Consider the following 1,153,433-nt stretch of genomic DNA (forward strand, 5'->3'; position numbering starts at 1 on the left):
ACTTCCCACCTTAGAGACACGAGATTTGCATCCTGAAATCTCTTTCTTGCAAAAATGTCCAATTAGCATCCTAGCATTACAGAAAAGAAATGCTTTTTTTCCAGATCTCAAATTCCATACAACTTTAGTCAAGAAATCATGTATGCTTTTTTTCACACACACACACACTGTATTTTATTTTTACAAGAGATAAATCAACTGACACCAAGCATTGTAAATGGATGAGCACAACAAAAGCAACAATGATTGCAATTACCAAACACGAAACACACTCATACTGTGTCATAATATTGACATTCAGTCCAGTAATCCTCCACTGTAACAGCTCCTTTACTTTGCAGTGAAAGACATCATGTATTTTTAAATTATCAGCACTCACCTGAGGTCTTTAAAAATCAACAAAAACATAATTTTGTGTTCTCTTTCATTTATTCTGGTTCTAAGTGGTCATTTCTAAACGAAAGTATTTAAGTATGTTAACGTCATCTTATAACATCATATTTCCAATGACTACCATGTCTCCAAAGATGAAATATGAGGAACTCACAATTAGGCTCTACAAAGTTTTACTCTCTGAATCTGTATGACCCTTCTGCTGAACTCCACACTGTTCATTATTCTGTGAGAATATTCTTTTTCTTGTATGGCCATCTCACGTGCTCTTTCATTTCATGAAGTTTTTTCCTACAGTTTTATGCCTAGTTTACTTCTGAGAAAATGCATTATTTCAGAGTGATATTTATAGACACAAAGACTTCTCTATAATTCCCTCAGAGTTTCAAGAACTCCTTCTTTTTTTTTTTTAATACCTAGATTTTGAAGCTCTCCACAAAGCATTACTAAACTTGCATTTACATAAGTATCTACATATTAATCACACATTAATGCATTTACAATTGTATTATGATTTATTGCTAATTTTGGAGCATAAATGTAGCTGTCTTATTTACCACCCTCTTGGAAATCACTTTAATATTTGCACTTAGGACTTGAAAGAGAATGGATAAATAAAAACCGGAAGAATATGCAAATACATTTTATATATTTCTCATAAAATTAGGTGATTATCTAACCTTTATCCAGAAAAAAAGAAGAGCCCAGATACTCGGCAGGCATGATACTCGAGAATGTGTGGTCTTCCAGCAGGAAAACATGCAGTAATCCATGTGGCAGAGTTTACCTGTGACCAGCTGGGATTAGTGACCTATGCATTCTTTACATGCAACATATCAGGAGTGGAAAAAGGGAATTTGTCAGTTGTGTCAATAAGTATAATGAAGATTTGTAGCAGGTCATGCTCATATATTCAACACAGGTAAAATCAAAAATTTGCTCAATTCTGGTAGATCTAAGTCTATATCTGTTACCTTGTCTTTAACGAGGAAATGTCAGAACTGACTTACAAAAAAAGTATTTTGTTTGTTTGTTTTAATTAGAGTCATGGTGAGTAAGACGTAGCTCAGAACAGCTAATGTGACTTAGTGATTCTCTCATCAGGAAATACAGTTTCTACTTCCCTGTTTATTCTCCACACCCTGTAGTAAGCAAAGTTTCAATGAAAGATAAATCTACAGGGCGAAAAGAAAAGAAAACTTACATGTGTGGATAAGATCATTTTGACAGGTTTTACCACGTATGTCAGTGTTTCTGGGGATGGACACAAGCCAGAGCTCCCTACTCTGACATTTTCACTGATGACATTCCCCATGATCCTCAATTTGAAAGTGGATAAAAATGTTTTCTATGTTTTCTTCTTTAAGAAATTAAATAAGGAATGCTTTCTAGACATGATCCTCTAATGATTTTCAGTCAGTGGTCATCAACGGAGGAAAAGCACAGAATCTCATCCCCACAGAAGGGTGACATTCAGTCAGGTAAGAAAATTCTCCCCGAAATCAGAGCTTCATCTTTAACATGCAATCAAAGGCTTTCACAGGTTCTTCATCACTCTGCACTCAGCCCTACCATAAGGGATTGGCTCTGAGAATCTCACATCAGATGACTGACAAACATGTCATAGTACACTGATCTGGTACCAGATCCTGCCTCTCTTAATGATCTCCTGCAGGGACATTGGAATATTCTAGGATATTTCCTGGAGTCCTCTATTCTACACAGGTACACTTCCAAGTAGAAACAGAAGCTTGGGTTCTCACTGGGACCCCTGCTCTGTCCAACCAACCTCTCTAGAAATATGATGTTCTAATCTCTCCTGATTAGAACATTTCAAGGTCTCTCCCTGTGCTAATTTAGTAAAGAGAAAAGAGAAACAAGAAAGAGCAAACTATGCAGGGAGCAATATATAAGATTCCTTTACTTAATGTATTTACCTGATATACCCAAATATTGAGAAATATAGATTCATTTCATAATGGTCAAGAAAAGAGGAGGAGGAACCTCCATGCCAACAGTATATATAAAATGGAATCAATATTGCATAAGCTCCAGCTTAAGCTTAGCTACGAGGTACTAACTCTTCTCATAAAGAAGCAATAGTTCTCCATCATTTGAAGCACACTGAGGACTCAGACAGCTGGACACTGAGGGTGCAGTCTCCTCACTCGAATTCTGTACCTGCATCACAGAGCCATGAAATATTCCCAAAGAATTATTAAGGATGAGGGGGGGAGCCGAAATGAAAACGATGAACCCATAGTCTGTCCTACCATCTGTTCTGCTGGATATTACCACCATCTTGGCCCAATATGACCTTCCCACTTCTCTCTGGGCCTCCCTACTTTCCACCTCCATCCTCTCATTATATCTTACCTACACTTGGGAACGATTCTAGTTGTTCCACTTATCTTTATCAACAAGTAATCCAAATAGCAACTGTGTATATAACTCCTTAGAAACCTCAGGTCTGACTCAGTAATAATACATGACCTTCGAAGTCCACAGTTTTCCTAATTCTTTTTATTTTTTTTTCTAATTTCCATGTACTTACACTCTTAAGACCTCCACTGTTCTCAGGTTCGTCTTCCTTGCAAAATCTGTCAACCTAGACATAGACTTAAGTACCAACCTCTAATTATCTCCTAGGGAATCCAGTTTTTAAAAAAGCCTCAGCAAGCCTTATGGACTTTATTAAAGACTCTTTAAGATAACCCATGGGAGATAGCAGTGCACCCATAGATATCTATTTAATACACCCTCAGAGTAATTTTTTTTTAATAAAGATTCTTCTGGCCAATGAAGACTCTCAGTTCTTCTTCTTCAACATATGCAGGGTCTCACCCTTCTGATTACTCTCTGCTCTATCCCAGGTCCACTCCCTTTCCTGATATTACATTCTTTCCCAATTGTGTATGTTGGTAAAATCAAATAACATAAAATATAACATGTTAATTATTATAAAGTGCACCATTCAGTGATATTAAATACATTCATATTATTGGGCAATCAACATCACCATTTATCTTTCTAATACTTTTCTACGTTTTAAAACTGTAACTCTGTATCCTTTAAACATAACTTTCCTTCTTGTTCCATAACAACCTGAAAAGAATCATTACCCTCCCAATTTCTATGGTTTTGACTACACTAAGTACCCCATATAATTGAAATAAGTAGTTGTATTGTTATGACTCACTAAAAGTCACAAAAATGGCATTTTTGGTAGCTCAATTTCCTCAAGATTCATCCATGTTGTAGCATATTCCTAGATCTTTTCCTTCTTAAGGCTGAATAATATTGTATTATATGGGTATACCACACTTTGCTTATCCAGGAACTAGTGGATGAACACTTAGGTTGCTTTCATATTTTAGCTACTCTGATTATTACTGCTCTAAACACTGGAGTACAAATATTTCTTTAAGACCCTGATTTCAATTCCTTTGGGTATACCTCATAGTAAAATTCTTGGATCATGTAGTAATTCTTTTTTTCAATATGTGAAAAATTGCCATACTCTTTTGCAAAGTAGCTGTATCATTCTACATTCCCACTGACATAGCACAATGGTTCCAACTCCCTCGCATCCTCACCAATACTTGTTTTCTGCTTGTGTATGTGTGTGTGTGCTTGTGTGTGTATGCATGCACACAAATATATAAACATGCATTTAGTGATATGGAGCATCTATTCAAGTGCTTAGTCATTTGTACATCTTTTTGAAGAACCATCTACTCAAGTCTTTTATCCATTTTTGAATCAGGGTGTTTGCTTTTTGTTGAGGTGTAGGAGTTCTCTGTATATTCTGAATAGACATCTCTTGTCAGATACATGGCTTTCAAATATTTTCTCCCATCTTGTGGGTTGCCATTTTATTCTGTTTACATTTCTTTGATACACATTTTTTTTTAATTATGTACTGCAAATTGTTAATTTTTTTCTCAGCTGTACCTTTGTTGTTCCTTCGTTTCATATTGAGGAAAACACTGCCAATCCAATGTCATGAAGCCCTTGTCCTGTGTCTTCTTCTAAGACTTTTTATTTTATTAGGTCTTATAGTTAGTTTCTTGATACGTTTTCATTAATTTTTGCATATGATGTTAGGTAAGGGTCCATCTTCCTACTTTGCATGTTGACAACATGACTTCTCAGCACCATTTGTTGAAAATACTATCCTTTCTACTTTGAAAAGTCTTGGCAACTTGTCAAGAATCATTTGGCCATATATCAGGGTTTATTTCTGGGTGTTCTATTCTATTCTGTTGGTCTTGAATAAGGGAGAAAATAGTATAACCTATCCAGGTTGATGAAGAACATAAAGAAAGACCAGGACTGAGAATTAGGAGGGCAATATAAAACAGCAGGGAGTAAAAGACAGTGTGAGAGAAGATCTTGTATTTGCGAGTTCATGGAAATAGGATCATGCTAAAACCACTAAACGCCTGACTTTGAACAATACGGTAAATGTGCTAGCAAGAAAAGTAACACTTACCCATCTCTGGGAAATATAGTATGGGCATAAAGATAAACTACACACAAATATAGTAAACAGGGAAGGGTTTTCATGGTGTGAAAATATTGTGGGATTTGAAATACAATTTACTTCTGTTCTACCATTGTCTCTAAAATTTATCAAAGTGTGTATACAAGCAATTCCAATTCTGGTAATGTGCTTGACAGGTTTATATATGAACTTCAGCAGACCAGTAAATGTACATTCATAGTAGGACTGTTCCCTAAACCAAAAAACAAAACTCAAAAACTGGAAAGACTAGAGTTCACTTTGTCAACACACATAAAGATGCAATGATGGTTAACGGTCCGAAAACAGAAGGTGTGAGCATGGGTGTAAGAGGTTAATTGCCAGGCTGGGGTGGGGTGCAGAGTTTGAGGGTAACACAGGTCGAAAAGGCTTTTGTCCTATCCTTGATTTTTGAGGTATGGAAATTCACAGGTCACTACCTTCATTTCAAACTGAATGAATGCACTATTCAATTTCTTTAAACAGGCGAAGTAAACATGAGTGATAATAAATTTCAAACTGTCGCTAATCAAATAAGATACTAAGAAAGCTTAAATAATATGATTAAGAATGAAGTGGACAGATTGTCCAAGATGGTAGCATTCAAAGACCCGGAGCTTGCTGCCTCTCATGGGCACACCAAAGTCACAACTGTTTACAGATCAGCAATTGATGAAACAGGCCGGGACCTACCGTAAAAGATGTTTTACAGCTAAAGATATAAGGAAGGCACCTCGACAAGACAGGAAAGAAGGGCAAAATCTCAATAGAGTCAAGACCCATACCACCAGGTGGGTGGCCCACAAATGTGAGAATAATTACAATTTCAGAGGTGCTCCCAGGTAGCAAGGGGTATGAAGCCAACATCAGGCTCCCAAGCCCAGGGATCCTGTTCTGGAAAGAAGAGTTCCTAGAAAGTTGGGCTTTGAAGACCAGTAGTGCTTATTTTCCAGAGAGCCAGAGGGTTGTGGGAAATAGAGATTCCACTCTTAAAAGATGCTCACAAAATCCCACATGATCCGAGAATCAGAACAGAAGCAGTCATTTGAAAGGATCCCGGGTCACACCTACCTCCTGATCTTGGAGAGTCTCCCAGAGAGGCAAGAGGCAACTACAGCACAGCCTCAGGGACAGAGACACTGGCAGCAGCCATTCGGGGGAGCTCCTTCTACCTCGTGGACACTGGTACCAGCAAGCATAATTTGAGAATCCTCCCTCTATCTTTTTAGCCTCAGGACCTAGCCCTACCCATTTCCACCAGACTAGAGACACAAGTACTAGGATGCTGCAGGCCAAGCAACTAACTGAGCAGGGGCATAGCGCCACCCACCGGCAAACAGGCTGCCTTCAGACCCTCTCAATGCACAGCTGCCCCTGGACATGGGCCCAGCCACCAAAAGCCCCAGGACCAGCCTCCACACCTCAGTGGACAGGCACCAGCCCCAGAGTCTCTGGCCCCTCTGACAAGTGAGCCTACTCTGGCCTTGGAGTCAGCCTCACCATTGGCAGGTGATAACTGCACAGGGACTGGATGGAGCTTGGACCTACCCAACAGCAAACCTGCTCTAGCATTGGGATCAGCCTCATACACCAACAGGCACACACCAGCTCCAGGAATACCACAGCCCAGCAGCCTGTGTGACCAGAACACTCACTTGCAGGCCAGAAGCAGCCATGGACTCAGCTGGGTCCTGACCCTGCCCATCAGAATGCCAACACAAGATTAGGGACACCCCAGACCCTGCAGATAGCTGTGTCAGGAACAGTGATCCAACACCAACTCTGCGACTCCTGGGCCCTGCAGCCAGAATTCAGGACCTGTCTCTTCCTCCCAGTAGCTAGAATAACCCCAGGACCAGTGACTGGGCACTAGCCCTGATTATCACCTGGACTGCAGTTCTACCCATAAGTGAACCAGCACTAGATTTGGTGTCCCCCAGAGTTGTGCAGCCAGCTGCCTTATGATTTAGTCTCACCAAGCAGCACAGACAGCCTCCATACAAGGCAGAGCCTGGCAAACAAGCAGTCTGGGGACAGCCAAGCCTACCAGACCACCCACAGTAGTCAGCCCACCACAACAGAAGAGCCCAAGCAGCCCACATAGGGGGTACACCTAGAACATATAGTTCTAGTGACCAGGGGACACTGGGTTGCTGGGACACATAGGACCTCTCCTACAAAAGGCCACTTCTCCAAGGTCAGGAAATGTAACGAATCTACTACATACATAGCAATAAAAACAGCAAGTTAAGAAAAATGAGGTGACACAGAAACACGATCCAAATGAAGGAACAAGATAAGAACTCAGAAGAAGATCTAAGTGAAGTGGAGGTAGCCAATCTACTCAAGAAAGAGTTCAAGGTAATGACGGTAAAGATGATCAGAGAACTCAGGAGAAGAATGGACGACCAGAGCAAGAAGTTAGAAGTTTTTTAAAAAGAGTTAGACCATTAAAGAACAACAAAACAGAGATGACGAATGCAATAACTGAAATGAAAAATACACTAAAAGGAAACTACGGTAGACTAAATGATACAGAGGAATGAATCAGAAAACTGAAGGACAGAGTACTGGCAATCACTGAAGATGAACGGTAAAACAATAGATTAAAAGGACATGAGGAAAGTTGAACAGACTTGTGAAATAACATCAAGTGTACTAATACTTGCATTATACTGGTCCCAGAAGCAAAAAGGAAAGAGAAAGCGGTGTAGAACAAACCTGAAGACATATGAGCTGAAAAGTTCCTTAATCTGGGAAAGAAAACAGACATCCAAGTCCAGTAAACACAGTAAGGCCAAAACAGGATCAACCCAAAGAGGACTACACCAAGACTCATTGTAATTAAAATGGAAAAAATAATAAAGATAAAAAGACACTATTAAAAGGAGCAAAGGAAAAGCAACAAGTTACAAACATGGGAAATTGCATAAAGTTATCTGCTGACTTTTCTCGATAACCTCTGCATGCCAGAAGGGAGTGGCATGGTATATTTAAAGTCATGAAAGGGAAAAGCCGATAACCTAAAATACTCTACCTAGCGAGGCTCTCCTTCAGATTTGATGGTGATATCTAAAGTTTTACAGAGAAGCAAAACTAAAAGAGCTCAGCATCGCCAAACCAGCTTTATGAGAAATCTTAAAGGGGCTTTTCTAAGTGAAACAGAAATGGTCACGACTGAAACATAAAAATTAGGAAAGGAAACTTACTAAAGGAAAAAGCTCATTTGCTAAGGTAAATATTCAACAAAGGTAGTAAATCAACCATGTACACAGCTAATAGGACGGATGAAAGAAAACAGTAATAAAATCTATATTCACAATAAGAAGTTAAGGGACACACAAACAAGTAGATGTAAAATATAAGGTCAAATTCAGCAACTGTGGGGGAGGAGAGTAACAATGCAGGGTTGGTAGTTTCCAAGTGAAATTAAGAGCTCAGCAACTTAAATAATCACACACACACACACACACACAAACACAAATACACAAAACTGAAAGAAATCCAAACATAATATTAAAGATAGTCCTCACATCACAGATGAAGGGAATAAAAGGGGAAGAAAGGAACACTGAAGAAATTAAAGAGGGATTCCAAAAATACCAAAGACAAATGAAAACGAACACACAATGATCCAAAATCTATGGGACAGAGCCAACACAGTTCACGGGGGGAAGTTATAATGATACAAGCTTATTCTTAGGAATCAAGAAAAATATCAAATAAACAACATAACATTACACCTGAAGGAATTAGAAAAAGAAGAAAAAAAAAACCTCAAAGCTGTCAGAAAGAAAAATTAAGAAAACAACACCATATGCAATCACATCAAAAAGAATAAGATACCTACGAATAAACACACCTAAGCAGGTAAAAGACATGTGCGCAGAAATCTATCAGCCATTGGTGAAAGAAGTTGAAGACAACACAAAATGATGGTAAAATATAGCATGTGCATAGACTGGAAGAATTAATACTCTTAAAATAACCATACTACCAAAGACAATCTACAGATTTAATGCAATCCCTATCAGAATACCAAAGCATTTGCACAGAACTTGAAAAAGTAATTTTAAAATTTGTATAGAAACACAAAGATCCCAAATAGCCAAACAATCTTGAGAAAGAACAGAGCTGGAGGCATCACGCACCTTGACTTCAGACTATACTGCAAAGTGACAGTAATCAGAGAGAATCGTACCGGAGCAAAAACAGACACAAAGATCACTGGAAGAGAACAGAGATCCCAGAAATAAGCCCACACACTTATATTTAATTGATTTATGACAAAGCAGGCAATATGGAGAAAAAACTGTCTCTTCAATAAGTGGTACTGGGAAAACTGGACAGCTAGATGGAGAAGAATAAAATTAGATTATTTTAGCACAGCATATATAAAATAAATGCAAAACTGAATAACCACCTAAATGTAGGACCAGAAACCATAAAACCCCTAGAGGAAAGTATACAACATTCTTCAACATAAATGATAGCAACAGTTTTAGGTTCAGTCTACTAAGGCAAATGAAACAAAAGCAAAAATAAACAAATGGGACTTCACTAAACTTAAAAGATTTTGCACAGCAAAGGAAACCAAAGACAAAATGAAAAGACAACCTGCTGAAGGAGACACAATATTTGCACATGATAAGAGGTTAACACCAAAAAGATGACCAAGCAAGGGTTCATATCTAAACTACAGAAACAGCACATACAACTCAATATCAAAAGAACACCCAAAATCTTTTTTAAAAAAATGAGAAGACCTAAATAGACATTTTTCCAAGGAAAAAATACAGATAGACAGCCAGAACTCACAAAGATGCTAAACATAGCTAATCGGCAGTAAAATGCAAATCAAAACTACGAGATATATCACCTCAGTCTTGTCAGAAAGGCTGTCATCAAAAAGATCACAAATAACAAAGGTTAGTGAGGATGTGGAGAAAGGGAAACTCTTGTACACTCTTGATGTGAATGTGAAGTAGTGCAGCTACTGTGGAAGGCAGAATGGAGGTTCCACAAAAAACTAAAAATAGAACTACCATAATATCCAGCAATTTCACTGTTGGGTATATCAGAAGAAAACAAAAACACTATTTCAAAAAAATAACTGCACCCCAATGTTCATAACAGTGTTATTTGCCATAGCCAAGATATAGAGTCAAAATAAGTGTTCATCAATAGCTTAGTGGATAAAAAAGATTTTTTATGATGACCAGCAAAAAATGAAATTTTGCCATTTGCAAGAACATGGATGGACTTGGAGGGTATTATGCTTAGTAAAATAAGCCGCAGAGAAAACAAGCATGGTATGTTATGAGAAAAAAAGCATGGTATGTTATGAGAAAACAAGCATGGTATGTTATCACTTACACGTGGCATCTAAAAATTTGAATACAACACAAACAACAACAACAAAAAAAACAGACTCACAGATTAAAGAACAGACTAGTGGTTACCAGCAGGGAGAGATAGGGTAGAGGAGCAAAATAGTGGTAGGAGATTTTGAGGTACAATCCACTATGTATAAAATCAATAATCTACAGTGGTGTACTGTATAGCATGGGGAATATAGCCACTCTTTTATAATATCTATAAATGGAGAAGAACCTAAACATTTATGAATCACTGTTGTACCTCTGAAACTAATATAATAATGTAAATTAACTATAGATCAATAAAATATAAAGTAAGAAACAATAAAGGGGAGACAGATTATTAGATAGAAATCAATTAAATAAACACAAGTTTTGGAAATCAAGGAATTGAAAAACAAAACGGAAGACACAACATTGGCATTTAACGTGTACAAATCTATTCATTTAAAAGAAACTATTTAAGTGGTAAAAAAATGGTACCCATTCTCACAATTTTGTATATCTAGGATAAATTATTATCTACAAAAATATGTTACAAATATTCACTCAAAAAGAAAGAGAAAATTTGGATAAACCCATTTTAGTATACAAATTTAATATCAAAGTCTCTATGTAAAATTGATTTGAATAAGTTCTGTTAGCCACTTCTAGTTTCTTTGTGATGTAAAATCTTTTAAAGCATAAAAATCAGCCTTTCTACATTATTCCATTAGACATATATAGAAGTTAAAAGAAATGAGAAGACAGAACAATCAACCAGGAAGGTGAATTTACTGAGACACAGTCATTCTTTCTCCCTCCTCCTTTTCTTTTCCTCCTTTTCCAGGTCTCTTTCGGTTCCAATCAAGAGAAGTCTTGAGAGTTCTGAGAATATTTCTTTGACGGCTTCAAATCACCATACCTACATCCTCTGACACAACTACACACACGGGAACAAAAATAAACCTCTGTTATCTACTCATGTAGGAGGGATTCATGCAAAATAAACTCCTACATGGAGACCAACAGGTGAGTTTCCTACTTGTTCTTTATAATGTCCTTCCATTATAGTAAATCTCACACATTATGAGGAAGAAACGGTTATGTGAGCATTTCCTTGAAGTCAAAAAACTTGCATTCATTTCAAGTACCTGGTGATCATAGGGTACAGCCAGGGAAGGTGTCATCCCCCTTGGGGGGAGGGGCAGTGAATGGGCTCCCACACCCATGAACCTCCTGATGTACAGATTCTGGAAAAACAAAGGGCGGTCACACTGCTGTCAGCCTGTCAGGCTGTCGGGTCACTGGGCAACCCGACCAGCCTGGAAGTGCCCATCAGTTGCTGAAAGCAAAACTCTGTCCCCCCTGTGAAGCCAGGCAATTTGGGTCAGAGAGTCAGAGGAGACCGGTAATCAACTCCTCCTCTCTGCTCACCTCCTTGGGGTTACAGCAACCCCATCTCCAAACCCAAATCTGACCCTGGAGTGCCAAACTGGGAGTGGCAGGTGGGCTCTGCCTGTGCTTCAGTGTCCTCTGGGGGTTGTCTGCTCTAAAGCCAAACTCTCAGCCCTTCCTCCCCCTCCTTCCCTAATCCTGGGGGCTGCCTTGGTCTCCTGCAGCTGCTGGCCTGAATTCATTCTTCTTTTTTCTCCAATTACAATGAAGTGTCTTACAGAGGTTTGGAATCTCTTGAAGAAGGAAGATCTTTTAGCCAATACACCTTAACCGTGAGAAGTTGGTTTCAAGAATGAACCTGAAATGCTGTATTTTTCTCCTGATGATTCCAAGGAGAGACAGCCCAAGTTTTCTAAATCATAAGAAAAACCAAGGTAGGTAAATATGATATTCTGAGCCAGAGATGAAAAAGCAGTTTTTAGCACCCCCTTCTCATGTCATATGACCAGGACTTAAATCAATCAACTGCCACTGGTTTTTAAATCACATGACCCAACTTTAAATCAATCAGCTGCTTCCCTGTAACTCACGTGACTTGGCTTTGAATAGTAAGAAATGCAGAGGTATAAAAAGGATGTTCTGAACAATAAATGGAAAAACAACATTTTAGAAAGTTTTTTTCTTTTCGAATGGACCATTCATTGCCTACAGAATAAAGGATTCTCTTGTGGATTTCTTGAACTGTAAACACATACATTGTCTGCGTTGGCTTGATTGACTTAGATTTTGGGGTTTTTTTGTTGTTGTTGTTAACATCTTTATTGGAGTATAATTGCTTTACCTTTTTGTGTTAGCTTCTGCTGTATAACAAAGTGAATCAACTATTCGTATACATATATTCCCATATCCTCTCCCTCTTGTGTCTCCCTCCCACCCTCCCTATCCCACCCCTCTAGGTGGTCACAAAGCACTGAGCTGATCTCCCTGTGCTATATGCAGCTGCTTCCCAATAGGTATCTATTTCACCTTTGGTAGTGTATATATGTCCATGCCACTCTCTCACTTCATCCCAGCTTACCCTTGTCCTTCCCTGTGTCCTCAAGTCCATTCTCTACATCTACATCTTTATTCCTCTGCAGCGACTCCTGCTAGGGATGGACACTTCCTTTTATGCTCAGGGAAATCCCCTAGTTTGAATATGATTTGAGTTTGATCCTGTGAAACCATCAGAACTTCCCACCAGAGATAAATGAGGCGATTCTGGCCTTTATTAGTATGCACGATGAACACGGGTGTCCTGGCTGTACTTGCTAACCCTCCTATTTACCCACCTATTTTTATCCACCTTCCTCCCTGTGAGTACCTTTGACCAACCCTGAGCTCAGACTCCTGACCTATTCCAGTGACTTTGTCAGTCTTTCTTTAAAAATGGACAGGTAATAAAATGAATTTAACCTAGAAGCAGCAGCTCAGTAAGGGAAATAAAATCATCAGAAGTTATCTAATCACAGCCACAGCCATCCAGGGCTCTGTCTTATCTCCTGGGTCATAAGAATGGTACCTTCCTAAACTTGAAGGACATCCAATCAAATAAGCAAAAGTGTTGCTCACCTCTGGCTCTTGGAGGGATTGCTAGGCAGTCTACCCAGTGTATACTAACTGCAAAACACTGTCATGGTTTTGAAACACCTATGATCCAGGAAAGCTTTTTGGGGTGCATGGGGAAGGTTTCTTTTTGACATCAAGCAAAAAATAAATCACCAAGCTCTTTGAGCACAGGGGTTCTTAAGAGGGCAGTAGAAGGAAGGAATGGGCAGAAAAGACGATCTCCAATGAAGTTAAGGACATTTTTCCAAAAGAGTAGGATTTAGTCTCAGTTTAAGGAGAACACTTTTAAATAGCTGGAACAGCTCCAAACTGCAGTTTAGGGAACGAGTGCTTCAAAAGAACAGTGCTTTAAAAGTCCTGGCAAGGCAGCAAGAGGATGAAGAGTTGGTTTTGCATAGTTTTGAACACAGGAGTAAAGAAGCAGAGGCATCTCTGACTAAAAGGCCCTGAGATCCTATGGCATCAATGCGTCAGTTGCAGGGGCAGGGGTGTGGGGGGCGATATTTCTCTCTCAATGTCTCCCAGGGCAGCCACCCCTCCCTACCCTAACCCCCAGTCCCTTCACCCTTCCTCCCTCCACTGTTGGGTCCCCAGGGACAGCACTTCTTACGCTGGAGTGCTCAGGCACCATTTCTGCAGTCTGGATTCTTCCTGGAGCCTGGCAAGTTCTGGGACAGGAAGACAGGTCTGCAAGCCCGCTGCGGTGCAGTCGGACCTGGAGGCCTGGAGAGGAACTGGAGCCCTGAAGCCCACCCACGTCCTTGAAGCCAAGGGAGGAACACATCCTCCTAACAGTACTTCTCAGGGGTCAGCGTGCTCCCCACCCGACGGTGATCCATACTCACTTGAGGCAGCAAGCACTGCGTCTAACTGGCCCCCTCGATTCCGCCTTAAGGGTCCTCGCACGTGTGTGATAGCGCAGGCCCCGGATCTCTTTAGTCAGCTGAGGCCAGTGCTGCCGGGATCCCTCCAGTCCCATCCCCCAGCCCCTCCCTCTCGGACTCTATGTAATAGAAGAAAGAGCACAGAGGAATAGGCTGAATCAAGGGATCTGGGAGCCTGGGTATGAGTTTGAAGACCGAGAACCTAAGGCGCAATTACATATTATTGGAAACTCTTGTGGGGTGTGTGAGGGGTAGCTTAGGAGGCTGAGAGGCTGAGTCGACCTGGTGAGTCCAGCCCCAGGACACCACACAGCCCCGCCCCCCTTTCCCTGCCATCAGACAAGGGTGCCGCAACTCCAGCTGGGACTCTGCACTCCCCCCCCACACCCCCGATGCTCCAGAAGAGCAGGTGGCCCCCCTCTGAGGGCAGGGGCAAGACCACCGACCAAGTCCCCCTGCACTAAGGCGCTGCTGGAAGCTCTTCCTGAATAGCATTGTTGGCTTGGATAGAACCCGTGCACCGCCAAATTTGGTCTCGTCCTGCAGCTGAGGGACACAGGCTTTAAGTCAGCTGCCTTGGCTTTAAATCAATCAGTCCCCCCTTTAAGTCAGGTGACCTGATTTTAAATCACTGTGTGCCCCTCAAGCCTGCAACTTCAAAAGTTGGGAACTTCACTTTGATCCCAGCACCTCACACAGCTGAATGCACACTGTAGTCAACCCCAACCCTGGCTTAGAGGCAGGATATAAGGTAAGGGGATGGGCATGCACACATGGTGATGAGGGTGTACTTCATGTACCAGAAGGGTCCAGGTACTCTGGGCACAGCAAGCAGTGCACGATACAGCAGCTCCCTGGCAAAGCTGGTGATGCACAGGGGGAGCAGGCACACCCAGGCATGCAGAGGCTCCAGGGCGGGAGCTGGGGCACAACCAGCCACGAGGGTGTGAAAGCGGAGGATCTGAGCCTTCTTGAGAAAGGCAGACACAGAGGATGGATGAGAAGCAAAGATGGATGAGAAGCAAAGACCAGATGAAACATGGATTTGAAAAACACACTCTGCTCTTGAAATTGGGGTGAGGGGCACTCCAGATTTGAGTCTTCTTACTCCCCAGTAGCTAGTGCTTTGGCATTTGCCCAATTACTTATAAAATGTGACTGATAATATCTAACCCATAGAATACAGCATTTGGAGTGGTTTTGCGTGTTTATGTTTCTATAGTGGAATAATCTTTTCTACAAGAAAAATGTACACAATCTGAAATAAATTAAAACCCCTTTTTAAAAAGTACTATATCGGACTTCCCTGGTGGCACATTGGTTAAGAATCTGCCTGCCAAGGCAGGGGACATGGGTTCGAGCCCTGGTCAGGGAAGATCCCACATGCCGCAGAGCAGCTAAGCCCATGCACCACAACTACTGAGCCTGCAGGCCACAACTACTGAAGCCCGCGCGCCCAGAGCCGGTGCTCCACAACAAGTGCAGCAAGAGAAGCCACCGCAATGAGAAGCCCACGCACCACAACAAAGAGTAGCCCCCGCTTGCCGCAACTAGAGAAAGCCTGTGCATAACAACGAATACACAACGCAGCCAAAAACAAATTAATTAGTTAGCTATTTTAAAAGAGTACTATATTCTTCTGTACAACTTCTCTGGGAAGAACAGAGAGATGGTGTAGGAGAGTGAGAAAGACCAATATTTAGTGCACATCTCTCATGCAGGTGCTCTGCTGGCTCAGATAGATTTATCCTCACTTTACAAAGGAGGAAATAATCTCAGAGAGGTTTAGTAATTTTCCCAAAGCCAAACAGCTATTGAGTGGCAGAACCAGGATCTGAACCAAGTCTGTTACCTTCAAAGCCTAAGTCCTCATGACAACAAAACTCAATTAATATTTACATTTATCGAATTACATCGCAACCTGGGGAGTTCTTGGCACAATCCTGAATAAGAGTGAGAAAGAAAGAAATAGCATTGTTCCTATAGTCAACCAAAATTTTTGGAGCAGCTGCTAGATGCCTGGCCCTTTTTGGGGTTCAGCAGTGATCAAGGCAGGAAGAGTCCTGCTTTCATGACCCATGTAGTGGGGAGGAGAGACGGGTGCAACTTGGGTGAGGGATTTCACCTTGCTGGGCCTCTGTTTTCTCATCTGGAAAATGGGATGGGTGTTTCTCATTTTCTGGGATTGTCCCACCCTCATATTCTCTGATTCCATAAGAAGCATTTGTTTTCCTGTTTCTATAAAATTCAGTCAGGCCACGAGCTGTGATGAATGTCGTTAGCTGCTCCCCAAATCACTCTATTTCCACCCATTTCCTGTGATCAGGTCTTTCCCCCAACATGACTCACAATCAATCAACTCACAGAAGCTAAGGGGCACCCAGCAGAAGAATTCCAACCCTGGCTTCTCAGGAGCTCTGCGGTCTACCTGGGCAGGTAAACTTCATGCACCTGGCACAAGGTGGCCATCCCTGGTTTCACATCAACATGATCTCAGGCACAAACCTCCTTGTTTTTCCATTTTGTCTTTAAGTTACTTGCTGAAACAACTGCACAAATATGACAAAGATATAAAATCAGGCATCTTCTGCCCCCAGTGCCTACTAATAAATGATTTTCTGCCACTTTAATGATAAAGATAGAACATTTGAACATTCTGCTGCCCTTATTATTTGTCAATTTTGTTGATATTTCTATTGAATACATCTTTCAATATTTTAACAATGGAACATTTATTTAGGTTGTTCCAGACCCAGCCTTTAATGGTAAAGGTTTTGTTGTTATATTTCTATTATGTTTCCTTTAAAAATCATTATCCTATTAAAATGGATTAAGTGAATTCTATACGCATTTATCGTACGATATTGATGAAATTGATACATAAAGGGCAGTAGTACAAGTTGATTGGACTTGAGAACCTCTATTAGCACAGTTAAGTATAAATATTATCTATATGTAAACCAAAGTACATGCCGAGATTCTTCTACTCTTTTTCACTGTCTGCCCCTCAAACCTGTGAGAAATGGAATATTTCTTGCCATATCAGTAAACAAAGGATGTCACAGACATCAGCACTTGCAGCCCTCCAGTGTGAGCCGGCAGGCCCTGAGGAACTCAGGATATGCAAATACAGAATGCAGGACCCAGAGAGCTGAGGTGCATATCAAAGGAAGGATTTCAGTGAGCCCAGACGCTTGCAACTTCCCATACAAAGAAAAGCATTCCATTCCTCACCTTGGGAGAGCTGGTTTTCCTTAGTTAACAGTCACCTTTTGATGTTCCCGATTACCTGCGCCATTCCACTCCCCTGTCCCCTCCCCCCTGTACTTTAGCTCAGGGAGGAAGGAGCGCAGAGAGACTCGGCTGAACAAGGGGCCTGCAAGCCTGGGGATGCGTTTTCAGCCGCTTTCCCTGCAGTCAGGAGGAGGGGCGCTGACGCTCCAACTGGACCCTGCGCCTCCCTTGCCCCGTTTCCCCTCAGGAAGCTCAGGCCGACCCCCCTCCCCACACCCACCAGGCCCCGCAAGCCAGGCCAAGGGCAGGGGCGAGAGGAGGGACCGAAGTTCCCCGGGACCAGACGCTGGGGGCCGCTCTTTCTGCCCAGCAGCGGCGGGTGGCAGCGAACCCCTGCCCCTCAGAAGCTGGTCTTGCGCTGACGCCCGGGCACCGCACCAGGAGGAGGGTCGGTGCCCACTTACCTGGCCCGCCGTCCCCACGACTGTCGCGGCTTCGCCCGCCGGGGCCCCTCCAGAGCCGGCAACCTCACTGAGGCCGCCCTCCCCTCGGGCTCCAGGGCAGTTCCGTGATGGCGGAGGGAAGAGACCCCGAGCCGGGAGTTCCAGCTCTGCGGAAATGCGGGCTCCGTTCTGGGCGCAGGGGGTGGGACGGCTCTGCCCAGAGGCCTTCCGGGAGGGAGGGGGACGCTGGGGGAGGGAGCCGCCAGGAGCGTACGGCCTCAACGGGGGTCCTGGAGGGGTGGCCCGGCCCGGGGTCCACGCCCACTGTGACCGCAGCCCAGGCCTTTTTCCTGGAATCCTACACACAAAAGTTAGAAAGATACACGGTCTATAGTAAATATTCACAAATGATTGTTGTTGCTGTGTTTACTATTCTATTAAAGGTGTAAAATCCATAAAACACTTTAAGTTCAACATTAAATATGAATTTTTACCTTTCTAATTATGTCTCTGATATTCACAATTGTGGTTAATGAATCAGAGACTGTGGCATCACCAGTTAAAAATGAGCTTGAGAAAAAAATAGAACTCAGGCCCACCGGACCTACTGAATCACGATCTGCACTTTTACAATCTCCCCAGTGTACTTGTGTACCCATGAATAGTTGAAAGGTACATTTCTACCTCGACATGTCTTTTCTGTCTGAGAAATACACACATTTTATCCAGTTTGATATAAATAAAACACTCAAAAATGCATATGCCTGTGTTGAAACCATCATTTTATCATTTTTCCAGACAAGTATAGTCTCTATACTGGATTTGTGGATCACATGCCATACTCTTTCTTGTAGTTAGAAATAAGGTAGAGAAAGTTACTTTGTAAAAAAATAAAAAATATATGTATATATATATATGTATATATATTAGGGGATAATTGAAGACAGTCTTCTAAATTAAAACCAGTTCTCTTAACTTGCTGTTTTCTTCTTGGGTCATATTATGAACTCTTCCCGTGGCCACATGGCATGTGTACGTTTAATTTCAGGGGCTGCTGGCATTCCAGGATGTGGCCATAGATTTCTCTCAAGAGGAGTGAGAATGACTGGACCAAAATCAATGGGAATTGTACAGGGATGTGATTTTAGAGAAGTATAGGAACCTGCTCTCCTTGGGTGAGGATACCTTCCTTCCAGAATTCCTTATCCAACCACAGGGTTTAGAGTCCTTCATTTGTAGAATGTCTCCTGGAATCTTCTGCTTCATACAATAGGGTTTCAGTTTGCAACGTTTCAGGAAAGATTGGGAGTTTGTGGATATAATTTATCTTATTCTTTTAAAATTGCAGCCTCCCTTTTAATATACTTTGTAACTGCTTGGGATGTGTCTATATGAACTGTGTACTATATGCTTCTGTTATAGTCCTTACAATATTTTTTGTCTTATTTTCTGTAACAAATTTCCATGGATTCTTTGGGCTTAAGGTATACTAAAAGGGAGACTGCAATTCTGGGACTTCCCTGGTGATGCAGTGGTTAAGAATTCTCTTGCCAATGCAGGGGACCCAGTTCGATCCCCGGTCCGGGAAGATCCCACGTGCCACGGAGCAACTAAGCCAGTGGGCCACAACTACTGAGCCTGCGCACCACAACTACTGAAGCCGGCGTGCCTTGAGCCCGTGCGCCATTTATTTTTCGGAGAATAAAACCGCCTCTGAGTGATTAAAATTTAGACCAACTAGTCAAAATCCTTTATCACCTGTTCTTTTAAACCACTGATCAACGGAACAAGTTTTACTAGGGATAACAGTGTGATTGTATTCTGGAGTTCATATGGGCAATGTGGTTTATGACCTTGATGCTGGATCACGACATTTCAATGGTATAACTGCTATTAATTGTCTGTTTGTTCAACGATTAAAGTCTCACGTGATCTGAGTTCAGACTGGAGTCATCCTGGTTGGTTTCTATCTATTGCAGATTTCTTCCAGTATGAAAGGACAAGAGCAATTCGGCTTACTTTACAAAATGTCTTCAAACTAAATGATGATATAATCTACATTCAATTAATTTATACATACCCTACTGTAGAACAGAGTTTGTTACGGTGGCAGAGCCCGGTAATTATGTAAAACTGAAACCTTTATCTGCAGTGGTTCAAGTCCTCTTCCTAAGAATATGTTTATAATCAACATTCTTTCACAAATTACCCAATTTAATTCACCATAGCATTCCTCATATTAACTAAATGGAGAATCCTAGGCTATATACAAATCCAGAAAGGGCCAAAAATCATCAGCCCCCATGGATTATTACAACCCATTGCTGAGGCATTCAAATTACTTATTAAAGAACCACTATGTCCATCAACATCATCAATTTATATATTATTGCCCCAATGCTAGCCTTAACCCTGGCTCTCACAACATGAATTCCTCTTCCCATATCTTATCCACTAATTAATATAAATGTAGGCATACTATTTATATTAGCCATATCACACCTAGCCATCTATTCCATCCTCAGATCTGGATGAGCTTCACGTTCAAAATACTCACTCACTGGAGCTCTAGGGACAGTAGCACAGACAATCTCATATGAAGTAATGTAACAGTTATTCTATTCTCAGTCTTACTGATAAATGGATCATTTACACTTTCAACAGTAATTATTACACAAGAACACCTATGACTAATTTTCTCCTGACCCCTACCCAGAATTTGATTATCTCCACAGTAGCAGAAATCCAATGAAGCCCCACTTGATTTAACAGAAGTAGAATCAAAACCTGTATATGTCTTCAGTGTAGAAAATGTAGCAGGCCCATTCACCCCGTCCTTCCTAGAGAATATGTCAATTTCCCTATAATAAACATTTCCACAACAATCTATTTTTAGGAGCATTCAACAGTCCCTAGGCGCCAGAATTATATACAGCCCAAGTCATCATTAAAATACATCTAAAAATCTCCTTTCTATGAATTTGAGCATCTTACCCACAATTTTGATATGATCAACATATACAACTCTTATAAAAAGTTTTTTTACTACTAACATTAGCCCTATGTATATGAGAGTTTCCTCTACCTGTCATCATACCAGGCAACCCACAGCAAACTTAAGAAATATGTCTGACAAAACAGTTACTTTGATAGAGTAACTCATAGAGGTTTCAATGCTCTTATTCCTGGAATTGAATTCTTCCAAAGAATTTTACATTCTCCATGCTACCACATGACACCACATGCTATATAGTAAGGCTCTCTAAGTAAGCTTCAGGCCCATACCCACAAAATGTTTTTGTATATCCTTCCTGTGCTAATAAACTCTCATTGTTTTTTACTATCATTCTACTGACCATTATCTCAGGAAATATAATTGTATAACAAGCTCACACTGGTTAATGGTATCCCCATTTTAATAAAAAACATGAACCCATAAGCTACAGAAGCATCCAACAAATATTTCCGAAAACAATCCACCACATCAATACTACTTATAATGGCTATTATCATTAATCTAATATACTCTGGTCAAAGAACACAATGAATAACAAAAATCTTTAATCCAGCAGCATCCACCCTCATGACAATCGCCCCTTGTCACAAAAATAGGACTTTCCCCATTTCACTTCTGAGTGCCTGAAGTCACACAAGGCATCCCATGAACAGCAGACCTGATGCTATCAACATCACAAAATTGCACCCCTATCAGTTTTATACCACATGTCACCATCCATCAACCTAAATAAACTATTAATCATAGTGATATTATAAATCATAGCTGGAGGCTGAGGCAGACTTCGCCATACTCACCTGGAAAAAATTACAGCCTCCTCATCAATTGCCCATATAGGATGAATAACAGCTATTATAATGTATATTCAGATTATAACAATCCTAAACATACTAATTTATATCATAACAACACTATCTTCTTCTTATTTATGCCCAGATCATGTACAAGAGTATCATTGTCACACACATGTGATAAAACACCTCCCATCACAATCCTTTTCCTCACCATTATAGTATCATTAGGACATCACCCATCACTATCAAGGTTTTTAACCAAATGAATAATTATCCAAGAGATAACAAAAATGACATCATTCTCCCAACACTAATAGCCATCATAGCAGTCCTCAGCATATATTTCTACTTGCAGCTAACATACTCCACATCAATAACTATATTCCCTTCATTAAACAACACAAAGACAAAACAATTTGAACATACAAAGAAATAACCTTCCTATCATTACCAATCCTAATACCCACACGATTACTACACACAACACCCATTCTATTGGTGCTGGACTAGGAATTTAGGTTAGTTCAGACCAAGAGCTTTCAAAACCCTAAACGAGTAAAATTTACTTAATTCCTAAAAATAAGGATTGCAAGACTTTATTCTACATCAATTGAATGTAAAGCAAACATTGTATTTAAGCCAAATTTTTACGAGATTGATGAGTTTTAACCCCAGGAAACTTTAGTTAACAGGCAAATCCTCTAGTCAACTGGCTTCAGTCTACTTCTCCTTCATTTGAGAAAGAAAAAGAGAAAAAAAGGCAGGAAAATCACCGGCAGAATTGAAGCTGCTTCTCTGAAGTTACAATTCACTTAGTTGATTCACCACAGGGTTTGCAAGAAAGAGGGCTCAATCTCTGTCTTTAGATTTAGAGTCTAATGCTAACTCAGTCATTTTACCTCTGTTCATACACTGCTGATTATTTTCAACAAATCACAAAGATATCGGCATTTTATATTTACTATTTGGTGCTTGAGCTGGAGTAGCAGGCAGCACCTTAAGTATATTAATCCAGGCTGAGCTATGCTGACCTGGAGCGCTACTTGGAGATGCCCAAACCTGTAAGGTAGTCATAACAGTCCCTGCACTTGTAATAATTTTCTTTATAGTTGTACCCATTATGATTGCAGGCTTTGAAAACTGACTTGGACCACTAATAACTCGGACACCTGAAGTAGCATTTCCCCCAATAAATCATATAAACTTTTGACTACTTCCCCCATCATTCTTACTCCTACTCATATCACCAGTAGTAGAAGCTGGTTCTGGTACCAGTGGAACCGTGTATTCAGCTCTAGCCTGCAATCTGGCCCATGCAGGAGCCTCTGTCGACCTAACTGTTTTCTCCTTACATTTAGCAGGTGTCTCTTCAATTCTTGGTATTATTACTTTTATTACTATAGTCTTTAATACAAAACCAGCAGTCATATCTCAATACCAAACACCAGTATTTGTTTAATCTTTCCCAACTATAGCCATATTACTATAATTACCACTCTCAGTCCGAGCAGCCAGAATTGCCATATTGTTAAGAGATAGAAATCTAAACACTACTTTCTTTGACCCTGCAGGAGGGGACTGAATCCTATACCAACACCTATTTTGACTCTTTGCTCACCCTGAAGTCTGTATTCATGGCCTACCAGGGTTTGTTGTAAACTCACATATCATTACATACTATTTAGGACAAAAATTGCCTTTCAGCTAATTGGGATTAGTATGAGTCATGTTCACTGGTTTTTTAGGATTTCTCTTGTGGGCCCATCATATGTTTACCATAGGGATAGCTGTCAACTCAGGAGCATACTTTGCATCAGCTACCGTAATTACTTCTATCCCTACAGGAGTAAAAGCATCTAGCTGATTAGCAACTCTTTATTTAATTTTTCTTTTTCTTTTCTTTTTTTTTGGCTGCGTTGGGTCTTGTTTGCTGCACGTGGGCTTTCTCTGGTTGCGTTGAGCGGCAGCTACTCTTCGTGCGGTGTGCGGCCTTTTCATTGCAGTGGCTTCTCTTGTTGCAGAGCACAGCCTCTAGGCGCGTGGGCTACAGTAGTTGTGGCTTGTGGGCTCTAGAGGGCAGCTCAGTAGTTGTGGTGCATGGGCTTTTTGCTCCGCGGCATGTGGAATCTTCCCAGACGAGGGCTCAAACCCGTGTCCGCTGCATTGGCAGGCGAATTCTTAACCACTGCATCACCAGGGAAGTCCCTGGTTAGCAACTGTTCACGGAAGTAATATTATATGACCTCCCACTATATTATGAGTTTTAGGCTTTAGTTTTTCTTTCTACAGTAGGTGGTTTGACAGGAATCATCTTAGCCAACTCATCGCAGACATTGTCCTCCAGGATACATACTATGTAGTAGCACACTTCCATGACCTAATGTCCATGGGAGCAGTCTTCACTATTATAGGAGGCTTCCTACACTGATTCCCACTATTCTCAGGTTATACAGTTAACTCAGCATGAGCAAAAATTCACTTCACAAGTATATTTGTAGTAGTAAATATGACTTCCTGCAGCACTTTCGTGGCCTCTCAGGGATGTCACTACGTTAGTCTGAGTACCCTGAGGCACACACAACATGAAATATTTTGTCTTTAGGCTCATTCATCTCAGTAGCAGCAGTAATGCTAATAATCTTCATACTTTGAAAAGCATTTGCGTCTAAACGAGAAGTCTTAGCAGCGGAAACTGCTACTCCTAACCTAGAATGGTTACACGAATGTCCTTCACCATATCCTATGTTTCAAGATCCTACCTATGTAAATGTAAAATAAGGAAGGACTCAAGTCCTTTTCAACCAGTTTCAAGCCAACACCATAACAATTATGTCTTTCTCAATAAATGAGATAAAAGTAAAAAGTGATGTAGCTTTGTCAAAGTTAAATCATAGGCTAAAATCCTGTATATCACTAAGGCATATCAATTTCATCTAGGCTCTCAAGATACAACATCACCGATTATGGAAGAACTTTTACATTTTCATCATCACACATGAATAGTGATTTTTAAAATAAGTTCTCTAGTCCTCTATATCATTTCACTAATATTGACATCTAAACTAACTCACTTGCATACAATAGATGCACAGGTAGAGAAAATGTGAACAATTTACTAGCCACTATTGTACTCTTAATTGCCCTATCATCATTGTGAATCCTTTACATGACACATGAAATGAATAACTCTTCCCAAAGCATAAAAAACTATGGGTCAGTAATGATACTGAAGCTACAAATACACAGATTATGAAGATTTAAATGTTGACTCCTCTGAAATCCCCACATCAGAGCTAAAACCAGGAGAATAATGACTAATAGAAGTCAACAACCGAATAGTTAGAGATAGCCATTGAATATTAGTTTCATCTGAAATTGTTGTACACTCCTGAGTTGTTCCTTCTCAGACCTAAAAAGAGCTGCTATCCCAGGACGCCTAACTTAAAGAATCCTAGTACCAACAGGACCAGGCCTATGTTGTGGACAAGAGAGCTCGTTTTCCTGAGTTCAAAGACAGGACAGAGGGATATGGCTGAGATATGGGGGTGATTCTGGAGCCCATGTGGATGCACTCTCCAAGCTCCAGGATAGGAATGGGGCCTCTAGGGTCCCAGGCCACCCACCACACCCTCCCGAGCAGGATGTGCACAACATTCCCTGTCAGTGATGAGGCAGCCCTAGCACTTGTCACGCCCCGATGTTGTGTCCTATGTGGGCCCCATGCTCTTGGGATCACATCCCACACTCTGCAGGTCCATGCCACAGGGTCCTTCGTGCCTCAGGAGTACAGACCACACAACAAGCAGTTCCCTCCCCAACCAGCAGGAGGAGGGGAGGAGAGCAGGGGCACCAGGGGAGTCTCACTCAGACAACAACACCCCAGGGGTGCCAGTGGGGACAGTGATGATGCAGATGAGGCACAGACCAAGAGATGGGACCAGAGGACCCAACAGGCAGCTGGTCAGGTCCTGGCATCTGCACCCCGGACACCTTTGTCCCTCATACACCCCCTTCCTCATACACCCTCTCCTTAAATGCAGAATCTTCAGATGCAAACAGGCAGAGCTTCAGACTGAAAGTCAGCTCTTCCAAAATGACCCATCAGCAAACACTGCAGGATTCCACTCCAGTGGGTGCCCTGGAGTGGACAACTCAGTGACTGAAGTGGATATCGGTGCCAGGGGCAGTGGGAGGGAATGGGAAGTGAGACTTTCATGGTTGTGGAATTTTCGTTTTGCCAGATGAAAAGTTCTAGGGGTGGGGGTGATGGCTCCACGAGAAAGTGAATATATCTGATGCCTCAGAAACGTGCACTTAAAATGGTGATGATGGTAAAGGGTATGTGATGTGTGTGTTTTTTTGTTTTTTTGTGATGTGTGTTTTATTTCACTTAAAATAAATTCTTAAAATAATGTCTTGTTAATTGAGATTCCATTTCGACTCCCCTTCATCACAAATGTCAGAGGCCCTGACACAGTCCCCTACCTTAGGGGCCATCACGGTACCCTCACAGAGCACGTGGGAGACCATTCTTGGGGGGGGGCTAGTCTGTGCTCACCTGACCTCTGTCCAGGGGGACCCAGGCAGTGGTGACCCCCATAGATTAGACATATGATATGCTATGATATTAATATGATACCACCAAGTGTTGTCACTCACCAGAACACAGAGCAGCAACCCACTCAAACATGTCTGACCTCATATGATTGTGACAAGATGAAGAGAAGAAAAGGAACCACAGGTTAATCAGGGCAACACCCTTAATGCAGAGGTTGGAAATCTCAAAGGGGACAGGACACACTGCAGGCAAAGAGCGCATATGCGGTCTCCCCGTACTTGTGATCCTGACCCATGCATGTGTGGTGAGACCCACACAGTCCCCGCACCCTATACCTGGGGTCACACATCCACACTCACCAGGGTGACCCACCTCCCCATACCCCTCCACCTGGGTCACATGTCCACAGTCCCAGGGTGACCTCACCTCCCCAGACCCTGCACCTGGGGTCACACGTCCCCTTGGTCAGGACACCATGGCTCTGCAGGGGGCTCCCCCAATGTGGAAACAAGCTGGGTCCCTGGGACCTCCTGGGATGGGAAAAAGTGTCAGGTGGGTCTCCTTTCCCCACACTTGTCCCACAGGAGTCCTCCTCTTCTCACTTTGGTTCTGTGTGATTTTAACTGTTTTTAAAGCTTTCAGGCTAGAGTTGAACACACGACCTTGGCGCTGGCAGGCTCAGTCCTTTCTCGTCTCACTTACATGTTGAGAAAACTCACAGGACAGCAGGGCTGAAAGCCGAGGGGCAGCTCTGGACTCTGCTGAGTAGGGACGGTAGACTGGAAGGAGTGCTCAGCAGCAGCCTCAGCTGTTACCCATCGGCCTTTTGCCCAATCTGCGTGCCCTGCAATCAATTCACCAGCTAAACCTGCCTATCGGGCTTTTGCCCAATCTGCGTGCCCTGCAATCAATTCACCAGCTAAACCTGCCTCCCTATGCACCATGCACGTGCTGGTAAATTGGAATTATTGCCAGGTAGCCTCCTTGAGGATTCTCCACGAGCCCCAGGGAAGGTGAACCTTGCAGGGATTAAGACTAAGGCCCCGACCATAGCACTGACCCTTGGGAGGACCAGGTCACCACACTCAGAGGAGAGGCTGTTACGTAGACAAACCCACCTCAGCTCCAGACCCCAGACATCTAAGCACTGACATTCAGATGCAGGCATGGAGCTTCCCAGTACTGAGGCCAGGCCGGGTCTCTACCCAGGTCCCCATAGTCCTAGCGTACACAGAACATGGTCAGGTCTAAATCTTCTTATTATAGACAACACATGGTCAGCTCTAAACATATTCGGTAGACAAGACATGCAGAGGTCTAAATCTACCATGTAGACAGAACTTGATCATGTTTAAACTAGCTTAGGGCTGATCTCATAGGACGTACAGATCACACACATGGGTCTCTCATCTTTGGACACCCACATCAGGAAACTGAACAAAATCTTTGTCATTAAACATTTCAACAGGCAAAACGGAAATGTTCCCAATTTCTCTGGCCACCTGATGGTCAGGATCCATGGGTGAGCCACGAACTTCTTAGAGTGCAGCCCAGTCTGCTGCCAAGACAGACAAGAAGTGGCCTGATTCCAGCCTCCCAGGCTTCCAGAAGGAGGTGATCACACTGGAAGCCCAGGCAGGAGAGTCCTGCATGGTCCGGGCCGGGAGATCCGGTCTGTCCATTCGGCTGGCCGATTCCGGGCGTGGCGCTCAGGGCTGCTGAGAACCCTACACTCAGGTCCTGCTTCCCTGCAGCGTGTGCGTGTGCGTGTGTGTGTGTGTGTGTAGAGGGGGCGGTGGCTGACGGCTCCCATGGTTCCCGTCCCAGGCACCGCGCTGTGTTCCAGGGGAGGCACGGGGAGATGTAGGGGCACAGAAGCCGTTGGAGAGGAGAACCTACCGCGGAACTCCTTGCACGCTGGCTCGCCCCACCTGGGGACCCGCCTGCCCATCGTGGGACACATGTCACACCCCAGCCCCCCACCCCCGAGGACAGGGTGCCTGATCTTTCAACAGCACAGGGTCTCACATGAAGGAGACCCAGTGGGGACTGTCACCACCCCCCCACTCCTAATACTGTGTTTGGGGAGAATGAACCCCCTTGACTGGGCGATGGGACCCTGTGAGGAAAGAGGTGGCGGCCCCATCCAAGTCGGGGCCTGGCTGAGAGATGGAAACACAGGAGCCAAGGGCAGGGCCTGGAGGCCAGGCCAACAGGAGGGGCACCCCCATACTTGGCCGGGCTCCCCAACTGTGACATTGTTGCTTTAGGGGACCTGGGGCAGGTGACTGAATGTAATGGGGGTCTAAACTGGACCCTGAATGGTGTTTAAAGAAGGTGTGAAAGAAGTTACTGAGACGGTGACAGTCATTGGAGGAGAGACTCTGTGTCAGGACATCCTGCTCCATCCATTTAAATCCCTGAGATCTGTGACCTTTACGTGGCTACGCAGGATTGTTGGAGCAGCTGCGTGCGGATATATCTGGGGCACAATTCAGTCTGCAACCAACTTGCAAGTGCAAGTGGTTCCAGCAAACACACAGGTGTGCGCACAGGCAGGCACAGGACACACACAAACATATGCACGTGCACAGCACAAATATATTCACACACTAGCATATGAACACACATGCACGCATATGCCCATGGACACACTAACATGTGCAAGTGCACATACCTGTGCACATTCACAGCATATGTATGCAAACAGGCACATGCACAAGCATAGCACACACACAGGGAATAAAGTGAATCCGTAAAGTATTAATTCCTGAACACAAGTGAAGCTGACATGTATTTTTCCCTTTTCTTAGCTTTGATGTTTTTCACAATACAAAGTTTAAGAAAAAAGTTAATGGCAAATGACTTTTGATTCATAGGACTTTCTGACATTATTCCACAAATATTATGACAGGAGAAATGAATGTAGATATTACATGTGTCCACTAATGGATGAATGGAGAAGAAAAACACAGTCCATCAATACAAGGGAATGTTATTCAGCCTAAAAAGGAAGGCAATTCTGACACGGGCTGCAGCAGGGATGAACCTTGAGGGCATTATGCTCAGTGATGTAAGCTAGACACAAAAAACAAACAGTGCTTGATCCACTCATACAAGACCCCTAGAGCAGTCGGAAACATAGAGACATAAAGTAGGATGTTGAGTGCCAGAGGCTGAGGGAGGGACAATGGGGAGTGAGTGTTTAATGGGGACTGTTTCAATTCTGCAAGATGAAAAAGTTCTGGAGGACGATGGCGGTCAGGTTTGCACAACAGTGCGAATTACTTCTTGACCCTGAAATGTGCACTTAAAAATGGTTAAGATAGTAAATTTTATGTTATGTGTATTTGACCACAATTTTAAAAACTTTTTAAAAAACAACAGGAAATAGTCCATGAATACCACAAGATGCACAACTTCACTAACAACCGAGGGATTAAAGCCATAAGAAAAATACTGTGCATACACCTACCAGAATGGCAGACATGAAAGACATAGTATCAAATATCAGCAGGATGTGGAGCAATGGAAAGCCTGGTACGCAGCGGGGGGGATGCAACCACTTCTGAAACAATCGGGCCTCAGATAGCGAAGTCCGTGCACACAGACCCACAGTGCTCCTCCCAGTTGAACACAAACCCACCAGCCCTGCACCAGGACACACGGACATGGACTCTGCAGCCACAGGAGCCAAACCTGAAAGAACTTGAAGGCCATCACAAGCGGATGCAGAAATGAATCATGCACGCTCCTATGAAGGAATATTCCACAGCAATGGAGTACATTTTGTTTAAAGGTAGTAAAACTATAAAAATTATTAAAAAAAAACTATATTCACAAGATGAAAGAATCTATAATTCTGGCACCTAGGGATTGTCAAATGCTCCTAAAAATAGATTGTTGTGGAAATGTTTATTATAGGGAAATTGACATATTCTCTAGGAAGGACGGGGTGAATGGGCCTGCTACATTTTTTACATTGAAGACATATACAGGTTTTGATTCTACTTCTGTTAAATCAAGTGGGGCTTCATTGGATTTCTGCTACTGCGGAGATAATCAAATTCTGGGTAGGGGTCAGGAGAAAATTAGTCATAGGTGTTCTTGTGTAATAATTACTGTTGAAAGTGTAAATGATCCATTTATCAGTAAGACTGAGAATAGAATAACTGTTACATTACTTCATATGAGATTGTCTGTGCTACTGTCCCTAGAGCTCCAGTGAGTGAGTATTTTGAACGTGAAGCTCATCCAGATCTGAGGATGGAATAGATGGCTAGGTGTGATATGGCTAATATAAATAGTATGCCTACATTTATATTAATTAGTGGATAAGATATGGGAAGAGGAATTCATGTTGTGAGAGCCAGGGTTAAGGCTAGCATTGGGGCAATAATATATAAATTGATGATGTTGATGGACATAGTGGTTCTTTAATAAGTAATTTGAATGCCTCAGCAATGGGTTGTAATAATCCATGGGGGCTGATGATTCTTGGCCCTTTCTGGATTTGTATATAGCCTAGGATTCTCCATTTAGTTAATATGAGGAATGCTATGGTGAATTAAATTGGGTAATTTGTGAAAGAATGTTGATTATAAACATATTCTTAGGAAGAGGACTTGAACCACTGCAGATAAAGGTTTCAGTTTTACATAATTACCGGGCTCTGCCACCGTAACAAACTCTGTTCTACAGTAGGGTATGTATAAATTAATTGAATATAGATTATATCATCATTTAGTTTGAAGACATTTTGTAAAGTAAGCCGAATTGCTCTTGTCCTTTCATACTGGAAGAAATCTGCAATAGACAGAAACCAACCAGGATGACTCCAGTCTGAACTCAGATCACGTGAGACTTTAATCGTTGAACAAACAGACAATTAATAGCAGTTATACCATTGAAATGTCGTGATCCAGCATCAAGGTCATAAACCACATTGCCCATATGAACTCCAGAATACAATCACACTGTTATCCCTAGTAAAACTTGTTCCGTTGATCAGTGGTTTAAAAGAACAGGTGATAAAGGATTTTGACTAGTTGGTCTAAATTTTAATCACTCAGAGGCGGTTTTATTCTCCAAAAAATAAATGGCGCACGGGCTCAAGGCACGCCGGCTTCAGTAGTTGTGGTGCGCAGGCTCAGTAGTTGTGGCCCACTGGCTTAGTTGCTCCGTGGCACGTGGGATCTTCCCGGACCGGGGATCGAACCGGGTCCCCTGCATTGGCAGGTGAATTCTTAACCACTGCATCACCAGGGAAGTCCCAGAATTGCAGTCTCCCTTTTAGTATACCTTAAGCCCAAAGAATCCATGGAAAATTGTTACAGAAAATAAGGCAAAAAAATATTGTAAGGACTATAACAGAAGCATATAGTACACAGTTCATATAGACACATCCCAAGCAGTTACAAAGTATATTAAAAGGGAGGCTGCAATTTTAAAAGAATAAGATAAATTATACCCACAAACTCCCAATCTTTCCTGAAACGTTGCAATCTGAAACCCTATTGTAGGAAGCAGAAGATTCCAGGAGACATTCTACAAATGAAGGACTCTAAACCCTGTGGTTGGATAAGGAATTCTGGAAGGAAGGTATCCTCACCCAAGGAGAGCAGGTTCCTATACTTCTCTAAAATCACATCCCTGTACAATTCCCATTGATTTTGGTCCAGTCATTCTCACTCCTCTTGAGAGAAATCTATGGCCACATCCTGGAATGTCAGCAGCCCCTGAAATTAAAAGTACACATGCCATGTGGCCACGGGAAGAGTTCATAATGTGACCCAAGAAGAAAACAGCAAGTTAAGAGAACTGGTTTTAATTTAGAAGACTGTCTTCAATTATCCACTATATATATATATATATATATATATATATATATATATATATATATATATATATATATATATATATTTACAAAGTAACTTTCTCTACCTTATTTCTAACTACAAGAAAAGAGTATGGCACGTGATCCACAAAACCAGTGTAGAGACTATACTTATCTTGAAAAGAAATGATAAAATGATGGTTTCAACAAAGGCATATGCATTTTTGAGTGTGTTATTTATATCAAACTGGATAAAATGTGTGTATTTCTCAGACAGAAAAGACATGTCGAGGTAGAAATGTACCTTTCAACTATTCATGGGTACACAAGTACACTGGGGAGATTGTAAAAGTGCAGATCGTGATTCAGTAGGTCTGGTGGGCCTGAGTTCTATTTTTTTCTCAAGCTCATTTTTAACTGGTGATGCCACAGTCTCTGATTCATTAATCACAGTTGGGAATAGCAGAGACATAATTAGAAAGGTAAAAATTCATATTTAACTTTGAACTTAAAGTGTTTTATGGATTTTACACCTTTAATAGAACAGTAAGCACAGCAGCAACAATCATTTGTGAATATTTACTATAGACTGTGTATCTTTCTTTTTTGTGTAGGATTCGAGGAAAAAGGCCTGGGCTGCAGCCACAGTGGGCGGGGCCCGCAGGCCGGGTCGCCCCTCCAGGACCCCCGGAAGGGCTCCTGGCGGCTGCAGGCGGCTCCTCCCCTGGTGCCGCCCTCACTCCCGGAAGGCCTGGGGGCAGAGCGGTCCCACCTCCTCGCCCAGAACGGAGCCCACGTTTCCGCAGAGCTGGAACTCCCGGTTCGGTGTCTCTTCCCTCCGCCGTCACTGAAGTGCCCCGGAGCCCGAGGGGAGGGCGGCCTCACTGAGGCTGCCGGCTCTGGAGGGGCCCTGGCAGCTGAAGCCACGACAGTCCTGGGGACCGCAGGCCAGGTAAGTGGGCGCCGACCCTCCTCCTGGTCCGGTGCCCGGGCGTCAGCACAAGACCAGCTTCTGAGGGGCAGGCGTTCGCTGCCACCCGCCGCTGCTGTGCAGAAAGAGCGGCCCCCTGCGTCTGGTCCCGGGGAACTTCAGTCCCTCCTCTCGCCCCTGCCCTCGGCCTGGCTCGCAGGGCCTGGTGGGCATGGGGAGTGGGTCGGCCTGAGCGTCCTGAGGGGAAACGGGGCAAGGGAGGCCCAGGGTCCGGTTGGAGCGTCAGCGCCCCTCCTCCTGACTGCGGGGAAAGCGGCTGAAAACGCATCCCCAGGCTCGCAGGCCCCTTGTTCAGCCGAGTCTCTCTGCGCTCCTTCCTCCCTGAGCTAAAGTACTGGGGGGAGGGGACAGGGGAGGGGAATGGCGCAGGTAATGGGGAACATCAAAAGGTGATTGTTAACTAAGGAAAACCAGCTCTCCCAAGGTGAGGAATGTAGCGCTTTTCTTTGTATGGGAAGATGCAAGCGTCTGGGCTCACTGAAATCCTTCCTTTGATATGCACCTCAGCTCTCTGGGTCCTGCATTCTGTATTTGCATATCCTGAGTTCCTCAGGGCCTGCCGGCTCACACTGGAGGGCTGCAAGTGCTGATGTCTGTGACATCCTTTTTTTAACTGATATGGCAAGAAATATTCCATTTCTCACAGGCTTGAGGGGCAGAGAGTGAAAAAGAGTAGGAGACTCTCACTCAGCATGTAATTTGGCTTATAAATATATATATATATAATATTCATATTTAAGTGTGCTAATGGAGGCTCTCAATTCCAATCAATTTGTACTACTGCCCTCTATGTATTAATTTCATCAATATCATATGATACTTGCCTATAAAATTGATGTAATCCATTTAAACAAGATAATTATTTTTAAAGGAAACATAATAGAAATATAACAACAAAACCCTTACCACCAAAGGCTATGTGTGGAACAACCTAAATACATGTTCCATTGTTAAAATATTGAAAGATGTATTCAGTAGAAATATCAACAAAATGAAAAATAATAAGGGCAGCGGAATGCTGAAATGTTGTATCTTTATCATTAAAGTGGCAGAAAATCATTTAGTAGGCACTGAGGGCAGAGGATGCCTGATTTTATATCTTTTTCATATTTGTGCAGTTGTTTCAGCAAGTAACTTAAAGACAAAATGGAAAAACAAGGAGGTTTGTGCCTGAGATCATGTTGATGTGAAACCAGGGATGGCCACCTTGTGCCAGGTGCGTGAAGTTTACCTGGCCAGGTAGACCGCAGAGCTCCTGAGAAGCCAGGGTTGGAATTCTTCTGCTGGGTGCCCCTTAGCTTCTGTGACTTGACTGATTGTGAGTCATGTTGGGGGAAAGACCTGATCACAGGAAATGGGTGGAAATAGAGTGATTTGGGGAGCAGCTAATGACATTCATCACAGCTCATGGCCTGATTGAATTTTAAAGAAACAGGAAAACAGATGCTTCTTATGGAATCAGAGAATATGAGGGCGGGACAATCCCAGAAAATGAGAAACACCCATCCCATTTTCCAGATGAGAAAACAGAGGCCCAGCAAGGTGAAATCCCTCACCCAAGTTGCACCTGTCTCTCCTCCCCACTACATGGTTCATGAAAGCAGGACTCTTCCTGCCTTGATCACTGCTGAACTCCAAACAGGGCCAGGCATCTAGCAGCTGCTTCAAAAATTTTGGTTGGGCTTCCCTGGTGGTGCGGTGGTTGAGAATCTGCCTGCCAATGCAGGGGACGCGGGTTCGAGCCCTGGTCTGGGAAGATCCCACATGCCGCGGAGCAACTCGGCCTGTGAGCCACAATTACTGAGCCTGCGTGTATGGAGCCTGTGCTTGGCAACGAGAGGCCACGATAGTGAGAGGTCCGCGCACCGCGATGAAGAGTGGCCCCCGCTTGCCACAACTAGAGAAAGCCCTCGCACAGAAACGAAGACCCAACACAGCCATACATACATACATACATACATAAATAAAAAGAATGTAAGCAGACAAGAATAGCATTAAAAAAAATTTGGTTGACTGGATGAACAACGCTATTTCTTTCTTTCTCACTCTTATTCAGGACTGTGCCAAGAACTCCCCAGGTTGCAATGTAATTCGATAAATGTAAATATTAATTGAGTTTTGGTGTGATGAGGGCTTAGGCTTTGAAGGTTACAGACTTGGTTCAGATCCTGGTTCTGCCACTCAATAGCTGTTTGGCTTTGGGAAAATTACTAAACCTCTCTGAGCTTACTTCCTCCTTTGTAAAGTGGGGATAAAACTATCTGAGCCAGCAGAGCACCTGCATCAGGGATGTGCACTAAGTATTGGTCTTTCTCACTCTCCCACTCCTTCCCTCTGTTCTTCGCCAAGAAGATGTATAGAAGGATATAGTAGTTTTAAAAAAAATTAATTTAATTATTTTTGGCTGCGTTTGGTCTTCGTTGCTGCGTGTGGGCTTTCTCTAGTTGCAGGGAGCGGGGGTTATTGTTTGTTGCGGTGCGTGGGCTTCTCATTGCGGTGGATTCTCTTGTTGCGCTTGTTGTGGAGCACCAGCTTTAGGCGCGCAGGCTTCAGTAGTTGTGGCCTCCAGGCTCAGTAGTTGTGGCGCATGGGCTTAGCTGCTCCGCAGCATTTGGGATCTTCCCTGACCAGGACTCGAGCCCAGGTCCCCTGCCTTGGCAGGCAGATTCTTAACCACTGCGCCACCAGGGAAGTCCGATACGGTACTTTTTAAAAAGGGGTTTTAATTTATTTCAGAAAATATACATTTTTCTTGTAGAAAAGTTTATTCCCCTATAGAAACATAAACACGCAAACCACTCCAAATGCTGTATTCTATGGGTTAGATATTATCAGTCACATTTTATAAGTAATTGGGCAAATGCCAAAGCACTAGCTACTGGGGAGTAAGAAGACTCAAATCTGGGGTGCCCCCCACCCCAATTTCAAGAGCATGGTGTGTTTTTCAAATCCATGTTTCATCTGGTCTTTGTTTCTCATCCATATTCTGTGTCTGCCTTTCACCAGAAGGCTCAGATCCTCCGCTTTCACACCCTCCCGGCTGGCTGTGCCCCAGCTCCCGCCCTGGAACCTCTGCATGCCTGGGTGTGCCTGCTCCCCCTGTGCATCACCAGCTTTGCCAGGGAGCTGCTGTATCGTGCACTGCTTGCTGTGCCCAGAGTACCTGGACCCTTCTGGTACATGAAGTACACCCTCATCACCATGTGTGCACGCCCATCCCCTTACCTTATATCCTGCCTCTAAGCCAGGGTTGGGGGTGACTACAGTGTGCATTCAGCTGTGTGAGGTGCTGGGATCAAAGTGAAGTTCCCAACTTTTGAAGTTGCAGGCTTGAGGGGCACACAGTGATTTAAAATCAGGTCACCTGACTTAAAGGGGGGACTGATTGATTTAAAGCCAAGGCAGCTGACTTAAAGCCTGTGTCCCTCAGCTGCAGGACGAGACCAGCTTTGGCGGTACCTGGGTTCGCTCCAAGCCAGGACTGCTATTCAGGAAGAGCTTCCAGTAGTGCCTTAGTGCAGGGGGACTTGGTCCGTGGTCTTGCCCCTGCCCTCAGAGGGGGGCCACCTGCTCTTCTGGAGAATCAGGGAGGGGGAAGTGCAGAGTACCAGCTGGAGTTGCGTCACCCTTGTCTGATGGCAAGGAAAGGGGGGCGGGGCTGTGTGGTGTCCTGGGGCTGGACTCACCAGGTCGACTCAGCCTCTCAGCCCCCTAACCTCCCCTCACACACCCCACAAGAGTTTTCAGTAATATGTAATTGCGCCTTAGGTTCTCGGTCTTCAAACTCATACCCAGGCTCCCAGATCCCTTGATTCAGCCTATTCCTCTGTGCTCTTTCTTCTATTACATAGAGTCCGAGAGGGAGGGGCTGGGGGATGGGACTGGAGGGATCCCGGCAGCACTGGCCTCAGCTGACTAAAGAGATCCGGGGCCTGCGCTATCACACACGTGCGAGGACCCTTAAGGCGGAATCGAGGGGGCCAGTTAGACGCAGTGCTTGCTGCCTCAAGTGAGTATGGATCACCGTCGGGTGGGGAGCACGCTGACCCCTGAGAAGTACTGTTAGGAGGATGTGTTCCTCCCTCGGCTTCAAGGACGTGGGTGGGCTTCAGGGCTCCAGTTCCTCTCCAGGCCTCCAGGTCCGACTGCACCGCAGCGGGCTTGCAGACCTGTCTTCCTGTCCCAGAACTTGCCAGGCTCCAGGAAGAATCCAGACTGCAGAAATGGTGCCTGAGCACTCCAGCGTAAGAAGTGCTGTCCCTGGGGACCCAACAGTGGAGGGAGGAAGGGTGAAGGGACTGGGGGTTAGGGTAGGGAGGGGTGGCTGCCCTGGGAGACATTGAGAGAGAAATATCGCCCCCCACACCCCTGCCCCTGCAACTGACCCATTGATGCCATAGGATCTCAGGGCCTTTTAGTCAGAGATGCCTCTGCTTCTTTACTCCTGTGTTCAAAACTATGCAAAACCAACTCTTCATCCTCTTGCTGCCTTGCCAGGACTTTTAAAGCACTGTTCTTTTGAAGCACTCGTTCCCTAAACTGCAGTTTGGAGCTGTCCCAGCTATTTAAAAGTGTTCTCCTTAAACTGAGACTAAATCCTACTCTTTTGGAAAAATGTCCTTAACTTCATTGGAGATCGTCTTTTCTGCCCATTCCTTCCTTCTACTGCCCTCTTAAGAACCCCTGTGCTCAAAGAGCTTGGTGATTTATTTTTTGCTTGATGTCTAAAAGAAACCTTCCCCATGCACCCCAAAAAGCTTTCCTGGATCATAGGTGTTTCAAAACCATGACAGTGTTTTGCAGTTAGTATACACTGGGTAGACTGCCTAGCAATCCCTCCAAGAGCCAGAGGTGAGCAACACTTTTGCTTATTTGATTGGATGTCCTTCAAGTTTAGGAAGGTACCATTCTTATGACCCAGGAGATAAGACAGAGCCCTGGATGGCTGTGGCTGTGATTAGATAACTTCTGATGATCTTATTTCCCTTACTGAGCTGCTGCTTCTAGGTTAATTTCATTTCATTACCTGTCCATTTTTAAAGAAAGACTGACAAAGTCACTGGAATAGGTCAGGAGTCTGAGCTCAGGGTTGGTCAAAGGTACTCACAGGGAGGAAGGTGGATAAAAATAGGTGGGTAAATAGGAGGGTTGGCAAGTATAGCCAGGACACCCGTGTTCATCGTGCATACTAATAAAGGCCAGAATCGCCTCATTTATCTCTGGTGGGAAGTTCTGATGGTTTCACAGGATCAAACTCAAATCATATTCAAACTAGGGGATTTCCCTGAGCATAAAAGGAAGTGTCCATCCCTAGCAGGAGTCGCTGCAGAGGAATAAAGACGTAGATGTAGAGAATGGACTTAAGGACACAGGGAGGGGCAAGGGTAAGTTGGGATGAAGTGAGAGAGTGGCATGGACATATATACACTACCAAAGGTGAAATAGATAGATATTGGGAAGCAGCTGCATATAGCACAGGGAGATCAGCTCAGTGCTTTGTGACCACCTAGAAGGGTGGGTTAGGGAAGGTGGGAGGGAGACACAAGAGGGAGAGGATATGGGAATATATGTATACGAATAGTTGATTCACTTTGTTATACAGCAGAAGCTAAGACAACAAGGTAAAGTAATTATACTCCAAGAAATATGTTAACAATAGCAACAGCATAAAAACCAAAATCTAAGTCAATCAAGCCAACGGAGACATTGTATGTGTTTACAGTTCAAGATATCCACAAGAGAATCCTTATTCTGTAGGCAATGAATGGTCCATTCGAAAAGAAAAAAACTTTCTAAAATGTTGTTTTTCCATTTATTGTTCAGAACATCCTTTTTATACCTCTGAATTTCTTACTATTCAAAGCCAAGTCACGTGAGTTACAGGGAAGCAGCTGATTGATTTAAAGTTGGGTCATGTGATTTAAAAACCAGTGGCAGTTGATTGATTTAAATCCCAGTTAAATGACATGAGGAAGGGGTGCTAGAAACTGCTTTTTCATCTCTGGCTCAGAATATCATATTTACCTTGGTTCTTCTTATGATTTAGAAAACCTGTGCTGTCTCTCCTTGGAATCATCAGGAGAAAAATACAGTATTTCAGGTTCATTCTTGATACCAACTTCTCACAGTTAAGGTGTATTGACTAAAAGATCTTCCTTTTTCAAGAGATTCCAAACTTCTGTAAGACACTTCATTGTAATTGGAGAAAAAAGAAGAATGAAATCAGGCCAGCAGCTGCAGGAGACCAAGGCAGCCCCCATGATTAGGGAAGGAGAAGGAAGGGCTGAGAGTTGGCTTTAGAGCAGACAACCTCCAGAGGGTGCTGAAGCACGGGCAGAGCCCACCTTCCACTCCCAGTTTGGCACTCCAGGGTCAGATTTGGGTTTGGAGATGGGGTTGCTGTAACCCCAAGGAGGTGAGCAGAGAGGAGGAGTTGATTACCTCTGATTATCCTCTGACTCTCTGATTTGATTATCCTCTGACTCTCTGGCCCAAATTGCCTGACGTCACAGGGGGGGGACAGAGTTTTGCTTTCAGCAACTGATGGGACACTTCCAGGCTGCTCAGGTCGCCCAGCGGCCCGACAGCCTGACAGGCTGACTGCGGTATGATCGCCCTTCTTTTCTCCAGAATCTGTACATCAGGAGGTGCATGGGTGTGGGAGCCCATTCACCGTCACCCCCCACCCCCAGGGCGGATGGCACCTTCCCTGGCTGTACCCTATGATCACCAGGTGCTTGAAATGAATGCAAGATTTTTGACTTCAAGGAAAAGCTCACGTAACCACTTCTGCCTCATAATGTGTGGGATTTACTATAATGGAAGGACATTATAAAGAACAGGTAGAAAACTCACCTGTTGATCTCCATGTAGGAGTTAATTTTGCATGAATCCCTCCTACATGAGTAGATAGCAGAGGTTTATTTTTGTTCCCGTGTGTGTAGTTGTGTGAGTTTCTGTAGTTTAGATATGAACCCTTGCTTGGTCATCTTTTTGGTGTTAACCTCTTATCATGTGCAAATATTGTGTCTCCTTCAGCAGGTTGTCTTTTCATTTTGTCTTTGGTTTCCTTTGCTGTGCAAAATCTTTTAAGTTTAGTGAAGTCCCATTTGTTTATTTTTGCTTTTGTTTCATTTGCCTTAGTAGACTGAACCTAAAACTGTTGCTATCATTTATGTTGAAGAATGTTGTATACTTTCCTCTAGGGGTTTTATGGTTTCTGGTCCTACATTTAGGTGGTTATTCAGTTTTGCATTTATTTTATATATGCTGTGCTAAAATAATCTAATTTTATTCTTCTCCATCTAGCTGTCCAGTTTTCCCAGTACCACTTATTGAAGAGACAGTTTTTTCTCCATATTGCCTGCTTTGTCATAAATCAATTAAATATAAGTGTGTGGGCTTATTTCTGGGATCTCTGTTCTCTTCCAGTGATCTTTGTGTCTGTTTTTGCTCCGGTACGATTCTCTCTGATTACTGTCACTTTGCAGTATAGTCTGAAGTCAAGGTGCGTGATGCCTCCAGCTCTGTTCTTTCTCAAGATTGTTTGGCTTTTTGGGGTCTTTGTGTTTCTATACAAATTTTAAAATTACTTTTTCAAGTTCTGTGCAAATGCTTTGGTATTCTGATAGGGATTGCATTAAATCTGTAGATTGTCTTTGGTAGTATGGTTATTTTAAGAGTATTAGTTCTTCCAGTCTATGCACATGCTATGTTTTTCCATCTTTTTGTGTTGTCTTCAACTTCTTTCACCAATGGCTGATAGATTTCTGAGCACATGTCTTTTACCTGCTTAGGTGTGTTTATTCGTAGGTATCTTATTCTTTTTGATGTGATTGCATATGGTATACTTTTCTTAATTTTTCTTTCTGATAGCTTTGGGTGTTTTTTTTCTTCTTTTTCTAATTCCTTCAGGTGTAATGTTAGGTTGTTTATTTGATATTTTTCTTGTTTCCTAAGAATAAGCTTGTGTCACTATAACTTCCCCCGTGATCTGCATTGGCCATGTCCCATAGATTTTGGATCATTGTGTGTTCATTTTCATTTGTCTTGGGTATTTTTAGAATGCCTCTTTAATTTCTTCAGTGTTCCTTTCTTCCCCTTTTATTCCCTTCATCTGTGATGTGAGGACTATCTTTAATATTATGTTTGGATTTCTTTCAGTTTTGTGTATTTGTGTGTGTGTGTGTGTGTGATTATTTAAGTTGCTGAGCTCTTAATTTCACATGGACACTGCCAACCCTGCATTGTTACTCTCCTCCCTCACAGTTACTGAATTTGACCTTATATTTTACATCTACTTGTTTGTGTGTGCCTTAACTTCTTATTGTGAATATAGATGACTTTATTACCGTTTTCTTTCATCCTTTCTATTAGCTGTGTACATGGTTGATTTACTACCTTTGTTGAATATTTGCCTTAACCAATGAGCTTTTTCCTTTAGTAAGTTTCCTTTCCTAATTTTTATGTTTCAGTCGTGGCCTTTTCTTTTTCACTTAGAAAAGCCCCTTTAAGATTTCTCATAAAGCTGGTTTGGTGATGCTGAGCTCTTTTAGTTTTGTTTCTCTGTAAAACTTTAGATATCACCATCAAATCTGAAGAAGAGCCTTGCTGGGTAGAGTATTTTTGGTTATCGGCTTTTCCCTTTCATGACTTTAAATATACCATGCCACTCCCTTCTGGCATGCAGAGGTTATCCTGAAAAGTCAGCTGTTAACTTTATGCAAGTTCCGATGTTTGTAACTTGTTGCTTTTCCTTTGCTCCTTTTAATAGTGTCTTTTTATCTTTATTTTTTTGCCATTTTAATTATAGTGAGTCTTGGTGTGGTCCTCTTTGGGTTGATCCTGTTTTGGCCTTACTGTGTTTACTGGACTTGGATGTCTGTTTTCTTTCCCAGATTAAGGAACTTTTCAGCTCATATGTCTTCAGGTTTGTTCTACACCGCTTTCTCTTTCCTTTTTGCTTCTGGGACCAGTATAATGCAAATATTAGTACACTTGATGTTATTTCACAAGTCTGTTCAACTTTCCTCATGTCCTTTTAATCTATTGTTTTACCGTTCGTCTTCAGTGATTGCCAGTACTCTGTCCTTCAGTTTTCTGATTCATTCCTCTGTATCATTTAGTCTACCGTAGTTTCCTTTTAGTGTATTTTTCATTTCAGTTATTGCATTCGTCATCTCTGTTTTGTTGTTCTTTAATGGTCTAACTCTTTTTAAAAAACTTCTAATTTCTTGCTCTGGTCGTCCATTCTTCTCCTGAGTTCTCTGATCATCTTTACCGTCATTACCTTGAACTCTTTCTTGAGTAGATTGGCTATCTCCACTTCACTTAGATCTTCTTCTGAGTTCTTATCTTGTTCCTTCATTTGGATCGTGTTTCTGTGTCACCTCATTTTTCTTAACTTGCTGTTTTTATTGCTATGTATGTAGTAGATTCGTTACATTTCCTGACCTTGGAGAAGTGGCCTTTTGTAGGAGAGGTCCTATGTGTCCCAGCAACCCAGTGTCACCTGGTCACTAGAACTATATGTTCTAGGTGTACCCCCTATGTGGGCTGCTTGGGCTCTTCTGTTGTGGTGGGCTGACTACTGTGGGTGGTCTGGTAGGCTTGGCTGTCCCCAGACTGCTTGTTTGCGAGGCTCTGCCTCGTATGGAGGCTGTCTGTGCTGCTTGGTGAGACTAAATCATAAGGCAGCTGGCTGCACAACTCTGGGGGACACCAAATCTAGTGCTGGTTCACTTATGGGTAGAACTGCAGTCCAGGTGATAATCAGGGCTAGTGCCCAGTCACTGGTCCTGGGGCTATTCTAGCTACTGGGAGGAAGAGACAGGTCCTGAGTTCTGGCTGCAGGGCCCAGGAGTCGCAGAGTTGGTGTTGGATCACTGTTCCTGACACAGCTATCTGCAGGGTCTGGGGTGTCCCTAATCTTGTGTTGGCATTCTGATGGGCAGGGTCAGGACCCAGCTGAGTCCATGGCTGCTTCTGGCCTGCAAGTGAGTGTTCTGGTCACACAGGCTGCTGGGCTGTGGTATTCCTGGAGCTGGTGTGTGCCTGTTGGTGTCTGAGGCTGATCCCAATGCTAGAGCAGGTTTGCTGTTGGGTAGGTCCAAGCTCCATCCAGTCCCTGGGCAGTTATCACCTGCCAATGGTGAGGCTGACTCCAAGGCCAGAGTAGGCTCACTTGTCAGAGGGGCCAGGGACTCTGGGGCTGGTGCCTGTCCACTGAGGTGTGGAGGCTGGTCCTGGGGCTTTTGGTGGCTGGGCCCATGTCCAGGGGCAGCTGTGCATTGAGAGGGTCTGAAGGCAGCCTGTTTGCCGGTGGGTGGTGCTATGCCCCTGCTCAGTTAGTTGCTTGGCCTGCAGCATCCTAGTACTTGTGTCTCTAGTCTGGTGGAAATGGGTAGGGCTAGGTCCTGAGGCTAAAAAGATAGAGGGAGGATTCTCAAATTATGCTTGCTGGTACCAGTGTCCACGAGGTAGAAGGAGCTCCCCCGAATGGCTGCTGCCAGTGTCTCTGTCCCTGAGGCTGTGCTGTAGTTGCCTCTTGCCTCTCTGGGAGACTCTCCAAGATCAGGAGGTAGGTGTGACCCGGGATCCTTTCAAATGACTGCTTCTGTTCTGATTCTCGGATCATGTGGGATTTTGTGAGCATCTTTTAAGAGTGGAATCTCTATTTCCCACAACCCTCTGGCTCTCTGGAAAATAAGCACTACTGGTCTTCAAAGCCCAACTTTCTAGGAACTCTTCTTTCCAGAACAGGATCCCTGGGCTTGGGAGCCTGATGTTGGCTTCATACCCCTTGCTACCTGGGAGCACCTCTGAAATTGTAATTATTCTCACATTTGTGGGCCACCCACCTGGTGGTATGGGTCTTGACTCTATTGAGATTTTGCCCTTCTTTCCTGTCTTGTCGAGGTGCCTTCCTTATATCTTTAGCTGTAAAACATCTTTTACGGTAGGTCCCGGCCTGTTTCATCAATTGCTGATCTGTAAACAGTTGTGACTTTGGTGTGCCCATGAGAGGCAGCAAGCTCCGGGTCTTTGAATGCTACCATCTTGGACAATCTGTCCACTTCATTCTTAATCATATTATTTAAGCTTTCTTAGTATCTTATTTGATTAGCGACAGTTTGAAATTTATTATCACTCATGTTTACTTCGCCTGTTTAAAGAAATTGAATAGTGCATTCATTCAGTTTGAAATGAAGGTAGTGACCTGTGAATTTCCATACCTCAAAAATCAAGGATAGGACAAAAGCCTTTTCGACCTGTGTTACCCTCAAACTCTGCACCCCACCCCAGCCTGGCAATTAACCTCTTACACCCATGCTCACACCTTCTGTTTTCGGACCGTTAACCATCATTGCATCTTTATGTGTGTTGACAAAGTGAACTCTAGTCTTTCCAGTTTTTGAGTTTTGTTTTTTGGTTTAGGGAACAGTCCTACTATGAATGTACATTTACTGGTCTGCTGAAGTTCATATATAAACCTGTCAAGCACATTACCAGAATTGGAATTGCTTGTATACACACTTTGATAAATTTTAGAGACAATGGTAGAACAGAAGTAAATTGTATTTCAAATCCCACAATATTTTCACACCATGAAAACCCTTCCCTGTTTACTATATTTGTGTGTAGTTTATCTTTATGCCCATACTATATTTCCCAGAGATGGGTAAGTGTTACTTTTCTTGCTAGCACATTTACCGTATTGTTCAAAGTCAGGCGTTTAGTGGTTTTAGCATGATCCTATTTCCATGAACTCGCAAATACAAGATCTTCTCTCACACTGTCTTTTACTCCCTGCTGTTTTATATTGCCCTCCTAATTCTCAGTCCTGGTCTTTCTTTATGTTCTTCATCAACCTGGATAGGTTATACTATTTTCTCCCTTATTCAAGACCAACAGAATAGAATAGAACACCCAGAAATAAACCCTGATATATGGCCAAATGATTTTTGACAAGTTGCCAAGACTTTTCAAAGTAGAAAGGATAGTATTTTCAACAAATGGTGCTGAGAAGTCATGTTGTCAACATGCAAAGTAGGAAGATGGACCCTTACCTAACATCATATGCAAAAATTAATGAAAACGTATCAAGAAACTAAATATAAGACCTAATAAAATAAAAAGTCTTAGAAGAAGACACAGGACAAGGGCTTCATGACATTGGATTGGCAGTGTTTTCCTCAATATGAAACGAAGGAACAACAAAGGTACAGCTGAGAAAAAAATTAACAATTTGCAGTACATAATTAAAAAAAAATGTGTATCAAAGAAATGTAAACAGAATAAAATGGCAACCCACAAGATGGGAGAAAATATTTGAAAGCCATGTATCTGACAAGAGATGTCTATTCAGAATATACAGAGAACTCCTACACCTCAACAAAAAGCAAACACCCTGATTCAAAAATGGATAAAAGACTTGAGTAGATGGTTCTTCAAAAAGATGTACAAATGACTAAGCACTTGAATAGATGCTCCATATCACTAAATGCATGTTTATATATTTGTGTGCATGCATACACACACAAGCACACACACACATACACAAGCAGAAAACAAGTATTGGTGAGGATGTGAGGGAGTTGGAACCATTGTGCTATGTCAGTGGGAATGTAGAATGATACAGCTGCTTTGCAAAAGAGTATGGCAATTTTTCAGATATTGAAAAATAGAATTACTACATGATCCAAGAATTTTACTATGAGGAATACCCAAAGGAATTGAAATCAGGGTCTTAAAGAAATATTTGTACTCCAGTGTTTAGAGCAGTAATAATCAGAGTAGCTAAAATATGAAAGCAACCTAAGTGTTCATCCACTAGTTCCTGGATAAGCAAAGTGTGGTATACCCATATAATACAATATTATTCAGCCTTAAGAAGGAAAAGATCTAGAAATATGCTACAACATGGATGAATCTTGAGGAAATTGAGCTACCAAAAATGCCATTTTTGTGACTTTTAGTGAGTCATAACAATACAACTACTTATTTCAATTATATGGGGTACTTAGTGTAGTCAAAACCATAGAAATTGGGAGGGTAATGATGCTTTTCAGGTGGTTATGGAACAGAAAGGAAAGTTATGTTTAAAGGATACAGAGTTAAAGTTTTAAAATGAAGAAAAGAATTAGAAAGATAAATGGTGATGTTGATCGCCCAATAATATGAACGTATTTAATATCACTGAACGGTGCACTTTATAATAATTAACATGTTATATTTTATGTTATTTGATTTTACCAACATACACAATTGGGAAAGAATGTAATATCAGGAAAGGGAGTGGACCTGGGATAGAGCAGAGAGTAATCAGAAGGGTGAGACACTGCATATGTTGAAGAAGAAGAACTGAGAGTCTTCATTGGCCAGAAGAGTCTTTATAAAAAAAAATTACTCTGAGGGTGTATTAAATAGATATCTATGGGTGCACTGCTATCTCCCATGGGTTATCTTAAAGAGTCTTTAATAAAGTCCATAAGGCTTGCTGAGGCTTTTTTAAAAACTGGATTCCCTAGGAGATAATTAGAGGTTGGTACTTAAGTCTATGTCTAGGTTGACAGATTTTGCAGGGAAGGCGAACCTGAGAACAGTGGAGGTCTTAAGAGTGTAAGTACATGGAAATTAGAAAAAAAAAATAAAAGGAATTAGGAAAACTGTGGACTTCGAAGGTCATGTATTATTACTGAGTCAGACCTGAGGTTTCTAAGGAGTTATATACACAGTTGCTATTTGGATTACTTGTTGATAAAGATAAGTGGAACAACTGGAATCGTTCCCAAGTGTAGGTAAGATATAATGAGAGGATGGAGGTGGAAAGTAGGGAGGCCCAGAGAGAAGTGGGAAGGTCATATTGGGCCAAGATGGTGGTAATATCCAGCAGAACAGATGGTAGGACAGACTATGGGTTCATCGTTTTCATTTCGGCTCCCCCCCTCATCCTTAATAATTCTTTGGGAATATTTCATGGCTCTGTGATGCAGGTACAGAATTCGAGTGAGGAGACTACACCCTCAGTGTCCAGCTGTCTGAGTCCTCAGTGTGCTTCAAATGATGGAGAACTATTGCTTCTTTATGAGAAGAGTTAGTACCTCGTAGCTAAGCTTAAGCTGGAGCTTATGCAATATTGATCCCATTTTATATATACTGTTGGCATGGAGGTTCCTCCTCCTCTTTTCTTGACCATTATGAAATGAATCTATATTTCTTAATATTTGGGTATATCAGATAAATACATTAAGTAAAGGAATCTTATATATTGCTCCCTGCATAGTTTGCTCTTTCTTGTTTCTCTTTTCTCTTTACTAAATTAGCACGGGGAGAGACCTTGAAATGTTCTAATCAGGAGAGATTAGAACATCATATTTCTAGAGAGGTTGGTTGGACAGAGCAGGGGTCCCAGTGAGAATCCAAGCTTCTGTTTCTACTTGGAAGTGTACCTGTGTAGAATAGAGGGCTCCAGGAAATATCCTAGAATATTCCAATGTCCCTGCGGGAGATCATTAAGAGAGGCAGGATCTGGTACCAGATCAGTGTCCTATGACATGTTTGTCAGTCATCTGATGTGAGATTCTCAGAGCCAATCCCTTATGGTAGGGCTGAGTGCAGAGTGATGAAGAACCTGTGAAAGCCTTTGATTGCATGTTAAAGATGAAGCTCTGATTTCGGGGAGAATTTTCTTACCTGACTGAATGTCACCCTTCTGTGGGGATGAGATTCTGTGCTTTTCCTCCGTTGATGACCACTGACTGAAAATCATTAGAGGATCATGTCTAGAAAGCATTCCTTATTTAATTTCTTAAAGAAGAAAACATAGAAAACATTTTTATCCACTTTCAAATTGAGGATCATGGGGAATGTCATCAGTGAAAATGTCAGAGTAGGGAGCTCTGGCTTGTGTCCATCCCCAGAAACACTGACATACGTGGTAAAGCCTGTCAAAATGATCTTATCCACACATGTAAGTTTATTTTTCTTTTCACCCTGTAGATTTATCTTTCATTGAAACTTTACTGACTACAGGGTGTGGAGAATAAACAGGGAAGTAGAAACTGTATTTCCTGATGAGAGAATCACTAAGTCACATTAGCTGTTCTGAGCTACGTCTTACTCACCGTGACTCTAATTAAAACAAACAAACAAACAACACACTTTTTTTCTTTTTGGTGAGTCAGTTATGACATTTCCTCGTTAAAGACATGGTAACAGATATAGACTTAGATTTATCAGAATTGAGCAAAATTTTGATTGTACCTGTGTTGAATATATGAGCATGACCTGCTACAAAACTTCATTATACTTATTGCCACAACTGACAAATTTCCTTTTTCCACTCCTGATATGTTGCATGTAAGGAATGCATAGGTCACTAACCCCAGCTGGTCACAGGTAAACTCTGCCACATGGATTACTGCCTGTTTTTCTGCTAGAAGACCATACATTCTCGAGTATCATGCCTGCAGAGTATCTGGGCTCTTCTTTTTTCTGGATAAAGTTTAGATAATCACCTAATTTTATGAGAAATATATAAATTGTATCTGCATATTCTTCAGGTTTTTATTTATCCATTCTCTTTCAAGTCCTAAATGCAAATATTAAAGTGATTTCCAAGAGGGTGGTAAATAGGACAGCTACGTTTATGCTCCAAAATTAACAATAAATCATAATACAATTGTAAATGCATTAATGTGTGATTAATATGTAGATACTTATGTAAATGCAAGTTTAGTAATGCTTTGTGGAGAGCTTCAGAATCTAGGTATTAAAAAAAAAAAAGAAGGAGTTCTTGAAACTCTGAGGGAATTATAGAGAAGTCTTTGTGTCTATAAATATCACTCTGAAATAATGCATTTTCTCAGAAATAAAGTAGGCATAAAACTGTAGGAAAAAACTTCATGAAATGAAAAAGCATGTGAGATGGCCATACAAGAAAAAGAATATTCTCACAGAATAATGAACAGTGTGGAGTTCAGCAGAAAGGTAATACAGATTCAGAGAGTAAAACTTCGGAGAGCCTAATTATGAGTTCCTCATATTTCATCTTTGGAGAGACGGTAGTCATTTGAAATATGATGTTATAAGATGACGTTAAGATACTTAAATACTTTCATTTAGAAATGACCACTTATACCAGAATAAATGAAAGAGAACACAAAATTATGTTTTTTTTGATTTTTTAAAGACCTCAGGTGAGTGCTGATAATATAAAAATACATGATGTCTTTCACTGCAAAGTAAAGGAGCTGTTACAGTGAAGGATTACTGGACTGAATGTCAATATTATGACACAGTATGAGTGTGCTTCGTGTTTGGTAATTGCAATCATTGTTGCTTTTGTTGTGCTCATCCATTTACAATGCTTGGTGTCAGTTGATTTATCTCTTGTAAAAATAAAATACAGTGTGTGTGTGAAAAAAATACATGATGTCTTGACTAAAGTTGTATGGAATTTGAGATCTGGAAAAAAGGCAATTTCTTTTCTGTAATGCTAGGATGCTAATTGGACATTTTTGCAAGAAAGAGATTTCAGGATGCAAATCTCGTGTCTCTAAGGTTGGAAGTCAGCTCATGGTGGAACATTCTATTAAAATTGTATAAGTGGAGAAATATTTCTTTGGAAGGAAGAGGTCGGTCACGAATTCCTTTTTAATAAAGTTAGTGGTTTATAGTATACCGAATGAGCAAAATGGCTATTTCTGAACTTTAGAGAAAATTAATATAGTTTTTCTGCATTTATATTATGAGGCTGATATAAAGTATCATAAATTCTTTATTTTGAAAAACAATGTAATCAATTTGACATAATTCATATATATTGAACCTGTGGTACACACACACAATAAATCTTACATTCTAAAATTTTTTTGCACTAAAGAAATATCTTCAAGTGTAGTTGATTTACAATGGTGTGGGTTTTTAAAATACATGTTTATTGGAGTATAATTGCTTTATAACATTGTATTAGTTTCTGCTTTACAACAAAGTGAATCAGCTATATGTATACATATATTCCCCATATCCCCCCCTCTTGAGCCTCCCTCCCACACTCCCTGTCCCACCCCTCTGGGGGACATAAAGCACCGAGCTGATCTCCCTGTGTTATGAGGCAGCTTACCACTAGCTATTTTACATTTGGTAGTGTATATATGTCAGTGCTACTCTCTCACTACGTCCCTGTCTCCCCTTCCCCCTGTGTCCTTAAGTCCGTTCTCTACATCTGTGTCTTTATTCCTGCCCTGTCACTAGATTCGTCAGTACCACTTTTCTAGATTCCATATATATGTGTTAGCGTATGGTATTTGTTTTTCTCTTTCTGACTTACTTCACTCTGTATGACAGACTCTAGGTCCAACCACCTCACTACAAATAACTCAATTTTGTTCCTTTTTATGGCTGAGTAATACTCCATTGTGTATATGTGCCACGTCTTCTTTATATATTCATCTGTCGATGGACATTTAGGTTGCATCTATGTCCTGGCTATTGTAAATAGTGCTACAGTGAATATTGTGGTACATGTGTCTTTTTGAATTATGGTTTTCTCCGGGTATATGCCCAGTAGTGGAATGCTGGGTCATATGGTAGTTCTGTTTTTAGCTTTTAAGGAACCTCCATACTGTTCTCCATAATGGCTGTATCAGTGTACATTCCCACCAACAGTGGAGGAGGGTTTCCTTTTCTCCACACTCTATCCAGCCTTTATGCATTGTTTTATTAATTTCTTTTTTTTTAAACTTTAAAAAAAATTTTTATATTTATTTTTGGCTGTGTTGGGTCTTCATTTCTGTGCGATGGCTTTCTCTAGATGCGGCAAGCGGGGGCCACTCTTCATTGCGGTGCACGGGCCTCTTCACTATCGTGGCCTCTCTTGTTGCAGAGCACAGGCTCCAGACGTGCAGGCTCAGTAGTTGTGGCTCACGGGCCTAGTTGCTCCACGGCGTGTGGGATCTTCCCAGGCCAGGGCTCGAACCCGTGTCCCCTGCATTGGCAGGCAGATTCTCAACCACTGCGCCACCAGGGAAGCCCTCCTTCATTTCTTTTTCATTTATTTCTGATTTCATCTTTATGATTTCTTTCCTTCTGCTAACTTTGGGGGTTTTTTAAATTATTCATTCTTTAATTGCTTTAGGTGTAAGTTTAGGTCGTTTATTTGAGATTTTTCTTTTTTCTTGAGGTAGGATTGTATTGCTATAAACTTCCCTCTTAGAACTGCTTTTGCTGCATCCCTTAGATTTTGGGTCATTGTGTTTTCATTGTCAGTTGTTTCTAGGTATTTTTTTATTTCCTCTTTGATTTCTTCAGTGATGTCTTGGTTATTAAGTAGTGTATTGTTTAGCGTGCATGTGTTTGTATTTTTTTTACAGATTTTTTCCTGTAATTCATATCTAGTCTGATAGCGTTGTGGTCGGAAAAGATACATGATATGATTTCAATTTTCTTAAATTTACCAAGGCTTGATTTGTGACCCAAGAGAAGATCTATCCTGGAGGATGTTCCATGCGCACTTGAGAAGAAAGTGTATTCTGTTTTTTTTGGATGGAATGTCGTATAAATATCAATTAAGTCCATCTTGTTTAATGTATCATTTAAAGCTTGTGTTTCCTTATTTATTTTCCTTTTGGATGAATTGTCCATTGGTGAAAGGAGGTGTTAAAGTCCCCCACTATGATTGTGTTACTGTCAATTTCCCCTTTTGGGGCTGTTAGCATTTGCCTTATGTATTGAGGTGCTCCTTTGTTGGGTGCATAAATATTTACAATTGTTATATCTTCTTTGTGGATTGATCCCTTCATCATTATGTAGTGTCCTTCTTTGTTTCTTGTAATAGTCTTTATTTTAAAGTCTATTTTGTCTGATATGAGAATTGCTACTCCAACTTTCTTTTGATTTCCATTTGCATGGAATATGTTTTTCCATCAACACACTTTCAGTATGTATGTGTCCCTAGGTCTGAAGTGGGTCTCTTGTAGACAGCATATGTACGGGTCTTGTTTTTGTGTCTATTCAGCCAGTCTATGTCTTTTGGTTGGAGCATTTAATCCATTTCATTTAAGGTAATTATCGATATGTATTTTCCTATTACCATTTTCTTCATTGTTTTGGGTTTGTTATTGTAAGTCTTTTCCTTCTCTTGTGGTTCCTGCCTAGAGAAGTTCCTTTAGCGTTTTTTGTAAAGCTGGTTTGGTGGTGCTGCATTCTCTTAGCTTTTGCTTGTCTGTAAAGGTTTTAATTTCTCCGTCAAATCTGAATGAGATCCTTGCTGGGTAGAGTAATCTTGGTTGTAGGTTTTTTTCCCTTTCATCACTTTAAATATGCACAAAGATGCCCAAAGTGTATGCTCAGCAGTCCCTCAGAGTCGACAGCCTTTCTATTGTGATCTATTTATGATTTATTTCTTAAATGACTAATGAGGCTTAGTCAGATTTTTCTGACAGCTTTGGGTCTTCAGCTTTCTGCTTTCATCATTTGTCCTTAATAGCAAAATCTAGATTTAAAGTGTTTTAGTTTTCTATTCACTTATACATAGTTATATAGATAAAAGATGTCAACATCCCATACAAATGCACCCTTCCCTACTTCTACCCTCAATATTTTGTGGAGATTTCTGTCTTTATGCAGAGAGTGTATTTGGAGGGGGTGGGGGGAGGGGGTTCCCCTGTTTAAATAAAATTGCATTTAGTATAAACCCAAATCAATACTTTATACCATTAGTACCACCAATATGCCACTCAGGCTGTCCTAAAAGCATCCCCAAAGCAGTTCCTGTGGGAAACAGAAAACAGGCTGTTTGCAGTTCATGAAGAACACCCCAATACTATTCCATTGTATTTTATGTCAAAAAAAGCATGATCTCTATCAATTTGAGACATCATGTTTTAGAAAATTTGGATATAAGATGCATTTTTTCCCTTTCCTAGCTAACCTAAATTAATAGCAAAAGTAATCATTTACTGAGCACCTACTGTGTTACACAAATTATTTATAATCTTTATAACACACTTACAATGTAGGCATTATAATTGCCATTTTTAAAATGAGGAAATTGAAACTCAGAAATACAATATAATCTGAGCAGAGTTACACAGCTATTGAATGGCAGAGCTAGTATTTAAACCTGTCTCGTCATGTTCCAAAGTCTATGTCTGTATTAAGATAGGAAGACTATAACTTTCTGATACTCAATACACCTAAAAAAGTGAAATTTAGAGAATGTGAAAATTCCCCCCATATCAGAAAACTAGTCTAAGTTTTAAAAGAAGTATCATGAGCAGAATCAGGCAATTAAGTAAGAGTACTATTCAAGTACACAAATCACTGTGATCATTGGAGAACATGTTACTGTCACATGAAAGGCAATGAGAGAAGAATAGTATTTACAGCGGTGGGAGAAAATTTCTATGTCTTTATGCTTCTTTGCCTTTTAAAATGTTAATCTCATAATGATAAAACTAAAGGAACAATAGGTTTTGTTTCCAAAAGCTGCTAATAATGATATGTTCACTATACCATAGGCTGTTTAGGCCAGTGTGTTTGTGCATTACTTGTTTATTTATGTATATACTTAATTTTTAAAATGTCTTTTATTATAAATATGATATACCTTCGTTGTTACATATTCAAGCCATAGAGAAAGGCATAGAATCGTTTTTCGTTATATTCTTCCAGATTTTATTATTTTTTCACTTCCTTTTCCTTTCCTCCCTTTATTTGAGGTTGTTATTTATGGAAAGGCTGGCCCAAAGCTTGAAGTTTCTAATGACTCTATTAAGCTTCTACCATCCCACTTCCTGCTTCCAAGTGGCAACCACTTTGAATTTTTCAACTTGATCTTTTGGTGTTTACCTCTGTGTCTCCATGTAACATGTTTATACATGTTTCTACTTCCTGTATTTTCTAATTGAAATTACCTTTTGACTTCCCATTTTTGGAAGATGAGGATTTATATCTTTTCACAATCCCTTCTCAACCCCCACTACACACACACACACACACACACACACACACACACACACACACATTCTTTCAACTTGGTAAGAGTGAAATTTTGGTTTTGTTTTTTAGGACTGAATCCAGTATACTATGATCACTTTTTCTTGTACATTTTGTTTAACTTTGAGCTAATATTTTCTCTCTTTCATATTCTATCAACTTTATATGTACTCTTCACTAACTCAACTCCAAAGCCTCCTTCTGTTGTATAATAAACTTCTTATTATATCCAAACACATTAGGTCTTCTCCGAATTTTCTCTTCTTACTAAAAAATAACTTTCCTGGAAACTTCTAAGCTGCTACAACCTGGACTCGTTCCTCTCTGTGCCCACCTTTGGTCCTGGACACACTTCACTATCATTTTAATTCCCTTCACCTGTCTCTTTTGTAGGATCTCCTATTTCCTGGGTTCCATCTCTTGTTGGGGAAGAAGGGAGTGTTTGTTTGTTTACTTCCTGTTTGGGTGGAGTATATCTTCCAGCATATTCCTAATAAAGAGATGCATGTGAAACATTTTTTGAGAATTTACATATGTGAATATTCCCTTATTCTATCATCTTTCTACTTAATAGTTTGGCAAAGTATAGAACACTAGATTGGAAACTGGCGTCTCACAAAATTTTGAAGGTATTTCTCAGCTGTCTTCTAGGCCCAAATGTGACTGAAATCATTCAAATTCTTATCTTTTCTTTGAAACCTGGTTGTCTCTCTCTCTCTTTCTCTCTCACCTTGTCAATATTCCTCTATTTCACAGGTATATACTTTGATGGGCTCTGTTTCCTTCCATTATGTTAGGCACTCTGTGTGTAAATCCCTTTTGAGTGCAAACTTATATTCTCCAGATCTGCTAATCTTTTGAAAATTATTTTATTCATGACTTTATCCTTTCTATGGACTTTTTTCTCTTTTTGGAAATTTCTATCAGATCTCTTGGACTGTTTCCTTTCTTTTTCCCCCTCACTGTTTCCTATTTATTTGCTTCTTTACCCTAGTTTATGCGAGAATTGTTGACTTCATATTCTAAATCTTGTGAATTTTTCTTTTCTGCTCTAATAGTTTCAATTTTCAAAATATCTCTATTAGTTCTTTGAATGTTACTTTTTCAAAGCATCCATTTTAGTTTATGAATGCAATATCTTATGGCTCTGAGGATACTTATGCTATTTTAATAATGTTTTTCTTCTCTCGACTTAATTCATATTTTCTTTTTCTTTTTTTTTTCTACCTGTTTTGTTGCTTGCCTGTTTGCTCATAGTTAAGAGTGGTACATTGGAAACCTAAATGGAAACTCTGAGAGCAGATGAATTTCTTAAACTGTGGTCTTCATGTAGAGTGATCAGGCGGGGACATTTCCTTGTGGAAATCCTGATGTTGGCGTATTTAGAGCTTTCCTCTGGGGCTGCTCAAATTCCCAAGCAAAGTCGTCCTCTGTCCTGCTTGGAGGGAATCCTCCTGGTTGCTACTTCGGGAATTTGTTTTTTCCCCAGCTTGCTAACACACATCCAATTTTGTGATTTATTATTAAAATTACATTCTCTTGGGACTTCCCTGGTGGTCCAGTGGCTAAGACTCTGTGCTCTCAATGCAGGGGGCCCAGGTTCGATCCCTAGTCAGGGAATTAGATACCACATGCCAAAACTCAGAGTTCACATGCCGCAACTAACAGATCCCTCATGTCACAACTAAGACCTGTCACAGCCCAATAAATAAATAAATATTTTAAAAAATAATAAATAAAATTACATTCTCTCACTTGAACACAATTTATGTGAAGGAACTAGGATGACTAGGAGGCAGAGGTGTCATGCACTTAAAAATTATCTCAGCGGAATTTTTCTTTTCAGTGATGTCCTTAATACTTTACTGTTTGTGAGGGCCTGTTACAAAAGCAAACTCTTGGAGTTAACAAAAGTGTGTATAAGGTATGGGATTATGAAGTTGAGGTCAGCTGATAGAGAAAATTGAACCAGGTGGCATTAGCACCACAATTCAGGGTTATATTTTTTCTGTAAACTACAGCACCAAAAACTTAATTGGCTAAATCAAGTTGTCCTTCCTCATAGAGTTCACAGTCTATAATGTTGAAAGCTATTTTGGTGAGTGTTATGTTGCAATTTACAATAAAAAGTATATATTCAGTCTTCAAACCCTGCTCCTGCCACAAATCTCCTAAAAGTCTTGGAATTTCCTAAGTGATAAGGACAACAAAGGTGTGTTTTTATGTTAATGAGGTGACTTTTGGAAAGAACCTAAGGATGGGGGCTGGTTGCTAGCTGAGTCAAAGATTTGATTAGAATGTTGGAACTTTCACTTTCCTCCCCACCCCTGAACTTCCAGCCTCAGGGGAGGGGACAGGGCTGGAGACTGAGTTCAGCCAGCAGTGTTGTAATCAGACATGCCTTTCAGGAAGCCTCCATAAAAACTCAAAAGGAGGGGTTCCAAGAACTTCCGAGTTGGTGAACACGTGGAGATTTGGGGAGTCACACCCAAAGAGGGCAAGGAAGCTCCATACCCTTTCTCATACCTTACCCTAGGCATCTCTTTTATCTGGCTACTTCTGAGTCATATTCTTTTATAATAAACCAGCAATCAGTTAAGTAAATGTTTCTCTGAGCTCTGTGAGCCACTCAAGCAAATTAACCCCAAACCAAGGAGGGTCGCTGGAATTGCTGATCTATAGTCAATCAGTCAGAAGCACAGGTGATAACCTGGACTTGCGATTCACATCTGAAGTGTGTGTGTGTGTGTGTGTGTGTGTGTGTGTGTGTTTGTAAGGAGGTGGGTGGCAGTGGAGGGCCATGTGGTCTGGTAGGACTGAGCCCATAACCTATGGAATCTGATGCTGTTTCCAAGTATATAGTGTTAGAATTGAGTTGAACTGTAGGACACCCTGTTGGCGTCCAGAAAACTTCTTGGTGGTGGGAAACACCCTCCCTCCACACATTAGAAATGGGGTGTTCAGAGGACCAAAGAGTGAGTTTCCAAAATAATTGAGATCGGTTCAAAAGTGACACTGAGATGCGTGTGCACAGACACACAAATCCTTCACTGTGTTCATGAAATTCACTTTTATTTAATAGAGTAGGAAGTTTGTCAGTGTGTGGGGGGAAGAAAAAAAATACAAACCTCATTAAGTAGAAGTAAATAAACTCATATTGAACATTTTTGCCATTTTAGAATCAGACAACAATCTGTGACTTCAGATATTGAATAAAAATGTAGTACGTGTGCTGGTAAATTTAAGAGGCCCCCTACAGATGACTTTAAAATTATAAAATTACCTAATTTTATTTCCAAGTCAAAATCTAGAATAACTTTATGAATATCACCAACTAATTCATGGCTTCTTGGGATAGATCCTCAACCACATGACAACTTCTGATAACTGGAATATTACTTTTATGTGTCAGTTCAAATTCCTGGGAAAGTGGATCGGTTTGGTCTAGCTAATCTTAATGAGCCTGTCCACCGAGTTCACTGGTTGCCTGCCACCTTTGGATCTGCTGCCCATTAGTCACATGCCCACACCTGAGCAATGAACTCTGGAGGAAGGACAACTGGAGATGGGCTGCACGTCATGGTCACTAGGCAAGAAGGAATTGTCTGAAGGAAAACTTTTACCTGGAAGGGAAATATCATCATTTCCTCCCTAGCTTTAAGATTCAATGTTTTTCCATTGCTTTTTAAAAAAAAAATTTATTAGAGTATACTTGATTTACAATGTTGTGTCAGTCTCTGCTGTACAACAAAGTGAATCATATATATATATATATATATATATATATATATATATATATATATATATATATATATATGCTCTTTTTTAGATCCTTTTCCCATATAGGTCATTACAGAGTACTGAGTAGAGTTTCCTGTGCTATACAGTAGGTCCTTATTAGCTATCTATTTTATATATAGTAGTCTGTATATGTCAATCCCAATCTCCCAATTTATCCCTCCCTCCCATCCTCCCTGGTAACTGTAAGATTGTTTTCTACATCTGTGACTCTCTTTCTGTTTTGTACCATGATTTTAGATTCCACATATAAGCAATATCATATAATATTTGTCTTTCTCTGACTTAGTTCACTCAGTATGACAATCTCTAGGTCCATCATGTTACTATTTTTTGTCATTCTTTTTTATGCCTCAGTAATATTCCATTATATATATATGTATACACACACACACACACACACACATATCATGTCTTTTTTATCCATTCATCTGTTGACGGACATTTAGGTTGCTTCCATTTCCTGGCTATGGTAAATAGTGCTGCAATGAACATTTGGGTGCGTGTATCTTTTTCAAATTATGGTCTTCTCTGGATATATGCCTGGGAGTAGGATTGCTAGAACTTATGGTAGCTCTAAAAACAATTAATGCTGGAGACGGTGTGGAGAAAAGGGAACCCTTGTACACTGTTGGTGGGCATGTAAGTTGGTACAGCCACTATGGAGAACAATATGGAGGTTCCTTAAAAACAAACAAAACCTGCGGGGCGGTGGTGGTGGTGGTGTGATGAATTGGACGATTGGGATTGACATGTATACACTGATGTGTATAAAATGGATGACTAATTAAAACAACAACAACAACAAAAACTACTAAAAATAGAGCTTCCATTGCTTTTAGGATCGATCCTACAAAGGCTGATGTGACTGGGCCCCTGCCTCGCCTCTTCTCTCATTACTCTCCGCTCTTTCTCTCTGCTGCAGCCATGCTGACTTTGCAGTTTCTCAAATCACCCTTGTTTCCATGTTGCCCCACAACATTTGCCTAGGCTTTTCCCTTTGCCCACCTAATAATCACCCTTTAGATCTCATTTCAAATTACATTCTCAGTGTCTTTGAAGAAGTCCACAGAACAACTTACTTCTGAAAATTAGAGCTGCCAATTAAATTCCATTTTGTTATGGAACTAATTGTGTGAGTCTGTTGATCGGGGTTCAGGACACACTAACCCAAAATACGACACCGTGGCATACTGAATATTTTAAGCTGAAGGAATTTGAGAAAGAGCATATGTAGAAAGGACTCTCTGACCTTCCCCTGCAGGAGATCATAAGACCCTTATGTGAGGGGTGCCTTTTCTATACCCAGAGAAAATGTTCATCCTCATCTCCAAGACGTCAAGAGGAATTAGACTGAAAAGGCTTTGCTATTTCCCCTAATTTACCGCACTAAACTCATACCCCTTTTTGTCCTATCATATTTTCCATGACTTTCTACTCTTCTTCCAACCAAACAGAAACACTCTCAGGTTTAACCACTTCTTCAGGTCTTCATTTTCTAATGAAGCTTCCGGTGTCACGTGAAACTTACAATAAACGAATTTGTATGCTTTTCTCTTGTCAATCTGTCTTTTGTTAGAGGGGTCTCTGTCAAGAACTTAGAAGAGTAGAGGAAACAGCTCTTTTTCTTCCCTACTTCAGTAACCAGGTAAGAGGCTATCAAGGTAGTCAAAAAAGAGGAAGTCTCTAGATGGTGAGAAGGGTCACACTGTGTTGAGTAGTGATTAGCAAGCAGAGAAGAGTTAGTAGCAGGGGAGTAGTACTACTCTCAGAAGTCACCTCTCTCATCTCTGAAGTCTCCTCACATTTGCTACTTAGGCAGTGAATTGTTCCCATAGTATTTTTTTCTTCTCCTTATCTGAGATGCTCATTGAAGACCACATTTATAAGATACAACTTAATCAATATATGTGGATGGCTTGGTGCATTATACTTGGAAAGTTTTTAATTATTATTGAGTAATAAGTAAGCTTTGTTGAAGCCTTGTCTTTCCTTTTTTTTAGTGTTTGTAATATACTTTGATTTGATTGGATTTTTTACTGAAGTATAGTTAATTCACAATGTTGTGCTAGTTTCAGGTATACAGGAGAGTGATCCATTTTTATATATACATATGTTAAGATTAAGTTTTATATATATTATATAATATATATATATTCTTTTTCAGATTCTTTTCCATTATAGGTTATTACAAGATATTGAGTATAGTTCCCTGTGCTATACAGTAGTTGCCTTTTCATGTTCTTATTAGGTTTCATCTTCCTGCATTTTACTTTTTAAGATGCATTTTTTTTAAACGGGAAACTTTTTTCTGATTATGTTAGTCTATGGACTATCATGGTTCTCTAAATTCAGAAATATATATTAGTAAATGTTCCCTTCCTCATCCCTACATTCATGGGTAATCTCCTGCTAATTATTAGCACGGTGAAGTAAATTAAGGAAGCTATTATTGGGTGTATATGTTAATAGGGTGATAATTGGATACCAGTGGGTAAGAATTAAGTAGGAAATGTCAAGGTGAGTTCAGAGACGTTTCATTAAAGAAAAAAATAGGAAAATGCTGAGGAGCTTACAATCAATTGCTTATTTTACACCAAATGGCTTTTTAAAATTATGGTCACAAAAAGTGGATAAGCAGTAAAATGTACATTTGAGCTGATACAAATTGTCAGAAGAGAAATAAATATCGACACGTCTCACATTTGAGGTAGATTAGATAAATGTTTGATTTTTGAACATTCATTTCAAACAACAAAATTGAAATAACCTAAAATTTTCATGAAAGCTGTGTGGACATTCTAAATCAGTTATGCCATCATTTTGAAAATGGTCAAGATGGGAAGGGGAGGTAGGAAGATGGGATTCCACGTAAAATTCATCCGAAATATTTTTCTAAGAAGGTTTGAACAACACACTTAGGATTTCAGGGATGCCCATTCTGCGTATAACGTATCTATCTGCAAACATGTTACGGCAAGCATCACTTGGCTGACACACCTGCCCACTGTCCTACCTACAGCGAGCTGTCTGAGATGTCATGGGAGTTGCCTCTAACCAGGACCTGATACCCAATGCCCTGACAACGCTACTTTTTCAAAGCTTGAACTGCGACTCTTCACTTGGCTCCACAGGCCCAGGGCAACTTGAACACCTGGCAAGACAGTAAGTTGGCAGATTCCTGCCTCTGAAAGATATGCAATTTTCAAGTGAGAGTTGCATTTCTCAATTTTACTTTTCTGTTTAGGGATTAGTTTGCTTATTTGTTCACTTATTCATTCACACATTTACATTTATCGACCAATATTTGTACAATTATGTTTTGTTTCCTCACTTAAATAAATAATTTTTTTCTCTGTGATGACTAAGGAACAAGCTGGTAAATGGTTGTTTGCTTTACAGTCATTTTGCCACAAGGTCGTGGTATAACTCTTTGAAGTTAAAAAAAAACTTGCAAAAAGTGTAATTTCAAGATTTATAAAAACATAACTCATGAGAACGGCTTATTTTTGTTTCATAGTTTAATTTCTCTACAGCTTTAATAATTGTAGAAATTAGATTTCTATTGCAAATGAATTTTTCTTAAATGATATATAAATTATAAGAATTGAAATCACTCTCATAATGATGATGATATGCAGTTATCACAGCTAACATTATCTAAGGCCTTATTTTGTGCCAGGCACTGTGCGAGGTGTTTTACGTACAGTGAGTCAGTGCTCGCTGTCCTATCATTACTTAAATACAGTCACTGCTACCCTCTTTGCAGATAAGAGGACCAACACTTATATTAACAGGGATTCTTATTTATCTGGTCTTTTAATACTGTGTCTTATGTTAGGTTTTATAGTTGAATTAGAGCTATGTTTCCTGAGTTAGCAGGACAGTAATCTCCAGGGGGTACATTTTTCCATAAGTAATTTTTGCAGAGTCCTAACCTGAAGATTCTAATTCCAAGGGTCTGGAATTGGGACCTAGTAAACTGTACTTTGAACAAATGTCCCTTATGATTCTTACTGTTAAACAAGTTTAAAAACTATTGATTGATAGTTGTCTTTGAGTTTCACTGCTCTGCTTAAAAGATGCTTAAAATCACCTATTTCCAGCACTGCATCCTTTACCTCAAGATTTTAAAATCAAGATTATAAAATTACAATAATGTTTCATTCAGGCTCTTCAATACTATTTTCACCCTGATTTTGAGGATTTGGGCAAGTCATGTATTATAAAGAGGTGAATTCTTTTGTATTTTATTGTAAAAAAAAAAAGTGATATGTAAAGAAAGTATTTTGTGCTCTGTTACAAATATCCCAGTGAAATTCATACTACACAATGTAGTAAAAACAGATATAAAATGCTTTATCAGTTTAAAAGTACTGAAAATTCTGATTTGTATTTTAGGGATGAATATAAACTATTAATTCAAATATGATATGGCAATATTGAGTTAGTAAAATCTCTTATAACATAACTGATCCCAACTTTTTTAAAAGCATGTAATATTTTGCCTCACCAGCTTTACACTGCTGAAGTTTATAAATGAACAAAGTACTGAAATCCAGTGACAACAGCTAGCAAAACATTTTCCTTTAAATCTAAAGTATTTATAGTGCTCTGTGTATTTAGATCTCTCTTCTCCTAGATATTAGGTATCCGTATTAGGTATCAGTATTTTCTTTTTTGCATTTTTTCAAAACAATTTAATTGTCTGCTCTTCAGTCATTTTACCACAAGGTGGTGGTATAACCTTCTGTCTTAGATTCCTTGACACTCCCAAAACCTTCTAACTGGATTAAAATTGCTTAGAGAAAAATATCCCATTACCTTTGTAACTATTTTAACAAAGTTTAAGAGGTTTAATTAATTATTATGTGTTGCCAATGCACCTATAATTTATACCAATTTGACAAGTGATATTTTCTTAAAATGATAAAGAAAACCTAATGTTTTAAAACTCTTGTGTGCTATACCAAGAGATGACACTAATCACCAGAAAAACTTAAGCTAATTCTGGAACTAGCCAACATTAATGGAGATACTAAAATGGGAGTAGTAGGATGAGGTCTCTGAATGTTTTTCATTGCCTTGAACTTTACTTTTAGAACTTGGTAGCTTATCTATTTCATGTTTATTCTAAAACTGGATTTTTCAAAATTAATTTTTTCAATTCTTTTTTGTATTACTAGTAGCAGCCTTAATCCTAAGTGCCCCGTACTGAAACATTTATATAAGTTACTGTGGTAGATATTTGAGTGTACCTTTCAGATGTGGTCTGCAGACAGCCTCTAGCTATCAGCTCCTTCTGTCTCAGCTGCAGAGAACCACCTATGTGGAGGTTAGGCCCTTCCCAGGGCAGCCCACTTCTACTGACTGAGCAAAGTGGCAGTATAAAGACCTGGCCATTTGGGCTCTATGCAGAATTTTTTTATTGAGATATAAATGACATATAACATTGTATTAGTTTTAGTCATACGGTATAATTATCTGATACATGTTTATATTGCGAAATGATTACCGTGAGTTTAGTTAACATCCATTACAGCACATAATAACAATTTTTTTCCTTGTGACGAGAACTTTTAAGATCTACTCTCTTAGCAACTTTTAAATATACAAAACTGTATTGTTAACTGTAGTCACCATGCTGTATATTACATTCCCAGGACTTATTTATCTTACAACTGGAAGTTTGTACCTTTGCACCACCTTGACTCATTTCTCCCATTTTCCCACACACCCCCCTACCCCACACACACACCTGCTTCTGGTAATCACAAATCTGTTCTCTGTATCCATGAGTTTGTTTTTTTAAATTTTAACTTATTTTTTAAGATTCCACATATAAGTGACATTATAAGTATTTGTCTTTCTCTGACTGTGTTATTTCACTTACCCTCCATATCCATCCATGTTGCCACAGATGGCAGGATTTCCTTCATTTTTATGGCTGAATAATATCTCGTTGTGTATATACACTATATTTTCTTTATCCATTCATTCATCCATGGACACTTAGTTTGTTTCCATGTCTTGGCTATTGGAAATAATGCTGCAATCTATATGGGGATGCAGGTATCTTTTGGAGACAGTGATTCTGTTTCTGTTAGATAAGTACCCAGAAATGGAATTGCTAGACCATATGGCAGTTCTAATTTTTATTTTTTGAGGAGCCTCCATACTGTTTTCCACAGTGGCTGCACCAATTTACATTCCCACCAACAGTGTACAAGGTTTCCCTTTTCTCTACCTCCTTGCTTACACTTGTTATTTCTTGTCTTTTTGATAATAGCCATTCTAACATGCATGAAGCGATACCTAATTATGGTTTTGATTTGCATTTCCCTGATGATTAGTGATGTTGAGCATCTTTTCATGTGCCTGTTGGCTTTCTGTATGTCTTCTTTGGAAAAACCTCTATTCAGATATTCTGCCCATTTTTAAACTAGATTGTTTCTTGCTTCCTTTTTCTGCTGATTTATATGAGTTTAAATACTTTTTAGATATTTACCCCTTATCAGATACATAATTTGCAAATATTTTCTCCCATTCCATAGGTTGCCTTTTCATTTTGTTGATGGTTTCGTTTGCTGTGCAGAAGTCTTTTAGTTTGATATAGTCCTACTTGTTTATTTTTGCTTTTTTGCCTTTCTGTTTAGTGTCAAATCCAAAAAGTCATTGTCACAACTGATGTCAAGGAGCTTACCTCCTATGTTTTCTTCTAGGAGTTTTAAGGTTTCAGGTCTTCTGTTCAAGTCTTTAATCTATTTTGGGTTAATTTTTGTGTATGGTGTATGATAGGGCTTCATTCTCTTGCATGTGGCTGTCTAGTTTTACCAACACAATTTATTGAAGAGATTATCCATTCTCCATTGTATATTCTTGTCTCCTTTGTTGTAAATTAATTGACCATACATAGGAGAGTTTACTTTTGGACTTTTGATTCTGTTCCATTGACCTATGTTTCCATTTTTGTGCCAGTACCATACTGTTTCAATTACTGTAGCTTTGTGATACGGTTTGAAAACAAGAAGCATGTTACCTCCAGCTTTGTTCTTCTTTCTTAAGATTGCTTTGGCTATTCCAGGTCTTTTGTGGTTTTATATAAATTTTAGGATTATTTATTCTAGTTCTGTGAAAAATGCCATTGGTATTTTGATAGGAATTGCCTTGAATCTGTAAATTGATTTGGATAGTATGGACATTTTAATATCAGTTCTTCCAATCCATGAACCTGGAATATTTTCCCATTTGTTTGTGTCTTCTATTTCTTTCATCAGTGTTTTATAGGCTTCAGTGTACAGATCTTTCACCTCATTGGTTAAGTTTATTCCTAACTATTTTATTCATTTTGATGTAATTGTCAATGGATTGTTTTCTTAATTTCTCTTCATAATAACTTGTTATTAGCGTATAAAAATGCAACTGATTTTTATATATTGATTTGGTATCCTGCAACTTACTGAATTCATTGATTAGTTCTAACTTTTTTTGGTGGAATCTTTAAGGTTTTCTATATGTAATGTCATGTCATCTGCAAATAGAACCAGTTTTACTTCTTCTTTCCTTCCTTCCAAGCCTATACTGAATAAATGTGACAAGAGTGGGCATCCTTGTCTTATTCCTGATCTTAGAGAAAACACTTTATGTTTTTCGCTGTTGAATATGATATTAGCTGCAGGCTTGTCACATATGGCCTTTATTACGTTAACGCATGTTCCCTCTATACCCACCTTTTTGAGTTTTTTCATAAATAAATGTTGAATTTTGTCAAATACTTTTTCTGCGTCTATTAAAATGATCATATGATTCTTATCCTTCATTTTGTTAATGTGGTTTATAACATTGATTTGCAGATAGTGAACCATCCTTGAATCCCTGGAATAAATCCCACTTGATCATGGTGTATGGTCTTTTTAATGTATTGTTGACTTAGTTTGCTAATATTTTGTTCAGAATTTTTGCATCCATCTTCATCAGGGATATTGGCCTGTAAATTTCTTTCCTTGTAGTGTCCTTGTCTGGTTTTGGTATCAGGGTAATGATGGTATCATAGAATGAGTCTGGAAGTGTTGCCTCCTGTTCTCTTTATTAGAAGAGTTTGAGAAAGATTGGTATTAATTTTTCTTTAAATGTTTGGTAGAATTCACCACTGAAGCCACCTGGGTGAGGACTTCTGTTTGTTGGTAGGTTTGATTTTTTTTTTTTAATGTTGTGGCTGACTTGGTTTTTCCCTACATGTTTTTTGGGTTTTGGGTTTTTTTGTTTTAATTTATTTTTTAATTTTGGCTGTGTTGGGTCTTCGTTTCTGTGCGAGGGCTTTCTCCAGTTGTGGCAAGCAGGGGCCACTCTTCATCGTGGTGCGCGGGCCTTTCACTGTCGCGGCTTCTCTTGTTGCGGGGCACAGGCTCCAGACACGCAGGCTCAGTAGTTGTGGCTCACGGGCTTAGTTGCTCCACGGCATGTGGGATCTTCCCAGACCAGGGCTCAAGCCTGTGTCCCCTGCATTGGCAGGCAGATTCTCGACCACTGCGCCACCAGGGAAGCCCAGGTTTGATTATTGATTCAATCTCCTTACTAATAATTGGTCTGTTCAGATTTTCTGTTAATTCGTGATTCAGTCTTGGTACGTTCTATGTTTCTAGAAATTTATCCATTTCTTGTAGATAGTCCAATTTGTTAGCATATAATTTTCATAGTAGTCTCTTATGATCCTTTGTATTTCTGAGGTATCAATTGTAACATCTCCTCTTTCATTTCTGATTTTATTTATTTGAGTCTTCTCTCTTCTGTTCTTAATGAGTCTGGCTAATGATCTATTTTGTTTATCTTATCAAAGAACCAGCTCTCAGTTTCACTGATCTTTTCTGTTGTCTCTTTAGTCTTGATTTCATTTATTTCTACTCTGACCTTCGTTACTTTCTTCCTTCTACCAACTTTTGTCTTAGTTTCTCCTTTTTCTAGTTCCTTGAGGTACAAAGTTAGGTTGTTTAGTATTTTCTTTTTTCTTCATGTAGGGGTTTATCCTTATGAATTTCCCTCTTAAAACTGCTACTACTGTATCCAATAAGTTTTGGTATATTGTATTTCCATTTTCATTTGTCTCAAGATTTTTTTTAATTTCTTTTCAACCCACTGGTTGTTCAGTGGCATGCTATTTAATCTCCACATATTTGTGAATTTTCCAGTTTTCTTCTTGTAATTGATTTCTAGTTTCACACCACTGTTGTTGGAAAAGATACTTGATATGATTTCAATCGTCTTAGATTTAAGATGTGTTTTATGGTCTAATACATGATCTATACTGGAGAATGTTCCATGTGTAAATGAGAAGTATGTGTATTCTATTGCTTTTGAATGGAATGTTGTGTAAACGTATGTTAAGTCCATCTGGTCTAACATATTATTTAAGTCTAATGTTTCCTTGTTGATTTTCTGTTTGATATTCTATATCTATCCATTGACGAAAGTGGGGTGTTGAAGTCCCTTACTATTACTGTTATTGCTGTCTTTTTTTCCCTTTTGTGTCATTAATATTATACATTTAGGTGCTCCTTTTTGGGGTGCATAAATATTTACAAATGTTACATTCTCTTGTTGGATTGACTGCTTTATAATTATATAATGACCTTCTTTGTCTCTTATTACAATCTTTGTCTTAAAGTCTATCTTGTATTTTATATTACCTCAGCTTTCTTTTGGTTTCCGTTTGCATGGAATGCCTTTTTGCATCCCTTCACTTTCAGTCTGTATGTGTCCTTAAAACTGAAGTGACTCTCTCACTTAAGGCAGAATATATAAATTGGGTCCTGTCCATTGACCTTTTATAAGTCCCAATGAGGTCCATTTATCATAGAATAATATATTTAATAATATAAATGCAATTCACCATTAGCATTGTTATGAAGAATAAGAAATATCAAAACAATTCCTATATTTATTTGGCTATTGTTATTCAAGGAAGTGATTTTTTAAAAAGAAAAGTCTGATCAAATAACTTATTGTTAAACTCTAGAAGGAAACAAGTGAAGAAGTCACTTCTCCATTCACTGTTCTCTCCTTTGCTCACTGTGCTCCAGCCACACTGCCTTTCTTGCAAGCTTTCTAACACGCTGGAGACACTATCCTTGAACTTTTGTTCTGGAGGTTTCTTCTGTGGGTCTAGATGTGGTCAATCCAGGTTGCATCACAGCCCCTGAATGAATTTTGTAAGAATTTCTCTCCCTCTCACTGTCTTTGTATCTCTTTTTTCTTTTCTAATTTATTTTTATAATGGGGTATAGCTGATTTTCAATGCTGTGTTTCTTCCTTCTGTACATCCACTTGATTCACTTACAGAGAGACATCAATCAATTCCTTTTCAGATTCTTACCAGTCTTCTATATTCTATTCTGGTGACGAAAGTGTGCTCACTAAAGTGCTTTGAGCTATAGAGTAGGTCTTGTCGATTACCTATTTGGGCTATGGAACGGTATCTATGCTAATTTCAACCTCCTGGTTTATGCCTCACACCACCCCAGCTTTCCCCTTTAGCAGCCATAAGTGTGTTTTCTAAATGTGTGACGCTGTTTCTGTTTTGAAATTTAGTTCATGTGTAGCCATTTTTAGATTTCACCTATAAGTGATATCTTATGATAAGTCTCTTTTACTGTCTGACCTATATCACTTAGAATGATCATACCTAAGCCCACCCGAGTTGCTGCAACTGGCCTTCTTTCATTCATGTCATGGCTGAGAAATATTCCATTTTACCTAAGTACCGCACCTCCTTAATCCATTTTTTCCTTCCAAGGTCATTTACATTGTATGCCAGTCGAGGCTCTTGTAAACAGAGCAGCCCTAAATTTTGGGGTGCCTCTGTTTTGTTCATTTTTAATTTTCCCAATTTATACGCCCATGAGTGGAAGTGCCCTATGCTCTCTAGCTGTGTTTTTCAGATGTTTTGGGAAACACCATACACTTCCCCAGAGTGGCGGTTGGCAATTTACATCCCGCCCATCAGCGTAACAAGGCTCCCTTTTCTCTCTGGCCTGTCCTGCATTTCTGGTTTTTACACTTTTTCAGGATGGCCCTTTTGACCGATGGGAAGTGAGACATTTTTGTAGTGCTGATTTGCATTTCCCGCTTGCTTGGTTGGCCAAAAAGGGCGTATGCGTTTTTTCCTGAATTCAGGAAAAAACGCATACGCCCTTTTTGGCCAAGTGCATCATTGTTGACGTTTTGCCGCATTTCATGTGCTTTAAAGGTGAGTCGAATCTACCTCCTGAAATCTGTTTCCTGCAGTTCTGCCTTACTTTCAAATCCTCTTCGTTGCCTTCCCTCAATATATTTTTGGACGATAGTTATCATTTATAACTCTGCAGGTTTGTGAATTGCAGTGCCCCTGAGCTCCATTTTTCAACTCGCTTTTTTGGAAGCTGGCCGCAAAACCGCAGGATTGCTTCAGGCCCTATTCTGGTTCCGAGGAGCAGGCTGAGCCTGTGGTTAATTCTTCTTCCTGATGGCAAATTAGATTGACCTGTGCCGGTCTGAACACCTAGAGCTAGTCTCTCATTGGTTGCCCCTCTTCCCGTTCATCCTCAGGACAAATTGCAAACTGTACGAAAGAGGAGGTTAAAGGTGCTGATTCTCCAAGTGGGGAGATTGTTAGGAAAGTGGCTGGAATGGCGAACCCGAGCACCAGGAGATGAGAAATGAGGTGCGTTTTAGAAACCTTTCCCGATCACACGGTGTCCCATCCTCTGGGTTTCCCATGCATGTTTTCTCTGTAGGAAGATTCCCTTGAACCTGGAGATTTGGGACCCATGCAATGGGTCCCACGCAGTATTACTTTAAAGGGTCTGCATTTGCTCCCCCAACCTCACCAATCCTCTCAGCCCCTAGAGTGTCCACCCTTATGTCACATCCAGCTGTGGGTCTAGATATGGTCAGTCCAGGTTGCATCACAGCCCCTGAACGAATTTTGTAAGAATTTCTCTCTCTTTCACTATCTTTGTTTTTTTTTTTTGTAACTTATTTTTATAGAAGGGTTTAGCTGATTTTCACTGCTGTGTTTATGCTGCTTTACGCCCACTTGATTCACTTACAGGGAGATATCAATATATAGGTTTTAAGATTCTTACTAGTCAGATATATTCTTGGGCGGTAAATAGGGGGTGTTGAGTCCAGTTCACTGAGCAAGGAGTAGGTCTTGTCTGTTACATATTTAGTTTATGGAATGGTATCTGTGCTAATTTCAAACCCTTGTTTTATGCATCACCCCACCTCACCTTTCCCGTTAAGCAGCCATAGTGTGTTTTCTAAATGTGTGACTCTGTTCTGTTTTGTAATTCAGTTCTTGTGAAGCGATTTTTACATTCCCTCTATAAGTGATATCTTATGATAATTGTCTTTTTCTGTGTGACTTATTTCACTTAAAATCATCGTACCTAAATCCACTCATCATGCTGCTACTAGCCTTATGACATTGATTTCATGGCTGAGTGATATTCCATTGTACATAAGTACCACAGCTTCTTTATCCATTTTTCTCTTTCCTGGGATATTTAAGTTGTAGTGAAGTGGAGATTCTTGTAAAAAGAGCAGCCCTAAACTTTGGGGTGCCTGTGTCTTGTTGATTTGAAGTTTTCCCAATTTATATGCCCATGAGTGGAAGTGTCCTATGCTCTCTAGCTGTGTTTTGTAGATGTTTTGGGAAACACCATACAATTCTCCAGAGTGGCCGTTGGGAATTTACATCCCGCCCATCAGCATAACAAGGTTCCCATTTCTCCCTGGCCTGTCCTGCATTTCTGGTTTTTACACTTTTTTAGGATGGCCCTTTTGACTGCTGAGAAGTGAGACTTCTTAGTAGTGCTGATTTGCATTTCCTGCTTCTGCAGAATGTGGGATGTTCCCGAACCAGGGATCGAACCTGTGTCCCCTGTATTGGCAGGCGGATTCTTAACCACGGTGCCACCAGGCAAGCCCCCATGTAAATTATTACAGAGCGTTCAGTAGACCTCCCTTGTTATATGGTGGTTCTTTTTGACACATGTGTTTAATGTGTATTTGTATACGTATGGTAAACCTAATCTTAATGTACCCATTCCTCCCACCTTTCCTTTGAGATAACCGTGGTTTGTTTTCTAAGTCTGTGAGAGTCTTTCTCTGTGGAAGTATGTTCATATGTGTCAGTTGTTAGGTAACACCTAGAAGTGATATCACAGGATATTTGTCGTCTGCTGTCCGACTTACCTCATATTCTGTGATTATCTCTAGGCTCATCTAAGGTCCTGCAAAGAGCAGTGTTTCATTCTTTTCCATGGCGAATATTCCACCGTGTCCATGGACCACTTCTTCTTTTTACATTCACCTGTTGATGGGCATTTTGGTTACTTCCAAGTCTTGGCTATGCTAAATATTGATGCAGTGCAGGATTGCCAGCCCGTGTCTTTGGGATTCTGGTCTTCTCAGGGGTTAGGCCCAGCAGTGGGCCTACTAGATCATATGGTAGTTCAATTTTTACCTTTCAACGCACCTCCATTCTGTTCTCACTACTGGCTGTTACCAGTTTACATCCACCAGCAACCAGAGGGTACACGGATCTCTAAAGCCCCTTCAGGATTTATTGTTTGTAGACTTTTTACTGATGGCATTTTGAGTGTTGCATGGTGATACCTTTTTGTAGTTTCAATTTGCATGCATCTAATAATTCCCGATATTGAGCTTTTATCTACGTCCGTTTTCCTTTTCTTTTCTCTTAAGTGAAACACAGAAACTTACCTCTTTAAATTGTTTCCTTGAAAATTGTGCCATGTTCTGAATTCCTGTGGCCATTACCTGTACCAGGATATTTTTTGAGGGCAGGTGTCATTTACAGCCCTGTAGTAATTGTGAATATTACATGACCATTAGCTCTGGATTTAAAGCTGCTGTTGCAGGAAACGGCCACAAGGAGGCAGCATTTCTATATTCCCAACTCTGGTTACTAGAGCAACATAGCCTTCCTGGAAGTCCTGTTTGTAGGTTGTAAAGTAGAGTGGAATGTGCCAGGACAAACCCCCAAAAACGATGTCTACTTATTTGTTGTTGGTATTCTTAGTTAAATTTTCATTTTTCTCAGAGCAAATTTGATTGCAATATTGTGTTTGCTCTAGGTGTACAGAGTCTCTTTCATTGATACATATATCTTTTCATGTTTGGATGCCGTTCCATATAGGTTATTACAGAATGTTGTGTAGACCTCTCTTGGTATTCGGTATGTCTTTGATGATTATATATTTTATAAGTATTAGCATATGTCTGTTGAACCCAATATCCTCCGTTATACATTCCTCACACCTTTCCATTTGGTTAACCACAAGCTTGTTTTCTGAACACGTGAGTGTCCTTCTCTGTGGAAATAGGTTCATTCCTATCAATTTTTAGATAACACCTATATGTGATATCATAGGATATGTGTCTCTCACTTTCTGACTTACTTCAAGTTGTGTGATTATCTGTAGCCTCATCTATGGTGCTGCAAACGGCACTGTTTCATTATTTTCTGTGTCTAATATTGCATTGTGTACATGGACCACTTTTTCATCCATTCATCTGATGATGGACATTTTTGTGGCTTCCATGTCTTGGTTATTGTAAATACTGCTGCAATACACGATTTTCCATCCCGTGTTTTTTGGTTCTGGCTTTCACAGGTTACAGGCCCAATAGTGGGCCTTCTGGATCATATGGTGACTCAATTTTTACCTTCCAACGCACTGCCATTCTGTTCCTATTATTGGCTGTTACCAGTTTACATCCCACTTAGACCAAGAGGTTACGCTATTCTCCACAACTTCTTCAACACCTATTGTTTGTTGACTTTTTGCTGATGGTCATTCTAACTGGTGTGAGGTGATACCTTTGTGTAGATTGGATTTCAATGAGTCTAATAATTCCTGATGTTTTGTGTTTATGAATGTCGTTTTCATTTTTTTTAAGATTGAGCTAAACTTACAACTTCATATTGCCTTCTTGAAAAATTTGCCGCGTTTGGATTTTTTTGGCCATTCCCTACCCCAGGACATTTTTTGAGGGCATGAGTCATTTATAGCCCTGCAGTCCTTGTGAATATTAGTGACTATTAGCAGTAGATTTAAAGCTGCTGTTTGAGGAAATGGCCTTAGGGTGCCAACATTTATACGTTGCCAACTCTGCTTGCTAGGGAAACAGAACCTTTCTGCAAGTTGTGCTTTTAGGTTGCAGATTAGAGTGGAATGTGCCAGGATAAAACCCCATAAATTTTAGCTTCCTTAATCCTTGTTTAAGTTGTAGTTTTGATCAGAGCAAATTTGATTGAAAAATGCCTTTTGTTCAAGGTGTACAGAATCTTGTTCATTTACACATATGCATACATCTATTGATCTTTGGGTCTTTTTCCATGTAGGTTATTACAGAGTGTTGAGTAGACCACTCTTGGTATTCCATAGGTCTTTGGGATTATATATTTTATATGTATTAGTATATGTGTGTTAACCCCAATATCCTAATTTATCCATTCCTCACATCTTTTCTTTGGATTAACCATAAGTTTGTCTTCTCAATCTGAGATTGTCTTTCTCTATGGAAATATGTTCATTTTTATGAATTTTCAGATAACATAAGTGATATCATAGGACATTTGTCTTTCGCATTCTGACTTACTTAAGGTTGTGTGAGTATCTCTAGGCTCATCTGTAGTGCTGCATATACCATTCTTTTATTTTTTTTCGTGACTGATATTCCACTCTGACCATATACCACTTATTCTTTGTCCATTCATCTGTTTGTGGACCTTATTTTTGCTTCCATGTCTTGACTATTTCAATATTGCTGCAGTGCACATTTGCCTGCCTCTGTCTTTCTGATTCTGGTGGTCTTAGGTTTTAGGCCCAAAAGGTGCCCTGCCGCATCATATGGTAGCTCAATGTTTACCTTTTAAAGCAGCTCCATTCAGTTTTCGTTAGTGCTGTTACCACTTCACATCCCACCAGCAGCCAGAAGGTACACAGTTCTCTAAAACAGCTTCAGCATTTATAGTTTGTAGACTTTTTGCTGATGGTCATTTGACTGGTGTGAGCTGAAACCCTTTTGGAGGTTGGATTTGCATGTGGCCAGTAATTCCTTGTACTGAGCTTTAGGCATGTCCTTTTTTTTGTTATCCTTTTTTTTAAAGAGTGAGTCCAACGTTCCTCTTCATATTGACTGTTCGAAAAATTTGTCATGTGCTGAATTTTATTGCCTATTCCCTACCCCAGGGCATGTTTTGAGGGTGTGTGTCATTTACAGCCCTGCAGTCCTTTTGACTATTAAGCAACCATTAGCACTGGGTTTAAAGCTGCTGTTATGGGAAACAGCCACAAGGCGGCAGCATTATTACGTTCTCAACTCTTGTTACTAGGGCAACAGAGTCTTCCTGGAGGTAGTGTTCCGAGGTTGTAAATTAGAGTTGAATGTGCTGGGACAAGCCCCCAGTAGTTCATGTCTCCTTACTTAAGTTTGTTTTTTAAATTTAATTTCTATTTCTTATCGGAGTATATGTGATTAGAGTGTTGTGATTGTCTGACTGTACAGAATCTGCTCAATGATTCATACATGTATCTGTTCAACTTCGGATCCTTTTACTATGTATGTTATTACAGGATATTGAGTAGACCTGCCTTGGTATTTGGTAAGTGTTTTGTCATTATATATTTTCTATGTATTGGTGATTATATAATTCATATAGTTTATATGTTATATGTTTATATACATTTAACATACATTAGTATATGTATGTTAGCCAAATTATCCTAATTTATCCATCCTCCTACCTTTCATTTTGGTTAAGCATTAGTTTGTTTTATAAGTCTGTGAGTGTCTTTTTCTGTGGAAATATATTCAATGGTAACAATCTTAGGATAACATGTATAAATGATATCATAGGATATTTGTCATTCCCTTTTGACTTACTTAACCTAATATGATTATTTCTAGGATCATCTGTAGTCCTGAAAAAGGCATTGTTCATTTCTTTCCCGAGGCTACTATTCCATTCTGTCCGTATACCACTTCTTCTTTGTCCATTCATCTGTTAATAGACCATTTTTTTGCTTCCATGTCTTGGCTATAACAATATTGTTGCAGTGCACATTTGCCTCCCTCTGTCTTTCCGATTCTGGTGGTCTTAGGATATAGGCCCAAAAGGTGCCCTGCCACGTCATATGGTAACTCAATGTTTACCTTTTAAAGCAGCTCCATTCAGTTTTCGTTAGTGCTGTTACCACTTTACATCCCACCAGCAGCTAGAAGGATGAGAGGTCTCTAAAACCCCTTCAGCATTTATAGTTTGTAGACTTTTTGCTGATGGTCATTTGACTGGTGTGAGCTGAAACCTTTTTGAATTTGAATTTGCATGTGGCTAATAATTCCTTATACTGAGCTTTAGGAATGTCTTTTTTTTTCTTTTCCTTTTTTTTTTAAAGAGTGAGTACAACTTTCCTCTTCATATTGAATGTTTGAAAAATTTGTCATGTGCTGAATTTTCTTGCCTATTCCCTACCCCATGGCATTTTTTGAAGGCCTGTGTCATTTAGAGCCCTGCAGTCCTCGTAACTATTAAGCAACCATTAGCACTGGGTTTAAAGCTGCTGTTATGGGAAACAGCCACAAGGCGGCAGCATTATTACGTTCTCAACCCTTGTTACTAGGGCAACAGAGTCTTCCTGGAGGTAGTGTTCCGAGGTTGTAAATTAGAGTTGAATGTGCTGGGACAAGCCCCCAGTAGTTCATGTCTCCTTAGTTAAGTTTGTTTTTTAAATTTAATTTCTATGTCTTATCGGATTATATGTGATTAGAGTCTTGTGATTGTCTGGCTTTACAGAATCTGCTCAATGATTCATACATATATCTGTTCATCTTTGGATCCTTTTACTATGTATGTTATTACAGGATATTGAGTAGACCTGCCTTGGTATTTGGTAAGTGTTTTGTCATTATATATTTTGTATGTATTGGTGATTATATAATTCATATAGTTTATATGTGATATGTTTATATACATTTAACATTCATTAGTATATGTATGTTAGCCAAATTATCCTAATTTATCCATCCTCCCACCTTTCATTTTGGTTAAGCATTAGTTTGTTTTATAAGTCTGTGAGTGTCTTTTTCTGTGGAAATATATTCAATGGTAGCAATCTTAGGATAACATGTATAAATGATATCATAGGATATTTGTCATTCCCTTTTGACTTACTTAACCTAATATGATTATTTCTAGGATCATCTGTAGTCCTGAAAAAGGCCTTGTTCATTTTTTTCCCGAGGCTACTATTCCATTCTGTCCGTATACCACTTCTTCTTTGTCCATTCATCTGTTAATAGACCATTTTTTTGCTTCCATGTCTTGGCTGTATCAATATTGTTGCAGTGCACATTTGCCTCCCTCTGTCTTTCCGATTCTGGTGGTCTAAGGTTATAGGCCCAAAAGGTGCCCTGCCACGTCATATGGTAGCTCAATGTTTACCTTTTAAAGCAGCTGCATTCAGTTTTCGTTAGTGCTGTTACCACTTCACATCCCACCAGCAGCTAGAAGGATGAGAGGTCTCTAAAACCCCTTCAGCATTTATAATTTGTAGACTTTTTGCTGATGGTCATTTGAGCGGTGTGAGCTGATACCTTGTTGGAGGATGGACTTGCATGTGGCTAATAATTCGTTATACTGAGCTGTAGGCATGTCGTTTTTTATTTCCTTTTTTTTTAAAGAGTGAGTACAACATCCCTCTTCATATTGACTTCTTGAAAAATTAGTCATGTGTTGAATTTTCTTGCCTATTCCCTAGCCCAGGGTATTTTTTGAGGGCAGGTGTCATTTAGAGCCCTGCAGTCCTTGTGACTATTAAGCAACCATTAGCACTGGGTTTAAAGCTGTTGTTGTGGGAAACAGCCACAAGGCGGCAGCAATATTACGTTCTGAACTCTTGTTACTAGGGCAACAGAGTCTTCCTGGAGGTAGTGTTCCAAGGTTGTAAATTAGTGTTGAATGTGCTGGGACAAGCCCCCTAAGTTTATGTCTCCTTACTTCTGTTTGTTTTTTAAATTTAATTTCTATTTCTTATCAGAGTAAATTTGATTAGAGTGTTGTGATTGTCTGGCTGCACGGAATCTGCTCAATGACTCATACATATGTCTGTTCATCTTTGGATCCTGTCACCATGTATGTTATTACAGAATATTGAGTAGACCTCCCTTGGTATTATGTAGGTGTTTTGTCATTATATGTTTTATATGTTTTGGTGATTATATAATTCATATAGTTTATATGTTATATGTTTATATACATTAGTATATGTATATTAGCCGCAGAGTCCTAATATATCCATCCTCCCACCTTTCATTTTGGCTAACCATTAGTTTCTTTTATAAGTCTGTGTGTGTCTGTTTCTGTGGAAATATGTTCATTGGTAGCAATCTTAGGATAACATGTATACATGATATCATAGGATATTTGTCATTCCTCTTGACTTACTTAACCTAATATGATTATTTCTAGGCTCATCTGTAGTCCTGAAAATGGCATTGTTCATTTTTTTCCCGAGGCTACTGTTCCATTCGTTATGTATACCACTTCTTCTTTGTCCATTTATCTGTTGATAGATATTTTTTTGCTTCCATGTCTTGGCTACTGTAAATACTGCTGTAATACACGATTTTCCGTCCCGTGTCTTTTTCATTCTGGCTTTCACAGGTTACAGGCCCAATAGTGGGCCTTCCGGATCATATGGTGACTCAATTTTTACCTTTCAACGCACTGCCATTCTGTTCCTATTATTGGCTGTTACCCCTTTACATTCCACTTAGACTGAGAGGTTACGCTATTCTCCACAACTTCTTCAACATCTATTTTTTTTTCACTTTTTCCTGATGGTCATTCTGACACGTGTGAGGTGATATCTTTGTGTAGAATGGATTTGCATGTGTATCATATTTCCTGATGTTTTGCGTTTATCAATGTCCTTTTCAATTTTTTTAAGATTGAGCAAAACATACAACTTCTAAATGCCTTCTTGAAAAATTTGCCACGTTTGGATTTTTTTGGCCATTCCTTACCCCAGGACATTTTTTGAGGGCATGAGTCATTTACAGCCCTGCAGTCCTTGTGAATATTAGTGACCATTAGCAGGAGATTTAAAGATGCTGTTTGAGGAAACGACCTTAGGATGGCAACATTTCTACGTTGCTAACGCTGCTTGCTAGGGAAACAGGACCTTGCTGCAAGTTGTGCTTTTAGGTTGCAAATTAGAGTGGAATGTGCCAGGACAAACCCCCATAAGTTTTAGCCACCTTAATTCTTGTTTGTGTCTTTAAGTTGTAGTTTTTATCAGAGCAAATTTGATTGAAAAATGTCTTTTTTTCTAGGTGTACAGAATCTTGTTCATTTACACACACATATATATATCTATTGATCCTTGGGTCCTTTTCCATGTAGGTTATTACAGAGTGTTGAATAGCTCACTCTTGGTATTCCATAGGTCTTTGGGGATTAAATATTTTATATGTATTAGTATATGAGTGTAAACCCCAATATCCTAATTTATCCATCCCTGACACCTTTTCTTTGGCTTAACCATAAGTTTGTCTTCTCAATCTGAGATTGCCTTTCTCAATGGAAATATGTTCATTTTTTATGAATTTTCAAATAACATAAGTGATATCATAGGGCATTTGTCTTTCGCATTCTGACTTACTTCACGTTGTGTGATTATATCTAGGCTTCTCTGTGGTGCTGCATATGCCATTCTTTTATTTTTTTTCGTGACTGATATTCCATTCTGTCCATATACCACTTCTTCTTTGTCCATTCATCTGTTTATGAACCTTTTTTTTGCTTCCATGTCTTGGCTATTTCAATATTGCTGCAGTGCACTTTTGCCTGCCTCTGTCTTTCCAATTCTGGTGGTCTTAGGTTATAGGCCCAAAAGGTGCCCTGCCGCATCATATGATAGCTCAATGTTTACCTTTTCAAGCAGCTCCATTCAGTTTTCGTTAGTGCTGTTACCACTTTGCATCCCAACGGCAGCTAGAAGGTACACGTTTCTCTAAAACCCCTTCAGCATTTATAGTTTGTAGACTTTTTGCTGATGGTCATGACTGGTGTGAGCTGAAACCTTTTTGAATTTGAATTTGCATGTGGCTAAAAATTCCTTATTCTGAGCTTTAGGTATGTCCTTTTTTTTCTTTTCCTTTTTTTTAAAGAGTGAGTACAACTTCCCTCCTCTTATTGACTTCTTGAAAAATTTCTCAGGTGTTGAATTTTCTTGCCTATTCTCTAAACCAGGGCATTTTTGAGGGCGTGTGTCATTTACAGCCCTGCAGTCCTTGTGACTATATAAGCAACCATTGGCACTGGGTTTAAAGCTGCTGTTGTGGGAAACAGCCACAAGGCGGCAGCATTATTACGTTCTCAACTCTTGTTATTTGGGCAACAGAGTCTTCCTGGAGGTAGGGTTCCGAGGTTGTAAATTAGAGTGGAATGTGCTGGGACAAGCCCCCAGAAGTTTATGTCCCCTTACGTATGTTTCTTTTTTAAATTTAATTTCTATTTCTTATCAGAGAAAATTTGATTAGAGTGTTTTTATTGTCTGGCTGTACAGAATCTGCTCAATGATTCATACATATGTCTCTTCATCTTCGGATCCTGTTACCAAGTATGTGTTTACAAAATGTATATTTTAAAGGTATTGGTAATTATATAATTCATATAGTTTATCTGTTATATGTTTATATACATTTAACATACTTTAGTATATGTATGTTAACCCCATAGTCCTAATTTACCCATCGTCCCACCTTTCATTTTGGCTAACCATTAGTTTATTTGATAAGTCTGTGAGTGTCTTTTTCTGTGGAAATATGTTCATTGGTAGCAATCTTAGGATAACGTGTATAAATGATATCATAGGATATTTGTCATACCGTTTTGACTTACTTAACCTTATATGATTATTTCTAGGCTCAAATGTAGTCCTGAAAACGGCATTGTTCATTTTTTTCCCGAGGCTACTATGCCATTCTGTCCGTATACCACTTCTTCTTTGTCCATTCATCTGTTTATGGACCTTTTTTTTGCTTCCATGTCTTGGCTATTTCAATATTGCTGCAGTGCTCATTTGCCTGCCTGTGTCTTTCCGATTCTGGTGGTCTTAGGTTATAGGCCCAAAAGGTGCCCTGCCGCATCATTTGGTAGCTCAATTTTTACCTTTTCAAGCAGCTCCATTCAGTTTGCGTTAGTGCTGTTGCCACTTTACATCCCACCAGCAGCTTGAAGGTACACAGTTCTCTAAGACCCCTTCAGCATTTATCGTTTCTGGACATTTTGCTGATGGTCATGACTGGTGTGAGCTGAAACCTTTTTGAATTTGAATTTGCATGTGGCTAATAATTCCTTATACTGAGCTTTAGGCATGTCCTGTTTTTTCTTTTCCTTTTTTTTAAAGAGTGAGTACAACTTCCCTCCTCTTATTGACTTCTTGAAAAATTTCTCATATGTTGAATTGTCTTCCCTATTCCCTACGCCAGGGCATATTTTGAGGGCGTGTGTCATTTATAGCCCTGCAGTCCTTGTGACTATATAGGCAACCATTGGCACTGGGTTTAAAGCTGCTGTTGTGGGAAACAGCCACAAGGCGGCAGCATTATTACGTTCTCAACTCTTGTTACTTGGGCAACAGAGTCTTCCTGGAGGTAGGGTTCCGAGGTTGTAAATTAGAGTGGAATGTGCTGGGACAAGCCCCCAGAAGTTTATGTCCCCTTACTTATGTTTCTTTTGTAAATTTAATTTCTATTTCTTATCGGAGTAAATTTGATTAGAGTGTTTTGATTGTCTGGCTGTACAGAATCTGCTCAATGATTCATACTTATGTCTGTTCACCTTTGGACCCTGTTACCATGTATGTGATTACAGAACGTATATTTTAAAGGTATTGGTGATTATATAATTCATATAGATTATCTGTTATATGTTTATATACATTTAACATACATTAGTATATGTATGTTAACCCCATAGTCCTAATTTACCCATCCTCCCACGTTTCATTTTGGCTAACCATTAGTTTATTTGACAAGTCTGTGAGTATCTTTTTCTGTGGAAATATGTTCATTGGTAGCAATCTTAGGATAACGTGTATAAATGATATCATAGGATATTTGTCATACTTTTTTGACTTACTTAACCTTATATGATTATTTCTCGGCTCAACTGTAGTCGTGAAAACGGCATTGTTCATTATCTTCCCGAGGCTCCTATTCCATTTGGTCCGTATACCACTTCGTCTTTGTCCATTCATCTGGTTATGGACCTTTTTTCTGCTTCCATGTCTTGGCTATTTCACTATTCTTGCAGTGCACATTTGCCTGCCTCTGTCTTTCCGATTCTGGTGGTCTTAGGTTATAGACCCAAAAGGTGCCCTGCCGCATCATATGGTAGCTCAATTTTTACCTTTTCAAGCAGCTCCATTCAGTTTTCGTTAGTGTTCTTACCACTTTATATCCCACCAGCAGCTAGAAGGTACACAGTTCTCTAAGACCCCTTCAGCATTTATAGTTTGTAGACATTTTGCTGATGGTCATGAGTGGTGTGAGCTGAAACCTTTTTGAATTTGAATTTGCATGTGGCTAATAATTCCTTATTCTGAGCTTTAGGCATGTCCTTTTTTTTCTTTTCCTTTTTTTTAAAGAGTGAGTACAACTTCCCTCGTCTTATTGACTTCTTGAAAAATTTCTCAGGTGTTGAATTTTCTTGCCTATTCTCTGAACCAGGGCATTTTTGAGGGCGTGTGTCATTTACAGCCCTGCAGTCCTTGTGACTATATAAGCAACCATTGGCACTGGGTTTAAAGCTGCTGTTGTGGGAAACAGCCACAAGGCGGCAGCATTATTACGTTCTCAACTCTTGTTACTAGGGCAACAGACTCTTCCTGGAGGTAGTGTTCCAAGGTTGTAAATTAGAGTGGAATGTGCTGGGACAAGCCCCAAGAAGTTTATGTCTCCTTACTTATGTTTGTTTTTTAAACTTAATTTCTGTTTCTTATCAGAGTAAATTTGATTAGATTGTTTTGATTGTCTGGCTGTACAGAATCTGCTCAATGATTCATACATATGTCTCTTCATCTTTGGATCCTGTTACCAAGTATGTGTTTACAAAATGTATATTTTAAAGGTATTGGTGATTATATAATTCATATAGTTTATATGTTATATGTTTATATAAATTTAACATACATTAGTATATGTATGTTAACCCCATAGTCCTAATTTACCCATCGTCCCACCTTTCATTTTGGCTAACCATTAGTTTATTTGATAAGTCTGTGAGTGTCTTTTTCTGTGGAAATATGTTCATTGGTAGCAATCTTAAGAAAACTTGTATAAATGATATCATAGGATATTTGTCATACCCTTTTCACTTTCTTAATGTTATTTGATTATTTCTAGCTCAACTGTAGTCTTGAAAACGGCATTGTTCATTTTTTTCACGACGCTACTATTCCATTCTGTCCATATACCACTTCGTCTTTGTCCATTCATCTGTTTATGGACTTTTTTTTTCCTTCCATATCTTGGCTATTTCAATATTGCTGCAATGCATATTTGCCTGCATCTGTCTTTCTGATTCTGGTGGTCTTAGGTTATAGGCCCAAAAGGTGCCCTGCCACATCATATGGTAGCTCAATTTTTACCTTTTCAATCAGCTTCATTCACTTTGCGTTAGTGCTGTTGCCACTTTACATCCCACCAGCAGCTAGAAGGTACACAGTTCTCCAAAACCCCTTCAGCATTTATCGTTTGTAGACGTTTTGCTGATGGTCATGACTGGTGTGAGCTAAAACCTTTTTGAATTTGAATTTGCATGTGGCTAATAATTCCTTATACTGAGCTTTAGGCATGTCCTTTTTTTTCTTTTCCTTTCTTTTAAAGAGTGAGTACAACTTCCCTCCTCTTATTGACTTTTTGAAAAATTTCTCATATGTTGAATTTTCTTACCTATTCCCTACGCCAGGGCATGTTTTGAGGGCGTGTGTCATTTACAGCCCTGCAGTCTTTGTGACTATATAAGCAACCATTGACACTGGGTTTAAAGCTGCTGTTGTGGGAAACAGCCACTAGGCGGCAGCATTATTACGTTCTCAACTCTTGTTACTAGTTCAAAAGTTTCTTCCTGGAAGTAGTGTTCCAAGGTTGTAAATTAGAGTGGAATGTGCTGGGACAAGCCCTCAGAAGTTTATGTCACCTTACTTATGTTTGTTTTTTAAATTTAATTTCTATTTCTTATCGGAGTAAATTTGATTAGAGTGTTGTGGTTTTCTGGCTGTACAGAATCTGCTCAATGATTCATACATATGTCTGTTCATTTTCGGATTCTGTTACTATGTATGTTATTACAGAATGTTGAATAGACCTCCCTTGGTATTTGGTAGGTGTTTTGTCTTTATATATTTTATATGTATTGGTGGGTATATAATTCATATAGTTTATATGTTATTTGTTTATATACATTTAACATACATTAGTATATCTATGTTAGCCCCATAGTCCTAATTTATCGATCTTCCCACCTTTCATTTTGGCTAACCATTTGTTTGTTTTTTAAGTCTGTGAGTGTCTTTTTCTGTGGAAATATGTTCATTGGTAGCAACCTTAGGCTAATATGTATACATGATATCATAGGATATTTGTCATTCCCTCGTGACTTACTTAAGCTAATATGATTATTTCTAGGCTCATGTGTAGTCCTGAAATCGGCATTGTTCATTTTTTTCCCGAGGCTACTCCTCCATTCGGTATGTGTACCACTTCTTCTGTGTCCATTTATCTGTTGATAGACATTTTCTTTGCTTCCATATCTTGGCTATTGTAAATACTGCTACAGTACATGATTTTCCATCCCGTGTCTTTTTGATTCTCACTTTCACAGGTTAAAGGCCCAATAGTGGGCCTTCCTGATCATATGGTGACTCAATTTTTACCTTTAAACGCGCTGTCATTCTGTTCCTATTATTGGCCATTATCAGTTTACATCCCACTTAGACCGAGAGGGTACGCTATTCTCCACAACATCTTCAGCATCTATTGTTTGTTGACTTTTTGCTAATGGTCATTCTGACTGGTTTGAGGTGATAACTTTGTGTAGATTGGATTTGCATGCGTCTAATAATTCCTGATGTTTTGCGTTTATCAATGTGCTTTTCATTTTTTTTTAAGATAGAGCTAATGTTACAACTTCAAATTGCCTTCTTGAAAAATTTGATGCGTTTGGAATTTTTGGCCTTTCCCTACCCCAGGACATTTTTAGAGGGCATGAGTCATTTACAGCCCTGCAGTCCTTGTGAATATTACTGACCATTAGCAGTAGATTTAAAGCTGCTGTTTGAGGAAACGGCCTTAGTGTGGCAGCATTTCTACATTGCCAACTCTGCTTGCTAGGGAAACAGAACCTTTGTGCAAGTTGTGCTTTTAGGTTGCAGATTAGAGTGGAATGTGCCAGGACAAACCCCCATAAGTTTTAGCCTCCGTAATTCTTGTTTGTGTCTTTAAGTTGTAGTTTTTATCAGAGCAAATTTCATTGAAAAATGTCTCTTTTTCTAGGGTACAGAATCTTGTTTATTTACATATATACATATATCTATTGATCTTTGGGTCCTTTTCCATGTAGGTTGTTATAGAGTGTTAAGTAGACCACTTTTGGTATTCCATAGGTCTTTGGGGATTATATATTTTATATGTATTAATATATGTGTGTTAACCCCAATATCCTAATTTATCCATTCCTCACACCTTTTCTTTGGCTTAACCATAAGTTTGTCTTCTCAATCTGAGATTGCCTTTCTCTAGGAAATATGTTCATTTTTATGAATTTTCAGATAACATAAGGGACATCATAGGGCATTTGTCTTTCACATTCTGACTTACTTCACGTTGTGGGATTATCTCTAGGCTCATCTGTGGTGCTGCATATGCCATTCTTTAATTTTTTTTGTGACTGATATTCCAATCTGTCCATATAACACTTCTTCTTTGTCCATTCATCTGATTATGGACCTTTTTTTTGCTTCCATGTCTTGGCAATTTCAATATTGCTGCAGTGCCATTTGCCTGCCTCTGTCTTTCCGATTCTTGTGGTCTTAGGTTATAAGCCCAAAAGGTGCCCTTCCGCATCATATGGTAGTCAATTTGTACCTATAAAAGCAGCTCCATTCAGTTTTCATTAGTGCTGTTACCACTTTACATTCCACCAGCAGCTAGAAGGTACAGAGCTCTCTAAAAGCCCTTCAGCATTTATAGTTTGTAGACTTTTTGCTGATGGTTATTTGACTGGTGTGAACTGAAACCTTTTTGGAAGTTGGATTTGCATGTGGTTAATAATTCCTTATACTGAGCTTTAGGCATGTCCTTTTTTTTCTTTTCCTTTTTTATTTAAATAGTGACTATAACTTCCCTCTTCATATTGACTTCTTGAAACGTTTGTCATTTGTTGAATTTTCTTGCCTATTCCCTTCCCCAGGGCATTTTTTGAGGGAAGGTGTCATTTACAGCCCTGCAGTCCTTGTGACTATTAAGCAACCATTAGCACTTGGTTTAAAGCTGCTGTTGTGGGAAACAGCTACAAGGCGGCAACATTATTACATGCTCAACTCTTGTTACTGGGGCAACAGAGTCTTCTTGGAGGTAGTGTTCCAAGGTTGTAAATTACACTGGAATGTGCTGGGATGAGCCCCCAGAAGTTTATGTCTCCTTACTTCTGTTTGTTTTTTAAATTTAATTTATATTTCTTATTGGAGTAAATTTGATTAGAGTGTTTTGATTGTCTGGCTGTACAGAATCTGCTCAATGATTCATAGGCATGTCTGTTCATCTTCGGATCCTGTTACCATGTATGTTATTACAGAATGTTGAGTAGACCTCCCTTGGTATTTGGTAGGTGTTTTGTCATTATAAATTTTATATGTATTGGTGACTATATAATTCATATAGTTTATATACATTCAACATACATTAGTATATGTATGTTAGCCCCATAGTCCTAATTTATCCATCCTCCCACCTTTCATTTTGGCTAACCATTAGTTTGTTTTATAAGTCTGTGAGTGTCTTTCTCTGTGGAAATATATTCATTGGTAGCAATCGTAGAATAACATGTATACCTGATATCATAGGATATTTGTCATTCCCTCTTGACTTACTTAACCTAATATGATTATTTTTAGGCTCATCTGTAGTCCTGAAAATGGCATTGTTCTTTTTTTTCCCTAGGCTACTATTCCATTCTGTCCATATACTACTTTTTCTTTGTACTTTCAACTGTTTATGGACCTTTTTTTTGCTTCCATGTCTTGGCTATTTCAATATTGCTGCAGTGCACATTTGCCTGTCTCTGTCTTTCCGATTCTGGTGGTCTTAGGTTATAGGCCCAAAAGGTTCCCTGCCGCATCATATTGTAGATCAATTTTTACCTTTTAAATCAGCTCCATTCTGTTTTCTTTAGTGCTGTTACCACTTTACATTCCACCAGCAGCTAGAAGGTACAGAGTTCTCTAAAAGCCCTTCAGCATTTATAGTGTGTAGACTTTTTGCTGATGGTCATTTGACTGGTTTGAGCTGAAACTTTTTTCACGTTAGATTTGCATGTGGTTAATAATTCCTTATACTGAGCTTTAGGCATGTCCTTTTTTTTCTAAAAACTGACTACAACTTCCCTCTTTATATTGACTTCTTGAAAAATTTGTCATGTGTAGAATTTTCTTGCTTATTCCCTACCCCAGGGCATTTTTTGAGGACAGGTGTCATTTATAGCCCTGCAGTCCTTGTGACTAGTAAGCAACCATTAGCACTTGTTTTAAAGCTGCTGTTATGGGAAACAGCCACAAGGCGGCAGCATTATTACATTCTTAACTCTTGTTACTAGGGCAACAGAGTCTTCCTGGAGGTAGTGTTACAAAGTTGTAAATTAGAGTGGAATGTGCTGAGACAAGCCCACAGAAGTTTATGTCTTCTTACTTATGTTTGTTTTTTTAATTTAATTTCTATTTCTTATCGGCGTAAATTTGATTAGAGTGTTGTGGTTTTCTGGCTGTACAGAATATGCTCAATGATTCATACATATGTCTGTTCATCTTCGGATCCTGTTACCTTGTATGTTATTACAGAATGTTGAGTAGACCTCCCTTGGTATTTGGTAGGTGTTTTGTCATTATATATTTTATATGTATTGGTGACTATATAATTCATATAGTTTATATGTTATATGTTTATATACATTTAACATACTTTAGTATATGTATGTTAGCCCCATAGTCCTAATTTATCCATCCTCCCACCTTTCATTTTGGCTAACCATTAGTTTGTTTTGTAAATCTGTGATTGTCTTTTTCTGTGGAAATATGTTCATTGGTAGCAATCTTAGGATAACATGTATACATGATATCATAGGATATTTGTCATTCCCTCTTGACTTACTTAAGCTAATATGATTATTTCTAGGCTCATGTGTAGTCCTGAAATCGGCATTGTTCATTTTTTTCCCGAGGCTACTCTTCCATTCGGTATTTGTACCACTTCTTCTTTGTCCATTTATCTGTTGATGGACATTTTGTTTGCTTCCATGTTTTGGCTATTGTAAGTACTGCTGCAATATACGGTTTTCCATCCCGTGCCTTTTTGATTCTGGCTTTCACAGGTGACAGGCCCAATAGTGGGCCTTCCAGATCATATGGTGACTCAATTTTTACCTTTAAACGCACTGCCGTCCTGTTCCTATTATTTGGCCATTACCAGTTTACATCCCACTTAGACCGAGAGTTTACGCTTTTCTCCACAACTGCTTCAGCACCTATTGTTTGTTGACATTTTTTTTCACACACACACAGTGTAATTTATTTTTACAAGAGATAAATAGACTGACACTAAGCATTGTACATGGATGACCACAACAAAAGCAACAATGATTGCAGTTACCAAACCTGAAAGACACTCATACTATGTCATAATATTGACATTCAGTCCAGTAATCCTCCACTGTAACAGCTCCTTTACTTTGCAGTGAAAATTGATTTGTATATTCTTTGCCTCTGAGTCCTTGTGGGATTTTTTTTTAAATTCAGACAGAAAGTCACAAAAATTATACTCATCCTCATCAGTTCACTCAGTCCCATGTAATTAATTTTTGTTTTCATCTTGATCTTTCGTTAGCACTTTTTTGAGTTCATCAGTTTTTCATTAGAGTTCTGAAAATGCTTATTCATTCAGTTCAGCAGTGCAGTCAGTTACCAGAAACTTGTACTTGTCAGAGTCTTTTACATGAATTTCTTAAAGATGAAACCCTTTAATAGGAACATATTTGCCAAAGCATCAGAGTACACCCAGAACTGTCTGTAAATGAGAAAAGACTTAAAAATGACCACAGTTAAAGATTTGATGAAAGTTCATAATAATGCAGTTGACAAGAAAATTAGTTATTTCTGAGATATACATTTTAAAGTAATAACTAGGATTATTACTTATAACATTATACCAGAACATATAAGATTTTTAGAAATTTCATGTAATGTCTGAAACATTTATATTAACATATTTCCATACATATTTCCATACAAATACAAATATAAGATTTTTAGAAATTTCATGTAATGTCTGAAACATTTATATTAACCTATTTCCATACAAATAACCCAATGAAAGTTTAGTATTAGTTGTTTTGTTTGTTTGTTTTTTTATACTGCAGGTTCTTATTAGGCATCAATTTTATACACATCAGTGTATACATGTCAATCCCAATCGCCCAATTCAGCACACCACCATCCCCACCCCACCGCAGTTTTCCCCCCTTGGTGTCCATATGTCCATTCTCTACATCTGTGTCTCAACTTCTGCCCTGCAAACCGGCTCATCTGTACCATTTTTCTGGGTTCCACATACATGCATTAATATACGATATTTGTTTTTCTCTTTGTGACTTACTTCACTCTGTATGACAGTCTCTAGATCCATCCACTTCTCAACAAATGACTCAATTTCGTTCCTTTTTATGGCTGAGTAATATTCCATTGTATATATGTACCACAACTTCTTTATCCATTCGTCTGTTGATGGGCATTTAGGTTGCTTCCATGACCTGGCTATTGTAAATAGTGCTGCAATGAACATTCGGGTGCATGTGTCTTTTTGAATTACGGTTTTCTCTGGGTATATGCTCAGTAGTGGGATTGCTGGGTCATATGGTAATTCTATTTTTAGTTTTTTAAGGAACCTCCATATTGTTCTCCATAGTGGCTGTATCAATTTACATTCCCACCAACAGTGCAAGAGGGTTCCCTTTTCTCCACACCCTCTCCAGCATTTGTTGTTTGTAGATTTTCTGATGATGCCCATTCTAACAGGAGTGAGGTGATACCTCATTGTAGTTTTGATTTGCATTTCTCTAATAATTAGCGATGTTGAGCATCTTTTCATGTGCTTCGTGGCCGTCTGTATGTCTTCTTTGGAGAAATGTCTACTTAGGTCTTCTGCCCATTTTTGGATTGGGGTGTTTGTTTCTTTAATATTGAGCTGAATGAGCTGTTTATATATTTTGGAGATTAATCCTTTGTCCGTTGATTCGTTTGCAAATATTTTCTCCCATTCCGAGGGTTGTCTTTTCGTCTTGTTTATGGTTTCCTTTGCTGTGCAAAAGCTTTGAGGTTTCATTAGGTCCCATTTGTTTATTTTTGTTTTTATTTCCATTACTCTAGGAGGTGGATCAAAAAAGATCTTGCTGTGATTTATGTCAAAGAGTGTTCTTCCTATGTTTTCCTCTAAGGGTTTTATAGTGTCCAGTCTTATATTTAGGTCTCTAATCCATTTTGAGTTTATTTTTGTGTATGGTGTTAGGGAGTATTCTAATTTCATTCTTTTGCATGTAGCTGTCCAGTTTTCCCAGCACCACTTATTGAAGAGACTGTCTTTTCTCCATTGTATATCTTTGCCTCCTTTGTCATAGATTAGTTGACCATAGGTGTGTGGGTTAATCTGTGGGCTTGCTATCTTGTTCCATTGATCTATGTTTCTGTTTTTGTGCCAGTACCATATTGTCTTGATTACTGTAGCTTTGTAGTATAGTCTGAAGTCAGGGAGTCTGATTCCTCCAGCTCCATTTTTTTCCCTCAAGACTGCTTTGGCTATTCGGGGTCTTTTGTGACTCCATACAAATTTTAAGATGATTTGTTCTAGCTCCGTAAAAAATGCCATTGGTAATTTGATAGGGATTGCGTTGAATCTGTATATTGCTTTGGGTAGTATACTCATTATCACAATGTTGATTCTTCCAATCCAAGAACATGGTATATCTCTCCATCTGTTGGTATCATCTTTAATTTCTTTCATCAGTGTCTTATAGTTTTCTGCATACAGGTCTTTTGTCTCCCTAGGTAGGTTTACTCCTAGGTATTTTATTCTTTTTGTTGCAATGGTAAATGGGAGTGTTTCCATAATTTCTCTTTCAGATTTTTCATCATTAGTGTATAGGAATGCAAGAGATTTCTGTGCATTCATTTTGTATCCTGCAACTTTAGCATATTCATTCATTAGCTCTAGCAGTTTTCTGGTGGCAGTTTTAGGATTCTCTATGTATAGTATCATGTCATCCGCAAACAGTGACAGTTTTACCTCCTCTTTTCCAATTTGTATTCCTTTTATTTCTTTTTCTTCTCTGATTGCCGTGCATAGGACTTCCAGAACTATGTTGAATAATAGCGGTGAGAGTGGACATCCTTGTCTCGTTCCTGATCTTAGAGGAAATGCTTTCAGTTTTTCACCTTTGAGAATGATGTTTGCTGTGGGTTTGTCATATATGGCCTTTATTATGTTGAGGTAGGTTCCCTCTATGCCCACTTTCTGGAGAGTTTTTATCATAAATGGGTGTTGAATTTTGTCAAAAGCTTTTTCTGCATCTATTGAGATGATCATATGGTTTTTATTCTTCAATTTGTTAAGATGGTGTATCACATTGATTGATTTGCGTATATTGACGAATCCTTGCATCCCTGGGATAAATCCCACTTGATCGTGGTGTATGATCCTTTTAATGTGTTGTTGGATTCTGTTTGCTAGTGTTTTGTTGAGGATTTTTGCATCTATATTCATCAGTGATATTGGTCTGTAATTTTCTTTTTTTTAGTGTCTTTGTCTGGTTTTGGTATCAGGGTGATGGTGGCCTCATAGAATGAGTTTGGGAGTGTTCCTTCCTCTGCAATTTTTGGAAGAGTTTGAGAAGGATAGGTCTTAGCTCTTCTCTAAATGTTTGATAGAATTCACCTGTGAAGCCATCTGGTCCTGGACTTTTGTTTGTTGGAAGATTTTTAATCACAGTTTCAATTTCATTACTTGTGATTGGTCTGTTCATATTTTCTGTTTCTTCCTGGTTCAGTCTTGGAAGGTTATACCTTTCTAAAAATGTGTCCATTTCTTCCAGGTTGTCCATTTTATTGGCGTAAAGTTGCTCGTAGTAGTCTCTTAGGATGCTTTGTATTTCTGCGGTGTCTGTTGTAACTTCTCCTTTTTCATTTCTGATTTTATTGATTTGAGTCCTCTCCCTCTTTTTCTTGATGAGTCTGGGCTAATGGCTTATCAATTTTGTTTATCTTCTCAAAGAACCAACTTTTAGTTTTATTGATCTTTGCTATTCTTTTCTTTGTTTCTATTTCATTTATTTCTGCTCTGATCTTTATGATTTCTTTCCTTCTGCTAACTTTGGGTTTTGTTTGTTCTTCTTTCTCTAGTTTCTTTAGGTGTAAGGTTAGATTGTTTACTTGAGATTTTTCTTGTTTCCTGAGATAGGCTTGTATAGCTATCAACTTCCCTCTTAGAACTGCTTTTGCTGCATCCCATAGGTTTTGGGTCGTCGTGTTTTCATTGTCATTTGTCTCTAGGTATTTTTTGATTTCCTCTCTGATTTCTTCAGTGATCTCTTGGTTATTTAGTAACGTATTGTTTAGCCTCCACGTGTTTGTCTGTTTTACGTTTTTTTCCCTGTAATTCATTTCTAATCTCATAGCGTTGTGGTCCGAAAAGATGCTTGACATGATTTCAATTTTCTTAAATTTACTGAGGCTTGATTTGTGACCCAAGATGTGATCTATCCTGGAGAATGTTCCGTGCGCACTTGAGAAGAACGTGTAATCTGCTGGTTTTGGATGGAATGTCCTATATATACCAGTTAAATCTAACTGGTCTGTTGTGTCATTTAAAGCTTCTGTTTCCTTATTCATTTTCATTTTGGATGATCTGTCCATTGGTGTAAGTGAGGTGTTAAAGTCCCCCACTATGATTGTGTTACTGTCGATCTCCTCTTTTATAGCTGTTAGCAGTTGCCTTATGTATTGAGGTGCTCCTATGTTGGGTGCATATATATTTATAATTGTTATATCTTCTTCTTGGATTGATCCCTTGATCATTATGTAGTGTCCTTCCTTGTCTCTTGTAACATTCTTTATTTTAAAGTCTATTTTATCTGATATGAGTATAGCTACTCCAGCTTTCTTTTGATTTCCATTTGCATGGAATATCCTTTTCCATCGCCTCACTTTCAGTCTGTATGTGTCCCTAGGTCTAAAGTGGGTCTCTTGTAGATAGCATATATATGGGTCTTGTTTTTGTATCCATTCAGCCAGTCTATGTCTTTTGGTTGGGGCATTTAATCCATTCACGTTTAAGGTAATTATCGATATGTATGTTCCTATGACCATTTTCTTAATTGTTTTGGGTTTGTTTTTGTAGGTCCTTTTCTTCTCTTGTATTTCCCACTTAGAGAAGTTCCTTTAGCATTTGTTGTAGAGCTGGTTTGGTGGTGCTGAATTCTCGTAGCTTTTGCTTGTCTGTAAAGCTTTTGATTTCTCCATCAAATCTAGATGAGATCCTTGCCGGGTAGAGTAATCTTGGTTGTAGGTTCTTCCCTTTCATCACTTTAAGTATATCATGCCACTCCCTTCTGGCTTGTAGAGTTTCTGCTGAGAAATCAGCTGTTAACCTTATGGGAGTTCCCTTGTATGTTATTTGTCGTTTTTCCCTTGCTGCTTTCAATAATTTTTCTTTGTCTTTAATTTTTGCCACTTTGATTACTATGTGTCTTGGCGTGTTTCTCCTTGGGTTTATCCTGTATGGGACTCTCTGCGCTTCCTGGACTTGGGTGGCTATTTCCTTTCCCATGTTAGGGAAGTTTTCGACTATAATCTCTTCAAATATTTTCTCTGGTCCTTTCTCTCTCTCTTCTCCTTCTGGGACCCCTATAATGCGAATGTTGTTGCATTTAATGTTGTCCCAGAGGTCTCTCAGGCTGTCTTCATTTCTTTTCATTCTTTTTTCTTTATTCTGTTCCGCAGCAGTGAATTCCACCATTCTGTCTTCCAGGTCACTTATCCGTTCTTCTGCCTCAGTTATTCTGCTATTGATTCCTTCTAGCGTAGTTTTCATTTCACTTATTGTATTGGTCATCTCTGTTTGTTTGTTCTTTAATTCTTCTAGGTCTTTGTTAATCATTTCTTGCATCTTCTCAATCTTTGCCTCCATTCTTATTCCGAGGTCCTGGATCATCTTCACTATCATTATTCTGAATTCTTTTTCTGGAAGGTTGCCTATCTCCACTTCATTTAGTTGTTTTTCTGGGGTTTTTTCTTGTTCCTTCATCTGGTACATAGCCCTCTGCCTTTTCATCTTGTCTATCTTTCTGTAACTGTGGTTTTTGGTCCACAGGCTGCAGGATTGTCGTTTTTCTTGTTTCTGCTGTCTGCCCTCTGGTGGTTGAGGCTATCTAAGAGGCTTGATGGGAGGCTCTGGTGGTGGGTAGAGCTGACTGTTGCTGTGGCGGTCAGAGCTCAGTAAAACTTTAATCCACTTGACTGTTGATGGGTGGGGCTGGGTTCCCTCCCTGTTGGTTGTTTTGCCTGAGGCAACCCAACACTGGAGCCTACCTGGGCTCTTTGGTGGGGTTAATGGCAGACTCTGGGAGGGCTTAACATACTAATGTATGTTAAATGTATATAAACATATAACATATAAATGATATGAATTATATATTCACCAATACCTTCAAAATATACATTCTGTAATCACATACATGGTAACAGGATCCGAAGATGAACAGACATATGTATGAATCATTGAGCATATTCTGTACAGCCAGAAAACCACAACACTCTAATCAAATTTACTCCGATAAGAAATAGAAATTAAATTTAAAAAACAAACATAAGTTAGCAGACATAAACTTCTGGGGGCTTGTCCCAGGACATTGCACTCTAATTTACAGGCTCGGAACACTACCTCCAGGAAGACTGTGTTGTCCTAGTAACAAGACTTGAGAACGTAATAATGCTGCCGCCTTGTGGCTGCTTCCCACAACAGTAGCTTTAAACCCAGTGCCAATGGTTGCTTATATAGTCACAAGGACTGCAGGGCTGTAAAAGACACAGGCCCTCAAAAAATGCCCTGGGGTATGGAATTGGCAAGAAAATTCAACACATGAGTAACTTTTCAAGAAGTCAATAAGAGGAGGGAAGTTGTACTCACTCTTTAAAAAAAAAGGAAAAGAAAAAAAAAGGACATGCCTAAAGCTCAGTATAAGGAATTATTAGCCACATGCAAATTCAAATTCAAAAAGGTTTCAGGTGACACCAGTCATGACCATCAGCAAAAAGTCTACAAACTATAAATGCTGAAGGGGTTTTAGAGAATTGTGTACATTCTAGCTGCTGGTGGGATGTAAAGTGGTAACAGCACTAACGCATACTGAATGGAGCTGCTTGAAAAGGTAAAAATTGAGTTACCATATGATGCGGCAGGGCACCTTTTGGGCCTATAACCTAAGACCACCAAAATCGGAAATACAGAGGCAGGCAAATGTGCACTGCAACAATACTGAAATACCCAAGACATGGAAGCAAAAAATGGTCCATAAACAGGTGAATGGACAAAGAAGAAGTGGTATATGGACAGAATGGAAGAGTAGCCTCGGGAAAAAAATGAACAATGCCGTTTTCAGAACTACAGTTGAGACTAGAAATAGTCATATAAGGTTAAGTAAGTCAAAAGGGTGTGACAAATATCCTATGAAATCATTTATACATGTTTTCCTAAGATTACTACCAATGAACATATTTCCACAGAAAAAGACAGTCACAGACTTATCAAAAATACTAACGGTTAGCCAAAATGAAAGGTGGGAGGATGGGTAAATTAGGACTATGGGGTTAACCAACATATACTAATGTATGTTAAATGTATATAAACATATAACATATGAACTATATAAATTATATAATCACCAAACCTTTAAAATATACATTCTGTAATCACATACATAATAACAGGTTCCGAAGATGAACAGATATATGTATGAATCATTGAGCAGATTCTGTACAGCCAATCAAAACACTCTAATTAAATTTACTCCGATAAGAAATAGAAATTAAATTTAAAAAGCAAACATAAGTTAGGAGACATAAACTTCTGGGGGCTTGTCCCAGCACATTCCACTCTAATTTACAACCTTGGAAAACTACCTCCAGGAAGACTCTGTTGCCCTAGTAACAAGAGTTGAGAACGTAATAATGCTGCCGCCTTGTGGCTGTTTCCCACAACAGCAGCTTTAAACCCAGTGCCAAAGGTTGCTTAATAGTCACAAGGACTGAAGGGCTCTAAATGACACCTGCCTTCAAAAAATGCCCTGGGGTAGGGAATAGGCAAAAAAATTCAACACATGAGAAACTTTTCAAGAAGTCAATAAGAGGAGGGAAGTTGTACTCACTCTTTAAAACAAAAGGAAAAGAAAAAAATGACATGCCTAAAGCTCAGTATAAGGAATTATTAGCCACATGCAAATTCAAATTCAAAAAGGTTTCAGGTAACACCAGTCATGACCATCATCAAAAAGTCTACAAACTATAAATGCTGAAGGGGTTTTAGAGGAATGTGTACCTTCTAGCTGCTGGTGGGATGTAAAGAAGTAATACCACTAATGCAAACTGAATGGAGCTGCTTGAAAAGGTAAAAATTGAGTTACCATACGATGCGGCAGGGCACCTTTTGGGACTATAACCTAAGACCACCAGAATCGGAAAGACAGAGGCAGGCAAATGTGCACTGCAACAATACTGAAATAGCCAAGACATGGAAGCAAAAAAAGGTCCATAAACAGATGAATGAACAAAGACGAAAGGGTATACGTACCAAATGGAATAGTAGCCTCTGGAAAAAAATGAACAATGCTGTTTTCAGGACTAGAGTTGAGCCTAGAAATAATCATATAAGGTTAAGTAAGTCAAAAGGGTATGACAAATATCCTATGATATCATTTATACATGTTATCCTAAGATTGCTACCAATGAACATATTTCCACAGAAAAAGACACTCACAGACTTATCATATAAACTAATGGTTAGCCAATATGAAAGGTGGGAGGATGGGTAAATTAGGACTATGGGGTTAACATACATATACTAATGTATGTTAAATGTATATAAACATATAACATATAAATGATATGAATTATATATTCACCAATACCTTCAAAATATACATTCTGTAATCACATACATGGTAACAGGATCCGAAGATGAACAGACATATGTATGAATCATTGAACAGATTCTGTACAGCCAGACAATCAAAACACTCTAATCAAATTTACTCCGATAAAAAATACAAATTAAATTTAAAAAACAAACATAAGTAAGGAGACATAAACTTCTGGGGGCTTGTCCCAGCACATTGCACTCTAATTTACAAGCTCGGAACACTACCTCCAGGAAGACTGTGTTGTCCTAGTAACAAGACTTGAGAACGTAATAATGCTGCCGCCTTGTGGCTGTCTCCCAAAACAGCAGCTTTAAACCCAGTGACAATGGTTGCTTATATAGTCCCAAGGACTGCAGGGCTGTAAATGACACAGGCCCTCAAAAATTGCCCTGGGGTAGGGACTAGGCAAGAAAATCCAACACATGAGAAATTTTTCAAGAAGTCAATAAGAGGAGGGGAGTTGTACTCACTCTTTAAAAAAAAAAAGGAAAAGAAAAATAAGTACATGCCTAAAGCTTAGTATAAGGAATTATTAGCCACATACAAATTCAAATTCAAAAAGGTTTCAGCTCACACCAGTCATTACCATCAGCAAAATGTCTACAAACTATAAATGCTGAAGGGGTTTTAGAGATCTGTGTACCTTCTAGCTGCTGGTGGGTTGTAAAGTGGAAACAGCACTAACGCAAACTGAATCGAGCTGCTTGAAAAGGTAAAAATTGAGCTACCAAATGATGCGGCAGGGCACCTTTTGGGCCTATAACCTAAGACCACCAAAATTGGAAAGACAGAGGCAGGCAAATATGCACTGCAACAATACTGAAATAGCCAAGATATGGAAGCAAAAAAAAGGTCCATAAACAGATGAATGGACAAAGAAGAAGTGGTATACGGACAGAATGGAATAGTAGCCTCGGGAGAAAAATGAACAATGCTGTTTTCAGGACTACAGTTGAGCCTAGAAAAAATCATATAAGGTTAAGTAAGTCAAAAGGGTATGACAAATATCCTATGATATCATTTATACAAGTTTTCTTAAGATTGCTACCAATGAACATATTTCCACAGAAAAAGACACTCACAGACTTATCAAATAAACTAATGGTTAGCCAAAATGAAAGGTGGGGGGATGGGTAAGTTAGGACTATGGGGTTAACATACATATACTAATGTAAGTTAAATGTATATAAACATATAACATATAAACGATATGAATTATATAATCACCAATACATTCAAAATATATATTCTGTGATCACATACATGGTAACAGGATCCGAAGATGAACAGACATATGTATGAATCATTGAGCAGATTCTGTACAGCCAGACAATCAAAACACTCTAATCAAATTTACTCCGATAAGAAATAGAAATTAAATTTAAAAAAAAAACATAAGTTAGGAGACATAAACTTCTGGGGGCTTGTCCCAGCATATTGCACTCTAATTTACAAGCTCAGAACACTACCTCCAGGAAGACTGTGTTGTCCTAGTAACAAGACTTGAGAACGCAATAATGCTGCCGCCTTGTGGCTGCTTCCCACAACAGCACTTTAAACCCAGTGCCAATGATTGCTTATATAGTCACAAGGACTGCAGGGCTGTAAATGACACAAGCCCTCAAAATATGCCCTGGGGTAGGGAATTGGCAAGAACATTCAACACATGAGAAATTTCCAAGAAGTCAATAAGAGGAGGGAAGTTGTACTCACTCTTTAAAAAAAAAAGGAAAAGAAAAAAAAGGACATGCCTAAAGCTTAGTATAAGGAATTATTAGCCACATACAAATTCAAATTCAAAAAGGTTTCAGCTCACACCAGTCATTACCATCAGCAAAATGTCTACAAACTATAAATGCTGAAGGGGTTTTAGAGATCTGTGTACCTTCTAGCTGCTGGTGGGATGTAAAGTGGTAACAGCAGTAACGCAAACTGAATCGAGCTGCTTGAAAAGGTAAAAATTGAGTTACCATATGGTGCGGCAGGGCACCTTTTGGGCCTATAACCTAAGACCACCAGATTCGGAAAGAGAGAGGCAGGCAAATGTGCATTGCAACAATACTGAAATAGCCAAGACATGGAAGCAAAAAAAAAGGTCCATAAACAGATGAATGGACAAAGACGAAGTGGGATACGTACCAAATGGAATAGTAGCCTCGGGAAAAAAATGAACAATGCCGTTTTCAGGACTACAGTTGAGCCTAGAAATAATCATATAAGGTTAAGTAAGTCAAAAGGGTATGACAAATATCCTATGACATCATTTATACATGTTATCCTAAGATTGCTACCAATGAACATATTTCCACAGAAAAAGACACTCACAGACTTATCAAATAAACTAATGGCTAGCCAAAATGAAAGGTGGGAGGATGGGTAAATTAGGACTATGGGGTTAACATACATATACTAATGTATGTTAAATGTATATAAACATATAACATATGAACTATATAAATTATATAATCACCAATACCTTTAAAATATACATTCTGTAATCACATACATGCTAACAGGTTCGAAGATGAACAGACATATGTATGAATCATTGAGCAGATTCTGTACAGCCAGAAAACCACAACACTCTAATCAAATTTACTCCGATAAGAAATAGAAATTAAATTTAAAAGACAAACATGAGTTAGGAGACATAAACTTCTGGGGGCTTGTCCCAGGACATTGCACTCTAATTTACAGGCTCGGAACACTACCTCCAGGAAGACTGTGTTGTCCTAGTAACAAGACTTGAGAACGTAATAATGCTGCCGCCTTGTGGCTGCTTCCCACAACAGTAGCTTTAAACCCAGTGCCAATGGTTGCTTATATAGTCACAAGGACTGCAGGGCTGTAAAAGACACAGGCCCTCAAAAAATGCCCTGGGGTAGGGAATTGGCAAGAAAATTCAACACATGAGAAATTTTCAAGAAGTCAATAAGAGTACGGAAGTTGTACTCACTCTTTAAAAAAAAAGGAAAAGAAAAAAAGGACATGCCTAAAGCTCAGCATAAGGAATTATTAGCCACATGTGTATCCAACCTCCAAAAAGGTTTCAGCTCACACCAGTCATGACCATCAGCAAAAAGTCTACAAACTATAAATGCTGAAAGGGTTTTAGAGAACTGTGTACCTTCTAGCTGCTGTTTGGATGTAAAGTGGTAACAGCAGTAACGCAAACTGAATCGAGCTGCTTGAAAAGGTAAACATTGAGCTACCATATGATGTGGCAGGGCACCTTTTGGGCCTATAACCTAAGACCACCGGATTCGGAAAGACAGAGGCAGGCAAATGTGCACTGCAACAATATTGAAATAGCCAAGACATGGAAGCAAAAAAAAGGTCCATAAACAGATGAATGGACAAAGACGAAATGGTATACGTACCAAATGGAATAGTAGCCTCTGGAAAAAAATGAACAATGCCGTTTTCAGGACTAGAGTTGAGCCTAGAAATAATCATATAAGGTTAAGTAAGTCAAAAGCGTATGACAAATATCCGATGATATCATTTATACATGTTATCCTAAGATTGCTACCAATGAAAATATTTCCACAGAAAAAGACACTGACAGACTTATCAAATAAACTAATGGTTAGCCAAAATGAAAGGTGGGGGGATGGGTAAATTAGGACTATGGGGTTAACATACATATACTAATATAAGTTAAATGTATATAAACATATAACATATAAATGATATGAATTATATAATCACCAATACCTTCAAAATATACATTCTGTAATCACATACATGCTAACAGGTTCCGAAGATGAACAGATATATGTATGAATCATTGAACAGATTCTGTACAGCCAGACAATCAAAACACTCTAATCAAATTTACTCCGATAAAAAATACAAATTAAATTTAAAAAACAAACATAAGTAAGGAGACATAAACTTCTGGGGGCTTGTCCCAGCACATTGCACTCTAATTTACAAGCTCGGAACACTACCTCCAGGAAGACTCTGTTGTCCTAGTAACAAGACTTGAGAACGTAATAATGCTGCCGCCTTGTGGCTGTCTCCCAAAACAGCAGCTTTAAACCCAGTGACAATGGTTGCTTATATAGTCCCAAGGACTGCAGGGCTGTAAATGACACAGGCCCTCAAAAATTGCCCTGGGGTAGGGACTAGGCAAGAAAATCCAACACATGAGAAATTTTTCAAGAAGTCAATAAGAGGAGGGGAGTTGTACTCACTCTTTAAAAAAAAAAAGGAAAAGAAAAAAAAGTACATGCCTAAAGCTTAGTATAAGGAATTATTAGCCACATACAAATTCAAATTCAAAAAGGTTTCAGCTCACACCAGTCATTACCATCAGCAAAATGTCTACAAACTATAAATGCTGAAGGGGTTTTAGAGATCTGTGTACCTTGTAGCTGCTGGTGGGTTGTAAAGTGGAAACAGCACTAACGCAAACTGAATCGAGCTGCTTGAAAAGGTAAAAATTGAGCTACCAAATGATGCGGCAGGGCACCTTTTGGGCCTATAACCTAAGACCACCAAAATTGGAAAGACAGAGGCAGGCAAATATGCACTGCAACAATACTGAAATAGCCAAGATATGGAAGCAAAAAAAAGGTCCATAAACAGATGAATGGACAAAGAAGAAGTGGTATACGGACAGAATGGAATAGTAGCCTCGGGAGAAAAATGAACAATGCTGTTTTCAGGACTACAGTTGAGCCTAGAAAAAATCATATAAGGTTAAGTAAGTCAAAAGGGTATGACAAATATCCTATGATATCATTTATACAAGTTTTCTTAAGATTGCTACCAATGAACATATTTCCACAGAAAAAGACACTCACAGACTTATCAAATAAACTAATGGTTAGCCAAAATGAAAGGTGGGGGGATGGGTAAGTTAGGACTATGGGGTTAACATACATATACTAATGTAAGTTAAATGTATATAAACATATAACATATAAACGATATGAATTATATAATCACCAATACATTCAAAATATATATTCTGTGATCACATACATGGTAACAGGATCCGAAGATGAACAGACATATGTATGAATCATTGAGCAGATTCTGTACAGCCAGACAATCAAAACACTCTAATCAAATTTACTCCGATAAGAAATAGAAATTAAATTTAAAAAAAATCATAAGTTAGGAGACATAAACTTCTGGGGGCTTGTCCCAGCATATTGCACTCTAATTTACAAGCTCAGAACACTACCTCCAGGAAGACTCTGTTCTCCTAGTAACAAGATTTGAGAACGCAATAATGCTGCCGCCTTGTGGCTGCTTCCCACAACAGCACTTTAAACCCAGTGCCAATGATTGCTTATATAGTCACAAGGACTGCAGGGCTGTAAATGACACAAGCCCTCAAAATATGCCCTGGGGTAGGGAATTGGCAAGAACATTCAACACATGAGAAATTTCCAAGAAGTCAATAAGAGGAGGGAAGTTGTACTCACTCTTTAAAAAAAAAAGGAAAAGAAAAAAAAGGACATGCCTAAAGCTTAGTATAAGGAATTATTAGCCACATACAAATTCAAATTCAAAAAGGTTTCAGCTCACACCAGTCATTACCATCAGCAAAATGTCTACAAACTATAAATGCTGAAGGGGTTTTAGAGATCTGTGTACCTTCTAGCTGCTGGTGGGATGTAAAGTGGAAACAGCACTAACGCAAACTGAATCGAGCTGCTTGAAAAGGTAAAAATTGAGCTACCAAATGATGCGGCAGGGCACCTTTTGGGCCTATAACCTAAGAACACCAAAATTGGAGAGACAGAGGCAGGCAAATATGCACTGCAACAATACTGAAATAGCCAAGATATGGAAGCAAAAAAAAGGTCCATAAACAGATGAATGGACAAAGAAGAAGTGGTATACGGACAGAATGGAATAGTAGCCTCGGGAGAAAAATGAACAATGCTGTTTTCAGGACTACAGTTGAGCCTAGAAAAAATCATATAAGGTTAAGTAAGTCAAAAGGGTATGACAAATATCCTATGATATCATTTATACAAGTTTTCTTAAGATTGCTACCAATGAACATATTTCCACAGAAAAAGACACTCACAGACTTATCAAATAAACTAATGGTTAGCCAAAATGAAAGGTGGGGGGATGGGTAAGTTAGGACTATGGGGTTAACATACATATACTAATGTAAGTTAAATGTATATAAACATATAACATATAAACGATATGAATTATATAATCACCAATACCTTCAAAATATATATTCTGTGATCACATACATGGTAACAGGATCCGAAGATGAACAGACATATGTATGAATCATTGAGCAGATTCTGTACAGCCAGACAATCAAAACACTCTAATCAAATTTACTCCGATAAGAAATAGAAATTAAATTTAAAAAAAAAACATAAGTTAGGAGACATAAACTTCTGGGGGCTTGTCCCAGCATATTGCACTCTAATTTACAAGCTCAGAACACTACCTCCAGGAAGACGCTGTTCTCCTAGTAACAAGACTTGAGAACGCAATAATGCTGCCGCCTTGTGGCTGCTTCCCACAACAGCACTTTAAACCCAGTGCCAATGATTGCTTATATAGTCACAAGGACTGCAGGGCTGTAAATGACACAAGCCCTCAAAATATGCCCTGGGGTAGGGAATTGGCAAGAACATTCAACACATGAGAAATTTCCAAGAAGTCAATAAGAGGAGAGAAGTTGTACTCACTCTTTAAAAAAAAAAGGAAAAGAAAAAAAGGACATGCCTAAAGCTCAGTATAAGGAATTATTAGCCACATGCAAATTCAAATTCAAAAAGGTTTCAGGTAACACCACTCATGACCATCATCAAAAAGTCTACAAACTATAAATGCTGAAGGGGTTTTAGAGGAATGTGTACCTTCTAGCTGCTGGTGGGATGTAAAGAAGTAATACCACTAATGCAAACTGAATGGAGCTGCTTGAAAAGGTAAAAATTGAGTTACCATACGATGCGGCAGGGCACCTTTTGGGCCTATAACCTAAGACCACCAGAATCGGAAAGACAGAGGCAGGCAAATGTGCACTGCAACAATACTGAAATAGCCAAGACATGGAAGCAAAAAAAGGTCCATAAACAGATGAATGGACAAAGACGAAATGGTATACGTACCAAATGGAATAGTAGCCTCTGGAAAAAAATGAACAATGCTGTTTTCAGGAGTAGAGTTGAGCCTAGAAATAATCATATAAGGTTAAGTAAGTCAAAAGCGTATGAAATATCCTATGATATCATTTATACATGTTATCCTAAGATTGCTACCAATGAACATATTTCCACAGAAAAAGACACTCACAGACTTATCAAATAAACTAATGGTTAGCCAAAATGAAAGGTGGGAGGATGGGTAAATTAGGACTATGGAGTTAACATACATATACTAATGTATGTTAAATGTATATAAACATATAACATATAAATGATATGAATTATATATTCACCAATACCTTCAAAATATACATTCTGTAATCACATACATGGTAACAGGATCCGAAGATGAACAGACATATGTGTGAATCATTGAGCAGATTCTGTACAGCCAGACAATCAAAACACTCTAATCAAATTTACTCCGATAAGAAAGACAAATTAAATTTAAAAAACAAACATAAGTAAGGAGACATAAACGTCTGGGGGCTTGTCCCAGCACATTGCACTCTAATTTACAAGCTCGGAACACTACCTCCAGGAAGACTCTGTTGTCCTAGTAACAAGACTTGAGAACGTAATAATGCTGCCGCCTTGTGGCTGTCTCCCAAAACAGCAGCTTTAAACCCAGTGACAATGGTTGCTTATATAGTCACAAGGACTGCAGGGCTGTAAATGACACAGGCCCTCAAAAATTGCCCTGGGGTAGGGAATGGGCAAGAAAATCCAACACATGAGAAATTTTTCAAGAAGTCAATAAGAGGAGGGGAGTTGTACTCACTCTTTAAAAAAAAAAGGAAAAGAAAAAAAAGGACATGCCTAAAGCTCAGTATAAGGAATTATTAGCCACATACAAATTCAAATTCAAAAAGGTTTCAGCTCACACCAGTCATTACCATCAGCAAAATGTCTACAAACTATAAATGCTGAAGGGGTTTTAGAGATCTGTGTACCTTCTAGCTGCTGGTGGGATGTAAAGTGGCAACAGCACTAACGCAAACTGAATGGAGCTGCTTGAAAAGGTAAAAATTGAGCTACCATATGATGCGGCAGGGCACCTTTTGGGCCTATAACCTAAGACCACCAGATTCGGAAAGAGAGAGGCAGGCAAATGTGCATTGCAACAATATTGAAATAGCCAAGATATGGAAGCAAAAAAAAGGTCCATAAACAGATGAATGGACAAAGACGAAGTGGGATACGTACCAAATGGAATAGTAGCCTCGGGAAAAAAATGAACAATGCCGTTTTCAGGACTACAGTTGAGCCTAGAAATAATCATATAAGGTTAAGTAAGTCAAAAGGGTATGACAAATATCCTAGGACATCATTTATACATGTTATCCTAAGATTGCTACCAATGAACATATTTCCACAGAAAAAGACACTCACAGACTTATCAAATAAACTAATGGCTAGCCAAAATGAAAGGTGGGAGGATGGGTAAATTAGGACTATGGGGTTAAAATACATATACTAATGTATGTTAAATGTATATAAACATATAACATATGAAATATATAAATTATATAATCACCAATACCTTTAAAATATACATTCTGTAATCACATACATGCTAACAGGTTCGAAGATGAACAGACATATGTATGAATCATTGAGCAGATTCTGTACAGCCAGAAAACCACAACACTCTAATCAAATTTACTCCGATAAGAAATAGAAATTAAATTTAAAAAACAAACATAAGTTAGGAGACATAAACTTCTGGGGGCTTGTCCCAGCACATTGCACTCTAATTTACAAGCTCGGAACACTACCTCCAGGAAGACTGTGTTGTCCTAGTAACAAGACTTGAGAACGTAATAATGCTGCCGCCTTGTGGCTGCTTCCCACAACAGTAGCTTTAAACCCAGTGCCAATGGTTGCTTATATAGTCACAAGGACTGCAGGGCTGTAAAAGACACAGGCCCTCAAAAAATTCCCTGGGGTATGGAATTGGCAAGAAAATTCAACACATGAGAAATTTTCAAGAAGTCAATAAGAGGAGGGAAGTTGTAGTCACTCTTTAAAAAAAAAGGAAAAGAAAAAAAGGACATGCCTAAAGCTCAGCATAAGGAATTATTAGCCACATGCGTATCCAACCTCCAAAAAGGTTTCAGCTCACACCAGTCATGACCATCAGCAAAAAGTCTACAAACTATAAATGCTGAAGGGGTTTTAGAGAACTGTGTACCTTCTAGCTGCTGGGGGGATGTAAAGTGGTAACAGCAGTAACGCAAACTGAATCGAGCTGCTTGAAAAGGTAAACACTGAGCTACCATATGATGCGGCAGGGCACATTTTGGGCCTATAACCTAAGATCACTGGATTCGGAAAGACAGAGGCAGGCAAATGTGCACTGCAACAATATTGAAATAGCCAAGACATGGAAGCAAAAAAAAGGTCCATAAACAGATGAATGGACAAAGACGAAATGGTACACGTACCAAATGGAATAGAAGCCTCTGGAAAAAAATGAACAATGCCGTTTTCAGGACTAGAGTTGAGCCTAGAAATAATCATATAAGGTTAAGTAAGTCAAAAGGGTATGACAAATATCCTATGATATCATTAATACATGTTATCCTAAGATTGCTACCAATGAACATATTTCCACAGAAAAAGACACTCACAGACTTATCAAATAAACTAATGGTTAGCCAAAATGAAAGGTGGGAGGATGGGTAAATTAGGACAATGGGGTTAACATACATATACTAATGTATGTTAAATGTATATAAACATATAATATATAAACTATATAAATAATATAATGACCAATACCTTTAAAATATACATTCTGTAATCACATACATGCTAACAGGTTCCGAAGATGAACAGATATATGTATGAATCATTGAGCAGATTCTGTACAGTCAAACAATAAAAACACTCTAATCAAATTTACTCCGAGAAGAAATAGAAATTAAATTTTAAAAAAAAACATAAGTTAGGAGACATAAACTTCTGGGGGCTTGTCCCAGCATATTGCACTCTAATTTACAAGCTCAGAAACCTACCCCCAGGAAGACTCTGTTCTCCTAGTAACAAGACTTGAGAACGCAATAATGCTGCCGCCTTGTGGCTGCTTCCCACAACAGCACTTTAAACCCAGTGCCAATGATTGCTTATATAGTCACAAGGACTGCAGGGCTGTAAATGACACAAGCCCTCAAAATATGCCCTGGGGTAGGGAATTGGCAAGAACATTCAACACATGAGAAATTTCCAAGAAGTCAATAAGAGGAGGGAAGTTGTACTCACTCTTTAAAAAAAAAAGGAAAAGAAAAAAAAGGACATGCCTAAAGCTTAGTATAAGGAATTATTAGCCACATACAAATTCAAATTCAAAAAGGTTTCAGCTCACACCAGTCATTACCATCAGCAAAATGTCTACAAACTATAAATGCTGAAGGGGTTTTAGAGATCTGTGTACCTTCTAGCTGCTGGTGGGATGTAAAGTGGAAACAGCACTAACGCAAACTGAATCGAGCTGCTTGAAAAGGTAAAAATTGAGCTACCAAATGATGGGGCAGGGCACCTTTTGGGCCTATAACCTAAGACCACCAAAATTGGAAAGACAGAGGCAGGCAAATATGCACTGCAACAATACTGAAATAGCCAAGATATGGAAGCAAAAAAAAGGTCCATAAACAGATGAATGGACAAAGAAGAAGTGGTATACGGACAGAATGGAATAGTAGCCTCGGGAGAAAAATGAACAATGCTGTTTTCAGGACTACAGTTGAGCCTAGAAAAAATCATATAAGGTTAAGTAAGTCAAAAGGGTATGACAAATATCCTATGATATCATTTATACAAGTTTTCTTAAGATTGCTACCAATGAACATATTTCCACAGAAAAAGACACTCACAGACTTATCAAATAAACTAATGTTTAGCCAAAATGAAAGGTGGGGGGATGGGTAAGTTAGGACTATGGGGTTAACACACATATACTAATGTAAGTTAAATGTATATAAACATATAACATATAAACGATATGAATTATATAATCACCAATACCTTCAAAATATATATTCTGTGATCACATACATGGTAACAGGATCCGAAGATGAACAGACATATGTATGAATCATTGAACAGATTCTGTACAGCCAGACAATCAAAACACTCTAATCAAATTTACTCCGATAAAAAATACAAATTAAATTTAAAAAACAAACATAAGTAAGGAGACATAAACTTCTGGGGGCTTGTCCCAGCACATTGCACTCTAATTTAAAAGCTCGGAACACTACCTCCAGGAAGACTCTGTTGTCCTAGTAACAAGACTTGAGAACGTAATAATGCTGCCGCCTTGTGGCTGTCTCCAAAAACAGCACCTTTAAACCCAGTGCCAATGGTTGCTTATATAGTCACAAGGACTGCACGGTTGTAAATGACACCTGCCCTCAAAAAATGCCCTGGGGTAGGGAATAGGCAAGAAAATTCAACACATAAGAAACTTTTCAAGAAATCAATAAGAGGAGGGAAGTTGTACTCACTCATTTTAAAAAAAAGGAAAAGAAAAAATAGGACATGCCTAAAGCTCAGCATAAGGAATTATTAGCCACATGCGTATCCAACCTCCAAAAAGGTTTCAGCTCACACCAGTCATGACCATCAGCAAAAAGTCTACAAACTATAAATGCTGAAGGGGTTTTAGAGAAGTGTGTACCTTCTAGCTGCTGGTGGGATATAAAGTCGTAACAGCACTAATGCAAACTGAATCGAGCTGCTTGAAAACGTAAAAATTGAGCTACCATATGATGCGGCAGGGCACCTTTTGGGCCTATAACCTAAGACCACCAGAATCGGAAAGACAGAGGCAGGCAAATGTGCACTGCAACAATACTGAAATAGCAAAGACATGGAAGCAAAAAAAAAGGTCCATAAACAGATGAATGGACAAAGACGAAGTGGGATACGTACCAAATGGAATAGTAGCCTCGGGAAAAAAATGAACAATGCCGTTTTCAGGACTACAGTTGAGCCTAGAAATAATCATATAAGGTTAAGTAAGTCAAAAGGGTATGACAAATATCCTATGACATCATTTATACATGTTATCCTAAGATTGCTACCAATGAACATATTTCCACAGAAAAAGACACTCACAGACTTATCAAATAAACTAATGGCTAGCCAAAATGAAAGGTGGGAGGATGGGTAAATTAGGACAATGGGGTTAAAATACATATACTAATGTATGTTAAATGTATATAAACATATAACATATGAAATATATAAATTATATAATCACCAATACCTTTAAAATATACATTCTGTAATCACATACATGCTAACAGGTTCGAAGATGAACAGACATATGTATGAATCATTGAGCAGATTCTGTACAGCCAGAAAACCACAACACTCTAATCAAATTTACTCCGATAAGAAATAGAAATTAAATTTAAAAAACAAACATAAGTTAGGAGACATAAACTTCTGGGGGCTTGTCCCAGCACATTGCACTCTAATTTACAAGCTCGGAACACTACCTCCAGGAAGACTGTGTTGTCCTAGTAACAAGACTTGAGAACGTAATTATGCTGCCGCCTTGTGGCTGCTTCCCACAACAGTAGCTTTAAACCCAGTGCCAATGGTTGCTTATATAGTCACAAGGACTGCAGGGCTGTAAAAGACACAGGCCCTCAAAAAATGCCCTGGGGTATGGAATTGGCAAGAAAATTCAACACATGAGAAATTTTCAAGAAGTCAATAAGAGGAGGGAAGTTGTAGTCACTCTTTAAAAAAAAGGAAAAGAAAAAAAGGACATGCCTAAAGCTCAGCATAAGGAATTATTAGCCACATGCGTATCCAACCTCCAAAAAGGTTTCAGCTCACACCAGTCATGACCATCAGCAAAAAGTCTACAAACTATAAATGCTGAAGGGGTTTTAGAGAACTGTGTACCTTCTAGCTGCTGGTGGGATGTAAAGTGGTAACAGCAGTAACGCAAACTGAATCGAGCTGCTTGAAAAGGTAAACATTGAGCTACCATATGATGCGGCAGGGCACATTTTGGGCCTATAACCTAAGACCACCGGAATCGGAAAGACAGAGGCAGGCAAATGTGCACTGCAACAATACTGAAATAGCCAAGATATGGAAGCAAAAAAAAAGGTCCATAAACAGATGAATGGACAAAGACGAAGTGGGATACGTACCAAATGGAATAGTAGCCTCGGGAAAAAAATGAACAATGCCGTTTTCAGGACTACAGTTGAGCCTAGAAATAATCATATAAGGTTAAGTAAGTCAAAAGGGTATGACAAATATCCTATGACATCATTTATACATGTTATCCTAAGATTGCTACCAATGAACATATTTCCACAGAAAAAGACACTCACAGACTTATCAAATAAACTAATGGCTAGCCAAAATGAAAGGTGGGAGGATGGGTAAATTAGGACAATGGGGTTAAAATACATATACTAATGTATGTTAAATGTATATAACCATATAACATATGAAATATATAAATTATATAATCACCAATAACTTTAAAATATACATTCTGTAATCACATACATGCTAACAGGTTCGAAGATGAACAGACATATGTATGAATCATTGAGCAGATTCTGTACAGCCAGAAAACCACAACACTCTAATCAAATTTACTGCGATAAGAAATAGAAATTAAATTTAAAAAACAAACATAAGTTAGGAGACATAAACTTCTGGGGGCTTGTCCCAGCACATTGCACTCTAATTTACAAGCTCGGAACACTACCTCCAGGAAGACTGTGTTGTCCTAGTAACAAGACTTGAGAACGTAATAATGCTGCCGCCTTGTGGCTGCTTCCCACAACAGTAGCTTTAAACCCAGTGCCAATGGTTGCTTATATAGTCACAAGGACTGCAGGGCTGTAAAAGACACAGGCCCTCAAAAAATGCCCTGGGGTATGGAATTGGCAAGAAAATTCAACACATGAGAAATTTTCAAGAAGTCAATAAGAGGAGGGAAGTTGTAGTCACCCTTTAAAAAAAAAGGAAAAGAAAAAAAGGACATGCCTAAAGCTCAGCATAAGGAATTATTAGCCACATGTGTATCCAACCTCCAAAAAGGTTTCAGCTCACACCAGTCATGACCATCAGCAAAAAGTCTACAAACTATAAATGCTGAAGGGGTTTTAGAGAACTGTGTACCTTCTAGCTGCTGGTGGGATGTAAAGTGGTAACAGCAGTAACGCAAACTGAATCGAGCTGCTTGAAAAGGTAAACATTGAGCTACCATATGATGCGGCAGGGCACATTTTGGGCCTATAACCTAAGACAACTGGATTCGGAAAGACAGAGGCAGGCAAATGTGCACTGCAACAATATTGAAATAGCCAAGACATGGAAGCAAAAAAAAGGTCCATAAACAGATGAATGGACAAAGACGAAATGGTACACGTACCAAATGGAATAGAAGCCTCTGGAAAAAAATGAACAATGCCGTTTTCAGGACTAGAGTTGAGCCTAGAAATAATCATATAAGGTTAAGTAAGTCAAAAGGGTATGACAAATATCCTATGATATCATTAATACATGTTATCCTAAGATTGCTACCAATGAACATATTTCCACAGAAAAAGACACTCACAGACTTATCAAATAAACTAATGGTTAGCCAAAATGAAAGGTGGGAGGATGGGTAAATTAGGACAATGGGGTTAACATACATATACTAATGTATGTTAAATGTATATAAACATATAATATATAAACTATATAAATAATATAATTACCAATACCTTTAAAATATACATTCTGTAATCACATACATGCTAACAGGTTCCGAAGATGAACAGATATATGTATGAATCATTGAACAGATTCTGTACAGCCAGACAATCAAAACACTCTAATCAAATTTACTCCGATAAAAAATACAAATTAAATTTAAAAAACAAACATAAGTAAGGAGACATAAACTTCTGGGGGCTTGTCCCAGCACATTGCACTCTAATTTAAAAGCTCGGAACACTACCTCCAGGAAGACTCTGTTGTCCTAGTAACAAGACTTGAGAACGTAATAATGCTGCCGCCTTGTGGCTGTCTCCAAAAACAGCACCTTTAAACCCAGTGCCAATGGTTGCTTATATAGTCACAAGGACTGCACGGTTGTAAATGACACAGGCACTCAAAAAATGCCCTGGGGTAGGGAATAGGCAAGAAAATTCAACACATAAGAAACTTTTCAAGAAATCAATAAGAGGAGGGAAGTTGTACTCACTCATTTTAAAAAAAAGGAAAAGAAAAAATAGGACATGCCTAAAGCTCAGCATAAGGAATTATTAGCCACATGCGTATCCAACCTCCAAAAAGGTTTCAGCTCACACCAGTCATGACCATCAGCAAAAAGTCTACAAACTATAAATGCTGAAGGGGTTTTAGAGAAGTGTGTACCTTCTAGCTGCTGGTGGGATATAAAGTCGTAACAGCACTAATGCAAACTGAATCGAGCTGCTTGAAAACGTAAAAATTGAGCTACCATATGATGCGGCAGGGCACCTTTTGGGCCTATAACCTAAGACCACCAGAATCGGAAAGACAGAGGCAGGCAAATGTGCACTGCAACAATACTGAAATAGCAAAGACATGGAAGCAAAAAAAAAGGTCCATAAACAGATGAATGGACAAAGACGAAGTGGGATACGTACCAAATGGAATAGTAGCCTCGGGAAAAAAATGAACAATGCCGTTTTCAGGACTACAGTTGAGCCTAGAAATAATCATATAAGGTTAAGTAAGTCAAAAGGGTATGACAAATATCCTATGACATCATTTATACATGTTATCCTAAGATTGTTACCAATGAACATATTTCCACAGAAAAAGACACTCACAGACTTATCAAATAAACTAATGGCTAGCCAAAATGAAAGGTGGGAGGATGGGTAAATTAGGACAATGGGGTTAAAATACATATACTAATGTATGTTAAATGTATATAAACATATAACATATGAAATATATAAATAATATAATCACCAATACCTTTAAAATATACATTCTGTAATCACATACATGCTAACAGGTTCGAAGATGAACAGACATATGTATGAATCATTGAGCAGATTCTGTACAGCCAGAAAACCACAACACTCTAATCAAATTTACTCCGATAAGAAATAGAAATTAAATTTAAAAAACAAACATAAGTTAGGAGACATAAACTTCTGGGGGCTTGTCCCAGCACATTGCACTCTAATTTACAAGCTCGGAACACTACCTCCAGGAAGACTGTGTTGTCCTAGTAACAAGACTTGAGAACGTAATAATGCTGCCGCCTTTTGGCTGCTTCCCACAACAGTAGCTTTAAACCCAGTGCCAATGGTTGCTTATATAGTCACAAGGACTGCAGGGCTGTAAAAGACACAGGCCCTCAAAAAATGCCCTGGGGTATGGAATTGGCAAGAAAATTCAACACATGAGTAACTTTTCAAGAAGTCAATAAGAGGAGGGAAGTTGTACTCACTCTTTAAAAAAAAAGGAAAAGAAAAAAAAAGGACATGCCTAAAGCTCAGTATAAGGAATTATTAGCCACATGCAAATTCAAATTCAAAAAGGTTTCAGGTGACACCAGTCATGACCATCAGCAAAAAGTCTACAAACTATAAATGCTGAAGGGGTTTTAGAGAATTGTGTACATTCTACCTGCTGGTGGGATGTAAAGTGGTAACAGCACTAACGCATACTGAATGGAGCTGCTTGAAAAGGTAAAAATTGAGTTACCATATGATGCGGCAGGGCACCTTTTGGGCCTATAACCTAAGACCACCAAAATCGGAAATACAGAGGCAGGCAAATGTGCACTGCAACAATACTGAAATACCCAAGACATGGAAGCAAAAAATGGTCCATAAACAGGTGAATGGACAAAGAAGAAGTGGTATATGGACAGAATGGAAGAGTAGCCTCGGGAAAAAAATGAACAATGCCGTTTTCAGAACTACAGTTGAGACTAGAAATAGTCATATAAGGGTAAGTTAGTCAAAAGGGTATGACAAATATCCTATGATATCATTTATACATGTTATCCTAAGATTGCTACCAATGAACATATTTCCACAAAAAAAGACACTCACAGACTTATCAAATAAACTAATGGTTAGCCAAAATGAAAGGTGGGAGGATGGGTAAATTAGGACTATGGGGTTAACATACATATACTAATGTATGTTAAATGTATATAAACATATAACATATGAACTATATAAAATATATAATCACCAAACCTTTAAAATATACATTCTGTAATCACATACATGATAACAGGTTCCGAAGATGAACAGATATATGTATGAATCATTGAGCAGATTCTGTACAGCCAATCAAAACACTCTAATCAAATTTACTCCGATAAGAAATAGAAATTAAATTTAAAAAGCAAACATAAGTTAGGAGACATAAACTTCTGGGGGCTTGTCCCAGCACATTCCACTCTAATTTACAACCTTGGAAAACTACCTCCAGGAAGACTCTGTTGCCCTAGTAAGAAGAGTGGAGAACGTAATAATGCTGCCGCCTTGTGGCTGTTTCCCACAACAGCAGCTTTAAACCCAGTGCCAAAGGTTGCTTAATAGTCACAAGGACTCAAGGGCTCTAAATGACACCTGCATTCAAAAAATGCCCTGGGGTAGGGAATAGGCAAAAAAATTCAACACATGAGAAACTTTTCAAGAAGTCAATAAGAGGAGGGAAGTTGTACTCACTCTTTAAAACAAAAGGAAAAGAAAAAAATGACATGCCTAAAGCTCAGTATAAGGAATTATTAGCCACATGCAAATTCAAATTCAAAAAGGTTTCAGGTAACACCAGTCATGACCATCATCAAAAAGTCTACAAACTATAAATGCTGAAGGGGTTTTAGAGGAATGTGTACCTTCTAGCTGCTGGTGGGATGTAAAGAAGTAATACCACTAATGCAAACTGAATGGAGCTGCTTCAAAAGGTAAAAATTGAGTTACCATACGATGCGGCAGGGCACCTTTTGGGCCTATAACCTAAGACCACCAGAATCGGAAAGACAGAGGCAGGCAAATGTGCACTGCAACAATACTGAAATAGCCAAGACATGGAAGCAAAAAAAGGTCCATAAACAGATGAATGGACAAAGACGAAGTGGGATACGTACCAAATGGAATAGTAGCCTCGGGAAAAAAATGAACAATGCCGTTTTCAGGACTACAGTTGAGCCTAGAAATAATCATATAAGGTTAAGTAAGTCAAAAGGGTATGACAAATATCCTAGGACATCATTTATACATGTTATCCTAAGATTGCTACCAATGAACATATTTCCACAGAAAAAGACACTCACAGACTTATCAAATAAACTAATTGCTAGCCAAAATGAAAGGTGGGAGGATGGGTAAATTAGGACTATGGGGTTAAAATACATATACTAATGTATGTTAAATGTATATAAACATATAACATATGAAATATATAAATTATATAATCACCAATACCTTTAAAATATACATTCTGTAATCACATACATGCTAACAGGTTCGAAGATGAACAGACATATGTATGAATCATTGAGCAGATTCTGTACAGCCAGACAATCAAAACACTCTAATCAAATTTACTCCGATAAGAAATAGAAATTAAATTTAAAAAACAAACATAAGTTAGGAGACATAAACTTCTGGGGGCTTGTCCCAGCATATTGCACTCTAATTTACAAGCTCAGAACACTACCTCCAGGAAGACTCTGTTCTCCTAGTAACAAGACTTGAGAACGCAATAATGCTGCCGCCTTGTGGCTGCTTCCCACAACAGCACTTTAAACCCAGTGCCAATGATTGCTTATATAGTCACAAGGACTGCAGGGCTGTAAATGACACAAGCCCTCAAAATATGCCCTGGGGTAGGGAATTGGCAAGAACATTCAACACATGAGAAATTTCCAAGAAGTCAATAAGAGGAGGGAAGTTGTACTCACTCTTTAAAAAAAAAAGGAAAAGAAAAAAAAGGACATGCCTAAAGCTTAGTATAAGGAATTATTAGCCACATACAAATTCAAATTCAAAAAGGTTTCAGCTCACACCAGTCATTACCATCAGCAAAATGTCTACAAACTATAAATGCTGAAGGGGTTTTAGAGATCTGTGTACCTTCTAGCTGCTGGTGGGATGTAAAGTGGAAACAGCACTAACGCAAACTGAATCGAGCTGCTTGAAAAGGTAAAAATTGAGCTACCAAATGATGCGGCAGGGCACCTTTTGGGCCTATAACCTAAGAACACCAAAATTGGAAAGACAGAGGCAGGCAAATATGCACTGCAACAATACTGAAATAGCCAAGATATGGAAGCAAAAAAAAGGTCCATAAACAGATGAATGGACAAAGAAGAAGTGTTATACGGACAGAATGGAATAGTAGCCTCGGGAGAAAAATGAACAATGCCATTTTCAGGACTAGAGTTGAGCCTAGAAATAATCATAAAAGGTTAAGTAAGTCAAAAGGGTATGACAAATATCCTATGACATCATTTATACATGTTATCCTAAGATTGCTACCAATGAACATATTTCCACAGAAAAAGACACTCACAGACTTATCATATAAACTAATGGTTAGCCAAAATGAAAGGTGGGAGGATGGGTAAATTAGGACTATGGGGTTAACATACATATACTAATGTATGTTAAATGTATATAAACACATAACATATAAATGATATGAATTATATATTCACCAATACCTTCAAAATATACATTCTGTAATCACATACATGGTAACAGGATCCGAAGATGAACAGACATATGTATGAATCATTGAGCAGATTCTGTACAGCCAGACAATCAAAACACTCTAATCAAATTTACTCCGATAAGAAATAGAAATTAAATTTAAAAAACAAACATAAGTTAGGAGACATAAACTTTTGGGGGCTTGTCCCAGCACATTGCACTCTAATTTACAAGCTCGGAACACTACCTCCAGGAAGACTGTGTTGTCCTAGTAACAAGACTTGAGAACGTAATAATGCTGCCGCCTTGTGGCTGCTTCCCACAACAGTAGCTTTAAACCCAGTGCCAATGGTTGCTTATATAGTCACAAGGACTGCAGGGCTGTAAAAGACACAGGCCCTCAAAAAATACCCTGGTGTAGGGAATTGGCAAGAAAATTCAACACATGAGAAATTTTCAAGAAGTCAATAAGAGTACGGAAGTTGTACTCACTCTTTAAAAAAAAGGAAAAGAAAAAAAGGACATGCCTAAAGCTCAGCATAAGGAATTATTAGCCACATGCGTATCCAACCTCCAAAAAGGTTTCAGCTCACACCAGTCATGACCATCAGCAAAAAGTCTACAAACTATAAATGCTGAAGGGGTTTTAGAGAACTGTGTACCTTCTAGCTGCTGTTTGGATGTAAAGTGGTAACAGCAGTAACGCAAACTGAATCGAGCTGCTTGAAAAGGTAAACACTGAGCTACCATATGATGCGGCAGGGCACCTTTTGGGCCTATAACCTAAGACCACCGGATTCGGAAAGACAGAGGCAGGCAAATGTGCCCTGCAACAATATTGAAATAGCCAAGACATGGAAGCAAAAAAAAGGTCCATAAACAGATGAATGGACAAAGACGAAATGGTATACGTACCAAATGGAATAGTAGCCTCTGGAAAAAAATGAACAATGCCGTTTTCAGGACTAGAGTTGAGCCTAGAAATAATCATATAAGGTTAAGTAAGTCAAAAGGGTATGACAAATATCCTATGATATCATTTATACATGTTATCCTAAGATTGCTACCAATGAACATATTTCCACAGAAAAAGACACTCACAGACTTATCAAATAAACTAATGGTTAGCCAAAATGAAAGGTGGGGGGATGGGTAAATTAGGACTATGGGGTTAACATACATATACTAATATAAGTTAAATGTATATAAACATATAACATATAAATGATATGAATTATATAATCACCAATACCTTCAAAATATACATTCTGTAATCACATACATGGTAACAGGATCCGAAGATGAACAGACATATGTATGAATCATTGAACAGATTCTGTACAGCCAGACAATCAAAACACTCTAATCAAATTTACTCCGATAAAAAATACAAATTAAATTTAAAAAACAAACATAAGTAAGGAGACATAAACTTCTGGGGGCTTGTCCCAGCACATTGCACTCTAATTTAAAAGCTCGGAACACTACCTCCAGGAAGACTCTGTTGTCCTAGTAACAAGACTTGAGAACGTAATAATGCTGCCGCCTTGTGGCTGTCTCCAAAAACAGCACCTTTAAACCCAGTGCCAATGGTTGCTTATATAGTCACAAGGACTGTACGGTTGTAAATGACACAGGCACTCAAAAAATGCCCTGGGGTAGGGAATAGGCAAGAAAATTCAACACATAAGAAACTTTTCAAGAAATCAATAAGAGGAGGGAAGTTGTACTCACTCTTTTTAAAAAAAAGGAAAAGAAAAAATAGGACATGCCTAAAGCTCAGCATAAGGAATTATTAGCCACATGCGTATCCAACCTCCAAAAAGGTTTCAGCTCACACCAGTCATGACCATCAGCAAAATGTCTACAAACTATAAATGCTGAAGGGGTTTTAGAGATCTGTGTACCTTCTAGCTGCTGGTGGGATGTAAAGTGGCAACAGCACTAACGCAAACTGAATGGAGCTGCTTGAAAAGGTAAAAATTGAGCTACCATATGATGCGGTAGGGCACCTTTTGGGCCTATAACCTAAGACCACCAGATTCGGAAAGAGAGAGGCAGGCAAATGTGCATTGCAACAATATTGAAATAGCCAAGACATGGAAGCAAAAAAAAGGTCCATAAACAGATGAATGGAGAAAGACGAAGTGGGATACGTACCAAATGGAATAGTAGCCTCGGGAAAAAAATGAACAATGCCGTTTTCAGGACTACAGTTGAGCCTAGAAATAATCATATAAGGTTAAGTAAGTCAAAAGGGTATGACAAATATCCTAGGACATCATTTATACATGTTATCCTAAGATTGCTACCAATGAACATATTTCCACAGAAAAAGACACTCACAGACTTATCAAATAAACTAATGGCTAGCCAAAATGAAAGGTGGGAGGATGGGTAAATTAGGACTATGGGGTTAAAATACATATACTAATGTATGTTAAATGTATATAAACATATAACATATGAAATATATAAATTATATAATCACCAATACCTTTAAAATATACATTCTGTAATCACATACATGCTAACAGGTTCGAAGATGAACAGACATATGTATGAATCATTGAGCAGATTCTGTACAGCCAGAAAACCACAACACTCTAATCAAATTTACTCCGATAAGAAATAGAAATTAAATTTAAAAAACAAACATAAGTTAGGAGACATAAACTTCTGGGGGCTTGTCCCAGCACATTGCACTCTAATTTACAAGCTCGGAACACTACCTCCAGGAAGACTGTGTTGTCCTAGTAACAAGACTTGAGAACGTAATAATGCTGCCGCCTTGTGGCTGCTTCCCACAACAGTAGCTTTAAACCCAGTGCCAATGGTTGCTTATATAGTCACAAGGACTGCAGGGCTGTAAAAGACACAGGCCCTCAAAAAATGCCCTGGGGTATGGAATTGGCAAGAAAATTCAACACATGAGAAATTTTCAAGAAGTCAATAAGAGGAGGGAAGTTGTAGTCACCCTTTAAAAAAAAAGGAAAAGAAAAAAAGGACATGCCTAAAGCTCAGCATAAGGAATTATTAGCCACATGCGTATCCAACCTCCAAAAAGGTTTCAGCTCACACCAGTCATGACCATCAGCAAAAAGTCTACAAACTATAAATGCTGAAGGGGTTTTAGAGAACTGTGTACCTTCTAGCTGCTGGTGGGATGTAAAGTGGTAACAGCAGTAACGCAAACTGAATCGAGCTGCTTGAAAAGGTAAACATTGAGCTACCATATGATGCGGCAGGGCACATTTGGGGCCTATAACCTAAGACAACTGGATTCGGAAAGACAGAGGCAGGCAAATGTGCACTGCAACAATATTGAAATAGCCAAGACATGGAAGCAAAAAAAAGGTCCATAAACAGATGAATGGACAAAGACGAAATGGTACACGTACCAAATGGAATAGAAGCCTCTGGAAAAAAATGAACAATGCCGTTTTCAGGACTAGAGTTGAGCCTAGAAATAATCATATAAGGTTAAGTAAGTCAAAAGGGTATGACAAATATCCTATGATATCATTAATACATGTTATCCTAAGATTGCTACCAATGAACATATTTCCACAGAAAAAGACACTCACAGACTTATCAAATAAACTAATGGTTAGCCAAAATGAAAGGTGGGAGGATGGGTAAATTAGGACAATGGGGTTAACATACATATACTAATGTATGTTAAATGTATATAAACATATCACATATAAACTATATGCATTATATCATCACCAATAGCTTCAAAAATATACATTCTGTAATCACGTACATGGTAGCAGGATCCGAAGATGAACAGACATATGTATGAATCATTGAGCAGATTCTGTACAGCCAGACAATCAAAACACTCTAAGCAAACTGACTCTTATAAGAAATAGAAATTAAATTTAAAAAGCAAACATAAGTTAGGAGACATAAACTTCTGGGGGCTTGTCCCAGCACATTCCACTCTAATTTACAACCTTGGAAAACTACCTCCAGGAAGACTCTGTTGCCCTAGTAACAAGAGTTGAGAACGTAATAATGCTGCCACCTTGTGGCTGTTTCCCACAACAGCAGCTTTAAACCCAGTGCCAAAGGTTGCTTAATAGTCACAAGGACTGCAGGGCTCTAAATGACACCGGCCCTCAAAGAATGCCCTGGAGTAGGGAATAGGCAAAAAAATTCAACACATGAGTAAATTTTCAAGAAGTCAATAAGAGGAGGGAAGTTGTACTCACTCTTTAAAAAAAAAAGGAAAAGAATAAAAAAGGACATGCCTAAAGCTCAGTATAAGGAATTATTAGCCACATGCAAATTCAAATTCAAAAAGGTTTCAGGTGACACCAGTCATGACCATCAGCAAAAAGTCTACAAACTATAAATGCTGAAGGGGTTTTAGAGCATTGTGTACCTTCTAGCTGCTGGTGGGATGTAAAGTGGAAACAGCACTAACGCAAAATGAATCGAGCTGCTTGAAAAGGTAAAAATTGAGCTACCAAATGATGGGGCAGGGCACCTTTTGGGCCTATAACCTAAGACCACCAAAATTGGAAAGACAGAGGCAGGCAAATATGCACTGCAACAATACTGAAATAGCCAAGATATGGAAGCAAAAAAAAGGTCCATAAACAGATGAATGGACAAAGAAGAAGTGGTATACGGACAGAATGGAATAGTAGCCTCGGGAGAAAAATGAACAATGCTGTTTTCAGGACTACAGTTGAGCCTAGAAAAAATCATATAAGGTTAAGTAAGTCAAAAGGGTATGACAAATATCCTATGATATCATTTATACAAGTTTTCTTAAGATTGCTACCAATGAACATATTTCCACAGAAAAAGACACTCACAGACTTATCAAATAAACTAATGGTTAGCCAAAATGAAAGGTGGGGGGATGGGTAAGTTAGGACTATGGGGTTAACATACATATACTAATGTAAGTTAAATGTATATAAACATATCACATATAAACGATATGAATTATATAATCACCAATACCTTCAAAATATATATTCTGTGATCACATACATGGTAACAGGATCCGAAGATGAACAGACATATGTATGAATCATTGAACAGATTCTGTACAGCCAGACAATCAAAACACTCTAATCAAATTTATTCCGATAAAAAATACAAATTAAATTTAAAAAACAAACATAAGTAAGGAGACATAAACTTCTGGGGGCTTGTCCCAGCACATTGCACTCTAATTTAAAAGCTCGGAACACTACCTCCAGGAAGACTGTGTTGTCCTAGTAACAAGACTTGAGAACGTAATAATGCTGCTGCCTTGTGGCTGCTTCCCACAACAGTAGCTTTAAACCCAGTGCCAATGGTTGCTTATATAGTCACAAGGACTGCAGGGCTGTAAAAGACACAGGCCCTCAAAAAATGCCCTGGGGTATGGAATTGGCAAGAAAATTCAACACATGAGAAATTTTCAAGAAGTCAATAAGAGGAGGGAAGTTGTAGTCACTCTTTAAAAAAAAAGGAAAAGAAAAAAAGGACATGCCTAAAGCTCAGCATAAGGAATTATTAGCCACATGCGTATCCAACCTCCAAAAAGGTTTCAGCTCACACCAGTCATGACCATCAGCAAAAAGTCTACAAACTATAAATGCTGAAGGGGTTTTAGAGAACTGTGTACCTTCTAGCTGCTGGTGGGATGTAAAGTGGTAACAGCAGTAACGCAAACTGAATCGAGCTGCTTGAAAAGGTAAACATTGAGCTACCATATGATGCGGCAGGGCACATTTTGGGCCTATAACCTAAGACAACTGGATTCGGAAAGACAGAGGCAGGCAAATGTGCACTGCAACAATATTGAAATAGCCAAGACATGGAAGCAAAAAAAAGGTCCATAAACAGATGAATGGACAAAGACGAAATGGTACACGTACCAAATGGAATAGAAGCCTCTGGAAAAAAATGAACAATGCCGTTTTCAGGACTAGAGATGAGCCTAGAAATAATCATATAAGGTTAAGTAAGTCAAAAGGGTATGACAAATATCCTATGATATCATTAATACATGTTATCCTAAGATTGCTACCAATGAACATATTTCCACAGAAAAAGACACTCACAGACTTATCAAATAAACTAATGGTTAGCCAAAATGAAAGGTGGGAGGATGGGTAAATTAGGACAATGGGGTTAACATACATATACTAATGTATGTTAAATGTATATAAACATATCACATATAAACTATATGCATTATATCATCACCAATAGCTTCAAAAATATACATTCTGTAATCACGTACATGGTAGCAGGATCCGAAGATGAACAGACATATGTATGAATCATTGAACAGATTCTGTACAGCCAGACAATCAAAACACTCTAAGCAAATTGACTCTGATAAGAAATAGAAATTATATTTAAAAAGCAAACATAAGTTAGGAGACATAAACTTCTGGGGGCTTGTCCCAGCACATTGCACTCTAATTTAAAAGCTCGGAACACTACCTCCAGGAAGACTGTGTTGTCCTAGTAACAAGACTTGAGAACGTAATAATGCTGCTGCCTTGTGGCTGCTTCCCACAACAGTAGCTTTAAACCCAGTGCCAATGGTTGCTTATATAGTCACAAGGACTGCACGGTTGTAAATGACACAGGCACTCAAAAAATGCCCTGGGGTAGGGAATAGGCAAGAAAATTCAACACATAAGAAACTTTTCAAGAAATCAATAAGAGGAGGGAAGTTGTACTCACTCATTTTAAAAAAAAGGAAAAGAAAAAATAGGACATGCCTAAAGCTCAGCATAAGGAATTATTAGCCACATGCGTATCCAACCTCCAAAAAGGTTTCAGCTCACACCAGTCATGACCATCAGCAAAAAGTCTACAAACTATAAATGCTGAAGGGGTTTTAGAGAAGTGTGTACCTTCTAGCTGCTGGTGGGATATAAAGTCGTAACAGCACTAATGCAAACTGAATCGAGCTGCTTGAAAACGTAAAAATTGAGCTACCATATGATGCGGCAGGGCACCTTTTGGGCCTATAACCTAAGACCACCAGAATCGGAAAGACAGAGGCAGGCAAATGTGCACTGCAACAATACTGAAATAGCAAAGACATGGAAGCAAAAAAAAAGGTCCATAAACAGATGAATGGACAAAGACGAAGTGGGATACGTACCAAATGGAATAGTAGCCTCGGGAAAAAAATGAACAATGCCGTTTTCAGGACTACAGTTGAGCCTAGAAATAATCATATAAGGTTAAGTAAGTCAAAAGGGTATGACAAATATCCTATGACATCATTTATACATGTTATCCTAAGATTGCTACCAATGAACATATTTCCACAGAAAAAGACACTCACAGACTTATCAAATAAACTAATGGCTAGCCAAAATGAAAGGTGGGAGGATGGGTAAATTAGGACAATGGGGTTAAAATACATATACTAATGTATGTTAAATGTATATAAACATATAACATATGAAATATATAAATAATATAATCACCAATACCTTTAAAATATACATTCTGTAATCACATACATGCTAACAGGTTCGAAGATGAACAGACATATGTATGAATCATTGAGCAGATTCTGTACAGCCAGAAAACCACAACACTCTAATCAAATTTACTCCAATAAGAAATAGAAATTAAATTTAAAAAACAAACATAAGTTAGGAGACATAAACTTCTGGGGGCTTGTCCCAGCACATTGCACTCTAATTTACAAGCTCGGAACACTACCTCCAGGAAGACTGTGTTGTCCTAGTAACAAGACTTGAGAACGTAATAATGCTGCCGCCTTTTGGCTGCTTCCCACAACAGCAGCTTTAAACCCAGTGCCAAAGGTTGCTTAATAGTCACAAGGACTCAAGGGCTCTAAATGACACCTGCATTCAAAAAATGCCCTGGGGTAGGGAATAGGCAAAAAAATTCAACACATGAGAAACTTTTCAAGAAGTCAATAAGAGGAGGGAAGTTGTACTCACTCTTTAAAACAAAAGGAAAAGAAAAAAATGACATGCCTAAAGCTCAGTATAAGGAATTATTAGCCACATGCAAATTCAAATTCAAAAAGGTTTCAGGTAACACCAGTCATGACCATCATCAAAAAGTCTACAAACTATAAATGCTGAAGGGGTTTTAGAGGAATGTGTACCTTCTAGCTGCTGGTGGGATGTAAAGAAGTAATACCACTAATGCAAACTGAATGGAGCTGCTTCAAAAGGTAAAAATTGAGTTACCATACGATGCGGCAGGGCACCTTTTGGGCCTATAACCTAAGACCACCAGAATCGGAAAGACAGAGGCAGGCAAATGTGCACTGCAACAATACTGAAATAGCCAAGACATGGAAGCAAAAAAAGGTCCATAAACAGATGAATGGACAAAGACGAAGTGGGATACGTACCAAATGGAATAGTAGCCTCGGGAAAAAAATGAACAATGCCGTTTTCAGGACTACAGTTGAGCCTAGAAATAATCATATAAGGTTAAGTAAGTCAAAAGGGTATGACAAATATCCTAGGACATCATTTATACATGTTATCCTAAGATTGCTACCAATGAACATATTTCCACAGAAAAAGACACTCACAGACTTATCAAATAAACTAATTGCTAGCCAAAATGAAAGGTGGGAGGATGGGTAAATTAGGACTATGGGGTTAAAATACATATACTAATGTATGTTAAATGTATATAAACATATAACATATGAAATATATAAATTATATAATCACCAATACCTTTAAAATATACATTCTGTAATCACATACATGCTAACAGGTTCGAAGATGAACAGACATATGTATGAATCATTGAGCAGATTCTGTACAGCCAGAAAACCACAACACTCTAATCAAATTTACTCCGATAAGAAATAGAAATTAAATTTAAAAAACAAACATAAGTTAGGAGACATAAACTTCTGGGGGCTTGTCCCAGCATATTGCACTCTAATTTACAAGCTCAGAACACTACCTCCAGGAAGACTCTGTTCTCCTAGTAACAAGACTTGAGAACGCAATAATGCTGCCGCCTTGTGGCTGCTTCCCACAACAGCACTTTAAACCCAGTGCCAATGATTGCTTATATAGTCACAAGGACTGCAGGGCTGTAAATGACACAAGCCCTCAAAATATGCCCTGGGGTAGGGAATTGGCAAGAACATTCAACACATGAGAAATTTCCAAGAAGTCAATAAGAGGAGGGAAGTTGTACTCACTCTTTAAAAAAAAAAGGAAAAGAAAAAAAAGGACATGCCTAAAGCTTAGTATAAGGAATTATTAGCCACATACAAATTCAAATTCAAAAAGGTTTCAGCTCACACCAGTCATTACCATCAGCAAAATGTCTACAAACTATAAATGCTGAAGGGGATTTAGAGATCTGTGTACCTTCTAGCTGCTGGTGGGATGTAAAGTGGAAACAGCACTAACGCAAACTGAATCGAGCTGCTTGAAAAGGTAAAAATTGAGCTACCAAATGATGCGGCAGGGCACCTTTTGGGCCTATAACCGAAGAACACCAAAATTGGAAAGACAGAGGCAGGCAAATATGCACTGCAACAATACTGAAATAGCCAAGATATGGAAGCAAAAAAAAGGTCCATAAACAGATGAATGGACAAAGAAGAAGTGGTATACAGACAGAATGGAATAGTAGCCTCGGGAGAAAAATGAACAATGCCATTTTCAGGACTAGAGTTGAGCCTAGAAATAATCATATAAGGTTAAGTAAGCCAAAAGGGTATGACAAATATCCTATGACATCATTTATACATGTTATCCTAAGATTGCTACCAATGAACATATTTCCACAGAAAAAGACACTCACAGACTTATCATATAAACTAATGGTTAGCCAAAATGAAAGGTGGGAGGATGGGTAAATTAGGACTATGGGGTTAACATACATATACTAATGTATGTTAAATGTATATAAACATATAACATATAAATGATATGAATTATATATTCACCAATACCTTCAAAATATACATTCTGTAATCACATACATGGTAACAGGATCCGAAGATGAACAGACATATGTATGAATCATTGAGCAGATTCTGTACAGCCAGACAATCAAAACACTCTAATCAAATTTACTCCGATAAGAAATAGAAATTAAATTTAAAAAACAAACATAAGTTAGGAGACATAAACTTTTGGGGGCTTGTCCCAGCACATTGCACTCTAATTTACAAGCTCGGAACACTACCTCCAGGAAGACTGTGTTGTCCTAGTAACAAGACTTGAAAACGTAATAATGCTGCCGCCTTGTGGCTGCTTCCCACAACAGTAGCTTTAAACCCAGTGCCAATGGTTGCTTATATAGTCACAAGGACTGCAGGGCTGTAAAAGACACAGGCCCTCAAAAAATACCCTGGTGTAGGGAATTGGCAAGAAAATTCAACACATGAGAAATTTTCAAGAAGTCAATAAGAGTACGGAAGTTGTACTCACTCTTTAAAAAAAAGGAAAAGAAAAAAAGGACATGCCTAAAGCTCAGCATAAGGAATTATTAGCCACATGCGTATCCAACCTCCAAAAAGGTTTCAGCTCACACCAGTCATGACCATCAGCAAAAAGTCTACAAACTATAAATGCTGAAGGGGTTTTAGAGAACTGTGTACCTTCTAGCTGCTGTTTGGATGTAAAGTGGTAACAGCAGTAACGCAAACTGAATCGAGCTGCTTGAAAAGGTAAACACTGAGCTACCATATGATGCGGCAGGGCACCTTTTGGGCCTATAACCTAAGACCACCGGATTCGGAAAGACAGAGGCAGGCAAATGTGCACTGCAACAATATTGAAATAGCCAAGACATGGAAGCAAAAAAAAGGTCCATAAACAGATGAATGGACAAAGACGAAATGGTATACGTACCAAATGGAATAGTAGCCTCTGGAAAAAAATGAACAATGCCGTTTTCAGGACTAGAGTTGAGCCTAGAAATAATCATATAAGGTTAAGTAAGTCAAAAGGGTATGACAAATATCCTATGATATCATTTATACATGTTATCCTAAGATTGCTACCAATGAACATATTTCCACAGAAAAAGACACTCACAGACTTATCAAATAAACTAATGGTTAGCCAAAATGAAAGGTGGGGGGATGGGTAAATTAGGACTATGGGGTTAACATACATATACTAATATAAGTTAAATGTATATAAACATATAACATATAAATGATATGAATTATATAATCACCAATACCTTCAAAATATACATTCTGTAATCACATACATGGTAACAGGATCCGAAGATGAACAGACATATGTATGAATCATTGAACAGATTCTGTACAGCCAGACAATCAAAACACTCTAATCAAATTTACTCCGATAAAAAATACAAATTAAATTTAAAAAACAAACATAAGTAAGGAGACATAAACTTCTGGGGGCTTGTCCCAGCACATTGCACTCTAATTTAAAAGCTCGGAACACTACCTCCTGGAAGACTGTGTTGTCCTAGTAACAAGACTTGAGAACGTAATAATGCTGCCGCCTTGTGGCTGTCTCCAAAAACAGCACCTTTAAACCCAGTGCCAATGGTTGCTTATATAGTCACAAGGACTGTACGGTTGTAAATGACACAGGCACTCAAAAAATGCCCTGGGGTAGGGAATAGGCAAGAAAATTCAACACATAAGAAACTTTTCAAGAAATCAATAAGAGGAGGGAAGTTGTACTCACTCTTTTTAAAAAAAAGGAAAAGAAAAAATAGGACATGCCTAAAGCTCAGCATAAGGAATTATTAGCCACATGCGTATCCAACCTCCAAAAAGGTTTCAGCTCACACCAGTCATGACCATCAGCAAAATGTCTACAAACTATAAATGCTGAAGGGGTTTTAGAGATCTGTGTACCTTCTAGCTGCTGGTGGGATGTAAAGTGGCAACAGCACTAACGCAAACTGAATGGAGCTGCTTGAAAAGGTAAAAATTGAGCTACCATATGATGCGGCAGGGCACCTTTTGGGCCTATAACCTAAGACCACCAGATTCGGAAAGAGAGAGGCAGGCAAATGTGCATTGCAACAATATTGAAATAGCCAAGTCATGGAAGCAAAAAAAAGGTCCATAAACAGATGAATGGAGAAAGACGAAGTGGGATACGTACCAAATGGAATAGTAGCCTCGGGAAAAAAATGAACAATGCCGTTTTCAGGACTACAGTTGAGCCTAGAAATAATCATATAAGGTTAAGTAAGTCAAAAGGGTATGACAAATATCCTAGGACATCATTTATACATGTTATCCTAAGATTGCTACCAATGAACATATTTCCACAGAAAAAGACACTCACAGACTTATCAAATAAACTAATGGCTAGCCAAAATGAAAGGTGGGAGGATGGGTAAATTAGGACTATGGGGTTAAAATACATATACTAATGTATGTTAAATGTATATAAACATATAACATATGAAATATATAAATTATATAATCACCAATACCTTTAAAATATACATTCTGTAATCACATACATGCTAACAGGTTCGAAGATGAACAGACATATGTATGAATCATTGAGCAGATTCTGTACAGCCAGAAAACCACAACACTCTAATCAAATTTACTCCGATAAGAAATAGAAATTAAATTTAAAAAACAAACATAAGTTAGGAGACATAAACTTCTGGGGGCTTGTCCCAGCACATTGCACTCTAATTTACAAGCTCGGAACACTACCTCCAGGAAGACTGTGTTGTCCTAGTAACAAGACTTGAGAACGTAATAATGCTGCCGCCTTGTGGCTGCTTCCCACAACAGTAGCTTTAAACCCAGTGCCAATGGTTGCTTATATAGTCACAAGGACTGCAGGGCTGTAAAAGACACAGGCCCTCAAAAAATGCCCTGGGGTATGGAATTGGCAAGAAAATTCAACACATGAGAAATTTTCAAGAAGTCAATAAGAGGAGGGAAGTTGTAGTCACTCTTTAAAAAAAAAGGAAAAGAAAAAAAGGACATGCCTAAAGCTCAGCATAAGGAATTATTAGCCACATGCGTATCCAACCTCCAAAAAGGTTTCAGCTCACACCAGTCATGACCATCAGCAAAAAGTCTACAAACTATAAATGCTGAAGGGGTTTTAGAGAACTGTGTACCTTCTAGCTGCTGGTGGGATGTAAAGTGGTAACAGCAGTAACGCAAACTGAATCGAGCTGCTTGAAAAGGTAAACATTGAGCTACCATATGATGCGGCAGGGCACATTTGGGGCCTATAACCTAAGACAACTGGATTCGGAAAGACAGAGGCAGGCAAATGTGCACTGCAACAATATTGAAATAGCCAAGACATGGAAGCAAAAAAAAGGTCCATAAACAGATGAATGGACAAAGACGAAATGGTACACGTACCAAATGGAATAGAAGCCTCTGGAAAAAAATGAACAATGCCGTTTTCAGGACTAGAGTTGAGCCTAGAAATAATCATATAAGGTTAAGTAAGTCAAAAGGGTATGACAAATATCCTATGATATCATTAATACATGTTATCCTAAGATTGCTACCAATGAACATATTTCCACAGAAAAAGACACTCACAGACTTATCAAATAAACTAATGGTTAGCCAAAATGAAAGGTGGGAGGATGGGTAAATTAGGACAATGGGGTTAACATACATATACTAATGTATGTTAAATGTATATAAACATATCACATATAAACTATATGCATTATATCATCACCAATAGCTTCAAAAATATACATTCTGTAATCACGTACATGGTAGCAGGATCCGAAGATGAACAGACATATGTATGAATCATTGAGCAGATTCTGTACAGCCAGACAATCAAAACACTCTAAGCAAACTGACTCTGATAAGAAATAGAAATTAAATTTAAAAAGCAAACATAAGTTAGGAGACATAAACTTCTGGGGGCTTGTCCCAGCACATTCCACTCTAATTTACAACCTTGGAAAACTACCTCCAGGAAGACTCTGTTGCCCTAGTAACAAGAGTTGAGAACGTAATAATGCTGCCACCTTGTGGCTGTTTCCCACAACAGCAGCTTTAAACCCAGTGCCAAAGGTTGCTTAATAGTCACAAGGACTGCAGGGCTCTAAATGACACCGGCCCTCAAAGAATGCCCTGGAGTAGGGAATAGGCAAAAAAATTCAACACATGAGTAAATTTTCAAGAAGTCAATAAGAGGAGGGAAGTTGTACTCACTCTTTAAAAAAAAAAGGAAAAGAATAAAAAAGGACATGCCTAAAGCTCAGTATAAGGAATTATTAGCCACATGCAAATTCAAATTCAAAAAGGTTTCAGGTGACACCAGTCATGACCATCAGCAAAAAGTCTACAAACTATAAATGCTGAAGGGGTTTTAGAGCATTGTGTACCTTCTAGCTGCTGGTGGGATGTAAAGTGGAAACAGCACTAACGCAAAATGAATCGAGCTGCTTGAAAAGGTAAAAATTGAGCTACCAAATGATGGGGCAGGGCACCTTTTGGGCCTATAACCTAAGACCACCAAAATTGGAAAGACAGAGGCAGGCAAATATGCACTGCAACAATACTGAAATAGCCAAGATATGGAAGCAAAAAAAAGGTCCATAAACAGATGAATGGACAAAGAAGAAGTGGTATACGGACAGAATGGAATAGTAGCCTCGGGAGAAAAATGAACAATGCTGTTTTCAGGACTACAGTTGAGCCTAGAAAAAATCATATAAGGTTAAGTAAGTCAAAAGGGTATGACAAATATCCTATGATATCATTTATACAAGTTTTCTTAAGATTGCTACCAATGAACATATTTCCACAGAAAAAGACACTCACAGACTTATCAAATAAACTAATGGTTAGCCAAAATGAAAGGTGGGGGGATGGGTAAGTTAGGACTATGGGGTTAACATACATATACTAATGTAAGTTAAATGTATATAAACATATCACATATAAACGATATGAATTATATAATCACCAATACCTTCAAAATATATATTCTGTGATCACATACATGGTAACAGGATCCGAAGATGAACAGACATATGTATGAATCATTGAACAGATTCTGTACAGCCAGACAATCAAAACACTCTAATCAAATTTACTCCGATAAAAAATACAAATTAAATTTAAAAAACAAACATAAGTAAGGAGACATAAACTTCTGGGGGCTTGTCCCAGCACATTGCACTCTAATTTAAAAGCTCGGAACACTACCTCCAGGAAGACTGTGTTGTCCTAGTAACAAGACTTGAGAACGTAATAATGCTGCTGCCTTGTGGCTGCTTCCCACAACAGTAGCTTTAAACCCAGTGCCAATGGTTGCTTATATAGTCACAAGGACTGCAGGGCTGTAAAAGACACAGGCCCTCAAAAAATGCCCTGGGGTATGGAATTGGCAAGAAAATTCAACACATGAGAAATTTTCAAGAAGTCAATAAGAGGAGGGAAGTTGTAGTCACTCTTTAAAAAAAAAGGAAAAGAAAAAAAGGACATGCCTAAAGCTCAGCATAAGGAATTATTAGCCACATGCGTATCCAACCTCCAAAAAGGTTTCAGCTCACACCAGTCATGACCATCAGCAAAAAGTCTACAAACTATAAATGCTGAAGGGGTTTTAGAGAACTGTGTACCTTCTAGCTGCTGGTGGGATGTAAAGTGGTAACAGCAGTAACGCAAACTGAATCGAGCTGCTTGAAAAGGTAAACATTGAGCTACCATATGATGCGGCAGGGCACATTTTGGGCCTATAACCTAAGACAACTGGATTCGGAAAGACAGAGGCAGGCAAATGTGCACTGCAACAATATTGAAATAGCCAAGACATGGAAGCAAAAAAAAGGTCCATAAACAGATGAATGGACAAAGACGAAATGGTACACGTACCAAATGGAATAGAAGCCTCTGGAAAAAAATGAACAATGCCGTTTTCAGGACTAGAGATGAGCCTAGAAATAATCATATAAGGTTAAGTAAGTCAAAAGGGTATGACAAATATCCTATGATATCATTAATACATGTTATCCTAAGATTGCTACCAATGAACATATTTCCACAGAAAAAGACACTCACAGACTTATCAAATAAACTAATGGTTAGCCAAAATGAAAGGTGGGAGGATGGGTAAATTAGGACAATGGGGTTAACATACATATACTAATGTATGTTAAATGTATATAAACATATCACATATAAACTATATGCATTATATCATCACCAATAGCTTCAAAAATATACATTCTGTAATCACGTACATGGTAGCAGGATCCGAAGATGAACAGACATATGTATGAATCATTGAACAGATTCTGTACAGCCAGACAATCAAAACACTCTAAGCAAATTGACTCTGATAAGAAATAGAAATTATATTTAAAAAGCAAACATAAGTTAGGAGACATAAACTTCTGGGGGCTTGTCCCAGCACATTGCACTCTAATTTAAAAGCTCGGAACACTACCTCCAGGAAGACTGTGTTGTCCTAGTAACAAGACTTGAGAACGTAATAATGCTGCTGCCTTGTGGCTGCTTCCCACAACAGTAGCTTTAAACCCAGTGCCAATGGTTGCTTATATAGTCACAAGGACTGCACGGTTGTAAATGACACAGGCACTCAAAAAATGCCCTGGGGTAGGGAATAGGCAAGAAAATTCAACACATAAGAAACTTTTCAAGAAATCAATAAGAGGAGGGAAGTTGTACTCACTCATTTTAAAAAAAAGGAAAAGAAAAAATAGGACATGCCTAAAGCTCAGCATAAGGAATTATTAGCCACATGCGTATCCAACCTCCAAAAAGGTTTCAGCTCACACCAGTCATGACCATCAGCAAAAAGTCTACAAACTATAAATGCTGAAGGGGTTTTAGAGAAGTGTGTACCTTCTAGCTGCTGGTGGGATATAAAGTCGTAACAGCACTAATGCAAACTGAATCGAGCTGCTTGAAAACGTAAAAATTGAGCTACCATATGATGCGGCAGGGCACCTTTTGGGCCTATAACCTAAGACCACCAGAATCGGAAAGACAGAGGCAGGCAAATGTGCACTGCAACAATACTGAAATAGCAAAGACATGGAAGCAAAAAAAAAGGTCCATAAACAGATGAATGGACAAAGACGAAGTGGGATACGTACCAAATGGAATAGTAGCCTCGGGAAAAAAATGAACAATGCCGTTTTCAGGACTACAGTTGAGCCTAGAAATAATCATATAAGGTTAAGTAAGTCAAAAGGGTATGACAAATATCCTATGACATCATTTATACATGTTATCCTAAGATTGCTACCAATGAACATATTTCCACAGAAAAAGACACTCACAGACTTATCAAATAAACTAATGGCTAGCCAAAATGAAAGGTGGGAGGATGGGTAAATTAGGACAATGGGGTTAAAATACATATACTAATGTATGTTAAATGTATATAAACATATAACATATGAAATATATAAATTATATAATCACCAATACCTTTAAAATATACATTCTGTAATCACATACATGCTAACAGGTTCGAAGATGAACAGACATATGTATGAATCATTGAGCAGATTCTGTACAGCCAGAAAACCACAACACTCTAATCAAATTTACTCCGATAAGAAATAGAAATTAAATTTAAAAAACAAACATAAGTTAGGAGACATAAACTTCTGGGGGCTTGTCCCAGCACATTGCACTCTAATTTACAAGCTCGGAACACTACCTCCAGGAAGACTGTGTTGTCCTAGTAACAAGACTTGAGAACGTAATAATGCTGCCGCCTTTTGGCTGCTTCCCACAACAGTAGCTTTAAACCCAGTGCCAATGGTTGCTTATATAGTCACAAGGACTGCAGGGCTGTAAAAGACACAGGCCCTCAAAAAATGCCCTGGGGTATGGAATTGGCAAGAAAATTCAACACATGAGTAACTTTTCAAGAAGTCAATAAGAGGAGGGAAGTTGTACTCACTCTTTAAAAAAAAAGGAAAAGAAAAAAAAAGGACATGCCTAAAGCTCAGTATAAGGAATTATTAGCCACAGGCAAATTCAAATTCAAAAAGGTTTCAGGTGACACCAGTCATGACCATCAGCAAAAAGTCTACAAACTATAAATGCTGAAGGGGTTTTAGAGAATTGTGTACATTCTACCTGCTGGTGGGATGTAAAGTGGTAACAGCACTAACGCATACTGAATGGAGCTGCTTGAAAAGGTAAAAACTGAGTTACCATATGATGCGGCAGGGCACCTTTTGGGCCTATAACCTAAGACCACCAAAATCGGAAATACAGAGGCAGGCAAATGTGCACTGCAACAATACTGAAATACCCAAGACATGGAAGCAAAAAATGGTCCATAAACAGGTGAATGGACAAAGAAGAAGTGGTATATGGACAGAATGGAAGAGTAGCCTCGGGAAAAAAATGAACAATGCCGTTTTCAGAACTACAGTTGAGACTAGAAATAGTCATATAAGGGTAAGTTAGTCAAAAGGGTATGACAAATATCCTATGATATCATTTATACATGTTATCCTAAGATTGCTACCAATGAACATATTTCCACAAAAAAAGACACTCACAGACTTATCAAATAAACTAATGGTTAGCCAAAATGAAAGGTGGGAGGATGGGTAAATTAGGACTATGGGGTTAACATACATATACTAATGTATGTTAAATGTATATAAACATATAACATATGAACTATATAAAATATATAATCACCAAACCTTTAAAATATACATTCTGTAATCACATACATGATAACAGGTTCCGAAGATGAACAGATATATGTATGAATCATTGAGCAGATTCTGTACAGCCAATCAAAACACTCTAATCAAATTTACTCCGATAAGAAATAGAAATTAAATTTAAAAAGCAAACATAAGTTAGGAGACATAAACTTCTGGGGGCTTGTCCCAGCACATTCCACTCTAATTTACAACCTTGGAAAACTACCTCCAGGAAGACTCTGTTGCCCTAGTAACAAGAGTTGAGAACGTAATAATGCTGCCACCTTGTGGTTGTTTCCCACAACAGCAGCTTTAAACCCAGTGCCAAAGGTTGCTTAATAGTCACAAGGACTGCAGGGCTCTAAATGACACCGGCCCTCAAAGAATGCCCTGGAGTAGGGAATAGGCAAAAAAATTCAACACATGAGTAAATTTTCAAGAAGTCAATAAGAGGAGGGAAGTTGTACTCACTCTTTAAAAAAAAAAGGAAAAGAATAAAAAAGGACATGCCTAAAGCTCAGTATAAGGAATTATTAGCCACATGCAAATTCAAATTCAAAAAGGTTTCAGGTGACACCAGTCATGACCATCAGCAAAAAGTCTACAAACTATAAATGCTGAAGGGGTTTTAGAGCATTGTGTACCTTCTAGCTGCTGGTGGGATGTAAAGTGGAAACAGCACTAACGCAAAATGAATCGAGCTGCTTGAAAAGGTAAAAATTGAGCTACCAAATGATGGGGCAGGGCACCTTTTGGGCCTATAACCTAAGACCACCAAAATTGGAAAGACAGAGGCAGGCAAATATGCACTGCAACAATACTGAAATAGCCAAGATATGGAAGCAAAAAAAAGGTCCATAAACAGATGAATGGACAAAGAAGAAGTGGTATACGGACAGAATGGAATAGTAGCCTCGGGAAAAAATGAACAATGCTGTTTTCAGGACTACAGTTGAGCCTAGAAAAAATCATATAAGGTTAAGTAAGTCAAAAGGGTATGACAAATATCCTATGATATCATTTATACAAGTTTTCTTAAGATTGCTACCAATGAACATATTTCCACAGAAAAAGACACTCACAGACTTATCAAATAAACTAATGGTTAGCCAAAATGAAAGGTGGGGGGATGGGTAAGTTAGGACTATGGGGTTAACATACATATACTAATGTAAGTTAAATGTATATAAACATATCACATATAAACGATATGAATTATATAATCACCAATACCTTCAAAATATATATTCTGTGATCACATACATGGTAACAGGATCCGAAGATCAACAGACATATGTATGAATCATTGAACAGATTCTGTACAGCCAGACAATCAAAACACTCTAATCAAATTTACTCCGATAAAAAATACAAATTAAATTTAAAAAACAAACATAAGTAAGGAGACATAAACTTCTGGGGGCTTGTCCCAGCACATTGCACTCTAATTTAAAAGCTCGGAACACTACCTCCAGGAAGACTGTGTTGTCCTAGTAACAAGACTTGAGAACGTAATAATGCTGCTGCCTTGTGGCTGCTTCCCACAACAGTAGCTTTAAACCCAGTGCCAATGGTTGCTTATATAGTCACAAGGACTGCAGGGCTGTAAAAGACACAGGCCCTCAAAAAATGCCCTGGGGTATGGAATTGGCAAGAAAATTCAACACATGAGAAATTTTCAAGAAGTCAATAAGAGGAGGGAAGTTGTAGTCACTCTTTAAAAAAAAAGGAAAAGAAAAAAAGGACATGCCTAAAGCTCAGCATAAGGAATTATTAGCCACATGCGTATCCAACCTCCAAAAAGGTTTCAGCTCACACCAGTCATGACCATCAGCAAAAAGTCTACAAACTATAAATGCTGAAGGGGTTTTAGAGAACTGTGTACCTTCTAGCTGCTGGTGGGATGTAAAGTGGTAACAGCAGTAACGCAAACTGAATCGAGCTGCTTGAAAAGGTAAACATTGAGCTACCATATGATGCGGCAGGGCACATTTTGGGCCTATAACCTAAGACAACTGGATTCGGAAAGACAGAGGCAGGCAAATGTGCACTGCAACAATATTGAAATAGCCAAGACATGGAAGCAAAAAAAAGGTCCATAAACAGATGAATGGACAAAGACGAAATGGTACACGTACCAAATGGAATAGAAGCCTCTGGAAAAAAATGAACAATGCCGTTTTCAGGACTAGAGATGAGCCTAGAAATAATCATATAAGGTTAAGTAAGTCAAAAGGGTATGACAAATATCCTATGATATCATTAATACATGTTATCCTAAGATTGCTACCAATGAACATATTTCCACAGAAAAAGACACTCACAGACTTATCAAATAAACTAATGGTTAGCCAAAATGAAAGGTGGGAGGATGGGTAAATTAGGACAATGGGGTTAACATACATATACTAATGTATGTTAAATGTATATAAACATATCACATATAAACTATATGCATTATATCATCACCAATAGCTTCAAAAATATACATTCTGTAATCACGTACATGGTAGCAGGATCCGAAGATGAACAGACATATGTATGAATCATTGAACAGATTCTGTACAGCCAGACAATCAAAACACTCTAAGCAAATTGACTCTGATAAGAAATAGAAATTATATTTAAAAAGCAAACATAAGTTAGGAGACATAAACTTCTGGGGGCTTGTCCCAGCACATTGCACTCTAATTTAAAAGCTCGGAACACTACCTCCAGGAAGACTCTGTTGCCCTAGTAACAAGAGTTGAGAACGTAATAATGCTGCCGCCTTGTGGCTGTCTCCAAAAACAGCACCTTTAAACCCAGTGCCAATGGTTACTTATATAGTCACAAGGACTGTACGGTTGTAAATGACACAGGCACTCAAAAAATGCCCTGGGGTAGGGAATAGGCAAGAAAATTCAACACATAAGAAACTTTTCAAGAAATCAATAAGAGGAGGGAAGTTGTACTCACTCTTTTTAAAAAAAAGGAAAAGAAAAAATAGGACATGCCTAAAGCTCAGCATAAGGAATTATTAGCCACATGCATATCCAACCTCCAAAAAGGTTTCAGCTCACACCACTCATGACCATCAGCAAAAAGTCTACAAACTATAAATGCTGAAGGGGTTTTAGAGAAGTGTGTACCTTCTAGCTGCTGGTGGGATATAAAGTCGTAACATCACTAATGCAAACTGAATCGAGCTGCTTGAAAACGTAAAAATTGACCTACCATATGATGCGGCAGGGCACCTTTTCGACCTATAACCTAAGACCACCAGAATCGGAAAGACAGAGGCAGACAAATGTGCACTGCAACAATACTGAAATAGCCAAGATATGGAAGCAAAAAAAAGGTCCATAAACAGATGAATGGACAAAGAAGAAGTGGTATACGGACAGAATGGAATAGTAGCCTCGGGAGAAAAATGAACAATGCTGTTTTCAGGACTACAGTTGAGCCTAGAAAAAATCATATAAGGTTAAGTAAGTCAAAAGGGTATGACAAATATCCTATGATATCATTTATACAAGTTTTCTTAAGATTGCTACCAATGAACATATTTCCACAGAAAAAGACACTCACAGACTTATCAAATAAACTAATGGTTAGCCAAAATGAAAGGTGGGGGGATGGGTAAGTTAGGACTATGGGGTTAACATACATATACTAATGTAAGTTAAATGTATATAAACATATAACATATAAACGATATGAATTATATAATCACCAATACCTTCAAAATATATATTCTGTGATCACATACATGGTAACAGGATCCGAAGATGAACAGACATATGTATGAATCATTGAGCAGATTCTGTACAGCCAGACAATCAAAACACTCTAATGAAATTTACTCCGATAAGAAATAGAAATTAAATTTAAAAAAAAAACATAAGTTAGGAGACATAAACTTCTGGGGGCTTGTCCCAGCATATTGCACTCTAATTTACAAGCTCAGAACACTACCTCCAGGAAGACTCTGTTCTCCTAGTAACAAGACTTGAGAACGCAATAATGCTGCCGCCTTGTGGCTGCTTCCCACAACAGCACTTTAAACCCAGTGCCAATGATTGCTTATATAGTCACAAGGACTGCAGGGCTGTAAATGACACAAGCCCTCAAAATATGCCCTGGGGTAGGGAATTGGCAAGAACATTCAACACATGAGAAATTTCCAAGAAGTCAATAAGAGGAGGGAAGTTGTACTCACTCTTTAAAAAAAAAAGGAAAAGAAAAAAAAGGACATGCCTAAAGCTTAGTATAAGGAATTATGAGCCACATACAAATTCAAATTCAAAAAGGTTTCAGCTCACACCAGTCATTACCATCAGCAAAATGTCTACAAACTATAAATGCTGAAGGGGTTTTAGAGATCTGTGTACCTTCTAGCTGCTGGTGGGATGTAAAGTGGAAACAGCACTAACGCAAACTGAATCGAGCTGCTTGAAAAGGTAAAAATTGAGCTACCAAATGATGGGGCAGGGCACCTTTTGGGCCTATAACCTAAGACCACCAAAATTGGAAAGACAGAGGCAGGCAAATATGCACTGCAACAATACTGAAATAGCCAAGATATGGAAGCAAAAAAAAGGTCCATAAACAGATGAATGGACAAAGAAGAAGTGGTATACGGACAGAATGGAATAGTAGCCTCGGGAGAAAAATGAACAATGCTGTTTTCAGGACTACAGTTGAGCCTAGAAAAAATCATATAAGGTTAAGTAAGTCAAAAGGGTATGACAAATATCCTATGATATCATTTATACAAGTTTTCTTAAGATTGCTACCAATGAACATATTTCCACAGAAAAAGACACTCACAGACTTATCAAATAAACTAATGGTTAGCCAAAATGAAAGGTGGGGGGATGGGTAAGTTAGGACTATGGGGTTAACATACATATACTAATGTAAGTTAAATGTATATAAACATATAACATATAAACGATATGAATTATATAATCACCAATACCTTCAAAATATATATTCTGTGATCACATACATGGTAACAGGATCCGAAGATGAACAGACATATGTATGAATCATTGAACAGATTCTGTACAGCCAGACAATCAAAACACTCTAATCAAATTTACTCCGATAAGAAATACAAATTAAATTTAAAAAACAAACATAAGTAAGGAGACATAAACTTCTGGGGGCTTGTCCCAGCACATTGCACTCTAATTTAAAAGCTCGGAACACTACCTCCAGGAAGACTCTGTTGTCCTAGTAACAAGACTTGAGAACGTAATAATGCTGCCGCCTTGTGGCTGTCTCCAAAAACAGCACCTTTAAACCCAGTGCCAATGGTTGCTTATATAGTCACAAGGACTGCACGGTTGTAAATGACACAGGCACTCAAAAAATGCCCTGGGGTAGGGAATAGGCAAGAAAATTCAACACATAAGAAACTTTTCAAGAAATCAATAAGAGGAGGGAAGTTGTACTCACTCTTTTTAAAAAAAAGGAAAAGAAAAAATAGGACATGCCTAAAGCTCAGCATAAGGAATTATTAGCCACATGCGTATCCAACCTCCAAAAAGGTTTCAGCTCACACCAGTCATGACCATCAGCAAAAAGTCTACAAACTATAAATGCTGAAGGGGTTTTAGAGAAGTGTGTACCTTCTAGCTGCTGGTGGGATATAAAGTCGTAACAGCACTAATGCAAACTGAATCGAGCTGCTTGAAAACGTAAAAATTGAGCTACCATATGATGCGGCAGGGCACCTTTTGGGCCTATAATCTAAGACCACCAGAATCGGAAAGACAGAGGCAGGCAAATGTGCACTGCAACAATACTGAAATAGCAAAGACATGGAAGCAAAAAAAAGGTCCATAAACAGGTGAATGGACAAAGAAGAAGTGGTATATGGACAGAATGGAAGAGTAGCCTCGGGAAAAAAATGAACAATGCCGTCTTCAGGACTAGAGTTGAGACTAGAAATAATCATATAAGGTTAAGTAAGACAAAAGGGTATTACAAATATCCTATGATATTATTTATACAAGTTTTCCTAAGATTGCTACCAATGAACATATTTCCACAGAAAAAGACACTCACAGACTTATCAAATAAACTACTGGTTAGCCAAAATGAAAGGTGGGAGGATGGGTAAATTAGGACTATGGGGTTAACATACATATACTAATGTAAGTTAAATGTATATAAACATATAACATATAAATGATATGAATTATATATTCACCAATACCTTCAAAATATACATTCTGTAATCACATACATGGTAACAGGATCCGAAGATGAACAGACATATGTGTGAATCATTGAGCAGATTCTGTACAGCCAGACAATCAAAACACTCTAATCAAATTTACTCCGATAAGAAAGACAAATTAAATTTAAAAAACAAACATAAGTAAGGAGACATAAACTTCTGGGGGCTTGTCCCAGCACATTGCACTCTAATTTACAAGCTCGGAACACTACCTCCAGGAAGACTCTGTAGTCCTAGTAACAAGGCTTGAGAACGTAATAATGCTGCCGCCTTGTGGCTGTCTCCCAAAACAGCAGCTTTAAACCCAATGACAATGGTTGCTTATATAGTCACAAGGACTGCAGGGCTGTAAATGACACAGGCCCTCAAAAATTGCCCTGGGGTAGGGAATAGGCAAGAAAATCCAACACATGAGAAATTTTTCAAGAAGTCAATAAGAGGAGGGGAGTTGTACTCACTCTTTAAAAAAAAAAAGTAAAAGAAAAAAAAGGACATGCCTAAAGCTTAGTATAAGGAATTATTAGCCACATACAAATTCAAATTCAAAAAGGTTTCAGCTCACACCAGTCATTACCATCAGCAAAATGTCTACAAACTAAAATGCTGAAGGGGTTTTAGAGATCTGTGTACCTTCTAGCTGCTGGTGGGATGTAAAGTGGAAACAGCACTAACGCAAACTGAATCGAGCTGCTTGAAAAGGTAAAAATTGAGCTACCAAATGATGCGGCAGGGCACCTTTTGGGCCTATAACCTAAGACCACCAAAATTGGAAAGACAGAGGCAGGCAAATATGCACTGCAACAATACTGAAATAGCCAAGATATGGAAGCAAAAAAAAGTCCATAAACAGATGAATGGACAAAGAAGAAGTGGTATACGGACAGAATGGAATAGTAGCCTCGGGAGAAAAATGAACAATGCTGTTTTCAGGACTACAGTTGAGCCTAGAAAAAATCATATAAGGTTAAGTAAGTCAAAAGGGTATGACAAATATCCTATGATATCATTTATACAAGTTTTCTTAAGATTGCTACCAATGAACATATTTCCCCAGAAAAAGACACTCACAGACTTATCAAATAAACTAATGGTTAGCCAAAATGAAAGGTGGGGGGATGGGTAAGTTAGGACTATGGGGTTAACATACATATACTAATGTAAGTTAAATGTATATAAACATATAACATATAAACGATATGAATTATATAATCACCAATACCTTCAAAATATATATTCTGTGATCACATACATGGTAACAGGATCCGAAGATGAACAGACATATGTATGAATCATTGAGCAGATTCTGTACAGCCAGACAATCAAAACACTCTAATCAAATTTACTCCGATAAGAAATAGAAATTAAATTTAAAAAAAAAAACATAAGTTAGGAGACATAAACTTCTGGGGGCTTGTCCCAGCATATTGCACTCTAATTTACAAGCTCAGAACACTACCTCCAGTAAGACTCTGTTCTCCTAGTAACAAGACTTGAGAACGCAATAATGCTGCCGCCTTGTGGCTGCTTCCCACAACAGCACTTTAAACCCAGTGCCAATGATTGCTTATATAGTCACAAGGACTGCAGGGCTGTAAATGACACAAGCCCTCAAAATGTGCCCTGGGGTAGGGAATTGGCAAGAACATTCAACACATGAGAAATTTCCAAGAAGTCAATAAGAGGAGGGAAGTTGTACTCACTCTTTAAAAAAAAAAGGAAAAGAAAAAAAAGGACATGCCTAAAGCTTAGTATAAGGAATTATTAGCCACATACAAATTCAAATTCAAAAAGGTTTCAGCTCACACCAGTCATTACCATCAGCAAAATGTCTACAAACTATAAATGCTGAAGGGGTTTTAGAGATCTGTGTACCTTCTAGCTGCTGGTGGGATGTAAAGTGCAAACAGCACTAACGCAAACTGAATCGAGCTGCTTGAAAAGGTAAAAATTGAGCTACCAAATGATGCGGCAGGGCACCTTTTGGGCCTATAACCTAAGAACACCAAAATTGGAAAGACAGAGGCAGGCAAATATGCACTGCAACAATACTGAAATAGCCAAGATATGGAAGCAAAAAAAAGGTCCATAAACAGATGAATGGACAAAGAAGAAGTGGTATACGGACAGAATGGAATAGTAGCCTCGGGAGAAAAATGAACAATGCCATTTTCAGGACTAGAGTTGAGCCTAGAAATAATCATATAAGGTTAAGTAAGTGAAAAGGGTATGACAAATATCCTATGACATCATTTATACATGTTATCCTAAGATTGCTACCAATGAACATATTTCCACAGAAAAAGACACTCACAGACTTATCATATAAACTAATGGTTAGCCAAAATGAAAGGTGGGAGGATGGGTAAATTAGGACTATGGGGTTAACATACATATACTAATGTATGTTAAATGTATATAAACATATAACATATAAATGATATGAATTATATATTCACCAATACCTTCAAAATATACATTCTGTAATCACATACATGGTAACAGGATCCGAAGATGAACAGACATATGTATGAATCATTGAGCAGATTCTGTACAGCCAGACAATCAAAACACTCTAATCAAATTTACTCCGATAAGAAATAGAAATTAAATTTAAAAAACAAACATAAGTTAGGAGACATAAACTTTTGGGGGCTTGTCCCAGCACATTGCACTCTAATTTACAAGCTCGGAACACTACCTCCAGGAAGACTGTGTTGTCCTAGTAACAAGACTTGAGAACGTAATAATGCTGCCGCCTTGTGGCTGCTTCCCACAACAGTAGCTTTAAACCCAGTGCCAATGGTTGCTTATATAGTCACAAGGACTGCAGGGCTGTAAAAGACACAGGCCCTCAAAAAATACCCTGGTGTAGGGAATTGGCAAGAAAATTCAACACATGAGAAATTTTCAAGAAGTCAATAAGAGTACGGAAGTTGTACTCACTCTTTAAAAAAAAGGAAAAGAAAAAAAGGACATGCCTAAAGCTCAGCATAAGGAATTATTAGCCACATGCGTATCCAACCTCCAAAAAGGTTTCAGCTCACACCAGTCATGACCATCAGCAAAAAGTCTACAAACTATAAATGCTGAAGGGGTTTTAGAGAACTGTGTACCTTCTAGCTGCTGTTTGGATGTAAAGTGGTAACAGCAGTAACGCAAACTGAATCGAGCTGCTTGAAAAGGTAAACACTGAGCTACCATATGATGCGGCAGGGCACCTTTTGGGCCTATAACCTAAGACCACCGGATTCGGAAAGACAGAGGCAGGCAAATGTGCACTGCAACAATATTGAAATAGCCAAGACATGGAAGCAAAAAAAAGGTCCATAAACAGATGAATGGACAAAGACGAAATGGTATACGTACCAAATGGAATAGTAGCCTCTGGAAAAAAATGAACAATACCGTTTTCAGGACTAGAGTTGAGCCTAGAAATAATCATATAAGGTTAAGTAAGTCAAAAGGGTATGACAAATATCCTATGATATCATTTATACATGTTATCCTAAGATTGCTACCAATGAACATATTTCCACAGAAAAAGACACTCACAGACTTATCAAATAAACTAATGGTTAGCCAAAATGAAAGGTGGGGGGATGGGTAAATTAGGACTATGGGGTTAACATACATATACTAATATAAGTTAAATGTATATAAACATATAACATATAAATGATATGAATTATATAATCACCAATACCATCAAAATATACATTCTGTAATCACATACATGGTAACAGGATCCGAAGATGAACAGACATATGTATGAATCATTGAACAGATTCTGTACAGCCAGACAATCAAAACACTCTAATCAAATTTACTCCGATAAAAAATACAAATTAAATTTAAAAAACAAACATAAGTAAGGAGACATAAACTTCTGGGGGCTTGTCCCAGCACATTGCACTCTAATTTAAAAGCTCGGAACACTACCTCCAGGAAGACTATGTTGTCCTAGTAACAAGACTTGAGAACGTAATAATGCTGCCGCCTTGTGGCTGTCTCCAAAAACAGCACCTTTAAACCCAGTGCCAATGGTTGCTTATATAGTCACAAGGACTGTACGGTTGTAAATGACACAGGCACTCAAAAAATGCCCTGGGGTAGGGAATAGGCAAGAAAATTCAACACATAAGAAACTTTTCAAGAAATCAATAAGAGGAGGGAAGTTGTACTCACTCTTTTTAAAAAAAAGGAAAAGAAAAAATAGGACATGCCTAAAGCTCAGCATAAGGAATTATTAGCCACATGCGTATCCAACCTCCAAAAAGGTTTCAGCTCACACCAGTCATGACCATCAGCAAAAAGTCTACAAACTATAAATGCTGAAGGGGTTTTAGAGAAGTGTGTACCTTCTAGCTGCTGGTGGGATATAAAGTCGTAACAGCACTAATGCAAACTGAATCGAGCTGCTTGAAAACGTAAAAATTGAGCTACCATATGATGCGGCAGGGCACCTTTTGGGCCTATAACCTAAGACCACCAGATTCGGAAAGAGAGAGGCAGGCAAATGTGCATTGCAACAATATTGAAATAGCCAAGACATGGAAGCAAAAAAAAGGTCCATAAACAGATGAATGGAGAAAGACGAAGTGGGATACGTACCAAATGGAATAGTAGCCTCGGGAAAAAAATGAACAATGCCGTTTTCAGGACTACAGTTGAGCCTAGAAATAATCATATAAGGTTAAGTAAGTCAAAAGGGTATGACAAATATCCTAGGACATCATTTATACATGTTATCCTAAGATTGCTACCAATGAACATATTTCCACAGAAAAAGACACTCACAGACTTATCAAATAAACTAATGGCTAGCCAAAATGAAAGGTGGGAGGATGGGTAAATTAGGACAATGGGGTTAAAATACATATACTAATGTATGTTAAATGTATATAAACATATAACATATGAAATATATAAATTATATAATCACCAATACCTTTAAAATATACATTCTGTAATCACATACATGCTAACAGGTTCGAAGATGAACAGACATATGTATGAATCATTGAGCAGATTCTGTACAGCCAGAAAACCACAACACTCTAATCAAATTTACTCCGATAAGAAATAGAAATTAAATTTAAAAAACAAACATAAGTTAGGAGACATAAACTTCTGGGGGCTTGTCCCAGCACATTGCACTCTAATTTACAAGCTCGGAACACTACCTCCAGGAAGACTGTGTTGTCCTAGTAACAAGACTTGAGAACGTAATAATGCTGCCGCCTTGTGGCTGCTTCCCACAACAGTAGCTTTAAACCCAGTGCCAATGGTTGCTTATATAGTCACAAGGACTGCAGGGCTGTAAAAGACACAGGCCCTCAAAAAATGCCCTGGGGTATGGAATTGGCAAGAAAATTCAACACATGAGAAATTTTCAAGAAGTCAATAAGAGGAGGGAAGTTGTAGTCACTCTTTAAAAAAAAAGGAAAAGAAAAAAAGGACATGCCTAAAGCTCAGCATAAGGAATTATTAGCCACATGCGTATCCAACCTCCAAAAAGGTTTCAGCTCACACCAGTCATGACCATCAGCAAAAAGTCTACAAACTATAAATGCTGAAGGGGTTTTAGAGAACTGTGTACCTTCTAGCTGCTGGTGGGATGTAAAGTGGTAACAGCAGTAACGCAAACTGAATCGAGCTGCTTGAAAAGGTAAACATTGAGCTACCATATGATGCGGCAGGGCACATTTTGGGCCTATAACCTAAGACAACTGGATTCGGAAAGACAGAGGCAGGCAAATGTGCACTGCAACAATATTGAAATAGCCAAGACATGGAAGCAAAAAAAAGGTCCATAAACAGATGAATGGACAAAGACGAAATGGTACACGTACCAAATGGAATAGAAGCCTCTGGAAAAAAATGAACAATGCCGTTTTCAGGACTAGAGTTGAGCCTAGAAATAATCATATAAGGTTAAGTAAGTCAAAAGGGTATGACAAATATCCTATGATATCATTAATCCATGTTATCCTAAGATTGCTACCAATGAACATATTTCCACAGAAAAAGACACTCACAGACTTATCAAATAAACTAATGGTTAGCCAAAATGAAAGGTGGGAGGATGGGTAAATTAGGACAATGGGGTTAACATACATATACTAATGTATATTAAATGTATATAAACATATCACATATAAACTATATGCATTATATCATCACCAATAGCTTCAAAAATATACATTCTGTAATCACGTACATGGTAGCAGGATCCGAAGATGAACAGACATATGTATGAATCATTGAGCAGATTCTGTACAGCCAGACAATCAAAACACTCTAAGCAAACTGACTCTGATAAGAAATAGAAATTAAATTTAAAAAGCAAACATAAGTTAGGAGACATAAACTTCTGGGGGCTTGTCCCAGCACATTCCACTCTAATTTACAACCTTGGAAAACTACCTCCAGGAAGACTCTGTTGCCCTAGTAACAAGAGTTGAGAACGTAATAATGCTGCCACCTTGTGGCTGTTTCCCACAACAGCAGCTTTAAACCCAGTGCCAAAGGTTGCTTAATAGTCACAAGGACTGCAGGGCTCTAAATGACACCGGCCCTCAAAGAATGCCCTGGAGTAGGGAATAGGCAAAAAAATTCAACACATGAGTAAATTTTCAAGAAGTCAATAAGAGGAGGGAAGTTGTACTCACTCTTTAAAAAAAAAAGGAAAAGAATAAAAAAGGACATGCCTAAAGCTCAGTATAAGGAATTATTAGCCACATGCGTATCCAACCTCCAAAAAGGTTTCAGGTGACACCAGTCATGACCATCAGCAAAAAGTCTACAAACTATAAATGCTGAAGGGGTTTTAGAGCATTGTGTACCTTCTAGCTGCTGGTGGGATGTAAAGTGGAAACAGCACTAACGCAAAATGAATCGAGCTGCTTGAAAAGGTAAAAATTGAGCTACCAAATGATGGGGCAGGGCACCTTTTGGGCCTATAACCTAAGACCACCAAAATTGGAAAGACAGAGGCAGGCAAATATGCACTGCAACAATACTGAAATAGCCAAGATATGGAAGCAAAAAAAAGGTCCATAAACAGATGAATGGACAAAGAAGAAGTGGTATACGGACAGAATGGAATAGTAGCCTCGGGAGAAAAATGAACAATGCTGTTTTCAGGACTACAGTTGAGCCTAGAAAAAATCATATAAGGTTAAGTAAGTCAAAAGGGTATGACAAATATCCTATGATATCATTTATACAAGTTTTCTTAAGATTGCTACCAATGAACATATTTCCACAGAAAAAGACACTCACAGACTTATCAAATAAACTAATGGTTAGCCAAAATGAAAGGTGGGGGGATGGGTAAGTTAGGACTATGGGGTTAACATACATATACTAATGTAAGTTAAATGTATATAAACATATCACATATAAACGATATGAATTATATAATCACCAATACCTTCAAAATATATATTCTGTGATCACATACATGGTAACAGGATCCGAAGATGAACAGACATATGTATGAATCATTGAACAGATTCTGTACAGCCAGACAATCAAAACACTCTAATCAAATTTACTCCGATAAAAAATACAAATTAAATTTAAAAAACAAACATAAGTAAGGAGACATAAACTTCTGGGGGCTTGTCCCAGCACATTGCACTCTAATTTAAAAGCTCGGAACACTACCTCCAGGAAGACTGTGTTGTCCTAGTAACAAGACTTGAGAACGTAATAATGCTGCTGCCTTGTGGCTGCTTCCCACAACAGTAGCTTTAAACCCAGTGCCAATGGTTGCTTATATAGTCACAAGGACTGCAGGGCTGTAAAAGACACAGGCCCTCAAAAAATGCCCTGGGGTATGGAATTGGCAAGAAAATTCAACACATGAGAAATTTTCAAGAAGTCAATAAGAGGAGGGAAGTTGTAGTCACTCTTTAAAAAAAAAGGAAAAGAAAAAAAGGACATGCCTAAAGCTCAGCATAAGGAATTATTAGCCACATACAAATTCAAATTCAAAAAGGTTTCAGCTCACACCAGTCATTACCATCAGCAAAATGTCTACAAACTATAAATGCTGAAGGGGTTTTAGAGATCTGTGTACCTTCTAGCTGCTGGTGGGATGTAAAGTGGAAACAGCACTAACGCAAACTGAATCGAGCTGCTTGAAAAGGTAAAAATTGAGCTACCAAATGATGCGGCAGGGCACATTTTGGGCGTATAACCTAAGACCACCAAAATTGGAAAGACAGAGGCAGGCAAATATGCACTGCAACAATACTGAAATAGCCAAGATATGGAAGCAAAAAAAAGGTCCATAAACAGATGAATGGACAAAGAAGAAGTGGTATACGGACAGAATGGAATAGTAGCCTCGGGAGAAAAATGAACAATGCTGTTTTCAGGACTACAGTTGAGCCTAGAAAAAATCATATAAGGTTAAGTAAGTCAAAAGGGTATGACAAATATCCTATGATATCATTTATACAAGTTTTCTTAAGATTGTACCAATGAACATATTTCCACAGAAAAAGACACTCACAGACTTATCAAAGAAACTAATGGTTAGCCAAAATGAAAGGTGGGGGGATGGGTAAGTTAAGACTATGGGGTTAACATACATATACTAATGTAAGTTAAATGTATATAAACATATAACATATAAACGATATGAATTATATAATCACCAATACCTTCAAAATATATATTCTGTAATCACATACTTGATAACAGGTTCCGAAGATGAACAGATATATGTATGAATCATTGAACAGATTCTGTACAGCCAATCAAAACACTCTAATCAAATTTACTCCGATAAGAAATAGAAATTAAATTTAAAAAGCAAACATAAGTTAGGAGACATAAACTTCTGGGGGCTTGTCCCAGCACATTCCACTCTAATTTACAACCTTGGAAAACTACCTCCAGGAAGACTCTGTTGCCCTAGTAACAAGAGTTGAGAACGTAATAATGCTGCCGCCTTGTGGCTGTTTCCCACAACAGCAGCTTTAAACCCAGTGCCAAAGGTTGCTTAATAGTCACAAGGACTGAAGGGCTCTAAATGACACCTGCCTTCAAAAAATGCCCTGGGGTAGGGAATAGGCAAAAAAATTCAACACATGAGAAATTTCCAAGAAGTCAATAAGAGGAGGGAAGTTGTACTCACTCTTTAAAAAAAAAAGGAAAAGAAAAAAAAGGAGATGCCTAAAGCTTAGTATAAGGAATTATTAGCCACATAAAAATTCAAATTCAAAAAGGTTTCAGCTCACACCAGTCATTACCATCAGCAAAATGTCTACAAACTATAAATGCTGAAGGGGTTTTAGAGATCTGTGTACCTTCTAGCTGCTGGTGGGATGTAAAGTGGAAACAGCACTAACGCAAACTGAATCGAGCTGCTTGAAAAGGTAAAAATTGAGCTACCAAATGATGCGGCAGGGCACCTTTTGGGCCTATAACCTAAGACCACCAAAATTGGAAAGACAGAGGCAGGCAAATATGCACTGCAACAATACTGAAATAGCCAAGATATGGAAGCAAAAAAAAGGTCCATAAACAGATGAATGGACAAAGAAGAAGTGGTATACGGACAGAATGTAATAGTAGCCTCGGGAGAAAAATGAACAATGCTGTTTTCAGGACTACAGTTGAGCCTAGAAAAAATCATATAAGGTCAAGTAAGTCAAAAGGGTATGACAAATAGCCTATGATATCATTTATACAAGTTTTCTTAAGATTGCTACCAATGAACATATTTCCACAGAAAAAGACACTCACAGACTTATCAAATAAACTAATGGTTAGTCAAAATGAAAGGTGGGGGGATGGGTAAGTTAGGACTATGGGGTTAACATACATATACTAATGTAAGTTAAATGTATATAAACATATAACATATAAACGATATGAATTATATAATCACCAATACCTTCAAAATATATATTCTGTAATCACATACTTGATAACAGGTTCCGAAGATGAACAGATATATGTATGAATCATTGAGCAGATTCTGTACAGCCAATCAAAACACTCTAATCAAATTTACTCCGATAAGAAATAGAAATTAAATTTAAAAAGCAAACATAAGTTAGGAGACATAAACTTCTGGGGGCTTGTCCCAGCACATTCCACTCTAATTTACAACCTTGGAAAACTACCTCCAGGAAGACTCTGTTGCCCTAGTAACAAGAGTTGAGAACGTAATAATGCTGCCACCTTGTGGCTGTTTCCCACAACAGCAGCTTTAAACCCAGTGCCAAAGGTTGCTTAATAGTCACAAGGACTGCAGGGCTCTAAATGACACCGGCCCTCAAAGAATGCCCTGGAGTAGGGAATAGGCAAAAAAATTCAACACATGAGTAAATTTTCAAGAAGTCAATAAGAGGAGGGAAGTTGTACTCACTCTTTAAAACAAAAGGAAAAGAAAAAAATGACATGCCTAAAGCTCAGTATAAGGAATTATTAGCCACATGCAAATTCAAATTCAAAAAGGTTTCAGGTAACACCACTCATGACCATCATCAAAAAGTCTACAAACTATAAATGCTGAAGGGGTTTTAGAGGAATGTGTACCTTCTAGCTGCTGGTGGGATGTAAAGAAGTAATACCACTAATGCAAACTGAATGGAGCTGCTTGAAAAGGTAAAAATTGAGTTACCATACGATGCGGCAGGGCACCTTTTGGGCCTATAACCTAAGACCACCAGAATCGGAAAGACAGAGGCAGGCAAATGTGCACTGCAACAATACTGAAATAGCCAAGACATGGAAGCAAAAAAAGGTCCATAAACAGATGAATGGACAAAGACGAAATGGTATATGTACCAAATGGAATAGTAGCCTCTGGAAAAAAATGAACAATGCTGTTTTCAGGACTAGAGTTGAGCCTAGAAATAATCATATAAGGTTAAGTAAGTCAAAAGGGTATGACAAATATCCTATGACATCATTTATACATGTTATCCTAAGATTGCTACCAATGAACATATTTCCACAGAAAAAGACACTCACAGACTTATCATATAAACTAAGGGTTAGCCAAAATGAAAGGTGGGAGGATGGGTAAATTAGGACTATGGGGTTAACATACATATACTAATGTATGTTAAATGTATATAAACATATAACATATAAATGATATGAATTATATATTCACCAATACCTTCAAAATATACATTCTGTAATCACATACATGGTAACAGGATCCGAAGATGAACAGACATATGTATGAATCATTGAGCATATTCTGTACAGCCAGAAAACCACAACACTCTAATCAAATTTACTCCGATAAGAAATAGAAATTAAATTTAAAAAACAAACATAAGTTAGGAGACATAAACTTCTGGGGGCTTGTCCCAGGACATTGCACTCTAATTTACAGGCTCGGAACACTACCTCCAGGAAGACTGTGTTGTCCTAGTAACAAGACTTGAGAACGTAATAATGCTGCCGCCTTGTGGCTGCTTCCCACAACAGTAGCTTTAAACCCAGTACCAATGGTTGCTTATATAGTCACAAGGACTGCAGGGCTGTAAAAGACACAGGCCCTCAAAAAATGCCCTGGGGTAGGGAATAGGCAAGGAAATTCAACACATGAGAAATTTTCAAGAAGTCAATAAGAGTACGGAAGTTGTACTCACTCTAAAAAAAAAGGAAAAGAAAAAAAGGACATGCCTAAAGCTCAGCATAAGGAATTATTAGCCACATGCGTATCCAACCTCCAAAAAGGTTTCAGCTCACACCAGTCATGACCATCAGCAAAAGGTCTACAAACTATAAATGCTGAAGGGGTTTTAGAGAACTGTGTACCTTCTAGCTGCTGGTGGGATGTAAAGTGGTAACAGCAGTAACGCAAAATGAATCGAGCTGCTTGAAAAGGTAAACATTGAGCTACCATATGATGCGGCAGGGCACATTTTGGGCCTATAACCTAAAACAACTGGATTCGGAAAGACAGAGGCAGGCAAATGTGCACTGCAACAATATTGAAGTAGCCAAGACATGGAAGCAAAAAAAAGGTCCATAAACAGATGAATGGACAAAGACGAAATGGTACACGTACCAAATGGAATACAAGCCTCTGGAAAAAAATGAACAATGCCGTTTTCAGGACTAGAGTTGAGCCTAGAAATAATCATATAAGGTTAAGTAAGTCAAAAGGGTATGACAGATATCCTATGATATCATTAATACATGTTATCCTAAGATTGCTACCAATGAACATATTTCCACAGAAAAAGACACTCACAGACTTATCAAATAAACTAGTGGTTAGCCAAAATGAAAGGTGGGAGGATGGGTAAATTAGGACAATGGGGTTAACATACATATACTAATGTATGTTAAATGTATATAAACATATCACATATAAACTATATGCATTATATCATCACCAATAGCTTCAAAAATATACATTCTGTAATCACGTACATGGTAGCAGGATCCGAAGATGAACAGACATATGTATGAATCATTGAGCAGATTCTGTACAGCCAGACAATCAAAACACTCTAAGCAAACTGACTCTGATAAGAAATAGAAATTAAATTTAAAAAGCAAACATAAGTTAGGAGACATAAACTTCTGGGGGCTTGTCCCAGCACATTCCACTCTAATTTACAACCTTGGAAAACTACCTCCAGGAAGACTCTGTTGCCCTAGTAACAAGAGTTGAGAACGTAATAATGCTGCCACCTTGTGGCTGTTTCCCACAACAGCAGCTTTAAACCCAGTGCCAAAGGTTGCTTAATAGTCACAAGGACTGCAGGGCTCTAAATGACACCGGCCCTCAAAGAATGCCCTGGAGTAGGGAATAGGCAAAAAAATTCAACACATGAGTAACTTTTCAAGAATTCAATAAGAGGAGGGAAGTTGTACTCACTCTTTAAAAAAAAAGGAAAAGAAAAAAAGGACATGCCTAAAGCTCAGCATAAGGAATTATTAGCCACATGCAAATTCAAATTCAAAAAGGTTTCAGGTGACACCAGTCATGACCATCAGCAAAAAGTCTACAAACTATAAATGCTGAAGGGGTTTTAGAGAATTGTGTACCTTCTAGCTGCTGGTGGGATGTAAAGTGGAAACAGCACTAACGCAAACTGAATCGAGCTGCTTGAAAAGGTAAAACTTGAGCTACCAAATGATGGGGCAGGGCACCTTTTGGGCCTATAACCTAAGACCACCAAAATTGGAAAGACAGAGGCAGGCAAATATGCACTGCAACAATACTGAAATAGCCAAGATATGGAAGCAAAAAAAAGGTCCATAAACAGATGAATGGACAAAGAAGAAGTGGTATACGGACAGAATGGAATAGTAGCCTCGGGAGAAAAATGAACAATGCTGTTTTCAGGACTACAGTTGAGCCTAGAAAAAATCATATAAGGTTAAGTAAGTCAAAAGGGTATGACAAATATTCTATGATATCATTTATACAAGTTTTCTTAAGATTGCTACCAATGAACATATTTCCACAGAAAAAGACACTCACAGACTTATCAAATAAACTAATGGTTAGCCAAAATGAAAGGTGGGGGGATGGGTAAGTTAGGACTATGGGGTTAACATACATATACTAATGTAAGTTAAATGTATATAAACATATAACATATAAACGATATGAATTATATAATCACCAATACCTTCAAAATATATATTCTGTGATCACATACATGGTAACAGGATCCGAAGATGAACAGACATATGTATGAATCATTGAACAGATTCTGTACAGCCAGACAATCAAAACACTCTAATCAAATTTACTCCGATAAAAAATACAAATTAAATTTAAAAAACAAACATAAGTAAGGAGACATAAACTTCTGGGGGCTTGTCCCAGCACATTGCACTCTAATTTAAAAGCTCGGAACACTACCTCCAGGAAGACTCTGTTGTCCTAGTAACAAGACTTGAGAACGTAATAATGCTGCCGCCTTGTGGCTGTCTCCAAAAACAGCACCTTTAAACCCAGTGCCAATGGTTGCTTATATAGTCACAAGGACTGCACGGTTGTAAATGACACAGGCACTCAAAAAATGCCCTGGGGTAGGGAATAGGCAAGAAAATTCAACACATAAGAAACTTTTCAAGAAATCAATAAGAGGAGGGAAGTTGTACTCACTCTTTTTAAAAAAAAGGAAAAGAAAAAATAGGACATGCCTAAAGCTCAGCATAAGGAATTATTAGCCACATGCGTATCCAACCTCCAAAAAGGTTTCAGCTCACACCAGTCATGACCATCAGCAAAAAGTCTACAAACTATAAATGCTGAAGGGGTTTTAGAGAAGTGTGTACCTTCTAGCTGCTGGTGGGATATAAAGTCGTAACAGCACTAATGCAAACTGAATCGAGCTGCTTGAAAACGTAAAAATTGAGCTACCATATGATGCGGCAGGGCACCTTTTGGGCCTATAACCTAAGACCACCAGAATCGGAAAGACAGAGGCAGGCAAATGTGCACTGCAACAATACTGAAATAGCAAAGACATGGAAGCAAAAAAAAGGTCCATAAACAGGTGAATGGACAAAGAAGAAGTGGTATATGGACAGAATGGAAGAGTAGCCTCGGGAAAAAAATGAACAATGCCGTTTTCAGGACTAGAGTTGAGACTAGAAATAATCATATAAGGTTAAGTAAGACAAAAGGGTATTACAAATATCCTATGATATTATTTATACAAGTTTTCCTAAGATTGCTACCAATGAACATATTTCCACAGAAAAAGACACTCACAGACTTATCAAATAAACTAATGGTTAGCCAAAATGAAAGGTGGGAGGATGGGTAAATTAGGACTATGGGGTTAACATACATATACTAATGTAAGTTAAATGTATATAAACATATAACATATAAATGATATGAATTATATATTCACCAATACCTTCAAAATATACATTCTGTAATCACATATATGGTAACAGGATCCGAAGATGAACAGACATATGTGTGAATCATTGAGCAGATTCTGTACAGCCAGACAATCAAAACACTCTAATCAAATTTACTCCGATAAGAAAGACAAATTAAATTTAAAAAACAAACATAAGTAAGGAGACATAAACTTCTGGGGGCTTGTCCCAGCACATTGCACTCTAATTTACAAGCTCGGAACACTACCTCCAGGAAGACTCTGTTGTCCTAGTAACAAGACTTGAGAACGTAATAATGCTGCCGCCTTGTGGCTGTCTCCCAAAACAGCAGCTTTAAACCCAGTGACAATGGTTGCTTATATAGTCACAAGGACTGCAGGGCTGTAAATGACACAGGCCCTCAAAAATTGCCCTGGGGTAGGGAATAGGCAAGAAAATCCAACACATGAGAAATTTTTCAAGAAGTCAATAAGAGGAGGGGAGTTGTACTCACTCTTTAAAAAAAAAAAGGAAAAGAAAAAAAAGGACATGCCAAAAGCTTAGTATAAGGAATTATTAGCCACATACAAATTCAAATTCAAAAAGGTTTCAGCTCACACCAGTCATTACCATCAGCAAAATGTCTACAAACTATAAATGCTGAAGGGGTTTTAGAGATCTGTGTACCTTCTAGCTGCTGGTGGGATGTAAAGTGGCAACAGCAGTAACGCAAACTGAATCGAGCTGCTTGAAAAGGTAAAAATTGAGTTACCATATGGTGCGGCAGGGCACCTTTTGGGCCTATAACCTAAGACCACCAGATTCGGAAAGAGAGAGGCAGGCAAAAGTGCATTGCAACAATATTGAAATAGCCAAGACATGGAAGCAAAAAAAAAGGTCCATAAACAGATGAATGGACAAAGACGAAGTGGGATACGTACCAAATGGAATAGTAGCCTCGGGAAAAAAATGAACAATGCCGTTTTCAGGACTACAGTTGAGCCTAGAAATAATCATATAAGGTTAAGTAAGTCAAAAGGGTATGACAAATATCCTATGACATCATTTATACATGTTATCCTAAGATTGCTACCAATGAACATATTTCCACAGATAAAGACACTCACAGACTTATCAAATAAACTAATGGCTAGCCAAAATGAAAGGTGGGAGGATGGGTAAATTAGGACTATGGGGTTAAAATACATATACTAATGTATGTTAAATGTATATAAACATATAACATATGAAATATATAAATTATATAATCACCAATACCTTTAAAATATACATTCTGTAATCACATACATGCTAACAGGTTCGAAGATGAACAGACATATGTATGAATCATTGAGCAGATTCTGTACAGCCAGAAAACCACAACACTCTAATCAAATTTACTCCGATAAAAAATACAAATTAAATTTAAAAAACAAACATAAGTTAGGAGACATAAACTTCTGGGGGCTTGTCCCAGCACATTGCACTCTAATTTACAAGCTCGGAACACTACCTCCAGGAAGACTGTGTTGTCCTAGTAACAAGACTTGAGAACGTAATAATGCTGCCGCCTTGTGGCTGCTTCCCACAACAGTAGCTTTAAACCCAGTGCCAATGGTTGCTTATATAGTCACAAGGACTGCAGGGCTGTAAAAGACACAGGCCCTCAAAAAATGCCCTGGGGTATGGAATTGGCAAGAAAATTCAACACATGAGAAATTTTCAAGAAGTCAATAAGAGGAGGGAAGTTGTAGTCACTCTTTAAAAAAAAAGGAAAAGAAAAAAAGGACATGCCTAAAGCTCAGCATAAGGAATTATTAGCCACATGCGTATCCAACCTCCAAAAAGGTTTCAGCTCACACCAGTCATGACCATCAGCAAAAAGTCTACAAACTATAAATGCTGAAGGGGTTTTAGAGAACTGTGTACCTTCTAGCTGCTGGTGGGATGTAAAGTGGTAACAGCAGTAACGCAAAATGAATCGAGCTGCTTGAAAAGGTAAACATTGAGCTACCATATGATGCGGCAGGGCACATTTTGGGCCTATAACCTAAGACAACTGGATTCGGAAAGACAGAGGCAGGCAAATGTGCACTGCAACAATATTGAAATAGCCAAGACATGGAAGCAAAAAAAAGGTCCATAAACAGATGAATGGACAAAGACGAAATGGTACACGTACCAAATGGAATACAAGCCTCTGGAAAAAAATGAACAATGCCGTTTTCAGGACTAGAGTTGAGCCTAGAAATAATCATATAAGGTTAAGTAAGTCAAAAGGGTATGACAAATATCCTATGATATCATTAATACATGCTATCCTAAGATTGCTACCAATGAACATATTTCCACAGAAAAAGACACTCACAGACTTATCAAAAAAACTAATGGTTAGCCAAAATGAAAGGTGGGAGGATGGGTAAATTAGGACAATGGGGTTAACATACATATACTAATGTATGTTAAATGTATATAAACATATCACATATAAACTATATGCATTATATCATCACCAATAGCTTCAAAAATATACATTCTGTAATCACGTACATGGTAGCAGGATCCGAAGATGAACAGACATATGTATGAATCATTGAGCAGATTCTGTACAGCCAGACAATCAAAACACTCTAAGCAAACTGACTCTGATAAGAAATAGAAATTAAATTTAAAAAGCAAACATAAGTTAGGAGACATAAACTTCTGGGGGCTTGTCCCAGCACATTCCACTCTAATTTACAACCTTGGAAAACTACCTCCAGGAAGACTCTGTTGCCCTAGTAACAAGAGTTGAGAACGTAATAATGCTGCCACCTTGTGGCTGTTTCCCACAACAGCAGCTTTAAACCCAGTGCCAAAGGTTGCTTAATAGTCACAAGGACTGCAGGGCTCTAAATGACACCGGCCCTCAAAGAATGCCCTGGAGTAGGGAATAGGCAAAAAAATTCAACACATGAGTAACTTTTCAAGAAGTCAATAAGAGGAGGGAAGTTGTACTCACTCTTTAAAAAAAAAAGGAAAAGAATAAAAAAGGACATGCCTAAAGCTTAGTATAAGGAAATATTAGCCACATACAAATTCAAATTCAAAAAGGTTTCAGGTGACACCAGTCATTACCATCAGCAAAATGTCTACAAAGTATAAATGCTGAAGGGGTTTTAGAGATCTGTGTACCTTCTAGCTGCTGGTGGGATGTAAAGTGGAAACAGCACTAACGCAAATTGAATCGAGCTGCTTGAAAAGGTAAAAATTGAGCTACCAAATGATGCGGCAGGGCACCTTTTGGGCCTATAACCTAAGACCACCAAAATTGGAAAGACAGAGGCAGGCAAATATGCACTGCAACAATACTGAAATAGCCAAGATATGGAAGCAAAAAAAAGGTCCATAAACAGATGAATGGACAAAGAAGAAGTGGTATACGGACAGAATGGAATAGTAGCCTCGGGAGAAAAATGAACAATGCTGTTTTCAGGACTACAGTTGAGCCTAGAAAAAATCATATAAGGTTAAGTAAGTCAAAAGGGTATGACAAATATCCTATGATATCATTTATACAAGTTTTCTTAAGATTGCTACCAATGAACATATTTCCACAGAAAAAGACACTCACAGACTTATCAAATAAACTAATGGTTAGCCAAAATGAAAGGTGGGGGGATGGGTAAGTTAGGACTATGGGGTTAACATACATATACTAATGTAAGTTAAATGTATATAAACATATAACATATAAAAGATATGAATTATATAATCACCAATACCTTCAAAATATATATTCTGTAATCACATACTTGATAACAGGTTCCGAAGATGAACAGATATAGGTATGAATCATTGAGCAGATTCTGTACAGCCAATCAAAACACTCTAATCAAATTTACTCCAATAAGAAATAGAAATTAAATTTAAAAAGCAAACATAAGTTAGGAGACATAAACTTCTGGGGGCTTGTCCCAGCACATTCCACTCTAATTTACAACCTTGGAAAACTACCTCCAGGAAGACTCTGTTGCCCTAGTAACAAGAGTTGAGAACGTAATAATGCTGCCGCCTTGTGGCTGTTTCCCACAACAGCAGCTTTAAACCCAGTGCCAAAGGTTGCTTAATAGTCACAAGGACTGAAGGGCTCTAAATGACACCTGCCTTCAAAAAATGCCCTGGGGTAGGGAATAGGCAAAAAAATTCAACACATGAGTAAATATTCAAGAAGTCAATAAGAGGAGGGAAGTTGTACTCACTCTTTAAAACAAAAGGAAAAGAAAAAAATGACATGCCTAAAGCTCAGTATAAGGAATTATTAGCCACATGCAAATTCAAATTCAAAAAGGTTTCAGGTAACACCACTCATGACCATCATCAAAAAGTCTACAAACTATAAATGCTGAAGGGGTTTTAGAGGAATGTGTACCTTCTAGCTGCTGGTGGGATGTAAAGAAGTAATACCACTAATGCAAACTGAATGGAGCTGCTTGAAAAGGTAAAAATTGAGTTACCATACGATGCGGCAGGGCACCTTTTGGGCCTATAACCTAAGACCACAAGAATCGGAAAGACAGAGGCAGGCAAATGTGCACTGCAACAATACTGAAATAGCCAAGACATGGAAGCAAAAAAAGGTCCATAAACAGATGAATGGACAAAGACGAAATGGTATATGTACCAAATGGAATAGTAGCCTCTGGAAAAAAATGAACAATGCTGTTTTCAGGACTAGAGTTGAGCCTAGAAATAATCATATAAGGTTAAGTAAGTCAAAAGGGTATAACAAATATCCTATGACATCATTTATACATGTTATCCTAAGATTGCTAGCAATGAACATATTTCCACAGAAAAAGACACTCACAGACTTATCATATAAACTAAGGGTTAGCCAAAATGAAAGGTGGGAGGATGGGTAAATTAGGACTATGGGGTTAACATACATATACTAATGTATGTTAAATGTATACAAACATATAACATATAAATGATATGAATTATATATTCACCAATACCTTCAAAATATACATTCTGTAATCACATACATGGTAACAGGATCCGAAGATGAACAGACATATGTATGAATCATTGAGCATATTCTGTACAGCCAGAAAACCACAACACTCTAATCAAATTTACTCCGATAAGAAATAGAAATTAAATTTAAAAAACAAACATAAGTTAGGAGACATAAACTTCTGGGGGCTTGTCCCAGGACATTGCACTCTAATTTACAGGCTCGGAACACTACCTCCAGGAAGACTGTGTTGTCCTAGTAACAAGACTTGAGAACGTAATAATGCTGCCGCCTTGTGGCTGCTTCCCACAACAGTAGCTTTAAACCCAGTACCAATGGTTGCTTATATAGTCACAAGGACTGCAGGGCTGTAAAAGACACAGGCCCTCAAAAAATGCCCTGGTGTAGGGAATAGGCAAGGAAATTCAACACGTGAGAAATTTTCAAGAAGTCAATAAGAGTACGGAAGTTGTACTCACTCTAAAAAAAAAGGAAAAGAAAAAAAGGACATGCCTAAAGCTCAGCATAAGGAATTATTAGCCACATGCGTATCCAACCTCCAAAAAGGTTTCAGCTCACACCAGTCATGACCATCAGCAAAAAGTCTACAAACTATAAATGCTGAAGGGGTTTTAGAGAACTGTGTACCTTCTAGCTGCTGGTGGGATGTAAAGTGGTAACAGCAGTAACGCAAAATGAATCGAGCTGCTTGAAAAGGTAAACATTGAGCTACCATATGATGCGGCAGGGCACATTTTGGGCCTATAACCTAAGACAACTGGATTCGGAAAGACAGAGGCAGGCAAATGTGCACTGCAACAATATTGAAATAGCCAAGACATGGAAGCAAAAAAAAGGTCCATAAACAGATGAATGGACAAAGACGAAATGGTACACGTACCAAATGGAATACAAGCCTCTGGAAAAAAATGAACAATGCCGTTTTCAGGACTAGAGTTGAGCCTAGAAATAATCATATAAGGTTAAGTAAGTCAAAAGGGTATGACAAATATCCTATGATATCATTAATACATGTTATCCTAAGATTGCTACCAATGAACATATTTCCACAGAAAAAGACACTCACAGACTTATCAAAAAAACTAATGGTTAGCCAAAATGAAAGGTGGGAGGATGGGTAAATTAGGACAATGGGGTTAACATACATATACTAATGTATGTTAAATGTATATAAACATATCACATATAAACTATATGCATTATATCATCACCAATAGCTTCAAAAATATACATTCTGTAATCACGTACATGGTAGCAGGATCCGAAGATGAACAGACATATGTATGAATCATTGAGCAGATTCTGTACAGCCAGACAATCAAAACACTCTAAGCAAACTGACTCTGATAAGAAATAGAAATTAAATTTAAAAAGCAAACATAAGTTAGGAGACATAAACTTCTGGGGGCTTGTCCCAGCACATTCCACTCTAATTTACAACCTTGGAAAACTACCTCCAGGAAGACTCTGTTGCCCTAGTAACAAGAGTTGAGAACGTAATAATGCTGCCACCTTGTGGCTGTTTCCCACAACAGCAGCTTTAAACCCAGTGCCAAAGGTTGCTTAATAGTCACAAGGACTGCAGGGCTCTAAATGACACCGGCCCTCAAAGAATGCCCTGGAGTAGGGAATAGGCAAAAAAATTCAACACATGAGTAACTTTTCAAGAAGTCAATAAGAGGAGGGAAGTTGTACTCACTCTTTAAAAAAAAAGGAAAAGAATAAAAAAGGACATGCCTAAAGCTCAGTATAAGGAATTATTAGCCACATGCAAATTCAAATTCAAAAAGGTTTCAGGTGACACCAGTCATGACCATCAGCAAAAAGTCTACAAACTATAAATGCTGAAGGGGTTTTAGAGAATTGTGTACCTTCTAGCTGCTGGTGGGACGTAAAGTGGAAACAGCACTAACGCAAACTGAATCGAGCTGCTTGAAAAGGTAAAAATTGAGCTACCAAATGATGGGGCAGGGCACATTTTGGGCCTATAACCTAAGACCACCAAAATTGGAAAGACAGAGGCAGGCAAATATGCACTGCAACAATACTGAAATAGCCAAGATATGGAAGCAAAAAAAAGGTCCATAAACAGATGAATGGACAAAGAAGAAGTGGTATATGGACAGAATGGAAGAGTAGCCTCGGGAAAAAAATGAACAATGCCGTTTTCAGGAGTAGAGTTGAGACTAGAAATAATCATATAAGGTTAAGTAAGACAAAAGGGTATTACAAATATCCTATGATATTATTAATACATGTTATCCTAAGATTGCTACCAATGAACATATTTCCACAGAAAAAGACACTCACAGACTTATCAAATAAACTAATGGTTAGCGAAAATGAAAGGTGGGAGGATGGGTAAATTAGGACTATGGGGTTAACATACATATACTAATGTAAGTTAAATGTATATAAACATATAACATATAAATGATATGAATTATATATTCACCAATACCGTCAAAATATACATTCTGTAATCACATACATGGTAACAGGATCCGAAGATGAACAGACATATGTGTGAATCATTGAGCAGATTCTGTACAGCCAGACAATCAAAACACTCTAATCAAATTTACTCCGATAAGAAAGACAAATTAAATTTAAAAAACAAACATAAGTAAGGAGACATAAACTTCTGGGGGCTTGTCCCAGCACATTGCACTCTAATTTACAAGCTCGGAACACTACCTCCAGGAAGACTCTGTTGTCCTAGTAACAAGACTTGAGAACGTAATAATGCTGCCGCCTTGTGGCTGTCTCCCAAAACAGCAGCTTTAAACCCAATGACAATGGTTGCTTATATAGTCAAAAGGACTGCAGGGCTGTAAATGACACAGGCCCTCAAAAATTGCCCTGGGGTAGGGAATAGGCAAGAAAATCCAACACATGAGAAATTTTTCAAGAAGTCAATAAGAGGAGGGGAGTTGTACTCACTCTTTAAAAAAAAAAGGAAAAAAAAAGAAGGACATGCCTAAAGCTTAGTATAAGGAATTATTAGCCACATACAAATTCAAATTCAAAAACGTTTCAGCTCACACCAGTCATTACCATCAGCAAAATGTCTACAAACTATAAATGCTGAAGGGGTTTTAGAGATCTGTGTACCTTCTAGCTGCTGGTGGGATGTAAAGTGGAAACAGCACTAACGCAAACTGAATCGAGCTGCTTGAAAAGGTAAAAATTGAGCTACCAAATGATGCGGCAGGGCACCTTTTGGGCCTATAACCTAAGACCACCAAAATTGGAAAGACAGAGGCAGGCAAATATGCACTGCAACAATACTGAAATAGCCAAGATATGGAAGCAAAAAAAAGGTCCATAAACAGATGAATGGACAAAGAAGAAGTGGTATATGGACAGAATGGAATAGTAGCCTCGGGAGAAAAATGAACAATGCTGTTTTCAGGACTACAGTTGAGCCTAGAAAAAATCATATAAGGTTAAGTAAGTCAAAAGGGTATGACAAATATCCTATGATATCATTTATACAAGTTTTCTTAAGATTGCTACCAATGAACATATTTCCACAGAAAAAGACACTCACAGACTTATCAAATAAACTAATGGTTAGCCAAAATGAAAGGTGGGGGGATGGGTAAGTTAGGACTATGGGGTTAACATACATATACTAATGTAAGTTAAATGTATATAAACATATAACATATAAACGATATGAATTATATAATCACCAATACCTTCAAAATATATATTCTGTGATCACATACATGGTAACAGGATCCGAAGATGAACAGACATATGTATGAATCATTGAGCAGATTCTGTACAGCCAGATAATCAAAACACTCTAATCAAATTTACTCCGATAAGAAATAGAAATTAAATTTTAAAAAGAAAACATAAGTTAGGAGACATAAACTTCTGGGGGCTTGTCCCAGCATATTGCACTCTAATTTACAAGCTCAGAACACTACCTCCAGTAATACTCTGTTCTCCTAGTAACAAGACTTGAGAACACAATAATGCTGCCGCCTTGAGGCTGCTTCCCACAACAGCACTTTAAACCAAGTGCCAATGATTGCTTATATAGTCACAAGGAGTGCAGGGCTGTAAATGACACAAGCCCTCAAAATATGCCCTGGGGTAGGGAATTGGCAAGAACATTCAACACATGAGAAATTTCCAAGAAGTCAATAAGAGGAGGGAAGTTGTACTCACTCTTTAAAAAAAAAAGGAAAAGAAAAAAAAGGACATGCCTAAAGCTTAGTATAAGGAATTATTAGCCACATACAAATTCAAATTCAAAAAGGTTTCAGCTCACACCAGTCATTACCATCAGCAAAATGTCTACAAACTATAAATGCTGAAGGGGTTTTAGAGATCTGTGTACCTTCTAGCTGCTGGTGGGATGTAAAGTGGAAACAGCACTAACGCAAACTGAATCGAGCTGCTTGAAAAGGTAAAAATTGAGCTACCAAATGATGCGGCAGGGCACCTTTTGGGCCTATAACCTAAGACCACCAAAATTGGAAAGACAGAGGCAGGCAAATATGCACTGCAACAATACTGAAATAGCCAAGATATGGAAGCAAAAAAAAGGTCCATAAACAGATGAATGGACAAAGAAGAAGTGGTATACGGACAGAATGGAATAGTAGCCTTGGGAGAAAAATGAACAATGCTGTTTTCAGGACTACAGTTGAGCCTAGAAAAAATCATATAAGGTTAAGTAAGTCAAAAGGGTATGACAAATATCCTATGATATCATTTATACAAGTTTTCTTAAGATTGCTACCAATGAACATATTTCCACAGAAAAAGACACTCACAGACTTATCAAATAAACTAATGGTTAGCCAAAATGAAAGGTGGGGGGATGGGTAAGTTAGGACTATGGGGTTAACATACATATACTAATGTAAGTTAAATGTATATAAACATATAACATATAAATGATATGAATTATATAATCACCAATACTTTCAAAATATATATTCTGTGATCACATACTTGATAACAGGTTCCGAAGATGAACAGATATATGTATGAATCATTGAGCAGATTCTGTACAGCCAATCAAAACACTCTAATCAAATTTACTCCGATAAGAAATAGAAATTAAATTTAAAAAGCAAACATAAGTTAGGAGACATAAACTTCTGGGGGCTTGTCCCAGCACATTCCACTCTAATTTACAACCTTGGAAAACTACCTCCAGGAAGACTCTGTTGCCCTAGTAACAAGAGTTGAGAACGTAATAATGCTGCCGCCTTGTGGCTGTTTCCCACAACAGCAGCTTTAAACCCAGTGCCAAAGGTTGCTTAATAGTCACAAGGACTGAAGGGCTCTAAATGACACCTGCCTTCAAAAAATGCCCTGGGGTAGGGAATAGGCAAAAAAATTCAACACATGAGAAACTTTTCAAGAAGTCAATAAGAGGAGGGAAGTTGTACTCACTCTTTAAAACAAAAGGAAAAGAAAAAAATGACATGCCTAAAGCTCAGTATAAGGAATTATTAGCCACATGCAAATTCAAATTCAAAAAGGTTTCAGGTAACACCACTCATGACCATCATCAAAAAGTCTACAAACTATAAATGCTGAAGGGGTTTTAGAGGAATGTGTACCTTCTAGCTGCTGGTGGGATGTAAAGAAGTAATACCACTAATGCAAACTGAATGGAGCTGCTTGAAAAGGTAAAAATTGAGTTACCATACGATGCGGCAGGGCACCTTTTGGGCCTATAACCTAAGACCACCAGAATCGGAAAGACAGAGGCAGGCAAATGTGCACTGCAACAATACTGAAATAGCCAAGACATGGAAGCAAAAAAAAGTCCATAAACAGATGAATGGACAAAGACGAAATGGTATACGTACCAAATGGAATTGTAGTCTCTGGAAAAAAATGAACAATGCTGTTTTCAGGAGTAGAGTTGATCCTAGAAATAATCATATATGGTTAAGTAAGTCAAAAGGGTATGAAATATCCTATGATATCATTTATACATGTTATCCTAAGATTGCTACCAATGAACATATTTCCACAGAAAAAGACACTCACAGACTTATCATATAAACTAATGGTTAGCCAAAATGAAAGGTGGGAGGATGGGTAAATTAGGACTATGGGGTTAACATACATATACTAATGTATGTTAAATGTATATAAACATATAACATATAAATGATATGAATTATATATTCACCAATACCTTCAAAATATACATTCTGTAATCACATACATGGTAACAGGATCCGAAGATGAACAGACATATGTATGAATCATTGAGCAGATTCTGTACAGCCAGAAAACCACAACACTCTAATCAAATTTACTCCGATAAGAAATAGAAATTAAATTTAAAAAACAAACATAAGTTAGGAGACATAAACTTCTGGGGGCTTGTCCCAGGACATTGCACTCTAATTTACAGGCTCGGAACACTACCTCCAGGAAGACTGTGTTGTCCTAGTAACAAGACTTGAGAACGTAATAATGCTGCCGCCTTGTGGCTGCTTCCCACAACAGTAGCTTTAAACCCAGTACCAATGGTTGCTTATATAGTCACAAGGACTGCAGGGCTGTAAAAGACACAGGCCCTCAAAAAATGCCCTGGAGTAGGGAATAGGCAAGGAAATTCAACACATGAGAAATTTTCAAGAAGTCAATAAGAGTACGGAAGTTGTACTCACTCTAAAAAAAAAGGAAAAGAAAAAAAGGACATGCCTAAAGCTCAGCATAAGGAATTATTAGCCACATGTGTATCCAACCTCCAAAAAGGTTTCAGCTCACACCAGTCATGACCATCAGCAAAAAGTCTACAAACTATAAATGCTGAAGGGGTTTTAGAGAACTGTGTACCTTCTAGCTGCTGTTTGGATGTAAAGTGGTAACAGCAGTAACGCAAACTGAACTGAGCTGCTTGAAAAGGTAAACATTGAGCTACCATATGATGCGGCAGGGCACCTTTTGGGCCTATAACCTAAGACCACCGGATTCGGAAAGACAGAGGCAGGCAAATGTGCACTGCAACAATATTGAAATACCCAAGACATGGAAGCAAAAAAAAGGTCCATAAACAGATGAAAGGACAAAGACGAAATGGTATACGTACCAAATGGAATAGTAGCCTCTGGAAAAAAATGAACAATGCCGTTTTCAGGACTAGAGTTGAGACTAGAAATAATCATATAAGGTTAAGTAAGTCAAAAGGGTATGACAAATATCCTATGATATCATTTATACATGTTATCCTAAGATTGCTACCAATGAACATATTTCCACTGAAAAAGACACTCACAGACTTATCAAATAAACTAATGGTTAGCCAAAATGAAAGGTGGGGGGATGGGTAAATTAGGACTATGGGGTTAACATACATATACCAATATAAGTTAAATGTATATAAACATATAACATATAAATGATATGAATTATATAATCACCAATACCTTCAAAATATACATTCTGTAATCACATACATGGTAACAGGATCCGAAGATGAACAGACATATGTATGATTCATTGAACAGATTCTGTACAGCCAGACAATCAAAACACTCTAATCAAATTTACTCCGATAAAAAATACAAATTAAATTTAAAAAACAAACATAAGTAAGGAGACATAAACTTCTGGGGGCTTGTCCCAGCACATTGCACTCTAATTTAAAAGCTCGGAACACTACCTCCAGGAAGACTCTGTTGTCCTAGTAACAAGACTTGAGAACGTAATAATGCTGCCGCCTTGTGGCTGTCTCCAAAAACAGCACCTTTAAACCCAGTGCCAATGGTTGCTTATATACTCACAAGGACTGTACGGTTGTAAATGACACAGGCACTCAAAAAATGCCCTGGGGTAGGGAATAGGCAAGAAAATTCAACACATAAGAAACTTTTCAAGAAATCAATAAGAGGAGGGAAGTTGTACTCACTCTTTTTAAAAAAAAGGAAAAGAAAAAATAGGACATGCCTAAAGCTCAGCATAAGGAATTATTAGCCACATGCGTATCCAACCTCCAAAAAGGTTTCAGCTCACACCAGTCATGACCATCAGCAAAAAGTCTACAAACTATAAATGCTGAAGGAGTTTTAGAGAAGTGTGTACCTTCTAGCTGCTGGTGGGATATAAAGTCGTAACATCACTAATGCAAACTGAATCGAGCTGCTTGAAAACGTAAAAATTGAGCTACCATATGATGCGGCAGGGCACCTTTTGGGCCTATAACCTAAGACCACCAGAATCGGAAAGACAGAGGCAGGCAAATGTGCACTGCAACAATACTGAAATAGCCAAGATATGGAAGCAAAAAAAAGGTCCATAAACAGATGAATGGACAAAGAAGAAGTGGTATACGGAGAGAATGGAATAGTAGCCTCGGGAGAAAAATGAACAATGCTGTTTTCAGGACTACAGTTGAGCCTAGAAAAAATCATATAAGTTTAAGTAAGTCAAAAGGGTATGACAAATATCCTATGATATCATTTATACAAGTTTTCTTAAGATTGCTACCAATGAACATATTTCCACAGAAAAAGACACTCACAGACTTATCAAATAAACTAATGGTTAGCCAAAATGAAAGGTGGGGGGATGGGTAAGTTAGGACTATGGGGTTAACATACATATACTAATGTAAGTTAAATGTATATAAACATATAACATATAAACGATATGAATTATATAATCACCAATACCTTCAAAATATATATTCTGTGATCACATACATGGTAACAGGATCCGAAGATGAACAGACATATGTATGAATCATTGAGCAGATTCTGTACAGCCAGACAATCAAAACACTCTAATCAAATTTACTCCGATAAGAAATAGAAATTAAATTAAAAAAAAAACATAAGTTAGGAGACATAAACTTCTGGGGGCTTGTCCCAGCATATTGCACTCTAATTTACAAGCTCAGAACACTACCCCCAGGAAGACTCTGTTCTCCTAGTAACAAGACTTGAGAACGCAATAATGCTGCCGCCTTGTGGCTGCTTCCCACAACAGCACTTTAAACCCAGTGCCAATGATTGCTTATATAGTCACAAGGACTGCAGGGCTGTAAATGACACAAGCCCTCAAAATATGCCCTGGGGTAGGGAATTGGCAAGAACATTCAACACATGAGAAATTTCCAAGAAGTCAATAAGAGGAGGGAAGTTGTACTCACTCTTTAAAAAAAAAAGGAAAAGAAAAAAAGGACATGCCTAAAGCTCAGCATAAGGAATTATTAGCCACATGCGTATCCAACCTCCAAAAAGGTTTCAGCTCACACCAGTCATGACCATCAGCAAAAAGTGTACAAACTATAAATGCTGAAGGGGTTTTAGAGAAGTGTGTACCTTCTAGCTGCTGGTGGGATATAAAGTCGTAACAGCACTAATGCAAACTGAATCGAGCTGCTTGAAAACGTAAAAATTGAGCTACCATATGATGCGGCAGGGCACCTTTTGGGCCTATAACCTAAGACCACCAGACTCGGAAAGACAGAGGCAGGCAAATGTGCACTGCAACAATACTGAAATAGCAAAGACATGGAAGCAAAAAAAAGGTCCATAAACAGGTGAATGGACAAAGAAGAAGTGGTATATGGACAGAATGGAAGAGTAGCCTCGGGAAAAAAATGAACAATGCCGTTTTCAGGACTAGAGTTGAGACTAGAAATAATCATATAAGGTTAAGTAAGACAAAAGGGTATTACAAATATCCTATGATATTATTTATACAAGTTTTCCTAAGATTGCTACCAATGAACATATTTCCACAGAAAAAGACACTCACAGACTTATCAAATAAACTAATGGTTAGCCAAAATGAAAGGTGGGAGGATGGGTAAATTAGGACTATGGGGTTAACATACATATACTAATGTAAGTTAAATGTATATAAACATATAACATATAAATGATATGAATTATATATTCACCAATACCTTCAAAATATACATTCTGTAATCACATACATGGTAACAGGATCCGAAGATGAACAGACATATGTGTGAATCATTGAGCAGATTCTGTACAGCCAGACAATCAAAACACTCTAATCAAATTTACTCCGATAAGAAAGACAAATTAAATTTAAAAAACAAACATAAGTAAGGAGACATAAACTTCTGGGGGCTTGTCCCAGCACATTGCACTCTAATTTAAAAGCTCGGAACACTACCTCCAGGAAGACTCTGTTGTCCTAGTAACAAGACTTGAGAACGTAATAATGCTGCCGCCTTGTGGCTGTCTCCCAAAACAGCAGCTTTAAACCCATTTACAATGGTTGCTTATATAGTCACAAGGACTGCAGGGCTGTAAATGACACAGGCCCTCAAAAATTGCCCTGGGGTAGGGAATAGGCAAGAAAATCCAACACATGAGAAATTTTTCAAGAAGTCAATAAGAGGAGGGGAGTTGTACTCACTCTTTAAAAAAAAAAAAGGAAAAGAAAAAAAAGGACATGCCTAAAGCTTAGTATAAGGAATTATTAGCCACATACAAATTCAAATTCAAAAAGGTTTCAGCTCACACCAGTCATTACCATCAGCAACATGTCTACAAAGTATAAATGCTGAAGGGGTTTTAGAGATCTGTGTACCTTCTAGCTGCTGGTGGGATGTAAAGTGGAAACAGCACTAACGCAAATTGAATCGAGCTGCTTGAAAAGGTAAAAATTGAGCTACCAAATGATGCGGCAGGGCACCTTTTGGGCCTATAACCTAAGACCACCAAAATTGGAAAGACAGAGGCAGGCAAATATGCACTGCAACAATACTGAAATAGCCAAGATATGGAAGCAAAAAAAAGGTCCATAAACAGATGAATGGACAAAGAAGAAGTGGTATACGGACAGAATGGAATAGTAGCCTCGGGAGAAAAATGAACAATGCTGTTTTCAGGACTACAGTTGAGCCTAGAAAAAATCATATAAGGTTAAGTAAGTCAAAAGGGTATGACAAATATCCTATGATATCATTTATACAAGTTTCTTAAGATTGCTACCAATGAACATATTTCCACAGAAAAAGACACTCACAGACTTATCAAATAAACTAATGGTTAGCCAAAATGAAAGGTGGGGGGATGGGTAAGTTAGGACTATGGGGTTAACATACATATACTAATGTAAGTTAAATGTATATAAACATATAACATATAAACGATATGAATTATATAATCACCAATACCTTCAAAATATATATTCTGTAATCACATACTTGATAACAGGTTCCGAAGATGAACAGATATATGTATGAATCATTGAGCAGATTCTGTACAGCCAATCAAAACACTCTAATCAAATTTACTCCGATAAGAAATAGAAATTAAATTTAAAAAGCAAACATAAGTTAGGAGACATAAACTTCTGGGGGCTTGTCCCAGCACATTCCACTCTAATTTACAACCTTGGAAAACTACCTCCAGGAAGACTCTGTTGCCCTAGTAACAAGAGTTGAGAACGTAATAATGCTGCCGCCTTGTGGCTGTTTCCCACAACAGCAGCTTTAAACCCAGTGCCAAAGGTTGCTTAATAGTCACAAGGACTGAAGGGCTCTAAATGACACCTGCCTTCAAAAAATGCCCTGGGGTAGGGAATAGGCAAAAAAATTCAACACATGAGAAACTTTTCAAGAAGTCAATAAGAGGAGGGAAGTGGTACTCACTCTTTAAAACAAAAGGAAAAGAAAAAAATGACATGCCTAAAGCTCAGTATAAGGAATTATTAGCCACATGCAAATTCAAATTCAAAAAGGTTTCAGGTAACACCACTCATGACCATCATCAAAAAGTCTACAAACTATAAATGCTGAAGGGGTTTTAGAGGAATGTGTACCTTCTAGCTGCTGGTGGGATGTAAAGAAGTAATACCACTAATGCAAACTGAATGGAGCTGCTTGAAAAGGTAAAAATTGAGTTACCATACGATGCGGCAGGGCACCTTTTGGGCCTATAACCTAAGACCACCAGAATCGGAAAGACAGAGGCAGGCAAATGTGCACTGCAACAATACTGAAATAGCCAAGACATGGAAGCAAAAAAAGGTCCATAAACAGATGAATGGACAAAGACGAAATGGTATACGTACCAAATGGAATAGTAGCCTCTGGAAAAAAATGAACAATGCTGTTTTCAGGACTAGAGTTGAGCCTAGAAATAATCATATAAGGTTAAGTAAGTCAAAAGGGTATGACAAATATTCTATGATATCATTTATACATGTTATCCTAAGATTGCTACCAATGAACATATTTCCACAGAAAAAGACACTCACAGACTTATCATATAAACTAATGGTTAGCCAAAATGAAAGGTGGGAGGATGGGTAAATTAGGACTATGGGGTTAACATACATATACTAATGTATGTTAAATGTATATAAACATATAACATATAAATGATATGAATTATATATTCACCAATACCTTCAAAATATACATTCTGTAATCACATACATGGTAACAGGTTCAAAGATGAACAGACATATGTATGAATCATTGAGCAGATTCTGTACAGCCAGAAAACCACAACACTCTAATCAAATTTACTCCGATAAGAAATAGAAATTAAATTTAAAAAACAAACATAAGTTAGGAGACATAAACTTCTGGGGGCTTGTCCCAGGACATTGCACTCTAATTTACAGGCTCGGAACACTACCTCCAGGAAGACTGTGTTGTCCTAGTAACAAGACTTGAGAACGTAATAATGCTGCCGCCTTGTGGCTGCTTCCCACAACAGTAGCTTTAAACCCAGTACCAATGGTTGCTTATATAGTCACAAGGACTGCAGGGCTGTAAAAGACACAGGCCCTCAAAAAATGCCCTGGGGTAGGGAATAGGCAAGGAAATTCAACACATGAGAAATTTTCAAGAAGTCAATAAGAGTACGGAAGTTGTACTCACTCTAAAAAAAAAGGAAAAGAAAAAAAGGACATGCCTAAAGCTCAGCATAAGGAATTATTAGCCACATGTGTATCCAACCTCCAAAAAGGTTTCAGCTCACACCAGTCATGACCATCAGCAAAAAGTCTACAAACTATAAATGCTGAAGGGGTTTTAGAGAACTGTGTACCTTCTAGCTGCTGTTTGGATGTAAAGTGGTAACAGCAGTAACGCAAACTGAACTGAGCTGCTTGAAAAGGTAAACATTGAGCTACCATATGATGCGGCAGGGCACCTTTTGGGCCTATAACCTAAGACCACCGGATTCGGAAAGACAGAGGCAGGCAAATGTGCACTGCAACAATATTGAAATAGCCAAGACATGGAAGCAAAAAAAAGGTCCATAAACAGATGAAAGGACAAAGACGAAATGGTATACGTACCAAATGGAATAGTAGCCTCTGGAAAAAAATGAACAATGCCGTTTTCAGGACTAGAGTTGAGACTAGAAATAATCATATAAGGTTAAGTAAGTCAAAAGGGTATGACAAATATCCTATGATATCATTTATACATGTTATCCTAAGATTGCTACCAATGAACATATTTCCACTGAAAAAGACACTCACAGACTTATCAAATAAACTAATGGTTAGCCAAAATGAAAGGTGGGGGGATGGGTAAATTAGGACTATGGGGTTAACATACATATACCAATATAAGTTAAATGTATATAAACATATAACATATAAATGATATGAATTATATAATCACCAATACCTTCAAAATATACATTCTGTAATCACATACATGGTAACAGGATCCGAAGATGAACAGACATATGTATGATTCATTGAACAGATTCTGTACAGCCAGACAATCAAAACACTCTAATCAAATTTACTCCGATAAAAAATACAAATTAAATTTAAAAAACAAACATAAGTAAGGAGACATAAACTTCTGGGGGCTTGTCCCAGCACATTGCACTCTAATTTAAAAGCTCGGAACACTACCTCCAGGAAGACTCTGTTGTCCTAGTAACAAGACTTGAGAACGTAATAATGCTGCCGCCTTGTGGCTGTCTCCAAAAACAGCACCTTTAAACCCAGTGCCAATGGTTGCTTATATACTCACAAGGACTGTACGGTTGTAAATGACACAGGCACTCAAAAAATGCCCTGGGGTAGGGAATAGGCAAGAAAATTCAACACATAAGAAACTTTTCAAGAAATCAATAAGAGGAGGGAAGTTGTACTCACTCTTTTTAAAAAAAAGGAAAAGAAAAAATAGGACATGCCTAAAGCTCAGCATAAGGAATTATTAGCCACATGCGTATCCAACCTCCAAAAAGGTTTCAGCTCACACCAGTCATGACCATCAGCAAAAAGTCTACAAACTATAAATGCTGAAGGGGTTTTAGAGAAGTGTGTACCTTCTAGCTGCTGGTGGGATATAAAGTCGTAACATCACTAATGCAAACTGAATCGAGCTGCTTGAAAACGTAAAAATTGAGCTACCATATGATGCGGCAGGGCACCTTTTGGGCCTATAACCTAAGACCACCAGAATCGGAAAGACAGAGGCAGACAAATGTGCACTGCAGCAATACTGAAATAGCCAAGATATGGAAGCAAAAAAAAGGTCCATAAACAGATGAATGGACAAAGAAGAAGTGGTATACGGAGAGAATGGAATAGTAGCCTCGGGAGAAAAATGAACAATGCTGTTTTCAGGACTACAGTTGAGCCTAGAAAAAATCATATAAGTTTAAGTAAGTCAAAAGGGTATGACAAATATCCTATGATATCATTTATACAAGTTTTCTTAAGATTGCTACCAATGAACATATTTCCACAGAAAAAGACACTCACAGACTTATCAAATAAACTAATGGTTAGCCAAAATGAAAGGTGGGGGGATGGGTAAGTTAGGACTATGGGGTTAACATACATATACTAATGTAAGTTAAATGTATATAAACATATAACATATAAACGATATGAATTATATAATCACCAATACCTTCAAAATATATATTCTGTGATCACATACATGGTAACAGGATCCGAAGATGAACAGACATATGTATGAATCATTGAGCAGATTCTGTACAGCCAGACAATCAAAACACTCTAATCAAATTTACTCCGATAAGAAATAGAAATTAAATTAAAAAAAAAACATAAGTTAGGAGACATAAACTTCTGGGGGCTTGTCCCAGCATATTGCACTCTAATTTACAAGCTCAGAACACTACCCCCAGGAAGACTCTGTTCTCCTAGTAACAAGACTTGAGAACGCAATAATGCTGCCGCCTTGTGGCTGCTTCCCACAACAGCACTTTAAACCCAGTGCCAATGATTGCTTATATAGTCACAAGGACTGCAGGGCTGTAAATGACACAAGCCCTCAAAATATGCCCTGGGGTAGGGAATTGGCAAGAACATTCAACACATGAGAAATTTCCAAGAAGTCAATAAGAGGAGGGAAGTTGTACTCACTCTTTAAAAAAAAAAGGAAAAGAAAAAAAGGACATGCCTAAAGCTCAGCATAAGGAATTATTAGCCACATGCGTATCCAACCTCCAAAAAGGTTTCAGCTCACACCAGTCATGACCATCAGCAAAAAGTGTACAAACTATAAATGCTGAAGGGGTTTTAGAGAAGTGTGTACCTTCTAGCTGCTGGTGGGATATAAAGTCGTAACAGCACTAATGCAAACTGAATCGAGCTGCTTGAAAACGTAAAAATTGAGCTACCATATGATGCGGCAGGGCACCTTTTGGGCCTATAACCTAAGACCACCAGACTCGGAAAGACAGAGGCAGGCAAATGTGCACTGCAACAATACTGAAATAGCAAAGACATGGAAGCAAAAAAAAGGTCCATAAACAGGTGAATGGACAAAGAAGAAGTGGTATATGGACAGAATGGAAGAGTAGCCTCGGGAAAAAAATGAACAATGCCGTTTTCAGGACTAGAGTTGAGACTAGAAATAATCATATAAGGTTAAGTAAGACAAAAGGGTATTACAAATATCCTATGATATTATTTATACAAGTTTTCCTAAGATTGCTACCAATGAACATATTTCCACAGAAAAAGACACTCACAGACTTATCAAATAAACTAATGGTTAGCCAAAATGAAAGGTGGGAGGATGGGTAAATTAGGACTATGGGGTTAACATACATATACTAATGTAAGTTAAATGTATATAAACATATAACATATAAATGATATGAATTATATATTCACCAATACCTTCAAAATATACATTCTGTAATCACATACATGGTAACAGGATCCGAAGATGAACAGACATATGTGTGAATCATTGAGCAGATTCTGTACAGCCAGACAATCAAAACACTCTAATCAAATTTACTCCGATAAGAAAGACAAATTAAATTTAAAAAACAAACATAAGTAAGGAGACATAAACTTCTGGGGGCTTGTCCCAGCACATTGCACTCTAATTTAAAAGCTCGGAACACTACCTCCAGGAAGACTCTGTTGTCCTAGTAACAAGACTTGAGAACGTAATAATGCTGCCGCCTTGTGGCTGTCTCCCAAAACAGCAGCTTTAAACCCATTGACAATGGTTGCTTATATAGTCACAAGGACTGCAGGGCTGTAAATGACACAGGCCCTCAAAAATTGCCCTGGGGTAGGGAATAGGCAAGAAAATCCAACACATGAGAAATTTTTCAAGAAGTCAATAAGAGGAGGGGAGTTGTACTCACTCTTTAAAAAAAAAAAAGGAAAAGAAAAAAAAGGACATGCCTAAAGCTTAGTATAAGGAATTATTAGCCACATACAAATTCAAATTCAAAAAGGTTTCAGCTCACACCAGTCATTACCATCAGCAAAATGTCTACAAACTATAAATGCTGAAGGGGTTTTAGAGATCTGTGTACCTTCTAGCTGCTGGTGGGATGTAAAGTGGAAACAGCACTAACGCAAACTGAATCGAGCTGCTTGAAAAGGTAAAAATTGAGCTACCAAATGATGCGGCAGGGCACCTTTTGGGCCTATAAACTAAGACCACCAAAATTGGAAAGACAGAGGCAGGCAAATATGCACTGCAACAATACTGAAATAGCCAAGATATGGAAGCAAAAAAAAGGTCCATAAACAGATGAATGGACAAAGAAGAAGTGGTATACGGACAGAATGGAATAGTAGCCTCGGGAGAAAAATGAACAATGCTGTTTTCAGGACTATAGTTGAGCCTAGAAAAAATCATATAAGGTTAAGTAAGTCAAAAGGGTATGACAAATATCCTATGATATCATTTATACAAGTTTTCTTAAGATTGCTACCAATGAACATATTTCCACAGAAAAAGACACTCACAGACTTATCAAATAAACTAATGGTTAGCCAAAATGAAAGGTGGGGGGATGGGTAAGTTAGGACTATGGGGTTAACATACATATACTAATGTAAGTTAAATGTATATAAACATATAACATATAAACGATATGAATTATATAATCACCAATACCTTCAAAATATATATTCTGTGATCACATACATGGTAACAGGATCCGAAGATGAACAGACATATGTATGAATCATTGAGCAGATTCTGTACAGCCAGACAATCAAAACACTCTAATCAAATTTACTCCGATAAGAAATAGAAATTAAATTTAAAAAAAAAACATAAGTTAGGAGACATAAACTTCTGGGGGCTTGTCCCAGCATATTGCACTCTAATTTACAAGCTCAGAACACTACCTCCAGGAAGACTCTGTTCTCCTAGTAACAAGACTTGAGAACGCAATAATGCTGCCGCCTTGTGGCTGCTTCCCACAACAGCACTTTAAACCCAGTGCCAATGATTGCTTATATAGTCACAAGGACTGCAGGGCTGTAAATGACACAAGCCCTCAAAATATGCCCTGGGGTAGGGAATTGGCAAGAACATTCAACACATGAGAAATTTCCAAGAAGTCAATAAGAGGAGGGTAGTTGTACTCACTCTTTAAAAAAAAAAGGAAAAGAAAAAAAAGGACATGCCTAAAGCTTAGTATAAGGAAATATTAGCCACATACAAATTCAAATTCAAAAAGGTTTCAGCTCACACCAGTCATTACCATCAGCAAAATGTCTACAAACTATAAATGCTGAAGGGGTTTTAGAGATCTGTGTACCTTCTAGCTGCTGGTGGGATGTAAAGTGGAAACAGCACTAACGCAAACTGAATCGAGCTGCTTGAAAAGGTAAAAATTGAGCTACCAAATGATGGGGCAGGGCACCTTTTGGGCCTATAACCTAAGACCACCAAAATTGGAAAGACAGAGGCAGGCAAATATGCACTGCAACAATACTGAAATAGCCAAGATATGGAAGCAAAAAAAAGGTCCATAAACAGATGAATGGACAAAGAAGAAGTGGTATACGGACAGAATGGAATAGTAGCCTCGGGAGAAAAATGAACAATGCTGTTTTCAGGACTACAGTTGAGCCTAGAAAAAATCATATAAGGTTAAGTAAGTCAAAAGGGTATGACAAATATCCTATGATATCATTTATACAAGTTTTCTTAAGATTGCTACCAATGAACATATTTCCACAGAAAAAGACACTCACAGACTTATCAAATAAACTAATGGTTAGCCAAAATGAAAGGTGGGAGGATGGGTAAATTAGGACTATGGGGTTAACATACATATACTAATGTAAGTTAAATGTATATAAACATATAACATATAAATGATATGAATTATATATTCACCAATACCTTCAAAATATACATTCTGTAATCACATACATGGTAACAGGATCCGAAGATGAACAGACATATGTGTGAATCATTGAGCAGATTCTGTACAGCCAGACAATCAAAACACTCTAATCAAATTTACTCCGATAAGAAAGACAAATTAAATTTAAAAAACAAACATAAGTAAGGAGACATAAACTTCTGGGGGCTTGTCCCAGCACATTGCACTCTAATTTAAAAGCTCGGAACACTACCTCCAGGAAGACTCTGTTGTCCTAGTAACAAGACTTGAGAACGTAATAATGCTGCCGCCTTGTGGCTGTCTCCCAAAACAGCAGCTTTAAACCCATTTACAATGGTTGCTTATATAGTCACAAGGACTGCAGGGCTGTAAATGACACAGGCCCTCAAAAATTGCCCTGGGGTAGGGAATAGGCAAGAAAATCCAACACATGAGAAATTTTTCAAGAAGTCAATAAGAGGAGGGGAGTTGTACTCACTCTTTAAAAAAAAAAAAGGAAAAGAAAAAAAAGGACATGCCTAAAGCTTAGTATAAGGAATTATTAGCCACATACAAATTCAAATTCAAAAAGGTTTCAGCTCACACCAGTCATTACCATCAGCAAAATGTCTACAAAGTATAAATGCTGAAGGGGTTTTAGAGATCTGTGTACCTTCTAGCTGCTGGTGGGATGTAAAGTGGAAACAGCACTAACACAAATTGAATCGAGCTGCTTGAAAAGGTAAAAATTGAGCTACCAAATGATGCGGCAGGGCACCTTTTGGGCCTATAACCTAAGACCACCAAAATTGGAAAGACAGAGGCAGGCAAATATGCACTGCAACAATACTGAAATAGCCAAGATATGGAAGCAAAAAAAAGGTCCATAAACAGATGAATGGACAAAGAAGAAGTGGTATACGGACAGAATGGAATAGTAGCCTCGGGAGAAAAATGAACAATGCTGTTTTCAGGACTACAGTTGAGCCTAGAAAAAATCATATAAGGTTAAGTAAGTCAAAAGGGTATGACAAATATCCTATGATATCATTTATACAAGTTTTCTTAAGATTGCTACCAATGAACATATTTCCACAGAAAAAGACACTCACAGACTTATCAAATAAACTAATGGTTAGCCAAAATGAAAGGTGGGGGGATGGGTAAGTTAGGACTATGGGGTTAACATACATATACTAATGTAAGTTAAATATATATAAACATATAACATATAAACGATATGAATTATATAATCACCAATACCTTCAAAATATATATTCTGTAATCACATACTTGATAACAGGTTCCGAAGATGAACAGATATATGTATGAATCATTGAGCAGATTCTGTACAGCCAATCAAAACACTCTAATCAAATTTACTCCGATAAGAAATAGAAATTAAATTTAAAAAGCAAACATAAGTTAGGAGACATAAACTTCTGGGGGCTTGTCCCAGCACATTCCACTCTAATTTACAACCTTGGAAAACTACCTCCAGGAAGACTCTGTTGCCCTAGTAACAAGAGTTGAGAACGTAATAATGCTGCCGCCTTGTGGCTGTTTCCCACAACAGCAGCTTTAAACCCAGTGCCAAAGGTTGCTTAATAGTCACAAGGACTGAAGGGCTCTAAATGACACCTGCCTTCAAAAAATGCCCTGGGGTAGGGAATAGGCAAAAAAATTCAACACATGAGAAACTTTTCAAGAAGTCAATAAGAGGAGGGAAGTGGTACTCACTCTTTAAAACAAAAGGAAAAGAAAAAAATGACATGCCTAAAGCTCAGTATAAGGAATTATTAGCCACATGCAAATTCAAATTCAAAAAGGTTTCAGGTAACACCACTCATGACCATCATCAAAAAGTCTACAAACTATAAATGCTGAAGGGGTTTTAGAGGAATGTGTACCTTCTAGCTGCTGGTGGGATGTAAAGAAGTAATACCACTAATGCAAACTGAATGGAGCTGCTTGAAAAGGTAAAAATTGAGTTACCATACGATGCGGCAGGGCACCTTTTGGGCCTATAACCTAAGACCACCAGAATCGGAAAGACAGAGGCAGGCAAATGTGCACTGCAACAATACTGAAATAGCCAAGACATGGAAGCAAAAAAAGGTCCATAAACAGATGAATGGACAAAGACGAAATGGTATACGTACCAAATGGAATAGTAGCCTCTGGAAAAAAATGAACAATGCTGTTTTCAGGACTAGAGTTGAGCCTAGAAATAATCATATAAGGTTAAGTAAGTCAAAAGGGTATGACAAATATTCTATGATATCATTTATACATGTTATCCTAAGATTGCTACCAATGAACATATTTCCACAGAAAAAGACACTCACAGACTTATCATATAAACTAATGGTTAGCCAAAATGAAAGGTGGGAGGATGGGTAAATTAGGACTATGGGGTTAACATACATATACTAATGTATGTTAAATGTATATAAACATATAACATATAAATGATATGAATTATATATTCACCAATACCTTCAAAATATACATTCTGTAATCACATACATGGTAACAGGTTCAAAGATGAACAGACATATGTATGAATCATTGAGCAGATTCTGTACAGCCAGAAAACCACAACACTCTAATCAAATTTACTCCGATAAGAAATAGAAATTAAATTTAAAAAACAAACATAAGTTAGGAGACATAAACTTCTGGGGGCTTGTCCCAGGACATTGCACTCTAATTTACAGGCTCGGAACACTACCTCCAGGAAGACTGTGTTGTCCTAGTAACAAGACTTGAGAACGTAATAATGCTGCCGCCTTGTGGCTGCTTCCCACAACAGTAGCTTTAAACCCAGTACCAATGGTTGCTTATATAGTCACAAGGACTGCAGGGCTGTAAAAGACACAGGCCCTCAAAAAATGCCCTGGGGTAGGGAATAGGCAAGGAAATTCAACACATGAGAAATTTTCAAGAAGTCAATAAGAGTACGGAAGTTGTACTCACTCTAAAAAAAAAGGAAAAGAAAAAAAGGACATGCCTAAAGCTCAGCATAAGGAATTATTAGCCACATGTGTATCCAACCTCCAAAAAGGTTTCAGCTCACACCAGTCATGACCATCAGCAAAAAGTCTACAAACTATAAATGCTGAAGGGGTTTTAGAGAACTGTGTACCTTCTAGCTGCTGTTTGGATGTAAAGTGGTAACAGCAGTAACGCAAACTGAACTGAGCTGCTTGAAAAGGTAAACATTGAGCTACCATATGATGCGGCAGGGCACCTTTTGGGCCTATAACCTAAGACCACCGGATTCGGAAAGACAGAGGCAGGCAAATGTGCACTGCAACAATATTGAAATAGCCAAGACATGGAAGCAAAAAAAAGGTCCATAAACAGATGAAAGGACAAAGACGAAATGGTATACGTACCAAATGGAATAGTAGCCTCTGGAAAAAAATGAACAATGCCGTTTTCAGGACTAGAGTTGAGACTAGAAATAATCATATAAGGTTAAGTAAGTCAAAAGGGTATGACAAATATCCTATGATATCATTTATACATGTTATCCTAAGATTGCTACCAATGAACATATTTCCACTGAAAAAGACACTCACAGACTTATCAAATAAACTAATGGTTAGCCAAAATGAAAGGTGGGGGGATGGGTAAATTAGGACTATGGGGTTAACATACATATACCAATATAAGTTAAATGTATATAAACATATAACATATAAATGATATGAATTATATAATCACCAATACCTTCAAAATATACATTCTGTAATCACATACATGGTAACAGGATCCGAAGATGAACAGACATATGTATGATTCATTGAACAGATTCTGTACAGCCAGACAATCAAAACACTCTAATCAAATTTACTCCGATAAAAAATACAAATTAAATTTAAAAAACAAACATAAGTAAGGAGACATAAACTTCTGGGGGCTTGTCCCAGCACATTGCACTCTAATTTAAAAGCTCGGAACACTACCTCCAGGAAGACTCTGTTGTCCTAGTAACAAGACTTGAGAACGTAATAATGCTGCCGCCTTGTGGCTGTCTCCAAAAACAGCACCTTTAAACCCAGTGCCAATGGTTGCTTATATACTCACAAGGACTGTACGGTTGTAAATGACACAGGCACTCAAAAAATGCCCTGGGGTAGGGAATAGGCAAGAAAATTCAACACATAAGAAACTTTTCAAGAAATCAATAAGAGGAGGGAAGTTGTACTCACTCTTTTTAAAAAAAAGGAAAAGAAAAAATAGGACATGCCTAAAGCTCAGCATAAGGAATTATTAGCCACATGCGTATCCAACCTCCAAAAAGGTTTCAGCTCACACCAGTCATGACCATCAGCAAAAAGTCTACAAACTATAAATGCTGAAGGGGTTTTAGAGAAGTGTGTACCTTCTAGCTGCTGGTGGGATATAAAGTCGTAACATCACTAATGCAAACTGAATCGAGCTGCTTGAAAACGTAAAAATTGAGCTACCATATGATGCGGCAGGGCACCTTTTGGGCCTATAACCTAAGACCACCAGAATCGGAAAGACAGAGGCAGGCAAATGTGCACTGCAGCAATACTGAAATAGCCAAGATATGGAAGCAAAAAAAAGGTCCATAAACAGATGAATGGACAAAGAAGAAGTGGTATACGGAGAGAATGGAATAGTAGCCTCGGGAGAAAAATGAACAATGCTGTTTTCAGGACTACAGTTGAGCCTAGAAAAAATCATATAAGTTTAAGTAAGTCAAAAGGGTATGACAAATATCCTATGATATCATTTATACAAGTTTTCTTAAGATTGCTACCAATGAACATATTTCCACAGAAAAAGACACTCACAGACTTATCAAATAAACTAATGGTTAGCCAAAATGAAAGGTGGGGGGATGGGTAAGTTAGGACTATGGGGTTAACATACATATACTAATGTAAGTTAAATGTATATAAACATATAACATATAAACGATATGAATTATATAATCACCAATACCTTCAAAATATATATTCTGTGATCACATACATGGTAACAGGATCCGAAGATGAACAGACATATGTATGAATCATTGAGCAGATTCTGTACAGCCAGACAATCAAAACACTCTAATCAAATTTACTCCGATAAGAAATAGAAATTAAATTAAAAAAAAAACATAAGTTAGGAGACATAAACTTCTGGGGGCTTGTCCCAGCATATTGCACTCTAATTTACAAGCTCAGAACACTACCCCCAGGAAGACTCTGTTCTCCTAGTAACAAGACTTGAGAACGCAATAATGCTGCCGCCTTGTGGCTGCTTCCCACAACAGCACTTTAAACCCAGTGCCAATGATTGCTTATATAGTCACAAGGACTGCAGGGCTGTAAATGACACAAGCCCTCAAAATATGCCCTGGGGTAGGGAATTGGCAAGAACATTCAACACATGAGAAATTTCCAAGAAGTCAATAAGAGGAGGGAAGTTGTACTCACTCTTTAAAAAAAAAAGGAAAAGAAAAAAAGGACATGCCTAAAGCTCAGCATAAGGAATTATTAGCCACATGCGTATCCAACCTCCAAAAAGGTTTCAGCTCACACCAGTCATGACCATCAGCAAAAAGTGTACAAACTATAAATGCTGAAGGGGTTTTAGAGAAGTGTGTACCTTCTAGCTGCTGGTGGGATATAAAGTCGTAACAGCACTAATGCAAACTGAATCGAGCTGCTTGAAAACGTAAAAATTGAGCTACCATATGATGCGGCAGGGCACCTTTTGGGCCTATAACCTAAGACCACCAGACTCGGAAAGACAGAGGCAGGCAAATGTGCACTGCAACAATACTGAAATAGCAAAGACATGGAAGCAAAAAAAAGGTCCATAAACAGGTGAATGGACAAAGAAGAAGTGGTATATGGACAGAATGGAAGAGTAGCCTCGGGAAAAAAATGAACAATGCCGTTTTCAGGACTACAGTTGAGCCTAGAAATAATCATATAAGGTTAAGTAAGTCAAAAGGGTATGACAAATATCCTATGACATCATTTATACATGTTATCCTAAGATTGCTACCAATGAACATATTTCCACAGAAAAAGACACTCACAGACTTATCAAATAAACTAATGGCTAGCCAAAATGAAAGGTGGGAGGATGGGTAAATTAGGACTATGGGGTTAAAATACATATACTAATGTATGTTAAATGTATATAAACATATAACATATGAAATATATAAATTATATAATCACCAATACATTTAAAATATACATTCTGTAATCACATACATGCTAACAGGTTCGAAGATGAACAGACATATGTATGAATCATTGAGCAGATTCTGTACAGCCAGAAAACCACAACACTCTAATCAAATTTACTCCGATAAGAAATAGAAATTAAATTTAAAAAACAAACATAAGTTAGGAGACATAAACTTCTGGGGGCTTGTCCCAGCACATTGCACTCTAATTTACAAGCTCGGAACACTACCTCCAGGAAGACTGTGTTGTCCTAGTAACAAGACTTGAGAACGTAATAATGCTGCCGCCTTGTGGCTGCTTCCCACAACAGTAGCTTTAAACCCAGTGCCAATGGTTGCTTATATAGTCACAAGGACTGCAGGGCTGTAAAAGACACAGGCCCTCAAAAAATGCCCTGGGGTATGGAATTGGCAAGAAAATTCAACACATGAGAAATTTTCAAGAAGTCAATAAGAGGAGGGAAGTTGTAGTCACTCTTTAAAAAAAAAGGAAAAGAAAAAAAGGACATGCCTAAAGCTCAGCATAAGGAATTATTAGCCACATGCGTATCCAACCTCCAAAAAGGTTTCAGCTCACACCAGTCATGACCATCAGCAAAAAGTCTACAAACTATAAATGCTGAAGGGGTTTTAGAGAACTGTGTACCTTCTAGCTGCTGGTGGGATGTAAAGTGGTAACAGCAGTAACGCAAACTGAATCGAGCTGCTTGAAAAGGTAAACATTGAGCTACCATATGATGCGGCAGGGCACATTTTGGGCCTATAACCTAAGACAACTGGATTCGGAAAGACAGAGGCAGGCAAATGTGCACTGCAACAATATTGAAATAGCCAAGACATGGAAGCAAAAAAAAGGTCCATAAACAGATGAATGGACAAAGACGAAATGGTACACGTACCAAATGGAATAGAAGCCTCTGGAAAAAAATGAATAATGCCGTTTTCAGGACTAGAGTTGAGCCTAGAAATAATCATATAAGGTTAAGTAAGTCAAAAGGGTATGACAAATATCCTATGATATCATTAATACATGTTATCCTAAGATTGCTACCAATGAACATATTTCCACAGAAAAAGACACTCACAGACTTATCAAATAAACTAATGGTTAGCCAAAATGAAAGGTGGGAGGATGGGTAAATTAGGACAATGGGGTTAACATACATATACTAATGTATGTTAAATGTATATAAACATATAATATATAAACTATATAAATAATATAATCACCAATACCTTTAAAATATACATTCTGTAATCACATACATGCTAACAGGTTCCGAAGATGAACAGATATATGTATGAATCATTGAACAGATTCTGTACAGCCAGATAATCAAAACACTCTAATCAAATTTACTCCGATAAAAAATACGAATTAAATTTAAAAAACAAACATAAGTAAGGAGACATAAACTTCTGGGGGCTTGTCCCAGCACATTGCACTCTAATTTAAAAGCTCGGAACACTACCTCCAGGAAGACTCTGTTGTCCTAGTAACAAGACTTGAGAACGTAATAATGCTGCCGCCTTGTGGCTGTCTCCAAAAACAGCACCTTTAAACCCAGTGCCAATGGTTGCTTATATAGTCACAAGGACTGCACGGTTGTAAATGACACAGGCACTCAAAAAATGCCCTGGGGTAGGGAATAGGCAAGAAAATTCAACACATAAGAAACTTTTCAAGAAATCAATAAGAGGAGGGAAGTTGTACTCACTCATTTTAAAAAAAAGGAAAAGAAAAAATAGGACATGCCTAAAGCTCAGCATAAGGAATTATTAGCCACATGCGTATCCAACCTCCAAAAAGGTTTCAGCTCACACCAGTCATGACCATCAGCAAAAAGTCTACAAACTATAAATGCTGAAGGGGTTTTAGAGAAGTGTGTACCTTCTAGCTGCTGGTGGGATATAAAGTCGTAACAGCACTAATGCAAACTGAATCGAACTGCTTGAAAACGTAAAAATTGAGCTACCATATGATGCGGAAGGGCACCTTTTGGGCCTATAACCTAAGACCACCAGAATCGGAAAGACAGAGGCAGGCAAATGTGCACTGCAACAATACTGAAATAGCAAAGACATGGAAGCAAAAAAAAAGGTCCATAAACAGATGAATGGACAAAGACGAAGTGGGATACGTACCAAATGGAATAGTAGCCTTGGGAAAAAAATGAACAATGCCGTTTTCAGGACTACAGTTGAGCCTAGAAATGATCATATAAGGTTAAGTAAGTCAAAAGGGTATGACAAATATCCTATGACATCATTTATACATGTTATCCTAAGATTGCTACCAATGAACATATTTCCACAGAAAAAGACACTCACAGACTTATCAAATAAACTAATGGCTAGCCAAAATGAAAGGTGGGAGGATGGGTAAATTAGGACAATGGGGTTAAAATACATATACTAATGTATGTTAAATGTATATAAACATATAACATATGAAATATATAAATAATATAATCACCAATACCTTTAAAATATACATTCTGTAATCACATACATGCTAACAGGTTCGAAGATGAACAGACATATGTATGAATCATTGAGCAGATTCTGTACAGCCAGAAAACCACAACACTCTAATCAAATTTACTCCGATAAGAAATAGAAATTAAATTTAAAAAACAAACATAAGTTAGGAGACATAAACTTCTGGGGGCTTGTCCCAGCACATTGCACTCTAATTTACAAGCTCGGAACACTACCTCCAGGAAGACTGTGTTGTCCTAGTAACAAGACTTGAGAACGTAATAATGCTGCCGCCTTGTGGCTGCTTCCCACAACAGTAGCTTTAAACCCAGTGCCAATGGTTGCTTATATAGTCACAAGGACTGCAGGGCTGTAAAAGACACAGGCCCTCAAAAAATGCCCTGGGATGTGGAATTGGCAAGAAAATTCAACACATGAGTAACTTTTCAAGAAGTCAATAAGAGGAGGGAAGTTGTACTCACTCTTTAAAAAAAAAGGAAAAGAAAAAAAAAGGACATGCCTAAAGCTCAGTATAAGGAATTATTAGCCACATGCAAATTCAAATTCAAAAAGGTTTCAGGTGACACCAGTCATGACCATCAGCAAAAAGTCTACAAACTATAAATGCTGAAGGGGTTTTAGAGAATTGTGTACATTCTAGCTGCTGGTGGGATGTAAAGTGGTAACAGAACTAACGCATACTGAATGGAGCTGCTTGAAAAGGTAAAAATTGAGTTACCATATGGTGCGGCAGGGCACCTTTTGGGCCTATAACCTAAGACCACCAGATTCGGAAAGAGAGAGGCAGGCAAATGTGCATTGCAACAATACTGAAATAGCCAAGACATGGAAGCAAAAAAAAAGGTCCATAAACAGATGAATGGACAAAGACGAAGTGGGATACGTACCAAATGGAATAGTAGCCTCGGGAAAAAAATGAACAATGCCGTTTTCAGGACTACAGTTGAGCCTAGAAATAATCATATAAGGTTAAGTAAGTCAAAAGGGTATGACAAATATCCTATGACATCATTTATACATGTTATCCTAAGATTGCTACCAATGAACATATTTCCACAGAAAAAGACACTCACAGACTTATCAAATAAACTAATGGCTAGCCAAAATGAAAGGTGGGAGGATGGGTAAATTAGGACTATGGGGTTAACATACATATACTAATGTATGTTAAATGTATATAAACATATAACATATGAACTATATAAATTATATAATCACCAATACCTTTAAAATATACATTCTGTAATCACATACATGCTAACAGGTTCGAAGATGAACAGACATATGTATGAATCATTGAGCAGATTCTGTACAGCCAGAAAACCACAACACTCTAATCAAATTTACTCCGATAAGAAATAGAAATTAAATTTAAAAAACAAACATGAGTTAGGAGACATAAACTTCTGGGGGCTTGTCCCAGGACATTGCACTCTAATTTACAGGCTCGGAACACTACCTCCAGGAAGACTGTGTTGTCCTAGTAACAAGACTTGAGAACGTAATAATGCTGCCGCCTTGTGGCTGCTTCCCACAACAGTAGCTTTAAACCCAGTGCCAATGGTTGCTTATATAGTCACAAGGACTGCAGGGCTGTAAAAGACACAGGCCCTCAAAAAATGCCCTGGGGTAGGGAATTCGCAAGAAAATTCAACACATGAGAAATTTTCAAGAAGTCAATAAGAGTACGGAAGTTGTACTCACTCTTTAAAAAAAAAGGAAAAGAAAAAAAGGACATGCCTAAAGCTCAGCATAAGGAATTATTAGCCACATGCGTATCCAACCTCCAAAAAGGTTTCAGCTCACACCAGTCATGACCATCAGCAAAAAGTCTACAAACTATAAATGCTGAAGGGGTTTTAGAGAACTGTGTACCTTCTAGCTGCTGTTTGGATGTAAAGTGGTAACAGCAGTAACGCAAACTGAATCGAGCTGCTTGAAAAGGTAAACATTGAGCTACCATATGATGTGGCAGGGCACCTTTTGGGCCTATAACCTAAGACCACCGGATTCGGAAAGACAGAGGCAGGCAAATGTGCACTGCAACAATATTGAAATAGCCAAGACATGGAAGCAAAAAAAAGGTCCATAAACAGATGTATGGACAAAGACGAAATGGTATACGTACCAAATGGAATAGTAGCCTCTGGAAAAAAATGAACAATGCCGTTTTCAGGACTAGAGTTGAGCCTAGAAATAATCATATAAGGTTAAGTAAGTCAAAAGGGTATGACAAATATCCTATGATATCATTTATACATGTTATCCTAAGATTGCTACCAATGAAAATATTTCCACAGAAAAAGACACTGACAGACTTATCAAATAAACTAATGGTTAGCCAAAATGAAAGGTGGGGGGATGGGTAAATTAGGACTATGGGGTTAACATACATATACTAATATAAGTTAAATGTATATAAACATATAACATATAAATGATATGAATTATATAATCACCAATACCTTCAAAATATACATTCTGTAATCACATACATGCTAACAGGTTCCGAAGATGAACAGATATATGTATGAATCATTGAACAGATTCTGTACAGCCAGACAATCAAAACACTCTAATCAAATTTACTCCGATAAAAAATACAAATTAAATTTAAAAAACAAACATAAGTAAGGAGACATAAACTTCTGGGGGCTTGTCCCAGCACATTGCACTCTAATTTACAAGCTCGGAACACTACCTCCAGGAAGACTCTGTTGTCCTAGTAACAAGACTTGAGAACGTAATAATGCTGCCGCCTTGTGGCTGTCTCCCAAAACAGCAGCTTTAAACCCAGTGACAATGGTTGCTTATATAGTCCCAAGGACTGCAGGGCTGTAAATGACACAGGCCCTCAAAAATTGCCCTGGGGTAGGGACTAGGCAAGAAAATCCAACACATGAGAAATTTTTCAAGAAGTCAATAAGAGGAGGGGAGTTGTACTCACTCTTTAAAAAAAAAAAGGAAAAGAAAAAAAAGTACATGCCTAAAGCTTAGTATAAGGAATTATTAGCCACATACAAATTCAAATTCAAAAAGGTTTCAGCTCACACCAGTCATTACCATCAGCAAAATGTCTACAAACTATAAATGCTGAAGGGGTTTTAGAGATCTGTGTACCTTCTAGCTGCTGGTGGGTTGTAAAGTGGAAACAGCACTAACGCAAACTGAATCGAGCTGCTTGAAAAGGTAAAAATTGAGCTACCAAATGATGCGGCAGGGCACCTTTTGGGCCTATAACCTAAGACCACCAAAATTGGAAAGACAGAGGCAGGCAAATATGCACTGCAACAATACTGAAATAGCCAAGATATGGAAGCAAAAAAAAGGTCCATAAACAGATGAATGGACAAAGAAGAAGTGGTATACGGACAGAATGGAATAGTAGCCTCGGGAGAAAAATGAACAATGCTGTTTTCAGGACTACAGTTGAGCCTAGAAAAAATCATATAAGGTTAAGTAAGTCAAAAGGGTATGACAAATATCCTATGATATCATTTATACAAGTTTTCTTAAGATTGCTACCAATGAACATATTTCCACAGAAAAAGACACTCACAGACTTATCAAATAAACTAATGGTTAGCCAAAATGAAAGGTGGGGGGATGGGTAAGTTAGGACTATGGGGTTAACATACATATACTAATGTAAGTTAAATGTATATAAACATATAACATATAAACGATATGAATTATATAATCACCAATACCTTCAAAATATATATTCTGTGATCACATACATGGTAACAGGATCCGAAGATGAACAGACATATGTATGAATCATTGAGCAGATTCTGTACAGCCAGACAATCAAAACACTCTAATCAAATTTACTCCGATAAGAAATAGAAATTAAATTTAAAAAAAATCATAAGTTAGGAGACATAAACTTCTGGGGGCTTGTCCCAGCATATTGCACTCTAATTTACAAGCTCAGAACACTACCTCCAGGAAGACTCTGTTCTCCTAGTAACAAGATTTGAGAACGCAATAATGCTGCCGCCTTGTGGCTGCTTCCCACAACAGCACTTTAAACCCAGTGCCAATGATTGCTTATATAGTCACAAGGACTGCAGGGCTGTAAATGACACAAGCCCTCAAAATATGCCCTGGGGTAGGGAATTGGCAAGAACATTCAACACATGAGAAATTTCCAAGAAGTCAATAAGAGGAGGGAAGTTGTACTCACTCTTTAAAAAAAAAAGGAAAAGAAAAAAAAGGACATGCCTAAAGCTTAGTATAAGGAATTATTAGCCACATACAAATTCAAATTCAAAAAGGTTTCAGCTCACACCAGTCATTACCATCAGCAAAATGTCTACAAACTATAAATGCTGAAGGGGTTTTAGAGATCTGTGTACCTTCTAGCTGCTGGTGGGATGTAAAGTGGAAACAGCACTAACGCAAACTGAATCGAGCTGCTTGAAAAGGTAAAAATTGAGCTACCAAATGATGCGGCAGGGCACCTTTTGGGCCTATAACCTAAGAACACCAAAATTGGAGAGACAGAGGCAGGCAAATATGCACTGCAACAATACTGAAATAGCCAAGATATGGAAGCAAAAAAAAGGTCCATAAACAGATGAATGGACAAAGAAGAAGTGGTATACGGACAGAATGGAATAGTAGCCTCGGGAGAAAAATGAACAATGCTGTTTTCAGGACTACAGTTGAGCCTAGAAAAAATCATATAAGGTTAAGTAAGTCAAAAGGGTATGACAAATATCCTATGATATCATTTATACAAGTTTTCTTAAGATTGCTACCAATGAACATATTTCCACAGAAAAAGACACTCACAGACTTATCAAATAAACTAATGGTTAGCCAAAATGAAAGGTGGGGGGATGGGTAAGTTAGGACTATGGGGTTAACATACATATACTAATGTAAGTTAAATGTATATAAACATATAACATATAAACGATATGAATTATATAATCACCAATACCTTCAAAATATATATTTTGTGATCACATACATGGTAACAGGATCCGAAGATGAACAGACATATGTATGAATCATTGAGCAGATTCTGTACAGCCAGACAATCAAAACACTCTAATCAAATTTACTCCGATAAGAAATAGAAATTAAATTTAAAAAAAAAACATAAGTTAGGAGACATAAACTTCTGGGGGCTTGTCCCAGCATATTGCACTCTAATTTACAAGCTCAGAACACTACATCCAGGAAGACGCTGTTCTCCTAGTAACAAGACTTGAGAACGCAATAATGCTGCCGCCTTGTGGCTGCTTCCCACAACAGCACTTTAAACCCAGTGCCAATGATTGCTTATATAGTCACAAGGACTGCAGGGCTGTAAATGACACAAGCCCTCAAAATATGCCCTGGGGTAGGGAATTGGCAAGAACATTCAACACATGAGAAATTTCCAAGAAGTCAATAAGAGGAGAGAAGTTGTACTCACTCTTTAAAAAAAAAAGGAAAAGAAAAAAAGGACATGCCTAAAGCTCAGTATAAGGAATTATTAGCCACATGCAAATTCAAATTCAAAAAGGTTTCAGGTAACACCACTCATGACCATCATCAAAAAGTCTACAAACTATAAATGCTGAAGGGGTTTTAGAGGAATGTGTACCTTCTAGCTGCTGGTGGGATGTAAAGAAGTAATACCACTAATGCAAACTGAATGGAGCTGCTTGAAAAGGTAAAAATTGAGTTACCATACGATGCGGCAGGGCACCTTTTGGGCCTATAACCTAAGACCACCAGAATCGGAAAGACAGAGGCAGGCAAATGTGCACTGCAACAATACTGAAATAGCCAAGACATGGAAGCAAAAAAAGGTCCATAAACAGATGAATGGACAAAGACGAAATGGTATACGTACCAAATGGAATAGTAGCCTCTGGAAAAAAATGAACAATGCTGTTTTCAGGAGTAGAGTTGAGCCTAGAAATAATCATATAAGGTTAAGTAAGTCAAAAGCGTATGAAATATCCTATGATATCATTTATACATGTTATCCTAAGATTGCTACCAATGAACATATTTCCACAGAAAAAGACACTCACAGACTTATCAAATAAACTAATGGTTAGCCAAAATGAAAGGTGGGAGGATGGGTAAATTAGGACTATGGAGTTAACATACATATACTAATGTATGTTAAATGTATATAAACATATAACATATAAATGATATGAATTATATATTCACCAATACCTTCAAAATATACATTCTGTAATCACATACATGGTAACAGGATCCGAAGATGAACAGACATATGTGTGAATCATTGAGCAGATTCTGTACAGCCAGACAATCAAAACACTCTAATCAAATTTACTCCGATAAGAAAGACAAATTAAATTTAAAAAACAAACATAAGTAAGGAGACATAAACGTCTGGGGGCTTGTCCCAGCACATTGCACTCTAATTTACAAGCTCGGAACACTACCTCCAGGAAGACTCTGTTGTCCTAGTAACAAGACTTGAGAACGTAATAATGCTGCCGCCTTGTGGCTGTCTCCCAAAACAGCAGCTTTAAACCCAGTGACAATGGTTGCTTATATAGTCACAAGGACTGCAGGGCTGTAAATGACACAGGCCCTCAAAAATTGCCCTGGGGTAGGGAATGGGCAAGAAAATCCAACACATGAGAAATTTTTCAAGAAGTCAATAAGAGGAGGGGAGTTGTACTCACTCTTTAAAAAAAAAAGGAAAAGAAAAAAAAGGACATGCCTAAAGCTCAGTATAAGGAATTATTAGCCACATACAAATTCAAATTCAAAAAGGTTTCAGCTCACACCAGTCATTACCATCAGCAAAATGTCTACAAACTATAAATGCTGAAGGGGTTTTAGAGATCTGTGTACCTTCTAGCTGCTGGTGGGATGTAAAGTGGCAACAGCACTAACGCAAACTGAATGGAGCTGCTTGAAAAGGTAAAAATTGAGCTACCATATGATGCGGCAGGGCACCTTTTGGGCCTATAACCTAAGACCACCAGATTCGGAAAGAGAGAGGCAGGCAAATGTGCATTGCAACAATATTGAAATAGCCAAGATATGGAAGCAAAAAAAAGGTCCATAAACAGATGAATGGACAAAGACGAAGTGGGATACGTACCAAATGGAATAGTAGCCTCGGGAAAAAAATGAACAATGCCGTTTTCAGGACTACAGTTGAGCCTAGAAATAATCATATAAGGTTAAGTAAGTCAAAAGGGTATGACAAATATCCTAGGACATCATTTATACATGTTATCCTAAGATTGCTACCAATGAACATATTTCCACAGAAAAAGACACTCACAGACTTATCAAATAAACTAATGGCTAGCCAAAATGAAAGGTGGGAGGATGGGTAAATTAGGACTATGGGGTTAAAATACATATACTAATGTATGTTAAATGTATATAAACATATAACATATGAAATATATAAATTATATAATCACCCATACCTTTAAAATATACATTCTGTAATCACATACATGCTAACAGGTTCGAAGATGAACAGACATATGTATGAATCATTGAGCAGATTCTGTACAGCCAGAAAACCACAACACTCTAATCAAATTTACTCCGATAAGAAATAGAAATTAAATTTAAAAAACAAACATAAGTTAGGAGACATAAACTTCTGGGGGCTTGTCCCAGCACATTGCACTCTAATTTACAAGCTCGGAACACTACCTCCAGGAAGACTGTGTTGTCCTAGTAACAAGACTTGAGAACGTAATAATGCTGCCGCCTTGTGGCTGCTTCCCACAACAGTAGCTTTAAACCCAGTGCCAATGGTTGCTTATATAGTCACAAGGACTGCAGGGCTGTAAAAGACACAGGCCCTCAAAAAATTCCCTGGGGTATGGAATTGGCAAGAAAATTCAACACATGAGAAATTTTCAAGAAGTCAATAAGAGGAGGGAAGTTGTAGTCACTCTTTAAAAAAAAAGGAAAAGAAAAAAAGGACATGCCTAAAGCTCAGCATAAGGAATTATTAGCCACATGCGTATCCAACCTCCAAAAAGGTTTCAGCTCACACCAGTCATGACCATCAGCAAAAAGTCTACAAACTATAAATGCTGAAGGGGTTTTAGAGAACTGTGTACCTTCTAGCTGCTGGGGGGATGTAAAGTGGTAACAGCAGTAACGCAAACTGAATCGAGCTGCTTGAAAAGGTAAACACTGAGCTACCATATGATGCGGCAGGGCACATTTTGGGCCTATAACCTAAGATCACTGGATTCGGAAAGACAGAGGCAGGCAAATGTGCACTGCAACAATATTGAAATAGCCAAGACATGGAAGCAAAAAAAAGGTCCATAAACAGATGAATGGACAAAGACGAAATGGTACACGTACCAAATGGAATAGAAGCCTCTGGAAAAAAATGAACAATGCCGTTTTCAGGACTAGAGTTGAGCCTAGAAATAATCATATAAGGTTAAGTAAGTCAAAAGGGTATGACAAATATCCTATGATATCATTAATACATGTTATCCTAAGATTGCTACCAATGAACACATTTCCACAGAAAAAGACACTCACAGACTTATCAAATAAACTAATGGTTAGCCAAAATGAAAGGTGGGAGGATGGGTAAATTAGGACAATGGGGTAAACATACATATACTAATGTATGTTAAATGTATATAAACATATAATATATAAACTATATAAATAATATAATCACCAATACCTTTAAAATATACATTCTGTAATCACATACATGCTAACAGGTTCTGAAGATGAACAGATATATGTATGAATCATTGAACAGATTCTGTACAGCCAGACAATCAAAACACTCTAATCAAATTTACTCCGATAAAAAATACAAATTAAGTTTAAAAAACAAACATAAGTAAGGAGACATAAACTTCTGGGGGCTTGTCCCAGCACATTGCTCTCTAATTTAAAAGCTCGGAACACTACCTCCAGGAAGACTCTGTTCTCCTAGTAACAAGACTTGAGAACGCAATAATGCTGCCGCCTTGTGGTTGCTTCCCACAACGGCACTTTAAACCCAGTGCCAATGATTGCTTATATAGTCACAAGGACTGCAGGGCTGTAAATGACACAAGCCCTCAAAATATGCCCTGGGGTAGGGAATTGGCAAGAACATTCAACACATGAGAAATTTCCAAGAAGTCAATAAGAGGAGGGAAGTTGTACTCACTCTTTAAAAAAAAAAGGAAAAGAAAAAAAAGGACATGCCTAAAGCTTAGTATAAGGAAATATTAGCCACATACAAATTCAAATTCAAAAAGGTTTCAGCTCACACCAGTCATTACCATCAGCAAAATGTCTACAAACTATAAATGCTGAAGGGGTTTTAGAGATCTGTGTACCTTCTAGCTGCTGGTGGGATGTAAAGTGGAAACAGCACTAACGCAAACTGAATCGAGCTGCTTGAAAAGGTAAAAATTGAGCTACCAAATGATGGGGCAGGGCACCTTTTGGGCCTATAACCTAAGACCACCAAAACTGGAAAGACAGAGACAGGCAAATATGCACTGCAACAATACTGAAATAGCCAAGATATGGAAGCAAAAAAAAGGTCCATAAACAGATGAATGGACAAAGAAGAAGTGGTATACGGACAGAATGGAATAGTAGCCTCGGGAGAAAAATGAACAATGCTGTTTTCAGGACTACAGTTGAGCCTAGAAAAAATCATATAAGGTTAAGTAAGTCAAAAGGGTATGACAAATATCCTATGATATCATTTATACAAGTTTTCTTAAGATTGCTACCAATGAACATATTTCCACAGAAAAAGACACTCACAGACTTATCAAATAAACTAATGTTTAGCCAAAATGAAAGGTGGGGGGATGGGTAAGTTAGGACTATGGGGTTAACATACATATACTAATGTAAGTTAAATGTATATAAACATATAACATATAAACGATATGAATTATATAATCACCAATACCTTCAAAATATATATTCTGTGATCACATACATGGTAACAGGATCCGAAGATGAACAGACATATGTATGAATCATTGAACAGATTCTGTACAGCCAGACAATCAAAACACTCTAATCAAATTTACTCCGATAAAAAATACAAATTAAATTTAAAAAACAAACATAAATAAGGAGACATAAACTTCTGGGGGCTTGTCCCAGCACATTGCACTCTAATTTAAAAGCTCGGAACACTACCTCCAGGAAGACTCTGTTGTCCTAGTAACAAGACTTGAGAACGTAATAATGCTGCCGCCTTGTGGCTGTCTCCAAAAACAGCACCTTTAAACCCAGTGCCAATGGTTGCTTATATAGTCACAAGGACTGCACGGTTGTAAATGACACAGGCACTCAAAAAATGCCCTGGGGTAGGGAATAGGCAAGAAAATTCAACACATAAGAAACTTTTCAAGAAATCAATAAGAGGAGGGAAGTTGTACTCACTCATTTTAAAAAAAAGGAAAAGAAAAAATAGGACATGCCTAAAGCTCAGCATAAGGAATTATTAGCCACATGCGTATCCAACCTCCAAAAAGGTTTCAGCTCACACCAGTCATGACCATCAGCAAAAAGTCTACAAGCTATAAATGCTGAAGGGGTTTTAGAGAAGTGTGTACCTTCTAGCTGCTGGTGGGATATAAAGTCGTAACAGCACTAATGCAAACTGAATCGAGCTGCTTGAAAACGTAAAAATTGAGCTACCATATGATGCGGCAGGGCATCTTTTGGGCCTATAACCTAAGACCACCAGAATCGGAAAGACAGAGGCAGGCAAATGTGCACTGCAACAATACTGAAATAGCAAAGACATGGAAGCAAAAAAAAAGGTCCATAAACAGATGAATGGACAAAGACGAAGTGGGATACGTACCAAATGGAATAGTAGCCTCGGGAAAAAAATGAACAATGCCGTTTTCAGGACTACAGTTGAGCCTAGAAATAATCATATAAGGTTAAGTAAGTCAAAAGGGTATGACAAATATCCTATGACATCATTTATACATGTTATCCTAAGATTGCTACCAATGAACATATTTCCACAGAAAAAGACACTCACAGACTTATCAAATAAACTAATGGCTAGCCAAAATGAAAGGTGGGAGGATGGGTAAATTAGGACAATGGGGTTAAAATACATATACTAATGTATGTTAAATGTATATAAACATATAACATATGAAATATATAAATTATATAATCACCAATACCTTTAAAATATACATTCTGTAATCACATACATGCTAACAGGTTCGAAGATGAACAGACATATGTATGAATCATTGAGCAGATTCTGTACAGCCAGAAAACCACAACACTCTAATCAAATTTACTCCGATAAGAAATAGAAATTAAATTTAAAAAACAAACATAAGTTAGGAGACATAAACTTCTGGGTGCTTGTCCCAGCACATTGCACTCTAATTTACAAGCTCGGAACACTACCTCCAGGAAGACTGTGTTGTCCTAGTAACAAGACTTGAGAACGTAATAATGCTGCCGCCTTGTGGCTGCTTCCCACAACAGTAGCTTTAAACCCAGTGCCAATGGTTGCTTATATAGTCACAAGGACTGCAGGGCTGTAAAAGACACAGGCCCTCAAAAAATGCCCTGGGGTATGGAATTGGCAAGAAAATTCAACACATGAGAAATTTTCAAGAAGTCAATAAGAGGAGGGAAGTTGTAGTCACTCTTTAAAAAAAAAGGAAAAGAAAAAAAGGACATGCCTAAAGCTCAGCATAAGGAATTATTAGCCACATGCGTATCCAACCTCCAAAAAGGTTTCAGCTCACACCAGTCATGACCATCAGCAAAAAGTCTACAAACTATAAATGCTGAAGGGGTTTTAGAGAACTGTGTACCTTCTAGCTGCTGGTGGGATGTAAAGTGGTAACAGCAGTAACGCAAACTGAATCGAGCTGCTTGAAAAGGTAAACATTGAGCTACCATATGATGCGGCAGGGCACATTTTGGGCCTATAACCTAAGACAACTGGATTCGGAAAGACAGAGGCAGGCAAATGTGCACTGCAACAATATTGAAATAGCCAAGACATGGAAGCAAAAAAAAGGTCCATAAACAGATGAATGGACAAAGACGAAATGGTACACGTACCAAATGGAATAGAAGCCTCTGGAAAAAAATGAACAATGCCGTTTTCAGGACTAGAGTTGAGCCTAGAAATAATCATATAAGGTTAAGTAAGTCAAAAGGGTATGACAAATATCCTATGATATCATTAATACATGTTATCCTAAGATTGCTACCAATGAACATATTTCCACAGAAAAAGACACTCACAGACTTATCAAATAAACTAATGGTTAGCCAAAATGAAAGGTGGGAGGATGGGTAAATTAGGACAATGGGGTTAACATACATATACTAATGTATGTTAAATGTATATAAACATATAATATATAAACTATATAAATAATATAATCACCAATACCTTTAAAATATACATTCTGTAATCACATACATGCTAACAGGTTCCGAAGATGAACAGATATATGTATGAATCATTGAGCAGATTCTGTACAGTCAGAAAACCACAACACTCTAATCAAATTTACTCCGATAAGAAATAGAAATTAAATTTAAAAAACAAACATAAGTTAGGAGACATAAACTTCTGGGGGCTTGTCCCAGCACACTGCACTCTAATTTACAAGCTCGGAACACTACCTCCAGGAAGATTGTGTTGTCCTAGTAACAAGACTTGAGAACGTAATAATGCTGCCGCCTTGTGGCTGCTTCCCACAACAGTAGCTTTAAACCCAGTGCCAATGGTTGCTTATATAGTCACAAGGACTGCAGGGCTGTAAAAGACACAGGCCCTCAAAAAATGCCCTGGGGTATGGAATTGGCAAGAAAATTCAACACATGAGTAACTTTTCAAGAAGTCAATAAGAGGAGGGAAGTTGTACTCACTCTTTAAAAAAAAAGGAAAAGAAAAAAAAAGGACATGCCTAAAGCTCAGTATAAGGAATTATTAGCCACATGCAAATTCAAATTCAAAAAGGTTTCAGGTGACACCAGTCATGACCATCAGCAAAAAGTCTACAAACTATAAATGCTGAAGGGGTTTTAGAGAATTGTGTACATTCTAGCTGCTGGTGGGATGTAAAGTGGTAACAGCACTAACGCATACTGAATGGAGCTGCTTGAAAAGGTAAAAATTGAGTTACCATATGATGCGGCAGGGCACCTTTTGGGCCTATAACCTAAGACCACCAAAATCGGAAATACAGAGGCAGGCAAATGTGCACTGCAACAATACTGAAATACCCAAGACATGGAAGCAAAAAATGGTCCATAAACAGGTGAATGGACAAAGAAGAAGTGGTATATGGACAGAATGGAAGAGTAGCCTCGGGAAAAAAATGAACAATGCCGTTTTCAGAACTACAGTTGAGACTAGAAATAGTCATATAAGGTTAAGTAAGTCAAAAGGGTGTGACAAATATCCTATGAAATCATTTATACATGTTTTCCTAAGATTACTACCAATGAACATATTTCCACAGAAAAAGACAGTCACAGACTTATCAAAAATACTAACGGTTAGCCAAAATGAAAGGTGGGAGGATGGGTAAATTAGGACTATGGGGTTAACCAACATATACTAATGTATGTTAAATGTATATAAACATATAACATATGAACTATATAAATTATATAATCACCAAACCTTTAAAATATACATTCTGTAATCACATACATAATAACAGGTTCCGAAGATGAACAGATATATGTATGAATCATTGAGCAGATTCTGTACAGCCAATCAAAACACTCTAATCAAATTTACTCCGATAAGAAATAGAAATTAAATTTAAAAAGCAAACATAAGTTAGGAGACATAAACTTCTGGGGGCTTGTCCCAGCACATTCCACTCTAATTTACAACCTTGGAAAACTACCTCCAGGAAGACTCTGTTGCCCTAGTAACAAGAGTTGAGAACGTAATAATGCTGCCGCCTTGTGGCTGTTTCCCACAACAGCAGCTTTAAACCCAGTGCCAAAGGTTGCTTAATAGTCACAAGGACTGAAGGGCTCTAAATGACACCTGCCTTCAAAAAATGCCCTGGGGTAGGGAATAGGCAAAAAAATTCAACACATGAGAAACTTTTCAAGAAGTCAATAAGAGGAGGGAAGTTGTACTCACTCTTTAAAACAAAAGGAAAAGAAAAAAATGACATGCCTAAAGCTCAGTATAAGGAATTATTAGCCACATGCAAATTCAAATTCAAAAAGGTTTCAGGTAACACCAGTCATGACCATCATCAAAAAGTCTACAAACTATAAATGCTGAAGGGGTTTTAGAGGAATGTGTACCTTCTAGCTGCTGGTGGGATGTAAAGAAGTAATACCACTAATGAAACTGAATGGAGCTGCTTGAAAAGGTAAAAATTGAGTTACCATACGATGCAGCAGGGCACCTTTTGGGCCTATAACCTAAGACCACCAGAATCGGAAAGACAGAGGCAGGCAAATGTGCACTGCAACAATACTGAAATAGCCAAGACATGGAAGCAAAAAAAGGTCCATAAACAGATGAATGGACAAAGACGAAATGGTATACATACCAAATGGAATAGTAGCCTCTGGAAAACAATGAACAATGCCGTTTTCAGGACTAGAGTTGAGCCTAGAAATAATCATATAAGGTTAAGTAAGTCAAAAGGGTATGACAAATATCCTATGATATCATTTATACATGTTATCCTAAGATTGCTACCAATGAACATATTTCCACAGAAAAAGACACTCACAGACTTATCAAATAAACTAATGGTTAGCCAAAATGAAAGGTGGGGGGATGGGTAAATTAGGACTATGGGGTTAACATACATATACTAATATAAGTTAAATGTATATAAACATATAACATATAAATGATATGAATTATATAATCACCAATACCTTCAAAATATACATTCTGTAATCACATACATGGTAACAGGATCCGAAGATGAACAGACATATGTATGAATCATTGAACAGATTCTGTACAGCCAGACAGTCAAAACACTCTAATCAAATTTACTCCGATAAAAAATACAAATTAAATTTAAAAAACAAACATAAGTAAGGAGACATAAACTTCTGGGGGCTTGTCCCAGCACATTGCACTCTAATTTAAAAGCTCGGAACACTACCTCCAGGAAGACTCTGTTGTCCTAGTAACAAGACTTGAGAACGTAATAATGCTGCCGCCTTGTGGCTGTCTCCAAAAACAGCACCTTTAAACCCAGTGCCAATGGTTGCTTATATAGTCACAAGGACTGTACGGTTGTAAATGACACAGGCACTCAAAAAATGCCCTGGGGCAGGGAATAGGCAAGAAAATTCAACACATAAGAAACTTTTCAAGAAATCAATAAGAGGAGGGAAGTTGTACTCACTCTTTTTAAAAAAAAGGAAAAGAAAAAATAGGACATGCCTAAAGCTCAGCATAAGGAATTATTAGCCATATGCGTATCCAACCTCCAAAAAGGTTTCAGCTCACACCAGTCATGACCATCAGCAAAAAGTCTACAAACTATAAATGCTGAAGGGGTTTTAGAGAAGTGTGTACCTTCTAGCTGCTGGTGGGATATAAAGTTGTAACAGCACTAAAGCAAACTGAATCGAGCTGCTTGAAAACGTAAAAATTGAACTACCATATGATGCGGCAGGGCACCTTTTGGGCCTATAACCTAAGACCACCAGAATCGGAAAGACAGAGGCAGGCAAATGTGCACTGCAACAATACTGAAATAGCAAAGACATGGAAGCAAAAAAAAGGTCCATAAACAGGTGAATGGACAAAGAAGAAGTGGTATATGGACAGAATGGAAGAGTAGCCTCGGGAAAAAAATGAACAATGCCGTTTTCAGGACTAGAGTTGAGACTAGAAATAATCATATAAGGTTAAGTAAGACAAAAGGGTATTACAAATATCCTATGATATCATTTATACAAGTTTTCCTAAGATTGCGACCAATGAACATATTTCCACAGAAAAAGACACTCACAGACTTATCAAATAAACTAATGGTTAGCCAAAATGAAAGGTGGGAGGATGGGTAAATTAGGACTATGGGGTTAACATACATATACTAATATAAGTTAAATGTATATAAACATATAACATATAAATGATATGAATTATATAATCACCAATACCTTCAAAATATACATTCTGTAATCACATACATGGTAACAGGATCCGAAGATGAACAGACATATGTATGAATCATTGAACAGATTCTGTACAGCCAGACAATCAAAACACTCTAATCAAATTTACTCCGATAAAAAATACAAATTAAATTTAAAAAACAAACATAAGTAAGGAGACATAAACTTCTGGGGGCTTGTCCCAGCACATTGCACTCTAATTTACAAGCTCGGAACACTACCTCCAGGAAGACTCTGTTGTCCTAGTAACAAGACTTGAGAACGTAATAATGCTGCCGCCTTGTGGCTGTCTCCCAAAACAGCAGCTTTAAACCCAGTGACAATGGTTGCTTATATAGTCCCAAGGACTGCAGGGCTGTAAATGACACAGGCCCTCAAAAATTGCCCTGGGGTAGGGAATAGGCAAGAAAATCCAACACATGAGAAATTTTTCAAGAAGTCAATAAGAGGAGGGGAGTTGTACTCACTCTTTAAAAAAAAAAAGGAAAAGAAAAAAAAGGACATGCCTAAAGCTTAGTATAAGGAATTATTAGCCACATACAAATTCAAATTCAAAAAGGTTTCAGCTCACACCAGTCATTACCATCAGCAAAATGTCTACAAACTATAAATGCTGAAGGGGTTTTAGAGATCTGTGTACCTTCTAGCTGCTGGTGGGTTGTAAAGTGGAAACAGCACTAACGCAAACTGAATCGAGCTGCTTGAAAAGGTAAAAATTGATCTACCAAATGATGCGGCAGGGCACCTTTTGGGCCTATAACCTAAGACCACCAAAATTGGAAAGACAGAGGCAGGCAAATATGCACTGCAACAATACTGAAATAGCCAAGATATGGAAGCAAAAAAAAGGTCCATAAACAGATGAATGGACAAAGAAGAAGTGGTATACGGACAGAATGGAATAGTAGCCTCGGGAGAAAAATGAACAATGCTGTTTTCAGGACTACAGTTGAGCCTAGAAAAAATCATATAAGGTTAAGTAAGTCAAAAGGGTATGACAAATATCCTATGATATCATTTATACAAGTTTTCTTAAGATTGATACCAATGAACATATTTCCACAGAAAAAGACACTCACAGACTTATCAAATAAACTAATGGTTAGCCAAAATGAAAGGTGGGGGGATGGGTAAGTTCGGACTATGGGGTTAACATACATATACTAATGTAAGTTAAATGTATATAAACATATAACATATAAACGATATGAATTATATAATCACCAATACCTTCAAAATATATATTCTGTGATCACATACATGGTAACAGGATCCGAAGATGAACAGACATATGTATGAATCATTGAGCAGATTCTGTACAGCCAGACAATCAAAACACTCTAATCAAATTTACTCCGATAAGAAATAGAAATTAAATTTAAAAAAAAAACATAAGTTAGGAGACATAAACTTCTGGGGGCTTGTCCCAGCATATTGCACTCTAATTTACAAGCTCAGAACACTACCTCCAGGAAGACTCTGTTCTCCTAGTAACAAGACTTGAGAACGCAATAATGCTGCCGCCTTGTGGCTGCTTCCCACAACAGCACTTTAAACCCAGTGCCAATGATTGCTTATATAGTCACAAGGACTGCAGGGCTGTAAATGACACAAGCCCTCAAAATATGCCCTGGGGTAGGGAATTGGCAAGAACATTCAACACATGAGAAATTTCCAAGAAGTCAATAAGAGGAGGGAAGTTGTACTCACTCTTTAAAAAAAAAAGGAAAAGAAAAAAAAGGACATGCCTAAAGCTTAGTATAAGGAATTATTAGCCACATACAAATTCAAATTCAAAAAGGTTTCAGCTCACACCAGTCATTACCATCAGCAAAATGTCTACAAACTATAAATGCTGAAGGGGTTTTAGAGATCTGTGTACCTTCTAGCTGCTGGTGGGATGTAAAGTGGTAACAGCAGTAACGCAAACTGAATCGAGCTGCTTGAAAAGGTAAAAATTGAGTTACCATATGGTGCGGCAGGGCACCTTTTGGGCCTATAACCTAAGACCACCAGATTCGGAAAGAGAGAGGCAGGCAAATGTGCATTGCAACAATATTGAAATAGCCAAGACATGGAAGCAAAAAAAAAGGTCCATAAACAGATGAATGGACAAAGACGAAGTGGGATACGTACCAAATGGAATAGTAGCCTCGGGAAAAAAATGAACAATGCCGTTTTCAGGACTACAGTTGAGCCTAGAAATAATCATATAAGGTTAAGTAAGTCAAAAGGATATGACAAATATCCTATGACATCATTTATACATGTTATCCTAAGATTGCTACCAATGAACATATTTCCACAGAAAAAGACACTCACAGACTTATCAAATAAACTAATGGCTAGCCAAAATGAAAGGTGGGAGGATGGGTAAATTAGGACTATGGGGTTAACATACATATACTAATGTATGTTAAATGTATATAAACATATAACATATGAACTATATAAATTATATAATCACCAATACCTTTAAAATATACATTCTGTAATCACATACATGCTAACAGGTTCGAAGATGAACAGACATATGTATGAATCATTGAGCAGATTCTGTACAGCCAGAAAACCACAACACTCTAATCAAATTTACTCCGATAAGAAATAGAAATTAAATTTAAAAAACAAACATGAGTTAGGAGACATAAACTTCTGGGGGCTTGTCCCAGGACATTGCACTCTAATTTACAGGCTCGGAACACTACCTCCAGGAAGACTCTGTTCTCCTAGTAACAAGACTTGAGAACGCAATAATGCTGCCGCCTTGTGGCTGCTTCCCACAACAGTAGCTTTAAACCCAGTGCCAATGGTTGCTTATATAGTCACAAGGACTGCAGGGCTGTAAAAGACACAGGCCCTCAAAAAATGCCCTGGGGTAGGGAATTGGCAAGAAAATTCAACACATGAGAAATTTTCAAGAAGTCAATAAGAGTACGGAAGTTGTACTCACTCTTTAAAAAGAAAGGAAAAGAAAAAAAGGACATGCCTAAAGCTCAGCATAAGGAATTATTAGCCACATGCGTATCCAACCTCCAAAAAGGTTTCAGCTCACACCAGTCATGACCATCAGCAAAAAGTCTACAAACTATAAATGCTGAAGGGGTTTTAGAGAACTGTGTACCTTCTCGCTGCTGTTTGGATGTAAAGTGGTAACAGCAGTAACGCAAACTGAATCGAGCTGCTTGAAAAGGTAAACATTGAGCTACCATATGATGTGGCAGGGCACCTTTTGGGCCTATAACCTAAGACCACCGGATTCGGAAAGACAGAGGCAGGCAAATGTGCACTGCAACAATATTGAAATAGCCAAGACATGGAAGCAAAAAAAAGGTCCATAAACAGATGAATGGACAAAGACGAAATGGTATACGTACCAAATGGAATAGTAGCCTCTGGAAAAAAATGAACAATGCCGTTTTCAGAACTAGAGTTGAGCCTAGAAATAATCATATAAGGTTAAGTAAGTCAAAAGGGTATGACAAATATCCTATGATATCATTTATACATGTTATCCTAAGATTGCTACCAATGAAAATATTTCCACAGAAAAAGACACTCACAGACTTATCAAATAAACTAATGGTTAGCCAAAATGAAAGTTGAGGGGATGGGTAAATTAGGACTATGGGGTTAACATACATATACTAATATAAGTTAAATGTATATAAACATATAACATATAAATGATATGAATTATATAATCACCAATACCTTCAAAATATACATTCTGTAATCACATACATGCTAACAGGTTCAGAAGATGAACAGATATATGTATGAATCATTGAACAGATTCTGTACAGCCAGACAATCAAAACACTCTAATCAAATTTACTCCGATAAAAAATACAAATTAAATTTAAAAAACAAACATAAGTAAGGAGACATAAACTTCTGGGGGCTTGTCCCAGCACATTGCACTCTAATTTAAAAGCTCGGAACACTACCTCCAGGAAGACTCTGTTGTCCTAGTAACAAGACTTGAGAACGTAATAATGCTGCCGCCTTGTGGCTGTCTCCAAAAACAGCACCTTTAAACCCAGTGCCAATGGTTGCTTATATAGTCACAAGGACTGCACGGTTGTAAATGACACAGGCACTCAAAAAATGCCCTGGGGTAGGGAATAGGCAAGAAAATTCAACACATAAGAAACTTTTCAAGAAATCAATAAGAGGAGGGAAGTTGTACTCACTCATTTTAAAAAAAAGGAAAAGAAAAAATAGGACATGCCTAAAGCTCAGCATAAGGAATTATTAGCCACATGCGTATCCAACCTCCAAAAAGGTTTCAGCTCACACCAGTCATGACCATCAGCAAAAAGTCTACAAGCTATAAATGCTGAAGGGGTTTTAGAGAAGTGTGTACCTTGTAGCTGCTGGTGGGATATAAAGTCGTAACAGCACTAATGCAAACTGAATCGAGCTGCTTGAAAACGTAAAAATTGAGCTACCATATGATGCGGCAGGGCATCTTTTGGGCCTATAACCTAAGACCACCAGAATCGGAAAGACAGAGGCAGGCAAATGTGCACTGCAACAATACTGAAATAGCAAAGACATGGAAGCAAAAAAAAAGGTCCATAAACAAATGAATGGACAAAGACGAAGTGGGATACGTACCAAATGGAATAGTAGCCTCGGGAAAAAAATGAACAATGCCGTTTTCAGGGCTACAGTTGAGCCTAGAAATAATCATATAAGGTTAAGTAAGTCAAAAGGGTATGACAAATATCCTATGACATCATTTATACATGTTATCCTAAGATTGCTACCAATGAACATATTTCCACAGAAAAAGACATTCACAGACTTATCAAATAAACTAATGGCTAGCCAAAATGAAAGGTGGGAGGATGGGTAAATTAGGACAATGGGGTTAAAATACATATACTAATGTATGTTAAATGTATATAAACATATAACATATGAAATATATAAATTATATAATCACCAATACCTTTAAAATATACATTCTGTAATCACATACATGCTAACAGGTTCGAAGATGAACAGACATATGTATGAATCATTGAGCAGATTCTGTACAGCCAGAAAACCACAACACTCTAATCAAATTTACTCCGATAAGAAATAGAAATTAAATTTAAAAAACAAACATAAGTTAGGAGACATAGACTTCTGGGGGCTTGTCCCAGCACATTGCACTCTAATTTACAAGCTCGGAACACTACCTCCAGGAAGACTGTGTTGTCCTAGTAACAAGACTTGAGAACGTAATAATGCTGCCGCCTTGTGGCTGCTTCCCACAACAGTAGCTTTAAACCCAGTGCCAATGGTTGCTTATATAGTCACAAGGACTGCAGGGCTGTAAAAGACACAGGCCCTCAAAAAATGCCCTGGGGTATTGAATTGGCAAGAAAATTCAACACATGAGAAATTTTCAAGAAGTCAATAAGAGGAGGGAAGTTGTAGTCACTCTTTAAAAAAAAGAAAAAGAAAAAAAGGACATGCCTAAAGCTCAGCATAAGGAATTATTAGCCACATGCGTATCCAACCTCCAAAAAGGTTTCAGCTCACACCAGTCATGACCATCAGCAAAAAGTCTACAAACTATAAATGCTGAAGGGGTTTTAGAGAACTGTGTACCTTCTAGCTGCTGGTGGGATGTAAAGTGGAAACAGCACTAACGCAAACTGCATCGAGCTGCTTGAAAAGGTAAAAATTGAGCTACCAAATGATGCGGCAGGGCACCTTTTGGGCCTATAACCTAAGACCACCAAAATTGGAAAGACAGATGCAGGCAAATATGCACTGCAACAATACTGAAATAGCCAAGATATGGAAGCAAAAAAAAGGTCCATAAACAGATGAATGGACAAAGAAGAAGTGGTATACGGACAGAATGGAATAGTAGCCTCGAGAGAAAAATGAACAATGCTGTTTTCAGGACTACAGTTGAGCCTAGAAAAAATCATATAAGGTTAAGTAAGTCAAAAGGGTATGACAAATATCCTATGATATCATTTATACAAGTTTTCTTAAGATTGCTACCAATGAACATATTTCCACAGAAAAAGACACTCACAGACTTATCAAATAAACTAATGGTTAGCCAAAATGAAAGGTGGGGGGATGGGTAAGTTAGGACTATGGGGTTAACATACATATACTAATGTAAGTTAAATGTATATAAACATATAACATATAAACGATATGAATTATATAATCACCAATACCTTCAAAATATATATTCTGTGATCATATACATGGTAACAGGATCCGAAGATGAACAGACATATGTAAGAATCATTGAGCAGATTCTCTACAGCCAGACAATCAAAACACTCTAATCAAATTTACTCCGATAAGAAATAGAAATTAAATTTAAAAAAAAAACATAAGTTAGGAGACATAAACTTTTGGGGGCTTGTCCCAGCACATTGCACTCTAATTTACAAGCTCAGAACACTACCTCCAGGAAGACTCTGTTCTCCTAGTAACAAGACTTGAGAACGCAATAATGCTGCCGCCTTGTGGCTGCTTCCCACAACAGCACTTTAAACCCAGTGCGAATGATTGCTTATATAGTCACAAGGACTGCAGGGCTGTAAATGACACAAGCCCTCAAAATATGCCCTGGGGTAGGGAATTGGCAAGAACATTCAACACATGAGAAATTTCCAAGAAGTCAATAAGAGGAGGGAAGTTGTACTCACTCTTTAAAAAAAAAAGGAAAAGAAAAAAAGGACATGCCTAAAGCTCAGCATAAGGAATTATTAGCCACATGCGTATCCAACCTCCAAAAAGGTTTCAGCTCACACCAGTCATGACCATCAGCAAAAAGTGTACAAACTATAAATGCTGAAGGGGTTTTAGAGAAGTGTGTACCTTCTAGCTGCTGGTGGGATATAAAGTCGTAACAGCACTAATGCAAACTGAATCGAGCTGCTTGAAAACGTAAAAATTGAGCTACCATATGATGCGGCAGGGCACCTTTTGGGCCTATAACCTAAGACCACCAGACTCGGAAAGACAGAGGCAGGCAAATGTGCACTGCAACAATACTGAAATAGCAAAGACATGGAAGCAAAAAAAAGGTCCATAAACAGGTGAATGGACAAAGAAGAAGTGGTATATGGACAGAATGGAAGAGTAGCCTCGGGAAAAAAATGAACAATGCCGTTTTCAGGACTAGAGTTGAGACTAGAAATAATCATATAAGGTTAAGTAAGACAAAAGGGTATTACAAATATCCTATGATATTATTTATACAAGTTTTCCTAAGATTGCTACCAATGAACATATTTCCACAGAAAAAGACACTCACAGACTTATCAAATAAACTAATGGTTAGCCAAAATGAAAGGTGGGAGGATGGGTAAATTAGGACTATGGGGTTAACATACATATACTAATGTAAGTTAAATGTATATAAACATATAACATATAAATGATATGAATTATATATTCACCAATACCTTCAAAATATACATTCTGTAATCACATACATGGTAACAGGATCCGAAGATGAACAGACATATGTGTGAATCATTGAGCAGATTCTGTACAGCCAGACAATCAAAACACTCTAATCAAATTTACTCCGATAAGAAAGACAAATTAAATTTAAAAAACAAACATAAGTAAGGAGACATAAACTTCTGGGGGCTTGTCCCAGCACATTGCACTCTAATTTAAAAGCTCGGAACACTACCTCCAGGAAGACTCTGTTGTCCTAGTAACAAGACTTGAGAACGTAATAATGCTGCCGCCTTGTGGCTGTCTCCCAAAACAGCAGCTTTAAACCCATTGACAATGGTTGCTTATATAGTCACAAGGACTGCAGGGCTGTAAATGACACAGGCCCTCAAAAATTGCCCTGGGGTAGGGAATAGGCAAGAAAATCCAACACATGAGAAATTTTTCAAGAAGTCAATAAGAGGAGGGGAGTTGTACTCACTCTTTAAAAAAAAAAAAGGAAAAGAAAAAAAAGGACATGCCTAAAGCTTAGTATAAGGAATTATTAGCCACATACAAATTCAAATTCAAAAAGGTTTCAGCTCACACCAGTCATTACCATCAGCAAAATGTCTACAAACTATAAATGCTGAAGGGATTTTAGAGATCTGTGTACCTTCTAGCTGCTGGTGGGATGTAAAGTGGAAACAGCACTAACGCAAACTGAATCGAGCTGCTTGAAAAGGTAAAAATTGAGCTACCAAATGATGCGGCAGGGCACCTTTTGGGCCTATAAACTAAGACCACCAAAATTGGAAAGACAGAGGCAGGCAAATATGCACTGCAACAATACTGAAATAGCCAAGATATGGAAGCAAAAAAAAGGTCCATAAACAGATGAATGGACAAAGAAGAAGTGGTATACGGACAGAATGGAATAGTAGCCTCGGGAGAAAAATGAACAATGCTGTTTTCAGGACTATAGTTGAGCCTAGAAAAAATCATATAAGGTTAAGTAAGTCAAAAGGGTATGACAAATATCCTATGATATCATTTATACAAGTTTTCTTAAGATTGCTACCAATGAACATATTTCCACAGAAAAAGACACTCACAGACTTATCAAATAAACTAATGGTTAGCCAAAATGAAAGGTGGGGGGATGGGTAAGTTAGGACTATGGGGTTAACATACATATACTAATGTAAGTTAAATGTATATAAACATATAACATATAAACGATATGAATTATATAATCACCAATACCTTCAAAATATATATTCTGTGATCACATACATGGTAACAGGATCCGAAGATGAACAGACATATGTATGAATCATTGAGCAGATTCTGTACAGCCAGACAATCAAAACACTCTAATCAAATTTACTCCGATAAGAAATAGAAATTAAATTTAAAAAAAAAACATAAGTTAGGAGACATAAACTTCTGGGGGCTTGTCCCAGCATATTGCACTCTAATTTACAAGCTCAGAACACTACCTCCAGGAAGACTCTGTTCTCCTAGTAACAAGACTTGAGAACGCAATAATGCTGCCGCCTTGCGGCTGCTTCCCACAACAGAACTTTAAACCCAGTTCCAATGATTGCTTATATAGTCACAAGGACTGCAGGGCTGTAAATGACACAAGCCCTCAAAATATGCCCTGGGGTAGGGAATTGGCAAGAACATTCAACACATGAGAAATTTCCAAGAAGTCAATAAGAGGAGGGAAGTTGTACTCAGTCTTTAAAAAAAAAGGAAAAGAAAAAAAAGGACATGCCTAAAGCTTAGTATAAGGAATTATTATCCACATACAAATTCAAATTCAAAAAGGTTTCAGCTCACACCAGTCATTACCATCAGCAAAATGTCTACAAACTATAAATGCTGAAGGGGTTTTAGAGATCTGTGTACCTTCTAGCTGCTGGTGGGATGTAAAGTGGAAACAGCACTAACGCAAACTGAATCGAGCTGCTTGAAAAGGTAAAAATTGAGCTACCAAATGATGCGGCAGGGCACCTTTTGGGCCTATAACCTAAGACCACCAAAATTGGAAAGACAGAGGCAGGCAAATATGCACTGCAACAATACTGAAATAGCCAAGATATGGAAGCAAAAAAAAGGTCCATAAACAGATGAATGGACAAAGAAGAAGTGGTATACGGACAGAATGGAATAGTAGCCTCGGGAAAAAAAGGAACAATGCTGTTTTCAGGACTACAGTTGAGCCTAGAAAAAATCATATAAGGTTAAGTAAGTCAAAAGGGTATGACAAATATCCTATGATATCATTTATACAAGTTTTCTTAAGATTGCTACCAATGAACATATTTCCACAGAAAAAGACACTCACAGACTTATGAAATAAACTAATGGTTAGCCAAAATGAAAGGTGGGGGGATGGGTAAGTTAGGACTATGGGGTTAACATACATATACTAATGTAAGTTAAATGTATATAAACATATAACATATAAACGATATGAATTATACAATCACCAATACCTTCAAAATATATATTCTGTGATCACATACATGGTAACAGGACCCGAAGATGAACAGACATATGTATGAATCATTGAACAGATTCTGTACAGCCAGACAATCAAAACACTCTAATCAAATTTACTCCGATAAAAAATACAAATTAAATTTAAAAAACAAACATAAGTAAGGAGACATAAACTTCTGGGGGCTTGTCCCAGCACATTGCACTCTAATTTAAAAGCTCGGAACACTACCTCCAGGAAGACTCTGTTGTCCTAGTAAGAAGACTTGAGAACGTAATAATGCTGCCGCCTTGTGGCTGTCTCCAAAAACAGCACCTTTAAACCCAGTGCCAATGGTTGCTTATATAGTCACAAGGACTGCACGGTTGTAAATGACACAGGCACTCAAAAAATGCCCTGGGGTAGGGAATAGGCAAGAAAATTCAACACATAAGAAACTTTTCAAGAAATCAATAAGAGGAGGGAAGTTGTACTCACTCTTTTTAAAAAAAAGGAAAAGAAAAATTAGGACATGCCTAAAGCTCAGCATAAGGAATTATTAGCCACATGCGTATCCAACCTCCAAAAAGGTTTCAGCTCACACCAGTCATGACCATCAGCAAAAAGTCTACAAACTATAAATGCTGAAGGGGTTTTAGAGAAGTGTGTACCTTCTAGCTGCTGGTGGGATATAAAGTCGTAACAGCACTAATGCAAACTGAATCGAGCTGCTTGAAAACGTAAAAATTGAGCTACCATATGATGCGGCAGGGCACCTTTTGGGCCTATAACCTAAGACCACCAGAATCGGAAAGACAGAGGCAGGCAAATGTGCACTGCAACAATACTGAAATAGCAAAGACATGGAAGCAAAAAAAAGGTCCATAAACAGGTGAATGGACAAAGAAGAAGTGGTATATGGACAGAATGGAAGAGTAGCCTCGGGAAAAAAATGAACAATGCCGTTTTCAGGACTAGAGTTGAGACTAGAAATAATCATATAAGGTTAAGTAAGACAAAAGGGTATTACAAATATCCTATGATATTATTTATACAAGTTTTCCTAAGATTGCTACCAATGAACATATTTCCACAGAAAAAGACACTCACAGACTTATAAAATAAACTAATGGTTAGCCAAAATGAAAGGTGGGAGGATGGGTAATTTAGGACTATGGGGTTAACATACATATACTAATGTAAGTTAAATGTATATAAACATATAACATATAAATGATATGAATTATATATTCACCAATACCTTCAAAATATACATTCTGTAATCACATACATGGTAACAGGATCCGAAGATGAACAGACATATGTGTGAATCATTGAGCAGATTCTGTACAGCCAGACAATCAAAACACTCTAATCAAATTTACTCCGATAAGAAAGACAAATTAAATTTAAAAAACAAACATAAGTAAGGAGACATAAACTTCTGGGGGCTTGTCCCAGCACATTGCACTCTAATTTACAAGCTCGGAACACTACCTCCAGGAAGACTCTGTTGTCCTAGGAACAAGACTTGAGAACGTAATAATGCTGCCGCCTTGTGGCTGTCTCCCAAAACAGCAGCTTTAATCCCAGTGACAATGGTTGCTTATATAGTCACAAGGACTGAAGGGCTGTAAATGACACAGTCCCTCAAAAATTGCCCTGGGGTAGGGAATAGGCACGAAAATCCAACACATGAGAAATTTTTCAAGAAGTCAATAAGAGGAGGGGAGTTGTACTCACTCTTTAAAAAAAAAAAGGAAAAGAAAAAAAAGGACATGCCTAAAGCTTAGTATAAGGAATTATTAGCCACATACAAATTCAAATTCAAAAAGGTTTCAGCTCACACCAGTCATTACCATCAGCAAAATGTCTACAAACTATAAATGCTGAAGGGGTTTTAGAGATCTGTGTACCTTCTAGCTGCTGGTGGGATGTAAAGTGGAAACAGTACTAACGCAAACTGAATCGAGCTGCTTGAAAAGGTAAAAATTGAGCTACCAAATGATGCGGCAGGGCACCTTTTGGGCCTATAACCTAAGACCACCAAAATTGGAAAGACAGAGGCAGGCAAATATGCACTGCAACAATACTGAAATAGCCAGGATATGGAAGCAAAAAAAAGGTCCATAAACAGATGAATGGACAAAGAAGAAGTGGTATACGGACAGAATGGAATAGTAGCCTCGGGAGAAAAATGAACAATGCTGTTTTCAGGACTACAGTTGAGCCTAGAAAAAATCATATAAGGTTAAGTAAGTCAAAAGGGTATGACAAATATCCTATGATATCATTTATACAAGTTTTCTTAAGATTGCTACCAATGAACATATTTCCACAGAAAAAGACACTCACAGACTTATCAAATAAACTAATGGTTAGCCAAAATGAAAGGTGGGGGGATGGGTAAGGTAGGACTATGGGGTTAACATACATATACTAATGTAAGTTAAATGTATATAAACATATAACATATAAACGATATGAATTATATAATCACCAATACCTTCAAAATATATATTCTGTGATCACATACATGGTAACAGGATCCGAAGATGAACAGACATATGTATGAATCATTGAGCAGATTCTGTACAGCCAGACAATCAAAACACTCTAATCAAATTTACTCCGATAAGAAATAGAAATTAAATTTAAAAAAAAACATAAGTTAGGAGACATAAACTTCTGGGGGCTTGTCCCAGCATATTGCACTCTAATTTACAAGCTCAGAACACTACCTCCAGGAAGACTCTGTTCTCCTAGTAACAAGACTTGAGAACGCAATAATGCTGCCGCCTTGTGACTGCTTCCCACAACAGCACTTTAAACCCAGTGCCAATGATTGCTTACATAGTCACAAGGACTGCAGGGCTGTAAATGACACAAGCCCTCAAAATATGCCCTGGGGTAGGGAATTGGCAAGAACATTCAACACATGAGAAATTTCCAAGAAGTCAATAAGAGGAGGGAAGTTGTACTCACTCTTTAAAAAAAAAAAGGAAAAGAAAAAAAAGGACATGCCTAAAGCTTAGTATAAGGAATTATTAGCCACATACAAATTCAAATTCAAAAAGGTTTCAGCTCACACCAGTCATTACCATCAGCAAAATGTCTACAAACTATAAATGCTGAAGGGGTTTTAGAGATCTGTGTACCTTCTAGCTGCTGGTGGGATGTAAAGTGGAAACAGCACTAACGCAAACTGAATCGAGCTGCTTGAAAAGGTAAAAATTGAGCTACCAAATGATGCGGCAGGGCACCTTTTGGGCCTATAACCTAAGACCACCAAAATTGGAAAGACAGAGGCAGGCAAATATGCACTGCAACAATACTGAAATAGCCAAGATATGGAAGCAAAAAAAAGGTCCATAAACAGATGAATGGACAAAGAAGAAGTGGTATACGGACAGAATGGAATAGTAGCCTTGGGAGAAAAATGAACAATGCTGTTTTCAGGACTACAGTTGAGCCTAGAAAAAATCATATAAGGTTAAGTAAGTCAAAAGGGTATGACAAATATCCTATGATATCATTTATACAAGTTTTCTTAAGATTGCTACCAATGAACATATTTCCACAGAAAAAGACACTCACAGACTTATCAAATAAACTAATGGTTAGCCAAAATGAAAGGTGGGGGGATGGGTAAGTTAGGACTACGGGGTTAACATACATATACTAATGTAAGTTAAATGTATATAAACATATAACATATAAACGATATGAATTATATAATCACCAATACCTTCAAATTATATATTCTGTGATCACATACATGGTAACAGGATCCGAAGATGAACAGACATATGTATGAATCATTGAGCAGATTCTGTACAGCCAGACAATCAAAACACTCTAATCAAATTTACTCCGATAAGAAATAGAAATTAAATTTAAAAAAAAAACATAAGTTAGGAGACATAAACTTCTGGGGGCTTGTCCCAGCATATTGCACTCTAATTTACAAGCTCAGAACACTACCTCCAGGAAGACTCTGTTCTCCTAGTAACAAGACTTCAGAATGCAATAATGCTGCCGCCTTGTGGCTGCTTCCCACAACAGCACTTTAAACCCAGTGCCAATGATTGCTTATATAGTCACAAGGACTGCAGGGCTGTAAATGACACAAGCCCTCAAAATATGCCCTGGGGTAGGGAATTGGCAAGAACATTCAACACATGAGAAATTTCCAAGAAGTCAATAAGAGGAGGGAAGTTGTACTCACTCTTTTTAAAAAAAAGGAAAAGAAAAATTAGGACATGCCTAAAGCTCAGCATAAGGAATTATTAGCCACATGCGTATCCAACCTCCAAAAAGGTTTCAGCTCACACCAGTCATGACCATCAGCAAAAAGTCTACAAACTATAAATGCTGAAGGGGTTTTAGAGAAGTGTGTACCTTCTAGCTGCTGGTGGGATATAAAGTCGTAACAGCACTAATGCAAACTGAATCGAGCTGCTTGAAAACGTAAAAATTGAGCTACCATATGATGCGGCAGGGCACCTTTTGGGCCTATAACCTAAGACCACCAGAATCGGAAAGACAGAGGCAGGCAAATGTGCACTGCAACAATACTGAAATAGCAAAGACATGGAAGCAAAAAAAAAGGTCCATAAACAGATGAATGGACAAAGACGAAGTGGGATACGTACCAAATGGAATAGTAGCCTCGGGAAAAAAATGAACAATGCCGTTTTCAGGACTACAGTTGAGCCTAGAAATAATCATATAAGGTTAAGTAAGTCAAAAGGGTATGACAAATATCCTATGACATCATTTATACATGTTATCCTAAGATTGCTACCAATGAACATATTTCCACAGAAAAAGACACTCACAGACTTATCAAATAAACTAATGGCTAGACAAAATGAAAGGTGGGAGGATGGGTAAATTAGGACAATGGGGTTAAAATACATATACTAATGTATGTTAAATGTATATAAACATATAACATATGAAATATATAAATAATATAATCACCAATACCTTTAAAATATACATTCTGTAATCACATACATGCTAACAGGTTCGAAGATGAACAGACATATGTATGAATCATTGAGCAGATTCTGTACAGCCAGAAAACCACAACACTCTAATCAAATTTACTCCGATAAGAAATAGAAATTAAATTTAAAAAACAAACATAAGTTAGGAGACATAAACTTCTGGGGGCTTGTCCCAGCACATTGCACTCTAATTTACAAGCTCGGAACACTACCTCCAGGAAGACTGTGTTGTCCTAGTAACAAGACTTGAGAACGTAATAATGCTGCCGCCTTGTGGCTGCTTCCCACAACAGTAGCTTTAAACCCAGTGCCAATGGTTGCTTATATAGTCACAAGGACTGCAGGGCTGTAAAAGACACAGGCCCTCAAAAAATGCCCTGGGATGTGGAATTGGCAAGAAAATTCAACACATGAGTAACTTTTCAAGAAGTCAATAAGAGGAGGGAAGTTGTACTCACTCTTTAAAAAAAAAGGAAAAGAAAAAAAAAGGACATGCCTAAAGCTCAGTATAAGGAATTATTAGCCACATGCAAATTCAAATTCAAAAAGGTTTCAGGTGACACCAGTCATGACCATCAGCAAAAAGTCTACAAACTATAAATGCTGAAGGGGTTTTAGAGAATTGTGTACATTCTAGCTGCTGGTGGGATGTAAAGTGGTAACAGAACTAACGCATACTGAATGGAGCTGCTTGAAAAGGTAAAAATTGAGTTACCATATGATGCGGCAGGGCACCTTTTGGGCCTATAACCTAAGACCACCAAAATCGGAAATACAGAGGCAGGCAAATGTGCACTGCAACAATAGTGAAATACCCAAGACATGGAAGCAAAAAATGGTCCATAAACAGGTGAATGGACAAAGAAGAAGTGGTATATGGACAGAATGGAAGAGTAGCCTCGGGAAAAAAATGAACAATGCCGTTTTCAGAACTACAGTTGAGACTAGAAATAGTCATATAAGGGTAAGTAAGTCAAAAGGGTGTGACAAATATCCTATGAAATCATTTATACATGTTTTCCTAAGATTACTACCAATGAACATATTTCCACAGAAAAAGACAGTCACAGACTTATCAAAAATACTAACGGTTAGCCAAAATGAAAGGTGGGAGGATGGGTAAATTAGGACTATGGGGTTAACATACATATACTAATGTATGTTAAATGTATATAAACATATAACATATGAACTATATAAATTATATAATCACCAAACCTTTAAAATATACATTCTGTAATCACATACATAATAACAGGTTCCGAAGATGAACAGATATATGTATGAATCATTGAGCAGATTCTGTACAGCCAATCAAAACACTCTAATCAAATTTACTCCGATAAGAAATAGAAATTAAATTTAAAAAGCAAACATAAGTTAGGAGACATAAACTTCTGGGGGCTTGTCCCAGCACATTCCACTCTAATTTACAACCTTGGAAAACTACCTCTAGGAAGACTCTGTTGCCCTAGTAAGAAGAGGTGAGAACGTAATAATGCTGCCGCCTTGTGGCTGTTTCCCACAACAGCAGCTTTAAACCCAGTGCCAAAGGTTGCTTAATAGTCACAAGGACTGAAGGGCTCTAAATGACACCTGCCTTCAAAAAATGCCCTGGGGTAGGGAATAGGCAAAAAAATTCAACACATGAGAAACTTTTCAAGAAGTCAATAAGAGGAGGGAAGTTGTACTCACTCTTTAAAACAAAAGGAAAAGAAAAAAATGACATGCCTAAAGCTCAGTATAAGGAATTATTAGCCACATGCAAATTCAAATTCAAAAAGGTTTCAGGTAACACCAGTCATGACCATCATCAAAAAGTCTACAAACTATAAATGCTGAAGGGGTTTTAGAGGAATGTGTACCTTCTAGCTGCTGGTGGGATGTAAAGAAGTAATACCACTAATGAAACTGAATGGAGCTGCTTGAAAAGGTAAAAATTGAGTTACCATACGATGCAGCAGGGCACCTTTTGGGCCTATAACCTAAGACCACCAGAATCGGAAAGACAGAGGCAGGCAAATGTGCACTGCAACAATACTGAAATAGCCAAGACATGGAAGCAAAAAAAGGTCCATAAACAGATGAATGGACAAAGACGAAATGGTATACATACCAAATGGAATAGTAGCCTCTGGAAAACAATGAACAATGCCGTTTTCAGGACTAGAGTTGAGCCTAGAAATAATCATATAAGGTTAAGTAAGTCAAAAGGGTATGACAAATATCCTATGATATCATTTATACATGTTATCCTAAGATTGCTACCAATGAACATATTTCCACAGAAAAAGACACTCACAGACTTATCAAATAAACTAATGGTTAGCCAAAATGAAAGGTGGGGGGATGGGTAAATTAGGACTATGGGGTTAACATACATATACTAATATAAGTTAAATGTATATAAACATATAACATATAAATGATATGAATTATATAATCACCAATACCTTCAAAATATACATTCTGTAATCACATACATGGTAACAGGATCCGAAGACAAACAGACATATGTGTGAATCATTGAACAGATTCTGTACAGCCAGACAATCAAAACACTCTAATCAAATTTACTCCGATAAAAAATACAAATTAAATTTAAAAAACAAACATAAGTAAGGAGACATAAACTTCTGGGGGCTTGTCCCAGCACATTGCACTCTAATTTACAAGCTCGGAACACTACCTCCAGGAAGACTGTGTTGTCCTAGTAACAAGACTTGAGAACGTAATAATGCTGCCGCCTTGTGGCTGTCTCCCAAAACAGCAGCTTTAAACCCAGTGACAATGGTTGCTTATATAGTCCCAAGGACTGCAGGGCTGTAAATGACACAGGCCCTCAAAAATTGCCCTGGGGTAGGGACTAGGCAAGAAAATCCAACACATGAGAAATTTTTCAAGAAGTCAATAAGAGGAGGGGAGTTGTACTCACTCTTTAAAAAAAAAAAGGAAAAGAAAAATAAGTACATGCCTAAAGCTTAGTATAAGGAATTATTAGCCACATACAAATTCAAATTCAAAAAGGTTTCAGCTCACACCAGTCATTACCATCAGCAAAATGTCTACAAACTATAAATGCTGAAGGGGTTTTAGAGATCTGTGTACCTTCTAGCTGCTGGTGGGTTGTAAAGTGGAAACAGCACTAACGCAAACTGAATCGAGCTGCTTGAAAAGGTAAAAATTGAGCTACCAAATGATGCGGCAGGGCACCTTTTGGGCCTATAACCTAAGACCACCAAAATTGGAAAGACAGAGGCAGGCAAATATGCACTGCAACAATACTGAAATAGCCAAGATATGGAAGCAAAAAAAAGGTCCATAAACAGATGAATGGACAAAGAAGAAGTGGTATACGGACAGAATGGAATAGTAGCCTCGGGAGAAAAATGAACAATGCTGTTTTCAGGACTACAGTTGAGCCTAGAAAAAATCATATAAGGTTAAGTAAGTCAAAAGGGTATGACAAATATCCTATGATATCATTTATACAAGTTTTCTTAAGATTGCTACCAATGAACATATTTCCACAGAAAAAGACACTCACAGACTTATCAAATAAACTAATGGTTAGCCAAAATGAAAGGTGGGGGGATGGGTAAGGTAGGACTATGGGGTTAACATACATATACTAATGTAAGTTAAATGTATATAAACATATAACATATAAACGATATGAATTATATAATCACCAATACCTTCAAAATATATATTCTGTGATCACATACATGGTAACAGGATCCGAAGATGAACAGACATATGTATGAATCATTGAGCAGATTCTGTACAGCCAGACAATCAAAACACTCTAATCAAATTTACTCCGATAAGAAATAGAAATTAAATTTAAAAAAAAACATAAGTTAGGAGACATAAACTTCTGGGGGCTTGTCCCAGCATATTGCACTCTAATTTACAAGCTCAGAACACTACCTCCAGGAAGACTCTGTTCTCCTAGTAACAAGACTTGAGAACGCAATAATGCTGCCGCCTTGTGACTGCTTCCCACAACAGCACTTTAAACCCAGTGCCAATGATTGCTTACATAGTCACAAGGACTGCAGGGCTGTAAATGACACAAGCCCTCAAAATATGCCCTGGGGTAGGGAATTGGCAAGAACATTCAACACATGAGAAATTTCCAAGAAGTCAATAAGAGGAGGGAAGTTGTACTCACTCTTTAAAAAAAAAAAGGAAAAGAAAAAAAAGGACATGCCTAAAGCTTAGTATAAGGAATTATTAGCCACATACAAATTCAAATTCAAAAAGGTTTCAGCTCACACCAGTCATTACCATCAGCAAAATGTCTACAAACTATAAATGCTGAAGGGGTTTTAGAGATCTGTGTACCTTCTAGCTGCTGGTGGGATGTAAAGTGGAAACAGCACTAACGCAAACTGAATCGAGCTGCTTGAAAAGGTAAAAATTGAGCTACCAAATGATGCGGCAGGGCACCTTTTGGGCCTATAACCTAAGACCACCAAAATTGGAAAGACAGAGGCAGGCAAATATGCACTGCAACAATACTGAAATAGCCAAGATATGGAAGCAAAAAAAAGGTCCATAAACAGATGAATGGACAAAGAAGAAGTGGTATACGGACAGAATGGAATAGTAGCCTTGGGAGAAAAATGAACAATGCTGTTTTCAGGACTACAGTTGAGCCTAGAAAAAATCATATAAGGTTAAGTAAGTCAAAAGGGTATGACAAATATCCTATGATATCATTTATACAAGTTTTCTTAAGATTGCTACCAATGAACATATTTCCACAGAAAAAGACACTCACAGACTTATCAAATAAACTAATGGTTAGCCAAAATGAAAGGTGGGGGGATGGGTAAGTTAGGACTACGGGGTTAACATACATATACTAATGTAAGTTAAATGTATATAAACATATAACATATAAACGATATGAATTATATAATCACCAATACCTTCAAATTATATATTCTGTGATCACATACATGGTAACAGGATCCGAAGATGAACAGACATATGTATGAATCATTGAGCAGATTCTGTACAGCCAGACAATCAAAACACTCTAATCAAATTTACTCCGATAAGAAATAGAAATTAAATTTAAAAAAAAAACATAAGTTAGGAGACATAAACTTCTGGGGGCTTGTCCCAGCATATTGCACTCTAATTTACAAGCTCAGAACACTACCTCCAGGAAGACTCTGTTCTCCTAGTAACAAGACTTCAGAATGCAATAATGCTGCCGCCTTGTGGCTGCTTCCCACAACAGCACTTTAAACCCAGTGCCAATGATTGCTTATATAGTCACAAGGACTGCAGGGCTGTAAATGACACAAGCCCTCAAAATATGCCCTGGGGTAGGGAATTGGCAAGAACATTCAACACATGAGAAATTTCCAAGAAGTCAATAAGAGGAGGGAAGTTGTACTCACTCTTTTTAAAAAAAAGGAAAAGAAAAATTAGGACATGCCTAAAGCTCAGCATAAGGAATTATTAGCCACATGCGTATCCAACCTCCAAAAAGGTTTCAGCTCACACCAGTCATGACCATCAGCAAAAAGTCTACAAACTATAAATGCTGAAGGGGTTTTAGAGAAGTGTGTACCTTCTAGCTGCTGGTGGGATATAAAGTCGTAACAGCACTAATGCAAACTGAATCGAGCTGCTTGAAAACGTAAAAATTGAGCTACCATATGATGCGGCAGGGCACCTTTTGGGCCTATAACCTAAGACCACCAGAATCGGAAAGACAGAGGCAGGCAAATGTGCACTGCAACAATACTGAAATAGCAAAGACATGGAAGCAAAAAAAAAGGTCCATAAACAGATGAATGGACAAAGACGAAGTGGGATACGTACCAAATGGAATAGTAGCCTCGGGAAAAAAATGAACAATGCCGTTTTCAGGACTACAGTTGAGCCTAGAAATAATCATATAAGGTTAAGTAAGTCAAAAGGGTATGACAAATATCCTATGACATCATTTATACATGTTATCCTAAGATTGCTACCAATGAACATATTTCCACAGAAAAAGACACTCACAGACTTATCAAATAAACTAATGGCTAGACAAAATGAAAGGTGGGAGGATGGGTAAATTAGGACAATGGGGTTAAAATACATATACTAATGTATGTTAAATGTATATAAACATATAACATATGAAATATATAAATAATATAATCACCAATACCTTTAAAATATACATTCTGTAATCACATACATGCTAACAGGTTCGAAGATGAACAGACATATGTATGAATCATTGAGCAGATTCTGTACAGCCAGAAAACCACAACACTCTAATCAAATTTACTCCGATAAGAAATAGAAATTAAATTTAAAAAACAAACATAAGTTAGGAGACATAAACTTCTGGGGGCTTGTCCCAGCACATTGCACTCTAATTTACAAGCTCGGAACACTACCTCCAGGAAGACTGTGTTGTCCTAGTAACAAGACTTGAGAACGTAATAATGCTGCCGCCTTGTGGCTGCTTCCCACAACAGTAGCTTTAAACCCAGTGCCAATGGTTGCTTATATAGTCACAAGGACTGCAGGGCTGTAAAAGACACAGGCCCTCAAAAAATGCCCTGGGATGTGGAATTGGCAAGAAAATTCAACACATGAGTAACTTTTCAAGAAGTCAATAAGAGGAGGGAAGTTGTACTCACTCTTTAAAAAAAAAGGAAAAGAAAAAAAAAGGACATGCCTAAAGCTCAGTATAAGGAATTATTAGCCACATGCAAATTCAAATTCAAAAAGGTTTCAGGTGACACCAGTCATGACCATCAGCAAAAAGTCTACAAACTATAAATGCTGAAGGGGTTTTAGAGAATTGTGTACATTCTAGCTGCTGGTGGGATGTAAAGTGGTAACAGAACTAACGCATACTGAATGGAGCTGCTTGAAAAGGTAAAAATTGAGTTACCATATGATGCGGCAGGGCACCTTTTGGGCCTATAACCTAAGACCACCAAAATCGGAAATACAGAGGCAGGCAAATGTGCACTGCAACAATAGTGAAATACCCAAGACATGGAAGCAAAAAATGGTCCATAAACAGGTGAATGGACAAAGAAGAAGTGGTATATGGACAGAATGGAAGAGTAGCCTCGGGAAAAAAATGAACAATGCCGTTTTCAGAACTACAGTTGAGACTAGAAATAGTCATATAAGGGTAAGTAAGTCAAAAGGGTGTGACAAATATCCTATGAAATCATTTATACATGTTTTCCTAAGATTACTACCAATGAACATATTTCCACAGAAAAAGACAGTCACAGACTTATCAAAAATACTAACGGTTAGCCAAAATGAAAGGTGGGAGGATGGGTAAATTAGGACTATGGGGTTAACATACATATACTAATGTATGTTAAATGTATATAAACATATAACATATGAACTATATAAATTATATAATCACCAAACCTTTAAAATATACATTCTGTAATCACATACATAATAACAGGTTCCGAAGATGAACAGATATATGTATGAATCATTGAGCAGATTCTGTACAGCCAATCAAAACACTCTAATCAAATTTACTCCGATAAGAAATAGAAATTAAATTTAAAAAGCAAACATAAGTTAGGAGACATAAACTTCTGGGGGCTTGTCCCAGCACATTCCACTCTAATTTACAACCTTGGAAAACTACCTCTAGGAAGACTCTGTTGCCCTAGTAAGAAGAGGTGAGAACGTAATAATGCTGCCGCCTTGTGGCTGTTTCCCACAACAGCAGCTTTAAACCCAGTGCCAAAGGTTGCTTAATAGTCACAAGGACTGAAGGGCTCTAAATGACACCTGCCTTCAAAAAATGCCCTGGGGTAGGGAATAGGCAAAAAAATTCAACACATGAGAAACTTTTCAAGAAGTCAATAAGAGGAGGGAAGTTGTACTCACTCTTTAAAACAAAAGGAAAAGAAAAAAATGACATGCCTAAAGCTCAGTATAAGGAATTATTAGCCACATGCAAATTCAAATTCAAAAAGGTTTCAGGTAACACCAGTCATGACCATCATCAAAAAGTCTACAAACTATAAATGCTGAAGGGGTTTTAGAGGAATGTGTACCTTCTAGCTGCTGGTGGGATGTAAAGAAGTAATACCACTAATGAAACTGAATGGAGCTGCTTGAAAAGGTAAAAATTGAGTTACCATACGATGCAGCAGGGCACCTTTTGGGCCTATAACCTAAGACCACCAGAATCGGAAAGACAGAGGCAGGCAAATGTGCACTGCAACAATACTGAAATAGCCAAGACATGGAAGCAAAAAAAGGTCCATAAACAGATGAATGGACAAAGACGAAATGGTATACATACCAAATGGAATAGTAGCCTCTGGAAAACAATGAACAATGCCGTTTTCAGGACTAGAGTTGAGCCTAGAAATAATCATATAAGGTTAAGTAAGTCAAAAGGGTATGACAAATATCCTATGATATCATTTATACATGTTATCCTAAGATTGCTACCAATGAACATATTTCCACAGAAAAAGACACTCACAGACTTATCAAATAAACTAATGGTTAGCCAAAATGAAAGGTGGGGGGATGGGTAAATTAGGACTATGGGGTTAACATACATATACTAATATAAGTTAAATGTATATAAACATATAACATATAAATGATATGAATTATATAATCACCAATACCTTCAAAATATACATTCTGTAATCACATACATGGTAACAGGATCCGAAGACAAACAGACATATGTGTGAATCATTGAACAGATTCTGTACAGCCAGACAATCAAAACACTCTAATCAAATTTACTCCGATAAAAAATACAAATTAAATTTAAAAAACAAACATAAGTAAGGAGACATAAACTTCTGGGGGCTTGTCCCAGCACATTGCACTCTAATTTACAAGCTCGGAACACTACCTCCAGGAAGACTGTGTTGTCCTAGTAACAAGACTTGAGAACGTAATAATGCTGCCGCCTTGTGGCTGTCTCCCAAAACAGCAGCTTTAAACCCAGTGACAATGGTTGCTTATATAGTCCCAAGGACTGCAGGGCTGTAAATGACACAGGCCCTCAAAAATTGCCCTGGGGTAGGGACTAGGCAAGAAAATCCAACACATGAGAAATTTTTCAAGAAGTCAATAAGAGGAGGGGAGTTGTACTCACTCTTTAAAAAAAAAAAGGAAAAGAAAAATAAGTACATGCCTAAAGCTTAGTATAAGGAATTATTAGCCACATACAAATTCAAATTCAAAAAGGTTTCAGCTCACACCAGTCATTACCATCAGCAAAATGTCTACAAACTATAAATGCTGAAGGGGTTTTAGAGATCTGTGTACCTTCTAGCTGCTGGTGGGTTGTAAAGTGGAAACAGCACTAACGCAAACTGAATCGAGCTGCTTGAAAAGGTAAAAATTGAGCTACCAAATGATGCGGCAGGGCACCTTTTGGGCCTATAACCTAAGACCACCAAAATTGGAAAGACAGAGGCAGGCAAATATGCACTGCAACAATACTGAAATAGCCAAGATATGGAAGCAAAAAAAAGGTCCATAAACAGATGAATGGACAAAGAAGAAGTGGTATACGGACAGAATGGAATAGTAGCCTCGGGAGAAAAATGAACAATGCTGTTTTCAGGACTACAGTTGAGCCTAGAAAAAATCATATAAGGTTAAGTAAGTCAAAAGGGTATGACAAATATCCTATGATATCATTTATACAAGTTTTCTTAAGATTGCTACCAATGAACATATTTCCACAGAAAAAGACACTCACAGACTTATCAAATAAACTAATGGTTAGCCAAAATGAAAGGTGGGGGGATGGGTAAGTTAGGACTATGGGGTTAACATACATATACTAATGTAAGTTAAATGTATATAAACATATAACATATAAACGATATGAATTATATAATCACCAATACATTCAAAATATATATTCTGTGATCACATACATGGTAACAGGATCCGAAGATGAAAGATGAACAGACATATGTATGAATCATTGAGCAGATTCTGTACAGCCAGACAATCAAAACACTCTAATCAAATTTACTCCGATAAGAAATAGAAATTAAATTTAAAAAAAAAACATAAGTTAGGAGACATAAACTTCTGGGGGCTTGTCCCAGCATATTGCACTCTAATTTACAAGCTCAGAACACTACCTCCAGGAAGACTGTGTTGTCCTAGTAACAAGACTTGAGAACGCAATAATGCTGCCGCCTTGTGGCTGCTTCCCACAACAGCACTTTAAACCCAGTGCCAATGATTGCTTATATAGTCACAAGGACTGCAGGGCTGTAAATGACACAAGCCCTCAAAATATGCCCTGGGGTAGGGAATTGGCAAGAACATTCAACACATGAGAAATTTCCAAGAAGTCAATAAGAGGAGGGAAGTTGTACTCACTCTTTAAAAAAAAAAGGAAAAGAAAAAAAAGGACATGCCTAAAGCTTAGTATAAGGAATTATTAGCCACATACAAATTCAAATTCAAAAAGGTTTCAGCTCACACCAGTCATTACCATCAGCAAAATGTCTACAAACTATAAATGCTGAAGGGGTTTTAGAGATCTGTGTACCTTCTAGCTGCTGGTGGGATGTAAAGTGGTAACAGCAGTAACGCAAACTGAATCGAGCTGCTTGAAAAGGTAAAAATTGAGTTACCATATGGTGCGGCAGGGCACCTTTTGGGCCTATAACCTAAGACCACCAGATTCGGAAAGAGAGAGGCAGGCAAATGTGCATTGCAACAATACTGAAATAGCCAAGACATGGAAGCAAAAAAAAAGGTCCATAAACAGATGAATGGACAAAGACGAAGTGGGATACGTACCAAATGGAATAGTAGCCTCGGGAAAAAAATGAACAATGCCGTTTTCAGGACTACAGTTGAGCCTAGAAATAATCATATAAGGTTAAGTAAGTCAAAAGGGTATGACAAATATCCTATGACATCATTTATACATGTTATCCTAAGATTGCTACCAATGAACATATTTCCACAGAAAAAGACACTCACAGACTTATCAAATAAACTAATGGCTAGCCAAAATGAAAGGTGGGAGGATGGGTAAATTAGGACTATGGGGTTAACATACATATACTAATGTATGTTAAATGTATATAAACATATAACATATGAACTATATAAATTATATAATCACCAATACCTTTAAAATATACATTCTGTAATCACATACATGCTAACAGGTTCGAAGATGAACAGACATATGTATGAATCATTGAGCAGATTCTGTACAGCCAGAAAACCACAACACTCTAATCAAATTTACTCCGATAAGAAATAGAAATTAAATTTAAAAAACAAACATGAGTTAGGAGACATAAACTTCTGGGGGCTTGTCCCAGGACATTGCACTCTAATTTACAGGCTCGGAACACTACCTCTAGGAAGACTGTGTTGTCCTAGTAACAAGACTTGAGAACGTAATAATGCTGCCGCCTTGTGGCTGCTTCCCACAACAGTAGCTTTAAACCCAGTGCCAATGGTTGCTTATATAGTCACAAGGACTGCAGGGCTGTAAAAGACACAGGCCCTCAAAAAATGCCCTGGGGTAGGGAATTGGCAAGAAAATTCAACACATGAGAAATTTTCAAGAAGTCAATAAGAGTACGGAAGTTGTACTCACTCTTTAAAAAAAAAGGAAAAGAAAAAAAGGACATGCCTAAAGCTCAGCATAAGGAATTATTAGCCACATGCGTATCCAACCTCCAAAAAGGTTTCAGCTCACACCAGTCATGACCATCAGCAAAAAGTCTACAAACTATAAATGCTGAAGGGGTTTTAGAGAACTGTGTACCTTCTAGCTGCTGTTTGGATGTAAAGTGGTAACAGCAGTAACGCAAACTGAATCGAGCTGCTTGAAAAGGTAAACATTGAGCTACCATATGATGTGGCAGGGCACCTTTTGGGCCTATAACCTAAGACCACCGGATTCGGAAAGACAGAGGCAGGCAAATGTGCACTGCAACAATATTGAAATAGCCAAGACATGGAAGCAAAAAAAAGGTCCATAAACAGATGAATGAACAAAGACGAAATGGTATACGTACCAAATGGAATAGTAGCCTCTGGAAAAAAATGAACAATGCCGTTTTCAGGACTAGAGTTGAGCCTAGAAATAATCATATAAGGTTAAGTAAGTCAAAAGGGTATGACAAATATCCTATGATATCATTTATACATGTTATCCTAAGATTGCTACCAATGAAAATATTTCCACAGAAAAAGACACTCACAGACTTATCAAATAAACTAATGGTTAGCCAAAATGAAAGGTGGGGGGATGGGTAAATTAGGACTATGGGGTTAACATACATATACTAATATAAGTTAAATGTATATAAACATATAACATATAAATGATATGAATTATATAATCACCAATACCTTCAAAATATACATTCTGTAATCACATACATGCTAACAGGTTCCGAAGATGAACAGATATATGTATGAATCATTGAACAGATTCTGTACAGCCAGACAATCAAAACACTCTAATCAAATTTACTCCGATAAAAAATACAAATTAAATTTAAAAAACAAACATAAGTAAGGAGACATAAACTTCTGGGGGCTTGTCCCAGCACATTGCACTCTAATTTACAAGCTCGGAACACTACCTCCAGGAAGACTCTGTTGTCCTAGTAACAAGACTTGAGAACGTAATAATGCTGCCGCCTTGTGGCTGTCTCCCAAAACAGCAGCTTTAAACCCAGTGACAATGGTTGCTTATATAGTCCCAAGGACTGCAGGGCTGTAAATGACACAGGCCCTCAAAAATTGCCCTGGGGTAGGGACTAGGCAAGAAAATCCAACACATGAGAAATTTTTCAAGAAGTCAATAAGAGGAGGGGAGTTGTACTCACTCTTTAAAAAAAAAAAGGAAAAGAAAAAAAAGTACATGCCTAAAGCTTAGTATAAGGAATTATTAGCCACATACAAATTCAAATTCAAAAAGGTTTCAGCTCACACCAGTCATTACCATCAGCAAAATGTCTACAAACTATAAATGCTGAAGGGGTTTTAGAGATCTGTGTACCTTGTAGCTGCTGGTGGGTTGTAAAGTGGAAACAGCACTAACGCAAACTGAATCGAGCTGCTTGAAAAGGTAAAAATTGAGCTACCAAATGATGCGGCAGGGCACCTTTTGGGCCTATAACCTAAGACCACCAAAATTGGAAAGACAGAGGCAGGCAAATATGCACTGCAACAATACTGAAATAGCCAAGATATGGAAGCAAAAAAAAGGTCCATAAACAGATGAATGGACAAAGAAGAAGTGGTATACGGACAGAATGGAATAGTAGCCTCGGGAGAAAAATGAACAATGCTGTTTTCAGGACTACAGTTGAGCCTAGAAAAAATCATATAAGGTTAAGTAAGTCAAAAGGGTATGACAAATATCCTATGATATCATTTATACAAGTTTTCTTAAGATTGCTACCAATGAACATATTTCCACAGAAAAAGACACTCACAGACTTATCAAATAAACTAATGGTTAGCCAAAATGAAAGGTGGGGGGATGGGTAAGTTAGGACTATGGGGTTAACATACATATACTAATGTAAGTTAAATGTATATAAACATATAACATATAAACGATATGAATTATATAATCACCAATACATTCAAAATATATATTCTGTGATCACATACATGGTAACAGGATCCGAAGATGAACAGACATATGTATGAATCATTGAGCAGATTCTGTACAGCCAGACAATCAAAACACTCTAATCAAATTTACTCCGATAAGAAATAGAAATTAAATTTAAAAAAAATCATAAGTTAGGAGACATAAACTTCTGGGGGCTTGTCCCAGCATATTGCACTCTAATTTACAAGCTCAGAACACTACCTCCAGGAAGACTCTGTTCTCCTAGTAACAAGATTTGAGAACGCAATAATGCTGCCGCCTTGTGGCTGCTTCCCACAACAGCACTTTAAACCCAGTGCCAATGATTGCTTATATAGTCACAAGGACTGCAGGGCTGTAAATGACACAAGCCCTCAAAATATGCCCTGGGGTAGGGAATTGGCAAGAACATTCAACACATGAGAAATTTCCAAGAAGTCAATAAGAGGAGGGAAGTTGTACTCACTCTTTAAAAAAAAAAGGAAAAGAAAAAAAAGGACATGCCTAAAGCTTAGTATAAGGAATTATTAGCCACATACAAATTCAAATTCAAAAAGGTTTCAGCTCACACCAGTCATTACCATCAGCAAAATGTCTACAAACTATAAATGCTGAAGGGGTTTTAGAGATCTGTGTACCTTCTAGCTGCTGGTGGGATGTAAAGTGGAAACAGCACTAACGCAAACTGAATCGAGCTGCTTGAAAAGGTAAAAATTGAGCTACCAAATGATGCGGCAGGGCACCTTTTGGGCCTATAACCTAAGAACACCAAAATTGGAGAGACAGAGGCAGGCAAATATGCACTGCAACAATACTGAAATAGCCAAGATATGGAAGCAAAAAAAAGGTCCATAAACAGATGAATGGACAAAGAAGAAGTGGTATACGGACAGAATGGAATAGTAGCCTCGGGAGAAAAATGAACAATGCTGTTTTCAGGACTACAGTTGAGCCTAGAAAAAATCATATAAGGTTAAGTAAGTCAAAAGGGTATGACAAATATCCTATGATATCATTTATACAAGTTTTCTTAAGATTGCTACCAATGAACATATTTCCACAGAAAAAGACACTCACAGACTTATCAAATAAACTAATGGTTAGCCAAAATGAAAGGTGGGGGGATGGGTAAGTTAGGACTATGGGGTTAACATACATATACTAATGTAAGTTAAATGTATATAAACATATAACATATAAACGATATGAATTATATAATCACCAATACCTTCAAAATATATATTCTGTGATCACATACATGGTAACAGGATCCGAAGATGAACAGACATATGTATGAATCATTGAGCAGATTCTGTACAGCCAGACAATCAAAACACTCTAATCAAATTTACTCCGATAAGAAATAGAAATTAAATTTAAAAAAAAAACATAAGTTAGGAGACATAAACTTCTGGGGGCTTGTCCCAGCATATTGCACTCTAATTTACAAGCTCAGAACACTACATCCAGGAAGACGCTGTTCTCCTAGTAACAAGACTTGAGAACGCAATAATGCTGCCGCCTTGTGGCTGCTTCCCACAACAGCACTTTAAACCCAGTGCCAATGATTGCTTATATAGTCACAAGGACTGCAGGGCTGTAAATGACACAAGCCCTCAAAATATGCCCTGGGGTAGGGAATTGGCAAGAACATTCAACACATGAGAAATTTCCAAGAAGTCAATAAGAGGAGAGAAGTTGTACTCACTCTTTAAAAAAAAAAGGAAAAGAAAAAAAGGACATGCCTAAAGCTCAGTATAAGGAATTATTAGCCACATGCAAATTCAAATTCAAAAAGGTTTCAGGTAACACCACTCATGACCATCATCAAAAAGTCTACAAACTATAAATGCTGAAGGGGTTTTAGAGGAATGTGTACCTTCTAGCTGCTGGTGGGATGTAAAGAAGTAATACCACTAATGCAAACTGAATGGAGCTGCTTGAAAAGGTAAAAATTGAGTTACCATACGATGCGGAAGGGCACCTTTTGGGCCTATAACCTAAGACCACCAGAATCGGAAAGACAGAGGCAGGCAAATGTGCACTGCAACAATACTGAAATAGCCAAGACATGGAAGCAAAAAAAGGTCCATAAACAGATGAATGGACAAAGACGAAATGGTATACGTACCAAATGGAATAGTAGCCTCTGGAAAAAAATGAACAATGCTGTTTTCAGGAGTAGAGTTGAGCCTAGAAATAATCATATAAGGTTAAGTAAGTCAAAAGCGTATGAAATATCCTATGATATCATTTATACATGTTATCCTAAGATTGCTACCAATGAACATATTTCCACAGAAAAAGACACTCACAGACTAATCAAATAAACTAATGGTTAGCCAAAATGAAAGGTGGGAGGATGGGTAAATTAGGACTATGGAGTTAACATACATATACTAATGTATGTTAAATGTATATAAACATATAACATATAAATGATATGAATTATATATTCACCAATACCTTCAAAATATACATTCTGTAATCACATACATGGTAACAGGATCCGAAGATGAACAGACATATGTGTGAATCATTGAGCAGATTCTGTACAGCCAGACAATCAAAACACTCTAATCAAATTTACTCCGATAAGAAAGACAAATTAAATTTAAAAAACAAACATAAGTAAGGAGACATAAACGTCTGGGGGCTTGTCCCAGCACATTGCACTCTAATTTACAAGCTCGGAACACTACCTCCAGGAAGACTCTGTTGTCCTAGTAACAAGACTTGAGAACGTAATAATGCTGCCGCCTTGTGGCTGTCTCCCAAAACAGCAGCTTTAAACCCAGTGACAATGGTTGCTTATATAGTCACAAGGACTGCAGGGCTGTAAATGACACAGGCCCTCAAAAATTGCCCTGGGGTAGGGAATGGGCAAGAAAATCCAACACATGAGAAATTTTTCAAGAAGTCAATAAGAGGAGGGGAGTTGTACTCACTCTTTAAAAAAAAAAGGAAAAGAAAAAAAAGGACATGCCTAAAGCTCAGTATAAGGAATTATTAGCCACATACAAATTCAAATTCAAAAAGGTTTCAGCTCACACCAGTCATTACCATCAGCAAAATGTCTACAAACTATAAATGCTGAAGGGGTTTTAGAGATCTGTGTACCTTCTAGCTGCTGGTGGGATGTAAAGTGGCAACAGCACTAACGCAAACTGAATGGAGCTGCTTGAAAAGGTAAAAATTGAGCTACCATATGATGCGGCAGGGCACCTTTTGGGCCTATAACCTAAGACCACCAGATTCGGAAAGAGAGAGGCAGGCAAATGTGCATTGCAACAATATTGAAATAGCCAAGATATGGAAGCAAAAAAAAGGTCCATAAACAGATGAATGGACAAAGACGAAGTGGGATACGTACCAAATGGAATAGTAGCCTCGGGAAAAAAATGAACAATGCCGTTTTCAGGACTACAGTTGAGCCTAGAAATAATCATATAAGGTTAAGTAAGTCAAAAGGGTATGACAAATATCCTAGGACATCATTTATACATGTTATCCTAAGATTGCTACCAATGAACATATTTCCACAGAAAAAGACACTCACAGACTTATCAAATAAACTAATGGCTAGCCAAAATGAAAGGTGGGAGGATGGGTAAATTAGGACTATGGGGTTAAAATACATATACTAATGTATGTTAAATGTATATAAACATATAACATATGAAATATATAAATTATATAATCACCAATACCTTTAAAATATACATTCTGTAATCACATACATGCTAACAGGTTCGAAGATGAACAGACATATGTATGAATCATTGAGCAGATTCTGTACAGCCAGAAAACCACAACACTCTAATCAAATTTACTCCGATAAGAAATAGAAATTAAATTTAAAAAACAAACATAAGTTAGGAGACATAAACTTCTGGGGGCTTGTCCCAGCACATTGCACTCTAATTTACAAGCTCGGAACACTACCTCCAGGAAGACTGTGTTGTCCTAGTAACAAGACTTGAGAACGTAATAATGCTGCCGCCTTGTGGCTGCTTCCCACAACAGTAGCTTTAAACCCAGTGCCAATGGTTGCTTATATAGTCACAAGGACTGCAGGGCTGTAAAAGACACAGGCCCTCAAAAAATTCCCTGGGGTATGGAATTGGCAAGAAAATTCAACACATGAGAAATTTTCAAGAAGTCAATAAGAGGAGGGAAGTTGTAGTCACTCTTTAAAAAAAAAGGAAAAGAAAAAAAGGACATGCCTAAAGCTCAGCATAAGGAATTATTAGCCACATGCGTATCCAACCTCCAAAAAGGTTTCAGCTCACACCAGTCATGACCATCAGCAAAAAGTCTACAAACTATAAATGCTGAAGGGGTTTTAGAGAACTGTGTACCTTCTAGCTGCTGGGGGGATGTAAAGTGGTAACAGCAGTAACGCAAACTGAATCGAGCTGCTTGAAAAGGTAAACACTGAGCTACCATATGATGCGGCAGGGCACATTTTGGGCCTATAACCTAAGATCACTGGATTCGGAAAGACAGAGGCAGGCAAATGTGCACTGCAACAATATTGAAATAGCCAAGACATGGAAGCAAAAAAAAGGTCCATAAACAGATGAATGGACAAAGACGAAATGGTACACGTACCAAATGGAATAGAAGCCTCTGGAAAAAAATGAACAATGCCGTCCGTTTTCAGGACTAGAGTTGAGCCTAGAAATAATCATATAAGGTTAAGTAAGTCAAAAGGGTATGACAAATATCCTATGATATCATTAATACATGTTATCCTAAGATTGCTACCAATGAACATATTTCCACAGAAAAAGACACTCACAGACTTATCAAATAAACTAATGGTTAGCCAAAATGAAAGGTGGGAGGATGGGTAAATTAGGACAATGGGGTTAACATACATATACTAATGTATGTTAAATGTATATAAACATATAATATATAAACTATATAAATAATATAATCACCAATACCTTTAAAATATACATTCTGTAATCACATACATGCTAACAGGTTCTGAAGATGAACAGATATATGTATGAATCATTGAACAGATTCTGTACAGCCAGACAATCAAAACACTCTAATCAAATTTACTCCGATAAAAAATACAAATTAAGTTTAAAAAACAAACATAAGTAAGGAGACATAAACTTCTGGGGGCTTGTCCCAGCACATTGCTCTCTAATTTAAAAGCTCGGAACACTACCTCCAGGAAGACTCTGTTCTCCTAGTAACAAGACTTGAGAACGCAATAATGCTGCCGCCTTGTGGTTGCTTCCCACAACGGCACTTTAAACCCAGTGCCAATGATTGCTTATATAGTCACAAGGACTGCAGGGCTGTAAATGACACAAGCCCTCAAAATATGCCCTGGGGTAGGGAATTGGCAAGAACATTCAACACATGAGAAATTTCCAAGAAGTCAATAAGAGGAGGGAAGTTGTACTCACTCTTTAAAAAAAAAAGGAAAAGAAAAAAAAGGACATGCCTAAAGCTTAGTATAAGGAAATATTAGCCACATACAAATTCAAATTCAAAAAGGTTTCAGCTCACACCAGTCATTACCATCAGCAAAATGTCTACAAACTATAAATGCTGAAGGGGTTTTAGAGATCTGTGTACCTTCTAGCTGCTGGTGGGATGTAAAGTGGAAACAGCACTAACGCAAACTGAATCGAGCTGCTTGAAAAGGTAAAAATTGAGCTACCAAATGATGGGGCAGGGCACCTTTTGGGCCTATAACCTAAGACCACCAAAACTGGAAAGACAGAGACAGGCAAATATGCACTGCAACAATACTGAAATAGCCAAGATATGGAAGCAAAAAAAAGGTCCATAAAGAGATGAATGGACAAAGAAGAAGAGGTATACGGACAGAATGGAATAGTAGCCTCGGGAGAAAAATGAACAATGCTGTTTTCAGGACTACAGTTGAGCCTAGAAAAAATCATATAAGGTTAAGTAAGTCAAAAGGGTATGACAAATATCCTATGATATCATTTATACAAGTTTTCTTAAGATTGCTACCAATGAACATATTTCCACAGAAAAAGACACTCACAGACTTATCAAATAAACTAATGTTTAGCCAAAATGAAAGGTGGGGGGATGGGTAAGTTAGGACTATGGGGTTAACATACATATACTAATGTAAGTTAAATGTATATAAACATATAACATATAAACGATATGAATTATATAATCACCAATACCTTCAAAATATATATTCTGTGATCACATACATGGTAACAGGATCCGAAGATGAACAGACATATGTATGAATCATTGAACAGATTCTGTACAGCCAGACAATCAAAACACTCTAATCAAATTTACTCCGATAAAAAATACAAATTAAATTTAAAAAACAAACATAAGTAAGGAGACATAAACTTCTGGGGGCTTGTCCCAGCACATTGCACTCTAATTTAAAAGCTCGGAACACTACCTCCAGGAAGACTCTGTTGTCCTAGTAACAAGACTTGAGAACGTAATAATGCTGCCGCCTTGTGGCTGTCTCCAAAAACAGCACCTTTAAACCCAGTGCCAATGGTTGCTTATATAGTCACAAGGACTGCACGGTTGTAAATGACACAGGCACTCAAAAAATGCCCTGGGGTAGGGAATAGGCAAGAAAATTCAACACATAAGAAACTTTTCAAGAAATCAATAAGAGGAGGGAAGTTGTACTCACTCATTTTAAAAAAAAGGAAAAGAAAAAATAGGACATGCCTAAAGCTCAGCATAAGGAATTATTAGCCACATGCGTATCCAACCTCCAAAAAGGTTTCAGCTCACACCAGTCATGACCATCAGCAAAAAGTCTACAAGCTATAAATGCTGAAGGGGTTTTAGAGAAGTGTGTACCTTCTAGCTGCTGGTGGGATATAAAGTCGTAACAGCACTAATGCAAACTGAATCGAGCTGCTTGAAAACGTAAAAATTGAGCTACCATATGATGCGGCAGGGCATCTTTTGGGCCTATAACCTAAGACCACCAGAATCGGAAAGACAGAGGCAGGCAAATGTGCACTGCAACAATACTGAAATAGCAAAGACATGGAAGCAAAAAAAAAGGTCCATAAACAGATGAATGGACAAAGACGAAGTGGGATACGTACCAAATGGAATAGTAGCCTCGGGAAAAAAATGAACAATGCCGTTTTCAGGACTACAGTTGAGCCTAGAAATAATCATATAAGGTTAAGTAAGTCAAAAGGGTATGACAAATATCCTATGACATCATTTATACATGTTATCCTAAGATTGCTACCAATGAACATATTTCCACAGAAAAAGACACTCACAGACTTATCAAATAAACTAATGGCTAGCCAAAATGAAAGGTGGGAGGATGGGTAAATTAGGACAATGGGGTTAAAATACATATACTAATGTATGTTAAATGTATATAAACATATAACATATGAAATATATAAATTATATAATCACCAATACCTTTAAAATATACATTCTGTAATCACATACATGCTAACAGGTTCGAAGATGAACAGACATATGTATGAATCATTGAGCAGATTCTGTACAGCCAGAAAACCACAACACTCTAATCAAATTTACTCCGATAAGAAATAGAAATTAAATTTAAAAAACAAACATAAGTTAGGAGACATAAACTTCTGGGTGCTTGTCCCAGCACATTGCACTCTAATTTACAAGCTCGGAACACTACCTCCAGGAAGACTGTGTTGTCCTAGTAACAAGACTTGAGAACGTAATAATGCTGCCGCCTTGTGGCTGCTTCCCACAACAGTAGCTTTAAACCCAGTGCCAATGGTTGCTTATATAGTCACAAGGACTGCAGGGCTGTAAAAGACACAGGCCCTCAAAAAATGCCCTGGGGTATGGAATTGGCAAGAAAATTCAACACATGAGTAACTTTTCAAGAAGTCAATAAGAGGAGGGAAGTTGTACTCACTCTTTAAAAAAAAAGGAAAAGAAAAAAAAAGGACATGCCTAAAGCTCAGTATAAGGAATTATTAGCCACATGCAAATTCAAATTCAAAAAGGTTTCAGGTGACACCAGTCATGACCATCAGCAAAAAGTCTACAAACTATAAATGCTGAACGGGTTTTAGAGAATTGTGTACATTCTAGCTGCTGGTGGGATGTAAAGTGGTAACAGCACTAACGCATACTGAATGGAGCTGCTTGAAAAGGTAAAAATTGAGTTACCATATGATGCGGCAGGGCACCTTTTGGGCCTATAACCTAAGACCACCAAAATCGGAAATACAGAGGCAGGCAAATGTGCACTGCAACAATACTGAAATACCCAAGACATGGAAGCAAAAAATGGTCCATAAACAGGTGAATGGACAAAGAAGAAGTGGTATATGGACAGAATGGAAGAGTAGCCTCGGGAAAAAAATGAACAATGCCGTTTTCAGGAGTAGAGTTGAGCCTAGAAATAATCATATAAGGTTAAGTAAGTCAAAAGCGTATGAAATATCCTATGATATCATTTATACATGTTATCCTAAGATTGCTACCAATGAACATATTTCCACAGAAAAAGACACTCACAGACTAATCAAATAAACTAATGGTTAGCCAAAATGAAAGGTGGGAGGATGGGTAAATTAGGACTATGGAGTTAACATACATATACTAATGTATGTTAAATGTATATAAACATATAACATATAAATGATATGAATTATATATTCACCAATACCTTCAAAATATACATTCTGTAATCACATACATGGTAACAGGATCCGAAGATGAACAGACATATGTGTGAATCATTGAGCAGATTCTGTACAGCCAGACAATCAAAACACTCTAATCAAATTTACTCCGATAAGAAAGACAAATTAAATTTAAAAAACAAACATAAGTAAGGAGACATAAACGTCTGGGGGCTTGTCCCAGCACATTGCACTCTAATTTACAAGCTCGGAACACTACCTCCAGGAAGACTCTGTTGTCCTAGTAACAAGACTTGAGAACGTAATAATGCTGCCGCCTTGTGGCTGTCTCCCAAAACAGCAGCTTTAAACCCAGTGACAATGGTTGCTTATATAGTCACAAGGACTGCAGGGCTGTAAATGACACAGGCCCTCAAAAATTGCCCTGGGGTAGGGAATGGGCAAGAAAATCCAACACATGAGAAATTTTTCAAGAAGTCAATAAGAGGAGGGGAGTTGTACTCACTCTTTAAAAAAAAAAGGAAAAGAAAAAAAAGGACATGCCTAAAGCTCAGTATAAGGAATTATTAGCCACATACAAATTCAAATTCAAAAAGGTTTCAGCTCACACCAGTCATTACCATCAGCAAAATGTCTACAAACTATAAATGCTGAAGGGGTTTTAGAGATCTGTGTACCTTCTAGCTGCTGGTGGGATGTAAAGTGGCAACAGCACTAACGCAAACTGAATGGAGCTGCTTGAAAAGGTAAAAATTGAGCTACCATATGATGCGGCAGGGCACCTTTTGGGCCTATAACCTAAGACCACCAGATTCGGAAAGAGAGAGGCAGGCAAATGTGCATTGCAACAATATTGAAATAGCCAAGATATGGAAGCAAAAAAAAGGTCCATAAACAGATGAATGGACAAAGACGAAGTGGGATACGTACCAAATGGAATAGTAGCCTCGGGAAAAAAATGAACAATGCCGTTTTCAGGACTACAGTTGAGCCTAGAAATAATCATATAAGGTTAAGTAAGTCAAAAGGGTATGACAAATATCCTAGGACATCATTTATACATGTTATCCTAAGATTGCTACCAATGAACATATTTCCACAGAAAAAGACACTCACAGACTTATCAAATAAACTAATGGCTAGCCAAAATGAAAGGTGGGAGGATGGGTAAATTAGGACTATGGGGTTAAAATACATATACTAATGTATGTTAAATGTATATAAACATATAACATATGAAATATATAAATTATATAATCACCAATACCTTTAAAATATACATTCTGTAATCACATACATGCTAACAGGTTCGAAGATGAACAGACATATGTATGAATCATTGAGCAGATTCTGTACAGCCAGAAAACCACAACACTCTAATCAAATTTACTCCGATAAGAAATAGAAATTAAATTTAAAAAACAAACATAAGTTAGGAGACATAAACTTCTGGGGGCTTGTCCCAGCACATTGCACTCTAATTTACAAGCTCGGAACACTACCTCCAGGAAGACTGTGTTGTCCTAGTAACAAGACTTGAGAACGTAATAATGCTGCCGCCTTGTGGCTGCTTCCCACAACAGTAGCTTTAAACCCAGTGCCAATGGTTGCTTATATAGTCACAAGGACTGCAGGGCTGTAAAAGACACAGGCCCTCAAAAAATTCCCTGGGGTATGGAATTGGCAAGAAAATTCAACACATGAGAAATTTTCAAGAAGTCAATAAGAGGAGGGAAGTTGTAGTCACTCTTTAAAAAAAAAGGAAAAGAAAAAAAGGACATGCCTAAAGCTCAGCATAAGGAATTATTAGCCACATGCGTATCCAACCTCCAAAAAGGTTTCAGCTCACACCAGTCATGACCATCAGCAAAAAGTCTACAAACTATAAATGCTGAAGGGGTTTTAGAGAACTGTGTACCTTCTAGCTGCTGGGGGGATGTAAAGTGGTAACAGCAGTAACGCAAACTGAATCGAGCTGCTTGAAAAGGTAAACACTGAGCTACCATATGATGCGGCAGGGCACATTTTGGGCCTATAACCTAAGATCACTGGATTCGGAAAGACAGAGGCAGGCAAATGTGCACTGCAACAATATTGAAATAGCCAAGACATGGAAGCAAAAAAAAGGTCCATAAACAGATGAATGGACAAAGACGAAATGGTACACGTACCAAATGGAATAGAAGCCTCTGGAAAAAAATGAACAATGCCGTTTTCAGGACTAGAGTTGAGCCTAGAAATAATCATATAAGGTTAAGTAAGTCAAAAGGGTATGACAAATATCCTATGATATCATTAATACATGTTATCCTAAGATTGCTACCAATGAACATATTTCCACAGAAAAAGACACTCACAGACTTATCAAATAAACTAATGGTTAGCCAAAATGAAAGGTGGGAGGATGGGTAAATTAGGACAATGGGGTTAACATACATATACTAATGTATGTTAAATGTATATAAACATATAATATATAAACTATATAAATAATATAATCACCAATACCTTTAAAATATACATTCTGTAATCACATACATGCTAACAGGTTCTGAAGATGAACAGATATATGTATGAATCATTGAACAGATTCTGTACAGCCAGACAATCAAAACACTCTAATCAAATTTACTCCGATAAAAAATACAAATTAAGTTTAAAAAACAAACATAAGTAAGGAGACATAAACTTCTGGGGGCTTGTCCCAGCACATTGCTCTCTAATTTAAAAGCTCGGAACACTACCTCCAGGAAGACTCTGTTCTCCTAGTAACAAGACTTGAGAACGCAATAATGCTGCCGCCTTGTGGTTGCTTCCCACAACGGCACTTTAAACCCAGTGCCAATGATTGCTTATATAGTCACAAGGACTGCAGGGCTGTAAATGACACAAGCCCTCAAAATATGCCCTGGGGTAGGGAATTGGCAAGAACATTCAACACATGAGAAATTTCCAAGAAGTCAATAAGAGGAGGGAAGTTGTACTCACTCTTTAAAAAAAAAAGGAAAAGAAAAAAAAGGACATGCCTAAAGCTTAGTATAAGGAAATATTAGCCACATACAAATTCAAATTCAAAAAGGTTTCAGCTCACACCAGTCATTACCATCAGCAAAATGTCTACAAACTATAAATGCTGAAGGGGTTTTAGAGATCTGTGTACCTTCTAGCTGCTGGTGGGATGTAAAGTGGAAACAGCACTAACGCAAACTGAATCGAGCTGCTTGAAAAGGTAAAAATTGAGCTACCAAATGATGGGGCAGGGCACCTTTTGGGCCTATAACCTAAGACCACCAAAACTGGAAAGACAGAGACAGGCAAATATGCACTGCAACAATACTGAAATAGCCAAGATATGGAAGCAAAAAAAAGGTCCATAAAGAGATGAATGGACAAAGAAGAAGAGGTATACGGACAGAATGGAATAGTAGCCTCGGGAGAAAAATGAACAATGCTGTTTTCAGGACTACAGTTGAGCCTAGAAAAAATCATATAAGGTTAAGTAAGTCAAAAGGGTATGACAAATATCCTATGATATCATTTATACAAGTTTTCTTAAGATTGCTACCAATGAACATATTTCCACAGAAAAAGACACTCACAGACTTATCAAATAAACTAATGTTTAGCCAAAATGAAAGGTGGGGGGATGGGTAAGTTAGGACTATGGGGTTAACATACATATACTAATGTAAGTTAAATGTATATAAACATATAACATATAAACGATATGAATTATATAATCACCAATACCTTCAAAATATATATTCTGTGATCACATACATGGTAACAGGATCCGAAGATGAACAGACATATGTATGAATCATTGAACAGATTCTGTACAGCCAGACAATCAAAACACTCTAATCAAATTTACTCCGATAAAAAATACAAATTAAATTTAAAAAACAAACATAAGTAAGGAGACATAAACTTCTGGGGGCTTGTCCCAGCACATTGCACTCTAATTTAAAAGCTCGGAACACTACCTCCAGGAAGACTCTGTTGTCCTAGTAACAAGACTTGAGAACGTAATAATGCTGCCGCCTTGTGGCTGTCTCCAAAAACAGCACCTTTAAACCCAGTGCCAATGGTTGCTTATATAGTCACAAGGACTGCACGGTTGTAAATGACACAGGCACTCAAAAAATGCCCTGGGGTAGGGAATAGGCAAGAAAATTCAACACATAAGAAACTTTTCAAGAAATCAATAAGAGGAGGGAAGTTGTACTCACTCATTTTAAAAAAAAGGAAAAGAAAAAATAGGACATGCCTAAAGCTCAGCATAAGGAATTATTAGCCACATGCGTATCCAACCTCCAAAAAGGTTTCAGCTCACACCAGTCATGACCATCAGCAAAAAGTCTACAAGCTATAAATGCTGAAGGGGTTTTAGAGAAGTGTGTACCTTCTAGCTGCTGGTGGGATATAAAGTCGTAACAGCACTAATGCAAACTGAATCGAGCTGCTTGAAAACGTAAAAATTGAGCTACCATATGATGCGGCAGGGCATCTTTTGGGCCTATAACCTAAGACCACCAGAATCGGAAAGACAGAGGCAGGCAAATGTGCACTGCAACAATACTGAAATAGCAAAGACATGGAAGCAAAAAAAAAGGTCCATAAACAGATGAATGGACAAAGACGAAGTGGGATACGTACCAAATGGAATAGTAGCCTCGGGAAAAAAATGAACAATGCCGTTTTCAGGACTACAGTTGAGCCTAGAAATAATCATATAAGGTTAAGTAAGTCAAAAGGGTATGACAAATATCCTATGACATCATTTATACATGTTATCCTAAGATTGCTACCAATGAACATATTTCCACAGAAAAAGACACTCACAGACTTATCAAATAAACTAATGGCTAGCCAAAATGAAAGGTGGGAGGATGGGTAAATTAGGACAATGGGGTTAAAATACATATACTAATGTATGTTAAATGTATATAAACATATAACATATGAAATATATAAATTATATAATCACCAATACCTTTAAAATATACATTCTGTAATCACATACATGCTAACAGGTTCGAAGATGAACAGACATATGTATGAATCATTGAGCAGATTCTGTACAGCCAGAAAACCACAACACTCCAATCAAATTTACTCCGATAAGAAATAGAAATTAAATTTAAAAAACAAACATAAGTTAGGAGACATAAACTTCTGGGTGCTTGTCCCAGCACATTGCACTCTAATTTACAAGCTCGGAACACTACCTCCAGGAAGACTGTGTTGTCCTAGTAACAAGACTTGAGAACGTAATAATGCTGCCGCCTTGTGGCTGCTTCCCACAACAGTAGCTTTAAACCCAGTGCCAATGGTTGCTTATATAGTCACAAGGACTGCAGGGCTGTAAAAGACACAGGCCCTCAAAAAATGCCCTGGGGTATGGAATTGGCAAGAAAATTCAACACATGAGTAACTTTTCAAGAAGTCAATAAGAGGAGGGAAGTTGTACTCACTCTTTAAAAAAAAAGGAAAAGAAAAAAAAAGGACATGCCTAAAGCTCAGTATAAGGAATTATTAGCCACATGCAAATTCAAATTCAAAAAGGTTTCAGGTGACACCAGTCATGACCATCAGCAAAAAGTCTACAAACTATAAATGCTGAACGGGTTTTAGAGAATTGTGTACATTCTAGCTGCTGGTGGGATGTAAAGTGGTAACAGCACTAACGCATACTGAATGGAGCTGCTTGAAAAGGTAAAAATTGAGTTACCATATGATGCGGCAGGGCACCTTTTGGGCCTATAACCTAAGACCACCAAAATCGGAAATACAGAGGCAGGCAAATGTGCACTGCAACAATACTGAAATACCCAAGACATGGAAGCAAAAAATGGTCCATAAACAGGTGAATGGACAAAGAAGAAGTGGTATATGGACAGAATGGAAGAGTAGCCTCGGGAAAAAAATGAACAATGCCGTTTTCAGAACTACAGTTGAGACTAGAAATAGTCATATAAGGTTAAGTAAGTCAAAAGGGTGTGACAAATATCCTATGAAATCATTTATACATGTTTTCCTAAGATTACTACCAATGAACATATTTCCACAGAAAAAGACAGTCACAGACTTATCAAAAATACTAACGGTTAGCCAAAATGAAAGGTGGGAGGATGGGTAAATTAGGACTATGGGGTTAACCAACATATACTAATGTATGTTAAATGTATATAAACATATAACATATGAACTATATAAATTATATAATCACCAAACCTTTAAAATATACATTCTGTAATCACATACATAATAACAGGTTCCGAAGATGAACAGATATATGTATGAATCATTGAGCAGATTCTGTACAGCCAATCAAAACACTCTAATCAAATTTACTCCGATAAGAAATAGAAATTAAATTTAAAAAGCAAACATAAGTTAGGAGACATAAACTTCTGGGGGCTTGTCCCAGCACATTCCACTCTAATTTACAACCTTGGAAAACTACCTCCAGGAAGACTCTGTTGCCCTAGTAACAAGAGTTGAGAACGTAATAATGCTGCCGCCTTGTGGCTGTTTCCCACAACAGCAGCTTTAAACCCAGTGCCAAAGGTTGCTTAATAGTCACAAGGACTGAAGGGCTCTAAATGACACCTGCCTTCAAAAAATGCCCTGGGGTAGGGAATAGGCAAAAAAATTCAACACATGAGAAACTTTTCAAGAAGTCAATAAGAGGAGGGAAGTTGTACTCACTCTTTAAAACAAAAGGAAAAGAAAAAAATGACATGCCTAAAGCTCAGTATAAGGAATTATTAGCCACATGCAAATTCAAATTCAAAAAGGTTTCAGGTAACACCAGTCATGACCATCATCAAAAAGTCTACAAACTATAAATGCTGAAGGGGTTTTAGAGGAATGTGTACCTTCTAGCTGCTGGTGGGATGTAAAGAAGTAATACCACTAATGAAACTGAATGGAGCTGCTTGAAAAGGTAAAAATTGAGTTACCATACGATGCAGCAGGGCACCTTTTGGGCCTATAACCTAAGACCACCAGAATCGGAAAGACAGAGGCAGGCAAATGTGCACTGCAACAATACTGAAATAGCCAAGACATGGAAGCAAAAAAAGGTCCATAAACAGATGAATGGACAAAGACGAAATGGTATACATACCAAATGGAATAGTAGCCTCTGGAAAACAATGAACAATGCCGTTTTCAGGACTAGAGTTGAGCCTAGAAATAATCATATAAGGTTAAGTAAGTCAAAAGGGTATGACAAATATCCTATGATATCATTTATACATGTTATCCTAAGATTGCTACCAATGAACATATTTCCACAGAAAAAGACACTCACAGACTTATCAAATAAACTAATGGTTAGCCAAAATGAAAGGTGGGGGGATGGGTAAATTAGGACTATGGGGTTAACATACATATACTAATATAAGTTAAATGTATATAAACATATAACATATAAATGATATGAATTATATAATCACCAATACCTTCAAAATATACATTCTGTAATCACATACATGGTAACAGGATCCGAAGATGAACAGACATATGTATGAATCATTGAACAGATTCTGTACAGCCAGACAGTCAAAACACTCTAATCAAATTTACTCCGATAAAAAATACAAATTAAATTTAAAAAACAAACATAAGTAAGGAGACATAAACTTCTGGGGGCTTGTCCCAGCACATTGCACTCTAATTTAAAAGCTCGGAACACTACCTCCAGGAAGACTCTGTTGTCCTAGTAACAAGACTTGAGAACGTAATAATGCTGCCGCCTTGTGGCTGTCTCCAAAAACAGCACCTTTAAACCCAGTGCCAAAGGTTGCTTATATAGTCACAAGGACTGTACGGTTGTAAATGACACAGGCACTCAAAAAATGCCCTGGGGCAGGGAATAGGCAAGAAAATTCAACACATAAGAAACTTTTCAAGAAATCAATAAGAGGAGGGAAGTTGTACTCACTCTTTTTAAAAAAAAGGAAAAGAAAAAATAGGACATGCCTAAAGCTCAGCATAAGGAATTATTAGCCATATGCGTATCCAACCTCCAAAAAGGTTTCAGCTCACACCAGTCATGACCATCAGCAAAAAGTCTACAAACTATAAATGCTGAAGGGGTTTTAGAGAAGTGTGTACCTTCTAGCTGCTGGTGGGATATAAAGTTGTAACAGCACTAAAGCAAACTGAATCGAGCTGCTTGAAAACGTAAAAATTGAACTACCATATGATGCGGCAGGGCACCTTTTGGGCCTATAACCTAAGACCACCAGAATCGGAAAGACAGAGGCAGGCAAATGTGCACTGCAACAATACTGAAATAGCAAAGACATGGAAGCAAAAAAAAGGTCCATAAACAGGTGAATGGACAAAGAAGAAGTGGTATATGGACAGAATGGAAGAGTAGCCTCGGGAAAAAAATGAACAATGCCGTTTTCAGGACTAGAGTTGAGACTAGAAATAATCATATAAGGTTAAGTAAGACAAAAGGGTATTACAAATATCCTATGATATCATTTATACAAGTTTTCCTAAGATTGCGACCAATGAACATATTTCCACAGAAAAAGACACTCACAGACTTATCAAATAAACTAATGGTTAGCCAAAATGAAAGGTGGGAGGATGGGTAAATTAGGACTATGGGGTTAACATACATATACTAATATAAGTTAAATGTATATAAACATATAACATATAAATGATATGAATTATATAATCACCAATACCTTCAAAATATACATTCTGTAATCACATACATGGTAACAGGATCCGAAGATGAACAGACATATGTATGAATCATTGAACAGATTCTGTACAGCCAGACAATCAAAACACTCTAATCAAATTTACTCCGATAAAAAATACAAATTAAATTTAAAAAACAAACATAAGTAAGGAGACATAAACTTCTGGGGGCTTGTCCCAGCACATTGCACTCTAATTTACAAGCTCGGAACACTACCTCCAGGAAGACTCTGTTGTCCTAGTAACAAGACTTGAGAACGTAATAATGCTGCCGCCTTGTGGCTGTCTCCCAAAACAGCAGCTTTAAACCCAGTGACAATGGTTGCTTATATAGTCCCAAGGACTGCAGGGCTGTAAATGACACAGGCCCTCAAAAATTGCCCTGGGGTAGGGAATAGGCAAGAAAATCCAACACATGAGAAATTTTTCAAGAAGTCAATAAGAGGAGGGGAGTTGTACTCACTCTTTAAAAAAAAAAAGGAAAAGAAAAAAAAGGACATGCCTAAAGCTTAGTATAAGGAATTATTAGCCACATACAAATTCAAATTCAAAAAGGTTTCAGCTCACACCAGTCATTACCATCAGCAAAATGTCTACAAACTATAAATGCTGAAGGGGTTTTAGAGATCTGTGTACCTTCTAGCTGCTGGTGGGTTGTAAAGTGGAAACAGCACTAACGCAAACTGAATCGAGCTGCTTGAAAAGGTAAAAATTGAGCTACCAAATGATGCGGCAGGGCACCTTTTGGGCCTATAACCTAAGACCACCAAAATTGGAAAGACAGAGGCAGGCAAATATGCACTGCAACAATACTGAAATAGCCAAGATATGGAAGCAAAAAAAAGGTCCATAAACAGATGAATGGACAAAGAAGAAGTGGTATACGGACAGAATGGAATAGTAGCCTCGGGAGAAAAATGAACAATGCTGTTTTCAGGACTACAGTTGAGCCTAGAAAAAATCATATAAGGTTAAGTAAGTCAAAAGGGTATGACAAATATCCTATGATATCATTTATACAAGTTTTCTTAAGATTGCTACCAATGAACATATTTCCACAGAAAAAGACACTCACAGACTTATCAAATAAACTAATGGTTAGCCAAAATGAAAGGTGGGGGGATGGGTAAGTTAGGACTATGGGGTTAACATACATATACTAATGTAAGTTAAATGTATATAAACATATAACATATAAACGATATGAATTATATAATCACCAATACCTTCAAAATATATATTCTGTGATCACATACATGGTAACAGGATCCGAAGATGAACAGACATATGTATGAATCATTGAGCAGATTCTGTACAGCCAGACAATCAAAACACTCTAATCAAATTTACTCCGATAAGAAATAGAAATTAAATTTAAAAAAAAAACATAAGTTAGGAGACATAAACTTCTGGGGGCTTGTCCCAGCATATTGCACTCTAATTTACAAGCTCAGAACACTACCTCCAGGAAGACTCTGTTCTCCTAGTAACAAGACTTGAGAACGCAATAATGCTGCCGCCTTGTGGCTGCTTCCCACAACAGCACTTTAAACCCAGTGCCAATGATTGCTTATATAGTCACAAGGACTGCAGGGCTGTAAATGACACAAGCCCTCAAAATATGCCCTGGGGTAGGGAATTGGCAAGAACATTCAACACATGAGAAATTTCCAAGAAGTCAATAAGAGGAGGGAAGTTGTACTCACTCTTTAAAAAAAAAAGGAAAAGAAAAAAAAGGACATGCCTAAAGCTTAGTATAAGGAATTATTAGCCACATACAAATTCAAATTCAAAAAGGTTTCAGCTCACACCAGTCATTACCATCAGCAAAATGTCTACAAACTATAAATGCTGAAGGGGTTTTAGAGATCTGTGTACCTTCTAGCTGCTGGTGGGATGTAAAGTGGTAACAGCAGTAACGCAAACTGAATCGAGCTGCTTGAAAAGGTAAAAATTGAGTTACCATATGGTGCGGCAGGGCACCTTTTGGGCCTATAACCTAAGACCACCAGATTCGGAAAGAGAGAGGCAGGCAAATGTGCATTGCAACAATATTGAAATAGCCAAGACATGGAAGCAAAAAAAAAGGTCCATAAACAGATGAATGGACAAAGACGAAGTGGGATACGTACCAAATGGAATAGTAGCCTCGGGAAAAAAATGAACAATGCCGTTTTCAGGACTACAGTTGAGCCTAGAAATAATCATATAAGGTTAAGTAAGTCAAAAGGATATGACAAATATCCTATGACATCATTTATACATGTTATCCTAAGATTGCTACCAATGAACATATTTCCACAGAAAAAGACACTCACAGACTTATCAAATAAACTAATGGCTAGCCAAAATGAAAGGTGGGAGGATGGGTAAATTAGGACTATGGGGTTAACATACATATACTAATGTATGTTAAATGTATATAAACATATAACATATGAACTATATAAATTATATAATCACCAATACCTTTAAAATATACATTCTGTAATCACATACATGCTAACAGGTTCGAAGATGAACAGACATATGTATGAATCATTGAGCAGATTCTGTACAGCCAGAAAACCACAACACTCTAATCAAATTTACTCCGATAAGAAATAGAAATTAAATTTAAAAAACAAACATGAGTTAGGAGACATAAACTTCTGGGGGCTTGTCCCAGGACATTGCACTCTAATTTACAGGCTCGGAACACTACCTCCAGGAAGACTCTGTTCTCCTAGTAACAAGACTTGAGAACGCAATAATGCTGCCGCCTTGTGGCTGCTTCCCACAACAGTAGCTTTAAACCCAGTGCCAATGGTTGCTTATATAGTCACAAGGACTGCAGGGCTGTAAAAGACACAGGCCCTCAAAAAATGCCCTGGGGTAGGGAATTGGCAAGAAAATTCAACACATGAGAAATTTTCAAGAAGTCAATAAGAGTACGGAAGTTGTACTCACTCTTTAAAAAGAAAGGAAAAGAAAAAAAGGACATGCCTAAAGCTCAGCATAAGGAATTATTAGCCACATGCGTATCCAACCTCCAAAAAGGTTTCAGCTCACACCAGTCATGACCATCAGCAAAAAGTCTACAAACTATAAATGCTGAAGGGGTTTTAGAGAACTGTGTACCTTCTCGCTGCTGTTTGGATGTAAAGTGGTAACAGCAGTAACGCAAACTGAATCGAGCTGCTTGAAAAGGTAAACATTGAGCTACCATATGATGTGGCAGGGCACCTTTTGGGCCTATAACCTAAGACCACCGGATTCGGAAAGACAGAGGCAGGCAAATGTACACTGCAACAATATTGAAATAGCCAAGACATGGAAGCAAAAAAAAGGTCCATAAACAGATGAATGGACAAAGACGAAATGGTATACGTACCAAATGGAATAGTAGCCTCTGGAAAAAAATGAACAATGCCGTTTTCAGGACTAGAGTTGAGCCTAGAAATAATCATATAAGGTTAAGTAAGTCAAAAGGGTATGACAAATATCCTATGATATCATTTATACATGTTATCCTAAGATTGCTACCAATGAAAATATTTCCACAGAAAAAGACACTCACAGACTTATCAAATAAACTAATGGTTAGCCAAAATGAAAGTTGGGGGGATGGGTAAATTAGGACTATGGGGTTAACATACATATACTAATATAAGTTAAATGTATATAAACATATAACATATAAATGATATGAATTATATAATCACCAATACCTTCAAAATATACATTCTGTAATCACATACATGCTAACAGGTTCAGAAGATGAACAGATATATGTATGAATCATTGAACAGATTCTGTACAGCCAGACAATCAAAACACTCTAATCAAATTTACTCCGATAAAAAATACAAATTAAATTTAAAAAACAAACATAAGTAAGGAGACATAAACTTCTGGGGGCTTGTCCCAGCACATTGCACTCTAATTTAAAAGCTCGGAACACTACCTCCAGGAAGACTCTGTTCTCCTAGTAACAAGACTTGAGAACGCAATAATGCTGCCGCCTTGTGGCTGCTTCCCACAACAGCACTTTAAACCCAGTGCCAATGATTGCTTATATAGTCACAAGGACTGCAGGGCTGTAAATGACACAAGCCCTCAAAATATGCCCTGGGGTAGGGAATTCGCAAGAACATTCAACACATGAGAAATTTCCAAGAAGTCAATAAGAGGAGGGAAGTTGTACTCACTCTTTAAAAAAAAAAGGAAAAGAAAAAAAAGGACATGCCTAAAGCTAAGTATAAGGAATTATTAGCCACATACAAATTCAAATTCAAAAAGGTTTCAGCTCACACCAGTCATTACCATCAGCAAAATGTCTACAAACTATAAATGCTGAAGGGGTTTTAGAGATCTGTGTACCTTCTAGCTGCTGGTGGGATGTAAAGTGGAAACAGCACTAACGCAAACTGAATCGAGCTGCTTGAAAAGGTAAAAATTGAGCTACCAAATGATGGGGCAGGGCACCTTTTGGGCCTATAACCTAAGACCACCAAAATTGGAAAGACAGAGTCAGGCAAATATGCACTGCAACAATACTGAAATAGCCAAGATATGGAAGCAAAAAAAAGGTCCATAAACACATGAATGGACAAAGAAGAAGTGGTATAGGGACAGAATGGAATAGTAGCCTCGGGAGAAAAATGAACAATGCTGTTTTCAGGACTACAGTTGAGCCTAGAAAAAAATCATATAAGGTTAAGTAAGTCAAAAGGGTATGACAAATATCCTATGATATCATTTATACAAGTTTTCTTAAGATTGCTACCAATGAACATATTTCCACAGAAAAAGACACTCACAGACTTATCAAATAAACTAATGTTTAGCCAAAATGAAAGGAGGGGGGATGGGTAAGTTAGGACTATGGGGTTAACATACATATACTAATGTAAGTTAAATGTATATAAACATATAACATATAAACGATATGAATTATATAATCACCAATACCTTCAAAATATATATTCTGTGATCACATACATGGTAACAGGATCCGAAGATGAACAGACATATGTATGAATCATTGAACAGATTCTGTACAGCCAGACAATCAAAACACTCTAATCAAATTTACTCCGATAAAAAATACAAATTAAATTTAAAAAACAAACATAAGTAAGGAGACATAAACTTCTGGGGGCTTGTCCCAGCACATTGCACTCTAATTTAAAAGCTCGGAACACTACCTCCAGGAAGACTCTGTTGTCCTAGTAACAAGACTTGAGAACGTAATAATGCTGCCGCCTTGTGGCTGTCTCCAAAAACAGCACCTTTAAACCCAGTGCCAATGGTTGCTTATATAGTCACAAGGACTGCACGGTTGTAAATGACACAGGCACTCAAAAAATGCCCTGGGGTAGGGAATAGGCAAGAAAATTCAACACATAAGAAACTTTTCAAGAAATCAATAAGAGGAGGGAAGTTGTACTCACTCATTTTAAAAAAAAGGAAAAGAAAAAATAGGACATGCCTAAAGCTCAGCATAAGGAATTATTAGCCACATGCGTATCCAACCTCCAAAAAGGTTTCAGCTCACACCAGTCATGACCATCAGCAAAAAGTCTACAAGCTATAAATGCTGAAGGGGTTTTAGAGAAGTGTGTACCTTGTAGCTGCTGGTGGGATATAAAGTCGTAACAGCACTAATGCAAACTGAATCGAGCTGCTTGAAAACGTAAAAATTGAGCTACCATATGATGCGGCAGGGCATCTTTTGGGCCTATAACCTAAGACCACCAGAATCGGAAAGACAGAGGCAGGCAAATGTGCACTGCAACAATACTGAAATAGCAAAGACATGGAAGCAAAAAAAAAGGTCCATAAACAGATGAATGGACAAAGACGAAGTGGGATACGTACCAAATGGAATAGTAGCCTCGGGAAAAAAATGAACAATGCCGTTTTCAGGGCTACAGTTGAGCCTAGAAATAATCATATAAGGTTAAGTAAGTCAAAAGGGTATGACAAATATCCTATGACATCATTTATACATGTTATCCTAAGATTGCTACCAATGAACATATTTCCACAGAAAAAGACACTCACAGACTTATCAAATAAACTAATGGCTAGCCAAAATGAAAGGTGGGAGGATGGGTAAATTAGGACAATGGGGTTAAAATACATATACTAATGTATGTTAAATGTATATAAACATATAACATATGAAATATATAAATTATATAATCACCAATACCTTTAAAATATACATTCTGTAATCACATACATGCTAACAGGTTCGAAGATGAACAGACATATGTATGAATCATTGAGCAGATTCTGTACAGCCAGAAAACCACAACACTCTAATCAAATTTACTCCGATAAGAAATAGAAATTAAATTTAAAAAACAAACATAAGTTAGGAGACATAAACTTCTGGGGGCTTGTCCCAGCACATTGCACTCTAATTTACAAGCTCGGAACACTACCTCCAGGAAGACTGTGTTGTCCTAGTAACAAGACTTGAGAACGTAATAATGCTGCCGCCTTGTGGCTGCTTCCCACAACAGTAGCTTTAAACCCAGTGCCAATGGTTGCTTATATAGTCACAAGGACTGCAGGGCTGTAAAAGACACAGGCCCTCAAAAAATGCCCTGGGGTATTGAATTGGCAAGAAAATTCAACACATGAGAAATTTTCAAGAAGTCAATAAGAGGAGGGAAGTTGTAGTCACTCTTTAAAAAAAAAGAAAAAGAAAAAAAGGACATGCCTAAAGCTCAGCATAAGGAATTATTAGCCACATGCGTATCCAACCTCCAAAAAGGTTTCAGCTCACACCAGTCATGACCATCAGCAAAAAGTCTACAAACTATAAATGCTGAAGGGGTTTTAGAGAACTGTGTACCTTCTAGCTGCTGGTGGGATGTAAAGTGGAAACAGCACTAACGCAAACTGAATCGAGCTGCTTGAAAAGGTAAAAATTGAGCTACCAAATGATGCGGCAGGGCACCTTTTGGGCCTATAACCTAAGACCACCAAAATTGGAAAGACAGATGCAGGCAAATATGCACTGCAACAATACTGAAATAGCCAAGATATGGAAGCAAAAAAAAGGTCCATAAACAGATGAATGGACAAAGAAGAAGTGGTATACGGACAGAATGGAATAGTAGCCTCGGGAGAAAAATGAACAATGCTGTTTTCAGGACTACAGTTGAGCCTAGAAAAAATCATATAAGGTTAAGTAAGTCAAAAGGGTATGACAAATATCCTATGATATCATTTATACAAGTTTTCTTAAGATTGCTACCAATGAACATATTTCCACAGAAAAAGACACTCACAGACTTATCAAATAAACTAATGGTTAGCCAAAATGAAAGGTGGGGGGATGGGTAAGTTAGGACTATGGGGTTAACATACATATACTAATGTAAGTTAAATGTATATAAACATATAACATATAAACGATATGAATTATATAATCACCAATACCTTCAAAATATATATTCTGTGATCATATACATGGTAACAGGATCCGAAGATGAACAGACATATGTAAGAATCATTGAGCAGATTCTCTACAGCCAGACAATCAAAACACTCTAATCAAATTTACTCCGATAAGAAATAGAAATTAAATTTAAAAAAAAAACATAAGTTAGGAGACATAAACTTTTGGGGGCTTGTCCCAGCACATTGCACTCTAATTTACAAGCTCAGAACACTACCTCCAGGAAGACTCTGTTCTCCTAGTAACAAGACTTGAGAACGCAATAATGCTGCCGCCTTGTGGCTGCTTCCCACAACAGCACTTTAAACCCAGTGCGAATGATTGCTTATATAGTCACAAGGACTGCAGGGCTGTAAATGACACAAGCCCTCAAAATATGCCCTGGGGTAGGGAATTGGCAAGAACATTCAACACATGAGAAATTTCCAAGAAGTCAATAAGAGGAGGGAAGTTGTACTCACTCTTTAAAAAAAAAAGGAAAAGAAAAAAAGGACATGCCTAAAGCTCAGCATAAGGAATTATTAGCCACATGCGTATCCAACCTCCAAAAAGGTTTCAGCTCACACCAGTCATGACCATCAGCAAAAAGTCTACAAACTATAAATGCTGAAGGGGTTTTAGAGAAGTGTGTACCTTCTAGCTGCTGGTGGGATATAAAGTCGTAACAGCACTAATGCAAACTGAATCGAGCTGCTTGCAAACGTAAAAATTGAGCTACCATATGATGCGGCAGGGCACCTTTTGGGCCTATAACCTAAGACCACCAGACTCGGAAAGACAGAGGCAGGCAAATGTGCACTGCAACAATACTGAAATAGCAAAGACATGGAAGCAAAAAAAAGGTCCATAAACAGGTGAATGGACAAAGAAGAAGTGGTATATGGACAGAATGGAAGAGTAGCCTCGGGAAAAAAATGAACAATGCCGTTTTCAGGACTAGAGTTGAGACTAGAAATAATCATATAAGGTTAAGTAAGACAAAAGGGTATTACAAATATCCTATGATATTATTTATACAAGTTTTCCTAAGATTGCTACCAATGAACATATTTCCACAGAAAAAGACACTCACAGACTTATCAAATAAACTAATGGTTAGCCAAAATGAAAGGTGGGAGGATGGGTAAATTAGGACTATGGGGTTAACATACATATACTAATGTAAGTTAAATGTATATAAACATATAACATATAAATGATATGAATTATATATTCACCAATACCTTCAAAATATACATTCTGTAATCACATACATGGTAACAGGATCCGAAGATGAACAGACATATGTGTGAATCATTGAGCAGATTCTGTACAGCCAGACAATCAAAACACTCTAATCAAATTTACTCCGATAAGAAAGACAAATTAAATTTAAAAAACAAACATAAGTAAGGAGACATAAACTTCTGGGGGCTTGTCCCAGCACATTGCACTCTAATTTAAAAGCTCGGAACACTACCTCCAGGAAGACTCTGTTGTCCTAGTAACAAGACTTGAGAACGTAATAATGCTGCCGCCTTGTGGCTGTCTCCCAAAACAGCAGCTTTAAACCCATTGACAATGGTTGCTTATATAGTCACAAGGACTGCAGGGCTGTAAATGACACAGGCCCTCAAAAATTGCCCTGGGGTAGGGAATAGGCAAGAAAATCCAACACATGAGAAATTTTTCAAGAAGTCAATAAGAGGAGGGGAGTTGTACTCACTCTTTAAAAAAAAAAAAGGAAAAGAAAAAAAAGGACATGCCTAAAGCTTAGTATAAGGAATTATTAGCCACATACAAATTCAAATTCAAAAAGGTTTCAGCTCACACCAGTCATTACCATCAGCAAAATGTCTACAAACTATAAATGCTGAAGGGATTTTAGAGATCTGTGTACCTTCTAGCTGCTGGTGGGATGTAAAGTGGAAACAGCACTAACGCAAACTGAATCGAGCTGCTTGAAAAGGTAAAAATTGAGCTACCAAATGATGCGGCAGGGCACCTTTTGGGCCTATAAACTAAGACCACCAAAATTGGAAAGACAGAGGCAGGCAAATATGCACTGCAACAATACTGAAATAGCCAAGATATGGAAGCAAAAAAAAGGTCCATAAACAGATGAATGGACAAAGAAGAAGTGGTATACGGACAGAATGGAATAGTAGCCTCGGGAGAAAAATGAACAATGCTGTTTTCAGGACTATAGTTGAGCCTAGAAAAAATCATATAAGGTTAAGTAAGTCAAAAGGGTATGACAAATATCCTATGATATCATTTATACAAGTTTTCTTAAGATTGCTACCAATGAACATATTTCCACAGAAAAAGACACTCACAGACTTATCAAATAAACTAATGGTTAGCCAAAATGAAAGGTGGGGGGATGGGTAAGTTAGGACTATGGGGTTAACATACATATACTAATGTAAGTTAAATGTATATAAACATATAACATATAAACGATATGAATTATATAATCACCAATACCTTCAAAATATATATTCTGTGATCACATACATGGTAACAGGATCCGAAGATGAACAGACATATGTATGAATCATTGAGCAGATTCTGTACAGCCAGACAATCAAAACACTCTAATCAAATTTACTCCGATAAGAAATAGAAATTAAATTTAAAAAAAAAACATAAGTTAGGAGACATAAACTTCTGGGGGCTTGTCCCAGCATATTGCACTCTAATTTACAAGCTCAGAACACTACCTCCAGGAAGACTCTGTTCTCCTAGTAACAAGACTTGAGAACGCAATAATGCTGCCGCCTTGCGGCTGCTTCCCACAACAGCACTTTAAACCCAGTTCCAATGATTGCTTATATAGTCACAAGGACTGCAGGGCTGTAAATGACACAAGCCCTCAAAATATGCCCTGGGGTAGGGAATTGGCAAGAACATTCAACACATGAGAAATTTCCAAGAAGTCAATAAGAGGAGGGAAGTTGTACTCAGTCTTTAAAAAAAAAGGAAAAGAAAAAAAAGGACATGCCTAAAGCTTAGTATAAGGAATTATTATCCACATACAAATTCAAATTCAAAAAGGTTTCAGCTCACACCAGTCATTACCATCAGCAAAATGTCTACAAACTATAAATGCTGAAGGGGTTTTAGAGATCTGTGTACCTTCTAGCTGCTGGTGGGATGTAAAGTGGAAACAGCACTAACGCAAACTGAATCGAGCTGCTTGAAAAGGTAAAAATTGAGCTACCAAATGATGCGGCAGGGCACCTTTTGGGCCTATAACCTAAGACCACCAAAATTGGAAAGACAGAGGCAGGCAAATATGCACTGCAACAATACTGAAATAGCCAAGATATGGAAGCAAAAAAAAGGTCCATAAACAGATGAATGGACAAAGAAGAAGTGGTATACGGACAGAATGGAATAGTAGCCTCGGGAAAAAAAGGAACAATGCTGTTTTCAGGACTACAGTTGAGCCTAGAAAAAATCATATAAGGTTAAGTAAGTCAAAAGGGTATGACAAATATCCTATGATATCATTTATACAAGTTTTCTTAAGATTGCTACCAATGAACATATTTCCACAGAAAAAGACACTCACAGACTTATGAAATAAACTAATGGTTAGCCAAAATGAAAGGTGGGGGGATGGGTAAGTTAGGACTATGGGGTTAACATACATATACTAATGTAAGTTAAATGTATATAAACATATAACATATAAACGATATGAATTATACAATCACCAATACCTTCAAAATATATATTCTGTGATCACATACATGGTAACAGGACCCGAAGATGAACAGACATATGTATGAATCATTGAACAGATTCTGTACAGCCAGACAATCAAAACACTCTAATCAAATTTACTCCGATAAAAAATACAAATTAAATTTAAAAAACAAACATAAGTAAGGAGACATAAACTTCTGGGGGCTTGTCCCAGCACATTGCACTCTAATTTAAAAGCTCGGAACACTACCTCCAGGAAGACTCTGTTGTCCTAGTAACAAGACTTGAGAACGTAATAATGCTGCCGCCTTGTGGCTGTCTCCAAAAACAGCACCTTTAAACCCAGTGCCAATGGTTGCTTATATAGTCACAAGGACTGCACGGTTGTAAATGACACAGGCACTCAAAAAATGCCCTGGGGTAGGGAATAGGCAAGAAAATTCAACACATAAGAAACTTTTCAAGAAATCAATAAGAGGAGGGAAGTTGTACTCACTCTTTTTAAAAAAAAGGAAAAGAAAAATTAGGACATGCCTAAAGCTCAGCATAAGGAATTATTAGCCACATGCGTATCCAACCTCCAAAAAGGTTTCAGCTCACACCAGTCATGACCATCAGCAAAAAGTCTACAAACTATAAATGCTGAAGGGGTTTTAGAGAAGTGTGTACCTTCTAGCTGCTGGTGGGATATAAAGTCGTAACAGCACTAATGCAAACTGAATCGAGCTGCTTGAAAACGTAAAAATTGAGCTACCATATGATGCGGCAGGGCACCTTTTGGGCCTATAACCTAAGACCACCAGAATCGGAAAGACAGAGGCAGGCAAATGTGCACTGCAACAATACTGAAATAGCAAAGACATGGAAGCAAAAAAAAGGTCCATAAACAGGTGAATGGACAAAGAAGAAGTGGTATATGGACAGAATGGAAGAGTAGCCTCGGGAAAAAAATGAACAATGCCGTTTTCAGGACTAGAGTTGAGACTAGAAATAATCATATAAGGTTAAGTAAGACAAAAGGGTATTACAAATATCCTATGATATTATTTATACAAGTTTTCCTAAGATTGCTACCAATGAACATATTTCCACAGAAAAAGACACTCACAGACTTATAAAATAAACTAATGGTTAGCCAAAATGAAAGGTGGGAGGATGGGTAATTTAGGACTATGGGGTTAACATACATATACTAATGTAAGTTAAATGTATATAAACATATAACATATAAATGATATGAATTATATATTCACCAATACCTTCAAAATATACATTCTGTAATCACATACATGGTAACAGGATCCGAAGATGAACAGACATATGTGTGAATCATTGAGCAGATTCTGTACAGCCAGACAATCAAAACACTCTAATCAAATTTACTCCGATAAGAAAGACAAATTAAATTTAAAAAACAAACATAAGTAAGGAGACATAAACTTCTGGGGGCTTGTCCCAGCACATTGCACTCTAATTTACAAGCTCGGAACACTACCTCCAGGAAGACTCTGTTGTCCTAGGAACAAGACTTGAGAACGTAATAATGCTGCCGCCTTGTGGCTGTCTCCCAAAACAGCAGCTTTAATCCCAGTGACAATGGTTGCTTATATAGTCACAAGGACTGAAGGGCTGTAAATGACACAGTCCCTCAAAAATTGCCCTGGGGTAGGGAATAGGCACGAAAATCCAACACATGAGAAATTTTTCAAGAAGTCAATAAGAGGAGGGGAGTTGTACTCACTCTTTAAAAAAAAAAAGGAAAAGAAAAAAAAGGACATGCCTAAAGCTTAGTATAAGGAATTATTAGCCACATACAAATTCAAATTCAAAAAGGTTTCAGCTCACACCAGTCATTACCATCAGCAAAATGTCTACAAACTATAAATGCTGAAGGGGTTTTAGAGATCTGTGTACCTTCTAGCTGCTGGTGGGATGTAAAGTGGAAACAGTACTAACGCAAACTGAATCGAGCTGCTTGAAAAGGTAAAAATTGAGCTACCAAATGATGCGGCAGGGCACCTTTTGGGCCTATAACCTAAGACCACCAAAATTGGAAAGACAGAGGCAGGCAAATATGCACTGCAACAATACTGAAATAGCCAAGATATGGAAGCAAAAAAAAGGTCCATAAACAGATGAATGGACAAAGAAGAAGTGGTATACGGACAGAATGGAATAGTAGCCTCGGGAGAAAAATGAACAATGCTGTTTTCAGGACTACAGTTGAGCCTAGAAAAAATCATATAAGGTTAAGTAAGTCAAAAGGGTATGACAAATATCCTATGATATCATTTATACAAGTTTTCTTAAGATTGCTACCAATGAACATATTTCCACAGAAAAAGACACTCACAGACTTATCAAATAAACTAATGGTTAGCCAAAATGAAAGGTGGGGGGATGGGTAAGTTAGGACTATGGGGTTAACATACATATACTAATGTAAGTTAAATGTATATAAACATATAACATATAAACGATATGAATTATATAATCACCAATACCTTCAAAATATATATTCTGTGATCACATACATGGTAACAGGATCCGAAGATGAACAGACATATGTATGAATCATTGAGCAGATTCTGTACAGCCAGACAATCAAAACACTCTAATCAAATTTACTCCGATAAGAAATAGAAATTAAATTTAAAAAAAAACATAAGTTAGGAGACATAAACTTCTGGGGGCTTGTCCCAGCATATTGCACTCTAATTTACAAGCTCAGAACACTACCTCCAGGAAGACTCTGTTCTCCTAGTAACAAGACTTGAGAACGCAATAATGCTGCCGCCTTGTGACTGCTTCCCACAACAGCACTTTAAACCCAGTGCCAATGATTGCTTACATAGTCACAAGGACTGCAGGGCTGTAAATGACACAAGCCCTCAAAATATGCCCTGGGGTAGGGAATTGGCAAGAACATTCAACACATGAGAAATTTCCAAGAAGTCAATAAGAGGAGGGAAGTTGTACTCACTCTTTAAAAAAAAAAAGGAAAAGAAAAAAAAGGACATGCCTAAAGCTTAGTATAAGGAATTATTAGCCACATACAAATTCAAATTCAAAAAGGTTTCAGCTCACACCAGTCATTACCATCAGCAAAATGTCTACAAACTATAAATGCTGAAGGGGTTTTAGAGATCTGTGTACCTTCTAGCTGCTGGTGGGATGTAAAGTGGAAACAGCACTAACGCAAACTGAATCGAGCTGCTTGAAAAGGTAAAAATTGAGCTACCAAATGATGCGGCAGGGCACCTTTTGGGCCTATAACCTAAGACCACCAAAATTGGAAAGACAGAGGCAGGCAAATATGCACTGCAACAATACTGAAATAGCCAAGATATGGAAGCAAAAAAAAGGTCCATAAACAGATGAATGGACAAAGAAGAAGTGGTATACGGACAGAATGGAATAGTAGCCTTGGGAGAAAAATGAACAATGCTGTTTTCAGGACTACAGTTGAGCCTAGAAAAAATCATATAAGGTTAAGTAAGTCAAAAGGGTATGACAAATATCCTATGATATCATTTATACAAGTTTTCTTAAGATTGCTACCAATGAACATATTTCCACAGAAAAAGACACTCACAGACTTATCAAATAAACTAATGGTTAGCCAAAATGAAAGGTGGGGGGATGGGTAAGTTAGGACTACGGGGTTAACATACATATACTAATGTAAGTTAAATGTATATAAACATATAACATATAAACGATATGAATTATATAATCACCAATACCTTCAAATTATATATTCTGTGATCACATACATGGTAACAGGATCCGAAGATGAACAGACATATGTATGAATCATTGAGCAGATTCTGTACAGCCAGACAATCAAAACACTCTAATCAAATTTACTCCGATAAGAAATAGAAATTAAATTTAAAAAAAAAACATAAGTTAGGAGACATAAACTTCTGGGGGCTTGTCCCAGCATATTGCACTCTAATTTACAAGCTCAGAACACTACCTCCAGGAAGACTCTGTTCTCCTAGTAACAAGACTTCAGAATGCAATAATGCTGCCGCCTTGTGGCTGCTTCCCACAACAGCACTTTAAACCCAGTGCCAATGATTGCTTATATAGTCACAAGGACTGCAGGGCTGTAAATGACACAAGCCCTCAAAATATGCCCTGGGGTAGGGAATTGGCAAGAACATTCAACACATGAGAAATTTCCAAGAAGTCAATAAGAGGAGGGAAGTTGTACTCACTCTTTAAAAAAAAAGGAAAAGAAAAAAAGGACATGCCTAAAGCTCAGCATAAGGAAATATTAGCCACATGCGTATCCAACCTCCAAAAAGGTTTCAGCTCACACCAGTCATGACCATCAGCAAAAAGTCTACAAACTATAAATGCTGAAGGGGTTTTAGAGAAGTGTGTACATTCTAGCTGCTGGTGGGATGTAAAGTGGTAACAGCACTAACGCATACTGAATGGAGCTGCTTGAAAAGGTAAAAATTGAGTTACCATATGATGCGGCAGGGCACCTTTTGGGCCTATAACCTACGACCACCAAAATCGGAAATACAGAGGCAGGCAAATGTGCACTGCAACAATACTGAAATACCCAAGACATGGAAGCAAAAAATGGTCCATAAACAGGTGAATGGACAAAGAAGAAGTGGTATATGGACAGAATGGAAGAGTAGCCTCGGGAAAAAAATGAACAATGCCGTTTTCAGAACTACAGTTGAGACTAGAAATAGTCATATAAGGTTAAGTAAGTCAAAAGGGTGTGACAAATATCCTATGAAATCATTTATACATGTTTTCCTAAGATTACTACCAATGAACATATTTCCACAGAAAAAGACAGTCACAGACTTATCAAAAATACTAACGGTTAGCCAAAATGAAAGGTGGGAGGATGGGTAAATTAGGACTATGGGGTTAACATACATATACTAATGTAAGTTAAATGTATATAAACATATAACAGATAAATGATATGAATTATATAATCACCAATCCCTCCAAAATATACATTCTGTAATCACATACATGGTAAAAGGATCCGCAGATGAACAGACATATGTATGAATCATTGAGCAGATTCTGTACAGCCAGACAATCAAAACACTCTAATCAAATTTACTCCGATAAAAAGTAGAAGTTAAATTTAAAAAACAAACATAAGTAAGGAGACATAAACTTCTGGGGGCTTGTCCCAGCACATTCCACTCTAATTTACAACCTCGGAACACTACCTCCAGGAAGACTCTGCTGCCCTATTAACAAGAGTTGAGAACCTAATAATGCTGCTGCCTTGTGGCTATTTCCCACAACAGCAGCTTTAAACCCAGTGCCAATGGTTGCTTATATTGTCACAAGGACTGCAGGGCTGTAAATGATACAGGCCCTCAAAAAATGGCTTGGGGTAGGGAATAGGCAAGAAAATTCAACACATGAGAAATTTTTCAAGAAGTCAATAAGAGGAGGGAGGTTGTATGCACTCTCTAAAAAAGAAAGGAAAAGAAAAAAAAGGGCATGCCTAAAGCTCAGTAAAGGAAACTATTAGGCACATGCAAATTCAAATTCAATAAGGTTTCAGCTCACACCAGTCATGACCATCAGCAAAAAATCTACAAACTATAAATGCTGAACGGGTTTTAGAGAACTGTGTACCTTCTAGCTGCTGGTGGGATGTAAAGTGGTAACAGCAGTAACGCAAACTGAATCGAGCTGCTTGAAAAGGTAAACATTGAGCTACCATATGATGCGGCAGGGCACATTTTGGGCCTATAACCTAAGATCACTGGATTCGGAAAGACAGAGGCAGGCAAATGTGCACTGCAACAATATTGAAATAGCCAAGACATGGAAGCAAAAAAAAGGTCCATAAACAGATGAATGGACAAAGACGAAATGGTACACGTACCAAATGGAATAGAAGCCTCTGGAAAAAAATGAACAATGCCGTTTTCAGGACTAGAGTTGAGCCCAGAAATAATCATATAAGGTTAAGTAAGTCAAAAGGGTATGACAAATATCCTATGATATCATTAATACATGTTATCCTAAGATTGCTACCAATGAACATATTTCCACAGAAAAAGACACTCACAGACTTATCAAATAAACTAATGGTTAGCCAAAATGAAAGGTGGGAGGATGGGTAAATTAGGACAATGGGGTTAACATACATATACTAATGTATGTTAAATGTATATAAACATATAATATATAAACTATATAAATAATATAATGACCAATACCTTTAAAATATACATTCTGTAATCACATACATGCTAACAGGTTCCGAAGATGAACAGATATATGTATGAATCATTGAGCAGATTCTGTACAGTCAAACAATAAAAACACTCTAATCAAATTTACTCCGAGAAGAAATAGAAATTAAATTTTAAAAAAAAACATAAGTTAGGAGACATAAACTTCTGGGGGCTTGTCCCAGCATATTGCACTCTAATTTACAAGCTCAGAAACCTACCCCCAGGAAGACTCTGTTCTCCTAGTAACAAGACTTGAGAACGCAATAATGCTGCCTCCTTGTGGCTGCTTCCCACAACAGCACTTTAAACCCAGTGCCAATGATTGCTTATATAGTCACAAGGACTGCAGGGCTGTAAATGACACAAGCCCTCAAAATATGCCCTGGGGTAGGGAATTGGCAAGAACATTCAACACATGAGAAATTTCCAAGAAGTCAATAAGAGGAGGGAAGTTGTACTCACTCTTTAAAAAAAAAAGGAAAAGAAAAAAAAGGACATGCCTAAAGCTTAGTATAAGGAATTATTAGCCACATACAAATTCAAATTCAAAAAGGTTTCAGCTCACACCAGTCATTACCATCAGCAAAATGTCTACAAACTATAAATGCTGAAGGGGTTTTAGAGATCTGTGTACCTTCTAGCTGCTGGTGGGATGTAAAGTGGAAACAGCACTAACGCAAACTGAATCGAGCTGCTTGAAAAGGTAAAAATTGAGCTACCAAATGATGGGGCAGGGCACCTTTTGGGCCTATAACCTAAGACCACCAAAATTGGAAAGACAGAGGCAGGCAAATATGCACTGCAACAATACTGAAATAGCCAAGATATGGAAGCAAAAAAAAGGTCCATAAACAGATGAATGGACAAAGAAGAAGTGGTATACGGACAGAATGGAATAGTAGCCTCGGGAGAAAAATGAACAATGCTGTTTTCAGGACTACAGTTGAGCCTAGAAAAAATCATATAAGGTTAAGTAAGTCAAAAGGGTATGACAAATATCCTATGATATCATTTATACAAGTTTTCTTAAGATTGCTACCAATGAACATATTTCCACAGAAAAAGACACTCACAGACTTATCAAATAAACTAATGTTTAGCCAAAATGAAAGGTGGGGGGATGGGTAAGTTAGGACTATGGGGTTAACACACATATACTAATGTAAGTTAAATGTATATAAACATATAACATATAAAGGATATGAATTATATAATCACCAATACCTTCAAAATATATATTCTGTGATCACATACATGGTAACAGGATCCGAAGATGAACAGACATATGTATGAATCATTGAACAGATTCTGTACAGCCAGACAATCAAAACACTCTAATCAAATTTACTCCGATAAAAAATACAAATTAAATTTAAAAAACAAACATAAGTAAGGAGACATAAACTTCTGGGGGCTTGTCCCAGCACATTGCACTCTAATTTAAAAGCTCGGAACACTACCTCCAGGAAGACTCTGTTGTCCTAGTAACAAGACTTGAGAACGTAATAATGCTGCCGCCTTGTGGCTGTCTCCAAAAACAGCACCTTTAAACCCAGTGCCAATGGTTGCTTATATAGTCACAAGGACTGCACGGTTGTAAATGACACCTGCCCTCAAAAAATGCCCTGGGGTAGGGAATAGGCAAGAAAATTCAACACATAAGAAACTTTTCAAGAAATCAATAAGAGGAGGGAAGTTGTACTCACTCATTTTAAAAAAAAGGAAAAGAAAAAATAGGACATGCCTAAAGCTCAGCATAAGGAATTATTAGCCACATGCGTATCCAACCTCCAAAAAGGTTTCAGCTCACACCAGTCATGACCATCAGCAAAAAGTCTACAAAGTATAAATGCTGAAGGGGTTTTAGAGAAGTGTGTACCTTCTAGCTGCTGGTGGGATATAAAGTCGTAACAGCACTGATGCAAACTGAATCGAGCTGCTTGAAAACGTAAAAATTGAGCTACCATATGATGCGGCAGGGCACCTTTTGGGCCTATAACCTAAGACCACCAGAATCGGAAAGACAGAGGCAGGCAAATGTGCACTGCAACAATACTGAAATAGCAAAGACATGGAAGCAAAAAAAAAGGTCCATAAACAGATGAATGGACAAAGACGAAGTGGGATACGTACCAAATGGAATAGTAGCCTCGGGAAAAAAATGAACAATGCCGTTTTCAGGACTACAGTTGAGCCTAGAAATAATCATATAAGGTTAAGTAAGTCAAAAGGGTATGACAAATATCCTATGACATCATTTATACATGTTATCCTAAGATTGCTACCAATGAACATATTTCCACAGAAAAAGACACTCACAGACTTATCAAATAAACTAATGGCTAGCCAAAATGAAAGGTGGGAGGATGGGTAAATTAGGACAATGGGGTTAAAATACATATACTAATGTATGTTAAATGTATATAAACATATAACATATGAAATATATAAATTATATAATCACCAATACCTTTAAAATATACATTCTGTAATCACATACATGCTAACAGGTTCGAAGATGAACAGACATATGTATGAATCATTGAGCAGATTCTGTACAGCCAGAAAACCACAACACTCTAATCAAATTTACTCCGATAAGAAATAGAAATTAAATTTAAAAAACAAACATAAGTTAGGAGACATAAACTTCTGGGGGCTTGTCCCAGCACATTGCACTCTAATTTAAAAGCTCGGAACACTACCTCCAGGAAGACTGTGTTGTCCTAGTAACAAGACTTGAGAACGTAATTATGCTGCCGCCTTGTGGCTGCTTCCCACAACAGTAGCTTTAAACCCAGTGCCAATGGTTGCTTATATAGTCACAAGGACTGCAGGGCTGTAAAAGACACAGGCCCTCAAAAAATGCCCTGGGGTATGGAATTGGCAAGAAAATTCAACACATGAGAAATTTTCAAGAAGTCAATAAGAGGAGGGAAGTTGTAGTCACTCTTTAAAAAAAAGGAAAAGAAAAAAAGGACATGCCTAAAGCTCAGCATAAGGAATTATTAGCCACATGCGTATCCAACCTCCAAAAAGGTTTCAGCTCACACCAGTCATGACCATCAGCAAAAAGTCTACAAACTATAAATGCTGAAGGGGTTTTAGAGAACTGTGTACCTTCTAGCTGCTGGTGGGATGTAAAGTGGTAACAGCAGTAACGCAAACTGAATCGAGCTGCTTGAAAAGGTAAACATTGAGCTACCATATGATGCGGCAGGGCACATTTTGGGCCTATAACCTAAGACCACCGGAATCGGAAAGACAGAGGCAGGCAAATGTGCACTGCAACAATACTGAAATAGCCAAGACATGGAAGCAAAAAAAAAGGTCCATAAACAGATGAATGGACAAAGACGAAGTGGGATACGTACCAAATGGAATAGTAGCCTCGGGAAAAAAATGAACAATGCCGTTTTCAGGACTACAGTTGAGCCTAGAAATAATCATATAAGGTTAAGTAAGTCAAAAGGGTATGACAAATATCCTATGACATCATTTATACATGTTATCCTAAGATTGCTACCAATGAACATATTTCCACAGAAAAAGACACTCACAGACTTATCAAATAAACTAATGGCTAGCCAAAATGAAAGGTGGGAGGATGGGTAAATTAGGACAATGGGGTTAAAATACATATACTAATGTATGTTAAATGTATATAACCATATAACATATGAAATATATAAATTATATAATCACCAATAACTTTAAAATATACATTCTGTAATCACATACATGCTAACAGGTTCGAAGATGAACAGACATATGTATGAATCATTGAGCAGATTCTGTACAGCCAGAAAACCACAACACTCTAATCAAATTTACTCCGATAAGAAATAGAAATTAAATTTAAAAAACAAACATAAGTTAGGAGACATAAACTTCTGGGGGCTTGTCCCAGCACATTGCACTCTAATTTACAAGCTCGGAACACTACCTCCAGGAAGACTGTGTTGTCCTAGTAACAAGACTTGAGAACGTAATAATGCTGCCGCCTTGTGGCTGCTTCCCACAACAGTAGCTTTAAACCCAGTGCCAATGGTTGCTTATATAGTCACAAGGACTGCAGGGCTGTAAAAGACACAGGCCCTCAAAAAATGCCCTGGGGTATGGAATTGGCAAGAAAATTCAACACATGAGAAATTTTCAAGAAGTCAATAAGAGGAGGGAAGTTGTAGTCACCCTTTAAAAAAAAAGGAAAAGAAAAAAAGGACATGCCTAAAGCTCAGCATAAGGAATTATTAGCCACATGTGTATCCAACCTCCAAAAAGGTTTCAGCTCACACCAGTCATGACCATCAGCAAAAAGTCTACAAACTATAAATGCTGAAGGGGTTTTAGAGAACTGTGTACCTTCTAGCTGCTGGTGGGATGTAAAGTGGTAACAGCAGTAACGCAAACTGAATCGAGCTGCTTGAAAAGGTAAACATTGAGCTACCATATGATGCGGCAGGGCACATTTTGGGCCTATAACCTAAGACAACTGGATTCGGAAAGACAGAGGCAGGCAAATGTGCACTGCAACAATACTGAAATACCCAAGACATGGAAGCAAAAAATGGTCCATAAACAGGTGAATGGACAAAGAAGAAGTGGTATATGGACAGAATGGAAGAGTAGCCTCGGGAAAAAAATGAACAATGCCGTTTTCAGAACTACAGTTGAGACTAGAAATAGTCATATAAGGTTAAGTAAGTCAAAAGGGTGTGACAAATATCCTATGAAATCATTTATACATGTTTTCCTAAGATTACTACCAATGAACATATTTCCACAGAAAAAGACAGTCACAGACTTATCAAAAATACTAACGGTTAGCCAAAATGAAAGGTGGGAGGATGGGTAAATTAGGACTATGGGGTTAACCAACATATACTAATGTATGTTAAATGTATATAAACATATAACATATGAACTATATAAATTATATAATCACCAAACCTTTAAAATATACATTCTGTAATCACATACATAATAACAGGTTCCGAAGATGAACAGATATATGTATGAATCATTGAGCAGATTCTGTACAGCCAATCAAAACACTCTAATCAAATTTACTCCGATAAGAAATAGAAATTAAATTTAAAAAGCAAACATAAGTTAGGAGACATAAACTTCTGGGGGCTTGTCCCAGCACATTCCACTCTAATTTACAACCTTGGAAAACTACCTCCAGGAAGACTCTGTTGCCCTAGTAACAAGAGTTGAGAACGTAATAATGCTGCCGCCTTGTGGCTGTTTCCCACAACAGCAGCTTTAAACCCAGTGCCAAAGGTTGCTTAATAGTCACAAGGACTGAAGGGCTCTAAATGACACCTCCCTTCAAAAAATGCCCTGGGGTAGGGAATAGGCAAAAAAATTCAACACATGAGAAACTTTTCAAGAAGTCAATAAGAGGAGGGAAGTTGTACTCACTCTTTAAAACAAAAGGAAAAGAAAAAAATGACATGCCTAAAGCTCAGTATAAGGAATTATTAGCCACATGCAAATTCAAATTCAAAAAGGTTTCAGGTAACACCAGTCATGACCATCATCAAAAAGTCTACAAACTATAAATGCTGAAGGGGTTTTAGAGGAATGTGTACCTTCTAGCTGCTGGTGGGATGTAAAGAAGTAATACCACTAATGAAACTGAATGGAGCTGCTTGAAAAGGTAAAAATTGAGTTACCATACGATGCAGCAGGGCACCTTTTGGGCCTATAACCTAAGACCACCAGAATCGGAAAGACAGAGGCAGGCAAATGTGCACTGCAACAATACTGAAATAGCCAAGACATGGAAGCAAAAAAAGGTCCATAAACAGATGAATGGACAAAGACGAAATGGTATACATACCAAATGGAATAGTAGCCTCTGGAAAACAATGAACAATGCCGTTTTCAGGACTAGAGTTGAGCCTAGAAATAATCATATAAGGTTAAGTAAGTCAAAAGGGTATGACAAATATCCTATGATATCATTTATACATGTTATCCTAAGATTGCTACCAATGAACATATTTCCACAGAAAAAGACACTCACAGACTTATCAAATAAACTAATGGTTAGCCAAAATGAAAGGTGGGGGGATGGGTAAATTAGGACTATGGGGTTAACATACATATACTAATATAAGTTAAATGTATATAAACATATAACATATAAATGATATGAATTATATAATCACCAATACCTTCAAAATATACATTCTGTAATCACATACATGGTAACAGGATCCGAAGATGAACAGACATATGTATGAATCATTGAACAGATTCTGTACAGCCAGACAGTCAAAACACTCTAATCAAATTTACTCCGATAAAAAATACAAATTAAATTTAAAAAACAAACATAAGTAAGGAGACATAAACTTCTGGGGGCTTGTCCCAGCACATTGCACTCTAATTTAAAAGCTCGGAACACTACCTCCAGGAAGACTCTGTTGTCCTAGTAACAAGACTTGAGAACGTAATAATGCTGCCGCCTTGTGGCTGTCTCCAAAAACAGCACCTTTAAACCCAGTGCCAATGGTTGCTTATATAGTCACAAGGACTGTACGGTTGTAAATGACACAGGCACTCAAAAAATGCCCTGGGGCAGGGAATAGGCAAGAAAATTCAACACATAAGAAACTTTTCAAGAAATCAATAAGAGGAGGGAAGTTGTACTCATTCTTTTTAAAAAAAAGGAAAAGAAAAAATAGGACATGCCTAAAGCTCAGCATAAGGAATTATTAGCCATATGCGTATCCAACCTCCAAAAAGGTTTCAGCTCACACCAGTCATGACCATCAGCAAAAAGTCTACAAACTATAAATGCTGAAGGGGTTTTAGAGAAGTGTGTACCTTCTAGCTGCTGGTGGGATATAAAGTTGTAACAGCACTAAAGCAAACTGAATCGAGCTGCTTGAAAACGTAAAAATTGAACTACCATATGATGCGGCAGGGCACCTTTTGGGCCTATAACCTAAGACCACCAGAATCGGAAAGACAGAGGCAGGCAAATGTGCACTGCAACAATACTGAAATAGCAAAGACATGGAAGCAAAAAAAAGGTCCATAAACAGGTGAATGGACAAAGAAGAAGTGGTATATGGACAGAATGGAAGAGTAGCCTCGGGAAAAAAATGAACAATGCCGTTTTCAGGACTAGAGTTGAGACTAGAAATAATCATATAAGGTTAAGTAAGACAAAAGGGTATTACAAATATCCTATGATATCATTTATACAAGTTTTCCTAAGATTGCGACCAATGAACATATTTCCACAGAAAAAGACACTCACAGACTTATCAAATAAACTAATGGTTAGCCAAAATGAAAGGTGGGAGGATGGGTAAATTAGGACTATGGGGTTAACATACATATACTAATATAAGTTAAATGTATATAAACATATAACATATAAATGATATGAATTATATAATCACCAATACCTTCAAAATATACATTCTGTAATCACATACATGGTAACAGGATCCGAAGATGAACAGACATATGTATGAATCATTGAACAGATTCTGTACAGCCAGACAATCAAAACACTCTAATCAAATTTACTCCGATAAAAAATACAAATTAAATTTAAAAAACAAACATAAGTAAGGAGACATAAACTTCTGGGGGCTTGTCCCAGCACATTGCACTCTAATTTACAAGCTCGGAACACTACCTCCAGGAAGACTCTGTTGTCCTAGTAACAAGACTTGAGAACGTAATAATGCTGCCGCCTTGTGGCTGTCTCCCAAAACAGCAGCTTTAAACCCAGTGACAATGGTTGCTTATATAGTCCCAAGGACTGCAGGGCTGTAAATGACACAGGCCCTCAAAAATTGCCCTGGGGTAGGGAATAGGCAAGAAAATCCAACACATGAGAAATTTTTCAAGAAGTCAATAAGAGGAGGGGAGTTGTACTCACTCTTTAAAAAAAAAAAGGAAAAGAAAAAAAAGGACATGCCTAAAGCTTAGTATAAGGAATTATTAGCCACATACAAATTCAAATTCAAAAAGGTTTCAGCTCACACCAGTCATTACCATCAGCAAAATGTCTACAAACTATAAATGCTGAAGGGGTTTTAGAGATCTGTGTACCTTCTAGCTGCTGGTGGGTTGTAAAGTGGAAACAGCACTAACGCAAACTGAATCGAGCTGCTTGAAAAGGTAAAAATTGATCTACCAAATGATGCGGCAGGGCACCTTTTGGGCCTATAACCTAAGACCACCAAAATTGGAAAGACAGAGGCAGGCAAATATGCACTGCAACAATACTGAAATAGCCAAGATATGGAAGCAAAAAAAAGGTCCATAAACAGATGAATGGACAAAGAAGAAGTGGTATACGGACAGAATGGAATAGTAGCCTCGGGAGAAAAATGAACAATGCTGTTTTCAGGACTACAGTTGAGCCTAGAAAAAATCATATAAGGTTAAGTAAGTCAAAAGGGTATGACAAATATCCTATGATATCATTTATACAAGTTTTCTTAAGATTGCTACCAATGAACATATTTCCACAGAAAAAGACACTCACAGACTTATCAAATAAACTAATGGTTAGCCAAAATGAAAGGTGGGGGGATGGGTAAGTTAGGACTATGGGGTTAACATACATATACTAATGTAAGTTAAATGTATATAAACATATAACATATAAACGATATGAATTATATAATCACCAATACCTTCAAAATATATATTCTGTGATCACATACATGGTAACAGGATCCGAAGATGAACAGACATATGTATGAATCATTGAGCAGATTCTGTACAGCCAGACAATCAAAACACTCTAATCAAATTTACTCCGATAAGAAATAGAAATTAAATTTAAAAAAAAAACATAAGTTAGGAGACATAAACTTCTGGGGGCTTGTCCCAGCATATTGCACTCTAATTTACAAGCTCAGAACACTACCTCCAGGAAGACTCTGTTCTCCTAGTAACAAGACTTGAGAACGCAATAATGCTGCCGCCTTGTGGCTGTTTCCCACAACAGCAGCTTTAAACCCAGTGCCAAAGGTTGCTTAATAGTCACAAGGACTGAAGGGCTCTAAATGACACCTGCCTTCAAAAAATGCCCTGGGGTAGGGAATAGGCAAAAAAATTCAACACATGAGAAATTTCCAAGAAGTCAATAAGAGGAGGGAAGTTGTACTCACTCTTTAAAAAAAAAAGGAAAAGAAAAAAAAGGAGATGCCTAAAGCTTAGTATAAGGAATTATTAGCCACATAAAAATTCAAATTCAAAAAGGTTTCAGCTCACACCAGTCATTACCATCAGCAAAATGTCTACAAACTATAAATGCTGAAGGGGTTTTAGAGATCTGTGTACCTTCTAGCTGCTGGTGGGATGTAAAGTGGAAACAGCACTAACGCAAACTGAATCGAGCTGCTTGAAAAGGTAAAAATTGAGCTACCAAATGATGCGGCAGGGCACCTTTTGGGCCTATAACCTAAGACCACCAAAATTGGAAAGACAGAGGCAGGCAAATATGCACTGCAACAATACTGAAATAGCCAAGATATGGAAGCAAAAAAAAGGTCCATAAACAGATGAATGGACAAAGAAGAAGTGGTATACGGACAGAATGTAATAGTAGCCTCGGGAGAAAAATGAACAATGCTGTTTTCAGGACTACAGTTGAGCCTAGAAAAAATCATATAAGGTCAAGTAAGTCAAAAGGGTATGACAAATAGCCTATGATATCATTTATACAAGTTTTCTTAAGATTGCTACCAATGAACATATTTCCACAGAAAAAGACACTCACAGACTTATCAAATAAACTAATGGTTAGTCAAAATGAAAGGTGGGGGGATGGGTAAGTTAGGACTATGGGGTTAACATACATATACTAATGTAAGTTAAATGTATATAAACATATAACATATAAACGATATGAATTATATAATCACCAATACCTTCAAAATATATATTCTGTAATCACATACTTGATAACAGGTTCCGAAGATGAACAGATATATGTATGAATCATTGAGCAGATTCTGTACAGCCAATCAAAACACTCTAATCAAATTTACTCCGATAAGAAATAGAAATTAAATTTAAAAAGCAAACATAAGTTAGGAGACATAAACTTCTGGGGGCTTGTCCCAGCACATTCCACTCTAATTTACAACCTTGGAAAACTACCTCCAGGAAGACTCTGTTGCCCTAGTAACAAGAGTTGAGAACGTAATAATGCTGCCGCCTTGTGGCTGTTTCCCACAACAGCAGCTTTAAACCCAGTGCCAAAGGTTGCTTAATAGTCACAAGGACTGAAGGGCTCTAAATGACACCTGCCTTCAAAAAATGCCCTGGGGTAGGGAATAGGCAAAAAAATTCAACACATGAGAAACTTTTCAAGAAGTCAATAAGAGGAGGGAAGTTGTACTCACTCTTTAAAACAAAAGGAAAAGAAAAAAATGACATGCCTAAAGCTCAGTATAAGGAATTATTAGCCACATGCAAATTCAAATTCAAAAAGGTTTCAGGTAACACCACTCATGACCATCATCAAAAAGTCTACAAACTATAAATGCTGAAGGGGTTTTAGAGGAATGTGTACCTTCTAGCTGCTGGTGGGATGTAAAGAAGTAATACCACTAATGCAAACTGAATGGAGCTGCTTGAAAAGGTAAAAATTGAGTTACCATACGATGCGGCAGGGCACCTTTTGGGCCTATAACCTAAGACCACCAGAATCGGAAAGACAGAGGCAGGCAAATGTGCACTGCAACAATACTGAAATAGCCAAGACATGGAAGCAAAAAAAGGTCCATAAACAGATGAATGGACAAAGACGAAATGGTATATGTACCAAATGGAATAGTAGCCTCTGGAAAAAAATGAACAATGCTGTTTTCAGGACTAGAGTTGAGCCTAGAAATAATCATATAAGGTTAAGTAAGTCAAAAGGGTATGACAAATATCCTATGACATCATTTATACATGTTATCCTAAGATTGCTACCAATGAACATATTTCCACAGAAAAAGACACTCACAGACTTATCATATAAACTAAGGGTTAGCCAAAATGAAAGGTGGGAGGATGGGTAAATTAGGACTATGGGGTTAACATACATATACTAATGTATGTTAAATGTATATAAACATATAACATATAAATGATATGAATTATATATTCACCAATACCTTCAAAATATACATTCTGTAATCACATACATGGTAACAGGATCCGAAGATGAACAGACATATGTATGAATCATTGAGCATATTCTGTACAGCCAGAAAACCACAACACTCTAATCAAATTTACTCCGATAAGAAATAGAAATTAAATTTAAAAAACAAACATAAGTTAGGAGACATAAACTTCTGGGGGCTTGTCCCAGGACATTGCACTCTAATTTACAGGCTCGGAACACTACCTCCAGGAAGACTGTGTTGTCCTAGTAACAAGACTTGAGAACGTAATAATGCTGCCGCCTTGTGGCTGCTTCCCACAACAGTAGCTTTAAACCCAGTACCAATGGTTGCTTATATAGTCACAAGGACTGCAGGGCTGTAAAAGACACAGGCCCTCAAAAAATGCCCTGGGGTAGGGAATAGGCAAGGAAATTCAACACATGAGAAATTTTCAAGAAGTCAATAAGAGTACGGAAGTTGTACTCACTCTAAAAAAAAAGGAAAAGAAAAAAAGGACATGCCTAAAGCTCAGCATAAGGAATTATTAGCCACATGCGTATCCAACCTCCAAAAAGGTTTCAGCTCACACCGGTCATGACCATCAGCAAAAGGTCTACAAACTATAAATGCTGAAGGGGTTTTAGAGAACTGTGTACCTTCTAGCTGCTGGTGGGATGTAAAGTGGTAACAGCAGTAACGCAAAATGAATCGAGCTGCTTGAAAAGGTAAACATTGAGCTACCATATGATGCGGCAGGGCACATTTTGGGCCTATAACCTAAGACAACTGGATTCGGAAAGACAGAGGCAGGCAAATGTGCACTGCAACAATATTGAAGTAGCCAAGACATGGAAGCAAAAAAAAGGTCCATAAACAGATGAATGGACAAAGACGAAATGGTACACGTACCAAATGGAATACAAGCCTCTGGAAAAAAATGAACAATGCCGTTTTCAGGACTAGAGTTGAGCCTAGAAATAATCATATAAGGTTAAGTAAGTCAAAAGGGTATGACAGATATCCTATGATATCATTAATACATGTTATCCTAAGATTGCTACCAATGAACATATTTCCACAGAAAAAGACACTCACAGACTTATCAAATAAACTAGTGGTTAGCCAAAATGAAAGGTGGGAGGATGGGTAAATTAGGACAATGGGGTTAACATACATATACTAATGTATGTTAAATGTATATAAACATATCACATATAAACTATATGCATTATATCATCACCAATAGCTTCAAAAATATACATTCTGTAATCACGTACATGGTAGCAGGATCCGAAGATGAACAGACATATGTATGAATCATTGAGCAGATTCTGTACAGCCAGACAATCAAAACACTCTAAGCAAACTGACTCTGATAAGAAATAGAAATTAAATTTAAAAAGCAAACATAAGTTAGGAGACATAAACTTCTGGGGGCTTGTCCCAGCACATTCCACTCTAATTTACAACCTTGGAAAACTACCTCCAGGAAGACTCTGTTGCCCTAGTAACAAGAGTTGAGAACGTAATAATGCTGCCACCTTGTGGCTGTTTCCCACAACAGCAGCTTTAAACCCAGTGCCAAAGGTTGCTTAATAGTCACAAGGACTGCAGGGCTCTAAATGACACCGGCCCTCAAAGAATGCCCTGGAGTAGGGAATAGGCAAAAAAATTCAACACATGAGTAACTTTTCAAGAATTCAATAAGAGGAGGGAAGTTGTACTCACTCTTTAAAAAAAAAGGAAAAGAAAAAAAGGACATGCCTAAAGCTCAGCATAAGGAATTATTAGCCACATGCAAATTCAAATTCAAAAAGGTTTCAGGTGACACCAGTCATGACCATCAGCAAAAAGTCTACAAACTATAAATGCTGAAGGGGTTTTAGAGAATTGTGTACCTTCTAGCTGCTGGTGGGATGTAAAGTGGAAACAGCACTAACGCAAACTGAATCGAGCTGCTTGAAAAGGTAAAAATTGAGCTACCAAATGATGGGGCAGGGCACCTTTTGGGCCTATAACCTAAGACCACCAAAATTGGAAAGACAGAGGCAGGCAAATATGCACTGCAACAATACTGAAATAGCCAAGATATGGAAGCAAAAAAAAGGTCCATAAACAGATGAATGGACAAAGAAGAAGTGGTATATGGACAGAATGGAATAGTAGCCTCGGGAGAAAAATGAACAATGCTGTTTTCAGGACTACAGTTGAGCCTAGAAAAAATCATATAAGGTTAAGTAAGTCAAAAGGGTATGACAAATATTCTATGATATCATTTATACAAGTTTTCTTAAGATTGCTACCAATGAACATATTTCCACAGAAAAAGACACTCACAGACTTATCAAATAAACTAATGGTTAGCCAAAATGAAAGGTGGGGGGATGGGTAAGTTAGGACTATGGGGTTAACATACATATACTAATGTAAGTTAAATGTATATAAACATATAACATATAAACGATATGAATTATATAATCACCAGTACCTTCAAAATATATATTCTGTGATCACATACATGGTAACAGGATCCGAAGATGAACAGACATATGTATGAATCATTGAGCAGATTCTGTACAGCCAGACAATCAAAACACTCTAATCAAATTTACTCCGATAAGAAATAGAAATTAAATTTAAAAAAAAAACATAAGTTAGGAGACATAAACTTCTGGGGGCTTGTCCCAGCACATTGCACTCTAATTTAAAAGCTCGGAACACTACCTCCAGGAAGACTGTGTTGTCCTAGTAACAAGACTTGAGAACGTAATTATGCTGCCGCCTTGTGGCTGCTTCCCACAACAGTAGCTTTAAACCCAGTGCCAATGGTTGCTTATATAGTCACAAGGACTGCAGGGCTGTAAAAGACACAGGCCCTCAAAAAATGCCCTGGGGTATGGAATTGGCAAGAAAATTCAACACATGAGAAATTTTCAAGAAGTCAATAAGAGGAGGGAAGTTGTAGTCACTCTTTAAAAAAAAGGAAAAGAAAAAAAGGACATGCCTAAAGCTCAGCATAAGGAATTATTAGCCACATGCGTATCCAACCTCCAAAAAGGTTTCAGCTCACACCAGTCATGACCATCAGCAAAAAGTCTACAAACTATAAATGCTGAAGGGGTTTTAGAGAACTGTGTACCTTCTAGCTGCTGGTGGGATGTAAAGTGGTAACAGCAGTAACGCAAACTGAATCGAGCTGCTTGAAAAGGTAAACATTGAGCTACCATATGATGCGGCAGGGCACATTTTGGGCCTATAACCTAAGACCACCGGAATCGGAAAGACAGAGGCAGGCAAATGTGCACTGCAACAATACTGAAATAGCCAAGACATGGAAGCAAAAAAAAAGGTCCATAAACAGATGAATGGACAAAGACGAAGTGGGATACGTACCAAATGGAATAGTAGCCTCGGGAAAAAAATGAACAATGCCGTTTTCAGGACTACAGTTGAGCCTAGAAATAATCATATAAGGTTAAGTAAGTCAAAAGGGTATGACAAATATCCTATGACATCATTTATACATGTTATCCTAAGATTGCTACCAATGAACATATTTCCACAGAAAAAGACACTCACAGACTTATCAAATAAACTAATGGCTAGCCAAAATGAAAGGTGGGAGGATGGGTAAATTAGGACAATGGGGTTAAAATACATATACTAATGTATGTTAAATGTATATAACCATATAACATATGAAATATATAAATTATATAATCACCAATAACTTTAAAATATACATTCTGTAATCACATACATGCTAACAGGTTCGAAGATGAACAGACATATGTATGAATCATTGAGCAGATTCTGTACAGCCAGAAAACCACAACACTCTAATCAAATTTACTCCGATAAGAAATAGAAATTAAATTTAAAAAACAAACATAAGTTAGGAGACATAAACTTCTGGGGGCTTGTCCCAGCACATTGCACTCTAATTTACAAGCTCGGAACACTACCTCCAGGAAGACTGTGTTGTCCTAGTAACAAGACTTGAGAACGTAATAATGCTGCCGCCTTGTGGCTGCTTCCCACAACAGTAGCTTTAAACCCAGTGCCAATGGTTGCTTATATAGTCACAAGGACTGCAGGGCTGTAAAAGACACAGGCCCTCAAAAAATGCCCTGGGGTATGGAATTGGCAAGAAAATTCAACACATGAGAAATTTTCAAGAAGTCAATAAGAGGAGGGAAGTTGTAGTCACCCTTTAAAAAAAAAGGAAAAGAAAAAAAGGACATGCCTAAAGCTCAGCATAAGGAATTATTAGCCACATGTGTATCCAACCTCCAAAAAGGTTTCAGCTCACACCAGTCATGACCATCAGCAAAAAGTCTACAAACTATAAATGCTGAAGGGGTTTTAGAGAACTGTGTACCTTCTAGCTGCTGGTGGGATGTAAAGTGGTAACAGCAGTAACGCAAACTGAATCGAGCTGCTTGAAAAGGTAAACATTGAGCTACCATATGATGCGGCAGGGCACATTTTGGGCCTATAACCTAAGACAACTGGATTCGGAAAGACAGAGGCAGGCAAATGTGCACTGCAACAATACTGAAATACCCAAGACATGGAAGCAAAAAATGGTCCATAAACAGGTGAATGGACAAAGAAGAAGTGGTATATGGACAGAATGGAAGAGTAGCCTCGGGAAAAAAATGAACAATGCCGTTTTCAGAACTACAGTTGAGACTAGAAATAGTCATATAAGGTTAAGTAAGTCAAAAGGGTGTGACAAATATCCTATGAAATCATTTATACATGTTTTCCTAAGATTACTACCAATGAACATATTTCCACAGAAAAAGACAGTCACAGACTTATCAAAAATACTAACGGTTAGCCAAAATGAAAGGTGGGAGGATGGGTAAATTAGGACTATGGGGTTAACCAACATATACTAATGTATGTTAAATGTATATAAACATATAACATATGAACTATATAAATTATATAATCACCAAACCTTTAAAATATACATTCTGTAATCACATACATAATAACAGGTTCCGAAGATGAACAGATATATGTATGAATCATTGAGCAGATTCTGTACAGCCAATCAAAACACTCTAATCAAATTTACTCCGATAAGAAATAGAAATTAAATTTAAAAAGCAAACATAAGTTAGGAGACATAAACTTCTGGGGGCTTGTCCCAGCACATTCCACTCTAATTTACAACCTTGGAAAACTACCTCCAGGAAGACTCTGTTGCCCTAGTAACAAGAGTTGAGAACGTAATAATGCTGCCGCCTTGTGGCTGTTTCCCACAACAGCAGCTTTAAACCCAGTGCCAAAGGTTGCTTAATAGTCACAAGGACTGAAGGGCTCTAAATGACACCTCCCTTCAAAAAATGCCCTGGGGTAGGGAATAGGCAAAAAAATTCAACACATGAGAAACTTTTCAAGAAGTCAATAAGAGGAGGGAAGTTGTACTCACTCTTTAAAACAAAAGGAAAAGAAAAAAATGACATGCCTAAAGCTCAGTATAAGGAATTATTAGCCACATGCAAATTCAAATTCAAAAAGGTTTCAGGTAACACCAGTCATGACCATCATCAAAAAGTCTACAAACTATAAATGCTGAAGGGGTTTTAGAGGAATGTGTACCTTCTAGCTGCTGGTGGGATGTAAAGAAGTAATACCACTAATGAAACTGAATGGAGCTGCTTGAAAAGGTAAAAATTGAGTTACCATACGATGCAGCAGGGCACCTTTTGGGCCTATAACCTAAGACCACCAGAATCGGAAAGACAGAGGCAGGCAAATGTGCACTGCAACAATACTGAAATAGCCAAGACATGGAAGCAAAAAAAGGTCCATAAACAGATGAATGGACAAAGACGAAATGGTATACATACCAAATGGAATAGTAGCCTCTGGAAAACAATGAACAATGCCGTTTTCAGGACTAGAGTTGAGCCTAGAAATAATCATATAAGGTTAAGTAAGTCAAAAGGGTATGACAAATATCCTATGATATCATTTATACATGTTATCCTAAGATTGCTACCAATGAACATATTTCCACAGAAAAAGACACTCACAGACTTATCAAATAAACTAATGGTTAGCCAAAATGAAAGGTGGGGGGATGGGTAAATTAGGACTATGGGGTTAACATACATATACTAATATAAGTTAAATGTATATAAACATATAACATATAAATGATATGAATTATATAATCACCAATACCTTCAAAATATACATTCTGTAATCACATACATGGTAACAGGATCCGAAGATGAACAGACATATGTATGAATCATTGAACAGATTCTGTACAGCCAGACAGTCAAAACACTCTAATCAAATTTACTCCGATAAAAAATACAAATTAAATTTAAAAAACAAACATAAGTAAGGAGACATAAACTTCTGGGGGCTTGTCCCAGCACATTGCACTCTAATTTAAAAGCTCGGAACACTACCTCCAGGAAGACTCTGTTGTCCTAGTAACAAGACTTGAGAACGTAATAATGCTGCCGCCTTGTGGCTGTCTCCAAAAACAGCACCTTTAAACCCAGTGCCAAGGGTTGCTTATATAGTCACAAGGACTGTACGGTTGTAAATGACACAGGCACTCAAAAAATGCCCTGGGGCAGTGAATAGGCAAGAAAATTCAACACATAAGAAACTTTTCAAGAAATCAATAAGAGGAGGGAAGTTGTACTCATTCTTTTTAAAAAAAAGGAAAAGAAAAAATAGGACATGCCTAAAGCTCAGCATAAGGAATTATTAGCCATATGCGTATCCAACCTCCAAAAAGGTTTCAGCTCACACCAGTCATGACCATCAGCAAAAAGTCTACAAACTATAAATGCTGAAGGGGTTTTAGAGAAGTGTGTACCTTCTAGCTGCTGGTGGGATATAAAGTTGTAACAGCACTAAAGCAAACTGAATCGAGCTGCTTGAAAACGTAAAAATTGAACTACCATATGATGCGGCAGGGCACCTTTTGGGCCTATAACCTAAGACCACCAGAATCGGAAAGACAGAGGCAGGCAAATGTGCACTGCAACAATACTGAAATAGCAAAGACATGGAAGCAAAAAAAAGGTCCATAAACAGGTGAATGGACAAAGAAGAAGTGGTATATGGACAGAATGGAAGAGTAGCCTCGGGAAAAAAATGAACAATGCCGTTTTCAGGACTAGAGTTGAGACTAGAAATAATCATATAAGGTTAAGTAAGACAAAAGGGTATTACAAATATCCTATGATATCATTTATACAAGTTTTCCTAAGATTGCGACCAATGAACATATTTCCACAGAAAAAGACACTCACAGACTTATCAAATAAACTAATGGTTAGCCAAAATGAAAGGTGGGAGGATGGGTAAATTAGGACTATGGGGTTAACATACATATACTAATATAAGTTAAATGTATATAAACATATAACATATAAATGATATGAATTATATAATCACCAATACCTTCAAAATATACATTCTGTAATCACATACATGGTAACAGGATCCGAAGATGAACAGACATATGTATGAATCATTGAACAGATTCTGTACAGCCAGACAATCAAAACACTCTAATCAAATTTACTCCGATAAAAAATACAAATTAAATTTAAAAAACAAACATAAGTAAGGAGACATAAACTTCTGGGGGCTTGTCCCAGCACATTGCACTCTAATTTACAAGCTCGGAACACTACCTCCAGGAAGACTCTGTTGTCCTAGTAACAAGACTTGAGAACGTAATAATGCTGCCGCCTTGTGGCTGTCTCCCAAAACAGCAGCTTTAAACCCAGTGACAATGGTTGCTTATATAGTCCCAAGGACTGCAGGGCTGTAAATGACACAGGCCCTCAAAAATTGCCCTGGGGTAGGGAATAGGCAAGAAAATCCAACACATGAGAAATTTTTCAAGAAGTCAATAAGAGGAGGGGAGTTGTACTCACTCTTTAAAAAAAAAAAGGAAAAGAAAAAAAAGGACATGCCTAAAGCTTAGTATAAGGAATTATTAGCCACATACAAATTCAAATTCAAAAAGGTTTCAGCTCACACCAGTCATTACCATCAGCAAAATGTCTACAAACTATAAATGCTGAAGGGGTTTTAGAGATCTGTGTACCTTCTAGCTGCTGGTGGGTTGTAAAGTGGAAACAGCACTAACGCAAACTGAATCGAGCTGCTTGAAAAGGTAAAAATTGATCTACCAAATGATGCGGCAGGGCACCTTTTGGGCCTATAACCTAAGACCACCAAAATTGGAAAGACAGAGGCAGGCAAATATGCACTGCAACAATACTGAAATAGCCAAGATATGGAAGCAAAAAAAAGGTCCATAAACAGATGAATGGACAAAGAAGAAGTGGTATACGGACAGAATGGAATAGTAGCCTCGGGAGAAAAATGAACAATGCTGTTTTCAGGACTACAGTTGAGCCTAGAAAAAATCATATAAGGTTAAGTAAGTCAAAAGGGTATGACAAATATCCTATGATATCATTTATACAAGTTTTCTTAAGATTGCTACCAATGAACATATTTCCACAGAAAAAGACACTCACAGACTTATCAAATAAACTAATGGTTAGCCAAAATGAAAGGTGGGGGGATGGGTAAGTTAGGACTATGGGGTTAACATACATATACTAATGTAAGTTAAATGTATATAAACATATAACATATAAACGATATGAATTATATAATCACCAATACCTTCAAAATATATATTCTGTGATCACATACATGGTAACAGGATCCGAAGATGAACAGACATATGTATGAATCATTGAGCAGATTCTGTACAGCCAGACAATCAAAACACTCTAATCAAATTTACTCCGATAAGAAATAGAAATTAAATTTAAAAAAAAAACATAAGTTAGGAGACATAAACTTCTGGGGGCTTGTCCCAGCATATTGCACTCTAATTTACAAGCTCAGAACACTACCTCCAGGAAGACTCTGTTCTCCTAGTAACAAGACTTGAGAACGCAATAATGCTGCCGCCTTGTGGCTGTTTCCCACAACAGCAGCTTTAAACCCAGTGCCAAAGGTTGCTTAATAGTCACAAGGACTGAAGGGCTCTAAATGACACCTGCCTTCAAAAAATGCCCTGGGGTAGGGAATAGGCAAAAAAATTCAACACATGAGAAATTTCCAAGAAGTCAATAAGAGGAGGGAAGTTGTACTCACTCTTTAAAAAAAAAAGGAAAAGAAAAAAAAGGAGATGCCTAAAGCTTAGTATAAGGAATTATTAGCCACATAAAAATTCAAATTCAAAAAGGTTTCAGCTCACACCAGTCATTACCATCAGCAAAATGTCTACAAACTATAAATGCTGAAGGGGTTTTAGAGATCTGTGTACCTTCTAGCTGCTGGTGGGATGTAAAGTGGAAACAGCACTAACGCAAACTGAATCGAGCTGCTTGAAAAGGTAAAAATTGAGCTACCAAATGATGCGGCAGGGCACCTTTTGGGCCTATAACCTAAGACCACCAAAATTGGAAAGACAGAGGCAGGCAAATATGCACTGCAACAATACTGAAATAGCCAAGATATGGAAGCAAAAAAAAGGTCCATAAACAGATGAATGGACAAAGAAGAAGTGGTATACGGACAGAATGTAATAGTAGCCTCGGGAGAAAAATGAACAATGCTGTTTTCAGGACTACAGTTGAGCCTAGAAAAAATCATATAAGGTCAAGTAAGTCAAAAGGGTATGACAAATAGCCTATGATATCATTTATACAAGTTTTCTTAAGATTGCTACCAATGAACATATTTCCACAGAAAAAGACACTCACAGACTTATCAAATAAACTAATGGTTAGTCAAAATGAAAGGTGGGGGGATGGGTAAGTTAGGACTATGGGGTTAACATACATATACTAATGTAAGTTAAATGTATATAAACATATAACATATAAACGATATGAATTATATAATCACCAATACCTTCAAAATATATATTCTGTAATCACATACTTGATAACAGGTTCCGAAGATGAACAGATATATGTATGAATCATTGAGCAGATTCTGTACAGCCAATCAAAACACTCTAATCAAATTTACTCCGATAAGAAATAGAAATTAAATTTAAAAAGCAAACATAAGTTAGGAGACATAAACTTCTGGGGGCTTGTCCCAGCACATTCCACTCTAATTTACAACCTTGGAAAACTACCTCCAGGAAGACTCTGTTGCCCTAGTAACAAGAGTTGAGAACGTAATAATGCTGCCGCCTTGTGGCTGTTTCCCACAACAGCAGCTTTAAACCCAGTGCCAAAGGTTGCTTAATAGTCACAAGGACTGAAGGGCTCTAAATGACACCTGCCTTCAAAAAATGCCCTGGGGTAGGGAATAGGCAAAAAAATTCAACACATGAGAAACTTTTCAAGAAGTCAATAAGAGGAGGGAAGTTGTACTCACTCTTTAAAACAAAAGGAAAAGAAAAAAATGACATGCCTAAAGCTCAGTATAAGGAATTATTAGCCACATGCAAATTCAAATTCAAAAAGGTTTCAGGTAACACCACTCATGACCATCATCAAAAAGTCTACAAACTATAAATGCTGAAGGGGTTTTAGAGGAATGTGTACCTTCTAGCTGCTGGTGGGATGTAAAGAAGTAATACCACTAATGCAAACTGAATGGAGCTGCTTGAAAAGGTAAAAATTGAGTTACCATACGATGCGGCAGGGCACCTTTTGGGCCTATAACCTAAGACCACCAGAATCGGAAAGACAGAGGCAGGCAAATGTGCACTGCAACAATACTGAAATAGCCAAGACATGGAAGCAAAAAAAGGTCCATAAACAGATGAATGGACAAAGACGAAATGGTATATGTACCAAATGGAATAGTAGCCTCTGGAAAAAAATGAACAATGCTGTTTTCAGGACTAGAGTTGAGCCTAGAAATAATCATATAAGGTTAAGTAAGTCAAAAGGGTATGACAAATATCCTATGACATCATTTATACATGTTATCCTAAGATTGCTACCAATGAACATATTTCCACAGAAAAAGACACTCACAGACTTATCATATAAACTAAGGGTTAGCCAAAATGAAAGGTGGGAGGATGGGTAAATTAGGACTATGGGGTTAACATACATATACTAATGTATGTTAAATGTATATAAACATATAACATATAAATGATATGAATTATATATTCACCAATACCTTCAAAATATACATTCTGTAATCACATACATGGTAACAGGATCCGAAGATGAACAGACATATGTATGAATCATTGAGCATATTCTGTACAGCCAGAAAACCACAACACTCTAATCAAATTTACTCCGATAAGAAATAGAAATTAAATTTAAAAAACAAACATAAGTTAGGAGACATAAACTTCTGGGGGCTTGTCCCAGGACATTGCACTCTAATTTACAGGCTCGGAACACTACCTCCAGGAAGACTGTGTTGTCCTAGTAACAAGACTTGAGAACGTAATAATGCTGCCGCCTTGTGGCTGCTTCCCACAACAGTAGCTTTAAACCCAGTACCAATGGTTGCTTATATAGTCACAAGGACTGCAGGGCTGTAAAAGACACAGGCCCTCAAAAAATGCCCTGGGGTAGGGAATAGGCAAGGAAATTCAACACATGAGAAATTTTCAAGAAGTCAATAAGAGTACGGAAGTTGTACTCACTCTAAAAAAAAAGGAAAAGAAAAAAAGGACATGCCTAAAGCTCAGCATAAGGAATTATTAGCCACATGCGTATCCAACCTCCAAAAAGGTTTCAGCTCACACCGGTCATGACCATCAGCAAAAGGTCTACAAACTATAAATGCTGAAGGGGTTTTAGAGAACTGTGTACCTTCTAGCTGCTGGTGGGATGTAAAGTGGTAACAGCAGTAACGCAAAATGAATCGAGCTGCTTGAAAAGGTAAACATTGAGCTACCATATGATGCGGCAGGGCACATTTTGGGCCTATAACCTAAGACAACTGGATTCGGAAAGACAGAGGCAGGCAAATGTGCACTGCAACAATATTGAAGTAGCCAAGACATGGAAGCAAAAAAAAGGTCCATAAACAGATGAATGGACAAAGACGAAATGGTACACGTACCAAATGGAATACAAGCCTCTGGAAAAAAATGAACAATGCCGTTTTCAGGACTAGAGTTGAGCCTAGAAATAATCATATAAGGTTAAGTAAGTCAAAAGGGTATGACAGATATCCTATGATATCATTAATACATGTTATCCTAAGATTGCTACCAATGAACATATTTCCACAGAAAAAGACACTCACAGACTTATCAAATAAACTAGTGGTTAGCCAAAATGAAAGGTGGGAGGATGGGTAAATTAGGACAATGGGGTTAACATACATATACTAATGTATGTTAAATGTATATAAACATATCACATATAAACTATATGCATTATATCATCACCAATAGCTTCAAAAATATACATTCTGTAATCACGTACATGGTAGCAGGATCCGAAGATGAACAGACATATGTATGAATCATTGAGCAGATTCTGTACAGCCAGACAATCAAAACACTCTAAGCAAACTGACTCTGATAAGAAATAGAAATTAAATTTAAAAAGCAAACATAAGTTAGGAGACATAAACTTCTGGGGGCTTGTCCCAGCACATTCCACTCTAATTTACAACCTTGGAAAACTACCTCCAGGAAGACTCTGTTGCCCTAGTAACAAGAGTTGAGAACGTAATAATGCTGCCACCTTGTGGCTGTTTCCCACAACAGCAGCTTTAAACCCAGTGCCAAAGGTTGCTTAATAGTCACAAGGACTGCAGGGCTCTAAATGACACCGGCCCTCAAAGAATGCCCTGGAGTAGGGAATAGGCAAAAAAATTCAACACATGAGTAACTTTTCAAGAATTCAATAAGAGGAGGGAAGTTGTACTCACTCTTTAAAAAAAAAGGAAAAGAAAAAAAGGACATGCCTAAAGCTCAGCATAAGGAATTATTAGCCACATGCAAATTCAAATTCAAAAAGGTTTCAGGTGACACCAGTCATGACCATCAGCAAAAAGTCTACAAACTATAAATGCTGAAGGGGTTTTAGAGAATTGTGTACCTTCTAGCTGCTGGTGGGATGTAAAGTGGAAACAGCACTAACGCAAACTGAATCGAGCTGCTTGAAAAGGTAAAAATTGAGCTACCAAATGATGGGGCAGGGCACCTTTTGGGCCTATAACCTAAGACCACCAAAATTGGAAAGACAGAGGCAGGCAAATATGCACTGCAACAATACTGAAATAGCCAAGATATGGAAGCAAAAAAAAGGTCCATAAACAGATGAATGGACAAAGAAGAAGTGGTATATGGACAGAATGGAATAGTAGCCTCGGGAGAAAAATGAACAATGCTGTTTTCAGGACTACAGTTGAGCCTAGAAAAAATCATATAAGGTTAAGTAAGTCAAAAGGGTATGACAAATATTCTATGATATCATTTATACAAGTTTTCTTAAGATTGCTACCAATGAACATATTTCCACAGAAAAAGACACTCACAGACTTATCAAATAAACTAATGGTTAGCCAAAATGAAAGGTGGGGGGATGGGTAAGTTAGGACTATGGGGTTAACATACATATACTAATGTAAGTTAAATGTATATAAACATATAACATATAAACGATATGAATTATATAATCACCAATACCTTCAAAATATATATTCTGTGATCACATACATGGTAACAGGATCCGAAGATGAACAGACATATGTATGAATCATTGAACAGATTCTGTACAGCCAGACAATCAAAACACTCTAATCAAATTTACTCCGATAAAAAATACAAATTAAATTTAAAAAACAAACATAAGTAAGGAGACATAAACTTCTGGGGGCTTGTCCCAGCACATTGCACTCTAATTTAAAAGCTCGGAACACTACCTCCAGGAAGACTCTGTTGTCCTAGTAACAAGACTTGAGAACGTAATAATGCTGCCGCCTTGTGGCTGTCTCCAAAAACAGCACCTTTAAACCCAGTGCCAATGGTTGCTTATATAGTCACAAGGACTGCACGGTTGTAAATGACACAGGCACTCAAAAAATGCCCTGGGGTAGGGAATAGGCAAGAAAATTCAACACATAAGAAACTTTTCAAGAAATCAATAAGAGGAGGGAAGTTGTACTCACTCTTTTTAAAAAAAAGGAAAAGAAAAATTAGGACATGCCTAAAGCTCAGCATAAGGAATTATTAGCCACATGCGTATCCAACCTCCAAAAAGGTTTCAGCTCACACCAGTCATGACCATCAGCAAAAAGTCTACAAACTATAAATGCTGAAGGGGTTTTAGAGAAGTGTGTACCTTCTAGCTGCTGGTGGGATATAAAGTCGTAACAGCACTAATGCAAACTGAATCGAACTGCTTGAAAACGTAAAAATTGAGCTACCATATGATGCGGCAGGGCACCTTTTGGGCCTATAACCTAAGACCACCAGAATCGGAAAGACAGAGGCAGGCAAATGTGCACTGCAACAATACTGAAATAGCAAAGACATGGAAGCAAAAAAAAGGTCCATAAACAGGTGAATGGACAAAGAAGAAGTGGTATATGGACAGAATGGAAGAGTAGCCTCGGGAAAAAAATGAACAATGCCGTTTTCAGGACTAGAGTTGAGACTAGAAATAATCATATAAGGTTAAGTAAGACAAAAGGGTATTACAAATATCCTATGATATTATTTATACAAGTTTTCCTAAGATTGCTACCAATGAACATATTTCCACAGAAAAAGACACTCACAGACTTATAAAATAAACTAATGGTTAGCCAAAATGAAAGGTGGGAGGATGGGTAATTTAGGACTATGGGGTTAACATACATATACTAATGTAAGTTAAATGTATATAAACATATAACATATAAATGATATGAATTATATATTCACCAATACCTTCAAAATATACATTCTGTAATCACATACATGGTAACAGGATCCGAAGATGAACAGACATATGTGTGAATCATTGAGCAGATTCTGTACAGCCAGACAATCAAAACACTCTAATCAAATTTACTCCGATAAGAAAGACAAATTAAATTTAAAAAACAAACATAAGTAAGGAGACATAAACTTCTGGGGGCTTGTCCCAGCACATTGCACTCTAATTTACAAGCTCGGAACACTACCTCCAGGAAGACTCTGTTGTCCTAGGAACAAGACTTGAGAACGTAATAATGCTGCCGCCTTGTGGCTGTCTCCCAAAACAGCAGCTTTAATCCCAGTGACAATGGTTGCTTATATAGTCACAAGGACTGAAGGGCTGTAAATGACACAGTCCCTCAAAAATTGCCCTGGGGTAGGGAATAGGCACGAAAATCCAACACATGAGAAATTTTTCAAGAAGTCAATAAGAGGAGGGGAGTTGTACTCACTCTTTAAAAAAAAAAAGGAAAAGAAAAAAAAGGACATGCCTAAAGCTTAGTATAAGGAATTATTAGCCACATACAAATTCAAATTCAAAAAGGTTTCAGCTCACACCAGTCATTACCATCAGCAAAATGTCTACAAACTATAAATGCTGAAGGGGTTTTAGAGATCTGTGTACCTTCTAGCTGCTGGTGGGATGTAAAGTGGAAACAGTACTAACGCAAACTGAATCGAGCTGCTTGAAAAGGTAAAAATTGAGCTACCAAATGATGCGGCAGGGCACCTTTTGGGCCTATAACCTAAGACCACCAAAATTGGAAAGACAGAGGCAGGCAAATATGCACTGCAACAATACTGAAATAGCCAAGATATGGAAGCAAAAAAAAGGTCCATAAACAGATGAATGGACAAAGAAGAAGTGGTATACGGACAGAATGGAATAGTAGCCTCGGGAGAAAAATGAACAATGCTGTTTTCAGGACTACAGTTGAGCCTAGAAAAAATCATATAAGGTTAAGTAAGTCAAAAGGGTATGACAAATATCCTATGATATCATTTATACAAGTTTTCTTAAGATTGCTACCAATGAACATATTTCCACAGAAAAAGACACTCACAGACTTATCAAATAAACTAATGGTTAGCCAAAATGAAAGGTGGGGGGATGGGTAAGTTAGGACTATGGGGTTAACATACATATACTAATGTAAGTTAAATGTATATAAACATATAACATATAAACGATATGAATTATATAATCACCAATACCTTCAAAATATATATTCTGTGATCACATACATGGTAACAGGATCCGAAGATGAACAGACATATGTATGAATCATTGAGCAGATTCTGTACAGCCAGACAATCAAAACACTCTAATCAAATTTACTCCGATAAGAAATAGAAATTAAATTTAAAAAAAAACATAAGTTAGGAGACATAAACTTCTGGGGGCTTGTCCCAGCATATTGCACTCTAATTTACAAGCTCAGAACACTACCTCCAGGAAGACTCTGTTCTCCTAGTAACAAGACTTGAGAACGCAATAATGCTGCCGCCTTGTGACTGCTTCCCACAACAGCACTTTAAACCCAGTGCCAATGATTGCTTACATAGTCACAAGGACGGCAGGGCTGTAAATGACACAAGCCCTCAAAATATGCCCTGGGGTAGGGAATTGGCAAGAACATTCAACACATGAGAAATTTCCAAGAAGTCAATAAGAGGAGGGAAGTTGTACTCACTCTTTAAAAAAAAAAAGGAAAAGAAAAAAAAGGACATGCCTAAAGCTTAGTATAAGGAATTATTAGCCACATACAAATTCAAATTCAAAAAGGTTTCAGCTCACACCAGTCATTACCATCAGCAAAATGTCTACAAACTATAAATGCTGAAGGGGTTTTAGAGATCTGTGTACCTTCTAGCTGCTGGTGGGATGTAAAGTGGAAACAGCACTAACGCAAACTGAATCGAGCTGCTTGAAAAGGTAAAAATTGAGCTACCAAATGATGCGGCAGGGCACCTTTTGGGCCTATAACCTAAGACCACCAAAATTGGAAAGACAGAGGCAGGCAAATATGCACTGCAACAATACTGAAATAGCCAAGATATGGAAGCAAAAAAAAGGTCCATAAACAGATGAATGGACAAAGAAGAAGTGGTATACGGACAGAATGGAATAGTAGCCTTGGGAGAAAAATGAACAATGCTGTTTTCAGGACTACAGTTGAGCCTAGAAAAAATCATATAAGGTTAAGTAAGTCAAAAGGGTATGACAAATATCCTATGATATCATTTATACAAGTTTTCTTAAGATTGCTACCAATGAACATATTTCCACAGAAAAAGACACTCACAGACTTATCAAATAAACTAATGGTTAGCCAAAATGAAAGGTGGGGGGATGGGTAAGTTAGGACTACGGGGTTAACATACATATACTAATGTAAGTTAAATGTATATAAACATATAACATATAAACGATATGAATTATATAATCACCAATACCTTCAAATTATATATTCTGTGATCACATACATGGTAACAGGATCCGAAGATGAACAGACATATGTATGAATCATTGAGCAGATTCTGTACAGCCAGACAATCAAAACACTCTAATCAAATTTACTCCGATAAGAAATAGAAATTAAATTTAAAAAAAAAACATAAGTTAGGAGACATAAACTTCTGGGGGCTTGTCCCAGCATATTGCACTCTAATTTACAAGCTCAGAACACTACCTCCAGGAAGACTCTGTTCTCCCAGTAACAAGACTTCAGAATGCAATAATGCTGCCGCCTTGTGGCTGCTTCCCACAACAGCACTTTAAACCCAGTGCCAATGATTGCTTATATAGTCACAAGGACTGCAGGGCTGTAAATGACACAAGCCCTCAAAATATGCCCTGGGGTAGGGAATTGGCAAGAACATTCAACACATGAGAAATTTCCAAGAAGTCAATAAGAGGAGGGAAGTTGTACTCACTCTTTAAAAAAAAAGGAAAAGAAAAAAAGGACATGCCTAAAGCTCAGCATAAGGAAATATTAGCCACATGCGTATCCAACCTCCAAAAAGGTTTCAGCTCACACCAGTCATGACCATCAGCAAAAAGTCTACAAACTATAAATGCTGAAGGGGTTTTAGAGAAGTGTGTACATTCTAGCTGCTGGTGGGATGTAAAGTGGTAACAGCACTAACGCATACTGAATGGAGCTGCTTGAAAAGGTAAAAATTGAGTTACCATATGATGCGGCAGGGCACCTTTTGGGCCTATAACCTACGACCACCAAAATCGGAAATACAGAGGCAGGCAAATGTGCACTGCAACAATACTGAAATACCCAAGACATGGAAGCAAAAAATGGTCCATAAACAGGTGAATGGACAAAGAAGAAGTCGTATATGGACAGAATGGAAGAGTAGCCTCGGGAAAAAAATGAACAATGCCGTTTTCAGAACTACAGTTGAGACTAGAAATAGTCATATAAGGTTAAGTAAGTCAAAAGGGTGTGACAAATATCCTATGAAATCATTTATACATGTTTTCCTAAGATTACTACCAATGAACATATTTCCACAGAAAAAGACAGTCACAGACTTATCAAAAATACTAACGGTTAGCCAAAATGAAAGGTGGGAGGATGGGTAAATTAGGACTATGGGGTTAACATACATATACTAATGTAAGTTAAATGTATATAAACATATAACAGATAAATGATATGAATTATATAATCACCAATCCCTCCAAAATATACATTCTGTAATCACATACATGGTAAAAGGATCCGCAGATGAACAGACATATGTATGAATCATTGAGCAGATTCTGTACAGCCAGACAATCAAAACACTCTAATCAAATTTACTCCGATAAAAAGTAGAAGTTAAATTTAAAAAACAAACATAAGTAAGGAGACATAAACTTCTGGGGGCTTGTCCCAGCACATTCCACTCTAATTTACAACCTCGGAACACTACCTCCAGGAAGACTCTGCTGCCCTATTAACAAGAGTTGAGAACCTAATAATGCTGCTGCCTTGTGGCTATTTCCCACAACAGCAGCTTTAAACCCAGTGCCAATGGTTGCTTATATTGTCACAAGGACTGCAGGGCTGTAAATGATACAGGCCCTCAAAAAATGGCTTGGGGTAGGGAATAGGCAAGAAAATTCAACACATGAGAAATTTTTCAAGAAGTCAATAAGAGGAGGGAGGTTGTATGCACTCTCTAAAAAAGAAAGGAAAAGAAAAAAAAGGGCATGCCTAAAGCTCAGTAAAGGAAATTATTAGGCACATGCAAATTCAAATTCAATAAGGTTTCAGCTCACACCAGTCATGACCATCAGCAAAAAATCTACAAACTATAAATGCTGAACGGGTTTTAGAGAACTGTGTACCTTCTAGCTGCTGGTGGGATGTAAAGTGGTAACAGCAGTAACGCAAACTGAATCGAGCTGCTTGAAAAGGTAAACATTGAGCTACCATATGATGCGGCAGGGCACATTTTGGGCCTATAACCTAAGATCACTGGATTCGGAAAGACAGAGGCAGGCAAATGTGCACTGCAACAATATTGAAATAGCCAAGACATGGAAGCAAAAAAAAGGTCCATAAACAGATGAATGGACAAAGACGAAATGGTACACGTACCAAATGGAATAGAAGCCTCTGGAAAAAAATGAACAATGCCGTTTTCAGGACTAGAGTTGAGCCCAGAAATAATCATATAAGGTTAAGTAAGTCAAAAGGGTATGACAAATATCCTATGATATCATTAATACATGTTATCCTAAGATTGCTACCAATGAACATATTTCCACAGAAAAAGACACTCACAGACTTATCAAATAAACTAATGGTTAGCCAAAATGAAAGGTGGGAGGATGGGTAAATTAGGACAATGGGGTTAACATACATATACTAATGTATGTTAAATGTATATAAACATATAATATATAAACTATATAAATAATATAATGACCAATACCTTTAAAATATACATTCTGTAATCACATACATGCTAACAGGTTCCGAAGATGAACAGATATATGTATGAATCATTGAGCAGATTCTGTACAGTCAAACAATAAAAACACTCTAATCAAATTTACTCCGAGAAGAAATAGAAATTAAATTTTAAAAAAAAACATAAGTTAGGAGACATAAACTTCTGGGGGCTTGTCCCAGCATATTGCACTCTAATTTACAAGCTCAGAAACCTACCCCCAGGAAGACTCTGTTCTCCTAGTAACAAGACTTGAGAACGCAATAATGCTGCCGCCTTGTGGCTGCTTCCCACAACAGCACTTTAAACCCAGTGCCAATGATTGCTTATATAGTCACAAGGACTGCAGGGCTGTAAATGACACAAGCCCTCAAAATATGCCCTGGGGTAGGGAATTGGCAAGAACATTCAACACATGAGAAATTTCCAAGAAGTCAATAAGAGGAGGGAAGTTGTACTCACTCTTTAAAAAAAAAAGGAAAAGAAAAAAAAGGACATGCCTAAAGCTTAGTATAAGGAATTATTAGCCACATACAAATTCAAATTCAAAAAGGTTTCAGCTCACACCAGTCATTACCATCAGCAAAATGTCTACAAACTATAAATGCTGAAGGGGTTTTAGAGATCTGTGTACCTTCTAGCTGCTGGTGGGATGTAAAGTGGAAACAGCACTAACGCAAACTGAATCGAGCTGCTTGAAAAGGTAAAAATTGAGCTACCAAATGATGGGGCAGGGCACCTTTTGGGCCTATAACCTAAGACCACCAAAATTGGAAAGACAGAGGCAGGCAAATATGCACTGCAACAATACTGAAATAGCCAAGATATGGAAGCAAAAAAAAGGTCCATAAACAGATGAATGGACAAAGAAGAAGTGGTATACGGACAGAATGGAATAGTAGCCTCGGGAGAAAAATGAACAATGCTGTTTTCAGGACTACAGTTGAGCCTAGAAAAAATCATATAAGGTTAAGTAAGTCAAAAGGGTATGACAAATATCCTATGATATCATTTATACAAGTTTTCTTAAGATTGCTACCAATGAACATATTTCCACAGAAAAAGACACTCACAGACTTATCAAATAAACTAATGTTTAGCCAAAATGAAAGGTGGGGGGATGGGTAAGTTAGGACTATGGGGTTAACACACATATACTAATGTAAGTTAAATGTATATAAACATATAACATATAAAGGATATGAATTATATAATCACCAATACCTTCAAAATATATATTCTGTGATCACATACATGGTAACAGGATCCGAAGATGAACAGACATATGTATGAATCATTGAACAGATTCTGTACAGCCAGACAATCAAAACACTCTAATCAAATTTACTCCGATAAAAAATACAAATTAAATTTAAAAAACAAACATAAGTAAGGAGACATAAACTTCTGGGGGCTTGTCCCAGCACATTGCACTCTAATTTAAAAGCTCGGAACACTACCTCCAGGAAGACTCTGTTGTCCTAGTAACAAGACTTGAGAACGTAATAATGCTGCCGCCTTGTGGCTGTCTCCAAAAACAGCACCTTTAAACCCAGTGCCAATGGTTGCTTATATAGTCACAAGGACTGCACGGTTGTAAATGACACCTGCCCTCAAAAAATGCCCTGGGGTAGGGAATAGGCAAGAAAATTCAACACATAAGAAACTTTTCAAGAAATCAATAAGAGGAGGGAAGTTGTACTCACTCATTTTAAAAAAAAGGAAAAGAAAAAATAGGACATGCCTAAAGCTCAGCATAAGGAATTATTAGCCACATGCGTATCCAACCTCCAAAAAGGTTTCAGCTCACACCAGTCATGACCATCAGCAAAAAGTCTACAAACTATAAATGCTGAAGGGGTTTTAGAGAAGTGTGTACCTTCTAGCTGCTGGTGGGATATAAAGTCGTAACAGCACTAATGCAAACTGAATCGAGCTGCTTGAAAACGTAAAAATTGAGCTACCATATGATGCGGCAGGGCACCTTTTGGGCCTATAACCTAAGACCACCAGAATCGGAAAGACAGAGGCAGGCAAATGTGCACTGCAACAATACTGAAATAGCAAAGACATGGAAGCAAAAAAAAAGGTCCATAAACAGATGAATGGACAAAGACGAAGTGGGATACGTACCAAATGGAATAGTAGCCTCGGGAAAAAAATGAACAATGCCGTTTTCAGGACTACAGTTGAGCCTAGAAATAATCATATAAGGTTAAGTAAGTCAAAAGGGTATGACAAATATCCTATGACATCATTTATACATGTTATCCTAAGATTGCTACCAATGAACATATTTCCACAGAAAAAGACACTCACAGACTTATCAAATAAACTAATGGCTAGCCAAAATGAAAGGTGGGAGGATGGGTAAATTAGGACAATGGGGTTAAAATACATATACTAATGTATGTTAAATGTATATAAACATATAACATATGAAATATATAAATTATATAATCACCAATACCTTTAAAATATACATTCTGTAATCACATACATGCTAACAGGTTCGAAGATGAACAGACATATGTATGAATCATTGAGCAGATTCTGTACAGCCAGAAAACCACAACACTCTAATCAAATTTACTCCGATAAGAAATAGAAATTAAATTTAAAAAACAAACATAAGTTAGGAGACATAAACTTCTGGGGGCTTGTCCCAGCACATTGCACTCTAATTTAAAAGCTCGGAACACTACCTCCAGGAAGACTGTGTTGTCCTAGTAACAAGACTTGAGAACGTAATTATGCTGCCGCCTTGTGGCTGCTTCCCACAACAGTAGCTTTAAACCCAGTGCCAATGGTTGCTTATATAGTCACAAGGACTGCAGGGCTGTAAAAGACACAGGCCCTCAAAAAATGCCCTGGGGTATGGAATTGGCAAGAAAATTCAACACATGAGAAATTTTCAAGAAGTCAATAAGAGGAGGGAAGTTGTAGTCACTCTTTAAAAAAAAGGAAAAGAAAAAAAGGACATGCCTAAAGCTCAGCATAAGGAATTATTAGCCACATGCGTATCCAACCTCCAAAAAGGTTTCAGCTCACACCAGTCATGACCATCAGCAAAAAGTCTACAAACTATAAATGCTGAAGGGGTTTTAGAGAACTGTGTACCTTCTAGCTGCTGGTGGGATGTAAAGTGGTAACAGCAGTAACGCAAACTGAATCGAGCTGCTTGAAAAGGTAAACATTGAGCTACCATATGATGCGGCAGGGCACATTTTGGGCCTATAACCTAAGACCACCGGAATCGGAAAGACAGAGGCAGGCAAATGTGCACTGCAACAATACTGAAATAGCCAAGACATGGAAGCAAAAAAAAAGGTCCATAAACAGATGAATGGACAAAGACGAAGTGGGATACGTACCAAATGGAATAGTAGCCTCGGGAAAAAAATGAACAATGCCGTTTTCAGGACTACAGTTGAGCCTAGAAATAATCATATAAGGTTAAGTAAGTCAAAAGGGTATGACAAATATCCTATGACATCATTTATACATGTTATCCTAAGATTGCTACCAATGAACATATTTCCACAGAAAAAGACACTCACAGACTTATCAAATAAACTAATGGCTAGCCAAAATGAAAGGTGGGAGGATGGGTAAATTAGGACAATGGGGTTAAAATACATATACTAATGTATGTTAAATGTATATAACCATATAACATATGAAATATATAAATTATATAATCACCAATAACTTTAAAATATACATTCTGTAATCACATACATGCTAACAGGTTCGAAGATGAACAGACATATGTATGAATCATTGAGCAGATTCTGTACAGCCAGAAAACCACAACACTCTAATCAAATTTACTCCGATAAGAAATAGAAATTAAATTTAAAAAACAAACATAAGTTAGGAGACATAAACTTCTGGGGGCTTGTCCCAGCACATTGCACTCTAATTTACAAGCTCGGAACACTACCTCCAGGAAGACTGTGTTGTCCTAGTAACAAGACTTGAGAACGTAATAATGCTGCCGCCTTGTGGCTGCTTCCCACAACAGTAGCTTTAAACCCAGTGCCAATGGTTGCTTATATAGTCACAAGGACTGCAGGGCTGTAAAAGACACAGGCCCTCAAAAAATGCCCTGGGGTATGGAATTGGCAAGAAAATTCAACACATGAGAAATTTTCAAGAAGTCAATAAGAGGAGGGAAGTTGTAGTCACCCTTTAAAAAAAAAGGAAAAGAAAAAAAGGACATGCCTAAAGCTCAGCATAAGGAATTATTAGCCACATGTGTATCCAACCTCCAAAAAGGTTTCAGCTCACACCAGTCATGACCATCAGCAAAAAGTCTACAAACTATAAATGCTGAAGGGGTTTTAGAGAACTGTGTACCTTCTAGCTGCTGGTGGGATGTAAAGTGGTAACAGCAGTAACGCAAACTGAATCGAGCTGCTTGAAAAGGTAAACATTGAGCTACCATATGATGCGGCAGGGCACATTTTGGGCCTATAACCTAAGACAACTGGATTCGGAAAGACAGAGGCAGGCAAATGTGCACTGCAACAATACTGAAATACCCAAGACATGGAAGCAAAAAATGGTCCATAAACAGGTGAATGGACAAAGAAGAAGTGGTATATGGACAGAATGGAAGAGTAGCCTCGGGAAAAAAATGAACAATGCCGTTTTCAGAACTACAGTTGAGACTAGAAATAGTCATATAAGGTTAAGTAAGTCAAAAGGGTGTGACAAATATCCTATGAAATCATTTATACATGTTTTCCTAAGATTACTACCAATGAACATATTTCCACAGAAAAAGACAGTCACAGACTTATCAAAAATACTAACGGTTAGCCAAAATGAAAGGTGGGAGGATGGGTAAATTAGGACTATGGGGTTAACCAACATATACTAATGTATGTTAAATGTATATAAACATATAACATATGAACTATATAAATTATATAATCACCAAACCTTTAAAATATACATTCTGTAATCACATACATAATAACAGGTTCCGAAGATGAACAGATATATGTATGAATCATTGAGCAGATTCTGTACAGCCAATCAAAACACTCTAATCAAATTTACTCCGATAAGAAATAGAAATTAAATTTAAAAAGCAAACATAAGTTAGGAGACATAAACTTCTGGGGGCTTGTCCCAGCACATTCCACTCTAATTTACAACCTTGGAAAACTACCTCCAGGAAGACTCTGTTGCCCTAGTAACAAGAGTTGAGAACGTAATAATGCTGCCGCCTTGTGGCTGTTTCCCACAACAGCAGCTTTAAACCCAGTGCCAAAGGTTGCTTAATAGTCACAAGGACTGAAGGGCTCTAAATGACACCTCCCTTCAAAAAATGCCCTGGGGTAGGGAATAGGCAAAAAAATTCAACACATGAGAAACTTTTCAAGAAGTCAATAAGAGGAGGGAAGTTGTACTCACTCTTTAAAACAAAAGGAAAAGAAAAAAATGACATGCCTAAAGCTCAGTATAAGGAATTATTAGCCACATGCAAATTCAAATTCAAAAAGGTTTCAGGTAACACCAGTCATGACCATCATCAAAAAGTCTACAAACTATAAATGCTGAAGGGGTTTTAGAGGAATGTGTACCTTCTAGCTGCTGGTGGGATGTAAAGAAGTAATACCACTAATGAAACTGAATGGAGCTGCTTGAAAAGGTAAAAATTGAGTTACCATACGATGCAGCAGGGCACCTTTTGGGCCTATAACCTAAGACCACCAGAATCGGAAAGACAGAGGCAGGCAAATGTGCACTGCAACAATACTGAAATAGCCAAGACATGGAAGCAAAAAAAGGTCCATAAACAGATGAATGGACAAAGACGAAATGGTATACATACCAAATGGAATAGTAGCCTCTGGAAAACAATGAACAATGCCGTTTTCAGGACTAGAGTTGAGCCTAGAAATAATCATATAAGGTTAAGTAAGTCAAAAGGGTATGACAAATATCCTATGATATCATTTATACATGTTATCCTAAGATTGCTACCAATGAACATATTTCCACAGAAAAAGACACTCACAGACTTATCAAATAAACTAATGGTTAGCCAAAATGAAAGGTGGGGGGATGGGTAAATTAGGACTATGGGGTTAACATACATATACTAATATAAGTTAAATGTATATAAACATATAACATATAAATGATATGAATTATATAATCACCAATACCTTCAAAATATACATTCTGTAATCACATACATGGTAACAGGATCCGAAGATGAACAGACATATGTATGAATCATTGAACAGATTCTGTACAGCCAGACAGTCAAAACACTCTAATCAAATTTACTCCGATAAAAAATACAAATTAAATTTAAAAAACAAACATAAGTAAGGAGACATAAACTTCTGGGGGCTTGTCCCAGCACATTGCACTCTAATTTAAAAGCTCGGAACACTACCTCCAGGAAGACTCTGTTGTCCTAGTAACAAGACTTGAGAACGTAATAATGCTGCCGCCTTGTGGCTGTCTCCAAAAACAGCACCTTTAAACCCAGTGCCAATGGTTGCTTATATAGTCACAAGGACTGTACGGTTGTAAATGACACAGGCACTCAAAAAATGCCCTGGGGCAGGGAATAGGCAAGAAAATTCAACACATAAGAAACTTTTCAAGAAATCAATAAGAGGAGGGAAGTTGTACTCATTCTTTTTAAAAAAAAGGAAAAGAAAAAATAGGACATGCCTAAAGCTCAGCATAAGGAATTATTAGCCATATGCGTATCCAACCTCCAAAAAGGTTTCAGCTCACACCAGTCATGACCATCAGCAAAAAGTCTACAAACTATAAATGCTGAAGGGGTTTTAGAGAAGTGTGTACCTTCTAGCTGCTGGTGGGATATAAAGTTGTAACAGCACTAAAGCAAACTGAATCGAGCTGCTTGAAAACGTAAAAATTGAACTACCATATGATGCGGCAGGGCACCTTTTGGGCCTATAACCTAAGACCACCAGAATCGGAAAGACAGAGGCAGGCAAATGTGCACTGCAACAATACTGAAATAGCAAAGACATGGAAGCAAAAAAAAGGTCCATAAACAGGTGAATGGACAAAGAAGAAGTGGTATATGGACAGAATGGAAGAGTAGCCTCGGGAAAAAAATGAACAATGCCGTTTTCAGGACTAGAGTTGAGACTAGAAATAATCATATAAGGTTAAGTAAGACAAAAGGGTATTACAAATATCCTATGATATCATTTATACAAGTTTTCCTAAGATTGCGACCAATGAACATATTTCCACAGAAAAAGACACTCACAGACTTATCAAATAAACTAATGGTTAGCCAAAATGAAAGGTGGGAGGATGGGTAAATTAGGACTATGGGGTTAACATACATATACTAATATAAGTTAAATGTATATAAACATATAACATATAAATGATATGAATTATATAATCACCAATACCTTCAAAATATACATTCTGTAATCACATACATGGTAACAGGATCCGAAGATGAACAGACATATGTATGAATCATTGAACAGATTCTGTACAGCCAGACAATCAAAACACTCTAATCAAATTTACTCCGATAAAAAATACAAATTAAATTTAAAAAACAAACATAAGTAAGGAGACATAAACTTCTGGGGGCTTGTCCCAGCACACTGCACTCTAATTTACAAGCTCGGAACACTACCTCCAGGAAGACTCTGTTGTCCTAGTAACAAGACTTGAGAACGTAATAATGCTGCCGCCTTGTGGCTGTCTCCCAAAACAGCAGCTTTAAACCCAGTGACAATGGTTGCTTATATAGTCCCAAGGACTGCAGGGCTGTAAATGACACAGGCCCTCAAAAATTGCCCTGGGGTAGGGAATAGGCAAGAAAATCCAACACATGAGAAATTTTTCAAGAAGTCAATAAGAGGAGGGGAGTTGTACTCACTCTTTAAAAAAAAAAAGGAAAAGAAAAAAAAGGACATGCCTAAAGCTTAGTATAAGGAATTATTAGCCACATACAAATTCAAATTCAAAAAGGTTTCAGCTCACACCAGTCATTACCATCAGCAAAATGTCTACAAACTATAAATGCTGAAGGGGTTTTAGAGATCTGTGTACCTTCTAGCTGCTGGTGGGTTGTAAAGTGGAAACAGCACTAACGCAAACTGAATCGAGCTGCTTGAAAAGGTAAAAATTGATCTACCAAATGATGCGGCAGGGCACCTTTTGGGCCTATAACCTAAGACCACCAAAATTGGAAAGACAGAGGCAGGCAAATATGCACTGCAACAATACTGAAATAGCCAAGATATGGAAGCAAAAAAAAGGTCCATAAACAGATGAATGGACAAAGAAGAAGTGGTATACGGACAGAATGGAATAGTAGCCTCGGGAGAAAAATGAACAATGCTGTTTTCAGGACTACAGTTGAGCCTAGAAAAAATCATATAAGGTTAAGTAAGTCAAAAGGGTATGACAAATATCCTATGATATCATTTATACAAGTTTTCTTAAGATTGCTACCAATGAACATATTTCCACAGAAAAAGACACTCACAGACTTATCAAATAAACTAATGGTTAGCCAAAATGAAAGGTGGGGGGATGGGTAAGTTAGGACTATGGGGTTAACATACATATACTAATGTAAGTTAAATGTATATAAACATATAACATATAAACGATATGAATTATATAATCACCAATACCTTCAAAATATATATTCTGTGATCACATACATGGTAACAGGATCCGAAGATGAACAGACATATGTATGAATCATTGAGCAGATTCTGTACAGCCAGACAATCAAAACACTCTAATCAAATTTACTCCGATAAGAAATAGAAATTAAATTTAAAAAAAAAACATAAGTTAGGAGACATAAACTTCTGGGGGCTTGTCCCAGCATATTGCACTCTAATTTACAAGCTCAGAACACTACCTCCAGGAAGACTCTGTTCTCCTAGTAACAAGACTTGAGAACGCAATAATGCTGCCGCCTTGTGGCTGTTTCCCACAACAGCAGCTTTAAACCCAGTGCCAAAGGTTGCTTAATAGTCACAAGGACTGAAGGGCTCTAAATGACACCTGCCTTCAAAAAATGCCCTGGGGTAGGGAATAGGCAAAAAAATTCAACACATGAGAAATTTCCAAGAAGTCAATAAGAGGAGGGAAGTTGTACTCACTCTTTAAAAAAAAAAGGAAAAGAAAAAAAAGGAGATGCCTAAAGCTTAGTATAAGGAATTATTAGCCACATAAAAATTCAAATTCAAAAAGGTTTCAGCTCACACCAGTCATTACCATCAGCAAAATGTCTACAAACTATAAATGCTGAAGGGGTTTTAGAGATCTGTGTACCTTCTAGCTGCTGGTGGGATGTAAAGTGGAAACAGCACTAACGCAAACTGAATCGAGCTGCTTGAAAAGGTAAAAATTGAGCTACCAAATGATGCGGCAGGGCACCTTTTGGGCCTATAACCTAAGACCACCAAAATTGGAAAGACAGAGGCAGGCAAATATGCACTGCAACAATACTGAAATAGCCAAGATATGGAAGCAAAAAAAAGGTCCATAAACAGATGAATGGACAAAGAAGAAGTGGTATACGGACAGAATGTAATAGTAGCCTCGGGAGAAAAATGAACAATGCTGTTTTCAGGACTACAGTTGAGCCTAGAAAAAATCATATAAGGTCAAGTAAGTCAAAAGGGTATGACAAATAGCCTATGATATCATTTATACAAGTTTTCTTAAGATTGCTACCAATGAACATATTTCCACAGAAAAAGACACTCACAGACTTATCAAATAAACTAATGGTTAGTCAAAATGAAAGGTGGGGGGATGGGTAAGTTAGGACTATGGGGTTAACATACATATACTAATGTAAGTTAAATGTATATAAACATATAACATATAAACGATATGAATTATATAATCACCAATACCTTCAAAATATATATTCTGTAATCACATACTTGATAACAGGTTCCGAAGATGAACAGATATATGTATGAATCATTGAGCAGATTCTGTACAGCCAATCAAAACACTCTAATCAAATTTACTCCGATAAGAAATAGAAATTAAATTTAAAAAGCAAACATAAGTTAGGAGACATAAACTTCTGGGGGCTTGTCCCAGCACATTCCACTCTAATTTACAACCTTGGAAAACTACCTCCAGGAAGACTCTGTTGCCCTAGTAACAAGAGTTGAGAACGTAATAATGCTGCCGCCTTGTGGCTGTTTCCCACAACAGCAGCTTTAAACCCAGTGCCAAAGGTTGCTTAATAGTCACAAGGACTGAAGGGCTCTAAATGACACCTGCCTTCAAAAAATGCCCTGGGGTAGGGAATAGGCAAAAAAATTCAACACATGAGAAACTTTTCAAGAAGTCAATAAGAGGAGGGAAGTTGTACTCACTCTTTAAAACAAAAGGAAAAGAAAAAAATGACATGCCTAAAGCTCAGTATAAGGAATTATTAGCCACATGCAAATTCAAATTCAAAAAGGTTTCAGGTAACACCACTCATGACCATCATCAAAAAGTCTACAAACTATAAATGCTGAAGGGGTTTTAGAGGAATGTGTACCTTCTAGCTGCTGGTGGGATGTAAAGAAGTAATACCACTAATGCAAACTGAATGGAGCTGCTTGAAAAGGTAAAAATTGAGTTACCATACGATGCGGCAGGGCACCTTTTGGGCCTATAACCTAAGACCACCAGAATCGGAAAGACAGAGGCAGGCAAATGTGCACTGCAACAATACTGAAATAGCCAAGACATGGAAGCAAAAAAAGGTCCATAAACAGATGAATGGACAAAGACGAAATGGTATATGTACCAAATGGAATAGTAGCCTCTGGAAAAAAATGAACAATGCTGTTTTCAGGACTAGAGTTGAGCCTAGAAATAATCATATAAGGTTAAGTAAGTCAAAAGGGTATGACAAATATCCTATGACATCATTTATACAAGTTTTCCTAAGATTGCGACCAATGAACATATTTCCACAGAAAAAGACACTCACAGACTTATCAAATAAACTAATGGTTAGCCAAAATGAAAGGTGGGAGGATGGGTAAATTAGGACTATGGGGTTAACATACATATACTAATATAAGTTAAATGTATATAAACATATAACATATAAATGATATGAATTATATAATCACCAATACCTTCAAAATATACATTCTGTAATCACATACATGGTAACAGGATCCGAAGATGAACAGACATATGTATGAATCATTGAACAGATTCTGTACAGCCAGACAATCAAAACACTCTAATCAAATTTACTCCGATAAAAAATACAAATTAAATTTAAAAAACAAACATAAGTAAGGAGACATAAACTTCTGGGGGCTTGTCCCAGCACACTGCACTCTAATTTACAAGCTCGGAACACTACCTCCAGGAAGACTCTGTTGTCCTAGTAACAAGACTTGAGAACGTAATAATGCTGCCGCCTTGTGGCTGTCTCCCAAAACAGCAGCTTTAAACCCAGTGACAATGGTTGCTTATATAGTCCCAAGGACTGCAGGGCTGTAAATGACACAGGCCCTCAAAAATTGCCCTGGGGTAGGGAATAGGCAAGAAAATCCAACACATGAGAAATTTTTCAAGAAGTCAATAAGAGGAGGGGAGTTGTACTCACTCTTTAAAAAAAAAAAGGAAAAGAAAAAAAAGGACATGCCTAAAGCTTAGTATAAGGAATTATTAGCCACATACAAATTCAAATTCAAAAAGGTTTCAGCTCACACCAGTCATTACCATCAGCAAAATGTCTACAAACTATAAATGCTGAAGGGGTTTTAGAGATCTGTGTACCTTCTAGCTGCTGGTGGGTTGTAAAGTGGAAACAGCACTAACGCAAACTGAATCGAGCTGCTTGAAAAGGTAAAAATTGATCTACCAAATGATGCGGCAGGGCACCTTTTGGGCCTATAACCTAAGACCACCAAAATTGGAAAGACAGAGGCAGGCAAATATGCACTGCAACAATACTGAAATAGCCAAGATATGGAAGCAAAAAAAAGGTCCATAAACAGATGAATGGACAAAGAAGAAGTGGTATACGGACAGAATGGAATAGTAGCCTCGGGAGAAAAATGAACAATGCTGTTTTCAGGACTACAGTTGAGCCTAGAAAAAATCATATAAGGTTAAGTAAGTCAAAAGGGTATGACAAATATCCTATGATATCATTTATACAAGTTTTCTTAAGATTGCTACCAATGAACATATTTCCACAGAAAAAGACACTCACAGACTTATCAAATAAACTAATGGTTAGCCAAAATGAAAGGTGGGGGGATGGGTAAGTTAGGACTATGGGGTTAACATACATATACTAATGTAAGTTAAATGTATATAAACATATAACATATAAACGATATGAATTATATAATCACCAATACCTTCAAAATATATATTCTGTGATCACATACATGGTAACAGGATCCGAAGATGAACAGACATATGTATGAATCATTGAGCAGATTCTGTACAGCCAGACAATCAAAACACTCTAATCAAATTTACTCCGATAAGAAATAGAAATTAAATTTAAAAAAAAAACATAAGTTAGGAGACATAAACTTCTGGGGGCTTGTCCCAGCATATTGCACTCTAATTTACAAGCTCAGAACACTACCTCCAGGAAGACTCTGTTCTCCTAGTAACAAGACTTGAGAACGCAATAATGCTGCCGCCTTGTGGCTGTTTCCCACAACAGCAGCTTTAAACCCAGTGCCAAAGGTTGCTTAATAGTCACAAGGACTGAAGGGCTCTAAATGACACCTGCCTTCAAAAAATGCCCTGGGGTAGGGAATAGGCAAAAAAATTCAACACATGAGAAATTTCCAAGAAGTCAATAAGAGGAGGGAAGTTGTACTCACTCTTTAAAAAAAAAAGGAAAAGAAAAAAAAGGAGATGCCTAAAGCTTAGTATAAGGAATTATTAGCCACATAAAAATTCAAATTCAAAAAGGTTTCAGCTCACACCAGTCATTACCATCAGCAAAATGTCTACAAACTATAAATGCTGAAGGGGTTTTAGAGATCTGTGTACCTTCTAGCTGCTGGTGGGATGTAAAGTGGAAACAGCACTAACGCAAACTGAATCGAGCTGCTTGAAAAGGTAAAAATTGAGCTACCAAATGATGCGGCAGGGCACCTTTTGGGCCTATAACCTAAGACCACCAAAATTGGAAAGACAGAGGCAGGCAAATATGCACTGCAACAATACTGAAATAGCCAAGATATGGAAGCAAAAAAAAGGTCCATAAACAGATGAATGGACAAAGAAGAAGTGGTATACGGACAGAATGTAATAGTAGCCTCGGGAGAAAAATGAACAATGCTGTTTTCAGGACTACAGTTGAGCCTAGAAAAAATCATATAAGGTCAAGTAAGTCAAAAGGGTATGACAAATAGCCTATGATATCATTTATACAAGTTTTCTTAAGATTGCTACCAATGAACATATTTCCACAGAAAAAGACACTCACAGACTTATCAAATAAACTAATGGTTAGTCAAAATGAAAGGTGGGGGGATGGGTAAGTTAGGACTATGGGGTTAACATACATATACTAATGTAAGTTAAATGTATATAAACATATAACATATAAACGATATGAATTATATAATCACCAATACCTTCAAAATATATATTCTGTAATCACATACTTGATAACAGGTTCCGAAGATGAACAGATATATGTATGAATCATTGAGCAGATTCTGTACAGCCAATCAAAACACTCTAATCAAATTTACTCCGATAAGAAATAGAAATTAAATTTAAAAAGCAAACATAAGTTAGGAGACATAAACTTCTGGGGGCTTGTCCCAGCACATTCCACTCTAATTTACAACCTTGGAAAACTACCTCCAGGAAGACTCTGTTGCCCTAGTAACAAGAGTTGAGAACGTAATAATGCTGCCGCCTTGTGGCTGTTTCCCACAACAGCAGCTTTAAACCCAGTGCCAAAGGTTGCTTAATAGTCACAAGGACTGAAGGGCTCTAAATGACACCTGCCTTCAAAAAATGCCCTGGGGTAGGGAATAGGCAAAAAAATTCAACACATGAGAAACTTTTCAAGAAGTCAATAAGAGGAGGGAAGTTGTACTCACTCTTTAAAACAAAAGGAAAAGAAAAAAATGACATGCCTAAAGCTCAGTATAAGGAATTATTAGCCACATGCAAATTCAAATTCAAAAAGGTTTCAGGTAACACCACTCATGACCATCATCAAAAAGTCTACAAACTATAAATGCTGAAGGGGTTTTAGAGGAATGTGTACCTTCTAGCTGCTGGTGGGATGTAAAGAAGTAATACCACTAATGCAAACTGAATGGAGCTGCTTGAAAAGGTAAAAATTGAGTTACCATACGATGCGGCAGGGCACCTTTTGGGCCTATAACCTAAGACCACCAGAATCGGAAAGACAGAGGCAGGCAAATGTGCACTGCAACAATACTGAAATAGCCAAGACATGGAAGCAAAAAAAGGTCCATAAACAGATGAATGGACAAAGACGAAATGGTATATGTACCAAATGGAATAGTAGCCTCTGGAAAAAAATGAACAATGCTGTTTTCAGGACTAGAGTTGAGCCTAGAAATAATCATATAAGGTTAAGTAAGTCAAAAGGGTATGACAAATATCCTATGACATCATTTATACATGTTATCCTAAGATTGCTACCAATGAACATATTTCCACAGAAAAAGACACTCACAGACTTATCATATAAACTAAGGGTTAGCCAAAATGAAAGGTGGGAGGATGGGTAAATTAGGACTATGGGGTTAACATACATATACTAATGTATGTTAAATGTATATAAACATATAACATATAAATGATATGAATTATATATTCACCAATACCTTCAAAATATACATTCTGTAATCACATACATGGTAACAGGATCCGAAGATGAACAGACATATGTATGAATCATTGAGCATATTCTGTACAGCCAGAAAACCACAACACTCTAATCAAATTTACTCCGATAAGAAATAGAAATTAAATTTAAAAAACAAACATAAGTTAGGAGACATAAACTTCTGGGGGCTTGTCCCAGGACATTGCACTCTAATTTACAGGCTCGGAACACTACCTCCAGGAAGACTGTGTTGTCCTAGTAACAAGACTTGAGAACGTAATAATGCTGCCGCCTTGTGGCTGCTTCCCACAACAGTAGCTTTAAACCCAGTACCAATGGTTGCTTATATAGTCACAAGGACTGCAGGGCTGTAAAAGACACAGGCCCTCAAAAAATGCCCTGGGGTAGGGAATAGGCAAGGAAATTCAACACATGAGAAATTTTCAAGAAGTCAATAAGAGTACGGAAGTTGTACTCACTCTAAAAAAAAAGGAAAAGAAAAAAAGGACATGCCTAAAGCTCAGCATAAGGAATTATTAGCCACATGCGTATCCAACCTCCAAAAAGGTTTCAGCTCACACCGGTCATGACCATCAGCAAAAGGTCTACAAACTATAAATGCTGAAGGGGTTTTAGAGAACTGTGTACCTTCTAGCTGCTGGTGGGATGTAAAGTGGTAACAGCAGTAACGCAAAATGAATCGAGCTGCTTGAAAAGGTAAACATTGAGCTACCATATGATGCGGCAGGGCACATTTTGGGCCTATAACCTAAGACAACTGGATTCGGAAAGACAGAGGCAGGCAAATGTGCACTGCAACAATATTGAAGTAGCCAAGACATGGAAGCAAAAAAAAGGTCCATAAACAGATGAATGGACAAAGACGAAATGGTACACGTACCAAATGGAATACAAGCCTCTGGAAAAAAATGAACAATGCCGTTTTCAGGACTAGAGTTGAGCCTAGAAATAATCATATAAGGTTAAGTAAGTCAAAAGGGTATGACAGATATCCTATGATATCATTAATACATGTTATCCTAAGATTGCTACCAATGAACATATTTCCACAGAAAAAGACACTCACAGACTTATCAAATAAACTAGTGGTTAGCCAAAATGAAAGGTGGGAGGATGGGTAAATTAGGACAATGGGGTTAACATACATATACTAATGTATGTTAAATGTATATAAACATATCACATATAAACTATATGCATTATATCATCACCAATAGCTTCAAAAATATACATTCTGTAATCACGTACATGGTAGCAGGATCCGAAGATGAACAGACATATGTATGAATCATTGAGCAGATTCTGTACAGCCAGACAATCAAAACACTCTAAGCAAACTGACTCTGATAAGAAATAGAAATTAAATTTAAAAAGCAAACATAAGTTAGGAGACATAAACTTCTGGGGGCTTGTCCCAGCACATTCCACTCTAATTTACAACCTTGGAAAACTACCTCCAGGAAGACTCTGTTGCCCTAGTAACAAGAGTTGAGAACGTAATAATGCTGCCACCTTGTGGCTGTTTCCCACAACAGCAGCTTTAAACCCAGTGCCAAAGGTTGCTTAATAGTCACAAGGACTGCAGGGCTCTAAATGACACCGGCCCTCAAAGAATGCCCTGGAGTAGGGAATAGGCAAAAAAATTCAACACATGAGTAACTTTTCAAGAATTCAATAAGAGGAGGGAAGTTGTACTCACTCTTTAAAAAAAAAGGAAAAGAAAAAAAGGACATGCCTAAAGCTCAGCATAAGGAATTATTAGCCACATGCAAATTCAAATTCAAAAAGGTTTCAGGTGACACCAGTCATGACCATCAGCAAAAAGTCTACAAACTATAAATGCTGAAGGGGTTTTAGAGAATTGTGTACCTTCTAGCTGCTGGTGGGATGTAAAGTGGAAACAGCACTAACGCAAACTGAATCGAGCTGCTTGAAAAGGTAAAAATTGAGCTACCAAATGATGGGGCAGGGCACCTTTTGGGCCTATAACCTAAGACCACCAAAATTGGAAAGACAGAGGCAGGCAAATATGCACTGCAACAATACTGAAATAGCCAAGATATGGAAGCAAAAAAAAGGTCCATAAACAGATGAATGGACAAAGAAGAAGTGGTATACGGACAGAATGGAATAGTAGCCTCGGGAGAAAAATGAACAATGCTGTTTTCAGGACTACAGTTGAGCCTAGAAAAAATCATATAAGGTTAAGTAAGTCAAAAGGGTATGACAAATATTCTATGATATCATTTATACAAGTTTTCTTAAGATTGCTACCAATGAACATATTTCCACAGAAAAAGACACTCACAGACTTATCAAATAAACTAATGGTTAGCCAAAATGAAAGGTGGGGGGATGGGTAAGTTAGGACTATGGGGTTAACATACATATACTAATGTAAGTTAAATGTATATAAACATATAACATATAAACGATATGAATTATATAATCACCAATACCTTCAAAATATATATTCTGTGATCACATACATGGTAACAGGATCCGAAGATGAACAGACATATGTATGAATCATTGAACAGATTCTGTACAGCCAGACAATCAAAACACTCTAATCAAATTTACTCCGATAAAAAATACAAATTAAATTTAAAAAACAAACATAAGTAAGGAGACATAAACTTCTGGGGGCTTGTCCCAGCACATTGCACTCTAATTTAAAAGCTCGGAACACTACCTCCAGGAAGACTCTGTTGTCCTAGTAACAAGACTTGAGAACGTAATAATGCTGCCGCCTTGTGGCTGTCTCCAAAAACAGCACCTTTAAACCCAGTGCCAATGGTTGCTTATATAGTCACAAGGACTGCACGGTTGTAAATGACACAGGCACTCAAAAAATGCCCTGGGGTAGGGAATAGGCAAGAAAATTCAACACATAAGAAACTTTTCAAGAAATCAATAAGAGGAGGGAAGTTGTACTCACTCTTTTTAAAAAAAAGGAAAAGAAAAAATAGGACATGCCTAAAGCTCAGCATAAGGAATTATTAGCCACATGCGTATCCAACCTCCAAAAAGGTTTCAGCTCACACCAGTCATGACCATCAGCAAAAAGTCTACAAACTATAAATGCTGAAGGGGTTTTAGAGAAGTGTGTACCTTCTAGCTGCTGGTGGGATATAAAGTCGTAACAGCACTAATGCAAACTGAATCGAGCTGCTTGAAAACGTAAAAATTGAGCTACCATATGATGCGGCAGGGCACCTTTTGGGCCTATAACCTAAGACCACCAGAATCGGAAAGACAGAGGCAGGCAAATGTGCACTGCAACAATACTGAAATAGCAAAGACATGGAAGCAAAAAAAAGGTCCATAAACAGGTGAATGGACAAAGAAGAAGTGGTATATGGACAGAATGGAAGAGTAGCCTCGGGAAAAAAATGAACAATGCCGTTTTCAGGACTAGAGTTGAGACTAGAAATAATCATATAAGGTTAAGTAAGACAAAAGGGTATTACAAATATCCTATGATATTATTTATACAAGTTTTCCTAAGATTGCTACCAATGAACATATTTCCACAGAAAAAGACACTCACAGACTTATCAAATAAACTAATGGTTAGCCAAAATGAAAGGTGGGAGGATGGGTAAATTAGGACTATGGGGTTAACATACATATACTAATGTAAGTTAAATGTATATAAACATATAACATATAAATGATATGAATTATATATTCACCAATACCTTCAAAATATACATTCTGTAATCACATACATGGTAACAGGATCCGAAGATGAACAGACATATGTGTGAATCATTGAGCAGATTCTGTACAGCCAGACAATCAAAACACTCTAATCAAATTTACTCCGATAAGAAAGACAAATTAAATTTAAAAAACAAACATAAGTAAGGAGACATAAACTTCTGGGGGCTTGTCCCAGCACATTGCACTCTAATTTACAAGCTCGGAACACTACCTCCAGGAAGACTCTGTTGTCCTAGTAACAAGACTTGAGAACGTAATAATGCTGCCGCCTTGTGGCTGTCTCCCAAAACAGCAGCTTTAAACCCAGTGACAATGGTTGCTTATATAGTCACAAGGACTGCAGGGCTGTAAATGACACAGGCCCTCAAAAATTGCCCTGGGGTAGGGAATAGGCAAGAAAATCCAACACATGAGAAATTTTTCAAGAAGTCAATAAGAGGAGGGGAGTTGTACTCACTCTTTAAAAAAAAAAAGGAAAAGAAAAAAAAGGACATGCCAAAAGCTTAGTATAAGGAATTATTAGCCACATACAAATTCAAATTCAAAAAGGTTTCAGCTCACACCAGTCATTACCATCAGCAAAATGTCTACAAACTATAAATGCTGAAGGGGTTTTAGAGATCTGTGTACCTTCTAGCTGCTGGTGGGATGTAAAGTGGCAACAGCAGTAACGCAAACTGAATCGAGCTGCTTGAAAAGGTAAAAATTGAGTTACCATATGGTGCGGCAGGGCACCTTTTGGGCCTATAACCTAAGACCACCAGATTCGGAAAGAGAGAGGCAGGCAAAAGTGCATTGCAACAATATTGAAATAGCCAAGACATGGAAGCAAAAAAAAAGGTCCATAAACAGATGAATGGACAAAGACGAAGTGGGATACGTACCAAATGGAATAGTAGCCTCGGGAAAAAAATGAACAATGCCGTTTTCAGGACTACAGTTGAGCCTAGAAATAATCATATAAGGTTAAGTAAGTCAAAAGGGTATGACAGATATCCTATGATATCATTAATACATGTTATCCTAAGATTGCTACCAATGAACATATTTCCACAGAAAAAGACACTCACAGACTTATCAAATAAACTAGTGGTTAGCCAAAATGAAAGGTGGGAGGATGGGTAAATTAGGACAATGGGGTTAACATACATATACTAATGTATGTTAAATGTATATAAACATATCACATATAAACTATATGCATTATATCATCACCAATAGCTTCAAAAATATACATTCTGTAATCACGTACATGGTAGCAGGATCCGAAGATGAACAGACATATGTATGAATCATTGAGCAGATTCTGTACAGCCAGACAATCAAAACACTCTAAGCAAACTGACTCTGATAAGAAATAGAAATTAAATTTAAAAAGCAAACATAAGTTAGGAGACATAAACTTCTGGGGGCTTGTCCCAGCACATTCCACTCTAATTTACAACCTTGGAAAACTACCTCCAGGAAGACTCTGTTGCCCTAGTAACAAGAGTTGAGAACGTAATAATGCTGCCACCTTGTGGCTGTTTCCCACAACAGCAGCTTTAAACCCAGTGCCAAAGGTTGCTTAATAGTCACAAGGACTGCAGGGCTCTAAATGACACCGGCCCTCAAAGAATGCCCTGGAGTAGGGAATAGGCAAAAAAATTCAACACATGAGTAACTTTTCAAGAATTCAATAAGAGGAGGGAAGTTGTACTCACTCTTTAAAAAAAAAGGAAAAGAAAAAAAGGACATGCCTAAAGCTCAGCATAAGGAATTATTAGCCACATGCAAATTCAAATTCAAAAAGGTTTCAGGTGACACCAGTCATGACCATCAGCAAAAAGTCTACAAACTATAAATGCTGAAGGGGTTTTAGAGAATTGTGTACCTTCTAGCTGCTGGTGGGATGTAAAGTGGAAACAGCACTAACGCAAACTGAATCGAGCTGCTTGAAAAGGTAAAAATTGAGCTACCAAATGATGGGGCAGGGCACCTTTTGGGCCTATAACCTAAGACCACCAAAATTGGAAAGACAGAGGCAGGCAAATATGCACTGCAACAATACTGAAATAGCCAAGATATGGAAGCAAAAAAAAGGTCCATAAACAGATGAATGGACAAAGAAGAAGTGGTATACGGACAGAATGGAATAGTAGCCTCGGGAGAAAAATGAACAATGCTGTTTTCAGGACTACAGTTGAGCCTAGAAAAAATCATATAAGGTTAAGTAAGTCAAAAGGGTATGACAAATATTCTATGATATCATTTATACAAGTATTCTTAAGATTGCTACCAATGAACATATTTCCACAGAAAAAGACACTCACAGACTTATCAAATAAACTAATGGTTAGCCAAAATGAAAGGTGGGGGGATGGGTAAGTTAGGACTATGGGGTTAACATACATATACTAATGTAAGTTAAATGTATATAAACATATAACATATAAACGATATGAATTATATAATCACCAATACCTTCAAAATATATATTCTGTGATCACATACATGGTAACAGGATCCGAAGATGAACAGACATATGTATGAATCATTGAACAGATTCTGTACAGCCAGACAATCAAAACACTCTAATCAAATTTACTCCGATAAAAAATACAAATTAAATTTAAAAAACAAACATAAGTAAGGAGACATAAACTTCTGGGGGCTTGTCCCAGCACATTGCACTCTAATTTAAAAGCTCGGAACACTACCTCCAGGAAGACTCTGTTGTCCTAGTAACAAGACTTGAGAACGTAATAATGCTGCCGCCTTGTGGCTGTCTCCAAAAACAGCACCTTTAAACCCAGTGCCAATGGTTGCTTATATAGTCACAAGGACTGCACGGTTGTAAATGACACAGGCACTCAAAAAATGCCCTGGGGTAGGGAATAGGCAAGAAAATTCAACACATAAGAAACTTTTCAAGAAATCAATAAGAGGAGGGAAGTTGTACTCACTCTTTTTAAAAAAAAGGAAAAGAAAAAATAGGACATGCCTAAAGCTCAGCATAAGGAATTATTAGCCACATGCGTATCCAACCTCCAAAAAGGTTTCAGCTCACACCAGTCATGACCATCAGCAAAAAGTCTACAAACTATAAATGCTGAAGGGGTTTTAGAGAAGTGTGTACCTTCTAGCTGCTGGTGGGATATAAAGTCGTAACAGCACTAATGCAAACTGAATCGAGCTGCTTGAAAACGTAAAAATTGAGCTACCATATGATGCGGCAGGGCACCTTTTGGGCCGATAACCTAAGACCACCAGAATCGGAAAGACAGAGGCAGGCAAATGTGCACTGCAACAATACTGAAATAGCAAAGACATGGAAGCAAAAAAAAGGTCCATAAACAGGTGAATGGACAAAGAAGAAGTGGTATATGGACAGAATGGAAGAGTAGCCTCGGGAAAAAAATGAACAATGCCGTTTTCAGGACTAGAGTTGAGACTAGAAATAATCATATAAGGTTAAGTAAGACAAAAGGGTATTACAAATATCCTATGATATTATTTATACAAGTTTTCCTAAGATTGCTACCAATGAACATATTTCCACAGAAAAAGACACTCACAGACTTATCAAATAAACTAATGGTTAGCCAAAATGAAAGGTGGGAGGATGGGTAAATTAGGACTATGGGGTTAACATACATATACTAATGTAAGTTAAATGTATATAAACATATAACATATAAATGATATGAATTATATATTCACCAATACCTTCAAAATATACATTCTGTAATCACATACATGGTAACAGGATCCGAAGATGAACAGACATATGTGTGAATCATTGAGCAGATTCTGTACAGCCAGACAATCAAAACACTCTAATCAAATTTACTCCGATAAGAAAGACAAATTAAATTTAAAAAACAAACATAAGTAAGGAGACATAAACTTCTGGGGGCTTGTCCCAGCACATTGCACTCTAATTTACAAGCTCGGAACACTACCTCCAGGAAGACTCTGTTGTCCTAGTAACAAGACTTGAGAACGTAATAATGCTGCCGCCTTGTGGCTGTCTCCCAAAACAGCAGCTTTAAACCCAGTGACAATGGTTGCTTATATAGTCACAAGGACTGCAGGGCTGTAAATGACACAGGCCCTCAAAAATTGCCCTGGGGTAGGGAATAGGCAAGAAAATCCAACACATGAGAAATTTTTCAAGAAGTCAATAAGAGGAGGGGAGTTGTACTCACTCTTTAAAAAAAAAAAGGAAAAGAAAAAAAAGGACATGCCAAAAGCTTAGTATAAGGAATTATTAGCCACATACAAATTCAAATTCAAAAAGGTTTCAGCTCACACCAGTCATTACCATCAGCAAAATGTCTACAAACTATAAATGCTGAAGGGGTTTTAGAGATCTGTGTACCTTCTAGCTGCTGGTGGGATGTAAAGTGGCAACAGCAGTAACGCAAACTGAATCGAGCTGCTTGAAAAGGTAAAAATTGAGTTACCATATGGTGCAGCAGGGCACCTTTTGGGCCTATAACCTAAGACCACCAGATTCGGAAAGAGAGAGGCAGGCAAAAGTGCATTGCAACAATATTGAAATAGCCAAGACATGGAAGCAAAAAAAAAGGTCCATAAACAGATGAATGGACAAAGACGAAGTGGGATACGTACCAAATGGAATAGTAGCCTCGGGAAAAAAATGAACAATGCCGTTTTCAGGACTACAGTTGAGCCTAGAAATAATCATATAAGGTTAAGTAAGTCAAAAGGGTATGACAAATATCCTATGACATCATTTATACATGTTATCCTAAGATTGCTACCAATGAACATATTTCCACAGATAAAGACACTCACAGACTTATCAAATAAACTAATGGCTAGCCAAAATGAAAGGTGGGAGGATGGGTAAATTAGGACTATGGGGTTAAAATACATATACTAATGTATGTTAAATGTATATAAACATATAACATATGAAATATATAAATTATATAATCACCAATACCTTTAAAATATACATTCTGTAATCACATACATGCTAACAGGTTCGAAGATGAACAGACATATGTATGAATCATTGAGCAGATTCTGTACAGCCAGAAAACCACAACACTCTAATCAAATTTACTCCGATAAAAAATACAAATTAAATTTAAAAAACAAACATAAGTTAGGAGACATAAACTTCTGGGGGCTTGTCCCAGCACATTGCACTCTAATTTACAAGCTCGGAACACTACCTCCAGGAAGACTGTGTTGTCCTAGTAACAAGACTTGAGAACGTAATAATGCTGCCGCCTTGTGGCTGCTTCCCACAACAGTAGCTTTAAACCCAGTGCCAATGGTTGCTTATATAGTCACAAGGACTGCAGGGCTGTAAAAGACACAGGCCCTCAAAAAATGCCCTGGGGTATGGAATTGGCAAGAAAATTCAACACATGAGAAATTTTCAAGAAGTCAATAAGAGGAGGGAAGTTGTAGTCACTCTTTAAAAAAAAAGGAAAAGAAAAAAAGGACATGCCTAAAGCTCAGCATAAGGAATTATTAGCCACATGCGTATCCAACCTCCAAAAAGGTTTCAGCTCACACCAGTCATGACCATCAGCAAAAAGTCTACAAACTATAAATGCTGAAGGGGTTTTAGAGAACTGTGTACCTTCTAGCTGCTGGTGGGATGTAAAGTGGTAACAGCAGTAACGCAAAATGAATCGAGCTGCTTGAAAAGGTAAACATTGAGCTACCATATGATGCGGCAGGGCACATTTTGGGCCTATAACCTAAGACAACTGGATTCGGAAAGACAGAGGCAGGCAAATGTGCACTGCAACAATATTGAAATAGCCAAGACATGGAAGCAAAAAAAAGGTCCATAAACAGATGAATGGACAAAGACGAAATGGTACACGTACCAAATGGAATACAAGCCTCTGGAAAAAAATGAACAATGCCGTTTTCAGGACTAGAGTTGAGCCTAGAAATAATCATATAAGGTTAAGTAAGTCAAAAGGGTATGACAAATATCCTATGATATCATTAATACATGCTATCCTAAGATTGCTACCAATGAACATATTTCCACAGAAAAAGACACTCACAGACTTATCAAAAAAACTAATGGTTAGCCAAAATGAAAGGTGGGAGGATGGGTAAATTAGGACAATGGGGTTAACATACATATACTAATGTATGTTAAATGTATATAAACATATCACATATAAACTATATGCATTATATCATCACCAATAGCTTCAAAAATATACATTCTGTAATCACGTACATGGTAGCAGGATCCGAAGATGAACAGACATATGTATGAATCATTGAGCAGATTCTGTACAGCCAGACAATCAAAACACTCTAAGCAAACTGACTCTGATAAGAAATAGAAATTAAATTTAAAAAGCAAACATAAGTTAGGAGACATAAACTTCTGGGGGCTTGTCCCAGCACATTCCACTCTAATTTACAACCTTGGAAAACTACCTCCAGGAAGACTCTGTTGCCCTAGTAACAAGAGTTGAGAACGTAATAATGCTGCCACCTTGTGGCTGTTTCCCACAACAGCAGCTTTAAACCCAGTGCCAAAGGTTGCTTAATAGTCACAAGGACTGCAGGGCTCTAAATGACACCGGCCCTCAAAGAATGCCCTGGAGTAGGGAATAGGCAAAAAAATTCAACACATGAGTAACTTTTCAAGAAGTCAATAAGAGGAGGGAAGTTGTACTCACTCTTTAAAAAAAAAAGGAAAAGAATAAAAAAGGACATGCCTAAAGCTTAGTATAAGGAATTATTAGCCACATACAAATTCAAATTCAAAAAGGTTTCAGGTGACACCAGTCATTACCATCAGCAAAATGTCTACAAAGTATAAATGCTGAAGGGGTTTTAGAGATCTGTGTACCTTCTAGCTGCTGGTGGGATGTAAAGTGGAAACAGCACTAACGCAAATTGAATCGAGCTGCTTGAAAAGGTAAAAATTGAGCTACCAAATGATGCGGCAGGGCACCTTTTGGGCCTATAACCTAAGACCACCAAAATTGGAAAGACAGAGGCAGGCAAATATGCACTGCAACAATACTGAAATAGCCAAGATATGGAAGCAAAAAAAAGGTCCATAAACAGATGAATGGACAAAGAAGAAGTGGTATACGGACAGAATGGAATAGTAGCCTCGGGAGAAAAATGAACAATGCTGTTTTCAGGACTACAGTTGAGCCTAGAAAAAATCATATAAGGTTAAGTAAGTCAAAAGGGTATGACAAATATCCTATGATATCATTTATACAAGTTTTCTTAAGATTGCTACCAATGAACATATTTCCACAGAAAAAGACACTCACAGACTTATCAAATAAACTAATGGTTAGCCAAAATGAAAGGTGGGGGGATGGGTAAGTTAGGACTATGGGGTTAACATACATATACTAATGTAAGTTAAATGTATATACACATATAACATATAAAAGATATGAATTATATAATCACCAATACCTTCAAAATATATATTCTGTAATCACATACTTGATAACAGGTTCCGAAGATGAACAGATATAGGTATGAATCATTGAGCAGATTCTGTACAGCCAATCAAAACACTCTAATCAAATTTACTCCGATAAGAAATAGAAATTAAATTTAAAAAGCAAACATAAGTTAGGAGACATAAACTTCTGGGGGCTTGTCCCAGCACATTCCACTCTAATTTACAACCTTGGAAAACTACCTCCAGGAAGACTCTGTTGCCCTAGTAACAAGAGTTGAGAACGTAATAATGCTGCCGCCTTGTGGCTGTTTCCCACAACAGCAGCTTTAAACCCAGTGCCAAAGGTTGCTTAATAGTCACAAGGACTGAAGGGCTCTAAATGACACCTGCCTTCAAAAAATGCCCTGGGGTAGGGAATAGGCAAAAAAATTCAACACATGAGAAATTTCCAAGAAGTCAATAAGAGGAGGGAAGTTGTACTCACTCTTTAAAAAAAAAAGGAAAAGAAAAAAAAGGAGATGCCTAAAGCTTAGTATAAGGAATTATTAGCCACATACAAATTCAAATTCAAAAAGGTTTCAGCTCACACCAGTCATTACCATCAGCAAAATGTCTACAAACTATAAATGCTGAAGGGGTTTTAGAGATCTGTGTACCTTCTAGCTGCTGGTGGGATGTAAAGTGGAAACAGCACTAACTCAAACTGAATCGAGCTGCTTGAAAAGGTAAAAATTGAGCTACCAAATGATGCGGCAGGGCACCTTTTGGGCCTATAACCTAAGACCACCAAAATTGGAAAGACAGAGGCAGGCAAATATGCACTGCAACAATACTGAAATAGTCAAGATATGGAAGCAAAAAAAAGGTCCATAAACAGATGAATGGACAAAGAAGAAGTGGTATACGGACAGAATGTAATAGTAGCCTCGGGAGAAAAATGAACAATGCTGTTTTCAGGACTACAGTTGAGCCTAGAAAAAATCATATAAGGTCAAGTAAGTCAAAAGGGTATGACAAATATCCTATGATATCATTTATACAAGTTTTCTTAAGATTGCTACCAATGAACATATTTCCACAGAAAAAGACACTCACAGACTTATCAAATAAACTAATGGTTAGTCAAAATGAAAGGTGGGGGGATGGGTAAGTTAGGACTATGGGGTTAACATACATATACTAATGTAAGTTAAATGTATATAAACATATAACATATAAACGATATGAATTATATAATCACCAATACCTTCAAAATATATATTCTGTAATCACATACTTGATAACAGGTTCCGAAGATGAACAGATATATGTATGAATCATTGAGCAGATTCTGTACAGCCAATCAAAACACTCTAATCAAATTTACTCCGATAAGAAATAGAAATTAAATTTAAAAAGCAAACATAAGTTAGGAGACATAAACTTCTGGGGGCTTGTCCCAGCACATTCCACTCTAATTTACAACCTTGGAAAACTACCTCCAGGAAGACTCTGTTGCCCTAGTAACAAGAGTTGAGAACGTAATAATGCTGCCACCTTGTGGCTGTTTCCCACAACAGCAGCTTTAAACCCAGTGCCAACGGTTGCTTAATAGTCACAAGGACTGCAGGGCTCTAAATGACACCGGCCCTCAAAGAATGCCCTGGAGTAGGGAATAGGCAAAAAAATTCAACACATGAGTAAATATTCAAGAAGTCAATAAGAGGAGGGAAGTTGTACTCACTCTTTAAAACAAAAGGAAAAGAAAAAAATGACATGCCTAAAGCTCAGTATAAGGAATTATTAGCCACATGCAAATTCAAATTCAAAAAGGTTTCAGGTAACACCACTCATGACCATCATCAAAAAGTCTACAAACTATAAATGCTGAAGGGGTTTTAGAGATCTGTGTACCTTCTAGCTGCTGGTGGGATGTAAAGTGGAAACAGCACTAACGCAAACTGAATCGAGCTGCTTGAAAAGGTAAAAATTGAGCTACCAAATGATGGGGCAGGGCACATTTTGGGCCTATAACCTAAGACCACCAAAATTGGAAAGACAGAGGCAGGCAAATATGCACTGCAACAATACTGAAATAGCCAAGATATGGAAGCAAAAAAAAGGTCCATAAACAGATGAATGGACAAAGAAGAAGTGGTATATGGACAGAATGGAAGAGTAGCCTCGGGAAAAAAATGAACAATGCCGTTTTCAGGAGTAGAGTTGAGACTAGAAATAATCATATAAGGTTAAGTAAGACAAAAGGGTATTACAAATATCCTATGATATTATTAATACATGTTATCCTAAGATTGCTACCAATGAACATATTTCCACAGAAAAAGACACTCACAGACTTATCAAATAAACTAATGGTTAGCGAAAATGAAAGGTGGGAGGATGGGTAAATTAGGACTATGGGGTTAACATACATATACTAGTGTAAGTTAAATGTATATAAACATATAACATATAAATGATATGAATTATATATTCACCAATACCTTCAAAATATACATTCTGTAATCACATACATGGTAACAGGATCCGAAGATGAACAGACATATGTGTGAATCATTGAGCAGATTCTGTACAGCCAGACAATCAAAACACTCTAATCAAATTTACTCCGATAAGAAAGACAAATTAAATTTAAAAAACAAACATAAGTAAGGAGACATAAACTTCTGGGGGCTTGTCCCAGCACATTGCACTCTAATTTACAAGCTCGGAACACTACCTCCAGGAAGACTCTGTTGTCCTAGTAACAAGACTTGAGAACGTAATAATGCTGCCGCCTTGTGGCTGTCTCCCAAAACAGCAGCTTTAAACCCAATGACAATGGTTGCTTATATAGTCAAAAGGACTGCAGGGCTGTAAATGACACAGGCCCTCAAAAATTGCCCTGGGGTAGGGAATAGGCAAGAAAATCCAACACATGAGAAATTTTTCAAGAAGTCAATAAGAGGAGGGGAGTTGTACTCACTCTTTAAAAAAAAAAGGAAAAAAAAAGAAGGACATGCCTAAAGCTTAGTATAAGGAATTATTAGCCACATACAAATTCAAATTCAAAAACGTTTCAGCTCACACCAGTCATTACCATCAGCAAAATGTCTACAAACTATAAATGCTGAAGGGGTTTTAGAGATCTGTGTACCTTCTAGCTGCTGGTGGGATGTAAAGTGGAAACAGCACTAACGCAAACTGAATCGAGCTGCTTGAAAAGGTAAAAATTGAGCTACCAAATGATGCGGCAGGGCACCTTTTGGGCCTATAACCTAAGACCACCAAAATTGGAAAGACAGAGGCAGGCAAATATGCACTGCAACAATACTGAAATAGCCAAGATATGGAAGCAAAAAAAAGGTCCATAAACAGATGAATGGACAAAGAAGAAGTGGTATATGGACAGAATGGAATAGTAGCCTCGGGAGAAAAATGAACAATGCTGTTTTCAGGACTACAGTTGAGCCTAGAAAAAATCATATAAGGTTAAGTAAGTCAAAAGGGTATGACAAATATCCTATGATATCATTTATACAAGTTTTCTTAAGATTGCTACCAATGAACATATTTCCACAGAAAAAGACACTCACAGACTTATCAAATAAACTAATGGTTAGCCAAAATGAAAGGTGGGGGGATGGGTAAGTTAGGACTATGGGGTTAACATACATATACTAATGTAAGTTAAATGTATATAAACATATAACATATAAACGATATGAATTATATAATCACCAATACCTTCAAAATATATATTCTGTAATCACATACATGCTAACAGGTTCGAAGATGAACAGACATATGTATGAATCATTGAGCAGATTCTGTACAGCCAGAAAACCACAACACTCTAATCAAATTTACTCCGATAAGAAATAGAAATTAAATTTAAAAAAAAAACATAAGTTAGGAGACATAAACTTCTGGGGGCTTGTCCCAGCATATTGCACTCTAATTTACAAGCTCAGAACACTACCTCCAGGAAGACTCTGTTCTCCTAGTAACAAGACTTGAGAACGCAATAATGCTGCCGCCTTGTGGCTGCTTCCCACAACAGTAGCTTTAAACCCAGTGCCAATGGTTGCTTATATAGTCACAAGGACTGCAGGGCTGTAAAAGACACAAGCCCTCAAAATATGCCCTGGGGTAGGGAATTGGCAAGAACATTCAACACATGAGAAATTTCCAAGAAGTCAATAAGAGGAGGGAAGTTGTACTCACTCTTTAAAAAAAAAAGGAAAAGAAAAAAAGGACATGCCTAAAGCTCAGTATAAGGAATTATTAGCCACATGCAAATTCAAATTCAAAAAGGTTTCAGCTCACTCCAGTCATGACCATCAGCAAAAAGTCTACAAACAATAAATGCTGAAGGGGTTTTAGAGAAGTGTGTACCTTCTAGCTGCTGGTGGGATGTAAAGTGGTAACAGCAGTAACGCAAACTGAATCGAGCTGCTTGAAAAGGTAAACATTGAGCTACCATATGATGAGGCAGGGCACATTTTGGGCCTATAACCTAAGACAACTGGATTCGGAAAGACAGAGGCAGGCAAATGTGCACTGCAACAATATTGAAATAGCCAAGACATGGAAGCAAAAAAAAGGTCCATAAACAGATGAATGGACAAAGACGAAATGGTACACGTACCAAATGGAATAGAAGCCTCTGGAAAAAAATGAACAATGCCGTTTTCAGGACTAGAGTTGAGCCTAGAAATAATCATATAAGGTTAAGTAAGTCAAAAGGGTATGACAAATATCCTATGATATCATTAATACATGTTATCCTAAGATTGCTACCAATGAACATATTTCCACAGAAAAGGACACTCACAGACTTATCAAATAAACTAATGGTTAGCCAAAATGAAAGGTGGGAGTATGGGTAAATTAGGACAATGGGGTTAACATACATATACTAATGTATGTTAAATGTATATAAACATATAATATATAAACTATATAAATAATATAATCACCAATACCTTTAAAATATACATTCTGTAATCACATACATGCTAACAGGTTCCGAAGATGAACAGATATATGTATGAATCATTGAACAGATTCTGTAAAGCCAGACAATCAAAACACTCTAATCAAATTTACTCCGATAAAAAATACAAATTAAATTTAAAAAACAAACATAAGTAAGGAGACATAAACTTCTGGGGGCTTGTCCCAGCACATTGCACTCTAATTTAAAAGCTCGGAACACTACCTCCAGGAAGACTCTGTTGTCCTAGTAACAAGACTTGAGAACGTAATAATGCTGCCGCCTTGTGGCTGTCTCCAAAAACAGCACCTTTAAACCTAGTGCCAATGGTTGCTTATATAGTCACAAGGACTGCACGGTTGTAAATGACACAGGCACTCAAAAAATACCCTGGGGTAGGGAATAGGCAAGAAAATTCAACACATAAGAAACTTTTCAAGAAATCAATAAGAGGAGGGAAGTTGTACTCACTCATTTTAAAAAAAAGGAAAAGAAAAAATAGGACATGCCTAAAGCTCAGCATAAGGAATTATTAGCCACATGCGTATCCAACCTCCAAAAAGGTTTCAGCTTACACCAGTCATGTCCATCAGCAAAAAGTCTACAAACTATAAATGCTGAAGGGGTTTTAGAGAAGTGTGTACCTTCTAGCTGCTGGTGGGATATAAAGTCGTAACAGCACTAATGCAACCTGAATCGAGCTGCTTGAAAACGTAAAAATTGAGCTACCATATGATGCGGCAGGGCACCTTTTGGGCCTATAACCTAAGACCACCAGAATCGGAAAGACAGAGGCAGGCAAATGTGCACTGCAACAATACTGAAATAGCAAAGACATGGAAGCAAAAAAAAGGTCCATAAACAGGTGAATGGACAAAGAAGAAGTGGTATATGGACAGAATGGAAGAGTAGCCTCGGGAAAAAAATGAACAATGCCGTTTTCAGGACTAGAGTTGAGACTAGAAATAATCATATAAGGTTAAGTAAGACAAAAGGGTATTACAAATATCCTATGATATTATTTATACAAGTTTTCCTAAGATTGCTACCAATGAACATATTTCCACAGAAAAAGACACTCACAGACTTATCAAATAAACTAATGGTTAGCCAAAATGAAAGGTGGGAGGATGGGTAAATTAGGACTATGGGGTTAACATACATATACTAATGTAAGTTAAATGTATATAAACATATAACATATAAATGATATGAATTATATATTCACCAATACCTTCAAAATATACATTCTGTAATCACATACATGGTAACAGGATCCGAAGATGAACAGACATATGTGTGAATCATTGAGCAGATTCTGTACAGCCAGACAATCAAAACACTCTAATCAAATTTACTCCGATAAGAAAGACAAATTAAATTTAAAAAACAAACATAAGTAAGGAGACATAAACTTCTGGGGGCTTGTCCCAGCACATTGCACTCTAATTTAAAAGCTCGGAACACTACCTCCAGGAAGACTCTGTTGTCCTAGTAACAAGACTTGAGAACGTAATAATGCTGCCGCCTTGTGGCTGTCTCCCAAAACAGCAGCTTTAAACCCATTGACAATGGTTGCTTATATAGTCACAAGGACTGCAGGGCTGTAAATGACACAGGCCCTCAAAAATTGCCCTGGGGTAGGGAATAGGCAAGAAAATCCAACACATGAGAAATTTTTCAAGAAGTCAATAAGAGGAGGGGAGTTGTACTCACTCTTTAAAAAAAAAAAAGGAAAAGAAAAAAAAGGACATGCCTAAAGCTTAGTATAAGGAATTATTAGCCACATACAAATTCAAATTCAAAAAGGTTTCAGCTCACACCAGTCATTACCATCAGCAAAATGTCTACAAAGTATAAATGCTGAAGGGGTTTTAGAGATCTGTGTACCTTCTAGCTGCTGGTGGGATGTAAAGTGGAAACAGCACTAACGCAAATTGAATCGAGCTGCTTGAAAAGGTAAAAATTGAGCTACCAAATGATGCGGCAGGGCACCTTTTGGGCCTATAACCTAAGACCACCAAAATTGGAAAGACAGAGGCAGGCAAATATGCACTGCAACAATACTGAAATAGCCAAGATATGGAAGCAAAAAAAAGGTCCATAAACAGATGAATGGACAAAGAAGAAGTGGTATACGGACAGAATGGAATAGTAGCCTCGGGAGAAAAATGAACAATGCTGTTTTCAGGACTACAGTTGAGCCTAGAAAAAATCATATAAGGTTAAGTAAGTCAAAAGGGTATGACAAATATCCTATGATATCATTTATACAAGTTTTCTTAAGATTGCTACCAATGAACATATTTCCACAGAAAAAGACACTCACAGACTTATCAAATAAACTAATGGTTAGCCAAAATGAAAGGTGGGGGGATGGGTAAGTTAGGACTATGGGGTTAACATACATATACTAATGTAAGTTAAATGTATATAAACATATAACATATAAACGATATGAATTATATAATCACCAATACCTTCAAAATATATATTCTGTAATCACATACTTGATAACAGGTTCCGAAGATGAACAGATATATGTATGAATCATTGAGCAGATTCTGTACAGCCAATCAAAACACTCTAATCAAATTTACTCCGATAAGAAATAGAAATTAAATTTAAAAAGCAAACATAAGTTAGGAGACATAAACTTCTGGGGGCTTGTCCCAGCACATTCCACTCTAATTTACAACCTTGGAAAACTACCTCCAGGAAGACTCTGTTGCCCTAGTAACAAGAGTTGAGAACGTAATAATGCTGCCGCCTTGTGGCTGTTTCCCACAACAGCAGCTTTAAACCCAGTGCCAAAGGTTGCTTAATAGTCACAAGGACTGAAGGGCTCTAAATGACACCTGCCTTCAAAAAATGCCCTGGGGTAGGGAATAGGCAAAAAAATTCAACACATGAGAAACTTTTCAAGAAGTCAATAAGAGGAGGGAAGTGGTACTCACTCTTTAAAACAAAAGGAAAAGAAAAAAATGACATGCCTAAAGCTCAGTATAAGGAATTATTAGCCACATGCAAATTCAAATTCAAAAAGGTTTCAGGTAACACCACTCATGACCATCATCAAAAAGTCTACAAACTATAAATGCTGAAGGGGTTTTAGAGGAATGTGTACCTTCTAGCTGCTGGTGGGATGTAAAGAAGTAATACCACTAATGCAAACTGAATGGAGCTGCTTGAAAAGGTAAAAATTGAGTTACCATACGATGCGGCAGGGCACCTTTTGGGCCTATAACCTAAGACCACCAGAATCGGAAAGACAGAGGCAGGCAAATGTGCACTGCAACAATACTGAAATAGCCAAGACATGGAAGCAAAAAAAGGTCCATAAACAGATGAATGGACAAAGACGAAATGGTATACGTACCAAATGGAATAGTAGCCTCTGGAAAAAAATGAACAATGCTGTTTTCAGGACTACAGTTGAGCCTAGAAATAATCATATAAGGTTAAGTAAGTCAAAAGGGTATGACAAATATTCTATGATATCATTTATACATGTTATCCTAAGATTGCTACCAATGAACATATTTCCACAGAAAAAGACACTCACAGACTTATCATATAAACTAATGGTTAGCCAAAATGAAAGGTGGGAGGATGGGTAAATTAGGACTATGGGGTTAACATACATATACTAATGTATGTTAAATGTATATAAACATATAACATATAAATGATATGAATTATATATTCACCAATACCTTCAAAATATACATTCTGTAATCACATACATGGTAACAGGATCCGAAGATGAACAGACATATGTATGAATCATTGAGCAGATTCTGTACAGCCAGAAAACCACAACACTCTAATCAAATTTACTCCGATAAGAAATAGAAATTAAATTTAAAAAACAAACATAAGTTAGGAGACATAAACTTCTGGGGGCTTGTCCCAGGACATTGCACTCTAATTTACAGGCTCGGAACACTACCTCCAGGAAGACTGTGTTGTCCTAGTAACAAGACTTGAGAACGTAATAATGCTGCCGCCTTGTGGCTGCTTCCCACAACAGTAGCTTTAAACCCAGTACCAATGGTTGCTTATATAGTCACAAGGACTGCAGGGCTGTAAAAGACACAGGCCCTCAAAAAATGCCCTGGTGTAGGGAATAGGCAAGGAAATTCAACACATGAGAAATTTTCAAGAAGTCAATAAGAGTACGGAAGTTGTACTCACTCTAAAAAAAAAGGAAAAGAAAAAAAGGACATGCCTAAAGCTCAGCATAAGGAATTATTAGCCACATGTGTATCCAACCTCCAAAAAGGTTTCAGCTCACACCAGTCATGACCATCAGCAAAAAGTCTACAAACTATAAATGCTGAAGGGGTTTTAGAGAACTGTGTACCTTCTAGCTGCTGTTTGGATGTAAAGTGGTAACAGCAGTAACGCAAACTGAACTGAGCTGCTTGAAAAGGTAAACATTGAGCTACCATATGATGCGGCAGGGCACCTTTTGGGCCTATAACCTAAGACCACCGGATTCGGAAAGACAGAGGCAGGCAAATGTGCACTGCAACAATATTGAAATAGCCAAGACATGGAAGCAAAAAAAAGGTCCATAAACAGATGAAAGGACAAAGACGAAATGGTATACGTACCAAATGGAATAGTAGCCTCTGGAAAAAAATGAACAATGCCGTTTTCAGGACTAGAGTTGAGACTAGAAATAATCATATAAGGTTAAGTAAGTCAAAAGGGTATGACAAATATCCTATGATATCATTTATACATGTTATCCTAAGATTGCTACCAATGAACATATTTCCACTGAAAAAGACACTCACAGACTTATCAAATAAACTAATGGTTAGCCAAAATGAAAGGTGGGGGGATGGGTAAATTAGGACTATGGGGTTAACATACATATACCAATATAAGTTAAATGTATATAAACATATAACATATAAATGATATGAATTATATAATCACCAATACCTTCAAAATATACATTCTGTAATCACATACATGGTAACAGGATCCGAAGATGAACAGACATATGTATGATTCTTTGAACAGATTCTGTACAGCCAGACAATCAAAACACTCTAATCAAATTTACTCCGATAAAAAATACAAATTAAATTTAAAAAACAAACATAAGTAAGGAGACATAAACTTCTGGGGGCTTGTCCCAGCACATTGCACTCTAATTTAAAAGCTCGGAACACTACCTCCAGGAAGACTCTGTTGTCCTAGTAACAAGACTTGAGAACGTAATAATGCTGCCGCCTTGTGGCTGTCTCCAAAAACAGCACCTTTAAACCCAGTGCCAATGGTTGCTTATATACTCACAAGGACTGTACGGTTGTAAATGACACAGGCACTCAAAAAATGCCCTGGGGTAGGGAATAGGCAAGAAAATTCAACACATAAGAAAATTTTCAAGAAATCAATAAGAGGAGGGAAGTTGTACTCACTCTTTTTAAAAAAAAGGAAAAGAAAAAATAGGACATGCCTAAAGCTCAGCATAAGGAATTATTAGCCACATGCGTATCCAACCTCCAAAAAGGTTTCAGCTCACACCAGTCATGACCATCAGCAAAAAGTGTACAAACTATAAATGCTGAAGGAGTTTTAGAGAAGTGTGTACCTTCTAGCTGCTGGTGGGATATAAAGTCGTAACATCACTAATGCAAACTGAATCGAGCTGCTTGAAAACGTAAAAATTGAGCTACCATATGATGCGGCAGGGCACCTTTTGGGCCTATAACCTAAGACCACCAGAATCGGAAAGACAGAGGCAGGCAAATGTGCACTGCAACAATACTGAAATAGCCAAGATATGGAAGCAAAAAAAAGGTCCATAAACAGATGAATGGACAAAGAAGAAGTGGTATACGGAGAGAATGGAATAGTAGCCTCGGGAGAAAAATGAACAATGCTGTTTTCAGGACTACAGTTGAGCCTAGAAAAAATCATATAAGTTTAAGTAAGTCAAAAGGGTATGACAAATATCCTATGATATCATTTATACAAGTTTTCTTAAGATTGCTACCAATGAACATATTTCCACAGAAAAAGACACTCACAGACTTATCAAATAAACTAATGGTTAGCCAAAATGAAAGGTGGGGGGATGGGTAAGTTAGGACTATGGGGTTAACATACATATACTAATGTAAGTTAAATGTATATAAACATATAACATATAAACGATATGAATTATATAATCACCAATACCTTCAAAATATATATTCTGTGATCACATACATGGTAACAGGATCCGAAGATGAACAGACATATGTATGAATCATTGAGCAGATTCTGTACAGCCAGACAATCAAAACACTCTAATCAAATTTACTCCGATAAGAAATAGAAATTAAATTAAAAAAAAAACATAAGTTAGGAGACATAAACTTCTGGGGGCTTGTCCCAGCATATTGCACTCTAATTTACAAGCTCAGAACACTACCCCCAGGAAGACTCTGTTCTCCTAGTAACAAGACTTGAGAACGCAATAATGCTGCCGCCTTGTGGCTGCTTCCCACAACAGCACTTTAAACCCAGTGCCAATGATTGCTTATATAGTCACAAGGACTGCAGGGCTGTAAATGACACAAGCCCTCAAAATATGCCCTGGGGTAGGGAATTGGCAAGAACATTCAACACATGAGAAATTTCCAAGAAGTCAATAAGAGGAGGGAAGTTGTACTCACTCTTTAAAAAAAAAAGGAAAAGAAAAAAAGGACATGCCTAAAGCTCAGCATAAGGAATTATTAGCCACATGCGTATCCAACCTCCAAAAAGGTTTCAGCTCACACCAGTCATGACCATCAGCAAAAAGTGTACAAACTATAAATGCTGAAGGGGTTTTAGAGAAGTGTGTACCTTCTAGCTGCTGGTGGGATATAAAGTCGTAACAGCACTAATGCAAACTGAATCGAGCTGCTTGAAAACGTAAAAATTGAGCTACCATATGATGCGGCAGGGCACCTTTTGGGCCTATAACCTAAGACCACCAGACTCGGAAAGACAGAGGCAGGCAAATGTGCACTGCAACAATACTGAAATAGCAAAGACATGGAAGCAAAAAAAAGGTCCATAAACAGGTGAATGGACAAAGAAGAAGTGGTATATGGACAGAATGGAAGAGTAGCCTCGGGAAAAAAATGAACAATGCCGTTTTCAGGACTAGAGTTGAGACTAGAAATAATCATATAAGGTTAAGTAAGACAAAAGGGTATTACAAATATCCTATGATATTATTTATACAAGTTTTCCTAAGATTGCTACCAATGAACATATTTCCACAGAAAAAGACACTCACAGACTTATCAAATAAACTAATGGTTAGCCAAAATGAAAGGTGGGAGGATGGGTAAATTAGGACTATGGGGTTAACATACATATACTAATGTAAGTTAAATGTATATAAACATATAACATATAAATGATATGAATTATATATTCACCAATACCTTCAAAATATACATTCTGTAATCACATACATGGTAACAGGATCCGAAGATGAACAGACATATGTGTGAATCATTGAGCAGATTCTGTACAGCCAGACAATCAAAACACTCTAATCAAATTTACTCCGATAAGAAAGACAAATTAAATTTAAAAAACAAACATAAGTAAGGAGACATAAACTTCTGGGGGCTTGTCCCAGCACATTGCACTCTAATTTAAAAGCTCGGAACACTACCTCCAGGAAGACTCTGTTGTCCTAGTAACAAGACTTGAGAACGTAATAATGCTGCCGCCTTGTGGCTGTCTCCCAAAACAGCAGCTTTAAACCCATTGACAATGGTTGCTTATATAGTCACAAGGACTGCAGGGCTGTAAATGACACAGGCCCTCAAAAATTGCCCTGGGGTAGGGAATAGGCAAGAAAATCCAACACATGAGAAATTTTTCAAGAAGTCAATAAGAGGAGGGGAGTTGTACTCACTCTTTAAAAAAAAAAAAGGAAAAGAAAAAAAAGGACATGCCTAAAGCTTAGTATAAGGAATTATTAGCCACATACAAATTCAAATTCAAAAAGGTTTCAGCTCACACCAGTCATTACCATCAGCAAAATGTCTACAAAGTATAAATGCTGAAGGGGTTTTAGAGATCTGTGTACCTTCTAGCTGCTGGTGGGATGTAAAGTGGAAACAGCACTAACGCAAATTGAATCGAGCTGCTTGAAAAGGTAAAAATTGAGCTACCAAATGATGCGGCAGGGCACCTTTTGGGCCTATAACCTAAGACCACCAAAATTGGAAAGACAGAGGCAGGCAAATATGCACTGCAACAATACTGAAATAGCCAAGATATGGAAGCAAAAAAAAGGTCCATAAACAGATGAATGGACAAAGAAGAAGTGGTATACGGACAGAATGGAATAGTAGCCTCGGGAGAAAAATGAACAATGCTGTTTTCAGGACTACAGTTGAGCCTAGAAAAAATCATATAAGGTTAAGTAAGTCAAAAGGGTATGACAAATATCCTATGATATCATTTATACAAGTTTTCTTAAGATTGCTACCAATGAACATATTTCCACAGAAAAAGACACTCACAGACTTATCAAATAAACTAATGGTTAGCCAAAATGAAAGGTGGGGGGATGGGTAAGTTAGGACTATGGGGTTAACATACATATACTAATGTAAGTTAAATGTATATAAACATATAACATATAAACGATATGAATTATATAATCACCAATACCTTCAAAATATATATTCTGTAATCACATACTTGATAACAGGTTCCGAAGATGAACAGATATATGTATGAATCATTGAGCAGATTCTGTACAGCCAATCAAAACACTCTAATCAAATTTACTCCGATAAGAAATAGAAATTAAATTTAAAAAGCAAACATAAGTTAGGAGACATAAACTTCTGGGGGCTTGTCCCAGCACATTCCACTCTAATTTACAACCTTGGAAAACTACCTCCAGGAAGACTCTGTTGCCCAAGTAACAAGAGTTGAGAACGTAATAATGCTGCCGCCTTGTGGCTGTTTCCCACAACAGCAGCTTTAAACCCAGTGCCAAAGGTTGCTTAATAGTCACAAGGACTGAAGGGCTCTAAATGACACCTGCCTTCAAAAAATGCCCTGGGGTAGGGAATAGGCAAAAAAATTCAACACATGAGAAACTTTTCAAGAAGTCAATAAGAGGAGGGAAGTGGTACTCACTCTTTAAAACAAAAGGAAAAGAAAAAAATGACATGCCTAAAGCTCAGTATAAGGAATTATTAGCCACATGCAAATTCAAATTCAAAAAGGTTTCAGGTAACACCACTCATGACCATCATCAAAAAGTCTACAAACTATAAATGCTGAAGGGGTTTTAGAGGAATGTGTACCTTCTAGCTGCTGGTGGGATGTAAAGAAGTAATACCACTAATGCAAACTGAATGGAGCTGCTTGAAAAGGTAAAAATTGAGTTACCATACGATGCGGCAGGGCACCTTTTGGGCCTATAACCTAAGACCACCAGAATCGGAAAGACAGAGGCAGGCAAATGTGCACTGCAACAATACTGAAATAGCCAAGACATGGAAGCAAAAAAAGGTCCATAAACAGATGAATGGACAAAGACGAAATGGTATACGTACCAAATGGAATAGTAGCCTCTGGAAAAAAATGAACAATGCTGTTTTCAGGACTAGAGTTGAGCCTAGAAATAATCATATAAGGTTAAGTAAGTCAAAAGGGTATGACAAATATTCTATGATATCATTTATACATGTTATCCTAAGATTGCTACCAATGAACATATTTCCACAGAAAAAGACACTCACAGACTTATCATATAAACTAATGGTTAGCCAAAATGAAAGGTGGGAGGATGGGTAAATTAGGACTATGGGGTTAACATACATATACTAATGTATGTTAAATGTATATAAACATATAACATATAAATGATATGAATTATATATTCACCAATACCTTCAAAATATACATTCTGTAATCACATACATGGTAACAGGTTCAAAGATGAACAGACATATGTATGAATCATTGAGCAGATTCTGTACAGCCAGAAAACCACAACACTCTAATCAAATTTACTCCGATAAGAAATAGAAATTAAATTTAAAAAACAAACATAAGTTAGGAGACATAAACTTCTGGGGGCTTGTCCCAGGACATTGCACTCTAATTTACAGGCTCGGAACACTACCTCCAGGAAGACTGTGTTGTCCTAGTAACAAGACTTGAGAACGTAATAATGCTGCCGCCTTGTGGCTGCTTCCCACAACAGTAGCTTTAAACCCAGTACCAATGGTTGCTTATATAGTCACAAGGACTGCAGGGCTGTAAAAGACACAGGCCCTCAAAAAATGCCCTGGTGTAGGGAATAGGCAAGGAAATTCAACACATGAGAAATTTTCAAGAAGTCAATAAGAGTACGGAAGTTGTACTCACTCTAAAAAAAAAGGAAAAGAAAAAAAGGACATGCCTAAAGCTCAGCATAAGGAATTATTAGCCACATGTGTATCCAACCTCCAAAAAGGTTTCAGCTCACACCAGTCATGACCATCAGCAAAAAGTCTACAAACTATAAATGCTGAAGGGGTTTTAGAGAACTGTGTACCTTCTAGCTGCTGTTTGGATGTAAAGTGGTAACAGCAGTAACGCAAACTGAACTGAGCTGCTTGAAAAGGTAAACATTGAGCTACCATATGATGCGGCAGGGCACCTTTTGGGCCTATAACCTAAGACCACCGGATTCGGAAAGACAGAGGCAGGCAAATGTGCACTGCAACAATATTGAAATAGCCAAGACATGGAAGCAAAAAAAAGGTCCATAAACAGATGAAAGGACAAAGACGAAATGGTATACGTACCAAATGGAATAGTAGCCTCTGGAAAAAAATGAACAATGCCGTTTTCAGGACTAGAGTTGAGACTAGAAATAATCATATAAGGTTAAGTAAGTCAAAAGGGTATGACAAATATCCTATGATATCATTTATACATGTTATCCTAAGATTGCTACCAATGAACATATTTCCACTGAAAAAGACACTCACAGACTTATCAAATAAACTAATGGTTAGCCAAAATGAAAGGTGGGGGGATGGGTAAATTAGGACTATGGGGTTAGCATACATATACCAATATAAGTTAAATGTATATAAACATATAACATATAAATGATATGAATTATATAATCACCAATACCTTCAAAATATACATTCTGTAATCACATACATGGTAACAGGATCCGAAGATGAACAGACATATGTATGATTCATTGAACAGATTCTGTACAGCCAGACAATCAAAACACTCTAATCAAATTTACTCCGATAAAAAATACAAATTAAATTTAAAAAACAAACATAAGTAAGGAGACATAAACTTCTGGGGGCTTGTCCCAGCACATTGCACTCTAATTTAAAAACTCGGAACACTACCTCCAGGAAGACTCTGTTGTCCTAGTAACAAGACTTGAGAACGTAATAATGCTGCCGCCTTGTGGCTGTCTCCAAAAACAGCACCTTTAAACCCAGTGCCAATGGTTGCTTATATACTCACAAGGACTGTACGGTTGTAAATGACACAGGCACTCAAAAAATGCCCTGGGGTAGGGAATAGGCAAGAAAATTCAACACATAAGAAACTTTTCAAGAAATCAATAAGAGGAGGGAAGTTGTACTCACACTTTTTAAAAAAAAGGAAAAGAAAAAATAGGACATGCCTAAAGCTCAGCATAAGGAATTATTAGCCACATGCGTATCCAACCTCCAAAAAGGTTTCAGCTCACACCAGTCATGACCATCAGCAAAAAGTCTACAAACTATAAATGCTGAAGGGGTTTTAGAGAAGTGTGTACCTTCTAGCTGCTGGTGGGATATAAAGTCGTAACAGCACTAATGCAAACTGAATCGAGCTGCTTGAAAACGTAAAAATTGAGCTACCATATGATGCGGCAGGGCACCTTTTGGGCCTATAACCTAAGACCACCAGAATCGGAAAGACAGAGGCAGGCAAATGTGCACTGCAACAATACTGAAATAGCCAAGATATGGAAGCAAAAAAAAGGTCCATAAACAGATGAATGGACAAAGAAGAAGTGGTATACGGAGAGAATGGAATAGTAGCCTCGGGAGAAAAATGAACAATGCTGTTTTCAGGACTACAGTTGAGCCTAGAAAAAATCATATAAGTTTAAGTAAGTCAAAAGGGTATGACAAATATCCTATGATATCATTTATACAAGTTTTCTTAAGATTGCTACCAATGAACATATTTCCACAGAAAAAGACACTCACAGACTTATCAAATAAACTAATGGTTAGCCAAAATGAAAGGTGGGGGGATGGGTAAGTTAGGACTATGGGGTTAACATACATATACTAATGTAAGTTAAATGTATATAAACATATAACATATAAACGATATGAATTATATAATCACCAATACCTTCAAAATATATATTCTGTGATCACATACATGGTAACAGGATCCGAAGATGAACAGACATATGTATGAATCATTGAGCAGATTCTGTACAGCCAGACAATCAAAACACTCTAATCAAATTTACTCCGATAAGAAATAGAAATTAAATTAAAAAAAAAACATAAGTTAGGAGACATAAACTTCTGGGGGCTTGTCCCAGCATATTGCACTCTAATTTACAAGCTCAGAACACTACCCCCAGGAAGACTCTGTTCTCCTAGTAACAAGACTTGAGAACGCAATAATGCTGCCGCCTTGTGGCTGCTTCCCACAACAGCACTTTAAACCCAGTGCCAATGATTGCTTATATAGTCACAAGGACTGCAGGGCTGTAAATGACACAAGCCCTCAAAATATGCCCTGGGGTAGGGAATTGGCAAGAACATTCAACACATGAGAAATTTCCAAGAAGTCAATAAGAGGAGGGAAGTTGTACTCACTCTTTAAAAAAAAAAGGAAAAGAAAAAAAGGACATGCCTAAAGCTCAGCATAAGGAATTATTAGCCACATGCATATCCAACCTCCAAAAAGGTTTCAGCTCACACCAGTCATGACCATCAGCAAAAAGTGTACAAACTATAAATGCTGAAGGGGTTTTAGAGAAGTGTGTACCTTCTAGCTGCTGGTGGGATATAAAGTCGTAACAGCACTAATGCAAACTGAATCGAGCTGCTTGAAAACGTAAAAATTGAGCTACCATATGATGCGGCAGGGCACCTTTTGGGCCTATAACCTAAGACCACCAGACTCGGAAAGACAGAGGCAGGCAAATGTGCACTGCAACAATACTGAAATAGCAAAGACATGGAAGCAAAAAAAAGGTCCATAAACAGGTGAATGGACAAAGAAGAAGTGGTATATGGACAGAATGGAAGAGTAGCCTCGGGAAAAAAATGAACAATGCCGTTTTCAGGACTAGAGTTGAGACTAGAAATAATCATATAAGGTTAAGTAAGACAAAAGGGTATTACAAATATCCTATGATATTATTTATACAAGTTTTCCTAAGATTGCTACCAATGAACATATTTCCACAGAAAAAGACACTCACAGACTTATCAAATAAACTAATGGTTAGCCAAAATGAAAGGTGGGAGGATGGGTAAATTAGGACTATGGGGTTAACATACATATACTAATGTAAGTTAAATGTATATAAACATATAACATATAAATGATATGAATTATATATTCACCAATACCTTCAAAATATACATTCTGTAATCACATACATGGTAACAGGATCCGAAGATGAACAGACATATGTGTGAATCATTGAGCAGATTCTGTACAGCCAGACAATCAAAACACTCTAATCAAATTTACTCCGATAAGAAAGACAAATTAAATTTAAAAAACAAACATAAGTAAGGAGACATAAACTTCTGGGGGCTTGTCCCAGCACATTGCACTCTAATTTAAAAGCTCGGAACACTACCTCCAGGAAGACTCTGTTGTCCTAGTAACAAGACTTGAGAACGTAATAATGCTGCCGCCTTGTGGCTGTCTCCCAAAACAGCAGCTTTAAACCCATTGACAATGGTTGCTTATATAGTCACAAGGACTGCAGGGCTGTAAATGACACAGGCCCTCAAAAATTGCCCTGGGGTAGGGAATAGGCAAGAAAATCCAACACATGAGAAATTTTTCAAGAAGTCAATAAGAGGAGGGGAGTTGTACTCACTCTTTAAAAAAAAAAAAGGAAAAGAAAAAAAAGGACATGCCTAAAGCTTAGTATAAGGAATTATTAGCCACATACAAATTCAAATTCAAAAAGGTTTCAGCTCACACCAGTCATTACCATCAGCAAAATGTCTACAAAGTATAAATGCTGAAGGGGTTTTAGAGATCTGTGTACCTTCTAGCTGCTGGTGGGTTGTAAAGTGGAAACAGCACTAACGCAAACTGAATCGAGCTGCTTGAAAAGGTAAAAATTGAGCTACCAAATGATGCGGCAGGGCACCTTTTGGGCCTATAACCTAAGACCACCAAAATTGGAAAGACAGAGGCAGGCAAATATGCACTGCAACAATACTGAAATAGCCAAGATATGGAAGCAAAAAAAAGGTCCATAAACAGATGAATGGACAAAGAAGAAGTGGTATACGGACAGAATGGAATAGTAGCCTCGGGAGAAAAATGAACAATGCTGTTTTCAGGACTACAGTTGAGCCTAGAAAAAATCATATAAGGTTAAGTAAGTCAAAAGGGTATGACAAATATCCTATGATATCATTTATACAAGTTTTCTTAAGATTGCTACCAATGAACATATTTCCACAGAAAAAGACACTCACAGACTTATCAAATAAACTAATGGTTAGCCAAAATGAAAGGTGGGGGGATGGGTAAGTTAGGACTATGGGGTTAACATACATATACTAATGTAAGTTAAATGTATATAAACATATAACATATAAACGATATGAATTATATAATCACCAATACCTTCAAAATATATATTCTGTAATCACATACTTGATAACAGGTTCCGAAGATGAACAGATATATGTATGAATCATTGAGCAGATTCTGTACAGCCAATCAAAACACTCTAATCAAATTTACTCCGATAAGAAATAGAAATTAAATTTAAAAAGCAAACATAAGTTAGGAGACATAAACTTCTGGGGGCTTGTCCCAGCACATTCCACTCTAATTTACAACCTTGGAAAACTACCTCCAGGAAGACTCTGTTGCCCTAGTAACAAGAGTTGAGAACGTAATAATGCTGCCGCCTTGTGGCTGTTTCCCACAACAGCAGCTTTAAACCCAGTGCCAAAGGTTGCTTAATAGTCACAAGGACTGAAGGGCTCTAAATGACACCTGCCTTCAAAAAATGCCCTGGGGTAGGGAATAGGCAAAAAAATTCAACACATGAGAAACTTTTCAAGAAGTCAATAAGAGGAGGGAAGTGGTACTCACTCTTTAAAACAAAAGGAAAAGAAAAAAATGACATGCCTAAAGCTCAGTATAAGGAATTATTAGCCACATGCAAATTCAAATTCAAAAAGGTTTCAGGTGACACCAGTCATGACCATCAGCAAAAAGTCTACAAACTATAAATGCTGAAGGGGTTTTAGAGAATTGTGTACATTCTAGCTGCTGGTGGGATGTAAAGTGGTAACAGAACTAACGCATACTGAATGGAGCTGCTTGAAAAGGTAAAAATTGAGTTACCATATGATGCGGCAGGGCACCTTTTGGGCCTATAACCTAAGACCACCAAAATCGGAAATACAGAGGCAGGCAAATGTGCACTGCAACAATACTGAAATACCCAAGACATGGAAGCAAAAAATGGTCCATAAACAGGTGAATGGACAAAGAAGAAGTGGTATATGGACAGAATGGAAGAGTAGCCTCGGGAAAAAAATGAACAATGCCGTTTTCAGAACTACAGTTGAGACTAGAAATAGTCATATAAGGGTAAGTAAGTCAAAAGGGTGTGACAAATATCCTATGAAATCATTTATACATGTTTTCCTAAGATTACTACCAATGAACATATTTCCACAGAAAAAGACAGTCACAGACTTATCAAAAATACTAACGGTTAGCCAAAATGAAAGGTGGGAGGATGGGTAAATTAGGACTATGGGGTTAACATACATATACTAATGTATGTTAAATGTATATAAACATATAACATATGAACTATATAAATTATATAATCACCAAACCTTTAAAATATACATTCTGTAATCACATACATAATAACAGGTTCCGAAGATGAACAGATATATGTATGAATCATTGAGCAGATTCTGTACAGCCAATCAAAACACTCTAATCAAATTTACTCCGATAAGAAATAGAAATTAAATTTAAAAAGCAAACATAAGTTAGGAGACATAAACTTCTGGGGGCTTGTCCCAGCACATTCCACTCTAATTTACAACCTTGGAAAACTACCTCCAGGAAGACTCTGTTGCCCTAGTAAGAAGAGGTGAGAACGTAATAATGCTGCCGCCTTGTGGCTGTTTCCCACAACAGCAGCTTTAAACCCAGTGCCAAAGGTTGCTTAATAGTCACAAGGACTGAAGGGCTCTAAATGACACCTGCCTTCAAAAAATGCCCTGGGGTAGGGAATAGGCAAAAAAATTCAACACATGAGAAACTTTTCAAGAAGTCAATAAGAGGAGGGAAGTTGTACTCACTCTTTAAAACAAAAGGAAAAGAAAAAAATGACATGCCTAAAGCTCAGTATAAGGAATTATTAGCCACATGCAAATTCAAATTCAAAAAGGTTTCAGGTAACACCAGTCATGACCATCATCAAAAGGTCTACAAACTATAAATGCTGAAGGGGTTTTAGAGGAATGTGTACCTTCTAGCTGCTGGTGGGATGTAAAGAAGTAATACCACTAATGAAACTGAATGGAGCTGCTTGAAAAGGTAAAAATTGAGTTACCATACGATGCAGCAGGGCACCTTTTGGGCCTATAACCTAAGACCACCAGAATCGGAAAGACAGAGGCAGGCAAATGTGCACTGCAACAATACTGAAATAGCCAAGACATGGAAGCAAAAAAAGGTCCATAAACAGATGAATGGACAAAGACGAAATGGTATACATACCAAATGGAATAGTAGCCTCTGGAAAACAATGAACAATGCCGTTTTCAGGACTAGAGTTGAGCCTAGAAATAATCATATAAGGTTAAGTAAGTCAAAAGGGTATGACAAATATCCTATGATATCATTTATACATGTTATCCTAAGATTGCTACCAATGAACATATTTCCACAGAAAAAGACACTCACAGACTTATCAAATAAACTAATGGTTAGCCAAAATGAAAGGTGGGGGGATGGGTAAATTAGGACTATGGGGTTAACATACATATACTAATATAAGTTAAATGTATATAAACATATAACATATAAATGATATGAATTATATAATCACCAATACCTTCAAAATATACATTCTGTAATCACATACATGGTAACAGGATCCAAAGACAAACAGACATATGTGTGAATCATTGAACAGATTCTGTACAGCCAGACAATCAAAACACTCTAATCAAATTTACTCCGATAAAAAATACAAATTAAATTTAAAAAACAAACATAAGTAAGGAGACATAAACTTCTGGGGGCTTGTCCCAGCACATTGCACTCTAATTTACAAGCTCGGAACACTACCTCCAGGAAGACTGTGTTGTCCTAGTAACAAGACTTGAGAACGTAATAATGCTGCCGCCTTGTGGCTGTCTCCCAAAACAGCAGCTTTAAACCCAGTGACAATGGTTGCTTATATAGTCCCAAGGACTGCAGGGCTGTAAATGACACAGGCCCTCAAAAATTGCCCTGGGGTAGGGACTAGGCAAGAAAATCCAACACATGAGAAATTTTTCAAGAAGTCAATAAGAGGAGGGGAGTTGTACTCACTCTTTAAAAAAAAAAAGGAAAAGAAAAATAAGTACATGCCTAAAGCTTAGTATAAGGAATTATTAGCCACATACAAATTCAAATTCAAAAAGGTTTCAGCTCACACCAGTCATTACCATCAGCAAAATGTCTACAAACTATAAATGCTGAAGGGGTTTTAGAGATCTGTGTACCTTCTAGCTGCTGGTGGGTTGTAAAGTGGAAACAGCACTAACGCAAACTGAATCGAGCTGCTTGAAAAGGTAAAAATTGAGCTACCAAATGATGCGGCAGGGCACCTTTTGGGCCTATAACCTAAGACCACCAAAATTGGAAAGACAGAGGCAGGCAAATATGCACTGCAACAATACTGAAATAGCCAAGATATGGAAGCAAAAAAAAGGTCCATAAACAGATGAATGGACAAAGAAGAAGTGGTATACGGACAGAATGGAATAGTAGCCTCGGGAGAAAAATGAACAATGCTGTTTTCAGGACTACAGTTGAGCCTAGAAAAAATCATATAAGGTTAAGTAAGTCAAAAGGGTATGACAAATATCCTATGATATCATTTATACAAGTTTTCTTAAGATTGCTACCAATGAACATATTTCCACAGAAAAAGACACTCACAGACTTATCAAATAAACTAATGGTTAGCCAAAATGAAAGGTGGGGGGATGGGTAAGTTAGGACTATGGGGTTAACATACATATACTAATGTAAGTTAAATGTATATAAACATATAACATATAAACGATATGAATTATATAATCACCAATACATTCAAAATATATATTCTGTGATCACATACATGGTAACAGGATCCGAAGATGAAAGATGAACAGACATATGTATGAATCATTGAGCAGATTCTGTACAGCCAGACAATCAAAACACTCTAATCAAATTTACTCCGATAAGAAATAGAAATTAAATTTAAAAAAAAAACATAAGTTAGGAGACATAAACTTCTGGGGGCTTGTCCCAGCATATTGCACTCTAATTTACAAGCTCAGAACACTACCTCCAGGAAGACTGTGTTGTCCTAGTAACAAGACTTGAGAACGCAATAATGCTGCCGCCTTGTGGCTGCTTCCCACAACAGCACTTTAAACCCAGTGCCAATGATTGCTTATATAGTCACAAGGACTGCAGGGCTGTAAATGACACAAGCCCTCAAAATATGCCCTGGGGTAGGGAATTGGCAAGAACATTCAACACATGAGAAATTTCCAAGAAGTCAATAAGAGGAGGGAAGTTGTACTCACTCTTTAAAAAAAAAAGGAAAAGAAAAAAAAGGACATGCCTAAAGCTTAGTATAAGGAATTATTAGCCACATACAAATTCAAATTCAAAAAGGTTTCAGCTCACACCAGTCATTACCATCAGCAAAATGTCTACAAACTATAAATGCTGAAGGGGTTTTAGAGATCTGTGTACCTTCTAGCTGCTGGTGGGATGTAAAGTGGTAACAGCAGTAACGCAAACTGAATCGAGCTGCTTGAAAAGGTAAAAATTGAGTTACCATATGGTGCGGCAGGGCACCTTTTGGGCCTATAACCTAAGACCACCAGATTCGGAAAGAGAGAGGCAGGCAAATGTGCATTGCAACAATACTGAAATAGCCAAGACATGGAAGCAAAAAAAAAGGTCCATAAACAGATGAATGGACAAAGACGAAGTGGGATACGTACCAAATGGAATAGTAGCCTCGGGAAAAAAATGAACAATGCCGTTTTCAGGACTACAGTTGAGCCTAGAAATAATCATATAAGGTTAAGTAAGTCAAAAGGGTATGACAAATATCCTATGACATCATTTATACATGTTATCCTAAGATTGCTACCAATGAACATATTTCCACAGAAAAAGACACTCACAGACTTATCAAATAAACTAATGGCTAGCCAAAATGAAAGGTGGGAGGATGGGTAAATTAGGACTATGGGGTTAACATACATATACTAATGTATGTTAAATGTATATAAACATATAACATATGAACTATATAAATTATATAATCACCAATACCTTTAAAATATACATTCTGTAATCACATACATGCTAACAGGTTCGAAGATGAACAGACATATGTATGAATCATTGAGCAGATTCTGTACAGCCAGAAAACCACAACACTCTAATCAAATTTACTCCGATAAGAAATAGAAATTAAATTTAAAAAACAAACATGAGTTAGGAGACATAAACTTCTGGGGGCTTGTCCCAGGACATTGCACTCTAATTTACAGGCTCGGAACACTACCTCCAGGAAGACTGTGTTGTCCTAGTAACAAGACTTGAGAACGTAATAATGCTGCCGCCTTGTGGCTGCTTCCCACAACAGTAGCTTTAAACCCAGTGCCAATGGTTGCTTATATAGTCACAAGGACTGCAGGGCTGTAAAAGACACAGGCCCTCAAAAAATGCCCTGGGGTAGGGAATTGGCAAGAAAATTCAACACATGAGAAATTTTCAAGAAGTCAATAAGAGTACGGAAGTTGTACTCACTCTTTAAAAAAAAAGGAAAAGAAAAAAAGGACATGCCTAAAGCTCAGCATAAGGAATTATTAGCCACATGCGTATCCAACCTCCAAAAAGGTTTCAGCTCACACCAGTCATGACCATCAGCAAAAAGTCTACAAACTATAAATGCTGAAGGGGTTTTAGAGAACTGTGTACCTTCTAGCTGCTGTTTGGATGTAAACTGGTAACAGCAGTAACGCAAACTGAATCGAGCTGCTTGAAAAGGTAAACATTGAGCTACCATATGATGTGGCAGGGCACCTTTTGGGCCTATAACCTAAGACCACCGGATTCGGAAAGACAGAGGCAGGCAAATGTGCACTGCAACAATATTGAAATAGCCAAGACATGGAAGCAAAAAAAAGGTCCATAAACAGATGAATGGACAAAGACGAAATGGTATACGTACCAAATGGAATAGTAGCCTCTGGAAAAAAATGAACAATGCCGTTTTCAGGACTAGAGTTGAGCCTAGAAATAATCATATAAGGTTAAGTAAGTCAAAAGGGTATGACAAATATCCTATGATATCATTTATACATGTTATCCTAAGATTGCTACCAATGAAAATATTTCCACAGAAAAAGACACTGACAGACTTATCAAATAAACTAATGGTTAGCCAAAATGAAAGGTGGGGGGATGGGTAAATTAGGACTATGGGGTTAACATACATATACTAATATAAGTTAAATGTATATAAACATATAACATATAAATGATATGAATTATATAATCACCAATACCTTCAAAATATACATTCTGTAATCACATACATGCTAACAGGTTCCGAAGATGAACAGATATATGTATGAATCATTGAACAGATTCTGTACAGCCAGACAATCAAAACACTCTAATCAAATTTACTCCGATAAAAAATACAAATTAAATTTAAAAAACAAACATAAGTTAGGAGACATAAACTTCTGGGGGCTTGTCCCAGCACATTGCACTCTAATTTACAAGCTCGGAACACTACCTCCAGGAAGACTCTGTTGTCCTAGTAACAAGACTTGAGAACGTAATAATGCTGCCGCCTTGTGGCTGTCTCCCAAAACAGCAGCTTTAAACCCAGTGACAATGGTTGCTTATATAGTCCCAAGGACTGCAGGGCTGTAAATGACACAGGCCCTCAAAAATTGCCCTGGGGTAGGGACTAGGCAAGAAAATCCAACACATGAGAAATTTTTCAAGAAGTCAATAAGAGGAGGGGAGTTGTACTCACTCTTTAAAAAAAAAAAGGAAAAGAAAAAAAAGTACATGCCTAAAGCTTAGTATAAGGAATTATTAGCCACATACAAATTCAAATTCAAAAAGGTTTCAGCTCACACCAGTCATTACCATCAGCAAAATGTCTACAAACTATAAATGCTGAAGGGGTTTTAGAGATCTGTGTACCTTGTAGCTGCTGGTGGGTTGTAAAGTGGAAACAGCACTAACGCAAACTGAATCGAGCTGCTTGAAAAGGTAAAAATTGAGCTACCAAATGATGCGGCAGGGCACCTTTTGGGCCTATAACCTAAGAACACCAAAATTGGAGAGACAGAGGCAGGCAAATATGCACTGCAACAATACTGAAATAGCCAAGATATGGAAGCAAAAAAAAGGTCCATAAACAGATGAATGGACAAAGAAGAAGTGGTATACGGACAGAATGGAATAGTAGCCTCGGGAGAAAAATGAACAATGCTGTTTTCAGGACTACAGTTGAGCCTAGAAAAAATCATATAAGGTTAAGTAAGTCAAAAGGGTATGACAAATATCCTATGATATCATTTATACAAGTTTTCTTAAGATTGCTACCAATGAACATATTTCCACAGAAAAAGACACTCACAGACTTATCAAATAAACTAATGGTTAGCCAAAATGAAAGGTGGGGGGATGGGTAAGTTAGGACTATGGGGTTAACATACATATACTAATGTAAGTTAAATGTATATAAACATATAACATATAAACGATATGAATTATATAATCACCAATACCTTCAAAATATATATTCTGTGATCACATACATGGTAACAGGATCCGAAGATGAACAGACATATGTATGAATCATTGAGCAGATTCTGTACAGCCAGACAATCAAAACACTCTAATCAAATTTACTCCGATAAGAAATAGAAATTAAATTTAAAAAAAAAACATAAGTTAGGAGACATAAACTTCTGGGGGCTTGTCCCAGCATATTGCACTCTAATTTACAAGCTCAGAACACTACATCCAGGAAGACGCTGTTCTCCTAGTAACAAGACTTGAGAACGCAATAATGCTGCCGCCTTGTGGCTGCTTCCCACAACAGCACTTTAAACCCAGTGCCAATGATTGCTTATATAGTCACAAGGACTGCAGGGCTGTAAATGACACAAGCCCTCAAAATATGCCCTGGGGTAGGGAATTGGCAAGAACATTCAACACATGAGAAATTTCCAAGAAGTCAATAAGAGGAGAGAAGTTGTACTCACTCTTTAAAAAAAAAAGGAAAAGAAAAAAAGGACATGCCTAAAGCTCAGTATAAGGAATTATTAGCCACATGCAAATTCAAATTCAAAAAGGTTTCAGGTAACACCACTCATGACCATCATCAAAAAGTCTACAAACTATAAATGCTGAAGGGGTTTTAGAGGAATGTGTACCTTCTAGCTGCTGGTGGGATGTAAAGAAGTAATACCACTAATGCAAACTGAATGGAGCTGCTTGAAAAGGTAAAAATTGAGTTACCATACGATGCGGCAGGGCACCTTTTGGGCCTATAACCTAAGACCACCAGAATCGGAAAGACAGAGGCAGGCAAATGTGCACTGCAACAATACTGAAATAGCCAAGACATGGAAGCAAAAAAAGGTCCATAAACAGATGAATGGACAAAGACGAAATGGTATACGTACCAAATGGAATAGTAGCCTCTGGAAAAAAATGAACAATGCTGTTTTCAGGAGTAGAGTTGAGCCTAGAAATAATCATATAAGGTTAAGTAAGTCAAAAGCGTATGAAATATCCTATGATATCATTTATACATGTTATCCTAAGATTGCTACCAATGAACATATTTCCACAGAAAAAGACACTCACAGACTTATCAAATAAACTAATGGTTAGCCAAAATGAAAGGTGGGAGGATGGGTAAATTAGGACTATGGAGTTAACATACATATACTAATGTATATTAAATGTATATAAACATATAACATATAAATGATATGAATTATATATTCACCAATACCTTCAAAATATACATTCTGTAATCACATACATGGTAACAGGATCCGAAGATGAACAGACATATGTGTGAATCATTGAGCAGATTCTGTACAGCCAGACAATCAAAACACTCTAATCAAATTTACTCCGATAAGAAAGACAAATTAAATTTAAAAAACAAACATAAGTAAGGAGACATAAACGTCTGGGGGCTTGTCCCAGCACATTGCACTCTAATTTACAAGCTCGGAACACTACCTCCAGGAAGACTCTGTTGTCCTAGTAACAAGACTTGAGAACGTAATAATGCTGCCGCCTTGTGGCTGTCTCCCAAAACAGCAGCTTTAAACCCAGTGACAATGGTTGCTTATATAGTCCCAAGGACTGCAGGGCTGTAAATGACACAGGCCCTCAAAAATTGCCCTGGGGTAGGGAATGGGCAAGAAAATCCAACACATGAGAAATTTTTCAAGAAGTCAATAAGAGGAGGGGAGTTGTACTCACTCTTTAAAAAAAAAAGGAAAAGAAAAAAAAGGACATGCCTAAAGCTCAGTATAAGGAATTATTAGCCACATACAAATTCAAATTCAAAAAGGTTTCAGCTCACACCAGTCATTACCATCAGCAAAATGTCTACAAACTATAAATGCTGAAGGGGTTTTAGAGATCTGTGTACCTTCTAGCTGCTGGTGGGATGTAAAGTGGCAACAGCACTAACGCAAACTGAATGGAGCTGCTTGAAAAGGTAAAAATTGAGCTACCATATGATGCGGCAGGGCACCTTTTGGGCCTATAACCTAAGACCACCAGATTCGGAAAGAGAGAGGCAGGCAAATGTGCATTGCAACAATATTGAAATAGCCAAGATATGGAAGCAAAAAAAAGGTCCATAAACAGATGAATGGACAAAGACGAAGTGGGATACGTACCAAATGGAATAGTAGCCTCGGGAAAAAAATGAACAATGCCGTTTTCAGGACTACAGTTGAGCCTAGAAATAATCATATAAGGTTAAGTAAGTCAAAAGGGTATGACAAATATCCTAGGACATCATTTATACATGTTATCCTAAGATTGCTACCAATGAACATATTTCCACAGAAAAAGACACTCACAGACTTATCAAATAAACTAATGGCTAGCCAAAATGAAAGGTGGGAGGATGGGTAAATTAGGACTATGGGGTTAAAATACATATACTAATGTATGTTAAATGTATATAAACATATAACATATGAAATATATAAATTATATAATCACCAATACCTTTAAAATATACATTCTGTAATCACATACATGCTAACAGGTTCGAAGATGAACAGACATATGTATGAATCATTGAGCAGATTCTGTACAGCCAGAAAACCACAACACTCTAATCAAATTTACTCCGATAAGAAATAGAAATTAAATTTAAAAAACAAACATAAGTTAGGAGACATAAACTTCTGGGGGCTTGTCCCAGCACATTGCACTCTAATTTACAAGCTCGGAACACTACCTCCAGGAAGACTGTGTTGTCCTAGTAACAAGACTTGAGAACGTAATAATGCTGCCGCCTTGTGGCTGCTTCCCACAACAGTAGCTTTAAACCCAGTGCCAATGGTTGCTTATATAGTCACAAGGACTGCAGGGCTGTAAAAGACACAGGCCCTCAAAAAATTCCCTGGGGTATGGAATTGGCAAGAAAATTGAACACATGAGAAATTTTCAAGAAGTCAATAAGAGGAGGGAAGTTGTAGTCACTCTTTAAAAAAAAAGGAAAAGAAAAAAAGGACATGCCTAAAGCTCAGCATAAGGAATTATTAGCCACATGCGTATCCAACCTCCAAAAAGGTTTCAGCTCACACCAGTCATGACCATCAGCAAAAAGTCTACAAACTATAAATGCTGAAGGGGTTTTAGAGAACTGTGTACCTTCTAGCTGCTGGGGGGATGTAAAGTGGTAACAGCAGTAACGCAAACTGAATCGAGCTGCTTGAAAAGGTAAACACTGAGCTACCATATGATGCGGCAGGGCACATTTTGGGCCTATAACCTAAGATCACAGGATTCGGAAAGACAGAGGCAGGCAAATGTGCACTGCAACAATATTGAAATAGCCAAGACATGGAAGCAAAAAAAAGGTCCATAAACAGATGAATGGACAAAGACGAAATGGTACACGTACCAAATGGAATAGAAGCCTCTGGAAAAAAATGAACAATGCCGTTTTCAGGACTAGAGTTGAGCCTAGAAATAATCATATAAGGTTAAGTAAGTCAAAAGGGTATGACAAATATCCTATGATATCATTAATACATGTTATCCTAAGATTGCTACCAATGAACATATTTCCACAGAAAAAGACACTCACAGACTTATCAAATAAACTAATGGTTAGCCAAAATGAAAGGTGGGAGGATGGGTAAATTAGGACAATGGGGTTAACATACATATACTAATGTATGTTAAATGTATATAAACATATAATATATAAACTATATAAATAATATAATCACCAATACCTTTAAAATATACATTCTGTAATCACATACATGCTAACAGGTTCTGAAGATGAACAGATATATGTATGAATCATTGAACAGATTCTGTACAGCCAGACAATCAAAACACTCTAATCAAATTTACTCCGATAAAAAATACAAATTAAGTTTAAAAAACAAACATAAGTAAGGAGACATAAACTTCTGGGGGCTTGTCCCAGCACATTGCTCTCTAATTTAAAAGCTCGGAACACTACCTCCAGGAAGACTCTGTTCTCCTAGTAACAAGACTTGAGAACGCAATAATGCTGCCGCCTTGTGGTTGCTTCCCACAACGGCACTTTAAACCCAGTGCCAATGATTGCTTATATAGTCACAAGGACTGCAGGGCTGTAAATGACACAAGCCCTCAAAATATGCCCTGGGGTAGGGAATTGGCAAGAACATTCAACACATGAGAAATTTCCAAGAAGTCAATAAGAGGAGGGAAGTTGTACTCACTCTTTAAAAAAAAAAGGAAAAGAAAAAAAAGGACATGCCTAAAGCTTAGTATAAGGAAATATTAGCCACATACAAATTCAAATTCAAAAAGGTTTCAGCTCACACCAGTCATTACCATCAGCAAAATGTCTACAAACTATAAATGCTGAAGGGGTTTTAGAGATCTGTGTACCTTCTAGCTGCTGGTGGGATGTAAAGTGGAAACAGCACTAACGCAAACTGAATCGAGCTGCTTGAAAAGGTAAAAATTGAGCTACCAAATGATGGGGCAGGGCACCTTTTGGGCCTATAACCTAAGACCACCAAAACTGGAAAGACAGAGACAGGCAAATATGCACTGCAACAATACTGAAATAGCCAAGATATGGAAGCAAAAAAAAGGTCCATAAACAGATGAATGGACAAAGAAGAAGTGGTATACGGACAGAATGGAATAGTAGCCTCGGGAGAAAAATGAACAATGCTGTTTTCAGGACTACAGTTGAGCCTAGAAAAAATCATATAAGGTTAAGTAAGTCAAAAGGGTATGACAAATATCCTATGATATCATTTATACAAGTTTTCTTAAGATTGCTACCAATGAACATATTTCCACAGAAAAAGACACTCACAGACTTATCAAATAAACTAATGTTTAGCCAAAATGAAAGGTGGGGGGATGGGTAAGTTAGGACTATGGGGTTAACATACATATACTAATGTAAGTTAAATGTATATAAACATATAACATATAAACGATATGAATTATATAATCACCAATACCTTCAAAATATATATTCTGTGATCACATACATGGTAACAGGATCCGAAGATGAACAGACATATGTATGAATCATTGAACAGATTCTGTACAGCCAGACAATCAAAACACTCTAATCAAATTTACTCCGATAAAAAATACAAATTAAATTTAAAAAACAAACATAAGTAAGGAGACATAAACTTCTGGGGGCTTGTCCCAGCACATTGCACTCTAATTTAAAAGCTCGGAACACTACCTCCAGGAAGACTCTGTTGTCCTAGTAACAAGACTTGAGAACGTAATAATGCTGCCGCCTTGTGGCTGTCTCCAAAAACAGCACCTTTAAACCCAGTGCCAATGGTTGCTTATATAGTCACAAGGACTGCACGGTTGTAAATGACACAGGCACTCAAAAAATGCCCTGGGGTAGGGAATAGGCAAGAAAATTCAACACATAAGAAACTTTTCAAGAAATCAATAAGAGGAGGGAAGTTGTACTCACTCATTTTAAAAAAAAGGAAAAGAAAAAATAGGACATGCCTAAAGCTCAGCATAAGGAATTATTAGCCACATGCGTATCCAACCTCCAAAAAGGTTTCAGCTCACACCAGTCATGACCATCAGCAAAAAGTCTACAAGCTATAAATGCTGAAGGGGTTTTAGAGAAGTGTGTACCTTCTAGCTGCTGGTGGGATATAAAGTCGTAACAGCACTAATGCAAACTGAATCGAGCTGCTTGAAAACGTAAAAATTGAGCTACCATATGATGCGGCAGGGCATCTTTTGGGCCTATAACCTAAGACCACCAGAATCGGAAAGACAGAGGCAGGCAAATGTGCACTGCAACAATACTGAAATAGCAAAGACATGGAAGCAAAAAAAAAGGTCCATAAACAGATGAATGGACAAAGACGAAGTGGGATACGTACCAAATGGAATAGTAGCCTCGGGAAAAAAATGAACAATGCCGTTTTCAGGACTACAGTTGAGCCTAGAAATAATCATATAAGGTTAAGTAAGTCAAAAGGGTATGACAAATATCCTATGACATCATTTATACATGTTATCCTAAGATTGCTACCAATGAACATATTTCCACAGAAAAAGACACTCACAGACTTATCAAATAAACTAATGGCTAGCCAAAATGAAAGGTGGGAGGATGGGTAAATTAGGACAATGGGGTTAAAATACATATACTAATGTATGTTAAATGTATATAAACATATAACATATGAAATATATAAATTATATAATCACCAATACCTTTAAAATATACATTCTGTAATCACATACATGCTAACAGGTTCGAAGATGAACAGACATATGTATGAATCATTGAGCAGATTCTGTACAGCCAGAAAACCACAACACTCTAATCAAATTTACTCCGATAAGAAATAGAAATTAAATTTAAAAAACAAACATAAGTTAGGAGACATAAACTTCTGGGTGCTTGTCCCAGCACATTGCACTCTAATTTACAAGCTCGGAACACTACCTCCAGGAAGACTGTGTTGTCCTAGTAACAAGACTTGAGAACGTAATAATGCTGCCGCCTTGTGGCTGCTTCCCACAACAGTAGCTTTAAACCCAGTGCCAATGGTTGCTTATATAGTCACAAGGACTGCAGGGCTGTAAAAGACACAGGCCCTCAAAAAATGCCCTGGGGTATGGAATTGGCAAGAAAATTCAACACATGAGAAATTTTCAAGAAGTCAATAAGAGGAGGGAAGTTGTAGTCACTCTTTAAAAAAAAAGGAAAAGAAAAAAAGGACATGCCTAAAGCTCAGCATAAGGAATTATTAGCCACATGCGTATCCAACCTCCAAAAAGGTTTCAGCTCACACCAGTCATGACCATCAGCAAAAAGTCTACAAACTATAAATGCTGAAGGGGTTTTAGAGAACTGTGTACCTTCTAGCTGCTGGTGGGATGTAAAGTGGTAACAGCAGTAACGCAAACTGAATCGAGCTGCTTGAAAAGGTAAACATTGAGCTACCATATGATGCGGCAGGGCACATTTTGGGCCTATAACCTAAGACAACTGGATTCGGAAAGACAGAGGCAGGCAAATGTGCACTGCAACAATATTGAAATAGCCAAGACATGGAAGCAAAAAAAAGGTCCATAAACAGATGAATGGACAAAGACGAAATGGTACACGTACCAAATGGAATAGAAGCCTCTGGAAAAAAATGAACAATGCCGTTTTCAGGACTAGAGTTGAGCCTAGAAATAATCATATAAGGTTAAGTAAGTCAAAAGGGTATGACAAATATCCTATGATATCATTAATACATGTTATCCTAAGATTGCTACCAATGAACATATTTCCACAGAAAAAGACACTCACAGACTTATCAAATAAACTAATGGTTAGCCAAAATGAAAGGTGGGAGGATGGGTAAATTAGGACAATGGGGTTAACATACATATACTAATGTATGTTAAATGTATATAAACATATAATATATAAACTATATAAATAATATAATCACCAATACCTTTAAAATATACATTCTGTAATCACATACATGCTAACAGGTTCCGAAGATGAACAGATATATGTATGAATCATTGAGCAGATTCTGTACAGTCAGAAAACCACAACACTCTAATCAAATTTACTCCGATAAGAAATAGAAATTAAATTTAAAAAACAAACATAAGTTAGGAGACATAAACTTCTGGGGGCTTGTCCCAGCACACTGCACTCTAATTTACAAGCTCGGAACACTACCTCCAGGAAGACTGTGTTGTCCTAGTAACAAGACTTGAGAACGTAATAATGCTGCCGCCTTGTGGCTGCTTCCCACAACAGTAGCTTTAAACCCAGTGCCAATGGTTGCTTATATAGTCACAAGGACTGCAGGGCTGTAAAAGACACAGGCCCTCAAAAAATGCCCTGGGGTATGGAATTGGCAAGAAAATTCAACACATGAGTAACTTTTCAAGAAGTCAATAAGAGGAGGGAAGTTGTACTCACTCTTTAAAAAAAAAGGAAAAGAAAAAAAAAGGACATGCCTAAAGCTCAGTATAAGGAATTATTAGCCACATGCAAATTCAAATTCAAAAAGGTTTCAGGTGACACCAGTCATGACCATCAGCAAAAAGTCTACAAACTATAAATGCTGAAGGGGTTTTAGAGAATTGTGTACATTCTAGCTGCTGGTGGGATGTAAAGTGGTAACAGCACTAACGCATACTGAATGGAGCTGCTTGAAAAGGTAAAAATTGAGTTACCATATGATGCGGCAGGGCACCTTTTGGGCCTATAACCTAAGACCACCAAAATCGGAAATACAGAGGCAGGCAAATGTGCACTGCAACAATACTGAAATACCCAAGACATGGAAGCAAAAAATGGTCCATAAACAGGTGAATGGACAAAGAAGAAGTGGTATATGGACAGAATGGAAGAGTAGCCTCGGGAAAAAAATGAACAATGCCGTTTTCAGAACTACAGTTGAGACTAGAAATAGTCATATAAGGTTAAGTAAGTCAAAAGGGTGTGACAGGGCTTCCCTGGTGGCGCAGTGGTTGAGAATCCGCCTGCCAATGCAGGGGACACGGGTTTGAGCCCTGGTCTGGGAAGATCCCACATGCCGCGGAGCAACTAGGCCCGTGTGCCACAATTACTGAGCCTGCGCGTCTGGAGCCTGTGCTCTGCAACAAGAGAGGCCGCAACAGTGAGAGACCCGCGCACCGCGATGAAGAGTGGCTCCCGCTTGCCACAACTAGAGAAAGCCCTCGCACAGAAACGAAGACCCAACACAGCCATAAATAAATAAATAAATAAATAAAATTTAAAAAAGAGAGCTAATATTAACTACTTATTCAGAATATCACTGTGTAAAAAACTGAGTATAGAGAGAATATAAGGAGGCTTTTAAAAAAAAAAAAAAAAAGGGTGTGACAAATATCCTATGAAATCATTTATACATGTTTTCCTAAGATTACTACCAATGAACATATTTCCACAGAAAAAGACAGTCACAGACTTATCAAAAATACTAACGGTTAGCCAAAATGAAAGGTGGGAGGATGGGTAAATTAGGACTATGGGGTTAACCAACATATACTAATGTATGTTAAATGTATATAAACATATAACATATGAACTATATAAATTATATAATCACCAAACCTTTAAAATATACATTCTGTAATCACATACATAATAACAGGTTCCGAAGATGAACAGATATATGTATGAATCATTGAGCAGATTCTGTACAGCCAATCAAAACACTCTAATCAAATTTACTCCGATAAGAAATAGAAATTAAATTTAAAAAGCAAACATAAGTTAGGAGACATAAACTTCTGGGGGCTTGTCCCAGCACATTCCACTCTAATTTACAACCTTGGAAAACTACCTCCAGGAAGACTCTGTTGCCCTAGTAACAAGAGTTGAGAACGTAATAATGCTGCCGCCTTGTGGCTGTTTCCCACAACAGCAGCTTTAAACCCAGTGCCAAAGGTTGCTTAATAGTCACAAGGACTGAAGGGCTCTAAATGACACCTGCCTTCAAAAAATGCCCTGGGGTAGGGAATAGGCAAAAAAATTCAACACATGAGAAACTTTTCAAGAAGTCAATAAGAGGAGGGAAGTTGTACTCACTCTTTAAAACAAAAGGAAAAGAAAAAAATGACATGCCTAAAGCTCAGTATAAGGAATTATTAGCCACATGCAAATTCAAATTCAAAAAGGTTTCAGGTAACACCAGTCATGACCATCATCAAAAAGTCTACAAACTATAAATGCTGAAGGGGTTTTAGAGGAATGTGTACCTTCTAGCTGCTGGTGGGATGTAAAGAAGTAATACCACTAATGAAACTGAATGGAGCTGCTTGAAAAGGTAAAAATTGAGTTACCATACGATGCAGCAGGGCACCTTTTGGGCCTATAACCTAAGACCACCAGAATCGGAAAGACAGAGGCAGGCAAATGTGCACTGCAACAATACTGAAATAGCCAAGACATGGAAGCAAAAAAAGGTCCATAAACAGATGAATGGACAAAGACGAAATGGTATACATACCAAATGGAATAGTAGCCTCTGGAAAACAATGAACAATGCCGTTTTCAGGACTAGAGTTGAGCCTAGAAATAATCATATAAGGTTAAGTAAGTCAAAAGGGTATGACAAATATCCTATGATATCATTTATACATGTTATCCTAAGATTGCTACCAATGAACATATTTCCACAGAAAAAGACACTCACAGACTTATCAAATAAACTAATGGTTAGCCAAAATGAAAGGTGGGGGGATGGGTAAATTAGGACTATGGGGTTAACATACATATACTAATATAAGTTAAATGTATATAAACATATAACATATAAATGATATGAATTATATAATCACCAATACCTTCAAAATATACATTCTGTAATCACATACATGGTAACAGGATCCGAAGATGAACAGACATATGTATGAATCATTGAACAGATTCTGTACAGCCAGACAGTCAAAACACTCTAATCAAATTTACTCCGATAAAAAATACAAATTAAATTTAAAAAACAAACATAAGTAAGGAGACATAAACTTCTGGGGGCTTGTCCCAGCACATTGCACTCTAATTTAAAAGCTCGGAACACTACCTCCAGGAAGACTCTGTTGTCCTAGTAACAAGACTTGAGAACGTAATAATGCTGCCGCCTTGTGGCTGTCTCCAAAAACAGCACCTTTAAACCCAGTGCCAATGGTTGCTTATATAGTCACAAGGACTGTACGGTTGTAAATGACACAGGCACTCAAAAAATGCCCTGGGGCAGGGAATAGGCAAGAAAATTCAACACATAAGAAACTTTTCAAGAAATCAATAAGAGGAGGGAAGTTGTACTCACTCTTTTTAAAAAAAAGGAAAAGAAAAAATAGGACATGCCTAAAGCTCAGCATAAGGAATTATTAGCCATATGCGTATCCAACCTCCAAAAAGGTTTCAGCTCACACCAGTCATGACCATCAGCAAAAAGTCTACAAACTATAAATGCTGAAGGGGTTTTAGAGAAGTGTGTACCTTCTAGCTGCTGGTGGGATATAAAGTTGTAACAGCACTAAAGCAAACTGAATCGAGCTGCTTGAAAACGTAAAAATTGAACTACCATATGATGCGGCAGGGCACCTTTTGGGCCTATAACCTAAGACCACCAGAATCGGAAAGACAGAGGCAGGCAAATGTGCACTGCAACAATACTGAAATAGCAAAGACATGGAAGCAAAAAAAAGGTCCATAAACAGGTGAATGGACAAAGAAGAAGTGGTATATGGACAGAATGGAAGAGTAGCCTCGGGAAAAAAATGAACAATGCCGTTTTCAGGACTAGAGTTGAGACTAGAAATAATCATATAAGGTTAAGTAAGACAAAAGGGTATTACAAATATCCTATGATATCATTTATACAAGTTTTCCTAAGATTGCGACCAATGAACATATTTCCAGAGAAAAAGACACTCACAGACTTATCAAATAAACTAATGGTTAGCCAAAATGAAAGGTGGGAGGATGGGTAAATTAGGACTATGGGGTTAACATACATATACTAATATAAGTTAAATGTATATAAACATATAACATATAAATGATATGAATTATATAATCACCAATACCTTCAAAATATACATTCTGTAATCACATACATGGTAAGAGGATCCGAAGATGAACAGACATATGTATGAATCATTGAACAGATTCTGTACAGCCAGACAATCAAAACACTCTAATCAAATTTACTCCGATAAAAAATACAAATTAAATTTAAAAAACAAACATAAGTAAGGAGACATAAACTTCTGGGGGCTTGTCCCAGCACATTGCACTCTAATTTACAAGCTCGGAACACTACCTCCAGGAAGACTCTGTTGTCCTAGTAACAAGACTTGAGAACGTAATAATGCTGCCGCCTTGTGGCTGTCTCCCAAAACAGCAGCTTTAAACCCAGTGACAATGGTTGCTTATATAGTCCCAAGGACTGCAGGGCTGTAAATGACACAGGCCCTCAAAAATTGCCCTGGGGTAGGGAATAGGCAAGAAAATCCAACACATGAGAAATTTTTCAAGAAGTCAATAAGAGGAGGGGAGTTGTACTCACTCTTTAAAAAAAAAAAGGAAAAGAAAAAAAAGGACATGCCTAAAGCTTAGTATAAGGAATTATTAGCCACATACAAATTCAAATTCAAAAAGGTTTCAGCTCACACCAGTCATTACCATCAGCAAAATGTCTACAAACTATAAATGCTGAAGGGGTTTTAGAGATCTGTGTACCTTCTAGCTGCTGGTGGGTTGTAAAGTGGAAACAGCACTAACGCAAACTGAATCGAGCTGCTTGAAAAGGTAAAAATTGATCTACCAAATGATGCGGCAGGGCACCTTTTGGGCCTATAACCTAAGACCACCAAAATTGGAAAGACAGAGGCAGGCAAATATGCACTGCAACAATACTGAAATAGCCAAGATATGGAAGCAAAAAAAAGGTCCATAAACAGATGAATGGACAAAGAAGAAGTGGTATACGGACAGAATGGAATAGTAGCCTCGGGAGAAAAATGAACAATGCTGTTTTCAGGACTACAGTTGAGCCTAGAAAAAATCATATAAGGTTAAGTAAGTCAAAAGGGTATGACAAATATCCTATGATATCATTTATACAAGTTTTCTTAAGATTGCTACCAATGAACATATTTCCACAGAAAAAGACACTCACAGACTTATCAAATAAACTAATGGTTAGCCAAAATGAAAGGTGGGGGGATGGGTAAGTTAGGACTATGGGGTTAACATACATATACTAATGTAAGTTAAATGTATATAAACATATAACATATAAACGATATGAATTATATAATCACCAATACCTTCAAAATATATATTCTGTGATCACATACATGGTAACAGGATCCGAAGATGAACAGACATATGTATGAATCATTGAGCAGATTCTGTACAGCCAGACAATCAAAACACTCTAATCAAATTTACTCCGATAAGAAATAGAAATTAAATTTAAAAAAAAAACATAAGTTAGGAGACATAAACTTCTGGGGGCTTGTCCCAGCATATTGCACTCTAATTTACAAGCTCAGAACACTACCTCCAGGAAGACTCTGTTCTCCTAGTAACAAGACTTGAGAACGCAATAATGCTGCCGCCTTGTGGCTGCTTCCCACAACAGCACTTTAAACCCAGTGCCAATGATTGCTTATATAGTCACAAGGACTGCAGGGCTGTAAATGACACAAGCCTTCAAAATATGCCCTGGGGTAGGGAATTGGCAAGAACATTCAACACATGAGAAATTTCCAAGAAGTCAATAAGAGGAGGGAAGTTGTACTCACTCTTTAAAAAAAAAAGGAAAAGAAAAAAAAGGACATGCCTAAAGCTTAGTATAAGGAATTATTAGCCACATACAAATTCAAATTCAAAAAGGTTTCAGCTCACACCAGTCATTACCATCAGCAAAATGTCTACAAACTATAAATGCTGAAGGGGTTTTAGAGATCTGTGTACCTTCTAGCTGCTGGTGGGATGTAAAGTGGAAACAGCACTAACGCAAACTGAATCGAGCTGCTTGAAAAGGTAAAAATTGAGCTACCAAATGATGCGGCAGGGCACCTTTTGGGCCTATAACCTAAGACCACCAAAATTGGAAAGACAGAGGCAGGCAAATATGCACTGCAACAATACTGAAATAGCCAAGATATGGAAGCAAAAAAAAGGTCCATAAACAGATGAATGGACAAAGAAGAAGTGGTATACGGACAGAATGGAATAGTAGCCTTGGGAGAAAAATGAACAATGCTGTTTTCAGGACTACAGTTGAGCCTAGAAAAAATCATATAAGGTTAAGTAAGTCAAAAGGGTATGACAAATATCCTATGATATCATTTATACAAGTTTTCTTAAGATTGCTACCAATGAACATATTTCCACAGAAAAAGACACTCACAGACTTATCAAATAAACTAATGGTTAGCCAAAATGAAAGGTGGGGGGATGGGTAAGTTAGGACTACGGGGTTAACATACATATACTAATGTAAGTTAAATGTATATAAACATATAACATATAAACGATATGAATTATATAATCACCAATACCTTCAAATTATATATTCTGTGATCACATACATGGTAACAGGATCCGAAGATGAACAGACATATGTATGAATCATTGAGCAGATTCTGTACAGCCAGACAATCAAAACACTCTAATCAAATTTACTCCGATAAGAAATAGAAATTAAATTTAAAAAAAAAACATAAGTTAGGAGACATAAACTTCTGGGGGCTTGTCCCAGCATATTGCACTCTAATTTACAAGCTCGGAACACTACCTCCAGGAAGACTCTGTTCTCCTAGTAACAAGACTTCAGAATGCAATAATGCTGCCGCCTTGTGGCTGCTTCCCACAACAGCACTTTAAACCCAGTGCCAATGATTGCTTATATAGTCACAAGGACTGCAGGGCTGTAAATGACACAAGCCCTCAAAATATGCCCTGGGGTAGGGAATTGGCAAGAACATTCAACACATGAGAAATTTCCAAGAAGTCAATAAGAGGAGGGAAGTTGTACTCACTCTTTAAAAAAAAAGGAAAAGAAAAAAAGGACATGCCTAAAGCTCAGCATAAGGAAATATTAGCCACATGCGTATCCAACCTCCAAAAAGGTTTCAGCTCACACCAGTCATGACCATCAGCAAAAAGTCTACAAACTATAAATGCTGAAGGGGTTTTAGAGAAGTGTGTACATTCTAGCTGCTGGTGGGATGTAAAGTGGTAACAGCACTAACGCATACTGAATGGAGCTGCTTGAAAAGGTAAAAATTGAGTTACCATATGATGCGGCAGGGCACCTTTTGGGCCTATAACCTACGACCACCAAAATCGGAAATACAGAGGCAGGCAAATGTGCACTGCAACAATACTGAAATACCCAAGACATGGAAGCAAAAAATGGTCCATAAACAGGTGAATGGACAAAGAAGAAGTGGTATATGGACAGAATGGAAGAGTAGCCTCGGGAAAAAAATGAACAATGCCGTTTTCAGAACTACAGTTGAGACTAGAAATAGTCATATAAGGTTAAGTAAGTCAAAAGGGTGTGACAAATATCCTATGAAATCATTTATACATGTTTTCCTAAGATTACTACCAATGAACATATTTCCACAGAAAAAGACAGTCACAGACTTATCAAAAATACTAACGGTTAGCCAAAATGAAAGGTGGGAGGATGGGTAAATTAGGACTATGGGGTTAACATACATATACTAATGTAAGTTAAATGTATATAAACATATAACAGATAAATGATATGAATTATATAATCACCAATCCCTCCAAAATATACATTCTGTAATCACATACATGGTAAAAGGATCCGCAGATGAACAGACATATGTATGAATCATTGAGCAGATTCTGTACAGCCAGACAATCAAAACACTCTAATCAAATTTACTCCGATAAAAAGTAGAAGTTAAATTTAAAAAACAAACATAAGTAAGGAGACATAAACTTCTGGGGGCTTGTCCCAGCACATTCCACTCTAATTTACAACCTCGGAACACTACCTCCAGGAAGACTCTGCTGCCCTATTAACAAGAGTTGAGAACCTAATAATGCTGCTGCCTTGTGGCTATTTCCCACAACAGCAGCTTTAAACCCAGTGCCAATGGTTGCTTATATTGTCACAAGGACTGCAGGGCTGTAAATGATACAGGCCCTCAAAAAATGGTTTGGGGTAGGGAATAGGCAAGAAAATTCAACACATGAGAAATTTTTCAAGAAGTCAATAAGAGGAGGGAGGTTGTATGCACTCTCTAAAAAAGAAAGGAAAAGAAAAAAAAGGGCATGCCTAAAGCTCAGTAAAGGAAATTATTAGGCACATGCAAATTCAAATTCAATAAGGTTTCAGCTCACACCAGTCATGACCATCAGCAAAAAATCTACAAAGTATAAATGCTGAACGGGTTTTAGAGAACTGTGTACCTTCTAGCTGCTGGTGGGATGTAAAGTGGTAACAGCAGTAACGCAAACTGAATCGAGCTGCTTGAAAAGGTAAACATTGAGCTACCATATGATGCGGCAGGGCACATTTTGGGCCTATAACCTAAGATCACTGGATTCGGAAAGACAGAGGCAGGCAAATGTGCACTGCAACAATATTGAAATAGCCAAGACATGGAAGCAAAAAAAAGGTCCATAAACAGATGAATGGACAAAGACGAAATGGTACACGTACCAAATGGAATAGAAGCCTCTGGAAAAAAATGAACAATGCCGTTTTCAGGACTAGAGTTGAGCCCAGAAATAATCATATAAGGTTAAGTAAGTCAAAAGGGTATGACAAATATCCTATGATATCATTAATACATGTTATCCTAAGATTGCTACCAATGAACATATTTCCACAGAAAAAGACACTCACAGACTTATCAAATAAACTAATGGTTAGCCAAAATGAAAGGTGGGAGGATGGGTAAATTAGGACAATGGGGTTAACATACATATACTAATGTATGTTAAATGTATATAAACATATAATATATAAACTATATAAATAATATAATGACCAATACCTTTAAAATATACATTCTGTAATCACATACATGCTAACAGGTTCCGAAGATGAACAGATATATGTATGAATCATTGAGCAGATTCTGTACAGTCAAACAATAAAAACACTCTAATCAAATTTACTCCGAGAAGAAATAGAAATTAAATTTTAAAAAAAAACATAAGTTAGGAGACATAAACTTCTGGGGGCTTGTCCCAGCATATTGCACTCTAATTTACAAGCTCAGAAACCTACCCCCAGGAAGACTCTGTTCTCCTAGTAACAAGACTTGAGAACGCAATAATGCTGCCGCCTTGTGGCTGCTTCCCACAACAGCACTTTAAACCCAGTGCCAATGATTGCTTATATAGTCACAAGGACTGCAGGGCTGTAAATGACACAAGCCCTCAAAATATGCCCTGGGGTAGGGAATTGGCAAGAACATTCAACACATGAGAAATTTCCAAGAAGTCAATAAGAGGAGGGAAGTTGTACTCACTCTTTAAAAAAAAAAGGAAAAGAAAAAAAAGGACATGCCTAAAGCTTAGTATAAGGAATTATTAGCCACATACAAATTCAAATTCAAAAAGGTTTCAGCTCACACCAGTCATTACCATCAGCAAAATGTCTACAAACTATAAATGCTGAAGGGGTTTTAGAGATCTGTGTACCTTCTAGCTGCTGGTGGGATGTAAAGTGGAAACAGCACTAACGCAAACTGAATCGAGCTGCTTGAAAAGGTAAAAATTGAGCTACCAAATGATGGGGCAGGGCACCTTTTGGGCCTATAACCTAAGACCACCAAAATTGGAAAGACAGAGGCAGGCAAATATGCACTGCAACAATACTGAAATAGCCAAGATATGGAAGCAAAAAAAAGGTCCATAAACAGATGAATGGACAAAGAAGAAGTGGTATACGGACAGAATGGAATAGTAGCCTCGGGAGAAAAATGAACAATGCTGTTTTCAGGACTACAGTTGAGCCTAGAAAAAATCATATAAGGTTAAGTAAGTCAAAAGGGTATGACAAATATCCTATGATATCATTTATACAAGTTTTCTTAAGATTGCTACCAATGAACATATTTCCACAGAAAAAGACACTCACAGACTTATCAAATAAACTAATGTTTAGCCAAAATGAAAGGTGGGGGGATGGGTAAGTTAGGACTATGGGGTTAACACACATATACTAATGTAAGTTAAATGTATATAAACATATAACATATAAACGATATGAATTATATAATCACCAATACCTTCAAAATATATATTCTGTGATCACATACATGGTAACAGGATCCGAAGATGAACAGACATATGTATGAATCATTGAACAGATTCTGTACAGCCAGACAATCAAAACACTCTAATCAAATTTACTCCGATAAAAAATACAAATTAAATTTAAAAAACAAACATAAGTAAGGAGACATAAACTTCTGGGGGCTTGTCCCAGCACATTGCACTCTAATTTAAAAGCTCGGAACACTACCTCCAGGAAGACTCTGTTGTCCTAGTAACAAGACTTGAGAACGTAATAATGCTGCCGCCTTGTGGCTGTCTCCAAAAACAGCACCTTTAAACCCAGTGCCAATGGTTGCTTATATAGTCACAAGGACTGCACGGTTGTAAATGACACCTGCCCTCAAAAAATGCCCTGGGGTAGGGAATAGGCAAGAAAATTCAACACATAAGAAACTTTTCAAGAAATCAATAAGAGGAGGGAAGTTGTACTCACTCATTTTAAAAAAAAGGAAAAGAAAAAATAGGACATGCCTAAAGCTCAGCATAAGGAATTATTAGCCACATGCGTATCCAACCTCCAAAAAGGTTTCAGCTCACACCAGTCATGACCATCAGCAAAAAGTCTACAAACTATAAATGCTGAAGGGGTTTTAGAGAAGTGTGTACCTTCTAGCTGCTGGTGGGATATAAAGTCGTAACAGCACTAATGCAAACTGAATCGAGCTGCTTGAAAACGTAAAAATTGAGCTACCATATGATGCGGCAGGGCACCTTTTGGGCCTATAACCTAAGACCACCAGAATCGGAAAGACAGAGGCAGGCAAATGTGCACTGCAACAATACTGAAATAGCAAAGACATGGAAGCAAAAAAAAAGGTCCATAAACAGATGAATGGACAAAGACGAAGTGGGATACGTACCAAATGGAATAGTAGCCTCGGGAAAAAAATGAACAATGCCGTTTTCAGGACTACAGTTGAGCCTAGAAATAATCATATAAGGTTAAGTAAGTCAAAAGGGTATGACAAATATCCTATGACATCATTTATACATGTTATCCTAAGATTGCTACCAATGAACATATTTCCACAGAAAAAGACACTCACAGACTTATCAAATAAACTAATGGCTAGCCAAAATGAAAGGTGGGAGGATGGGTAAATTAGGACAATGGGGTTAAAATACATATACTAATGTATGTTAAATGTATATAAACATATAACATATGAAATATATAAATTATATAATCACCAATACCTTTAAAATATACATTCTGTAATCACATACATGCTAACAGGTTCGAAGATGAACAGACATATGTATGAATCATTGAGCAGATTCTGTACAGCCAGAAAACCACAACACTCTAATCAAATTTACTCCGATAAGAAATAGAAATTAAATTTAAAAAACAAACATAAGTTAGGAGACATAAACTTCTGGGGGCTTGTCCCAGCACATTGCACTCTAATTTAAAAGCTCGGAACACTACCTCCAGGAAGACTGTGTTGTCCTAGTAACAAGACTTGAGAACGTAATTATGCTGCCGCCTTGTGGCTGCTTCCCACAACAGTAGCTTTAAACCCAGTGCCAATGGTTGCTTATATAGTCACAAGGACTGCAGGGCTGTAAAAGACACAGGCCCTCAAAAAATGCCCTGGGGTATGGAATTGGCAAGAAAATTCAACACATGAGAAATTTTCAAGAAGTCAATAAGAGGAGGGAAGTTGTAGTCACTCTTTAAAAAAAAGGAAAAGAAAAAAAGGACATGCCTAAAGCTCAGCATAAGGAATTATTAGCCACATGCGTATCCAACCTCCAAAAAGGTTTCAGCTCACACCAGTCATGACCATCAGCAAAAAGTCTACAAACTATAAATGCTGAAGGGGTTTTAGAGAACTGTGTACCTTCTAGCTGCTGGTGGGATGTAAAGTGGTAACAGCAGTAACGCAAACTGAATCGAGCTGCTTGAAAAGGTAAACATTGAGCTACCATATGATGCGGCAGGGCACATTTTGGGCCTATAACCTAAGACCACCGGAATCGGAAAGACAGAGGCAGGCAAATGTGCACTGCAACAATACTGAAATAGCCAAGACATGGAAGCAAAAAAAAAGGTCCATAAACAGATGAATGGACAAAGACGAAGTGGGATACGTACCAAATGGAATAGTAGCCTCGGGAAAAAAATGAACAATGCCGTTTTCAGGACTACAGTTGAGCCTAGAAATAATCATATAAGGTTAAGTAAGTCAAAAGGGTATGACAAATATCCTATGACATCATTTATACATGTTATCCTAAGATTGCTACCAATGAACATATTTCCACAGAAAAAGACACTCACAGACTTATCAAATAAACTAATGGCTAGCCAAAATGAAAGGTGGGAGGATGGGTAAATTAGGACAATGGGGTTAAAATACATATACTAATGTATGTTAAATGTATATAACCATATAACATATGAAATATATAAATTATATAATCACCAATAACTTTAAAATATACATTCTGTAATCACATACATGCTAACAGGTTCGAAGATGAACAGACATATGTATGAATCATTGAGCAGATTCTGTACAGCCAGAAAACCACAACACTCTAATCAAATTTACTCCGATAAGAAATAGAAATTAAATTTAAAAAACAAACATAAGTTAGGAGACATAAACTTCTGGGGGCTTGTCCCAGCACATTGCACTCTAATTTACAAGCTCGGAACACTACCTCCAGGAAGACTGTGTTGTCCTAGTAACAAGACTTGAGAACGTAATAATGCTGCCGCCTTGTGGCTGCTTCCCACAACAGTAGCTTTAAACCCAGTGCCAATGGTTGCTTATATAGTCACAAGGACTGCAGGGCTGTAAAAGACACAGGCCCTCAAAAAATGCCCTGGGGTATGGAATTGGCAAGAAAATTCAACACATGAGAAATTTTCAAGAAGTCAATAAGAGGAGGGAAGTTGTAGTCACCCTTTAAAAAAAAAGGAAAAGAAAAAAAGGACATGCCTAAAGCTCAGCATAAGGAATTATTAGCCACATGTGTATCCAACCTCCAAAAAGGTTTCAGCTCACACCAGTCATGACCATCAGCAAAAAGTCTACAAACTATAAATGCTGAAGGGGTTTTAGAGAACTGTGTACCTTCTAGCTGCTGGTGGGATGTAAAGTGGTAACAGCAGTAACGCAAACTGAATCGAGCTGCTTGAAAAGGTAAACATTGAGCTACCATATGATGCGGCAGGGCACATTTTGGGCCTATAACCTAAGACAACTGGATTCGGAAAGACAGAGGCAGGCAAATGTGCACTGCAACAATACTGAAATACCCAAGACATGGAAGCAAAAAATGGTCCATAAACAGGTGAATGGACAAAGAAGAAGTGGTATATGGACAGAATGGAAGAGTAGCCTCGGGAAAAAAATGAACAATGCCGTTTTCAGAACTACAGTTGAGACTAGAAATAGTCATATAAGGTTAAGTAAGTCAAAAGGGTGTGACAAATATCCTATGAAATCATTTATACATGTTTTCCTAAGATTACTACCAATGAACATATTTCCACAGAAAAAGACAGTCACAGACTTATCAAAAATACTAACGGTTAGCCAAAATGAAAGGTGGGAGGATGGGTAAATTAGGACTATGGGGTTAACCAACATATACTAATGTATGTTAAATGTATATAAACATATAACATATGAACTATATAAATTATATAATCACCAAACCTTTAAAATATACATTCTGTAATCACATACATAATAACAGGTTCCGAAGATGAACAGATATATGTATGAATCATTGAGCAGATTCTGTACAGCCAATCAAAACACTCTAATCAAATTTACTCCGATAAGAAATAGAAATTAAATTTAAAAAGCAAACATAAGTTAGGAGACATAAACTTCTGGGGGCTTGTCCCAGCACATTCCACTCTAATTTACAACCTTGGAAAACTACCTCCAGGAAGACTCTGTTGCCCTAGTAACAAGAGTTGAGAACGTAATAATGCTGCCGCCTTGTGGCTGTTTCCCACAACAGCAGCTTTAAACCCAGTGCCAAAGGTTGCTTAATAGTCACAAGGACTGAAGGGCTCTAAATGACACCTCCCTTCAAAAAATGCCCTGGGGTAGGGAATAGGCAAAAAAATTCAACACATGAGAAACTTTTCAAGAAGTCAATAAGAGGAGGGAAGTTGTACTCACTCTTTAAAACAAAAGGAAAAGAAAAAAATGACATGCCTAAAGCTCAGTATAAGGAATTATTAGCCACATGCAAATTCAAATTCAAAAAGGTTTCAGGTAACACCAGTCATGACCATCATCAAAAAGTCTACAAACTATAAATGCTGAAGGGGTTTTAGAGGAATGTGTACCTTCTAGCTGCTGGTGGGATGTAAAGAAGTAATACCACTAATGAAACTGAATGGAGCTGCTTGAAAAGGTAAAAATTGAGTTACCATACGATGCAGCAGGGCACCTTTTGGGCCTATAACCTAAGACCACCAGAATCGGAAAGACAGAGGCAGGCAAATGTGCACTGCAACAATACTGAAATAGCCAAGACATGGAAGCAAAAAAAGGTCCATAAACAGATGAATGGACAAAGACGAAATGGTATACATACCAAATGGAATAGTAGCCTCTGGAAAACAATGAACAATGCCGTTTTCAGGACTAGAGTTGAGCCTAGAAATAATCATATAAGGTTAAGTAAGTCAAAAGGGTATGACAAATATCCTATGATATCATTTATACATGTTATCCTAAGATTGCTACCAATGAACATATTTCCACAGAAAAAGACACTCACAGACTTATCAAATAAACTAATGGTTAGCCAAAATGAAAGGTGGGGGGATGGGTAAATTAGGACTATGGGGTTAACATACATATACTAATATAAGTTAAATGTATATAAACATATAACATATAAATGATATGAATTATATAATCACCAATACCTTCAAAATATACATTCTGTAATCACATACATGGTAACAGGATCCGAAGATGAACAGACATATGTATGAATCATTGAACAGATTCTGTACAGCCAGACAGTCAAAACACTCTAATCAAATTTACTCCGATAAAAAATACAAATTAAATTTAAAAAACAAACATAAGTAAGGAGACATAAACTTCTGGGGGCTTGTCCCAGCACATTGCACTCTAATTTAAAAGCTCGGAACACTACCTCCAGGAAGACTCTGTTGTCCTAGTAACAAGACTTGAGAACGTAATAATGCTGCCGCCTTGTGGCTGTCTCCAAAAACAGCACCTTTAAACCCAGTGCCAATGGTTGCTTATATAGTCACAAGGACTGTACGGTTGTAAATGACACAGGCACTCAAAAAATGCCCTGGGGCAGGGAATAGGCAAGAAAATTCAACACATAAGAAACTTTTCAAGAAATCAATAAGAGGAGGGAAGTTGTACTCATTCTTTTTAAAAAAAAGGAAAAGAAAAAATAGGACATGCCTAAAGCTCAGCATAAGGAATTATTAGCCATATGCGTATCCAACCTCCAAAAAGGTTTCAGCTCACACCAGTCATGACCATCAGCAAAAAGTCTACAAACTATAAATGCTGAAGGGGTTTTAGAGAAGTGTGTACCTTCTAGCTGCTGGTGGGATATAAAGTTGTAACAGCACTAAAGCAAACTGAATCGAGCTGCTTGAAAACGTAAAAATTGAACTACCATATGATGCGGCAGGGCACCTTTTGGGCCTATAACCTAAGACCACCAGAATCGGAAAGACAGAGGCAGGCAAATGTGCACTGCAACAATACTGAAATAGCAAAGACATGGAAGCAAAAAAAAGGTCCATAAACAGGTGAATGGACAAAGAAGAAGTGGTATATGGACAGAATGGAAGAGTAGCCTCGGGAAAAAAATGAACAATGCCGTTTTCAGGACTAGAGTTGAGACTAGAAATAATCATATAAGGTTAAGTAAGACAAAAGGGTATTACAAATATCCTATGATATCATTTATACAAGTTTTCCTAAGATTGCGACCAATGAACATATTTCCACAGAAAAAGACACTCACAGACTTATCAAATAAACTAATGGTTAGCCAAAATGAAAGGTGGGAGGATGGGTAAATTAGGACTATGGGGTTAACATACATATACTAATATAAGTTAAATGTATATAAACATATAACATATAAATGATATGAATTATATAATCACCAATACCTTCAAAATATACATTCTGTAATCACATACATGGTAACAGGATCCGAAGATGAACAGACATATGTATGAATCATTGAACAGATTCTGTACAGCCAGACAATCAAAACACTCTAATCAAATTTACTCCGATAAAAAATACAAATTAAATTTAAAAAACAAACATAAGTAAGGAGACATAAACTTCTGGGGGCTTGTCCCAGCACATTGCACTCTAATTTACAAGCTCGGAACACTACCTCCAGGAAGACTCTGTTGTCCTAGTAACAAGACTTGAGAACGTAATAATGCTGCCGCCTTGTGGCTGTCTCCCAAAACAGCAGCTTTAAACCCAGTGACAATGGTTGCTTATATAGTCCCAAGGACTGCAGGGCTGTAAATGACACAGGCCCTCAAAAATTGCCCTGGGGTAGGGAATAGGCAAGAAAATCCAACACATGAGAAATTTTTCAAGAAGTCAATAAGAGGAGGGGAGTTGTACTCACTCTTTAAAAAAAAAAAGGAAAAGAAAAAAAAGGACATGCCTAAAGCTTAGTATAAGGAATTATTAGCCACATACAAATTCAAATTCAAAAAGGTTTCAGCTCACACCAGTCATTACCATCAGCAAAATGTCTACAAACTATAAATGCTGAAGGGGTTTTAGAGATCTGTGTACCTTCTAGCTGCTGGTGGGTTGTAAAGTGGAAACAGCACTAACGCAAACTGAATCGAGCTGCTTGAAAAGGTAAAAATTGATCTACCAAATGATGCGGCAGGGCACCTTTTGGGCCTATAACCTAAGACCACCAAAATTGGAAAGACAGAGGCAGGCAAATATGCACTGCAACAATACTGAAATAGCCAAGATATGGAAGCAAAAAAAAGGTCCATAAACAGATGAATGGACAAAGAAGAAGTGGTATACGGACAGAATGGAATAGTAGCCTCGGGAGAAAAATGAACAATGCTGTTTTCAGGACTACAGTTGAGCCTAGAAAAAATCATATAAGGTTAAGTAAGTCAAAAGGGTATGACAAATATCCTATGATATCATTTATACAAGTTTTCTTAAGATTGCTACCAATGAACATATTTCCACAGAAAAAGACACTCACAGACTTATCAAATAAACTAATGGTTAGCCAAAATGAAAGGTGGGGGGATGGGTAAGTTAGGACTATGGGGTTAACATACATATACTAATGTAAGTTAAATGTATATAAACATATAACATATAAACGATATGAATTATATAATCACCAATACCTTCAAAATATATATTCTGTGATCACATACATGGTAACAGGATCCGAAGATGAACAGACATATGTATGAATCATTGAGCAGATTCTGTACAGCCAGACAATCAAAACACTCTAATCAAATTTACTCCGATAAGAAATAGAAATTAAATTTAAAAAAAAAACATAAGTTAGGAGACATAAACTTCTGGGGGCTTGTCCCAGCATATTGCACTCTAATTTACAAGCTCAGAACACTACCTCCAGGAAGACTCTGTTCTCCTAGTAACAAGACTTGAGAACGCAATAATGCTGCCGCCTTGTGGCTGTTTCCCACAACAGCAGCTTTAAACCCAGTGCCAAAGGTTGCTTAATAGTCACAAGGACTGAAGGGCTCTAAATGACACCTGCCTTCAAAAAATGCCCTGGGGTAGGGAATAGGCAAAAAAATTCAACACATGAGAAATTTCCAAGAAGTCAATAAGAGGAGGGAAGTTGTACTCACTCTTTAAAAAAAAAAGGAAAAGAAAAAAAAGGAGATGCCTAAAGCTTAGTATAAGGAATTATTAGCCACATAAAAATTCAAATTCAAAAAGGTTTCAGCTCACACCAGTCATTACCATCAGCAAAATGTCTACAAACTATAAATGCTGAAGGGGTTTTAGAGATCTGTGTACCTTCTAGCTGCTGGTGGGATGTAAAGTGGAAACAGCACTAACGCAAACTGAATCGAGCTGCTTGAAAAGGTAAAAATTGAGCTACCAAATGATGCGGCAGGGCACCTTTTGGGCCTATAACCTAAGACCACCAAAATTGGAAAGACAGAGGCAGGCAAATATGCACTGCAACAATACTGAAATAGCCAAGATATGGAAGCAAAAAAAAGGTCCATAAACAGATGAATGGACAAAGAAGAAGTGGTATACGGACAGAATGTAATAGTAGCCTCGGGAGAAAAATGAACAATGCTGTTTTCAGGACTACAGTTGAGCCTAGAAAAAATCATATAAGGTCAAGTAAGTCAAAAGGGTATGACAAATAGCCTATGATATCATTTATACAAGTTTTCTTAAGATTGCTACCAATGAACATATTTCCACAGAAAAAGACACTCACAGACTTATCAAATAAACTAATGGTTAGTCAAAATGAAAGGTGGGGGGATGGGTAAGTTAGGACTATGGGGTTAACATACATATACTAATGTAAGTTAAATGTATATAAACATATAACATATAAACGATATGAATTATATAATCACCAATACCTTCAAAATATATATTCTGTAATCACATACTTGATAACAGGTTCCGAAGATGAACAGATATATGTATGAATCATTGAGCAGATTCTGTACAGCCAATCAAAACACTCTAATCAAATTTACTCCGATAAGAAATAGAAATTAAATTTAAAAAGCAAACATAAGTTAGGAGACATAAACTTCTGGGGGCTTGTCCCAGCACATTCCACTCTAATTTACAACCTTGGAAAACTACCTCCAGGAAGACTCTGTTGCCCTAGTAACAAGAGTTGAGAACGTAATAATGCTGCCGCCTTGTGGCTGTTTCCCACAACAGCAGCTTTAAACCCAGTGCCAAAGGTTGCTTAATAGTCACAAGGACTGAAGGGCTCTAAATGACACCTGCCTTCAAAAAATGCCCTGGGGTAGGGAATAGGCAAAAAAATTCAACACATGAGAAACTTTTCAAGAAGTCAATAAGAGGAGGGAAGTTGTACTCACTCTTTAAAACAAAAGGAAAAGAAAAAAATGACATGCCTAAAGCTCAGTATAAGGAATTATTAGCCACATGCAAATTCAAATTCAAAAAGGTTTCAGGTAACACCACTCATGACCATCATCAAAAAGTCTACAAACTATAAATGCTGAAGGGGTTTTAGAGGAATGTGTACCTTCTAGCTGCTGGTGGGATGTAAAGAAGTAATACCACTAATGCAAACTGAATGGAGCTGCTTGAAAAGGTAAAAATTGAGTTACCATACGATGCGGCAGGGCACCTTTTGGGCCTATAACCTAAGACCACCAGAATCGGAAAGACAGAGGCAGGCAAATGTGCACTGCAACAATACTGAAATAGCCAAGACATGGAAGCAAAAAAAGGTCCATAAACAGATGAATGGACAAAGACGAAATGGTATATGTACCAAATGGAATAGTAGCCTCTGGAAAAAAATGAACAATGCTGTTTTCAGGACTAGAGTTGAGCCTAGAAATAATCATATAAGGTTAAGTAAGTCAAAAGGGTATGACAAATATCCTATGACATCATTTATACATGTTATCCTAAGATTGCTACCAATGAACATATTTCCACAGAAAAAGACACTCACAGACTTATCATATAAACTAAGGGTTAGCCAAAATGAAAGGTGGGAGGATGGGTAAATTAGGACTATGGTGTTAACATACATATACTAATGTATGTTAAATGTATATAAACATATAACATATAAATGATATGAATTATATATTCACCAATACCTTCAAAATATACATTCTGTAATCACATACATGGTAACAGGATCCGAAGATGAACAGACATATGTATGAATCATTGAGCATATTCTGTACAGCCAGAAAACCACAACACTCTAATCAAATTTACTCCGATAAGAAATAGAAATTAAATTTAAAAAACAAACATAAGTTAGGAGACATAAACTTCTGGGGGCTTGTCCCAGGACATTGCACTCTAATTTACAGGCTCGGAACACTACCTCCAGGAAGACTGTGTTGTCCTAGTAACAAGACTTGAGAACGTAATAATGCTGCCGCCTTGTGGCTGCTTCCCACAACAGTAGCTTTAAACCCAGTACCAATGGTTGCTTATATAGTCACAAGGACTGCAGGGCTGTAAAAGACACAGGCCCTCAAAAAATGCCCTGGGGTAGGGAATAGGCAAGGAAATTCAACACATGAGAAATTTTCAAGAAGTCAATAAGAGTACGGAAGTTGTACTCACTCTAAAAAAAAAGGAAAAGAAAAAAAGGACATGCCTAAAGCTCAGCATAAGGAATTATTAGCCACATGCGTATCCAACCTCCAAAAAGGTTTCAGCTCACACCGGTCATGACCATCAGCAAAAGGTCTACAAACTATAAATGCTGAAGGGGTTTTAGAGAACTGTGTACCTTCTAGCTGCTGGTGGGATGTAAAGTGGTAACAGCAGTAACGCAAAATGAATCGAGCTGCTTGAAAAGGTAAACATTGAGCTACCATATGATGCGGCAGGGCACATTTTGGGCCTATAACCTAAGACAACTGGATTCGGAAAGACAGAGGCAGGCAAATGTGCACTGCAACAATATTGAAGTAGCCAAGACATGGAAGCAAAAAAAAGGTCCATAAACAGATGAATGGACAAAGACGAAATGGTACACGTACCAAATGGAATACAAGCCTCTGGAAAAAAATGAACAATGCCGTTTTCAGGACTAGAGTTGAGCCTAGAAATAATCATATAAGGTTAAGTAAGTCAAAAGGGTATGACAGATATCCTATGATATCATTAATACATGTTATCCTAAGATTGCTACCAATGAACATATTTCCACAGAAAAAGACACTCACAGACTTATCAAATAAACTAGTGGTTAGCCAAAATGAAAGGTGGGAGGATGGGTAAATTAGGACAATGGGGTTAACATACATATACTAATGTATGTTAAATGTATATAAACATATCACATATAAACTATATGCATTATATCATCACCAATAGCTTCAAAAATATACATTCTGTAATCACGTACATGGTAGCAGGATCCGAAGATGAACAGACATATGTATGAATCATTGAGCAGATTCTGTACAGCCAGACAATCAAAACACTCTAAGCAAACTGACTCTGATAAGAAATAGAAATTAAATTTAAAAAGCAAACATAAGTTAGGAGACATAAACTTCTGGGGGCTTGTCCCAGCACATTCCACTCTAATTTACAACCTTGGAAAACTACCTCCAGGAAGACTCTGTTGCCCTAGTAACAAGAGTTGAGAACGTAATAATGCTGCCACCTTGTGGCTGTTTCCCACAACAGCAGCTTTAAACCCAGTGCCAAAGGTTGCTTAATAGTCACAAGGACTGCAGGGCTCTAAATGACACCGGCCCTCAAAGAATGCCCTGGAGTAGGGAATAGGCAAAAAAATTCAACACATGAGTAACTTTTCAAGAATTCAATAAGAGGAGGGAAGTTGTACTCACTCTTTAAAAAAAAAGGAAAAGAAAAAAAGGACATGCCTAAAGCTCAGCATAAGGAATTATTAGCCACATGCAAATTCAAATTCAAAAAGGTTTCAGGTGACACCAGTCATGACCATCAGCAAAAAGTCTACAAACTATAAATGCTGAAGGGGTTTTAGAGAATTGTGTACCTTCTAGCTGCTGGTGGGATGTAAAGTGGAAACAGCACTAACGCAAACTGAATCGAGCTGCTTGAAAAGGTAAAAATTGAGCTACCAAATGATGGGGCAGGGCACCTTTTGGGCCTATAACCTAAGACCACCAAAATTGGAAAGACAGAGGCAGGCAAATATGCACTGCAACAATACTGAAATAGCCAAGATATGGAAGCAAAAAAAAGGTCCATAAACAGATGAATGGACAAAGAAGAAGTGGTATATGGACAGAATGGAATAGTAGCCTCGGGAGAAAAATGAACAATGCTGTTTTCAGGACTACAGTTGAGCCTAGAAAAAATCATATAAGGTTAAGTAAGTCAAAAGGGTATGACAAATATTCTATGATATCATTTATACAAGTTTTCTTAAGATTGCTACCAATGAACATATTTCCACAGAAAAAGACACTCACAGACTTATCAAATAAACTAATGGTTAGCCAAAATGAAAGGTGGGGGGATGGGTAAGTTAGGACTATGGGGTTAACATACATATACTAATGTAAGTTAAATGTATATAAACATATAACATATAAACGATATGAATTATATAATCACCAATACCTTCAAAATATATATTCTGTGATCACATACATGGTAACAGGATCCGAAGATGAACAGACATATGTATGAATCATTGAGCAGATTCTGTACAGCCAGACAATCAAAACACTCTAATCAAATTTACTCCGATAAGAAATAGAAATTAAATTTAAAAAAAAAACATAAGTTAGGAGACATAAACTTCTGGGGGCTTGTCCCAGCACATTGCACTCTAATTTAAAAGCTCGGAACACTACCTCCAGGAAGACTGTGTTGTCCTAGTAACAAGACTTGAGAACGTAATTATGCTGCCGCCTTGTGGCTGCTTCCCACAACAGTAGCTTTAAACCCAGGGCCAATGGTTGCTTATATAGTCACAAGGACTGCAGGGCTGTAAAAGACACAGGCCCTCAAAAAATGCCCTGGGGTATGGAATTGGCAAGAAAATTCAACACATGAGAAATTTTCAAGAAGTCAATAAGAGGAGGGAAGTTGTAGTCACTCTTTAAAAAAAAGGAAAAGAAAAAAAGGACATGCCTAAAGCTCAGCATAAGGAATTATTAGCCACATGCGTATCCAACCTCCAAAAAGGTTTCAGCTCACACCAGTCATGACCATCAGCAAAAAGTCTACAAACTATAAATGCTGAAGGGGTTTTAGAGAACTGTGTACCTTCTAGCTGCTGGTGGGATGTAAAGTGGTAACAGCAGTAACGCAAACTGAATCGAGCTGCTTGAAAAGGTAAACATTGAGCTACCATATGATGCGGCAGGGCACATTTTGGGCCTATAACCTAAGACCACCGGAATCGGAAAGACAGAGGCAGGCAAATGTGCACTGCAACAATACTGAAATAGCCAAGACATGGAAGCAAAAAAAAAGGTCCATAAACAGATGAATGGACAAAGACGAAGTGGGATACGTACCAAATGGAATAGTAGCCTCGGGAAAAAAATGAACAATGCCGTTTTCAGGACTACAGTTGAGCCTAGAAATAATCATATAAGGTTAAGTAAGTCAAAAGGGTATGACAAATATCCTATGACATCATTTATACATGTTATCCTAAGATTGCTACCAATGAACATATTTCCACAGAAAAAGACACTCACAGACTTATCAAATAAACTAATGGCTAGCCAAAATGAAAGGTGGGAGGATGGGTAAATTAGGACAATGGGGTTAAAATACATATACTAATGTATGTTAAATGTATATAACCATATAACATATGAAATATATAAATTATATAATCACCAATAACTTTAAAATATACATTCTGTAATCACATACATGCTAACAGGTTCGAAGATGAACAGACATATGTATGAATCATTGAGCAGATTCTGTACAGCCAGAAAACCACAACACTCTAATCAAATTTACTCCGATAAGAAATAGAAATTAAATTTAAAAAACAAACATAAGTTAGGAGACATAAACTTCTGGGGGCTTGTCCCAGCACATTGCACTCTAATTTACAAGCTCGGAACACTACCTCCAGGAAGACTGTGTTGTCCTAGTAACAAGACTTGAGAACGTAATAATGCTGCCGCCTTGTGGCTGCTTCCCACAACAGTAGCTTTAAACCCAGTGCCAATGGTTGCTTATATAGTCACAAGGACTGCAGGGCTGTAAAAGACACAGGCCCTCAAAAAATGCCCTGGGGTATGGAATTGGCAAGAAAATTCAACACATGAGAAATTTTCAAGAAGTCAATAAGAGGAGGGAAGTTGTAGTCACCCTTTAAAAAAAAAGGAAAAGAAAAAAAGGACATGCCTAAAGCTCAGCATAAGGAATTATTAGCCACATGTGTATCCAACCTCCAAAAAGGTTTCAGCTCACACCAGTCATGACCATCAGCAAAAAGTCTACAAACTATAAATGCTGAAGGGGTTTTAGAGAACTGTGTACCTTCTAGCTGCTGGTGGGATGTAAAGTGGTAACAGCAGTAACGCAAACTGAATCGAGCTGCTTGAAAAGGTAAACATTGAGCTACCATATGATGCGGCAGGGCACATTTTGGGCCTATAACCTAAGACAACTGGATTCGGAAAGACAGAGGCAGGCAAATGTGCACTGCAACAATACTGAAATACCCAAGACATGGAAGCAAAAAATGGTCCATAAACAGGTGAATGGACAAAGAAGAAGTGGTATATGGACAGAATGGAAGAGTAGCCTCGGGAAAAAAATGAACAATGCCGTTTTCAGAACTACAGTTGAGACTAGAAATAGTCATATAAGGTTAAGTAAGTCAAAAGGGTGTGACAAATATCCTATGAAATCATTTATACATGTTTTCCTAAGATTACTACCAATGAACATATTTCCACAGAAAAAGACAGTCACAGACTTATCAAAAATACTAACGGTTAGCCAAAATGAAAGGTGGGAGGATGGGTAAATTAGGACTATGGGGTTAACCAACATATACTAATGTATGTTAAATGTATATAAACATATAACATATGAACTATATAAATTATATAATCACCAAACCTTTAAAATATACATTCTGTAATCACATACATAATAACAGGTTCCGAAGATGAACAGATATATGTATGAATCATTGAGCAGATTCTGTACAGCCAATCAAAACACTCTAATCAAATTTACTCCGATAAGAAATAGAAATTAAATTTAAAAAGCAAACATAAGTTAGGAGACATAAACTTCTGGGGGCTTGTCCCAGCACATTCCACTCTAATTTACAACCTTGGAAAACTACCTCCAGGAAGACTCTGTTGCCCTAGTAACAAGAGTTGAGAACGTAATAATGCTGCCGCCTTGTGGCTGTTTCCCACAACAGCAGCTTTAAACCCAGTGCCAAAGGTTGCTTAATAGTCACAAGGACTGAAGGGCTCTAAATGACACCTCCCTTCAAAAAATGCCCTGGGGTAGGGAATAGGCAAAAAAATTCAACACATGAGAAACTTTTCAAGAAGTCAATAAGAGGAGGGAAGTTGTACTCACTCTTTAAAACAAAAGGAAAAGAAAAAAATGACATGCCTAAAGCTCAGTATAAGGAATTATTAGCCACATGCAAATTCAAATTCAAAAAGGTTTCAGGTAACACCAGTCATGACCATCATCAAAAAGTCTACAAACTATAAATGCTGAAGGGGTTTTAGAGGAATGTGTACCTTCTAGCTGCTGGTGGGATGTAAAGAAGTAATACCACTAATGAAACTGAATGGAGCTGCTTGAAAAGGTAAAAATTGAGTTACCATACGATGCAGCAGGGCACCTTTTGGGCCTATAACCTAAGACCACCAGAATCGGAAAGACAGAGGCAGGCAAATGTGCACTGCAACAATACTGAAATAGCCAAGACATGGAAGCAAAAAAAGGTCCATAAACAGATGAATGGACAAAGACGAAATGGTATACATACCAAATGGAATAGTAGCCTCTGGAAAACAATGAACAATGCCGTTTTCAGGACTAGAGTTGAGCCTAGAAATAATCATATAAGGTTAAGTAAGTCAAAAGGGTATGACAAATATCCTATGATATCATTTATACATGTTATCCTAAGATTGCTACCAATGAACATATTTCCACAGAAAAAGACACTCACAGACTTATCAAATAAACTAATGGTTAGCCAAAATGAAAGGTGGGGGGATGGGTAAATTAGGACTATGGGGTTAACATACATATACTAATATAAGTTAAATGTATATAAACATATAACATATAAATGATATGAATTATATAATCACCAATACCTTCAAAATATACATTCTGTAATCACATACATGGTAACAGGATCCGAAGATGAACAGACATATGTATGAATCATTGAACAGATTCTGTACAGCCAGACAGTCAAAACACTCTAATCAAATTTACTCCGATAAAAAATACAAATTAAATTTAAAAAACAAACATAAGTAAGGAGACATAAACTTCTGGGGGCTTGTCCCAGCACATTGCACTCTAATTTAAAAGCTCGGAACACTACCTCCAGGAAGACTCTGTTGTCCTAGTAACAAGACTTGAGAACGTAATAATGCTGCCGCCTTGTGGCTGTCTCCAAAAACAGCACCTTTAAACCCAGTGCCAATGGTTGCTTATATAGTCACAAGGACTGTACGGTTGTAAATGACACAGGCACTCAAAAAATGCCCTGGGGCAGGGAATAGGCAAGAAAATTCAACACATAAGAAACTTTTCAAGAAATCAATAAGAGGAGGGAAGTTGTACTCATTCTTTTTAAAAAAAAGGAAAAGAAAAAATAGGACATGCCTAAAGCTCAGCATAAGGAATTATTAGCCATATGCGTATCCAACCTCCAAAAAGGTTTCAGCTCACACCAGTCATGACCATCAGCAAAAAGTCTACAAACTATAAATGCTGAAGGGGTTTTAGAGAAGTGTGTACCTTCTAGCTGCTGGTGGGATATAAAGTTGTAACAGCACTAAAGCAAACTGAATCGAGCTGCTTGAAAACGTAAAAATTGAACTACCATATGATGCGGCAGGGCACCTTTTGGGCCTATAACCTAAGACCACCAGAATCGGAAAGACAGAGGCAGGCAAATGTGCACTGCAACAATACTGAAATAGCAAAGACATGGAAGCAAAAAAAAGGTCCATAAACAGGTGAATGGACAAAGAAGAAGTGGTATATGGACAGAATGGAAGAGTAGCCTCGGGAAAAAAATGAACAATGCCGTTTTCAGGACTAGAGTTGAGACTAGAAATAATCATATAAGGTTAAGTAAGACAAAAGGGTATTACAAATATCCTATGATATCATTTATACAAGTTTTCCTAAGATTGCGACCAATGAACATATTTCCACAGAAAAAGACACTCACAGACTTATCAAATAAACTAATGGTTAGCCAAAATGAAAGGTGGGAGGATGGGTAAATTAGGACTATGGGGTTAACATACATATACTAATATAAGTTAAATGTATATAAACATATAACATATAAATGATATGAATTATATAATCACCAATACCTTCAAAATATACATTCTGTAATCACATACATGGTAACAGGATCCGAAGATGAACAGACATATGTATGAATCATTGAACAGATTCTGTACAGCCAGACAATCAAAACACTCTAATCAAATTTACTCCGATAAAAAATACAAATTAAATTTAAAAAACAAACATAAGTAAGGAGACATAAACTTCTGGGGGCTTGTCCCAGCACATTGCACTCTAATTTACAAGCTCGGAACACTACCTCCAGGAAGACTCTGTTGTCCTAGAAACAAGACTTGAGAACGTAATAATGCTGCCGCCTTGTGGCTGTCTCCCAAAACAGCAGCTTTAAACCCAGTGACAATGGTTGCTTATATAGTCCCAAGGACTGCAGGGCTGTAAATGACACAGGCCCTCAAAAATTGCCCTGGGGTAGGGAATAGGCAAGAAAATCCAACACATGAGAAATTTTTCAAGAAGTCAATAAGAGGAGGGGAGTTGTACTCACTCTTTAAAAAAAAAAAGGAAAAGAAAAAAAAGGACATGCCTAAAGCTTAGTATAAGGAATTATTAGCCACATACAAATTCAAATTCAAAAAGGTTTCAGCTCACACCAGTCATTACCATCAGCAAAATGTCTACAAACTATAAATGCTGAAGGGGTTTTAGAGATCTGTGTACCTTCTAGCTGCTGGTGGGTTGTAAAGTGGAAACAGCACTAACGCAAACTGAATCGAGCTGCTTGAAAAGGTAAAAATTGATCTACCAAATGATGCGGCAGGGCACCTTTTGGGCCTATAACCTAAGACCACCAAAATTGGAAAGACAGAGGCAGGCAAATATGCACTGCAACAATACTGAAATAGCCAAGATATGGAAGCAAAAAAAAGGTCCATAAACAGATGAATGGACAAAGAAGAAGTGGTATACGGACAGAATGGAATAGTAGCCTCGGGAGAAAAATGAACAATGCTGTTTTCAGGACTACAGTTGAGCCTAGAAAAAATCATATAAGGTTAAGTAAGTCAAAAGGGTATGACAAATATCCTATGATATCATTTATACAAGTTTTCTTAAGATTGCTACCAATGAACATATTTCCACAGAAAAAGACACTCACAGACTTATCAAATAAACTAATGGTTAGCCAAAATGAAAGGTGGGGGGATGGGTAAGTTAGGACTATGGGGTTAACATACATATACTAATGTAAGTTAAATGTATATAAACATATAACATATAAACGATATGAATTATATAATCACCAATACCTTCAAAATATATATTCTGTGATCACATACATGGTAACAGGATCCGAAGATGAACAGACATATGTATGAATCATTGAGCAGATTCTGTACAGCCAGACAATCAAAACACTCTAATCAAATTTACTCCGATAAGAAATAGAAATTAAATTTAAAAAAAAAACATAAGTTAGGAGACATAAACTTCTGGGGGCTTGTCCCAGCATATTGCACTCTAATTTACAAGCTCAGAACACTACCTCCAGGAAGACTCTGTTCTCCTAGTAACAAGACTTGAGAACGCAATAATGCTGCCGCCTTGTGGCTGTTTCCCACAACAGCAGCTTTAAACCCAGTGCCAAAGGTTGCTTAATAGTCACAAGGACTGAAGGGCTCTAAATGACACCTGCCTTCAAAAAATGCCCTGGGGTAGGGAATAGGCAAAAAAATTCAACACATGAGAAATTTCCAAGAAGTCAATAAGAGGAGGGAAGTTGTACTCACTCTTTAAAAAAAAAAGGAAAAGAAAAAAAAGGAGATGCCTAAAGCTTAGTATAAGGAATTATTAGCCACATAAAAATTCAAATTCAAAAAGGTTTCAGCTCACACCAGTCATTACCATCAGCAAAATGTCTACAAACTATAAATGCTGAAGGGGTTTTAGAGATCTGTGTACCTTCTAGCTGCTGGTGGGATGTAAAGTGGAAACAGCACTAACGCAAACTGAATCGAGCTGCTTGAAAAGGTAAAAATTGAGCTACCAAATGATGCGGCAGGGCACCTTTTGGGCCTATAACCTAAGACCACCAAAATTGGAAAGACAGAGGCAGGCAAATATGCACTGCAACAATACTGAAATAGCCAAGATATGGAAGCAAAAAAAAGGTCCATAAACAGATGAATGGACAAAGAAGAAGTGGTATACGGACAGAATGTAATAGTAGCCTCGGGAGAAAAATGAACAATGCTGTTTTCAGGACTACAGTTGAGCCTAGAAAAAATCATATAAGGTCAAGTAAGTCAAAAGGGTATGACAAATAGCCTATGATATCATTTATACAAGTTTTCTTAAGATTGCTACCAATGAACATATTTCCACAGAAAAAGACACTCACAGACTTATCAAATAAACTAATGGTTAGTCAAAATGAAAGGTGGGGGGATGGGTAAGTTAGGACTATGGGGTTAACATACATATACTAATGTAAGTTAAATGTATATAAACATATAACATATAAACGATATGAATTATATAATCACCAATACCTTCAAAATATATATTCTGTAATCACATACTTGATAACAGGTTCCGAAGATGAACAGATATATGTATGAATCATTGAGCAGATTCTGTACAGCCAATCAAAACACTCTAATCAAATTTACTCCGATAAGAAATAGAAATTAAATTTAAAAAGCAAACATAAGTTAGGAGACATAAACTTCTGGGGGCTTGTCCCAGCACATTCCACTCTAATTTACAACCTTGGAAAACTACCTCCAGGAAGACTCTGTTGCCCTAGTAACAAGAGTTGAGAACGTAATAATGCTGCCGCCTTGTGGCTGTTTCCCACAACAGCAGCTTTAAACCCAGTGCCAAAGGTTGCTTAATAGTCACAAGGACTGAAGGGCTCTAAATGACACCTGCCTTCAAAAAATGCCCTGGGGTAGGGAATAGGCAAAAAAATTCAACACATGAGAAACTTTTCAAGAAGTCAATAAGAGGAGGGAAGTTGTACTCACTCTTTAAAACAAAAGGAAAAGAAAAAAATGACATGCCTAAAGCTCAGTATAAGGAATTATTAGCCACATGCAAATTCAAATTCAAAAAGGTTTCAGGTAACACCACTCATGACCATCATCAAAAAGTCTACAAACTATAAATGCTGAAGGGGTTTTAGAGGAATGTGTACCTTCTAGCTGCTGGTGGGATGTAAAGAAGTAATACCACTAATGCAAACTGAATGGAGCTGCTTGAAAAGGTAAAAATTGAGTTACCATACGATGCGGCAGGGCACCTTTTGGGCCTATAACCTAAGACCACCAGAATCGGAAAGACAGAGGCAGGCAAATGTGCACTGCAACAATACTGAAATAGCCAAGACATGGAAGCAAAAAAAGGTCCATAAACAGATGAATGGACAAAGACGAAATGGTATATGTACCAAATGGAATAGTAGCCTCTGGAAAAAAATGAACAATGCTGTTTTCAGGACTAGAGTTGAGCCTAGAAATAATCATATAAGGTTAAGTAAGTCAAAAGGGTATGACAAATATCCTATGACATCATTTATACATGTTATCCTAAGATTGCTACCAATGAACATATTTCCACAGAAAAAGACACTCACAGACTTATCATATAAACTAAGGGTTAGCCAAAATGAAAGGTGGGAGGATGGGTAAATTAGGACTATGGGGTTAACATACATATACTAATGTATGTTAAATGTATATAAACATATAACATATAAATGATATGAATTATATATTCACCAATACCTTCAAAATATACATTCTGTAATCACATACATGGTAACAGGATCCGAAGATGAACAGACATATGTATGAATCATTGAGCATATTCTGTACAGCCAGAAAACCACAACACTCTAATCAAATTTACTCCGATAAGAAATAGAAATTAAATTTAAAAAACAAACATAAGTTAGGAGACATAAACTTCTGGGGGCTTGTCCCAGGACATTGCACTCTAATTTACAGGCTCGGAACACTACCTCCAGGAAGACTGTGTTGTCCTAGTAACAAGACTTGAGAACGTAATAATGCTGCCGCCTTGTGGCTGCTTCCCACAACAGTAGCTTTAAACCCAGTACCAATGGTTGCTTATATAGTCACAAGGACTGCAGGGCTGTAAAAGACACAGGCCCTCAAAAAATGCCCTGGGGTAGGGAATAGGCAAGGAAATTCAACACATGAGAAATTTTCAAGAAGTCAATAAGAGTACGGAAGTTGTACTCACTCTAAAAAAAAAGGAAAAGAAAAAAAGGACATGCCTAAAGCTCAGCATAAGGAATTATTAGCCACATGCGTATCCAACCTCCAAAAAGGTTTCAGCTCACACCGGTCATGACCATCAGCAAAAGGTCTACAAACTATAAATGCTGAAGGGGTTTTAGAGAACTGTGTACCTTCTAGCTGCTGGTGGGATGTAAAGTGGTAACAGCAGTAACGCAAAATGAATCGAGCTGCTTGAAAAGGTAAACATTGAGCTACCATATGATGCGGCAGGGCACATTTTGGGCCTATAACCTAAGACAACTGGATTCGGAAAGACAGAGGCAGGCAAATGTGCACTGCAACAATATTGAAGTAGCCAAGACATGGAAGCAAAAAAAAGGTCCATAAACAGATGAATGGACAAAGACGAAATGGTACACGTACCAAATGGAATACAAGCCTCTGGAAAAAAATGAACAATGCCGTTTTCAGGACTAGAGTTGAGCCTAGAAATAATCATATAAGGTTAAGTAAGTCAAAAGGGTATGACAGATATCCTATGATATCATTAATACATGTTATCCTAAGATTGCTACCAATGAACATATTTCCACAGAAAAAGACACTCACAGACTTATCAAATAAACTAGTGGTTAGCCAAAATGAAAGGTGGGAGGATGGGTAAATTAGGACAATGGGGTTAACATACATATACTAATGTATGTTAAATGTATATAAACATATCACATATAAACTATATGCATTATATCATCACCAATAGCTTCAAAAATATACATTCTGTAATCACGTACATGGTAGCAGGATCCGAAGATGAACAGACATATGTATGAATCATTGAGCAGATTCTGTACAGCCAGACAATCAAAACACTCTAAGCAAACTGACTCTGATAAGAAATAGAAATTAAATTTAAAAAGCAAACATAAGTTAGGAGACATAAACTTCTGGGGGCTTGTCCCAGCACATTCCACTCTAATTTACAACCTTGGAAAACTACCTCCAGGAAGACTCTGTTGCCCTAGTAACAAGAGTTGAGAACGTAATAATGCTGCCACCTTGTGGCTGTTTCCCACAACAGCAGCTTTAAACCCAGTGCCAAAGGTTGCTTAATAGTCACAAGGACTGCAGGGCTCTAAATGACACCGGCCCTCAAAGAATGCCCTGGAGTAGGGAATAGGCAAAAAAATTCAACACATGAGTAACTTTTCAAGAATTCAATAAGAGGAGGGAAGTTGTACTCACTCTTTAAAAAAAAAGGAAAAGAAAAAAAGGACATGCCTAAAGCTCAGCATAAGGAATTATTAGCCACATGCAAATTCAAATTCAAAAAGGTTTCAGGTGACACCAGTCATGACCATCAGCAAAAAGTCTACAAACTATAAATGCTGAAGGGGTTTTAGAGAATTGTGTACCTTCTAGCTGCTGGTGGGATGTAAAGTGGAAACAGCACTAACGCAAACTGAATCGAGCTGCTTGAAAAGGTAAAAATTGAGCTACCAAATGATGGGGCAGGGCACCTTTTGGGCCTATAACCTAAGACCACCAGAATCGGAAAGACAGAGGCAGGCAAATGTGCACTGCAACAATACTGAAATAGCAAAGACATGGAAGCAAAAAAAAGGTCCATAAACAGGTGAATGGACAAAGAAGAAGTGGTATATGGACAGAATGGAAGAGTAGCCTCGGGAAAAAAATGAACAATGCCGTTTTCAGGACTAGAGTTGAGACTAGAAATAATCATATAAGGTTAAGTAAGACAAAAGGGTATTACAAATATCCTATGATATTATTTATACAAGTTTTCCTAAGATTGCTACCAATGAACATATTTCCACAGAAAAAGACACTCACAGACTTATAAAATAAACTAATGGTTAGCCAAAATGAAAGGTGGGAGGATGGGTAATTTAGGACTATGGGGTTAACATACATATACTAATGTAAGTTAAATGTATATAAACATATAACATATAAATGATATGAATTATATATTCACCAATACCTTCAAAATATACATTCTGTAATCACATACATGGTAACAGGATCCGAAGATGAACAGACATATGTGTGAATCATTGAGCAGATTCTGTACAGCCAGACAATCAAAACACTCTAATCAAATTTACTCCGATAAGAAAGACAAATTAAATTTAAAAAACAAACATAAGTAAGGAGACATAAACTTCTGGGGGCTTGTCCCAGCACATTGCACTCTAATTTACAAGCTCGGAACACTACCTCCAGGAAGACTCTGTTGTCCTAGGAACAAGACTTGAGAACGTAATAATGCTGCCGCCTTGTGGCTGTCTCCCAAAACAGCAGCTTTAATCCCAGTGACAATGGTTGCTTATATAGTCACAAGGACTGAAGGGCTGTAAATGACACAGTCCCTCAAAAATTGCCCTGGGGTAGGGAATAGGCACGAAAATCCAACACATGAGAAATTTTTCAAGAAGTCAATAAGAGGAGGGGAGTTGTACTCACTCTTTAAAAAAAAAAAGGAAAAGAAAAAAAAGGACATGCCTAAAGCTTAGTATAAGGAATTATTAGCCACATACAAATTCAAATTCAAAAAGGTTTCAGCTCACACCAGTCATTACCATCAGCAAAATGTCTACAAACTATAAATGCTGAAGGGGTTTTAGAGATCTGTGTACCTTCTAGCTGCTGGTGGGATGTAAAGTGGAAACAGTACTAACGCAAACTGAATCGAGCTGCTTGAAAAGGTAAAAATTGAGCTACCAAATGATGCGGCAGGGCACCTTTTGGGCCTATAACCTAAGACCACCAAAATTGGAAAGACAGAGGCAGGCAAATATGCACTGCAACAATACTGAAATAGCCAAGATATGGAAGCAAAAAAAAGGTCCATAAACAGATGAATGGACAAAGAAGAAGTGGTATACGGACAGAATGGAATAGTAGCCTCGGGAGAAAAATGAACAATGCTGTTTTCAGGACTACAGTTGAGCCTAGAAAAAATCATATAAGGTTAAGTAAGTCAAAAGGGTATGACAAATATCCTATGATATCATTTATACAAGTTTTCTTAAGATTGCTACCAATGAACATATTTCCACAGAAAAAGACACTCACAGACTTATCAAATAAACTAATGGTTAGCCAAAATGAAAGGTGGGGGGATGGGTAAGTTAGGACTATGGGGTTAACATACATATACTAATGTAAGTTAAATGTATATAAACATATAACATATAAACGATATGAATTATATAATCACCAATACCTTCAAAATATATATTCTGTGATCACATACATGGTAACAGGATCCGAAGATGAACAGACATATGTATGAATCATTGAGCAGATTCTGTACAGCCAGACAATCAAAACACTCTAATCAAATTTACTCCGATAAGAAATAGAAATTAAATTTAAAAAAAAACATAAGTTAGGAGACATAAACTTCTGGGGGCTTGTCCCAGCATATTGCACTCTAATTTACAAGCTCAGAACACTACCTCCAGGAAGACTCTGTTCTCCTAGTAACAAGACTTGAGAACGCAATAATGCTGCCGCCTTGTGACTGCTTCCCACAACAGCACTTTAAACCCAGTGCCAATGATTGCTTACATAGTCACAAGGACTGCAGGGCTGTAAATGACACAAGCCCTCAAAATATGCCCTGGGGTAGGGAATTGGCAAGAACATTCAACACATGAGAAATTTCCAAGAAGTCAATAAGAGGAGGGAAGTTGTACTCACTCTTTAAAAAAAAAAAGGAAAAGAAAAAAAAGGACATGCCTAAAGCTTAGTATAAGGAATTATTAGCCACATACAAATTCAAATTCAAAAAGGTTTCAGCTCACACCAGTCATTACCATCAGCAAAATGTCTACAAACTATAAATGCTGAAGGGGTTTTAGAGATCTGTGTACCTTCTAGCTGCTGGTGGGATGTAAAGTGGAAACAGCACTAACGCAAACTGAATCGAGCTGCTTGAAAAGGTAAAAATTGAGCTACCAAATGATGCGGCAGGGCACCTTTTGGGCCTATAACCTAAGACCACCAAAATTGGAAAGACAGAGGCAGGCAAATATGCACTGCAACAATACTGAAATAGCCAAGATATGGAAGCAAAAAAAAGGTCCATAAACAGATGAATGGACAAAGAAGAAGTGGTATACGGACAGAATGGAATAGTAGCCTTGGGAGAAAAATGAACAATGCTGTTTTCAGGACTACAGTTGAGCCTAGAAAAAATCATATAAGGTTAAGTAAGTCAAAAGGGTATGACAAATATCCTATGATATCATTTATACAAGTTTTCTTAAGATTGCTACCAATGAACATATTTCCACAGAAAAAGACACTCACAGACTTATCAAATAAACTAATGGTTAGCCAAAATGAAAGGTGGGGGGATGGGTAAGTTAGGACTACGGGGTTAACATACATATACTAATGTAAGTTAAATGTATATAAACATATAACATATAAACGATATGAATTATATAATCACCAATACCTTCAAATTATATATTCTGTGATCACATACATGGTAACAGGATCCGAAGATGAACAGACATATGTATGAATCATTGAGCAGATTCTGTACAGCCAGACAATCAAAACACTCTAATCAAATTTACTCCGATAAGAAATAGAAATTAAATTTAAAAAAAAAACATAAGTTAGGAGACATAAACTTCTGGGGGCTTGTCCCAGCATATTGCACTCTAATTTACAAGCTCAGAACACTACCTCCAGGAAGACTCTGTTCTCCTAGTAACAAGACTTCAGAATGCAATAATGCTGCCGCCTTGTGGCTGCTTCCCACAACAGCACTTTAAACCCAGTGCCAATGATTGCTTATATAGTCACAAGGACTGCAGGGCTGTAAATGACACAAGCCCTCAAAATATGCCCTGGGGTAGGGAATTGGCAAGAACATTCAACACATGAGAAATTTCCAAGAAGTCAATAAGAGGAGGGAAGTTGTACTCACTCTTTAAAAAAAAAGGAAAAGAAAAAAAGGACATGCCTAAAGCTCAGCATAAGGAAATATTAGCCACATGCGTATCCAACCTCCAAAAAGGTTTCAGCTCACACCAGTCATGACCATCAGCAAAAAGTCTACAAACTATAAATGCTGAAGGGGTTTTAGAGAAGTGTGTACATTCTAGCTGCTGGTGGGATGTAAAGTGGTAACAGCACTAACGCATACTGAATGGAGCTGCTTGAAAAGGTAAAAATTGAGTTACCATATGATGCGGCAGGGCACCTTTTGGGCCTATAACCTACGACCACCAAAATCGGAAATACAGAGGCAGGCAAATGTGCACTGCAACAATACTGAAATACCCAAGACATGGAAGCAAAAAATGGTCCATAAACAGGTGAATGGACAAAGAAGAAGTGGTATATGGACAGAATGGAAGAGTAGCCTCGGGAAAAAAATGAACAATGCCGTTTTCAGAACTACAGTTGAGACTAGAAATAGTCATATAAGGTTAAGTAAGTCAAAAGGGTGTGACAAATATCCTATGAAATCATTTATACATGTTTTCCTAAGATTACTACCAATGAACATATTTCCACAGAAAAAGACAGTCACAGACTTATCAAAAATACTAACGGTTAGCCAAAATGAAAGGTGGGAGGATGGGTAAATTAGGACTATGGGGTTAACATACATATACTAATGTAAGTTAAATGTATATAAACATATAACAGATAAATGATATGAATTATATAATCACCAATCCCTCCAAAATATACATTCTGTAATCACATACATGGTAAAAGGATCCGCAGATGAACAGACATATGTATGAATCATTGAGCAGATTCTGTACAGCCAGACAATCAAAACACTCTAATCAAATTTACTCCGATAAAAAGTAGAAGTTAAATTTAAAAAACAAACATAAGTAAGGAGACATAAACTTCTGGGGGCTTGTCCCAGCACATTCCACTCTAATTTACAACCTCGGAACACTACCTCCAGGAAGACTCTGCTGCCCTATTAACAAGAGTTGAGAACCTAATAATGCTGCTGCCTTGTGGCTATTTCCCACAACAGCAGCTTTAAACCCAGTGCCAATGGTTGCTTATATTGTCACAAGGACTGCAGGGCTGTAAATGATACAGGCCCTCAAAAAATGGCTTGGGGTAGGGAATAGGCAAGAAAATTCAACACATGAGAAATTTTTCAAGAAGTCAATAAGAGGAGGGAGGTTGTATGCACTCTCTAAAAAAGAAAGGAAAAGAAAAAAAAGGGCATGCCTAAAGCTCAGTAAAGGAAATTATTAGGCACATGCAAATTCAAATTCAATAAGGTTTCAGCTCACACCAGTCATGACCATCAGCAAAAAATCTACAAACTATAAATGCTGAACGGGTTTTAGAGAACTGTGTACCTTCTAGCTGCTGGTGGGATGTAAAGTGGTAACAGCAGTAACGCAAACTGAATCGAGCTGCTTGAAAAGGTAAACATTGAGCTACCATATGATGCGGCAGGGCACATTTTGGGCCTATAACCTAAGATCACTGGATTCGGAAAGACAGAGGCAGGCAAATGTGCACTGCAACAATATTGAAATAGCCAAGACATGGAAGCAAAAAAAAGGTCCATAAACAGATGAATGGACAAAGACGAAATGGTACACGTACCAAATGGAATAGAAGCCTCTGGAAAAAAATGAACAATGCCGTTTTCAGGACTAGAGTTGAGCCCAGAAATAATCATATAAGGTTAAGTAAGTCAAAAGGGTATGACAAATATCCTATGATATCATTAATACATGTTATCCTAAGATTGCTACCAATGAACATATTTCCACAGAAAAAGACACTCACAGACTTATCAAATAAACTAATGGTTAGCCAAAATGAAAGGTGGGAGGATGGGTAAATTAGGACAATGGGGTTAACATACATATACTAATGTATGTTAAATGTATATAAACATATAATATATAAACTATATAAATAATATAATGACCAATACCTTTAAAATATACATTCTGTAATCACATACATGCTAACAGGTTCCGAAGATGAACAGATATATGTATGAATCATTGAGCAGATTCTGTACAGTCAAACAATAAAAACACTCTAATCAAATTTACTCCGAGAAGAAATAGAAATTAAATTTTAAAAAAAAACATAAGTTAGGAGACATAAACTTCTGGGGGCTTGTCCCAGCATATTGCACTCTAATTTACAAGCTCAGAAACCTACCCCCAGGAAGACTCTGTTCTCCTAGTAACAAGACTTGAGAACGCAATAATGCTGCCGCCTTGTGGCTGCTTCCCACAACAGCACTTTAAACCCAGTGCCAATGATTGCTTATATAGTCACAAGGACTGCAGGGCTGTAAATGACACAAGCCCTCAAAATATGCCCTGGGGTAGGGAATTGGCAAGAACATTCAACACATGAGAAATTTCCAAGAAGTCAATAAGAGGAGGGAAGTTGTACTCACTCTTTAAAAAAAAAAGGAAAAGAAAAAAAAGGACATGCCTAAAGCTTAGTATAAGGAATTATTAGCCACATACAAATTCAAATTCAAAAAGGTTTCAGCTCACACCAGTCATTACCATCAGCAAAATGTCTACAAACTATAAATGCTGAAGGGGTTTTAGAGATCTGTGTACCTTCTAGCTGCTGGTGGGATGTAAAGTGGAAACAGCACTAACGCAAACTGAATCGAGCTGCTTGAAAAGGTAAAAATTGAGCTACCAAATGATGGGGCAGGGCACCTTTTGGGCCTATAACCTAAGACCACCAAAATTGGAAAGACAGAGGCAGGCAAATATGCACTGCAACAATACTGAAATAGCCAAGATATGGAAGCAAAAAAAAGGTCCATAAACAGATGAATGGACAAAGAAGAAGTGGTATACGGACAGAATGGAATAGTAGCCTCGGGAGAAAAATGAACAATGCTGTTTTCAGGACTACAGTTGAGCCTAGAAAAAATCATATAAGGTTAAGTAAGTCAAAAGGGTATGACAAATATCCTATGATATCATTTATACAAGTTTTCTTAAGATTGCTACCAATGAACATATTTCCACAGAAAAAGACACTCACAGACTTATCAAATAAACTAATGTTTAGCCAAAATGAAAGGTGGGGGGATGGGTAAGTTAGGACTATGGGGTTAACACACATATACTAATGTAAGTTAAATGTATATAAACATATAACATATAAAGGATATGAATTATATAATCACCAATACCTTCAAAATATATATTCTGTGATCACATACATGGTAACAGGATCCGAAGATGAACAGACATATGTATGAATCATTGAACAGATTCTGTACAGCCAGACAATCAAAACACTCTAATCAAATTTACTCCGATAAAAAATACAAATTAAATTTAAAAAACAAACATAAGTAAGGAGACATAAACTTCTGGGGGCTTGTCCCAGCACATTGCACTCTAATTTAAAAGCTCGGAACACTACCTCCAGGAAGACTCTGTTGTCCTAGTAACAAGACTTGAGAACGTAATAATGCTGCCGCCTTGTGGCTGTCTCCAAAAACAGCACCTTTAAACCCAGTGCCAATGGTTGCTTATATAGTCACAAGGACTGCACGGTTGTAAATGACACCTGCCCTCAAAAAATGCCCTGGGGTAGGGAATAGGCAAGAAAATTCAACACATAAGAAACTTTTCAAGAAATCAATAAGAGGAGGGAAGTTGTACTCACTCATTTTAAAAAAAAGGAAAAGAAAAAATAGGACATGCCTAAAGCTCAGCATAAGGAATTATTAGCCACATGCGTATCCAACCTCCAAAAAGGTTTCAGCTCACACCAGTCATGACCATCAGCAAAAAGTCTACAAACTATAAATGCTGAAGGGGTTTTAGAGAAGTGTGTACCTTCTAGCTGCTGGTGGGATATAAAGTCGTAACAGCACTAATGCAAACTGAATCGAGCTGCTTGAAAACGTAAAAATTGAGCTACCATATGATGCGGCAGGGCACCTTTTGGGCCTATAACCTAAGACCACCAGAATCGGAAAGACAGAGGCAGGCAAATGTGCACTGCAACAATACTGAAATAGCAAAGACATGGAAGCAAAAAAAAAGGTCCATAAACAGATGAATGGACAAAGACGAAGTGGGATACGTACCAAATGGAATAGTAGCCTCGGGAAAAAAATGAACAATGCCGTTTTCAGGACTACAGTTGAGCCTAGAAATAATCATATAAGGTTAAGTAAGTCAAAAGGGTATGACAAATATCCTATGACATCATTTATACATGTTATCCTAAGATTGCTACCAATGAACATATTTCCACAGAAAAAGACACTCACAGACTTATCAAATAAACTAATGGCTAGCCAAAATGAAAGGTGGGAGGATGGGTAAATTAGGACAATGGGGTTAAAATACATATACTAATGTATGTTAAATGTATATAAACATATAACATATGAAATATATAAATTATATAATCACCAATACCTTTAAAATATACATTCTGTAATCACATACATGCTAACAGGTTCGAAGATGAACAGACATATGTATGAATCATTGAGCAGATTCTGTACAGCCAGAAAACCACAACACTCTAATCAAATTTACTCCGATAAGAAATAGAAATTAAATTTAAAAAACAAACATAAGTTAGGAGACATAAACTTCTGGGGGCTTGTCCCAGCACATTGCACTCTAATTTAAAAGCTCGGAACACTACCTCCAGGAAGACTGTGTTGTCCTAGTAACAAGACTTGAGAACGTAATTATGCTGCCGCCTTGTGGCTGCTTCCCACAACAGTAGCTTTAAACCCAGTGCCAATGGTTGCTTATATAGTCACAAGGACTGCAGGGCTGTAAAAGACACAGGCCCTCAAAAAATGCCCTGGGGTATGGAATTGGCAAGAAAATTCAACACATGAGAAATTTTCAAGAAGTCAATAAGAGGAGGGAAGTTGTAGTCACTCTTTAAAAAAAAGGAAAAGAAAAAAAGGACATGCCTAAAGCTCAGCATAAGGAATTATTAGCCACATGCGTATCCAACCTCCAAAAAGGTTTCAGCTCACACCAGTCATGACCATCAGCAAAAAGTCTACAAACTATAAATGCTGAAGGGGTTTTAGAGAACTGTGTACCTTCTAGCTGCTGGTGGGATGTAAAGTGGTAACAGCAGTAACGCAAACTGAATCGAGCTGCTTGAAAAGGTAAACATTGAGCTACCATATGATGCGGCAGGGCACATTTTGGGCCTATAACCTAAGACCACCGGAATCGGAAAGACAGAGGCAGGCAAATGTGCACTGCAACAATACTGAAATAGCCAAGACATGGAAGCAAAAAAAAAGGTCCATAAACAGATGAATGGACAAAGACGAAGTGGGATACGTACCAAATGGAATAGTAGCCTCGGGAAAAAAATGAACAATGCCGTTTTCAGGACTACAGTTGAGCCTAGAAATAATCATATAAGGTTAAGTAAGTCAAAAGGGTATGACAAATATCCTATGACATCATTTATACATGTTATCCTAAGATTGCTACCAATGAACATATTTCCACAGAAAAAGACACTCACAGACTTATCAAATAAACTAATGGCTAGCCAAAATGAAAGGTGGGAGGATGGGTAAATTAGGACAATGGGGTTAAAATACATATACTAATGTATGTTAAATGTATATAACCATATAACATATGAAATATATAAATTATATAATCACCAATAACTTTAAAATATACATTCTGTAATCACATACATGCTAACAGGTTCGAAGATGAACAGACATATGTATGAATCATTGAGCAGATTCTGTACAGCCAGAAAACCACAACACTCTAATCAAATTTACTCCGATAAGAAATAGAAATTAAATTTAAAAAACAAACATAAGTTAGGAGACATAAACTTCTGGGGGCTTGTCCCAGCACATTGCACTCTAATTTACAAGCTCGGAACACTACCTCCAGGAAGACTGTGTTGTCCTAGTAACAAGACTTGAGAACGTAATAATGCTGCCGCCTTGTGGCTGCTTCCCACAACAGTAGCTTTAAACCCAGTGCCAATGGTTGCTTATATAGTCACAAGGACTGCAGGGCTGTAAAAGACACAGGCCCTCAAAAAATGCCCTGGGGTATGGAATTGGCAAGAAAATTCAACACATGAGAAATTTTCAAGAAGTCAATAAGAGGAGGGAAGTTGTAGTCACCCTTTAAAAAAAAAGGAAAAGAAAAAAAGGACATGCCTAAAGCTCAGCATAAGGAATTATTAGCCACATGTGTATCCAACCTCCAAAAAGGTTTCAGCTCACACCAGTCATGACCATCAGCAAAAAGTCTACAAACTATAAATGCTGAAGGGGTTTTAGAGAACTGTGTACCTTCTAGCTGCTGGTGGGATGTAAAGTGGTAACAGCAGTAACGCAAACTGAATCGAGCTGCTTGAAAAGGTAAACATTGAGCTACCATATGATGCGGCAGGGCACATTTTGGGCCTATAACCTAAGACAACTGGATTCGGAAAGACAGAGGCAGGCAAATGTGCACTGCAACAATACTGAAATACCCAAGACATGGAAGCAAAAAATGGTCCATAAACAGGTGAATGGACAAAGAAGAAGTGGTATATGGACAGAATGGAAGAGTAGCCTCGGGAAAAAAATGAACAATGCCGTTTTCAGAACTACAGTTGAGACTAGAAATAGTCATATAAGGTTAAGTAAGTCAAAAGGGTGTGACAAATATCCTATGAAATCATTTATACATGTTTTCCTAAGATTACTACCAATGAACATATTTCCACAGAAAAAGACAGTCACAGACTTATCAAAAATACTAACGGTTAGCCAAAATGAAAGGTGGGAGGATGGGTAAATTAGGACTATGGGGTTAACCAACATATACTAATGTATGTTAAATGTATATAAACATATAACATATGAACTATATAAATTATATAATCACCAAACCTTTAAAATATACATTCTGTAATCACATACATAATAACAGGTTCCGAAGATGAACAGATATATGTATGAATCATTGAGCAGATTCTGTACAGCCAATCAAAACACTCTAATCAAATTTACTCCGATAAGAAATAGAAATTAAATTTAAAAAGCAAACATAAGTTAGGAGACATAAACTTCTGGGGGCTTGTCCCAGCACATTCCACTCTAATTTACAACCTTGGAAAACTACCTCCAGGAAGACTCTGTTGCCCTAGTAACAAGAGTTGAGAACGTAATAATGCTGCCGCCTTGTGGCTGTTTCCCACAACAGCAGCTTTAAACCCAGTGCCAAAGGTTGCTTAATAGTCACAAGGACTGAAGGGCTCTAAATGACACCTCCCTTCAAAAAATGCCCTGGGGTAGGGAATAGGCAAAAAAATTCAACACATGAGAAACTTTTCAAGAAGTCAATAAGAGGAGGGAAGTTGTACTCACTCTTTAAAACAAAAGGAAAAGAAAAAAATGACATGCCTAAAGCTCAGTATAAGGAATTATTAGCCACATGCAAATTCAAATTCAAAAAGGTTTCAGGTAACACCAGTCATGACCATCATCAAAAAGTCTACAAACTATAAATGCTGAAGGGGTTTTAGAGGAATGTGTACCTTCTAGCTGCTGGTGGGATGTAAAGAAGTAATACCACTAATGAAACTGAATGGAGCTGCTTGAAAAGGTAAAAATTGAGTTACCATACGATGCAGCAGGGCACCTTTTGGGCCTATAACCTAAGACCACCAGAATCGGAAAGACAGAGGCAGGCAAATGTGCACTGCAACAATACTGAAATAGCCAAGACATGGAAGCAAAAAAAGGTCCATAAACAGATGAATGGACAAAGACGAAATGGTATACATACCAAATGGAATAGTAGCCTCTGGAAAACAATGAACAATGCCGTTTTCAGGACTAGAGTTGAGCCTAGAAATAATCATATAAGGTTAAGTAAGTCAAAAGGGTATGACAAATATCCTATGATATCATTTATACATGTTATCCTAAGATTGCTACCAATGAACATATTTCCACAGAAAAAGACACTCACAGACTTATCAAATAAACTAATGGTTAGCCAAAATGAAAGGTGGGGGGATGGGTAAATTAGGACTATGGGGTTAACATACATATACTAATATAAGTTAAATGTATATAAACATATAACATATAAATGATATGAATTATATAATCACCAATACCTTCAAAATATACATTCTGTAATCACATACATGGTAACAGGATCCGAAGATGAACAGACATATGTATGAATCATTGAACAGATTCTGTACAGCCAGACAGTCAAAACACTCTAATCAAATTTACTCCGATAAAAAATACAAATTAAATTTAAAAAACAAACATAAGTAAGGAGACATAAACTTCTGGGGGCTTGTCCCAGCACATTGCACTCTAATTTAAAAGCTCGGAACACTACCTCCAGGAAGACTCTGTTGTCCTAGTAACAAGACTTGAGAACGTAATAATGCTGCCGCCTTGTGGCTGTCTCCAAAAACAGCACCTTTAAACCCAGTGCCAATGGTTGCTTATATAGTCACAAGGACTGTACGGTTGTAAATGACACAGGCACTCAAAAAATGCCCTGGGGCAGGGAATAGGCAAGAAAATTCAACACATAAGAAACTTTTCAAGAAATCAATAAGAGGAGGGAAGTTGTACTCATTCTTTTTAAAAAAAAGGAAAAGAAAAAATAGGACATGCCTAAAGCTCAGCATAAGGAATTATTAGCCATATGCGTATCCAACCTCCAAAAAGGTTTCAGCTCACACCAGTCATGACCATCAGCAAAAAGTCTACAAACTATAAATGCTGAAGGGGTTTTAGAGAAGTGTGTACCTTCTAGCTGCTGGTGGGATATAAAGTTGTAACAGCACTAAAGCAAACTGAATCGAGCTGCTTGAAAACGTAAAAATTGAACTACCATATGATGCGGCAGGGCACCTTTTGGGCCTATAACCTAAGACCACCAGAATCGGAAAGACAGAGGCAGGCAAATGTGCACTGCAACAATACTGAAATAGCAAAGACATGGAAGCAAAAAAAAGGTCCATAAACAGGTGAATGGACAAAGAAGAAGTGGTATATGGACAGAATGGAAGAGTAGCCTCGGGAAAAAAATGAACAATGCCGTTTTCAGGACTAGAGTTGAGACTAGAAATAATCATATAAGGTTAAGTAAGACAAAAGGGTATTACAAATATCCTATGATATCATTTATACAAGTTTTCCTAAGATTGCGACCAATGAACATATTTCCACAGAAAAAGACACTCACAGACTTATCAAATAAACTAATGGTTAGCCAAAATGAAAGGTGGGAGGATGGGTAAATTAGGACTATGGGGTTAACATACATATACTAATATAAGTTAAATGTATATAAACATATAACATATAAATGATATGAATTATATAATCACCAATACCTTCAAAATATACATTCTGTAATCACATACATGGTAACAGGATCCGAAGATGAACAGACATATGTATGAATCATTGAACAGATTCTGTACAGCCAGACAATCAAAACACTCTAATCAAATTTACTCCGATAAAAAATACAAATTAAATTTAAAAAACAAACATAAGTAAGGAGACATAAACTTCTGGGGGCTTGTCCCAGCACATTGCACTCTAATTTACAAGCTCGGAACACTACCTCCAGGAAGACTCTGTTGTCCTAGTAACAAGACTTGAGAACGTAATAATGCTGCCGCCTTGTGGCTGTCTCCCAAAACAGCAGCTTTAAACCCAGTGACAATGGTTGCTTATATAGTCCCAAGGACTGCAGGGCTGTAAATGACACAGGCCCTCAAAAATTGCCCTGGGGTAGGGAATAGGCAAGAAAATCCAACACATGAGAAATTTTTCAAGAAGTCAATAAGAGGAGGGGAGTTGTACTCACTCTTTAAAAAAAAAAAGGAAAAGAAAAAAAAGGACATGCCTAAAGCTTAGTATAAGGAATTATTAGCCACATACAAATTCAAATTCAAAAAGGTTTCAGCTCACACCAGTCATTACCATCAGCAAAATGTCTACAAACTATAAATGCTGAAGGGGTTTTAGAGATCTGTGTACCTTCTAGCTGCTGGTGGGATGTAAAGTGGAAACAGCACTAACGCAAACTGAATCGAGCTGCTTGAAAAGGTAAAAATTGAGCTACCAAATGATGCGGCAGGGCACCTTTTGGGCCTATAACCTAAGACCACCAAAATTGGAAAGACAGAGGCAGGCAAATATGCACTGCAACAATACTGAAATAGCCAAGATATGGAAGCAAAAAAAAGGTCCATAAACAGATGAATGGACAAAGAAGAAGTGGTATACGGACAGAATGGAATAGTAGCCTCGGGAGAAAAATGAACAATGCTGTTTTCAGGACTACAGTTGAGCCTAGAAAAAATCATATAAGGTTAAGTAAGTCAAAAGGGTATGACAAATATCCTATGATATCATTTATACAAGTTTTCTTAAGATTGCTACCAATGAACATATTTCCACAGAAAAAGACACTCACAGACTTATCAAATAAACTAATGGTTAGCCAAAATGAAAGGTGGGGGGATGGGTAAGTTAGGACTATGGGGTTAACATACATATACTAATGTAAGTTAAATGTATATAAACATATAACATATAAACGATATGAATTATATAATCACCAATACCTTCAAAATATATATTCTGTGATCACATACATGGTAACAGGATCCGAAGATGAACAGACATATGTATGAATCATTGAGCAGATTCTGTACAGCCAGACAATCAAAACACTCTAATCAAATTTACTCCGATAAGAAATAGAAATTAAATTTAAAAAAAAAACATAAGTTAGGAGACATAAACTTCTGGGGGCTTGTCCCAGCATATTGCACTCTAATTTACAAGCTCAGAACACTACCTCCAGGAAGACTCTGTTCTCCTAGTAACAAGACTTGAGAACGCAATAATGCTGCCGCCTTGTGGCTGTTTCCCACAACAGCAGCTTTAAACCCAGTGCCAAAGGTTGCTTAATAGTCACAAGGACTGAAGGGCTCTAAATGACACCTGCCTTCAAAAAATGCCCTGGGGTAGGGAATAGGCAAAAAAATTCAACACATGAGAAATTTCCAAGAAGTCAATAAGAGGAGGGAAGTTGTACTCACTCTTTAAAAAAAAAAGGAAAAGAAAAAAAAGGAGATGCCTAAAGCTTAGTATAAGGAATTATTAGCCACATAAAAATTCAAATTCAAAAAGGTTTTATCTCACACCAGTCATTACCATCAGCAAAATGTCTACAAACTATAAATGCTGAAGGGGTTTTAGAGATCTGTGTACCTTCTAGCTGCTGGTGGGATGTAAAGTGGAAACAGCACTAACGCAAACTGAATCGAGCTGCTTGAAAAGGTAAAAATTGAGCTACCAAATGATGCGGCAGGGCACCTTTTGGGCCTATAACCTAAGACCACCAAAATTGGAAAGACAGAGGCAGGCAAATATGCACTGCAACAATACTGAAATAGCCAAGATATGGAAGCAAAAAAAAGGTCCATAAACAGATGAATGGACAAAGAAGAAGTGGTATACGGACAGAATGTAATAGTAGCCTCGGGAGAAAAATGAACAATGCTGTTTTCAGGACTACAGTTGAGCCTAGAAAAAATCATATAAGGTCAAGTAAGTCAAAAGGGTATGACAAATAGCCTATGATATCATTTATACAAGTTTTCTTAAGATTGCTACCAATGAACATATTTCCACAGAAAAAGACACTCACAGACTTATCAAATAAACTAATGGTTAGTCAAAATGAAAGGTGGGGGGATGGGTAAGTTAGGACTATGGGGTTAACATACATATACTAATGTAAGTTAAATGTATATAAACATATAACATATAAACGATATGAATTATATAATCACCAATACCTTCAAAATATATATTCTGTAATCACATACTTGATAACAGGTTCCGAAGATGAACAGATATATGTATGAATCATTGAGCAGATTCTGTACAGCCAATCAAAACACTCTAATCAAATTTACTCCGATAAGAAATAGAAATTAAATTTAAAAAGCAAACATAAGTTAGGAGACATAAACTTCTGGGGGCTTGTCCCAGCACATTCCACTCTAATTTACAACCTTGGAAAACTACCTCCAGGAAGACTCTGTTGCCCTAGTAACAAGAGTTGAGAACGTAATAATGCTGCCGCCTTGTGGCTGTTTCCCACAACAGCAGCTTTAAACCCAGTGCCAAAGGTTGCTTAATAGTCACAAGGACTGAAGGGCTCTAAATGACACCTGCCTTCAAAAAATGCCCTGGGGTAGGGAATAGGCAAAAAAATTCAACACATGAGAAACTTTTCAAGAAGTCAATAAGAGGAGGGAAGTTGTACTCACTCTTTAAAACAAAAGGAAAAGAAAAAAATGACATGCCTAAAGCTCAGTATAAGGAATTATTAGCCACATGCAAATTCAAATTCAAAAAGGTTTCAGGTAACACCACTCATGACCATCATCAAAAAGTCTACAAACTATAAATGCTGAAGGGGTTTTAGAGGAATGTGTACCTTCTAGCTGCTGGTGGGATGTAAAGAAGTAATACCACTAATGCAAACTGAATGGAGCTGCTTGAAAAGGTAAAAATTGAGTTACCATACGATGCGGCAGGGCACCTTTTGGGCCTATAACCTAAGACCACCAGAATCGGAAAGACAGAGGCAGGCAAATGTGCACTGCAACAATACTGAAATAGCCAAGACATGGAAGCAAAAAAAGGTCCATAAACAGATGAATGGACAAAGACGAAATGGTATATGTACCAAATGGAATAGTAGCCTCTGGAAAAAAATGAACAATGCTGTTTTCAGGACTAGAGTTGAGCCTAGAAATAATCATATAAGGTTAAGTAAGTCAAAAGGGTATGACAAATATCCTATGACATCATTTATACATGTTATCCTAAGATTGCTACCAATGAACATATTTCCACAGAAAAAGACACTCACAGACTTATCATATAAACTAAGGGTTAGCCAAAATGAAAGGTGGGAGGATGGGTAAATTAGGACTATGGGGTTAACATACATATACTAATGTATGTTAAATGTATATAAACATATAACATATAAATGATATGAATTATATATTCACCAATACCTTCAAAATATACATTCTGTAATCACATACATGGTAACAGGATCCGAAGATGAACAGACATATGTATGAATCATTGAGCATATTCTGTACAGCCAGAAAACCACAACACTCTAATCAAATTTACTCCGATAAGAAATAGAAATTAAATTTAAAAAACAAACATAAGTTAGGAGACATAAACTTCTGGGGGCTTGTCCCAGGACATTGCACTCTAATTTACAGGCTCGGAACACTACCTCCAGGAAGACTGTGTTGTCCTAGTAACAAGACTTGAGAACGTAATAATGCTGCCGCCTTGTGGCTGCTTCCCACAACAGTAGCTTTAAACCCAGTACCAATGGTTGCTTATATAGTCACAAGGACTGCAGGGCTGTAAAAGACACAGGCCCTCAAAAAATGCCCTGGGGTAGGGAATAGGCAAGGAAATTCAACACATGAGAAATTTTCAAGAAGTCAATAAGAGTACGGAAGTTGTACTCACTCTAAAAAAAAAGGAAAAGAAAAAAAGGACATGCCTAAAGCTCAGCATAAGGAATTATTAGCCACATGCGTATCCAACCTCCAAAAAGGTTTCAGCTCACACCGGTCATGACCATCAGCAAAAGGTCTACAAACTATAAATGCTGAAGGGGTTTTAGAGAACTGTGTACCTTCTAGCTGCTGGTGGGATGTAAAGTGGTAACAGCAGTAACGCAAAATGAATCGAGCTGCTTGAAAAGGTAAACATTGAGCTACCATATGATGCGGCAGGGCACATTTTGGGCCTATAACCTAAGACAACTGGATTCGGAAAGACAGAGGCAGGCAAATGTGCACTGCAACAATATTGAAGTAGCCAAGACATGGAAGCAAAAAAAAGGTCCATAAACAGATGAATGGACAAAGACGAAATGGTACACGTACCAAATGGAATACAAGCCTCTGGAAAAAAATGAACAATGCCGTTTTCAGGACTAGAGTTGAGCCTAGAAATAATCATATAAGGTTAAGTAAGTCAAAAGGGTATGACAGATATCCTATGATATCATTAATACATGTTATCCTAAGATTGCTACCAATGAACATATTTCCACAGAAAAAGACACTCACAGACTTATCAAATAAACTAGTGGTTAGCCAAAATGAAAGGTGGGAGGATGGGTAAATTAGGACAATGGGGTTAACATACATATACTAATGTATGTTAAATGTATATAAACATATCACATATAAACTATATGCATTATATCATCACCAATAGCTTCAAAAATATACATTCTGTAATCACGTACATGGTAGCAGGATCCGAAGATGAACAGACATATGTATGAATCATTGAGCAGATTCTGTACAGCCAGACAATCAAAACACTCTAAGCAAACTGACTCTGATAAGAAATAGAAATTAAATTTAAAAAGCAAACATAAGTTAGGAGACATAAACTTCTGGGGGCTTGTCCCAGCACATTCCACTCTAATTTACAACCTTGGAAAACTACCTCCAGGAAGACTCTGTTGCCCTAGTAACAAGAGTTGAGAACGTAATAATGCTGCCACCTTGTGGCTGTTTCCCACAACAGCAGCTTTAAACCCAGTGCCAAAGGTTGCTTAATAGTCACAAGGACTGCAGGGCTCTAAATGACACCGGCCCTCAAAGAATGCCCTGGAGTAGGGAATAGGCAAAAAAATTCAACACATGAGTAACTTTTCAAGAATTCAATAAGAGGAGGGAAGTTGTACTCACTCTTTAAAAAAAAAGGAAAAGAAAAAAAGGACATGCCTAAAGCTCAGCATAAGGAATTATTAGCCACATGCAAATTCAAATTCAAAAAGGTTTCAGGTGACACCAGTCATGACCATCAGCAAAAAGTCTACAAACTATAAATGCTGAAGGGGTTTTAGAGAATTGTGTACCTTCTAGCTGCTGGTGGGATGTAAAGTGGAAACAGCACTAACGCAAACTGAATCGAGCTGCTTGAAAAGGTAAAAATTGAGCTACCAAATGATGGGGCAGGGCACCTTTTGGGCCTATAACCTAAGACCACCAAAATTGGAAAGACAGAGGCAGGCAAATATGCACTGCAACAATACTGAAATAGCCAAGATATGGAAGCAAAAAAAAGGTCCATAAACAGATGAATGGACAAAGAAGAAGTGGTATACGGACAGAATGGAATAGTAGCCTCGGGAGAAAAATGAACAATGCTGTTTTCAGGACTACAGTTGAGCCTAGAAAAAATCATATAAGGTTAAGTAAGTCAAAAGGGTATGACAAATATTCTATGATATCATTTATACAAGTTTTCTTAAGATTGCTACCAATGAACATATTTCCACAGAAAAAGACACTCACAGACTTATCAAATAAACTAATGGTTAGCCAAAATGAAAGGTGGGGGGATGGGTAAGTTAGGACTATGGGGTTAACATACATATACTAATGTAAGTTAAATGTATATAAACATATAACATATAAACGATATGAATTATATAATCACCAATACCTTCAAAATATATATTCTGTGATCACATACATGGTAACAGGATCCGAAGATGAACAGACATATGTATGAATCATTGAACAGATTCTGTACAGCCAGACAATCAAAACACTCTAATCAAATTTACTCCGATAAAAAATACAAATTAAATTTAAAAAACAAACATAAGTAAGGAGACATAAACTTCTGGGGGCTTGTCCCAGCACATTGCACTCTAATTTAAAAGCTCGGAACACTACCTCCAGGAAGACTCTGTTGTCCTAGTAACAAGACTTGAGAACGTAATAATGCTGCCGCCTTGTGGCTGTCTCCAAAAACAGCACCTTTAAACCCAGTGCCAATGGTTGCTTATATAGTCACAAGGACTGCACGGTTGTAAATGACACAGGCACTCAAAAAATGCCCTGGGGTAGGGAATAGGCAAGAAAATTCAACACATAAGAAACTTTTCAAGAAATCAATAAGAGGAGGGAAGTTGTACTCACTCTTTTTAAAAAAAAGGAAAAGAAAAAATAGGACATGCCTAAAGCTCAGCATAAGGAATTATTAGCCACATGCGTATCCAACCTCCAAAAAGGTTTCAGCTCACACCAGTCATGACCATCAGCAAAAAGTCTACAAACTATAAATGCTGAAGGGGTTTTAGAGAAGTGTGTACCTTCTAGCTGCTGGTGGGATATAAAGTCGTAACAGCACTAATGCAAACTGAATCGAGCTGCTTGAAAACGTAAAAATTGAGCTACCATATGATGCGGCAGGGCACCTTTTGGGCCTATAACCTAAGACCACCAGAATCGGAAAGACAGAGGCAGGCAAATGTGCACTGCAACAATACTGAAATAGCAAAGACATGGAAGCAAAAAAAAGGTCCATAAACAGGTGAATGGACAAAGAAGAAGTGGTATATGGACAGAATGGAAGAGTAGCCTCGGGAAAAAAATGAACAATGCCGTTTTCAGGACTAGAGTTGAGACTAGAAATAATCATATAAGGTTAAGTAAGACAAAAGGGTATTACAAATATCCTATGATATTATTTATACAAGTTTTCCTAAGATTGCTACCAATGAACATATTTCCACAGAAAAAGACACTCACAGACTTATCAAATAAACTAATGGTTAGCCAAAATGAAAGGTGGGAGGATGGGTAAATTAGGACTATGGGGTTAACATACATATACTAATGTAAGTTAAATGTATATAAACATATAACATATAAATGATATGAATTATATATTCACCAATACCTTCAAAATATACATTCTGTAATCACATACATGGTAACAGGATCCGAAGATGAACAGACATATGTGTGAATCATTGAGCAGATTCTGTACAGCCAGACAATCAAAACACTCTAATCAAATTTACTCCGATAAGAAAGACAAATTAAATTTAAAAAACAAACATAAGTAAGGAGACATAAACTTCTGGGGGCTTGTCCCAGCACATTGCACTCTAATTTACAAGCTCGGAACACTACCTCCAGGAAGACTCTGTTGTCCTAGTAACAAGACTTGAGAACGTAATAATGCTGCCGCCTTGTGGCTGTCTCCCAAAACAGCAGCTTTAAACCCAGTGACAATGGTTGCTTATATAGTCACAAGGACTGCAGGGCTGTAAATGACACAGGCCCTCAAAAATTGCCCTGGGGTAGGGAATAGGCAAGAAAATCCAACACATGAGAAATTTTTCAAGAAGTCAATAAGAGGAGGGGAGTTGTACTCACTCTTTAAAAAAAAAAAGGAAAAGAAAAAAAAGGACATGCCAAAAGCTTAGTATAAGGAATTATTAGCCACATACAAATTCAAATTCAAAAAGGTTTCAGCTCACACCAGTCATTACCATCAGCAAAATGTCTACAAACTATAAATGCTGAAGGGGTTTTAGAGATCTCTGTGTGTACCTTCTAGCTGCTGGTGGGATGTAAAGTGGCAACAGCAGTAACGCAAACTGAATCGAGCTGCTTGAAAAGGTAAAAATTGAGTTACCATATGGTGCGGCAGGGCACCTTTTGGGCCTATAACCTAAGACCACCAGATTCGGAAAGAGAGAGGCAGGCAAAAGTGCATTGCAACAATATTGAAATAGCCAAGACATGGAAGCAAAAAAAAAGGTCCATAAACAGATGAATGGACAAAGACGAAGTGGGATACGTACCAAATGGAATAGTAGCCTCGGGAAAAAAATGAACAATGCCGTTTTCAGGACTACAGTTGAGCCTAGAAATAATCATATAAGGTTAAGTAAGTCAAAAGGGTATGACAGATATCCTATGATATCATTAATACATGTTATCCTAAGATTGCTACCAATGAACATATTTCCACAGAAAAAGACACTCACAGACTTATCAAATAAACTAGTGGTTAGCCAAAATGAAAGGTGGGAGGATGGGTAAATTAGGACAATGGGGTTAACATACATATACTAATGTATGTTAAATGTATATAAACATATCACATATAAACTATATGCATTATATCATCACCAATAGCTTCAAAAATATACATTCTGTAATCACGTACATGGTAGCAGGATCCGAAGATGAACAGACATATGTATGAATCATTGAGCAGATTCTGTACAGCCAGACAATCAAAACACTCTAAGCAAACTGACTCTGATAAGAAATAGAAATTAAATTTAAAAAGCAAACATAAGTTAGGAGACATAAACTTCTGGGGGCTTGTCCCAGCACATTCCACTCTAATTTACAACCTTGGAAAACTACCTCCAGGAAGACTCTGTTGCCCTAGTAACAAGAGTTGAGAACGTAATAATGCTGCCACCTTGTGGCTGTTTCCCACAACAGCAGCTTTAAACCCAGTGCCAAAGGTTGCTTAATAGTCACAAGGACTGCAGGGCTCTAAATGACACCGGCCCTCAAAGAATGCCCTGGAGTAGGGAATAGGCAAAAAAATTCAACACATGAGTAACTTTTCAAGAATTCAATAAGAGGAGGGAAGTTGTACTCACTCTTTAAAAAAAAAGGAAAAGAAAAAAAGGACATGCCTAAAGCTCAGCATAAGGAATTATTAGCCACATGCAAATTCAAATTCAAAAAGGTTTCAGGTGACACCAGTCATGACCATCAGCAAAAAGTCTACAAACTATAAATGCTGAAGGGGTTTTAGAGAATTGTGTACCTTCTAGCTGCTGGTGGGATGTAAAGTGGAAACAGCACTAACGCAAACTGAATCGAGCTGCTTGAAAAGGTAAAAATTGAGCTACCAAATGATGGGGCAGGGCACCTTTTGGGCCTATAACCTAAGACCACCAAAATTGGAAAGACAGAGGCAGGCAAATATGCACTGCAACAATACTGAAATAGCCAAGATATGGAAGCAAAAAAAAGGTCCATAAACAGATGAATGGACAAAGAAGAAGTGGTATACGGACAGAATGGAATAGTAGCCTCGGGAGAAAAATGAACAATGCTGTTTTCAGGACTACAGTTGAGCCTAGAAAAAATCATATAAGGTTAAGTAAGTCAAAAGGGTATGACAAATATTCTATGATATCATTTATACAAGTTTTCTTAAGATTGCTACCAATGAACATATTTCCACAGAAAAAGACACTCACAGACTTATCAAATAAACTAATGGTTAGCCAAAATGAAAGGTGGGGGGATGGGTAAGTTAGGACTATGGGGTTAACATACATATACTAATGTAAGTTAAATGTATATAAACATATAACATATAAACGATATGAATTATATAATCACCAATACCTTCAAAATATATATTCTGTGATCACATACATGGTAACAGGATCCGAAGATGAACAGACATATGTATGAATCATTGAACAGATTCTGTACAGCCAGACAATCAAAACACTCTAATCAAATTTACTCCGATAAAAAATACAAATTAAATTTAAAAAACAAACATAAGTAAGGAGACATAAACTTCTGGGGGCTTGTCCCAGCACATTGCACTCTAATTTAAAAGCTCGGAACACTACCTCCAGGAAGACTCTGTTGTCCTAGTAACAAGACTTGAGAACGTAATAATGCTGCCGCCTTGTGGCTGTCTCCAAAAACAGCACCTTTAAACCCAGTGCCAATGGTTGCTTATATAGTCACAAGGACTGCACGGTTGTAAATGACACAGGCACTCAAAAAATGCCCTGGGGTAGGGAATAGGCAAGAAAATTCAACACATAAGAAACTTTTCAAGAAATCAATAAGAGGAGGGAAGTTGTACTCACTCTTTTTAAAAAAAAGGAAAAGAAAAAATAGGACATGCCTAAAGCTCAGCATAAGGAATTATTAGCCACATGCGTATCCAACCTCCAAAAAGGTTTCAGCTCACACCAGTCATGACCATCAGCAAAAAGTCTACAAACTATAAATGCTGAAGGGGTTTTAGAGAAGTGTGTACCTTCTAGCTGCTGGTGGGATATAAAGTCGTAACAGCACTAATGCAAACTGAATCGAGCTGCTTGAAAACGTAAAAATTGAGCTACCATATGATGCGGCAGGGCACCTTTTGGGCCGATAACCTAAGACCACCAGAATCGGAAAGACAGAGGCAGGCAAATGTGCACTGCAACAATACTGAAATAGCAAAGACATGGAAGCAAAAAAAAGGTCCATAAACAGGTGAATGGACAAAGAAGAAGTGGTATATGGACAGAATGGAAGAGTAGCCTCGGGAAAAAAATGAACAATGCCGTTTTCAGGACTAGAGTTGAGACTAGAAATAATCATATAAGGTTAAGTAAGACAAAAGGGTATTACAAATATCCTATGATATTATTTATACAAGTTTTCCTAAGATTGCTACCAATGAACATATTTCCACAGAAAAAGACACTCACAGACTTATCAAATAAACTAATGGTTAGCCAAAATGAAAGGTGGGAGGATGGGTAAATTAGGACTATGGGGTTAACATACATATACTAATGTAAGTTAAATGTATATAAACATATAACATATAAATGATATGAATTATATATTCACCAATACCTTCAAAATATACATTCTGTAATCACATACATGGTAACAGGATCCGAAGATGAACAGACATATGTGTGAATCATTGAGCAGATTCTGTACAGCCAGACAATCAAAACACTCTAATCAAATTTACTCCGATAAGAAAGACAAATTAAATTTAAAAAACAAACATAAGTAAGGAGACATAAACTTCTGGGGGCTTGTCCCAGCACATTGCACTCTAATTTACAAGCTCGGAACACTACCTCCAGGAAGACTCTGTTGTCCTAGTAACAAGACTTGAGAACGTAATAATGCTGCCGCCTTGTGGCTGTCTCCCAAAACAGCAGCTTTAAACCCAGTGACAATGGTTGCTTATATAGTCACAAGGACTGCAGGGCTGTAAATGACACAGGCCCTCAAAAATTGCCCTGGGGTAGGGAATAGGCAAGAAAATCCAACACATGAGAAATTTTTCAAGAAGTCAATAAGAGGAGGGGAGTTGTACTCACTCTTTAAAAAAAAAAAGGAAAAGAAAAAAAAGGACATGCCAAAAGCTTAGTATAAGGAATTATTAGCCACATACAAATTCAAATTCAAAAAGGTTTCAGCTCACACCAGTCATTACCATCAGCAAAATGTCTACAAACTATAAATGCTGAAGGGGTTTTAGAGATCTGTGTACCTTCTAGCTGCTGGTGGGATGTAAAGTGGCAACAGCAGTAACGCAAACTGAATCGAGCTGCTTGAAAAGGTAAAAATTGAGTTACCATATGGTGCGGCAGGGCACCTTTTGGGCCTATAACCTAAGACCACCAGATTCGGAAAGAGAGAGGCAGGCAAAAGTGCATTGCAACAATATTGAAATAGCCAAGACATGGAAGCAAAAAAAAAGGTCCATAAACAGATGAATGGACAAAGACGAAGTGGGATACGTACCAAATGGAATAGTAGCCTCGGGAAAAAAATGAACAATGCCGTTTTCAGGACTACAGTTGAGCCTAGAAATAATCATATAAGGTTAAGTAAGTCAAAAGGGTATGACAAATATCCTATGACATCATTTATACATGTTATCCTAAGATTGCTACCAATGAACATATTTCCACAGATAAAGACACTCACAGACTTATCAAATAAACTAATGGCTAGCCAAAATGAAAGGTGGGAGGATGGGTAAATTAGGACTATGGGGTTAAAATACATATACTAATGTATGTTAAATGTATATAAACATATAACATATGAAATATATAAATTATATAATCACCAATACCTTTAAAATATACATTCTGTAATCACATACATGCTAACAGGTTCGAAGATGAACAGACATATGTATGAATCATTGAGCAGATTCTGTACAGCCAGAAAACCACAACACTCTAATCAAATTTACTCCGATAAAAAATACAAATTAAATTTAAAAAACAAACATAAGTTAGGAGACATAAACTTCTGGGGGCTTGTCCCAGCACATTGCACTCTAATTTACAAGCTCGGAACACTACCTCCAGGAAGACTGTGTTGTCCTAGTAACAAGACTTGAGAACGTAATAATGCTGCCGCCTTGTGGCTGCTTCCCACAACAGTAGCTTTAAACCCAGTGCCAATGGTTGCTTATATAGTCACAAGGACTGCAGGGCTGTAAAAGACACAGGCCCTCAAAAAATGCCCTGGGGTATGGAATTGGCAAGAAAATTCAACACATGAGAAATTTTCAAGAAGTCAATAAGAGGAGGGAAGTTGTAGTCACTCTTTAAAAAAAAAGGAAAAGAAAAAAAGGACATGCCTAAAGCTCAGCATAAGGAATTATTAGCCACATGCGTATCCAACCTCCAAAAAGGTTTCAGCTCACACCAGTCATGACCATCAGCAAAAAGTCTACAAACTATAAATGCTGAAGGGGTTTTAGAGAACTGTGTACCTTCTAGCTGCTGGTGGGATGTAAAGTGGTAACAGCAGTAACGCAAAATGAATCGAGCTGCTTGAAAAGGTAAACATTGAGCTACCATATGATGCGGCAGGGCACATTTTGGGCCTATAACCTAAGACAACTGGATTCGGAAAGACAGAGGCAGGCAAATGTGCACTGCAACAATATTGAAATAGCCAAGACATGGAAGCAAAAAAAAGGTCCATAAACAGATGAATGGACAAAGACGAAATGGTACACGTACCAAATGGAATACAAGCCTCTGGAAAAAAATGAACAATGCCGTTTTCAGGACTAGAGTTGAGCCTAGAAATAATCATATAAGGTTAAGTAAGTCAAAAGGGTATGACAAATATCCTATGATATCATTAATACATGCTATCCTAAGATTGCTACCAATGAACATATTTCCACAGAAAAAGACACTCACAGACTTATCAAAAAAACTAATGGTTAGCCAAAATGAAAGGTGGGAGGATGGGTAAATTAGGACAATGGGGTTAACATACATATACTAATGTATGTTAAATGTATATAAACATATCACATATAAACTATATGCATTATATCATCACCAATAGCTTCAAAAATATACATTCTGTAATCACGTACATGGTAGCAGGATCCGAAGATGAACAGACATATGTATGAATCATTGAGCAGATTCTGTACAGCCAGACAATCAAAACACTCTAAGCAAACTGACTCTGATAAGAAATAGAAATTAAATTTAAAAAGCAAACATAAGTTAGGAGACATAAACTTCTGGGGGCTTGTCCCAGCACATTCCACTCTAATTTACAACCTTGGAAAACTACCTCCAGGAAGACTCTGTTGCCCTAGTAACAAGAGTTGAGAACGTAATAATGCTGCCACCTTGTGGCTGTTTCCCACAACAGCAGCTTTAAACCCAGTGCCAAAGGTTGCTTAATAGTCACAAGGACTGCAGGGCTCTAAATGACACCGGCCCTCAAAGAATGCCCTGGAGTAGGGAATAGGCAAAAAAATTCAACACATGAGTAACTTTTCAAGAAGTCAATAAGAGGAGGGAAGTTGTACTCACTCTTTAAAAAAAAAAGGAAAAGAATAAAAAAGGACATGCCTAAAGCTTAGTATAAGGAATTATTAGCCACATACAAATTCAAATTCAAAAAGGTTTCAGGTGACACCAGTCATTACCATCAGCAAAATGTCTACAAAGTATAAATGCTGAAGGGGTTTTAGAGATCTGTGTACCTTCTAGCTGCTGGTGGGATGTAAAGTGGAAACAGCACTAACGCAAATTGAATCGAGCTGCTTGAAAAGGTAAAAATTGAGCTACCAAATGATGCGGCAGGGCACCTTTTGGGCCTATAACCTAAGACCACCAAAATTGGAAAGACAGAGGCAGGCAAATATGCACTGCAACAATACTGAAATAGCCAAGATATGGAAGCAAAAAAAAGGTCCATAAACAGATGAATGGACAAAGAAGAAGTGGTATACGGACAGAATGGAATAGTAGCCTCGGGAGAAAAATGAACAATGCTGTTTTCAGGACTACAGTTGAGCCTAGAAAAAATCATATAAGGTTAAGTAAGTCAAAAGGGTATGACAAATATCCTATGATATCATTTATACAAGTTTTCTTAAGATTGCTACCAATGAACATATTTCCACAGAAAAAGACACTCACAGACTTATCAAATAAACTAATGGTTAGCCAAAATGAAAGGTGGGGGGATGGGTAAGTTAGGACTATGGGGTTAACATACATATACTAATGTAAGTTAAATGTATATACACATATAACATATAAAAGATATGAATTATATAATCACCAATACCTTCAAAATATATATTCTGTAATCACATACTTGATAACAGGTTCCGAAGATGAACAGATATAGGTATGAATCATTGAGCAGATTCTGTACAGCCAATCAAAACACTCTAATCAAATTTACTCCGATAAGAAATAGAAATTAAATTTAAAAAGCAAACATAAGTTAGGAGACATAAACTTCTGGGGGCTTGTCCCAGCACATTCCACTCTAATTTACAACCTTGGAAAACTACCTCCAGGAAGACTCTGTTGCCCTAGTAACAAGAGTTGAGAACGTAATAATGCTGCCGCCTTGTGGCTGTTTCCCACAACAGCAGCTTTAAACCCAGTGCCAAAGGTTGCTTAATAGTCACAAGGACTGAAGGGCTCTAAATGACACCTGCCTTCAAAAAATGCCCTGGGGTAGGGAATAGGCAAAAAAATTCAACACATGAGAAATTTCCAAGAAGTCAATAAGAGGAGGGAAGTTGTACTCACTCTTTAAAAAAAAAAGGAAAAGAAAAAAAAGGAGATGCCTAAAGCTTAGTATAAGGAATTATTAGCCACATACAAATTCAAATTCAAAAAGGTTTCAGCTCACACCAGTCATTACCATCAGCAAAATGTCTACAAACTATAAATGCTGAAGGGGTTTTAGAGATCTGTGTACCTTCTAGCTGCTGGTGGGATGTAAAGTGGAAACAGCACTAACGCAAACTGAATCGAGCTGCTTGAAAAGGTAAAAATTGAGCTACCAAATGATGCGGCAGGGCACCTTTTGGGCCTATAACCTAAGACCACCAAAATTGGAAAGACAGAGGCAGGCAAATATGCACTGCAACAATACTGAAATAGTCAAGATATGGAAGCAAAAAAAAGGTCCATAAACAGATGAATGGACAAAGAAGAAGTGGTATACGGACAGAATGTAATAGTAGCCTCGGGAGAAAAATGAACAATGCTGTTTTCAGGACTACAGTTGAGCCTAGAAAAAATCATATAAGGTCAAGTAAGTCAAAAGGGTATGACAAATATCCTATGATATCATTTATACAAGTTTTCTTAAGATTGCTACCAATGAACATATTTCCACAGAAAAAGACACTCACAGACTTATCAAATAAACTAATGGTTAGTCAAAATGAAAGGTGGGGGGATGGGTAAGTTAGGACTATGGGGTTAACATACATATACTAATGTAAGTTAAATGTATATAAACATATAACATATAAACGATATGAATTATATAATCACCAATACCTTCAAAATATATATTCTGTAATCACATACTTGATAACAGGTTCCGAAGATGAACAGATATATGTATGAATCATTGAGCAGATTCTGTACAGCCAATCAAAACACTCTAATCAAATTTACTCCGATAAGAAATAGAAATTAAATTTAAAAAGCAAACATAAGTTAGGAGACATAAACTTCTGGGGGCTTGTCCCAGCACATTCCACTCTAATTTACAACCTTGGAAAACTACCTCCAGGAAGACTCTGTTGCCCTAGTAACAAGAGTTGAGAACGTAATAATGCTGCCACCTTGTGGCTGTTTCCCACAACAGCAGCTTTAAACCCAGTGCCAACGGTTGCTTAATAGTCACAAGGACTGCAGGGCTCTAAATGACACCGGCCCTCAAAGAATGCCCTGGAGTAGGGAATAGGCAAAAAAATTCAACACATGAGTAAATATTCAAGAAGTCAATAAGAGGAGGGAAGTTGTACTCACTCTTTAAAACAAAAGGAAAAGAAAAAAATGACATGCCTAAAGCTCAGTATAAGGAATTATTAGCCACATGCAAATTCAAATTCAAAAAGGTTTCAGGTAACACCACTCATGACCATCATCAAAAAGTCTACAAACTATAAATGCTGAAGGGGTTTTAGAGATCTGTGTACCTTCTAGCTGCTGGTGGGATGTAAAGTGGAAACAGCACTAACGCAAACTGAATCGAGCTGCTTGAAAAGGTAAAAATTGAGCTACCAAATGATGGGGCAGGGCACATTTTGGGCCTATAACCTAAGACCACCAAAATTGGAAAGACAGAGGCAGGCAAATATGCACTGCAACAATACTGAAATAGCCAAGATATGGAAGCAAAAAAAAGGTCCATAAACAGATGAATGGACAAAGAAGAAGTGGTATATGGACAGAATGGAAGAGTAGCCTCGGGAAAAAAATGAACAATGCCGTTTTCAGGAGTAGAGTTGAGACTAGAAATAATCATATAAGGTTAAGTAAGACAAAAGGGTATTACAAATATCCTATGATATTATTAATACATGTTATCCTAAGATTGCTACCAATGAACATATTTCCACAGAAAAAGACACTCACAGACTTATCAAATAAACTAATGGTTAGCGAAAATGAAAGGTGGGAGGATGGGTAAATTAGGACTATGGGGTTAACATACATATACTAGTGTAAGTTAAATGTATATAAACATATAACATATAAATGATATGAATTATATATTCACCAATACCTTCAAAATATACATTCTGTAATCACATACATGGTAACAGGATCCGAAGATGAACAGACATATGTGTGAATCATTGAGCAGATTCTGTACAGCCAGACAATCAAAACACTCTAATCAAATTTACTCCGATAAGAAAGACAAATTAAATTTAAAAAACAAACATAAGTAAGGAGACATAAACTTCTGGGGGCTTGTCCCAGCACATTGCACTCTAATTTACAAGCTCGGAACACTACCTCCAGGAAGACTCTGTTGTCCTAGTAACAAGACTTGAGAACGTAATAATGCTGCCGCCTTGTGGCTGTCTCCCAAAACAGCAGCTTTAAACCCAATGACAATGGTTGCTTATATACTCAAAAGGACTGCAGGGCTGTAAATGACACAGGCCCTCAAAAATTGCCCTGGGGTAGGGAATAGGCAAGAAAATCCAACACATGAGAAATTTTTCAAGAAGTCAATAAGAGGAGGGGAGTTGTACTCACTCTTTAAAAAAAAAAGGAAAAAAAAAGAAGGACATGCCTAAAGCTTAGTATAAGGAATTATTAGCCACATACAAATTCAAATTCAAAAACGTTTCAGCTCACACCAGTCATTACCATCAGCAAAATGTCTACAAACTATAAATGCTGAAGGGGTTTTAGAGATCTGTGTACCTTCTAGCTGCTGGTGGGATGTAAAGTGGAAACAGCACTAACGCAAACTGAATCGAGCTGCTTGAAAAGGTAAAAATTGAGCTACCAAATGATGCGGCAGGGCACCTTTTGGGCCTATAACCTAAGACCACCAAAATTGGAAAGACAGAGGCAGGCAAATATGCACTGCAACAATACTGAAATAGCCAAGATATGGAAGCAAAAAAAAGGTCCATAAACAGATGAATGGACAAAGAAGAAGTGGTATATGGACAGAATGGAATAGTAGCCTCGGGAGAAAAATGAACAATGCTGTTTTCAGGACTACAGTTGAGCCTAGAAAAAATCATATAAGGTTAAGTAAGTCAAAAGGGTATGACAAATATCCTATGATATCATTTATACAAGTTTTCTTAAGATTGCTACCAATGAACATATTTCCACAGAAAAAGACACTCACAGACTTATCAAATAAACTAATGGTTAGCCAAAATGAAAGGTGGGGGGATGGGTAAGTTAGGACTATGGGGTTAACATACATATACTAATGTAAGTTAAATGTATATAAACATATAACATATAAACGATATGAATTATATAATCACCAATACCTTCAAAATATATATTCTGTAATCACATACATGCTAACAGGTTCGAAGATGAACAGACATATGTATGAATCATTGAGCAGATTCTGTACAGCCAGAAAACCACAACACTCTAATCAAATTTACTCCGATAAGAAATAGAAATTAAATTTAAAAAAAAAACATAAGTTAGGAGACATAAACTTCTGGGGGCTTGTCCCAGCATATTGCACTCTAATTTACAAGCTCAGAACACTACCTCCAGGAAGACTCTGTTCTCCTAGTAACAAGACTTGAGAACGCAATAATGCTGCCGCCTTGTGGCTGCTTCCCACAACAGTAGCTTTAAACCCAGTGCCAATGGTTGCTTATATAGTCACAAGGACTGCAGGGCTGTAAAAGACACAAGCCCTCAAAATATGCCCTGGGGTAGGGAATTGGCAAGAACATTCAACACATGAGAAATTTCCAAGAAGTCAATAAGAGGAGGGAAGTTGTACTCACTCTTTAAAAAAAAAAGGAAAAGAAAAAAAGGACATGCCTAAAGCTCAGTATAAGGAATTATTAGCCACATGCAAATTCAAATTCAAAAAGGTTTCAGCTCACTCCAGTCATGACCATCAGCAAAAAGTCTACAAACAATAAATGCTGAAGGGGTTTTAGAGAAGTGTGTACCTTCTAGCTGCTGGTGGGATGTAAAGTGGTAACAGCAGTAACGCAAACTGAATCGAGCTGCTTGAAAAGGTAAACATTGAGCTACCATATGATGAGGCAGGGCACATTTTGGGCCTATAACCTAAGACAACTGGATTCGGAAAGACAGAGGCAGGCAAATGTGCACTGCAACAATATTGAAATAGCCAAGACATGGAAGCAAAAAAAAGGTCCATAAACAGATGAATGGACAAAGACGAAATGGTACACGTACCAAATGGAATAGAAGCCTCTGGAAAAAAATGAACAATGCCGTTTTCAGGACTAGAGTTGAGCCTAGAAATAATCATATAAGGTTAAGTAAGTCAAAAGGGTATGACAAATATCCTATGATATCATTAATACATGTTATCCTAAGATTGCTACCAATGAACATATTTCCACAGAAAAGGACACTCACAGACTTATCAAATAAACTAATGGTTAGCCAAAATGAAAGGTGGGAGTATGGGTAAATTAGGACAATGGGGTTAACATACATATACTAATGTATGTTAAATGTATATAAACATATAATATATAAACTATATAAATAATATAATCACCAATACCTTTAAAATATACATTCTGTAATCACATACATGCTAACAGGTTCCGAAGATGAACAGATATATGTATGAATCATTGAACAGATTCTGTAAAGCCAGACAATCAAAACACTCTAATCAAATTTACTCCGATAAAAAATACAAATTAAATTTAAAAAACAAACATAAGTAAGGAGACATAAACTTCTGGGGGCTTGTCCCAGCACATTGCACTCTAATTTAAAAGCTCGGAACACTACCTCCAGGAAGACTCTGTTGTCCTAGTAACAAGACTTGAGAACGTAATAATGCTGCCGCCTTGTGGCTGTCTCCAAAAACAGCACCTTTAAACCCAGTGCCAATGGTTGCTTATATAGTCACAAGGACTGCACGGTTGTAAATGACACAGGCACTCAAAAAATGCCCTGGGGTAGGGAATAGGCAAGAAAATTCAACACATAAGAAACTTTTCAAGAAATCAATAAGAGGAGGGAAGTTGTACTCACTCTTTTTAAAAAAAAGGAAAAGAAAAAATAGGACATGCCTAAAGCTCAGCATAAGGAATTATTAGCCACATGCGTATCCAACCTCCAAAAAGGTTTCAGCTCACACCAGTCATGACCATCAGCAAAAAGTCTACAAACTATAAATGCTGAAGGGGTTTTAGAGAAGTGTGTACCTTCTAGCTGCTGGTGGGATATAAAGTCGTAACAGCACTAATGCAACCTGAATCGAGCTGCTTGAAAACGTAAAAATTGAGCTACCATATGATGCGGCAGGGCACCTTTTGGGCCTATAACCTAAGACCACCAGAATCGGAAAGACAGAGGCAGGCAAATGTGCACTGCAACAATACTGAAATAGCAAAGACATGGAAGCAAAAAAAAGGTCCATAAACAGGTGAATGGACAAAGAAGAAGTGGTATATGGACAGAATGGAAGAGTAGCCTCGGGAAAAAAATGAACAATGCCGTTTTCAGGACTAGAGTTGAGACTAGAAATAATCATATAAGGTTAAGTAAGACAAAAGGGTATTACAAATATCCTATGATATTATTTATACAAGTTTTCCTAAGATTGCTACCAATGAACATATTTCCACAGAAAAAGACACTCACAGACTTATCAAATAAACTAATGGTTAGCCAAAATGAAAGGTGGGAGGATGGGTAAATTAGGACTATGGGGTTAACATACATATACTAATGTAAGTTAAATGTATATAAACATATAACATATAAATGATATGAATTATATATTCACCAATACCTTCAAAATATACATTCTGTAATCACATACATGGTAACAGGATCCGAAGATGAACAGACATATGTGTGAATCATTGAGCAGATTCTGTACAGCCAGACAATCAAAACACTCTAATCAAATTTACTCCGATAAGAAAGACAAATTAAATTTAAAAAACAAACATAAGTAAGGAGACATAAACTTCTGGGGGCTTGTCCCAGCACATTGCACTCTAATTTAAAAGCTCGGAACACTACCTCCAGGAAGACTCTGTTGTCCTAGTAACAAGACTTGAGAACGTAATAATGCTGCCGCCTTGTGGCTGTCTCCCAAAACAGCAGCTTTAAACCCATTGACAATGGTTGCTTATATAGTCACAAGGACTGCAGGGCTGTAAATGACACAGGCCCTCAAAAATTGCCCTGGGGTAGGGAATAGGCAAGAAAATCCAACACATGAGAAATTTTTCAAGAAGTCAATAAGAGGAGGGGAGTTGTACTCACTCTTTAAAAAAAAAAAAGGAAAAGAAAAAAAAGGACATGCCTAAAGCTTAGTATAAGGAATTATTAGCCACATACAAATTCAAATTCAAAAAGGTTTCAGCTCACACCAGTCATTACCATCAGCAAAATGTCTACAAAGTATAAATGCTGAAGGGGTTTTAGAGATCTGTGTACCTTCTAGCTGCTGGTGGGATGTAAAGTGGAAACAGCACTAACGCAAATTGAATCGAGCTGCTTGAAAAGGTAAAAATTGAGCTACCAAATGATGCGGCAGGGCACCTTTTGGGCCTATAACCTAAGACCACCAAAATTGGAAAGACAGAGGCAGGCAAATATGCACTGCAACAATACTGAAATAGCCAAGATATGGAAGCAAAAAAAAGGTCCATAAACAGATGAATGGACAAAGAAGAAGTGGTATACGGACAGAATGGAATAGTAGCCTCGGGAGAAAAATGAACAATGCTGTTTTCAGGACTACAGTTGAGCCTAGAAAAAATCATATAAGGTTAAGTAAGTCAAAAGGGTATGACAAATATCCTATGATATCATTTATACAAGTTTTCTTAAGATTGCTACCAATGAACATATTTCCACAGAAAAAGACACTCACAGACTTATCAAATAAACTAATGGTTAGCCAAAATGAAAGGTGGGGGGATGGGTAAGTTAGGACTATGGGGTTAACATACATATACTAATGTAAGTTAAATGTATATAAACATATAACATATAAACGATATGAATTATATAATCACCAATACCTTCAAAATATATATTCTGTAATCACATACTTGATAACAGGTTCCGAAGATGAACAGATATATGTATGAATCATTGAGCAGATTCTGTACAGCCAATCAAAACACTCTAATCAAATTTACTCCGATAAGAAATAGAAATTAAATTTAAAAAGCAAACATAAGTTAGGAGACATAAACTTCTGGGGGCTTGTCCCAGCACATTCCACTCTAATTTACAACCTTGGAAAACTACCTCCAGGAAGACTCTGTTGCCCTAGTAACAAGAGTTGAGAACGTAATAATGCTGCCGCCTTGTGGCTGTTTCCCACAACAGCAGCTTTAAACCCAGTGCCAAAGGTTGCTTAATAGTCACAAGGACTGAAGGGCTCTAAATGACACCTGCCTTCAAAAAATGCCCTGGGGTAGGGAATAGGCAAAAAAATTCAACACATGAGAAACTTTTCAAGAAGTCAATAAGAGGAGGGAAGTGGTACTCACTCTTTAAAACAAAAGGAAAAGAAAAAAATGACATGCCTAAAGCTCAGTATAAGGAATTATTAGCCACATGCAAATTCAAATTCAAAAAGGTTTCAGGTAACACCACTCATGACCATCATCAAAAAGTCTACAAACTATAAATGCTGAAGGGGTTTTAGAGGAATGTGTACCTTCTAGCTGCTGGTGGGATGTAAAGAAGTAATACCACTAATGCAAACTGAATGGAGCTGCTTGAAAAGGTAAAAATTGAGTTACCATACGATGCGGCAGGGCACCTTTTGGGCCTATAACCTAAGACCACCAGAATCGGAAAGACAGAGGCAGGCAAATGTGCACTGCAACAATACTGAAATAGCCAAGACATGGAAGCAAAAAAAGGTCCATAAACAGATGAATGGACAAAGACGAAATGGTATACGTACCAAATGGAATAGTAGCCTCTGGAAAAAAATGAACAATGCGGTTTTCAGGACTACAGTTGAGCCTAGAAATAATCATATAAGGTTAAGTAAGTCAAAAGGGTATGACAAATATTCTATGATATCATTTATACATGTTATCCTAAGATTGCTACCAATGAACATATTTCCACAGAAAAAGACACTCACAGACTTATCATATAAACTAATGGTTAGCCAAAATGAAAGGTGGGAGGATGGGTAAATTAGGACTATGGGGTTAACATACATATACTAATGTATGTTAAATGTATATAAACATATAACATATAAATGATATGAATTATATATTCACCAATACCTTCAAAATATACATTCTGTAATCACATACATGGTAACAGGATCCGAAGATGAACAGACATATGTATGAATCATTGAGCAGATTCTGTACAGCCAGAAAACCACAACACTCTAATCAAATTTACTCCGATAAGAAATAGAAATTAAATTTAAAAAACAAACATAAGTTAGGAGACATAAACTTCTGGGGGCTTGTCCCAGGACATTGCACTCTAATTTACAGGCTCGGAACACTACCTCCAGGAAGACTGTGTTGTCCTAGTAACAAGACTTGAGAACGTAATAATGCTGCCGCCTTGTGGCTGCTTCCCACAACAGTAGCTTTAAACCCAGTACCAATGGTTGCTTATATAGTCACAAGGACTGCAGGGCTGTAAAAGACACAGGCCCTCAAAAAATGCCCTGGTGTAGGGAATAGGCAAGGAAATTCAACACATGAGAAATTTTCAAGAAGTCAATAAGAGTACGGAAGTTGTACTCACTCTAAAAAAAAAGGAAAAGAAAAAAAGGACATGCCTAAAGCTCAGCATAAGGAATTATTAGCCACATGTGTATCCAACCTCCAAAAAGGTTTCAGCTCACACCAGTCATGACCATCAGCAAAAAGTCTACAAACTATAAATGCTGAAGGGGTTTTAGAGAACTGTGTACCTTCTAGCTGCTGTTTGGATGTAAAGTGGTAACAGCAGTAACGCAAACTGAACTGAGCTGCTTGAAAAGGTAAACATTGAGCTACCATATGATGCGGCAGGGCACCTTTTGGGCCTATAACCTAAGACCACCGGATTCGGAAAGACAGAGGCAGGCAAATGTGCACTGCAACAATATTGAAATAGCCAAGACATGGAAGCAAAAAAAAGGTCCATAAACAGATGAAAGGACAAAGACGAAATGGTATACGTACCAAATGGAATAGTAGCCTCTGGAAAAAAATGAACAATGCCGTTTTCAGGACTAGAGTTGAGACTAGAAATAATCATATAAGGTTAAGTAAGTCAAAAGGGTATGACAAATATCCTATGATATCATTTATACATGTTATCCTAAGATTGCTACCAATGAACATATTTCCACTGAAAAAGACACTCACAGACTTATCAAATAAACTAATGGTTAGCCAAAATGAAAGGTGGGGGGATGGGTAAATTAGGACTATGGGGTTAACATACATATACCAATATAAGTTAAATGTATATAAACATATAACATATAAATGATATGAATTATATAATCACCAATACCTTCAAAATATACATTCTGTAATCACATACATGGTAACAGGATCCGAAGATGAACAGACATATGTATGATTCTTTGAACAGATTCTGTACAGCCAGACAATCAAAACACTCTAATCAAATTTACTCCGATAAAAAATACAAATTAAATTTAAAAAACAAACATAAGTAAGGAGACATAAACTTCTGGGGGCTTGTCCCAGCACATTGCACTCTAATTTAAAAGCTCGGAACACTACCTCCAGGAAGACTCTGTTGTCCTAGTAACAAGACTTGAGAACGTAATAATGCTGCCGCCTTGTGGCTGTCTCCAAAAACAGCACCTTTAAACCCAGTGCCAATGGTTGCTTATATACTCACAAGGACTGTACGGTTGTAAATGACACAGGCACTCAAAAAATGCCCTGGGGTAGGGAATAGGCAAGAAAATTCAACACATAAGAAAATTTTCAAGAAATCAATAAGAGGAGGGAAGTTGTACTCACTCTTTTTAAAAAAAAGGAAAAGAAAAAATAGGACATGCCTAAAGCTCAGCATAAGGAATTATTAGCCACATGCGTATCCAACCTCCAAAAAGGTTTCAGCTCACACCAGTCATGACCATCAGCAAAAAGTGTACAAACTATAAATGCTGAAGGAGTTTTAGAGAAGTGTGTACCTTCTAGCTGCTGGTGGGATATAAAGTCGTAACATCACTAATGCAAACTGAATCGAGCTGCTTGAAAACGTAAAAATTGAGCTACCATATGATGCGGCAGGGCACCTTTTGGGCCTATAACCTAAGACCACCAGAATCGGAAAGACAGAGGCAGGCAAATGTGCACTGCAACAATACTGAAATAGCCAAGATATGGAAGCAAAAAAAAGGTCCATAAACAGATGAATGGACAAAGAAGAAGTGGTATACGGAGAGAATGGAATAGTAGCCTCGGGAGAAAAATGAACAATGCTGTTTTCAGGACTACAGTTGAGCCTAGAAAAAATCATATAAGTTTAAGTAAGTCAAAAGGGTATGACAAATATCCTATGATATCATTTATACAAGTTTTCTTAAGATTGCTACCAATGAACATATTTCCACAGAAAAAGACACTCACAGACTTATCAAATAAACTAATGGTTAGCCAAAATGAAAGGTGGGGGGATGGGTAAGTTAGGACTATGGGGTTAACATACATATACTAATGTAAGTTAAATGTATATAAACATATAACATATAAACGATATGAATTATATAATCACCAATACCTTCAAAATATATATTCTGTGATCACATACATGGTAACAGGATCCGAAGATGAACAGACATATGTATGAATCATTGAGCAGATTCTGTACAGCCAGACAATCAAAACACTCTAATCAAATTTACTCCGATAAGAAATAGAAATTAAATTAAAAAAAAAACATAAGTTAGGAGACATAAACTTCTGGGGGCTTGTCCCAGCATATTGCACTCTAATTTACAAGCTCAGAACACTACCCCCAGGAAGACTCTGTTCTCCTAGTAACAAGACTTGAGAACGCAATAATGCTGCCGCCTTGTGGCTGCTTCCCACAACAGCACTTTAAACCCAGTGCCAATGATTGCTTATATAGTCACAAGGACTGCAGGGCTGTAAATGACACAAGCCCTCAAAATATGCCCTGGGGTAGGGAATTGGCAAGAACATTCAACACATGAGAAATTTCCAAGAAGTCAATAAGAGGAGGGAAGTTGTACTCACTCTTTAAAAAAAAAAGGAAAAGAAAAAAAGGACATGCCTAAAGCTCAGCATAAGGAATTATTAGCCACATGCGTATCCAACCTCCAAAAAGGTTTCAGCTCACACCAGTCATGACCATCAGCAAAAAGTGTACAAACTATAAATGCTGAAGGGGTTTTAGAGAAGTGTGTACCTTCTAGCTGCTGGTGGGATATAAAGTCGTAACAGCACTAATGCAAACTGAATCGAGCTGCTTGAAAACGTAAAAATTGAGCTACCATATGATGCGGCAGGGCACCTTTTGGGCCTATAACCTAAGACCACCAGACTCGGAAAGACAGAGGCAGGCAAATGTGCACTGCAACAATACTGAAATAGCAAAGACATGGAAGCAAAAAAAAGGTCCATAAACAGGTGAATGGACAAAGAAGAAGTGGTATATGGACAGAATGGAAGAGTAGCCTCGGGAAAAAAATGAACAATGCCGTTTTCAGGACTAGAGTTGAGACTAGAAATAATCATATAAGGTTAAGTAAGACAAAAGGGTATTACAAATATCCTATGATATTATTTATACAAGTTTTCCTAAGATTGCTACCAATGAACATATTTCCACAGAAAAAGACACTCACAGACTTATCAAATAAACTAATGGTTAGCCAAAATGAAAGGTGGGAGGATGGGTAAATTAGGACTATGGGGTTAACATACATATACTAATGTAAGTTAAATGTATATAAACATATAACATATAAATGATATGAATTATATATTCACCAATACCTTCAAAATATACATTCTGTAATCACATACATGGTAACAGGATCCGAAGATGAACAGACATATGTGTGAATCATTGAGCAGATTCTGTACAGCCAGACAATCAAAACACTCTAATCAAATTTACTCCGATAAGAAAGACAAATTAAATTTAAAAAACAAACATAAGTAAGGAGACATAAACTTCTGGGGGCTTGTCCCAGCACATTGCACTCTAATTTAAAAGCTCGGAACACTACCTCCAGGAAGACTCTGTTGTCCTAGTAACAAGACTTGAGAACGTAATAATGCTGCCGCCTTGTGGCTGTCTCCCAAAACAGCAGCTTTAAACCCATTGACAATGGTTGCTTATATAGTCACAAGGACTGCAGGGCTGTAAATGACACAGGCCCTCAAAAATTGCCCTGGGGTAGGGAATAGGCAAGAAAATCCAACACATGAGAAATTTTTCAAGAAGTCAATAAGAGGAGGGGAGTTGTACTCACTCTTTAAAAAAAAAAAAGGAAAAGAAAAAAAAGGACATGCCTAAAGCTTAGTATAAGGAATTATTAGCCACATACAAATTCAAATTCAAAAAGGTTTCAGCTCACACCAGTCATTACCATCAGCAAAATGTCTACAAAGTATAAATGCTGAAGGGGTTTTAGAGATCTGTGTACCTTCTAGCTGCTGGTGGGATGTAAAGTGGAAACAGCACTAACGCAAATTGAATCGAGCTGCTTGAAAAGGTAAAAATTGAGCTACCAAATGATGCGGCAGGGCACCTTTTGGGCCTATAACCTAAGACCACCAAAATTGGAAAGACAGAGGCAGGCAAATATGCACTGCAACAATACTGAAATAGCCAAGATATGGAAGCAAAAAAAAGGTCCATAAACAGATGAATGGACAAAGAAGAAGTGGTATACGGACAGAATGGAATAGTAGCCTCGGGAGAAAAATGAACAATGCTGTTTTCAGGACTACAGTTGAGCCTAGAAAAAATCATATAAGGTTAAGTAAGTCAAAAGGGTATGACAAATATCCTATGATATCATTTATACAAGTTTTCTTAAGATTGCTACCAATGAACATATTTCCACAGAAAAAGACACTCACAGACTTATCAAATAAACTAATGGTTAGCCAAAATGAAAGGTGGGGGGATGGGTAAGTTAGGACTATGGGGTTAACATACATATACTAATGTAAGTTAAATGTATATAAACATATAACATATAAACGATATGAATTATATAATCACCAATACCTTCAAAATATATATTCTGTAATCACATACTTGATAACAGGTTCCGAAGATGAACAGATATATGTATGAATCATTGAGCAGATTCTGTACAGCCAATCAAAACACTCTAATCAAATTTACTCCGATAAGAAATAGAAATTAAATTTAAAAAGCAAACATAAGTTAGGAGACATAAACTTCTGGGGGCTTGTCCCAGCACATTCCACTCTAATTTACAACCTTGGAAAACTACCTCCAGGAAGACTCTGTTGCCCAAGTAACAAGAGTTGAGAACGTAATAATGCTGCCGCCTTGTGGCTGTTTCCCACAACAGCAGCTTTAAACCCAGTGCCAAAGGTTGCTTAATAGTCACAAGGACTGAAGGGCTCTAAATGACACCTGCCTTCAAAAAATGCCCTGGGGTAGGGAATAGGCAAAAAAATTCAACACATGAGAAACTTTTCAAGAAGTCAATAAGAGGAGGGAAGTGGTACTCACTCTTTAAAACAAAAGGAAAAGAAAAAAATGACATGCCTAAAGCTCAGTATAAGGAATTATTAGCCACATGCAAATTCAAATTCAAAAAGGTTTCAGGTAACACCACTCATGACCATCATCAAAAAGTCTACAAACTATAAATGCTGAAGGGGTTTTAGAGGAATGTGTACCTTCTAGCTGCTGGTGGGATGTAAAGAAGTAATACCACTAATGCAAACTGAATGGAGCTGCTTGAAAAGGTAAAAATTGAGTTACCATACGATGCGGCAGGGCACCTTTTGGGCCTATAACCTAAGACCACCAGAATCGGAAAGACAGAGGCAGGCAAATGTGCACTGCAACAATACTGAAATAGCCAAGACATGGAAGCAAAAAAAGGTCCATAAACAGATGAATGGACAAAGACGAAATGGTATACGTACCAAATGGAATAGTAGCCTCTGGAAAAAAATGAACAATGCTGTTTTCAGGACTAGAGTTGAGCCTAGAAATAATCATATAAGGTTAAGTAAGTCAAAAGGGTATGACAAATATTCTATGATATCATTTATACATGTTATCCTAAGATTGCTACCAATGAACATATTTCCACAGAAAAAGACACTCACAGACTTATCATATAAACTAATGGTTAGCCAAAATGAAAGGTGGGAGGATGGGTAAATTAGGACTATGGGGTTAACATACATATACTAATGTATGTTAAATGTATATAAACATATAACATATAAATGATATGAATTATATATTCACCAATACCTTCAAAATATACATTCTGTAATCACATACATGGTAACAGGTTCAAAGATGAACAGACATATGTATGAATCATTGAGCAGATTCTGTACAGCCAGAAAACCACAACACTCTAATCAAATTTACTCCGATAAGAAATAGAAATTAAATTTAAAAAACAAACATAAGTTAGGAGACATAAACTTCTGGGGGCTTGTCCCAGGACATTGCACTCTAATTTACAGGCTCGGAACACTACCTCCAGGAAGACTGTGTTGTCCTAGTAACAAGACTTGAGAACGTAATAATGCTGCCGCCTTGTGGCTGCTTCCCACAACAGTAGCTTTAAACCCAGTACCAATGGTTGCTTATATAGTCACAAGGACTGCAGGGCTGTAAAAGACACAGGCCCTCAAAAAATGCCCTGGTGTAGGGAATAGGCAAGGAAATTCAACACATGAGAAATTTTCAAGAAGTCAATAAGAGTACGGAAGTTGTACTCACTCTAAAAAAAAAGGAAAAGAAAAAAAGGACATGCCTAAAGCTCAGCATAAGGAATTATTAGCCACATGTGTATCCAACCTCCAAAAAGGTTTCAGCTCACACCAGTCATGACCATCAGCAAAAAGTCTACAAACTATAAATGCTGAAGGGGTTTTAGAGAACTGTGTACCTTCTAGCTGCTGTTTGGATGTAAAGTGGTAACAGCAGTAACGCAAACTGAACTGAGCTGCTTGAAAAGGTAAACATTGAGCTACCATATGATGCGGCAGGGCACCTTTTGGGCCTATAACCTAAGACCACCGGATTCGGAAAGACAGAGGCAGGCAAATGTGCACTGCAACAATATTGAAATAGCCAAGACATGGAAGCAAAAAAAAGGTCCATAAACAGATGAAAGGACAAAGACGAAATGGTATACGTACCAAATGGAATAGTAGCCTCTGGAAAAAAATGAACAATGCCGTTTTCAGGACTAGAGTTGAGACTAGAAATAATCATATAAGGTTAAGTAAGTCAAAAGGGTATGACAAATATCCTATGATATCATTTATACATGTTATCCTAAGATTGCTACCAATGAACATATTTCCACTGAAAAAGACACTCACAGACTTATCAAATAAACTAATGGTTAGCCAAAATGAAAGGTGGGGGGATGGGTAAATTAGGACTATGGGGTTAGCATACATATACCAATATAAGTTAAATGTATATAAACATATAACATATAAATGATATGAATTATATAATCACCAATACCTTCAAAATATACATTCTGTAATCACATACATGGTAACAGGATCCGAAGATGAACAGACATATGTATGATTCATTGAACAGATTCTGTACAGCCAGACAACCAAAACACTCTAATCAAATTTACTCCGATAAAAAATACAAATTAAATTTAAAAAACAAACATAAGTAAGGAGACATAAACTTCTGGGGGCTTGTCCCAGCACATTGCACTCTAATTTAAAAACTCGGAACACTACCTCCAGGAAGACTCTGTTGTCCTAGTAACAAGACTTGAGAACGTAATAATGCTGCCGCCTTGTGGCTGTCTCCAAAAACAGCACCTTTAAACCCAGTGCCAATGGTTGCTTATATACTCACAAGGACTGTACGGTTGTAAATGACACAGGCACTCAAAAAATGCCCTGGGGTAGGGAATAGGCAAGAAAATTCAACACATAAGAAACTTTTCAAGAAATCAATAAGAGGAGGGAAGTTGTACTCACACTTTTTAAAAAAAAGGAAAAGAAAAAATAGGACATGCCTAAAGCTCAGCATAAGGAATTATTAGCCACATGCGTATCCAACCTCCAAAAAGGTTTCAGCTCACACCAGTCATGACCATCAGCAAAAAGTCTACAAACTATAAATGCTGAAGGGGTTTTAGAGAAGTGTGTACCTTCTAGCTGCTGGTGGGATATAAAGTCGTAACAGCACTAATGCAAACTGAATCGAGCTGCTTGAAAACGTAAAAATTGAGCTACCATATGATGCGGCAGGGCACCTTTTGGGCCTATAACCTAAGACCACCAGAATCGGAAAGACAGAGGCAGGCAAATGTGCACTGCAACAATACTGAAATAGCCAAGATATGGAAGCAAAAAAAAGGTCCATAAACAGATGAATGGACAAAGAAGAAGTGGTATACGGACAGAATGGAATAGTAGCCTCGGGAGAAAAATGAACAATGCTGTTTTCAGGACTACAGTTGAGCCTAGAAAAAATCATATAAGTTTAAGTAAGTCAAAAGGGTATGACAAATATCCTATGATATCATTTATACAAGTTTTCTTAAGATTGCTACCAATGAACATATTTCCACAGAAAAAGACACTCACAGACTTATCAAATAAACTAATGGTTAGCCAAAATGAAAGGTGGGGGGATGGGTAAGTTAGGACTATGGGGTTAACATACATATACTAATGTAAGTTAAATGTATATAAACATATAACATATAAACGATATGAATTATATAATCACCAATACCTTCAAAATATATATTCTGTGATCACATACATGGTAACAGGATCCGAAGATGAACAGACATATGTATGAATCATTGAGCAGATTCTGTACAGCCAGACAATCAAAACACTCTAATCAAATTTACTCCGATAAGAAATAGAAATTAAATTAAAAAAAAAACATAAGTTAGGAGACATAAACTTCTGGGGGCTTGTCCCAGCATATTGCACTCTAATTTACAAGCTCAGAACACTACCTCCAGGAAGACTCTGTTCTCCTAGTAACAAGACTTGAGAACGCAATAATGCTGCCGCCTTGTGGCTGCTTCCCACAACAGCACTTTAAACCCAGTGCCAATGATTGCTTATATAGTCACAAGGACTGCAGGGCTGTAAATGACACAAGCCCTCAAAATATGCCCTGGGGTAGGGAATTGGCAAGAACATTCAACACATGAGAAATTTCCAAGAAGTCAATAAGAGGAGGGAAGTTGTACTCACTCTTTAAAAAAAAAAGGAAAAGAAAAAAAGGACATGCCTAAAGCTCAGCATAAGGAATTATTAGCCACATGCATATCCAACCTCCAAAAAGGTTTCAGCTCACACCAGTCATGACCATCAGCAAAAAGTGTACAAACTATAAATGCTGAAGGGGTTTTAGAGAAGTGTGTACCTTCTAGCTGCTGGTGGGATATAAAGTCGTAACAGCACTAATGCAAACTGAATCGAGCTGCTTGAAAACGTAAAAATTGAGCTACCATATGATGCGGCAGGGCACCTTTTGGGCCTATAACCTAAGACCACCAGACTCGGAAAGACAGAGGCAGGCAAATGTGCACTGCAACAATACTGAAATAGCAAAGACATGGAAGCAAAAAAAAGGTCCATAAACAGGTGAATGGACAAAGAAGAAGTGGTATATGGACAGAATGGAAGAGTAGCCTCGGGAAAAAAATGAACAATGCCGTTTTCAGGACTAGAGTTGAGACTAGAAATAATCATATAAGGTTAAGTAAGACAAAAGGGTATTACAAATATCCTATGATATTATTTATACAAGTTTTCCTAAGATTGCTACCAATGAACATATTTCCACAGAAAAAGACACTCACAGACTTATCAAATAAACTAATGGTTAGCCAAAATGAAAGGTGGGAGGATGGGTAAATTAGGACTATGGGGTTAACATACATATACTAATGTAAGTTAAATGTATATAAACATATAACATATAAATGATATGAATTATATATTCACCAATACCTTCAAAATATACATTCTGTAATCACATACATGGTAACAGGATCCGAAGATGAACAGACATATGTGTGAATCATTGAGCAGATTCTGTACAGCCAGACAATCAAAACACTCTAATCAAATTTACTCCGATAAGAAAGACAAATTAAATTTAAAAAACAAACATAAGTAAGGAGACATAAACTTCTGGGGGCTTGTCCCAGCACATTGCACTCTAATTTAAAAGCTCGGAACACTACCTCCAGGAAGACTCTGTTGTCCTAGTAACAAGACTTGAGAACGTAATAATGCTGCCGCCTTGTGGCTGTCTCCCAAAACAGCAGCTTTAAACCCATTGACAATGGTTGCTTATATAGTCACAAGGACTGCAGGGCTGTAAATGACACAGGCCCTCAAAAATTGCCCTGGGGTAGGGAATAGGCAAGAAAATCCAACACATGAGAAATTTTTCAAGAAGTCAATAAGAGGAGGGGAGTTGTACTCACTCTTTAAAAAAAAAAAAGGAAAAGAAAAAAAAGGACATGCCTAAAGCTTAGTATAAGGAATTATTAGCCACATACAAATTCAAATTCAAAAAGGTTTCAGCTCACACCAGTCATTACCATCAGCAAAATGTCTACAAAGTATAAATGCTGAAGGGGTTTTAGAGATCTGTGTACCTTCTAGCTGCTGGTGGGATGTAAAGTGGAAACAGCACTAACGCAAATTGAATCGAGCTGCTTGAAAAGGTAAAAATTGAGCTACCAAATGATGCGGCAGGGCACCTTTTGGGCCTATAACCTAAGACCACCAAAATTGGAAAGACAGAGGCAGGCAAATATGCACTGCAACAATACTGAAATAGCCAAGATATGGAAGCAAAAAAAAGGTCCATAAACAGATGAATGGACAAAGAAGAAGTGGTATACGGACAGAATGGAATAGTAGCCTCGGGAGAAAAATGAACAATGCTGTTTTCAGGACTACAGTTGAGCCTAGAAAAAATCATATAAGGTTAAGTAAGTCAAAAGGGTATGACAAATATCCTATGATATCATTTATACAAGTTTTCTTAAGATTGCTACCAATGAACATATTTCCACAGAAAAAGACACTCACAGACTTATCAAATAAACTAATGGTTAGCCAAAATGAAAGGTGGGGGGATGGGTAAGTTAGGACTATGGGGTTAACATACATATACTAATGTAAGTTAAATGTATATAAACATATAACATATAAACGATATGAATTATATAATCACCAATACCTTCAAAATATATATTCTGTAATCACATACTTGATAACAGGTTCCGAAGATGAACAGATATATGTATGAATCATTGAGCAGATTCTGTACAGCCAATCAAAACACTCTAATCAAATTTACTCCGATAAGAAATAGAAATTAAATTTAAAAAGCAAACATAAGTTAGGAGACATAAACTTCTGGGGGCTTGTCCCAGCACATTCCACTCTAATTTACAACCTTGGAAAACTACCTCCAGGAAGACTCTGTTGCCCTAGTAACAAGAGTTGAGAACGTAATAATGCTGCCGCCTTGTGGCTGTTTCCCACAACAGCAGCTTTAAACCCAGTGCCAAAGGTTGCTTAATAGTCACAAGGACTGAAGGGCTCTAAATGACACCTGCCTTCAAAAAATGCCCTGGGGTAGGGAATAGGCAAAAAAATTCAACACATGAGAAACTTTTCAAGAAGTCAATAAGAGGAGGGAAGTGGTACTCACTCTTTAAAACAAAAGGAAAAGAAAAAAATGACATGCCTAAAGCTCAGTATAAGGAATTATTAGCCACATGCAAATTCAAATTCAAAAAGGTTTCAGGTGACACCAGTCATGACCATCAGCAAAAAGTCTACAAACTATAAATGCTGAAGGGGTTTTAGAGAATTGTGTACATTCTAGCTGCTGGTGGGATGTAAAGTGGTAACAGAACTAACGCATACTGAATGGAGCTGCTTGAAAAGGTAAAAATTGAGTTACCATATGATGCGGCAGGGCACCTTTTGGGCCTATAACCTAAGACCACCAAAATCGGAAATACAGAGGCAGGCAAATGTGCACTGCAACAATACTGAAATACCCAAGACATGGAAGCAAAAAATGGTCCATAAACAGGTGAATGGACAAAGAAGAAGTGGTATATGGACAGAATGGAAGAGTAGCCTCGGGAAAAAAATGAACAATGCCGTTTTCAGAACTACAGTTGAGACTAGAAATAGTCATATAAGGGTAAGTAAGTCAAAAGGGTGTGACAAATATCCTATGAAATCATTTATACATGTTTTCCTAAGATTACTACCAATGAACATATTTCCACAGAAAAAGACAGTCACAGACTTATCAAAAATACTAACGGTTAGCCAAAATGAAAGGTGGGAGGATGGGTAAATTAGGACTATGGGGTTAACATACATATACTAATGTATGTTAAATGTATATAAACATATAACATATGAACTATATAAATTATATAATCACCAAACCTTTAAAATATACATTCTGTAATCACATACATAATAACAGGTTCCGAAGATGAACAGATATATGTATGAATCATTGAGCAGATTCTGTACAGCCAATCAAAACACTCTAATCAAATTTACTCCGATAAGAAATAGAAATTAAATTTAAAAAGCAAACATAAGTTAGGAGACATAAACTTCTGGGGGCTTGTCCCAGCACATTCCACTCTAATTTACAACCTTGGAAAACTACCTCCAGGAAGACTCTGTTGCCCTAGTAAGAAGAGGTGAGAACGTAATAATGCTGCCGCCTTGTGGCTGTTTCCCACAACAGCAGCTTTAAACCCAGTGCCAAAGGTTGCTTAATAGTCACAAGGACTGAAGGGCTCTAAATGACACCTGCCTTCAAAAAATGCCCTGGGGTAGGGAATAGGCAAAAAAATTCAACACATGAGAAACTTTTCAAGAAGTCAATAAGAGGAGGGAAGTTGTACTCACTCTTTAAAACAAAAGGAAAAGAAAAAAATGACATGCCTAAAGCTCAGTATAAGGAATTATTAGCCACATGCAAATTCAAATTCAAAAAGGTTTCAGGTAACACCAGTCATGACCATCATCAAAAGGTCTACAAACTATAAATGCTGAAGGGGTTTTAGAGGAATGTGTACCTTCTAGCTGCTGGTGGGATGTAAAGAAGTAATACCACTAATGAAACTGAATGGAGCTGCTTGAAAAGGTAAAAATTGAGTTACCATACGATGCAGCAGGGCACCTTTTGGGCCTATAACCTAAGACCACCAGAATCGGAAAGACAGAGGCAGGCAAATGTGCACTGCAACAATACTGAAATAGCCAAGACATGGAAGCAAAAAAAGGTCCATAAACAGATGAATGGACAAAGACGAAATGGTATACATACCAAATGGAATAGTAGCCTCTGGAAAACAATGAACAATGCCGTTTTCAGGACTAGAGTTGAGCCTAGAAATAATCATATAAGGTTAAGTAAGTCAAAAGGGTATGACAAATATCCTATGATATCATTTATACATGTTATCCTAAGATTGCTACCAATGAACATATTTCCACAGAAAAAGACACTCACAGACTTATCAAATAAACTAATGGTTAGCCAAAATGAAAGGTGGGGGGATGGGTAAATTAGGACTATGGGGTTAACATACATATACTAATATAAGTTAAATGTATATAAACATATAACATATAAATGATATGAATTATATAATCACCAATACCTTCAAAATATACATTCTGTAATCACATACATGGTAACAGGATCCAAAGACAAACAGACATATGTGTGAATCATTGAACAGATTCTGTACAGCCAGACAATCAAAACACTCTAATCAAATTTACTCCGATAAAAAATACAAATTAAATTTAAAAAACAAACATAAGTAAGGAGACATAAACTTCTGGGGGCTTGTCCCAGCACATTGCACTCTAATTTACAAGCTCGGAACACTACCTCCAGGAAGACTGTGTTGTCCTAGTAACAAGACTTGAGAACGTAATAATGCTGCCGCCTTGTGGCTGTCTCCCAAAACAGCAGCTTTAAACCCAGTGACAATGGTTGCTTATATAGTCCCAAGGACTGCAGGGCTGTAAATGACACAGGCCCTCAAAAATTGCCCTGGGGTAGGGACTAGGCAAGAAAATCCAACACATGAGAAATTTTTCAAGAAGTCAATAAGAGGAGGGGAGTTGTACTCACTCTTTAAAAAAAAAAAGGAAAAGAAAAATAAGTACATGCCTAAAGCTTAGTATAAGGAATTATTAGCCACATACAAATTCAAATTCAAAAAGGTTTCAGCTCACACCAGTCATTACCATCAGCAAAATGTCTACAAACTATAAATGCTGAAGGGGTTTTAGAGATCTGTGTACCTTCTAGCTGCTGGTGGGTTGTAAAGTGGAAACAGCACTAACGCAAACTGAATCGAGCTGCTTGAAAAGGTAAAAATTGAGCTACCAAATGATGCGGCAGGGCACCTTTTGGGCCTATAACCTAAGACCACCAAAATTGGAAAGACAGAGGCAGGCAAATATGCACTGCAACAATACTGAAATAGCCAAGATATGGAAGCAAAAAAAAGGTCCATAAACAGATGAATGGACAAAGAAGAAGTGGTATACGGACAGAATGGAATAGTAGCCTCGGGAGAAAAATGAACAATGCTGTTTTCAGGACTACAGTTGAGCCTAGAAAAAATCATATAAGGTTAAGTAAGTCAAAAGGGTATGACAAATATCCTATGATATCATTTATACAAGTTTTCTTAAGATTGCTACCAATGAACATATTTCCACAGAAAAAGACACTCACAGACTTATCAAATAAACTAATGGTTAGCCAAAATGAAAGGTGGGGGGATGGGTAAGTTAGGACTATGGGGTTAACATACATATACTAATGTAAGTTAAATGTATATAAACATATAACATATAAACGATATGAATTATATAATCACCAATACATTCAAAATATATATTCTGTGATCACATACATGGTAACAGGATCCGAAGATGAAAGATGAACAGACATATGTATGAATCATTGAGCAGATTCTGTACAGCCAGACAATCAAAACACTCTAATCAAATTTACTCCGATAAGAAATAGAAATTAAATTTAAAAAAAAAACATAAGTTAGGAGACATAAACTTCTGGGGGCTTGTCCCAGCATATTGCACTCTAATTTACAAGCTCAGAACACTACCTCCAGGAAGACTGTGTTGTCCTAGTAACAAGACTTGAGAACGCAATAATGCTGCCGCCTTGTGGCTGCTTCCCACAACAGCACTTTAAACCCAGTGCCAATGATTGCTTATATAGTCACAAGGACTGCAGGGCTGTAAATGACACAAGCCCTCAAAATATGCCCTGGGGTAGGGAATTGGCAAGAACATTCAACACATGAGAAATTTCCAAGAAGTCAATAAGAGGAGGGAAGTTGTACTCACTCTTTAAAAAAAAAAGGAAAAGAAAAAAAAGGACATGCCTAAAGCTTAGTATAAGGAATTATTAGCCACATACAAATTCAAATTCAAAAAGGTTTCAGCTCACACCAGTCATTACCATCAGCAAAATGTCTACAAACTATAAATGCTGAAGGGGTTTTAGAGATCTGTGTACCTTCTAGCTGCTGGTGGGATGTAAAGTGGTAACAGCAGTAACGCAAACTGAATCGAGCTGCTTGAAAAGGTAAAAATTGAGTTACCATATGGTGCGGCAGGGCACCTTTTGGGCCTATAACCTAAGACCACCAGATTCGGAAAGAGAGAGGCAGGCAAATGTGCATTGCAACAATACTGAAATAGCCAAGACATGGAAGCAAAAAAAAAGGTCCATAAACAGATGAATGGACAAAGACGAAGTGGGATACGTACCAAATGGAATAGTAGCCTCGGGAAAAAAATGAACAATGCCGTTTTCAGGACTACAGTTGAGCCTAGAAATAATCATATAAGGTTAAGTAAGTCAAAAGGGTATGACAAATATCCTATGACATCATTTATACATGTTATCCTAAGATTGCTACCAATGAACATATTTCCACAGAAAAAGACACTCACAGACTTATCAAATAAACTAATGGCTAGCCAAAATGAAAGGTGGGAGGATGGGTAAATTAGGACTATGGGGTTAACATACATATACTAATGTATGTTAAATGTATATAAACATATAACATATGAACTATATAAATTATATAATCACCAATACCTTTAAAATATACATTCTGTAATCACATACATGCTAACAGGTTCGAAGATGAACAGACATATGTATGAATCATTGAGCAGATTCTGTACAGCCAGAAAACCACAACACTCTAATCAAATTTACTCCGATAAGAAATAGAAATTAAATTTAAAAAACAAACATGAGTTAGGAGACATAAACTTCTGGGGGCTTGTCCCAGGACATTGCACTCTAATTTACAGGCTCGGAACACTACCTCCAGGAAGACTGTGTTGTCCTAGTAACAAGACTTGAGAACGTAATAATGCTGCCGCCTTGTGGCTGCTTCCCACAACAGTAGCTTTAAACCCAGTGCCAATGGTTGCTTATATAGTCACAAGGACTGCAGGGCTGTAAAAGACACAGGCCCTCAAAAAATGCCCTGGGGTAGGGAATTGGCAAGAAAATTCAACACATGAGAAATTTTCAAGAAGTCAATAAGAGTACGGAAGTTGTACTCACTCTTTAAAAAAAAAGGAAAAGAAAAAAAGGACATGCCTAAAGCTCAGCATAAGGAATTATTAGCCACATGCGTATCCAACCTCCAAAAAGGTTTCAGCTCACACCAGTCATGACCATCAGCAAAAAGTCTACAAACTATAAATGCTGAAGGGGTTTTAGAGAACTGTGTACCTTCTAGCTGCTGTTTGGATGTAAAGTGGTAACAGCAGTAACGCAAACTGAATCGAGCTGCTTGAAAAGGTAAACATTGAGCTACCATATGATGTGGCAGGGCACCTTTTGGGCCTATAACCTAAGACCACCGGATTCGGAAAGACAGAGGCAGGCAAATGTGCACTGCAACAATATTGAAATAGCCAAGACATGGAAGCAAAAAAAAGGTCCATAAACAGATGAATGGACAAAGACGAAATGGTATACGTACCAAATGGAATAGTAGCCTCTGGAAAAAAATGAACAATGCCGTTTTCAGGACTAGAGTTGAGCCTAGAAATAATCATATAAGGTTAAGTAAGTCAAAAGGGTATGACAAATATCCTATGATATCATTTATACATGTTATCCTAAGATTGCTACCAATGAAAATATTTCCACAGAAAAAGACACTGACAGACTTATCAAATAAACTAATGGTTAGCCAAAATGAAAGGTGGGGGGATGGGTAAATTAGGACTATGGGGTTAACATACATATACTAATATAAGTTAAATGTATATAAACATATAACATATAAATGATATGAATTATATAATCACCAATACCTTCAAAATATACATTCTGTAATCACATACATGCTAACAGGTTCCGAAGATGAACAGATATATGTATGAATCATTGAACAGATTCTGTACAGCCAGACAATCAAAACACTCTAATCAAATTTACTCCGATAAAAAATACAAATTAAATTTAAAAAACAAACATAAGTTAGGAGACATAAACTTCTGGGGGCTTGTCCCAGCACATTGCACTCTAATTTACAAGCTCGGAACACTACCTCCAGGAAGACTCTGTTGTCCTAGTAACAAGACTTGAGAACGTAATAATGCTGCCGCCTTGTGGCTGTCTCCCAAAACAGCAGCTTTAAACCCAGTGACAATGGTTGCTTATATAGTCCCAAGGACTACAGGGCTGTAAATGACACAGGCCCTCAAAAATTGCCCTGGGGTAGGGACTAGGCAAGAAAATCCAACACATGAGAAATTTTTCAAGAAGTCAATAAGAGGAGGGGAGTTGTACTCACTCTTTAAAAAAAAAAAGGAAAAGAAAAAAAAGTACATGCCTAAAGCTTAGTATAAGGAATTATTAGCCACATACAAATTCAAATTCAAAAAGGTTTCAGCTCACACCAGTCATTACCATCAGCAAAATGTCTACAAACTATAAATGCTGAAGGGGTTTTAGAGATCTGTGTACCTTGTAGCTGCTGGTGGGTTGTAAAGTGGAAACAGCACTAACGCAAACTGAATCGAGCTGCTTGAAAAGGTAAAAATTGAGCTACCAAATGATGCGGCAGGGCACCTTTTGGGCCTATAACCTAAGACCACCAAAATTGGAAAGACAGAGGCAGGCAAATATGCACTGCAACAATACTGAAATAGCCAAGATATGGAAGCAAAAAAAAGGTCCATAAACAGATGAATGGACAAAGAAGAAGTGGTATACGGACAGAATGGAATAGTAGCCTCGGGAGAAAAATGAACAATGCTGTTTTCAGGACTACAGTTGAGCCTAGAAAAAATCATATAAGGTTAAGTAAGTCAAAAGGGTATGACAAATATCCTATGATATCATTTATACAAGTTTTCTTAAGATTGCTACCAATGAACATATTTCCACAGAAAAAGACACTCACAGACTTATCAAATAAACTAATGGTTAGCCAAAATGAAAGGTGGGGGGATGGGTAAGTTAGGACTATGGGGTTAACATACATATACTAATGTAAGTTAAATGTATATAAACATATAACATATAAACGATATGAATTATATAATCACCAATACATTCAAAATATATATTCTGTGATCACATACATGGTAACAGGATCCGAAGATGAACAGACATATGTATGAATCATTGAGCAGATTCTGTACAGCCAGACAATCAAAACACTCTAATCAAATTTACTCCGATAAGAAATAGAAATTAAATTTAAAAAAAATCATAAGTTAGGAGACATAAACTTCTGGGGGCTTGTCCCAGCATATTGCACTCTAATTTACAAGCTCAGAACACTACCTCCAGGAAGACTCTGTTCTCCTAGTAACAAGATTTGAGAACGCAATAATGCTGCCGCCTTGTGGCTGCTTCCCACAACAGCACTTTAAACCCAGTGCCAATGATTGCTTATATAGTCACAAGGACTGCAGGGCTGTAAATGACACAAGCCCTCAAAATATGCCCTGGGGTAGGGAATTGGCAAGAACATTCAACACATGAGAAATTTCCAAGAAGTCAATAAGAGGAGGGAAGTTGTACTCACTCTTTAAAAAAAAAAGGAAAAGAAAAAAAAGGACATGCCTAAAGCTTAGTATAAGGAATTATTAGCCACATACAAATTCAAATTCAAAAAGGTTTCAGCTCACACCAGTCATTACCATCAGCAAAATGTCTACAAACTATAAATGCTGAAGGGGTTTTAGAGATCTGTGTACCTTCTAGCTGCTGGTGGGATGTAAAGTGGAAACAGCACTAACGCAAACTGAATCGAGCTGCTTGAAAAGGTAAAAATTGAGCTACCAAATGATGCGGCAGGGCACCTTTTGGGCCTATAACCTAAGAACACCAAAATTGGAGAGACAGAGGCAGGCAAATATGCACTGCAACAATACTGAAATAGCCAAGATATGGAAGCAAAAAAAAGGTCCATAAACAGATGAATGGACAAAGAAGAAGTGGTATACGGACAGAATGGAATAGTAGCCTCGGGAGAAAAATGAACAATGCTGTTTTCAGGACTACAGTTGAGCCTAGAAAAAATCATATAAGGTTAAGTAAGTCAAAAGGGTATGACAAATATCCTATGATATCATTTATACATGTTATCCTAAGATTGCTACCAATGAACATATTTCCACAGAAAAAGACACTCACAGACTTATCAAATAAACTAATGGTTAGCCAAAATGAAAGGTGGGGGGATGGGTAAATTAGGACTATGGGGTTAACATACATATACTAATATAAGTTAAATGTATATAAACATATAACATATAAATGATATGAATTATATAATCACCAATACCTTCAAAATATACATTCTGTAATCACATACATGGTAACAGGATCCGAAGACAAACAGACATATGTGTGAATCATTGAACAGATTCTGTACAGCCAGACAATCAAAACACTCTAATCAAATTTACTCCGATAAAAAATACAAATTAAATTTAAAAAACAAACATAAGTAAGGAGACATAAACTTCTGGGGGCTTGTCCCAGCACATTGCACTCTAATTTACAAGCTCGGAACACTACCTCCAGGAAGACTGTGTTGTCCTAGTAACAAGACTTGAGAACGTAATAATGCTGCCGCCTTGTGGCTGTCTCCCAAAACAGCAGCTTTAAACCCAGTGACAATGGTTGCTTATATAGTCCCAAGGACTGCAGGGCTGTAAATGACACAGGCCCTCAAAAATTGCCCTGGGGTAGGGACTAGGCAAGAAAATCCAACACATGAGAAATTTTTCAAGAAGTCAATAAGAGGAGGGGAGTTGTACTCACTCTTTAAAAAAAAAAAGGAAAAGAAAAATAAGTACATGCCTAAAGCTTAGTATAAGGAATTATTAGCCACATACAAATTCAAATTCAAAAAGGTTTCAGCTCACACCAGTCATTACCATCAGCAAAATGTCTACAAACTATAAATGCTGAAGGGGTTTTAGAGATCTGTGTACCTTCTAGCTGCTGGTGGGTTGTAAAGTGGAAACAGCACTAACGCAAACTGAATCGAGCTGCTTGAAAAGGTAAAAATTGAGCTACCAAATGATGCGGCAGGGCACCTTTTGGGCCTATAACCTAAGACCACCAAAATTGGAAAGACAGAGGCAGGCAAATATGCACTGCAACAATACTGAAATAGCCAAGATATGGAAGCAAAAAAAAGGTCCATAAACAGATGAATGGACAAAGAAGAAGTGGTATACGGACAGAATGGAATAGTAGCCTCGGGAGAAAAATGAACAATGCTGTTTTCAGGACTACAGTTGAGCCTAGAAAAAATCATATAAGGTTAAGTAAGTCAAAAGGGTATGACAAATATCCTATGATATCATTTATACAAGTTTTCTTAAGATTGCTACCAATGAACATATTTCCACAGAAAAAGACACTCACAGACTTATCAAATAAACTAATGGTTAGCCAAAATGAAAGGTGGGGGGATGGGTAAGTTAGGACTATGGGGTTAACATACATATACTAATGTAAGTTAAATGTATATAAACATATAACATATAAACGATATGAATTATATAATCACCAATACATTCAAAATATATATTCTGTGATCACATACATGGTAACAGGATCCGAAGATGAAAGATGAACAGACATATGTATGAATCATTGAGCAGATTCTGTACAGCCAGACAATCAAAACACTCTAATCAAATTTACTCCGATAAGAAATAGAAATTAAATTTAAAAAAAAAACATAAGTTAGGAGACATAAACTTCTGGGGGCTTGTCCCAGCATATTGCACTCTAATTTACAAGCTCAGAACACTACCTCCAGGAAGACTGTGTTGTCCTAGTAACAAGACTTGAGAACGCAATAATGCTGCCGCCTTGTGGCTGCTTCCCACAACAGCACTTTAAACCCAGTGCCAATGATTGCTTATATAGTCACAAGGACTGCAGGGCTGTAAATGACACAAGCCCTCAAAATATGCCCTGGGGTAGGGAATTGGCAAGAACATTCAACACATGAGAAATTTCCAAGAAGTCAATAAGAGGAGGGAAGTTGTACTCACTCTTTAAAAAAAAAAGGAAAAGAAAAAAAAGGACATGCCTAAAGCTTAGTATAAGGAATTATTAGCCACATACAAATTCAAATTCAAAAAGGTTTCAGCTCACACCAGTCATTACCATCAGCAAAATGTCTACAAACTATAAATGCTGAAGGGGTTTTAGAGATCTGTGTACCTTCTAGCTGCTGGTGGGATGTAAAGTGGTAACAGCAGTAACGCAAACTGAATCGAGCTGCTTGAAAAGGTAAAAATTGAGTTACCATATGGTGCGGCAGGGCACCTTTTGGGCCTATAACCTAAGACCACCAGATTCGGAAAGAGAGAGGCAGGCAAATGTGCATTGCAACAATACTGAAATAGCCAAGACATGGAAGCAAAAAAAAAGGTCCATAAACAGATGAATGGACAAAGACGAAGTGGGATACGTACCAAATGGAATAGTAGCCTCGGGAAAAAAATGAACAATGCCGTTTTCAGGACTACAGTTGAGCCTAGAAATAATCATATAAGGTTAAGTAAGTCAAAAGGGTATGACAAATATCCTATGACATCATTTATACATGTTATCCTAAGATTGCTACCAATGAACATATTTCCACAGAAAAAGACACTCACAGACTTATCAAATAAACTAATGGCTAGCCAAAATGAAAGGTGGGAGGATGGGTAAATTAGGACTATGGGGTTAACATACATATACTAATGTATGTTAAATGTATATAAACATATAACATATGAACTATATAAATTATATAATCACCAATACCTTTAAAATATACATTCTGTAATCACATACATGCTAACAGGTTCGAAGATGAACAGACATATGTATGAATCATTGAGCAGATTCTGTACAGCCAGAAAACCACAACACTCTAATCAAATTTACTCCGATAAGAAATAGAAATTAAATTTAAAAAACAAACATGAGTTAGGAGACATAAACTTCTGGGGGCTTGTCCCAGGACATTGCACTCTAATTTACAGGCTCGGAACACTACCTCCAGGAAGACTGTGTTGTCCTAGTAACAAGACTTGAGAACGTAATAATGCTGCCGCCTTGTGGCTGCTTCCCACAACAGTAGCTTTAAACCCAGTGCCAATGGTTGCTTATATAGTCACAAGGACTGCAGGGCTGTAAAAGACACAGGCCCTCAAAAAATGCCCTGGGGTAGGGAATTGGCAAGAAAATTCAACACATGAGAAATTTTCAAGAAGTCAATAAGAGTACGGAAGTTGTACTCACTCTTTAAAAAAAAAGGAAAAGAAAAAAAGGACATGCCTAAAGCTCAGCATAAGGAATTATTAGCCACATGCGTATCCAACCTCCAAAAAGGTTTCAGCTCACACCAGTCATGACCATCAGCAAAAAGTCTACAAACTATAAATGCTGAAGGGGTTTTAGAGAACTGTGTACCTTCTAGCTGCTGTTTGGATGTAAAGTGGTAACAGCAGTAACGCAAACTGAATCGAGCTGCTTGAAAAGGTAAACATTGAGCTACCATATGATGTGGCAGGGCACCTTTTGGGCCTATAACCTAAGACCACCGGATTCGGAAAGACAGAGGCAGGCAAATGTGCACTGCAACAATATTGAAATAGCCAAGACATGGAAGCAAAAAAAAGGTCCATAAACAGATGAATGGACAAAGACGAAATGGTATACGTACCAAATGGAATAGTAGCCTCTGGAAAAAAATGAACAATGCCGTTTTCAGGACTAGAGTTGAGCCTAGAAATAATCATATAAGGTTAAGTAAGTCAAAAGGGTATGACAAATATCCTATGATATCATTTATACATGTTATCCTAAGATTGCTACCAATGAAAATATTTCCACAGAAAAAGACACTGACAGACTTATCAAATAAACTAATGGTTAGCCAAAATGAAAGGTGGGGGGATGGGTAAATTAGGACTATGGGGTTAACATACATATACTAATATAAGTTAAATGTATATAAACATATAACATATAAATGATATGAATTATATAATCACCAATACCTTCAAAATATACATTCTGTAATCACATACATGCTAACAGGTTCCGAAGATGAACAGATATATGTATGAATCATTGAACAGATTCTGTACAGCCAGACAATCAAAACACTCTAATCAAATTTACTCCGATAAAAAATACAAATTAAATTTAAAAAACAAACATAAGTTAGGAGACATAAACTTCTGGGGGCTTGTCCCAGCACATTGCACTCTAATTTACAAGCTCGGAACACTACCTCCAGGAAGACTCTGTTGTCCTAGTAACAAGACTTGAGAACGTAATAATGCTGCCGCCTTGTGGCTGTCTCCCAAAACAGCAGCTTTAAACCCAGTGACAATGGTTGCTTATATAGTCCCAAGGACTGCAGGGCTGTAAATGACACAGGCCCTCAAAAATTGCCCTGGGGTAGGGACTAGGCAAGAAAATCCAACACATGAGAAATTTTTCAAGAAGTCAATAAGAGGAGGGGAGTTGTACTCACTCTTTAAAAAAAAAAAGGAAAAGAAAAAAAAGTACATGCCTAAAGCTTAGTATAAGGAATTATTAGCCACATACAAATTCAAATTCAAAAAGGTTTCAGCTCACACCAGTCATTACCATCAGCAAAATGTCTACAAACTATAAATGCTGAAGGGGTTTTAGAGATCTGTGTACCTTGTAGCTGCTGGTGGGTTGTAAAGTGGAAACAGCACTAACGCAAACTGAATCGAGCTGCTTGAAAAGGTAAAAATTGAGCTACCAAATGATGCGGCAGGGCACCTTTTGGGCCTATAACCTAAGAACACCAAAATTGGAGAGACAGAGGCAGGCAAATATGCACTGCAACAATACTGAAATAGCCAAGATATGGAAGCAAAAAAAAGGTCCATAAACAGATGAATGGACAAAGAAGAAGTGGTATACGGACAGAATGGAATAGTAGCCTCGGGAGAAAAATGAACAATGCTGTTTTCAGGACTACAGTTGAGCCTAGAAAAAATCATATAAGGTTAAGTAAGTCAAAAGGGTATGACAAATATCCTATGATATCATTTATACAAGTTTTCTTAAGATTGCTACCAATGAACATATTTCCACAGAAAAAGACACTCACAGACTTATCAAATAAACTAATGGTTAGCCAAAATGAAAGGTGGGGGGATGGGTAAGTTAGGACTATGGGGTTAACATACATATACTAATGTAAGTTAAATGTATATAAACATATAACATATAAACGATATGAATTATATAATCACCAATACCTTCAAAATATATATTCTGTGATCACATACATGGTAACAGGATCCGAAGATGAACAGACATATGTATGAATCATTGAGCAGATTCTGTACAGCCAGACAATCAAAACACTCTAATCAAATTTACTCCGATAAGAAATAGAAATTAAATTTAAAAAAAAAACATAAGTTAGGAGACATAAACTTCTGGGGGCTTGTCCCAGCATATTGCACTCTAATTTACAAGCTCAGAACACTACATCCAGGAAGACGCTGTTCTCCTAGTAACAAGACTTGAGAACGCAATAATGCTGCCGCCTTGTGGCTGCTTCCCACAACAGCACTTTAAACCCAGTGCCAATGATTGCTTATATAGTCACAAGGACTGCAGGGCTGTAAATGACACAAGCCCTCAAAATATGCCCTGGGGTAGGGAATTGGCAAGAACATTCAACACATGAGAAATTTCCAAGAAGTCAATAAGAGGAGAGAAGTTGTACTCACTCTTTAAAAAAAAAAGGAAAAGAAAAAAAGGACATGCCTAAAGCTCAGTATAAGGAATTATTAGCCACATGCAAATTCAAATTCAAAAAGGTTTCAGGTAACACCACTCATGACCATCATCAAAAAGTCTACAAACTATAAATGCTGAAGGGGTTTTAGAGGAATGTGTACCTTCTAGCTGCTGGTGGGATGTAAAGAAGTAATACCACTAATGCAAACTGAATGGAGCTGCTTGAAAAGGTAAAAATTGAGTTACCATACGATGCGGCAGGGCACCTTTTGGGCCTATAACCTAAGACCACCAGAATCGGAAAGACAGAGGCAGGCAAATGTGCACTGCAACAATACTGAAATAGCCAAGACATGGAAGCAAAAAAAGGTCCATAAACAGATGAATGGACAAAGACGAAATGGTATACGTACCAAATGGAATAGTAGCCTCTGGAAAAAAATGAACAATGCTGTTTTCAGGAGTAGAGTTGAGCCTAGAAATAATCATATAAGGTTAAGTAAGTCAAAAGCGTATGAAATATCCTATGATATCATTTATACATGTTATCCTAAGATTGCTACCAATGAACATATTTCCACAGAAAAAGACACTCACAGACTTATCAAATAAACTAATGGTTAGCCAAAATGAAAGGTGGGAGGATGGGTAAATTAGGACTATGGAGTTAACATACATATACTAATGTATGTTAAATGTATATAAACATATAACATATAAATGATATGAATTATATATTCACCAATACCTTCAAAATATACATTCTGTAATCACATACATGGTAACAGGATCCGAAGATGAACAGACATATGTGTGAATCATTGAGCAGATTCTGTACAGCCAGACAATCAAAACACTCTAATCAAATTTACTCCGATAAGAAAGACAAATTAAATTTAAAAAACAAACATAAGTAAGGAGACATAAACGTCTGGGGGCTTGTCCCAGCACATTGCACTCTAATTTACAAGCTCGGAACACTACCTCCAGGAAGACTCTGTTGTCCTAGTAACAAGACTTGAGAACGTAATAATGCTGCCGCCTTGTGGCTGTCTCCCAAAACAGCAGCTTTAAACCCAGTGACAATGGTTGCTTATATAGTCACAAGGACTGCAGGGCTGTAAATGACACAGGCCCTCAAAAATTGCCCTGGGGTAGGGAATGGGCAAGAAAATCCAACACATGAGAAATTTTTCAAGAAGTCAATAAGAGGAGGGGAGTTGTACTCACTCTTTAAAAAAAAAAGGAAAAGAAAAAAAAGGACATGCCTAAAGCTCAGTATAAGGAATTATTAGCCACATACAAATTCAAATTCAAAAAGGTTTCAGCTCACACCAGTCATTACCATCAGCAAAATGTCTACAAACTATAAATGCTGAAGGGGTTTTAGAGATCTGTGTACCTTCTAGCTGCTGGTGGGATGTAAAGTGGCAACAGCACTAACGCAAACTGAATGGAGCTGCTTGAAAAGGTAAAAATTGAGCTACCATATGATGCGGCAGGGCACCTTTTGGGCCTATAACCTAAGACCACCAGATTCGGAAAGAGAGAGGCAGGCAAATGTGCATTGCAACAATATTGAAATAGCCAAGATATGGAAGCAAAAAAAAGGTCCATAAACAGATGAATGGACAAAGACGAAGTGGGATACGTACCAAATGGAATAGTAGCCTCGGGAAAAAAATGAACAATGCCGTTTTCAGGACTACAGTTGAGCCTAGAAATAATCATATAAGGTTAAGTAAGTCAAAAGGGTATGACAAATATCCTAGGACATCATTTATACATGTTATCCTAAGATTGCTACCAATGAACATATTTCCACAGAAAAAGACACTCACAGACTTATCAAATAAACTAATGGCTAGCCAAAATGAAAGGTGGGAGGATGGGTAAATTAGGACTATGGGGTTAAAATACATATACTAATGTATGTTAAATGTATATAAACATATAACATATGAAATATATAAATTATATAATCACCAATACCTTTAAAATATACATTCTGTAATCACATACATGCTAACAGGTTCGAAGATGAACAGACATATGTATGAATCATTGAGCAGATTCTGTACAGCCAGAAAACCACAACACTCTAATCAAATTTACTCCGATAAGAAATAGAAATTAAATTTAAAAAACAAACATAAGTTAGGAGACATAAACTTCTGGGGGCTTGTCCCAGCACATTGCACTCTAATTTACAAGCTCGGAACACTACCTCCAGGAAGACTGTGTTGTCCTAGTAACAAGACTTGAGAACGTAATAATGCTGCCGCCTTGTGGCTGCTTCCCACAACAGTAGCTTTAAACCCAGTGCCAATGGTTGCTTATATAGTCACAAGGACTGCAGGGCTGTAAAAGACACAGGCCCTCAAAAAATTCCCTGGGGTATGGAATTGGCAAGAAAATTGAACACATGAGAAATTTTCAAGAAGTCAATAAGAGGAGGGAAGTTGTAGTCACTCTTTAAAAAAAAAGGAAAAGAAAAAAAGGACATGCCTAAAGCTCAGCATAAGGAATTATTAGCCACATGCGTATCCAACCTCCAAAAAGGTTTCAGCTCACACCAGTCATGACCATCAGCAAAAAGTCTACAAACTATAAATGCTGAAGGGGTTTTAGAGAACTGTGTACCTTCTAGCTGCTGGGGGGATGTAAAGTGGTAACAGCAGTAACGCAAACTGAATCGAGCTGCTTGAAAAGGTAAACACTGAGCTACCATATGATGCGGCAGGGCACATTTTGGGCCTATAACCTAAGATCACTGGATTCGGAAAGACAGAGGCAGGCAAATGTGCACTGCAACAATATTGAAATAGCCAAGACATGGAAGCAAAAAAAAGGTCCATAAACAGATGAATGGACAAAGACGAAATGGTACACGTACCAAATGGAATAGAAGCCTCTGGAAAAAAATGAACAATGCCGTTTTCAGGACTAGAGTTGAGCCTAGAAATAATCATATAAGGTTAAGTAAGTCAAAAGGGTATGACAAATATCCTATGATATCATTAATACATGTTATCCTAAGATTGCTACCAATGAACATATTTCCACAGAAAAAGACACTCACAGACTTATCAAATAAACTAATGGTTAGCCAAAATGAAAGGTGGGAGGATGGGTAAATTAGGACAATGGGGTTAACATACATATACTAATGTATGTTAAATGTATATAAACATATAATATATAAACTATATAAATAATATAATCACCAATACCTTTAAAATATACATTCTGTAATCACATACATGCTAACAGGTTCTGAAGATGAACAGATATATGTATGAATCATTGAACAGATTCTGTACAGCCAGACAATCAAAACACTCTAATCAAATTTACTCCGATAAAAAATACAAATTAAGTTTAAAAAACAAACATAAGTAAGGAGACATAAACTTCTGGGGGCTTGTCCCAGCACATTGCTCTCTAATTTAAAAGCTCGGAACACTACCTCCAGGAAGACTCTGTTCTCCTAGTAACAAGACTTGAGAACGCAATAATGCTGCCGCCTTGTGGTTGCTTCCCACAACGGCACTTTAAACCCAGTGCCAATGATTGCTTATATAGTCACAAGGACTGCAGGGCTGTAAATGACACAAGCCCTCAAAATATGCCCTGGGGTAGGGAATTGGCAAGAACATTCAACACATGAGAAATTTCCAAGAAGTCAATAAGAGGAGGGAAGTTGTACTCACTCTTTAAAAAAAAAAGGAAAAGAAAAAAAAGGACATGCCTAAAGCTTAGTATAAGGAAATATTAGCCACATACAAATTCAAATTCAAAAAGGTTTCAGCTCACACCAGTCATTACCATCAGCAAAATGTCTACAAACTATAAATGCTGAAGGGGTTTTAGAGATCTGTGTACCTTCTAGCTGCTGGTGGGATGTAAAGTGGAAACAGCACTAACGCAAACTGAATCGAGCTGCTTGAAAAGGTAAAAATTGAGCTACCAAATGATGGGGCAGGGCACCTTTTGGGCCTATAACCTAAGACCACCAAAACTGGAAAGACAGAGACAGGCAAATATGCACTGCAACAATACTGAAATAGCCAAGATATGGAAGCAAAAAAAAGGTCCATAAACAGATGAATGGACAAAGAAGAAGTGGTATACGGACAGAATGGAATAGTAGCCTCGGGAGAAAAATGAACAATGCTGTTTTCAGGACTACAGTTGAGCCTAGAAAAAATCATATAAGGTTAAGTAAGTCAAAAGGGTATGACAAATATCCTATGATATCATTTATACAAGTTTTCTTAAGATTGCTACCAATGAACATATTTCCACAGAAAAAGACACTCACAGACTTATCAAATAAACTAATGTTTAGCCAAAATGAAAGGTGGGGGGATGGGTAAGTTAGGACTATGGGGTTAACATACATATACTAATGTAAGTTAAATGTATATAAACATATAACATATAAACGATATGAATTATATAATCACCAATACCTTCAAAATATATATTCTGTGATCACATACATGGTAACAGGATCCGAAGATGAACAGACATATGTATGAATCATTGAACAGATTCTGTACAGCCAGACAATCAAAACACTCTAATCAAATTTACTCCGATAAAAAATACAAATTAAATTTAAAAAACAAACATAAGTAAGGAGACATAAACTTCTGGGGGCTTGTCCCAGCACATTGCACTCTAATTTAAAAGCTCGGAACACTACCTCCAGGAAGACTCTGTTGTCCTAGTAACAAGACTTGAGAACGTAATAATGCTGCCGCCTTGTGGCTGTCTCCAAAAACAGCACCTTTAAACCCAGTGCCAATGGTTGCTTATATAGTCACAAGGACTGCACGGTTGTAAATGACACAGGCACTCAAAAAATGCCCTGGGGTAGGGAATAGGCAAGAAAATTCAACACATAAGAAACTTTTCAAGAAATCAATAAGAGGAGGGAAGTTGTACTCACTCATTTTAAAAAAAAGGAAAAGAAAAAATAGGACATGCCTAAAGCTCAGCATAAGGAATTATTAGCCACATGCGTATCCAACCTCCAAAAAGGTTTCAGCTCACACCAGTCATGACCATCAGCAAAAAGTCTACAAGCTATAAATGCTGAAGGGGTTTTAGAGAAGTGTGTACCTTCTAGCTGCTGGTGGGATATAAAGTCGTAACAGCACTAATGCAAACTGAATCGAGCTGCTTGAAAACGTAAAAATTGAGCTACCATATGATGCGGCAGGGCATCTTTTGGGCCTATAACCTAAGACCACCAGAATCGGAAAGACAGAGGCAGGCAAATGTGCACTGCAACAATACTGAAATAGCAAAGACATGGAAGCAAAAAAAAAGGTCCATAAACAGATGAATGGACAAAGACGAAGTGGGATACGTACCAAATGGAATAGTAGCCTCGGGAAAAAAATGAACAATGCCGTTTTCAGGACTACAGTTGAGCCTAGAAATAATCATATAAGGTTAAGTAAGTCAAAAGGGTATGACAAATATCCTATGACATCATTTATACATGTTATCCTAAGATTGCTACCAATGAACATATTTCCACAGAAAAAGACACTCACAGACTTATCAAATAAACTAATGGCTAGCCAAAATGAAAGGTGGGAGGATGGGTAAATTAGGACAATGGGGTTAAAATACATATACTAATGTATGTTAAATGTATATAAACATATAACATATGAAATATATAAATTATATAATCACCAATACCTTTAAAATATACATTCTGTAATCACATACATGCTAACAGGTTCGAAGATGAACAGACATATGTATGAATCATTGAGCAGATTCTGTACAGCCAGAAAACCACAACACTCTAATCAAATTTACTCCGATAAGAAATAGAAATTAAATTTAAAAAACAAACATAAGTTAGGAGACATAAACTTCTGGGTGCTTGTCCCAGCACATTGCACTCTAATTTACAAGCTCGGAACACTACCTCCAGGAAGACTGTGTTGTCCTAGTAACAAGACTTGAGAACGTAATAATGCTGCCGCCTTGTGGCTGCTTCCCACAACAGTAGCTTTAAACCCAGTGCCAATGGTTGCTTATATAGTCACAAGGACTGCAGGGCTGTAAAAGACACAGGCCCTCAAAAAATGCCCTGGGGTATGGAATTGGCAAGAAAATTCAACACATGAGAAATTTTCAAGAAGTCAATAAGAGGAGGGAAGTTGTAGTCACTCTTTAAAAAAAAAGGAAAAGAAAAAAAGGACATGCCTAAAGCTCAGCATAAGGAATTATTAGCCACATGCGTATCCAACCTCCAAAAAGGTTTCAGCTCACACCAGTCATGACCATCAGCAAAAAGTCTACAAACTATAAATGCTGAAGGGGTTTTAGAGAACTGTGTACCTTCTAGCTGCTGGTGGGATGTAAAGTGGTAACAGCAGTAACGCAAACTGAATCGAGCTGCTTGAAAAGGTAAACATTGAGCTACCATATGATGCGGCAGGGCACATTTTGGGCCTATAACCTAAGACAACTGGATTCGGAAAGACAGAGGCAGGCAAATGTGCACTGCAACAATATTGAAATAGCCAAGACATGGAAGCAAAAAAAAGGTCCATAAACAGATGAATGGACAAAGACGAAATGGTACACGTACCAAATGGAATAGAAGCCTCTGGAAAAAAATGAACAATGCCGTTTTCAGGACTAGAGTTGAGCCTAGAAATAATCATATAAGGTTAAGTAAGTCAAAAGGGTATGACAAATATCCTATGATATCATTAATACATGTTATCCTAAGATTGCTACCAATGAACATATTTCCACAGAAAAAGACACTCACAGACTTATCAAATAAACTAATGGTTAGCCAAAATGAAAGGTGGGAGGATGGGTAAATTAGGACAATGGGGTTAACATACATATACTAATGTATGTTAAATGTATATAAACATATAATATATAAACTATATAAATAATATAATCACCAATACCTTTAAAATATACATTCTGTAATCACATACATGCTAACAGGTTCCGAAGATGAACAGATATATGTATGAATCATTGAGCAGATTCTGTACAGTCAGAAAACCACAACACTCTAATCAAATTTACTCCGATAAGAAATAGAAATTAAATTTAAAAAACAAACATAAGTTAGGAGACATAAACTTCTGGGGGCTTGTCCCAGCACACTGCACTCTAATTTACAAGCTCGGAACACTACCTCCAGGAAGACTGTGTTGTCCTAGTAACAAGACTTGAGAACGTAATAATGCTGCCGCCTTGTGGCTGCTTCCCACAACAGTAGCTTTAAACCCAGTGCCAATGGTTGCTTATATAGTCACAAGGACTGCAGGGCTGTAAAAGACACAGGCCCTCAAAAAATGCCCTGGGGTATGGAATTGGCAAGAAAATTCAACACATGAGTAACTTTTCAAGAAGTCAATAAGAGGAGGGAAGTTGTACTCACTCTTTAAAAAAAAAGGAAAAGAAAAAAAAAGGACATGCCTAAAGCTCAGTATAAGGAATTATTAGCCACATGCAAATTCAAATTCAAAAAGGTTTCAGGTGACACCAGTCATGACCATCAGCAAAAAGTCTACAAACTATAAATGCTGAAGGGGTTTTAGAGAATTGTGTACATTCTAGCTGCTGGTGGGATGTAAAGTGGTAACAGCACTAACGCATACTGAATGGAGCTGCTTGAAAAGGTAAAAATTGAGTTACCATATGATGCGGCAGGGCACCTTTTGGGCCTATAACCTAAGACCACCAAAATCGGAAATACAGAGGCAGGCAAATGTGCACTGCAACAATACTGAAATACCCAAGACATGGAAGCAAAAAATGGTCCATAAACAGGTGAATGGACAAAGAAGAAGTGGTATATGGACAGAATGGAAGAGTAGCCTCGGGAAAAAAATGAACAATGCCGTTTTCAGAACTACAGTTGAGACTAGAAATAGTCATATAAGGTTAAGTAAGTCAAAAGGGTGTGACAGGGCTTCCCTGGTGGCGCAGTGGTTGAGAATCCGCCTGCCAATGCAGGGGACACGGGTTTGAGCCCTGGTCTGGGAAGATCCCACATGCCGCGGAGCAACTAGGCCCGTGTGCCACAATTACTGAGCCTGCGCGTCTGGAGCCTGTGCTCTGCAACAAGAGAGGCCGCAACAGTGAGAGACCCGCGCACCGCGATGAAGAGTGGCTCCCGCTTGCCACAACTAGAGAAAGCCCTCGCACAGAAACGAAGACCCAACACAGCCATAAATAAATAAATAAATAAATAAAATTTAAAAAAGAGAGCTAATATTAACTACTTATTCAGAATATCACTGTGTAAAAAACTGAGTATAGAGAGAATATAAGGAGGCTTTTAAAAAAAAAAAAAAAAAAAAAAAAAAAAAAAAAAAAAAGGGTGTGACAAATATCCTATGAAATCATTTATACATGTTTTCCTAAGATTACTACCAATGAACATATTTCCACAGAAAAAGACAGTCACAGACTTATCAAAAATACTAACGGTTAGCCAAAATGAAAGGTGGGAGGATGGGTAAATTAGGACTATGGGGTTAACCAACATATACTAATGTATGTTAAATGTATATAAACATATAACATATGAACTATATAAATTATATAATCACCAAACCTTTAAAATATACATTCTGTAATCACATACATAATAACAGGTTCCGAAGATGAACAGATATATGTATGAATCATTGAGCAGATTCTGTACAGCCAATCAAAACACTCTAATCAAATTTACTCCGATAAGAAATAGAAATTAAATTTAAAAAGCAAACATAAGTTAGGAGACATAAACTTCTGGGGGCTTGTCCCAGCACATTCCACTCTAATTTACAACCTTGGAAAACTACCTCCAGGAAGACTCTGTTGCCCTAGTAACAAGAGTTGAGAACGTAATAATGCTGCCGCCTTGTGGCTGTTTCCCACAACAGCAGCTTTAAACCCAGTGCCAAAGGTTGCTTAATAGTCACAAGGACTGAAGGGCTCTAAATGACACCTGCCTTCAAAAAATGCCCTGGGGTAGGGAATAGGCAAAAAAATTCAACACATGAGAAACTTTTCAAGAAGTCAATAAGAGGAGGGAAGTTGTACTCACTCTTTAAAACAAAAGGAAAAGAAAAAAATGACATGCCTAAAGCTCAGTATAAGGAATTATTAGCCACATGCAAATTCAAATTCAAAAAGGTTTCAGGTAACACCAGTCATGACCATCATCAAAAAGTCTACAAACTATAAATGCTGAAGGGGTTTTAGAGGAATGTGTACCTTCTAGCTGCTGGTGGGATGTAAAGAAGTAATACCACTAATGAAACTGAATGGAGCTGCTTGAAAAGGTAAAAATTGAGTTACCATACGATGCAGCAGGGCACCTTTTGGGCCTATAACCTAAGACCACCAGAATCGGAAAGACAGAGGCAGGCAAATGTGCACTGCAACAATACTGAAATAGCCAAGACATGGAAGCAAAAAAAGGTCCATAAACAGATGAATGGACAAAGACGAAATGGTATACATACCAAATGGAATAGTAGCCTCTGGAAAACAATGAACAATGCCGTTTTCAGGACTAGAGTTGAGCCTAGAAATAATCATATAAGGTTAAGTAAGTCAAAAGGGTATGACAAATATCCTATGATATCATTTATACATGTTATCCTAAGATTGCTACCAATGAACATATTTCCACAGAAAAAGACACTCACAGACTTATCAAATAAACTAATGGTTAGCCAAAATGAAAGGTGGGGGGATGGGTAAATTAGGACTATGGGGTTAACATACATATACTAATATAAGTTAAATGTATATAAACATATAACATATAAATGATATGAATTATATAATCACCAATACCTTCAAAATATACATTCTGTAATCACATACATGGTAACAGGATCCGAAGATGAACAGACATATGTATGAATCATTGAACAGATTCTGTACAGCCAGACAGTCAAAACACTCTAATCAAATTTACTCCGATAAAAAATACAAATTAAATTTAAAAAACAAACATAAGTAAGGAGACATAAACTTCTGGGGGCTTGTCCCAGCACATTGCACTCTAATTTAAAAGCTCGGAACACTACCTCCAGGAAGACTCTGTTGTCCTAGTAACAAGACTTGAGAACGTAATAATGCTGCCGCCTTGTGGCTGTCTCCAAAAACAGCACCTTTAAACCCAGTGCCAATGGTTGCTTATATAGTCACAAGGACTGTACGGTTGTAAATGACACAGGCACTCAAAAAATGCCCTGGGGCAGGGAATAGGCAAGAAAATTCAACACATAAGAAACTTTTCAAGAAATCAATAAGAGGAGGGAAGTTGTACTCACTCTTTTTAAAAAAAAGGAAAAGAAAAAATAGGACATGCCTAAAGCTCAGCATAAGGAATTATTAGCCATATGCGTATCCAACCTCCAAAAAGGTTTCAGCTCACACCAGTCATGACCATCAGCAAAAAGTCTACAAACTATAAATGCTGAAGGGGTTTTAGAGAAGTGTGTACCTTCTAGCTGCTGGTGGGATATAAAGTTGTAACAGCACTAAAGCAAACTGAATCGAGCTGCTTGAAAACGTAAAAATTGAACTACCATATGATGCGGCAGGGCACCTTTTGGGCCTATAACCTAAGACCACCAGAATCGGAAAGACAGAGGCAGGCAAATGTGCACTGCAACAATACTGAAATAGCAAAGACATGGAAGCAAAAAAAAGGTCCATAAACAGGTGAATGGACAAAGAAGAAGTGGTATATGGACAGAATGGAAGAGTAGCCTCGGGAAAAAAATGAACAATGCCGTTTTCAGGACTAGAGTTGAGACTAGAAATAATCATATAAGGTTAAGTAAGACAAAAGGGTATTACAAATATCCTATGATATCATTTATACAAGTTTTCCTAAGATTGCGACCAATGAACATATTTCCACAGAAAAAGACACTCACAGACTTATCAAATAAACTAATGGTTAGCCAAAATGAAAGGTGGGAGGATGGGTAAATTAGGACTATGGGGTTAACATACATATACTAATATAAGTTAAATGTATATAAACATATAACATATAAATGATATGAATTATATAATCACCAATACCTTCAAAATATACATTCTGTAATCACATACATGGTAAGAGGATCCGAAGATGAACAGACATATGTATGAATCATTGAACAGATTCTGTACAGCCAGACAATCAAAACACTCTAATCAAATTTACTCCGATAAAAAATACAAATTAAATTTAAAAAACAAACATAAGTAAGGAGACATAAACTTCTGGGGGCTTGTCCCAGCACATTGCACTCTAATTTACAAGCTCGGAACACTACCTCCAGGAAGACTCTGTTGTCCTAGTAACAAGACTTGAGAACGTAATAATGCTGCCGCCTTGTGGCTGTCTCCCAAAACAGCAGCTTTAAACCCAGTGACAATGGTTGCTTATATAGTCCCAAGGACTGCAGGGCTGTAAATGACACAGGCCCTCAAAAATTGCCCTGGGGTAGGGAATAGGCAAGAAAATCCAACACATGAGAAATTTTTCAAGAAGTCAATAAGAGGAGGGGAGTTGTACTCACTCTTTAAAAAAAAAAAGGAAAAGAAAAAAAAGGACATGCCTAAAGCTTAGTATAAGGAATTATTAGCCACATACAAATTCAAATTCAAAAAGGTTTCAGCTCACACCAGTCATTACCATCAGCAAAATGTCTACAAACTATAAATGCTGAAGGGGTTTTAGAGATCTGTGTACCTTCTAGCTGCTGGTGGGTTGTAAAGTGGAAACAGCACTAACGCAAACTGAATCGAGCTGCTTGAAAAGGTAAAAATTGATCTACCAAATGATGCGGCAGGGCACCTTTTGGGCCTATAACCTAAGACCACCAAAATTGGAAAGACAGAGGCAGGCAAATATGCACTGCAACAATACTGAAATAGCCAAGATATGGAAGCAAAAAAAAGGTCCATAAACAGATGAATGGACAAAGAAGAAGTGGTATACGGACAGAATGGAATAGTAGCCTCGGGAGAAAAATGAACAATGCTGTTTTCAGGACTACAGTTGAGCCTAGAAAAAATCATATAAGGTTAAGTAAGTCAAAAGGGTATGACAAATATCCTATGATATCATTTATACAAGTTTTCTTAAGATTGCTACCAATGAACATATTTCCACAGAAAAAGACACTCACAGACTTATCAAATAAACTAATGGTTAGCCAAAATGAAAGGTGGGGGGATGGGTAAGTTAGGACTATGGGGTTAACATACATATACTAATGTAAGTTAAATGTATATAAACATATAACATATAAACGATATGAATTATATAATCACCAATACCTTCAAAATATATATTCTGTGATCACATACATGGTAACAGGATCCGAAGATGAACAGACATATGTATGAATCATTGAGCAGATTCTGTACAGCCAGACAATCAAAACACTCTAATCAAATTTACTCCGATAAGAAATAGAAATTAAATTTAAAAAAAAAACATAAGTTAGGAGACATAAACTTCTGGGGGCTTGTCCCAGCATATTGCACTCTAATTTACAAGCTCAGAACACTACCTCCAGGAAGACTCTGTTCTCCTAGTAACAAGACTTGAGAACGCAATAATGCTGCCGCCTTGTGGCTGCTTCCCACAACAGCACTTTAAACCCAGTGCCAATGATTGCTTATATAGTCACAAGGACTGCAGGGCTGTAAATGACACAAGCCCTCAAAATATGCCCTGGGGTAGGGAATTGGCAAGAACATTCAACACATGAGAAATTTCCAAGAAGTCAATAAGAGGAGGGAAGTTGTACTCACTCTTTAAAAAAAAAAGGAAAAGAAAAAAAAGGACATGCCTAAAGCTTAGTATAAGGAATTATTAGCCACATACAAATTCAAATTCAAAAAGGTTTCAGCTCACACCAGTCATTACCATCAGCAAAATGTCTACAAACTATAAATGCTGAAGGGGTTTTAGAGATCTGTGTACCTTCTAGCTGCTGGTGGGATGTAAAGTGGTAACAGCAGTAACGCAAACTGAATCGAGCTGCTTGAAAAGGTAAAAATTGAGTTACCATATGGTGCGGCAGGGCACCTTTTGGGCCTATAACCTAAGACCACCAGATTCGGAAAGAGAGAGGCAGGCAAATGTGCATTGCAACAATATTGAAATAGCCAAGACATGGAAGCAAAAAAAAAGGTCCATAAACAGATGAATGGACAAAGACGAAGTGGGATACGTACCAAATGGAATAGTAGCCTCGGGAAAAAAATGAACAATGCCGTTTTCAGGACTACAGTTGAGCCTAGAAATAATCATATAAGGTTAAGTAAGTCAAAAGGATATGACAAATATCCTATGACATCATTTATACATGTTATCCTAAGATTGCTACCAATGAACATATTTCCACAGAAAAAGACACTCACAGACTTATCAAATAAACTAATGGCTAGCCAAAATGAAAGGTGGGAGGATGGGTAAATTAGGACTATGGGGTTAACATACATATACTAATGTATGTTAAATGTATATAAACATATAACATATGAACTATATAAATTATATAATCACCAATACCTTTAAAATATACATTCTGTAATCACATACATGCTAACAGGTTCGAAGATGAACAGACATATGTATGAATCATTGAGCAGATTCTGTACAGCCAGAAAACCACAACACTCTAATCAAATTTACTCCGATAAGAAATAGAAATTAAATTTAAAAAACAAACATGAGTTAGGAGACATAAACTTCTGGGGGCTTGTCCCAGGACATTGCACTCTAATTTACAGGCTCGGAACACTACCTCCAGGAAGACTCTGTTCTCCTAGTAACAAGACTTGAGAACGCAATAATGCTGCCGCCTTGTGGCTGCTTCCCACAACAGTAGCTTTAAACCCAGTGCCAATGGTTGCTTATATAGTCACAAGGACTGCAGGGCTGTAAAAGACACAGGCCCTCAAAAAATGCCCTGGGGTAGGGAATTGGCAAGAAAATTCAACACATGAGAAATTTTCAAGAAGTCAATAAGAGTACGGAAGTTGTACTCACTCTTTAAAAAGAAAAGAAAAAAAGGACATGCCTAAAGCTCAGCATAAGGAATTATTAGCCACATGCGTATCCAACCTCCAAAAAGGTTTCAGCTCACACCAGTCATGACCATCAGCAAAAAGTCTACAAACTATAAATGCTGAAGGGGTTTTAGAGAACTGTGTACCTTCTCGCTGCTGTTTGGATGTAAAGTGGTAACAGCAGTAACGCAAACTGAATCGAGCTGCTTGAAAAGGTAAACATTGAGCTAACATATGATGTGGCAGGGCACCTTTTGGGCCTATAACCTAAGACCACCGGATTCGGAAAGACAGAGGCAGGCAAATGTGCACTGCAACAATATTGAAATAGCCAAGACATGGAAGCAAAAAAAAGGTCCATAAACAGATGAATGGACAAAGACGAAATGGTATACGTACCAAATGGAATAGTAGCCTCTGGAAAAAAATGAACAATGCCGTTTTCAGGACTAGAGTTGAGCCTAGAAATAATCATATAAGGTTAAGTAAGTCAAAAGGGTATGACAAATATCCTATGATATCATTTATACATGTTATCCTAAGATTGCTACCAATGAAAATATTTCCACAGAAAAAGACACTCACAGACTTATCAAATAAACTAATGGTTAGCCAAAATGAAAGTTGGGGGGATGGGTAAATTAGGACAATGGGGTTAACATACATATACTAATGTATGTTAAATGTATATAAACATATAATATATAAACTATATAAATAATATAATCACCAATACCTTTAAAATATACATTCTGTAATCACATACATGCTAACAGGTTCTGAAGATGAACAGATATATGTATGAATCATTGAGCAGATTCTGTACAGCCAGACAATCAAAACACTCTAATCAAATTTACTCCGATAAGAAATAGAAATTAAATTTAAAAAAAAACATAAGTTAGGAGACATAAACTTCTGGGGGCTTGTCCCAGCATATTGCACTCTAATTTACAAGCTCAGAACACTACCTCCAGGAAGACTCTGTTCTCCTAGTAACAAGACTTGAGAACGCAATAATGCTGCCGCCTTGTGACTGCTTCCCACAACAGCACTTTAAACCCAGTGCCAATGATTGCTTACATAGTCACAAGGACTGCAGGGCTGTAAATGACACAAGCCCTCAAAATATGCCCTGGGGTAGGGAATTGGCAAGAACATTCAACACATGAGAAATTTCCAAGAAGTCAATAAGAGGAGGGAAGTTGTACTCACTCTTTAAAAAAAAAAAGGAAAAGAAAAAAAAGGACATGCCTAAAGCTTAGTATAAGGAATTATTAGCCACATACAAATTCAAATTCAAAAAGGTTTCAGCTCACACCAGTCATTACCATCAGCAAAATGTCTACAAACTATAAATGCTGAAGGGGTTTTAGAGATCTGTGTACCTTCTAGCTGCTGGTGGGATGTAAAGTGGAAACAGCACTAACGCAAACTGAATCGAGCTGCTTGAAAAGGTAAAAATTGAGCTACCAAATGATGCGGCAGGGCACCTTTTGGGCCTATAACCTAAGACCACCAAAATTGGAAAGACAGAGGCAGGCAAATATGCACTGCAACAATACTGAAATAGCCAAGATATGGAAGCAAAAAAAAGGTCCATAAACAGATGAATGGACAAAGAAGAAGTGGTATACGGACAGAATGGAATAGTAGCCTTGGGAGAAAAATGAACAATGCTGTTTTCAGGACTACAGTTGAGCCTAGAAAAAATCATATAAGGTTAAGTAAGTCAAAAGGGTATGACAAATATCCTATGATATCATTTATACAAGTTTTCTTAAGATTGCTACCAATGAACATATTTCCACAGAAAAAGACACTCACAGACTTATCAAATAAACTAATGGTTAGCCAAAATGAAAGGTGGGGGGATGGGTAAGTTAGGACTACGGGGTTAACATACATATACTAATGTAAGTTAAATGTATATAAACATATAACATATAAACGATATGAATTATATAATCACCAATACCTTCAAATTATATATTCTGTGATCACATACATGGTAACAGGATCCGAAGATGAACAGACATATGTATGAATCATTGAGCAGATTCTGTACAGCCAGACAATCAAAACACTCTAATCAAATTTACTCCGATAAGAAATAGAAATTAAATTTAAAAAAAAAACATAAGTTAGGAGACATAAACTTCTGGGGGCTTGTCCCAGCATATTGCACTCTAATTTACAAGCTCAGAACACTACCTCCAGGAAGACTCTGTTCTCCTAGTAACAAGACTTCAGAATGCAATAATGCTGCCGCCTTGTGGCTGCTTCCCACAACAGCACTTTAAACCCAGTGCCAATGATTGCTTATATAGTCACAAGGACTGCAGGGCTGTAAATGACACAAGCCCTCAAAATATGCCCTGGGGTAGGGAATTGGCAAGAACATTCAACACATGAGAAATTTCCAAGAAGTCAATAAGAGGAGGGAAGTTGTACTCACTCTTTAAAAAAAAAGGAAAAGAAAAAAAGGACATGCCTAAAGCTCAGCATAAGGAAATATTAGCCACATGCGTATCCAACCTCCAAAAAGGTTTCAGCTCACACCAGTCATGACCATCAGCAAAAAGTCTACAAACTATAAATGCTGAAGGGGTTTTAGAGAAGTGTGTACATTCTAGCTGCTGGTGGGATGTAAAGTGGTAACAGCACTAACGCATACTGAATGGAGCTGCTTGAAAAGGTAAAAATTGAGTTACCATATGATGCGGCAGGGCACCTTTTGGGCCTATAACCTACGACCACCAAAATCGGAAATACAGAGGCAGGCAAATGTGCACTGCAACAATACTGAAATACCCAAGACATGGAAGCAAAAAATGGTCCATAAACAGGTGAATGGACAAAGAAGAAGTGGTATATGGACAGAATGGAAGAGTAGCCTCGGGAAAAAAATGAACAATGCCGTTTTCAGAACTACAGTTGAGACTAGAAATAGTCATATAAGGTTAAGTAAGTCAAAAGGGTGTGACAAATATCCTATGAAATCATTTATACATGTTTTCCTAAGATTACTACCAATGAACATATTTCCACAGAAAAAGACAGTCACAGACTTATCAAAAATACTAACGGTTAGCCAAAATGAAAGGTGGGAGGATGGGTAAATTAGGACTATGGGGTTAACATACATATACTAATGTAAGTTAAATGTATATAAACATATAACAGATAAATGATATGAATTATATAATCACCAATCCCTCCAAAATATACATTCTGTAATCACATACATGGTAAAAGGATCCGCAGATGAACAGACATATGTATGAATCATTGAGCAGATTCTGTACAGCCAGACAATCAAAACACTCTAATCAAATTTACTCCGATAAAAAGTAGAAGTTAAATTTAAAAAACAAACATAAGTAAGGAGACATAAACTTCTGGGGGCTTGTCCCAGCACATTCCACTCTAATTTACAACCTCGGAACACTACCTCCAGGAAGACTCTGCTGCCCTATTAACAAGAGTTGAGAACCTAATAATGCTGCTGCCTTGTGGCTATTTCCCACAACAGCAGCTTTAAACCCAGTGCCAATGGTTGCTTATATTGTCACAAGGACTGCAGGGCTGTAAATGATACAGGCCCTCAAAAAATGGCTTGGGGTAGGGAATAGGCAAGAAAATTCAACACATGAGAAATTTTTCAAGAAGTCAATAAGAGGAGGGAGGTTGTATGCACTCTCTAAAAAAGAAAGGAAAAGAAAAAAAAGGGCATGCCTAAAGCTCAGTAAAGGAAATTATTAGGCACATGCAAATTCAAATTCAATAAGGTTTCAGCTCACACCAGTCATGACCATCAGCAAAAAATCTACAAAGTATAAATGCTGAACGGGTTTTAGAGAACTGTGTACCTTCTAGCTGCTGGTGGGATGTAAAGTGGTAACAGCAGTAACGCAAACTGAATCGAGCTGCTTGAAAAGGTAAACATTGAGCTACCATATGATGCGGCAGGGCACATTTTGGGCCTATAACCTAAGATCACTGGATTCGGAAAGACAGAGGCAGGCAAATGTGCACTGCAACAATATTGAAATAGCCAAGACATGGAAGCAAAAAAAAGGTCCATAAACAGATGAATGGACAAAGACGAAATGGTACACGTACCAAATGGAATAGAAGCCTCTGGAAAAAAATGAACAATGCCGTTTTCAGGACTAGAGTTGAGCCCAGAAATAATCATATAAGGTTAAGTAAGTCAAAAGGGTATGACAAATATCCTATGATATCATTAATACATGTTATCCTAAGATTGCTACCAATGAACATATTTCCACAGAAAAAGACACTCACAGACTTATCAAATAAACTAATGGTTAGCCAAAATGAAAGGTGGGAGGATGGGTAAATTAGGACAATGGGGTTAACATACATATACTAATGTATGTTAAATGTATATAAACATATAATATATAAACTATATAAATAATATAATGACCAATACCTTTAAAATATACATTCTGTAATCACATACATGCTAACAGGTTCCGAAGATGAACAGATATATGTATGAATCATTGAGCAGATTCTGTACAGTCAAACAATAAAAACACTCTAATCAAATTTACTCCGAGAAGAAATAGAAATTAAATTTTAAAAAAAAACATAAGTTAGGAGACATAAACTTCTGGGGGCTTGTCCCAGCATATTGCACTCTAATTTACAAGCTCAGAAACCTACCCCCAGGAAGACTCTGTTCTCCTAGTAAGAAGACTTGAGAACGCAATAATGCTGCCGCCTTGTGGCTGCTTCCCACAACAGCACTTTAAACCCAGTGCCAATGATTGCTTATATAGTCACAAGGACTGCAGGGCTGTAAATGACACAAGCCCTCAAAATATGCCCTGGGGTAGGGAATTGGCAAGAACATTCAACACATGAGAAATTTCCAAGAAGTCAATAAGAGGAGGGAAGTTGTACTCACTCTTTAAAAAAAAAAGGAAAAGAAAAAAAAGGACATGCCTAAAGCTTAGTATAAGGAATTATTAGCCACATACAAATTCAAATTCAAAAAGGTTTCAGCTCACACCAGTCATTACCATCAGCAAAATGTCTACAAACTATAAATGCTGAAGGGGTTTTAGAGATCTGTGTACCTTCTAGCTGCTGGTGGGATGTAAAGTGGAAACAGCACTAACGCAAACTGAATCGAGCTGCTTGAAAAGGTAAAAATTGAGCTACCAAATGATGGGGCAGGGCACCTTTTGGGCCTATAACCTAAGACCACCAAAATTGGAAAGACAGAGGCAGGCAAATATGCACTGCAACAATACTGAAATAGCCAAGATATGGAAGCAAAAAAAAGGTCCATAAACAGATGAATGGACAAAGAAGAAGTGGTATACGGACAGAATGGAATAGTAGCCTCGGGAGAAAAATGAACAATGCTGTTTTCAGGACTACAGTTGAGCCTAGAAAAAATCATATAAGGTTAAGTAAGTCAAAAGGGTATGACAAATATCCTATGATATCATTTATACAAGTTTTCTTAAGATTGCTACCAATGAACATATTTCCACAGAAAAAGACACTCACAGACTTATCAAATAAACTAATGTTTAGCCAAAATGAAAGGTGGGGGGATGGGTAAGTTAGGACTATGGGGTTAACACACATATACTAATGTAAGTTAAATGTATATAAACATATAACATATAAACGATATGAATTATATAATCACCAATACCTTCAAAATATATATTCTGTGATCACATACATGGTAACAGGATCCGAAGATGAACAGACATATGTATGAATCATTGAACAGATTCTGTACAGCCAGACAATCAAAACACTCTAATCAAATTTACTCCGATAAAAAATACAAATTAAATTTAAAAAACAAACATAAGTAAGGAGACATAAACTTCTGGGGGCTTGTCCCAGCACATTGCACTCTAATTTAAAAGCTCGGAACACTACCTCCAGGAAGACTCTGTTGTCCTAGTAACAAGACTTGAGAACGTAATAATGCTGCCGCCTTGTGGCTGTCTCCAAAAACAGCACCTTTAAACCCAGTGCCAATGGTTGCTTATATAGTCACAAGGACTGCACGGTTGTAAATGACACCTGCCCTCAAAAAATGCCCTGGGGTAGGGAATAGGCAAGAAAATTCAACACATAAGAAACTTTTCAAGAAATCAATAAGAGGAGGGAAGTTGTACTCACTCATTTTAAAAAAAAGGAAAAGAAAAAATAGGACATGCCTAAAGCTCAGCATAAGGAATTATTAGCCACATGCGTATCCAACCTCCAAAAAGGTTTCAGCTCACACCAGTCATGACCATCAGCAAAAAGTCTACAAACTATAAATGCTGAAGGGGTTTTAGAGAAGTGTGTACCTTCTAGCTGCTGGTGGGATATAAAGTCGTAACAGCACTAATGCAAACTGAATCGAGCTGCTTGAAAACGTAAAAATTGAGCTACCATATGATGCGGCAGGGCACCTTTTGGGCCTATAACCTAAGACCACCAGAATCGGAAAGACAGAGGCAGGCAAATGTGCACTGCAACAATACTGAAATAGCAAAGACATGGAAGCAAAAAAAAAGGTCCATAAACAGATGAATGGACAAAGACGAAGTGGGATACGTACCAAATGGAATAGTAGCCTCGGGAAAAAAATGAACAATGCCGTTTTCAGGACTACAGTTGAGCCTAGAAATAATCATATAAGGTTAAGTAAGTCAAAAGGGTATGACAAATATCCTATGACATCATTTATACATGTTATCCTAAGATTGCTACCAATGAACATATTTCCACAGAAAAAGACACTCACAGTCTTATCAAATAAACTAATGGCTAGCCAAAATGAAAGGTGGGAGGATGGGTAAATTAGGACAATGGGGTTAAAATACATATACTAATGTATGTTAAATGTATATAAACATATAACATATGAAATATATAAATTATATAATCACCAATACCTTTAAAATATACATTCTGTAATCACATACATGCTAACAGGTTCGAAGATGAACAGACATATGTATGAATCATTGAGCAGATTCTGTACAGCCAGAAAACCACAACACTCTAATCAAATTTACTCCGATAAGAAATAGAAATTAAATTTAAAAAACAAACATAAGTTAGGAGACATAAACTTCTGGGGGCTTGTCCCAGCACATTGCACTCTAATTTACAAGCTCGGAACACTACCTCCAGGAAGACTGTGTTGTCCTAGTAACAAGACTTGAGAACGTAATTATGCTGCCGCCTTGTGGCTGCTTCCCACAACAGTAGCTTTAAACCCAGTGCCAATGGTTGCTTATATAGTCACAAGGACTGCAGGGCTGTAAAAGACACAGGCCCTCAAAAAATGCCCTGGGGTATGGAATTGGCAAGAAAATTCAACACATGAGAAATTTTCAAGAAGTCAATAAGAGGAGGGAAGTTGTAGTCACTCTTTAAAAAAAAGGAAAAGAAAAAAAGGACATGCCTAAAGCTCAGCATAAGGAATTATTAGCCACATGCGTATCCAACCTCCAAAAAGGTTTCAGCTCACACCAGTCATGACCATCAGCAAAAAGTCTACAAACTATAAATGCTGAAGGGGTTTTAGAGAACTGTGTACCTTCTAGCTGCTGGTGGGATGTAAAGTGGTAACAGCAGTAACGCAAACTGAATCGAGCTGCTTGAAAAGGTAAACATTGAGCTACCATATGATGCGGCAGGGCACATTTTGGGCCTATAACCTAAGACCACCGGAATCGGAAAGACAGAGGCAGGCAAATGTGCACTGCAACAATACTGAAATAGCCAAGACATGGAAGCAAAAAAAAAGGTCCATAAACAGATGAATGGACAAAGACGAAGTGGGATACGTACCAAATGGAATAGTAGCCTCGGGAAAAAAATGAACAATGCCGTTTTCAGGACTACAGTTGAGCCTGGAAATAATCATATAAGGTTAAGTAAGTCAAAAGGGTATGACAAATATCCTATGACATCATTTATACATGTTATCCTAAGATTGCTACCAATGAACATATTTCCACAGAAAAAGACACTCACAGACTTATCAAATAAACTAATGGCTAGCCAAAATGAAAGGTGGGAGGATGGGTAAATTAGGACAATGGGGTTAAAATACATATACTAATGTATGTTAAATGTATATAACCATATAACATATGAAATATATAAATTATATAATCACCAATAACTTTAAAATATACATTCTGTAATCACATACATGCTAACAGGTTCGAAGATGAACAGACATATGTATGAATCATTGAGCAGATTCTGTACAGCCAGAAAACCACAACACTCTAATCAAATTTACTGCGATAAGAAATAGAAATTAAATTTAAAAAACAAACATAAGTTAGGAGACATAAACTTCTGGGGGCTTGTCCCAGCACATTGCACTCTAATTTACAAGCTCGGAACACTACCTCCAGGAAGACTGTGTTGTCCTAGTAACAAGACTTGAGAACGTAATAATGCTGCCGCCTTGTGGCTGCTTCCCACAACAGTAGCTTTAAACCCAGTGCCAATGGTTGCTTATATAGTCACAAGGACTGCAGGGCTGTAAAAGACACAGGCCCTCAAAAAATGCCCTGGGGTATGGAATTGGCAAGAAAATTCAACACATGAGTAACTTTTCAAGAAGTCAATAAGAGGAGGGAAGTTGTACTCACTCTTTAAAAAAAAAGGAAAAGAAAAAAAAAGGACATGCCTAAAGCTCAGTATAAGGAATTATTAGCCACATGCAAATTCAAATTCAAAAAGGTTTCAGGTGACACCAGTCATGACCATCAGCAAAAAGTCTACAAACTATAAATGCTGAAGGGGTTTTAGAGAATTGTGTACATTCTACCTGCTGGTGGGATGTAAAGTGGTAACAGCACTAACGCATACTGAATGGAGCTGCTTGAAAAGGTAAAAATTGAGTTACCATATGATGCGGCAGGGCACCTTTTGGGCCTATAACCTAAGACCACCAAAATCGGAAATACAGAGGCAGGCAAATGTGCACTGCAACAATACTGAAATACCCAAGACATGGAAGCAAAAAATGGTCCATAAACAGGTGAATGGACAAAGAAGAAGTGGTATATGGACAGAATGGAAGAGTAGCCTCGGGAAAAAAATGAACAATGCCGTTTTCAGAACTACAGTTGAGACTAGAAATAGTCATATAAGGGTAAGTTAGTCAAAAGGGTATGACAAATATCCTATGATATCATTTATACATGTTATCCTAAGATTGCTACCAATGAACATATTTCCACAAAAAAAGACACTCACAGACTTATCAAATAAACTAATGGTTAGCCAAAATGAAAGGTGGGAGGATGGGTAAATTAGGACTATGGGGTTAACATACATATACTAATGTATGTTAAATGTATATAAACATATAACATATGAACTATATAAAATATATAATCACCAAACCTTTAAAATATACATTCTGTAATCACATACATGATAACAGGTTCCGAAGATGAACAGATATATGTATGAATCATTGAGCAGATTCTGTACAGCCAATCAAAACACTCTAATCAAATTTACTCCGATAAGAAATAGAAATTAAATTTAAAAAGCAAACATAAGTTAGGAGACATAAACTTCTGGGGGCTTGTCCCAGCACATTCCACTCTAATTTACAACCTTGGAAAACTACCTCCAGGAAGACTCTGTTGCCCTAGTAAGAAGAGTGGAGAACGTAATAATGCTGCCGCCTTGTGGCTGTTTCCCACAACAGCAGCTTTAAACCCAGTGCCAAAGGTTGCTTAATAGTCACAAGGACTCAAGGGCTCTAAATGACACCTGCATTCAAAAAATGCCCTGGGGTAGGGAATAGGCAAAAAAATTCAACACATGAGAAACTTTTCAAGAAGTCAATAAGAGGAGGGAAGTTGTACTCACTCTTTAAAACAAAAGGAAAAGAAAAAAATGACATGCCTAAAGCTCAGTATAAGGAATTATTAGCCACATGCAAATTCAAATTCAAAAAGGTTTCAGGTAACACCAGTCATGACCATCATCAAAAAGTCTACAAACTATAAATGCTGAAGGGGTTTTAGAGGAATGTGTACCTTCTAGCTGCTGGTGGGATGTAAAGAAGTAATACCACTAATGCAAACTGAATGGAGCTGCTTCAAAAGGTAAAAATTGAGTTACCATACGATGCGGCAGGGCACCTTTTGGGCCTATAACCTAAGACCACCAGAATCGGAAAGACAGAGGCAGGCAAATGTGCACTGCAACAATACTGAAATAGCCAAGACATGGAAGCAAAAAAAGGTCCATAAACAGATGAATGGACAAAGACGAAGTGGGATACGTACCAAATGGAATAGTAGCCTCGGGAAAAAAATGAACAATGCCGTTTTCAGGACTACAGTTGAGCCTAGAAATAATCATATAAGGTTAAGTAAGTCAAAAGGGTATGACAAATATCCTAGGACATCATTTATACATGTTATCCTAAGATTGCTACCAATGAACATATTTCCACAGAAAAAGACACTCACAGACTTATCAAATAAACTAATTGCTAGCCAAAATGAAAGGTGGGAGGATGGGTAAATTAGGACTATGGGGTTAAAATACATATACTAATGTATGTTAAATGTATATAAACATATAACATATGAAATATATAAATTATATAATCACCAATACCTTTAAAATATACATTCTGTAATCACATACATGCTAACAGGTTCGAAGATGAACAGACATATGTATGAATCATTGAGCAGATTCTGTACAGCCAGAAAACCACAACACTCTAATCAAATTTACTCCGATAAGAAATAGAAATTAAATTTAAAAAACAAACATAAGTTAGGAGACATAAACTTCTGGGGGCTTGTCCCAGCATATTGCACTCTAATTTACAAGCTCAGAACACTACCTCCAGGAAGACTCTGTTCTCCTAGTAACAAGACTTGAGAACGCAATAATGCTGCCGCCTTGTGGCTGCTTCCCACAACAGCACTTTAAACCCAGTGCCAATGATTGCTTATATAGTCACAAGGACTGCAGGGCTGTAAATGACACAAGCCCTCAAAATATGCCCTGGGGTAGGGAATTGGCAAGAACATTCAACACATGAGAAATTTCCAAGAAGTCAATAAGAGGAGGGAAGTTGTACTCACTCTTTAAAAAAAAAAGGAAAAGAAAAAAAAGGACATGCCTAAAGCTTAGTATAAGGAATTATTAGCCACATACAAATTCAAATTCAAAAAGGTTTAAGCTCACACCAGTCATTACCATCAGCAAAATGTCTACAAACTATAAATGCTGAAGGGGTTTTAGAGATCTGTGTACCTTCTAGCTGCTGGTGGGATGTAAAGTGGAAACAGCACTAACGCAAACTGAATCGAGCTGCTTGAAAAGGTAAAAATTGAGCTACCAAATGATGCGGCAGGGCACCTTTTGGGCCTATAACCGAAGAACACCAAAATTGGAAAGACAGAGGCAGGCAAATATGCACTGCAACAATACTGAAATAGCCAAGATATGGAAGCAAAAAAAAGGTCCATAAACAGATGAATGGACAAAGAAGAAGTGGTATACGGACAGAATGGAATAGTAGCCTCGGGAGAAAAATGAACAATGCCATTTTCAGGACTAGAGTTGAGCCTAGAAATAATCATATAAGGTTAAGTAAGCCAAAAGGGTATGACAAATATCCTATGACATCATTTATACATGTTATCCTAAGATTGCTACCAATGAACATATTTCCACAGAAAAAGACACTCACAGACTTATCATATAAACTAATGGTTAGCCAAAATGAAAGGTGGGAGGATGGGTAAATTAGGACTATGGGGTTAACATACATATACTAATGTATGTTAAATGTATATAAACATATAACATATAAATGATATGAATTATATATTCACCAATACCTTCAAAATATACATTCTGTAATCACATACATGGTAGCAGGATCCGAAGATGAACAGACATATGTATGAATCATTGAGCAGATTCTGTACAGCCAGACAATCAAAACACTCTAATCAAATTTACTCCGATAAGAAATAGAAATTAAATTTAAAAAACAAACATAAGTTAGGAGACATAAACTTTTGGGGGCTTGTCCCAGCACATTGCACTCTAATTTACAAGCTCGGAACACTACCTCCAGGAAGACTGTGTTGTCCTAGTAACAAGACTTGAGAACGTAATAATGCTGCCGCCTTGTGGCTGCTTCCCACAACAGTAGCTTTAAACCCAGTGCCAATGGTTGCTTATATAGTCACAAGGACTGCAGGGCTGTAAAAGACACAGGCCCTCAAAAAATACCCTGGTGTAGGGAATTGGCAAGAAAATTCAACACATGAGAAATTTTCAAGAAGTCAATAAGAGGAGGGAAGTTGTAGTCACTCTTTAAAAAAAAAGGAAAAGAAAAAAAGGACATGCCTAAAGCTCAGCATAAGGAATTATTAGCCACATGCGTATCCAACCTCCAAAAAGGTTTCAGCTCACACCAGTCATGACCATCAGCAAAAAGTCTACAAACTATAAATGCTGAAGGGGTTTTAGAGAACTGTGTACCTTCTAGCTGCTGGTGGGATGTAAAGTGGTAACAGCAGTAACGCAAACTGAATCGAGCTGCTTGAAAAGGTAAACATTGAGCTACCATATGATGCGGCAGGGCACATTTGGGGCCTATAACCTAAGACAACTGGATTCGGAAAGACAGAGGCAGGCAAATGTGCACTGCAACAATATTGAAATAGCCAAGACATGGAAGCAAAAAAAAGGTCCATAAACAGATGAATGGACAAAGACGAAATGGTACACGTACCAAATGGAATAGAAGCCTCTGGAAAAAAATGAACAATGCCGTTTTCAGGACTAGAGTTGAGCCTAGAAATAATCATATAAGGTTAAGTAAGTCAAAAGGGTATGACAAATATCCTATGATATCATTAATACATGTTATCCTAAGATTGCTACCAATGAACATATTTCCACAGAAAAAGACACTCACAGACTTATCAAATAAACTAATGGTTAGCCAAAATGAAAGGTGGGAGGATGGGTAAATTAGGACAATGGGGTTAACATACATATACTAATGTATGTTAAATGTATATAAACATATCACATATAAACTATATGCATTATATCATCACCAATAGCTTCAAAAATATACATTCTGTAATCACGTACATGGTAGCAGGATCCGAAGATGAACAGACATATGTATGAATCATTGAGCAGATTCTGTACAGCCAGACAATCAAAACACTCTAAGCAAACTGACTCTGATAAGAAATAGAAATTAAATTTAAAAAGCAAACATAAGTTAGGAGACATAAACTTCTGGGGGCTTGTCCCAGCACATTCCACTCTAATTTACAACCTTGGAAAACTACCTCCAGGAAGACTCTGTTGCCCTAGTAACAAGAGTTGAGAACGTAATAATGCTGCCACCTTGTGGCTGTTTCCCACAACAGCAGCTTTAAACCCAGTGCCAAAGGTTGCTTAATAGTCACAAGGACTGCAGGGCTCTAAATGACACCGGCCCTCAAAGAATGCCCTGGAGTAGGGAATAGGCAAAAAAATTCAACACATGAGTAAATTTTCAAGAAGTCAATAAGAGGAGGGAAGTTGTACTCACTCTTTAAAAAAAAAAGGAAAAGAATAAAAAAGGACATGCCTAAAGCTCAGTATAAGGAATTATTAGCCACATGCAAATTCAAATTCAAAAAGGTTTCAGGTGACACCAGTCATGACCATCAGCAAAAAGTCTACAAACTATAAATGCTGAAGGGGTTTTAGAGCATTGTGTACCTTCTAGCTGCTGGTGGGATGTAAAGTGGAAACAGCACTAACGCAAAATGAATCGAGCTGCTTGAAAAGGTAAAAATTGAGCTACCAAATGATGGGGCAGGGCACCTTTTGGGCCTATAACCTAAGACCACCAAAATTGGAAAGACAGAGGCAGGCAAATATGCACTGCAACAATACTGAAATAGCCAAGATATGGAAGCAAAAAAAAGGTCCATAAACAGATGAATGGACAAAGAAGAAGTGGTATACGGACAGAATGGAATAGTAGCCTCGGGAGAAAAATGAACAATGCTGTTTTCAGGACTACAGTTGAGCCTAGAAAAAATCATATAAGGTTAAGTAAGTCAAAAGGGTATGACAAATATCCTATGATATCATTTATACAAGTTTTCTTAAGATTGCTACCAATGAACATATTTCCACAGAAAAAGACACTCACAGACTTATCAAATAAACTAATGGTTAGCCAAAATGAAAGGTGGGGGGATGGGTAAGTTAGGACTATGGGGTTAACATACATATACTAATGTAAGTTAAATGTATATAAACATATCACATATAAACGATATGAATTATATAATCACCAATACCTTCAAAATATATATTCTGTGATCACATACATGGTAACAGGATCCGAAGATGAACAGACATATGTATGAATCATTGAACAGATTCTGTACAGCCAGACAATCAAAACACTCTAATCAAATTTACTCCGATAAAAAATACAAATTAAATTTAAAAAACAAACATAAGTAAGGAGACATAAACTTCTGGGGGCTTGTCCCAGCACATTGCACTCTAATTTAAAAGCTCGGAACACTACCTCCAGGAAGACTGTGTTGTCCTAGTAACAAGACTTGAGAACGTAATAATGCTGCTGCCTTGTGGCTGCTTCCCACAACAGTAGCTTTAAACCCAGTGCCAATGGTTGCTTATATAGTCACAAGGACTGCAGGGCTGTAAAAGACACAGGCCCTCAAAAAATGCCCTGGGGTATGGAATTGGCAAGAAAATTCAACACATGAGAAATTTTCAAGAAGTCAATAAGAGGAGGGAAGTTGTAGTCACTCTTTAAAAAAAAAGGAAAAGAAAAAAAGGACATGCCTAAAGCTCAGCATAAGGAATTATTAGCCACATGCGTATCCAACCTCCAAAAAGGTTTCAGCTCACACCAGTCATGACCATCAGCAAAAAGTCTACAAACTATAAATGCTGAAGGGGTTTTAGAGAACTGTGTACCTTCTAGCTGCTGGTGGGATGTAAAGTGGTAACAGCAGTAACGCAAACTGAATCGAGCTGCTTGAAAAGGTAAACATTGAGCTACCATATGATGCGGCAGGGCACATTTTGGGCCTATAACCTAAGACAACTGGATTCGGAAAGACAGAGGCAGGCAAATGTGCACTGCAACAATATTGAAATAGCCAAGACATGGAAGCAAAAAAAAGGTCCATAAACAGATGAATGGACAAAGACGAAATGGTACACGTACCAAATGGAATAGAAGCCTCTGGAAAAAAATGAACAATGCCGTTTTCAGGACTAGAGATGAGCCTAGAAATAATCATATAAGGTTAAGTAAGTCAAAAGGGTATGACAAATATCCTATGATATCATTAATACATGTTATCCTAAGATTGCTACCAATGAACATATTTCCACAGAAAAAGACACTCACAGACATATCAAATAAACTAATGGCTAGCCAAAATGAAAGGTGGGAGGATGGGTAAATTAGGACAATGGGGTTAACATACATATACTAATGTATGTTAAATGTATATAAACATATCACATATAAACTATATGCATTATATCATCACCAATAGCTTCAAAAATATACATTCTGTAATCACGTACATGGTAGCAGGATCCGAAGATGAACAGACATATGTATGAATCATTGAACAGATTCTGTACAGCCAGACAATCAAAACACTCTAAGCAAATTGACTCTGATAAGAAATAGAAATTATATTTAAAAAGCAAACATAAGTTAGGAGACATAAACTTCTGGGGGCTTGTCCCAGCACATTGCACTCTAATTTAAAAGCTCGGAACACTACCTCCAGGAAGACTGTGTTGTCCTAGTAACAAGACTTGAGAACGTAATAATGCTGCTGCCTTGTGGCTGCTTCCCACAACAGTAGCTTTAAACCCAGTGCCAATGGTTGCTTATATAGTCACAAGGACTGCACGGTTGTAAATGACACAGGCACTCAAAAAATGCCCTGGGGTAGGGAATAGGCAAGAAAATTCAACACATAAGAAACTTTTCAAGAAATCAATAAGAGGAGGGAAGTTGTACTCACTCATTTTAAAAAAAAGGAAAAGAAAAAATAGGACATGCCTAAAGCTCAGCATAAGGAATTATTAGCCACATGCGTATCCAACCTCCAAAAAGGTTTCAGCTCACACCAGTCATGACCATCAGCAAAAAGTCTACAAACTATAAATGCTGAAGGGGTTTTAGAGAAGTGTGTACCTTCTAGCTGCTGGTGGGATATAAAGTCGTAACAGCACTAATGCAAACTGAATCGAGCTGCTTGAAAACGTAAAAATTGAGCTACCATATGATGCGGCAGGGCACCTTTTGGGCCTATAACCTAAGACCACCAGAATCGGAAAGACAGAGGCAGGCAAATGTGCACTGCAACAATACTGAAATAGCAAAGACATGGAAGCAAAAAAAAAGGTCCATAAACAGATGAATGGACAAAGACGAAGTGGGATACGTACCAAATGGAATAGTAGCCTCGGGAAAAAAATGAACAATGCCGTTTTCAGGACTACAGTTGAGCCTAGAAATAATCATATAAGGTTAAGTAAGTCAAAAGGGTATGACAAATATCCTATGACATCATTTATACATGTTATCCTAAGATTGCTACCAATGAACATATTTCCACAGAAAAAGACACTCACAGACTTATCAAATAAACTAATGGCTAGCCAAAATGAAAGGTGGGAGGATGGGTAAATTAGGACAATGGGGTTAAAATACATATACTAATGTATGTTAAATGTATATAAACATATAACATATGAAATATATAAATAATATAATCACCAATACCTTTAAAATATACATTCTGTAATCACATACATGCTAACAGGTTCGAAGATGAACAGACATATGTATGAATCATTGAGCAGATTCTGTACAGCCAGAAAACCACAACACTCTAATCAAATTTACTCCGATAAGAAATAGAAATTAAATTTAAAAAACAAACATAAGTTAGGAGACATAAACTTCTGGGGGCTTGTCCCAGCACATTGCACTCTAATTTACAAGCTCGGAACACTACCTCCAGGAAGACTGTGTTGTCCTAGTAACAAGACTTGAGAACGTAATAATGCTGCCGCCTTTTGGCTGCTTCCCACAACAGTAGCTTTAAACCCAGTGCCAATGGTTGCTTATATAGTCACAAGGACTGCAGGGCTGTAAAAGACACAGGCCCTCAAAAAATGCCCTGGGGTATGGAATTGGCAAGAAAATTCAACACATGAGTAACTTTTCAAGAAGTCAATAAGAGGAGGGAAGTTGTACTCACTCTTTAAAAAAAAAGGAAAAGAAAAAAAAAGGACATGCCTAAAGCTCAGTATAAGGAATTATTAGCCACAGGCAAATTCAAATTCAAAAAGGTTTCAGGTGACACCAGTCATGACCATCAGCAAAAAGTCTACAAACTATAAATGCTGAAGGGGTTTTAGAGAATTGTGTACATTCTACCTGCTGGTGGGATGTAAAGTGGTAACAGCACTAACGCATACTGAATGGAGCTGCTTGAAAAGGTAAAAACTGAGTTACCATATGATGCGGCAGGGCACCTTTTGGGCCTATAACCTAAGACCACCAAAATCGGAAATACAGAGGCAGGCAAACGTGCACTGCAACAATACTGAAATACCCAAGACATGGAAGCAAAAAATGGTCCATAAACAGGTGAATGGACAAAGAAGAAGTGGTATATGGACAGAATGGAAGAGTAGCCTCGGGAAAAAAATGAACAATGCCGTTTTCAGAACTACAGTTGAGACTAGAAATAGTCATATAAGGGTAAGTTAGTCAAAAGGGTATGACAAATATCCTATGATATCATTTATACATGTTATCCTAAGATTGCTACCAATGAACATATTTCCACAAAAAAAGACACTCACAGACTTATCAAATAAACTAATGGTTAGCCAAAATGAAAGGTGGGAGGATGGGTAAATTAGGACTATGGGGTTAACATACATATACTAATGTATGTTAAATGTATATAAACATATAACATATGAACTATATAAAATATATAATCACCAAACCTTTAAAATATACATTCTGTAATCACATACATGATAACAGGTTCCGAAGATGAACAGATATATGTATGAATCATTGAGCAGATTCTGTACAGCCAATCAAAACACTCTAATCAAATTTACTCCGATAAGAAATAGAAATTAAATTTAAAAAGCAAACATAAGTTAGGAGACATAAACTTCTGGGGGCTTGTCCCAGCACATTCCACTCTAATTTACAACCTTGGAAAATTACCTCCAGGAAGACTCTGTTGCCCTAGTAACAAGAGTTGAGAACGTAATAATGCTGCCACCTTGTGGTTGTTTCCCACAACAGCAGCTTTAAACCCAGTGCCAAAGGTTGCTTAATAGTCACAAGGACTGCAGGGCTCTAAATGACACCGGCCCTCAAAGAATGCCCTGGAGTAGGGAATAGGCAAAAAAATTCAACACATGAGTAAATTTTCAAGAAGTCAATAAGAGGAGGGAAGTTGTACTCACTCTTTAAAAAAAAAAGGAAAAGAATAAAAAAGGACATGCCTAAAGCTCAGTATAAGGAATTATTAGCCACATGCAAATTCAAATTCAAAAAGGTTTCAGGTGACACCAGTCATGACCATCAGCAAAAAGTCTACAAACTATAAATGCTGAAGGGGTTTTAGAGCATTGTGTACCTTCTAGCTGCTGGTGGGATGTAAAGTGGAAACAGCACTAACGCAAAATGAATCGAGCTGCTTGAAAAGGTAAAAATTGAGCTACCAAATGATGGGGCAGGGCACCTTTTGGGCCTATAACCTAAGACCACCAAAATTGGAAAGACAGAGGCAGGCAAATATGCACTGCAACAATACTGAAATAGCCAAGATATGGAAGCAAAAAAAAGGTCCATAAACAGATGAATGGACAAAGAAGAAGTGGTATACGGACAGAATGGAATAGTAGCCTCGGGAAAAAATGAACAATGCTGTTTTCAGGACTACAGTTGAGCCTAGAAAAAATCATATAAGGTTAAGTAAGTCAAAAGGGTATGACAAATATCCTATGATATCATTTATACAAGTTTTCTTAAGATTGCTACCAATGAACATATTTCCACAGAAAAAGACACTCACAGACTTATCAAATAAACTAATGGTTAGCCAAAATGAAAGGTGGGGGGATGGGTAAGTTAGGACTATGGGGTTAACATACATATACTAATGTAAGTTAAATGTATATAAACATATAACATATAAACGATATGAATTATATAATCACCAATACCTTCAAAATATATATTCTGTGATCACATACATGGTAACAGGATCCGAAGATGAACAGACATATGTATGAATCATTGAACAGATTCTGTACAGCCAGACAATCAAAACACTCTAATCAAATTTACTCCGATAAAAAATACAAATTAAATTTAAAAAACAAACATAAGTAAGGAGACATAAACTTCTGGGGGCTTGTCCCAGCACATTGCACTCTAATTTAAAAGCTCGGAACACTACCTCCAGGAAGACTGTGTTGTCCTAGTAACAAGACTTGAGAACGTAATAATGCTGCTGCCTTGTGGCTGCTTCCCACAACAGTAGCTTTAAACCCAGTGCCAATGGTTGCTTATATAGTCACAAGGACTGCAGGGCTGTAAAAGACACAGGCCCTCAAAAAATGCCCTGGGGTATGGAATTGGCAAGAAAATTCAACACATGAGAAATTTTCAAGAAGTCAATAAGAGGAGGGAAGTTGTAGTCACTCTTTAAAAAAAAAGGAAAAGAAAAAAAGGACATGCCTAAAGCTCAGCATAAGGAATTATTAGCCACATGCGTATCCAACCTCCAAAAAGGTTTCAGCTCACACCAGTCATGACCATCAGCAAAAAGTCTACAAACTATAAATGCTGAAGGGGTTTTAGAGAACTGTGTACCTTCTAGCTGCTGGTGGGATGTAAAGTGGTAACAGCAGTAACGCAAACTGAATCGAGCTGCTTGAAAAGGTAAACATTGAGCTACCATATGATGCGGCAGGGCACATTTTGGGCCTATAACCTAAGACAACTGGATTCGGAAAGACAGAGGCAGGCAAATGTGCACTGCAAAAATATTGAAATAGCCAAGACATGGAAGCAAAAAAAAGGTCCATAAACAGATGAATGGACAAAGACGAAATGGTACACGTACCAAATGGAATAGAAGCCTCTGGAAAAAAATGAACAATGCCGTTTTCAGGACTAGAGATGAGCCTAGAAATAATCATATAAGGTTAAGTAAGTCAAAAGGGTATGACAAATATCCTATGATATCATTAATACATGTTATCCTAAGATTGCTACCAATGAACATATTTCCACAGAAAAAGACACTCACAGACTTATCAAATAAACTAATGGTTAGCCAAAATGAAAGGTGGGAGGATGGGTAAATTAGGACAATGGGGTTAACATACATATACTAATGTATGTTAAATGTATATAAACATATCACATATAAACTATATGCATTATATCATCACCAATAGCTTCAAAAATATACATTCTGTAATCACGTACATGGTAGCAGGATCCGAAGATGAACAGACATATGTATGAATCATTGAACAGATTCTGTACAGCCAGACAATCAAAACACTCTAAGCAAATTGACTCTGATAAGAAATAGAAATTATATTTAAAAAGCAAACATAAGTTAGGAGACATAAACTTCTGGGGGCTTGTCCCAGCACATTGCACTCTAATTTAAAAGCTCGGAACACTACCTCCAGGAAGACTCTGTTGCCCTAGTAACAAGAGTTGAGAACGTAATAATGCTGCCGCCTTGTGGCTGTCTCCAAAAACAGCACCTTTAAACCCAGTGTCAATGGTTACTTATATAGTCACAAGGACTGTACGGTTGTAAATGACACAGGCACTCAAAAAATGCCCTGGGGTAGGGAATAGGCAAGAAAATTCAACACATAAGAAACTTTTCAAGAAATCAATAAGAGGAGGGAAGTTGTACTCACTCTTTTTAAAAAAAAGGAAAAGAAAAAATAGGACATGCCTAAAGCTCAGCATAAGGAATTATTAGCCACATGCATATCCAACCTCCAAAAAGGTTTCAGCTCACACCAGTCATGACCATCAGCAAAAAGTCTACAAACTATAAATGCTGAAGGGGTTTTAGAGAAGTGTGTACCTTCTAGCTGCTGGTGGGATATAAAGTCGTAACATCACTAATGCAAACTGAATCGAGCTGCTTGAAAACGTAAAAATTGACCTACCATATGATGCGGCAGGGCACCTTTTCGGCCTATAACCTAAGACCACCAGAATCGGAAAGACAGAGGCAGACAAATGTGCACTGCAACAATACTGAAATAGCCAAGATATGGAAGCAAAAAAAAGGTCCATAAACAGATGAATGGACAAAGAAGAAGTGGTATACGGACAGAATGGAATAGTAGCCTCGGGAGAAAAATGAACAATGCTGTTTTCAGGACTACAGTTGAGCCTAGAAAAAATCATATAAGGTTAAGTAAGTCAAAAGGGTATGACAAATATCCTATGATATCATTTATACAAGTTTTCTTAAGATTGCTACCAATGAACATATTTCCACAGAAAAAGACACTCACAGACTTATCAAATAAACTAATGGTTAGCCAAAATGAAAGGTGGGGGGATGGGTAAGTTAGGACTATGGGGTTAACATACATATACTAATGTAAGTTAAATGTATATAAACATATAACATAAACGATATGAATTATATAATCACCAATACCTTCAAAATATATATTCTGTGATCACATACATGGTAACAGGATCCGAAGATGAACAGACATATGTATGAATCATTGAGCAGATTCTGTACAGCCAGACAATCAAAACACTCTAATGAAATTTACTCCGATAAGAAATAGAAATTAAATTTAAAAAAAAAACATAAGTTAGGAGACATAAACTTCTGGGGGCTTGTCCCAGCATATTGCACTCTAATTTACAAGCTCAGAACACTACCTCCAGGAAGACTCTGTTCTCCTAGTAACAAGACTTGAGAACGCAATAATGCTGCCGCCTTGTGGCTGCTTCCCACAACAGCACTTTAAACCCAGTGCCAATGATTGCTTATATAGTCACAAGGACTGCAGGGCTGTAAATGACACAAGCCCTCAAAATATGCCCTGGGGTAGGGAATTGGCAAGAACATTCAACACATGAGAAATTTCCAAGAAGTCAATAAGAGGAGGGAAGTTGTACTCACTCTTTAAAAAAAAAAGGAAAAGAAAAAAAAGGACATGCCTAAAGCTTAGTATAAGGAATTATGAGCCACATACAAATTCAAATTCAAAAAGGTTTCAGCTCACACCAGTCATTACCATCAGCAAAATGTCTACAAACTATAAATGCTGAAGGGGTTTTAGAGATCTGTGTACCTTCTAGCTGCTGGTGGGATGTAAAGTGGAAACAGCACTAACGCAAACTGAATCGAGCTGCTTGAAAAGGTAAAAATTGAGCTACCAAATGATGGGGCAGGGCACCTTTTGGGCCTATAACCTAAGACCACCAAAATTGGAAAGACAGAGGCAGGCAAATATGCACTGCAACAATACTGAAATAGCCAAGATATGGAAGCAAAAAAAAGGTCCATAAACAGATGAATGGACAAAGAAGAAGTGGTATACGGACAGAATGGAATAGTAGCCTCGGGAGAAAAATGAACAATGCTGTTTTCAGGACTACAGTTGAGCCTAGAAAAAATCATATAAGGTTAAGTAAGTCAAAAGGGTATGACAAATATCCTATGATATCATTTATACAAGTTTTCTTAAGATTGCTACCAATGAACATATTTCCACAGAAAAAGACACTCACAGACTTATCAAATAAACTAATGGTTAGCCAAAATGAAAGGTGGGGGGATGGGTAAGTTAGGACTATGGGGTTAACATACATATACTAATGTAAGTTAAATGTATATAAACATATAACATATAAACGATATGAATTATATAATCACCAATACCTTCAAAATATATATTCTGTGATCACATACATGGTAACAGGATCCGAAGATGAACAGACATATGTATGAATCATTGAACAGATTCTGTACAGCCAGACAATCAAAACACTCTAATCAAATTTACTCCGATAAGAAATACAAATTAAATTTAAAAAACAAACATAAGTAAGGAGACATAAACTTCTGGGGGCTTGTCCCAGCACATTGCACTCTAATTTAAAAGCTCGGAACACTACCTCCAGGAAGACTCTGTTGTCCTAGTAACAAGACTTGAGAACGTAATAATGCTGCCGCCTTGTGGCTGTCTCCAAAAACAGCACCTTTAAACCCAGTGCCAATGGTTGCTTATATAGTCACAAGGACTGCACGGTTGTAAATGACACAGGCACTCAAAAAATGCCCTGGGGTAGGGAATAGGCAAGAAAATTCAACACATAAGAAACTTTTCAAGAAATCAATAAGAGGAGGGAAGTTGTACTCACTCTTTTTAAAAAAAAGGAAAAGAAAAAATAGGACATGCCTAAAGCTCAGCATAAGGAATTATTAGCCACATGCGTATCCAACCTCCAAAAAGGTTTCAGCTCACACCAGTCATGACCATCAGCAAAAAGTCTACAAACTATAAATGCTGAAGGGGTTTTAGAGAAGTGTGTACCTTCTAGCTGCTGGTGGGATATAAAGTCGTAACAGCACTAATGCAAACTGAATCGAGCTGCTTGAAAACGTAAAAATTGAGCTACCATATGATGCGGCAGGGCACCTTTTGGGCCTATAATCTAAGACCACCAGAATCGGAAAGACAGAGGCAGGCAAATGTGCACTGCAACAATACTGAAATAGCAAAGACATGGAAGCAAAAAAAAGGTCCATAAACAGGTGAATGGACAAAGAAGAAGTGGTATATGGACAGAATGGAAGAGTAGCCTCGGGAAAAAAATGAACAATGCCGTCTTCAGGACTAGAGTTGAGACTAGAAATAATCATATAAGGTTAAGTAAGACAAAAGGGTATTACAAATATCCTATGATATTATTTATACAAGTTTTCCTAAGATTGCTACCAATGAACATATTTCCACAGAAAAAGACACTCACAGACTTATCAAATAAACTACTGGTTAGCCAAAATGAAAGGTGGGAGGATGGGTAAATTAGGACTATGGGGTTAACATACATATACTAATGTAAGTTAAATGTATATAAACATATAACATATAAATGATATGAATTATATATTCACCAATACCTTCAAAATATACATTCTGTAATCACATACATGGTAACAGGATCCGAAGATGAACAGACATATGTGTGAATCATTGAGCAGATTCTGTACAGCCAGACAATCAAAACACTCTAATCAAATTTACTCCGATAAGAAAGACAAATTAAATTTAAAAAACAAACATAAGTAAGGAGACATAAACTTCTGGGGGCTTGTCCCAGCACATTGCACTCTAATTTACAAGCTCGGAACACTACCTCCAGGAAGACTCTGTAGTCCTAGTAACAAGGCTTGAGAACGTAATAATGCTGCCGCCTTGTGGCTGTCTCCCAAAACAGCAGCTTTAAACCCAATGACAATGGTTGCTTATATAGTCACAAGGACTGCAGGGCTGTAAATGACACAGGCCCTCAAAAATTGCCCTGGGGTAGGGAATAGGCAAGAAAATCCAACACATGAGAAATTTTTCAAGAAGTCAATAAGAGGAGGGGAGTTGTACTCACTCTTTAAAAAAAAAAAGTAAAAGAAAAAAAAGGACATGCCTAAAGCTTAGTATAAGGAATTATTAGCCACATACAAATTCAAATTCAAAAAGGTTTCAGCTCACACCAGTCATTACCATCAGCAAAATGTCTACAAACTATAAATGCTGAAGGGGTTTTAGAGATCTGTGTACCTTCTAGCTGCTGGTGGGATGTAAAGTGGAAACAGCACTAACGCAAACTGAATCGAGCTGCTTGAAAAGGTAAAAATTGAGCTACCAAATGATGCGGCAGGGCACCTTTTGGGCCTATAACCTAAGACCACCAAAATTGGAAAGACAGAGGCAGGCAAATATGCACTGCAACAATACTGAAATAGCCAAGATATGGAAGCAAAAAAAAGGTCCATAAACAGATGAATGGACAAAGAAGAAGTGGTATATGGACAGAATGGAATAGTAGCCTCGGGAGAAAAATGAACAATGCTGTTTTCAGGACTACAGTTGAGCCTAGAAAAAATCATATAAGGTTAAGTAAGTCAAAAGGGTATGACAAATATCCTATGATATCATTTATACAAGTTTTCTTAAGATTGCTACCAATGAACATATTTCCACAGAAAAAGACACTCACAGACTTATCAAATAAACTAATGGTTAGCCAAAATGAAAGGTGGGGGGATGGGTAAGTTAGGACTATGGGGTTAACATACATATACTAATGTAAGTTAAATGTATATAAACATATAACATATAAACGATATGAATTATATAATCACCAATACCTTCAAAATATATATTCTGTAATCACATACATGCTAACAGGTTCGAAGATGAACAGACATATGTATGAATCATTGAGCAGATTCTGTACAGCCAGAAAACCACAACACTCTAATCAAATTTACTCCGATAAGAAATAGAAATTAAATTTAAAAAAAAAACATAAGTTAGGAGACATAAACTTCTGGGGGCTTGTCCCAGCATATTGCACTCTAATTTACAAGCTCAGAACACTACCTCCAGGAAGACTCTGTTCTCCTAGTAACAAGACTTGAGAACGCAATAATGCTGCCGCCTTGTGGCTGCTTCCCACAACAGTAGCTTTAAACCCAGTGCCAATGGTTGCTTATATAGTCACAAGGACTGCAGGGCTGTAAAAGACACAAGCCCTCAAAATATGCCCTGGGGTAGGGAATTGGCAAGAACATTCAACACATGAGAAATTTCCAAGAAGTCAATAAGAGGAGGGAAGTTGTACTCACTCTTTAAAAAAAAAAGGAAAAGAAAAAAAGGACATGCCTAAAGCTCAGTATAAGGAATTATTAGCCACATGCAAATTCAAATTCAAAAAGGTTTCAGCTCACTCCAGTCATGACCATCAGCAAAAAGTCTACAAACAATAAATGCTGAAGGGGTTTTAGAGAAGTGTGTACCTTCTAGCTGCTGGTGGGATGTAAAGTGGTAACAGCAGTAACGCAAACTGAATCGAGCTGCTTGAAAAGGTCAACATTGAGCTACCATATGATGAGGCAGGGCACATTTTGGGCCTATAACCTAAGACAACTGGATTCGGAAAGACAGAGGCAGGCAAATGTGCACTGCAACAATATTGAAATAGCCAAGACATGGAAGCAAAAAAAAGGTCCATAAACAGATGAATGGACAAAGACGAAATGGTACACGTACCAAATGGAATAGAAGCCTCTGGAAAAAAATGAACAATGCCGTTTTCAGGACTAGAGTTGAGCCTAGAAATAATCATATAAGGTTAAGTAAGTCAAAAGGGTATGACAAATATCCTATGATATCATTAATACATGTTATCCTAAGATTGCTACCAATGAACATATTTCCACAGAAAAGGACACTCACAGACTTATCAAATAAACTAATGGTTAGCCAAAATGAAAGGTGGGAGTATGGGTAAATTAGGACAATGGGGTTAACATACATATACTAATGTATGTTAAATGTATATAAACATATAATATATAAACTATATAAATAATATAATCACCAATACCTTTAAAATATACATTCTGTAATCACATACATGCTAACAGGTTCCGAAGATGAACAGATATATGTATGAATCATTGAACAGATTCTGTAAAGCCAGAGAATCAAAACACTCTAATCAAATTTACTCCGATAAAAAATACAAATTAAATTTAAAAAACAAACATAAGTAAGGAGACATAAACTTCTGGGGGCTTGTCCCAGCACATTGCACTCTAATTTAAAAGCTCGGAACACTACCTCCAGGAAGACTCTGTTGTCCTAGTAACAAGACTTGAGAACGTAATAATGCTGCCGCCTTGTGGCTGTCTCCAAAAACAGCACCTTTAAACCTAGTGCCAATGGTTGCTTATATAGTCACAAGGACTGCACGGTTGTAAATGACACAGGCACTCAAAAAATACCCTGGGGTAGGGAATAGGCAAGAAAATTCAACACATAAGAAACTTTTCAAGAAATCAATAAGAGGAGGGAAGTTGTACTCACTCATTTTAAAAAAAAGGAAAAGAAAAAATAGGACATGCCTAAAGCTCAGCATAAGGAATTATTAGCCACATGCGTATCCAACCTCCAAAAAGGTTTCAGCTTACACCAGTCATGACCATCAGCAAAAAGTCTACAAACTATAAATGCTGAAGGGGTTTTAGAGAAGTGTGTACCTTCTAGCTGCTGGTGGGATATAAAGTCGTAACAGCACTAATGCAACCTGAATCGAGCTGCTTGAAAACGTAAAAATTGAGCTACCATATGATGCGGCAGGGCACCTTTTGGGCCTATAACCTAAGACCACCAGAATCGGAAAGACAGAGGCAGGCAAATGTGCACTGCAACAATACTGAAATAGCAAAGACATGGAAGCAAAAAAAAGGTCCATAAACAGGTGAATGGACAAAGAAGAAGTGGTATATGGACAGAATGGAAGAGTAGCCTCGGGAAAAAAATGAACAATGCCGTTTTCAGGACTAGAGTTGAGACTAGAAATAATCATATAAGGTTAAGTAAGACAAAAGGGTATTACAAATATCCTATGATATTATTTATACAAGTTTTCCTAAGATTGCTACCAATGAACATATTTCCACAGAAAAAGACACTCACAGACTTATCAAATAAACTAATGGTTAGCCAAAATGAAAGGTGGGAGGATGGGTAAATTAGGACTATGGGGTTAACATACATATACTAATGTAAGTTAAATGTATATAAACATATAACATATAAATGATATGAATTATATATTCACCAATACCTTCAAAATATACATTCTGTAATCACATACATGGTAACAGGATCCGAAGATGAACAGACATATGTGTGAATCATTGAGCAGATTCTGTACAGCCAGACAATCAAAACACTCTAATCAAATTTACTCCGATAAGAAAGACAAATTAAATTTAAAAAACAAACATAAGTAAGGAGACATAAACTTCTGGGGGCTTGTCCCAGCACATTGCACTCTAATTTAAAAGCTCGGAACACTACCTCCAGGAAGACTCTGTTGTCCTAGTAACAAGACTTGAGAACGTAATAATGCTGCCGCCTTGTGGCTGTCTCCCAAAACAGCAGCTTTAAACCCATTGACAATGGTTGCTTATATAGTCACAAGGACTGCAGGGCTGTAAATGACACAGGCCCTCAAAAATTGCCCTGGGGTAGGGAATAGGCAAGAAAATCCAACACATGAGAAATTTTTCAAGAAGTCAATAAGAGGAGGGGAGTTGTACTCACTCTTTAAAAAAAAAAAAGGAAAAGAAAAAAACGGACATGCCTAAAGCTTAGTATAAGGAATTATTAGCCACATACAAATTCAAATTCAAAAAGGTTTCAGCTCACACCAGTCATTACCATCAGCAAAATGTCTACAAAGTATAAATGCTGAAGGGGTTTTAGAGATCTGTGTACCTTCTAGCTGCTGGTGGGATGTAAAGTGGAAACAGCACTAACGCAAATTGAATCGAGCTGCTTGAAAAGGTAAAAATTGAGCTACCAAATGATGCGGCAGGGCACCTTTTGGGCCTATAACCTAAGACCACCAAAATTGGAAAGACAGAGGCAGGCAAATATGCACTGCAACAATACTGAAATAGCCAAGATATGGAAGCAAAAAAAAGGTCCATAAACAGATGAATGGACAAAGAAGAAGTGGTATACGGACAGAATGGAATAGTAGCCTCGGGAGAAAAATGAACAATGCTGTTTTCAGGACTACAGTTGAGCCTAGAAAAAATCATATAAGGTTAAGTAAGTCAAAAGGGTATGACAAATATCCTATGATATCATTTATACAAGTTTTCTTAAGATTGCTACCAATGAACATATTTCCACAGAAAAAGACACTCACAGACTTATCAAATAAACTAATGGTTAGCCAAAATGAAAGGTGGGGGGATGGGTAAGTTAGGACTATGGGGTTAACATACATATACTAATGTAAGTTAAATGTATATAAACATATAACATATAAACGATATGAATTATATAATCACCAATACCTTCAAAATATATATTCTGTAATCACATACTTGATAACAGGTTCCGAAGATGAACAGATATATGTATGAATCATTGAGCAGATTCTGTACAGCCAATCAAAACACTCTAATCAAATTTACTCCGATAAGAAATAGAAATTAAATTTAAAAAGCAAACATAAGTTAGGAGACATAAACTTCTGGGGGCTTGTCCCAGCACATTCCACTCTAATTTACAACCTTGGAAAACTACCTCCAGGAAGACTCTGTTGCCCTAGTAACAAGAGTTGAGAACGTAATAATGCTGCCGCCTTGTGGCTGTTTCCCACAACAGCAGCTTTAAACCCAGTGCCAAAGGTTGCTTAATAGTCACAAGGACTGAAGGGCTCTAAATGACACCTGCCTTCAAAAAATGCCCTGGGGTAGGGAATAGGCAAAAAAATTCAACACATGAGAAACTTTTCAAGAAGTCAATAAGAGGAGGGAAGTGGTACTCACTCTTTAAAACAAAAGGAAAAGAAAAAAATGACATGCCTAAAGCTCAGTATAAGGAATTATTAGCCACATGCAAATTCAAATTCAAAAAGGTTTCAGGTAACACCACTCATGACCATCATCAAAAAGTCTACAAACTATAAATGCTGAAGGGGTTTTAGAGGAATGTGTACCTTCTAGCTGCTGGTGGGATGTAAAGAAGTAATACCACTAATGCAAACTGAATGGAGCTGCTTGAAAAGGTAAAAATTGAGTTACCATACGATGCGGCAGGGCACCTTTTGGGCCTATAACCTAAGACCACCAGAATCGGAAAGACAGAGGCAGGCAAATGTGCACTGCAACAATACTGAAATAGCCAAGACATGGAAGCAAAAAAAGGTCCATAAACAGATGAATGGACAAAGACGAAATGGTATACGTACCAAATGGAATAGTAGCCTCTGGAAAAAAATGAACAATGCTGTTTTCAGGACTACAGTTGAGCCTAGAAATAATCATATAAGGTTAAGTAAGTCAAAAGGGTATGACAAATATTCTATGATATCATTTATACATGTTATCCTAAGATTGCTACCAATGAACATATTTCCACAGAAAAAGACACTCACAGACTTATCATATAAACTAATGGTTAGCCAAAATGAAAGGTGGGAGGATGGGTAAATTAGGACTATGGGGTTAACATACATATACTAATGTATGTTAAATGTATATAAACATATAACATATAAATGATATGAATTATATATTCACCAATACCTTCAAAATATACATTCTGTAATCACATACATGGTAACAGGATCCGAAGATGAACAGACATATGTATGAATCATTGAGCAGATTCTGTACAGCCAGAAAACCACAACACTCTAATCAAATTTACTCCGATAAGAAATAGAAATTAAATTTAAAAAACAAACATAAGTTAGGAGACATAAACTTCTGGGGGCTTGTCCCAGGACATTGCACTCTAATTTACAGGCTCGGAACACTACCTCCAGGAAGACTGTGTTGTCCTAGTAACAAGACTTGAGAACGTAATAATGCTGCCGCCTTGTGGCTGCTTCCCACAACAGTAGCTTTAAACCCAGTACCAATGGTTGCTTATATAGTCACAAGGACTGCAGGGCTGTAAAAGACACAGGCCCTCAAAAAATGCCCTGGTGTAGGGAATAGGCAAGGAAATTCAACACATGAGAAATTTTCAAGAAGTCAATAAGAGTACGGAAGTTGTACTCACTCTAAAAAAAAAGGAAAAGAAAAAAAGGACATGCCTAAAGCTCAGCATAAGGAATTATTAGCCACATGTGTATCCAACCTCCAAAAAGGTTTCAGCTCACACCAGTCATGACCATCAGCAAAAAGTCTACAAACTATAAATGCTGAAGGGGTTTTAGAGAACTGTGTACCTTCTAGCTGCTGTTTGGATGTAAAGTGGTAACAGCAGTAACGCAAACTGAACTGAGCTGCTTGAAAAGGTAAACATTGAGCTACCATATGATGCGGCAGGGCACCTTTTGGGCCTATAACCTAAGACCACCGGATTCGGAAAGACAGAGGCAGGCAAATGTGCACTGCAACAATATTGAAATAGCCAAGACATGGAAGCAAAAAAAAGGTCCATAAACAGATGAAAGGACAAAGACGAAATGGTATACGTACCAAATGGAATAGTAGCCTCTGGAAAAAAATGAACAATGCCGTTTTCAGGACTAGAGTTGAGACTAGAAATAATCATATAAGGTTAAGTAAGTCAAAAGGGTATGACAAATATCCTATGATATCATTTATACATGTTATCCTAAGATTGCTACCAATGAACATATTTCCACTGAAAAAGACACTCACAGACTTATCAAATAAACTAATGGTTAGCCAAAATGAAAGGTGGGGGGATGGGTAAATTAGGACTATGGGGTTAACATACATATACCAATATAAGTTAAATGTATATAAACATATAACATATAAATGATATGAATTATATAATCACCAATACCTTCAAAATATACATTCTGTAATCACATACATGGTAACAGGATCCGAAGATGAACAGACATATGTATGATTCTTTGAACAGATTCTGTACAGCCAGACAATCAAAACACTCTAATCAAATTTACACCGATAAAAAATACAAATTAAATTTAAAAAACAAACATAAGTAAGGAGACATAAACTTCTGGGGGCTTGTCCCAGCACATTGCACTCTAATTTAAAAGCTCGGAACACTACCTCCAGGAAGACTCTGTTGTCCTAGTAACAAGACTTGAGAACGTAATAATGCTGCCGCCTTGTGGCTGTCTCCAAAAACAGCACCTTTAAACCCAGTGCCAATGGTTGCTTATATACTCACAAGGACTGTACGGTTGTAAATGACACAGGCACTCAAAAAATGCCCTGGGGTAGGGAATAGGCAAGAAAATTCAACACATAAGAAAATTTTCAAGAAATCAATAAGAGGAGGGAAGTTGTACTCACTCTTTTTAAAAAAAAGGAAAAGAAAAAATAGGACATGCCTAAAGCTCAGCATAAGGAATTATTAGCCACATGCGTATCCAACCTCCAAAAAGGTTTCAGCTCACACCAGTCATGACCATCAGCAAAAAGTGTACAAACTATAAATGCTGAAGGAGTTTTAGAGAAGTGTGTACCTTCTAGCTGCTGGTGGGATATAAAGTCGTAACATCACTAATGCAAACTGAATCGAGCTGCTTGAAAACGTAAAAATTGAGCTACCATATGATGCGGCAGGGCACCTTTTGGGCCTATAACCTAAGACCACCAGAATCGGAAAGACAGAGGCAGGCAAATGTGCACTGCAACAATACTGAAATAGCCAAGATATGGAAGCAAAAAAAAGGTCCATAAACAGATGAATGGACAAAGAAGAAGTGGTATACGGACAGAATGGAATAGTAGCCTCGGGAGAAAAATGAACAATGCTGTTTTCAGGACTACAGTTGAGCCTAGAAAAAATCATATAAGTTTAAGTAAGTCAAAAGGGTATGACAAATATCCTATGATATCATTTATACAAGTTTTCTTAAGATTGCTACCAATGAACATATTTCCACAGAAAAAGACACTCACAGACTTATCAAATAAACTAATGGTTAGCCAAAATGAAAGGTGGGGGGATGGGTAAGTTAGGACTATGGGGTTAACATACATATACTAATGTAAGTTAAATGTATAAAAACATATAACATATAAACGATATGAATTATATAATCACCAATACCTTCAAAATATATATTCTGTGATCACATACATGGTAACAGGATCCGAAGATGAACAGACATATGTATGAATCATTGAGCAGATTCTGTACAGCCAGACAATCAAAACACTCTAATCAAATTTACTCCGATAAGAAATAGAAATTAAATTAAAAAAAAAACATAAGTTAGGAGACATAAACTTCTGGGGGCTTGTCCCAGCATATTGCACTCTAATTTACAAGCTCAGAACACTACCCCCAGGAAGACTCTGTTCTCCTAGTAACAAGACTTGAGAACGCAATAATGCTGCCGCCTTGTGGCTGCTTCCCACAACAGCACTTTAAACCCAGTGCCAATGATTGCTTATATAGTCACAAGGACTGCAGGGCTGTAAATGACACAAGCCCTCAAAATATGCCCTGGGGTAGGGAATTGGCAAGAACATTCAACACATGAGAAATTTCCAAGAAGTCAATAAGAGGAGGGAAGTTGTACTCACTCTTTAAAAAAAAAAGGAAAAGAAAAAAAGGACATGCCTAAAGCTCAGCATAAGGAATTATTAGCCACATGCGTATCCAACCTCCAAAAAGGTTTCAGCTCACACCAGTCATGACCATCAGCAAAAAGTGTACAAACTATAAATGCTGAAGGGGTTTTAGAGAAGTGTGTACCTTCTAGCTGCTGGTGGGATATAAAGTCGTAACAGCACTAATGCAAACTGAATCGAGCTGCTTGAAAACGTAAAAATTGAGCTACCATATGATGCGGCAGGGCACCTTTTGGGCCTATAACCTAAGACCACCAGACTCGGAAAGACAGAGGCAGGCAAATGTGCACTGCAACAATACTGAAATAGCAAAGACATGGAAGCAAAAAAAAGGTCCATAAACAGGTGAATGGACAAAGAAGAAGTGGTATATGGACAGAATGGAAGAGTAGCCTCGGGAAAAAAATGAACAATGCCGTTTTCAGGACTAGAGTTGAGACTAGAAATAATCATATAAGGTTAAGTAAGACAAAAGGGTATTACAAATATCCTATGATATTATTTATACAAGTTTTCCTAAGATTGCTACCAATGAACATATTTCCACAGAAAAAGACACTCACAGACTTATCAAATAAACTAATGGTTAGCCAAAATGAAAGGTGGGAGGATGGGTAAATTAGGACTATGGGGTTAACATACATATACTAATGTAAGTTAAATGTATATAAACATATAACATATAAATGATATGAATTATATATTCACCAATACCTTCAAAATATACATTGTGTAATCACATACATGGTAACAGGATCCGAAGATGAACAGACATATGTGTGAATCATTGAGCAGATTCTGTACAGCCAGACAATCAAAACACTCTAATCAAATTTACTCCGATAAGAAAGACAAATTAAATTTAAAAAACAAACATAAGTAAGGAGACATAAACTTCTGGGGGCTTGTCCCAGCACATTGCACTCTAATTTAAAAGCTCGGAACACTACCTCCAGGAAGACTCTGTTGTCCTAGTAACAAGACTTGAGAACGTAATAATGCTGCCGCCTTGTGGCTGTCTCCCAAAACAGCAGCTTTAAACCCATTGACAATGGTTGCTTATATAGTCACAAGGACTGCAGGGCTGTAAATGACACAGGCCCTCAAAAATTGCCCTGGGGTAGGGAATAGGCAAGAAAATCCAACACATGAGAAATTTTTCAAGAAGTCAATAAGAGGAGGGGAGTTGTACTCACTCTTTAAAAAAAAAAAAGGAAAAGAAAAAAAAGGACATGCCTAAAGCTTAGTATAAGGAATTATTAGCCACATACAAATTCAAATTCAAAAAGGTTTCAGCTCACACCAGTCATTACCATCAGCAAAATGTCTACAAAGTATAAATGCTGAAGGGGTTTTAGAGATCTGTGTACCTTCTAGCTGCTGGTGGGATGTAAAGTGGAAACAGCACTAACGCAAATTGAATCGAGCTGCTTGAAAAGGTAAAAATTGAGCTACCAAATGATGCGGCAGGGCACCTTTTGGGCCTATAAACTAAGACCACCAAAATTGGAAAGACAGAGGCAGGCAAATATGCACTGCAACAATACTGAAATAGCCAAGATATGGAAGCAAAAAAAAGGTCCATAAACAGATGAATGGACAAAGAAGAAGTGGTATACGGACAGAATGGAATAGTAGCCTCGGGAGAAAAATGAACAATGCTGTTTTCAGGACTACAGTTGAGCCTAGAAAAAATCATATAAGGTTAAGTAAGTCAAAAGGGTATGACAAATATCCTATGATATCATTTATACAAGTTTTCTTAAGATTGCTACCAATGAACATATTTCCACAGAAAAAGACACTCACAGACTTATCAAATAAACTAATGGTTAGCCAAAATGAAAGGTGGGGGGATGGGTAAGTTAGGACTATGGGGTTAACATACATATACTAATGTAAGTTAAATGTATATAAACATATAACATATAAACGATATGAATTATATAATCACCAATACCTTCAAAATATATATTCTGTAATCACATACTTGATAACAGGTTCCGAAGATGAACAGATATATGTATGAATCATTGAGCAGATTCTGTACAGCCAATCAAAACACTCTAATCAAATTTACTCCGATAAGAAATAGAAATTAAATTTAAAAAGCAAACATAAGTTAGGAGACATAAACTTCTGGGGGCTTGTCCCAGCACATTCCACTCTAATTTACAACCTTGGAAAACTACCTCCAGGAAGACTCTGTTGCCCAAGTAACAAGAGTTGAGAACGTAATAATGCTGCCGCCTTGTGGCTGTTTCCCACAACAGCAGCTTTAAACCCAGTGCCAAAGGTTGCTTAATAGTCACAAGGACTGAAGGGCTCTAAATGACACCTGCCTTCAAAAAATGCCCTGGGGTAGGGAATAGGCAAAAAAATTCAACACATGAGAAACTTTTCAAGAAGTCAATAAGAGGAGGGAAGTGGTACTCACTCTTTAAAACAAAAGGAAAAGAAAAAAATGACATGCCTAAAGCTCAGTATAAGGAATTATTAGCCACATGCAAATTCAAATTCAAAAAGGTTTCAGGTAACACCACTCATGACCATCATCAAAAAGTCTACAAACTATAAATGCTGAAGGGGTTTTAGAGGAATGTGTACCTTCTAGCTGCTGGTGGGATGTAAAGAAGTAATACCACTAATGCAAACTGAATGGAGCTGCTTGAAAAGGTAAAAATTGAGTTACCATACGATGCGGCAGGGCACCTTTTGGGCCTATAACCTAAGACCACCAGAATCGGAAAGACAGAGGCAGGCAAATGTGCACTGCAACAATACTGAAATAGCCAAGACATGGAAGCAAAAAAAGGTCCATAAACAGATGAATGGACAAAGACGAAATGGTATACGTACCAAATGGAATAGTAGCCTCTGGAAAAAAATGAACAATGCTGTTTTCAGGACTAGAGTTGAGCCTAGAAATAATCATATAAGGTTAAGTAAGTCAAAAGGGTATGACAAATATTCTATGATATCATTTATACATGTTATCCTAAGATTGCTACCAATGAACATATTTCCACAGAAAAAGACACTCACAGACTTATCATATAAACTAATGGTTAGCCAAAATGAAAGGTGGGAGGATGGGTAAATTAGGACTATGGGGTTAACATACATATACTAATGTATGTTAAATGTATATAAACATATAACATATAAATGATATGAATTATATATTCACCAATACCTTCAAAATATACATTCTGTAATCACATACATGGTAACAGGTTCAAAGATGAACAGACATATGTATGAATCATTGAGCAGATTCTGTACAGCCAGAAAACCACAACACTCTAATCAAATTTACTCCGATAAGAAATAGAAATTAAATTTAAAAAACAAACATAAGTTAGGAGACATAAACTTCTGGGGGCTTGTCCCAGGACATTGCACTCTAATTTACAGGCTCGGAACACTACCTCCAGGAAGACTGTGTTGTCCTAGTAACAAGACTTGAGAACGTAATAATGCTGCCGCCTTGTGGCTGCTTCCCACAACAGTAGCTTTAAACCCAGTACCAATGGTTGCTTATATAGTCACAAGGACTGCAGGGCTGTAAAAGACACAGGCCCTCAAAAAATGCCCTGGTGTAGGGAATAGGCAAGGAAATTCAACACATGAGAAATTTTCAAGAAGTCAATAAGAGTACGGAAGTTGTACTCACTCTAAAAAAAAAGGAAAAGAAAAAAAGGACATGCCTAAAGCTCAGCATAAGGAATTATTAGCCACATGTGTATCCAACCTCCAAAAAGGTTTCAGCTCACACCAGTCATGACCATCAGCAAAAAGTCTACAAACTATAAATGCTGAAGGGGTTTTAGAGAACTGTGTACCTTCTAGCTGCTGTTTGGATGTAAAGTGGTAACAGCAGTAACGCAAACTGAACTGAGCTGCTTGAAAAGGTAAACATTGAGCTACCATATGATGCGGCAGGGCACCTTTTGGGCCTATAACCTAAGACCACCGGATTCGGAAAGACAGAGGCAGGCAAATGTGCACTGCAACAATATTGAAATAGCCAAGACATGGAAGCAAAAAAAAGGTCCATAAACAGATGAAAGGACAAAGACGAAATGGTATACGTACCAAATGGAATAGTAGCCTCTGGAAAAAAATGAACAATGCCGTTTTCAGGACTAGAGTTGAGGCTAGAAATAATCATATAAGGTTAAGTAAGTCAAAAGGGTATGACAAATATCCTATGATATCATTTATACATGTTATCCTAAGATTGCTACCAATGAACATATTTCCACTGAAAAAGACACTCACAGACTTATCAAATAAACTAATGGTTAGCCAAAATGAAAGGTGGGGGGATGGGTAAATTAGGACTATGGGGTTAGCATACATATACCAATATAAGTTAAATGTATATAAACATATAACATATAAATGATATGAATTATATAATCACCAATACCTTCAAAATATACATTCTGTAATCACATACATGGTAACAGGATCCGAAGATGAACAGACATATGTATGATTCATTGAACAGATTCTGTACAGCCAGACAATCAAAACACTCTAATCAAATTTACTCCGATAAAAAATACAAATTAAATTTAAAAAACAAACATAAGTAAGGAGACATAAACTTCTGGGGGCTTGTCCCAGCACATTGCACTCTAATTTAAAAGCTCGGAACACTACCTCCAGGAAGACTCTGTTGTCCTAGTAACAAGACTTGAGAACGTAATAATGCTGCCGCCTTGTGGCTGTCTCCAAAAACAGCACCTTTAAACCCAGTGCCAATGGTTGCTTATATACTCACAAGGACTGTACGGTTGTAAATGACACAGGCACTCAAAAAATGCCCTGGGGTAGGGAATAGGCAAGAAAATTCAACACATAAGAAACTTTTCAAGAAATCAATAAGAGGAGGGAAGTTGTACTCACACTTTTTAAAAAAAAGGAAAAGAAAAAATAGGACATGCCTAAAGCTCAGCATAAGGAATTATTAGCCACATGCGTATCCAACCTCCAAAAAGGTTTCAGCTCACACCAGTCATGACCATCAGCAAAAAGTCTACAAACTATAAATGCTGAAGGGGTTTTAGAGAAGTGTGTACCTTCTAGCTGCTGGTGGGATATAAAGTCGTAACAGCACTAATGCAAACTGAATCGAGCTGCTTGAAAACGTAAAAATTGAGCTACCATATGATGCGGCAGGGCACCTTTTGGGCCTATAACCTAAGACCACCAGAATCGGAAAGACAGAGGCAGGCAAATGTGCACTGCAACAATACTGAAATAGCCAAGATATGGAAGCAAAAAAAAGGTCCATAAACAGATGAATGGACAAAGAAGAAGTGGTATACGGAGAGAATGGAATAGTAGCCTCGGGAGAAAAATGAACAATGCTGTTTTCAGGACTACAGTTGAGCCTAGAAAAAATCATATAAGTTTAAGTAAGTCAAAAGGGTATGACAAATATCCTATGATATCATTTATACAAGTTTTCTTAAGATTGCTACCAATGAACATATTTCCACAGAAAAAGACACTCACAGACTTATCAAATAAACTAATGGTTAGCCAAAATGAAAGGTGGGGGGATGGGTAAGTTAGGACTATGGGGTTAACATACATATACTAATGTAAGTTAAATGTATATAAACATATAACATATAAACGATATGAATTATATAATCACCAATACCTTCAAAATATATATTCTGTGATCACATACATGGTAACAGGATCCGAAGATGAACAGAAATATGTATGAATCATTGAGCAGATTCTGTACAGCCAGACAATCAAAACACTCTAATCAAATTTACTCCGATAAGAAAGACAAATTAAATTTAAAAAACAAACATAAGTAAGGAGACATAAACTTCTGGGGGCTTGTCCCAGCACATTGCACTCTAATTTAAAAGCTCGGAACACTACCTCCAGGAAGACTCTGTTGTCCTAGTAACAAGACTTGAGAACGCAATAATGCTGCCGCCTTGTGGCTGCTTCCCACAACAGCACTTTAAACCCAGTGCCAATGATTGCTTATATAGTCACAAGGACTGCAGGGCTGTAAATGACACAAGCCCTCAAAATATGCCCTGGGGTAGGGAATTGGCAAGAACATTCAACACATGAGAAATTTCCAAGAAGTCAATAAGAGGAGGGAAGTTGTACTCACTCTTTAAAAAAAAAAGGAAAAGAAAAAAAGGACATGCCTAAAGCTCAGCATAAGGAATTATTAGCCACATGCATATCCAACCTCCAAAAAGGTTTCAGCTCACACCAGTCATGACCATCAGCAAAAAGTGTACAAACTATAAATGCTGAAGGGGTTTTAGAGAAGTGTGTACCTTCTAGCTGCTGGTGGGATATAAAGTCGTAACAGCACTAATGCAAACTGAATCGAGCTGCTTGAAAACGTAAAAATTGAGCTACCATATGATGCGGCAGGGCACCTTTTGGGCCTATAACCTAAGACCACCAGACTCGGAAAGACAGAGGCAGGCAAATGTGCACTGCAACAATACTGAAATAGCAAAGACATGGAAGCAAAAAAAAGGTCCATAAACAGGTGAATGGACAAAGAAGAAGTGGTATATGGACAGAATGGAAGAGTAGCCTCGGGAAAAAAATGAACAATGCCGTTTTCAGGACTAGAGTTGAGACTAGAAATAATCATATAAGGTTAAGTAAGACAAAAGGGTATTACAAATATCCTATGATATTATTTATACAAGTTTTCCTAAGATTGCTACCAATGAACATATTTCCACAGAAAAAGACACTCACAGACTTATCAAATAAACTAATGGTTAGCCAAAATGAAAGGTGGGAGGATGGGTAAATTAGGACTATGGGGTTAACATACATATACTAATGTATGTTAAATGTATATAAACATATAACATATAAATGATATGAATTATATATTCACCAATACCTTCAAAATATACATTCTGTAATCACATACATGGTAACAGGATCCGAAGATGAACAGACATATGTGTGAATCATTGAGCAGATTCTGTACAGCCAGACAATCAAAACACTCTAATCAAATTTACTCCGATAAGAAAGACAAATTAAATTTAAAAAACAAACATAAGTAAGGAGACATAAACTTCTGGGGGCTTGTCCCAGCACATTGCACTCTAATTTAAAAGCTCGGAACACTACCTCCAGGAAGACTCTGTTGTCCTAGTAACAAGACTTGAGAACGTAATAATGCTGCCGCCTTGTGGCTGTCTCCCAAAACAGCAGCTTTAAACCCATTGACAATGGTTGCTTATATAGTCACAAGGACTGCAGGGCTGTAAATGACACAGGCCCTCAAAAATTGCCCTGGGGTAGGGAATAGGCAAGAAAATCCAACACATGAGAAATTTTTCAAGAAGTCAATAAGAGGAGGGGAGTTGTACTCACTCTTTAAAAAAAAAAAAGGAAAAGAAAAAAAAGGACATGCCTAAAGCTTAGTATAAGGAATTATTAGCCACATACAAATTCAAATTCAAAAAGGTTTCAGCTCACACCAGTCATTACCATCAGCAAAATGTCTACAAAGTATAAATGCTGAAGGGGTTTTAGAGATCTGTGTACCTTCTAGCTGCTGGTGGGATGTAAAGTGGAAACAGCACTAACGCAAATTGAATCGAGCTGCTTGAAAAGGTAAAAATTGAGCTACCAAATGATGCGGCAGGGCACCTTTTGGGCCTATAACCTAAGACCACCAAAATTGGAAAGACAGAGGCAGGCAAATATGCACTGCAACAATACTGAAATAGCCAAGATATGGAAGCAAAAAAAAGGTCCATAAACAGATGAATGGACAAAGAAGAAGTGGTATACGGACAGAATGGAATAGTAGCCTCGGGAGAAAAATGAACAATGCTGTTTTCAGGACTACAGTTGAGCCTAGAAAAAATCATATAAGGTTAAGTAAGTCAAAAGGGTATGACAAATATCCTATGATATCATTTATACAAGTTTTCTTAAGATTGCTACCAATGAACATATTTCCACAGAAAAAGACACTCACAGACTTATCAAATAAACTAATGGTTAGCCAAAATGAAAGGTGGGGGGATGGGTAAGTTAGGACTATGGGGTTAACATACATATACTAATGTAAGTTAAATGTATATAAACATATAACATATAAACGATATGAATTATATAATCACCAATACCTTCAAAATATATATTCTGTAATCACATACTTGATAACAGGTTCCGAAGATGAACAGATATATGTATGAATCATTGAGCAGATTCTGTACAGCCAATCAAAACACTCTAATCAAATTTACTCCGATAAGAAATAGAAATTAAATTTAAAAAGCAAACATAAGTTAGGAGACATAAACTTCTGGGGGCTTGTCCCAGCACATTCCACTCTAATTTACAACCTTGGAAAACTACCTCCAGGAAGACTCTGTTGCCCTAGTAACAAGAGTTGAGAACGTAATAATGCTGCCGCCTTGTGGCTGTTTCCCACAACAGCAGCTTTAAACCCAGTGCCAAAGGTTGCTTAATAGTCACAAGGACTGAAGGGCTCTAAATGACACCTGCCTTCAAAAAATGCCCTGGGGTAGGGAATAGGCAAAAAAATTCAACACATGAGAAACTTTTCAAGAAGTCAATAAGAGGAGGGAAGTGGTACTCACTCTTTAAAACAAAAGGAAAAGAAAAAAATGACATGCCTAAAGCTCAGTATAAGGAATTATTAGCCACATGCAAATTCAAATTCAAAAAGGTTTCAGGTGACACCAGTCATGACCATCAGCAAAAAGTCTACAAACTATAAATGCTGAAGGGGTTTTAGAGAATTGTGTACATTCTAGCTGCTGGTGGGATGTAAAGTGGTAACAGAACTAACGCATACTGAATGGAGCTGCTTGAAAAGGTAAAAATTGAGTTACCATATGATGCGGCAGGGCACCTTTTGGGCCTATAACCTAAGACCACCAAAATCGGAAATACAGAGGCAGGCAAATGTGCACTGCAACAATACTGAAATACCCAAGACATGGAAGCAAAAAATGGTCCATAAACAGGTGAATGGACAAAGAAGAAGTGGTATATGGACAGAATGGAAGAGTAGCCTCGGGAAAAAAATGAACAATGCCGTTTTCAGAACTACAGTTGAGACTAGAAATAGTCATATAAGGGTAAGTAAGTCAAAAGGGTGTGACAAATATCCTATGAAATCATTTATACATGTTTTCCTAAGATTACTACCAATGAACATATTTCCACAGAAAAAGACAGTCACAGACTTATCAAAAATACTAACGGTTAGCCAAAATGAAAGGTGGGAGGATGGGTAAATTAGGACTATGGGGTTAACATACATATACTAATGTATGTTAAATGTATATAAACATATAACATATGAACTATATAAATTATATAATCACCAAACCTTTAAAATATACATTCTGTAATCACATACATAATAACAGGTTCCGAAGATGAACAGATATATGTATGAATCATTGAGCAGATTCTGTACAGCCAATCAAAACACTCTAATCAAATTTACTCCGATAAGAAATAGAAATTAAATTTAAAAAGCAAACATAAGTTAGGAGACATAAACTTCTGGGGGCTTGTCCCAGCACATTCCACTCTAATTTACAACCTTGGAAAACTACCTCCAGGAAGACTCTGTTGCCCTAGTAAGAAGAGGTGAGAACGTAATAATGCTGCCGCCTTGTGGCTGTTTCCCACAACAGCAGCTTTAAACCCAGTGCCAAAGGTTGCTTAATAGTCACAAGGACTGAAGGGCTCTAAATGACACCTGCCTTCAAAAAATGCCCTGGGGTAGGGAATAGGCAAAAAAATTCAACACATGAGAAACTTTTCAAGAAGTCAATAAGAGGAGGGAAGTTGTACTCACTCTTTAAAACAAAAGGAAAAGAAAAAAATGACATGCCTAAAGCTCAGTATAAGGAATTATTAGCCACATGCAAATTCAAATTCAAAAAGGTTTCAGGTAACACCAGTCATGACCATCATCAAAAGGTCTACAAACTATAAATGCTGAAGGGGTTTTAGAGGAATGTGTACCTTCTAGCTGCTGGTGGGATGTAAAGAAGTAATACCACTAATGAAACTGAATGGAGCTGCTTGAAAAGGTAAAAATTGAGTTACCATACGATGCAGCAGGGCACCTTTTGGGCCTATAACCTAAGACCACCAGAATCGGAAAGACAGAGGCAGGCAAATGTGCACTGCAACAATACTGAAATAGCCAAGACATGGAAGCAAAAAAAGGTCCATAAACAGATGAATGGACAAAGACGAAATGGTATACATACCAAATGGAATAGTAGCCTCTGGAAAACAATGAACAATGCTGTTTTCAGGACTAGAGTTGAGCCTAGAAATAATCATATAAGGTTAAGTAAGTCAAAAGGGTATGACCAATATCCTATGATATCATTTATACATGTTATCCTAAGATTGCTACCAATGAACATATTTCCACAGAAAAAGACACTCACAGACTTATCAAATAAACTAATGGTTAGCCAAAATGAAAGGTGGGGGGATGGGTAAATTAGGACTATGGGGTTAACATACATATACTAATATAAGTTAAATGTATATAAACATATAACATATAAATGATATGAATTATATAATCACCAATACCTTCAAAATATACATTCTGTAATCACATACATGGTAACAGGATCCGAAGACAAACAGACATATGTGTGAATCATTGAACAGATTCTGTACAGCCAGACAATCAAAACACTCTAATCAAATTTACTCCGATAAAAAATACAAATTAAATTTAAAAAACAAACATAAGTAAGGAGACATAAACTTCTGGGGGCTTGTCCCAGCACATTGCACTCTAATTTACAAGCTCGGAACACTACCTCCAGGAAGACTGTGTTGTCCTAGTAACAAGACTTGAGAACGTAATAATGCTGCCGCCTTGTGGCTGTCTCCCAAAACAGCAGCTTTAAACCCAGTGACAATGGTTGCTTATATAGTCCCAAGGACTGCAGGGCTGTAAATGACACAGGCCCTCAAAAATTGCCCTGGGGTAGGGACTAGGCAAGAAAATCCAACACATGAGAAATTTTTCAAGAAGTCAATAAGAGGAGGGGAGTTGTACTCACTCTTTAAAAAAAAAAAGGAAAAGAAAAATAAGTACATGCCTAAAGCTTAGTATAAGGAATTATTAGCCACATACAAATTCAAATTCAAAAAGGTTTCAGCTCACACCAGTCATTACCATCAGCAAAATGTCTACAAACTATAAATGCTGAAGGGGTTTTAGAGATCTGTGTACCTTCTAGCTGCTGGTGGGTTGTAAAGTGGAAACAGCACTAACGCAAACTGAATCGAGCTGCTTGAAAAGGTAAAAATTGAGCTACCAAATGATGCGGCAGGGCACCTTTTGGGCCTATAACCTAAGACCACCAAAATTGGAAAGACAGAGGCAGGCAAATATGCACTGCAACAATACTGAAATAGCCAAGATATGGAAGCAAAAAAAAGGTCCATAAACAGATGAATGGACAAAGAAGAAGTGGTATACGGACAGAATGGAATAGTAGCCTCGGGAGAAAAATGAACAATGCTGTTTTCAGGACTACAGTTGAGCCTAGAAAAAATCATATAAGGTTAAGTAAGTCAAAAGGGTATGACAAATATCCTATGATATCATTTATACAAGTTTTCTTAAGATTGCTACCAATGAACATATTTCCACAGAAAAAGACACTCACAGACTTATCAAATAAACTACTGGTTAGCCAAAATGAAAGGTGGGGGGATGGGTAAGTTAGGACTATGGGGTTAACATACATATACTAATGTAAGTTAAATGTATATAAACATATAACATATAAACGATATGAATTATATAATCACCAATACATTCAAAATATATATTCTGTGATCACATACATGGTAACAGGATCCGAAGATGAAAGATGAACAGACATATGTATGAATCATTGAGCAGATTCTGTACAGCCAGACAATCAAAACACTCTAATCAAATTTACTCCGATAAGAAATAGAAATTAAATTTAAAAAAAAAACATAAGTTAGGAGACATAAACTTCTGGGGGCTTGTCCCAGCATATTGCACTCTAATTTACAAGCTCAGAACACTACCTCCAGGAAGACTGTGTTTTCCTAGTAACAAGACTTGAGAACGCAATAATGCTGCCGCCTTGTGGCTGCTTCCCACAACAGCACTTTAAACCCAGTGCCAATGATTGCTTATATAGTCACAAGGACTGCAGGGCTGTAAATGACACAAGCCCTCAAAATATGCCCTGGGGTAGGGAATTGGCAAGAACATTCAACACATGAGAAATTTCCAAGAAGTCAATAAGAGGAGGGAAGTTGTACTCACTCTTTAAAAAAAAAAGGAAAAGAAAAAAAAGGACATGCCTAAAGCTTAGTATAAGGAATTATTAGCCACATACAAATTCAAATTCAAAAAGGTTTCAGCTCACACCAGTCATTACCATCAGCAAAATGTCTACAAACTATAAATGCTGAAGGGGTTTTAGAGATCTGTGTACCTTCTAGCTGCTGGTGGGATGTAAAGTGGTAACAGCAGTAACGCAAACTGAATCGAGCTGCTTGAAAAGGTAAAAATTGAGTTACCATATGGTGCGGCAGGGCACCTTTTGGGCCTATAACCTAAGACCACCAGATTCGGAAAGAGAGAGGCAGGCAAATGTGCATTACAACAATACTGAAATAGCCAAGACATGGAAGCAAAAAAAAAGGTCCATAAACAGATGAATGGACAAAGACGAAGTGGGATACGTACCAAATGGAATAGTAGCCTCGGGAAAAAAATGAACAATGCCGTTTTCAGGACTACAGTTGAGCCTAGAAATAATCATATAAGGTTAAGTAAGTCAAAAGGGTATGACAAATATCCTATGACATCATTTATACATGTTATCCTAAGATTGCTACCAATGAACATATTTCCACAGAAAAAGACACTCACAGACTTATCAAATAAACTAATGGCTAGCCAAAATGAAAGGTGGGAGGATGGGTAAATTAGGACTATGGGGTTAACATACATATACTAATGTATGTTAAATGTATATAAACATATAACATATGAACTATATAAATTATATAATCACCAATACCTTTAAAATATACATTCTGTAATCACATACATGCTAACAGGTTCGAAGATGAACAGACATATGTATGAATCATTGAGCAGATTCTGTACAGCCAGAAAACCACAACACTCTAATCAAATTTACTCCGATAAGAAATAGAAATTAAATTTAAAAAACAAACATGAGTTAGGAGACATAAACTTCTGGGGGCTTGTCCCAGGACATTGCACTCTAATTTACAGGCTCGGAACACTACCTCCAGGAAGACTGTGTTGTCCTAGTAACAAGACTTGAGAACGTAATAATGCTGCCGCCTTGTGGCTGCTTCCCACAACAGTAGCTTTAAACCCAGTGCCAATGGTTGCTTATATAGTCACAAGGACTGCAGGGCTGTAAAAGACACAGGCCCTCAAAAAATGCCCTGGGGTAGGGAATTGGCAAGAAAATTCAACACATGAGAAATTTTCAAGAAGTCAATAAGAGTACGGAAGTTGTACTCACTCTTTAAAAAAAAAGGAAAAGAAAAAAAGGACATGCCTAAAGCTCAGCATAAGGAATTATTAGCCACATGCGTATCCAACCTCCAAAAAGGTTTCAGCTCACACCAGTCATGACCATCAGCAAAAAGTCTACAAACTATAAATGCTGAAGGGGTTTTAGAGAACTGTGTACCTTCTAGCTGCTGTTTGGATGTAAAGTGGTAACAGCAGTAACGCAAACTGAATCGAGCTGCTTGAAAAGGTAAACATTGAGCTACCATATGATGTGGCAGGGCACCTTTTGGGCCTATAACCTAAGACCACCGGATTCGGAAAGACAGAGGCAGGCAAATGTGCACTGCAACAATATTGAAATAGCCAAGACATGGAAGCAAAAAAAAGGTCCATAAACAGATGAATGGACAAAGACGAAATGGTATACGTACCAAATGGAATAGTAGCCTCTGGAAAAAAATGAACAATGCCGTTTTCAGGACTAGAGTTGAGCCTAGAAATAATCATATAAGGTTAAGTAAGTCAAAAGGGTATGACAAATATCCTATGATATCATTTATACATGTTATCCTAAGATTGCTACCAATGAAAATATTTCCACAGAAAAAGACACTGACAGACTTATCAAATAAACTAATGGTTAGCCAAAATGAAAGGTGGGGGGATGGGTAAATTAGGACTATGGGGTTAACATACATATACTAATATAAGTTAAATGTATATAAACATATAACATATAAATGATATGAATTATATAATCACCAATACCTTCAAAATATACATTCTGTAAGCACATACATGCTAACAGGTTCCGAAGATGAACAGATATATGTATGAATCATTGAACAGATTCTGTACAGCCAGACAATCAAAACACTCTAATCAAATTTACTCCGATAAAAAATACAAATTAAATTTAAAAAACAAACATAAGTTAGGAGACATAAACTTCTGGGGGCTTGTCCCAGCACATTGCACTCTAATTTACAAGCTCGGAACACTACCTCCAGGAAGACTCTGTTGTCCTAGTAACAAGACTTGAGAACGTAATAATGCTGCCGCCTTGTGGCTGTCTCCCAAAACAGCAGCTTTAAACCCAGTGACAATGGTTGCTTATATAGTCCCAAGGACTGCAGGGCTGTAAATGACACAGGCCCTCAAAAATTGCCCTGGGGTAGGGACTAGGCAAGAAAATCCAACACATGAGAAATTTTTCAAGAAGTCAATAAGAGGAGGGGAGTTGTACTCACTCTTTAAAAAAAAAAAGGAAAAGAAAAAAAAGTACATGCCTAAAGCTTAGTATAAGGAATTATTAGCCACATACAAATTCAAATTCAAAAAGGTTTCAGCTCACACCAGTCATTACCATCAGCAAAATGTCTACAAACTATAAATGCTGAAGGGGTTTTAGAGATCTGTGTACCTTGTAGCTGCTGGTGGGTTGTAAAGTGGAAACAGCACTAACGCAAACTGAATCGAGCTGCTTGAAAAGGTAAAAATTGAGCTACCAAATGATGCGGCAGGGCACCTTTTGGGCCTATAACCTAAGAACACCAAAATTGGAGAGACAGAGGCAGGCAAATATGCACTGCAACAATACTGAAATAGCCAAGATATGGAAGCAAAAAAAAGGTCCATAAACAGATGAATGGACAAAGAAGAAGTGGTATACGGACAGAATGGAATAGTAGCCTCGGGAGAAAAATGAACAATGCTGTTTTCAGGACTACAGTTGAGCCTAGAAAAAATCATATAAGGTTAAGTAAGTCAAAAGGGTATGACAAATATCCTATGATATCATTTATACAAGTTTTCTTAAGATTGCTACCAATGAACATATTTCCACAGAAAAAGACACTCACAGACTTATCAAATAAACTAATGGTTAGCCAAAATGAAAGGTGGGGGGATGGGTAAGTTAGGACTATGGGGTTAACATACATATACTAATGTAAGTTAAATGTATATAAACATATAACATATAAACGATATGAATTATATAATCACCAATACCTTCAAAATATATATTCTGTGATCACATACATGGTAACAGGATCCGAAGATGAACAGACATATGTATGAATCATTGAGCAGATTCTGTACAGCCAGACAATCAAAACACTCTAATCAAATTTACTCCGATAAGAAATAGAAATTAAATTTAAAAAAAAAACATAAGTTAGGAGACATAAACTTCTGGGGGCTTGTCCCAGCATATTGCACTCTAATTTACAAGCTCAGAACACTACATCCAGGAAGACGCTGTTCTCCTAGTAACAAGACTTGAGAACGCAATAATGCTGCCGCCTTGTGGCTGCTTCCCACAACAGCACTTTAAACCCAGTGCCAATGATTGCTTATATAGTCACAAGGACTGCAGGGCTGTAAATGACACAAGCCCTCAAAATATGCCCTGGGGTAGGGAATTGGCAAGAACATTCAACACATGAGAAATTTCCAAGAAGTCAATAAGAGGAGAGAAGTTGTACTCACTCTTTAAAAAAAAAAGGAAAAGAAAAAAAGGACATGCCTAAAGCTCAGTATAAGGAATTATTAGCCACATGCAAATTCAAATTCAAAAAGGTTTCAGGTAACACCACTCATGACCATCATCAAAAAGTCTACAAACTATAAATGCTGAAGGGGTTTTAGAGGAATGTGTACCTTCTAGCTGCTGGTGGGATGTAAAGAAGTAATACCACTAATGCAAACTGAATGGAGCTGCTTGAAAAGGTAAAAATTGAGTTACCATACGATGCGGCAGGGCACCTTTTGGGCCTATAACCTAAGACCACCAGAATCGGAAAGACAGAGGCAGGCAAATGTGCACTGCAACAATACTGAAATAGCCAAGACATGGAAGCAAAAAAAGGTCCATAAACAGATGAATGGACAAAGACGAAATGGTATACGTACCAAATGGAATAGTAGCCTCTGGAAAAAAATGAACAATGCTGTTTTCAGGAGTAGAGTTGAGCCTAGAAATAATCATATAAGGTTAAGTAAGTCAAAAGCGTATGAAATATCCTATGATATCATTTATACATGTTATCCTAAGATTGCTACCAATGAACATATTTCCACAGAAAAAGACACTCACAGACTTATCAAATAAACTAATGGTTAGCCAAAATGAAAGGTGGGAGGATGGGTAAATTAGGACTATGGAGTTAACATACATATACTAATGTATGTTAAATGTATATAAACATATAACATATAAATGATATGAATTATATATTCACCAATACCTTCAAAATATACATTCTGTAATCACATACATGGTAACAGGATCCGAAGATGAACAGACATATGTGTGAATCATTGAGCAGATTCTGTACAGCCAGACAATCAAAACACTCTAATCAAATTTACTCCGATAAGAAAGACAAATTAAATTTAAAAAACAAACATAAGTAAGGAGACATAAACGTCTGGGGGCTTGTCCCAGCACATTGCACTCTAATTTACAAGCTCGGAACACTACCTCCAGGAAGACTCTGTTGTCCTAGTAACAAGACTTGAGAACGTAATAATGCTGCCGCCTTGTGGCTGTTTCCCAAAACAGCAGCTTTAAACCCAGTGACAATGGTTGCTTATATAGTCACAAGGACTGCAGGGCTGTAAATGACACAGGCCCTCAAAAATTGCCCTGGGGTAGGGAATGGGCAAGAAAATCCAACACATGAGAAATTTTTCAAGAAGTCAATAAGAGGAGGGGAGTTGTACTCACTCTTTAAAAAAAAAAGGAAAAGAAAAAAAAGGACATGCCTAAAGCTCAGTATAAGGAATTATTAGCCACATACAAATTCAAATTCAAAAAGGTTTCAGCTCACACCAGTCATTACCATCAGCAAAATGTCTACAAACTATAAATGCTGAAGGGGTTTTAGAGATCTGTGTACCTTCTAGCTGCTGGTGGGATGTAAAGTGGCAACAGCACTAACGCAAACTGAATGGAGCTGCTTGAAAAGGTAAAAATTGAGCTACCATATGATGCGGCAGGGCACCTTTTGGGCCTATAACCTAAGACCACCAGATTCGGAAAGAGAGAGGCAGGCAAATGTGCATTGCAACAATATTGAAATAGCCAAGATATGGAAGCAAAAAAAAGGTCCATAAACAGATGAATGGACAAAGACGAAGTGGGATACGTACCAAATGGAATAGTAGCCTCGGGAAAAAAATGAACAATGCCGTTTTCAGGACTACAGTTGAGCCTAGAAATAATCATATAAGGTTAAGTAAGTCAAAAGGGTATGACAAATATCCTAGGACATCATTTATACATGTTATCCTAAGATTGCTACCAATGAACATATTTCCACAGAAAAAGACACTCACAGACTTATCAAATAAACTAATGGCTAGCCAAAATGAAAGGTGGGAGGATGGGTAAATTAGGACTATGGGGTTAAAATACATATACTAATGTATGTTAAATGTATATAAACATATAACATATGAAATATATAAATTATATAATCACCAATACCTTTAAAATATACATTCTGTAATCACATACATGCTAACAGGTTCGAAGATGAACAGACATATGTATGAATCATTGAGCAGATTCTGTACAGCCAGAAAACCACAACACTCTAATCAAATTTACTCCGATAAGAAATAGAAATTAAATTTAAAAAACAAACATAAGTTAGGAGACATAAACTTCTGGGGGCTTGTCCCAGCACATTGCACTCTAATTTACAAGCTCGGAACACTACCTCCAGGAAGACTGTGTTGTCCTAGTAACAAGACTTGAGAACGTAATAATGCTGCCGCCTTGTGGCTGCTTCCCACAACAGTAGCTTTAAACCCAGTGCCAATGGTTGCTTATATAGTCACAAGGACTGCAGGGCTGTAAAAGACACAGGCCCTCAAAAAATTCCCTGGGGTATGGAATTGGCAAGAAAATTCAACACATGAGAAATTTTCAAGAAGTCAATAAGAGGAGGGAAGTTGTAGTCACTCTTTAAAAAAAAAGGAAAAGAAAAAAAGGACATGCCTAAAGCTCAGCATAAGGAATTATTAGCCACATGCGTATCCAACCTCCAAAAAGGTTTCAGCTCACACCAGTCATGACCATCAGCAAAAAGTCTACAAACTATAAATGCTGAAGGGGTTTTAGAGAACTGTGTACCTTCTAGCTGCTGGGGGGATGTAAAGTGGTAACAGCAGTAACGCAAACTGAATCGAGCTGCTTGAAAAGGTAAACACTGAGCTACCATATGATGCGGCAGGGCACATTTTGGGCCTATAACCTAAGATCACTGGATTCGGAAAGACAGAGGCAGGCAAATGTGCACTGCAACAATATTGAAATAGCCAAGACATGGAAGCAAAAAAAAGGTCCATAAACAGATGAATGGACAAAGACGAAATGGTACACGTACCAAATGGAATAGAAGCCTCTGGAAAAAAATGAACAATGCCGTTTTCAGGACTAGAGTTGAGCCTAGAAATAATCATATAAGGTTAAGTAAGTCAAAAGGGTATGACAAATATCCTATGATATCATTAATACATGTTATCCTAAGATTGCTACCAATGAACATATTTCCACAGAAAAAGACACTCACAGACTTATCAAATAAACTAATGGTTAGCCAAAATGAAAGGTGGGAGGATGGGTAAATTAGGACAATGGGGTTAACATACATATACTAATGTATGTTAAATGTATATAAACATATAATATATAAACTATATAAATAATATAATCACCAATACCTTTAAAATATACATTCTGTAATCACATACATGCTAACAGGTTCTGAAGATGAACAGATATATGTATGAATCATTGAACAGATTCTGTACAGCCAGACAATCAAAACACTCTAATCAAATTTACTCCGATAAAAAATACAAATTAAGTTTAAAAAACAAACATAAGTAAGGAGACATAAACTTCTGGGGGCTTGTCCCAGCACATTGCTCTCTAATTTAAAAGCTCGGAACACTACCTCCAGGAAGACTCTGTTCTCCTAGTAACAAGACTTGAGAACGCAATAATGCTGCCGCCTTGTGGTTGCTTCCCACAACGGCACTTTAAACCCAGTGCCAATGATTGCTTATATAGTCACAAGGACTGCAGGGCTGTAAATGACACAAGCCCTCAAAATATGCCCTGGGGTAGGGAATTGGCAAGAACATTCAACACATGAGAAATTTCCAAGAAGTCAATAAGAGGAGGGAAGTTGTACTCACTCTTTAAAAAAAAAAGGAAAAGAAAAAAAAGGACATGCCTAAAGCTTAGTATAAGGAAATATTAGCCACATACAAATTCAAATTCAAAAAGGTTTCAGCTCACACCAGTCATTACCATCAGCAAAATGTCTACAAACTATAAATGCTGAAGGGGTTTTAGAGATCTGTGTACCTTCTAGCTGCTGGTGGGATGTAAAGTGGAAACAGCACTAACGCAAACTGAATCGAGCTGCTTGAAAAGGTAAAAATTGAGCTACCAAATGATGGGGCAGGGCACCTTTTGGGCCTATAACCTAAGACCACCAAAACTGGAAAGACAGAGACAGGCAAATATGCACTGCAACAATACTGAAATAGCCAAGATATGGAAGCAAAAAAAAGGTCCATAAACAGATGAATGGACAAAGAAGAAGTGGTATACGGACAGAATGGAATAGTAGCCTCGGGAGAAAAATGAACAATGCTGTTTTCAGGACTACAGTTGAGCCTAGAAAAAATCATATAAGGTTAAGTAAGTCAAAAGGGTATGACAAATATCCTATGATATCATTTATACAAGTTTTCTTAAGATTGCTACCAATGAACATATTTCCACAGAAAAAGACACTCACAGACTTATCAAATAAACTAATGTTTAGCCAAAATGAAAGGTGGGGGGATGGGTAAGTTAGGACTATGGGGTTAACATACATATACTAATGTAAGTTAAATGTATATAAACATATAACATATAAACGATATGAATTATATAATCACCAATACCTTCAAAATATATATTCTGTGATCACATACATGGTAACAGGATCCGAAGATGAACAGACATATGTATGAATCATTGAACAGATTCTGTACAGCCAGACAATCAAAACACTCTAATCAAATTTACTCCGATAAAAAATACAAATTAAATTTAAAAAACAAACATAAGTAAGGAGACATAAACTTCTGGGGGCTTGTCCCAGCACATTGCACTCTAATTTAAAAGCTCGGAACACTACCTCCAGGAAGACTCTGTTGTCCTAGTAACAAGACTTGAGAACGTAATAATGCTGCCGCCTTGTGGCTGTCTCCAAAAACAGCACCTTTAAACCCAGTGCCAATGGTTGCTTATATAGTCACAAGGACTGCACGGTTGTAAATGACACAGGCACTCAAAAAATGCCCTGGGGTAGGGAATAGGCAAGAAAATTCAACACATAAGAAACTTTTCAAGAAATCAATAAGAGGAGGGAAGTTGTACTCACTCATTTTAAAAAAAAGGAAAAGAAAAAATAGGACATGCCTAAAGCTCAGCATAAGGAATTATTAGCCACATGCGTATCCAACCTCCAAAAAGGTTTCAGCTCACACCAGTCATGACCATCAGCAAAAAGTCTACAAGCTATAAATGCTGAAGGGGTTTTAGAGAAGTGTGTACCTTCTAGCTGCTGGTGGGATATAAAGTCGTAACAGCACTAATGCAAACTGAATCGAGCTGCTTGAAAACGTAAAAATTGAGCTACCATATGATGCGGCAGGGCATCTTTTGGGCCTATAACCTAAGACCACCAGAATCGGAAAGACAGAGGCAGGCAAATGTGCACTGCAACAATACTGAAATAGCAAAGACATGGAAGCAAAAAAAAAGGTCCATAAACAGATGAATGGACAAAGACGAAGTGGGATACGTACCAAATGGAATAGTAGCCTCGGGAAAAAAATGAACAATGCCGTTTTCAGGACTACAGTTGAGCCTAGAAATAATCATATAAGGTTAAGTAAGTCAAAAGGGTATGACAAATATCCTATGACATCATTTATACATGTTATCCTAAGATTGCTACCAATGAACATATTTCCACAGAAAAAGACACTCACAGACTTATCAAATAAACTAATGGCTAGCCAAAATGAAAGGTGGGAGGATGGGTAAATTAGGACAATGGGGTTAAAATACATATACTAATGTATGTTAAATGTATATAAACATATAACATATGAAATATATAAATTATATAATCACCAATACCTTTAAAATATACATTCTGTAATCACATACATGCTAACAGGTTCGAAGATGAACAGACATATGTATGAATCATTGAGCAGATTCTGTACAGCCAGAAAACCACAACACTCTAATCAAATTTACTCCGATAAGAAATAGAAATTAAATTTAAAAAACAAACATAAGTTAGGAGACATAAACTTCTGGGTGCTTGTCCCAGCACATTGCACTCTAATTTACAAGCTCGGAACACTACCTCCAGGAAGACTGTGTTGTCCTAGTAACAAGACTTGAGAACGTAATAATGCTGCCGCCTTGTGGCTGCTTCCCACAACAGTAGCTTTAAACCCAGTGCCAATGGTTGCTTATATAGTCACAAGGACTGCAGGGCTGTAAAAGACACAGGCCCTCAAAAAATGCCCTGGGGTATGGAATTGGCAAGAAAATTCAACACATGAGAAATTTTCAAGAAGTCAATAAGAGGAGGGAAGTTGTAGTCACTCTTTAAAAAAAAAGGAAAAGAAAAAAAGGACATGCCTAAAGCTCAGCATAAGGAATTATTAGCCACATGCGTATCCAACCTCCAAAAAGGTTTCAGCTCACACCAGTCATGACCATCAGCAAAAAGTCTACAAACTATAAATGCTGAAGGGGTTTTAGAGAACTGTGTACCTTCTAGCTGCTGGTGGGATGTAAAGTGGTAACAGCAGTAACGCAAACTGAATCGAGCTGCTTGAAAAGGTAAACATTGAGCTACCATATGATGCGGCAGGGCACATTTTGGGCCTATAACCTAAGACAACTGGATTCGGAAAGACAGAGGCAGGCAAATGTGCACTGCAACAATATTGAAATAGCCAAGACATGGAAGCAAAAAAAAGGTCCATAAACAGATGAATGGACAAAGACGAAATGGTACACGTACCAAATGGAATAGAAGCCTCTGGAAAAAAATGAACAATGCCGTTTTCAGGACTAGAGTTGAGCCTAGAAATAATCATATAAGGTTAAGTAAGTCAAAAGGGTATGACAAATATCCTATGATATCATTAATACATGTTATCCTAAGATTGCTACCAATGAACATATTTCCACAGAAAAAGACACTCACAGACTTATCAAATAAACTAATGGTTAGCCAAAATGAAAGGTGGGAGGATGGGTAAATTAGGACAATGGGGTTAACATACATATACTAATGTATGTTAAATGTATATAAACATATAATATATAAACTATATAAATAATATAATCACCAATACCTTTAAAATATACATTCTGTAATCACATACATGCTAACAGGTTCCGAAGATGAACAGATATATGTATGAATCATTGAGCAGATTCTGTACAGTCAGAAAACCACAACACTCTAATCAAATTTACTCCGATAAGAAATAGAAATTAAATTTAAAAAACAAACATAAGTTAGGAGACATAAACTTCTGGGGGCTTGTCCCAGCACACTGCACTCTAATTTACAAGCTCGGAACACTACCTCCAGGAAGACTGTGTTGTCCTAGTAACAAGACTTGAGAACGTAATAATGCTGCCGCCTTGTGGCTGCTTCCCACAACAGTAGCTTTAAACCCAGTGCCAATGGTTGCTTATATAGTCACAAGGACTGCAGGGCTGTAAAAGACACAGGCCCTCAAAAAATGCCCTGGGGTATGGAATTGGCAAGAAAATTCAACACATGAGTAACTTTTCAAGAAGTCAATAAGAGGAGGGAAGTTGTACTCACTCTTTAAAAAAAAAGGAAAAGAAAAAAAAAGGACATGCCTAAAGCTCAGTATAAGGAATTATTAGCCACATGCAAATTCAAATTCAAAAAGGTTTCAGGTGACACCAGTCATGACCATCAGCAAAAAGTCTACAAACTATAAATGCTGAAGGGGTTTTAGAGAATTGTGTACATTCTAGCTGCTGGTGGGATGTAAAGTGGTAACAGCACTAACGCATACTGAATGGAGCTGCTTGAAAAGGTAAAAATTGAGTTACCATATGATGCGGCAGGGCACCTTTTGGGCCTATAACCTAAGACCACCAAAATCGGAAATACAGAGGCAGGCAAATGTGCACTGCAACAATACTGAAATACCCAAGACATGGAAGCAAAAAATGGTCCATAAACAGGTGAATGGACAAAGAAGAAGTGGTATATGGACAGAATGGAAGAGTAGCCTCGGGAAAAAAATGAACAATGCCGTTTTCAGAACTACAGTTGAGACTAGAAATAGTCATATAAGGTTAAGTAAGTCAAAAGGGTGTGACAGGGCTTCCCTGGTGGCGCAGTGGTTGAGAATCCGCCTGCCAATGCAGGGGACACGGGTTTGAGCCCTGGTCTGGGAAGATCCCACATGCCGCGGAGCAACTAGGCCCGTGTGCCACAATTACTGAGCCTGCGCGTCTGGAGCCTGTGCTCTGCAACAAGAGAGGCCGCAACAGTGAGAGACCCGCGCACCGCGATGAAGAGTGGCTCCCGCTTGCCACAACTAGAGAAAGCCCTCGCACAGAAACGAAGACCCAACACAGCCATAAATAAATAAATAAATAAATAAAATTTAAAAAAGAGAGCTAATATTAACTACTTATTCAGAATATCACTGTGTAAAAAACTGAGTATAGAGAGAATATAAGGAGGCTTTTAAAAAAAAAAAAAAAAAAAAAAAAAAAAAAAAAAAAGGGTGTGACAAATATCCTATGAAATCATTTATACATGTTTTCCTAAGATTACTACCAATGAACATATTTCCACAGAAAAAGACAGTCACAGACTTATCAAAAATACTAACGGTTAGCCAAAATGAAAGGTGGGAGGATGGGTAAATTAGGACTATGGGGTTAACCAACATATACTAATGTATGTTAAATGTATATAAACATATAACATATGAACTATATAAATTATATAATCACCAAACCTTTAAAATATACATTCTGTAATCACATACATAATAACAGGTTCCGAAGATGGACAGATATATGTATGAATCATTGAGCAGATTCTGTACAGCCAATCAAAACACTCTAATCAAATTTACTCCGATAAGAAATAGAAATTAAATTTAAAAAGCAAACATAAGTTAGGAGACATAAACTTCTGGGGGCTTGTCCCAGCACATTCCACTCTAATTTACAACCTTGGAAAACTACCTCCAGGAAGACTCTGTTGCCCTAGTAACAAGAGTTGAGAACGTAATAATGCTGCCGCCTTGTGGCTGTTTCCCACAACAGCAGCTTTAAACCCAGTGCCAAAGGTTGCTTAATAGTCACAAGGACTGAAGGGCTCTAAATGACACCTGCCTTCAAAAAATGCCCTGGGGTAGGGAATAGGCAAAAAAATTCAACACATGAGAAACTTTTCAAGAAGTTAATAAGAGGAGGGAAGTTGTACTCACTCTTTAAAACAAAAGGAAAAGAAAAAAATGACATGCCTAAAGCTCAGTATAAGGAATTATTAGCCACATGCAAATTCAAATTCAAAAAGGTTTCAGGTAACACCAGTCATGACCATCATCAAAAAGTCTACAAACTATAAATGCTGAAGGGGTTTTAGAGGAATGTGTACCTTCTAGCTGCTGGTGGGATGTAAAGAAGTAATACCACTAATGAAACTGAATGGAGCTGCTTGAAAAGGTAAAAATTGAGTTACCATACGATGCAGCAGGGCACCTTTTGGGCCTATAACCTAAGACCACCAGAATCGGAAAGACAGAGGCAGGCAAATGTGCACTGCAACAATACTGAAATAGCCAAGACATGGAAGCAAAAAAAGGTCCATAAACAGATGAATGGACAAAGACGAAATGGTATACATACCAAATGGAATAGTAGCCTCTGGAAAACAATGAACAATGCCGTTTTCAGGACTAGAGTTGAGCCTAGAAATAATCATATAAGGTTAAGTAAGTCAAAAGGGTATGACAAATATCCTATGATATCATTTATACATGTTATCCTAAGATTGCTACCAATGAACATATTTCCACAGAAAAAGACACTCACAGACTTATCAAATAAACTAATGGTTAGCCAAAATGAAAGGTGGGGGGATGGGTAAATTAGGACTATGGGGTTAACATACATATACTAATATAAGTTAAATGTATATAAACATATAACATATAAATGATATGAATTATATAATCACCAATACCTTCAAAATATACATTCTGTAATCACATACATGGTAACAGGATCCGAAGATGAACAGACATATGTATGAATCATTGAACAGATTCTGTACAGCCAGACAGTCAAAACACTCTAATCAAATTTACTCCGATAAAAAATACAAATTAAATTTAAAAAACAAACATAAGTAAGGAGACATAAACTTCTGGGGGCTTGTCCCAGCACATTGCACTCTAATTTAAAAGCTCGGAACACTACCTCCAGGAAGACTCTGTTGTCCTAGTAACAAGACTTGAGAACGTAATAATGCTGCCGCCTTGTGGCTGTCTCCAAAAACAGCACCTTTAAACCCAGTGCCAATGGTTGCTTATATAGTCACAAGGACTGTACGGTTGTAAATGACACAGGCACTCAAAAAATGCCCTGGGGCAGGGAATAGGCAAGAAAATTCAACACATAAGAAACTTTTCAAGAAATCAATAAGAGGAGGGAAGTTGTACTCACTCTTTTTAAAAAAAAGGAAAAGAAAAAATAGGACATGCCTAAAGCTCAGCATAAGGAATTATTAGCCATATGCGTATCCAACCTCCAAAAAGGTTTCAGCTCACACCAGTCATGACCATCAGCAAAAAGTCTACAAACTATAAATGCTGAAGGGGTTTTAGAGAAGTGTGTACCTTCTAGCTGCTGGTGGGATATAAAGTTGTAACAGCACTAAAGCAAACTGAATCGAGCTGCTTGAAAACGTAAAAATTGAACTACCATATGATGCGGCAGGGCACCTTTTGGGCCTATAACCTAAGACCACCAGAATCGGAAAGACAGAGGCAGGCAAATGTGCACTGCAACAATACTGAAATAGCAAAGACATGGAAGCAAAAAAAAGGTCCATAAACAGGTGAATGGACAAAGAAGAAGTGGTATATGGACAGAATGGAAGAGTAGCCTCGGGAAAAAAATGAACAATGCCGTTTTCAGGACTAGAGTTGAGACTAGAAATAATCATATAAGGTTAAGTAAGACAAAAGGGTATTACAAATATCCTATGATATCATTTATACAAGTTTTCCTAAGATTGCGACCAATGAACATATTTCCACAGAAAAAGACACTCACAGACTTATCAAATAAACTAATGGTTAGCCAAAATGAAAGGTGGGAGGATGGGTAAATTAGGACTATGGGGTTAACATACATATACTAATATAAGTTAAATGTATATAAACATATAACATATAAATGATATGAATTATATAATCACCAATACCTTCAAAATATACATTCTGTAATCACATACATGGTAACAGGATCCGAAGATGAACAGACATATGTATGAATCATTGAACAGATTCTGTACAGCCAGACAATCAAAACACTCTAATCAAATTTACTCCGATAAAAAATACAAATTAAATTTAAAAAACAAACATAAGTAAGGAGACATAAACTTCTGGGGGCTTGTCCCAGCACATTGCACTCTAATTTACAAGCTCGGAACACTACCTCCAGGAAGACTCTGTTGTCCTAGTAACAAGACTTGAGAACGTAATAATGCTGCCGCCTTGTGGCTGTCTCCCAAAACAGCAGCTTTAAACCCAGTGACAATGGTTGCTTATATAGTCCCAAGGACTGCAGGGCTGTAAATGACACAGGCCCTCAAAAATTGCCCTGGGGTAGGGAATAGGCAAGAAAATCCAACACATGAGAAATTTTTCAAGAAGTCAATAAGAGGAGGGGAGTTGTACTCACTCTTTAAAAAAAAAAAGGAAAAGAAAAAAAAGGACATGCCTAAAGCTTAGTATAAGGAATTATTAGCCACATACAAATTCAAATTCAAAAAGGTTTCAGCTCACACCAGTCATTACCATCAGCAAAATGTCTACAAACTATAAATGCTGAAGGGGTTTTAGAGATCTGTGTACCTTCTAGCTGCTGGTGGGTTGTAAAGTGGAAACAGCACTAACGCAAACTGAATCGAGCTGCTTGAAAAGGTAAAAATTGATCTACCAAATGATGCGGCAGGGCACCTTTTGGGCCTATAACCTAAGACCACCAAAATTGGAAAGACAGAGGCAGGCAAATATGCACTGCAACAATACTGAAATAGCCAAGATATGGAAGCAAAAAAAAGGTCCATAAACAGATGAATGGACAAAGAAGAAGTGGTATACGGACAGAATGGAATAGTAGCCTCGGGAGAAAAATGAACAATGCTGTTTTCAGGACTACAGTTGAGCCTAGAAAAAATCATATAAGGTTAAGTAAGTCAAAAGGGTATGACAAATATCCTATGATATCATTTATACAAGTTTTCTTAAGATTGCTACCAATGAACATATTTCCACAGAAAAAGACACTCACAGACTTATCAAATAAACTAATGGTTAGCCAAAATGAAAGGTGGGGGGATGGGTAAGTTAGGACTATGGGGTTAACATACATATACTAATGTAAGTTAAATGTATATAAACATATAACATATAAACGATATGAATTATATAATCACCAATACCTTCAAAATATATATTCTGTGATCACATACATGGTAACAGGATCCGAAGATGAACAGACATATGTATGAATCATTGAGCAGATTCTGTACAGCCAGACAATCAAAACACTCTAATCAAATTTACTCCGATAAGAAATAGAAATTAAATTTAAAAAAAAAACATAAGTTAGGAGACATAAACTTCTGGGGGCTTGTCCCAGCATATTGCACTCTAATTTACAAGCTCAGAACACTACCTCCAGGAAGACTCTGTTCTCCTAGTAACAAGACTTGAGAACGCAATAATGCTGCCGCCTTGTGGCTGCTTCCCACAACAGCACTTTAAACCCAGTGCCAATGATTGCTTATATAGTCACAAGGACTGCAGGGCTGTAAATGACACAAGCCCTCAAAATATGCCCTGGGGTAGGGAATTGGCAAGAACATTCAACACATGAGAAATTTCCAAGAAGTCAATAAGAGGAGGGAAGTTGTACTCACTCTTTAAAAAAAAAAGGAAAAGAAAAAAAAGGACATGCCTAAAGCTTAGTATAAGGAATTATTAGCCACATACAAATTCAAATTCAAAAAGGTTTCAGCTCACACCAGTCATTACCATCAGCAAAATGTCTACAAACTATAAATGCTGAAGGGGTTTTAGAGATCTGTGTACCTTCTAGCTGCTGGTGGGATGTAAAGTGGTAACAGCAGTAACGCAAACTGAATCGAGCTGCTTGAAAAGGTAAAAATTGAGTTACCATATGGTGCGGCAGGGCACCTTTTGGGCCTATAACCTAAGACCACCAGATTCGGAAAGAGAGAGGCAGGCAAATGTGCATTGCAACAATATTGAAATAGCCAAGACATGGAAGCAAAAAAAAAGGTCCATAAACAGATGAATGGACAAAGACGAAGTGGGATACGTACCAAATGGAATAGTAGCCTCGGGAAAAAAATGAACAATGCCGTTTTCAGGACTACAGTTGAGCCTAGAAATAATCATATAAGGTTAAGTAAGTCAAAAGGATATGACAAATATCCTATGACATCATTTATACATGTTATCCTAAGATTGCTACCAATGAACATATTTCCACAGAAAAAGACACTCACAGACTTATCAAATAAACTAATGGCTAGCCAAAATGAAAGGTGGGAGGATGGGTAAATTAGGACTATGGGGTTAACATACATATACTAATGTATGTTAAATGTATATAAACATATAACATATGAACTATATAAATTATATAATCACCAATACCTTTAAAATATACATTCTGTAATCACATACATGCTAACAGGTTCGAAGATGAACAGACATATGTATGAATCATTGAGCAGATTCTGTACAGCCAGAAAACCACAACACTCTAATCAAATTTACTCCGATAAGAAATAGAAATTAAATTTAAAAAACAAACATGAGTTAGGAGACATAAACTTCTGGGGGCTTGTCCCAGGACATTGCACTCTAATTTACAGGCTCGGAACACTACCTCCAGGAAGACTCTGTTCTCCTAGTAACAAGACTTGAGAACGCAATAATGCTGCCGCCTTGTGGCTGCTTCCCACAACAGTAGCTTTAAACCCAGTGCCAATGGTTGCTTATATAGTCACAAGGACTGCAGGGCTGTAAAAGACACAGGCCCTCAAAAAATGCCCTGGGGTAGGGAATTGGCAAGAAAATTCAACACATGAGAAATTTTCAAGAAGTCAATAAGAGTACGGAAGTTGTACTCACTCTTTAAAAAGAAAGGAAAAGAAAAAAAGGACATGCCTAAAGCTCAGCATAAGGAATTATTAGCCACATGCGTATCCAACCTCCAAAAAGGTTTCAGCTCACACCAGTCATGACCATCAGCAAAAAGTCTACAAACTATAAATGCTGAAGGGGTTTTAGAGAACTGTGTACCTTCTCGCTGCTGTTTGGATGTAAAGTGGTAACAGCAGTAACGCAAACTGAATCGAGCTGCTTGAAAAGGTAAACATTGAGCTAACATATGATGTGGCAGGGCACCTTTTGGGCCTATAACCTAAGACCACCGGATTCGGAAAGACAGAGGCAGGCAAATGTGCACTGCAACAATATTGAAATAGCCAAGACATGGAAGCAAAAAAAAGGTCCATAAACAGATGAATGGACAAAGACGAAATGGTATACGTACCAAATGGAATAGTAGCCTCTGGAAAAAAATGAACAATGCCGTTTTCAGGACTAGAGTTGAGCCTAGAAATAATCATATAAGGTTAAGTAAGTCAAAAGGGTATGACAAATATCCTATGATATCATTTATACATGTTATCCTAAGATTGCTACCAATGAAAATATTTCCACAGAAAAAGACACTCACAGACTTATCAAATAAACTAATGGTTAGCCAAAATGAAAGTTGGGGGGATGGGTAAATTAGGACAATGGGGTTAACATACATATACTAATGTATGTTAAATGTATATAAACATATAATATATAAACTATATAAATAATATAATCACCAATACCTTTAAAATATACATTCTGTAATCACATACATGCTAACAGGTTCTGAAGATGAACAGATATATGTATGAATCATTGAGCAGATTCTGTACAGCCAGACAATCAAAACACTCTAATCAAATTTACTCCGATAAGAAATAGAAATTAAATTTAAAAAAAAACATAAGTTAGGAGACATAAACTTCTGGGGGCTTGTCCCAGCATATTGCACTCTAATTTACAAGCTCAGAACACTACCTCCAGGAAGACTCTGTTCTCCTAGTAACAAGACTTGAGAACGCAATAATGCTGCCGCCTTGTGACTGCTTCCCACAACAGCACTTTAAACCCAGTGCCAATGATTGCTTACATAGTCACAAGGACTGCAGGGCTGTAAATGACACAAGCCCTCAAAATATGCCCTGGGGTAGGGAATTGGCAAGAACATTCAACACATGAGAAATTTCCAAGAAGTCAATAAGAGGAGGGAAGTTGTACTCACTCTTTAAAAAAAAAAAGGAAAAGAAAAAAAAGGACATGCCTAAAGCTTAGTATAAGGAATTATTAGCCACATACAAATTCAAATTCAAAAAGGTTTCAGCTCACACCAGTCATTACCATCAGCAAAATGTCTACAAACTATAAATGCTGAAGGGGTTTTAGAGATCTGTGTACCTTCTAGCTGCTGGTGGGATGTAAAGTGGAAACAGCACTAACGCAAACTGAATCGAGCTGCTTGAAAAGGTAAAAATTGAGCTACCAAATGATGCGGCAGGGCACCTTTTGGGCCTATAACCTAAGACCACCAAAATTGGAAAGACAGAGGCAGGCAAATATGCACTGCAACAATACTGAAATAGCCAAGATATGGAAGCAAAAAAAAGGTCCATAAACAGATGAATGGACAAAGAAGAAGTGGTATACGGACAGAATGGAATAGTAGCCTTGGGAGAAAAATGAACAATGCTGTTTTCAGGACTACAGTTGAGCCTAGAAAAAATCATATAAGGTTAAGTAAGTCAAAAGGGTATGACAAATATCCTATGATATCATTTATACAAGTTTTCTTAAGATTGCTACCAATGAACATATTTCCACAGAAAAAGACACTCACAGACTTATCAAATAAACTAATGGTTAGCCAAAATGAAAGGTGGGGGGATGGGTAAGTTAGGACTACGGGGTTAACATACATATACTAATGTAAGTTAAATGTATATAAACATATAACATATAAACGATATGAATTATATAATCACCAATACCTTCAAATTATATATTCTGTGATCACATACATGGTAACAGGATCCGAAGATGAACAGACATATGTATGAATCATTGAGCAGATTCTGTACAGCCAGACAATCAAAACACTCTAATCAAATTTACTCCGATAAGAAATAGAAATTAAATTTAAAAAAAAAACATAAGTTAGGAGACATAAACTTCTGGGGGCTTGTCCCAGCATATTGCACTCTAATTTACAAGCTCAGAACACTACCTCCAGGAAGACTCTGTTCTCCTAGTAACAAGACTTCAGAATGCAATAATGCTGCCGCCTTGTGGCTGCTTCCCACAACAGCACTTTAAACCCAGTGCCAATGATTGCTTATATAGTCACAAGGACTGCAGGGCTGTAAATGACACAAGCCCTCAAAATATGCCCTGGGGTAGGGAATTGGCAAGAACATTCAACACATGAGAAATTTCCAAGAAGTCAATAAGAGGAGGGAAGTTGTACTCACTCTTTAAAAAAAAAGGAAAAGAAAAAAAGGACATGCCTAAAGCTCAGCATAAGGAAATATTAGCCACATGCGTATCCAACCTCCAAAAAGGTTTCAGCTCACACCAGTCATGACCATCAGCAAAAAGTCTACAAACTATAAATGCTGAAGGGGTTTTAGAGAAGTGTGTACATTCTAGCTGCTGGTGGGATGTAAAGTGGTAACAGCACTAACGCATACTGAATGGAGCTGCTTGAAAAGGTAAAAATTGAGTTACCATATGATGCGGCAGGGCACCTTTTGGGCCTATAACCTACGACCACCAAAATCGGAAATACAGAGGCAGGCAAATGTGCACTGCAACAATACTGAAATACCCAAGACATGGAAGCAAAAAATGGTCCATAAACAGGTGAATGGACAAAGAAGAAGTGGTATATGGACAGAATGGAAGAGTAGCCTCGGGAAAAAAATGAACAATGCCGTTTTCAGAACTACAGTTGAGACTAGAAATAGTCATATAAGGTTAAGTAAGTCAAAAGGGTGTGACAAATATCCTATGAAATCATTTATACATGTTTTCCTAAGATTACTACCAATGAACATATTTCCACAGAAAAAGACAGTCACAGACTTATCAAAAATACTAACGGTTAGCCAAAATGAAAGGTGGGAGGATGGGTAAATTAGGACTATGGGGTTAACATACATATACTAATGTAAGTTAAATGTATATAAACATATAACAGATAAATGATATGAATTATATAATCACCAATCCCTCCAAAATATACATTCTGTAATCACATACATGGTAAAAGGATCCGCAGATGAACAGACAGATGTATGAATCATTGAGCAGATTCTGTACAGCCAGACAATCAAAACACTCTAATCAAATTTACTCCGATAAAAAGTAGAAGTTAAATTTAAAAAACAAACATAAGTAAGGAGACATAAACTTCTGGGGGCTTGTCCCAGCACATTCCACTCTAATTTACAACCTCGGAACACTACCTCCAGGAAGACTCTGCTGCCCTATTAACAAGAGTTGAGAACCTAATAATGCTGCTGCCTTGTGGCTATTTCCCACAACAGCAGCTTTAAACCCAGTGCCAATGGTTGCTTATATTGTCACAAGGACTGCAGGGCTGTAAATGATACAGGCCCTCAAAAAATGGCTTGGGGTAGGGAATAGGCAAGAAAATTCAACACATGAGAAATTTTTCAAGAAGTCAATAAGAGGAGGGAGGTTGTATGCACTCTCTAAAAAAGAAAGGAAAAGAAAAAAAAGGGCATGCCTAAAGCTCAGTAAAGGAAATTATTAGGCACATGCAAATTCAAATTCAATAAGGTTTCAGCTCACACCAGTCATGACCATCAGCAAAAAATCTACAAACTATAAATGCTGAACGGGTTTTAGAGAACTGTGTACCTTCTAGCTGCTGGTGGGATGTAAAGTGGTAACAGCAGTAACGCAAACTGAATCGAGCTGCTTGAAAAGGTAAACATTGAGCTACCATATGATGCGGCAGGGCACATTTTGGGCCTATAACCTAAGATCACTGGATTCGGAAAGACAGAGGCAGGCAAATGTGCACTGCAACAATATTGAAATAGCCAAGACATGGAAGCAAAAAAAAGGTCCATAAACAGATGAATGGACAAAGACGAAATGGTACACGTACCAAATGGAATAGAAGCCTCTGGAAAAAAATGAACAATGCCGTTTTCAGGACTAGAGTTGAGCCCAGAAATAATCATATAAGGTTAAGTAAGTCAAAAGGGTATGACAAATATCCTATGATATCATTAATACATGTTATCCTAAGATTGCTACCAATGAACATATTTCCACAGAAAAAGACACTCACAGACTTATCAAATAAACTAATGGTTAGCCAAAATGAAAGGTGGGAGGATGGGTAAATTAGGACAATGGGGTTAACATACATATACTAATGTATGTTAAATGTATATAAACATATAATATATAAACTATATAAATAATATAATGACCAATACCTTTAAAATATACATTCTGTAATCACATACATGCTAACAGGTTCCGAAGATGAACAGATATATGTATGAATCATTGAGCAGATTCTGTACAGTCAAACAATAAAAACACTCTAATCAAATTTACTCCGAGAAGAAATAGAAATTAAATTTTAAAAAAAAACATAAGTTAGGAGACATAAACTTCTGGGGGCTTGTCCCAGCATATTGCACTCTAATTTACAAGCTCAGAAACCTACCCCCAGGAAGACTCTGTTCTCCTAGTAAGAAGACTTGAGAACGCAATAATGCTGCCGCCTTGTGGCTGCTTCCCACAACAGCACTTTAAACCCAGTGCCAATGATTGCTTATATAGTCACAAGGACTGCAGGGCTGTAAATGACACAAGCCCTCAAAATATGCCCTGGGGTAGGGAATTGGCAAGAACATTCAACACATGAGAAATTTCCAAGAAGTCAATAAGAGGAGGGAAGTTGTACTCACTCTTTAAAAAAAAAAGGAAAAGAAAAAAAAGGACATGCCTAAAGCTTAGTATAAGGAATTATTAGCCACATACAAATTCAAATTCAAAAAGGTTTCAGCTCACACCAGTCATTACCATCAGCAAAATGTCTACAAACTATAAATGCTGAAGGGGTTTTAGAGATCTGTGTACCTTCTAGCTGCTGGTGGGATGTAAAGTGGAAACAGCACTAACGCAAACTGAATCGAGCTGCTTGAAAAGGTAAAAATTGAGCTACCAAATGATGGGGCAGGGCACCTTTTGGGCCTATAACCTAAGACCACCAAAATTGGAAAGACAGAGGCAGGCAAATATGCACTGCAACAATACTGAAATAGCCAAGATATGGAAGCAAAAAAAAGGTCCATAAACAGATGAATGGACAAAGAAGAAGTGGTATACGGACAGAATGGAATAGTAGCCTCGGGAGAAAAATGAACAATGCTGTTTTCAGGACTACAGTTGAGCCTAGAAAAAATCATATAAGGTTAAGTAAGTCAAAAGGGTATGACAAATATCCTATGATATCATTTATACAAGTTTTCTTAAGATTGCTACCAATGAACATATTTCCACAGAAAAAGACACTCACAGACTTATCAAATAAACTAATGTTTAGCCAAAATGAAAGGTGGGGGGATGGGTAAGTTAGGACTATGGGGTTAACACACATATACTAATGTAAGTTAAATGTATATAAACATATAACATATAAACGATATGAATTATATAATCACCAATACCTTCAAAATATATATTCTGTGATCACATACATGGTAACAGGATCCGAAGATGAACAGACATATGTATGAATCATTGAACAGATTCTGTACAGCCAGACAATCAAAACACTCTAATCAAATTTACTCCGATAAAAAATACAAATTAAATTTAAAAAACAAACATAAGTAAGGAGACATAAACTTCTGGGGGCTTGTCCCAGCACATTGCACTCTAATTTAAAAGCTCGGAACACTACCTCCAGGAAGACTCTGTTGTCCTAGTAACAAGACTTGAGAACGTAATAATGCTGCCGCCTTGTGGCTGTCTCCAAAAACAGCACCTTTAAACCCAGTGCCAATGGTTGCTTATATAGTCACAAGGACTGCACGGTTGTAAATGACACCTGCCCTCAAAAAATGCCCTGGGGTAGGGAATAGGCAAGAAAATTCAACACATAAGAAACTTTTCAAGAAATCAATAAGAGGAGGGAAGTTGTACTCACTCATTTTAAAAAAAAGGAAAAGAAAAAATAGGACATGCCTAAAGCTCAGCATAAGGAATTATTAGCCACATGCGTATCCAACCTCCAAAAAGGTTTCAGCTCACACCAGTCATGACCATCAGCAAAAAGTCTACAAACTATAAATGCTGAAGGGGTTTTAGAGAAGTGTGTACCTTCTAGCTGCTGGTGGGATATAAAGTCGTAACAGCACTAATGCAAACTGAATCGAGCTGCTTGAAAACGTAAAAATTGAGCTACCATATGATGCGGCAGGGCACCTTTTGGGCCTATAACCTAAGACCACCAGAATCGGAAAGACAGAGGCAGGCAAATGTGCACTGCAACAATACTGAAATAGCAAAGACATGGAAGCAAAAAAAAAGGTCCATAAACAGATGAATGGACAAAGACGAAGTGGGATACGTACCAAATGGAATAGTAGCCTCGGGAAAAAAATGAACAATGCCGTTTTCAGGACTACAGTTGAGCCTAGAAATAATCATATAAGGTTAAGTAAGTCAAAAGGGTATGACAAATATCCTATGACATCATTTATACATGTTATCCTAAGATTGCTACCAATGAACATATTTCCACAGAAAAAGACACTCACAGACTTATCAAATAAACTAATGGCTAGCCAAAATGAAAGGTGGGAGGATGGGTAAATTAGGACAATGGGGTTAAAATACATATACTAATGTATGTTAAATGTATATAAACATATAACATATGAAATATATAAATAATATAATCACCAATACCTTTAAAATATACATTCTGTAATCACATACATGCTAACAGGTTCGAAGATGAACAGACATATGTATGAATCATTGAGCAGATTCTGTACAGCCAGAAAACCACAACACTCTAATCAAATTTACTCCGATAAGAAATAGAAATTAAATTTAAAAAACAAACATAAGTTAGGAGACATAAACTTCTGGGGGCTTGTCCCAGCACATTGCACTCTAATTTACAAGCTCGGAACACTACCTCCAGGAAGACTGTGTTGTCCTAGTAACAAGACTTGAGAACGTAATAATGCTGCCGCCTTTTGGCTGCTTCCCACAACAGTAGCTTTAAACCCAGTGCCAATGGTTGCTTATATAGTCACAAGGACTGCAGGGCTGTAAAAGACACAGGCCCTCAAAAAATGCCCTGGGGTATGGAATTGGCAAGAAAATTCAACACATGAGTAACTTTTCAAGAAGTCAATAAGAGGAGGGAAGTTGTACTCACTCTTTAAAAAAAAAGGAAAAGAAAAAAAAAGGACATGCCTAAAGCTCAGTATAAGGAATTATTAGCCACAGGCAAATTCAAATTCAAAAAGGTTTCAGGTGACACCAGTCATGACCATCAGCAAAAAGTCTACAAACTATAAATGCTGAAGGGGTTTTAGAGAATTGTGTACATTCTACCTGCTGGTGGGATGTAAAGTGGTAACAGCACTAACGCATACTGAATGGAGCTGCTTGAAAAGGTAAAAACTGAGTTACCATATGATGCGGCAGGGCACCTTTTGGGCCTATAACCTAAGACCACCAAAATCGGAAATACAGAGGCAGGCAAATGTGCACTGCAACAATACTGAAATACCCAAGACATGGAAGCAAAAAATGGTCCATAAACAGGTGAATGGACAAAGAAGAAGTGGTATATGGACAGAATGGAAGAGTAGCCTCGGGAAAAAAATGAACAATGCCGTTTTCAGAACTACAGTTGAGACTAGAAATAGTCATATAAGGGTAAGTTAGTCAAAAGGGTATGACAAATATCCTATGATATCATTTATACATGTTATCCTAAGATTGCTACCAATGAACATATTTCCACAAAAAAAGACACTCACAGACTTATCAAATAAACTAATGGTTAGCCAAAATGAAAGGTGGGAGGATGGGTAAATTAGGACTATGGGGTTAACATACATATACTAATGTATGTTAAATGTATATAAACATATAACATATGAACTATATAAAATATATAATCACCAAACCTTTAAAATATACATTCTGTAATCACATACATGATAACAGGTTCCGAAGATGAACAGATATATGTATGAATCATTGAGCAGATTCTGTACAGCCAATCAAAACACTCTAATCAAATTTACTCCGATAAGAAATAGAAATTAAATTTAAAAAGCAAACATAAGTTAGGAGACATAAACTTCTGGGGGCTTGTCCCAGCACATTCCACTCTAATTTACAACCTTGGAAAATTACCTCCAGGAAGACTCTGTTGCCCTAGTAACAAGAGTTGAGAACGTAATAATGCTGCCACCTTGTGGTTGTTTCCCACAACAGCAGCTTTAAACCCAGTGCCAAAGGTTGCTTAATAGTCACAAGGACTGCAGGGCTCTAAATGACACCGGCCCTCAAAGAATGCCCTGGAGTAGGGAATAGGCAAAAAAATTCAACACATGAGTAAATTTTCAAGAAGTCAATAAGAGGAGGGAAGTTGTACTCACTCTTTAAAAAAAAAAGGAAAAGAATAAAAAAGGACATGCCTAAAGCTCAGTATAAGGAATTATTAGCCACATGCAAATTCAAATTCAAAAAGGTTTCAGGTGACACCAGTCATGACCATCAGCAAAAAGTCTACAAACTATAAATGCTGAAGGGGTTTTAGAGCATTGTGTACCTTCTAGCTGCTGGTGGGATGTAAAGTGGAAACAGCACTAACGCAAAATGAATCGAGCTGCTTGAAAAGGTAAAAATTGAGCTACCAAATGATGGGGCAGGGCACCTTTTGGGCCTATAACCTAAGACCACCAAAATTGGAAAGACAGAGGCAGGCAAATATGCACTGCAACAATACTGAAATAGCCAAGATATGGAAGCAAAAAAAAGGTCCATAAACAGATGAATGGACAAAGAAGAAGTGGTATACGGACAGAATGGAATAGTAGCCTCGGGAAAAAATGAACAATGCTGTTTTCAGGACTACAGTTGAGCCTAGAAAAAATCATATAAGGTTAAGTAAGTCAAAAGGGTATGACAAATATCCTATGATATCATTTATACAAGTTTTCTTAAGATTGCTACCAATGAACATATTTCCACAGAAAAAGACACTCACAGACTTATCAAATAAACTAATGGTTAGCCAAAATGAAAGGTGGGGGGATGGGTAAGTTAGGACTATGGGGTTAACATACATATACTAATGTAAGTTAAATGTATATAAACATATAACATATAAACGATATGAATTATATAATCACCAATACCTTCAAAATATATATTCTGTGATCACATACATGGTAACAGGATCCGAAGATGAACAGACATATGTATGAATCATTGAACAGATTCTGTACAGCCAGACAATCAAAACACTCTAATCAAATTTACTCCGATAAAAAATACAAATTAAATTTAAAAAACAAACATAAGTAAGGAGACATAAACTTCTGGGGGCTTGTCCCAGCACATTGCACTCTAATTTAAAAGCTCGGAACACTACCTCCAGGAAGACTGTGTTGTCCTAGTAACAAGACTTGAGAACGTAATAATGCTGCTGCCTTGTGGCTGCTTCCCACAACAGTAGCTTTAAACCCAGTGCCAATGGTTGCTTATATAGTCACAAGGACTGCAGGGCTGTAAAAGACACAGGCCCTCAAAAAATGCCCTGGGGTATGGAATTGGCAAGAAAATTCAACACATGAGAAATTTTCAAGAAGTCAATAAGAGGAGGGAAGTTGTAGTCACTCTTTAAAAAAAAAGGAAAAGAAAAAAAGGACATGCCTAAAGCTCAGCATAAGGAATTATTAGCCACATGCGTATCCAACCTCCAAAAAGGTTTCAGCTCACACCAGTCATGACCATCAGCAAAAAGTCTACAAACTATAAATGCTGAAGGGGTTTTAGAGAACTGTGTACCTTCTAGCTGCTGGTGGGATGTAAAGTGGTAACAGCAGTAACGCAAACTGAATCGAGCTGCTTGAAAAGGTAAACATTGAGCTACCATATGATGCGGCAGGGCACATTTTGGGCCTATAACCTAAGACAACTGGATTCGGAAAGACAGAGGCAGGCAAATGTGCACTGCAAAAATATTGAAATAGCCAAGACATGGAAGCAAAAAAAAGGTCCATAAACAGATGAATGGACAAAGACGAAATGGTACACGTACCAAATGGAATAGAAGCCTCTGGAAAAAAATGAACAATGCCGTTTTCAGGACTAGAGATGAGCCTAGAAATAATCATATAAGGTTAAGTAAGTCAAAAGGGTATGACAAATATCCTATGATATCATTAATACATGTTATCCTAAGATTGCTACCAATGAACATATTTCCACAGAAAAAGACACTCACAGACTTATCAAATAAACTAATGGTTAGCCAAAATGAAAGGTGGGAGGATGGGTAAATTAGGACAATGGGGTTAACATACATATACTAATGTATGTTAAATGTATATAAACATATCACATATAAACTATATGCATTATATCATCACCAATAGCTTCAAAAATATACATTCTGTAATCACGTACATGGTAGCAGGATCCGAAGATGAACAGACATATGTATGAATCATTGAACAGATTCTGTACAGCCAGACAATCAAAACACTCTAAGCAAATTGACTCTGATAAGAAATAGAAATTATATTTAAAAAGCAAACATAAGTTAGGAGACATAAACTTCTGGGGGCTTGTCCCAGCACATTGCACTCTAATTTAAAAGCTCGGAACACTACCTCCAGGAAGACTCTGTTGCCCTAGTAACAAGAGTTGAGAACGTAATAATGCTGCCGCCTTGTGGCTGTCTCCAAAAACAGCACCTTTAAACCCAGTGCCAATGGTTACTTATATAGTCACAAGGACTGTACGGTTGTAAATGACACAGGCACTCAAAAAATGCCCTGGGGTAGGGAATAGGCAAGAAAATTCAACACATAAGAAACTTTTCAAGAAATCAATAAGAGGAGGGAAGTTGTACTCACTCTTTTTAAAAAAAAGGAAAAGAAAAAATAGGACATGCCTAAAGCTCAGCATAAGGAATTATTAGCCACATGCATATCCAACCTCCAAAAAGGTTTCAGCTCACACCAGTCATGACCATCAGCAAAAAGTCTACAAACTATAAATGCTGAAGGGGTTTTAGAGAAGTGTGTACCTTCTAGCTGCTGGTGGGATATAAAGTCGTAACATCACTAATGCAAACTGAATCGAGCTGCTTGAAAACGTAAAAATTGACCTACCATATGATGCGGCAGGGCACCTTTTCGGCCTATAACCTAAGACCACCAGAATCGGAAAGACAGAGGCAGACAAATGTGCACTGCAACAATACTGAAATAGCCAAGATATGGAAGCAAAAAAAAGGTCCATAAACAGATGAATGGACAAAGAAGAAGTGGTATACGGACAGAATGGAATAGTAGCCTCGGGAGAAAAATGAACAATGCTGTTTTCAGGACTACAGTTGAGCCTAGAAAAAATCATATAAGGTTAAGTAAGTCAAAAGGGTATGACAAATATCCTATGATATCATTTATACAAGTTTTCTTAAGATTGCTACCAATGAACATATTTCCACAGAAAAAGACACTCACAGACTTATCAAATAAACTAATGGTTAGCCAAAATGAAAGGTGGGGGGATGGGTAAGTTAGGACTATGGGGTTAACATACATATACTAATGTAAGTTAAATGTATATAAACATATAACATAAACGATATGAATTATATAATCACCAATACCTTCAAAATATATATTCTGTGATCACATACATGGTAACAGGATCCGAAGATGAACAGACATATGTATGAATCATTGAGCAGATTCTGTACAGCCAGACAATCAAAACACTCTAATGAAATTTACTCCGATAAGAAATAGAAATTAAATTTAAAAAAAAAACATAAGTTAGGAGACATAAACTTCTGGGGGCTTGTCCCAGCATATTGCACTCTAATTTACAAGCTCAGAACACTACCTCCAGGAAGACTCTGTTCTCCTAGTAACAAGACTTGAGAACGCAATAATGCTGCCGCCTTGTGGCTGCTTCCCACAACAGCACTTTAAACCCAGTGCCAATGATTGCTTATATAGTCACAAGGACTGCAGGGCTGTAAATGACACAAGCCCTCAAAATATGCCCTGGGGTAGGGAATTGGCAAGAACATTCAACACATGAGAAATTTCCAAGAAGTCAATAAGAGGAGGGAAGTTGTACTCACTCTTTAAAAAAAAAAGGAAAAGAAAAAAAAGGACATGCCTAAAGCTTAGTATAAGGAATTATGAGCCACATACAAATTCAAATTCAAAAAGGTTTCAGCTCACACCAGTCATTACCATCAGCAAAATGTGTACAAACTATAAATGCTGAAGGGGTTTTAGAGATCTGTGTACCTTCTAGCTGCTGGTGGGATGTAAAGTGGAAACAGCACTAACGCAAACTGAATCGAGCTGCTTGAAAAGGTAAAAATTGAGCTACCAAATGATGGGGCAGGGCACCTTTTGGGCCTATAACCTAAGACCACCAAAATTGGAAAGACAGAGGCAGGCAAATATGCACTGCAACAATACTGAAATAGCCAAGATATGGAAGCAAAAAAAAGGTCCATAAACAGATGAATGGACAAAGAAGAAGTGGTATACGGACAGAATGGAATAGTAGCCTCGGGAGAAAAATGAACAATGCTGTTTTCAGGACTACAGTTGAGCCTAGAAAAAATCATATAAGGTTAAGTAAGTCAAAAGGGTATGACAAATATCCTATGATATCATTTATACAAGTTTTCTTAAGATTGCTACCAATGAACATATTTCCACAGAAAAAGACACTCACAGACTTATCAAATAAACTAATGGTTAGCCAAAATGAAAGGTGGGGGGATGGGTAAGTTAGGACTATGGGGTTAACATACATATACTAATGTAAGTTAAATGTATATAAACATATAACATATAAACGATATGAATTATATAATCACCAATACCTTCAAAATATATATTCTGTGATCACATACATGGTAACAGGATCCGAAGATGAACAGACATATGTATGAATCATTGAACAGATTCTGTACAGCCAGACAATCAAAACACTCTAATCAAATTTACTCCGATAAGAAATACAAATTAAATTTAAAAAACAAACATAAGTAAGGAGACATAAACTTCTGGGGGCTTGTCCCAGCACATTGCACTCTAATTTAAAAGCTCGGAACACTACCTCCAGGAAGACTCTGTTGTCCTAGTAACAAGACTTGAGAACGTAATAATGCTGCCGCCTTGTGGCTGTCTCCAAAAACAGCACCTTTAAACCCAGTGCCAATGGTTGCTTATATAGTCACAAGGACTGCACGGTTGTAAATGACACAGGCACTCAAAAAATGCCCTGGGGTAGGGAATAGGCAAGAAAATTCAACACATAAGAAACTTTTCAAGAAATCAATAAGAGGAGGGAAGTTGTACTCACTCTTTTTAAAAAAAAGGAAAAGAAAAAATAGGACATGCCTAAAGCTCAGCATAAGGAATTATTAGCCACATGCGTATCCAACCTCCAAAAAGGTTTCAGCTCACACCAGTCATGACCATCAGCAAAAAGTCTACAAACTATAAATGCTGAAGGGGTTTTAGAGAAGTGTGTACCTTCTAGCTGCTGGTGGGATATAAAGTCGTAACAGCACTAATGCAAACTGAATCGAGCTGCTTGAAAACGTAAAAATTGAGCTACCATATGATGCGGCAGGGCACCTTTTGGGCCTATAATCTAAGACCACCAGAATCGGAAAGACAGAGGCAGGCAAATGTGCACTGCAACAATACTGAAATAGCAAAGACATGGAAGCAAAAAAAAGGTCCATAAACAGGTGAATGGACAAAGAAGAAGTGGTATATGGACAGAATGGAAGAGTAGCCTCGGGAAAAAAATGAACAATGCCGTCTTCAGGACTAGAGTTGAGACTAGAAATAATCATATAAGGTTAAGTAAGACAAAAGGGTATTACAAATATCCTATGATATTATTTATACAAGTTTTCCTAAGATTGCTACCAATGAACATATTTCCACAGAAAAAGACACTCACAGACTTATCAAATAAACTACTGGTTAGCCAAAATGAAAGGTGGGAGGATGGGTAAATTAGGACTATGGGGTTAACATACATATACTAATGTAAGTTAAATGTATATAAACATATAACATATAAATGATATGAATTATATATTCACCAATACCTTCAAAATATACATTCTGTAATCACATACATGGTAACAGGATCCGAAGATGAACAGACATATGTGTGAATCATTGAGCAGATTCTGTACAGCCAGACAATCAAAACACTCTAATCAAATTTACTCCGATAAGAAAGACAAATTAAATTTAAAAAACAAACATAAGTAAGGAGACATAAACTTCTGGGGGCTTGTCCCAGCACATTGCACTCTAATTTACAAGCTCGGAACACTACCTCCAGGAAGACTCTGTAGTCCTAGTAACAAGGCTTGAGAACGTAATAATGCTGCCGCCTTGTGGCTGTCTCCCAAAACAGCAGCTTTAAACCCAATGACAATGGTTGCTTATATAGTCACAAGGACTGCAGGGCTGTAAATGACACAGGCCCTCAAAAATTGCCCTGGGGTAGGGAATAGGCAAGAAAATCCAACACATGAGAAATTTTTCAAGAAGTCAATAAGAGGAGGGGAGTTGTACTCACTCTTTAAAAAAAAAAAGTAAAAGAAAAAAAAGGACATGCCTAAAGCTTAGTATAAGGAATTATTAGCCACATACAAATTCAAATTCAAAAAGGTTTCAGCTCACACCAGTCATTACCATCAGCAAAATGTCTACAAACTAAAATGCTGAAGGGGTTTTAGAGATCTGTGTACCTTCTAGCTGCTGGTGGGATGTAAAGTGGAAACAGCACTAACGCAAACTGAATCGAGCTGCTTGAAAAGGTAAAAATTGAGCTACCAAATGATGCGGCAGGGCACCTTTTGGGCCTATAACCTAAGACCACCAAAATTGGAAAGACAGAGGCAGGCAAATATGCACTGCAACAATACTGAAATAGCCAAGATATGGAAGCAAAAAAAAGTCCATAAACAGATGAATGGACAAAGAAGAAGTGGTATACGGACAGAATTGAATAGTAGCCTCGGGAGAAAAATGAACAATGCTGTTTTCAGGACTACAGTTGAGCCTAGAAAAAATCATATAAGGTTAAGTAAGTCAAAAGGGTATGACAAATATCCTATGATATCATTTATACAAGTTTTCTTAAGATTGCTACCAATGAACATATTTCCCCAGAAAAAGACACTCACAGACTTATCAAATAAACTAATGGTTAGCCAAAATGAAAGGTGGGGGGATGGGTAAGTTAGGACTATGGGGTTAACATACATATACTAATGTAAGTTAAATGTATATAAACATATAACATATAAACGATATGAATTATATAATCACCAATACCTTCAAAATATATATTCTGTGATCACATACATGGTAACAGGATCCGAAGATGAACAGAAATATGTATGAATCATTGAGCAGATTCTGTACAGCCAGACAATCAAAACACTCTAATCAAATTTACTCCGATAAGAAATAGAAATTAAATTTAAAAAACAAACATAAGTTAGGAGACATAAACTTTTGGGGGCTTGTCCCAGCACATTGCACTCTAATTTACAAGCTCGGAACACTACCTCCAGGAAGACTGTGTTGTCCTAGTAACAAGACTTGAGAACGTAATAATGCTGCCGCCTTGTGGCTGCTTCCCACAACAGTAGCTTTAAACCCAGTGCCAATGGTTGCTTATATAGTCACAAGGACTGCAGGGCTGTAAAAGACACAGGCCCTCAAAAAATACCCTGGTGTAGGGAATTGGCAAGAAAATTCAACACATGAGAAATTTTCAAGAAGTCAATAAGAGTACGGAAGTTGTACTCACTCTTTAAAAAAAAGGAAAAGAAAAAAAGGACATGCCTAAAGCTCAGCATAAGGAATTATTAGCCACATGCGTATCCAACCTCCAAAAAGGTTTCAGCTCACACCAGTCATGACCATCAGCAAAAAGTCTACAAACTATAAATGCTGAAGGGGTTTTAGAGAACTGTGTACCTTCTAGCTGCTGTTTGGATGTAAAGTGGTAACAGCAGTAACGCAAACTGAATCGAGCTGCTTGAAAAGGTAAACACTGAGCTACCATATGATGCGGCAGGGCACCTTTTGGGCCTATAACCTAAGACCACCGGATTCGGAAAGACAGAGGCAGGCAAATGTGCACTGCAACAATATTGAAATAGCCAAGACATGGAAGCAAAAAAAAGGTCCATAAACAGATGAATGGACAAAGACGAAATGGTATACGTACCAAATGGAATAGTAGCCTCTGGAAAAAAATGAACAATACCGTTTTCAGGACTAGAGTTGAGCCTAGAAATAATCATATAAGGTTAAGTAAGTCAAAAGGGTATGACAAATATCCTATGATATCATTTATACATGTTATCCTAAGATTGCTACCAATGAACATATTTCCACAGAAAAAGACACTCACAGACTTATCAAATAAACTAATGGTTAGCCAAAATGAAAGGTGGGGGGATGGGTAAATTAGGACTATGGGGTTAACATACATATACTAATATAAGTTAAATGTATATAAACATATAACATATAAATGATATGAATTATATAATCACCAATACCTTCAAAATATACATTCTGTAATCACATACATGGTAACAGGATCCGAAGATGAACAGACATATGTATGAATCATTGAACAGATTCTGTACAGCCAGACAATCAAAACACTCTAATCAAATTTACTCCGATAAAAAATACAAATTAAATTTAAAAAACAAACATAAGTAAGGAGACATAAACTTCTGGGGGCTTGTCCCAGCACATTGCACTCTAATTTAAAAGCTCGGAACACTACCTCCAGGAAGACTCTGTTGTCCTAGTAACAAGACTTGAGAACGTAATAATGCTGCCGCCTTGTGGCTGTCTCCAAAAACAGCACCTTTAAACCCAGTGCCAATGGTTGCTTATATAGTCACAAGGACTGTACGGTTGTAAATGACACAGGCACTCAAAAAATGCCCTGGGGTAGGGAATAGGCAAGAAAATTCAACACATAAGAAACTTTTCAAGAAATCAATAAGAGGAGGGAAGTTGTACTCACTCTTTTTAAAAAAAAGGAAAAGAAAAAATAGGACATGCCTAAAGCTCAGCATAAGGAATTATTAGCCACATGCGTATCCAACCTCCAAAAAGGTTTCAGCTCACACCAGTCATGACCATCAGCAAAAAGTCTACAAACTATAAATGCTGAAGGGGTTTTAGAGAAGTGTGTACCTTCTAGCTGCTGGTGGGATATAAAGTCGTAACAGCACTAATGCAAACTGAATCGAGCTGCTTGAAAACGTAAAAATTGAGCTACCATATGATGCGGCAGGGCACCTTTTGGGCCTATAACCTAAGACCACCAGATTCGGAAAGAGAGAGGCAGGCAAATGTGCATTGCAACAATATTGAAATAGCCAAGACATGGAAGCAAAAAAAAGGTCCATAAACAGATGAATGGAGAAAGACGAAGTGGGATACGTACCAAATGGAATAGTAGCCTCGGGAAAAAAATGAACAATGCCGTTTTCAGGACTACAGTTGAGCCTAGAAATAATCATATAAGGTTAAGTAAGTCAAAAGGGTATGACAAATATCCTAGGACATCATTTATACATGTTATCCTAAGATTGCTACCAATGAACATATTTCCACAGAAAAAGACACTCACAGACTTATCAAATAAACTAATGGCTAGCCAAAATGAAAGGTGGGAGGATGGGTAAATTAGGACAATGGGGTTAAAATACATATACTAATGTATGTTAAATGTATATAAACATATAACATGAAATATATAAATTATATAATCACCAATACCTTTAAAATATACATTCTGTAATCACATACATGCTAACAGGTTCGAAGATGAACAGACATATGTATGAATCATTGAGCAGATTCTGTACAGCCAGAAAACCACAACACTCTAATCAAATTTACTCCGATAAGAAATAGAAATTAAATTTAAAAAACAAACATAAGTTAGGAGACATAAACTTCTGGGGGCTTGTCCCAGCACATTGCACTCTAATTTACAAGCTCGGAACACTACCTCCAGGAAGACTGTGTTGTCCTAGTAACAAGACTTGAGAACGTAATAATGCTGCCGCCTTGTGGCTGCTTCCCACAACAGTAGCTTTAAACCCAGTGCCAATGGTTGCTTATATAGTCACAAGGACTGCAGGGCTGTAAAAGACACAGGCCCTCAAAAAATGCCCTGGTGTATGGAATTGGCAAGAAAATTCAACACATGAGAAATTTTCAAGAAGTCAATAAGAGGAGGGAAGTTGTAGTCACTCTTTAAAAAAAAAGGAAAAGAAAAAAAGGACATGCCTAAAGCTCAGCATAAGGAATTATTAGCCACATGCGTATCCAACCTCCAAAAAGGTTTCAGCTCACACCAGTCATGACCATCAGCAAAAAGTCTACAAACTATAAATGCTGAAGGGGTTTTAGAGAACTGTGTACCTTCTAGCTGCTGGTGGGATGTAAAGTGGTAACAGCAGTAACGCAAACTGAATCGAGCTGCTTGAAAAGGTAAACATTGAGCTACCATATGATGCGGCAGGGCACATTTTGGGCCTATAACCTAAGACAACTGGATTCGGAAAGACAGAGGCAGGCAAATGTGCACTGCAACAATATTGAAATAGCCAAGACATGGAAGCAAAAAAAAGGTCCATAAACAGATGAATGGACAAAGACGAAATGGTACACGTACCAAATGGAATAGAAGCCTCTGGAAAAAAATGAACAATGCCGTTTTCAGGACTAGAGTTGAGCCTAGAAATAATCATATAAGGTTAAGTAAGTCAAAAGGGTATGACAAATATCCTATGATATCATTAATACATGTTATCCTAAGATTGCTACCAATGAACATATTTCCACAGAAAAAGACACTCACAGACTTATCAAATAAACTAATGGTTAGCCAAAATGAAAGGTGGGAGGATGGGTAAATTAGGACAATGGGGTTAACATACATATACTAATGTATATTAAATGTATATAAACATATCACATATAAACTATATGCATTATATCATCACCAATAGCTTCAAAAATATACATTCTGTAATCACGTACATGGTAGCAGGATCCGAAGATGAACAGACATATGTATGAATCATTGAGCAGATTCTGTACAGCCAGACAATCAAAACACTCTAAGCAAACTGACTCTGATAAGAAATAGAAATTAAATTTAAAAAGCAAACATAAGTTAGGAGACATAAACTTCTGGGGGCTTGTCCCAGCACATTCCACTCTAATTTACAACCTTGGAAAACTACCTCCAGGAAGACTCTGTTGCCCTAGTAACAAGAGTTGAGAACGTAATAATGCTGCCACCTTGTGGCTGTTTCCCACAACAGCAGCTTTAAACCCAGTGCCAAAGGTTGCTTAATAGTCACAAGGACTGCAGGGCTCTAAATGACACCGGCCCTCAAAGAATGCCCTGGAGTAGGGAATAGGCAAAAAAATTCAACACATGAGTAAATTTTCAAGAAGTCAATAAGAGGAGGGAAGTTGTACTCACTCTTTAAAAAAAAAAGGAAAAGAATAAAAAAGGACATGCCTAAAGCTCAGTATAAGGAATTATTAGCCACATGCGTATCCAACCTCCAAAAAGGTTTCAGGTGACACCAGTCATGACCATCAGCAAAAAGTCTACAAACTATAAATGCTGAAGGGGTTTTAGAGCATTGTGTACCTTCTAGCTGCTGGTGGGATGTAAAGTGGAAACAGCACTAACGCAAAATGAATCGAGCTGCTTGAAAAGGTAAAAATTGAGCTACCAAATGATGGGGCAGGGCACCTTTTGGGCCTATAACCTAAGACCACCAAAATTGGAAAGACAGAGGCAGGCAAATATGCACTGCAACAATACTGAAATAGCCAAGATATGGAAGCAAAAAAAAGGTCCATAAACAGATGAATGGACAAAGAAGAAGTGGTATACGGACAGAATGGAATAGTAGCCTCGGGAGAAAAATGAACAATGCTGTTTTCAGGACTACAGTTGAGCCTAGAAAAAATCATATAAGGTTAAGTAAGTCAAAAGGGTATGACAAATATCCTATGATATCATTTATACAAGTTTTCTTAAGATTGCTACCAATGAACATATTTCCACAGAAAAAGACACTCACAGACTTATCAAATAAACTAATGTTTAGCCAAAATGAAAGGTGGGGGGATGGGTAAGTTAGGACTATGGGGTTAACATACATATACTAATGTAAGTTAAATGTATATAAACATATAACATATAAACGATATGAATTATATAATCACCAATACCTTCAAAATATATATTCTGTGATCACATACATGGTAACAGGATCCGAAGATGAACAGACATATGTATGAATCATTGAACAGATTCTGTACAGCCAGACAATCAAAACACTCTAATCAAATTTACTCCGATAAAAAATACAAATTAAATTTAAAAAACAAACATAAGTAAGGAGACATAAACTTCTGGGGGCTTGTCCCAGCACATTGCACTCTAATTTAAAAGCTCGGAACACTACCTCCAGGAAGACTCTGTTGTCCTAGTAACAAGACTTGAGAACGTAATAATGCTGCCGCCTTGTGGCTGTCTCCAAAAACAGCACCTTTAAACCCAGTGCCAATGGTTGCTTATATAGTCACAAGGACTGCACGGTTGTAAATGACACAGGCACTCAAAAAATGCCCTGGGGTAGGGAATAGGCAAGAAAATTCAACACATAAGAAACTTTTCAAGAAATCAATAAGAGGAGGGAAGTTGTACTCATTCTTTTTAAAAAAAAGGAAAAGAAAAAATAGGACATGCCTAAAGCTCAGCATAAGGAATTATTAGCCACATGCGTATCCAACCTCCAAAAAGGTTTCAGCTCACACCAGTCATGACCATCAGCAAAAAGTCTACAAACTATAAATGCTGAAGGGGTTTTAGAGAAGTGTGTACCTTCTAGCTGCTGGTGGGATATAAAGTCGTAACAGCACTAATGCAAACTGAATCGAGCTGCTTGAAAACGTAAAAATTGAGCTACCATATGATGCGGCAGGGCACCTTTTGGGCCTATAACCTAAGACCACCAGAATCGGAAAGACAGAGGCAGGCAAATGTGCACTGCAACAATACTGAAATAGCAAAGACATGGAAGCAAAAAAAAGGTCCATAAACAGGTGAATGGACAAAGAAGAAGTGGTATATGGACAGAATGGAAGAGTAGCCTCGGGAAAAAAATGAACAATGCCGTTTTCAGGACTACAGTTGAGCCTAGAAATAATCATATAAGGTTAAGTAAGTCAAAAGGGTATGACAAATATCCTATGACATCATTTATACATGTTATCCTAAGATTGCTACCAATGAACATATTTCCACAGAAAAAGACACTCACAGACTTATCAAATAAACTAATGGCTAGCCAAAATGAAAGGTGGGAGGATGGGTAAATTAGGACTATGGGGTTAAAATACATATACTAATGTATGTTAAATGTATATAAACATATAACATATGAAATATATAAATTATATAATCACCAATACATTTAAAATATACATTCTGTAATCACATACATGCTAACAGGTTCGAAGATGAACAGACATATGTATGAATCATTGAGCAGATTCTGTACAGCCAGAAAACCACAACACTCTAATCAAATTTACTCCGATAAGAAATAGAAATTAAATTTAAAAAACAAACATAAGTTAGGAGACATAAACTTCTGGGGGCTTGTCCCAGCACATTGCACTCTAATTTACAAGCTCGGAACACTACCTCCAGGAAGACTGTGTTGTCCTAGTAACAAGACTTGAGAACGTAATAATGCTGCCGCCTTGTGGCTGCTTCCCACAACAGTAGCTTTAAACCCATTGCCAATGGTTGCTTATATAGTCACAAGGACTGCAGGGCTGTAAAAGACACAGGCCCTCAAAAAATGCCCTGGGGTATGGAATTGGCAAGAAAATTCAACACATGAGAAATTTTCAAGAAGTCAATAAGAGGAGGGAAGTTGTAGTCACTCTTTAAAAAAAAAGGAAAAGAAAAAAAGGACATGCCTAAAGCTCAGCATAAGGAATTATTAGCCACATGCGTATCCAACCTCCAAAAAGGTTTCAGCTCACACCAGTCATGACCATCAGCAAAAAGTCTACAAACTATAAATGCTGAAGGGGTTTTAGAGAACTGTGTACCTTCTAGCTGCTGGTGGGATGTAAAGTGGTAACAGCAGTAACGCAAACTGAATCGAGCTGCTTGAAAAGGTAAACATTGAGCTACCATATGATGCGGCAGGGCACATTTTGGGCCTATAACCTAAGACAACTGGATTCGGAAAGACAGAGGCAGGCAAATGTGCACTGCAACAATATTGAAATAGCCAAGACATGGAAGCAAAAAAAAGGTCCATAAACAGATGAATGGACAAAGACGAAATGGTACACGTACCAAATGGAATAGAAGCCTCTGGAAAAAAATGAACAATGCCGTTTTCAGGACTAGAGTTGAGCCTAGAAATAATCATATAAGGTTAAGTAAGTCAAAAGGGTATGACAAATATCCTATGATATCATTAATACATGTTATCCTAAGATTGCTACCAATGAACATATTTCCACAGAAAAAGACACTCACAGACTTATCAAATAAACTAATGGTTAGCCAAAATGAAAGGTGGGAGTATGGGTAAATTAGGACAATGGGGTTAACATACATATACTAATGTATGTTAAATGTATATAAACATATAATATATAAACTATATAAATAATATAATCACCAATACCTTTAAAATATACATTCTGTAATCACATACATGCTAACAGGTTCCGAAGATGAACAGATATATGTATGAATCATTGAACAGATTCTGTACAGCCAGATAATCAAAACACTCTAATCAAATTTACTCCGATAAAAAATACGAATTAAATTTAAAAAACAAACATAAGTAAGGAGACATAAACTTCTGGGGGCTTGTCCCAGCACATTGCACTCTAATTTAAAAGCTCGGAACACTACCTCCAGGAAGACTCTGTTGTCCTAGTAACAAGACTTGAGAACGTAATAATGCTGCCGCCTTGTGGCTGTCTCCAAAAACAGCACCTTTAAACCCAGTGCCAATGGTTGCTTATATAGTCACAAGGACTGCACGGTTGTAAATGACACAGGCACTCAAAAAATGCCCTGGGGTAGGGAATAGGCAAGAAAATTCAACACATAAGAAACTTTTCAAGAAATCAATAAGAGGAGGGAAGTTGTACTCACTCATTTTAAAAAAAAGGAAAAGAAAAAATAGGACATGCCTAAAGCTCAGCATAAGGAATTATTAGCCACATGCGTATCCAACCTCCAAAAAGGTTTCAGCTCACACCAGTCATGACCATCAGCAAAAAGTCTACAAACTATAAATGCTGAAGGGGTTTTAGAGAAGTGTGTACCTTCTAGCTGCTGGTGGGATATAAAGTCGTAACAGCACTAATGCAAACTGAATCGAACTGCTTGAAAACGTAAAAATTGAGCTACCATATGATGCGGAAGGGCACCTTTTGGGCCTATAACCTAAGACCACCAGAATCGGAAAGACAGAGGCAGGCAAATGTGCACTGCAACAATACTGAAATAGCAAAGACATGGAAGCAAAAAAAAAGGTCCATAAACAGATGAATGGACAAAGACGAAGTGGGATACGTACCAAATGGAATAGTAGCCTCGGGAAAAAAATGAACAATGCCGTTTTCAGGACTACAGTTGAGCCTAGAAATGATCATATAAGGTTAAGTAAGTCAAAAGGGTATGACAAATATCCTATGACATCATTTATACATGTTATCCTAAGATTGCTACCAATGAACATATTTCCACAGAAAAAGACACTCACAGACTTATCAAATAAACTAATGGCTAGCCAAAATGAAAGGTGGGAGGATGGGTAAATTAGGACAATGGGGTTAAAATACATATACTAATGTATGTTAAATGTATATAAACATATAACATATGAAATATATAAATAATATAATCACCAATACCTTTAAAATATACATTCTGTAATCACATACATGCTAACAGGTTCGAAGATGAACAGACATATGTATGAATCATTGAGCAGATTCTGTACAGCCAGAAAACCACAACACTCTAATCAAATTTACTCCGATAAGAAATAGAAATTAAATTTAAAAAACAAACATAAGTAAGGAGATATAAACTTCTGGGGGCTTGTCCCAGCACATTGCACTCTAATTTACAAGCTCGGAACACTACCTCCAGGAAGACTGTGTTGTCCTAGTAACAAGACTTGAGAACGTAATAATGCTGCCGCCTTGTGGCTGCTTCCCACAACAGTAGCTTTAAACCCAGTGCCAATGGTTGCTTATATAGTCACAAGGACTGCAGGGCTGTAAAAGACACAGGCCCTCAAAAAATGCCCTGGGATGTGGAATTGGCAAGAAAATTCAACACATGAGTAACTTTTCAAGAAGTCAATAAGAGGAGGGAAGTTGTACTCACTCTTTAAAAAAAAAGGAAAAGAAAAAAAAAGGACATGCCTAAAGCTCAGTATAAGGAATTATTAGCCACATGCAAATTCAAATTCAAAAAGGTTTCAGGTGACACCAGTCATGACCATCAGCAAAAAGTCTACAAACTATAAATGCTGAAGGGGTTTTAGAGAATTGTGTACATTCTAGCTGCTGGTGGGATGTAAAGTGGTAACAGAACTAACGCATACTGAATGGAGCTGCTTGAAAAGGTAAAAATTGAGTTACCATATGATGCGGCAGGGCACCTTTTGGGCCTATAACCTAAGACCACCAAAATCGGAAATACAGAGGCAGGCAAATGTGCACTGCAACAATACTGAAATACCCAAGACATGGAAGCAAAAAATGGTCCATAAACAGGTGAATGGACAAAGAAGAAGTGGTATATGGACAGAATGGAAGAGTAGCCTCGGGAAAAAAATGAACAATGCCGTTTTCAGAACTACAGTTGAGACTAGAAATAGTCATATAAGGGTAAGTAAGTCAAAAGGGTGTGACAAATATCCTATGAAATCATTTATACATGTTTTCCTAAGATTACTACCAATGAACATATTTCCACAGAAAAAGACAGTCACAGACTTATCAAAAATACTAACGGTTAGCCAAAATGAAAGGTGGGAGGATGGGTAAATTAGGACTATGGGGTTAACATACATATACTAATGTATGTTAAATGTATATAAACATATAACATATGAACTATATAAATTATATAATCACCAAACCTTTAAAATATACATTCTGTAATCACATACATAATAACAGGTTCCGAAGATGAACAGATATATGTATGAATCATTGAGCAGATTCTGTACAGCCAATCAAAACACTCTAATCAAATTTACTCCGATAAGAAATAGAAATTAAATTTAAAAAGCAAACATAAGTTAGGAGACATAAACTTCTGGGGGCTTGTCCCAGCACATTCCACTCTAATTTACAACCTTGGAAAACTACCTCCAGGAAGACTCTGTTGCCCTAGTAAGAAGAGGTGAGAACGTAATAATGCTGCCGCCTTGTGGCTGTTTCCCACAACAGCAGCTTTAAACCCAGTGCCAAAGGTTGCTTAATAGTCACAAGGACTGAAGGGCTCTAAATGACACCTGCCTTCAAAAAATGCCCTGGGGTAGGGAATAGGCAAAAAAATTCAACACATGAGAAACTTTTCAAGAAGTCAATAAGAGGAGGGAAGTTGTACTCACTCTTTAAAACAAAAGGAAAAGAAAAAAATGACATGCCTAAAGCTCAGTATAAGGAATTATTAGCCACATGCAAATTCAAATTCAAAAAGGTTTCAGGTAACACCAGTCATGACCATCATCAAAAAGTCTACAAACTATAAATGCTGAAGGGGTTTTAGAGGAATGTGTACCTTCTAGCTGCTGGTGGGATGTAAAGAAGTAATACCACTAATGAAACTGAATGGAGCTGCTTGAAAAGGTAAAAATTGAGTTACCATACGATGCAGCAGGGCACCTTTTGGGCCTATAACCTAAGACCACCAGAATCGGAAAGACAGAGGCAGGCAAATGTGCACTGCAACAATACTGAAATAGCCAAGACATGGAAGCAAAAAAAGGTCCATAAACAGATGAATGGACAAAGACGAAATGGTATACATACCAAATGGAATAGTAGCCTCTGGAAAACAATGAACAATGCCGTTTTCAGGACTAGAGTTGAGCCTAGAAATAATCATATAAGGTTAAGTAAGTCAAAAGGGTATGACAAATATCCTATGATATCATTTATACATGTTATCCTAAGATTGCTACCAATGAACATATTTCCACAGAAAAAGACACTCACAGACTTATCAAATAAACTAATGGTTAGCCAAAATGAAAGGTGGGGGGATGGGTAAATTAGGACTATGGGGTTAACATACATATACTAATATAAGTTAAATGTATATAAACATATAACATATAAATGATATGAATTATATAATCACCAATACCTTCAAAATATACATTCTGTAATCACATACATGGTAACAGGATCCGAAGACAAACAGACATATGTGTGAATCATTGAACAGATTCTGTACAGCCAGACAATCAAAACACTCTAATCAAATTTACTCCGATAAAAAATACAAATTAAATTTAAAAAACAAACATAAGTAAGGAGACATAAACTTCTGGGGGCTTGTCCCAGCACATTGCACTCTAATTTACAAGCTCGGAACACTACCTCCAGGAAGACTGTGTTGTCCTAGTAACAAGACTTGAGAACGTAATAATGCTGCCGCCTTGTGGCTGTCTCCCAAAACAGCAGCTTTAAACCCAGTGACAATGGTTGCTTATATAGTCCCAAGGACTGCAGGGCTGTAAATGACACAGGCCCTCAAAAATTGCCCTGGGGTAGGGACTAGGCAAGAAAATCCAACACATGAGAAATTTTTCAAGAAGTCAATAAGAGGAGGGGAGTTGTACTCACTCTTTAAAAAAAAAAAGGAAAAGAAAAATAAGTACATGCCTAAAGCTTAGTATAAGGAATTATTAGCCACATACAAATTCAAATTCAAAAAGGTTTCAGCTCACACCAGTCATTACCATCAGCAAAATGTCTACAAACTATAAATGCTGAAGGGGTTTTAGAGATCTGTGTACCTTCTAGCTGCTGGTGGGTTGTAAAGTGGAAACAGCACTAACGCAAACTGAATCGAGCTGCTTGAAAAGGTAAAAATTGAGCTACCAAATGATGCGGCAGGGCACCTTTTGGGCCTATAACCTAAGACCACCAAAATTGGAAAGACAGAGGCAGGCAAATATGCACTGCAACAATACTGAAATAGCCAAGATATGGAAGCAAAAAAAAGGTCCATAAACAGATGAATGGACAAAGAAGAAGTGGTATACGGACAGAATGGAATAGTAGCCTCGGGAGAAAAATGAACAATGCTGTTTTCAGGACTACAGTTGAGCCTAGAAAAAATCATATAAGGTTAAGTAAGTCAAAAGGGTATGACAAATATCCTATGATATCATTTATACAAGTTTTCTTAAGATTGCTACCAATGAACATATTTCCACAGAAAAAGACACTCACAGACTTATCAAATAAACTAATGGTTAGCCAAAATGAAAGGTGGGGGGATGGGTAAGTTAGGACTATGGGGTTAACATACATATACTAATGTAAGTTAAATGTATATAAACATATAACATATAAACGATATGAATTATATAATCACCAATACATTCAAAATATATATTCTGTGATCACATACATGGTAACAGGATCCGAAGATGAAAGATGAACAGACATATGTATGAATCATTGAGCAGATTCTGTACAGCCAGACAATCAAAACACTCTAATCAAATTTACTCCGATAAGAAATAGAAATTAAATTTAAAAAAAAAACATAAGTTAGGAGACATAAACTTCTGGGGGCTTGTCCCAGCATATTGCACTCTAATTTACAAGCTCAGAACACTACCTCCAGGAAGACTGTGTTGTCCTAGTAACAAGACTTGAGAACGCAATAATGCTGCCGCCTTGTGGCTGCTTCCCACAACAGCACTTTAAACCCAGTGCCAATGATTGCTTATATAGTCACAAGGACTGCAGGGCTGTAAATGACACAAGCCCTCAAAATATGCCCTGGGGTAGGGAATTGGCAAGAACATTCAACACATGAGAAATTTCCAAGAAGTCAATAAGAGGAGGGAAGTTGTACTCACTCTTTAAAAAAAAAAGGAAAAGAAAAAAAAGGACATGCCTAAAGCTTAGTATAAGGAATTATTAGCCACATACAAATTCAAATTCAAAAAGGTTTCAGCTCACACCAGTCATTACCATCAGCAAAATGTCTACAAACTATAAATGCTGAAGGGGTTTTAGAGATCTGTGTACCTTCTAGCTGCTGGTGGGATGTAAAGTGGTAACAGCAGTAACGCAAACTGAATCGAGCTGCTTGAAAAGGTAAAAATTGAGTTACCATATGGTGCGGCAGGGCACCTTTTGGGCCTATAACCTAAGACCACCAGATTCGGAAAGAGAGAGGCAGGCAAATGTGCATTGCAACAATACTGAAATAGCCAAGACATGGAAGCAAAAAAAAAGGTCCATAAACAGATGAATGGACAAAGACGAAGTGGGATACGTACCAAATGGAATAGTAGCCTCGGGAAAAAAATGAACAATGCCGTTTTCAGGACTACAGTTGAGCCTAGAAATAATCATATAAGGTTAAGTAAGTCAAAAGGGTATGACAAATATCCTATGACATCATTTATACATGTTATCGTAAGATTGCTACCAATGAACATATTTCCACAGAAAAAGACACTCACAGACTTATCAAATAAACTAATGGCTAGCCAAAATGAAAGGTGGGAGGATGGGTAAATTAGGACTATGGGGTTAACATACATATACTAATGTATGTTAAATGTATATAAACATATAACATATGAACTATATAAATTATATAATCACCAATACCTTTAAAATATACATTCTGTAATCACATACATGCTAACAGGTTCGAAGATGAACAGACATATGTATGAATCATTGAGCAGATTCTGTACAGCCAGAAAACCACAACACTCTAATCAAATTTACTCCGATAAGAAATAGAAATTAAATTTAAAAAACAAACATGAGTTAGGAGACATAAACTTCTGGGGGCTTGTCCCAGGACATTGCACTCTAATTTACAGGCTCGGAACACTACCTCCAGGAAGACTGTGTTGTCCTAGTAACAAGACTTGAGAACGTAATAATGCTGCCGCCTTGTGGCTGCTTCCCACAACAGTAGCTTTAAACCCAGTGCCAATGGTTGCTTATATAGTCACAAGGACTGCAGGGCTGTAAAAGACACAGGCCCTCAAAAAATGCCCTGGGGTAGGGAATTGGCAAGAAAATTCAACACATGAGAAATTTTCAAGAAGTCAATAAGAGTACGGAAGTTGTACTCACTCTTTAAAAAAAAAGGAAAAGAAAAAAAGGACATGCCTAAAGCTCAGCATAAGGAATTATTAGCCACATGCGTATCCAACCTCCAAAAAGGTTTCAGCTCACACCAGTCATGACCATCAGCAAAAAGTCTACAAACTATAAATGCTGAAGGGGTTTTAGAGAACTGTGTACCTTCTAGCTGCTGTTTGGATGTAAAGTGGTAACAGCAGTAACGCAAACTGAATCGAGCTGCTTGAAAAGGTAAACATTGAGCTACCATATGATGTGGCAGGGCACCTTTTGGGCCTATAACCTAAGACCACCGGATTCGGAAAGACAGAGGCAGGAAAATGTGCACTGCAACAATATTGAAATAGCCAAGACATGGAAGCAAAAAAAAGGTCCATAAACAGATGAATGGACAAAGACGAAATGGTATACGTACCAAATGGAATAGTAGCCTCTGGAAAAAAATGAACAATGCCGTTTTCAGGACTAGAGTTGAGCCTAGAAATAATCATATAAGGTTAAGTAAGTCAAAAGGGTATGACAAATATCCTATGATATCATTTATACATGTTATCCTAAGATTGCTACCAATGAAAATATTTCCACAGAAAAAGACACTGACAGACTTATCAAATAAACTAATGGTTAGCCAAAATGAAAGGTGGGGGGATGGGTAAATTAGGACTATGGGGTTAACATACATATACTAATATAAGTTAAATGTATATAAACATATAACATATAAATGATATGAATTATATAATCACCAATACCTTCAAAATATACATTCTGTAATCACATACATGCTAACAGGTTCCGAAGATGAACAGATATATGTATGAATCATTGAACAGATTCTGTACAGCCAGACAATCAAAACACTCTAATCAAATTTACTCCGATAAAAAATACAAATTAAATTTAAAAAACAAACATAAGTAAGGAGACATAAACTTCTGGGGGCTTGTCCCAGCACATTGCACTCTAATTTACAAGCTCGGAACACTACCTCCAGGAAGACTCTGTTGTCCTAGTAACAAGACTTGAGAACGTAATAATGCTGCCGCCTTGTGGCTGTCTCCCAAAACAGCAGCTTTAAACCCAGTGACAATGGTTGCTTATATAGTCCCAAGGACTGCAGGGCTGTAAATGACACAGGCCCTCAAAAATTGCCCTGGGGTAGGGACTAGGCAAGAAAATCCAACACATGAGAAATTTTTCAAGAAGTCAATAAGAGGAGGGGAGTTGTACTCACTCTTTAAAAAAAAAAAGGAAAAGAAAAAAAAGTACATGCCTAAAGCTTAGTATAAGGAATTATTAGCCACATACAAATTCAAATTCAAAAAGGTTTCAGCTCACACCAGTCATTACCATCAGCAAAATGTCTACAAACTATAAATGCTGAAGGGGTTTTAGAGATCTGTGTACCTTGTAGCTGCTGGTGGGTTGTAAAGTGGAAACAGCACTAACGCAAACTGAATCGAGCTGCTTGAAAAGGTAAAAATTGAGCTACCAAATGATGCGGCAGGGCACCTTTTGGGCCTATAACCTAAGACCACCAAAATTGGAAAGACAGAGGCAGGCAAATATGCACTGCAACAATACTGAAATAGCCAAGATATGGAAGCAAAAAAAAGGTCCATAAACAGATGAATGGACAAAGAAGAAGTGGTATACGGACAGAATGGAATAGTAGCCTCGGGAGAAAAATGAACAATGCTGTTTTCAGGACTACAGTTGAGCCTAGAAAAAATCATATAAGGTTAAGTAAGTCAAAAGGGTATGACAAATATCCTATGATATCATTTATACAAGTTTTCTTAAGATTGCTACCAATGAACATATTTCCACAGAAAAAGACACTCACAGACTTATCAAATAAACTAATGGTTAGCCAAAATGAAAGGTGGGGGGATGGGTAAGTTAGGACTATGGGGTTAACATACATATACTAATGTAAGTTAAATGTATATAAACATATAACATATAAACGATATGAATTATATAATCACCAATACATTCAAAATATATATTCTGTGATCACATACATGGTAACAGGATCCGAAGATGAACAGACATATGTATGAATCATTGAGCAGATTCTGTACAGCCAGACAATCAAAACACTCTAATCAAATTTACTCCGATAAGAAATAGAAATTAAATTTAAAAAAAATCATAAGTTAGGAGACATAAACTTCTGGGGGCTTGTCCCAGCATATTGCACTCTAATTTACAAGCTCAGAACACTACCTCCAGGAAGACTCTGTTCTCCTAGTAACAAGATTTGAGAACGCAATAATGCTGCCGCCTTGTGGCTGCTTCCCACAACAGCACTTTAAACCCAGTGCCAATGATTGCTTATATAGTCACAAGGACTGCAGGGCTGTAAATGACACAAGCCCTCAAAATATGCCCTGGGGTAGGGAATTGGCAAGAACATTCAACACATGAGAAATTTCCAAGAAGTCAATAAGAGGAGGGAAGTTGTACTCACTCTTTAAAAAAAAAAGGAAAAGAAAAAAAAGGACATGCCTAAAGCTTAGTATAAGGAATTATTAGCCACATACAAATTCAAATTCAAAAAGGTTTCAGCTCACACCAGTCATTACCATCAGCAAAATGTCTACAAACTATAAATGCTGAAGGGGTTTTAGAGATCTGTGTACCTTCTAGCTGCTGGTGGGATGTAAAGTGGAAACAGCACTAACGCAAACTGAATCGAGCTGCTTGAAAAGGTAAAAATTGAGCTACCAAATGATGCGGCAGGGCACCTTTTGGGCCTATAACCTAAGAACACCAAAATTGGAGAGACAGAGGCAGGCAAATATGCACTGCAACAATACTGAAATAGCCAAGATATGGAAGCAAAAAAAAGGTCCATAAACAGATGAATGGACAAAGAAGAAGTGGTATACGGACAGAATGGAATAGTAGCCTCGGGAGAAAAATGAACAATGCTGTTTTCAGGACTACAGTTGAGCCTAGAAAAAATCATATAAGGTTAAGTAAGTCAAAAGGGTATGACAAATATCCTATGATATCATTTATACAAGTTTTCTTAAGATTGCTACCAATGAACATATTTCCACAGAAAAAGACACTCACAGACTTATCAAATAAACTAATGGTTAGCCAAAATGAAAGGTGGGGGGATGGGTAAGTTAGGACTATGGGGTTAACATACATATACTAATGTAAGTTAAATGTATATAAACATATAACATATAAACGATATGAATTATATAATCACCAATACCTTCAAAATATATATTCTGTGATCACATACATGGTAACAGGATCCGAAGATGAACAGACATATGTATGAATCATTGAGCAGATTCTGTACAGCCAGACAATCAAAACACTCTAATCAAATTTACTCCGATAAGAAATAGAAATTAAATTTAAAAAAAAAACATAAGTTAGGAGACATAAACTTCTGGGGGCTTGTCCCAGCATATTGCACTCTAATTTACAAGCTCAGAACACTACATCCAGGAAGACGCTGTTCTCCTAGTAACAAGACTTGAGAACGCAATAATGCTGCCGCCTTGTGGCTGCTTCCCACAACAGCACTTTAAACCCAGTGCCAATGATTGCTTATATAGTCACAAGGACTGCAGGGCTGTAAATGACACAAGCCCTCAAAATATGCCCTGGGGTAGGGAATTGGCAAGAACATTCAACACATGAGAAATTTCCAAGAAGTCAATAAGAGGAGAGAAGTTGTACTCACTCTTTAAAAAAAAAAGGAAAAGAAAAAAAGGACATGCCTAAAGCTCAGTATAAGGAATTATTAGCCACATGCAAATTCAAATTCAAAAAGGTTTCAGGTAACACCACTCATGACCATCATCAAAAAGTCTACAAACTATAAATGCTGAAGGGGTTTTAGAGGAATGTGTACCTTCTAGCTGCTGGTGGGATGTAAAGAAGTAATACCACTAATGCAAACTGAATGGAGCTGCTTGAAAAGGTAAAAATTGAGTTACCATACGATGCGGCAGGGCACCTTTTGGGCCTATAACCTAAGACCACCAGAATCGGAAAGACAGAGGCAGGCAAATGTGCACTGCAACAATACTGAAATAGCCAAGATATGGAAGCAAAAAAAGGTCCATAAACAGATGAATGGACAAAGACGAAATGGTATACGTACCAAATGGAATAGTAGCCTCTGGAAAAAAATGAACAATGCTGTTTTCAGGAGTAGAGTTGAGCCTAGAAATAATCATATAAGGTTAAGTAAGTCAAAAGCGTATGAAATATCCTATGATATCATTTATACATGTTATCCTAAGATTGCTACCAATGAACATATTTCCACAGAAAAAGACACTCACAGACTTATCAAATAAACTAATGGTTAGCCAAAATGAAAGGTGGGAGGATGGGTAAATTAGGACTATGGAGTTAACATACATATACTAATGTATGTTAAATGTATATAAACATATAACATATAAATGATATGAATTATATATTCACCAATACCTTCAAAATATACATTCTGTAATCACATACATGGTAACAGGATCCGAAGATGAACAGACATATGTGTGAATCATTGAGCAGATTCTGTACAGCCAGACAATCAAAACACTCTAATCAAATTTACTCCGATAAGAAAGACAAATTAAATTTAAAAAACAAACATAAGTAAGGAGACATAAACGTCTGGGGGCTTGTCCCAGCACATTGCACTCTAATTTACAAGCTCGGAACACTACCTCCAGGAAGACTCTGTTGTCCTAGTAACAAGACTTGAGAACGTAATAATGCTGCCGCCTTGTGGCTGTCTCCCAAAACAGCAGCTTTAAACCCAGTGACAATGGTTGCTTATATAGTCACAAGGACTGCAGGGCTGTAAATGACACAGGCCCTCAAAAATTGCCCTGGGGTAGGGAATGGGCAAGAAAATCCAACACATGAGAAATTTTTCAAGAAGTCAATAAGAGGAGGGGAGTTGTACTCACTCTTTAAAAAAAAAAGGAAAAGAAAAAAAAGGACATGCCTAAAGCTCAGTATAAGGAATTATTAGCCACATACAAATTCAAATTCAAAAAGGTTTCAGCTCACACCAGTCATTACCATCAGCAAAATGTCTACAAACTATAAATGCTGAAGGGGTTTTAGAGATCTGTGTACCTTCTAGCTGCTGGTGGGATGTAAAGTGGCAACAGCACTAACGCAAACTGAATGGAGCTGCTTGAAAAGGTAAAAATTGAGCTACCATATGATGCGGCAGGGCACCTTTTGGGCCTATAACCTAAGACCACCAGATTCGGAAAGAGAGAGGCAGGCAAATGTGCATTGCAACAATATTGAAATAGCCAAGATATGGAAGCAAAAAAAAGGTCCATAAACAGATGAATGGACAAAGACGAAGTGGGATACGTACCAAATGGAATACTAGCCTCGGGAAAAAAATGAACAATGCCGTTTTCAGGACTACAGTTGAGCCTAGAAATAATCATATAAGGTTAAGTAAGTCAAAAGGGTATGACAAATATCCTAGGACATCATTTATACATGTTATCCTAAGATTGCTACCAATGAACATATTTCCACAGAAAAAGACACTCACAGACTTATCAAATAAACTAATGGCTAGCCAAAATGAAAGGTGGGAGGATGGGTAAATTAGGACTATGGGGTTAAAATACATATACTAATGTATGTTAAATGTATATAAACATATAACATATGAAATATATAAATTATATAATCACCAATACCTTTAAAATATACATTCTGTAATCACATACATGCTAACAGGTTCGAAGATGAACAGACATATGTATGAATCATTGAGCAGATTCTGTACAGCCAGAAAACCACAACACTCTAATCAAATTTACTCCGATAAGAAATAGAAATTAAATTTAAAAAACAAACATAAGTTAGGAGACATAAACTTCTGGGGGCTTGTCCCAGCACATTGCACTCTAATTTACAAGCTCGGAACACTACCTCCAGGAAGACTGTGTTGTCCTAGTAACAAGACTTGAGAACGTAATAATGCTGCCGCCTTGTGGCTGCTTCCCACAACAGTAGCTTTAAACCCAGTGCCAATGGTTGCTTATATAGTCACAAGGACTGCAGGGCTGTAAAAGACACAGGCCCTCAAAAAATTCCCTGGGGTATGGAATTGGCAAGAAAATTCAACACATGAGAAATTTTCAAGAAGTCAATAAGAGGAGGGAAGTTGTAGTCACTCTTTAAAAAAAAAGGAAAAGAAAAAAAGGACATGCCTAAAGCTCAGCATAAGGAATTATTAGCCACATGCGTATCCAACCTCCAAAAAGGTTTCAGCTCACACCAGTCATGACCATCAGCAAAAAGTCTACAAACTATAAATGCTGAAGGGGTTTTAGAGAACTGTGTACCTTCTAGCTGCTGGGGGGATGTAAAGTGGTAACAGCAGTAACGCAAACTGAATCGAGCTGCTTGAAAAGGTAAACACTGAGCTACCATATGATGCGGCAGGGCACATTTTGGGCCTATAACCTAAGATCACTGGATTCGGAAAGACAGAGGCAGGCAAATGTGCACTGCAACAATATTGAAATAGCCAAGACATGGAAGCAAAAAAAAGGTCCATAAACAGATGAATGGACAAAGACGAAATGGTACACGTACCAAATGGAATAGAAGCCTCTGGAAAAAAATGAACAATGCCGTTTTCAGGACTAGAGTTGAGCCTAGAAATAATCATATAAGGTTAAGTAAGTCAAAAGGGTATGACAAATATCCTATGATATCATTAATACATGTTATCCTAAGATTGCTACCAATGAACATATTTCCACAGAAAAAGACACTCACAGACTTATCAAATAAACTAATGGTTAGCCAAAATGAAAGGTGGGAGGATGGGTAAATTAGGACAATGGGGTTAACATACATATACTAATGTATGTTAAATGTATATAAACATATAATATATAAACTATATAAATAATATAATCACCAATACCTTTAAAATATACATTCTGTAATCACATACATGCTAACAGGTTCTGAAGATGAACAGATATATGTATGAATCATTGAACAGATTCTGTACAGCCAGACAATCAAAACACTCTAATCAAATTTACTCCGATAAAAAATACAAATTAAGTTTAAAAAACAAACATAAGTAAGGAGACATAAACTTCTGGGGGCTTGTCCCAGCACATTGCTCTCTAATTTAAAAGCTCGGAACACTACCTCCAGGAAGAGTCTGTTCTCCTAGTAACAAGACTTGAGAACGCAATAATGCTGCCGCCTTGTGGTTGCTTCCCACAACGGCACTTTAAACCCAGTGCCAATGATTGCTTATATAGTCACAAGGACTGCAGGGCTGTAAATGACACAAGCCCTCAAAATATGCCCTGGGGTAGGGAATTGGCAAGAACATTCAACACATGAGAAATTTCCAAGAAGTCAATAAGAGGAGGGAAGTTGTACTCACTCTTTAAAAAAAAAAGGAAAAGAAAAAAAAGGACATGCCTAAAGCTTAGTATAAGGAAATATTAGCCACATACAAATTCAAATTCAAAAAGGTTTCAGCTCACACCAGTCATTACCATCAGCAAAATGTCTACAAACTATAAATGCTGAAGGGGTTTTAGAGATCTGTGTACTTTCTAGCTGCTGGTGGGATGTAAAGTGGAAACAGCACTAACGCAAACTGAATCGAGCTGCTTGAAAAGGTAAAAATTGAGCTACCAAATGATGGGGCAGGGCACCTTTTGGGCCTATAACCTAAGACCACCAAAACTGGAAAGACAGAGACAGGCAAATATGCACTGCAACAATACTGAAATAGCCAAGATATGGAAGCAAAAAAAAGGTCCATAAACAGATGAATGGACAAAGAAGAAGTGGTATACGGACAGAATGGAATAGTAGCCTCGGGAGAAAAATGAACAATGCTGTTTTCAGGACTACAGTTGAGCCTAGAAAAAATCATATAAGGTTAAGTAAGTCAAAAGGGTATGACAAATATCCTATGATATCATTTATACAAGTTTTCTTAAGATTGCTACCAATGAACATATTTCCACAGAAAAAGACACTCACAGACTTATCAAATAAACTAATGTTTAGCCAAAATGAAAGGTGGGGGGATGGGTAAGTTAGGACTATGGGGTTAACATACATATACTAATGTAAGTTAAATGTATATAAACATATAACATATAAACGATATGAATTATATAATCACCAATACCTTCAAAATATATATTCTGTGATCACATACATGGTAACAGGATCCGAAGATGAACAGACATATGTATGAATCATTGAACAGATTCTGTACAGCCAGACAATCAAAACACTCTAATCAAATTTACTCCGATAAAAAATACAAATTAAATTTAAAAAACAAACATAAGTAAGGAGACATAAACTTCTGGGGGCTTGTCCCAGCACATTGCACTCTAATTTAAAAGCTCGGAACACTACCTCCAGGAAGACTCTGTTGTCCTAGTAACAAGACTTGAGAACGTAATAATGCTGCCGCCTTGTGGCTGTCTCCAAAAACAGCACCTTTAAACCCAGTGCCAATGGTTGCTTATATAGTCACAAGGACTGCACGGTTGTAAATGACACAGGCACTCAAAAAATGCCCTGGGGTAGGGAATAGGCAAGAAAATTCAACACATAAGAAACTTTTCAAGAAATCAATAAGAGGAGGGAAGTTGTACTCACTCATTTTAAAAAAAAGGAAAAGAAAAAATAGGACATGCCTAAAGCTCAGCATAAGGAATTATTAGCCACATGCGTATCCAACCTCCAAAAAGGTTTCAGCTCACACCAGTCATGACCATCAGCAAAAAGTCTACAAGCTATAAATGCTGAAGGGGTTTTAGAGAAGTGTGTACCTTCTAGCTGCTGGTGGGATATAAAGTCGTAACAGCACTAATGCAAACTGAATCGAGCTGCTTGAAAACGTAAAAATTGAGCTACCATATGATGCGGCAGGGCATCTTTTGGGCCTATAACCTAAGACCACCAGAATCGGAAAGACAGAGGCAGGCAAATGTGCACTGCAACAATACTGAAATAGCAAAGACATGGAAGCAAAAAAAAAGGTCCATAAACAGATGAATGGACAAAGACGAAGTGGGATACGTACCAAATGGAATAGTAGCCTCGGGAAAAAAATGAACAATGCCGTTTTCAGGACTACAGTTGAGCCTAGAAATAATCATATAAGGTTAAGTAAGTCAAAAGGGTATGACAAATATCCTATGACATCATTTATACATGTTATCCTAAGATTGCTACCAATGAACATATTTCCACAGAAAAAGACACTCACAGACTTATCAAATAAACTAATGGCTAGCCAAAATGAAAGGTGGGAGGATGGGTAAATTAGGACAATGGGGTTAAAATACATATACTAATGTATGTTAAATGTATATAAACATATAACATATGAAATATATAAATTATATAATCACCAATACCTTTAAAATATACATTCTGTAATCACATACATGCTAACAGGTTCGAAGATGAACAGACATATGTATGAATCATTGAGCAGATTCTGTACAGCCAGAAAACCACAACACTCTAATCAAATTTACTCCGATAAGAAATAGAAATTAAATTTAAAAAACAAACATAAGTTAGGAGACATAAACTTCTGGGTGCTTGTCCCAGCACATTGCACTCTAATTTACAAGCTCGGAACACTACCTCCAGGAAGACTGTGTTGTCCTAGTAACAAGACTTGAGAACGTAATAATGCTGCCGCCTTGTGGCTGCTTCCCACAACAGTAGCTTTAAACCCAGTGCCAATGGTTGCTTATATAGTCACAAGGACTGCAGGGCTGTAAAAGACACAGGCCCTCAAAAAATGCCCTGGGGTATGGAATTGGCAAGAAAATTCAACACATGAGAAATTTTCAAGAACTCAATAAGAGGAGGGAAGTTGTAGTCACTCTTTAAAAAAAAAGGAAAAGAAAAAAAGGACATGCCTAAAGCTCAGCATAAGGAATTATTAGCCACATGCGTATCCAACCTCCAAAAAGGTTTCAGCTCACACCAGTCATGACCATCAGCAAAAAGTCTACAAACTATAAATGCTGAAGGGGTTTTAGAGAACTGTGTACCTTCTAGCTGCTGGTGGGATGTAAAGTGGTAACAGCAGTAACGCAAACTGAATCGAGCTGCTTGAAAAGGTAAACATTGAGCTACCATATGATGCGGCAGGGCACATTTTGGGCCTATAACCTAAGACAACTGGATTCGGAAAGACAGAGGCAGGCAAATGTGCACTGCAACAATATTGAAATAGCCAAGACATGGAAGCAAAAAAAAGGTCCATAAACAGATGAATGGACAAAGACGAAATGGTACACGTACCAAATGGAATAGAAGCCTCTGGAAAAAAATGAACAATGCCGTTTTCAGGACTAGAGTTGAGCCTAGAAATAATCATATAAGGTTAAGTAAGTCAAAAGGGTATGACAAATATCCTATGATATCATTAATACATGTTATCCTAAGATTGCTACCAATGAACATATTTCCACAGAAAAAGACACTCACAGACTTATCAAATAAACTAATGGTTAGCCAAAATGAAAGGTGGGAGGATGGGTAAATTAGGACAATGGGGTTAACATACATATACTAATGTATGTTAAATGTATATAAACATATAATATATAAACTATATAAATAATATAATCACCAATACCTTTAAAATATACATTCTGTAATCACATACATGCTAACAGGTTCCGAAGATGAACAGATATATGTATGAATCATTGAGCAGATTCTGTACAGTCAGAAAACCACAACACTCTAATCAAATTTACTCCGATAAGAAATAGAAATTAAATTTAAAAAACAAACATAAGTTAGGAGACATAAACTTCTGGGGGCTTGTCCCAGCACACTGCACTCTAATTTACAAGCTCGGAACACTACCTCCAGGAAGACTGTGTTGTCCTAGTAACAAGACTTGAGAACGTAATAATGCTGCCGCCTTGTGGCTGCTTCCCACAACAGTAGCTTTAAACCCAGTGCCAATGGTTGCTTATATAGTCACAAGGACTGCAGGGCTGTAAAAGACACAGGCCCTCAAAAAATGCCCTGGGGTATGGAATTGGCAAGAAAATTCAACACATGAGTAACTTTTCAAGAAGTCAATAAGAGGAGGGAAGTTGTACTCACTCTTTAAAAAAAAAGGAAAAGAAAAAAAAAGGACATGCCTAAAGCTCAGTATAAGGAATTATTAGCCACATGCAAATTCAAATTGAAAAAGGTTTCAGGTGACACCAGTCATGACCATCAGCAAAAAGTCTACAAACTATAAATGCTGAAGGGGTTTTAGAGAATTGTGTACATTCTAGCTGCTGGTGGGATGTAAAGTGGTAACAGCACTAACGCATACTGAATGGAGCTGCTTGAAAAGGTAAAAATTGAGTTACCATATGATGCGGCAGGGCACCTTTTGGGCCTATAACCTAAGACCACCAAAATCGGAAATACAGAGGCAGGCAAATGTGCACTGCAACAATACTGAAATACCCAAGACATGGAAGCAAAAAATGGTCCATAAACAGGTGAATGGACAAAGAAGAAGTGGTATATGGACAGAATGGAAGAGTAGCCTCGGGAAAAAAATGAACAATGCCGTTTTCAGAACTACAGTTGAGACTAGAAATAGTCATATAAGGTTAAGTAAGTCAAAAGGGTGTGACAAATATCCTATGAAATCATTTATACATGTTTTCCTAAGATTACTACCAATGAACATATTTCCACAGAAAAAGACAGTCACAGACTTATCAAAAATACTAACGGTTAGCCAAAATGAAAGGTGGGAGGATGGGTAAATTAGGACTATGGGGTTAACCAACATATACTAATGTATGTTAAATGTATATAAACATATAACATATGAACTATATAAATTATATAATCACCAAACCTTTAAAATATACATTCTGTAATCACATACATAATAACAGGTTCCGAAGATGAACAGATATATGTATGAATCATTGAGCAGATTCTGTACAGCCAATCAAAACACTCTAATCAAATTTACTCCGATAAGAAATAGAAATTAAATTTAAAAAGCAAACATAAGTTAGGAGACATAAACTTCTGGGGGCTTGTCCCAGCACATTCCACTCTAATTTACAACCTTGGAAAACTACCTCCAGGAAGACTCTGTTGCCCTAGTAACAAGAGTTGAGAACGTAATAATGCTGCCGCCTTGTGGCTGTTTCCCACAACAGCAGCTTTAAACCCAGTGCCAAAGGTTGCTTAATAGTCACAAGGACTGAAGGGCTCTAAATGACACCTGCCTTCAAAAAATGCCCTGGGGTAGGGAATAGGCAAAAAAATTCAACACATGAGAAACTTTTCAAGAAGTCAATAAGAGGAGGGAAGTTGTACTCACTCTTTAAAACAAAAGGAAAAGAAAAAAATGACATGCCTAAAGCTCAGTATAAGGAATTATTAGCCACATGCAAATTCAAATTCAAAAAGGTTTCAGGTAACACCAGTCATGACCATCATCAAAAAGTCTACAAACTATAAATGCTGAAGGGGTTTTAGAGGAATGTGTACCTTCTAGCTGCTGGTGGGATGTAAAGAAGTAATACCACTAATGAAACTGAATGGAGCTGCTTGAAAAGGTAAAAATTGAGTTACCATACGATGCAGCAGGGCACCTTTTGGGCCTATAACCTAAGACCACCAGAATCGGAAAGACAGAGGCAGGCAAATGTGCACTGCAACAATACTGAAATAGCCAAGACATGGAAGCAAAAAAAGGTCCATAAACAGATGAATGGACAAAGACGAAATGGTATACATACCAAATGGAATAGTAGCCTCTGGAAAACAATGAACAATGCCGTTTTCAGGACTAGAGTTGAGCCTAGAAATAATCATATAAGGTTAAGTAAGTCAAAAGGGTATGACAAATATCCTATGATATCATTTATACATGTTATCCTAAGATTGCTACCAATGAACATATTTCCACAGAAAAAGACACTCACAGACTTATCAAATAAACTAATGGTTAGCCAAAATGAAAGGTGGGGGGATGGGTAAATTAGGACTATGGGGTTAACATACATATACTAATATAAGTTAAATGTATATAAACATATAACATATAAATGATATGAATTATATAATCACCAATACCTTCAAAATATACATTCTGTAATCACATACATGGTAACAGGATCCGAAGATGAACAGACATATGTATGAATCATTGAACAGATTCTGTACAGCCAGACAGTCAAAACACTCTAATCAAATTTACTCCGATAAAAAATACAAATTAAATTTAAAAAACAAACATAAGTAAGGAGACATAAACTTCTGGGGGCTTGTCCCAGCACATTGCACTCTAATTTAAAAGCTCGGAACACTACCTCCAGGAAGACTCTGTTGTCCTAGTAACAAGACTTGAGAACGTAATAATGCTGCCGCCTTGTGGCTGTCTCCAAAAACAGCACCTTTAAACCCAGTGCCAATGGTTGCTTATATAGTCACAAGGACTGTACGGTTGTAAATGACACAGGCACTCAAAAAATGCCCTGGGGCAGGGAATAGGCAAGAAAATTCAACACATAAGAAACTTTTCAAGAAATCAATAAGAGGAGGGAAGTTGTACTCACTCTTTTTAAAAAAAAGGAAAAGAAAAAATAGGACATGCCTAAAGCTCAGCATAAGGAATTATTAGCCATATGCGTATCCAACCTCCAAAAAGGTTTCAGCTCACACCAGTCATGACCATCAGCAAAAAGTCTACAAACTATAAATGCTGAAGGGGTTTTAGAGAAGTGTGTACCTTCTAGCTGCTGGTGGGATATAAAGTTGTAACAGCACTAAAGCAAACTGAATCGAGCTGCTTGAAAACGTAAAAATTGAACTACCATATGATGCGGCAGGGCACCTTTTGGGCCTATAACCTAAGACCACCAGAATCGGAAAGACAGAGGCAGGCAAATGTGCACTGCAACAATACTGAAATAGCAAAGACATGGAAGCAAAAAAAAGGTCCATAAACAGGTGAATGGACAAAGAAGAAGTGGTATATGGACAGAATGGAAGAGTAGCCTCGGGAAAAAAATGAACAATGCCGTTTTCAGGACTAGAGTTGAGACTAGAAATAATCATATAAGGTTAAGTAAGACAAAAGGGTATTACAAATATCCTATGATATCATTTATACAAGTTTTCCTAAGATTGCGACCAATGAACATATTTCCACAGAAAAAGACACTCACAGACTTATCAAATAAACTAATGGTTAGCCAAAATGAAAGGTGGGAGGATGGGTAAATTAGGACTATGGGGTTAACATACATATACTAATATAAGTTAAATGTATATAAACATATAACATATAAATGATATGAATTATATAATCACCAATACCTTCAAAATATACATTCTGTAATCACATACATGGTAACAGGATCCGAAGATGAACAGACATATGTATGAATCATTGAACAGATTCTGTACAGCCAGACAATCAAAACACTCTAATCAAATTTACTCCGATAAAAAATACAAATTAAATTTAAAAAACAAACATAAGTAAGGAGACATAAACTTCTGGGGGCTTGTCCCAGCACATTGCACTCTAATTTACAAGCTCGGAACACTACCTCCAGGAAGACTCTGTTGTCCTAGGAACAAGACTTGAGAACGTAATAATGCTGCCGCCTTGTGGCTGTCTCCCAAAACAGCAGCTTTAATCCCAGTGACAATGGTTGCTTATATAGTCACAAGGACTGAAGGGCTGTAAATGACACAGTCCCTCAAAAATTGCCCTGGGGTAGGGAATAGGCACGAAAATCCAACACATGAGAAATTTTTCAAGAAGTCAATAAGAGGAGGGGAGTTGTACTCACTCTTTAAAAAAAAAAAGGAAAAGAAAAAAAAGGACATGCCTAAAGCTTAGTATAAGGAATTATTAGCCACATACAAATTCAAATTCAAAAAGGTTTCAGCTCACACCAGTCATTACCATCAGCAAAATGTCTACAAACTATAAATGCTGAAGGGGTTTTAGAGATCTGTGTACCTTCTAGCTGCTGGTGGGATGTAAAGTGGAAACAGTACTAACGCAAACTGAATCGAGCTGCTTGAAAAGGTAAAAATTGAGCTACCAAATGATGCGGCAGGGCACCTTTTGGGCCTATAACCTAAGACCACCAAAATTGGAAAGACAGAGGCAGGCAAATATGCACTGCAACAATACTGAAATAGCCAAGATATGGAAGCAAAAAAAAGGTCCATAAACAGATGAATGGACAAAGAAGAAGTGGTATACGGACAGAATGGAATAGTAGCCTCGGGAGAAAAATGAACAATGCTGTTTTCAGGACTACAGTTGAGCCTAGAAAAAATCATATAAGGTTAAGTAAGTCAAAAGGGTATGAAAAATATCCTATGATATCATTTATACAAGTTTTCTTAAGATTGCTACCAATGAACATATTTCCACAGAAAAAGACACTCACAGACTTATCAAATAAACTAATGGTTAGCCAAAATGAAAGGTGGGGGGATGGGTAAGTTAGGACTATGGGGTTAACATACATATACTAATGTAAGTTAAATGTATATAAACATATAACATATAAACGATATGAATTATATAATCACCAATACCTTCAAAATATATATTCTGTGATCACATACATGGTAACAGGATCCGAAGATGAACAGACATATGTATGAATCATTGAGCAGATTCTGTAGAGCCAGACAATCAAAACACTCTAATCAAATTTACTCCGATAAGAAATAGAAATTAAATTTAAAAAAAAACATAAGTTAGGAGACATAAACTTCTGGGGGCTTGTCCCAGCATATTGCACTCTAATTTACAAGCTCAGAACACTACCTCCAGGAAGACTCTGTTCTCCTAGTAACAAGACTTGAGAACGCAATAATGCTGCCGCCTTGTGACTGCTTCCCACAACAGCACTTTAAACCCAGTGCCAATGATTGCTTACATAGTCACAAGGACTGCAGGGCTGTAAATGACACAAGCCCTCAAAATATGCCCTGGGGTAGGGAAATGGCAAGAACATTCAACACATGAGAAATTTCCAAGAAGTCAATAAGAGGAGGGAAGTTGTACTCACTCTTTAAAAAAAAAAAGGAAAAGAAAAAAAAGGACATGCCTAAAGCTTAGTATAAGGAATTATTAGCCACATACAAATTCAAATTCAAAAAGGTTTCAGCTCACACCAGTCATTACCATCAGCAAAATGTCTACAAACTATAAATGCTGAAGGGGTTTTAGAGATCTGTGTACCTTCTAGCTGCTGGTGGGATGTAAAGTGGAAACAGCACTAACGCAAACTGAATCGAGCTGCTTGAAAAGGTAAAAATTGAGCTACCAAATGATGCGGCAGGGCACCTTTTGGGCCTATAACCTAAGACCACCAAAATTGGAAAGACAGAGGCAGGCAAATATGCATTGCAACAATACTGAAATAGCCAAGATATGGAAGCAAAAAAAAGGTCCATAAACAGATGAATGGACAAAGAAGAAGTGGTATACGGACAGAATGGAATAGTAGCCTTGGGAGAAAAATGAACAATGCTGTTTTCAGGACTAAAGTTGAGCCTAGAAAAAATCATATAAGGTTAAGTAAGTCAAAAGGGTATGACAAATATCCTATGATATCATTTATACAAGTTTTCTTAAGATTGCTACCAATGAACATATTTCCACAGAAAAAGACACTCACAGACTTATCAAATAAACTAATGGTTAGCCAAAATGAAAGGTGGGGGGATGGGTAAGTTAGGACTACGGGGTTAACATACATATACTAATGTAAGTTAAATGTATATAAACATATAACATATAAACGATATGAATTATATAATCACCAATACCTTCAAATTATATATTCTGTGATCACATACATGGTAACAGGATCCGAAGATGAACAGACATATGTATGAATCATTGAGCAGATTCTGTACAGCCAGACAATCAAAACACTCTAATCAAATTTACTCCGATAAGAAATAGAAATTAAATTTAAAAAAAAAACATAAGTTAGGAGACATAAACTTCTGGGGGCTTGTCCCAGCATATTGCACTCTAATTTACAAGCTCAGAACACTACCTCCAGGAAGACTCTGTTCTCCTAGTAACAAGACTTCAGAATGCAATAATGCTGCCGCCTTGTGGCTGCTTCCCACAACAGCACTTTAAACCCAGTGCCAATGATTGCTTATATAGTCACAAGGACTGCAGGGCTGTAAATGACACAAGCCCTCAAAATATGCCCTGGGGTAGGGAATTGGCAAGAACATTCAACACATGAGAAATTTCCAAGAAGTCAATAAGAGGAGGGAAGTTGTACTCACTCTTTAAAAAAAAAGGAAAAGAAAAAAAGGACATGCCTAAAGCTCAGCATAAGGAAATATTAGCCACATGCGTATCCAACCTCCAAAAAGGTTTCAGCTCACACCAGTCATGACCATCAGCAAAAAGTCTACAAACTATAAATGCTGAAGGGGTTTTAGAGAAGTGTGTACCTTCTAGCTGCTGGTGGGATATAAAGTCGTAACAGCACTAATGCAAACTGAATCGAGCTGCTTGAAAAGGTAAAAATTGAGTTACCATATGATGCGGCAGGGCACCTTTTGGGCCTATAACCTAAGACCACCAGAATCGGAAAGACAGAGGCAGGCAAATGTGCACTGCAACAATACTGAAATAGCAAAGACATGGAAGCAAAAAAAAAGGTCCATAAACAGATGAATGGACAAAGACGAAGTGGGATACGTACCAAATGGAATAGTAGCCTCGGGAAAAAAATGAACAATGCCGTTTTCAGGACTACAGTTGAGCCTAGAAATAATCATATAAGGTTAAGTAAGTCAAAAGGGTATGACAAATATCCTATGACATCATTTATACATGTTATCCTAAGATTGCTACCAATGAACATATTTCCACAGAAAAAGACACTCACAGACTTATCAAATAAACTAATGGCTAGCCAAAATGAAAGGTGGGAGGATGGGTAAATTAGGACAATGGGGTTAAAATACATATACTAATGTATGTTAAATGTATATAAACATATAACATATGAAATATATAAATAATATAATCACCAATACCTTTAAAATATACATTCTGTAATCACATACATGCTAACAGGTTCGAAGATGAACAGACATATGTATGAATCATTGAGCAGATTCTGTACAGCCAGAAAACCACAACACTCTAATCAAATTTACTCCGATAAGAAATAGAAATTAAATTTAAAAAACAAACATAAGTTAGGAGACATAAACTTCTGGGGGCTTGTCCCAGCACATTGCACTCTAATTTACAAGCTCGGAACACTACCTCCAGGAAGACTGTGTTGTCCTAGTAACAAGACTTGAGAACGTAATAATGCTGCCGCCTTTTGGCTGCTTCCCACAACAGTAGCTTTAAACCCAGTGCCAATGGTTGCTTATATAGTCACAAGGACTGCAGGGCTGTAAAAGACACAGGCCCTCAAAAAATGCCCTGGGGTATGGAATTGGCAAGAAAATTCAACACATGAGTAACTTTTCAAGAAGTCAATAAGAGGAGGGAAGTTGTACTCACTCTTTAAAAAAAAAGGAAAAGAAAAAAAAAGGACATGCCTAAAGCTCAGTATAAGGAATTATTAGCCACATGCAAATTCAAATTCAAAAAGGTTTCAGGTGACACCAGTCATGACCATCAGCAAAAAGTCTACAAACTATAAATGCTGAAGGGGTTTTAGAGAATTGTGTACATTCTACCTGCTGGTGGGATGTAAAGTGGTAACAGCACTAACGCATACTGAATGGAGCTGCTTGAAAAGGTAAAAATTGAGTTACCATATGATGCGGCAGGGCACCTTTTGGGCCTATAACCTAAGACCACCAAAATCGGAAATACAGAGGCAGGCAAATGTGCACTGCAACAATACTGAAATACCCAAGACATGGAAGCAAAAAATGGTCCATAAACAGGTGAATGGACAAAGAAGAAGTGGTATATGGACAGAATGGAAGAGTAGCCTCGGGAAAAAAATGAACAATGCCGTTTTCAGAACTACAGTTGAGACTAGAAATAGTCATATAAGGGTAAGTTAGTCAAAAGGGTATGACAAATATCCTATGATATCATTTATACATGTTATCCTAAGATTGCTACCAATGAACATATTTCCACAAAAAAAGACACTCACAGACTTATCAAATAAACTAATGGTTAGCCAAAATGAAAGGTGGGAGGATGGGTAAATTAGGACTATGGGGTTAACATACATATACTAATGTATGTTAAATGTATATAAACATATAACATATGAACTATATAAAATATATAATCACCAAACCTTTAAAATATACATTCTGTAATCACATACATGATAACAGGTTCCGAAGATGAACAGATATATGTATGAATCATTGAGCAGATTCTGTACAGCCAATCAAAACACTCTAATCAAATTTACTCCGATAAGAAATAGAAATTAAATTTAAAAAGCAAACATAAGTTAGGAGACATAAACTTCTGGGGGCTTGTCCCAGCACATTCCACTCTAATTTACAACCTTGGAAAACTACCTCCAGGAAGACTCTGTTGCCCTAGTAAGAAGAGTGGAGAACGTAATAATGCTGCCGCCTTGTGGCTGTTTCCCACAACAGCAGCTTTAAACCCAGTGCCAAAGGTTGCTTAATAGTCACAAGGACTCAAGGGCTCTAAATGACACCTGCATTCAAAAAATGCCCTGGGGTAGGGAATAGGCAAAAAAATTCAACACATGAGAAACTTTTCAAGAAGTCAATAAGAGGAGGGAAGTTGTACTCACTCTTTAAAACAAAAGGAAAAGAAAAAAATGACATGCCTAAAGCTCAGTATAAGGAATTATTAGCCACATGCAAATTCAAATTCAAAAAGGTTTCAGGTAACACCAGTCATGACCATCATCAAAAAGTCTACAAACTATAAATGCTGAAGGGGTTTTAGAGGAATGTGTACCTTCTAGCTGCTGGTGGGATGTAAAGAAGTAATACCACTAATGCAAACTGAATGGAGCTGCTTCAAAAGGTAAAAATTGAGTTACCATACGATGCGGCAGGGCACCTTTTGGGCCTATAACCTAAGACCACCAGAATCGGAAAGACAGAGGCAGGCAAATGTGCACTGCAACAATACTGAAATAGCCAAGACATGGAAGCAAAAAAAGGTCCATAAACAGATGAATGGACAAAGACGAAGTGGGATACGTACCAAATGGAATAGTAGCCTCGGGAAAAAAATGAACAATGCCGTTTTCAGGACTACAGTTGAGCCTAGAAATAATCATATAAGGTTAAGTAAGTCAAAAGGGTATGACAAATATCCTAGGACATCATTTATACATGTTATCCTAAGATTGCTACCAATGAACATATTTCCACAGAAAAAGACACTCACAGACTTATCAAATAAACTAATTGCTAGCCAAAATGAAAGGTGGGAGGATGGGTAAATTAGGACTATGGGGTTAAAATACATATACTAATGTATGTTAAATGTATATAAACATATAACATATGAAATATATAAATTATATAATCACCAATACCTTTAAAATATACATTCTGTAATCACATACATGCTAACAGGTTCGAAGATGAACAGACATATGTATGAATCATTGAGCAGATTCTGTACAGCCAGAAAACCACAACACTCTAATCAAATTTACTCCGATAAGAAATAGAAATTAAATTTAAAAAACAAACATAAGTTAGGAGACATAAACTTCTGGGGGCTTGTCCCAGCATATTGCACTCTAATTTACAAGCTCAGAACACTACCTCCAGGAAGACTCTGTTCTCCTAGTAACAAGACTTGAGAACGCAATAATGCTGCCGCCTTGTGGCTGCTTCCCACAACAGCACTTTAAACCCAGTGCCAATGATTGCTTATATAGTCACAAGGACTGCAGGGCTGTAAATGACACAAGCCCTCAAAATATGCCCTGGGGTAGGGAATTGGCAAGAACATTCAACACATGAGAAATTTCCAAGAAGTCAATAAGAGGAGGGAAGTTGTACTCACTCTTTAAAAAAAAAAGGAAAAGAAAAAAAAGGACATGCCTAAAGCTTAGTATAAGGAATTATTAGCCACATACAAATTCAAATTCAAAAAGGTTTCAGCTCACACCAGTCATTACCATCAGCAAAATGTCTACAAACTATAAATGCTGAAGGGGTTTTAGAGATCTGTGTACCTTCTAGCTGCTGGTGGGATGTAAAGTGGAAACAGCACTAACGCAAACTGAATCGAGCTGCTTGAAAAGGTAAAAATTGAGCTACCAAATGATGCGGCAGGGCACCTTTTGGGCCTATAACCGAAGAACACCAAAATTGGAAAGACAGAGGCAGGCAAATATGCACTGCAACAATACTGAAATAGCCAAGATATGGAAGCAAAAAAAAGGTCCATAAACAGATGAATGGACAAAGAAGAAGTGGTATACGGACAGAATGGAATAGTAGCCTCGGGAGAAAAATGAACAATGCCATTTTCAGGACTAGAGTTGAGCCTAGAAATAATCATATAAGGTTAAGTAAGCCAAAAGGGTATGACAAATATCCTATGACATCATTTATACATGTTATCCTAAGATTGCTACCAATGAACATATTTCCACAGAAAAAGACACTCACAGACTTATCATATAAACTAATGGTTAGCCAAAATGAAAGGTGGGAGGATGGGTAAATTAGGACTATGGGGTTAACATACATATACTAATGTATGTTAAATGTATATAAACATATAACATATAAATGATATGAATTATATATTCACCAATACCTTCAAAATATACATTCTGTAATCACATACATGGTAGCAGGATCCGAAGATGAACAGACATATGTATGAATCATTGAGCAGATTCTGTACAGCCAGACAATCAAAACACTCTAATCAAATTTACTCCGATAAGAAATAGAAATTAAATTTAAAAAACAAACATAAGTTAGGAGACATAAACTTTTGGGGGCTTGTCCCAGCACATTGCACTCTAATTTACAAGCTCGGAACACTACCTCCAGGAAGACTGTGTTGTCCTAGTAACAAGACTTGAGAACGTAATAATGCTGCCGCCTTGTGGCTGCTTCCCACAACAGTAGCTTTAAACCCAGTGCCAATGGTTGCTTATATAGTCACAAGGACTGCAGGGCTGTAAAAGACACAGGCCCTCAAAAAATACCCTGGTGTAGGGAATTGGCAAGAAAATTCAACACATGAGAAATTTTCAAGAAGTCAATAAGAGTACGGAAGTTGTACTCACTCTTTAAAAAAAAGGAAAAGAAAAAAAGGACATGCCTAAAGCTCAGCATAAGGAATTATTAGCCACATGCGTATCCAACCTCCAAAAAGGTTTCAGCTCACACCAGTCATGACCATCAGCAAAAAGTCTACAAACTATAAATGCTGAAGGGGTTTTAGAGAACTGTGTACCTTCTAGCTGCTGTTTGGATGTAAAGTGGTAACAGCAGTAACGCAAACTGAATCGAGCTGCTTGAAAAGGTAAACACTGAGCTACCATATGATGCGGCAGGGCACCTTTTGGGCCTATAACCTAAGACCACCGGATTCGGAAAGACAGAGGCAGGCAAATGTGCACTGCAACAATATTGAAATAGCCAAGACATGGAAGCAAAAAAAAGGTCCATAAACAGATGAATGGACAAAGACGAAATGGTATACGTACCAAATGGAATAGTAGCCTCTGGAAAAAAATGAACAATGCCGTTTTCAGGACTAGAGTTGAGCCTAGAAATAATCATATAAGGTTAAGTAAGTCAAAAGGGTATGACAAATATCCTATGATATCATTTATACATGTTATCCTAAGATTGCTACCAATGAACATATTTCCACAGAAAAAGACACTCACAGACTTATCAAATAAACTAATGGTTAGCCAAAATGAAAGGTGGGGGGATGGGTAAATTAGGACTATGGGGTTAGCATACATATACTAATATAAGTTAAATGTATATAAACATATAACATATAAATGATATGAATTATATAATCACCAATACCTTCAAAATATACATTCTGTAATCACATACATGGTAACAGGATCCGAAGATGAACAGACATATGTATGAATCATTGAACAGATTCTGTACAGCCAGACAATCAAAACACTCTAATCAAATTTACTCCGATAAAAAATACAAATTAAATTTAAAAAACAAACATAAGTAAGGAGACATAAACTTCTGGGGGCTTGTCCCAGCACATTGCACTCTAATTTAAAAGCTCGGACCACTACCTCCAGGAAGACTGTGTTGTCCTAGTAACAAGACTTGAGAACGTAATAATGCTGCCGCCTTGTGGCTGTCTCCAAAAACAGCACCTTTAAACCCAGTGCCAATGGTTGCTTATATAGTCACAAGGACTGTACGGTTGTAAATGACACAGGCACTCAAAAAATGCCCTGGGGTAGGGAATAGGAAAGAAAATTCAACACATAAGAAACTTTTCAAGAAATCAATAAGAGGAGGGAAGTTGTACTCACTCTTTTTAAAAAAAAGGAAAAGAAAAAATAGGACATGCCTAAAGCTCAGCATAAGGAATTATTAGCCACATGCGTATCCAACCTCCAAAAAGGTTTCAGCTCACACCAGTCATGACCATCAGCAAAATGTCTACAAACTATAAATGCTGAAGGGGTTTTAGAGATCTGTGTACCTTCTAGCTGCTGGTGGGATGTAAAGTGGCAACAGCACTAACGCAAACTGAATGGAGCTGCTTGAAAAGGTAAAAATTGAGCTACCATATGATGCGGCAGGGCACCTTTTGGGCCTATAACCTAAGACCACCAGATTCGGAAAGAGAGAGGCAGGCAAATGTGCATTGCAACAATATTGAAATAGCCAAGTCATGGAAGCAAAAAAAAGGTCCATAAACAGATGAATGGAGAAAGACGAAGTGGGATACGTACCAAATGGAATAGTAGCCTCGGGAAAAAAATGAACAATGCCGTTTTCAGGACTACAGTTGAGCCTAGAAATAATCATATAAGGTTAAGTAAGTCAAAAGGGTATGACAAATATCCTAGGACATCATTTATACATGTTATCCTAAGATTGCTACCAATGAACATATTTCCACAGAAAAAGACACTCACAGACTTATCAAATAAACTAATGGCTAGCCAAAATGAAAGGTGGGAGGATGGGTATATTAGGACTATGGGGTTAAAATACATATACTAATGTATGTTAAATGTATATAAACATATAACATATGAAATATATAAATAATATAATCACCAATACCTTTAAAATATACATTCTGTAATCACATACATGCTAACAGGTTCGAAGATGAACAGACATATGTATGAATCATTGAGCAGATTCTGTACAGCCAGAAAACCACAACACTCTAATCAAATTTACTCCGATAAGAAATAGAAATTAAATTTAAAAAACAAACATAAGTTAGGAGACATAAACTTCTGGGGGCTTGTCCCAGCACATTGCACTCTAATTTACAAGCTCGGAACACTACCTCCAGGAAGACTGTGTTGTCCTAGTAACAAGACTTGAGAACGTAATAATGCTGCCGCCTTGTGGCTGCTTCCCACAACAGTAGCTTTAAACCCAGTGCCAATGGTTGCTTATATAGTCACAAGGACTGCAGGGCTGTAAAAGACACAGGCCCTCAAAAAATGCCCTGGGGTATGGAATTGGCAAGAAAATTCAACACATGAGAAATTTTCAAGAAGTCAATAAGAGGAGGGAAGTTGTAGTCACTCTTTAAAAAAAAAGGAAAAGAAAAAAAGGACATGCCTAAAGCTCAGCATAAGGAATTATTAGCCACATGCGTATCCAACCTCCAAAAAGGTTTCAGCTCACACCAGTCATGACCATCAGCAAAAAGTCTACAAACTATAAATGCTGAAGGGGTTTTAGAGAACTGTGTACCTTCTAGCTGCTGGTGGGATGTAAAGTGGTAACAGCAGTAACGCAAACTGAATCGAGCTGCTTGAAAAGGTAAACATTGAGCTACCATATGATGCGGCAGGGCACATTTGGGGCCTATAACCTAAGACAACTGGATTCGGAAAGACAGAGGCAGGCAAATGTGCACTGCAACAATATTGAAATAGCCAAGACATGGAAGCAAAAAAAAGGTCCATAAACAGATGAATGGACAAAGACGAAATGGTACACGTACCAAATGGAATAGAAGCCTCTGGAAAAAAATGAACAATGCCGTTTTCAGGACTAGAGTTGAGCCTAGAAATAATCATATAAGGTTAAGTAAGTCAAAAGGGTATGACAAATATCCTATGATATCATTAATACATGTTATCCTAAGATTGCTACCAATGAACATATTTCCACAGAAAAAGACACTCACAGACTTATCAAATAAACTAATGGTTAGCCAAAATGAAAGGTGGGAGGATGGGTAAATTAGGACAATGGGGTTAACATACATATACTAATGTATGTTAAATGTATATAAACATATCACATATAAACTATATGCATTATATCATCACCAATAGCTTCAAAAATATACATTCTGTAATCACGTACATGGTAGCAGGATCCGAAGATGAACAGACATATGTATGAATCATTGAGCAGATTCTGTACAGCCAGACAATCAAAACACTCTAAGCAAACTGACTCTGATAAGAAATAGAAATTAAATTTAAAAAGCAAACATAAGTTAGGAGACATAAACTTCTGGGGGCTTGTCCCAGCACATTCCACTCTAATTTACAACCTTGGAAAACTACCTCCAGGAAGACTCTGTTGCCCTAGTAACAAGAGTTGAGAACGTAATAATGCTGCCACCTTGTGGCTGTTTCCCACAACAGCAGCTTTAAACCCAGTGCCAAAGGTTGCTTAATAATCACAAGGACTGCAGGGCTCTAAATGACACCGGCCCTCAAAGAATGCCCTGGAGTAGGGAATAGGCAAAAAAATTCAACACATGAGTAAATTTTCAAGAAGTCAATAAGAGGAGGGAAGTTGTACTCACTCTTTAAAAAAAAAAGGAAAAGAATAAAAAAGGACATGCCTAAAGCTCAGTATAAGGAATTATTAGCCACATGCAAATTCAAATTCAAAAAGGTTTCAGGTGACACCAGTCATGACCATCAGCAAAAAGTCTACAAACTATAAATGCTGAAGGGGTTTTAGAGCATTGTGTACCTTCTAGCTGCTGGTGGGATGTAAAGTGGAAACAGCACTAACGCAAAATGAATCGAGCTGCTTGAAAAGGTAAAAATTGAGCTACCAAATGATGGGGCAGGGCACCTTTTGGGCCTATAACCTAAGACCACCAAAATTGGAAAGACAGAGGCAGGCAAATATGCACTGCAACAATACTGAAATAGCCAAGATATGGAAGCAAAAAAAAGGTCCATAAACAGATGAATGGACAAAGAAGAAGTGGTATACGGACAGAATGGAATAGTAGCCTCGGGAGAAAAATGAACAATGCTGTTTTCAGGACTACAGTTGAGCCTAGAAAAAATCATATAAGGTTAAGTAAGTCAAAAGGGTATGACAAATATCCTATGATATCATTTATACAAGTTTTCTTAAGATTGCTACCAATGAACATATTTCCACAGAAAAAGACACTCACAGACTTATCAAATAAACTAATGGTTAGCCAAAATGAAAGGTGGGGGGATGGGTAAGTTAGGACTATGGGGTTAACATACATATACTAATGTAAGTTAAATGTATATAAACATATCACATATAAACGATATGAATTATATAATCACCAATACCTTCAAAATATATATTCTGTGATCACATACATGGTAACAGGATCCGAAGATGAACAGACATATGTATGAATCATTGAACAGATTCTGTACAGCCAGACAATCAAAACACTCTAATCAAATTTACTCCGATAAAAAATACAAATTAAATTTAAAAAACAAACATAAGTAAGGAGACATAAACTTCTGGGGGCTTGTCCCAGCACATTGCACTCTAATTTAAAAGCTCGGAACACTACCTCCAGGAAGACTGTGTTGTCCTAGTAACAAGACTTGAGAACGTAATAATGCTGCTGCCTTGTGGCTGCTTCCCACAACAGTAGCTTTAAACCCAGTGCCAATGGTTGCTTATATAGTCACAAGGACTGCAGGGCTGTAAAAGACACAGGCCCTCAAAAAATGCCCTGGGGTATGGAATTGGCAAGAAAATTCAACACATGAGAAATTTTCAAGAAGTCAATAAGAGGAGGGAAGTTGTAGTCACTCTTTAAAAAAAAAGGAAAAGAAAAAAAGGACATGCCTAAAGCTCAGCATAAGGAATTATTAGCCACATGCGTATCCAACCTCCAAAAAGGTTTCAGCTCACACCAGTCATGACCATCAGCAAAAAGTCTACAAACTATAAATGCTGAAGGGGTTTTAGAGAACTGTGTACCTTCTAGCTGCTGGTGGGATGTAAAGTGGTAACAGCAGTAACGCAAACTGAATCGAGCTGCTTGAAAAGGTAAACATTGAGCTACCATATGATGCGGCAGGGCACATTTTGGGCCTATAACCTAAGACAACTGGATTCGGAAAGACAGAGGCAGGCAAATGTGCACTGCAACAATATTGAAATAGCCAAGACATGGAAGCAAAAAAAAGGTCCATAAACAGATGAATGGACAAAGACGAAATGGTACACGTACCAAATGGAATAGAAGCCTCTGGAAAAAAATGAACAATGCCGTTTTCAGGACTAGAGATGAGCCTAGAAATAATCATATAAGGTTAAGTAAGTCAAAAGGGTATGACAAATATCCTATGATATCATTAATACATGTTATCCTAAGATTGCTACCAATGAACATATTTCCACAGAAAAAGACACTCACAGACTTATCAAATAAACTAATGGTTAGCCAAAATGAAAGGTGGGAGGATGGGTAAATTAGGACAATGGGGTTAACATACATATACTAATGTATGTTAAATGTATATAAACATATCACATATAAACTATATGCATTATATCATCACCAATAGCTTCAAAAATATACATTCTGTAATCACGTACATGGTAGCAGGATCCGAAGATGAACAGACATATGTATGAATCATTGAACAGATTCTGTACAGCCAGACAATCAAAACACTCTAAGCAAATTGACTCTGATAAGAAATAGAAATTATATTTAAAAAGCAAACATAAGTTAGGAGACATAAACTTCTGGGGGCTTGTCCCAGCACATTGCACTCTAATTTAAAAGCTCGGAACACTACCTCCAGGAAGACTGTGTTGTCCTAGTAACAAGACTTGAGAACGTAATAATGCTGCTGCCTTGTGGCTGCTTCCCACAACAGTAGCTTTAAACCCAGTGCCAATGGTTGCTTATATAGTCACAAGGACTGCACGGTTGTAAATGACACAGGCACTCAAAAAATGCCCTGGGGTAGGGAATAGGCAAGAAAATTCAACACATAAGAAACTTTTCAAGAAATCAATAAGAGGAGGGAAGTTGTACTCACTCATTTTAAAAAAAAGGAAAAGAAAAAATAGGACATGCCTAAAGCTCAGCATAAGGAATTATTAGCCACATGCGTATCCAACCTCCAAAAAGGTTTCAGCTCACACCAGTCATGACCATCAGCAAAAAGTCTACAAACTATAAATGCTGAAGGGGTTTTAGAGAAGTGTGTACCTTCTAGCTGCTGGTGGGATATAAAGTCGTAACAGCACTAATGCAAACTGAATCGAGCTGCTTGAAAACGTAAAAATTGAGCTACCATATGATGCGGCAGGGCACCTTTTGGGCCTATAACCTAAGACCACCAGAATCGGAAAGACAGAGGCAGGCAAATGTGCACTGCAACAATACTGAAATAGCAAAGACATGGAAGCAAAAAAAAAGGTCCATAAACAGATGAATGGACAAAGACGAAGTGGGATACGTACCAAATGGAATAGTAGCCTCGGGAAAAAAATGAACAATGCCGTTTTCAGGACTACAGTTGAGCCTAGAAATAATCATATAAAGTTAAGTAAGTCAAAAGGGTATGACAAATATCCTATGACATCATTTATACATGTTATCCTAAGATTGCTACCAATGAACATATTTCCACAGAAAAAGACACTCACAGACTTATCAAATAAACTAATGGCTAGCCAAAATGAAAGGTGGGAGGATGGGTAAATTAGGACAATGGGGTTAAAATACATATACTAATGTATGTTAAATGTATATAAACATATAACATATGAAATATATAAATAATATAATCACCAATACCTTTAAAATATACATTCTGTAATCACATACATGCTAACAGGTTCGAAGATGAACAGACATATGTATGAATCATTGAGCAGATTCTGTACAGCCAGAAAACCACAACACTCTAATCAAATTTACTCCGATAAGAAATAGAAATTAAATTTAAAAAACAAACATAAGTTAGGAGACATAAACTTCTGGGGGCTTGTCCCAGCACATTGCACTCTAATTTACAAGCTCGGAACACTACCTCCAGGAAGACTGTGTTGTCCTAGTAACAAGACTTGAGAACGTAATAATGCTGCCGCCTTTTGGCTGCTTCCCACAACAGTAGCTTTAAACCCAGTGCCAATGGTTGCTTATATAGTCACAAGGACTGCAGGGCTGTAAAAGACACAGGCCCTCAAAAAATGCCCTGGGGTATGGAATTGGCAAGAAAATTCAACACATGAGTAACTTTTCAAGAAGTCAATAAGAGGAGGGAAGTTGTACTCACTCTTTAAAAAAAAAGGAAAAGAAAAAAAAAGGACATGCCTAAAGCTCAGTATAAGGAATTATTAGCCACAGGCAAATTCAAATTCAAAAAGGTTTCAGGTGACACCAGTCATGACCATCAGCAAAAAGTCTACAAACTATAAATGCTGAAGGGGTTTTAGAGAATTGTGTACATTCTACCTGCTGGTGGGATGTAAAGTGGTAACAGCACTAACGCATACTGAATGGAGCTGCTTGAAAAGGTAAAAACTGAGTTACCATATGATGCGGCAGGGCACCTTTTGGGCCTATAACCTAAGACCACCAAAATCGGAAATACAGAGGCAGGCAAATGTGCACTGCAACAATACTGAAATACCCAAGACATGGAAGCAAAAAATGGTCCATAAACAGGTGAATGGACAAAGAAGAAGTGGTATATGGACAGAATGGAAGAGTAGCCTCGGGAAAAAAATGAACAATGCCGTTTTCAGAACTACAGTTGAGACTAGAAATAGTCATATAAGGGTAAGTTAGTCAAAAGGGTATGACAAATATCCTATGATATCATTTATACATGTTATCCTAAGATTGCTACCAATGAACATATTTCCACAAAAAAAGACACTCACAGACTTATCAAATAAACTAATGGTTAGCCAAAATGAAAGGTGGGAGGATGGGTAAATTAGGACTATGGGGTTAACATACATATACTAATGTATGTTAAATGTATATAAACATATAACATATGAACTATATAAAATATATAATCACCAAACCTTTAAAATATACATTCTGTAATCACATACATGATAACAGGTTCCGAAGATGAACAGATATATGTATGAATCATTGAGCAGATTCTGTACAGCCAATCAAAACACTCTAATCAAATTTACTCCGATAAGAAATAGAAATTAAATTTAAAAAGCAAACATAAGTTAGGAGACATAAACTTCTGGGGGCTTGTCCCAGCACATTCCACTCTAATTTACAACCTTGGAAAACTACCTCCAGGAAGACTCTGTTGCCCTAGTAACAAGAGTTGAGAACGTAATAATGCTGCCACCTTGTGGTTGTTTCCCACAACAGCAGCTTTAAACCCAGTGCCAAAGGTTGCTTAATAGTCACAAGGACTGCAGGGCTCTAAATGACACCGGCCCTCAAAGAATGCCCTGGAGTAGGGAATAGGCAAAAAAATTCAACACATGAGTAAATTTTCAAGAAGTCAATAAGAGGAGGGAAGTTGTACTCACTCTTTAAAAAAAAAAGGAAAAGAATAAAAAAGGACATGCCTAAAGCTCAGTATAAGGAATTATTAGCCACATGCAAATTCAAATTCAAAAAGGTTTCAGGTGACACCAGTCATGACCATCAGCAAAAAGTCTACAAACTATAAATGCTGAAGGGGTTTTAGAGCATTGTGTACCTTCTAGCTGCTGGTGGGATGTAAAGTGGAAACAGCACTAACGCAAAATGAATCGAGCTGCTTGAAAAGGTAAAAATTGAGCTACCAAATGATGGGGCAGGGCACCTTTTGGGCCTATAACCTAAGACCACCAAAATTGGAAAGACAGAGGCAGGCAAATATGCACTGCAACAATACTGAAATAGCCAAGATATGGAAGCAAAAAAAAGGTCCATAAACAGATGAATGGACAAAGAAGAAGTGGTATACGGACAGAATGGAATAGTAGCCTCGGGAAAAAATGAACAATGCTGTTTTCAGGACTACAGTTGAGCCTAGAAAAAATCATATAAGGTTAAGTAAGTCAAAAGGGTATGACAAATATCCTATGATATCATTTATACAAGTTTTCTTAAGATTGCTACCAATGAACATATTTCCACAGAAAAAGACACTCACAGACTTATCAAATAAACTAATGGTTAGCCAAAATGAAAGGTGGGGGGATGGGTAAGTTAGGACTATGGGGTTAACATACATATACTAATGTAAGTTAAATGTATATAAACATATAACATATAAACGATATGAATTATATAATCACCAATACCTTCAAAATATATATTCTGTGATCACATACATGGTAACAGGATCCGAAGATGAACAGACATATGTATGAATCATTGAACAGATTCTGTACAGCCAGACAATCAAAACACTCTAATCAAATTTACTCCGATAAAAAATACAAATTAAATTTAAAAAACAAACATAAGTAAGGAGACATAAACTTCTGGGGGCTTGTCCCAGCACATTGCACTCTAATTTAAAAGCTCGGAACACTACCTCCAGGAAGACTGTGTTGTCCTAGTAACAAGACTTGAGAACGTAATAATGCTGCTGCCTTGTGGCTGCTTCCCACAACAGTAGCTTTAAACCCAGTGCCAATGGTTGCTTATATAGTCACAAGGACTGCAGGGCTGTAAAAGACACAGGCCCTCAAAAAATGCCCTGGGGTATGGAATTGGCAAGAAAATTCAACACATGAGAAATTTTCAAGAAGTCAATAAGAGGAGGGAAGTTGTAGTCACTCTTTAAAAAAAAAGGAAAAGAAAAAAAGGACATGCCTAAAGCTCAGCATAAGGAATTATTAGCCACATGCGTATCCAACCTCCAAAAAGGTTTCAGCTCACACCAGTCATGACCATCAGCAAAAAGTCTACAAACTATAAATGCTGAAGGGGTTTTAGAGAACTGTGTACCTTCTAGCTGCTGGTGGGATGTAAAGTGGTAACAGCAGTAACGCAAACTGAATCGAGCTGCTTGAAAAGGTAAACATTGAGCTACCATATGATGCGGCAGGGCACATTTTGGGCCTATAACCTAAGACAACTGGATTCGGAAAGACAGAGGCAGGCAAATGTGCACTGCAAAAATATTGAAATAGCCAAGACATGGAAGCAAAAAAAAGGTCCATAAACAGATGAATGGACAAAGACGAAATGGTACACGTACCAAATGGAATAGAAGCCTCTGGAAAAAAATGAACAATGCCGTTTTCAGGACTAGAGATGAGCCTAGAAATAATCATATAAGGTTAAGTAAGTCAAAAGGGTATGACAAATATCCTATGATATCATTAATACATGTTATCCTAAGATTGCTACCAATGAACATATTTCCACAGAAAAAGACACTCACAGACTTATCAAATAAACTAATGGTTAGCCAAAATGAAAGGTGGGAGGATGGGTAAATTAGGACAATGGGGTTAACATACATATACTAATGTATGTTAAATGTATATAAACATATCACATATAAACTATATGCATTATATCATCACCAATAGCTTCAAAAATATACATTCTGTAATCACGTACATGGTAGCAGGATCCGAAGATGAACAGACATATGTATGAATCATTGAACAGATTCTGTACAGCCAGACAATCAAAACACTCTAAGCAAATTGACTCTGATAAGAAATAGAAATTATATTTAAAAAGCAAACATAAGTTAGGAGATATAAACTTCTGGGGGCTTGTCCCAGCACATTGCACTCTAATTTAAAAGCTCGGAACACTACCTCCAGGAAGACTCTGTTGCCCTAGTAACAAGAGTTGAGAACGTAATAATGCTGCCGCCTTGTGGCTGTCTCCAAAAACAGCACCTTTAAACCCAGTGCCAATGGTTACTTATATAGTCACAAGGACTGTACGGTTGTAAATGACACAGGCACTCAAAAAATGCCCTGGGGTAGGGAATAGGCAAGAAAATTCAACACATAAGAAACTTTTCAAGAAATCAATAAGAGGAGGGAAGTTGTACTCACTCTTTTTAAAAAAAAGGAAAAGAAAAAATAGGACATGCCTAAAGCTCAGCATAAGGAATTATTAGCCACATGCATATCCAACCTCCAAAAAGGTTTCAGCTCACACCAGTCATGACCATCAGCAAAAAGTCTACAAACTATAAATGCTGAAGGGGTTTTAGAGAAGTGTGTACCTTCTAGCTGCTGGTGGGATATAAAGTCGTAACATCACTAATGCAAACTGAATCGAGCTGCTTGAAAACGTAAAAATTGACCTACCATATGATGCGGCAGGGCACCTTTTCGGCCTATAACCTAAGACCACCAGAATCGGAAAGACAGAGGCAGACAAATGTGCACTGCAACAATACTGAAATAGCCAAGATATGGAAGCAAAAAAAAGGTCCATAAACAGATGAATGGACAAAGAAGAAGTGGTATACGGACAGAATGGAATAGTAGCCTCGGGAGAAAAATGAACAATGCTGTTTTCAGGACTACAGTTGAGCCTAGAAAAAATCATATAAGGTTAAGTAAGTCAAAAGGGTATGACAAATATCCTATGATATCATTTATACAAGTTTTCTTAAGATTGCTACCAATGAACATATTTCCACAGAAAAAGACACTCACAGACTTATCAAATAAACTAATGGTTAGCCAAAATGAAAGGTGGGGGGATGGGTAAGTTAGGACTATGGGGTTAACATACATATACTAATGTAAGTTAAATGTATATAAACATATAACATATAAACGATATGAATTATATAATCACCAATACCTTCAAAATATATATTCTGTGATCACATACATGGTAACAGGATCCGAAGATGAACAGACATATGTATGAATCATTGAACAGATTCTGTACAGCCAGACAATCAAAACACTCTAATCAAATTTACTCCGATAAGAAATACAAATTAAATTTAAAAAACAAACATAAGTAAGGAGACATAAACTTCTGGGGGCTTGTCCCAGCACATTGCACTCTAATTTAAAAGCTCGGAACACTACCTCCAGGAAGACTCTGTTGTCCTAGTAACAAGACTTGAGAACGTAATAATGCTGCCGCCTTGTGGCTGTCTCCAAAAACAGCACCTTTAAACCCAGTGCCAATGGTTGCTTATATAGTCACAAGGACTGCAGGGCTGTAAAAGACACAGGCCCTCAAAAAATGCCCTGGGGTATGGAATTGGCAAGAAAATTCAACACATAAGAAACTTTTCAAGAAATCAATAAGAGGAGGGAAGTTGTACTCACTCTTTTTAAAAAACAGGAAAAGAAAAAATAGGACATGCCTAAAGCTCAGCATAAGGAATTATTAGCCACATGCGTATCCAACCTCCAAAAAGGTTTCAGCTCACACCAGTCATGACCATCAGCAAAAAGTCTACAAACTATAAATGCTGAAGGGGTTTTAGAGAAGTGTGTACCTTCTAGCTGCTGGTGGGATATAAAGTCGTAACAGCACTAATGCAAACTGAATCGAGCTGCTTGAAAACGTAAAAATTGAGCTACCATATGATGCGGCAGGGCACCTTTTGGGCCTATAATCTAAGACCACCAGAATCGGAAAGACAGAGGCAGGCAAATGTGCACTGCAACAATACTGAAATAGCAAAGACATGGAAGCAAAAAAAAGGTCCATAAACAGGTGAATGGACAAAGAAGAAGTGGTATATGGACAGAATGGAAGAGTAGCCTCGGGAAAAAAATGAACAATGCCGTCTTCAGGACTAGAGTTGAGACTAGAAATAATCATATAAGGTTAAGTAAGACAAAAGGGTATTACAAATATCCTATGATATTATTTATACAAGTTTTCCTAAGATTGCTACCAATGAACATATTTCCACAGAAAAAGACACTCACAGACTTATCAAATAAACTACTGGTTAGCCAAAATGAAAGGTGGGAGGATGGGTAAATTAGGACTATGGGGTTAACATACATATACTAATGTAAGTTAAATGTATATAAACATATAACATATAAATGATATGAATTATATATTCACCAATACCTTCAAAATATACATTCTGTAATCACATACATGGTAACAGGATCCGAAGATGAACAGACATATGTGTGAATCATTGAGCAGATTCTGTACAGCCAGACAATCAAAACACTCTAATCAAATTTACTCCGATAAGAAAGACAAATTAAATTTAAAAAACAAACATAAGTAAGGAGACATAAACTTCTGGGGGCTTGTCCCAGCACATTGCACTCTAATTTACAAGCTCGGAACACTACCTCCAGGAAGACTCTGTAGTCCTAGTAACAAGGCTTGAGAACGTAATAATGCTGCCGCCTTGTGGCTGTCTCCCAAAACAGCAGCTTTAAACCCAATGACAATGGTTGCTTATATAGTCACAAGGACTGCAGGGCTGTAAATGACACAGGCCCTCAAAAATTGCCCTGGGGTAGGGAATAGGCAAGAAAATCCAACACATGAGAAATTTTTCAAGAAGTCAATAAGAGGAGGGGAGTTGTACTCACTCTTTAAAAAAAAAAAGTAAAAGAAAAAAAAGGACATGCCTAAAGCTTAGTATAAGGAATTATTAGCCACATACAAATTCAAATTCAAAAAGGTTTCAGCTCACACCAGTCATTACCATCAGCAAAATGTCTACAAACTAAAATGCTGAAGGGGTTTTAGAGATCTGTGTACCTTCTAGCTGCTGGTGGGATGTAAAGTGGAAACAGCACTAACGCAAACTGAATCGAGCTGCTTGAAAAGGTAAAAATTGAGCTACCAAATGATGCGGCAGGGCACCTTTTGGGCCTATAACCTAAGACCACCAAAATTGGAAAGACAGAGGCAGGCAAATATGCACTGCAACAATACTGAAATAGCCAAGATATGGAAGCAAAAAAAAGTCCATAAACAGATGAATGGACAAAGAAGAAGTGGTATACGGACAGAATGGAATAGTAGCCTCGGGAGAAAAATGAACAATGCTGTTTTCAGGACTACAGTTGAGCCTAGAAAAAATCATATAAGGTTAAGTAAGTCAAAAGGGTATGACAAATATCCTATGATATCATTTATACAAGTTTTCTTAAGATTGCTACCAATGAACATATTTCCCCAGAAAAAGACACTCACAGACTTATCAAATAAACTAATGGTTAGCCAAAATGAAAGGTGGGGGGATGGGTAAGTTAGGACTATGGGGTTAACATACATATACTAATGTAAGTTAAATGTATATAAACATATAACATATAAACGATATGAATTATATAATCACCAATACCTTCAAAATATATATTCTGTGATCACATACATGGTAACAGGATCCGAAGATGAACAGACATATGTATGAATCATTGAGCAGATTCTGTACAGCCAGACAATCAAAACACTCTAATCAAATTTACTCCGATAAGAAATAGAAATTAAATTTAAAAAAAAAAACATAAGTTAGGAGACATAAACTTCTGGGGGCTTGTCCCAGCATATTGCACTCTAATTTACAAGCTCAGAACACTACCTCCAGTAAGACTCTGTTCTCCTAGTAACAAGACTTGAGAACGCAATAATGCTGCCGCCTTGTGGCTGCTTCCCACAACAGCACTTTAAACCCACTGCCAATGATTGCTTATATAGTCACAAGGACTGCAGGGCTGTAAATGACACAAGCCCTCAAAATGTGCCCTGGGGTAGGGAATTGGCAAGAACATTCAACACATGAGAAATTTCCAAGAAGTCAATAAGAGGAGGGAAGTTGTACTCACTCTTTAAAAAAAAAAAGGAAAAGAAAAAAAAGGACATGCCTAAAGCTTAGTATAAGGAATTATTAGCCACATACAAATTCAAATTCAAAAAGGTTTCAGCTCACACCAGTCATTACCATCAGCAAAATGTCTACAAACTATAAATGCTGAAGGGGTTTTAGAGATCTGTGTACCTTCTAGCTGCTGGTGGGATGTAAAGTGCAAACAGCACTAACGCAAACTGAATCGAGCTGCTTGAAAAGGTAAAAATTGAGCTACCAAATGATGCGGCAGGGCACCTTTTGGGCCTATAACCTAAGAACACCAAAATTGGAAAGACAGAGGCAGGCAAATATGCACTGCAACAATACTGAAATAGCCAAGATATGGAAGCAAAAAAAAGGTCCATAAACAAATGAATGGACAAAGAAGAAGTGGTATACGGACAGAATGGAATAGTAGCCTCGGGAGAAAAATGAACAATGCCATTTTCAGGACTAGAGTTGAGCCTAGAAATAATCATATAAGGTTAAGTAAGTCAAAAGGGTATGACAAATATCCTATGACATCATTTATACATGTTATCCTAAGATTGCTACCAATGAACATATTTCCACAGAAAAAGACACTCACAGACTTATCATATAAACTAATGGTTAGCCAAAATGAAAGGTGGGAGGATGGGTAAATTAGGACTATGGGGTTAACATACATATACTAATGTATGTTAAATGTATATAAACATATAACATATAAATGATATGAATTATATATTCACCAATACCTTCAAAATATACATTCTGTAATCACATACATGGTAACAGGATCCGAAGATGAACAGACATATGTATGAATCATTGAGCAGATTCTGTACAGCCAGACAATCAAAACACTCTAATCAAATTTACTCCGATAAGAAATAGAAATTAAATTTAAAAAACAAACATAAGTTAGGAGACATAAACTTTTGGGGGCTTGTCCCAGCACATTGCACTCTAATTTACAAGCTCGGAACACTACCTCCAGGAAGACTGTGTTGTCCTAGTAACAAGACTTGAGAACGTAATAATGCTGCCGCCTTGTGGCTGCTTCCCACAACAGTAGCTTTAAACCCAGTGCCAATGGTTGCTTATATAGTCACAAGGACTGCAGGGCTGTAAAAGACACAGGCCCTCAAAAAATACCCTGGTGTAGGGAATTGGCAAGAAAATTCAACACATGAGAAATTTTCAAGAAGTCAATAAGAGTACGGAAGTTGTACTCACTCTTTAAAAAAAAGGTAAAGAAAAAAAGGACATGCCTAAAGCTCAGCATAAGGAATTATTAGCCACATGCGTATCCAACCTCCAAAAAGGTTTCAGCTCACACCAGTCATGACCATCAGCAAAAAGTCTACAAACTATAAATGCTGAAGGGGTTTTAGAGAACTGTGTACCTTCTAGCTGCTGTTTGGATGTAAAGTGGTAACAGCAGTAACGCAAACTGAATCGAGCTGCTTGAAAAGGTAAACACTGAGCTACCATATGATGCGGCAGGGCACCTTTTGGGCCTATAACCTAAGACCACCGGATTCGGAAAGACAGAGGCAGGCAAATGTGCACTGCAACAATATTGAAATAGCCAAGACATGGAAGCAAAAAAAAGGTCCATAAACAGATGAATGGACAAAGACGAAATGGTATACGTACCAAATGGAATAGTAGCCTCTGGAAAAAAATGAACAATACCGTTTTCAGGACTAGAGTTGAGCCTAGAAATAATCATATAAGGTTAAGTAAGTCAAAAGGGTATGACAAATATCCTATGATATCATTTATACATGTTATCCTAAGATTGCTACCAATGAACATATTTCCACAGAAAAAGACACTCACAGACTTATCAAATAAACTAATGGTTAGCCAAAATGAAAGGTGGGGGGATGGGTAAATTAGGACTATGGGGTTAACATACATATACTAATATAAGTTAAATGTATATAAACATATAACATATAAATGATATGAATTATATAATCACCAATACCTTCAAAATATACATTCTGTAATCACATACATGGTAACAGGATCCGAAGATGAACAGACATATGTATGAATCATTGAACAGATTCTGTACAGCCAGACAATCAAAACACTCTAATCAAATTTACTCCGATAAAAAATACAAATTAAATTTAAAAAACAAACATAAGTAAGGAGACATAAACTTCTGGGGGCTTGTCCCAGCACATTGCACTCTAATTTAAAAGCTCGGAACACTACCTCCAGGAAGACTCTGTTGTCCTAGTAACAAGACTTGAGAACGTAATAATGCTGCCGCCTTGTGGCTGTCTCCAAAAACAGCACCTTTAAACCCAGTGCCAATGGTTGCTTATATAGTCACAAGGACTGTACGGTTGTAAATGACACAGGCACTCAAAAAATGCCCTGGGGTAGGGAATAGGCAAGAAAATTCAACACATAAGAAACTTTTCAAGAAATCAATAAGAGGAGGGAAGTTGTACTCACTCTTTTGAAAAAAAAGGAAAAGAAAAAATAGGACATGCCTAAAGCTCAGCATAAGGAATTATTAGCCACATGCGTATCCAACCTCCAAAAAGGTTTCAGCTCACACCAGTCATGACCATCAGCAAAAAGTCTACAAACTATAAATGCTGAAGGGGTTTTAGAGAAGTGTGTACCTTCTAGCTGCTGGTGGGATATAAAGTCGTAACAGCACTAATGCAAACTGAATCGAGCTGCTTGAAAACGTAAAAATTGAGCTACCATATGATGCGGCAGGGCACCTTTTGGGCCTATAACCTAAGACCACCAGATTCGGAAAGAGAGAGGCAGGCAAATGTGCATTGCAACAATATTGAAATAGCCAAGACATGGAAGCAAAAAAAAGGTCCATAAACAGATGAATGGAGAAAGACGAAGTGGGATACGTACCAAATGGAATAGTAGCCTCGGGAAAAAAATGAACAATGCCGTTTTCAGGACTACAGTTGAGCCTAGAAATAATCATATAAGGTTAAGTAAGTCAAAAGGGTATGACAAATATCCTAGGACATCATTTATACATGTTATCCTAAGATTGCTACCAATGAACATATTTCCACAGAAAAAGACACTCACAGACTTATCAAATAAACTAATGGCTAGCCAAAATGAAAGGTGGGAGGATGGGTAAATTAGGACAATGGGGTTAAAATACATATACTAATGTATGTTAAATGTATATAAACATATAACATGAAATATATAAATTATATAATCACCAGTACCTTTAAAATATACATTCTGTAATCACATACATGCTAACAGGTTCGAAGATGAACAGACATATGTATGAATCATTGAGCAGATTCTGTACAGCCAGAAAACCACAACACTCTAATCAAATTTACTCCGATAAGAAATAGAAATTAAATTTAAAAAACAAACATAAGTTAGGAGACATAAACTTCTGGGGGCTTGTCCCAGCACATTGCACTCTAATTTACAAGCTCGGAACACTACCTCCAGGAAGACTGTGTTGTCCTAGTAACAAGACTTGAGAACGTAATAATGCTGCCGCCTTGTGGCTGCTTCCCACAACAGTAGCTTTAAACCCAGTGCCAATGGTTGCTTATATAGTCACAAGGACTGCAGGGCTGTAAAAGACACAGGCCCTCAAAAAATGCCCTGGGGTATGGAATTGGCAAGAAAATTCAACTCATGAGAAATTTTCAAGAAGTCAATAAGAGGAGGGAAGTTGTAGTCACTCTTTAAAAAAAAAGGAAAAGAAAAAAAGGACATGCCTAAAGCTCAGCATAAGGAATTATTAGCCACATGCGTATCCAACCTCCAAAAAGGTTTCAGCTCACACCAGTCATGACCATCAGCAAAAAGTCTACAAACTATAAATGCTGAAGGGGTTTTAGAGAACTGTGTACCTTCTAGCTGCTGGTGGGATGTAAAGTGGTAACAGCAGTAACGCAAACTGAATCGAGCTGCTTGAAAAGGTAAACATTGAGCTACCATATGATGCGGCAGGGCACATTTTGGGCCTATAACCTAAGACAACTGGATTCGGAAAGACAGAGGCAGGCAAATGTGCACTGCAACAATATTGAAATAGCCAAGACATGGAAGCAAAAAAAAGGTCCATAAACAGATGAATGGACAAAGACGAAATGGTACACGTACCAAATGGAATAGAAGCCTCTGGAAAAAAATGAACAATGCCGTTTTCAGGACTAGAGTTGAGCCTAGAAATAATCATATAAGGTTAAGTAAGTCAAAAGGGTATGACAAATATCCTATGATATCATTAATACATGTTATCCTAAGATTGCTACCAATGAACATATTTCCACAGAAAAAGACACTCACAGACTTATCAAATAAACTAATGGTTAGCCAAAATGAAAGGTGGGAGGATGGGTAAATTAGGACAATGGGGTTAACATACATATACTAATGTATATTAAATGTATATAAACATATCACATATAAACTATATGCATTATATCATCACCAATAGCTTCAAAAATATACATTCTGTAATCACGTACATGGTAGCAGGATCCGAAGATGAACAGACATATGTATGAATCATTGAGCAGATTCTGTACAGCCAGACAATCAAAACACTCTAAGCAAACTGACTCTGATAAGAAATAGAAATTAAATTTAAAAAGCAAACATAAGTTAGGAGACATAAACTTCTGGGGGCTTGTCCCAGCACATTCCACTCTAATTTACAACCTTGGAAAACTACCTCCAGGAAGACTCTGTTGCCCTAGTAACAAGAGTTGAGAACGTAATAATGCTGCCACCTTGTGGCTGTTTCCCACAACAGCAGCTTTAAACCCAGTGCCAAAGGTTGCTTAATAGTCACAAGGACTGCAGGGCTCTAAATGACACCGGCCCTCAAAGAATGCCCTGGAGTAGGGAATAGGCAAAAAAATTCAACACATGAGTAAATTTTCAAGAAGTCAATAAGAGGAGGGAAGTTGTACTCACTCTTTAAAAAAAAAAGGAAAAGAATAAAAAAGGACATGCCTAAAGCTCAGTATAAGGAATTATTAGCCACATGCGTATCCAACCTCCAAAAAGGTTTCAGGTGACACCAGTCATGACCATCAGCAAAAAGTCTACAAACTATAAATGCTGAAGGGGTTTTAGAGCATTGTGTACCTTCTAGCTGCTGGTGGGATGTAAAGTGGAAACAGCACTAACGCAAAATGAATCGAGCTGCTTGAAAAGGTAAAAATTGAGCTACCAAATGATGGGGCAGGGCACCTTTTGGGCCTATAACCTAAGACCACCAAAATTGGAAAGACAGAGGCAGGCAAATATGCACTGCAACAATACTGAAATAGCCAAGATATGGAAGCAAAAAAAAGGTCCATAAACAGATGAATGGACAAAGAAGAAGTGGTATACGGACAGAATGGAATAGTAGCCTCGGGAGAAAAATGAACAATGCTGTTTTCAGGACTACAGTTGAGCCTAGAAAAAATCATATAAGGTTAAGTAAGTCAAAAGGGTATGACAAATATCCTATGATATCATTTATACAAGTTTTCTTAAGATTGCTACCAATGAACATATTTCCACAGAAAAAGACACTCACAGACTTATCAAATAAACTAATGGTTAGCCAAAATGAAAGGTGGGGGGATGGGTAAGTTAGGACTATGGGGTTAACATACATATACTAATGTAAGTTAAATGTATATAAACATATCACATATAAACGATATGAATTATATAATCACCAATACCTTCAAAATATATATTCTGTGATCACATACATGGTAACAGGATCCGAAGATGAACAGACATATGTATGAATCATTGAACAGATTCTGTACAGCCAGACAATCAAAACACTCTAATCAAATTTACTCCGATAAAAAATACAAATTAAATTTAAAAAACAAACATAAGTAAGGAGACATAAACTTCTGGGGGCTTGTCCCAGCACATTGCACTCTAATTTAAAAGCTCGGAACACTACCTCCAGGAAGACTGTGTTGTCCTAGTAACAAGACTTGAGAACGTAATAATGCTGCTGCCTTGTGGCTGCTTCCCACAACAGTAGCTTTAAACCCAGTGCCAATGGTTGCTTATATAGTCACAAGGACTGCAGGGCTGTAAAAGACACAGGCCCTCAAAAAATGCCCTGGGGTATGGAATTGGCAAGAAAATTCAACACATGAGAAATTTTCAAGAAGTCAATAAGAGGAGGGAAGTTGTAGTCACTCTTTAAAAAAAAAGGAAAAGAAAAAAAGGACATGCCTAAAGCTCAGCATAAGGAATTATTAGCCACATACAAATTCAAATTCAAAAAGGTTTCAGCTCACACCAGTCATTACCATCAGCAAAATGTCTACAAACTATAAATGCTGAAGGGGTTTTAGAGATCTGTGTACCTTCTAGCTGCTGGTGGGATGTAAAGTGGAAACAGCACTAACGCAAACTGAATCGAGCTGCTTGAAAAGGTAAAAATTGAGCTACCAAATGATGCGGCAGGGCACATTTTGGGCGTATAACCTAAGACCACCAAAATTGGAAAGACAGAGGCAGGCAAATATGCACTGCAACAATACTGAAATAGCCAAGATATGGAAGCAAAAAAAAGGTCCATAAACAGATGAATGGACAAAGAAGAAGTGGTATACGGACAGAATGGAATAGTAGCCTCGGGAGAAAAATGAACAATGCTGTTTTCAGGACTACAGTTGAGCCTAGAAAAAATCATATAAGGTTAAGTAAGTCAAAAGGGTATGACAAATATCCTATGATATCATTTATACAAGTTTTCTTAAGATTGTACCAATGAACATATTTCCACAGAAAAAGACACTCACAGACTTATCAAAGAAACTAATGGTTAGCCAAAATGAAAGGTGGGGGGATGGGTAAGTTAAGACTATGGGGTTAACATACATATACTAATGTAAGTTAAATGTATATAAACATATAACATATAAACGATATGAATTATATAATCACCAATACCTTCAAAATATATATTCTGTAATCACATACTTGATAACAGGTTCCGAAGATGAACAGATATATGTATGAATCATTGAACAGATTCTGTACAGCCAATCAAAACACTCTAATCAAATTTACTCCGATAAGAAATAGAAATTAAATTTAAAAAGCAAACATAAGTTAGGAGACATAAACTTCTGGGGGCTTGTCCCAGCACATTCCACTCTAATTTACAACCTTGGAAAACTACCTCCAGGAAGACTCTGTTGCCCTAGTAACAAGAGTTGAGAACGTAATAATGCTGCCGCCTTGTGGCTGTTTCCCACAACAGCAGCTTTAAACCCAGTGCCAAAGGTTGCTTAATAGTCACAAGGACTGAAGGGCTCTAAATGACACCTGCCTTCAAAAAATGCCCTGGGGTAGGGAATAGGCAAAAAAATTCAACACATGAGAAATTTCCAGGAAGTCAATAAGAGGAGGGAAGTTGTACTCACTCTTTAAAAAAAAAAGGAAAAGAAAAAAAAGGAGATGCCTAAAGCTTAGTATAAGGAATTATTAGCCACATAAAAATTCAAATTCAAAAAGGTTTCAGCTCACACCAGTCATTACCATCAGCAAAATGTCTACAAACTATAAATGCTGAAGGGGTTTTAGAGATTTGTGTACCTTCTAGCTGCTGGTGGGATGTAAAGTGGAAACAGCACTAACGCAAACTGAATCGAGCTGCTTGAAAAGGTAAAAATTGAGCTACCAAATGATGCGGCAGGGCACCTTTTGGGCCTATAACCTAAGACCACCAAAATTGGAAAGACAGAGGCAGGCAAATATGCACTGCAACAATACTGAAATAGCCAAGATATGGAAGCAAAAAAAAGGTCCATAAACAGATGAATGGACAAAGAAGAAGTGGTATACGGACAGAATGTAATAGTAGCCTCGGGAGAAAAATGAACAATGCTGTTTTCAGGACTACAGTTGAGCCTAGAAAAAATCATATAAGGTCAAGTAAGTCAAAAGGGTATGACAAATAGCCTATGATATCATTTATACAAGTTTTCTTAAGATTGCTACCAATGAACATATTTCCACAGAAAAAGACACTCACAGACTTATCAAATAAACTAATGGTTAGTCAAAATGAAAGGTGGGGGGATGGGTAAGTTAGGACTATGGGGTTAACATACATATACTAATGTAAGTTAAATGCATATAAACATATAACATATAAACGATATGAATTATATAATCACCAATACCTTCAAAATATATATTCTGTAATCACATACTTGATAACAGGTTCCGAAGATGAACAGATATATGTATGAATCATTGAGCAGATTCTGTACAGCCAATCAAAACACTCTAATCAAATTTACTCCGATAAGAAATAGAAATTAAATTTAAAAAGCAAATATAAGTTAGGAGACATAAACTTCTGGGGGCTTGTCCCAGCACATTCCACTCTAATTTACAACCTTGGAAAACTACCTCCAGGAAGACTCTGTTGCCCTAGTAACAAGAGTTGAGAACGTAATAATGCTGCCGCCTTGTGGCTGTTTCCCACAACAGCAGCTTTAAACCCAGTGCCAAAGGTTGCTTAATAGTCACAAGGACTGAAGGGCTCTAAATGACACCTGCCTTCAAAAAATGCCCTGGGGTAGGGAATAGGCAAAAAAATTCAACACATGAGAAATTTCCAGGAAGTCAATAAGAGGAGGGAAGTTGTACTCACTCTTTAAAAAAAAAAGGAAAAGAAAAAAAAGGAGATGCCTAAAGCTTAGTATAAGGAATTATTAGCCACATAAAAATTCAAATTCAAAAAGGTTTCAGCTCACACCAGTCATTACCATCAGCAAAATGTCTACAAACTATAAATGCTGAAGGGGTTTTAGAGATTTGTGTACCTTCTAGCTGCTGGTGGGATGTAAAGTGGAAACAGCACTAACGCAAACTGAATCGAGCTGCTTGAAAAGGTAAAAATTGAGCTACCAAATGATGCGGCAGGGCACCTTTTGGGCCTATAACCTAAGACCACCAAAATTGGAAAGACAGAGGCAGGCAAATATGCACTGCAACAATACTGAAATAGCCAAGATATGGAAGCAAAAAAAAGGTCCATAAACAGATGAATGGACAAAGAAGAAGTGGTATACGGACAGAATGTAATAGTAGCCTCGGGAGAAAAATGAACAATGCTGTTTTCAGGACTACAGTTGAGCCTAGAAAAAATCATATAAGGTCAAGTAAGTCAAAAGGGTATGACAAATAGCCTATGATATCATTTATACAAGTTTTCTTAAGATTGCTACCAATGAACATATTTCCACAGAAAAAGACACTCACAGACTTATCAAATAAACTAATGGTTAGTCAAAATGAAAGGTGGGGGGATGGGTAAGTTAGGACTATGGGGTTAACATACATATACTAATGTAAGTTAAATGTATATAAACATATAACATATAAACGATATGAATTATATAATCACCAATACCTTCAAAATATATATTCTGTAATCACATACTTGATAACAGGTTCCGAAGATGAACAGATATATGTATGAATCATTGAGCAGATTCTGTACAGCCAATCAAAACACTCTAATCAAATTTACTCCGATAAGAAATAGAAATTAAATTTAAAAAGCAAATATAAGTTAGGAGACATAAACTTCTGGGGGCTTGTCCCAGCACATTCCACTCTAATTTACAACCTTGGAAAACTACCTCCAGGAAGACTCTGTTGCCCTAGTAACAAGAGTTGAGAACGTAATAATGCTGCCACCTTGTGGCTGTTTCCCACAACAGCAGCTTTAAACCCAGTGCCAAAGGTTGCTTAATAGTCACAAGGACTGCAGGGCTCTAAATGACACCGGCCCTCAAAGAATGCCCTGGAGTAGGGAATAGGCAAAAAAATTCAACACATGAGTAAATTTTCAAGAAGTCAATAAGAGGAGGGAAGTTGTACTCACTCTTTAAAACAAAAGGAAAAGAAAAAAATGACATGCCTAAAGCTCAGTATAAGGAATTATTAGCCACATGCAAATTCAAATTCAAAAAGGTTTCAGGTAACACCACTCATGACCATCATCAAAAAGTCTACAAACTATAAATGCTGAAGGGGTTTTAGAGGAATGTGTACCTTCTAGCTGCTGGTGGGATGTAAAGAAGTAATACCACTAATGCAAACTGAATGGAGCTGCTTGAAAAGGTAAAAATTGAGTTACCATACGATGCGGCAGGGCACCTTTTGGGCCTATAACCTAAGACCACCAGAATCGGAAAGACAGAGGCAGGCAAATGTGCACTGCAACAATACTGAAATAGCCAAGACATGGAAGCAAAAAAAGGTCCATAAACAGATGAATGGACAAAGACGAAATGGTATATGTACCAAATGGAATAGTAGCCTCTGGAAAAAAATGAACAATGCTGTTTTCAGGACTAGAGTTGAGCCTAGAAATAATCATATAAGGTTAAGTAAGTCAAAAGGGTATGACAAATATCCTATGACATCATTTATACATGTTATCCTAAGATTGCTACCAATGAACATATTTCCACAGAAAAAGACACTCACAGACTTATCATATAAACTAAGGGTTAGCCAAAATGAAAGGTGGGAGGATGGGTAAATTAGGACTATGGGGTTAACATACATATACTAATGTATGTTAAATGTATATAAACATATAACATATAAATGATATGAATTATATATTCACCAATACCTTCAAAATATAAATTCTGTAATCACATACATGGTAACAGGATCCGAAGATGAACAGACATATGTATGAATCATTGAGCAGATTCTGTACAGCCAGAAAACCACAACACTCTAATCAAATTTACTCCGATAAGAAATAGAAATTAAATTTAAAAAACAAACATAAGTTAGGAGACATAAACTTCTGGGGGCTTGTCCCAGGACATTGCACTCTAATTTACAGGCTCGGAACACTACCTCCAGGAAGACTGTGTTGTCCTAGTAACAAGACTTGAGAACGTAATAATGCTGCCGCCTTGTGGCTGCTTCCCACAACAGTAGCTTTAAACCCAGTACCAATGGTTGCTTATATAGTCACAAGGACTGCAGGGCTGTAAAAGACACAGGCCCTCAAAAAATGCCCTGGGGTAGGGAATAGGCAAGGAAATTCAACACATGAGAAATTTTCAAGAAGTCAATAAGAGTACGGAAGTTGTACTCACTCTAAAAAAAAAGGAAAAGAAAAAAAGGACATGCCTAAAGCTCAGCATAAGGAATTATTAGCCACATGCGTATCCAACCTCCAAAAAGGTTTCAGCTCACACCAGTCATGACCATCAGCAAAAGGTCTACAAACTATAAATGCTGAAGGGGTTTTAGAGAACTGTGTACCTTCTAGCTGCTGGTGGGATGTAAAGTGGTAACAGCAGTAACGCAAAATGAATCGAGCTGCTTGAAAAGGTAAACATTGAGCTACCATATGATGCGGCAGGGCACATTTTGGGCCTATAACCTAAGACAACTGGATTCGGAAAGACAGAGGCAGGCAAATGTGCACTGCAACAATATTGAAGTAGCCAAGACATGGAAGCAAAAAAAAGGTCCATAAACAGATGAATGGACAAAGACGAAATGGTACACGTACCAAATGGAATACAAGCCTCTGGAAAAAAATGAACAATGCCGTTTTCAGGACTAGAGTTGAGCCTAGAAATAATCATATAAGGTTAAGTAAGTCAAAAGGGTATGACAGATATCCTATGATATCATTAATACATGTTATCCTAAGATTGCTACCAATGAACATATTTCCACAGAAAAAGACACTCACAGACTTATCAAATAAACTAGTGGTTAGCCAAAATGAAAGGTGGGAGGATGGGTAAATTAGGACAATGGGGTTAACATACATATACTAATGTATGTTAAATGTATATAAACATATCACATATAAACTATATGCATTATATCATCACCAATAGCTTCAAAAATATACATTCTGTAATCACGTACATGGTAGCAGGATCCGAAGATGAACAGACATATGTATGAATCATTGAGCAGATTCTGTACAGCCAGACAATCAAAACACTCTAAGCAAACTGACTCTGATAAGAAATAGAAATTAAATTTAAAAAGCAAACATAAGTTAGGAGACATAAACTTCTGGGGGCTTGTCCCAGCACATTCCACTCTAATTTACAACCTTGGAAAACTACCTCCAGGAAGACTCTGTTGCCCTAGTAACAAGAGTTGAGAACGTAATAATGCTGCCACCTTGTGGCTGTTTCCCACAACAGCAGCTTTAAACCCAGTGCCAAAGGTTGCTTAATAGTCACAAGGACTGCAGGGCTCTAAATGACACCGGCCCTCAAAGAATGCCCTGGAGTAGGGAATAGGCAAGAAAATTCAACACATGAGTAACTTTTCAAGAATTCAATAAGAGGAGGGAAGTTGTACTCACTCTTTAAAAAAAAAGGAAAAGAAAAAAAGGACATGCCTAAAGCTCAGCATAAGGAATTATTAGCCACATGCAAATTCAAATTCAAAAAGGTTTCAGGTGACACCAGTCATGACCATCAGCAAAAAGTCTACAAACTATAAATGCTGAAGGGGTTTTAGAGAATTGTGTACCTTCTAGCTGCTGGTGGGATGTAAAGTGGAAACAGCACTAACGCAAACTGAATCGAGCTGCTTGAAAAGGTAAAAATTGAGCTACCAAATGATGGGGCAGGGCACCTTTTGGGCCTATAACCTAAAACCACCAAAATTGGAAAGACAGAGGCAGGCAAATATGCACTGCAACAATACTGAAATAGCCAAGATATGGAAGCAAAAAAAAGGTCCATAAACAGATGAATGGACAAAGAAGAAGTGGTATACGGACAGAATGGAATAGTAGCCTCGGGAGAAAAATGAACAATGCTGTTTTCAGGACTACAGTTGAGCCTAGAAAAAATCATATAAGGTTAAGTAAGTCAAAAGGGTATGACAAATATTCTATGATATCATTTATACAAGTTTTCTTAAGATTGCTACCAATGAACATATTTCCACAGAAAAAGACACTCACAGACTTATCAAATAAACTAATGGTTAGCCAAAATGAAAGGTGGGGGGATGGGTAAGTTAGGACTATGGGGTTAACATACATATACTAATGTAAGTTAAATGTATATAAACATATAACATATAAACGATATGAATTATATAATCACCAATACCTTCAAAATATATATTCTGTGATCACATACATGGTAACAGGATCCGAAGATGAACAGACATATGTATGAATCATTGAACAGATTCTGTACAGCCAGACAATCAAAACACTCTAATCAAATTTACTCCGATAAAAAATACAAATTAAATTTAAAAAACAAACATAAGTAAGGAGACATAAACTTCTGGGGGCTTGTCCCAGCACATTGCACTCTAATTTAAAAGCTCGGAACACTACCTCCAGGAAGACTCTGTTGTCCTAGTAACAAGACTTGAGAACGTAATAATGCTGCCGCCTTGTGGCTGTCTCCAAAAACAGCACCTTTAAACCCAGTGCCAATGGTTGCTTATATAGTCACAAGGACTGCACGGTTGTAAATGACACAGGCACTCAAAAAATGCCCTGGGGTAGGGAATAGGCAAGAAAATTCAACACATAAGAAACTTTTCAAGAAATCAATAAGAGGAGGGAAGTTGTACTCACTCTTTTTAAAAAAAAGGAAAAGAAAAAATAGGACATGCCTAAAGCTCAGCATAAGGAATTATTAGCCACATGCGTATCCAACCTCCAAAAAGGTTTCAGCTCACACCAGTCATGACCATCAGCAAAAAGTCTACAAACTATAAATGCTGAAGGGGTTTTAGAGAAGTGTGTACCTTCTAGCTGCTGGTGGGATATAAAGTCGTAACAGCACTAATGCAAACTGAATCGAGCTGCTTGAAAACGTAAAAATTGAGCTACCATATGATGCGGCAGGGCACCTTTTGGGCCTATAACCTAAGACCACCAGAATCGGAAAGACAGAGGCAGGCAAATGTGCACTGCAACAATACTGAAATAGCAAAGACATGGAAGCAAAAAAAAGGTCCATAAACAGGTGAATGGACAAAGAAGAAGTGGTATATGGACAGAATGGAAGAGTAGCCTCGGGAAAAAAATGAACAATGCCGTTTTCAGGACTAGAGTTGAGCCTAGAAATAATCATATAAGGTTAAGTAAGTCAAAAGGGTATGACAAATATCCTATGATATCATTAATACATGTTATCCTAAGATTGCTACCAATGAACATATTTCCACAGAAAAAGACACTCACAGACTTATCAAAAAAACTAATGGTTAGCCAAAATGAAAGGTGGGAGGATGGGTAAATTAGGACAATGGGGTTAACATACATATACTAATGTATGTTAAATGTATATAAACATATCACATATAAACTATATGCATTATATCATCACCAATAGCTTCAAAAATATACATTCTGTAATCACGTACATGGTAGCAGGATCCGAAGATGAACAGACATATGTATGAATCATTGAGCAGATTCTGTACAGCCAGACAATCAAAACACTCTAAGCAAACTGACTCTGATAAGAAATAGAAATTAAATTTAAAAAGCAAACATAAGTTAGGAGACATAAACTTCTGGGGGCTTGTCCCAGCACATTCCACTCTAATTTACAACCTTGGAAAACTACCTCCAGGAAGACTCTGTTGCCCTAGTAACAAGAGTTGAGAACGTAATAATGCTGCCACCTTGTGGCTGTTTCCCACAACAGCAGCTTTAAACCCAGTGCCAAAGGTTGCTTAATAGTCACAAGGACTGCAGGGCTCTAAATGACACCGGCCCTCAAAGAATGCCCTGGAGTAGGGAATAGGCAAAAAAATTCAACACATGAGTAACTTTTCAAGAAGTCAATAAGAGGAGGGAAGTTGTACTCACTCTTTAAAAAAAAAAGGAAAAGAATAAAAAAGGACATGCCTAAAGCTCAGTATAAGGAATTATTAGCCACATGCAAATTCAAATTCAAAAAGGTTTCAGGTGACACCAGTCATGACCATCAGCAAAAAGTCTACAAACTATAAATGCTGAAGGGGTTTTAGAGAATTGTGTACCTTCTAGCTGCTGGTGGGACGTAAAGTGGAAACAGCACTAACGCAAACTGAATCGAGCTGCTTGAAAAGGTAAAAATTGAGCTACCAAATGATGGGGCAGGGCACATTTTGGGCCTATAACCTAAGACCACCAAAATTGGAAAGACAGAGGCAGGCAAATATGCACTGCAACAATACTGAAATAGCCAAGATATGGAAGCAAAAAAAAGGTCCATAAACAGATGAATGGACAAAGAAGAAGTGGTATATGGACAGAATGGAAGAGTAGCCTCGGGAAAAAAATGAACAATGCCGTTTTCAGGAGTAGAGTTGAGACTAGAAATAATCATATAAGGTTAAGTAAGTCAAAAGGGTATGACAAATATCCTATGATATCATTTATACAAGTTTTCTTAAGATTGCTACCAATGAACATATTTCCACAGAAAAAGACACTCACAGACTTATCAAATAAACTAATGGTTAGCCAAAATGAAAGGTGGGGGGATGGGTAAGTTAGGACTATGGGGTTAACATACATATACTAATGTAAGTTAAATGTATATAAACATATAACATATAAACGATATGAATTATATAATCACCAATACCTTCAAAATATATATTCTGTGATCACATACATGGTAACAGGATCCGAAGATGAACAGACATATGTATGAATCATTGAGCAGATTCTGTACAGCCAGATAATCAAAACACTCTAATCAAATTTACTCCGATAAGAAATAGAAATTAAATTTTAAAAAGAAAACATAAGTTAGGAGACATAAACTTCTGGGGGCTTGTCCCAGCATATTGCACTCTAATTTACAAGCTCAGAACACTACCTCCAGTAATACTCTGTTCTCCTAGTAACAAGACTTGAGAACACAATAATGCTGCCGCCTTGAGGCTGCTTCCCACAACAGCACTTTAAACCAAGTGCCAATGATTGCTTATATAGTCACAAGGAGTGCAGGGCTGTAAATGACACAAGCCCTCAAAATATGCCCTGGGGTAGGGAATTGGCAAGAACATTCAACACATGAGAAATTTCCAAGAAGTCAATAAGAGGAGGGAAGTTGTACTCACTCTTTAAAAAAAAAAGGAAAAGAAAAAAAAGGACATGCCTAAAGCTTAGTATAAGGAATTATTAGCCACATACAAATTCAAATTCAAAAAGGTTTCAGCTCACACCAGTCATTACCATCAGCAAAATGTCTACAAACTATAAATGCTGAAGGGGTTTTAGAGATCTGTGTACCTTCTAGCTGCTGGTGGGATGTAAAGTGGAAACAGCACTAACGCAAACTGAATGGAGCTGCTTGAAAAGGTAAAAATTGAGCTACCAAATGATGCGGCAGGGCACCTTTTGGGCCTATAACCTAAGACCACCAAAATTGGAAAGACAGAGGCAGGCAAATATGCACTGCAACAATACTGAAATAGCCAAGATATGGAAGCAAAAAAAAGGTCCATAAACAGATGAATGGACAAAGAAGAAGTGGTATACGGACAGAATGGAATAGTAGCCTTGGGAGAAAAATGAACAATGCTGTTTTCAGGACTACAGTTGAGCCTAGAAAAAATCATATAAGGTTAAGTAAGTCAAAAGGGTATGACAAATATCCTATGATATCATTTATACAAGTTTTCTTAAGATTGCTACCAATGAACATATTTCCACAGAAAAAGACACTCACAGACTTATCAAATAAACTAATGGTTAGCCAAAATGAAAGGTGGGGGGATGGGTAAGTTAGGACTATGGGGTTAACATACATATACTAATGTAAGTTAAATGTATATAAACATATAACATATAAATGATATGAATTATATAATCACCAATACTTTCAAAATATATATTCTGTGATCACATACTTGATAACAGGTTCCGAAGATGAACAGATATATGTATGAATAATTGAGCAGATTCTGTACAGCCAATCAAAACACTCTAATCAAATTTACTCCGATAAGAAATAGAAATTAAATTTAAAAAGCAAACATAAGTTAGGAGACATAAACTTCTGGGGGCTTGTCCCAGCACATTCCACTCTAATTTACAACCTTGGAAAACTACCTCCAGGAAGACTCTGTTGCCCTAGTAACAAGAGTTGAGAACGTAATAATGCTGCCGCCTTGTGGCTGTTTCCCACAACAGCAGCTTTAAACCCAGTGCCAAAGGTTGCTTAATAGTCACAAGGACTGAAGGGCTCTAAATGACACCTGCCTTCAAAAAATGCCCTGGGGTAGGGAATAGGCAAAAAAATTCAACACATGAGAAACTTTTCAAGAAGTCAATAAGAGGAGGGAAGTTGTACTCACTCTTTAAAACAAAAGGAAAAGAAAAAAATGACATGCCTAAAGCTCAGTATAAGGAATTATTAGCCACATGCAAATTCAAATTCAAAAAGGTTTCAGGTAACACCACTCATGACCATCATCAAAAAGTCTACAAACTATAAATGCTGAAGGGGTTTTAGAGGAATGTGTACCTTCTAGCTGCTGGTGGGATGTAAAGAAGTAATACCACTAATGCAAACTGAATGGAGCTGCTTGAAAAGGTAAAAATTGAGTTACCATACGATGCGGCAGGGCACCTTTTGGGCCTATAACCTAAGACCACCAGAATCGGAAAGACAGAGGCAGGCAAATGTGCACTGCAACAATACTGAAATAGCCAAGACATGGAAGCAAAAAAAGGTCCATAAACAGATGAATGGACAAAGACGAAATGGTATACGTACCAAATGGAATAGTAGTCTCTGGAAAAAAATGAACAATGCTGTTTTCAGGAGTAGAGTTGATCCTAGAAATAATCATATATGGTTAAGTAAGTCAAAAGGGTATGAAATATCCTATGATATCATTTATACATGTTATCCTAAGATTGCTACCAATGAACATATTTCCACAGAAAAAGACACTCACAGACTTATCATATAAACTAATGGTTAGCCAAAATGAAAGGTGGGAGGATGGGTAAATTAGGACTATGGGGTTAACATACATATACTAATGTATGTTAAATGTATATAAACATATAACATATAAATGATATGAATTATATATTCACCAATACCTTCAAAATATACATTCTGTAATCACATACATGGTAACAGGATCCGAAGATGAACAGACATATGTATGAATCATTGAGCAGATTCTGTACAGCCAGAAAACCACAACACTCTAATCAAATTTACTCCGATAAGAAATAGAAATTAAATTTAAAAAACAAACATAAGTTAGGAGACATAAACTTCTGGGGGCTTGTCCCAGCACATTGCACTCTAATTTACAGGCTCGGAACACTACCTCCAGGAAGACTGTGTTGTCCTAGTAACAAGACTTGAGAACGTAATAATGCTGCCGCCTTGTGGCTGCTTCCCACAACAGTAGCTTTAAACCCAGTACCAATGGTTGCTTATATAGTCACAAGGACTGCAGGGCTGTAAAAGACACAGGCCCTCAAAAAATGCCCTGGAGTAGGGAATAGGCAAGGAAATTCAACACATGAGAAATTTTCAAGAAGTCAATAAGAGTACGGAAGTTGTACTCACTCTAAAAAAAAAGTAAAAGAAAAAAAGGACATGCCTAAAGCTCAGCATAAGGAATTATTAGCCACATGTGTATCCAACCTCCAAAAAGGTTTCAGCTCACAACAGTCATGACCATCAGCAAAAAGTCTACAAACTATAAATGCTGAAGGGGTTTTAGAGAACTGTGTACCTTCTAGCTGCTGTTTGGATGTAAAGTGGTAACAGCAGTAACGCAAACTGAATTGAGCTGCTTGAAAAGGTAAACATTGAGCTACCATATGATGCGGTAGGGCACCTTTTGGGCCTATAACCTAAGACCCCCGGATTCGGAAAGACAGAGGCAGGCAAATGTGCACTGCAACAATATTGAAATAGCCAAGACATGGAAGCAAAAAAAAGGTCCATAAACAGATGAAAGGACAAAGACGAAATGGTATACGTACCAAATGGAATAGTAGCCTCTGGAAAAAAATGAACAATGCCGTTTTCAGGACTAGAGTTGAGCCTAGAAATAATCATATAAGGTTAAGTAAGTCAAAAGGGTATGACAAATATCCTATGATATCATTTATACATGTTATCCTAAGATTGCTACCAATGAACATATTTCCACTGAAAAAGACACTCACAGACTTATCAAATAAACTAATGGTTAGCCAAAATGAAAGGTGGGGGGATGGGTAAATTAGGACTATGGGGTTAACATACATATACTAATATAAGTTAAATGTATATAAACATATAACATATAAATGATATGAATTATATAATCACCAATACCTTCAAAATATACATTCTGTAATCACATACATGGTAACAGGATCCGAAGATGAACAGACATATGTATGAATCATTGAACAGATTCTGTACAGCCAGACAATCAAAACACTCTAATCAAATTTACTCCGATAAAAAATACAAATTAAATTTAAAAAACAAACATAAGTAAGGAGACATAAACTTCTGGGGGCTTGTCCCAGCACATTGCACTCTAATTTAAAAGCTCGGAACACTACCTCCAGGAAGACTCTGTTGTCCTAGTAACAAGACTTGAGAACGTAATAATGCTGCCGCCTTGTGGCTGTCTCCAAAAACAGCACCTTTAAACCCAGTGCCAATGGTAGCTTATATAGTCACAAGGACTGCACGGTTGTAAATGACACAGGCACTCAAAAAATGCCCTGGGGTAGGGAATAGGCAAGAAAATTCAACACATAAGAAACTTTTCAAGAAATCAATAAGAGGAGGGAAGTTGTACTCACTCTTTTTAAAAAAAAGGAAAAGAAAAAATAGGACATGCCTAAAGCTCAGCATAAGGAATTATTAGCCACATGCGTATCCAACCTCCAAAAAGGTTTCAGCTCACACCAGTCATGACCATCAGCAAAAAGTCTACAAACTATAAATGCTGAAGGGGTTTTAGAGAAGTGTGTACCTTCTAGCTGCTGGTGGGATATAAAGTCGTAACAGCACTAATGCAAACTGAATCGAGCTGCTTGAAAACGTAAAAATTGAGCTACCATATGATGCGGCAGGGCACCTTTTGGGCCTATAACCTAAGACCACCAGAATCGGAAAGACAGAGGCAGGCAAATGTGCACTGCAACAATACTGAAATAGCAAAGACATGGAAGCAAAAAAAAGGTCCATAAACAGGTGAATGGACAAAGAAGAAGTGGTATATGGACAGAATGGAAGAGTAGCCTCGGGAAAAAAATGAACAATGCCGTTTTCAGGACTAGAGTTGAGACTAGAAATAATCATATAAGGTTAAGTAAGACAAAAGGGTATTACAAATATCCTATGATATTATTTATACAAGTTTTCCTAAGATTGCTACCAATGAACATATTTCCACAGAAAAAGACACTCACAGACTTATCAAATAAACTAATGGTTAGCCAAAATGAAAGGTGGGAGGATGGGTAAATTAGGACTATGGGGTTAACATACATATACTAATGTAAGTTAAATGTATATAAACATATAACATATAAATGATATGAATTATATATTCACCAATACCTTCAAAATATACATTCTGTAATCACATACATGGTAACAGGATCCGAAGATGAACAGACATATGTGTGAATCATTGAGCAGATTCTGTACAGCCAGACAATCAAAACACTCTAATCAAATTTACTCCGATAAGAAAGACAAATTAAATTTAAAAAACAAACATAAGTAAGGAGACATAAACTTCTGGGGGCTTGTCCCAGCACATTGCACTCTAATTTACAAGCTCGGAACACTACCTCCAGGAAGACTCTGTTGTCCTAGTAACAAGACTTGAGAACGTAATAATGCTGCCGCCTTGTGGCTGTCTCCCAAAACAGCAGCTTTAAACCCAGTGACAATGGTTGCTTATATAGTCACAAGGACTGCAGGGCTGTAAATGACACAGGCCCTCAAAAATTGCCCTGGGGTAGGGAATAGGCAAGAAAATCCAACACATGAGAAATTTTTCAAGAAGTCAATAAGAGGAGGGGAGTTGTACTCACTCTTTAAAAAAAAAAAGGAAAAGAAAAAAAAGGACATGCCTAAAGCTCAGTATAAGGAATTATTAGCCACATACAAATTCAAATTCAAAAAGGTTTCAGCTCACACCAGTCATTACCATCAGCAAAATGTCTACAAACTATAAATGCTGAAGGGGTTTTAGAGATCTGTGTACCTTCTAGCTGCTGGTGGGATGTAAAGTGGCAACAGCACTAACGCAAACTGAATGGAGCTGCTTGAAAAGGTAAAAATTGAGCTACCATATGATGCGGCAGGGCACCTTTTGGGCCTATAACCTAAGACCACCAGATTCGGAAAGAGAGAGGCAGGCAAATGTGCATTGCAACAATATTGAAATAGCCAAGACATGGAAGCAAAAAAAAGGTCCATAAACAGATGAATGGACAAAGACGAAGTGGGATACGTACCAAATGGAATAGTAGCCTCGGGAAAAAAATGAACAATGCCGTTTTCAGGACTACAGTTGAGCCTAGAAATAATCATATAAGGTTAAGTAAGTCAAAAGGGTATGACAAATATCCTAGGACATCATTTATACATGTTATCCTAAGATTGCTACCAATGAACATATTTCCACAGAAAAAGACACTCACAGACTTACCAAATAAACTAATGGCTAGCCAAAATGAAAGGTGGGAGGATGGGTAAATTAGGACTATGGGGTTAAAATACATATACTAATGTATGTTAAATGTATATAAACATATAACATATGAAATATATAAATTATATAATCACCAATACCTTTAAAATATACATTCTGTAATCACATACATGCTAACAGGTTCGAAGATGAACAGACATATGTATGAATCATTGAGCAGATTCTGTACAGCCAGAAAACCACAACACTCTAATCAAATTTACTCCGATAAGAAATAGAAATTAAATTTAAAAAAAAAACATAAGTTAGGAGACATAAACTTCTGGGGGCTTGTCCCAGCATATTGCACTCTAATTTACAAGCTCAGAACACTACCTCCAGGAAGACTCTGTTCTCCTAGTAACAAGACTTGAGAACGCAATAATGCTGCCGCCTTGTGGCTGCTTCCCACAACAGTAGCTTTAAACCCAGTGCCAATGGTTGCTTATATAGTCACAAGGACTGCAGGGCTGTAAAAGACACAAGCCCTCAAAATATGCCCTGGGGTAGGGAATTGGCAAGAACATTCAACACATGAGAAATTTCCAAGAAGTCAATAAGAGGAGGGAAGTTGTACTCACTCTTTAAAAAAAAAAGGAAAAGAAAAAAAGGACATGCCTAAAGCTCAGTATAAGGAATTATTAGCCACATGCAAATTCAAATTCAAAAAGGTTTCAGCTCACTCCAGTCATGACCATCAGCAAAAAGTCTACAAACAATAAATGCTGAAGGGGTTTTAGAGAAGTGTGTACCTTCTAGCTGCTGGTGGGATGTAAAGTGGTAACAGCAGTAACGCAAACTGAATCGAGCTGCTTGAAAAGGTAAACATTGAGCTACCATATGATGAGGCAGGGCACATTTTGGGCCTATAACCTAAGACAACTGGATTCGGAAAGACAGAGGCAGGCAAATGTGCACTGCAACAATATTGAAATAGCCAAGACATGGAAGCAAAAAAAAGGTCCATAAACAGATGAATGGACAAAGACGAAATGGTACACGTACCAAATGGAATAGAAGCCTCTGGAAAAAAATGAACAATGCCGTTTTCAGGACTAGAGTTGAGCCTAGAAATAATCATATAAGGTTAAGTAAGTCAAAAGGGTATGACAAATATCCTATGATATCATAAATACATGTTATCCTAAGATTGCTACCAATGAACATATTTCCACAGAAAAAGACACTCACAGACTTATCAAATAAACTAATGGTTAGCCAAAATGAAAGGTGGGAGTATGGGTAAATTAGGACAATGGGGTTAACATACATATACTAATGTATGTTAAATGTATATAAACATATAATATATAAACTATATAAATAATATAATCACCAATACCTTTAAAATATACATTCTGTAATCACATACATGCTAACAGGTTCCGAAGATGAACAGATATATGTATGAATCATTGAACAGATTCTGTAAAGCCAGACAATCAAAACACTCTAATCAAATTTACTCCGATAAAAAATACAAATTAAATTTAAAAAACAAACATAAGTAAGGAGACATAAACTTCTGGGGGCTTGTCCCAGCACATTGCACTCTAATTTAAAAGCTCGGAACACTACCTCCAGGAAGACTCTGTTGTCCTAGTAACAAGACTTGAGAACGTAATAATGCTGCCGCCTTGTGGCTGTCTCCAAAAACAGCACCTTTAAACCTAGTGCCAATGGTTGCTTATATAGTCACAAGGACTGCACGGTTGTAAATGACACAGGCACTCAAAAAATACCCTGGGGTAGGGAATAGGCAAGAAAATTCAACACATAAGAAACTTTTCAAGAAATCAATAAGAGGAGGGAAGTTGTACTCACTCATTTTAAAAAAAAGGAAAAGAAAAAATAGGACATGCCTAAAGCTCAGCATAAGGAATTATTAGCCACATGCGTATCCAACCTCCAAAAAGGTTTCAGCTCACACCAGTCATGACCATCAGCAAAAAGTCTACAAACTATAAATGCTGAAGGGGTTTTAGAGAAGTGTGTACCTTCTAGCTGCTGGTGGGATATAAAGTCGTAACAGCACTAATGCAAACTGAATCGAACTGCTTAAAAACGTAAAAATTGAGCTACCATATGATGCGGCAGGGCACCTTTTGGGCCTATAACCTAAGACCACCAGAATCGGAAAGACAGAGGCAGGCAAATGTGCACTGCAACAATACTGAAATAGCAAAGACATGGAAGCAAAAAAAAAGGTCCATAAACAGATGAATGGACAAAGACGAAGTGGGATACGTACCAAATGGAATAGTAGCCTCGGGAAAAAAATGAACAATGCCGTTTTCAGGACTACAGTTGAGCCTAGAAATGATCATATAAGGTTAAGTAAGTCAAAAGGGTATGACAAATATCCTATGACATCATTTATACATGTTATCCTAAGATTGCTACCAATGAACATATTTCCACAGAAAAAGACACTCACAGACTTATCAAATAAACTAATGGCTAGCCAAAATGAAAGGTGGGAGGATGGGTAAATTAGGACAATGGGGTTAAAATACATATACTAATGTATGTTAAATGTATATAAACATATAACATATGAAATATATAAATAATATAATCACCAATACCTTTAAAATATACATTCTGTAATCACATACATGCTAACAGGTTCGAAGATGAACAGACATATGTATGAATCATTGAGCAGATTCTGTACAGCCAGAAAACCACAACACTCTAATCAAATTTACTCCGATAAGAAATAGAAATTAAATTTAAAAAACAAACATAAGTTAGGAGACATAAACTTCTGGGGGCTTGTCCCAGCACATTGCACTCTAATTTACAAGCTCGGAACACTACCTCCAGGAAGACTGTGTTGTCCTAGTAACAAGACTTGAGAACGTAATAATGCTGCCGCCTTGTGGCTGCTTCCCACAACAGTAGCTTTAAACCCAGTGCCAATGGTTGCTTATATAGTCACAAGGACTGCAGGGCTGTAAAAGACACAGGCCCTCAAAAAATGCCCTGGGGTATGGAATTGGCAAGAAAATTCAACACATGAGTAACTTTTCAAGAAGTCAATACGAGGAGGGAAGTTGTACTCACTCTTTAAAAAAAAAGGAAAAGAAAAAAAAGGACATGCCTAAAGCTCAGTATAAGGAATTATTAGCCACATGCAAATTCAAATTCAAAAAGGTTTCAGGTGACACCAGTCATGACCATCAGCAAAAAGTCTACAAACTATAAATGCTGAAGGGGTTTTAGAGAATTGTGTACATTCTAGCTGCTGGTGGGATGTAAAGTGGTAACAGCACTAACGCATACTGAATGGAGCTGCTTGAAAAGGTAAAAATTGAGTTACCATATGATGCGGCAGGGCACCTTTTGGGCCTATAACCTAAGACCACCAAAATCGGAAATACAGAGGCAGGCAAATGTGCACTGCAACAATACTGAAATACCCAAGACTTGGAAGCAAAAAATGGTCAATAAACAGGTGAATGGACAAAGAAGAAGTGGTATATGGACAGAATGGAAGAGTAGCCTCGGGAAAAAAATGAACAATGCCGTTTTCAGAACTACAGTTGAGACTAGAAATAGTCATATAAGGTTAAGTAAGTCAAAAGGGTGTGACAAATATCCTATGAAATCATTTATACATGTTTTCCTAAGATTACTACCAATGAACATATTTCCACAGAAAAAGACAGTCACAGACTTATCAAAAATACTAACGGTTAGCCAAAATGAAAGGTGGGAGGATGGGTAAATTAGGACTATGGGGTTAACATACATATACTAATGTAAGTTAAATGTATATAAACATATAACATATAAATGATATGAATTATATAATCACCAATCCCTTCAAAATATACATTCTGTAATCACATACATGGTAACAGGATCCGCAGATGAACAGACATATGTATGAATCATTGAGCAGATTCTGTACAGCCAGACAATCAAAACACTCTAATCAAATTTACTCCGATAAAAAGTAGAAGTTAAATTTAAAAAACAAACATAAGTAAGGAGACATAAACTTCTGGGGGCTTGTCCCAGCACATTCCACTCTAATTTACAACCTCGGAACACTACCTCCAGGAAGACTCTGCTTCCCTATTAACAAGAGTTGAGAACCTAATAATGCTGCTGCCTTGTGGCTATTTCCCACAACAGCAGCTTTAAACCCAGTGCAAATGGTTGCTTATATTGTCACAAGGACTGCAGGGCTGTAAATGATACAGGCCCTCAAAAAATGCCTTGGGGTAGGGAATAGGCAAGAAAATTCAACACATGAGAAATTTTTCAAGAAGTCAATAAGAGGAGGGAGGTTGTACTCACTCTCTAAAAAAGAAAGGAAAAGAAAAAAAACGGCATGCCTAAAGCTCAGTAAAGGAAATTATTAGGCACATGCAAATTCAAATTCAATAAGGTTTCAGCTCACACCAGTCATGACCATCAGCAAAAAATCTACAAACTATAAATTCTGAACGGGTTTTAGAGAACTGTGTACCTTCTAGGTTCCGGTGGGATGTAAACTGGTAAGAGCACTAACGAAAACTGAATGCAGCTACTTGAAAAGGTAAAAATTGAGTTACCGTATGATGCGGCAGGGCACCTTTTGGGCCTATAATATAAGACCACCAAAATCGGAAAGACAGATGCAGGCAAATATGCACTGCAACAATATTGAAATAGCCAAGACATAGAAGCAAAAAAAAGCTCCATAAACAAATGAATGGACAAAGACGAAGTGGTATACGTACCAAATGGAATAGTAGCCTCGGGAAAAAAATGAACAATGCCGTTTTCATGACTACAGTTGAGCCTAGAAATAATCATATAAGGGTAAGTTAGTCAAACGGGTATGACAAATATCCTATGATATCATTTATACATGTTATCCTAAGATTGCTACCAATGAACATATTTCCACAAAAAAAGACACTCACAGACTTATCAAATAAACTAATGGTTAGCCAAAATGAAAGGTGGGAGGATGGGTAAATTAGGACTATGGGGTTAACATACATATACTAATGTATGTTAAATGTATATAAACATATAACATATGAACTATATAAAATATATAATCACCAATCCTTTAAAATATACATTCTGTAATCACATACATGATAACAGGTTCCGAAGATGAACAGATATATGTATGAATTATTGAGCAGATTCTGTACAGCCAATCAAAACACTCTAATCAAATTTACTCCGATAAGAAATAGAAATTAAATTTAAAAAGCAAACATAAGTTAGGAGACATAAACTTCTGGGGGCTTGTCACAGCACATTCCACTCTAATTTACAACCTTGGAAAACTACCTCCAGGAAGACTCTGTTGCCCTAGTAAGAAGAGTTGAGAATGTAATAATGCTGCCGCCTTGTGGCTGTTTCCCACAACAGCAGCTTTAAACCCAGTGCCAAAGGTTGCTTAATAGTCACAAGGACTGAAGGGCTCTAAATGACACCTGCCTTCAAAAAATGCCCTGGGGTAGGGAATAGGCAAAAAAATTCAACACATGAGAAACTTTTCAAGAAGTCAATAAGAGGAGGGAAGTTGTACTCACTCTTTAAAACAAAAGGAAAAGAAAAAAATGACATGCCTAAAGCTCAGTATAAGGAATTATTAGCCACATGCAAATTCAAATTCAAAAAGGTTTCAGGTAACACCAGTCATGACCATCATCAAAAAGTCTACAAACTATAAATGCTGAAGGGGTTTTAGAGGAATGTGTACCTTCTAGCTGCTGGTGGGATGTAAAGAAGCAATACCACTAATGCAAACTGAATGGAGCTGCTTGAAAAGGTAAAAATTGAGTTACCATACGATGCGGCAGGGCACCTTTTGGGCCTATAACCTAAGACCACCAGAATCGGAAAGACAGAGGCAGGCAAATGTGCACTGCAACAATACTGAAATAGCCAAGACATGGAAGCAAAAAAAGGTCCATAAACAGATGAATAAACAAAGACGAAATGGTATACGTACCAAATGGAATAGTAGCCTCTGGAAAAAAATGAACAATGCTGTTTTCAGGACTAGAGTTGAGCCTAGAAATAATCATATAAGGTTAAGTAAGTCAAAAGGGTATGACAAATATCCTATGATATCATTTATACATGTTATCCTAAGATTGCTACCAATGAACATATTTCCACAGAAAAAGACACTCACAGACTTATCATATAAACTAATGGTTAGCCAATATGAAAGGTGGGAGGATGGGTAAATTAGGACTATGGGGTTAACATACATATACTAATGTATGTTAAATGTATATAAACATATAACATATAAATGATATGAATTATATATTCACCAATACCTTCAAAATATACATTCTGTAATCACATACATGGTAACAGGATCCGAAGATGAACAGACATATGTATGAATCATTGAGCAGATTCTGTACAGCCAGACAATCAAAACACTCTAATCAAATTTACTCTGATAAGAAATAGAAATTAAATTTAAAAAACAAACATAAGTTAGGAGACATAAACTTTTGGGGGCTTGTCCCAGCACATTGCACTCTAATTTACAAGCTCGGAACACTACCTCCAGGAAGACTGTGTTGTCCTAGTAACAAGACTTGAGAACGTAATAATGCTGCCGCCTTGTGGCTGCTTCCCACCACAGTAGCTTTAAACCCAGTGCCAATGGTTGCTTATATAGTCACAAGGACTGCAGGGCTGTAAAAGACACAGGCCCTCAAAAAATGCCCTAGGGTAGGGAATTGGCAAGAAAATTCAACACATGAGAAATTTTGAAAAGTCAATAAGAGTACGGAAGTTGAACTCACTCTTTAAAAAAAAAGGAAAAGAAAAAAAGGACATGCCTAAAGCTCAGCATAAGGAATTATTAGCCACATGCGTATCCAACCTCCAAAAAGGTTTCAGCTCACACCAGTCATGACCATCAGCAAAAAGTCTACAAACTATAAATGCTGAAGGGGTTTTAGAGAAGTGTGTACCTTCTAGCTGCTGGTGGGATATAAAGTCGTAACAGCACTAATGCAAACTGAATCGAGCTGCTTGAATACGTAAAAATGGAGCTACCATATGATGCGGCAGGGCACCTTTTGGGCCTATAACCTAAGACCACCAGAATCGGAAAGACAGAGGCAGGCAAATGTGCACTGCAACAATACTGAAATAGCAAAGACATGGAAGCAAAAAAAAGGTCCATAAACAGGTGAATGGACAAAGAAGAAGTGGTATATGGACAGAATGGAAGAGTAGCCTCGGGAAAAAAATGAACAATGCCGTTTTCAGGACTAGAGTTGAAACTAGAAATAATCATATAAGGTTAAGTAAGACAAAAGGGTATTACAAATATCCTATGATATTATTTATACAAGTTTTCCTAAGATTGCTACCAATGAACATATTTCCACAGCAAAAGACACTCACAGACTTATCAAATAAACTAATGGTTAGCCAAAATGAAAGGTGGGAGGATGGGTAAATTAGGACTATGGGGTTAACATACATATACTAATGTAAGTTAAATGTATATAAACATATAACATATAAATGATATGAATTATATATTCACCAATACCTTCAAAATATACATTCTGTAATCACATACATGGTAACAGGATCCGAAGATGAACAGACGTATGTGTGAATCATTGAGCAGATTCTGTACAGCCAGACAATCAAAACACTCTAATCAAATTTACTCCGATAAGAAAGACAAATTAAATTTAAAAAACAAACATAAGTAAGGAGACATAAACTTCTGGGGGCTTGTCCCAGCACATTGCACTCTAATTTACAAGCTCGGAACACTACCTCCAGGAAGACTCTGTTGTCCTAGTAACAAGACTTGAGAACGCAATAATGCTGCCGCCTTGCGGCTGCTTCCCACAACAGCACTTTAAACCCAGTGCCAATGATTGCTTATATAGTCACAAGGACTGCAGGGCTGTAAATGACACAAGCCCTCAAAATATGCCCTGGGGTAGGGAATTGGCAAGAACATTCAACACATGAGAAATTTCCAAGAAGTCAATAAGAGGAGGGAAGTTGTACTCACTCTTTAAAAAAAAAAGGAAAAGAAAAAACAGGACATGCCTAAAGCTTAGTATAAGGAATTATTAGCCACATACAAATTCAAATTCAAAAAGGTTTCAGCTCACACCAGTCATTACCATCAGCAAAATGTCTACAAACTATAAATGCTGAAGGGGTTTTAGAGATCTGTGTACCTTCTAGCTGCTGGTGGGATGTAAAGTGGAAACAGCACTAACGCAAACTGAATCGAGCTGCTTGAAAAGGTAAAAATTGAGCTACCAAATGATGCGGCAGGGCACCTTTTGGGCCTATAACCTAAGACCACCAAAATTGGAAAGACAGAGGCAGGCAAATATGCACTGCAACAATACTGAAATAGCCAAGATATGGAAGCAAAAAAAAGGTCCATAAACAGATGAATGGACAAAGAAGAAGTGGTATACGGACAGAATGGAATAGTAGCCTCGGGAGAAAAATGAACAATGCTGTTTTCAGGACTACAGTTGAGCCTAGAAAAAATCATATAAGGTTAAGTAAGTCAAAAGGGTATGACAAATATCCTATGATATCATTTATACAAGTTTTCTTAAGATTGCTACCAATGAACATATTTCCACAGAAAAAGACACTCACAGACTTATCAAATAAACTAATGGTTAGCCAAAATGAAAGGTGGGGGGATGGGTAAGTTAGGACTATGGGGTTAACATACATATACTAATGTAAGTTAAATGTATATAAACATATAACATATAAACGATATGAATTATATAATCACCAATACCTTCAAAATATATATTCTGTGATCACATACATGGTAACAGGATCCGAAGATGAACAGACATATGTAAGAATCATTGAGCAGATTCTGTACAGCCAGACAATCAAAACACTCTAATCAAATTTACTCCGATAAGAAATAGAAATTAAATTTAAAAAAAAACATAAGTTAGGAGACATAAACTTTTGGGGGCTTGTCCCAGCACATTGCACTCTAATTTACAAGCTCAGAACACTACCCCAAGGAAGACTCTGTTCTCCTAGTAACAAGACTTGAGAACGCAATAATGCTGCCGCCTTGTGGCTGCTTCCCACAACAGCACTTTAAACCCAGTGCCAATGATTGCTTATATAGTCACAAGGACTGCAGGGCTGTAAATGACACAAGCCCTCAAAATATGCCCTGGGGTAGGGAATTGGCAAGAACATTCAACACATGAGAAATTTCCAAGAAGTCAATAAGAGGAGGGAAGTTGTACTCAGTCTTTAAAAAAAAAAGGAAAAGAAAAAAAGGACATGCCTAAAGCTCAGTATAAGGAATTATTAGCCACATGCAAATTCAAATTCAAAAAGGTTTCAGCTCACTCCAGTCATGACCATCAGCAAAAAGTCTACAAACCATAAATGCTGAAGGGGTTTTAGAGAAGTGTGTACCTTGTAGCTGCTGGTGGGATGTAAAGTGGTAACAGCAGTAACGCAAACTGAATCGAGCTGCTTGAAAAGGTAAAAATTGAGTTACCATATGGTGCGGCAGGGCACCTTTTGGGCCTATAACCTAAGACCACCAGATTCGGAAAGAGAGAGGCAGGCAAATGTGCATTGCAACAATATTGAAATAGCCAAGATATGGAAGCAAAAAAAAAGGTCCATAAACAGATGAATGGACAAAGACGAAGTGGGATACGTACCAAATGGAATAGTAGCCTCGGGAAAAAAATGAACAATGCCGTTTTCAGGACTACAGTTGAGCCTAGAAATAATCATATAAGGTTAAGTAAGTCAAAAGGGTATGACAAATATCCTATGACATCTTTTATCCATGTTATCCTAAGATTGCTACCAATGAACATATTTCCACAGAAAAAGACACTCACAGACTTATCAAATAAACTAATGGCTAGCCAAAATGAAAGGTGGGAGGATGGGTAAATTAGGACTATGGGGTTAAAATACATATACTAATGTATGTTAAATGTATATAAACATATAACATATGAAATATATAAATTATATAATCACCAATACCTTTTAAATATACATTCTGTAATCACATACATGCTAACAGGTTCGAAGATGAACAGACATATGTATGAATCATTGAGCAGATTCTGTACAGCCAGAAAACCACAACACTCTAATCAAATTTACTCCGATAAGAAATAGAAATTAAATTTAAAAAACAAACATAAGTTAGGAGACATAAACTTCTGGGGGCTTGTCCCAGCACATTGCACTCTAATTTACAAGCTCGGAACACTACCTCCAGGAAGACTGTGTTGTCCTAGTAACAAGACTTGAGAACGTAATAATGCTGCCGCCTTGTGGCTGCTTCCCACAACAGTAGCTTTAAACCCAGTGCCAATGGTTGCTTATATAGTCACAAGGACTGCAGGGCTGTAAAAGACACAGGCCCTCAAAAAATGCCCTGGGGTATGGAATTGGCAAGAAAATTCAACATATGAGAAATTTTCAAGAAGTCAATAAGAGGAGGGAAGTTGTAGTCACTCTTTAAAAAAAAAGGAAAAGAAAAAAAGGACATGCCTAAAGCTCAGCATAAGGAATTATTAGCCACATGCGTATCCAACCTCCAAAAAGGTTTCAGCTCACACCAGTCATGACCATCAGCAAAAAGTCTACAAACTATAAATGCTGAAGGGGTTTTAGAGAACTGTGTACCTTCTAGCTGCTGGTGGGATGTAAAGTGGTAACAGCAGTAACGCAAACTGAATCGAGCTGCTTGAAAAGGTAAACATTGAGCTACCATATGATGCGGCAGGGCACATTTTGGGCCTATAACCTAAGACAACTGGATTCGGAAAGACAGAGGCAGGCAAATGTGCACTGCAACAATATTGAAATAGCCAAGACTTGGAAGCAAAAAAAAGGTCCATAAACAGATGAATGGACAAAGACGAAATGGTACACGTACCAAATGGAATAGTAGCCTCTGGAAAAAAATGAACAATGCCGTTTTCAGGACTAGAGTTGAGCCTAGAAATAATCATATAAGGTTAAGTAAGTCAAAAGGGTATGACAAATATCCTATGATATCATTAATACATGTTATCCTAAGATTGCTACCAATGAACATATTTCCACAGAAAAAGACACTCACAGACTTATCAAATAAACTAATGGTTAGCCAAAATGAAAGGTGGGAGGATGGGTAAATTAGGACAATGGGGTTAACATACATATACTAATGTATGTTAAATGTATATAAACATATAATATATAAACTATATAAATAATATAATCACCAATACCTTTAAAATATACATTCTGTAATCACATACATGCTAACAGGTTCCGAAGATGAACAGATATATGTATGAATCATTGAGCAGATTCTGTACAGCCAGACAATCAAAACACTCTAATCAAATTTACTCCGATAAGAAATAGAAATTAAATTTAAAAAGCAAACATAAGTTAGGAGACATAAACTTCTGGGGACTTCTCCCAGAACATTCCACTCTAATTTACAACCTTGGAAAACTACCTCCAGGAAGACTCTGTTGCCCTAGTAACAAGAGTTGAGAACGTAATAATGCTGCCGCCTTGTGGCTGTTTCCCACAACAGCAGCTTTAAACCCAGTGCCAATGGTTGCTTAATAGTCACAAGGACTGCAGGGCTCTAAATGACACCTGCCCTCAAAAAATGCCCTGGGCAAGGGAATAGGCAAGAAAATTCAACACATGAGAAACTTTTCAAGAAGTCAATAAGAGGAGGGAAGTTGTACTCACTCTTTAAAAAAAAAAGGAAAAGAAAAAATAGGACATGCCTAAAGCTCAGTATAAGGAATTATTACTAACATGCAATTTCAAATTCCAAAAGGTTTCAGCTGACACCAGTCATGACCATCAGGAAAAAGTCTACAAACTATAAATGGTGAAGGGGTTGTAGAGAACTGTGTACCTTCTAGCTGCTGGGGGGATGTAAAGTGGTAACAGCAGTAACACAACCTGAATCGAGCTGCTTGAAAACGTAAAAATTGAGCAACCATATGATGCGGCAGGGCACCTTTTGGGCCTATAACCTAAGACCACCAGATTCGGAAAGACAGAGGCAGGCAAATGTGCACTGCAGCAATACTGAAATAGCCAAGACATGGAAGCAAAAAAAAGGTCCATAAACAGATGAATGGACAAAGACGAAGTGGTATACGTACCACATGGAATAGTAGCCTCGGAAAAAAAATGAACATTGCCGTTTCCAGGACTACAGTTGAGACTAGAAATAATTATATAAGGTTAAGTAAGTCAAAAGGGTATGACAAATATCCTACGATATAATTTATAAAAGTTATCCTAAGATTGCTACCCATGAACATATTTCCACAGAAAAAGACACTCACAGACTAATCAAATAAACTAATGGTTAGCCAAAATGAAAGGTGGGAGAATAGGTAAATTAGGACTATGGGGTTAACATACATATACTAATGTATGTTAAATGTATATAAACATATCACATATAAACTATATGCATTATATCATCACCAATAGCTTTAAAATATACATTCTGTAATCACGTACATGGTAGCAGGATCCGAAGATGAACAGACATATGTATGAATCATTGAGCAGATTCTGTACAGCCAGACAATCAAAACACTCTAATCAAATTGACTCTGATAAGAAATAGAAATTAAATTTAAAAAGCAAACATAAGTTAGGAGACATAAACTTCTGGGGGCTTGTCCCAGCACATTCCACTCTAATTTACAACCTTGGAAAACTACCTCCAGGAAGACTCTGTTGCCCTAGTAACAAGAATTGAGAACGTAATAATGCTGCCACCTTGTGGCTGTTTCCCACAACAGCAGCTTTAAACCCAGTGCCAAAGGTTGCTTAATAGTCACAAGGACTGCAGGGCTCTAAATGACACCGGCCCTCAAAGAATGCCCTGGAGTAGGGAATAGGCAAAAAAATTCAACACATGAGTAACTTTTCAAGAAGTCAATAAGAGGAGGGAAGTTCCACTCACTCTTTAAAAAAAAGGAAAAGAAAAAAAAGGACATGCCTAAAGCTCAGTATAAGGAATTATTAGCCACATGCAAATTCAAATTCAAAAAGGTTTCAGGTGACACCAGTCATGACCATCATCAAAAAGTCTACAAACTATAAATGCTGAAGGGGTTTTAGAGAATTGTGTACCTTCTAGCTGCTGGTGGGTTGTAAAGTGGAAACAGCACTAACGCAAACTGAATCGAGCTGCTTGAAAAGGTAAAAATTGAGCTACCAAATGATGCGGCAGGGCACCTTTTGGGCCTATAACCTAAGACCACCAAAATTGGAAAGACAGAGGCAGGCAAATATGCACTGCAACAATACTGAAATAGCCAAGATATGGAAGCAAAAAAAAGGTCCATAAACAGATGAATGGACAAAGAAGAAGTGGTATACGGACAGAATGGAATAGTAGCCTCGGGAGAAAAATGAACAATGCCGTTTTCAGGACTACAGTTGAGCCTAGAAAAAATCATATAAGGTTAAGTAAGTCAAAAGGGTATGACAAATATCCTATGATATCATTTATACAAGTTTTCTTAAGATTGCTACCAATGAACATATTTCCACAGAAAAAGACACTCACAGACTTATCAAATAAACTAATGGTTAGCCAAAATGAAAGGTGGGGGGATGGGTAAGTTAGGACTATGGGGTTAACATACATATACTAATGTAAGTTAAATGTATATAAACATATAACATATAAACGATATGAATTATATAATCACCAATACATTCAAAATATATATTCTGTGATCACATACATGGTAACAGGATCCGAAGATGAACAGACATATGTATGAATCATTGAGCAGATTCTGTACAGCCAGACAATCAAAACACTCTAATCAAATTTACTCCGATAAGAAATAGAAATTAAATTTAAAAAAAAAACATAAGTTAGGAGACATAAACTTCTGGGGGCTTGTCCCAGCATATTGCACTCTAATTTACAAGCTCAGAACACTACCTCCAGGAAGACTCTGTTCTCCTAGAAACAAGACTTGAGAACGCAATAATGCTGCCGCCTTGTGGCTGCTTCCCACAACAGCACTTTAAACCCAGTGCCAATGATTGCTTATATAGTCACAAGGACTGCAGGGCTGTAAATGACACAAGCCCTCAAAATATGCCCTGGGGTAGGGAATTGGCAAGAACATTCAACACATGAGAAATTTCCAAGAAGTCAATAAGAGGAGGGAAGTTGTACTCACTCTTTAAAAAAAAAAGGAAAAGAAAAAAAGGACATGCCTAAAGCTCAGTATAAGGAATTATTAGCCACATGCAAATTCAAATTCAAAAAGGTTTCAGCTCACTCCAGTCATGACCATCAGCAAAAAGTCTACAAACAATAAATGCTGAAGGGGTTTTAGAGAAGTGTGTACCTTCTAGCTGCTGGTGGGATGTAAAGTGGTAACAGCAGTAACGCAAACTGAATCGAGCTGCTTGAAAAGGTAAAAATTGAGTTACCATATGGTGCGGCAGGGCACCTTTTGGGCCTATAACCTAAGACCACCAGATTCGGAAAGAGAGAGGCAGGCAAATGTGCATTGCAACAATATTGAAATAGCCAAGACATGGAAGCAAAAAAAAAGGTCCATAAACAGATGAATGGACAAAGACGAAGTGGGATACGTACCAAATGGAATAGTAGCCTCGGGAAAAAAATGAACAATGCCGTTTTCAGGACTACAGTTGAGCCTAGAAATAATCATATAAGGTTAAGTAAGTCAAAAGGGTATGACAAATATCCTATGACATCATTTATACATGTTATCCTAAGATTGCTACCAATGAACATATTTCCACAGAAAAAGACACTCACAGACTTATCAAATAAACTAATGGCTAGCCAAAATGAAAGGTGGGAGGATGGGTAAATTAGGACTATGGGGTTAACATACATATACTAATGTATGTTAAATGTATATAAACATATAACATATGAACTATATAAATTATATAATCACCAATACCTTTAAAATATACATTCTGTAATCACATACATGCTAACAGGTTCGAAGATGAACAGACATATGTATGAATCATTGAGCAGATTCTGTACAGCCAGAAAACCACAACACTCTAATCAAATTTACTCCGATAAGAAATAGAAATTAAATTTAAAAAACAAACATGAGTTAGGAGACATAAACTTCTGGGGGCTTGTCCCAGGACATTGCACTCTAATTTACAGGCTCGGAACACTACCTCCAGGAAGACTGTGTTGTCCTAGTAACAAGGCTTGAGAACGTAATAATGCTGCCGCCTTGTGGCTGCTTCCCACAACAGTAGCTTTAAACCCAGTGCCAATGGTTGCTTATATAGTCACAAGGACTGCAGGGCTGTAAAAGACACAGGCCCTCAAAAAATGCCCTGGGGTAGGGAATTGGCAAGAAAATTCAACACATGAGAAATTTTCAAGAAGTCAATAAGAGTACGGAAGTTGTACTCACTCTTTAAAAAAAAAGGAAAAGAAAAAAAGGACATGCCTAAAGCTCAGCATAAGGAATTATTAGCCACATGCGTATCCAACCTCCAAAAAGGTTTCAGCTCACACCAGTCATGACCATCAGCAAAAAGTCTACAAACTATAAATGCTGAAGGGGTTTTAGAGAACTGTGTACCTTCTAGCTGCTGTTTGGATGTAAAGTGGTAACAGCAGTAACGCAAACTGAATCGAGCTGCTTGAAAAGGTAAACATTGAGCTACCATATGATGTGGCAGGGCACCTTTTGGGCCTATAACCTAAGACCACCGGATTCGGAAAGACAGAGGCAGGCAAATGTGCACTGCAACAATATTGAAATAGCCAAGACATGGAAGCAAAAAAAAGGTCCATAAACAGATGAATGGACAAAGACGAAATGGTATACGTACCAAATGGAATAGTAGCCTCTGGAAAAAAATGAACAATGCCGTTTTCAGGACTAGAGTTGAGCCTAGAAATAATCATATAAGGTTAAGTAAGTCAAAAGGGTATGACAAATATCCTATGATATCATTTATACATGTTATCCTAAGATTGCTACCAATGAAAATATTTCCACAGAAAAAGACACTCACAGACTTATCAAATAAACTAATGGTTAGCCAAAATGAAAGGTGGGGGGATGGGTAAATTAGGACTATGGGGTTAACGTACATATACTAATATAAGTTAAATGTATATAAACATATAACATATAAATGATATGAATTATATAATCACCAATACCTTCAAAATATACATTCTGTAATCACATACATGCTAACAGGTTCCGAAGATGAACAGATATATGTATGAATCATTGAACAGATTCTGTACAGCCAGACAATCAAAACACTCTAATCAAATTTACTCCGATAAAAAATACAAATTAAATTTAAAAAACAAACATAAGTAAGGAGACATAAACTTCTGGGGGCTTGTCCCAGCACATTGCACTCTAATTTAAAAGCTCTGAACACTACCCCAAGGAAGACTCTGTTCTCCTAGTAACAAGACTTGAGAACGCAATAATGCTGCCGCCTTGTGGCTGCTTCCCACAACAGCACTTTAAACCCAGTGCCAATGATTGCTTATATAGTCACAAGGACTGCAGGGCTGTAAATGACACAAGCCCTCAAAATATGCCCTGGGGTAGGGAATTGGCAAGAACATTCAACACATGAGAAATTTCCAAGAAGTCAATAAGAGGAGGGAAGTTGTACTCACTCTTTAAAAAAAAAAGGAAAAGAAAAAAAAGGACATGCCTAAAGCTTAGTATAAGGAATTATTAGCCACATACAAATTCAAATTCAAAAAGGTTTCAGCTCACACCAGTCATTACCATCAGGAAAATGTCTACAAACTATAAATGCTGAACGGGTTTTAGAGATCTGTGTACCTTCTAGCTGCTGGTGGGATGTAAAGTGGAAACAGCACTAACGCAAACTGAATCGAGCTGCTTGAAAAGGTAAAAATTGAGCTACCAAATGATGCGGCAGGGCACCTTTTGGGCCTATAACCTAAGACCACCAAAATTGGAAAGACAGAGGCAGGCAAATATGCACTGCAACAATACTGAAATAGCCAAGATATGGAAGCAAAAAAAAGGTCCATAAACAGATGAATGGACAAAGAAGAAGTGGTATACGGACAGAATGGAATAGTAGCCTCGGGAGAAAAATGAACAATGCTGTTTTCAGGACTACAGTTGAGCCTAGAAAAAATCATATAAGGTTAAGTAAGTCAAAAGGGTATGACAAATATCCTATGATATCATTTATACAAGTTTTCTTAAGATTGCTACCAATGAACATATTTCCACAGAAAAAGACACTCACAGACTTATCAAATAAACTAATGGTTAGCCAAAATGAAAGGTGGGGGGATGGGTAAATTAGGACTATGGGGTTAACATACATATACTAATGTAAGTTAAATGTATATAAACATATAACATATAAACGATATGAATTATATAATCACCAATACCTTCAAAATATATATTCTGTGATCACATACTTGATAACAGGTTCCGAAGATGAACAGATATATGTATGAATCATTGAGCAGATTCTGTACAGCCAATCAAAACACTCTAATCAAATTTACTCCGATAAGAAATAGAAATTAAATTTAAAAAGCAAACATAAGTTAGGAGACATAAACTTCTGGGGGCTTGTCCCAGCACATTCCACTCTAATTTACAACCTTGGAAAACTACCTCCAGGAAGACTCTGTTGCCCTAGTAACAAGAGTTGAGAACGTAATAATGCTGCCGCCTTGTGGCTGTTTCCCACAACAGCAGCTTTAAACCCAGTGCCAAAGGTTGCTTAATAGTCACAAGGACTGAAGGGCTCTAAATGACACCTGCCTTCAAAAAATGCCCTGGGGTAGGGAATAGGCAAAAAAATTCAACACATGAGAAACTTTTCAAGAAGTCAATAAGAGGAGGGAAGTTGTACTCACTCTTTAAAACAAAAGGAAAAGAAAAAAATGACATGCCTAAAGCTCAGTATAAGGAATTATTAGCCACATGCAAATTCAAATTCAAAAAGGTTTCAGGTAACACCACTCATGACCATCATCAAAAAGTCTACAAACTATAAATGCTGAAGGGGTTTTAGAGGAATGTGTACCTTCTAGCTGCTGGTGGGATGTAAAGAAGTAATACCACTAATGCAAACTGAATGGAGCTGCTTGAAAAGGTAAAAATTGAGTTACCATACGATGCAGCAGGGCACCTTTTGGGCCTATAACCTAAGACCACCAAAATCGGAAAGACAGAGGCAGGCAATTGTGCACTGCAACAATACTGAAATAGCCAAGACATGGAAGCAAAAAAAGGTCCATAAACAGATGAATGGACAAAGACGAAATGGTATACGTACCAAATGGAATAGTAGCCTCTGGAAAAAAATGAACAATGCCGTTTTCAGGACTAGAGTTGAGCCTAGAAATAATCATATAAGGTTAAGTAAGTCAAAAGGGTATGACAAATATCCTATGATATCATTTATACATGTTATCCTAAGATTGCTACCAATGAACATATTTCCACAGAAAAAGACACTCACAGACTTATCAAATAAACTAATGGTTAGCCAAAATGAAAGGTGGGGGGATGGGTAAATTAGGACTATGGGTTTAACATACATATACTAATATAAGTTAAATGTATATAAACATATAACATATAAATGATATGAATTATATAATCACCAATACCTTCAAAATATACATTCTGTAATCACATACATGGTAACAGGATCCGAAGACGAACAGACATATGTGTGAATCATTGAATAGATTCTGTACAGCCAGACAATCAAAACACTCTAATCAAATTTACTCCGATAAAAAATACAAATTAAATTTAAAAAACAAACATAAGTAAGGAGACATAAACTTCTGGGGGCTTGTCCCAGCACATTGCACTCTAATTTACAAGCTCGGAACACTACCTCCAGGAAGACTCTGTTGTCCTAGTAACAAGACTTGAGAACGTAATAATGCTGCCGCCTTGTGGCTGTCTCCCAAAACAGCAGCTTTAAACCCAGTGACAATGGTTGCTTATATAGTCCCAAGGACTGCAGGGCTGTAAATGACACAGGCCCTCAAAAATTGCCCTGGGGTAGGGACTAGGCAAGAAAATCCAACACATGAGAAATTTTTCAAGAAGTCAATAAGAGGAGGGGAGTTGTACTCACTCTTTAAAAAAAAAAAGGAAAAGAAAAAAAAGTACATGCCTAAAGCTTAGTATAAGGAATTATTAGCCACATACAAATTCAAATTCAAAAAGGTTTCAGCTCACACCAGTCATTACCATCAGCAAAATGTCTACAAACTATAAATGCTGAAGGGGTTTTAGAGATCTGTGTACCTTCTAGCTGCTGGTGGGTTGTAAAGTGGAAACAGCACTAACGCAAACTGAATCGAGCTGCTTGAAAAGGTAAAAATTGAGCTACCAAATGATGCGGCAGGGCACCTTTTGGGCCTATAACCTAAGACCACCAAAATTGGAAAGACAGAGGCAGGCAAATATGCACTGCAACAATACTGAAATAGCCAAGATATGGAAGCAAAAAAAAGGTCCATAAACAGATGAATGGACAAAGAAGAAGTGGTATACGGACAGAATGGAATAGTAGCCTCGGGAGAAAAATGAACAATGCTGTTTTCAGGACTACAGTTGAGCCTAGAAAAAATCATATAAGGTTAAGTAAGTCAAAAGGGTATGACAAATATCCTATGATATCATTTATACAAGTTTTCTTAAGATTGCTACCAATGAACATATTTCCACAGAAAAAGACACTCACAGACTTATCAAATAAACTAATGGTTAGCCAAAATGAAAGGTGGGGGGATGGGTAAGTTAGGACTATGGGGTTAACATACATATACTAATGTAAGTTAAATGTATATAAACATATAACATATAAACGATATGAATTATATAATCACCAATACATTCAAAATATATATTCTGTGATCACATACATGGTAACAGGATCCGAAGATGAACAGACATATGTATGAATCATTGAGCAGATTCTGTACAGCCAGACAATCAAAACACTCTAATCAAATTTACTCCGATAAGAAATAGAAATTAAATTTAAAAAAAAAACATAAGTTAGGAGACATAAACTTCTGGGGGCTTGTCCCAGCATATTGCACTCTAATTTACAAGCTCAGAACACTACCTCCAGGAAGACTCTGTTCTCCTAGTAACAAGACTTGAGAACGCAATAATGCTGCCGCCTTGTGGCTGCTTCCCACAACAGCACTTTAAACCCAGTGCCAATGATTGCTTATATAGTCACAAGGACTGCAGGGCTGTAAATGACACAAGCCCTCAAAATATGCCCTGGGGTAGGGAATTGGCAAGAACATTCAACACATGAGAAATTTCCAAGAAGTCAATAAGAGGAGGGAAGTTGTACTCACTCTTTAAAAAAAAAAGGAAAAGAAAAAAAGGACATGCCTAAAGCTCAGTATAAGGAATTATTAGCCACATGCAAATTCAAATTCAAAAAGGTTTCAGCTCACTCCAGTCATGACCATCAGCAAAAAGTCTACAAACAATAAATGCTGAAGGGGTTTTAGAGAAGTGTGTACCTTCTAGCTGCTGGTGGGATGTAAAGTGGTAACAGCAGTAACGCAAACTGAATCGAGCTGCTTGAAAAGGTAAAAATTGAGTTACCATATGGTGCGGCAGGGCACCTTTTGGGCCTATAACCTAAGACCACCAGATTCGGAAAGAGAGAGGCAGGCAAATGTGCATTGCAACAATATTGAAATAGCCAAGACATGGAAGCAAAAAAAAAAGGTCCATAAACAGATGAATGGACAAAGACGAAGTGGGATACGTATCAAATGGAATAGTAGCCTCGGGAAAAAAATGAACAATGCCGTTTTCAGGACTACAGTTGAGCCTAGAAATAATCATATAAGGTTAAGTAAGTCAAAAGGGTATGACAAATATCCTATGACATCATTTATACATGTTATCCTAAGATTGCTACCAATGAACATATTTCCACAGAAAAAGACACTCACAGACTTATCAAATAAACTAATGGCTAGCCAAAATGAAAGGTGGGAGGATGGGTAAATTAGGACTATGGGGTTAACATACATATACTAATGTATGTTAAATGTATATAAACATATAACATATGAACTATATAAATTATATAATCACCAATACCTTTAAAATATACATTCTGTAATCACATACATGCTAACAGGTTCGAAGATGAACAGACATATGTATGAATCATTGAGCAGATTCTGTACAGCCAGAAAACCACAACACTCTAATCAAATTTACTCCGATAAGAAATAGAAATTAAATTTAAAAAACAAACATGAGTTAGGAGACATAAACTTCTGGGGGCTTGTCCCAGGACATTGCACTCTAATTTACAGGCTCGGAACACTACCTCCAGGAAGACTGTGTTGTCCTAGTAACAAGGCTTGAGAACGTAATAATGCTGCCGCCTTGTGGCTGCTTCCCACAACAGTAGCTTTAAACCCAGTGCCAATGGTTGCTTATATAGTCACAAGGACTGCAGGGCTGTAAAAGACACAGGCCCTCAAAAAATGCCCTGGGGTAGGGAATTGGCAAGAAAATTCAACACATGAGAAATTTTCAAGAAGTCAATAAGAGTACGGAAGTTGTACTCACTCTTTAAAAAAAAAGGAAAAGAAAAAAAGGACATGCCTAAAGCTCAGCATAAGGAATTATTAGCCACATGCGTATCCAACCTGCAAAAAGGTTTCAGCTCACACCAGTCATGACCATCAGCAAAAAGTCTACAAACTATAAATGCTGAAGGGGTTTTAGAGAACTGTGTACCTTCTAGCTGCTGTTTGGATGTAAAGTGGTAACAGCAGTAACGCAAACTGAATCGAGCTGCTTGAAAAGGTAAACATTGAGCTACCATATGATGTGGCAGGGCACCTTTTGGGCCTATAACCTAAGACCACCGGATTCGGAAAGACAGAGGCAGGCAAATGTGCACTGCAACAATATTGAAATAGCCAAGACATGGAAGCAAAAAAAAGGTCCATAAACAGATGAATGGACAAAGACGAAATGGTATACGTACCAAATGGAATAGTAGCCTCTGGAAAAAAATGAACAATGCCGTTTTCAGGACTAGAGTTGAGCCTAGAAATAATCATATAAGGTTAAGTAAGTCAAAAGGGTATGACAAATATCCTATGATATCATTTATACATGTTATCCTAAGATTGCTACCAATGAAAATATTTCCACAGAAAAAGACACTCACAGACTTATCAAATAAACTAATGTTTAGCCAAAATGAAAGGTGGGGGGATGGGTAAATTAGGACTATGGGGTTAACGTACATATACTAATATAAGTTAAATGTATATAAACATATAACATATAAATGATATGAATTATATAATCACCAATACCTTCAAAATATACATTCTGTAATCACATACATGCTAACAGGTTCCGAAGATGAACAGATATATGTATGAATCATTGAACAGATTCTGTACAGCCAGACAATCAAAACACTCTAATCAAATTTACTCCGATAAAAAATACAAATTAAATTTAAAAAACAAACATAAGTAAGGAGACATAAACTTCTGGGGGCTTGTCCCAGCACATTGCACTCTAATTTAAAAGCTCTGAACACTACCCCAAGGAAGACTCTGTTCTCCTAGTAACAAGACTTGAGAACGCAATAATGCTGCCGCCTTGTGGCTGCTTCCCACAACAGCACTTTAAACCCAGTGCCAATGATTGCTTATATAGTCACAAGGACTGCAGGGCTGTAAATGACACAAGCCCTCAAAATATGCCCTGGGGTAGGGAATTGGCAAGAACATTCAACACATGAGAAATTTCCAAGAAGTCAATAAGAGGAGGGAAGTTGTACTCACTCTTTAAAAAAAAAAGGAAAAGAAAAAAAAGGACATGCCTAAAGCTTAGTATAAGGAATTATTAGCCACATACAAATTCAAATTCAAAAAGGTTTCAGCTCACACCAGTCATTACCATCAGCAAAATGTCTACAAACTATAAATGCTGAACGGGTTTTAGAGATCTGTGTACCTTCTAGCTGCTGGTGGGATGTAAAGTGGAAACAGCACTAACGCAAACTGAATCGAGCTGCTTGAAAAGGTAAAAATTGAGCTACCAAATGATGCGGCAGGGCACCTTTTGGGCCTATAACCTAAGACCACCAAAATTGGAAAGACAGAGGCAGGCAAATATGCACTGCAACAATACTGAAATAGCCAAGATATGGAAGCAAAAAAAAGGTCCATAAACAGATGAATGGACAAAGAAGAAGTGGTATACGGACAGAATGGAATAGTAGCCTCGGGAGAAAAATGAACAATGCTGTTTTCAGGACTACAGTTGAGCCTAGAAAAAATCATATAAGGTTAAGTAAGTCAAAAGGGTATGACAAATATCCTATGATATCATTTATACAAGTTTTCTTAAGATTGCTACCAATGAACATATTTCCACAGAAAAAGACACTCACAGACTTATCAAATAAACTAATGGTTAGCCAAAATGAAAGGTGGGGGGATGGGTAAGTTAGGACTATGGGGTTAACATACATATACTAATGTAAGTTAAATGTATATAAACATATAACATATAAACGATATGAATTATATAATCACCAATACCTTCAAAATATATATTCTGTGATCACATACTTGATAACAGGTTCCGAAGATGAACAGATATATGTATGAATCATTGAGCAGATTCTGTACAGCCAATCAAAACACTCTAATCAAATTTACTCCGATAAGAAATAGAAATTAAATTTAAAAAGCAAACATAAGTTAGGAGACATAAACTTCTGGGGGCTTGTCCCAGCACATTCCACTCTAATTTACAACCTTGGAAAACTACCTCCAGGAAGACTCTGTTGCCCTAGTAACAAGAGTTGAGAACGTAATAATGCTGCCGCCTTGTGGCTGTTTCCCACAACAGCAGCTTTAAACCCAGTGCCAAAGGTTGCTTAATAGTCACAAGGACTGAAGGGCTCTAAATGACACCTGCCTTCAAAAAATGCCCTGGGGTAGGGAATAGGCAAAAAAATTCAACACATGAGAAACTTTTCAAGAAGTCAATAAGAGGAGGGAAGTTGTACTCACTCTTTAAAACAAAAGGAAAAGAAAAAAATGACATGCCTAAAGCTCAGTATAAGGAATTATTAGCCACATGCAAATTCAAATTCAAAAAGGTTTCAGGTAACACCACTCATGACCATCATCAAAAAGTCTACAAACTATAAATGCTGAAGGGGTTTTAGAGGAATGTGTACCTTCTAGCTGCTGGTGGGATGTAAAGAAGTAATACCACTAATGCAAACTGAATGGAGCTGCTTGAAAAGGTAAAAATTGAGTTACCATACAATGCGGCAGGGCACCTTTTGGGCCTATAACCTAAGACCACCAGAATCGGAAAGACAGAGGCAGGCAAATGTGCACTGCAACAATACTGAAATAGCCAAGACATGGAAGCAAAAAAAGGTCCATAAACAGATGAATGGACAAAGACGAAATGGTATACGTACCAAATGGAATAGTAGCCTCTGGAAAAAAATGAACAATGCTGTTTTCAGGACTAGAGTTGAGCCTAGAAATAATCATATAAGGTTAAGTAAGTCAAAAGGGTATGACAAATATCCTATGATATCATTTATACATGTTATCCTAAGATTGCTACCAATGAACATATTTCCACAGAAAAAGACACTCACAGACTTATCAAATAAACTAATGGCTAGCCAAAATGAAAGGTGGGAGGATGGGTAAATTAGGACAATGGGGTTAAAATACATATACTAATGTATGTTAAATGTATATAAACATATAACATATGAAATATATAAATAATATAATCACCAATACCTTTAAAATATACATTCTGTAATCACATACATGCTAACAGGTTCGAAGATGAACAGACATATGTATGAATCATTGAGCAGATTCTGTACAGCCAGAAAACCACAACACTCTAATCAAATTTACTCCGATAAGAAATAGAAATTAAATTTAAAAAACAAACATAAGTTAGGAGACATAAACTTCTGGGGGCTTGTCCCAGCACATTGCACTCTAATTTACAAGCTCGGAACACTACCTCCAGGAAGACTGTGTTGTCCTAGTAACAAGACTTGAGAACGTAATAATGCTGCCGCCTTGTGGCTGCTTCCCACAACAGTAGCTTTAAACCCAGTGCCAATGGTTGCTTATATAGTCACAAGGACTGCAGGGCTGTAAAAGACACAGGCCCTCAAAAAATGCCCTGGGGTATGGAATTGGCAAGAAAATTCAACACATGAGTAACTTTTCAAGAAGTCAATACGAGGAGGGAAGTTGTACTCACTCTTTAAAAAAAAAGGAAAAGAAAAAAAAGGACATGCCTAAAGCTCAGTATAAGGAATTATTAGCCACATGCAAATTCAAATTCAAAAAGGTTTCAGGTGACACCAGTCATGACCATCAGCAAAAAGTCTACAAACTATAAATGCTGAAGGGGTTTTAGAGAATTGTGTACATTCTAGCTGCTGGTGGGATGTAAAGTGGTAACAGCACTAACGCATACTGAATGGAGCTGCTTGAAAAGGTAAAAATTGAGTTACCATATGATGCGGCAGGGCACCTTTTGGGCCTATAACCTAAGACCACCAAAATCGGAAATACAGAGGCAGGCAAATGTGCACTGCAACAATACTGAAATACCCAAGACTTGGAAGCAAAAAATGGTCAATAAACAGGTGAATGGACAAAGAAGAAGTGGTATATGGACAGAATGGAAGAGTAGCCTCGGGAAAAAAATGAACAATGCCGTTTTCAGAACTACAGTTGAGACTAGAAATAGTCATATAAGGTTAAGTAAGTCAAAAGGGTGTGACAAATATCCTATGAAATCATTTATACATGTTTTCCTAAGATTACTACCAATGAACATATTTCCACAGAAAAAGACAGTCACAGACTTATCAAAAATACTAACGGTTAGCCAAAATGAAAGGTGGGAGGATGGGTAAATTAGGACTATGGGGTTAACATACATATACTAATGTAAGTTAAATGTATATAAACATATAACATATAAATGATATGAATTATATAATCACCAATCCCTTCAAAATATACATTCTGTAATCACATACATGGTAACAGGATCCGCAGATGAACAGACATATGTATGAATCATTGAGCAGATTCTGTACAGCCAGACAATCAAAACACTCTAATCAAATTTACTCCGATAAAAAGTAGAAGTTAAATTTAAAAAACAAACATAAGTAAGGAGACATAAACTTCTGGGGGCTTGTCCCAGCACATTCCACTCTAATTTACAACCTCGGAACACTACCTCCAGGAAGACTCTGCTTCCCTATTAACAAGAGTTGAGAACCTAATAATGCTGCTGCCTTGTGGCTATTTCCCACAACAGCAGCTTTAAACCCAGTGCAAATGGTTGCTTATATTGTCACAAGGACTGCAGGGCTGTAAATGATACAGGCCCTCAAAAAATGCCTTGGGGTAGGGAATAGGCAAGAAAATTCAACACATGAGAAATTTTTCAAGAAGTCAATAAGAGGAGGGAGGTTGTACTCACTCTCTAAAAAAGAAAGGAAAAGAAAAAAAACGGCATGCCTAAAGCTCAGTAAAGGAAATTATTAGGCACATGCAAATTCAAATTCAATAAGGTTTCAGCTCACACCAGTCATGACCATCAGCAAAAAATCTACAAACTATAAATTCTGAACGGGTTTTAGAGAACTGTGTACCTTCTAGGTTCCGGTGGGATGTAAACTGGTAAGAGCACTAACGAAAACTGAATGCAGCTACTTGAAAAGGTAAAAATTGAGTTACCGTATGATGCGGCAGGGCACCTTTTGGGCCTATAATATAAGACCACCAAAATCGGAAAGACAGATGCAGGCAAATATGCACTGCAACAATATTGAAATAGCCAAGACATAGAAGCAAAAAAAAGCTCCATAAACAAATGAATGGACAAAGACGAAGAGGTATACGTACCAAATGGAATAGTAGCCTCGGGAAAAAAATGAACAATGCCGTTTTCATGACTACAGTTGAGCCTAGAAATAATCATATAAGGGTAAGTTAGTCAAAAGGGTATGACAAATATCCTATGATATCATTTATACATGTTATCCTAAGATTGCTACCAATGAACATATTTCCACAAAAAAAGACACTCACAGACTTATCAAATAAACTAATGGTTAGCCAAAATGAAAGGTGGGAGGATGGGTAAATTAGGACTATGGGGTTAACATACATATACTAATGTATGTTAAATGTATATAAACATATAACATATGAACTATATAAAATATATAATCACCAATCCTTTAAAATATACATTCTGTAATCACATACATGATAACAGGTTCCGAAGATGAACAGATATATGTATGAATTATTGAGCAGATTCTGTACAGCCAATCAAAACACTCTAATCAAATTTACTCCGATAAGAAATAGAAATTAAATTTAAAAAGCAAACATAAGTTAGGAGACATAAACTTCTGGGGGCTTGTCACAGCACATTCCACTCTAATTTACAACCTTGGAAAACTACCTCCAGGAAGACTCTGTTGCCCTAGTAAGAAGAGTTGAGAATGTAATAATGCTGCCGCCTTGTGGCTGTTTCCCACAACAGCAGCTTTAAACCCAGTGCCAAAGGTTGCTTAATAGTCACAAGGACTGAAGGGCTCTAAATGACACCTGCCTTCAAAAAATGCCCTGGGGTAGGGAATAGGCAAAAAAATTCAACACATGAGAAACTTTTCAAGAAGTCAATAAGAGGAGGGAAGTTGTACTCACTCTTTAAAACAAAAGGAAAAGAAAAAAATGACATGCCTAAAGCTCAGTATAAGGAATTATTAGCCACATGCAAATTCAAATTCAAAAAGGTTTCAGGTAACACCAGTCATGACCATCATCAAAAAGTCTACAAACTATAAATGCTGAAGGGGTTTTAGAGGAATGTGTACCTTCTAGCTGCTGGTGGGATGTAAAGAAGCAATACCACTAATGCAAACTGAATGGAGCTGCTTGAAAAGGTAAAAATTGAGTTACCATACGATGCGGCAGGGCACCTTTTGGGCCTATAACCTAAGACCACCAGAATCGGAAAGACAGAGGCAGGCAAATGTGCACTGCAACAATACTGAAATAGCCAAGACATGGAAGCAAAAAAAGGTCCATAAACAGATGAATAAACAAAGACGAAATGGTATACGTACCAAATGGAATAGTAGCCTCTGGAAAAAAATGAACAATGCTGTTTTCAGGACTAGAGTTGAGCCTAGAAATAATCATATAAGGTTAAGTAAGTCAAAAGGGTATGACAAATATCCTATGATATCATTTATACATGTTATCCTAAGATTGCTACCAATGAACATATTTCCACAGAAAAAGACACTCACAGACTTATCATATAAACTAATGGTTAGCCAATATGAAAGGTGGGAGGATGGGTAAATTAGGACTATGGGGTTAACATACATATACTAATGTATGTTAAATGTATATAAACATATAACATATAAATGATATGAATTATATATTCACCAATACCTTCAAAATATACATTCTGTAATCACATACATGGTAACAGGATCCGAAGATGAACAGACATATGTATGAATCATTGAGCAGATTCTGTACAGCCAGACAATCAAAACACTCTAATCAAATTTACTCTGATAAGAAATAGAAATTAAATTTAAAAAACAAACATAAGTTAGGAGACATAAACTTTTGGGGGCTTGTCCCAGCACATTGCACTCTAATTTACAAGCTCGGAACACTACCTCCAGGAAGACTGTGTTGTCCTAGTAACAAGACTTGAGAACGTAATAATGCTGCCGCCTTGTGGCTGCTTCCCACCACAGTAGCTTTAAACCCAGTGCCAATGGTTGCTTATATAGTCACAAGGACTGCAGGGCTGTAAAAGACACAGGCCCTCAAAAAATGCCCTAGGGTAGGGAATTGGCAAGAAAATTCAACACATGAGAAATTTTGAAAAGTCAATAAGAGTACGGAAGTTGAACTCACTCTTTAAAAAAAAAGGAAAAGAAAAAAAGGACATGCCTAAAGCTCAGCATAAGGAATTATTAGCCACATGCGTATCCAACCTCCAAAAAGGTTTCAGCTCACACCAGTCATGACCATCAGCAAAAAGTCTACAAACTATAAATGCTGAAGGGGTTTTAGAGAAGTGTGTACCTCCTAGCTGCTGGTGGGATATAAAGTCGTAACAGCACTAATGCAAACTGAATCGAGCTGCTTGAAAACGTAAAAATTGAGCTACCATATGATGCGGCAGGGCACCTTTTGGGCCTATAACCTAAGACCACCAGAATCGGAAAGACAGAGGCAGGCAAATGTGCACTGCAACAATACTGAAATAGCAAAGACATGGAAGCAAAAAAAAGGTCCATAAACAGGTGAATGGACAAAGAAGAAGTGGTATATGGACAGAATGGAAGAGTAGCCTCGGGAAAAAAATGAACAATGCCGTTTTCAGGACTAGAGTTGAAACTAGAAATAATCATATAAGGTTAAGTAAGACAAAAGGGTATTACAAATATCCTATGATATTATTTATACAAGTTTTCCTAAGATTGCTACCAATGAACATATTTCCACAGCAAAAGACACTCACAGACTTATCAAATAAACTAATGGTTAGCCAAAATGAAAGGTGGGAGGATGGGTAAATTAGGACTATGGGGTTAACATACATATACTAATGTAAGTTAAATGTATATAAACATATAACATATAAATGATATGAATTATATATTCACCAATACCTTCAAAATATACATTCTGTAATCACATACATGGTAACAGGATCCGAAGATGAACAGACGTATGTGTGAATCATTGAGCAGATTCTGTACAGCCAGACAATCAAAACACTCTAATCAAATTTACTCCGATAAGAAAGACAAATTAAATTTAAAAAACAAACATAAGTAAGGAGACATAAACTTCTGGGGGCTTGTCCCAGCACATTGCACTCTAATTTACAAGCTTGGAACACTACCTCCAGGAAGACTCTGTTGTCCTAGTAACAAGACTTGAGAACGCAATAATGCTGCCGCCTTGCGGCTGCTTCCCACAACAGCACTTTAAACCCAGTGCCAATGATTGCTTATATAGTCACAAGGACTGCAGGGCTGTAAATGACACAAGCCCTCAAAATATGCCCTGGGGTAGGGAATTGGCAAGAACATTCAACACATGAGAAATTTCCAAGAAGTCAATAAGAGGAGGGAAGTTGTACTCACTCTTTAAAAAAAAAAGGAAAAGAAAAAACAGGACATGCCTAAAGCTTAGTATAAGGAATTATTAGCCACATACAAATTCAAATTCAAAAAGGTTTCAGCTCACACCAGTCATTACCATCAGCAAAATGTCTACAAACTATAAATGCTGAAGGGGTTTTAGAGATCTGTGTACCTTCTAGCTGCTGGTGGGATGTAAAGTGGAAACAGCACTAACGCAAACTGAATCGAGCTGCTTGAAAAGGTAAAAATTGAGCTACCAAATGATGCGGCAGGGCACCTTTTGGGCCTATAACCTAAGACCACCAAAATTGGAAAGACAGAGGCAGGCAAATATGCACTGCAACAATACTGAAATAGCCAAGATATGGAAGCAAAAAAAAGGTCCATAAACAGATGAATGGACAAAGAAGAAGTGGTATACGGACAGAATGGAATAGTAGCCTCGGGAGAAAAATGAACAATGCTGTTTTCAGGACTACAGTTGAGCCTAGAAAAAATCATATAAGGTTAAGTAAGTCAAAAGGGTATGACAAATATCCTATGATATCATTTATACAAGTTTTCTTAAGATTGCTACCAATGAACATATTTCCACAGAAAAAGACACTCACAGACTTATCAAATAAACTAATGGTTAGCCAAAATGAAAGGTGGGGGGATGGGTAAGTTAGGACTATGGGGTTAACATACATATACTAATGTAAGTTAAATGTATATAAACATATAACATATAAACGATATGAATTATATAATCACCAATACCTTCAAAATATATATTCTGTGATCACATACATGGTAACAGGATCCGAAGATGAACAGACATATGTAAGAATCATTGAGCAGATTCTGTACAGCCAGACAATCAAAACACTCTAATCAAATTTACTCCGATAAGAAATAGAAATTAAATTTAAAAAAAAACATAAGTTAGGAGACATAAACTTTTGGGGGCTTGTCCCAGGACATTGCACTCTAATTTACAAGCTCAGAACACTACCCCAAGGAAGACTCTGTTCTCCTAGTAACAAGACTTGAGAACGCAATAATGCTGCCGCCTTGTGGCTGCTTCCCACAACAGCACTTTAAACCCAGTGCCAATGATTGCTTATATAGTCACAAGGACTGCAGGGCTGTAAATGACACAAGCCCTCAAAATATGCCCTGGGGTAGGGAATTGGCAAGAACATTCAACACATGAGAAATTTCCAAGAAGTCAATAAGAGGAGGGAAGTTGTACTCAGTCTTTAAAAAAAAAAGGAAAAGAAAAAAAGGACATGCCTAAAGCTCAGTATAAGGAATTATTAGCCACATGCAAATTCAAATTCAAAAAGGTTTCAGCTCACTCCAGTCATGACCATCAGCAAAAAGTCTACAAACCATAAATGCTGAAGGGGTTTTAGAGAAGTGTGTACCTTGTAGCTGCTGGTGGGATGTAAAGTGGTAACAGCAGTAACGCAAACTGAATCGAGCTGCTTGAAAAGGTAAAAATTGAGTTACCATATGGTGCGGCAGGGCACCTTTTGGGCCTATAACCTAAGACCACCAGATTCGGAAAGAGAGAGGCAGGCAAATGTGCATTGCAACAATATTGAAATAGCCAAGACATGGAAGCAAAAAAAAAGGTCCATAAACAGATGAATGGACAAAGACGAAGTGGGATACGTACCAAATGGAATAGTAGCCTCGGGAAAAAAATGAACAATGCCGTTTTCAGGACTACAGTTGAGCCTAGAAATAATCATATAAGGTTAAGTAAGTCAAAAGGGTATGACAAATATCCTATGACATCTTTTATCCATGTTATCCTAAGATTGCTACCAATGAACATATTTCCACAGAAAAAGACACTCACAGACTTATCAAATAAACTAATGGCTAGCCAAAATGAAAGGTGGGAGGATGGGTAAATTAGGACTATGGGGTTAAAATACATATACTAATGTATGTTAAATGTATATAAACATATAACATATGAAATATATAAATTATATAATCACCAATACCTTTTAAATATACATTCTGTAATCACATACATGCTAACAGGTTCGAAGATGAACAGACATATGTATGAATCATTGAGCAGATTCTGTACAGCCAGAAAACCACAACACTCTAATCAAATTTACTCCGATAAGAAATAGAAATTAAATTTAAAAAACAAACATAAGTTAGGAGACATAAACTTCTGGGGGCTTGTCCCAGCACATTGCACTCTAATTTACAAGCTCGGAACACTACCTCCAGGAAGACTGTGTTGTCCTAGTAACAAGACTTGAGAACGTAATAATGCTGCCGCCTTGTGGCTGCTTCCCACAACAGTAGCTTTAAACCCAGTGCCAATGGTTGCTTATATAGTCACAAGGACTGCAGGGCTGTAAAAGACACAGGCCCTCAAAAAATGCCCTGGGGTATGGAATTGGCAAGAAAATTCAACATATGAGAAATTTTCAAGAAGTCAATAAGAGGAGGGAAGTTGTAGTCACTCTTTAAAAAAAAAGGAAAAGAAAAAAAGGACATGCCTAAAGCTCAGCATAAGGAATTATTAGCCACATGCGTATCCAACCTCCAAAAAGGTTTCAGCTCACACCAGTCATGACCATCAGCAAAAAGTCTACAAACTATAAATGCTGAAGGGGTTTTAGAGAACTGTGTACCTTCTAGCTGCTGGTGGGATGTAAAGTGGTAACAGCAGTAACGCAAACTGAATCGAGCTGCTTGAAAAGGTAAACATTGAGCTACCATATGATGCGGCAGGGCACATTTTGGGCCTATAACCTAAGACAACTGGATTCGGAAAGACAGAGGCAGGCAAATGTGCACTGCAACAATATTGAAATAGCCAAGACTTGGAAGCAAAAAAAAGGTCCATAAACAGATGAATGGACAAAGACGAAATGGTACACGTACCAAATGGAATAGTAGCCTCTGGAAAAAAATGAACAATGCCGTTTTCAGGACTAGAGTTGAGCCTAGAAATAATCATATAAGGTTAAGTAAGTCAAAAGGGTATGACAAATATCCTATGATATCATTAATACATGTTATCCTAAGATTGCTACCAATGAACATATTTCCACAGAAAAAGACACTCACAGACTTATCAAATAAACTAATGGTTAGCCAAAATGAAAGGTGGGAGGATGGGTAAATTAGGACAATGGGGTTAACATACATATACTAATGTATGTTAAATGTATATAAACATATAATATATAAACTATATAAATAATATAATCACCAATACCTTTAAAATATACATTCTGTAATCACATACATGCTAACAGGTTCCGAAGATGAACAGATATATGTATGAATCATTGAGCAGATTCTGTACAGCCAGACAATCAAAACACTCTAATCAAATTTACTCCGATAAGAAATAGAAATTAAATTTAAAAAGCAAACATAAGTTAGGAGACATAAACTTCTGGGGACTTCTCCCAGAACATTCCACTCTAATTTACAACCTTGGAAAACTACCTCCAGGAAGACTCTGTTGCCCTAGTAACAAGAGTTGAGAACGTAATAATGCTGCCGCCTTGTGGCTGTTTCCCACAACAGCAGCTTTAAACCCAGTGCCAATGGTTGCTTAATAGTCACAAGGACTGCAGGGCTCTAAATGACACCTGCCCTCAAAAAATGCCCTGGGCAAGGGAATAGGCAAGAAAATTCAACACATGAGAAACTTTTCAAGAAGTCAATAAGAGGAGGGAAGTTGTACTCACTCTTTAAAAAAAAAAGGAAAAGAAAAAATAGGACATGCCTAAAGCTCAGTATAAGGAATTATTACTAACATGCAATTTCAAATTCAAAAAGGTTTCAGCTGACACCAGTCATGACCATCAGGAAAAAGTCTACAAACTATAAATGGTGAAGGGGTTGTAGAGAACTGTGTACCTTCTAGCTGCTGGGGGGATGTAAAGTGGTAACAGCAGTAACACAACCTGAATCGAGCTGCTTGAAAACGTAAAAATTGAGCAACCATATGATGCGGCAGGGCACCTTTTGGGCCTATAACCTAAGACCACCAGATTCGGAAAGACAGAGGCAGGCAAATGTGCACTGCAGCAATACTGAAATAGCCAAGACATGGAAGCAAAAAAAAGGTCCATAAACAGATGAATGGACAAAGACGAAGTGGTATACGTACCACATGGAATAGTAGCCTCGGAAAAAAAATGAACATTGCCGTTTCCAGGACTACAGTTGAGACTAGAAATAATTATATAAGGTTAAGTAAGTCAAAAGGGTATGACAAATATCCTACGATATAATTTATAAAAGTTATCCTAAGATTGCTACCCATGAACATATTTCCACAGAAAAAGACACTCACAGACTAATCAAATAAACTAATGGTTAGCCAAAATGAAAGGTGGGAGAATAGGTAAATTAGGACTATGGGGTTAACATACATATACTAATGTATGTTAAATGTATATAAACATATCACATATAAACTATATGCATTATATCATCACCAATAGCTTTAAAATATACATTCTGTAATCACGTACATGGTAGCAGGATCCGAAGATGAACAGACATATGTATGAATCATTGAGCAGATTCTGTACAGCCAGACAATCAAAACACTCTAATCAAATTGACTCTGATAAGAAATAGAAATTAAATTTAAAAAGCAAACATAAGTTAGGAGACATAAACTTCTGGGGGCTTGTCCCAGCACATTCCACTCTAATTTACAACCTTGGAAAACTACCTCCAGGAAGACTCTGTTGCCCTAGTAACAAGAGTTGAGAACGTAATAATGCTGCCACCTTGTGGCTGTTTCCCACAACAGCAGCTTTAAACCCAGTGCCAAAGGTTGCTTAATAGTCACAAGGACTGCAGGGCTCTAAATGACACCGGCCCTCAAAGAATGCCCTGGAGTAGGGAATAGGCAAAAAAATTCAACACATGAGTAACTTTTCAAGAAGTCAATAAGAGGAGGGAAGTTCCACTCACTCTTTAAAAAAAAGGAAAAGAAAAAAAAGGACATGCCTAAAGCTCAGTATAAGGAATTATTAGCCACATGCAAATTCAAATTCAAAAAGGTTTCAGGTGACACCAGTCATGACCATCATCAAAAAGTCTACAAACTATAAATGCTGAAGGGGTTTTAGAGAATTGTGTACCTTCTAGCTGCTGGTGGGTTGTAAAGTGGAAACAGCACTAACGCAAACTGAATCGAGCTGCTTGAAAAGGTAAAAATTGAGCTACCAAATGATGCGGCAGGGCACCTTTTGGGCCTATAACCTAAGACCACCAAAATTGGAAAGACAGAGGCAGGCAAATATGCACTGCAACAATACTGAAATAGCCAAGATATGGAAGCAAAAAAAAGGTCCATAAACAGATGAATGGACAAAGAAGAAGTGGTATACGGACAGAATGGAATAGTAGCCTCGGGAGAAAAATGAACAATGCCGTTTTCAGGACTACAGTTGAGCCTAGAAAAAATCATATAAGGTTAAGTAAGTCAAAAGGGTATGACAAATATCCTATGATATCATTTATACAAGTTTTCTTAAGATTGCTACCAATGAACATATTTCCACAGAAAAAGACACTCACAGACTTATCAAATAAACTAATGGTTAGCCAAAATGAAAGGTGGGGGGATGGGTAAGTTAGGACTATGGGGTTAACATACATATACTAATGTAAGTTAAATGTATATAAACATATAACATATAAACGATATGAATTATATAATCACCAATACATTCAAAATATATATTCTGTGATCACATACATGGTAACAGGATCCGAAGATGAACAGACATATGTATGAATCATTGAGCAGATTCTGTACAGCCAGACAATCAAAACACTCTAATCAAATTTACTCCGATAAGAAATAGAAATTAAATTTAAAAAAAAAACATAAGTTAGGAGACATAAACTTCTGGGGGCTTGTCCCAGCATATTGCACTCTAATTTACAAGCTCAGAACACTACCTCCAGGAAGACTCTGTTCTCCTAGTAACAAGACTTGAGAACGCAATAATGCTGCCGCCTTGTGGCTGCTTCCCACAACAGCACTTTAAACCCAGTGCCAATGATTGCTTATATAGTCACAAGGACTGCAGGGCTGTAAATGACACAAGCCCTCAAAATATGCCCTGGGGTAGGGAATTGGCAAGAACATTCAACACATGAGAAATTTCCAAGAAGTCAATAAGAGGAGGGAAGTTGTACTCACTCTTTAAAAAAAAAAGGAAAAGAAAAAAAGGACATGCCTAAAGCTCAGTATAAGGAATTATTAGCCACATGCAAATTCAAATTCAAAAAGGTTTCAGCTCACTCCAGTCATGACCATCAGCAAAAAGTCTACAAACAATAAATGCTGAAGGGGTTTTAGAGAAGTGTGTACCTTCTAGCTGCTGGTGGGATGTAAAGTGGTAACAGCAGTAACGCAAACTGAATCGAGCTGCTTGAAAAGGTAAAAATTGAGTTACCATATGGTGCGGCAGGGCACCTTTTGGGCCTATAACCTAAGACCACCAGATTCGGAAAGAGAGAGGCAGGCAAATGTGCATTGCAACAATATTGAAATAGCCAAGACATGGAAGCAAAAAAAAAGGTCCATAAACAGATGAATGGACAAAGACGAAGTGGGATACGTACCAAATGGAATAGTAGCCTCGGGAAAAAAATGAACAATGCCGTTTTCAGGACTACAGTTGAGCCTAGAAATAATCATATAAGGTTAAGTAAGTCAAAAGGGTATGACAAATATCCTATGACATCATTTATACATGTTATCCTAAGATTGCTACCAATGAACATATTTCCACAGAAAAAGACACTCACAGACTTATCAAATAAACTAATGGCTAGCCAAAATGAAAGGTGGGAGGATGGGTAAATTAGGACTATGGGGTTAACATACATATACTAATGTATGTTAAATGTATATAAACATATAACATATGAACTATATAAATTATATAATCACCAATACCTTTAAAATATACATTCTGTAATCACATACATGCTAACAGGTTCGAAGATGAACAGACATATGTATGAATCATTGAGCAGATTCTGTACAGCCAGAAAACCACAACACTCTAATCAAATTTACTCCGATAAGAAATAGAAATTAAATTTAAAAAACAAACATGAGTTAGGAGACATAAACTTCTGGGGGCTTGTCCCAGGACATTGCACTCTAATTTACAGGCTCGGAACACTACCTCCAGGAAGACTGTGTTGTCCTAGTAACAAGGCTTGAGAACGTAATAATGCTGCCGCCTTGTGGCTGCTTCCCACAACAGTAGCTTTAAACCCAGTGCCAATGGTTGCTTATATAGTCACAAGGACTGCAGGGCTGTAAAAGACACAGGCCCTCAAAAAATGCCCTGGGGTAGGGAATTGGCAAGAAAATTCAACACATGAGAAATTTTCAAGAAGTCAATAAGAGTACGGAAGTTGTACTCACTCTTTAAAAAAAAAGGAAAAGAAAAAAAGGACATGCCTAAAGCTCAGCATAAGGAATTATTAGCCACATGCGTATCCAACCTCCAAAAAGGTTTCAGCTCACACCAGTCATGACCATCAGCAAAAAGTCTACAAACTATAAATGCTGAAGGGGTTTTAGAGAACTGTGTACCTTCTAGCTGCTGTTTGGATGTAAAGTGGTAACAGCAGTAACGCAAACTGAATCGAGCTGCTTGAAAAGGTAAACATTGAGCTACCATATGATGTGGCAGGGCACCTTTTGGGCCTATAACCTAAGACCACCGGATTCGGAAAGACAGAGGCAGGCAAATGTGCACTGCAACAATATTGAAATAGCCAAGACATGGAAGCAAAAAAAAGGTCCATAAACAGATGAATGGACAAAGACGAAATGGTATACGTACCAAATGGAATAGTAGCCTCTGGAAAAAAATGAACAATGCCGTTTTCAGGACTAGAGTTGAGCCTAGAAATAATCATATAAGGTTAAGTAAGTCAAAAGGGTATGACAAATATCCTATGATATCATTTATACATGTTATCCTAAGATTGCTACCAATGAAAATATTTCCACAGAAAAAGACACTCACAGACTTATCAAATAAACTAATGGTTAGCCAAAATGAAAGGTGGGGGGATGGGTAAATTAGGACTATGGGGTTAACGTACATATACTAATATAAGTTAAATGTATATAAACATATAACATATAAATGATATGAATTATATAATCACCAATACCTTCAAAATATACATTCTGTAATCACATACATGCTAACAGGTTCCGAAGATGAACAGATATATGTATGAATCATTGAACAGATTCTGTACAGCCAGACAATCAAAACACTCTAATCAAATTTACTCCGATAAAAAATACAAATTAAATTTAAAAAACAAACATAAGTAAGGAGACATAAACTTCTGGGGGCTTGTCCCAGCACATTGCACTCTAATTTAAAAGCTCTGAACACTACCCCAAGGAAGACTCTGTTCTCCTAGTAACAAGACTTGAGAACGCAATAATGCTGCCGCCTTGTGGCTGCTTCCCACAACAGCACTTTAAACCCAGTGCCAATGATTGCTTATATAGTCACAAGGACTGCAGGGCTGTAAATGACACAAGCCCTCAAAATATGCCCTGGGGTAGGGAATTGGCAAGAACATTCAACACATGAGAAATTTCCAAGAAGTCAATAAGAGGAGGGAAGTTGTACTCACTCTTTAAAAAAAAAAGGAAAAGAAAAAAAAGGACATGCCTAAAGCTTAGTATAAGGAATTATTAGCCACATACAAATTCAAATTCAAAAAGGTTTCAGCTCACACCAGTCATTACCATCAGGAAAATGTCTACAAACTATAAATGCTGAACGGGTTTTAGAGATCTGTGTACCTTCTAGCTGCTGGTGGGATGTAAAGTGGAAACAGCACTAACGCAAACTGAATCGAGCTGCTTGAAAAGGTAAAAATTGAGCTACCAAATGATGCGGCAGGGCACCTTTTGGGCCTATAACCTAAGACCACCAAAATTGGAAAGACAGAGGCAGGCAAATATGCACTGCAACAATACTGAAATAGCCAAGATATGGAAGCAAAAAAAAGGTCCATAAACAGATGAATGGACAAAGAAGAAGTGGTATACGGACAGAATGGAATAGTAGCCTCGGGAGAAAAATGAACAATGCTGTTTTCAGGACTACAGTTGAGCCTAGAAAAAATCATATAAGGTTAAGTAAGTCAAAAGGGTATGACAAATATCCTATGATATCATTTATACAAGTTTTCTTAAGATTGCTACCAATGAACATATTTCCACAGAAAAAGACACTCACAGACTTATCAAATAAACTAATGGTTAGCCAAAATGAAAGGTGGGGGGATGGGTAAATTAGGACTATGGGGTTAACATACATATACTAATGTAAGTTAAATGTATATAAACATATAACATATAAACGATATGAATTATATAATCACCAATACCTTCAAAATATATATTCTGTGATCACATACTTGATAACAGGTTCCGAAGATGAACAGATATATGTATGAATCATTGAGCAGATTCTGTACAGCCAATCAAAACACTCTAATCAAATTTACTCCGATAAGAAATAGAAATTAAATTTAAAAAGCAAACATAAGTTAGGAGACATAAACTTCTGGGGGCTTGTCCCAGCACATTCCACTCTAATTTACAACCTTGGAAAACTACCTCCAGGAAGACTCTGTTGCCCTAGTAACAAGAGTTGAGAACGTAATAATGCTGCCGCCTTGTGGCTGTTTCCCACAACAGCAGCTTTAAACCCAGTGCCAAAGGTTGCTTAATAGTCACAAGGACTGAAGGGCTCTAAATGACACCTGCCTTCAAAAAATGCCCTGGGGTAGGGAATAGGCAAAAAAATTCAACACATGAGAAACTTTTCAAGAAGTCAATAAGAGGAGGGAAGTTGTACTCACTCTTTAAAACAAAAGGAAAAGAAAAAAATGACATGCCTAAAGCTCAGTATAAGGAATTATTAGCCACATGCAAATTCAAATTCAAAAAGGTTTCAGGTAACACCACTCATGACCATCATCAAAAAGTCTACAAACTATAAATGCTGAAGGGGTTTTAGAGGAATGTGTACCTTCTAGCTGCTGGTGGGATGTAAAGAAGTAATACCACTAATGCAAACTGAATGGAGCTGCTTGAAAAGGTAAAAATTGAGTTACCATACGATGCAGCAGGGCACCTTTTGGGCCTATAACCTAAGACCACCAAAATCGGAAAGACAGAGGCAGGCAATTGTGCACTGCAACAATACTGAAATAGCCAAGACATGGAAGCAAAAAAAGGTCCATAAACAGATGAATGGACAAAGACGAAATGGTATACGTACCAAATGGAATAGTAGCCTCTGGAAAAAAATGAACAATGCCGTTTTCAGGACTAGAGTTGAGCCTAGAAATAATCATATAAGGTTAAGTAAGTCAAAAGGGTATGACAAATATCCTATGATATCATTTATACATGTTATCCTAAGATTGCTACCAATGAACATATTTCCACAGAAAAAGACACTCACAGACTTATCAAATAAACTAATGGTTAGCCAAAATGAAAGGTGGGGGGATGGGTAAATTAGGACTATGGGTTTAACATACATATACTAATATAAGTTAAATGTATATAAACATATAACATATAAATGATATGAATTATATAATCACCAATACCTTCAAAATATACATTCTGTAATCACATACATGGTAACAGGATCCGAAGACGAACAGACATATGTGTGAATCATTGAATAGATTCTGTACAGCCAGACAATCAAAACACTCTAATCAAATTTACTCCGATAAAAAATACAAATTAAATTTAAAAAACAAACATAAGTAAGGAGACATAAACTTCTGGGGGCTTGTCCCAGCACATTGCACTCTAATTTACAAGCTCGGAACACTACCTCCAGGAAGACTCTGTTGTCCTAGTAACAAGACTTGAGAACGTAATAATGCTGCCGCCTTGTGGCTGTCTCCCAAAACAGCAGCTTTAAACCCAGTGACAATGGTTGCTTATATAGTCCCAAGGACTGCAGGGCTGTAAATGACACAGGCCCTCAAAAATTGCCCTGGGGTAGGGACTAGGCAAGAAAATCCAACACATGAGAAATTTTTCAAGAAGTCAATAAGAGGAGGGGAGTTGTACTCACTCTTTAAAAAAAAAAAGGAAAAGAAAAAAAAGTACATGCCTAAAGCTTAGTATAAGGAATTATTAGCCACATACAAATTCAAATTCAAAAAGGTTTCAGCTCACACCAGTCATTACCATCAGCAAAATGTCTACAAACTATAAATGCTGAAGGGGTTTTAGAGATCTGTGTACCTTCTAGCTGCTGGTGGGTTGTAAAGTGGAAACAGCACTAACGCAAACTGAATCGAGCTGCTTGAAAAGGTAAAAATTGAGCTACCAAATGATGCGGCAGGGCACCTTTTGGGCCTATAACCTAAGACCACCAAAATTGGAAAGACAGAGGCAGGCAAATATGCACTGCAACAATACTGAAATAGCCAAGATATGGAAGCAAAAAAAAGGTCCATAAACAGATGAATGGACAAAGAAGAAGTGGTATACGGACAGAATGGAATAGTAGCCTCGGGAGAAAAATGAACAATGCTGTTTTCAGGACTACAGTTGAGCCTAGAAAAAATCATATAAGGTTAAGTAAGTCAAAAGGGTATGACAAATATCCTATGATATCATTTATACAAGTTTTCTTAAGATTGCTACCAATGAACATATTTCCACAGAAAAAGACACTCACAGACTTATCAAATAAACTAATGGTTAGCCAAAATGAAAGGTGGGGGGATGGGTAAGTTAGGACTATGGGGTTAACATACATATACTAATGTAAGTTAAATGTATATAAACATATAACATATAAACGATATGAATTATATAATCACCAATACATTCAAAATATATATTCTGTGATCACATACATGGTAACAGGATCCGAAGATGAACAGACATATGTATGAATCATTGAGCAGATTCTGTACAGCCAGACAATCAAAACACTCTAATCAAATTTACTCCGATAAGAAATAGAAATTAAATTTAAAAAAAAAACATAAGTTAGGAGACATAAACTTCTGGGGGCTTGTCCCAGCATATTGCACTCTAATTTACAAGCTCAGAACACTACCTCCAGGAAGACTCTGTTCTCCTAGTAACAAGACTTGAGAACGCAATAATGCTGCCGCCTTGTGGCTGCTTCCCACAACAGCACTTTAAACCCAGTGCCAATGATTGCTTATATAGTCACAAGGACTGCAGGGCTGTAAATGACACAAGCCCTCAAAATATGCCCTGGGGTAGGGAATTGGCAAGAACATTCAACACATGAGAAATTTCCAAGAAGTCAATAAGAGGAGGGAAGTTGTACTCACTCTTTAAAAAAAAAAGGAAAAGAAAAAAAGGACATGCCTAAAGCTCAGTATAAGGAATTATTAGCCACATGCAAATTCAAATTCAAAAAGGTTTCAGCTCACTCCAGTCATGACCATCAGCAAAAAGTCTACAAACAATAAATGCTGAAGGGGTTTTAGAGAAGTGTGTACCTTCTAGCTGCTGGTGGGATGTAAAGTGGTAACAGCAGTAACGCAAACTGAATCGAGCTGCTTGAAAAGGTAAAAATTGAGTTACCATATGGTGCGGCAGGGCACCTTTTGGGCCTATAACCTAAGACCACCAGATTCGGAAAGAGAGAGGCAGGCAAATGTGCATTGCAACAATATTGAAATAGCCAAGACATGGAAGCAAAAAAAAAAGGTCCATAAACAGATGAATGGACAAAGACGAAGTGGGATACGTATCAAATGGAATAGTAGCCTCGGGAAAAAAATGAACAATGCCGTTTTCAGGACTACAGTTGAGCCTAGAAATAATCATATAAGGTTAAGTAAGTCAAAAGGGTATGACAAATATCCTATGACATCATTTATACATGTTATCCTAAGATTGCTACCAATGAACATATTTCCACAGAAAAAGACACTCACAGACTTATCAAATAAACTAATGGCTAGCCAAAATGAAAGGTGGGAGGATGGGTAAATTAGGACTATGGGGTTAACATACATATACTAATGTATGTTAAATGTATATAAACATATAACATATGAACTATATAAATTATATAATCACCAATACCTTTAAAATATACATTCTGTAATCACATACATGCTAACAGGTTCGAAGATGAACAGACATATGTATGAATCATTGAGCAGATTCTGTACAGCCAGAAAACCACAACACTCTAATCAAATTTACTCCGATAAGAAATAGAAATTAAATTTAAAAAACAAACATGAGTTAGGAGACATAAACTTCTGGGGGCTTGTCCCAGGACATTGCACTCTAATTTACAGGCTCGGAACACTACCTCCAGGAAGACTGTGTTGTCCTAGTAACAAGGCTTGAGAACGTAATAATGCTGCCGCCTTGTGGCTGCTTCCCACAACAGTAGCTTTAAACCCAGTGCCAATGGTTGCTTATATAGTCACAAGGACTGCAGGGCTGTAAAAGACACAGGCCCTCAAAAAATGCCCTGGGGTAGGGAATTGGCAAGAAAATTCAACACATGAGAAATTTTCAAGAAGTCAATAAGAGTACGGAAGTTGTACTCACTCTTTAAAAAAAAAGGAAAAGAAAAAAAGGACATGCCTAAAGCTCAGCATAAGGAATTATTAGCCACATGCGTATCCAACCTCCAAAAAGGTTTCAGCTCACACCAGTCATGACCATCAGCAAAAAGTCTACAAACTATAAATGCTGAAGGGGTTTTAGAGAACTGTGTACCTTCTATCTGCTGTTTGGATGTAAAGTGGTAACAGCAGTAACGCAAACTGAATCGAGCTGCTTGAAAAGGTAAACATTGAGCTACCATATGATGTGGCAGGGCACCTTTTGGGCCTATAACCTAAGACCACCGGATTCGGAAAGACAGAGGCAGGCAAATGTGCACTGCAACAATATTGAAATAGCCAAGACATGGAAGCAAAAAAAAGGTCCATAAACAGATGAATGGACAAAGACGAAATGGTATACGTACCAAATGGAATAGTAGCCTCTGGAAAAAAATGAACAATGCCGTTTTCAGGACTAGAGTTGAGCCTAGAAATAATCATATAAGGTTAAGTAAGTCAAAAGGGTATGACAAATATCCTATGATATCATTTATACATGTTATCCTAAGATTGCTACCAATGAAAATATTTCCACAGAAAAAGACACTCACAGACTTATCAAATAAACTAATGTTTAGCCAAAATGAAAGGTGGGGGGATGGGTAAATTAGGACTATGGGGTTAACGTACATATACTAATATAAGTTAAATGTATATAAACATATAACATATAAATGATATGAATTATATAATCACCAATACCTTCAAAATATACATTCTGTAATCACATACATGCTAACAGGTTCCGAAGATGAACAGATATATGTATGAATCATTGAACAGATTCTGTACAGCCAGACAATCAAAACACTCTAATCAAATTTACTCCGATAAAAAATACAAATTAAATTTAAAAAACAAACATAAGTAAGGAGACATAAACTTCTGGGGGCTTGTCCCAGCACATTGCACTCTAATTTAAAAGCTCTGAACACTACCCCAAGGAAGACTCTGTTCTCCTAGTAACAAGACTTGAGAACGCAATAATGCTGCCGCCTTGTGGCTGCTTCCCACAACAGCACTTTAAACCCAGTGCCAATGATTGCTTATATAGTCACAAGGACTGCAGGGCTGTAAATGACACAAGCCCTCAAAATATGCCCTGGGGTAGGGAATTGGCAAGAACATTCAACACATGAGAAATTTCCAAGAAGTCAATAAGAGGAGGGAAGTTGTACTCACTCTTTAAAAAAAAAAGGAAAAGAAAAAAAAGGACATGCCTAAAGCTTAGTATAAGGAATTATTAGCCACATACAAATTCAAATTCAAAAAGGTTTCAGCTCACACCAGTCATTACCATCAGGAAAATGTCTACAAACTATAAATGCTGAACGGGTTTTAGAGATCTGTGTACCTTCTAGCTGCTGGTGGGATGTAAAGTGGAAACAGCACTAACGCAAACTGAATCGAGCTGCTTGAAAAGGTAAAAATTGAGCTACCAAATGATGCGGCAGGGCACCTTTTGGGCCTATAACCTAAGACCACCAAAATTGGAAAGACAGAGGCAGGCAAATATGCACTGCAACAATACTGAAATAGCCAAGATATGGAAGCAAAAAAAAGGTCCATAAACAGATGAATGGACAAAGAAGAAGTGGTATACGGACAGAATGGAATAGTAGCCTCGGGAGAAAAATGAACAATGCTGTTTTCAGGACTACAGTTGAGCCTAGAAAAAATCATATAAGGTTAAGTAAGTCAAAAGGGTATGACAAATATCCTATGATATCATTTATACAAGTTTTCTTAAGATTGCTACCAATGAACATATTTCCACAGAAAAAGACACTCACAGACTTATCAAATAAACTAATGGTTAGCCAAAATGAAAGGTGGGGGGATGGGTAAGTTAGGACTATGGGGTTAACATACATATACTAATGTAAGTTAAATGTATATAAACATATAACATATAAACGATATGAATTATATAATCACCAATACCTTCAAAATATATATTCTGTGATCACATACTTGATAACAGGTTCCGAAGATGAACAGATATATGTATGAATCATTGAGCAGATTCTGTACAGCCAATCAAAACACTCTAATCAAATTTACTCCGATAAGAAATAGAAATTAAATTTAAAAAGCAAACATAAGTTAGGAGACATAAACTTCTGGGGGCTTGTCCCAGCACATTCCACTCTAATTTACAACCTTGGAAAACTACCTCCAGGAAGACTCTGTTGCCCTAGTAACAAGAGTTGAGAACGTAATAATGCTGCCGCCTTGTGGCTGTTTCCCACAACAGCAGCTTTAAACCCAGTGCCAAAGGTTGCTTAATAGTCACAAGGACTGAAGGGCTCTAAATGACACCTGCCTTCAAAAAATGCCCTGGGGTAGGGAATAGGCAAAAAAATTCAACACATGAGAAACTTTTCAAGAAGTCAATAAGAGGAGGGAAGTTGTACTCACTCTTTAAAACAAAAGGAAAAGAAAAAAATGACATGCCTAAAGCTCAGTATAAGGAATTATTAGCCACATGCAAATTCAAATTCAAAAAGGTTTCAGGTAACACCACTCATGACCATCATCAAAAAGTCTACAAACTATAAATGCTGAAGGGGTTTTAGAGGAATGTGTACCTTCTAGCTGCTGGTGGGATGTAAAGAAGTAATACCACTAATGCAAACTGAATGGAGCTGCTTGAAAAGGTAAAAATTGAGTTACCATACGATGCGGCAGGGCACCTTTTGGGCCTATAACCTAAGACCACCAGAATCGGAAAGACAGAGGCAGGCAAATGTGCACTGCAACAATACTGAAATAGCCAAGACATGGAAGCAAAAAAAGGTCCATAAACAGATGAATGGACAAAGACGAAATGGTATACGTACCAAATGGAATAGTAGCCTCTGGAAAAAAATGAACAATGCTGTTTTCAGGACTAGAGTTGAGCCTAGAAATAATCATATAAGGTTAAGTAAGTCAAAAGGGTATGACAAATATCCTATGATATCATTTATACATGTTATCCTAAGATTGCTACCAATGAACATATTTCCACAGAAAAAGACACTCACAGACTTATCATATAAACTAATGGTTAGCCAAAATGAAAGGTGGGAGGATGGGTAAATTAGGACTATGGGGTTAACATACATATACTAATGTATGTTAAATGTATATAAACATATAACATATAAATGATATGAATTATATATTCACCAATACCTTCAAAATATACATTCTGTAATCACATACATGGTAACAGGATCCGAAGATGAACAGACATATGTATGAATCATTGAGCAGATTCTGTACAGCCAGAAAACCACAACACTCTAATCAAATTTACTCCGATAAGAAATAGAAATTAAATTTAAAAAACAAACATAAGTTAGGAGACATAAACTTCTGGGGGCTTGTCCCAGGACATTGCACTCTAATTTACAGGCTCGGAACACTACCTCCAGGAAGACTGTGTTGTCCTAGTAACAAGACTTGAGAACGTAATAATGCTGCCGCCTTGTGGCTGCTTCCCACAACAGTAGCTTTAAACCCAGTACCAATGGTTGCTTATATAGTCACAAGGACTGCAGGGCTGTAAAAGACACAGGCCCTCAAAAAATGCCCTGGTGTAGGGAATAGGCAAGGAAATTCAACACATGAGAAATTTTCAAGAAGTCAATAAGAGTACGGAAGTTGTACTCACTCTAAAAAAAAAGGAAAAGAAAAAAAGGACATGCCTAAAGCTCAGCATAAGGAATTATGAGCCACATGTGTATCCAACCTCCAAAAAGGTTTCAGCTCACACCAGTCATGACCATCAGCAAAAAGTCTACAAACTATAAATGCTGAAGGGGTTTTAGAGAACTGTGTACCTTCTAGCTGCTGTTTGGATGTAAAGTGGTAACAGCAGTAACGCAAACTGAACTGAGCTGCTTGAAAAGGTAAACATTGAGCTACCATATGATGCGGCAGGGCACCTTTTGGGCCTATAACCTAAGACCACCGGATTCGGAAAGACAGGGGCAGGCAAATGTGCACTGCAACAATATTGAAATAGCCAAGACATGGAAGCAAAAAAAAGGTCCATAAACAGATGAAAGGACAAAGACGAAATGGTATACGTACCAAATGGAATAGTAGCCTCTGGAAAAAAATGAACAATGCCGTTTTCAGGACTAGAGTTGAGCCTAGAAATAATCATATAAGGTTAAGTAAGTCAAAAGGGTATGACAAATATCCTATGATATCATTTATACATGTTATCCTAAGATTGCTACCAATGAACATATTTCCACTGAAAAAGACACTCACAGACTTATCAAATAAACTAATGGTTAGCCAAAATGAAAGGTGGGGGGATGGGTAAATTAGGACTATGGGGTTAACATACATATACTAATATAAGTTAAATGTATATAAACATATAACATATAAATGATATGAATTATATAATCACCAATACCTTCAAAATATACATTCTGTAATCACATACATGGTAACAGGATCCGAAGATGAACAGACATATGTATGATTCATTGAACAGATTCTGTACAGCCAGACAATCAAAACACTCTAATCAAATTTACTCCGATAAAAAATACAAATTAAATTTAAAAAACAAACATAAGTAAGGAGACATAAACTTCTGGGGGCTTGTCCCAGCACATTGCACTCTAATTTAAAAGCTCGGAACACTACCTCCAGGAAGACTCTGTTGTCCTAGTAACAAGACTTGAGAACGTAATAATGCTGCCGCCTTGTGGCTGTCTCCAAAAACAGCACCTTTAAACCCAGTGCCAATGGTTGCTTATATAGTCACAAGGACTGCACGGTTGTAAATGACACAGGCACTCAAAAAATGCCCTGGGGTAGGGAATAGGCAAGAAAATTCAACACATAAGAAACTTTTCAAGAAATCAATAAGAGGAGGGAAGTTGTACTCACTCTTTTTAAAAAAAAGGAAAAGAAAAAATAGGACATGCCTAAAGCTCAGCATAAGGAATTATTAGCCACATGCGTATCCAACCTCCAAAAAGGTTTCAGCTCACACCAGTCATGACCATCAGCAAAAAGTCTACAAACTATAAATGCTGAAGGGGTTTTAGAGAAGTGTGTACCTTCTAGCTGCTGGTGGGATATAAAGTCGTAACATCACTAATGCAAACTGAATCGAGCTGCTTGAAAACGTAAAAATTGAGCTACCATATGATGCGGCAGGGCACCTTTTGGGCCTATAACCTGAGACCACCAGAATCGGAAAGACAGAGGCAGGCAAATGTGCACTGCAACAATACTGAAATAGCCAAGATATGGAAGCAAAAAAAAGGTCCATAAACAGATGAATGGACAAAGAAGAAGTGGTATACGGAGAGAATGGAATAGTAGCCTCGGGAGAAAAATGAACAATGCTGTTTTCAGGACTACAGTTGAGCCTAGAAAAAATCATATAAGGTTAAGTAAGTCAAAAGGGTATGACAAATATCCTATGATATCATTTATACAAGTTTTCTTAAGATTGCTACCAATGAACATATTTCCACAGAAAAAGACACTCACAGACTTATCAAATAAACTAATGGTTAGCCAAAATGAAAGGTGGGGGGATGGGTAAGTTAGGACTATGGGGTTAACATACATATACTAATGTAAGTTAAATGTATATAAACATATAACATATAAACGATATGAATTATATAATCACCAATACCTTCAAAATATATATTCTGTGATCACATACATGGTAACAGGATCCGAAGATGAACAGACATATGTATGAATCATTGAGCAGATTCTGTACAGCCAGACAATCAAAACACTCTAATCAAATTTACTCCGATAAGAAATAGAAATTAAATTAAAAAAAAAAACATAAGTTAGGAGACATAAACTTCTGGGGGCTTGTCCCAGCATATTGCACTCTAATTTACAAGCTCAGAACACTACCCCCAGGAAGACTCTGTTCTCCTAGTAACAAGACTTGAGAACGCAATAATGCTGCCGCCTTGTGGCTGCTTCCCACAACAGCACTTTAAACCCAGTGCCAATGATTGCTTATATAGTCACAAGGACTGCAGGGCTGTAAATGACACAAGCCCTCAAAATATGCCCTGGGGTAGGGAATTGGCAAGAACATTCAACACATGAGAAATTTCCAAGAAGTCAATAAGAGGAGGGAAGTTGTACTCACTCATTTTAAAAAAAAGGAAAAGAAAAAATAGGACATGCCTAAAGCTCAGCATAAGGAATTATTAGCCACATGCGTATCCAACCTCCAAAAAGGTTTCAGCTCACACCAGTCATGACCATCAGTAAAAAGTCTACAAACTATAAATGCTGAAGGGGTTTTAGAGAAGTGTGTACCTTCTAGCTGCTGGTGGGATATAAAGTCGTAACAGCACTAATGCAAACTGAATCGAGCTGCTTGAAAACGTAAAAATTGAGCTACCATATGATGCGGCAGGGCACCTTTTGGGCCTATAACCTAAGACCACCAGAATCGGAAAGACAGAGGCAGGCAAATGTGCACTGCAACAATACTGAAATAGCAAAGACATGGAAGCAAAAAAAAGGTCCATAAACAGGTGAATGGACAAAGAAGAAGTGGTATATGGACAGAATGGAAGAGTAGCCTCGGGAAAAAAATGAACAATGCCGTTTTCAGGACTAGAGTTGAGACTAGAAATAATCATATAAGGTTAAGTAAGACAAAAGGGTATTACAAATATCCTATGATATTATTTATACAAGTTTTCCTAAGATTGCTACCAATGAACATATTTCCACAGAAAAAGACACTCACAGACTTATCAAATAAACTAATGGTTAGCCAAAATGAAAGGTGGGAGGATGGGTAAATTAGGACTATGGGGTTAACATACATATACTAATGTAAGTTAAATGTATATAAACATATAACATATAAATGATATGAATTATATATTCACCAATACCTTCAAAATATACATTCTGTAATCACATACATGGTAACAGGATCCGAAGATGAACAGACATATGTGTGAATCATTGAGCAGATTCTGTACAGCCAGACAATCAAAACACTCTAATCAAATTTACTCCGATAAGAAAGACAAATTAAATTTAAAAAACAAGCATAAGTAAGGAGACATAAACTTCTGGGGGCTTGTCCCAGCACATTGCACTCTAATTTACAAGCTCGGAACACTACCTCCAGGAAGACTCTGTTGTCCTAGTAACAAGACTTGAGAACGTAATAATGCTGCCGCCTTGTGGCTGTCTCCCAAAACAGCAGCTTTAAACCCAATGACAATGGTTGCTTATATAGTCACAAGGACTGCAGGGCTGTAAATGACACAGGCCCTCAAAAATTGCCCTGGGGTAGGGAATAGGCAAGAAAATCCAACACATGAGAAATTTTTCAAGAAGTCAATAAGAGGAGGGGAGTTGTACTCACTCTTTAAAAAAAAAAAGGAAAAGAAAAAAAAAGACATGCCTAAAGCTTAGTATAAGGAATTATTAGCCACATACAAATTCAAATTCAAGAAGGTTTCAGCTCACACCAGTCATTACCATCAGCAAAATGTCTACAAACTATAAATGCTGAAGGGGTTTTAGAGATCTGTGTACCTTCTAGCTGCTGGTGGGATGTAAAGTGGAAACAGCACTAACGCAAACTGAATCGAGCTGCTTGAAAAGGTAAAAATTCAGCTACCAAATGATGCGGCAGGGCACATTTTGGGCCTATAACCTAAGACCACCAAAATTGGAAAGACAGAGGCAGGCAAATATGCACTGCAACAATACTGAAATGGCCAAGATATGGAAGCAAAAAAAAGGTCCATAAACAGATGAATGGACAAAGAAGAAGTGGTATACGGACAGAATGGAATAGTAGCCTCGGGAGAAAAATGAACAATGCTGTTTTCAGGACTACAGTTGAGCCTAGAAAAAATCATATAAGGTTAAGTAAGTCAAAAGGGTATGACAAATATCCTATGATATCATTTATACAAGTTTTCTTAAGATTGCTACCAATGAACATATTTCCACAGAAAAAGACACTCACAGACTTATCAAATAAACTAATGGTTAGCCAAAATGAAAGGTGGGGGGATGGGTAAGTTAGGACTATGGGGTTAACATACATATACTAATGTAAGTTAAATGTATATAAACATATAACATATAAACGATATGAATTATATAATCACCAATACCTTCAAAATATATATTCTGTGATCACATACATGGTAACAGGATCCGAAGATGAACAGACATATGTATGAATCATTGAGCAGATTCTGTACAGCCAGACAATCAAAACACTCTAATCAAATTTACTCCGATAAAAAATACAAATTAAATTTAAAAAACAAACATAAGTAAGGAGACATAAACTTCTGGGGGCTTGTCCCAGCACATTGCACTCTAATTTAAAAGCTCTGAACACTACCCCAAGGAAGACTCTGTTCTCCTAGTAACAAGACTTGAGAACGCAATAATGCTGCCGCCTTGTGGCTGCTTCCCACAACAGCACTTTAAACCCAGTGCCAATGATTGCTTATATAGTCACAAGGACTGCAGGGCTGTAAATGACACAAGCCCTCAAAATATGCCCTGGGGTAGGGAATTGGCAAGAACATTCAACACATGAGAAATTTCCAAGAAGTCAATAAGAGGAGGGAAGTTGTACTCACTCTTTAAAAAAAAAAGGAAAAGAAAAAAAAGGACATGCCTAAAGCTTAGTATAAGGAATTATTAGCCACATACAAATTCAAATTCAAAAAGGTTTCAGCTCACACCAGTCATTACCATCAGCAAAATGTCTACAAACTATAAATGCTGAAGGGGTTTTAGAGATCTGTGTACCTTCTAGCTGCTGGTGGGATGTAAAGTGGTAACAGCAGTAACGCAAACTGAATCGAGCTGCTTGAAAAGGTAAAAATTGAGTTACCATATGGTGCGGCAGGGCACCTTTTGGGCCTATAACCTAAGACCACCAGATTCGGAAAGAGAGAGGCAGGCAAATGTGCATTGCAACAATATTGAAATAGCCAAGACATGGAAGCAAAAAAAAAGGTCCATAAACAGATGAATGGACAAAGACGAAGTGGGATACGTACCAAATGGAATAGTAGCCTCGGGAAAAAAATGAACAATGCCGTTTTCAGGACTACAGTTGAGCCTAGAAATAATCATATAAGGTTAAGTAAGTCAAAAGGGTATGACAAATATCCTATGACATCATTTATACATGTTATCCTAAGATTGCTACCAATGAACATATTTCCACAGAAAAAGACACTCACAGACTTATCAAATAAACTAATGGCTAGCCAAAATGAAAGGTGGGAGGATGGGTAAATTAGGACTATGGGGTTAACATACATATACTAATGTATGTTAAATGTATATAAACATATAACATATGAACTATATAAATTATATAATCACCAATACCTTTAAAATATACATTCTGTAATCACATACATGCTAACAGGTTCGAAGATGAACAGACATATGTATGAATCATTGAGCAGATTCTGTACAGCCAGAAAACCACAACACTCTAATCAAATTTACTCCGATAAGAAATAGAAATTAAATTTAAAAAACAAACATAAGTTAGGAGACATAAACTTCTGGGGGCTTGTCCCAGGACATTGCACTCTAATTTACAGGCTCGGAACACTACCTCCAGGAAGACTGTGTTGTCCTAGTAACAAGACTTGAGAACGTAATAATGCTGCCGCCTTGTGGCTGCTTCCCACAACAGTAGCTTTAAACCCAGTACCAATGGTTGCTTATATAGTCACAAGGACTGCAGGGCTGTAAAAGACACAGGCCCTCAAAAAATGCCCTGGTGTAGGGAATAGGCAAGGAAATTCAACACATGAGAAATTTTCAAGAAGTCAATAAGAGTACGGAAGTTGTACTCACTCTAAAAAAAAAGGAAAAGAAAAAAAGGACATGCCTAAAGCTCAGCATAAGGAATTATGAGCCACATGTGTATCCAACCTCCAAAAAGGTTTCAGCTCACACCAGTCATGACCATCAGCAAAAAGTCTACAAACTATAAATGCTGAAGGGGTTTTAGAGAACTGTGTACCTTCTAGCTGCTGTTTGGATGTAAAGTGGTAACAGCAGTAACGCAAACTGAACTGAGCTGCTTGAAAAGGTAAACATTGAGCTACCATATGATGCGGCAGGGCACCTTTTGGGCCTATAACCTAAGACCACCGGATTCGGAAAGACAGGGGCAGGCAAATGTGCACTGCAACAATATTGAAATAGCCAAGACATGGAAGCAAAAAAAAGGTCCATAAACAGATGAAAGGACAAAGACGAAATGGTATACGTACCAAATGGAATAGTAGCCTCTGGAAAAAAATGAACAATGCCGTTTTCAGGACTAGAGTTGAGCCTAGAAATAATCATATAAGGTTAAGTAAGTCAAAAGGGTATGACAAATATCCTATGAAATCATTTATACATGTTATCCTAAGATTGCTACCAATGAACATATTTCCACTGAAAAAGACACTCACAGACTTATCAAATAAACTAATGGTTAGCCAAAATGAAAGGTGGGGGGATGGGTAAATTAGGACTATGGGGTTAAGATACATATACTAATATAAGTTAAATGTATATAAACATATAACATATAAATGATATGAATTATATAATCACCAATACCTTCAAAATATACATTCTGTAATCACATACATGGTAACAGGATCCGAAGATGAACAGACATATGTATGATTCATTGAACAGATTCTGTACAGCCAGACAATCAAAACACTCTAATCAAATTTACTCCGATAAAAAATACAAATTAAATTTAAAAAACAAACATAAGTAAGGAGACATAAACTTCTGGGGGCTTGTCCCAGCACATTGCACTCTAATTTAAAAGCTCGGAACACTACCTCCAGGAAGACTCTGTTGTCCTAGTAACAAGACTTGAGAACGTAATAATGCTGCCGCCTTGTGGCTGTCTCCAAAAACAGCACCTTTAAACCCAGTGCCAATGGTTGCTTATATAGTCACAAGGACTGCACGGTTGTAAATGACACAGGCACTCAAAAAATGCCCTGGGGTAGGGAATAGGCAAGAAAATTCAACACATAAGAAACTTTTCAAGAAATCAATAAGAGGAGGGAAGTTGTACTCACTCTTTTTAAAAAAAAGGAAAAGAAAAAATAGGACATGCCTAAAGCTCAGCATAAGGAATTATTAGCCACATGCGTATCCAACCTCCAAAAAGGTTTCAGCTCACACCAGTCATTACCATCAGCAAAATGTCTACAAACTATAAATGCTGAAGGGGTTTTAGAGATCTGTGTACCTTCTAGCTGCTGGTGGGATGTAAAGTGGAAACAGCACTAACGCAAACTGAATCGAGCTGCTTGAAAAGGTAAAAATTGAGCTACCAAATGATGCGGCAGGGCACCTTTTGGGCCTATAACCTAAGACCACCAAAATTGGAAAGACAGAGGCAGGCAAATATGCACTGCAACAATACTGAAATAGCCAAGATATGGAAGCAAAAAAAAGGTCCATAAACAGATGAATGGACAAAGAAGAAGTGGTATACGGACAGAATGGAATAGTAGCCTCGGGAGAAAAATGAACAATGCTGTTTTCAGGACTACAGTTGAGCCTAGAAAAAATCATATAAGGTTAAGTAAGTCAAAAGGGTATGACAAATATCCTATGATATCATTTATACAAGTTTTCTTAAGATTGCTACCAATGAACATATTTCCACAGAAAAAGACACTCACAGACTTATCAAATAAACTAATGGTTAGCCAAAATGAAAGGTGGGGGGATGGGTAAGTTAGGACTATGGGGTTAACATACATATACTAATGTAAGTTAAATGTATATAAACATATAACATATAAACGATATGAATTATATAATCACCAATACCTTCAAAATATATATTCTGTGATCACATACATGGTAACAGGATCCGAAGATGAACAGACATATGTATGAATCATTGAGCAGATTCTGTACAGCCAGACAATCAAAACACTCTAATCAAATTTACTCCGATAAGAAATAGAAATTAAATTTTAAAAAGAAAACATAAGTTAGGAGACATAAACTTCTGGGGGCTTGTCCCAGCATATTGCACTCTAATTTACAAGCTCAGAACACTACCTCCAGTAATACTCTGTTCTCCTAGTAACAAGACTTGAGAACACAATAATGCTGCCGCCTTGTGGCTGCTTCCCACAACAGCACTTTAAACCCAGTGCCAATGATTGCTTATATAGTCACAAGGACTGCAGGGCTGTAAATGACACAAGCCCTCAAAATATGCCCTGGGGTAGGGAATTGGCAAGAACATTCAACACATGAGAAATTTCCAAGAAGTCAATAAGAGGAGGGAAGTTGTACTCACTCTTTAAAAAAAAAAGGAAAAGAAAAAAAAGGACATGCCTAAAGCTTAGTATAAGGAATTATTAGCCACATACAAATTCAAATTCAAAAAGATTTCAGCTCACACCAGTCATTACCATCAGCAAAATGTCTACAAACTATAAATGCTGAAGGGGTTTTAGAGATCTGTGTACCTTCTAGCTGCTGGTGGGATGTAAAGTGGAAACAGCACTAACGCAAACTGAATCGAGCTGCTTGAAAAGGTAAAAATTGAGCTACCAAATGATGCGGCAGGGCACCTTTTGGGCCTATAACCTAAGACCACCAAAATTGGAAAGACAGAGGCAGGCAAGTATGCACTGCAACAATACTGAAATAGCCAAGATATGGAAGCAAAAAAAAGGTCCATAAACAGATGAATGGACAAAGAAGAAGTGGTATACGGACAGAATGGAATAGTAGCCTTGGGAGAAAAATGAACAATGCTGTTTTCAGGACTACAGTTGAGGCTAGAAAAAATCATATAATGTTAAGTAAGTCAAAAGGGTATGACAAATATCCTATGATATCATTTATACAAGTTTTCTTAAGATTGCTACCAATGAACATATTTCCACAGAAAAAGACACTCACAGACTTATCAAATAAACTAATGGTTAGCCAAAATGAAAGGTGGGGGGATGGGTAAGTTAGGACTATGGGGTTAACATACATATACTAATGTAAGTTAAATGTATATAAACATATAACATATAAACGATATGAATTATATAATCACCAATACCTTCAAAATATATATTCTGTGATCACATACTTGATAACAGGTTCCGAAGATGAACAGATATATGTATGAATCATTGAGCAGATTCTGTACAGCCAATCAAAACACTCTAATCAAATTTACTCCGATAAGAAATAGAAATTAAATTTAAAAAGCAAACATAAGTTAGGAGACATAAACTTCTGGGGGCTTGTCCCAGCACATTCCACTCTAATTTACAACCTTGGAAAACTACCTCCAGGAAGACTCTGTTGCCCTAGTAACAAGAGTTGAGAACGTAATAATGCTGCCGCCTTGTGGCTGTTTCCCACAACAGCAGCTTTAAACCCAGTGCCAAAGGTTGCTTAATAGTCACAAGGACTGAAGGGCTCTAAATGACACCTGCCTTCAAAAAATGCCCTGGGGTAGGGAATAGGCAAAAAAATTCATCACATGAGAAACTTTTCAAGAAGTCAATAAGAGGAGGGAAGTTGTACTCACTCTTTAAAACAAAAGGAAAAGAAAAAAATGACATGCCTAAAGCTCAGTGTAAGGAATTATTAGCCACATGCAAATTCAAATTCAAAAAGGTTTCAGGTAACACCACTCATGACCATCATCAAAAAGTCTACAAACTATAAATGCTGAAGGGGTTTTAGAGGAATGTGTACCTTCTAGCTGCTGGTGGGATGTAAAGAAGTAATGCCACTAATGCAAACTGAATGGAGCTGCTTGAAAAGGTAAAAATTGAGTTACCATACGATGCGGCAGGGCACCTTTTGGGCCTATAACCTAAGACCACCAGAATCGGAAAGACAGAGGCAGGCAAATGTGCACTGCAACAATACTGAAATAGCCAAGACATGGAAGCAAAAAAAGGTCCATAAACAGATGAATGGACAAAGACGAAATGGTATACGTACCAAATGGAATAGTAGCCTCTGGAAAAAAATGAACAATGCTGTTTTCAGGACTAGAGTTGAGCCTAGAAATAATCATATAAGGTTAAGTAAGTCAAAAGGGTATGAAATATCCTATGATATCATTTATACATGTTATCCTAAGATTGCTACCAATGAACATATTTCCACAGAAAAAGAAACTCACAGACTTATCATATAAACTAATGGTTAGCCAAAATGAAAGGTGGGAGGATGGGTAAATTAGGACTATGGGGTTAACATACATATACTAATGTATGTTAAATGTATATAAACATATAACATATAAATGATATGAATTATATATTCACCAATACCTTTAAAATATACATTCTGTAATCACATACATGGTAACAGGATCCGAAGATGAACAGACATATGTATGAATCATTGAGCAGATTCTGTACAGCCAGAAAACCACAACACTCTAATCAAATTTACTCCGATAAGAAATAGAAATTAAATTTAAAAAACAAACATAAGTTAGGAGACATAAACTTCTGGGGGCTTGTCCCAGGACATTGCACTCTAATTTACAGGCTCGGAACACTACCTCCAGGAAGACTGTGTTGTCCTAGTAACAAGACTTGAGAACGTAATAATGCTGCCGCCTTGTGGCTGCTTCCCACAACAGTAGCTTTAAACCCAGTACCAATGGTTGCTTATATAGTCACAAGGACTGCAGGGCTGTAAAAGACACAGGCCCTCAAAAAATGCCCTGGAGTAGGGAATAGGCAAGGAAATTCAACACATGAGAAATTTTCAAGAAGTCAATAAGAGTACGGAAGTTGTACTCACTCTAAAAAAAAAGTAAAAGAAAAAAAGGACATGCCTAAAGCTCAGCATAAGGAATTATTAGCCACATGTGTATCCAACCTCCAAAAAGGTTTCAGCTCACAACAGTCATGACCATCAGCAAAAAGTCTACAAACTATAAATGCTGAAGGGGTTTTAGAGAACTGTGTACCTTCTAGCTGCTGTTTGGATGTAAAGTGGTAACAGCAGTAACGCAAACTGAATTGAGCTGCTTGAAAAGGTAAACATTGAGCTACCATATGATGCGGTAGGGCACCTTTTGGGCCTATAACCTAAGACCACCGGATTCGGAAAGACAGAGGCAGGCAAATGTGCGCTGCAACAATATTGAAATAGCCAAGACATGGAAGCAAAAAAAAGGTCCATAAACAGATGAAAGGACAAAGACGAAATGGTATACGTACCAAATGGAATAGTAGCCTCTGGAAAAAAATGAACAATGCCGTTTTCAGGACTAGAGTTGAGCCTAGAAATAATCATATAAGGTTAAGTAAGTCAAAAGGGTATGACAAATATCCTATGATATCATTTATACATGTTATCCTAAGATTGCTACCAATGAACATATTTCCACTGAAAAAGACACTCACAGACTTATCAAATAAACTAATGGTTAGCCAAAATGAAAGGTGGGGGGATGGGTAAATTAGGACTATGGGGTTAACATACATATACTAATATAAGTTAAATGTATATAAACATATAACATATAAATGATATGAATTATATAATCACCAATACCTTCAAAATATACATTCTGTAATCACATACATGGTAACAGGATCCGAAGATGAACAGACATATGTATGAATCATTGAACAGATTCTGTACAGCCAGACAATAAAAACACTCTAATCAAATTTACTCCGATAAAAAATACAAATTAAATTTAAAAAACAAACATAAGTAAGGAGACATAAACTTCTGGGGGCTTGTCCCAGCACATTGCACTCTAATTTAAAAGCTCGGAACACTACCTCCAGGAAGACTCTGTTGTCCTAGTAACAAGACTTGAGAACGTAATAATGCTGCCGCCTTGTGGCTGTCTCCCAAAACAGCAGCTTTAAACCCAGTGACAATGGTTGCTTATATAGTCACAAGGACTGCAGGGCTGTAAATGACACAGGCCCTCAAAAATTGCCCTGGGGTAGGGAATAGGCAAGAAAATCCAACACATGAGAAATTTTTCAAGAAGTCAATAAGAGGAGGGGAGTTGTACTCACTCTTTAAAAAAAAAAAGGAAAAGAAAAAAAAGGACATGCCTAAAGCTCAGTATAAGGAATTATTAGCCACATACAAATTCAAATTCAAAAAGGTTTCAGCTCACACCAGTCATTACCATCAGCAAAATGTCTACAAACTATAAATGCTGAAGGGGTTTTAGAGATCTGTGTACCTTCTAGCTGCTGGTGGGATGTAAAGTGGCAACAGCACTAACGCAAACTGAATGGAGCTGCTTGAAAAGTTAAAAATTGAGCTACCATATGATGCGGCAGGTCACCTTTTGGGCCTATAACCTAAGACCACCAGATTCGGAAAGAGAGAGGCAGGCAAATGTGCATTGCAACAATATTGAAATAGCCAAGACATGGAAGCAAAAAAAAGGTCCATAAACAGATGAATGGACAAAGACGAAGTGGGATACGTACCAAATGGAATAGTAGCCTCGGGAAAAAAATGAACAATGCCGTTTTCAGGACTACAGTTGAGCCTAGAAATAATCATATAAGGTTAAGTAAGTCAAAAGGGTATGACAAATATCCTAGGACATCATTTATACATGTTATCCTAAGATTGCTACCAATGAACATATTTCCACAGAAAAAGACACTCACAGACTTATCAAATAAACTAATGGCTAGCCAAAATGAAAGGTGGGAGGATGGGTAAATTAGGACTATGGGGTTAAAATACATATACTAATGTATGTTAAATGTATATAAACCTATAACATATGAAATATATAAATTATATAATCACCAATACCTTTAAAATATACATTCTGTAATCACATACATGCTAACAGGTTCGAAGATGAACAGACATATGTATGAATCATTGAGCAGATTCTGTACAGCCAGAAAACCACAACACTCTAATCAAATTTACTCCGATAAGAAATAGAAATTAAATTTAAAAAAAAAACATAAGTTAGGAGACATAAACTTCTGGGGGCTTGTCCCAGCATATTGCACTCTAATTTACAAGCTCAGAACACTACCTCCAGGAAGACTCTGTTCTCCTAGTAACAAGACTTGAGAACGCAATAATGCTGCCGCCTTGTGGCTGCTTCCCACAACAGTAGCTTTAAACCCAGTGCCAATGGTTGCTTATATAGTCACAAGGACTGCAGGGCTTTAAAAGACACAAGCCCTCAAAATATGCCCTGGGGTAGGGAATTGGCAAGAACATTCAACACATGAGAAATTTCCAAGAAGTCAATAAGAGGAGGGAAGTTGTACTCACTCTTTAAAAAAAAAAGGAAAAGAAAAAAAGGACATGCCTAAAGCTCAGTATAAGGAATTATTAGCCACATGCAAATTCAAATTCAAAAAGGTTTCAGCTCACTCCAGTCATGACCATCAGCAAAAAGTCTACAAACAATAAATGCTGAAGGGGTTTTAGAGAAGTGTGTACCTTCTAGCTGCTGGTGGGATGTAAAGTGGTAACAACAGTAACGCAAACTGAATCGAGCTGCTTGAAAAGGTAAAAATTGAGTTACCATATGGTGCGGCAGGGCACCTTTTGGGCCTATAACCTAAGACCACCAGATTCGGAAAGAGAGAGGCAGGCAAATGTGCATTGCAACAATATTGAAATAGCCAAGACATGGAAGCAAAAAAAAAGGTCCATAAACAGATGAATGGACAAAGACGAAGTGGGATACGTACCAAATGGAATAGTAGCCTCGGGAAAAAAATGAACAATGCCGTTTTCAGGACTACAGTTGAGCCTAGAAATAATCATATAAGGTTAAGTAAGTCAAAAGGGTATGACAAATATCCTATGACATCATTTATACATGTTATCCTAAGATTGCTACCAATGAACATATTTCCACAGAAAAAGACACTCACAGACTTATCAAATAAACTAATGGCTAGCCAAAATGAAAGGTGGGAGGATGGGTAAATTAGGACTATGGGGTTAACATACATATACTAATGTATGTTAAATGTATATAAACATATAACATATGAACTATATAAATTATATAATCACCAATACATTTAAAATATACATTCTGTAATCACATACATGCTAACAGGTTCGAAGATGAACAGACATATGTATGAATCATTGAGCAGATTCTGTACAGCCAGAAAACCACAACACTCTAATCAAATTTACTCCGATAAGAAATAGAAATTAAATTTAAAAAACAAACATAAGTTAGGAGACATAAACTTCTGGGGGCTTGTCCCAGCACATTGCACTCTAATTTACAAGCTCGGAACACTACCTCCAGGAAGACTGTGTTCTCCTAGTAACAAGACTTGAGAACGTAATAATGCTGCCGCCTTGTGGCTGCTTCCCACAACAGTAGCTTTAAACCCAGTGCCAATGGTTGCTTATATAGTCACAAGGACTGCAGGGCTGTAAAAGACACAGGCCCTCAAAAAATGCCCTGGGGTATGGAATTGGCAAGAAAATTCAACACATGAGAAATTTTCAAGAAGTCAATAAGAGGAGGGAAGTTGTAGTCACTCTTTAAAAAAAAAGGAAAAGAAAAAAAGGACATGCCTAAAGCTCAGCATAAGGAATTATTAGCCACATGCGTATCCAACCTCCAAAAAGGTTTCAGCTCACACCAGTCATGACCATCAGCAAAAAGTCTACAAACTATAAATGCTGAAGGGGTTTTAGAGAACTGTGTACCTTCTAGCTGCTGGGGGGATGTAAAGTGGTAACAGCAGTAACGCAAACTGAATCGAGCTGCTTGAAAAGGTAAACATTGAGCTACCATATGATGCGGCAGGGCACATTTTGGGCCTATAACCTAAGACAACTGGATTCGGAAAGACAGAGGCAGGCAAATGTGCACTGCAACAATATTGAAATAGCCAAGACATGGAAGCAAAAAAAAGGTCCATAAACAGATGAATGGACAAAGACGAAATGGTACACGTACCAAATGGAATAGAAGCCTCTGGAAAAAAATGAACAATGCCGTTTTCAGGACGAGAGTTGAGCCTAGAAATAATCATATAAGGTTAAGTAAGTCAAAAGGGTATGACAAATATCCTATGATATCATTAATACATGTTATCCTAAGATTGCTACCAATGAACATATTTCCACAGAAAAAGACACTCACAGACTTATCAAATAAACTAATGGTTAGCCAAAATGAAAGGTGGGGGGATGGGTAAATTAGGACAATGGGGTTAACATACATATACTAATGTATGTTAAATGTATATAAACATATAATATATAAACTATATAAATAATATAATCACCAATACCTTTAAAATATACATTCTGTAATCACATACATGCTAACAGGTTCTGAAGATGAACAGATATATGTATGAATCATTGAACAGATTCTGTACAGCCAGACAATCAAAACACTCTAATCAAATTTACTCCGATAAAAAATACAAATTAAATTTAAAAAACAAACATAAGTAAGGAGACATAAACTTCTGGGGGCTTGTCCCAGCACATTGCACTCTAATTTAAAAGCTCGGAACACTACCTCCAGGAAGACTCTGTTCTCCTAGTAACAAGACTTGAGAACGCAATAATGCTGCCGCCTTGTGGCTGCTTCCCACAACAGCACTTTAAACCCAGTGCCAATGATTGCTTATATAGTCATAAGGACTGCAGGGCTGTAAATGACACAAGCCCTCAAAATATGCCCTGGGGTAGGGAATTGGCAAGAACATTCAACACATGAGAAATTTCCAAGAAGTCAATAAGAGGAGGGAAGTTGTACTCACTCTTTAAAAAAAAAAGGAAAAGAAAAAAAAGGACATGCCTAAAGCTTAGTATAAGGAAATATTAGCCACATACAAATTCAAATTCAAAAAGGTTTCAGCTCACACCAGTCATTACCATCAGCAAAATGTCTACAAACTATAAATGCTGAAGGGGTTTTAGAGATCTGTGTACCTTCTAGCTGCTGGTGGGATGTAAAGTGGAAACAGCACTAACGCAAACTGAATCGAGCTGCTTGAAAAGGTAAAAATTGAGCTACCAAATGATGAGGCAGGGCACCTTTTGGGCCTATAACCTAAGACCACCAAAATTGGAAAGACAGAGGCAGGCAAATATGCACTGCAACAATACTGAAATAGCCAAGATATGGAAGCAAAAAAAAGGTCCATAAACAGATGAATGGACAAAGAAGAAGTGGTATACGGACAGAATGGAATAGTAGCCTCGGGAGAAAAATGAACAATGCTGTTTTCAGGACTACAGTTGAGCCTAGAAAAAATCATATAAGGTTAAGTAAGTCAAAAGGGTATGACAAATATCCTATGATATCATTTATACAAGTTTTCTTAAGATTGCTACCAATGAACATATTTCCACAGAAAAAGACACTCACAGACTTATCAAATAAACTAATGGTTAGCCAAAATGAAAGGTGGGGGGATGGGTAAGTTAGGACTATGGGGTTAACATATATATACTAATGTAAGTTAAATGTATATAAACATATAACATATAAACGATATGAATTATATAATCACCAATACCTTCAAAATATATATTCTGTGATCACATACATGGTAACAGGATCCGAAGATGAACAGACATATGTATGAATCATTGAACAGATTCTGTACAGCCAGACAATCAAAACACTCTAATCAAATTTACTCCGATAAAAAATACAAATTAAATTTAAAAAACAAACATAAGTAAGGAGACATAAACTTCTGGGGGCTTGTCCCAGCACATTGCACTCTAATTTAAAAGCTCGGAACACTACCTCCAGGAAGACTCTGTTGTCCTAGTAACAAGACTTGAGAACGTAATAATGCTGCCGCCTTGTGGCTGTCTCCAAAAACAGCACCTTTAAACCCAGTGCCAATGGTTGCTTATATAGTCACAAGGACTGCACGGTTGTAAGTGACACAGGCACTCAAAAAATGCCCTGGGGTAGGGAATAGGCAAGAAAATTCAACACATAAGAAACTTTTCAAGAAATCAATAAGAGGAGGGAAGTTGTACTCACTCATTTTAAAAAAAAGGAAAAGAAAAAATAGGACATGCCTAAAGCTCAGCATAAGGAATTATTAGCCACATGCGTATCCAACCTCCAAAAAGGTTTCAGCTCACACCAGTCATGACCATCAGCAAAAAGTCTACAAACTATAAATGCTGAAGGGGTTTTAGAGAAGTGTGTACCTTCTAGCTGCTGGTGGGATATAAAGTCGTAACAGCACTAATGCAAACTGAATCGAGCTGCTTGAAAACGTAAAAATTGAGCTACCATATGATGCGGCAGGGCACCTTTTGGGCCTATAACCTAAGACCACCAGAATCGGAAAGACAGAGGCAGGCAAATGTGCACTGCAACAATACTGAAATAGCAAAGACATGGAAGCAAAAAAAAAGGTCCATAAACAGATGAATGGACAAAGACGAAGTGGGATACGTACCAAATGGAATAGTAGCCTCGGGAAAAAAATGAACAATGCCGTTTTCAGGACTACAGTTGAGCCTAGAAATAATCATATAAGGTTAAGTAAGTCAAAAGGGTATGACAAATATCCTATGACATCATTTATACATGTTATCCTAAGATTGCTACCAATGAACATATTTCCACAGAAAAAGACACTCACAGACTTATCAAATAAACTAATGGCTAGCCAAAATGAAAGGTGGGAGGATGGGTAAATTAGGACAATGGGGTTAAAATACATATACTAATGTATGTTAAATGTATATAAACATATAACATATGAAATATATAAATTATATAATCACCAATAACTTTAAAATATACATTCTGTAATCACATACATGCTAACAGGTTCGAAGATGAACAGACATATGTATGAATCATTGAGCAGATTCTGTACAGCCAGAAAACCACAACACTCTAATCAAATTTACTCCGATAAGAAATAGAAATTAAATTTAAAAAACAAACATAAGTTAGGAGACATAAACTTCTGGGGGCTTGTCCCAGCACATTGCACTCTAATTTACAAGCTCGGAACACTACCTCCAGGAAGACTGTGTTCTCCTAGTAACAAGACTTGAGAACGTAATAATGCTGCCGCCTTGTGGCTGCTTCCCACAACAGTAGCTTTAAACCCAGTGCCAATGGTTGCTTATATAGTCACAAGGACTGCAGGGCTGTAAAAGACACAGGCCCTCAAAAAATGCCCTGGGGTATGGAATTGGCAAGAAAATTCAACACATGAGAAATTTTCAAGAAGTCAATAAGAGGAGGGAAGTTGTAGTCACTCTTTAAAAAAAAAGGAAAAGAAAAAAAGGACATGCCTAAAGCTCAGCATAAGGAATTATTAGCCACATGCGTATCCAACCTCCAAAAAGGTTTCAGCTCACACCAGTCATGACCATCAGCAAAAAGTCTACAAACTATAAATGCTGAAGGGGTTTTAGAGAACTGTGTACCTTCTAGCTGCTGGGGGGATGTAAAGTGGTAACAGCAGTAACGCAAACTGAATCGAGCTGCTTGAAAAGGTAAACATTGAGCTACCATATGATGCGGCAGGGCACATTTTGGGCCTATAACCTAAGACAACTGGATTCGGAAAGACAGAGGCAGGCAAATGTGCACTGCAACAATATTGAAATAGCCAAGACATGGAAGCAAAAAAAAGGTCCATAAACAGATGAATGGACAAAGACGAAATGGTACACGTACCAAATGGAATAGAAGCCTCTGGAAAAAAATGAACAATGCCGTTTTCAGGACGAGAGTTGAGCCTAGAAATAATCATATAAGGTTAAGTAAGTCAAAAGGGTATGACAAATATCCTATGATATCATTAATACATGTTATCCTAAGATTGCTACCAATGAACATATTTCCACAGAAAAAGACACTCACAGACTTATCAAATAAACTAATGGTTAGCCAAAATGAAAGGTGGGAGGATGGGTAAATTAGGACAATGGGGTTAACATACATATACTAATGTATGTTAAATGTATATAAACATATAATATATAAACTATATAAATAATATAATCACCAATACCTTTAAAATATACATTCTGTAATCACATACATGCTAACAGGTTCTGAAGATGAACAGATATATGTATGAATCATTGAACAGATTCTGTACAGCCAGACAATCAAAACACTCTAATCAAATTTACTCCGATAAAAAATACAAATTAAATTTAAAAAACAAACATAAGTAAGGAGACATAAACTTCTGGGGGCTTGTCCCAGCACATTGCACTCTAATTTAAAAGCTCGGAACACTACCTCCAGGAAGACTCTGTTCTCCTAGTAACAAGACTTGAGAACGCAATAATGCTGCCGCCTTGTGGCTGCTTCCCACAACAGCACTTTAAACCCAGTGCCAATGATTGCTTATATAGTCATAAGGACTGCAGGGCTGTAAATGACACAAGCCCTCAAAATATGCCCTGGGGTAGGGAATTGGCAAGAACATTCAACACATGAGAAATTTCCAAGAAGTCAATAAGAGGAGGGAAGTTGTACTCACTCTTTAAAAAAAAAAGGAAAAGAAAAAAAAGGACATGCCTAAAGCTTAGTATAAGGAAATATTAGCCACATACAAATTCAAATTCAAAAAGGTTTCAGCTCACACCAGTCATTACCATCAGCAAAATGTCTACAAACTATAAATGCTGAAGGGGTTTTAGAGATCTGTGTACCTTCTAGCTGCTGGTGGGATGTAAAGTGGAAACAGCACTAACGCAAACTGAATCGAGCTGCTTGAAAAGGTAAAAATTGAGCTACCAAATGATGAGGCAGGGCACCTTTTGGGCCTATAACCTAAGACCACCAAAATTGGAAAGACAGAGGCAGGCAAATATGCACTGCAACAATACTGAAATAGCCAAGATATGGAAGCAAAAAAAAGGTCCATAAACAGATGAATGGACAAAGAAGAAGTGGTATACGGACAGAATGGAATAGTAGCCTCGGGAGAAAAATGAACAATGCTGTTTTCAGGACTACAGTTGAGCCTAGAAAAAATCATATAAGGTTAAGTAAGTCAAAAGGGTATGACAAATATCCTATGATATCATTTATACAAGTTTTCTTAAGATTGCTACCAATGAACATATTTCCACAGAAAAAGACACTCACAGACTTATCAAATAAACTAATGGTTAGCCAAAATGAAAGGTGGGGGGATGGGTAAGTTAGGACTATGGGGTTAACATATATATACTAATGTAAGTTAAATGTATATAAACATATAACATATAAACGATATGAATTATATAATCACCAATACCTTCAAAATATATATTCTGTGATCACATACATGGTAACAGGATCCGAAGATGAACAGACATATGTATGAATCATTGAACAGATTCTGTACAGCCAGACAATCAAAACACTCTAATCAAATTTACTCCGATAAAAAATACAAATTAAATTTAAAAAACAAACATAAGTAAGGAGACATAAACTTCTGGGGGCTTGTCCCAGCACATTGCACTCTAATTTAAAAGCTCGGAACACTACCTCCAGGAAGACTCTGTTGTCCTAGTAACAAGACTTGAGAACGTAATAATGCTGCCGCCTTGTGGCTGTCTCCAAAAACAGCACCTTTAAACCCAGTGCCAATGGTTGCTTATATAGTCACAAGGACTGCACGGTTGTAAGTGACACAGGCACTCAAAAAATGCCCTGGGGTAGGGAATAGGCAAGAAAATTCAACACATAAGAAACTTTTCAAGAAATCAATAAGAGGAGGGAAGTTGTACTCACTCATTTTAAAAAAAAGGAAAAGAAAAAATAGGACATGCCTAAAGCTCAGCATAAGGAATTATTAGCCACATGCGTATCCAACCTCCAAAAAGGTTTCAGCTCACACCAGTCATGACCATCAGCAAAAAGTCTACAAACTATAAATGCTGAAGGGGTTTTAGAGAAGTGTGTACCTTCTAGCTGCTGGTGGGATATAAAGTCGTAACAGCACTAATGCAAACTGAATCGAGCTGCTTGAAAACGTAAAAATTGAGCTACCATATGATGCGGCAGGGCACCTTTTGGGCCTATAACCTAAGACCACCAGAATCGGAAAGACAGAGGCAGGCAAATGTGCACTGCAACAATACTGAAATAGCAAAGACATGGAAGCAAAGAAAAAGGTCCATAAACAGATGAATGGACAAAGACGAAGTGGGATACGTACCAAATGGAATAGTAGCCTCGGGAAAAAAATGAACAATGCCGTTTTCAGGACTACAGTTGAGCCTAGAAATAATCATATAAGGTTAAGTAAGTCAAAAGGGTATGACAAATATCCTATGACATCATTTATACATGTTATCCTAAGATTGCTACCAATGAACATATTTCCACAGAAAAAGACACTCACAGACTTATCAAATAAACTAATGGCTAGCCAAAATGAAAGGTGGGAGGATGGGTAAATTAGGACAATGGGGTTAAAATACATATACTAATGTATGTTAAATGTATATAAACATATAACATATGAAATATATAAATTATATAATCACCAATAACTTTAAAATATACATTCTGTAATCACATACATGCTAACAGGTTCGAAGATGAACAGACATATGTATGAATCATTGAGCAGATTCTGTACAGCCAGAAAACCACAACACTCTAATCAAATTTACTCCGATAAGAAATAGAAATTAAATTTAAAAAACAAACATAAGTTAGGAGACATAAACTTCTGGGGGCTTGTCCCAGCACATTGCACTCTAATTTACAAGCTCGGAACACTACCTCCAGGAAGACTGTGTTCTCCTAGTAACAAGACTTGAGAACGTAATAATGCTGCCGCCTTGTGGCTGCTTCCCACAACAGTAGCTTTAAACCCAGTGCCAATGGTTGCTTATATAGTCACAAGGACTGCAGGGCTGTAAAAGACACAGGCCCTCAAAAAATGCCCTGGGGTATGGAATTGGCAAGAAAATTCAACACATGAGAAATTTTCAAGAAGTCAATAAGAGGAGGGAAGTTGTAGTCACTCTTTAAAAAAAAAGGAAAAGAAAAAAAGGACATGCCTAAAGCTCAGCATAAGGAATTATTAGCCACATGCGTATCCAACCTCCAAAAAGGTTTCAGCTCACACCAGTCATGACCATCAGCAAAAAGTCTACAAACTATAAATGCTGAAGGGGTTTTAGAGAACTGTGTACCTTCTAGCTGCTGGGGGGATGTAAAGTGGTAACAGCAGTAACGCAAACTGAATCGAGCTGCTTGAAAAGGTAAACATTGAGCTACCATATGATGCGGCAGGGCACATTTTGGGCCTATAACCTAAGACAACTGGATTCGGAAAGACAGAGGCAGGCAAATGTGCACTGCAACAATATTGAAATAGCCAAGACATGGAAGCAAAAAAAAGGTCCATAAACAGATGAATGGACAAAGACGAAATGGTACACGTACCAAATGGAATAGAAGCCTCTGGAAAAAAATGAACAATGCCGTTTTCAGGACGAGAGTTGAGCCTAGAAATAATCATATAAGGTTAAGTAAGTCAAAAGGGTATGACAAATATCCTATGATATCATTAATACATGTTATCCTAAGATTGCTACCAATGAACATATTTCCACAGAAAAAGACACTCACAGACTTATCAAATAAACTAATGGTTAGCCAAAATGAAAGGTGGGAGGATGGGTAAATTAGGACAATGGGGTTAACATACATATACTAATGTATGTTAAATGTATATAAACATATAATATATAAACTATATAAATAATATAATCACCAATACCTTTAAAATATACATTCTGTAATCACATACATGCTAACAGGTTCTGAAGATGAACAGATATATGTATGAATCATTGAACAGATTCTGTACAGCCAGACAATCAAAACACTCTAATCAAATTTACTCCGATAAAAAATACAAATTAAATTTAAAAAACAAACATAAGTAAGGAGACATAAACTTCTGGGGGCTTGTCCCAGCACATTGCACTCTAATTTAAAAGCTCGGAACACTACCTCCAGGAAGACTCTGTTCTCCTAGTAACAAGACTTGAGAACGCAATAATGCTGCCGCCTTGTGGCTGCTTCCCACAACAGCACTTTAAACCCAGTGCCAATGATTGCTTATATAGTCATAAGGACTGCAGGGCTGTAAATGACACAAGCCCTCAAAATATGCCCTGGGGTAGGGAATTGGCAAGAACATTCAACACATGAGAAATTTCCAAGAAGTCAATAAGAGGAGGGAAGTTGTACTCACTCTTTAAAAAAAAAAGGAAAAGAAAAAAAAGGACATGCCTAAAGCTTAGTATAAGGAAATATTAGCCACATACAAATTCAAATTCAAAAAGGTTTCAGCTCACACCAGTCATTACCATCAGCAAAATGTCTACAAACTATAAATGCTGAAGGGGTTTTAGAGATCTGTGTACCTTCTAGCTGCTGGTGGGATGTAAAGTGGAAACAGCACTAACGCAAACTGAATCGAGCTGCTTGAAAAGGTAAAAATTGAGCTACCAAATGATGAGGCAGGGCACCTTTTGGGCCTATAACCTAAGACCACCAAAATTGGAAAGACAGAGGCAGGCAAATATGCACTGCAACAATACTGAAATAGCCAAGATATGGAAGCAAAAAAAAGGTCCATAAACAGATGAATGGACAAAGAAGAAGTGGTATACGGACAGAATGGAATAGTAGCCTCGGGAGAAAAATGAACAATGCTGTTTTCAGGACTACAGTTGAGCCTAGAAAAAATCATATAAGGTTAAGTAAGTCAAAAGGGTATGACAAATATCCTATGATATCATTTAACAAGTTTTCTTAAGATTGCTACCAATGAACATATTTCCACAGAAAAAGACACTCACAGACTTATCAAATAAACTAATGTTTAGCCTAAATGAAAGGTGGGGGGATGGGTAAGTTAGGACTATGGGGTTAACATACATATACTAATGTAAGTTAAATGTATATAAACATATAACATATAAACGATATGAATTATATAATCACCAATACCTTCAAAATATATATTCTGTGATCACATACATGGTAACAGGATCCGAAGATGAACAGACATATGTATGAATCATTGAACAGATTCTGTACAGCCAGAATATCAAAACACTCTAATCAAATTTACTCCGATAAAAAATACAAATTAAATTTAAAAAACAAACATAAGTAAGGAGACATAAACTTCTGGGGGCTTGTCCCAGCACATTGCACTCTAATTTAAAAGCTCGGAACACTACCTCCAGGAAGACTCTGTTGTCCTAGTAACAAGACTTGAGAACGTAATAATGCTGCCGCCTTGTGGCTGTCTCCAAAAACAGCACCTTTAAACCCAGTGCCAATGGTTGCTTATATAGTCACAAGGACTGCACGGTTGTAAGTGACACAGGCACTCAAAAAATGCCCTGGGGTAGGGAATAGGCAAGAAAATTCAACACATAAGAAACTTTTCAAGAAATCAATAAGAGGAGGGAAGTTGTACTCACTCATTTTAAAAAAAAGGAAAAGAAAAAATAGGACATGCCTAAAGCTCAGCATAAGGAATTATTAGCCACATGCGTATCCAACCTCCAAAAAGGTTTCAGCTCACACCAGTCATGACCATCAGCAAAAAGTCTACAAACTATAAATGCTGAAGGGGTTTTAGAGAAGTGTGTACCTTCTAGCTGCTGGTGGGATATAAAGTCGTAACAGCACTAATGCAAACTGAATCGAGCTGCTTGAAAACGTAAAAATTGAGCTACCATATGATGCGGCAGGGCACCTTTTGGGCCTATAACCTAAGACCACCAGAATCGGAAAGACAGAGGCAGGCAAATGTGCACTGCAACAATACTGAAATAGCAAAGACATGGAAGCAAAAAAAAAGGTCCATAAACAGATGAATGGACAAAGACGAAGTGGGATACGTACCAAATGGAATAGTAGCCTCGGGAAAAAAATGAACAATGCCGTTTTCAGGACTACAGTTGAGCCTAGGAATAATCATATAAGGTTAAGTAAGTCAAAAGGGTATGACAAATATCCTATGACATCATTTATACATGTTATCCTAAGATTGCTACCAATGAACATATTTCCACAGAAAAAGACACTCACAGACTTATCAAATAAACTAATGGCTAGCCAAAATGAAAGGTGGGAGGATGGGTAAATTAGGACAATGGGGTTAAAATACATATACTAATGTATGTTAAATGTATATAAACATATAACATATGAAATATATAAATTATATAATCACCAATAACTTTAAAATATACATTCTGTAATCACATACATGCTAACAGGTTCGAAGATGAACAGACATATGTATGAATCATTGAGCAGATTCTGTACAGCCAGAAAACCACAACACTCTAATCAAATTTACTCCGATAAGAAATAGAAATTAAATTTAAAAAACAAACATAAGTTAGGAGACATAAACTTCTGGGGGCTTGTCCCAGCACATTGCACTCTAATTTACAAGCTCGGAACACTACCTCCAGGAAGACTGTGTTGTCCTAGTAACAAGACTTGAGAACGTAATAATGCTGCCGCCTTGTGGCTGCTTCCCACAACAGTAGCTTTACACCCAGTGCCAATGGTTGCTTATATAGTCACAAGGACTGCAGGGCTGTAAAAGACACAGGCCCTCAAAAAATTCCCTGGGGTATGGAATTGGCAAGAAAATTCAACACATGAGAAATTTTCAAGAAGTCAATAAGAGGAGAGAAGTTGTAGTCACTCTTTAAAAAAAAAGGAAAAGAAAAAAAGGACATGCCTAAAGCTCAGCATAAGGAATTATTAGCCACATGCGTATCCAACCTCCAAAAAGGTTTCAGCTCACACCAGTCATGACCATCAGCAAAAAGTCTACAAACTATAAATGCTGAAGGGGTTTTAGAGAACTGTGTACCTTCTAGCTGCTGGGGGGATGTAAAGTGGTAACAGCAGTAACGCAAACTGAATCGAGCTGCTTGAAAAGGTAAACATTGAGCTACCATATGATGCGGCAGGGCACATTTTAGGCCTATAACCTAAGACCACCGGAATCGGAAAGACAGAGGCAGGCAAATGTGCACTGCAACAATACTGAAATAGCCAAGACATGGAAGCAAAAAAAAAGGTCCATAAACAGATGAATGGACAAAGAAGAAGTGGGATACGTACCAAATGGAATAGTAGCCTCGGGAAAAAAATGAACAATGCCGTTTTCAGGACTACAGTTGAGCCTAGAAATAATCATATAAGGTTAAGTAAGTCAAAAGGGTATGACAAATATCCTATGACATCATTTATACATATTATCCTAAGATTGCTACCAATGAACATATTTCCACAGAAAAAGACACTCACAGACTTATCAAATAAACTAATGGCTAGCCAAAATGAAAGGTGGGAGGATGGGTAAATTAGGACTATGGGGTTAAAATACATATACTAATGTATGTTAAATGTATATAAACATATAACATATGAAATATATAAATTATATAATCACCAATACATTTAAAATATACATTCTGTAATCACATACATGCTAACAGGTTCGAAGATGAACAGACATATGTATGAATCATTGAGCAGATTCTGTACAGCCAGAAAACCACAACACTCTAATCAAATTTACTCCGATAAGAAATAGAAATTAAATTTAAAAAACAAACATAAGTTAGGAGACATAAACTTCTGGGGGCTTGTCCCAGCACATTGCACTCTAATTTACAAGCTCGGAACACTACCTCCAGGAAGACTGTGTTGTCCTAGTAACAAGACTTGAGAACGTAATAATGCTGCCGCCTTGTGGCTGCTTCCCACAACAGTAGCTTTAAACCAAGTGCCAATGGTTGCTTATATAGTCCCAAGGACTGCAGGGCTGTAAATGACACAGGCCCTCAAAAATTGCCCTGGGGTAGGGACTAGGCAAGAAAATCCAACACATGAGAAATTTTTCAAGAAGTCAATAAGAGGAGGGGAGTTGTACTCACTCTTTAAAAAAAAAAGGAAAAGAAAAAAAAGTACATGCCTAAAGCTTAGTATAAGGAATTATTAGCCACATACAAATTCAAATTCAAAAAGGTTTCAGCTCACACCAGTCATTACCATCAGCAAAATGTCTACAAACTATAAATGCTGAAGGGGTTTTAGAGATCTGTGTACCTTCTAGCTGCTGGTGGGTTGTAAAGTGGAAACAGCACTAACGCAAACTGAATCGAGCTGCTTGAAAAGGTAAAAATTGAGCTACCAAATGATGCGGCAGGGCACCTTTTGGGCCTATAACCTAAGACCACCAAAATTGGAAAGACAGAGGCAGGCAAATATGCACTGCAACAATACTGAAATAGCCACGATATGGAAGCAAAAAAAAGGTCCATAAACAGATGAATGGACAAAGAAGAAGTGGTATACGGACAGAATGGAATAGTAGCCTCGGGAGAAAAATGAACAATGCTGTTTTCAGGACTACAGTTGAGCCTAGAAAAAATCATATAAGGTTAAGTAAGTCAAAAGGGTATGACAAATATCCTATGATATCATTTATACAAGTTTTCTTAAGATTGCTACCAATGAACATATTTCCACAGAAAAAGACACTCACAGACTTATCAAATAAACTAATGGTTAGCCAAAATGAAAGGTGGGGGGATGGGTAAGTTAGGACTATGGGGTTAACATACATATACTAATGTAAGTTAAATGTATATAAACATATAACATATAAACGATATGAATTATATAATCACCAATACCTTCAAAATATATATTCTGTGATCACATACTTGATAACAGGTTCCGAAGATGAACAGATATATGTATGAATCATTGAGCAGATTCTGTACAGCCAATCAAAACACTCTAATCAACTTTACTCCGATAAGAAATAGAAATTAAATTTAAAAAGCAAACATAAGTTAGGAGACATAAACTTCTGGGGGCTTGTCCCAGCACATTCCACTCTAATTTACAACCTTGGAAAACTACCTCCAGGAAGACTCTGTTGCCCTAGTAACAAGAGTTGAGAACGTAATAATGCTGCCGCCTTGTGGCTGTTTCCCACAACAGCAGCTTTAAACCCAGTGCCAAAGGTTGCTTAATAGTCACAAGGACTGAAGGGCTCTAAATGACACCTGCCTTCAAAAAATGCCCTGGGGTAGGGAATAGGCAAAAAAATTCAACACATGAGAAACTTTTCAAGAAGTCAATAAGAGGAGGGAAGTTGTACTCACTCTTTAAAACAAAAGGAAAAGAAAAAAATGACATGCCTAAAGCTCAGTATAAGGAATTATTAGCCACATGCAAATTCAAATTCAAAAAGGTTTCAGGTAACACCACTCATGACCATCATCAAAAAGTCTACAAACTATAAATGCTGAAGGGGTTTTAGAGGAATGTGTACCTTCTAGCTGCTGGTGGGATGTAAAGAAGTAATACCACTAATGCAAACTGAATGGAGCTGCTTGAAAAGGTAAAAATTGAGTTACCATACGATGCGGCAGGGCACCTTTTGGGCCTATAACCTAAGACCACCAGAATCGGAAAGACAGAGGCAGGCAAATGTGCACTGCAACAATACTGAAATAGCCAAGACATGGAAGCAAAAAAAGGTCCATAAACAGATGAATGGACAAAGACGAAATGGTATACGTACCAAATGGAATAGTAGCCTCTGGAAAAAAATGAACAATGCTGTTTTCAGGAGTAGAGTTGAGCCTAGAAATAATCATATAAGGTTAAGTAAGTCAAAAGGGTATGAAATATCCTATGATATCATTTATACATGTTATCCTAAGATTGCTACCAATGAACATATTTCCACAGAAAAAGACACTCACAGACTTATCATATAAACTAATGGTTAGCCAAAATGAAAGGTGGGAGGATGGGTAAATTAGGACTATGGGGTTAACATACATATACTAATGTATGTTAAATGTATATAAACATATAACATATAAATGATATGAATTATATATTCACCAATACCTTCAAAATATACATTCTGTAATCACATACATGGTAACAGGATCCGAAGATGAACAGACATATGTATGAATCATTGAGCAGATTCTGTACAGCCAGAAAACCACAACACTCTAATCAAATTTACTCCGATAAGAAATAGAAATTAAATTTAAAAAACAAACATAAGTTAGGAGACATAAACTTCTGGGGGCTTGTCCCAGCACATTGCACTCTAATTTACAGGCTCGGAACACTACCTCCAGGAAGACTGTGTTGTCCTAGTAACAAGACTTGAGAACGTAATAATGCTGCCGCCTTGTGGCTGCTTCCCACAACAGTAGCTTTAAACCCAGTACCAATGGTTGCTTATATAGTCACAAGGACTGCAGGGCTGTAAAAGACACAGGCCCTCAAAAAATGCCCTGGTGTAGGGAATAGGCAAGGAAATTCAACACATGAGAAATTTTCAAGAAGTCAATAAGAGTACGGAAGTTGTACTCACTCTAAAAAAAAAGGAAAAGAAAAAAAGGACATGCCTAAAGCTCAGCATAAGGAATTATTAGCCACATGTGTATCCAACCTCCAAAAAGGTTTCAGCTCACAACAGTCATGACCATCAGCAAAAAGTCTACAAACTATAAATGCTGAAGGGGTTTTAGAGAACTGTGTACCTTCTAGCTGCTGTTTGGATGTAAAGTGGTAACAGCAGTAACGCAAACTGAATTGAGCTGCTTGAAAAGGTAAACATTGAGCTACCATATGATGCGGTAGGGCACCTTTTGGGCCTATAACCTAAGACCACCGGATTCGGAAAGACAGAGGCAGGCAAATGTGCACTGCAACACTAATGAAATAGCCAAGACATGGAAGCAAAAAAAAGGTCCATAAACAGATGAAAGGACAAAGACGAAATGGTATACGTACCAAATGGAATAGTAGCCTCTGGAAAAAAATGAACAATGCCGTTTTCAGGACTAGAGTTGAGCCTAGAAATAATCATATAAGGTTAAGTAAGTCAAAAGGGTATGACAAATATCCTATGATATCATTTATACATGTTATCCTAAGATTGCTACCAATGAACATATTTCCACTGAAAAAGACACTCACAGACTTATCAAATAAACTAATGGTTAGCCAAAATGAAAGGTGGGGGGATGGGTAAATTAGGACTATGGGGTTAACTTACATATACTAATATAAGTTAAATGTATATAAACATATAACATATAAATGATATGAATTATATAATCACCAATACCTTCAAAATATACATTCTGTAATCACATACATGGTAACAGGATCCGAAGATGAACAGACATATGTATGAATCATTGAACAGATTCTGTACAGCCAGACAATAAAAACACTCTAATCAAATTTACTCCGATAAAAAATACAAATTAAATTTAAAAAACAAACATAAGTAAGGAGACATAAACTTCTGGGGGCTTGTCCCAGCACATTGCACTCTAATTTAAAAGCTCGGAACACTACCTCCAGGAAGACTCTGTTGTCCTAGTAACAAGACTTGAGAACGTAATAATGCTGCCGCCTTGTGGCTGTCTCCAAAAACAGCACCTTTAAACCCAGTGCCAATGGTTGCTTATATAGTCACAAGGACTGCACGGTTGTAAATGACACAGGCACTCAAAAAATGCCCTGGGGTAGGGAATAGGCAAGAAAATTCAACACATAAGAAACTTTTCAAGAAATCAATAAGAGGAGGGAAGTTGTACTCACTCTTTTTAAAAAAAAGGAAAAGAAAAAATAGGACATGCCTAAAGCTCAGCATAAGGAATTATTAGCCACATGCGTATCCAACCTCCAAAAAGGTTTCAGCTCACACCAGTCATGACCATCAGCAAAAAGTCTACAAACTATAAATGCTGAAGGGGTTTTAGAGAAGTGTGTACCTTCTAGCTGCTGGTGGGATATAAAGTCGTAACAGCACTAATGCAAACTGAATCGAGCTGCTTGAAAACGTAAAAATTGAGCTACCATATGATGCGGCAGGGCACCTTTTGGGCCTATAACCTAAGACCACCAGAATCGGAAAGACAGAGGCAGGCAAATGTGCACTGCAACAATACTGAAATAGCAAAGACATGGAAGCAAAAAAAAGGTCCATAAACAGGTGAATGGACAAAGAAGAAGTGGTATATGGACAGAATGGAAGAGTAGCCTCGGGAAAAAAATGAACAATGCCGTTTTCAGGACTAGAGTTGAGACTAGAAATAATCATATAAGGTTAAGTAAGACAAAAGGGTATTACAAATATCCTATGATATTATTTATACAAGTTTTCCTAAGATTGCTACCAATGAACATATTTCCACAGAAAAAGACACTCACAGACTTATCAAATAAACTAATGGTTAGCCAAAATGAAAGGTGGGAGGATGGGTAAATTAGGACTATGGGGTTAACATACATATACTAATGTAAGTTAAATGTATATAAACATATAACATATAAATGATATGAATTATATATTCACCAATACCTTCAAAATATACATTCTGTAATCACATACATGGTAACAGGATCCGAAGATGAACAGACATATGTGTGAATCATTGAGCAGATTCTGTACAGCCAGACAATCAAAACACTCTAATCAAATTTACTCCGATAAGAAAGACAAATTAAATTTAAAAAACAAACATAAGTAAGGAGACATAAACGTCTGGGGGCTTGTCCCAGCACATTGCACTCTAATTTACAAGCTCGGAACACTACCTCCAGGAAGACTCTGTTGTCCTAGTAACAAGACTTGAGAACGTAATAATGCTGCCGCCTTGTGGCTGTCTCCCAAAACAGCAGCTTTAAACCCAGTGACAATGGTTGCTTATATAGTCACAAGGACTGCAGGGCTGTAAATGACACAGGCCCTCAAAAATTGCCCTGGGGTAGGGAATAGGCAAGAAAATCCAACACATGAGAAATTTTTCAAGAAGTCAATAAGAGGAGGGGAGTTGTACTCACTCTTTAAAAAAAAAAAGGAAAAGAAAAAAAAGGACATGCCTAAAGCTCAGTATAAGGAATTATTAGCCACATACAAATTCAAATTCAAAAAGGTTTCAGCTCACACCAGTCATTACCATCAGCAAAATGTCTACAAACTATAAATGCTGAAGGGGTTTTAGAGATCTGTGTACCTTCTAGCTGCTGGTGGGATGTAAAGTGGCAACAGCACTAACGCAAACTGAATGGAGCTGCTTGAAAAGGTAAAAATTGAGCTACCATATGATGCGGCAGGGCACCTTTTGGGCCTATAACCTAAGACCACCAGATTCGGAAAGAGAGAGGCAGGCAAATGTGCATTGCAACAATATTGAAATAGCCAAGACATGGAAGCAAAAAAAAGGTCCATAAACAGATGAATGGACAAAGACGAAGTGGGATACGTACCAAATGGAATAGTAGCCTCGGGAAAAAAATGAACAATGCCGTTTTCAGGACTACAGTTGAGCCTAGAAATAATCATATAAGGTTAAGTAAGTCAAAAGGGTATGACAAATATCCTAGGACATCATTTATACATGTTATCCTAAGATTGCTACCAATGAACATATTTCCACAGAAAAAGACACTCACAGACTTATCAAATAAACTAATGGCTAGCCAAAATGAAAGGTGGGAGGATGGGTAAATTAGGACTATGGGGTTAAAATACATATACTAATGTATGTTAAATGTATATAAACATATAACATATGAAATATATAAATTATATAATCACCAATACCTTTAAAATATACATTCTGTAATCACATACATGCTAACAGGTTCGAAGATGAACAGACATATGTATGAATCATTGAGCAGATACTGTACAGCTAGAAAACCACAACACTCTAATCAAATTTACTCCGATAAGAAATAGAAATTAAATTTAAAAAAAAAACATAAGTTAGGAGACATAAACTTCTGGGGGCTTGTCCCAGCATATTGCACTCTAATTTACAAGCTCAGAACACTACCTCCAGGAAGACTCTGTTCTCCTAGTAACAAGCCTTGAGAACGCAATAATGCTGCCGCCTTGTGGCTGCTTCCCACAACAGCACTTTAAACCCAGTGCCAATGATTGCTTATATAGTCACAAGGACTGCAGGGATGTAAATGACACAAGCCCTCAAAATATGCCCTGGGGTAGGGAATTGGCAAGAACATTCAACACATGAGAAATTTCCAAGAAGTCAATAAGAGGAGGGAAGTTGTACTCACTCTTTAAAAAAAAAAGGAAAAGAAAAAAAGGACATGCCTAAAGCTCAGTATAAGGAATTATTAGCCACATGCAAATTCAAATTCAAAAAGGTTTCAGCTCACTCCAGTCATGACCATCAGCAAAAAGTCTACAAACAATAAATGCTGAAGGGGTTTTAGAGAAGTGTGTACCTTCTAGCTGCTGGTGGGATGTAAAGTGGTAACAGCAGTAACGCAAACGGAATCGAGCTGCTTGAAAAGGTAAAAATTGAGTTACCATATGGTGCGGCAGGGCACCTTTTGGGCCTATAACCTAAGACCACCAGATTCGGAAAGAGAGAGGCAGGCAAATGTGCATTGCAACAATATTGAAATAGCCAAGACATGGAAGCAAAAAAAAAGGTCCATAAACAGATGAATGGACAAAGACGAAGTGGGATACGTACCAAATGGAATAGTAGCCTCGGGAAAAAAATGAACAATGCCGTTTTCAGGACTACAGTTGAGCCTAGAAATAATCATATAAGGTTAAGTAAGTCAAAAGGGTATGACAAATATCCTATGACATCATTTATACATGTTATCCTAAGATTGCTATCAATGAACATATTTCCACAGAAAAAGACACTCACAGACTTATCAAATAAACTAATGGCTAGCCAAAATGAAAGGTGGGAGGATGGGTAAATTAGGACTATGGGGTTAACATACATATACTAATGTATGTTAAATGTATATAAACATATAACATATGAACTATATAAATTATATAATCACCAATACATTTAAAATATACATTCTGTAATCACATACATGCTAACAGGTTCGAAGATGAACAGACATATGTATGAATCATTGAGCAGATTCTGTACAGCCAGAAAACCACAACACTCTAATCAAATTTACTCCGATAAGAAATAGAAATTAAATTTAAAAAACAAACATAAGTTAGGAGACATAAACTTCTGGGGGCTTGTCCCAGCACATTGCACTCTAATTTACAAGCTCGGAACACTACCTCCAGGAAGACTGTGTTGTCCTAGTAACAAGACTTGAGAACGTAATAATGCTGCCGCCTTGTGGCTGCTTCCCACAACAGTAGCTTTAAACCCAGTGCCAATGGTTGCTTATATAGTCACAAGGACTGCAGGGCTGTAAAAGACACAGGCCCTCAAAAAATTCCCTGGGGTATGGAATTGGCAAGAAAATTCAACACATAAGAAATTTTCAAGAAGTCAATAAGAGGAGGGAAGTTGTAGTCACTCTTTAAAAAAAAAGGAAAAGAAAAAATAGGACATGCCTAAAGCTCAGCATAAGGAATTATTAGCCACATGCGTATCCAACCTCCAAAAAGGTTTCAGCTCACACCAGTCATGACCATCAGCAAAAAGTCTACAAACTATAAATGCTGAAGGGGTTTTAGAGAACTGTGTACCTTCTAGCTGCTGGGGGGATGTAAAGTGGTAACAGCAGTAACGCAAACTGAATCGAGCTGCTTGAAAAGGTAAACATTGAGCTACCATATGATGCGGCAGGGCACATTTTGGGCCTATAACCTAAGACAACTGGATTCGGAAAGACAGAGGCAGGCAAATGTGCACTGCAACAATATTGAAATAGCCAAGACATGGAAGCAAAAAAAAGGTCCATAAACAGATGAATGGACAAAGACGAAATGGTACACGTACCAAATGGAATAGAAGCCTCTGGAAAAAAATGAACAATGCCGTTTTCAGGACTAGAGTTGAGCCTAGAAATAATCATATAAGGTTAAGTAAGTCAAAAGGGTATGACAAATATCCTATGATATCATTAATACATGTTATCCTAAGATTGCTACCAATGAACATATTTCCACAGAAAAAGACACTCACAGACTTATCAAATAAACTAATGGTTAGCCAAAATGAAAGGTGGGAGGATGGGTAAATTAGGACAATGGGGTTAACATACATATACTAATATAAGTTAAATGTATATAAACATATAACATATAAATGATATGAATTATATAATCACCAATACCTTCAAAATATACATTCTGTAATCACATACATGCTAACAGGTTCAGAAGATGAACAGATATATGTATGAATCATTGAACAGATTCTGTACAGCCAGACAATCAAAACACTCTAATCAAATTTACTCCGATAAAAAATACAAATTAAATTTAAAAAACAAACATAAGTAAGGAGACATAAACTTCTGGGGGCTTGTCCCAGCACATTGCACTCTAATTTAAAAGCTCAGAACACTACCTCCAGGAAGACTCTGTTCTCCTAGTAACAAGACTTGAGAACGCAATAATGCTGCCGCCTTGTGGCTGCTTCCCACAACGGCACTTTAAACCCAGTGCCAATGATTGCTTATATAGTCACAAGGACTGCAGGGCTGTAAATGACACAAGCCCTCAAAATATGCCCTGGGGTAGGGAATTGGCAAGAACATTCAACACATGAGAAATTTCCAAGAAGTCAATAAGAGGAGGGAAGTTGTACTCACTCTTTAAAAAAAAAAGGAAAAGAAAAAAAAGGACATGCCTAAAGCTTAGTATAAGGAAATATTAGCCACATACAAATTCAAATTCAAAAAGGTTTCAGCTCACACCAGTCATTACCATCAGCAAAATGTCTACAAACTATAAATGCTGAAGGGGTTTTAGAGATCTGTGTACCTTCTAGCTGCTGGTGGGATGTAAAGTGGAAACAGCACTAACGCAAACTGAATCGAGCTGCTTGAAAAGGTAAAAATTGAGCTACCAAATGATGGGGCAGGGCACCTTTTGGGCCTATAACCTAAGACCACCAAAATTGGAAATACAGAGGCAGGCAAATATGCACTGCAACAATACTGAAATAGCCAAGATATGGAAGCAAAAAAAAGGTCCATAAACAGATGAATGGACAAAGAAGAAGTGGTATACGGACAGAATGGAATAGTAGCCTCGGGAGAAAAATGAACAATGCTGTTTTCAGGACTACAGTTGAGCCTAGAAAAAATCATATAAGGTTAAGTAAGTCAAAAGGGTATGACAAATATCCTATGATATCATTTATACAAGTTTTCTTAAGATTGCTACCAATGAACATATTTCCACAGAAAAAGACACTCACAGACTTATCAAATAAACTAATGGTTAGCCAAAATGAAAGGTGGGGGGATGGGTAAGTTAGGACTATGGGGTTAACATACATATACTAATGTAAGTTAAATGTATATAAACATATAACATATAAACGATATGAATTATATAATCACCAATACCTTCAAAATATATATTCTGTGATCACATACATGGTAACAGGATCCGAAGATGAACAGACATATGTATGAATCATTGAACAGATTCTGTACAGCCAGACAATCAAAACACTCTAATCAAATTTACTCCGATAAAAAATACAAATTAAATTTAAAAAACAAACATAAGTAAGGAGACATAAACTTCTGGGGGCTTGTCCCAGCACATTGCACTCTAATTTAAAAGCTCGGAACACTACCTCCAGGAAGACTCTGTTGTCCTAGTAACAAGACTTGAGAACGTAATAATGCTGCCGCCTTGTGGCTGTCTCCAAAAACAGCACCTTTAAACCCAGTGCCAATGGTTGCTTATATAGTCACAAGGACTGCACGGTTGTAAATGACACAGGCACTCAAAAAATGCCCTGGGGTAGGGAATAGGCAAGAAAATTCAACACATAAGAAACTTTTCAAGAAATCAATAAGAGGAGGGAAGTTGTACTCACTCATTTTAAAAAAAAGGAAAAGAAAAAATAGGACATGCCTAAAGCTCAGCATAAGGAATTATTAGCCACATGCGTATCCAACCTCCAAAAAGGTTTCAGCTCACACCAGTCATGACCATCAGCAAAAAGTCTACAAACTATAAATGCTGAAGGGGTTTTAGAGAAGTGTGTACCTTCTAGCTGCTGGTGGGATATAAAGTCGTAACAGCACTAATGCAAACTGAATCGAGCTGCTTGAAAACGTAAAAATTGAGCTACCATATGATGCGGCAGGGCACCTTTTGGGCCTATAACCTAAGACCACCAGAATCGGAAAGACAGAGGCAGGCAAATGTGCACTGCAACAATACTGAAATAGCAAAGACATGGAAGCAAAAAAAAAGGTCCATAAACAGATGAATGGACAAAGACGAAGTGGGATACGTACCAAATGGAATAGTAGCCTCGGGAAAAAAATGAACAATGCCGTTTTCAGGACTACAGTTGAGCCTAGAAATAATCATATAAGGTTAAGTAAGTCAAAAGGGTATGACAAATATCCTATGACATCATTTATACATGTTATCCTAAGATTGCTACCAATGAACATATTTCCACAGAAAAAGACACTCACAGACTTATCAAATAAACTAATGGCTAGCCAAAATGAAAGGTGGGAGGATGGGTAAATTAGGACAATGGGGTTAAAATACATATACTAATGTATGTTAAATGTATATAAACATATAACATATGAAATATATAAATTATATAATCACCAATAACTTTAAAATATACATTCTGTAATCACATACATGCTAACAGGTTCGAAGATGAACAGACATATGTATGAATCATTGAGCAGATTCTGTACAGCCAGAAAACCACAACACTCTAATCAAATTTACTCCGATAAGAAATAGAAATTAAATTTAAAAAACAAACATAAGTTAGGAGACATAAACTTCTGGGGGCTTGTCCCAGCACATTGCACTCTAATTTACAAGCTCGGAACACTACCTCCAGGAAGACTGTGTTGTCCTAGTAACAAGACTTGAGAACGTAATAATGCTGCCGCCTTGTGGCTGCTTCCCACAACAGTAGCTTTAAACCCAGTGCCAATGGTTGCTTATATAGTCACAAGGACTGCAGGGCTGTAAAAGACACAGGCCCTCAAAAAATTCCCTGGGGTATGGAATTGGCAAGAAAATTCAACACATGAGAAATTTTCAAGAAGTCAATAAGAGGAGGGAAGTTGTAGTCACTCTTTAAAAAAAAAGGAAAAGAAAAAAAGGACATGCCTAAAGCTCAGCATAAGGAATTATTAGCCACATGTGTATCCAACCTCCAAAAAGGTTTCAGCTCACACCAGTCATGACCATCAGCAAAAAGTCTACAAACTATAAATGCTGAAGGGGTTTTAGAGAACTGTGTACCTTCTAGCTGCTGGTGGGATGTAAAGTGGTAACAGCAGTAACGCAAACTGAATCGAGCTGCTTGAAAAGGTAAACATTGAGCTACCATATGATGCGGCAGGGCACATTTTGGGCCTATAACCTAAGACCACCGGAATCGGAAAGACAGAGGCAGGCAAATGTGCACTGCAACAATACTGAAATAGCCAAGACATGGAAGCAAAAAAAAAGGTCCATAAACAGATGAATGGACAAAGAAGAAGTGGGATACGTACCAAATGGAATAGTAGCCTCGGGAAAAAAATGAACAATGCCGTTTTCAGGACTACAGTTGAGCCTAGAAATAATCATATAAGGTTAAGTAAGTCAAAAGGGTATGACAAATATCCTATGACATCATTTATACATGTTATCCTAAGATTGCTACCAATGAACATATTTCCACAGAAAAAGACACTCACAGATTTATCAAATAAACTAATGGCTAGCCAAAATGAAAGGTGGGAGGATGGGTAAATTAGGACTATGGGGTTAAAATACATATACTAATGTATGTTAAATGTATATAAACATATAACATATGAAATATATAAATTATATAATCACCAATACATTTAAAATATACATTCTGTAATCACATACATGCTAACAGGTTCGAAGATGAACAGACATATGTATGAATCATTGAGCAGATTCTGTACAGCCAGAAAACCACAACACTCTAATCAAATTTACTCCGATAAGAAATAGAAATTAAATTTAAAAAACAAACATAAGTTAGGAGACATAAACTTCTGGGGGCTTGTCCCAGCACATTGCACTCTAATTTACAAGCTCGGAACACTACCTCCAGGAAGACTGTGTTGTCCTAGTAACAAGACTTGAGAACGTAATAATGCTGCCGCCTTGTGGCTGCTTCCCACAACAGTAGCTTTAAACCCAGTGCCAATGGTTGCTTATATAGTCACAAGGACTGCAGGGCTGTAAAAGACACAGGCCCTCAAAAAATGCCCTGGGGTATGGAATTGGCAAGAAAATTCAACACATGAGAAATTTTCAAGAAGTCAATAAGAGGAGGGAAGTTGTAGTCACTCTTTAAAAAAAAAGGAAAAGAAAAAAAGGACATGCCTAAAGCTCAGCATAAGGAATTATTAGCCACATGCGTATCCAACCTCCAAAAAGGTTTCAGCTCACACCAGTCATGACCATCAGCAAAAAGTCTACAAACTATAAATGCTGAAGGGGTTTTAGAGAACTGTGTACCTTCTAGCTGCTGGTGGGATGTAAAGTGGTAACAGCAGTAACGCAAACTGAATCGAGCTGCTTGAAAAGGTAAACATTGAGCTACCATATGATGAGGCAGGGCACATTTTGGGCCTATAACCTAAGACAACTGGATTCGGAAAGACAGAGGCAGGCAAATGTGCACTGCAACAATATTGAAATAGCCAAGACATGGAAGCAAAAAAAAGGTCCATAAACAGATGAATGGACAAAGACGAAATGGTACACGTACCAAATGGAATAGAAGCCTCTGGAAAAAAATGAACAATGCCGTTTTCAGGACTAGAGTTGAGCCTAGAAATAATCATATAAGGTTAAGTAAGTCAAAAGGGTATGACAAATATCCTATGATATCATTAATACATGTTATCCTAAGATTGCTACCAATGAACATATTTCCACAGAAAAAGACACTCACAGACTTATCAAATAAACTAATGGTTAGCCAAAATGAAAGGTGGGAGTATGGGTAAATTAGGACAATGGGGTTAACATACATATACTAATGTATGTTAAATGTATATAAACATATAATATATAAACTATATAAATAATATAATCACCAATACCTTTAAAATATACATTCTGTAATCACATACATGCTAACAGGTTCCGAAGATGAACAGATATATGTATGAATCATTGAACAGATTCTGTAAAGCCAGACAATCAAAACACTCTAATCAAATTTACTCCGATAAAAAATACAAATTAAATTTAAAAAACAAACATAAGTAAGGAGACATAAACTTCTGGGGGCTTGTCCCAGCACATTGCACTCTAATTTAAAAGCTCGGAACACTACCTCCAGGAAGACTCTGTTGTCCTAGTAACAAGACTTGAGAACGTAATAATGCTGCCGCCTTGTGGCTGTCTCCAAAAACAGCACCTTTAAACCCAGTGCCAATGGTTGCTTATATAGTCACAAGGACTGCACGGTTGTAAATGACACAGGCACTCAAAAAATGCCCTGGGGTAGGGAATAGGCAAGAAAATTCAACACATAAGAAACTTTTCAAGAAATCAATAAGAGGAGGGAAGTTGTACTCACTCATTTTAAAAAAAAGGAAAAGAAAAAATAGGACATGCCTAAAGCTCAGCATAAGGAATTATTAGCCACATGCGTATCCAACCTCCAAAAAGGTTTCAGCTCACACCAGTCATGACCATCAGCAAAAAGTCTACAAACTATAAATGCTGAAGGGGTTTTAGAGAAGTGTGTACCTTCTAGCTGCTGGTGGGATATAAAGTCGTAACAGCACTAATGCAAACTGAATCGAGCTGCTTGAAAACGTAAAAATTGAGCTACCATATGATGCGGCAGGGCACCTTTTGGGCCTATAACCTAAGACCACCAGAATCGGAAAGACAGAGGCAGGCAAATGTGCACTGCAACAATACTGAAATAGCAAAGACATGGAAGCAAAAAAAAAGGTCCATAAACAGATGAATGGACAAAGACGAAGTGGGATACGTACCAAATGGAATAGTAGCCTCGGGAAAAAAATGAACAATGCCGTTTTCAGGACTACAGTTGAGCCTAGAAATGATCATATAAGGTTAAGTAAGTCAAAAGGGTATGACAAATATCCTATGACATCATTTATACATGTTATCCTAAGATTGCTACCAATGAACATATTTCCACAGAAAAAGACACTCACAGACTTATCAAATAAACTAATGGCTAGCCAAAATGAAAGGTGGGAGGATGGGTAAATTAGGACAATGGGGTTAAAATACATATACTAATGTATGTTAAATGTATATAAACATATAACATATGAAATATATAAATAATATAATCACCAATACCTTTAAAATATACATTCTGTAATCACATACATGCTAACAGGTTCGAAGATGAACAGACATATGTATGAATCATTGAGCAGATTCTGTACAGCCAGAAAACCACAACACTCTAATCAAATTTACTCCGATAAGAAATAGAAATTAAATTTAAAAAACAAACATAAGTTAGGAGACATAAACTTCTGGGGGCTTGTCCCAGCACATTGCACTCTAATTTACAAGCTCGGAACACTACCTCCAGGAAGACTGTGTTGTCCTAGTAACAAGACTTGAGAACGTAATAATGCTGCCGCCTTGTGGCTGCTTCCCACAACAGTAGCTTTAAACCCAGTGCCAATGGTTGCTTATATAGTCACAAGGACTGCAGGGCTGTAAAAGACACAGGCCCTCAAAAAATGCCCTGGTGTATGGAATTGGCAAGAAAATTCAACACATGAGTAACTTTTCAAGAAGTCAATAAGAGGAGGGAAGTTGTACTCACTCTTTAAAAAAAAAGGAAAAGAAAAAAAAAGGACATGCCTAAAGCTCAGTATAAGGAATTATTAGCCACATGCAAATTCAAATTCAAAAAGGTTTCAGGTGACACCAGTCATGACCATCAGCAAAAAGTCTACAAACTATAAATGGTGAAGGGGTTTTAGAGAATTGTGTACATTCTAGCTGCTGGTGGGATGTAAAGTGGTAACAGCACTAACGCATACTGAATGGAGCTGCTTGAAAAGGTAAAAATTGAGTTACCATATGATGCGGCAGGGCACCTTTTGGGCCTATAACCTAAGACCACCAAAATCGGAAATACAGAGGCAGGCAAATGTGCACTGCAACAATACTGAAATACCCAAGACATGGAAGCAAAAAATGGTCCATAAACAGGTGAATGGACAAAGAAGAAGTGGTATATGGACAGAATGGAAGAGTAGCCTCGGGAAAAAAATGAACAATGCCGTTTTCAGAACTACAGTTGAGACTAGAAATAGTCATATAAGGTTAAGTAAGTCAAAAGGGTGTGACAAATATCCTATGAAATCATTTATACATGTTTTCCTAAGATTACTACCAATGAACATATTTCCACAGAAAAAGACAGTCACAGACTTATCAAAAATACTAACGGTTAGCCAAAATGAAAGGTGGGAGGATGGGTAAATTAGGACTATGGGGTTAACATACATATACTAATGTATGTTAAATGTATATAAACATATAACATATGAACTATATAAATTATATAATCACCAAACCTTTAAAATATACATTCTGTAATCACATACATAATAACAGGTTCCGAAGATGAACAGATATATGTATGAATCATTGAGCAGATTCTGTACAGCCAATCAAAACACTCTAATCAAATTTACTCCGATAAGAAATAGAAATTAAATTTAAAAAGCAAACATAAGTTAGGAGACATAAACTTCTGGGGGCTTGTCCCAGCACATTCCACTCTAATTTACAACCTTGGAAAACTACCTCCAGGAAGACTCTGTTGCCCTAGTAAGAAGAGGTGAGAACGTAATAATGCTGCCGCCTTGTGGCTGTTTCCCACAACAGCAGCTTTAAACCCAGTGCCAAAGGTTGCTTAATAGTCACAAGGACTGAAGGGCTCTAAATGACACCTGCCTTCAAAAAATGCCCTGGGGTAGGGAATAGGCAAAAAAATTCAACACATGAGAAACTTTTCAAGAAGTCAATAAGAGGAGGGAAGTTGTACTCACTCCTTAAAACAAAAGGAAAAGAAAAAAATGACATGCCTAAAGCTCAGTATAAGGAATTATTAGCCACATGCAAATTCAAATTCAAAAAGGTTTCAGGTAACACCAGTCATGACCATCATCAAAAAGTCTACAAACTATAAATGCTGAAGGGGTTTTAGAGGAATGTGTACCTTCTAGCTGCTGGTGGCATGTAAAGAAGTAATACCACTAATGCAAACTGAATGGAGCTGCTTGAAAAGGTAAAAATTGAGTTACCATACGATGCAGCAGGGCACCTTTTGGGCCTATAACCTAAGACCACCAGAATCGGAAAGACAGAGGCAGGCAATTGTGCACTGCAACAATACTGAAATAGCCAAGACATGGAAGCAAAAAAAGGTCCATAAACAGATGAATGGACAAAGACGAAATGGTATACGTACCAAATGGAATAGTAGCCTCAGGAAAAAAATGAACAATGCCGTTTTCAGGACTAGAGTTGAGCCTAGAAATAATCATATAAGGTTAAGTAAGTCAAAAGGGTATGACAAATATCCTATGATATCATTTATACATGTTATCCTAAGATTGCTACCAATGAACATATTTCCACAGAAAAAGACACTCACAGACTTATCAAATAAACTAATGGTTAGCCAAAATGAAAGGTGGGGGGATGGGTAAATTAGGACTATGGGGTTAACATACATATACTAATATAAGTTAAATGTATATAAACATATAACATATAAATGATATGAATTATATAATCACCAATACCTTCAAAATATACATTCTGTAATCACATACATGGTAACAGGATCCGAAGATGAACAGACATATGTATGAATCATTGAACAGATTCTGTACAGCCAGACAATCAAAACACTCTAATCAAATTTACTCCGATAAAAAATACAAATTAAATTTAAAAAACAAACATAAGTAAGGAGACATAAACTTCTGGGGGCTTGTCCCAGCACATTGCACTCTAATTTACAAGCTCGGAACACTACCTCCAGGAAGACTCTGTTGTCCTAGTAACAAGACTTGAGAACGTAATAATGCTGCCGCCTTGTGGCTGTCTCCCAAAACAGCAGCTTTAAACCCAGTGACAATGGTTGCTTATATAGTCCCAAGGACTGCAGGGCTGTAAATGACATAGGCCCTCAAAAATTGCCCTGGGGTAGGGAATAGGCAAGAAAATCCAACACATGAGAAATTTTTCAAGAAGTCAATAAGAGGAGGGGAGTTGTACTCACTCTTTAAAAAAAAAAAGGAAAAGAAAAAAAAGTACATGCCTAAAGCTTAGTATAAGGAATTATTAGCCACATACAAATTCAAATTCAAAAAGGTTTCAGCTCACACCAGTCATTACCATCAGCAAAATGTCTACAAACTATAAATGCTGAAGGGGTTTTAGAGATCTGTGTACCTTCTAGCTGCTGGTGGGTTGTAAAGTGGAAACAGCACTAACGCAAACTGAATCGAGCTGCTTGAAAAGGTAAAAATTGAGCTACCAAATGATGCGGCAGGGCACCTTTTGGGCCTATAACCTAAGACCACCAAAATTGGAAAGACAGAGGCAGGCAAATATGCACTGCAACAATACTGAAATAGCCAAGATATGGAAGCAAAAAAAAGGTCCATAAACAGATGAATGGACAAAGAAGAAGTGGTATACGGACAGAATGGAATAGTAGCCTCGGGAGAAAAATGAACAATGCTGTTTTCAGGACTACAGTTGAGCCTAGAAAAAATCATATAAGGTTAAGTAAGTCAAAAGGGTATGACAAATATCCTATGATATCATTTATACAAGTTTTCTTAAGATTGCTACCAATGAACATATTTCCACAGAAAAAGACACTCACAGACTTATCAAATAAACTAATGGTTAGCCAAAATGAAAGGTGGGGGGATGGGTAAGTTAGGACTATGGGGTTAACATACATATACTAATGTAAGTTAAATGTATATAAACATATAACATATAAACGATATGAATTATATAATCACCAATACCTTCAAAATATATATTCTGTGATCACATACTTGATAACAGGTTCCGAAGATGAACAGATATATGTATGAATCATTGAGCAGATTCTGTACAGCCAATCAAAACACTCTAATCAAATTTACTCCGATAAGAAATAGAAATTAAATTTAAAAAGCAAACATAAGTTAGGAGACATAAACTTCTGGGGGCTTGTCCCAGCACATTCCACTCTAATTTACAACCTTGGAAAACTACCTCCAGGAAGACTCTGTTGCCCTAGTAACAAGAGTTGAGAACGTAATAATGCTGCCGCCTTGTGGCTGTTTCCCACAACAGCAGCTTTAAACCCAGTGCCAAAGGTTGCTTAATAGTCACAAGGACTGAAGGGCTCTAAATGACACCTGCCTTCAAAAAATGCCCTGGGGTAGGGAATAGGCAAAAAAATTCAACACATGAGAAACTTTTCAAGAAGTCAATAAGAGGAGGGAAGTTGTACTCACTCTTTAAAACAAAAGGAAAAGAAAAAAATGACATGCCTAAAGCTCAGTATAAGGAATTATTAGCCACATGCAAATTCAAATTCAAAAAGGTTTCAGGTAACACCACTCATGACCATCATCAAAAAGTCTACAAACTATAAATGCTGAAGGGGTTTTAGAGGAATGTGTACCTTCTAGCTGCTGGTGGGATGTAAAGAAGTAATACCACTAAAGCAAACTGAATGGAGCTGCTTGAAAAGGTAAAAATTGAGTTACCATACGATGCGGCAGGGCACCTTTTGGGCCTATAACCTAAGACCACCAGAATCGGAAAGACAGAGGCAGGCAAATGTGCACTGCAACAATACTGAAATAGCCAAGACATGGAAGCAAAAAAAGGTCCATAAACAGATGAATGGACAAAGACGAAATGGTATACGTACCAAATGGAATAGTAGCCTCTGGAAAAAAATGAACAATGCTGTTTTCAGGAGTAGAGTTGAGCCTAGAAATAATCATATAAGGTTAAGTAAGTCAAAAGGGTATGAAATATCCTATGATATCATTTATACATGTTATCCTAAGATTGCTACCAATGAACATATTTCCACAGAAAAAGACACTCACAGACTTATCATATAAACTAATGGTTAGCCAAAATGAAAGGTGGGAGGATGGGTAAATTAGGACTATGGGGTTAACATACATATACTAATGTATGTTAAATGTATATAAACATATAACATATAAATGATATGAATTATATATTCACCAATACCTTCAAAATATACATTCTGTAATCACATACATGGTAACAGGATCCGAAGATGAACAGACATATGTATGAATCATTGAGCAGATTCTGTACAGCCAGAAAACCACAACACTCTAATCAAATTTACTCCGATAAGAAATAGAAATTAAATTTAAAAAACAAACATAAGTTAGGAGACATAAACTTCTGGGGGCTTGTCCCAGGACATTGCACTCTAATTTACAGGCTCGGAACACTACCTCCAGGAAGACTGTGTTGTCCTAGTAACAAGACTTGAGAACGTAATAATGCTGCCGCCTTGTGGCTGCTTCCCACAACAGTAGCTTTAAACCCAGTACCAATGGTTGCTTATATAGTCACAAGGACTGCAGGGCTGTAAAAGACACAGGCCCTCAAAAAATGCCCTGGTGTAGGGAATAGGCAAGGAAATTCAACACATGAGAAATTTTCAAGAAGTCAATAAGAGTACGGAAGTTGTACTCACTCTAAAAAAAAAGGAAAAGAAAAAAAGGACATGCCTAAAGCTCAGCATAAGGAATTATTAGCCACATGTGTATCCAACCTCCAAAAAGGTTTCAGCTCACAACAGTCATGACCATCAGCAAAAAGTCTACAAACTATAAATGCTGAAGGGGTTTTAGAGAACTGTGTACCTTCTAGCTGCTGTTTGGATGTAAAGTGGTAACAGCAGTAACGCAAACTGAATTGAGCTGCTTGAAAAGGTAAACATTGAGCTACCATATGATGCGGTAGGGCACCTTTTGGGCCTATAACCTAAGACCACCGGATTCGGAAAGACAGAGGCAGGCAAATGTGCACTGCAACAATAATGAAATAGCCAAGACATGGAAGCAAAAAAAAGGTCCATAAACAGATGAAAGGACAAAGACGAAATGGTATACGTACCAAATGGAATAGTAGCCTCTGGAAAAAAATGAACAATGCCGTTTTCAGGACTAGAGTTGAGCCTAGAAATAATCATATAAGGTTAAGTAAGTCAAAAGGGTATGACAAATATCCTATGATATCATTTATACATGTTATCCTAAGATTGCTACCAATGAACATATTTCCACTGAAAAAGACACTCACAGACTTATCAAATAAACTAATGGTTAGCCAAAATGAAAGGTGGGGGGATGGGTAAATTAGGACTATGGGGTTAACATACATATACTAATATAAGTTAAATGTATATAAACATATAACATATAAATGATATGAATTATATAATCACCAATACCTTCAAAATATACATTCTGTAATCACATACATGGTAACAGGATCCGAAGATGAACAGACATATGTATGAATCATTGAACAGATTCTGTACAGCCAGACAATAAAAACACTCTAATCAAATTTACTCCGATAAAAAATACAAATTAAATTTAAAAAACAAACATAAGTAAGGAGACATAAACTTCTGGGGGCTTGTCCCAGCACATTGCACTCTAATTTAAAAGCTCGGAACACTACCTCCAGGAAGACTCTGTTGTCCTAGTAACAAGACTTGAGAACGTAATAATGCTGCCGCCTTGTGGCTGTCTCCAAAAACAGCACCTTTAAACCCAGTGCCAATGGTTGCTTATATAGTCACAAGGACTGCACGGTTGTAAATGACACAGGCACTCAAAAAATGCCCTGGGGTAGGGAATAGGCAAGAAAATTCAACACATAAGAAACTTTTCAAGAAATCAATAAGAGGAGGGAAGTTGTACTCACTCTTTTTAAAAAAAAGGAAAAGAAAAAATAGGACATGCCTAAAGCTCAGCATAAGGAATTATTAGCCACATGCGTATCCAACCTCCAAAAAGGTTTCAGCTCACACCAGTCATGACCATCAGCAAAAAGTCTACAAACTATAAATGCTGAAGGGGTTTTAGAGAAGTGTGTACCTTCTAGCTGCTGGTGGGATATAAAGTCGTAACAGCACTAATGCAAACTGAATCGAGCTGCTTGAAAACGTAAAAATTGAGCTACCATATGATGCGGCAGGGCACCTTTTGGGCCTATAACCTAAGACCACCAGAATCGGAAAGACAGAGGCAGGCAAATGTGCACTGCAACAATACTGAAATAGCAAAGACATGGAAGCAAAAAAAAGGTCCATAAACAGGTGAATGGACAAAGAAGAAGTGGTATATGGACAGAATGGAAGAGTAGCCTCGGGAAAAAAATGAACAATGCCGTTTTCAGGAGTAGAGTTGAGACTAGAAATAATCATATAAGGTTAAGTAAGACAAAAGGGTATTACAAATATCCTATGATATTATTTATACAAGTTTTCCTAAGATTGCTACCAATGAACATATTTCCACAGAAAAAGACACTCACAGACTTATCAAATAAACTAATGGTTAGCCAAAATGAAAGGTGGGAGGATGGGTAAATTAGGACTATGGGGTTAACATACATATACTAATGTAAGTTAAATGTATATAAACATATAACATATAAATGATATGAATTATATATTCACCAATACCTTCAAAATATACATTCTGTAATCACATACATGGTAACAGGATCCGAAGATGAACAGACATATGTGTGAATCATTGAGCAGATTCTGTACAGCCAGACAATCAAAACACTCTAATCAAATTTACTCCGATAAGAAAGACAAATTAAATTTAAAAAACAAACATAAGTAAGGAGACATAAACGTCTGGGGGCTTGTCCCAGCACATTGCACTCTAATTTACAAGCTCGGAACACTACCTCCAGGAAGACTCTGTTGTCCTAGTAACAAGACTTGAGAACGTAATAATGCTGCCGCCTTGTGGCTGTCTCCCAAAACAGCAGCTTTAAACCCAGTGACAATGGTTGCTTATATAGTCACAAGGACTGCAGGGATGTAAATGACACAAGCCCTCAAAATATGCCCTGGGGTAGGGAATTGGCAAGAACATTCAACACATGAGAAATTTCCAAGAAGTCAATAAGAGGAGGGAAGTTGTACTCACTCTTTAAAAAAAAAAGGAAAAGAAAAAAAGGACATGCCTAAAGCTCAGTAGAAGGAATTATTAGCCACATGCAAATTCAAATTCAAAAAGGTTTCAGCTCACTCCAGTCATGACCATCAGCAAAAAGTCTACAAACAATAAATGCTGAAGGGGTTTTAGAGAAGTGTGTACCTTCTAGCTGCTGGTGGGATGTAAAGTGGTAACAGCAGTAACGCAAACTGAATCGAGCTGCTTGAAAAGGTAAAAATTGAGTTACCATATGGTGCGGCAGGGCACCTTTTGGGCCTATAACCTAAGACCACCAGATTCGGAAAGAGAGAGGCAGGCAAATGTGCATTGCAACAATATTGAAATAGCCAAGACATGGAAGCAAAAAAAAGGTCCATAAACAGATGAATGGACAAAGACGAAGTGGGATACGTACCAAATGGAATAGTAGCCTCGGGAAAAAAATGAACAATGCCGTTTTCAGGACTACAGTTGAGCCTAGAAATAATCATATAAGGTTAAGTAAGTCAAAAGGGTATGACAAATATCCTAGGACATCATTTATACATGTTATCCTAAGATTGCTACCAATGAACATATTTCCACAGAAAAAGACACTCACAGACTTATCAAATAAACTAATGGCTAGCCAAAATGAAAGGTGGGAGGATGGGTAAATTAGGACTATGGGGTTAAAATACATATACTAATGTATGTTAAATGTATATAAACATATAACATATGAAATATATAAATTATATAATCACCAATACCTTTAAAATATACATTCTGTAATCACATACATGCTAACAGGTTCGAAGATGAACAGACATATGTATGAATCATTGAGCAGATACTGTACAGCCAGAAAACCACAACACTCTAATCAAATTTACTCCGATAAGAAATAGAAATTAAATTTAAAAAAAAAACATAAGTTAGGAGACATAAACTTCTGGGGGCTTGTCCCAGCATATTGCACTCTAATTTACAAGCTCAGAACACTACCTCCAGGAAGACTCTGTTCTCCTAGTAACAAGCCTTGAGAACGCAATAATGCTGCCGCCTTGTGGCTGCTTCCCACAACAGCACTTTAAACCCAGTGCCAATGATTGCTTATATAGTCACAAGGACTGCAGGGATGTAAATGACACAAGCCCTCAAAATATGCCCTGGGGTAGGGAATTGGCAAGAACATTCAACACATGAGAAATTTCCAAGAAGTCAATAAGAGGAGGGAAGTTGTACTCACTCTTTAAAAAAAAAAGGAAAAGAAAAAAAGGACATGCCTAAAGCTCAGTATAAGGAATTATTAGCCACATGCAAATTCAAATTCAAAAAGGTTTCAGCTCACTCCAGTCATGACCATCAGCAAAAAGTCTACAAACAATAAATGCTGAAGGGGTTTTAGAGAAGTGTGTACCTTCTAGCTGCTGGTGGGATGTAAAGTGGTAACAGCAGTAACGCAAACTGAATCGAGCTGCTTGAAAAGGTAAAAATTGAGTTACCATATGGTGCGGCAGGGCACCTTTTGGGCCTATAACCTAAGACCACCAGATTCGGAAAGAGAGAGGCAGGCAAATGTGCATTGCAACAATATTGAAATAGCCAAGACATGGAAGCAAAAAAAAAGGTCCATAAACAGATGAATGGACAAAGACGAAGTGGGATACGTACCAAATGGAATAGTAGCCTCGGGAAAAAAATGAACAATGCCGTTTTCAGGACTACAGTTGAGCCTAGAAATAATCATATAAGGTTAAGTAAGTCAAAAGGGTATGACAAATATCCTATGACATCATTTATACATGTTATCCTAAGATTGCTATCAATGAACATATTTCCACAGAAAAAGACACTCACAGACTTATCAAATAAACTAATGGCTAGCCAAAATGAAAGGTGGGAGGATGGGTAAATTAGGACTATGGGGTTAACATACATATACTAATGTATGTTAAATGTATATAAACATATAACATATGAACTATATAAATTATATAATCACCAATACATTTAAAATATACATTCTGTAATCACATACATGCTAACAGGTTCGAAGATGAACAGACATATGTATGAATCATTGAGCAGATTCTGTACAGCCAGAAAACCACAACACTCTAATCAAATTTACTCCGATAAGAAATAGAAATTAAATTTAAAAAACAAACATAAGTTAGGAGACATAAACTTCTGGGGGCTTGTCCCAGCACATTGCACTCTAATTTACAAGCTCGGAACACTACCTCCAGGAAGACTGTGTTGTCCTAGTAACAAGACTTGAGAACGTAATAATGCTGCCGCCTTGTGGCTGCTTCCCACAACAGTAGCTTTAAACCCAGTGCCAATGGTTGCTTATATAGTCACAAGGACTGCAGGGCTGTAAAAGACACAGGCCCTCAAAAAATTCCCTGGGGTATGGAATTGGCAAGAAAATTCAACACATAAGAAATTTTCAAGAAGTCAATAAGAGGAGGGAAGTTGTAGTCACTCTTTAAAAAAAAAGGAAAAGAAAAAATAGGACATGCCTAAAGCTCAGCATAAGGAATTATTAGCCACATGCGTATCCAACCTCCAAAAAGGTTTCAGCTCACACCAGTCATGACCATCAGCAAAAAGTCTACAAACTATAAATGCTGAAGGGGTTTTAGAGAACTGTGTACCTTCTAGCTGCTGGGGGGATGTAAAGTGGTAACAGCAGTAACGCAAACTGAATCGAGCTGCTTGAAAAGGTAAACATTGAGCTACCATATGATGCGGCAGGGCACATTTTGGGCCTATAACCTAAGACAACTGGATTCGGAAAGACAGAGGCAGGCAAATGTGCACTGCAACAATATTGAAATAGCCAAGACATGGAAGCAAAAAAAAGGTCCATAAACAGATGAATGGACAAAGACGAAATGGTACACGTACCAAATGGAATAGAAGCCTCTGGAAAAAAATGAACAATGCCGTTTTCAGGACTAGAGTTGAGCCTAGAAATAATCATATAAGGTTAAGTAAGTCAAAAGGGTATGACAAATATCCTATGATATCATTAATACATGTTATCCTAAGATTGCTACCAATGAACATATTTCCACAGAAAAAGACACTCACAGACTTATCAAATAAACTAATGGTTAGCCAAAATGAAAGGTGGGAGGATGGGTAAATTAGGACAATGGGGTTAACATACATATACTAATATAAGTTAAATGTATATAAACATATAACATATAAATGATATGAATTATATAATCACCAATACCTTCAAAATATACATTCTGTAATCACATACATGCTAACAGGTTCAGAAGATGAACAGATATATGTATGAATCATTGAACAGATTCTGTACAGCCAGACAATCAAAACACTCTAATCAAATTTACTCCGATAAAAAATACAAATTAAATTTAAAAAACAAACATAAGTAAGGAGACATAAACTTCTGGGGGCTTGTCCCAGCACATTGCACTCTAATTTAAAAGCTCAGAACACTACCTCCAGGAAGACTCTGTTCTCCTAGTAACAAGACTTGAGAACGCAATAATGCTGCCGCCTTGTGGCTGCTTCCCACAACGGCACTTTAAACCCAGTGCCAATGATTGCTTATATAGTCACAAGGACTGCAGGGCTGTAAATGACACAAGCCCTCAAAATATGCCCTGGGGTAGGGAATTGGCAAGAACATTCAACACATGAGAAATTTCCAAGAAGTCAATAAGAGGAGGGAAGTTGTACTCACTCTTTAAAAAAAAAAGGAAAAGAAAAAAAAGGACATGCCTAAAGCTTAGTATAAGGAAATATTAGCCACATACAAATTCAAATTCAAAAAGGTTTCAGCTCACACCAGTCATTACCATCAGCAAAATGTCTACAAACTATAAATGCTGAAGGGGTTTTAGAGATCTGTGTACCTTCTAGCTGCTGGTGGGATGTAAAGTGGAAACAGCACTAACGCAAACTGAATCGAGCTGCTTGAAAAGGTAAAAATTGAGCTACCAAATGATGGGGCAGGGCACCTTTTGGACCTATAACCTAAGACCACCAAAATTGGAAATACAGAGGCAGGCAAATATGCACTGCAACAATACTGAAATAGCCAAGATATGGAAGCAAAAAAAAGGTCCATAAACAGATGAATGAACAAAGAAGAAGTGGTATACGGACAGAATGGAATAGTAGCCTCGGGAGAAAAATGAACAATGCTGTTTTCAGGACTACAGTTGAGCCTAGAAAAAATCATATAAGGTTAAGTAAGTCAAAAGGGTATGACAAATATCCTATGATATCATTTATACAAGTTTTCTTAAGATTGCTACCAATGAACATATTTCCACAGAAAAAGACACTCACAGACTTATCAAATAAACTAATGGTTAGCCAAAATGAAAGGTGGGGGGATGGGTAAGTTAGGACTATGGGGTTAACATACATATACTAATGTAAGTTAAATGTATATAAACATATAACATATAAACGATATGAATTATATAATCACCAATACCTTCAAAATATATATTCTGTGATCACATACATGGTAACAGGATCCGAAGATGAACAGACATATGTATGAATCATTGAACAGATTCTGTACAGCCAGACAATCAAAACACTCTAATCAAATTTACTCCGATAAAAAATACAAATTAAATTTAAAAAACAAACATAAGTAAGGAGACATAAACTTCTGGGGGCTTGTCCCAGCACATTGCACTCTAATTTAAAAGCTCGGAACACTACCTCCAGGAAGACTCTGTTGTCCTAGTAACAAGACTTGAGAACGTAATAATGCTGCCGCCTTGTGGCTGTCTCCAAAAACAGCACCTTTAAACCCAGTGCCAATGGTTGCTTATATAGTCACAAGGACTGCACGGTTGTAAATGACACAGGCACTCAAAAAATGCCCTGGGGTAGGGAATAGGCAAGAAAATTCAACACATAAGAAACTTTTCAAGAAATCAATAAGAGGAGGGAAGTTGTACTCACTCATTTTAAAAAAAAGGAAAAGAAAAAATAGGACATGCCTAAAGCTCAGCATAAGGAATTATTAGCCACATGCGTATCCAACCTCCAAAAAGGTTTCAGCTCACACCAGTCATGACCATCAGCAAAAAGTCTACAAACTATAAATGCTGAAGGGGTTTTAGAGAAGTGTGTACCTTCTAGCTGCTGGTGGGATATAAAGTCGTAACAGCACTAATGCAAACTGAATCGAGCTGCTTGAAAACGTAAAAATTGAGCTACCATATGATGCGGCAGGGCACCTTTTGGGCCTATAACCTAAGACCACCAGAATCGGAAAGACAGAGGCAGGCAAATGTGCACTGCAACAATACTGAAATAGCAAAGACATGGAAGCAAAAAAAAAGGTCCATAAACAGATGAATGGACAAAGACGAAGTGGGATACGTACCAAATGGAATAGTAGCCTCGGGAAAAAAATGAACAATGCCGTTTTCAGGACTACAGTTGAGCCTAGAAATAATCATATAAGGTTAAGTAAGTCAAAAGGGTATGACAAATATCCTATGACATCATTTATACATGTTATCCTAAGATTGCTACCAATGAACATATTTCCACAGAAAAAGACACTCACAGACTTATCAAATAAACTAATGGCTAGCCAAAATGAAAGGTGGGAGGATGGGTAAATTAGGACAATGGGGTTAAAATACATATACTAATGTATGTTAAATGTATATAAACATATAACATATGAAATATATAAATTATATAATCACCAATAACTTTAAAATATACATTCTGTAATCACATACATGCTAACAGGTTCGAAGATGAACAGACATATGTATGAATCATTGAGCAGATTCTGTACAGCCAGAAAACCACAACACTCTAATCAAATTTACTCCGATAAGAAATAGAAATTAAATTTAAAAAACAAACATAAGTTAGGAGACATAAACTTCTGGGGGCTTGTCCCAGCACATTGCACTCTAATTTACAAGCTCGGAACACTACCTCCAGGAAGACTGTGTTGTCCTAGTAACAAGACTTGAGAACGTAATAATGCTGCCGCCTTGTGGCTGCTTCCCACAACAGTAGCTTTAAACCCAGTGCCAATGGTTGCTTATATAGTCACAAGGACTGCAGGGCTGTAAAAGACACAGGCCCTCAAAAAATTCCCTGGGGTATGGAATTGGCAAGAAAATTCAACACATGAGAAATTTTCAAGAAGTCAATAAGAGGAGGGAAGTTGTAGTCACTCTTTAAAAAAAAAGGAAAAGAAAAAAAGGACATGCCTAAAGCTCAGCATAAGGAATTATTAGCCACATGTGTATCCAACCTCCAAAAAGGTTTCAGCTCACACCAGTCATGACCATCAGCAAAAAGTCTACAAACTATAAATGCTGAAGGGGTTTTAGAGAACTGTGTACCTTCTAGCTGCTGGTGGGATGTAAAGTGGTAACAGCAGTAACGCAAACTGAATCGAGCTGCTTGAAAAGGTAAACATTGAGCTACCATATGATGCGGCAGGGCACATTTTGGGCCTATAACCTAAGACCACCGGAATCGGAAAGACAGAGGCAGGCAAATGTGCACTGCAACAATACTGAAATAGCCAAGACATGGAAGCAAAAAAAAAGGTCCATAAACAGATGAATGGACAAAGAAGAAGTGGGATACGTACCAAATGGAATAGTAGCCTCGGGAAAAAAATGAACAATGCCGTTTTCAGGACTACAGTTGAGCCTAGAAATAATCATATAAGGTTAAGTAAGTCAAAAGGGTATGACAAATATCCTATGACATCATTTATACATGTTATCCTAAGATTGCTACCAATGAACATATTTCCACAGAAAAAGACACTCACAGATTTATCAAATAAACTAATGGCTAGCCAAAATGAAAGGTGGGAGGATGGGTAAATTAGGACTATGGGGTTAAAATACATATACTAATGTATGTTAAATGTATATAAACATATAACATATGAAATATATAAATTATATAATCACCAATACATTTAAAATATACATTCTGTAATCACATACATGCTAACAGGTTCGAAGATGAACAGACATATGTATGAATCATTGAGCAGATTCTGTACAGCCAGAAAACCACAACACTCTAATCAAATTTACTCCGATAAGAAATAGAAATTAAATTTAAAAAACAAACATAAGTTAGGAGACATAAACTTCTGGGGGCTTGTCCCAGCACATTGCACTCTAATTTACAAGCTCGGAACACTACCTCCAGGAAGACTGTGTTGTCCTAGTAACAAGACTTGAGAACGTAATAATGCTGCCGCCTTGTGGCTGCTTCCCACAACAGTAGCTTTAAACCCAGTGCCAATGGTTGCTTATATAGTCACAAGGACTGCAGGGCTGTAAAAGACACAGGCCCTCAAAAAATGCCCTGGGGTATGGAATTGGCAAGAAAATTCAACACATGAGAAATTTTCAAGAAGTCAATAAGAGTACGGAAGTTGTACTCACTCTAAAAAAAAAGGAAAAGAAAAAAAGGACATGCCTAAAGCTCAGCATAAGGAATTATTAGCCACATGTGTATCCAACCTCCAAAAAGGTTTCAGCTCACAACAGTCATGACCATCAGCAAAAAGTCTACAAACTATAAATGCTGAAGGGGTTTTAGAGAACTGTGTACCTTCTAGCTGCTGTTTGGATGTAAAGTGGTAACAGCAGTAACGCAAACTGAATTGAGCTGCTTGAAAAGGTAAACATTGAGCTACCATATGATGCGGTAGGGCACCTTTTGGGCCTATAACCTAAGACCACCGGATTCGGAAAGACAGAGGCAGGCAAATGTGCACTGCAACAATAATGAAATAGCCAAGACATGGAAGCAAAAAAAAGGTCCATAAACAGATGAAAGGACAAAGACGAAATGGTATACGTACCAAATGGAATAGTAGCCTCTGGAAAAAAATGAACAATGCCGTTTTCAGGACTAGAGTTGAGCCTAGAAATAATCATATAAGGTTAAGTAAGTCAAAAGGGTATGACAAATATCCTATGATATCATTTATACATGTTATCCTAAGATTGCTACCAATGAACATATTTCCACTGAAAAAGACACTCACAGACTTATCAAATAAACTAATGGTTAGCCAAAATGAAAGGTGGGGGGATGGGTAAATTAGGACTATGGGGTTAACATACATATACTAATATAAGTTAAATGTATATAAACATATAACATATAAATGATATGAATTATATAATCACCAATACCTTCAAAATATACATTCTGTAATCACATACATGGTAACAGGATCCGAAGATGAACAGACATATGTATGAATCATTGAACAGATTCTGTACAGCCAGACAATAAAAACACTCTAATCAAATTTACTCCGATAAAAAATACAAATTAAATTTAAAAAACAAACATAAGTAAGGAGACATAAACTTCTGGGGGCTTGTCCCAGCACATTGCACTCTAATTTAAAAGCTCGGAACACTACCTCCAGGAAGACTCTGTTGTCCTAGTAACAAGACTTGAGAACGTAATAATGCTGCCGCCTTGTGGCTGTCTCCAAAAACAGCACCTTTAAACCCAGTGCCAATGGTTGCTTATATAGTCACAAGGACTGCACGGTTGTAAATGACACAGGCACTCAAAAAATGCCCTGGGGTAGGGAATAGGCAAGAAAATTCAACACATAAGAAACTTTTCAAGAAATCAATAAGAGGAGGGAAGTTGTACTCACTCTTTTTAAAAAAAAGGAAAAGAAAAAATAGGACATGCCTAAAGCTCAGCATAAGGAATTATTAGCCACATGCGTATCCAACCTCCAAAAAGGTTTCAGCTCACACCAGTCATGACCATCAGCAAAAAGTCTACAAACTATAAATGCTGAAGGGGTTTTAGAGAAGTGTGTACCTTCTAGCTGCTGGTGGGATATAAAGTCGTAACAGCACTAATGCAAACTGAATCGAGCTGCTTGAAAACGTAAAAATTGAGCTACCATATGATGCGGCAGGGCACCTTTTGGGCCTATAACCTAAGACCACCAGAATCGGAAAGACAGAGGCAGGCAAATGTGCACTGCAACAATACTGAAATAGCAAAGACATGGAAGCAAAAAAAAGGTCCATAAACAGGTGAATGGACAAAGAAGAAGTGGTATATGGACAGAATGGAAGAGTAGCCTCGGGAAAAAAATGAACAATGCCGTTTTCAGGAGTAGAGTTGAGACTAGAAATAATCATATAAGGTTAAGTAAGACAAAAGGGTATTACAAATATCCTATGATATTATTTATACAAGTTTTCCTAAGATTGCTACCAATGAACATATTTCCACAGAAAAAGACACTCACAGACTTATCAAATAAACTAATGGTTAGCCAAAATGAAAGGTGGGAGGATGGGTAAATTAGGACTATGGGGTTAACATACATATACTAATGTAAGTTAAATGTATATAAACATATAACATATAAATGATATGAATTATATATTCACCAATACCTTCAAAATATACATTCTGTAATCACATACATGGTAACAGGATCCGAAGATGAACAGACATATGTGTGAATCATTGAGCAGATTCTGTACAGCCAGACAATCAAAACACTCTAATCAAATTTACTCCGATAAGAAAGACAAATTAAATTTAAAAAACAAACATAAGTAAGGAGACATAAACGTCTGGGGGCTTGTCCCAGCACATTGCACTCTAATTTACAAGCTCGGAACACTACCTCCAGGAAGACTCTGTTGTCCTAGTAACAAGACTTGAGAACGTAATAATGCTGCCGCCTTGTGGCTGTCTCCCAAAACAGCAGCTTTAAACCCAGTGACAATGGTTGCTTATATAGTCACAAGGACTGCAGGGATGTAAATGACACAAGCCCTCAAAATATGCCCTGGGGTAGGGAATTGGCAAGAACATTCAACACATGAGAAATTTCCAAGAAGTCAATAAGAGGAGGGAAGTTGTACTCACTCTTTAAAAAAAAAAGGAAAAGAAAAAAAGGACATGCCTAAAGCTCAGTAGAAGGAATTATTAGCCACATGCAAATTCAAATTCAAAAAGGTTTCAGCTCACTCCAGTCATGACCATCAGCAAAAAGTCTACAAACAATAAATGCTGAAGGGGTTTTAGAGAAGTGTGTACCTTCTAGCTGCTGGTGGGATGTAAAGTGGTAACAGCAGTAACGCAAACTGAATCGAGCTGCTTGAAAAGGTAAAAATTGAGTTACCATATGGTGCGGCAGGGCACCTTTTGGGCCTATAACCTAAGACCACCAGATTCGGAAAGAGAGAGGCAGGCAAATGTGCATTGCAACAATATTGAAATAGCCAAGACATGGAAGCAAAAAAAAGGTCCATAAACAGATGAATGGACAAAGACGAAGTGGGATACGTACCAAATGGAATAGTAGCCTCGGGAAAAAAATGAACAATGCCGTTTTCAGGACTACAGTTGAGCCTAGAAATAATCATATAAGGTTAAGTAAGTCAAAAGGGTATGACAAATATCCTAGGACATCATTTATACATGTTATCCTAAGATTGCTACCAATGAACATATTTCCACAGAAAAAGACACTCACAGACTTATCAAATAAACTAATGGCTAGCCAAAATGAAAGGTGGGAGGATGGGTAAATTAGGACTATGGGGTTAAAATACATATACTAATGTATGTTAAATGTATATAAACATATAACATATGAAATATATAAATTATATAATCACCAATACCTTTAAAATATACATTCTGTAATCACATACATGCTAACAGGTTCGAAGATGAACAGACATATGTATGAATCATTGAGCAGATACTGTACAGCCAGAAAACCACAACACTCTAATCAAATTTACTCCGATAAGAAATAGAAATTAAATTTAAAAAAAAAACATAAGTTAGGAGACATAAACTTCTGGGGGCTTGTCCCAGCATATTGCACTCTAATTTACAAGCTCAGAACACTACCTCCAGGAAGACTCTGTTCTCCTAGTAACAAGCCTTGAGAACGCAATAATGCTGCCGCCTTGTGGCTGCTTCCCACAACAGCACTTTAAACCCAGTGCCAATGATTGCTTATATAGTCACAAGGACTGCAGGGATGTAAATGACACAAGCCCTCAAAATATGCCCTGGGGTAGGGAATTGGCAAGAACATTCAACACATGAGAAATTTCCAAGAAGTCAATAAGAGGAGGGAAGTTGTACTCACTCTTTAAAAAAAAAAGGAAAAGAAAAAAAGGACATGCCTAAAGCTCAGTATAAGGAATTATTAGCCACATGCAAATTCAAATTCAAAAAGGTTTCAGCTCACTCCAGTCATGACCATCAGCAAAAAGTCTACAAACAATAAATGCTGAAGGGGTTTTAGAGAAGTGTGTACCTTCTAGCTGCTGGTGGGATGTAAAGTGGTAACAGCAGTAACGCAAACTGAATCGAGCTGCTTGAAAAGGTAAAAATTGAGTTACCATATGGTGCGGCAGGGCACCTTTTGGGCCTATAACCTAAGACCACCAGATTCGGAAAGAGAGAGGCAGGCAAATGTGCATTGCAACAATATTGAAATAGCCAAGACATGGAAGCAAAAAAAAAGGTCCATAAACAGATGAATGGACAAAGACGAAGTGGGATACGTACCAAATGGAATAGTAGCCTCGGGAAAAAAATGAACAATGCCGTTTTCAGGACTACAGTTGAGCCTAGAAATAATCATATAAGGTTAAGTAAGTCAAAAGGGTATGACAAATATCCTATGACATCATTTATACATGTTATCCTAAGATTGCTATCAATGAACATATTTCCACAGAAAAAGACACTCACAGACTTATCAAATAAACTAATGGCTAGCCAAAATGAAAGGTGGGAGGATGGGTAAATTAGGACTATGGGGTTAACATACATATACTAATGTATGTTAAATGTATATAAACATATAACATATGAACTATATAAATTATATAATCACCAATACATTTAAAATATACATTCTGTAATCACATACATGCTAACAGGTTCGAAGATGAACAGACATATGTATGAATCATTGAGCAGATTCTGTACAGCCAGAAAACCACAACACTCTAATCAAATTTACTCCGATAAGAAATAGAAATTAAATTTAAAAAACAAACATAAGTTAGGAGACATAAACTTCTGGGGGCTTGTCCCAGCACATTGCACTCTAATTTACAAGCTCGGAACACTACCTCCAGGAAGACTGTGTTGTCCTAGTAACAAGACTTGAGAACGTAATAATGCTGCCGCCTTGTGGCTGCTTCCCACAACAGTAGCTTTAAACCCAGTGCCAATGGTTGCTTATATAGTCACAAGGACTGCAGGGCTGTAAAAGACACAGGCCCTCAAAAAATTCCCTGGGGTATGGAATTGGCAAGAAAATTCAACACATAAGAAATTTTCAAGAAGTCAATAAGAGGAGGGAAGTTGTAGTCACTCTTTAAAAAAAAAGGAAAAGAAAAAATAGGACATGCCTAAAGCTCAGCATAAGGAATTATTAGCCACATGCGTATCCAACCTCCAAAAAGGTTTCAGCTCACACCAGTCATGACCATCAGCAAAAAGTCTACAAACTATAAATGCTGAAGGGGTTTTAGAGAACTGTGTACCTTCTAGCTGCTGGGGGGATGTAAAGTGGTAACAGCAGTAACGCAAACTGAATCGAGCTGCTTGAAAAGGTAAACATTGAGCTACCATATGATGCGGCAGGGCACATTTTGGGCCTATAACCTAAGACAACTGGATTCGGAAAGACAGAGGCAGGCAAATGTGCACTGCAACAATATTGAAATAGCCAAGACATGGAAGCAAAAAAAAGGTCCATAAACAGATGAATGGACAAAGACGAAATGGTACACGTACCAAATGGAATAGAAGCCTCTGGAAAAAAATGAACAATGCCGTTTTCAGGACTAGAGTTGAGCCTAGAAATAATCATATAAGGTTAAGTAAGTCAAAAGGGTATGACAAATATCCTATGATATCATTAATACATGTTATCCTAAGATTGCTACCAATGAACATATTTCCACAGAAAAAGACACTCACAGACTTATCAAATAAACTAATGGTTAGCCAAAATGAAAGGTGGGAGGATGGGTAAATTAGGACAATGGGGTTAACATACATATACTAATATAAGTTAAATGTATATAAACATATAACATATAAATGATATGAATTATATAATCACCAATACCTTCAAAATATACATTCTGTAATCACATACATGCTAACAGGTTCAGAAGATGAACAGATATATGTATGAATCATTGAACAGATTCTGTACAGCCAGACAATCAAAACACTCTAATCAAATTTACTCCGATAAAAAATACAAATTAAATTTAAAAAACAAACATAAGTAAGGAGACATAAACTTCTGGGGGCTTGTCCCAGCACATTGCACTCTAATTTAAAAGCTCAGAACACTACCTCCAGGAAGACTCTGTTCTCCTAGTAACAAGACTTGAGAACGCAATAATGCTGCCGCCTTGTGGCTGCTTCCCACAACGGCACTTTAAACCCAGTGCCAATGATTGCTTATATAGTCACAAGGACTGCAGGGCTGTAAATGACACAAGCCCTCAAAATATGCCCTGGGGTAGGGAATTGGCAAGAACATTCAACACATGAGAAATTTCCAAGAAGTCAATAAGAGGAGGGAAGTTGTACTCACTCTTTAAAAAAAAAAGGAAAAGAAAAAAAAGGACATGCCTAAAGCTTAGTATAAGGAAATATTAGCCACATACAAATTCAAATTCAAAAAGGTTTCAGCTCACACCAGTCATTACCATCAGCAAAATGTCTACAAACTATAAATGCTGAAGGGGTTTTAGAGATCTGTGTACCTTCTAGCTGCTGGTGGGATGTAAAGTGGAAACAGCACTAACGCAAACTGAATCGAGCTGCTTGAAAAGGTAAAAATTGAGCTACCAAATGATGGGGCAGGGCACCTTTTGGGCCTATAACCTAAGACCACCAAAATTGGAAATACAGAGGCAGGCAAATATGCACTGCAACAATACTGAAATAGCCAAGATATGGAAGCAAAAAAAAGGTCCATAAACAGATGAATGAACAAAGAAGAAGTGGTATACGGACAGAATGGAATAGTAGCCTCGGGAGAAAAATGAACAATGCTGTTTTCAGGACTACAGTTGAGCCTAGAAAAAATCATATAAGGTTAAGTAAGTCAAAAGGGTATGACAAATATCCTATGATATCATTTATACAAGTTTTCTTAAGATTGCTACCAATGAACATATTTCCACAGAAAAAGACACTCACAGACTTATCAAATAAACTAATGGTTAGCCAAAATGAAAGGTGGGGGGATGGGTAAGTTAGGACTATGGGGTTAACATACATATACTAATGTAAGTTAAATGTATATAAACATATAACATATAAACGATATGAATTATATAATCACCAATACCTTCAAAATATATATTCTGTGATCACATACATGGTAACAGGATCCGAAGATGAACAGACATATGTATGAATCATTGAACAGATTCTGTACAGCCAGACAATCAAAACACTCTAATCAAATTTACTCCGATAAAAAATACAAATTAAATTTAAAAAACAAACATAAGTAAGGAGACATAAACTTCTGGGGGCTTGTCCCAGCACATTGCACTCTAATTTAAAAGCTCGGAACACTACCTCCAGGAAGACTCTGTTGTCCTAGTAACAAGACTTGAGAACGTAATAATGCTGCCGCCTTGTGGCTGTCTCCAAAAACAGCACCTTTAAACCCAGTGCCAATGGTTGCTTATATAGTCACAAGGACTGCACGGTTGTAAATGACACAGGCACTCAAAAAATGCCCTGGGGTAGGGAATAGGCAAGAAAATTCAACACATAAGAAACTTTTCAAGAAATCAATAAGAGGAGGGAAGTTGTACTCACTCATTTTAAAAAAAAGGAAAAGAAAAAATAGGACATGCCTAAAGCTCAGCATAAGGAATTATTAGCCACATGCGTATCCAACCTCCAAAAAGGTTTCAGCTCACACCAGTCATGACCATCAGCAAAAAGTCTACAAACTATAAATGCTGAAGGGGTTTTAGAGAAGTGTGTACCTTCTAGCTGCTGGTGGGATATAAAGTCGTAACAGCACTAATGCAAACTGAATCGAGCTGCTTGAAAACGTAAAAATTGAGCTACCATATGATGCGGCAGGGCACCTTTTGGGCCTATAACCTAAGACCACCAGAATCGGAAAGACAGAGGCAGGCAAATGTGCACTGCAACAATACTGAAATAGCAAAGACATGGAAGCAAAAAAAAAGGTCCATAAACAGATGAATGGACAAAGACGAAGTGGGATACGTACCAAATGGAATAGTAGCCTCGGGAAAAAAATGAACAATGCCGTTTTCAGGACTACAGTTGAGCCTAGAAATAATCATATAAGGTTAAGTAAGTCAAAAGGGTATGACAAATATCCTATGACATCATTTATACATGTTATCCTAAGATTGCTACCAATGAACATATTTCCACAGAAAAAGACACTCACAGACTTATCAAATAAACTAATGGCTAGCCAAAATGAAAGGTGGGAGGATGGGTAAATTAGGACAATGGGGTTAAAATACATATACTAATGTATGTTAAATGTATATAAACATATAACATATGAAATATATAAATTATATAATCACCAATAACTTTAAAATATACATTCTGTAATCACATACATGCTAACAGGTTCGAAGATGAACAGACATATGTATGAATCATTGAGCAGATTCTGTACAGCCAGAAAACCACAACACTCTAATCAAATTTACTCCGATAAGAAATAGAAATTAAATTTAAAAAACAAACATAAGTTAGGAGACATAAACTTCTGGGGGCTTGTCCCAGCACATTGCACTCTAATTTACAAGCTCGGAACACTACCTCCAGGAAGACTGTGTTGTCCTAGTAACAAGACTTGAGAACGTAATAATGCTGCCGCCTTGTGGCTGCTTCCCACAACAGTAGCTTTAAACCCAGTGCCAATGGTTGCTTATATAGTCACAAGGACTGCAGGGCTGTAAAAGACACAGGCCCTCAAAAAATTCCCTGGGGTATGGAATTGGCAAGAAAATTCAACACATGAGAAATTTTCAAGAAGTCAATAAGAGGAGGGAAGTTGTAGTCACTCTTTAAAAAAAAAGGAAAAGAAAAAAAGGACATGCCTAAAGCTCAGCATAAGGAATTATTAGCCACATGTGTATCCAACCTCCAAAAAGGTTTCAGCTCACACCAGTCATGACCATCAGCAAAAAGTCTACAAACTATAAATGCTGAAGGGGTTTTAGAGAACTGTGTACCTTCTAGCTGCTGGTGGGATGTAAAGTGGTAACAGCAGTAACGCAAACTGAATCGAGCTGCTTGAAAAGGTAAACATTGAGCTACCATATGATGCGGCAGGGCACATTTTGGGCCTATAACCTAAGACCACCGGAATCGGAAAGACAGAGGCAGGCAAATGTGCACTGCAACAATACTGAAATAGCCAAGACATGGAAGCAAAAAAAAAGGTCCATAAACAGATGAATGGACAAAGAAGAAGTGGGATACGTACCAAATGGAATAGTAGCCTCGGGAAAAAAATGAACAATGCCGTTTTCAGGACTACAGTTGAGCCTAGAAATAATCATATAAGGTTAAGTAAGTCAAAAGGGTATGACAAATATCCTATGACATCATTTATACATGTTATCCTAAGATTGCTACCAATGAACATATTTCCACAGAAAAAGACACTCACAGATTTATCAAATAAACTAATGGCTAGCCAAAATGAAAGGTGGGAGGATGGGTAAATTAGGACTATGGGGTTAAAATACATATACTAATGTATGTTAAATGTATATAAACATATAACATATGAAATATATAAATTATATAATCACCAATACATTTAAAATATACATTCTGTAATCACATACATGCTAACAGGTTCGAAGATGAACAGACATATGTATGAATCATTGAGCAGATTCTGTACAGCCAGAAAACCACAACACTCTAATCAAATTTACTCCGATAAGAAATAGAAATTAAATTTAAAAAACAAACATAAGTTAGGAGACATAAACTTCTGGGGGCTTGTCCCAGCACATTGCACTCTAATTTACAAGCTCGGAACACTACCTCCAGGAAGACTGTGTTGTCCTAGTAACAAGACTTGAGAACGTAATAATGCTGCCGCCTTGTGGCTGCTTCCCACAACAGTAGCTTTAAACCCAGTGCCAATGGTTGCTTATATAGTCACAAGGACTGCAGGGCTGTAAAAGACACAGGCCCTCAAAAAATGCCCTGGGGTATGGAATTGGCAAGAAAATTCAACACATGAGAAATTTTCAAGAAGTCAATAAGAGGAGGGAAGTTGTAGTCACTCTTTAAAAAAAAAGGAAAAGAAAAAAAGGACATGCCTAAAGCTCAGCATAAGGAATTATTAGCCACATGCGTATCCAACCTCCAAAAAGGTTTCAGCTCACACCAGTCATGACCATCAGCAAAAAGTCTACAAACTATAAATGCTGAAGGGGTTTTAGAGAACTGTGTACCTTCTAGCTGCTGGTGGGATGTAAAGTGGTAACAGCAGTAACGCAAACTGAATCGAGCTGCTTGAAAAGGTAAACATTGAGCTACCATATGATGAGGCAGGGCACATTTTGGGCCTATAACCTAAGACAACTGGATTCGGAAAGACAGAGGCAGGCAAATGTGCACTGCAACAATATTGAAATAGCCAAGACATGGAAGCAAAAAAAAGGTCCATAAACAGATGAATGGAGAAAGACGAAATGGTACACGTACCAAATGGAATAGAAGCCTCTGGAAAAAAATGAACAATGCCGTTTTCAGGACTAGAGTTGAGCCTAGAAATAATCATATAAGGTTAAGTAAGTCAAAAGGGTATGACAAATATCCTATGATATCATTAATACATGTTATCCTAAGATTGCTACCAATGAACATATTTCCACAGAAAAAGACACTCACAGACTTATCAAATAAACTAATGGTTAGCCAAAATGAAAGGTGGGAGTATGGGTAAATTAGGACAATGGGGTTAACATACATATACTAATGTATGTTAAATGTATATAAACATATAATATATAAACTATATAAATAATATAATCACCAATACCTTTAAAATATACATTCTGTAATCACATACATGCTAACAGGTTCCGAAGATGAACAGATATATGTATGAATCATTGAACAGATTCTGTAAAGCCAGACAATCAAAACACTCTAATCAAATTTACTCCGATAAAAAATACAAATTAAATTTAAAAAACAAACATAAGTAAGGAGACATAAACTTCTGGGGGCTTGTCCCAGCACATTGCACTCTAATTTAAAAGCTCGGAACACTACCTCCAGGAAGACTCTGTTGTCCTAGTAACAAGACTTGAGAACGTAATAATGCTGCCGCCTTGTGGCTGTCTCCAAAAACAGCACCTTTAAACCCAGTGCCAATGGTTGCTTATATAGTCACAAGGACTGCACGGTTGTAAATGACACAGGCACTCAAAAAATGCCCTGGGGTAGGGAATAGGCAAGAAAATTCAACACATAAGAAACTTTTCAAGAAATCAATAAGAGGAGGGAAGTTGTACTCACTCATTTTAAAAAAAAGGAAAAGAAAAAATAGGACATGCCTAAAGCTCAGCATAAGGAATTATTAGCCACATGCGTATCCAACCTCCAAAAAGGTTTCAGCTCACACCAGTCATGACCATCAGCAAAAAGTCTACAAACTATAAATGCTGAAGGGGTTTTAGAGAAGTGTGTACCTTCTAGCTGCTGGTGGGATATAAAGTCGTAACAGCACTAATGCAAACTGAATCGAACTGCTTGAAAACGTAAAAATTGAGCTACCATATGATGCGGCAGGGCACCTTTTGGGCCTATAACCTAAGACCACCAGAATCGGAAAGACAGAGGCAGGCAAATGTGCACTGCAACAATACTGAAATAGCAAAGACATGGAAGCAAAAAAAAAGGTCCATAAACAGATGAATGGACAAAGACGAAGTGGGATACGTACCAAATGGAATAGTAGCCTCGGGAAAAAAATGAACAATGCCGTTTTCAGGACTACAGTTGAGCCTAGAAATGATCATATAAGGTTAAGTAAGTCAAAAGGGTATGACAAATATCCTATGACATCATTTATACATGTTATCCTAAGATTGCTACCAATGAACATATTTCCACAGAAAAAGACACTCACAGACTTATCAAATAAACTAATGGCTAGCCAAAATGAAAGGTGGGAGGATGGGTAAATTAGGACAATGGGGTTAAAATACATATACTAATGTATGTTAAATGTATATAAACATATAACATATGAAATATATAAATAATATAATCACCAATACCTTTAAAATATACATTCTGTAATCACATACATGCTAACAGGTTCGAAGATGAACAGACATATGTATGAATCATTGAGCAGATTCTGTACAGCCAGAAAACCACAACACTCTAATCAAATTTACTCCGATAAGAAATAGAAATTAAATTTAAAAAACAAACATAAGTTAGGAGACATAAACTTCTGGGGGCTTGTCCCAGCACATTGCACTCTAATTTACAAGCTCGGAACACTACCTCCAGGAAGACTGTGTTGTCCTAGTAACAAGACTTGAGAACGTAATAATGCTGCCGCCTTGTGGCTGCTTCCCACAACAGTAGCTTTAAACCCAGTGCCAATGGTTGCTTATATAGTCACAAGGACTGCAGGGCTGTAAAAGACACAGGCCCTCAAAAAATGCCCTGGGGTATGGAATTGGCAAGAAAATTCAACACATGAGTAACTTTTCAAGAAGTCAATAAGAGGAGGGAAGTTGTACTCACTCTTTAAAAAAAAAGGAAAAGAAAAAAAAAGGACATGCCTAAAGCTCAGTATAAGGAATTATTAGCCACATGCAAATTCAAATTCAAAAAGGTTTCAGGTGACACCAGTCATGACCATCAGCAAAAAGTCTACAAACTATAAATGCTGAAGGGGTTTTAGAGAACTGTGTACCTTCTAGCTGCTGTTTGGATGTAAAGTGGTAACAGCAGTAACGCAAACTGAATCGAGCTGCTTGAAAAGGTAAACATTGAGCTACCATATGATGTGGCAGGGCACCTTTTGGGCCTATAACCTAAGACCACCGGATTCGGAAAGACAGAGGCAGGCAAATGTGCACTGCAACAATATTGAAATAGCCAAGACATGTAAGCAAAAAAAAGGTCCATAAACAGATGAATGGACAAAGACGAAATGGTATACGTACCAAATGGAATAGTAGCCTCTGGAAAAAAATGAACAATGCCGTTTTCAGGACTAGAGTTGAGCCTAGAAATAATCATATAAGGTTAAGTAAGTCAAAAGGGTATGACAAATATCCTATGATATCATTTATACATGTTATCCTAAGATTGCTACCAATGAAAATATTTCCACAGAAAAAGACACTCACAGACTTATCAAATAAACTAATGGTTAGCCAAAATGAAAGGTGGGGGGATGGGTAAATTAGGACTATGGGGTTAACGTACATATACTAATATAAGTTAAATGTATATAAACATATAACATATAAATGATATGAATTATATAATCACCAATACCTTCAAAATATACATTCTGTAATCACATACATGCTAACAGGTTCCGAAGATGAACAGATATATGTATGAATCATTGAACAGATTCTGTACAGCCAGACAATCAAAACACTCTAATCAAATTTACTCCGATAAAAAATACAAATTAAATTTAAAAAACAAACATAAGTAAGGAGACATAAACTTCTGGGGGCTTGTCCCAGCACATTGCACTCTAATTTAAAAGCTCTGAACACTACCCCAAGGAAGACTCTGTTCTCCTAGTAACAAGACTTGAGAACGCAATAATGCTGCCGCCTTGTGGCTGCTTCCCACAACAGCACTTTAAACCCAGTGCCAATGATTGCTTATATAGTCACAAGGACTGCAGGGCTGTAAATGACACAAGCCCTCAAAATATGCCCTGGGGTAGGGAATTGGCAAGAACATTCAACACATGAGAAATTTCCAAGAAGTCAATAAGAGGAGGGAAGTTGTACTCACTCTTTAAAAAAAAAAGGAAAAGAAAAAAAAGGACATGCCTAAAGCTTAGTATAAGGAATTATTAGCCACATACAAATTCAAATTCAAAAAGGTTTCAGCTCACACCAGTCATTACCATCAGGAAAATGTCTACAAACTATAAATGCTGAACGGGTTTTAGAGATCTGTGTACCTTCTAGCTGCTGGTGGGATGTAAAGTGGAAACAGCACTAACGCAAACTGAATCGAGCTGCTTGAAAAGGTAAAAATTGAGCTACCAAATGATGCGGCAGGGCACCTTTTGGGCCTATAACCTAAGACCACCAAAATTGGAAAGACAGAGGCAGGCAAATATGCACTGCAACAATACTGAAATAGCCAAGATATGGAAGCAAAAAAAAGGTCCATAAACAGATGAATGGACAAAGAAGAAGTGGTATACGGACAGAATGGAATAGTAGCCTCGGGAGAAAAATGAACAATGCTGTTTTCAGGACTACAGTTGAGCCTAGAAAAAATCATATAAGGTTAAGTAAGTCAAAAGGGTATGACAAATATCCTATGATATCATTTATACAAGTTTTCTTAAGATTGCTACCAATGAACATATTTCCACAGAAAAAGACACTCACAGACTTATCAAATAAACTAATGGTTAGCCAAAATGAAAGGTGGGGGGATGGGTAAATTAGGACTATGGGGTTAACATACATATACTAATGTAAGTTAAATGTATATAAACATATAACATATAAACGATATGAATTATATAATCACCAATACCTTCAAAATATATATTCTGTGATCACATACTTGATAACAGGTTCCGAAGATGAACAGATATATGTATGAATCATTGAGCAGATTCTGTACAGCCAATCAAAACACTCTAATCAAATTTACTCCGATAAGAAATAGAAATTAAATTTAAAAAGCAAACATAAGTTAGGAGACATAAACTTCTGGGGGCTTGTCCCAGCACATTCCACTCTAATTTACAACCTTGGAAAACTACCTCCAGGAAGACTCTGTTGCCCTAGTAACAAGAGTTGAGAACGTAATAATGCTGCCGCCTTGTGGCTGTTTCCCACAACAGCAGCTTTAAACCCAGTGCCAAAGGTTGCTTAATAGTCACAAGGACTGAAGGGCTCTAAATGACACCTGCCTTCAAAAAATGCCCTGGGGTAGGGAATAGGCAAAAAAATTCAACACATGAGAAACTTTTCAAGAAGTCAATAAGAGGAGGGAAGTTGTACTCACTCTTTAAAACAAAAGGAAAAGAAAAAAATGACATGCCTAAAGCTCAGTATAAGGAATTATTAGCCACATGCAAATTCAAATTCAAAAAGGTTTCAGGTAACACCACTCATGACCATCATCAAAAAGTCTACAAACTATAAATGCTGAAGGGGTTTTAGAGGAATGTGTACCTTCTAGCTGCTGGTGGGATGTAAAGAAGTAATACCACTAATGCAAACTGAATGGAGCTGCTTGAAAAGGTAAAAATTGAGTTACCATACGATGCAGCAGGGCACCTTTTGGGCCTATAACCTAAGACCACCAAAATCGGAAAGACAGAGGCAGGCAATTGTGCACTGCAACAATACTGAAATAGCCAAGACATGGAAGCAAAAAAAGGTCCATAAACAGATGAATGGACAAAGACGAAATGGTATACGTACCAAATGGAATAGTAGCCTCTGGAAAAAAATGAACAATGCCGTTTTCAGGACTAGAGTTGAGCCTAGAAATAATCATATAAGGTTAAGTAAGTCAAAAGGGTATGACAAATATCCTATGATATCATTTATACATGTTATCCTAAGATTGCTACCAATGAACATATTTCCACAGAAAAAGACACTCACAGACTTATCAAATAAACTAATGGTTAGCCAAAATGAAAGGTGGGGGGATGGGTAAATTAGGACTATGGGTTTAACATACATATACTAATATAAGTTAAATGTATATAAACATATAACATATAAATGATATGAATTGTATAATCACCAATACCTTCAAAATATACATTCTGTAATCACATACATGGTAACAGGATCCGAAGACGAACAGACATATGTGTGAATCATTGAATAGATTCTGTACAGCCAGACAATCAAAACACTCTAATCAAATTTACTCCGATAAAAAATACAAATTAAATTTAAAAAACAAACATAAGTAAGGAGACATAAACTTCTGGGGGCTTGTCCCAGCACATTGCACTCTAATTTACAAGCTCGGAACACTACCTCCAGGAAGACTCTGTTGTCCTAGTAACAAGACTTGAGAACGTAATAATGCTGCCGCCTTGTGGCTGTCTCCCAAAACAGCAGCTTTAAACCCAGTGACAATGGTTGCTTATATAGTCCCAAGGACTGCAGGGCTGTAAATGACACAGGCCCTCAAAAATTGCCCTGGGGTAGGGACTAGGCAAGAAAATCCAACACATGAGAAATTTTTCAAGAAGTCAATAAGAGGAGGGGAGTTGTACTCACTCTTTAAAAAAAAAAGGAAAAGAAAAAAAAGTACATGCCTAAAGCTTAGTATAAGGAATTATTAGCCACATACAAATTCAAATTCAAAAAGGTTTCAGCTCACACCAGTCATTACCATCAGCAAAATGTCTACAAACTATAAATGCTGAAGGGGTTTTAGAGATCTGTGTACCTTCTAGCTGCTGGTGGGTTGTAAAGTGGAAACAGCACTAACGCAAACTGAATCGAGCTGCTTGAAAAGGTAAAAATTGAGCTACCAAATGATGCGGCAGGGCACCTTTTGGGCCTATAACCTAAGACCACCAAAATTGGAAAGACAGAGGCAGGCAAATATGCACTGCAACAATACTGAAATAGCCAAGATATGGAAGCAAAAAAAAGGTCCATAAACAGATGAATGGACAAAGAAGAAGTGGTATACGGACAGAATGGAATAGTAGCCTCGGGAGAAAAATGAACAATGCTGTTTTCAGGACTACAGTTGAGCCTAGAAAAAATCATATAAGGTTAAGTAAGTCAAAAGGGTATGAAAAATATCCTATGATATCATTTATACAAGTTTTCTTAAGATTGCTACCAATGAACATATTTCCACAGAAAAAGACACTCACAGACTTATCAAATAAACTAATGGTTAGCCAAAATGAAAGGTGGGGGGATGGGTAAGTTAGGACTATGGGGTTAACATACATATACTAATGTAAGTTAAATGTATATAAACATATAACATATAAACGATATGAATTATATAATCACCAATACATTCAAAATATATATTCTGTGATCACATACATGGTAACAGGATCCGAAGATGAACAGACATATGTATGAATCATTGAGCAGATTCTGTACAGCCAGACAATCAAAACACTCTAATCAAATTTACTCCGATAAGAAATAGAAATTAAATTTAAAAAAAAAACATAAGTTAGGAGACATAAACTTCTGGGGGCTTGTCCCAGCATATTGCACTCTAATTTACAAGCTCAGAACACTACCTCCAGGAAGACTCTGTTCTCCTAGTAACAAGACTTGAGAACGCAATAATGCTGCCGCCTTGTGGCTGCTTCCCACAACAGCACTTTAAACCCAGTGCCAATGATTGCTTATATAGTCACAAGGACTGCAGGGCTGTAAATGACACAAGCCCTCAAAATATGCCCTGGGGTAGGGAATTGGCAAGAACATTCAACACATGAGAAATTTCCAAGAAGTCAATAAGAGGAGGGAAGTTGTACTCACTCTTTAAAAAAAAAAGGAAAAGAAAAAAAGGACATGCCTAAAGCTCAGTATAAGGAATTATTAGCCACATGCAAATTCAAATTCAAAAAGGTTTCAGCTCACTCCAGTCATGACCATCAGCAAAAAGTCTACAAACAATAAATGCTGAAGGGGTTTTAGAGAAGTGTGTACCTTCTAGCTGCTGGTGGGATGTAAAGTGGTAACAGCAGTAACGCAAACTGAATCGAGCTGCTTGAAAAGGTAAAAATTGAGTTACCATATGGTGCGGCAGGGCACCTTTTGGGCCTATAACCTAAGACCACCAGATTCGGAAAGAGAGAGGCAGGCAAATGTGCATTGCAACAATATTGAAATAGCCAAGACATGGAAGCAAAAAAAAAAGGTCCATAAACAGATGAATGGACAAAGACGAAGTGGGATACGTATCAAATGGAATAGTAGCCTCGGGAAAAAAATGAACAATGCCGTTTTCAGGACTACAGTTGAGCCTAGAAATAATCATATAAGGTTAAGTAAGTCAAAAGGGTATGACAAATATCCTATGACATCATTTATACATGTTATCCTAAGATTGCTACCAATGAACATATTTCCACAGAAAAAGACACTCACAGACTTATCAAATAAACTAATGGCTAGCCAAAATGAAAGGTGGGAGGATGGGTAAATTAGGACTATGGGGTTAACATACATATACTAATGTATGTTAAATGTATATAAACATATAACATATGAACTATATAAATTATATAATCACCAATACCTTTAAAATATACATTCTGTAATCACATACATGCTAACAGGTTCGAAGATGAACAGACATATGTATGAATCATTGAGCAGATTCTGTACAGCCAGAAAACCACAACACTCTAATCAAATTTACTCCGATAAGAAATAGAAATTAAATTTAAAAAACAAACATGAGTTAGGAGACATAAACTTCTGGGGGCTTGTCCCAGGACATTGCACTCTAATTTACAGGCTCGGAACACTACCTCCAGGAAGACTGTGTTGTCCTAGTAACAAGGCTTGAGAACGTAATAATGCTGCCGCCTTGTGGCTGCTTCCCACAACAGTAGCTTTAAACCCAGTGCCAATGGTTGCTTATATAGTCACAAGGACTGCAGGGCTGTAAAAGACACAGGCCCTCAAAAAATGCCCTGGGGTAGGGAATTGGCAAGAAAATTCAACACATGAGAAATTTTCAAGAAGTCAATAAGAGTACGGAAGTTGTACTCACTCTTTAAAAAAAAAGGAAAAGAAAAAAAGGACATGCCTAAAGCTCAGCATAAGGAATTATTAGCCACATGCGTATCCAACCTCCAAAAAGGTTTCAGCTCACACCAGTCATGACCATCAGCAAAAAGTCTACAAACTATAAATGCTGAAGGGGTTTTAGAGAACTGTGTACCTTCTAGCTGCTGTTTGGATGTAAAGTGGTAACAGCAGTAACGCAAACTGAATCGAGCTGCTTGAAAAGGTAAACATTGAGCTACCATATGATGTGGCAGGGCACCTTTTGGGCCTATAACCTAAGACCACCGGATTCGGAAAGACAGAGGCAGGCAAATGTGCACTGCAACAATATTGAAATAGCCAAGACATGGAAGCAAAAAAAAGGTCCATAAACAGATGAATGGACAAAGACGAAATGGTATACGTACCAAATGGAATAGTAGCCTCTGGAAAAAAATGAACAATGCCGTTTTCAGGACTAGAGTTGAGCCTAGAAATAATCATATAAGGTTAAGTAAGTCAAAAGGGTATGACAAATATCCTATGATATCATTTATACATGTTATCCTAAGATTGCTACCAATGAAAATATTTCCACAGAAAAAGACACTCACAGACTTATCAAATAAACTAATGTTTAGCCAAAATGAAAGGTGGGGGGATGGGTAAATTAGGACTATGGGGTTAACGTACATATACTAATATAAGTTAAATGTATATAAACATATAACATATAAATGATATGAATTATATAATCACCAATACCTTCAAAATATACATTCTGTAATCACATACATGCTAACAGGTTCCGAAGATGAACAGATATATGTATGAATCATTGAACAGATTCTGTACAGCCAGACAATCAAAACACTCTAATCAAATTTACTCCGATAAAAAATACAAATTAAATTTAAAAAACAAACATAAGTAAGGAGACATAAACTTCTGGGGGCTTGTCCCAGCACATTGCACTCTAATTTAAAAGCTCTGAACACTACCCCAAGGAAGACTCTGTTCTCCTAGTAACAAGACTTGAGAACGCAATAATGCTGCCGCCTTGTGGCTGCTTCCCACAACAGCACTTTAAACCCAGTGCCAATGATTGCTTATATAGTCACAAGGACTGCAGGGCTGTAAATGACACAAGCCCTCAAAATATGCCCTGGGGTAGGGAATTGGCAAGAACATTCAACACATGAGAAATTTCCAAGAAGTCAATAAGAGGAGGGAAGTTGTACTCACTCTTTAAAAAAAAAAGGAAAAGAAAAAAAAGGACATGCCTAAAGCTTAGTATAAGGAATTATTAGCCACATACAAATTCAAATTCAAAAAGGTTTCAGCTCACACCAGTCATTACCATCAGGAAAATGTCTACAAACTATAAATGCTGAACGGGTTTTAGAGATCTGTGTACCTTCTAGCTGCTGGTGGGATGTAAAGTGGAAACAGCACTAACGCAAACTGAATCGAGCTGCTTGAAAAGGTAAAAATTGAGCTACCAAATGATGCGGCAGGGCACCTTTTGGGCCTATAACCTAAGACCACCAAAATTGGAAAGACAGAGGCAGGCAAATATGCACTGCAACAATACTGAAATAGCCAAGATATGGAAGCAAAAAAAAGGTCCATAAACAGATGAATGGACAAAGAAGAAGTGGTATACGGACAGAATGGAATAGTAGCCTCGGGAGAAAAATGAACAATGCTGTTTTCAGGACTACAGTTGAGCCTAGAAAAAATCATATAAGGTTAAGTAAGTCAAAAGGGTATGACAAATATCCTATGATATCATTTATACAAGTTTTCTTAAGATTGCTACCAATGAACATATTTCCACAGAAAAAGACACTCACAGACTTATCAAATAAACTAATGGTTAGCCAAAATGAAAGGTGGGGGGATGGGTAAGTTAGGACTATGGGGTTAACATACATATACTAATGTAAGTTAAATGTATATAAACATATAACATATAAACGATATGAATTATATAATCACCAATACCTTCAAAATATATATTCTGTGATCACATACTTGATAACAGGTTCCGAAGATGAACAGATATATGTATGAATCATTGAGCAGATTCTGTACAGCCAATCAAAACACTCTAATCAAATTTACTCCGATAAGAAATAGAAATTAAATTTAAAAAGCAAACATAAGTTAGGAGACATAAACTTCTGGGGGCTTGTCCCAGCACATTCCACTCTAATTTACAACCTTGGAAAACTACCTCCAGGAAGACTCTGTTGCCCTAGTAACAAGAGTTGAGAACGTAATAATGCTGCCGCCTTGTGGCTGTTTCCCACAACAGCAGCTTTAAACCCAGTGCCAAAGGTTGCTTAATAGTCACAAGGACTGAAGGGCTCTAAATGACACCTGCCTTCAAAAAATGCCCTGGGGTAGGGAATAGGCAAAAAAATTCAACACATGAGAAACTTTTCAAGAAGTCAATAAGAGGAGGGAAGTTGTACTCACTCTTTAAAACAAAAGGAAAAGAAAAAAATGACATGCCTAAAGCTCAGTATAAGGAATTATTAGCCACATGCAAATTCAAATTCAAAAAGGTTTCAGGTAACACCACTCATGACCATCATCAAAAAGTCTACAAACTATAAATGCTGAAGGGGTTTTAGAGGAATGTGTACCTTCTAGCTGCTGGTGGGATGTAAAGAAGTAATACCACTAATGCAAACTGAATGGAGCTGCTTGAAAAGGTAAAAATTGAGTTACCATACGATGCAGCAGGGCACCTTTTGGGCCTATAACCTAAGACCACCAAAATCGGAAAGACAGAGGCAGGCAATTGTGCACTGCAACAATACTGAAATAGCCAAGACATGGAAGCAAAAAAAGGTCCATAAACAGATGAATGGACAAAGACGAAATGGTATACGTACCAAATGGAATAGTAGCCTCTGGAAAAAAATGAACAATGCCGTTTTCAGGACTAGAGTTGAGCCTAGAAATAATCATATAAGGTTAAGTAAGTCAAAAGGGTATGACAAATATCCTATGATATCATTTATACATGTTATCCTAAGATTGCTACCAATGAACATATTTCCACAGAAAAAGACACTCACAGACTTATCAAATAAACTAATGGTTAGCCAAAATGAAAGGTGGGGGGATGGGTAAATTAGGACTATGGGTTTAACATACATATACTAATATAAGTTAAATGTATATAAACATATAACATATAAATGATATGAATTGTATAATCACCAATACCTTCAAAATATACATTCTGTAATCACATACATGGTAACAGGATCCGAAGACGAACAGACATATGTGTGAATCATTGAATAGATTCTGTACAGCCAGACAATCAAAACACTCTAATCAAATTTACTCCGATAAAAAATACAAATTAAATTTAAAAAACAAACATAAGTAAGGAGACATAAACTTCTGGGGGCTTGTCCCAGCACATTGCACTCTAATTTACAAGCTCGGAACACTACCTCCAGGAAGACTCTGTTGTCCTAGTAACAAGACTTGAGAACGTAATAATGCTGCCGCCTTGTGGCTGTCTCCCAAAACAGCAGCTTTAAACCCAGTGACAATGGTTGCTTATATAGTCCCAAGGACTGCAGGGCTGTAAATGACACAGGCCCTCAAAAATTGCCCTGGGGTAGGGACTAGGCAAGAAAATCCAACACATGAGAAATTTTTCAAGAAGTCAATAAGAGGAGGGGAGTTGTACTCACTCTTTAAAAAAAAAAGGAAAAGAAAAAAAAGTACATGCCTAAAGCTTAGTATAAGGAATTATTAGCCACATACAAATTCAAATTCAAAAAGGTTTCAGCTCACACCAGTCATTACCATCAGCAAAATGTCTACAAACTATAAATGCTGAAGGGGTTTTAGAGATCTGTGTACCTTCTAGCTGCTGGTGGGTTGTAAAGTGGAAACAGCACTAACGCAAACTGAATCGAGCTGCTTGAAAAGGTAAAAATTGAGCTACCAAATGATGCGGCAGGGCACCTTTTGGGCCTATAACCTAAGACCACCAAAATTGGAAAGACAGAGGCAGGCAAATATGCACTGCAACAATACTGAAATAGCCAAGATATGGAAGCAAAAAAAAGGTCCATAAACAGATGAATGGACAAAGAAGAAGTGGTATACGGACAGAATGGAATAGTAGCCTCGGGAGAAAAATGAACAATGCTGTTTTCAGGACTACAGTTGAGCCTAGAAAAAATCATATAAGGTTAAGTAAGTCAAAAGGGTATGAAAAATATCCTATGATATCATTTATACAAGTTTTCTTAAGATTGCTACCAATGAACATATTTCCACAGAAAAAGACACTCACAGACTTATCAAATAAACTAATGGTTAGCCAAAATGAAAGGTGGGGGGATGGGTAAGTTAGGACTATGGGGTTAACATACATATACTAATGTAAGTTAAATGTATATAAACATATAACATATAAACGATATGAATTATATAATCACCAATACATTCAAAATATATATTCTGTGATCACATACATGGTAACAGGATCCGAAGATGAACAGACATATGTATGAATCATTGAGCAGATTCTGTACAGCCAGACAATCAAAACACTCTAATCAAATTTACTCCGATAAGAAATAGAAATTAAATTTAAAAAAAAAACATAAGTTAGGAGACATAAACTTCTGGGGGCTTGTCCCAGCATATTGCACTCTAATTTACAAGCTCAGAACACTACCTCCAGGAAGACTCTGTTCTCCTAGTAACAAGACTTGAGAACGCAATAATGCTGCCGCCTTGTGGCTGCTTCCCACAACAGCACTTTAAACCCAGTGCCAATGATTGCTTATATAGTCACAAGGACTGCAGGGCTGTAAATGACACAAGCCCTCAAAATATGCCCTGGGGTAGGGAATTGGCAAGAACATTCAACACATGAGAAATTTCCAAGAAGTCAATAAGAGGAGGGAAGTTGTACTCACTCTTTAAAAAAAAAAGGAAAAGAAAAAAAGGACATGCCTAAAGCTCAGTATAAGGAATTATTAGCCACATGCAAATTCAAATTCAAAAAGGTTTCAGCTCACTCCAGTCATGACCATCAGCAAAAAGTCTACAAACAATAAATGCTGAAGGGGTTTTAGAGAAGTGTGTACCTTCTAGCTGCTGGTGGGATGTAAAGTGGTAACAGCAGTAACGCAAACTGAATCGAGCTGCTTGAAAAGGTAAAAATTGAGTTACCATATGGTGCGGCAGGGCACCTTTTGGGCCTATAACCTAAGACCACCAGATTCGGAAAGAGAGAGGCAGGCAAATGTGCATTGCAACAATATTGAAATAGCCAAGACATGGAAGCAAAAAAAAAAGGTCCATAAACAGATGAATGGACAAAGACGAAGTGGGATACGTATCAAATGGAATAGTAGCCTCGGGAAAAAAATGAACAATGCCGTTTTCAGGACTACAGTTGAGCCTAGAAATAATCATATAAGGTTAAGTAAGTCAAAAGGGTATGACAAATATCCTATGACATCATTTATACATGTTATCCTAAGATTGCTACCAATGAACATATTTCCACAGAAAAAGACACTCACAGACTTATCAAATAAACTAATGGCTAGCCAAAATGAAAGGTGGGAGGATGGGTAAATTAGGACTATGGGGTTAACATACATATACTAATGTATGTTAAATGTATATAAACATATAACATATGAACTATATAAATTATATAATCACCAATACCTTTAAAATATACATTCTGTAATCACATACATGCTAACAGGTTCGAAGATGAACAGACATATGTATGAATCATTGAGCAGATTCTGTACAGCCAGAAAACCACAACACTCTAATCAAATTTACTCCGATAAGAAATAGAAATTAAATTTAAAAAACAAACATGAGTTAGGAGACATAAACTTCTGGGGGCTTGTCCCAGGACATTGCACTCTAATTTACAGGCTCGGAACACTACCTCCAGGAAGACTGTGTTGTCCTAGTAACAAGGCTTGAGAACGTAATAATGCTGCCGCCTTGTGGCTGCTTCCCACAACAGTAGCTTTAAACCCAGTGCCAATGGTTGCTTATATAGTCACAAGGACTGCAGGGCTGTAAAAGACACAGGCCCTCAAAAAATGCCCTGGGGTAGGGAATTGGCAAGAAAATTCAACACATGAGAAATTTTCAAGAAGTCAATAAGAGTACGGAAGTTGTACTCACTCTTTAAAAAAAAAGGAAAAGAAAAAAAGGACATGCCTAAAGCTCAGCATAAGGAATTATTAGCCACATGCGTATCCAACCTCCAAAAAGGTTTCAGCTCACACCAGTCATGACCATCAGCAAAAAGTCTACAAACTATAAATGCTGAAGGGGTTTTAGAGAACTGTGTACCTTCTAGCTGCTGTTTGGATGTAAAGTGGTAACAGCAGTAACGCAAACTGAATCGAGCTGCTTGAAAAGGTAAACATTGAGCTACCATATGATGTGGCAGGGCACCTTTTGGGCCTATAACCTAAGACCACCGGATTCGGAAAGACAGAGGCAGGCAAATGTGCACTGCAACAATATTGAAATAGCCAAGACATGGAAGCAAAAAAAAGGTCCATAAACAGATGAATGGACAAAGACGAAATGGTATACGTACCAAATGGAATAGTAGCCTCTGGAAAAAAATGAACAATGCCGTTTTCAGGACTAGAGTTGAGCCTAGAAATAATCATATAAGGTTAAGTAAGTCAAAAGGGTATGACAAATATCCTATGATATCATTTATACATGTTATCCTAAGATTGCTACCAATGAAAATATTTCCACAGAAAAAGACACTCACAGACTTATCAAATAAACTAATGTTTAGCCAAAATGAAAGGTGGGGGGATGGGTAAATTAGGACTATGGGGTTAACGTACATATACTAATATAAGTTAAATGTATATAAACATATAACATATAAATGATATGAATTATATAATCACCAATACCTTCAAAATATACATTCTGTAATCACATACATGCTAACAGGTTCCGAAGATGAACAGATATATGTATGAATCATTGAACAGATTCTGTACAGCCAGACAATCAAAACACTCTAATCAAATTTACTCCGATAAAAAATACAAATTAAATTTAAAAAACAAACATAAGTAAGGAGACATAAACTTCTGGGGGCTTGTCCCAGCACATTGCACTCTAATTTAAAAGCTCTGAACACTACCCCAAGGAAGACTCTGTTCTCCTAGTAACAAGACTTGAGAACGCAATAATGCTGCCGCCTTGTGGCTGCTTCCCACAACAGCACTTTAAACCCAGTGCCAATGATTGCTTATATAGTCACAAGGACTGCAGGGCTGTAAATGACACAAGCCCTCAAAATATGCCCTGGGGTAGGGAATTGGCAAGAACATTCAACACATGAGAAATTTCCAAGAAGTCAATAAGAGGAGGGAAGTTGTACTCACTCTTTAAAAAAAAAAGGAAAAGAAAAAAAAGGACATGCCTAAAGCTTAGTATAAGGAATTATTAGCCACATACAAATTCAAATTCAAAAAGGTTTCAGCTCACACCAGTCATTACCATCAGGAAAATGTCTACAAACTATAAATGCTGAACGGGTTTTAGAGATCTGTGTACCTTCTAGCTGCTGGTGGGATGTAAAGTGGAAACAGCACTAACGCAAACTGAATCGAGCTGCTTGAAAAGGTAAAAATTGAGCTACCAAATGATGCGGCAGGGCACCTTTTGGGCCTATAACCTAAGACCACCAAAATTGGAAAGACAGAGGCAGGCAAATATGCACTGCAACAATACTGAAATAGCCAAGATATGGAAGCAAAAAAAAGGTCCATAAACAGATGAATGGACAAAGAAGAAGTGGTATACGGACAGAATGGAATAGTAGCCTCGGGAGAAAAATGAACAATGCTGTTTTCAGGACTACAGTTGAGCCTAGAAAAAATCATATAAGGTTAAGTAAGTCAAAAGGGTATGACAAATATCCTATGATATCATTTATACAAGTTTTCTTAAGATTGCTACCAATGAACATATTTCCACAGAAAAAGACACTCACAGACTTATCAAATAAACTAATGGTTAGCCAAAATGAAAGGTGGGGGGATGGGTAAGTTAGGACTATGGGGTTAACATACATATACTAATGTAAGTTAAATGTATATAAACATATAACATATAAACGATATGAATTATATAATCACCAATACCTTCAAAATATATATTCTGTGATCACATACTTGATAACAGGTTCCGAAGATGAACAGATATATGTATGAATCATTGAGCAGATTCTGTACAGCCAATCAAAACACTCTAATCAAATTTACTCCGATAAGAAATAGAAAGTAAATTTAAAAAGCAAACATAAGTTAGGAGACATAAACTTCTGGGGGCTTGTCCCAGCACATTCCACTCTAATTTACAACCTTGGAAAACTACCTCCAGGAAGACTCTGTTGCCCTAGTAACAAGAGTTGAGAACGTAATAATGCTGCCGCCTTGTGGCTGTTTCCCACAACAGCAGCTTTAAACCCAGTGCCAAAGGTTGCTTAATAGTCACAAGGACTGAAGGGCTCTAAATGACACCTGCCTTCAAAAAATGCCCTGGGGTAGGGAATAGGCAAAAAAATTCAACACATGAGAAACTTTTCAAGAAGTCAATAAGAGGAGGGAAGTTGTACTCACTCTTTAAAACAAAAGGAAAAGAAAAAAATGACATGCCTAAAGCTCAGTATAAGGAATTATTAGCCACATGCAAATTCAAATTCAAAAAGGTTTCAGGTAACACCACTCATGACCATCATCAAAAAGTCTACAAACTATAAATGCTGAAGGGGTTTTAGAGGAATGTGTACCTTCTAGCTGCTGGTGGGATGTAAAGAAGTAATACCACTAATGCAAACTGAATGGAGCTGCTTGAAAAGGTAAAAATTGAGTTACCATACGATGCGGCAGGGCACCTTTTGGGCCTATAACCTAAGACCACCAGAATCGGAAAGACAGAGGCAGGCAAATGTGCACTGCAACAATACTGAAATAGCCAAGACATGGAAGCAAAAAAAGGTCCATAAACAGATGAATGGACAAAGACGAAATGGTATACGTACCAAATGGAATAGTAGCCTCTGGAAAAAAATGAACAATGCTGTTTTCAGGACTAGAGTTGAGCCTAGAAATAATCATATAAGGTTAAGTAAGTCAAAAGGGTATGACAAATATCCTATGATATCATTTATACATGTTATCCTAAGATTGCTACCAATGAACATATTTCCACAGAAAAAGACACTCACAGACTTATCATATAAACTAATGGTTAGCCAAAATGAAAGGTGGGAGGATGGGTAAATTAGGACTATGGGGTTAACATACATATACTAATGTATGTTAAATGTATATAAACATATAACATATAAATGATATGAATTATATATTCACCAATACCTTCAAAATATACATTCTGTAATCACATACATGGTAACAGGATCCGAAGATGAACAGACATATGTATGAATCATTGAGCAGATTCTGTACAGCCAGAAAACCACAACACTCTAATCAAATTTACTCCGATAAGAAATAGAAATTAAATTTAAAAAACAAACATAAGTTAGGAGACATAAACTTCTGGGGGCTTGTCCCAGGACATTGCACTCTAATTTACAGGCTCGGAACACTACCTCCAGGAAGACTGTGTTGTCCTAGTAACAAGACTTGAGAACGTAATAATGCTGCCGCCTTGTGGCTGCTTCCCACAACAGTAGCTTTAAACCCAGTACCAATGGTTGCTTATATAGTCACAAGGACTGCAGGGCTGTAAAAGACACAGGCCCTCAAAAAATGCCCTGGTGTAGGGAATAGGCAAGGAAATTCAACACATGAGAAATTTTCAAGAAGTCAATAAGAGTACGGAAGTTGTACTCACTCTAAAAAAAAAGGAAAAGAAAAAAAGGACATGCCTAAAGCTCAGCATAAGGAATTATGAGCCACATGTGTATCCAACCTCCAAAAAGGTTTCAGCTCACACCAGTCATGACCATCAGCAAAAAGTCTACAAACTATAAATGCTGAAGGGGTTTTAGAGAACTGTGTACCTTCTAGCTGCTGTTTGGATGTAAAGTGGTAACAGCAGTAACGCAAACTGAACTGAGCTGCTTGAAAAGGTAAACATTGAGCTACCATATGATGCGGCAGGGCACCTTTTGGGCCTATAACCTAAGACCACCGGATTCGGAAAGACAGGGGCAGGCAAATGTGCACTGCAACAATATTGAAATAGCCAAGACATGGAAGCAAAAAAAAGGTCCATAAACAGATGAAAGGACAAAGACGAAATGGTATACGTACCAAATGGAATAGTAGCCTCTGGAAAAAAATGAACAATGCCGTTTTCAGGACTAGAGTTGAGCCTAGAAATAATCATATAAGGTTAAGTAAGTCAAAAGGGTATGACAAATATCCTATGATATCATTTATACATGTTATCCTAAGATTGCTACCAATGAACATATTTCCACTGAAAAAGACACTCACAGACTTATCAAATAAACTAATGGTTAGCCAAAATGAAAGGTGGGGGGATGGGTAAATTAGGACTATGGGGTTAACATACATATACTAATATAAGTTAAATGTATATAAACATATAACATATAAATGATATGAATTATATAATCACCAATACCTTCAAAATATACATTCTGTAATCACATACATGGTAACAGGATCCGAAGATGAACAGACATATGTATGATTCATTGAACAGATTCTGTACAGCCAGACAATCAAAACACTCTAATCAAATTTACTCCGATAAAAAATACAAATTAAATTTAAAAAACAAACATAAGTAAGGAGACATAAACTTCTGGGGGCTTGTCCCAGCACATTGCACTCTAATTTAAAAGCTCGGAACACTACCTCCAGGAAGACTCTGTTGTCCTAGTAACAAGACTTGAGAACGTAATAATGCTGCCGCCTTGTGGCTGTCTCCAAAAACAGCACCTTTAAACCCAGTGCCAATGGTTGCTTATATAGTCACAAGGACTGCACGGTTGTAAATGACACAGGCACTCAAAAAATGCCCTGGGGTAGGGAATAGGCAAGAAAATTCAACACATAAGAAACTTTTCAAGAAATCAATAAGAGGAGGGAAGTTGTACTCACTCTTTTTAAAAAAAAGGAAAAGAAAAAATAGGACATGCCTAAAGCTCAGCATAAGGAATTATTAGCCACATGCGTATCCAACCTCCAAAAAGGTTTCAGCTCACACCAGTCATGACCATCAGCAAAAAGTCTACAAACTATAAATGCTGAAGGGGTTTTAGAGAAGTGTGTACCTTCTAGCTGCTGGTGGGATATAAAGTCGTAACATCACTAATGCAAACTGAATCGAGCTGCTTGAAAACGTAAAAATTGAGCTACCATATGATGCGGCAGGGCACCTTTTGGGCCTATAACCTGAGACCACCAGAATCGGAAAGACAGAGGCAGGCAAATGTGCACTGCAACAATACTGAAATAGCCAAGATATGGAAGCAAAAAAAAGGTCCATAAACAGATGAATGGACAAAGAAGAAGTGGTATACGGAGAGAATGGAATAGTAGCCTCGGGAGAAAAATGAACAATGCTGTTTTCAGGACTACAGTTGAGCCTAGAAAAAATCATATAAGGTTAAGTAAGTCAAAAGGGTATGACAAATATCCTATGATATCATTTATACAAGTTTTCTTAAGATTGCTACCAATGAACATATTTCCACAGAAAAAGACACTCACAGACTTATCAAATAAACTAATGGTTAGCCAAAATGAAAGGTGGGGGGATGGGTAAGTTAGGACTATGGGGTTAACATACATATACTAATGTAAGTTAAATGTATATAAACATATAACATATAAACGATATGAATTATATAATCACCAATACCTTCAAAATATATATTCTGTGATCACATACATGGTAACAGGATCCGAAGATGAACAGACATATGTATGAATCATTGAGCAGATTCTGTACAGCCAGACAATCAAAACACTCTAATCAAATTTACTCCGATAAGAAATAGAAATTAAATTAAAAAAAAAAACATAAGTTAGGAGACATAAACTTCTGGGGGCTTGTCCCAGCATATTGCACTCTAATTTACAAGCTCAGAACACTACCCCCAGGAAGACTCTGTTCTCCTAGTAACAAGACTTGAGAACGCAATAATGCTGCCGCCTTGTGGCTGCTTCCCACAACAGCACTTTAAACCCAGTGCCAATGATTGCTTATATAGTCACAAGGACTGCAGGGCTGTAAATGACACAAGCCCTCAAAATATGCCCTGGGGTAGGGAATTGGCAAGAACATTCAACACATGAGAAATTTCCAAGAAGTCAATAAGAGGAGGGAAGTTGTACTCACTCATTTTAAAAAAAAGGAAAAGAAAAAATAGGACATGCCTAAAGCTCAGCATAAGGAATTATTAGCCACATGCGTATCCAACCTCCAAAAAGGTTTCAGCTCACACCAGTCATGACCATCAGTAAAAAGTCTACAAACTATAAATGCTGAAGGGGTTTTAGAGAAGTGTGTACCTTCTAGCTGCTGGTGGGATATAAAGTCGTAACAGCACTAATGCAAACTGAATCGAGCTGCTTGAAAACGTAAAAATTGAGCTACCATATGATGCGGCAGGGCACCTTTTGGGCCTATAACCTAAGACCACCAGAATCGGAAAGACAGAGGCAGGCAAATGTGCACTGCAACAATACTGAAATAGCAAAGACATGGAAGCAAAAAAAAGGTCCATAAACAGGTGAATGGACAAAGAAGAAGTGGTATATGGACAGAATGGAAGAGTAGCCTCGGGAAAAAAATGAACAATGCCGTTTTCAGGACTAGAGTTGAGACTAGAAATAATCATATAAGGTTAAGTAAGACAAAAGGGTATTACAAATATCCTATGATATTATTTATACAAGTTTTCCTAAGATTGCTACCAATGAACATATTTCCACAGAAAAAGACACTCACAGACTTATCAAATAAACTAATGGTTAGCCAAAATGAAAGGTGGGAGGATGGGTAAATTAGGACTATGGGGTTAACATACATATACTAATGTAAGTTAAATGTATATAAACATATAACAAATAAATGATATGAATTATATATTCACCAATACCTTCAAAATATACATTCTGTAATCACATACATGGTAACAGGATCCGAAGATGAACAGACATATGTGTGAATCATTGAGCAGATTCTGTACAGCCAGACAATCAAAACACTCTAATCAAATTTACTCCGATAAGAAAGACAAATTAAATTTAAAAAACAAGCATAAGTAAGGAGACATAAACTTCTGGGGGCTTGTCCCAGCACATTGCACTCTAATTTACAAGCTCGGAACACTACCTCCAGGAAGACTCTGTTGTCCTAGTAACAAGACTTGAGAACGTAATAATGCTGCCGCCTTGTGGCTGTCTCCCAAAACAGCAGCTTTAAACCCAATGACAATGGTTGCTTATATAGTCACAAGGACTGCAGGGCTGTAAATGACACAGGCCCTCAAAAATTGCCCTGGGGTAGGGAATAGGCAAGAAAATCCAACACATGAGAAATTTTTCAAGAAGTCAATAAGAGGAGGGGAGTTGTACTCACTCTTTAAAAAAAAAAAGGAAAAGAAAAAAAAAGACATGCCTAAAGCTTAGTATAAGGAATTATTAGCCACATACAAATTCAAATTCAAGAAGGTTTCAGCTCACACCAGTCATTACCATCAGCAAAATGTCTACAAACTATAAATGCTGAAGGGGTTTTAGAGATCTGTGTACCTTCTAGCTGCTGGTGGGATGTAAAGTGGAAACAGCACTAACGCAAACTGAATCGAGCTGCTTGAAAAGGTAAAAATTCAGCTACCAAATGATGCGGCAGGGCACATTTTGGGCCTATAACCTAAGACCACCAAAATTGGAAAGACAGAGGCAGGCAAATATGCACTGCAACAATACTGAAATGGCCAAGATATGGAAGCAAAAAAAAGGTCCATAAACAGATGAATGGACAAAGAAGAAGTGGTATACGGACAGAATGGAATAGTAGCCTCGGGAGAAAAATGAACAATGCTGTTTTCAGGACTACAGTTGAGCCTAGAAAAAATCATATAAGGTTAAGTAAGTCAAAAGGGTATGACAAATATCCTATGATATCATTTATACAAGTTTTCTTAAGATTGCTACCAATGAACATATTTCCACAGAAAAAGACACTCACAGACTTATCAAATAAACTAATGGTTAGCCAAAATGAAAGGTGGGGGGATGGGTAAGTTAGGACTATGGGGTTAACATACATATACTAATGTAAGTTAAATGTATATAAACATATAACATATAAACGATATGAATTATATAATCACCAATACCTTCAAAATATATATTCTGTGATCACATACATGGTAACAGGATCCGAAGATGAACAGACATATGTATGAATCATTGAGCAGATTCTGTACAGCCAGACAATCAAAACACTCTAATCAAATTTACTCCGATAAAAAATACAAATTAAATTTAAAAAACAAACATAAGTAAGGAGACATAAACTTCTGGGGGCTTGTCCCAGCACATTGCACTCTAATTTAAAAGCTCTGAACACTACCCCAAGGAAGACTCTGTTCTCCTAGTAACAAGACTTGAGAACGCAATAATGCTGCCGCCTTGTGGCTGCTTCCCACAACAGCACTTTAAACCCAGTGCCAATGATTGCTTATATAGTCACAAGGACTGCAGGGCTGTAAATGACACAAGCCCTCAAAATATGCCCTGGGGTAGGGAATTGGCAAGAACATTCAACACATGAGAAATTTCCAAGAAGTCAATAAGAGGAGGGAAGTTGTACTCACTCTTTAAAAAAAAAAGGAAAAGAAAAAAAAGGACATGCCTAAAGCTTAGTATAAGGAATTATTAGCCACATACAAATTCAAATTCAAAAAGGTTTCAGCTCACACCAGTCATTACCATCAGCAAAATGTCTACAAACTATAAATGCTGAAGGGGTTTTAGAGATCTGTGTACCTTCTAGCTGCTGGTGGGATGTAAAGTGGTAACAGCAGTAACGCAAACTGAATCGAGCTGCTTGAAAAGGTAAAAATTGAGTTACCATATGGTGCGGCAGGGCACCTTTTGGGCCTATAACCTAAGACCACCAGATTCGGAAAGAGAGAGGCAGGCAAATGTGCATTGCAACAATATTGAAATAGCCAAGACATGGAAGCAAAAAAAAAGGTCCATAAACAGATGAATGGACAAAGACGAAGTGGGATACGTACCAAATGGAATAGTAGCCTCGGGAAAAAAATGAACAATGCCGTTTTCAGGACTACAGTTGAGCCTAGAAATAATCATATAAGGTTAAGTAAGTCAAAAGGGTATGACAAATATCCTATGACATCATTTATACATGTTATCCTAAGATTGCTACCAATGAACATATTTCCACAGAAAAAGACACTCACAGACTTATCAAATAAACTAATGGCTAGCCAAAATGAAAGGTGGGAGGATGGGTAAATTAGGACTATGGGGTTAACATACATATACTAATGTATGTTAAATGTATATAAACATATAACATATGAACTATATAAATTATATAATCACCAATACCTTTAAAATATACATTCTGTAATCACATACATGCTAACAGGTTCGAAGATGAACAGACATATGTATGAATCATTGAGCAGATTCTGTACAGCCAGAAAACCACAACACTCTAATCAAATTTACTCCGATAAGAAATAGAAATTAAATTTAAAAAACAAACATAAGTTAGGAGACATAAACTTCTGGGGGCTTGTCCCAGGACATTGCACTCTAATTTACAGGCTCGGAACACTACCTCCAGGAAGACTGTGTTGTCCTAGTAACAAGACTTGAGAACGTAATAATGCTGCCGCCTTGTGGCTGCTTCCCACAACAGTAGCTTTAAACCCAGTACCAATGGTTGCTTATATAGTCACAAGGACTGCAGGGCTGTAAAAGACACAGGCCCTCAAAAAATGCCCTGGTGTAGGGAATAGGCAAGGAAATTCAACACATGAGAAATTTTCAAGAAGTCAATAAGAGTACGGAAGTTGTACTCACTCTAAAAAAAAAGGAAAAGAAAAAAAGGACATGCCTAAAGCTCAGCATAAGGAATTATGAGCCACATGTGTATCCAACCTCCAAAAAGGTTTCAGCTCACACCAGTCATGACCATCAGCAAAAAGTCTACAAACTATAAATGCTGAAGGGGTTTTAGAGAACTGTGTACCTTCTAGCTGCTGTTTGGATGTAAAGTGGTAACAGCAGTAACGCAAACTGAACTGAGCTGCTTGAAAAGGTAAACATTGAGCTACCATATGATGCGGCAGGGCACCTTTTGGGCCTATAACCTAAGACCACCGGATTCGGAAAGACAGGGGCAGGCAAATGTGCACTGCAACAATATTGAAATAGCCAAGACATGGAAGCAAAAAAAAGGTCCATAAACAGATGAAAGGACAAAGACGAAATGGTATACGTACCAAATGGAATAGTAGCCTCTGGAAAAAAATGAACAATGCCGTTTTCAGGACTAGAGTTGAGCCTAGAAATAATCATATAAGGTTAAGTAAGTCAAAAGGGTATGACAAATATCCTATGAAATCATTTATACATGTTATCCTAAGATTGCTACCAATGAACATATTTCCACTGAAAAAGACACTCACAGACTTATCAAATAAACTAATGGTTAGCCAAAATGAAAGGTGGGGGGATGGGTAAATTAGGACTATGGGGTTAAGATACATATACTAATATAAGTTAAATGTATATAAACATATAACATATAAATGATATGAATTATATAATCATCAATACCTTCAAAATATACATTCTGTAATCACATACATGGTAACAGGATCCGAAGATGAACAGACATATGTATGATTCATTGAACAGATTCTGTACAGCCAGACAATCAAAACACTCTAATCAAATTTACTCCGATAAAAAATACAAATTAAATTTAAAAAACAAACATAAGTAAGGAGACATAAACTTCTGGGGGCTTGTCCCAGCACATTGCACTCTAATTTAAAAGCTCGGAACACTACCTCCAGGAAGACTCTGTTGTCCTAGTAACAAGACTTGAGAACGTAATAATGCTGCCGCCTTGTGGCTGTCTCCAAAAACAGCACCTTTAAACCCAGTGCCAATGGTTGCTTATATAGTCACAAGGACTGCACGGTTGTAAATGACACAGGCACTCAAAAAATGCCCTGGGGTAGGGAATAGGCAAGAAAATTCAACACATAAGAAACTTTTCAAGAAATCAATAAGAGGAGGGAAGTTGTACTCACTCTTTTTAAAAAAAAGGAAAAGAAAAAATAGGACATGCCTAAAGCTCAGCATAAGGAATTATTAGCCACATGCGTATCCAACCTCCAAAAAGGTTTCAGCTCACACCAGTCATTACCATCAGCAAAATGTCTACAAACTATAAATGCTGAAGGGGTTTTAGAGATCTGTGTACCTTCTAGCTGCTGGTGGGATGTAAAGTGGAAACAGCACTAACGCAAACTGAATCGAGCTGCTTGAAAAGGTAAAAATTGAGCTACCAAATGATGCGGCAGGGCACCTTTTGGGCCTATAACCTAAGACCACCAAAATTGGAAAGACAGAGGCAGGCAAATATGCACTGCAACAATACTGAAATAGCCAAGATATGGAAGCAAAAAAAAGGTCCATAAACAGATGAATGGACAAAGAAGAAGTGGTATACGGACAGAATGGAATAGTAGCCTCGGGAGAAAAATGAACAATGCTGTTTTCAGGACTACAGTTGAGCCTAGAAAAAATCATATAAGGTTAAGTAAGTCAAAAGGGTATGACAAATATCCTATGATATCATTTATACAAGTTTTCTTAAGATTGCTACCAATGAACATATTTCCACAGAAAAAGACACTCACAGACTTATCAAATAAACTAATGGTTAGCCAAAATGAAAGGTGGGGGGATGGGTAAGTTAGGACTATGGGGTTAACATACATATACTAATGTAAGTTAAATGTATATAAACATATAACATATAAACGATATGAATTATATAATCACCAATACCTTCAAAATATATATTCTGTGATCACATACATGGTAACAGGATCCGAAGATGAACAGACATATGTATGAATCATTGAGCAGATTCTGTACAGCCAGACAATCAAAACACTCTAATCAAATTTACTCCGATAAGAAATAGAAATTAAATTTTAAAAAGAAAACATAAGTTAGGAGACATAAACTTCTGGGGGCTTGTCCCAGCATATTGCACTCTAATTTACAAGCTCAGAACACTACCTCCAGTAATACTCTGTTCTCCTAGTAACAAGACTTGAGAACACAATAATGCTGCCGCCTTGTGGCTGCTTCCCACAACAGCACTTTAAACCCAGTGCCAATGATTGCTTATATAGTCACAAGGACTGCAGGGCTGTAAATGACACAAGCCCTCAAAATATGCCCTGGGGTAGGGAATTGGCAAGAACATTCAACACATGAGAAATTTCCAAGAAGTCAATAAGAGGAGGGAAGTTGTACTCACTCTTTAAAAAAAAAAGGAAAAGAAAAAAAAGGACATGCCTAAAGCTTAGTATAAGGAATTATTAGCCACATACAAATTCAAATTCAAAAAGATTTCAGCTCACACCAGTCATTACCATCAGCAAAATGTCTACAAACTATAAATGCTGAAGGGGTTTTAGAGATCTGTGTACCTTCTAGCTGCTGGTGGGATGTAAAGTGGAAACAGCACTAACGCAAACTGAATCGAGCTGCTTGAAAAGGTAAAAATTGAGCTACCAAATGATGCGGCAGGGCACCTTTTGGGCCTATAACCTAAGACCACCAAAATTGGAAAGACAGAGGCAGGCAAGTATGCACTGCAACAATACTGAAATAGCCAAGATATGGAAGCAAAAAAAAGGTCCATAAACAGATGAATGGACAAAGAAGAAGTGGTATACGGACAGAATGGAATAGTAGCCTTGGGAGAAAAATGAACAATGCTGTTTTCAGGACTACAGTTGAGGCTAGAAAAAATCATATAATGTTAAGTAAGTCAAAAGGGTATGACAAATATCCTATGATATCATTTATACAAGTTTTCTTAAGATTGCTACCAATGAACATATTTCCACAGAAAAAGACACTCACAGACTTATCAAATAAACTAATGGTTAGCCAAAATGAAAGGTGGGGGGATGGGTAAGTTAGGACTATGGGGTTAACATACATATACTAATGTAAGTTAAATGTATATAAACATATAACATATAAACGATATGAATTATATAATCACCAATACCTTCAAAATATATATTCTGTGGTCACATACTTGATAACAGGTTCCGAAGATGAACAGATATATGTATGAATCATTGAGCAGATTCTGTACAGCCAATCAAAACACTCTAATCAAATTTACTCCGATAAGAAATAGAAATTAAATTTAAAAAGCAAACATAAGTTAGGAGACATAAACTTCTGGGGGCTTGTCCCAGCACATTCCACTCTAATTTACAACCTTGGAAAACTACCTCCAGGAAGACTCTGTTGCCCTAGTAACAAGAGTTGAGAACGTAATAATGCTGCCGCCTTGTGGCTGTTTCCCACAACAGCAGCTTTAAACCCAGTGCCAAAGGTTGCTTAATAGTCACAAGGACTGAAGGGCTCTAAATGACACCTGCCTTCAAAAAATGCCCTGGGGTAGGGAATAGGCAAAAAAATTCATCACATGAGAAACTTTTCAAGAAGTCAATAAGAGGAGGGAAGTTGTACTCACTCTTTAAAACAAAAGGAAAAGAAAAAAATGACATGCCTAAAGCTCAGTGTAAGGAATTATTAGCCACATGCAAATTCAAATTCAAAAAGGTTTCAGGTAACACCACTCATGACCATCATCAAAAAGTCTACAAACTATAAATGCTGAAGGGGTTTTAGAGGAATGTGTACCTTCTAGCTGCTGGTGGGATGTAAAGAAGTAATGCCACTAATGCAAACTGAATGGAGCTGCTTGAAAAGGTAAAAATTGAGTTACCATACGATGCGGCAGGGCACCTTTTGGGCCTATAACCTAAGACCACCAGAATCGGAAAGACAGAGGCAGGCAAATGTGCACTGCAACAATACTGAAATAGCCAAGACATGGAAGCAAAAAAAGGTCCATAAACAGATGAATGGACAAAGACGAAATGGTATACGTACCAAATGGAATAGTAGCCTCTGGAAAAAAATGAACAATGCTGTTTTCAGGACTAGAGTTGAGCCTAGAAATAATCATATAAGGTTAAGTAAGTCAAAAGGGTATGAAATATCCTATGATATCATTTATACATGTTATCCTAAGATTGCTACCAATGAACATATTTCCACAGAAAAAGAAACTCACAGACTTATCATATAAACTAATGGTTAGCCAAAATGAAAGGTGGGAGGATGGGTAAATTAGGACTATGGGGTTAACATACATATACTAATGTATGTTAAATGTATATAAACATATAACATATAAATGATATGAATTATATATTCACCAATACCTTTAAAATATACATTCTGTAATCACATACATGGTAACAGGATCCGAAGATGAACAGACATATGTATGAATCATTGAGCAGATTCTGTACAGCCAGAAAACCACAACACTCTAATCAAATTTACTCCGATAAGAAATAGAAATTAAATTTAAAAAACAAACATAAGTTAGGAGACATAAACTTCTGGGGGCTTGTCCCAGGACATTGCACTCTAATTTACAGGCTCGGAACACTACCTCCAGGAAGACTGTGTTGTCCTAGTAACAAGACTTGAGAACGTAATAATGCTGCCGCCTTGTGGCTGCTTCCCACAACAGTAGCTTTAAACCCAGTACCAATGGTTGCTTATATAGTCACAAGGACTGCAGGGCTGTAAAAGACACAGGCCCTCAAAAAATGCCCTGGAGTAGGGAATAGGCAAGGAAATTCAACACATGAGAAATTTTCAAGAAGTCAATAAGAGTACGGAAGTTGTACTCACTCTAAAAAAAAAGTAAAAGAAAAAAAGGACATGCCTAAAGCTCAGCATAAGGAATTATTAGCCACATGTGTATCCAACCTCCAAAAAGGTTTCAGCTCACAACAGTCATGACCATCAGCAAAAAGTCTACAAACTATAAATGCTGAAGGGGTTTTAGAGAACTGTGTACCTTCTAGCTGCTGTTTGGATGTAAAGTGGTAACAGCAGTAACGCAAACTGAATTGAGCTGCTTGAAAAGGTAAACATTGAGCTACCATATGATGCGGTAGGGCACCTTTTGGGCCTATAACCTAAGACCACCGGATTCGGAAAGACAGAGGCAGGCAAATGTGCGCTGCAACAATATTGAAATAGCCAAGACATGGAAGCAAAAAAAAGGTCCATAAACAGATGAAAGGACAAAGACGAAATGGTATACGTACCAAATGGAATAGTAGCCTCTGGAAAAAAATGAACAATGCCGTTTTCAGGACTAGAGTTGAGCCTAGAAATAATCATATAAGGTTAAGTAAGTCAAAAGGGTATGACAAATATCCTATGATATCATTTATACATGTTATCCTAAGATTGCTACCAATGAACATATTTCCACTGAAAAAGACACTCACAGACTTATCAAATAAACTAATGGTTAGCCAAAATGAAAGGTGGGGGGATGGGTAAATTAGGACTATGGGGTTAACATACATATACTAATATAAGTTAAATGTATATAAACATATAACATATAAATGATATGAATTATATAATCACCAATACCTTCAAAATATACATTCTGTAATCACATACATGGTAACAGGATCCGAAGATGAACAGACATATGTATGAATCATTGAACAGATTCTGTACAGCCAGACAATAAAAACACTCTAATCAAATTTACTCCGATAAAAAATACAAATTAAATTTAAAAAACAAACATAAGTAAGGAGACATAAACTTCTGGGGGCTTGTCCCAGCACATTGCACTCTAATTTAAAAGCTCGGAACACTACCTCCAGGAAGACTCTGTTGTCCTAGTAACAAGACTTGAGAACGTAATAATGCTGCCGCCTTGTGGCTGTCTCCAAAAACAGCACCTTTAAACCCAGTGCCAATGGTAGCTTATATAGTCACAAGGACTGCACGGTTGTAAATGACACAGGCACTCAAAAAATGCCCTGGGGTAGGGAATAGGCAAGAAAATTCAACACATAAGAAACTTTTCAAGAAATCAATAAGAGGAGGGAAGTTGTACTCACTCTTTTGAAAAAAAAGGAAAAGAAATAATAGGACATGCCTAAAGCTCAGCATAAGGAATTATTAGCCACATGCGTATCCAACCTCCAAAAAGGTTTCAGCTCACACCAGTCATGACCATCAGCAAAAAGTCTACAAACTATAAATGCTGAAGGGGTTTTAGAGAAGTGTGTACCTTCTAGCTGCTGGTGGGATATAAAGTCGTAACAGCACTAATGCAAACTGAATCGAGCTGCTTGAAAACGTAAAAATTGAGCTACCATATGATGCGGCAGGGCACCTTTTGGGCCTATAACCTAAGACCACCAGAATCGGAAAGACAGAGGCAGGCAAATGTGCACTGCAACAATACTGAAATAGCAAAGACATGGAAGCAAAAAAAAGGTCCATAAACAGGTGAATGGACAAAGAAGAAGTGGTTTATGGACAGAATGGAAGAGTAGCCTCGGGAAAAAAATGAACAATGCCGTTTTCAGGACTAGAGTTGAGACTAGAAATAATCATATAAGGTTAAGTAAGACAAAAGGGTATTACAAATATCCTATGATATTATTTATACAAGTTTTCCTAAGATTGCTACCAATGAACATATTTCCACAGAAAAAGACACTCACAGACTTATCAAATAAACTAATGGTTAGCCAAAATGAAAGGTGGGAGGATGGGTAAATTAGGACTATGGGGTTAACATACATATACTAATGTAAGTTAAATGTACATAAACATATAACATATAAATGATATGAATTATATATTCACCAATACCTTCAAAATATACATTCTGTAATCACATACATGGTAACAGGATCCGAAGATGAACAGACATATGTGTGAATCATTGAGCAGATTCTGTACAGCCAGACAATCAAAACACTCTAATCAAATTTACTCCGATAAGAAAGACAAATTAAATTTAAAAAACAAACATAAGTAAGGAGACATAAACTTCTGGGGGCTTGTCCCAGCACATTGCACTCTAATTTACAAGCTCGGAACACTACCTCCAGGAAGACTCTGTTGTCCTAGTAACAAGACTTGAGAACGTAATAATGCTGCCGCCTTGTGGCTGTCTCCCAAAACAGCAGCTTTAAACCCAGTGACAATGGTTGCTTATATAGTCACAAGGACTGCAGGGCTGTAAATGACACAGGCCCTCAAAAATTGCCCTGGGGTAGGGAATAGGCAAGAAAATCCAACACATGAGAAATTTTTCAAGAAGTCAATAAGAGGAGGGGAGTTGTACTCACTCTTTAAAAAAAAAAAGGAAAAGAAAAAAAAGGACATGCCTAAAGCTCAGTATAAGGAATTATTAGCCACATACAAATTCAAATTCAAAAAGGTTTCAGCTCACACCAGTCATTACCATCAGCAAAATGTCTACAAACTATAAATGCTGAAGGGGTTTTAGAGATCTGTGTACCTTCTAGCTGCTGGTGGGATGTAAAGTGGCAACAGCACTAACGCAAACTGAATGGAGCTGCTTGAAAAGTTAAAAATTGAGCTACCATATGATGCGGCAGGTCACCTTTTGGGCCTATAACCTAAGACCACCAGATTCGGAAAGAGAGAGGCAGGCAAATGTGCATTGCAACAATATTGAAATAGCCAAGACATGGAAGCAAAAAAAAGGTCCATAAACAGATGAATGGACAAAGACGAAGTGGGATACGTACCAAATGGAATAGTAGCCTCGGGAAAAAAATGAACAATGCCGTTTTCAGGACGAGAGTTGAGCCTAGAAATAATCATATAAGGTTAAGTAAGTCAAAAGGGTATGACAAATATCCTAGGACATCATTTATACATGTTATCGTAAGATTGCTACCAATGAACATATTTCCACAGAAAAAGACACTCACAGACTTATCAAATAAACTAATGGCTAGCCAAAATGAAAGGTGGGAGGATGGGTAAATTAGGACTATGGGGTTAAAATACATATACTAATGTATGTTAAATGTATATAAACCTATAACATATGAAATATATAAATTATATAATCACCAATACCTTTAAAATATACATTCTGTAATCACATACATGCTAACAGGTTCGAAGATGAACAGACATATGTATGAATCATTGAGCAGATTCTGTACAGCCAGAAAACCACAACACTCTAATCAAATTTACTCCGATAAGAAATAGAAATTAAATTTAAAAAAAAAACATAAGTTAGGAGACATAAACTTCTGGGGGCTTGTCCCAGCATATTGCACTCTAATTTACAAGCTCAGAACACTACCTCCAGGAAGACTCTGTTCTCCTAGTAACAAGACTTGAGAACGCAATAATGCTGCCGCCTTGTGGCTGCTTCCCACAACAGTAGCTTTAAACCCAGTGCCAATGGTTGCTTATATAGTCACAAGGACTGCAGGGCTTTAAAAGACACAAGCCCTCAAAATATGCCCTGGGGTAGGGAATTGGCAAGAACATTCAACACATGAGAAATTTCCAAGAAGTCAATAAGAGGAGGGAAGTTGTACTCACTCTTTAAAAAAAAAAGGAAAAGAAAAAAAGGACATGCCTAAAGCTCAGTATAAGGAATTATTAGCCACATGCAAATTCAAATTCAAAAAGGTTTCAGCTCACTCCAGTCATGACCATCAGCAAAAAGTCTACAAACAATAAATGCTGAAGGGGTTTTAGAGAAGTGTGTACCTTCTAGCTGCTGGTGGGATGTAAAGTGGTAACAACAGTAACGCAAACTGAATCGAGCTGCTTGAAAAGGTAAAAATTGAGTTACCATATGGTGCGGCAGGGCACCTTTTGGGCCTATAACCTAAGACCACCAGATTCGGAAAGAGAGAGGCAGGCAAATGTGCATTGCAACAATATTGAAATAGCCAAGATATGGAAGCAAAAAAAAAGGTCCATAAACAGATGAATGGACAAAGACGAAGTGGGATACGTACCAAATGGAATAGTAGCCTCGGGAAAAAAATGAACAATGCCGTTTTCAGGACTACAGTTGAGCCTAGAAATAATCATATAAGGTTAAGTAAGTCAAAAGGGTATGACAAATATCCTATGACATCATTTATACATGTTATCCTAAGATTGCTACCAATGAACATATTTCCACAGAAAAAGACACTCACAGACTTATCAAATAAACTAATGGCTAGCCAAAATGAAAGGTGGGAGGATGGGTAAATTAGGACTATGGGGTTAACATACATATACTAATGTATGTTAAATGTATATAAACATATAACATATGAACTATATAAATTATATAATCACCAATACATTTAAAATATACATTCTGTAATCACATACATGCTAACAGGTTCGAAGATGAACAGACATATGTATGAATCATTGAGCAGATTCTGTACAGCCAGAAAACCACAACACTCTAATCAAATTTACTCCGATAAGAAATAGAAATTAAATTTAAAAAACAAACATAAGTTAGGAGACATAAACTTCTGGGGGCTTGTCCCAGCACATTGCACTCTAATTTACAAGCTCGGAACACTACCTCCAGGAAGACTGTGTTCTCCTAGTAACAAGACTTGAGAACGTAATAATGCTGCCGCCTTGTGGCTGCTTCCCACAACAGTAGCTTTAAACCCAGTGCCAATGGTTGCTTATATAGTCACAAGGACTGCAGGGCTGTAAAAGACACAGGCCCTCAAAAAATGCCCTGGGGTATGGAATTGGCAAGAAAATTCAACACATGAGAAATTTTCAAGAAGTCAATAAGAGGAGGGAAGTTGTAGTCACTCTTTAAAAAAAAAGGAAAAGAAAAAAAGGACATGCCTAAAGCTCAGCATAAGGAATTATTAGCCACATGCGTATCCAACCTCCAAAAAGGTTTCAGCTCACACCAGTCATGACCATCAGCAAAAAGTCTACAAACTATAAATGCTGAAGGGGTTTTAGAGAACTGTGTACCTTCTAGCTGCTGGGGGGATGTAAAGTGGTAACAGCAGTAACGCAAACTGAATCGAGCTGCTTGAAAAGGTAAACATTGAGCTACCATATGATGCGGCAGGGCACATTTTGGGCCTATAACCTAAGACAACTGGATTCGGAAAGACAGAGGCAGGCAAATGTGCACTGCAACAATATTGAAATAGCCAAGACATGGAAGCAAAAAAAAGGTCCATAAACAGATGAATGGACAAAGACGAAATGGTACACGTACCAAATGGAATAGAAGCCTCTGGAAAAAAATGAACAATGCCGTTTTCAGGACGAGAGTTGAGCCTAGAAATAATCATATAAGGTTAAGTAAGTCAAAAGGGTATGACAAATATCCTATGATATCATTAATACATGTTATCCTAAGATTGCTACCAATGAACATATTTCCACAGAAAAAGACACTCACAGACTTATCAAATAAACTAATGGTTAGCCAAAATGAAAGGTGGGGGGATGGGTAAATTAGGACAATGGGGTTAACATACATATACTAATGTATGTTAAATGTATATAAACATATAATATATAAACTATATAAATAATATAATCACCAATACCTTTAAAATATACATTCTGTAATCACATACATGCTAACAGGTTCTGAAGATGAACAGATATATGTATGAATCATTGAACAGATTCTGTACAGCCAGACAATCAAAACACTCTAATCAAATTTACTCCGATAAAAAATACAAATTAAATTTAAAAAACAAACATAAGTAAGGAGACATAAACTTCTGGGGGCTTGTCCCAGCACATTGCACTCTAATTTAAAAGCTCGGAACACTACCTCCAGGAAGACTCTGTTCTCCTAGTAACAAGACTTGAGAACGCAATAATGCTGCCGCCTTGTGGCTGCTTCCCACAACAGCACTTTAAACCCAGTGCCAATGATTGCTTATATAGTCATAAGGACTGCAGGGCTGTAAATGACACAAGCCCTCAAAATATGCCCTGGGGTAGGGAATTGGCAAGAACATTCAACACATGAGAAATTTCCAAGAAGTCAATAAGAGGAGGGAAGTTGTACTCACTCTTTAAAAAAAAAAGGAAAAGAAAAAAAAGGACATGCCTAAAGCTTAGTATAAGGAAATATTAGCCACATACAAATTCAAATTCAAAAAGGTTTCAGCTCACACCAGTCATTACCATCAGCAAAATGTCTACAAACTATAAATGCTGAAGGGGTTTTAGAGATCTGTGTACCTTCTAGCTGCTGGTGGGATGTAAAGTGGAAACAGCACTAACGCAAACTGAATCGAGCTGCTTGAAAAGGTAAAAATTGAGCTACCAAATGATGAGGCAGGGCACCTTTTGGGCCTATAACCTAAGACCACCAAAATTGGAAAGACAGAGGCAGGCAAATATGCACTGCAACAATACTGAAATAGCCAAGATATGGAAGCAAAAAAAAGGTCCATAAACAGATGAATGGACAAAGAAGAAGTGGTATACGGACAGAATGGAATAGTAGCCTCGGGAGAAAAATGAACAATGCTGTTTTCAGGACTACAGTTGAGCCTAGAAAAAATCATATAAGGTTAAGTAAGTCAAAAGGGTATGACAAATATCCTATGATATCATTTATACAAGTTTTCTTAAGATTGCTACCAATGAACATATTTCCACAGAAAAAGACACTCACAGACTTATCAAATAAACTAATGGCTAGCCAAAATGAAAGGTGGGAGGATGGGTAAATTAGGACTATGGGGTTAACATACATATACTAATGTATGTTAAATGTATATAAACATATAACATATGAACTATATAAATTATATAATCACCAATACATTTAAAATATACATTCTGTAATCACATACATGCTAACAGGTTCGAAGATGAACAGACATATGTATGAATCATTGAGCAGATTCTGTACAGCCAGAAAACCACAACACTCTAATCAAATTTACTCCGATAAGAAATAGAAATTAAATTTAAAAAACAAACATAAGTTAGGAGACATAAACTTCTGGGGGCTTGTCCCAGCACATTGCACTCTAATTTACAAGCTCGGAACACTACCTCCAGGAAGACTGTGTTCTCCTAGTAACAAGACTTGAGAACGTAATAATGCTGCCGCCTTGTGGCTGCTTCCCACAACAGTAGCTTTAAACCCAGTGCCAATGGTTGCTTATATAGTCACAAGGACTGCAGGGCTGTAAAAGACACAGGCCCTCAAAAAATGCCCTGGGGTATGGAATTGGCAAGAAAATTCAACACATGAGAAATTTTCAAGAAGTCAATAAGAGGAGGGAAGTTGTAGTCACTCTTTAAAAAAAAAGGAAAAGAAAAAAAGGACATGCCTAAAGCTCAGCATAAGGAATTATTAGCCACATGCGTATCCAACCTCCAAAAAGGTTTCAGCTCACACCAGTCATGACCATCAGCAAAAAGTCTACAAACTATAAATGCTGAAGGGGTTTTAGAGAACTGTGTACCTTCTAGCTGCTGGGGGGATGTAAAGTGGTAACAGCAGTAACGCAAACTGAATCGAGCTGCTTGAAAAGGTAAACACTGAGCTACCATATGATGCGGCAGGGCACATTTTGGGCCTATAACCTAAGACAACTGGATTCGGAAAGACAGAGGCAGGCAAATGTGCACTGCAACAATATTGAAATAGCCAAGACATGGAAGCAAAAAAAAGGTCCATAAACAGATGAATGGACAAAGACGAAATGGTACACGTACCAAATGGAATAGAAGCCTCTGGAAAAAAATGAACAATGCCGTTTTCAGGACGAGAGTTGAGCCTAGAAATAATCATATAAGGTTAAGTAAGTCAAAAGGGTATGACAAATATCCTATGATATCATTAATACATGTTATCCTAAGATTGCTACCAATGAACATATTTCCACAGAAAAAGACACTCACAGACTTATCAAATAAACTAATGGTTAGCCAAAATGAAAGGTGGGGGGATGGGTAAATTAGGACAATGGGGTTAACATACATATACTAATGTATGTTAAATGTATATAAACATATAATATATAAACTATATAAATAATATAATCACCAATACCTTTAAAATATACATTCTGTAATCACATACATGCTAACAGGTTCTGAAGATGAACAGATATATGTATGAATCATTGAACAGATTCTGTACAGCCAGACAATCAAAACACTCTAATCAAATTTACTCCGATAAAAAATACAAATTAAATTTAAAAAACAAACATAAGTAAGGAGACATAAACTTCTGGGGGCTTGTCCCAGCACATTGCACTCTAATTTAAAAGCTCGGAACACTACCTCCAGGAAGACTCTGTTCTCCTAGTAACAAGACTTGAGAACGCAATAATGCTGCCGCCTTGTGGCTGCTTCCCACAACAGCACTTTAAACCCAGTGCCAATGATTGCTTATATAGTCATAAGGACTGCAGGGCTGTAAATGACACAAGCCCTCAAAATATGCCCTGGGGTAGGGAATTGGCAAGAACATTCAACACATGAGAAATTTCCAAGAAGTCAATAAGAGGAGGGAAGTTGTACTCACTCTTTAAAAAAAAAAGGAAAAGAAAAAAAAGGACATGCCTAAAGCTTAGTATAAGGAAATATTAGCCACATACAAATTCAAATTCAAAAAGGTTTCAGCTCACACCAGTCATTACCATCAGCAAAATGTCTACAAACTATAAATGCTGAAGGGGTTTTAGAGATCTGTGTACCTTCTAGCTGCTGGTGGGATGTAAAGTGGAAACAGCACTAACGCAAACTGAATCGAGCTGCTTGAAAAGGTAAAAATTGAGCTACCAAATGATGAGGCAGGGCACCTTTTGGGCCTATAACCTAAGACCACCAAAATTGGAAAGACAGAGGCAGGCAAATATGCACTGCAACAATACTGAAATAGCCAAGATATGGAAGCAAAAAAAAGGTCCATAAACAGATGAATGGACAAAGAAGAAGTGGTATACGGACAGAATGGAATAGTAGCCTCGGGAGAAAAATGAACAATGCTGTTTTCAGGACTACAGTTGAGCCTAGAAAAAATCATATAAGGTTAAGTAAGTCAAAAGGGTATGACAAATATCCTATGATATCATTTATACAAGTTTTCTTAAGATTGCTACCAATGAACATATTTCCACAGAAAAAGACACTCACAGACTTATCAAATAAACTAATGGCTAGCCAAAATGAAAGGTGGGAGGATGGGTAAATTAGGACTATGGGGTTAACATACATATACTAATGTATGTTAAATGTATATAAACATATAACATATGAACTATATAAATTATATAATCACCAATACATTTAAAATATACATTCTGTAATCACATACATGCTAACAGGTTCGAAGATGAACAGACATATGTATGAATCATTGAGCAGATTCTGTACAGCCAGAAAACCACAACACTCTAATCAAATTTACTCCGATAAGAAATAGAAATTAAATTTAAAAAACAAACATAAGTTAGGAGACATAAACTTCTGGGGGCTTGTCCCAGCACATTGCACTCTAATTTACAAGCTCGGAACACTACCTCCAGGAAGACTGTGTTCTCCTAGTAACAAGACTTGAGAACGTAATAATGCTGCCGCCTTGTGGCTGCTTCCCACAACAGTAGCTTTAAACCCAGTGCCAATGGTTGCTTATATAGTCACAAGGACTGCAGGGCTGTAAAAGACACAGGCCCTCAAAAAATGCCCTGGGGTATGGAATTGGCAAGAAAATTCAACACATGAGAAATTTTCAAGAAGTCAATAAGAGGAGGGAAGTTGTAGTCACTCTTTAAAAAAAAAGGAAAAGAAAAAAAGGACATGCCTAAAGCTCAGCATAAGGAATTATTAGCCACATGCGTATCCAACCTCCAAAAAGGTTTCAGCTCACACCAGTCATGACCATCAGCAAAAAGTCTACAAACTATAAATGCTGAAGGGGTTTTAGAGAACTGTGTACCTTCTAGCTGCTGGGGGGATGTAAAGTGGTAACAGCAGTAACGCAAACTGAATCGAGCTGCTTGAAAAGGTAAACATTGAGCTACCATATGATGCGGCAGGGCACATTTTGGGCCTATAACCTAAGACAACTGGATTCGGAAAGACAGAGGCAGGCAAATGTGCACTGCAACAATATTGAAATAGCCAAGACATGGAAGCAAAAAAAAGGTCCATAAACAGATGAATGGACAAAGACGAAATGGTACACGTACCAAATGGAATAGAAGCCTCTGGAAAAAAATGAACAATGCCGTTTTCAGGACGAGAGTTGAGCCTAGAAATAATCATATAAGGTTAAGTAAGTCAAAAGGGTATGACAAATATCCTATGATATCATTAATACATGTTATCCTAAGATTGCTACCAATGAACATATTTCCACAGAAAAAGACACTCACAGACTTATCAAATAAACTAATGGTTAGCCAAAATGAAAGGTGGGAGGATGGGTAAATTAGGACAATGGGGTTAACATACATATACTAATGTATGTTAAATGTATATAAACATATAATATATAAACTATATAAATAATATAATCACCAATACCTTTAAAATATACATTCTGTAATCACATACATGCTAACAGGTTCTGAAGATGAACAGATATATGTATGAATCATTGAACAGATTCTGTACAGCCAGACAATCAAAACACTCTAATCAAATTTACTCCGATAAAAAATACAAATTAAATTTAAAAAACAAACATAAGTAAGGAGACATAAACTTCTGGGGGCTTGTCCCAGCACATTGCACTCTAATTTAAAAGCTCGGAACACTACCTCCAGGAAGACTCTGTTCTCCTAGTAACAAGACTTGAGAACGCAATAATGCTGCCGCCTTGTGGCTGCTTCCCACAACAGCACTTTAAACCCAGTGCCAATGATTGCTTATATAGTCATAAGGACTGCAGGGCTGTAAATGACACAAGCCCTCAAAATATGCCCTGGGGTAGGGAATTGGCAAGAACATTCAACACATGAGAAATTTCCAAGAAGTCAATAAGAGGAGGGAAGTTGTACTCACTCTTTAAAAAAAAAAGGAAAAGAAAAAAAAGGACATGCCTAAAGCTTAGTATAAGGAAATATTAGCCACATACAAATTCAAATTCAAAAAGGTTTCAGCTCACACCAGTCATTACCATCAGCAAAATGTCTACAAACTATAAATGCTGAAGGGGTTTTAGAGATCTGTGTACCTTCTAGCTGCTGGTGGGATGTAAAGTGGAAACAGCACTAACGCAAACTGAATCGAGCTGCTTGAAAAGGTAAAAATTGAGCTACCAAATGATGAGGCAGGGCACCTTTTGGGCCTATAACCTAAGACCACCAAAATTGGAAAGACAGAGGCAGGCAAATATGCACTGCAACAATACTGAAATAGCCAAGATATGGAAGCAAAAAAAAGGTCCATAAACAGATGAATGGACAAAGAAGAAGTGGTATACGGACAGAATGGAATAGTAGCCTCGGGAGAAAAATGAACAATGCTGTTTTCAGGACTACAGTTGAGCCTAGAAAAAATCATATAAGGTTAAGTAAGTCAAAAGGGTATGACAAATATCCTATGATATCATTTATACAAGTTTTCTTAAGATTGCTACCAATGAACATATTTCCACAGAAAAAGACACTCACAGACTTATCAAATAAACTAATGGTTAGCCAAAATGAAAGGTGGGGGGATGGGTAAGTTAGGACTATGGGGTTAACATATATATACTAATGTAAGTTAAATGTATATAAACATATAACATATAAACGATATGAATTATATAATCACCAATACCTTCAAAATATATATTCTGTGATCACATACATGGTAACAGGATCCGAAGATGAACAGACATATGTATGAATCATTGAACAGATTCTGTACAGCCAGACAATCAAAACACTCTAATCAAATTTACTCCGATAAAAAATACAAATTAAATTTAAAAAACAAACATAAGTAAGGAGACATAAACTTCTGGGGGCTTGTCCCAGCACATTGCACTCTAATTTAAAAGCTCGGAACACTACCTCCAGGAAGACTCTGTTGTCCTAGTAACAAGACTTGAGAACGTAATAATGCTGCCGCCTTGTGGCTGTCTCCAAAAACAGCACCTTTAAACCCAGTGCCAATGGTTGCTTATATAGTCACAAGGACTGCACGGTTGTAAGTGACACAGGCACTCAAAAAATGCCCTGGGGTAGGGAATAGGCAAGAAAATTCAACACATAAGAAACTTTTCAAGAAATCAATAAGAGGAGGGAAGTTGTACTCACTCATTTTAAAAAAAAGGAAAAGAAAAAATAGGACATGCCTAAAGCTCAGCATAAGGAATTATTAGCCACATGCGTATCCAACCTCCAAAAAGGTTTCAGCTCACACCAGTCATGACCATCAGCAAAAAGTCTACAAACTATAAATGCTGAAGGGGTTTTAGAGAAGTGTGTACCTTCTAGCTGCTGGTGGGATATAAAGTCGTAACAGCACTAATGCAAACTGAATCGAGCTGCTTGAAAACGTAAAAATTGAGCTACCATATGATGCGGCAGGGCACCTTTTGGGCCTATAACCTAAGACCACCAGAATCGGAAAGACAGAGGCAGGCAAATGTGCACTGCAACAATACTGAAATAGCAAAGACATGGAAGCAAAAAAAAAGGTCCATAAACAGATGAATGGACAAAGACGAAGTGGGATACGTACCAAATGGAATAGTAGCCTCGGGAAAAAAATGAACAATGCCGTTTTCAGGACTACAGTTGAGCCTAGAAATAATCATATAAGGTTAAGTAAGTCAAAAGGGTATGACAAATATCCTATGACATCATTTATACATGTTATCCTAAGATTGCTACCAATGAACATATTTCCACAGAAAAAGACACTCACAGACTTATCAAATAAACTAATGGCTAGCCAAAATGAAAGGTGGGAGGATGGGTAAATTAGGACAATGGGGTTAAAATACATATACTAATGTATGTTAAATGTATATAAACATATAACATATGAAATATATAAATTATATAATCACCAATAACTTTAAAATATACATTCTGTAATCACATACATGCTAACAGGTTCGAAGATGAACAGACATATGTATGAATCATTGAGCAGATTCTGTACAGCCAGAAAACCACAACACTCTAATCAAATTTACTCCGATAAGAAATAGAAATTAAATTTAAAAAACAAACATAAGTTAGGAGACATAAACTTCTGGGGGCTTGTCCCAGCACATTGCACTCTAATTTACAAGCTCGGAACACTACCTCCAGGAAGACTGTGTTCTCCTAGTAACAAGACTTGAGAACGTAATAATGCTGCCGCCTTGTGGCTGCTTCCCACAACAGTAGCTTTAAACCCAGTGCCAATGGTTGCTTATATAGTCACAAGGACTGCAGGGCTGTAAAAGACACAGGCCCTCAAAAAATGCCCTGGGGTATGGAATTGGCAAGAAAATTCAACACATGAGAAATTTTCAAGAAGTCAATAAGAGGAGGGAAGTTGTAGTCACTCTTTAAAAAAAAAGGAAAAGAAAAAAAGGACATGCCTAAAGCTCAGCATAAGGAATTATTAGCCACATGCGTATCCAACCTCCAAAAAGGTTTCAGCTCACACCAGTCATGACCATCAGCAAAAAGTCTACAAACTATAAATGCTGAAGGGGTTTTAGAGAACTGTGTACCTTCTAGCTGCTGGGGGGATGTAAAGTGGTAACAGCAGTAACGCAAACTGAATCGAGCTGCTTGAAAAGGTAAACATTGAGCTACCATATGATGCGGCAGGGCACATTTTGGGCCTATAACCTAAGACAACTGGATTCGGAAAGACAGAGGCAGGCAAATGTGCACTGCAACAATATTGAAATAGCCAAGACATGGAAGCAAAAAAAAGGTCCATAAACAGATGAATGGACAAAGACGAAATGGTACACGTACCAAATGGAATAGAAGCCTCTGGAAAAAAATGAACAATGCCGTTTTCAGGACGAGAGTTGAGCCTAGAAATAATCATATAAGGTTAAGTAAGTCAAAAGGGTATGACAAATATCCTATGATATCATTAATACATGTTATCCTAAGATTGCTACCAATGAACATATTTCCACAGAAAAAGACACTCACAGACTTATCAAATAAACTAATGGTTAGCCAAAATGAAAGGTGGGAGGATGGGTAAATTAGGACAATGGGGTTAACATACATATACTAATGTATGTTAAATGTATATAAACATATAATATATAAACTATATAAATAATATAATCACCAATACCTTTAAAATATACATTCTGTAATCACATACATGCTAACAGGTTCTGAAGATGAACAGATATATGTATGAATCATTGAACAGATTCTGTACAGCCAGACAATCAAAACACTCTAATCAAATTTACTCCGATAAAAAATACAAATTAAATTTAAAAAACAAACATAAGTAAGGAGACATAAACTTCTGGGGGCTTGTCCCAGCACATTGCACTCTAATTTAAAAGCTCGGAACACTACCTCCAGGAAGACTCTGTTCTCCTAGTAACAAGACTTGAGAACGCAATAATGCTGCCGCCTTGTGGCTGCTTCCCACAACAGCACTTTAAACCCAGTGCCAATGATTGCTTATATAGTCATAAGGACTGCAGGGCTGTAAATGACACAAGCCCTCAAAATATGCCCTGGGGTAGGGAATTGGCAAGAACATTCAACACATGAGAAATTTCCAAGAAGTCAATAAGAGGAGGGAAGTTGTACTCACTCTTTAAAAAAAAAAGGAAAAGAAAAAAAAGGACATGCCTAAAGCTTAGTATAAGGAAATATTAGCCACATACAAATTCAAATTCAAAAAGGTTTCAGCTCACACCAGTCATTACCATCAGCAAAATGTCTACAAACTATAAATGCTGAAGGGGTTTTAGAGATCTGTGTACCTTCTAGCTGCTGGTGGGATGTAAAGTGGAAACAGCACTAACGCAAACTGAATCGAGCTGCTTGAAAAGGTAAAAATTGAGCTACCAAATGATGAGGCAGGGCACCTTTTGGGCCTATAACCTAAGACCACCAAAATTGGAAAGACAGAGGCAGGCAAATATGCACTGCAACAATACTGAAATAGCCAAGATATGGAAGCAAAAAAAAGGTCCATAAACAGATGAATGGACAAAGAAGAAGTGGTATACGGACAGAATGGAATAGTAGCCTCGGGAGAAAAATGAACAATGCTGTTTTCAGGACTACAGTTGAGCCTAGAAAAAATCATATAAGGTTAAGTAAGTCAAAAGGGTATGACAAATATCCTATGATATCATTTATACAAGTTTTCTTAAGATTGCTACCAATGAACATATTTCCACAGAAAAAGACACTCACAGACTTATCAAATAAACTAATGGTTAGCCAAAATGAAAGGTGGGGGGATGGGTAAGTTAGGACTATGGGGTTAACATATATATACTAATGTAAGTTAAATGTATATAAACATATAACATATAAACGATATGAATTATATAATCACCAATACCTTCAAAATATATATTCTGTGATCACATACATGGTAACAGGATCCGAAGATGAACAGACATATGTATGAATCATTGAACAGATTCTGTACAGCCAGACAATCAAAACACTCTAATCAAATTTACTCCGATAAAAAATACAAATTAAATTTAAAAAACAAACATAAGTAAGGAGACATAAACTTCTGGGGGCTTGTCCCAGCACATTGCACTCTAATTTAAAAGCTCGGAACACTACCTCCAGGAAGACTCTGTTGTCCTAGTAACAAGACTTGAGAACGTAATAATGCTGCCGCCTTGTGGCTGTCTCCAAAAACAGCACCTTTAAACCCAGTGCCAATGGTTGCTTATATAGTCACAAGGACTGCACGGTTGTAAGTGACACAGGCACTCAAAAAATGCCCTGGGGTAGGGAATAGGCAAGAAAATTCAACACATAAGAAACTTTTCAAGAAATCAATAAGAGGAGGGAAGTTGTACTCACTCATTTTAAAAAAAAGGAAAAGAAAAAATAGGACATGCCTAAAGCTCAGCATAAGGAATTATTAGCCACATGCGTATCCAACCTCCAAAAAGGTTTCAGCTCACACCAGTCATGACCATCAGCAAAAAGTCTACAAACTATAAATGCTGAAGGGGTTTTAGAGAAGTGTGTACCTTCTAGCTGCTGGTGGGATATAAAGTCGTAACAGCACTAATGCAAACTGAATCGAGCTGCTTGAAAACGTAAAAATTGAGCTACCATATGATGCGGCAGGGCACCTTTTGGGCCTATAACCTAAGACCACCAGAATCGGAAAGACAGAGGCAGGCAAATGTGCACTGCAACAATACTGAAATAGCAAAGACATGGAAGCAAAAAAAAAGGTCCATAAACAGATGAATGGACAAAGACGAAGTGGGATACGTACCAAATGGAATAGTAGCCTCGGGAAAAAAATGAACAATGCCGTTTTCAGGACTACAGTTGAGCCTAGAAATAATCATATAAGGTTAAGTAAGTCAAAAGGGTATGACAAATATCCTATGACATCATTTATACATGTTATCCTAAGATTGCTACCAATGAACATATTTCCACAGAAAAAGACACTCACAGACTTATCAAATAAACTAATGGCTAGCCAAAATGAAAGGTGGGAGGATGGGTAAATTAGGACAATGGGGTTAAAATACATATACTAATGTATGTTAAATGTATATAAACATATAACATATGAAATATATAAATTATATAATCACCAATAACTTTAAAATATACATTCTGTAATCACATACATGCTAACAGGTTCGAAGATGAACAGACATATGTATGAATCATTGAGCAGATTCTGTACAGCCAGAAAACCACAACACTCTAATCAAATTTACTCCGATAAGAAATAGAAATTAAATTTAAAAAACAAACATAAGTTAGGAGACATAAACTTCTGGGGGCTTGTCCCAGCACATTGCACTCTAATTTACAAGCTCGGAACACTACCTCCAGGAAGACTGTGTTCTCCTAGTAACAAGACTTGAGAACGTAATAATGCTGCCGCCTTGTGGCTGCTTCCCACAACAGTAGCTTTAAACCCAGTGCCAATGGTTGCTTATATAGTCACAAGGACTGCAGGGCTGTAAAAGACACAGGCCCTCAAAAAATGCCCTGGGGTATGGAATTGGCAAGAAAATTCAACACATGAGAAATTTTCAAGAAGTCAATAAGAGGAGGGAAGTTGTAGTCACTCTTTAAAAAAAAAGGAAAAGAAAAAAAGGACATGCCTAAAGCTCAGCATAAGGAATTATTAGCCACATGCGTATCCAACCTCCAAAAAGGTTTCAGCTCACACCAGTCATGACCATCAGCAAAAAGTCTACAAACTATAAATGCTGAAGGGGTTTTAGAGAACTGTGTACCTTCTAGCTGCTGGGGGGATGTAAAGTGGTAACAGCAGTAACGCAAACTGAATCGAGCTGCTTGAAAAGGTAAACATTGAGCTACCATATGATGCGGCAGGGCACATTTTGGGCCTATAACCTAAGACAACTGGATTCGGAAAGACAGAGGCAGGCAAATGTGCACTGCAACAATATTGAAATAGCCAAGACATGGAAGCAAAAAAAAGGTCCATAAACAGATGAATGGACAAAGACGAAATGGTACACGTACCAAATGGAATAGAAGCCTCTGGAAAAAAATGAACAATGCCGTTTTCAGGACGAGAGTTGAGCCTAGAAATAATCATATAAGGTTAAGTAAGTCAAAAGGGTATGACAAATATCCTATGATATCATTAATACATGTTATCCTAAGATTGCTACCAATGAACATATTTCCACAGAAAAAGACACTCACAGACTTATCAAATAAACTAATGGTTAGCCAAAATGAAAGGTGGGAGGATGGGTAAATTAGGACAATGGGGTTAACATACATATACTAATGTATGTTAAATGTATATAAACATATAATATATAAACTATATAAATAATATAATCACCAATACCTTTAAAATATACATTCTGTAATCACATACATGCTAACAGGTTCTGAAGATGAACAGATATATGTATGAATCATTGAACAGATTCTGTACAGCCAGACAATCAAAACACTCTAATCAAATTTACTCCGATAAAAAATACAAATTAAATTTAAAAAACAAACATAAGTAAGGAGACATAAACTTCTGGGGGCTTGTCCCAGCACATTGCACTCTAATTTAAAAGCTCGGAACACTACCTCCAGGAAGACTCTGTTCTCCTAGTAACAAGACTTGAGAACGCAATAATGCTGCCGCCTTGTGGCTGCTTCCCACAACAGCACTTTAAACCCAGTGCCAATGATTGCTTATATAGTCATAAGGACTGCAGGGCTGTAAATGACACAAGCCCTCAAAATATGCCCTGGGGTAGGGAATTGGCAAGAACATTCAACACATGAGAAATTTCCAAGAAGTCAATAAGAGGAGGGAAGTTGTACTCACTCTTTAAAAAAAAAAGGAAAAGAAAAAAAAGGACATGCCTAAAGCTTAGTATAAGGAAATATTAGCCACATACAAATTCAAATTCAAAAAGGTTTCAGCTCACACCAGTCATTACCATCAGCAAAATGTCTACAAACTATAAATGCTGAAGGGGTTTTAGAGATCTGTGTACCTTCTAGCTGCTGGTGGGATGTAAAGTGGAAACAGCACTAACGCAAACTGAATCGAGCTGCTTGAAAAGGTAAAAATTGAGCTACCAAATGATGAGGCAGGGCACCTTTTGGGCCTATAACCTAAGACCACCAAAATTGGAAAGACAGAGGCAGGCAAATATGCACTGCAACAATACTGAAATAGCCAAGATATGGAAGCAAAAAAAAGGTCCATAAACAGATGAATGGACAAAGAAGAAGTGGTATACGGACAGAATGGAATAGTAGCCTCGGGAGAAAAATGAACAATGCTGTTTTCAGGACTACAGTTGAGCCTAGAAAAAATCATATAAGGTTAAGTAAGTCAAAAGGGTATGACAAATATCCTATGATATCATTTATACAAGTTTTCTTAAGATTGCTACCAATGAACATATTTCCACAGAAAAAGACACTCACAGACTTATCAAATAAACTAATGGTTAGCCAAAATGAAAGGTGGGGGGATGGGTAAGTTAGGACTATGGGGTTAACATATATATACTAATGTAAGTTAAATGTATATAAACATATAACATATAAACGATATGAATTATATAATCACCAATACCTTCAAAATATATATTCTGTGATCACATACATGGTAACAGGATCCGAAGATGAACAGACATATGTATGAATCATTGAACAGATTCTGTACAGCCAGACAATCAAAACACTCTAATCAAATTTACTCCGATAAAAAATACAAATTAAATTTAAAAAACAAACATAAGTAAGGAGACATAAACTTCTGGGGGCTTGTCCCAGCACATTGCACTCTAATTTAAAAGCTCGGAACACTACCTCCAGGAAGACTCTGTTGTCCTAGTAACAAGACTTGAGAACGTAATAATGCTGCCGCCTTGTGGCTGTCTCCAAAAACAGCACCTTTAAACCCAGTGCCAATGGTTGCTTATATAGTCACAAGGACTGCACGGTTGTAAGTGACACAGGCACTCAAAAAATGCCCTGGGGTAGGGAATAGGCAAGAAAATTCAACACATAAGAAACTTTTCAAGAAATCAATAAGAGGAGGGAAGTTGTACTCACTCATTTTAAAAAAAAGGAAAAGAAAAAATAGGACATGCCTAAAGCTCAGCATAAGGAATTATTAGCCACATGCGTATCCAACCTCCAAAAAGGTTTCAGCTCACACCAGTCATGACCATCAGCAAAAAGTCTACAAACTATAAATGCTGAAGGGGTTTTAGAGAAGTGTGTACCTTCTAGCTGCTGGTGGGATATAAAGTCGTAACAGCACTAATGCAAACTGAATCGAGCTGCTTGAAAACGTAAAAATTGAGCTACCATATGATGCGGCAGGGCACCTTTTGGGCCTATAACCTAAGACCACCAGAATCGGAAAGACAGAGGCAGGCAAATGTGCACTGCAACAATACTGAAATAGCAAAGACATGGAAGCAAAAAAAAAGGTCCATAAACAGATGAATGGACAAAGACGAAGTGGGATACGTACCAAATGGAATAGTAGCCTCGGGAAAAAAATGAACAATGCCGTTTTCAGGACTACAGTTGAGCCTAGAAATAATCATATAAGGTTAAGTAAGTCAAAAGGGTATGACAAATATCCTATGACATCATTTATACATGTTATCCTAAGATTGCTACCAATGAACATATTTCCACAGAAAAAGACACTCACAGACTTATCAAATAAACTAATGGCTAGCCAAAATGAAAGGTGGGAGGATGGGTAAATTAGGACAATGGGGTTAAAATACATATACTAATGTATGTTAAATGTATATAAACATATAACATATGAAATATATAAATTATATAATCACCAATAACTTTAAAATATACATTCTGTAATCACATACATGCTAACAGGTTCGAAGATGAACAGACATATGTATGAATCATTGAGCAGATTCTGTACAGCCAGAAAACCACAACACTCTAATCAAATTTACTCCGATAAGAAATAGAAATTAAATTTAAAAAACAAACATAAGTTAGGAGACATAAACTTCTGGGGGCTTGTCCCAGCACATTGCACTCTAATTTACAAGCTCGGAACACTACCTCCAGGAAGACTGTGTTCTCCTAGTAACAAGACTTGAGAACGTAATAATGCTGCCGCCTTGTGGCTGCTTCCCACAACAGTAGCTTTAAACCCAGTGCCAATGGTTGCTTATATAGTCACAAGGACTGCAGGGCTGTAAAAGACACAGGCCCTCAAAAAATGCCCTGGGGTATGGAATTGGCAAGAAAATTCAACACATGAGAAATTTTCAAGAAGTCAATAAGAGGAGGGAAGTTGTAGTCACTCTTTAAAAAAAAAGGAAAAGAAAAAAAGGACATGCCTAAAGCTCAGCATAAGGAATTATTAGCCACATGCGTATCCAACCTCCAAAAAGGTTTCAGCTCACACCAGTCATGACCATCAGCAAAAAGTCTACAAACTATAAATGCTGAAGGGGTTTTAGAGAACTGTGTACCTTCTAGCTGCTGGGGGGATGTAAAGTGGTAACAGCAGTAACGCAAACTGAATCGAGCTGCTTGAAAAGGTAAACATTGAGCTACCATATGATGCGGCAGGGCACATTTTGGGCCTATAACCTAAGACAACTGGATTCGGAAAGACAGAGGCAGGCAAATGTGCACTGCAACAATATTGAAATAGCCAAGACATGGAAGCAAAAAAAAGGTCCATAAACAGATGAATGGACAAAGACGAAATGGTACACGTACCAAATGGAATAGAAGCCTCTGGAAAAAAATGAACAATGCCGTTTTCAGGACGAGAGTTGAGCCTAGAAATAATCATATAAGGTTAAGTAAGTCAAAAGGGTATGACAAATATCCTATGATATCATTAATACATGTTATCCTAAGATTGCTACCAATGAACATATTTCCACAGAAAAAGACACTCACAGACTTATCAAATAAACTAATGGTTAGCCAAAATGAAAGGTGGGAGGATGGGTAAATTAGGACAATGGGGTTAACATACATATACTAATGTATGTTAAATGTATATAAACATATAATATATAAACTATATAAATAATATAATCACCAATACCTTTAAAATATACATTCTGTAATCACATACATGCTAACAGGTTCTGAAGATGAACAGATATATGTATGAATCATTGAACAGATTCTGTACAGCCAGACAATCAAAACACTCTAATCAAATTTACTCCGATAAAAAATACAAATTAAATTTAAAAAACAAACATAAGTAAGGAGACATAAACTTCTGGGGGCTTGTCCCAGCACATTGCACTCTAATTTAAAAGCTCGGAACACTACCTCCAGGAAGACTCTGTTCTCCTAGTAACAAGACTTGAGAACGCAATAATGCTGCCGCCTTGTGGCTGCTTCCCACAACAGCACTTTAAACCCAGTGCCAATGATTGCTTATATAGTCATAAGGACTGCAGGGCTGTAAATGACACAAGCCCTCAAAATATGCCCTGGGGTAGGGAATTGGCAAGAACATTCAACACATGAGAAATTTCCAAGAAGTCAATAAGAGGAGGGAAGTTGTACTCACTCTTTAAAAAAAAAAGGAAAAGAAAAAAAAGGACATGCCTAAAGCTTAGTATAAGGAAATATTAGCCACATACAAATTCAAATTCAAAAAGGTTTCAGCTCACACCAGTCATTACCATCAGCAAAATGTCTACAAACTATAAATGCTGAAGGGGTTTTAGAGATCTGTGTACCTTCTAGCTGCTGGTGGGATGTAAAGTGGAAACAGCACTAACGCAAACTGAATCGAGCTGCTTGAAAAGGTAAAAATTGAGCTACCAAATGATGAGGCAGGGCACCTTTTGGGCCTATAACCTAAGACCACCAAAATTGGAAAGACAGAGGCAGGCAAATATGCACTGCAACAATACTGAAATAGCCAAGATATGGAAGCAAAAAAAAGGTCCATAAACAGATGAATGGACAAAGAAGAAGTGGTATACGGACAGAATGGAATAGTAGCCTCGGGAGAAAAATGAACAATGCTGTTTTCAGGACTACAGTTGAGCCTAGAAAAAATCATATAAGGTTAAGTAAGTCAAAAGGGTATGACAAATATCCTATGATATCATTTATACAAGTTTTCTTAAGATTGCTACCAATGAACATATTTCCACAGAAAAAGACACTCACAGACTTATCAAATAAACTAATGTTTAGCCTAAATGAAAGGTGGGGGGATGGGTAAGTTAGGACTATGGGGTTAACATACATATACTAATGTAAGTTAAATGTATATAAACATATAACATATAAACGATATGAATTATATAATCACCAATACCTTCAAAATATATATTCTGTGATCACATACATGGTAACAGGATCCGAAGATGAACAGACATATGTATGAATCATTGAACAGATTCTGTACAGCCAGAATATCAAAACACTCTAATCAAATTTACTCCGATAAAAAATACAAATTAAATTTAAAAAACAAACATAAGTAAGGAGACATAAACTTCTGGGGGCTTGTCCCAGCACATTGCACTCTAATTTAAAAGCTCGGAACACTACCTCCAGGAAGACTCTGTTGTCCTAGTAACAAGACTTGAGAACGTAATAATGCTGCCGCCTTGTGGCTGTCTCCAAAAACAGCACCTTTAAACCCAGTGCCAATGGTTGCTTATATAGTCACAAGGACTGCACGGTCGTAAGTGACACAGGCACTCAAAAAATGCCCTGGGGTAGGGAATAGGCAAGAAAATTCAACACATAAGAAACTTTTCAAGAAATCAATAAGAGGAGGGAAGTTGTACTCACTCATTTTAAAAAAAAGGAAAAGAAAAAATAGGACATGCCTAAAGCTCAGCATAAGGAATTATTAGCCACATGCGTATCCAACCTCCAAAAAGGTTTCAGCTCACACCAGTCATGACCATCAGCAAAAAGTCTACAAACTATAAATGCTGAAGGGGTTTTAGAGAAGTGTGTACCTTCTAGCTGCTGGTGGGATATAAAGTCGTAACAGCACTAATGCAAACTGAATCGAGCTGCTTGAAAACGTAAAAATTGAGCTACCATATGATGCGGCAGGGCACCTTTTGGGCCTATAACCTAAGACCACCAGAATCGGAAAGACAGAGGCAGGCAAATGTGCACTGCAACAATACTGAAATAGCAAAGACATGGAAGCAAAAAAAAAGGTCCATAAACAGATGAATGGACAAAGACGAAGTGGGATACGTAGCAAATGGAATAGTAGCCTCGGGAAAAAAATGAACAATGCCGTTTTCAGGACTACAGTTGAGCCTAGAAATAATCATATAAGGTTAAGTAAGTCAAAAGGGTATGACAAATATCCTATGACATCATTTATACATGTTATCCTAAGATTGCTACCAATGAACATATTTCCACAGAAAAAGACACTCACAGACTTATCAAATAAACTAATGGCTAGCCAAAATGAAAGGTGGGAGGATGGGTAAATTAGGACAATGGGGTTAAAATACATATACTAATGTATGTTAAATGTATATAAACATATAACATATGAAATATATAAATTATATAATCACCAATAACTTTAAAATATACATTCTGTAATCACATACATGCTAACAGGTTCGAAGATGAACAGACATATGTATGAATCATTGAGCAGATTCTGTACAGCCAGAAAACCACAACACTCTAATCAAATTTACTCCGATAAGAAATAGAAATTAAATTTAAAAAACAAACATAAGTTAGGAGACATAAACTTCTGGGGGCTTGTCCCAGCACATTGCACTCTAATTTACAAGCTCGGAACACTACCTCCAGGAAGACTGTGTTGTCCTAGTAACAAGACTTGAGAACGTAATAATGCTGCCGCCTTGTGGCTGCTTCCCACAACAGTAGCTTTAAACCCAGTGCCAATGGTTGCTTATATAGTCACAAGGACTGCAGGGCTGTAAAAGACACAGGCCCTCAAAAAATTCCCTGGGGTATGGAATTGGCAAGAAAATTCAACACATGAGAAATTTTCAAGAAGTCAATAAGAGGAGAGAAGTTGTAGTCACTCTTTAAAAAAAAAGGAAAAGAAAAAAAGGACATGCCTAAAGCTCAGCATAAGGAATTATTAGCCACATGCGTATCCAACCTCCAAAAAGGTTTCAGCTCACACCAGTCATGACCATCAGCAAAAAGTCTACAAACTATAAATGCTGAAGGGGTTTTAGAGAACTGTGTACCTTCTAGCTGCTGGGGGGATGTAAAGTGGTAACAGCAGTAACGCAAACTGAATCGAGCTGCTTGAAAAGGTAAACATTGAGCTACCATATGATGCGGCAGGGCACATTTTAGGCCTATAACCTAAGACCACCGGAATCGGAAAGACAGAGGCAGGCAAATGTGCACTGCAACAATACTGAAATAGCCAAGACATGGAAGCAAAAAAAAAGGTCCATAAACAGATGAATGGACAAAGAAGAAGTGGGATACGTACCAAATGGAATAGTAGCCTCGGGAAAAAAATGAACAATGCCGTTTTCAGGACTACAGTTGAGCCTAGAAATAATCATATAAGGTTAAGTAAGTCAAAAGGGTATGACAAATATCCTATGACATCATTTATACATATTATCCTAAGATTGCTACCAATGAACATATTTCCACAGAAAAAGACACTCACAGACTTATCAAATAAACTAATGGCTAGCCAAAATGAAAGGTGGGAGGATGGGTAAATTAGGACTATGGGGTTAAAATACATATACTAATGTATGTTAAATGTATATAAACATATAACATATGAAATATATAAATTATATAATCACCAATACATTTAAAATATACATTCTGTAATCACATACATGCTAACAGGTTCGAAGATGAACAGACATATGTATGAATCATTGAGCAGATTCTGTACAGCCAGAAAACCACAACACTCTAATCAAATTTACTCCGATAAGAAATAGAAATTAAATTTAAAAAACAAACATAAGTTAGGAGACATAAACTTCTGGGGGCTTGTCCCAGCACATTGCACTCTAATTTACAAGCTCGGAACACTACCTCCAGGAAGACTGTGTTGTCCTAGTAACAAGACTTGAGAACGTAATAATGCTGCCGCCTTGTGGCTGCTTCCCACAACAGTAGCTTTAAACCAAGTGCCAATGGTTGCTTATATAGTCCCAAGGACTGCAGGGCTGTAAATGACACAAGCCCTCAAAATATGCCCTGGGGTAGGGACTAGGCAAGAAAATCCAACACATGAGAAATTTTTCAAGAAGTCAATAAGAGGAGGGGAGTTGTACTCACTCTTTAAAAAAAAAAGGAAAAGAAAAAAAAGTACATGCCTAAAGCTTAGTATAAGGAATTATTAGCCACATACAAATTCAAATTCAAAAAGGTTTCAGCTCACACCAGTCATTACCATCAGCAAAATGTCTACAAACTATAAATGCTGAAGGGGTTTTAGAGATCTGTGTACCTTCTAGCTGCTGGTGGGTTGTAAAGTGGAAACAGCACTAACGCAAACTGAATCGAGCTGCTTGAAAAGGTAAAAATTGAGCTACCAAATGATGCGGCAGGGCACCTTTTGGGCCTATAACCTAAGACCACCAAAATTGGAAAGACAGAGGCAGGCAAATATGCACTGCAACAATACTGAAATAGCCACGATATGGAAGCAAAAAAAAGGTCCATAAACAGATGAATGGACAAAGAAGAAGTGGTATACGGACAGAATGGAATAGTAGCCTCGGGAGAAAAATGAACAATGCTGTTTTCAGGACTACAGTTGAGCCTAGAAAAAATCATATAAGGTTAAGTAAGTCAAAAGGGTATGACAAATATCCTATGATATCATTTATACAAGTTTTCTTAAGATTGCTACCAATGAACATATTTCCACAGAAAAAGACACTCACAGACTTATCAAATAAACTAATGGTTAGCCAAAATGAAAGGTGGGGGGATGGGTAAGTTAGGACTATGGGGTTAACATACATATACTAATGTAAGTTAAATGTATATAAACATATAACATATAAACGATATGAATTATATAATCACCAATACCTTCAAAATATATATTCTGTGATCACATACTTGATAACAGGTTCCGAAGATGAACAGATATATGTATGAATCATTGAGCAGATTCTGTACAGCCAATCAAAACACTCTAATCAACTTTACTCCGATAAGAAATAGAAATTAAATTTAAAAAGCAAACATAAGTTAGGAGACATAAACTTCTGGGGGCTTGTCCCAGCACATTCCACTCTAATTTACAACCTTGGAAAACTACCTCCAGGAAGACTCTGTTGCCCTAGTAACAAGAGTTGAGAACGTAATAATGCTGCCGCCTTGTGGCTGTTTCCCACAACAGCAGCTTTAAACCCAGTGCCAAAGGTTGCTTAATAGTCACAAGGACTGAAGGGCTCTAAATGACACCTGCCTTCAAAAAATGCCCTGGGGTAGGGAATAGGCAAAAAAATTCAACACATGAGAAACTTTTCAAGAAGTCAATAAGAGGAGGGAAGTTGTACTCACTCTTTAAAACAAAAGGAAAAGAAAAAAATGACATGCCTAAAGCTCAGTATAAGGAATTATTAGCCACATGCAAATTCAAATTCAAAAAGGTTTCAGGTAACACCACTCATGACCATCATCAAAAAGTCTACAAACTATAAATGCTGAAGGGGTTTTAGAGGAATGTGTACCTTCTAGCTGCTGGTGGGATGTAAAGAAGTAATACCACTAATGCAAACTGAATGGAGCTGCTTGAAAAGGTAAAAATTGAGTTACCATACGATGCGGCAGGGCACCTTTTGGGCCTATAACCTAAGACCACCAGAATCGGAAAGACAGAGGCAGGCAAATGTGCACTGCAACAATACTGAAATAGCCAAGACATGGAAGCAAAAAAAGGTCCATAAACAGATGAATGGACAAAGACGAAATGGTATACGTACCAAATGGAATAGTAGCCTCTGGAAAAAAATGAACAATGCTGTTTTCAGGAGTAGAGTTGAGCCTAGAAATAATCATATAAGGTTAAGTAAGTCAAAAGGGTATGAAATATCCTATGATATCATTTATACATGTTATCCTAAGATTGCTACCAATGAACATATTTCCACAGAAAAAGACACTCACAGACTTATCATATAAACTAATGGTTAGCCAAAATGAAAGGTGGGAGGATGGGTAAATTAGGACTATGGGGTTAACATACATATACTAATGTATGTTAAATGTATATAAACATATAACATATAAATGATATGAATTATATATTCACCAATACCTTCAAAATATACATTCTGTAATCACATACATGGTAACAGGATCCGAAGATGAACAGACATATGTATGAATCATTGAGCAGATTCTGTACAGCCAGAAAACCACAACACTCTAATCAAATTTACTCCGATAAGAAATAGAAATTAAATTTAAAAAACAAACATAAGTTAGGAGACATAAACTTCTGGGGGCTTGTCCCAGCACATTGCACTCTAATTTACAGGCTCGGAACACTACCTCCAGGAAGACTGTGTTGTCCTAGTAACAAGACTTGAGAACGTAATAATGCTGCCGCCTTGTGGCTGCTTCCCACAACAGTAGCTTTAAACCCAGTACCAATGGTTGCTTATATAGTCACAAGGACTGCAGGGCTGTAAAAGACACAGGCCCTCAAAAAATGCCCTGGTGTAGGGAATAGGCAAGGAAATTCAACACATGAGAAATTTTCAAGAAGTCAATAAGAGTACGGAAGTTGTACTCACTCTAAAAAAAAAGGAAAAGAAAAAAAGGACATGCCTAAAGCTCAGCATAAGGAATTATTAGCCACATGTGTATCCAACCTCCAAAAAGGTTTCAGCTCACAACAGTCATGACCATCAGCAAAAAGTCTACAAACTATAAATGCTGAAGGGGTTTTAGAGAACTGTGTACCTTCTAGCTGCTGTTTGGATGTAAAGTGGTAACAGCAGTAACGCAAACTGAATTGAGCTGCTTGAAAAGGTAAACATTGAGCTACCATATGATGCGGTAGGGCACCTTTTGGGCCTATAACCTAAGACCACCGGATTCGGAAAGACAGAGGCAGGCAAATGTGCACTGCAACAATAATGAAATAGCCAAGACATGGAAGCAAAAAAAAGGTCCATAAACAGATGAAAGGACAAAGACGAAATGGTATACGTACCAAATGGAATAGTAGCCTCTGGAAAAAAATGAACAATGCCGTTTTCAGGACTAGAGTTGAGCCTAGAAATAATCATATAAGGTTAAGTAAGTCAAAAGGGTATGACAAATATCCTATGATATCATTTATACATGTTATCCTAAGATTGCTACCAATGAACATATTTCCACTGAAAAAGACACTCACAGACTTATCAAATAAACTAATGGTTAGCCAAAATGAAAGGTGGGGGGATGGGTAAATTAGGACTATGGGGTTAACATACATATACTAATATAAGTTAAATGTATATAAACATATAACATATAAATGATATGAATTATATAATCACCAATACCTTCAAAATATACATTCTGTAATCACATACATGGTAACAGGATCCGAAGATGAACAGACATATGTATGAATCATTGAACAGATTCTGTACAGCCAGACAATAAAAACACTCTAATCAAATTTACTCCGATAAAAAATACAAATTAAATTTAAAAAACAAACATAAGTAAGGAGACATAAACTTCTGGGGGCTTGTCCCAGCACATTGCACTCTAATTTAAAAGCTCGGAACACTACCTCCAGGAAGACTCTGTTGTCCTAGTAACAAGACTTGAGAACGTAATAATGCTGCCGCCTTGTGGCTGTCTCCAAAAACAGCACCTTTAAACCCAGTGCCAATGGTTGCTTATATAGTCACAAGGACTGCACGGTTGTAAATGACACAGGCACTCAAAAAATGCCCTGGGGTAGGGAATAGGCAAGAAAATTCAACACATAAGAAACTTTTCAAGAAATCAATAAGAGGAGGGAAGTTGTACTCACTCTTTTTAAAAAAAAGGAAAAGAAAAAATAGGACATGCCTAAAGCTCAGCATAAGGAATTATTAGCCACATGCGTATCCAACCTCCAAAAAGGTTTCAGCTCACACCAGTCATGACCATCAGCAAAAAGTCTACAAACTATAAATGCTGAAGGGGTTTTAGAGAAGTGTGTACCTTCTAGCTGCTGGTGGGATATAAAGTCGTAACAGCACTAATGCAAACTGAATCGAGCTGCTTGAAAACGTAAAAATTGAGCTACCATATGATGCGGCAGGGCACCTTTTGGGCCTATAACCTAAGACCACCAGAATCGGAAAGACAGAGGCAGGCAAATGTGCACTGCAACAATACTGAAATAGCAAAGACATGGAAGCAAAAAAAAGGTCCATAAACAGGTGAATGGACAAAGAAGAAGTGGTATATGGACAGAATGGAAGAGTAGCCTCGGGAAAAAAATGAACAATGCCGTTTTCAGGACTAGAGTTGAGACTAGAAATAATCATATAAGGTTAAGTAAGACAAAAGGGTATTACAAATATCCTATGATATTATTTATACAAGTTTTCCTAAGATTGCTACCAATGAACATATTTCCACAGAAAAAGACACTCACAGACTTATCAAATAAACTAATGGTTAGCCAAAATGAAAGGTGGGAGGATGGGTAAATTAGGACTATGGGGTTAACATACATATACTAATGTAAGTTAAATGTATATAAACATATAACATATAAATGATATGAATTATATATTCACCAATACCTTCAAAATATACATTCTGTAATCACATACATGGTAACAGGATCCGAAGATGAACAGACATATGTGTGAATCATTGAGCAGATTCTGTACAGCCAGACAATCAAAACACTCTAATCAAATTTACTCCGATAAGAAAGACAAATTAAATTTAAAAAACAAACATAAGTAAGGAGACATAAACGTCTGGGGGCTTGTCCCAGCACATTGCACTCTAATTTACAAGCTCGGAACACTACCTCCAGGAAGACTCTGTTGTCCTAGTAACAAGACTTGAGAACGTAATAATGCTGCCGCCTTGTGGCTGTCTCCCAAAACAGCAGCTTTAAACCCAGTGACAATGGTTGCTTATATAGTCACAAGGACTGCAGGGCTGTAAATGACACAGGCCCTCAAAAATTGCCCTGGGGTAGGGAATAGGCAAGAAAATCCAACACATGAGAAATTTTTCAAGAAGTCAATAAGAGGAGGGGAGTTGTACTCACTCTTTAAAAAAAAAAAGGAAAAGAAAAAAAAGGACATGCCTAAAGCTCAGTATAAGGAATTATTAGCCACATACAAATTCAAATTCAAAAAGGTTTCAGCTCACACCAGTCATTACCATCAGCAAAATGTCTACAAACTATAAATGCTGAAGGGGTTTTAGAGATCTGTGTACCTTCTAGCTGCTGGTGGGATGTAAAGTGGCAACAGCACTAACGCAAACTGAATGGAGCTGCTTGAAAAGGTAAAAATTGAGCTACCATATGATGCGGCAGGGCACCTTTTGGGCCTATAACCTAAGACCACCAGATTCGGAAAGAGAGAGGCAGGCAAATGTGCATTGCAACAATATTGAAATAGCCAAGACATGGAAGCAAAAAAAAGGTCCATAAACAGATGAATGGACAAAGACGAAGTGGGATACGTACCAAATGGAATAGTAGCCTCGGGAAAAAAATGAACAATGCCGTTTTCAGGACTACAGTTGAGCCTAGAAATAATCATATAAGGTTAAGTAAGTCAAAAGGGTATGACAAATATCCTAGGACATCATTTATACATGTTATCCTAAGATTGCTACCAATGAACATATTTCCACAGAAAAAGACACTCACAGACTTATCAAATAAACTAATGGCTAGCCAAAATGAAAGGTGGGAGGATGGGTAAATTAGGACTATGGGGTTAAAATACATATACTAATGTATGTTAAATGTATATAAACATATAACATATGAAATATATAAATTATATAATCACCAATACCTTTAAAATATACATTCTGTAATCACATACATGCTAACAGGTTCGAAGATGAACAGACATATGTATGAATCATTGAGCAGATACTGTACAGCCAGAAAACCACAACACTCTAATCAAATTTACTCCGATAAGAAATAGAAATTAAATTTAAAAAAAAAACATAAGTTAGGAGACATAAACTTCTGGGGGCTTGTCCCAGCATATTGCACTCTAATTTACAAGCTCAGAACACTACCTCCAGGAAGACTCTGTTCTCCTAGTAACAAGCCTTGAGAACGCAATAATGCTGCCGCCTTGTGGCTGCTTCCCACAACAGCACTTTAAACCCAGTGCCAATGATTGCTTATATAGTCACAAGGACTGCAGGGATGTAAATGACACAAGCCCTCAAAATATGCCCTGGGGTAGGGAATTGGCAAGAACATTCAACACATGAGAAATTTCCAAGAAGTCAATAAGAGGAGGGAAGTTGTACTCACTCTTTAAAAAAAAAAGGAAAAGAAAAAAAGGACATGCCTAAAGCTCAGTATAAGGAATTATTAGCCACATGCAAATTCAAATTCAAAAAGGTTTCAGCTCACTCCAGTCATGACCATCAGCAAAAAGTCTACAAACAATAAATGCTGAAGGGGTTTTAGAGAAGTGTGTACCTTCTAGCTGCTGGTGGGATGTAAAGTGGTAACAGCAGTAACGCAAACTGAATCGAGCTGCTTGAAAAGGTAAAAATTGAGTTACCATATGGTGCGGCAGGGCACCTTTTGGGCCTATAACCTAAGACCACCAGATTCGGAAAGAGAGAGGCAGGCAAATGTGCATTGCAACAATATTGAAATAGCCAAGACATGGAAGCAAAAAAAAAGGTCCATAAACAGATGAATGGACAAAGACGAAGTGGGATACGTACCAAATGGAATAGTAGCCTCGGGAAAAAAATGAACAATGCCGTTTTCAGGACTACAGTTGAGCCTAGAAATAATCATATAAGGTTAAGTAAGTCAAAAGGGTATGACAAATATCCTATGACATCATTTATACATGTTATCCTAAGATTGCTATCAATGAACATATTTCCACAGAAAAAGACACTCACAGACTTATCAAATAAACTAATGGCTAGCCAAAATGAAAGGTGGGAGGATGGGTAAATTAGGACTATGGGGTTAACATACATATACTAATGTATGTTAAATGTATATAAACATATAACATATGAACTATATAAATTATATAATCACCAATACATTTAAAATATACATTCTGTAATCACATACATGCTAACAGGTTCGAAGATGAACAGACATATGTATGAATCATTGAGCAGATTCTGTACAGCCAGAAAACCACAACACTCTAATCAAATTTACTCCGATAAGAAATAGAAATTAAATTTAAAAAACAAACATAAGTTAGGAGACATAAACTTCTGGGGGCTTGTCCCAGCACATTGCACTCTAATTTACAAGCTCGGAACACTACCTCCAGGAAGACTGTGTTGTCCTAGTAACAAGACTTGAGAACGTAATAATGCTGCCGCCTTGTGGCTGCTTCCCACAACAGTAGCTTTAAACCCAGTGCCAATGGTTGCTTATATAGTCACAAGGACTGCAGGGCTGTAAAAGACACAGGCCCTCAAAAAATTCCCTGGGGTATGGAATTGGCAAGAAAATTCAACACATAAGAAATTTTCAAGAAGTCAATAAGAGGAGGGAAGTTGTAGTCACTCTTTAAAAAGAAAGGAAAAGAAAAAATAGGACATGCCTAAAGCTCAGCATAAGGAATTATTAGCCACATGCGTATCCAACCTCCAAAAAGGTTTCAGCTCACACCAGTCATGACCATCAGCAAAAAGTCTACAAACTATAAATGCTGAAGGGGTTTTAGAGAACTGTGTACCTTCTAGCTGCTGGGGGGATGTAAAGTGGTAACAGCAGTAACGCAAACTGAATCGAGCTGCTTGAAAAGGTAAACATTGAGCTACCATATGATGCGGCAGGGCACATTTTGGGCCTATAACCTAAGACAACTGGATTCGGAAAGACAGAGGCAGGCAAATGTGCACTGCAACAATACTGAAATAGCCAAGACATGGAAGCAAAAAAAAGGTCCATAAACAGATGAATGGACAAAGACGAAATGGTACACGTACCAAATGGAATAGAAGCCTCTGGAAAAAAATGAACAATGCCGTTTTCAGGACTAGAGTTGAGCCTAGAAATAATCATATAAGGTTAAGTAAGTCAAAAGGGTATGACAAATATCCTATGATATCATTAATACATGTTATCCTAAGATTGCTACCAATGAACATATTTCCACAGAAAAAGACACTCACAGACTTATCAAATAAACTAATGGTTAGCCAAAATGAAAGGTGGGAGGATGGGTAAATTAGGACAATGGGGTTAACATACATATACTAATATAAGTTAAATGTATATAAACATATAACATATAAATGATATGAATTATATAATCACCAATACCTTCAAAATATACATTCTGTAATCACATACATGCTAACAGGTTCAGAAGATGAACAGATATATGTATGAATCATTGAACAGATTCTGTACAGCCAGACAATCAAAACACTCTAATCAAATTTACTCCGATAAAAAATACAAATTAAATTTAAAAAACAAACATAAGTAAGGAGACATAAACTTCTGGGGGCTTGTCCCAGCACATTGCACTCTAATTTAAAAGCTCAGAACACTACCTCCAGGAAGACTCTGTTCTCCTAGTAACAAGACTTGAGAACGCAATAATGCTGCCGCCTTGTGGCTGCTTCCCACAACGGCACTTTAAACCCAGTGCCAATGATTGCTTATATAGTCACAAGGACTGCAGGGCTGTAAATGACACAAGCCCTCAAAATATGCCCTGGGGTAGGGAATTGGCAAGAACATTCAACACATGAGAAATTTCCAAGAAGTCAATAAGAGGAGGGAAGTTGTACTCACTCTTTAAAAAAAAAAGGAAAAGAAAAAAAAGGACATGCCTAAAGCTTAGTATAAGGAAATATTAGCCACATACAAATTCAAATTCAAAAAGGTTTCAGCTCACACCAGTCATTACCATCAGCAAAATGTCTACAAACTATAAATGCTGAAGGGGTTTTAGAGATCTGTGTACCTTCTAGCTGCTGGTGGGATGTAAAGTGGAAACAGCACTAACGCAAACTGAATCGAGCTGCTTGAAAAGGTAAAAATTGAGCTACCAAATGATGGGGCAGGGCACCTTTTGGGCCTATAACCTAAGACCACCAAAATTGGAAATACAGAGGCAGGCAAATATGCACTGCAACAATACTGAAATAGCCAAGATATGGAAGCAAAAAAAAGGTCCATAAACAGATGAATGGACAAAGAAGAAGTGGTATACGGACAGAATGGAATAGTAGCCTCGGGAGAAAAATGAACAATGCTGTTTTCAGGACTACAGTTGAGCCTAGAAAAAATCATATAAGGTTAAGTAAGTCAAAAGGGTATGACAAATATCCTATGATATCATTTATACAAGTTTTCTTAAGATTGCTACCAATGAACATATTTCCACAGAAAAAGACACTCACAGACTTATCAAATAAACTAATGGTTAGCCAAAATGAAAGGTGGGGGGATGGGTAAGTTAGGACTATGGGGTTAACATACATATACTAATGTAAGTTAAATGTATATAAACATATAACATATAAACGATATGAATTATATAATCACCAATACCTTCAAAATATATATTCTGTGATCACATACATGGTAACAGGATCCGAAGATGAACAGACATATGTATGAATCATTGAACAGATTCTGTACAGCCAGACAATCAAAACACTCTAATCAAATTTACTCCGATAAAAAATACAAATTAAATTTAAAAAACAAACATAAGTAAGGAGACATAAACTTCTGGGGGCTTGTCCCAGCACATTGCACTCTAATTTAAAAGCTCGGAACACTACCTCCAGGAAGACTCTGTTGTCCTAGTAACAAGACTTGAGAACGTAATAATGCTGCCGCCTTGTGGCTGTCTCCAAAAACAGCACCTTTAAACCCAGTGCCAATGGTTGCTTATATAGTCACAAGGACTGCACGGTTGTAAATGACACAGGCACTCAAAAAATGCCCTGGGGTAGGGAATAGGCAAGAAAATTCAACACATAAGAAACTTTTCAAGAAATCAATAAGAGGAGGGAAGTTGTACTCACTCATTTTAAAAAAAAGGAAAAGAAAAAATAGGACATGCCTAAAGCTCAGCATAAGGAATTATTAGCCACATGCGTATCCAACCTCCAAAAAGGTTTCAGCTCACACCAGTCATGACCATCAGCAAAAAGTCTACAAACTATAAATGCTGAAGGGGTTTTAGAGAAGTGTGTACCTTCTAGCTGCTGGTGGGATATAAAGTCGTAACAGCACTAATGCAAACTGAATCGAGCTGCTTGAAAACGTAAAAATTGAGCTACCATATGATGCGGCAGGGCACCTTTTGGGCCTATAACCTAAGACCACCAGAATCGGAAAGACAGAGGCAGGCAAATGTGCACTGCAACAATACTGAAATAGCAAAGACATGGAAGCAAAAAAAAAGGTCCATAAACAGATGAATGGACAAAGACGAAGTGGGATACGTACCAAATGGAATAGTAGCCTCGGGAAAAAAATGAACAATGCCGTTTTCAGGACTACAGTTGAGCCTAGAAATAATCATATAAGGTTAAGTAAGTCAAAAGGGTATGACAAATATCCTATGACATCATTTATACATGTTATCCTAAGATTGCTACCAATGAACATATTTCCACAGAAAAAGACACTCACAGACTTATCAAATAAACTAATGGCTAGCCAAAATGAAAGGTGGGAGGATGGGTAAATTAGGACAATGGGGTTAAAATACATATACTAATGTATGTTAAATGTATATAAACATATAACATATGAAATATATAAATTATATAATCACCAATAACTTTAAAATATACATTCTGTAATCACATACATGCTAACAGGTTCGAAGATGAACAGACATATGTATGAATCATTGAGCAGATTCTGTACAGCCAGAAAACCACAACACTCTAATCAAATTTACTCCGATAAGAAATAGAAATTAAATTTAAAAAACAAACATAAGTTAGGAGACATAAACTTCTGGGGGCTTGTCCCAGCACATTGCACTCTAATTTACAAGCTCGGAACACTACCTCCAGGAAGACTGTGTTGTCCTAGTAACAAGACTTGAGAACGTAATAATGCTGCCGCCTTGTGGCTGCTTCCCACAACAGTAGCTTTAAACCCAGTGCCAATGGTTGCTTATATAGTCACAAGGACTGCAGGGCTGTAAAAGACACAGGCCCTCAAAAAATTCCCTGGGGTATGGAATTGGCAAGAAAATTCAACACATGAGAAATTTTCAAGAAGTCAATAAGAGGAGGGAAGTTGTAGTCACTCTTTAAAAAAAAAGGAAAAGAAAAAAAGGACATGCCTAAAGCTCAGCATAAGGAATTATTAGCCACATGTGTATCCAACCTCCAAAAAGGTTTCAGCTCACACCAGTCATGACCATCAGCAAAAAGTCTACAAACTATAAATGCTGAAGGGGTTTTAGAGAACTGTGTACCTTCTAGCTGCTGGTGGGATGTAAAGTGGTAACAGCAGTAACGCAAACTGAATCGAGCTGCTTGAAAAGGTAAACATTGAGCTACCATATGATGCGGCAGGGCACATTTTGGGCCTATAACCTAAGACCACCGGAATCGGAAAGACAGAGGCAGGCAAATGTGCACTGCAACAATACTGAAATAGCCAAGACATGGAAGCAAAAAAAAAGGTCCATAAACAGATGAATGGACAAAGAAGAAGTGGGATACGTACCAAATGGAATAGTAGCCTCGGGAAAAAAATGAACAATGCCGTTTTCAGGACTACAGTTGAGCCTAGAAATAATCATATAAGGTTAAGTAAGTCAAAAGGGTATGACAAATATCCTATGACATCATTTATACATGTTATCCTAAGATTGCTACCAATGAACATATTTCCACAGAAAAAGACACTCACAGATTTATCAAATAAACTAATGGCTAGCCAAAATGAAAGGTGGGAGGATGGGTAAATTAGGACTATGGGGTTAAAATACATATACTAATGTATGTTAAATGTATATAAACATATAACATATGAAATATATAAATTATATAATCACCAATACATTTAAAATATACATTCTGTAATCACATACATGCTAACAGGTTCGAAGATGAACAGACATATGTATGAATCATTGAGCAGATTCTGTACAGCCAGAAAACCACAACACTCTAATCAAATTTACTCCGATAAGAAATAGAAATTAAATTTAAAAAACAAACATAAGTTAGGAGACATAAACTTCTGGGGGCTTGTCCCAGCACATTGCACTCTAATTTACAAGCTCGGAACACTACCTCCAGGAAGACTGTGTTGTCCTAGTAACAAGACTTGAGAACGTAATAATGCTGCCGCCTTGTGGCTGCTTCCCACAACAGTAGCTTTAAACCCAGTGCCAATGGTTGCTTATATAGTCACAAGGACTGCAGGGCTGTAAAAGACACAGGCCCTCAAAAAATTCCCTGGGGTATGGAATTGGCAAGAAAATTCAACACATGAGAAATTTTCAAGAAGTCAATAAGAGGAGGGAAGTTGTAGTCACTCTTTAAAAAAAAAGGAAAAGAAAAAAAGGACATGCCTAAAGCTCAGCATAAGGAATTATTAGCCACATGCGTATCCAACCTCCAAAAAGGTTTCAGCTCACACCAGTCATGACCATCAGCAAAAAGTCTACAAACTATAAATGCTGAAGGGGTTTTAGAGAACTGTGTACCTTCTAGCTGCTGGTGGGATGTAAAGTGGTAACAGCAGTAACGCAAACTGAATCGAGCTGCTTGAAAAGGTAAACATTGAGCTACCATATGATGAGGCAGGGCACATTTTGGGCCTATAACCTAAGACAACTGGATTCGGAAAGACAGAGGCAGGCAAATGTGCACTGCAACAATATTGAAATAGCCAAGACATGGAAGCAAAAAAAAGGTCCATAAACAGATGAATGGACAAAGACGAAATGGTACACGTACCAAATGGAATAGAAGCCTCTGGAAAAAAATGAACAATGCCGTTTTCAGGACTAGAGTTGAGCCTAGAAATAATCATATAAGGTTAAGTAAGTCAAAAGGGTATGACAAATATCCTATGATATCATTAATACATGTTATCCTAAGATTGCTACCAATGAACATATTTCCACAGAAAAAGACACTCACAGACTTATCAAATAAACTAATGGTTAGCCAAAATGAAAGGTGGGAGTATGGGTAAATTAGGACAATGGGGTTAACATACATATACTAATGTATGTTAAATGTATATAAACATATAATATATAAACTATATAAATAATATAATCACCAATACCTTTAAAATATACATTCTGTAATCACATACATGCTAACAGGTTCCGAAGATGAACAGATATATGTATGAATCATTGAACAGATTCTGTAAAGCCAGACAATCAAAACACTCTAATCAAATTTACTCCGATAAAAAATACAAATTAAATTTAAAAAACAAACATAAGTAAGGAGACATAAACTTCTGGGGGCTTGTCCCAGCACATTGCACTCTAATTTAAAAGCTCGGAACACTACCTCCAGGAAGACTCTGTTGTCCTAGTAACAAGACTTGAGAACGTAATAATGCTGCCGCCTTGTGGCTGTCTCCAAAAACAGCACCTTTAAATCCAGTGCCAATGGTTGCTTATATAGTCACAAGGACTGCACGGTTGTAAATGACACAGGCACTCAAAAAATGCCCTGGGGTAGGGAATAGGCAAGAAAATTCAACACATAAGAAACTTTTCAAGAAATCAATAAGAGGAGGGAAGTTGTACTCACTCATTTTAAAAAAAAGGAAAAGAAAAAATAGGACATGCCTAAAGCTCAGCATAAGGAATTATTAGCCACATGCGTATCCAACCTCCAAAAAGGTTTCAGCTCACACCAGTCATGACCATCAGCAAAAAGTCTACAAACTATAAATGCTGAAGGGGTTTTAGAGAAGTGTGTACCTTCTAGCTGCTGGTGGGATATAAAGTCGTAACAGCACTAATGCAAACTGAATCGAACTGCTTGAAAACGTAAAAATTGAGCTACCATATGATGCGGCAGGGCACCTTTTGGGCCTATAACCTAAGACCACCAGAATCGGAAAGACAGAGGCAGGCAAATGTGCACTGCAACAATACTGAAATAGCAAAGACATGGAAGCAAAAAAAAAGGTCCATAAACAGATGAATGGACAAAGACGAAGTGGGATACGTACCAAATGGAATAGTAGCCTCGGGAAAAAAATGAACAATGCCGTTTTCAGGACTACAGTTGAGCCTAGAAATGATCATATAAGGTTAAGTAAGTCAAAAGGGTATGACAAATATCCTATGACATCATTTATACATGTTATCCTAAGATTGCTACCAATGAACATATTTCCACAGAAAAAGACACTCACAGACTTATCAAATAAACTAATGGCTAGCCAAAATGAAAGGTGGGAGGATGGGTAAATTAGGACAATGGGGTTAAAATACATATACTAATGTATGTTAAATGTATATAAACATATAACATATGAAATATATAAATAATATAATCACCAATACCTTTAAAATATACATTCTGTAATCACATACATGCTAACAGGTTCGAAGATGAACAGACATATGTATGAATCATTGAGCAGATTCTGTACAGCCAGAAAACCACAACACTCTAATCAAATTTACTCCGATAAGAAATAGAAATTAAATTTAAAAAACAAACATAAGTTAGGAGACATAAACTTCTGGGGGCTTGTCCCAGCACATTGCACTCTAATTTACAAGCTCGGAACACTACCTCCAGGAAGACTGTGTTGTCCTAGTAACAAGACTTGAGAACGTAATAATGCTGCCGCCTTGTGGCTGCTTCCCACAACAGTAGCTTTAAACCCAGTGCCAATGGTTGCTTATATAGTCACAAGGACTGCAGGGCTGTAAAAGACACAGGCCCTCAAAAAATGCCCTGGTGTATGGAATTGGCAAGAAAATTCAACACATGAGTAACTTTTCAAGAAGTCAATAAGAGGAGGGAAGTTGTACTCACTCTTTAAAAAAAAAGGAAAAGAAAAAAAAAGGACATGCCTAAAGCTCAGTATAAGGAATTATTAGCCACATGCAAATTCAAATTCAAAAAGGTTTCAGGTGACACCAGTCATGACCATCAGCAAAAAGTCTACAAACTATAAATGCTGAAGGGGTTTTAGAGAATTGTGTACATTCTAGCTGCTGGTGGGATGTAAAGTGGTAACAGCACTAACGCATACTGAATGGAGCTGCTTGAAAAGGTAAAAATTGAGTTACCATATGATGCGGCAGGGCACCTTTTGGGCCTATAACCTAAGACCACCAAAATCGGAAATACAGAGGCAGGCAAATGTGCACTGCAACAATACTGAAATACCCAAGACATGGAAGCAAAAAATGGTCCATAAACAGGTGAATGGACAAAGAAGAAGTGGTATATGGACAGAATGGAAGAGTAGCCTCGGGAAAAAAATGAACAATGCCGTTTTCAGAACTACAGTTGAGACTAGAAATAGTCATATAAGGTTAAGTAAGTCAAAAGGGTGTGACAAATATCCTATGAAATCATTTATACATGTTTTCCTAAGATTACTACCAATGAACATATTTCCACAGAAAAAGACAGTCACAGACTTATCAAAAATACTAACGGTTAGCCAAAATGAAAGGTGGGAGGATGGGTAAATTAGGACTATGGGGTTAACATACATATACTAATGTATGTTAAATGTATATAAACATATAACATATGAACTATATAAATTATATAATCACCAAACCTTTAAAATATACATTCTGTAATCACATACATAATAACAGGTTCCGAAGATGAACAGATATATGTATGAATCATTGAGCAGATTCTGTACAGCCAATCAAAACACTCTAATCAAATTTACTCCGATAAGAAATAGAAATTAAATTTAAAAAGCAAACATAAGTTAGGAGACATAAACTTCTGGGGGCTTGTCCCAGCACATTCCACTCTAATTTACAACCTTGGAAAACTACCTCCAGGAAGACTCTGTTGCCCTAGTAAGAAGAGGTGAGAACGTAATAATGCTGCCGCCTTGTGGCTGTTTCCCACAACAGCAGCTTTAAACCCAGTGCCAAAGGTTGCTTAATAGTCACAAGGACTGAAGGGCTCTAAATGACACCTGCCTTCAAAAAATGCCCTGGGGTAGGGAATAGGCAAAAAAATTCAACACATGAGAAACTTTTCAAGAAGTCAATAAGAGGAGGGAAGTTGTACTCACTCCTTAAAACAAAAGGAAAAGAAAAAAATGACATGCCTAAAGCTCAGTATAAGGAATTATTAGCCACATGCAAATTCAAATTCAAAAAGGTTTCAGGTAACACCAGTCATGACCATCATCAAAAAGTCTACAAACTATAAATGCTGAAGGGGTTTTAGAGGAATGTGTACCTTCTAGCTGCTGGTGGCATGTAAAGAAGTAATACCACTAATGCAAACTGAATGGAGCTGCTTGAAAAGGTAAAAATTGAGTTACCATACGATGCAGCAGGGCACCTTTTGGGCCTATAACCTAAGACCACCAGAATCGGAAAGACAGAGGCAGGCAATTGTGCACTGCAACAATACTGAAATAGCCAAGACATGGAAGCAAAAAAAGGTCCATAAACAGATGAATGGACAAAGACGAAATGGTATACGTACCAAATGGAATAGTAGCCTCAGGAAAAAAATGAACAATGCCGTTTTCAGGACTAGAGTTGAGCCTAGAAATAATCATATAAGGTTAAGTAAGTCAAAAGGGTATGACAAATATCCTATGATATCATTTATACATGTTATCCTAAGATTGCTACCAATGAACATATTTCCACAGAAAAAGACACTCACAGACTTATCAAATAAACTAATGGTTAGCCAAAATGAAAGGTGGGGGGATGGGTAAATTAGGACTATGGGGTTAACATACATATACTAATATAAGTTAAATGTATATAAACATATAACATATAAATGATATGAATTATATAATCACCAATACCTTCAAAATATACATTCTGTAATCACATACATGGTAACAGGATCCGAAGATGAACAGACATATGTATGAATCATTGAACAGATTCTGTACAGCCAGACAATCAAAACACTCTAATCAAATTTACTCCGATAAAAAATACAAATTAAATTTAAAAAACAAACATAAGTAAGGAGACATAAACTTCTGGGGGCTTGTCCCAGCACATTGCACTCTAATTTACAAGCTCGGAACACTACCTCCAGGAAGACTCTGTTGTCCTAGTAACAAGACTTGAGAACGTAATAATGCTGCCGCCTTGTGGCTGTCTCCCAAAACAGCAGCTTTAAACCCAGTGACAATGGTTGCTTATATAGTCCCAAGGACTGCAGGGCTGTAAATGACATAGGCCCTCAAAAATTGCCCTGGGGTAGGGAATAGGCAAGAAAATCCAACACATGAGAAATTTTTCAAGAAGTCAATAAGAGGAGGGGAGTTGTACTCACTCTTTAAAAAAAAAAAGGAAAAGAAAAAAAAGTACATGCCTAAAGCTTAGTATAAGGAATTATTAGCCACATACAAATTCAAATTCAAAAAGGTTTCAGCTCACACCAGTCATTACCATCAGCAAAATGTCTACAAACTATAAATGCTGAAGGGGTTTTAGAGATCTGTGTACCTTCTAGCTGCTGGTGGGTTGTAAAGTGGAAACAGCACTAACGCAAACTGAATCGAGCTGCTTGAAAAGGTAAAAATTGAGCTACCAAATGATGCGGCAGGGCACCTTTTGGGCCTATAACCTAAGACCACCAAAATTGGAAAGACAGAGGCAGGCAAATATGCACTGCAACAATACTGAAATAGCCAAGATATGGAAGCAAAAAAAAGGTCCATAAACAGATGAATGGACAAAGAAGAAGTGGTATACGGACAGAATGGAATAGTAGCCTCGGGAGAAAAATGAACAATGCTGTTTTCAGGACTACAGTTGAGCCTAGAAAAAATCATATAAGGTTAAGTAAGTCAAAAGGGTATGACAAATATCCTATGATATCATTTATACAAGTTTTCTTAAGATTGCTACCAATGAACATATTTCCACAGAAAAAGACACTCACAGACTTATCAAATAAACTAATGGTTAGCCAAAATGAAAGGTGGGGGGATGGGTAAGTTAGGACTATGGGGTTAACATACATATACTAATGTAAGTTAAATGTATATAAACATATAACATATAAACGATATGAATTATATAATCACCAATACCTTCAAAATATATATTCTGTGATCACATACTTGATAACAGGTTCCGAAGATGAACAGATATATGTATGAATCATTGAGCAGATTCTGTACAGCCAATCAAAACACTCTAATCAAATTTACTCCGATAAGAAATAGAAATTAAATTTAAAAAGCAAACATAAGTTAGGAGACATAAACTTCTGGGGGCTTGTCCCAGCACATTCCACTCTAATTTACAACCTTGGAAAACTACCTCCAGGAAGACTCTGTTGCCCTAGTAACAAGAGTTGAGAACGTAATAATGCTGCCGCCTTGTGGCTGTTTCCCACAACAGCAGCTTTAAACCCAGTGCCAAAGGTTGCTTAATAGTCACAAGGACTGAAGGGCTCTAAATGACACCTGCCTTCAAAAAATGCCCTGGGGTAGGGAATAGGCAAAAAAATTCAACACATGAGAAACTTTTCAAGAAGTCAATAAGAGGAGGGAAGTTGTACTCACTCTTTAAAACAAAAGGAAAAGAAAAAAATGACATGCCTAAAGCTCAGTATAAGGAATTATTAGCCACATGCAAATTCAAATTCAAAAAGGTTTCAGGTAACACCAGTCATGACCATCATCAAAAAGTCTACAAACTATAAATGCTGAAGGGGTTTTAGAGGAATGTGTACCTTCTAGCTGCTGGTGGGATGTAAAGAAGTAATACCACTAATGCAAACTGAATGGAGCTGCTTGAAAAGGTAAAAATTGAGTTACCATACGATGCGGCAGGGCACCTTTTGGGCCTATAACCTAAGACCACCAGAATCGGAAAGACAGAGGCAGGCAAATGTGCACTGCAACAATACTGAAATAGCCAAGACATGGAAGCAAAAAAAGGTCCATAAACAGATGAATGGACAAAGACGAAATGGTATACGTACCAAATGGAATAGTAGCCTCTGGAAAAAAATGAACAATGCTGTTTTCAGGAGTAGAGTTGAGCCTAGAAATAATCATATAAGGTTAAGTAAGTCAAAAGGGTATGAAATATCCTATGATATCATTTATACATGTTATCCTAAGATTGCTACCAATGAACATATTTCCACAGAAAAAGACACTCACAGACTTATCATATAAACTAATGGTTAGCCAAAATGAAAGGTGGGAGGATGGGTAAATTAGGACTATGGGGTTAACATACATATACTAATGTATGTTAAATGTATATAAACATATAACATATAAATGATATGAATTATATATTCACCAATACCTTCAAAATATACATTCTGTAATCACATACATGGTAACAGGATCCGAAGATGAACAGACATATGTATGAATCATTGAGCAGATTCTGTACAGCCAGAAAACCACAACACTCTAATCAAATTTACTCCGATAAGAAATAGAAATTAAATTTAAAAAACAAACATAAGTTAGGAGACATAAACTTCTGGGGGCTTGTCCCAGCACATTGCACTCTAATTTACAGGCTCGGAACACTACCTCCAGGAAGACTGTGTTGTCCTAGTAACAAGACTTGAGAACGTAATAATGCTGCCGCCTTGTGGCTGCTTCCCACAACAGTAGCTTTAAACCCAGTACCAATGGTTGCTTATATAGTCACAAGGACTGCAGGGCTGTAAAAGACACAGGCCCTCAAAAAATGCCCTGGTGTAGGGAATAGGCAAGGAAATTCAACACATGAGAAATTTTCAAGAAGTCAATAAGAGTACGGAAGTTGTACTCACTCTAAAAAAAAAGGAAAAGAAAAAAAGGACATGCCTAAAGCTCAGCATAAGGAATTATTAGCCACATGTGTATCCAACCTCCAAAAAGGTTTCAGCTCACAACAGTCATGACCATCAGCAAAAAGTCTACAAACTATAAATGCTGAAGGGGTTTTAGAGAACTGTGTACCTTCTAGCTGCTGTTTGGATGTAAAGTGGTAACAGCAGTAACGCAAACTGAATTGAGCTGCTTGAAAAGGTAAACATTGAGCTACCATATGATGCGGTAGGGCACCTTTTGGGCCTATAACCTAAGACCACCGGATTCGGAAAGACAGAGGCAGGCAAATGTGCACTGCAACAATAATGAAATAGCCAAGACATGGAAGCAAAAAAAAGGTCCATAAACAGATGAAAGGACAAAGACGAAATGGTATACGTACCAAATGGAATAGTAGCCTCTGGAAAAAAATGAACAATGCCGTTTTCAGGACTAGAGTTGAGCCTAGAAATAATCATATAAGGTTAAGTAAGTCAAAAGGGTATGACAAATATCCTATGATATCATTTATACATGTTATCCTAAGATTGCTACCAATGAACATATTTCCACTGAAAAAGACACTCACAGACTTATCAAATAAACTAATGGTTAGCCAAAATGAAAGGTGGGGGGATGGGTAAATTAGGACTATGGGGTTAACATACATATACTAATATAAGTTAAATGTATATAAACATATAACATATAAATGATATGAATTATATAATCACCAATACCTTCAAAATATACATTCTGTAATCACATACATGGTAACAGGATCCGAAGATGAACAGACATATGTATGAATCATTGAACAGATTCTGTACAGCCAGACAATAAAAACACTCTAATCAAATTTACTCCGATAAAAAATACAAATTAAATTTAAAAAACAAACATAAGTAAGGAGACATAAACTTCTGGGGGCTTGTCCCAGCACATTGCACTCTAATTTAAAAGCTCGGAACACTACCTCCAGGAAGACTCTGTTGTCCTAGTAACAAGACTTGAGAACGTAATAATGCTGCCGCCTTGTGGCTGTCTCCAAAAACAGCACCTTTAAACCCAGTGCCAATGGTTGCTTATATAGTCACAAGGACTGCACGGTTGTAAATGACACAGGCACTCAAAAAATGCCCTGGGGTAGGGAATAGGCAAGAAAATTCAACACATAAGAAACTTTTCAAGAAATCAATAAGAGGAGGGAAGTTGTACTCACTCTTTTTAAAAAAAAGGAAAAGAAAAAATAGGACATGCCTAAAGCTCAGCATAAGGAATTATTAGCCACATGCGTATCCAACCTCCAAAAAGGTTTCAGCTCACACCAGTCATGACCATCAGCAAAAAGTCTACAAACTATAAATGCTGAAGGGGTTTTAGAGAAGTGTGTACCTTCTAGCTGCTGGTGGGATATAAAGTCGTAACAGCACTAATGCAAACTGAATCGAGCTGCTTGAAAACGTAAAAATTGAGCTACCATATGATGCGGCAGGGCACCTTTTGGGCCTATAACCTAAGACCACCAGAATCGGAAAGACAGAGGCAGGCAAATGTGCACTGCAACAATACTGAAATAGCAAAGACATGGAAGCAAAAAAAAGGTCCATAAACAGGTGAATGGACAAAGAAGAAGTGGTATATGGACAGAATGGAAGAGTAGCCTCGGGAAAAAAATGAACAATGCCGTTTTCAGGAGTAGAGTTGAGACTAGAAATAATCATATAAGGTTAAGTAAGACAAAAGGGTATTACAAATATCCTATGATATTATTTATACAAGTTTTCCTAAGATTGCTACCAATGAACATATTTCCACAGAAAAAGACACTCACAGACTTATCAAATAAACTAATGGTTAGCCAAAATGAAAGGTGGGAGGATGGGTAAATTAGGACTATGGGGTTAACATACATATACTAATGTAAGTTAAATGTATATAAACATATAACATATAAATGATATGAATTATATATTCACCAATACCTTCAAAATATACATTCTGTAATCACATACATGGTAACAGGATCCGAAGATGAACAGACATATGTGTGAATCATTGAGCAGATTCTGTACAGCCAGACAATCAAAACACTCTAATCAAATTTACTCCGATAAGAAAGACAAATTAAATTTAAAAAACAAACATAAGTAAGGAGACATAAACGTCTGGGGGCTTGTCCCAGCACATTGCACTCTAATTTACAAGCTCGGAACACTACCTCCAGGAAGACTCTGTTGTCCTAGTAACAAGACTTGAGAACGTAATAATGCTGCCGCCTTGTGGCTGTCTCCCAAAACAGCAGCTTTAAACCCAGTGACAATGGTTGCTTATATAGTCACAAGGACTGCAGGGCTGTAAATGACACAGGCCCTCAAAAATTGCCCTGGGGTAGGGAATAGGCAAGAAAATCCAACACATGAGAAATTTTTCAAGAAGTCAATAAGAGGAGGGGAGTTGTACTCACTCTTTAAAAAAAAAAAGGAAAAGAAAAAAAAGGACATGCCTAAAGCTCAGTATAAGGAATTATTAGCCACATACAAATTCAAATTCAAAAAGGTTTCAGCTCACACCAGTCATTACCATCAGCAAAATGTCTACAAACTATAAATGCTGAAGGGGTTTTAGAGATCTGTGTACCTTCTAGCTGCTGGTGGGATGTAAAGTGGCAACAGCACTAACGCAAACTGAATGGAGCTGCTTGAAAAGGTAAAAATTGAGCTACCATATGATGCGGCAGGGCACCTTTTGGGCCTATAACCTAAGACCACCAGATTCGGAAAGAGAGAGGCAGGCAAATGTGCATTGCAACAATATTGAAATAGCCAAGACATGGAAGCAAAAAAAAGGTCCATAAACAGATGAATGGACAAAGACGAAGTGGGATACGTACCAAATGGAATAGTAGCCTCGGGAAAAAAATGAACAATGCCGTTTTCAGGACTACAGTTGAGCCTAGAAATAATCATATAAGGTTAAGTAAGTCAAAAGGGTATGACAAATATCCTAGGACATCATTTATACATGTTATCCTAAGATTGCTACCAATGAACATATTTCCACAGAAAAAGACACTCACAGACTTATCAAATAAACTAATGGCTAGCCAAAATGAAAGGTGGGAGGATGGGTAAATTAGGACTATGGGGTTAAAATACATATACTAATGTATGTTAAATGTATATAAACATATAACATATGAAATATATAAATTATATAATCACCAATACCTTTAAAATATACATTCTGTAATCACATACATGCTAACAGGTTCGAAGATGAACAGACATATGTATGAATCATTGAGCAGATACTGTACAGCCAGAAAACCACAACACTCTAATCAAATTTACTCCGATAAGAAATAGAAATTAAATTTAAAAAAAAAACATAAGTTAGGAGACATAAACTTCTGGGGGCTTGTCCCAGCATATTGCACTCTAATTTACAAGCTCAGAACACTACCTCCAGGAAGACTCTGTTCTCCTAGTAACAAGCCTTGAGAACGCAATAATGCTGCCGCCTTGTGGCTGCTTCCCACAACAGCACTTTAAACCCAGTGCCAATGATTGCTTATATAGTCACAAGGACTGCAGGGATGTAAATGACACAAGCCCTCAAAATATGCCCTGGGGTAGGGAATTGGCAAGAACATTCAACACATGAGAAATTTCCAAGAAGTCAATAAGAGGAGGGAAGTTGTACTCACTCTTTAAAAAAAAAAGGAAAAGAAAAAAAGGACATGCCTAAAGCTCAGTATAAGGAATTATTAGCCACATGCAAATTCAAATTCAAAAAGGTTTCAGCTCACTCCAGTCATGACCATCAGCAAAAAGTCTACAAACAATAAATGCTGAAGGGGTTTTAGAGAAGTGTGTACCTTCTAGCTGCTGGTGGGATGTAAAGTGGTAACAGCAGTAACGCAAACTGAATCGAGCTGCTTGAAAAGGTAAAAATTGAGTTACCATATGGTGCGGCAGGGCACCTTTTGGGCCTATAACCTAAGACCACCAGATTCGGAAAGAGAGAGGCAGGCAAATGTGCATTGCAACAATATTGAAATAGCCAAGACATGGAAGCAAAAAAAAAGGTCCATAAACAGATGAATGGACAAAGACGAAGTGGGATACGTACCAAATGGAATAGTAGCCTCGGGAAAAAAATGAACAATGCCGTTTTCAGGACTACAGTTGAGCCTAGAAATAATCATATAAGGTTAAGTAAGTCAAAAGGGTATGACAAATATCCTATGACATCATTTATACATGTTATCCTAAGATTGCTATCAATGAACATATTTCCACAGAAAAAGACACTCACAGACTTATCAAATAAACTAATGGCTAGCCAAAATGAAAGGTGGGAGGATGGGTAAATTAGGACTATGGGGTTAACATACATATACTAATGTATGTTAAATGTATATAAACATATAACATATGAACTATATAAATTATATAATCACCAATACATTTAAAATATACATTCTGTAATCACATACATGCTAACAGGTTCGAAGATGAACAGACATATGTATGAATCATTGAGCAGATTCTGTACAGCCAGAAAACCACAACACTCTAATCAAATTTACTCCGATAAGAAATAGAAATTAAATTTAAAAAACAAACATAAGTTAGGAGACATAAACTTCTGGGGGCTTGTCCCAGCACATTGCACTCTAATTTACAAGCTCGGAACACTACCTCCAGGAAGACTGTGTTGTCCTAGTAACAAGACTTGAGAACGTAATAATGCTGCCGCCTTGTGGCTGCTTCCCACAACAGTAGCTTTAAACCCAGTGCCAATGGTTGCTTATATAGTCACAAGGACTGCAGGGCTGTAAAAGACACAGGCCCTCAAAAAATTCCCTGGGGTATGGAATTGGCAAGAAAATTCAACACATAAGAAATTTTCAAGAAGTCAATAAGAGGAGGGAAGTTGTAGTCACTCTTTAAAAAAAAAGGAAAAGAAAAAATAGGACATGCCTAAAGCTCAGCATAAGGAATTATTAGCCACATGCGTATCCAACCTCCAAAAAGGTTTCAGCTCACACCAGTCATGACCATCAGCAAAAAGTCTACAAACTATAAATGCTGAAGGGGTTTTAGAGAACTGTGTACCTTCTAGCTGCTGGGGGGATGTAAAGTGGTAACAGCAGTAACGCAAACTGAATCGAGCTGCTTGAAAAGGTAAACATTGAGCTACCATATGATGCGGCAGGGCACATTTTGGGCCTATAACCTAAGACAACTGGATTCGGAAAGACAGAGGCAGGCAAATGTGCACTGCAACAATATTGAAATAGCCAAGACATGGAAGCAAAAAAAAGGTCCATAAACAGATGAATGGACAAAGACGAAATGGTACACGTACCAAATGGAATAGAAGCCTCTGGAAAAAAATGAACAATGCCGTTTTCAGGACTAGAGTTGAGCCTAGAAATAATCATATAAGGTTAAGTAAGTCAAAAGGGTATGACAAATATCCTATGATATCATTAATACATGTTATCCTAAGATTGCTACCAATGAACATATTTCCACAGAAAAAGACACTCACAGACTTATCAAATAAACTAATGGTTAGCCAAAATGAAAGGTGGGAGGATGGGTAAATTAGGACAATGGGGTTAACATACATATACTAATATAAGTTAAATGTATATAAACATATAACATATAAATGATATGAATTATATAATCACCAATACCTTCAAAATATACATTCTGTAATCACATACATGCTAACAGGTTCAGAAGATGAACAGATATATGTATGAATCATTGAACAGATTCTGTACAGCCAGACAATCAAAACACTCTAATCAAATTTACTCCGATAAAAAATACAAATTAAATTTAAAAAACAAACATAAGTAAGGAGACATAAACTTCTGGGGGCTTGTCCCAGCACATTGCACTCTAATTTAAAAGCTCAGAACACTACCTCCAGGAAGACTCTGTTCTCCTAGTAACAAGACTTGAGAACGCAATAATGCTGCCGCCTTGTGGCTGCTTCCCACAACGGCACTTTAAACCCAGTGCCAATGATTGCTTATATAGTCACAAGGACTGCAGGGCTGTAAATGACACAAGCCCTCAAAATATGCCCTGGGGTAGGGAATTGGCAAGAACATTCAACACATGAGAAATTTCCAAGAAGTCAATAAGAGGAGGGAAGTTGTACTCACTCTTTAAAAAAAAAAGGAAAAGAAAAAAAAGGACATGCCTAAAGCTTAGTATAAGGAAATATTAGCCACATACAAATTCAAATTCAAAAAGGTTTCAGCTCACACCAGTCATTACCATCAGCAAAATGTCTACAAACTATAAATGCTGAAGGGGTTTTAGAGATCTGTGTACCTTCTAGCTGCTGGTGGGATGTAAAGTGGAAACAGCACTAACGCAAACTGAATCGAGCTGCTTGAAAAGGTAAAAATTGAGCTACCAAATGATGGGGCAGGGCACCTTTTGGGCCTATAACCTAAGACCACCAAAATTGGAAATACAGAGGCAGGCAAATATGCACTGCAACAATACTGAAATAGCCAAGATATGGAAGCAAAAAAAAGGTCCATAAACAGATGAATGAACAAAGAAGAAGTGGTATACGGACAGAATGGAATAGTAGCCTCGGGAGAAAAATGAACAATGCTGTTTTCAGGACTACAGTTGAGCCTAGAAAAAATCATATAAGGTTAAGTAAGTCAAAAGGGTATGACAAATATCCTATGATATCATTTATACAAGTTTTCTTAAGATTGCTACCAATGAACATATTTCCACAGAAAAAGACACTCACAGACTTATCAAATAAACTAATGGTTAGCCAAAATGAAAGGTGGGGGGATGGGTAAGTTAGGACTATGGGGTTAACATACATATACTAATGTAAGTTAAATGTATATAAACATATAACATATAAACGATATGAATTATATAATCACCAATACCTTCAAAATATATATTCTGTGATCACATACATGGTAACAGGATCCGAAGATGAACAGACATATGTATGAATCATTGAACAGATTCTGTACAGCCAGACAATCAAAACACTCTAATCAAATTTACTCCGATAAAAAATACAAATTAAATTTAAAAAACAAACATAAGTAAGGAGACATAAACTTCTGGGGGCTTGTCCCAGCACATTGCACTCTAATTTAAAAGCTCGGAACACTACCTCCAGGAAGACTCTGTTGTCCTAGTAACAAGACTTGAGAACGTAATAATGCTGCCGCCTTGTGGCTGTCTCCAAAAACAGCACCTTTAAACCCAGTGCCAATGGTTGCTTATATAGTCACAAGGACTGCACGGTTGTAAATGACACAGGCACTCAAAAAATGCCCTGGGGTAGGGAATAGGCAAGAAAATTCAACACATAAGAAACTTTTCAAGAAATCAATAAGAGGAGGGAAGTTGTACTCACTCATTTTAAAAAAAAGGAAAAGAAAAAATAGGACATGCCTAAAGCTCAGCATAAGGAATTATTAGCCACATGCGTATCCAACCTCCAAAAAGGTTTCAGCTCACACCAGTCATGACCATCAGCAAAAAGTCTACAAACTATAAATGCTGAAGGGGTTTTAGAGAAGTGTGTACCTTCTAGCTGCTGGTGGGATATAAAGTCGTAACAGCACTAATGCAAACTGAATCGAGCTGCTTGAAAACGTAAAAATTGAGCTACCATATGATGCGGCAGGGCACCTTTTGGGCCTATAACCTAAGACCACCAGAATCGGAAAGACAGAGGCAGGCAAATGTGCACTGCAACAATACTGAAATAGCAAAGACATGGAAGCAAAAAAAAAGGTCCATAAACAGATGAATGGACAAAGACGAAGTGGGATACGTACCAAATGGAATAGTAGCCTCGGGAAAAAAATGAACAATGCCGTTTTCAGGACTACAGTTGAGCCTAGAAATAATCATATAAGGTTAAGTAAGTCAAAAGGGTATGACAAATATCCTATGACATCATTTATACATGTTATCCTAAGATTGCTACCAATGAACATATTTCCACAGAAAAAGACACTCACAGACTTATCAAATAAACTAATGGCTAGCCAAAATGAAAGGTGGGAGGATGGGTAAATTAGGACAATGGGGTTAAAATACATATACTAATGTATGTTAAATGTATATAAACATATAACATATGAAATATATAAATTATATAATCACCAATAACTTTAAAATATACATTCTGTAATCACATACATGCTAACAGGTTCGAAGATGAACAGACATATGTATGAATCATTGAGCAGATTCTGTACAGCCAGAAAACCACAACACTCTAATCAAATTTACTCCGATAAGAAATAGAAATTAAATTTAAAAAACAAACATAAGTTAGGAGACATAAACTTCTGGGGGCTTGTCCCAGCACATTGCACTCTAATTTACAAGCTCGGAACACTACCTCCAGGAAGACTGTGTTGTCCTAGTAACAAGACTTGAGAACGTAATAATGCTGCCGCCTTGTGGCTGCTTCCCACAACAGTAGCTTTAAACCCAGTGCCAATGGTTGCTTATATAGTCACAAGGACTGCAGGGCTGTAAAAGACACAGGCCCTCAAAAAATTCCCTGGGGTATGGAATTGGCAAGAAAATTCAACACATGAGAAATTTTCAAGAAGTCAATAAGAGGAGGGAAGTTGTAGTCACTCTTTAAAAAAAAAGGAAAAGAAAAAAAGGACATGCCTAAAGCTCAGCATAAGGAATTATTAGCCACATGTGTATCCAACCTCCAAAAAGGTTTCAGCTCACACCAGTCATGACCATCAGCAAAAAGTCTACAAACTATAAATGCTGAAGGGGTTTTAGAGAACTGTGTACCTTCTAGCTGCTGGTGGGATGTAAAGTGGTAACAGCAGTAACGCAAACTGAATCGAGCTGCTTGAAAAGGTAAACATTGAGCTACCATATGATGCGGCAGGGCACATTTTGGGCCTATAACCTAAGACCACCGGAATCGGAAAGACAGAGGCAGGCAAATGTGCACTGCAACAATACTGAAATAGCCAAGACATGGAAGCAAAAAAAAAGGTCCATAAACAGATGAATGGACAAAGAAGAAGTGGGATACGTACCAAATGGAATAGTAGCCTCGGGAAAAAAATGAACAATGCCGTTTTCAGGACTACAGTTGAGCCTAGAAATAATCATATAAGGTTAAGTAAGTCAAAAGGGTATGACAAATATCCTATGACATCATTTATACATGTTATCCTAAGATTGCTACCAATGAACATATTTCCACAGAAAAAGACACTCACAGATTTATCAAATAAACTAATGGCTAGCCAAAATGAAAGGTGGGAGGATGGGTAAATTAGGACCATGGGGTTAAAATACATATACTAATGTATGTTAAATGTATATAAACATATAACATATGAAATATATAAATTATATAATCACCAATACATTTAAAATATACATTCTGTAATCACATACATGCTAACAGGTTCGAAGATGAACAGACATATGTATGAATCATTGAGCAGATTCTGTACAGCCAGAAAACCACAACACTCTAATCAAATTTACTCCGATAAGAAATAGAAATTAAATTTAAAAAACAAACATAAGTTAGGAGACATAAACTTCTGGGGGCTTGTCCCAGCACATTGCACTCTAATTTACAAGCTCGGAACACTACCTCCAGGAAGACTGTGTTGTCCTAGTAACAAGACTTGAGAACGTAATAATGCTGCCGCCTTGTGGCTGCTTCCCACAACAGTAGCTTTAAACCCAGTGCCAATGGTTGCTTATATAGTCACAAGGACTGCAGGGCTGTAAAAGACACAGGCCCTCAAAAAATGCCCTGGGGTATGGAATTGGCAAGAAAATTCAACACATGAGAAATTTTCAAGAAGTCAATAAGAGGAGGGAAGTTGTAGTCACTCTTTAAAAAAAAAGGAAAAGAAAAAAAGGACATGCCTAAAGCTCAGCATAAGGAATTATTAGCCACATGCGTATCCAACCTCCAAAAAGGTTTCAGCTCACACCAGTCATGACCATCAGCAAAAAGTCTACAAACTATAAATGCTGAAGGGGTTTTAGAGAACTGTGTACCTTCTAGCTGCTGGTGGGATGTAAAGTGGTAACAGCAGTAACGCAAACTGAATCGAGCTGCTTGAAAAGGTAAACATTGAGCTACCATATGATGAGGCAGGGCACATTTTGGGCCTATAACCTAAGACAACTGGATTCGGAAAGACAGAGGCAGGCAAATGTGCACTGCAACAATATTGAAATAGCCAAGACATGGAAGCAAAAAAAAGGTCCATAAACAGATGAATGGAGAAAGACGAAATGGTACACGTACCAAATGGAATAGAAGCCTCTGGAAAAAAATGAACAATGCCGTTTTCAGGACTAGAGTTGAGCCTAGAAATAATCATATAAGGTTAAGTAAGTCAAAAGGGTATGACAAATATCCTATGATATCATTAATACATGTTATCCTAAGATTGCTACCAATGAACATATTTCCACAGAAAAAGACACTCACAGACTTATCAAATAAACTAATGGTTAGCCAAAATGAAAGGTGGGAGTATGGGTAAATTAGGACAATGGGGTTAACATACATATACTAATGTATGTTAAATGTATATAAACATATAATATATAAACTATATAAATAATATAATCACCAATACCTTTAAAATATACATTCTGTAATCACATACATGCTAACAGGTTCCGAAGATGAACAGATATATGTATGAATCATTGAACAGATTCTGTAAAGCCAGACAATCAAAACACTCTAATCAAATTTACTCCGATAAAAAATACAAATTAAATTTAAAAAACAAACATAAGTAAGGAGACATAAACTTCTGGGGGCTTGTCCCAGCACATTGCACTCTAATTTAAAAGCTCGGAACACTACCTCCAGGAAGACTCTGTTGTCCTAGTAACAAGACTTGAGAACGTAATAATGCTGCCGCCTTGTGGCTGTCTCCAAAAACAGCACCTTTAAACCCAGTGCCAATGGTTGCTTATATAGTCACAAGGACTGCACGGTTGTAAATGACACAGGCACTCAAAAAATGCCCTGGGGTAGGGAATAGGCAAGAAAATTCAACACATAAGAAACTTTTCAAGAAATCAATAAGAGGAGGGAAGTTGTACTCACTCATTTTAAAAAAAAGGAAAAGAAAAAATAGGACATGCCTAAAGCTCAGCATAAGGAATTATTAGCCACATGCGTATCCAACCTCCAAAAAGGTTTCAGCTCACACCAGTCATGACCATCAGCAAAAAGTCTACAAACTATAAATGCTGAAGGGGTTTTAGAGAAGTGTGTACCTTCTAGCTGCTGGTGGGATATAAAGTCGTAACAGCACTAATGCAAACTGAATCGAACTGCTTGAAAACGTAAAAATTGAGCTACCATATGATGCGGCAGGGCACCTTTTGGGCCTATAACCTAAGACCACCAGAATCGGAAAGACAGAGGCAGGCAAATGTGCACTGCAACAATACTGAAATAGCAAAGACATGGAAGCAAAAAAAAAGGTCCATAAACAGATGAATGGACAAAGACGAAGTGGGATACGTACCAAATGGAATAGTAGCCTCGGGAAAAAAATGAACAATGCCGTTTTCAGGACTACAGTTGAGCCTAGAAATGATCATATAAGGTTAAGTAAGTCAAAAGGGTATGACAAATATCCTATGACATCATTTATACATGTTATCCTAAGATTGCTACCAATGAACATATTTCCACAGAAAAAGACACTCACAGACTTATCAAATAAACTAATGGCTAGCCAAAATGAAAGGTGGGAGGATGGGTAAATTAGGACAATGGGGTTAAAATACATATACTAATGTATGTTAAATGTATATAAACAAATAACATATGAAATATATAAATAATATAATCACCAATACCTTTAAAATATACATTCTGTAATCACATACATGCTAACAGGTTCGAAGATGAGCAGACATATGTATGAATCATTGAGCAGATTCTGTACAGCCAGAAAACCACAACACTCTAATCAAATTTACTCCGATAAGAAATAGAAATTAAATTTAAAAAACAAACATAAGTTAGGAGACATAAACTTCTGGGGGCTTGTCCCAGCACATTGCACTCTAATTTACAAGCTCGGAACACTACCTCCAGGAAGACTGTGTTGTCCTAGTAACAAGACTTGAGAACGTAATAATGCTGCCGCCTTGTGGCTGCTTCCCACAACAGTAGCTTTAAACCCAGTGCCAATGGTTGCTTATATAGTCACAAGGACTGCAGGGCTGTAAAAGACACAGGCCCTCAAAAAATGCCCTGGGGTATGGAATTGGCAAGAAAATTCAACACATGAGTAACTTTTCAAGAAGTCAATAAGAGGAGGGAAGTTGTACTCACTCTTTAAAAAAAAAGGAAAAGAAAAAAAAAGGACATGCCTAAAGCTCAGTATAAGGAATTATTAGCCACATGCAAATTCAAATTCAAAAAGGTTTCAGGTGACACCAGTCATGACCATCAGCAAAAAGTCTACAAACTATAAATGGTGAAGGGGTTTTAGAGAATTGTGTACATTCTAGCTGCTGGTGGGATGTAAAGTGGTAACAGCACTAACGCATACTGAATGGAGCTGCTTGAAAAGGTAAAAATTGAGTTACCATATGATGCGGCAGGGCACCTTTTGGGCCTATAACCTAAGACCACCAAAATCGGAAATACAGAGGCAGGCAAATGTGCACTGCAACAATACTGAAATACCCAAGACATGGAAGCAAAAAATGGTCCATAAACAGGTGAATGGACAAAGAAGAAGTGGTATATGGACAGAATGGAAGAGTAGCCTCGGGAAAAAAATGAACAATGCCGTTTTCAGAACTACAGTTGAGACTAGAAATAGTCATATAAGGTTAAGTAAGTCAAAAGGGTGTGACAAATATCCTATGAAATCATTTATACATGTTTTCCTAAGATTACTACCAATGAACATATTTCCACAGAAAAAGACAGTCACAGACTTATCAAAAATACTAACGGTTAGCCAAAATGAAAGGTGGGAGGATGGGTAAATTAGGACTATGGGGTTAACATACATATACTAATGTATGTTAAATGTATATAAACATATAACATATGAACTATATAAATTATATAATCACCAAACCTTTAAAATATACATTCTGTAATCACATACATAATAACAGGTTCCGAAGATGAACAGATATATGTATGAATCATTGAGCAGATTCTGTACAGCCAATCAAAACACTCTAATCAAATTTACTCCGATAAGAAATAGAAATTAAATTTAAAAAGCAAACATAAGTTAGGAGACATAAACTTCTGGGGGCTTGTCCCAGCACATTCCACTCTAATTTACAACCTTGGAAAACTACCTCCAGGAAGACTCTGTTGCCCTAGTAAGAAGAGGTGAGAACGTAATAATGCTGCCGCCTTGTGGCTGTTTCCCACAACAGCAGCTTTAAACCCAGTGCCAAAGGTTGCTTAATAGTCACAAGGACTGAAGGGCTCTAAATGACACCTGCCTTCAAAAAATGCCCTGGGGTAGGGAATAGGCAAAAAAATTCAACACATGAGAAACTTTTCAAGAAGTCAATAAGAGGAGGGAAGTTGTACTCACTCCTTAAAACAAAAGGAAAAGAAAAAAATGACATGCCTAAAGCTCAGTATAAGGAATTATTAGCCACATGCAAATTCAAATTCAAAAAGGTTTCAGGTAACACCAGTCATGACCATCATCAAAAAGTCTACAAACTATAAATGCTGAAGGGGTTTTAGAGGAATGTGTACCTTCTAGCTGCTGGTGGCATGTAAAGAAGTAATACCACTAATGCAAACTGAATGGAGCTGCTTGAAAAGGTAAAAATTGAGTTACCATACGATGCAGCAGGGCACCTTTTGGGCCTATAACCTAAGACCACCAGAATCGGAAAGACAGAGGCAGGCAATTGTGCACTGCAACAATACTGAAATAGCCAAGACATGGAAGCAAAAAAAGGTCCATAAACAGATGAATGGACAAAGACGAAATGGTATACGTACCAAATGGAATAGTAGCCTCAGGAAAAAAATGAACAATGCCGTTTTCAGGACTAGAGTTGAGCCTAGAAATAATCATATAAGGTTAAGTAAGTCAAAAGGGTATGACAAATATCCTATGATATCATTTATACATGTTATCCTAAGATTGCTACCAATGAACATATTTCCACAGAAAAAGACACTCACAGACTTATCAAATAAACTAATGGTTAGCCAAAATGAAAGGTGGGGGGATGGGTAAATTAGGACTATGGGGTTAACATACATATACTAATATAAGTTAAATGTATATAAACATATAACATATAAATGATATGAATTATATAATCACCAATACCTTCAAAATATACATTCTGTAATCACATACATGGTAACAGGATCCGAAGATGAACAGACATATGTATGAATCATTGAACAGATTCTGTACAGCCAGACAATCAAAACACTCTAATCAAATTTACTCCGATAAAAAATACAAATTAAATTTAAAAAACAAACATAAGTAAGGAGACATAAACTTCTGGGGGCTTGTCCCAGCACATTGCACTCTAATTTACAAGCTCGGAACACTACCTCCAGGAAGACTCTGTTGTCCTAGTAACAAGACTTGAGAACGTAATAATGCTGCCGCCTTGTGGCTGTCTCCCAAAACAGCAGCTTTAAACCCAGTGACAATGGTTGCTTATATAGTCCCAAGGACTGCAGGGCTGTAAATGACACAGGCCCTCAAAAATTGCCCTGGGGTAGGGAATAGGCAAGAAAATCCAACACATGAGAAATTTTTCAAGAAGTCAATAAGAGGAGGGGAGTTGTACTCACTCTTTAAAAAAAAAAAGGAAAAGAAAAAAAAGTACATGCCTAAAGCTTAGTATAAGGAATTATTAGCCACATACAAATTCAAATTCAAAAAGGTTTCAGCTCACACCAGTCATTACCATCAGCAAAATGTCTACAAACTATAAATGCTGAAGGGGTTTTAGAGATCTGTGTACCTTCTAGCTGCTGGTGGGTTGTAAAGTGGAAACAGCACTAACGCAAACTGAATCGAGCTGCTTGAAAAGGTAAAAACTGATCTACCAAATGATGCGGCAGGGCACCTTTTCGGCCTATAACCTAAGACCACCAAAATTGGAAAGACAGAGGCAGGCAAATATGCACTGCAACAATACTGAAATAGCCAAGATATGGAAGCAAAAAAAAGGTCCATAAACAGATGAATGGACAAAGAAGAAGTGGTATACGGACAGAATGGAATAGTAGCCTCGGGAGAAAAATGAACAATGCTGTTTTCAGGACTACAGTTGAGCCTAGAAAAAATCATATAAGGTTAAGTAAGTCAAAAGGGTATGACAAATATCCTATGATATCATTTATACAAGTTTTCTTAAGATTGCTACCAATGAACATATTTCCACAGAAAAAGACACTCACAGACTTATCAAATAAACTAATGGTTAGCCAAAATGAAAGGTGGGGGGATGGGTAAGTTAGGACTATGGGGTTAACATACATATACTAATGTAAGTTAAATGTATATAAACATATAACATATAAACGATATGAATTATATAATCACCAATACCTTCAAAATATATATTCTGTGATCACATACATGGTAACAGGATCCGAAGATGAACAGACATATGTGTGAATCATTGAGCAGATTCTGTACAGCCAGACAATCAAAACACTCTAATCAAATTTACTCCGATAAGAAATAGAAATTAAATTTAAAAAAAAAACATAAGTTAGGAGACATAAACTTCTGGGGGCTTGTCCCAGCATATTGCACTCTAATTTACAAGCTCAGAACACTACCTCCAGGAAGACTCTGTTCTCCTAGTAACAAGACTTGAGAACGCAATAATGCTGCCGCCTTGTGGCTGCTTCCCACAACAGCACTTTAAACCCAGTGCCAATGATTGCTTATATAGTCACAAGGACTGCAGGGCTGTAAATGACACAAGCCCTCAAAATATGCCCTGGGGTAGGGAATTGGCAAGAACATTCAACACATGAGAAATTTCCAAGAAGTCAATAAGAGGAGGGAAGTTGTACTCACTCTTTAAAAAAAAAAGGAAAAGAAAAAAAAGGACATGCCTAAAGCTTAGTATAAGGAATTATTAGCCACATACAAATTCAAATTCAAAAAGGTTTCAGCTCACACCAGTCATTACCATCAGCAAAATGTCTACAAACTATAAATGCTGAAGGGGTTTTAGAGATCTGTGTACCTTCTAGCTGCTGGTGGGATGTAAAGTGGTAACAGCAGTAACGCAAACTGAATCGAGCTGCTTGAAAAGGTAAAAATTGAGTTACCATATGGTGCGGCAGGGCACCTTTTGGGCCTATAACCTAAGACCACCAGATTCGGAAAGAGAGAGGCAGGCAAATGTGCATTGCAACAATATTGAAATAGCCAAGACATGGAAGCAAAAAAAAAGGTCCATAAACAGATGAATGGACAAAGACGAAGTGGGATACGTACCAAATGGAATAGTAGCCTCGGGAAAAAAATGAACAATGCCGTTTTCAGGACTACAGTTGAGCCTAGAAATAATCATATAAGGTTAAGTAAGTCAAAAGGGTATGACAAATATCCTATGACATCATTTATACATGTTATCCTAAGATTGCTACCAATGAACATATTTCCACAGAAAAAGACACTCACAGACTTATCAAATAAACTAATGGCTAGCCAAAATGAAAGGTGGGAGGATGGGTAAATTAGGACTATGGGGTTAACATACATATACTAATGTATGTTAAATGTATATAAACATATAACATATGAACTATATAAATTATATAATCACCAATACCTTTAAAATATACATTCTGTAATCACATACATGCTAACAGGTTCGAAGATGAACAGACATATGTATGAATCATTGAGCAGATTCTGTACAGCCAGAAAACCACAACACTCTAATCAAATTTACTCCGATAAGAAATAGAAATTAAATTTAAAAAACAAACATGAGTTAGGAGACATAAACTTCTGGGGGCTTGTCCCAGGACATTGCACTCTAATTTACAGGCTCGGAACACTACCTCCAGGAAGACTCTGTTCTCCTAGTAACAAGACTTGAGAACGCAATAATGCTGCCGCCTTGTGGCTGCTTCCCACAACAGTAGCTTTAAACCCAGTGCCAATGGTTGCTTATATAGTCACAAGGACTGCAGGGCTGTAAAAGACACAGGCCCTCAAAAAATGCCCTGGGGTAGGGAATTGGCAAGAAAATTCAACACATGAGAAATTTTCAAGAAGTCAATAAGAGTACGGAAGTTGTACTCACTCTTTAAAAAAAAAGGAAAAGAAAAAAAGGACATGCCTAAAGCTCAGCATAAGGAATTATTAGCCACATGCGTATCTAACTTCCAAAAAGGTTTCAGCTCACACCAGTCATGACCATCAGCAAAAAGTCTACAAACTATAAATGCTGAAGGGGTTTTAGAGAACTGTGTACCTTCTAGCTGCTGTTTGGATGTAAAGTGGTAACAGCAGTAACGCAAACTGAATCGAGCTGCTTGAAAAGGTAAACATTGAGCTACCATATGATGTGGCAGGGCACCTTTTGGGCCTATAACCTAAGACCACCGGATTCGGAAAGACAGAGGCAGGCAAATGTGCACTGCAACAATATTGAAATAGCCAAGACATGGAAGCAAAAAAAAGGTCCATAAACAGATGAATGGACAAAGACGAAATGGTATACGTACCAAATGGAATAGTAGCCTCTGGAAAAAAATGAACAATGCCGTTTTCAGGACTAGAGTTGAGCCTAGAAATAATCATATAAGGTTAAGTAAGTCAAAAGGGTATGACAAATATCCTATGATATCATTTATACATGTTATCCTAAGATTGCTACCAATGAAAATATTTCCACAGAAAAAGACACTCACAGACTTATCAAATAAACTAATGGTTAGCCAAAATGAAAGTTGGGGGGATGGGTAAATTAGGACTATGGGGTTAACATACATATACTAATATAAGTTAAATGTATATAAACATATAACATATAAATGATATGAATTATATAATCACCAATACCTTCAAAATATACATTCTGTAATCACATACATGCTAACAGGTTCAGAAGATGAACAGATATATGTATGAATCATTGAACAGATTCTGTACAGCCAGACAATCAAAACACTCTAATCAAATTTACTCCGATAAAAAATACAAATTAAATTTAAAAAACAAACATAAGTAAGGAGACATAAACTTCTGGGGGCTTGTCCCAGCACATTGCACTCTAATTTAAAAGCTCGGAACACTACCTCCAGGAAGACTCTGTTCTCCTAGTAACAAGACTTGAGAACGCAATAATGCTGCCGCCTTGTGGCTGCTTCCCACAACAGCACTTTAAACCCAGTGCCAATGATTGCTTATATAGTCACAAGGACTGCAGGGCTGTAAATGACACAAGCCCTCAAAATATGCCCTGGGGTAGGGAATTGGCAAGAACATTCAACACATGAGAAATTTCCAAGAAGTCAATAAGAGGAGGGAAGTTGTACTCACTCTTTAAAAAAAAAAGGAAAAGAAAAAAAAGGACATGCCTAAAGCTTAGTATAAGGAATTATTAGCCACATACAAATTCAAATTCAAAAAGGTTTCAGCTCACACCAGTCATTACCATCAGCAAAATGTCTACAAACTATAAATGCTGAAGGGGTTTTAGAGATCTGTGTACCTTCTAGCTGCTGGTGGGATGTAAAGTGGTACCAGCAGTAACGCAAACTGAATCGAGCTGCTTGAAAAGGTAAAAATTGAGTTACCATATGGTGCGGCAGGGCACCTTTTGGGCCTATAACCTAAGACCACCAGATTCGGAAAGAGAGAGGCAGGCAAATGTGCATTGCAACAATATTGAAATAGCCAAGACATGGAAGCAAAAAAAAAGGTCCATAAGCAGATGAATGGACAAAGACGAAGTGGGATACGTACCAAATGGAATAGTAGCCTCGGGAAAAAAATGAACAATGCCGTTTTCAGGACTACAGTTGAGCCTAGAAATAATCATATAAGGTTAAGTAAGTCAAAAGGGTATGACAAATATCCTATGATATCATTTATACATGTTATCCTAAGATTGCTACCAATGAACATATTTCCACAGAAAAAGACACTCACAGACTTATCAAATAAACTAATGGCTAGCCAAAATGAAAGGTGGGAGGATGGGTAAATTAGGACAATGGGGTTAAAATACATATACTAATGTATGTTAAATGTATATAAACATATAACATATGAAATATATAAATTATATAATCACCAATACCTTTAAAATATACATTCTGTAATCACATACATGCTAACAGGTTCGAAGATGAACAGACATATGTATGAATCATTGAGCAGATTCTGTACAGCCAGAAAACCACACACTCTAATCAAATTTACTCCGATAAGAAATAGAAATTAAATTTAAAAAACAAACATAAGTTAGGAGACATAAACTTCTGGGGGCTTGTCCCAGCACATTGCACTCTAATTTACAAGCTCGGAACACTACCTCCAGGAAGACTGTGTTGTCCTAGTAACAAGACTTGAGAACGTAATAATGCTGCCGCCTTGTGGCTGCTTCCCACAACAGTAGCTTTAAACCCAGTGCCAATGGTTGCTTATATAGTCACAAGGACTGCAGGGCTGTAAAAGACACAGGCCCTCAAAAAATGCCCTGGGGTATGGAATTGGCAAGAAAATTCAACACATGAGAAATTTTCAAGAAGTCAATAAGAGGAGGGAAGTTGTAGTCACTCTTTAAAAAAAAAGGAAAAGAAAAAAAGGACATGCCTAAAGCTCAGCATAAGGAATTATTAGCCACATGCGTGTCCAACCTCCAAAAAGGTTTCAGCTCACACCAGTCATGACCATCAGCAAAAAGTCTACAAACTATAAATGCTGAAGGGGTTTTAGAGAACTGTGTACCTTCTAGCTGCTGGTGGGATGTAAAGTGGTAACAGCAGTAACGCAAACTGAATCGAGCTGCTTGAAAAGGTAAACATTGAGCTACCATATGATGCGGCAGGGCACATTTTGGGCCTATAACCTAAGACAACTGGATTCGGAAAGACAGAGGCAGGCAAATGTGCACTGCAACAATATTGAAATAGCCAAGACATGGAAGCAAAAAAAAGGTCCATAAACAGATGAATGGACAAAGACGAAATGGTACACGTACCAAATGGAATAGAAGCCTCTGGAAAAAAATGAACAATGCCGTTTTCAGGACTAGAGTTGAGCCTAGAAATAATCATATAAGGTTAAGTAAGTCAAAAGGGTATGACAAATATCCTATGATATCATTAATACATGTTATCCTAAGATTGCTACCAATGAACATATTTCCACAGAAAAAGACACTCACAGACTTATCAAATAAACTAATGGTTAGCCAAAATGAAAGGTGGGAGGATGGGTAAATTAGGACAATGGGGTTAACATACATATACTAATGTATGTTAAATGTATATAAACATATAATATATAAACTATATAAATAATATAATCACCAATACCTTCAAAATATACATTCTGTAATCACATACATGGTAACAGGATCCGAAGATGAACAGACATATGTGTGAATCATTGAACAGATTCTGTACAGCCAGACAATCAAAACACTCTAATCAAATTTACTCCGATAAAAAATACAAATTAAATTTAAAAAACAAACATAAGTAAGGAGACATAAACTTCTGGGGGCTTGTCCCAGCACATTGCACTCTAATTTACAAGCTCGGAACACTACCTCCAGGAAGACTCTGTTGTCCTAGTAACAAGACTTGAGAACATAATAATACTGCCGCCTTGTGGCTGTCTCCCAAAACAGCAGCTTTAAACCCAGTGACAATGGTTGCTTATATAGTCCCAAGGACTGCAGGGCTGTAAATGACACAGGCCCTCAAAAATTGCCCTGGGGTAGGGAATAGGCAAGAAAATCCAACACATGAGAAATTTTTCAAGAAGTCAATAAGAGGAGGGGAGTTGTACTCACTCTTTAAAAAAAAAAGGAAAAGAAAAAAAAGGACATGCCTAAAGCTTAGTATAAGGAATTCTTAGCCACATACAAATTCAAATTCAAAAAGGTTTCAGCTCACACCAGTCATTACCATCAGCAAAATGTCTACAAACTATAAATGCTGAAGGGGTTTTAGAGATCTGTGTACCTTCTAGCTGCTGGTGGGATGTAAAGTGGAAACAGCACTAACGCAAACTGAATCGAGCTGCTTGAAAAGGTAAAAATTGAGCTACCAAATGATGCGGCAGGGCACCTTTTGGGCCTATAACCTAAGACCACCAAAATTGGAAAGACAGAGGCAGGCAAATATGCACTGCAACAATACTGAAATAGCCAAGATATGGAAGCAAAAAAAAGGTCCATAAACAGATGAATGGACAAAGAAGAAGTGGTATACGGACAGAATGGAATAGTAGCCTCGGGAGAAAAATGAACAATGCTGTTTTCAGGACTACAGTTGAGCCTAGAAAAAATCATATAAGGTTAAGTAAGTCAAAAGGGTATGACAAATATCCTATGATATCATTTATACAAGTTTTCTTAAGATTGCTACCAATGAACATATTTCCACAGAAAAAGACACTCACAGACTTATCAAATAAACTAATGGTTAGCCAAAATGAAAGGTGGGGGGATGGGTAAGTTAGGACTATGGGGTTAACATACATATACTAATGTAAGTTAAATGTATATAAACATATAACATATAAACGATATGAATTATATAATCACCAATACCTTCAAAATATATATTCTGTGATCACATACATGGTAACAGGATCCGAAGATGAACAGACATATGTATGAATCATTGAACAGATTCTATACAGCCAGACAATCAAAACACTCTAATCAAATTTACTCCGATAAAAAATACAAATTAAATTTAAAAAACAAACATAAGTAAGGAGACATAAACTTCTGGGGGCTTGTCCCAGCACATTGCACTCTAATTTAAAAGCTCGGAACACTACCTCCAGGAAGACTCTGTTGTCCTAGTAACAAGACTTGAGAACGTAATAATGCTGCCGCCTTGTGGCTGTCTCCAAAAACAGCACCTTTAAACCCAGTGCCAATGGTTGCTTATATAGTCACAAGGACTGCACGGTTGTAAATGACACAGGCACTCAAAAAATGCCCTGGGGTAGGGAATAGGCAAGAAAATTCAACACATAAGAAACTTTTCAAGAAATCAATAAGAGGAGGGAAGTTGTACTCACTCATTTTAAAAAAAAGGAAAAGAAAAAATAGGACATGCCTAAAGCTCAGCATAAGGAATTATTAGCCACATGCGTATCCAACCTAGAAAAAGGTTTCAGCTCACACCAGTCATGACCATCAGCAAAAAGTCTACAAACTATAAATGCTGAAGGGGTTTTAGAGAAGTGTGTACCTTCTAGCTGCTGGTGGGATATAAAGTCGTAACAGCACTAATGCAAACTGAATCGAGCTGCTTGAAAACGTAAAAATTGAGCTACCATATGATGCGGCAGGGCACCTTTTGGGCCTATAACCTAAGACCACCAGAATCGGAAAGACAGAGGCAGGCAAATGTGCACTGCAACAATACTGAAATAGCAAAGACATGGAAGCAAAAAAAAAGGTCCATAAACAGATGAATGGACAAAGACGAAGTGGGATACGTACCAAATGGAATAGTAGCCTCGGGAAAAAAATGAACAATGCCGTTTTCAGGACTACAGTTGAGCCTAGAAATAATCATATAAGGTTAAGTAAGTCAAAAGGGTATGACAAATATCCTATGACATCATTTATACATGTTACCCTAAGATTGCTACCAATGAACATATTTCCACACAAAAAGACACTCACAGACTTATCAAATAAACTAATGGCTAGCCAAAATGAAAGGTGGGAGGATGGGTAAATTAGGACAATGGGGTTAAAATACATATACTAATGTATGTTAAATGTATATAAACATATAACATATGAAATATATAAATAATATAATCACCAATACCTTTAAAATATACATTCTGTAATCACATACATGCTAACAGGTTCGAAGATGAACAGACATATGTATGAATCATTGAGCAGATTCTGTACAGTCAGAAAACCACAACACTCTAATCAAATTTACTCCGATAAGAAATAGAAATTAAATTAAAAAAACAAACATAAGTTAGGAGACATAAACTTCTGGGGGCTTGTCCCAGCACATTGCACTCTAATTTACAAGCTCGGAACACTACCTCCAGGAAGACTGTGTTGTCCTAGTAACAAGACTTGAGAACGTAATAATGCTGCCGCCTTGTGGCTGCTTCCCACAACAGTAGCTTTAAACCCAGTGCCAATGGTTGCTTATATAGTCACAAGGACTGCAGGGCTGTAAAAGACACAGGCCCTCAAAAAATGCCCTGGGGTATGGAATTGGCAAGAAAATTCAACACATGAGTAACTTTTCAAGAAGTCAATAAGAGGAGGGAAGTTGTACTCACTCTTTAAAAAAAAAGGAAAAGAAAAAAAAAGGACATGCCTAAAGCTCAGTATAAGGAATTATTAGCCACATGCAAATTCAAATTCAAAAAGGTTTCAGGTGACACCAGTCATGACCATCAGCAAAAAGTCTACAAACTATAAATGCTGAAGGGGTTTTAGAGAATTGTGTACATTCTAGCTGCTGGTGGGATGTAAAGTGGTAACAGCACTAACGCATACTGAATGGAGCTGCTTGAAAAGGTAAAAATTGAGTTACCATATGATGCGGCAGGGCACCTTTTGGGCCTATAACCTAAGACCACCAAAATCGGAAATACAGAGGCAGGCAAATGTGCACTGCAACAATACTGAAATACCCAAGACATGGAAGCAAAAAATGGTCCATAAACAGGTGAATGGACAAAGAAGAAGTGGTATATGGACAGAATGGAAGAGTAGCCTCGGGAAAAAAATGAACAATGCCGTTTTCAGAACTACAGTTGAGACTAGAAATAGTCATATAAGGTTAAGTAAGTCAAAAGGGTGTGACAAATATCCTTTGAAATCATTTATACATGTTTTCCTAAGATTACTACCAATGAACATATTTCCACAGAAAAAGACAGTCACAGACTTATCAAAAATACTAACGGTTAGCCAAAATGAAAGGTGGGAGGATGGGTAAATTAGGACTATGGGGTTAACATACATATACTAATGTATGTTAAATGTATATAAACATATAACATATGAACTATATAAATTATATAATCACCAAACCTTTAAAATATACATTCTGTAATCACATACATAATAACAGGTTCCGAAGATGAACAGATATATGTATGAATCATTGAGCAGATTCTGTACAGCCAATCAAAACACTCTAATCAAATTTACTCCGATAAGAAATAGAAATTAAATTTAAAAAGCAAACATAAGTTAGGAGACATAAACTTCTGGGGGCTTGTCCCAGCACATTCCACTCTAATTTACAACCTTGGAAAACTACCTCCAGGAAGACTCTGTTGCCCTAGTAAGAAGAGGTGAGAACGTAATAATGCTGCCGCCTTGTGGCTGTTTCCCACAACAGCAGCTTTAAACCCAGTGCCAAAGGTTGCTTAATAGTCACAAGGACTGAAGGGCTCTAAATGACACCTGCCTTCAAAAAATGCCCTGGGGTAGGGAATAGGCAAAAAAATTCAACACATGAGAAACTTTTCAAGAAGTCAATAAGAGGAGGGAAGTTGTACTCACTCTTTAAAACAAAAGGAAAAGAAAAAAATGACATGCCTAAAGCTCAGTATAAGGAATTATTAGCCACATGCAAATTCAAATTCAAAAAGGTTTCAGGTAACACCAGTCATGACCATCATCAAAAAGTCTACAAACTATAAATGCTGAAGGGGTTTTCGAGGAATGTGTACCTTCTAGCTGCTGGTGGGAAGTAAAGAAGTAATACCACTAATGAAACTGAATGGAGATGCTTGAAAAGGTAAAAATTGAGTTACCATACGATGCAGCAGGGCACCTTTTGGGCCTATAACCTAAGACCACCAGAATCGGAAAGACAGAGGCAGGCAAATGTGCACTGCAACAATACTGAAATAGCCAAGACATGGAAGCAAAAAAAGGTCCATAAACAGATGAATGGACAAAGACGAAATGGTATACATACCAAATGGAATAGTAGCCTCTGGAAAACAATGAACAATGCTGTTTTCAGGACTAGAGTTGAGCCTAGAAATAATCATATAAGGTTAAGTAAGTCAAAAGGGTATGACAAATATCCTATGATATCATTTATACATGTTATCCTAAGATTGCTACCAATGAACATATTTCCACAGAAAAAGACACTCACAGACTTATCAAATAAACTAATGGTTAGCCAAAATGAAAGGTGGGGGGATGGGTAAATTAGGACTATGGGGTTAACATACATATACTAATATAAGTTAAATGTATATAAACATATAACATATAAATGATATGAATTATATAATCACCAATACCTTCAAAATATACATTCTGTAATCACATACATGGTAACAGGATCCGAAGATGAACAGACATATGTATGAATCATTGAACAGATTCTGTACAGCCAGACAATCAAAACACTCTAATCAAATTTACTCCGATAAAAAATACAAATTAAATTTAAAAAACAAACATAAGTAAGGAGACATAAACTTCTGGGGGCTTGTCCCAGCACATTGCACTCTAATTTAAAAGCTCGGAACACTACCTCCAGGAAGACTCTGTTGTCCTAGTAACAAGACTTGAGAACGTAATAATGCTGCCGCCTTGTGGCTGTCTCCAAAAACAGCACCTTTAAACCCAGTGCCAATGGTTGCTTATATAGTCACAAGGACTGTATGGTTGTAAATGACACAGGCACTCAAAAAATGCCCTGGGGTAGGGAATAGGCAAGAAAATTCAACACATAAGAAACTTTTCAAGAAATCAATAAGAGGAGGGAAGTTGTACTCACTCTTTTTAAAAAAAAGGAAAAGAAAAAATAGGACATGCCTAAAGCTCAGCATAAGGAATTATTAGCCATATGCGTATCCAACCTCCAAAAAGGTTTCAGCTCACACCAGTCATGACCATCAGCAAAAAGTCTACAAACTATAAATGCTGAAGGGGTTTTAGAGAAGTGTGTACCTTCTAGCTGCTGGTGGGATATAAAGTTGTAACAGCACTAAAGCAAACTGAATCGAGCTGCTTGAAAACGTAAAAATTGAACTACCATATGATGCGGCAGGGCACCTTTTGGGCCTATAACCTAAGACCACCAGAATCGGAAAGACAGAGGCAGGCAAATGTGCACTGCAACAATACTGAAATAGCAAAGACATGGAAGGAAAAAAAAGGTCCATAAACAGGTGAATGGACAAAGAAGAAGTGGTATATGGACAGAATGGAAGAGTAGCCTCGGGAAAAAAATGAACAATGCCGTTTTCAGGACTAGAGTTGAGACTAGAAATAATCATATAAGGTTAAGTAAGACAAAAGGGTATTACAAATATCCTATGATATTATTTATACAAGTTTTCCTAAGATTGCTACCAATGAACATATTTCCACAGAAAAAGACACTCACAGACTTATCAAATAAACTAATGGTTAGCCAAAATGAAAGGTGGGAGGATGGGTAAATTAGGACTATGGGGTTAACATACATATACTAATATAAGTTAAATGTATATAAACATATAACATATAAATGATATGAATTATATAATCACCAATACCTTCAAAATATACATTCTGTAATCACATACATGGTAACAGGATCCGAAGATGAACAGACATATGTGTGAATCATTGAACAGATTCTGTACAGCCAGACAATCAAAACACTCTAATCAAATTTACTCCGATAAAAAATACAAATTAAATTTAAAAAACAAACATAAGTAAGGAGACATAAACTTCTGGGGGCTTGTCCCAGCACATTGCACTCTAATTTACAAGCTCGGAACACTACCTCCAGGAAGACTCTGTTGTCCTAGTAACAAGACTTGAGAACGTAATAATGCTGCCGCCTTGTGGCTGTCTCCCAAAACAGCAGCTTTAAACCCAGTGACAATGGTTGCTTATATAGTCCCAAGGACTGCAGGGCTGTAAATGACACAGGCCCTCAAAAATTGCCCTGGGGTAGGGAATAGGCAAGAAAATCCAACACATGAGAAATTTTTCAAGAAGTCAATAAGAGGAGGGGAGTTGTACTCACTCTTTAAAAAAAAAAAGGAAAAGAAAAAAAAGGACATGCCTAAAGCTTAGTATAAGGAATTATTAGCCACATACAAATTCAAATTCAAAAAGGTTTCAGCTCACACCAGTCATTACCATCAGCAAAATGTCTACAAACTATAAATGCTGAAGGGGTTTTAGAGATCTGTGTACCTTCTAGCTGCTGGTGGGATGTAAAGTGGAAACAGCACTAACGCAAACTGAATCGAGCTGCTTGAAAAGGTAAAAATTGAGCTACCAAATGATGCGGCAGGGCACCTTTTGGGCCTATAACCTAAGACCACCAAAATTGGAAAGACAGAGGCAGGCAAATATGCACTGCAACAATACTGAAATAGCCAAGATATGGAAGCAAAAAAAAGGTCCATAAACAGATGAATGGACAAAGAAGAAGTGGTATACGGACAGAATGGAATAGTAGCCTCGGGAGAAAAATGAACAATGCTGTTTTCAGGACTACAGTTGAGCCTAGAAAAAATCATATAAGGTTAAGTAAGTCAAAAGGGTATGACAAATATCCTATGATATCATTTATACAAGTTTTCTTAAGATTGCTACCAATGAACATATTTCCACAGAAAAAGACACTCACAGACTTATCAAATAAACTAATGGTTAGCCAAAATGAAAGGTGGGGGGATGGGTAAGTTAGGACTATGGGGTTAACATACATATACTAATGTAAGTTAAATGTATATAAACATATAACATATAAACGATATGAATTATATAATCACCAATACCTTCAAAATATATATTCTGTGATCACATACATGGTAACAGGATCCGAAGATGAACAGACATATGTATGAATCATTGAGCAGATTCTGTACAGCCAGACAATCAAAACACTCTAATCAAATTTACTCCGATAAGAAACAGAAATTAAATTTAAAAAAAAAACATAAGTTAGGAGACATAAACTTCTGGGGGCTTGTCCCAGCATATTGCACTCTACTTTACAAGCTCAGTACACTACCTCCAGGAAGACTCTGTTCTCCTAGTAACAAGACTTGAGAACGCAATAATGCTGCCGCCTTGTGGCTGCTTCCCACAACAGCACTTTAAACCCAGTGCCAATGATTGCTTATATAGTCACAAGGACTGCAGGGCTGAAAATGACACAAGCCCTCAAAATATGCCCGGGGGTAGGGAATTGGCAAGAACATTCAACACATGAGAAATTTCGAAGAAGTCAATAAGAGGAGGGAAGTTGTACTCACTCTTTAAAAAAAAAAGGAAAAGAAAAAAAACGACATGCCTAAAGCTTAGTATAAGGAATTATTAGGCACATACAAATTCAAATTCAAAAAGGTTTCAGCTCACACCAGTCATTACCATCAGCAAAATGTCTACAAACTATAAATGCTGAAGGGGTTTTAGAGATCTGTGTACCTTCTAGCTGCTGGTGGGATGTAAAGTGGTAACAGTAGTAACGCAAACTGAATGGAGCTGCTTGAAAAGGTAAAAATTGAGTTACCATATGGTGCGGCAGGGCACCTTTTGGGCCTATAACCTAAGACCACCAGATTCGGAAAGAGAGAGGCAGGCAAATGTGCATTGCAACAATATTGAAATAGCCAAGACATGGAAGCAAAAAAAAAGGTCCATAAACAGATGAATGGACAAAGACGAAGTGGGATACGTACCAAATGGAATAGTAGCCTCGGGAAAAAAATGAACAATGCCGTTTTCAGGACTACAGTTGAGCCTAGAAATAATCATATAAGGTTAAGTAAGTCAAAAGGGTATGACAAATATCCTATGACATCATTTATACATGTTATCCTAAGATTGCTACCAATGAACATATTTCCACAGAAAAAGACACTCACAGACTTATCAAATAAACTAATGGCTAGCCAAAATGAAAGGTGGGAGGATGGGTAAATTAGGACTATGGGGTTAACATACATATACTAATGTATGTTAAATGTATATAAACATATAACATATGAACTATATAAATTATATAATCTCCAATACCTTTAAAATATACATTCTGTAATCACAGACATGCTAACAGGTTCGAAGATGAACAGACATATGTATGAATCATTGAGCAGATTCTGTACAGCCAGAAAACCACAACACTCTAATCAAATTTACTCCGATAAGAAATAGAAATTAAATTTAAAAAACAAACATAAGTTAGGAGACATAAACTTCTGGGGGCTTGTCCCAGGACATTGCACTCTAATTTACAGGCTCGGAACACTACCTCCAGGAAGACTGTGTTGTCCTAGTAACAAGACTTGAGAACGTAATAATGCTGCCGCCTTGTGGCTGCTTCCCACAACAGTAGCTTTAAACCCAGTGCCAATGGTTGCTTATATAGTCACAAGGACTGCAGGGCTGTAAAAGACACAGGCCCTCAAAAAATGCCCTGGGGTAGGGAATTGGCAAGAAAATTCAACACATGAGAAATTTTCAAGAAGTCAATAAGAGTACGGAAGTTGTACTCACTCTTTAAAAAAAAAGGAAAAGAAAAAAAGGACATGCCTAAAGCTCAGCATAAGGAATTATTAGCCACATGCGTATCCAACCTCCAAAAAGGTTTCAGCTCACACCAGTCATGACCATCAGCAAAAAGTCTACAAACTATAAATGCTGAAGGGGTTTTAGAGAAGTGTTTACCTTCTAGCTGCTGGTGGGATATAAAGTCGTAACAGCACTAATGCAAACTGAATCGAGCTGCTTGAAAACGTAAAAATTGAGCTACCATATGATGCGGCAGGGCACCTTTTGGGCCTATAACCTAAGACCACCAGAATCGGAAAGACAGAGGCAGGCAAATGTGCACTGCAACAATACTGAAATAGCAAAGACATGGAAGGAAAAAAAAGATCCATAAACAGGTGAATGGACAAAGAAGAAGTGGTATATGGACAGAATGGAAGAGTAGCCTCGGGAAAAAAATGAACAATGCCGTTTTCAGGACTAGAGTTGAGACTAGAAATAATCATATAAGGTTAAGTAAGACAATAGGGTATTACAAATATCCTATGATATTATTTATACAAGTTTTCCTAAGATTGCTACCAATGAACATATTTCCACAGAAAAAGACACTCACAGACTTATCAAATAAACTAATGGTTAGCCAAAATGAAAGGTGGGAGGATGGGTAAATTAGGACTATGGGGTTAACATACATATACTAATATAAGTTAAATGTATATAAACATATAACATATAAATGATATGAATTATATAATCACCAATACCTTCAAAATATACATTCTGTAATCACATACATGGTAACAGGATCCGAAGATGAACAGACATATGTGTGAATCATTGAACAGATTCTGTACAGCCAGACAATCAAAACACTCTAATCAAATTTACTCCGATAAAAAATACAAATTAAATTTAAAAAACAAACATAAGTAAGGAGACATAAACTTCTGGGGGCTTGTCCCAGCACATTGCACTCTAATTTACAAGCTCGGAACACTACCTCCAGGAAGACTCTGTTGTCCTAGTAACAAGACTTGAGAACGTAATAATGCTGCCGCCTTGTGGCTGTCTCCCAAAACAGCAGCTTTAAACCCAGTGACAATGGTTGCTTATATAGTCCCAAGGACTGCAGGGCTGTAAATGACACAGGCCCTCAAAAATTGCCCTGGGGTAGGGAATAGGCAAGAAAATCCAACACATGAGAAATTTTTCAAGAAGTCAATAAGAGGAGGGGAGTTGTACTCACTCTTTAAAAAAAAAAAGGAAAAGAAAAAAAAGGACATGCCTAAAGCTTAGTATAAGGAATTATTAGCCACATACAAATTCAAATTCAAAAAGGTTTCAGCTCACACCAGTCATTACCATCAGCAAAATGTCTACAAACTATAAATGCTGAAGGGGTTTTAGAGATCTGTGTACCTTCTAGCTGCTGGTGGGATGTAAAGTGGAAACAGCACTAACGCAAACTGAATCGAGCTGCTTGAAAAGGTAAAAATTGAGCTACCAAATGATGCGGCAGGGCACCTTTTGGGCCTATAACCTAAGACCACCAAAATTGGAAAGACAGAGGCAGGCAAATATGCACTGCAACAATACTGAAATAGCCAAGATATGGAAGCAAAAAAAAGGTCCATAAACAGATGAATGGACAAAGAAGAAGTGGTATACGGACAGAATGGAATAGTAGCCTCGGGAGAAAAATGAACAATGCTGTTTTCAGGACTACAGTTGAGCCTAGAAAAAATCATATAAGGTTAAGTAAGTCAAAAGGGTATGACAAATATCCTATGATATCATTTATACAAGTTTTCTTAAGATTGCTACCAATGAACATATTTCCACAGAAAAAGACACTCACAGACTTATCAAATAAACTAATGGTTAGCCAAAATGAAAGGTGGGGGGATGGGTAAGTTAGGACTATGGGGTTAACATACATATACTAATGTAAGTTAAATGTATATAAACATATAACATATAAACGATATGAATTATATAATCACCAATACCTTCAAAATATATATTCTGTGATCACATACATGGTAACAGGATCCGAAGATGAACAGACATATGTATGAATCATTGAGCAGATTCTGTACAGCCAGACAATCAAAACACTCTAATCAAATTTACTCCGATAAGAAACAGAAATTAAATTTAAAAAAAAAACATAAGTTAGGAGACATAAACTTCTGGGGGCTTGTCCCAGCATATTGCACTCTACTTTACAAGCTCAGTACACTACCTCCAGGAAGACTCTGTTCTCCTAGTAACAAGACTTGAGAACGCAATAATGCTGCCGCCTTGTGGCTGCTTCCCACAACAGCACTTTAAACCCAGTGCCAATGATTGCTTATATAGTCACAAGGACTGCAGGGTTGTAAATGACACAAGCCCTCAAAATATGCCCGGGGGTAGGGAATTGGCAAGAACATTCAACACATGAGAAATTTCGAAGAAGTCAATAAGAGGAGGGAAGTTGTACTCACTCTTTAAAAAAAAAAGGAAAAGAAAAAAAACGACATGCCTAAAGCTTAGTATAAGGAATTATTAGGCACATACAAATTCAAATTCAAAAAGGTTTCAGCTCACACCAGTCATTACCATCAGCAAAATGTCTACAAACTATAAATGCTGAAGGGGTTTTAGAGATCTGTGTACCTTCTAGCTGCTGGTGGGATGTAAAGTGGTAACAGTAGTAACGCAAACTGAATGGAGCTGCTTGAAAAGGTAAAAATTGAGTTACCATATGGTGCGGCAGGGCACCTTTTGGGCCTATAACCTAAGACCACCAGATTCGGAAAGAGAGAGGCAGGCAAATGTGCATTGCAACAATATTGAAATAGCCAAGACATGGAAGCAAAAAAAAAGGTCCATAAACAGATGAATGGACAAAGACGAAGTGGGATACGTACCAAATGGAATAGTAGCCTCGGGAAAAAAATGAACAATGCCGTTTTCAGGACTACAGTTGAGCCTAGAAATAATCATATAAGGTTAAGTAAGTCAAAAGGGTATGACAAATATCCTATGACATCATTTATACATGTTATCCTAAGATTGCTACCAATGAACATATTTCCACAGAAAAAGACACTCACAGACTTATCAAATAAACTAATGGCTAGCCAAAATGAAAGGTGGGAGGATGGGTAAATTAGGACTATGGGGTTAACATACATATACTAATGTATGTTAAATGTATATAAACATATAACATATGAACTATATAAATTATATAATCACCAATACCTTTAAAATATACATTCTGTAATCACAGACATGCTAACAGGTTCGAAGATGAACAGACATATGTATGAATCATTGAGCAGATTCTGTACAGCCAGAAAACCACAACACTCTAATCAAATTTACTCCGATAAGAAATAGAAATTAAATTTAAAAAACAAACATAAGTTAGGAGACATAAACTTCTGGGGGCTTGTCCCAGGACATTGCACTCTAATTTACAGGCTCGGAACACTACCTCCAGGAAGATTGTGTTGTCCTAGTAACAAGACTTGAGAACGTAATAATGCTGCCGCCTTGTGGCTGCTTCCCACAACAGTAGTTTAAACCCAGTGCCAATGGTTGCTTATATAGTCACAAGGACTGCAGGGCTGTAAAAGACACAGGCCCTCAAAAAATGCCCTGGGGTAGGGAATTGGCAAGAAAATTCAACACATGAGAAATTTTCAAGAAGTCAATAAGAGTACGGAAGTTGTACTCACTCTTTAAAAAAAAAGGAAAAGAAAAAAAGGACATGCCTAAAGCTCAGCATAAGGAATTATTAGCCACATGCGTATCCAACCTCCAAAAAGGTTTCAGCTCACACCAGTCATGACCATCAGCAAAAAGTCTACAAACTATAAATGCTGAAGGGGTTTTAGAGAAGTGTTTACCTTCTAGCTGCTGGTGGGATATAAAGTCGTAACAGCACTAATGCAAACTGAATCGAGCTGCTTGAAAACGTAAAAATTGAGCTACCATATGATGCGGCAGGGCACCTTTTGGGCCTATAACCTAAGACCACCAGAATCGGAAAGACAGAGGCAGGCAAATGTGCACTGCAACAATACTGAAATAGCAAAGACATGGAAGCAAAAAAAAGATCCATAAACAGGTGAATGGACAAAGAAGAAGTGGTATATGGACAGAATGGAAGAGTAGCCTCGGGAAAAAAATGAACAATGCCGTTTTCAGGACTAGAGTTGAGACTAGAAATAATCATATAAGGTTAAGTAAGACAAAAGGGTATTACAAATATCCTATGATATTATTTATACAAGTTTTCCTAAGATTGCTACCAATGAACATATTTCCACAGAAAAAGACACTCACAGACTTATCAAATAAACTAATGGTTAGCCAAAATGAAAGGTGGGAGGATGGGTAAATTAGGACTATGGGGTTAACATACATATACTAATGTAAGTTAAATGTATATAAACATATAACATATAAATGATATGAATTATATATTCACCAATACCTTCAAAATATACATTCTGTAATCACATACATGGTAACAGGATCCGAAGATGAACAGACATATGTGTGAATCATTGAGCAGATTCTGTACAGCCAGACAATAAAAACACTCTAATCAAATTTACTCCGATAAGAAAGACAAATTAAATTTAAAAAACAAACATAAGTAAGGAGACATAAACTTCTGGGGGCTTGTCCCAGCACATTGCACTCTAATTTAAAAGCTCGGAACACTACCTCCAGGAAGACTCTGTTGTCCTAGTAACAAGACTTGAGAACGCAATAATGCTGCCGCCTTGCGGCTGCTTCCCACAACAGCACTTTAAACCCAGTGCCAATGATTGCTTATATAGTCACAAGGACTGCAGGGCTGTAAATGACACAAGCCCTCAAAATATGCCCTGGGGTAGGGAATTGGCAAGAACATTCAACACATGAGAAATTTCCAAGAAGTCAATAAGAGGAGGGAAGTTGTACTCACTCTTTAAAAAAAAAAGGAAAAGAAAAAACAGGACATGCCTAAAGCTTAGTATAAGGAATTATCAGCCACATACAAATTCAAATTCAAAAAGGTTTCAGCTCACACCAGTCATTACCATCAGCAAAATGTCTACAAACTATAAATGCTGAAGGGGTTTTAGAGATCTGTGTACCTTCTAGCTGCTGGTGGGATGTAAAGTGGAAACAGCACTAACGCAAACTGAATCGAGCTGCTTGAAAAGGTAAAAATTGAGCTACCAAATGATGCGGCAGGGCACCTTTTTGGCCTATAACCTAAGACCACCAAAATTGGAAAGACAGAGGCAGGCAAATATGCACTGCAACAATACTAAAATAGCCAAGATATGGAAGCAAAAAAAAGGTCCATAAACAGATGAATGGACAAAGAAGAAGTGGTATACGGACAGAATGGAATAGAAGCCTCGGGAGAAAAATGAACAATGCTGTTTTCAGGACTACAGTTGAGCCTAGAAAAAATCATATAAGGTTAAGTAAGTCAAAAGGGTATGACAAATATCCTATGATATCATTTATACAAGTTTTCTTAAGATTGCTACCAATGAACATATTTCCACAGAAAAAGACACTCACAGACTTATCAAATAAACTAATGGTTAGCCAAAATGAAAGGTGGGGGGATGGGTAAGTTAGGACTATGGGGTTAACATTCATATACTAATGTAAGTTAAATATATATAAACATATAACATATAAACGATATGAATTATATAATCACCAATACCTTCAAAATATATATTCTGTGATCACATACATGGTAACAGGATCCGAAGATGAACAGACATATGTAAGAATCATTGAGCAGATTCTGTACAGCCAGACAATCAAAACACTCTAATCAAATTTACTCCGATAAGAAATAGAAATTAAATTTAAAAAAAAACATAAGTTAGGAGACATAAACTTCTGGGGGCTTGTCCCAGCACATTGCACTCTAATTTACAAGCTCAGAACACTACCTCCAGGAAGACTCTGTTCTCCTAGTAACAAGACTTGAGAACGCAATAATGCTGCCGCCTTGTGGCTGCTTCCCACAACAGCACTTTAAACCCAGTGCCAATGATTGCTTATATAGTCACAAGGACTGCAGGGCTGTAAATGACACAAGCCCTCAAAATATGCCCTGGGGTAGGGAATTGGCAAGAACATTCAACACATGAGAAATTTCCAAGAAGTCAATAAGAGGAGGGAAGTTGTACTCACTCTTTAAAAAAAAAAGGAAAAGAAAAAAAGGACATGCCTAAAGCTCAGTATAAGGAATTATTAGCCACATGCAAATTCAAATTCAAAAAGGTTTCAGCTCACTCCAGTCATGACCATCAGCAAAAAGTCTACAAACCATAAATGCTGAAGGGGTTTTAGAGAAGTGTGTACCTTCTAGCTGCTGGTGGGATGTAAAGTGGTAACAGCAGTAACGCAAACTGAATCGAGCTGCTTGAAAAGGTAAAAATTGAGTTACCATATGGTGCGGCAGGGCACCTTTTGGGCCTATAACCTAAGACCACCAGATTCGGAAAGAGAGAGGCAGGCAAATGTGCATTGCAACAATATTGAAATAGCCAAGACATGGAAGCAAAAAAAAAGGTCCATAAACAGATGAATGGACAAAGACGAAGTGGGATACGTACCAAATGGAATAGTAGCCTCGGGAAAAAAATGAACAATGCCGTTTTCAGGACTACAGTTGAGCCTAGAAATAATCATATAAGGTTAAGTAAGTCAAAAGGGTATGACAAATATCCTATGACATCTTTTATACATGTTATCCTAAGATTACTACCAATGAACATATTTCCACAGAAAAAGACACTCACAGACTTATCAAATAAACTAATGGCTAGCCAAAATGAAAGGTGGGAGGATGGGTAAATTAGGACTATCGGGTTAAAATACATATACTAATGTATGTTAAATGTATATAAACATATAACATATGAAATATATAAATTATATAATCACCAATACCTTTAAAATATACATTCTGTAATCACATACATGCTAACAGGTTCGAAGATGAACAGACATATGTATGAATCATTGAGCAGATTCTGTACAGCCAGAAAACCACAACACTCTAATCAAATTTACTCCGATAAGAAATAGAAATTAAATTTAAAAAACAAACATAAGTTAGGAGACATAAACTTCTGGGGGCTTGTCCCAGCACATTGCACTCTAATTTACAAGCTCGGAACACTACCTCCAGGAAGACTGTGTTGTCCTAGTAACAAGACTTGAGAACGTAATAATGCTGCCGCCTTGTGGCTGCTTCCCACAACAGTAGCTTTAAACCCAGTGCCAATGGTTGCTTATATAGTCACAAGGACTGCAGGGCTGTAAAAGACACAGGCCCTCAAAAAATGTCCTGGGGTATGGAATTGGCAAGAAAATTCAACATATGAGAAATTTTCAAAAAGTCAATAAGAGGAGGGAAGTTGTAGTCACTCTTTAAAAAAAAAGGAAAAGAAAAAAAGGACATGCCTAAAGCTCAGCATAAGGAATTATTAGCCACATGCGTATCCAACCTCCAAAAAGGTTTCAGCTCACACCAGTCATGACCATCAGCAAAAAGTCTACAAACTATAAATGCTGAAGGGGTTTTAGAGAACTGTGTACCTTCTAGCTGCTGGTGGGATGTAAAGTGGTAACAGCAGTAACGCAAACTGAATCGAGCTGCTTGAAAAGGTAAACATTGAGCTACCATATGATGCGGCAGGGCACATTTTGGGCCTATAACCTAAGACAACTGGATTCGGAAAGACAGAGGCAGGCAAATGTGCACTGCAACAATATTGAAATAGCCAAGACATGGAAGCAAAAAAAAGGTCCATAAACAGATGAATGGACAAAGACGAAATGGTACACGTACCAAATGGAATAGTAGCCTCTGGAAAAAAATGAACAATGCCGTTTTCAGGACTAGAGTTGAGCCTAGAAATAATCATATAAGGTTAAGTAAGTCAAAAGGGTATGACAAATATCCTATGATATCATTAATACATGTTATCCTAAGATTGCTACCAATGAACATATTTCCACAGAAAAAGACACTCACAGACTTATCAAATAAACTAATGGTTAGCCAAAATGAAAGGTGGGAGGATGGGTAAATTAGGACAATGGGGTTAACATACATATACTAATGTATGTTAAATGTATATAAACATATAATATATAAACTATATAAATAATATAATCACCAATACCTTTAAAATATACATTCTGTAATCACATACATGCTAACAGATTCCGAAGATGAACAGATATATGTATGAATCATTGAGCAGATTCTGTACAGTCAAACAATAAAAACACTCTAATCAAATTTACTCCGATAAGAAATAGAAATTAAATTTAAAAAGCAAACATAAGTTAGGAGACATAAACTTCTGGGGACTTCTCCCAGAACATTCCACTCTAATTTACAACCTTGGAAAACTACCTCCAGGAAGACTCTGTTGCCCTAGTAACAAGAGTTGAGAACGTAATAATGCTGCCGCCTTGTGGCTGTTTCCCACAACAGCAGCTTTAAACCCAGTGCCAATGGTTGCTTAATAGTCACAAGGACTGCAGGGCTCTAAATGACACCTGCCCTCAAAAAATGCCCTGGGCAAGGGAATAGGCAAGAAAATTCAACACATGAGAAACTTTTCAAGAAGTCAATAAGAGGAGGGAAGTTGTACTCACTCTTTAAAAAAAAAAGGAAAAGAAAAAATAGGACATGCCTAAAGCTCAGTATAAGGAATTATTACTAACATGCAATTTCAAATTCAAAAAGGTTTCAGCTCACACCAGTCATGACCATCAGGAAAAAGTCTACAAACTATAAATGGTGAAGGGGTTGTAGAGAACTGTGTACCTTCTAGCTGCTGGGGGGATGTAAAGTGGTAACAGCAGTCACGCAACCTGAATCGAGCTGCTTGAAAACGTAAAAATTGAGCAACCATATGATGCGGCAGGGCACCTTTTGGGCCTATAACCTAAGACCACCAGATTCGGAAAGACAGAGGCAGGGAAATGTGCACTGCAGCAATACTGAAATAGCCAAGACATGGAAGCAAAAAAAAGGTCCATAAACAGATGAATGGACAAAGACGAAGTGGTATACGTACCAAATGGAATAGTAGCCTCGGAAAAAAAATGAACACTGCCGTTTCCAGGACTACAGTTGAGACTAGAAATAATTATATAAGGTTAAGTAAGTCAAAAGGGTATGACAAATATCCTACGATATCATTTATAAAAGTTATCCTAAGATTGCTACCCATGAACATATTTCCACAGAAAAAGGCACTCACAGACTAATCAAATAAACTAATGGTTAGCCAAAATGAAAGGTGGGAGAATAGGTAAATTAGGACTATGGGGTTAACATACATATACTAATGTATGTTAAATGTATATAAACATATCACATATAAACTATATGCATTATATCATCACCAATAGCTTTAAAATATACATTCTGTAATCACGTACATGGTAGCAGGATCCGAAGATGAACAGACATATGTATGAATCATTGAGCAGATTCTGTACAGCCAGACAATCAAAACACTCTAATCAAATTGACTCTGATAAGAAATAGAAATTAAATTTAAAAAGCAAACATAAGTTAGGAGACATAAACTTCTGGGGGCTTGTCCCAGCACATTCCACTCTAATTTACAACCTTGGAAAACTACCTCCAGGAAGACTCTGTTGCCCTAGTAACAAGAGTTGAGAACGTAATAATGCTGCCACCTTGTGGCTGTTTCCCACAACAGCAGCTTTAAACCCAGTGCCAAAGGTTGCTTAATAGTCACAAGGACTGCAGGGCTCTAAATGACACCGGCCCTCAAAGAATGCCCTGGAGTAGGGAATAGGCAAAAAAATTCAACACATGAGTGACTTTTCAAGAAGTCAATAAGAGGAGGGAAGTTGTACTCACTCTTTAAAAAAAAAGGAAAAGAAAAAAAAGGACATGCCTAAAGCTCAGTATAAGGAATTATTAGCCACATGCAAATTCAAATTCAAAAAGGTTTCAGGTGACACCAGTCATGACCATCAGCAAAAAGTCTACAAACTATAAATGCTGAAGGGGTTTTAGAGAATTGTGTACATTCTAGCTGCTGGTGGGATGTAAAGTGGTAACAGCACTAACGCATACTGAATGGAGCTGCTTGAAAAGGTAAAAATTGAGTTACCATATGATGCGGCAGGGCACCTTTTGGGCCTATAACCTAAGACCACCAAAATCGGAAATACAGAGGCAGGCAAATGTGCACTGCAACAATACTGAAATACCCAAGACATGGAAGCAAAAAATGGTCCATAAACAGGTGAATGGACAAAGAAGAAGTGGTATATGGACAGAATGGAAGAGTAGCCTCGGGAAAAAAATGAACAATGCCGTTTTCAGAACTACAGTTGAGACTAGAAATAGTCATATAAGGTTAAGTAAGTCAAAAGGGTGTGACAAATATCCTATGAAATCATTTATACATGTTTTCCTAAGATTACTACCAATGAACATATTTCCACAGAAAAACACACTCACAGACTTATCAAAAATACTAACGGTTAGCCAAAATGAAAGGTGGGAGGATGGGTAAATTAGGACTATGGGGTTAACATACATATACTAATGTAAGTTAAATGTATATAAACATATAACATATAAATGATATGAATTATATAATCACCAATCCCTTCAAAATATACATTCTGTAATCACATACATGGTAACAGGATCCGCAGATGAACAGACATATGTATGAATCATTGAGCAGATTCTGTACAGCCAGACAATCAAAACACTCTAATCAAATTTACTCCGATAAAAAGTAGAAGTTAAATTTAAAAAACAAACATAAGTAAGGAGACATAAACTTCTGGGGGCTTGTCCCAGCACATTCCACTCTAATTTACAACCTCGGAACACTACCTCCAGGAAGACTCTGCTTCCCTATTAACAAGAGTTGAGAACCTAATAATGCTGCTGCCTTGTGGCTATTTCCCACAACAGCAGCTTTAAACCCAGTGCAAATGGTTGCTTATATTGTCACAAGGACTGCAGGGCTGTAAATGATACAGGCCCTCAAAAAATGCCTTGGGGTAGGGAATAGGCAAGAAAATTCAACACATGAGAAATTTTTCAAGAAGTCAATAAGAGGAGGGAGGTTGTACTCACTCTCTAAAAAAGAAAGGAAAAGAAAAAAAACGGCATGCCTAAAGCTCAGTAAAGGAAATTATTAGGCACATGCAAATTCAAATTCAATAAGGTTTCAGCTCACACCAGTCATGACCATCAGCAAAAAATCTACAAACTATAAATGCTGAACAGGTTTTAGAGAACTGTGTACCTTCTAGGTTCCGGTGGGATGTAAACTGGTAAGAGCACTAACGAAAACTGAATGCAGCTACTTGAAAAGGTAAAAATTGAGTTACCGTATGATGCGGCAGGGCACCTTTTGGGCCTATAATATAAGACCACCAAAATCGGAAAGACAGATGCAGGCAAATATGCACTGCAACAATATTGAAATAGCCAAGACATAGAAGCAAAAAAAAGCTCCATAAACAAATGAATGGACAAAGACGAAGTGGTATACGTACCAAATGGCATAGTAGCCTCGGGAAAAAAATGAACAATGCCGTTTTCATGACTACAGTTGAGCCTAGAAATAATCATATAAGGGTAAGTTAGTCAAAAGGGTATGACAAATATCCTATGATATCATTTATACATGTTATCCTAAGATTGCTACCAATGAACATATTTCCACAAAAAAAGACACTCACAGACTTATCAAATAAACTAATGGTTAGCCAAAATGAAAGGTGGGAGGATGGGTAAATTAGGACTATGGGGTTAACATACATATACTAATGTATGTTAAATGTATATAAACATATAACATATGAACTATATAAAATATATAATCACCAAACCTTTAAAATATACATTCTGTAATCACATACATGATAACAGGTTCCGAAGATGAACAGATATATGTATGAATCATTGAGCAGATTCTGTACAGCCAATCAAAACACTCTAATCAAATTTACTCCGATAAGAAATAGAAATTAAATTTAAAAAGCAAACATAAGTTAGGAGACATAAACTTCTGGGGGCTTGTCCCAGCACATTCCACTCTAATTTACAACCTTGGAAAACTACCTCCAGGAAGACTCTGTTGCCCTAGTAAGAAGAGTTGAGAATGTAATAATGCAGCCGCCTTGTGGCTGTTTCCCACAACAGCAGCTTTAAACCCAGTGCCAAAGGTTGCTTAATAGTCACAAGGACTGAAGGGCTCTAAATGACACCTGCCTTCAAAAAATGCCCTGGGGTAGGGAATAGGCAAAAAAATTCAACACATGAGAAACTTTTCAAGAAGTCAATAAGAGGAGGGAAGTTGTACTCACTCTTTAAAACAAAAGGAAAAGAAAAAAATGACATGCCTAAAGCTCAGTATAAGGAATTATTAGCCACATGCAAATTCAAATTCAAAAAGGTTTCAGGTAACACCAGTCATGACCATCATCAAAAAGTCTACAAACTATAAATGCTGAAGGGGTTTTAGAGGAATGTGTACCTTCTAGCTGCTGGTGGCATGTAAAGAAGTAATACCACTAATGCAAACTGAATGGAGCTGCTTGAAAAGGTAAAAATTGAGTTACCATACGATGCGGCAGGGCACCTTTTGGGCCTATAACCTAAGACCACCAGAATCGGAAAGACAGAGGCAGGCAAATGTGCACTGCAACAATACTGAAATAGCCAAGACATGGAAGCAAAAAAAGGTCCATAAACAGATGAATGAACAAAGACGAAATGGTATACGTACCAAATGGAATAGTAGCCTCTGGAAAAAAATGAACAATGCTGTTTTCAGGACTAGAGTTGAGCCTAGAAATAATCATATAAGGTTAAGTAAGTCAAAAGGGTATGACAAATATCCTATGATATCATTTATACATGTTATCCTAAGACTGCTACCAATGAACATATTTCCACAGAAAAAGACACTCACAGACTTACCATATAAACTAATGGTTAGCCAATATGAAAGGTGGGAGGATGGGTAAATTAGGACTATGGGGTTAACATACATATACTAATGTATGTTAAATGTATATAAACATATAACATATAAATGATATGAATTATATATTCACCAATACCTTCAAAATATACATTCTGTAATCACATACATGGTAACAGGATCCGAAGATGAACAGACATATGTATGAATCATTGAGCAGATTCTGTACAGCCGGACAATCAAAACACTCTAATCAAATTTACTCTGATAAGAAATAGAAATTAAATTTAAAAAACAAACATAAGTTAGGAGACATAAACTTTTGGGGGCTTGTCCCAGCACATTGCACTCTAATTTACAAGCTCGGAACACTACCTCCAGGAAGACTGTGTTGTCCTAGTAACAAGACTTCAGAACGTAATAATGCTGCCGCCTTGTGGCTGCTTCCCACAACAGTAGCTTTAAACCCAGTGCCAAAGGTTGCTTATATAGTCACAAGGACTGCAGGGCTGTAAAAGACACAGGCCCTCAAAAAATGCCCTAGGGTAGGGAATTGGCAAGAAAATTCAACACATGAGAAATTTTCAAAAGTCAATAAGAGTACGGAAGTTGAACTCACTCTTTAAAAAAAAAGGAAAAGAAAAAAAGGACATGCCTAAAGCTCAGCATAAAGAATTATTAGCCACATGCGTATCCAACCTCCAAAAAGGTTTCAGCTCACACCAGTCATGACCATCAGCAAAAAGTCTACAAACTATAAATGCTGAAGGGGTTTTAGAGAAGTGTGTACCTTCTAGCTGCTGGTGGGATATAAAGTCGTAACAGCACTAATGCAAACTGAATCGAGCTGCTTGAAAACGTAAAAATTGAGCTACCATATGATGCGGCAGGGCACCTTTTGGGCCTATAACCTAAGACCACCAGAATCGGAAAGACAGAGGCAGGCAAATGTGCACTGCAACAATACTGAAATAGCAAAGACATGGAAGCAAAAAAAAGGTCCATAAACAGGTGAATGGACAAAGAAGAAGTGGTATATGGACAGAATGGAAGAGTAGCCTCGGGAAAAAAATGAACAATGCCGTTTTCAGGACTAGAGTTGAGACTAGAAATAATCATATAAGGTTAAGTAAGACAAAAGGGTATTACAAATATCCTATGATATTATTTATACAAGTTTTCCTAAGATTGCTACCAATGAACATATTTCCACAGAAAAAGACACTCACAGACTTATCAAATAAACTAATGGTTAGCCAAAATGAAAGGTGGGAGGATGGGTAAATTAGGACTATGGGGTTAACATACATATACTAATGTAAGTTAAATGTATATAAACATATAACATATAAATGATATGAATTATATATTCACCAATACCTTCAAAATATACATTCTGTAATCACATACATGGTAACAGGATCCGAAGATGAACAGACATATGTGTGAATCATTGAGCAGATTCTGTACAGCCAGACAATCAAAACACTCTAATCAAATTTACTCCGATAAGAAAGACAAATTAAATTTAAAAAACAAACATAAGTAAGGAGACATAAACTTCTGGGGGCTTGTCCCAGCACATTGCACTCTAATTTACAAGCTCAGAACACTACCTCCAGGAAGACTCTGTTCTCCTAGTAACAAGACTTGAGATCGCAATAATGCTGCCGCCTTGTGGCTGCTTCCCACAACAGCACTTTAAACCCAGTGCCAATGATTGCTTATATAGTCACAAGGACTGCAGGGCTGTAAATGACACAAGCCCTCAAAATATGCCCTGGGGTAGGGAATTGGCAAGAACATTCAACACATGAGAAATTTCCAAGAAGTCAATAAGAGGAGGGAAGTTGTACTCACTCTTTAAAAAAAAAAGGAAAAGAAAAAAAGGACATGCCTAAAGCTCAGTATAAGGAATTATTAGCCACATGCAAATTCAAATTCAAAAAGGTTTCAGCTCACTCCAGTCATGACCATCAGCAAAAAGTCTACAAACAATAAATGCTGAAGGGGTTTTAGAGAAGCGTGTACCTTCTAGCTGCTGGTGGGATGTAAAGTGGTACCAGCAGTAACGCAAACTGAATCGAGCTGCTTGAAAAGGTAAAAATTGAGTTACCATATGGTGCGGCAGGGCACCTTTTGGGCCTATAACCTAAGACCACCAGATTCGGAAAGAGAGAGGCAGGCAAATGTGCATTGCAACAATATTGAAATAGCCAAGACATGGAAGCAAAAAAAAAGGTCCATAAACAGATGAATGGACAAAGACGAAGTGGGATACGTACCAAATGGAATAGTAGCCTCGGGAAAAAAATGAACAATGCCGTTTTCAGGACTACAGTTGAGCCTAGAAATAATCATATAAGGTTAAGTAAGTCAAAAGGGTATGACAAATATCCTATGATATCATTTATACATGTTATCCTAAGATTGCTACCAATGAACATATTTCCACAGAAAAAGACACTCACAGACTTATCATATAAACTAATGGTTAGCCAAAATGAAAGGTGGGAGGATGGGTAAATTAGGACTATGGGGTTAACATACATATACTAATGTATGTTAAATGTATATAAACATATAACATATAAATGATATGAATTATATATTCACCAATACCTTCAAAATATACATTCTGTAATCACATACATGGTAACAGGATCCGAAGATGAACAGACATATGTATGAATCATTGAGCAGATTCTGTACAGCCAGACAATCAAAACACTCTAATCAAATTTACTCCGATAAGAAATAGAAATTAAATTTAAAAAACAAACATAAGTTAGGAGACATAAACTTCTGGGGGCTTGTCCCAGCACATTGCACTCTAATTTACAAGCTCGGAACACTACCTCCAGGAAGACTGTGTTGTCCTAGTAACAAGACTTGAGAACGTAATAATGCTGCCGCCTTGTGGCTGCTTCCCACAACAGTAGCTTTAAACCCAGTGCCAATGGTTGCTTATATAGTCACAAGGACTGCAGGGCTGTAAAAGACACAGGCCCTCAAAAAATGTCCTGGGGTATGGAATTGGCAAGAAAATTCAACATATGAGAAATTTTCAAGAAGTCAATAAGAGGAGGGAAGTTGTAGTCACTCTTTAAAAAAAAAGGAAAAGAAAAAAAGGACATGCCTAAAGCTCAGCATAAGGAATTATTAGCCACATGCGTATCCAACCTCCAAAAAGGTTTCAGCTCACACCAGTCATGACCATCAGCAAAAAGTCTACAAACTATAAATGCTGAAGGGGTTTTAGAGAACTGTGTACCTTCTAGCTGCTGGTGGGATGTAAAGTGGTAACAGCAGTAACGCAAACTGAATCGAGCTGCTTGAAAAGGTAAACATTGAGCTACCATATGATGCGGCAGGGCACATTTTGGGCCTATAACCTAAGACAACTGGATTCGGAAAGACAGAGGCAGGCAAATGTGCACTGCAACAATATTGAAATAGCCAAGACATGGAAGCAAAAAAAAGGTCCATAAACAGATGAATGGACAAAGACGAAATGGTACACGTACCAAATGGAATAGTAGCCTCTGGAAAAAAATGAACAATGCCGTTTTCAGGACTAGAGTTGAGCCTAGAAATAATCATATAAGGTTAAGTAAGTCAAAAGGGTATGACAAATATCCTATGATATCATTAATACATGTTATCCTAAGATTGCTACCAATGAACATATTTCCACAGAAAAAGACACTCACAGACTTATCAAATAAACTAATGGTTAGCCAAAATGAAAGGTGGGAGGATGGGTAAATTAGGACAATGGGGTTAACATACATATACTAATGTATGTTAAATGTATATAAACATATAATATATAAACTATATAAATAATATAATCACCAATACCTTTAAAATATACATTCTGTAATCACATACATGCTAACAGGTTCCGAAGATGAACAGATATATGTATGAATCATTGAGCAGATTCTGTACAGTCAAACAATAAAAACACTCTAATCAAATTTACTCCGATAAGAAATAGAAATTAAATTTAAAAAGCAAACATAAGTTAGGAGACATAAACTTCTGGGGACTTCTCCCAGAACATTCCACTCTAATTTACAACCTTGGAAAACTACCTCCAGGAAGACTCTGTTGCCCTAGTAACAAGAGTTGAGAACGTAATAATGCTGCCGCCTTGTGGCTGTTTCCCACAACAGCAGCTTTAAACCCAGTGCCAATGGTTGCTTAATAGTCACAAGGACTGCAGGGCTCTAAATGACACCTGCCCTCAAAAAATGCCCTGGGCAAGGGAATAGGCAAGAAAATTCAACACATGAGAAACTTTTCAAGAAGTCAATAAGAGGAGGGAAGTTGTACTCACTCTTTAAAAAAAAAAGGAAAAGAAAAAATAGGACATGCCTAAAGCTCAGTATAAGGAATTATTACTAACATGCAATTTCAAATTCAAAAAGGTTTCAGCTCACACCAGTCATGACCATCAGGAAAAAGTCTACAAACTATAAATGGTGAAGGGGTTGTAGAGAACTGTGTACCTTCTAGCTGCTGGGGGGATGTAAAGTGGTAACAGCAGTCACGCAACCTGAATCGAGCTGCTTGAAAACGTAAAAATTGAGCAACCATATGATGCGGCAGGGCACCTTTTGGGCCTATAACCTAAGACCACCAGATTCGGAAAGACAGAGGCAGGGAAATGTGCACTGCAGCAATACTGAAATAGCCAAGACATGGAAGCAAAAAAAAGGTCCATAAACAGATGAATGGACAAAGACGAAGTGGTATACGTACCAAATGGAATAGTAGCCTCGGAAAAAAAATGAACACTGCCGATTCCAGGACTACAGTTGAGACTAGAAATAATTATATAAGGTTAAGTAAGTCAAAAGGGTATGACAAATATCCTACGATATCATTTATAAAAGTTATCCTAAGATTGCTACCCATGAACATATTTCCACAGAAAAAGACACTCACAGACTAATCAAATAAACTAATGGTTAGCCAAAATGAAAGGTGGGAGAATAGGTAAATTAGGACTATGGGGTTAACATACATATACTAATGTATGTTAAATGTATATAAACATATCACATATAAACTATATGCATTATATCATCACCAATAGCTTTAAAATATACATTCTGTAATCACGTACATGGTAGCAGGATCCGAAGATGAACAGACATATGTATGAATCATTGAGCAGATTCTGTACAGCCAGACAATCAAAACACTCTAATCAAATTGACTCTGATAAGAAATAGAAATTAAATTTAAAAAGCAAACATAAGTTAGGAGACATAAACTTCTGGGGGCTTGTCCCAGCACATTCCACTCTAATTTACAACCTTGGAAAACTACCTCCAGGAAGACTCTGTTGCCCTAGTAACAAGAGTTGAGAACGTAATAATGCTGCCACCTTGTGGCTGTTTCCCACAACAGCAGCTTTAAACCCAGTGCCAAAGGTTGCTTAATAGTCACAAGGACTGCAGGGCTCTAAATGACACCGGCCCTCAAAGAATGCCCTGGAGTAGGGAATAGGCAAAAAAATTCAACACATGAGTGACTTTTCAAGAAGTCAATAAGAGGAGGGAAGTTGTACTCACTCTTTAAAAAAAAAGGAAAAGAAAAAAAAGGACATGCCTAAAGCTCAGTATAAGGAATTATTAGCCACATGCAAATTCAAATTCAAAAAGGTTTCAGGTGACACCAGTCATGACCATCAGCAAAAAGTCTACAAACTATAAATGCTGAAGGGGTTTTAGAGAATTGTGTACATTCTAGCTGCTGGTGGGATGTAAAGTGGTAACAGCACTAACGCATACTGAATGGAGCTGCTTGAAAAGGTAAAAATTGAGTTACCATATGATGCGGCAGGGCACCTTTTGGGCCTATAACCTAAGACCAGCAAAATCGGAAATACAGAGGCAGGCAAATGTGCACTGCAACAATACTGAAATACCCAAGACATGGAAGCAAAAAATGGTCCATAAACAGGTGAATGGACAAAGAAGAAGTGGTATATGGACAGAATGGAAGAGTAGCCTCGGGAAAAAAATGAACAATGCCGTTTTCAGAACTACAGTTGAGACTAGAAATAGTCATATAAGGTTAAGTAAGTCAAAAGGGTGTGACAAATATCCTATGAAATCATTTATACATGTTTTCCTAAGATTACTACCAATGAACATATTTCCACAGAAAAACACACTCACAGACTTATCAAAAATACTAACGGTTAGCCAAAATGAAAGGTGGGAGGATGGGTAAATTAGGACTATGGGGTTAACATACATATACTAATGTAAGTTAAATGTATATAAACATATAACATATAAATGATATGAATTATATAATCACCAATCCCTTCAAAATATACATTCTGTAATCACATACATGGTAACAGGATCCGCAGATGAACAGACATATGTATGAATCATTGAGCAGATTCTGTACAGCCAGACAATCAAAACACTCTAATCAAATTTACTCCGATAAAAAGTAGAAGTTAAATTTAAAAAACAAACATAAGTAAGGAGACATAAACTTCTGGGGGCTTGTCCCAGCACATTCCACTCTAATTTACAACCTCGGAACACTACCTCCAGGAAGACTCTGCTTCCCTATTAACAAGAGTTGAGAACCTAATAATGCTGCTGCCTTGTGGCTATTTCCCACAACAGCAGCTTTAAACCCAGTGCAAATGGTTGCTTATATTGTCACAAGGACTGCAGGGCTGTAAATGATACAGGCCCTCAAAAAATGCCTTGGGGTAGGGAATAGGCAAGAAAATTCAACACATGAGAAATTTTTCAAGAAGTCAATAAGAGGAGGGAGGTTGTACTCACTCTCTAAAAAAGAAAGGAAAAGAAAAAAAACGGCATGCCTAAAGCTCAGTAAAGGAAATTATTAGGCACATGCAAATTCAAATTCAATAAGGTTTCAGCTCACACCAGTCATGACCATCAGCAAAAAATCTACAAACTATAAATGCTGAACAGGTTTTAGAGAACTGTGTACCTTCTAGGTTCCGGTGGGATGTAAACTGGTAAGAGCACTAACGAAAACTGAATGCAGCTACTTGAAAAGGTAAAAATTGAGTTACCGTATGATGCGGCAGGGCACCTTTTGGGCCTATAATATAAGACCACCAAAATCGGAAAGACAGATGCAGGCAAATATGCACTGCAACAATATTGAAATAGCCAAGACATAGAAGCAAAAAAAAGCTCCATAAACAAATGAATGGACAAAGACGAAGTGGTATACGTACCAAATGGCATAGTAGCCTCGGGAAAAAAATGAACAATGCCGTTTTCATGACTACAGTTGAGCCTAGAAATAATCATATAAGGGTAAGTTAGTCAAAAGGGTATGACAAATATCCTATGATATCATTTATACATGTTATCCTAAGATTGCTACCAATGAACATATTTCCACAAAAAAAGACACTCACAGACTTATCAAATAAACTAATGGTTAGCCAAAATGAAAGGTGGGAGGATGGGTAAATTAGGACTATGGGGTTAACATACATATACTAATGTATGTTAAATGTATATAAACATATAACATATGAACTATATAAAATATATAATCACCAAACCTTTAAAATATACATTCTGTAATCACATACATGATAACAGGTTCCGAAGATGAACAGATATATGTATGAATCATTGAGCAGATTCTGTACAGCCAATCAAAACACTCTAATCAAATTTACTCCGATAAGAAATAGAAATTAAATTTAAAAAGCAAACATAAGTTAGGAGACATAAACTTCTGGGGGCTTGTCCCAGCACATTCCACTCTAATTTACAACCTTGGAAAACTACCTCCAGGAAGACTCTGTTGCCCTAGTAAGAAGAGTTGAGAATGTAATAATGCAGCCGCCTTGTGGCTGTTTCCCACAACAGCAGCTTTAAACCCAGTGCCAAAGGTTGCTTAATAGTCACAAGGACTGAAGGGCTCTAAATGACACCTGCCTTCAAAAAATGCCCTGGGGTAGGGAATAGGCAAAAAAATTCAACACATGAGAAACTTTTCAAGAAGTCAATAAGAGGAGGGAAGTTGTACTCACTCTTTAAAACAAAAGGAAAAGAAAAAAATGACATGCCTAAAGCTCAGTATAAGGAATTATTAGCCACATGCAAATTCAAATTCAAAAAGGTTTCAGGTAACACCAGTCATGACCATCATCAAAAAGTCTACAAACTATAAATGCTGAAGGGGTTTTAGAGGAATGTGTACCTTCTAGCTGCTGGTGGCATGTAAAGAAGTAATACCACTAATGCAAACTGAATGGAGCTGCTTGAAAAGGTAAAAATTGAGTTACCATACGATGCGGCAGGGCACCTTTTGGGCCTATAACCTAAGACCACCAGAATCGGAAAGACAGAGGCAGGCAAATGTGCACTGCAACAATACTGAAATAGCCAAGACATGGAAGCAAAAAAAGGTCCATAAACAGATGAATGAACAAAGACGAAATGGTATACGTACCAAATGGAATAGTAGCCTCTGGAAAAAAATGAACAATGCTGTTTTCAGGACTAGAGTTGAGCCTAGAAATAATCATATAAGGTTAAGTAAGTCAAAAGGGTATGACAAATATCCTATGATATCATTTATACATGTTATCCTAAGACTGCTACCAATGAACATATTTCCACAGAAAAAGACACTCACAGACTTATCATATAAACTAATGGTTAGCCAATATGAAAGGTGGGAGGATGGGTAAATTAGGACTATGGGGTTAACATACATATACTAATGTATGTTAAATGTATATAAACATATAACATATAAATGATATGAATTATATATTCACCAATACCTTCAAAATATACATTCTGTAATCACATACATGGTAACAGGATCCGAAGATGAACAGACATATGTATGAATCATTGAGCAGATTCTGTACAGCCGGACAATCAAAACACTCTAATCAAATTTACTCTGATAAGAAATAGAAATTAAATTTAAAAAACAAACATAAGTTAGGAGACATAAACTTTTGGGGGCTTGTCCCAGCACATTGCACTCTAATTTACAAGCTCGGAACACTACCTCCAGGAAGACTGTGTTGTCCTAGTAACAAGACTTCAGAACGTAATAATGCTGCCGCCTTGTGGCTGCTTCCCACAACAGTAGCTTTAAACCCAGTGCCAAAGGTTGCTTATATAGTCACAAGGACTGCAGGGCTGTAAAAGACACAGGCCCTCAAAAAATGCCCTAGGGTAGGGAATTGGCAAGAAAATTCAACACATGAGAAATTTTCAAAAGTCAATAAGAGTACGGAAGTTGAACTCACTCTTTAAAAAAAAAGGAAAAGAAAAAAAGGACATGCCTAAAGCTCAGCATAAAGAATTATTAGCCACATGCGTATCCAACCTCCAAAAAGGTTTCAGCTCACACCAGTCATGACCATCAGCAAAAAGTCTACAAACTATAAATGCTGAAGGGGTTTTAGAGAAGTGTGTACCTTCTAGCTGCTGGTGGGATATAAAGTCGTAACAGCACTAATGCAAACTGAATCGAGCTGCTTGAAAACGTAAAAATTGAGCTACCATATGATGCGGCAGGGCACCTTTTGGGCCTATAACCTAAGACCACCAGAATCGGAAAGACAGAGGCAGGCAAATGTGCACTGCAACAATACTGAAATAGCAAAGACATGGAAGCAAAAAAAAGGTCCATAAACAGGTGAATGGACAAAGAAGAAGTGGTATATGGACAGAATGGAAGAGTAGCCTCGGGAAAAAAATGAACAATGCCGTTTTCAGGACTAGAGTTGAGACTAGAAATAATCATATAAGGTTAAGTAAGACAAAAGGGTATTACAAATATCCTATGATATTATTTATACAAGTTTTCCTAAGATTGCTACCAATGAACATATTTCCACAGAAAAAGACACTCACAGACTTATCAAATAAACTAATGGTTAGCCAAAATGAAAGGTGGGAGGATGGGTAAATTAGGACTATGGGGTTAACATACATATACTAATGTAAGTTAAATGTATATAAACATATAACATATAAATGATATGAATTATATATTCACCAATACCTTCAAAATATACATTCTGTAATCACATACATGGTAACAGGATCCGAAGATGAACAGACATATGTGTGAATCATTGAGCAGATTCTGTACAGCCAGACAATCAAAACACTCTAATCAAATTTACTCCGATAAGAAAGACAAATTAAATTTAAAAAACAAACATAAGTAAGGAGACATAAACTTCTGGGGGCTTGTCCCAGCACATTGCACTCTAATTTACAAGCTCAGAACACTACCTCCAGGAAGACTCTGTTCTCCTAGTAACAAGACTTGAGATCGCAATAATGCTGCCGCCTTGTGGCTGCTTCCCACAACAGCACTTTAAACCCAGTGCCAATGATTGCTTATATAGTCACAAGGACTGCAGGGCTGTAAATGACACAAGCCCTCAAAATATGCCCTGGGGTAGGGAATTGGCAAGAACATTCAACACATGAGAAATTTCCAAGAAGTCAATAAGAGGAGGGAAGTTGTACTCACTCTTTAAAAAAAAAAGGAAAAGAAAAAAAGGACATGCCTAAAGCTCAGTATAAGGAATTATTAGCCACATGCAAATTCAAATTCAAAAAGGTTTCAGCTCACTCCAGTCATGACCATCAGCAAAAAGTCTACAAACAATAAATGCTGAAGGGGTTTTAGAGAAGCGTGTACCTTCTAGCTGCTGGTGGGATGTAAAGTGGTACCAGCAGTAACGCAAACTGAATCGAGCTGCTTGAAAAGGTAAAAATTGAGTTACCATATGGTGCGGCAGGGCACCTTTTGGGCCTATAACCTAAGACCACCAGATTCGGAAAGAGAGAGGCAGGCAAATGTGCATTGCAACAATATTGAAATAGCCAAGACATGGAAGCAAAAAAAAAGGTCCATAAACAGATGAATGGACAAAGACGAAGTGGGATACGTACCAAATGGAATAGTAGCCTCGGGAAAAAAATGAACAATGCCGTTTTCAGGACTACAGTTGAGCCTAGAAATAATCATATAAGGTTAAGTAAGTCAAAAGGGTATGACAAATATCCTATGATATCATTTATACATGTTATCCTAAGATTGCTACCAATGAACATATTTCCACAGAAAAAGACACTCACAGACTTATCATATAAACTAATGGTTAGCCAAAATGAAAGGTGGGAGGATGGGTAAATTAGGACTATGGGGTTAACATACATATACTAATGTATGTTAAATGTATATAAACATATAACATATAAATGATATGAATTATATATTCACCAATACCTTCAAAATATACATTCTGTAATCACATACATGGTAACAGGATCCGAAGATGAACAGACATATGTATGAATCATTGAGCAGATTCTGTACAGCCAGACAATCAAAACACTCTAATCAAATTTACTCCGATAAGAAATAGAAATTAAATTTAAAAAACAAACATAAGTTAGGAGACATAAACTTCTGGGGGCTTGTCCCAGCACATTGCACTCTAATTTACAAGCTCGGAACACTACCTCCAGGAAGACTGTGTTGTCCTAGTAACAAGACTTGAGAACGTAATAATGCTGCCGCCTTGTGGCTGCTTCCCACAACAGTAGCTTTAAACCCAGTGCCAATGGTTGCTTATATAGTCACAAGGACTGCAGGGCTGTAAAAGACACAGGCCCTCAAAAAATGTCCTGGGGTATGGAATTGGCAAGAAAATTCAACATATGAGAAATTTTCAAGAAGTCAATAAGAGGAGGGAAGTTGTAGTCACTCTTTAAAAAAAAAGGAAAAGAAAAAAAGGACATGCCTAAAGCTCAGCATAAGGAATTATTAGCCACATGCGTATCCAACCTCCAAAAAGGTTTCAGCTCACACCAGTCATGACCATCAGCAAAAAGTCTACAAACTATAAATGCTGAAGGGGTTTTAGAGAACTGTGTACCTTCTAGCTGCTGGTGGGATGTAAAGTGGTAACAGCAGTAACGCAAACTGAATCGAGCTGCTTGAAAAGGTAAACATTGAGCTACCATATGATGCGGCAGGGCACATTTTGGGCCTATAACCTAAGACAACTGGATTCGGAAAGACAGAGGCAGGCAAATGTGCACTGCAACAATATTGAAATAGCCAAGACATGGAAGCAAAAAAAAGGTCCATAAACAGATGAATGGACAAAGACGAAATGGTACACGTACCAAATGGAATAGTAGCCTCTGGAAAAAAATGAACAATGCCGTTTTCAGGACTAGAGTTGAGCCTAGAAATAATCATATAAGGTTAAGTAAGTCAAAAGGGTATGACAAATATCCTATGATATCATTAATACATGTTATCCTAAGATTGCTACCAATGAACATATTTCCACAGAAAAAGACACTCACAGACTTATCAAATAAACTAATGGTTAGCCAAAATGAAAGGTGGGAGGATGGGTAAATTAGGACAATGGGGTTAACATACATATACTAATGTATGTTAAATGTATATAAACATATAATATATAAACTATATAAATAATATAATCACCAATACCTTTAAAATATACATTCTGTAATCACATACATGCTAACAGGTTCCGAAGATGAACAGATATATGTATGAATCATTGAGCAGATTCTGTACAGTCAAACAATAAAAACACTCTAATCAAATTTACTCCGATAAGAAATAGAAATTAAATTTAAAAAGCAAACATAAGTTAGGAGACATAAACTTCTGGGGACTTCTCCCAGAACATTCCACTCTAATTTACAACCTTGGAAAACTACCTCCAGGAAGACTCTGTTGCCCTAGTAACAAGAGTTGAGAACGTAATAATGCTGCCGCCTTGTGGCTGTTTCCCACAACAGCAGCTTTAAACCCAGTGCCAATGGTTGCTTAATAGTCACAAGGACTGCAGGGCTCTAAATGACACCTGCCCTCAAAAAATGCCCTGGGCAAGGGAATAGGCAAGAAAATTCAACACATGAGAAACTTTTCAAGAAGTCAATAAGAGGAGGGAAGTTGTACTCACTCTTTAAAAAAAAAAGGAAAAGAAAAAATAGGACATGCCTAAAGCTCAGTATAAGGAATTATTACTAACATGCAATTTCAAATTCAAAAAGGTTTCAGCTCACACCAGTCATGACCATCAGGAAAAAGTCTACAAACTATAAATGGTGAAGGGGTTGTAGAGAACTGTGTACCTTCTAGCTGCTGGGGGGATGTAAAGTGGTAACAGCAGTAACGCAACCTGAATCGAGCTGCTTGAAAACGTAAAAATTGAGCAACCATATGATGCGGCAGGGCACCTTTTGGGCCTATAACCTAAGACCACCAGATTCGGAAAGACAGAGGCAGGGAAATGTGCACTGCAGCAATACTGAAATAGCCAAGACATGGAAGCAAAAAAAAGGTCCATAAACAGATGAATGGACAAAGACGAAGTGGTATACGTACCAAATGGAATAGTAGCCTCGGAAAAAAAATGAACACTGCCGTTTCCAGGACTACAGTTGAGACTAGAAATAATTATATAAGGTTAAGTAAGTCAAAAGGGTATGACAAATATCCTACGATATCATTTATAAAAGTTATCCTAAGATTGCTACCCATGAACATATTTCCACAGAAAAAGGCACTCACAGACTAATCAAATAAACTAATGGTTAGCCAAAATGAAAGGTGGGAGAATAGGTAAATTAGGACTATGGGGTTAACATACATATACTAATGTATGTTAAATGTATATAAACATATCACATATAAACTATATGCATTATATCATCACCAATAGCTTTAAAATATACATTCTGTAATCACGTACATGGTAGCAGGATCCGAAGATGAACAGACATATGTATGAATCATTGAGCAGATTCTGTACAGCCAGACAATCAAAACACTCTAATCAAATTGACTCTGATAAGAAATAGAAATTAAATTTAAAAAGCAAACATAAGTTAGGAGACATAAACTTCTGGGGGCTTGTCCCAGCACATTCCACTCTAATTTACAACCTTGGAAAACTACCTCCAGGAAGACTCTGTTGCCCTAGTAACAAGAGTTGAGAACGTAATAATGCTGCCACCTTGTGGCTGTTTCCCACAACAGCAGCTTTAAACCCAGTGCCAAAGGTTGCTTAATAGTCACAAGGACTGCAGGGCTCTAAATGACACCGGCCCTCAAAGAATGCCCTGGAGTAGGGAATAGGCAAAAAAATTCAACACATGAGTGACTTTTCAAGAAGTCAATAAGAGGAGGGAAGTTGTACTCACTCTTTAAAAAAAAAGGAAAAGAAAAAAAAGGACATGCCTAAAGCTCAGTATAAGGAATTATTAGCCACATGCAAATTCAAATTCAAAAAGGTTTCAGGTGACACCAGTCATGACCATCAGCAAAAAGTCTACAAACTATAAATGCTGAAGGGGTTTTAGAGAATTGTGTACATTCTAGCTGCTGGTGGGATGTAAAGTGGTAACAGCACTAACGCATACTGAATGGAGCTGCTTGAAAAGGTAAAAATTGAGTTACCATATGATGCGGCAGGGCACCTTTTGGGCCTATAACCTAAGACCACCAAAATCGGAAATACAGAGGCAGGCAAATGTGCACTGCAACAATACTGAAATACCCAAGACATGGAAGCAAAAAATGGTCCATAAACAGGTGAATGGACAAAGAAGAAGTGGTATATGGACAGAATGGAAGAGTAGCCTCGGGAAAAAAATGAACAATGCCGTTTTCAGAACTACAGTTGAGACTAGAAATAGTCATATAAGGTTAAGTAAGTCAAAAGGGTGTGACAAATATCCTATGAAATCATTTATACATGTTTTCCTAAGATTACTACCAATGAACATATTTCCACAGAAAAACACACTCACAGACTTATCAAAAATACTAACGGTTAGCCAAAATGAAAGGTGGGAGGATGGGTAAATTAGGACTATGGGGTTAACATACATATACTAATGTAAGTTAAATGTATATAAACATATAACATATAAATGATATGAATTATATAATCACCAATCCCTTCAAAATATACATTCTGTAATCACATACATGGTAACAGGATCCGCAGATGAACAGACATATGTATGAATCATTGAGCAGATTCTGTACAGCCAGACAATCAAAACACTCTAATCAAATTTACTCCGATAAAAAGTAGAAGTTAAATTTAAAAAACAAACATAAGTAAGGAGACATAAACTTCTGGGGGCTTGTCCCAGCACATTCCACTCTAATTTACAACCTCGGAACACTACCTCCAGGAAGACTCTGCTTCCCTATTAACAAGAGTTGAGAACCTAATAATGCTGCTGCCTTGTGGCTATTTCCCACAACAGCAGCTTTAAACCCAGTGCAAATGGTTGCTTATATTGTCACAAGGACTGCAGGGCTGTAAATGATACAGGCCCTCAAAAAATGCCTTGGGGTAGGGAATAGGCAAGAAAATTCAACACATGAGAAATTTTTCAAGAAGTCAATAAGAGGAGGGAGGTTGTACTCACTCTCTAAAAAAGAAAGGAAAAGAAAAAAAACGGCATGCCTAAAGCTCAGTAAAGGAAATTATTAGGCACATGCAAATTCAAATTCAATAAGGTTTCAGCTCACACCAGTCATGACCATCAGCAAAAAATCTACAAACTATAAATGCTGAACAGGTTTTAGAGAACTGTGTACCTTCTAGGTTCCGGTGGGATGTAAACTGGTAAGAGCACTAACGAAAACTGAATGCAGCTACTTGAAAAGGTAAAAATTGAGTTACCGTATGATGCGGCAGGGCACCTTTTGGGCCTATAATATAAGACCACCAAAATCGGAAAGACAGATGCAGGCAAATATGCACTGCAACAATATTGAAATAGCCAAGACATAGAAGCAAAAAAAAGCTCCATAAACAAATGAATGGACAAAGACGAAGTGGTATACGTACCAAATGGCATAGTAGCCTCGGGAAAAAAATGAACAATGCCGTTTTCATGACTACAGTTGAGCCTAGAAATAATCATATAAGGGTAAGTTAGTCAAAAGGGTATGACAAATATCCTATGATATCATTTATACATGTTATCCTAAGATTGCTACCAATGAACATATTTCCACAAAAAAAGACACTCACAGACTTATCAAATAAACTAATGGTTAGCCAAAATGAAAGGTGGGAGGATGGGTAAATTAGGACTATGGGGTTAACATACATATACTAATGTATGTTAAATGTATATAAACATATAACATATGAACTATATAAAATATATAATCACCAAACCTTTAAAATATACATTCTGTAATCACATACATGATAACAGGTTCCGAAGATGAACAGATATATGTATGAATCATTGAGCAGATTCTGTACAGCCAATCAAAACACTCTAATCAAATTTACTCCGATAAGAAATAGAAATTAAATTTAAAAAGCAAACATAAGTTAGGAGACATAAACTTCTGGGGGCTTGTCCCAGCACATTCCACTCTAATTTACAACCTTGGAAAACTACCTCCAGGAAGACTCTGTTGCCCTAGTAAGAAGAGTTGAGAATGTAATAATGCAGCCGCCTTGTGGCTGTTTCCCACAACAGCAGCTTTAAACCCAGTGCCAAAGGTTGCTTAATAGTCACAAGGACTGAAGGGCTCTAAATGACACCTGCCTTCAAAAAATGCCCTGGGGTAGGGAATAGGCAAAAAAATTCAACACATGAGAAACTTTTCAAGAAGTCAATAAGAGGAGGGAAGTTGTACTCACTCTTTAAAACAAAAGGAAAAGAAAAAAATGACATGCCTAAAGCTCAGTATAAGGAATTATTAGCCACATGCAAATTCAAATTCAAAAAGGTTTCAGGTAACACCAGTCATGACCATCATCAAAAAGTCTACAAACTATAAATGCTGAAGGGGTTTTAGAGGAATGTGTACCTTCTAGCTGCTGGTGGGATGTAAAGAAGTAATACCACTAATGCAAACTGAATGGAGCTGCTTGAAAAGGTAAAAATTGAGTTACCATACGATGCGGCAGGGCACCTTTTGGGCCTATAACCTAAGACCACCAGAATCGGAAAGACAGAGGCAGGCAAATGTGCACTGCAACAATACTGAAATAGCCAAGACATGGAAGCAAAAAAAGGTCCATAAACAGATGAATGAACAAAGACGAAATGGTATACGTACCAAATGGAATAGTAGCCTCTGGAAAAAAATGAACAATGCTGTTTTCAGGACTAGAGTTGAGCCTAGAAATAATCATATAAGGTTAAGTAAGTCAAAAGGGTATGACAAATATCCTATGATATCATTTAGACATGTTATCCTAAGACTGCTACCAATGAACATATTTCCACAGAAAAAGACACTCACAGACTTATCATATAAACTAATGGTTAGCCAATATGAAAGGTGGGAGGATGGGTAAATTAGGACTATGGGGTTAACATACATATACTAATGTATGTTAAATGTATATAAACATATAACATATAAATGATATGAATTATATATTCACCAATACCTTCAAAATATACATTCTGTAATCACATACATGGTAACAGGATCCGAAGATGAACAGACATATGTATGAATCATTGAGCAGATTCTGTACAGCCAGACAATCAAAACACTCTAATCAAATTTACTCTGATAAGAAATAGAAATTAAATTTAAAAAACAAACATAAGTTAGGAGACATAAACTTTTGGGGGCTTGTCCCAGCACATTGCACTCTAATTTACAAGCTCGGAACACTACCTCCAGGAAGACTGTGTTGTCCTAGTAACAAGACTTGAGAACGTAATAATGCTGCCGCCTTGTGGCTGCTTCCCACAACAGTAGCTTTAAACCCAGTGCCAATGGTTGCTTATATAGTCACAAGGACTGCAGGGCTGTAAAAGACACAGGCCCTCAAAAAATGCCCTAGGGTAGGGAATTGGCAAGAAAATTCAACACATGAGAAATTTTCAAAAGTCAATAAGAGTACGGAAGTTGAACTCACTCTTTAAAAAAAAAGGAAAAGAAAAAAAGGACATGCCTAAAGCTCAGCATAAGGAATTATTAGCCACATGCGTATCCAACCTCCAAAAAGGTTTCAGCTCACACCAGTCATGACCATCAGCAAAAAGTCTACAAACTATAAATGCTGAAGGGGTTTTAGAGAAGTGTGTACCTTCTAGCTGCTGGTGGGATATAAAGTCGTAACAGCACTAATGCAAACTGAATCGAGCTGCTTGAAAACGTAAAAATTGAGCTACCATATGATGCGGCAGGGCACCTTTTGGGCCTATAACCTAAGACCACCAGAATCGGAAAGACAGAGGCAGGCAAATGTGCACTGCAACAATACTGAAATAGCAAAGACATGGAAGCAAAAAAAAGGTCCATAAACAGGTGAATGGACAAAGAAGAAGTGGTATATGGACAGAATGGAAGAGTAGCCTCGGGAAAAAAATGAACAATGCCGTTTTCAGGACTAGAGTTGAGACTAGAAATAATCATATAAGGTTAAGTAAGACAAAAGGGTATTACAAATATCCTATGATATTATTTATACAAGTTTTCCTAAGATTGCTACCAATGAACATATTTCCACAGAAAAAGACACTCACAGACTTATCAAATAAACTAATGGTTAGCCAAAATGAAAGGTGGGAGGATGGGTAAATTAGGACTATGGGGTTAACATACATATACTAATGTAAGTTAAATGTATATAAACATATAACATATAAATGATATGAATTATATATTCACCAATACCTTCAAAATATACATTCTGTAATCACATACATGGTAACAGGATCCGAAGATGAACAGACATATGTGTGAATCATTGAGCAGATTCTGTACAGCCAGACAATCAAAACACTCTAATCAAATTTACTCCGATAAGAAAGACAAATTAAATTTAAAAAACAAACATAAGTAAGGAGACATAAACTTCTGGGGGCTTGTCCCAGCACATTGCACTCTAATTTACAAGCTCGGAACACTACCTCCAGGAAGACTCTGTTGTCCTAGTAACAAGACTTGAGAACGTAATAATGCTGCCGCCTTGTGGCTGTCTCCCAAAACAGCAGCTTTAAACCCAGTGACAATGGTTGCTTATATAGTCCCAAGGACTGCAGGGCTGTAAATGACACAGGCCCTCAAAAATTGCCCTGGGGTAGGGAATAGGCAAGAAAATCCAACACATGAGAAATTTTTCAAGAAGTCAATAAGAGGAGGGGAGTTGTACTCACTCTTTAAAAAAAAAAAGGAAAAGAAAAAAAAGGACATGCCTAAAGCTTAGTATAAGGAATTATTAGCCACATACAAATTCAAATTCAAAAAGGTTTCAGCTCACACCAGTCATTACCATCAGCAAAATGTCTACAAACTATAAATGCTGAAGGGGTTTTAGAGATCTGTGTACCTTCTAGCTGCTGGTGGGATGTAAAGTGGAAACAGCACTAACGCAAACTGAATCGAGCTGCTTGAAAAGGTAAAAATTGAGCTACCAAATGATGCGGCAGGGCACCTTTTGGGCCTATAACCTAAGACCACCAAAATTGGAAAGACAGAGGCAGGCAAATATGCACTGCAACAATACTGAAATAGCCAAGATATGGAAGCAAAAAAAAGGTCCATAAACAGATGAATGGACAAAGAAGAAGTGGTATACGGACAGAATGGAATAGTAGCCTCGGGAGAAAAATGAACAATGCTGTTTTCAGGACTACAGTTGAGCCTAGAAAAAATCATATAAGGTTAAGTAAGTCAAAAGGGTATGACAAATATCCTATGATATCATTTATACAAGTTTTCTTAAGATTGCTACCAATGAACATATTTCCACAGAAAAAGACACTCACAGACTTATCAAATAAACTAATGGTTAGCCAAAATGAAAGGTGGGGGGATGGGTAAGTTAGGACTATGGGGTTAACATACATATACTGATGTAAGTTAAATGTATATAAACATATAACATATAAACGATATGAATTATATAATCACCAATACCTTCAAAATATATATTCTGTGATCACATACATGGTAACAGGATCCGAAGATGAACAGACATATGTATGAATCATTGAGCAGATTCTGTACAGCCAGACAATCAAAACACTCTAATCAAATTTACTCCGATAAGAAACAGAAATTAAATTTAAAAAAAAAACATAAGTTAGGAGACATAAACTTCTGGGGGCTTGTCCCAGCATATTGCACTCTACTTTACAAGCTCAGTACACTACCTCCAGGAAGACTCTGTTCTCCTAGTAACAAGACTTGAGAACGCAATAATGCTGCCGCCTTGTGGCTGCTTCCCACAACAGCACTTTAAACCCAGTGCCAATGATTGCTTATATAGTCACAAGGACTGCAGGGCTGAAAATGACACAAGCCCTCAAAATATGCCCGGGGGTAGGGAATTGGCAAGAACATTCAACACATGAGAAATTTCGAAGAAGTCAATAAGAGGAGGGAAGTTGTACTCACTCTTTAAAAAAAAAAGGAAAAGAAAAAAAACGACATGCCTAAAGCTTAGTATAAGGAATTATTAGGCACATACAAATTCAAATTCAAAAAGGTTTCAGCTCACACCAGTCATTACCATCAGCAAAATGTCTACAAACTATAAATGCTGAAGGGGTTTTAGAGATCTGTGTACCTTCTAGCTGCTGGTGGGATGTAAAGTGGTAACAGTAGTAACGCAAACTGAATGGAGCTGCTTGAAAAGGTAAAAATTGAGTTACCATATGGTGCGGCAGGGCACCTTTTGGGCCTATAACCTAAGACCACCAGATTCGGAAAGAGAGAGGCAGGCAAATGTGCATTGCAACAATATTGAAATAGCCAAGACATGGAAGCAAAAAAAAAGGTCCATAAACAGATGAATGGACAAAGACGAAGTGGGATACGTACCAAATGGAATAGTAGCCTCGGGAAAAAAATGAACAATGCCGTTTTCAGGACTACAGTTGAGCCTAGAAATAATCATATAAGGTTAAGTAAGTCAAAAGGGTATGACAAATATCCTATGACATCATTTATACATGTTATCCTAAGATTGCTACCAATGAACATATTTCCACAGAAAAAGACACTCACAGACTTATCAAATAAACTAATGGCTAGCCAAAATGAAAGGTGGGAGGATGGGTAAATTAGGACTATGGGGTTAACATACATATACTAATGTATGTTAAATGTATATAAACATATAACATATGAACTATATAAATTATATAATCACCAATACCTTTAAAATATACATTCTGTAATCACAGACATGCTAACAGGTTCGAAGATGAACAGACATATGTATGAATCATTGAGCAGATTCTGTACAGCCAGAAAACCACAACACTCTAATCAAATTTACTCCGATAAGAAATAGAAATTAAATTTAAAAAACAAACATAAGTTAGGAGACATAAACTTCTGGGGGCTTGTCCCAGGACATTGCACTCTAATTTACAGGCTCGGAACACTACCTCCAGGAAGACTGTGTTGTCCTAGTAACAAGACTTGAGAACGTAATAATGCTGCCGCCTTGTGGCTGCTTCCCACAACAGTAGCTTTAAACCCAGTGCCAATGGTTGCTTATATAGTCACAAGGACTGCAGGGCTGTAAAAGACACAGGCCCTCAAAAAATGCCCTGGGGTAGGGAATTGGCAAGAAAATTCAACACATGAGAAATTTTCAAGAAGTCAATAAGAGTACGGAAGTTGTACTCACTCTTTAAAAAAAAAGGAAAAGAAAAAAAGGACATGCCTAAAGCTCAGCATAAGGAATTATTAGCCACATGCGTATCCAACCTCCAAAAAGGTTTCAGCTCACACCAGTCATGACCATCAGCAAAAAGTCTACAAACTATAAATGCTGAAGGGGTTTTAGAGAAGTGTTTACCTTCTAGCTGCTGGTGGGATATAAAGTCGTAACAGCACTAATGCAAACTGAATCGAGCTGCTTGAAAACGTAAAAATTGAGCTACCATATGATGCGGCAGGGCACCTTTTGGGCCTATAACCTAAGACCACCAGAATCGGAAAGACAGAGGCAGGCAAATGTGCACTGCAACAATACTGAAATAGCAAAGACATGGAAGGAAAAAAAAGATCCATAAACAGGTGAATGGACAAAGAAGAAGTGGTATATGGACAGAATGGAAGAGTAGCCTCGGGAAAAAAATGAACAATGCCGTTTTCAGGACTAGAGTTGAGACTAGAAATAATCATATAAGGTTAAGTAAGACAAAAGGGTATTACAAATATCCTATGATATTATTTATACAAGTTTTCCTAAGATTGCTACCAATGAACATATTTCCACAGAAAAAGACACTCACAGACTTATCAAATAAACTAATGGTTAGCCAAAATGAAAGGTGGGAGGATGGGTAAATTAGGACTATGGGGTTAACATACATATACTAATATAAGTTAAATGTATATAAACATATAACATATAAATGATATGAATTATATAATCACCAATACCTTCAAAATATACATTCTGTAATCACATACATGGTAACAGGATCCGAAGATGAACAGACATATGTGTGAATCATTGAACAGATTCTGTACAGCCAGACAATCAAAACACTCTAATCAAATTTACTCCGATAAAAAATACAAATTAAATTTAAAAAACAAACATAAGTAAGGAGACATAAACTTCTGGGGGCTTGTCCCAGCACATTGCACTCTAATTTACAAGCTCGGAACACTACCTCCAGGAAGACTCTGTTGTCCTAGTAACAAGACTTGAGAACGTAATAATGCTGCCGCCTTGTGGCTGTCTCCCAAAACAGCAGCTTTAAACCCAGTGACAATGGTTGCTTATATAGTCCCAAGGACTGCAGGGCTGTAAATGACACAGGCCCTCAAAAATTGCCCTGGGGTAGGGAATAGGCAAGAAAATCCAACACATGAGAAATTTTTCAAGAAGTCAATAAGAGGAGGGGAGTTGTACTCACTCTTTAAAAAAAAAAAGGAAAAGAAAAAAAAGGACATGCCTAAAGCTTAGTATAAGGAATTATTAGCCACATACAAATTCAAATTCAAAAAGGTTTCAGCTCACACCAGTCATTACCATCAGCAAAATGTCTACAAACTATAAATGCTGAAGGGGTTTTAGAGATCTGTGTACCTTCTAGCTGCTGGTGGGATGTAAAGTGGAAACAGCACTAACGCAAACTGAATCGAGCTGCTTGAAAAGGTAAAAATTGAGCTACCAAATGATGCGGCAGGGCACCTTTTGGGCCTATAACCTAAGACCACCAAAATTGGAAAGACAGAGGCAGGCAAATATGCACTGCAACAATACTGAAATAGCCAAGATATGGAAGCAAAAAAAAGGTCCATAAACAGATGAATGGACAAAGAAGAAGTGGTATACGGACAGAATGGAATAGTAGCCTCGGGAGAAAAATGAACAATGCTGTTTTCAGGACTACAGTTGAGCCTAGAAAAAATCATATAAGGTTAAGTAAGTCAAAAGGGTATGACAAATATCCTATGATATCATTTATACAAGTTTTCTTAAGATTGCTACCAATGAACATATTTCCACAGAAAAAGACACTCACAGACTTATCAAATAAACTAATGGTTAGCCAAAATGAAAGGTGGGGGGATGGGTAAGTTAGGACTATGGGGTTAACATACATATACTAATGTAAGTTAAATGTATATAAACATATAACATATAAACGATATGAATTATATAATCACCAATACCTTCAAAATATATATTCTGTGATCACATACATGGTAACAGGATCCGAAGATGAACAGACATATGTATGAATCATTGAGCAGATTCTGTACAGCCAGACAATCAAAACACTCTAATCAAATTTACTCCGATAAGAAACAGAAATTAAATTTAAAAAAAAAACATAAGTTAGGAGACATAAACTTCTGGGGGCTTGTCCCAGCATATTGCACTCTACTTTACAAGCTCAGTACACTACCTCCAGGAAGACTCTGTTCTCCTAGTAACAAGACTTGAGAACGCAATAATGCTGCCGCCTTGTGGCTGCTTCCCACAACAGCACTTTAAACCCAGTGCCAATGATTGCTTATATAGTCACAAGGACTGCAGGGTTGTAAATGACACAAGCCCTCAAAATATGCCCGGGGGTAGGGAATTGGCAAGAACATTCAACACATGAGAAATTTCGAAGAAGTCAATAAGAGGAGGGAAGTTGTACTCACTCTTTAAAAAAAAAAGGAAAAGAAAAAAAACGACATGCCTAAAGCTTAGTATAAGGAATTATTAGGCACATACAAATTCAAATTCAAAAAGGTTTCAGCTCACACCAGTCATTACCATCAGCAAAATGTCTACAAACTATAAATGCTGAAGGGGTTTTAGAGATCTGTGTACCTTCTAGCTGCTGGTGGGATGTAAAGTGGTAACAGTAGTAACGCAAACTGAATGGAGCTGCTTAAAAAGGTAAAAATTGAGTTACCATATGGTGCGGCAGGGCACCTTTTGGGCCTATAACCTAAGACCACCAGATTCGGAAAGAGAGAGGCAGGCAAATGTGCATTGCAACAATATTGAAATAGCCAAGACATGGAAGCAAAAAAAAAGGTCCATAAACAGATGAATGGACAAAGACGAAGTGGGATACGTACCAAATGGAATAGTAGCCTCGGGAAAAAAATGAACAATGCCGTTTTCAGGACTACAGTTGAGCCTAGAAATAATCATATAAGGTTAAGTAAGTCAAAAGGGTATGACAAATATCCTATGACATCATTTATACATGTTATCCTAAGATTGCTACCAATGAACATATTTCCACAGAAAAAGACACTCACAGACTTATCAAATAAACTAATGGCTAGCCAAAATGAAAGGTGGGAGGATGGGTAAATTAGGACTATGGGGTTAACATACATATACTAATGTATGTTAAATGTATATAAACATATAACATATGAACTATATAAATTATATAATCACCAATACATTTAAAATATACATTCTGTAATCACATACATGCTAACAGGTTCGAAGATGAACAGACATATGTATGAATCATTGAGCAGATTCTGTACAGCCAGAAAACCACAACACTCTAATCAAATTTACTCCGATAAGAAATAGAAATTAAATTTAAAAAACAAACATAAGTTAGGAGACATAAACTTCTGGGGGCTTGTCCCAGGACATTGCACTCTAATTTACAGGCTCGGAACACTACCTCCAGGAAGACTGTGTTGTCCTAGTAACAAGACTTGAGAACGTAATAATGCTGCCGCCTTGTGGCTGCTTCCCACAACAGTAGTTTAAACCCAGTGCCAATGGTTGCTTATATAGTCACAAGGACTGCAGGGCTGTAAAAGACACAGGCCCTCAAAAAATGCCCTGGGGTAGGGAATTGGCAAGAAAATTCAACACATGAGAAATTTTCAAGAAGTCAATAAGAGTACGGAAGTTGTACTCACTCTTTAAAAAAAAAGGAAAAGAAAAAAAGGACATGCCTAAAGCTCAGCATAAGGAATTATTAGCCACATGCGTATCCAACCTCCAAAAAGGTTTCAGCTCACACCAGTCATGACCATCAGCAAAAAGTCTACAAACTATAAATGCTGAAGGGGTTTTAGAGAAGTGTTTACCTTCTAGCTGCTGGTGGGATATAAAGTCGTAACAGCACTAATGCAAACTGAATCGAGCTGCTTGAAAACGTAAAAATTGAGCTACCATATTATGCGGCAGGGCACCTTTTGGGCCTATAACCTAAGACCACCAGAATCGGAAAGACAGAGGCAGGCAAATGTGCACTGCAACAATACTGAAATAGCAAAGACATGGAAGCAAAAAAAAGATCCATAAACAGGTGAATGGACAAAGAAGAAGTGGTATATGGACAGAATGGAAGAGTAGCCTCGGGAAAAAAATGAACAATGCCGTTTTCAGGACTAGAGTTGAGACTAGAAATAATCATATAAGGTTAAGTAAGACAAAAGGGTATTACAAATATCCTATGATATTATTTATACAAGTTTTCCTAAGATTGCTACCAATGAACATATTTCCACAGAAAAAGACACTCACAGACTTATCAAATAAACTAATGGTTAGCCAAAATGAAAGGTGGGAGGATGGGTAAATTAGGACTATGGGGTTAACATACATATACTAATGTAAGTTAAATGTATATAAACATATAACATATAAATGATATGAATTATATATTCACCAATACCTTCAAAATATACATTCTGTAATCACATACATGGTAACAGGATCCGAAGATGAACAGACATATGTGTGAATCATTGAGCAGATTCTGTACAGCCAGACAATAAAAACACTCTAATCAAATTTACTCCGATAAGAAAGACAAATTAAATTTAAAAAACAAACATAAGTAAGGAGACATAAACTTCTGGGGGCTTGTCCCAGCACATTGCACTCTAATTTAAAAGCTCGGAACACTACCTCCAGGAAGACTCTGTTGTCCTAGTAACAAGACTTGAGAACGCAATAATGCTGCCGCCTTGCGGCTGCTTCCCACAACAGCACTTTAAACCCAGTGCCAATGATTGCTTATATAGTCACAAGGACTGCAGGGCTGTAAATGACACAAGCCCTCAAAATATGCCCTGGGGTAGGGAATTGGCAAGAACATTCAACACATGAGAAATTTCCAAGAAGTCAATAAGAGGAGGGAAGTTGTACTCACTCTTTAAAAAAAAAAGGAAAAGAAAAAACAGGACATGCCTAAAGCTTAGTATAAGGAATTATCAGCCACATACAAATTCAAATTCAAAAAGGTTTCAGCTCACACCAGTCATTACCATCAGCAAAATGTCTACAAACTATAAATGCTGAAGGGGTTTTAGAGATCTGTGTACCTTCTAGCTGCTGGTGGGATGTAAAGTGGAAACAGCACTAACGCAAACTGAATCGAGCTGCTTGAAAAGGTAAAAATTGAGCTACCAAATGATGCGGCAGGGCACCTTTTTGGCCTATAACCTAAGACCACCAAAATTGGAAAGACAGAGGCAGGCAAATATGCACTGCAACAATACTAAAATAGCCAAGATATGGAAGCAAAAAAAAGGTCCATAAACAGATGAATGGACAAAGAAGAAGTGGTATACGGACAGAATGGAATAGAAGCCTCGGGAGAAAAATGAACAATGCTGTTTTCAGGACTACAGTTGAGCCTAGAAAAAATCATATAAGGTTAAGTAAGTCAAAAGGGTATGACAAATATCCTATGATATCATTTATACAAGTTTTCTTAAGATTGCTACCAATGAACATATTTCCACAGAAAAAGACACTCACAGACTTATCAAATAAACTAATGGTTAGCCAAAATGAAAGGTGGGGGGATGGGTAAGTTAGGACTATGGGGTTAACATTCATATACTAATGTAAGTTAAATGTATATAAACATATAACATATAAACGATATGAATTATATAATCACCAATACCTTCAAAATATATATTCTGTGATCACATACATGGTAACAGGATCCGAAGATGAACAGACATATGTAAGAATCATTGAGCAGATTCTGTACAGCCAGACAATCAAAACACTCTAATCAAATTTACTCCGATAAGAAATAGAAATTAAATTTAAAAAAAAACATAAGTTAGGAGACATAAACTTCTGGGGGCTTGTCCCAGCACATTGCACTCTAATTTACAAGCTCAGAACACTACCTCCAGGAAGACTCTGTTCTCCTAGTAACAAGACTTGAGAACGCAATAATGCTGCCGCCTTGTGGCTGCTTCCCACAACAGCACTTTAAACCCAGTGCCAATGATTGCTTATATAGTCACAAGGACTGCAGGGCTGTAAATGACACAAGCCCTCAAAATATGCCCTGGGGTAGGGAATTGGCAAGAACATTCAACACATGAGAAATTTCCAAGAAGTCAATAAGAGGAGGGAAGTTGTACTCACTCTTTAAAAAAAAAAGGAAAAGAAAAAAAGGACATGCCTAAAGCTCAGTATAAGGAATTATTAGCCACATGCAAATTCAAATTCAAAAAGGTTTCAGCTCACTCCAGTCATGACCATCAGCAAAAAGTCTACAAACCATAAATGCTGAAGGGGTTTTAGAGAAGTGTGTACCTTCTAGCTGCTGGTGGGATGTAAAGTGGTAACAGCAGTAACGCAAACTGAATCGAGCTGCTTGAAAAGGTAAAAATTGAGTTACCATATGGTGCGGCAGGGCACCTTTTGGGCCTATAACCTAAGACCACCAGATTCGGAAAGAGAGAGGCAGGCAAATGTGCATTGCAACAATATTGAAATAGCCAAGACATGGAAGCAAAAAAAAAGGTCCATAAACAGATGAATGGACAAAGACGAAGTGGGATACGTACCAAATGGAATAGTAGCCTCGGGAAAAAAATGAACAATGCCGTTTTCAGGACTACAGTTGAGCCTAGAAATAATCATATAAGGTTAAGTAAGTCAAAAGGGTATGACAAATATCCTATGACATCTTTTATACATGTTATCCTAAGATTACTACCAATGAACATATTTCCACAGAAAAAGACACTCACAGACTTATCAAATAAACTAATGGCTAGCCAAAATGAAAGGTGGGAGGATGGGTAAATTAGGACTATCGGGTTAAAATACATATACTAATGTATGTTAAATGTATATAAACATATAACATATGAAATATATAAATTATATAATCACCAATACCTTTAAAATATACATTCTGTAATCACATACATGCTAACAGGTTCGAAGATGAACAGACATATGTATGAATCATTGAGCAGATTCTGTACAGCCAGAAAACCACAACACTCTAATCAAATTTACTCCGATAAGAAATAGAAATTAAATTTAAAAAACAAACATAAGTTAGGAGACATAAACTTCTGGGGGCTTGTCCCAGCACATTGCACTCTAATTTACAAGCTCGGAACACTACCTCCAGGAAGACTGTGTTGTCCTAGTAACAAGACTTGAGAACGTAATAATGCTGCCGCCTTGTGGCTGCTTCCCACAACAGTAGCTTTAAACCCAGTGCCAATGGTTGCTTATATAGTCACAAGGACTGCAGGGCTGTAAAAGACACAGGCCCTCAAAAAATGTCCTGGGGTATGGAATTGGCAAGAAAATTCAACATATGAGAAATTTTCAAAAAGTCAATAAGAGGAGGGAAGTTGTAGTCACTCTTTAAAAAAAAAGGAAAAGAAAAAAAGGACATGCCTAAAGCTCAGCATAAGGAATTATTAGCCACATGCGTATCCAACCTCCAAAAAGGTTTCAGCTCACACCAGTCATGACCATCAGCAAAAAGTCTACAAACTATAAATGCTGAAGGGGTTTTAGAGAACTGTGTACCTTCTAGCTGCTGGTGGGATGTAAAGTGGTAACAGCAGTAACGCAAACTGAATCGAGCTGCTTGAAAAGGTAAACATTGAGCTACCATATGATGCGGCAGGGCACATTTTGGGCCTATAACCTAAGACAACTGGATTCGGAAAGACAGAGGCAGGCAAATGTGCACTGCAACAATATTGAAATAGCCAAGACATGGAAGCAAAAAAAAGGTCCATAAACAGATGAATGGACAAAGACGAAATGGTACACGTACCAAATGGAATAGTAGCCTCTGGAAAAAAATGAACAATGCCGTTTTCAGGACTAGAGTTGAGCCTAGAAATAATCATATAAGGTTAAGTAAGTCAAAAGGGTATGACAAATATCCTATGATATCATTAATACATGTTATCCTAAGATTGCTACCAATGAACATATTTCCACAGAAAAAGACACTCACAGACTTATCAAATAAACTAATGGTTAGCCAAAATGAAAGGTGGGAGGATGGGTAAATTAGGACAATGGGGTTAACATACATATACTAATGTATGTTAAATGTATATAAACATATAATATATAAACTATATAAATAATATAATCACCAATACCTTTAAAATATACATTCTGTAATCACATACATGCTAACAGATTCCGAAGATGAACAGATATATGTATGAATCATTGAGCAGATTCTGTACAGTCAAACAATAAAAACACTCTAATCAAATTTACTCCGATAAGAAATAGAAATTAAATTTAAAAAGCAAACATAAGTTAGGAGACATAAACTTCTGGGGACTTCTCCCAGAACATTCCACTCTAATTTACAACCTTGGAAAACTACCTCCAGGAAGACTCTGTTGCCCTAGTAACAAGAGTTGAGAACGTAATAATGCTGCCGCCTTGTGGCTGTTTCCCACAACAGCAGCTTTAAACCCAGTGCCAATGGTTGCTTAATAGTCACAAGGACTTCAGGGCTCTAAATGACACCTGCCCTCAAAAAATGCCCTGGGCAAGGGAATAGGCAAGAAAATTCAACACATGAGAAACTTTTCAAGAAGTCAATAAGAGGAGGGAAGTTGTACTCACTCTTTAAAAAAAAAAGGAAAAGAAAAAATAGGACATGCCTAAAGCTCAGTATAAGGAATTATTACTAACATGCAATTTCAAATTCAAAAAGGTTTCAGCTCACACCAGTCATGACCATCAGGAAAAAGTCTACAAACTATAAATGGTGAAGGGGTTGTAGAGAACTGTGTACCTTCTAGCTGCTGGGGGGATGTAAAGTGGTAACAGCAGTCACGCAACCTGAATCGAGCTGCTTGAAAACGTAAAAATTGAGCAACCATATGATGCGGCAGGGCACCTTTTGGGCCTATAACCTAAGACCACCAGATTCGGAAAGACAGAGGCAGGGAAATGTGCACTGCAGCAATACTGAAATAGCCAAGACATGGAAGCAAAAAAAAGGTCCATAAACAGATGAATGGACAAAGACGAAGTGGTATACGTACCAAATGGAATAGTAGCCTCGGAAAAAAAATGAACACTGCCGATTCCAGGACTACAGTTGAGACTAGAAATAATTATATAAGGTTAAGTAAGTCAAAAGGGTATGACAAATATCCTACGATATCATTTATAAAAGTTATCCTAAGATTGCTACCCATGAACATATTTCCACAGAAAAAGACACTCACAGACTAATCAAATAAACTAATGGTTAGCCAAAATGAAAGGTGGGAGAATAGGTAAATTAGGACTATGGGGTTAACATACATATACTAATGTATGTTAAATGTATATAAACATATCACATATAAACTATATGCATTATATCATCACCAATAGCTTTAAAATATACATTCTGTAATCACGTACATGGTAGCAGGATCCGAAGATGAACAGACATATGTATGAATCATTGAGCAGATTCTGTACAGCCAGACAATCAAAACACTCTAATCAAATTGACTCTGATAAGAAATAGAAATTAAATTTAAAAAGCAAACATAAGTTAGGAGACATAAACTTCTGGGGGCTTGTCCCAGCACATTCCACTCTAATTTACAACCTTGGAAAACTACCTCCAGGAAGACTCTGTTGCCCTAGTAACAAGAGTTGAGAACGTAATAATGCTGCCACCTTGTGGCTGTTTCCCACAACAGCAGCTTTAAACCCAGTGCCAAAGGTTGCTTAATAGTCACAAGGACTGCAGGGCTCTAAATGACACCGGCCCTCAAAGAATGCCCTGGAGTAGGGAATAGGCAAAAAAATTCAACACATGAGTGACTTTTCAAGAAGTCAATAAGAGGAGGGAAGTTGTACTCACTCTTTAAAAAAAAAGGAAAAGAAAAAAAAGGACATGCCTAAAGCTCAGTATAAGGAATTATTAGCCACATGCAAATTCAAATTCAAAAAGGTTTCAGGTGACACCAGTCATGACCATCAGCAAAAAGTCTACAAACTATAAATGCTGAAGGGGTTTTAGAGAATTGTGTACATTCTAGCTGCTGGTGGGATGTAAAGTGGTAACAACACTAACGCATACTGAATGGAGCTGCTTGAAAAGGTAAAAATTGAGTTACCATATGATGCGGCAGGGCACCTTTTGGGCCTATAACCTAAGACCAGCAAAATCGGAAATACAGAGGCAGGCAAATGTGCACTGCAACAATACTGAAATACCCAAGACATGGAAGCAAAAAATGGTCCATAAACAGGTGAATGGACAAAGAAGAAGTGGTATATGGACAGAATGGAAGAGTAGCCTCGGGAAAAAAATGAACAATGCCGTTTTCAGAACTACAGTTGAGACTAGAAATAGTCATATAAGGTTAAGTAAGTCAAAAGGGTGTGACAAATATCCTATGAAATCATTTATACATGTTTTCCTAAGATTACTACCAATGAACATATTTCCACAGAAAAACACACTCACAGACTTATCAAAAATACTAACGGTTAGCCAAAATGAAAGGTGGGAGGATGGGTAAATTAGGACTATGGGGTTAACATACATATACTAATGTAAGTTAAATGTATATAAACATATAACATATAAATGATATGAATTATATAATCACCAATCCCTTCAAAATATACATTCTGTAATCACATACATGGTAACAGGATCCGCAGATGAACAGACATATGTATGAATCATTGAGCAGATTCTGTACAGCCAGACAATCAAAACACTCTAATCAAATTTACTCCGATAAAAAGTAGAAGTTAAATTTAAAAAACAAACATAAGTAAGGAGACATAAACTTCTGGGGGCTTGTCCCAGCACATTCCACTCTAATTTACAACCTCGGAACACTACCTCCAGGAAGACTCTGCTTCCCTATTAACAAGAGTTGAGAACCTAATAATGCTGCTGCCTTGTGGCTATTTCCCACAACAGCAGCTTTAAACCCAGTGCAAATGGTTGCTTATATTGTCACAAGGACTGCAGGGCTGTAAATGATACAGGCCCTCAAAAAATGCCTTGGGGTAGGGAATAGGCAAGAAAATTCAACACATGAGAAATTTTTCAAGAAGTCAATAAGAGGAGGGAGGTTGTACTCACTCTCTAAAAAAGAAAGGAAAAGAAAAAAAACGGCATGCCTAAAGCTCAGTAAAGGAAATTATTAGGCACATGCAAATTCAAATTCAATAAGGTTTCAGCTCACACCAGTCATGACCATCAGCAAAAAATCTACAAACTATAAATGCTGAACAGGTTTTAGAGAACTGTGTACCTTCTAGGTTCCGGTGGGATGTAAACTGGTAAGAGCACTAACGAAAACTGAATGCAGCTACTTGAAAAGGTAAAAATTGAGTTACCGTATGATGCGGCAGGGCACCTTTTGGGCCTATAATATAAGACCACCAAAATCGGAAAGACAGATGCAGGCAAATATGCACTGCAACAATATTGAAATAGCCAAGACATAGAAGCAAAAAAAAGCTCCATAAACAAATGAATGGACAAAGACGAAGTGGTATACGTACCAAATGGCATAGTAGCCTCGGGAAAAAAATGAACAATGCCGTTTTCATGACTACAGTTGAGCCTAGAAATAATCATATAAGGGTAAGTTAGTCAAAAGGGTATGACAAATATCCTATGATATCATTTATACATGTTATCCTAAGATTGCTACCAATGAACATATTTCCACAAAAAAAGACACTCACAGACTTATCAAATAAACTAATGGTTAGCCAAAATGAAAGGTGGGAGGATGGGTAAATTAGGACTATGGGGTTAACATACATATACTAATGTATGTTAAATGTATATAAACATATAACATATGAACTATATAAAATATATAATCACCAAACCTTTAAAATATACATTCTGTAATCACATACATGATAACAGGTTCCGAAGATGAACAGATATATGTATGAATCATTGAGCAGATTCTGTACAGCCAATCAAAACACTCTAATCAAATTTACTCCGATAAGAAATAGAAATTAAATTTAAAAAGCAAACATAAGTTAGGAGACATAAACTTCTGGGGGCTTGTCCCAGCACATTCCACTCTAATTTACAACCTTGGAAAACTACCTCCAGGAAGACTCTGTTGCCCTAGTAAGAAGAGTTGAGAATGTAATAATGCAGCCGCCTTGTGGCTGTTTCCCACAACAGCAGCTTTAAACCCAGTGCCAAAGGTTGCTTAATAGTCACAAGGACTGAAGGGCTCTAAATGACACCTGCCTTCAAAAAATGCCCTGGGGTAGGGAATAGGCAAAAAAATTCAACACATGAGAAACTTTTCAAGAAGTCAATAAGAGGAGGGAAGTTGTACTCACTCTTTAAAACAAAAGGAAAAGAAAAAAATGACATGCCTAAAGCTCAGTATAAGGAATTATTAGCCACATGCAAATTCAAATTCAAAAAGGTTTCAGGTAACACCAGTCATGACCATCATCAAAAAGTCTACAAACTATAAATGCTGAAGGGGTTTTAGAGGAATGTGTACCTTCTAGCTGCTGGTGGGATGTAAAGAAGTAATACCACTAATGCAAACTGAATGGAGCTGCTTGAAAAGGTAAAAATTGAGTTACCATACGATGCGGCAGGGCACCTTTTGGGCCTATAACCTAAGACCACCAGAATCGGAAAGACAGAGGCAGGCAAATGTGCACTGCAACAATACTGAAATAGCCAAGACATGGAAGCAAAAAAAGGTCCATAAACAGATGAATGAACAAAGACGAAATGGTATACGTACCAAATGGAATAGTAGCCTCTGGAAAAAAATGAACAATGCTGTTTTCAGGACTAGAGTTGAGCCTAGAAATAATCATATAAGGTTAAGTAAGTCAAAAGGGTATGACAAATATCCTATGATATCATTTAGACATGTTATCCTAAGACTGCTACCAATGAACATATTTCCACAGAAAAAGACACTCACAGACTTATCATATAAACTAATGGTTAGCCAATATGAAAGGTGGGAGGATGGGTAAATTAGGACTATGGGGTTAACATACATATACTAATGTATGTTAAATGTATATAAACATATAACATATAAATGATATGAATTATATATTCACCAATACCTTCAAAATATACATTCTGTAATCACATACATGGTAACAGGATCCGAAGATGAACAGACATATGTATGAATCATTGAGCAGATTCTGTACAGCCAGACAATCAAAACACTCTAATCAAATTTACTCTGATAAGAAATAGAAATTAAATTTAAAAAACAAACATAAGTTAGGAGACATAAACTTTTGGGGGCTTGTCCCAGCACATTGCACTCTAATTTACAAGCTCGGAACACTACCTCCAGGAAGACTGTGTTGTCCTAGTAACAAGACTTGAGAACGTAATAATGCTGCCGCCTTGTGGCTGCTTCCCACAACAGTAGCTTTAAACCCAGTGCCAATGGTTGCTTATATAGTCACAAGGACTGCAGGGCTGTAAAAGACACAGGCCCTCAAAAAATGCCCTAGGGTAGGGAATTGGCAAGAAAATTCAACACATGAGAAATTTTCAAAAGTCAATAAGAGTACGGAAGTTGAACTCACTCTTTAAAAAAAAAGGAAAAGAAAAAAAGGACATGCCTAAAGCTCAGCATAAGGAATTATTAGCCACATGCGTATCCAACCTCCAAAAAGGTTTCAGCTCACACCAGTCATGACCATCAGCAAAAAGTCTACAAACTATAAATGCTGAAGGGGTTTTAGAGAAGTGTGTACCTTCTAGCTGCTGGTGGGATATAAAGTCGTAACAGCACTAATGCAAACTGAATCGAGCTGCTTGAAAACGTAAAAATTGAGCTACCATATGATGCGGCAGGGCACCTTTTGGGCCTATAACCTAAGACCACCAGAATCGGAAAGACAGAGGCAGGCAAATGTGCACTGCAACAATACTGAAATAGCAAAGACATGGAAGCAAAAAAAAGGTCCATAAACAGGTGAATGGACAAAGAAGAAGTGGTATATGGACAGAATGGAAGAGTAGCCTCGGGAAAAAAATGAACAATGCCGTTTTCAGGACTAGAGTTGAGACTAGAAATAATCATATAAGGTTAAGTAAGACAAAAGGGTATTACAAATATCCTATGATATTATTTATACAAGTTTTCCTAAGATTGCTACCAATGAACATATTTCCACAGAAAAAGACACTCACAGACTTATCAAATAAACTAATGGTTAGCCAAAATGAAAGGTGGGAGGATGGGTAAATTAGGACTATGGGGTTAACATACATATACTAATGTAAGTTAAATGTATATAAACATATAACATATAAATGATATGAATTATATATTCACCAATACCTTCAAAATATACATTCTGTAATCACATACATGGTAACAGGATCCGAAGATGAACAGACATATGTGTGAATCATTGAGCAGATTCTGTACAGCCAGACAATCAAAACACTCTAATCAAATTTACTCCGATAAGAAAGACAAATTAAATTTAAAAAACAAACATAAGTAAGGAGACATAAACTTCTGGGGGCTTGTCCCAGCACATTGCACTCTAATTTACAAGCTCAGAACACTACCTCCAGGAAGACTCTGTTCTCCTAGTAACAAGACTTGAGAACGCAATAATGCTGCCGCCTTGTGGCTGCTTCCCACAACAGCACTTTAAACCCAGTGCCAATGATTGCTTATATAGTCACAAGGACTGCAGGGCTGTAAATGACACAAGCCCTCAAAATATGCCCTGGGGTAGGGAATTGGCAAGAACATTCAACACATGAGAAATTTCCAAGAAGTCAATAAGAGGAGGGAAGTTGTACTCACTCTTTAAAAAAAAAAGGAAAAGAAAAAAAGGACATGCCTAAAGCTCAGTATAAGGAATTATTAGCCACATGCAAATTCAAATTCAAAAAGGTTTCAGCTCACTCCAGTCATGACCATCAGCAAAAAGTCTACAAACAATAAATGCTGAAGGGGTTTTAGAGAAGTGTGTACCTTCTAGCTGCTGGTGGGATGTAAAGTGGTACCAGCAGTAACGCAAACTGAATAGAGCTGCTTGAAAAGGTAAAAATTGAGTTACCATATGGTGCGGCAGGGCACCTTTTGGGCCTATAACCTAAGACCACCAGATTCGGAAAGAGAGAGGCAGGCAAATGTGCATTGCAACAATATTGAAATAGCCAAGACATGGAAGCAAAAAAAAAGGTCCATAAACAGATGAATGGACAAAGACGAAGTGGGATACGTACCAAATGGAATAGTAGCCTCGGGAAAAAAATGAACAATGCCGTTTTCAGGACTACAGTTGAGCCTAGAAATAATCATATAAGGTTAAGTAAGTCAAAAGGGTATGACAAATTTCCTATGATATCATTTATACATGTTATGCTAAGATTGCTACCAATGAACATATTTCCACAGAAAAAGACACTCACAGACTTATCATATAAACTAATGGTTAGCCAAAATGAAAGGTGGGAGGATGGGTAAATTAGGACTATGGGGTTAACATACATATACTAATGTATGTTAAATGTATATAAACATATAACATATAAATGATATGAATTATATATTCACCAATACCTTCAAAATATACATTCTGTAATCACATACATGGTAACAGGATCCGAAGATGAACAGACATATGTATGAATCATTGAGCAGATTCTGTACAGCCAGACAATCAAAACACTCTAATCAAATTTACTCCGATAAGAAATAGAAATTAAATTTAAAAAACAAACATAAGTTAGGAGACATAAACTTTTGGGGGCTTGTCCCAGCACATTGCACTCTAATTTACAAGCTCGGAACACTACCTCCAGGAAGACTGTGTTGTCCTTGTAACAAGACTTGAGAACGTAATAATGCTGCCGCCTTGTGGCTGCTTCCCACAACAGTAGCTTTAAACCCAGTGCCAATGGTTGCTTATATAGTCACAAGGACTGCAGGGCTGTAAAAGACACAGGCCCTCAAAAAATGCCCTAGGGTAGGGAATTGGCAAGAAAATTCAACACATGAGAAATTTTCAAAAGTCAATAAGAGTACGGAAGTTGAACTCACTCTTTAAAAAAAAAGGAAAAGAAAAAAAGGACATGCCTAAAGGTCAGCAAAAGGAATTATTAGCCACATGCGTATCCAACCTCCAAAAAGGTTTCAGCTCACACCAGTCATGACCATCAGCAAAAAGTCTACAAACTATAAATGCTGAAGGGGTTTTAGAGAAGTGTTTACCTTCTAGCTGCTGGTGGGATATAAAGTCGTAACAGCACTAATGCAAACTGAATCGAGCTGCTTGAAAACGTAAAAATTGAGCTACCATATGATGCGGCAGGGCACCTTTTGGGCCTATAACCTAAGACCACCAGAATCGGAAAGACAGAGGCAGGCAAATGTGCACTGCAACAATACTGAAATAGCAAAGACATGGAAGCAAAAAAAAGATCCATAAACAGGTGAATGGACAAAGAAGAAGTGGTATATGGACAGAATGGAAGAGTAGCCTCGGGAAAAAAATGAACAATGCCGTTTTCAGGACTAGAGTTGAGACTAGAAATAATCATATAAGGTTAAGTAAGACAAAAGGGTATTACAAATATCCTATGATATTATTTATACAAGTTTTCCTAAGATTGCTACCAATGAACATATTTCCACAGAAAAAGACACTCACAGACTTATCAAATAAACTAATGGTTAGCCAAAATGAAAGGTGGGAGGATGGGTAAATTAGGACTATGGGGTTAACATACATATACTAATGTAAGTTAAATGTATATAAACATATAACATATAAATGATATGAATTATATATTCACCAATACCTTCAAAATATACATTCTGTAATCACATACATGGTAACAGGATCCGAAGATGAACAGACATATGTGTGAATCATTGAGCAGATTCTGTACAGCCAGACAATCAAAACACTCTAATCAAATTTACTCCGATAAGAAAGACAAATTAAATTTAAAAAACAAACATAAGTAAGGAGACATAAACTTCTGGGGGCTTGTCCCAGCACATTGCACTCTAATTTAAAAGCTCGGAACACTACCTCCAGGAAGACTCTGTTGTCCTAGTAACAAGACTTGAGAACGCAATAATGCTGCCGCCTTGCGGCTGCTTCCCACAACAGCACTTTAAACCCAGTGCCAATGATTGCTTATATAGTCACAAGGACTGCAGGGCTGTAAATGACACAAGCCCTCAAAATATGCCCTGGGGTAGGGAATTGGCAAGAACATTCAACACATGAGAAATTTCCAAGAAGTCAATAAGAGGAGGGAAGTTGTACTCACTCTTTAAAAAAAAAAGGAAAAGAAAAAACAGGACATGCCTAAAGCTTAGTATAAGGAATTATTAGCCACATACAAATTCAAATTCAAAAAGGTTTCAGCTCACACCAGTCATTACCATCAGCAAAATGTCTACAAACTATAAATGCTGAAGGGGTTTTAGAGATCTGTGTACCTTCTAGCTGCTGGTGGGATGTAAAGTGGAAACAGCACTAACGCAAACTGAATCGAGCTGCTTGAAAAGGTAAAAATTGAGCTACCAAATGATGCGGCAGGGCACCTTTTGGGCCTATAACCTAAGACCACCAAAATTGGAAAGACAGAGGCAGGCAAATATGCACTGCAACAATACTGAAATAGCCAAGATATGGAAGCAAAAAAAAGGTCCATAAACAGATGAATGGACAAAGAAGAAGTGGTATACGGACAGAATGGAATAGAAGCCTCGGGAGAAAAATGAACAATGCTGTTTTCAGGACTACAGTTGAGCCTAGAAAAAATCATATAAGGTTAAGTAAGTCAAAAGGGTATGACAAATATCCTATGATATCATTTATACAAGTTTTCTTAAGATTGCTACCAATGAACATATTTCCACAGAAAAAGACACTCACAGACTTATCAAATAAACTAATGGTTAGCCAAAATGAAAGGTGGGGGGATGGGTAAGTTAGGACTATGGGGTTAACATACATATACTAATGTAAGTTAAATGTATATAAACATATAACATATAAACGATATGAATTATATAATCACCAATACCTTCAAAATATATATTCTGTGATCACATACATGGTAACAGGATCCGAAGATGAACAGACATATGTAAGAATCATTGAGCAGATTCTGTACAGCCAGACAATCAAAACACTCTAATCAAATTTACTCCGATAAGAAATAGAAATTAAATTTAAAAAAAAACATAAGTTAGGAGACATAAACTTCTGGGGGCTTGTCCCAGCACATTGCACTCTAATTTACAAGCTCAGAACACTACCTCCAGGAAGACTCTGTTCTCCTAGTAACAAGACTTGAGAACACAATAATGCTGCCGCCTTGTGGCTGCTTCCCACAACAGCACTTTAAACCCAGTGCCAATGATTGCTTATATAGTCACAAGGACTGCAGGGCTGTAAATGACACAAGCCCTCAAAATATGCCCTGGGGTAGGGAATTGGCAAGAACATTCAACACATGAGAAATTTCCAAGAAGTCAATAAGAGGAGGGAAGTTGTACTCACTCTTTAAAAAAAAAAGGAAAAGAAAAAAAGGACATGCCTAAAGCTCAGTATAAGGAATTATTAGCCACATGCAAATTCAAATTCAAAAAGGTTTCAGCTCACTCCAGTCATGACCATCAGCAAAAAGTCTACAAACCATAAATGCTGAAGGGGTTTTAGAGAAGTGTGTACCTTCTAGCTGCTGGTGGGATGTAAAGTGGTAACAGCAGTAACGCAAACTGAATCGAGCTGCTTGAAAAGGTAAAAATTGAGTTACCATATGGTGCGGCAGGGCACCTTTTGGGCCTATAACCTAAGACCACCAGATTCGGAAAGAGAGAGGCAGGCAAATGTGCATTGCAACAATATTGAAATAGCCAAGACATGGAAGCAAAAAAAAAGGTCCATAAACAGATGAATGGACAAAGACGAAGTGGGATACGTACCAAATGGAATAGTAGCCTCGGGAAAAAAATGAACAATGCCGTTTTCAGGACTACAGTTGAGCCTAGAAATAATCATATAAGGTTAAGTAAGTCAAAAGGGTATGACAAATATCCTATGACATCTTTTATACATGTTATCCTAAGATTGCTACCAATGAACATATTTCCACAGAAAAAGACACTCACAGACTTATCAAATAAACTAATGGCTAGCCAAAATGAAAGGTGGGAGGATGGGTAAATTAGGACTATGGGGTTAAAATACATATACTAATGTATGTTAAATGTATATAAACATATAACATATGAAATATATAAATTATATAATCACCAATACCTTTAAAATATACATTCTGTAATCACATACATGCTAACAGGTTCGAAGATGAACAGACATATGTATGAATCATTGAGCAGATTCTGTACAGCCAGAAAACCACAACACTCTAATCAAATTTACTCCGATAAGAAATAGAAATTAAATTTAAAAAACAAACATAAGTTAGGAGACATAAACTTCTGGGGGCTTGTCCCAGCACATTGCACTCTAATTTACAAGCTCGGAACACTACCTCCAGGAAGACTGTGTTGTCCTAGTAACAAGACTTGAGAACGTAATAATGCTGCCGCCTTGTGGCTGCTTCCCACAACAGTAACTTTAAACCCAGTGCCAATGGTTGCTTATATAGTCACAAGGACTGCAGGGCTGTAAAAGACACAGGCCCTCAAAAAATGTCCTGGGGTATGGAATTGGCAAGAAAATTCAACATATGAGAAATTTTCAAGAAGTCAATAAGAGGAGGGAAGTTGTAGTCACTCTTTAAAAAAAAAGGAAAAGAAAAAAAGGACATGCCTAAAGCTCAGCATAAGGAATTATTAGCCACATGCGTATCCAACCTCCAAAAAGGTTTCAGCTCACACCAGTCATGACCATCAGCAAAAAGTCTACAAACTATAAATGCTGAAGGGGTTTTAGAGAACTGTGTACCTTCTAGCTGCTGGTGGGATGTAAAGTGGTAACAGCAGTAACGCAAACTGAATCGAGCTGCTTGAAAAGGTAAACATTGAGCTACCATATGATGCGGCAGGGCACATTTTGGGCCTATAACCTAAGACAACTGGATTCGGAAAGACAGAGGCAGGCAAATGTGCACTGCAACAATATTGAAATAGCCAAGACATGGAAGCAAAAAAAAGGTCCATAAACAGATGAATGGACAAAGACGAAATGGTACACGTACCAAATGGAATAGTAGCCTCTGGAAAAAAATGAACAATGCCGTTTTCAGGACTAGAGTTGAGCCTAGAAATAATCATATAAGGTTAAGTAAGTCAAAAGGGTATGACAAATATCCTATGATATCATTAATACATGTTATCCTAAGATTGCTACCAATGAACATATTTCCACAGAAAAAGACACTCACAGACTTATCAAATAAACTAATGGTTAGCCAAAATGAAAGGTGGGAGGATGGGTAAATTAGGACAATGGGGTTAACATACATATACTAATGTATGTTAAATGTATATAAACATATAATATATAAACTATATAAATAATATAATTACCAATACCTTTAAAATATACATTCTGTAATCACATACATGCTAACAGGTTCCGAAGATGAACAGATATATGTATGAATCATTGAGCAGATTCTGTACAGTCAAACAATAAAAACACTCTAATCAAATTTACTCCGATAAGAAATAGAAATTAAATTTAAAAAGCAAACATAAGTTAGGAGACATAAACTTCTGGGGACTTCTCCCAGAACATTCCACTCTAATTTACAACCTTGGAAAACTACCTCCAGGAAGACTCTGTTGCCCTAGTAACAAGAGTTGAGAACGTAATAATGCTGCCGCCTTGTGGCTGTTTCCCACAACAGCAGCTTTAAACCCAGTGCCAATGGTTGCTTAATAGTCACAAGGACTGCAGGGCTCTAACTGACACCTGCCCTCAAAAAATGCCCTGGGCAAGGGAATAGGCAAGAAAATTCAACACATGAGAAACTTTTCAAGAAGTCAATAAGAGGAGGGAAGTTGTACTCACTCTTTAAAAAAAAAAGGAAAAGAAAAAATAGGACATGCCTAAAGCTCAGTATAAGGAATTATTACTAACATGCAATTTCAAATTCAAAAAGGTTTCAGCTCACACCACTCATGACCATCAGGAAAAAGTCTACAAACTATAAATGGTGAAGGGGTTGTAGAGAACTGTGTACCTTCTAGCTGCTGGGGGGATGTAAAGTGGTAACAGCAGTAACGCAACCTGAATCGAGCTGCTTGAAAACGTAAAAATTGAGCAACCATATGATGCGGCAGGGCACCTTTTGGGCCTATAACCTAAGACAACCAGATTCGGAAAGACAGAGGCAGGGAAATGTGCACTGCAGCAATACTGAAATAGCCAAGACATGGAAGCAAAAAAAAGGTCCATAAACAGATGAATGGACAAAGACGAAGTGGTATACGTACCAAATGGAATAGTAGCCTCGGAAAAAAAATGAACACTGCCGTTTCCAGGACTACAGTTGAGACTAGAAATAATTATATAAGGTTAAGTAAGTCAAAAGGGTATGACAAATATCCTACGATATCATTTATAAAAGTTATCCTAAGATTGCTACCCATGAACATATTTCCACAGAAAAAGGCACTCACAGACTAATCAAATAAACTAATGGTTAGCCAAAATGAAAGGTGGGAGAATAGGTAAATTAGGACTATGGGGTTAACATACATATACTAATGTATGTTAAATGTATATAAACATATCACATATAAACTATATGCATTATATCATCACCAATAGCTTTAAAATATACATTCTGTAATCACGTACATGGTAGCAGGATCCGAAGATGAACAGACATATGTATGAATCATTGAGCAGATTCTGTACAGCCAGACAATCAAAACACTCTAATCAAATTGACTCTGATAAGAAATAGAAATTAAATTTAAAAAGCAAACATAAGTTAGGAGACATAAACTTCTGGGGGCTTGTCCCAGCACATTCCACTCTAATTTACAACCTTGGAAAACTACCTCCAGGAAGACGCTGTTGCCCTAGTAACAAGAGTTGAGAACGTAATAATGCTGCCACCTTGTGGCTGTTTCCCACAACAGCAGCTTTAAACCCAGTGCCAAAGGTTGCTTAATAGTCACAAGGACTGCAGGGCTCTAAATGACACCGGCCCTCAAAGAATGCCCTGGAGTAGGGAATAGGCAAAAAAATTGAACACATGAGTGACTTTTCAAGAAGTCAATAAGAGGAGGGAAGTTGTACTCACTCTTTAAAAAAAAAGGAAAAGAAAAAAAAGGACATGCCTAAAGCTCAGTATAAGGAATTATTAGCCACATGCAAATTCAAATTCAAAAAGGTTTCAGGTGACACCAGTCATGACCATCAGCAAAAAGTCTACAAACTATAAATGCTGAAGGGGTTTTAGAGAATTGTGTACATTCTAGCTGCTGGTGGGATGTAAAGTGGTAACAGCACTAACGCATACTGAATGGAGCTGCTTGAAAAGGTAAAAATTGAGTTACCATATGATGCGGCAGGGCACCTTTTGGGCCTATAACCTAAGACCAGCAAAATCGGAAATACAGAGGCAGGCAAATGTGCACTGCAACAATACTGAAATACCCAAGACATGGAAGCAAAAAATGGTCCATAAACAGGTGAATGGACAAAGAAGAAGTGGTATATGGACAGAATGGAAGAGTAGCCTCGGGAAAAAAATGAACAATGCCGTTTTCAGAACTACAGTTGAGACTAGAAATAGTCATATAAGGTTAAGTAAGTCAAAAGGGTGTGACAAATATCCTATGAAATCATTTATACATGTTTTCCTAAGATTACTACCAATGAACATATTTCCACAGAAAAACACACTCACAGACTTATCAAAAATACTAACGGTTAGCCAAAATGAAAGGTGGGAGGATGGGTAAATTAGGACTATGGGGTTAACATACATATACTAATGTAAGTTAAATGTATATAAACATATAACATATAAATGATATGAATTATATAATCACCAATCCCTTCAAAATATACATTCTGTAATCACATACATGGTAACAGGATCCGCAGATGAACAGACATATGTATGAATCATTGAGCAGATTCTGTACAGCCAGACAATCAAAACACTCTAATCAAATTTACTCCGATAAAAAGTAGAAGTTAAATTTAAAAAACAAACATAAGTAAGGAGACATAAACTTCTGGGGGCTTGTCCCAGCACATTCCACTCTAATTTACAACCTCGGAACACTACCTCCAGGAAGACTCTGCTTCCCTATTAACAAGAGTTGAGAACCTAATAATGCTGCTGCCTTGTGGCTATTTCCCACAACAGCAGCTTTAAACCCAGTGCAAATGGTTGCTTATATTGTCACAAGGACTGCAGGGCTGTAAATGATACAGGCCCTCAAAAAATGCCTTGGGGTAGGGAATAGGCAAGAAAATTCAACACATGAGAAATTTTTCAAGAAGTCAATAAGAGGAGGGAGGTTGTACTCACTCTCTAAAAAAGAAAGGAAAAGAAAAAAAACGGCATGCCTAAAGCTCAGTAAAGGAAATTATTAGGCACATGCAAATTCAAATTCAATAAGGTTTCAGCTCACACCAGTCATGACCATCAGCAAAAAATCTACAAACTATAAATGCTGAACAGGTTTTAGAGAACTGTGTACCTTCTAGGTTCCGGTGGGATGTAAACTGGTAAGAGCACTAACGAAAACTGAATGCAGCTACTTGAAAAGGTAAAAATTGAGTTACCGTATGATGCGGCAGGGCACCTTTTGGGCCTATAATATAAGACCACCAAAATCGGAAAGACAGATGCAGGCAAATATGCACTGCAACAATATTGAAATAGCCAAGACATAGAAGCAAAAAAAAGCTCCATAAACAAATGAATGGACAAAGACGAAGTGGTATACGTACCAAATGGAATAGTAGCCTCGGGAAAAAAATGAACAATGCCGTTTTCATGACTACAGTTGAGCCTAGAAATAATCATATAAGGGTAAGTTAGTCAAAAGGGTATGACAAATATCCTATGATATCATTTATACATGTTATCCTAAGATTGCTACCAATGAACATATTTCCACAAAAAAAGACACTCACAGACTTATCAAATAAACTAATGGTTAGCCAAAATGAAAGGTGGGAGGATGGGTAAATTAGGACTATGGGGTTAACATACATATACTAATGTATGTTAAATGTATATAAACATATAACATATGAACTATATAAAATATATAATCACCAAACCTTTAAAATATACATTCTGTAATCACATACATGATAACAGGTTCCGAAGATGAACAGATATATGTATGAATCATTGAGCAGATTCTGTACAGCCAATCAAAACACTCTAATCAAATTTACTCCGATAAGAAATAGAAATTAAATTTAAAAAGCAAACATAAGTTAGGAGACATAAACTTCTGGGGGCTTGTCCCAGCACATTCCACTCTAATTTACAACCTTGGAAAACTACCTCCAGGAAGACTCTGTTGCCCTAGTAAGAAGAGTTGAGAATGTAATAATGCTGCCGCCTTGTGGCTGTTTCCCACAACAGCAGCTTTAAACCCAGTGCGAAAGGTTGCTTAATAGTCACAAGGACTGAAGGGCTCTAAATGACACCTGCCTTCAAAAAATGCCCTGGGGTAGGGAATAGGCAAAAAAATTCAACACATGAGAAACTTTTCAAGAAGTCAATAAGAGGAGGGAAGTTGTACTCACTCTTTAAAACAAAAGGAAAAGAAAAAAATGACATGCCTAAAGCTCAGTATAAGGAATTATTAGCCACATGCAAATTCAAATTCAAAAAGGTTTCAGGTAACACCAGTCATGACCATCATCAAAAAGTCTACAAACTATAAATGCTGAATGGGTTTTAGAGGAATGTGTACCTTCTAGCTGCTGGTGGGATGTAAAGAAGTAATACCATTAATGCAAACTGAATGGAGCTGCTTGAAAAGGTAAAAACTGAGTTACCATACGATGCGGCAGGGCACCTTTTGGGCCTATAACCTAAGACCACCAGAATCGGAAAGACAGAGGCAGGCAAATGTGCACTGCAACAATACTGAAATAGCCAAGACATGGAAGCAAAAAAAGGTCCATAAACAGATGAATGAACAAAGACGAAATGGTATACGTAACAAATGGAATAGTAGCCTCTGGAAAAAAATGAACAATGCTGTTTTCAGGACTAGAGTTGAGCCTAGAAATAATCATATAAGGTTAAGTAAGTCAAAAGGGTATGACAAATATCCTATGATATCATTTATACATGTTATCCTAAGATTGCTACCAATGAACATATTTCCACAGAAAAAGACACTCACAGACTTATCATATAAACTAATGGTAAGCCAATATGAAAGGTGGGAGGATGGGTAAATTAGGACTATGGGGTTAACATACATATACTAATGTATGTTAAATGTATATAAACATATAACATATAAATGATATGAATTATATATTCACCAATACCTTCAAAATATACATTCTGTAATCACATACATGGTAACAGGATCCGAAGATGAACAGACATATGTATGAATCATTGAGCAGATTCTGTACAGCCAGACAATCAAAACACTCTAATCAAATTTACTCTGATAAGAAATAGAAATTAAATTTAAAAAACAAACATAAGTTAGGAGACATAAACTTTTGGGGGCTTGTCCCAGCACATTGCACTCTAATTTACAAGCTCGGAACACTACCTCCAGGAAGACTGTGTTGTCCTAGTAACAAGACTTGAGAACGTAATACTGCTGCCGCCTTGTGGCTGCTTCCCACAACAGTAGCTTTAAACCCAGTGCCAATGGTTGCTTATATAGTCAAAAGGACTGCAGGGCTGTAAAAGACACAGGCCCTCAAAAAATGCCCTAGGGTAGGGAATTGGCAAGAAAATTCAACACATGAGAAATTTTCAAAAGTCAATAAGAGTACGGAAGTTGAACTCACTCTTTAAAAAAAAAGGAAAAGAAAAAAAGGACATGCCTAAAGCTCAGCATAAGGAATTATTAGCCACATGCGTATCCAACCTCCAAAAAGGTTTCAGCTCACACCAGTCATGACCATCAGCAAAAAGTCTACAAACTATAAATGCTGAAGGGGTTTTAGAGAAGTGTGTACCTTCTAGCTGCTGGTGGGATATAAAGTCGTAACAGCACTAATGCAAACTGAATCGAGCTGCTTGAAAACGTAAAAATTGAGCTACCATATGATGCGGCAGGGCACCTTTTGGGCCTATAACCTAAGACCACCAGAATCGGAAAGACAGAGGCAGGCAAATGTGCACTGCAACAATACTGAAATAGCAAAGACATGGAAGCAAAAAAAAGGTCCATAAACAGGTGAATGGACAAAGAAGAAGTGGTATATGGACAGAATGGAAGAGTAGCCTCGGGAAAAAAATGAACAATGCCGTTTTCAGGACTAGAGTTGAGACTAGAAATAATCATATAAGGTTAAGTAAGACAAAAGGGTATTACAAATATCCTATGATATTATTTATACAAGTTTTCCTAAGATTGCTACCAATGAACATATTTCCACAGAAAAAGACACTCACAGACTTATCAAATAAACTAATGGTTAGCCAAAATGAAAGGTGGGAGGATGGGTAAATTAGGACTATGGGGTTAACATACATATACTAATGTAAGTTAAATGTATATAAACATATAACATATAAATGATATGAATTATATATTCACCAATACCTTCAAAATATATATTCTGTGATCACATACATGGTAACAGGATCCGAAGATGAACAGACATATGTGTGAATCATTGAGCAGATTCTGTACAGCCAGACAATCAAAACACTCTAATCAAATTTACTCCGATAAGAAAGACAAATTAAATTTAAAAAACAAACATAAGTAAGGAGACATAAACTTCTGGGGGCTTGTCCCAGCACATTGCACTCTAATTTAAAAGCTCGGAACACTACCTCCAGGAAGACTCTGTTGTCCTAGTAACAAGACTTGAGAACGTAATAATGCTGCCGCCTTGTGGCTGTCTCCCAAAACAGCAGCTTTAAACCCATTGACAATGGTTGCTTATATAGTCACAAGGACTGCAGGGCTGTAAATGACACAGGCCCTCAAAAATTGCCCTGGGGTAGGGAATAGGCAAGAAAATCCAACACATGAGAAATTTTTCAAGAAGTCAATAAGAGGAGGGGAGTTGTACTCACTCTTTAAAAAAAAAAAGGAAAAGAAAAAAAAGGACATGCCTAAAGCTTAGTATAAGGAATTATTAGCCACATACAAATTCAAATTCAAAAAGGTTTCAGCTCACACCAGTCATTACCATCAGCAAAATATCTACAAAGTATAAATGGTGAAGGGGTTTTAGAGATCTGTGTACCTTCTAGCTGCTGGTGGGATGTAAAGTGGAAACAGCACTAACGCAAACTGAATCGAGCTGCTTGAAAAGGTAAAAATTGAGCTACCAAATGATGCGGCAGGGCACCTTTTGGGCCTATAAACTAAGACCACCAAAATTGGAAAGACAGAGGCAGGCAAATATGCACTGCAACAATACTGAAATAGCCAAGATATGGAAGCAAAAAAAAGGTCCATAAACAGATGAATGGACAAAGAAGAAGTGGTATACGGACAGAATGGAATAGTAGCCTCGGGAGAAAAATGAACAATGCTGTTTTCAGGACTACAGTTGAGCCTAGAAAAAATCATATAAGGTTAAGTAAGTCAAAAGGGTATGACAAATATCCTATGATATCATTTATACAAGTTTTCTTAAGATTGCTACCAATGAACATATTTCCACAGAAAAAGACACTCACAGACTTATCAAATAAACTAATGGTTAGCCAAAATGAAAGGTGGGGGGATGGGTAAGTTAGGACTATGGGGTTAACATACATATACTAATGTAAGTTAAATGTATATAAACATATAACATATAAACGATATGAATTATATAATCACCAATACGTTCAAAATATATATTCTGTGATCACATACATGGTAACAGGATCCGAAGATGAACAGACATATGTATGAATCATTGAGCAGATTCTGTACAGCCAGACAATCAAAACACTCTACTCAAATTTACTCCGATAAGAAATAGAAATTAAATTTAAAAAAAAAACATAAGTTAGGAGACATAAACTGCTGGGGGCTTGTCCCAGCATATTGCACTCTAATTTACAAGCTCAGAACACTACCTCCAGGAAGACTCTGTTCTCCTAGTAACAAGACTTGAGAACGCAATAATGCTGCCGCCTTGCGGCTGCTTCCCACAACAGCACTTTAAACCCAGTGCCAATGATTGCTTATATAGTCACAAGGACTGCAGGGCTGTAAATGACACAAGCCCTCAAAATATGCCATGGGGTAGGGAATTGGCAAGAACATTCAACACATGAGAAATTTCCAAGAAGTCAATAAGAGGAGGGAAGTTGTACTCACTCTTTAAAAAAAAAAGGAAAAGAAAAAAAAGGACATGCCTAAAGCTTAGTATAAGGAATTATTAGCCACATACAAATTCAAATTCAAAAAGGTTTCAGCTCACACCAGTCATTACCATCAGCAAAATGTCTACAAACTATAAATGCTGAAGGGGTTTTAGAGATCTGTGTACCTTCTAGCTGCTGGTGGGATGTAAAGTGGAAACAGCAGTAACGCAAACTGAATCGAGCTGCTTGAAAAGGTATAAATTGAGCTACCAAATGATGCGGCAGGGCACCTTTTAGGCCTATAACCTAAGACCACCAAAATTGGAAAGACAGAGGCAGGCAAATATGCACTGCAACAATACTGAAATAGCCAAGATATGGAAGCAAAAAAAAGGTCCATAAACAGATGAATGGACAAAGAAGAAGTGGTATACGGACAGAATGGAATAGTAGCCTCGGGAGAAAAATGAACAATGCTGTTTTCAGGACTACAGTTGAGCCTAGAAAAAATCATATAAGGTTAAGTAAGTCAAAAGGGTATGACAAATATCCTATGATATCATTTATACAAGTTTTCTTAAGATTGCTACCAATGAACATATTTCCACAGAAAAAGACACTCACAGACTTATCAAATAAACTAATGGTTAGCCAAAATGAAAGGTGGGGGGATGGGTAAGTTAGGACTATGGGGTTAACATACATATACTAATGTAAGTTAAATGTATATAAACATATAACATATAAACGATATGAATTATATAATCACCAATACCTTCAAAATATATATTCTGTAATCACATACTTGATAACAGGTTCCGAAGATGAACAGATATATGTATGAATCATTGAGCAGATTCTGTACAGCCAATCAAAACACTCTAATCAAATTTACTCCGATAAGAAATAGAAATTAAATTTAAAAAGCAAACATAAGTTAGGAGACATAAACTTCTGGGGGCTTGTCCCAGCACATTCCACTCTAATTTACAACCTTGGAAAACTACCTCCAGGAAGACTCTGTTGCCCTAGTAACAAGAGATGAGAACGTAATAATGCTGCCACCTTGTGGCTGTTTCCCACAACAGCAGCTTTAAACCCACTGCCAAAGGTTGCTTAATAGTCACAAGGACTGAAGGGCTCTAAATGACACCTGCCTTCAAAAAATGCCCTGGGGTAGGAAATAGGCAAAAAAATTCAACACATGAGAAACTTTTCAAGAAGTCAATAAGAGGAGGGAAGTTGTACTCACTCTTTAAAACAAAAGGAAAAGAAAAAAATGACATGCCTGAAGCTCAGTATAAGGAATTATTAGCCACATGCAAATTCAAATTCAAAAAGGTTTCAGGTAACACCACTCATGACCATCATCAAAAAGTCTACAAACTATAAATGCTGAAGGGGTTTTAGAGGAATGTGTACCTTCTAGCTGCTGGTGGGATGTAAAGAAGTAATACCACTAATGCAAACTGAATGGAGCTGCTTGAAAAGGTAAAAATTGAGTTACCATACGATGCGGCAGGGCACCTTTTGGGACTATAACCTAAGACCACCAGAATCGGAAAGACAGAGGCAGGCAAATGTGCACTGCAACAATACTGAAATAGCCAAGACATGGAAGCAAAAAAAGGTCCATAAACAGATGAATGGACAAAGACGAAATGGTATACGTACCAAATGGAATAGTAGCCTCTGGAAAAAAATGAACAATGCTGTTTTCAGGACTAGAGTTGAGCCTAGAAATAATCATATAAGGTTAAGTAAGTCAAAAGGGTATGACAAATATCCTATGATATCATTTATACATGTTATCCTAAGATTGCTACCAATGAACATATTTCCACAGAAAAAGACACTCACAGACTTATCATATAAACTAATGGTTAGCCAAAATGAAAGGTGGGAGGATGGGTAAATTAGGACTATGGGGTTAACATACATATACTAATGTATGTTAAATGTATATAAACATATAACATATAAATGATATGAATTATATATTCACCAATACCTTCAAAATATACATTCTGTAATCACATACATGGTAACAGGATCCGAAGATGAACAGACATATGTATGAATCATTGAGCAGATTCTGTACAGCCAGAAAACCACAACACTCTAATCAAATTTACTCCGATAAGAAATAGAAATTAAATTTAAAACACAAACATAAGTTAGGAGACATAAACTTCTGGGGGCTTGTCCCAGGACATTGCACTCTAATTTACAGGCTCGGAACACTACCTCCAGGAAGACTGTGTTGTCCTAGTAACAAGACTTGAGAACGTAATAATGCTGCCGCCTTGTGGCTGCTTCCCACAACAGTAGCTTTAAACCCAGTACCAATGGTTGCTTATATAGTCACAAGGACTGCAGGGCTGTAAAAGACACAGGCCCTCAAAAAATGCCCTGGTGTAGGGAATAGGCAAGGAAATTCAACACATGAGAAATTTTCAAGAAGTCAATAAGAGTACGGAAGTTGTACTCACTCTAAAAAAAAAGGAAAAGAAAAAAAGGACATGCCTAAAGCTCAGCATAAGGAATTATTAGCCACATGCGTATCCAACCTCCAAAAAGGTTTCAGCTCACACCAGTCATGACCATCGGCAAAAAGTCTACAAACTATAAATGCTGAAGGGGTTTTAGAGAAGTGTGTACCTTCTAGCTTCTGGTGGGATATAAAGTCGTAACAGCACTAATGCAAACTGAATCGAGCTGCTTGAAAACGTAAAAATTGAGCTACCATATGATGCGGCAGGGCACCTTTTGGGCCTATAACCTAAGACCACCAGAATCGGAAAGACAGAGGCAGGCAAATGTGCACTGCAACAATATTGAAATAGCAAAGACATGGAAGCAAAAAAAAAGGTCCATAAACAGATGAATGGACAAAGACGAAGTGGGATACGTACCAAATGGAATAGTAGCCTCGGGAAAAAAATGAACAATGCCGTTTTCAGGACTACAGTTGAGCCTAGAAATAATCATAGAAGGTTAAGTAAGTCAAAAGGGTATGACAAATATCCTATGACATCATTTATACATGTTATCCTAACATTGCTACCAATGAACATATTTCCACAGAAAAAGACACTCACAGACTTATCAAATAAACTAATGGCTAGCCAAAATGAAAGGTGGGAGGATGGGTAAATTAGGACAATGGGGTTAAAATACATATACTAATGTATGTTAAATGTATATAAACATATAACATATGAAATATATAAATAATATAATCACCAATACCTTTAAAATATACATTCTGTAATCACATACATGCTAACAGGTTCGAAGATGAACAGACATATGTATGAATCATTGAGCAGATTCTGTACAGCCAGAAAACCACAACACTCTAATCAAATTTACTCCGATAAGAAATAGAAATTAAATTTAAAAAACAAACATAAGTTAGGAGACATAAACTTCTGGGGGCTTGTCCCAGCACATTGCACTCTAATTTACAAGCTCGGAACACTACCTCCAGCAAGACTGTGTTGTCCTAGTAACAAGACTTGAGAACGTAATAATGCTGCCGCCTTGTGGCTGCTTCCCACAACAGTAGCTTTAAACCCAGTGCCAATGGTTGCTTATATAGTCACAAGGACTGCAGGGCTGTAAAAGACACAGGCCCTCAAAAAATGCCCTGGGGTATGGAATTGGCAAGAAAATTCAACACATGAGTAACTTTTCAAGAAGTCAATAAGAGGAGGGAAGTTGTACTCACTCTTTAAAAAAAAAGGAAAAGAAAAAAAAGGAGATGCCTAAAGCTCAGTATAAGGAATTATTAGCCACATGCAAAGGCAACGTGAAAAAAGTTTCAACTCACACCAGTCAAATGACCATCAGCAAAAAGTCTACAAACTATAAATGCTGAAGGGGTTTTAGAGACCTCTCATCCTTCTAGCTGCTGGTGGGATGTAAAGTGGTAACAGCACTAACGAAAACTGAATGGAGCTGCTTTAAAAGGTAAAAATTGAGCTACCATATGATGCAGCAGGGCACGTTTTGGGCCTATAACCTAAGACCACCAGAATCGGAAAGACAGAGGCAGGCAAATGTGCACTGCAGCAATACTGAAATAGCCAACACATGGAAGCAAAAAAAAGTTCCATAAACAGAAGAATGGACAAAGAAGAAGTGGTATATGGACAGAATGGAATAGTAGTAGCCTTGGGAAAAAAATGAACAATGCCGTTTTCAGGACTACAAATGAGCCTAGAAATAATCATATAAGGTTAAGTAAGTCAAAAAGGTATGACAAATATCCTATGATATCATGCGTACATGTTATCCTAAGATTGCTACCAATGAACATATGTCTACAGAAAAAGACAATCACAGATTTACAAAAGAAACTAATGGTTAGCCAAAATGAAAGGTGGGAGGATGGATAAATTAGGACTATGGGGCTAACATACATATACTAATGTATATTAAATGTATATAAACATATAACATATAAACTATATGAATTATATAGTCGCCAATACATATAAAATATATAGTGACAAAACACCTACCAAATACCAAGGGAGGTCTACTCAACATTCTGTAATAACATACAAGGTAACAGGATCCGAAGATGAACAGACATCTGTATGAATCATTGAGCAGATTCTGTACAGCCAGAAAACCACAACACTCTAATCAAATTTACTCCGATAAGAAATAGAAATTAAATTTAAAAAACAAACATAAGTAAGGTGACATAAACTTCTGGGGGCTTGTCCCAGCACATTCCACTCTAATTTACAACCTTGGAACACTACCTCCAGGAAGACTCTTTTGCACTAGTAACAAGAGTTGAGAACGTAATAATGCTGCCGCCTTGTGGCTGTTTCCCATAACAGCAGCTTTAAACCAAGTGCTAATGGTTGCTTAATAGGCACAAGGACTGCAGGGCTATAAATGACACCTGTCCCCAAAAAATGCCCTGGCGTAGGGAATAGGCAAGAAAATTCAACACATGACAAATGTTTCAAGAAGTCAATATGAAGAGGGAAGTTTTAGTCACTCTTTAAATAAAAAAGGAAAAGGACAAAAAAGGACATGCCTAAAGCTCAGTATAAGGAATTATTAGCCACATGCAAATCCAACTTCCAAAAAGGTTTCAGCTTACACCAGTCAAATGACCATCAGCAAAAAGTCTACAAACTATAAATGCTGAAGGGCTTTTAGAGAACTCTGTACCTTCTAGCTGCTGGTGGAATGTAAAATGGTAACAGCACTAACGAAAACTGAACGGAGCTGCTTTAAAAGGTAAAAATTAAGCTACCATATGATGCTGCAGGGCACCTTTTGGGCCTATAACCTAAGACCACAAGAATCGGAAAGACAGAGGCAGGCAAATGGTACTGCAGCAATATTGAAATTGCCAAGACATGGAAGCAAAAAAAAGGTCCATAATCAGATGAATGGACAAAGAAGAAGTGGTATATGGACAGATCGGAGTATCAGTCACAAAAAAAATAAAACAATGGCATATGCAGCACCACAGATGAGCCTAGAGATAATCACACAATGTGAAGTAAGTCAGAATGCGAAAGACAAATGCCCTATGATGTCCCTTATGTTATCTGAAAATTCATAAAAATGAACATATTTCCTAGAGAAAGGCAATCTCAGATTGAGAAGACAAACTTATGGTTAAGCCATAGAAAAGGTGTGAGGAATGGATAAATTAGGATATTGGGGTTAACACACATATATTAATACATATAAAATATATAATCCCCAAAGACCTATGGAATACCAAAAGTGGTCTACTCAACACTCTGTAACAACCTACATGGGAAAGGACCCAAAGATCAACAGATATATATGTATATGTGTAAATGAACAAGATTCTGTACACCTAGAAAAAAAGACATTTTTCAATCAAATTTGCTCTGATAAAAACTACAACTTAAAGACACAAACAAGAATTACGGAGGCTAAAACTTACGGGGGTTTGTCCTGGCACATTCCACTCTAATCTGCAACCTAAAAGCACAACTTGCAGCAAGGTTCTGTTTGCCTAGCAAGCAGAGTTGGCAACATGGAAATGCTGCCACCCTAAGGCTGTTTCCTCAAACAGCAGCTTTAAATCTACTGCTAATGGTCACTAATATTCACAAGGACTGCAGGGCTGTAAATGACTCATACCCTCAAAAAATGTCCTGGGGTAGGGAATGGCCAAAAAAATCGAAACGTGGCAAATTTTTCAAGAAGGCAATTTGAAGTTGTAACTTTAGCTCCATCTTAAAAAAAAATGAAAAGAACATTGATAAACGCAAAACATCAGGAATTATGAGACGCATGCAAATCCAATCTACACAAAGCTATCACCTCACACCAGTCAGAATGACCATCAGCAAAATGTCAACAAACAGAGCATTAACCAAGATGGCGGAGTAGAAGGACGTGCTCTCACTCCCTCTTGCGAGAGCACCAGAATCACAACTGGCTGCTGGACAATCACTGACAGGAAGACCCTGGACTACACCAAGGAGGATACCGCACGTCCAAGGACAGAGGAGAAGCCACAGTGAGACGGTAGGAGGGCACAATCAGAGTAAAATCAAATCCCATAACTGCTGGGTGGGTGACTCACAGACTGGCGAACACTTATACCACAGAAGTCCACCCACTGGAGTGAAGGTTCTGAGCCCCACGTCAGGCTTCCCAACCTGGGGGTCCTGCAACGGGAGGAGGAATTCCTAGAGAATCAGACTTTGAAGCCTAGTGGGAATTGATTGCAGGACTCCTACAGGACTGGGGGAAACAGAGGCCCCACTCTTGGAGGGCACACACAAAGTAGTGTGCGCATCGGGACCCAGGGGAAGGAGCAGTGACCCTGGGGGAGACTGAACCAGACCTACCTGCTGGTGTTTGGGGGTCTCCTGCAGAGGCGGGGCGTGGCTCTGTTTCACCGTGGGGACAAGGACACTGGCAGCGGAGGTTCTGGGAAGTGCTCCTTGGCGTGAGCCCTCCCAGAGTCTGCCATTAACCCCACCAAAGAGCCCAGGTAGGCTCCAGTGTTGGGTTGCCTCAGGCAAAACAACCAACAGGGAGGGAACCCAGCCCCACCCATCAACAGTCAAGTGGATTAAAGTTTTACTGAGCTCTGACCGCCACAGCAACAGTCAGCTCTACCCACCACCAGAGCCTCCCATCAAGCCTCTTAGATAGCCTCAACCACCAGAGGGCAGACAGCAGAAACAAGAAAAACGACAATCCTGCAGCCTGTGGACCAAAAACCACAGTTACAGAAAGATAGACAAGATGAAAAGGCAGAGGGCTATGTACCAGATGAAGGAACAAGAAAAAACCCCAGAAAAACAACTAAATGAAGTGGAGATAGGCAACCTTCCAGAAAAAGAATTCAGAATAATGATAGTGAAGATGATCCAGGACCTCGGAATAAGAATGGAGGCAAAGATTGAGAAGATGCAAGAAATGATTAACAAAGACCTAGAAGAATTAAAGAACAAACAAACAGAGATGACCAATACAATAAGTGAAATGAAAACTACGCTAGAAGGAATCAATAGCAGAATAACTGAGGCAGAAGAACGGATAAGTGACCTGGAAGACAGAATGGTGGAATTCACTGCTGCGGAACAGAATAAAGAAAAAAGAATGAAAAGAAATGAAGACAGCCTGAGAGACCTCTGGGACAACATTAAATGCAACAACATTCGCATTATAGGGGTCCCAGAAGGAGAAGAGAGAGAGAAAGGACCAGAGAAAATATTTGAAGAGATTATAGTCGAAAACTTCCCTAACATGGGAAAGGAAATAGCCACCCAAGTCCAGGAAGCGCAGAGAGTCCCATACAGGATAAACCCAAGGAGAAACACGCCGAGACACATAGTAATCAAAGTGGCAAAAATTAAAGACAAAGAAAAATTATTGAAAGCAGCAAGGGAAAAACGACAAATAACATACAAGGGAACTCCCATAAGGTTAACAGCTGATTTCTCAGCAGAAACTCTACAAGCCAGAAGGGAGTGGCATGATATACTTAAAGTGATGAAAGGGAAGAACCTACAACCAAGATTACTCTACCCGGCAAGGATCTCATCTAGATTTGATGGAGAAATCAAAAGCTTTACAGACAAGCAAAAGCTACGAGAATTCAGCACCACCAAACCAGCTCTACAACAAATGCTAAAGGAACTTCTCTAAGTGGGAAACACAAGAGAAGAAAAGGACCTACAAAAACAAACCCAAAACAATTCAGAAAATGGTCATAGGAACATACATATCGATAATTACCTTAAACGTGAATGGATTAAATGCCCCAACCAAAAGACATAGACTGGCTGAATGGATACAAAAACAAGACCCATATATATGCTATCTACAAGAGACCCACTTTAGACCTAGGGACACATACAGACTGAAAGTGAGGCGATGGAAAAGGATATTCCATGCAAATGGAAATCAAAAGAAAGCTGGAGTAGCTATACTCATATCAGATAAAATAGACTTTAAAATAAAGAATGTTACAAGAGACAAGGAAGGACACTACATAACGATCAAGGGATCAATCCAAGAAGAAGATATAACAATTATAAATATATATGCACCCAACATAGGAGCACCTCAATACATAAGGCAACTGCTAACAGCTATGAAAGAGGAGATCGACAGTAACACAATCATAGTGGGGGACTTTAACACCTCACTTACACCAATGGACAGATCATCCAAAATGAAAATGAATAAGGAAACAGAAGCTTTAAATGACACAACAGACCAGTTAGATTTAACTGGTATATATAGGACATTCCATCCAAAACCAGCAGATTACACGTTCTTCTCAAGTGCGCACGGAACATTCTCCAGGATAGATCACATCTTGGGTCACAAATCAAGCCTCAGTAAATTTAAGAAAATTGAAATCATATCAAGCATCTTTTCGGACCACAACGCTATGAGATTAGAAATGAATTACAGGGAAAAAAACGTAAAACAGACAAACACGTGGAGGCTAAACAATACGTTACTAAATAACCAAGAGATCACTGAAGAAATCAGAGAGGAAATCAAAAAATACCTAGAGACAAATGACAATGAAAACACGACGACCCAAAACCTATGGGATGCAGCAAAAGCAGTTCTAAGAGGGAAGTTGATAGCTATACAAGCCTATCTCAGGAAACAAGAAAAATCTCAAGTAAACAATCTAACCTTACACCTAAAGAAACTAGAGAAAGAAGAACAAACAAAACCCAAAGTTAGCAGAAGGAAAGAAATCATAAAGATCAGAGCAGAAATAAATGAAATAGAAACAAAGAAAACAATAGCAAAGATCAATAAAACTAAAAGTTGGTTCTTTGAGAAGATAAACAAAATTGATAAGCCATTAGCCCAGACTCATCAAGAAAAAGAGGGAGAGGACTCAAATCAATAAAATCAGAAATGAAAAAGGAGAAGTTACAACAGACACCGCAGAAATACAAAGCATCCCAAGAGACTACTACGAGCAACTTTACGCCAATAAAATGGACAACCTGGAAGAAATGGACACATTTTTAGAAAGGTATAACCTTCCAAGACTGAACCAGGAAGAAACAGAAAATATGAACAGACCAATCACAAGTAATGAAATTGAAACTGTGATTAAGAATCTTCCAACAAACAAAAGTCCAGGACCAGATGGCTTCACAGGTGAATTCTATCAAACATTTAGAGAAGGGCTAAGACCTATCCTTCTCAAACTCTTCCAAAAATTGCAGAGGAAGGAACACTCCCAAACTCATTCTATGAGGCCACCATCACCCTGATACCAAAACCAGACAAAGACACTACAAAAAAAGAAAATTACAGACCAATATCACTGATGAATATAGATGCAAAAATCCTCAACAAAACACTAGCAAACAGAATCCAACAACACATTAAAAGGATCATACACCACGATCAAGTGGGATTTATCCCAGGGATGCAAGGATTCGTCAATATACGCAAATCAATCAATGTGATACACCATCTTAACAAATTGAAGAATAAAAACCATATGATCATCTCAATAGATGCAGAAAAAGCTTTTGACAAAATTCAACACCCATTTATGATAAAAACTCTCCAGAAAGTGGGCATAGAGGGAACCTACCTCAACATAATAAAGGCCATATATGACAAACCCACAGCAAACATCATTCTCAAAGGTGAAAAACTGAAAGCATTTCCTCTAAGATCAGGAACGAGACAAGGATGTCCACTCTCACCGCTATTATTCAACATAGTTCTGGAAGTCCTATGCACGGCAATCAGAGAAGAAAAAGAAATAAAAGGAATACAAATTGGAAAAGAGGAGGTAAAACTGTCACTGTTTGCGGATGACATGATACTATACATAGAGAATCCTAAAACTGCCACCAGAAAACTGCTAGAGCTAATGAATGAATATGCTAAAGTTGCAGGATACAAAATGAATGCACAGAAATCTCTTGCATTCCTATACACTAATGATGAAAAATCTGAAAGAGAAATTATGGAAACACTCCCATTTACCATTGCAACAAAAAGAATAAAATACCTAGGAGTAAACCTACCTAGGGAGACAAAAGACCTGTATGCAGAAAACTATAAGACACTGATGAAAGAAATTAAAGATGATACCAACAGATGGAGAGATATACCATGTTCTTGGATTGGAAGAATCAACATTGTGATAATGAGTATACTACCCAAAGCAATATACAGATTCAACGCAATCCCTATCAAATTACCAATGGCATTTTTTACGGAGCTAGAACAAATCATCTTAAAATTTGTATGGAGTCACAAAAGACCCCGAATAGCCAAAGCAGTCTTGAGGGAAAAAAATGGAGCTGGAGGAATCAGACTCCCTGACTTCAGACTATACTACAAAGCTACAGTAATCAAGACAATATGGTACTGGCACAAAAACAGAAACATAGATCAATGGAACAAGATAGCAAGCCCACAGATTAACCCACGCACCTATGGTCAACTAATCTATGACAAAGGAGGCAAAGATATACAATGGAGAAAAGACAGTCTCTTCAATAAGTGGTGCTGGGAAAACTGGACAGCTACATGCAAAAGAATGAAATTAGAATACTCCCTAACACCATACACAAAAATAAACTCAAAATGGATTAGAGACCTAAATATAAGACTGGACACTATAAAACCCTTAGAGGAAAACATAGGAAGAACACTCTTTGACATAAATCACAGCAAGATCTTTTTTGATCCACCTCCTAGAGTAATGGAAATAAAAACAAAAATAAACAAATGGGACCTAATGAAACCTCAAAGCTTTTGCACAGCAAAGGAAACCATAAACAAGACGAAAAGACAACCCTCGGAATGGGAGAAAATATTTGCAAACGAATCAACGGACAAAGGATTAATCTCCAAAATATATAAACAGCTCATTCAGCTCAATATTAAAGAAACAAACACCCCAATCCAAAAATGGGCAGAAGACCTAAGTAGACATTTCTCCAAAGAAGACATACAGACGGCCACGAAGCACATGAAAAGATGCTCAACATCGCTAATTATTAGAGAAATGCAAATCAAAACTACAATGAGGTATCACCTCACTCCTGTTAGAATGGGCATCATCAGAAAATCTACAAACAACAAATGCTGGAGAGGGTGTGGAGAAAAGGGAACCCTCTTGCACTGTTGGTGGGAATGTAAATTGATACAGCCACTATGGAGAACAATATGGAGGTTCCTTAAAAAACTAAAAATAGAATTACCATATGACCCAGCAATCCCACTACTGAGCATATACCCAGAGAAAACCGTAATTCAAAAAGACACATGCACCCGAATGTTCATTGCAGCACTATTTACAATAGCCAGGTCATGGAAGCAACCTAAATGCCCATCAACAGACGAATGGATAAAGAAGTTGTGGTACATATATACAATGGAATATTACTCAGCCATAAAAAGGAACGAAATTGAGTCATTTGTTGAGAAGTGGATGGATCTAGAGACTGTCATACAGAGTGAAGTAAGTCACAAAGAGAAAAACAAATATCGTATATTAATGCATGTATGTGGAACCCAGAAAAATGGTACAGATGAGCCGGTTTGCAGGGCAGAAGTTGAGACACAGATGTAGAGAAAGGACATATGGACACCAAGGGGGGAAAACTGCGGTGGGGTGGGGATGGTGGTGTGCTGAATTGGGCGATTGGGATTGACATGTATACACTGATGTGTATAAAATTGATGCCTAATAAGAACCTGCAGTATAAAAAAACAAACAAACAAAACAACTAATACTAAACTTTCATTGGGTTATTTGTATGGAAATAGGTTAATATAAATGTTTCAGACATTACATGAAATTTCTAAAAATCTTATATTTGTATTTGTATGGAAATATGTATGGAAATATGTTAATATAAATGTTTCAGACATTACATGAAATTTCTAAAAATCTTATATGTTCTGGTATAATGTTATAAGTAATAATCCTAGTTATTACTTTAAAATGTATATCTCAGAAATAACTAATTTTCTTGTCAACTGCATTATTATGAACTTTCATCAAATCTTTAACTGTGGTCATTTTTAAGTCTTTTCTCATTTACAGACAGTTCTGGGTGTACTCTGATGCTTTGGCAAATATGTTCCTATTAAAGGGTTTCATCTTCAAGAAATTCATGTAAAAGACTCTGACAAGTACAAGTTTCTGGTAACTGACTGCACTGCTGAACTGAATGAATAAGCATTTTCAGAACTCTAATGAAAAACTGATGAACTCAAAAAAGTGCTAACGAAAGATCAAGATGAAAACAAAAATTAATTACATGGGACTGAGTGAACTGATGAGGATGAGTATAATTTTTGTGACTTTCTGTCTGAATTTAAAAAAAAATCCCACAAGGACTCAGAGGCAAAGAATATACAAATCAATTTTCACTGCAAAGTAAAGGAGCTGTTACAGTGGAGGATTACTGGACTGAATGTCAATATTATGACATAGTATGAGTGTCTTTCAGGTTTGGTAACTGCAATCATTGTTGCTTTTGTTGTGGTCATCCATGTACAATGCTTAGTGTCAGTCTATTTATCTCTTGTAAAAATAAAATACACTGTGTGTGTGTGAAAAAAAATGTCAACAAACAATAGGTGCTGAAGCAGTTGTGGAGAAAAGCGTAACCTCTCGGTCTAAGTGGGATGTAAACTGGTAATGGCCAAATAATAGGAACAGGACGGCAGTGCGTTTAAAGGTAAAAATTGAGTCACCATATGATCTGGGCCTGTCACCTGTGAAAGCCAGAATCAAAAAGGCACGGGATGGAAAACCGTGTATTGCAGCAGTACTTACAATAGCCAAAACATGGAAGCAAACAAAATGTCCATCAACAGATAAATGGACAAAGAAGAAGTTGTACACATACCGAATGGAAGAGTAGCCTCGGGAAAAAAATGAACAATGCCGTTTTCAGGACTACACATGAGCCTAGAAATAATCATATTAGCTTAAGTAAGTCAAGAGGGAATGACAAATATCCTATGATATCATGTATACATGTTATCCTAAGATTGCTACCAATGAACATATTTCCACAGAAAAAGACACTCACAGACTTATAAAACAAACTAAGGGTTAGCCAAAATGAAAGGTGGGAGGATGGATAAATAAGGACTATGGGGTAACATAGATATAGTAATGTATGTTAAATGTATATAAACATATAACATATAAACTATATGAATTATTTAGTCACCAATACATATAAAATATATAATGACAAAACACCTACCAAATACCAAGGGAGGTCTACTCAACATTCTGTAATAACATACAAGGTAACAGAATCCGAAGATGAACAGACATACGTATGAATCATTGAGCAGATTCTGTACAGCCAGAAAACCACAACACTCTAATCAAATTTACTCCGAGAAGAAATAGAAATTAAATTTAAAAAGCAAACATAAGTAAGGCGACATAAAGTTCTGGGGGCTTGTCCCAGCACATTCCACTCTAATATACAACCTTGGAACTCTACCTCCAGGAAGATTCTTTTGCACTAGTAACAAGAGCTGAGAACGTAATAATGCTGCTGCCTTGTGGCTGTATCCCACAACAGCAGCTTTAAACCAAGTGCTAATGGTTGCTTAATAGTCACAAGGACTGAAGGGCTGTAAATGACACCTGTCCTCAAAAAATGCCCTGGGATAGGGAATAGGCAAGAAAATTCAACACATGACAAATTTTTCAAGAAGTCAATAGGAAGAGGGAAGTTGTAATCACTCTTTAAAAAAAAAGGAAAAGAAAAAAAAGGAGATGCCTAAAGCTCAGTATAAGGAATTATTAGCCACATGCAAAGGCAACGTGAAAAAGGTTTCAGCTCACACCAGTCAAATGACCATCAGCAAAAAGTCTACAAACTATAAATGCTGAAGGGGTTTTAGAGACCTCTCATCCTTCTAGCTGCTGGTGGGATGTAAAGTGGTAACAGCACTAACGAAAACTGAATGGAGCTGCTTTAAAAGGTAAAAATTGAGCTACCATATGATGCAGCAGGGCACGTTTTGGGCCTATAACCTAAGACCACCAGAATCGGAAAGACAGAGTCAGGCAAATGTGCAGTGCAGCAATACTGAAAGAGCCAAGACATGGAAGCAAAAAAAAGGTCCATAAACAGATGAATGGAAAAAGAAGAAGTGGTATATGGACAGAATGGAATATCCGTCACGGAAAAAAATAAAAGAATGGCATATGCAGCACCACAGATGAGCCTAGAGATAATCACACAACGTGAAGTAAGTCAGAATGCGAAAGACAAATGCCCTATGATGTCCCTTATGTTATCTGAAAATTCATAAAAATGAACATATCTCCATAGAGAAAGGCAATCTCAGATTGAGAAGACAAACTTATGGTTAAGCCAAAGAAAAGGTGTGAGGAATGGATAAATTAGGATATTGGGGTTAACACACATATACTAATACATATAAAATATATAATCCCCAAAGACCTATGGAATACCAAGAGTGGTCTACTCAACACTCTGTAACAACCTACATGGAAAAGGACCCAAAGATCAATAGATATAGGTATATGTGTAAATGAACAAGATTCTGTACACCTAGAAAAAAAGACATTTTTCAATCAAATTTGCTCTGATAAAAACTACAACTTAAAGAGACAGACAAGAATTACGGAGGTTAAACTTATGGGGGTTTGTCCTGGCACATTCCACTCTAATCTGCAACCTAAAACCACAACTTGCAGCGAGGTTCTGCTTCCCTAGCAAGCAGAGTTGGCAACGTAGAAATGCTGCCACCCTAAAGCCGTTTCCTCAAACAGCAGCTTTAAATCTACTGCTAATGGTCACTAATATTCACAAGGACTGCAGGGCTGTAAATGACTCATGCCCTCAAAAAATGTCCTGGGGAAGGGAATGGCCAAAAAATTCCAAACGCAGCAAATCTTTCAAGAAGGCAGTTAGAAGTTGTAAGTTTCGCTCAATCTTAAAAAAAAGTGAAAAGGACATTGATAAACGCAAAACATCAGGAAATGTGAGACGCATGCAAATCCAATCTACACAAAGGTATCACCTCACACCAGTCAGAATGACCATCAGCCAAAAGTCTACAAACAATAGATGTTGAAGAAGTTGTGGAGAATAGCGAAACCTCTCGGTCTAAGTGGGATGTAAACTGGTAACGGCCAATAATAGGAACAGAATGGCAGCGCGTTTAAAGGTAAAAATTGAGTCACCATATGATCCGGAAGTCCCACTATTGGGCTTTTCACCTGTGAAAGTCAGAATCAAAAAGACACGGGATGGGGATTCCCTGGTGGCGCAGTGGTTGAGAGTATGCCTGCCAATGCAGGGGCCACGGGTTCGATCCCTGGTGTGGGAGGATCCCGCATGCCGTGGAGCATTTGGAGCCGTGAGCCACAGCTGCTGAGCCTGCGGGTCTGGAGCCTGTGCTCCGCAGCGGGATAGGCCGCTATGGTGGGAGGCCCGCGCACCGTGATGAGGAGTGGCCCCCACTTGCCGCAACTGGAGAAAGCCCTCGCACAGAAACAAGGAACCAGCACAGCCAAAAATAAATAAATTAATTAATTAATTAATTTAAAAAAAAATCTTAAAAAAAAAAACGACACAGGATGGAAAATCGTGTACTGCAGCAGTATTTACAATAGTCAAGACATGGAAGCAAACAAAATGTCCATCAACAGATAAATGGACAAAGAAGAAGAGGTATACATACCGAATGGAATAGTAGCCTCGGGAAAAAAATGAACAATGCCGTTTTCAGGACTACAGATGAGCCTAGAAATAATCATATTAGGTTAAGTAAGTCAAAAGGGAATGACAAATATCCTATGATATCATGTGTACATGTTATCCTAAGATTGCTACCAATGAACATATTTCCACAGAAACAGACACTCACAGACTTATACAACAAACTAATGGTTAGCCAAATGAAAGGTGGGATGATGGATAACTTAAGACTATGGGGCTAACATAGATATATTAATGTATGTTAAATGTATATAAACTTGTAACATATAAACTATATGAATTATATAGTCACCAATATATATAAAATATATAATGACAAAACACCTACCAAATACCAAGGGAGGTCTACTCAACATTCTGTAATAACATACCTGGTAACAGGATCCGAACATGAACAGACATATGTATGAATCATTGAGCCGATTCTGTACAGCCAGACAATCACAACACTCTAATCAAATTTACTCCAATAAGAAATAGAAATTCAATTTAAAAAGCAAACATAACTAAGGAGAAATAAACTTCTGGGGGCTTGTCCCAGCACATTCCACTCTAATCTACAACCTTGGAACACTACCTCCAGGAAGACTCTTTTGCACTAGTAACAAGAGTTGAGAACATAATGATGCTGCCGCCCTGTGGCTGTTTCCCACAACAGCAGCTTTAAACCAAGTGCTAATGTTTGCTTAATAGTCAGAAGGACTGCAGGGCTGTAAATGACACCTGCCCTCAAAAAATGCTCTGCGGTAGGGAATACGCAAGAAAATTCAACACATGACAAATTTTTCAAGAACTCAATAAGAAGAGGGAAGTTGTAGTCACTCTTTAAAAAAAAAGGAAAAGAAAAAAAAGGACATGCCTAAAGCTTAGTGTAAGGAATTATTAGCCATATGCAAATCCAATGTCCAAAAAGGTTTCAGCTCACACCAGTCAAATGACCATCAGCAAAAAGTCTACAAACTATAAATGCTGAAGGGGTTTTAGAGAACTCTGTACCTTCTAGCTTCTGGTGGGATGTAAAGTGGTAACAGCACTAACAAAAACTGAACGGAGCTGCTTTAAAAGGTAAAAACTGAGCTACCATATGATGCGGCAGGGCACCTTTTGGGCCTATAACCTAAGACCACCAGAATCGGAAAGACGGAGACTGGCAAATGTGCAGTGCAGCAATACTGAAATAGCCAAGACATGGAAGCAAAAAAAAGGTCCATAAACAGATGAATGGACAAAGAAAATGTGGTATATGGACAGAACGGAATAGTAGCTTCGTGAAAACAATGAACAATGCTGTTTTCAGGACTACAGATGAGCCTAGAAATAATCATATTAGGTTAAGTAAGTCAAGAGGGAATGACAAATATCCTATGATATCACGTATACATGTTATCTTAAGATTGTTACCAATGAACACATTTCCACAGAAAAAGACACTCACAGACTTATAAAACAAACTAATGGTTAGCCAAAATGAAAGGTGGGAGGATGGATAAATTAGGACTATGGGGCTAACATACATATACTAATGTATGTTAAATGTATATAAACTATATGAATTATATAGTCACCAATACATATAAAATATATAATGACAAAACACCTACCAAATACCAAGGGAGGTCTACTCAACATTCACTAACAACATACATGGTAACAGGATCTGAAGATGAACAGACATATGTGTGAATCATTGAGCAGATTCTGTACAGCCAGAAAACCACAACACTCTAATCAAATTTAGTACTATAAGAAATAGAAATTAAATTTAAAAAACAAACAGAAGTAAAGAGACATAAACTTCTGGGGACTTGTCTCAGCACATTCCTCTCTAATTGACAGCCTTGGAACACTACCTCCAGGAAGACTCTTTTGCACTAGTAACAAGAGTTGAGAACATAATAATGCTGCCGCCTTGTGGCTGTTCCCCACAACAGCAGCTTTAAACCAAGTGCTAATGGTTGCTTAATAGTCACAAGGACTGCAGGGCTGTAAATGACACCTGTCCTCAAAAAATGCCCTGGTGTCGGGAATAGGTAAGAAAATTCAACACATGACAAATGTTTCAAGAAGTCAATATGAAGAGGGAAGTTGTAGTCACTCTTTAAATAAAAAATGAAAAGAAAAGGACATGCCTAAAACTCAGTATAAGGAATTATTAGCCACATACAAATCCAACTTCCAAAAAGTTTCAGCTCACACCAGTCAAATGACCATCAGCACAAAGTCTACAAACGATAAATGCTAAAGGGCTTTTAGAGAACTCTGTACCTTCTAGCTGCTGGTGGAATGTAAAGTGGTAACAGCACTAACGAAAACTGAATGGACCTGCTTGAAAAGGTAAAAATTGAGCTACCAGATGATGCGGCAGGGCACCTTTTGGGCCTATAACCTAAGACCACAAGAATCGGAAAGACAGAGGCAGGCAAATGTCTAAGTCTGTATCTGTTACCATGTTACCATGTCTTTAACGAGGAAATGTCAGAACTGACTTATCAAAAAAAAAGTGTTTGTTTGTTTGTTTTAATTACAGTCACGGTGAGTAAGACGTAGCTCAGAATAGCTAATGTGACTTAGTGATTCTCTCATCAGGAAATACAGTTTCTACTTCCCTGTTTATTCTCCACATCCTGTAGTAAGCAGAGTTTCAATGAAAGATAAATCTACAGGGCGAAAAGAAAAGAAAACTTACATGTGTTGATAAGATCATTTTGACAGGTTGCACCACGTATGTCAGTGTTTCTGGGGATGGACACAAGCCAGAGCTCCTTACTCTGACATTTTCACTGATGTCATTCCCCTTGATCCTCAATTTGAAAGTGGATAAAAATATTTTCTATGTTTTCTTCTTTAAGGAATTAAATAAAGAATGCTTTCTAGACATGACTCTCTAATGATTTTCAGTCAGTGGTCATCAACGGAGGTAAAGCACAGAATCTCATCACCACAGAAGGGTGACATTCAGTCAGGTAAGAAAATTCTCCCCGAAATCAGAGCTTCATCTTTAACATGAAGTCAAAGGCTTTCACAGGTTCTTCATCACTCTGCACTCAGCCCTACCATATGGGATTGGCTCTGAGAATCTCACATCAGATGACTGACAAACATGGCATAGTACACTGATCTGGTACCAGATCCTACCTCTCTTAATGATCTCCTGCAGGGACATTGGAATATTCTAGGATATTTCCTGGAGCCCTCTACTCTATACAGGTACACTTCCAAGTAGAAACAGAAGCTTTGATTTTCACTGGGACCCCTGCTCTGTCCAACCAACCTCTCTAGAAATATGATGTTCTAATCTCTCCTGATTAGAACATTTCAAGGTCTCTCCCTGTGCTAATTTAGTAAAGAGAAAAGAGAAACAAGAAAGAGCAAACTATGCAGGGAGCAATATATAAGATTCCTTTACTTAATGTATTTACCTGATATACCCAAATATTGAGAAATATAGATTCATTTCATAATGGTCAAGAAAAGAGGAGGAGGAACCTCCATGCCAACAGTATATATAAAATGGAATCAATATTGCATAAGCTCCAGCTTAAGCTTAGCTACGAGGTACTAACTCTTCTCATAAAGAAGCAATAGTTCTCCATCATTTGAAGCACACTGAGGACTCAGACAGCTGGACACTGAGGGTGCAGTCTCCTCACTCGAATTCTGTACCTGCATCACAGAGCCATGAAATATTCCCAAAGAATTATTAAGGATGAGGTGGGGAGCCGAAATAAAAAAGATGAATCCATAGTCTGCCCTACCATCTGTTCTGCTGGATATTACCACCATCTTGGCCCAATATGACATTCCCACTTCTCTCTGGGCCTCCCTACTTTCTACCTCCATCCTCTCATTATATCTTACCTACACTTGGAAACGACTCTAGTTTTTCCACTTATCTTTATCAACAAGTAATCCAAATAGCAACTGTGTATATAAATCCTTAGAAACCTCAGGACTGACTCACTAATACATGACCTTCGAAGTCCACAGTTTTCCTAATTCCCTTTATTATTTTTTTCTAATTTCCATGTACTTACACTCTCAGGACCTCCACTGTTCTCAAGTTCGTCTTCCCTGCAAAATCTGTCAACCTAGACATAGACTTAAGTACCACCATCTAAATATCTCCTAGGGAATCCAGTTTTTAAAAAAGCCTCAGCAAGCCTTATGGACTTTATTAAAGACTCTTTAAGATAACCCATGGGAGATAGCAGTACACCCATAGATATCTATTTAATACACCCTCAGAGTAATTTTTTTTTATAAAGTCTCTTCTGGCCAATGAAGACTCTCAGTTCTTCTTCTTCAACATATGCAGGGTCTCACCCTTCTGATTACTCTCTGCTCTACCCCAGGTCCACTCCCTTTCCTGATATTACATTCTTTCCCAATTGTGTATGTTGGTAAAATCAAATAACATAAAATATAACATGTTAATTATTATAAAGTGCACCATTCAGTGATATTAAATACATTCATATTATTGGGCGATCAACATCACCATTTATCTTTCTAATTCTTTTCTACGTTTTAAAACTGTAACTCTGTATCCTTTCAACATAACTTTCCTTTTTGTTCCATAACCACCTGAAAAGCATCATTACCCTCCCAATTTCTATGGTTTTGACTACACTAAGTACCCCATATAATTGAAATAAGTAGTTGTATTGTTATGACTCACTTAAAGTCACAAAAAATGGCATTTTTGGTAGCTCAATTTCCTCAAGATTCATCCATGTTGTAGCATATTCCTAGATCTTTTCCTTCTTAAGGCTGAATAATATTGTGTTATATGGGTATACCACACTTTGCTTATCCAGGAACTAGTGGATGAACACTTAGGTTGCTTTCATATTTTAGCTACTGTGATTATTACTCCTCTAAACACTGGAGTACAAATATTTCTTTAAGACCCTGATTTCAATTCCTTTGGGTATACCTCATAGTAAAATTCTTGGATCATGTAGTAATTCTATTTTTCAATATCTGAAAAATTGCCATACTCTTTTGCAAAGCAGCTGTATCATTCTACATGCCCACTGTCATAGCACAATGGTTCCAACTCCCTCACATCCTCACCAGTACTTGTTTTCTGCTTGTGTATTTGTGTGTGTATGCATGCACACAAATATATAAACATGCATTTAGTGATATGGAGCATCTATTCAAGTGCTTAGTCATTTGTACATCTTTCTGAAGAACCATCTATTCAAGTCTTTTATCCATTTTTGAAACAGGGTGTTTGCTTTTTATTGAGGTATAGGAATTCTCTGTGTATTCTGAATAGAAATCTCTTGTCAGATACATGGCTTTCAAATATTTTCTCCCATCTTGTGGGTTGCCATTTTATTCCGTTTACATTTCTTTGATACACATTTTTTTTAAATTATGTACTGCACATTTTTAATTGTTTTGTTAGCTGTACCTTTGTTGTTCTGTTGTTTCATATTGAGGAAAACACTGCCAAATCCAATGTCATAAAGCCCTTGTCCTGTATCTTCTAATAAGACTTTTTATTTTATTAGGTCTTATAGTTAGTTTCTTGATACGTTTTCATTAATTTTTGCATATGATGTTAGGTATGGGTCCATCTTCCTACTTTTGCATGTTGACAACATGACTTCTCAGCACCATTTGTTGAAAATACTATCCTTTCTACTTTGAAAAGCCTTGGCAACGTGTCAAAAATCATATGGCCATATATCAGGGTTTATTTCTGGGTGTTCTATTCTATTCTATTGGTCTTGAATAAGGGAGAAAATAGTATAACCTATCCAGGTTGATGAAGAACATAAAGAAAGACCAGGACTGAGAATTAGGAGGGCAATATAAAACAGCAGGGAGTAAAAGACAGTGTGAGAGAAGGTCTTGTATTTGCGAGTTCATGGAAATAGGATCATGCTAAAACCACTAAACGCCTGACTTTGAACAATACGGTAAATGTGCTAGCAAGAAACATAACACTTACCCATCTCTGGGAAATATAGTATGGGCATAAAGATAAACTACACACAAATATATTAAACAGGGAAGGGTTTTCATGGTGTGAAAATATTGTGGGATTTGAAATACAATTCACTTCTGTTCTACCATTGTCTCTAAAATTTATGAAAGTGTATATACAAGCAATACCAATTCTAGTAATGTGCTTGACAGGTTTATATATGAACTCCAGCAGACCAGTAAATGTACATTCATACTAGGACTCTTCCCTAAACCAAAAAACAAAACTCAAAAACTGGAAAGACTAGAGTTCACTTTGTCAACACACATACAGATGCAATGATGGTTAACGGTCCAAAAACAGAAAGTGAGCATGGGTGCAAGAGGTTAATCCCCAGGCTGGGGTGGGGTGCAGAGTTTGAGGGTAACACAGGTCGAAAAGGCTTTTGTCCTATCCTTGATTTTTGAGGTATGGAAATTCACCGGCCACTACCTTCATTTCAAACTGAATGAATGCACTATTCAATTTCTTTAAACAGGCGAAGTAAACATGAGTGATAATAAATTTCAAACTGTCGCTAATCAAATAAGATACTAAGAAAAATTAAATAATGTGATTTAAGAAAGAAGTGGACAGATTGTCCAATATGGTAGCATTCAAAGACCCAGAGCTTGATGCCTCTCATGGGGACACCAAAGTCACAACAGTTTACAGAACAGCAATTGATGAAAAAGACCGGGACCTACCGTAAAAGATGTTTTACAGCTAAAGACATAAGGACGGCGCCTCGACAAGACAGGAAGGAAGGGCAAAATCTCAATAGAGTCAAGACCCATACCACCAGGTGGGTGGCCCACAAATGGGAGAATAATTACAATTGCAGAGGTGCTCCCAGGTAGCAAGGGATATGAAGCCAACATCAGGCTCTCAAGCCCAGGGATCCTGTTCTGGAAAGAAGAGTTCCTAGAAAGTTGGGCTTTGAAGACCAGTAGTGCTTATTTTCCAGAGAGCCAGAGGGTTGTGGGAAATAGAGATTCCACTCTTAAAAGATGCTCACAAAATCCCACATGATCCGAGAATCAGAACAGAAGCAGTCAGTCATTTGAAAGGATCCCGGGTCACACCTACCTCCTGATCTTGGAGAGTCTCCCAGAGAGGCAAGAGGCAACTACAGCACAGCCTCAGGGACAGAGACACTGGCAGCAGCCATTCGGGGGAGCTCCTTCTACCTCGTGGACACTGGTACCAGCAAGCATAATTTGAGAATCTTCTCTCTATCTTTTTAGCCTCAGGACCTACCCCTACCCATTTCCACCAAACTAGAGACACAAGTACTAGGATGCTGCAGGCCAAGCAACTAACTGAGCAGGGGCATAGCGCCACCCACCGGCAAACAGGCTGCCTTCAGACCCTCTCAATGCACAGCTGCCCCTGGACATGGGCCCAGCCACCAAAAGCCCCAGGACCAGCCTCCTCAGTGGACAGGCACCAGCCCCAGAGTCCCTGGCCCCTCTGACAAGTGAGTCTACTCTGGACTTGGAGTCAGCCTCACCATTGGCAGGTGATAACTGCACAGGGACTGGATGGAGCTTGGACCTACCCAACAGCAAACCTGCTCTAGCATTGGGATCAGCCTCATACACCAACAGGCACACACCAGCTCCAGGAATACCACAGCCCAGCAGCCTGTGTGACCAGAACACTCACTTGCAGGCCAGAAGCAGCCATGGACTCAGCTGGGTCCTGACCCTGCCCATCAGAATGCCAACACAAGATTAGGGACACCCCAGACCCTGCAGATAGCTGTGTCAGGAACAGTGATCCAACACCAACTCTGCAACTCCTGGGCCCTGCAGCCAGAACTCAGGACCTGTCTCTTCCTCCCAGTAGCCAGCATAGCCCCAGGACCAGTGACTGGGCACTAACCCTGATATCACATGGACTGCAGTTCTACCCATAAGTGAACCAGCACTAGATTTGGTGTCCCCCAGAGTTGTGCAGCCAGCTGCCTTATGATTTAGTCTCACCAAGCAGCACAGACAGCCTCCATACAAGGCAGAGCCTGGCAAACAAGCAGCCTGGGGGCAGCCAAGCCTACCAGACCACCCACAGTAGTCAGCCCACCACAACAGAAGAGCCCAAGCAGCCCACATAGGGGGTACACCTAGAACATATAGTTCTAGTGACCAGGGGACACTGGGTTGCTGGGACACATAGGACCTCTCCTACAAAAGGCCACTTCTCCAAGGTCAGGAAATGTAACGAACCTACTACATACATAGCAATAAAAACAGCAAGTTAAGAAAAATGAGGTGACACAGAAACACGATCCAAATGAAGGAACAAGATAAGAACTCAGAAGAAGATCTAAGTGAAGTGGAGATAGCCAATCTGCTCAAGAAAGAGTTCAAGGTAATGACGGTAAAGATGATCAGAGAACTCAGGAGAAGAATGGACGACCAGAGCAAGAAGTTAGAAGTTTTTTTAAAAAGAGTTAGACCATTAAAGAACAACAAAACAGAGATGACGAATGCAATAACTGAAATGAAAAATACACTAAAAGGAAACTACTGTAGACTAAATGATACAGAGGAATGAATCAGAAAACTGAAGGACAGAGTACTGGCAATCACTGAAGATGAACGGTAAAACAATAGATTAAAATGAAAAGAGGAAAGTTGAACAGACTTGTGAAACAACATCAAGTGTACTAATATTTGCATTATACAGGTCCCAGAAGCAAAAGGGAAGAGAAAGCAGTGTAGAATCTACCTGAAGACATACGAGCTGAAACCTTCCATAACCTGGGAAAGAAAACAGACATCCAAGGCCAGTAAACACAGTAAGGCCAAAACAGGATCAACCCAAAGAGGACCACACCAAGACTCACTGTAATTAAAATGGCAAAAAAAATAAAGATAAAAAGACACTATTAAAAGGAGCAAAGGAAAAGCAACAAGTTACAAACATGGGAACTTGCATAAAGTTATCAGCTGACATTTCAGGATAACCTCTGCATGCCAGAAGGGAGTGGCACGGTATATTTAAAGTCATGGAAGGGAAAAGCCCATAACCAAAAATACTCTACCCAGCAAGGCTCTCCTTCAGACTTGATGGAGAGATCTAAAGTTTTACAGAGAAGCAAAACTAAAAGAGCTCAGCATCGCCAAACCAGCTTTATGAGAAATCTTAAGGGGGCTTTTCTAAGTGAAAAAGAAAAGGCCACGACTGAAACATAAAAATTAGGAAAGGAAATTTACTAAAGGAAAAACCTCATTGCTTAAGGCAAATATTCAACAGAGGTAGTAAATCAACCATGTACACAGCTAATAGGAAGGATGAAAGAAAACAGAAATAAAACCATCTATATTCACAATAAGAAGTTAAGGGACACACAAAACAAGTAGATGTAAAATATAAGGTCAAATTCAGTAACTGTGGGGGAGGAGGGTAACAATGCATGGTTGGTAGTGTCCATGTGAAATTAAGAGCTCAGCAACTTAAATAATCACACACATACACACTCACACAAAACTGAAAGAAATCCAAACATAATATTAAAGATAGTCCTCACGTCACAGATGAAGGGAATAAACGGGGAAGAAAGGAACACTGAAGAAATTAAAGAGGGATTCTAAAAATACCCAAGACAAATGAAAATGAACACACAATGATCCAAAATCTATGGGACACAGCCAACGCAGTTCACGGGGGAAGTTACAGTGATACAAGCTTATTCTTAGGAAACAAGAAAAATATCAAATAAACAACCTAACACTACACCTGAAGGAATTAGAAAAAGAAGAAAAAACAAAACCCAAAGTTGTCAGAAAGAAAAATTAAGAAAACTATACCATATGCAATCACATCGAAAAGAATAAGAGGGCTTCCCTGGTGGCGCAGTGGTTGAGAATCTGCCTGCCAATGCAGGGGACACGGGTTCGAGCCCTGGTCTGGGAAGATCCCACATGCCATGGAGCAACTGGGCCCGTGAGCCACAATTACTGAGCCTGCGCGTCTGGAGCCTGTGCTCCGCAACAAGGGAGGCAGCGATGGTGAGAGGCCCGCGCACCACAATGAAGAGTGGTCCCCATTTGCCGCAACTAGAGAAAGCCCTCGCACAGAAACGAAGACTCAACACAGTCATAAATAAATAAATAAATAAATAAATAAATAAATAAATAAAAGAACGTGAATTTCTTTAAAAAAAGAATAAGATACCTAGGAATAAACACACCTAAGCAGGTAAAAGACATGTGCTCAGGGCTTCCCTGGTGGCGCAGTGGTTAAGAGTCTGCCTGCCAATGCAGGGGACACGGGTTCGAGCCCTGGTCTGGGAAGATCCCACATTCCGCGGAACAGCTGGGCCCGTGAGCCACAACTACTGAGCCTGCGCGTCTGGAGCCTGTGCTCCGCAACAGGAGAGGCCGCAATAGTGAGAGGCCCACGCATCGCGATGAAGAGTGGCCCCCGCTTGCCGCGGCTGGAGAAAGCCCTCGCACAGAAACGAAGACCCAACACAGCCAAAATATAAATAATAAATAAGTAATAAATAAATTAAAGAAATCACTATAAAAAAAAAGACGTGCTCAGAAATCTATCAGCCATTGGTGAAAGAAGTTGAAGGCAACACAAAAAGATGGAAAAACATAGCATGTGCATGGACTGGAAGAATTAATACTCTTAAAATAACCATACTACCAAAGACAGTCTACAGATTTAATGCAATCCCTATCAGAATACCAAAGCATTTGCACAGAACTTGAAAAAGTAATTTTAAAATTTGTATAGAAACACAAAGGCCCCAAATAGCCAAACAATCTTGAGAAAGAACAGAGCTGGAGGCATCACGCACCTTGACTTCAGACTATACTGCAAAGTGACAGTAATCAGAGAGAATCGTACCAGAGCAAAAACAGACACAAAGATCACTGGAAGAGAACAGCGATCCCATAAATAAGCCCACACACTTATATTTAATTGATTTATGACAAAGCAGGCAATATGGAGAAAAAACTGTCTCTTCAATAAGTGGTACTAGGAAAACTGGTCAGCTACATGGAAAAGAATAAAATTAGATTATTTTAGAACACCATATATAAAATAAATGCAAAACTGAATAGACACCTAAATGTAGGACCAGAAACCATAAAACCCCTAAAGGAAAATATAGAACATTCTTCAACATAAATGATAGCAACAGTTTTAGGTTCAATCTACTAAGGCAAATGAAACAAAAGCAAAAATAAACAAATGGGACTTCACTAAACTTAAAAGATTTTGCACAGCAAAGGAAACCAAAGACAAAATGAAAAGACAACCTGCTGAAGGAGAGAAAATATTTGCACATGATAAGAGGTTAACACCAAAAAGATGACTAAGCAAGGGTTCATAGCTAAACTACAGAAAGAGCACATACAACTCAATATCAAAAAAACACCCAAAATCTTTTTTTTTAAAAAATGAGAAGACCTAAATAGACACTTTTCCAAGGAAAATATACAGATAGACAGCCAGAACTCACAAAGATGCTAAACATAGCTAATCGGCAGTAAAATGCAAATCAAAACTATGAGATATATCACCTCAGTCTTGTCAGAATGGCTGTCATCAAAAAGATCACAAATAACAAAGGTTAGTGAGGATGTGGAGAAAGGGAAACTCTTGTACACTCTTGATGTGAATGTGAATTAGTGCAGCTACTGTGGAAAGCAGAATGGAGGTTCCACAAAAAACTAAAAATAGAACTACCATAATATCCAGCAGTTTCACTCTTGGGTATATCAGAAGAAAACAAAAACACTATTTCAAAAAAATAACTGCACCCCAATGTTCAAAACAGTGTTATTTGCCATAGCCAAGATATAGAGTCAAACTAAGTGTTCATCAATAGCTTAGTGGATAAAAAAGATTTTTTATGATGACTTCAGCAAAAAATAAAATTTTGCCATTTGCAATAACATGGATGGACTTGGAGGGTATTATGCTTAGTAAAATAAGCTGCAGAGAAAACAAGCATGGTATGTTATGAGAAAACAAGCATGGTATGTTATCACTTACACATGGCATCTGAAAAATTGAATACAACAACAACAACCAAAAAACAGACTCACAGATTAAAAAACAGACTAGTGGTTACCAGCAGGGAGAGATAGGGTGGAGGAGCAAAATAGTGGTAGGAGATTTTGAGGTACAATCCACTATGTATAAAATCAATAATCTACAGTGGTGTACTGTATAGCATGGGGAATATAGCCACTCTTTTATAATAACTATAAATGGAGAAGAAGCTAAACATTTATGAATCACTGTTGTACCTCTGAAACTAATATAATAATGTAAATTAACTATAGATCAATAAAATATAAAGTAAGAAACAATAAAGGGGAGACAGATTATTAGATAGAAATCAATTAAATAAACACAAGTTTTGGAAATCAGGAATTAAAACACAACATGTAAGACACAACATTGGCATTTAAAGTGTACAATCTATTCATTTAAAAGAAATCATTTAAGTGGTAAAAAATGGTACCCATTCTCACAATTTTGTATATCTAGGATAAATTATTATCTACAAAAATATGTTACAAATATTCACTCAAAAAGAAAGAGAAAATTTGGATAAACCCATTTTAGTATACAAATTTAATATCAAAGTCTCTAGGTAAAATTGATTTGAATAAGTTCTGTTAGCCACTTCTAGTTTCTTTGTGATGTAAAATCTTTTAAAGCATAAAAATCAGCCTTTCTACATTATACCACTAGACATACATGGAAGTTAAAAGAAATGAGAAGACAGAACAATCAACCAGGAAGGTGAATTTACTGAGAAACAGTCATTCGTTCTCCCTCCTCCTTTTCTTTTCCTCCTTTTCCAGGTCTCTTTCGGTTCCAATCAAGAGAAGTCTTGAGAGTTCTGAGAATATTTCTTTGACGGCTTCAAATCACCATACCTACATCCTCTGACACAACTACACACACGGGAACAAAAATAAACCTCTGCTATCTACTCATGTAGGAGGGATTCATGCAAAATTAACTCCTACATGGAGACCAACAGGTGAGTTTTCTACCTGTTCTTTATAATGTCCTTCCATTATAGTAAATCCCACACATTATGAGGCAGAAGTGGTTACGTGAGCTTTTCCTTCAAGTCAAAAATCTTGCATTCATTTCAAGCACCTGGTGATCATAGGGTACAGCCAGGGAAGGTGCCATCCCCCCTGGGGGTGGGGGGTGGCGGTGAATGGGCTCCCACACCCATGCACCTCCTGATGTACAGATTCTGGAGAAAAGAAGGGCGATCATACCGCAGTCAGCCTGTCAGGCTGTCGGGCCACTGGGCGACCGGACCAGCCTGGAAGGGTCCCATCAGCTGCTGAAAGCAAAACTCTGTCCCCCCCCTGTGACGTCAGGCAATTTGGGCCAGAGAGTCAGAGGATAATCAAATCAGAGAGTCAGAGGACAATCAGAGGTAATCAACTCCTCCTCTCTGCTCACCTCCTTGGGGTTACAGCAACCCCATCTCCAAACCCAAATCTGACCCTGGAGTGCCAAACTGGGAGTGGCAGGTGGGCTCTGCCCGTGCTTCAGCGCCCTCTGGAGGTTGTCTGCTCTAAAGGCAACTCTCAGCCCTTCCTTCTCCTTCCCTAGTCATGGGGGCTGCCTTGGTCTCCTGCAGCTGCTGGCCTGATTTCATTCTTCTTTTTTCTCCAATTACAATGAAGTGTCTTACAGAAGTTTGGAATCTCTTGAAGAAGGAAGATCTTTTAGTCAATACACCTTAACTGTGAGAAGTTGGTATCAAGAATGAACCTGAAATACTGTATTTTTCTCCTGATGATTCCAAGGAGAGACAGCACAAGTTTTCTAAATCATAAGAAGAACCAAGGTAAATATGATATTCTGAGCCAGAGATGAAAAAGCAGTTTCTAGCACCCCTTCCTCATGTCATTTAACTGGGATTTAAATCAAACAACTGCCACTGGATTTTAAATCACATGACCCAACTTTAAATCAATCAGCTGCTTCCCTGTAACTCACGTGACTTGGCTTTGAATAGTAAGAAATGCAGAGGTATAAAAAGGATGTTCTGAACAATAAATGGAAAAACAACATTTTAGAAAGTTTTTTTCTTTTCGAATGGACCATTCATTGCCTACAGAATAAAGGATTCTCTTGTGGATTTCTTGAACTGTAAACACATACAATGTCTCCGTTGGCTTGATTGACTTAGATTTGGGTTTTTTTGTTGTTGCTATTGTTAACATATTTCTTGGAGTATAATTACTTTACCTTGTTGTGTTAGCTTCTGCTGTATAACAAAGTGAATCAACTATTCGTATACATATATTCCCATATCCTCTCCCTCTTGTGTCTCCCTCCCACCTTCCCTAACCCACCCCTCTAGGTGGTCACAAAGCACTGAGCTGATCTCCCTGTGCTATATGCAGCTGCTTCCCAATAGCTATCTATTTCACCTTTGGTAGTGTATATATGTCCATGCCACTCCCTCACTTCATCCCAGCTTACCCTTACCCCTCCCTGTGTCCTTAAGTCCATTCTCTACATCTACGTCTTTATTCCTCTGCAGCGACTCCTGCTAGGGATGGATACTTCCTTTTATGCTCAAGGAAATCCCCTAGTTTGAATATGATTTGAGTTTGATCCTGTGAAACCATCAGAACTTCCCACCAGAGATAAATGAGGAGATTCTGGCCTTTATTAGTATGCACGATGAACACGGGTGTCCTGGCTGTACTTGCCAACCCTCCTATTTACCCACCTATTTTTATCCACCTTCCTCCCTGTGAGTACCTTTGACCAACCCTGAGCTCAGACTCCTGACCTATTCCAGTGACTTTGTCAGTCTTTCTTTAAAAATGGACAGGTAATGAAATGAAATTGACCTAGAAGCAGCAGCTCAGTAAGGGAAATAAAATCATCAGAAGTTATCTAATCACAGCCACAGCCATCCAGGGCTCTGTCTTATCTCCTGGGTCATAAGAATGGTACCTTCCTAAACTTGAAGGACATCCCATCAAATAAGCAAAAGTGTTGCTCACCTCTGGCTCTTGGAGGGATTGCTAGGCAATCTACACAGTGTATACTAACTGCAAAACACTGTCATGGTTTTGAAACACCTATGATCCAGGAAAGCTTTTTGGGGTGCATGGGGAAGGTTTCTTTTAGACATCAAGCAAAAAATAAATCACCAAGCTCTTTGAGCACAGGGGTTCTTAAGAGGGCAGTAGAAGGAAGGAATGGGCAGAAAAGATGATCTCCAATGAAGTTAAGGACATTTTTCCAAAAGAGTAGGATTTAGTCTCAGTTTAAGGAGAACACTTTTAAATAGCTGGGACAGCTCCAAACTGCAGTTTAGGGAACGAGTGCTTCAAAAGAACAGTGCTTTAAAAGTCCTGGCAAGGCAGCAAGAGGATGAAGAGTTGGTTTTGCATAGTTTTGAACACAGGAGTAAAGAAGCAGAGGCATCTCTGACTAAAAGGCCCTGAGATCCTATGGCATCAATGCGTCAGTTGCAGGGGCAGGGGTGTGGGGGGCGATATTTCTCTCAATGTCTCCCAGGGCAGCCACCCCTCCCTACCCTAACCCCCAGTCCCTTCACCCTTCCTCCCTCCACTGTTGGGTCCCCAGGGACAGCACTTCTTACGCTGGAGTGCTCAGGCACCATTTCTGCAGTCTGGATTCTTCCTGGAGCCTGGCAAGTTCTGGGACAGGAAGACAGGTCTGCAAGCCCGCTGTGGTGCAGTCGGACCTGGAGGCCTGGAGAGGAACTGGAGCCCTGAAGCCCACCCACGTCCTTGAAGCCGAGGGAGGAACACATCCTCCTAACAGTACTTCTCAGGGGTCAGCATGCTCCCCACCCGATGGTGATCCATACTCACTTGAGGCAGCAAGCACTGCCTCTAACTGGCCCCCTCGATTCCGCCTTAAGGGTCCTCGCACATGTGTGATAGCGCAGGCCCCGGATCTCTTTAGTCAGCTGAGGCCAGTGCTGCCGGGATCCCTCCAGTCCCATCCCCCAGCCCCTCCCTCTCGGACTGTATGTAACAGAAGAAAGAGCACAGAGGAATAGGCTGAATCAAGGGATCTGGGAGCCTGGGTATGAGTTTGAAGACCGAGAACCTAAGGCGCAATTACATATTACTGAAAACTCTTGTGGGGTGTGTGAGGGGAGGTTAGGGGGCTGAGAGGCTGAGTCGACCTGGTGAGTCCAGCCCCAGGACACCACACAGCCCTGCCCCCCTTTCCTTGCCATCAGACAAGGGTGACGCAACTCCAGCTGGGACTCTGCACTTCCCCCTCCCTGATTCTCCAGAAGAGCAGGTGGCCCCCCTCTGAGGGCAGGGGCAAGACCACAGACCAAGTCCCCCTGCACTAAGGCACTACTGGAAGCTCTTCCTGAAAAGCAGTCCTGCCTTGGAGCGAACCCGTGTACCGCCAAAGCTGGTCTCGTCCTGCAGCTGAGGGACGCAGGCTTTAAGTCAGCTGCCTTGGCTTTAAATCAATCAGTTCCCCCTTTAAGTCAGGTGACCTGATTTTAAATCCCTGTGTGCCCCTCAAGCCAGCAACTTCAAAAGTTGGGAACTTCACTTTGATCCCAGCACCTCACACACAGCTGAATGCACACTGTAGTCACCCCCAACCCTGGCTTAGAGGCAGGATATAAGGTAAGGGGATGGGCGTGCACACATGGTGATGAGGGTGTACTTCATGTACCAGAAGGGTCCAGGTACTCTGGGCACAGCAAGCAGTGCACGATACAGCAGCTCCCTGGCAAAGCTGGTGATGCACAGGGGGAGCAGGCACACCCAGGCATGCAGAGGTTCCAGGGCGGGAGCTGGGGCACAGCCAGCCGGGAGGGTGTGAAAGCGGAGGATCTGAGCCTTCTGGTGAAAGGCAGACACAGAATATGGATGAGAAACAAAGACCAGATGAAACATGGATTTGAAAAACACACCATGCTCTTGAAATTGGGGTGGGGGGCACCCCAGATTTGAGTCTTCTTACTCCCCAGTAGCTAGTGCTTTGGCATTTGCCCAATTACTTATAAAATGTGACTGATAATATCTAACCCATAGAATACAGCATTTGGAGTGGTTTGCGTGTTTATGTTTCTATAGGGGAATAAACTTTTCTACAAGAAAAATGTATATTTTCTGAAATAAATTAAAACCCCTTTTTAAAAAGTACCGTATCGGACTTCCCTGGTGGCGCAGTGGTTAAGAATCTGCCTGCCAAGGCAGGGGACCTGGGCTCGAGTCCTGGTCAGGGAAGATCCCAAATGCTGCGGAGCAGCTAAGCCCATGCGCCACAACTACTGAGCCTGGAGGCCACAACTACTGAAGGCTGCGCGCCTAAAGCTGGTGCTCCACAACAAGCGCAACAAGAGAATCCACCGCAATGAGAAGCCCACGCACCGCAACAAACAATAACCCCCGCTCCCTGCAACTAGAGAAAGCCCACACGCAGCAACGAAGACCAAACGCAGCCAAAAATAATTAAATTAATTTTTTTTAAAACTACTATATCCTTCTATACATCTTCTTGGGGAAGAACAGAGGGAAGGAGTGGGAGAGTGAGAAAGACCAATACTTAGTGCACATCCCTGATGCAGGTGCTCTGCTGGCTCAGATAGTTTTATCCCCACTTTACAAAGGAGGAAGTAAGCTCAGAGAGGTTTAGTAATTTTCCCAAAGCCAAACAGCTATTGAGTGGCAGAACCAGGATCTGAACCAAATCTGTAACCTTCAAAGCCTAAGCCCTCATCACACCAAAACTCAATTAATATTTACATTTATCGAATTACATTGCAACCTGGGGAGTTCTTGGCACAGTCCTGAATAAGAGTGAGAAAGAAAGAAATAGCGTTGTTCATCCAGTCAACCAAATTTTTTTTTTAATGCTATTCTTGTCTGCTTACATTCTTTTTATTTATGTATGTATGTATGTATGTATGGCTGTGTTGGGTCTTCGTTTCTGTGCGAGGGCTTTCTCTAGTTGTGGCAAGCGGGGGCCACTCTTCATCGCGGTGCACGGGCCTCTCACTATCGTGGCCTCTCGTTGCCAAGCACAGGCTCCAGACACGCAGGCTCAGTAATTGTGGCTCACAGGCCGAGTTGCTCTGCGGCATGTGGGATCTTCCCAGACCAGGGCTCGAACCCGCGTCCCCTGCATTGGCAGGCAGATTCTCAACCACCGCACCACCAGGGAAGCCCAACCAAAATTTTTGAAGCAGCTGCTAGATGCCTGGCCCTGTTTGGAGTTCAGCAGTGATCAAGACAGGAAGAGTCCTACTTTCATGAACCATGTAGTGGGGAGGAGAGAGAGGTGCAACTTGGGTGAGGGATTTCACCTTGCTGGGCCTCTGTTTTCTCATCTGGAAAATGGGATGGGTGTTTCTCATTTTCTGGGATTGTCCACCCCTCACATTCTCTGATTCCATAAGAAGCATTTGTTTTCCTGTTTTTTAAAATTCAATCAGGCCATGAGCTGTGATGAATGTCGTTAGCTGCTCCCCAAATCACTCTATTTCCACCCATTTCCTGTGATCAGGTCTATCCCCCAACATGACTCAAAATCAATCAAGTCACAGAAGCTAAGGGGCAACCAGCAGAAGAATTCCAACCCTGGCTTCTCAGGAGCTCTGCGGTCTACCTGGCCAGGTAAACTTCACGCACCTGGCACAAGGTGGCCATCCCTGGTTTCACATCAACATGATCTCAGGCACAAACCTCCTTGTTTTTCCATCTTTTCTTTAAGTTACTTGCTGAAACAACTGCACAAATATGAAAAAGATATAAAAATCAGGCATCCTCTGCCCTCACTGCCTACTAATAAATGATTTTCTGCCACTTTAATGATAAAGATACAATATTTCAGCATTCCGCTGCCCTTATTATTTTTCATTTTGTTGATATTTCTACTGAATACATCTTTCAATATTTTAACAATGGAACATATATTTAGGTTGTTCCACACACAGCCTTTGGTGGTAAGGGTTTTGTTGTTATATTTCTATTATGTTTCCTTTAAAAATAATTATCCTGTTTAAATGGATTATGTCAACTTTATAGGCATTTTTTATATGATACTGATGAAATTAATACATAGAGGGCAGTAGTACAAATTGATTGGAATTGAGAGTCTCTATTAGCACAGTTAAATATAAATATTATATATATATATATATATATATATATATATATATATATATATATATGCCAAATTACATGCTGAGTGAGATTCTCCTACTCTTTTTCACTCTCTGCCCCTCAAGCCTGTAAGAAATGGAATATTTCTTGCCATATCAGTAAAAAAAGGATGTCACAGACATCAGCACTTGCAGCCCTCCAGTGTGAGCCAGCAGGCCCTGAGGAACTCAGGATATGCAAATACAGAATGCTGGCCCCAGCGAGCTGAGGTGCATATCAAAGGAATGATTTCAGTGAGCCCAGACGCTTGCATCTTCCCATACAAAGAAAAGCGCTACATTCCTCACCTTGGGAGAGCTGGTTTTCCTTAGTTAACAATCACCTTTTGATGTTCCCCATTACCTGCGCCATTCCCCTCCCCTGTCCCCTCCCCCCAGTACTTTAGCTCAGGGAGGAAGGAGCGCAGAGAGACTCGGCTGAACAAGGGACCTCCGAGCCTGGGGATGCGTTTTCAGCTGCTTTCCCCGCAGTCAGGAGGAGGGGCGCTGACGCTCCCACCGGACCCTGCGCCTCCCTTTCCCCGTTTCCCCTCAGGACGCTCAGGCCGACCCACTCCCCACGCCCACCAGGCCCCGCGAGCCAGGCCGAGGGCAGGGGCGAGAGGAGGGACCGAAGTTCCCCGGGACCAGAACGCTGGGGGCCGCTCTTTCTGCACAGCAGCGGCGGGTGGCAGCGAACCCCTGCCCCTCAGAAGCTGGTCTTGCACTGACGCCCGGGCACCAGACCAGGAGGAGGGTTGGCGTCCACTTACCCGGCCCGCGATCCCCAGGACTGTCGCGGCTTTGGCCGCCGGGGCCCCTCCAGAGCCGGCAGCCTCAGTGAGGCCGCCCTCCCTTCGGGCTCCGGGGCACTTCAGTGACGGCGGAGGGAAGAGACCCCGAGCCGGGAGTTCCAGCTCTGCGGAAACGCGGGATCCGTTCTGGGCGAGGAGGTGGGACCGCTCTGCCCCCAGGCCTTCCGGGAGGGAGGGTGGCGCCGGGGGAGAAGCCGCCTGGAGCCTCCAGGAGCCCTTCTGGGGGTCCTGGAGGGGCGGCCCGGCCTGGGGGGCCGGCCCACTGTGGCCGCAGCCCAGGCCTTTTTCCTGGAATCCTACACAAGAAAGAAAGATACACAGTCTATAGTAAATATTCACAAATGATTGTTGCTGCTGTGCTTACTATTCTATTAAAGGTGTAAAATCCATAAAACACTTTAAGTTCAAAGTTAAATATGAATTTTTACCTTTCTAATTATGTCTCTGCTATTCCCAACTGTGGTTAATGAATCAGAGACTGTGGCATCACTAGTTAAAAATGAGCTTGAGGAAAAAACAGAACTCAGGCCCACCAGACCTACTGAATCACGATCTGCACTTTTAAAATCTCCCCAGTGTACTTGTGTACCCATGAATAGTTGAAAGGTACATTTCTACCTCGACATGTCTTTTCTGTCTGAGAAATACACACATTTTATCCAGTTTGATATAAATAAAACACTCAAAAATGCATATGCCTGTGTTGAAACCATCATTCTATCATTTCTTTTCCAGATAAGTATAGTCTCTACACTGGTTTTGTGGATCACATGCCATACTCTTTTCTTGTAGTTACAAATAAGGTAGAGAAAGTTACTTTGTAAATATATATATATTAGTGGATAATTGAAGACAGTCTTCTATAATTAAAACCAGTTCTCTTAACTTGCTGTTTTCTTCTTGGGTCACATTATGAACTCTTCCCATGGCCACATGGCATGTGTACTTTTAATTTCAGGGACTGCTGCCATTCCAGGATGTGGCCATAGATTTCTCTCAAGAGGAGTGACAATGCCTGGACCAAGATCAATGGGAATTCTACAGGGGTGTGATGTTAGAGAAGTATAGGAACCTGCTCTCCTTGGGTGAGGATACCTTCCTTCCAGAATTCCTTTTCCAACCACAGGGTTTAGAGTCCTTCATTTGTAGAATGTCTCCTGGAATCTTCTGCTTCCTACAATAGGGTTTCAGATTGCAATGTTTCAGGAAAGACTGGGAGTTTGTGGGTATAATTTATCTTATTCTTTTAAAATCGCAGCCTCCCTTTTAATATACTTTGTAACTGCTTGGGATGTGTCTATATGAACTGTGTATTATATGCTTCTGTTATAGTCCTTACAATATTTTTTTGTCTTATTTTCTGTAACAATTTTCCATGGATTCTTTGGGCTTAAGGTATATTAAAAGGGAGACTGCGATTCTGGGACTTCCCTGGTGATGCAGTGGTTAGGATTTCGCCTGCCAATGCAGGGGACCCTGTTCGATCCCCGGTCTGGGAATTTCCCACGTGCCACGGAGCAACTAAGCCAGTGGGCCACAACTACTGAGCCTGCGTGCCACAAGTACTGAAGCCGGTGTGCCTTGAGCCCGTGCGCCATTTATTTTTTGGAGAATAAAACTGCCTCTGAGTGATTAAAATCTAGACCAGCTAGTCAAAATGCTTTATCACCTGTTCTTCTAAACCACTGATCAACGGAACAAGTTTTACTAGGGATAACAGAGTAATTGTATTCTGGAGTTCATATCAGCAATATGTTTTATGACCTTGATGCTGGATCACGACATTTCAATGGTATAACTGCTATTAATTGTCTGTTTGTTCAACGATTAAAGTCTCACGTGATCTGAGTTCAGACTGGAGTCATCCTGGTTGGTTTCTGTCTATTGCAGATTTCTTCCAGTATGAAAGGACAAGAGCAATACGGCTTACTTTACAAAATGTCTTCAAACTAAATGATGATATAATCTACATTCAGTTAATTTATACATACCCTACTGTAGAACAGGGTTTGTTACGGTGGCAGAGCCCGGTAATTAGGTAAAACTGAAACATTTATCTGCAGTGGTTCAAGTTCTCTTCCTAAGAATATATTTATAATCAACATTCTTTCACAAAGTACCCAATTTAATTCACCATAGCATTCCTCATATTAACTAAATGGAGAATCCTAGGCTATATACAAATCCAGAAAGGGCCAAAAGTCATCAGCCCCTATGGATTATTACAACCCATTACTGAGACATTCAAATTATTTATTAAAGAACCACCATGACCATCAACATCATCAATTTATATATTATTGCCCCAATGCTAGCCTTAACCCTGGCTCTCACAACATGAATTCCTCTTCCCATATCTTATCCACTAATTGATATAAATGTAGGCATACTATTTATATTAGCCATATCAAGCCTAGCCATTTATTCCATCCTCTGATCTGGTTGAGCTTCAGATTCAAAATACTCACTCACTGGAGCTCTACGGACAGTAGCACAGACAATCTCATATGAAGTCTTGCTGGCAGTTATTCTATTCTCAGTCCTAATGCTAAATGGATCATTTACACTTTCAACAGTAATTATTACACAAGAACACCTATGACTAATTTTCTCCTGACCCCTACCCAGAATTTGATTATCTCCGCAGTAGCAGAAATCCAATGAAGCCCCACTTGATTTAACAGAAGTAGAATCAAAACCTGTCTATGTCTTCAATGTAGAAAATGTAGCAGGCCCATTCACCCCGTCCTTCCTAGAGAATATGTCAATTTCCTTATAATAAACATTTCCACAACATTCTATTTTTAGGAGCATTCGACAATCCCTACGTGCCAGAATTATATACAGCCCAAGTCATCATTAAAACACATCTAACAATCTCCTTTCGATGAATTCGAGCATCCTACCCACAATTTTGATATGATCAACGTATACATCTCTTATAAAAAATCTTTTTACTACTAACATTAGCCCTATGTATATGAGAGTTTTCACTACCTGTCATCATACCAGGCAACCCACAGCAAACTTAAGAAATATGTTTGACTAAAGAGTTACTTTGATAAAGTAAATGATAGAGGTTTAAATGCGCTTATTCCTGGAATTGAACTTATTTCTAAGAATTTTACATTCTCCATGCTACCACATTACACCACAATGCTATATAGTAAGGTTCTCTAAGAAAGCTTCAAGGCCCATACCCCCAAAATATTGTTGTATATCCTTCCTGTACTAATAAACTCTCATTGTTTTTTACTATCATTCTACTGACCATTATTTCAGGAAATATAATTGTAGTAACAAGCTCACACTGGTTAATGGTATCCCCATTCTAATAAAAAACATGAACCCATAAGCTACAGAAGCATCCAACAAATATTTTCTAAAACAATCCACCACATCAATACTACTTATAATGGCTATTATCATTAATCTAATATACTCTGGTCAAAGAACACAATGGATTACAAAAATCTTTAATCCAGCAGCATCCACTATCATGACAATCGTCCTTGTCACAAAAGTAGGACATTCCCCATTTCACTTCTGAGTGCCCGAAGTAACTCAAGGCATTCCATGAACAGCAGGCCTGATGCTATCAACATGACAAAATTGCACCCCTATCAGTTTTATACCACATGTCACCATCCATCAACCTAAACATACTGTTAATCATAGTGATATTATAAATCATAGTTGGACGCTGAGGCAGACTTAGCCATACTCACCTGGAAAAAATTACAGCCTCCTCATCAGTTGCCCATATAGGATGAATAACAGCTATTATAATGTATATTCCAAGTATAACAATCCTAAACATACTAATTTATATCATAACAACACTATCTTCTTCCTATTTATACCCAGATCATGTACTACAAGGGTATCATTATCACACACATGAGATAAAACACCTCCCATCAGGATCCTTATCCTCAGCATTATAGTGTCATTAGGAGGTCGCCCACCATTATCAGGGTTTTGACCCAAATGAATAATTATCCAAGAGATAACAAAAATGATAACATCATTCTACCAACACTAATAGCCATCACAGCAGTCCTCAGCATATACTTCTACTTGCAGCTAACATAACCCACATCACTAACTATATTCCCTTCATTAAACAACACAAAAGTACAACAATTTGAACATACAAAACAAATAACTTTCCTATCATTACTCATCATAATAGCCACACGATTACTACCCATAACACCCATCCTATCAGTGCTGGACTAGGAATTTAGGTTAGCTTAGACCAAGAGCTTTCAAAACCCTAAACAAGTACAATTTACTTAATTTCTAAAAATAAGGACTGCAGGACTTTCTCCTATATCAATTGAATGCAAAGCAAACACTGTAATTAAGCCAAATCCTTACGAGATTGATGAGTTTTAACCCCAGGAAATTTTAGTTAACAGGCAAATCCTCTAGTCAACTGGCTTCAATCTACTTCTCCTCCCTTTGAGAAAGAAAAAAGAAGAAAAAAAAAGGCAGGAAAATCACCGGCAGAATTGAAGCTGCTTCTCTCAAGTTACAATTCAATCTGTTGATTCACCACAGGGTTTGCCAGAAAGAGGGCTCAATCTCTGTCTTTAGATTTACAGTCGAATGCTAGCTCAGTCATTTTACCTCTGTTCATACACTGCTGATTATTTTCAACAAATCACAAAGATATCGGCATTTTATCTTTACTATTTGGTGCTTGAGCTGGAGTAGCAGGCAGCGCCTTAAGTATATTAATCCTGGCTGACCTATGCTAACCTGGAGCGCTACTTGGAGATGCCCAAATCTGTAAGGTAGTCATAACAGTCCCTGCACTTGTAATAATTTTCTTTATAGTTGTACCCATTATGATTTCAGGATTTGAAAACTGACTTGGGCCACTAATAACTGGGGCACCTGAGGTAGCATTTCCCCCAGTACATCATATAAACTTTTGACTACTTCCCCCATCATTCTTACTCTTACTCATATCACCAATAGTAGAAGCTGGTTCTGGTACAAGTGGAACCCTATATTCAGCTCTAGCCTGCAATCTGGCCCATGAAGGAGCCTCTGTCGATCTAACCATTTTCTCCTTACATTTAGCAGGTGTCTCTTCAATTCTTGGTGCTATTACTTTTATTACTATAGTCTTTAATACAAAACTATCAGTCATATCCCAATACCAAACACCAGTATTTGTTTAATCTTTCCCAACTATAGCCATATTACTATAATTACCACTCTCAGTCTGAGCAGCCAGAATTGCCATATTGTTAAGAGACAGAAATCTAAACACTACTTTCTTTGACCCTGCAGGAGGAGACTGAATCCTATACCAACACCTATTCTGACTCTTTGGTCACCCTGAAGTCTGTATTCATGGCCTACCAGGCTTTGTTATAATCTCACATATCATTACATACTATTTAGGACAAAAAGTGCCTTTCAGCTATTTGGGACTAGTATGAGTCACGTCCACTGGCTTTTTAGGATTTCTCTTGTGGGCCCATCATATGTTTACCATAGGGATAGCTGTCGACTCAGGAGCATACTTTGCATCAGCTACCGTAATTACTTCTATCCCTACAGGAGTAAAAGTATCTAGCTGATTAGCAACTCTTTATTTAAGTTTTCTTTCTCGTTTCTTTTTTTTTTTGGCTGCGTTGGGTCTTGGTTGCTGCACGTGGGCTTTCTCTGGTTGCGGTGCACGGCCTTTTCATTGCAGTGGCTTCTCTTGTTGCAGAGCACGGCCTCTAGGCGCGTGGGCTTCAGTAGTTGTGGCTTGCAGGCTCTAGAGGGCAGCTCAGTAGTTGTGGTGCATGGGCTTTTTGCTCCGCGCCATGCGGAATCTTCCCAGACGAGGGCTCGAACCCATGTCCCCTGCATTGGCAGGCGAATTCATAACCACTGCGTCACCAGGGAAGTCCCTGGTTAGCAACTGTTCACGGAGGTAATATTATATGACCTCCCACTATACTATGAGTTTTAGGCTTTAGTTTTTCTTTTTACAGTAGGTGGTTTGACAGGAATCATCTTAGCCAACTCATCCCCAGACATTGTCCTCCAGGATACATACTATGTAGTAGCACACTTCCGTGACCTAATGTCCATGGGAGCAGTCTTCACTATTATAGGAGGCTTCCTACACTGATTCCCACTATTCTCAGGTTATACAGTTAACTCAGCATGAGCAAAAATTCACTTCACAAGTATATTTGTAGTAGTAAATATGACTTCCTGCAGCACTTTCTTGGCCTCTCAGGGATGTCACTACGTTAGTCTGAGTACCCTGAGGCACACACAACATGAAATATTTTATCTTTAGGCTCATTCATCTCCGTAGCAGCAGTAATGCTAATAATCTTCATACTTTGAAAAGCATTTGCATCTAAACAAGAAGTCTTAGCAGTGGAAATTGCTACTCCTAACCTAGAATGGTTACACGAATGCCCTCCACCATATCCTATGTTTCAAGATCCTACCTATGTAAATGTGAAATAAGGAAGGACTCAAGTCCTTTTCAACCAGTTTCAAGCCAACACCATAACAATTATGTCTTTCTCAATAAATGAGATAAAAGTAAAAAGTGATGTAGCTTTGTCAAAGTTAAATCATAGGCTAAAATCCTGTATATTACTAAGGCATATCACTTTCATCTAGGCTCTCAAGATACAACATCACCGATTATGGAAGAACTTTTACATTTTCATCATCACACATTAATAGTGATTTTTAAAATAAGTTCTCTAGTCCTCTATATCATTTCACTAATATTGACATCTAAACTAACTCACTTGCATACAATAGATGCACAGGTAGAGAAAATGTGAACAATTTACTAGCCATTATTGTAATCTTAATTGCCCTATCATCATTGTGAATCCTTTACATGACACATGAAATCAATAACTCTTCCCAAACCATAAAAAACTATGGGTCAGTAATGATACTGAAGCTACAAATACACAGATTATGAAGATTTAAATGTTGACTCCTCTGTAATCCCCACATCAGAGCTAAAACCAGGAGAATAATGACTAATAGAAGTCAACAACCGAGTAGTTAGAGATAGTCATTGAATATTAGTTTCATCTGAAATTGTTGTACACTCCTGAGTTGTTCCTTCTCAGGCCTAAAAAGAGCTATCCCAGGATGCCTAACTTAAAGAATCCTAATACCAACAGGACCAGGCCTATGTTGTGGACAAGAGAACTCGTTTTCCTGAGTTCAAAGACAGGACAGAGGGATATGGCTGAGATATGGGGTGAATCTGGAGCCCATGGGGATGCACTCTCCAAGCTCCAGGATAGGAATGGGGCCTCTAGGGTCCCAGGCCACCCACCACACCCTCCCGAGCACGATCTGGACAACATTCCCTGTCAGTGATGAGGCAGCCCTAATACTGGTCATGCCCCGATGTTGTGTCCTATGTGGGCCCCATGCTCTTGGGACCACATCCCACACTCTGCAGGTCCATGCTACAGGGTCCTTCGTGCCTCAGGAGTACAGACCACACAACAAGCAGTTCCCTCCCCAACCAGCAGGAGGAGGGGAGGAGAGCAGGGGCACCAGGGAAATCTCACTCAGACAACAACACCCCAGGGGTGCCAGCGGGGACAGTGATGATGCAGATGAGGCACAGACCAAGAGATGGGACCAGAGGACCCAAAAGGCAGCTGGTCAGGTCCTGGCTCATCTGCACCCAGGACACCTTTGTCCCTCATACACCCCCTTCCTCATACACCCTCTCCTTAAATGCAGATTCTTCAGATGCAAACAGGCAGAGCTTCAGACTGAAAGTCAGCTCTTCCAAAATGACCCATCAGCAAACACTGCAGGATTCCACTCCCTGTGCTTTGTGGCTGCTTCCCACTAGCTATTTATTTTACATTTGGTAGTATATATATGTCCATGCCACTCTCTCACTTCATCCCAGATTACCCTTCCCCCTCCCTGTGTCCTCAAGTCCATTCTCTATGGCTGAGTCTTTATTCCTGTCCTGCCCCTAGGTTCTTCATAACCATTTTTTTCTTTTTTTTTTAGATTCCATATATATGTGTTAGCATACGGTATTTGTTTTTCTCTTTCTGACTTACTTCACTCTGTATGACAGTCTCTAGGTCAATCCCCCTCACTACAAATAACTCAATTTCATTTCTTTTTATGGCTGAGTAATATTCCATTGTATATATGTGCCACAGCTTTATCCATTCATCTGTCGATCCTGCCAACACTTTTACTTTACTCAATTGAGACCAATGTCAGACTTGTAAGGTAATAAATTTACGATGTTTTGAGTCACTCAATTTGTGGTAATTCGTATGAAAGCAATAAAAAAACAAATACAGAGGTCCTACAAGAGCCAGGCTATATATTTATATTTAAGTATTTCTAAAATGAATTTAACCCTGTGATTGACAGCAGCAGCAGCTTCCAAGGGATCCCACCACACACCTGAGGCGAAAGCAGCCTAATAAAGAAGCAGTGACAGCAGCAGGTCACTGCCCCACACTTGGGGTAGAGGGGGATTTGATCTACTGTAGCAGCAGCATAGCCTGAATGGGAATGCATCCTCCTGTGGCACTAGTCCCATCAGCATTAGTCTAATCTGCTAGCATCTGCTGTGCCAACAGGCCCAACGTATACAAACCCTCCAACTCAGTAGCATTAAGTGAGCCAGGCTCAGTGTTTCCTGAAACTCATATCCAATGGCACTGGAAAGCCCAGATATCACCTACTGTTATGCAAACATAAAAAAAAATAACAGAAGACTGGCAACTTCAGAAAGAAAAGGGGAACAATGGAATGGGTGAAAACAAGTGGGATAAATATAAGAGACTATCATTAGCCTCATGAGTTTCTTAAATTCCCTCTGATGGTCAAAGCAAAAATTATGACACCATCTGATGTGGTTCTCAATGTATATAAAGGAAATACTACAGAAAATCATACTTTAAAACTGGGGACTATTAAGAGACCTAAATGGAAGTAAAATTTTGAAACTTCACTTGAAGTAATAAACCACTGATTCCAGTAGGCTATGATAAGTGACATATGTATAGTGTAATGCCAAAAGCAACCACTAAGAAAACTATACAAACAGTATCCACAAACGATTATAAATAAATTAGATTAAAATGGACTTATTAAAAAATGTTTAAGTAACCCACAAGAAGGCAAAATAAGAGAAACACAGGATTGAGAAACTGAGGTAAAAGACAAAACAAAAAATAAAATGGTAAACTGCGGTGGGGTGGGGATGGTGGTGTGCTGAATTGGGCGATTGGGATTGACATGTATACACTGATGTGTATAAAATTGATGCCTAATAAGAACCTGCAGTATAAAAAAACAAACAAACAAAACAACTAATACTAAACTTTCATTGGGTTATTTGTATGGAAATATGTTAATATAAATGTTTCAGACATTACATGAAATTTCTAAAAATCTTATATTTGTATTTGTATTGAAATATGTATGGAAATATGTTAATATAAATGTTTCAGACATTACATGAAATTTCTAAAAATCTTATATGTTCTGGTATAATGTTATAAGTAATAATCCTAGTTATTACTTTAAAATGTATATCTCAGAAATAACTAATTTTCTTGTCAACTGCATTATTATGAACTTTCATCAAATCTTTAACTGTGGTCATTTTTAAGTCTTTTCTCATTTACAGACAGTTCTGGGTGTACTCTGATGCTTTGGCAAATATGTTCCTATAAAAGGGTTTCATCTTCAAGAAATTCATGGAAAAGACTCTGACAAGTACAGGTTTCTGGTAACTGACTGTACTACTGAACTGAATGAATAAGCATTTTCAGAACTCTAATGAAAAACTGATGAACTCATAAAAGTGCTAACAAAAGATCAAGATGAAAAAAAATTTAATTACATGGGACTGAGTGAACTGATGAGGATGAGTATAATTTTTGTGACTTTCCGTCTGAATTAAAAAAAAATCTCACAAGGACTCAGAGGCAAAGAATATACAAATCAATTTTCACTGCAAAGTAAAGGAGCTGTTACAGTGGAGGATTACTGGACTGAATGTCAATATTATGACATAGCATGAGTGTGTTTCATGTTTGGTAATTGCAATCATTGTTGCTTTTGTTGTGGTCATCCATGTAGAATGCTTGTTGTCAGTCTATTTATCTCTTGTAAAAATAAAATACAGTGTGTGTGTGTGTGAAAAAAATAAAATAAAAAATAAACATAAAAAAAATAAAATGCTAGACCTCATCTTTAACATAGCAATCGTTACATTAACTGTAAATGATCTAAATAGCCAAGTCAAAGACAGACATTGGAAGAGTAGATGAAAAAATCACAAGCATGATCCAACTATATACTGTCTATAAGAAGCTTACTTTAAACATCATGATATTGGTAGTTCAGAGTAAAAGGATGAAAAAGGTATATCATGTGAACATTCATCAGAAAAAGCAGAAATGGCTATATTAATATCAGATAAAGTAGATTTCAGAGCAAAGGAAATTATTAGGGGCAAAGAGGGTCATTACATAAAGATAACAGGAATAATCCACCTAGATGACCTAGTGATACTAAATGCGTGTGCACCAAACAACAGAACTTCAAAACACATGAAGCAAACACTGAAAAAGGTAAAAGGAGAAAATTTCAAATCCACAATTATTATTTGAGACTTCAACACAGCAATTTATAGAACTCCCAGAGAGAAAAATCAGCAAGGGTATGGAAGAACTGAAAACATCATCAATCAACAGGATATAACTGACATTTAAAGAACACACTCAATAAAAGCAGAATACATATTCAAGTGTCCATGGAACATTCACTCATATACCATACACTGGGTGATAAAAAAACATTAGCAGATTTAAAAGAATTAAAATCAGAGAGAGTATGTTCTCTAGCCATAATGGAACCAGACTAGAAATCAATAACAGAAAGACAACAGGAAAATCTTCAATCACATGAAAACTAAACATCACAATTCCAAATAACTCATGGGTAAAAAGTCAAGGAAAAAATTTTAAATGCATAGAATAAAAGAAAATGGAGATATAACAGATCAACGTTTGTGGAATGAAGTGAAAGCAATGCTGAAAGGCAAGTTTATAGCACTAAATTGGGAAAGAAAATATTTCAAAGAAATAGTCTAATTTTCTATATTAAAATAGTAAAAACGGAAGAGGAAAAAACACTAAACAAGCAGAAAGAAGGAAATAATAAAGATGAAACAAAAATCCATGAAACTAAAAACAGGAAAATGGGGGGGGGGAGGAAATCAATGAAACAAAAGGCTGGTTCTTCAAAATAAACAATCTAATCAAGAAAGATGTAGCAAGACTGATAAAGATAAAAAGAGAGATGGCACAAATCACAGATATCAGAAATGCAACCAGGGATACCATGACATATCCTGCAGGTTAATAAGGGACACGTTATTATGAACAAGTCTACACTATAAATTCAAAACTGTGGATGAAATGGACCAATGCGTCTACACCCAAAATTACCAAAACTCAGCCAAGATGAAAGAGACAATCTCAATTTTCCTGTAACTATGAGAAACACTGATTTTTCATTTAAAAACTCCCAAAAGAAATATTCAGGCTTAGATGTTTCACTTTTACCCAAGACTTAAAGCATTAACACCAATTTTACATGACTTGATAAGAAACGGAAGTAGAGGGAACAGTTCCTAATTAATTTTATGAAGCCAGTATTACCTTGATACCAAAACCAGACTGGGACAGTATAGAAAGAAGAAAACTACAGCCCAGTATTTTTTATGAAATTGGCTGTAAAAATCCTCAGCCAAATATTAGCAAATTAAATCCAGAAATATATAAAAAGAATAATATACCATGACCAAGCGGTATTTATTCCAGTTATGCAAAGTTGGTTAAATATTTGAAAATCAAACAATGTAATCTACCATATCCAACAGATTAAGGGGGAAAAGTCATGTGATCCTAATCATTAATGCAGAGAAAGCATTTGATAAAATCCAATCCCATTCATGATTTTAAAAAAAGAAGAAAAAAAACTCCAAGCAAACTAGGAATAGAAAAGGAACATACTGAAACTCATAAAGATGATCTACAAACAACCTATACCGACATTATATTTAACTGTGAAAGACTGAACGCTTTCTCTGTAAGATCAGAAACAAGGCACCGATATCTGCTCTCACCACTTTTATTAAATATATTACTGGAGGTTCTAGTAAGAAAATAAAGCAAAAATAAATAAATAGATAAATTTAACAGTTAAATTTTTAAAAAGTTTATTTAAAAGATGAAAGAACTATTCCTACTATGTTGAATAGGAAGGAATATATCCTACTGAATGTTGAATAGTAATATATCCTATTATATTGAATAAGGAAAACTAAAACTGTCTATATCTGAAGATGAGATGATAATCTAAATGGAGAAAATACCAAGGAATCCACAAAAAGCTTGAGAAATAATATTCGTTTGTAAATGTTTTAGAGTACAAGATCCACACAATTTTATCAAATTACATATTAATAACAAATGTGTAGAAGCTTAAATAAAAATATGTGATGCCATTTACAACTGACCTAAATAAATACTTAAATAGAAGCCCAATAAGACATTTATAGGACCTCTATACTGAAAATTACAAAATGCTGATGAAGAAAATTTTAAAAGTCCCAAACAAATAGGGAGACATACCTTGTTCATGGATTAGAAAACACAACATAATAAAGATGTCAATTCTCCCCAAGTTAACAGGCTTAACACAATTACTCTTAAAATGCCCTCAAGGTTTTTGTGGATATAGACAAGCTTATTCTAAGATTTATATGGTAGGAAGAGGCTGAAGAATAGCTAAAACAATTTGTAAAGGAAGATTAAAATGGGAGGAATTAATCTACCCAATTTCAAGATTTCGCCATAATGATGGAGGGTAGATACACAGATCAATGGAATGGAACAGAGAACCCAGAAATAGACCGACACAAATACATTTAACTTGGTTTTGACAGCAGTGCAAAAGCTATCAGGGAAGAATAGACTTTTCAAAAAATGGTACTGAAACAGTTGGACATCCCTCGACAAAAACAAACAAACAAACAATGAACCTTAACCTAAACCTTACACATCTTACACAAAAATTAAATCAAAGTGGATCATAATCTTAAATGTAAAAGCAGGACAGTTTTAGAAAAAAAAAATAGGAGAAAATCTTTGGCATCTAGAACTAGGTGAATAATTCTTAGACTTGACACCGAAAGTATGATCAATAAAAGCAAAAACTGATAAATTGGATCTCATCAAAATAAGTTAAAAATGCTTCATAGAAGATCCTTTTAAGTGGATGAAAACTCAAATTACACAGTGGGAAAACATATTTGAAAACCCCATAGGAGACAAATGACTTGTATCTATAATATACAAAGAACTCTCCAAACAACTTAAAAAAATCCAACTAGAAAATAGTCAGAAGACAGGAACAGACATTTCATGGAAGAGAATATACACATGGCAAAGAAGCACATGAAAAGATGTTCAACATCGTTAGCCGTCAGGGAAATGCAAATTAAGACCATAATGAGATATCAGAGAATAACTAAAATTAAAGTATAGTGACAACATCAAATGCTAGCGAGTACGTAGAAAAATTATATCACATCACTGGTGGGAAAATAAAATGGTTTAGCCACTCTGAGAAACAGCTTGACAGTCTCTTTTAATCCTAAAAGTAGATTCACCCTACAATGCAGTAATTGTACTCTTGAGCATTTATCCAAAAGAAACAAAAACTTAATGAAGTTCCCACAGAAACTTACACATAAATGTTCATAGCAGTTTTATTTCTAATAGCCGAAAACTGGCAACTACCCAAATGTCTTTCAATGGGTGAATGTTGAAACAAATTGTGATAAAATCTTATGATAGAATACTACCGAGCAACAACAAGGAACAAATTATTAATATATGCAAAAATTGAAATGAACTTCAAGGGAATGATGCCGAGGGAAAATTTTTTAAAAGCCAATCTCCGAAGATTAAGTAATTCATGATTATGTTTACATATTATTCTTAAAATAACAAAACTGTGGAGATGGAGAACAGATTAGAAGTTGCCAAGGGTTAGAGATGGGGGTAGAAGGTACAGCAGGGGAACTTCGTGAGGTTTTTGTGGTCCCAGTACAAATAATACAGCAATCTTGGTTTTAATCCCTAAAGATTTTTTAAAGCAATTCCTAATAAGAGGTGTCCAGATATTTAGCAATGGCAGCAGATTAGAGGTATAGCTCCCCAACATGACAACTTCGAAAGAGATCTATACTATCAATACTAATTTAATGCATATGTTAATTTTTAAAAGGCCAGTCACAATACTTAAATGGTACATATCTTAACGATATTACTCCGGGTATCCAGCTATACCAGATGGACTAGCAGGAGTTTCTGTACATTCAATCTTATTTAAGACAGTAAATCTTATAATAAGACAGTTAAAAAAAGAAAAAGAAAAAAAACAAACCTCAACTACAGTTGGATATTCTCACAGCAAGATGAGGTGAAAATACGTAGCAGCGGTTCAAAAGCTTAAGCAGTGGCACCTAAATTTGGCTGCACATTAGAATCCTCTGAAGCACTTTTTAAAAACCCTCACACCGACGGTTGGTCATGCTAGACCAATACAATCATTTTAACTCTCCTCAGACGATGCCAATGTCTAGCCAGAACCGAGAACCAGCGGACTAAGCAGAAGGGGATGTTTCTACAAAGATCTCTTAACAATAAGTCCTCTCACCCAATCAAGATTTACCTCCCCGCAAAGGGGTAAAGGAGGCTAGATGTTGTCCATACTTGCTTAGCTTTAATTAGCACTTGTGACTTGCCCAAAACCTAGATCATGTTTCCCCTAAATTTCATGTTATTCCCTAAGTTTTTCAAACCCAAGGCTAAGGGGTTTGCCAGGATGAGATTTTAAGTGCTCACACAGGGGAAGTCCCTGGCAAACCAGGACAGCGGTCACTCTACATTGCAATGTAAAGCATCCAAAATAACCCTGCCACTGCTCCCAGATACTACTAGTCTGTGCCAACCAGTGGAGAAAAGGCATTCTCCATTACTACCATGGCAAATGCTACTGTACTTACCTTGGCTAGTCCCTATCTTTTCCAGGCGCCACTCCCCTTCACCTGCTGGTGGATGCTTTGGCCAGCTGACAATGCAGATATTTTCAAACTTTAAGGTGAATAAAAATCATCTGGAGGGTCTGTTGTAACAGAGATCACTGAGCCCCACCAGAGTTGCTGATTCCATAGGGCTGGGACCGGGCCCTAAAACTTGAATATCTAACACATTATCAGGGGATGCTGGGAAAGCTGGGCAGGTAATGGTAAAGCTGGCCAGGAAAAAGAAACCCGACGTGTCAGATCATAAAGTACGGAAGGGCAAGCCCGCCAGCAGTTCAGGCCGGTGGGGGGGGACCGGGGTCCCCAGCCCTACAGGGCCAACGGCAGACCGGCTCGGGCGACCCTCGGAAGCGCGGGGTCCCCGCGGCCGAGTCTGTGCCCCCGGCCGGCCCCGGCTCCCCTCTGCCCACCCTGCGCACGGGGGCTGGAAACGGCCGCGGAGAAGCAGGCAGGGCGGGAAGGGGGGCTCCAAAGAGGGTCTGGCGACTCGAGTCGCTCCGTTTCTCGGTGGGCTCAGCGCGCGCCCTGGGGGAAGAGAGGTGGAGGTCCAGGAAGAGGGGACGGGCGGCACTCACGTAGACCAGCAGCAGCCATGGGTAGACGGCGGGCTCGGCCACCACGGGCGACTCCAGCCTCAGCTTCTCCCCCACGTTTTCGCGCGCGGCCCCCGCACCAGGCTAGTCTGGCGGTTGGGGGAGGGGCGGGGCGCCGCCGGCGGGGGCGGGACAGGCGGGCGGGCGGGAGGCTGAGGGGAGGGAGCCTGGCCTGGGCCTCAGCCGGCGCCGCCGCCGCGCCGCCGCCGCCGCCGCCGCCGCCGCCGCCGCCGGCGGCCTGCTCCCGTCCGGCCCCCGGCTCCCTCTTTGTGGTCACAGGCCCGGGGCCTCCAGCGCTGCTGCCAACTGGGGCCGGCGTGAGGCAAGCACAATGAGCCGGGGGCCAGCTGAACCACTCACTCGCAGCGAGCGCCTCCCGCCCCGTGGACCCGCCCCCTCGCACGCACGCACGCACGTACGAACGCACGCACGCACGTACGCACGCAAGCACGCACGCACGTCTTCAGCTGCCCCCGGCCACACCCACCGGCCCGAAGTGGAGACCCGGGGAGACCCCTCGGGGCCTGGGGTGGCGGGTTCGACTCCCGCCCTTGACGTACCGTGACACCTCCCCCCCAATAATAAGACTATAATTCCTCATTAAATATGGCAGCCGGAATCCTGGCTTCTGTTCACAAAAATGCTGTGTATTTAGCCTATGCTAGGCACCAGACCTGGACGCTCAGTACTGGCAAAAAAGGAAATGCCCTGCCCTCATGGCGCTGCCATTTTAATTGGAATAGTAGTGACAATGGTCAAGGGAGAAAATAAAGTGTCATCGCCACGGGGATGGTTAATCTCATGTGCGCACTGCGTGGGGCCCCGGCAACCACAAACATTATTCCAGATGTGGCCAGGAAGGTATTTTTCAGAAGAGATGAACACTGAAATTGGACCACTTTGCATAAAGGAGATTGTCAATGCCGTGGCGTGGGTGGGCCTCGTCCATCAGTTGAAGGACTGGAGAGAAAAATGAGGTTCCGTAGAAAGAGGGAACTGTTCCTCCAATGGCCTTGGCACATCAGCTCTTCCCTGTGTCTCCAGCCCAGAGTCCTGCCCTGACTTGCCTGCCTCACGGTCACATGAGTCAACTCCTTAAAACAAAACTATATATGTAAAAATACTGAATATATACAAGCCTATTAATTTGTATATGTGTGTATACATATTATATATATGTATACACATATGTTTATATGTGCGTGCGTTTGTAGTATATGTGTAAGTACTATATACAGTATACATACAAGCCTATATATTTGTGTGTATATATTGTATACATGTATGTATGTGTATATATATATATAGTATACATATTATAAATGTGAACATGCTGTATATATACACACACCCATATATTGATTTATGGGTGTGTGTATATAGACAGTGTATGTACACTGTATGTATGTATGTATACAGTGTATATTTATATATAGGTGTGTATATCTGTTGTATACCTGCATGTGTATATGTTTCTAGGTATTATATGTATATATGAATATACTATTATATACACACTTGCGTATGAATTTATATGTGTATGTCCATGCGCATATTTACATATAGGTGTGTGTGTGTGTATACATTGTATATATGTATGTGTATATATCTTATATATATGATATATGTATGTATATATACGATGAATTTCTATATACAGTACATATATATTTTTATGCTATATGCTTTTATATGTAGGTGTATATGTGTGTCTATATGTATGTACGTGTATGTATTGCATATATTATATGTGTATGTATGTATACTGTCTATATGCACACCTAAATATCTTTGTATGTGTGTATATATGTATGATATATATGTACCTAGGTGTGTATATTGCATATGTTATACGTATGTGTACATACTGTATATATACAAACTATGCATTTTATATGTGTGTATGTATAGTGTATATGTATGTGTGTATTGTATATATTATGTGTATATGTGTGTATACATACTGTATATATACAAACTGCATTTTATGTGTGTATATATGTATGTGTTTATTGTATATACTATATGTGTATATGTGTGTACGCATACTGCATATGTACACAGCTGTATATTTTTGTATGCTTGTACATATGTACGTGTGTGTGTATATACACACACACCCCGTATGGATTCTGTTTGTCTGGAGAACCCTCACTGATACGGACACTTATGACAATTGAGTACCTGCTCTTTGCCAGCCAGGGAGCCAAAGGCTTGTCTTTCGGGGTCTCCCTTAAGTGTCACAAGTCCCAGGAGGGAAGGTGACGCTGCTCCTACCAGTTGAGGTGCCTCAGGATCAGTTAGGTGGACAGGGCAGGGGGCTGGAGCCTGGTGGAGCCCAGGTGGAGTTCTAGCAGCAGTACAGCCTAGCAGTCCCACTTCCCCGGGTGCTTCTCACAAAGACGCCGAGGGAGAGTCGGGATCTGAAGGAGGGGATGAGGAAGCTTCCGTGGGTCCGCAAGCCCAGACCAAGGCTGACTCGTCAAGAGTGTTAGAGGTCAGGACTGTGGTTACCCTGGGGGTGGGCTTACACAGAGCCATTCATATTCTGAAAAAGTATCCATTCTGCTCTTGTTTGTATGGTTACCCCCCTCCCCCAAATCTTTTAAAAACAGATTCTCTTGGTTGCTGGGAACACACATGGGGAAGTTGTGTGTGAGGGGGTATGATCCAGGGGACAGGGAGGATAAGCCCCCCACTCGTAGGGCCAGGAGTGGCTCAGCTTTGTGAGCTGAGGATGGCCCACGAGGTCCCAGAGAGAAGGGTCCCTGCTCCGTCCCTGCTCTGTGCACCCCATTCCCAGCCTGAGAAGCCCAGAGCCAACCCCCCCACCCCCCCGCTGCAACACACACACACCAGGGAGGAGAGCCAGTCACCGTGGCTCCCAGGCTCCGGCTCCAAGGCTCCCGGCACTAGGAGCTATTTTCAGCTTTCATGCCCTAGGACACGGCCAGAGCTATTGTCTCAGGAAACTCTCTGTCTGTCTCTCACCCGGCCTCCCTCCCTTCCTCCCTCCCTCCTCCGCTTCTCCCCCTCCAGCTCCACCTGTCCTCCCCTCCACCCTGCATTTCTACACAGGATGGCTCACAGACAGCTGCTCCCTGTGCCCACCTGCCACCATTCCATGGATGTCAAAGCAAGCCCTGGGGACTTCCCTGGAGGTCCAGTGATTAAGACTCCGAGCTTCCACTGCAGGGGACGCGGGTTCGATCACTGGTCAGGGAAATAAGATCCCACATGCCGCACGGCACGGCCAAAAAAAATGGATAAATAAAGTTATAGTGATGAAACAGCCCTAGTGGTGCAAGGATGGGACGTATAGCTCTATGGTATAGAATAAAGGTCCAGAAACAGATATATGAGAACTTGATATGATAGAAAGTAGGGAAATTAAGGAGTTTTCAATAAATGGCATTAGGACAATTGCATATCCATGTGGGAAAAAGTAAATTAGAAAATAAAAAAAAGCAAGCCCTGGTCAGGTGTGACCTTGGGCCCAGGGCCATTGGCACATGTTGTCATGTGGGACGTTCTTCCTTAGACTCCTCCCTCCCTCCTGTGTCACTGTCACTTCCTCCAGAACCTTCCTGGACTCCACTCCACAAGCCCGGGGTGTGCCCTCACCCGCCCTGGATCACCAGAATTCCAATCCCGGCCCACCCTTCCCTGCCAGGTAGAGAACTGTGCATGGTCAATAAGACCGTAGAGGTCATTGGCCATTGCTATTGCAGCTGGAATTGTTACTGTGTTTAGATAGGGTGACCAACACCCGCCCCCAGTTTGCCCAGGACTGCTCAGGTTTGAGCGCTGGAATTCTGGGGAAACCCTCAGTCCCAGGGGACCCCAGAAGGCTGGTCAGCCTATTTAGGACAGATCTTTCACTTGATCTCCCAACCCCCGAGAGCCAGAAAGGGAATCTCCCCCCTCCTTCCATTGTAACCTTCATTCATTCATCCACTTATCCCTGTATTCAACTCCTTTATTCAGCAAGTATTTATGAAGCATCTACTACAGAGCAGACACTATTCTAGGTGCTGGGGACATAACAGCATCCCTGTCCTCAAAGAGCTCACGTTCTAGCGAGGGCAGCAAACAGTAAACTGAGAAGGTGTGATTTATTACTTGGGGATGATGTCTCGGAGACCACTGCAGGGCAAGGGAGGTGGGAGAGGAAAGGGGCAGTTCTAAATTCAGGCGCTGACGGGATTGGGGCAGACCTTGCCCTGGGCCAGGCTGGTTGCTTCAACACAGCTGTCCTCGCCCAGAGCCATCCTGCCCCCGCCTCACCCAGTTCTTCCGTGATGTGTGTGGAAAATCTGTGGTTGTCACAACTGGGGGGGAGGGGACCCTGGAATCAAATGGGTGCGGCCAGGGATGCTGCTAAACCCCACACAGTGACCAGGAGAGGCCCTCAGCAGAGGATGACCCGCTCCGAATAAACCCAGTGCCATGGGGGATACCCTGCACTAATATTATTCAGACCCGCTGGTGCCCCCAGATTCCTGCACAGGCAGGGACTCTAACCGGGTCACCTCTGTATCCCGAGGTGACCTAGAGTGGGGCAGCCAGGAGGGCTGAGATGAGTATCGGGGGTGGGTGAAATGACAAATTTCTGTGCCCACTGTCCCCGCCGCACCCCAGGGGCGATGGCCTCTATCTCCTCCCTGTGCAGGTAGCTTTTCCCTGAGCCATTTCTTCTTGTCAAGGTCCCTGTCGCAGGTTGGGTTCCCCGAAGATGACGTTGAGAGCAAGGATTGGAGTGCAGGTGGTTGATGTGAGGCGTGCAGGAACAGATACAGCTGCCATAGGGTCCCACAATTCCACTCCTGGGCATAGATCCGGAGAAAACTCTAATTCAAAACTATACATACACCCCTGGGATTTCCCTGGTTGCCCAGTGGTTAAGACTCCGCGCTTTCAGTGCAGGGGGCATGGGTTCCATTTCTGGTCAGGGAACTAAGATCTCACATGCCGTGTGACAATAAAAGAAGAAAGAAAAAAGAAAGAAAGAGAGAAAGAGAGAGAGAAAAAAAGGAAGAAAGAGAGAAAGAGAGAGAGAGAAAGAAAAGAAGAGAGGAAGAAAGAAGGAAGAAAGAAAGAAAAGATACACGCACCCCAATGTTCATTGCAGCACTATTTACAGTAGCCAAGACATGGAAGCTACCTAAATGTCCACTGATGGATGAATGGATAAAGAAGATGTGGTACATATATACAATGGAATATTATTCAGCCATAAAAAGAATGAAATAATGCTATTTGCAGCAACGTGGATGGACCTAGAGATGATCATACTAAGTGAAGTAAGTCAGAAGAGAAAGACAAATATCATATGATCTCACTTATATGTGAAATCTAAAATACGACACAAATGAACTCGTCCACAAAACAAAAACAGACTCACAGACATAGAGAACAGACTTGTGGTTGCCAAGGGGGAGAAACAGTGAGGGAGGGTTGGATTGGGAGTTTGGGGTTAGCAGATGCAAACTATTAAATATAGGATGGATAAACTACAACGTCCTACTGTCTAGCACAGGGAACTATATTCAGTATCCTGTGATAAGCCATAACGGAAAAGAAAAAAGTTTTATTTATAGGTTCCATCCCTAACTGAGCTGGCCCATCCCCTCCCATGGTTCTAAGTGCAGCCCGAGGCTGCAGACTTCCCACCGTGGTCTTCAGCTCCAGAGCAAGCCACCTGCAAACCACCCACATCTTCCCAGGGGCTGGCAACTCTCCTTTGCTACTGATGCCAAGACACATCCAGATAGCAAAAATGTGACCATGAAAAGAAACTCAGGCATGTTCAAATCAGGGAAATAACATTCTTAGCTCTGTTCAGTACTCGCTTAATTTTAGAGCTTAGAGTTACAAAAAAGTTGCAAAGATCTGTACAGAGTGTACAGAGTGCCGTGGACCCTGACCCAGTACCCCTATTTCCAACTCGTTAGTACCTTAGTACGACATGTTTATCCAACTAAGGAACCAAGATGGATACATTGTTATTAACTAAAGTCCAAACTTTATTAGCATTTCCCTAGTGTTCCCCTAACATCCTTTTTCTGTCCCAGTCTCCTCTGGGCTGTGACATTTCTCAGACGTCGCTGGGTTTTGATACCTTGAAAGTTTTGAGGAGGACTGGTCAGGTATTTTGTCCCTCAATTTGTTTGTCTGTTTGTTTTCGGATGTTTTCTTATGGTTGGTCTGGAGTTATGGGGTTTGGGGCGGAAGACCCAGACAGAGATAAAAATGCCATTTTCCTCAGGTCACATCAAGGATACACACCATCAACGGGACTTATGACAAACGATTTTACCCTTGATCACCTGGCCAGTATCGTCTTTTTTTTCTTGCTGCGTTGGGTCGTCGTTGCGTGTGGGCTTCTGTAGTTGTGGCACGGGGGCTCAGTAGTTCTGGCTCCCAGGATCTAGAGTGCAGGCTCAGTAGTTGTGGCCCACGGGCTTAGTTGATCTGCAGCACCTGGGATCTTCCCGGACCAGGGCTTGAACCTGTGTCCCCTGCATTGGCAGGCGGATTCTTTTCTTTTCTTTTTTTCTTTTGCAACCAAAACTTTAATCCCAAGGATTCTCACAAAACATATTACAAATGACAGCATGAAAAAAAAAAATTGCACAGTAACTCAAAGTTCAGCTCTACAATATACTCTTAATCTGGCAGGACATTGGTATCTTGATAATCTCAAATTTCCAAAGAATATTACAAAGAGCTATGTATTCATGTACAGCAAACACAGAGGGGACGTATGACCTAACTCAAAGGTAAACTAACTTCCTTGAAACTTCTTAGATTTTAAACTCCCTGGACAACCTCTTGTCCAGTGTGAAGACTAGTGGAATTTTTAAACCTCTAATCTAGGGTAAGGGTGCGGCTTTCATTTTTACCTGCTGGCTTGGATTCACAGCACCTTTTAAAGACTGCTTGCTTAACTACAGCTGCATACCATATCCCAGCTACAGAAAGTCTTTTCAATGTTTGCCAGTGTTGTTTCCATAATAGTAAACATCACACTTTAGGTGGGCAGGAGTTAGAGTTTCATTATCAGTCTAGGCAAGACCAAAAATTCAAAGCAAATTCAATTTTGCTTAAGGGAACATTGTAAGGTAACAATTCTTCATATTACATGCCTCATAGGATCCATTTCAAACCATAGAGAATGACACCTTTATGTGTCACTGTCCCAAGAGACAAACAAGTGTGAACAACTAAAACATTTAAAAAGTGCACCAAGCTTCGGAAGTCTCAAACAAAACTTGAATATTCTGTACATACTCCTGCCAAATGAAGTTATTGCCTGTACACCACTCCTCTTGCAAAGTGGTCTTCCATTTCCCTTTCATTTGACCTAGATCGGCTAGGAGACCTAGAGAAAGATCGGGATGGCTTGTGATTTCTCTCTTGGGACAGGGATCTCTCTCTTCTCCTATATCTAGAAAGGGACCTGCTCTGGCTGACGGAGAAGGCTCTCCATCTTGGAGATGTGTGGGAGGTGGAGGACTCCTCCTCCGATAATCATCTCGAGGGCGACGACCCCAAGAAGGAGGCGTCACGATTTCGACTTCTCTTTTCCCCATTCGACAGGTCCACTCTTACTCGGCAGCCACATAGTGTTCTCCCATCTAGTTCTCGGACAGCATCAGCTGCATCTCGGGGATCTTCACATTCAACAAGAGCGAAGCCAGGAGGGTTTTTAGCACCCCACACACTTCAGAGTGGTCCATAATAGCCTAAAGCTCGTTCCAATTCAGCCTTGTTACCACTGTTTCCAAGATTCCCTACATAAACTTTACAGTCCAATGGACAGGAATCACGATGCAAGACCCTCGTGGCTCCTGGGTTTCACGGGCCACAGGGTGGTCCCGGGCCTCTAGAATCTGGCAGCTGAATCTGCTTACACAAGCTATCCTGTGGGGATGCTTTCCCACCTATGTTCCAGCCCGGGGCCCTGCTGTCTTGGCCCAGCCTCCCGGGTGAGAGGGTGAACCCCAGCTCCCTGGAGCAGACACTCAGAGCCCTGGTGACCGGACTCACAGCTGACGGGGCTGGAGCAGCGGCTGGACATTTGTGGCCAGCCTGGTGGTGTTTGGCCCCGTCTGCAGTTCCAGTTCCAGCTGAGAAAGAGCCTCCCTGTGTTATTTTCTCCTGGTTGTGTAAGGATCCCCGGTGTCATTTGACAGAAGTGTAGATGGTGTGTTCTTTCTCTCTTTTCTCCCTGCTTCCTCTCCTCCCTCTATCCCTCCCTCTCTCCCTGTCCCTCTTTCCCTGTTCCACTCTCCCTCTCCCTCTTTCCCTCTCTTTCTCTCCATCTGTCTCTCCCTCTCTCCCTCCCTCTCTCCCTCTCCCTCTCTCTCTTTCCCCTCCCTCGCTCCCTCTCCCTTTCCCTCTTCCCTCTCCCTCTTCCCTCTCCCTCTTTCCCTCTCCCTCTCTTTCTCTCCATCTGTCTCTCCCTCTCTCCCTCCCTCTCTCCCTCTCCCTCTCTCTCTTTCCCCTCCCTCGCTCCCTCTCCCTTTCCCTCTTCCCTCTCCCTCTCTCCCTCTACCTCTTTCCTCTCCTTCTTTCATCTCCCTCTTCCCTCTCCTCTCTCCCTCTCTCCCTCCCTCTCCCTGTGCCTGTTTCCCTGTCCTTGTTTCCCTGTTCCGCTCTGCCTCTACCTCTTTCCCTCTCCCTCCCTCCCTCCTTCTCCCTCTCCCTCCACCTCCTTCCCTCTCTGGAGAGGGAAGGAGGTGGAGGGAGAGGGACAGAGAGCAGGAGAGGGAGGGGGAGAGGGAGAGAAAGGGGGGTAGAGGGAGAGAGTGATAGAGGGACGGAGGGAAAGACATCTCTCCCTCCCTCCCTCTATCCCTCTCTCCCTCCCTCTCTCCCTCTCCCTCCCTCCATCACTTTCCCTCCTTCTCACTCTCCCTCCCTCTTCCTCTCCCTCTCTCCCTCCCAGAGAAGGAGAGACAGAGGGAGAGGGAGAGGAGGGGAGAGAGGGACACGGAGAGGGAGGGAGGGAGGGAGACAGAGAGGGAAGCAGGCACCCTCTGTCCTTCTCCCTCTCCCTACCTCCTTCTCCGACTCCCCCTCTCCTTTGCTCCCTCCCTCTCCTCTTCCTCTGTCTCTCCCTCTCCCTCCCTCCCTCTAGGAAAGGAAGAGGAAGGGAGGGAGAGGGAGAGAGGCAGGTGGAAGGAGAGGGAGAGGGAGAGATGTCTTGCCCTCCTTCCCTCTCCCTCCCTCGCATTTTCCCTTCCTCTCTCCCTCCCTCTCCCTCTCCCTCCCTCTGTCTCTCCCTCTCCCTCTGTCTCTCCCTCTCCCTCCGTCTCTCCCGCTCCCTCACTCGCTCCCAGAGAGGGAGAGATGGAGGGAGAGGCAGAGACCAGAGAGACGGGGAGAGGGAGGGGGGAGAGAGGGAGAGGGAGAGGGAAGAGGCAGAGAGGGAGAGAAGGAGGAGAGAGGGAAAGAGAGGAAGGAAGAGACCTCTCTCTCTCTCCCTCTCTAATTCTCTCCCCTCTCTCTCTCCCTCTCTCCCTCTCCCTTGTCTCTGCCTGTCCCTACATCTCTCCATCTCTGGGAGGGAGTAAGGGAGATGGAGAGACGGAGGGAGAGGGAGAGCTGGAGGGACAGGGAGAGGGAGGAGAGGGAGCGAGGGAGAGGGATAGAGGGAGGGAGAGACGGATAGAGGGAGTGAGGGAGAGATATCTTTGTCTTTCCCTCCTTCCCTCTATCCCTCTATCCCACTCCCCCCTCTCTCTCCCTCACCCCCTCCTTCTCCTGCTCTCTGTCCTTCTCCTTGAAACTCCTTCCCTTCTCCCTCCTGGCCCTTTTAGGCCACTCAAGCAAGCAGGAAATGCAAATCAGCACTACAAAGAAGTCTCACTTCACAACGGTCAGAAGGGCCATCCTAAAAAAGTGTAAAAACCAGAAATGCAGGACAGGCCAAGTAGAAAAGGGAGCCTTGTTAGGCTGATGGGTGGGATGGAAATTGCCAACGGCCACTCTGGAGAAGAGTATGGGCTTTCCTAAAAGATCTAAAAAACACAGCTAGAGAGCATATGGCACTTCCACTCATGGGCGTATAAATTGGGAAAACTAAAAATCAACAAGACACAGGCACCCCAAAGTATAGGGCTGCTCTGCTTACAAGAACCTCCACTTCGGTACACCTTAGATATCCCAGGAAAGAGAAAAATGGATATAGAAGTTGCGGTACTTATGTACAATGGAATATCACTCAGCCATGAAATCAATGTCATAAGGCTAGTAGCAGCGTGATGAGTGGATTTAGGCACGAAGATTCTAAGTGAAATAAGTCAAAAGGAAAAAAACACCTTTCAAAAGATATCACTTATAGAGGAAATGTAAAAATCGCTACAGATAAACTGAATTACAAAACGGAACAAACTCACACATTTAGAAAACACACTAGGGCTGCTTAATGGGAAAGCTGAGGTGGGGTGATGCATAAAACAAGGGTATGAAATTAGCACAGATACCGTTCCATAAACCAAATATGTGATAGAGAAGACCTATTCCTTGCTCAATGAACTGGACTCAACACCCTCTATTCACTGCACAAGAATATATCTGACTAGTAAGAATCTTAAAACCTATGTACTGAAATCTCTAAGTAAGAGAAGCAAGTGGGTGTAAAGCAGCATAAACACAGCATTGAAAATCAGATAAACCCCATTATAAAAATAAATTCCAAAAAAATAAAGACAGTGAAAGAGAGAGACATACTTACAAAATTCGTTCGGGGGCTGTGATGCAACCTGGATTGACCATATCTAGACCCACAGCTGAATGAGACATAAGGCTGGACACTCGTCGGGTTGCGAGGTTTGGTGAGGTTGGGTGCGCAAATGCAGACCCGTTAAAGTAATACTGCGTGGTAATCATTCCATGGGCCCAAAATCTCCAGGTTCAAGGGAATCTTCTTGCAGCAAAAACATGTATAGGAAACCCAGAGGATGGTACACCGTGTGATCGGGAAAGGTTTCTAAAACGCACCTCATTTCTCATCTCCTGGTGCTCTGGTTCGCCATTCCAGCCACTTTCCTAACAATCTCCGCACTTGGAGTATCACCACCTTTAAGTTCCTGTTTCCTACAGGTTGCAATTTGTCCTGAGGATGAATGGGAAGAGGGGGAACCAATGAGAGACTAGCTCTAGCTATTCGGACAGGCACTGCTCACTCTAATTTCTCATCAGGAAGAAGAATTAACCATAGGCTCAGCCTGCTTCCCCGAACCAGAATAGGGCCTGAAGCAATCCTGCGGTTTTGCAGCCAGCTCCCAAAAAAGCGAGTTGAAAAATGGAGCTCAGTGACACTACAATGCACAAACCTGCAGAGTTACAAATGATAACTATCGTACAAAAATATATTGAGGGAAGGCAACAAAGAGGATCTGAAAGTAAGGCAGAATTGCAGGAAACAGATTTCAGGAGGTAGATTCGAATGTCCTTTAAAGCACATGAAAAGCGGCAAAACGTTGATAATGATGCACTTGGCCAAAAAGGGCGTATGCGTTTTTTCCTGAACATATTCAGGAAAAAACGCAAAGGCCCTTTTGGCCAAGGAAGCAAGCGGGAAATGCAAATCAGCCCTACAAAGAAGTCTCACTTCCCAGCGGGCAAAAGGGCCATCCTAAAAAAGTGTAAAAACGAGAAATGCAGGACAGGCGAGGGAGAAATAGGAGCCTTGTTACGCTGATGGGCGGGATGTAAATTGCCAACGGTCACTCTGGAGAAGTGTATGGTGTTTCCCAAAACATCTACAAAACACAGCTAGAGAGCATAGGGCACTTCCACTCATGGGCGTATAAATAGGGAAAGCTAAAAATCAACAAGACACAGGCACCACAATGTTTACGGCTGCTCTGTTTACAAGAACCTCCACTTCGGTACAACTTAAATATCCCAGGAAAGAGAAAAATGGATAAAGAAGTTGAGGTACTTATGTACAATGGAATATCACTCAGCCATGAAATCAATGTCATAAGGCTAGCAGCAGCATGATCAGTGGATTTAGGTACGATGATTCTAAGTGAAATAAGTCACACAGAAAAAGACACTTATCATAAGATATCACTTATAGAGGGAATGTAAAAATCGCTACTCATGAACTGAGTTACAAAACAGAACAGAGTCACACAATTAGAAAACACACTATGGCTGCTTAACGGGAAAGGTGAGGTGGGGTGATGCATAAAACAAGGGTTTGAGATTAGCACAGATACCGTTCCATAAACCAAATGTGTAATAGACAAGACCTACTCCTTGCTCAGTGAACTGGACTCACCACCCCATATTCACCACACAAGAATATATCTGACTAGTAAGCATCTGAAAACCTATATATTGATATCTCTCTGTAAGTGAATCCAGTGGGTGTAAAGTGCCATAAACATAGCAGTGAAAATCAGCTAATCCCCATTATAAAAATAAATTACAAAGAAAGAAACAAAGACAGTGAAAGAGAGAGAAATTCTTACAAAATTCTTTCAGGGGCTGTGATGCAAACTGGATTGACCATATCGAGGTTCACAGCTGAATGAGACATAAGGCTGGACACTCTTGGGGCTGCGAGGTTTGGTGAGGTTGGGTGAGCAAATGCAGACCCTTTAAAGTAATACTGCGTGGTACCCATTCCATGCGTCCCAAATCTCCGGGTTCAAGGGAATCTTCCTACATCGAAAACATGCATAGGAAACCCAGAGAATGGTACACCATGTGATCGGGAAAGCTTTCTCAAAAGCACCTCATTTCTTATCTCCTGGTGCTCGGGTTCGCCATTCCAGCTGCTTTCCTAACAATCTCCCCAGTTGGAGAATCAGCACCTTTAAGCTCCTGTTTCGTACAGGTTGCAATTTGTCCTGAGGATGAATGGGAAGAGGGGCAACCAATGAGAGACTAGCTCTAGCTCTTCGGACAGGCACTTGTCATTCTAATTTCCCATCAGGAAGAAGAATTAACCACAGGCTCAGCCTGCTCCACGGAACCAAAATAGGGCCTGAAGCAATCCTCCGTTTTTGCAGCCAGTTCGCCAAAAGCGAGTTGAATAATGGAGCTCAGGGGCACTGCAATTCACAAACCTGCAGAGTTATAAATGATAACTATCGTCCAAAAATATATTGAGGGAAGGAAACGAAGAGGATTTGAAAGTAAGGCAGAATTGCAGGAAACAGATTTCAGGAGGTAGATTCGAATCGCCTTTAAAGCACCTGAAAAGCGGCAAAACGTTCACAATGATGCACTTGGCCAAAAAGGGCGTATGCGTTTTTTCCTGAATATATTCAGGAAAAAACGCATACGCCCTTTTTGGCCAACCAAGCAAGCGGGAAATGGAAATCAGCACTACAAAGAAGTCTCACTTCCCAGCGGTCAAAAGGGCCATCCTAAAAAAGTGTAAAACCCAGAAGTGCAGGACAGGCCAGGGCGAAATGGGAGCCTTGTTACGCTGATGGGCGGGATGTAAATTGCCAACGGCCACTCTGGAGAAGTGTATGGTGTTTCCCAAAACATCTGAAAAACACAGCTAGAGAGCATAGGGCACTTCCACTCATGGGCGTATAAATAGGGAAAGCTAAAAATCAACAAGACACAGGCACCACAATGTTTACGGCTGCTCTGTTTACAAGAACCTCCACTTCGGTACACTTTAAATATCCCAGGAAAGAGAAAAATGGATAAAGAAGTTGTGGTACTTATGTACAATGGAATGTCACTCAGCCATGAAATCAATGTCATAAGGCTAGCAGCAGCATGATCAGTGGATTTAGGTACGATGAGTCTAAGTGAAATAAGTCACACAGAAAAAGACAATTATCATAAGATATCACTTATAGAGGGAATGTAAAAATCGCTACTCATGGACTGAATCACAAAACAGAACAGAATCACACATTTAGAAAACATACTATGGCTGCTTAACGGGAAAGGTAGGTGGGGTGATGCATAAAACAAGGGTTTGAAATTAGCTCAGATACCGTTCCATAAACCCAATACGTAATAGACAAGACCTACTCCTTGCTCAGTGAACTGGACTCAACACCCCCTATTCACTGCACAAGTATATATCTGACTAGTAAGCATCTGAAACCTTATGTATTGATATCTCTCTGTAAGTGAATCAAGTGGGTGTAAAGTGCCATAAACACAGCAGTGAAAATCAGCTAATCCCCATTATAAAAATAAATTACAAAAAAAATACAAAGACAGTGAAAGTCAGAGAAATTCTTACAAAATTCTTTCAGGGACTGTGATGCAACCTGGATTGACCATATCTAGACCCTCAACTGAATGAGACATAAGGCTGGACACTCTTGGGGCTGCGAGGTTTGGTGAGGTTGGGTGAGCAAATGCAGACCCTTTAAAGTAATACTGCGTGGGACCCATTCCATGGGTCCCAAATCTCCAGGTTCAAGGGAATCTTTCTACAGCGAAAACATGCATGGGAAACCCAGAGGATGGGACACCGTGTGATCGGGAAAGGTTTCTAAAACGCACCTCATTTCTCATCTCCTGGTGCTCGGGTTCGCCATTCCAGCCGCTTTCCTAACAATCTCCCCACTTGGAGAATCAGCACCTTTAACCTCCTCTTTCGTACAGTTTGCAATTTGTCCTGAGGATGAATGGGAAGAGGGACAACCAATGAGAGACTAGCTCTAGCTCTTCGGACAGGCACAGGTCACTCTAATTTGCCATCAGGAAGAAGAATTAACCACAGGCTCAGTCTGCCCCCAGAACAAGAATAGGGCCTGAAGCAATCCTGTGGTTTTGCAGCCAGCTCCCAAAAAAGCGAGTTGAAAAATGGAGCTCAGGGGCACTGTAATTCACAAACCTGCAGAGTTATAAATGATAACTATCATCCAAAAATATATTGAAGGAAGGCAACGAAGAGGATTTGAAAGTAAGGCAGAATTGCAGGAAACAGATTTCAGGAGGTAGATTCGAATCGCTTTAAAAGCACATGAAAAGCGGCAAAACGTTGACAATGATGCCCTTAGCCAAAAAGGGCGTATGCGTTTTTTCCCGAATATATTCAGAAAAAAACGCATACGTGCTTTTGGGCCAACCAAGCAAGCAGGAAATGCAAATCAGCGCTACAAAGAAGTCTCACTTCCCAGCGGTCAAAATGGCCATCCTAAAAAAGTGTAAAAACGAGAAATGCAGGACAGGCCAGGGAGAAATGGGAGCCTTGTTACGCTGATGGGCGGGATGTTAATTGCCAACGGCCACTCTGGAGAAGTGTATGGTGTTTCCCAAAACATCTAAAAAACACAGCTAGAGAGCATAGGGCACTTCCACTCATGGGCGTATAAATAGGGAAAGCTAAATATCAACAAGACACAGGCACCCCAAAGTTTAGGGCTGCTTTGTTTACAAGAACCTCCACTTCGGTACACCTTAAATATCCCAGGAAAGAGAAAAATGTAATAAACAAGTTGTGCTACTTATGTACAATGGAATATCACTCAGCCATGAAATCAATGTCATAAGGCTAGTAGCAGCATGATGAGTGGATTTAAGTACGATGATTCTAAGTGAAATAAGTCACACAGAAAAAGACACATCATAAGATATCACTTATAGAGGGCATGTAAAAATCGCTACACATTAACTGTATTACAAAACAGAAGAGAGTCACACATTTAGAAAACACACTATGGCTGCTTAACGGGAAAGGTGAGGTGGGGTGATGCATAAAACAAGGGTTTGAAATTAGCACAGATACCGTTCCATAAACCAAATGTGTAATAGACAAGACCTACTCCTTGCTCAGTGAACTGGACTCAACTCCCCCTATTCATCGCACAAGAATATATCTGACTAGTAAGAATCTTAAAACCTATGTATTGACTTCTCTCTGTAAATGAATCAAGTGGGTGTAAAGTGGCATAAACACAGCAGTGAAAATCAGCTAAACCCCATTATAAAAATAAATATATTCAGAAAAAAACGCATACGCCCTTTTTGGCCAATCAAACAAGCGGGCAATGCAAATCCATACTACAAAGAAGTATCACTTCGCATTCATCAAAAGGCCATCCTGGAAAAGTGTAGACAGCAAAAATGCTGGACAGGCCATGGAGAAGAGGGAGCTTTGTTTCACTGATGACGGGGATGTAAATAGCCAACGGCCACTCTGGAGAAGTCTATGGTGTTCCCTAAAACGTCTAAAATACAGAGCTACAGAGCATACATCTCTTCCACTCTTTGCCGCATATCTTGGGAAAACCAAAAATCGACAGGACACAGGCACCCCATACGTTTAGTGCTGCTCTGTTTAGAAATGCCTCGATTTGGGTACAACTTACATGTCCTTGGAAGCAATAAATGGATAACGAAGATGTGGTACTTCTGTACAATGGAACATTACTCTGCAATTAAATCAATGAAATAAGGCCAATTGCAGCAACTCGTGGAGACTGAGGTATGATCATTCTAAGTGACCTAAGTCAGACATAAAAGGAGACTTACCATAAGGTATCACTTATAGATAGTGTCTAAAAATGGCTACACATGAACTCAATTACAAAACAGAAACAGTCACACATTTAGAAAACACACTTATGGCTGCTAAAGAAGAAAGGTGGGGTGGGGTGATGCATAAACCAGGAGGTTGAAATTAGCATAGATACAGTTCCATAAACAAAATAGGTATTCGACAGGACCTACTGTATAGCTCAACGAGCTGGACTCAGCACACTGTTGTCACCGGAAAAGGATATATAAGACTGGTAAGAATCTGTAAAACAATTTATTGATGTCTCTCTTTAAGTGAATCAAGTGGATAGATGCAGAGTAGGAAGAAACACAGTATTGAAAATCAGCTATACCCCATTATAAAATTAAATAACAAGAACAAAAAAAAAGACAGTGAGAGAGAGAGAAATTCTTACAAAATTTGTTCAAGGGCTGTGATGCAACCTGGACTGACCACATCTAGACACAGAGCTGGATGGGACCTAAGGCTCTACACTCGTTGGTCTAAGAGGCTTCGTGAGGATGGGACAGCAAATGCAACACTTTTAGAGTAATACTGCCTGGCCCCCATTCCATGGGTCCCATATCTCCAGATGCAGGGGACCCTTCCTACAGCTAAAACATTCATGGGACATCCAGAGGATGGTACACCGTCTGATCGGGAAGAGTTTGGAAAAGTCACCCCATCTCCACTTCTCCTGGTATTCGGGTTCCCCAGCTCCTTTCCTTAGAGTCTCCCCACTTTGGGAAAGCAGCACACTCAACAGCCAGTTTTTCACGGCTTGGAATTTTCCGGTGAAGAAGGGGAATGGGGGGATGGAATGAGACACGAGCCTTAGATGTTTGGACAGGCATATGCCACTCTAGTTTCCTAATCTGGAAGAAGAATTTCCCTAGCCTTCAGGTGCCCCAGTAACCGGAATGGGTCTGTAGAAATCCAGCCCCTTTGTGTCTGCTTCCCTAAACAACAAGTTGAAAACCGGTGCTCAGGGGCACTGCAATTCACAAACATGCAGGGTTGTAATTGACACCTCTAATGGAGCCATTTCTTCAGCCAAGTATTCCTAAAGGCCTTGTAAGCAAGGCAGAATTGCAGGAAAGGAATTTCAAGAGGTAGTTTGCACTCGCCATTAAAGCACATGCAAAGCTGCTGAACATCGCCAATGATGCAGTTTGCCAAAAAGGCCGTATGCGTTATTCCTTAATATATTCAGGAAAAACTCTTACTCCATTTTTGACCAACAGAACAGGTGGACAATGTAAATTAATACTACAAAGAGATATCACTTCGCACCAGTCAGAATGGCCAACCTCACAAAGTGTAAAACCTGAAATGCAGGACAGGGTGTGCAGAAAAGGGAACCCTGACAAGCTGATGGTGGGAATGTAAATTGCTAACAGCCACTCTGGAGAAGTGGGTGGTGATTCCTTAAAAATCTAAAAACCAGAGCTTCAGAGCATATGGCGATACCACTCCTGGGCCTGTATCTTGGAAAAAACGTAAATTGACAGGACCCAGGCATTCCAAAATTTATGCAGCCCTGTTTACAAGAGCCTCTACTTGGAAGCTACCTAAAAGTCCTTGGAAGGAAGAATGGATAAAGAAATTATGGTAGATATGTACAATGGAATATTACTCAGCCATGAAATGAATGAAATAAGGCCATTTGCAGCCACTCGGAAGGACCTAGATACATTCATACTAAGTGTCATAAATCAGACAATGAAAAATATCATATGATATTACTTATCAGGGGAATCTAAAAATTGATAGAAAGGTACTATCTTACAACACAGAAACAGAGTCCCAGACTTAGAACACAAACTTATGGTTACCAAACTGGAAAGGTGTGTTGGAGGCATAAATCATGAGGTTGGAGTTAGTATATACATATTTACAGAGAGAAAACTTGTAATCAACATGGACCCGCTGTAGAGCACTTGGAACTCTTCTCAACACCCTTTAGTAACCTCAATGGGAAAATAATTCTAAAAAGAATATATAGTCATCTCTGTATAAATGCATCATGTTGGTGTATGTCAAAAATGAACACAATATGGTAAATCAACTATACTCCATTATAAATTTAAAATTAAATTACAGAAATGAAAAATGATCACTAAATTCGTTTAGTCGCGGTGAACGTGCTAGTGTCACATCCCTGGACACAGACCCAATTTGGTCCCAAGACTGGACTGTTGTGGGCCTGAGGACCTCGGGAGGATATGCCAGCTAATTCACCCCCCTTGAACATGTAGTACCTGGTCCCCTCTGCATGGGATCACAATCTCCAGATCTAAGTGTGCCCTCATACTACTAAATCAACCCTCTGACACCCAAAGGATGGTGGACTCTCTGGGCTGGATGACACTTGGAAAATCACCTGGTCTCAACATATCCTGGTGTTTGGGTTCCGACCTCCAGACTTCTTCATTAGGGTCATCCCACTCTGCAAGACAGCACCCTCAACAGGTGATTTTGCAGGGGTTTGTATTTGTTCGGGGGATGAAGGGTAAGGGGGAAGAAGGAATGGGACAGAAGCCCTTACATGTTTGGTCAGGCACATTCCACTCTAATTTAAAACCCAGGAATAGGACTTTCCCTACATCTAAGGTTGTGTCAGCAACCAGACAGGGACAGTAGAAATCCTGCCGCCTTCTGTTTCCCATAACAACAACTCTAAAAACTGGACCTTATAGGCACTTCATATTCAAAATGCCTGGGGAGCTGTAAATGACAACAGCCCTCAAAAAATGTCTTAGGGTAGGTAATCGAAATAGACTTCAAAACAAGGCAACCTTTCAATAACCCTTTTTCAAGGGGTAAATTTTACTCACACTGTTCAAAAAGAAAAGCACATATGAAGATGCTCACCATTGCTTTATGTTAGACAAATGCAAATCAGATGTACAAAGAAGTATCACCTGGAACCACTCAGAATAGCCATCATCACAATGTCTACAAACACGAAATGCTTCAGATGGTGTGGGAAAAAGAGAAACCTACTACTTATTATTATTTTTTTTAATCTGCATTGGGTCTTCATTGCTGCATGTGGCTTTTCTCTAGCTGCAGCAAGCGGGGGCTACTCATCGTTGTGGTACAAAGCCTTCTCTTTTCGGTGGCTTCTCTTGTGGAGCACAGGCTCTAGGCACACAGGCTTCAGTAGTTGTGGCTCGTGGGCTCTAGAGTGCAGACTCAGTAGTTGTGGTGCACGGGCTTACTTGTTCTGTGACATGTGAGGTCTTCCCGGGCCAGGGCTCGAACCTGTGACCCCTGAAATGGCAGGCAGATTCTTAACCACTGTGCCACCAATACTACGCTATCAGTGGCAATGTCAATTGGTAATAGCCACTATGGAGCACAGAATGGAGGTTACCAGAGTGAGGGGAGGCGGCAGGGATAAACTGGAAATTGGGATTGACATATACACACCACTATATATAAAAGAGAAAACAAATAAGGGCTTACTGTATAGCACAGGGAACTCTACTCAATACTCTGTAATGACCTGTATGGGAAAGGAATCCAAAAAGGATTGGATATATGTATAACTGCTTCACTGTGCTGCACAGCAGAAAGTAACACAACATTGTAAATCAACTCTTCTCCAAAAAAATTGAAATTGAAATGAAATGAAATGAAATAAAATAAAATAGAGCTACCAGATGATCCAGCAAGTTCACTCCTGTGCGCATATCTGGAGGAAAGCATAAATCGAAAAGACACATCTTCCCCAATGTTCACTGCAACACTCTTTACAATAGCGAAGACATGGAAGCAACCAAAATGTCCATCAACATATGAATATAGGTAAAGAATATGTGATACATATATACAATGGAATATGACTCAGCCATAAAATAGAAGAAAATAATGCCAATTGCAGTCACTTGGATGGACCTAGAGATGATTGTACTAAGTGAAGTAAGTCAGACAGAGTAAGACAAATATTGTATGATATCACTTCTAGGTGGAACCTAGAAATTGATACAAATGAACTAACTTGCAAAACAGAGGCAGACTCACAGACTTGGAAAACAAACTTATGGTTACCAAAGGGGAAAGGTGGGGGGTAGGGATAAATCAGGAACTTGGGGTAAACATACGAATACTACTATATATAACATAGATAAGCAACAAGGACCTACTGTATAGCACAGGGAACTCTACTCAATATTCTGAGAATACCTTTATCAGAAAAGAATCTGAAAAAGAATGAATATATGCATATGTGTAACTGAATCACTTGCTGTGCAGCTGAAATGAACACAACATTGTAAATCAACTATACTCCAATAAAATTTAAATTACAAGATAAAGAAAATCACCTATATTTCAAAAGAAAATAAGAATCCCCATCTATTTTTATGGCTTGATAGTTTACTTTTTTAGTGCTCAATATTATCCCATTCCCAGAATATATTAATACTATATCATTTCATTCACCTACTGGAGGACACCTTAGTTTCATTCACATTTTGGCAATATTGAATTAGGTGCTATAAATATCCATATGCAGGTTTTCGTCTGGAAGTATGTTTTAAACTACTTTCAGTAAATATCCATGAGAACACTTGCCGGATTGTACAGTAAGGGAATGTTCAATATTATAGCAAGTGTGAATCAGACTACCAAAGTAGCTGTATTATTTTTCATTTCCACCAATAACAAATGACATTTCCTATTGTTCCACATCTCCTACAGAATTTGTTCTTGTCATTGTTCACATTTTAGCCATTCTAAGTGTTACATGGTGGTATGTAATTGTATTTTTAATTTGCTTTTTCATGGCAGCATGTAATCTGGATTATTCTTCTGTATACTTATATGCATAGTGTCTATTTTCTTTGGTGAGGTGTCCATAAAGTATATTGGTCCACATTTTATTTAGGTTGCTTTCATTTTTTTCTACCCAATCTGTATTTGTTTTATTTATTTTTGTGCCTTATTGCATTAGCAAGGACTTGAAGTAAAATATGGAAAAGGAGCCATGAAAGAGGACATCCTTGCTTTTACCTGAACTTAGTGGAAAAGCTTCATGTTTTTGACCATTAATCATGATGTAAGATAAAAGTTTCCTGTAAATCTTTGTTATCAACTTGAGAAAGCTCCAGTCTATTTCTTTAACTGAGAGTTTTTATGAAGAATGGGTGTTAGATTTTTTCAAAGGGCTTCTGAATCTATTGATATGCTAATGATTGTCTTTAGGGTGTTGATATGATGGCTATAATTATTTGATTTTAGAATGTTGAACCAGGCTTGCATACCTGGGATTATTCCCTCTCATTCATGATATAAAATTCTCTCAAAATATTGTTGGATTCGATTTGGTAATATTTTGTTGAGGATTTTTGCACTGATGTTCCTGAGAGATATTGGTCAGTTTTCTTTACTATTCGGATGTTCCTCTAAGTTTGGATGTTGTGGATTTAGTGTCAGACATTCATTTGGGGAGATTCTCAGTCATTTTTAGAAAATATTTTCTGTTCTTTGTTATCTTTATTCTCCTCCTGCTATACCCATTATGTATAGGTCGCAGCATTTTTCATTGTTCCACAATTATTGATTACTCTGTTCTGTTGATTTCTTTCCTGCCCATTTTCTCTTTTCTTTTGAGATTTAAAGGTTTCTCTTGATGTTTCTTCAAGCTCACAGATATTTCTCCTCAGCCAGCTCTTTGACTGCTAAAACAAAATATGAGAGACTTGGTATTTTATAAACAACAGAATATTTTTGTTTTCTCATAATTGCTGAGGCTGAAAAGTTCAAGAACAAATTACCAGGGGCTTCCCTGGTGGTGCAGTGGTTAAGAATCTGCCTACCAATAAAGGGGACAAGAGTTCGAGCCATGGTCCGGGGAGATCCCACATGCCATGGAACAACTAAGCCCACGCACCACAAATACTGAGCCTGTGCTCTAGAGCCCACAGGCCACAACTACTGAGCCCGTGAGCCACAACCACTGAAACCCGTACGCCTAGAGCCTGTGCTCCGCAACAAGAGAAGCCACCCAATGAGAAGCCCGCACACTGCAACAAAGACCCAACACAGCCCAAAAATTAATTAATTAATTTTCTAATTAATTTTTTAAAAAAAGAACAAGTTGCCAGCTGACTTAGTGTGTGGCGAGCGACCAATTTCTGGTTCATAATATGGGTCTTCTCGCTCGGCAATGAAATCATGGAATGGGCATAAGATATTCTGTGTGCTACATTTATTAGGTCACTAAGCCCATGTTTGAGGTCTCTGGCCTCATGACCTAATCACCTCCCAAAAACTCCTCCTCCTAATACCATCAACATGGGAGCTAGGTTTCAAAATTTTAAAATTAGAGGTACAAATTGTTTACACCATAACAGGGACCACAGAGTTAACTGACTTTTCCTTTCATGTTAAAGGTTTGTACATTTATATTTATTATATAATCCCCAAACCCTTGTTTTTTTTTAAGATTCTTTTTCTGTATATGCCAGTACAGACCATTGAGTAGAGTTCCCTGTGCTATAAAGCAGGTCTTTATCAATACTTATCTATTTTATATATAGTAGTGTGTATATGTCAGTCCCAATCTCCCAATTTATCCCTTCCCCACTTATCCCCTGGTAACCATAAGTTTGTTTTCTATATCCATGACTCTATTTCTGTTGTGTAAATAAGTTCATTTGTACCTTTTTTTTTTTAGATTCCTCATATAAGCAGTATCATATGATATCTGTCTTTGTGTGTCTGAGTTGCTTCACTCAGTATAACAATCTCTAGGTCCATCCATGTTGTTACAAAACCCTTAATTGTTAAGGATAACTCTCAATTTTTTCCAGTATCATCAGCAATTCTTTCTGGCAGACACGTGATAACACTTTAAACAGGGATATTGAGACCAAGGCTCCTGACCTGCAAACAAACAAAACATCATTCATATAGTGAAAACTTTGCACATAAAAGGATGAAAGCACTTGGTCTAAATCCCTTTGCACCCACTGCTGACAGAGGGCAGAGGAGTTTGATTCACTAATCTTCCTTACGTGCACTTCTTCCTAATGGGGTATTCCATGTAAAACTTATAAGAAACGGGAATGCATCATGGAACACACCAATCTCTACTACAGATTCTGAAGCAGCAAAAAAACAAAACAAAACATGATGAATCCATCCAAAGAGTTCTGTCCACATTGTTACAATAGCTTCCCTCGCACTGTGAACCCTTTTCAGACCCTATCACTTGAACCTATTTTTATTTTTTTCAACAAAAATAATGTTAATCTGCAGTCAGACACTCCAGTAATATTACACTATCCCTTGTGCAAGTATGTAGGGATTTGAGGAGCTATGTGAGTCCATCATGAGAAGTTGCCTAGAGTAATTAGGACATTTCATTTAATGTTGGCTCTTCTCCCTAAGATGTCTGCTGTCCTCTTCTTTTTGTAGCTACTAGCATTGAGAAAGTGACCAAGATAAGGCCCTTCTCTTTTACTGCCCATGAACGCAGCTGTGATTAACCCCACAGAACTTGGTGCTTCCAGAATCCCCTGAACCTACTGACCCTCCATGAATGGCATGACATAGATAAGAATGGTGACGTGTATCCTTGTACAGAGTATGCTATAAAATTTTCGACTCTTCCCTTCCTCATAATTCCAAAGAATAGATTTCTTTGGATTTCTGCTTAATGCTGCTGGAGTTGGTACATAAGTTGAGGGAGGTATCAGGGCACACCAAAAGAGAGGGTAACTGCACAGAAAACACAAGCAGATACATTTCTGTGTAGTTTCAAGCAGCTTATTTGCTATATCAACCATGGTGACATGTTGACCCTTCCTCTTTCTACTAGTAGTACAACAAACATAAAGGATATTTAGGCTGCTTGTTTTATTCCCACCTCTCACAATTGATCTGCATTAACATATAGGACAATGAAGGGCCCTTTCTACCATCTTAACCAATATTTGAGAACTAGAAAATGTCCAGATTTTTCTGGGGATTATTTTCATATTCCCCAATCAGGCCTATGAAGGAATCTTACCTATTGTGTTTAATGAAGTCATATCTCTGACAACATTCCATCATCAACAAAACTGGAAAGAAATTTGAAGGGTCTTCGATTTTACCATATTTGAAATAACAATATTTTAGCCTGACACGTTTTTGGATTTTAGAAAAAAATATTTTAAATGAGACAAAAAATCATTTTTATGGCACAAAAAGACAGCAATAGTTTTATATTTTTATCTGTTCCACTTGCACACAAGTGTCTCATGGGGTTATGTAAAGCACTCCTGTTGGGTGCTGTGCAAGTATGGATTAAAGCTTAGGAATCTTAAGCTTCAGTCACCTGAAACATTTAAATTAGGATGCAAGCAATCCTGTCCAGCATTTGAACAGAGCAAGACACTCTCTTTATTTTATTTGTCAGGTAATTAATCTGTCTTTTCCCCAAGGAGAGAAACAACTGGCATCTTCCATCAATGTGTTGTACAAAAATCTTTGAACAGAGAGTGCAAGCAGAGGCTGATACAAGATGTGAAAAAAAAATGAGAGACCCTTGTGGCATTTTCTCCTAACTTATTGCAATCTCCCATTTAAAATGTGGGAATAATCAATCTTCTGAGGAAAAAGGCCCAAGGAAGGTTTTTGCTTCTGTGGAATAATGGGATTGCTAAATATTTCAGGAGGCAAGACGAATTAGTGAGAATGACCATGAGAAATCAGAGAAAAGTCAGATCCATGGATGAAGTGATGTTTACCACTGTGAATCAATGAGAAGTAGGAGCAAATGAAAAGAAAACTGAATACAACATTTTCTGAATAAATGTAACATTTCAGCTGTCATAGAAAAATTAATACTCACTATGATACAACATATTTAGTTTAGAAAGTTAACTTAATTTTAAAGCTTAATAATTAGATTTATTAAAGAAACGAAAACATATTTGTGGTTTAGAATAAATAATGTGTTCTGCTACAGATAAGAAGACTACATAAATAAATAGAAATAAGACTAAATAAATAAATAAAGAAGAAAATAACAAATTAGATGTTATTAACATTAAAAACTGACACTCATCTAAAGAAAGAGAAGGAGAGACACAAAGAGAGAAGAACTCATATCAAGCATATATTAAAAACTCTTAAATAAAAAGTCTTCAGATGTTAAAAAAAAGAAGTCTTCAATAAGAAGATAATGGAATAGCAAAATGGGGAAAATATACCAAAAGATATTTCAAAAAAGAGAGTACAGAATGTTAAGTAAACATATCAAAAGATGCTTGGCTTCTTAGTAGTCAATTAAATGCAAAAACGTGATACCTGGAATTATCACTCACCAACCAGAAAGTTCAAATGAAAATGACAAGTATTATCAAGTTTGACAAGAATGTGTATAATCCTTGAATCTCATTCATTGCTGCTGAGGATGAAAAATCATACAAATGTTTTGAAAATATTTAGAAATATCTAAAAAGATAAACACAAGAAAGCTATGACTCGAAAATTTTACTACTACATGTATACTGAACAATAATTTACACACACACTGCCAAAGCTCAAGTTCTAGAATTTATATACCAGTGCTGTTCTCAATAGACACAAACTGAAAATCACTCATATTGTAATACACATTGGAATAAATTAATTAATAGTTAAATATTTACACTATGGAATCCTATGCATCAGTGGCAATGCATGATCACAACAACAGGCAACCATATAGGCATATTCACAAACAACATAAAATAAAAAAGCCCAATCCAAAAGTGATTTTACTGTGCCATAACATTTATATAAAATACAAAATACAGGTAAAGTTATCTTTTTGTTAGATACCAGAACAATATTAAACCTTAAGGGGAGTCACTAGAATGGGACCAGGGGACCTCTGAGTATCTGGCAATTTTCTGTGTCTTTATCTAGAAGCTATGTAGAGAGTGTATTCAGATGCTGAATTTTCTGAAATTTGTCATTTCCTTACAAACCATGCATGTTTTTAGTTGTTTTTTATACATAACAAAAAGTAAAAAAGATAGACTAGGGAAGGTAATTATATTAGCACTTTAATATCCATGCTTTTCAAGGTGGAAGTGAAAGGTATTAAATACTTGACATTGTGATTACTTCTTAAATGTAAGGTGAAACTTTGAGGTTAATAAATAAGACATACTTCTTCATATATAATCCTCAAAGAGGAGGGGTAGAAAGGAGTGTTATTTTTTTTTCTTTAATAAAAAGAATCGTTAAGATAGAAAATAATGAAAACAGACTAGGTTTAAAAAAGAGCACACTGGACTTCCCTGGTGGCACAGTGGGTAAGAATTTGCCTGCCAATGCAGGGAACAGTGGTTCAATCCCTGGTCTGGGAAGATCCCACATGCCACAGAGCAACTAAGCCTGTGTGCCACAACTACTGAGCCTGTGCTCTAGAGCCTGCAAGCAACAACTATTGAGCCTGCATGACACAACTACTGGAGCCCATGCACCTAGTGCCCATACTCCACAACAAGAGAAACCACCACAAGGAGAAACCCACGCACCACAACGATGAGTAACCCCTGCTTGACACAACTAGAGAAACCCTGTGCAGCAACGAAGACCCAACGCAACCAAAAATAAATAAAATTAAATCTTTTGACTTCTGAGATGACTCACTCACGTGGCTGTAGGTAAGAGGCCTCAGTTCCTTGCCACATGGATCTCTCCTTAGGGCTGCTTGAGTGTCCTCATGACATGGCAGCTGGCTTACCCCAGGATGAGTGATCTAGCAGAAACCAAAGCAGAAGCTGCAATGTCTTTTATAACTTTGGAAGCTGCACTTTGTCATTTCTGCAATTTCTTATTAGTTAAACAGTCAACCCTTTTCAAGTGCGAGGAGCCACACAGGTACATGAAGACTGGGAGATAATTAGGGGATAATTAGGGCCATCTTGGAGGTTGGCTACCAAAGTGGCTGACAAGCCGAAGTCTGAATTTTGTTTTCTTCACTTCTGGAGAGAAAATGGTCAGTGATTCTCATTGGTGGTCTTTGAGATGTACCAAAGTTACCTCTTGCTCTCACCCCCAGCCATGTGGCTGACAGGGTCTTGGTACTCCAGCCGGGTGTCAAGCCTGTGCCTCTGAGGCGGGAGAGCCGAATTCAGGATATTGGTCTACCAGAGACCTCCGGCACCTTGTAATATCAAACGGCAAAAGCTCTCCCAGAGGTACCCTTCTCAATGCTAAGACCCAGCTCCACTCAGAGACCAGCAAGATCCAGTGCTGGACGTCCCATGCCAAACAACTAGCAAGACAGGAATGCAGGCCCACCCATTAGCAGAGAGGCTGCCTAAAATCATAATAAGGTCACAGACACCCCAAAACACACCACCGGATGCTGACCTGTCCACCAGAAAGACAAGATCCAGACACACCCACCAGAACACAGGCACCAGTCCCCTCCATCAGAAAGCCTAAACAACCCACTGAACCAATCTTAGCCACTGGGGGCAGATACCAAAAACAACGGGAACTATGAATCTGCAGCCTCCGAAAAGGAGACCCCAAACACAGTCCCCAAAGCCAAATGAGAAAACACAGAAACACACAGCAGATGAAGGAGCAAGGTAAAAACCCACCAGATCAAACAAATGTGGAGGAAATAGGCAGTCTACCTGAAAAAGAATTCAGAGTAATGATAATAAAGATGATCCCAAATCTTGGAACTGGAATGGAGAATAGACAAGAAACGTTTAACAAGGACCTAGAAGAACTAAAGAGCAAACAAACAATGATGAACAGCACAATAAATGGAATTAAAAATTCTCTAGAAGGAAACAATAGTAGAATAACTGAGGCAGAAGAATGGATAAATGACCTGGAAGATAAAATAGTGGAAATAACTACTGCAGAGCAGAAAAAAGAAAAAAGAATGAAAAGAATTGAGGACAATCTGAGACACCTCTGGGACAACATTAAATGCACCAACATTCGAATATAGGGGTCCAAGAAGTAAAAGAGAAAAAGAAAGACACTGAGAAAATATTTAAAGAGATTATAGTTGAAAACTTCCCTAATATGGGAAAGGAAATCATTAATCAAGACCAGGAAGTGCAGAGAGTCCCATACAAGATAAACCCAAGGAGAAACATTCCAAAACATATATTAATCAAACTATCAAAAATTAAATACAAAGAAAAATTATTAAAAGCAGCAAGGGAAAAAACAACAAATAACATACAAGGGAATCCCCATAAGGTTAACAGCTGATCTTTCAGCAGAAACTCTGCAAGCCAGAAGGGACTGGCAGGACACATTTAAAGTGATGAAAGGGGAAGAGCTACAACCAAGATTACTCGACCCACCAAGGATCTCGTTCAGATTCGACAGAGAAATTAAAACCTTTACAGACAAGCAAAAGCTAAGAGAATTCAGCACCACCAAACCTGCTTTACAACAAATGCTAAAGGAACTTCTCTAGGCAGGAAACACAAGAGAAGGAAAAGACCTACAATAACAAACCCAAAACAATTAAGAAAATGGTAATAAGAACATACATATCAATAATTACCTTAAATGTAAATGAATTAAATGCTCCAACCAAAGACATAGACTGGCTGAATGGCTCCGAGAACACGACCGGTATATATGTGGTCTACAAGAGACCCACTTCAGACCTAGGGACACATACAGACGGAAAGTGAGGGGATGGAATAAGATATTCCATGCAAATGGAAATCAAAAGAAAGCTAGAGTAGCAATTCTCATATCAGACAAAAAAGACTTTAAAATAAAGACTATTACAGGAGATAAAGAAGGACACTACATAATGATCAAGGGATCAATCCAAGAAGAAGATATAACAATTGTACATATTTATGCACCCAACATAGGAGCACCTCAATACATAAGGCAAATGCTAACAGCCATAAAAGGGGACATTGACAGTAACACAATCATAGTAGGGGACTTTAGCACCCCTCTTTCACCAATGAACAGATCATCCAAAATGAAAATAAATAAGGAAACACAAGCTTTAAATGATGCATTAAACAAGATGGACTTAATTGATATTTATAGGACATTCCACCCAAAAACAACAGAATACACATTTTTCTCAAGTGCTCATGGAACATTCTCCAGGATAGATCATATCTTGGGTCACAAAGCAAGCCTTGGTAAATTTAAGAAAATTGAAATCGTATCAAGTATCTTTTCCGACCACAACGCTATCAGACTAGATATCAATTACAGGAAAAAATCTGTAAAAAAATACAAACACATGGACGTTAAACAATACGCTACTTAATAACCAAGACATCACTGAAGAAATCAAAGAGGAAATAAAAAAATACCTAGAAACAAATGACAATGGAAACATGAAGACCCAAAACCTATGGGATGCAGCAAAAGCAGTCCTAAGAGGGAAGTTTATAGCAATACAATCCTACCTCAAGAAACTAGAAACATCTTAAATAAACAAGTTAACCTTACACCTAAAGCAATTAGAGAAAGAAAGAAAAAAAAACCCCAAAGTCAGCAGAGGAAAGAAATCATAAAGATCAGATCAGAAATAAATGAAAAAGAAATGAAGGAAACAACAGCAAAGATCAAAAAAACTAAAAGCTGGTTCTTTGAGAAGATAAACAAAATTGATAAACTATTAGCCAGACTCATCAAGAAAAAAAGGGAGAAGACTCAAATCAATAGAATTACAAATGAAAAAGGAGAAGGAACAACTGACATGGCAGAAATACAAAGGATCATGAGAGATTACTGCAAGCAACTATATGCCAATAAAATGGACAACCTGGAAGAAATGGACAAATTCTTAGAAAAGCACAACCTTCCAAGACTGAACCAGGAAGAAATAGAAACTATAAACAAACCAATCCCAAGCACTGAAATTGAGACTGTGATTAAAAATCTTCCAACAAACAAAAGCCCAGGACCAGATGGCTTCACAGGCAAATTCTATCAAACATTTAGAGAAGAGTTAACACCTATCCTTCTCAAACTCTTCCAAAATATAGCAGAGGGAGGAACTCTCCCAAACTTATTCTATGAGACCACCATCTCCCTGACACCAAAACCAGACAAAGATGTCACAAAGAAAGAAAACTACAGGCCAATATCACTGATGAACATAGCTGCAAAAATCCACGGCACAATACTAGCAAACAGAATCCAACAGCACCTTAAAAGGATCATACACCATGATCAAGTGGGGTTTATCCCAGGGATGCAAGGAGTCTTCAATACATGCAAATCAATGTGATACACCATATTAAAAAGCTGAAGGATAAAACCATATGGTCATCTCAATAGATGCAGAAAATGCTTTCGACAATATTAAACACCCATTTATGATAAAAACCCTCCAGAAAGTAGGCATAGAGGGAACTTTCCTGAACATAATAAAGGCCATATATGACAAACCCACAGCCAGCATCGTTCTCAATGGTGAAAAAGTGAAACCATTTCCACCAAGATCAGGAACAAGACAAGATTGCCCACTCTCACCACTATTATTCCACACACTTTTGGAATTTTTAGCTACAGCAATCAGAGAAGAAAAAGAAATAAAAGGAATCCAAATCGGAAAAGAAGAAGTTAAGCTCTCACTGTTTGCAGATGACATGATACTATATATAGAGAATCCTAAAGATGCTACCAGAAACCTACTAGAGTTAATCAATGAATCTGGTAAGGTTGCAGGATACAAAATTAATGTACAGATATCTCTTTCATTCCTATACATTAAAGATGAAAAATCTGAAAGAGAAATTCAAGAAACACTCCCATTTACCACTGCAACAAAAAGAATAAAATACCTAGGAATAAACCTACCTAAGGAGACAAAAGACGTTTACTCAACAAACTATAAGACACTGATGAAAGAAATCAAAGATGACACAAACAGATACAGAGATATACCATGTTCTTGGATTGGAAGAATCAACATTGTGAAAATGACTCTACTGCCCAAAGCAATCTACAGATTCATTGCAATCCCTATCAAACTACCAATGGAATTTTTCAGAGAACTAGCACAAAAAAATTTCACAATTTGTATGGAAACACAAAAGACCCTGAACAGCCAAAGCAATCTTGAGAAGAAAAACAGAGCTGGAGGAATCAGGCTCCCTGACTTCAGACAATACTACAAAGCTACATTAGCCAAGACAGTATGGTACTGGCACAAAAACAGAAATATAGATCAATGGAACAGGAGTGAAAGCCCAGACATAAACCCATACACATATGGTCACCTTATTTTTGATAAAGGAGGCAAGAATATACAATGGAGAAATCACAGCCTCTTCAATAAGTGGTGCTGGGAAAACTGGACAGCTACAGGTAAAAGAATGAAATTAGAAGACTCCCTAACACCACACACAAAAATAAACTCAAAATGGATTAAAGACCTAAATGTAAGGCCAGACACTATAAAACTCTTAGAGGAAAACATAGGCAGAACACTCTATGACATCAATCACAGCAAGATCCTTTTTGACCCACCTCCTAGAGAAATGTAAATTAAAAAAAAAAACATAAACAAATGAGACCTAAGGAGACTTAAAAGGTTTTGCACAGCAAAGGAAAATGTAAACAAGATGAAAAGGCAACCCTCAGAATGGGAGAAAATATTTGCCAATGAAGCAACTGACAGAGGATTAATCTCCAAACTTTACAAGCAGCCCATGCAACTCAATATCAAAAAAACAAACAACCCAATCCATAAATGGGCAGAAGACTTAAATAGACATTTCTCCAAAGAAGATATACAGATTGCCAACAAACACATGAAAGAATGCTCAACATCATTGATCATTAGAGAAATGCAAATCGAAATTACAATGAGATATCACCACACACAGGTAAGAATGGCCATCATCAAAAAAATCTACAAACAATAAATGCTGCAGAAGTGTGGAAAAAAGGGAACCCTCTTGCACCGTTGGTGGGAGTGTAAATTGATACAGCCACTATCGAGAACAGTATGGACGTTCTTTAAAAAACTAAAAATAGAACTACCATATGACACAGCAATCCCACTACTGGGCATATATCTGGAGAAAACCATAATTCAAAAAGAGTCATGTTCCACGATGTTCATTGCAGCTCTATTTGCAATAGCCAGGACATGGAAGCAACCTAAGTGTCCATCAACTGATGAATGGGTAAAAAAGATGTTGCACATCTTCAATATAAAATGGAATATTACTCAGCCATAAAAAGAAATGAAATTGAGTTATTTGTAGTGAGATGGATGGACCTAGGGTCTGTCATACAGAGTGAAGTAAGTCAGAAAGAGAAAAACAAATACTGTATGCTAACACATATATGTGGAATCTAAAAAAAAAAGAAGAAAAAATGGTTGGGAAGAACCTAGGGACAGGACAGGAATAAAGACGCAGACATAGAGAATGGACTTGAGGACATGGGGAGGGGGAAGGGTAAGCTGGGACGAAGTGAGAGAGTGGCATGGACTTATACATACTACCAAATGTAAAATAGCTAGCTAGTAGGAAACAGCTGCATAGCACAGGGAGATCAGCTCAGTGCTTTGTGACCACTTAGAGGGGTGGGATAGGGAGGGTGGGAGGGAGATGCAACAGGCAGGAGATATGGGGATATATGGATATGTATAGCTGATTCACTTTGCTATAAAGCAGAGACTAACACACCATTGTAAAGCAATTATAGTCCAATAAAGATGCTAAAAATAAATAAATAAATAAATAAATAAATAAATAATTTATGCCCCCCCAAATTAAATCTTTTTAAAAAATAAATAAATAAAAAAGAGCACTCAATGACATGGAACTCTAAACCGAAGTATTTTCAGTACTATAGTAAATGTAAATGGATTAATACCTCCTATTAAAGTGTAATTTTTTATATTATGTGCAACTAAATTTTCTTCACAATATACAGGTAAAATAAAAGAACTACATTAGAAAGGAGAAAACATTCCATGTTTTTAAAAATAATAAAACAATAAGCATATAATATGCATCTTAGATATAAGTAGTCTTTAAGTTCAGAACAATTTGTCATTATTGTAATTAGTATTATTATACCAATTTCTTAAAAACATTTCAATACTTTTTGTATTTGAAAAAATATTTTAATATTTTTTTCTTCACTCTTTTGTGGTCTAATACATGGTAAGTATTTAGATGCTAACATAACTTAAAAATATATTTTGTTTTTTTACAGCTGAACAAAACTGAATCAAGAGGAAATAGATAACTTGAACATACTGATCACTAAAAGCAAAACAGAGGGCTTCCCTGGTGGCGCAGTGGTTAAGAATCTGCCTGCCAATGCAGGGGACATGGGTTCGAGCCCTGGTCTGGGAAGATCCAACATGTCGCGGAGCAACTGGGTCTGTGAGCCACAACTACTGAGCCTGCGCGTCTGGAGCCCGTGCTCCGCAACAAGAGAGGTCACGATAGTGAGAGGTCCATGCACCGCGATGAAGAGTGGCCCCCGCTCGCTGCAAATAGAGAAGGCCCTCGCACAGAAACGAAGATCCAACACAGCCAAAAATAAATAAATAAATAAATAAATAAAATTTTAAAAAAATAGAATCTGTAATTTTAAAAAACTCCCTACCAACAGAAGTCCAGGATCAGATGGTTTCACAGGCAAATTCTACCAAATATACAAAGCAGAACTTACACTGATTCTTCTCAAACTCTTTGAAAAGACTAAAGAGTAAAGAATACTTCCAAAGACATTCTATGAAGCCACTATCACGCTGATATCAAAAACAGATGGGGGGGGGCGACTTCCCTGGTGGTACAGTGGTTAAGAATCAGTCTGCCAATGCAGGGGACATAGGTTCGAGACCTGGTCTGGAAAGATCCCACATGCCACGGAGCAACTAAGCCTGTGTGCCACAACTACTGAGCCTGCGCTCTACAGCCCACGAGCCACAACTACTGAGCCTGATAGCCACAACTGCTGAAACATGTGCACCTAGAGCACATGATCTGCAACAAAAGAAGCCACTGTAATGAACAGCCTGCACACCACAGTGAAGAGTAGCCCCCGCTCGCCTCAACTAGAGAGAGCCCGAGCACAGCAACGAACGCCCAATGCATCCAAAAATAAATAGATAAAGAAATTTACTTAAAAAAAACAAAATAAAACAGATGGGGACTTTTCTGGTGGTCCAGCAGTTAAGACTTTGCCTTCCAGTGCAGGGGGTGCAGGTTCGATCCCTGGTTTTGGAGCTAAGATCCCACATGCCTCACAAACAAGGAACCAAAACATAAAACAGAAGCAATATTGGAACAAATTCAATAAAGACTTTAACAAAAAACACAGAGGAAGACACTACCAAAAAAGAAAACTGCAGGCCAATATCTTTGATAAATATAGATGCAAAAATTCTCAACTGAATATTAGAAAACTGAAACTGACATCACAGAAGAGGATCATACACCATGACCAAATTTGATTCATCCCAGTGTCACAAAGTTGTTTCAACATATGCAAGTCAATCGACATGATACATCCCGTCAACAAAGGAAAAACACAAAACAAACGATCATCTCAATAGATGGCGAAAAAACATTTGAAAAACTTCAACATCCATTCATGATAAAAACACTTACCAAAGTGGGTATAGAGGAAACATATCTCAACATAATAAAAGCTATTTATGACAAACCCACAGCCAATATAATACTCAATGTTCATAAGCTGAAAGCCTTCCCACTAAAATCTGGAACAAGACAAGGATGCCCACTCTCACCTCTTCTCTTCAACATAGTACTGGAAGTCCTAGCCACAGCAATCAGACAAGAAAAAGAAATAAAATCCAACCAAATTGGAAGGGAAGAGGTAAAGTTGTCATTATATGTGATGACATGATAATATATATAAAGGAAACCCTAAAAATTCCACACAAACACTACTAGAACTGATAAACAAATTCAGCAAAGTAGCAGGATACAAGATTAACATACATAAATTGGTTGCATTTCTTGGTTTTTCTTTCTTTTTTTAAAATTTATTTCGGCTGCATTGGGTCTTCATTGCTGTGCACGGGCTTTCTCTAGTTGTGGCCAGTGGGGACTAGTCTTTCGTGTGGTGCACAGGCTTCTTATTGCAGTGGCTTCTCTTGTTGTGGAGCATGGGCTCTAGGCACGCAGGCTTAAGTAGTTGTGGCACACGGGCTCAGTAGTTGTGGCTCTCTGGCTCTAGAGTGCAGGCTAAGTAGTTGTGGCACACAGGTTTAGTTGCTCCACGGCATGTGAGATCTTCCTGCATCAGGGCTCAAACCCATGTCCCCTGTATTGGCAGGCAGATTCTCAACCACAGAGCCACCAGGGAAGTCCCTGGTTGCATTTCTTTATACTAACAATGAAATATCAGAAAGGAACTGTAAACAAGCAATCCTTTTTTAAATGGCATCAAAAAAATAAATTCTTAGGAATAAACCTCACCAAGGAGGTGAAAGACTTATATGCTGAGAACTACAAAACGTTAGTAAAGGAAACTGAAGATGATTCAAAGAAATGGAAAGACATCCCACGCTCTTGGATGGGAAGAATTAATACTGTTAAAATGGCTATACTACCCAAAGCAATCTACAGATTTAATGTGATCCCTATCAAATTACCCATGACATTTTCCCCAGAACTAGAACAAATAATCTTAAAATGTATCTGGAACCATAAAAAGTCAGAACTGTCAACACAATCCCCAGGAAAAAGAACAAAGCAGGAGGCATAACCCTCCTAAACTTCAGACAATACTACAGAGTTACAGTAATCAAAGCCACATGGTATTGGCACAGAAAGAGACACATGGATCAATGGAATGGAATAGAGAACTAAGAAATAAACCCACACACCTATGGTCAATTAACATTTGACAAAGGAGGCAAGAATATACAATGGGGAAAAGAGAGTCTCTTCAGCAAGTGGTGTTTTGAAAGTTGGAGAGCCGTATGCAAATCAGTGAAGTCAGAACATACCCTCACACCATACACAAAAATAAACTCAAAACGGCTTATATGCTTAAATATAAGATAGGACACCTTATAACTCCTAGAAGAGAACATAAGCAAAACATTCTCTGACATAAGTCATACCAAAGTTTTCCTAGGTAGTTCTCCTTAGGCAGTACGAATACGGTAAGTCACCTACATACGAACCTTCAAGTTGCAAACTTTCAAAGATGCAAACGTCCATTTGCATGTCAAATCATGTAAGTTAGTTCACGTGTCTGGCATACATTGTCACGTGCGTGCTTCCTCTATATGTGGTTGTGCTTTTGTGTACTTTACAGTACTGTATAGAGTACAGTAGTACAGTATCTTTATTTCAAGCCCAAGATGTCTGGAAGCAAGCGTAAAAGCAGAGGTGATGTAGCTGGTACTGTTAAGAAGCGCCAAGCGATAATGATGGAAACAAAAGTGAAAGTAATTGAGAGAGTGGAGCGAGGCAAAAAGATGTTAGACATTGCTCATTCTTATAACATGAATCATTCAATCATTGTCAGGAATCTAAAGAACAGGGACAAGATCATGGAACATGTGAAGTCTGCTGTGCCGATGATGTTGACAAAATATCGAAGAAGCATGGAAAAGTGATGGAGGAGATGGAGAAACTTCTCAGTGTGCGGATGCAGGATCAACATCAGCGCTGAGTCCTGCTCAACTTAACACTGATTCAAGAGAAAGCTAAAAGCCTTTATGAAGACTTGAAGAAGAAACACGGCAAAGAATCAGAGGGCACATCTTTTAATGCCAACCATGGCTGGTTTCATCGGTTCAAGGCTAGAGCCAACCTTCACAATGTAAAAGTAAGTGGAGAGGCAGCAAGTGCAGATAGGGTAGCTGTCCAGGAACATCCAGAAACACTTTGAGAAATTATTGATGATGGTGTGTATTTACCCAACCAGGTTTTTAACGTGGATGAGACACAACTGTACTGGAAGAGGATGCCAGACCGACGTTACATCAGTAAGGAGGAAAAGTTGATGCCGGGCTGTAAAGCAGCAAAGGACAGGCTAACTGTTGTTTGGTGGCAATGCTTCCAGTGAATTGAAGCTGAAACCTCTCTCAGTTTATCATTCAGAGAACCCAAGAACCCTTCCTGTTGTGTGGAAGCGTAACCCCAAATCCTGGATTACACAGGCCACATTCCAGGACTGGTTTTGCCACCACTTTATCCCAGATGTAGAGAAATATTACTTGGAGAAGGACGTTCCAGCAAAACATTCTGTTGCTGCTTGACTATGCTCTGGGCCACCCCCCATTCATGGATGACTTTCATCCCAACGTCAAAGTACTGCATCTGTCACCGAATACTACGTTGCTCATCCAACCTATGGACCAGGGAGTTATAACGACTTTCAAGAAATATTATTTATGTCACACTTTTTGTCAGGCAGTAAAGGTAAGTAACAAATCAGGAACAACCTAGGGACAACTTTGGAAAGACTATAACATCTACAAGACCATAAAAAACATTGACTTTGCATGGTGTGAGGGTATGGCGGTCACCATGAATAGGGTTTAGAAGAACTTCTGCCCACAGTTTGTTCATGATTTTTGTGGATTTGAGAAGGTAGATCAGAAGTCCAAAGAGGTCTTCAGCAACGCAGTGAACCTCAGTGAGAAGCTGGAGCTAGATCTGCAAGAGGATGATTCCATTGAACTCCTTGCTGTGCAACATGAGGAGCTTACTGATGGAATTGGAGGCCCAGAGAAAGGATGAAGAGGGACAGGAGAAAGAAGAAGTAACTGAAGAACTGAAGAGATTCACGACACAGAAAATGGCAAGGGAATCTTCGTTATTTGAGGAAACACTGTTAGTTTTTGAGGCACAGGACCCGAACCTAGAATGGGACCCAAAGGTGGCAGCAGCCATTCAGAATGCAATCCAGTGCTACCTTGTCATCTATGATGAGAAAAAAAGAGCTACTACCCAGACATCAATGGATCATTCTTTCAAGAGGGTAGATAGAATTAAATCCAACAAGGAACCAGAACATTTGCCATCAACGTCAGGTATGAGTGAATTTGAAGCTTGCCCTCTGTCTCCTACTACTGATAATCCTTCACCTCTACCATCTCCCACCTCCTCTCCCTCTTGAATCAGTAACTCTTCTCGCCTATTCCCTCGATGCCAGCCCGAGTATGCCAGCTGTTGTACTGTATTACTGTAATTTTCAAGTTACTGTACTGTAAGATTAAAAATGTTTTCTTTGTTTTTGTGCTTGTTTTTAATGTATTGTTTGCATGAAAAGTATTATAAACCTATTACGGTACCATACCATATAGCCGACTGTGTAAGTTGTGTACCTAGGCGAACTTTGTTGGACTTACAAACAAATTGGACTTACAAACGCACTCTTGGAAGGGAACTTGTTCATATGTAGGGGACTTACTGTAAAAGCAAAAAAGAAACAGGAACTAATCAAACTTATAAGCTTTTGCACAGCAAAGGAAACCATAATCAAAATGAAAATACAATCTATGGACTGGGAGAAAATATTAGCAAATGATGAGACTGACAAGGGCTTAATTTCCAAACTATACAAACAGCTGATACAACTCAATAACAAAATAACAAATAACTCAATGGAAAAATGGGTAGAAGATCTAAATAAACATTTCTCCAAAGAAGACATACAGATAGCCAATAGGCACATGAAAAGATGCTCATCATCACTAATTATTAGAGAAACGCAAATCCAAATTACAATGAGGTATCACTTCACACTGATCAGAATGGCCATCATTAAAAAAAATCTACAATTAACAAATGCTGGAGGGGATATGGAGAAGAGGGAACGCTTCTACACTGTCAGTGGCCATGTAAGTTGGTGCAGCCACTGTGGAAAACAGTATGGATGTTCCTCAAAAAAACTATAAAGAGAGTTGCCATATGATCTAGCAATCCCACTTGTGGACAAATATCTAGACAAAACTATAATTCAAAAAGATACATGAAACCCTATGTTCATAGCAGCACTATTTATAATAGCCAAGACATGGAAACCACCTAAATGTTCATTGAAAAATGAATGTATAAAGAAGGTGTGATATAAGTATACAATAGATATTACTCAGACATAAAAAAGAATGAAATAATGCCATTTGAAGCAACATGGATGGACCTAGAGATAATGATACTAAGTGAAGTAAGTCAGAGAGAGAAAGACAAATACCATATAATATCACTTATATGTGGAATCGAAAATAGGACACAAATGAACATGTCAGCGAAACAGAAACAAACACACAGATATAGAAAACACAGTTGTGGTTGCCAAGGAGAGAGTGAAGGAAAGATTGGGAGCTTTGGAATAGCAGAAGCAAACTATTCTACATAGGATGGACAACCCACAAAGACCTACTGTTTAGCACAGGAAACTATATTCAATATCCTGTGATAAAACATAATGGAAAAGAATATATATACATATATAGATATACATATATATAGATATAGATATATATCTATATATCTCTCTATATATAAAACTGAATCACTTTGCTGCACAGCAGAAATTAATACAACAATGTATAAATGCTGCAGAGGGTGTGGAGAAAAGGGAACCCTCCTGAACTGTTGGTGGGAATGTAAACTGATACAGCCACTATGGAGAACAGTATGGAGATTCCTTAAAAGCTAAAAATACAACTACCATATGACACAGCAATCCCACTACTGGACATATACCTGGAGAAAACCATAATTCAAAAAGATACATGTACCACAATGTTCACTGTAGCACTATTTACAATAGCCAGGACATAGAAGCAACCTAAATGTCCATCGACAGATGAATATATAAAGAAGATGTGGCACATCTATACAATGGAGTATTACTCAGCCATAAAAAGGAACAAAATTGAGTTATTTGTAGTGCGGTGGTTGGACCTAGAGTCTGTCATACAGAGTGAAGTAAGTCAGAAAGAGAAAAACAAATACCGTATGCTAACACATATATATGGAATCTAGAAAAATGGTACTGACGAACCTAGTGACAGGGCAGGAATAAAGACACAGACGTAGAGAACGGACTTAAGGACACAGGGGGGAAGGGGAGACAGGGACGTAGTGAGAGAGTAGCACTGACATATATACACTACCAAATGTAAAATAGCTAGTGGTAAGCTGCCTCATAGCACAGGGAGATCAGCTCGGTGCTTTATGTCCCCCAGAGGGGTGGGGTAGGGAGTGTGAGAGGGAGGCTCAAGAGGGAGGGATGTGGGGAATATATGTATACATATAGATGATTCACTTTGTTGTAAAGCAGAAATTAATACAGTATTATAAAGCAATTATACTCCAATAAACATGTATTTTAAAAACCCACAACATTGTAAATCAACTACACTTGAAAATATTTCTTAACTGCAAAAATTTTCTGAATGTAAGTTTTATTGTGTGTGTGTGTACCACAGGTTCAATATATGTGAATTATGTCAAATTGATTACATTGCTTTGCAAAATAAAGAATTTTTGATATTTTACATCAGCTTCATATTATAAATGCAGAAAAACTATATTATTTGTTTCTAACGTTCAGAAATAGCCATTTTGCTCATTTGGTATACTATAAACCAATAACTATTAAAAAGGGATTCGTGACCTCTTCCTTCCAAAGAAATATTTCTCCACTCACACAAGTTTAATAGAATGTTCCGCCATGAACTGACTTCCCACCTTAGAGACACGAGATTTGCATCCTGAAATCTCTTTCTTGCAAAAATGTCCAATTAGCATCCTAGCATTACAGAAAAGAAATGCTTTTTTTCCAGATCTCAAATTCCATACAACTTTAGTCAAGAAATCATGTATGCTTTTTTTCACACACACACACACTGTATTTTATTTTTACATGAGATAAATCAACTGACACCAAGCATTGTAAATGGATGAGCACAACAAAAGCAACAATGATTGCAATTACCAAACACGAAACACACTCATACTGTGTCATAATATTGACATTCAGTCCAGTAATCCTCCACTGTAACAGCTCCTTTACTTTGCAGTGAAAGACATCATGTATTTTTAAATTATCAGCACTCACCTGAGGTCTTTAAAAATCAACAAAAACATAATTTTGTGTTCTCTTTCATTTATTCTGGTTCTAAGTGGTCATTTCTAAACGAAAGTATTTAAGTATGTTAACGTCATCTTATAACATCATATTTCCAATGACTACCATGTCTCCAAAGATGAAATATGAGGAACTCACAATTAGGCTCTACAAAGTTTTACTCTCTGAATCTGTATGACCCTTCTGCTGAACTCCACACTGTTCATTATTCTGTGAGAATATTCTTTTTCTTGTATGGCCATCTCACGTGCTCTTTCATTTCATGAAGTTTTTTCCTACAGTTTTATGCCTAGTTTACTTCTGAGAAAATGCATTATTTCAGAGTGATATTTACAGACACAAAGACTTCTCTATAATTCCCTCAGAGTTTCAAGAACTCCTTCTTTTTTTTTTTTAATACCTAGATTTTGAAGCTCTCCACAAAGCATTACTAAACTTGCATTTACATAAGTATCTACATATTAATCACACATTAATGCATTTACAATTGTATTATGATTTATTGCTAATTTTGGAGCATAAATGTAGCTGTCTTATTTACCACCCTCTTGGAAATCACTTTAATATTTGCACTTAGGACTTGAAAGAGAATGGATAAATAAAAACCGGAAGAATATGCAAATACATTTTATATATTTCTCATAAAATTAGGTGATTATCTAACCTTTATCCAGAAAAAAAGAAGAGCCCAGATACTCGGCAGGCATGATACTCGAGAATGTGTGGTCTTCCAGCAGGAAAACATGCAGTAATCCATGTGGCAGAGTTTACCTGTGACCAGCTGGGATTAGTGACCTATGCATTCTTTACATGCAACATATCAGGAGTGGAAAAAGGGAATTTGTCAGTTGTGTCAATAAGTATAATGAAGATTTGTAGCAGGTCATGCTCATATATTCAACACAGGTAAAATCAAAAATTTGCTCAATTCTGGTAGATCTAAGTCTATATCTGTTACCTTGTCTTTAACGAGGAAATGTCAGAACTGACTTACAAAAAAAGTATTTTGTTTGTTTGTTTTAATTAGAGTCATGGTGAGTAAGACGTAGCTCAGAACAGCTAATGTGACTTAGTGATTCTCTCATCAGGAAATACAGTTTCTACTTCCCTGTTTATTCTCCACACCCTGTAGTAAGCAAAGTTTCAATGAAAGATAAATCTACAGGGCGAAAAGAAAAGAAAACTTACATGTGTGGATAAGATCATTTTGACAGGTTTTACCACGTATGTCAGTGTTTCTGGGGATGGACACAAGCCAGAGCTCCCTACTCTGACATTTTCACTGATGACATTCCCCATGATCCTCAATTTGAAAGTGGATAAAAATGTTTTCTATGTTTTCTTCTTTAAGAAATTAAATAAGGAATGCTTTCTAGACATGATCCTCTAATGATTTTCAGTCAGTGGTCATCAACGGAGGAAAAGCACAGAATCTCATCCCCACAGAAGGGTGACATTCAGTCAGGTAAGAAAATTCTCCCCGAAATCAGAGCTTCATCTTTAACATGCAATCAAAGGCTTTCACAGGTTCTTCATCACTCTGCACTCAGCCCTACCATAAGGGATTGGCTCTGAGAATCTCACATCAGATGACTGACAAACATGTCATAGTACACTGATCTGGTACCAGATCCTGCCTCTCTTAATGATCTCCTGCAGGGACATTGGAATATTCTAGGATATTTCCTGGAGTCCTCTATTCTACACAGGTACACTTCCAAGTAGAAACAGAAGCTTGGGTTCTCACTGGGACCCCTGCTCTGTCCAACCAACCTCTCTAGAAATATGATGTTCTAATCTCTCCTGATTAGAACATTTCAAGGTCTCTCCCTGTGCTAATTTAGTAAAGAGAAAAGAGAAACAAGAAAGAGCAAACTATGCAGGGAGCAATATATAAGATTCCTTTACTTAATGTATTTACCTGATATACCCAAATATTGAGAAATATAGATTCATTTCATAATGGTCAAGAAAAGAGGAGGAGGAACCTCCATGCCAACAGTATATATAAAATGGAATCAATATTGCATAAGCTCCAGCTTAAGCTTAGCTACGAGGTACTAACTCTTCTCATAAAGAAGCAATAGTTCTCCATCATTTGAAGCACACTGAGGACTCAGACAGCTGGACACTGAGGGTGCAGTCTCCTCACTCGAATTCTGTACCTGCATCACAGAGCCATGAAATATTCCCAAAGAATTATTAAGGATGAGGGGGGGAGCCGAAATGAAAACGATGAACCCATAGTCTGTCCTACCATCTGTTCTGCTGGATATTACCACCATCTTGGCCCAATATGACCTTCCCACTTCTCTCTGGGCCTCCCTACTTTCCACCTCCATCCTCTCATTATATCTTACCTACACTTGGGAACGATTCTAGTTGTTCCACTTATCTTTATCAACAAGTAATCCAAATAGCAACTGTGTATATAACTCCTTAGAAACCTCAGGTCTGACTCAGTAATAATACATGACCTTCGAAGTCCACAGTTTTCCTAATTCCTTTTATTTTTTTTTCTAATTTCCATGTACTTACACTCTTAAGACCTCCACTGTTCTCAGGTTCGTCTTCCCTGCAAAATCTGTCAACCTAGACATAGACTTAAGTACCAACCTCTAATTATCTCCTAGGGAATCCAGTTTTTAAAAAAGCCTCAGCAAGCCTTATGGACTTTATTAAAGACTCTTTAAGATAACCCATGGGAGATAGCAGTGCACCCATAGATATCTATTTAATACACCCTCAGAGTAATTTTTTTTTAATAAAGATTCTTCTGGCCAATGAAGACTCTCAGTTCTTCTTCTTCAACATATGCAGGGTCTCACCCTTCTGATTACTCTCTGCTCTATCCCAGGTCCACTCCCTTTCCTGATATTACATTCTTTCCCAATTGTGTATGTTGGTAAAATCAAATAACATAAAATATAACATGTTAATTATTATAAAGTGCACCATTCAGTGATATTAAATACATTCATATTATTGGGCAATCAACATCACCATTTATCTTTCTAATACTTTTCTACGTTTTAAAACTGTAACTCTGTATCCTTTAAACATAACTTTCCTTCTTGTTCCATAACAACCTGAAAAGAATCATTACCCTCCCAATTTCTATGGTTTTGACTACACTAAGTACCCCATATAATTGAAATAAGTAGTTGTATTGTTATGACTCACTAAAAGTCACAAAAATGGCATTTTTGGTAGCTCAATTTCCTCAAGATTCATCCATGTTGTAGCATATTCCTAGATCTTTTCCTTCTTAAGGCTGAATAATATTGTATTATATGGGTATACCACACTTTGCTTATCCAGGAACTAGTGGATGAACACTTAGGTTGCTTTCATATTTTAGCTACTCTGATTATTACTGCTCTAAACACTGGAGTACAAATATTTCTTTAAGACCCTGATTTCAATTCCTTTGGGTATACCTCATAGTAAAATTCTTGGATCATGTAGTAATTCTTTTTTTCAATATGTGAAAAATTGCCATACTCTTTTGCAAAGTAGCTGTATCATTCTACATTCCCACTGACATAGCACAATGGTTCCAACTCCCTCGCATCCTCACCAATACTTGTTTTCTGCTTGTGTATGTGTGTGTGTGCTTGTGTGTGTATGCATGCACACAAATATATAAACATGCATTTAGTGATATGGAGCATCTATTCAAGTGCTTAGTCATTTGTACATCTTTTTGAAGAACCATCTACTCAAGTCTTTTATCCATTTTTGAATCAGGGTGTTTGCTTTTTGTTGAGGTGTAGGAGTTCTCTGTATATTCTGAATAGACATCTCTTGTCAGATACATGGCTTTCAAATATTTTCTCCCATCTTGTGGGTTGCCATTTTATTCTGTTTACATTTCTTTGATACACATTTTTTTTTAATTATGTACTGCAAATTGTTAATTTTTTTCTCAGCTGTACCTTTGTTGTTCCTTCGTTTCATATTGAGGAAAACACTGCCAATCCAATGTCATGAAGCCCTTGTCCTGTGTCTTCTTCTAAGACTTTTTATTTTATTAGGTCTTATAGTTAGTTTCTTGATACGTTTTCATTAATTTTTGCATATGATGTTAGGTAAGGGTCCATCTTCCTACTTTGCATGTTGACAACATGACTTCTCAGCACCATTTGTTGAAAATACTATCCTTTCTACTTTGAAAAGTCTTGGCAACTTGTCAAGAATCATTTGGCCATATATCAGGGTTTATTTCTGGGTGTTCTATTCTATTCTGTTGGTCTTGAATAAGGGAGAAAATAGTATAACCTATCCAGGTTGATGAAGAACATAAAGAAAGACCAGGACTGAGAATTAGGAGGGCAATATAAAACAGCAGGGAGTAAAAGACAGTGTGAGAGAAGATCTTGTATTTGCGAGTTCATGGAAATAGGATCATGCTAAAACCACTAAACGCCTGACTTTGAACAATACGGTAAATGTGCTAGCAAGAAAAGTAACACTTACCCATCTCTGGGAAATATAGTATGGGCATAAAGATAAACTACACACAAATATAGTAAACAGGGAAGGGTTTTCATGGTGTGAAAATATTGTGGGATTTGAAATACAATTTACTTCTGTTCTACCATTGTCTCTAAAATTTATCAAAGTGTGTATACAAGCAATTCCAATTCTGGTAATGTGCTTGACAGGTTTATATATGAACTTCAGCAGACCAGTAAATGTACATTCATAGTAGGACTGTTCCCTAAACCAAAAAACAAAACTCAAAAACTGGAAAGACTAGAGTTCACTTTGTCAACACACATAAAGATGCAATGATGGTTAACGGTCCGAAAACAGAAGGTGTGAGCATGGGTGTAAGAGGTTAATTGCCAGGCTGGGGTGGGGTGCAGAGTTTGAGGGTAACACAGGTCGAAAAGGCTTTTGTCCTATCCTTGATTTTTGAGGTATGGAAATTCACAGGTCACTACCTTCATTTCAAACTGAATGAATGCACTATTCAATTTCTTTAAACAGGCGAAGTAAACATGAGTGATAATAAATTTCAAACTGTCGCTAATCAAATAAGATACTAAGAAAGCTTAAATAATATGATTAAGAATGAAGTGGACAGATTGTCCAAGATGGTAGCATTCAAAGACCCGGAGCTTGCTGCCTCTCATGGGCACACCAAAGTCACAACTGTTTACAGATCAGCAATTGATGAAACAGGCCGGGACCTACCGTAAAAGATGTTTTACAGCTAAAGATATAAGGAAGGCACCTCGACAAGACAGGAAAGAAGGGCAAAATCTCAATAGAGTCAAGACCCATACCACCAGGTGGGTGGCCCACAAATGTGAGAATAATTACAATTTCAGAGGTGCTCCCAGGTAGCAAGGGGTATGAAGCCAACATCAGGCTCCCAAGCCCAGGGATCCTGTTCTGGAAAGAAGAGTTCCTAGAAAGTTGGGCTTTGAAGACCAGTAGTGCTTATTTTCCAGAGAGCCAGAGGGTTGTGGGAAATAGAGATTCCACTCTTAAAAGATGCTCACAAAATCCCACATGATCCGAGAATCAGAACAGAAGCAGTCATTTGAAAGGATCCCGGGTCACACCTACCTCCTGATCTTGGAGAGTCTCCCAGAGAGGCAAGAGGCAACTACAGCACAGCCTCAGGGACAGAGACACTGGCAGCAGCCATTCGGGGGAGCTCCTTCTACCTCGTGGACACTGGTACCAGCAAGCATAATTTGAGAATCCTCCCTCTATCTTTTTAGCCTCAGGACCTAGCCCTACCCATTTCCACCAGACTAGAGACACAAGTACTAGGATGCTGCAGGCCAAGCAACTAACTGAGCAGGGGCATAGCGCCACCCACCGGCAAACAGGCTGCCTTCAGACCCTCTCAATGCACAGCTGCCCCTGGACATGGGCCCAGCCACCAAAAGCCCCAGGACCAGCCTCCACACCTCAGTGGACAGGCACCAGCCCCAGAGTCTCTGGCCCCTCTGACAAGTGAGCCTACTCTGGCCTTGGAGTCAGCCTCACCATTGGCAGGTGATAACTGCACAGGGACTGGATGGAGCTTGGACCTACCCAACAGCAAACCTGCTCTAGCATTGGGATCAGCCTCATACACCAACAGGCACACACCAGCTCCAGGAATACCACAGCCCAGCAGCCTGTGTGACCAGAACACTCACTTGCAGGCCAGAAGCAGCCATGGACTCAGCTGGGTCCTGACCCTGCCCATCAGAATGCCAACACAAGATTAGGGACACCCCAGACCCTGCAGATAGCTGTGTCAGGAACAGTGATCCAACACCAACTCTGCGACTCCTGGGCCCTGCAGCCAGAATTCAGGACCTGTCTCTTCCTCCCAGTAGCTAGAATAACCCCAGGACCAGTGACTGGGCACTAGCCCTGATTATCACCTGGACTGCAGTTCTACCCATAAGTGAACCAGCACTAGATTTGGTGTCCCCCAGAGTTGTGCAGCCAGCTGCCTTATGATTTAGTCTCACCAAGCAGCACAGACAGCCTCCATACAAGGCAGAGCCTGGCAAACAAGCAGTCTGGGGACAGCCAAGCCTACCAGACCACCCACAGTAGTCAGCCCACCACAACAGAAGAGCCCAAGCAGCCCACATAGGGGGTACACCTAGAACATATAGTTCTAGTGACCAGGGGACACTGGGTTGCTGGGACACATAGGACCTCTCCTACAAAAGGCCACTTCTCCAAGGTCAGGAAATGTAACGAATCTACTACATACATAGCAATAAAAACAGCAAGTTAAGAAAAATGAGGTGACACAGAAACACGATCCAAATGAAGGAACAAGATAAGAACTCAGAAGAAGATCTAAGTGAAGTGGAGGTAGCCAATCTACTCAAGAAAGAGTTCAAGGTAATGACGGTAAAGATGATCAGAGAACTCAGGAGAAGAATGGACGACCAGAGCAAGAAGTTAGAAGTTTTTTAAAAAGAGTTAGACCATTAAAGAACAACAAAACAGAGATGACGAATGCAATAACTGAAATGAAAAATACACTAAAAGGAAACTACGGTAGACTAAATGATACAGAGGAATGAATCAGAAAACTGAAGGACAGAGTACTGGCAATCACTGAAGATGAACGGTAAAACAATAGATTAAAAGGACATGAGGAAAGTTGAACAGACTTGTGAAATAACATCAAGTGTACTAATACTTGCATTATACTGGTCCCAGAAGCAAAAAGGAAAGAGAAAGCGGTGTAGAACAAACCTGAAGACATATGAGCTGAAAAGTTCCTTAATCTGGGAAAGAAAACAGACATCCAAGTCCAGTAAACACAGTAAGGCCAAAACAGGATCAACCCAAAGAGGACTACACCAAGACTCATTGTAATTAAAATGGAAAAAATAATAAAGATAAAAAGACACTATTAAAAGGAGCAAAGGAAAAGCAACAAGTTACAAACATGGGAAATTGCATAAAGTTATCTGCTGACTTTTCTCGATAACCTCTGCATGCCAGAAGGGAGTGGCATGGTATATTTAAAGTCATGAAAGGGAAAAGCCGATAACCTAAAATAGTCTACCTAGCGAGGCTCTCCTTCAGATTTGATGGTGATATCTAAAGTTTTACAGAGAAGCAAAACTAAAAGAGCTCAGCATCGCCAAACCAGCTTTATGAGAAATCTTAAAGGGGCTTTTCTAAGTGAAACAGAAATGGTCACGACTGAAACATAAAAATTAGGAAAGGAAACTTACTAAAGGAAAAAGCTCATTTGCTAAGGTAAATATTCAACAAAGGTAGTAAATCAACCATGTACACAGCTAATGGGACGGATGAAAGAAAACAGTAATAAAATCTATATTCACAATAAGAAGTTAAGGGACACACAAACAAGTAGATGTAAAATATAAGGTCAAATTCAGCAACTGTGGGGGAGGAGAGTAACAATGCAGGGTTGGTAGTTTCCAAGTGAAATTAAGAGCTCAGCAACTTAAATAATCACACACACACACACACACACAAACACAAATACACAAAACTGAAAGAAATCCAAACATAATATTAAAGATAGTCCTCACATCACAGATGAAGGGAATAAAAGGGGAAGAAAGGAACACTGAAGAAATTAAAGAGGGATTCCAAAAATACCAAAGACAAATGAAAACGAACACACAATGATCCAAAATCTATGGGACAGAGCCAACACAGTTCACGGGGGGATGTTATAATGATACAAGCTTATTCTTAGGAATCAAGAAAAATATCAAATAAACAACATAACATTACACCTGAAGGAATTAGAAAAAGAAGAAAAAAAAAACCTCAAAGCTGTCAGAAAGAAAAATTAAGAAAACAACACCATATGCAATCACATCAAAAAGAATAAGATACCTACGAATAAACACACCTAAGCAGGTAAAAGACATGTGCGCAGAAATCTATCAGCCATTGGTGAAAGAAGTTGAAGACAACACAAAATGATGGTAAAATATAGCATGTGCATAGACTGGAAGAATTAATACTCTTAAAATAACCATACTACCAAAGACAATCTACAGATTTAATGCAATCCCTATCAGAATACCAAAGCATTTGCACAGAACTTGAAAAAGTAATTTTAAAATTTGTATAGAAACACAAAGATCCCAAATAGCCAAACAATCTTGAGAAAGAACAGAGCTGGAGGCATCACGCACCTTGACTTCAGACTATACTGCAAAGTGACAGTAATCAGAGAGAATCGTACCGGAGCAAAAACAGACACAAAGATCACTGGAAGAGAACAGAGATCCCAGAAATAAGCCCACACACTTATATTTAATTGATTTATGACAAAGCAGGCAATATGGAGAAAAAACTGTCTCTTCAATAAGTGGTACTGGGAAAACTGGACAGCTAGATGGAGAAGAATAAAATTAGATTATTTTAGCACAGCATATATAAAATAAATGCAAAACTGAATAACCACCTAAATGTAGGACCAGAAACCATAAAACCCCTAGAGGAAAGTATACAACATTCTTCAACATAAATGATAGCAACAGTTTTAGGTTCAGTCTACTAAGGCAAATGAAACAAAAGCAAAAATAAACAAATGGGACTTCACTAAACTTAAAAGATTTTGCACAGCAAAGGAAACCAAAGACAAAATGAAAAGACAACCTGCTGAAGGAGACACAATATTTGCACATGATAAGAGGTTAACACCAAAAAGATGACCAAGCAAGGGTTCATATCTAAACTACAGAAACAGCACATACAACTCAATATCAAAAGAACACCCAAAATCTTTTTTAAAAAAATGAGAAGACCTAAATAGACATTTTTCCAAGGAAAAAATACAGATAGACAGCCAGAACTCACAAAGATGCTAAACATAGCTAATCGGCAGTAAAATGCAAATCAAAACTACGAGATATATCACCTCAGTCTTGTCAGAAAGGCTGTCATCAAAAAGATCACAAATAACAAAGGTTAGTGAGGATGTGGAGAAAGGGAAACTCTTGTACACTCTTGATGTGAATGTGAAGTAGTGCAGCTACTGTGGAAGGCAGAATGGAGGTTCCACAAAAAACTAAAAATAGAACTACCATAATATCCAGCAATTTCACTGTTGGGTATATCAGAAGAAAACAAAAACACTATTTCAAAAAAATAACTGCACCCCAATGTTCATAACAGTGTTATTTGCCATAGCCAAGATATAGAGTCAAAATAAGTGTTCATCAATAGCTTAGTGGATAAAAAAGATTTTTTATGATGACCAGCAAAAAATGAAATTTTGCCATTTGCAAGAACATGGATGGACTTGGAGGGTATTATGCTTAGTAAAATAAGCCGCAGAGAAAACAAGCATGGTATGTTATGAGAAAAAAAGCATGGTATGTTATGAGAAAACAAGCATGGTATGTTATCACTTACACGTGGCATCTAAAAATTTGAATACAACACAAACAACAACAACAAAAAAAACAGACTCACAGATTAAAGAACAGACTAGTGGTTACCAGCAGGGAGAGATAGGGTAGAGGAGCAAAATAGTGGTAGGAGATTTTGAGGTACAATCCACTATGTATAAAATCAATAATCTACAGTGGTGTACTGTATAGCATGGGGAATATAGCCACTCTTTTATAATATCTATAAATGGAGAAGAACCTAAACATTTATGAATCACTGTTGTACCTCTGAAACTAATATAATAATGTAAATTAACTATAGATCAATAAAATATAAAGTAAGAAACAATAAAGGGGAGACAGATTATTAGATAGAAATCAATTAAATAAACACAAGTTTTGGAAATCAAGGAATTGAAAAACAAAACGGAAGACACAACATTGGCATTTAACGTGTACAAATCTATTCATTTAAAAGAAACTATTTAAGTGGTAAAAAAATGGTACCCATTCTCACAATTTTGTATATCTAGGATAAATTATTATCTACAAAAATATGTTACAAATATTCACTCAAAAAGAAAGAGAAAATTTGGATAAACCCATTTTAGTATACAAATTTAATATCAAAGTCTCTATGTAAAATTGATTTGAATAAGTTCTGTTAGCCACTTCTAGTTTCTTTGTGATGTAAAATCTTTTAAAGCATAAAAATCAGCCTTTCTACATTATTCCATTAGACATATATAGAAGTTAAAAGAAATGAGAAGACAGAACAATCAACCAGGAAGGTGAATTTACTGAGACACAGTCATTCTTTCTCCCTCCTCCTTTTCTTTTCCTCCTTTTCCAGGTCTCTTTCGGTTCCAATCAAGAGAAGTCTTGAGAGTTCTGAGAATATTTCTTTGACGGCTTCAAATCACCATACCTACATCCTCTGACACAACTACACACACGGGAACAAAAATAAACCTCTGTTATCTACTCATGTAGGAGGGATTCATGCAAAATAAACTCCTACATGGAGACCAACAGGTGAGTTTCCTACTTGTTCTTTATAATGTCCTTCCATTATAGTAAATCTCACACATTATGAGGAAGAAACGGTTATGTGAGCATTTCCTTGAAGTCAAAAAACTTGCATTCATTTCAAGTACCTGGTGATCATAGGGTACAGCCAGGGAAGGTGTCATCCCCCTTGGGGGGAGGGGCAGTGAATGGGCTCCCACACCCATGAACCTCCTGATGTACAGATTCTGGAAAAACAAAGGGCGGTCACACTGCTGTCAGCCTGTCAGGCTGTCGGGTCACTGGGCAACCCGACCAGCCTGGAAGTGCCCATCAGTTGCTGAAAGCAAAACTCTGTCCCCCCTGTGAAGCCAGGCAATTTGGGTCAGAGAGTCAGAGGAGACCGGTAATCAACTCCTCCTCTCTGCTCACCTCCTTGGGGTTACAGCAACCCCATCTCCAAACCCAAATCTGACCCTGGAGTGCCAAACTGGGAGTGGCAGGTGGGCTCTGCCTGTGCTTCAGTGTCCTCTGGGGGTTGTCTGCTCTAAAGCCAAACTCTCAGCCCTTCCTCCCCCTCCTTCCCTAATCCTGGGGGCTGCCTTGGTCTCCTGCAGCTGCTGGCCTGAATTCATTCTTCTTTTTTCTCCAATTACAATGAAGTGTCTTACAGAGGTTTGGAATCTCTTGAAGAAGGAAGATCTTTTAGCCAATACACCTTAACCGTGAGAAGTTGGTTTCAAGAATGAACCTGAAATGCTGTATTTTTCTCCTGATGATTCCAAGGAGAGACAGCCCAAGTTTTCTAAATCATAAGAAAAACCAAGGTAGGTAAATATGATATTCTGAGCCAGAGATGAAAAAGCAGTTTTTAGCACCCCCTTCTCATGTCATATGACCAGGACTTAAATCAATCAACTGCCACTGGTTTTTAAATCACATGACCCAACTTTAAATCAATCAGCTGCTTCCCTGTAACTCACGTGACTTGGCTTTGAATAGTAAGAAATGCAGAGGTATAAAAAGGATGTTCTGAACAATAAATGGAAAAACAACATTTTAGAAAGTTTTTTTCTTTTCGAATGGACCATTCATTGCCTACAGAATAAAGGATTCTCTTGTGGATTTCTTGAACTGTAAACACATACATTGTCTGCGTTGGCTTGATTGACTTAGATTTTGGGGTTTTTTTGTTGTTGTTGTTAACATCTTTATTGGAGTATAATTGCTTTACCTTTTTGTGTTAGCTTCTGCTGTATAACAAAGTGAATCAACTATTCGTATACATATATTCCCATATCCTCTCCCTCTTGTGTCTCCCTCCCACCCTCCCTATCCCACCCCTCTAGGTGGTCACAAAGCACTGAGCTGATCTCCCTGTGCTATATGCAGCTGCTTCCCAATAGGTATCTATTTCACCTTTGGTAGTGTATATATGTCCATGCCACTCTCTCACTTCATCCCAGCTTACCCTTGTCCTTCCCTGTGTCCTCAAGTCCATTCTCTACATCTACATCTTTATTCCTCTGCAGCGACTCCTGCTAGGGATGGACACTTCCTTTTATGCTCAGGGAAATCCCCTAGTTTGAATATGATTTGAGTTTGATCCTGTGAAACCATCAGAACTTCCCACCAGAGATAAATGAGGCGATTCTGGCCTTTATTAGTATGCACGATGAACACGGGTGTCCTGGCTGTACTTGCTAACCCTCCTATTTACCCACCTATTTTTATCCACCTTCCTCCCTGTGAGTACCTTTGACCAACCCTGAGCTCAGACTCCTGACCTATTCCAGTGACTTTGTCAGTCTTTCTTTAAAAATGGACAGGTAATAAAATGAATTTAACCTAGAAGCAGCAGCTCAGTAAGGGAAATAAAATCATCAGAAGTTATCTAATCACAGCCACAGCCATCCAGGGCTCTGTCTTATCTCCTGGGTCATAAGAATGGTACCTTCCTAAACTTGAAGGACATCCAATCAAATAAGCAAAAGTGTTGCTCACCTCTGGCTCTTGGAGGGATTGCTAGGCAGTCTACCCAGTGTATACTAACTGCAAAACACTGTCATGGTTTTGAAACACCTATGATCCAGGAAAGCTTTTTGGGGTGCATGGGGAAGGTTTCTTTTAGACATCAAGCAAAAAATAAATCACCAAGCTCTTTGAGCACAGGGGTTCTTAAGAGGGCAGTAGAAGGAAGGAATGGGCAGAAAAGACGATCTCCAATGAAGTTAAGGACATTTTTCCAAAAGAGTAGGATTTAGTCTCAGTTTAAGGAGAACACTTTTAAATAGCTGGAACAGCTCCAAACTGCAGTTTAGGGAACGAGTGCTTCAAAAGAACAGTGCTTTAAAAGTCCTGGCAAGGCAGCAAGAGGATGAAGAGTTGGTTTTGCATAGTTTTGAACACAGGAGTAAAGAAGCAGAGGCATCTCTGACTAAAAGGCCCTGAGATCCTATGGCATCAATGCGTCAGTTGCAGGGGCAGGGGTGTGGGGGGCGATATTTCTCTCTCAATGTCTCCCAGGGCAGCCACCCCTCCCTACCCTAACCCCCAGTCCCTTCACCCTTCCTCCCTCCACTGTTGGGTCCCCAGGGACAGCACTTCTTACGCTGGAGTGCTCAGGCACCATTTCTGCAGTCTGGATTCTTCCTGGAGCCTGGCAAGTTCTGGGACAGGAAGACAGGTCTGCAAGCCCGCTGCGGTGCAGTCGGACCTGGAGGCCTGGAGAGGAACTGGAGCCCTGAAGCCCACCCACGTCCTTGAAGCCGAGGGAGGAACACATCCTCCTAACAGTACTTCTCAGGGGTCAGCGTGCTCCCCACCCGACGGTGATCCATACTCACTTGAGGCAGCAAGCACTGCGTCTAACTGGCCCCCTCGATTCCGCCTTAAGGGTCCTCGCACGTGTGTGATAGCGCAGGCCCCGGATCTCTTTAGTCAGCTGAGGCCAGTGCTGCCGGGATCCCTCCAGTCCCATCCCCCAGCCCCTCCCTCTCGGACTCTATGTAATAGAAGAAAGAGCACAGAGGAATAGGCTGAATCAAGGGATCTGGGAGCCTGGGTATGAGTTTGAAGACCGAGAACCTAAGGCGCAATTACATATTATTGGAAACTCTTGTGGGGTGTGTGAGGGGTAGCTTAGGAGGCTGAGAGGCTGAGTCGACCTGGTGAGTCCAGCCCCAGGACACCACACAGCCCCGCCCCCCTTTCCCTGCCATCAGACAAGGGTGCCGCAACTCCAGCTGGGACTCTGCACTCCCCCCCCACACCCCCGATGCTCCAGAAGAGCAGGTGGCCCCCCTCTGAGGGCAGGGGCAAGACCACCGACCAAGTCCCCCTGCACTAAGGCGCTGCTGGAAGCTCTTCCTGAATAGCATTGTTGGCTTGGATAGAACCCGTGCACCGCCAAATTTGGTCTCGTCCTGCAGCTGAGGGACACAGGCTTTAAGTCAGCTGCCTTGGCTTTAAATCAATCAGTCCCCCCTTTAAGTCAGGTGACCTGATTTTAAATCACTGTGTGCCCCTCAAGCCTGCAACTTCAAAAGTTGGGAACTTCACTTTGATCCCAGCACCTCACACAGCTGAATGCACACTGTAGTCAACCCCAACCCTGGCTTAGAGGCAGGATATAAGGTAAGGGGATGGGCATGCACACATGGTGATGAGGGTGTACTTCATGTACCAGAAGGGTCCAGGTACTCTGGGCACAGCAAGCAGTGCACGATACAGCAGCTCCCTGGCAAAGCTGGTGATGCACAGGGGGAGCAGGCACACCCAGGCATGCAGAGGCTCCAGGGCGGGAGCTGGGGCACAACCAGCCACGAGGGTGTGAAAGCGGAGGATCTGAGCCTTCTTGAGAAAGGCAGACACAGAGGATGGATGAGAAGCAAAGATGGATGAGAAGCAAAGACCAGATGAAACATGGATTTGAAAAACACACTCTGCTCTTGAAATTGGGGTGAGGGGCACTCCAGATTTGAGTCTTCTTACTCCCCAGTAGCTAGTGCTTTGGCATTTGCCCAATTACTTATAAAATGTGACTGATAATATCTAACCCATAGAATACAGCATTTGGAGTGGTTTTGCGTGTTTATGTTTCTATAGTGGAATAATCTTTTCTACAAGAAAAATGTACACAATCTGAAATAAATTAAAACCCCTTTTTAAAAAGTACTATATCGGACTTCCCTGGTGGCACATTGGTTAAGAATCTGCCTGCCAAGGCAGGGGACATGGGTTCGAGCCCTGGTCAGGGAAGATCCCACATGCCGCAGAGCAGCTAAGCCCATGCACCACAACTACTGAGCCTGCAGGCCACAACTACTGAAGCCCGCGCGCCCAGAGCCGGTGCTCCACAACAAGTGCAGCAAGAGAAGCCACCGCAATGAGAAGCCCACGCACCACAACAAAGAGTAGCCCCCGCTTGCCGCAACTAGAGAAAGCCTGTGCATAACAACGAATACACAACGCAGCCAAAAACAAATTAATTAGTTAGCTATTTTAAAAGAGTACTATATTCTTCTGTACAACTTCTCTGGGAAGAACAGAGAGATGGTGTAGGAGAGTGAGAAAGACCAATATTTAGTGCACATCTCTCATGCAGGTGCTCTGCTGGCTCAGATAGATTTATCCTCACTTTACAAAGGAGGAAATAATCTCAGAGAGGTTTAGTAATTTTCCCAAAGCCAAACAGCTATTGAGTGGCAGAACCAGGATCTGAACCAAGTCTGTTACCTTCAAAGCCTAAGTCCTCATGACAACAAAACTCAATTAATATTTACATTTATCGAATTACATCGCAACCTGGGGAGTTCTTGGCACAATCCTGAATAAGAGTGAGAAAGAAAGAAATAGCATTGTTCCTATAGTCAACCAAAATTTTTGGAGCAGCTGCTAGATGCCTGGCCCTTTTTGGGGTTCAGCAGTGATCAAGGCAGGAAGAGTCCTGCTTTCATGACCCATGTAGTGGGGAGGAGAGACGGGTGCAACTTGGGTGAGGGATTTCACCTTGCTGGGCCTCTGTTTTCTCATCTGGAAAATGGGATGGGTGTTTCTCATTTTCTGGGATTGTCCCACCCTCATATTCTCTGATTCCATAAGAAGCATTTGTTTTCCTGTTTCTATAAAATTCAGTCAGGCCACGAGCTGTGATGAATGTCGTTAGCTGCTCCCCAAATCACTCTATTTCCACCCATTTCCTGTGATCAGGTCTTTCCCCCAACATGACTCACAATCAATCAACTCACAGAAGCTAAGGGGCACCCAGCAGAAGAATTCCAACCCTGGCTTCTCAGGAGCTCTGCGGTCTACCTGGGCAGGTAAACTTCATGCACCTGGCACAAGGTGGCCATCCCTGGTTTCACATCAACATGATCTCAGGCACAAACCTCCTTGTTTTTCCATTTTGTCTTTAAGTTACTTGCTGAAACAACTGCACAAATATGACAAAGATATAAAATCAGGCATCTTCTGCCCCCAGTGCCTACTAATAAATGATTTTCTGCCACTTTAATGATAAAGATAGAACATTTGAACATTCTGCTGCCCTTATTATTTGTCAATTTTGTTGATATTTCTATTGAATACATCTTTCAATATTTTAACAATGGAACATTTATTTAGGTTGTTCCAGACCCAGCCTTTAATGGTAAAGGTTTTGTTGTTATATTTCTATTATGTTTCCTTTAAAAATCATTATCCTATTAAAATGGATTAAGTGAATTCTATACGCATTTATCGTACGATATTGATGAAATTGATACATAAAGGGCAGTAGTACAAGTTGATTGGACTTGAGAACCTCTATTAGCACAGTTAAGTATAAATATTATCTATATGTAAACCAAAGTACATGCCGAGATTCTTCTACTCTTTTTCACTGTCTGCCCCTCAAACCTGTGAGAAATGGAATATTTCTTGCCATATCAGTAAACAAAGGATGTCACAGACATCAGCACTTGCAGCCCTCCAGTGTGAGCCGGCAGGCCCTGAGGAACTCAGGATATGCAAATACAGAATGCAGGACCCAGAGAGCTGAGGTGCATATCAAAGGAAGGATTTCAGTGAGCCCAGACGCTTGCAACTTCCCATACAAAGAAAAGCATTCCATTCCTCACCTTGGGAGAGCTGGTTTTCCTTAGTTAACAGTCACCTTTTGATGTTCCCGATTACCTGCGCCATTCCACTCCCCTGTCCCCTCCCCCCTGTACTTTAGCTCAGGGAGGAAGGAGCGCAGAGAGACTCGGCTGAACAAGGGGCCTGCAAGCCTGGGGATGCGTTTTCAGCCGCTTTCCCTGCAGTCAGGAGGAGGGGCGCTGACGCTCCAACTGGACCCTGCGCCTCCCTTGCCCCGTTTCCCCTCAGGAAGCTCAGGCCGACCCCCCTCCCCACACCCACCAGGCCCCGCAAGCCAGGCCAAGGGCAGGGGCGAGAGGAGGGACCGAAGTTCCCCGGGACCAGACGCTGGGGGCCGCTCTTTCTGCCCAGCAGCGGCGGGTGGCAGCGAACCCCTGCCCCTCAGAAGCTGGTCTTGCGCTGACGCCCGGGCACCGCACCAGGAGGAGGGTCGGTGCCCACTTACCTGGCCCGCCGTCCCCACGACTGTCGCGGCTTCGCCCGCCGGGGCCCCTCCAGAGCCGGCAACCTCACTGAGGCCGCCCTCCCCTCGGGCTCCAGGGCAGTTCCGTGATGGCGGAGGGAAGAGACCCCGAGCCGGGAGTTCCAGCTCTGCGGAAATGCGGGCTCCGTTCTGGGCGCAGGGGGTGGGACGGCTCTGCCCAGAGGCCTTCCGGGAGGGAGGGGGACGCTGGGGGAGGGAGCCGCCAGGAGCGTACGGCCTCAACGGGGGTCCTGGAGGGGTGGCCCGGCCCGGGGTCCACGCCCACTGTGACCGCAGCCCAGGCCTTTTTCCTGGAATCCTACACACAAAAGTTAGAAAGATACACGGTCTATAGTAAATATTCACAAATGATTGTTGTTGCTGTGTTTACTATTCTATTAAAGGTGTAAAATCCATAAAACACTTTAAGTTCAACATTAAATATGAATTTTTACCTTTCTAATTATGTCTCTGATATTCACAATTGTGGTTAATGAATCAGAGACTGTGGCATCACCAGTTAAAAATGAGCTTGAGAAAAAAATAGAACTCAGGCCCACCGGACCTACTGAATCACGATCTGCACTTTTACAATCTCCCCAGTGTACTTGTGTACCCATGAATAGTTGAAAGGTACATTTCTACCTCGACATGTCTTTTCTGTCTGAGAAATACACACATTTTATCCAGTTTGATATAAATAAAACACTCAAAAATGCATATGCCTGTGTTGAAACCATCATTTTATCATTTTTCCAGACAAGTATAGTCTCTATACTGGATTTGTGGATCACATGCCATACTCTTTCTTGTAGTTAGAAATAAGGTAGAGAAAGTTACTTTGTAAAAAAATAAAAAATATATGTATATATATATATGTATATATATTAGGGGATAATTGAAGACAGTCTTCTAAATTAAAACCAGTTCTCTTAACTTGCTGTTTTCTTCTTGGGTCATATTATGAACTCTTCCCGTGGCCACATGGCATGTGTACGTTTAATTTCAGGGGCTGCTGGCATTCCAGGATGTGGCCATAGATTTCTCTCAAGAGGAGTGAGAATGACTGGACCAAAATCAATGGGAATTGTACAGGGATGTGATTTTAGAGAAGTATAGGAACCTGCTCTCCTTGGGTGAGGATACCTTCCTTCCAGAATTCCTTATCCAACCACAGGGTTTAGAGTCCTTCATTTGTAGAATGTCTCCTGGAATCTTCTGCTTCATACAATAGGGTTTCAGTTTGCAACGTTTCAGGAAAGATTGGGAGTTTGTGGGTATAATTTATCTTATTCTTTTAAAATTGCAGCCTCCCTTTTAATATACTTTGTAACTGCTTGGGATGTGTCTATATGAACTGTGTACTATATGCTTCTGTTATAGTCCTTACAATATTTTTTGTCTTATTTTCTGTAACAAATTTCCATGGATTCTTTGGGCTTAAGGTATACTAAAAGGGAGACTGCAATTCTGGGACTTCCCTGGTGATGCAGTGGTTAAGAATTCTCTTGCCAATGCAGGGGACCCAGTTCGATCCCCGGTCCGGGAAGATCCCACGTGCCACGGAGCAACTAAGCCAGTGGGCCACAACTACTGAGCCTGCGCACCACAACTACTGAAGCCGGCGTGCCTTGAGCCCGTGCGCCATTTATTTTTCGGAGAATAAAACCGCCTCTGAGTGATTAAAATTTAGACCAACTAGTCAAAATCCTTTATCACCTGTTCTTTTAAACCACTGATCAACGGAACAAGTTTTACTAGGGATAACAGTGTGATTGTATTCTGGAGTTCATATGGGCAATGTGGTTTATGACCTTGATGCTGGATCACGACATTTCAATGGTATAACTGCTATTAATTGTCTGTTTGTTCAACGATTAAAGTCTCACGTGATCTGAGTTCAGACTGGAGTCATCCTGGTTGGTTTCTATCTATTGCAGATTTCTTCCAGTATGAAAGGACAAGAGCAATTCGGCTTACTTTACAAAATGTCTTCAAACTAAATGATGATATAATCTACATTCAATTAATTTATACATACCCTACTGTAGAACAGAGTTTGTTACGGTGGCAGAGCCCGGTAATTATGTAAAACTGAAACCTTTATCTGCAGTGGTTCAAGTCCTCTTCCTAAGAATATGTTTATAATCAACATTCTTTCACAAATTACCCAATTTAATTCACCATAGCATTCCTCATATTAACTAAATGGAGAATCCTAGGCTATATACAAATCCAGAAAGGGCCAAAAATCATCAGCCCCCATGGATTATTACAACCCATTGCTGAGGCATTCAAATTACTTATTAAAGAACCACTATGTCCATCAACATCATCAATTTATATATTATTGCCCCAATGCTAGCCTTAACCCTGGCTCTCACAACATGAATTCCTCTTCCCATATCTTATCCACTAATTAATATAAATGTAGGCATACTATTTATATTAGCCATATCACACCTAGCCATCTATTCCATCCTCAGATCTGGATGAGCTTCACGTTCAAAATACTCACTCACTGGAGCTCTAGGGACAGTAGCACAGACAATCTCATATGAAGTAATGTAACAGTTATTCTATTCTCAGTCTTACTGATAAATGGATCATTTACACTTTCAACAGTAATTATTACACAAGAACACCTATGACTAATTTTCTCCTGACCCCTACCCAGAATTTGATTATCTCCACAGTAGCAGAAATCCAATGAAGCCCCACTTGATTTAACAGAAGTAGAATCAAAACCTGTATATGTCTTCAGTGTAGAAAATGTAGCAGGCCCATTCACCCCGTCCTTCCTAGAGAATATGTCAATTTCCCTATAATAAACATTTCCACAACAATCTATTTTTAGGAGCATTCAACAGTCCCTAGGCGCCAGAATTATATACAGCCCAAGTCATCATTAAAATACATCTAAAAATCTCCTTTCTATGAATTTGAGCATCTTACCCACAATTTTGATATGATCAACATATACAACTCTTATAAAAAGTTTTTTTACTACTAACATTAGCCCTATGTATATGAGAGTTTCCTCTACCTGTCATCATACCAGGCAACCCACAGCAAACTTAAGAAATATGTCTGACAAAACAGTTACTTTGATAGAGTAACTCATAGAGGTTTCAATGCTCTTATTCCTGGAATTGAATTCTTCCAAAGAATTTTACATTCTCCATGCTACCACATGACACCACATGCTATATAGTAAGGCTCTCTAAGTAAGCTTCAGGCCCATACCCACAAAATGTTTTTGTATATCCTTCCTGTGCTAATAAACTCTCATTGTTTTTTACTATCATTCTACTGACCATTATCTCAGGAAATATAATTGTATAACAAGCTCACACTGGTTAATGGTATCCCCATTTTAATAAAAAACATGAACCCATAAGCTACAGAAGCATCCAACAAATATTTCCGAAAACAATCCACCACATCAATACTACTTATAATGGCTATTATCATTAATCTAATATACTCTGGTCAAAGAACACAATGAATAACAAAAATCTTTAATCCAGCAGCATCCACCCTCATGACAATCGCCCCTTGTCACAAAAATAGGACTTTCCCCATTTCACTTCTGAGTGCCTGAAGTCACACAAGGCATCCCATGAACAGCAGACCTGATGCTATCAACATCACAAAATTGCACCCCTATCAGTTTTATACCACATGTCACCATCCATCAACCTAAATAAACTATTAATCATAGTGATATTATAAATCATAGCTGGAGGCTGAGGCAGACTTCGCCATACTCACCTGGAAAAAATTACAGCCTCCTCATCAATTGCCCATATAGGATGAATAACAGCTATTATAATGTATATTCAGATTATAACAATCCTAAACATACTAATTTATATCATAACAACACTATCTTCTTCTTATTTATGCCCAGATCATGTACAAGAGTATCATTGTCACACACATGTGATAAAACACCTCCCATCACAATCCTTTTCCTCACCATTATAGTATCATTAGGACATCACCCATCACTATCAAGGTTTTTAACCAAATGAATAATTATCCAAGAGATAACAAAAATGACATCATTCTCCCAACACTAATAGCCATCATAGCAGTCCTCAGCATATATTTCTACTTGCAGCTAACATACTCCACATCAATAACTATATTCCCTTCATTAAACAACACAAAGACAAAACAATTTGAACATACAAAGAAATAACCTTCCTATCATTACCAATCCTAATACCCACACGATTACTACACACAACACCCATTCTATTGGTGCTGGACTAGGAATTTAGGTTAGTTCAGACCAAGAGCTTTCAAAACCCTAAACGAGTAAAATTTACTTAATTCCTAAAAATAAGGATTGCAAGACTTTATTCTACATCAATTGAATGTAAAGCAAACATTGTATTTAAGCCAAATTTTTACGAGATTGATGAGTTTTAACCCCAGGAAACTTTAGTTAACAGGCAAATCCTCTAGTCAACTGGCTTCAGTCTACTTCTCCTTCATTTGAGAAAGAAAAAGAGAAAAAAAGGCAGGAAAATCACCGGCAGAATTGAAGCTGCTTCTCTGAAGTTACAATTCACTTAGTTGATTCACCACAGGGTTTGCAAGAAAGAGGGCTCAATCTCTGTCTTTAGATTTAGAGTCTAATGCTAACTCAGTCATTTTACCTCTGTTCATACACTGCTGATTATTTTCAACAAATCACAAAGATATCGGCATTTTATATTTACTATTTGGTGCTTGAGCTGGAGTAGCAGGCAGCACCTTAAGTATATTAATCCAGGCTGAGCTATGCTGACCTGGAGCGCTACTTGGAGATGCCCAAACCTGTAAGGTAGTCATAACAGTCCCTGCACTTGTAATAATTTTCTTTATAGTTGTACCCATTATGATTGCAGGCTTTGAAAACTGACTTGGACCACTAATAACTCGGACACCTGAAGTAGCATTTCCCCCAATAAATCATATAAACTTTTGACTACTTCCCCCATCATTCTTACTCCTACTCATATCACCAGTAGTAGAAGCTGGTTCTGGTACCAGTGGAACCGTGTATTCAGCTCTAGCCTGCAATCTGGCCCATGCAGGAGCCTCTGTCGACCTAACTGTTTTCTCCTTACATTTAGCAGGTGTCTCTTCAATTCTTGGTATTATTACTTTTATTACTATAGTCTTTAATACAAAACCAGCAGTCATATCTCAATACCAAACACCAGTATTTGTTTAATCTTTCCCAACTATAGCCATATTACTATAATTACCACTCTCAGTCCGAGCAGCCAGAATTGCCATATTGTTAAGAGATAGAAATCTAAACACTACTTTCTTTGACCCTGCAGGAGGGGACTGAATCCTATACCAACACCTATTTTGACTCTTTGCTCACCCTGAAGTCTGTATTCATGGCCTACCAGGGTTTGTTGTAAACTCACATATCATTACATACTATTTAGGACAAAAATTGCCTTTCAGCTAATTGGGATTAGTATGAGTCATGTTCACTGGTTTTTTAGGATTTCTCTTGTGGGCCCATCATATGTTTACCATAGGGATAGCTGTCAACTCAGGAGCATACTTTGCATCAGCTACCGTAATTACTTCTATCCCTACAGGAGTAAAAGCATCTAGCTGATTAGCAACTCTTTATTTAATTTTTCTTTTTCTTTTCTTTTTTTTTGGCTGCGTTGGGTCTTGTTTGCTGCACGTGGGCTTTCTCTGGTTGCGTTGAGCGGCAGCTACTCTTCGTGCGGTGTGCGGCCTTTTCATTGCAGTGGCTTCTCTTGTTGCAGAGCACAGCCTCTAGGCGCGTGGGCTACAGTAGTTGTGGCTTGTGGGCTCTAGAGGGCAGCTCAGTAGTTGTGGTGCATGGGCTTTTTGCTCCGCGGCATGTGGAATCTTCCCAGACGAGGGCTCAAACCCGTGTCCGCTGCATTGGCAGGCGAATTCTTAACCACTGCATCACCAGGGAAGTCCCTGGTTAGCAACTGTTCACGGAAGTAATATTATATGACCTCCCACTATATTATGAGTTTTAGGCTTTAGTTTTTCTTTCTACAGTAGGTGGTTTGACAGGAATCATCTTAGCCAACTCATCGCAGACATTGTCCTCCAGGATACATACTATGTAGTAGCACACTTCCATGACCTAATGTCCATGGGAGCAGTCTTCACTATTATAGGAGGCTTCCTACACTGATTCCCACTATTCTCAGGTTATACAGTTAACTCAGCATGAGCAAAAATTCACTTCACAAGTATATTTGTAGTAGTAAATATGACTTCCTGCAGCACTTTCGTGGCCTCTCAGGGATGTCACTACGTTAGTCTGAGTACCCTGAGGCACACACAACATGAAATATTTTGTCTTTAGGCTCATTCATCTCAGTAGCAGCAGTAATGCTAATAATCTTCATACTTTGAAAAGCATTTGCGTCTAAACGAGAAGTCTTAGCAGCGGAAACTGCTACTCCTAACCTAGAATGGTTACACGAATGTCCTTCACCATATCCTATGTTTCAAGATCCTACCTATGTAAATGTAAAATAAGGAAGGACTCAAGTCCTTTTCAACCAGTTTCAAGCCAACACCATAACAATTATGTCTTTCTCAATAAATGAGATAAAAGTAAAAAGTGATGTAGCTTTGTCAAAGTTAAATCATAGGCTAAAATCCTGTATATCACTAAGGCATATCAATTTCATCTAGGCTCTCAAGATACAACATCACCGATTATGGAAGAACTTTTACATTTTCATCATCACACATGAATAGTGATTTTTAAAATAAGTTCTCTAGTCCTCTATATCATTTCACTAATATTGACATCTAAACTAACTCACTTGCATACAATAGATGCACAGGTAGAGAAAATGTGAACAATTTACTAGCCACTATTGTACTCTTAATTGCCCTATCATCATTGTGAATCCTTTACATGACACATGAAATGAATAACTCTTCCCAAAGCATAAAAAACTATGGGTCAGTAATGATACTGAAGCTACAAATACACAGATTATGAAGATTTAAATGTTGACTCCTCTGAAATCCCCACATCAGAGCTAAAACCAGGAGAATAATGACTAATAGAAGTCAACAACCGAATAGTTAGAGATAGCCATTGAATATTAGTTTCATCTGAAATTGTTGTACACTCCTGAGTTGTTCCTTCTCAGACCTAAAAAGAGCTGCTATCCCAGGACGCCTAACTTAAAGAATCCTAGTACCAACAGGACCAGGCCTATGTTGTGGACAAGAGAGCTCGTTTTCCTGAGTTCAAAGACAGGACAGAGGGATATGGCTGAGATATGGGGGTGATTCTGGAGCCCATGTGGATGCACTCTCCAAGCTCCAGGATAGGAATGGGGCCTCTAGGGTCCCAGGCCACCCACCACACCCTCCCGAGCAGGATGTGCACAACATTCCCTGTCAGTGATGAGGCAGCCCTAGCACTTGTCACGCCCCGATGTTGTGTCCTATGTGGGCCCCATGCTCTTGGGATCACATCCCACACTCTGCAGGTCCATGCCACAGGGTCCTTCGTGCCTCAGGAGTACAGACCACACAACAAGCAGTTCCCTCCCCAACCAGCAGGAGGAGGGGAGGAGAGCAGGGGCACCAGGGGAGTCTCACTCAGACAACAACACCCCAGGGGTGCCAGTGGGGACAGTGATGATGCAGATGAGGCACAGACCAAGAGATGGGACCAGAGGACCCAACAGGCAGCTGGTCAGGTCCTGGCATCTGCACCCCGGACACCTTTGTCCCTCATACACCCCCTTCCTCATACACCCTCTCCTTAAATGCAGAATCTTCAGATGCAAACAGGCAGAGCTTCAGACTGAAAGTCAGCTCTTCCAAAATGACCCATCAGCAAACACTGCAGGATTCCACTCCAGTGGGTGCCCTGGAGTGGACAACTCAGTGACTGAAGTGGATATCGGTGCCAGGGGCAGTGGGAGGGAATGGGAAGTGAGACTTTCATGGTTGTGGAATTTTCGTTTTGCCAGATGAAAAGTTCTAGGGGTGGGGGTGATGGCTCCACGAGAAAGTGAATATATCTGATGCCTCAGAAACGTGCACTTAAAATGGTGATGATGGTAAAGGGTATGTGATGTGTGTGTTTTTTTGTTTTTTTGTGATGTGTGTTTTATTTCACTTAAAATAAATTCTTAAAATAATGTCTTGTTAATTGAGATTCCATTTCGACTCCCCTTCATCACAAATGTCAGAGGCCCTGACACAGTCCCCTACCTTAGGGGCCATCACGGTACCCTCACAGAGCACGTGGGAGACCATTCTTGGGGGGGGGCTAGTCTGTGCTCACCTGACCTCTGTCCAGGGGGACCCAGGCAGTGGTGACCCCCATAGATTAGACATATGATATGCTATGATATTAATATGATACCACCAAGTGTTGTCACTCACCAGAACACAGAGCAGCAACCCACTCAAACATGTCTGACCTCATATGATTGTGACAAGATGAAGAGAAGAAAAGGAACCACAGGTTAATCAGGGCAACACCCTTAATGCAGAGGTTGGAAATCTCAAAGGGGACAGGACACACTGCAGGCAAAGAGCGCATATGCGGTCTCCCCGTACTTGTGATCCTGACCCATGCATGTGTGGTGAGACCCACACAGTCCCCGCACCCTATACCTGGGGTCACACATCCACACTCACCAGGGTGACCCACCTCCCCATACCCCTCCACCTGGGTCACATGTCCACAGTCCCAGGGTGACCTCACCTCCCCAGACCCTGCACCTGGGGTCACACGTCCCCTTGGTCAGGACACCATGGCTCTGCAGGGGGCTCCCCCAATGTGGAAACAAGCTGGGTCCCTGGGACCTCCTGGGATGGGAAAAAGTGTCAGGTGGGTCTCCTTTCCCCACACTTGTCCCACAGGAGTCCTCCTCTTCTCACTTTGGTTCTGTGTGATTTTAACTGTTTTTAAAGCTTTCAGGCTAGAGTTGAACACACGACCTTGGCGCTGGCAGGCTCAGTCCTTTCTCGTCTCACTTACATGTTGAGAAAACTCACAGGACAGCAGGGCTGAAAGCCGAGGGGCAGCTCTGGACTCTGCTGAGTAGGGACGGTAGACTGGAAGGAGTGCTCAGCAGCAGCCTCAGCTGTTACCCATCGGCCTTTTGCCCAATCTGCGTGCCCTGCAATCAATTCACCAGCTAAACCTGCCTATCGGGCTTTTGCCCAATCTGCGTGCCCTGCAATCAATTCACCAGCTAAACCTGCCTCCCTATGCACCATGCACGTGCTGGTAAATTGGAATTATTGCCAGGTAGCCTCCTTGAGGATTCTCCACGAGCCCCAGGGAAGGTGAACCTTGCAGGGATTAAGACTAAGGCCCCGACCATAGCACTGACCCTTGGGAGGACCAGGTCACCACACTCAGAGGAGAGGCTGTTACGTAGACAAACCCACCTCAGCTCCAGACCCCAGACATCTAAGCACTGACATTCAGATGCAGGCATGGAGCTTCCCAGTACTGAGGCCAGGCCGGGTCTCTACCCAGGTCCCCATAGTCCTAGCGTACACAGAACATGGTCAGGTCTAAATCTTCTTATTATAGACAACACATGGTCAGCTCTAAACATATTCGGTAGACAAGACATGCAGAGGTCTAAATCTACCATGTAGACAGAACTTGATCATGTTTAAACTAGCTTAGGGCTGATCTCATAGGACGTACAGATCACACACATGGGTCTCTCATCTTTGGACACCCACATCAGGAAACTGAACAAAATCTTTGTCATTAAACATTTCAACAGGCAAAACGGAAATGTTCCCAATTTCTCTGGCCACCTGATGGTCAGGATCCATGGGTGAGCCACGAACTTCTTAGAGTGCAGCCCAGTCTGCTGCCAAGACAGACAAGAAGTGGCCTGATTCCAGCCTCCCAGGCTTCCAGAAGGAGGTGATCACACTGGAAGCCCAGGCAGGAGAGTCCTGCATGGTCCGGGCCGGGAGATCCGGTCTGTCCATTCGGCTGGCCGATTCCGGGCGTGGCGCTCAGGGCTGCTGAGAACCCTACACTCAGGTCCTGCTTCCCTGCAGCGTGTGCGTGTGCGTGTGTGTGTGTGTGTGTAGAGGGGGCGGTGGCTGACGGCTCCCATGGTTCCCGTCCCAGGCACCGCGCTGTGTTCCAGGGGAGGCACGGGGAGATGTAGGGGCACAGAAGCCGTTGGAGAGGAGAACCTACCGCGGAACTCCTTGCACGCTGGCTCGCCCCACCTGGGGACCCGCCTGCCCATCGTGGGACACATGTCACACCCCAGCCCCCCACCCCCGAGGACAGGGTGCCTGATCTTTCAACAGCACAGGGTCTCACATGAAGGAGACCCAGTGGGGACTGTCACCACCCCCCCACTCCTAATACTGTGTTTGGGGAGAATGAACCCCCTTGACTGGGCGATGGGACCCTGTGAGGAAAGAGGTGGCGGCCCCATCCAAGTCGGGGCCTGGCTGAGAGATGGAAACACAGGAGCCAAGGGCAGGGCCTGGAGGCCAGGCCAACAGGAGGGGCACCCCCATACTTGGCCGGGCTCCCCAACTGTGACATTGTTGCTTTAGGGGACCTGGGGCAGGTGACTGAATGTAATGGGGGTCTAAACTGGACCCTGAATGGTGTTTAAAGAAGGTGTGAAAGAAGTTACTGAGACGGTGACAGTCATTGGAGGAGAGACTCTGTGTCAGGACATCCTGCTCCATCCATTTAAATCCCTGAGATCTGTGACCTTTACGTGGCTACGCAGGATTGTTGGAGCAGCTGCGTGCGGATATATCTGGGGCACAATTCAGTCTGCAACCAACTTGCAAGTGCAAGTGGTTCCAGCAAACACACAGGTGTGCGCACAGGCAGGCACAGGACACACACAAACATATGCACGTGCACAGCACAAATATATTCACACACTAGCATATGAACACACATGCACGCATATGCCCATGGACACACTAACATGTGCAAGTGCACATACCTGTGCACATTCACAGCATATGTATGCAAACAGGCACATGCACAAGCATAGCACACACACAGGGAATAAAGTGAATCCGTAAAGTATTAATTCCTGAACACAAGTGAAGCTGACATGTATTTTTCCCTTTTCTTAGCTTTGATGTTTTTCACAATACAAAGTTTAAGAAAAAAGTTAATGGCAAATGACTTTTGATTCATAGGACTTTCTGACATTATTCCACAAATATTATGACAGGAGAAATGAATGTAGATATTACATGTGTCCACTAATGGATGAATGGAGAAGAAAAACACAGTCCATCAATACAAGGGAATGTTATTCAGCCTAAAAAGGAAGGCAATTCTGACACGGGCTGCAGCAGGGATGAACCTTGAGGGCATTATGCTCAGTGATGTAAGCTAGACACAAAAAACAAACAGTGCTTGATCCACTCATACAAGACCCCTAGAGCAGTCGGAAACATAGAGACATAAAGTAGGATGTTGAGTGCCAGAGGCTGAGGGAGGGACAATGGGGAGTGAGTGTTTAATGGGGACTGTTTCAATTCTGCAAGATGAAAAAGTTCTGGAGGACGATGGCGGTCAGGTTTGCACAACAGTGCGAATTACTTCTTGACCCTGAAATGTGCACTTAAAAATGGTTAAGATAGTAAATTTTATGTTATGTGTATTTGACCACAATTTTAAAAACTTTTTAAAAAACAACAGGAAATAGTCCATGAATACCACAAGATGCACAACTTCACTAACAACCGAGGGATTAAAGCCATAAGAAAAATACTGTGCATACACCTACCAGAATGGCAGACATGAAAGACATAGTATCAAATATCAGCAGGATGTGGAGCAATGGAAAGCCTGGTACGCAGCGGGGGGGATGCAACCACTTCTGAAACAATCGGGCCTCAGATAGCGAAGTCCGTGCACACAGACCCACAGTGCTCCTCCCAGTTGAACACAAACCCACCAGCCCTGCACCAGGACACACGGACATGGACTCTGCAGCCACAGGAGCCAAACCTGAAAGAACTTGAAGGCCATCACAAGCGGATGCAGAAATGAATCATGCACGCTCCTATGAAGGAATATTCCACAGCAATGGAGTACATTTTGTTTAAAGGTAGTAAAACTATAAAAATTATTAAAAAAAAACTATATTCACAAGATGAAAGAATCTATAATTCTGGCACCTAGGGATTGTCAAATGCTCCTAAAAATAGATTGTTGTGGAAATGTTTATTATAGGGAAATTGACATATTCTCTAGGAAGGACGGGGTGAATGGGCCTGCTACATTTTTTACATTGAAGACATATACAGGTTTTGATTCTACTTCTGTTAAATCAAGTGGGGCTTCATTGGATTTCTGCTACTGCGGAGATAATCAAATTCTGGGTAGGGGTCAGGAGAAAATTAGTCATAGGTGTTCTTGTGTAATAATTACTGTTGAAAGTGTAAATGATCCATTTATCAGTAAGACTGAGAATAGAATAACTGTTACATTACTTCATATGAGATTGTCTGTGCTACTGTCCCTAGAGCTCCAGTGAGTGAGTATTTTGAACGTGAAGCTCATCCAGATCTGAGGATGGAATAGATGGCTAGGTGTGATATGGCTAATATAAATAGTATGCCTACATTTATATTAATTAGTGGATAAGATATGGGAAGAGGAATTCATGTTGTGAGAGCCAGGGTTAAGGCTAGCATTGGGGCAATAATATATAAATTGATGATGTTGATGGACATAGTGGTTCTTTAATAAGTAATTTGAATGCCTCAGCAATGGGTTGTAATAATCCATGGGGGCTGATGATTCTTGGCCCTTTCTGGATTTGTATATAGCCTAGGATTCTCCATTTAGTTAATATGAGGAATGCTATGGTGAATTAAATTGGGTAATTTGTGAAAGAATGTTGATTATAAACATATTCTTAGGAAGAGGACTTGAACCACTGCAGATAAAGGTTTCAGTTTTACATAATTACCGGGCTCTGCCACCGTAACAAACTCTGTTCTACAGTAGGGTATGTATAAATTAATTGAATATAGATTATATCATCATTTAGTTTGAAGACATTTTGTAAAGTAAGCCGAATTGCTCTTGTCCTTTCATACTGGAAGAAATCTGCAATAGACAGAAACCAACCAGGATGACTCCAGTCTGAACTCAGATCACGTGAGACTTTAATCGTTGAACAAACAGACAATTAATAGCAGTTATACCATTGAAATGTCGTGATCCAGCATCAAGGTCATAAACCACATTGCCCATATGAACTCCAGAATACAATCACACTGTTATCCCTAGTAAAACTTGTTCCGTTGATCAGTGGTTTAAAAGAACAGGTGATAAAGGATTTTGACTAGTTGGTCTAAATTTTAATCACTCAGAGGCGGTTTTATTCTCCAAAAAATAAATGGCGCACGGGCTCAAGGCACGCCGGCTTCAGTAGTTGTGGTGCGCAGGCTCAGTAGTTGTGGCCCACTGGCTTAGTTGCTCCGTGGCACGTGGGATCTTCCCGGACCGGGGATCGAACCGGGTCCCCTGCATTGGCAGGTGAATTCTTAACCACTGCATCACCAGGGAAGTCCCAGAATTGCAGTCTCCCTTTTAGTATACCTTAAGCCCAAAGAATCCATGGAAAATTGTTACAGAAAATAAGGCAAAAAAATATTGTAAGGACTATAACAGAAGCATATAGTACACAGTTCATATAGACACATCCCAAGCAGTTACAAAGTATATTAAAAGGGAGGCTGCAATTTTAAAAGAATAAGATAAATTATACCCACAAACTCCCAATCTTTCCTGAAACGTTGCAATCTGAAACCCTATTGTAGGAAGCAGAAGATTCCAGGAGACATTCTACAAATGAAGGACTCTAAACCCTGTGGTTGGATAAGGAATTCTGGAAGGAAGGTATCCTCACCCAAGGAGAGCAGGTTCCTATACTTCTCTAAAATCACATCCCTGTACAATTCCCATTGATTTTGGTCCAGTCATTCTCACTCCTCTTGAGAGAAATCTATGGCCACATCCTGGAATGTCAGCAGCCCCTGAAATTAAAAGTACACATGCCATGTGGCCACGGGAAGAGTTCATAATGTGACCCAAGAAGAAAACAGCAAGTTAAGAGAACTGGTTTTAATTTAGAAGACTGTCTTCAATTATCCACTATATATATATATATATATATATATATATATATATATATATATATATATATATATATATATATATATATATATATTACAAAGTAACTTTCTCTACCTTATTTCTAACTACAAGAAAAGAGTATGGCACGTGATCCACAAAACCAGTGTAGAGACTATACTTATCTTGAAAAGAAATGATAAAATGATGGTTTCAACAAAGGCATATGCATTTTTGAGTGTGTTATTTATATCAAACTGGATAAAATGTGTGTATTTCTCAGACAGAAAAGACATGTCGAGGTAGAAATGTACCTTTCAACTATTCATGGGTACACAAGTACACTGGGGAGATTGTAAAAGTGCAGATCGTGATTCAGTAGGTCTGGTGGGCCTGAGTTCTATTTTTTTCTCAAGCTCATTTTTAACTGGTGATGCCACAGTCTCTGATTCATTAATCACAGTTGGGAATAGCAGAGACATAATTAGAAAGGTAAAAATTCATATTTAACTTTGAACTTAAAGTGTTTTATGGATTTTACACCTTTAATAGAACAGTAAGCACAGCAGCAACAATCATTTGTGAATATTTACTATAGACTGTGTATCTTTCTTTTTTGTGTAGGATTCGAGGAAAAAGGCCTGGGCTGCAGCCACAGTGGGCGGGGCCCGCAGGCCGGGTCGCCCCTCCAGGACCCCCGGAAGGGCTCCTGGCGGCTGCAGGCGGCTCCTCCCCTGGTGCCGCCCTCACTCCCGGAAGGCCTGGGGGCAGAGCGGTCCCACCTCCTCGCCCAGAACGGAGCCCACGTTTCCGCAGAGCTGGAACTCCCGGTTCGGTGTCTCTTCCCTCCGCCGTCACTGAAGTGCCCCGGAGCCCGAGGGGAGGGCGGCCTCACTGAGGCTGCCGGCTCTGGAGGGGCCCTGGCAGCTGAAGCCACGACAGTCCTGGGGACCGCAGGCCAGGTAAGTGGGCGCCGACCCTCCTCCTGGTCCGGTGCCCGGGCGTCAGCACAAGACCAGCTTCTGAGGGGCAGGCGTTCGCTGCCACCCGCCGCTGCTGTGCAGAAAGAGCGGCCCCCTGCGTCTGGTCCCGGGGAACTTCAGTCCCTCCTCTCGCCCCTGCCCTCGGCCTGGCTCGCAGGGCCTGGTGGGCATGGGGAGTGGGTCGGCCTGAGCGTCCTGAGGGGAAACGGGGCAAGGGAGGCCCAGGGTCCGGTTGGAGCGTCAGCGCCCCTCCTCCTGACTGCGGGGAAAGCGGCTGAAAACGCATCCCCAGGCTCGCAGGCCCCTTGTTCAGCCGAGTCTCTCTGCGCTCCTTCCTCCCTGAGCTAAAGTACTGGGGGGAGGGGACAGGGGAGGGGAATGGCGCAGGTAATGGGGAACATCAAAAGGTGATTGTTAACTAAGGAAAACCAGCTCTCCCAAGGTGAGGAATGTAGCGCTTTTCTTTGTATGGGAAGATGCAAGCGTCTGGGCTCACTGAAATCCTTCCTTTGATATGCACCTCAGCTCTCTGGGTCCTGCATTCTGTATTTGCATATCCTGAGTTCCTCAGGGCCTGCCGGCTCACACTGGAGGGCTGCAAGTGCTGATGTCTGTGACATCCTTTTTTTAACTGATATGGCAAGAAATATTCCATTTCTCACAGGCTTGAGGGGCAGAGAGTGAAAAAGAGTAGGAGACTCTCACTCAGCATGTAATTTGGCTTATAAATATATATATATATAATATTCATATTTAAGTGTGCTAATGGAGGCTCTCAATTCCAATCAATTTGTACTACTGCCCTCTATGTATTAATTTCATCAATATCATATGATACTTGCCTATAAAATTGATGTAATCCATTTAAACAAGATAATTATTTTTAAAGGAAACATAATAGAAATATAACAACAAAACCCTTACCACCAAAGGCTATGTGTGGAACAACCTAAATACATGTTCCATTGTTAAAATATTGAAAGATGTATTCAGTAGAAATATCAACAAAATGAAAAATAATAAGGGCAGCGGAATGCTGAAATGTTGTATCTTTATCATTAAAGTGGCAGAAAATCATTTAGTAGGCACTGAGGGCAGAGGATGCCTGATTTTATATCTTTTTCATATTTGTGCAGTTGTTTCAGCAAGTAACTTAAAGACAAAATGGAAAAACAAGGAGGTTTGTGCCTGAGATCATGTTGATGTGAAACCAGGGATGGCCACCTTGTGCCAGGTGCGTGAAGTTTACCTGGCCAGGTAGACCGCAGAGCTCCTGAGAAGCCAGGGTTGGAATTCTTCTGCTGGGTGCCCCTTAGCTTCTGTGACTTGACTGATTGTGAGTCATGTTGGGGGAAAGACCTGATCACAGGAAATGGGTGGAAATAGAGTGATTTGGGGAGCAGCTAATGACATTCATCACAGCTCATGGCCTGATTGAATTTTAAAGAAACAGGAAAACAGATGCTTCTTATGGAATCAGAGAATATGAGGGCGGGACAATCCCAGAAAATGAGAAACACCCATCCCATTTTCCAGATGAGAAAACAGAGGCCCAGCAAGGTGAAATCCCTCACCCAAGTTGCACCTGTCTCTCCTCCCCACTACATGGTTCATGAAAGCAGGACTCTTCCTGCCTTGATCACTGCTGAACTCCAAACAGGGCCAGGCATCTAGCAGCTGCTTCAAAAATTTTGGTTGGGCTTCCCTGGTGGTGCGGTGGTTGAGAATCTGCCTGCCAATGCAGGGGACGCGGGTTCGAGCCCTGGTCTGGGAAGATCCCACATGCCGCGGAGCAACTCGGCCTGTGAGCCACAATTACTGAGCCTGCGTGTATGGAGCCTGTGCTTGGCAACGAGAGGCCACGATAGTGAGAGGTCCGCGCACCGCGATGAAGAGTGGCCCCCGCTTGCCACAACTAGAGAAAGCCCTCGCACAGAAACGAAGACCCAACACAGCCATACATACATACATACATACATACATAAAAAGAATGTAAGCAGACAAGAATAGCATTAAAAAAAATTTGGTTGACTGGATGAACAACGCTATTTCTTTCTTTCTCACTCTTATTCAGGACTGTGCCAAGAACTCCCCAGGTTGCAATGTAATTCGATAAATGTAAATATTAATTGAGTTTTGGTGTGATGAGGGCTTAGGCTTTGAAGGTTACAGACTTGGTTCAGATCCTGGTTCTGCCACTCAATAGCTGTTTGGCTTTGGGAAAATTACTAAACCTCTCTGAGCTTACTTCCTCCTTTGTAAAGTGGGGATAAAACTATCTGAGCCAGCAGAGCACCTGCATCAGGGATGTGCACTAAGTATTGGTCTTTCTCACTCTCCCACTCCTTCCCTCTGTTCTTCGCCAAGAAGATGTATAGAAGGATATAGTAGTTTTAAAAAAAATTAATTTAATTATTTTTGGCTGCGTTTGGTCTTCGTTGCTGCGTGTGGGCTTTCTCTAGTTGCAGGGAGCGGGGGTTATTGTTTGTTGCGGTGCGTGGGCTTCTCATTGCGGTGGATTCTCTTGTTGCGCTTGTTGTGGAGCACCAGCTTTAGGCGCGCAGGCTTCAGTAGTTGTGGCCTCCAGGCTCAGTAGTTGTGGCGCATGGGCTTAGCTGCTCCGCAGCATTTGGGATCTTCCCTGACCAGGACTCGAGCCCAGGTCCCCTGCCTTGGCAGGCAGATTCTTAACCACTGCGCCACCAGGGAAGTCCGATACGGTACTTTTTAAAAAGGGGTTTTAATTTATTTCAGAAAATATACATTTTTCTTGTAGAAAAGTTTATTCCCCTATAGAAACATAAACACGCAAACCACTCCAAATGCTGTATTCTATGGGTTAGATATTATCAGTCACATTTTATAAGTAATTGGGCAAATGCCAAAGCACTAGCTACTGGGGAGTAAGAAGACTCAAATCTGGGGTGCCCCCCACCCCAATTTCAAGAGCATGGTGTGTTTTTCAAATCCATGTTTCATCTGGTCTTTGTTTCTCATCCATATTCTGTGTCTGCCTTTCACCAGAAGGCTCAGATCCTCCGCTTTCACACCCTCCCGGCTGGCTGTGCCCCAGCTCCCGCCCTGGAACCTCTGCATGCCTGGGTGTGCCTGCTCCCCCTGTGCATCACCAGCTTTGCCAGGGAGCTGCTGTATCGTGCACTGCTTGCTGTGCCCAGAGTACCTGGACCCTTCTGGTACATGAAGTACACCCTCATCACCATGTGTGCACGCCCATCCCCTTACCTTATATCCTGCCTCTAAGCCAGGGTTGGGGGTGACTACAGTGTGCATTCAGCTGTGTGAGGTGCTGGGATCAAAGTGAAGTTCCCAACTTTTGAAGTTGCAGGCTTGAGGGGCACACAGTGATTTAAAATCAGGTCACCTGACTTAAAGGGGGGACTGATTGATTTAAAGCCAAGGCAGCTGACTTAAAGCCTGTGTCCCTCAGCTGCAGGACGAGACCAGCTTTGGCGGTACCTGGGTTCGCTCCAAGCCAGGACTGCTATTCAGGAAGAGCTTCCAGTAGTGCCTTAGTGCAGGGGGACTTGGTCCGTGGTCTTGCCCCTGCCCTCAGAGGGGGGCCACCTGCTCTTCTGGAGAATCAGGGAGGGGGAAGTGCAGAGTACCAGCTGGAGTTGCGTCACCCTTGTCTGATGGCAAGGAAAGGGGGGCGGGGCTGTGTGGTGTCCTGGGGCTGGACTCACCAGGTCGACTCAGCCTCTCAGCCCCCTAACCTCCCCTCACACACCCCACAAGAGTTTTCAGTAATATGTAATTGCGCCTTAGGTTCTCGGTCTTCAAACTCATACCCAGGCTCCCAGATCCCTTGATTCAGCCTATTCCTCTGTGCTCTTTCTTCTATTACATAGAGTCCGAGAGGGAGGGGCTGGGGGATGGGACTGGAGGGATCCCGGCAGCACTGGCCTCAGCTGACTAAAGAGATCCGGGGCCTGCGCTATCACACACGTGCGAGGACCCTTAAGGCGGAATCGAGGGGGCCAGTTAGACGCAGTGCTTGCTGCCTCAAGTGAGTATGGATCACCGTCGGGTGGGGAGCACGCTGACCCCTGAGAAGTACTGTTAGGAGGATGTGTTCCTCCCTCGGCTTCAAGGACGTGGGTGGGCTTCAGGGCTCCAGTTCCTCTCCAGGCCTCCAGGTCCGACTGCACCGCAGCGGGCTTGCAGACCTGTCTTCCTGTCCCAGAACTTGCCAGGCTCCAGGAAGAATCCAGACTGCAGAAATGGTGCCTGAGCACTCCAGCGTAAGAAGTGCTGTCCCTGGGGACCCAACAGTGGAGGGAGGAAGGGTGAAGGGACTGGGGGTTAGGGTAGGGAGGGGTGGCTGCCCTGGGAGACATTGAGAGAGAAATATCGCCCCCCACACCCCTGCCCCTGCAACTGACCCATTGATGCCATAGGATCTCAGGGCCTTTTAGTCAGAGATGCCTCTGCTTCTTTACTCCTGTGTTCAAAACTATGCAAAACCAACTCTTCATCCTCTTGCTGCCTTGCCAGGACTTTTAAAGCACTGTTCTTTTGAAGCACTCGTTCCCTAAACTGCAGTTTGGAGCTGTCCCAGCTATTTAAAAGTGTTCTCCTTAAACTGAGACTAAATCCTACTCTTTTGGAAAAATGTCCTTAACTTCATTGGAGATCGTCTTTTCTGCCCATTCCTTCCTTCTACTGCCCTCTTAAGAACCCCTGTGCTCAAAGAGCTTGGTGATTTATTTTTTGCTTGATGTCTAAAAGAAACCTTCCCCATGCACCCCAAAAAGCTTTCCTGGATCATAGGTGTTTCAAAACCATGACAGTGTTTTGCAGTTAGTATACACTGGGTAGACTGCCTAGCAATCCCTCCAAGAGCCAGAGGTGAGCAACACTTTTGCTTATTTGATTGGATGTCCTTCAAGTTTAGGAAGGTACCATTCTTATGACCCAGGAGATAAGACAGAGCCCTGGATGGCTGTGGCTGTGATTAGATAACTTCTGATGATCTTATTTCCCTTACTGAGCTGCTGCTTCTAGGTTAATTTCATTTCATTACCTGTCCATTTTTAAAGAAAGACTGACAAAGTCACTGGAATAGGTCAGGAGTCTGAGCTCAGGGTTGGTCAAAGGTACTCACAGGGAGGAAGGTGGATAAAAATAGGTGGGTAAATAGGAGGGTTGGCAAGTATAGCCAGGACACCCGTGTTCATCGTGCATACTAATAAAGGCCAGAATCGCCTCATTTATCTCTGGTGGGAAGTTCTGATGGTTTCACAGGATCAAACTCAAATCATATTCAAACTAGGGGATTTCCCTGAGCATAAAAGGAAGTGTCCATCCCTAGCAGGAGTCGCTGCAGAGGAATAAAGACGTAGATGTAGAGAATGGACTTAAGGACACAGGGAGGGGCAAGGGTAAGTTGGGATGAAGTGAGAGAGTGGCATGGACATATATACACTACCAAAGGTGAAATAGATAGATATTGGGAAGCAGCTGCATATAGCACAGGGAGATCAGCTCAGTGCTTTGTGACCACCTAGAAGGGTGGGTTAGGGAAGGTGGGAGGGAGACACAAGAGGGAGAGGATATGGGAATATATGTATACGAATAGTTGATTCACTTTGTTATACAGCAGAAGCTAAGACAACAAGGTAAAGTAATTATACTCCAAGAAATATGTTAACAATAGCAACAGCATAAAAACCAAAATCTAAGTCAATCAAGCCAACGGAGACATTGTATGTGTTTACAGTTCAAGATATCCACAAGAGAATCCTTATTCTGTAGGCAATGAATGGTCCATTCGAAAAGAAAAAAACTTTCTAAAATGTTGTTTTTCCATTTATTGTTCAGAACATCCTTTTTATACCTCTGAATTTCTTACTATTCAAAGCCAAGTCACGTGAGTTACAGGGAAGCAGCTGATTGATTTAAAGTTGGGTCATGTGATTTAAAAACCAGTGGCAGTTGATTGATTTAAATCCCAGTTAAATGACATGAGGAAGGGGTGCTAGAAACTGCTTTTTCATCTCTGGCTCAGAATATCATATTTACCTTGGTTCTTCTTATGATTTAGAAAACCTGTGCTGTCTCTCCTTGGAATCATCAGGAGAAAAATACAGTATTTCAGGTTCATTCTTGATACCAACTTCTCACAGTTAAGGTGTATTGACTAAAAGATCTTCCTTTTTCAAGAGATTCCAAACTTCTGTAAGACACTTCATTGTAATTGGAGAAAAAAGAAGAATGAAATCAGGCCAGCAGCTGCAGGAGACCAAGGCAGCCCCCATGATTAGGGAAGGAGAAGGAAGGGCTGAGAGTTGGCTTTAGAGCAGACAACCTCCAGAGGGTGCTGAAGCACGGGCAGAGCCCACCTTCCACTCCCAGTTTGGCACTCCAGGGTCAGATTTGGGTTTGGAGATGGGGTTGCTGTAACCCCAAGGAGGTGAGCAGAGAGGAGGAGTTGATTACCTCTGATTATCCTCTGACTCTCTGATTTGATTATCCTCTGACTCTCTGGCCCAAATTGCCTGACGTCACAGGGGGGGGACAGAGTTTTGCTTTCAGCAACTGATGGGACACTTCCAGGCTGCTCAGGTCGCCCAGCGGCCCGACAGCCTGACAGGCTGACTGCGGTATGATCGCCCTTCTTTTCTCCAGAATCTGTACATCAGGAGGTGCATGGGTGTGGGAGCCCATTCACCGTCACCCCCCACCCCCAGGGCGGATGGCACCTTCCCTGGCTGTACCCTATGATCACCAGGTGCTTGAAATGAATGCAAGATTTTTGACTTCAAGGAAAAGCTCACGTAACCACTTCTGCCTCATAATGTGTGGGATTTACTATAATGGAAGGACATTATAAAGAACAGGTAGAAAACTCACCTGTTGATCTCCATGTAGGAGTTAATTTTGCATGAATCCCTCCTACATGAGTAGATAGCAGAGGTTTATTTTTGTTCCCGTGTGTGTAGTTGTGTGAGTTTCTGTAGTTTAGATATGAACCCTTGCTTGGTCATCTTTTTGGTGTTAACCTCTTATCATGTGCAAATATTGTGTCTCCTTCAGCAGGTTGTCTTTTCATTTTGTCTTTGGTTTCCTTTGCTGTGCAAAATCTTTTAAGTTTAGTGAAGTCCCATTTGTTTATTTTTGCTTTTGTTTCATTTGCCTTAGTAGACTGAACCTAAAACTGTTGCTATCATTTATGTTGAAGAATGTTGTATACTTTCCTCTAGGGGTTTTATGGTTTCTGGTCCTACATTTAGGTGGTTATTCAGTTTTGCATTTATTTTATATATGCTGTGCTAAAATAATCTAATTTTATTCTTCTCCATCTAGCTGTCCAGTTTTCCCAGTACCACTTATTGAAGAGACAGTTTTTTCTCCATATTGCCTGCTTTGTCATAAATCAATTAAATATAAGTGTGTGGGCTTATTTCTGGGATCTCTGTTCTCTTCCAGTGATCTTTGTGTCTGTTTTTGCTCCGGTACGATTCTCTCTGATTACTGTCACTTTGCAGTATAGTCTGAAGTCAAGGTGCGTGATGCCTCCAGCTCTGTTCTTTCTCAAGATTGTTTGGCTTTTTGGGGTCTTTGTGTTTCTATACAAATTTTAAAATTACTTTTTCAAGTTCTGTGCAAATGCTTTGGTATTCTGATAGGGATTGCATTAAATCTGTAGATTGTCTTTGGTAGTATGGTTATTTTAAGAGTATTAGTTCTTCCAGTCTATGCACATGCTATGTTTTTCCATCTTTTTGTGTTGTCTTCAACTTCTTTCACCAATGGCTGATAGATTTCTGAGCACATGTCTTTTACCTGCTTAGGTGTGTTTATTCGTAGGTATCTTATTCTTTTTGATGTGATTGCATATGGTATACTTTTCTTAATTTTTCTTTCTGATAGCTTTGGGTGTTTTTTTTCTTCTTTTTCTAATTCCTTCAGGTGTAATGTTAGGTTGTTTATTTGATATTTTTCTTGTTTCCTAAGAATAAGCTTGTGTCACTATAACTTCCCCCGTGATCTGCATTGGCCATGTCCCATAGATTTTGGATCATTGTGTGTTCATTTTCATTTGTCTTGGGTATTTTTAGAATGCCTCTTTAATTTCTTCAGTGTTCCTTTCTTCCCCTTTTATTCCCTTCATCTGTGATGTGAGGACTATCTTTAATATTATGTTTGGATTTCTTTCAGTTTTGTGTATTTGTGTGTGTGTGTGTGTGTGATTATTTAAGTTGCTGAGCTCTTAATTTCACATGGACACTGCCAACCCTGCATTGTTACTCTCCTCCCTCACAGTTACTGAATTTGACCTTATATTTTACATCTACTTGTTTGTGTGTGCCTTAACTTCTTATTGTGAATATAGATGATTTTATTACCGTTTTCTTTCATCCTTTCTATTAGCTGTGTACATGGTTGATTTACTACCTTTGTTGAATATTTGCCTTAACCAATGAGCTTTTTCCTTTAGTAAGTTTCCTTTCCTAATTTTTATGTTTCAGTCGTGGCCTTTTCTTTTTCACTTAGAAAAGCCCCTTTAAGATTTCTCATAAAGCTGGTTTGGTGATGCTGAGCTCTTTTAGTTTTGTTTCTCTGTAAAACTTTAGATATCACCATCAAATCTGAAGAAGAGCCTTGCTGGGTAGAGTATTTTTGGTTATCGGCTTTTCCCTTTCATGACTTTAAATATACCATGCCACTCCCTTCTGGCATGCAGAGGTTATCCTGAAAAGTCAGCTGTTAACTTTATGCAAGTTCCGATGTTTGTAACTTGTTGCTTTTCCTTTGCTCCTTTTAATAGTGTCTTTTTATCTTTATTTTTTTGCCATTTTAATTATAGTGAGTCTTGGTGTGGTCCTCTTTGGGTTGATCCTGTTTTGGCCTTACTGTGTTTACTGGACTTGGATGTCTGTTTTCTTTCCCAGATTAAGGAACTTTTCAGCTCATATGTCTTCAGGTTTGTTCTACACCGCTTTCTCTTTCCTTTTTGCTTCTGGGACCAGTATAATGCAAATATTAGTACACTTGATGTTATTTCACAAGTCTGTTCAACTTTCCTCATGTCCTTTTAATCTATTGTTTTACCGTTCGTCTTCAGTGATTGCCAGTACTCTGTCCTTCAGTTTTCTGATTCATTCCTCTGTATCATTTAGTCTACCGTAGTTTCCTTTTAGTGTATTTTTCATTTCAGTTATTGCATTCGTCATCTCTGTTTTGTTGTTCTTTAATGGTCTAACTCTTTTTAAAAAACTTCTAATTTCTTGCTCTGGTCGTCCATTCTTCTCCTGAGTTCTCTGATCATCTTTACCGTCATTACCTTGAACTCTTTCTTGAGTAGATTGGCTATCTCCACTTCACTTAGATCTTCTTCTGAGTTCTTATCTTGTTCCTTCATTTGGATCGTGTTTCTGTGTCACCTCATTTTTCTTAACTTGCTGTTTTTATTGCTATGTATGTAGTAGATTCGTTACATTTCCTGACCTTGGAGAAGTGGCCTTTTGTAGGAGAGGTCCTATGTGTCCCAGCAACCCAGTGTCACCTGGTCACTAGAACTATATGTTCTAGGTGTACCCCCTATGTGGGCTGCTTGGGCTCTTCTGTTGTGGTGGGCTGACTACTGTGGGTGGTCTGGTAGGCTTGGCTGTCCCCAGACTGCTTGTTTGCGAGGCTCTGCCTCGTATGGAGGCTGTCTGTGCTGCTTGGTGAGACTAAATCATAAGGCAGCTGGCTGCACAACTCTGGGGGACACCAAATCTAGTGCTGGTTCACTTATGGGTAGAACTGCAGTCCAGGTGATAATCAGGGCTAGTGCCCAGTCACTGGTCCTGGGGCTATTCTAGCTACTGGGAGGAAGAGACAGGTCCTGAGTTCTGGCTGCAGGGCCCAGGAGTCGCAGAGTTGGTGTTGGATCACTGTTCCTGACACAGCTATCTGCAGGGTCTGGGGTGTCCCTAATCTTGTGTTGGCATTCTGATGGGCAGGGTCAGGACCCAGCTGAGTCCATGGCTGCTTCTGGCCTGCAAGTGAGTGTTCTGGTCACACAGGCTGCTGGGCTGTGGTATTCCTGGAGCTGGTGTGTGCCTGTTGGTGTCTGAGGCTGATCCCAATGCTAGAGCAGGTTTGCTGTTGGGTAGGTCCAAGCTCCATCCAGTCCCTGGGCAGTTATCACCTGCCAATGGTGAGGCTGACTCCAAGGCCAGAGTAGGCTCACTTGTCAGAGGGGCCAGGGACTCTGGGGCTGGTGCCTGTCCACTGAGGTGTGGAGGCTGGTCCTGGGGCTTTTGGTGGCTGGGCCCATGTCCAGGGGCAGCTGTGCATTGAGAGGGTCTGAAGGCAGCCTGTTTGCCGGTGGGTGGTGCTATGCCCCTGCTCAGTTAGTTGCTTGGCCTGCAGCATCCTAGTACTTGTGTCTCTAGTCTGGTGGAAATGGGTAGGGCTAGGTCCTGAGGCTAAAAAGATAGAGGGAGGATTCTCAAATTATGCTTGCTGGTACCAGTGTCCACGAGGTAGAAGGAGCTCCCCCGAATGGCTGCTGCCAGTGTCTCTGTCCCTGAGGCTGTGCTGTAGTTGCCTCTTGCCTCTCTGGGAGACTCTCCAAGATCAGGAGGTAGGTGTGACCCGGGATCCTTTCAAATGACTGCTTCTGTTCTGATTCTCGGATCATGTGGGATTTTGTGAGCATCTTTTAAGAGTGGAATCTCTATTTCCCACAACCCTCTGGCTCTCTGGAAAATAAGCACTACTGGTCTTCAAAGCCCAACTTTCTAGGAACTCTTCTTTCCAGAACAGGATCCCTGGGCTTGGGAGCCTGATGTTGGCTTCATACCCCTTGCTACCTGGGAGCACCTCTGAAATTGTAATTATTCTCACATTTGTGGGCCACCCACCTGGTGGTATGGGTCTTGACTCTATTGAGATTTTGCCCTTCTTTCCTGTCTTGTCGAGGTGCCTTCCTTATATCTTTAGCTGTAAAACATCTTTTACGGTAGGTCCCGGCCTGTTTCATCAATTGCTGATCTGTAAACAGTTGTGACTTTGGTGTGCCCATGAGAGGCAGCAAGCTCCGGGTCTTTGAATGCTACCATCTTGGACAATCTGTCCACTTCATTCTTAATCATATTATTTAAGCTTTCTTAGTATCTTATTTGATTAGCGACAGTTTGAAATTTATTATCACTCATGTTTACTTCGCCTGTTTAAAGAAATTGAATAGTGCATTCATTCAGTTTGAAATGAAGGTAGTGACCTGTGAATTTCCATACCTCAAAAATCAAGGATAGGACAAAAGCCTTTTCGACCTGTGTTACCCTCAAACTCTGCACCCCACCCCAGCCTGGCAATTAACCTCTTACACCCATGCTCACACCTTCTGTTTTCGGACCGTTAACCATCATTGCATCTTTATGTGTGTTGACAAAGTGAACTCTAGTCTTTCCAGTTTTTGAGTTTTGTTTTTTGGTTTAGGGAACAGTCCTACTATGAATGTACATTTACTGGTCTGCTGAAGTTCATATATAAACCTGTCAAGCACATTACCAGAATTGGAATTGCTTGTATACACACTTTGATAAATTTTAGAGACAATGGTAGAACAGAAGTAAATTGTATTTCAAATCCCACAATATTTTCACACCATGAAAACCCTTCCCTGTTTACTATATTTGTGTGTAGTTTATCTTTATGCCCATACTATATTTCCCAGAGATGGGTAAGTGTTACTTTTCTTGCTAGCACATTTACCGTATTGTTCAAAGTCAGGCGTTTAGTGGTTTTAGCATGATCCTATTTCCATGAACTCGCAAATACAAGATCTTCTCTCACACTGTCTTTTACTCCCTGCTGTTTTATATTGCCCTCCTAATTCTCAGTCCTGGTCTTTCTTTATGTTCTTCATCAACCTGGATAGGTTATACTATTTTCTCCCTTATTCAAGACCAACAGAATAGAATAGAACACCCAGAAATAAACCCTGATATATGGCCAAATGATTTTTGACAAGTTGCCAAGACTTTTCAAAGTAGAAAGGATAGTATTTTCAACAAATGGTGCTGAGAAGTCATGTTGTCAACATGCAAAGTAGGAAGATGGACCCTTACCTAACATCATATGCAAAAATTAATGAAAACGTATCAAGAAACTAAATATAAGACCTAATAAAATAAAAAGTCTTAGAAGAAGACACAGGACAAGGGCTTCATGACATTGGATTGGCAGTGTTTTCCTCAATATGAAACGAAGGAACAACAAAGGTACAGCTGAGAAAAAAATTAACAATTTGCAGTACATAATTAAAAAAAAATGTGTATCAAAGAAATGTAAACAGAATAAAATGGCAACCCACAAGATGGGAGAAAATATTTGAAAGCCATGTATCTGACAAGAGATGTCTATTCAGAATATACAGAGAACTCCTACACCTCAACAAAAAGCAAACACCCTGATTCAAAAATGGATAAAAGACTTGAGTAGATGGTTCTTCAAAAAGATGTACAAATGACTAAGCACTTGAATAGATGCTCCATATCACTAAATGCATGTTTATATATTTGTGTGCATGCATACACACACAAGCACACACACACATACACAAGCAGAAAACAAGTATTGGTGAGGATGTGAGGGAGTTGGAACCATTGTGCTATGTCAGTGGGAATGTAGAATGATACAGCTGCTTTGCAAAAGAGTATGGCAATTTTTCAGATATTGAAAAATAGAATTACTACATGATCCAAGAATTTTACTATGAGGAATACCCAAAGGAATTGAAATCAGGGTCTTAAAGAAATATTTGTACTCCAGTGTTTAGAGCAGTAATAATCAGAGTAGCTAAAATATGAAAGCAACCTAAGTGTTCATCCACTAGTTCCTGGATAAGCAAAGTGTGGTATACCCATATAATACAATATTATTCAGCCTTAAGAAGGAAAAGATCTAGAAATATGCTACAACATGGATGAATCTTGAGGAAATTGAGCTACCAAAAATGCCATTTTTGTGACTTTTAGTGAGTCATAACAATACAACTACTTATTTCAATTATATGGGGTACTTAGTGTAGTCAAAACCATAGAAATTGGGAGGGTAATGATGCTTTTCAGGTGGTTATGGAACAGAAAGGAAAGTTATGTTTAAAGGATACAGAGTTAAAGTTTTAAAATGAAGAAAAGAATTAGAAAGATAAATGGTGATGTTGATCGCCCAATAATATGAACGTATTTAATATCACTGAACGGTGCACTTTATAATAATTAACATGTTATATTTTATGTTATTTGATTTTACCAACATACACAATTGGGAAAGAATGTAATATCAGGAAAGGGAGTGGACCTGGGATAGAGCAGAGAGTAATCAGAAGGGTGAGACACTGCATATGTTGAAGAAGAAGAACTGAGAGTCTTCATTGGCCAGAAGAGTCTTTATAAAAAAAAATTACTCTGAGGGTGTATTAAATAGATATCTATGGGTGCACTGCTATCTCCCATGGGTTATCTTAAAGAGTCTTTAATAAAGTCCATAAGGCTTGCTGAGGCTTTTTTAAAAACTGGATTCCCTAGGAGATAATTAGAGGTTGGTACTTAAGTCTATGTCTAGGTTGACAGATTTTGCAGGGAAGGCGAACCTGAGAACAGTGGAGGTCTTAAGAGTGTAAGTACATGGAAATTAGAAAAAAAAAATAAAAGGAATTAGGAAAACTGTGGACTTCGAAGGTCATGTATTATTACTGAGTCAGACCTGAGGTTTCTAAGGAGTTATATACACAGTTGCTATTTGGATTACTTGTTGATAAAGATAAGTGGAACAACTGGAATCGTTCCCAAGTGTAGGTAAGATATAATGAGAGGATGGAGGTGGAAAGTAGGGAGGCCCAGAGAGAAGTGGGAAGGTCATATTGGGCCAAGATGGTGGTAATATCCAGCAGAACAGATGGTAGGACAGACTATGGGTTCATCGTTTTCATTTCGGCTCCCCCCCTCATCCTTAATAATTCTTTGGGAATATTTCATGGCTCTGTGATGCAGGTACAGAATTCGAGTGAGGAGACTACACCCTCAGTGTCCAGCTGTCTGAGTCCTCAGTGTGCTTCAAATGATGGAGAACTATTGCTTCTTTATGAGAAGAGTTAGTACCTCGTAGCTAAGCTTAAGCTGGAGCTTATGCAATATTGATCCCATTTTATATATACTGTTGGCATGGAGGTTCCTCCTCCTCTTTTCTTGACCATTATGAAATGAATCTATATTTCTTAATATTTGGGTATATCAGATAAATACATTAAGTAAAGGAATCTTATATATTGCTCCCTGCATAGTTTGCTCTTTCTTGTTTCTCTTTTCTCTTTACTAAATTAGCACGGGGAGAGACCTTGAAATGTTCTAATCAGGAGAGATTAGAACATCATATTTCTAGAGAGGTTGGTTGGACAGAGCAGGGGTCCCAGTGAGAATCCAAGCTTCTGTTTCTACTTGGAAGTGTACCTGTGTAGAATAGAGGGCTCCAGGAAATATCCTAGAATATTCCAATGTCCCTGCGGGAGATCATTAAGAGAGGCAGGATCTGGTACCAGATCAGTGTCCTATGACATGTTTGTCAGTCATCTGATGTGAGATTCTCAGAGCCAATCCCTTATGGTAGGGCTGAGTGCAGAGTGATGAAGAACCTGTGAAAGCCTTTGATTGCATGTTAAAGATGAAGCTCTGATTTCGGGGAGAATTTTCTTACCTGACTGAATGTCACCCTTCTGTGGGGATGAGATTCTGTGCTTTTCCTCCGTTGATGACCACTGACTGAAAATCATTAGAGGATCATGTCTAGAAAGCATTCCTTATTTAATTTCTTAAAGAAGAAAACATAGAAAACATTTTTATCCACTTTCAAATTGAGGATCATGGGGAATGTCATCAGTGAAAATGTCAGAGTAGGGAGCTCTGGCTTGTGTCCATCCCCAGAAACACTGACATACGTGGTAAAGCCTGTCAAAATGATCTTATCCACACATGTAAGTTTATTTTTCTTTTCACCCTGTAGATTTATCTTTCATTGAAACTTTACTGACTACAGGGTGTGGAGAATAAACAGGGAAGTAGAAACTGTATTTCCTGATGAGAGAATCACTAAGTCACATTAGCTGTTCTGAGCTACGTCTTACTCACCGTGACTCTAATTAAAACAAACAAACAAACAACACACTTTTTTTCTTTTTGGTGAGTCAGTTATGACATTTCCTCGTTAAAGACATGGTAACAGATATAGACTTAGATTTATCAGAATTGAGCAAAATTTTGATTGTACCTGTGTTGAATATATGAGCATGACCTGCTACAAAACTTCATTATACTTATTGCCACAACTGACAAATTTCCTTTTTCCACTCCTGATATGTTGCATGTAAGGAATGCATAGGTCACTAACCCCAGCTGGTCACAGGTAAACTCTGCCACATGGATTACTGCCTGTTTTTCTGCTAGAAGACCATACATTCTCGAGTATCATGCCTGCAGAGTATCTGGGCTCTTCTTTTTTCTGGATAAAGTTTAGATAATCACCTAATTTTATGAGAAATATATAAATTGTATCTGCATATTCTTCAGGTTTTTATTTATCCATTCTCTTTCAAGTCCTAAATGCAAATATTAAAGTGATTTCCAAGAGGGTGGTAAATAGGACAGCTACGTTTATGCTCCAAAATTAACAATAAATCATAATACAATTGTAAATGCATTAATGTGTGATTAATATGTAGATACTTATGTAAATGCAAGTTTAGTAATGCTTTGTGGAGAGCTTCAGAATCTAGGTATTAAAAAAAAAAAAGAAGGAGTTCTTGAAACTCTGAGGGAATTATAGAGAAGTCTTTGTGTCTATAAATATCACTCTGAAATAATGCATTTTCTCAGAAATAAAGTAGGCATAAAACTGTAGGAAAAAACTTCATGAAATGAAAAAGCATGTGAGATGGCCATACAAGAAAAAGAATATTCTCACAGAATAATGAACAGTGTGGAGTTCAGCAGAAAGGTAATACAGATTCAGAGAGTAAAACTTCGGAGAGCCTAATTATGAGTTCCTCATATTTCATCTTTGGAGAGACGGTAGTCATTTGAAATATGATGTTATAAGATGACGTTAAGATACTTAAATACTTTCATTTAGAAATGACCACTTATACCAGAATAAATGAAAGAGAACACAAAATTATGTTTTTTTTGATTTTTTAAAGACCTCAGGTGAGTGCTGATAATATAAAAATACATGATGTCTTTCACTGCAAAGTAAAGGAGCTGTTACAGTGAAGGATTACTGGACTGAATGTCAATATTATGACACAGTATGAGTGTGCTTCGTGTTTGGTAATTGCAATCATTGTTGCTTTTGTTGTGCTCATCCATTTACAATGCTTGGTGTCAGTTGATTTATCTCTTGTAAAAATAAAATACAGTGTGTGTGTGAAAAAAATACATGATGTCTTGACTAAAGTTGTATGGAATTTGAGATCTGGAAAAAAGGCAATTTCTTTTCTGTAATGCTAGGATGCTAATTGGACATTTTTGCAAGAAAGAGATTTCAGGATGCAAATCTCGTGTCTCTAAGGTTGGAAGTCAGCTCATGGTGGAACATTCTATTAAAATTGTATAAGTGGAGAAATATTTCTTTGGAAGGAAGAGGTCGGTCACGAATTCCTTTTTAATAAAGTTAGTGGTTTATAGTATACCGAATGAGCAAAATGGCTATTTCTGAACTTTAGAGAAAATTAATATAGTTTTTCTGCATTTATATTATGAGGCTGATATAAAGTATCATAAATTCTTTATTTTGAAAAACAATGTAATCAATTTGACATAATTCATATATATTGAACCTGTGGTACACACACACAATAAATCTTACATTCTAAAATTTTTTTGCACTAAAGAAATATCTTCAAGTGTAGTTGATTTACAATGGTGTGGGTTTTTAAAATACATGTTTATTGGAGTATAATTGCTTTATAACATTGTATTAGTTTCTGCTTTACAACAAAGTGAATCAGCTATATGTATACATATATTCCCCATATCCCCCCCTCTTGAGCCTCCCTCCCACACTCCCTGTCCCACCCCTCTGGGGGACATAAAGCACCGAGCTGATCTCCCTGTGTTATGAGGCAGCTTACCACTAGCTATTTTACATTTGGTAGTGTATATATGTCAGTGCTACTCTCTCACTACGTCCCTGTCTCCCCTTCCCCCTGTGTCCTTAAGTCCGTTCTCTACATCTGTGTCTTTATTCCTGCCCTGTCACTAGATTCGTCAGTACCACTTTTCTAGATTCCATATATATGTGTTAGCGTATGGTATTTGTTTTTCTCTTTCTGACTTACTTCACTCTGTATGACAGACTCTAGGTCCAACCACCTCACTACAAATAACTCAATTTTGTTCCTTTTTATGGCTGAGTAATACTCCATTGTGTATATGTGCCACGTCTTCTTTATATATTCATCTGTCGATGGACATTTAGGTTGCATCTATGTCCTGGCTATTGTAAATAGTGCTACAGTGAATATTGTGGTACATGTGTCTTTTTGAATTATGGTTTTCTCCGGGTATATGCCCAGTAGTGGAATGCTGGGTCATATGGTAGTTCTGTTTTTAGCTTTTAAGGAACCTCCATACTGTTCTCCATAATGGCTGTATCAGTGTACATTCCCACCAACAGTGGAGGAGGGTTTCCTTTTCTCCACACTCTATCCAGCCTTTATGCATTGTTTTATTAATTTCTTTTTTTTTAAACTTTAAAAAAAATTTTTATATTTATTTTTGGCTGTGTTGGGTCTTCATTTCTGTGCGATGGCTTTCTCTAGATGCGGCAAGCGGGGGCCACTCTTCATTGCGGTGCACGGGCCTCTTCACTATCGTGGCCTCTCTTGTTGCAGAGCACAGGCTCCAGACGTGCAGGCTCAGTAGTTGTGGCTCACGGGCCTAGTTGCTCCACGGCGTGTGGGATCTTCCCAGGCCAGGGCTCGAACCCGTGTCCCCTGCATTGGCAGGCAGATTCTCAACCACTGCGCCACCAGGGAAGCCCTCCTTCATTTCTTTTTCATTTATTTCTGATTTCATCTTTATGATTTCTTTCCTTCTGCTAACTTTGGGGGTTTTTTAAATTATTCATTCTTTAATTGCTTTAGGTGTAAGTTTAGGTCGTTTATTTGAGATTTTTCTTTTTTCTTGAGGTAGGATTGTATTGCTATAAACTTCCCTCTTAGAACTGCTTTTGCTGCATCCCTTAGATTTTGGGTCATTGTGTTTTCATTGTCAGTTGTTTCTAGGTATTTTTTTATTTCCTCTTTGATTTCTTCAGTGATGTCTTGGTTATTAAGTAGTGTATTGTTTAGCGTGCATGTGTTTGTATTTTTTTTACAGATTTTTTCCTGTAATTCATATCTAGTCTGATAGCGTTGTGGTCGGAAAAGATACATGATATGATTTCAATTTTCTTAAATTTACCAAGGCTTGATTTGTGACCCAAGAGAAGATCTATCCTGGAGGATGTTCCATGCGCACTTGAGAAGAAAGTGTATTCTGTTTTTTTTGGATGGAATGTCGTATAAATATCAATTAAGTCCATCTTGTTTAATGTATCATTTAAAGCTTGTGTTTCCTTATTTATTTTCCTTTTGGATGAATTGTCCATTGGTGAAAGGAGGTGTTAAAGTCCCCCACTATGATTGTGTTACTGTCAATTTCCCCTTTTGGGGCTGTTAGCATTTGCCTTATGTATTGAGGTGCTCCTTTGTTGGGTGCATAAATATTTACAATTGTTATATCTTCTTTGTGGATTGATCCCTTCATCATTATGTAGTGTCCTTCTTTGTTTCTTGTAATAGTCTTTATTTTAAAGTCTATTTTGTCTGATATGAGAATTGCTACTCCAACTTTCTTTTGATTTCCATTTGCATGGAATATGTTTTTCCATCAACACACTTTCAGTATGTATGTGTCCCTAGGTCTGAAGTGGGTCTCTTGTAGACAGCATATGTACGGGTCTTGTTTTTGTGTCTATTCAGCCAGTCTATGTCTTTTGGTTGGAGCATTTAATCCATTTCATTTAAGGTAATTATCGATATGTATTTTCCTATTACCATTTTCTTCATTGTTTTGGGTTTGTTATTGTAAGTCTTTTCCTTCTCTTGTGGTTCCTGCCTAGAGAAGTTCCTTTAGCGTTTTTTGTAAAGCTGGTTTGGTGGTGCTGCATTCTCTTAGCTTTTGCTTGTCTGTAAAGGTTTTAATTTCTCCGTCAAATCTGAATGAGATCCTTGCTGGGTAGAGTAATCTTGGTTGTAGGTTTTTTTCCCTTTCATCACTTTAAATATGCACAAAGATGCCCAAAGTGTATGCTCAGCAGTCCCTCAGAGTCGACAGCCTTTCTATTGTGATCTATTTATGATTTATTTCTTAAATGACTAATGAGGCTTAGTCAGATTTTTCTGACAGCTTTGGGTCTTCAGCTTTCTGCTTTCATCATTTGTCCTTAATAGCAAAATCTAGATTTAAAGTGTTTTAGTTTTCTATTCACTTATACATAGTTATATAGATAAAAGATGTCAACATCCCATACAAATGCACCCTTCCCTACTTCTACCCTCAATATTTTGTGGAGATTTCTGTCTTTATGCAGAGAGTGTATTTGGAGGGGGTGGGGGGAGGGGGTTCCCCTGTTTAAATAAAATTGCATTTAGTATAAACCCAAATCAATACTTTATACCATTAGTACCACCAATATGCCACTCAGGCTGTCCTAAAAGCATCCCCAAAGCAGTTCCTGTGGGAAACAGAAAACAGGCTGTTTGCAGTTCATGAAGAACACCCCAATACTATTCCATTGTATTTTATGTCAAAAAAAGCATGATCTCTATCAATTTGAGACATCATGTTTTAGAAAATTTGGATATAAGATGCATTTTTTCCCTTTCCTAGCTAACCTAAATTAATAGCAAAAGTAATCATTTACTGAGCACCTACTGTGTTACACAAATTATTTATAATCTTTATAACACACTTACAATGTAGGCATTATAATTGCCATTTTTAAAATGAGGAAATTGAAACTCAGAAATACAATATAATCTGAGCAGAGTTACACAGCTATTGAATGGCAGAGCTAGTATTTAAACCTGTCTCGTCATGTTCCAAAGTCTATGTCTGTATTAAGATAGGAAGACTATAACTTTCTGATACTCAATACACCTAAAAAAGTGAAATTTAGAGAATGTGAAAATTCCCCCCATATCAGAAAACTAGTCTAAGTTTTAAAAGAAGTATCATGAGCAGAATCAGGCAATTAAGTAAGAGTACTATTCAAGTACACAAATCACTGTGATCATTGGAGAACATGTTACTGTCACATGAAAGGCAATGAGAGAAGAATAGTATTTACAGCGGTGGGAGAAAATTTCTATGTCTTTATGCTTCTTTGCCTTTTAAAATGTTAATCTCATAATGATAAAACTAAAGGAACAATAGGTTTTGTTTCCAAAAGCTGCTAATAATGATATGTTCACTATACCATAGGCTGTTTAGGCCAGTGTGTTTGTGCATTACTTGTTTATTTATGTATATACTTAATTTTTAAAATGTCTTTTATTATAAATATGATATACCTTCGTTGTTACATATTCAAGCCATAGAGAAAGGTATAGAATCGTTTTTCGTTATATTCTTCCAGATTTTATTATTTTTTCACTTCCTTTTCCTTTCCTCCCTTTATTTGAGGTTGTTATTTATGGAAAGGCTGGCCCAAAGCTTGAAGTTTCTAATGACTCTATTAAGCTTCTACCATCCCACTTCCTGCTTCCAAGTGGCAACCACTTTGAATTTTTCAACTTGATCTTTTGGTGTTTACCTCTGTGTCTCCATGTAACATGTTTATACATGTTTCTACTTCCTGTATTTTCTAATTGAAATTACCTTTTGACTTCCCATTTTTGGAAGATGAGGATTTATATCTTTTCACAATCCCTTCTCAACCCCCACTACACACACACACACACACACACACACACACACACACACACACACATTCTTTCAACTTGGTAAGAGTGAAATTTTGGTTTTGTTTTTTAGGACTGAATCCAGTATACTATGATCACTTTTTCTTGTACATTTTGTTTAACTTTGAGCTAATATTTTCTCTCTTTCATATTCTATCAACTTTATATGTACTCTTCACTAACTCAACTCCAAAGCCTCCTTCTGTTGTATAATAAACTTCTTATTATATCCAAACACATTAGGTCTTCTCCGAATTTTCTCTTCTTACTAAAAAATAACTTTCCTGGAAACTTCTAAGCTGCTACAACCTGGACTCGTTCCTCTCTGTGCCCACCTTTGGTCCTGGACACACTTCACTATCATTTTAATTCCCTTCACCTGTCTCTTTTGTAGGATCTCCTATTTCCTGGGTTCCATCTCTTGTTGGGGAAGAAGGGAGTGTTTGTTTGTTTACTTCCTGTTTGGGTGGAGTATATCTTCCAGCATATTCCTAATAAAGAGATGCATGTGAAACATTTTTTGAGAATTTACATATGTGAATATTCCCTTATTCTATCATCTTTCTACTTAATAGTTTGGCAAAGTATAGAACACTAGATTGGAAACTGGCGTCTCACAAAATTTTGAAGGTATTTCTCAGCTGTCTTCTAGGCCCAAATGTGACTGAAATCATTCAAATTCTTATCTTTTCTTTGAAACCTGGTTGTCTCTCTCTCTCTTTCTCTCTCACCTTGTCAATATTCCTCTATTTCACAGGTATATACTTTGATGGGCTCTGTTTCCTTCCATTATGTTAGGCACTCTGTGTGTAAATCCCTTTTGAGTGCAAACTTATATTCTCCAGATCTGCTAATCTTTTGAAAATTATTTTATTCATGACTTTATCCTTTCTATGGACTTTTTTCTCTTTTTGGAAATTTCTATCAGATCTCTTGGACTGTTTCCTTTCTTTTTCCCCCTCACTGTTTCCTATTTATTTGCTTCTTTACCCTAGTTTATGCGAGAATTGTTGACTTCATATTCTAAATCTTGTGAATTTTTCTTTTCTGCTCTAATAGTTTCAATTTTCAAAATATCTCTATTAGTTCTTTGAATGTTACTTTTTCAAAGCATCCATTTTAGTTTATGAATGCAATATCTTATGGCTCTGAGGATACTTATGCTATTTTAATAATGTTTTTCTTCTCTCGACTTAATTCATATTTTCTTTTTCTTTTTTTTTTCTACCTGTTTTGTTGCTTGCCTGTTTGCTCATAGTTAAGAGTGGTACATTGGAAACCTAAATGGAAACTCTGAGAGCAGATGAATTTCTTAAACTGTGGTCTTCATGTAGAGTGATCAGGCGGGGACATTTCCTTGTGGAAATCCTGATGTTGGCGTATTTAGAGCTTTCCTCTGGGGCTGCTCAAATTCCCAAGCAAAGTCGTCCTCTGTCCTGCTTGGAGGGAATCCTCCTGGTTGCTACTTCGGGAATTTGTTTTTTCCCCAGCTTGCTAACACACATCCAATTTTGTGATTTATTATTAAAATTACATTCTCTTGGGACTTCCCTGGTGGTCCAGTGGCTAAGACTCTGTGCTCTCAATGCAGGGGGCCCAGGTTCGATCCCTAGTCAGGGAATTAGATACCACATGCCAAAACTCAGAGTTCACATGCCGCAACTAACAGATCCCTCATGTCACAACTAAGACCTGTCACAGCCCAATAAATAAATAAATATTTTAAAAAATAATAAATAAAATTACATTCTCTCACTTGAACACAATTTATGTGAAGGAACTAGGATGACTAGGAGGCAGAGGTGTCATGCACTTAAAAATTATCTCAGCGGAATTTTTCTTTTCAGTGATGTCCTTAATACTTTACTGTTTGTGAGGGCCTGTTACAAAAGCAAACTCTTGGAGTTAACAAAAGTGTGTATAAGGTATGGGATTATGAAGTTGAGGTCAGCTGATAGAGAAAATTGAACCAGGTGGCATTAGCACCACAATTCAGGGTTATATTTTTTCTGTAAACTACAGCACCAAAAACTTAATTGGCTAAATCAAGTTGTCCTTCCTCATAGAGTTCACAGTCTATAATGTTGAAAGCTATTTTGGTGAGTGTTATGTTGCAATTTACAATAAAAAGTATATATTCAGTCTTCAAACCCTGCTCCTGCCACAAATCTCCTAAAAGTCTTGGAATTTCCTAAGTGATAAGGACAACAAAGGTGTGTTTTTATGTTAATGAGGTGACTTTTGGAAAGAACCTAAGGATGGGGGCTGGTTGCTAGCTGAGTCAAAGATTTGATTAGAATGTTGGAACTTTCACTTTCCTCCCCACCCCTGAACTTCCAGCCTCAGGGGAGGGGACAGGGCTGGAGACTGAGTTCAGCCAGCAGTGTTGTAATCAGACATGCCTTTCAGGAAGCCTCCATAAAAACTCAAAAGGAGGGGTTCCAAGAACTTCCGAGTTGGTGAACACGTGGAGATTTGGGGAGTCACACCCAAAGAGGGCAAGGAAGCTCCATACCCTTTCTCATACCTTACCCTAGGCATCTCTTTTATCTGGCTACTTCTGAGTCATATTCTTTTATAATAAACCAGCAATCAGTTAAGTAAATGTTTCTCTGAGCTCTGTGAGCCACTCAAGCAAATTAACCCCAAACCAAGGAGGGTCGCTGGAATTGCTGATCTATAGTCAATCAGTCAGAAGCACAGGTGATAACCTGGACTTGCGATTCACATCTGAAGTGTGTGTGTGTGTGTGTGTGTGTGTGTGTGTGTGTTTGTAAGGAGGTGGGTGGCAGTGGAGGGCCATGTGGTCTGGTAGGACTGAGCCCATAACCTATGGAATCTGATGCTGTTTCCAAGTATATAGTGTTAGAATTGAGTTGAACTGTAGGACACCCTGTTGGCGTCCAGAAAACTTCTTGGTGGTGGGAAACACCCTCCCTCCACACATTAGAAATGGGGTGTTCAGAGGACCAAAGAGTGAGTTTCCAAAATAATTGAGATCGGTTCAAAAGTGACACTGAGATGCGTGTGCACAGACACACAAATCCTTCACTGTGTTCATGAAATTCACTTTTATTTAATAGAGTAGGAAGTTTGTCAGTGTGTGGGGGGAAGAAAAAAAATACAAACCTCATTAAGTAGAAGTAAATAAACTCATATTGAACATTTTTGCCATTTTAGAATCAGACAACAATCTGTGACTTCAGATATTGAATAAAAATGTAGTACGTGTGCTGGTAAATTTAAGAGGCCCCCTACAGATGACTTTAAAATTATAAAATTACCTAATTTTATTTCCAAGTCAAAATCTAGAATAACTTTATGAATATCACCAACTAATTCATGGCTTCTTGGGATAGATCCTCAACCACATGACAACTTCTGATAACTGGAATATTACTTTTATGTGTCAGTTCAAATTCCTGGGAAAGTGGATCGGTTTGGTCTAGCTAATCTTAATGAGCCTGTCCACCGAGTTCACTGGTTGCCTGCCACCTTTGGATCTGCTGCCCATTAGTCACATGCCCACACCTGAGCAATGAACTCTGGAGGAAGGACAACTGGAGATGGGCTGCACGTCATGGTCACTAGGCAAGAAGGAATTGTCTGAAGGAAAACTTTTACCTGGAAGGGAAATATCATCATTTCCTCCCTAGCTTTAAGATTCAATGTTTTTCCATTGCTTTTTAAAAAAAAAATTTATTAGAGTATACTTGATTTACAATGTTGTGTCAGTCTCTGCTGTACAACAAAGTGAATCATATATATATATATATATATATATATATATATATATATATATATATATATATATATATGCTCTTTTTTAGATCCTTTTCCCATATAGGTCATTACAGAGTACTGAGTAGAGTTTCCTGTGCTATACAGTAGGTCCTTATTAGCTATCTATTTTATATATAGTAGTCTGTATATGTCAATCCCAATCTCCCAATTTATCCCTCCCTCCCATCCTCCCTGGTAACTGTAAGATTGTTTTCTACATCTGTGACTCTCTTTCTGTTTTGTACCATGATTTTAGATTCCACATATAAGCAATATCATATAATATTTGTCTTTCTCTGACTTAGTTCACTCAGTATGACAATCTCTAGGTCCATCATGTTACTATTTTTTGTCATTCTTTTTTATGCCTCAGTAATATTCCATTATATATATATGTATACACACACACACACACACACACATATCATGTCTTTTTTATCCATTCATCTGTTGACGGACATTTAGGTTGCTTCCATTTCCTGGCTATGGTAAATAGTGCTGCAATGAACATTTGGGTGCGTGTATCTTTTTCAAATTATGGTCTTCTCTGGATATATGCCTGGGAGTAGGATTGCTAGAACTTATGGTAGCTCTAAAAACAATTAATGCTGGAGACGGTGTGGAGAAAAGGGAACCCTTGTACACTGTTGGTGGGCATGTAAGTTGGTACAGCCACTATGGAGAACAATATGGAGGTTCCTTAAAAACAAACAAAACCTGCGGGGCGGTGGTGGTGGTGGTGTGATGAATTGGACGATTGGGATTGACATGTATACACTGATGTGTATAAAATGGATGACTAATTAAAACAACAACAACAACAAAAACTACTAAAAATAGAGCTTCCATTGCTTTTAGGATCGATCCTACAAAGGCTGATGTGACTGGGCCCCTGCCTCGCCTCTTCTCTCATTACTCTCCGCTCTTTCTCTCTGCTGCAGCCATGCTGACTTTGCAGTTTCTCAAATCACCCTTGTTTCCATGTTGCCCCACAACATTTGCCTAGGCTTTTCCCTTTGCCCACCTAATAATCACCCTTTAGATCTCATTTCAAATTACATTCTCAGTGTCTTTGAAGAAGTCCACAGAACAACTTACTTCTGAAAATTAGAGCTGCCAATTAAATTCCATTTTGTTATGGAACTAATTGTGTGAGTCTGTTGATCGGGGTTCAGGACACACTAACCCAAAATACGACACCGTGGCATACTGAATATTTTAAGCTGAAGGAATTTGAGAAAGAGCATATGTAGAAAGGACTCTCTGACCTTCCCCTGCAGGAGATCATAAGACCCTTATGTGAGGGGTGCCTTTTCTATACCCAGAGAAAATGTTCATCCTCATCTCCAAGACGTCAAGAGGAATTAGACTGAAAAGGCTTTGCTATTTCCCCTAATTTACCGCACTAAACTCATACCCCTTTTTGTCCTATCATATTTTCCATGACTTTCTACTCTTCTTCCAACCAAACAGAAACACTCTCAGGTTTAACCACTTCTTCAGGTCTTCATTTTCTAATGAAGCTTCCGGTGTCACGTGAAACTTACAATAAACGAATTTGTATGCTTTTCTCTTGTCAATCTGTCTTTTGTTAGAGGGGTCTCTGTCAAGAACTTAGAAGAGTAGAGGAAACAGCTCTTTTTCTTCCCTACTTCAGTAACCAGGTAAGAGGCTATCAAGGTAGTCAAAAAAGAGGAAGTCTCTAGATGGTGAGAAGGGTCACACTGTGTTGAGTAGTGATTAGCAAGCAGAGAAGAGTTAGTAGCAGGGGAGTAGTACTACTCTCAGAAGTCACCTCTCTCATCTCTGAAGTCTCCTCACATTTGCTACTTAGGCAGTGAATTGTTCCCATAGTATTTTTTTCTTCTCCTTATCTGAGATGCTCATTGAAGACCACATTTATAAGATACAACTTAATCAATATATGTGGATGGCTTGGTGCATTATACTTGGAAAGTTTTTAATTATTATTGAGTAATAAGTAAGCTTTGTTGAAGCCTTGTCTTTCCTTTTTTTTAGTGTTTGTAATATACTTTGATTTGATTGGATTTTTTACTGAAGTATAGTTAATTCACAATGTTGTGCTAGTTTCAGGTATACAGGAGAGTGATCCATTTTTATATATACATATGTTAAGATTAAGTTTTATATATATTATATAATATATATATATTCTTTTTCAGATTCTTTTCCATTATAGGTTATTACAAGATATTGAGTATAGTTCCCTGTGCTATACAGTAGTTGCCTTTTCATGTTCTTATTAGGTTTCATCTTCCTGCATTTTACTTTTTAAGATGCATTTTTTTTAAACGGGAAACTTTTTTCTGATTATGTTAGTCTATGGACTATCATGGTTCTCTAAATTCAGAAATATATATTAGTAAATGTTCCCTTCCTCATCCCTACATTCATGGGTAATCTCCTGCTAATTATTAGCACGGTGAAGTAAATTAAGGAAGCTATTATTGGGTGTATATGTTAATAGGGTGATAATTGGATACCAGTGGGTAAGAATTAAGTAGGAAATGTCAAGGTGAGTTCAGAGACGTTTCATTAAAGAAAAAAATAGGAAAATGCTGAGGAGCTTACAATCAATTGCTTATTTTACACCAAATGGCTTTTTAAAATTATGGTCACAAAAAGTGGATAAGCAGTAAAATGTACATTTGAGCTGATACAAATTGTCAGAAGAGAAATAAATATCGACACGTCTCACATTTGAGGTAGATTAGATAAATGTTTGATTTTTGAACATTCATTTCAAACAACAAAATTGAAATAACCTAAAATTTTCATGAAAGCTGTGTGGACATTCTAAATCAGTTATGCCATCATTTTGAAAATGGTCAAGATGGGAAGGGGAGGTAGGAAGATGGGATTCCACGTAAAATTCATCCGAAATATTTTTCTAAGAAGGTTTGAACAACACACTTAGGATTTCAGGGATGCCCATTCTGCGTATAACGTATCTATCTGCAAACATGTTACGGCAAGCATCACTTGGCTGACACACCTGCCCACTGTCCTACCTACAGCGAGCTGTCTGAGATGTCATGGGAGTTGCCTCTAACCAGGACCTGATACCCAATGCCCTGACAACGCTACTTTTTCAAAGCTTGAACTGCGACTCTTCACTTGGCTCCACAGGCCCAGGGCAACTTGAACACCTGGCAAGACAGTAAGTTGGCAGATTCCTGCCTCTGAAAGATATGCAATTTTCAAGTGAGAGTTGCATTTCTCAATTTTACTTTTCTGTTTAGGGATTAGTTTGCTTATTTGTTCACTTATTCATTCACACATTTACATTTATCGACCAATATTTGTACAATTATGTTTTGTTTCCTCACTTAAATAAATAATTTTTTTCTCTGTGATGACTAAGGAACAAGCTGGTAAATGGTTGTTTGCTTTACAGTCATTTTGCCACAAGGTCGTGGTATAACTCTTTGAAGTTAAAAAAAAACTTGCAAAAAGTGTAATTTCAAGATTTATAAAAACATAACTCATGAGAACGGCTTATTTTTGTTTCATAGTTTAATTTCTCTACAGCTTTAATAATTGTAGAAATTAGATTTCTATTGCAAATGAATTTTTCTTAAATGATATATAAATTATAAGAATTGAAATCACTCTCATAATGATGATGATATGCAGTTATCACAGCTAACATTATCTAAGGCCTTATTTTGTGCCAGGCACTGTGCGAGGTGTTTTACGTACAGTGAGTCAGTGCTCGCTGTCCTATCATTACTTAAATACAGTCACTGCTACCCTCTTTGCAGATAAGAGGACCAACACTTATATTAACAGGGATTCTTATTTATCTGGTCTTTTAATACTGTGTCTTATGTTAGGTTTTATAGTTGAATTAGAGCTATGTTTCCTGAGTTAGCAGGACAGTAATCTCCAGGGGGTACATTTTTCCATAAGTAATTTTTGCAGAGTCCTAACCTGAAGATTCTAATTCCAAGGGTCTGGAATTGGGACCTAGTAAACTGTACTTTGAACAAATGTCCCTTATGATTCTTACTGTTAAACAAGTTTAAAAACTATTGATTGATAGTTGTCTTTGAGTTTCACTGCTCTGCTTAAAAGATGCTTAAAATCACCTATTTCCAGCACTGCATCCTTTACCTCAAGATTTTAAAATCAAGATTATAAAATTACAATAATGTTTCATTCAGGCTCTTCAATACTATTTTCACCCTGATTTTGAGGATTTGGGCAAGTCATGTATTATAAAGAGGTGAATTCTTTTGTATTTTATTGTAAAAAAAAAAAGTGATATGTAAAGAAAGTATTTTGTGCTCTGTTACAAATATCCCAGTGAAATTCATACTACACAATGTAGTAAAAACAGATATAAAATGCTTTATCAGTTTAAAAGTACTGAAAATTCTGATTTGTATTTTAGGGATGAATATAAACTATTAATTCAAATATGATATGGCAATATTGAGTTAGTAAAATCTCTTATAACATAACTGATCCCAACTTTTTTAAAAGCATGTAATATTTTGCCTCACCAGCTTTACACTGCTGAAGTTTATAAATGAACAAAGTACTGAAATCCAGTGACAACAGCTAGCAAAACATTTTCCTTTAAATCTAAAGTATTTATAGTGCTCTGTGTATTTAGATCTCTCTTCTCCTAGATATTAGGTATCCGTATTAGGTATCAGTATTTTCTTTTTTGCATTTTTTCAAAACAATTTAATTGTCTGCTCTTCAGTCATTTTACCACAAGGTGGTGGTATAACCTTCTGTCTTAGATTCCTTGACACTCCCAAAACCTTCTAACTGGATTAAAATTGCTTAGAGAAAAATATCCCATTACCTTTGTAACTATTTTAACAAAGTTTAAGAGGTTTAATTAATTATTATGTGTTGCCAATGCACCTATAATTTATACCAATTTGACAAGTGATATTTTCTTAAAATGATAAAGAAAACCTAATGTTTTAAAACTCTTGTGTGCTATACCAAGAGATGACACTAATCACCAGAAAAACTTAAGCTAATTCTGGAACTAGCCAACATTAATGGAGATACTAAAATGGGAGTAGTAGGATGAGGTCTCTGAATGTTTTTCATTGCCTTGAACTTTACTTTTAGAACTTGGTAGCTTATCTATTTCATGTTTATTCTAAAACTGGATTTTTCAAAATTAATTTTTTCAATTCTTTTTTGTATTACTAGTAGCAGCCTTAATCCTAAGTGCCCCGTACTGAAACATTTATATAAGTTACTGTGGTAGATATTTGAGTGTACCTTTCAGATGTGGTCTGCAGACAGCCTCTAGCTATCAGCTCCTTCTGTCTCAGCTGCAGAGAACCACCTATGTGGAGGTTAGGCCCTTCCCAGGGCAGCCCACTTCTACTGACTGAGCAAAGTGGCAGTATAAAGACCTGGCCATTTGGGCTCTATGCAGAATTTTTTTATTGAGATATAAATGACATATAACATTGTATTAGTTTTAGTCATACGGTATAATTATCTGATACATGTTTATATTGCGAAATGATTACCGTGAGTTTAGTTAACATCCATTACAGCACATAATAACAATTTTTTTCCTTGTGACGAGAACTTTTAAGATCTACTCTCTTAGCAACTTTTAAATATACAAAACTGTATTGTTAACTGTAGTCACCATGCTGTATATTACATTCCCAGGACTTATTTATCTTACAACTGGAAGTTTGTACCTTTGCACCACCTTGACTCATTTCTCCCATTTTCCCACACACCCCCCTACCCCACACACACACCTGCTTCTGGTAATCACAAATCTGTTCTCTGTATCCATGAGTTTGTTTTTTTAAATTTTAACTTATTTTTTAAGATTCCACATATAAGTGACATTATAAGTATTTGTCTTTCTCTGACTGTGTTATTTCACTTACCCTCCATATCCATCCATGTTGCCACAGATGGCAGGATTTCCTTCATTTTTATGGCTGAATAATATCTCGTTGTGTATATACACTATATTTTCTTTATCCATTCATTCATCCATGGACACTTAGTTTGTTTCCATGTCTTGGCTATTGGAAATAATGCTGCAATCTATATGGGGATGCAGGTATCTTTTGGAGACAGTGATTCTGTTTCTGTTAGATAAGTACCCAGAAATGGAATTGCTAGACCATATGGCAGTTCTAATTTTTATTTTTTGAGGAGCCTCCATACTGTTTTCCACAGTGGCTGCACCAATTTACATTCCCACCAACAGTGTACAAGGTTTCCCTTTTCTCTACCTCCTTGCTTACACTTGTTATTTCTTGTCTTTTTGATAATAGCCATTCTAACATGCATGAAGCGATACCTAATTATGGTTTTGATTTGCATTTCCCTGATGATTAGTGATGTTGAGCATCTTTTCATGTGCCTGTTGGCTTTCTGTATGTCTTCTTTGGAAAAACCTCTATTCAGATATTCTGCCCATTTTTAAACTAGATTGTTTCTTGCTTCCTTTTTCTGCTGATTTATATGAGTTTAAATACTTTTTAGATATTTACCCCTTATCAGATACATAATTTGCAAATATTTTCTCCCATTCCATAGGTTGCCTTTTCATTTTGTTGATGGTTTCGTTTGCTGTGCAGAAGTCTTTTAGTTTGATATAGTCCTACTTGTTTATTTTTGCTTTTTTGCCTTTCTGTTTAGTGTCAAATCCAAAAAGTCATTGTCACAACTGATGTCAAGGAGCTTACCTCCTATGTTTTCTTCTAGGAGTTTTAAGGTTTCAGGTCTTCTGTTCAAGTCTTTAATCTATTTTGGGTTAATTTTTGTGTATGGTGTATGATAGGGCTTCATTCTCTTGCATGTGGCTGTCTAGTTTTACCAACACAATTTATTGAAGAGATTATCCATTCTCCATTGTATATTCTTGTCTCCTTTGTTGTAAATTAATTGACCATACATAGGAGAGTTTACTTTTGGACTTTTGATTCTGTTCCATTGACCTATGTTTCCATTTTTGTGCCAGTACCATACTGTTTCAATTACTGTAGCTTTGTGATACGGTTTGAAAACAAGAAGCATGTTACCTCCAGCTTTGTTCTTCTTTCTTAAGATTGCTTTGGCTATTCCAGGTCTTTTGTGGTTTTATATAAATTTTAGGATTATTTATTCTAGTTCTGTGAAAAATGCCATTGGTATTTTGATAGGAATTGCCTTGAATCTGTAAATTGATTTGGATAGTATGGACATTTTAATATCAGTTCTTCCAATCCATGAACCTGGAATATTTTCCCATTTGTTTGTGTCTTCTATTTCTTTCATCAGTGTTTTATAGGCTTCAGTGTACAGATCTTTCACCTCATTGGTTAAGTTTATTCCTAACTATTTTATTCATTTTGATGTAATTGTCAATGGATTGTTTTCTTAATTTCTCTTCATAATAACTTGTTATTAGCGTATAAAAATGCAACTGATTTTTATATATTGATTTGGTATCCTGCAACTTACTGAATTCATTGATTAGTTCTAACTTTTTTTGGTGGAATCTTTAAGGTTTTCTATATGTAATGTCATGTCATCTGCAAATAGAACCAGTTTTACTTCTTCTTTCCTTCCTTCCAAGCCTATACTGAATAAATGTGACAAGAGTGGGCATCCTTGTCTTATTCCTGATCTTAGAGAAAACACTTTATGTTTTTCGCTGTTGAATATGATATTAGCTGCAGGCTTGTCACATATGGCCTTTATTACGTTAACGCATGTTCCCTCTATACCCACCTTTTTGAGTTTTTTCATAAATAAATGTTGAATTTTGTCAAATACTTTTTCTGCGTCTATTAAAATGATCATATGATTCTTATCCTTCATTTTGTTAATGTGGTTTATAACATTGATTTGCAGATAGTGAACCATCCTTGAATCCCTGGAATAAATCCCACTTGATCATGGTGTATGGTCTTTTTAATGTATTGTTGACTTAGTTTGCTAATATTTTGTTCAGAATTTTTGCATCCATCTTCATCAGGGATATTGGCCTGTAAATTTCTTTCCTTGTAGTGTCCTTGTCTGGTTTTGGTATCAGGGTAATGATGGTATCATAGAATGAGTCTGGAAGTGTTGCCTCCTGTTCTCTTTATTAGAAGAGTTTGAGAAAGATTGGTATTAATTTTTCTTTAAATGTTTGGTAGAATTCACCACTGAAGCCACCTGGGTGAGGACTTCTGTTTGTTGGTAGGTTTGATTTTTTTTTTTTAATGTTGTGGCTGACTTGGTTTTTCCCTACATGTTTTTTGGGTTTTGGGTTTTTTTGTTTTAATTTATTTTTTAATTTTGGCTGTGTTGGGTCTTCGTTTCTGTGCGAGGGCTTTCTCCAGTTGTGGCAAGCAGGGGCCACTCTTCATCGTGGTGCGCGGGCCTTTCACTGTCGCGGCTTCTCTTGTTGCGGGGCACAGGCTCCAGACACGCAGGCTCAGTAGTTGTGGCTCACGGGCTTAGTTGCTCCACGGCATGTGGGATCTTCCCAGACCAGGGCTCAAGCCTGTGTCCCCTGCATTGGCAGGCAGATTCTCGACCACTGCGCCACCAGGGAAGCCCAGGTTTGATTATTGATTCAATCTCCTTACTAATAATTGGTCTGTTCAGATTTTCTGTTAATTCGTGATTCAGTCTTGGTACGTTCTATGTTTCTAGAAATTTATCCATTTCTTGTAGATAGTCCAATTTGTTAGCATATAATTTTCATAGTAGTCTCTTATGATCCTTTGTATTTCTGAGGTATCAATTGTAACATCTCCTCTTTCATTTCTGATTTTATTTATTTGAGTCTTCTCTCTTCTGTTCTTAATGAGTCTGGCTAATGATCTATTTTGTTTATCTTATCAAAGAACCAGCTCTCAGTTTCACTGATCTTTTCTGTTGTCTCTTTAGTCTTGATTTCATTTATTTCTACTCTGACCTTCGTTACTTTCTTCCTTCTACCAACTTTTGTCTTAGTTTCTCCTTTTTCTAGTTCCTTGAGGTACAAAGTTAGGTTGTTTAGTATTTTCTTTTTTCTTCATGTAGGGGTTTATCCTTATGAATTTCCCTCTTAAAACTGCTACTACTGTATCCAATAAGTTTTGGTATATTGTATTTCCATTTTCATTTGTCTCAAGATTTTTTTTAATTTCTTTTCAACCCACTGGTTGTTCAGTGGCATGCTATTTAATCTCCACATATTTGTGAATTTTCCAGTTTTCTTCTTGTAATTGATTTCTAGTTTCACACCACTGTTGTTGGAAAAGATACTTGATATGATTTCAATCGTCTTAGATTTAAGATGTGTTTTATGGTCTAATACATGATCTATACTGGAGAATGTTCCATGTGTAAATGAGAAGTATGTGTATTCTATTGCTTTTGAATGGAATGTTGTGTAAACGTATGTTAAGTCCATCTGGTCTAACATATTATTTAAGTCTAATGTTTCCTTGTTGATTTTCTGTTTGATATTCTATATCTATCCATTGACGAAAGTGGGGTGTTGAAGTCCCTTACTATTACTGTTATTGCTGTCTTTTTTTCCCTTTTGTGTCATTAATATTATACATTTAGGTGCTCCTTTTTGGGGTGCATAAATATTTACAAATGTTACATTCTCTTGTTGGATTGACTGCTTTATAATTATATAATGACCTTCTTTGTCTCTTATTACAATCTTTGTCTTAAAGTCTATCTTGTATTTTATATTACCTCAGCTTTCTTTTGGTTTCCGTTTGCATGGAATGCCTTTTTGCATCCCTTCACTTTCAGTCTGTATGTGTCCTTAAAACTGAAGTGACTCTCTCACTTAAGGCAGAATATATAAATTGGGTCCTGTCCATTGACCTTTTATAAGTCCCAATGAGGTCCATTTATCATAGAATAATATATTTAATAATATAAATGCAATTCACCATTAGCATTGTTATGAAGAATAAGAAATATCAAAACAATTCCTATATTTATTTGGCTATTGTTATTCAAGGAAGTGATTTTTTAAAAAGAAAAGTCTGATCAAATAACTTATTGTTAAACTCTAGAAGGAAACAAGTGAAGAAGTCACTTCTCCATTCACTGTTCTCTCCTTTGCTCACTGTGCTCCAGCCACACTGCCTTTCTTGCAAGCTTTCTAACACGCTGGAGACACTATCCTTGAACTTTTGTTCTGGAGGTTTCTTCTGTGGGTCTAGATGTGGTCAATCCAGGTTGCATCACAGCCCCTGAATGAATTTTGTAAGAATTTCTCTCCCTCTCACTGTCTTTGTATCTCTTTTTTCTTTTCTAATTTATTTTTATAATGGGGTATAGCTGATTTTCAATGCTGTGTTTCTTCCTTCTGTACATCCACTTGATTCACTTACAGAGAGACATCAATCAATTCCTTTTCAGATTCTTACCAGTCTTCTATATTCTATTCTGGTGACGAAAGTGTGCTCACTAAAGTGCTTTGAGCTATAGAGTAGGTCTTGTCGATTACCTATTTGGGCTATGGAACGGTATCTATGCTAATTTCAACCTCCTGGTTTATGCCTCACACCACCCCAGCTTTCCCCTTTAGCAGCCATAAGTGTGTTTTCTAAATGTGTGACGCTGTTTCTGTTTTGAAATTTAGTTCATGTGTAGCCATTTTTAGATTTCACCTATAAGTGATATCTTATGATAAGTCTCTTTTACTGTCTGACCTATATCACTTAGAATGATCATACCTAAGCCCACCCGAGTTGCTGCAACTGGCCTTCTTTCATTCATGTCATGGCTGAGAAATATTCCATTTTACCTAAGTACCGCACCTCCTTAATCCATTTTTTCCTTCCAAGGTCATTTACATTGTATGCCAGTCGAGGCTCTTGTAAACAGAGCAGCCCTAAATTTTGGGGTGCCTCTGTTTTGTTCATTTTTAATTTTCCCAATTTATACGCCCATGAGTGGAAGTGCCCTATGCTCTCTAGCTGTGTTTTTCAGATGTTTTGGGAAACACCATACACTTCCCCAGAGTGGCGGTTGGCAATTTACATCCCGCCCATCAGCGTAACAAGGCTCCCTTTTCTCTCTGGCCTGTCCTGCATTTCTGGTTTTTACACTTTTTCAGGATGGCCCTTTTGACCGATGGGAAGTGAGACATTTTTGTAGTGCTGATTTGCATTTCCCGCTTGCTTGGTTGGCCAAAAAGGGCGTATGCGTTTTTTCCTGAATTCAGGAAAAAACGCATACGCCCTTTTTGGCCAAGTGCATCATTGTTGACGTTTTGCCGCATTTCATGTGCTTTAAAGGTGAGTCGAATCTACCTCCTGAAATCTGTTTCCTGCAGTTCTGCCTTACTTTCAAATCCTCTTCGTTGCCTTCCCTCAATATATTTTTGGACGATAGTTATCATTTATAACTCTGCAGGTTTGTGAATTGCAGTGCCCCTGAGCTCCATTTTTCAACTCGCTTTTTTGGAAGCTGGCCGCAAAACCGCAGGATTGCTTCAGGCCCTATTCTGGTTCCGAGGAGCAGGCTGAGCCTGTGGTTAATTCTTCTTCCTGATGGCAAATTAGATTGACCTGTGCCGGTCTGAACACCTAGAGCTAGTCTCTCATTGGTTGCCCCTCTTCCCGTTCATCCTCAGGACAAATTGCAAACTGTACGAAAGAGGAGGTTAAAGGTGCTGATTCTCCAAGTGGGGAGATTGTTAGGAAAGTGGCTGGAATGGCGAACCCGAGCACCAGGAGATGAGAAATGAGGTGCGTTTTAGAAACCTTTCCCGATCACACGGTGTCCCATCCTCTGGGTTTCCCATGCATGTTTTCTCTGTAGGAAGATTCCCTTGAACCTGGAGATTTGGGACCCATGCAATGGGTCCCACGCAGTATTACTTTAAAGGGTCTGCATTTGCTCCCCCAACCTCACCAATCCTCTCAGCCCCTAGAGTGTCCACCCTTATGTCACATCCAGCTGTGGGTCTAGATATGGTCAGTCCAGGTTGCATCACAGCCCCTGAACGAATTTTGTAAGAATTTCTCTCTCTTTCACTATCTTTGTTTTTTTTTTTTGTAACTTATTTTTATAGAAGGGTTTAGCTGATTTTCACTGCTGTGTTTATGCTGCTTTACGCCCACTTGATTCACTTACAGGGAGATATCAATATATAGGTTTTAAGATTCTTACTAGTCAGATATATTCTTGGGCGGTAAATAGGGGGTGTTGAGTCCAGTTCACTGAGCAAGGAGTAGGTCTTGTCTGTTACATATTTAGTTTATGGAATGGTATCTGTGCTAATTTCAAACCCTTGTTTTATGCATCACCCCACCTCACCTTTCCCGTTAAGCAGCCATAGTGTGTTTTCTAAATGTGTGACTCTGTTCTGTTTTGTAATTCAGTTCTTGTGAAGCGATTTTTACATTCCCTCTATAAGTGATATCTTATGATAATTGTCTTTTTCTGTGTGACTTATTTCACTTAAAATCATCGTACCTAAATCCACTCATCATGCTGCTACTAGCCTTATGACATTGATTTCATGGCTGAGTGATATTCCATTGTACATAAGTACCACAGCTTCTTTATCCATTTTTCTCTTTCCTGGGATATTTAAGTTGTAGTGAAGTGGAGATTCTTGTAAAAAGAGCAGCCCTAAACTTTGGGGTGCCTGTGTCTTGTTGATTTGAAGTTTTCCCAATTTATATGCCCATGAGTGGAAGTGTCCTATGCTCTCTAGCTGTGTTTTGTAGATGTTTTGGGAAACACCATACAATTCTCCAGAGTGGCCGTTGGGAATTTACATCCCGCCCATCAGCATAACAAGGTTCCCATTTCTCCCTGGCCTGTCCTGCATTTCTGGTTTTTACACTTTTTTAGGATGGCCCTTTTGACTGCTGAGAAGTGAGACTTCTTAGTAGTGCTGATTTGCATTTCCTGCTTCTGCAGAATGTGGGATGTTCCCGAACCAGGGATCGAACCTGTGTCCCCTGTATTGGCAGGCGGATTCTTAACCACGGTGCCACCAGGCAAGCCCCCATGTAAATTATTACAGAGCGTTCAGTAGACCTCCCTTGTTATATGGTGGTTCTTTTTGACACATGTGTTTAATGTGTATTTGTATACGTATGGTAAACCTAATCTTAATGTACCCATTCCTCCCACCTTTCCTTTGAGATAACCGTGGTTTGTTTTCTAAGTCTGTGAGAGTCTTTCTCTGTGGAAGTATGTTCATATGTGTCAGTTGTTAGGTAACACCTAGAAGTGATATCACAGGATATTTGTCGTCTGCTGTCCGACTTACCTCATATTCTGTGATTATCTCTAGGCTCATCTAAGGTCCTGCAAAGAGCAGTGTTTCATTCTTTTCCATGGCGAATATTCCACCGTGTCCATGGACCACTTCTTCTTTTTACATTCACCTGTTGATGGGCATTTTGGTTACTTCCAAGTCTTGGCTATGCTAAATATTGATGCAGTGCAGGATTGCCAGCCCGTGTCTTTGGGATTCTGGTCTTCTCAGGGGTTAGGCCCAGCAGTGGGCCTACTAGATCATATGGTAGTTCAATTTTTACCTTTCAACGCACCTCCATTCTGTTCTCACTACTGGCTGTTACCAGTTTACATCCACCAGCAACCAGAGGGTACACGGATCTCTAAAGCCCCTTCAGGATTTATTGTTTGTAGACTTTTTACTGATGGCATTTTGAGTGTTGCATGGTGATACCTTTTTGTAGTTTCAATTTGCATGCATCTAATAATTCCCGATATTGAGCTTTTATCTACGTCCGTTTTCCTTTTCTTTTCTCTTAAGTGAAACACAGAAACTTACCTCTTTAAATTGTTTCCTTGAAAATTGTGCCATGTTCTGAATTCCTGTGGCCATTACCTGTACCAGGATATTTTTTGAGGGCAGGTGTCATTTACAGCCCTGTAGTAATTGTGAATATTACATGACCATTAGCTCTGGATTTAAAGCTGCTGTTGCAGGAAACGGCCACAAGGAGGCAGCATTTCTATATTCCCAACTCTGGTTACTAGAGCAACATAGCCTTCCTGGAAGTCCTGTTTGTAGGTTGTAAAGTAGAGTGGAATGTGCCAGGACAAACCCCCAAAAACGATGTCTACTTATTTGTTGTTGGTATTCTTAGTTAAATTTTCATTTTTCTCAGAGCAAATTTGATTGCAATATTGTGTTTGCTCTAGGTGTACAGAGTCTCTTTCATTGATACATATATCTTTTCATGTTTGGATGCCGTTCCATATAGGTTATTACAGAATGTTGTGTAGACCTCTCTTGGTATTCGGTATGTCTTTGATGATTATATATTTTATAAGTATTAGCATATGTCTGTTGAACCCAATATCCTCCGTTATACATTCCTCACACCTTTCCATTTGGTTAACCACAAGCTTGTTTTCTGAACACGTGAGTGTCCTTCTCTGTGGAAATAGGTTCATTCCTATCAATTTTTAGATAACACCTATATGTGATATCATAGGATATGTGTCTCTCACTTTCTGACTTACTTCAAGTTGTGTGATTATCTGTAGCCTCATCTATGGTGCTGCAAACGGCACTGTTTCATTATTTTCTGTGTCTAATATTGCATTGTGTACATGGACCACTTTTTCATCCATTCATCTGATGATGGACATTTTTGTGGCTTCCATGTCTTGGTTATTGTAAATACTGCTGCAATACACGATTTTCCATCCCGTGTTTTTTGGTTCTGGCTTTCACAGGTTACAGGCCCAATAGTGGGCCTTCTGGATCATATGGTGACTCAATTTTTACCTTCCAACGCACTGCCATTCTGTTCCTATTATTGGCTGTTACCAGTTTACATCCCACTTAGACCAAGAGGTTACGCTATTCTCCACAACTTCTTCAACACCTATTGTTTGTTGACTTTTTGCTGATGGTCATTCTAACTGGTGTGAGGTGATACCTTTGTGTAGATTGGATTTCAATGAGTCTAATAATTCCTGATGTTTTGTGTTTATGAATGTCGTTTTCATTTTTTTTAAGATTGAGCTAAACTTACAACTTCATATTGCCTTCTTGAAAAATTTGCCGCGTTTGGATTTTTTTGGCCATTCCCTACCCCAGGACATTTTTTGAGGGCATGAGTCATTTATAGCCCTGCAGTCCTTGTGAATATTAGTGACTATTAGCAGTAGATTTAAAGCTGCTGTTTGAGGAAATGGCCTTAGGGTGCCAACATTTATACGTTGCCAACTCTGCTTGCTAGGGAAACAGAACCTTTCTGCAAGTTGTGCTTTTAGGTTGCAGATTAGAGTGGAATGTGCCAGGATAAAACCCCATAAATTTTAGCTTCCTTAATCCTTGTTTAAGTTGTAGTTTTGATCAGAGCAAATTTGATTGAAAAATGCCTTTTGTTCAAGGTGTACAGAATCTTGTTCATTTACACATATGCATACATCTATTGATCTTTGGGTCTTTTTCCATGTAGGTTATTACAGAGTGTTGAGTAGACCACTCTTGGTATTCCATAGGTCTTTGGGATTATATATTTTATATGTATTAGTATATGTGTGTTAACCCCAATATCCTAATTTATCCATTCCTCACATCTTTTCTTTGGATTAACCATAAGTTTGTCTTCTCAATCTGAGATTGTCTTTCTCTATGGAAATATGTTCATTTTTATGAATTTTCAGATAACATAAGTGATATCATAGGACATTTGTCTTTCGCATTCTGACTTACTTAAGGTTGTGTGAGTATCTCTAGGCTCATCTGTAGTGCTGCATATACCATTCTTTTATTTTTTTTCGTGACTGATATTCCACTCTGACCATATACCACTTATTCTTTGTCCATTCATCTGTTTGTGGACCTTATTTTTGCTTCCATGTCTTGACTATTTCAATATTGCTGCAGTGCACATTTGCCTGCCTCTGTCTTTCTGATTCTGGTGGTCTTAGGTTTTAGGCCCAAAAGGTGCCCTGCCGCATCATATGGTAGCTCAATGTTTACCTTTTAAAGCAGCTCCATTCAGTTTTCGTTAGTGCTGTTACCACTTCACATCCCACCAGCAGCCAGAAGGTACACAGTTCTCTAAAACAGCTTCAGCATTTATAGTTTGTAGACTTTTTGCTGATGGTCATTTGACTGGTGTGAGCTGAAACCCTTTTGGAGGTTGGATTTGCATGTGGCCAGTAATTCCTTGTACTGAGCTTTAGGCATGTCCTTTTTTTTGTTATCCTTTTTTTTAAAGAGTGAGTCCAACGTTCCTCTTCATATTGACTGTTCGAAAAATTTGTCATGTGCTGAATTTTATTGCCTATTCCCTACCCCAGGGCATGTTTTGAGGGTGTGTGTCATTTACAGCCCTGCAGTCCTTTTGACTATTAAGCAACCATTAGCACTGGGTTTAAAGCTGCTGTTATGGGAAACAGCCACAAGGCGGCAGCATTATTACGTTCTCAACTCTTGTTACTAGGGCAACAGAGTCTTCCTGGAGGTAGTGTTCCGAGGTTGTAAATTAGAGTTGAATGTGCTGGGACAAGCCCCCAGTAGTTCATGTCTCCTTACTTAAGTTTGTTTTTTAAATTTAATTTCTATTTCTTATCGGAGTATATGTGATTAGAGTGTTGTGATTGTCTGACTGTACAGAATCTGCTCAATGATTCATACATGTATCTGTTCAACTTCGGATCCTTTTACTATGTATGTTATTACAGGATATTGAGTAGACCTGCCTTGGTATTTGGTAAGTGTTTTGTCATTATATATTTTCTATGTATTGGTGATTATATAATTCATATAGTTTATATGTTATATGTTTATATACATTTAACATACATTAGTATATGTATGTTAGCCAAATTATCCTAATTTATCCATCCTCCTACCTTTCATTTTGGTTAAGCATTAGTTTGTTTTATAAGTCTGTGAGTGTCTTTTTCTGTGGAAATATATTCAATGGTAACAATCTTAGGATAACATGTATAAATGATATCATAGGATATTTGTCATTCCCTTTTGACTTACTTAACCTAATATGATTATTTCTAGGATCATCTGTAGTCCTGAAAAAGGCATTGTTCATTTCTTTCCCGAGGCTACTATTCCATTCTGTCCGTATACCACTTCTTCTTTGTCCATTCATCTGTTAATAGACCATTTTTTTGCTTCCATGTCTTGGCTATAACAATATTGTTGCAGTGCACATTTGCCTCCCTCTGTCTTTCCGATTCTGGTGGTCTTAGGATATAGGCCCAAAAGGTGCCCTGCCACGTCATATGGTAACTCAATGTTTACCTTTTAAAGCAGCTCCATTCAGTTTTCGTTAGTGCTGTTACCACTTTACATCCCACCAGCAGCTAGAAGGATGAGAGGTCTCTAAAACCCCTTCAGCATTTATAGTTTGTAGACTTTTTGCTGATGGTCATTTGACTGGTGTGAGCTGAAACCTTTTTGAATTTGAATTTGCATGTGGCTAATAATTCCTTATACTGAGCTTTAGGAATGTCTTTTTTTTTCTTTTCCTTTTTTTTTTAAAGAGTGAGTACAACTTTCCTCTTCATATTGAATGTTTGAAAAATTTGTCATGTGCTGAATTTTCTTGCCTATTCCCTACCCCATGGCATTTTTTGAAGGCCTGTGTCATTTAGAGCCCTGCAGTCCTCGTAACTATTAAGCAACCATTAGCACTGGGTTTAAAGCTGCTGTTATGGGAAACAGCCACAAGGCGGCAGCATTATTACGTTCTCAACCCTTGTTACTAGGGCAACAGAGTCTTCCTGGAGGTAGTGTTCCGAGGTTGTAAATTAGAGTTGAATGTGCTGGGACAAGCCCCCAGTAGTTCATGTCTCCTTAGTTAAGTTTGTTTTTTAAATTTAATTTCTATGTCTTATCGGATTATATGTGATTAGAGTCTTGTGATTGTCTGGCTTTACAGAATCTGCTCAATGATTCATACATATATCTGTTCATCTTTGGATCCTTTTACTATGTATGTTATTACAGGATATTGAGTAGACCTGCCTTGGTATTTGGTAAGTGTTTTGTCATTATATATTTTGTATGTATTGGTGATTATATAATTCATATAGTTTATATGTGATATGTTTATATACATTTAACATTCATTAGTATATGTATGTTAGCCAAATTATCCTAATTTATCCATCCTCCCACCTTTCATTTTGGTTAAGCATTAGTTTGTTTTATAAGTCTGTGAGTGTCTTTTTCTGTGGAAATATATTCAATGGTAGCAATCTTAGGATAACATGTATAAATGATATCATAGGATATTTGTCATTCCCTTTTGACTTACTTAACCTAATATGATTATTTCTAGGATCATCTGTAGTCCTGAAAAAGGCCTTGTTCATTTTTTTCCCGAGGCTACTATTCCATTCTGTCCGTATACCACTTCTTCTTTGTCCATTCATCTGTTAATAGACCATTTTTTTGCTTCCATGTCTTGGCTGTATCAATATTGTTGCAGTGCACATTTGCCTCCCTCTGTCTTTCCGATTCTGGTGGTCTAAGGTTATAGGCCCAAAAGGTGCCCTGCCACGTCATATGGTAGCTCAATGTTTACCTTTTAAAGCAGCTGCATTCAGTTTTCGTTAGTGCTGTTACCACTTCACATCCCACCAGCAGCTAGAAGGATGAGAGGTCTCTAAAACCCCTTCAGCATTTATAATTTGTAGACTTTTTGCTGATGGTCATTTGAGCGGTGTGAGCTGATACCTTGTTGGAGGATGGACTTGCATGTGGCTAATAATTCGTTATACTGAGCTGTAGGCATGTCGTTTTTTATTTCCTTTTTTTTTAAAGAGTGAGTACAACATCCCTCTTCATATTGACTTCTTGAAAAATTAGTCATGTGTTGAATTTTCTTGCCTATTCCCTAGCCCAGGGTATTTTTTGAGGGCAGGTGTCATTTAGAGCCCTGCAGTCCTTGTGACTATTAAGCAACCATTAGCACTGGGTTTAAAGCTGTTGTTGTGGGAAACAGCCACAAGGCGGCAGCAATATTACGTTCTGAACTCTTGTTACTAGGGCAACAGAGTCTTCCTGGAGGTAGTGTTCCAAGGTTGTAAATTAGTGTTGAATGTGCTGGGACAAGCCCCCTAAGTTTATGTCTCCTTACTTCTGTTTGTTTTTTAAATTTAATTTCTATTTCTTATCAGAGTAAATTTGATTAGAGTGTTGTGATTGTCTGGCTGCACGGAATCTGCTCAATGACTCATACATATGTCTGTTCATCTTTGGATCCTGTCACCATGTATGTTATTACAGAATATTGAGTAGACCTCCCTTGGTATTATGTAGGTGTTTTGTCATTATATGTTTTATATGTTTTGGTGATTATATAATTCATATAGTTTATATGTTATATGTTTATATACATTAGTATATGTATATTAGCCGCAGAGTCCTAATATATCCATCCTCCCACCTTTCATTTTGGCTAACCATTAGTTTCTTTTATAAGTCTGTGTGTGTCTGTTTCTGTGGAAATATGTTCATTGGTAGCAATCTTAGGATAACATGTATACATGATATCATAGGATATTTGTCATTCCTCTTGACTTACTTAACCTAATATGATTATTTCTAGGCTCATCTGTAGTCCTGAAAATGGCATTGTTCATTTTTTTCCCGAGGCTACTGTTCCATTCGTTATGTATACCACTTCTTCTTTGTCCATTTATCTGTTGATAGATATTTTTTTGCTTCCATGTCTTGGCTACTGTAAATACTGCTGTAATACACGATTTTCCGTCCCGTGTCTTTTTCATTCTGGCTTTCACAGGTTACAGGCCCAATAGTGGGCCTTCCGGATCATATGGTGACTCAATTTTTACCTTTCAACGCACTGCCATTCTGTTCCTATTATTGGCTGTTACCCCTTTACATTCCACTTAGACTGAGAGGTTACGCTATTCTCCACAACTTCTTCAACATCTATTTTTTTTTCACTTTTTCCTGATGGTCATTCTGACACGTGTGAGGTGATATCTTTGTGTAGAATGGATTTGCATGTGTATCATATTTCCTGATGTTTTGCGTTTATCAATGTCCTTTTCAATTTTTTTAAGATTGAGCAAAACATACAACTTCTAAATGCCTTCTTGAAAAATTTGCCACGTTTGGATTTTTTTGGCCATTCCTTACCCCAGGACATTTTTTGAGGGCATGAGTCATTTACAGCCCTGCAGTCCTTGTGAATATTAGTGACCATTAGCAGGAGATTTAAAGATGCTGTTTGAGGAAACGACCTTAGGATGGCAACATTTCTACGTTGCTAACTCTGCTTGCTAGGGAAACAGGACCTTGCTGCAAGTTGTGCTTTTAGGTTGCAAATTAGAGTGGAATGTGCCAGGACAAACCCCCATAAGTTTTAGCCACCTTAATTCTTGTTTGTGTCTTTAAGTTGTAGTTTTTATCAGAGCAAATTTGATTGAAAAATGTCTTTTTTTCTAGGTGTACAGAATCTTGTTCATTTACACACACATATATATATCTATTGATCCTTGGGTCCTTTTCCATGTAGGTTATTACAGAGTGTTGAATAGCTCACTCTTGGTATTCCATAGGTCTTTGGGGATTAAATATTTTATATGTATTAGTATATGAGTGTAAACCCCAATATCCTAATTTATCCATCCCTGACACCTTTTCTTTGGCTTAACCATAAGTTTGTCTTCTCAATCTGAGATTGCCTTTCTCAATGGAAATATGTTCATTTTTTATGAATTTTCAAATAACATAAGTGATATCATAGGGCATTTGTCTTTCGCATTCTGACTTACTTCACGTTGTGTGATTATATCTAGGCTTCTCTGTGGTGCTGCATATGCCATTCTTTTATTTTTTTTCGTGACTGATATTCCATTCTGTCCATATACCACTTCTTCTTTGTCCATTCATCTGTTTATGAACCTTTTTTTTGCTTCCATGTCTTGGCTATTTCAATATTGCTGCAGTGCACTTTTGCCTGCCTCTGTCTTTCCAATTCTGGTGGTCTTAGGTTATAGGCCCAAAAGGTGCCCTGCCGCATCATATGATAGCTCAATGTTTACCTTTTCAAGCAGCTCCATTCAGTTTTCGTTAGTGCTGTTACCACTTTGCATCCCAACGGCAGCTAGAAGGTACACGTTTCTCTAAAACCCCTTCAGCATTTATAGTTTGTAGACTTTTTGCTGATGGTCATGACTGGTGTGAGCTGAAACCTTTTTGAATTTGAATTTGCATGTGGCTAAAAATTCCTTATTCTGAGCTTTAGGTATGTCCTTTTTTTTCTTTTCCTTTTTTTTAAAGAGTGAGTACAACTTCCCTCCTCTTATTGACTTCTTGAAAAATTTCTCAGGTGTTGAATTTTCTTGCCTATTCTCTAAACCAGGGCATTTTTGAGGGCGTGTGTCATTTACAGCCCTGCAGTCCTTGTGACTATATAAGCAACCATTGGCACTGGGTTTAAAGCTGCTGTTGTGGGAAACAGCCACAAGGCGGCAGCATTATTACGTTCTCAACTCTTGTTATTTGGGCAACAGAGTCTTCCTGGAGGTAGGGTTCCGAGGTTGTAAATTAGAGTGGAATGTGCTGGGACAAGCCCCCAGAAGTTTATGTCCCCTTACGTATGTTTCTTTTTTAAATTTAATTTCTATTTCTTATCAGAGAAAATTTGATTAGAGTTTTTTTATTGTCTGGCTGTACAGAATCTGCTCAATGATTCATACATATGTCTCTTCATCTTCGGATCCTGTTACCAAGTATGTGTTTACAAAATGTATATTTTAAAGGTATTGGTAATTATATAATTCATATAGTTTATCTGTTATATGTTTATATACATTTAACATACTTTAGTATATGTATGTTAAACCCATAGTCCTAATTTACCCATCGTCCCACCTTTCATTTTGGCTAACCATTAGTTTATTTGATAAGTCTGTGAGTGTCTTTTTCTGTGGAAATATGTTCATTGGTAGCAATCTTAGGATAACGTGTATAAATGATATCATAGGATATTTGTCATACCGTTTTGACTTACTTAACCTTATATGATTATTTCTAGGCTCAAATGTAGTCCTGAAAACGGCATTGTTCATTTTTTTCCCGAGGCTACTATGCCATTCTGTCCGTATACCACTTCTTCTTTGTCCATTCATCTGTTTATGGACCTTTTTTTTGCTTCCATGTCTTGGCTATTTCAATATTGCTGCAGTGCTCATTTGCCTGCCTGTGTCTTTCCGATTCTGGTGGTCTTAGGTTATAGGCCCAAAAGGTGCCCTGCCGCATCATTTGGTAGCTCAATTTTTACCTTTTCAAGCAGCTCCATTCAGTTTGCGTTAGTGCTGTTGCCACTTTACATCCCACCAGCAGCTTGAAGGTACACAGTTCTCTAAGACCCCTTCAGCATTTATCGTTTCTGGACATTTTGCTGATGGTCATGACTGGTGTGAGCTGAAACCTTTTTGAATTTGAATTTGCATGTGGCTAATAATTCCTTATACTGAGCTTTAGGCATGTCCTGTTTTTTCTTTTCCTTTTTTTTAAAGAGTGAGTACAACTTCCCTCCTCTTATTGACTTCTTGAAAAATTTCTCATATGTTGAATTGTCTTCCCTATTCCCTACGCCAGGGCATATTTTGAGGGCGTGTGTCATTTATAGCCCTGCAGTCCTTGTGACTATATAGGCAACCATTGGCACTGGGTTTAAAGCTGCTGTTGTGGGAAACAGCCACAAGGCGGCAGCATTATTACGTTCTCAACTCTTGTTACTTGGGCAACAGAGTCTTCCTGGAGGTAGGGTTCCGAGGTTGTAAATTAGAGTGGAATGTGCTGGGACAAGCCCCCAGAAGTTTATGTCCCCTTACTTATGTTTCTTTTGTAAATTTAATTTCTATTTCTTATCGGAGTAAATTTGATTAGAGTGTTTTGATTGTCTGGCTGTACAGAATCTGCTCAATGATTCATACTTATGTCTGTTCACCTTTGGACCCTGTTACCATGTATGTGATTACAGAACGTATATTTTAAAGGTATTGGTGATTATATAATTCATATAGATTATCTGTTATATGTTTATATACATTTAACATACATTAGTATATGTATGTTAACCCCATAGTCCTAATTTACCCATCCTCCCACGTTTCATTTTGGCTAACCATTAGTTTATTTGACAAGTCTGTGAGTATCTTTTTCTGTGGAAATATGTTCATTGGTAGCAATCTTAGGATAACGTGTATAAATGATATCATAGGATATTTGTCATACTTTTTTGACTTACTTAACCTTATATGATTATTTCTCGGCTCAACTGTAGTCGTGAAAACGGCATTGTTCATTATCTTCCCGAGGCTCCTATTCCATTTGGTCCGTATACCACTTCGTCTTTGTCCATTCATCTGGTTATGGACCTTTTTTCTGCTTCCATGTCTTGGCTATTTCACTATTCTTGCAGTGCACATTTGCCTGCCTCTGTCTTTCCGATTCTGGTGGTCTTAGGTTATAGACCCAAAAGGTGCCCTGCCGCATCATATGGTAGCTCAATTTTTACCTTTTCAAGCAGCTCCATTCAGTTTTCGTTAGTGTTCTTACCACTTTATATCCCACCAGCAGCTAGAAGGTACACAGTTCTCTAAGACCCCTTCAGCATTTATAGTTTGTAGACATTTTGCTGATGGTCATGAGTGGTGTGAGCTGAAACCTTTTTGAATTTGAATTTGCATGTGGCTAATAATTCCTTATTCTGAGCTTTAGGCATGTCCTTTTTTTTCTTTTCCTTTTTTTTAAAGAGTGAGTACAACTTCCCTCGTCTTATTGACTTCTTGAAAAATTTCTCAGGTGTTGAATTTTCTTGCCTATTCTCTGAACCAGGGCATTTTTGAGGGCGTGTGTCATTTACAGCCCTGCAGTCCTTGTGACTATATAAGCAACCATTGGCACTGGGTTTAAAGCTGCTGTTGTGGGAAACAGCCACAAGGCGGCAGCATTATTACGTTCTCAACTCTTGTTACTAGGGCAACAGACTCTTCCTGGAGGTAGTGTTCCAAGGTTGTAAATTAGAGTGGAATGTGCTGGGACAAGCCCCAAGAAGTTTATGTCTCCTTACTTATGTTTGTTTTTTAAACTTAATTTCTGTTTCTTATCAGAGTAAATTTGATTAGATTGTTTTGATTGTCTGGCTGTACAGAATCTGCTCAATGATTCATACATATGTCTCTTCATCTTTGGATCCTGTTACCAAGTATGTGTTTACAAAATGTATATTTTAAAGGTATTGGTGATTATATAATTCATATAGTTTATATGTTATATGTTTATATAAATTTAACATACATTAGTATATGTATGTTAACCCCATAGTCCTAATTTACCCATCGTCCCACCTTTCATTTTGGCTAACCATTAGTTTATTTGATAAGTCTGTGAGTGTCTTTTTCTGTGGAAATATGTTCATTGGTAGCAATCTTAGGATAACATATATAAATGATATCATAGGATATTTGTCATACCCTTTTCACTTTCTTAATGTTATTTGATTATTTCTAGCTCAACTGTAGTCTTGAAAACGGCATTGTTCATTTTTTTCACGACGCTACTATTCCATTCTGTCCATATACCACTTCGTCTTTGTCCATTCATCTGTTTATGGACTTTTTTTTTCCTTCCATATCTTGGCTATTTCAATATTGCTGCAATGCATATTTGCCTGCATCTGTCTTTCTGATTCTGGTGGTCTTAGGTTATAGGCCCAAAAGGTGCCCTGCCACATCATATGGTAGCTCAATTTTTACCTTTTCAATCAGCTTCATTCACTTTGCGTTAGTGCTGTTGCCACTTTACATCCCACCAGCAGCTAGAAGGTACACAGTTCTCCAAAACCCCTTCAGCATTTATCGTTTGTAGACGTTTTGCTGATGGTCATGACTGGTGTGAGCTAAAACCTTTTTGAATTTGAATTTGCATGTGGCTAATAATTCCTTATACTGAGCTTTAGGCATGTCCTTTTTTTTCTTTTCCTTTCTTTTAAAGAGTGAGTACAACTTCCCTCCTCTTATTGACTTTTTGAAAAATTTCTCATATGTTGAATTTTCTTACCTATTCCCTACGCCAGGGCATGTTTTGAGGGCGTGTGTCATTTACAGCCCTGCAGTCTTTGTGACTATATAAGCAACCATTGACACTGGGTTTAAAGCTGCTGTTGTGGGAAACAGCCACTAGGCGGCAGCATTATTACGTTCTCAACTCTTGTTACTAGTTCAAAAGTTTCTTCCTGGAAGTAGTGTTCCAATGTTGTAAATTAGAGTGGAATGTGCTGGGACAAGCCCTCAGAAGTTTATGTCACCTTACTTATGTTTGTTTTTTAAATTTAATTTCTATTTCTTATCGGAGTAAATTTGATTAGAGTGTTGTGGTTTTCTGGCTGTACAGAATCTGCTCAATGATTCATACATATGTCTGTTCATTTTCGGATTCTGTTACTATGTATGTTATTACAGAATGTTGAATAGACCTCCCTTGGTATTTGGTAGGTGTTTTGTCTTTATATATTTTATATGTATTGGTGGGTATATAATTCATATAGTTTATATGTTATTTGTTTATATACATTTAACATACATTAGTATATCTATGTTAGCCCCATAGTCCTAATTTATCGATCTTCCCACCTTTCATTTTGGCTAACCATTTGTTTGTTTTTTAAGTCTGTGAGTGTCTTTTTCTGTGGAAATATGTTCATTGGTAGCAACCTTAGGCTAATATGTATACATGATATCATAGGATATTTGTCATTCCCTCGTGACTTACTTAAGCTAATATGATTATTTCTAGGCTCATGTGTAGTCCTGAAATCGGCATTGTTCATTTTTTTCCCGAGGCTACTCCTCCATTCGGTATGTGTACCACTTCTTCTGTGTCCATTTATCTGTTGATAGACATTTTCTTTGCTTCCATATCTTGGCTATTGTAAATACTGCTACAGTACATGATTTTCCATCCCGTGTCTTTTTGATTCTCACTTTCACAGGTTAAAGGCCCAATAGTGGGCCTTCCTGATCATATGGTGACTCAATTTTTACCTTTAAACGCGCTGTCATTCTGTTCCTATTATTGGCCATTATCAGTTTACATCCCACTTAGACCGAGAGGGTACGCTATTCTCCACAACATCTTCAGCATCTATTGTTTGTTGACTTTTTGCTAATGGTCATTCTGACTGGTTTGAGGTGATAACTTTGTGTAGATTGGATTTGCATGCGTCTAATAATTCCTGATGTTTTGCGTTTATCAATGTGCTTTTCATTTTTTTTTAAGATAGAGCTAATGTTACAACTTCAAATTGCCTTCTTGAAAAATTTGATGCGTTTGGAATTTTTGGCCTTTCCCTACCCCAGGACATTTTTAGAGGGCATGAGTCATTTACAGCCCTGCAGTCCTTGTGAATATTACTGACCATTAGCAGTAGATTTAAAGCTGCTGTTTGAGGAAACGGCCTTAGTGTGGCAGCATTTCTACATTGCCAACTCTGCTTGCTAGGGAAACAGAACCTTTGTGCAAGTTGTGCTTTTAGGTTGCAGATTAGAGTGGAATGTGCCAGGACAAACCCCCATAAGTTTTAGCCTCCGTAATTCTTGTTTGTGTCTTTAAGTTGTAGTTTTTATCAGAGCAAATTTCATTGAAAAATGTCTCTTTTTCTAGGGTACAGAATCTTGTTTATTTACATATATACATATATCTATTGATCTTTGGGTCCTTTTCCATGTAGGTTGTTATAGAGTGTTAAGTAGACCACTTTTGGTATTCCATAGGTCTTTGGGGATTATATATTTTATATGTATTAATATATGTGTGTTAACCCCAATATCCTAATTTATCCATTCCTCACACCTTTTCTTTGGCTTAACCATAAGTTTGTCTTCTCAATCTGAGATTGCCTTTCTCTAGGAAATATGTTCATTTTTATGAATTTTCAGATAACATAAGGGACATCATAGGGCATTTGTCTTTCACATTCTGACTTACTTCACGTTGTGGGATTATCTCTAGGCTCATCTGTGGTGCTGCATATGCCATTCTTTAATTTTTTTTGTGACTGATATTCCAATCTGTCCATATAACACTTCTTCTTTGTCCATTCATCTGATTATGGACCTTTTTTTTGCTTCCATGTCTTGGCAATTTCAATATTGCTGCAGTGCCATTTGCCTGCCTCTGTCTTTCCGATTCTTGTGGTCTTAGGTTATAAGCCCAAAAGGTGCCCTTCCGCATCATATGGTAGTCAATTTGTACCTATAAAAGCAGCTCCATTCAGTTTTCATTAGTGCTGTTACCACTTTACATTCCACCAGCAGCTAGAAGGTACAGAGCTCTCTAAAAGCCCTTCAGCATTTATAGTTTGTAGACTTTTTGCTGATGGTTATTTGACTGGTGTGAACTGAAACCTTTTTGGAAGTTGGATTTGCATGTGGTTAATAATTCCTTATACTGAGCTTTAGGCATGTCCTTTTTTTTCTTTTCCTTTTTTATTTAAATAGTGACTATAACTTCCCTCTTCATATTGACTTCTTGAAACGTTTGTCATTTGTTGAATTTTCTTGCCTATTCCCTTCCCCAGGGCATTTTTTGAGGGAAGGTGTCATTTACAGCCCTGCAGTCCTTGTGACTATTAAGCAACCATTAGCACTTGGTTTAAAGCTGCTGTTGTGGGAAACAGCTACAAGGCGGCAACATTATTACATGCTCAACTCTTGTTACTGGGGCAACAGAGTCTTCTTGGAGGTAGTGTTCCAAGGTTGTAAATTACACTGGAATGTGCTGGGATGAGCCCCCAGAAGTTTATGTCTCCTTACTTCTGTTTGTTTTTTAAATTTAATTTATATTTCTTATTGGAGTAAATTTGATTAGAGTGTTTTGATTGTCTGGCTGTACAGAATCTGCTCAATGATTCATAGGCATGTCTGTTCATCTTCGGATCCTGTTACCATGTATGTTATTACAGAATGTTGAGTAGACCTCCCTTGGTATTTGGTAGGTGTTTTGTCATTATAAATTTTATATGTATTGGTGACTATATAATTCATATAGTTTATATACATTCAACATACATTAGTATATGTATGTTAGCCCCATAGTCCTAATTTATCCATCCTCCCACCTTTCATTTTGGCTAACCATTAGTTTGTTTTATAAGTCTGTGAGTGTCTTTCTCTGTGGAAATATATTCATTGGTAGCAATCGTAGAATAACATGTATACCTGATATCATAGGATATTTGTCATTCCCTCTTGACTTACTTAACCTAATATGATTATTTTTAGGCTCATCTGTAGTCCTGAAAATGGCATTGTTCTTTTTTTTCCCTAGGCTACTATTCCATTCTGTCCATATACTACTTTTTCTTTGTACTTTCAACTGTTTATGGACCTTTTTTTTGCTTCCATGTCTTGGCTATTTCAATATTGCTGCAGTGCACATTTGCCTGTCTCTGTCTTTCCGATTCTGGTGGTCTTAGGTTATAGGCCCAAAAGGTTCCCTGCCGCATCATATTGTAGATCAATTTTTACCTTTTAAATCAGCTCCATTCTGTTTTCTTTAGTGCTGTTACCACTTTACATTCCACCAGCAGCTAGAAGGTACAGAGTTCTCTAAAAGCCCTTCAGCATTTATAGTGTGTAGACTTTTTGCTGATGGTCATTTGACTGGTTTGAGCTGAAACTTTTTTCACGTTAGATTTGCATGTGGTTAATAATTCCTTATACTGAGCTTTAGGCATGTCCTTTTTTTTCTAAAAACTGACTACAACTTCCCTCTTTATATTGACTTCTTGAAAAATTTGTCATGTGTAGAATTTTCTTGCTTATTCCCTACCCCAGGGCATTTTTTGAGGACAGGTGTCATTTATAGCCCTGCAGTCCTTGTGACTAGTAAGCAACCATTAGCACTTGTTTTAAAGCTGCTGTTATGGGAAACAGCCACAAGGCGGCAGCATTATTACATTCTTAACTCTTGTTACTAGGGCAACAGAGTCTTCCTGGAGGTAGTGTTACAAAGTTGTAAATTAGAGTGGAATGTGCTGAGACAAGCCCACAGAAGTTTATGTCTTCTTACTTATGTTTGTTTTTTTAATTTAATTTCTATTTCTTATCGGCGTAAATTTGATTAGAGTGTTGTGGTTTTCTGGCTGTACAGAATATGCTCAATGATTCATACATATGTCTGTTCATCTTCGGATCCTGTTACCTTGTATGTTATTACAGAATGTTGAGTAGACCTCCCTTGGTATTTGGTAGGTGTTTTGTCATTATATATTTTATATGTATTGGTGACTATATAATTCATATAGTTTATATGTTATATGTTTATATACATTTAACATACTTTAGTATATGTATGTTAGCCCCATAGTCCTAATTTATCCATCCTCCCACCTTTCATTTTGGCTAACCATTAGTTTGTTTTGTAAATCTGTGATTGTCTTTTTCTGTGGAAATATGTTCATTGGTAGCAATCTTAGGATAACATGTATACATGATATCATAGGATATTTGTCATTCCCTCTTGACTTACTTAAGCTAATATGATTATTTCTAGGCTCATGTGTAGTCCTGAAATCGGCATTGTTCATTTTTTTCCCGAGGCTACTCTTCCATTCGGTATTTGTACCACTTCTTCTTTGTCCATTTATCTGTTGATGGACATTTTGTTTGCTTCCATGTTTTGGCTATTGTAAGTACTGCTGCAATATACGGTTTTCCATCCCGTGCCTTTTTGATTCTGGCTTTCACAGGTGACAGGCCCAATAGTGGGCCTTCCAGATCATATGGTGACTCAATTTTTACCTTTAAACGCACTGCCGTCCTGTTCCTATTATTTGGCCATTACCAGTTTACATCCCACTTAGACCGAGAGTTTACGCTTTTCTCCACAACTGCTTCAGCACCTATTGTTTGTTGACATTTTTTTTCACACACACACAGTGTAATTTATTTTTACAAGAGATAAATAGACTGACACTAAGCATTGTACATGGATGACCACAACAAAAGCAACAATGATTGCAGTTACCAAACCTGAAAGACACTCATACTATGTCATAATATTGACATTCAGTCCAGTAATCCTCCACTGTAACAGCTCCTTTACTTTGCAGTGAAAATTGATTTGTATATTCTTTGCCTCTGAGTCCTTGTGGGATTTTTTTTTAAATTCAGACAGAAAGTCACAAAAATTATACTCATCCTCATCAGTTCACTCAGTCCCATGTAATTAATTTTTGTTTTCATCTTGATCTTTCGTTAGCACTTTTTTGAGTTCATCAGTTTTTCATTAGAGTTCTGAAAATGCTTATTCATTCAGTTCAGCAGTGCAGTCAGTTACCAGAAACTTGTACTTGTCAGAGTCTTTTACATGAATTTCTTAAAGATGAAACCCTTTAATAGGAACATATTTGCCAAAGCATCAGAGTACACCCAGAACTGTCTGTAAATGAGAAAAGACTTAAAAATGACCACAGTTAAAGATTTGATGAAAGTTCATAATAATGCAGTTGACAAGAAAATTAGTTATTTCTGAGATATACATTTTAAAGTAATAACTAGGATTATTACTTATAACATTATACCAGAACATATAAGATTTTTAGAAATTTCATGTAATGTCTGAAACATTTATATTAACATATTTCCATACATATTTCCATACAAATACAAATATAAGATTTTTAGAAATTTCATGTAATGTCTGAAACATTTATATTAACCTATTTCCATACAAATAACCCAATGAAAGTTTAGTATTAGTTGTTTTGTTTGTTTGTTTTTTTATACTGCAGGTTCTTATTAGGCATCAATTTTATACACATCAGTGTATACATGTCAATCCCAATCGCCCAATTCAGCACACCACCATCCCCACCCCACCGCAGTTTTCCCCCCTTGGTGTCCATATGTCCATTCTCTACATCTGTGTCTCAACTTCTGCCCTGCAAACCGGCTCATCTGTACCATTTTTCTGGGTTCCACATACATGCATTAATATACGATATTTGTTTTTCTCTTTGTGACTTACTTCACTCTGTATGACAGTCTCTAGATCCATCCACTTCTCAACAAATGACTCAATTTCGTTCCTTTTTATGGCTGAGTAATATTCCATTGTATATATGTACCACAACTTCTTTATCCATTCGTCTGTTGATGGGCATTTAGGTTGCTTCCATGACCTGGCTATTGTAAATAGTGCTGCAATGAACATTCGGGTGCATGTGTCTTTTTGAATTACGGTTTTCTCTGGGTATATGCTCAGTAGTGGGATTGCTGGGTCATATGGTAATTCTATTTTTAGTTTTTTAAGGAACCTCCATATTGTTCTCCATAGTGGCTGTATCAATTTACATTCCCACCAACAGTGCAAGAGGGTTCCCTTTTCTCCACACCCTCTCCAGCATTTGTTGTTTGTAGATTTTCTGATGATGCCCATTCTAACAGGAGTGAGGTGATACCTCATTGTAGTTTTGATTTGCATTTCTCTAATAATTAGCGATGTTGAGCATCTTTTCATGTGCTTCGTGGCCGTCTGTATGTCTTCTTTGGAGAAATGTCTACTTAGGTCTTCTGCCCATTTTTGGATTGGGGTGTTTGTTTCTTTAATATTGAGCTGAATGAGCTGTTTATATATTTTGGAGATTAATCCTTTGTCCGTTGATTCGTTTGCAAATATTTTCTCCCATTCCGAGGGTTGTCTTTTCGTCTTGTTTATGGTTTCCTTTGCTGTGCAAAAGCTTTGAGGTTTCATTAGGTCCCATTTGTTTATTTTTGTTTTTATTTCCATTACTCTAGGAGGTGGATCAAAAAAGATCTTGCTGTGATTTATGTCAAAGAGTGTTCTTCCTATGTTTTCCTCTAAGGGTTTTATAGTGTCCAGTCTTATATTTAGGTCTCTAATCCATTTTGAGTTTATTTTTGTGTATGGTGTTAGGGAGTATTCTAATTTCATTCTTTTGCATGTAGCTGTCCAGTTTTCCCAGCACCACTTATTGAAGAGACTGTCTTTTCTCCATTGTATATCTTTGCCTCCTTTGTCATAGATTAGTTGACCATAGGTGTGTGGGTTAATCTGTGGGCTTGCTATCTTGTTCCATTGATCTATGTTTCTGTTTTTGTGCCAGTACCATATTGTCTTGATTACTGTAGCTTTGTAGTATAGTCTGAAGTCAGGGAGTCTGATTCCTCCAGCTCCATTTTTTTCCCTCAAGACTGCTTTGGCTATTCGGGGTCTTTTGTGACTCCATACAAATTTTAAGATGATTTGTTCTAGCTCCGTAAAAAATGCCATTGGTAATTTGATAGGGATTGCGTTGAATCTGTATATTGCTTTGGGTAGTATACTCATTATCACAATGTTGATTCTTCCAATCCAAGAACATGGTATATCTCTCCATCTGTTGGTATCATCTTTAATTTCTTTCATCAGTGTCTTATAGTTTTCTGCATACAGGTCTTTTGTCTCCCTAGGTAGGTTTACTCCTAGGTATTTTATTCTTTTTGTTGCAATGGTAAATGGGAGTGTTTCCATAATTTCTCTTTCAGATTTTTCATCATTAGTGTATAGGAATGCAAGAGATTTCTGTGCATTCATTTTGTATCCTGCAACTTTACCATATTCATTCATTAGCTCTAGCAGTTTTCTGGTGGCAGTTTTAGGATTCTCTATGTATAGTATCATGTCATCCGCAAACAGTGACAGTTTTACCTCCTCTTTTCCAATTTGTATTCCTTTTATTTCTTTTTCTTCTCTGATTGCCGTGCATAGGACTTCCAGAACTATGTTGAATAATAGCGGTGAGAGTGGACATCCTTGTCTCGTTCCTGATCTTAGAGGAAATGCTTTCAGTTTTTCACCTTTGAGAATGATGTTTGCTGTGGGTTTGTCATATATGGCCTTTATTATGTTGAGGTAGGTTCCCTCTATGCCCACTTTCTGGAGAGTTTTTATCATAAATGGGTGTTGAATTTTGTCAAAAGCTTTTTCTGCATCTATTGAGATGATCATATGGTTTTTATTCTTCAATTTGTTAAGATGGTGTATCACATTGATTGATTTGCGTATATTGACGAATCCTTGCATCCCTGGGATAAATCCCACTTGATCGTGGTGTATGATCCTTTTAATGTGTTGTTGGATTCTGTTTGCTAGTGTTTTGTTGAGGATTTTTGCATCTATATTCATCAGTGATATTGGTCTGTAATTTTCTTTTTTTGTAGTGTCTTTGTCTGGTTTTGGTATCAGGGTGATGGTGGCCTCATAGAATGAGTTTGGGAGTGTTCCTTCCTCTGCAATTTTTGGAAGAGTTTGAGAAGGATAGGTCTTAGCTCTTCTCTAAATGTTTGATAGAATTCACCTGTGAAGCCATCTGGTCCTGGACTTTTGTTTGTTGGAAGATTTTTAATCACAGTTTCAATTTCATTACTTGTGATTGGTCTGTTCATATTTTCTGTTTCTTCCTGGTTCAGTCTTGGAAGGTTATACCTTTCTAAAAATGTGTCCATTTCTTCCAGGTTGTCCATTTTATTGGCGTAAAGTTGCTCGTAGTAGTCTCTTAGGATGCTTTGTATTTCTGCGGTGTCTGTTGTAACTTCTCCTTTTTCATTTCTGATTTTATTGATTTGAGTCCTCTCCCTCTTTTTCTTGATGAGTCTGGGCTAATGGCTTATCAATTTTGTTTATCTTCTCAAAGAACCAACTTTTAGTTTTATTGATCTTTGCTATTCTTTTCTTTGTTTCTATTTCATTTATTTCTGCTCTGATCTTTATGATTTCTTTCCTTCTGCTAACTTTGGGTTTTGTTTGTTCTTCTTTCTCTAGTTTCTTTAGGTGTAAGGTTAGATTGTTTACTTGAGATTTTTCTTGTTTCCTGAGATAGGCTTGTATAGCTATCAACTTCCCTCTTAGAACTGCTTTTGCTGCATCCCATAGGTTTTGGGTCGTCGTGTTTTCATTGTCATTTGTCTCTAGGTATTTTTTGATTTCCTCTCTGATTTCTTCAGTGATCTCTTGGTTATTTAGTAACGTATTGTTTAGCCTCCACGTGTTTGTCTGTTTTACGTTTTTTTCCCTGTAATTCATTTCTAATCTCATAGCGTTGTGGTCCGAAAAGATGCTTGACATGATTTCAATTTTCTTAAATTTACTGAGGCTTGATTTGTGACCCAAGATGTGATCTATCCTGGAGAATGTTCCGTGCGCACTTGAGAAGAACGTGTAATCTGCTGGTTTTGGATGGAATGTCCTATATATACCAGTTAAATCTAACTGGTCTGTTGTGTCATTTAAAGCTTCTGTTTCCTTATTCATTTTCATTTTGGATGATCTGTCCATTGGTGTAAGTGAGGTGTTAAAGTCCCCCACTATGATTGTGTTACTGTCGATCTCCTCTTTTATAGCTGTTAGCAGTTGCCTTATGTATTGAGGTGCTCCTATGTTGGGTGCATATATATTTATAATTGTTATATCTTCTTCTTGGATTGATCCCTTGATCATTATGTAGTGTCCTTCCTTGTCTCTTGTAACATTCTTTATTTTAAAGTCTATTTTATCTGATATGAGTATAGCTACTCCAGCTTTCTTTTGATTTCCATTTGCATGGAATATCCTTTTCCATCGCCTCACTTTCAGTCTGTATGTGTCCCTAGGTCTAAAGTGGGTCTCTTGTAGATAGCATATATATGGGTCTTGTTTTTGTATCCATTCAGCCAGTCTATGTCTTTTGGTTGGGGCATTTAATCCATTCACGTTTAAGGTAATTATCGATATGTATGTTCCTATGACCATTTTCTGAATTGTTTTGGGTTTGTTTTTGTAGGTCCTTTTCTTCTCTTGTGTTTCCCACTTAGAGAAGTTCCTTTAGCATTTGTTGTAGAGCTGGTTTGGTGGTGCTGAATTCTCGTAGCTTTTGCTTGTCTGTAAAGCTTTTGATTTCTCCATCAAATCTAGATGAGATCCTTGCCGGGTAGAGTAATCTTGGTTGTAGGTTCTTCCCTTTCATCACTTTAAGTATATCATGCCACTCCCTTCTGGCTTGTAGAGTTTCTGCTGAGAAATCAGCTGTTAACCTTATGGGAGTTCCCTTGTATGTTATTTGTCGTTTTTCCCTTGCTGCTTTCAATAATTTTTCTTTGTCTTTAATTTTTGCCACTTTGATTACTATGTGTCTCGGCGTGTTTCTCCTTGGGTTTATCCTGTATGGGACTCTCTGCGCTTCCTGGACTTGGGTGGCTATTTCCTTTCCCATGTTAGGGAAGTTTTCGACTATAATCTCTTCAAATATTTTCTCTGGTCCTTTCTCTCTCTCTTCTCCTTCTGGGACCCCTATAATGCGAATGTTGTTGCATTTAATGTTGTCCCAGAGGTCTCTCAGGCTGTCTTCATTTCTTTTCATTCTTTTTTCTTTATTCTGTTCCGCAGCAGTGAATTCCACCATTCTGTCTTCCAGGTCACTTATCCGTTCTTCTGCCTCAGTTATTCTGCTATTGATTCCTTCTAGCGTAGTTTTCATTTCACTTATTGTATTGGTCATCTCTGTTTGTTTGTTCTTTAATTCTTCTAGGTCTTTGTTAATCATTTCTTGCATCTTCTCAATCTTTGCCTCCATTCTTATTCCGAGGTCCTGGATCATCTTCACTATCATTATTCTGAATTCTTTTTCTGGAAGGTTGCCTATCTCCACTTCATTTAGTTGTTTTTCTGGGGTTTTTTCTTGTTCCTTCATCTGGTACATAGCCCTCTGCCTTTTCATCTTGTCTATCTTTCTGTAACTGTGGTTTTTGGTCCACAGGCTGCAGGATTGTCGTTTTTCTTGTTTCTGCTGTCTGCCCTCTGGTGGTTGAGGCTATCTAAGAGGCTTGATGGGAGGCTCTGGTGGTGGGTAGAGCTGACTGTTGCTGTGGCGGTCAGAGCTCAGTAAAACTTTAATCCACTTGACTGTTGATGGGTGGGGCTGGGTTCCCTCCCTGTTGGTTGTTTTGCCTGAGGCAACCCAACACTGGAGCCTACCTGGGCTCTTTGGTGGGGTTAATGGCAGACTCTGGGAGGGCTTAACATACTAATGTATGTTAAATGTATATAAACATATAACATATAAATGATATGAATTATATATTCACCAATACCTTCAAAATATACATTCTGTAATCACATACATGGTAACAGGATCCGAAGATGAACAGACATATGTATGAATCATTGAGCATATTCTGTACAGCCAGAAAACCACAACACTCTAATCAAATTTACTCCGATAAGAAATAGAAATTAAATTTAAAAAACAAACATAAGTTAGCAGACATAAACTTCTGGGGGCTTGTCCCAGGACATTGCACTCTAATTTACAGGCTCGGAACACTACCTCCAGGAAGACTGTGTTGTCCTAGTAACAAGACTTGAGAACGTAATAATGCTGCCGCCTTGTGGCTGCTTCCCACAACAGTAGCTTTAAACCCAGTGCCAATGGTTGCTTATATAGTCACAAGGACTGCAGGGCTGTAAAAGACACAGGCCCTCAAAAAATGCCCTGGGGTATGGAATTGGCAAGAAAATTCAACACATGAGTAACTTTTCAAGAAGTCAATAAGAGGAGGGAAGTTGTACTCACTCTTTAAAAAAAAAGGAAAAGAAAAAAAAAGGACATGCCTAAAGCTCAGTATAAGGAATTATTAGCCACATGCAAATTCAAATTCAAAAAGGTTTCAGGTGACACCAGTCATGACCATCAGCAAAAAGTCTACAAACTATAAATGCTGAAGGGGTTTTAGAGAATTGTGTACATTCTAGCTGCTGGTGGGATGTAAAGTGGTAACAGCACTAACGCATACTGAATGGAGCTGCTTGAAAAGGTAAAAATTGAGTTACCATATGATGCGGCAGGGCACCTTTTGGGCCTATAACCTAAGACCACCAAAATCGGAAATACAGAGGCAGGCAAATGTGCACTGCAACAATACTGAAATACCCAAGACATGGAAGCAAAAAATGGTCCATAAACAGGTGAATGGACAAAGAAGAAGTGGTATATGGACAGAATGGAAGAGTAGCCTCGGGAAAAAAATGAACAATGCCGTTTTCAGAACTACAGTTGAGACTAGAAATAGTCATATAAGGTTAAGTAAGTCAAAAGGGTGTGACAAATATCCTATGAAATCATTTATACATGTTTTCCTAAGATTACTACCAATGAACATATTTCCACAGAAAAAGACAGTCACAGACTTATCAAAAATACTAACGGTTAGCCAAAATGAAAGGTGGGAGGATGGGTAAATTAGGACTATGGGGTTAACCAACATATACTAATGTATGTTAAATGTATATAAACATATAACATATGAACTATATAAATTATATAATCACCAAACCTTTAAAATATACATTCTGTAATCACATACATAATAACAGGTTCCGAAGATGAACAGATATATGTATGAATCATTGAGCAGATTCTGTACAGCCAATCAAAACACTCTAATCAAATTTACTCCGATAAGAAATAGAAATTAAATTTAAAAAGCAAACATAAGTTAGGAGACATAAACTTCTGGGGGCTTGTCCCAGCACATTCCACTCTAATTTACAACCTTGGAAAACTACCTCCAGGAAGACTCTGTTGCCCTAGTAACAAGAGTTGAGAACGTAATAATGCTGCCGCCTTGTGGCTGTTTCCCACAACAGCAGCTTTAAACCCAGTGCCAAAGGTTGCTTAATAGTCACAAGGACTGAAGGGCTCTAAATGACACCTGCCTTCAAAAAATGCCCTGGGGTAGGGAATAGGCAAAAAAATTCAACACATGAGAAACTTTTCAAGAAGTCAATAAGAGGAGGGAAGTTGTACTCACTCTTTAAAACAAAAGGAAAAGAAAAAAATGACATGCCTAAAGCTCAGTATAAGGAATTATTAGCCACATGCAAATTCAAATTCAAAAAGGTTTCAGGTAACACCAGTCATGACCATCATCAAAAAGTCTACAAACTATAAATGCTGAAGGGGTTTTAGAGGAATGTGTACCTTCTAGCTGCTGGTGGGATGTAAAGAAGTAATACCACTAATGCAAACTGAATGGAGCTGCTTGAAAAGGTAAAAATTGAGTTACCATACGATGCGGCAGGGCACCTTTTGGGACTATAACCTAAGACCACCAGAATCGGAAAGACAGAGGCAGGCAAATGTGCACTGCAACAATACTGAAATAGCCAAGACATGGAAGCAAAAAAAGGTCCATAAACAGATGAATGAACAAAGACGAAAGGGTATACGTACCAAATGGAATAGTAGCCTCTGGAAAAAAATGAACAATGCTGTTTTCAGGACTAGAGTTGAGCCTAGAAATAATCATATAAGGTTAAGTAAGTCAAAAGGGTATGACAAATATCCTATGATATCATTTATACATGTTATCCTAAGATTGCTACCAATGAACATATTTCCACAGAAAAAGACACTCACAGACTTATCATATAAACTAATGGTTAGCCAATATGAAAGGTGGGAGGATGGGTAAATTAGGACTATGGGGTTAACATACATATACTAATGTATGTTAAATGTATATAAACATATAACATATAAATGATATGAATTATATATTCACCAATACCTTCAAAATATACATTCTGTAATCACATACATGCTAACAGGTTCGAAGATGAACAGACATATGTATGAATCATTGAGCAGATTCTGTACAGCCAGAAAACCACAACACTCTAATCAAATTTACTCCGATAAGAAATAGAAATTAAATTTAAAAAACAAACATGAGTTAGGAGACATAAACTTCTGGGGGCTTGTCCCAGGACATTGCACTCTAATTTACAGGCTCGGAACACTACCTCCAGGAAGACTGTGTTGTCCTAGTAACAAGACTTGAGAACGTAATAATGCTGCCGCCTTGTGGCTGCTTCCCACAACAGTAGCTTTAAACCCAGTGCCAATGGTTGCTTATATAGTCACAAGGACTGCAGGGCTGTAAAAGACACAGGCCCTCAAAAAATGCCCTGGGGTAGGGAATTGGCAAGAAAATTCAACACATGAGAAATTTTCAAGAAGTCAATAAGAGTACGGAAGTTGTACTCACTCTTTAAAAAAAAAGGAAAAGAAAAAAAGGACATGCCTAAAGCTCAGCATAAGGAATTATTAGCCACATGCGTATCCAACTTCCAAAAAGGTTTCAGCTCACACCAGTCATGACCATCAGCAAAAAGTCTACAAACTATAAATGCTGAAGGGGTTTTAGAGAACTGTGTACCTTCTAGCTGCTGTTTGGATGTAAAGTGGTAACAGCAGTAACGCAAACTGAATCGAGCTGCTTGAAAAGGTAAACATTGAGCTACCATATGATGTGGCAGGGCACCTTTTGGGCTTATAACCTAAGACCACCGGATTCGGAAAGACAGAGGCAGGCAAATGTGCACTGCAACAATATTGAAATAGCCAAGACATGGAAGCAAAAAAAAGGTCCATAAACAGATGAATGGACAAAGACGAAATGGTATACGTACCAAATGGAATAGTAGCCTCTGGAAAAAAATGAACAATGCCGTTTTCAGGACTAGAGTTGAGCCTAGAAATAATCATATAAGGTTAAGTAAGTCAAAAGGGTATGACAAATATCCTATGATATCATTTATACATGTTATCCTAAGATTGCTACCAATGAAAATATTTCCACAGAAAAAGACACTGACAGACTTATCAAATAAACTAATGGTTAGCCAAAATGAAAGGTGGGGGGATGGGTAAATTAGGACTATGGGGTTAACATACATATACTAATATAAGTTAAATGTATATAAACATATAACATATAAATGATATGAATTATATAATCACCAATACCTTCAAAATATACATTCTGTAATCACATACATGCTAACAGGTTCCGAAGATGAACAGATATATGTATGAATCATTGAACAGATTCTGTACAGCCAGACAATCAAAACACTCTAATCAAATTTACTCCGATAAAAAATACAAATTAAATTTAAAAAACAAACATAAGTAAGGAGACATAAACTTCTGGGGGCTTGTCCCAGCACATTGCACTCTAATTTACAAGCTCGGAACACTACCTCCAGGAAGACTCTGTTGTCCTAGTAACAAGACTTGAGAACGTAATAATGCTGCCGCCTTGTGGCTGTCTCCCAAAACAGCAGCTTTAAACCCAGTGACAATGGTTGCTTATATAGTCCCAAGGACTGCAGGGCTGTAAATGACACAGGCCCTCAAAAATTGCCCTGGGGTAGGGACTAGGCAAGAAAATCCAACACATGAGAAATTTTTCAAGAAGTCAATAAGAGGAGGGGAGTTGTACTCACTCTTTAAAAAAAAAAAGGAAAAGAAAAAAAAGTACATGCCTAAAGCTTAGTATAAGGAATTATTAGCCACATACAAATTCAAATTCAAAAAGGTTTCAGCTCACACCAGTCATTACCATCAGCAAAATGTCTACAAACTATAAATGCTGAAGGGGTTTTAGAGATCTGTGTACCTTGTAGCTGCTGGTGGGTTGTAAAGTGGAAACAGCACTAACGCAAACTGAATCGAGCTGCTTGAAAAGGTAAAAATTGAGCTACCAAATGATGCGGCAGGGCACCTTTTGGGCCTATAACCTAAGACCACCAAAATTGGAAAGACAGAGGCAGGCAAATATGCACTGCAACAATACTGAAATAGCCAAGATATGGAAGCAAAAAAAAGGTCCATAAACAGATGAATGGACAAAGAAGAAGTGGTATACGGACAGAATGGAATAGTAGCCTCGGGAGAAAAATGAACAATGCTGTTTTCAGGACTACAGTTGAGCCTAGAAAAAATCATATAAGGTTAAGTAAGTCAAAAGGGTATGACAAATATCCTATGATATCATTTATACAAGTTTTCTTAAGATTGCTACCAATGAACATATTTCCACAGAAAAAGACACTCACAGACTTATCAAATAAACTAATGGTTAGCCAAAATGAAAGGTGGGGGGATGGGTAAGTTAGGACTATGGGGTTAACATACATATACTAATGTAAGTTAAATGTATATAAACATATAACATATAAACGATATGAATTATATAATCACCAATACATTCAAAATATATATTCTGTGATCACATACATGGTAACAGGATCCGAAGATGAACAGACATATGTATGAATCATTGAGCAGATTCTGTACAGCCAGACAATCAAAACACTCTAATCAAATTTACTCCGATAAGAAATAGAAATTAAATTTAAAAAAAATCATAAGTTAGGAGACATAAACTTCTGGGGGCTTGTCCCAGCATATTGCACTCTAATTTACAAGCTCAGAACACTACCTCCAGGAAGACTCTGTTCTCCTAGTAACAAGATTTGAGAACGCAATAATGCTGCCGCCTTGTGGCTGCTTCCCACAACAGCACTTTAAACCCAGTGCCAATGATTGCTTATATAGTCACAAGGACTGCAGGGCTGTAAATGACACAAGCCCTCAAAATATGCCCTGGGGTAGGGAATTGGCAAGAACATTCAACACATGAGAAATTTCCAAGAAGTCAATAAGAGGAGGGAAGTTGTACTCACTCTTTAAAAAAAAAAGGAAAAGAAAAAAAAGGACATGCCTAAAGCTTAGTATAAGGAATTATTAGCCACATACAAATTCAAATTCAAAAAGGTTTCAGCTCACACCAGTCATTACCATCAGCAAAATGTCTACAAACTATAAATGCTGAAGGGGTTTTAGAGATCTGTGTACCTTCTAGCTGCTGGTGGGATGTAAAGTGGAAACAGCACTAACGCAAACTGAATCGAGCTGCTTGAAAAGGTAAAAATTGAGCTACCAAATGATGCGGCAGGGCACCTTTTGGGCCAATAACCTAAGAACACCAAAATTGGAGAGACAGAGGCAGGCAAATATGCACTGCAACAATACTGAAATAGCCAAGATATGGAAGCAAAAAAAAGGTCCATAAACAGATGAATGGACAAAGAAGAAGTGGTATACGGACAGAATGGAATAGTAGCCTCGGGAGAAAAATGAACAATGCTGTTTTCAGGACTACAGTTGAGCCTAGAAAAAATCATATAAGGTTAAGTAAGTCAAAAGGGTATGACAAATATCCTATGATATCATTTATACAAGTTTTCTTAAGATTGCTACCAATGAACATATTTCCACAGAAAAAGACACTCACAGACTTATCAAATAAACTAATGGTTAGCCAAAATGAAAGGTGGGGGGATGGGTAAGTTAGGACTATGGGGTTAACATACATATACTAATGTAAGTTAAATGTATATAAACATATAACATATAAACGATATGAATTATATAATCACCAATACCTTCAAAATATATATTCTGTGATCACATACATGGTAACAGGATCCGAAGATGAACAGACATATGTATGAATCATTGAGCAGATTCTGTACAGCCAGACAATCAAAACACTCTAATCAAATTTACTCCGATAAGAAATAGAAATTAAATTTAAAAAAAAAACATAAGTTAGGAGACATAAACTTCTGGGGGCTTGTCCCAGCATATTGCACTCTAATTTACAAGCTCAGAACACTACATCCAGGAAGACGCTGTTCTCCTAGTAACAAGACTTGAGAACGCAATAATGCTGCCGCCTTGTGGCTGCTTCCCACAACAGCACTTTAAACCCAGTGCCAATGATTGCTTATATAGTCACAAGGACTGCAGGGCTGTAAATGACACAAGCCCTCAAAATATGCCCTGGGGTAGGGAATTGGCAAGAACATTCAACACATGAGAAATTTCCAAGAAGTCAATAAGAGGAGAGAAGTTGTACTCACTCTTTAAAAAAAAAAGGAAAAGAAAAAAAGGACATGCCTAAAGCTCAGTATAAGGAATTATTAGCCACATGCAAATTCAAATTCAAAAAGGTTTCAGGTAACACCACTCATGACCATCATCAAAAAGTCTACAAACTATAAATGCTGAAGGGGTTTTAGAGGAATGTGTACCTTCTAGCTGCTGGTGGGATGTAAAGAAGTAATACCACTAATGCAAACTGAATGGAGCTGCTTGAAAAGGTAAAAATTGAGTTACCATACGATGCGGCAGGGCACCTTTTGGGCCTATAACCTAAGACCACCAGAATCGGAAAGACAGAGGCAGGCAAATGTGCACTGCAACAATACTGAAATAGCCAAGACATGGAAGCAAAAAAAGGTCCATAAACAGATGAATGGACAAAGACGAAATGGTATACGTACCAAATGGAATAGTAGCCTCTGGAAAAAAATGAACAATGCTGTTTTCAGGAGTAGAGTTGAGCCTAGAAATAATCATATAAGGTTAAGTAAGTCAAAAGCGTATGAAATATCCTATGATATCATTTATACATGTTATCCTAAGATTGCTACCAATGAACATATTTCCACAGAAAAAGACACTCACAGACTTATCAAATAAACTAATGGTTAGCCAAAATGAAAGGTGGGAGGATGGGTAAATTAGGACTATGGAGTTAACATACATATACTAATGTATGTTAAATGTATATAAACATATAACATATAAATGATATGAATTATATATTCACCAATACCTTCAAAATATACATTCTGTAATCACATACATGGTAACAGGATCCGAAGATGAACAGACATATGTGTGAATCATTGAGCAGATTCTGTACAGCCAGACAATCAAAACACTCTAATCAAATTTACTCCGATAAGAAAGACAAATTAAATTTAAAAAACAAACATAAGTAAGGAGACATAAACGTCTGGGGGCTTGTCCCAGCACATTGCACTCTAATTTACAAGCTCGGAACACTACCTCCAGGAAGACTCTGTTGTCCTAGTAACAAGACTTGAGAACGTAATAATGCTGCCGCCTTGTGGCTGTCTCCCAAAACAGCAGCTTTAAACCCAGTGACAATGGTTGCTTATATAGTCACAAGGACTGCAGGGCTGTAAATGACACAGGCCCTCAAAAATTGCCCTGGGGTAGGGAATGGGCAAGAAAATCCAACACATGAGAAATTTTTCAAGAAGTCAATAAGAGGAGGGGAGTTGTACTCACTCTTTAAAAAAAAAAGGAAAAGAAAAAAAAGGACATGCCTAAAGCTCAGTATAAGGAATTATTAGCCACATACAAATTCAAATTCAAAAAGGTTTCAGCTCACACCAGTCATTACCATCAGCAAAATGTCTACAAACTATAAATGCTGAAGGGGTTTTAGAGATCTGTGTACCTTCTAGCTGCTGGTGGGATGTAAAGTGGCAACAGCACTAACGCAAACTGAATGGAGCTGCTTGAAAAGGTAAAAATTGAGCTACCATATGATGCGGCAGGGCACCTTTTGGGCCTATAACCTAAGACCACCAGATTCGGAAAGAGAGAGGCAGGCAAATGTGCATTGCAACAATATTGAAATAGCCAAGATATGGAAGCAAAAAAAAGGTCCATAAACAGATGAATGGACAAAGACGAAGTGGGATACGTACCAAATGGAATAGTAGCCTCGGGAAAAAAATGAACAATGCCGTTTTCAGGACTACAGTTGAGCCTAGAAATAATCATATAAGGTTAAGTAAGTCAAAAGGGTATGACAAATATCCTAGGACATCATTTATACATGTTATCCTAAGATTGCTACCAATGAACATATTTCCACAGAAAAAGACACTCACAGACTTATCAAATAAACTAATGGCTAGCCAAAATGAAAGGTGGGAGGATGGGTAAATTAGGACTATGGGGTTAAAATACATATACTAATGTATGTTAAATGTATATAAACATATAACATATGAAATATATAAATTATATAATCACCAATACCTTTAAAATATACATTCTGTAATCACATACATGCTAACAGGTTCGAAGATGAACAGACATATGTATGAATCATTGAGCAGATTCTGTACAGCCAGAAAACCACAACACTCTAATCAAATTTACTCCGATAAGAAATAGAAATTAAATTTAAAAAACAAACATAAGTTAGGAGACATAAACTTCTGGGGGCTTGTCCCAGCACATTGCACTCTAATTTACAAGCTCGGAACACTACCTCCAGGAAGACTGTGTTGTCCTAGTAACAAGACTTGAGAACGTAATAATGCTGCCGCCTTGTGGCTGCTTCCCACAACAGTAGCTTTAAACCCAGTGCCAATGGTTGCTTATATAGTCACAAGGACTGCAGGGCTGTAAAAGACACAGGCCCTCAAAAAATTCCCTGGGGTATGGAATTGGCAAGAAAATTCAACACATGAGAAATTTTCAAGAAGTCAATAAGAGGAGGGAAGTTGTAGTCACTCTTTAAAAAAAAAGGAAAAGAAAAAAAGGACATGCCTAAAGCTCAGCATAAGGAATTATTAGCCACATGCGTATCCAACCTCCAAAAAGGTTTCAGCTCACACCAGTCATGACCATCAGCAAAAAGTCTACAAACTATAAATGCTGAAGGGGTTTTAGAGAACTGTGTACCTTCTAGCTGCTGGGGGGATGTAAAGTGGTAACAGCAGTAACGCAAACTGAATCGAGCTGCTTGAAAAGGTAAACACTGAGCTACCATATGATGCGGCAGGGCACATTTTGGGCCTATAACCTAAGATCACTGGATTCGGAAAGACAGAGGCAGGCAAATGTGCACTGCAACAATATTGAAATAGCCAAGACATGGAAGCAAAAAAAAGGTCCATAAACAGATGAATGGACAAAGACGAAATGGTACACGTACCAAATGGAATAGAAGCCTCTGGAAAAAAATGAACAATGCCGTTTTCAGGACTAGAGTTGAGCCTAGAAATAATCATATAAGGTTAAGTAAGTCAAAAGGGTATGACAAATATCCTATGATATCATTAATACATGTTATCCTAAGATTGCTACCAATGAACATATTTCCACAGAAAAAGACACTCACAGACTTATCAAATAAACTAATGGTTAGCCAAAATGAAAGGTGGGAGGATGGGTAAATTAGGACAATGGGGTTAACATACATATACTAATGTATGTTAAATGTATATAAACATATAATATATAAACTATATAAATAATATAATCACCAATACCTTTAAAATATACATTCTGTAATCACATACATGCTAACAGGTTCTGAAGATGAACAGATATATGTATGAATCATTGAACAGATTCTGTACAGCCAGACAATCAAAACACTCTAATCAAATTTACTCCGATAAAAAATACAAATTAAGTTTAAAAAACAAACATAAGTAAGGAGACATAAACTTCTGGGGGCTTGTCCCAGCACATTGCTCTCTAATTTAAAAGCTCGGAACACTACCTCCAGGAAGACTCTGTTCTCCTAGTAACAAGACTTGAGAACGCAATAATGCTGCCGCCTTGTGGTTGCTTCCCACAACGGCACTTTAAACCCAGTGCCAATGATTGCTTATATAGTCACAAGGACTGCAGGGCTGTAAATGACACAAGCCCTCAAAATATGCCCTGGGGTAGGGAATTGGCAAGAACATTCAACACATGAGAAATTTCCAAGAAGTCAATAAGAGGAGGGAAGTTGTACTCACTCTTTAAAAAAAAAAGGAAAAGAAAAAAAAGGACATGCCTAAAGCTTAGTATAAGGAAATATTAGCCACATACAAATTCAAATTCAAAAAGGTTTCAGCTCACACCAGTCATTACCATCAGCAAAATGTCTACAAACTATAAATGCTGAAGGGGTTTTAGAGATCTGTGTACCTTCTAGCTGCTGGTGGGATGTAAAGTGGAAACAGCACTAACGCAAACTGAATCGAGCTGCTTGAAAAGGTAAAAATTGAGCTACCAAATGATGGGGCAGGGCACCTTTTGGGCCTATAACCTAAGACCACCAAAACTGGAAAGACAGAGACAGGCAAATATGCACTGCAACAATACTGAAATAGCCAAGATATGGAAGCAAAAAAAAGGTCCATAAACAGATGAATGGACAAAGAAGAAGTGGTATACGGACAGAATGGAATAGTAGCCTCGGGAGAAAAATGAACAATGCTGTTTTCAGGACTACAGTTGAGCCTAGAAAAAATCATATAAGGTTAAGTAAGTCAAAAGGGTATGACAAATATCCTATGATATCATTTATACAAGTTTTCTTAAGATTGCTACCAATGAACATATTTCCACAGAAAAAGACACTCACAGACTTATCAAATAAACTAATGGTTAGCCAAAATGAAAGGTGGGGGGATGGGTAAGTTAGGACTATGGGGTTAACATACATATACTAATGTAAGTTAAATGTATATAAACATATAACATATAAACGATATGAATTATATAATCACCAATACCTTCAAAATATATATTCTGTGATCACATACATGGTAACAGGATCCGAAGATGAACAGACATATGTATGAATCATTGAGCAGATTCTGTACAGCCAGACAATCAAAACACTCTAATCAAATTTACTCCGATAAGAAATAGAAATTAAATTTAAAAAAAAAACATAAGTTAGGAGACATAAACTTCTGGGGGCTTGTCCCAGCATATTGCACTCTAATTTACAAGCTCAGAACACTACATCCAGGAAGACGCTGTTCTCCTAGTAACAAGACTTGAGAACGCAATAATGCTGCCGCCTTGTGGCTGCTTCCCACAACAGCACTTTAAACCCAGTGCCAATGATTGCTTATATAGTCACAAGGACTGCAGGGCTGTAAATGACACAAGCCCTCAAAATATGCCCTGGGGTAGGGAATTGGCAAGAACATTCAACACATGAGAAATTTCCAAGAAGTCAATAAGAGGAGAGAAGTTGTACTCACTCTTTAAAAAAAAAAGGAAAAGAAAAAAAGGACATGCCTAAAGCTCAGTATAAGGAATTATTAGCCACATGCAAATTCAAATTCAAAAAGGTTTCAGGTAACACCACTCATGACCATCATCAAAAAGTCTACAAACTATAAATGCTGAAGGGGTTTTAGAGGAATGTGTACCTTCTAGCTGCTGGTGGGATGTAAAGAAGTAATACCACTAATGCAAACTGAATGGAGCTGCTTGAAAAGGTAAAAATTGAGTTACCATACGATGCGGCAGGGCACCTTTTGGGCCTATAACCTAAGACCACCAGAATCGGAAAGACAGAGGCAGGCAAATGTGCACTGCAACAATACTGAAATAGCAAAGACATGGAAGCAAAAAAAAGGTCCATAAACAGGTGAATGGACAAAGAAGAAGTGGTATATGGACAGAATGGAAGAGTAGCCTCGGGAAAAAAATGAACAATGCCGTTTTCAGGACTAGAGTTGAGACTAGAAATAATCATATAAGGTTAAGTAAGACAAAAGGGTATTACAAATATCCTATGATATCATTTATACAAGTTTTCCTAAGATTGCGACCAATGAACATATTTCCACAGAAAAAGACACTCACAGACTTATCAAATAAACTAATGGTTAGCCAAAATGAAAGGTGGGAGGATGGGTAAATTAGGACTATGGGGTTAACATACATATACTAATATAAGTTAAATGTATATAAACATATAACATATAAATGATATGAATTATATAATCACCAATACCTTCAAAATATACATTCTGTAATCACATACATGGTAACAGGATCCGAAGATGAACAGACATATGTATGAATCATTGAACAGATTCTGTACAGCCAGACAATCAAAACACTCTAATCAAATTTACTCCGATAAAAAATACAAATTAAATTTAAAAAACAAACATAAGTAAGGAGACATAAACTTCTGGGGGCTTGTCCCAGCACATTCCACTCTAATTTACAAGCTCGGAACACTACCTCCAGGAAGACTCTGTTGTCCTAGGAACAAGACTTGAGAACGTAATAATGCTGCCGCCTTGTGGCTGTCTCCCAAAACAGCAGCTTTAAACCCAGTGACAATGGTTGCTTATATAGTCCCAAGGACTGCAGGGCTGTAAATGACACAGGCCCTCAAAAATTGCCCTGGGGTAGGGAATAGGCAAGAAAATCCAACACATGAGAAATTTTTCAAGAAGTCAATAAGAGGAGGGGAGTTGTACTCACTCTTTAAAAAAAAAAAGGAAAAGAAAAAAAAGGACATGCCTAAAGCTTAGTATAAGGAATTATTAGCCACATACAAATTCAAATTCAAAAAGGTTTCAGCTCACACCAGTCATTACCATCAGCAAAATGTCTACAAACTATAAATGCTGAAGGGGTTTTAGAGATCTGTGTACCTTCTAGCTGCTGGTGGGTTGTAAAGTGGAAACAGCACTAACGCAAACTGAATCGAGCTGCTTGAAAAGGTAAAAATTGATCTACCAAATGATGCGGCAGGGCACCTTTTGGGCCTATAACCTAAGACCACCAAAATTGGAAAGACAGAGGCAGGCAAATATGCACTGCAACAATACTGAAATAGCCAAGATATGGAAGCAAAAAAAAGGTCCATAAACAGATGAATGGACAAAGAAGAAGTGGTATACGGACAGAATGGAATAGTAGCCTCGGGAGAAAAATGAACAATGCTGTTTTCAGGACTACAGTTGAGCCTAGAAAAAATCATATAAGGTTAAGTAAGTCAAAAGGGTATGACAAATATCCTATGATATCATTTATACAAGTTTTCTTAAGATTGCTACCAATGAACATATTTCCACAGAAAAAGACACTCACAGACTTATCAAATAAACTAATGGTTAGCCAAAATGAAAGGTGGGGGGATGGGTAAGTTAGGACTATGGGGTTAACATACATATACTAATGTAAGTTAAATGTATATAAACATATAACATATAAACGATATGAATTATATAATCACCAATACCTTCAAAATATATATTCTGTGATCACATACATGGTAACAGGATCCGAAGATGAACAGACATATGTATGAATCATTGAGCAGATTCTGTACAGCCAGACAATCAAAACACTCTAATCAAATTTACTCCGATAAGAAATAGAAATTAAATTTAAAAAAAAAACATAAGTTAGGAGACATAAACTTCTGGGGGCTTGTCCCAGCATATTGCACTCTAATTTACAAGCTCAGAACACTACCTCCAGGAAGACTCTGTTCTCCTAGTAACAAGACTTGAGAACGCAATAATGCTGCCGCCTTGTGGCTGCTTCCCACAACAGCACTTTAAACCCAGTGCCAATGATTGCTTATATAGTCACAAGGACTGCAGGGCTGTAAATGACACAAGCCCTCAAAATATGCCCTGGGGTAGGGAATTGGCAAGAACATTCAACACATGAGAAATTTCCAAGAAGTCAATAAGAGGAGGGAAGTTGTACTCACTCTTTAAAAAAAAAAGGAAAAGAAAAAAAAGGACATGCCTAAAGCTTAGTATAAGGAATTATTAGCCACATACAAATTCAAATTCAAAAAGGTTTCAGCTCACACCAGTCATTACCATCAGCAAAATGTCTACAAACTATAAATGCTGAAGGGGTTTTAGAGATCTGTGTACCTTCTAGCTGCTGGTGGGATGTAAAGTGGTAACAGCAGTAACGCAAACTGAATCGAGCTGCTTGAAAAGGTAAAAATTGAGTTACCATATGGTGCGGCAGGGCACCTTTTGGGCCTATAACCTAAGACCACCAGATTCGGAAAGAGAGAGGCAGGCAAATGTGCATTGCAACAATATTGAAATAGCCAAGACATGGAAGCAAAAAAAAAGGTCCATAAACAGATGAATGGACAAAGACGAAGTGGGATACGTACCAAATGGAATAGTAGCCTCGGGAAAAAAATGAACAATGCCGTTTTCAGGACTACAGTTGAGCCTAGAAATAATCATATAAGGTTAAGTAAGTCAAAAGGATATGACAAATATCCTATGACATCATTTATACATGTTATCCTAAGATTGCTACCAATGAACATATTTCCACAGAAAAAGACACTCACAGACTTATCAAATAAACTAATGGCTAGCCAAAATGAAAGGTGGGAGGATGGGTAAATTAGGACTATGGGGTTAACATACATATACTAATGTATGTTAAATGTATATAAACATATAACATATGAACTATATAAATTATATAATCACCAATACCTTTAAAATATACATTCTGTAATCACATACATGCTAACAGGTTCGAAGATGAACAGACATATGTATGAATCATTGAGCAGATTCTGTACAGCCAGAAAACCACAACACTCTAATCAAATTTACTCCGATAAGAAATAGAAATTAAATTTAAAAAACAAACATGAGTTAGGAGACATAAACTTCTGGGGGCTTGTCCCAGGACATTGCACTCTAATTTACAGGCTCGGAACACTACCTCCAGGAAGACTCTGTTCTCCTAGTAACAAGACTTGAGAACGCAATAATGCTGCCGCCTTGTGGCTGCTTCCCACAACAGTAGCTTTAAACCCAGTGCCAATGGTTGCTTATATAGTCACAAGGACTGCAGGGCTGTAAAAGACACAGGCCCTCAAAAAATGCCCTGGGGTAGGGAATTGGCAAGAAAATTCAACACATGAGAAATTTTCAAGAAGTCAATAAGAGTACGGAAGTTGTACTCACTCTTTAAAAAGAAAGGAAAAGAAAAAAAGGACATGCCTAAAGCTCAGCATAAGGAATTATTAGCCACATGCGTATCCAACCTCCAAAAAGGTTTCAGCTCACACCAGTCATGACCATCAGCAAAAAGTCTACAAACTATAAATGCTGAAGGGGTTTTAGAGAACTGTGTACCTTCTCGCTGCTGTTTGGATGTAAAGTGGTAACAGCAGTAACGCAAACTGAATCGAGCTGCTTGAAAAGGTAAACATTGAGCTACCATATGATGTGGCAGGGCACCTTTTGGGCCTATAACCTAAGACCACCGGATTCGGAAAGACAGAGGCAGGCAAATGTGCACTGCAACAATATTGAAATAGCCAAGACATGGAAGCAAAAAAAAGGTCCATAAACAGATGAATGGACAAAGACGAAATGGTATACGTACCAAATGGAATAGTAGCCTCTGGAAAAAAATGAACAATGCCGTTTTCAGGACTAGAGTTGAGCCTAGAAATAATCATATAAGGTTAAGTAAGTCAAAAGGGTATGACAAATATCCTATGATATCATTTATACATGTTATCCTAAGATTGCTACCAATGAAAATATTTCCACAGAAAAAGACACTCACAGACTTATCAAATAAACTAATGGTTAGCCAAAATGAAAGTTGGGGGGATGGGTAAATTAGGACTATGGGGTTAACATACATATACTAATATAAGTTAAATGTATATAAACATATAACATATAAATGATATGAATTATATAATCACCAATACCTTCAAAATATACATTCTGTAATCACATACATGCTAACAGGTTCAGAAGATGAACAGATATATGTATGAATCATTGAACAGATTCTGTACAGCCAGACAATCAAAACACTCTAATCAAATTTACTCCGATAAAAAATACAAATTAAATTTAAAAAACAAACATAAGTAAGGAGACATAAACTTCTGGGGGCTTGTCCCAGCACATTGCACTCTAATTTAAAAGCTCGGAACACTACCTCCAGGAAGACTCTGTTCTCCTAGTAACAAGACTTGAGAACGCAATAATGCTGCCGCCTTGTGGCTGCTTCCCACAACAGCACTTTAAACCCAGTGCCAATGATTGCTTATATAGTCACAAGGACTGCAGGGCTGTAAATGACACAAGCCCTCAAAATATGCCCTGGGGTAGGGAATTGGCAAGAACATTCAACACATGAGAAATTTCCAAGAAGTCAATAAGAGGAGGGAAGTTGTACTCACTCTTTAAAAAAAAAAGGAAAAGAAAAAAAAGGACATGCCTAAAGCTTAGTATAAGGAATTATTAGCCACATACAAATTCAAATTCAAAAAGGTTTCAGCTCACACCAGTCATTACCATCAGCAAAATGTCTACAAACTATAAATGCTGAAGGGGTTTTAGAGATCTGTGTACCTTCTAGCTGCTGGTGGGATGTAAAGTGGAAACAGCACTAACGCAAACTGAATCGAGCTGCTTGAAAAGGTAAAAATTGAGCTACCAAATGATGGGGCAGGGCACCTTTTGGGCCTATAACCTAAGACCACCAAAATTGGAAAGACAGAGGCAGGCAAATATGCACTGCAACAATACTGAAATAGCCAAGATATGGAAGCAAAAAAAAGGTCCATAAACACATGAATGGACAAAGAAGAAGTGGTATAGGGACAGAATGGAATAGTAGCCTCGGGAGAAAAATGAACAATGCTGTTTTCAGGACTACAGTTGAGCCTAGAAAAAAATCATATAAGGTTAAGTAAGTCAAAAGGGTATGACAAATATCCTATGATATCATTTATACAAGTTTTCTTAAGATTGCTACCAATGAACATATTTCCACAGAAAAAGACACTCACAGACTTATCAAATAAACTAATGTTTAGCCAAAATGAAAGGTGGGGGGATGGGTAAGTTAGGACTATGGGGTTAACATACATATACTAATGTAAGTTAAATGTATATAAACATATAACATATAAACGATATGAATTATATAATCACCAATACCTTCAAAATATATATTCTGTGATCACATACATGGTAACAGGATCCGAAGATGAACAGACATATGTATGAATCATTGAACAGATTCTGTACAGCCAGACAATCAAAACACTCTAATCAAATTTACTCCGATAAAAAATACAAATTAAATTTAAAAAACAAACATAAGTAAGGAGACATAAACTTCTGGGGGCTTGTCCCAGCACATTGCACTCTAATTTAAAAGCTCGGAACACTACCTCCAGGAAGACTCTGTTGTCCTAGTAACAAGACTTGAGAACGTAATAATGCTGCCGCCTTGTGGCTGTCTCCAAAAACAGCACCTTTAAACCCAGTGCCAATGGTTGCTTATATAGTCACAAGGACTGCACGGTTGTAAATGACACAGGCACTCAAAAAATGCCCTGGGGTAGGGAATAGGCAAGAAAATTCAACACATAAGAAACTTTTCAAGAAATCAATAAGAGGAGGGAAGTTGTACTCACTCATTTTAAAAAAAAGGAAAAGAAAAAATAGGACATGCCTAAAGCTCAGCATAAGGAATTATTAGCCACATGCGTATCCAACCTCCAAAAAGGTTTCAGCTCACACCAGTCATGACCATCAGCAAAAAGTCTACAAGCTATAAATGCTGAAGGGGTTTTAGAGAAGTGTGTACCTTGTAGCTGCTGGTGGGATATAAAGTCGTAACAGCACTAATGCAAACTGAATCGAGCTGCTTGAAAACGTAAAAATTGAGCTACCATATGATGCGGCAGGGCATCTTTTGGGCCTATAACCTAAGACCACCAGAATCGGAAAGACAGAGGCAGGCAAATGTGCACTGCAACAATACTGAAATAGCAAAGACATGGAAGCAAAAAAAAAGGTCCATAAACAGATGAATGGACAAAGACGAAGTGGGATACGTACCAAATGGAATAGTAGCCTCGGGAAAAAAATGAACAATGCCGTTTTCAGGGCTACAGTTGAGCCTAGAAATAATCATATAAGGTTAAGTAAGTCAAAAGGGTATGACAAATATCCTATGACATCATTTATACATGTTATCCTAAGATTGCTACCAATGAACATATTTCCACAGAAAAAGACATTCACAGACTTATCAAATAAACTAATGGCTAGCCAAAATGAAAGGTGGGAGGATGGGTAAATTAGGACAATGGGGTTAAAATACATATACTAATGTATGTTAAATGTATATAAACATATAACATATGAAATATATAAATTATATAATCACCAATACCTTTAAAATATACATTCTGTAATCACATACATGCTAACAGGTTCGAAGATGAACAGACATATGTATGAATCATTGAGCAGATTCTGTACAGCCAGAAAACCACAACACTCTAATCAAATTTACTCCGATAAGAAATAGAAATTAAATTTAAAAAACAAACATAAGTTAGGAGACATAAACTTCTGGGGGCTTGTCCCAGCACATTGCACTCTAATTTACAAGCTCGGAACACTACCTCCAGGAAGACTGTGTTGTCCTAGTAACAAGACTTGAGAACGTAATAATGCTGCCGCCTTGTGGCTGCTTCCCACAACAGTAGCTTTAAACCCAGTGCCAATGGTTGCTTATATAGTCACAAGGACTGCAGGGCTGTAAAAGACACAGGCCCTCAAAAAATGCCCTGGGGTATTGAATTGGCAAGAAAATTCAACACATGAGAAATTTTCAAGAAGTCAATAAGAGGAGGGAAGTTGTAGTCACTCTTTAAAAAAAAAGAAAAAGAAAAAAAGGACATGCCTAAAGCTCAGCATAAGGAATTATTAGCCACATGCGTATCCAACCTCCAAAAAGGTTTCAGCTCACACCAGTCATGACCATCAGCAAAAAGTCTACAAACTATAAATGCTGAAGGAGTTTTAGAGAACTGTGTACCTTCTAGCTGCTGGTGGGATGTAAAGTGGAAACAGCACTAACGCAAACTGAATCGAGCTGCTTGAAAAGGTAAAAATTGAGCTACCAAATGATGCGGCAGGGCACCTTTTGGGCCTATAACCTAAGACCACCAAAATTGGAAAGACAGATGCAGGCAAATATGCACTGCAACAATACTGAAATAGCCAAGATATGGAAGCAAAAAAAAGGTCCATAAACAGATGAATGGACAAAGAAGAAGTGGTATACGGACAGAATGGAATAGTAGCCTCGGGAGAAAAATGAACAATGCTGTTTTCAGGACTACAGTTGAGCCTAGAAAAAATCATATAAGGTTAAGTAAGTCAAAAGGGTATGACAAATATCCTATGATATCATTTATACAAGTTTTCTTAAGATTGCTACCAATGAACATATTTCCACAGAAAAAGACACTCACAGACTTATCAAATAAACTAATGGTTAGCCAAAATGAAAGGTGGGGGGATGGGTAAGTTAGGACTATGGGGTTAACATACATATACTAATGTAAGTTAAATGTATATAAACATATAACATATAAACGATATGAATTATATAATCACCAATACCTTCAAAATATATATTCTGTGATCATATACATGGTAACAGGATCCGAAGATAAACAGACATATGTAAGAATCATTGAGCAGATTCTCTACAGCCAGACAATCAAAACACTCTAATCAAATTTACTCCGATAAGAAATAGAAATTAAATTTAAAAAAAAAACATAAGTTAGGAGACATAAACTTTTGGGGGCTTGTCCCAGCACATTGCACTCTAATTTACAAGCTCAGAACACTACCTCCAGGAAGACTCTGTTCTCCTAGTAACAAGACTTGAGAACGCAATAATGCTGCCGCCTTGTGGCTGCTTCCCACAACAGCACTTTAAACCCAGTGCGAATGATTGCTTATATAGTCACAAGGACTGCAGGGCTGTAAATGACACAAGCCCTCAAAATATGCCCTGGGGTAGGGAATTGGCAAGAACATTCAACACATGAGAAATTTCCAAGAAGTCAATAAGAGGAGGGAAGTTGTACTCACTCTTTAAAAAAAAAAGGAAAAGAAAAAAAGGACATGCCTAAAGCTCAGCATAAGGAATTATTAGCCACATGCGTATCCAACCTCCAAAAAGGTTTCAGCTCACACCAGTCATGACCATCAGCAAAAAGTCTACAAACTATAAATGCTGAAGGGGTTTTAGAGAAGTGTGTACCTTCTAGCTGCTGGTGGGATATAAAGTCGTAACAGCACTAATGCAAACTGAATCGAGCTGCTTGAAAACGTAAAAATTGAGCTACCATATGATGCGGCAGGGCACCTTTTGGGCCTATAACCTAAGACCACCAGACTCGGAAAGACAGAGGCAGGCAAATGTGCACTGCAACAATACTGAAATAGCAAAGACATGGAAGCAAAAAAAAGGTCCATAAACAGGTGAATGGACAAAGAAGAAGTGGTATATGGACAGAATGGAAGAGTAGCCTCGGGAAAAAAATGAACAATGCCGTTTTCAGGACTAGAGTTGAGACTAGAAATAATCATATAAGGTTAAGTAAGACAAAAGGGTATTACAAATATCCTATGATATTATTTATACAAGTTTTCCTAAGATTGCTACCAATGAACATATTTCCACAGAAAAAGACACTCACAGACTTATCAAATAAACTAATGGTTAGCCAAAATGAAAGGTGGGAGGATGGGTAAATTAGGACTATGGGGTTAACATACATATACTAATGTAAGTTAAATGTATATAAACATATAACATATAAATGATATGAATTATATATTCACCAATACCTTCAAAATATACATTCTGTAATCACATACATGGTAACAGGATCCGAAGATGAACAGACATATGTGTGAATCATTGAGCAGATTCTGTACAGCCAGACAATCAAAACACTCTAATCAAATTTACTCCGATAAGAAAGACAAATTAAATTTAAAAAACAAACATAAGTAAGGAGACATAAACTTCTGGGGGCTTGTCCCAGCACATTGCACTCTAATTTAAAAGCTCGGAACACTACCTCCAGGAAGACTCTGTTGTCCTAGTAACAAGACTTGAGAACGTAATAATGCTGCCGCCTTGTGGCTGTCTCCCAAAACAGCAGCTTTAAACCCATTGACAATGGTTGCTTATATAGTCACAAGGACTGCAGGGCTGTAAATGACACAGGCCCTCAAAAATTGCCCTGGGGTAAGGAATAGGCAAGAAAATCCAACACATGAGAAATTTTTCAAGAAGTCAATAAGAGGAGGGGAGTTGTACTCACTCTTTAAAAAAAAAAAAGGAAAAGAAAAAAAAGGACATGCCTAAAGCTTAGTATAAGGAATTATTAGCCACATACAAATTCAAATTCAAAAAGGTTTCAGCTCACACCAGTCATTACCATCAGCAAAATGTCTACAAACTATAAATGCTGAAGGGATTTTAGAGATCTGTGTACCTTCTAGCTGCTGGTGGGATGTAAAGTGGAAACAGCACTAACGCAAACTGAATCGAGCTGCTTGAAAAGGTAAAAATTGAGCTACCAAATGATGCGGCAGGGCACCTTTTGGGCCTATAAACTAAGACCACCAAAATTGGAAAGACAGAGGCAGGCAAATATGCACTGCAACAATACTGAAATAGCCAAGATATGGAAGCAAAAAAAAGGTCCATAAACAGATGAATGGACAAAGAAGAAGTGGTATACGGACAGAATGGAATAGTAGCCTCGGGAGAAAAATGAACAATGCTGTTTTCAGGACTATAGTTGAGCCTAGAAAAAATCATATAAGGTTAAGTAAGTCAAAAGGGTATGACAAATATCCTATGATATCATTTATACAAGTTTTCTTAAGATTGCTACCAATGAACATATTTCCACAGAAAAAGACACTCACAGACTTATCAAATAAACTAATGGTTAGCCAAAATGAAAGGTGGGGGGATGGGTAAGTTAGGACTATGGGGTTAACATACATATACTAATGTAAGTTAAATGTATATAAACATATAACATATAAACGATATGAATTATATAATCACCAATACCTTCAAAATATATATTCTGTGATCACATACATGGTAACAGGATCCGAAGATGAACAGACATATGTATGAATCATTGAGCAGATTCTGTACAGCCAGACAATCAAAACACTCTAATCAAATTTACTCCGATAAGAAATAGAAATTAAATTTAAAAAAAAAACATAAGTTAGGAGACATAAACTTCTGGGGGCTTGTCCCAGCATATTGCACTCTAATTTACAAGCTCAGAACACTACCTCCAGGAAGACTCTGTTCTCCTAGTAACAAGACTTGAGAACGCAATAATGCTGCCGCCTTGCGGCTGCTTCCCACAACAGCACTTTAAACCCAGTTCCAATGATTGCTTATATAGTCACAAGGACTGCAGGGCTGTAAATGACACAAGCCCTCAAAATATGCCCTGGGGTAGGGAATTGGCAAGAACATTCAACACATGAGAAATTTCCAAGAAGTCAATAAGAGGAGGGAAGTTGTACTCAGTCTTTAAAAAAAAAGGAAAAGAAAAAAAAGGACATGCCTAAAGCTTAGTATAAGGAATTATTATCCACATACAAATTCAAATTCAAAAAGGTTTCAGCTCACACCAGTCATTACCATCAGCAAAATGTCTACAAACTATAAATGCTGAAGGGGTTTTAGAGATCTGTGTACCTTCTAGCTGCTGGTGGGATGTAAAGTGGAAACAGCACTAACGCAAACTGAATCGAGCTGCTTGAAAAGGTAAAAATTGAGCTACCAAATGATGCGGCAGGGCACCTTTTGGGCCTATAACCTAAGACCACCAAAATTGGAAAGACAGAGGCAGGCAAATATGCACTGCAACAATACTGAAATAGCCAAGATATGGAAGCAAAAAAAAGGTCCATAAACAGATGAATGGACAAAGAAGAAGTGGTATACGGACAGAATGGAATAGTAGCCTCGGGAAAAAAAGGAACAATGCTGTTTTCAGGACTACAGTTGAGCCTAGAAAAAATCATATAAGGTTAAGTAAGTCAAAAGGGTATGACAAATATCCTATGATATCATTTATACAAGTTTTCTTAAGATTGCTACCAATGAACATATTTCCACAGAAAAAGACACTCACAGACTTATGAAATAAACTAATGGTTAGCCAAAATGAAAGGTGGGGGGATGGGTAAGTTAGGACTATGGGGTTAACATACATATACTAATGTAAGTTAAATGTATATAAACATATAACATATAAACGATATGAATTATACAATCACCAATACCTTCAAAATATATATTCTGTGATCACATACATGGTAACAGGACCCGAAGATGAACAGACATATGTATGAATCATTGAACAGATTCTGTACAGCCAGACAATCAAAACACTCTAATCAAATTTACTCCGATAAAAAATACAAATTAAATTTAAAAAACAAACATAAGTAAGGAGACATAAACTTCTGGGGGCTTGTCCCAGCACATTGCACTCTAATTTAAAAGCTCGGAACACTACCTCCAGGAAGACTCTGTTGTCCTAGTAACAAGACTTGAGAACGTAATAATGCTGCCGCCTTGTGGCTGTCTCCAAAAACAGCACCTTTAAACCCAGTGCCAATGGTTGCTTATATAGTCACAAGGACTGCACGGTTGTAAATGACACAGGCACTCAAAAAATGCCCTGGGGTAGGGAATAGGCAAGAAAATTCAACACATAAGAAACTTTTCAAGAAATCAATAAGAGGAGGGAAGTTGTACTCACTCTTTTTAAAAAAAAGGAAAAGAAAAATTAGGACATGCCTAAAGCTCAGCATAAGGAATTATTAGCCACATGCGTATCCAACCTCCAAAAAGGTTTCAGCTCACACCAGTCATGACCATCAGCAAAAAGTCTACAAACTATAAATGCTGAAGGGGTTTTAGAGAAGTGTGTACCTTCTAGCTGCTGGTGGGATATAAAGTCGTAACAGCACTAATGCAAACTGAATCGAGCTGCTTGAAAACGTAAAAATTGAGCTACCATATGATGCGGCAGGGCACCTTTTGGGCCTATAACCTAAGACCACCAGAATCGGAAAGACAGAGGCAGGCAAATGTGCACTGCAACAATACTGAAATAGCAAAGACATGGAAGCAAAAAAAAGGTCCATAAACAGGTGAATGGACAAAGAAGAAGTGGTATATGGACAGAATGGAAGAGTAGCCTCGGGAAAAAAATGAACAATGCCGTTTTCAGGACTAGAGTTGAGACTAGAAATAATCATATAAGGTTAAGTAAGACAAAAGGGTATTACAAATATCCTATGATATTATTTATACAAGTTTTCCTAAGATTGCTACCAATGAACATATTTCCACAGAAAAAGACACTCACAGACTTATAAAATAAACTAATGGTTAGCCAAAATGAAAGGTGGGAGGATGGGTAATTTAGGACTATGGGGTTAACATACATATACTAATGTAAGTTAAATGTATATAAACATATAACATATAAATGATATGAATTATATATTCACCAATACCTTCAAAATATACATTCTGTAATCACATACATGGTAACAGGATCCGAAGATGAACAGACATATGTGTGAATCATTGAGCAGATTCTGTACAGCCAGACAATCAAAACACTCTAATCAAATTTACTCCGATAAGAAAGACAAATTAAATTTAAAAAACAAACATAAGTAAGGAGACATAAACTTCTGGGGGCTTGTCCCAGTACATTGCACTCTAATTTACAAGCTCGGAACACTACCTCCAGGAAGACTCTGTTGTCCTAGGAACAAGACTTGAGAACGTAATAATGCTGCCGCCTTGTGGCTGTCTCCCAAAACAGCAGCTTTAATCCCAGTGACAATGGTTGCTTATATAGTCACAAGGACTGAAGGGCTGTAAATGACACAGTCCCTCAAAAATTGCCCTGGGGTAGGGAATAGGCACGAAAATCCAACACATGAGAAATTTTTCAAGAAGTCAATAAGAGGAGGGGAGTTGTACTCACTCTTTAAAAAAAAAAAGGAAAAGAAAAAAAAGGACATGCCTAAAGCTTAGTATAAGGAATTATTAGCCACATACAAATTCAAATTCAAAAAGGTTTCAGCTCACACCAGTCATTACCATCAGCAAAATGTCTACAAACTATAAATGCTGAAGGGGTTTTAGAGATCTGTGTACCTTCTAGCTGCTGGTGGGATGTAAAGTGGAAACAGTACTAACGCAAACTGAATCGAGCTGCTTGAAAAGGTAAAAATTGAGCTACCAAATGATGCGGCAGGGCACCTTTTGGGCCTATAACCTAAGACCACCAAAATTGGAAAGACAGAGGCAGGCAAATATGCACTGCAACAATACTGAAATAGCCAAGATATGGAAGCAAAAAAAAGGTCCATAAACAGATGAATGGACAAAGAAGAAGTGGTATACGGACAGAATGGAATAGTAGCCTCGGGAGAAAAATGAACAATGCTGTTTTCAGGACTACAGTTGAGCCTAGAAAAAATCATATAAGGTTAAGTAAGTCAAAAGGGTATGACAAATATCCTATGATATCATTTATACAAGTTTTCTTAAGATTGCTACCAATGAACATATTTCCACAGAAAAAGACACTCACAGACTTATCAAATAAACTAATGGTTAGCCAAAATGAAAGGTGGGGGGATGGGTAAGTTAGGACTATGGGGTTAACATACATATACTAATGTAAGTTAAATGTATATAAACATATAACATATAAACGATATGAATTATATAATCACCAATACCTTCAAAATATATATTCTGTGATCACATACATGGTAACAGGATCCGAAGATGAACAGACATATGTATGAATCATTGAGCAGATTCTGTACAGCCAGACAATAAAAACACTCTAATCAAATTTACTCCGATAAGAAATAGAAATTAAATTTTAAAAAAAACATAAGTTAGGAGACATAAACTTCTGGGGGCTTGTCCCAGCATATTGCACTCTAATTTACAAGCTCAGAACACTACCTCCAGGAAGACTCTGTTCTCCTAGTAACAAGACTTGAGAACGCAATAATGCTGCCGCCTTGTGACTGCTTCCCACAACAGCACTTTAAACCCAGTGCCAATGATTGCTTACATAGTCACAAGGACTGCAGGGCTGTAAATGACACAAGCCCTCAAAATATGCCCTGGGGTAGGGAATTGGCAAGAACATTCAACACATGAGAAATTTCCAAGAAGTCAATAAGAGGAGGGAAGTTGTACTCACTCTTTAAAAAAAAAAAGGAAAAGAAAAAAAAGGACATGCCTAAAGCTTAGTATAAGGAATTATTAGCCACATACAAATTCAAATTCAAAAAGGTTTCAGCTCACACCAGTCATTACCATCAGCAAAATGTCTACAAACTATAAATGCTGAAGGGATTTTAGAGATCTGTGTACCTTCTAGCTGCTGGTGGGATGTAAAGTGGAAACAGCACTAACGCAAACTGAATCGAGCTGCTTGAAAAGGTAAAAATTGAGCTACCAAATGATGCGGCAGGGCACCTTTTGGGCCTATAAACTAAGACCACCAAAATTGGAAAGACAGAGGCAGGCAAATATGCACTGCAACAATACTGAAATAGCCAAGATATGGAAGCAAAAAAAAGGTCCATAAACAGATGAATGGACAAAGAAGAAGTGGTATACGGACAGAATGGAATAGTAGCCTCGGGAGAAAAATGAACAATGCTGTTTTCAGGACTATAGTTGAGCCTAGAAAAAATCATATAAGGTTAAGTAAGTCAAAAGGGTATGACAAATATCCTATGATATCATTTATACAAGTTTTCTTAAGATTGCTACCAATGAACATATTTCCACAGAAAAAGACACTCACAGACTTATCAAATAAACTAATGGTTAGCCAAAATGAAAGGTGGGGGGATGGGTAAGTTAGGACTATGGGGTTAACATACATATACTAATGTAAGTTAAATGTATATAAACATATAACATATAAACGATATGAATTATATAATCACCAATACCTTCAAAATATATATTCTGTGATCACATACATGGTAACAGGATCCGAAGATGAACAGACATATGTATGAATCATTGAGCAGATTCTGTACAGCCAGACAATCAAAACACTCTAATCAAATTTACTCCGATAAGAAATAGAAATTAAATTTAAAAAAAAAACATAAGTTAGGAGACATAAACTTCTGGGGGCTTGTCCCAGCATATTGCACTCTAATTTACAAGCTCAGAACACTACCTCCAGGAAGACTCTGTTCTCCTAGTAACAAGACTTGAGAACGCAATAATGCTGCCGCCTTGCGGCTGCTTCCCACAACAGCACTTTAAACCCAGTTCCAATGATTGCTTATATAGTCACAAGGACTGCAGGGCTGTAAATGACACAAGCCCTCAAAATATGCCCTGGGGTAGGGAATTGGCAAGAACATTCAACACATGAGAAATTTCCAAGAAGTCAATAAGAGGAGGGAAGTTGTACTCAGTCTTTAAAAAAAAAGGAAAAGAAAAAAAAGGACATGCCTAAAGCTTAGTATAAGGAATTATTATCCACATACAAATTCAAATTCAAAAAGGTTTCAGCTCACACCAGTCATTACCATCAGCAAAATGTCTACAAACTATAAATGCTGAAGGGGTTTTAGAGATCTGTGTACCTTCTAGCTGCTGGTGGGATGTAAAGTGGAAACAGCACTAACGCAAACTGAATCGAGCTGCTTGAAAAGGTAAAAATTGAGCTACCAAATGATGCGGCAGGGCACCTTTTGGGCCTATAACCTAAGACCACCAAAATTGGAAAGACAGAGGCAGGCAAATATGCACTGCAACAATACTGAAATAGCCAAGATATGGAAGCAAAAAAAAGGTCCATAAACAGATGAATGGACAAAGAAGAAGTGGTATACGGACAGAATGGAATAGTAGCCTCGGGAAAAAAAGGAACAATGCTGTTTTCAGGACTACAGTTGAGCCTAGAAAAAATCATATAAGGTTAAGTAAGTCAAAAGGGTATGACAAATATCCTATGATATCATTTATACAAGTTTTCTTAAGATTGCTACCAATGAACATATTTCCACAGAAAAAGACACTCACAGACTTATCAAATAAACTAATGGTTAGCCAAAATGAAAGGTGGGGGGATGGGTAAGTTAGGACTATGGGGTTAACATACATATACTAATGTAAGTTAAATGTATATAAACATATAACATATAAACGATATGAATTATATAATCACCAATACCTTCAAAATATATATTCTGTGATCACATACATGGTAACAGGATCCGAAGATGAACAGACATATGTATGAATCATTGAGCAGATTCTGTACAGCCAGACAATCAAAACACTCTAATCAAATTTACTCCGATAAGAAATAGAAATTAAATTTAAAAAAAAAACATAAGTTAGGAGACATAAACTTCTGGGGGCTTGTCCCAGCATATTGCACTCTAATTTACAAGCTCAGAACACTACCTCCAGGAAGACTCTGTTCTCCTAGTAACAAGACTTGAGAACGCAATAATGCTGCCGCCTTGCGGCTGCTTCCCACAACAGCACTTTAAACCCAGTTCCAATGATTGCTTATATAGTCACAAGGACTGCAGGGCTGTAAATGACACAAGCCCTCAAAATATGCCCTGGGGTAGGGAATTGGCAAGAACATTCAACACATGAGAAATTTCCAAGAAGTCAATAAGAGGAGGGAAGTTGTACTCAGTCTTTAAAAAAAAAGGAAAAGAAAAAAAAGGACATGCCTAAAGCTTAGTATAAGGAATTATTATCCACATACAAATTCAAATTCAAAAAGGTTTCAGCTCACACCAGTCATTACCATCAGCAAAATGTCTACAAACTATAAATGCTGAAGGGGTTTTAGAGATCTGTGTACCTTCTAGCTGCTGGTGGGATGTAAAGTGGAAACAGCACTAACGCAAACTGAATCGAGCTGCTTGAAAAGGTAAAAATTGAGCTACCAAATGATGCGGCAGGGCACCTTTTGGGCCTATAACCTAAGACCACCAAAATTGGAAAGACAGAGGCAGGCAAATATGCACTGCAACAATACTGAAATAGCCAAGATATGGAAGCAAAAAAAAGGTCCATAAACAGATGAATGGACAAAGAAGAAGTGGTATACGGACAGAATGGAATAGTAGCCTCGGGAAAAAAAGGAACAATGCTGTTTTCAGGACTACAGTTGAGCCTAGAAAAAATCATATAAGGTTAAGTAAGTCAAAAGGGTATGACAAATATCCTATGATATCATTTATACAAGTTTTCTTAAGATTGCTACCAATGAACATATTTCCACAGAAAAAGACACTCACAGACTTATGAAATAAACTAATGGTTAGCCAAAATGAAAGGTGGGGGGATGGGTAAGTTAGGACTATGGGGTTAACATACATATACTAATGTAAGTTAAATGTATATAAACATATAACATATAAACGATATGAATTATACAATCACCAATACCTTCAAAATATATATTCTGTGATCACATACATGGTAACAGGACCCGAAGATGAACAGACATATGTATGAATCATTGAACAGATTCTGTACAGCCAGACAATCAAAACACTCTAATCAAATTTACTCCGATAAAAAATACAAATTAAATTTAAAAAACAAACATAAGTAAGGAGACATAAACTTCTGGGGGCTTGTCCCAGCACATTGCACTCTAATTTAAAAGCTCGGAACACTACCTCCAGGAAGACTCTGTTGTCCTAGTAACAAGACTTGAGAACGTAATAATGCTGCCGCCTTGTGGCTGTCTCCAAAAACAGCACCTTTAAACCCAGTGCCAATGGTTGCTTATATAGTCACAAGGACTGCACGGTTGTAAATGACACAGGCACTCAAAAAATGCCCTGGGGTAGGGAATAGGCAAGAAAATTCAACACATAAGAAACTTTTCAAGAAATCAATAAGAGGAGGGAAGTTGTACTCACTCTTTTTAAAAAAAAGGAAAAGAAAAATTAGGACATGCCTAAAGCTCAGCATAAGGAATTATTAGCCACATGCGTATCCAACCTCCAAAAAGGTTTCAGCTCACACCAGTCATGACCATCAGCAAAAAGTCTACAAACTATAAATGCTGAAGGGGTTTTAGAGAAGTGTGTACCTTCTAGCTGCTGGTGGGATATAAAGTCGTAACAGCACTAATGCAAACTGAATCGAGCTGCTTGAAAACGTAAAAATTGAGCTACCATATGATGCGGCAGGGCACCTTTTGGGCCTATAACCTAAGACCACCAGAATCGGAAAGACAGAGGCAGGCAAATGTGCACTGCAACAATACTGAAATAGCAAAGACATGGAAGCAAAAAAAAGGTCCATAAACAGGTGAATGGACAAAGAAGAAGTGGTATATGGACAGAATGGAAGAGTAGCCTCGGGAAAAAAATGAACAATGCCGTTTTCAGGACTAGAGTTGAGACTAGAAATAATCATATAAGGTTAAGTAAGACAAAAGGGTATTACAAATATCCTATGATATTATTTATACAAGTTTTCCTAAGATTGCTACCAATGAACATATTTCCACAGAAAAAGACACTCACAGACTTATAAAATAAACTAATGGTTAGCCAAAATGAAAGGTGGGAGGATGGGTAATTTAGGACTATGGGGTTAACATACATATACTAATGTAAGTTAAATGTATATAAACATATAACATATAAATGATATGAATTATATATTCACCAATACCTTCAAAATATACATTCTGTAATCACATACATGGTAACAGGATCCGAAGATGAACAGACATATGTGTGAATCATTGAGCAGATTCTGTACAGCCAGACAATCAAAACACTCTAATCAAATTTACTCCGATAAGAAAGACAAATTAAATTTAAAAAACAAACATAAGTAAGGAGACATAAACTTCTGGGGGCTTGTCCCAGTACATTGCACTCTAATTTACAAGCTCGGAACACTACCTCCAGGAAGACTCTGTTGTCCTAGGAACAAGACTTGAGAACGTAATAATGCTGCCGCCTTGTGGCTGTCTCCCAAAACAGCAGCTTTAATCCCAGTGACAATGGTTGCTTATATAGTCACAAGGACTGAAGGGCTGTAAATGACACAGTCCCTCAAAAATTGCCCTGGGGTAGGGAATAGGCACGAAAATCCAACACATGAGAAATTTTTCAAGAAGTCAATAAGAGGAGGGGAGTTGTACTCACTCTTTAAAAAAAAAAAGGAAAAGAAAAAAAAGGACATGCCTAAAGCTTAGTATAAGGAATTATTAGCCACATACAAATTCAAATTCAAAAAGGTTTCAGCTCACACCAGTCATTACCATCAGCAAAATGTCTACAAACTATAAATGCTGAAGGGGTTTTAGAGATCTGTGTACCTTCTAGCTGCTGGTGGGATGTAAAGTGGAAACAGTACTAACGCAAACTGAATCGAGCTGCTTGAAAAGGTAAAAATTGAGCTACCAAATGATGCGGCAGGGCACCTTTTGGGCCTATAACCTAAGACCACCAAAATTGGAAAGACAGAGGCAGGCAAATATGCACTGCAACAATACTGAAATAGCCAAGATATGGAAGCAAAAAAAAGGTCCATAAACAGATGAATGGACAAAGAAGAAGTGGTATACGGACAGAATGGAATAGTAGCCTCGGGAGAAAAATGAACAATGCTGTTTTCAGGACTACAGTTGAGCCTAGAAAAAATCATATAAGGTTAAGTAAGTCAAAAGGGTATGACAAATATCCTATGATATCATTTATACAAGTTTTCTTAAGATTGCTACCAATGAACATATTTCCACAGAAAAAGACACTCACAGACTTATCAAATAAACTAATGGTTAGCCAAAATGAAAGGTGGGGGGATGGGTAAGTTAGGACTATGGGGTTAACATACATATACTAATGTAAGTTAAATGTATATAAACATATAACATATAAACGATATGAATTATATAATCACCAATACCTTCAAAATATATATTCTGTGATCACATACATGGTAACAGGATCCGAAGATGAACAGACATATGTATGAATCATTGAGCAGATTCTGTACAGCCAGACAATAAAAACACTCTAATCAAATTTACTCCGATAAGAAATAGAAATTAAATTTTAAAAAAAACATAAGTTAGGAGACATAAACTTCTGGGGGCTTGTCCCAGCATATTGCACTCTAATTTACAAGCTCAGAACACTACCTCCAGGAAGACTCTGTTCTCCTAGTAACAAGACTTGAGAACGCAATAATGCTGCCGCCTTGTGACTGCTTCCCACAACAGCACTTTAAACCCAGTGCCAATGATTGCTTACATAGTCACAAGGACTGCAGGGCTGTAAATGACACAAGCCCTCAAAATATGCCCTGGGGTAGGGAATTGGCAAGAACATTCAACACATGAGAAATTTCCAAGAAGTCAATAAGAGGAGGGAAGTTGTACTCACTCTTTAAAAAAAAAAAGGAAAAGAAAAAAAAGGACATGCCTAAAGCTTAGTATAAGGAATTATTAGCCACATACAAATTCAAATTCAAAAAGGTTTCAGCTCACACCAGTCATTACCATCAGCAAAATGTCTACAAACTATAAATGCTGAAGGGGTTTTAGAGATCTGTGTACCTTCTAGCTGCTGGTGGGATGTAAAGTGGAAACAGCACTAACGCAAACTGAATCGAGCTGCTTGAAAAGGTAAAAATTGAGCTACCAAATGATGCGGCAGGGCACCTTTTGGGCCTATAACCTAAGACCACCAAAATTGGAAAGACAGAGGCAGGCAAATATGCACTGCAACAATACTGAAATAGCCAAGATATGGAAGCAAAAAAAAGGTCCATAAACAGATGAATGGACAAAGAAGAAGTGGTATACGGACAGAATGGAATAGTAGCCTTGGGAGAAAAATGAACAATGCTGTTTTCAGGACTACAGTTGAGCCTAGAAAAAATCATATAAGGTTAAGTAAGTCAAAAGGGTATGACAAATATCCTATGATATCATTTATACAAGTTTTCTTAAGATTGCTACCAATGAACATATTTCCACAGAAAAAGACACTCACAGACTTATCAAATAAACTAATGGTTAGCCAAAATGAAAGGTGGGGGGATGGGTAAGTTAGGACTACGGGGTTAACATACATATACTAATGTAAGTTAAATGTATATAAACATATAACATATAAACGATATGAATTATATAATCACCAATACCTTCAAATTATATATTCTGTGATCACATACATGGTAACAGGATCCGAAGATGAACAGACATATGTATGAATCATTGAGCAGATTCTGTACAGCCAGACAATCAAAACACTCTAATCAAATTTACTCCGATAAGAAATAGAAATTAAATTTAAAAAAAAAACATAAGTTAGGAGACATAAACTTCTGGGGGCTTGTCCCAGCATATTGCACTCTAATTTACAAGCTCAGAACACTACCTCCAGGAAGACTCTGTTCTCCTAGTAACAAGACTTCAGAATGCAATAATGCTGCCGCCTTGTGGCTGCTTCCCACAACAGCACTTTAAACCCAGTGCCAATGATTGCTTATATAGTCACAAGGACTGCAGGGCTGTAAATGACACAAGCCCTCAAAATATGCCCTGGGGTAGGGAATTGGCAAGAACATTCAACACATGAGAAATTTCCAAGAAGTCAATAAGAGGAGGGAAGTTGTACTCACTCTTTAAAAAAAAAGGAAAAGAAAAAAAGGACATGCCTAAAGCTCAGCATAAGGAAATATTAGCCACATGCGTATCCAACCTCCAAAAAGGTTTCAGCTCACACCAGTCATGACCATCAGCAAAAAGTCTACAAACTATAAATGCTGAAGGGGTTTTAGAGAAGTGTGTACATTCTAGCTGCTGGTGGGATGTAAAGTGGTAACAGCACTAACGCATACTGAATGGAGCTGCTTGAAAAGGTAAAAATTGAGTTACCATATGATGCGGCAGGGCACCTTTTGGGCCTATAACCTACGACCACCAAAATCGGAAATACAGAGGCAGGCAAATGTGCACTGCAACAATACTGAAATACCCAAGACATGGAAGCAAAAAATGGTCCATAAACAGGTGAATGGACAAAGAAGAAGTGGTATATGGACAGAATGGAAGAGTAGCCTCGGGAAAAAAATGAACAATGCCGTTTTCAGAACTACAGTTGAGACTAGAAATAGTCATATAAGGTTAAGTAAGTCAAAAGGGTGTGACAAATATCCTATGAAATCATTTATACAGGTTTTCCTAAGATTACTACCAATGAACATATTTCCACAGAAAAAGACAGTCACAGACTTATCAAAAATACTAACGGTTAGCCAAAATGAAAGGTGGGAGGATGGGTAAATTAGGACTATGGGGTTAACATACATATACTAATGTAAGTTAAATGTATATAAACATATAACAGATAAATGATATGAATTATATAATCACCAATCCCTCCAAAATATACATTCTGTAATCACATACATGGTAACAGGATCCGCAGATGAACAGACATATGTATGAATCATTGAGCAGATTCTGTACAGCCAGACAATCAAAACACTCTAATCAAATTTACTCCGATAAAAAGTAGAAGTTAAATTTAAAAAACAAACATAAGTAAGGAGACATAAACTTCTGGGGGCTTGTCCCAGCACATTCCACTCTAATTTACAACCTCGGAACACTACCTCCAGGAAGACTCTGCTGCCCTATTAACAAGAGTTGAGAACCTAATAATGCTGCTGCCTTGTGGCTATTTCCCACAACAGCAGCTTTAAACCCAGTGCCAATGGTTGCTTATATTGTCACAAGGACTGCAGGGCTGTAAATGATACAGGCCCTCAAAAAATGGCTTGGGGTAGGGAATAGGCAAGAAAATTCAACACATGAGAAATTTTTCAAGAAGTCAATAAGAGGAGGGAGGTTGTATGCACTCTCTAAAAAAGAAAGGAAAAGAAAAAAAAGGGCATGCCTAAAGCTCAGTAAAGGAAATTATTAGGCACATGCAAATTCAAATTCAATAAGGTTTCAGCTCACACCAGTCATGACCATCAGCAAAAAATCTACAAACTATAAATGCTGAACGGGTTTTAGAGAACTGTGTACCTTCTAGCTGCTGGTGGGATGTAAAGTGGTAACAGCAGTAACGCAAACTGAATCGAGCTGCTTGAAAAGGTAAACATTGAGCTACCATATGATGCGGCAGGGCACATTTTGGGCCTATAACCTAAGATCACTGGATTCGGAAAGACAGAGGCAGGCAAATGTGCACTGCAACAATATTGAAATAGCCAAGACATGGAAGCAAAAAAAAGGTCCATAAACAGATGAATGGACAAAGACGAAATGGTACACGTACCAAATGGAATAGAAGCCTCTGGAAAAAAATGAACAATGCCGTTTTCAGGACTAGAGTTGAGCCCAGAAATAATCATATAAGGTTAAGTAAGTCAAAAGGGTATGACAAATATCCTATGATATCATTAATACATGTTATCCTAAGATTGCTACCAATGAACATATTTCCACAGAAAAAGACACTCACAGACTTATCAAATAAACTAATGGTTAGCCAAAATGAAAGGTGGGAGGATGGGTAAATTAGGACAATGGGGTTAACATACATATACTAATGTATGTTAAATGTATATAAACATATAATATATAAACTATATAAATAATATAATGACCAATACCTTTAAAATATACATTCTGTAATCACATACATGCTAACAGGTTCCGAAGATGAACAGATATATGTATGAATCATTGAGCAGATTCTGTACAGTCAAACAATAAAAACACTCTAATCAAATTTACTCCGAGAAGAAATAGAAATTAAATTTTAAAAAAAAACATAAGTTAGGAGACATAAACTTCTGGGGGCTTGTCCCAGCATATTGCACTCTAATTTACAAGCTCAGAAACCTACCCCCAGGAAGACTCTGTTCTCCTAGTAACAAGACTTGAGAACGCAATAATGCTGCCGCCTTGTGGCTGCTTCCCACAACAGCACTTTAAACCCAGTGCCAATGATTGCTTATATAGTCACAAGGACTGCAGGGCTGTAAATGACACAAGCCCTCAAAATATGCCCTGGGGTAGGGAATTGGCAAGAACATTCAACACATGAGAAATTTCCAAGAAGTCAATAAGAGGAGGGAAGTTGTACTCACTCTTTAAAAAAAAAAGGAAAAGAAAAAAAAGGACATGCCTAAAGCTTAGTATAAGGAATTATTAGCCACATACAAATTCAAATTCAAAAAGGTTTCAGCTCACACCAGTCATTACCATCAGCAAAATGTCTACAAACTATAAATGCTGAAGGGGTTTTAGAGATCTGTGTACCTTCTAGCTGCTGGTGGGATGTAAAGTGGAAACAGCACTAACGCAAACTGAATCGAGCTGCTTGAAAAGGTAAAAATTGAGCTACCAAATGATGGGGCAGGGCACCTTTTGGGCCTATAACCTAAGACCACCAAAATTGGAAAGACAGAGGCAGGCAAATATGCACTGCAACAATACTGAAATAGCCAAGATATGGAAGCAAAAAAAAGGTCCATAAACAGATGAATGGACAAAGAAGAAGTGGTATACGGACAGAATGGAATAGTAGCCTCGGGAGAAAAATGAACAATGCTGTTTTCAGGACTACAGTTGAGCCTAGAAAAAATCATATAAGGTTAAGTAAGTCAAAAGGGTATGACAAATATCCTATGATATCATTTATACAAGTTTTCTTAAGATTGCTACCAATGAACATATTTCCACAGAAAAAGACACTCACAGACTTATCAAATAAACTAATGTTTAGCCAAAATGAAAGGTGGGGGGATGGGTAAGTTAGGACTATGGGGTTAACACACATATACTAATGTAAGTTAAATGTATATAAACATATAACATATAAACGATATGAATTATATAATCACCAATACCTTCAAAATATATATTCTGTGATCACATACATGGTAACAGGATCCGAAGATGAACAGACATATGTATGAATCATTGAACAGATTCTGTACAGCCAGACAATCAAAACACTCTAATCAAATTTACTCCGATAAAAAATACAAATTAAATTTAAAAAACAAACATAAGTAAGGAGACATAAACTTCTGGGGGCTTGTCCCAGCACATTGCACTCTAATTTAAAAGCTCGGAACACTACCTCCAGGAAGACTCTGTTGTCCTAGTAACAAGACTTGAGAACGTAATAATGCTGCCGCCTTGTGGCTGTCTCCAAAAACAGCACCTTTAAACCCAGTGCCAATGGTTGCTTATATAGTCACAAGGACTGCACGGTTGTAAATGACACCTGCCCTCAAAAAATGCCCTGGGGTAGGGAATAGGCAAGAAAATTCAACACATAAGAAACTTTTCAAGAAATCAATAAGAGGAGGGAAGTTGTACTCACTCATTTTAAAAAAAAGGAAAAGAAAAAATAGGACATGCCTAAAGCTCAGCATAAGGAATTATTAGCCACATGCGTATCCAACCTCCAAAAAGGTTTCAGCTCACACCAGTCATGACCATCAGCAAAAAGTCTACAAACTATAAATGCTGAAGGGGTTTTAGAGAAGTGTGTACCTTCTAGCTGCTGGTGGGATATAAAGTCGTAACAGCACTAATGCAAACTGAATCGAGCTGCTTGAAAACGTAAAAATTGAGCTACCATATGATGCGGCAGGGCACCTTTTGGGCCTATAACCTAAGACCACCAGAATCGGAAAGACAGAGGCAGGCAAATGTGCACTGCAACAATACTGAAATAGCAAAGACATGGAAGCAAAAAAAAAGGTCCATAAACAGATGAATGGACAAAGACGAAGTGGGATACGTACCAAATGGAATAGTAGCCTCGGGAAAAAAATGAACAATGCCGTTTTCAGGACTACAGTTGAGCCTAGAAATAATCATATAAGGTTAAGTAAGTCAAAAGGGTATGACAAATATCCTATGACATCATTTATACATGTTATCCTAAGATTGCTACCAATGAACATATTTCCACAGAAAAAGACACTCACAGACTTATCAAATAAACTAATGGCTAGCCAAAATGAAAGGTGGGAGGATGGGTAAATTAGGACAATGGGGTTAAAATACATATACTAATGTATGTTAAATGTATATAAACATATAACATATGAAATATATAAATTATATAATCACCAATACCTTTAAAATATACATTCTGTAATCACATACATGCTAACAGGTTCGAAGATGAACAGACATATGTATGAATCATTGAGCAGATTCTGTACAGCCAGAAAACCACAACACTCTAATCAAATTTACTCCGATAAGAAATAGAAATTAAATTTAAAAAACAAACATAAGTTAGGAGACATAAACTTCTGGGGGCTTGTCCCAGCACATTGCACTCTAATTTACAAGCTCGGAACACTACCTCCAGGAAGACTGTGTTGTCCTAGTAACAAGACTTGAGAACGTAATTATGCTGCCGCCTTGTGGCTGCTTCCCACAACAGTAGCTTTAAACCCAGTGCCAATGGTTGCTTATATAGTCACAAGGACTGCAGGGCTGTAAAAGACACAGGCCCTCAAAAAATGCCCTGGGGTATGGAATTGGCAAGAAAATTCAACACATGAGAAATTTTCAAGAAGTCAATAAGAGGAGGGAAGTTGTAGTCACTCTTTAAAAAAAAGGAAAAGAAAAAAAGGACATGCCTAAAGCTCAGCATAAGGAATTATTAGCCACATGCGTATCCAACCTCCAAAAAGGTTTCAGCTCACACCAGTCATGACCATCAGCAAAAAGTCTACAAACTATAAATGCTGAAGGGGTTTTAGAGAACTGTGTACCTTCTAGCTGCTGGTGGGATGTAAAGTGGTAACAGCAGTAACGCAAACTGAATCGAGCTGCTTGAAAAGGTAAACATTGAGCTACCATATGATGCGGCAGGGCACATTTTGGGCCTATAACCTAAGACCACCGGAATCGGAAAGACAGAGGCAGGCAAATGTGCACTGCAACAATACTGAAATAGCCAAGACATGGAAGCAAAAAAAAAGGTCCATAAACAGATGAATGGACAAAGACGAAGTGGGATACGTACCAAATGGAATAGTAGCCTCGGGAAAAAAATGAACAATGCCGTTTTCAGGACTACAGTTGAGCCTAGAAATAATCATATAAGGTTAAGTAAGTCAAAAGGGTATGACAAATATCCTATGACATCATTTATACATGTTATCCTAAGATTGCTACCAATGAACATATTTCCACAGAAAAAGACACTCACAGACTTATCAAATAAACTAATTGCTAGCCAAAATGAAAGGTGGGAGGATGGGTAAATTAGGACTATGGGGTTAAAATACATATACTAATGTATGTTAAATGTATATAAACATATAACATATGAAATATATAAATTATATAATCACCAATACCTTTAAAATATACATTCTGTAATCACATACATGCTAACAGGTTCGAAGATGAACAGACATATGTATGAATCATTGAGCAGATTCTGTACAGCCAGACAATCAAAACACTCTAATCAAATTTACTCCGATAAGAAATAGAAATTAAATTTAAAAAACAAACATAAGTTAGGAGACATAAACTTCTGGGGGCTTGTCCCAGCATATTGCACTCTAATTTACAAGCTCAGAACACTACCTCCAGGAAGACTCTGTTCTCCTAGTAACAAGACTTGAGAACGCAATAATGCTGCCGCCTTGTGGCTGCTTCCCACAACAGCACTTTAAACCCAGTGCCAATGATTGCTTATATAGTCACAAGGACTGCAGGGCTGTAAATGACACAAGCCCTCAAAATATGCCCTGGGGTAGGGAATTGGCAAGAACATTCAACACATGAGAAATTTCCAAGAAGTCAATAAGAGGAGGGAAGTTGTACTCACTCTTTAAAAAAAAAAGGAAAAGAAAAAAAAGGACATGCCTAAAGCTTAGTATAAGGAATTATTAGCCACATACAAATTCAAATTCAAAAAGGTTTCAGCTCACACCAGTCATTACCATCAGCAAAATGTCTACAAACTATAAATGCTGAAGGGGTTTTAGAGATCTGTGTACCTTCTAGCTGCTGGTGGGATGTAAAGTGGAAACAGCACTAACGCAAACTGAATCGAGCTGCTTGAAAAGGTAAAAATTGAGCTACCAAATGATGCGGCAGGGCACCTTTTGGGCCTATAACCTAAGAACACCAAAATTGGAAAGACAGAGGCAGGCAAATATGCACTGCAACAATACTGAAATAGCCAAGATATGGAAGCAAAAAAAAGGTCCATAAACAGATGAATGGACAAAGAAGAAGTGTTATACGGACAGAATGGAATAGTAGCCTCGGGAGAAAAATGAACAATGCCATTTTCAGGACTAGAGTTGAGCCTAGAAATAATCATAAAAGGTTAAGTAAGTCAAAAGGGTATGACAAATATCCTATGACATCATTTATACATGTTATCCTAAGATTGCTACCAATGAACATATTTCCACAGAAAAAGACACTCACAGACTTATCATATAAACTAATGGTTAGCCAAAATGAAAGGTGGGAGGATGGGTAAATTAGGACTATGGGGTTAACATACATATACTAATGTATGTTAAATGTATATAAACACATAACATATAAATGATATGAATTATATATTCACCAATACCTTCAAAATATACATTCTGTAATCACATACATGGTAACAGGATCCGAAGATGAACAGACATATGTATGAATCATTGAGCAGATTCTGTACAGCCAGACAATCAAAACACTCTAATCAAATTTACTCCGATAAGAAATAGAAATTAAATTTAAAAAACAAACATAAGTTAGGAGACATAAACTTTTGGGGGCTTGTCCCAGCACATTGCACTCTAATTTACAAGCTCGGAACACTACCTCCAGGAAGACTGTGTTGTCCTAGTAACAAGACTTGAGAACGTAATAATGCTGCCGCCTTGTGGCTGCTTCCCACAACAGTAGCTTTAAACCCAGTGCCAATGGTTGCTTATATAGTCACAAGGACTGCAGGGCTGTAAAAGACACAGGCCCTCAAAAAATACCCTGTTGTAGGGAATTGGCAAGAAAATTCAACACATGAGAAATTTTCAAGAAGTCAATAAGAGTACGGAAGTTGTACTCACTCTTTAAAAAAAAGGAAAAGAAAAAAAGGACATGCCTAAAGCTCAGCATAAGGAATTATTAGCCACATGCGTATCCAACCTCCAAAAAGGTTTCAGCTCACACCAGTCATGACCATCAGCAAAAAGTCTACAAACTATAAATGCTAAAGGGGTTTTAGAGAACTGTGTACCTTCTAGCTGCTGTTTGGATGTAAAGTGGTAACAGCAGTAACGCAAACTGAATCGAGCTGCTTGAAAAGGTAAACACTGAGCTACCATATGATGCGGCAGGGCACCTTTTGGGCCTATAACCTAAGACCACCGGATTCGGAAAGACAGAGGCAGGCAAATGTGCACTGCAACAATATTGAAATAGCCAAGACATGGAAGCAAAAAAAAGGTCCATAAACAGATGAATGGACAAAGACGAAATGGTATACGTACCAAATGGAATAGTAGCCTCTGGAAAAAAATGAACAATGCCGTTTTCAGGACTAGAGTTGAGCCTAGAAATAATCATATAAGGTTAAGTAAGTCAAAAGGGTATGACAAATATCCTATGATATCATTTATACATGTTATCCTAAGATTGCTACCAATGAACATATTTCCACAGAAAAAGACACTCACAGACTTATCAAATAAACTAATGGTTAGCCAAAATGAAAGGTGGGGGGATGGGTAAATTAGGACTATGGGGTTAACATACATATACTAATATAAGTTAAATGTATATAAACATATAACATATAAATGATATGAATTATATAATCACCAATACCTTCAAAATATACATTCTGTAATCACATACATGGTAACAGGATCCGAAGATGAACAGACATATGTATGAATCATTGAACAGATTCTGTACAGCCAGACAATCAAAACACTCTAATCAAATTTACTCCGATAAAAAATACAAATTAAATTTAAAAAACAAACATAAGTAAGGAGACATAAACTTCTGGGGGCTTGTCCCAGCACATTGCACTCTAATTTAAAAGCTCGGAACACTACCTCCAGGAAGACTGTGTTGTCCTAGTAACAAGACTTGAGAACGTAATAATGCTGCCGCCTTGTGGCTGTCTCCAAAAACAGCACCTTTAAACCCAGTGCCAATGGTTGCTTATATAGTCACAAGGACTGTACGGTTGTAAATGACACAGGCACTCAAAAAATGCCCTGGGGTAGGGAATAGGCAAGAAAATTCAACACATAAGAAACTTTTCAAGAAATCAATAAGAGGAGGGAAGTTGTACTCACTCTTTTTAAAAAAAAGGAAAAGAAAAAATAGGACATGCCTAAAGCTCAGCATAAGGAATTATTAGCCACATGCGTATCCAACCTCCAAAAAGGTTTCAGCTCACACCAGTCATGACCATCAGCAAAATGTCTACAAACTATAAATGCTGAAGGGGTTTTAGAGATCTGTGTACCTTCTAGCTGCTGGTGGGATGTAAAGTGGCAACAGCACTAACGCAAACTGAATGGAGCTGCTTGAAAAGGTAAAAATTGAGCTACCATATGATGCGGCAGGGCACCTTTTGGTCCTATAACCTAAGACCACCAGATTCGGAAAGAGAGAGGCAGGCAAATGTGCATTGCAACAATATTGAAATAGCCAAGTCATGGAAGCAAAAAAAAGGTCCATAAACAGATGAATGGAGAAAGACGAAGTGGGATACGTACCAAATGGAATAGTAGCCTCGGGAAAAAAATGAACAATGCCGTTTTCAGGACTACAGTTGAGCCTAGAAATAATCATATAAGGTTAAGTAAGTCAAAAGGGTATGACAAATATCCTAGGACATCATTTATACATGTTATCCTAAGATTGCTACCAATGAACATATTTCCACAGAAAAAGACACTCACAGACTTATCAAATAAACTAATGGCTAGCCAAAATGAAAGGTGGGAGGATGGGTAAATTAGGACTATGGGGTTAAAATACATATACTAATGTATGTTAAATGTATATAAACATATAACATATGAAATATATAAATTATATAATCACCAATACCTTTAAAATATACATTCTGTAATCACATACATGCTAACAGGTTCGAAGATGAACAGACATATGTATGAATCATTGAGCAGATTCTGTACAGCCAGAAAACCACAACACTCTAATCAAATTTACTCCGATAAGAAATAGAAATTAAATTTAAAAAACAAACATAAGTTAGGAGACATAAACTTCTGGGGGCTTGTCCCAGCACATTGCACTCTAATTTACAAGCTCGGAACACTACCTCCAGGAAGACTGTGTTGTCCTAGTAACAAGACTTGAGAACGTAATAATGCTGCCGCCTTGTGGCTGCTTCCCACAACAGTAGCTTTAAACCCAGTGCCAATGGTTGCTTATATAGTCACAAGGACTGCAGGGCTGTAAAAGACACAGGCCCTCAAAAAATGCCCTGGGGTATGGAATTGGCAAGAAAATTCAACACATGAGAAATTTTCAAGAAGTCAATAAGAGGAGGGAAGTTGTAGTCACTCTTTAAAAAAAAAGGAAAAGAAAAAAAGGACATGCCTAAAGCTCAGCATAAGGAATTATTAGCCACATGCGTATCCAACCTCCAAAAAGGTTTCAGCTCACACCAGTCATGACCATCAGCAAAAAGTCTACAAACTATAAATGCTGAAGGGGTTTTAGAGAACTGTGTACCTTCTAGCTGCTGGTGGGATGTAAAGTGGTAACAGCAGTAACGCAAACTGAATCGAGCTGCTTGAAAAGGTAAACATTGAGCTACCATATGATGCGGCAGGGCACATTTGGGGCCTATAACCTAAGACAACTGGATTCGGAAAGACAGAGGCAGGCAAATGTGCACTGCAACAATATTGAAATAGCCAAGACATGGAAGCAAAAAAAAGGTCCATAAACAGATGAATGGACAAAGACGAAATGGTACACGTACCAAATGGAATAGAAGCCTCTGGAAAAAAATGAACAATGCCGTTTTCAGGACTAGAGTTGAGCCTAGAAATAATCATATAAGGTTAAGTAAGTCAAAAGGGTATGACAAATATCCTATGATATCATTAATACATGTTATCCTAAGATTGCTACCAATGAACATATTTCCACAGAAAAAGACACTCACAGACTTATCAAATAAACTAATGGTTAGCCAAAATGAAAGGTGGGAGGATGGGTAAATTAGGACAATGGGGTTAACATACATATACTAATGTATGTTAAATGTATATAAACATATCACATATAAACTATATGCATTATATCATCACCAATAGCTTCAAAAATATACATTCTGTAATCACGTACATGGTAGCAGGATCCGAAGATGAACAGACATATGTATGAATCATTGAGCAGATTCTGTACAGCCAGACAATCAAAACACTCTAAGCAAACTGACTCTGATAAGAAATAGAAATTAAATTTAAAAAGCAAACATAAGTTAGGAGACATAAACTTCTGGGGGCTTGTCCCAGCACATTCCACTCTAATTTACAACCTTGGAAAACTACCTCCAGGAAGACTCTGTTGCCCTAGTAACAAGAGTTGAGAACGTAATAATGCTGCCACCTTGTGGCTGTTTCCCACAACAGCAGCTTTAAACCCAGTGCCAAAGGTTGCTTAATAGTCACAAGGACTGCAGGGCTCTAAATGACACCGGCCCTCAAAGAATGCCCTGGAGTAGGGAATAGGCAAAAAAATTCAACACATGAGTAAATTTTCAAGAAGTCAATAAGAGGAGGGAAGTTGTACTCACTCTTTAAAAAGAAAAGGAAAAGAATAAAAAAGGACATGCCTAAAGCTCAGTATAAGGAATTATTAGCCACATGCAAATTCAAATTCAAAAAGGTTTCAGGTGACACCAGTCATGACCATCAGCAAAAAGTCTACAAACTATAAATGCTGAAGGGGTTTTAGAGCATTGTGTACCTTCTAGCTGCTGGTGGGATGTAAAGTGGAAACAGCACTAACGCAAAATGAATCGAGCTGCTTGAAAAGGTAAAAATTGAGCTACCAAATGATGGGGCAGGGCACCTTTTGGGCCTATAACCTAAGACCACCAAAATTGGAAAGACAGAGGCAGGCAAATATGCACTGCAACAATACTGAAATAGCCAAGATATGGAAGCAAAAAAAAGGTCCATAAACAGATGAATGGACAAAGAAGAAGTGGTATACGGACAGAATGGAATAGTAGCCTCGGGAGAAAAATGAACAATGCTGTTTTCAGGACTACAGTTGAGCCTAGAAAAAATCATATAAGGTTAAGTAAGTCAAAAGGGTATGACAAATATCCTATGATATCATTTATACAAGTTTTCTTAAGATTGCTACCAATGAACATATTTCCACAGAAAAAGACACTCACAGACTTATCAAATAAACTAATGGTTAGCCAAAATGAAAGGTGGGGGGATGGGTAAGTTAGGACTATGGGGTTAACATACATATACTAATGTAAGTTAAATGTATATAAACATATCACATATAAACGATATGAATTATATAATCACCAATACCTTCAAAATATATATTCTGTGATCACATACATGGTAACAGGATCCGAAGATGAACAGACATATGTATGAATCATTGAACAGATTCTGTACAGCCAGACAATCAAAACACTCTAATCAAATTTACTCCGATAAAAAATACAAATTAAATTTAAAAAACAAACATAAGTAAGGAGACATAAACTTCTGGGGGCTTGTCCCAGCACATTGCACTCTAATTTAAAAGCTCGGAACACTACCTCCAGGAAGACTGTGTTGTCCTAGTAACAAGACTTGAGAACGTAATAATGCTGCTGCCTTGTGGCTGCTTCCCACAACAGTAGCTTTAAACCCAGTGCCAATGGTTGCTTATATAGTCACAAGGACTGCAGGGCTGTAAAAGACACAGGCCCTCAAAAAATGCCCTGGGGTATGGAATTGGCAAGAAAATTCAACACATGAGAAATTTTCAAGAAGTCAATAAGAGGAGGGAAGTTGTAGTCACTCTTTAAAAAAAAAGGAAAAGAAAAAAAGGACATGCCTAAAGCTCAGCATAAGGAATTATTAGCCACATGCGTATCCAACCTCCAAAAAGGTTTCAGCTCACACCAGTCATGACCATCAGCAAAAAGTCTACAAACTATAAATGCTGAAGGGGTTTTAGAGAACTGTGTACCTTCTAGCTGCTGGTGGGATGTAAAGTGGTAACAGCAGTAACGCAAACTGAATCGAGCTGCTTGAAAAGGTAAACATTGAGCTACCATATGATGCGGCAGGGCACATTTTGGGCCTATAACCTAAGACAACTGGATTCGGAAAGACAGAGGCAGGCAAATGTGCACTGCAACAATATTGAAATAGCCAAGACATGGAAGCAAAAAAAAGGTCCATAAACAGATGAATGGACAAAGACGAAATGGTACACGTACCAAATGGAATAGAAGCCTCTGGAAAAAAATTAACAATGCCGTTTTCAGGACTAGAGATGAGCCTAGAAATAATCATATAAGGTTAAGTAAGTCAAAAGGGTATGACAAATATCCTATGATATCATTAATACATGTTATCCTAAGATTGCTACCAATGAACATATTTCCACAGAAAAAGACACTCACAGACTTATCAAATAAACTAATGGTTAGCCAAAATGAAAGGTGGGAGGATGGGTAAATTAGGACAATGGGGTTAACATACATATACTAATGTATGTTAAATGTATATAAACATATCACATATAAACTATATGCATTATATCATCACCAATAGCTTCAAAAATATACATTCTGTAATCACGTACATGGTAGCAGGATCCGAAGATGAACAGACATATGTATGAATCATTGAACAGATTCTGTACAGCCAGACAATCAAAACACTCTAAGCAAATTGACTCTGATAAGAAATAGAAATTATATTTAAAAAGCAAACATAAGTTAGGAGACATAAACTTCTGGGGGCTTGTCCCAGCACATTGCACTCTAATTTAAAAGCTCGGAACACTACCTCCAGGAAGACTGTGTTGTCCTAGTAACAAGACTTGAGAACGTAATAATGCTGCTGCCTTGTGGCTGCTTCCCACAACAGTAGCTTTAAACCCAGTGCCAATGGTTGCTTATATAGTCACAAGGACTGCACGGTTGTAAATGACACAGGCACTCAAAAAATGCCCTGGGGTAGGGAATAGGCAAGAAAATTCAACACATAAGAAACTTTTCAAGAAATCAATAAGAGGAGGGAAGTTGTACTCACTCATTTTAAAAAAAAGGAAAAGAAAAAATAGGACATGCCTAAAGCTCAGCATAAGGAATTATTAGCCACATGCGTATCCAACCTCCAAAAAGGTTTCAGCTCACACCAGTCATGACCATCAGCAAAAAGTCTACAAACTATAAATGCTGAAGGGGTTTTAGAGAAGTGTGTACCTTCTAGCTGCTGGTGGGATATAAAGTCGTAACAGCACTAATGCAAACTGAATCGAGCTGCTTGAAAACGTAAAAATTGAGCTACCATATGATGCGGCAGGGCACCTTTTGGGCCTATAACCTAAGACCACCAGAATCGGAAAGACAGAGGCAGGCAAATGTGCACTGCAACAATACTGAAATAGCAAAGACATGGAAGCAAAAAAAAAGGTCCATAAACAGATGAATGGACAAAGACGAAGTGGGATACGTACCAAATGGAATAGTAGCCTCGGGAAAAAAATGAACAATGCCGTTTTCAGGACTACAGTTGAGCCTAGAAATAATCATATAAGGTTAAGTAAGTCAAAAGGGTATGACAAATATCCTATGACATCATTTATACATGTTATCCTAAGATTGCTACCAATGAACATATTTCCACAGAAAAAGACACTCACAGACTTATCAAATAAACTAATGGCTAGCCAAAATGAAAGGTGGGAGGATGGGTAAATTAGGACAATGGGGTTAAAATACATATACTAATGTATGTTAAATGTATATAAACATATAACATATGAAATATATAAATAATATAATCACCAATACCTTTAAAATATACATTCTGTAATCACATACATGCTAACAGGTTCGAAGATGAACAGACATATGTATGAATCATTGAGCAGATTCTGTACAGCCAGAAAACCACAACACTCTAATCAAATTTACTCCAATAAGAAATAGAAATTAAATTTAAAAAACAAACATAAGTTAGGAGACATAAACTTCTGGGGGCTTGTCCCAGCACATTGCACTCTAATTTACAAGCTCGGAACACTACCTCCAGGAAGACTGTGTTGTCCTAGTAACAAGACTTGAGAACGTAATAATGCTGCCGCCTTTTGGCTGCTTCCCACAACAGCAGCTTTAAACCCAGTGCCAAAGGTTGCTTAATAGTCACAAGGACTCAAGGGCTCTAAATGACACCTGCATTCAAAAAATGCCCTGGGGTAGGGAATAGGCAAAAAAATTCAACACATGAGAAACTTTTCAAGAAGTCAATAAGAGGAGGGAAGTTGTACTCACTCTTTAAAACAAAAGGAAAAGAAAAAAATGACATGCCTAAAGCTCAGTATAAGGAATTATTAGCCACATGCAAATTCAAATTCAAAAAGGTTTCAGGTAACACCAGTCATGACCATCATCAAAAAGTCTACAAACTATAAATGCTGAAGGGGTTTTAGAGGAATGTGTACCTTCTAGCTGCTGGTGGGATGTAAAGAAGTAATACCACTAATGCAAACTGAATGGAGCTGCTTCAAAAGGTAAAAATTGAGTTACCATACGATGCGGCAGGGCACCTTTTGGGCCTATAACCTAAGACCACCAGAATCGGAAAGACAGAGGCAGGCAAATGTGCACTGCAACAATACTGAAATAGCCAAGACATGGAAGCAAAAAAAGGTCCATAAACAGATGAATGGACAAAGACGAAGTGGGATACGTACCAAATGGAATAGTAGCCTCGGGAAAAAAATGAACAATGCCGTTTTCAGAACTACAGTTGAGACTAGAAATAGTCATATAAGGGTAAGTTAGTCAAAAGGGTATGACAAATATCCTATGATATCATTTATACATGTTATCCTAAGATTGCTACCAATGAACATATTTCCACAAAAAAAGACACTCACAGACTTATCAAATAAACTAATGGTTAGCCAAAATGAAAGGTGGGAGGATGGGTAAATTAGGACTATGGGGTTAACATACATATACTAATGTATGTTAAATGTATATAAACATATAACATATGAACTATATAAAATATATAATCACCAAACCTTTAAAATATACATTCTGTAATCACATACATGATAACAGGTTCCGAAGATGAACAGATATATGTATGAATCATTGAGCAGATTCTGTACAGCCAATCAAAACACTCTAATCAAATTTACTCCGATAAGAAATAGAAATTAAATTTAAAAAGCAAACATAAGTTAGGAGACATAAACTTCTGGGGGCTTGTCCCAGCACATTCCACTCTAATTTACAACCTTGGAAAACTACCTCCAGGAAGACTCTGTTGCCCTAGTAACAAGAGTTGAGAACGTAATAATGCTGCCACCTTGTGGTTGTTTCCCACAACAGCAGCTTTAAACCCAGTGCCAAAGGTTGCTTAATAGTCACAAGGACTGCAGGGCTCTAAATGACACCGGCCCTCAAAGAATGCCCTGGAGTAGGGAATAGGCAAAAAAATTCAACACATGAGTAAATTTTCAAGAAGTCAATAAGAGGAGGGAAGTTGTACTCACTCTTTAAAAAAAAAAGGAAAAGAATAAAAAAGGACATGCCTAAAGCTCAGTATAAGGAATTATTAGCCACATGCAAATTCAAATTCAAAAAGGTTTCAGGTGACACCAGTCATGACCATCAGCAAAAAGTCTACAAACTATAAATGCTGAAGGGGTTTTAGAGCATTGTGTACCTTCTAGCTGCTGGTGGGATGTAAAGTGGAAACAGCACTAACGCAAAATGAATCGAGCTGCTTGAAAAGGTAAAAATTGAGCTACCAAATGATGGGGCAGGGCACCTTTTGGGCCTATAACCTAAGACAACCAAAATTGGAAAGACAGAGGCAGGCAAATATGCACTGCAACAATACTGAAATAGCCAAGATATGGAAGCAAAAAAAAGGTCCATAAACAGATGAATGGACAAAGAAGAAGTGGTATACGGACAGAATGGAATAGTAGCCTCGGGAAAAAATGAACAATGCTGTTTTCAGGACTACAGTTGAGCCTAGAAAAAATCATATAAGGTTAAGTAAGTCAAAAGGGTATGACAAATATCCTATGATATCATTTATACAAGTTTTCTTAAGATTGCTACCAATGAACATATTTCCACAGAAAAAGACACTCACAGACTTATCAAATAAACTAATGGTTAGCCAAAATGAAAGGTGGGGGGATGGGTAAGTTAGGACTATGGGGTTAACATACATATACTAATGTAAGTTAAATGTATATAAACATATCACATATAAACGATATGAATTATATAATCACCAATACCTTCAAAATATATATTCTGTGATCACATACATGGTAACAGGATCCGAAGATGAACAGACATATGTATGAATCATTGAACAGATTCTGTACAGCCAGACAATCAAAACACTCTAATCAAATTTACTCCGATAAAAAATACAAATTAAATTTAAAAAACAAACATAAGTAAGGAGACATAAACTTCTGGGGGCTTGTCCCAGCACATTGCACTCTAATTTAAAAGCTCGGAACACTACCTCCAGGAAGACTGTGTTGTCCTAGTAACAAGACTTGAGAACGTAATAATGCTGCTGCCTTGTGGCTGCTTCCCACAACAGTAGCTTTAAACCCAGTGCCAATGGTTGCTTATATAGTCACAAGGACTGCAGGGCTGTAAAAGACACAGGCCCTCAAAAAATGCCCTGGGGTATGGAATTGGCAAGAAAATTCAACACATGAGAAATTTTCAAGAAGTCAATAAGAGGAGGGAAGTTGTAGTCACTCTTTAAAAAAAAAGGAAAAGAAAAAAAGGACATGCCTAAAGCTCAGCATAAGGAATTATTAGCCACATGCGTATCCAACCTCCAAAAAGGTTTCAGCTCACACCAGTCATGACCATCAGCAAAAAGTCTACAAACTATAAATGCTGAAGGGGTTTTAGAGAACTGTGTACCTTCTAGCTGCTGGTGGGATGTAAAGTGGTAACAGCAGTAACGCAAACTGAATCGAGCTGCTTGAAAAGGTAAACATTGAGCTACCATATGATGCGGCAGGGCACATTTTGGGCCTATAACCTAAGACAACTGGATTCGGAAAGACAGAGGCAGGCAAATGTGCACTGCAACAATATTGAAATAGCCAAGACATGGAAGCAAAAAAAAGGTCCATAAACAGATGAATGGACAAAGACGAAATGGTACACGTACCAAATGGAATAGAAGCCTCTGGAAAAAAATGAACAATGCCGTTTTCAGGACTAGAGATGAGCCTAGAAATAATCATATAAGGTTAAGTAAGTCAAAAGGGTATGACAAATATCCTATGATATCATTAATACATGTTATCCTAAGATTGCTACCAATGAACATATTTCCACAGAAAAAGACACTCACAGACTTATCAAATAAACTAATGGTTAGCCAAAATGAAAGGTGGGAGGATGGGTAAATTAGGACAATGGGGTTAACATACATATACTAATGTATGTTAAATGTATATAAACATATCACATATAAACTATATGCATTATATCATCACCAATAGCTTCAAAAATATACATTCTGTAATCACGTACATGGTAGCAGGATCCGAAGATGAACAGACATATGTATGAATCATTGAACAGATTCTGTACAGCCAGACAATCAAAACACTCTAAGCAAATTGACTCTGATAAGAAATAGAAATTATATTTAAAAAGCAAACATAAGTTAGGAGACATAAACTTCTGGGGGCTTGTCCCAGCACATTGCACTCTAATTTAAAAGCTCGGAACACTACCTCCAGGAAGACTCTGTTGCCCTAGTAACAAGAGTTGAGAACGTAATAATGCTGCCGCCTTGTGGCTGTCTCCAAAAACAGCACCTTTAAACCCAGTGCCAATGGTTACTTATATAGTCACAAGGACTGTACGGTTGTAAATGACACAGGTACTCAAAAAATGCCCTGGGGTAGGGAATAGGCAAGAAAATTCAACACATAAGAAACTTTTCAAGAAATCAATAAGAGGAGGGAAGTTGTACTCACTCTTTTTAAAAAAAAGGAAAAGAAAAAATAGGACATGCCTAAAGCTCAGCATAAGGAATTATTAGCCACATGCATATCCAACCTCCAAAAAGGTTTCAGCTCACACCACTCATGACCATCAGCAAAAAGTCTACAAACTATAAATGCTGAAGGGGTTTTAGAGAAGTGTGTACCTTCTAGCTGCTGGTGGGATATAAAGTCGTAACATCACTAATGCAAACTGAATCGAGCTGCTTGAAAACGTAAAAATTGACCTACCATATGATGCGGCAGGGCACCTTTTCGAACTATAACCTAAGACCACCAGAATCGGAAAGACAGAGGCAGACAAATGTGCACTGCAACAATACTGAAATAGCCAAGATATGGAAGCAAAAAAAAGGTCCATAAACAGATGAATGGACAAAGAAGAAGTGGTATACGGACAGAATGGAATAGTAGCCTCGGGAGAAAAATGAACAATGCTGTTTTCAGGACTACAGTTGAGCCTAGAAAAAATCATATAAGGTTAAGTAAGTCAAAAGGGTATGACAAATATCCTATGATATCATTTATACAAGTTTTCTTAAGATTGCTACCAATGAACATATTTCCACAGAAAAAGACACTCACAGACTTATCAAATAAACTAATGGTTAGCCAAAATGAAAGGTGGGGGGATGGGTAAGTTAGGACTATGGGGTTAACATACATATACTAATGTAAGTTAAATGTATATAAACATATAACATATAAACGATATGAATTATATAATCACCAATACCTTCAAAATATATATTCTGTGATCACATACATGGTAACAGGATCCGAAGATGAACAGACATATGTATGAATCATTGAGCAGATTCTGTACAGCCAGACAATCAAAACACTCTAATGAAATTTACTCCGATAAGAAATAGAAATTAAATTTAAAAAAAAAACATAAGTTAGGAGACATAAACTTCTGGGGGCTTGTCCCAGCATATTGCACTCTAATTTACAAGCTCAGAACACTACCTCCAGGAAGACTCTGTTCTCCTAGTAACAAGACTTGAGAACGCAATAATGCTGCCGCCTTGTGGCTGCTTCCCACAACAGCACTTTAAACCCAGTGCCAATGATTGCTTATATAGTCACAAGGACTGCAGGGCTGTAAATGACACAAGCCCTCAAAATATGCCCTGGGGTAGGGAATTGGCAAGAACATTCAACACATGAGAAATTTCCAAGAAGTCAATAAGAGGAGGGAAGTTGTACTCACTCTTTAAAAAAAAAAGGAAAAGAAAAAAAAGGACATGCCTAAAGCTTAGTATAAGGAATTATGAGCCACATACAAATTCAAATTCAAAAAGGTTTCAGCTCACACCAGTCATTACCATCAGCAAAATGTCTACAAACTATAAATGCTGAAGGGGTTTTAGAGATCTGTGTACCTTCTAGCTGCTGGTGGGATGTAAAGTGGAAACAGCACTAACGCAAACTGAATCGAGCTGCTTGAAAAGGTAAAAATTGAGCTACCAAATGATGGGGCAGGGCACCTTTTGGGCCTATAACCTAAGACCACCAAAATTGGAAAGACAGAGGCAGGCAAATATGCACTGCAACAATACTGAAATAGCCAAGATATGGAAGCAAAAAAAAGGTCCATAAACAGATGAATGGACAAAGAAGAAGTGGTATACGGACAGAATGGAATAGTAGCCTCGGGAGAAAAATGAACAATGCTGTTTTCAGGACTACAGTTGAGCCTAGAAAAAATCATATAAGGTTAAGTAAGTCAAAAGGGTATGACAAATATCCTATGATATCATTTATACAAGTTTTCTTAAGATTGCTACCAATGAACATATTTCCACAGAAAAAGACACTCACAGACTTATCAAATAAACTAATGGTTAGCCAAAATGAAAGGTGGGGGGATGGGTAAGTTAGGACTATGGGGTTAACATACATATACTAATGTAAGTTAAATGTATATAAACATATAACATATAAACGATATGAATTATATAATCACCAATACCTTCAAAATATATATTCTGTGATCACATACATGGTAACAGGATCCGAAGATGAACAGACATATGTATGAATCATTGAACAGATTCTGTACAGCCAGACAATCAAAACACTCTAATCAAATTTACTCCGATAAGAAATACAAATTAAATTTAAAAAACAAACATAAGTAAGGAGACATAAACTTCTGGGGGCTTGTCCCAGCACATTGCACTCTAATTTAAAAGCTCGGAACACTACCTCCAGGAAGACTCTGTTGTCCTAGTAACAAGACTTGAGAACGTAATAATGCTGCCGCCTTGTGGCTGTCTCCAAAAACAGCACCTTTAAACCCAGTGCCAATGGTTGCTTATATAGTCACAAGGACTGCACGGTTGTAAATGACACAGGCACTCAAAAAATGCCCTGGGGTAGGGAATAGGCAAGAAAATTCAACACATAAGAAACTTTTCAAGAAATCAATAAGAGGAGGGAAGTTGTACTCACTCTTTTTAAAAAAAAGGAAAAGAAAAAATAGGACATGCCTAAAGCTCAGCATAAGGAATTATTAGCCACATGCGTATCCAACCTCCAAAAAGGTTTCAGCTCACACCAGTCATGACCATCAGCAAAAAGTCTACAAACTATAAATGCTGAAGGGGTTTTAGAGAAGTGTGTACCTTCTAGCTGCTGGTGGGATATAAAGTCGTAACAGCACTAATGCAAACTGAATCGAGCTGCTTGAAAACGTAAAAATTGAGCTACCATATGATGCGGCAGGGCACCTTTTGGGCCTATAATCTAAGACCACCAGAATCGGAAAGACAGAGGCAGGCAAATGTGCACTGCAACAATACTGAAATAGCAAAGACATGGAAGCAAAAAAAAGGTCCATAAACAGGTGAATGGACAAAGAAGAAGTGGTATATGGACAGAATGGAAGAGTAGCCTCGGGAAAAAAATGAACAATGCCGTCTTCAGGACTAGAGTTGAGACTAGAAATAATCATATAAGGTTAAGTAAGACAAAAGGGTATTACAAATATCCTATGATATTATTTATACAAGTTTTCCTAAGATTGCTACCAATGAACATATTTCCACAGAAAAAGACACTCACAGACTTATCAAATAAACTACTGGTTAGCCAAAATGAAAGGTGGGAGGATGGGTAAATTAGGACTATGGGGTTAACATACATATACTAATGTAAGTTAAATGTATATAAACATATAACATATAAATGATATGAATTATATATTCACCAATACCTTCAAAATATACATTCTGTAATCACATACATGGTAACAGGATCCGAAGATGAACAGACATATGTGTGAATCATTGAGCAGATTCTGTACAGCCAGACAATCAAAACACTCTAATCAAATTTACTCCGATAAGAAAGACAAATTAAATTTAAAAAACAAACATAAGTAAGGAGACATAAACTTCTGGGGGCTTGTCCCAGCACATTGCACTCTAATTTACAAGCTCGGAACACTACCTCCAGGAAGACTCTGTAGTCCTAGTAACAAGGCTTGAGAACGTAATAATGCTGCCGCCTTGTGGCTGTCTCCCAAAACAGCAGCTTTAAACCCAATGACAATGGTTGCTTATATAGTCACAAGGACTGCAGGGCTGTAAATGACACAGGCCCTCAAAAATTGCCCTGGGGTAGGGAATAGGCAAGAAAATCCAACACATGAGAAATTTTTCAAGAAGTCAATAAGAGGAGGGGAGTTGTACTCACTCTTTAAAAAAAAAAAGTAAAAGAAAAAAAAGGACATGCCTAAAGCTTAGTATAAGGAATTATTAGCCACATACAAATTCAAATTCAAAAAGGTTTCAGCTCACACCAGTCATTACCATCAGCAAAATGTCTACAAACTAAAATGCTGAAGGGGTTTTAGAGATCTGTGTACCTTCTAGCTGCTGGTGGGATGTAAAGTGGAAACAGCACTAACGCAAACTGAATCGAGCTGCTTGAAAAGGTAAAAATTGAGCTACCAAATGATGCGGCAGGGCACCTTTTGGGCCTATAACCTAAGACCACCAAAATTGGAAAGACAGAGGCAGGCAAATATGCACTGCAACAATACTGAAATAGCCAAGATATGGAAGCAAAAAAAAGTCCATAAACAGATGAATGGACAAAGAAGAAGTGGTATACGGACAGAATGGAATAGTAGCCTCGGGAGAAAAATGAACAATGCTGTTTTCAGGACTACAGTTGAGCCTAGAAAAAATCATATAAGGTTAAGTAAGTCAAAAGGGTATGACAAATATCCTATGATATCATTTATACAAGTTTTCTTAAGATTGCTACCAATGAACATATTTCCCCAGAAAAAGACACTCACAGACTTATCAAATAAACTAATGGTTAGCCAAAATGAAAGGTGGGGGGATGGGTAAGTTAGGACTATGGGGTTAACATACATATACTAATGTAAGTTAAATGTATATAAACATATAACATATAAACGATATGAATTATATAATCACCAATACCTTCAAAATATATATTCTGTGATCACATACATGGTAACAGGATCCGAAGATGAACAGACATATGTATGAATCATTGAGCAGATTCTGTACAGCCAGACAATCAAAACACTCTAATCAAATTTACTCCGATAAGAAATAGAAATTAAATTTAAAAAAAAAAACATAAGTTAGGAGACATAAACTTCTGGGGGCTTGTCCCAGCATATTGCACTCTAATTTACAAGCTCAGAACACTACCTCCAGTAAGACTCTGTTCTCCTAGTAACAAGACTTGAGAACGCAATAATGCTGCCGCCTTGTGGCTGCTTCCCACAACAGCACTTTAAACCCAGTGCCAATGATTGCTTATATAGTCACAAGGACTGCAGGGCTGTAAATGACACAAGCCCTCAAAATGTGCCCTGGGGTAGGGAATTGGCAAGAACATTCAACACATGAGAAATTTCCAAGAAGTCAATAAGAGGAGGGAAGTTGTACTCACTCTTTAAAAAAAAAAGGAAAAGAAAAAAAAGGACATGCCTAAAGCTTAGTATAAGGAATTATTAGCCACATACAAATTCAAATTCAAAAAGGTTTCAGCTCACACCAGTCATTACCATCAGCAAAATGTCTACAAACTATAAATGCTGAAGGGGTTTTAGAGATCTGTGTACCTTCTAGCTGCTGGTGGGATGTAAAGTGCAAACAGCACTAACGCAAACTGAATCGAGCTGCTTGAAAAGGTAAAAATTGAGCTACCAAATGATGCGGCAGGGCACCTTTTGGGCATATAACCTAAGAACACCAAAATTGGAAAGACAGAGGCAGGCAAATATGCACTGCAACAATACTGAAATAGCCAAGATATGGAAGCAAAAAAAAGGTCCATAAACAGATGAATGGACAAAGAAGAAGTGGTATACGGACAGAATGGAATAGTAGCCTCGGGAGAAAAATGAACAATGCCATTTTCAGGACTAGAGTTGAGCCTAGAAATAATCATATAAGGTTAAGTAAGTGAAAAGGGTATGACAAATATCCTATGACATCATTTATACATGTTATCCTAAGATTGCTACCAATGAACATATTTCCACAGAAAAAGACACTCACAGACTTATCATATAAACTAATGGTTAGCCAAAATGAAAGGTGGGAGGATGGGTAAATTAGGACTATGGGGTTAACATACATATACTAATGTATGTTAAATGTATATAAACATATAACATATAAATGATATGAATTATATATTCACCAATACCTTCAAAATATACATTCTGTAATCACATACATGGTAACAGGATCCGAAGATGAACAGACATATGTATGAATCATTGAGCAGATTCTGTACAGCCAGACAATCAAAACACTCTAATCAAATTTACTCCGATAAGAAATAGAAATTAAATTTAAAAAACAAACATAAGTTAGGAGACATAAACTTTTGGGGGCTTGTCCCAGCACATTGCACTCTAATTTACAAGCTCGGAACACTACCTCCAGGAAGACTGTGTTGTCCTAGTAACAAGACTTGAGAACGTAATAATGCTGCCGCCTTGTGGCTGCTTCCCACAACAGTAGCTTTAAACCCAGTGCCAATGGTTGCTTATATAGTCACAAGGACTGCAGGGCTGTAAAAGACACAGGCCCTCAAAAAATACCCTGGTGTAGGGAATTGGCAAGAAAATTCAACACATGAGAAATTTTCAAGAAGTCAATAAGAGTACGGAAGTTGTACTCACTCTTTAAAAAAAAGGAAAAGAAAAAAAGGACATGCCTAAAGCTCAGCATAAGGAATTATTAGCCACATGCGTATCCAACCTCCAAAAAGGTTTCAGCTCACACCAGTCATGACCATCAGCAAAAAGTCTACAAACTATAAATGCTGAAGGGGTTTTAGAGAACTGTGTACCTTCTAGCTGCTGTTTGGATGTAAAGTGGTAACAGCAGTAACGCAAACTGAATCGAGCTGCTTGAAAAGGTAAACACTGAGCTACCATATGATGCGGCAGGGCACCTTTTGGGCCTATAACCTAAGACCACCGGATTCGGAAAGACAGAGGCAGGCAAATGTGCACTGCAACAATATTGAAATAGCCAAGACATGGAAGCAAAAAAAAGGTCCATAAACAGATGAATGGACAAAGACGAAATGGTATACGTACCAAATGGAATAGTAGCCTCTGGAAAAAAATGAACAATACCGTTTTCAGGACTAGAGTTGAGCCTAGAAATAATCATATAAGGTTAAGTAAGTCAAAAGGGTATGACAAATATCCTATGATATCATTTATACATGTTATCCTAAGATTGCTACCAATGAACATATTTCCACAGAAAAAGACACTCACAGACTTATCAAATAAACTAATGGTTAGCCAAAATGAAAGGTGGGGGGATGGGTAAATTAGGACTATGGGGTTAACATACATATACTAATATAAGTTAAATGTATATAAACATATAACATATAAATGATATGAATTATATAATCACCAATACCTTCAAAATATACATTCTGTAATCACATACATGGTAACAGGATCCGAAGATGAACAGACATATGTATGAATCATTGAACAGATTCTGTACAGCCAGACAATCAAAACACTCTAATCAAATTTACTCCGATAAAAAATACAAATTAAATTTAAAAAACAAACATAAGTAAGGAGACATAAACTTCTGGGGGCTTGTCCCAGCACATTGCACTCTAATTTAAAAGCTCGGAACACTACCTCCAGGAAGACTCTGTTGTCCTAGTAACAAGACTTGAGAACGTAATAATGCTGCCGCCTTGTGGCTGTCTCCAAAAACAGCACCTTTAAACCCAGTGCCAATGGTTGCTTATATAGTCACAAGGACTGTACGGTTGTAAATGACACAGGCACTCAAAAAATGCCCTGGGGTAGGGAATAGGCAAGAAAATTCAACACATAAGAAACTTTTCAAGAAATCAATAAGAGGAGGGAAGTTGTACTCACTCTTTTTAAAAAAAAGGAAAAGAAAAAATAGGACATGCCTAAAGCTCAGCATAAGGAATTATTAGCCACATGCGTATCCAACCTCCAAAAAGGTTTCAGCTCACACCAGTCATGACCATCAGCAAAAAGTCTACAAACTATAAATGCTGAAGGGGTTTTAGAGAACTGTGTACCTTCTAGCTGCTGGGGGGATGTAAAGTGGTAACAGCAGTAACGCAAACTGAATCGAGCTGCTTGAAAAGGTAAACATTGAGCTACCATATGATGCGGCAGGGCACATTTTGGGCCTATAACCTAAGACAACTGGATTCGGAAAGACAGAGGCAGGCAAATGTGCACTGCAACAATATTGAAATAGCCAAGACATGGAAGCAAAAAAAAGGTCCATAAAAAGATGAATGGACAAAGACGAAATGGTACACGTACCAAATGGAATAGAAGCCTCTGGAAAAAAATGAACAATGCCGTTTTCAGGACTAGAGTTGAGCCTAGAAATAATCATATAAGGTTAAGTAAGTCACAAGGGTATGACAAATATCCTATGATATCATTAATCCATGTTATCCTAAGATTGCTACCAATGAACATATTTCCACAGAAAAAGACACTCACAGACTTATCAAATAAACTAATGGTTAGCCAAAATGAAAGGTGGGAGGATGGGTAAATTAGGACAATGGGGTTAACATACATATACTAATGTATATTAAATGTATATAAACATATCACATATAAACTATATGCATTATATCATCACCAATAGCTTCAAAAATATACATTCTGTAATCACGTACATGGTAGCAGGATCCGAAGAT

The 1,153,433-nt window shown here is 37.9% G+C and overlaps 2 protein-coding genes and 1 pseudogene across 3 annotated transcripts in view; 1 reads left to right on the forward strand and 2 right to left on the reverse strand.

The window, feature by feature from the left end:
* The window catches only part of LOC309654336 (uncharacterized protein), a gene marked incomplete at both ends in the record, with an annotated part of 436,530 nt that extends 403,321 nt beyond the window's left edge, over window positions 1-33,209 (forward strand). Inside the window, 2 exons of the mRNA XM_082448246.1 lie at window positions 32,661-32,998; window positions 33,177-33,209. Of these exons, the coding sequence (XP_082304372.1) occupies window positions 32,661-32,998; window positions 33,177-33,209 (371 nt within the window). The remainder of the gene's footprint in view (window positions 1-32,660; window positions 32,999-33,176) is intronic.
* Window positions 33,210-71,066: 37,857 nt separating this feature from the next.
* On the reverse strand, window positions 71,067-958,006 carry LOC309654418 (uncharacterized protein; the record flags this gene model as incomplete). Its single annotated transcript, XM_082448342.1, has 3 exons — window positions 71,067-71,186; window positions 957,388-957,801; window positions 957,889-958,006. The coding sequence occupies 3 exons, from the start codon at window positions 958,004-958,006 to the stop codon at window positions 71,095-71,097; spliced, it is 624 nt and encodes a 207-aa protein (XP_082304468.1). The 3' UTR covers window positions 71,067-71,094.
* A 6,707-nt stretch (window positions 958,007-964,713) lies between these two features.
* Window positions 964,714-965,265, reverse strand: LOC309654471 (serine/arginine-rich splicing factor 3 pseudogene; annotated as a pseudogene). Its single transcript has one exon. The product of its transcript is annotated as a serine/arginine-rich splicing factor 3 pseudogene (transcript).
* Window positions 965,266-1,153,433: the final 188,168 nt, after the last annotated feature.

This window comes from Balaenoptera physalus (genome assembly GCF_965194825.1).
Source record: "Balaenoptera physalus genome assembly, chromosome: 1".
NCBI lineage: Eukaryota > Metazoa > Chordata > Mammalia > Artiodactyla > Balaenopteridae > Balaenoptera > Balaenoptera physalus.